This window comes from Rhinichthys klamathensis, unplaced genomic scaffold, assembly GCF_029890125.1.
Source record: "Rhinichthys klamathensis goyatoka isolate OS25496 unplaced genomic scaffold, OSU_Roscu_1.1 h1tg000487l_1, whole genome shotgun sequence".
Classification (NCBI taxonomy): domain Eukaryota; kingdom Metazoa; phylum Chordata; class Actinopteri; order Cypriniformes; family Leuciscidae; genus Rhinichthys; species Rhinichthys klamathensis.
In genome coordinates, this window is record NW_026606974.1 from 80075 (window position 1) to 1218750 (window position 1138676).

Below are 1138676 nucleotides of genomic sequence, written 5' to 3' on the forward strand. Positions count from 1 at the left end.
GCATGAACCATATGTAAGCATTTTGTTAAAGTCATATACAAATGGGTTTTTAGAATAACGCTTTTCAGGTTTTATAGGGTGTCTGTTCATAGGTTTTGAATAGGCTGACCCTCAAAGATATCCTTTTAAAAATTCTATGACTAAAACATGTAAAATTCCTGAGGGACTATTTTCCCCTTCAGTTTTTAAGACCATTAATACAAACAGCTTAATAACATGTCATTCTTTAAACAACATAATTTGCCAAACTAATAATCATTATAAATATGTCTACTGTCACCTAAATTGAGACAATGTTTGAATGCTGGTTGTCATAATTTATTATCTAATACATTTCATTTAGACATATTAAACATATTTATTCCATCCTGCATTATGTAAAGGTCAAATGCATTTAATGTGTGCTACCTGTGCCATTAGGATTTGGTTTATTGTTCATGATGAAAAATTAATGCAATTAGGAGTTACTGCTTTAATTGTCTTAATTTGGAAAAATAATTAATTCTAAAATATAGAAAATAAATTGTGCTGTTTATATTAGTCAATCTTATTTCAATGATTGACTAATATAAACAGCACTATTTTATATATATTTTATTTATTTGTATTTAAAAAAAAAAGATAAATTAAAGCAGTAACTCCTAATTGCATATATACACTCACCGGCCACTTTATTAGGTACACCTGTCCAACTGCTCGTTAACACTTAATTTCTAAGCAGCCAATCACATGGCGGCAACTCAGTGCATTTAGGCATGTAGACATGGTCAAGACAATCTCCTGCAGTTCAAACCGAGCATCAGTATGGGGAAGAAAGGTGATTTGAGTGACTTTGAACGTGGCATGATTGTTGGTGCCAGAAGGGCTGGTCTGAGTATTTCAGAAACTGCTAATCTACTGGGATTTTCACGCACAACCATCTCTAGGGTTTACAGAGAATGGTCCGAAAAAGAAAAAACATCCAGTGAGCGGCAGTTCTGTGGGCGGAAATGCCTTGTTGATGCCAGAGGTCAGAGGAGAATGGCCAGACTAGTTCGTGCTGATAGAAGGGCAACAGTGACTGAAATAACCACTCGTTACAACCGAGGTATGCAGCAAAGCATTTGTGAAGCCACAACACGCACAACCTTGAGGCGGATGGGCTACAACAGCAGAAGACTCCACCGGGTACCACTCATCTCCACTACAAATAGGAAAAAGAGGCTACAATTTGCAAGAGCTCACCAAAATTGAACAGTTGAAGACTGGAAAAATGTTGCCTGGTCTGATGAGTCTCGATTTCTGTTGAGACATTCAGATGTTAGAGTCAGAATTTGGCGTAAACAGAATGAGAACATGGAACCATCATGCCTTGTTACCACTGTGCAGGCTGGTGGTGGTGGTGTAATGGTGTGGGGGATGTTTTCCTGGCACACTTTAGGCCCCTTAGTGCCAATTGGGCATCGTTTAAATGCCACGGCCTACCTGAGCATTGTTTCTGACCATGTCCATCCCTTTATGGCCACCATGTACCCATCCTCTGATGGCTACTTCCACCATGTCACAAAGCTCTAATCATTTCAAATTGGTTTCTTGAACATGACAATGAGTTCACTGTACTAAAATGGCCTCCACAGTCACCAGATCTCAACCCAATAGAGCATCTTTGGGATGTGGTGGAACGGGAGATTCGCATCATGGATGTGCAGCCGACAAATCTGCGGCAACTGTGTGATGCCATCATGTCAATATGGACCAAACTCCCTGAGGAATGCTTCCAGCACCTTGTTGAATCTATGCCACGAAGAATTGAGGCAGTTCTGAAGGCAAAAGGGGGTCCAACCCGTTACTAGCATGGGGTACCTAATAAAGTGGCCGGTGAGTGTGTATATATATATATATATATATATATACACACACACACATCCACACACACACATACATTTTCTGTAATGTTTAAGCAGGTTTACACTTGTTTATAGACACTATAGTCTACACTGTTTTTTTTTCTTTCGTGGTCCATCACACTAATGCACTTTGACAGAGAGGTTCAAAAATATGGACCAGTTGATCTGCTCCCTCCACTGAGCTAACCTTTCTCTATCTGCAGGATGTAAGTTCATCTTGAGTCATCCCTATAGTTAAGACTTAAGATAAACCCACAACTTAAAGAGAAATAGAAACAGAGAGAACATAATAATGTGTGCACTCGTTATTCAACACCTACTGTATATGAGAGGAATTATGACTGAAAGCAGTGCACGCTGTTTCTAAACATGAGCAATTAGCTGGGTTATGGCAATTACATTGATTCAGTGATTCATATTAATGTGCTGAGATGTGAAATCAAGATTGCTGTTGGCATTATGTCTTGTCTGTAAAATTGTTTTCGACATTTGACAGCATATCATATTTTCTTTTCTATTTTAAAATACTTAAAACTATAAGACATTTATTTGGAGGTTGGTTATTCATTTGTTAAAGGAAGAATTCATGCTGTCTGTAATTATATAATTGTCTTTTTATAATCCACAATGAACATTTGATGATCAATGATCATCCCTGTTTGATGCAGCCAATATGAAGCTAGTATAGCAGGTAACAGTACACAGGTACACAGTGTAGGAATTTCTCCCATCTAGGTGAAATTGTATTTTGCTTTCAAACTCTCTAGCGCCTCGCTTTTTCAAATGCGTGTTGCTACTACGGTAGCCGTTATCAAGAAGCCATGACAACATGTCTTCCAATAGCACTTCATCGAGTTTAACTATACATCTTCTACTAGTATGCTGCCTATACTATATATAATGAATTACACAACCAAGCAATGAAAAAAAGCTTGTAATTTAGACCATAACATTGACTTACCTGTCGAGAAGAAAGCAGGCAACTTCAGCGTCCCTTTCAAAGTCTTTCTCCTTCATTAGCTCTTTCCACCTGGGAAAATATATCCCGATATTTACCCTCGTTTTTTTAATTCGCCGGTCACGTTTCCTTTTAAATGTATTTTTTTTTTTTTTGTTGCTTTTTTGGCGACGAGGATTCCTTGTCCGGTGGCTCGGCATAAGTATGATCCTGCAGTGCAGACTTTCAAATTGGCCGGGGAAGTGACAAGCGCCTCTCACTGATCTCCGTTTCACTCACGTGACGCTGGCTCTGAATGAAAACGCGTTGTGGAAACGCGTTTAGGTAGGCTAGTGCGTTTTGTCCCTCTCTGCTATTATAGTTTTTCAAGATGGCAGAATGACATGAAAGCCTCCATGGACTTACCCGTCCCATGTAATTAAAGCTGCAGTCCGTAGCTTTTTTTGGGTTAAAAATTACCCAAAATACATATTTGAGAAAATACATAACCAGCCAGTGTTCAAAACTATCTGCTTGCCTTAGCTCGATTCAAAGCGGTAAGCTTGTAATAATGTTTTTAATTCCAGTTGTACTGTTGGATTTCCGCTGGAGATTCGAGCATGTCTTTGTGTCATTACGTCACATCTGTACACATAAAGAAGGAGTCTTGGCTAGTGGGCTATATTGCGTGGTGTGAGGATGCTGGAGGTGGAGATAGCCTTTTCTCACAGCACTTGATATAATTAAACTTATCAATTTGATGGCGGATCCAGAAAGGTTCAAACGACAATCACCAGTGACAACTGGAGATTCACCCGCTGTAAAATGCTCAAGACTTCGTTTGGACTTTCCTTCAGGACGTCCGCCTGGTAGGCCTGAAGAATGGCCATAGTGTGCAGGGTCATGCCTGCCTGCCCAGCCGCCATGTAGGATTTCCCAATGAGAGAGGAAGTAGTCCTACATGCTTTAGAAGGGAGGAGGGGGCGCGACTTCCAGGATGGCGCAGACGACGGAGCAAGATGGTCGGCTAAAGTTTCCTCAATCTCCGGAATGGCGGAATAGCCCTGTTCCACAGAGCCTACCAGGTTTGCTAAAATCAGCAGCAGCCGCATTAGTGAGGCGCGAAGAGAAAGGCTGCTTCCAGGATCTGGAGATCTCATGATGCAGATCACTGAAAAATGGCAGCTTCCTCCGTTGAGGCCTAGAATTAGGGCCACTGAGAAGCCTTTCGTCAAGTTTCGACGACTGAGACTCACGTGGCTCGTCGGGCCAATCAATAGTGAGCTTCTCCGTAGCGCGCGAAAGCACGTCAACGAGCTCAGCGTAGGCCGCAGTAGGCCGCGCTTCCTGGCCGCTCGGCGGGATAACCTCGTCGGCGAGAGTAGGCCCGAAATCCTCGGAGTCGGAAGCCTCGGTAAAAAGTATATCCTCCAGCCCGAAAGAAACCGCGTCGCGTGCTCCCGGGCTGGGGCGCAAATAATCGTGTGAAAATTCGACTGGCATGCCTCGCGCGTGCAGAGGGGAGGGAGGGAGAGAAAGAGCGGGGCTCGTCTGCTCGAACTCCACATCCTCAAGCTCTACATCCGAACCCCATGTCGCAGATCCTCGAGAGGCCTCGGGAGCGCGACAGGGGGAGACGAATGATTCCCTCTCAAAGACCGTGAGCCGCGATTTGAGGGTTTTGAGCAACAAATTTTCACAGAATTTGCATTTAGACGATCCTATAACTGCCTCACGTGCATGTGAAAAACCCAAACACTTAACGCACTTACTGTGTGGGTCGTCGTTAGCAATGTAACGAGCACATGGCGGAGTACAGCGTCTGTAATCCATGGCAACTTCACCGTAAGGAGAAACAGAGTTCCGCTTGAACAGTCGCAGAAGCGCCGAGATTAATCCTTAGATGTAGCTCAGAAAAATCATGTGCGAAGGGCAACATGACCGCTTCGTTCTGAAGGTAGAGAAATCTGAGGAGCAGATGGCGCGCGCGCGAATATGAAATGATGCGACGTAAGAGCGTCGGGGCGGAGCCATATCGCGCGGACGCCATCAGCCAATGAATTGGCGTGATTCTATAAGGCTTCAGACAATCGGCACATTCAGAGAATATCCCACTGCGCTTTCCGCAGCGTTGAGTGAACCTATGAAAGAGAACAAGGATACATATGTAGTCACGCAATGCTTACGTTGTTAACATTAACAAATTGAGAACAAAGTATAATTTGCACGGTTTTGCGTGATGGGATAACTTATAAGCGATTGTTAGATTTAATCAGCGCGATTTACTGCAATGTCAGAACCAGAACAAAAGTGGATGTTTCTTACTTGTTCAGATGACATTTTCCGGTGAAAATTCTTCTGTTGGTCATACATCCAAAAAGAATAATCTGTGATTCTGAATGCCAGTATCCACATCGGCGCGGCGACTAACAGCCGCACGTTCTCCTCAAACATTGTATTCATCCACGCTGTGCCGTGTCGAGGGTGTTGAAGTACAACTCACGTAAAGTTGATAATTCCGCGAATGACTGCAATTGCAGATTTCGAACAGAGATGGCGACAAAGAGGAAAAACGCCGGACTGCAGCTTTAAAGATAATAAATTCTTCGCTTACAAGTCAGATCATTGGCAGAGGTAATTTTACACCAATGAGGAAATATTTATGAATAAAGACATTGATTTTAGCTAATAAAATACTTAAACACTACACAGTGTGTAGCTTTAAGGTGCAGTCAGTAAGTATTCACCCTAATAGTTATAGCATCAGTGGTCCATGACTTAATTCTCAGTAGAACATTTCAAAACAGAAAAGCTTATGTATCTGAAGGTCACACTGAATAATTTCACTTTGCTCCAATGTTGCTAATTGAAGCTTGAAATAAGCAACACGGAATGATAACTGCTTCTCCCTGAATGTCTGTGTGTTTATTTCCCTTCAGCTATGTATCTGACGCTGTTACTGGAGTCATCATCATCTCCATCCTTTTTTTCTTTCCATCCCAGCGTCCATCTGTTCGGTGGTGGTTTGATTCAAGAGGTCAGTGGGTGGTTTATTGATTTTCTGTTTTGTCAACAGAGATTGAGCTTGGACTATGAAATTATAAACTTTATATTGAGGAAACTCAGCAATCAATCAATATTATTAATATTTATATAATACATCATGCCCCTAAGACATAATAGGTTTATATTTGGCTTGAATTTAGTAAATTGAGACCCTGTTTTCTGTTGTGAATTTTTAGCAGGCACAAACATCGTCACTACATTCAGTTATCTCAGTAACTTTCCAGTTGCACAGTTTATTCTGCCAGTCAAAAAGGTTTCTAGAAAACGTGTGAGTGTGGTTAATGTTGAATAAGACGAGGAATGTTAATGATTTAGATTAGTGAGTCTAGAGAGATCCAACAGAGAGCTGTGTGCCGAGAGATTATATTAATCTCACACAAATCTCCCAAGTTATTACGTGTTTTTTACAATGTGTACATTTCTATAGTCTATATTTGGGAAATCAGTTTTCTTGTTTTCAATAATCCACTTTGCAAAACAAATCCCTCTCTAGTTGCATATTTTTAGTGGCTGGTTGCTTCTAAAATCTAGTTGGCTTATTAAAAGTTCTGTAAAATAATACATTTGAGTTAAAGGTGAACTAAGTAACTTTTTTACCTTAACCGAACAGCTTTGGAGTCATTGTAATGTTTATATTACTGATTTCGTGTTCAATGGTGGTCGTCTCGCACCCCCCTGGTGCCTGTGAGCCGCAAAACCACCCTTGCAACTTTGGGCCGGCGAGCCGCCGGCCTGAGTGTTAGGAAGTATCGTGTGATATCAGGTCTCGCGAGGTAACGAATTGCTTTACGGCAAAAAAACAGATCTGATAAAATGAGCATCAAACAGAAATAACCAGGCGCCGTATACATGTGGTGTTGGGCGCGCGCAGCTCTTAAAGGGGCCATACCTTATTTCCACTCGTTACAGCGTCCATCCTACTGAACAGGTACCGGTGTACAGGGGGAGGGGATCCGGCCCTGAGTGCGAGCCATCTCTGCGTGAGTGCTATTCACGACAGTACAAGTGCTCCACAGCGACTCTAGGGGTCGCTGTTTGACAAAAACGGAATTCTTACTGAGTGCTGCTTTAAGTGATAAATTGTGTGTGCTCAAATGAAAAACATATATGTATTTGTGCAACTTTAATCTGTTTCTGGAGGTGGAACAGCATTGTAAATTGTACATTTATACATTTGCCAGAGGCTGTTATCCAGAGCAAGTTACATTCAATGTTTACATTTTATCTTTGCACTAGTTTTCTTGTAAACTGAACTGAACCCAATGACCTTGTTATTGCTTGGCCAGTTGAGCAACAGAAAAAACCTGTAGCCTTATTATTGTCACCGGCTTTGCTGAGATGTGAGATGTCTTCTATGGCTTTCTGTTCATTCGCCGTCTGAAGTGTGAATTTGTAAAGTGTTTTGTAACGTCATATTTTTTGGCTGAGCACATTCAACATGTTCCCTGTTGTTTACCTATAATAGATTTTTGTGCTGAACTTTAGAGGTTGATTCAGCATAGTACTACTTTGTACTTCAAGTTAATTTTACACCAGATGTAAAACATGAATATTGTGATTTATTATTCTCTGTATAGTAAGAAGTAAATATGCTGTTTAAAACATACTTGTATAAAACCCTCTGTTGGTCATAGGCTGCATTTTATATTTAAGGCTGTGAAAAGTGGCAACCATCAGACATTCTGGAGTCCACATTACCATCTTGAGGATGAGCATAATGTCTTTATTTAATCTGCTGTCAGATGCTGCAATCAATTTTCTTTCCTTGTGCAGTTCAAAAGATGTAATCCAATTCAGAAATCAAACACACAGAGGTTGTGAATGTTGAGCAAGTTGTAGAATTTAACTGTCTTAAAATCAATGTAGTTTTAAACATATACAGTAAACATTTCATTTGATCGGTGGCAGAGATCGTCAGTCGGCTTGTGGTCATTAGAATTTCTATCTTTGTCTCCAGCCTCAAATACTCCATATGTGCCCCTGTTGTCATGGAGAAGAGCTCAAGAGTGTGTGCCATGGAATATTATTTTGCTGTTGGGTGGTGGATTTGCAATGGCCAAAGGCTGTGAGGTACCTCATTATCTGCTTTTCACTGATTTACAAGCTGGAACATGACATTACATGGCTAAAAGTTCAAATTGTAATTAACGCATAAAAGGTTCTTCTAATGCAGTTGTGTTGTTGATAATTCACTGAAAGGCAATGTTGAAATTAGAACAAATGTAAATATCTGAACAAAACAACCTTCTCTTGACCTAAACAATGAAGAACTTTTTTTGGCAATAGGAGTCGGGGTTAGCAGTATGGATAGGAAACCACTTGCAGCCTCTCGCCCAGGTCCCTCCCGCAGTCGCAGTAATGCTCATCACAGCCTTCATCGCCTGCTTCACTGAATTTGCCAGTAACACGGCCACCATCATCATCTTTCTCCCTGTCATCGCTGAACTGGTACAGACAAACTTAAAGCACAACTTTGTGTTACCAGTTTGTTGCTATGTGTGATTTACACTATGTATGTATACAGTATATAATATTTGATAAAAAAAACAGCAAAAACAGAAATATTATCCTAAATTATTAAATTTATTTTCTATTTTAATATATTTTACAATGTAAATTATTCATGTGATGGCAAAACTAAATTTTCAACATCATTATTTCAGTCTTCAGTGTGACATGATCCTTCAAATTCATTATAATATACTGATTTCAGTTTAAAACAGTTAAACTTTACTTTTGGTCAATTTAATGCATCCTTGTTAAATAAAATAATTAAGAAATGCAATAAAAGATGCATCTTACTAACCCAAACATATATGATGCCAAATTGTGATGAATTTGATACTGTACTGTAGTACTATATATACTGTAGTATTACATTGTGACATTACATCAACCAAATACTTTATTTTCAGGCCATCCGTGTGAAAGTCAACCCACTGTACTTCATGATTCCAGCAACGACTGGTTGTTCTTACGCTTTCATGCTTCCAGTGTCCACACCTCCTAACTCAATTGCATTTGCCTCCGGACATCTGATGGTCAAGGATATGGTAAGAAGACAACTACAAAAACACATTAAAATCATTATCATTATTCACAGATTTTGTTTTCAGTTGCAAAATAAGATGTGTGATGTTTACAGGTGAAGACAGGGTTTGTGATGAACATCCTAGGAATTCTGTGCGTGTCTCTTGCCATGAACACATGGGGTCTTCAAATGTTCAATCTACATGTGTACCCTGATTGGGCAAGACCTTTGAATGCTTCCTCTGCAACTGTGGCTACACATACTGTATCAGCTATGAATATGACAGGCTAGAGAACAACTACAGAGATGGACACCCTTACAAAAATAATTATACTTCAAGTTAATTTTAGCTATACTTTAAGTAATATCAATGTACTAGTAGTATACTTGTAAGTGTACTATTTCAATACTATGTGGGACTAAATTGGCCCACTTTTTAGTAGGCCTATATAAAAGTACACTTTAATGTTTACTTTAAGTGTATCAGTAGTAAACTTTGAGTACACAACTAGTTCACAAGAACGTTTTTTGTTTGTACTGCAACTATACAACAAGTGAACTTATAGATATACTGATAGTTAAATATTTGTAGCACATTTTTTAGTTTATGAAAGCACATTTTGAAGTATACTCTCAGTAAACAACTAGTTTAGTAGTTTTACACTGCAAGTATACCTGTAAGTTTTATTTAAGTGAACTTAACATCAAACTTATAGTTTACTATTTATATATTATTTTTGCACTTTAAATATAGTACTATGTTCCTATTTAGGTAATTTTTATACTTGAAATATACTTTTAACTGTACTTGAAGTAAATTCCTACGTACACTACCAGTGGACTGCACAAAAGTTCACATACTCAGAATTAGGAACACATCTGTTTTCTTTATAAATCAATATTTTCAAACAATGTATGTTTATAAGACAGTATATAAAACTATGTGGAAAAATAATATATATAGTATTTACTCCTCAATCAAAAGAGTAAACAACTACAAGGTATACTTAGAATACTTAATTAAACTTTTAAGTATATCTCGATCAAAAGATCGAGAACCGGTATAGGCCAAATATAATAATAGAAGTACATAAAAAGACAAAGTATACTATCTTATTTTTAGTTAAAAGAAGTATACTAATAGTACACTTGAATAAACTTTTCTTTTGTAAGGGCATCCATGCATACATACACATTCAGTCCAGATTCTGTGTAAAGATATAAGACTAAAAAGAAGTGGAAAAATTGCTTAACTGAGGGATTCCCACAGTGGATGGATCAACACTATCACAACCTCACTTCCTGCTCAGCACTGCTCTCTTGTGCCTTGATGCCACTTCACCAATTAGGGGCAGGACATCTAAAAATGTTTTAAAATATATCATATTTATATGTAGTTTTAAACTGATAGGAAGCATGTTTGAAATTCAACATGTTCTCAATGAAAATCTCAACATTTTTAATAAATAATTCTCTGCATATGTTTTAGATTGTAAGTGTGTTGTATTAATGTAAATTTGATTGTATTTATGTAAAGTATGCAAGTAATTAATTATGTATCATTTCCATGTTAGATGTTTATAATCTTGTGTTCATCATCCATAAATCCTAATTAAAGCTTGGATCCAACAAAATGATGTTGAGTTGTTGACAAAAACAAACATTTTTACAGACTTAACACTCAAATCCATAGAAAGAAAATATAAAAATTGCCAGAACATAAGAAAATATATTGGGATTGTGGGACCAACTGTAAGGGGTATACAGTCAAAGACCCAGAACCAGATATGAAGAATGAAGACCCGGAGTCAGAATTATAAAAAATTAAAGAAAAGTTTTACTGAAGATAGTTTGCATTTTCATCAGCAGAAGTCAGCTTCAAGACTCACACAGGAGTTCGTAGGCCGCCCCACTTACAGTTACAAAGATCACAGCAGTTATACCATTTCCAAGGTCTAAGCTACGTCATTGCTTACAGGTTGAATGATTCTCATTGGCTAAGAAACATGAAAGCCTAAACAATTTAACACATGTGAGGAGATAGGGGTGCCTATCGCCATTAGTAAAGATAGTTGTCGTCCACTCATTGGATTTAGGTCTGTGGTGGCCTCGCAGGTTAGAGAAGGGCGCCGGGGTGTCTGGTCCGAACGTCCAGAACCTACATAGAATGTCATACGCACACACACACAAATAACAGACACTAGCAAATAACAGCTCCCATCAAGGCTGAAGAGAGTCTGAGCTCCTTATTATCAGTTAAGTTAAGTATACCAAAACATAATGCTAAAACATTCACTCGTTTGGGAGAAAAACAGATAACTGACATTTACTCCCAAGGAAGGAAATATACTGGAAAGAATACATTTTAATACAACAATTCAAGTTTGATAGTAACGCTCAATATAGCTTGACCATATGTCCAGCGAAGAATCATATGTGCCCACGCTGCCTTTAGGACCCTCTAACCTTTCTACTGATCCCAGAGAAAGAGACAAACGGCCTTGTGGGTTCCGTGGCCTTCGTGTCCTGCGTGTACTAAGTGCAATCTCAAAGTAAGATTGGAATGCACCTAAAAGAAACTGGTTACTTGCATCCATGCATTTAAGAAAATATAATTTCACAAGCACAAGAATATAAAAATTATTATGTGATAATGAATATATTTGATTATTGATTTTTATAAAGGAAGTATATAACCATTCAAAATGATATATGATTATATATGTATTTAAAGAGGCAAGGGATTTTGACCAACCCTTCAGTCCCCCGTTTTAGACCAATGTGGGGTCCAATACCGCCACGTCTGGTCTAACCAGTGAGGTCACTACGGAAGGGAGGAGTGGTGACGCATGCTCCCCTGCCGGGTCACACTTGTCTCTTCACCTCGTCATGGACATGCTGGATACTAAAAATTCCAGTCCCCATTAAGAGGCTCTCCCACCTTCCACTCACAACAGGACATCAATGTCATTCTTCCTCAGTTTATCAGTCAGGTTAAAATTTTATAAAACACATAACTGATTACGAAACAAGTACATATTTTTTCTTTGGAAGCCAGGCTAAATAAGCAAGCACTATTGCTGTATTCCTAGCATGGGCTAGATCCACAGTCACTACTCAGATCCTAAATAAAGACATTGTCTATAATCATGAGTACCAGAATATATGCACTAGTTTTTTTTATTTATAAAATTATGATTTCCAAATCCTTTTATTATAAACAAATTGGATGGTTAATCCATTATTTTCACTACCCCTTTTATAGACCCTTTAGGTTTAAAACACAATGGTTGTCTAACTAAAAATAAACAACAAACAATAAAATATTAATAATTAAGACCCATAATAATCGATGTAAGCACTTTAAGTCTTTACTGAAATCATCCTTCAGTTTACAGTCACATAGCATGTACCATTTTAATTGTATAACATCTTATACCCTTTTTTGTTTGTTTCAAAAATAGAAATAAAATAAAACAAATTCACATCATCATTTCAGTCATTATTTTACCACTAAAATATAGGATTGTTCCCCATTCTGCTTAATAAAGCTTTTGTTCATTCCTTATCCTTATATAACTTGAATCCCTGTCAATCATACAATGTCTAACCCTAACCTTTTTCATACCATTTAAACTTAATTTGACTTCCATAAATCCTATCAGAAATTGTATTTTCATAACATACATTTTCTTCTACTATATTTCTTCCATCTTGCCCTACATGCCAGTTCCTTCTGCATCCGAGTCTCTCACCACTGTCAGCCTAGTGACACTTAAAGTTCCCTCGTTAGGGAAATCATGGTATTTTATTAATTCTTCAATACTCTTGTTTTCTTATCATTAACTTCAACTTTATTTTTCATTATAACTACTTCTCACAGTATTTGTCTCAGTTCCACTTATCTTTACAGTTTTACAGAAACCAAAATATTATGTTACTCAGATCCCAGCCCACAGCCATATAGCTGCTTTCTCTTTTTACCTTTATTAAATTGTAGTTTTCTTAGACATCTAATGTCATACATACATTTAAGGGATTGAGAAATAAAACCTTTTCTTTTTAGAAGTTATATTCACTCCTCCTTTGTTCGCCCTCCGGCCTTTCAATAAAAATGATAGAGCTCACTCTGGATAATTTGGATAGTGACTTAGCCAATGTGCCACTTTGTCTCTCTGCCGTCAAGTCTATATATATATATATTTTTTTTCCCTACGTTTAACCTTATGATCCCACCTAGTTGTCTATTTAAATTTAGACCCTCAGTTGAATTTAGACAAGAGTTTTACCCCAGAATGGACGGCAATCTTCTTTACAATTCCAATTTATATAAAATACTAATCCAGAGAGTAATTCAGTTCAATATCATAAATGACAAAAGCATTCATAATTACCAATAGCAGACAGAGCTGGAAAACCACTCCAATTAAAGTTCGTCCCATGTTCTGCATTGTCTTTTCATCAGATTGACTTAGAATTATCAACTTTTCTAAAGTTGGTCATTTCACTTAACCCATCTGTAATGATAAAACACTAATTCCAGAGGTTAATGACACAATATCCTCAAAATCAGGAAATAATAGTACCCCAAACTAATACATACAAGACAAAAGTGCTGTCACCATCACACGCACTCATACTAGACACGCATATGTTAACTGTTCATTTTCAATATTAATTTTTCTTTATGTTATTGCTAAAAAGATTTAAATTTTAAATAAGATTTTAAACTTCCCATTTTCCGGTAGCTTCTACCTAATTTTACATGGTCTCCCAACCAGTTTCAAAGCATGTCTTGTTCATTATTCATTAGAATTTAACGAGGTCAGCTGGGTTGTTTTGTTTCATTATCATTATTTTGCTTCAGCTTGCTCTAGCAGGCCAATAATGGAAAGACAGACACAGTTACCATCCCTTCCTCTGCTCAAGCAGTCTCTCTCACTATAAATAAATAATCTTTTTCAACAGCCTTCTAAGGCTGTAACTTAGACATAATGTAATATTAAATTAATTACAATAACCTTTGACCATTCACCTTGTTATCCAGACTTTTCTCAAATCTACAAAAGCTGTCTTCATCTTTAGCCACCACCATGTCTAACGACCTTCAGGAGTTAAAACTATGTCATAGACCTATTAGTTCAAAATCAACACTATGATTTTCCTTGCCCATAAGGCAAACCAGTACATAAAAAGTTTTGCTACTGTCTCCACAACAACTAATGGGAATCACTTCATGGCCTCAGCTGGCTCTTGAAAGCCCATTTCTGTTAGCCCTTTATCTATAATCTCCAGCAGGGTGTTTTCCCCTGGCATATTTGCAGACGCTTGTCACAATAAAAAAACAAGCCATACAATGAATGCGGTTTCTGGTGATTGGTATTAGAGGAACACTCACGTTTCGGGGTCAGACTGTCTGTAACTCCTCACAGCGCATCCGCCCTAACGATAAAGGATGCTGCTGGCCTCACAGTCATCCGCTCCACTCTCATACCTTTCTCACATAAACACCTCCATCTTGAGATGCCCAGTGACTTTACGTGATCCACTCTGGCTTGGGTTGCCCCCTGTCTGGCCAATAGAAGGTCTTACCCGTCATTGAGTAGCCACTCGTGCCCACTGGTGACCGCTCTTTCCCATCACAGGCTGTTTGCTTCAACAGAACTCAGCTGTTTTCTAGAGCTTAGGAAAGGCACGTTCAAGAGTCACCAGAGCCATTCGGATTGCCTTATAGTGTTCACATAGGGAGACAGGTCAGAACAACAGTATTTAATCACTTAAATCCATTAACTATCTTAAAAGCAGCAACCTAGCTACTTGGATTATACTCAGTGAATTTAGATCACAACCGTACATTCAGTGTACTTTTCCGTCGGCCCCTCCCCCGTTTCATGGTGGGGACTAAGATCAGACAAAGAAGTTACTGGTCCTAACCTAACCAAAGATGTCACTACAAATAGCTTATTATCACTTATGACACCGACTCAGGTAACAGCTTTTAGCTGACATTGACTGAGAGAGAGACATTGAATGAGAGAGGGACTGGTACACTGCACTCTGAACGTCTAACTTTATCTACCATCTTTGAACTCTATCCCAGCTTAAGGCATCTTTGCCAGATATTACATACGGTTTCAAATAAACATATTATTTATATTTGTCTTTTGCCCACACATCAGGAAATTTAGGCATTACAAATTTCCACTCAGATTGAGTCTGTTGCACTGGCAGTTTCAGCCACAGCACACATCAGATTCAGATAAGCAAACTGTTTTCTTACAGCCAATAACAAACTTATCTTTTGAAAACTAAACATCAGCTTCTAGTTCTTTCATGGTCAACTTTTCAAGCTGTTTGTTTAATCAGCATTTAGCAACTGTTAATTCAGTACGGCTTCTGCTTATTTGTTTTACATAAAAATAATTATTCTAGTTCTCAATAACGTTTCACATTTCTCAATCTCAATTTTAATTGTCAAGTTCTCAACCATAGTTTAATATTTGACTTCAGTTTTCTCTTGGAGTTTATCAATCTCCAATTAGGATTCACACTAAGTTTGACGAGGCAAGCACTCTCTGCTTGTGATACTTTTGCAGTTATTGTAAATCATCTGTGAGATTAGTCTCTCTATATCATCTAAAACCTTTTTAAAATGTTTAATTACAACACAATCATCCTTTAAGTTACTTTGATATATTTTGCAACTCACATTTGTTGGAGTCATTAATTTTACATCAACCTGTATTCATCAATTCACTAAAAATTAGTATTATAGATCTTTTCTTCAAAAGGATTCACTTTAAGACTTCAATCTTTTGACCTTGTTTTATCTCTTGTTCTTTCTCAGACGACAACTTTAATATCGTCATTTAAACACTGATCTACTTTCAAACTCACATTATTACCAGAAATGTGTTGTCATTTTATCACATTTTTAAACACCTTCTCGGTGGGAATTTAGAGTTACGTATTAAATGGTCCTGATGACCACCATTAAAACACTCTCTGTCATCTGGTGGGTTCATGTGTCAGCCTCAACGGCTCCAACTTAGCACGCCCTTGAAGCAGTGTGTGTCCCATTCAGGAATGTAAACAGAGCTACTGATTAAGCAGTTCTCTGTATTCTTTTACAGTCCACCAGTGGCGGATTTAATCATAATAGCCCAATCATAATCTTCATCATTATTATTGGCAGAACATTAATTTTCATAAGCTGCAAAATATTCTAAGTTGTTTTCACAAAGTGCCTGTTTAACTTTAGTCGCTTGTCCAGGGAAATTATCCCAGACCCAGAATTTCTTTCACTTGCTTCTTGTAATCACCGTAAGCAATACGAGGCTAAACATTTTAATTTTTCAGTTTCTTTGTTTGTTTGTAGCCAGTCAAGTTGTTTAAATTTCCAATCAGAATCAAAATCCTGACTACCATTTACTTTCTTCATTTCATTACTCAACTTCATTTCTGCAAATTTATTTAAAGTGAGGGCTTTAGAGCACAGCTGCTTACAGCGTTTGCTTCTCCTGTCTCACTATTTGTTTCAGGACTCTTCAGGTTACTGATTAAGTTATTACATTTTTCTGCCATATCTTAATCATGGTTCATACTCACCTGAAGTTATTGCAGAAATGGAGGCGGCGATCTTTGAACAACACAGCTTGGCTTCTGCGTGATGAAACTGCAAAGTATACTCCAAAATCACAGTTACATATACTGGTCCATGCCAATTTGGGTCACAACTTTTTAAATTTTTCTCTCGGAATTGTTCCTGATGCATCCCTGGCAAACAACCCTATTATTGTTAGTATCCCTAACTGCCTGATTCACTTCACTAAGTTCGGGGATCCCCTATCTGAGATGGAAGAGATTGAGCAGGTTTACGGTGCCACTGGACCTCTAGCCCAGGGACGTGCTCTGCTGGGGTGGTGCTACACCAGTAATGCCCAGCGGGGCCCCCACAGAGCACGCTTCGCTTGCGCTGTCTGCTGCCGTTACCCTTAACGACGCTCTCAGCGACTTCTTATACTGTCAGCAGTATAATTAACTTACTCCTTCACTCGCCTCATCGGAGTGAAGCTTCACTCGCCTCATCGGAGTGAAGCTCTCCCGCTCTCCTTCAAAATCTCTTCCAGTCAGACAGCCCTAACAATTAACAAAAGCTTACTACCTTGTTTGTTGATTTGCCAGGGGTGTCACCGAGAATAATTGCCAGCGCATCCTCCACCATAACTGTAAGGGGTATACAGTCAAAGACCCAGAACCAGATATGAAGAATGAAGACCCGGAGTCAGAATTATAAAAAATTAAAGAAAAGTTTTACTGAAGATAGTTTGCATTTTCATCAGCAGAAGTCAGCTTCAAGACTCACACAGGAGTTCGTAGGCCGCCCCACTTACAGTTACAAAGATCACAGCAGTTATACCATTTCCAAGGTCTAAGCTACGTCATTGCTTACAGGTTGAATGATTCTCATTGGCTAAGAAACATGAAAGCCTAAACAATTTAACACATGTGAGGAGATAGGGGTGCCTATCGCCATTAGTAAAGATAGTTGTCGTCCACTCATTGGATTTAGGTCTGTGGTGGCCTCGCAGGTTAGAGAAGGGCGCCGGGGTGTCTGGTCCGAACGTCCAGAACCTACATAGAATGTCATACGCACACACACACAAATAACAGACACTAGCAAATAACAGCTCCCATCAAGGCTGAAGAGAGTCTGAGCTCCTTATTATCAGTTAAGTTAAGTATACCAAAACATAATGCTAAAACATTCACTCGTTTGGGAGAAAAACAGATAACTGACATTTACTCCCAAGGAAGGAAATATACTGGAAAGAATACATTTTAATACAACAATTCAAGTTTGATAGTAACGCTCAATATAGCTTGACCATATGTCCAGCGAAGAATCATATGTGCCCACGCTGCCTTTAGGACCCTCTAACCTTTCTACTGATCCCAGAGAAAGAGACAAACGGCCTTGTGGGTTCCGTGGCCTTCGTGTCCTGCGTGTACTAAGTGCAATCTCAAAGTAAGATTGGAATGCACCTAAAAGAAACTGGTTACTTGCATCCATGCATTTAAGAAAATATAATTTCACAAGCACAAGAATATAAAAATTATTATGTGATAATGAATATATTTGATTATTGATTTTTATAAAGGAAGTATATAACCATTCAAAATGATATATGATTATATATGTATTTAAAGAGGCAAGGGATTTTGACCAACCCTTCACAACCAAAAAGCCTTTTTTAGAACACTGAATGAGAACACAGTTTTAATACACGTTACATGAAAACCATTTGAAACCAACAAGCACAGCACTTACAGACTTCCCTTTTAAAATGTTGTTTTTGTATATTTTCCTTTTTAAGGTTAATTAAAAGAGCAGTTTAGTTTTTTCTTCATGTCATGTGATGATAGCAGCTTTGCGGTGTGATCTGTGTTTGGGTATCATGTGAATCTGAGCAACTGTATGAGTCAGTGTACATGTGTGTCCAGCATCCAGCTCAGAGTCATGGGATTGGGTGTACAGTATATATATGGGTGTATGTGGTGCCAAGCTCAATTCAATATGAGCTGACCAGTTTTGCTTTGATGACCGATCTTTTAATGTTGAGAGAAATCCATGATCTTCTTCAAGCCTCCTTTTAATCGACAATAATGATGCCCTTAAGAAACTACCGTCTCTCTTTGTTTTCCCTCAGGTATGTCAATATTTTCTGTCACACTCTTACAGTGTGTATATTATTACACTACATTTAGTTACATACATGTTGGTGTTGATTTTGCTATAGCAATTCATTACAATACCGTGTAACGTGTAATGCTGTGAAAGGAGTTATCAAAGTTGCTTTTTGTTTGTCTTTATTTTTGAATTATTATTTAGAAGTACAGCTTTAATCAGAAATTTCCCCACAAAATTAGTATTCTTTCTGCATACCATTCCATAAAAATCGTTTACAGCACCTTCAGGCTATACTGACTCTTTCTCATACAGACAAATGTTTTCCCTTTGTCTAATTTCTCATCTCTTTTCCTATTTATGTGTTTGTGTGTGTTAGAGCCTCAGTGAGGAGCGTTATGGAGATGCTCTGGTTGTGCTACTCTTCTCCAACTCCTCAGAGTTCAGGTCATCTGCTCGCTCTACTGGTTCTCTGTCTCTTAATGGCTGCTGTGACTGCCTCACTACTTTTCCACTGGCTCACAGACCTTTTGAAATATGACATCCAGACGGCATTTGTTGCAGTTGCTATCTATGCCACAGCTGTGTTTATCCTGTCATCTCTCATCCATCCGTTCCGATGTGCCTTCACACTAATCTTCCCGACACTGTTTACCCGACAGGGCCGTAAACTGCTCTTGTCTGCATCTGTGATGATTGTAGTGCTCTACGTTCTACCCAACATGGCTGCCAACATTGCAACTCTAACACATGTTGTGAAATGTGCATCAGAAAAACTCTCTCAAAGTATTTTAAGCAGCTCAGAGCTCATCAACACCATCAAGGACGATTTAGTCAGAAGCGCAGAGCAAGAGAAAAGCAGTTTAACACTACGTGATTTTGATCACACCACAAATATTAATGTATCAGAAGTGAAGGGACGGTTGCATTTCTTGAGTCAGCGAGTGCAGGAGGATTTTTCTGAAGTTAAAAGTCAAGTACAGGATCTGAAGCTGCTATTCAGCAGAATCTTTGCAGCTGTTTTTGTTCTGTATTTGTTGACAGAGTCTGTCATGTACCTTCGCTCTTATTTGAAGTCTGTAAGATTTGACAACACGTATATCACAGGTGGGCTCAGGAGGAAAGCAGTCGAAAAAGGGATCATGGTTGAAGCAAAAGATGTGAAAAATGGAGTAAACTCCACCAGTTTCAGAATAACTAAAAGGGAACTTTTCAAATGTCTGGTTCCTGCCCTGGGGATCACTCTCTATCTGTTAATGACAATCCTTTTGATAGTGCTGGACCATTTCTTGTATTACTTGGTGAAATCAGGTGGTCCTTGGATTTCAAACATGCCATCCACCAACATCAGCATCAACGTCAACTTCAGGGTAATCCACTCCACCTGTTTCTTCTTAAAATACGGATATACTGATGAAATATAACTCAAAAAAAAAAAAAAATTGCATTCCTTTTCAATTTCTACTAATGTAAATCTACAAAAAGTAATTAAGTACTAATGTGTAAAGTCAAAATTGTGCATCATATACTTATTGCATTTTGATCTCCAGGCTCCTGCTCCAAATACATATTTTAAGATCTCTCACATATATAGAGCTTTAGAAGATTTGAGCTTTGTCTGTCATGTTTATTAATTATTATGAGATATTAACTCATTTTAAACATCTTACATGTAATTTATAAGCTTCATATGAATTCCATTTACAATAAACCATCTCAAAATTCGATAGTTTAGGCCCAACACAAGCCTAACTATTTTACGTTTTGTCGAATTTATGGCTAATGAAAAACCTCATTTACAGGCTATACGCCGTTGTATGATTCTTATGCCCCACTGATGGTTAGTATAAGGGGTGGACCTTCATATTTTTCATAGAAATCAGGTTTCAGTAAGAATCACATTGTATGAATTCCCAGAAAATTAATTTCATTTAGTTAAGGGAAGTAGTCCTACACGTTTCCCACAATGAAAATACTCAAATAAAGAAAGTAAATAGTTAGTTCACTATTGTGAAAAACAATAACCCTTCTCTCTTCTCTTCCCCTTTATTTCTAATCATCTCAGGTTGAAACAAAAGTGGACATTTGTCAGCTCTTTCACTCAAACTGTCTGGTAGAATATGTCAACTTCAACAGACCTTACGCAGCCCTCATTCACTCTGATCCAAACGTGTGTGAGGCCCAATCCAGTAAGCTGAACCCAAGTGTAGTGATGGCGCTGGTGTTCCTCTATCTGTTCAGCTACACCCTGCTGCCGCTGGAGGTTTACGCTCGGCGCCTTCGGAGGAAAGTAGCAGCTTCTTTTTTCCAGCAGCAGGAGGAGAGAAGGGTTGAATTCCTTATGAAGATTCTAAGTAAACAAAAAGAAAGACAAAATGTTTTCTTTATAGAAACCAAACATCAAGATGAATATGTCTCTGGGATGACAGATCAGTTACATAAATAATATAAAGCTACGCTTTATAACATACATTCAACATGAATATATGTTGTCTTGAGGAATATGAGCTTGTGTAGGTCTAGCCTACATTTCGTACATACTGTATATTATGTTAATTAATGTACATATTCACATTTGTAAATCAAATATTTTGTTGAAATATTTTTCCTAGACTCCGCAGTTCTCATGTACAAAACAGGCTATTTTATATTTTATGGAAAATTGCAGTATTTATTATAAATTATTTATCTGTGCACATCATTCTTTTTTTTTTCAATATATGTGTGCTCAGAATCTTTAATCAAAATAATTTCCCTCCCTCTTGCAACAACATATCTTCTCTTCTAGCATGAGGGTGGGATAACCTGTCACTCACATCAGAACACAGCACCACAACCATCCAATAGAGTGGTGCAGGTATATGACGTAAATTTGTAGACCAAAACACGGACACAAGTTAACATTGTAGCACTTCCGGTTCATCATCCCGAAGTCAATTGTTTTTTTAAATGTGGTTGAAATAAGGTCTGTGGTTAACACAAGCTCAAGATACTTTCAAGTTTTATCCTACAACATAAAATAAATCAGTATTACCCCACTCATGAATTTTTTTAAGCTGCTATGTGTCTTGAAAAAGGTGGTTGCTAACAAATGGCTCAGTCTGCTTTTACAGCCATTATGCTTATAATCGTGGTCTTATAAACTATTCTTACTCTAACTTTTTGGGAAAATGTTTTTTAGATAAAAACTGAAAGAGTTGCTGGAAGCTTAGTGGTGGTGACGTTGAAGTCATGGGACCGTGTTGTAATTCGTTTATAGCCTACCTTTAGCTTTTTTACTTTTGGTGACTGCATTTAGTCTTCAAAATTCATAAAAGTAGTGTTTATCTGTGAAAATGATCGAGATGAACAAAATGTGTAAGTATCATAAACGTTTGTTGATCACAGAGCTTGTTTTTTGAGATAATCCAAAATGGAAAATTTCGTATTGGGTTTTTTGTTGAGAGGACCAGTGTGACGTGTGAATATAGAAAGTGGATACACAACATTCGACTTGAGGGATTTAACATCACATCTCATACAAAAGGTCTGCAGTTGTCACTTCATTAGTGATTATCTGATCTAAAGGGGACTGTATCCATCTTGTTCCAGTGAAATGGCCAAGGCACACTCGATGTAACTCGAAATATATACATTTAAAGCCCTTCTCCTTCTTACTGTTGTGTGTGACAGCTGACTGCCTCAAAATACAATTAAAGTCATTCACAATAATGGGGTGGAAGCTCTTGTAAACAGCGAGTGTAATTTGTCATCCTCTCCAGCACTGTCTTCACATAGTTATCACCAATAGCAAAAACGGCTTCTGGCGCTGCACCGGATGTAACTGAGCTGGCTGAGAAGAAACGTGGAAGTAATTGTGCATAGAGTCTATGGCTACGTTCACACAGTCAGTTCAAATCCGATTATTTGTGTATCCAATTGGAATATGATCTAAAATTATTGACTGTCCAGTGTCCACTATAGCAAGTGTTCCGATCCGATTTGTGTATCCATGCCGCTCTTTCGTTTTCCAGAATATCCTCATTGTTTTCTATGGCAATGGCGTTGAGTTGGTAGGTATACGCAAAAAAACATCAACAGCAATCGCAACATGGAGGGGTTTGCAATAGAGATGTTGTCTGATTTACCACATGAGAATGTGTAGCCGGCATGGTGGACTACTGCGTCTTCTGAGGCAGCGGCAAAAGCATAGGATGCTGGTATGAGCGGCATTATTCTACACTGTCATCTCCGCCGGTTTCAAAACATGTCCCTGTTATATTGTCTTTTTCTGCTCACCCGGCACTTGCAACAACACAACCTCGCTTCTGAAGCGAGTTTCAGCATGCTATATCATCCTATAACAACATCTGACGTTTACGTTTTACGTGGTGGAGTGAGAAAGTCACTTACTTCCCGATAAGTGTCTCAATTAGCTCCCGAGATCGTGAATCAGTATATCGTTTACACGAATCCGGGCAGTGGTAAGGACCCTGGCTCACTACACATTGGGACAGTGATTACTCGTTTTCTGGTAACCTAAGTACAACGTCAAAGTATATGGTTGTAGAACGTCACCGCTGGTATTAATCAACAACAGGTATATTATTTTTTTAATGCTGTTTAAACACATTGTTCTGTTACATATCCTTACAACATTCAGCCAAATATTAATTATAAATGTACGAGATGTGTTCACTACCTAGCGATGTGTGTTTATGCTGACATATTGTCGGTTTAAAAAAAAACGGTTTGTCTTTTCAAATCCTCTATCTTATGTCATTATATTTATTGAGTTATGTTTCGCGCTTCAGAGCATCGGCGCTCCCTGGTTTTTGTGGTGGATTGTGGGATTTTTTAGGGAGTGAACGTTCCAGTGCTGGAAGGATTTTGCACTTGAGACAGACCTTAAAATGGCCGACTCCCTGCCCTGAATACTGAACTAGGGAGCTGATTGAGACGCACCCAAAATCAAGTCTCGCCCTACATTTTTCTTGTTTGAGAAGCCATTTCTCTCGGATATACGTCACAATAGGGGAAAAAGACCATCGCAACTTCTGTTTTATGCTGACTTTAAATTATTATTATTTTGTCTTTTGATGTTTTTAATTTATATTTAATTCTTGTTTACTTGCTGTAAGTGGCATGTAATTTGACCTATGACATTTTAAAAAGGTAAAAAGACCTCAGTGTTTAACAGAGTCAAAACAGCTTTCTGCTTTTACCTATGTTCACAATCCATTATGTTAGTGTAGCACAGAGCTCGGTCTGGAGGGACTGAATGATGGAAACATGACAATGGACAGGAAATCAAAAGGTCTTACAGCACAGAAAAAAAATGTTTAGGGGTCTGCAGGGTGTGCATCAGTATCAGTGGTTTATCATATGACTCCCTGGTAGCCTTAAATAACTTGTAGATAATAAAGGGTTAGGGTTAGAAAAACATTTTTCCTCTCACATCTTACTGACGTCAAACAGATCTGAATATGTGATCTCACAATGAGGTCCATTTTTAATAAAATCGCTGATTATTTCAGTCTGATTTTAGCAGTTTGTGCGGTGCAAATTATAAGACACGGTTAAAATAATAAGACAAATAGGGAGAAAATGGTCATGCATAAGCTAAATTAGGATTGTTTTTGGCACATAAATTCTTTATTAACATTAAAAGCGGATCTAAAGGTGGAAATTATTTTAAATATGACCACTTTAAACCACATATCAGGGTTTGCACTAATTTTATAATTCACAGTTTGCTGATTAAATTACGTTTCTACTAAGGGGCTGATGAATGCTTGATTCTGACTGGTAGTCAAACGTTCAAAGGTGTGCAATTTTTTAAGGGAATCACACGGCTAAAGTAGTTCCAGGCAAGTCTTGATCGCATTACATGTCCATATCACTTGGTCAAATGATTTCAGTTATTTCAAAGATCCTTATACCATACCAACAACCCACAATGACAAAGACCAAGCAAATATAGTAAACAATAGGATAAAAACGACAAATTATTACAAATGCACACACATACAGTACAGACACACACTTGCAGTTGTCAGCGCTGCTCTTACGAGTTTACCAGTAAAATAGTTCAGCAACTTAAAGCTGCATTCCGTAACTTTTTTGGGGTAAATATTTTCCAAAATAAATTTTTGAGCAAGTATAACCAGCCAGTGTTAAAAACTATCTGCTTGCCTTAGCTCGATTCAAAATGGTAAGCTTGTGTTGTGGACATTTTTGATTTTCATTGATTTCCAGTGGACATTGCAAAGGAATATCATGGTTTTATCATTTGCAGTCTGATGTGAGAAGGAGGAACTTCTCTGAAATGTATGTATGTTTATACACCTGAAGTGCAGGAGCGAGACACTCTAAACAGGTGGGCAAGGACCTCCGACCTCTGAGGTCAGGAGGTCATCTAGTTTGGGGGGGCTTAAAGGGCCAGCTAGCGATAAATCGAAGCTAGCAGTAACGGGTCTTTTGTCTGTGGAAAACTACTGGTTATCTCTGCAGGTAAAAGGACCTTGAAGAGCAGTATAAAGATTGCCCATTTCTGTGTCTCACTCACTCCACAAGTTAACGGCTGTGTTGGCGACTGCCTATTCTTGCAAGAATAAATACTTCTCTGTTATAAATTTGATTTCGAGTTGTCTCTTACGCAGTGATGATATTTAACAGAATTTTTGCCACAACACTTGTAATAATGTTTTTAATTCCAGTGGTACTGGTGGATTTCCGCGGGAAATTCGAGCATGTCTTTGTGTTACGTCACATCTGTACACATAAAGAAGGAGTCTCGGCTAGAAGACTATATTGCGTGTGAGGATGTTGGAGGTGGAGATTTATAGCCTTTTCTCACAGCACTTGATATAATTAAACTTATCAATTTGATGGCGGATCCAGAAAGGTTCAAATGACAATCACCAGTGACAACTAGAGATTCACCCGTTGTAAAATGAAAAGACTTCGGACTTCGAAGTGGCTTCAGAAAAAAAAAGACTGCAACCGACGCATGCGAAAACAAGGATACATATCGGAAGGGCATTAAATGTAGTCACGCAATGCTGATGTATATCATTAACAAATTGAGAACAAAGTATAATTTGCACGGTTTGACGTGATATGATAAGCAATCGTTAGATTTAATCAGCGCGATTTACTGCAATGCTTTTTATCCCTTAGTTGGTCAGAACAAAAGTGAATGTTACTTACATGTTCAGATGACATTTTCAGGTGAAAATTCTTACGTTGGTCATACATCCAAAAAGTATAATCTGTGATTCTGAATGGCAGTATCCACACCGGCGCGGCGACTAACAGCCGCACATTCTCCTCAAAACATTGGATTCATCCGCGCTGTGCCGTGCCGAGGCACAACCCACGTAAAGTTGATAATTCCGCGAATAACTGCAATTGCAGATTTCGAACAGAGATGGCGACAAAGAGGAAAAACTACGGACTGCAGCTTTAAAAGCTACACAACATTTCTCACCATAGAGGGGCACGAGCTGTAAAGGCTCCGCCCTCTTCTGGAAAGTGGGCTGGGGAGCAGCGCTTATTTGCATTTAAAAATGCACGAAAACAGCATGTTTTTCCTTACACTCAAAAATAGGCATTTACAACATCTCACGAATAAATGATCTGTGGAGTATTTTGAGCTGAAACTTCACAGACATTTATATTACATCTTGTAAAAAGGGCCTTAATCGGTTCCCTTTAAACAAACTCAGTAACAGAGAGCAAGTGTCAAGGTGTCAACATCACAAATCTAGTGATTTTTCTTTTCATTTTCTGTTGCATTGGTTTTTTTGGTTGGAGCCTGACAAAATGGCACAATAAATATCGCTCTTTGTCTAAATGTCTGATGGAAACTTCAAGGTGATCACAAATTCTACCCCTTAAAGATTTATGGCTATACTGGCTGCCACTTTAACTGGACTTTTATTAACTGTTTATTCAAGTCCATCAAAGAGTGCATGAGGGAAAGGAATACACTTACTTTGTTCCTTTATCCAACTCCATTGGGGGCTAACTTCAGTGGTCACTTTAAACTCAGCATTATTCCGCGCGGCACACTTTTAAAGCTCTGCAGTAGCACTATCACCTGTCTCATAGCAACTGCCTCTTTGTGTCCACATCACCATGACATTTTAAAGCTGATAAAACCAAATTCAAGGAAAGAAAGTGCAAGCATTAGTCAAAGAAACTACAGAAATAAAATCAATGGCAGATCTTAAAAAGGTAATTATTAGCCTATATTAAAATGTTCAGGAGAAAAGGCAGCGAGAGCCCTTTAATGAGGTCAGATATCGAAACGGATGATAATGGAAATGTGTAGCATCTCAGAGAAGACCAAAAACAATAAAATGAAAGGCAGAAAAGAAAAGAAAAGGCTTCCACAGAAGATGGTGATTATGAGGATGAGGTCCATTAGGAAGAGGAGATGAATGAAACTGATTCTGAAAACTACACTTTCAGGACAATAGAGAACATTAGGCTATACGGGGCTTGATTCTGATTGGTTTACGAATGTTTTAAGGTGTGCAATTATGTTCAGGTAAAAAAATTTGAAATGTTATAGTATTTTATACAGAATTCTAACTTATAATGTAAAACAACTATACTTGACTTCATTATACATCAATCATGTAGCGACTCGTCTTTTAAAAATAACTAACAAATTGCAGTTTTGTTTCTGAGAGCTATCCGCAACCCACTTCTATTTCCTCAAACAATACACCCCAACAAGCTGTTCTGTAAATAGCCTATACTTATTTGGGTATCATACATCATCAGAAATGCATTAAATACAAAACAAGAACGTTATTGGATTTCTTGTATGTGATGATGAATGGACACAGAGAGGGAAGAGCTTGTTATTATGCACATATTGTGTAATTTAACGAATCAGCCCTCAGACAGACACACAGAAGCTGTCTTGATTCAGATGGGGTTTATTAGTGTTAGTGAGTGACAGGCAGTGACGCAGACTGATGATGAAACCATCATAAATTCAGAAATGTATTCATTATTTAGAGATTTTTTCATTACATTTCAAGATGTTTATGTCTACCATATTTATTTATTTGGATGGCATTTTGGATCTTCAGTTATCTTAGGCTATATTTAACCCTAGGCAACGTGTCTCACGAGATACATCGTTTTTATTGTCTTTTTCTGGGGCATAAGAACAATTTTTTCATCAAATTCTTTTATCACTTATGACAGCCTGGTCTGTCTTGAGTATGCTTGTCACATGATTTGCTTCAAATTTTTTGTGATCAATTAGTCAGCCTGACCTAAATCCAACATGGCTGCCAGTGGTGCAGAACATTCAGATTTTGAGGTAAGTAAATATATATTAAACTTACTTTTCTTCTGAAAAAAGAAGAAGAATACTGCTAACATTAATTGTGAACATTGTCTTAAGGTGCTGAAGGAGAAAATTAAGTAATATGTTGTTCATGTTGTTATTTAGCACGTTTTGAAATGTATGTGTCTCCTGAGACACGTTGCCTGTTTAGGGTATAAAAAGGGATTAAACTAGCTCTATTTAAAATGCACTATTCAAACTTAAATGATTGTAATTCAAGAATCCTTTGGAATATAGACCTAATTTTGGTCTTGTTTATAAAGAAATCACTCAGCAGATTATTGCTGAAGTGAAAGCACTTTATAAAATGAAAGTATGAAAAAGTTAAGGAAGTTTAAATCTTACATTAAATCAAATATACTGTACTTAATATTTATTCTTTTTTTATAAAATATGTATTTTACAAAATATTTTTTACTATGAAATTACTATAAAATCAAAGCCATATATCTAACCAAGTTGTGTCCCAAATTTGAAGTTGATATCACAAAAATTGAAGTTCCCGTGAGATTTTAAAATAGCCACCGGGTAACTTACATTACATTGAATTTAATTGTATGCATTCTGCCATAACAAATTAATAAAATTCTGTCCAAATATCACTTCTGTCACAAAATATGGAACCTTGAGACTCAGACCTTTCTGACAATATGTGTTTTGTCAAGATTAGAAAAGGTTTTGATCATAAATTATGAAACATGACGATGCCCAAAAGGGGAGGAGTCCATTAAAATAATTTAGAGTACCGTTTCTATGGTAACACAACGTCCAATTTCAAAACGGGTTTCACAGGCTGAATCTTGAGTTCGTAAGCTTTCGAATGATATATAATTTGTCAACATTAGATCAGGTGAAGTATGGGATATATAATTGTTTTAAACTTACAGTGGCAGTAACAGTTAACAGATTAATGACTTGGTCCTTTTTTTATACCCTAATCAGACAACGTATCTCAGGAGACACAATTCATAAAATCCAAAATATATAAAAATTGTAAAAAAATATTTTGGATATGTTTTATTTAAGTCCAGATGATATAAAAAATGAAATGAAATTATTTTTTGCTTAGCATTTTCCACTCTTGCCTGTTTAAGGGTTAAATAAATAGCCTTCCCTGAGAAGCTCAATTTTGTGACAACAGTGACACCGCGTGGAATTCAAAAGAATTACGGCTATAAGGGAATCTTAGCTCAGTGATGTTGGGTTTGAAAGATAAACATCATTTGTTGTTGTAGGCTAGCCTACGTTGAAAAACTAGGCGTGATTTAACTCATGCACTTTTGTATTTCCGGATTCGATCAGCCAACGAATGTTATATCTTGCCCGTAGACTTATAGTAGCCTAGGCTATTTAGCGGACCATTTTGATTATAGGCTAATAAAAAGATATAGCCTATGTAGGCAATAGGCTACTCCTAGTTTTACCGATTCATTAGAGAATAAAATTCACGCGACATAATTTATGCAATCAATAAAGTAGGATAGGCCTACAATAAAAACGTGCCATAGTATAGCCTAGGTATAATAAAAATAAAATAAAATAAGAAAATATAAAGAGGAAAAGGATGCCACTTAGCCTATCAATCGATAACATTTAGCCATCACAAAATTCAACAATATTGTGTAAAGCTTGTAAATACATGAAAATACATGTAAATACATGAAAATTACATAACTGGTGATAATTATGTAATTCGTTCCATATCCCAGGGCTTATCTTTTATTGAACAAAAATATACAGAATGACAATATATTATGCCAGGGTGCAAGAAAATTATGTAGGCTATACCTTTTTAAAAGATTCACAGTTTTCTTATTAGAAAAATCAGAAATCAGATACATATAGCCCAGAGTTTTACATCGTCAAGAAAAAGGCTGAAGAAAGGCTTATTCTTACTAAATTTAATTTACATTTAGAAAATATTTAGCCAAGATCAAAATAAGGTTGAATAAATAAAAACCATCAGACTCGTCTCTATCAAGGTGTATATAACCAAGAATAACATTTTCATATTTCAACGAGATATCAGGAATTATAGGCTACCACAAAATAATGGAATTGTTTTTCCATAGATTCTTAGTAAACTCACAATCCCAAAACAGATGAGACAAATCTTCAATTAGGCTACCACAGAAGGAGCAATTTACATCAAAGTCGTCAGAAATAAACCTTTGTAAAACATTTTGTAGGATAGCACAGATGTATCATTTTTATAACACACTATTTTTGTTGTATTGTATTGTATATAATATCCCAGCAGGGCCACTGCACCTGTGTGCCGTCTTTAAATGACGCTCACGCAGGTATCTTGCGTCACGCGCAGAGGCGGAAACGCGGAAGCAACATTCCACGTCACTTGAGGTGGATTTAGCGCGAGCGAGCAAGGATTCTGACAGGAGAATTTAGCGCTTGCTTTGACGTGAAACTCGCCGGATGTGATGCCACGAGCATTTAGGCTTTACGCTCAAACTGACAGCGAACGGAATATCTGCGGGTTGTAAGCGGAGCATTCAAGGTAACTTAATGTTTGTGTGCGGAGCTGTACTGCGGTCAGAGCTCTTGCTGCAGGCGGCTGCTGAATGTCGCTGTTTTATTGGTTATTCACTGTTTCCTGACGCCGTGTCCATCACTGAGGATGATATTTATAATAATAATAGGTATGTAGTTCGCAATTGCTGAGTCTAAAGCATAGCGAGTTACCTAATAGAAAGCATTTTTGGACTCCGTAGAAGTGCTAAGATTCCCAAATATGATGAACGCGCCGAAAAATGCTGTTTAGAGAGTCAGCTCGCATCAGCTTGTAGGTTATGGGCCCTTTTTGCTTTGATTCACTGATCATCGCACTTTATGGATATTCTTGCTTTCTTTGCATTGTTTCTCAGATTTTATTTCAGTTAAACTACTTATTTTATTTTTGCTAGTGTATAACGCTTCTAAATGGCAAAAACGTTATGCACCTGGCTTCACACAACCTTGATTATTATAGGTTTTGTGTCATTATTATTATTTTTTAATGACATAATTCAGTTCACTGAATTGGCCTGTTGTTTATTAACTTACATTGGCATTGTCATGATTATTAAGTTATCTAAACATTATTAAGTGTGCTCTAGTCTTTGTCATTACCCATTAAAGCACATCAGGTCAATCAAGCTAAGTAATGCTGTCAAGGGTGTATCTCCAACCGTCACTACTGTATTATAGGGTGTGTGTGTAGGCCTACATGTTTTGTTAATTTATCAGAGGGAACACCTTCACTTTAACTTTACTGTGATTTTTCAGTATAAGACAATACTGGCAGTAGGTCAGCACAGTGTGCTTAATGTGCTGAAATTAATTGTGCTCAGCAAACAGTAATGCAGCCCTTCTGGATTTTTCCCTTGTGAATCTAAATCTTTGTGTCTAAGGTGGGATTTTTTTGCCTAACGTTACCAGATACAGTGAATGCAGACCCAGATAGCAAGGTCGGTGACATTGATTCAATGTTGAAATTCCATTAGAATCATAATTTTGGTTGAGGTTGAAAATTCAATGCTAAATAATAGCTGGGGAGTTTTACTAGCCGTTTATTTGTAAAATTAACCAATGAACTGATACAGTATTTTAATTCAGATTTATTTCCACATTTGAGGAACAAAAAGTGACACTGTGGCTGACCTTATACATGGATGCTGACCTATTTTTCATGATGGGTCTGTGTCCGCTGTTGTTTTTGGAACCCATTTTAGGTTAGCCTAGTTGTAGGCCTAATATTTTACCTTTCCCTTTTCCCCCAAAATACAAGAATAATACAAGAACAATGATTAACAAAACATTGTTTTCTCACTTTTCTTTATTTGTTTTAGACATATTAGACATTTTAAATAATATTTGAAATTATCTGGAATTGTGCAAATGTCAGAATCAAGTGAACCTGGGGTGCGTTTGCATTTATAATAGTAGTCATTTGATATACACTAGTTTTTAAAAAATGGCTGAGCTGATATCTTACAGTGCAGGGTGACCGATATACACTTATTTACTGTTAAGACAATTCTGCTCTGAGAAACCAGCGGTACTAAAGATCATGCCCTTTGCCAACTTTGCCTTAGCCTGTTCATCAATCTATAAACAAATTGGTTAGTTCATCAAGTACTAGTTTCTGTTGCTAAAAAACAAAATTCTTGCCAAATGAGACATGTTGCCTGCCTTAGTGGCTGCCTGCCTGGTAAAGAATCCAAAATGACCTAAATTATTTGGCTGGTGGTAACTTCCATTCCTGATTGTGTTTGTTTATTCAGGCCATCATGCTAATGCTGATTGTCTTTTTTTCTTGTCTGCAGAGTGTCTGATTTGGTGCTCGATCTACATGGGCGAATCAGGGTCACGGCGCTCCACCCTGGTCTCCAGGCTTCCCATCTTCAGACGTAGTGTGGGAAAGAGACAGGACTCGCTCCCGTCCTCGCCCTCCTCTGGTGGTGTCGGCAATGGCGTCCACACTTCCTCTCCCTCCAGCACGAACTCCAGCTCCAGCAGCACAGGCAAACGGCGCAGCCTATTCCGCACTCCGTCACTCAGCTTCCACAGCAAGAGACACAGCGACCCGACCCAGCTCAGCCTGGACAATAGCAGCCAGGGGTCTGAAGTCATCTTTCGAGAGAGTTGCATCTCAAAGACACGGCATTCGTTCGGATTCGGCGGACACAAGAAGAAGATCCCCCGATCTCAGACGGAAAACCTTGAGAAAACGTCGGCCAACCGCAGTGTGTTTATTAACTGCATCAGCTCACGGACGAACGAGGGAGATGATTCAGGGTTCCTCGATGAGGTGAGCAGCAAGAGGTCTTCTAAGCATAAGAAGATGCTGCCTAAGTCCTTTTCAGCTCACCAACGATTTTCCAAGAACTCTTCCAATGTTCTGGACCAGGGTAAAGGTCAGGATAGCACAGAAGATCCTCCTAAAACTGGAACCCCAGGTTCCTGGCCTGGAGAATTGGCTGAGAGTTCTCTACAGTCGCCCATGATCTCAGAAGACCGCACCACAGCAATCACGCCATCAGATTTTGTTCACGCCACCGAAGACTCTGTCTCGGAAGTGGACGCTTTGCCGGCTCCCAGTCCAGCTGCTCCACCCGAAAACTTTAGCCAAGCTGTTTCTACCTCGCAGGTGTCCATCACCCCAGCCCAGGCCACCACAGAAAAGCCCTTACTGCCAGATACCAGCCACACAGCCAACACGCAGTGCGAGAGCACAACTGCCCGTACGGAACCAGTAACGCTGCAAACAGTGAAAGAGCTGACCCCAAACACTAATCCTAATGCAAACGATAACCCTGACCAGTCAGAGGCCAGTGAGATTGAACAAGCTCCAGAATTGAGTGAGGAAAGTAGTTCCAATCCAGACACTCGTGAGAGGAGGTCCAGGAACGCTGTTCTCATCCAGCAGGCAGGAAGGTCATCGGGCCTGAGCAAACTGGAGACCAGGCCAAGCCACCTAAGAAAGCCACACACAGGTAATGTCAGTGAACTCAGTTGCTGTTTTGAGTTTTTATTGAGGCTATTTCCTGTTTTAAGAAAGACGTTTTGAGGGAAATTATTCACATGCTTGTTCCATGACAAAAACAAGTCTTAAATCTTTGATCTTCAAACCAGTTCCACTAATCTAGAAGATTTCACATCTAGCTATTATGTCCTCTGAGCTTCCTAGATGGAAGATTCCTTCCTAGATTCCTCTACTGGTTTTACAAAGATTATGAAGTGCTCATCTGATGTACAGTTTAATATCTCATGAGGCCATGGGTGTTGAAGAGCTGTCAGCTTAATTTGGAAAATAAAAAATGACTGAAAAGCAGAAGGGTAGGATACTACTGGTAGCCAAACAGTTTTTCCCTGTGGTTAAATTGGTTGTAAAAACAACAACCAAATTAATTGTCTTCATGATTGTTGGTAGCACATCGTAGGGCAAAGTGACATGATCGGCTATCTTCACATTTTCCTGCGTATACACGGCTACTTCCCAAATAAATAAAAAATGGGCCTGAAATATTGTTGTGACTTGAAATGTATTTATTATAAGAGAAGGGACCACAGAGAAAAATGAGATGAATGAATCTAGCACAGCTATATGTAGAAATTCAGTTGTTGTCAAATATACATTGTTTCAGTGTTTATACATTATATATATATATATATATATATATATATATATATATATAAATAGAGGCTATATAAAAAATGCCACGATTGGCCAATCAGCATGAAGTATTCCAAAGAGCTGTGTAATATGCTAATTGAGAAGTCTGTTACTGCTGAGAAATATTAAACATCAGAGATACAATTAATAACTCACTATTTATTATAATATCATACTTGTGATTTAGAAATGACATTTATGCCCTCATGTATTGAGCGATAAAGGCCCCCCCCCCCCAGTTTGGCTGCATTTTTCTTATGACCCATGTTTTCCCTTTTTCGTAAATTATACTTTTACGTTGCGAGTGATTTCACTCCAGAGTACTTGTGGCTTAGATGGTTTATGGGAAACTAACCAGCTCCACAGTATTGAATTTCCTCTAGTGTGACTTGATATTGGCTTTACTACGGATCCTCTTGCAGGAGAGAGTGAACTCTACACTCTGTGTTCATTTACAATTATTGGCTTGGGGTGATTCATTAATTTTCATGTCAATGATTAAGCTATTTTTAAGGATATTAAGATGTTTTATTCATACTCTCGTATCTTTATATAGGCGGAAAGATGTCTGGATGCAGTTAAATCTGTTTACCATGTTGACAGCAGGTTATTTTGGTTCTTGGTTTAATTTGCTAGAAATTTTAGTTTGTGTTTTGCATTTTGTTTCTTTGTGAATATATTATTTACAGTAATCAGAATTATTGGGTCTTTTCTGCAGCTTTTCTTGTGACTCTGTAGGTTTTGGGCTTTTTAACTGAACATCACTGTATTTTCTTTGCCTTGTGTATTTGTCAATAGGATCCAGGCTTTTAATTGTTTGATACTGTACTGGACTGTACTAAAACAAAACTATTGATGTTTTGCTGAACTGTTTCACCTATCCGTGTTGTTTTGCTTTTGATATCTCGTTTAAGAGAGAAATTAATTTTATGCAAATCTGGTGTAGTAGGTAGGTGAATTGTAGTTTGTGCCCCAGGCTTAACACATTTTTTTTTTTTATATACATCTTTGCTAGATGCATTACGTATTCTTCAGATTGTGACCTAGGCTACAACCTACAAATTGAGGTCTGTCTCTGTACACAACAAGATACTGAAGACATTTTAATCATTTGGAGGAAACTTGGCAACAGTAGTGTTCATTTTTTTTCCCCACTGGACTTGAATATTGTTTTCATAGAAGTGCAATTTAAAGCCATTCACAAGTATTTTCTGCTGTAACACTTATAATAACTTGCATATATATGTATATATATTACACACTCACCTAAAGGATTTTTAGGAACACCATACTAATACTGTGTTTGACCCCCTTTCGCCTTCAGAACTGCCTTAATTCTACGTGGCATTGACTCAACAAGGTGCTGAAAGCATTCTTTAGAAATGTTGGCCCATATTGATAGGATAGCATCTTGCAGTTGATGGAGATTTGTGGGATGCACATCCAGGGCACGAAGCTCCCGTTCCACCACATCCCAAAGATGCTCTATTGGGTTGAGATCTGGTGACTGTGGGGGCCATTTTAGTACAGTGAACTCATTGTCATGTTCAAGAAACCAATTTGAAATGATTCGAGCTTTGTGACATGGTGCATTATCCTGCTGGAAGTAGCCATCTGAGGATGGGTACATGGTGGCCATAAAGGGATGGACATGGTGAGAAACAATGCTCAGGTAGGCCGTGGCATTTAAACGATGCCCAATTGGCACTAAGGGGCCTAAAGTGTGCCAAGAAAACATCCCCCACACCATTACACCACCACCACCAGCCTGCACAGTGGTAACAAGGCATGATGGATCCATGTTCTCATTCTGTTTACGCCAAATTCTGACTCTACCATCTGAATGTCTCAACAGAAATCAAGACTCATCAGACCAGGCAACATTTTTCCAGTCTTCAACTGTCCAATTTTGGTGAGCTCTTCCGAATTGTAGCCTCTTTTTCCTATTTGTATTGGAGATGAGTGGTACCCGGTGGGGTCTTCTGCTGTTGTAGCCCATCCGCCTCAAGGTTGTGCGTGTTGTGGCTTCACAAATGCTTTGCTGCATACCTCGGTTGTAACGAGTGGTTATTTCAGTCAAAGTTGCTCTTCTATCAGCTTGAATCAGTCGGCCCATTCTCCTCTGACCTCTAGCATCAACAAGGCATTTTCGCCCACAGGACTGCCGCATACTGGATGTTTTTCCCTTTTCACACCATTCTTTGTAAACCCTAGAAATGGTTGTGTGTGAAAATCCCAGTAACTGAGTAGATTGTGAAATACTCAGACCGGCCCGTCTGGCACCAACAACCATGCCACGCTCAAAATTGCTTAAATCACCTTTCTTTCCCATTCTGACATTCAGTTTGGAGTTCAGGAGATTGTCTTGACCAGGACCACACCCCTAAATGCATTGAAGCAACTGCCATGTGATTGTTTGATTAGATAATTGCATTAATTAGAAATTGAACAGGTGTTCCTAATAATCCTTTAGGTGAGTGTGTGTGTGTATATATATATATATATATATATATATATATATATATATATATATATATATATATATATATATATATACATATATACTTATATACATATACATACATACATACATACATACATGGACTGTATTTTTTAAAAATTGGTTGCTAAGATTTTTTTTGTTTATGAAAGAAGTCTCTAATGCTGTTGCTATAAAGTTGCATTTATTTGATTTAAAATACAGTAAAAACTTTAATATTGTGAAATAATATTATTACAATTTAAAATTCATTTTTCTGTTTTAATATATTTTATATATAGTCTTCAGCAGCCATTACTCCAGTCTGTCTGTCACATGATCCATCAGAAATCATTTTAATATGCTGATTTTGGTGAAAAATTTGGTAACATTATAAATGCCTTTAGCGTCACGTTTTGATCAATTTAATGCATTATTGCGAATAATAGCTCAGCAAAAGTGTTACAAACTTTTGAATGGTAGGATATACTAATATTTATGTGTACATAAAATTATTAATTATATTATTTAAATAAAAATAGAAATATGTATTCCCTTACATATATATATATATATATATATATATATATATATATATATATATAATTTTTTTTTTTACTGATATTCGCTTAGTAGATACTAATGTTAAATATTTATTTATATTACCGTATAATATCTTTTAAAGGAGTCATAATGTGCAATTTTCACTTTTCCATGAGAATCAATGTATGTTATGATTGACTAACGATTATACATTGGCCGGGATGCCGATATTCAAAAGTGAAGCGTTTGTTTACCCCAGGGTTCTTAAACTAGCCAACGTGCACGCGCACTCAAATACGAGATTTCACTTTCTCCCCCGACTTGACATCAAGACGGGGCCGGATATACCATATATGGACACCGCAGAGGAGGCCCGCCCTGCCCCTCTCCCCATCATATTCAGTCAAGAAAGATGCAGAAACGTAGTGCACACGTGAGTTGCTCTGTGGTTGACTGTCATAATCCACATTCTAATCTTTTTTCTTTACCCAAAACTGACCAAACTACAAGGGACAAGTGGATGAAATTTATTTTTAATGACGCTGTTCCAACAACCATCTCAACTTGCTCAACGTTAGGTGTCTGCGCTAAACATTTCACAAAAGAATATTTTACAAATTTGGGGCAATATCAGGCGAAGTTGGTATCGAAGCTACGTTTGGGAAAAGGTGTCATTCCAACAATCAGGGACTTGCCTGAATTTGAAACGGTAAGACTGTGTTTTTATTACTATATTTTGTGTAACAAACAGCAGCTAACTACTAATGCGGTTAATGTATGTGATCAGGATAGATAAATTTAACAGTCAAGAATTAATAAACATAAAGAAAAACATAACGTTACATGTCTGCAGATGAAAATTATTAAATATCTAAAAAACCACAACGTCAAAAAAGGCAAAAACAAAACATAGCAAACGTTAATCTCTATAACCACTGTAAGCTGAAAACAAAGTAGACTACATCTCCGTTAATGTAATCTACATTAAATTAAAGCTAAACTTATGTGGGAGAAAATAGCAAAAAAACGTTTTAGCTCGTTACTGATGTTAATGTATGTCTCAGTCAAAAAAATTGTCTTTACCATTCAGAGACATGTTGATGTAGACGTCCTTCAATTGACTGTTGTTCCTCTTCCGTTTCCAGCTCTGGTTCAGAGTCTGGCTCAAACATATACGGTTGAATCCCGTGGGTCGCGGCCAGGTCGGGTTCATTAACAACTTGCGCCATGATCTCTTTTTGGAATGATATGCTGAAGTTACCTGCGGTGTCAAGCCCCCTCCTTCCTGCCACCAATCAACGCGCCCCTCATTTGCATTATTAAAATGACCGTCCACGACAGCCAAAACCTGGCATCAGATCTCGCGAGACAATAATTCATTTAGAAATAAGGGTCAAACGAGCTCTGTGTTTATTTTTTTCCAATTTTTCTTTTTTAGAAGGGCATGAAATGACTATAATAGAGCGTGGGTATCAAAGTTAATACTACATTATGACTCCTTTAAATATTTTATTTTTAACACTTTTATTTACACTTTACAATAAGGTCTCATTAGTTAATGTATTAACTAACATGAAGTAATAGCTAATGAGCAATAGTTTTGTTATCCTGAAGAAGGCTGTGTATTTGAAACGTGTATATCTACAGTTTTAACTGTTTTTAATGATTTAGCCCAGTTAATCAAAGGCTTTTTAGTTCACATAAGTGCCTTGAACTATTTCATCTTAATAATTTGATGTCCACCTCCAGTTTATCCAATGAGCACCAGTGGCTACATAAAGACACCTGTGTAGCACTCTCTGCTTCTGTTGTTTTGTAAGAGTTCAACACATATCTTTGAGGGCGTGCACAACGTCTCCATTAATTCACTGTTACGTAACATTTTCATTTAAGTATGTGATGTTGTTTAGTGCTGTGTTGTGCACATGTTTTTGTTTTGTTTTCTTCTTCCATCTGTCTCTTCGCCTGTTAGAGTGCACAGGTGCAGTGAGTTACGGTTGTCGGAGGTGGAGTGATGGTGGTGTTCCCACGGAGCGTATTTAAGCCGTCTGGAAGTTCACTCCACAAGTTCTCTTCTCCCAGCTCAAGTGATAAATTGACTGTTGCCAATTCAACTCATGCTCTGTGTGTTCCATATCAAGTAAACATTGACTATTTCGTTTTGTGTACAAGACAGCTTGTCTTCCTGCTTACTGAATGGAGACCCATCTAGGGAGGAGGCTGCCTGCCCCCCTACTAATACTAATTGTATCCCCTGACCTGAGGTTTATTTTAAGTTTTGGAGTGGGAGATGAGACTCCGGTCACCTGTCTAGTCTGCGGGGTTGTGGTGCTCACTAAACCCACGTCTTACTTTCCAAATTCCTTGTGCGGGTCTGACAGGAAGCTGTGGTGGAGCTGCTTTGTCAGACTATGCAACATTCACGCATGTAGTAGTTTAATGTTTTGTTATCGAATTGCGATTCATTAGATTCTTTGCATTTTAAAACGATTATTGACTGAAATATACGAACTTGTTTCAAGATCGATGCATATGCATCGTCAGGTTTCGTAATTGTTACGTTCTATATGCGTTTGTTGTTGTGCTTTTGTTTTTCCCTCCCTCTCTTGTACGCTCGCTTTCTATTTGCTCTCAGGTTCCTGTGATAGGCCGTGTCAGCTATCCATCATCATCAGGGCGGTTCTTCGGCGTCCAATCTGCTGTCGCCCCGCTGTTTTAAAAGGCTTCCCGCGCGTCTCATTCGCAGCAGTGTGTGTGTGTTTGTTCAGTGTCCTGAGTGGCGTACTTTGTACCAGTTAAATCCAATTGCAGTTGTGTATGTCAAACATTTAGTTCCTTAATGTTATTTTGGGTTTTACGCCAATGTTCTGAGTTTAACCCTCTGGGGACGGCAAACGCACCGGTGTGTTTTGGCAGATTTTTTTCACATAGCAGAAAAAGACTTAAACTACTCCATTTCTGGTCATACAGAGTTAAGACATATTCAAAAATAAACTGTTAAATGTCTACTTTTTTATGTGCCCACCTACAATCGAAATAAAATATTGTGCTTTTGTAAAATAAAGAAAATAAACAGGGTGTGCGTTCTGCTTCTCCGTGAACTTTTTTTCTGGAGCACATCTCTAAACTTAAACAGCGAATACTATTCACCCAGACATGAGCAATATATGTTTATGATCATTTAAGTTTGTACTTTTAAATGATCTAATTTAAAACTAAAATAAATATTCTCTGTTTATGTAATCTATATAAAAAGAGAGAGGTGTCAGCCGTTCTCATTATCGTTCTCGCATCTCATTATTCCGCTAATGTGACACGCCCACGGAGAGCGCGCGCTATTCAAACGTTAATGATCTGAAGCAACACATTGAGACGTGTAAACGCCTCAAATAATCCTGGGACATTTACCTACCTCAGAACAAGTGCTGGTTTATTTTCACTTCGAGGAGCGATATATAATAACGTTAGTGTCTGTAAACGCAAAAATAGCCTACTGTTTAAATTTGAATCGTGTGTGTGTGTGTGATTAGTTTTGGATAGATTATAAAGTTTTAACTCTAAAATAGACATCAAATAAGCTTTTGTTAGCAGTTTCTGCTCATATTTTAAATATATAGTATGTTTTGTCAATAAACTAATCAACTAAGAATAGTGTTTGTTCCAATGCAAGCTATATAAAAATAATGAATCGTTAACTTTGAAATATGTATGATAAAATGTATTGGCCTACTAAGACATTTATGGAAAAAGACAATTTTCTTTTCAAGATGTTTCCAACTCTAACTTTGAACCAATTCTGTAGAATGGCCCATATAATCTATTTGAACAGGATTTGTTTCCAGGTATGACTAAAAATGTGCTTTTGACTTTAATTTATATTTTGATTTTATATATATGTGTGTGTGTGTGTGTGTGTATATTGTCCTTGCATTCTTTCTTGTGACACACCTGAATGAACGGCTCATTAATATGCGGGTCTTTGTCTTCTCAATCACCTAATTATTCACAATGGGGTTGGGCCGTTCACGCCCATTCGCTTATTGCCTTGGTTAACAAAAAATGTTTTTCACAATTTAAAAGAATCTATTGTGTTATGTGAATGATTAGACAGGATGATTTTCAGATCATTTTGAAGCAAAAACTCTAGGCCACAACTTCCATTAGTCAAAAGTAGTGCTGCACGATTAATCATATCGCAATCGTAATCGCGATGTCAAGCCTATTCGATTATATGACGCAAAATGCTGCGATTTTATGTAAAGTAAACAAATTAGGGCTGTTAACCCAATTAACGCAGCATCTGTTATTTTTTGTCATCCTTTGGCTAGTGTTACATGATCCCGTTCTTATTCGTGCGAATGCTTTAAAGTCCAAACCATTCATGCGCGACAAGTCAAACAGAGAGCTCGCTGCCTGTGAATGTCCGACTGTGACTCACAGAAAGACGTGCGCCCATGCGCATGCACAGACCGGAATAGTTATCTTTCTCGCTTGAACGAACAATAACACACACAATTATGCCAAAATGTCGTTTGTCGAGTATCTTCATAACATAAGAGCAGTCTTATGATGGACGTAAAGAGTTGTGAGAGAATGAGGCGCGTGTGAGATCCGCGTCTCTACAATGGCTGCTCTTAAAGGACCAGCAGCCAAAGCTTTCTGTCAGTAAAGTTAATCAAAGAACAAAGGGAACAGAGAAAATTACTCACTGCTCTTGACTAAAGAACTTGTGTAGCTTTAATAAGGATTAGTCTATATATAATTTATAATTTAGCTATGCAGTGCAGACTGTTTGATAACTTTATTCAATTTCTGTATATGTCCTACCTGACAGGAAGGGCACAGGTAAATAAGACTTTTTATGGGTTTATGTGAGTATTATTAAGTTCACTTAAATTAAAAGCTGTTATATTTTTTGAAGCCTAATAAATGTTTTTAAAAAAATTATAGCTTTCAATTGTGGAATCACTGTAATGTTGGATGGCTATAATTAATGTTTTAAATGGGGGTGGATTAATTTCTACCCAGACTGGCTTATTGATCATTATAGATGTTATCAATCATTTAGTTGTTGTTGCTAGTTTGAGTTGAGAAATGCACATTTCAGAATTATCACACATCTGTGTGCATTTTGCTTTAGAATCAAGCAAGTTGACTCATGAAACCATTTGTTATTATATCGCAATCGCAATATTGACCTCAATAATCGCAATATGACATTTTCCCCAAATCGTGCAGCCCTAGTCAAAAGTCTTGTGGACACATTTAGTATGTGTTTTGTGGCTTTATTTCAGAAACTTTAATTTTTAGTTTTTTCAATAACCATGCATAAACAATATTCTCTCAAAAATACAAACATGTACATACATGTTGCTCACATATTATGGTAGCCCTGTTTGTACTAAATAGAGTGTAATTTCACCTGTGCCATTAATATGTTTATAAGCAACTGAAAAAAGGACAAATGTCAAAACATCTCAAGGACCCCAAAAACACCTTGGTCCCCAGAGGGTTAATGGGCTTCAGGTGATCTATATGAGAAAAGAGAACAGGTCAGTAGATCGCGCGATATACATTGTGCCCGTAGTAATGTCAGGTGTTAGACACACTAGGTAAGAAGTGTGCGCCACCCTTTGTATTTTTGTTTTCTTAGAGAAGGTAGTTTAGGGCGTCGAACACGCTGAAGATTTCGGTTTATTTTTCACATTTTATTTTATTAGGTTAGACGAGGTTGTGGGGGATTAGTTTAAGGGAATTATTTTGTTATATTTGGTTCTTTCATTTGGCGCCACTTAAGTTCTTTTTTTCCCTATAATTATCTGTATGTTCTTTTTTTTCTTCTGTGGGTTTTCATTTACATTGTACCTAGCTCATTCACTGTATCTAGTGGCTTCGGCTTTTTGGTAATAAATAATCACCTTTCAAACACTTTGTGTATTCTATTCATGGTTATTTCTGCTGTACCCAATCTACCAGCAGTAGTGATATCTGAATGTTGCGTTCCCTCTCCTAGACCTTTTAAAGATCGTAACAGTAATCGATGCATCGTCAAAACGAGTGAATCGTTACTCCCCTGGTGCCTACTAATGAGATTTGTAGTAAATGATGATGTATTGTCATTGTTATTGTACACATTCCAGAACTGCTTCATAACCCAGTACTGTTGGCCATTTAGCTCTTTGTTTTGATGTATAATGATTTCCGTCTCTAATCTGTGTGTCGTATCCTTCACAGTGTCCATGTGCAGCAGCGTGAGCCCATACCATGAGGTGATGCGCATGGAGAGACGTCTACGGTCGGCCTCTGAGGGCGCAGGAGAACCCAGACTTCACCTCAATCTCAGGGATCCTCACTGCATGGAGGGCCACACTTTATACAAGCAGAGAACCAGTTCCTCATCTTCTAAATTGGGTAGCCTGGTAAGTATGAATGCGATTTCACTGCTCAAACTCACATTTTCAAGAATTGGCTGCAGTTGAATTGGTTTATTTGATCTAAATGTGTGTCTTTAAAAAACAACTATGTAGACTCTCACTGCGTCTTCCGAGGGATTAAATTCCCACCCAGCGATATAATCGCAGTGCTTAATTAAACCAACAAATCCTCTCACACCATTTTAGCCAGCAGGTCAGCAAGGCCAGTATCCATTGGCCACTTTCCCTGAAATTTCATCTGACCATGTAGAGTGCCACCAAAATGTATTCAACCATCTGCATGTTCGTGTTATGTTCTATAGACTCAAGCAAAAATAAACCCTCCCAATCATTACTTATGATCCACTAGAAGTGTGTGGTAGTGTTTCTGTCTACAGAGACACTGCCCTGTGCCTGTATTTTGTTATATTCTTCTTGAATTGCTGTGCTCGGGTCAGGATGTTTCTGGGCTGCAGCCATTGGCCAATAACGACGCGCTGCGCAGCTGAGGGCGGGACTTTTTCGTCTGTGTCTGAAGCTCTGGAAACTCTTAAGTTCTCCTGTCTCTACATGAAAACAATTCGCTAATATTGCTATTAATAATAATAATAAACTTTATTTTATATAGTGCCTTTTAAAAGTAGCATCTCAAAACACTTTACATAAAAATAATGAAATTAATTTTGTTTAGTTTGGAATTTCAAAGCAGAACCATCCACACTTAAGGTTATGGACTCTGCTTTACACAACTGATGAGGTGAACCAATAAGCATCACTTCAGTCTAATCACTGTTTAGACAGAACATGTTCAGACATCCATTTCTTAATCTCAGTAAAACATTGAGAAAGAAAAGATTGCCTTATTGACTGCATTCTGTGACTCAACAGGCCAATCAGCATTGTAATTGCGTTTTTATGATGACACGTAATTATAGTTTATTAGCAAGCTACTCTGACAGCCAGTCATTTAACTATTAGCATACCTTTTCTTATATATATACACACACACACACACACACACACACACACACACACACAACACACAACACACACACACACACACAATTTATCCGTGATAAACACAATATTTGATTTTTTTTTTTGGGGGGCAAAATACCTCATCACTCATCTTCCTGCATTGAGGCAGTATTGTGTCAGAACTTGGACCTGAAGAAAAAGAACAATTGAATCAACTCTGAGAAGTAATTAAAAAGCCCAAAGCAGAAGATGGATATAAGAACATTTCCAAATCGTTGAATATGCCGTGAAGTACAGTTAAATCAATAATTACGAAATGGGAAAGTATGGCACTGCTGTTAATCTACCTAGAACAGACTGTCCTCAAAAAACTAAACGACCATGCGAGAAGTCTAATGTGATCCTTCATTGTAACCTAATAACTTAGTCTCATGGATTCTCATTCCTCATTCAAAAGTTCAAACCCTTTGAATAGAAATGTAATGGATGTAAAACATATAGTTCACATTGTCCAACAGTTTGAACCTTTTGTTCAAAGCTTATTAAAGTAAGCCACCATCTGTTTATTAAAAGCAGACACCAGAAAATTCCTATCCTTTAATCTTTTCACAAGACCTCACAATAAACCTGTGGATTACGCACAATAACATGGGCATTGCTCACAGCAGGCCATTTGAAGTCCAACAGAGATTGTGTTGAAGAAACTAAAAGCCTGTAGTGCTGAGGTTTTCACTGAGAACAAATACTCTGCTAACTGTTAGCATGCTGAAGTACAACACACTTTGAGCATGCTAAACCATTTTTTCAATAAATCTTGTCTTTTTTTAAATATTTAAAAACCAATTCTGAAAACATTCACTAGTTGACTTAACTAGTTGGTTATTAAATGTGTAATGGGATAGTCGACCATACTGGCCCATGCCTATTCACTTGAAAAAAGTAGCTTGCTAATTTAAAATAGGGACATCCCGAAAATGTTTTTCTATTTTAATATATTTTTTTGAAATGTAATTTATTCTTGTGATAATAAAACTGAATTTTCAGCATCCATTACTCCAGTCTTTAGTGTCACATAATCCTTCAGAAATCATTCTGATATGCTGATTTTGTTGAAAACAGTTGTGCTGCTTAATGAAATGAAAATCTTTTGTAACATTTAAATGTCTTTTCTGTCCCTATTGATTAGTTGAATCCTTGATTAATAAAAGTATACATTTCTTTCCAAAAAAAAAAAAAAAACGTACTGACCCCAAAGTTTTGAATGGTAGTGCAGTTAAGTTAGAAGTGACTATTTTTAGTTGGTGCCGGTCATTTGGTGTCATAGGGCTAGCAGATAAATCAAAACAATTAACCTTCAGAGAGATTTTATGTTGTATGGACAAAACCCTTACAGGAAAACATTGTTTCAATCAGTAACATGAAACAATTGCTCATACTTTTGGCTAGTTCCTACAAGTCATAAAGCTTTTGTTTTGTTTCTGAATACTGTAGTCTGCACCTGCACAGCTTGAGGCCAAACTAATTGCTCTTGTTTTCCAGCGTAGTGGAGGAAAACGCCACATCCTGTGTTATTGTTCTTTAATGCTTGCTAAGGTGCCACTGCTAATTTGTCATCAAATCATGTGCTGTGCAAAATTTGTGAGTGAAGTTTACCTTCACTGTGGCTGTGGACTGACCTGACCTTTTCATTTACATTCTCCTGTTTGCCAGTTGTTCTTGGACGAGGCTACGTCCTGAAGCAGCTGATCAAGGGTTTGCCAACAGACGTCGAAAATCTTAGGGAATATGCTGCATGTTTTGGTTGACTTTGAGGATCCTGATTCTTGTATTTTTTGATGCTGTGCCTGATAAAGATAAAGAGATATATAAGCCCACATTATAATTGAAGGATGAAGTGGATTAGTTGAAGGAAAATCCCCTCCTACGGTGCAATCGACGGCTCCAGTCAAAGTTCAGAGAAAGGGCAGCTTTTTGCGTTGTGCTCGCTGCAATATAAGAATGAACATTGTAATCCGTGATGTCCGATTGCCTAATGAATCAGTCTTGAATCCTAAACTCACAAGTTATTTAAATGAATCAGTGAGACTCACTAACTGGTCCATGAGTCATTTTCAAAATGAACTTAAGCATGAACTTAAGCACTTTTATTGTTCCCCATTAAAAACTGCATTTTTCTTCTGTTTGTAGATTTAGATTTAAGTTAACTCTGTGATCGCCAAAGAATGTAAATGCTCATTAACATACTTTTTTATGAGGCAGACACGCACAACTCTTTTTTGTGTAAACACAAAGACATGCAGGAAAAGGGAAGTGTTCCATTGTCATAGTGAGAATTTGTGGTCATGCTCACTGCTCTCAAGGGAAGCATGCCATTCACTACTGTTCTAATGTTCTTCAAACATTAACATTTGAGGAACTACAGTAGTTTCCAATTTCTGTAATCTTTGGCCAGCATGCTTGTAAATCACAAAAGCATTGTTCAGTAATTTTGCGTTGCCTTCTGCAGCTTAATTTGTATCAAGATGGTGCTTGTTTGATACAGTCTTATTATTTTATATCAACCTTCATGGGTATAGCAGGAGAACTTGGTCTTACTGATGAATGAAACAGTGTTGGAGTGTGTTTCCCCAAAGCATCGTTAGCCAACTATGGCCACAAGTTCCATTGTTACCAGCATAGTTCAAAGATTTGGTGTTTCCTAAAACCATAGTTCCAATGAACATTGGCAAACAGCATCACAGGTTAGAGGCATAGTTTCTTGTTAGTATGATGTGGACTTGTATAGATCCTGCTCTTGACCAAAATAATCAAGCAACATGCAGTACGTTCTGTATCTTTCATTCCAAATATATACAAATTCCATTCTACAACTTTTAGTTTCTCAAGAGCGCTGTTTTTGAAGAGTGCGCATGTGCTCTAGTAGTGTCGGACGTCCCGGAGTGACATTTCTCCAATGATGCATCGTACTATGCTGATTAAGCAGAGAGTTATGCCGTTGTATGGGATTTACTTACGAGAAAGCTGCCTTATTGAATCAGGTCTTATTTTGTTCAATACATTGTGGCCTAGACTTGAAATTAACCATTATTTGTTTAATTGAGGTCATCTCAAGGTTGTCTCATTGAAATTGCATGTACAAACCTGCTGTACAACTTTAACTTTTGATTTTTCCATTAGTTTCCACCTTAGCTTCAATAGTTTGAGCACATGAGTAAAAACGATTAGATTGGCATGTGTGTGTGGTCTGAAACAGAGCATATAATAGAGATGATTAACTATAATATAATACAGAATTGGAATAAACCCACCAACTAAATGGATACACATAGTAAATATAGCATAAACACTTCCATAAACGATAATCAGCATTCACATGTAAATATACAAACACAATCAAATGCCTACTTCTGAATCTACTTGAGTCTGTCTCACGTCATATCTCAATATCATTCTCACCATTTATCCCTATCATCTTATCACTATATCAAGATGCGCATGGTCTTATCACGTCTTACAATGAATTTTATGTGCGGGTGACCCGAGGTCTGCTCAGGTCATTTCCTAATCCATAGGATACATTTGACACCTCATAATTTCTGGTAGCAGCACAGATTGATTCTAAATGTGTTTGAGAGGGAGTATCCTTGCATAACCTGCCAATGTGTAACCTGTTGGACTGTCTCCTGAAATAGTGTTTCTGTTGTTGTTTAAGTGATTTCTGAAATACATTGGCATTGAACTGTTTTGACCTTTTTGTCAAGAGCCGCAGGATATTTCATTAATGAGTAAAGCATGTTTTCTCCTGACATTGACATGAAAAGATCAGAAAAATCAATCTGAACATCAGGAAATTGAGAGTGAGTCATACCAAATGTCAGCTCTCTGTCACCTTCTCAAGTTTCCCTTAGAAATGTAATATTAGAAGAAAAAAAAGACCATCTCATCATCCCCCCACCCCTCCCTGCAACGCAGACATTTTTATTGAGCACTGGCAGTTTTTGTCCTTTGTGTTCCTGTTGTCATATCCGTGTCTATGGGTAGTGATCTCGTTGGTTGAGACTACATGATTATGCACAAAAACAAACTGTTTGGCCATTTATGTTCGCAAGGACATTTTATGAACCATGACACTGTTCTTCTTTAATATTTCTAAATAAGGTGTCTGAACAGGTTGCCGATTAAGGCAGTTCACTTCATCAGTATTACACTCTTACTGAGATTGTTACAGTAGTGATGTATTATGTTCATTTTGTCATTTGGCATCGTAATATTTCAAAGAGGTAAAGGCCGCACCATTTCATATCCTGAGAGTCTTAATTAGGAACCCAGTGACCCTTTAATTTCTAGCAAAGTCAAAGTTAAGGCATTTCTGTTCTGATGCACTATCCAGTCCTTTGCTCTGTCCTGCTTAATTAGCCAAAGAGCTGTGCTTCTCCACTTTAATAGTACATAATAGCTGCTCTTTTGCCTTTTTGTCTTTTACGTTCACTTTTAAATAAGATTAGCCTCAAATACTCTATATTAGAGCCTTGCTGAGTCCGGCTTGTTTGCTAGAATAAAGGACCTTGTCTTTTCTTTTTAATATACATTCTTTTTTTTTTTTTTACCTTTTGGCTTTAAATCTTAAGATGTTTTTTTCATATTGGGCACAAGATGGCAGTGTGACACTTTGAAAAGCAGCACTCAAAGGCCTACTTTGGATTGAGCGTTATCCAGGTTTTCTGCTTCTTGTGTGCAATAATGGAGTTGCGCCGTTTAGTCAGATGTGAGAAAGGGTTTCTGTGGAGGCATCTTTGAATCAGATCAAATCCTCTTTTGTCATCAGTTTTTAACAAACAGTCCATGACACAGCTAGAAGTTTGGGCTGATTTTAAGAAAGGCATTAGTCACTGCTTACTGCAAACTAGATACATTAAATATGTCATAACTAATAAAATACCAATCTTGTACCAACAGTAAAAAAAAATTGGTCAATAGATTTTTTAACCAATGACTGCACGTAGTGTAGTGTGTTTATAGGTTTTCCACTAAATAAATAAATAAATAAATAAATTTATATATACACTCACCGGCCACTTTATTAGGTACACCTGTCCAACTGCTCGTTAACACTTAATTTCTAAGCAGCCAATCACATGGCGGCAACTCAGTGCATGTAGACATGGTCAAGACAATCTTCTGCAGTTCAAACCGAGCATCAGTATGGGGAAGAAAGGTGATTTGAGTGACTTTGAACGTGGTATGATTGTTGGTGCCAGAAGGGCTGGTCTGAGTATTTCAGAAACTGCTAATCTACTGGGATTTTCACGCACAACCATCTCTAGGGTTTACAGAGAATGGTCAGAAAAAGAAAAAACATCCAGTGAGCGGCAGTTCTGTGGGCGGAAATGCCTTGTTGATGCCAGAGGTCAGAGGAGAATGGCCAGACTGGTTCGAGCTGATAGAAGGGCAACAGTGACTGAAATAACCACTCGTTACAACCGAGGTATGCAGCAAAGCATTTGTGAAGCCACAACACGCACAACCTTGAGGCGGATGGGCTACAACAGCAGAAGACTCCACCGGGTACCACTCATCTCCACTACAAATAGGAAAAAGAGGCTACAATTTGCAAGAGCTCACCAAAATTGAACAGTTGAAGACTGGAAAAATGTTGCCTGGTCTGATGAGTCTCGATTTCTGTTGAGACATTCAGATGTTAGAGTCAGAATTTGGCGTAAACAGAATGAGAACATGGAACCATCATGTCTTGTTACCACTGTGCAGGCTGGTGGTGGTGGTGTAATGGTGTGGGGGATGTTTTCCTGGCACACTTTAGGCCCCTCAGTGCCAATTGGGCATCGTTTAAATGCCACGGCCTACCTGAGCATTGTTTCTGACCATGTCCATCCCTTTATGGCCACCATGTACCCATCCTCTGATGGCTACTTCCACCATGTCACAAAGCTCTAATCATTTCAAATTGGTTTCTTGAACATGACAATGAGTTCACTGTACTAAAATGGCCTCCACAGTCACCAGATCTCAACCCAATAGAGCATCTTTGGGATGTGGTGGAACGGGAGATTCGCATCATGGATGTGCAGCCGACAAATCTGCGGCAACTGTGTGATGCCATCATGTCAATATGGACCAAACTCCCTGAGGAATGCTTCCAGCACCTTGTTGAATCTATGCCACGAAGAATTGAGGCAGTTCTGAAGGCAAAAGGGGGTCCAACCCGTTACTAGCATGGGGTACCTAATAAAGTGGCCGGTGAGTGTATATATACACTACCGTTCAAAAGTTTGGGGTCAGTGAGAATTTTATTTTTATTTTTTGGAGGAAAGAAATCAATACTTTTATTTATCAAGGACAGTAAATACATTTATAATGTTACAAAAGATTCTATTTCAAACAAATGCTGTTCTTTTGAACTTCCTATTCATCAAAGAATCCTAAAAAAAAAAAAAAAAAAACTGTACAACTGACAGACCAACAACTGTTTCAACATTGATAATAATAATAAATGTTTCTTGAGCATCAAATCCTCATATTATACTGATTTGTGAAGGATCATTTGACACTGAAGACACTGACACTGGTGATGCTGAAAATTTAGCTTTGATCACAGGAATAAATTACACTTTACATTCACACAGAAAACAGCTGATTTACATATTTAATACTATAACTGATTTTTGTTGTATTTTTAATCAAATAAGCGCAGCCATGGTTAGCAGAAGAGAATTCTTTTAAAAGTATTTAAAGTCGTACCGACCCCAAACTTTTGAACGGTAGTGTATATATATATATATATATATATATATATATATACACTCACCGGCCACTTTATTAGGTACCCCATGCTAGTAACGGGTTGGACCCCCTTTTGCCTTCAGAACTGCCTCAATTCTTCGTGGCATAGATTCAACAAGGTGCTGGAAGCATTCCTCAGGGAGTTTGGTCCATATTGACATGATGGCATCACACAGTTGCCGCAGATTTGTCGGCTGCACATCCATGATGCGAATCTCCCGTTCCACCACATCCCAAAGATGCTCTATTGGGTTGAGATCTGGTGACTGTGGAGGCCATTTTAGTACAGTGAACTCATTGTCATGTTCAAGAAACCAATTTGAAATGATTAGAGCTTTGTGACATGGTGGAAGTAGCCATCAGAGGATGGGTACATGGTGGCCATAAAGGGATGGACATGGTCAGAAACAATGCTCAGGTAGGCCGTGGCATTTAAACGATGCCCAATTGGCACTAAGGGGCCTAAAGTGTGCCAGGAAAACATCCCCCACACCATTACACCACCACCACCAGCCTGCACAGTGGTAACAAGGCATGATGGTTCCATGTTCTCATTCTGTTTACGCCAAATTCTGACTCTAACATCTGAATGTCTCAACAGAAATCGAGACTCATCAGACCAGGCAACATTTTTCCAGTCTTCAACTGTTCAATTTTGGTGAGCTCTTGCAAATTGTGCCTCTTTTTCCTATTTGTAGTGGAGATGAGTGGTACCCGGTGGAGTCTTCTGCTGTTGTAGCCCATCCGCCTCAAGGTTGTGCGTGTTGTGGCTTCACAAATGCTTTGCTGCATACCTCGGTTGTAACGAGTGGTTATTTCAGTCACTGTTGCCCTTCTATCAGCTCGAACCAGTCTGGCCATTCTCCTCTGACCTCTGGCATCAACAAGGCATTTCCGCCCACAGAACTGCCACTCACTGGATGTTTTTTCTTTTTCGGACCATTCTCTGTAAACCCTAGAGATGGTTGTGCGTGAAAATCCCAGTAGATTAGCAGTTTCTGAAATACTCAGACCAGCTCTTCTGGCACCAACAATCATGCCACGTTCAAAGTCACTCAAATCACCTTTCTTCCCCATACTGATGCTCGGTTTGAACTGCAGGAGATTGTCTTGACCATGTCTACATGCCTAAATGCACTGAGTTGCCGCCATGTGATTGGCTGCTTAGAAATTAAGTGTTAACGAGCAGTTGGACAGGTGTACCTAATAAAGTGGCCGGTGAGTGTGTATATATATATATATATATATATATATATATATATATATATATATATATACACACACGCACACACACACGTGCTCAAATTTGTTGGTACCCTTACAGCTCATTGAAATAATGCTTAATTCCTCATGAAAAGTAATGAAAATAAAAGCAATTTTATCATGTATACTTGCATGCCTTTGGTATGTCATACAATAAAGCAAAGAAGCTGTGAATAGAGATGAATTATTGCTTATTCTACAAAGATATTCTAAAATGGCCTGGACACATTTGTTGGTACCCCTTAGAAAAGATAACAAATAATTGGATTATAGTGATATTTCAAACTAATTTGTTTCTTTAATTAGTATCACACATGTCTCCAATCTTGTAATCAGTCATTCTGCCTATTTAAATGGAGAAAAGTAATCACTGTGCTGTTTGGTATAATTGTGTGCACGTCACTGAACATGGACCAGAGAAAGCAAAGGAGAGAGTTGTCTGAGGAGATCAGAAAGAAAATAATAGACAAGCATGGTAAAGGTAAAGGCTACAAGACCATCTCCATCCAAGCAGCTTGATGTTCCTGTGACAACAGTTGCAAATATTATTAAGAAGTTTAAGGTCCATTTAACTTGCCAACCTCCCTGGGCCCGGGCCGCAAGAGGAAAATCGACCCAAGATTGAAAAGAAGGATAGTGCAAATGGTAGAAAAAGAACCAAGGATAACTGCCAAAGAGATCCAAGCTGAACTCGATCAGTTTCTGATCGCACCATCCGTCGCTTTTTGAGCGAAAGTGGGCTCCATGGAAGAAGACCCAGGAGGTCTCCAGTTTTGAAAGAAAAACATAAAAAAGCCAGACTGGCATTTGCTAAAATGCATGCATATTGACAAACCACAATCCTTCTGGAAGAATGTCCTTTGGAAAGATGGTTCAAAACTGGAGCTTTTTGGCAAGTCAAATCAGCTCTATGTTCACAGACAAAAAAATTGAAGCTTTCAAAGAAAAGAACACCATACCTACAGTGAAGCATGGAGGAGGCTGGTTATGCTTTGGGGCTGTGTCTGGCACAGGGTGCCTTGAATCTGTGCAGGGCACAATGAAATCTCAAGACTATCAAGGCATTCCGGAGCGAAACGTACTACCCAGTGTCAGAAAGCTCTGTCTCTGTCGCAGGTCATGGGTCCTCCAACAGGATAACGATCCAAAACACACAGCTAAAAGCACCCAAGAATGGATAACAAAACATTGGACTATTCTGAAGTGGCTTTCTATGAGTCCTGATCTTAATCCTATCGAACATCTATGGAAAGAGCTGAAACTCTCAGTCTGGAGAAGGCACCCATCAAACCTGAGACAGCTGGAGCAATTTGCTCAGGAAGAGTGGGCCAAACTACCTGTGGTGCAGAAGTCTCATTGAGAGCTACAGAAAACGTTTGAATGCAGTGATTGCCTCTAAAGGTTGTGCAACAAAATATTAGGTTAGCGGTCCCATCATTTTTGTCCATGACATTTTTATTTGTTTTATTATTTACAATATTATGTTGAATAAAAAATCAAAAGCAAAGTCTGATTTCTATTAAATATGGAATAAACAATGGTGGATGCCAATTACTTTTGTCAGTTTCAAATTATTTAAAAGAAAATTGTGCATTCTTCGTTTTCTGTGGAGGGGTACCAACAAATTTGAGCACGTCTGTATATACATGAATGCATACAGACATTATTATCAGCTCTTATTGCAAATTAAAAACATTTTTATAAACGGATTGAAATAAATTGATAAAATATTAAAATGATAAATTTTATTACATAAAATAAAATATTTATTTTAAAATTTTATACATGTATTTGAATCGGTTTATAATTTTTTTTTTTATATAAAATATTCTAAATATATATGTACTATAGTATGTATAATTAATTACATAATATGAATATATTTGTAACTGCATACAATGTAACAGCATAAAATGTAAAATGGGACACTGGACCATCCTCATTGAGCCCTCTTAAGCTAAATGTTTTATTTTGACCCTTGCATCATAGTTTTTTTTATTTTTCTCCTCTTCCAGGATGTTTTGAATAACCTTGGCTCGTCTGAGTTGGATGAGGATGACCTGATGCTGGATCTTGACCTCTCTGATGACCAGCGAGCTCACCATGGTATGTTTTTACCAGACTCCAGTTGCTCTCTCTCCTTTTACTTCAGACTCTGCAACATGTATTATGACATTAATTCTCATTCATATTCATGCTGTTATATCTCTGAATGTCTTGTTATAGAAATGACACGTTCTTATAATAGCAACATAGCTTGAAAAAATTATTTTTGCCGTAGATATAAAAAGATGAGACCTTATTTCCCCACCCCTCCCCGCGCCCCCAATTTTAGCCGAAGAAGACTTGGGCTAGTCTTTAGATTTTAATATCTTGTAAAATATTACACCATTAAGTTATGCATGCATGCATGCAGTTGTGGATTAGTCATGTAGTCATCTTAATTTTCCAAAATGTTCTGATAGTTTTCTGGAGGACTTACATCAGCACATACGACTCTACACGTTAACATGCACCACAGGCAAAGCCTATCTAGACAAATAAACTCTGCGGATGTCATTGCTGATATTTGCTAAGGCATTTGTTTTTGCAAGAGAAGTAAATATCGCAGCGCTTGTGCATAAAGTCATTTTGGCATGAATAGTGGTTCTCATCTGGTTTTGCTTCAGGACCCAGATTTACACATTCGACAAGTGGCAACCCAAAAAAGTACTACATTTTGTTTGTATAAACAAAATAAACCCTATATTTCAAGGAAATAAAGAAAGTTGAAGCTAGTTATTATACAGAGGCTTTTTTTCTCCTTGATTTGCTATTACAGCCTCACAGGAAGATTCCAGTCAATCCTTTGCATCATGCCTCAACCTGCTGCCCTCACCCCTGGAGGCCTCCACCGACCGGACCCCTGGAAGAGAGCCCAGGGAGCCCCCACTCAGGTACCGTTTCCTTACTGGAGCTTCACTGGGAACCTTTCAATTTCACAGACACACTGTGAACATGAATGCTTCGATAGGGGGAATAATGTAACATGCCCTTTTAATGACTCAGTAATGGGGTTTACCTTGTTGCAAACCACACAATGATCGTCCAATTGCTTCATGAACTGAATAGAATTGCAGAGCTCAACAATAAGGATTTTTCTGCTGGCCCAGTCAGATTTGTAGTTCAGATTATTACTTACCTGTCAAAGTCTTTTAATCTCTCCAAGGCTGCATTAATGTGAATTTTTTTTTTTTTGCAGCCATTACTCCAGTCTTCATTGTTCCTTTAAAAATCAGTCTAATATGCTGATTTGCATTAAAGTAATTTTTTTCTTATTATTATCAGTAATGAAAATTAGAAATCATGATAGAACAGGGTTTCTCAAATCTGGCCCTAAAGGGCTGCTGCCCTGCAGTGTTTAGCTCAAACATTTACATTTTACATTTATTCATTTAGCTGACGCTTTTATCCAAAGTGACTTACAATTGCTATATATGTCAGAGGTCGCACACCTCTGGAGCAACTAGGGGTTAAGTGTCTTGCTCAGGGACACATTGGTGTCTCACAGTGGATCAAACCCTGATCAAACCACCTACCCGTTACTCTGAAAGACAGTGGCTGTGTCCGAAACCGCATACTCTCTTGAGTAGGTAGTAGGTACTTATTTTGAACCACTAAAAAAGTATGTTCTAGTATTAATGTGTGTAGTATGAAGGAAATCTGGACTTACTACATTCACCATGTTGTCATTATCATGTGACCTACCAGCATCTGTTGCGTCGCTTCACTGCCATTCATGGGATAGTAAAGTGTCCATCGTATGCACACTTCAGAATCTCACCGGAAGTAGTAGGTCATCTGGGTAATTTTTGCCTATTCTTTTGAGTACTGTGAATTTGGACATACTACTTTTGTCACATACTGTTTTTCGTTTTTATATAGTAGGGAAGTATGTCTTTTCGGATGCAGCCATTGATTAGCTGGTTCACTTCTCTTTTATTAGGGTTAGGGTGATTAGGGTTAATACAGGGCCAGATTTGAGGAACCCTGGTTATAACGCACTGCGTAAAGGGGTAGAGAGAAAAGGCTTTAAAGGACCTAATAAAAAAACGGTTGGGGTAGTGAAATCCCCAAAAAATAATCACTCCGGTCAATAAAATAAACAGGTACACAGGAGCTAAGCAGAGAAAACTGTTACATTTATTAAGAAATTAGCAATGGAATAAGGAGCATGTCTTCAGGGTGACTGAAGGCCAAAATGACAAACTAAACGAATATAAAAAGAAAAAGGGATACATTTAATGACCTAGTCAAACAGCAAAATAAAGAACAGATGGCTTGGCTAACTCCCTATTAAAAACAAAGCACAAACAAGTTCACCCAAAGAAAGCTGCAGGACAGGAGAAAGATCCAGGAGCTCACAACCAGAAATGAGCTCTCCTTCGAGTGTCAGCTGCATTCTTATAAAGACCACGCCTCGACTGAACAGCCAATGATGGTTGTGCACCCCATCATCTGACAACCTATCAGAAGTCAAAGACGGAACAAGAAAGAAAAGGGAGAGAGAGAAAAAACACAGCTCAACAACACAAATACAAGTAACGCAGGTCGTAACACTGGTTTAGAGCATGGAGCAGCTTCTATTTCTTTTGATAAATTTAATCTGTCTTCCTGAAAAAAAAAGAAGCTTTTACACATATATTATGTATGTGTCAGTAAAGAAACTAAATTGTTTTTTTCCCCCCCTTATTTAATGTTATTTACATTTATAAGCTATTTAATATTAAACAAATATTTAGTATTTAACAATTTAATTAAATTGTACTAAGCTGCATTGCAGTAAGCTGAAAATGATATGCACCGGCGCAAAAGGGCAAGTGACAGATCCGAATATCTCTCAGCTTTAGCCTGAACTGTTGGGATGTTCTTATTGTTAATCCCTCAAATTAATAGAAGACTTGATGTGGTCATAAAATAACAGAAAACAATTAGTCAGCACTGCAGTGTAGAGACATTATTAAATTCATATTTTCTAAGTCAGCTCTTTTATAGAAAACATTCAGTACTTTTTATGTTTAGCCTGTACAGGGACAGTTAAACTAAAAATGAACATGTCATTCTTTACTCACCCTCATGTCGTTCCAAACCTCTGACTGTTGAATCTGTGAAACACAAAAGATGAAATGTTGAAACATGATAAAAATGTTTGTGTTTTTACTAAAACACTTTCAAAATATATTTTGTGTTTGACAGGAGAAAGTGTAAAAAAAGTTGCTGCCTTAAATTAAGTACAATCAACTTGGATAATCTTGTATACAATTAAAAGTTGAAAATTGCTTAACTTATCATGAGTTAAAGCAATGTGCTTAAAACATATGCTGCTGTGCTGTCATTACTTATTGATCATATATTTTTTTAGTGTACAGGTCGTCTGTGCTTCTATTTATTAGGTATGTTACAGATATATGCAAGGAAATGCAATAATGTTTATAAATAACTGGTATTTCACCGAAGAGATGTAACCGAAGAGAAAGCCAGAAATCTTGCCTGAACGTGTGAACAGAAGCTTGAACATTTACAGTATTAACCGAATCTTTGACATCTTTAGCCATAATGTAAATCGTAATGGATGATATATTGATGAAAAGAAGTTTCCGTTTACAGTTGTGATTTGCACCCTTTCTGTATGTGTGCTAAGTCTATTGTGCAATTCTGAGTATTTTGATTTTAGAGCATCACTACTGATTTGAGGGATTGTCCTACTATGTTAAAGAGAAGCACAGCTTTAGTCAGATTTGATGCATTTTGATTAAATTGATTCACCGAGTACCAAGTGAACTACAGCGATGGCTAACTAGCACGCCAAGTGTTGTGGCAAACACAAGAAATAAAATCATTTTCACGTTGATGTGAGATTTAACTAATTTATACAGTTAGGTTCTCGGCGGATGTTAGTCCTACTTCCTCCACTGTTTTGCATCTTGTTCCCTAAACTATCAAACTTTCTCTGATCCATTGACAAGGGCATTGACTGCACCGACAGTTTGTTTGATTTGATAACGTTCTCTCAAACTCTCAGTCTACTCTGACTGCTGTCATTATTCACAAGGATGAAACTGAGTCATTTCAGAACTGGATGAATCCCATGTGGACACAGAGCCAATTATATTAGCATGGAAATTAGCCTAGAAAATTGAATACATTTCCTGACCTTATAATTATTTGTACAGTTTTTAGAGCATGCCCCAAAATGGAGTTTTTGAAATGATTACAGAATATACCCGAACCACTACATGTCAACTACTTGTAATAAGTTCTGTATTTGTTTTCTAAATAAGTAGATTTCATTTTTAAATTCAACACCGCAGTGCCAAATATTACCCTATATTGCTGAAAGGTTATGAGAAGTACTTTTCCAGACCTACACTATCATATGACATTTTATAGTGTATTTGAGCTACCGTATGCCTCATAAAAGGCATGCTGCTTCTAGAAAACGTATTTTCGCCTTGTCAGCAGGTGGTGATTGAATGACCTTGTCTTGATATCTTTGACACAGTTTTGAATGAGATTTCTTACTGAGTAGCCCTGCAAGCTAGTTTTATTTTGGTTTATGTTACATCTAAGGAAGTTCTGTATTTTCCAAATTTATGGCTCATCATGTTAAAGATCTCACAATTTGTGCTATGATTGTCCGACCTTGTTTTTCTTTTTCATCGTCAACCAGGCTGTTTTTTTTTATGCTGTGCTAACTAATTTCATTAGTTCTTATTTGTGACTTGATATGGTATATTAACAGCATTTAAAATGATAGTTCAACCAAAAATAAAAAAATCTGCAGAGGTGAAAAGAGTAATAAAATATTCTACTCAAGTAAAAGTACTACTACTTCAATGAAATTTTACTAAAGTACAAGTAAAATTACCGGTCTAAAAATCTACTCAAGTAAAAGTAAAAAGTAGCTCATTTAAAATTTACTCAGAGTAAAAGTTACTGAGTTACTTTTTTAACAGCGGGGGTGGGGGACTCTCCTGTGTAGGGTTGTAATGGTATGAGATTTTCACAGTATGATAACGTCTCAGAAAATATCACGGTTTACAGTATTAATCAATTATTAAATAAACTGCATTATTAAATTATGGTTTATTATTATTATCATCATCAGTTAAAATGACAGTTAAATTAATGAAACTGGGTTTTTTGGTTGAACAAATGCTTTTTAATTATAACAAACTTGAAACCATTTGTTTGTTTTGTTTATTAAAATTTCAATAAAACATGTCTAATCAATTAAATTCGATAATTGATAATGAATTAGATTAACAACGCATTTTTAACATTAATTATTTATTAAAATGTTTAAGAATAATATTGTCCTATGAAATGTATTTTATTCAGAAAATGAATGTTTTTTATGATTTAATCCAAAAATTATCAAAAACGGTGGTAATCAAATGTAAATTTAAACTTGTGTCCTTTTATTTTTTGGGGAAGCGCTGCAAAAACAGATTTACTTGGGGTCACTATCGACTTTTAGGTCCTCGCAGGCACGGAATCTGGGTGTTATCCTGGATGACTCTTTACAATTTGATAAACAGATTTCTTTAGTAGTTGGGTCCAGTTTTCACCAGCTCCGTCTGCTTGCAAAAATTAAACATTTCCTTACTCATAAGACTTTGGAGATGGCAGTGCATGCATTTATGACGTCACGTCTTGACTATTGCAATTCGTTATACTGTGGCATTTCTAAGGCCCAAATTGCCCGTCTCCAGTTAGTTCAAAATGCTGCCTCAAGATTTCTGTTGAAAAAAGAAGAGAAGGGATCACGCCACTCCACTTTTAAAGGCCCTTCATTGGTTGCCAGTGCAATTTAGAATACATTTTAAAATTCTCCTATTTGTTTTTAAATCACTGCACTTTCAGTCACCTGGCTACCTATCTGACCTGCTGCATCAGTATATCCCCTCAAGAAGCTTAAGATCTGGAGAACAGAATCTTATTTTTATTCCACATTTGAGACTTAAACGCAGAGGTGACCGTGCCTTTTCGGTAATCGGTCCGCGCCTCTGGAACGACTTACCAGTGGAAATTCGATTGGCTCCGAGTTTGACCATTTTTAAGTCTCTTTTAAAAACTAATTTGTTCTCTTTGGCATATTAGGATTGTAGTATTGCCTAGTATGGAAACCTTGATGGACCAGAAACTGTATGCCTTATAGTGGATTGCGCTCATTTAATGTTCTTTTGTTCTGTTCTTTTGTTGTGAAGCACTTTGGTCAGTCTGCGACTGTTTTAAATGTGCTATATAAATAAAGTAAACTTGAAACTTTACTAAATTAAACCATGGACAAAAAATATATTTCTTTAAATAATGTTTAAATAAAATGTATTATTATTGTTGTTATTATTATTATTTTGAGAAGTAAGCTACGTTCTATTGTATGCCTACAATAGAAATATATTTCTGTCATAATTTCTCCTAGTAAAACCGAGCTTTTATTTTGACCGGTTGTAGTGAAGACCAAAAGTGTAAAAAAGTGTTTCAAAGTGTATTTGACTATGGTTTTTCTCAAATAAAATTATGAAAATGCTCATTAGGCGTTCTCTCAGAGAAGCTCTGGAAATGTTCATGTATTCATATCCTCAAATTGTTTGTGAGACGCTGAAAACACCATGTCACGCATACTTGAGTATGTAGGCCTAGTAGACAAAGCAGCGCAGCTCAGCAGAACAAATAGGTTTACATGCAGTGTTTTTGTGCTTAAATATTCACAGACCATGTCGCGATTGGATTTATTGCACAGTTCTACTTTCCATGTATTCATCCATCCATTATTTTGCGTGTTTTACGTGACATCTGCGTTAAGTGAATAATTCCATTTTCATGACTGGATTCCGGGATTCCATCTGCATCACGTAAGTCATTCGACCTTAAGTTATAATCGGGACATACCTTTATCTGCAGGAGGGATGGTGTCCGTCCTATGTATCCTCCTTTTGCAGCCATGCACTTTGCGTCCACATTTTTTGCAAATTGGATATCTATCCTCGAGGACAACCACGCTTTTTTCCTACAAAGTATTTTCATTCTGGCCATAATTCGCTTCATAAGAATTCGAGGGCGCTTTCAGCTTCAGCTTCAGCTGGGTCTGCGTCAGCTTTCTTGCGCGTTTGTTCTCCCGCCCTTCAACCAATGCAGTAGTTTCCGGAGTGTGATTTTTTTTTTTTTTTCTCCGTTGTATTATTATTTTTACTCAGTAACGGATATGATTTCAAATGTAGCGAAGTAAAATACTTCAAACAAAACGTACTTAAGTAAAAGTAAAAGTACAGATTTTAAAAACTACTTAAAAAAGTAGAAGTAGGCCTACACAAAAAAACTACTCAATTACGTAACGCGAGTAAATGTAATTCGTTACTTTCCACCTCTGAAAATCTGTATATATTCACTCACCCTCATGCCGTTTTAAATGCCGTTTTTCCCCCTTAAACAACAGTTCATAGTGTTCAAAAAAACACAATGATAAAAGTAGTCTATATGACTTGTACACGATATTTTGAGTTTTCTGTATGAAGCTGTATGATAACCTAAATTTGAGTTTTTCCTCTCACAGTTATTTACTGGAAAACTTCCCCACAACTTTGTATTGTGTTTGGAATGAGATGTGAGAGACAGTTTAAAAGTGAGACTTTTTGAAAGAAATTAATACTTTAAGCAAGGATGTATTCTATTGATCAAAAGTTTTTTAAATTTATGAATGTCTCTATTTAAAAAAAAATGCATTTTTTTAATGTTCTCTCATGAAAGAATCCTGGAAAAAATTCACCACACGGTTTCCACAAAAATATTATGAAGCACAACTGTTTTCAACATTCATAATAATGTTTCATGAGCACCAAATCAGCATATTAGAATGAATTCTTTAGGATCATGTGACACTGAAGACTGGAGTAATGATACTGAAAAATCAGCTTTGTTACAGGATTAAAACATTTTAAAATATATTACAAATAAAAAAAAAACTGTTATTTTAAAATAATAATATTTCGATTACTGAATGTTTGATCAAATAAATGCAGAGGCTTCTTTCAAAAACAAAACTTCTTTTCAAAAAAGTCCTAAACTTTTAAATGGTAGTGCATTTGGATTTCATATTTGGGTATGACACTCATCTGAACGTGTGAAGAATAACTTAAAATTCAATCTCTTCCTCCCACAAAGCTATGATATGGCTTCTGAAGAATATAGAGCACCAGTCATGGTTTTTTCTTTTATTTAGTGGAGCTCTGCCAGCCATAATCGCCATGAACTATTGTTGTATGGAAAAATAATGTATTCCATAAAAGCAGCATACTGCTTTGGAACAACATGAGTGTGAGTAAATAATCTCAAAACTTTCATTTTTGGGTGAACAATCCTTTTTCTCTCTATCTCTCTCTTGATTTTAGCATCTAATAATTCACCCAGCCTTGAAAATAATGAAACTCAAAAGAAGTAAAGTAGTTGGCTTTTTCTCATATTTGTCAAATTCATCATTCAGGGTTCTTGAAAGATGCATTGGATTGCAGTATAGTGTCATTATGGTGGGGAGGTGTCAGCTAGTATAGATGTCTTTAATGGACAGTGGCTGGGAGGCCTGTTTTCTGCTGTGAGTTAGCTCAGCTAGAGTTGAGGATGCACTGTTTGATGGGCTATAATCCTACACCCCTGACTAAGTGACAAGATATATTATCCCAAGGCGAAATCTGGGCTGTTGGTGTGGAAAACGCATCAACCGTCAGCTAGACTGATGCACGGCAGCTCGTGTTATGTTTTTCTCGCTCAGCGACTCGGCGCTAGCCAATTTTACAGCTCTGAAGAGAGGCAGAAGGAAGTGTTTTGCTCTGTGAAGAGAGGCAGAAAAATGAAGCTATAGGAAGAGCTGAAGGAAGAGCTCAGTTCATCTTAACAGTTCTGCCATAGATGGAGTAAAGGTTTATGAGTTTTCTCTTATATAGCTTTCACACAGAGAGAGTCACAGTTTAAAATAAAGGAAACCCAAATCAAACTAAAAAAAAAATTTCCTCCATTTTGTGTGGAACAAAATGACCAAGTCTTTATTGCAGTTTGATCTGATTTAGTCAAACTATCAGCAAGGTCATCTGAGGAAGAAAGAAATGTAATTGTTCATGAGACCCATTTAGTTTCCTTGTACACTTTCTCTAAATCATATTTTGCTCGTCTTTTCTTTAAAGGTGCGCTCAGTAATTTGAATAGCTAGTTGATTTGTTGGCCAAATAGAATGCTAATTCGTGCCCAACAGAATATAACAGAATAAGTTAGTAATAATAGGTTACAATAGCAGTTTTTGATTAATAAGTGCTCAGTGAATTAAACAATCATTGCAGTTGTTTGCAACTTTTTTTTAAAGCACACACTCCAAAAAAATTCCATTTGCGGTGTGACAATGTTCATGTTGGATCTAAATGTGAACATCTCTTCAAGTCATTTAAATCACAGATTTTATTTTACTCATGAATTTAAACCATATTTCTTAACTCAGAACTCATGAATTAGAGAACATGCAAATTCTTTACCAGGTTTAATACTAAACTGAACAGCTCAAAATAAACATACTACTGCTAACTGTACTACTGCTAATAATATAATTTATATAATTTGTCATCATAAATGCATTTATTTAAATGGTTAAATTTAAATAACTATTAAATTATAATTAATAATGATATTTACATCAAATGTATTTAGTACTAAGATCTTCTATTATTTAATATTACTATTTAACAACTACTACTGACATAATTACAACAACAATAATAATTATTATAATGTATTAAATGGCAAGATTATGATGAAAATAAATAATAATAATAATAATAATAATAACATTATTGTTCATTTTAATTTGCAATCTAGAATAATAATAAATATTTCATTTGTACATATATGTACATATTAATATATAGTAAGAGAGTAAAACCTCTTAAAAATTTAAAGCATAAATCAGTGGCGGGCCGTGCATTTCACACCTAGGCCTTCTGTCCTACCTGAATTAATAACTTTTAATAGTGTAGCAGTGCAAAGACTCTATAATTGTTGTTTTTATTTTGCACCGGCAGTTATTGGGTTAATGCGGTGAGTTTGGAAAAGGCCGGTAGGTAGAAATGAGCGCGTGAGTTCGGCTGGTGCGTTTGTGTACAGTTGTTCTTGCGTTCCGATTATAAGTTCAGAAACGGAGCCTCCCTTATCTTGTCGTTCAATGGTTACAATAGTATGGATGTTTGAAAAAAAAATTAAGTTTCGATCATAAATTTAAAAGAAAAATTAAGAAGAAAATCATATTCACCACGGGGAAAAAAGCATTATACTCACCAAAACTACTGATTATTTTTTACACAAAATCCATCCTTATTTCTTTCCTCAGGAAGACTTAAATTACTCTGTTGTACAGGCTATCTGTGCGTTTCAGTTCCAACAATAACGAGTCTAATGCTGAAAGTCGAGTGCCGTCATATTTCTAGCATAAGTTTTAATTCGCTTTAGAGAGTGTCTGCTCGACAGAAGCAGTGGACACAGTCACCGCATAACCTGACGATGTGTAACGTTACAGCTGTCCCATGCTCTCACACAGAGTTTTGAACGAAAGCAATGAGATCAGCGGGACTTTTGCCTTCAAAATCATTCGTGGCATAACTTACATTAGTCAGTTTTTACCCGGACAGATCGAGTTCTGTGACTCTGCGTTAAGCTCAGGCTGAATAAGGGATTTTTTCCGGTAGGTTTGAACCTGCTGGGGGTCGAGGAGGGAAAGAAACATTAATTTGTGGGTTGAAAAACTATTAAATCTACAGGAATATATTTTAGTTTGCAGTTCGCTACAGATGCGGATAGCCTACTGACAACCAGTAATAGTACGCGCTCTGAGCATCCAATCAAAGAACGTGAAAATGCCGACGTTATTGTATGCCTGCTAGATGGCCCCGTTGCAGTCAAATCGAAATCTGATTGGCTGATTAAATCTGAATGCTTATCTGATTGGTTAAAGCAACGGTTTCATTGCCATTCGTTGTAAGCTACAGGCGCCCGCACTGTCGATTCTGAAGGCCTGAAGGCAGATTTCTTTGACCCTGGCAACGCATGATGGCTGAAATATGATTGGATAAAAGCGCTAAAATAAACATACACTACTGGAAGCAGCGCAACCAAGAGAAAAGCTATAAAATTAAGAGAATTAACTATTGGGAATAATTTAATACTCATTCATGGAAAAAATATATTAAAGTGCAAGTCAGTGATTCTGATAGTGTTTAGGCCAGCAGAGAAGGCCTTGCTGGCCCTGACGGCCCACCACTGGCATAAATATAAAAAAGTACACTGAGATGAAGAGCCTGCAAAAACGACTACTTTATCATTAAAAAAAAAAAAAAAACACACAAAAAAAAACCTACGGAGTGCACCTTCAGCCCAGAGAGAGAACGCACAAACACGGAGACTCAAAACTCAGGACCAGCTGGGCTCTCTCTTCCTTGTGTCCTTCAGGAGCAGGTTTGTTTCAGCAGGGGGCAGAATCCTCAGCTCTCCGCAAGCTGTGGTCTTCCACAACAGAAGGCAGCATGTCTGGCCTTGTGCTACTTTCCCCAGTCTCCTTACCCAAGTCTGTCAAGGTGATTGGAATAAAGAGAGCGAGAGGGGATGTTCAAGAAAACTCAGGTGTGACAAAAGGTGCGAGAGACTTTTAGTTTGAGCATTACTAATTACTGTGAACCAGTCAGATGTGGGGATTTATTTTCCTGAAGCATGGAGTTGTGGGTGTGACTTATTCCCAACCTTTGATCACGCTCTCGGTTGTGGTGTCATGTCGATTTCTCCACAGTCAGCATGTGTGTGTGTGTGTGAGATCTGGCTCGGGGAAAGTCTTCAGGGGATCTGGCTGAGTCACAGCGGCAGAATCCATTGTCACATGTAGCAGGGAAGCTTGTGACATCACGGATTGGACAGTCTTTGTGAGGCCGACCGCCTCCTCGACTGATGTGCATCCACAAGCCATGCAATGTTTAAACACAAGTGGTTCTTAGACATAAATGGCGAATAAATTCTTTTGAGGTCTTTGACCTGTTGTCTATAATTGTCCTCTACACCAAGTTACTCTAATAGAAAATTAAAAGTCATTACCTAAAGGAGAAAGCTTTGAGCTATTAATTTGTACATTTTTAAATGAACCCCGTATGTGTAAGACAAATGACCCTTCAAACGCATACATATTTGATCAACCAGAAACATTGCTTTAATGTCGAAAAACCGCCCACAACCACTACCACATCCTCTCTGACATCATCGCTTAATTCCCTGCTAGAAATAAATAAACCACAATTAAGCCACAAGGGACGTCACGTAATGAGCAGAATCAACACATTTAAGCTTTTGAGATGTTTGGGGTTGAAAAGTTCAGAATCAACAAACAAACAGAGATGATGTCATCGCTGAGGTTGCTGATCCTGGCCTGAAGCTAGTCGTTGAAATAAAATTGAGTCAAAGTGCAAAAATGAGTTTGAGGGAGATGGTTGATGGCAGTGTGAAAACGGTTGACTTTTACCATTGCTGCCAGAAATCCTTGCATTCATAGGACTTGAGCAGTTTGTTGCAGTCTGTTGTGTTTGTCAAATCGTTTTGCTTAGATAAACAAAATGGCCAGTGGCATAAAGAAATGAGCATAGGAAGAGTGGTCTCTAAATATGCAGTGCTAGTAGTCGACCAATGTAGGTTGTCCTTAATGACCGATACCAAAATAATATTTAGAGAGCAGGATATAATGCTTGCTTTATTTGTTTATATGTTATGAATAATCTTTAAAAAGTTGTTTGCACATTGGGTCAGTGAGTGAGTACTTTAATTACTTATAAAGCTGAATAAAAGTATTAATTCTTTAAAGGATGCTTTAAGTTGATCAAAACAATATTGTAACTATACTGTTGCCATTATATAAAATTACTCGCACTGTGATATACGATTATGGTCACACCGCCAAAATCGGTATGTGTGTGATCCCCTAGTGTGAAAATTTGTCTTTGGCTGGCAGGGAGGATCATGCTAATTCATTTCATACCACTTTTCACTCTCTGTTTCTCTCTCATTCATGCTCTCAATCAAACATGAATGCATCTTGTAGACTCAATTTATACAGCAGTCACTCTCTATATCCTCCTTGTTTCCACAGCAGAAAAAAGGCAACAGTTTTTGGATCCGTCTGATAACTAACTGTTTAGCAAGGGCAGTGAGCATTTCTCTGATCTGAACACTGCTCCTAGAGCCAAGCATTCATATCACTTGTTAAATTTCCAACACGTGTATGCAACTCTGAACATGGGCGGGATTCTTCTCCTCTAGTGCGAAGTTAATATGTGATTAAAAGAACAAAGGGCCAGTCTTGCCTAATGCTAATGAGGATGCTAATGGGCTAATGAGAAAACGGTGCTAATAGATGTAATACAGAACATTGACTCACCTGAGGGAGTCTTTTACATCTGACAGATGCCAGTACAGAACTCCAGTGCTCTGCCTCTCAACAACTTTAAATAACATACAGCCTCTAAATGAGAGCTCATGCAGGGAGGATGTCATCCTGCTAAGCAGAGGTCATATGCATAAAAGAACAAACTAGGTGACAGTGTTTCAGTGGCATAATCAGATCATGGTCAGAAATGAGGTGATAATGGATATTATGTAGTGAGGCGATGCAGGTGACTTAATGATTAAAGTGGAATATGTAGGTGTTACTCTGAGTGTAAATGTTGAGCATAATGAAAACACCCTGAGGTCAGCAGCTTTTAGGTACATCTTGGGACAAAGTGTTTCCCAAGACTTGATTAATAACAGTATTGCCTCTTCTAAATGTAAATGGACTGTGTTATCTCATAAATTATCGTTTGGCTTTGTTCCACAACTTAGTGAGCTACCTACTTAGGCAGCAATTTTAAGACATTGTAGGCTCTATTATTATAAATTAACAAAGGTCATCCACTTGTAAATAGATGATTGGAAGAAATCATAACACTAAATATGGTAGATGTACTCCTGCCTTACGAGCTAATTATATTTTCATAGATGTGGCAACACTTAATAGGGGGGCTGTAGGATTGGAATTTCTGACTAAAGGTCAAAAGAATTTATTCCCGATTTTATTCCTAGTTTTAAATATGTATTGTAATATAATTTGAACTAATATAAACATACAGGCATGTTTAAATTGGGCTGAACATGTATGACTAGAAATAGCACACCTGGAAGTATTGTGAATTTGGCTGCCGAGAAGACTTACTTCTCCAAATTAATTGGGGATAATAAATTAATTTATTATTAATAATTTTTAATAATAATAATAAGGAACTACAGTTTAAAAGTTTATGGTCGGTCAGTTTAAAAAAAAAGTTTTTGAAAAATAGTCTCTTATGCTCACCAAGGCATTTATTTGATAAAAAATGCAGTTAAACAGTAATATTGTGAAATATGATTACATTTTAAAATAACTATCAATGTTGAAAACAGTTGTAAAGATATTTTTTTCAGGATTCTTTTATGAATAGAAAGTTCAAAGGAACGGCTTATATTTGAAATAGAAATAATTTTTAACATTATAAATATATTTACTCTTGATCAATTTAATGCATCCTTGATAAATAAAAGTAAAAATGTCTTTCTTTAAAAAAACATCTTACTGACCCTAAAATTTTGATTACAACACTTGTAATCAAATCTATACATGCGTAACAAACAGTTCAATGTTGTTAAAACTGGACTATTTTAGGCCATCCTTAAAAATATTCTTGTTTGCCGTAACCCGACCGACCCTGTCAAATTAGGACCGACCCAATTATTTATTTTTTTCCCCTTTTAGTCCGACCGACTTGCCGGTTGTAAACTTGCATTAACCGACCGATTTTTTTTTTACTCTTCAAACAACTAATACAAATGCAATAAAATAATATACATTTATTATAGTAAGTATTGTGAATATAAATTGCGTAGGCTACGTTCTTTCTTTTAAATAAAAACCCGTGGCGTCATCTATTATGATTATGTTTACACCATTGGTTTACGCATGTCACACTATGGCCTGTGCGTTCGCTTCGTTTCATTCACTGTCAATGGTTCGCGCTCGGTGATGACTGCGGCGCGGCTGCTTGTGAAATACGTCTGTATGAGCCTACATTTAGTCGCTCATTATTCGAAATTCTTAATGGTCAAATAGGGAATCGATGTTAACGGCCTTTTCTCGGAGCGCGTCCAGCTCGTCATGACATGCCCACCGCGAACGCGCGTCACACAGCAACTGCAGGCTCTGACAAACAAACACACATAAGTGTGGGAAGCCAAACACACCGAAAGGGGGACGAAACGGCGCGGTGTGTTACAGAGTTCGCGCTGCGCTGACTTGTAATCTGCGTGGCTCAATGGACAGAGACGCGCGAGCGCGACAGACTCGACAGCGCAGGAGAAGTGTTTGCTTGCGCCAGCCAATGGTCAGAGCGGCGGGAACTAATCTCACCAGCGCCACGCTGACCAATAAAACAGCACATCCCATACCGAAATGTACTAAATTGCACAAAAGAAAATCGACCATTCCATAATGTGTCAGGACTACTTAATCGGCCTATAGTTTCCTACAATGCGCCTAGCTATTTGACCACACTGATTTCCGTTAATAATAGCAGATGTTTATGGGTCAAATCTCTCACTCTCTCCCTGCAACTTTTTGTTACCCTCCTTTCCTGCCCCTAGACCAGAAAGGGGGCTTGTAACAGTATGGGTCAAATGTAAACGAATGGTGCCAAACGCGCTGTTTTATTGGTCGGCGCGGCGCTGGTGAGATTAGTCATTTTAATTTATTTGTTTCCCTCTGAAAATCCACTTTCATTGAAATCTAGTGGCTCCTTTTGTTTTTATTTTTTTTAATCTGCCTATTTTTTTCCAAATGAATGCAGCTGTAATTAATGCAATAAATATGTTTTTTTTTTACAAAGATTTCAAATTGTTTGTGGTCTATAACCTGTATCAGAATGAGGTTCGCAATGGTGCGCCCGAAGGCATGGGTTGAAGACACAGTCAGTGACGTCACGATATGCAAATTTGTTTAAATTCATACCGACCTAATCACCATGACCAAAATTATCCTTTTTTTTTTACATTGAATCTTGAAAAAAAAAAATATAGACCTACCTACCGACCCTTTTTTTTTTTTTTTTTGCTGTTACTGCAAACCAAAATATTTTTAAGGATGGCCTTACCTTACATTTGTGTATGCTATGTATTTTTGTTTACTTGACTATTGCGTTTTTACCTTGGCTACATGTTAACGGCAAACTATTGAAATCAATTCGAGTCTGAGCATATATATTTGAATGACGAACTGCCTACATATAACTGCTTCAAATCAATCACAAGGCTCAATTTCTGTTAGCATGTTCATCGGCTAAGTGTTGTCACAGTGTGACCTTCACCTCACATCTTTAGATTACTCTAGTTATTGTACCCAAACACAGTGGCTGTTAAACCGAATCATAGAGGCCCTGACATCAAAAATTTTGATTAGTGATTGAATCTATATAATTATCTGATACATAGCTTCTGTCAAGTAAATAACATCCCTTTTCAGACAGAACAAGAGGCAGCATTTAACACCAGGTCTGGGTTTTTAATGTGGCTGGAAATTGCTTGAAAGTGGCAAAATTGAGTCTCTTTTTTTCTGGAAAACATTTCAGAATGGTGTTGAATGCCTCAGGCGTCCAAGCTAAAGGAAATCCAGAGTTGTTAAGCCACAATTTACAATCACTCTTGCAGGGCTCACTCTGATTTCCTTTTTTAAAGAAATAAACACTGTGTTTTTTCATACTTCTGCTTTTGTTATTCGTGTGTGCAGTGATCGATTTTCCATACCGTGCTGTGATAAATTCGTCCGTTGACTCGTGTCACAGTAAAAGACAATATTAGAGGAATCTGTTAGGTGGCGTAGTCAGTTCTCACAGGCAAAAACAAAGAATGAAGCGTGCTTTTGCTGCTGGCTTTCTGTGCAGACACTGAGTTATACAGGCTCTAATATTTTAATGAGTATGTTGAATGAGCACGTCCTCTCCTATGCCATGTCTCAGTGTGAGGATCATGAATAAGTCAGGATTCTGTCTGCTTTCTGAGGCATTTAGCAACACAAGCCATTTATGAAATCTTTCGTAAATTCACTTAAGCAGAAACAATTGAATGTGTACTTCAGTGTACTTTACCAGTCGATGCTATGGATTGAGGAAAAAGAAAACATTACCATTTTTCTGGGAGGATGTTTTAGAAGGTGATATTAATTGACAAGTGTGAGATGGAAAGCTTGTAACCTGCCATGGAGTAGCAAAGGGAAATTTCACTTTCTTCTTGCAGATCCAAGGACACTCACCACAAAGGCCCTGAAATAAACGGCGTGGTAATGAAAAACGACAACAAAAGTGTCAGTTGTTTGTCTGGAAGACTCACTGTGTTTACGGACTCTGCGACTCTCCTGTTGGAGGGGTTCCAGGGAATCAATGCTTAATTCTAATAAAAAACTCTGAGGTTCCTTTTGATCTTCTGCCATTTCTGTACTCTTAAAAAGCATTAATACTTTTTTTCTGACGCACTTGAAATAAGTTCGATCCTAAGCCCAGAAATGTATAAAGACAAGTCTGGAGCTGAATCAAAGTGTCGTAAAGAGGTCTCCAAGAGTGTTTTGTGTAGAACTCTCAATAAGAGATTTCTATTGGTCCAAATACTATGTGCTTCCTTTGAATATATCTTTGATATATACGGTATTGATAAACTGCGGGCTTTTATTCTTTTAAAAATGAAGAGAGAATGAAAGAGATTTTGTCTTGAAAAAAGATGTTGCATTACCCATTAGTCTTTGATTTTGTGTACATCATCCTTGGAAAAGACGTAACCTCCCCCCCATTTAATTCTCTAATATTGATCCCATATGTGAACTTTGTTGTTCAGTCTAGTGTTGTCAAAAAACCCAGATATTTCGGTATGTATCGATACTGAAATATCTGAAACGGTTCCAATACTCCTTTTCTGCAGTACCGATACACCGATACCACCTGCGCGTTCTCGGTCTCATCTCTCTGACAGCGAATTGATACTCACCCGCCTCCTCTCTCACTCATCTCATTTGCTCCCGTTGAATAGTGCTTGTATTGCGCATAATTTTAGTCATTTATCACAGGTTTCGCGCTCGCACCTAAAGCGCGTACAACTGATCTCTTATAAAGCCGGCTCTCAAACAGCTCGCGAGTACCAAATTGACTTTTTTCATGGCTTATCGTGCTTAAACAGTCAAATGCATTCAGAATTATGTCAAAATGTCGGTCCTGCCTAAGTATTCAGATAAATACAGTCAGTTTTGGAACGTAAATAGTTTAGAGAAAATGCATGTTGTGTAACAGTATATTGGATCTGTGCATAAGCCTTTAAAGTGACAGCAGCCTAATATTCCTGATGCTGTCTGTCATGTTAATCAAAGAACAAAAGACAAAGAGAAAATCACTTGCTCCTCTTGACTGAATAACTTTTGTAATTTGAATTGTAAGCATTAATCTGTATTTAATTTTTATAATAAAAATGATCTTGTGTTATGTTACTGTACTTTTGATTTTCTGTAGTATTCTTTTACCCAAATATACTGTAAAACCCACCTGAAAAACTTAAAGCCATGTTTCTTTCATTTGTTTCTTTATTCTATTTGATTTATTTGTGCTATCGTTTGCAATTTGTTTTTGTTCTTTTATTGCTAATTTGTTGTCTTAAAAAAAGAGAAAAAAAGCTAGTTCAACTATTTAAATAAAGTTTTTCTGTGCTGTGAAAGCTATTACAACAAAATTACCCCCCCCCCCCCCCCCCCCAAAAAAAATGTAGATAATAACAAATAATCTGTATGCTGGTATATGACACAGTTTCCCCTGTGGTATCGAAATTTGTATCAAATATCAATATTTTTCAAGTTATCATATCGATTTTGGAAATTCCGGTATCGTGACAACACTAGTTCAGTCAAGATCTTAGTAGGTTGGAAAAAATAATGTTTTGAAACCGCTTGACGGTCTAATTGTCTGAGTTTATATATAGATTAGTATCCACTTGGACTGAATGAAAGGCCTGATGAAGAGGGTATGACTATCCGCTCCATTATCTCTCGAGGGTCTTTTCTCCACTCTGAACCTTTGCCTTTCTGTCTTTTCAAAAAGCACTCCTAATCAAGTTAAATTTGATCCCATTCTCTACATGAATGTAGCCTGGGTTTCCCCATACTGCCTTGCCGCAGCGCGATAATGATTGATCTGTTCATTTGCCCAGAAATCTGGATGCAATCAATAGACTAAAACAAAGTTATTTACATTTTGATTCTAGTTTGAATCACGTTTGGAATTGATATTTTTATTGCATTAAATGCTGATGTATTGCATTCTATGCACATTCATTTGCCAATATATGTTGGAAATAATACATTTTTTCTGTGGATTTTCTTGTATCATTACCCCAAAATTCAGACTGTTTCTTGCTCAAAGAAATTGTTTTCTCATGATCTTTCCAGGGAGCAGCGGCCGATGTCTCTCTGTCTGTCTCGTGATGATGAAACTTTGGCCGGGCTGGAGGCGTTGCCGTTCAGGCTGATGCAGCAGGACTGCACAGCGGTAAAGACTCTTCTGCTGCGGTTACGCAGGACCCTGCAGGAGGTAATGTTCACACTGACAGTTGATTCATGAAGCTGCTATGGCCTTCATCACGGGTACATTAGAACAGGTAGAATAGCACTCCGTGCCCTGCCAGTTTCATGCCTCATCATTCAGGGCCAACACCAGGAGGATATCACACTCAAAAGAGCCACATTCAGTCAGTAAGTAGACCTTAGAGTAGAGTAGACGCCATACTTGCTGTGACATGAATGAAAACAAGGCTGTGAGGGGTAGAAAAATGTGTTGATTTGTTCAGCCAGTGAAAACATTACAATAAGTACTTCTGTACAGGTCTAATATCATTTGTTTGCAGATTATTTTATTTTTTTGCTATGTACGTTTTGGATGGACTTTTTATATTTTTAAATTGAATGTTTTTGATAGAAATGTATTGGTTACAGGCCTATATTTTATTGATATTTATATTTTTGATCAGTATCGGTTTATTGTGCATTTAATTGTACGTGGAAATTCCCCCTTTTTATATTTAATTACTTAATTTTGTTTTTATTTTAATAAAATAAAATGCACTAATATGATGCTTTTAAATGTAATATTGATCTAAATTCACTTGTAATAAATTGTAATTTATTCTATTTTTTTAATGGTTTTAAAGGGACACTAACTTTTTTTTTGTTCAAATGAGTAAATTTAGATTAACTTGTTTTTGTCTTACCCTGATTTACTATGCTAAGCCTATTATAACTGTACGTTCACACCGCCGCCGACTTGAGCGGCAAAGAAGCTCTGGCCGCCCTGTCAAGGACGCTTGTCAAAAAGTACGGGGAAGCTTGTTGACGCTGTGGACGCTTTGAACGTTCTGATGTTTCAGGGAGAATAGAAATGTCACAACATGAAATGTAATAAACGGAAAAAAATAAGCAATACATTGAAGAAACCTTTTATAATGACAGCATTTTTATAACCGTTTTGGTCACATTTGGTTGGGAAAAAAAGAATAGTTAGCTATTATTATTATTATTTGCGGTCAAATCGGTGTCACCGTGAGCAAATGAATTGCATTCCCGCTTTGAAACGAGCATTCGTAAATATTTCAAATAAAAGTTGCGCTCATGCGGTCCCTATAAGCAAACAACGTCATGTCATAAATGATAGGAAACCCAGCAACAGTGATTATTAGCTTCTGTTCCATTTTCTCGGAACTAATGTTTTAGTAGGAACAAAAGTTTACATTGTATGTTTCTCCGGAATCAGCCAGCGCGAAAGACGTCTATATTCCGATTGGTTGCTGGCGTTTTGCCGCTGCTTGCCGCTGAACCGCGTCACAGCTCATTACCATAAACTTGAGCTTCTTTCAACTTTCTGATTGGCGCTCAAAACGCTACGCCGATGGATTTGACGCTCCTTGCAGCTGAGAAAAGCCAGCTTCCATTGAAAATGAATGACTTCCGGCCACTTTGGAAGCTCAAGTCGGCATCGGTGTGAACGTACAGTAAGGGTTTATATTTTAGACCTGACAGAATGGATTCGCAGGAAATTGCATACATGCGTCACTTGCCCATGCGGGTCTCATCATATCAGTAAATAGTAGGGGTGTAACGGTACACAAAAATCACGGTTCGGTACGTACCTCGGTTTTAAAGTCACGGTTCGGTACGTTTTCGATACAGCAAAAAGTAAGAAATGCCAGAGAAATTTCCTATTTGTTAAAAGAAAAAAATATTTTTTAAATAAGTGAGTTTTCCTACATCTTGAAACTTTCAGGTTTATAAATGGGGGTCATCTTTGAAGGATGAACAAATAATGTTTTGGTCATCACATTAAAAATAACATTTAAATATATGAAGAGTTTAGATGCAAAAGCCATTTGAAATTTTCTTAGAATGATCATTTTTATCAAGCTTGTATATTTAAGTTCAGTAATTTCACTTAAATGGCAATGAAGATTGCCTATTAATTGTCATTTGAGTGAAATTACTGAACTTAAATGTACAAGCTTCATAAAAATGATCATTCTAATTTCTAGAAGAAAATTTCAAATGGCACTTATAGAGGCTTTTGCGTCTGAACTCTTCATATAGGCTATTTATTTATATAATATTTGAGTTTTGAAGTGCTGGAAAAAGATGTGTGAAGTACTTGAAAGCATTTCACTATTCCAGCCAAACTGGTTACAGTTAGTGTTACTATATTAAATCCATGGTGAATGTTGCTGGTCTGTGGACGTAAAGTATTACTAGTTCATTCACGGCACAATATGTCTCCTGGTGTCCACGTCAGCGCTGTTTGATCTAATAGAGATCTACGGTTAATAACGGAGAAATTTGAATGCTTCTCACTAGATCTCGCAGCGATGTTATTACTTCAGTGGCGAACTCAAATGTTTTCTTTACTGGATCTCTTAGCGCTGTGTTGTAACGGTTGTAACAGTGTCGCTTGATCGAGATTGGCTCCCGCTGCACAGATGTTGCTGCTCTGCTCCGAACTGATAAACGATCCGTGAAGCACAATAGCGCAGTTTCGTTCCGGTTTCATTACGCTTGCCATTTGATGTTGCGCAACGTTGTGGTGATCGCGCCAGCACGAATTTTGTCGGCAGGAAAAACCTCCGACAAACCGGAAGACTCGAACCGAAACGGTTCAATACGAATACATGTACCGTTACACCCCTAGTAAATAGAGAAAAGTTGCTCTGGCTACTTTGAAGCATTTTTGGTGTGGGAGTAGCATTAGTTAGTTAGGGGTAAGTTGACATGATGCGTTTTTATTGGCTAGTCAGTAGACGTTGGTCGTAACACACTATGAGATTATGCTACATTTCTGACACTGTCAGAAAATGATCGCAGGCTGTCTTTGGTCGTATGTCTGTGACAAAGGCCGTCTTTGAACCTCTCTCCCTGTACGACGTAGGAGCACCGTTTAGGAGCCACGATCACAGTAATCTCCAAGATTGGTCATCTTTCGTCTGGGACAGCCCAAAATCATACAATGTGTACCTTGCATTATCAGGCAATGACTTAGCAGGCAGCATTTGCTCACATACCTGGCGGTACCTGGCGAAACTGATTTCGGACAGGCTTCTGACCGGACAGCATAACGGTTTAATGATCTACAACATAATAGAACAAGCTTTGGTATAACTAAGCAAATATTTAATTTCTACAATTACTTTGTAGCAATATATTGTAGTATAATTATAATTTCTCTCTAGAAATAACATAAAAAGTGGAAAACGGTCAAAAACATACATTTACACAGACACTGACCACCAACAGCAACTTTCAGTTGCGATCTTTATTTTTTAGATCAGCTGTTACTGAATGGAATGCACAGGATTGTGGGATATCAAAGGCAGCAAATGATACATCTATGCTGCCATAAAAACACTATAAATATAAACACTATAAGTATAAATACACTAAACATTACCATACTTCCGTTTAGAATGCAGGTGTAGTCTATATAATGAATCCAAGGAACGCCATTGAGAACCACTGATTTACTGTGAAGGGTCATATTTATTTGCACATTCATGCAGACAAAGCACAACCAAAAGAATGTTCTTTCACAAAATGCATGCAGTTTTGTTTTTTAATCCCTAGAGGGCCAAAAGTTAGACAAAATAGTACAGAACTTTAAAACGGTGTCCCTACTCTTTCAGAACAATGATGAAGTGTTTTAGTTCTGTTGTGGTAGTAATAGGCAAATTTATTGAATGCTCTTTTAGTAGCAACAATAATAAAAAAAAGCTCTTGGTGTCATCCCTTACTGTTATAGTATTGCTCACCCGACTTAATTTATTGACCATAACAACCGCATTTCCATTCCACCTTCATCCAACTCGTAGCTGCATGAACTCTGTTTTACATTTACTCAAAATAACAATTGCTTTGTGAAGGTCCAGAGAACAGTGCACAACAGAGGAACATGAATATTGAAGAGGAAGTTCTTTGGCCTCTTTACTGACTCTTCTCATTAACATGCAAATTAGCCATCTTCCTTCAGCTTTTGTAAACTACAGTGTAATAAGAATCACTTGTGCATTTGGTTTTATTTGCTTGACCACAGATTAAGCATAGCCTGTTCTTTCTTTCTTTGTGTGTCTTTTGGTCATTTGATACCTCGTTTCTGACTAATTCAGGGCAGTGCAGTAAGGAGTGAGTTCAAAATGTTCCGAGTTTTTGATTCAGTCAAATGTAAACTAGTAAATGTCAAATTACCATAGATTGTCTGCTCACACTTAGTTCCTATAATAAAAAAGCTTAGACTGGTTTCAGAACTTGAGTTATGACTGTCTAACCTCAGACATTTTTGAATGTTACCTAGGCTTGAATCAAATTGCTCTTATACCTTTGAACATTTATGTACTGTATTGCCTATTGGCATTCAGAACCTGGCTTTTTTTGTTGTGTTATTATTATTTTTATTTTTTTGATGCGTCCTGCCTGGTTCATTTACATAACTATTGCATTTCCCGCCAGCAAAAACAGTTTAGATGTAGCCATGTGCATACATAATTATTTTGATAATTACTTTATATTCAGAGCAGAGATTTATATAGAACAGCAGAGATAATACTGAACAGGTTAAATTCTTAAATTACGGTTTTGCATTTTTCAGAAAATAATTTTGGCTCTACTTGTGGTGTTCTGTCATTTAGTAGTTTTTGTTTGAATGCACTGGGAATCAGCTTTAGTGAAACGTTTGTCTTGCTTTTATACCTTCTCGATTACCTCAATGTGTTTGCAGTTTTCATTACAGTCTTCTTGTCCTCTCCTTGCACTTAACATGCAGGCGTAGAAAACGCATTAATCAAAAGCAGCACATGCCGGATCAGTCTTGAATCCTTCAGTAATTATGGAGTCTGAAATGCTGCTTAAAATTCATTCATGTTTGCTGTGAAACATATACCAAAATGACATTGTAATGGTTGTGCTATTGTACCTTGTTTGAAATTTATAGACCCGGTCAAACTACTTTTATTATAATCTCCTTGTTCTCTTTTTTTTTTTTTTTTTTTTTAGTGGAGTAGCTGCATGTCATGGCCCCTCTCCACTCCCACCCACAAATATTGCTACGGAGATGCACATTACAGAGAACTGCTACTTTTTTGTGTGTTTTTTTGTTTTGATTTGGCCAAAATGGGAAGGAATAATTTTTTTTTTACATCCCCTTTAGCAGTGCAGTGTTATTTTCTTTAAACTAACCCACACTGATAAAAATAATTTTGTGGTGAAGTAAATACTACAGAAAAAAAAGAAGTAATTTCTACATGAAAAAGTTAGTTCAGGCACAAATTAAAAAGCCTAAGTAAATTCTATATTAGTACTCAATTCAAGCGTGTAGAAATTAAAGGGTAAATATCATAGTTGTAAAATTACTCAACTTTTCTGATACTGTGTTCCCATCATGCACTGGGCCTTGAATAATTAATTAGGTTTTTCACTGTTTTCCAGCTGTATGCACACTGTTTTATCATTGCTTTTGTTGTTAGGATTTGTAACTTGTCATTTTGTGACAATTGGAGTTCATTTTCTACTCAAAATGACACATTCATACAGAAAAACAATCCATCAAATGTTACCGTCATTGTGTATTGTGTACCAAGTATTGAGTTCTCTGCGTTCAGACAATGTGTTACTGCTGATATGTAGATATGGTGTCTCACACAATATCTGTTGTATTATTTACTTGGATGTTTCTAAGTAAAGCATGCACTTTAAAAGTGTAGTTTAATTCAATGTTATATTGTTTGAGTGAAATGTATTGCAAAGGAAACTTCAACTAAATAGATATTACTCAACCTTTTACTGGCCAAGTTAAAATTACTAATTTTCTTTGTTTATTTTTACTTAACTTGGTTAAGTAGAGTTACCTTAATTCCATATGTGAAATTTACTTAAATATGCGTGCAAAAACTTAGAGAAGTTAAGTAAATTTTACTTTGTTTTTTTTCAGTGCATAGGGATACACAATTTGGGCCGCCGAAAATGAGTTTTGTCCGAAAGAGGAAAAATGGCCAAAAAATATATGCCGCCACTGTTTGCAATAGCCTTACTGTGCTGTAACATGGTGTGGTATGTCAACATGGTGTGGTAAATGACGCTACCCTCTTGTTCACTGATCCTCCACTCCCTGCTATCTGCTCAAATGCTCTGATGATGATAATAGCTTTGTTGGACTATACATTATTTGGATAATTGGTCAAAAAAATAAATCTGTTAAATCTGGTTATGTTGTGTAGAACTGAATAAAGAATAATATATTTATATTTAATATTCATTTTTTATATATATTGGTCGCACTCTAGAGCCCTGGCTTTGGATAACATACTGGATACTTGTAGTCTTGGTCAGAAATGTAAAAACAGACTTCATAATACTGGCAAGTGTAGTAACCTCAGAACCAACTAATTCAGAGTCAGATGAGCAGAATATAATTTACAGTCTGTTTTAATAGTTTTCTTTTCATGTGCTCATTAAATATTAAGATGTATGATCTTTGCCTTTCAGAGCACTGAGACCAGTCCTGCCAGCAGCCTTCACTCTCTACCCATAAGCCCCTGCAGTGAGAAATCACTCCCCTTTAAGGTAATTGTCTGCATTCAGTGTTGTTGGAATGTGTTTCTTTTCTATTCATAATGTGGATGAACACATTCTTTGCTGCTGAGCCGGTATCATTGGTGGTTCACACTTTGATTTAAAAGGCTCACTTTCATTTTTTTTCTTCCCTGAAGATTTCAAAGCCCTTAGATAAAACATAATGACGGTGCTAAACGACTGCATAGAGACAGAGGTCTCTCCGTGTTATGCTGTTAATTTCCTACTCCATTGTGCCTCTCTCCTACTCCAACACTCTTTTCATTCTGGCCTCTCTCTTTGACACAATTTGAGTTACATTTTTCTCCACCATCAATGAAATTTTCCCACTATCTTGATGAGATTATTTGATTACATGCGCTGATCTTGTGGAGATGGGCTAGGGCTGTTATTGGGAGGGGTTTTTGATTTTGTTTGAGGAGCTTTTGCTTGGTAGAAGAGGATTTTGTTTTTCATCAGGACTTTTTTTCCGAATGGCTCAAAAATACTGCGAAGTGGAAATGAGGTCTGTCTTTCTCTGTCCTCCTTACTGACCTACATGGAGTGCTAACAGAAGCGGCGGTTGCGGCAGCGAATCACGTGACATTCCGGCTCATCCGTAGCCTAGCGCCACGCAGCGGGAGAGGGAGATGCTTAGAATAGGACGCCATGCATTGTGTTCAACTGACAGGAGAGGGGTGGGACTTGTCCTGATTCATTCCGTAAAAAAAAAGGAAAAAAATATCCCGATTTTAAAAATAAAGCCCTAGCACCCACCTGAGACGGAACCGTGTCACTTTTCGTCCTACTTTGAACTGAAAACTTCTCTCACCAAACATTTGTTATCCCCACCTTCTTAATAATTAGAGCCTGCGGAAAGAGTTCTCCTGCGGCGAGAGCATGGCGTCGGTTAAGGGAATAATGGAGCCTCTTGCTCTGCATCTTGGTAAAATGAGCTCGGACTGGGGTACCAAACTCATTCGTCCAGGTGTCTCTGTCAGTAATACAGTCCCTGTATTAATAACTCCTTGGTAAGTGAGTGTAGGTGTGCCCGCCACTCTGAGGGTGTCCTGTTTGAAGTTTATAACATCACAAACCTCCTTAGACAGAAATAATTGAGGACATCTATCACATTTACTCCTTTTTATGCCTTCCTTCAAAGCACATGACATGAGTGAAATAATCTGTGCTTCTCTAAACTTGTACCATTCTTAGTAATGAAACTGCCAAGAAGGGCTGGGCAATATAGCCCCCAAAAAAATAAAAATAATCTTGGGTTTTTATTTTCCTCTCTCACTTCAGCCTTTTAATGACAATGAAACTTTGCAGTTACTAATATATATATTTTAAAATGTTTTTGAAAGAACTCTCATATGTTCTCCAAGGCTATTTTATTTTATTTTATTTAATATTGAGAAATATTACCATTTAAAATATTTGTTTTCTATTTGAATATATTTTAAAATGTAAAGTATTCCTGTGATGGTAAATTGAATTTTCAGCAGCTATTTCCCCAGTCTTCAGTGTCGCATGATCCTTCAGAATATTTCAATACACTGATTTGCAATAATGATTTGCATTATGTTGAAAACATTAGTGCTACTTAATATTTAGTAAGAAAGCATGCTCGAAATTTTTTCAGGATAATTTAATGAATAGAAATTTGGAAAGAAAGAGCATTTATTTGAATTGGGTATCTTTTGTAACATTGTCATTATTTACTTTAGTAAGTATTTACTTTCAACTTTGGGCAATTTAATGCATAATTGCTGAATAAAAGTAATTATTTCTTTCCAAAAAAAAAACACAAACGTTTGAACGGTAGTGTGTTATCTTGAATTAACTTTTTCAGTGAGTGATTTTTATTTATTCCTTCTCATTTAGTGGAACTGAATTTTTTACCACACTGCCATGATATCCAATAAGATTCAGAATCAGGTAAAATACTGTTTTTAAAACAAAAATTGTTGAAAATAATCAAGCCAATTTTCCTCACTTTTTCAATTAAATTGAGGAAGCTTATCATTTATTTAGAACCAGTATAAAATATATATGGCTTCAGCATCCCAGCAAGGATGAATTGTAACAAACACAATATTTACCTAATATTCATTTAATAAATATATATTTACTAAAGCATCTAATTTGAATTTAATGAATTGAACATGCAGTAATAGCTCTAACTGAAGTTTAAATTAGATGCTATTGAAACTTCTCTGTCTTAGGAAGGATAGCAAAACTAATCTACTATGTTTCATCCAGACTTACCACCAGGATACTTTTGATTGTATTGATTGCAGTGATGTTAAGTGTTGCCTTTTATGATCAGGGCTCTGTGATAGTTGGACTTTCTCATTTATTAGGTCCTTCGTCCCCTTCTTGCCTCAAGTATTTAATCTAGGACAGACAGATGGAGGAGCCACTCAAATGCAGTTTTACAGCACGGGGTAGAGACCCAGCTCTCAGTCCTGCCCTGTGTGTGTGTGTGTGTGTGTGTGTATGCAACTGTGACCAAACACCTCTCTAGAGGTCCTCCATGGCACTGCACAGATAAAGTGCCTCTTGTTAAACCTCTATAATTAAGATATAATTAAATATTCCCCACAGGCAGGGATTTGGGGGATGTTACATTCTGCCTGTTTGCTGCATACGTTGCTCAGTGCATGACCTTTTTTTTTAATGAATAATTCGTTTTTAAATACTTTATTATTTTATGTACACTAATTCAAAAGTTTGGGGTCAGTAAGAAATTAATACTTTTTTTTCAGCAAGAATGCAGTACATTTATCAAAACTCTTAAAGAAATGCTGTTTTTAAAAAAAACTTTCTAATCATCGTAGAATCCTGAAAAATGTTAGCATGGTTTCCTCAAATATTAAGCAGCACAGCTATTTTAACATTGGTAATAATGAGAAATGTTTTTTGAGCACCAAATCAGCATATTATAATGATTTCTCAAGGATCATGACACTGAAGTAATGATGCTGAAAATTCAGCTTTGGCATCACAGAAATAAATTACATTTTAAAATATGTTCAAATAGAAAACCGTTATTTTAAATTGTAATCATATTTAACAATATTACTGTTTTTACTGCATTTTTTGATCAAATAAATGTAGTCTTGGTTAAGCACAAGACACTTCTTTACAGAAAAAAAAAACTCAAACTTTTCCACGGAAGTGTATATTTGTAGACTGCCATTCAGAAGTTTGGAATCATATAGACATTTTTATGTTGTTGAAAGAAACTGATGCTTCTGTTTAGCCAATGTAGAATTTCATTCAATTTCAGAAATAGTCAAAAGTACATTTTGGTATTTAAGACACTGCTCAATGAAGTGTAGAAATTGCAATACAATGACTTTACTTGCCTAACTCTTTCTTGCAAGTGTACACCAACTCGAAAGTGTAAGTCAAATGTTAGTTTCAAAATGTCTAGACAAAAAAGAAGAATATCTCATTAATTTGAGGGATGAATGCTGTTTCATGCACAATGGTCTCGACAAAAGAAAGCAGGCCGTATCTAACCAGGACAGAGATAGAAGTGAACAGCCCTGCTCCACAACAACAAGAGGACAAGTACATCAGAGCCTCTAGTTTGGGAAACAACCCCCTCACTGGTGCTCAGCTGGATGCTTCATTGAACAGTGCTCACTAAACACCAGCTTCAATTGGAACAGTGAAGGCAAGACTTTTAGATGCTGCTGGCCTTTAAGCACAGTTTCAAAGAAAAATATACATCTGAAACTGGCAAATAAGAAGAAAAAGTAGAATGGGCAAAAGAAAGAAAAGATTCAATGGTAAACAGTTTGAAATGAATGTTAAGTTCTGTGGGAAGAAAGAAGAGTTTGAAACTTCACCTCAAAGTCTTATCAAACTGAGTGTTAGAAGGCAGAAGGTCTGCCATTTGCAACACAAGGAAGATTCTTTGATTCATGAAACATTCTTAAGAATAAATTTTGCCTTAACTGCTATTTTCTTATTTTTTAACTTAAATGTTTTTTGGGGAGAAAAAAAATATCTGTAACTTTATTCTTAAGAAAGCTCTCATCTTTTTCTTTTTCTTGTTCTAAAGACAAAACTTTGTTTGAAGAAATAGACATGCACTGCAGCACATTAAAAAAAAAAACCTGACTGAGTGTTGAACTCCAAGTCAGTCGTGATGAAAATAATGTGTGCTCTTATTATGTCATCACGATAATCTGCAGGCAGCCGGACAAGATTGTCTTTTAGGTGGTTTTCATTGAGTTGATTCATCTTTGGCAAGAACATCTAAAAGACAAATATTTGTGAACTTCTGAACAGTTTTTCAAGAATTGCACTTATGAACATTACTACAAGCTTATTAGAATTGATCTTAAGAAATGTCCTAATGAATCCTTGAGGTATAAAAGCATAAAATTAAAATAAAAAAGTTTCATAGTGATTCCAAACCTTTGAATGGTAGCCTACCTAGTAGGTCTGTTTTTCACTTACAGTAATGTTTTTTATTTCAAAAGTGACTCATGGTAATAATGGCCATTTTAGTATTGTAATCATATTAATGACAGTTAATGGCCATTACTACTGTACAAAGATAAATGAAATCCAGTATAATTTGAGTTCAAAGGAACACATTCTTGTTTAGTAGCGATGAAGATATACTTGAGCCTGACAGTCTTGTAGGTACAAAGCGAGCGATTCTAGTTAGTCGCTGTGTCATCATCATCTCCAGGCAGAAATTAGCTTCTTTTACAGAGGAGCATCAAAGATTGACAACAGCTCCCTTGAGATTTTTATGTCAACAAAAGGAGAGCATTCAAACCAAAGCCAAAGAGCTTTGAACAACGATGTCTCCAAGTACGTGACATTGAAGCTCATAATCCCCTTCCTTGATCTCTCATGAAGGGCTCCGACTCATGCATATCGTGTCCGACTTCCTCATGCCAGCGCAGTCTAATCTCCACCGAGTGCTTCTTTTAGAGGAGTGCTATCATTTTTGTGGGTGGCGGTTCTTTTCGGTCATTCAGTGGAGGCCATCCTCTGCTCCTGGGCCTCTCGGTCCTCCTCTGCTGCCCTTCAAGCCTCAGTCCCTCCCTCCCCTCCCCCAGCCTCACATAATGGATGCTGACAGCACAAGGTCGTGGGAAAGTGCCTGCTAGTTCAGGTGAAGTTTATGGAGGAGAGTGAAACCACGGCATAGAAAACACACCTCCACCTCTCAACCGCGGCAGTTTTACACCCACACACGAGGCTGCAGATTCAAACTGGGGGCGATGGCTTGAATAACACAGACTGACTTTTTTTTTTTTTTTTTTTTTTTACCGTGTTTGTGTGTGCTTTGTATGCAGGATCCTGTGAGAGAAGAGAACCAGTTCCTACAACAGCAGCTGAAGGAGAAAGACGAGCTCATTGTACGACTCCAGACTGAATTGGTGAGAGAACCTGACGAGTTCAATGTAACATTTCATAACTGCAAGTTTCATAACCAAGTGTCACGATTGCAAAAACAGGTTCTATTGCTCCATTGTCTTTAGAATACCATAATTTCTAGGGCTGTCAACTTTAGTCGTTTAGTCGACTAATCGGTCGATGCCGTCTTGGTCGACTGACATTCTTATTGGTCGACCAGTTGCATTTTTTTTTTTTTTTACCAATAGAAAGAAATTTTCAATGATTTACTCCTTGATATTTATTCCTTTATAAGCAGTTATATATTACTGTATTCTAAATATAATTAGCCTATGGTTTATCCCCAACTTCAAATGCTTTAATTTAGGCTATTTTGTAACAGCGCCACAGTTTAGCGCACACACGTAGAACACTCGGTTCGCACCTGTGGCTGGCTGCGCTGCTGCTTCGTGCTCAGTTAGGGATATAGGTAGTTTAGCTGTATTCATTCAGTTAGAATGCTACTTGTTTCGGTTTTTATGTTTTTATAAACTATAATGTTTTTATCTCGATGCGGCGTGGACGCACTTGGGAAAAAAAAGAGCGCGTCGCACCGCGACGGCGTTGCTTCCATCATGAGCGCGCACACCGCGCGCCTACATTTGACGTGAGCGCGCAAAAGACGTGAGCAGTCCCTTTAACGGGTTTATCATGCTGACTCAATAGATTGTGTTTTCTTGATATGTTTTTGTTTTTATTTGTACACTTGACGCATTTGAAAATAGCCTAAATAATGTAACAAAACGAAAATAAACCTATTTATTTTAAACCTATTTTAAACCTATGTCCTACAATACAGCCTATTATTATTAGGATTGTTTTTAGGCTCTTTGGGTTTTTTTGTGTGTTTGTTTTAAAACGCCTAGATCGGCTGGACAAAAGTTAACCCATAGCTTTGAAAGTAAAGAAGAATATACAGCCTGTATAAACGAGAGCTTTTGTTAGGATTTTGATCATTGTGGCAGATAGCAGTTATATTTTTTGTAGCGTGTGGTGTGGTCAGGTGCGCGATTGTGACTGTTACTTACTATAGACCTAGGACAGTGCTCCTCACTTTTTGCAGTTAAAAAAAATCACTTAATTTTCAAAGAATTGTATTATTATTATAGTTGTATGTATTTTTGATGTTTTTTCATTGTTGTTTTATAAATGCTCTATGAAATTGTTAAAAAATGTTCAATCAAAACATCGTCTTTTTTTTCTTTCTTTTTTTGTCGACTAATCGTTGCGCAGGACAAGACTTTGGTCGACTAAGGATTTCTTTGGTTGACTACAGCCCTAATAATTTCGTTCGCTTATTTGAGAGTTTGCATTAACATCCTGTTGGTTTCATGTCCTTACCCTCTCCCAAGGCTCGTGTTAGGAAGTTATGGAGATGCCGCTCGGCAGTTTCCTTTGAACTGGGACGATATTTGATAGACTCACTTAACGTGCAGTAAACAGCTCGTCGCATGCTTTACATGCACTGTGAGACGCATAATGTTCACGGTCCCAGCAGCTAGAGCAGAGACGAGTGAAGGAGAAATGTGACAGGTCCATCGCAGATTTATAGACTAGTGGTCCTGAAAAGAGGGGTGGGATGGCGTGATATGCACAGAGGAGGGGGCAGGACGAATTAAAACAATAGAGGGCAGTAAAGAGGCTGTAAAAGCAAAAGGACAAACAAAGCACATGATGTTTTAAACAATTCATGACTGATTTATTTTGTGTGTCATTTCTAGCAGTCTTTTCTAATTAGAAATATGAATGAAAACTGAGCATGTTAGCAATACTAAAATAACACTGATCTCAAAGGCCTCCCTAAACTGTCCACACTGCTATTTGTAGTCACCGCATCGCATTAAGTCGAGTTCAGGAAATCGCCAGCTCTCTTTGAAAACTAATGACTTCAGGACGCTTTGGAGCTGCTAATCTCAGTGTGAGATTGTGTGAAGTGAATACACCTTTATTCTTTCAGCTGCAGCTCTGCATTACTAGTTTAAACGTTCTCCATACTTGCTGATCGCTGTCTAGATGTTCAATGAAAAGATTGCAAGTTTGACTTTCACTCAGTCTGTAGAGGTTTGAATTGATGTTGTCCTTATCTGTCTTCTCTTCGAGAACTGAATTCAGAAAATGTGCTCCCAATAGTGTTAAGCACGTCTCTGAAGGTCACAGTCTTTTTCTCAGAGAAAACAGTCTGTTGGTAAATATCACTGTGCTCACTGAAGTTTCTCTGCTCCATAAGAGCCCAGTGACTCAAACTGCGGTGGTTGTTTAATCTCCTGTAAAGCATGTGTACTGAAAAGATGCAAACGCATGCATAATGTGGCATCCAGATGACGAAATCGGAATAAACTAAATTCTTGACCATTGACATCATCACTTTACAGATTCTGCGTCCCAGAGACCTCCACTCTATTTTTAGCGGGAATAGAACCTGCGGCCACAATGGCTTAATAAATCCTGGCAAAAGCTCGTAAAATAATACTCACTGGTGAAACTGGCAGCCTGCTGGCTTAGCTCGTCTTTGTCAATTTTTACTGTCTTTATTGAATGTCATTAATGAAGTATGGCTGCCCTAAATTTTGCTGCACCATATTTCTTATTTTATTAGTCTGCCATTCTGCCACGTTCTAGAGGGTGGGTGTTTGATATTCCCAGTCAAGACTGAATGTACAATCAGAGGGTCATTATCATGCAATAAGCCTGGGCTTATTAAAAATATTGCATAATAATGACCGACTGACTGTACAATATTCCACATGGCTACTGAAGAAATATATAAAGGGCAGTACAGTACTTTATATAGTTTTTATTCATTTAAAAATTGTAATAAATTTTCACTTTATATATATATATATATATATATATATATAAATCACTTTTTAGAATTATTGATTTATTTATTATAAATATATATTTTTTAATAATATTTCATAATATTTTTGGTTACAAATAGACCTTTTATTAATTTATGTTTATAAATAAAATAAATGAATACGTATTTACAAATAAACAAATAAGTATTCTATTGTTAAACTATCATTTTGAAATAAAAATTACATTTTAAATGTACTTATTTATCATTTTACTTTTTTTTTTTTTTGGTGAATAAATGTAATATTTGATTCCTTGATTTTATTTGTGAGTGGCACTCCTAGTCATCCATACAGTTAAGCATTCAATATATAACTTGACTGCAGGATGCTGAGATTGACCAATCAGGATCAAGTATTCCAGAGAACTGTTTTATGTCGTAACTGTAATGCTATGGCACTCTTTTCTGATACATACATCTTTTTAACAGGAATCTACCCGTGCTGCTCAGAAATCTCTTTGCCAAAAAGCTGACAAAAGCACTCAGACAGATTTCTTACTCTCAGAGGTGAGTACCCATTAAAGCACCGTATGAAAGCTCCTGACGACACTGCTAATGTTCTGAGGTCATTGAGCTGTGTCTGGTTTTTCTAATTGAATACAGGTCTCCACATCTGTCTTTTTATTTCACTGACTTTTAATAGTAAAGGGCACTGAAAGTTGATTTTGAACCCTTATAGTGAGAATGTGGTTTCAGATTTCAACAACACTTTTAGCTAACGATTTGCTTAATCATGTTGTCCGCTGCCCTTTCGATAGGTTGACTGCCCTCCTTTCCCCCACCCATCGAGTAATTGCCTTCCTCCTTTTTTTGTTTTTATTATTAATTTTAGATGAAATCTAGGTGTTTTCTTGTTCCCACAGGCACCTTTTAATGGCTCAGACACACAAAACAAACGATGATGCTATATTGCAGTGAGTCAGCAAACTGTGTTCAAGTGCTGCAAACTTTAAATGACTCATTAACAGAGATTAATGCACCAGAGATATTAAAGCATTGGAGACAAAACCCAGCCTTTAAACAGTCTTCTCCCTTTCGCTTGCAACATTTAATCAAACCAAGAGCAAAAGACGTTTGATCGATTATGAAAAGCTGTTGGCACATTCTTAAGAGATGCCCTTCTAGTTACAAATCTGTTTGTGTTTTTTCAGCATTTGTGATGAGCATGTTATGAATGATAGTTGAGAAGCATGACCGAGATTTTCTTTACAGATTTCTGTCATGTATTCTGTGCCCTCGCAGTGCCCGCATCAGTATGCCTTTAGTCCCTTTACACTGAAATAGATTTCAGTTGGTCTCCTGTGGAGACATGGTCCATTTTCCCCCTGGCATTTAACATCTCTCCAGACATTGTGCTTTGTATTACCGTTAATATGCATATGTGATGTGAATTCAGACGGCTTTTTCAAATTGCTTGACAATCCATTCCACAGCTATTGCGGCACTAATGCGTCACAGCTCCATCAGACCTTGGCGTTGATGAAAAGTGCTGTAAAAAGCTGAAATGTTAGAAAGAGTGCTCATTATGGAGCTGTTGCATTAGATAAGCGGCATTTTCGTGGTAGGCCTGCGTCTTTTTGCTGCCTAGCCAAAATCGGCGTGGAAATGGTCGCGTGGGAGGATGTGGGAGAATCATCTTCCTGTCTACCTCAGATGTGCCGGCAATGGATGAGCACAGAGAGGAACTGCACATGCATGAGCACGAGACCCTCAGGCTTTCTGAACGCAACGCACACCATCATTCTTTCCTCCCGCTCAACAAGAGATGAGTTCTGCATTTCCACCCTGCCCTATGTAGACTACACTATATGGGTTACTGCATTGAGGACACGCAAATATCCGAAAGTGTGTCTACAAGTGGGTCAGCTATTTCGAAGGCTGCTTCAACTGGAGGAGGTCATCTGTTTCCTTTTTTTACCCTCGTTCTTTCTCTCTCTTTTTTTTTCTGGAGCACCCTGCTTCTCTCTCCAGCTGAGCTAATTAGCTGAAAGTGAGAGGAAGAGTGCCCTCTGTTGAGTCACAGTGCACCAGGGGGGCCAGACTGGCCTCTTTCGGTAGCGCCGGACACCGTTCCTACGTGGTTCTCACGGCCACTAACTTCTCAAAGTCCTCTCCGCAGAGTTGGCCTGATGCGCAACAGGAAGGGGGAGGTTCGTACGGAGGGGCTCCTGTCAGGACAAAGAGAGGCCAGCCTGCTCATCTGTCCAAAGAGCATGAGAAATGATGTGTAGAATGGCAGAGTGATGTATAATGCTCATGTGAAGCACACATTCCATGATCATTGGCTAGACTGAGCACTGTTGCCTACACATTACTCAAATTCAATGGCATAAGCATTAACTAAACAACATAAAATGTTACATTAAACGCACTAAAGTAAATGGCTGATAAAAGTATAAAATACTTAGAATAAACATAATTTTACTGTAGAAATTTCAGTTACGTTCCATATTTTTTTTACTTTTTTAATTCTAAACTCAAGAATGCTTTTGTGTGACCAAACACCATTGATATCAAATTGTCAATTTGTGTAGTCCATACTACCTTTTATAGTCATGAAAGTTGTACAGACGGCTTTTTTTGTCTTATAAGCTTATTAGCTTATTGTCACTCTTAGCTGTGCCATATTTATATGAAAATCTATATTTTGAAAAAGTTAAATTGTCAATTCATTTAAAGGGGAAATCAAAATGTCCTTGATCTTTTGACGTAAGAGGTCATTGTAGTGTAAAAATATCCTGTAATTTTCAGAACTCAACTTTTTTGTTAGTCCAAAAAACGCTTTTATTGAATCCAAGCTCAGAAACCGACTCGTTTGGAATTGTCACATTTTGACGTAATAGTGCGGCGAAAGACCACCTTTGAAACATCAAATCAACGCCTACTTCTACATCATTATGTCTTTGGCCCCGCCCACTGGCAAGTATAATTTGATGAGAAGAGAAGAGAGATATGGGATCACTGGACTAAAAATAACATCACCTTCCCAAGGATCCTAATGCTAGCAAAGTGGTTATTTATTTTCAACTATGTGAATGTCTCAGTTGAGCATTATTTGTTTGCTCGGTACATTTCACAGTAGATCTTTGGTAAATCAGTCGCATTTCGGCGCAGGCTTTTGCAAATAGTCTTTTACTGTAAGATTCATGCACAGTCAGACGTTATTTGTCTCAAAATCGTTTATTGCTGTTTATGCGTTAGTAAATCAAGCCAGTGACTAAATTATCTTCATATTGTTTCTCTTAGTGGCATGAAAATAATTTGTGATTTAAATAATATACAGAAAGCAATCAAAGAACGCTCCCTTTATAATGACTGGAGCTGTCAATCAATCCAGTTTATCAATGACTGAGTTCTGGATTCTCTCCAAAACTCCTGTTACAATCAGTGACGCTGTCTACACTCTTATTTACATCATGTTTGAACTGTTAGTTATGATGAAAGCATTTGTGAGAGAGCAGAAATTAAGCTGCAATGACAAGATCACAGTATTCATGCGCTCAACAGACATGTCTGACATCGGCTACGATGCTTAGCTGCAACCTTTCATGCCAGGGGAGTAGATCTAAGTAAATATAATGCTATAATTAGCGGTTTTCACGATTAGTTCATCTTGACAGTTGTAATAGTAAAAAACGTACTAAAAAAGTACTTGAGTTCCACATGTAATACTTATTTCATATGCAAAATGTTAGTCAATGATAGCGGTGGGCGTTTACATTGAAGTCTCACAGCAGACACACCCCTTCAAACAGATCGTTCAAATCAGAGGGCTCAAATCAGGTTAAAAAATTGATTTCAAAATTATGACAGTTTGCTGTAAAAATCATAGTAACATTATAAGTGCACCTCAGGAAACACTATAAAAAAAAATGCAGTTCATGACCCATTTAAAAGTTCTTATGATGGTAATATTATTTTTACTTTTATTTTTTTCCCCCATTATGATTTCAAAAAGGATTCTCTGTAGGTTTTTAATGCAACACTTCAGAATGATTTTGTTTTTGTTGTTCATAAGCCTGTATCATTGTCACATCGAAACCTGATGAAAGGCCCATTCTTTCCCCGTCTGTACAAAGCCTCACTGCGTCGTTATGTCTGTTTACTTTGCTTTATTATGCCAGTCTAAGCCTGTTAATATTAAGCTCTGCCCTCCACACTGCCGTTCAGCCATTTAAATGAAAAAGCACTTAAGAGCTCATTTACTCTGGCATTCCTCCCTTCCGTAGCCGAGATATGAAGTTTTATGGATTAGCTTCTGTTTTGTGTTATTTCCCTTCCAGTCATAAATCTTTTTTATTGAAGTGACAGTTCTTATTAAATTGCTTGAATATTTAGCAAAATGGAAACCCTTGCAGCCAGAATAAGTCGTTTTTGATGCTTGCCCAAACAGTTGGATCTATAACAGCGAGGGAGATTGATCAGTGGTCAGCTCCGTATAGCTGGAGGACACCTGTTAATGGAACATACCGGACATCTCCCACTGCTCTATTTTTCAGCTCTCCAGCCAACCCTGCTGAGAGGCTTTTTGCATTTCAAGCCTGTTTCATGAGCACCGAAAACGTTTCAGGCATCTCTTTATTTTTCCAATTCATTTTGGTATGCTTATTTATTTATTTAGATTCATTTGCGCATGAGGGGGTCGCCCTGTCTCTCAGAGTCATGCTGCGGCCCATCTGATCACACTGTGTGGGGGACCTGTTATGCTAAACTCCCAACTTCATTGCTCAAGCCTGCTTGCTTTTCTCTCTGCATGGGTCAGAGTGTGAGCACTGAGCCTCACAGAATGACACGCCTGCTGAGCGGTAATCGTTACCTTTCTTTTGTACGTGATCAATGAAGTTTGAAGAGCTATTGGTTGCCATTTCTTGCTGGCTTTTTTGTTTCAATTTGATTTGATTGAGAGAAAAAAAGCAAGCCGATAAAACAATTAACACAATTAATCATGTTATTCATGTTTTTCTATAATTGGAACAGTACTGACTCTTGTCTGTTTAATGAATCGTTTGAAAAGACTCACAAACTCAATAGTCAGCGTTCAAATTAGTTTTCTCTGAATTATAATAAAAAATAATGAACAATTGAGCTGCATAGTTTGGGCCCTTTTTGTTAATTTTTTTTAAATAATGTCAAATTATATTGTAATTTATAATAATAAAAATAAGTTAATATTTTATAATATTTTACTGCATTAGCTGAGAAAGAATATCATATCACGTAAGAAAAATGGACTGTAACTGAAATATACCATAATTAATCAAATTACAATCTGAAATCAAATCAACAGCTTGTGAATTTGAATCAAATTGAATGTTTATTGATATCCAACCCTACTGACTATATCAAATGATTTGATTACAATTTTTAGTGATAGCCAGAATCTACATCCTTTTATACATTGAATGACGAAACACTTACTTTTCATTTCAGCTTTTCATGCAGTGCACACCTTGGTCCTCATGGCCATTTTTGGGTGTTTTGTGAAGGCCATTTGAATCCATGCTTAGTTGCATGAAATATCTTCCACTTCCACTCCGCAGCTCTCATAACTCTGTCTTAAGTAGTGCCACCGGCCAGGAACGTTACGGTGATGGCTGAGGCAAATGTGAACTGTGGGAACCCCGCAGTCTGGGCCTGCCCTCATCTCTCTGAGCGGAAATGGCCAGGGGTTATTAGACTTCTGAAAAGCGGATGTCATCCCTCATGATGGTTTTACCTTGACCTGTCAACTTTTACTGCCTTATCTGTTTCTGATTTTGTCAGTGGTGTAAAGCATCTTCAGTGTATTTAGTGACCTGGTGAGGAGTTAGATAAACAGATAAACCCTGTGCCAGTGCATTAATGAGGCACGGTAAGTAGGTGAGTTGAATTAATGATCCCAGATAGAAGTTGCCTGTTGTCCTTGCGTATGATTTCAAAGATATATGTTTTGCTTTCAGGGCAATGCTCGAGTCTTCACCGCCGCCGTTTCCTCTTGCAGGAGACCATGTGAGTTTTCTCACTGTGTGTTGTGGTTGTTCGTGGTGTTTCCACTGAAGCATGGCATGCTGTTCTGCCACCCAGGGTTTGGACAACTGGCCCTTCTCTCTGTAACCAGCCACTCTCTCCCTTTGTTTTATCCCCTTCTTGTCTGTTTATCTGAGTTCCTTTTCTTCCCCCCAAAAAAATCAACACAGGTTATCATTGTGCACGACTGGATTTTCTACTCTTGGAAATGCACCAACCTTCCCTTTTGGATGGCCACGCTCACAAATGCCACTTGAAGATTGCTTTGAAACACCATCTGTACGACTGACACTTGTTTTGCATATCTCTTTTGTGTTTTTTAGTTGGAGTTCTCTAACTGTCCATCACGCATTACTCATCTCCGTTCTCAGCCAGCGCCAGCACTTCAGATTCAACCTATTGTGTCTGTCTGTTCGATATCCATAACTTATTAAATCGCAAAGCTTTAAAGTAACAGTCGAGGAAGCACGCAGAGTGTACGTGGACTGTGTGTGCAGCATTGTAATCCACCTAGACGGTGGAAAGAACTGTACCCGGCGCTCCATGTGCCCAGGGCTACCGGAATAGGAAGATGAAAGCTCGGTGTTTACTCAGGTGGAGAAGCTTTCTGCAGAGAAGCAACGAGCCTCTGACGCTTTGATCCTCTTTGTCTGTTTATATTGATGTGTACAATTGTGTCAGTCGTACAGAGCGAACCAAAAAAAATGGCACAAAAAGAGAGTATCTGTTCTGAATTACCAGGCAATATTGACCTATTTGTTAACAGGAATAGAAACTCCTGGGATACGACTGACGATGTTCCAGCGAACGCGGGTTGCGTGAGATCCGCAGGCCATGGAATGAGTTGTTTCATGCTTTTGTTCTGGCGTTAGTGTTTAATTAGCAGAACACTGTCCCTTACCAGTTTGGTCTTTATGTTTTTGCCAGAACCCTTCCCTTGTTTGTTCGTTTCTTTTATTAACGATTTCAGCATGCTTTCGTTTGTGTTAGCCATTAGTCCGATCATCATTTGTAGTGTGTGGCGTCTAGACCGATGCGTTGTAGTTTCCTTTCAGTGATAAATACCCTTGGGAGTTTGCGTTCATGCGAAGGCAGGCGAGCATTTGAAGCGCGTTTCGACTCGTAATTAAGTGCCTCTCTGGTGTTACGTGCAGAATGCGATTGAGATAAGTGAGCTGGACAGAGGCCAGAATGTAGTCAGGTGGGCCGAGGTCCCATATCTTGTTCTCTGCTGGTTCTCGTGCGGACTAATGAGATCTCATCTTTCAGAAGGATGCACAGTCTCAGAGAAGCTTTGTTGCTAGTCACATCCTGTTTCCAGACTCAACTCACCTGTGGGGGAAAGTAGAGAGATGTGAATTCAGCAGGGAAGAGAAGACTAGGGATGCGAATTGTAAGGGATTTAATGGTTTTGTTTCACATTCAGATTCCATGACCATTTTTACAGTAACTACATTATATTTTATATTATATATTATAAAGGATGACGATCACAATACATGTATTGTGATAGTCTTTCATTGATGTAGATCAAAGGTCATATTTATATAATTGAACTAATGCTACCTGTAATGAACATTTTACAATGATTTGTAGCTTAAATATACAAAAATGTCCATGTATTGTTTGAGGGAAAAAAAACATTGTACACCCCTTTCATTTATCACTAAATGCTACTTAACTAATGTAGGGGTGTACTTATTTTTTCCACAGGTTGATTTTCTGTAGATATTATTTTTGAATGAAAGATCTTGGTCAAATTTATAAATTTCTATCATCAATATTAATGTACTAAACCAAAACAATTATACTTTTGGTGACATTTTTAAAAATACTATTCATTACAAAAAAAATGTTTTGTGCATATTTAATGCACTGCATGTATAACACACATTGCCATATGAACAAATGATTTAAAGAGATAGTTTATCCCCCAAATATTATATTTTGTCTTATTTTATTCACCCTCATGATATTTTAAACCTGAATGAGTTTATTTATTTTATGGAGGTTAAAATGAGATGTTAGGCAGAATGATTTGACACCTTTTTTTTATTTCATGGAAAAAAGATACAGAAAGTCATACAGGCTTAAAACATCATGATGGTTAGTAAATTAACCAAATTATCATTTTTGAGTAGACAACCTCTCATAAAACCAAGTAAAACATAAAGCAGTTACATTTTCTCTGTTTATTTAGGGTTGAATATGACCAACAAATAAATAACCACATCTTGAATCTCAACTCTTCAGAACCCATACAGTAGTCAGAGGGATCGTGAGAAAAAGAAAGAGATGGGTGGAAAGGATGGTGGGGGAGCAAGAGACGTGCGCTTGAAAGTCCGCCAAAAAGAGAATAGATTAGGTGTAACACAAAAGGGATATATAGATTTAGAGTTCTGCTGAGGTTAATAGAGAGAGAGTCATTAGAATGGCTCTCCATCTGGGCTTTCTGTTGAAGAAGCATCAGGTGGAGTGAGAGTGTGTGGGTGCTTCTGTAGCGTGAGAACATTCATCAGTGGGAAGTAGTTGGAGCTCACGAACGCCGTGGGTGTGTCCGAAATGTTAGAATGTAAGTTTCAAGAGGGCATCAAGGCAAGCCCGAATTGCGTAACGTTAGAGATGCACGATTAATTGTTAAAAGAATGCGATCTCGATACAAACACCCACACGATCTTATTCCTAATTGACCAAAATTCTCCTGTGTCTATTAAACCTTTGACAAAATCACATCGGAACATTCAGATCTGTGTTCAGAGAGCAGTTGTCATGTATGGGTATTAAACAGCTTCACAAACAGTCTTTTCAACCACATAGTAACATAATTTCTGTGAGGTACTGGGATAAAAGTTTATAGTTTGGATATAAACACTGATGTCTACTATAACGATCAAAATAGAGCAAATAACCTTTTGAAAGAAACTTGGCGCTTCAAAAACCAATTGTAGCAATTACAGTAGGTGGCGACAAGTGACTGTTGAAAAAAAAAGTATTTGTCATTGAATCATTCATTCAAGAGATTCGTTCAAAAATGCTGATTAATCCAGTCATGAAACAAGGGAAGTCTTTGAGTGAGTCATTGAATCATTAATTCAAACTGTTTTTCTTTTTCTTTTATAATTCATTCAAATTAATTAAACATTTTTAAATTGACTGCAGCAATTAACTTTTTGATAGAAAATGTAGTAAATTACATGTTATTTTGTGTAGTTGTCTATTCAGAGTCGTGGGAGAATTGCAATCTCTATTTGAAACAAAAAATCTTGTTTCTCAATATATCCAGAATCGTGCTGTCACTCTTATTTTCAAATATGTTCTCATTGGCTTTCTGTGGAAAGAAGGCCACCTTTTCCGTCCTTTCTGCAGACCTCTTAGTTTGTTGTTTTTTGCTCCGCTGGCCTGTATAAACATGTCCATGATAACTTTGTCAAGGTAAAAACTGTGATCCTAAGCCCTGACAGAAGGTCTGAGTCCCTGTGGACAGGGCCGACTGGAGACTGCCCGCAGGGTGTTCTCCACCATTAGCAGAAGGTGAGCGCAGGCCCAGCCTATTCGGCCCCCTTCAGGGTTGCTATAATAGAATGCACATGCAACACCTCACTATGGACAGATGGCCGGGAGAGGCAGGAACGTTGCGGCACAATAAAGAAGTTAATTAATAATTATATAAACAGTGACATTCAGCGGTAATGGGGATTAGAAAAGCACATTTATTTTTATCAAAGTTGCTCTCCAACCATGCCGTTGATTTTCATCTGTCAGAGGAAGAAAAGTCACATTCCTCAGCTCTGGCTCCCCAGGAAACAGATTTGATTTTGCACGAATCCCCTTCAGAATATTTATGAGTCTCTGGTTATATGTCCAACCCTTTGCAATATGAATATGACACGGCTGATTTGCAGTCTCTTCATTGTGTACTGATTTAAGGATATATTTAGGGCTACAGCTAACAACTATTTTGATCAATTTAAAAATAAAAATTTTGAAAACAGTTTGAAAGCTGCCGAACCTTTTAAGTAACCAAAGTTACCAACCCTCAACCACTGGGGGGTTTAATTGTATGACGTAATTTGATTTAATATTTCAGTTATGATTTCTTTCTTTCTTTCTCACTCACTCACTCACTCACTCACTCACTCACTCACTCACTCACTCACTCACTTACTTAAGAAATAGTAAATGATTTATGAACTACTATATGTTGTCCCAAACTTTCTTTCTGTGGAACACAAAGAGAAATAATGTAATTAACATTGATTTGTATATTCTGTTGTTTTAATGGTAAATGGCAAACCAACATAGAAGACCTATTTCTGCCACCTATTGGCCTGGAGTGTTCTGGATTCCGCATAGGATAACCATGGTTCTCACTATAAAAATCTACTATATATCGGGTTGTTTTTCACTAAAATTGCCATTTGAGGATTAATATTTTGAGTTGTGTAGAATTGAAACCACCTGGAGCACTTGGAAAATTATCAGTAAACCACATTAACTTTTTTGCTGGCACACTTGGGTCTTTTAAACATTAAAGTGAGTCACAATGTACTGCCAATGAATTCAACAAATATGATATTCATTAATTTATCTTCCTTTGTGTTCCAAAGAACAAAGAAAGTCATACAGGTTTGGAGCGACATAAGGGTGAGTGAATGATGACAGAATGTTTGAATCTTTGATTACTCACTTTCCATGTCCAATGCAAGAGATTTTAGCATTACATTCTTACAATATCATCAAAGTGTTTGTCTAATGGAATTGCTAGTTTAAAGTGGTGTCACAAATACTAAAATAATAAGTGAACTTGACTGGCAGTTATTTTCATTGTTTATTATTACCAATTTAATTGTTGCAGACTAGATCGACTGAACCAGTTATGCCCTCAATTAATTCTCCTGCATGCATGTTGAGTTCAGCATATGTTATTGGTTGAAGGACACTCAGTCCTGCAATGTAATGCTGCAATACGGGCCTTACCATTTCCTACAGACTCCAGAAATCAATGAATATATTAATTTACTGGAGTTGCAGGGTTCACACCATCTTCATCTGGATTTCATGCGATAGTACGGGAAATAATTTATGGACCAGCCTCACCTTTGCGTTCTTTTATTAAGGCTCGGGACAGATTACCATTTTTGCAGTTGTTTCAAGTTCCCTTGTTATTCTTGGCAGTGATATTTTCTCTCAAGATTCTCTCTTTCCATCCATGCCACAATGTGACACAGTCACCCACCCACGGCCTCCTCGAGCATCTCCTGCCTCACTTCCCAGCCTCTCCATCTCACTGTCAGACTCCTGTAACATGTTTTCAAATACGTTCCCAAACTCCTGCTTTGCTCATTACTGTTTTATTAACCTGTAAAACAATTTAGATAACAAGATGAACGAATGCAGGAATTATCAATTTTATTTCTCTCTCTTTTCTTTCTCATATATAATTTGCTCCCTGTAGCATCTAATTAGATCTACGGAAATTGGTAAATTGCGTTTGCCTTTATTTAATGCAGATTAGTGCTGTTGGAGTCCCCTTTTAAAATATTTGCCATTTCAAATTATCATAATTCAATTCCAAACCTCAATACCTTTTATTGTTGCAGATATCTTATCGTCAATTACTGCCTTGTTGTTGAAAATTGCTCAAGCCTTTTTTCGTTGAACTCTTGTACCTGACATTTTGTTCAGTGTATAAATGAAATGCACTGCGAAACACCGTGACTGAATTATATCCATTCCAGCCTTTTCGCTCTCATACTACACCCACCCCCCACGCTGCCCATCATCAAGGTCTAATTTTTATCCAAATTTTTACATCTTCTGTTTATACCTACATAAGCGCTAATGCATCGTATCTGCAAACCCCCACAAGCCATTGTTTTTTGTTAGCATGTGAAGCTTTTGATTTTTCTCTCCACTTCACTGAATTTCCTTTGTCATTTGTACACATCATGTTCATCTGTCTCCATGTTGTTTTGTTCTCCCCTCTCCCCTTTCTCTTCCCATGGGTGCAGTAAACAGAAGCAGCCCGCGCCGGCAGCACAATGCAGGTAGGGTGTATTTCTGTGTAGAGCTGCTCTGTCTCTAATCAAAGGCAAGCGGCTTCATCCACCAATCCTCACCTTGTCTAATTGAGGGAAACCACAGAGCTTTTAAATTGCATCAACAAATAATCACACGCAAATGTCTTAATTGCTGTGGAGCTGTATATGAAATTACGGTGATTGTTGCGTGCTAATCTTATCAGCTCTGTCCTAATCGTCTCTGTTGGGGACATGTTGATTGCTTGCTTTTCTTTTATCCACACTTGCAGAATCATCTGTCTTTTTTTACCCAAATCAGGTGGTGTTTTTGTGGGAACTGCTTTTGCTTTTGTTGAGTTTGTCACAAAAAAATGCAAATCACCAACCTGCGGTGTAAGCTTGACATTGAGCATTGCAGTAAAACATGACAGATAGAAAAACGGCGGATGCGAATATCTGCCGAAGGAGACGTCGGACAGTCATTTAAACCCCAGATTTGCGAGCGATATGGGTGAAATCGAGGAAGACTTGCATATACATATTTATAGAGCAAACCTCCAATGCTGTTACAGGAAAAAAAATGTCAATAAGCTGCAAATCACACCTATATTTATTTCTGTCTGCTATATCTGCATCGTGTAGTGGGTGCACAGTAGGTGCAGGAAAAAGTCAGACCTGTCAGCTTTGCTTTTGCATTTCTCTAATGTGTGGTTTTAGCTGTTAATGGTAGTTGGAGAAAATATGAACATTTTGTACCCGTAATACAATCGAGCTAATGGCGTAATGTGGTACCAGCAAAGTGCATAAATCCGCTGTCAGTGTTGTTTTGGTAAGGTATGAAGTGTCACTGGATGGAAAGATGTATTGTAAAGTTAGCTTGAAGGTATTTGGGCACTGTTCCATAAATTCAGGAAAAGATGCCAAGATTTTGCCTGTATTGATCCACTGCATGTCCCCTTCTCCACAGGTAAAATACCAAACCGGTGAAATTAGTGCTGCTTAAAATACTTTACGATCTTTAGACTTTTACGATACTTCCGCTGTCAAAGCTCAAGGGCACATGTAATGGAATTACGTGTAGGATTTCAAAAACTTGGCGTTTGGAATTACTGCACATAACCGGTATTTGGTAGAACGTTTTTTGTACTGTACTAAGAGAAGCAAAAAGAGGAGTTATGATCTTGCAGTTTTGCTGTACCATGTTTCTGAGGGTTGCCCTGGTGAAGATGACTGACAGATTTTGTCAACCCAAGTGAAAGCCTGACAAATATGGTTGTGGCATTGATGTAATAGCTGACTTAAAGGGAGAAATGTGACTTGCAGTCGTGCATAATGAATATTTAAAAGAGTTTGGACAAGTGAAGTATGAATGCCTGTTTGTTGAGTCTAATGGTTTCAGATATATATATTATATCAAATATCATGTGTCAGTCATCTCGGATAATAGCTTCTTTTTGTGTGTGCGATTGTGTGTATGAAATATTAGTGTCAGAAACATTGGCTTATTTTCTGTGGACACACACACACATTACCAGTCAAATGTTTGGACATTTGGGCACACTTGACTGAAAAAAAGAGAAACAAATTCATTGCTTATAATCTCCATGCATTTTTATTTACTTTATTTTAAAATAGGTGAAAAGACTAATGATAAAGAATAACTATGTGAGACCAAACAGTGTATTAAAAGAAAATCTGTTATTATAATAATAATTTATCTTTCCCACCAGCACCTCTGTTTATTGGGCAGCTGCTGTTGGAGGAATTAAAGTGAATATTATCATTAAATTTAAACTAAGCAAGTGACAGATGGGTTTCTATACTCTCCGTTCCAACATTATACATATTTTGTCTTACCAGGGATATTACTTTTAATAACCCTCAATTGAAGCGTCAAGGGCCTGCACTGATTTTATTTTCTTTAATAAAAAGTGGTTCTCTGTAGTTTCCCTGCGTAAATCATTCATAGGATGGCCATTGATGTAATTGATTTCATATTGGTTGTTTTAAATGAAGTCCATTACAGTCTCTTGAGACGTTTTGCCCTGGACATTTGCCATATATAGACCTTATCTTACAGTAGATTTTCTTTTGGTTGAAAGGTGAGCTTAAAGAAAAATATTCACCCCAAAAGGAAAATTATGCCATTATTTGCCTAGAAAAAATAACAGCATAGGGGTTTCGAGGTGAGTAAATACTGACAAAATTGTAATATTTGGCTGAACTATCTCTTTAACTTCACAAGACTAATGAAGTGGGATAATTCCTCACTGATGATCCCTGAAATTGCTTATGCAATCACATGCATGTGGAACGAATCCGGTACGTTGAGTTATTAGTCTTTGTGCAATCCTTGCACAAAACTTTTTAATGCTTCTTATTTATGACTTCAGCATTTTGTGCAGTGTTTTATCATTATTTCTAAATTGCCAAGACCACCTTGTTGGTCCCTCGAGTAGCTCATTTATTTAACAGTGAGGTTATACTTGAAACCACGCAGCCATGTTTCTAACTTTCTGGAGCATATTAACACTGCCTCAAGAAAAAAATTAGCCTTTCCACCAGCGCCATCTCTCTCTTTCCCTCGCTAGTCCATCAAAATCCCAAGTGCATTCTCACCCAGAGTTGTAGTGTGCATCTCCGAGTTTTAAACAAACGGCTGTGCTGGATACCTGTCTCCATATGGATCCTATTAAAATCTCACGCAGCCATCTGTAGCCTAACCATGCTGTGATGTCTCCAAACCGCTTCCCTCAGCTCTGCTCTAGTTTGGCAGCCGAGCTCGGCCGTGATCCTTTTGCTGTTTAGGTTGTATGCAGAGAGGTGCTGCTTGTTACACTTCTGTGTCCTGTATGAATTTTGATTAGCTTGTGAAGGAACTATACATTTACATGTCAGGTTTAAAGGATTATGGTGGGGGCTTGGTTCCTGCCTTCAACCATAATCTAGTCTTGCCATTTATAGAACACGACCTGCTGCTCGCTCCATACTGCTCTAAATGCTTGCCAGTATCTTCAGAGAGCAGTCATGTATGAAGAACTGCTGATATGGACACGCCGTTTTCTTTCGGTGCATCTGCGGGTTGTTTTTTTTCAAGTCCACCGTCCCATACGTGTCAAGGTGTTTTGAAGCTCGATTTGATTGCGGTTCAGGATAGTGTATTTGCGTAGTCTGAACTTTTTTTATGTGCCCACTGCCCAGATGTGCTTTCGAAAAATGTTACATCTCTAACTGTTTTCGCACTGTGTGCCTCATAGTTTTTAATGTTCACCAAGGCTGCATTTATTTGGTCAAAATACAGCAAAAACAGTATTGTGAAATATTACAATATTAAAGAACTGGGTTTTTTTTGTTTTTTATTTTAATGTATTTTCTAATATATTTTATTCCTATGATTGCAAAGTAAAATTTTCAGCAGCCATTATTAGTCTTCATTACTAGTCAGCCATTAGTCTTCAGTGTCACGAGATCCTTCAGAAATCATTCTAATATGCCCAGTTAATGCCCAGGAAACATTTCGTATCAATTTTGAAAACCGTTGTGCTGCTAAATATTCTTGTGGATACCATGATAAATTTTTTTAAGGATTCTTTGAATAGTTTTTTTTTTTTTTTTTTTGAAACAATGTAGCCTACTGTAGAAGTCTTTACTCTCACTTTCGATAATTTATTTTACATTTTAGATATTGGTTTTATATAACATTTATTTATTAACATATATTTTTAAATGTATAAACTCATTTATATATTTTTATTCGCCCCTGTGCTTAAATAAACTGTAAAATGTACACTCCCATTGTCCTCTGTTACAATAGTGTAGATTTGCCTAAGCCTTATTAACAAATCTCTGCTAGTTATGCTTTTACATGATGTTCTCAGAAGCCAGTTTGTTCCCTCAGAAACTTGTTGGCTAAAGTAGATTATTTTCTGCTCATTTGCATAATTGAAATGTTGGGATGAAATATGAAAACATCAGATTTTCTTTTGTTTCCTATTAAATATTCAGTAAATCATTGTTATTTATAACTCAGGAAATCAAGAACTCATTAGTTTAAATCAGAAATGTGGAACAAAGTTGTCTTACAGTACTTGTGTGCCGATTAACTGACGACAATGCGTTGATGATGGGGCTTTTTTGAGGATCGTAATTGAAAACCGTTGCAATCGGCACATTCATCAAAAGCAAGATTTTAGGTTTGTTCATCTCTGAGAATAGGATGGATTTAGAAATTAATTAGCACTCTATTATTTTCTGGACTTTAGACTGCAGTGAGACTAGAGCAAAGAAAAGCACTGTGGCTGAATGAGAGAGAGAGAGAGAGAGAGAGAGAGAGAGACGCTTGAAGCGAACTGTAATTGTGGCCGAATTGTGTGTCTCTGTGAGAACTCTGCTTTTACTGACCTGTCCAGGGCATTGCAGTATGCTTTATCTGTGGGCACTCTGAACACGTTGGGCTGGAGAAAAAGATTTGCAGCTGTGGATAACACCTGGAGCGTTTTCTGCTTTGTGCTTGGCCTAGTTACCTTTGAGTTGGCTTAGATTATTGTAGAAACTGTGCATAGAACTCAACTATAATAAATTTGACTTTTAAAGCAATTCAGATTGTTGTTCTGGACAAAAATGTGTCTTAGTTAATTAATTGTTGTTTTTTATTAAAAGCAGCTGTTCAGAATAATCAATGTTAGTAACTTAATTTTCTTAGTTATTTAATATCGTTTGAAATTACATCATTTTTCTTTACCGTAAACTTGAATATTGAATTAAAAAGCAATTTTGCCAAAAGTTATACTTTGTTTGGAAATTAAATTAGGTAAGAGTTGTTTCGTTACATTTGCTTGGGGACCAATCCTGTCTAAATCTGTTTGTAGATGAGTATAGACATTCACTGGCAGTATACAGTACATTTTAACTTCTGTTTCAAATACTAGTGAGTTTCCTCCATAGGAATCAAATGCAGTTCAAGGCAGGCAACTGCAATCATGCTCCCTACTAAGGTAAATTATTTTGGCCAAAATTAAAGGCAGCAATATTGTAAAATATTATTACAATTTGTTTTCAAAATATTTTGAATGTTTAAAAAAGTATTATGTGCATGGTTGCAAAGCTGAACGTGTCTTAACGTATCATATGTTAATCTCGCATTGCCTGTATTTAAATCAATAGGGAGTCAGTTACACCTTTTATATAGATCGCTTTATATCAGTTTAAGCTGCTCCCATAGAAGGCAGCTCCCTATGTACTCAGTGAGATAGCTCACTAGGTTTTGAAACTGAGCCATGGATGTATCCCATAAAGCACAAATACTCAAAAGCAATTAAAGTATTGTTGGCCTATATCGAAAGCAAATACATTTGCTCTTGGAGATATCCAGGTAATTATGTCAGATATGTGATAAGAACAGATTAAGGAGCATCACAGTAAATGCATAAGTAGTATGAAAGATGGAAAATCAGATTCTTGATCGTCATTTAATGGTGGGTATGTATATGGGGGATTATGTCAGGGGATGCAGAATGACAAATGGTTTATATCTGCACCATCCTACACCGTGTTTAATCACCGCATGCAAGAAGAAGATCTCAATGCTCATTGAAACAGAAAATGTTTGTGCATTTCCTCAGCATCATTATCCAACTGCTCTGCGCCTATTTTCATCTGGACTATATTAGATACACTCTTCCTCTAATTATGTTTCTAGTAAAAAAAACAACAACAGAGATTTGGATTTATTTCTTCATGGAGAGTTGCTTATTAAGTTCACATTATAGACACACAAAGAAGGTAAATGAACGTGTGAGGTTTTATTGCGTCAGTATTTTATTCATTGTCCTCGAGCACATCATTAGCCCAATATATCACTGCAGAACACTGTTTGTCGAAGTGGGCAGAGCTGCTGAGGAAGTTATTTACCCCAGGATTCCTCTGCTGCTTACTGTAGGAAATGACAGAACGTTTACTGTTTTGAACAAGCAAGGTCCTGTGAGGGTCTGGAGAACAAGCCTCACTGGAGGCCCTGTTTTTGCAATTGCAAGATATCAGGACTCCAGCTTGGTTCAAAAACTACATGATTACTTACAAATTTTCCCATACAATCAATTCAACATTACATTTTGGACTTTACTATGCTACACAACAAATATGTATAACAAATATGAAAAATAAATAGTCAATTGCATGATATCACAAATACAAAAAGTAATTATCACAATCAGTATAAGGTGTTCAGAAGGTGTTAATGCTGGTGGTGGAGTAAGGAACATTTCTCATTTCTTCTTTTCACATTCTGCCAACCTTCACCGGCACACGTTCAAGCACCATTCATCTATCTGTCTCAATTTTACATCTGTAGTGGCTTGTTTCAGCATTTATCTCAGCTCGAAGCCCACTGGCAGTCAGAGGCCCCATCGGCCCAGTCCATAATCTGTCCTTGAGAACCAGCCGAGGATCTCTGAGGGAATGAGGGAAATGAAGGCATTCATTAGAAATTTAAAAGAGCGTCCTCCTTTGATACGGCATGATTTGATCAACTTTGCATATTCCCGTCACGGGAAATGAAGCTGTCGGCACGCTTCCAGGAACGCCACTTTTGTGTTGAGAAGGACTTCTGTGTGCCTCATTCCTGTGGCTAGATGTGGCACCCTATCCGTGGTCATCCCACACTCAGCATTGCTAACTGATGCAGCATCTTGCGAACTGTTACCTGTGTGTGTGTGCTCTCTCATGTGTCCAGGCTCGGCCTGGCTCTGTGCCCAGAGATGAGACTGCATATCCATCACCACTCTATAGTGAGCGGCCATAGCCAGCTGAGAGAGCAGATCTGCACCTCTCCTCCCTTCCCCCTACCAGTGGACAGATTCAGGACACCTCAGGTTCATTATTCACACTAAAGTAGGGCAGGTGCACTGTGAGTTGCCTCTCCTGGATCTATTAGAGGCTCAGGGTGAGGCGTGACACACTCATACACCACAAGCACCACTTCTGTAAAGGCCAGGGTCTTTCCTGCTCTCTAGCTTAATGCGATGGGACCCCGGCAGATAAGCATTGGGGTTCTTCTGCCGTGTTCTGTGAATATATCAGCTCCTAGATACTGAGGGCCAAAGCCCTCTAAATCTCATTTAACAATTTACTGCAGCATTAATGAAAATAGCTAAAGCATAAATATTAATGAACAAGCCCTTTGCAATCTGCACATTCACAAATGCCTCGAGGTGCAACGTTGCAATGTTTTGCCGACAAATACAGAGAATTAATATGCAGAACAGGAAAATCTGATAAGAAAAAATTGTCTTTGTTTTTAATGTGGAGCGTCTTCAATGAGACAAGCCACCCACACACTTTCACATTAAAATACACCCGTATTATACACTGAGTAATCTGTTGTGAATCTTTGGATTGACAACGATTTAGATTCATTGGTCCTTTTAATTGGTCTATTTAATTTAAAAGCATTCTTTCGTGAATTCAGAATGATTTAAATTGTTTCTAAATGTTAACAGCAGTTTGATTTTCACATTTTTAAAATGCATTTATAAGCTTTCATGGATTTTAGGTTCATGTTGGCGTTATCACGGCCATTTGGTGGTCTGTAAGATTTTTATTTTTGAAAAGTCTTTTATGATCACCAAAATTGCATTTGCATCAGAATTTCAGCAAAAACAGTAATATTGTGAAATACTGTTACAATTTAATATAAATTTAATATTTTAATACTTTAACATGTAACACATTGACAAAGACCAATTTTCTGCAGCATTAGTCTTCAGTGTTACATGATCCTTCAGAAATCATTGTATTGCATTATATGCATTTCTTCTTCTTATTATTATTATTATTATTATTATCATTATTAACAGTGGTGTAACAAAACAACAGTTGTGCTGTGTAATGTTTTTTTGTAGAAAAAATGTAAATCCTTTCATCCTTTCTGAATTGAAGTAATTTCTTCCAAAAGAAAAATAATTCGTACTGACCCCAGACCATTGAACGGTATATGCTTGCGTTGCTTATGATATGATGTAATAATAAATTCATGCACATTGCAATGTTGCTTTTTGTTACTTTTAGTTTTTTAATTTTTAATTTTAAAAATGGTTTTACATTTGTACTTTTTATCTTAAGTTTTTTGAAAATATTTACTATATTTATAACTTAATTAAATTGTGAATTAAATTAACGTCAAACAGTTTTTCCCCCACTTTTTTTTTCTTCCCACCAAATAGTTGAATTTGAATTTAATGCAGTTTAAATTGATCAGAGGTGAGGTGAAGTGCATGCAGATGCATGAGGAACACCTGTCCTCATTTCTTTTTCTCTGTCCAGCTCATCTCAAGGGTTTCTCAGTAGGTACACTAGTGGTAATTAATAAGGGCCTTGTGTTGAACCGGACTGATGTGTGTGTGAGTAGCCGGCGGCAGGAGCTCTGACTGTAGAGCCCTCAAGATGAGTTTGATATGAGAATAGCGTCCACAGGGCCATCTTTCCCTTCACTCACAGAGTCACCTGACGGCGAGTGACATTTGACAGCTCTGCTCAGGAGAGCCGCGAAGGACGAAGTGTTCTCTGCTTTCCTATATAGAGTGCTTGGCACCATGCAAAAGATTGATGCTTTGGCTTATTATGGAATGTTTTTATTGGCGGAGAGAAAAGAAATATATAGCCAGAAGTCGTTATTAACTCTTCACATTAATTCTTCATATTTAGATCAACAGCACTATTGCTTTTGTGAAATTACTTAATGGAAACTTTATATCAGCTCTTTGGTATTTTTAGTCATTTTTAGTGACGATAACAAAAACCAATTTGGCTAAAGTTGTTCGAGCTCACGGAGTACTGTAATGATGACTAAACCTGCACAATGAAATCTGGAAACTTTTTGAAAATGCTTCTTGTAGCATGTCCCAACCCACCCACCGTTGCAGCTGAACAGGAAGGAAAGCTTTCTTCAAAATTGCCACAGGAAGAGTAAACAATACAAGAATTTAGGGTGGATTTTAAAGATGCATTTTTGTCCAGTCAGTGTAGGCTTTGTGATGGCCCTAAGGCCTTTAAAGAGAGAAAGAACGAATGAGTGTGTGTGTCTGACGCGGATGTAGGATGTACTGGTGTGAGAAATGAGGTGCTGTGAAGTAGGCAAGCCCTCCAGCAGTCCGTGTACTACTGATAAGAGATGAGGGCCTCAGGGAAATGTAGTGGGTCAGACAACAGTTTTCACAGGTGTTTTAGAGGGGAAAGCACAAGCCCACACTCCAGTAATCCTTGCCATGAAGTGGCTTTTATTCAATCCTGTATCCAAACACAGCACTCATCCCAAAAAAAACATTGGTAAATAGAGATGGTACTGAGGACATTTATCTTTCTTCATGAAATATTCAAACTTGAATTGCCTCATTAAAAAATAATTACAGTTGTCTGCTTTGGCAGACTTCCACTTTGAGGAAGATGATTTGAAGAGTAAAGGCTGATGATGATGTTGTGAAACTTTCGATTAAGCAGTATCACACCAGCAAGCTGTTGCATTCAATACCTCAATATACTTTGATATTCAAATCAATACTAAATATTCAAGATTCAGATTCAAAGAATTGGCTAACAATTTGCTTGTTTTCGATTCTGTGATTGGTGCAGATTTTTTTTGGAATCATGGGTAATGTTTTTCACCAATAATTCCACTGTTAAATATGATTATTTAAGAAACAAGTTGAAATAGTGTGGGCTGAGTTATCGTAAAAAAAAAAAAATTCCCCTATGGAGATTTAATGAATGTGATTTTTACTTCTGGAACCCGTAATTCAAAGAAATTTATTATAGGTATTTCATTTTGAGAAATACTGTATTCTTCCTCGCTGGTTTGCAAAAGTTATTTAATTAAATTTGATAAAATATGAAAAACAAGTTTCTATATGTGGCATTGTAAACTTTTTCAAACCTTTTAAACAAAGCTTTATCAAGACTTTATTTAAGGCATTCTCAATTCTGAATGGTGCACAACAATGCATTTGGTGTATGTGCAAATGTGATACTTTTATACAGTTCAATAAACAAGTTCATATTGAACAATTTGCATTTCAGAAAAAAAACGGGCCAATCAGTCGATGTACTCTCTTCTTTGCTTCCATACTGTGGTCTGGAATGCCGTGATTATGAATGGGGTGATTTTGAACTGTGAAATGTCCCAGTGCTGATTTGAGGAACTAACTGTTATGTAATCTGCAGTTTAACCAGGGAAATGTTGTTTCTGCATCTTTTAATTGAAATTTTTCATTTCCATTTCCAATCTTCTCACTTAGGCCCAGATGTTAACACGCACGCACGCACACACACACACACACACACACACATTAAGTCCTGTTAGTGTGATAGGACTTCCTCTTCCGTGTCATCACAGGTGACTTGTTTGGCTTGAGGATGTGTCCTCATATACTTTCACACCTGACATAAAGTCTGGGACTGGGCCACGCAGAACAGGTCATCACATCGATTTTAGTTTGAGTCCTCAGCCTGGCTCGACATTAGCAGCCATGATATGATGACAGTTCACCTTTCCACAGAGTGACACCGGACCAAATGGATGCCAGCGGACAAGATACAGAAAGCAATACAGCCTGAGGGCTCTCAAACCCTTGGCACCATGGATCATGTTCAGCCTCCACGCCACCGTTGCCCCAGATGGAGCGAAAATCATGCATCATGCCAGGTTGCTTATGGGCTGCTCGGCTCAGAAAGCATTACAAAAGACTGTTATTTTTGTCCATTGCATTCTGGGACAGCAAATCTCTGCGAAAGTTTTGATCTGGAGAGGCTGGTTGAATAGAACCAGCTGGAACGTGAGGTGCTGGTAGGTTTCCTCAATTGCTTTGTGTGTTTCGTCATGTTGATTCAAAGTCAGCTCATGACACTTAAGTTATGTGACACATGTTTTTGTGGGAAGCCACACACAAACTTACTTCATGGAGCTGACGGTCCTTAAACAGGCATCTGCGGCTTTACGATGACACCCAGGCGGTTGCAACAATCTCATCAGCTTCTGAAGACATCTGCCACCATATCTGATAGAAACTCAATTTATGATTTTTTTTTTTTGGTCTCTTTCCTCCCTTTATCTTTTCGCTCTCACTTGGATTTTTTTCCCCTCCGCTTCTTGATATATATTTCCCGTTATTGTTTATCCAGGTCCTGTGCTGTCAGAGAGAACAAGACAAGGACTGTAAAGAATCTTATCTTCCCTAAAGCTGACAGCTGTTGGAGGGGCTCAATAGGGGGGAAAGTCTTTGAAGTGTGCTCAGTTACTCCACACATCAAATCCAGCCTCCATCATGCCTCATCATCTAGGAACAAGGCTCACACGAAACTCGCTGAACGGAGCGCCCCACCCCGCACGCCTGCTTTTACATTGTCTTTCAACTCCTCTTCTGTCTCTCACATCTTCACTGTCTTGGTTTCTTTTTTCTTCTGTTCCACCATCCATTTTGTTTTTATATTTTTTGGGAGCCTCTTTTTTTTCTTCTTTTTTTTTACCCTCAAATATTGATCAATCTTTTTCAATCAATAACCATTTCAGCGCACATAAATCTGTGATCTCTTTTTGTAGCTGATATTTCTTTCTCTTAATCCCATTGCAGAGGAGCAGTGCTCAATGGATGGGTCAGGATGCTCTCTTAATCGCCCGCTGAACGAAGTTCAACTAGGTTATCTAGATTTTTTTTTTTTTTTCATTGGTTTTTGGCAAGAGGATAAGCAAGGAGTTGCAATTTCTCAGAAGAGATTTGTATCATGCTGAGAGTGTCTTATGCTTTAATGTGCTGTCAAAAGGCCTGTCAAAAACGCTTATGTAACAAATCTATCAACTTGAACAAGAACTTTCAGGGCAGCTATAATGTCAGATCATTTGCTGTTTACAATATTTGTGTCATAGGTAATTCTTTTTTTTTTTTTATGAATTCTGATAGTTTTGTTCAATACAAGGTTGCTTAGCCTGAGTTTTTGCCGAATATCTGTCAGTTCATGCCATTTTTAGATCCAAAATTCTGTTTTCAATGGAGATAATAATAATAAATAATAATATGTTTATTTTATATAGCGCCTTTCAGAGTACTCAAGGTCGCTTTAAAATAAAGTACAAATAAACCTGACAGAAACATGACATAGAACAAAAAATAAATTGAGATAGTGGTACATATACATAGAAATCAAGGGAAACAAGTAGCAAAAAGATACGTTTTTAGGTGAGTTTTGAAATCGTGTAATGATGAAAGGTCGCGGATGTGTTGGGGAATAGAATTCCAGAGAGTTGGGGCAGCAGTACAAAAAGCCCTTCCACCAAATGATGATAGTTTGTGCCGTGGGATCGTTAAAAGACCGGTATCGGAGGATCTAAGTGTGCGAACTGGGGAGTAGGTATGGATGAGATCAGAAATATAGGTGGGGGCAAGACCATGGAGTGCTTTGAATGTGATAAGGAGTATCTTGTAGTTAATACGAAAACGTACTGGTAGCCAATGAAGTCTGCGTAAAATCGGAGTAATGTGGGAAGATTTCTTTGTGTATGTAAGGACACTAGCTGCGGAGTTCTGAATGTATTGGATTTTATTTATAGATGAGTTGGGTAAGCCATAGAAAAGAGAATTGCAGTAATCAAGCCGTGATGTGATGAAAGCATGAACCAAGGTTTCAGCATCGCTGGTGTTCAGAAATGGACGCAAGCGTGCGATATTACAAAGGTGAAAGAAGGCAGACTTAGTGAGAGAGGAAATGTGTGGAAGGAAGGAAAGAGATGAGTGATGAGATGATACACAGTATATTGTGACCATATTCATTCATGGCTGATATTTTATTTTATTTTTAATTTATATTTAGCTAGTAATCCATATACTCTACCATTCAAACGTTTGGATCAGGAGAATTTTTGTTTTAAAGATTTTTTTTTTAATATTCACCACTGATGCATATAATTGATCAAAGATTGTAAAGACATTTACAATGTTACAAAATATTTTGATTTCAAGTTACTTTTACTTTTATTGAAATGATTGAAGAAGACGAGTCTCTTGAGCACCAAATCAGCATAATAAAGTCATTTCTGAAGAATCATGTGACACTGAAGACTCTAGAAATGGCTTAAAATATAAAAGTTATTTTAAATTGTAATACTTTTTCCACAATATTACTATTTTTTTTACTGTATTTTTGATTAAGTCATTCCTGGTGAGCATAAGAGACTTTCAAAAACATTGTTAAAATCTTACTGACTCCAAACTTTTGAACAGCAGCGTACATATGCAGATGGATTTTTTGGACTCTGTGTCCTGTACAACGTTGTGGTCTTCTTTTTAACGATTCTGATAGCAATAGACAATCTTATTTACGGATTAATTTACCCTGGAAACATACAGCCAATTTAGTAACACTAATACTACTACTATTTTATTTTATTTTATTTTACTACATTTATACTCTTTACTACAATAGAGCACACCAAATCACAACTAGATCATGTAGACAGCTCCATTGACTTTAATAATAGATTTGTTTTCAATAATGAAAATACATATTCTTGCACATCCGTTCAGAGCTCATGTGTCAAAGCATGGCGTGAGGTGCTGAGGAAGAGTCGCAGTCGTGGTAGCCCATGAGCTCATTAAAAGCATTCAGGGGCGGTTTGTAATCAGCCGCTGGCGAGGAGGACAGCCATTTGTCTTTAAGCACCCTCAGAATGTGGCACTTCATCCTATCTCACTTTCTCTCTCTGAAAGCCACTCTTTATCATCTTAACTTGGGCTCAGACGGATGGAGTTTCAGGATGTGCAAGCAGACAACATACGCCTGTGCCCCTCATTGGCTGAATATAGAGCCTGGAAGACTGTGACAAAAGAGAGCAGCATGCTGTGATCCAAAATGCGCTTAATTGTTTACCATCGCATTGTTGTCTGATTGAGAGCGATTACAAAGGTGCGTCTCGGTGTATTTAACGCAAGTTTTCTCCTGAAAGATGAATAGACGAGCATACTCCTCTAAATACGATCCCACCACACAAATTCAGAGTTGAAACTGCAGTTTTCCTTTTTTATCATGTTTATATGAGGAAAACCTCTGAGATTCATATTGTCTATTTATTTGACATGATTCCGAGAAATAAACAAAACAACAAAGAAATACATTCTTGTCTGTCGAGACTGACGAGAAGTGCCGTGAAATTGTTTTCTCTTCCCAAACATACCTTTTTTTTTGGAGAATATGAGAGTGAGCCGTGCTTGCTTGAGTGGATTTTTTTATGTAATACAGAACTATATATCTGTACTCTGCGCTCAGTTATCAGTCCAGTACTATACATAATACACAAGGATTACTGTCCGTTGCCTGCGGCTTAGACTGCGTGGCTCTTTGCAACAGTTGCTTGTTGCGGACGTGTGCGTGAGCGTGTATGTGTATGTAGGTGTGCTGAAGTGTGGAAAATGAGCAGGCTGAATCCTGCTACTTCCAGCCTACTGCATATAATCAGCCGGAGGGCTTTTAACAGAAGCGTGCCATTAGCACAGGACCAGCTTCTTCACAGGCTAATAAAGACCCAAATGGATTACGACCGTTAAATCAGTCTGATTTACTCCGGTTGCTGTTTTTCCTCCAGATGACTCTGTAGTTGTGTATGTGTGTGTGCGCATTTCTGGCCTTTTTCCAGTGCAGGTACCAAACTTCTCTCTCTCTGTCACCATCTGATGCATTTATGTCTGCTAGGGCCTGAATTTGTACTGTGAATGCTGCAGCGCGTACTTGAGAGGACACAGACATTGAAAATTCTTATCATGGTGTCTGTAAACTTGCCCAATGACAGATGAAGCGGTGTGTTTTTTTGTGGGTACAAATAAGTGGTTCAGAATATTTTAAGGGAAAATTGGCTGAAAGTATAAACAAAAACTGTACAAAATAGTCAATTATTTGTAAATAGTACAAGCTGTTCCATAACAGAAAATAAAAAACAAATATCGAAAGGAACAATATAAGAAAAGATGATGGCAATAACATTTTTATTTATTTATTTAATATAAAGTAAAAAATACAAATTATAACAGTAAGGCGAAGACCAAAAATAAAAAGGCACAATATTTATGTATTTATTTATTTGAAAAATGTTCAGTAATAATAATAGTAAACATTACAGATTAAATGGAATAAAACTGCTTTAGACAAATTATTCAGACAGACAATATGATTTATAACTGAAAGAATACTTACCAGTTAACATTAAGAAAAAGGTCCTATTATAATCCCATTATCTTAACATTACAAATGAAAGAATGCAAAGCTTGTTACTTTAAAAACCAGTTTAAATCAGACGTTGGATTTGGTTGTGCTGTTCGTGAACTGGAACTGCAGAATTGTTTGTGAGCTTGTTTTAAGGAAACAATGTTGCGTCCTGGCATTACTTGGAAGTGTAAATGTAGTATGAAGGTAAACAAAGACATTTTACACCGTAAATGATAAAATAAGATTAGGACACGTGGGACACATGTCCCCTTTCTCACCTGCTTTGGCATGGAAGTCTCTCAACGCCTTTCAACTGCCCCATAATGTATGAATTCAATTACAGACTCTATTTTAAATTCAATTTCACGTCACAGCTGAAGTTCCCACATTAGCCACATCACACTTAATTAGGTTTTCTCACTTTGTGAAATGCCGATTAGCATCAAGTATTACTTTCTGGCTGCCAGCTCAGTCTGAGTTACACGTTGAGTTACAGCGTGAATCAAACAATCACTCTTGAGTTTGCAGCTAATTTCTTTTTCATGCGCAATAATTCCCTTGTACTCATTCAGCATTGTGAGTAATAGAGGGCCAGTTATGTAAGGAAGAAGCAGTGTTGTGTGCGAAATGAACAGGTGGCTCAAACTCCTCAGCGCAGGCTTTTTCTCGAGCCACCTCCCCACAATGTTTGTCTTTGGCCTCCTCTTCCTAAAAAAGGCAGAGTTCCAGTTGGTCTGGAAACAATTAGAAAAGGTTCTAGACCGCCAAGGAAGCTTTGTCAAAATGTCAGCAAATTGAGTGGCTTAATTTTCTCTCACTTTCCCATCTTTTGTTTCAACAGGCAATTCATCCAAGTCGACCCACAGGCCAAAACATCAACATTCCCAGCAGCAGCAGCAACAGCAGCCTCACAAGAAGGGTGTCGCGATTGCTCGCTGCAGACCAGCTCAGTCGACCAATTGAAGAGAGGCCTTGCAGCAACGGGGGAGGAGGCGTGCGGGAGCTGGTACGAAGAGCTGAAGGTGGGCAGTCCTTGTCTGAGGTACCTGGACTACGGAAGACGGAGCACCTGGGACCGTCTCAGATCCCTCGGGCGGTGGCCGGCAGCAGCGTGAGCCTCCCCAGCAAGGCCAGTCCCTCACGCAGCCTGTCCTCGGACAGCGAGCGGGGGCTGCGGAGCGAGCGGGGGCCTATTCCCAGGCTTCAGTCCTCCTTTACCGGCCGTCTGGGTCAGCCGCCCCGTGGCCCTCTGTCTTTACACATGTACAGCCGAAAGAACGTCTTCTTACAGCACTCTATCCATACAGCTGATCTGCAGGCTCTTGCTCAGCAGGAAGGTTAAAAACACACACACGCACAGTGACACGAGCCTCAGATGGATATGAACTCTTGATGCAGTTCCTCAGTGACAACGAGTACCTTCAGACCCACATGCACTCAGTTACCTTCTAGGCTATTTTTCCTCTAAAACCTCAAACGAACTTGGACCGCACACCGAGACTCGTATTATCCTTTGTGGAGTTAAACTCGTCATCTTTATCAAGTGTCAAAACCAATCCATTGTCTGCACTACTTAAACCTTCTGAAGAAATGCTGCTCCGATAAGTACTTTAGATTGACGGTCCACTAATGTGAGTTTTACTCATAACACAATCACATTGTACAGTTCTGCTAATATGCTAGAGAGGATGTCAACGTTTTTGCATTCCCTTATATCTTTGAAAGAAATTCATGGTCCAACATTAACACTCGCCAAGCCACAGATTCAAGTACAAATTGGTTAATTTAACCAGTTGGCCGGAAACTCTATTGGTAACTATAACATTACATGTTTTAGTTGAATTGTAAGAATGGTAATCTGACCTTTCGCTGCTTTAAATGATCAATTTAAATGACAGACATACGAAATGTCTATTGAACGGTCTATTGGGTTGGAAAGATTTCTTTAAGTTTGAAAAGTCTTGAATGCTCACCAAGGCTGCATGTATTTGATTAAAAATGGGAAACAGTAATATTGTGAAATATTATTATAATTCAAAATAACTCTTTTCTTTTTTTAAATGTAATTTATTGATCGCAAAGCTGAATTATCAGCAGCCAGTGTTCAGGATCACATGATCCTTCAGAAATCATTATAAATTGCTGATTTGTTGCTCAAGTAACATTTCTTATTATTATCAATGTTGTGCTGCTAAGCTTAATATTGAAACATGATACATTTTTTCAGGATTCTTTGTTTAATAAAAATTTCAAAAGAACAGTTCGTTTAAATGGAAACCAAAATATTTAGTAACATTATACCTGTCTGTACCATCATTTTTGATCAATTTAATGCATCCTTGCTGAGTGAAAGTTTATATATATATGGTTTAATATGAGTAACATTGAGAAACATAAACCACTTGTACCCATTTATATAAATAACCTTAATGACCCCAAACTTTTTATCGGTACATGTGGTTTGTTTCTCAATGTTACTTATATTAAACCAACATAATCAAAATATGCCGAACAAAATCATGCTTTTGTGAAAGATAATACAGCTTCATGACGGTGCAAAATATTTTTTTCTCAATTCACCCACCAAAAAGTTAATTTTGGACCCTGAGATTCCTTATTAAACATTAAGTTTTCAAAACCATTTTTACTCTTAATCTTACGATAATAGACTGGATTTTTTGATTACGCCCAATTAGTAGTGATGTTTATAATAATAAGTCACACAAATAGCCCAGCACGTTGTTTTGCACCAGCAAACATGACACTGAACTTGAAGGCCCATGCGTATATTGCCCAAATCAATCCTCAGTCGAAGAGAGGGCATTGAAACACTTGCTGCCGGTTGAGAACTACCCGCGTCAGACCCCTTTTAGGGAGTTTAACACTCATTAGCCTCTTCTAATTGCAAGCTAATCTTTCTCTTTTTTTCTACTATCCTTTTGCTGCAAAAAAAGACCAGAAAAGTTTTCTGCACTGAATCTAAGATAAAATAGATTTGACAGCCTTAGTGGAAAAATTCAGCAAGAGCCCTGAGTCGTAAACACAGCTGGACTTTAAGAAAGAAATGCCCTTCATTTGTCAAAAAGAAATAGAGAACTCCTTCCAGAGAAATTAACTACATTATTACATTTGACATAGGTGAGACTTTGAATTTTCTTTTAAAAATAGATGGCAGATAAATTTAATTAAATGTCGATAACTTCAATAAAAAAATCAATAAAACTGCCATAGACAGCCTCATACGGAGCACAGTCTTAGGAGAGGTGGTTGAAATGAGGAATGGCCTCATTTTGGCAGCGTTGGGACAACGTTGAAGTAACATTGGGACAGTGTTGGCCCGGCTTTGCGGATCAGGAGCTCAAGCAAGGACGCATGGAGGAGAAGGAAACCCTGAAGAAACGCAGTCCCATCCATCCAGCAGGTCTGCTCCCTGAGGTCCACTGCTCCAATTTCAGCAATCTGTTGGGAACATCATCACTCTCTATCTCCTCCTTCCTCCCAGACCTACTTCCAGCTCTCTATGTGATCAGGCTCAGGGAGAGAAAGGCTTTAATGTGGTCTCACCATTACATGCTCCGATACTGAAAAATGCACTCTAAAAACTGAAACGTGTTTGTGTTCAGGGTCCAGAATTAACATTCAGTAAACAAGTGTTTAACTTGTTTAACAAGTATAACACACACACACACACACATATATATATATATATATATATATATATATATATATATACGTTATATACTTTAAAAATGCAAAAAAGGTAAATAAGATTGGTTTATTGCCAGTAAATCTGCTTAATTCATTCATCCTTGGGTTAATTTTGGACCCTGTATTTGAGTGACCTTAGGAGAGCAGATTGCTGTTAGACCGGCAATTTAAGACCATTCAGTCCTCGAGAACTGCGGTCAGCAATACCGTTTAAATTCTGTGTGGGTGCCCGTTTGTGACTGGTGAATGTTAAATGCGTGTTCCCAGAGGCAGGAATTGTCCTTGTTCCTTCCTGAGCCTCCCTTGTGTCTTTGACACATGACTTTAAACCACACGTTTGAGCCATTATGCTTGAAGGTCGGACGTTTAAACGGACTTGAATATGCGAGATCATGGGTAGAGTCGGTGCAAGAGAGGGAACTCATGGATCTCGAGTGACTCGATCATTAACATGACTATATGTGCCATCACATTTCTGAACTGAATCCTTTAACATGGAATAGATATTTATTTGGCCTTATTTATTATGTGATATTGTGAAACGACTATCACCTTAGGCTTTTATTTGTCTGTCTGGACTCTGTATCGATGCGTATAAAATTGTCTTTGTTACGGATTCTGATGATATGCCGAAATCATCTCTTACATATGTACAGGGTTCGCATAAAAATGGCACTTTTAAGAGATTTTAACCATAAGATTTGAAAAAACCTTTATCTGTCTTTTATTTCGCTGGTGGTTTTCATTATAAAGTTCTGATTTTCACTGAATGTAATATATTCACTCATTAAAGACAGATATTTAAAAGAAAAAAAGTTTTGATACATGTAAGGCCTGGTTTTTATTATTAGTAGGACGTTTTTCACTTTTATGCTTTTCGTCAACTGTTTTGCCAGCACTGCACCATCAGTACACATGCCCCTTGATGTTTGACATCATTTTTAATGGAAGAGGAGAGTACACTGTAAGCAATATTACTGTGTACAATCATCATCTCTGGAAACTAGGCAGGAAAATGCTATTGCTTTGATGGCCTGCAGCGGTCTAAAGCGAGCCCTTTCTCTGGCCTGCCCTTGCTTCTTGGTGAAAAGGTAAAATGGATGTCATCCTTCTCAAAACGTCCTCTGGAAATTGCTTACTGTGTTTGCTTTAGTGTATTGCATCAGATTATATGGCTCAAAAGGCTGTGTGAACTTCACATGGTCCCTGTCTAAATCACTCCCTTTGTCTGATTTCTGTTCAGGCTTCACAGTCCAATTCAACTGTCCAGGTTTCACAGCACATATCGTTGCTCCTCTTAGTCATCCATAACAAGTTTTCTCCAACTAAAAAGAGGGCAGAGGGAGACCGTCAACTTCTGGGCAAAAGTAATTGCACTGCTCCGCAGGGAGGAAAGCCGGTACTGTAGAACTCTGAATGACAAGTTTTTGTTGTCTTGATGTGGGAGTGGGCTGACTTTGATGCACAGATGTGTATTTTTCTGTCACTGCTCATCTGTGTCTTCATAAATTTGAGGCAGTTATGTATGACATCTGCATGTGAAATTCTCCGAAATTGTTTCCACTGTTGCCTGGGCTGATTTTCCATGCTTTCTTTAATTTCTTTTTTTAAAGGTGTAACTTAAAGGGATAGTTCGCCCAATAATAGAATAATAATAGTGTTTTCATACCTTTGTCCAGTTGATTCGGAACCTGGTTTGTTTTCATGTTGGCATATACAGTATACTATTATGTTTTAGCGCAAAATACCCCACAGATAATTTTTTACAGCATGTTTAAATTTTGGGGGGTGAGCAAAAACATTACGTCATTGTGTGTATCCCTTTAAATGCAAATGAGCTGCTGCCTTCAGCCCCCTTTTCAAGAAGAGGGCGGAGCTTCAAGAGCTTGCGCTCTAGTGTCAGGACAATCTCACGAAATGAAAATGTCAGAACAGAAACTGTCAGTAGCGGTGTTCGGTTTGACCCTGAGTAGGACAATAATGCCTGCAGAGCCAAAGAATATTAGGCCGTGAGACAGAGGGTTGATTGGTACCATTTTGAGGGATTAAACCGCATGGTGATTTTTGTGTAGGTATATGACCCTGTATTTGAAAAATGTGTGATAGCATTAGATTCAAGGTAGTTTTTGGTTACGGAGGACGATTTTCAAACATATGTCAAGAAAAAGGATAAATGAATTTATCTTTAAATAAATTTTAAATTTTATAATAAAAAAAATTAAATTATAAAAGGATACATTTTTCTCTCTTGTAGTCACTGAACACCTTACCTTGAGGTAGGATGATATAAGTGTTGATTTCTAATGAAAGCTACCATGGATCGGATGCTATCACACATTTTCCAACACTAGAGATGTGTACCTTCATGAAAATCAAAAATAAATGTAATCCCTCAAAATGGTACCGGTAGCCCAAATTTAGGGGTCCCGTCTCATGGCCTATATGCTGTATGGAGATGGAACTGGTATAGTTTGTTTAATTACAGTTATAACTTATTTGTCATCTTGCTTTTATCCACTATTACTACAAGCCTGCTGTAGCCGACCCCGTCGGAATGATGGCCAACAATTTACTGATGAAGTTTATTGTACTTCACACAAAAGATTAATCGTCCATTTTACTCCAGAAAATCACCGTAAGAGCTGAATAAACAGTAGGTATAATAAGTGCGCATTGAAGTCTTATTAATAAACTCTCTCTCTCCCTTTCATTATCATCAACATACACAGCGAATTACACATAAACACTCATTACAACTAAGAGTAAACCAGTATATACAGACCTTTTCAGGGGGTGCTTAACAAACTGGTAAACTTTATTACAGTTCATCAGAGTTGTTTTATGGATATAAAGTGAGCATTCTCCCTTTCATTACTGCCTGACCAAGTTCACTCCGGAGACTGTAAGCTGGATCACGAACAGTTCCATCCTCGAGTAACAACTTTGGAGCAAAACCTGCTTTGTACTGACCCTCGTTCATAAAGCAGTCTGATGTAAAATGAATCGCGCAAACATAAACGCATTTAGGTAGATTGGGGGGTGCATTCCCTTCAAAATTCAAAAGTAATCCACTGCATCTTCAATGGCTCAGATTTCGGGGACGACTGCTATGTTCACTCTTACATCCAACAACAAAACACCTCAATCGCTTAGGAGACATTCTTGTCTACAGCTGCTCCGGCGTTGAAACTATGGCGGACTGTGTACACTCACTCAGGGCGGGTCTATGCTAATACGGCAGTGTCCATCAACAGTCGTGGGAGGGGCCTGTGCAAAGTGACATCACTTCGCCCAGAATCTGCGAGCAGCTTGTTCTGAGACGGTGCTTATGATTTATGGGGATTTTAAAACAAGCACTGGGTAGATTTTTTATCATTATAGGGTGGTTGTGTACACACACTGCCAACATACATTTATGTTCAAACACCATGTAAAAGTGAATTTTGCATATTAGGTCCCCTTTAAAAGAAGAGGTTTCACATTTCTATTCACGTTCGTTGTGTGGAAAAGAGCGACCTACATTCCTCACAATTTCTCCTTTTGTATTCCACGGAAGAAAGAACGTCATAAGTGTTGGGTTGGGAATCACCAGATGCTACTTCTGATATCGCTGAACTTGTCCATGTCTAAAACGCTTGGGGCTTGTGGCCTGCCAATGAGAGTACCCACGCTGAGTTGATGCCCCCCAAACTCACGGAAGGTCGTAGTGGGCCAACAACTGTGACTGCTGCCCGCTGCACCCCACTGGCATGCCCATCTCCCTATGGTGCCCGGAGCGATGCCCTCTACTCTCGCCCTGCCCAGACACACTGGCATGCTGAGCCATTCTTGGAAGCAAGAAGAGACAGGCTTGCCAGCTTACTTTTCCCACAGGGTGTTGCTTTCTCTCCAACAACTGTGGAATGAAACAAAGCAGTGGGAGATGAGCGAGAGCAGCCCACACAGCTCCTGGGTGGTAAAGGCAGTGCCGTTTCTTTCTACGATATGTTGCCATAGTTGGCGAGCAGCTTCTCAATCATTATTAGCGTCATCTGCTATGACACATCATGTGGTTTGTTGATCAAATGTTCTTTTTCTTTCCTTTTCTCAGTCACCTCTGCTGGTCTACAATCCCTCATTCGCTCCATGTTCCAACAGCTCTGCACAAACTCATCTAAAACAAATGGAGGGTGCCGGTAATGATGGATAAATGGGGTTATTATTCCTTTCCTTCCCGGATGAGGCAAAGAGAGCGAATAAAGATTCTTGTTATCGTCAGCTTCTTCCTCTAACAGGAATTCAGTGATTTTCATGGGGGTACGGCATGTAATATCGACTTGCTTTGATAGCGTGCTTCTTAAATTGGAAATGACCCAGGGATATAAGGAATAATCAGACGTATAGCAACGGCACAGCCGCCACTGTTCCGTCATGGGAGGACAGCGGGGACTTTTGCTCATTTGCTCTCAGCGATTATCAGCAGGTTTCTCATAGAGAGCAAGAAAGTCAAATGACACTCATTCTCTCTCTATCTGTCTTTCACTCCTTCCCCGATGTGCAGCTGCCGTTTTTCTCCATTCTCCCCCATTCATTTACTTTGTGTTTATCAATTTTGTCAGACTGAGTGCTAAAGCATTCTTATATCAGATAACAGCATAGGAGAAGCATATTGAACTCTGAAAGTATGAGCGTACTTATGCACAGAGGTGCATGTTGGGATACATTCGTGAATTGTTTTCCCACCCGTGGCGCCACATTCATTTGCATCTTCCATCAGCAACATGCTTCAGCTGTGAATATGCCTTTCTTGGTTTTGCTCACATTGAGGACTCATAAAACCAGTGCCTGCAGCAACACCAACACATCGATTCGGCAACATTCTTAACACCTGCAAAGCTGCATTGCACATTACCCAAAACTGTAGTCTGCAGGGCACCGTGCTGTTGTTGGGAGAGATACGGGCCAATACATCAGTTTAGGCAATTTTACTAAATGACATCTGATTTTCTGATTTTCATCCAATAACATAATTTTTGTTGTTAAAGTGCAAAATTAAACCAAATATTCAAAATGTATATTAAATGTTTTTTTTCTATTTAATAAAAACGTGAAATCTGGGGGCTATACCATGAATCCATTTAGTTTGTGCCAATAGGCACCATGAAAGTGGTTTGGCTTTTAGCAGTTTATCGGCATAGTAACTTGCGCTCCATGGCTAACCTGCTGCAGGCACAGGTTATTGTTCCCGGTAAGATATCTCAAACCGAAATCGAACCAATCAGCTGTGTGCAAAGTGTTGCAATAGTCACTTGTGTTTCTACTCCAAATTAAAGGTCACTACGTATAGCAAATAATTTTTAAAGACAAAATCGTATCTTTTAGCAATGCTTATTTATAATAATGATTTTTTAAGATGTAGATACTATTTATGTATTTGTTATACCCTTAATCCATTACACAAACATGTACAACTTTAGTTTATTACTATTAAGCACTTGGTTTAAATGAATATAAATATATTAGGGTAATATAAATAAGCTTTAGAATCAATGGATAAAGCTATAAAAATGACTAGGCTACATGTGAGCTTAATTTTCAATTTTCTCTATACCTATATTAAATATAAACACAACTTTTACTTGCACTGCATAGCAAGTTTTTTTATTTATTTTAGTTGTCCTTTCATAGACAGCTCTTTTCTTCTTGTTGTGTAAATTAGTTAAAATTCTTAATATTTTTCAATCTCATAATATTCTGCAGAAGAGAGAAGTGAATCGCAGTTTTACTGTTCCATAGCATGTGATTGGCTGTTCGCTACTGATGTAACACCTAAACTCCTTAGCTCAGGATCAAAACCTGAGTTGACAGAGAAAGTTGATGATCAGTGTCATGGTACCATCAAAGCCTGATGAATTTTGTCAACTCGAAACTAATCCTGTAACCCTGAAATTGTTCAACTACCATCATGGTACGGGCCCTTGTACTGTGAAAATGTTATCTCTTGAGATAAAATGACAATGAGTGCACTATTATAATACAATATTGTAGAATTTGAATGCATTATTCATTGTTCAGGTTTTAGTGTGGTTACATAACACCCTACAGAACATGATTTTCTGGCTAGCATATAACTTGGTACACTTGTTCATTTTTGCAGATGTAGTCTACCGTTCAAAAGTTTGGAGTCAGTACTTTATTTTATTAATAAAAATGAAAACTTTTATTTAGCAAAATTGCATTCAGTCATCAAATGTCAGCTACAAAGTTACAAAATATTTCGATTTCAAATAAACGCTGTTCTTTTGAACTTTCTGTTCATCAAAGAAACCTGAAAAAAACTCCATCACAGTTTCCATGAAAATATTAAGCAGAACAACCGTTTTCAGAATTGAAAAAAATAAATGTTTCTTTAGCACCAAATCCGCATGTTAGAATGATTTCTGAAGGATCATATGACACTGAAGCAGCACAGTGCCTCAGGTGTCAAGCAGTTGCGTATTTCCAGAGAAACATTACGGCAGAGAGCACCTGTGCCTTTAGTGATAGTGATGACCCGTGGACTCTTGTGTTTACTCGTGATCTGCATCGCTGTGATATACAGAGCAAATGGCATCACGCTGGCGCCCACCTGCTGCAATTACGTCCCTACTGCTAATCATTTCCCTGAGAAGGTCCCTCAGCCTCTCCTCTTAAACTTGTTTCCTCTAGTAACAAACACATCTAACTCTTTCCAGCCTTGCGGAAGCAGAGAACTTCCGTGAGTTTGGTGAATCTGGCGTCCGCTTTCTTCTCTCCCACCCTCACGATACCAGAGGGCTTCTGGAAGCCTGAAGACTCCAAGCTCTTTCTTCCCGATTCAGGCCCCTTTCTCTCTTTCTTACTCTGCTGTCTCACTTCAATCCTCCATGGACATTTTGTCCATGCAAATGGCTCTTATCAACTCTCGAGTACTCAGCATTTCAATCCATCCACCCCCAGACAGTTCACTTCATTTCAACTCACTTTTTTTCTGTTTTCAGGGTCAGTCAGCCAGAAAACCAATTATTCAGCCTCCCTTTATCACCTGAATGAAAGGGAGAGGGGTTAAGGCCTGCAGTGATACTATAGTCTCACTCCAGCAACCCTAGAGCCTTTTTTTTTTTTTGGTAGCGCGCATCAGACCTCACCTCCTGCAATGGCCTCGCTGTATCAGTTACTGTCTTCATCTTGTTGAAGAGCCAAAATAAATTATCATGGTATTTGCGTCTTTATCCTCAAAAAATGCTGCCATTTCGGGATACGTGAATGAGTGACCCAATTTCTCCAAGCACTCTGTCACCCTGCTGATGGGGAGGGTGGAGCGTTTTGACTGTGAGAGACACAGTGGCAAGACACAATTCACGAACAAATTCGGAGAAAACAGCTCAGCGAAAATGCCTGCCTCAGATCCAAGATCACGAGGGGATTGATGGAGTTATACACTCGGAGGCGGAATAGTCAATTATTCTCATGGGTGAAATGGAAATTGGACATTGTGACTTTCCTTCCCGCATCTTCGACATTACAATAAATTGGCATCTTTTGCTTGTTGCTAGTTTGGTGGTGTACTTTTCTTTTTGGATTTGAGTCTCGCCAGCTTCATTATCCCAGGCTTCCACAACATGCGTGCGAGATTAGTTGGTTCTCCCGCTCTGAGTCGGAGCCTAACTCCAGGCAGCTTGCGCAAGGACCGGAGTCGATCAGCAAGGTGTTCCATTAATCATACGACACAAACTCCATTGAAGGGCAGTGCCAAGGAGGTGGATTGCGTCTGTTGGCCCCCTTTGGCCTGGCGGTTGGCGAACCCCATGGGGGAAACGAGTCTGTCACAAAGGGGCTGCGTTGTGTCCTAGCTCAGCACTTAAACACACTTCTTGGTGCCCTTGAAAAATGCAAGCCAACTTTTTGACTGGAGACATTTTGTTTAATATATGACGGGAAGGGTAAAAATAAGAGATTAGATTGATCATGTGCTTGAGGAAACTAAACCAATGCTGTTGTTTCCAGTGAAACAAAAGTCTTTTCTTTTGTGTCACAGGCCATAACTTATCATTGGCTTGCACAGATTCTTTTTTCTTTTTTTTTTGACCTGGGGATGTGCGTCTGTGCGTGTGGGTTGGGGGGACAATAGACGGACACCGAAGCTGCCGTGACATTGTGTGATTGGGGTCTTTCTCTCTCGTTCTCTGAGGACAGAGAGTGATTGATCTAAAGCGTGTCTGAGTCCTGGTGCGGCAACTGTAAATAACCCGAAACTCATCTTTATTCAGTCCTCTCCACCTACGTATTGACCCAAGCGCAGCACAAAACCGAGCACTGCAACGCCGTCCCTTTATGGACATGCTGAGTCCCTGTACGAGCAAACCTGTCAATATTTTAGTAATGTCATTATTATCTAAAATGTTACTTCTCCTCCCATGGGGCAAGTCAATTACCAGGAAATCATATATGTTTAGACGGCATGCTTTTATGTTTAGAGCAGTCATATTTTTTTTTCAAATCAGCAAATCTAAGCATCGCATCCTTTCCTTTCCCTCTGCAAATCTTCACTTCAAAGCCTTTTATTCAAGTGAAGTGTCAGGCTGCTCAAATAGAAGGGAGCCCTCTGCTGTTTGTCAAAAGGTACTGCTTTGTGTTTGAGTTTTCTCTGCACAAAAGACAACAATAGTTAGTCAGCTACACAGTTTAGTGTCAGGCATCACGTAAAAATGGATATATGATTCAGCAGATGCAGGTCTTGACCAAAGCATTGACTTTTAACAGGCTATACCATCTCTAAAATGACTTCCTGGAGTTCAGCACCATCATAAAAAGAACAGCTCCCTCAGTCTTGTGCAGCAGATCCGCAGCACTCTCTTTCAGCAGCCCTCCCCATGTCCAGCACACAGCTCCTTTACCACTGAGAGTGAATAGGCTCTTATTTATAGAGCACAGCTTACTTTATGATGTCTTTCGAAACACTAGTCATCGTAGTCCAGCAAAGACCAGGCTCTAGCTTGCAGGTTTTGTCAATGAAATCCCATTTTCTGGAGGGAGCGACTAGCTAAAAATTTATCCACCAACTTTAATGCCCAGGCAGCAAATTACACATAACAGCCACAAATCACAAAGCTATTTCGCTCCATTTATGAGCAGTTAATGCTATTTAGTAATGGGAACGAATTTCAGCCAAGTGTGCAGAATATAAAGTTGCAATTGTGTTTTATTTCTTGGCCTTTATTTGAGCCAGTGATCAGCTATTAGGCGGCCTGACGGCTCGCAGGGTTTCACACACAGGTGGAGCTATAAATAATGCACGGACTGTAACATATAGAAGTTGAAGTGCTCTCTTTTCATTCTGACACGGTGGCTTTTGAAACTGATTTTTATGCAGTCTATCAAACTTGAAGTTCTCGACTTAATGTTACAATAATCTGTTTCTAAATTAGTATTCATAGTGAATGCTAGCCAGCTCTGGGTTTCACTTCAAATATTAAAGTTTGTTGCACTTATTATGAATGGCAAAGTAAATCTACTGACTAGCCGTTACCATAAAGCTAGTGTTTAAAGGAACTGTCATGTTTAATTAGCTTTGCAATTTGCAGCGTTCCCACCTTATTCGCTCAGGCTGTTGTTTGAATCGGTTTCGGAAGTTCCCTGGAGCTTTGCGATATTTTCGAGTTAAAAGGTGTTTTATTATTAATGAAACTTTGGAAACTTTGGGTCTCTTCTCTTATGCACAAATCTAAAAATGAATCCTCTGATGCCGGGAGACCTATAAATATTTTGGTGAGGATATCAGGACAGCCACCGATGCCAAAACAAGCTACACAACATCTTCTGAAGTGCCCCACATCTGACTCTCAACCCGAACTTTGCTCAGTCAAACTTAGGCCGTGACATTGCACACAGATAACCTCGTGCTCGTTCTGTTTGCTTTCCGATGCATAATTCATTTCCAGAAAACACTGTGTTGGTGTGGCTGCAAGAGCTCTGTTTTAGAAATGAGCCCAGGTGGAAAGTCTAAAAGAATGGAAATGAGTTACTCTGGGTATTTATTTGTTTATTTTTGCATACAATAAGACATTTTGTTGTTGCTGAAGAAAGATTTGACAGAATGCTGCACCTGTTCAATGTAGGGTTGACAATGTAGCCTTCGCAGGACCTCTTTCATTCCCATGCAGTTTACGTGGCATCTATTAAGTGGCTTATCAATATTTATGTCTGGGGCTAAAAGAAGACAGGTTGGTGAGTCAAAGGTGAATCGACACCCATCAACAATCCTTCATGCCATTATGCTTCTCTAATGGAAAGCTGTGGTGCCTTAGTATGAATTAAGTAAATGGCATATCAAGTGGCTGACTGCTTGTATCTGTTGTGCAGTTTGAGACTGAAGTCTTGCTATGATTGACCTCTGTACTGTTCTACTGGGGTACATTGATATTCTGCTCCTCCCCTTTTGTCACACGCCTGATCCAATCTCCGTGTTTAATGAGCCATTGCTCTCACTCTGGATTTTGAAGTGTACAGACAACAGCTATGTGTTCATGTCTCCCATAATCCTCTGGGTTCCCTGGGTCACACCAAAATCAACAGTCTCATTGAATGGATAAACGGGTCATTGGAGTCAAACTACACAAAGTCGTCATTTTATGGGTTGAAAGTTGTGACAGTCTGACAAAATGTTGAATGTCACTTGATAAAACAATCTTTTAGGATGTTGACTTTGTATTAGATAGTGTTGTTTGCCTGTCTTTACATTTGTCTCTTAAGGACTGAAAGCTCAAGGAAGTCTCTTTGAGGTATAGAACAGTCGGCACGTCACCTGAAGGTCACGGATAAATAAATAAATAAGAGGATTTAATGTGGTGACTACTAGTACAAATTGAACTCTGAACTACTTTTATCTGAACTGTTTTATCTTGCAAAGTGGAGACAGCCCAGTGCTATTAAGCAGACACAAATTATCTCAACGGAGCAGGTTTGATGGATATGGAGGGTAGTCTTTATACCTCTGTGCTCAATGAGCAGTGCAAATCCAGTTTGTGGCTGTCATCAGTAGTGATTCTAGGTTTTCAGCCTTTGGGGGGCTCAACCCTGTATCCATGCATCCAATTCTTATTGCTTTAAGAGTGACAGATTGTAAATTTGAATCTTGATTGACTGAGATTTTCTTTTTTTGAATGTAACAAATGTTTTTTTTTGTGGCAGTAGGGTAGGGTTTTCATAGTGTAACTTTAGTGTACTTCAAACGCTGTTTTCAATACACGTGAAAATGATCACGTAGGGCAAGAGTAAAAATGCTTTACAATCTAGTTAGGAAAGCATTATTTGTTCATGTGGAGTTTCACCAATGTAATTTCGTTAGGGTGTGCGCCATGCTTTCACGCAGCAATGAAAACAGCGCAAGCATTGATGTCTGATTCTTGAAAGAATTAGTCAAAAACAAAAGATTCCCAAATCAGCCTCAGTAAATGAATCATTCAATGAACCACAAATCCTTTTTCAGTTACAGTATGTCTGATTCAAAATGAGCAGGAACTGTTATTGTGATATGTATTCTTCAAGGTTGTAACTTTGTTTAGGTGACATGTTGAAACCATAAAACAACCCCACAAATGTGTATTTTATTTTAATTAAGTGACATTTATACCACACATTAGTAGTATCACAATCAGTAGTATCACTATTAATTTGTACAAAAAGTTAAATTGTCATTTTTTGTATAGCCTACTAAATCTTCTCTCAGTTTCATTTTAGGAGCCAATAGCTGCATATTCGTTTTTTCTTTTTTTTGTCAGGAGTCCTGTTGCATAATCACAGATTTTTAAGGGGGCTTGCATTAGGACTGATGATAGAAATCGAATCAAAACTATTAAAAAACATTGCATGTTCTTACTACTATTTGTCATCTTTCAGACACAACTAACCGATCATTATCACTAACGGTAAAATTTTGTTTTTAGAAAATCTGTAGTTGCAGACTAGATGATTGGCAGTTGCTGGACAGGGGAGGAGCCACAGTCTCACAAATGAGTCCTCTCTCCATTATCTTAAACTACCTCCACCCACCCCACTGTGGATCTCTCTCTCTCTCTCTCTCTCTCTCTCTCTCTCCCCCCTCCTCCTCCTCCTCCTCCTCTCTCTTTCCTCTGTTAATTCAGTTCTGGACAGCGCCGGGTACTGATGCTGCTGCCCGTGTAGTCGCATGTATCCTGAGGGCCTCCTCCCACTCATCACAGCTCGAGAAACCGCATGTAGAGCCGTTCGGTCTCTGTCGCAGAAAAGTCTCCGCAGTACTGCATCGGAATAAGGGCTCAGTGCAAACAAATCTTCAAATGTATTCGTGCTTGTGATTGTGGCGCTTTTCTGCATCAGCGCAAAAGGAAGTTCTGTTCAGTCGTGCGGTGGGTGAGTGATACTGTGAGATGCGTCGTGTTTAGCGCACGGAACCCCGATTTATTCGCTTAGACGGGAGAATAGAAACCCCAACAGTTAAGGAAGCACATTTAAACTTCGCCTGATATTGATTCGGATTTGCTTGGAGATCTTGAGCATCAGGATGTTTTGATGGGTGCTCTCCAAACCGGGTTACTGAAGAATTCGCCTTCAACAGAAAAAAAGCATCGGCTGACAGTTTGAAAGGAGGACAAGCTGCCTTTCTGCACAGGATTTAAAACTACCGTCGCTTCGACATCTTTCTGAACCTATAGAGGATAGATTTTGACAGGAGAGATGAAAGTTTTTCCGGCAGTATTGTTTCTGATCACATTTTGGAGTCTGGAGTGGGAACCCGTGCTTCCCGATTCAATTATTCACATTGGTAAGTTCAGATCTCTGATACACCATCAATGACTTGTAATTCCTCAAGCCACGTTGAGAAAAGCTATGCATTGTCGTGCAATTCGTTGAGATACTGAGGCCAGAGTAACGTTGAAAAGGGTTGTGGGTGCAATATCAGGTTAGATAGATGAACATCTCCATCTGTCCTCATCAATGCGTCCATTATGTAGTCTATACGGTGGGTGAGAACAGGTGGTTTGACTGGAAATTATTCCTCGCGACGCCGCAATGTATGCACGCATCATTATGACATCGTTAAAAAAAACTTGTATTTGCAAAGATCGAGTGGTAATAGGATACTCTTTGGAATTGGGCGAACGCGCATGTGCGCGTGCATGTTTGGCGATGGGTACGAGGATTGGCACTGCGCGAGATCGGATAGGGTCCAAGAGAGGTCTTAAATCAGAGCTGTAAAAAAGGGTTCCTCCGAGGGGCCACTGTGTGGAGGTGGAAGCCAGGGTTCTGGGGATTTGGCAGTAGGGAATTTGACGTGGGAGCATGCGCGTGTTTAATTAAATTAAAGCTTGATGCACTAAACAAATAAATATTGTAGCGCGTGTGTTGGCGAGATGGCGTGGTGCATGCCTGAAAGTTGGATAAATAAATCACGCGTTATCCATGTAATGAATAATACCCATAATGATCAATTTACATATGATTCTACTGTAAATGGGCGAGTTGTATAAATTATATAATGCACTGCAAAATACACTAAACAATAGGCTATAATTTTGTAGTGATCAAGGCCATACGTAGTTTTTCTTTTTTGATGGTTGTTTGAATTGTATTTATAAAAGTTAGTTTCTTATTGTATTCTATTAATTGTACGTCTTTGTTTTAGTGTCATTTGCAATGTGCTTTGTATTTATTGGTCATAGTTGGATAGGCCAGTTGGTTTGTTTTATCTTTAAGATATCATGTGACCATGTTATCTAGTCATCATGTGACCTTCCATTGTACCACTTGTGGCCACACACATACAATTTAATGATATACAGTATACAGTTAAAACATGTAAACTAAATAGGCTACTAAAAGTCATCTCGTAATGCGTGTAACATACCTGTATTTTTCATTTATTTATCTAGTATTAGTATCCTACTATTTATCTGCCAAATACAGTTGCCAGTTTTACAGTAGCCTACTTTTTTTTCTTTTCTTTTTTTCTTTTTAACTGTTCGTATTTTACTCATTTGATGGATGCAAGTTGTAATAATTTAATGGGGGGGGGGGGGGGGGGGGAAACGAGTGGTGCATAAGCAATCTACCAAAGCAAACAGGTGGTCTACAAGACATTCAAGATATTTCATCTCAATCCAGAAATGCTTTTCGCCACGTACGGTTGTTTGCACAGCGGTGTACCTTAACATGAAACAATAAATACGATTAAAAGCATACATAAACAAATTAATATAGCCTACGTTTACGCCTCCTGTTTACCACCGTACAATGCTTTTGCGTGTTTCAGAGGGACTAAGTACCTATAGACAGTTTCGCTTGTCTTTAGTAAGTCCCTCCTAATCGGTCCTCTGCAATACCTCAAGTGAAAATGTGACGTCGTTTCTTTTCGGCGAGACGACTGATGAAGGCATTTTATCACACGCGCTTTCCTTGATTGCAGAGGAGCCTTTCTAATGATGTGCACACCAAGAGAAGTATCTCTCGCGCCGTGCGCTGCATCGCAATGCTGCCGCTCCTTTAGGAGCCCATTGAGAGAGTCACAGTGATTTATGTGTGTGGAGAGCCCAGAGTGTCCAGCAGTATGCGGGTGCATCTCCAAATGCGCCCTTTAGTGCCGACCAAGAAGTGCCAGGAGACGGCATAGTCCAGCTTCGAAATTGGTTCCAGCCTAGAGACTGGTGATTAGGTACCTAATTATCACAACACTAGTAGAAACGTTTGGTTTGGTTTGCTTTGGCCACTAGTCATTAAAGGGATAGTTCACCCCAAAATGAAAATTCAGTCATCATTTACTGAACCCGGAAGTTGTTCCAAACCTGTATGAATTTCTTTCTTCTGCTGAACACAAAATATGATATTTGAGGAATGTCAGGAACCAAACCGTTGTAGAGAACCATTGACTTCCATAGTATGGCAAAAAATACTATGGAAGTCAATGGTGCGGCTTGGTGCCCCGCAACTGTTTGGTTACAAACATTCTTAAAAATGTTTTCCTTTGTGTTCAGCAGAAGAAAGAAACTCATACAGGTTTTGAACAACTTGAGGGTGATCAAATTATGACAGAATTTAAATTTTTGGGTGAACTAACCCTTTATTATCAAATTATGATCAAGGTTACTCTATCGCCACCTAATGGCTGTGATGCTCGTCCTAAACTTGAAATTCTTCAAGAGTATTACACTTTTTCAGGTCCCTTAGAGACCCATTGTCACACATATTGTTAAATGTTGCACATAAATAAATTTATAAATTGTATACCAATTATTGTTTGAGCTCTAAAATTAAACATTTATTTTACTTCAAGTTATTTTGAGATCAAACGATAATTGGCAGACCCCCTGCCTCACCAACAGCAGACCCCCTGTTGTAGACCCCTGTGCTAGGTTGCTCTTTGCTCATCTAAGAATGCTTTTTGTGAGATATTTACATTCCTTATTTTGTGTTTCAGCCATATAGTGATCCCTTTAAAGAGACATGTGATGTATTATTAATTTTTTTTTCTTAGCTGCATATTTCAGATGTCTAATTGGTTAGACGCACAGTATGAATCTCGCAGTACCCATTTCATTCGGATGAAGTCTACTCACCCCTGTCTATGTTCACAATAGATGTTGAGCTTGGACTAGATTTTGTCTGTGACAGTTTTAATGGTATGGATCGCCCTCATTCTCAGGAAGATTTGACATATTGAGAGCACGTCTGGGGCTCTTAGGGGATATCACAATACTCTCCACTGACAGTGTGTGTGTGTTTTCAGTCTGGCTGAAGCTTCCTTGTAATGTAGGGTGCATGTTTGACTTTTATTACGCAACTGAAGAGAATAGATGGAGGTGGGGAACAATATCAAAGCTGGTGAGGGAATCAAATCATTATCCCCTTCCTCTGCACCGTCATGGGTAGTTACATGTTAAACTCTAATGCCGGAGGAAATTGTAGAATATAATCCTGAGCATTGCATTGTAGGTGGGACAGATGGGTTGTGCCATTTTGTTGATCTATTTCTGGACCGAACTGCTGTGGCCTCCATCCCAAGAACATGGTGATAATGAGATATGCTAGCCTGAAGTCTATCCTTCATAGTGTTTCTTAATCTCTCTCTCTCTCTCTCTCTCTCTCTCTCTCTCTCTCTCTCTCTCTCTCTCTCTCTCTCTCTCTCTCTCTCTCTCTCTCTCTCTCTCTCTCTCTCTCTCCCCTTCTTTGTAGTCCTGCAGTATAAAGTTGAGGTAATGAGGAGCGATGCTTGTAAGATGTGTTTGTTTTGATTGGATGGCTGTATTGTGCCTGCTCAGGTGTTGTAATAGATAATGAAAAGTTGAAACGCTAGATATAGAAGGCTTTTCCAAAGATGATTAGGTGATTAGTTTTAGGCTGGGGTTATTATTGTGGCATTAGCAGAAGCATTTCTTATATAGCGGAAATGTTCTCAATTAACTGGCGCATTGTGCAACATCCTGAGTTCTGAGTCGGAAGCATAATTTCTATAATTGGTGTCTCCTTAAAGGGGTCATTGGATGCAAAATTAACTTTTATATGGTGTTTGCATTTAAATGCGTCTTTGACTTTGCAGTGTGTGGACACAACCACCATACAATGAAAAAAGATCCATTCACAAATAATCCTCAAAAAGCCTAAACACAATAATCAAGCCGTTTGAATTTTCTGAGCAATTTATGATGTCATATTGCTCATGCTCCGCCCACGACCACTGACGGACTGTCCCGTATTAGCATATTTCCGCCCTCAGCTCAGCCATTTTTATACTGTCCACCAAGGCAGCACTTTATGTGTCTTGTGTTGACACCCCCCATGGAAAAGAGGGGTGGGGTGAGCAGTTGCTCATTATCATTTAAAGAGACATGCACCGAAACGGGTCGCTGTGAACAGAGCTGTTTTTGAGGTAAAAGGGTGTTGTTTTACATAACCATTGAGGAATTTTAACCAAAGCATGTTACAAACTTTACATGAAGACCCCAAAGAGAATCATACCAACTTGTGGAAAATGGGCATCCGATGATACCTTTAAGATGTCAGAATGGCTGATATTGCTCATACGTTTATGCATGGCCAGAAATGCCCCTTTTATTCCTAAAGAAGTTTCATTATTTTATGTAAGGGCATGGGTTATTAAAAATAGCTTGTGTAATTAAGCTCACATGAACACATTTGTTTCTTTCAGTTGATGAAAGGCCAGCAAAGGTGTGACAAAAAAATAAAGGTTGTCCTCTAGGGGTGCTGCTTGCAACATTTGCATTTCTTACTTTGGAATTTTTCCCAGAACCATTAGGGAACTCTTGATCTTTTATGCTTCTAAATCACTAATCTTTCAAGAAACCATGCAAAGATCATTTGGACTTTTAGTTTAATTCTGGGAAATGGTTCACTGGCACCTCTTCAGGTTCCTTCACATATTTTTGAACTGATAATTGTGCATTATCCCAGAAATTATCATGTGATGTAATGTCATGTGCATCATACACAATAATCACAACAATCAGTCAAAAGTAAAGAAAATAGCATTTACCATCAACAACCATGTTTTATCTGGAAGAACTAGTATGAAATATTTATAATAATCTTTACGATCACACACACACACACACACACACACACACACACACACACACACACACACACACACACACACACACACACACACACACACACACACACACACACACACACACACACACACACACACACACACACACACACACACACACACACACACACACGCAGACATATAATAGCAGCCGTTACTCCAGTCTTCAGTATCACGTGAATCTTCATAAAAACATTCTAATATGCTGATTTGATGGTCAATTTCTTATAATGAATAATGTTGAAAACAGTTGTGCTGCCTTATGTTTTTGTGGAAAGCTTGATACATGTTTTTGTTTAGGATTTTCTGATTAATAGAAAGAAAATATTTTGTAACATTTATAAAGGTTTTTACTGTCACTTCTGATCCTTGCTGAATAAACATTAATTTCTGTAAAAAAAAAATCTTACTGAACACAAACTTTTGACATTATAGTATATAATAAATTTGCTTCACTTACCACTTAGAACATCAAAATAAGAAAATTCATGCATTTCATGTTTGTTTAACCTAACCAGCTTATTTGATTTAGGACGTGGGATGTATTTGATCAGTTCTCATGTTTAGCAAAAGAAAACAAAAACAATTATTATTATTTTTTTTTAAGGTTTTTTTTTTAGATTAAGTCTCTCAGATCCCACACAGAAAATGAGGGCTAATGGGGAGTTATGTTACCAGAACACAAGAGAAAGTTTGCTTGAATGCATCCGTCTTTGTGTGCTCTCATTTGTTTCAATCTTACACATTACTTTTGAAGTTTCAGAAGGAGGATCTACCCACTGTCATGAAATTTTGAGAACGTAAGGGACCAGTTTTTCCTCTATTGTCTCATTGAATTCATGACACTAAGACATTGAGTGATTTCCAGAGTGTTTAGTACACAGGCTCCCAGTCGATTGCAATGCAGCGCTACGCTGAACACGTCAATCAAGACTTGCTGCGGGCGTTATGGTTTGTTACAGTGTTGCAATTACAATATATGCGCTTGAAAAGAGTGTTTCGCCTCAATAACCGCTACTCGATCGTCCATAATATCCCCATGCAAATGTGACGCTTGTATTGTAATAATGTTGTCAGAACTCAAAAACAACACAAAAGTATGGGTGGTTCCTGACTAACAAATGCTGTTACTCTAGGAAAGATGTTTGTAAGATTTATAAAACTCCTAGAACGTGTGCGGAGGAAAACAAGCTGTAAACAAGCATGCTGTAATACCATGTAGCCACCTTTCAAGAATCACTCTAAAGGGAGCGAGTCTCCTTTGAGAACTTGTGCCTCTGATCATTGCGTGCTCTTTCACAGGGAGCCTTGGGCCTCCTCCTTTGACTCTTCTCTCTCATTCTGTAGCTTTCTCTCTTTTCTCTCTCTGTCTGTATCTTTCTCTCTTTCTTCCCACCTGGTCTCCTTCAATAGCTTTCTGCTCTGATCTGCTTCGAAAACCCACAAGTTAAGTTTGAGGTGTTTCTTACAGTCCTTACGCAGTCACTCCCCTGTAGGTGGCAGTAGTGAGGCTGGATGTGTGAAATGCAGTGCTCTCATATGCTTGTTTACTGTCATCCTCGAATTGTGAATCACAGTCATTTGCATGTAGCCGGTTGGCAGTCCGTCTGTACTGCAGAGAACATATTTTTATTTTCGTACACTTTTGGTTTCATTGCTTTCTCATGACAAGCTTTGTCACTTTCTATCTTTCACCATCCTTCTCTCTCTCTCTCTCTCTCTCTCTCTCTCTCTCTCTCTCTCTCTCTCTCTCTCTCTCTCTCTCTCTCTCTCTCTCTCTCTCTCTCTCTCTCTCTCTCTCTCTCTCTCTCTCTCTCTCTCTCTCTCTCTCTCTCTCTCGCACACACACTTCCCTAATTAAACTGGTGCACTTTTCATTGTGCTTGTAAAAAAAAAAAAAAAAAAAGCTGTCTTCTCATTTGCATAGAATGGTTTTGCCTTTTTCCTGAGTCTGTGGTGGAAGTCTGTTTTTGCCACACTGTAAAACAAGTAATTGTCCTATGATTTTAAATAGCCACGTTGTGAAATATGAACTCCAAATTATTAGAAATAAAGAATTGCAAGAAAAAAAAAATGCAACTGTTATAAAGTATCAATTGTGAGATATAAAGACAAAACCATGAAAAAAGGGGGACAAATGGGCACAATTGTGAGATATAAAAATGTAATTGTCAGGAATAAAGAATTGTGAGAATAAAAACAAAAATTCTGTAGCATAAAGTCTCAATTGTGAGATATAGTTGCAATTATAAGAAATAGTCAGAATTAAGAAATTAAAATCTAATTAGGAAGAAGTCTCAAATGTGTGATATAAAGTAGTTTTATTTTAATTTTATTTCTTTAAGGTGTAAACAGGCTTCCTAGTGTTCTGATGGTATCACATGGTTGACATTGATGTTTGATTGTTAAATTACACAAGTTATGAATTGTGCAGCTATACTTATGCAAATACCTTATTCAATTACTCTGTTCTAAGCATAAGTCTTGTAAATCTTAAAAAGTTAATCTTTAAATCCTCTTTGGAAAAAGCCCGCTCTAAATGTGGATATTGTTGTTTGGTCTCACTAATTCCTCAGATTTTTCCTGACCCTGAAATGAGGCATCTGCCTTTGTTCTCTGTAAAAAGTCAATTCGCCTCTTATGCCACTGTAGATCCTCGCCTCATTATTTTTGAGACCTCCGCTTAGGTCAATAAAGGTAACAAAATGACAACACACACACACACACACGCATAATGCCATTTTAATGATTGGAAACAATAGCAGCTGCAAGGTAACTGTGTCTAGAGCAGGCCGAATAAAACGCAATTTAGTTATGAGGATGTGATTGTGTCTTTCCGGTATTAAATCAGGTGTGTTTGTCTGAAGCAAACAGGAAATGAAAATCAGGATGTAGCAACAACAAAAACAGAGAATGGAGTTGTTTAAAAGTGTAGTTGTTTTCTGCAGCGATGTCCTATGTGTTTCTATAGTAGAGAAGGCAGTGAAACCACTGTACATTCATGCTGAGAAAATGGAAGTCAGTGGGACGTTACTTCTAGACGCTGTTGCTGGATAATAGGGCTTCGTTCCAATAGGCAATACTGCATCAGCTTCAAGGCCCGGATCCCAGCCAGGGAAGTGCAGGGCTAAAACACTGATCTCAGGCTCTTGCTAGAGATTCTGCATTTTCTTTTTGCCATGTAATGTTGCTCTTGGGACAACCTCCATTTGGACTTAATGCACCATGAAAAGAGGATAAACCCTTCCCTTTAGGGTACGAGAGAGGAGGAAAAGTCTGTTGTGTTGTTTACTTTGATGCGACCGTGTGGTAACATGATTCAGACTCAGACTCGGTCCCTAGCTGCATCTGCTTTAATGTACTTATTGGCAAGTTTAAGCTTCCTGTAACTTGTGTCAAACAGGGTTCCTCAACATATTCAAGGAACAACCAGCGCTTAACACTGGATTCGATTTAGGACTGCCACTCAAACACTCCCAGCAACCAATCAGATTCCATCCTTCTTTTTGCTAGAATTGGACTGTATTTAATAAATGGATCGATGAATAATTTGATGATTTCTTGCAAAGATTGATTAGTATAGTTTTAAGAAAGATCCAAAATGGCCTTCTTTTTCCTTCTCAGCTTCTACACAGTAAAAGCATTTTTTCACACATGATTTTCAAATAACACCAAACTTATGGTTGCACATTTTATTTGATTAGAGTGTGAGGCAAGAATAAAGCTTTACTTCAGTGTTGAGTTAGATGACGCTAGAAAAAATGAAATGCATTTCATGTTAATCTCGCAAAAGCAATCACCAGCTCAACCCACTTACATTGTAGAATATTGTAATAATCCTATGTATGCGTGTTTACTACTCAGGACTCGTGAGGGTATACTAGATTCTGTACAAATATAATCTCTAGAACTTTCCAGTGGTTCTTAACCTTTTTATTTTTATTTCAAGGCCTGTCATTGTCCAATGTTTAAGTCATGCTGAGCCCCCCTTGGACGTTTGGCCCCCTGGTTGAGAACTACTATTCTGCACTGTAAAAATGATTTTTCAAAGTTGTAAATAAAGCGCAGATTTGTACATTTTTACAAGAAAATACTTTTTTAGTCTTTCTACTTATAAATGCCAAAATTCAATGTGGTACTTGTCGATTACTTGTAATTATTTGTGAAAAAAGTTAAATTATTTGTGTACAACCTTTTCTGCAACTGTTCATTAAGGTGAAAGGTGAAGTGTGTCGTTTCTGTCACTAGCATCAAGAAACAGAATTTGAAAAATAATGGCAGATTTCCTGCTCACTCCATTATCTGTCATTGGCCAGCCAAACAAATATTTTATGCACAATGAAGTTTACAAAACAAAGAAAAGTTCAGAACATAACAGAAATGCTCCCGAACACTAGGGGGCAGATGTTCCTGAATTGGGCAAAAGTATCACATCTGATACATCTGCTTACAGCATGATTATATGTTACTGTTCAAAAGTATAGGATCAGTAAGATTAAAAATAAAGTTATGTCCAGCACTAAGGCTACATTTAAACAGTAAAAACAGTTATATTTTGAAATAGTATTACAATTTAAAATAACTCTTTTCTTTTTTAATATAAAATCCAGTCTTCAATGTCACCTGATCCTTCAGAAATCATTCTAATATTCTAATTTGGTGCTCAAGAAACATTGTTTATTATTATCAATGATGGAAACCATGATGCATTTTTAGAACTCTTTGATGAATAGAAATTTGAACACTATTTATTTGAAATATAATTTTTGTAACACTATAAATGTATTTATCAAAATTATTGATTTTTATTGATTGTGTCCATGGCATGCTGAATAAAAGTATTGATTTCTTTCTTTACCTATAGATGTCCCTGCCTATTAAACTGATTTTGCATGCTTTACTTTTAAACAGGCCAAACCTGCTCTTCTGTAACTTCCAGTATAATTTCTGTCGGTTGCAATTATCTTTCTAAATCATTACCTTTACCAGCTTTCTCACACTGTGCCTCTCACCTCAGCACTCAAGCTATACCTACTCTTCTCTGCTGCTCTTGGTTTGATTACTTCCATAAGTCTTAGCCATTTCCAAATGACCGCTTCAGTATGGGATATCTCCTCTTTAACCCCTGCTCCTACCCCAGTTTCACAGCTTTAAACAGCCCCTCTGACCTACTCCATCATCCCTTCTCATCCGCCTGGAGCCTTGAGCATCACTCTCATTTGCACTGTTTAATGCTGTGTGACCACCCAGTCAGGCCATCAGTGCTTTGGGTGGCTAGTTTGGATCTCATGTTGATTTCCCATAACTCAGTGCATGTCACTGCATCTCTGTGCATCTTTAACTCCTACAACCTTTGATCTGTTTGAAAATGCAGTGTTTTTACACGTTTTTCTTCGACTGGCCGAGCGTTGCTGCGTTTATGCAATTAACAGATGCAAAGCGTTGCTCGTGAAGCACTCGGATGACGTGGCATCGACAACGCCATGTGGTCAATTAAGCGTAATGACCTAAATACACTTGCAATACTAATTTGTGTCCATATTGAATATTTCAGCTGCTCAAACGTTTCACAGCACCATACTCTTTCACCTAAGCTAAAAATGTCTCCTAGTAATTGTGCTGGTGAAAAGGACAAATATAACATCCCTACAGAGTTCAGGTCTATAAACCCTTTTCCCATCGTGTTGTAGTCTGATAATTGGCTTGCACCAAACCTGTGCTATTATAAGGGCAATTTGAGAGCTGGGTTCACCAATCTAACTGAAAAGGAAGTGTTAAGAGAGAGGAGCCGAAAATGGGCAAATGGGGATAGAATGACGCATTGCTTTCCTCTTGGAGCAAAATTAGCTGTGTTTTGTGGATTGTTTGATCTGCTTGCAATGGGCTGACAGTCTGTCACACAGCCAGTCCGCTGTGCAATTTGCCAACATGTTGAGCCACCATCTACTCATCTCTCATTTAGAGAGTTTCCCCATTCTGCTCACATTCATGTCATCTGACAGGGAAATTGCTCTTCTTGTTATCGGATATCGCTCTTCACGCGAAGCTCGGCATAGGCGCGTATGCTTAAAGAAAATAGTCCAGTGTATTTATCATAATGGCTTTAAGATTACACTGGGGTTATTATTACGCCTGTATGTTACAATTATAGAGGCCAGAGGCAAATAAAAAAATTAAAAATCATTGTACAGTATAAAGAATTTGGGGCATCAATAGAGATTGTAGCATTCTTTCATGATTCTCCATCACTGATATTAGATATGCATAGGCTACATATTATTATGTAAAAGCTGCTCCTGTTATATTTTCAAAGCTATTTTTTGATAGGACTCATGCTGTTTACACCTGGAGGTCAAGGTTTTGCTGGTTAGCATGGCCCCATAGCTCCCAATGCTATAACTATCTGGTTCGAAAAATCTTTGTTCACTCTCAGCAATTTGAAGGTAACAATGAATGTTCAGTGTTTTATTTTTTATAAAAATCACACACGCACGCACGCACACAACGGCTGAAGGGATTTGTTAGGCACAAGGCACAACTCGAAATGGAGCAACCCCTTCTTCAGCCATGATGACTTATTCACGATAAAGCAATAGCCTTGAGTACCATATTGGTTTTATAAAACGGTTACCACACAATACAAATATTAAAGCCAACAAATATGTATCAATGCAACTTTCATGTTCCTTCCGCTGGAAAATAGTCCCACCCTGACCATGAACAGCAACAGAAGTTACATTATTTCGCCATTAGATGACGACAAAGACTGTCTTTATGAGTGAGTCTGTCAGGAACTTGTGAACACGGAGAAGTAAGACGCAACTGACAAATGATTAAAGTTAGTGTGTCAGGGTACGGAAAACCCCGTAGGACCTAACTGTTAAAATGACAAGATAGCCTATCGCTGCGGACATTAAAACGGATTTTTTATTACGAATAGGACTGACCTGAAGGAAAATGCTATATCTACTGTATATGCAGTTCACAGGTAGTTCCAGGTCACTTTAATCACCGTTCTGTATTTATGCGCTGTTTTCATTGAAGCCTATGCACATGATACGTCACTCGCAGTCGCACACGAGAGACGGAGAGTGGAGGAGATCGCGCTGCGCCGCACACACAGAAACAGGAGCATAGAAACTTATCAACGCTGGCCTGCGACTTTTAGTTATAAAATAGCTTCACTACTGAATCGCTACATTAAATTTCTCAGCAACGAGGGGGTAACATCCTGTTTTGGAGTAGCCTATTTATACTCACAACGTCGTTGTAAATGGAGAGAGAGGCTGAACAGAGACACAGGTATGCATCTCTCTCTCTCTCTCTCTCTCTCTCTCTCTCTCTCTCTCTCTCTCTCTCTCTCTCTCTCTCTCTCTCTCTCTCTCTCTCTCTCTCTCTCGATAAATAACTCAAATAAATGCTATAATTCAATCATTCATTCAAATACATTTATTTAATCTTAACGCACTACTTTATCTCTGACTCTGTGTCTGATTCGGGCAGCATGCTAGATCTAACGAGCCGTAACTGACGAAAATAATCGTAAATCTTAACCGCCAAAAGAACAGCAAAGAACCGTACGACGCAAAGCGGATATTAGCTATTAAATGTTAGCTATTAAATATATTTACATTTTTTTTTTTAAATGAATTTTTTACATCATAGCTCATAATAGTCATTAATGAAGTGTTTGGGACTGTCTGGATTCTACTTCAGCCACTCGAGTAATTTGTCACATGGCATTTATGGCTCAGGTAATTGGCAATTCTGTTGTCCCATGATCAGAACGCATACTTCTGAGGGGTCCTCCTGCGACAGCCAAGCAAGTGCCATTGAGATGAAAGCATGTATGTGTCGCTGCAGCCCGGAGACCTGCAGGTGGGAGGAGCTTACGCCGCAAGTGGGAGGAGCTTATGCCGCAAGTAGGAGGGATTTCACGAATGTGCAAGTAGGAGGAGTTTACGCCGCAAGTGGGAGGAGCTTATGCGGAAATCCCCAAGCTGTCATTGCCGAGGACGGCGGTGAATGAGTATGGCAGGAAGTAGCGACAGTAATGAAAATAAACGATCAAATATTACGTTCCTCATCATGGTCTGATTTCTTACAGCTTTGTTATTATTGTGTGTGTCCAATACCACTCACTGTCAATGATGAAGTCACGTCTTTACACCTTTTTTACCATACTTAAAGTGATGGTGTTTTAAATTCATCAGGCTGTAGGCCTTATTTCAAGCATATTTCTGAATATTAGCTACATATTCTACAGTATCAAGTAAATTAACATTAAAATGTGATGCAATTGGACTCAGTGAAGTGAATGTGTAAATACATGAAAAACATTTCGCTAATGTAAAAAAAAAAAAAAAGGTTACCATCCATTTTTACTGCATTTTTATTTTTTTAAATACAGACTAATGTTCTTCTGAACGTTTTACACATATATTACATTTAAATCTCAGGGTGGATAAACTATTTTTTTCAATGAATAAAATCATGTACAAGTCACTCAGAATTGATTGCAAAAGTGTTTATTTTATTTTATTATTTTTAGTCTTTTTTTTATTTTTTATTTGTAAGTACACTATATCAGCTCATTAGAACTGATCTGCATGCAGTGAAAACGGCAAAATCCAGGGTGGAAGGTTTCTGAATAAATGCCCTTGAGCTCGCCTTGCTTTCCCTTCCCAGCATAACCTGGTGGATACACAAGAAGCACAATAAGAACTAGGGTTTATAGTTGACATTGAACATTTACAAACATTACGAATAATTTCTCAGCTCTGTAGCTCCATGCCATGCAAGTGAATGGTGTCCAGAACTTTTAAACTCCAAGGGATGACATAAGTAAATTAGATTTTTAGTTTTCCTTTAGACTAACAACTAGTTTATTCATCACCAATTTACACAAAACGTACCAGGTGTGCAGCATTTGTACTCAAACCCACACTCCAAACAAGTGGAGATTGAGTACATCCTCCAGAAGAGCTGTTTGTAGTGAGATGACTTATTTTTCCGGCATGCAACACCTGAGCTGAAAAAAATGAACATAACATTTAACATTATCAATGATGTTCTTGTTATGCGTTTTATTTTTTAATGTCAATATTTACATTCTAGCCATAAGAAGTGTGCCTGATTCTGAACCTTGAGCAAGCCAATGACAGGGGCATGTAGGCAGCATCTTCTTATTGAAGAACAACTTCAAGTAGTATGTTCTTCAGCAACGCTCCTGATAACTGAAAAGATAGCAACAGTTAGCACAGGCCATTAATTTTTTATTAAAAAAGCACATTATATAACATTATTCAACTACCTTGAAGATGCAGCATGATGGAGGGTCATCGTCTTTTAACAGCTCATCCTTAAAGAAAAATATAAGTGGATTAAAATCGTTCTATGATACACATTTTAAATCATCATTAAAATGATTATGGATACCTTGCTAAAAACAGAGGGCACAACTGGGGTTTGGTCTGCTAAAATGAAGTAATTTAAAATTAGCTGACCAATATTATAGTTACATAATTTGAAACCCAGCATAGTATATGTACTTTGTTTCATATCAAAGTTCTTACTTTCATATGCAAGTTCAGTTTTTTTCTTCCCATAGGTTTCAGGGAGTGCAGTGCATTTTTCTTCTTCTGAAAGAGGATTAGAATTTAAAAAAAGTGATAAAAATTATCCATTAATTTTTAATTTGACAAAATAATATCAGCAAAATATAAAAAGCTGACAATACCAGCTACAACAGCTCGTTTTCTCTTTCTCCCATGTCTTCCACAATTTGTTTGTCATGCAACAAAAACAAATAAAGTAAGCAATAGAACAAGTACAATATCAAAATTAATTGAATGCAAGGATGCATTACATTGATCACAAATGAAATTACAGTAAAGACTTTTGTAAATACAAAAAAAAAAAAAATCTAATTAATGGTCCAATATAAAATTTTTTTTTTTAAACGTATTCACCAATGAATACAACAACATTTCAAAATCTTGCCAACCCCTAATAGTATTAAGAACAGATATTAAAGGAGTTTGATAGAGCAAGTACAAGTAGTGTTTACACCTGCTGATTTTCATCATCACTGAAACACTTTGCTACTCCTTTTCACTCAAAGGGTCTGCAGAATATATTTTTACTGAAAGTAAAAGTAGTGTTATGAGCGAGTCACTAAATCATTCCGTTCCATGACTTCCCAAAACAGTTTACAGAGTGAACAAGATTTCTTCACTTCTTTAAGGGATTCTTAAAAACACCACGTGTTAAAAGTACAGCTAATTTTTTCACACTTACTCTAAAAAAAACTTTCAAGCAAGATGGCACACCACCATTTTCTTATGTTCTTCATGTTTAGCTGTGTACATAAAGTAATGAATTAGTATAATTTTCAATTATATTAAAATGCATGTAGCTACAAAAAAATAAATACTTACTTCAGTGAAGTCAAACTTCTGTCCCAGAACAACATACAGTGCATACTATAATATGCAAAGAAACACAAAAAAAAGTTAAATGGGTAACAGCAATTGATTAGGATTGGATACGATCTCCTATTCATAGTGAATATAACAATAATATTTTGGTCAACTTACACCCATGTACTACCACCCAAGATAAATGGGACTGAAGGTGGCCTGTTGCCTGGAAGTTCTCATCAAATTTGATATTGTCCTTAGGACAAAGCAGGCAGTGAAACTGTGTGCACTTGAGGCACTGGTACGCCTCAAGAGTGTCCTGCTCATCTTTCACTGATAAGTGAACCTAAAACACAATAACATGCGTTTCACATTTTTTTTTCACTGATTGATATGAGTAATACATTTTATAAAATAATTATGATATTAAAACAAATGTTTCAATTACATTACATTACATTGTGGATTACAGAGAAAAAAAGCATAACTACAATGATAACAAGTTTTAAAAGAATTGCATGCATTGTACAATTAAGTTAGGAGTTGTATTCTAATATCAAATCCATTTACAAAACGTTTAAGACATTTACAATTTGAAAATCAATGCAGTCCTAAAACGTACAAAAATTACACTGCCACAATACCTTATTATGGTCTTCAGAATCCATAATCTGGAGAGCAAATTGTAGAAATCATGCACGTTACAGATTTTGTAATTTGTGTGCTACTAAAAAAACTACAGAAATTTATTTGGATACACTTTACCCTTATTCTTTTTTAATACATCAAGACTAAACAGTGTACAAACGCCATAATGAAATGGTCTTTTTCAGAACTTATAATGCTTTTTTATAAAACTAAAAAACTGTACAACAAGCTTACTTCATCTCAACGGCACGCTGACATGTGATTGTGAACGCTGACATTTTCTTCTTTGTTTTCTAATGGATCGCAACAAAACTTACACATTACCGCCACCAACCGTGGAGCATAAACCAATAGCTACTACAACACACAGGTGATACTAAATAAACCAATCAAAATCCTCTGGAAGTTTGTACAGCCCACTTGCGGCTAAAGCTCCACCTACTTGCTGCTAACCCACCCATTTGCAGCTGGCTCCGACCTCCGTTTATACCCTACTCGATGAAAGGGAAAGCTTTTTCAAGGTTTTGTAGATCTCCTTGTTTTATATCTGGAATAATACACATTTTGACAACATAAATATTAAATATTGGCTTTTACAACTGCTGCACGCCGGTGGGCTACAGGAGGATGTGGGCGTAATGCAATTTCCATATGGAATCGCAGGGGGACAACAACAGATTGGAGACTGTTGCTGTTAGCAGTTCTTGCCCTTTCCAAAGCGGTGGCATTTTCGTCGGTCAGTTTGTCCCTTGTTTCCTCTGGTCAGTTCAAATTGTGCTACTTGTGTTTTTCTGTCCAGCTGGTAGGACACTGATGTGGTCTGAACTCCCGAGAGAGAGTCTGATCACAGGGCTTAAAATTGCTTTAGAGGAATCAAATAAGGTTGTTTCCTCATAGCAAAATACACCGTCTGCTTCACCTTTATTGGATAGCCAAGGTCTCTTCTCTTCCCACAATGACTCGTTGAGTCACTAGCTAATCGGAATTTAAATATAAGTTCATTTGTATTGATCGCTGAATGCAGAGTTTTTGTCCGACACTTAAACAGGGAAACCCACAGGCTGATGCAAAGGCTGGAAATACACTTTTTATTCTCCATGTGCATTGCAAAAATTCCCCACCACCACCATGCCATGCTCTCTAACCACCCATCTTTCCTCTGATGATTGGATCCTGGAAAAAGCTCAGTGAGAAACTACTTTACATAACTTTCTAAATCAGAACATGGGATTCCAGTGCTCTTCAATATTGCATTTCAACTCAGTGTGAGTGGATATGAAAAAATCACATAAAAAAATGCCTTTAATATGGGAATATTTCTTGAAGTGTGAGGGTGGAATTTGATCTGATCTATTGGCATTTAATATGTATTGGCGTTTCGATGCTCGTCTGAGCTAAATCTGACATATGCCAAGTTTAGGCTAGATATTTAAACCCAGTTTTATATACTGTGGTTTAATAGTTCAAACATTTGATAGTTCTTAACTATATTTATATCCGTCCTTTTAATCATACATGTAAAACATCATCTAGTTCAAGCTGTGTAGAGGGTAAAAGCACAGGATGTTAATACGATTAGAAGCTAGCTTTGCCAGGATTGTAGCAGTTGCATGGTTAATGCTTTGTAATCCCTTAGTAGTGGAAATGGAAACTTGGAATTTTTTAGTAGTTCTAAGATCAAAAGATAGAGTCGTTCCAGTTCTGCATCTAAATTCTGCTAAATGAATACTGTAGCTGAAATATATCAGGACACTTGCAGTAGAGCTGCTTATTAGTAAATCAAACTAAGCAGTGTTGGGGCGTAGCTAATAAAAAGTAGAATCACTACTACCTTAACTATATTTTCATTAGCCTGACAGTAGCTCAGCTTTTCCAATAACAAGATACTTTATCCAACAAGTAGCACTGTAGCGTGACAACATGGTATATTGCTGTCTCATTGAGTAAACTGAAACATACTCTATTAAAAAACTCTATCTCATACAATTCTGTAGCTCGAGTTTAAAGTCCAATTTGTAACCCAGGCTCATGGGAAAAGCATTTCTTAAAAATTACGTTGCTTCTTGCACATTTAGCATTGCTTCTTGCTTAGTGTGCGTTTGATTTTTCCCTGAATCTTTGATCTGTTTTTTTTTTTTTTTTACCTTGGTTGTACATATTGTGTCAGTTTCAAAATGAAATGTCAATGCTCTAGTGCATTTGAAAATAACGTGTCGCCTACATTAAAACGTACCCTTAACCTAGCCGATATTTAAAAAAGCAAATGTGAAATAGGCCTACAAAAAAAACATTTGCTGAAACAACTATGCCATTTTAGAGCAAGTTTACTATGTCATTAAAGCCATTTGGAGCTGGTTGTTTGATGTAAACATTGAAATGTATTAGTTTACAAATCATGTGCTACGATAAGTGTTTTGAGATCATAACTTAGATTGTGCAAGAACCCAGCAAAAATTTACTTTTTACCGTAGTTAATTTTTGTTAGTAGCTTAGCTGGGTAATTTCCCAAGTTGCTTAACTGTAGCTGAACTTCTTTAAATTGTGAGATACTTGTAGCTCGGCAAAATTCTGTTTTAAAGTAGCTTCACCTACATTGGCTAAGAAATAATAAGCTTTCCCAGCCTACTTCATAGTGCTCGTCTCCTAGTCTCGACACGGGACGAGAATTTCACAGCAATCAAAATTCAATTAAAAAGATTGTCACACAGTGATTTTGATGTTGTCAAATGTATTGATTTCCAAAGGAAATGTGTCACGAGAGACACCCGGTGGGTTGTCATCGCTGTCGCTGTGATGTGCTGCTGTGCATTACGATGTTGATGCTGAGCTTACGGTACACTGTTTGATTTTCATAGAAGTGTGTGTTGGCTGTATGAGTAATAAAATGAGAGCGAGAGCACAATATGTGGTGCATTTTATAACGGAGCAGCAGTAAAAATGATTGTGCGTGTGCTCTGTTTGCAAGCATGCCTGACTGCAGTGCTCATCTTTCTTATTCCAGCATTGAAATTGTGCTTGTTGACCAAGTAAATAAGGCCCAGTCAAGGACCATCTTTTTCTAGCTACCTTCAAAAATGATTGAGTGTCTGGTCGAATAGTCATTAACCTTTGTGGTTTCAACAAGTCTTCATTGTCTCAGGTGTTATGTTCTCATAAAGGGAACACAATGATTCTTTTGCAAATTACCTGAGCTTAACGGTGGTATATTACAGTAACAATAAATTACTTTGATTTGTGTTTTGTCCTTTTAAAATGAAGAGAAATTAAATAAATATTAAACCAAGAAAACATTCAGTTCTCTGTGCTGCAGGAGCATAAATCACTCTGGCAAAGCTGAATTTTCCACAGCCCTTATAATTTTCTATTTTAATATATTTTAAAATGTAATTTTTAACAGCCATTACTCCAGTATTCAGTGTCACGTAATCCTTCAGAAACCACTCTAATATTCAGATTTGGTGCTCAATAAACATTTATTATTATTATCACTGTTGAAAACAGTTGTGATTCTTAATATTTTTGTGGAAACCATGATAATGTTTTTTTGTCACCTTTACTGTCACTATTGATCAATTTAATGGTGTTGCACTTTATTTTACAGTATCTTATCTTACGAGTCATGTTCGAGTCAGTGTACTACTTGGGTTAAGGTTATGTTTAGGGATAGGTTAGTACCAATTATTACCCAATTATTGTAATTATTATAAGTACATAGTATGTACATGGGGAACAGTACTGTAAAATAAAGTATTACCATTTAATGTATTCTAGTAGTTACATAGTTACTAGTGACACGCTACTACATGTACGTACTATAGTAATAACAGTAAATTATGCATAATTACAAGTAACTAACCCTAAACCAAACCCTAACCCTAACCATAACGCTGTAATAAGTACAGGTAGTTACTTGAAGGTGCATTATGACATCTGGGAAAATGCTAACTTTAGCCTGATAGCACTAAAAACTAACGTCCCACTCTCCCTGCAAATCGCCGTCCAAAGCCACGCCTCCCGAAAGCATGAACGCGCACAGCCAAGAAGACCGGAGACAACGTTACTGCAATACATCATGTGTCATTCACTGGTGAGAGAACTTTATAGTACAGTTAGTAACAGTACTACAATACCAAACGTCAACAAATTCTTAAAAATGGAATTAGATGCACTGCAGCAAGTTTTCGGTTTGTTTAGCTAGCAAACCTTGTCAGTGTGTAATAATATGCCAGGGGTTCCACGATGAGAGTCTGCGTGTTGTTGCTGCTTGCCTGTCATTTTTGCTCAGTCTGCGCAGCGTACGTGAACTCGCTGATGACTTATTATGTCTGCGTGAACAGCCTGCGCAATGGTATGCAAACACACGTTGACCGACAGGGAACACATGCTATAGGACCGAATGCAACGATTAAACAAACATTCTATGGTCCTACGCCTTCCACAGACATATATTTATAAAAATACATTTAGACCGCTTAACAGAGTGATTGCTATCAGGATATGAGGAGACTTTCAACCAGCATAGTGGGTGTCACGATTCTCCAAATCTTTAATTCAATTTAATTTTCGATTCTAAGGTCACGGTTCGATTCGATTCTCGATGTTTACATTTATTTTTTTTAAAGCACAGGTTGCTATGCCATTTTTAGACTAGACTTTTATGCAATATAATATCTGACCTTTGTTCGCAATGTACCACACTACATTGTCAAATTTAAAACATTTATTAACAACATAAAGTGCTTATAATATAATAACTTGTATCTTTAGTCAATTGGAAACTTAAGCAAAATAACCTGCCATAGTTTCTCTTTTGTTACTGCAGTCTTCTTCACAGAAGATGACATTCAAGTTCACAAAACAAACAAACAGTTGTTGGTTTAACAGATAAATCTATGTTTTTGTGGTGCCTGTGGAGATGCCCTGCCATGTTAGTCGTGCTGCCAGTGGAAGAATATGGTACACGCACATAGCAGAGCTTGCAAACTGTGGCTTTTTTGAAGCGCGAACGTTGAACGCGAACGTTGTCAACATAACTCACTGGAAATCCAAAATACTTCCACACCGGCGACTTCAATGAAAGAGTAGGGGGTTCAAGTTCTGTCGATGGGTCTCCTGCATCTGCAGTTGCCATGCTATTTTTTGACTGGCTGTAGCTAAGTTAGAGGAGGTTGACTCGCAGCACTTCAACACGCGTTTTTTTCCGCTTGGCACGCCGACCAGATGTGACATGGGGGCGTGGCAGCATCGACGATTCCATTTTTTAATTCGAAGTTTGAGATTGTGACTTAATTTCGGTCGATTTCGATTTAAAATCAAAATCGTGACACCCTTACAGCATAGCAAAAAATCAATTCTGCAAAGAATCACTTACGGCACCTTTAATATTACTAGTACTATCAAATGCTTAAAAAAAATCCCACTGACCCCAAATTTTTGACTGGTAAGTAAGATGTATATTAATCTGGGACCCAAGTAATGGAAGAAATTTGATCACTCCTATTGTAATAAGTGGAATTGTCTGTTCTGGAAGATCACAGTGTGTGAATTAAGTATTTTTATTTCTTATTGTTTGTGCTGTTTTCTGTCTCTTAATCTACCTGTTCTACAAGTAGAAAATTGCAGTTCTCAAGGAACACAATCTCGGGCATCATTACTCCTCTTAAGCTTTCAGAACAACATGTTACGTAGTAGGGTGAGATGAATCGCTCAACTTAGAAAAAGCCTGTCCCTCCATCAATAACAGTGTATAAATCATAGATGTAAAAACTTGGTTAGCTAATTTCAATCTAATTTCAGGCCTCCTACCTGAGTATGAAGAAATGCTTGATTCTTCCTTCAAAGAACAAAGTTAATCAGGAGGACAAAGACTGGGATTGATAAATGGAGAGAGCAAGAACGTAAACACAAGTCGAGCCATTTGTTTTTCTCCCCAAATCAATTTCAGAAATGCCAACTGGGCAGCTTTAGCAGGCCTCGGCTCTGAGACGCATCTAAAAAAAAAGAAAGAAAACAATACGTTCTGATGGAGCACAGAGAAAAAGCAAACAGACTGATTTAATTATGACATCGCCTGTGGTATCTGAGGGATGATGAGCACTAATGGCTGAGCCCAGGCTCGCACGACGTGTAATCTGGGACTTGTTTGTTTATCTTTTTTCCCTACTGAGGTGACGATCTACAGTAAGCAGAGCACAGATTAATGAGATGTCATCTGATGAGATTGCCATGAGAAACCACCGGAGAGATCTGGATTTACAGTAGAGTGCATGTGTTGAGTCAGTGTTTGCTGTGAGTGCCTTGGTTGGCTGCTTTAGGGACCATGACAGGATGGTGGTCTGAGGTCTTGTTGATTGTTGAGTAGCAATGTTGACCGCTATTGTTGTGATTTGCGTGGAAGCAAAGGCGGTAGTCGGATCTAGATGCAGCAGTAGACTTTAATGAACACACAGACTTGGGTAACTCAGAACAGAAAAGACTTGTGGAACGTACATACGATAACTCAATCAATAACTGACCATGAACAAAAGAGCAGACAGGATTTAAATACACAGACGGGATGAGGGAACAAGACACAGCTGGGGCAAATCAGAACACAGGTGAATAAACTGAACACTAACAAGGAGCGGGAAAACTGGGAACAGGACTGAACCAAATACACAATGACGGGGAAAACTCAGGGAAACAGATACAGAACAGACATAACTATAACATTATCCCCCCCTTCCATAAGGCGTGTCCCCGCGCCGAATAAACATCAAATAGGGGCGGGAGGATGGGCGCCCTGGAGGCTGACGAGGGCGTGGCTTGCCCGGAACAGGAAGCCTCCAGGGCGGAGCAGGACGTGACGGCGGCCAGGGCGGAGCAGGATGAGGCGAAGGCCAGGGCGGAGCAGGACGAGGCGAAGGCCAGGGTGGAGCATGGCGTGGTGAAGGCCAGGGTGGAGCATGGCGTGGCGAAGGCCAGGGTGGAGCATGGCGTGGCAAAGGCCAGGGTGGAGCATGGCGTGGCAAAGGCCAGGGCGGAGCACGATGAGATGGTGGCCAGGTCGGAGCAGACTCAGACGAGGGTGAGGACCATGTCGACGTCGTCTCCATGGCCCTCACGGAGTACCTTCTGCCCCCCCCCAAAAAATACTTGGGGAAATCCTCGGGAGGAACCTCCAGGTGGTAAATGGGTTCCGGGCAGGCCTCCCGGAGCTTGAAGGGCGCAGGCAGGACGAGGCGCAGAGGCGGGGCCGGCAGGGCGAGGCGCAGAGGCGGGGCCGGCAGGGCGAGGCGCAGAGGCGGGACCGGCAGGGCGAGGCGCAGAGGCGGGACCGGCAGGGCGAGACGCAAAGGCGGGGCCGGCAGGGCGAGGAGACTGGGAACGCCCTCCGTAGCCTGGCGAAGTAAACGAGTCCTCCTCCTCCTTCTGCGACGACGCTTCACTGGGCTTGATTCACTACTGGACGTACTTGACTCAGTAGACCCACTTGACTCGGTAGACTCACTTGACTCAGTAGACTCGGTAGACTCATTTGACTCAGTAGACTCGGTAGACTCGGTAGACTCACTTGACTCAGTAGACTCACTTGACTCAGTAGACTCGGTAGACTCACTTGACTCAGTAGACTCGGTAGACTCATTTGACTCAGTAGACTCGGTAGACTCGGTAGACTCACTTGACTCAGTAGACTCACTTGACTCAGTAGACTCGGTAGACTCACTTGACTCAGTAGACTCGGTAGACTCGGTAGACTCACTCGACTCAGTAGACTCGGTAGACTCACTTGACTCAGTAGACTCGGTAGACTCACTCGACTCAGTAGACTCGGTAGACTCACTTGACTCAGTAGACTCACTTGACTCAGTAGACTCGGTAGACTCACTTGACTCAGTAGACTCGGTAGACTCACTTGACTCAGTAGACTCAGTAGACTCGGTAGACTCACTTGACTCAGTAGACTCGGTAGACTCACTTGACTCAGTAGACTCGGTGGCACTTGACTCACTTGACTCGGCGGCACTTGACTCACTTGACTCGGCGGCACTTGACTCACTTGACTCGGCGGCACTTGACTCACTTGACTCGGCGGCACTTGACTCACTTGACTCGGCGGCACTTGACTCACTTGACTCGGCGGCACTTGACTCGCTTGACTCGGCGGCACTTGACTCGCTTGACTCGGCGGCAATTGACTCACTTGACTCGGGAAGCGCGGTCTCACTTGACTCGGCGGCACTTGACTCACTTGACTCGGGTTCGTCGAGGCTGAAGTGATGTGCGAGTTCGGCTGAGCGGACGAGAAGCGCAGGTTCGCGGAGCGCGGTCTCGGCAGGGCTGGGGTGAAGCGCGGGTTCGACATGGCGGGACCCTGGAATGACGGTCTTCCTGGCAGCACGTGCAGACCTCATAGGAGGATCAGCCACGCTGGAGATCTGTCCCGTACGGCCATAGACCGTCTGGAGATCTGGTCTCGGCAGAGCTGAAGTGAAGCGCGGGCGCGACCGGGGCGACGTGAAGCGCAGGCTCTCGCAGCTTCTCCTCCACGCCCACGGTAAACGAAGAGCCGCTCCACAACAGGGCCAAGTCGATATACCACTCTAAAGACCCGTGCGGACCAGGTTCGGGCATCAGAGACCGGAGTGGTTCCGATAATCCTCCGCGGAAGAAGATCTTCAAGCCCTGGGTGCCCATTTGCGCGAGATGTGCCAGCTCGAGGAATTCTGCGACATAATCCTCGATGGCGCGATTCTCCTGGCGAAGACGGAAGATCTGGACATCAGGACTCCAGGTAGGCATGGCTGCTAGATCCTAGTGGGTCAGTTATTCTGTTGTGATTTGCGTGGAAGCAAAGGCGGTAGTCGGATCTAGATGCAGCAGTAGACTTTAATGAACACACTGACTTGGGTAACTCAGAACAGAAAAGACTTGTGGAACGTACATACGATAACTCAATCAATAACTGACCATGAACAAAAGAGCAGACAGGATTTAAATACACAGACGGGATGAGGGAACAAGACACAGCTGGGGCAAATCAGAACACAGGTGAATAAACTGAACACTAACAAGGAGCGGGAAAACTGGGAACAGGACTGAACCAAATACACAATAACGGGGAAAACTCAGGGAAACAGATACAGAACAGACATAACTATAACAGCTATAAAGAACCGAACATATTTATATGGCGAAAAGAACAACGATATATTTATTAACAGGCTGCAGTACATACAATACAGAAATTTTGTATTAAAAGTGTTTGTCATGCGTGAAACGATTGATTTCGTAAAATAAATACCTACACTATCTGTAATGATATTTTTTGCCATTTTTACAGTAATAATAGCATGGCTTAAATAGAATTGATATTTTGTGCTGTTTTTCATGATGTGTGGATTAACATTAAAACATATTTGCTCGCTAATTTTTCACACCAACTAGCACCAAATTCAATTTAATCATTTGTGCTACTGTCACAAGAATGTCACATTGAGCCGTAAATAATAAGTGTCTCTTTAGGGTAAGTTAATTATTCATAATCAAATCTGCTGAGAGAAGAGTCCCATTGAAGCTTATGTTTTTTACATCTTTGTTTTTTCTTGCAACTTGTCATTCCATAGCATATTGTCTTGGCATTGGCAATTAAATTAACAAAAATACTAAAATTTCATGACACCTAATGAAGTGGGCGTGATGTGACCTGTCAAAACCTTAATATATGATATGAAGTTCATGAAAGTTAGACATAAGTTTTGAGTTTGAGAAACCAGTCTCTTTGCTGTCAAGAGAAGGAAAAAAGCATAGAAAGCATAACATTCTCACTGACAGATCAGTGAAATCATAAGTAACCGGCTTGAAATGCTTGTCTTTTCCATCAAAGTTTATTTGTTTACAATTAAAGGCAATTTCTTTTCATCTGAATGATCTAGCAGGCATGGGACTGAATGCTTGAATGACTAATTTTGTTTGTAAGAAAGAGAGAGTGCTTTTGATTTCCATGAAGGGGAAGCGTTTGTTGTTGTTGTTGTTGTCCAAAAAAAAAAAAAAAAAAACAGGACAAAGTTTCTATACAATCTAAATGTAAAACCCACACAATCAAATCCATTTGAATGCATTTTATGTAATGTTCAGCAGCCATTACTCCAGTCTTTAGTGTCACATGACCCTTCAGAAATCATTGTAATATGCTGATTTGCTGCTCAAGAAGTTTTTTTTCTTATTATTATCAATATTGAAAATAGTTTCTGCTTAATATTTTTGTGGAAACTGTGATACATTTGTGACAGGATTATTTGATGAATAGAAGGTTCAAAAGAACAACTTTTATTTGAAATTGATTTTTTTGTAACGTAAATGACTTGATTGCACTTTTGACCAGTTTAATGCATCCTTACTGAATTAATTTCTTTCAAAGTCTCACTGACCCCAAACTTCTGAACGGTGTATAGCTGCTATTTAAAAAGGCCTATAGAAACATCATGCTGCATCATTAACTTTTATTTAATTTTTTTATTATAATTTTGTTTTGTTTTCTTAATTTTTTCCCCACAACTTAAAAGTATAACACATATAAAACATATAAAAATAAAACCACCTGGAACCTGCAGAAATAATGATTTATCCTTCACAGCCTGATGGTAAACGAAAATATCCAAGCCTTGGCAAGGACCGCTGCCGCATCATCAGAAGAGATTTCCACCATAAGATGTGTGTGTGTTGAGCTGATTCAGAGAGAAACAAAACTCTGGCGATTATCTCGCAGCTGTCTTCCAGAGGGCTCACCTCAGTCCCCTTACGCCTGCGTGGAGCTGAGGTTCAGCTCTCTCGGCCCCGTGTTCTTTGATTCACCCGAGACGCCGGCGAGACGTGACCTCTTGCGTGAACTCTGTCGCTCACTGCTGCCCTACAGCAAAGCTGCACGAGGACCGCAGATTTACACCAGCGCTGTGCCAGTCTAGCTCTGCTTCATTTGATTAAAGTCTTGGCATAGGAACAAAAGGGGAGCAGATTACTCTATTGATCCAGCGAAGCTCAGCTGCTTTGCGAGGAATAGCTTAGTTCAAATACAAAACTATATACTTTGTATGCATGTATAATGGATTTGTATTATGAGAAGAGTAACTGGAGGATGATATGTAGAGCTTAATATCACGTCTGCCTACATGTGTGCTCATTTTAACCCTCCCACAGTTTTCGCTGTCTATTTTTCCTTACCACCCTGAGTAGGTCCTGAAAGCTTGGTGGAATTGTATTGAATTCTATTCTGGTCAGAGCAACGCAAGGACATTGTATGTTGCAGCATGAGCGATGCTGATGTGGATTGAGTGTTGGCGTGTAGGTGGCGGTGCATCAACTGCACGCCCCAGCCACGGGGAATTATTTCTGTGTGCTTTCTTTCACTCTTCAGAGGGAGAACGGTGCTCACATCCTCTCCTTTTGTGATGCAAATGCAGTTTTGTCTGAAAATATGCTGCTTAAAGTGTCCTTGAGGATGGCTCCCCAGCTATGGAATGTCTTTTCTGACTGAATCGCTTCGGAGCACGACCTTGATATTAATGAAAATCACAACTCCTTAAATGCCATCATCTATTGAATGATTCAGGTGCACGCACAGATGCATTAGAATGCTTTTCATAACGCATTTTCTCTTTTTTTTTATATACCAGTTTTGATGCAGCCACCATCCTTTTTTGTTTTTGTGAGCGAAAAGTCATCACGGTGTTAATGTACAATTAGGGGTTTTATTGTCGGAGGCCCGGGACTGTAGTTAATGACATTTATGCTTGTAGATTTTTGCATTTAGATCTTTATTTACTGCAGTTGTAAAATGGCAGTTATCTGTGCCCCTGCTGTAAATCTAATAACATAAACGGTTGACTTTACAACGGTCGCTTATTGGTTTGCCACTGTGGAATGTTAATTTGTAGGGCGTAGTTCTTTAATTGCCCTCATGTTTCAGTGCACTTGTCCGACTGGCACGACTAGTCGTCATATTCGGTTTGATTTTAATCACGACTGTTGAATAATGAATTTCTCCTGGAGAGCCGCTGAAGGTCAAGCGATCATAAGTTTAGCATGTTTTAGGGTTAATTAGAATTTACCCGTTGAAAACTAGTAGAGGAAATGGAGAATGAGTCATGATGTGAAATGTTTTTCCAAAGGTCTTTGCATGTTTGTTTCCCTCACTTTCTGATATGAATATCTACTCATCGCATTTCGCATCGCAACACTGATTGAAAATCACTCGGAGGGTGAAATTAAAGTGCCATGTGTCGAATCTACCTGCTAGTAGAGGAGTCGAGGAACAGGAAGTCCCTTTGAAGAGTTTCTCCCGGGGCCTTGCGTTTCTCTGGAGTGGCTGTGTTTTAAATGACAGGTGTGAAATTGCTGTGCTGTGGCTGAGGACATCCCCCACACTTCTTTTAAGACACAGTAGTGCCATTCTACTGTCCTCTGACTTCATTTACATATCTTATAGAAAACATGTAAAGAAGATTCACTGCCTGCCACACCATCATAAAAAGCAATTTCAGCCGAGTAGCTGAACCGAAGTGGATATTCTTGACTTCCTCCCAAGAAGTCGGTGCATATAAGCACAGACAGAATGTTTATGTAGATATTTTATAGGTTGTGATATAAAGAAGCATGTGATTGTGCACAGTGTTTTATTTTTGGGTGTGCTACAGGGGCAGTGCATATTGATATACGTTATATAATCCAAGCATAAGCAAACTGTTTGATATTTCACTATATTGAACAATCACAGAAGAGAGCAGTAAATTCTTATTTAAAGCCATGAAAATGGTTGCCTTTTAATATTGTGAGTCTGGTCTTTCATATAAATTGCATCGTATTCTTGTGCAAAAACAATCATAGTCGTTGTCTTGTTTTCCTGGACAACATCTAAACATTGTTGCTAAGCCCTTCCGAATTTAGTGAGGATTATGCTGGAAACATGGAAAAATGAAACAAGATGCACTTCATGTTTCCTGCCTTTTCAAGCATATGTTTTACAGTTTTTCTTGTCATGTTAATTTATCTTTTTTCATGATGCTATGTGTATATGAACAATATTCAGTATTGAAGAACAATATATTACTAATTTGAATTGAATTGGCCACACTCCACAGAACATTTAATTGGGATGACAGTAAGAGAAATTTACAGAATTGAAATTCAAATAAATTCAACACAGATAATGGGAAATTAAGTGTTCTTTTGTCTATCTGTAGTTTTTTTCTGTACATGTCATCTATGCATAACCCTTAAAACCCTTACTTTTTTTTTTTTACTTTCAACAAATACTTTTTTCAATCCGACATTCATACATTGTTTTGACAAACTTGTGTTATAAATTACATAATTTTAGTGGATGTCAATTAATTAAAGATTTTCCTTACATTCAAATTCAAGTTGCAATTCTGCATCCCTCATTTCAATTTCAGGATTTCATTTGGAATGTGAAAGGAATTCACAATTCAATTCTGAATGGTGCAAAACCCTGATATGCTGTAAATGGATGCGTGTTCTCATCTTCTCTTGGATTCACATATCTCATAATACTACAAATGACTGTAACTACAGTCCCGGCACATATTTTCTCTTCCCTGAGGAATGATTTCCTGTTGTCCTCCCCCGTGCCCACCTCATATCTCATTGGTGTGGAAGCCAAGACTTTTATAAATGAAACATGAGAAAACATGTAATACCTCCACATCAGCGGTGGTGTTTTCATATATGCGCTTTGGTGGAGAGTTTTCCATTTTTCTTATTTCGCTCTTAGGCCAAACGGAGCCCTCCGACAGAGGTTGCAGCGTGGGATTCTGGAATGACAAACAGGAGGGGGTGGAAGACACCTGGGTTGAACTCTTGAGAGGACACATCGAAAACATGTTTCCGCCCTCAAGGGATGGTCCCTCGGATGGAAATTCGCATTCGAGTGCCTCGGTGGTGACCTCGCCAAATCTCATTGGTCTTTTCTTTTAACTTCAGAAAAAAGATATTCTTGTATCGCTTGAAACAGGGAAATGATTATTTATTTATCATGAACGTCTTGACTTCTGACGCCTATGTTGTATTAAGACCTTGGTCTTTGACTGATTCTTTTATAGCTGCTTCAAAAACCCAATCAGTCAGTTTTGGGAGATTTCCTCAGCGTTCATCTGATCTCATTCCTCCGAGTGTATAAGAGCTGTTGAAGGTTAATGAGGAGCACTGGGGCGAAGAGTTTTCCAGCGGCTGTAGCCAGCAGTTTCCCAGCAGCAGATGCTCTCTTCTCAGCCTTGGCGACATGGTGGGAGGCTCCAGGCGTGGAAATCTCACTGTCCTACATAATGCATGACGAGAGATTTTTCGAGTAAACGGGTAGTGAATTTTTTATCACAGACCAATCGGACCAGCCTCTGTCTTTCTGAAGGAAGAAACAATGGTCAAGTGGCTAAAGAGTTTTAAGGATTAGCTCTTCGTATCACGGGTCTTGAAGCTCCAGAGGTTTCTGCATGATTGAAAAGGGGTTTTGCACTAGCTGTCTAACGGCAAAACTGTTTTTTATTGACAAGCGTACAGATAGTGGGAAGATTAAGCACCGGTATCAGGGGAGATTGGATCTTTGCAAACCGCTGATATTTGTGTTTATACTCAAACTCTGTTTTTCATGAGTTGTCTCACAGAAAGTCTGCATGGTAAGAATACACACAAACACATAGACTAAATCCCACCTTATTTGTATTACCCAGTAATACCAATCGCTCGGTTCCCTTTTGATACTGGATTACTTGCAATATCTCCTCTTCTCTCTATGAATCAAAGAATACAGCAGATGACCTGAACTCTGACCTTTTCTTGGGAATGTGGTTTACATTAAAATGAGATGTGATCGCAGCATAATCAACATTATGTTTTAAACAACATTCTCTTCTCTTAAAAGACACAGATGTACCCTTTCGTTGTCCTGTTGAGTGGACCGTCTGTTTGATTGGTGGGCTAATTAATCAAGATTAATAACTTTAAATTGTGCTTTTCTGCAGATTAACAAAATAATAAAGGTGGATTATAACTGAACGGTTGATCTGTCCTCAATACAAGAACAATGTACATTTGGAGCAAGTTCTCACATCTTTTAAATATTGCAATTTTTTTAAGAACCATTTTTGCTGAAATTGTTTCCTTTCATAATTGTTTATCTCTTTCCCCGCCAGCGTATTAAAAAAATGTTTTTGTTGTATGAATATCTGAACATGCAATGTATCAATGGAGAGAACAGAGCCTTTGCTTTTAATCAAAAACACCTGTTTTATTATAGCGTCTTGCATTCTTTTTTTTTATCAACACTTAAATATGGTTAAGTTAATAAAAAAGGCTTTTTTTTGTCATAGACTACATCTGGAAGGGATTCAGAACGATGATCATGAAAACATAGATGGGGTAGATCGAGTCCATCAACACCCCTACTGCTTGCACAGTCCTATAGCTCGTCCTGGGTCGACATTTTATTCAGTAACATTAGGCAGTTTAGATTTATATGCTGTTTAATTTTACATATGTATATGATTACTAGGGGTATAACGGTTCACAAAATTCACGGTTCGGTTCGATACGATACACTTGTGTTACGGTTCGGTTAGGTACGTTTCCGATACAGCAAAAAGAAAGAAATGCCAGAGAAATTTCCTTGATTTAATTTTTTTAATTATATTTTTATTAAAACTAACATCATAAAGTATGATATTTTTTAACTTTGAGCAATGATGGAGCTATACTTGACTTTTCTTAGGAGCTTATAAAACATTTCCAGACAGTTTATGTGCAAGGGGCTTTCCTGAGTCGACCAATGGCCGAAGGCCGGTGAGCCCTCGCAGACCGCCCCCCAACCAGTGTTGGATGCGTCTGTCGAGATGACCTTTCGGCGGGAAAAGGTCCCCATCGTGACGCCTCGCCGAAACCATTCTGCTACTGTCCATGGCTGCAGTGCCGTGAGACATGTCTGCGTAACCCTGATCAGCTGGCGGCCCGTGTTCCACGCGCGGTGGGGTACACGGCTTTTTAACCAGAGCTGAAGCGGGCGCATGTGCAGAAGGCCCAGCTGAAGCACAGCGGAGGCTGAGGCCATGTAACCCAGCATCCTCTGAAAAGTTTTCAGAGGTGTGCGGGTGCCCATCTGAAAAGAGGCGGCTAGTCGCTGAACACTGCGCGCGCGCTGTGTAGACAGGCGAGCCGTCATTGTGACCGAGTTCAAATCTATTCCTAGGAAGGAAATTGATTGACTGGGTTGAAGGGAGCTCTTTGTCCAGTTGACAGAGAGGCCCAGCGTTTTCAGATGGTCGAGGAGAACTGCGCGGTGCGACAGAAGCTCCGTCCGTGATTGAGCCAAAATCAGCCAGTCGTCCAGATAATTCAATATGCGCAGCCCCTGGCTCCGCAGGGGGGCGAGCGCCGTATCCATACACTTCGTGAAGGTACGGGGCGCCAGGGATAAGCCGAACGGGAGAACGGCGTATTGATAAACATGACCCTCGAAGGCGAAACATAAGAATGGCCTGTGACGGGGATTTATCTGGATCTGAAAATAGGCGTCTTTCAAGTCTAGAGAGATGAACCAGTCCCCCTGGCGCACCTGCGCGAGGAGTTTCCTGATAGTGAGCATCTTGAACGGTCTCTTCATGAGCACTTTGTTCAAAAACCTGAGATCTAAAATCGGTCTGAGGCCGCCGTCTTTCTTGGGAACCAGAAAATAACGGCCGTAAAACCCCGACTCGGTCATAGATGGCGGGACTCTCTCTATAGCGCCCTTTTGCAACAGCGTCGCAATTTCTGAGCGTAGCGTGTTGGCGGCCAGCGGGCTGACAGTAGATTCGAGCCGAGCGCGCGAACGAGGCGGGCGGCGGCGAAACTGTAGCAGATAGCCGTTCTTTATAATGCTTAGCACCCACGGGGAAATGCCTGGAATGGCTTCCCACGCTTTGGAGCATGCGGCTAGTGGCCGAATGGCTATATCGCCCTGATTGCTGCACATAGCGGGCTGGACACAGTGTGTGGGCGCGCTTTGAATGTGTTTGGCAACGGGACTTACACTCAGAGAGGAGTCTATGGGCCGTGAAACAGAGCGAGCAGAGAGGGGACACGCGCATGAGCTCGTGGGCGTGTTTATGTTCTCTGATACTAGAGCGGGCTGTGCCCGCTTCATGTGGGGGGGCTCTGAGAGAGACACGGGATATGTTATGCTTGTGTGAATGGCTGAACACATGATTGTGGGCACATTTTCTACACAACTGGCATATTTTCTCTTTTTGAGATTTCTCTGGGTAGCCGTAAAAACGGCTTTTTGTCGCTCGCAAGCGGGCTGGGACACCGGCTTGTTTGTGGCGGTAAACACTACAGCAGTCGGCGAAACAACGGGGACTGGCAGAGGGTGAAGCTTTGACGGCGGTCCGGCCGCAGCGGGAGAGCGCCGTCGTTTTCTTAACTGTGCTAGGCAGACTTCTGATGATCAGGCTTCAGCGTGATCTTGGGTCGCGGACCCCGTGGGGGCGGCGGTCTGCGGCGGCTGTCAGAGCGAGAGCGAGGGCGGCCGCCCTGTCTGCGCTGGGCTGTTTGAGTCTGCGGAGGAGGGCGCTGTGGTGGGGCTCTGGCAGGAGGCTCGCGAGAGCGGCCTGCGGAAGAGCTAGCGCGGCGGGGCAGAAACAAATTCATGGCCTGAGTGGCTTTTTGGTCCTCGGAAAAGCGATCGACGATCCCCGTGACAGCAGATCCAAAAAGGCCCGTCGGGGAGAGGGGCGCGTTAAGAAACGCGGCGCGCTCAGAATCTCCCATGTCGGCGAGCGTGAGCCATAAGTGTCTCTCGGATACACAAAGGCTGGCCATGCATCTCCCCAGAGCTTGTGCGGCGGCTTTAGTGGCGCGAAGGGCGAGGTCCGTAGCACTTCTCAGATCCGTGACAGCGGAGGGGGGGGTTCTACCGCTCTCGGCCCACTCACGGAGAATATCGCTCTGTAGCACCTGGAGGACAGACATAGAATGTAGCGCCGCGGCGGCCTGACCGGCGGCGGCATAGGCGCGAGCATGAAAGCTCAAGGTCGCTCTGAAAGCTTTCGAAGGAAGCGTGGGGGAAGAGCGCCATCTAGCAGAGGGCGGGCAGAGGTGGGCGGCGACCAAGTCCTCAACGGGCGGCATGGCTGAATAACCTTTTTCGGCGGCTCCGTCCACCGAGCGCAGCGAGGCGGAGATATCGGAGCGGTTTCTGGCCGAGAGTGGGGCATTCCAGGACTTCGTCAGCTCTGTGTGAAGTTCAGGCAGGAATGGGGCGGCCCGGTTGCACGCGGGGGTCGAGCGCCGATGAAAAAAGCTGCCGTCCATCCGGTTCGGGGCCTGCTCGGGTGGAGGAGACCACTCGAGACCGAGGCGTTCGACGGCCTGTGAGAGGAGGCGCATTAGTTCCTCCTCTATTCCGGCGCGGATCCCCGCAGACTCTCTCGTGGATCCGAGAGATGACCATTCCTCACTGTCTGACGCGAGCAGCGAACAGGAATCCTTCTCCTCCGCGGCGTCATCGGAAGCGACAGAGCGGCCACTCGGCGGCAACTGTATGTCCGGCTGGGGCGGGGAGGGAGAGCGGGAAGCGGGAGGCGGCGGCGGCGGCCCGCATGGTTCCGCAGGGGGCTCCGGCGGCCTCTGGGCGCGGCGTTTCTTCTTCCGCGGTGAAGAGAGAGGCGGCGCGGGAGCGGATTTAGCCGCCAGAAGTCGTGCCCGCAGGGACGACAACGGCAGGCTCTCACAGAAGTCGCATCCTCCATCAGCGAGGGCGAGTTCCGCGTGCTCGAGTCCCAGGCAGAGAGCGCAAATGACATGGCGGTCTCCGTCCTCGAGAGGAGCGCGGCAAGAGCCGCAGGCGAAGCGAGGCATCTTTAAAAAGACGCTCGCGCTCTTTTAGATAATGAGAGAAGGATACAGTCGTCGGATGGCGCTAGCTTGCAGGGCGGCTGAAGGTGGCGAAGAGGGCCGGCTTCTTCAGGGTCCGGGAGCTCGCTAGAGTGATGCCTTCTCGACGGCGACGGCTTTTCTCAAGTCAGCAGAAGCGTGTAGCTCGCTGAAGATGAAATTAATCAACATATAAGCCTGGGAGAGACTGTTATATACACCATAGCCACGCCCATTCTGGCGGGCCATGACGCAATGAGCGCGCAGGCGCCTCTCATTGGCAGCGGGTTCAGCCCCGCTCTCCCATAGGCTTAAGCAGTTCTCTCTGAGCGAACCAATGAGCCGCTAGCTAGCCTGCTCAAGGTCTGCCGCAGAGGAACTGCGTTGTCAATGGATACAAATTATGAAATAATTTTTTGGCTTCAAATTCTCAGCAAAGATGAATCTTTCCCGCAGCGTAAGCTAGCTTACGCAATACGAGAGAACCTCTCGAAAGAGAACTGCATAGGCTATAGCGCGGGAATTGAAGATCGGATTTATATCCGTTTTGCAAAAACACATTTATGTGACCAGGTGTAAAAGGAATGTCATTTTGATAAATCAGATAGGTATCCGATCAGTGAAAACGCATGAAGTTGCCAGGTGGCCGGCAAGAGTGTGTGTGTGGGGACTGTGGTAGTAGAGCAAGGGAGAAGTGAGAGAGTGACGGCGATTAGCTTTGGAGCGAGTAGCGACTCATTCATATTGAGAAAAACAAAGTGTCTCCCCTGTTCTTTCTGACCACTGTGGGAAATCTGTTGCATGAAAAGTTAACCCTCTCCTTGATTTCATGTTGTTTATTATGGAGAAGGAGAATCAGGAAATGAGTCGGGGGAAATGCAACGGTGCATGTCGGACCGGACGCATCATAAACAAAATATTGCATAAATATCGCGAGATTTTCGATATTGATATCGAGCAACGTGATATCGCGATAACGATATTGATTCGATATATCGTGCACCCCTAGTTCAGATTAACATTTGAGGGCAGCAATTGTATTCATAACGTCAAAATAAAACCGACGTGATGTTACTTGAAAGCATTATAGCCTACTATTCCTGCCAAACTTCCATGGTTTCAGTTAGTAGTGTTACTACAGTAAATCCATGGTGAATGTTGCTGATCTGTGGACACATATACTCATTCATGGCACAATGTTTCTTCCTGGTTTCCACGTCAGCGCTGTTTGATCCGTTGATAACGGAGAAATGCGAATGTTTCTCACTAGATCTCGCAGCGATGTTATTATCGGTACTTCAGTAGCGAATTCAAATGCTTTCTTTACTGGATTTCGCTGTGTAGTAACAGTGCTGATGATTAAGATCGGCTCGCGCTGCATTGGTCCAAACTGATAAACGGTCCGTCAACCACACAATAACGAGTGGTTTCGTTCCGCTTACATTACATTTGCCATTTGATGTTGGGCAATGTTGTGGTCACGCCAGGGTCTTATGAGCGCGCTTGCCACGCGTGACGCGCCTACATTTGAAATAACGAAATTTTGGTCGGCAGGAAAAATGGTCCGAATAGTTCGGTTCAAAAATGCGTACCGAAAACCGAACCGAAAGCCTCGTACCGAACGGTTCAATACGAATACGTGTATCGTTACACCCCTAATGATTACATATTCTATCGCTTGTTTTTGCATCTTCTTCGCCTGTCTCTTAGCGTGGTACGAAGACTAACTAAGGGTATACCATTTAGGCGTGTTCCCTGAACTATACCTTAGGAGGTTGCTTAAGATATACCTTACGTGCGACATTACCAGGTGCTGTCCATGGCGGGGGTGCTGAATTGGTTGATATCGATGGTTTGAGAATCAATTATTCACTCATGCAGGGGCTTAAACTGCGTTATGTGAGAAAGCGGTGTTCTTTATAAAAGAAGCACTTCAGAAATAGTTGATATTGCTATAAAATATAATCCAAATTGCAAACTAAATCCAACCCTGGATATTTTATATAATTTCGAAATTAGTGTGCGAAACTGTAACCTTATGCTCAAACGTATCATGCGTCAACCCACTACACTAACTGGCAGTATGCTTTCACTGGCCTTTGAAAGGGCTCCACGGACGGCACCGTCTTTGATTTAGCACAACTATTCGCTGTAACGCTGCCATAGTTTGAGCAAACTCCCCACCGCAATCCTTCCCTTTAAATAGACTCCTAAGCCTTTACTGGCTAATGGTTTGCCAGCTGATGTACCTTTGGATAATATAATTAAAAAGCTTACAACAACCAGTGAAATGACAATTGTATTCTTTGCATGAAAACACTTAAATTAGTCTACCGTAATTGAACACTGGGTGTATTACAACTTCAGAATTATTTTCGTATAGACGGCCACTAGTGGAGTGAACTGTCAACAGTGATATTAAGGCAAAGCTAAGAGTGGTCCATACCAACCTTCTTAATGCGCCCCTTACCTTATAACAGTGAAAACTCAGAAATCTGTAAAAACTCGTCTTTGGTGGGGGAAGCGCTTTCTCAAAAAATACTAGATAACTTTTCAATGGCAGTAAAAGAGTTAATTAGATTTAGTGAAAAGCCATGTAGCTGTTTAATGACAGGCACTATTAAACGCATGTGAGGTGACAACTTAAAGGGTCCTAAATTTTGATTTTCTTACCCTCTGTATGACTTATTTCTGTGAAACACAAAAGAAGATATTTTGAGAAATGTTACCAAAATTCCTCAAAATATCTTCTTTTAAGTTCTACAGAAGAAAGCCATACAGATCTAGAATGACATGAGGGTGAGCAAATGATGATAGAATGTCAGTTTTTGGGTGAACTATCCCTTTAACCTATGTAGAACATGCTCCACTATTAAACTTTTTTTTCTGTAGGTGGTAACTTGCCTGTTGTGCTCATAATTGTCTTTCAAATATCTCTGTATTATTCTCTGCATGGAGTAAAAAGTGACTAACTAATTCCCAATAAATTTCTTTACGTGTCATATTTAAAATTCTGTTGATTAACTTAAACAGATCCTTTTTATTTTGTATACTTGTATTTGTAGCTGTCTATTCCCTCTTGATACCCCAATGCAACAATTCAATGTATTCATTACATCTTAGCAGTCCAATCAAACTGCTCAAATCAGGTCAAATTTAGATAGTTATTCACTCACAAGATGTAACAAGAAACAAAAATATTGCTTAACCAATTCCATTTTGAAATGTATGATATCACATTTGGCTCATTTTGTTTGACCATATCTAGAATAACCCCTTCTTGGGGGAGAGAAAACAACAAACATTTTGTGGGGAAAATGAGAGACGTTTATATCTACCTGACCTTCACACTCTCAGTGGGAGCCAAACTGCAAATGATAAGAGTCCTCATTGTAAGAACAAGGAGAGGAAATGGAAGGAGTGAGAGGGAAGAATGAAGAGAGCACACAGTGGGAAATCGGACGTGGACGGGGGGTATGAGAGGTGCTAGAGAAAGGTTGAGTGTTGGGTGGGGGAATTCACAGCAGGCGTTTTGTCACAATATTGGAAATGAATGCCTTTTAATGGCTTAAAGGATTAGTTCACTTTTAAAAGAACTTTTGCTGATAATTTACTCACCCCCATGTCATCCAAGATGTCCATGAAAAGAAATTAAGGTTTTTGATGAAAACATTCCAGGATTTTTCTCCATATAATGGACTTCAATGGGCCCCAAACGGTTCAAGGTCCAAATGACAGTTTCAGTGCAGCTTCAAAGGGCTTTAAACGATACCAGACGATGAATAAGGGTCTTATCTAGCGAAAGATCGGTCATTTCAAAAATAAATAAAAAAGTTTGTTTTATAAGCAAAATGCTCGCCTTGCTCTGTTCTGTGATGCGCGTTCGTGACGTCCCGTAATACGCAATTACGTTGAAAAGGTCTCACAGAACAGAGTCATCACTGAACAGAGCAAGGCTGGCATTTTTTTCTTTTCGACTGAAGAAAGAAAGACATGGACATCTTGGATGACATGGGGGCGAGTAAATTATCAGCAAAAGTTTTTTTTTTAAAGTGAACATCATTAAAGGGATAGTTTCCCTAAAAAATTGAAAATGATTTCATTTACTCCCCTCACGTTGTTCAAAACCTGGACCATTAACTTAAACTTAAATTAAAGGATTATACAGATTTGGGTGAACTATCTCTTAAGATCCATCCAAAGAGTCATGGACTAGGTTGTTAACAAAAAAGAAAAAGCACTTGTGGATGTTTGTTAATTTCCCTCTGACCCCCTTTAAAGACAGGACCACTTTATTGTACATTTTCTGTGACACTTTAATGTGTTCTGCCATACGTTTTCAAGGCTAGGTGATAAACTCTCTGTCTCAAGGACATCCAGACTCCAGACAATAAGTAATAACATCTAGGTGGAGTACTCTTTGTTGAGCGGTCTCGCCTTGCTTTAACATGTTATTATGCCAGCTATTTCACTCCCAAGAAGAAGTCATGGAGTTTGATCTATGGCAGTAACTCATACACAGCTGGTGTGGCTGATACGAGAAGCTCTTCACCATAAGTAATGACAACATAAAGGAAATTTACCACCCTGCCACTCAGTGCTGGAGTTGGGCTCTGATATACGGACAACACCCCGATGCTAGCCCGTCCAAATGCGAGAGCTCGTGAATCACAAACAAACACCGGGTGCGCAAGGGGTCGGAAAGGAAGAGCAGTATGATTTGGGGAAGAATCAGCGGGCTTGGGCTCAGAGGTCAAGGGGAAGCATTGTGTTGGGTTTAGATTTTGTGGACATGTCCATATGTTGTTTTGCATTGCTGCCACGATCACATCCAGTATGTGGCTGAAGGGCAAAGTATCCTTTTTTTTTTGGCTCTTGCTGACCTGTAAGGTTGCAAACCTTGAAATGTTTCTTTTCCAAGAAGCTATCTGTGTTAATCTTTCAGAGTCAATGGAGACATAAAGACAGCAGTTACCCGCTCTGGCCTTCACTATTCACCAGTCAAGTGATCTTCTCTAAGCTTCCCACTGTGATAACAGTGACAGCTGTACACATTGTGATGCTTTGGGTTGTAGAAAATGGAATGAGAAGACATCTTGATGACCCAAGACAAGTCATGTTGGGTGAATTTTCATTCACAGCAGATAATGATGGCCCTTTTTTTAACTTTTTTTTTTTCTTCAGTATAACTTCTCCATTCCCTCTCAATTTTAATTATGCAGTTTTCCACAAGAATCGTAAAGTTTTTTTTGTACTTTTGGTCAATCACATTAATCAGTGTACTGTTCATTTCCTTTTTTAATTTTGTTATTTTTTTAATATATTTTTTAATGAGGGTGTAGAGTTATTGATTTCAATTTTTTCGTCTTTTCAATTTATGCATTTATTATTTATTGTTCTTACTTTTTTTTGTTTGTTTACTTTAAGCCCCAACCCGCCCCCCCCCCCCCCCCCCCTCCCCTAAACTAAATTTTATTTTATTTAGTTTTTTAGTTTACATTTTTTATTTTTTTTCATGACTGATCAGCGCAGTCTCATCCCAAGACGTCATATAACTGACGTCTTGGGACGTCTTTTGACCATACGTCAATATCCGCCTTTTTAGGGTACCCTTAAACGTCGGTTAGATGACGTTATCGGATCCTAACTCTACCCCAGACCTAAACCTACCCCTAAACCTACCCCGTCACCTAACTGACGTTAAAGGTAAAGCGTCAGTTGTATGACGTCCCAGGATCGTCATAAACCGACGTTTAAGGGTACCCTAAAAAGGCGGATATTGACGTATGGTCAAAAGACGTCCCAAGACGTCAGTTATATGACTTCTTGGGATGAGACTGTGTTAGACTGATGGAGTTAATGCACACACTGGGATCATTGAAAATTTTTAACGTTAAATATCTCAGTTGCAAATTAATGTGTCCATTTACTTTTAATGTCCATTACATAATGTGTTTACAGTATATGTTTATTTTTTATTTATTAGATTGCATATTGCAATGTTCAATCAGTGCATTGGATGCATGTCTAGTATAGTGGTTGAACGACTTCAGATTTTTAAGTCGATATTTTTGTGATTAACAGCTATGGCATATGACACAGCGCTGGCCACAATGCTATTGCTCCTACATAACTTGTTTTATCAGTTCTTTTGTCTTTGTTATATTTCAAACAGATTTCTGCTCGTTCTAAATTTAGACACAGATAAAGTAGCGCAGTAAAGTTTACATTTATATGAGTGCATTAGTGAGAGAGCGATTGTGTGTGAATTAATTCTACCTGGCAGCGTCTGTCTACTAACAGTGAAGCTGTGGGTTTTAGTGACTAAATATATGCTAGAACTTTTCAGTTTCTAAGCTATTTTATTGATAAATCACAGAAGAGTGTTGACAATACATTTTGGAGCTACTGAATGTTTCTGTGTGCACGCAATCTGCTAATGATGTGCGAACTACTGTCTGTATGTGCGTACATTTCAATGTAGCAACTACAATGTAGTAATGTTTAAGGTATTTGACAAGGATTTGAACAGAGGATTTGGTCAAATTTTGATCATATATATAGAATTAAAAGTTATTGTCTTGTGTACATTATTCGGGACCAGTAATTCACTCTGCTCACTCTCTGTCACATATTATTGAGTTTTGCTTTGGCCATATCTCACTTTAACTTTACAGAAGTCTTCTGGCATTCTGAAGAATACTCTGATATTGTATAGTCCGACAGCTCACTCAGTTTATACAATCTGCCGAGTTCCCTCTGTTGGAATTGTTCTCCGCTACTCCATGTAGTGGTGTTTATTTAATACTGCTTTGCTGAAGGCTTCTCTTGATCGTCTGCAGGCAGAGGGACCTTCAATAGAATGTTTAATGGAAAACATAGCTCTACTCCCATTACCATTAAATAGTATGTGATCTGCTTGGACCATGATTAAGACCTCATCTCGTGGATAGAAGGAGACATACAACGGGTGGATTTAGCTCATACAAGCATACTGTGTGAGATGTTAATAATTGAGAAGGCATCTGTTCCAATTAATTTGCCCCTTCATATCAAATCCCCATTTAAATTTCCAAAACTGGGTCACAGTCTCTATAGCATGATGGAATGGAATGAATCGGCTTCTTTATATCTTTACATTTGAACACTGCAGAATCTTGCTCATTTCCCCAAAGACTTCAGGTCCCCTGGGCATTTGGCCATCTGGGAATTTAAAGTCGCTAGCGCACTGCACATAGGCTTGTGTGGAAATCAGAATGCAACTCTCCACGCTGGCTTCCTTTGAATGATGAAGCAGATATTTATAATGTCTTTGTGATACAGAAACCTCATTAACCTCATATTATGTTGATAGATGCATTAACAGATCCTTAGCGCTGTTTAGTATGCGGTAAAGTGGGCTTGATTGTAAAAATCCTCTGTGGGCGCGATGTAGTGCGCATTTCTCACACAGAATATTAAGTTGCGAGATTCTTCTCCATGTCTCTCCCTCTGAGTTGTCTCCTCCAGGCCAAAGCATGTGTGATTCCCTGTAGTAGTGATGGATGCATAAGCTGTAGCATGCCCGTTTTTTGAGTCTGACATTACACATGCTATGATCACATGTGCTGTTTGCCAGGCTTATGAACATGTTTGTTCTTTGTCTTTACAATGCAGTGCAAATACATTTAGTGCCATGGAGGGATACAGAGATAATTTCCAAGTATTAGTTGCTCTAATGAGGATCATATGAGGGACGTTCTCCCAGTGCTTTACTGTGCGACTTAGTTGTTGCTATCCATGTACACCATTTGATCTCGAGCTGGATATGATTAAAGTGAGTTGGGAGACCTCAAAGTGGAAGGCTGAGAGACCAAGGGCAATCTGACTCCATCTGTTTCTTAGAGAATCTTTAAGGAGCGCTGCACCAAATGTGTAAATCTCACCATGCTAACAGTGTCGGATAAAAGGCGTGAGCCGACAACCATTTGGAGGTGAGACACTCAGCAGTATTCTATCACGGCTGTCAATGGCAGATAGAGCCTTTTTTCGGAGGTTTGGCAATTCACTCCCACCTGAGCCGAGAGCAAAGCTACTCCAGTGGGTTCTGCTTTTCGAGGAGCACAAAACTCTCTGCCTTCCTTTTATCCTCCCTCGTTTTTTCAGAACGACATGACATTTCCCATATATCACGGATGTATTGCGCCACAGATATGTGCTTCGCTGCAAAACACGTCAACTTGTTATTGAAAGTCAGAAAAGGGTGTTTAAATGTGGGTGGAAGCTCTGCGATTTGATTATCGCATTTCTATTTGTTTATTCTATTATTGGGGACATTTAACATTTAATATTCAATAATATTATTGATCTGCCTTACTTAAGGTGGACGTTGACGCAATTTCTTTTAGAAACAAACTTTGTTATATTGTTATATTGTTTTTGTTATATTGTTTTCATGTTATCACTGTGAAGCGCTTTGATACAATCTGTATTGTAAAAAGCGCTATATAAATAAAGGTGACTTGACTTGACTTGACTATTCTTAGGTGCGCATCAAGAAATAACCCCATCTGCGAGCAGCCTGACTGACATTTGGCGGAGACGAAAATAGAGAGCGGTAGAGACCAAAACATGGTGCTACAACCCACAATGTGTTTATTATTGAACACTTCTGGTACACGGCTTTCAGGCATTTCCGTGGAAAGATGAACTCTGCCCTGATAGCTCACTTCAGCACAAACAGCCTTAGGTGCCTTGGGTAAAGTCAGAGCTTTAAGCTTTTTGTGTACGTTCAGGGTCCAACACTTGAAGCTCGAGCTGCAAAGTGTGTGTTTTGTGGTTTGTGTGCTGTAATTTTTCTCTTGTGGACACTTTTGTACATCTGATCTTGTTCACTCTAAAAAAAAGAGTGAGGAAACAAACTAACAAGTCAATAACACATTGTCAGGTTTGCTATACATTAGTGATGTATGTCTCGAGACCGGTCTCGAGACCACTTTTACGTGGTCTCGGTCTTGTCACGGCCTTGACGGTCTTTGGTCTTGGTCTTGTCTTGGTCTCGGACCTCTCGGTCTTGTCTAGGTCTCGTTGTCTCAGACCGACATAGTGGTCGGGGGATTTAGCAATATCAATATCCACGACGATATCCGCAACGGATTGAAGTGCGCGTCCGAGTGAAGACAGTGCGGTGCGCGAGCCGTATCCGAGCCACTGATCACAGCAGCAACGAGCACTTTGATCACTTGATTTAAAAAACACATATCATGTACAGTTTTTGATGTATTAACATTTAGTAAAACACATATCAGTGACATGATGGGTTTTAACTTCATTCAGGAGATTTTGGGTAACCGCACAACTGACAGATGACTTTGACCGCACCGCCAACGGTGTGTGTAACCGACAAAACAACCAACTTTCGGATCCTGGACTTAAGCTTATAATTTCGTTTTTAAAAATATAATTATGTATTTAAAAGTTGCAGAATGGATTCATTTGGTGACTTCGAAATCGGCAGAGATAGGCAGGCAATGCAAAACAAAATCTTACAAGTTATTGCTTAGCTTCAACAACACTAGTCTGTCCCCCCCCCCCCTCCGGTTTCGGTCTTTGTCTCGACTTGGTCTCGGTCTTGGTCTCGACCTGGTCTGTCTTGGTCTTGGTCTTGGTATTGTCTTGGTCTCGATACCCTCTGGTCTTGGTAGTGTCTTGGTCTCGGTTTAGGCGGTCTTCTTGACTACAAGTCTACTATACATGAATGTAAGTTGTCTATCACTAGCCCCTTTCACCCATACAATTTTTAATGGTAACCATTAAGAGATCATGTTTGAACAGGACCTTTTTTTTTAAATACCGGTAAACCAATGCCAATTATCCGGTATGAGAACTTGTAACACTACCAGTAAGTTACTTGTATGATGCTATGTTTGCTAAGAATTGGATTGTGTATGAGCATGTATAAGGTCAGAATGCGCTGATGTAAGAAGTCTGCTTTGGGCCAAACAAAAAGCTCTGTCTGAGTATATAAAAATAAACTAGACAGACGCCTGTCCGCTGTGCCACGCAAGTTTTTTTCCATTCATCCCATGTTTTTAAGAACAAAACCATGTTCTGTCACTTCTGTGTGATCATCCCCGGTCTCAAAAAAAATGTCAAATTGGATAGATTCTTCATCCAGATGGATGAAGAAAACTGCAGCTTTTAAAGGTAATTTCCAATTATTTCCACAGAGTACTTTGGTACTGATGTGTGAATGGTTTCTTATTGGTTAAAAGAGACAACACTCGCTTGTGTGGACAGCAAGTTGGTTTTGCTTTTATGTGCTTTTAACATAGTGTAACTTTTTCAGTGACAAGTTATACTTTTTAAAAGCAACCAAATGCCATATCTGTTTTTAATGTCACGTTGTATTGCGCATGCAGCTTCACCTCATGCTGTATGTAGCGTTGAAAAATCTGACTGATTCTTGTGAGTTGGTTCGTTCTAAAACGTACTCTCTCATATGTAATGTTGGAAAATTGGATTCATTTTAGTGAAACCGTTCCTCTCAAACGAACTTCTTTCAATGTTGGATAGTCAGTTTCATGCTAGGGAATTGTTCATGCTAGAGAATTTTAATGAATCAGTCTGTCCTAAACAATCCTCTTCATATGTAATGCTGGAATGTCTGGTGAATCGGTTTGTTCTCTATGGTTCCATTCTCTCACATATGTAGCGATTTAAAAAATTGGTTATTCTCTCGTGAATCAACCCTCTCATATGGTGTTGGGGAGTCCGATTCATTCTGTACGGTCCTCTTCTCTCTAATTTGTAATGTTAAAAAGTTTGATTCATTCTAGTGAATCAAGTCAATTCTAGTGAATTGGTTTTGTTCGTACAGTTCAAGTCATGTACTGTACACACACACACACACACACACACACACACACACACACATACAATTTTGTTAGTAGCTTGTAATGTAGCTAACTCAAGTTTTAATTCTATGGATCGATGTTGTTCTCAGAATTTATTTTATTTTGTCTTTCATTGTGCTGTTCCATAGATTAATTAATGAACTCATTTCACATTAGGTTGGTGTGCCAAAGAAAAACAGCAAACAAACAACAAAGAGATGACTTTTTCTTTTCAACACAACAGTGTTGGAAAACTGTGGGACCTCGCAGACTAGCCTGGAATCAGGTTACCTGACAGCTCGGGGAAATCTGTACAATAGTACAACACACTGTATGGATACATCAGTACTCAAGATGAGAGCATGCTTATCCCTCCTCTTACAAAAGCCTCTCCCCCCATTAACGTCTTTGTTATTGAAGCTCACAACAGTATTTTAATCATTCAAGGATTACATATTCTTCAAAGGGAAAACCAGCAAGCATACGTTTGCACAAATTTTGCTCGGAAGGCATCCAGTGCTGTGCATACACGAGATTTTCTCAGCATCATCTGTTGGCACATGCACCGCCCAATCAGAAAGTTAGCAGCAGGAAGGTGAATTTGAGACTGGATTAAACAATGAACAAATTTGACACTTGTTACGGCATTAAAGGAGTGATTTGCACTGATTGTACACTGATTATTTGTTAGATTATTAAGTGGAGCATTTTCTGTACTGAAAGAATGAACTATAAATACAGAAATCTTTATTAGTTGCGTTTTGAGTAAAGATGTAAATTAAAAAGTGTATATTTTAAAGGATTTGACCAATTCTGTCACTATATATGCTTATACAGTAGCATTTTCCAGATCAAAAAGTTGTCCCAGAAGTTTCCAAACTTCATGACAATTCTTTGAGCTCAGAATATCAGTCCAGGAAATTATTCTTTCAGCATGACTCAAAACTACAGTTGCATTGGCAGGAATCCATCTTTTTTTCTTTGAGCCGACAATGTCATTTCTCATCACACTGATGTTTTTGTTCCTTGTTTACACAGAAATAGCCCCGTACAGATGCACCGTGTGCTTATGTAAATGCTTGACTTTTGTTATGCTAAGCACTCCGTCCCTTTCATAATTTTTTCCAGCTCTTGGCTGGCTGCTAAAGCAACCTCACCTGAATGTTTACGTTCATTGTTAACAAGATAGTATATGTTCAGTGTTTAGCAAAAATTATTGCTGGCTGCAATGAGGCAAGCTTCAACAGGCACGAATAAAATTTCTCACGGATAAAAAAAAAGGATGTAAATGGACCTTTAAACAGATTAGGAAAAGGACATATAAAAACGATGCTGATCTATTCAAGACATTAGGCTGAACAAAAATACTGCGCCTTTTTTGGTCCTTTAAAGGGCAACTCCACCGCTGGGAAGATGAATGTGTATTTAATATTGGTCATTTATATAGTACAAATGTGAAATTATTTTTGAAATTGAAGCATTCTAGACTGAGAAAAGGCAAAAAATATATTTTTTACTCATGTGGCTGAAAGACAACAACTCCCAGAATGCACTTGCTCTGCTGCCCTTACGAGGCCACTCCCAAACCACGCCTACCGGTTACAGGCGGCAGAATCCGAAAAATGGATACAACTAGGCTTGCTTTGATACATCGTGAATTAGTTGATACATTTCCATTTGAAATGGTGCTAAATTGCGTTGTACCGGGATGTACTAGCCTAATGTAAATAACACAACTTACACTTTCACATTAAAAATATGTTGCAAGGCAGGACCATGTCAACAGAGTATCTTAGTAGCTCTGCATATTAACTGTTTTCCTCCAATTGAAATCACTATTTCTCTAAGCTAATACATTCTCTAGGCTAATCCTTACTCTAGTAACACTAAAGGTTTATAAAAAGAACCACAGCCAATGTGAGTTATAACTTTTAATTAAAAAAATAATTAATATTAACACTTTTACACTCAAAGCTCTGCGGATTCAGCGATCTCGTCCAGAAGAAAATGGCATCGCTGAGATTCGCGACAGCAATAGGACTCTATATCTGTTTCCATAGGCGCACACCGAGAGCACTGACACCGCCAGTTCGCCCCAGCTCGAGTCTGGCCGGGCTCAGGTCTCGCTCCGGCCGCCTCTTGTTCCTCCATCTCCCGCAACTGTTTATCGCTGTATTGCGGCTGGTACAGGTAGCCGCGAGCATCAGATTCTCGCAACAGATCTTCGAAATCCCCTTCTGCCATTTCAACTTCAAAACTATCTTCCGCCATCGTGATTAGCCTACTATACAAACTTTTTTACACAGAGCAAGAGGCAAGAGCCTCTTAGCTTAGCTTCCACAGAAAGATGGCTGACACTCTCTTTACATTCTGTGAGTGAGATCCCGCCCCATATGGGCGTGGTGAAAACATGCAGAACACTGGCTGTAGGCACTGGCACTGATCTGTGATCGGTCTGTTAGCGCATTAGGTCCAACCCCCTATGGGCGGGTTTGAAAGGGTGCTTGTAGTCTTTACAGAAATCCCCCCCTCTTACACTTCCTCCTACAATGACGTAAAATGACGATTTTTACGTCATTGTAGGAGAAAGTGAAAAAGGTAAATAGCGGGTTTCTCTCGTCTCAGGGGAAAATGAGAGAGTGTTGCACGACCATTCAATAGTATGACTGGGTTTCTAACAATGGAAAGCTTAATGCAAATGGGTGGAGTGTCCCTTTAAATGTTTGATTTTTTCCCCCTTGACTTTGCTTCTCATAATAAGGCCAGTAATTAATATCTCTCTGTATTTTGGTGGAGACATGGTTGTCTGAATATCCTTATCCAGTGGTTGTACCAAATTTATTGTATGCTTTTTAAATGCCAGTATTGAGACATTGTATTGTTCTTTGTTATCTTGATGGAAATAGATAACAGGTAGAACTTTGTAAATTTCCCAATGTCAATTCCTTGGCTATAATTTTATTTTGATTTGGGTTAAATTCTCTGACAAAATGCATGCAGAAAATCTCAGGATTTGACGCCCCCTGAGCCATAAACCCCCTGCAAACCCTGTTTACCTCATTCACGTCATGATTTAGCTGAGATATATAGGTCACAAAATAGCTAATTTAAGAAAAATCTGTGGACAAGCAAGTGATTAACATTCAAGACTACAATTTCACTTGCATTTTGAACCACTAATACATGATGATTGCTTGTGAAATATGCAATCTGAAATAGGGTGAAATGTTAATTTTTCTTTCTTGGCAAATTCCGTTCATCGTTCTTCCTTGGCAAATGGCATATAGAGTACCGGTCAAAAGTGTGGACACATTACGTTTTTTAATGTTTTTGAAAGTAGTCTCTTAATCTCACCAAGGCTGCATATATTTGATCAAAAATACAGTAAAAAAAAAGTTATACTGTGAAATATTATTATAATTTAAATGATCTGGTTTCTGTTGTAATATATTTTAAAATGTAATTTCTTCCTGTGATGGCAAAGCTGAATTTTTAGATGCCATTACTCCAATCTTGAGTGTCTCATGATCTTTCAGAAATCATTCTATTATATTTATATAATATTACTGATTACGTTATATTTTTGTGATATTTGTATTTATTTTGATCATAAAATAACAATATTGTGCTTAAAACAAGAAAAGACTTAAGATATAATAACTGAAAATATAATATAGGCTAATGTGTATTTTTTGTAGTGTGTGAGGATTCATCTCCAAAATGTTGTTTTACACCTCCCCCATGATTGTCCACTATAAATTGACCTCAATTCCAGCGGATTGCTCTGAATATTATATGCGGAGCTGCAAAGCTGTTAGACTGTGGGCGAGTGGAGAAGTCGGGCTTCGTATAGCCTGCTTTGCTGGGAGATCTTGCTTTTTTCATCTCCTCTGCTCCCCCACTCTCTTGTCCTCCAGGCCACCCACTTCTACTGCAGTGATGAATAAAACAACAGACGCTGGTTTGTTACATTTGTGCTGACTCTCTGTGTTTTAAATGAAGCACCAGACAAGCGCGGCTACACTTACAAGTAGTGGCTTGCTTCGTAAAACACATACTTGTGTGTAGGTCAACAGGGGAAGGTTAAACGGTTTTTGAATACTTTGGTCCATTGAAAAGATTCCATTCCTTAAATGAACCCTTAGTACTAAATAAAGAATGTAACATGTCCCTTGATCACTGAGGTACGTGGTCTGAGAGAGAGAGAGAGAGAGAGAGAGAGAGAGAGAGAGAGAGAGAGAGAGAGAGAGAGAGAGAGAGAGAGAGAGAGAGAGAGAGAGAGAGAGAGAGAGAGAGAGCTAAACAAAACTTCACCAATAAAAAAAAAGGTCACCAATAAAATTACATTTTTTTTTTTTTAAATACAAAACATTATGCAAGTTTCTCGGAAAAACACAACTGTTCACCCATAATATAATTTTCCATCAAAACTCCAAATTTCTTTTAAACCCTCTATATTATCCATAAAACTATACAATTATATTCTAAAAATATTCTAGCTCTGACAATGCATTTAAAAAACACAAGAGCATCAATATAATTGTTATTTTCATAACAATAAATTGCCATTTTTGCTTGACCCAATAGAAAATGCAAAATTTTACATTTCTTGTTTTTCCCAAATTTCACTCCAAAAATAAAACAAACAACTGAAAACAACTCTTCAAAGGAATCAAACAATTCTTTCAAAAAATCTAGTAAAGGAATTAATCGTTCACATCTAAGGAAACATTGAAAAATTGTTTCTCTACAATTACAAAAAGGACATTTATCAATAACTTCAGAATTCAAAATGGACACCAAAATGGTCTTACACCCATGCTCGGAAAAAAATCAGCACAATCTGGTGTTTCACAACCTTTCGTCCAATTTTTTAGCCGCAATTTTTCTTCTGTTAATGAATCTCGAAAACTTTGTAGGATCTGTCCAACTTTCCGAACCGAATGAAGACCAAGTCTGTCTTCTCGCCACAGCATCCACATTGTCCAATTCTGAGCCTGCTAATAATGCCAGATATTTTACTGTAACAACTTTAGCTTTGATGAAGGCATCATCCATGCCTGGGGCCTCATTTCTCTTAAAGTCCATTCTTGACCCATAAACAATTGGTTCTTCTAATAGCCAATATAAAGACGATTTTTGTGTGAAACGTTTTCTGCATTCTAGAATGTCCCAAGCTTTAAAACCACTTAAATAAAAAGGAAGAATTCCTCTCACATTTAAAGTAGTGCTGTCAAATGATTAAAATATTTAATCGCGATTAATCGCATTAATGTCATAGTTAACTCGCGATTAATCGCAATTAATCACACATTTTTATCTATTCTAAATGTCTCTTGATTTCTTTTTGTCCCATTCTTTTTTCTCATTGTAATGCTCTTATCAACATGAAAAAGTGGATCGGCTTGCTTTGTGCAAATGTTTTTATTGAAAACAACATTGACAATACTGTGTTCAATTTCACACTAAAACATTTTCACTTGGAGCAAATAATCTCTCACACAATGTAACACTGTCCATCAATAAAAGGGTGAAAGAAATACTGATGAGGTCCTGATATTGACGAGGGGGCGGAGAATTCAGCTGTGTGTGTGTGTGCTTCGCCATCAAGTGATATTTCAGACTGGACGTGCTGTGATGATGATAGCTCAGTTCACAACGACAAAACGCACAGATCACTTTGGTCTTGTCAATGGGACCATTTGGCAACTTTTTAAAAGTAAACTTTAAATTCAGAATCTTATTGGCATCCATTTCGGCGTCGCGCGCTCGTCACCCACTCAAAATGTAACGTTAACCTACTATTTGGCCGGCTCGCAACAAGTGTGTTTCCGGTCTAGCTAGATCCGGTGCTTTCAGACAGGACGCGGAATGCGTGGCGCTACGCCAGTTTTCAAAACTTTTTGGATGCCAAAACGTTTCTATTGGCCACGATAATCGTCACAGCGGCAAAAGTTGAACTATTTTGAATTTTGACCGCGGTGTGCGCGCCGCTGCGCTTGCGCTTTGGTCGACGAAGCAACAAAACGTCAAAACGCGCATGCCACGTCCTGTTGCAAAAGCATGTGAAAAAAACTACAAAGTTTGCTAGGCCAAAAAGACCGTTAATCTCACGATAAAAAAATAATCGCGTTAAAATGGGTTTGCGTTAACGCCGTTAATAATGCGTTTAACTGACAGCCCTAATTTAAAGCATTGCTGTCCAAAAGAAAAACAGTTTGTTTCAAATTTCCAACTTACTTTAGAATATGCCCAGTTGATACTCGCCGTGATGTTTCAAGGTTACCATATAAAAACTTTTGCACAAATTGTATTCTAAAAGCAGCTTTTCTACTGGCTAAATGTATCAAATCTTGACCTCCAAACTCGTTTGAAAGATATAAAACAGTGGTATCCAGTGCATTTTGTCCCAGAAGAAATCAACAACCATTCTTTGAACTTTCATTAATATACCAATTGGAGGTTCTAAAACTGCTAATTTATGCCATAATACAGAAGCTATCAAATTATTGACAATAAATATTCTACCTCTGTAAGACATACGTGGACGAAGCCATCTCCATTTTTTAATCTTCCTTCTACCATTTCTAAAATACCCTTCCAATTTATAAACACCTAAATACTTAACCTCCATTACTCCAACTTAGACCACCTGGTAATTGGTGCTTTTCTTCCCTCCAATCTCCTACTAATAAACCAGAACTCTTTATCCAATTGACTTTAGCAGATGATATATTACCAAAATCATGTACTATTGAGGTTATTTTATTTATATCATTTTGATTTTTAATAATAACCATAACATCATCTGCATAAGCTGATGTATACACAGGTGCAAACTCATCAGCAATTTTAAGCCCAATTAAATCATTGCGAAATCTGTTCAATAAAGGTACGATAGCTAATGTATACAACATGCCCGATAATGAGCAACCTTGTCTTATCCCCCTTTTCACCTTAAAAGAGGCACTTAAGCCACCATTGACCTTTAATACACTTTCAATTCCTCCATAAAGAATTTTAACCATATTCAGAAAACCTGAAGAAAAATTAAAACCCTCCATTGTGCTCCATAAATATTTGTGCTCCACATGATCAAAAGCCTTCTCTTGATCCATCGAAAACAATCCAAATTTAAAACCTTATAAAAGATATGTTATCAAAAATGTATCTACTGGGAATACAATAGGACTGATCATTGTGTATCACATACTCCATTGCCTTCTTTAACCTATTTGCCAAAGCTTTAGAGATAGCCTTGTAATCGGCACATAACAGAGCAACAGGTCTCCAGTTAGCTTTATCTCTCAAATTTTTTTGGTAGCAATGTCAAAACTGCTCTTCTGTAGCTCACTGGGAGCTGCTCTTTGACAAAGCTCTCATTAAAGACTGTTAACATATCTAAACCCATTATGCTCCAAAAAGTTTTATAAAACTCTATGGGGATTCCATCGATTCTTGGAGCTTTACCATTGGCCATACTCATCACTGTTGAGTACAGTTCAGGCAATAACAATGGTTACTCAAGTTTAGTATTTTATTTCAGCTGGTACTTTCAGAAGACCTTCAAAAAACTTCTGTGCAATATTAAAATCTTCTTGATATTCAGAGGCATATAGATTTGAATAAAAATCAACAGCTCTCTTACAAATTTCCGAGGGCTCTGTCAAATCATTCCCATTATCATCCCGTAAGGAATTAATTAATCTGCTTTGACCATTCTTTTGTTCAAGACCAAAAAAAACAAAAAAAAAAAACTGGTTGGTGCATCCATCTCGTTCAAATTCTGAAAGCGAGATCTCACTAATGCTCCTTTTTCTTTGATTCCCAGCAGGTCTGATAAAACATCTTTATTCTTTTTAATAGATTGAAAATGACTTTGATCTTGAGTGGAGTCACTTAAAAGTTCAATTATATCAGATTCAAGATCTTCAATTAATTTTAGAAAACTCCTAGAGGTATTAAGAGTATATTGTTTACAAAAGTGTTGAATCTGAACTTTTCCCACATCCCACCATTTGTTGAGTTGATTCAAACTGATGTAAATTTGTCTTCCATTGTTCCCAAAAGAACAAAAACCCTACCCTAAACGAGGATCATTTAACAATGAAACATTAAAATGCCAATAAGCACTCTTGGCTTTGACAGAATTAATAAAAACAACTCCACAAACCAAACCATGATCTGAAAAACTAACTGGAGTTATAGGACAGGATTTAAAGATCTGTAAATGATGTTTATAACAATATATTCTATCAATTCTAGCTATGGGAATAGAATTTTCTCGATAATGTGCCCCAGAATATTGTCTAAAAACTCCATGTTTATCAGGCCATACATCTGCTAAGTCAAAAGTTTCCATAATACTTGCAAGCTTGTTTCTTGAAACCATGTGTGGCTCAACATGATTGTGATCTAAGTTATTAATCGTACAATTAAAATCTCCAGCTAAAAAAAAGAAAATCAACAGACTCACATCTTGCCAGTGTATCAGACAATTTTTCCCCAAAAAACATCCTTTCTTTTGCATTAACAGGAGCATATACATGAATAAAAATCATTGTTTTTCTTTCATATTTTACAATGACTTTAATGAGCCTTCCTGCTATGACTTCTACTTCATATGACAGAGGTATAAAAGATCTTGAAAAAAGAATGGCAACTCCAGCACATAACTTTTATGACTCATTATAACAGTGCCATCCCATTCCCTCTGCCAATCAACTTCATTATCAATACATGAGTGAGTTTCTTGTACAAATGAAATGTCAACATTCTTTAATTTCATCAACTCATAAAAATAAACTATTTTCTTAACATCTTGTGCTCATTTCAATTTAGTGAGGAAATCTTAAACTCAGCCATAAAAAATAGAGTTATGACTATCAAGACAAACCTCACAACATAACATTTCCATAAATTATTGTGATCCTTCCAATTCATCCTGTGTTGATTGTATTCGTGCCTTTTGCACCAATTTCTTAAGACGATAAACTTCAGTTTCCGTGAGGCCATCTCCTCCTACATTTTTCATCACCTTTGCGGATTCAATGAAATTAGAATCATCAACAACCACATTTCTCTTTCCTTTTGTTACTTGTAGGAAGCTCTGAAATTGTTCTACATCACAATTCTCCTCCTTTGCACTTGTCATGATCTGAGTGGAGATTTCTCTTTCACTATCAGATTCTGATGTATACTCCATCTCACTGCAAGTATCAGTCTTATTCACTTCTTTTGCCTCTTTGTCTCCTATCTCGTATGTCTCTTAATATGACCATTTTTTGAGTTCTGTTCACCTGCAGTCTTCGATGCTTTACGCTTCACAACTGGTATTTTGAAATCTGGTTCAATAACTTCCATCAAATCTTGCCCAGAAACAAATTCTACAACATCTTTTACCATTTCCTCTCTTACTTCCTCTTTATTTTCTATTGCAGTAATATTTGTTTTTTCTGTTAATTCTGCTGTAGTAGGCCTACCCATTCCACAAACAATTTGCGTAGCATTTTCTATCACTTCTTTTTCCGTAGTTGCATTACTACATTGAATTTCTCTTGTATCTGAATCCTGCTGTCTTTTTTCAGGACAAGCTCTAACTAAATGTCCCTCTTTGCCACAACTAAAACACTTCATTGTTTCAGTCATGACAAAAATCGAACCCATCAAGTCGAACCCATCAATCGTGAATTTGAACGAGACATTCAACTCTTCACCCTTGTTTCAGCACCATAAACACTTGTTGTCTAAACGAAACTACGTGCTTCAAAAGAGGTGACTTACATCCTACCTGTATTTTTCTTGATGCCGAAACACATTGACCATATCGCGACAACTCACGTACCAAAACGTCATCCTTAACAAATGGTAGGACATTTGACAAAGTAATTTTCTTTGCTGGATTGACAAGTGGAAAAACGGGAGCGTGCGCGTTTTTCACTTCAATTCCTTGTTCAACAATCTTGTTCACCTTCTCTACTGAGTCTAAGAAACCATCGCACTATTCATTCTAGAACCTGATCTTATGCTTATATGCCCAATCACCTGTCCAACCGCAAGACTACATTCCTCTACTGAACACTCAATGCCGACCGGCACCTTAATCCCATGCCACTGGGTGAGCTGTTCAAACCCCATTCCCTCCTTCACGCTGGCCATAATGGTCAGCAACAAAACAAAAAAACAACCCTCCCTCCTAACTTCCAAAAAAACTAAATAAAACTAAAATCAAACTAACCGTGAAAGTTGGGAAAAACACAGCCGCTCTCACAGACACACTTCACTCGCTCCGCCACACTCGCGCATGCGCCAGAGAGAGAGAGAGAGAGAGAGAGAGAGAAGGCCCCATGGGCAGGTGGATGCTGTCGGTGGAGCTTTTAAGTTTGAACCCATTCCCTGCTTCATTTCTGCTCATGCCTGATATGCTCAGTGATGATGGATGATGGGCCTGGGTGCATTGTGTTAGATCTTGCATATCTTCAGCCAAGCTTGTCTGGAGCTGACCAACCTAGTTTTAAATTAATCCATCCCATCTCTCTCTCTTCCTCGTCGCCCTCGATTCTTTGACACCTGAATGAGTGGGGCAAGTCTGTCTCTTCTCATGCAGAATTTCTTACAGAATTATATCAGTGTGAAGCAGGCGATTACTTCCAGATAATTTACCTCTCAGCTGAGATGGATTTGCATTATAAATAAGGGAATATTGCCAGTCTATGATGCTGCCTTGTTCAAAAAAGCCTTAAGAACTGTTAAAGTTGCCTAACTGAGCGCAGCCACCTACTTAAAGTGTCACAGTCCTTGTTTATCATCATCTGCTTAAGTTTCAGTGAGTCTGGCTATCTGCTTAAAAATGTCACAACAAGCTAAATGTGCTTTTGTAGCGAAAGCTTGTGCTTAGCAGCTCTGTTTGAAAAATCCCTGAGAAGGTTGTCTAGGTTTACAGAGGATGTCAGTGTCTTCTAACCTGTAATTCTGGTTGATTTTCACACAGACCTGCAGTAGAAACATATATATTTGTTTTGTACACAATTGTATAATAGATTGGCCTTTTCAATGATGTGATTCTTGGCTCATGTTGGGATTCTCCTGAGGGCATCAGTACTTAGCGCCACAGTTAAAAAGCAGCATTTCTACCTCATTACCGAGACCACCTGTGTGTTTTTCACACACTGGCTGTGTCTGAACACTGACAAACGGCGCTGTCTTAAAGGTAGGAAAGAAAAGGCGCATTCAAATTCGTCATAGCCTGTCTACTAAAATGCCTTCATCTGGCTTATTTTTTAAAGGCATCGTAGGTGTATCCTTTCCTGCCTATGATATCCCACAAAATAACTGTTTTTTATTCTAATATGCAATCAAAATGCAATTTATTTCTGTGAAGACGCAGCTGAATTTCCAGTGTCATTACTCCAGTCTTCAGTGTCACATGATCCTTCAGAAATCATTCTAAAATACTGATTTGCTGCTCAAGAATTTTTTATTATTATCAATGTTGAAAACGGCTTAATATTTTTGCAGAAACCTTTTGCAGATACAATTTTTCAGAATTTGGTTGATTAATAGAAAGTTCAAAAGAACAGTATTTATTTCAAATATAAATCTTTTGCAGCGCTATAAATGTCTTACTGTCATTTATTTACTGACGCCAATTTTTTGAACGGTAGCGTTTTTCTGTATATATAATGTATATTATTATGTCTGTTGACTTGAACATGTCAATGGATTGTCCCATATGTCAACTTTAAGGGGAAAAACAAACAAACAAACGAAAACATCGGTACAGTGTTTCTTTTGATTTTTAGACTGTCATCCCCAATAGATTTATCTTTTTGAGTTTTGCATCTGCTCTTATAGGACTGAATAGAGTTGACAAAAAAGCCATGTGGGCAAGAGAGAGGGGTACAGGATCTGAAAGGACTATGAGCCGGGAGTCAAATTTGGGTCGCCTGAAGCGCAAAAATGTCAGCGTGCAGCCCATGAGGGCTTAGACCCCTGTAGTCATATTTAACGCAACCTTGAAAATGGCCAAGAAAGGCCTCCCAGAAATGGGCAGAAGGTGCAATATGACTCAATCTGGCTCATTCATCTACATTGTCGCATATGTCGAGTTCAAGTGTCCATAAAAAAGAATGGTATTGTAAAAAATTTCACATTTACCATTTTTATAGCCCGTTATACTGTGTATGAAGGCTCAATGTTATATTAAATGCACCCTTGAATATGACTGACAAACAGCACTTTTGAATTTTAAATTCCTTTATGGGAACAAAGCTATAGATATGGATGGGTTCATGAACCATGGCATCATTTAAGGTGGAAAGAAAAGTGTTAATATGTAACTGGATTCAGCCTCTTCACACTGCAGCTCTGATGAATGCTGAATATTGGGCTAGTGGGTAAACTTTAAAGGTGCCAATAGGTGATCTGGGAAATGCTAACTTTAGCCTGCTAGCATTGAAAGCATACGACCAAACCGCCTGCAAACCGCCGTCCAAAGCCACGCCTCCTCCAGAACGCGCACAGGCCAGAAGTGAGGCGACCAGAAAGAACGTTATTGGATTACACCATGTGTCATCCACTGGTGAGAAAACTTTACAGTACAGTGAGGGGAGAAACAGAAGCGCTTGCTTGCATATAAGTACAGTATGTGATTGTGAAATGACTCCAGTTCAGAAGTTGACATGAAGGAAAGAATGTACTGTATTTCAGTTTTATTCATATACGATTTCAGGACATAGCGGCAACACAGTCGAATTTCACTGAATTATCTGCATATAGGGCAAAGTCAACGGTACATAGAACTGTACTGTCAAACTTGAAATGTAGATATTGCCAACGAATGAAATAATTGAATGAACATTTTATGGTCCTACGCTTTGCACAAAAAAAACAACAACAACATTTAGATCGCTTCACAGTGATTGCTATCAGGATATGAGGAGACTTTCAATTAACATAAAAAATGTTTCTGTAGAGAATCACCTATTGCACATTTTATTAATGAGGAATCAGCATCCCAGCAAAGATTCAAGATCAATTTTCATTGTAAAATAGATATGTGAATTCACAATCTAGATCTAGATCCACAATATGCATCTGATGGAGTGGTTATGTAAATTACATTTAAATGTAGGCTACACTTTATTTTCAGCTTCTGACTGCATTTCAGTTGAGAAATAAGGATTATAGTCATTAAATATTTGGTTGGTTAAAGCTCTCTTGAATTTGTTCTAGATCATTAGGCATGCATTATGGTGCCTTAAAGCCTGTCTGACACCAGTTTCCTAAGGGAAGACATGTAAAAGCACTGGTGGTTATTGACTTACAGGCACTCTTAGGTTTCTGACCTCAGAGGAGTAAAGGCGCTTTCCTGATTCAGGTGAGGGAACTTTCCAGCCCCTTGGGACTTTATGTGAGCTCAGGTTCTCGCATCGGGAAACACAGATATAGAGGAGCCAGAGCAACAATCGTCAAACCGTACACAGAGGTGAAAATAACTCTTGGCTTGCCCCACTTTCCCCAGCTTCTTGTCTCATTTCTTCTGCGCCTTTCTGTCTGGTGGACAGCGTGACTCATTGTTGGACTGTCACTCTCTTAATGATGTCAAAGGGTCCTTCTCTAACAGGAGTCATGCCTTCACGTGCCCATCTGTCTGAAGACTCAGCAGCCCCATTTAAGCCAGGTTTGATTAAATGTCAGAAGCAAAGATGTGTGCAAAAGGAAAAGGTGAAGGACAGCAATGCAGGATGGAAATTGCTTTTGAGGGGCAGGGGAAGCTGGCAGCTCAATGCATTAATGATGAAGGGAAATTAATTTACATTGTAATAATGAAAGTGTGTCGGAGCCAGAGGGAGGGCAGCATGCAGTATCTTTTGCAGAAGAAATAGCATCTTTGGGAATATTTTTCAAATTACTCTCAAAAAGGATAATGCGCAGCAGGTGTCTCATTGCACACATAGGTCGTGTCAAGCCGTCAATAGGGAAAGCTTTCACTGGTGTGTTTTTTTTCGGCCAAAGCATTTAATATGGCCGCCACGCACTCGCCTAAATGAGAATGGGACCTGGTGTAACGGTTTTAACCTCATGTGGCTCAATCACAGCTCCTTGTCTTTTAACAGCTGGATTGTAAGCACAAATTAACAGTGACTAGTTTTGTTTATACTTATGTTATACTCCGTTAACCCACAGTGACTTCTTTTGTATGAAAACTGTTTTACTCCTTGATTTACACGTTGGTTTCATATGACACAAGATGATTTTCATGTTGATTGTAAGGCTCTATATGACGTTTGTAGACCTTCAGTTAAGGCGAGACACGGCAGGCAAAAACATCGTTTTTTTTTCACTGATCAATTTTGAGATTTCGGGATATTTGTCTTCAAAAACATGTCTTCTTTCAGACTTGTGGTGAAAAAAAGTCTGAAATACACATTTAGGTCTTTATTTTACTACACTTTGTCTGTTTGCGTCTGTAGATTTCTCATAAATTCATCAAAAGTTGGCGTTGTAAATCATCCGTTGCTCCGCTATCGCGATCTGCACCCTGTCATCACACACACCGTTAGAAAGCTCTCTCTCTCCTGTACAATGTTGTCGGATCCAAATATGGTCATTTCCTTTTTATCAGCAACCAATCGTGAAAGTAAAAGGGCGCAAATGCGCAATCTCATTGGCTGATGCTAAATCTTTAAAGCCCGTTTTCTCAAAATGACCTTTCTCTCATACTCAAAGTCCGAAATCTCCACTTCGGTAGCACCTATAGGCCTATACACCAAACTTTCCACTCTTGTACCTAGTTATATTATGAAGACATTTACAGAGGGATTTGTAAATATATTATTCCTAGCCCGATTTATATAACATTTTATTCCAAAAAACATGGCAAAAATCATTTTTTTTAAGGCTATTGACAGTATATTCTGATTTACAGGATAACAAAAGTAGATATCCATAAATCCCTCTGTAATTTTTTTCCCATCTAATATGTGAACACAATGAAAAAATAATTTTGAACCTGGCTTTATCCAATACTCAGATTTCATTTTTTGAAATATATGCAAATTTGTGCATATTTAATTAGACAATGCCTAATTTGCATATTTAAACATTAAATTACAGAAAACTTGTAATACATTTTTTTCTCATCTTAATGTAGGTAATCAACTGGGAAAGTTTCATGGTGATATCTGCTAGTTAAAAAAATTACCCTATTCACCTGTAGTGTCTCGCCTTAAAAGAGGCAATTGACATTTTGATATAGTTTCTTTAATACACGTGTGAAAGCTGGTCCAACTGAAAATACAGTTTTTAGTCCGATTAAGCTAAACAGTATAGATTTATACCATTGTTGTCAAGACTTAACCAACTTACTAAGCTGGTAGACCAGTTTACACCACCAAATGTTCTTAGGCTGGTTTAAGATGTTTATTTTCAGATGTATTTTTTTGTGATTGATCATTAAGAGTACTTAAATTCATTAAAACCAGATTAGACCAGTCTAAGGTCTACCAGTTTGGCTAATATGGTTAGCTTTGATGGTTTTAGGTGGGGTTTCAACACTTTTGAGACAATTTGTCAATTTGTTGCAATTTGTTCTAGGTTGACCCCCATTCTTGTTTTGAGGATTTTTAGATATTTTGGCTGGAAAATTAGACAATAAAAACTCAATAAGAATATGATTTTTTTTTTTTTGCAGTGCATGCATTAGAGTAAACAAAGTAATTGTCTCTTTTAATTGTATAGTGGGTCTACATCTGGCATTTTGACCATTACAATTAGTCAATATGGCTCATCTTCCACCCTGACTGTCTCAAAAGTGTTGAAACCTTTTTCTTCCTTACTCAGGACACATTGAGGATACAAAATCAGTTGAGTTTGCTTCTGTTCCAATTTGTTCAACCTTTTTCATAAAATGACTGGACTATATGCATGATTTGAGTTTAAGAAGCACAGTACAGTATATGATATCATTACCAGTCAGATTTTATTCCTGATTTAAAGTATATTATTAAAGCGTATATTATTATTATATTATTATAAGTATATTATGAAAGTCTTTCCTCCTTCAAGTTAAAAGGTGCTCATGTGCCGGGGGGTGTTGCAAATATGGCCGCAGAATGGACTGATTTTCCCCAAAGGAACTTTAACGCGCAGGCATGGCAGTAACCAATGAGCTTTTCACACTAAAGAACTGGAGAGACATTGTCAAGCTCCGATCTGATTTTCAGCAAAGGCGAAGACACAAATCACAAATGCAATTGTTATGGCCAATGTTTAATCAAATATTTTTCTGAGATCCTACACGTACATGACAAATAAATTAAGAATGTGGCCCCCATAAAAGTCTGTTCTTACAGAATGAAAATAATTTTCTCACTTGTACTTTATGCCTTAACATAGTCTATATGGTTAAGCCAGTTAAGCAGCGCGGTCGAGACATCCCATGCTGCACACCAGCACACCGACATCCCATGCTGGGCATCAGTGTCCAAACCACAGGGTATTCATGGAGGTCTTTCCAGCTGGGGTGTCATCATTGTTTTAATACGGTCATGATAGGCTTTGTTAAAAATAACTGCAAATAACCACAGCGGGTTAGCAGTCGTTCATGACAGTTTAATTAAATTTCTCCCACGGCCCAATAAATGCAGGCACAGGCTTGAGGGTAGACCACCATACATCCTCAAACAAAAGCCAGAATAGCACTGTTTGTTTGCATGCTGGCAGACGACAAGAGGTCCGCACGACTGCAAAGCAAAAAATTGAGAGTTATTAATGGCTGACAGTGCGTGGCGGGCCACTGCCAGTATGATAAACAGTGCTCGGTGTTGCTGTTTTTATATCACATATTATATCAAGCCATTACTGCACTCAGTGGTCTGCAAAGCTCATTAATCCACCTTGTCTTAGAGGTGTCACCGCAAACAGGCCGTCCTTTTTAGAGATGCGCCCCTGTGACCGTAAATCTGCACCTAAGATGCAGAAATCCTCATGCCATCTCTAACTAATACATCATCATCATCAGGCCGTGCCTACGACTGAGTTGCCTTCATCATCACCAATGGCCAGAAGGGGGATCGGGATTGCAACTACTTTATCCTTGTGTACTTTATCCTAACCATATACAGTATAAGAAGTGGACAGAGCCATCTCATTGGAACTCAGTTGAGACAGTTGAAGCCCATTTTTAGCGATTTTTGAGCACTTCCGTTCCTGACGCGCAGACTCAAACCGACTCAAACTAAGCTTGATGACGTGAGCAACCTGTCTAACAGACGTTAATCTTCTAGTAGATGTGCGTGCAAATTGCCAACGTTAATCTTGCAGAGACGGGGAACTTGAGCAAAGAGTTCTTTGGCGTGAGTGAGCAGGAGTAAGTATTCCGTTGCTTTTATGGACTCATTATCTATGGGCTTCTCCCTTGACGGGACGTCCCCCCGATTGCCTGCGAGCTTCTCCTCCTGTCTGTACGGTAATTTCTGTACAGCGCGACAGAGAGTCGAGTGGTTATGACGCAATCGTTAGCCTATTTTTACAAAATCTGTTTCTACGGGGCCATAATGTAACATCGAAGGTAATGGAGCCCTTTATACATTGTCGTGTTTCTTTAGAAATAAATAATGGACAAATGGAGTCTTTAAACGCCTCAGATGTAAAGTTATTCGCTGTCAAAGTGACGCCAAAATGAATGGGAGTCAATGGAAATGCTAACGCAAGTGAAGTTTTGCTACAAGATGGCGGCACCCGGCCGGCTTCAACTTCCGGTCGATGGATTACCCCCTTGATCCTAACTGACGTACTGAACAGTATTGATCTGATTGACCCAAGAGGTCAAGCTTTAGCTGGTTAGCATGGTCCATTTCAGCCCCTCTGATCTTTCTGTTGATGCCCAATCAAACGTATCTGTATTTTGTCAGAGTAGATGTTTTATTATTCTGAAATGGACGTATGTTTTCCCAGTTGGTTGCTTTTGACATCACAGCCCAGGATAGTTGCTAGTGAAGGGTTTGGGATTCAGTGCCCATGAGGAAAGTTCAAATTGCATTCTTCCAGGGGGTCCTAAGCAATTCGAGCAGTGCCTTTGAGGAGAATGCTAACGGATGGCTCTCTCCAGGTATTATAGACCTCCCACACACCAAAGAGAGTTTCCAAATAGCAATTTGCTTGCAAATGCAACATGTGCCTTAGCTCTATTACACTGCCACCCTACTTACTAGGGTTTGAAAGGGTGAACCACAGAGACGTTCACCCAGCTGCTGTCCTCTCAAACTGTCCAACAGTGACAGGCTTGTCAGTGTGCACCAATATAGAGCCTCTAGCTGCTCTGACTGAAGTGTAGGAGGGAAGAAGTCGTCTTTCGTTTTCTTCAGGTCATGGCAGTTCGCTGAGGGAGAACACATTGTAATACCCGCTTAAGGCCAATTATCCAAGCTCTTCCTCCAATGAATTTGACATTGTTTGAGAAGATCAGTGTGTTATTGTCATCAGTGTGACACAGAATTATTGTGGCATTGTTCCATGTTCATAATCTTTTTTTATAACCTCAATTGATTCTCACATTTTTTGTGTGTTTTGATTGTCCTGTGCCCTTAGTTGAAAATTATTAATTAATGTAACAAATTATTATGACTTGATCAGTGGCATGTCCAGAGTACTTTGACTAATGGATACAGACTCATTCAGAGATTCCAAAAATCATATGACTTAATAATGTGCATTTCTTACAGATAATTTAAACAGATAGTATCCACCTCATGTTTAACGTAAGAACGAACATGCACATTTTTACTTTAAATGTGAAAGGCTCCCAGTGTCAGCAGCTCCCAGTTATTTTAACTGTACAAAAACAGTCTGTTATGCTGCTTGATGTTACACAGTGATATTTGTTGCCAAATTATTTTAATTTATTATTGTAATCATAAACACATTGGTTTGTAGCGCAAATAATTTTACCATTTAGTTATTGTAAGAAATCTTGCACATTCATAAGAAATAGCTTACTTCCGCATTGAAAACAAGGTGAATAACTTATGTTGCAACGTTCCCCTGACAGATAGCAACATTGTTAATGTTAGAAATTACAATAAGCTGATTTTATTTTATTTATCATAAAATAAATAGCTATTTGTAGGCAAATCCATTTTTAGCATTGAGGTTAGCTGGTAGCCTGGCAAGCCAGACCTACATCAAGATGTTAGGTCTGGGAACTCACAATTGGCATACCTCAATCCGAGGGGCGGGATAAACGGTTGTCTTTCAATATCCCTCGGCACGCAATAGGATAGCACTACAACCAACCAGAGCAACGAACGGCTGTGGCTGAGTGAGTCCCATGCGTTTTTCCACCAGTGAACCAGCTAGTTGGTATATTAAACTTTTGCCATATCCGGTCGTCAAAACTCTGAACACATCTTCCTTTTTTAGGAATGACTTAAGTGACGTTCTCTTAACTCCAAATCATCCAGAGTCGCGGGCAAAGCCGATTCGAAAGAGCGCTGTTCGCCAGCAGCATCTTCTTTGTTTTCAAGCAGAGGGAAATCACTTATGGAAATCACGCGGAACCGTCATAACTCTGCCGTCATTATGTTAAGCCCGCCCACCAACTCTACACGATCTGATTGGCCGGACCAGTTTTTGGTTTTTCCAGCTCAAAAGTCTATGCAGAGTTGCTAGACCACACTTTGCTGCAAAATAATTTTTGCTGCCGCTAGGGTGCGTCTAGATTTCTAGGCTAGTTAGCTGGTATTAATTAGCTGCAATAATAATGTTATCAAACCAAAGCTGGTTCCCAGTAGCTGAGTTCCCTCAATGGCAATAACTTGCACCAGGGACAGCAAACTGCTATTTGTTGGGTAATCGAATTGTGTTCTTATATTTTTGTTTTGGATAGCCAAAGCTGAGTAAAGATCAATTGATTAGCTGCCATTTCTTTATGCTGCTTCCAATCCAAGAGGGTTTATCAGATTTGATCAAAGGTCTCATCTCTTGGGAGATAGCTAATCATAGTTAGACCACCCATCTGGACACATCTATGTTATTGTGACAAGTTGTTGTTAAAGTGACACAACTCTATGACTGAATCCAGTTGCCCTTGGTATGTCCAGTTGAGCCAGACTCAGTGCTATTTCTTTGCTCTTTGATTTATTGGATAAATTTGTCTTTTGCCTCGCAACTCAATTGCCCAAGAGCTGCAGCCTCTCTGCCTGTTTAGAGCCGCAATCCAGCAGCTTGTAAATCAGGATTCACAACTACCCTCTAATACTCGTCCACACTTACACTCTCTCGCTCATCCGAAGAAGAGAAGCCCCCATGGGATGGTGAGTGGGACTGATTAAGACAGGCAAGAATTTGATTCCTGTTGCTTTATTCCTCTTGAGAGTGGCTGCAGGATATTAATCTGGCCAGTGTTGCTTATGAGGACTTGCCACTAGGGCTGGGTACCGAGTTCGGTACTTTTTAGGTACCGACCGAATTCCCTCGATACTACCGAGTATCGAAACATGTCTTGTTTTTCGGTACCACATTTCGGTACCTAAGTGGTTAATCTCGTCAATGTCAGTGAAACAATAAGCATGCAGCATGATTGGCTGTGGCGGAAAAACACTAGTTTACGCGGCTGCCCAGAGACGCGGCTCGTCGCACGTGAGGCTGCAGTGTGTGTGTGTGTGTAAGCGTGCGTCCCAACCCAGATAGATAGAAAATATGTGGAAATGATCCAAAGTGTACCTATGTCATGTGCCAGACTCGATGCCAGATGCACGCGATGCAATATTTTCGACAAGATCATTGCTGCCAAGATCGACCGGCAACACGGTAAATCTAGGCACTGAAGCGCACAAAATACACTTGAGAGTAATGGTGTTCACATCGAACGCGAATAGAGCGTCAAATACGCGTCTATCGCGTCTAGTTCGACGCTTGAATCTTCAGCTCGAGTTCAAATTTTTCAACTTGCGCGGAAGACGTTCGCGGCAAATGATGCGTCATGATGCGTCTATTCGCGTCTTTGCATTGACTATGTATGTAATCTACTCGCACAAATAATTAAATTCGCGTTCGGTGTGAACACACCATTAGTAAACACTTGTTCATTAATAAATAATTAAAATATCTCCTTGCTATTGTTTCCACATCCATAATCATTAGGCTACTTTTGCCAGGGCTTTGCTGCAAGCTTCACGTGCAGGTATATATCCCGCCCCCCAGTAGCCTATATTTAATTTAATTCACATTTATTTGTATAGCATTTTTCACAATACATATCGTTTCAAAGCAGCTTTACAGAAAATGCATGTCTAAATTACAATTTAGATTGATCTGTTATCAGAGGTGACAGTGTAATGCATTTCAATTAATTTTCATTCAGTTTCATCGTTAATTAATGCATTAAGTTAAAGCAGAAACAATGAGCTCATTGAAGTAAAGAATACATGTTGTTAAATGATTAGGAAACATAGAAAACTTTAGCATTGGTGCTTTTTTACATACTCAAAATATGAGTGTAAAAAAGTCAACAAACTGAAAAAAAAAATTAGGTAATGTTATATTGTTAAACCTGGTTACATAAAATTGGTATCGAAAAAAGTATCGTTCAGGAACCGATATCGAAGTCAAGGTATCGGTATCGGTATCGGTACCGAACATTTTGTTACGATACCCAGCCCTACTTGCCACAGGCTCTTGAGTACTTTATTGTGTAATTATGTTTTGCTCTCAATCACACTACCTAAGTGCTTGAGGAAGTCTTTACCGCAGTTTGAACAAGAATCTACGTCCTTTTAACATTTAGATTTTTTTTCTGAGCCGTCTCTCTTTTTTGTTTTGTTTTTTAAACATAATGAAACACAGTAGCAAGGTGCTTGTTATTGACATGCAAGTTCTCAGCAAAAGTAATTTCTTAATGAGTATTTTTTTTCTTGTTTTCCATTTAAATATGTAAACACAGGGCCGGATTAACCATTAGGACAACTGGTCACTTGCCCAGGGGCACAGGACATCTAAGGGGCCCTGGGCACCGTCAAATATTATAGCGTCCCTACTAAATTCTACGCCCCTGGTTGGATCACGTTATAAACGCCGTCCTCGCTTTCCCAATTATATGCAGATTTTTGCAAGACCGTTCGATCAAAATAATATGTTAAATCACGTCAAAAACTGTGTCTGTCTTCCTGCGCAGCGAGCGAGTGCGAGCTGTCACGCCGACTCGCGTGACTTACGCTCTAAAATTTGAAATCGGTGGGAAGATGGAGAAGCAGTTAAGCGTGAGCGCTAAAAGAAAATTAAAAAGAGAAAATAAATAAGTCGACAATTTGAAACATATCCCAAAAATAGCCAATTTTTTTTACTTCAAATCAGTGCTCTCTGAGAAAAGGCGATAATAATGCTGAAATCCCTCCTTCACCTGTGGCCGTGACAAGCCAAAACGAAAACATTTAAAGCGAAAGTAAGCGGCCTTGGGCTCGGGTATCTCTCTCAATCAAAATGTTTCAACATTCGCCATGTATTTGGATGGTAAACTATTCTTTATAATAGGCTTTAGTTTGTACTTCTCACGTTCCAATATCGACTGAAAAAATCATCCTCTTCACATGCGCAAAAATGTGCTTGGAATACAGTGCTTACGCTGAATGATATAAATTGTAAGTGACTATTTAAACAGAGCAGTGCAATTTTTATATATTAGGTTGACTATTTTATGATTATATTTTGTTATGGCTAAAAGGAACAAGCTGCAATATCAAGATTGCAATGTTGGTGGCGGTGTGTGTGTCTGTGTGTGTGTGAGGCGCGGGCGCAATCGAACAGTGGAAAGACTAATTGTTATTCACATATAATCTGGAATGCAGTGTGTTGTTAGGCTCACCTTTCACCCAAAGATGATAATTAATTGATAATAATTAAAAAGTTTGTATGGGTTCAGTCTTGAAATGAGGCCAGTTGTAAGGCCCATTTGTTAAAATAAAATAAGAATATATAATATATGCACAGGGCACAGGAAATTGTTAATCCGGCCCTGTGTAAACATCCTTACAACAGGGGTAAAATTACTTGTGAACAAGTGCATATTGAAGGTTTGTTTTCAGAGAATATGTTTTAAATTGCTAAATGTTTTTCCCCTCTATAAAACTCACTACATCTTGTTACTTTAAATAAAAATAAATAAAAAGTATTTGTGTAATATATTTAGCATTTTTTCTTGTCAATTAAATGTATCTTTTAGGAATGTTTTAGTATTATAACTAGAAAACAAGACTAAAACAAATCGTTTTTTTTTTGTTTGTTTTTTCATTCCCGGTCCAACCTAATAGAATTTAGAATTCTAGATGGTTTTAGTTACGGTGGCAAAACAAATCAAGTCAGATGCGTATGGATTTGAGAATAATGCCCCTTTACAGCATTCCCTATTGCGATGGATGAGATATGCGGCTTTAAAGAAGCTTCCACCTTGAGTTTTGTTTCTATGGCAACTCTATTCTGTCCTCAGATAAAATACCCATTATGATGTTTTTTCAGAGGACAAAGTGAGTATCTTTTTTTTTTTTTTTGAGATTTGTCTTGTTAAAGGGTTGACAGTTTTCACAGGGCCCTGCAGGTAGTGTCTTGACTTGGTCTGTTCACAACTGACCACGGACTCTAATGTGATATGGGCACATTGACTTCCTCCTGTGTGCCACTCATTGAAAGAGCACCAATTTGTCCCCACTACTGTGAAAATACTCTGCTTCAGCCTACTTCCTACGTATCGCTGAGGGTTGACAATTTTTTGACGTAGCTCTCATGTATACAGTTCGACAAGATTCAATTTCCTAGTACATACAGTAGATATACAAGATTCAATTTTAGGCCCTGAAATACTGTTTTCCATTGCAGCTGGAACTGTAGAGACCAACAAGTGTAGATGATAGATGGAGATCGTTGCGTGTTTATTTATATACATTTTTGAAGACTTTGTCTTAAGCTCAAATAATTGGCAGTCTACAAATACCTTTTTACTTAAAAGCTGGCATATATTCTTTACCTCGTCTAGGATTCATTTATTAAATTAATAAAGTAAGGTGCTAAATTAAGCCAGACAGAGTAATAATAATAAAGCATTGATTTTTTTTTGGCACAGTGCTGCTGTCTGGAACTCATTTTACGTTGTATATAGTTATGATGTTTGTGCTGTGCTAGGCTGTTTTCTAACTTTTTTGTACAGTATGCACAAAGTAATTTATTATTTGTTTAAAGCTGCAGTCCGTAGCTTTTTTAAGGGTTAAAAATTATCCAAAATACATATTTGAGAAAATACATAACCAGCCAGTGTTCAAAACTATCTGCTTGCCTTAGCTCGATTCAAAGCGGTAAGCTTGTAATAATGTTTTTAATTCCAGTGGTACTGGTGGATTTCCGCGGGAGATTCGAGCATGTCTTTGCGTCATTACGTCACATCTGTACACATAAAGGAGGAGTCTCGGCTAGTAGGCTATACTGCGTGTGAGGATGTTGGAGGTGGAGATTTATAGCCTTTTCTCACAGCGCTTGATATAATTAAACTTATCAATTTGATGGCGGATCCAGAAAGGTTCAAACGACAATCAACAGTGACAACTGGAGACTCACCCGCTGTAAACTGCAAAAGACTTCGTTCGGACTTCGGAGTGGCTACAGAAAAAAAGAGACTGCAACCGGACCCATGCGAAAACAAGGATACACATCGGAAGGACATCGCATGTAGTCACGCAATGCTTGCTTACGTTGTTAACATTAACAATTTGAGAACAAAGTATAATTTGCACGGTTTTGCATGATATGATAACGTATAAGCGATTGTTAGATTTAATCAGCGCGATTTACTGCAATGTCAGAACCAGAACAAAAGTGGATGTTTCTTACTTGTTCAGATGACATTTTCCGGTGAAAATTCTTATGTTGGTCATACTTCCAAAAAGAATAATCTGTGATTCTGAATGCCAGTATCCACACCGGCGCGGTGACTGACAGCTGCACACTCTCCTCAAACATTGTATTCATCCGCGCTGTGCCGTGTCGAGGGTGTTGAAGTAACTCACGTAAAGTTGATAATTCCGCGAATGACTGCAATTGCAGATTTCGAACAGAGATGGCGACAAAGAGGAAAAACGCCAGACTGCAGCTTTAATTTAACATAAAAATAAAATAAAATAATCATATACCACATAGTTTGTGTTACATTATCACCCTTGCTGTGTTTGCTAATTAACTGGATACATTTACTGTTACAGATTACTTCAAATATTACTATAACACTCACATGAGAGTTTGTATTGATCAGGAATGAGATAAAAAATATTATGGAGCAATCTGGATTCTGTTAATTTCAAGTGTCTTTTTCTGTGTCCAGTATGACTTTCATACTGGACAGATTTGTCAATTATATGATAAATCTTAATATATGATCTTGTTTTAGGGGCCATTTTTGATGAGTCTGCCAAAAAGGACGATGAGGTGTTCCGCATGGCGGTGGCAGATCTCAACCTCAACAATGAGATCCTGGAGACAGAGAAGATCACTGTGTCTGTGGAGTTTGTAGATGCAAACAACCCTTTCCAGGCAGTGCAAGAAGGTACGTCATCTGATTATTTAAATCTGTTTTGAGAACATACTCGCACACCTTTCTGGACTCATCCCCTTTAACGTAAGCCTCTATGGAATTGCAATGAAAAGCAATTCCAAAAAATTCTGATAATCCAATATATGCATCCTTAATTCAATCTAAATGATAATTAGAATAGAACAAGACAAAGATAGTGGGTGGATAGATGGACAGATATATGGATAAATTGGTAGGTAGGTAGGTAGATAGATAGATAGATAGATAGATAGATAGATAGATAGATAGATAGGTAGATAGGTAGATAGATAGGTAGATAGGTAGATGAATAGATGGGTAGGTAGATGACAGATGAGTAGGTACATGGATGGATGGATGGATGGATAGTCAGACAGACACAGATCTCTGAGTGGGTGTTTAGAAATGTACTGTAGGTTAGATTGGTGTGTTGTTTGTAGATGGATAGATCAGTGGGTGGGTAGGCAGATAAGTCATATAGATCAGTGGGTGGGTATCTAGATATGTTAGATTGTTAGGTGGGTGTCAAATAGGTTAGATAAATTGGTAGATGAGTAGATAGATTAGATAAATCAGTGGGTGAGTATGTACTTTAGATATGTACTGTAGGTTAGATAGGTCGGTGGGTAGATAGTATTGTGGGTGGGTATCTAGGTTAGATAAATCGGTGGATGGGTAGAAAGGTTAGATAAATCAGTGGGTGAGTAGAAACTAGATATAAACATAGGTTAGATAAATCAGTGGGTGAGTAGAAACTAGATATAAACTGTAGGTTAGATAAATCGGTGGATGGGTATATACAGGTTAGATAGATTAGTGGGTGGGTAGGTAAGTATGTAGATCTTTAGGTAAGATAGAACGGTGGTCCGGTGGGTAGATAGATAGTTTAGATTGATCACTGGGTTGGTAAATAGATACTGTAGGTTAGATAAATCTGCAGATAGATGTATTACAGTGTATCATATACAGAAATACATCATTCACATGAACTGGAGGGTACTAAATGTTGTAAACAGAGCAAATTTAAAGCAGTTTGTTGAAACAAACAGTTGTAGGCAGAGGAGTCAAAACAAGTCAATGTTTCATGCACACAGCGGAAGAATCATAGTCTTATGGCAGTAGGCAGGAATGACCTTCAGTGGCACCCTCTCTTACACCGTGGATGGATCACTCTGTTGCTGAATGCACTCTTCATTTTGGCAAACATGCCTGGGAGAGGGTGGGAGACATTGTTCATGACGTTCATTAAGTCGGACACCATTCTGCTCTGAGCCACTACCTCCAGAGAGTCAAATAATGTTTGCATAAGACAGAAAACATGAATACCCTGCATTTGTTTACTTGCTGTAAAAGAAAATATACATATTATGATGTAAATAGCTTGGCTGAACCTATGAAACCTTTATTTGTAGTCATGAATTTAACTTAAAATTCCTTCACTTAAAGGGTAAGTATGGCTTAATTAGGTGCCTCTTTTTATCATTAGAATAAATTCTTGCCTCAGTCCTCCACTTTACATGCTCACTCGGCCTGATGTTATGCAATTGTCTGGATTCAACACTTTCATAGCATTCCGAGGTCAGCATTATCTCAGCCTCTAATATTTGATTTAAGATCAGTTGGATGATGTAATAATACCATGATGCTGTGGTTTCCTCAAATCAGTGCTGTTAGTTCTTGGAGCAGGGCCATTTTCTGTTATCCTGCGAGAAAAGAGGACAGGTACAAGGCCCTTGGACTGTTGCCATTCATGCATCAGCAAGTTCACTGTGTTCAATACAATTGCATAGTTCAGTTAACTAGCACTTAATCTAACTTTGGCACCTTCCGCTGTTTCTCACTCTCTCCTTATATAAAGTTTTATATGCTTGTTCTTATGTGTTCCAAGGTATTTTGATAACCTGCTTCACTATATTTGACAATGGCACAATATTGGATTGATCTGAATTGTTTCAAACAGAACAAGCAGTAAACTCAGACAATGTATGATACCTTACACATGTTATGTTGGTTTGTTTATTTGCATCTACTGTTTTTCGCACAAGATTCTCTAAATTATAGATAATAGTGCAAAAGGCTAAAAAATTAGTGCTCATACTAATTGGGTTAAACAATTATCCACCTTCTAAGTGCCAGGTTGTGTATGATTTTTTTTAGGATCATTAAAACGTGCTCGACTATACCGTGCATGCAAGTCCAGGCATGATGTTCTTCTCCATTATTTGTTCATCATTTTGATGAATTACTGCTGCCACGATCAAAAGAAAATGTGCACACATACCTCTTTTCAATAAAAGTCTGTTTACTGTCTGCTTAGCATGGGTGGTAATTGTGCAACAATAATTGCACTAGGCAAATAGCACTGACTGAGGCATGTTGGCACTGAGAAGGATTACAATGGCATTATAAATAGAGGCTAGTTAAGTTGGACTGCAGGTGGTAAGTGAATTAGATGTAGGTTTATGAGCTAAAATGCCACACTACTGTTAAGAGGACATTTAAATGTATTGTGAGTGATTGATGTTATCTACTACATTTTGTCAGCTTTATTCTGGATTAAAGTTTTTTTTTTATTAGGCAAAGCAACTCATATTTAATGATACGTGGCTTTAAATTAAATGCATACACAAATAATACATAATAAAAACAACAAAATTGCATGGCTGCTTGACTCATACTCATAACCTCCCTGTTAACTCTGTTAAGATATGTTAATGTAAACATGGCTGACATTTTTTCTGACTCTCATTCCTCTCAATTAATTGTCTGACACTGTTACACCAGTTGGCAAGCATCTCAGCTTTTTGTTCTCTTTCGCATTCGAGTGTGGATGAATTCAGCGGCGCCGCCATCCTTTTAGCCACGCAGAGTCTTCGAGGTGAAGGGTAGAGTGGGAGATGTTGTAGTTGACCCCTGTTATCTAATGGAGAGGGATGCATTAGCTAACAACACCCTCTGCTTTTGATGGTTCTTCTCGCTCCCATAAAGCGCTCCTCTGCTCTGTTTGTGTGCTTTCCCATCCTTTCTTTTGTTTGTTTGAAGATTCTCAGTGAGGGAGTCTAATTACAGGTGCACATGTGTTATGGTTCAGCATGAGCGCAGTCGATTCTGCTTCTTATGGATGTATGATTCTGGACCTTGTTATGTATACCTCATTTGTTTAAACATCTGTTTATCTCCTTAAACTCAGCTTCCTGCTATGTGATTAGATGAAACGCATCCAGAAAAGCTTGTCTCTCATGTACAATCTGTTCTAGCTTGGAACTTTTTAACAGGCCAACAGATACAAAACAACTTTTTTCGTAGAATAAGCCCAAGATTTGACAGATTTAATAGACTCTCTAATGCGTAGATCAAGCTCACATCGCATCTGTTTCCTATAGCTCTTTTTTATTGAATGTAAATATGCAGAATTCACACTAATGGAGATCAACATTTACACATGCTACAGCATGCATGTTACCATTGAGAAATTTTGGAGTTACTGGTGAGAGTAGGAACTGTTAGCAATATTGTGCAGAGTTTATGCAAATGAGCTGTGACAACCAATGAGAATGCAGGCAGCGGCCTACATTACTACACTCTTAGAAGAAAATATTCTATATAGAACTCTGAAGGGTTTTGTCATATGCTTCATATAGCATTTTAGGGTTCCCCATCATGGGATCAGTTTATGAAATTAGTTTTAATTTATTTTGTTTTAATTCATTTTTAACTTTAATAAATGTTATGAATTAAATAGCTCGTAAACATACTTTATCACTAGAAACATTTAAATAACCTAAACAATAAAGTGTTTTGCAATAATTTAAGACATTTCATACATAGAACCTTTGGGGCATATATATATATATATATTTTTTTTTTTTATTGAGTACACTATAAAAAAGTTGCTGCCTTAAATTTTTAAGTACAATCAACTTGGATGTTTAAGTCATTTAAACTTAAATTATATTAAACTGACTTTAAAACGTGTTGAATCTTGTATAACGTGTAAAAAAAGTTAAATTGCTTAACTTATTTTGATGAGTTAAAGTAATGGAAAAAACATTGATCATATACTTTTTTAAGGTGGATAGAATATTTTCTTCTAAGAGTGTAAAGCAACCAACAGTAGACACATTTTATGACCACAGAATGTCATGCCAATTAAGAAGTCATGATGACATTGTTATATATATATATATATATATATATATATATATATATATATATATATATATATATATATATATTTTTTAATTTCTTGTTTTGTATTTTGCATGTATTTTACATGGTTATAAAAAAGGAATAATTTCAATATTATACAATGCATATTTTTATAACTTTATAAATGGAATAGTTACATCTAAAAATGTTGTTGATATAGTTCAAGCATATATTTTTATGAATTATAATAGATATATTTGCTATCTAAAAATTAGCTTTTCGTTTGGTTTTCCCCACATCTTGTTCCATCCAAATACACATTTTGTTCATAGATACAGATACATGTACAGAAAATGTACATGTGGATCATTTCATACACACTCCTAGCTGTCGGAAAACAACGGAAGTGAGTGATTTAAACATCAAAATATATCTATATACTAGCCCATCCCATCCCATGTCGTGTCTTTACATTTGTCTAGGTTTTTAACCTGTGTAGCAGAGTGAGAAATTTCCGTCTTCTAATCATCAGTATCTTAACTGCTTGCAATGTCTGCATTTGTGTGTATGTGTGCACATAGAGTGCTTTGTTCGTCTAGCGGTTTCTTAACCAACAGCGGCTTGTCTGATCTGCCACATACGATTGACAGATTCTCTTTGAACTTGCATCAGTAATTACAGTATGATCTTACATAGATGTATCTTGTTTTGTCCTTTTTTTGAAGCATCATCCGGCTCACCGGGGAGGGTGTCTGTATGAAAGGTCATAAGCACTGAAGGATGTCTAGTGAATTGACAGGCCCTTCACATACATTTAGATTCAGAGAAATAAAGCCATGTGCTCAATGCAGTATAGATTTATTTTTATTTATTTATTTCACCATAAATACTGCTAATATGTATTGTGAACACCAGGGGCCTCATACGGAAGCGTATTGCATTCACTTGAAGAAAAAAATCTACTCTGTTTTTCTGAATTAATGAGTTAATTATCTCAGAATTACAAGATAATTTTTCATGGAAAAAAGTTTTTGCTCTGTTTTTCTGAATTAACGAGTTAATTATCTCAGAATTACAAGATAATTTTTCATGGAAATTTTTTTTTGCTCTGTTTTTCTGAATTAATGAGTTAATTATCTCAGAATTACAAGATAATTTTTCATGGAAAAAAAGTTTTTGCTCTGTTTTTCTGAATTAACGAGTTAATTATCTCAGAATTACAAGATAATTTTTCATGGAATTTTTTTTTGCTCTGTTTTTCTGAATTAACGAGTTCATTATCTCAGAATTACGAGATAATTTTTCATGGAAAAAAAACGTTTTTGCTCTGTTTTTCTGAATTTCTGAATTTTTGAGATAATCAGGTCATTAATTCAGAAAAACAGAGCAAAAACTTTTTTCCATGAAAAATTATCTTGTAATTCTGAGATAATTAACTCGTTGAATTAACTCTATTGAAACTGTAATTAGAAGCTAGTAATTAATAATTTCTTTTTTAGAGTAACTTCCCCAACACAGTGTTTCAGTAACATATTCTTAAACTTTTACCTTTGGTCCTCCCCAGTCTTAAATATTTAACTACATCCTTGACTCATATTTTTTTTTTCTATAATCAGTGAAATATGCAATAACAGACTTTTTATTGATTTTGTTTATTATCTAAATTTAGGGATGCATGTATCAGCCACCATATCGGAATATATTAAAAAAAATTATGTTATTGTTATCAGCCGAATAATACAATACAGCAGATATATTAAAGCTGATAAATAATGGATTTATCAGCGCACTGTTCTCCGTGATGTCTTTGAATTGCTTGAAATATGATTGGAATAACTTCAAAAAGGAAAATACAGTTAAGTGCAACAAACAAGTCTGTCATATAGGCTACATAAAGTTATAATAAGAACATTACAATTGTGTGCTTGAGTCATGGCTTTTAATGGTAAGACAGGTTTTTGTAATCAGGCTCTTAAAAATTATATAATTTATTTTATTCCGACCAATATATCGGTTATAGGCTTTCAAATATAAAGAATTATCGGTATCGAGCAAAAATTTCATATCGGTGCATCGCTATACATTTTTTTAAAGGAGCTGTATGCAAGATTGTGGCCAAAACTGGTACTGCAATCACTTTCAAATTACTGTAGAGCGGTGCATCCCCTCCCCCTCCCCCCTGACTCGAGGTTGCCAGATAGGCTGCAGGATCCAGCAGGAACGTAGGCTGCTACAAGGTAGGGGTGGGCGCTATACCGGTATGAACGTGAATACCGGTATTATGTTGTGCCATGATATGGATTTTGCGATACCGAGGATACCGTATTCATAAATTCAAATTTTGCAGTTATATTGTTTTGTTCAATTTGGTAACTTACTCTTTACAACTGTTAACACTAATGACGATACAGAATCGAATACGCTGTTTAAGGAAATGGCTGATTTGGCGCTTCATACGCGTGAAGTTGCGGAGGCGATTAACCGCTGTCCTGTGACGCGTTCAATGAAGGACGTAACGTAGAACACATCGCTAGTGCTAAGCGGCGGTTCTTAAAAGATGCATCTTTTGCGGTGGAATGGGAAATTACAAGGTAATGAGATATGAGACGCAAGTTTGACTTTTAACTTGAGCGCAGCATTTTTAGAATGCCGTTTCATTTGCGAGACGCGGGTGCAACACCAAAACAAGTTCGTCAAGCACAAAAAACGTTAAAGTTCCAGGCTACTGTGTGTTTGAGATGTCATGTTTTCATGAAGGTTGAAAGGCTGAAAGCTGCTATTATTATCTTTGTTTTTACAAAACATTTACTGCTAATAATATTATCCACGTGGAGACATTTCCCCGCAATGTAACGTTAGGTTATGAATAACAGGACACGACACACACATAAGCGCGCGCATACACACGACACACACATAAGCGCGCGCATACACACGACACACACATACCGGTAAGCGCGCGCATACACACACACTGGTCCACTATCTTTGGGAACTCTCCATAGACGTAATGGGTTTTATACTGTACGAACTGTAGGCCTTTATTCTGTCTCCTTACACTAATGAATTAGTTTGTATGAAAATTTTCATTGTTTTTTCTTGTATAATTTTAAGTTCTATTTATTTGGTGCTTTGTTCAATCTCAAACCATTATTTTATTTTTATTATTAAGATGTCTGCACAAGAGTTAACTGTAATCTGTGCAAACATTAAACTTAAATTAAACGTCTCGCTTTGGTCTACACTGGAAGTGTTCTGCTCGCTCTGCTAAAGCTAAACTATAATTACTAAAACTGAAACTAAATAAAATAAAAACTATAGAAATGTGTTTGCAAAATAAAAACTAAATAAAAAAACTAACAAAACCATCAATGAAACTAGCTAAAACTAAACTGAAATTTAAAACAAAATTGAAAACGATATTAAAATAAAAACTAATTTAAAAAAGCAAAACTATAACAACAGATATTCCCGGAGACAGAGCACACCCGAAGACGGCTCTCACTCAGAAATCAATAAAGTCTTCATTCGCTGCCGGTTCTCATTATGACAAGACGAGCAAAAAGTGGAAAGACATAACAAGTGCATTCAGGCCTACCTCACGTTGCACGTTTGCACTTTTTGAGAAAAAAAAAACATTTCAGGTCTATATGTCCAATGAAATGCCTCACCTTTTTCTAGTTATCTAGTGTTAAAATACATATTTTGCCTGTAATTTAACTAAGGTGTACTAAAATGTGATTCCAATTTTTTTTTCTCATATCGCGATATAATATCTATATCGTCCGGACAGTGAAAAATATCGTGATATGAATTTTTGCTCATATCGCCCACCCCTACTACAAGGAGCTTTCAATTAGAGCAGAGCTGGCAACCCGGATGCCGAAACACTACTGACTTCGTGATTGGTAGATAGGTGGAGGGTGGGGCTTCAGGCCAAAACACAAGATGACAACATCAACATCAGTTGAGGGCTGCAACTTCACTTTTTAAAGGACAATATCGTGGCCGTACTACTGTTGTCAGTGATATAAGTATTTGAAATTAACATGATTTCTTAATGTCTAGAGACACACCAGGGCCATTTTATCATTAATTGAAAAACATTTCTTACATACAGCTCCTTTAAATGTTTTTTCTTAGAAGCAACATTGCAGAAGATTTGTTTGCACAGATATGTATTTAATACAGTGTATTTTCTCTTACTGCACTGCCACTGCCTGATATTTTATAGTGTCCTCAGAAGTCTGTGGTGTATGTGCAGCCTATTGTCACGGTTTTCCCTGGTCCTGTCCCGCACTACATTTCCCAGCATTCCCCCTGGATCCCCACACCTGCACTCACTTCCCTCATCACCGCAGCTGTTCCCTATCACCTCATGATCTCGCTATGCTGAGCCTTTATAACCTCCTCACTCCCATTGTTTCACGGCCGGGTATTATACGTTACTTCATGTTTCTGTTTCCACATGCTACTTCTGTGTTCTGAAACACTGGCTCCAGAGGTTATCGGCGAGTGGCTCTGTGTTCCCTCACTCGGGGTGATTCCAGTGTCTACGTGAGAGATCGTCATTACAAACGGGGATATTCCCGTGTTGGCTATCCGAGTGTTAGTATGCCTCGGCGTGTTTCTACGTCTCAACGCTCGAGGTGATTCCTATATCTAACATGATTGTTTTTTCAAGAGTCTTCTATGAACGTTAATACTGGATCGACTGCTCATCTCCAGTGACTGACGTGAGTGTTAATTCAAGGACTGTCTGTATGAGAATTCACCGTGCATCTGTGAGTGATATCCCGAGGACTGTCAGTGAGAACATCCCATGCGCATCTGAGTGATATCATAGGGACTGTCTATGAGAGCATTTAGGAATTCGTGCTTGAGTTCAAGTTTAATGTGTCTACAAGTATCTTCTGAGTTTTCTATGTTTATTCTTCTGCCCTGGATTTGCTCTGTGTATAAATAAAGTCTGTTGATTAGTATTCTGGTCCCCGGGGTTATTGTGACACCTATCACTATGAATACTGGATTAGTGAAAACACTTTCCAGGAAACATTATAATGTGTCAGTTAGAAGTCCCCCATATAATGTTTTTCACAGAACGGTGTAGTGTACTGAAGCTTCCTAGCATCGTGACATTGATGTCAAAATGCAATCTGGTACTTTGTGACATACGTAACTGGTGTTTCTTTTATATATTTCTGCTTGATACAGTACTTATTATAGCACATATACTGTTTGACAAGTGTTTGACACTGATGAAGTGCGGTGCATTGTGGAAGGTTTTTATTATTCTTTATGTCCAATGTACTTTCAAAGAGAAAGATAAAGGGACTGATTATGAAGATTTCAAGCTTAATCTCAACATTGATGCTTTTCAGACATTTTGCATTTGAAAATACATTTGGAGAATGGGAAAAAATGGAAATTTAAATTGGAATTTACCAAGCTGAAAGGGTGATTTCTATTATTATAAAATGTTCAGAGTTGTTAAAGTTATTTCAGAGGATTCAGGCTGTTCTGCCTATCATCACTATTTTTGTTTGCATTGGCTCCTTAACTGAGTAGTACAGCCTATCCATTATTAATTTCATGGATTTGTCACTAAATCTCTGTTAAATTGAGGCTTTTCATTATTGATGACATATAGCAAGGTAAGCTTACTTTCAGGCTGACCCTCTGCTGCTAATTTGTTGATATTTAAGAACAGTTTGTTTAGCTTTTTTGATCACTTACCCCATAAATCAAGTAATTCTATAACACTTATGGGAGTTACAGCTGTTAAACTTTGCCTTAGGCTATTTCAAATGACTTTTGCAAAAAGAGAAAGAAAAAAGCATTTAGTTTTAAAAGACTACTAATATCTCAAACTACAAGAGAGGGATTCTGGCTTTGGCAGGTTTCTCAAAGAAAGCCTCAAGCGTCTTAAGTTACTACTGCATGCCAGACAACTGAAACTGAAAGAAATGTCACCTAATGCAATACAATAATTCTAGGTGAATTAAACACTTGCTAGATTATTATTGCACTCATGTCTGCAGAAACATTAGATATAGTTTTATTGCTTTTTACCTTTTATTTAATAATATCAAAATAAAATATGTATTATTTTATAATGATAAAGCATTTTTTTACATTAGGCAAGGCAAGTTTATGTATACAGTATATCATATTTTATACACGATGGTAATTCAAAGTGCTTTACATATAAAATGAATTAAAATAATCACAACATATGCGTAAGAAAAAAAAAAAATCGTATTTAACTAAAGGCTAAAATATTATTCCTGACTACCTGAATCACTAAATTCGGGGCTCCCCAGTCTGAATGGAAGAGTCAGAGAGCTTCGGTTCGTGTGACTCGCAACTCTCGTCTTACTAGTGACCTCCTACCCTTCAATAGGGAGGAGTTTGCCTCACCTTCTGCATCTGATGGCTTCCAATGCCTCCGACCCCTCAAAGTAGTGGAGTTATCACCAACCGTCTGCCTCTGATGGCTTTCGGTAATACACCAGTCTGCTTCCAAGGACCTGGTTTCCCAAACTCACTTCTGAGTGTGTGCGTAAACTCACCGTTTCACTTCCTCTCTATGAAATCATAGAATACATTTGAATCATTGGAATGCAGTGTTCTTAACCAGAGCTTTCTTGTCCACACTTTTTATCCTTGTTCCTCTTGTCCGATTCTTCTATATGCACATCCTCACATTGAATTTCATGGTTTTCACCCTCTAATTGCCCCCCGGCCAGTGTTTCTGAGGTAGAGCCACAATCCAATTATCCAGCCTCTAATCTATGGGGGGTGTTTCCAGCAGTGAGTCTGACATTTGTAATAAAGCGATGATATGATGGCATTCTACAGCTGACAGCTGGATAAAACCCTGCTGCTGTGTTTTGGTGGCATCTCAGAGGAACTTGGCCTTCCAAATGTGAAGTTTGGCACTTCTTCAATGGGGCAACTGGCACTTTCAAAGTTTCCCATGAATGATGGACGGACATTTCTTTGCGCTTTCGGAAAATAGGAAAACAGCAGCTGGCAGAATGTCTCTATTGGACATCGCAGAAGGGCTAGCCGGCTTCCTACTCCTGCTGAGAGCCGCCCGTCTGAGCCGTAAGTGTGAATTTGGCTCGTATGATGGAAATGATTATTGCACAGATTATTGTAAGAGGAGTCAAGCACTTGATGGTCTCAAACACCAGTGTTAAGCAAGTTAATTGGTTTTTGGATTTAAAATCAGGGAAATCAGGAAATTCAGATGAAGAAACTCTAAATATATTTGAGGATATTATACATTAAGACTAAGGCAGTAAATGTACATACTAGGGCTTAAAGGGACAGTTCACCCAAAAATGAAAATTTCCATACAATGACTGTCAATGACTGTCATTGAATGGACAATAACAGTTCTTCAGAATATTTTTTTGTTTTCCACAGAAGAAAAAAAGTAAAAGAGGAAAAAAAGGAGAGAAGAGCAATTGGTCGAATATAATAAAGTGAAATTTTCTTTCCAATGTTATGATTTCATAGACTCCACATGGAGTTCTCGGCAATAACTAATACAATAACTAATTCAATACAACAAACGACATGGCAAAAAGTGCATTCGATATATATCTGTGAGTTGATTTTGTAGCACAGTTCAAGCAGCAATGTTATTCAAGCTGTTGACATAATCCTGACTTGAATGTCTGCGTGTGTGTGTGCGTGTGCACTAACTCTCCCATGTTGTGATTGTCCAAAGCATAGACCCAGCTTTCAGTTGTCTGAAAAGAGAGGTCCAATCACCCTGGGGCTAAAGCGATTGCCTCTTGCTCTCACTAAGCAGCCTGCCTCCTTCCATCTCTTTTTCCCCCGCTCTGTCTTTCTCTCCCTACACCGCTACAGCAGAAATAATAACTCTCATTTATTTCACAGATTTCCTTCTCAACCTCAATCGCACTCTTTTCAAATCATTCCATTGGATCCTGTCACCGTAATGACACTTCTCATGCCTGATCCCCCTGAGCCGTTGTGTGAGAGAGAATTAGGTTCTCCTGACCAGACCTCCTCTACTCTGCTGGGAACCTGATTGTGCAAACTGCCGACTGGCCTTCCTTCCCCCTCCAGCACAGAAGCAGAATACAAATAAGCCTCCAGTTCCCTTCATAGTGATTTGAATCACTCTGAGAATTATAATGACCCAGGGCTTATGAAAGGTAGTATTGATTCATTAGTGCAAGTCATGCGTGTGTCCACCATCACTGCTCATGTCTTGGATTTCTGGCAAACATTCTTATTCCTTTTTTAATGGACTAGTTGAGTACCTTTTACAAAAAAAATTTGAAAGAAAATTTTGCTAAGAAATTTTGACCTATCATTAATGTGACAAAATAACACATTGATCGATTGATTGAATTATTTTGTAATTGGCTTGTGTAAACTATTTAACTGCTATTAAGTTGCATAATATATATATTATTATTACACTATTTTTAGATCTATAAACTTGGATTTTCAATTCAATTTAAGTTTATTTGTGTAAATCATTAGACAAAAACAATTTATCATGATTTCCTAATTTAGACAGTCATTACAAAGCAGAATGAAACAAATTAATGGGATCACATTCTGTAAATGTTTGGGAAACTATTGCATTAAACACTTATTACTAAAATTAATATCACAATTTGTTGACAAGTTAACTTTGACATCCATATATGTAACGTGATGCGGTGAAGGCAGATAGGAGGCTGGATCCAAACGCAGTTTACACGCTTTATTTAAACAAACTATAATTCAAACAGAGACTCAGAACGTGGAACAAGAATCTTTACACTGGGAAACCAACACTCACGTTAATCCTGAAACATATAACAACTCACAAAGACAGGGCAGAAACACAGGGCTTAAATAATCAGGGACAAACGAGCTAGACAGGATAACAAGGGGGCGTGGTTAACAAGAAACACCTGGGATAACTAATGGACAAGACAGGGAACCACTAAACATGACAAGACACAAACCCACATTGTGACAATATATATATATAAAACATTTGAATAAAGTTAATATAAGATAAAATTGTGATATTAATGTTTGCAATAAATGTTTAATACAATAATTTCCCAAACATTTACAGAATGTGATCACATTACTTTGTTTCATCATATATATATATATATATATATATATATATATATATATATATATATATATATATATATATATATATATATATATATATATATATATAAATGAGCAATATCACATGCAGTGTGATATGTAAGGGAAAATGTACATCCAGCCGGTTGTTATCTCAGAATAAACCCCAACAGGGTGATTTATTTAAAAGGGTTTTTTTCTGAGATAAAAACCGGCTGGATGTACATTATCTCGCTTATTACATGGCTACTTGCCAAATAAGTAAATAATTAGACATGAAATATTGATCTGAGTCGAAATATTTTATTATTTCATAGGCCTAATTAAATAACTGTACACAATATATTGATTTGACTGAGTTTTAATATTTTATTAGCTTACCAAATGCAAAATTTTTACATGAGGAAAAAACTTTCCTAGCAATCCTATAGCACTGACAGTGACAGATACCTGGATGAGCCTGTGTTATTAGTTTTTAGCAGTTGTTTTCGGGGAATAACATACCACTGGATGGCACGATTGACCAATCTGAATCAAGTATTCCATAGAGGCGTGTAATAATAGGAAATAAACACAAGCAAGTGTTCAGTCAAACGTACAAAAGCAGCAATCTAGTAGGCCATACAGGACTTAAGTTAAATATATAGTAGCCTAAATATAAAGTTATGAAACAGAATTTTCCCCTTAACCAAAATCGATTTGCTCTGGAACATGTAATAGATTAATAAGACCAAATATTGCCCGTTTGATGTACCCCAAATTAATTATATCTCATGTTTAACCACAATCTACATACAGTAAGAGCCAGCAGAAAATTCTCCAAGTACTAGCCGAGATGACGCTGTTCTCTGTGGGTACATGAGCACTGAAAGGCCGCTGAAGGCCTAGAGCTCAATCTCTGAAAACTTCTTAACAAAGTGTAAAATAGGCACTATGCTTATATATGAGTCACATATTTGAGGTCTAAATAAGTACATTCTCGCCTAAACAACTCTTAAAACTACATTCCGTGACACAACAACAGTAGTATTTATAAAAAATATGGTGGATTTGCAACCCCCTGATCCAAACTATCCAAACTAACTTGAGGTTCATTCCACCACTATTTAAAACTAAACATTCCACTGAATTGGCCAAATGTTCCCCCAAAGAAAAGTTCACATCAGATTGTACCGCATTGTTATAAGGTTAAGCATCACTCAATGAATCATCCATTGATTTGTCCACCTCTGGAGGTCAGACATTGTCTTCAGAAGTCATGGCTGACCTTAGCTCTTTTACTTTACTGTTTTTCTATTGATCTCCACTGTCAAGAGTTCCTCGGACAAGGAAAGAGGTTTTGCAAGGGTTCTGTAGGCCTCAATCCTCTCACAACCCTCTAGCAGCATGCACTGTACTCAAGAATTTACAGCTCCTTTATTCAAAGGCCCCAGATTTAAGTCTCATTTGAGCAGTTGGATGTCAGTGGATGATCCTGGGATGATCTGGGTTTTGTGCTGAAATGAGACACCGTGTTGTCACCAACAGCTATTCAGTGTAGATCCAGGAGAAAGACACACTCTTATCCCTACACTGTCCCTCATGTAAGCTTCACGTCTTCCCACCTCTTGGCAGCTGTAAAGCCCTGTTTGCCAACACACAAGTGTCGTTCATCACTCTGCCAGTGATTAAAATCCCCAGCTGTTGGCATCTGTGATAGGCTGTCAGTCAGCTGACTGAGTTAGTGATCTTCTCAGACACTGGTGGCATAAATCAGGACCTCAATAATTAATCAGAGAATGAATTCTGCATAGTTTCAGTCTTTATCTTTATAATTACTGCCCACCAAGGCCACAAGGTAAAGGGATGAGTCAGAAGTCTTCAGGCAGCAGGAAATAATTCCTTAAATAGGAAAATCAAAAAGGAAATCAAACGGTAATGATAATCATAGATAGGTGATACTTGACTGTCTATCTGTGACCATACGATGATGATTATGATGATGATGATAATAATAATAATATTTAGTGATGACTTTTTTTGGACCAAATAATCTTCTCGATTTTGTAAATATATTTTAATAATTTAAATAATTTTTAGTTTTGCTTGATTATATTTTGTTATCATTTTAGACATTTTAATAAGCATTATTACATGTGGTGCCACTGAATAGTATGATGAACGTCGCTTAGTATGATGTCAACGTATATTGTTCAACTGAAAAGTCTTTTTTTTCCCCTTTCAGAGAACATAAATTAACATACAGCTATTAAACCCCACCGATCTTTAAAAGGCCATTTAAGATGCTGAACCTCAGACCGTGAACTTATATATTCATCATTGCTTAATGGGAGTGAAGGCAACTTGTGTTATTGTAAGTCCTCTGATAAGCTCTTAGCTCACAGTGGAAGGTTAAGAGATGTGAAATTGGAGGGTAGACAGGGGGCTGAGGCTTTAAAAGACAAGGTTAAGCACATTATTGAAATGTCCTTTTATGAAAAATAGCTTATACTGTGTACAGCCTTATGTATTCATTTTCATTGTTAGACTTTGTGAATCCAGTATGTGATGATGCTAGAAAATGGAGGACAGTGCCACACAAGGGGTCATTCTTAACTGTCTATCTGTGACTATGCAATCGCTCTCCTTGTTTAAAGAAAAAAAGCAGCTTCTGGGATTATATCATTCTGAATCCTCCCCCTAACAGTCATTGTAAAGTTGTAAGGATCATTATATTTTGCATTATCCACCCCTCAGTGGCAGACCAAGGGCAGCAATGTTCTCCAGGGCAGCAGGGGCGGGACAAACCCTGCCCTCATCCATCACTCATCAGCAGCCAGCTCTCCATTCCACTTGAATCACAAGTAAATTCCCCCCGATATACATCCATTGACAAAACATATGACATTTTGACTGCTTTATAATTTCCCCCCCCCCATACTAAAGGCTAGAAACATACCGTCGGTCTAGACCAAATGCAACTCACAAGTCTTGTATGGGGCTCAAGCCCCTAAGGCTAAAATCCTAGAATTGCCCCTGGCCACATGTACCACACTAAAAAACTCTGTAAAATGTATTTTTTTCCACAGTTTAGGGCATACAGTCTGTGTCATAGCTGTATGCACAAAACTTAAACTGCATTTGTCACAGTAGATCAGGGGTTTTAAAAGTCCAAGACAGTGGGCCTCCCTTTTGTCACAACGTACACAATGGCGCCTCCCCACCCCTCAATTTTTACACATTTTCAACAGCGATCAGTGCACCTAGAGCGCCACACAAATACGGTTTGTTTGCGCATCAATAATAACGGACTCTCATCTCGTGTGCTTAAAACATGACTCCTGCATGTCACTGTAATCGTCGTCATCCATCAAAACTTTAATAGCTCGACTCTGGTTTGCTTTATCCAACCTAGAGATGTAGTTTGCGTATCATATGCTCATGCAGCGGTTGGGTGTTTTGAGCCGCCGTTTAGTCTGTTGAGATGAGAAACAGTTTGGGCTGCTTCGATAAAAATCACAGAATTGGAGAGCGATCGTGCTTTGAAGCCAAATACACTATTCTCTCCGCCATCTCTAATGAAATCGCCGGACTTTTCTCTGCATTAGGGCTGTTTTGGACTGACTATTTGAATGCATTCGCTCTCTGCATCCTTGGACAGGAGTTTACGGTTTAAAATGATCTGATCGAAAGCAGAGGAGCGGAAAGAGAATGACGTCGCTTGTCAAAAAAAACCTGCTTCTTGTTGAATTTGTTTCCCCTATAATGGATTGATTGAAATGATTTATCATTGATTAATTCTTGTCATTTTTTTTTTACCACTTTGTTCGACTCCCCTGACATGCTCTGGCGCCCCTCACTTTGAAAACCCCTGCAGTAGATGAACTCACCATATGAAGATCAGTACTAAACCTGTATATTCAAACATTTTGACATAGCGTTTTTATCTGCAGCGTGGCTTCAGGTGCCCTGTAATCTTATATTTGACTCAGAAATCTTCTCTTGCAGCCTGAAGTAATGTTATTCATTCCTTTGGCCTGCCACTTGATGACCCGGTTCCATGACTGCCTGTATGTATTTTTTTATTACACTTCCTTTTGGCATATCCTTCTTCTATGACACAAAGCCAGTGACCTCTGACCATTTCTCTCTTTCCTCGAACCTTCTGGCACCATCCATGTCAGGCACTGTTCGTTCCTAGAAAGTCAGTTCTCTTACTACTAAAAATGGACTCTATATATAGCACACATACAGTTGTGAATAGGGAATGAACACAGGTATTGCAACCATTAAAAGTACTCTTAACTGCTACCGTCTGCTCTTCCATCTTATCTCAATTGATTCCAGGCTGTGTAAAGTGTTTATAATCAGGCTCTACCTCAGTCCTGCCTCTTCCTGCTGAAACTAATGAGGTGACTTTTCAAAACGCAGCATATCAACCCAGCCTGAGTTTATTTAATTAAAAATGCTCCAGCACTGCTCACGCCACAGCAGCAGTGGAGGACTCTAAATGCCAGGGCCCATGTTACTGCTTCTCTGCTTCTCAGGAGAGTGTCTCTGGAGAGAGATGATTGCTTTGTTGAGTTTTAATGTCAGGATGTTTTTTTTATATATATTATCGGAGATGCAGTCCAGAGGCTTCCTTGGCTTTTGTTAGATGCGATAAACAGCTCCCTGGGCTTGAACCATAAAAAAACTCTTTCACATCACTTAATTGAATTAACTTCTCTCCATCTGACAGCCAGGAGTGGGATAGTGCCACTATGAAGTGCCTGTGACGGAGCTCAGCGTGAAAAAGAAAACAGAAGACATCTTACCCGGTATCTTGTCGAGATGGATGAAATGTTGTTGTTGATACTGAAATATTTATGTGGGCTATATTCCAGGTCCAATACAAAGTAAACTCAATCAGTAGTGTTTATGACATAATTTTTATGAAATAACAGAAATATTTCCTCCTTTTTCTAAAAAACAAACAAACAAAAAAACCACAAAAATCTGGGTTACAGTGATGCACTTACAAAGGAATTGATTTGGGCCAATGTGTAGGCATTAATATTCTCACTGTTTCAACAGACACAAGACGTAAACAATATGTTAACATAATTTTACAACAGAGGCTCATTGAAAAAAAAAAGTGCCTGTGATGACTTTTCCGATAAATTATATTGATCTTTATTTATTTGATAGGGACAATGCATGTTAATGAACATTAGTATAAAATACAAAATGTAAACAAGCCGGATTATACCAACATTGCTCATTTACATCTATATTACATTGATTTTGCTCATTTTGCGGCACTGTCAAAGTGAAATGTCTGTGAGTGGCGCTAAAAGCATGTTCAGTTTTATTTTAACCGATGAATGTGAATCTGGCAACATTTTATTACATTGTTTGTTGTCCATATTATGGCAGTTTGAAATTGAAATGCCCATTGAAATGTACTAAACCCTACCCTAAACCTAAACGATAGTGTTAACAAAAGCAAACGTGGCGTAAAACACATTTACTGAAACATCAACATATATATATATTGGTCTTCAATAATCGATAATCTCCTCCTTTATGTATAGTTTATGTGAAAAGGAATAAAAGTTATTGAAGTTTTACAGCCTCTTTGTTACTTTCAGCCGGAAATTGCAATGAACTGTATGTATATATATGTTTTTGGAGTTTTGGAAAAAAATATAGGTAGAGGCATGGTTTCCCAATGAGCCCATGGTTTTCAAATTTTTGGTCTAATTTTACAGCTTTGTTTTCATGATATAACAGCATAAGCTCTGTAATTCCACAAAAAAACAATGGTTTAAATAAATCTTACAGCTCGAATAATACTCAAGTTTAAAAAGAATAATTATTACAAGTGCTTTTGTAAAATTAAGTTTCATATTTCTGATTTAAACCCTCCAGAAAGTTGCCCCATTCACTTCCAATGTAAGTGTCTCTATGTAAAATCCATTTTTGCTTCATTTTAATTAAATGAATTTGTGCACTGATCAACATTATGCCACAAATGCTGTTGATTGAACTATATTGAATCAGGAATGTTTCATTTTGTTAGACTGATTTTTTTTTTGGAGAGTTATCTGTCAGTCTTCCGTTCGACTTGGCGGAGCAGCAGAAAGTAGAGTGTGACCCCAGCTGATACTTTGTTTTGTCTCCATCACTTAAAAATACTTTTCTGGGTATTCAATGCTCTCACGCTACTGCAGCAGGAGACCTGAGGATGATGTTGCCATGGCAATGTCATCATCATTGTGTTACTGTCGCTAGGCGCTGACTTTGGCGTGGTTTGTAGTGAGTACGTGGGCAGAGACTTCCTGTGAGCTAATCGATTTCTGCATGTGGAGATTGTGTGTGGGTGAATGTGCGTGTGTGTTTTCATGGAAGGCTATTAAGCATGAAAACCAGACTGTGTGTGTGTGTGCTTTTCCACACTACACAGAGGTCAGTAATGAGATTGCTATCTGTCAGCATTCATTCTTGTGCCGGTTTGAAGATATGAGGAGATTTAGAGAGGGTCAGGAATCACATTGCGCTGAGGTTTTGCTGACAGCAGCCACCAAACATTGCGCCTCTTCTGCTGGGGAGATATTCTTATTTTTCTGGCTCTTGTGTTTGTGACTGGTATAAATATTACATCCATCCGTAGTGAGGGTGAACACAGTCTCTGCAGACAAGTAATAAAAGCGAAATAAAATAAGAGAAAGGATTTTTGATGAAATGTAAGTGACGAGAGGTTATAAAAGAACTGTTTCTGATTGCATTACGTAGCAATGCCACGCTCTCCTCAATCTCCTCAAATCTCCCTCTATGTCTTTCTTCTCTCTCCCCGCTTCTTTCTCCACATGTTGCTGATGGAGTCCTGCTCACTTCGGCTCTGCTGCTCTACATTGTAATGAAAGGGTCTCTTTTTCTCTCTCAGGCTCGGCACAAATGCAGCCATTAAAGTGCATTAAAGAACAAAATAATTCTCTTTGTGAGAGAGGAAAAATGTCTGGCTATACTGTCAGAGTTTTGGCTAATATAAGTGTCCACCTGGTACTCCTCAAAATGGAGTCTGTGTATCTATGCCTTTTATCTACAAAAAAGGGCCTGTAAATAACAGACTACAAGCTCTATGACAAAAACAATACAGTTCTGCTTTCATATTTATAATTGGAAGAGAATACACATCAGATTCATCAAAGAACTCCTCACACGCACTGATGTGAATGGAACACCGTTCTAAAATACTCTGACCGAGTTTCCCGCAGTACTTGTTCTGCCGCTACACCAATACAAAACAGTGCAACCAGTGAAGTATGATTTCCAAATAAATTACACTTATGTGCCAGTTCTTTTAGTGTATCAAAACAATACAGTGCAAGTATGATTCCATAATGAATGACTTTTATGATCTGGTTATTTTTAGTGAATCAAACACATGCAGCTCGACCAACGCAGTCCGATTCACAAACAAATGTTTCTAATGAGTTGATTCTTTGTAGTGAATCAAATACAGGGCAGTGCAGACTGATTTGCTGAAGAATGATTCTTATGAACCAGTTATTTTTAGTGAATCAAAACACACCTGGCAAATAACTTTAAGTGAGTTTGAACCACATCCCCCCGACAGAGTCTGTCATTTTAACTGAACGATAAAGTATTGATTAAGTTATGACATTTTGATTAAAACTTTTGGTCATTTTTAAAAAAAAATACTTGGATGAATTGTTCAAAATAAGATCTATAACATTCAATTAGAAAATAAATGGGTTGGATTTTCATTTCATGCCGACTTATGAAACTATGCCACATCATGCCTTGGGTGTTCGACTTCATGTTGTAGAAATAAGCAAGGGTTAGCAAAAATGGGTTGCCAGAGTATTTCCCTCCTCAGGAAGATCTGATGGCTTTTTACAAGCAGCAGTAGCAGCAGTAGTAGGTCGATGTGAGCTGGGTGACATCCTGACTGGAAGGCAAACACCTGACCTTCAGCTCCTCTGGGAACACTTTAGCACAGAGCAATAAACAATCCTCTAGAGATGTGTGGCTCTCAACACTGCAATAATAAGAGTGACCTTTATTTTGTAATTAAAACCATGCTACTTCTGCTAAGCCAGTAAATTAAGCCAATAAGATATTGTTAATGAAATTAATGTGACTCAAGGAGTGTAACAGCAAGAATGCTAGCCTTAATTACTAGCGAGGCATGCATGTGTGCCCTTTATGTACTTTAAGCTGGACTTAATAGGAGATGAAGTGAAAAAGTGTGGATTAAACGTTCTATGTAGTTGTTTTCAATCTTTGTCTCCTTTAAAGCACTTTGCAGTGATGCTTTGTATGCTTCAGATGGCAGATTGATGTTGAAGGCACAGTTGGAGCACATCCCTCCATGCCGGTCTTGAGCCTATTGATTTCGCTGCCTCCAGAATGACTATTGACTCCATTTATTTAAGCGAGGTCCCTAACGACACTTGAGATCAACATGATTTCTGTCAAACTGACTTAACGGAGCATGCTCTACTGATCTTGGTATAGTCATCTGAGAATGTTGATTTCCACCCATGCCCGTACTAGACCCAGATGCTCCATCTTGTCTGAGCGCACAAAGACGATCCCGTCAGTTTTGCAGGTAGAAGTGGAGATTGGAGTCCCTGAGGGGGCCTTGCCCCTTATTCCTCACTGAGTACCAGACTCAGGATCTTGACCTGAATTAGCATAACCGTCACATTTCTCACCTTTTTCCCACCTGAGGCGAAAACACCACAATTGAGCTCATTATCAACCCCCCCCGAGTCATCAAGCATCCAACACATGCTGACAACATCAGTAGCTGCTAATGGCCATTTGGTCTTAGCCTCAATGCAGAAAACCGAAGCGGAGGTTATCCAAGGAAAGGTTATTTGTGCCGTGTATAGCTTTTTAGAGGTTGAAGACGTTCTATAAGAACTGGTTTGTGATATGCACTTTCTTATGGCACCTGCTCAACTTTACTAATTTACCCAAAAAGATTAGGCTTTTAAAGGCCTTATTTGGTGTTAGCTTTTACAGAAAGTGAGCTTTTATTGCCGCTGTGGGAATAGGACAAAAAAAACTAAAAAAAAACTGGTGTACCGGTTAGTGCACATACACTTTGAGTTGTAGAGCTTATCTGGGGGATTCTGGCCTGCAGGCCCTGATTTTATTCCTTTCTCACCAATCATTTCCTGTGTCCTTTGTACTTCTTCTGTGGAAATTTGAAAAGAAGAAAAACATCTTAAAAATACAAAATGTTTTGGTGTTGTTTTGCTACTTTTTTGTGTCTTACATTGTTAGTTTGCACCCACTCTTTTAAAATTTGTAATATAGTAGTGTTGTTTCTGCAATAGGACCAGTTCCAGAATGTATAGTACACACAGTTTATTTATAAAATGTATATATATATACTGTGTATATATATATATATATATATATATATATAAATACAAATTTTATAAATATACTACTGTGTGAATATATATATATATATATTCACACATACACACCGTAGTTTATTTTTTAGAATTAATTTATATATATATATATATATATATATATATAATTAATTCTAAAAAATAAACTACGGTGTGTATGTGTGAATATATATATATATATATATACACACAGTAGTTTATTTATAAATTACATTTATATTATAATGTTTTAGTATAAAACACTATAGCCTATATTATTTATATATTCATTTATATCCATCCCATTTATTTTAGATTTCTGTTTCATAGGTTTAACAAAAATGTATAATATAATATAATATAATATAATATAATATAATATAATATAATATAATATAATATAATATAATATAATATAATATAATATAATATAATATAATATAATATAATATAATATAGGATAATAAATAAAATAAAATAAAATAAAATATAATATTTTCAAATAACCTTTCTTTGTTCCCGGTTGGGGAAACACTGGTCTTATAGACAGTTGTCTACTAATTGTCTGTCATTGATTTAACACATTTAGTATCAATTTGAAATAGATTGCAATTGCCAGAGAGTCTGAAACAGATGCAATTATATCAGTATTAAAGAGATGTGCTAATTAATTATTGAAATTGTTCTCTAGAGTTTGACAACTAGGCAACACTGTTTGGCGTATTGTTGCCATGGCAACATAGACTAGTTGGCAAATGCACCTGGTCCTGGTACACCTACGGTTGAAATGGTGGATAAAAAGCTAGAGATGTCCCCAGATGGAGCTCTGGTAGGATGAATTCATGACAAAATGGGATTGTATGTCTCCTCAGCAGATGCACCTGCATTCCCCATAGTCACTGTCTCAGCCTCAGGGACAGTAGAGACACCACAGGATGGAGAGGTGAGCCAAACGATACAAAAAATATTCATCCCTGTCCTAGGAGATGGCCTTAGGAGGATATTGCTTTCATACACTCCCAGACTGCAGTAGGAAACAAGCCTCTGCTTTACCAGGGTCAAATCACCCAGCGGTGTGGAATTAGTTTGACATAAGCAGGCGTCTCCCATCAACCCTGCTACCTTTGGGCTCTAATTATTTACATTTGCACTAGAAGAGCTGCAGATCTTCATCAATTAGCCTTCACCCACCGCCGCCTCGTCTTTCACCCAGTCAGAAAGATGAGAGTGTTCCTGTCTCATTCTTAGCACCCCTGTAGTGAATTATGTCAAGTCCAGTGGTTATTAGATTCTCTGTGTGTCTGTGTGAAATGCTTGGATGCATGTTGATGAGGAAGGAAAAATCATCTTCTTTACACACTGTAGTCTCCTTGTGGACGAAATGTTCAGGAGATATTAATGCTCTACTGCTTACACAAATAGAAAATATCCAGATGATATTAAGTGTGCAAAGCATCATTCACTCTAAGGTCACAACCCATAGATTAATGCAGCACAACATCTTCCACATTATTACTTTTCGCTCAGGTTAATAAAAGCTAAAAATTGCTTGATCCACTGCTTGAATGTCTAAAGATTTGAACTATATTTGCCAAAGCACCTTGAATATTCTCATTACTTTTGTTGAGGAGTCTTTATACGTTATTCTTCTGTGTTTAGACAAAAGAGCCTAGACACTTTAGCACAGTTATAGTACATACAACTCAAAATTGTTGGGGTAAACAACTTTATTATTGTTAAAAACATTTATTAGACATTTAGCTTTGTTCTTTAGAACAGCATCCAGGTCCTAACACTGTATTTTGGTGTTTTACATGTGGCTCTGTGCCAAGTAATGAGAACAAAGCTCTTAATAAGTAAGTAGTCTTTCAGTAGATGCTTTTATCAACAACAAAAAAACAAAAACAAAAAAAACAACAACAACAAAAGAACATTGCACAACCTGTGGTTAAGTGCTTCGCTCAAGGACACAATGGTGATGCAAGATTTATGGTTAAATTTACCTGCCCTAAGCTTTAGCCAATGGATGGATGGATGCAGGAGACGCAACACAGGAGTTTAGCATATGTGAAATACATATTTCAGTGAGCCAAAGAGAAATTTGATTTGTTTTTTTACTTAAAATGCGTCCTTTATCCAACTGAGAAGTTCACATTTCTCACAAAAATTCACTCCTACAGTCAATATCAAATTAAAGTTTATGAGTGTGGGATGCCACACTTGTATTAGAACAGCCTCTCTCTCTCATTTCTTATCAAACAATTGACAAAAATATGCTGTAATGGCAACAATCCTGGAACATCTCCAATTCAAACTCAAACACGTATTGAAGAATATAATTATTTGCCAGTTTTGAAATGTAAAAGAGGGACATCACTCTTCCTCATGATATTGCATAATAACAAATTATTCAGATAAAAAAAAATGATAAAATACTTAAATTTCATTTTATATATACCTGCATATGGTTGGGTTAAAATTAATAATATTGGGCAACGTTTATAAAATACAAAAATCTTGAAATATTTTGAAAAATGTAAAATAAAAAGGGAATAATGTTGATTAGTTGACAATTGGACAGATGGTAATAACACAATTGTGACATCTTGCAGTGCGATACTGTGTGACATCTTGGGATTTTGAACATATTGTGCACTTAAAGTAGAATTATGTGCCTGAAGGACTTTTAGGATGCAGAAATGATGGGATTTCATATCTGAGTCACAGGAGGCAGATGAGCTTTTGACAACATGTTTTTTTTTTAGTTTTTTTTTTTTTAGAATTTTCAGAAATGTAGCTTGTTTGTTTTCCATTATGGCTTGTTCAATTGAATCACTCACTGCCTAGAGCAAAATTAGACAAGGAAGTGAACCAAGAACACAAAGTTGCTTTCACTAGACCTAAATGTCCTCTAAAAACTCTCCCAGCTAAAAATGTTATCCTTCACCTGCAGTAAAGACCAGAAAAACAATGAGAATGAGGTATACAAATAGCATAGCTTTCCTTCCTGTTTATAGCATGATGGTAATGTCATGTTGCATGCTATGATCTAAAACCAAAACAATCTGAGTAATATCCATCCTAAAACATATGTTGCCTTGTGGTTTAGTAGTAGGACCACAGTTGCAGTCCCTGAAAAATTAAAAATGTAAATAAACCCAAATAAATTCTCAGTCATGCTCAGTGTTTGGTCTCTCTGAGGAGTGAAGTGCTGCACAACCCATCTGGCCCTAGGCTTATTTGTGACATGCGTATCATTATGGTTGGTGGTCTCTCCCAGTACTACTTGAACGATCATTAGATATTAAATAGAGTTTTCGGATGGCTATCAACCAGTGGGGAGATAACAAAAGCATTTATCGTGGATGACACATTTACATTGATTGCCAATAAGGATAAAGTAGCCTCAGAAAAGACTTGCGCAGGTGTTTTTTCTTCCCAAAGGAGCAGCTTTATGAACTAAATAGTACATTATAAATTCAGTCAATGAGGAGGTCTGTAGTTATCTTCTTTTCTTTCTCTCCTCATCTGTCGTGGGTCATGCTGCTTTGTTGCTTAGCTCAATTATCTGCCTTTCTCTTGGTTGATAGATGTGCATGTGTGATGGCTGTGTGGTCTCCCACATGAGATCCTGCAAACTTATGACAGCTATTAAGTAATTCCCAAATCGATGGCTACAAGGCACTTCACCCGCTGGATTTGGTTTGTAAGGATTTTTGGATATGCTTCTGAATATTGATCCTCGTATTTCAAGGAACGCCTGACATCTGGAGTCCCTGTGGGTTGATTTGTCATTGCTCCCCCCACCCCCATTTGCATATTTCTCCTGTGTTTAATTCCCTTTTTAAACAGAGGCTTAATTAGTTGGAGTCACTGGAGCAGTCTTGGATTATGCCTTTCAGAGAAACAAAACATTTGATCTCATTTAGGGCTGTTAAAGAAACCAGTGAGGCTCACTGACCATTAGCTACGCACCGAACCAGAGCCTCCGGCACATTTGTCGAGAGCAAAGCCATGAGCTACACTCTAAGGGCCTTCAGAATATGCAGATCAGCCTCTAAAGGTGAGTTAAAGTGAAGGGTTTCCAGTACAGTGTATGGCACTTTCCATGAAGCGGGAGGGGAACAAATCATTGGAGGCACAAATACCCTGTTTTTGCTTCCGAGAACTAGCAGATATTGCAGATAATATAGAATCTCTTTCTGTCTGTCTGTCTGTATTTAATGATTGTTTATTGCTAGTAGTAAATAAAAAAAGTATAGAAAATGAATGAATAAATACCTTTTTTTTGTACACTATTTGCAGAAAAGTGCCAAGCACAGTGTCTTTAAATGTGTTGTAGCCTACACATATTGTATAGATAGTGCAGAGAAAATCCAACCCTGATAGCTATTGACAAGAGCAGGTGTCTCTTCACCTATAATGCTAATGCTGATCGATGAATATATTCAGTGGAGATTCTCGTTAACAGGCGTATTTACTACATTCTGTTAATTCATGCTGTTGTACGTTTGTAGAATGGCTTTACTAGCTCTGGGGCCTTAGTGCCTGATATAGCATGACGATAATGTCATAGGTGGCTTAATCTTGCGATCCTCTTGGGCATAAAGACGAGAGCATTGTGGCGCTCTTCAGCCCTCACTCCAGTCTATGATTGTGACACACAGGTTTCCAAGGGAACAGATCCTGTAGAGCAGCGTCCAGCAGAGACATGCAGGCTCATTCAGGCCCAGCAATACAAGCCTGTTTCATCCACTGTGCCCCAGCTTCCTCTCTCAGTCTCCAAATTCAGCTGGCCTTTGTCACGGTGGCTCAGCTCCATGCAGTCAGATAGGAGCTGAGCAAAAGGGAAACCAAGAACAAATGCCTCATGACTCACGCCATTCATCCTGTCTTCTATTCTCGCTGCCTCTCTCCTTTCACTCAAAAACAGAAAGAATGAGACAAAAATCACTTTGGGAAGCATGAAATGAGCTGAAGAAAAATGACTTCACTTGTTTTGACCTTTTCTATTAATTTACAAAGGTGTATTATTTTATTTTATATTTCCGCCAGTAAGTACATTTCCCAGGTGTGTTCAGTCATCCCACGGTCTTAAAAAAGAACAATATTTATGAAAATATTTGAATTGTTTGTTTTGGAGTTTTAAAATATTTTTGAACATTTAAAAGAATAAAATAAAAAAATAAATTAAAAGTACAAATATTAAATATGCTTCCGTTCAGGCTTATTTATTCTGTTTGAATAAATTAATAATTTAATTCAGCAAAGATGCATTCAATTGATCAAATGTGACAGCAACTTAACTAAGTCAGTCATTTGAACTTTCTATTTATCAAGAATACTAAAAACATGAATCGGCTTTCCACAAAAATATAATATAACAGCACAACTGTTTTCAGCATTAATAATGATAAGAGATGTTTCTTAATGACCAAATAAGCATAATTTTTGATGGATTATGTGACACTGAAGACTGGAGTAATGATGCTGAAAATTCAGCTTTTGACATCACAGGGAAAAAAAATACATTTTAAAATATATATTAAAATAGAAAACTGCTATTTTAATAACTTTTTAAGAGACTTTCAAAAATATGAAAAAAATTAGACATAGTTTGAGATGTCTCTGTTGTGTTTTCTTAAAGGGGTCATATAATGGTACATGCACTTTTACAAGTTGATTGTACTGAAATGTGTGTTGGCAGTGCCTGTACACAAACATCATATAATGATAAAAATCCATCCAGTGGTTTTGTTTTAATCTCCTTATATGTTTTCCCCTGCCTCAAATCGAGCCGTTCGTTTTTGTGACGTCAATAAAACGGACGCCCCTCCCACGATTGTTGATTGACGGGAGCGTTTCAACACAGACCCGCCCTCGCACATGAGGTAGCTGTCAATCATAGTCTGCGCGGCGCGGACCGGACCGGCGCGGTCATTGTTGATGTGCTGGAGCACTGTCTATGAGCAGAATGGCGTCTAAGCGATTGTGGTGTTCTGTTCTTGGGTGTAATAACGAACACAGTCATTTTAATGTTCCTGAATCCGAACCGCTGAAGACGCAGTGGCTGAGTTTTGTTTTCGAAGGGAATATTCCACACGAGCAACGTCAATGCTTTCATGTTTGCGCGAATCATTTCACACACCAGACTGCTTTATAAACGAGGGTCAGTATAAAGCTGGATTTGCTAAGAAGCTTTGCTAAAAAGGATCGGTACCAGATATTCGTGTTCCTGCTGAACCTCCAGAAGAACGGAAGTGAGTGAAACGTTTTATTAAACTTTATATTAATATATTAATCTTTGCAAATCGCTAGCTGCACGCTTCACAATGAATGCGGCTAAGGTTTACACTCAGTCAGGGTACATTACGGCATGTTTTCTATGTATGACGTTCTCAATATAATTCATAATTCCACGTTTATACTGAACAACGCGTTATGGTTATTGTGTTATTGTGTTACAAACGGTGTATGCACAGAACAGAGGGGCGGAGTGAGCGCAGCTCATGATTATTTAAAGGCATATGCACTGAAACGGCGTGCTGAAAACAGAGCTGTTTTTGACCAGGTAAAATAAGTGTTTTCTTACAATACTAATGAGAATTTTTAATTAAAGTATATTACAAACTTTTAATTTAGACCCCAAAGAATCATATTAGCTTGTACAAAAATGGCATTATATGACCCCTTTAACCTTTCTTCCAGTTCCAGTTATCCTAAAGTCGTAATGCAGTGGTAGGTTCATGATGGCTCCTGTGATGGGCAGTACTCACTATGAAAGAATGAGGTTAGTTAATTATCTGAAGGGAAGTATCCATAAATTACCCTAAAATGAATGATGGCTTTGGCTGTTTGTCCTAAATTGTTTTGGCAACATGCACGAACACCCACACGATTCCACACATTCATATACACGCAGACTCGCACGTCTCACCCCCCTCTTCCGGAGCTGTCCGACGAGCTGACACACCCAGAATCCATTCGTTTGTCAATGAAAGGCAACATTGTGTTTATGAAGTGTCAGAATGATGAACAGGCCCGCTCTGTCAGACCTGCATCTCAGTAAACGTCCAGCAGGCATGGAGGCATCAGTTCTTATGTAGGCTATTAAGTCAGGCAGCCATGCATCTCAATAGCAGAGCACAGCCATGGGTTGGAGAGAGACAGACAGCATATGAGCTCAGTATATTGGCCTGCTGTCTGCCAAGGCGACTGCAAATGATTGTTTGGCAGCTTTAAAGTCCACTCGCTCCGACTCAAATTCCTTTATTTGATTTCTCCTCCTGGCGTGGATGCTCTGCAGGGCTGGGTGGGGAGGATAGGGACTGTAATACTTAGCTCTTTTATTGGATTGGACTCTTTGCTAGATGTGTTCTCAAGTGCCCGGTCACTGAAGCCTGTGTAGTAGACTTCCGAATGCTCAGTGGTTTTTTTTATAGCAAATTTACTTTTGTAACCCACACAGATGATTTTAATGTTATGTAACTGGAGGAATTTTATCAAATTTCCCCCCCCCCACATTTTAATGTGCCAAAATTTATAGAGATAGAGAGAAAAAATAAAAGCCTTTTTTTATTTTAATGAATGGAAGGTTTATGGGCGTGGTATGAATTATACTGGTAGATGTGTAAGTACATTGCTGCCATTTATACTTAACCATTAACATTATGTTCAGTTCAAATTGACTTTATGGTTTTTATACTTTGGGTCCCAGAGAGTAATAATAATAATAATAGACAAAAAAAATAGCATTCAATTGTTCAATTTTTTTTTATATAACTTCCTCTAACTTAATCAAAGTCAGTAATATATATATATATATATATATATATACATTATTGAAGTTATATCCTTATTACTGTAACATTTCATTTTATACATTTATATTTATTTTTTGGAAAATATGACTGGTGCATTGAAGCAATCTCTGGAGTCTCTGAGACACCAAATATATAGTACATGCGGTGAAATTTTCTATGGAGGATGTGTCACACAATGCATTTTTGTTTATAATCAGTTCCCATAAGAAAATGTCATGAAGTATCAACCTGATACGTCAAGGTTAAGTATGTTTTCTTGCACTATTAATATAGTCATGTGGTCTCTGAGACTCCAACATAAACATGAAGATCTGCCGTCTATATGAACCAGTTTTCCAATGTATTCATATTGACTTTACTGTAAGTTTCAATTCATTAACTTTAGGGGTATAACTATCAATGCACAATCGTTTTGCAGCATTTATTATACAGGTTAACCCTCTGGGGACCAGAGTGTTTTTGGGGCCCTTGGGATGTTTTGACATGCACTGACATTTGTGCTTTTTTCAGTTATTTATAAACATGTTAATGGCAAAGGTGTAAATTCACTCTTTATAGCACAGACGGGACTACCATGATAAGTGAGCAACATGTATGTACATGTTTGTATTTTTAAGAGAATAATGTTTATGCGTGGTTATAAAAAAAAAAAAAAAAAGAAAGTTGCTGAAATAAGACCACAAAACACATATTGATTATTTCTTCACAATACTTTTGAAAATTGTATCACATAGTCTAGAATATTTGCTCCAAAACTATGTGAGAATCATCCTGACTACTCATTCAGATAAGTCAATAAAGTATTTTACATTTTTAATGACGTGTTTTGTTTGAGAAAGCTTTATGCAGGAGGCGTGATCTCTCAGTAATATGTGTGGCATTTCACACCTGAGAAAGACAAAGACCCTCCCCATAATGGCCCTATTAGGTGCTATCAGGCCATATTACAGGAGCCTTGCACAAAGAATGAGGAGATTTAAAAAAAGAATGGCTTTTAGATTGTTTGGATTTATATAAGGAAAATACAGGGTGCATACGTCTGGACACTTCTATCACACACCCTTCACCATATAGACATGGTTTTATTTCAGTTCAAAGTTCAAAGTTAGAGTTGGAAACATCTTGAAAAGAAAATTGTCTTTTTCCTTAAATGTCTTAGTTTGATCATACATATTTCAAAGTTGAGGATTCATTATTTTGATATAGCTTGAACAAACACTATAACATCTTAGTTGATTAGTTTATTGACAAAACATACTATATATTTAACATATGAGCAGAAACTCCTAACAAAAGCTTATTTGATGTCTATTTTAGAGTAAAAACTTTATCCAAAACTAGTCAACGAAATGTTGTCTTTTATTTAGTCTGTAACAGTGCGTATCTGTGCGTTCATTCATTCATTCATTCATTCATTCATTCATTCATTCATTCATTCATTCATTCATTCATTCATTCATTCATTCATTCACTCACTCACACACACACACACACACACACTCACACACACACACAAACATGATTCACATTTAAACAGTATGCTTTTTTTCCGTTTACAGACACTAACGTTATTCTATATCGCGATTAGAACAAAGCACTTGCATAAAACACTTACTTCTCAGCTGAATCTGTTGCTCCTCCTCGAAGTGAAAATAAACCAGCACTTGTTCTGTGGTAAATTGTCCCAGGATTGTTCCTCATATAGCCGCGCAAGACGACAGTAGATTAATCTGACTAAAAAATAATGTGTGTTTTCAGAGTTTATGGGCGTTAACGCGTCTCAATGTGTTGCTTCACATATTTGCGTTTGAATAGCGCGTGCTCTCCGTGGGCGTGTCACATTACCAGAGATAATCAGCTGAGAGAACGATAATGAGACGGGCTGACACGTCTCTCTTTTTATATAGATGACATAAACGGAGAATATTAATTTTAGTTTTGAATCGGATCATTTAAAAGTACAAACTCAAATGATTTAAAAGATATATTGCTTATGGCTGGGTGAATAGTATTAGCTGAGTTGTGTTGAAGATTAGAGACGTGCTCCAGAAAAAAAGTTCACGGTGACCGAGAGGCAGAACGCACACCCTGTTTATTTTCTTTATTTTACAAAAGCACAATATTTTATTTCGATTGTATGTGGGCACATAAAAAAGTAGACATTTAACAGATTATTTTCTCATATTTCTTAGCTCTATATGAACAGAAATGATGGTAGTACTTTAAGTCTATTTTTCTGCTATGTGAAAAAAAACGAGCAAAACGCGCCGGCGCGTTTCTGGTCCCCAGAGGGTTAATGACCATTTCTACATGTACTACTAACTACATTTTAAACATGATGTAACAATGAATAATAGAATATTGTAAATTAAAATCAACCTAGACTAGGGATGCAAATTATCGATTAATTCATTAATTGTTAGTTGATCGACCTTATCGATCGATTGACGATTAACTGATAAGAGAGAGTCTTATCAGTTTTTATGTGTCTTTAACATAAAAAGCTAAATATTGCTTATATACTGAATAAAAATGCATGTTATATTGCTCAATTGATGTTTTATTGTAACAGTTGGGATACGGTACAGATAATGGCATTTATGTAGTTTAACAAAATAAATTATGCACAGAAAATTACATAAAAAATAACTGTGCACTGGTTCACCTGTTGCATGTGAAACATTAAGCAACATAAAATACATTTAAAAAAAAATCTATATGGGTAGGCTTAACCTACACTATATAAAGCCTACATATAATAGTCTATCTGGTAAACTACTTAGATGAAAAACTTGAAACTTTGGCTAAGTTATTGTAAGAATACAGCTGGATTTTCGAGGTTAGCACGCTGTATATAGCTGGTAGTCCACTCCGTTTTGACAGCCTCATGTTTGGATTCTTTTTTGCCGCCTCGTTCACAATGTTCAATTAACCGACAATTAATTTAATTTAATCGAGTAAATTCTTGTCGACAATTAAGCGATAATCGATTAACCGTTTTCATCCCTAACCTGGACTAATACATTTAATGAAATAATAAATGTAATGCATCAAGTCATGATGGTGACACACTCAATACACACAATACTCTTTTCAGTGTGCTACAGATCTTTAGCTATAAATTGCAGACACACAGATGGAAAACATCTCCAGGGATCCAAAGTAATTGTCCATGGCCAGGTCATAGTACCTACTAGATGTATCATTGTGCCTTTGAGAGCTTACAGTTCAGGATACCCTTGTCTGCAAAGGTTTTCCTGTGTAAATCCATTGACATAGTATCAGACTTGCTGCGCTGGCTTTTCTCCCAGAATCTCAGCGTTTAAGAACATTTAGAACACCAGTGGGAAAGCGTAGGTGCATTAATAACATCAGATCCTTTCCTCCCTGTGATCCATTTTGTTTTTATGACATTTTTAACGAGTCTTTGAATATGTTTATAGATGTTTCTGCATAGCCACTCCTTTCATATAAAGAACAGATTATTTTATTTTAATATAATTTGTGACCAAATAATTTTTATATATATTATTGTTGTAAAGCAATGCAATTTCCAAGCACAGCATATGTGGACTGCAGCGTATAAATTTGGCTCATGTTTTATGTGCCTAAGGATCAAGTACACGTTCTTTTCTGAGGCGAATGGCCAAACAAATTCATACAGTGGGAGTCAGCCAAAGTCAAGGACAAGAATTGCTTCCTGAGCCAGACGTCTTAACGTTAAGCCTACCTGAATTTCTGCCATTCTCATAGTGGTGGTCAGTATGCTTGCTTTTCTTTATTTTTGTCAATCTTCTGTAATTTCTCCTCACTGGCCTTAAAGGACATGGTATCCAAGGTAACTAAGACTTATTATAGTCTATTATTATAATTGCATGGAAAAGGGCCTGTACAATTACTTTTTTATGTTTATTTTTTGTTCCACAGAAGAAAGAAAGTTATAAGGGTTTATATGACATGATGGTGAGTAAATAATGAAAGAATTTTCACTTTCAGGTGAAATATTTCATTTTCTATGGTATTGGTGCAGCTAAAGTACAGTTACAGGATTTACTTGAAGCAAATAATCAATAAAAGGAGTTATGTGATCATATAATTTATAATTTGGCTTTCTTTTGTGTGCTATTGATTTGTAGCGACCCTTTCCAGTATGTAATAGAGAAGTGTGGAGGCGTTTCTGACTGGCATGACATCTCTCCTGTCTCTTGACTCTTCGTCTCGCTCTCCCCCCTCAAACTCAAGCTTTCTCTTTGACTCAATTCCACCATCCTTCTTTCATATTAACTTTGCCCATATAACCAACTGAGAAATTAAAGGATTGAAGATCATTTGGCTTCAGGATCAGCAGGCGACCCAGCAGAGTTGAGCGAACAAAGTGCCATTTAGAGTTACAGGGGTTAGTACATTTTATAAAAGAAATAGCTGTGTAATTTTTATGAAGTTGTAAAATCCAATGAGGCAGTGACTCCTTAGTTGGATGGAATGCATGCTGTGAAATGAATTTAGTGGATGTAAGGCCAGAGCTAAATAAGAGCTAAAATGACTGTTTTCTGATCTTGACCTACTGCAGCAAAACACTTCTCAATAGGCTTAAGCAACACACACATACATTACATTTGTACCTTTAGTGATAATAGAAAACCCCCTAAGATTCAGATCAAATTATTTTTACAGAAAAAGTTGAGCTTTTGCATTTTATACTTCTGTTGCCACCATGTGTTGGGCATGTTACTTAAAAAAGTAATAAGTTACTAGTTACTTCTCACAAATAGTAACTGAGTTAGTAACTGAGTTACATCATTATAAAACTAATTACCAGGGAAAGTAACTATTGTGTTACTTAAAAAAAAAAAAAAGTTCAAATATGTCAAATAACTTGGATGCCCCCGATATTAAATATGTTAAATGAATGAAATGGACACTAAATAGAATAAATTATTAGTATAAAACATTGTACACTAATCTAGATTATTTTAATGTTGCTGTGGGACAATGTGAGAGACACCTATTAAATTCAATATATTATTTTACATATTATCATTACTATAGTAGAACAATAAAACAAAATAGATGGTTTAGAACCATAATATTTAATATTGCACAGACAACAACTGACCAACAAATAAGTCTAAATATAAATTATGCTTCTTAAGAAATGTACCAAAAATGAATAAATAATAATAAAAAAATATACATACACTCTTTGTTGTGCAAATTAAAATGATAAAACTGTCAAACAACTTCACAACTGGTAGACATACTGTAGCCTACTTGAAGTATTTTCTTCCTCACAAAAGTAAACAGTTTAACGAGAATTGTTCTCAATATAATAGGCTCCTGAACAATGTACCAAAAATAAATATTTTTAATATTTTGGGGTTTTATTTTTATAACCTACTGAGAATGTCATCGACATCGTCAAAGGTTATTTAAGCCAAATTCTTGTTTGCCGCACATGTTCACAACCGGTCAAACAATGTTTTCTGGGAATGTTCCCTGCCTAGGTTATTTACGGGTTTTATTTTATAACCTAAAGAGAACGGTCCCAGAACGTTCCCTGCAGGTTATTTTTAGATTTTATTTTTATAACCATGTAAATTAATTAAAATTTCGCCAAATGGCGAATCACCTGAAACGTGATTTTAACATGCATCAAACTTGAAATCCATAATTATTAACAAGGAACATTTTATTGATTTTGTACATTTATATTTCATAGTGTTGTAATGGGTCCTGCTCATCATTGTTTTTCTGTCATTGACTTTGAAATTACCTTCTGATGATTATAGAGTGTTGTGCAAAGTAGGAAAACAATTCCAGCTACACAGTATGGATTTAGAGATCCTGTTTGCAGTAATTACTGTCTTTTCAGCAGCATGAAAACAGAAAAGGTGCAGGACAAATATAATAGATGCGTGAACACAGAATTTAACTTTACAATGTCCAATTCAGTACACTGACGAAAACTATTATTTCCCCCCATGTTTTATTGTTTTCTTACATTTTATGTCTCAAGACAACAGTAGCAACCTTTTCTTTTCAGTTCAATAAAGATGACTTATGTTCAAATCTATTGGCAGATGATGCTCAGTAATGACTAACATTATTCTAAAAGCCACATTTTTTCAACAATTAAACATGTCATATCTCCATAGATGTACTATGCCAAACTGTCCATGACTCTTTTATTGTAGTAATTACGCTGTGTAAGAGGACAAGAAATACCTGAAGTATCTACTGGAATAGCAAAATGATTCACTTAAGCCGCTTGTGAGACTCACTAGATGGCTTTATTTTGTACCAAAGAATGACAGCAGAAGCTGCGAGTTAAGCTTGAGCACTTTTTAAATAAGATTTAATTGAGTGTAATGTTAATAATTGAGTAATGCCTTCCTAACGCACTTAGGAAGAATAAAGGGATCAAGGTTTGGCTAATTAGCATAGCCCAGTTATCTGGTAGATGTTGGAACTACACCATCTGGTTCTGAAAACCATCATTCTCCACTGACGACCATTCAAATGTAGCCATTTATTCTAGCTAAATATATACATATAATTTAACATCATATTTTATTCCCAAATGGATGTTACTAATATTCATTATATTTAAGATATATTTTTAAAAGTCCAAAAAATGTTCCTGTCTGCTGCCATCTCAGAATATTCACTAGAAAAGTGTTTGCGTGTTCTTGTGGTCCCATCAGCCAGTCAGCATTGACGTGACATTATTTTTGGACTTCAGAGTGATTAGTCACATGAAATTTACGGCTAGATGCCTTTGTGTTTGTACCATGTTTGGCTTTTCAGTTTTATTTTCAGTCCAAGAAACAGTATTTTGTCAGTATTTTCTGTACACTATGATTTGTGACTCATAACAAGATTCTCAGGAGAGCTGAAAGAACTGTGGACATTTCCACTTCTCTGCAAACAGACATCTGAAATTTGTATTCCAGAAGGCCAGTCCTGCAACCAGGGTTTCCTTTGAGCTCTGTGTAAGAAAAGTCATGTTCTGTGTTTCAAAGTCTCCGACAAACTGACATTGACATTGGGCTGAAATGATTCATGGGAGGAAGTCAGAGGAATGAAGTTTTTCTTCAGAGAAAGGCTTTTTCATGGAGGTAATTACAGATCTACAGCCTCCACCTCTTGTAGTCCTTGTCCAGTTCACTTCACTGTCTTTCTCAGGTACATACCATCCCAAATAGATCCAGTTAGTCGAGACAAACAGCTGATTTTTCTACTTTGCCTGAGCATGACATCGCATGATTTCTATAAATATTCTACCGAGTTCCACCGAAGCTACCTTATGCATTTTAAAGAGATGTACAGATGCATGCTGGGATATAAATTGATGGATTGGCCTGTCCTGTTATGTGGTGGCACGTTTTGCTGGATCATTCTCTGACATAGACTCATTGTTTGCATTAACTAGGCAAGTCAGCTATTATACACGGATGACTGATTAAAACATTACGCAGAAGACAAAACGTCCAAGCGCACATCAGAACAAAGTGGTCTGATGGAAGCTGATTGGTGAAGACGCATTCATTGTTTGTGTTAGGGGAGGTAGTGAACCAATCATCATGACTGAATATGGAGATTTTACATTAATGCATTTAGCATATTTTTCAACATGATCTCATATGTAAAGTCTGGTTCTACACATACATTTTTCATATGTTTGCATTGATAACATATTGACAGCATCTAAAACGTAAGCGTTTTATTGTATATTGTATATTGAATTCAAGGAATTAATAGGTTTATTTCATTGTATTTACTCAATTACATTAAATATGGTCAATATCCTCACATTTATTTACAGTAATGTATTTTTGACAGTATCAATGATTTAATTCTGTTCTCTGTGAATTCTGGTGGCGTTAGTTTATGTTGTTTATGTTAGTTTGCACCGCAATTCAGAGAATCGGATATGTCTGATCTACATCACATAAATTCACCCACTTCTCCCGAAATACATGAAAGTAAGTGACCGGTGAACTGGGAGACCTAAACAATGTGTATATGATATAAATAAAACACTTTGTCAAATTATATTACAAATGATTATTATTGCTGCTTCCATAGACATCCGTGTGTGTTTTACAAACTACAAATGTATTGTTTTTCTAGTACTTATGTGTATTTAAATGTCTGAAACCTAAAATAACCTTATGTGGTTGAAAACACTGAATAGTTGTGATATATGACAGCGCTGAGCGTGTCCGTCTCTGGCTCACATTTGGATTTAGCAGTTGATCACATGATGCACTGAACGTTCTAATCACACCGGTGTGATCGTACGCTCCAGGGACCAGCCAAGACTGATCACACCGGTGTGATCGTACGTGTCAAAGGGTTAAATGCAGTTTCTGTAGGTTTTAGGGAATATTTCGGTCTTGCGTTCAAGGAAAAGGTCGAAAAGACGTCTCAAAAAGAGGTCTGCTTTAGGTCTCTGTCTCTGTCTACTTACTTGCTCAGCCAGTGACATATGGCACAAACAACTAAAAAACAAAAAGCAATACCAAAAACTAAGCTTAAAATGAAACATGCTTAGATCACCAATGGACCATGAAACAAATTTTGTCTCTGAAATAAATCGTTCCTCTGAGCCGAATTTCAGACATAGAAATTACTTTTCATCCATCAAATAACCCCAAAAGACAAGAGAGCAGATTTTCTATCAGCAAGGCGGTTTTAATGCTCTAATAAATGTCTTGAGCGAGTGAGGCACAGAGACTTAGCAGATTATCACGAAAATAAAAATTGAGAGAAAATAAAAGCGCTTGCTAGTGACAGGCGCATGAACGTGTTACGATGCGGTAGAAACTGGGCTGGAGGACTAAAAGGGAAGCGAAAGGGTCACTGCCGCCAACAAGAACAACCATTCTGCTTTGTTTCCCCCCCTCTCCCCTATTCAATTTCCTGTCCAAGCAGCTTTGGGAAAGACAACAAACAAACGAGAATAGCCTTATAGTGGAGACAAGCTGGCTGGCCCTCTGCCATTTCAATGAGCAGAAATTCCTGCTGATTTTAATGTTATTCTATGATATTGATCTCCACATGTGGCAATCGTGGATGGCGCTTTTGTGATCCATGTAACCGAGCTGATAGGAATGATTTTGAAATGTATGTGGTAAACATACCCACCTCAGCTTCCCTGAGGAAATCCCTTCCTCGGCTGGTCTGGTGGAAGAGATATTGATTTGCTTCAAGTGTGCGATCCATTTAGAGTCCAACAGCTCATTAAGCCCTCAGAGCCACAACATCAACTAATCACTACTTTAACCCCCCTTACATTAGGGTCGGTCCGCCGGTTTGGCTCCACAGTGGAGCGTTTTTGTTGTGGGGTTATGGACCTATAGGGAGGAATCCCTCCTGAATTGAGCCTTTCCTCTGTGTTGCTTTCTGATGAATGGAGTGGGCCGAGTTCACTCACTTTCACTGAATAAAAGATACCGTGTAAGCTCTCATGGGATAACATGCCGCCTACCCTTCCCTGCGCTTCACTCTCCCTTTCCACTGCAAACGCAGACTCACATTTCAGGTGCCTACATTCTCTAAGTTTGAAGTTCTAAAGGGAAGTGAAAGGGGCTGCTGGTGTGCTCCCTCAGCTGGCTCAAGAGATTCTCCAGGTGAAGGTAATGAAAGAGAAACCAAATGAGCTGATATTATACAGAAGGGAATGTTGAAGGGATTGGGCTCTTTGGCATGATTGCTAAAAGAGTGCTGGTTGGAGCTCCTATATTGCAGTAAAGACGACCAAGCTGCAACTACTCATATTACTGAAATTTAATTTTTTTATATATAAATATAATTGAAATATTGAGTATAGACAGGAAAGTGTAGTAATAAGTAGTGATAAGCCCTACTAAATATTTGAGACCGTAGACTTGAAACGACTTGCATCAATGTTTTTTTTTTTTTGCTTAAAGACTTTAGTCCTTTAGACATATATGACGACGATGTTGATCATTATTTGAAGTTGTTAGTGGTTGTTAATGAAGTTGTTATTAATATATACAATTAATTAAAAATATATATTTTATTGTATTTTAATATCCTGTTTTAATATTACATTTTTTTATTGTCCTGATTAATTTTACATGCAGTTCCTGAATGTTAATTAGTTACATATTTAAATATAACATTTTATTATATTCGATTATTATTTATCATATTTTCTGTTTATATATGCAATAGAATTTTCATAAATTACCGTTGACATTATATGAGGCGAAAGAAGGTATTTTGACAGTTTTTGTCCTTCTGTCAAGTCAGTGGGGTTCAAAACAACACTGGACTTCTAGTTTATGGACAAAAACATCAAAATACTTTCTGTGTTCTGCAGAAGAAAGCCATACATGTTTGGAATGAATGACATGAGAGAAAGTAACGTTGCATTCACACGGGATGTCGGCGTTAACTCTTCTCATTTACTTTGAACTGATCGCCTATGCAAATACCCTATTGCAGACGCTAGCCAATTGTGTTCATGACATACCGGAAAAGTAATGTGATTGGCTGTTGTCACTATGACAGTCACTTCAACACCAAGCTTCAGACACACCTTCTGTCTAGCATTGACACTGACGCCTTGTTTGAATGCAGTGTAAATAATGCAGTGTACATTTTTATTTGTATCTCTTTAAGAGTGAGTTGTAACAGTTTTATGTTAGTTCTTATTGTTTTCCCTTTGCTGCTATTTTGGCCACTGTACTGTAAAAAATGATCGTGATTTTAACGGTAAAAGACTAAAAATGCTACAGTGCAAAACTGTTAATTGGTTAACAGAAAGTTTCGTTACTATATACGGTAAATAACTGTGATAGATCTAACGGTACATTTAATGTAATTTTACTGTAAAATACCATTAAATTTACAGTTTTTGAAAGTGAAAAGAACAACTCATTGTATAATTTACAGTGAAAAACCGTAAACATTCCCACAATTCCCTGCATGAGACTTCACATTTGATTTATGTTTGTTGAAATAACTATGTTTCTTCTTAGTTTTCTTAGTTCTTTTCTTATCAGTTATGTACATTAGGGTTTTATGTTACATTTAATGTTGTTAAATGAATGTTTATTGCATTTTTCAAATTTCATGTGTGTTACCATGATGGTGTTTAATGTTTGTGCGAATAACACTGTGCAGCTTCAATATAATAGTATTAACTTTCTTGTGGAAGATTGCTTGTGATGAGCTTTAATTTATCATGTGACTCTCATCACTGCTGTGATGGTTGTTGGTTGTCAGTGTATTATATGGTACAAAACAGATATTAATACTTCAATAGGTTGGTAAATTATCATTATATCAGATAATGAATTTCGGTTTAATACTGTAAATTTTACGTTAAGTCTGTAAAACCAAAAACGTTGATACCGTATTTTTGACGGTAAAGTTCTGGTAACCACAGCTGCCAGTTTATTTTCGTAAAAACAACGGGATTGTTTTTTACAGTGAGGTTTAATCTAACCATTACAAATGATGCAACCAAAATAAGTGCAAAAATAACCACTATTTTCTAAATCCTCTGTGTGAATTTTTGGTCCCAATCTCACTAAGGCTGGTACAAACACATCCAGATCTGCCCCTCTCAGCTGATAGATTTATCTCTTGCCGTATGATTTATGATTTCAGAGTTGTGTGAGCGAAGAAGGCCATAGCTGTTGTGATGGAAAAGGTCAATATGTCAGACTATCATGCAGAACATCTCCAAACTCCAGAAGTGAACAGCAGAACCGAAATGGACTTTGTCAGTCAAAAGAGTAAAAAAGAAACTTCAGCTGCCTATGCTCGTAAAAAAAAAAAATCCACTTCCCCATCAGAGTCTGACGTTTCTCTCCTCTCCCAAAGTCTATATCAGCATTTTTCCACCACTTACTGCTTTTTTCTAGTGTTGTTTGTACTTTTACGCGTTGTGGCGCTTGTTTATTCAAGCTTTTTAGAAAGAGGAGATCCCGAGAGACAGGGTGCCTTGCCTATAGCCATATTCTGGCACAGTCAACATCTCCTCATTGAACTTTGCACAGGAGTCAGCTCAGCGTTTGAACCAGCATTCACAAAGCTACCTCCAACCTGACAGGCTGTGGCTTTGCTCGGCTAATTCAGCTGACTGGTTAAGATTAAAGCTGGTAATAGTGCAGATCTGTGGAAGGGATCTTTTGTTATTTAGGTGATTTGTGGAGATGCTCTGTTAGGGTTGTTAAAGCAGCGGCGAGTTTCTGCGCGACAGTGCGGCTAATAAATTAATCCAAATAATTGCCGGGAAGGCAAATGGCACGTTGCAGGGGAGCCGTTGTTTTTACTGAGTGATTATTATTGCTGGAGCTGCCTGTGATTGTGCAGTGCTGACCTGAGTGTATCCCAGAGGTAATTTCTTCATTAGCAGGCACCCTCATGCGCTCCCCGGTTCTTTGGCTGAAGGCAGGGTGTCAGACTTTCTGTCTCCCAGTCACAGCACTTGCAGATAAATCAACATAAAGATTTTCAAAGTGTGATAAAGCCTTCCAGTGGGAATGCTCTGATGCATGCTCATTTTTATTCTGCTGCCTGCACTAAAACCATATTATGATGCTAAACAAGTCCCTAGTAGCAGGGTCTCTCTTTTTTTTGCCCTTTTTTGCTTTTTGCCTTTATTATAGTTAAAGTACTGTATGGTGTAGAAAGGAAAGTAGGATTGAGAGAGGAAGAATGGACTCAGGACATGATCCAGGGCAGACTTGAGTCCCCTGCCAGGAGCTCATACACAGGTCAGTCACATAAAAGTTTGTTCACGATAAAGAAAAGGGAAAAATATCGTTTAAAACGCATCAGTGAAGTTCTCTGTGTATTCATATGGGCTTATGGTTTTGAAACCATCTTCAAGAAAGGTTTATATGTAATGTCTGTTGAGTAATGTCCATTGTATGGACTGGAGCTCCTTAAAGGGACATGGTGATGGGAAGAAAGAAAAAAATTCAAAGCTTTTGCTTTCTCTAGCAAACGTTTTGCTTTCCCCCGAGAAACTTTGCGTTTGCGTTTCAGCAAAGTTTCTTGGGAGAACGAAATCTTTTGTAAGTGACCATAAGCGTTAAAATATATTTTTTCCTTCTATGTCCCATTTAAGGGCTTCGTACCATTGAGTAAAACAAATTGAGTAAATATCAATAACATCTATTACATGTGAGTGCATCTTGAGCATTATTTAAAAAAAAAGGAAAAAAAAAAGAAAAGAAATAATCGAGATTTTACATTCGGAACTAGAACGTATCAAAATTACCTTTGTCAATTAAAAACAGTTTTGTATTGTTACAGTTAAAGAGCATTGCACTGAAAAAAAAAGCCAAACTGAAATGGTAACATCTAGCTGATTCTCAAAAATATATATATAAAATATTATTTCACACCACTGAATCAACTTAAATACATTGAGTTATAACAACAATTTTATTTATTTATTATTAAATCAGAAATAGCTTCTTAAAGGTGACCTATAATTCAAAATTGAATTTACCTTGGTATAGTCAAATAACAAGAGTTCAGTGCATGGACATGACATAGAGTGAATCTCAAACTGGACTGTTTTCGCGTTCTCATTTAATTCACGTTTATGAAAAACACCCCTGAAAAACGGTCGGTTCTCCACACAATACCGACTGTGACGCAATAGTCGGGATCATTAATATGTACGCCTCCAAATATTTGCATAATGCCAGCCCTCAATGCCAGGCGGAACTGCGCAGCCGAAGCATGGCAGTTGCTCAGTGTGGATGTACACATGAACACAAAAGTATTTTTTAGTTCCTTCATCTGAGCCTCTGAAGAAACAATGGGTTAATTTTATTTTCTCTGGAAATTTCCAAAAATTTCACCGACTGTTTCCTCAACTTGGGCCAATACAGAGCTGGCCTCGGATCGAGCTACCAAGCAACACTTTCTGATGTGTAATTGTTCAAGTTCAGACAGGTAATCTTTCTCTCAAAATCGTTCAATACTGTTTATGCATCAGTAAGTCAAGCCAGTGACTAAAATATCAGCTTCACATTGTTTCTTTTAGTAGGATGAAAATAATCGTATTTAAATTGTGAACAAATTATATATAGAAAGCGATCAAAGAACAATCTTTCCACACAGCGCGAGTTTATCTGGACACTTGCCAAACTCGTTATGAAATCAATGACGCACGTTACTGCACAACGAAGCTCTTACTGTATTTACATCATCGTGTTTGCATTGGTGAAAGCAGAGAGAGTGCAGAAACTGCTTTGCAATGATAAGATCTTCAGTCTCGCGATCAACACACTGTCATCTGCTCAATGCTCATCACGGCAACATTTTATGTGATGGGAATAGATCTAAATACTTTAAAAACATCTCACGATTCGTTAATCTGATAGCTGTTATAGTAAAAACGTATAATAGCAGTAGTAAAAGTATTCGGGAGAGAGTTTCACATGTAATGCGTTGCTATTTCATATGCAAGCATGTCAGCCAATCACAGCAGTGGCCGCGGTTACACTGAATCCCACAGCAGACACGCCCCTTCAAACAGAGTGTTCAAATCAGAGGCTAAAAGCAGGCTAGGAAAAATGCCATTTATTTCTAAATTAGGATTATTTTTTATCTAAAAAACATACTAACATTATAAGGGTAACCCAGGAAACATTATAAAATAATAAAAAAAAAACATTCTAGGGCACCTTTAAAGGTGCCTTGTGTAAAAAAATCAATTAAAAATCCACATATTCCATACCAGATGGGGGCAGTATACCTCCAGAAAGTTGGGCTACTCTAGTCTGTTTTTTAGTTTCGGGTTGTTAATCTACTAAAACCGTCAAATCGTCCGCTTTGTCCCGCCAAAGCCTATTTTGATCGGTGAGTGATGTAGAATAGAATGACTGCTGCGCTTGACAGGGCGCATAACGAGCAGAGAGAGAGAGAGCGCCCCGGCCGCGCGCGCGCACTCTCACGTCTTCAAACAACACGAGCGCTGTCCTCCTACTCTCTCTCTCCCTCGCGCATATTAATCAAATCAATTGACACGATCGTAAGACCGCAGTTCATTTGGAGATTTTTAGAGATTAGAGACTCAATGAACAACATCTCAACACTAAATTATAAAGGCCGGTCTCATATAGACGCGATTGACATCAGGTTCAAGTACGCCCACAAGCCGTGCGAGTTATTCGTGTATTGGAGTTTGGCTGGTGGTTATGTATGTTGCCCGCATACCGCCTCCCATGGCCGAAACTGGTATTATGACACCGGCCGGGCCGGGGCTAGTAATTTAGCATGCTAATTCAGGTTTATATCTCGGCAGCACTATAACTTGTCATTTTTTTAATGACATCATTGCATTTATTTCTTCTCATTCTTTTGATACGTGTAGCTCATTTGTTGGATATTTTTACCTCAATTTTTACATATGGCACCTTTAAGGTACTAACTACTTTACAGGTTAATATTTTTACAGTAAAACACTGTGTTTAAACTTTTTGACCATAGCATCATGCAACCTGGTTACATTTATCAACAAACTGAGGGTTAGAATTCAAATGGAGAACATTCTGGAACATCTCAACCCCTGAGGAGCTAAAGCTGGACCAACCTGCTGTTCCTGGGTTCCTTGCTTGAGGAAATTCTAGTTTCTTGCTTTATTCATTCCTGAAAATCGGGCTATTTGGTTTATAGCACAAAGAAAAGTATCCATATGGTCCGATTAATGTTTTACACCCTTACCTTAAAGAATTTTGTATGAGTCACCAGTAAATTTGGCTTTTGTTCCTGTTAGAGAAGAGGTATTTCTTGTAAATTAAACAAGGTTTCTGAAATTAATAAATATAAGGGAAAAAATAACTGGGTCACTCAAATATATGCATTTGTTATAGCATATAAATAATCATCAATCTGAATATTAGCTGGAAAGCAATTTGTGTATTCCAGTGAGCTCTACTATACTCTGCCCTCAAGGCTCAAGTTCTCTGGAAATGAAAGTCAACTGGACAGTAGTGTCACTCCTCGTGAATCCTAATACCAATAGTTTATTCACATCCATGTGACAACGTGATATTAGTGTTGGTGACTCAGGCCAAAGCCGATGACTGCTTTAGTCAATGACTCAATTTAGCATCCATATTTGCCTGTTAAGATGTGTCGGATGCAGTGCGGGGGAGGGAGGAGCAGAGAGCAGAGGGTTATGACACCACCTTCTCTTAAGAGTAGGAATCTGTATTTCTCAGATGCATAGTGGCTCAGGAAAATGGAGGTGCTGTTTAATATTCATCCATATTTCTGCAGCTTGTAAATTGAACATGTTTTATTCAGAACTGGTTGTTTTGGTGCACATTGGGCCAATGCAAATGAAAGATTAGCTACATTAAATGGCAAGCATAAATCAAAGAGAGTGACAAGAGCGGCCTCGATCATTTTGCCGTGTCACAGTTTTGGAAATGTTTCCCATCAGTCAACATTAAAGGCCATAATAGCACACAAGTCACTCAAAAATATAAATGTTTGGGTATTTTTGTCATTCCCTTGCATTTTTATATTTTTTTCTGTGTGTGTGTGTGTTTTAATTGCAATTTTAATTACTTTCTTTTATATTTATGTGTATGTGCATGAAGTGATGTGATGTGGAGGCTATTTTTATACTGTAGCAAGCTACTCTTAATTTAACTAAAAAGTTACTTGTTTGAAAAAGTTGATTAAATTAAAAATATTTAAGGTGGCAATATATTTGAAAATATACAACTATCAGACTTTTCATTTATATTTTAATCAGAGAAAATAATACAGTATCGACTCAGTTTGGACAGTTACATTTATACAAAAATATGTGCAGAACCACAGTCTCCTAAATATTAAAATATTAAAAGAAATATAGTATGTAAAATTTTAAATAAAAAAAATGAAAAGGATGTCTGTGCTGAGACTCAAACTGATTAAAGCCCATTTTTCCAATGATGCAATAAGTTCGTAGACGTTTTTGATAATGCCTTTGATCGCTCAGTTGTAAAGCTATTTGCTCAATACAATATGAGAAAAAAAGTGATACACATTCTTGTTTAGAAGGTACGAAGCCCCTATGGGACATGGGGATGGGAAAACATTTTTTTAATGCTTTTTCATTCTCTCACAAAAGTATTGCGTTCTCACAAAACATTTGTGTAAATGCAGAAATATTGTATTCTTATGAGAAACTCTGCTTTCGCAAAAGTTTTGAGAGCAAACGCAAAGATTCTCAGGGGAAATTTTTCGTCCTATCTCTCTCTCTTCCTGTCTCTCTCCCTTTTTTAACCATCATGCATCTTTAGGAAAGGGGTGTCCAAGGTCTGTCCTGGAGGGCCACTGTCCTGCAGAGTTTAGCTAAACTCTTCAGGACAGTGGCCCTCCAGGAACAGGATTGGACACCCCTGCTTTAGGGGCTCTGTAAGAAAATACCTTGATCCAGGAAAAACAGTTGAGCTTTTGTGAAGTTTGCAACGCCACTTTTAGTTAGTCACACCACAACACTATGTGCAAACCATAGGTGTAGTTTGCGGGGCCCCAGAGGGGCCTGGCCCCCCTCTAGCGACTGAAAGATGCTACTATAAAGTTTTACAAATAAATAATTTTTTCAAATCAAAAGTGAATATGCATATAATGTAGGTCTTATAATAAATTTGTAATTTTTATTTTGTAAATAAATTAATACATCCCATAAAACTTACTAACAAAATGAATCAGCATTTTTACAGTTACATGGAAAGCAAACCTCAGATGTAAAGCTGCTCTCGTGGTGCAAACAGATGCATGAGGTTGATAAATCACTCAGGTTCAGCTGTGCAAAGAGGAGCTGTCAATTTATACACCAATGTTTAGACATAAAAACACTTTTTGATAAATGAAGATCAATTTGTACTTGTCTAGCAAGCCAATGTTTGCATGCAACCATTGATTTTTAGAGGTCATAAATAAACATTTAGCCAGTCAACCTCAAATTGGCCCTGTGTACAAAAGCATAAATAATCCATATGATTTAAAATATGCACATATGAAGAAATTTCATAAGGGCCAATGCCCGCACATGTGAATGATGGATGTTTTAATATATTTGATGGAAATTTAGAACAATTGTTTAAAATACGCTATTCCTGGTATTTTACTTTATATTTATATTAGTGCTGGGCAACGACTACATTTTTTTGTCGCGATTAATCGCATGATTTTCTTGCGATTAATCGCATTGTTATGTGCAAAATTGAATAATGAATTCTAAAGTAGTGTATTGCGCACTTTTGATTTAAATGTACTGCTATATACACAAAAGTGCAATAACATGTGGTTTGCAAAAACTTTAAACAAATAGCCTAAATGTGCTTTTTACCAGCAGTATTCCCTTTACACAGTAGCAATAAAATATTTCTTGTAAATCTCAATTTGAACATTAATGTAATCAAATCAAATATTAAACCAAAGCTATTTGCCCTGCAAATAGGGCATGTGGCATTACCTTTTATCTAGCTTGTTAAAACAAGTTACCATCAGAGTCCTGTTCTCTTGGTTTTTTTTCTGAACAGGTATCTTTTATCAGGGAGCAGCAGAAACAGTCTGTGTTCAGTAGCAAGTTTCCCTGTAGAGTGAGGTGAAGTGGTCGAGCACAAGGTGCCGCGAGTGCGTTGTGCGCACACGCACGCCCGCTGCCGAAGTTGAATTGTCTTGAACTTTTTATACACGACGCGCAGCACAAATCATTGGAAGAGAGACTGATCCTCACTGTTTGTGAGTTTCCAGAATCAGTTATCAGGACATCAGCAGGAGGGAATTCACATGGCAGAGCATCCCCGCTAAACTAAACACAGGCCTATCAGGTAAAGTTATGTATAATTTTAATTTTGCGTAGAATTGACGCGTTGTTAAATTTTTGGAGAGGTGCACGTCAGGGTACGCCGAAGGGTACGCGCGCTACACAGCCTACGACGTAGCTAGTTCGACGCAGAAGTATAAATTGGGCTTGACAGGGAAACTTGCTACTGAACACAGACTGTTTCTGCTGCTCCCTGATAAAAGATACCTGTTCAGAAAAAAAAACAAGAAAACAGGACTCTGATGGTAACTTGTTTTAACAAGCTAGATAAAAGGTAATGCCACATGCCCTATTTGCAGGGCAAATAGCTTTGGTTTAATATTTGATTTGATTACATTAATGTTCAAGTTGAGATTTACAAGAAATATTTTATTGCTACTGTGTAAAGGGAATACTGCTGGTAAAAAGCACATTTAGGCTATTTGTTTAAAGTTTTTGCAAACCACATATTATTGCACTTTTGTGTATATAGCATTACATTTAAATCAAAAGTGCGCAATACACTACTTTAGAATTCATTATTCAATTTTGTGCATAACAGTGCGACTAATCGTGATTAGTTGCCAAGCACTAATGTGTGTATATATATATATATATATATATATATATATATATACACACATTAGTGCTTGGCAACTAATATATATATATATATATATATATATATATATAGCATCAATTTGTCTTGGGAATGACAGATACAAGTGATACAATTGCTCTTCCAGAACAGTGGCCAGGTCACTACATGATGCTGATGGAGGACAACATTATCTGACTTGCTCCTCCAAAATACCCCAAAGTGGCTAAAAAATATTTAGATCTGGTGACTGTGCAGACCATGCGGGATGTTCAACTTAATTTTCATGTTCATCAAACCATTCACAAGTCTTGCTGTATGTATTGGTGCATTATCATGTTGATACACAGCACCGCCTTCAGGGTACAATGTTTGATGCATTAGGTGCACATGGTCCTCCAGAATGTTTCGGTAGTCCTTGGCAGTGACGTGGCCATCAAGCACAGTAGGGAATGTCTGATCCATCACTGATCCACCCCTGTGCTTCACTCTGGGCAGCAACAGTCCGGGTGTTAAGCCTCTTTGGGGCTTCTCCACACCTAAACTCCCACGGATGTGGGAAAGACAGTGAAGGTGGACTCATCAGAGAACAATACATGTTTCACATTGTCCACAGCCCAAGTTTTGCACTTTTGGCACCAATGAAACCGACATTTGGCATTGGCATGAGTGACCAAAGGTTTGGCTATAGCAGCCCGTCCATGAATATTGACTCTGGAGCTCCCGACGAACAGTTTTGGTGGAAACAGGAGAGATGGGGTGCGTATTCAATTCTTCAGTGAGTTGGGCAGCTGTGGTTTTATGCTTTTGGATACAGTCAGGTCAGTACCTGGACATCCCTTTCAGAGAGCTTCCTCTTGCATCGAACGTTACTCCTGTTGGATGTGGTTCGTCCTGCGTGGAGATATGCTAACATTACTCTGGATATCTTAGCTGTCAATACACCACATCTCGACACACTTGCTCTCCTGGTTACAGATGAGTCAGTGAGACGTGCACCAAACCTGTGTCCTCTTTTGAACTCTGAAATGTCTCCCATTATGTTAGCAATAGCACAGCTGTACATAAAATATTGCAATCCAGACAAGTTTGCTATTGCTCTGCTTATTCAACCTTCACACTTGCTCTTACTGATAGAATGTCAAATCAGTGAAGATTGACCACAAGGCCGTGCATATGTAGACGTGAAACCTCCACCACTATATTGGCCAGTGTTTTAGTTTCATTGACCAACCCCTACCTTATATTGATTTCAGATATTTGTAAATGAACATACCAGCCAGCTGTGTCAGCTATGTTTTATATGTGTGCTATAAAAACTGTATTGGATTAGTACAGTATAATTAGTTTAATTCCTAAAATCACTGTAAATTGTTGTTTTGATCATTTACGCGGGTCTAGGTCATAATATGCCAGACATTTTAAACAAGCATTTAAGCTTTCATTAAGCACATTTAAGTAAAAATAGCTTCCTTTTTTAGCCATGTTCAGCTTGTTTCTAGCGTCTCACTTAGAATAGTGCAGCAAGCTCTTTATGGTCACATATCCTATAGATTTATTGGCTTGGGACTGCATGGCAAGGCTTTATAACCCCTGTATATGACATTGTAAAGATGCCATTTCAGCTTTATTAGTTAATGCTATTTGTTAAAACCCAGAGCTTTGAAGCTAAAATTTCCCAGCAGAATGGTCAAACGGTTCCCTATTGTACTGTAGTTGAGCCAATTTAATACTTTCCCCTAGTTTTGTTCTTGCAGGGTTTCAAACTCAGGCCTTTAGGAATGACAAATGGTAAACTCAACGAGTGATTCACAGAGCCATCTGATCCTAATGAACGGTTTGACTCTGAAGTCAAAATCTACAGAACAAATGTCCCATTGCAGCTAACATAATATAATTACAACTGTCACAATAGGTAAATATATGGTGAGACTATTAGTATTTAATGCTTGTGTTGATGCCGCCAGCTTCCACGGGACACTAATTGCCATCTTGTTTCTCAGCAGGGCGACATTAGCACAGACTTTAGCTGTGGCAGTTCTAGCTAACTAACTTTAGCAATGCTTACTATCCTTTCATCCATGCATCACAACATATGTTTGGTCCAAATACAGAGTTTATTATGAATTTAATGCAGGGCTGGAAGTTATAAGGGCGTGGTGACTAATGTCAGTGTGACAGAGGCAACACTTAAAGTGCTGAAATGTGAGTGTAATCTTCCCACTTTTACATCACAAGATAATTAAAGACATCAATCACGCCAGACCCCTTCACATCCTTGAAAGTGCTCTAATTTGAGGGCTTGCTGGATGAGTTGTCATTCATCTGGAAGAGATAGATGGCATTGACAGATACAGTGGCTTTATTGACGTTACACATGATTATTTATAGGAAAATCTTTTAGCACATATGCAATTACACAGATTGGTTTGTAGTATCCTGTATTTTGAAACATTGTTGAGTAAGTGACACTTGTATTGTATGAATGTATTCTGCAGTTTTATTAGGATCTGTTCTGACAGGATGAGATAAATCACTAAATACTGACTTAATTCTTCTCCCTTTTAATAAAGACTGAGAAAAACATCAACCCTGAATAACTCGTATACATTCTTATCTTAAGGTGTAAATTGCAGGTTAACCACCACAACCAATTAATGTGTAAATTAAAGTGCTCAATGTGAATATATGTAAAAAGATTTTGTCTTAAAATGTGTTAAAATAACATTTATTGGGGTTTCTTTAAAGGTAGCATGTTTTTTACCGTAACTGGGTGATGATGTCATAAAAGGGAGCGCGGGCGGTAATGCACTCACTCTGTGTGTGCGGGTTGAGGGAGAATAAAACTATTCGCGGGACTCCCGCAAACTAGAAATATCTATGAATAAAACATAAAAACGAATACATTTTTATTCATCTGTTGCAGAAAAGTAATAAGAACAACTAAAACAAAATAGAAACGGTTTACAGGCAGAGTTTCTATTTCTAACATGTCTGCAGCGTTGAGCGATGTAGCCAATCACAGACATATGTGTTGATTTCTTGAACGCAATAATGGCCAATCAGAAGCATTTACGATGGACTCCCCTCACCGCTCAAAACAGACTTTTTGTTCAGTGCTGAATTCTGTATGCTGGCAAATCCTCTAATTATAACAAACATATATTATGAAAGCTTCATTTAACATGAATGTGAGATGTGTGAGATCGCGATGAACTGATGTCAGCTTTTTAGGAATTATTATGGGAGCGCACTTTGCGCGCAGTCATGCCAGACCATGCACGCAGTAGCCCGCTTGCTTTTATGTTATAACAGTGGTTTGTGTGTTAATGCTTTATAACAAATAATTGATCAGGAGCATGTATGCTGAAGTGTATGGTGGCGACACGTAGGCTAACTTGAAAGTTTTTGGAGGTACAGAAATAAAGTCTTTTTGCGGGTTGGAGCGGGACAAAACATACATGTTGCGGGCGGGAGAAAGTAATATAGAAAGTAGTTGAGAACGTCAGTTATAACGACCCACGTATTAAAAAATAGTCGGGTTTAAACCGGGCTCATAATTACAGTTAATGTGTCAGGCAGGGCCGGACCGGGCTCGGACACAGCGGGCTCGGGTTGGGTCTTGCTTGATTTTTTTGGGCCCGATCGAAGCTCTACCTCGGGTAAGTTATGCTAACACTTACAGGCACGAATCAGCCATTTGTCCTTGGGGAACTTGTGGAGCCTCTCCCCAGTTTTTTATGTATTCGTACATCCTGCACAAACACAATAGTTAACCATTTTTGCTAGCTAGGTCTCCAATATAACGTAACTCCAGGCCTGGAGCATAGACAGCTTGGAGTACCTTTTATGACGTCACGCCCAGCCTAGTGGAAGAGAGGGGGCGTGCTTAAAACCACTGTAAAACGCACCAACTTTTCATATTATATTCAGCATTTTGGTATAAAAAACATTAAAATAACAATGGTGGGCGGTTCTTATCTTTATGTTTAGTAAGCACATTGCATTATCTTCGTGAAAAATTTTACCTGCAATTTACACATTAACCACTTGTGTAATAGTCTATTCAGGTGACACACAGGCCTCTTTTTCACCTGTTTTTTTTTTTTTTTATTAATCAAATAACATTTAGACAACACTTGATATGGAAAAATTATAGATAGGTTTTATTTTATAATTTTAATATTTTTAATATTTTTATATTATTGTGCTAAAATAAGAAAAAAGAGATCCACACACGAATATAGGCCAAAAAGCCCACAGGATTTTATTGTCCAGAGGCCACAAAGAAAGTTCAACCCTTCATCAGTGTCAAGTGTTACCAAGCGTACACCTGCGGTCATTTATACACCTATTACCGTAATCCATGTAACATACCGGAATCTGATTTTATCCCATATACAAATATTTACATCAATAGTCTACATGATTATACATATCACAACAATCCTCTATTAAATTTTTTTGGTTAACATTTAAAAAAAAAAAATCTGCCCATCAATATGAACATAAATATACTCATTCCCATTATTGAATATCACAAAAGATTATTCTCATCATCCCTACACGTCACACGATTAGACATTGCAATGCTTATATATATTATTGCACTATAAATATAAAATAATAATATGTATAAAATAATATAATATACTATTATTTTGTATAATATAAAGAATATATATTGGCTTATAAAATGTATAATATAATTGTAATATTTTTTTAAAAAAAGTAAAAATGTAAAAATAAATGGTTTACTTTCATAAATTTAATATTTTCTATATTATAATATATATTATATTATATTATTATTTAATTTGATAAAAAAAATTATTTCAATTTTAAAAAGTGTATAAAGTCAGTGAAAACTGAATGGTGATCTTTTTTTTATTTTTTAAAAAACATGTAAGAGATTATTATTTAACATGTAAGAGGTTGCACTAGATTGCATGGGATTGACAATTTCTGCTCTATTTCATCTTCTAGTAAGCTATTGTAACACTTGGTATTTTGAATGTGACATTGATATCACAAGAACTTCTGTGGCTAGGTTTGTTTTACTCTCACTCAACGCTGTGTTGGAGATTTTTGCCTTTTTTCTTTTTATTCTACTCTGGCAATATGGAAAAGGCAACAGCTGCTGCAGCCATGCGATCTGGTCAACCTATTTAATGAAAAATATCTCATAAATTATTCCACCGGACTAAAAGTTCTCTTTTCTCTCCCCAAATTATTACTCGTAAATCTCTCTCTCTAAGTCTATTTCCAAGGGGGCACTTTAAAACTTTATTTTCTCCCCTTTTATTTGCTTCTAATCCTTATTAGCATCCTTTACTGTGGGAAAGTTTCCAAAGTAGCCAAAAGCAACAGACCAAATGCTTTATTTTTAAAAGTGTCTTGGATGATCTGTCAGCGTTTTTTTTTTTGTGGTAAATGACGAACATTTTTAGTTTATTGCCCTTGTGTAACAGGCTCTGACTGGATATATTGGGTCATTTCTGGTCAATGAATTGCAGTGAGGATGAGATGACACAGCGAGATTTAACTTTGGGTTGTTGACATCCGTCTGCATACTTGCCTCTTACATGTCACACAAAATTATATATATATGCTTTGAAATGACTTTCTTAAAAATGTCACCAGCCTTATATTAACCGCTGAGTCACACTCTTTTCTGTTGGGCCATAGAGGTAAAGATGGGACATTTTCCCTGTAGCACTAGCTTAGGGGTGGAACGGTACATGTATTCGTACCGAACCGAAACGGTACGGGCGTCACGGTTCGGTGCACGAATTTACACGGAGAATACACGGTATAAAAATAAATAAAACTCGCGTGCAAATTAATTAATGTAATGCGGAACTACTGTTAGATACGCGGGTTCTTTAGGGACACATAATCTGAACCATCGGCTTAGCTCTGAACGCGCGCTCACTTCAAACGTTGGCTTTATACGCGCGTCCTATTCGCTTTGGACTAGCGTCGAACTAGACGCGATAGACGCGAATTTAACGCTCTATACGCGTTTGGTGTGACCACATAATGAACAGGCTGCGATGTCAAGATTGCAATGCTGGTGTGTGTGTGTGAGAGAGAGAGGCGCGGCCGCGATCGAGGAAACATAAAAAAACATACTCCGTCATTTTGTTCATACTGATCATTAAACCTGCAAAGTGTTTACTTATATTTGTGTACACTCGGAATAAAACACAACATTGTGCTTTTGTCACACTGTAAACTCTTGTCAAACTGTAACCTACAACTGTCACTCAACCAAAATCTCTCTCTCTCTCTCTCTCTCTCTCTCTCTCTCTCTCTCTCTCTCTCTCTCTCTCTCTCTCTCTCTCTCTCTCTCTCTCTCTCTCTCTCTCTCACACACACACACACACTGTTTTAAAAGCAAAACATATTTATCCAACTCCATTTCAAAACAGTCTGTGGGTCCCATCTTTTGGACATTCATCGCATTGGTTTTCATTTCTCGTCCTCGGAGCGCTAATCTTACACATTCTACATTGATTAAAAAAGAAAATCGAATGCGTTATTAATGGTAGTATTATTTTATACAGAAATCAATTATTTATAATTCAGATGAGAATAATGTTACATTGTTAATTAATAATGTTAATTAAAATTAAGGAAAACTAATATATTGATCTGAAATATAGCAAATTAATTTTAAATTAATTCAGGTACAATTACCAAACATATCGCAAGGTCTTTTTGTCTTTTTATTAATTTAATTAATAAACTAATTATATAAAACTATTGTCAGTGCACTACAAATAAACATGCCTTCTATGCCTTTATTAATAAAACTTATTTAAAAAATACAATGCCTTCTGCATTTTTGTTTTGCTTTTCCCTCCATTGTACCGAAATCGTACCTGAACCGAACCGTGACTTCTGTGTACCGTTCCACCCCTACACTACATTATCCTAATGCGCAGTCATAGGTGGTCACCAAGCGGGGTTGAAATTCCCTGCACAGCCTTTTAATGTCTGACTCAGAAAGCATCATTTCTCTCCTGTCAGGTTATATTCAAAAGAGTGGCCTCAAATTCCATGGGAGACATTTTCTTATTCCTGTGTCCTAAAGGGATTCCTCATGCAAAGCATTAGATTTGTCTGAATGCTTAGCAATTTTTTTTGTCAATCTCTCAACTTTGTCATTGGAGATGATGAGCCCTGTAGGTACAGTATATGGCTGTAGTATGAAGATTTTGAAACTGTGAAATAGATTTGTTGTGTAAAAGATGTTAAAATCATGGTGCAGTATCATAAGTAGCCTGCGTGTTTCTACTCGTTTTTTTCTTCTTGTTAAAGCACTGAATTATTCAGTGCAAACGTGTTTATTATTTTATCTCTAAAGTTGTCTATATCATGCTTTTAAAGTGGGACTGGGTTATTCCTGTCAGGCAGTACATTTTGAGCTCTGCAGCTTTAAAAAAAAAAAAAAAAATGCTTGTGTGGTAATCCAAGGAAGGCTTTCTATACAAGGGTTTACCAGACTCAAAGCTCAGACGCTTTATTAATTATAAATTGATTATTTACACAATGGCAAGGAAATTAACAGGATGCCTAACAGGATAGAAATCTAACAGGATGTAAATAAAGATCTAAAGTTAACCACTGCACAGTGAGGGATTGAGAGTTATTTAACATGGAATATTACAATGATTGATATAAAAAAATTGCAAAAAAAAAAAAAGTGATATTGAGGATACAAGAAAATAAGTATAATATATACTGTATATGATACAAGCATGACAGGAATGATCCAAGTACTTTTCTAGACAACTGAGGCTTATTGGTCAAACGTGCCTGTGGTGACCTTCCTGTAAAATTATATTACATTGCTTATCTTGAACCAGATGAGGTACCAAGCAAGTTTACTAGAAAAGCTATACGGAGCTGGTTATGTGATGCAATCATCAAAATGTATTAGTTTACAAATCAGGCACTATGGTTAAAGTGTTTTGAGGTCTTAACACAGTATTGTCCACTCAAAAGTAAGTATTTATTAATCAACAATCTGCCCCGTAATCATAATTTGTGTGAAAGGGAATACAAATTGTCGGTTTTACTACCACTAGTGTTTATTTCAGATGAGAACTGCAGTGAATTGAATGAATAGGTATGCTTTTGGAGTTTTGGAAAAATGTAGATAGAGGCACTTTTTTTCTGTTGATCCTACTGTATGTTGTCTTCTTTTTATCAGCTGATGTACTGTAGTTCCTGTGCATTGAGTATTTAATGTGCTACATTAAAACATCCTTTATCGATTGAAACGTGTGTTGTGTGGATATTTTGCACAGGTGCTGTCAACAGTGCTTAAGTAAAGTAGTTTTAACTGACAAGTATTAAAATTGGCAAGTTTAGATGATCTACTGTTTGAAAATTCACTCTCATAGTGCTGGACTATGAGATAATATCACATCCATGTTGGGTTTATCTGACCACTGGCTTGCTACAAGGACAAAACATCAAAATAAGTTATTTTTACAGTCCCAGGGGCTGCAGATAGTTTATTATAAACAAGACATGATTGAGGCTCATGCTCTGGTGTTGACTGATTAAACTTTGTTGGCTGGGACATGTGAAAATCACATAGCGAGCATCTCTCTGAAAGCGACGAGTGGGAGGCAGACTGGAAAGTGTCATGGGAGATGTACCTCAAATGTAATCTGTATGTACACATTTTGCTGTTATTGCTATTTTTGAACTTACCACAGGAGAATATCACAGCTATCTGGCACCCACTTAAAGCGGTCTTTAATATCCGTGTTTAGTTGAGCAAATTACAGATTCTAAAGATCAGTCTGTTTTGATTTTGTCCTGGCATTTATGTGATCTGGCTGTCCTCCTGCTTTTCATCATATTTAGCATGTGTAGGTGTGTATAACATAATTCACAATAATTCGCTGCTGAAAGAGACTTTTTCTTATACTGACACACCTCTGCTGAAAAGACTAGCATTACAAGTCATCAGTACATGTAAACCAGAAAGACTTTCATGACCTTACAGCTTCACCAGGTCAGTCTTCCCTTTGCTATGTTCGCCTTCCTTTCTGTCTTTCCTGCTCTCTTGACCCCGAGTGAAATGCTTTCATTCTTACCAGTGAACTTTGGTCATCACTTCTGTAATCTTCTTTCTATTAGCATTACAAAGGTACAGTTTCCTCCTTCCTTTCTCCCGCTGTTACTGAGCAGGAACACTTCATAACCCAGAGGTCTGCATGAATACTGATCACGCCTTGACCCGACCCCTTACAGCCTCGCTCAACTGCAAAAGCTTCTAGTAAGTAAGAGAAACGGCTTGACATTAGCATTCTGTGCAGTTCAGGAAATGGAATTCTATGCAAATTACGCTGACAGTAAATTGTTGTCATAAATCCCCCCTCCATGCTATTTCACAGTACAGTAAGAGCTGTTAACTCGGCCAAGAAATTGACCTTGCAATAAATTTAATTAAGCAATGATTGACTTTTGACATATATAAATGCTTTGTATTTACAGGGCTCAGCCAACAAGTCTATAATGTTGTGGGCTTTGCCCTGTTAAAGGTCAAGGTGTGTGTGAATTGCATACAGCTGTGTGTGTGTGTGTGTTTGCGTGCAGAGTGCATTATAGTGCATTATTAGGATTATAACAAAAAATTAATTATTTCATTAAAGGTGGGGTATGTAATTTTCTTTTTTGACCATTTTTTCAAAATCACTTGAAATCCTATTCCTAACCCACTTACAGCCACTGAGTTAGAAGCACTGAAATGAAAATTAAGCAATTTAATAATCTGTGGAACGGGCAGGACAAGAAAAACTCCAGCCAATAATTTCCAAGACCACCTAGAATCATTGGACAGTCAGTGCGTCAATCAAACGGTTTGTGCGCGTGTCCAACCCCCCCCCCCCCCCCCCCCCCCCCCCTTTGTGCGCGTGTCCCCTTCGTGCGCATACTCAAAGCTCGTGACCCAGTCAAATTTTCATTGTGATAGAAAAACAAGCGTGTGTACTGTATGTGTGAGCATAGCGTGAAATATATGACTGGTGTGTGAGTTCAAGAGTTGAAATAGTATTGCAGGTAAAGTGGGTCATGTGTGACAAGCTCTGAGCATCTGAGCACTTTTGTGTATATGTGTGTGTGTTTGACAGGTAGCTATACGGTTGGTCAAGACTGAGGCCAGAGTAGAGCAGCTCAGCTCCAGAGAACTCCCGTCAAACAGCAGCTGGTTTAGTCACTGATGGGGTCGGTCATGCAGAAAAAACACAACGCCATATGATGCCCAAGCATTGCTCCGATAGAGATTGCTTTAAAAAAAGCAAAGTAAACCCTTGTTACCCTAAAACTCTCTGGGGAATATACCACATATCAGTATAATCTAGCTGTAAATAAAGCATAGTGTCAGCGAATAAAGTAATTATAAAGATGGCAACTTCCATAACACACAAAAAAAAGTCTATCACAATTGACACAATGTAATTTAATAAACAAGTCTTTCAAGACATGAGTTCATCCGTCAAATCTTTTTGACAGTGGCCTTAATGCTTTATTTATTCTTAACTGAGTGTTGTGTGCTGCATTTGGGTCGCACACAGGATAGATAGATAGATAGATAGATAGATAGATAGATAGATAGATAGATAGATAGATAGATAGATAGATAGATAGATAGATAGATAGATAGATAGATAGAGATTTAGCTCTACATAGCTCTATACATTAAGCCTTGAAAAAATATCCAGTACAGTGAGGTAAAACAAAAAAAAAGTCAAAATGAGAGCCATTGGATTTATAGTGGGAAATTTGTTCTAGTTTCTGAGATAAGAGAACTTAATTACCTGTCAGGAAAGAGCTGACTCATTTTCACATACTGTACTACTAGAGGGGAATGCTTAGATCAGGTCTGAGATAACTATTGTAAAACTAATATCTCCTCTGCTCGACTACATTATGTAGTCAGTATTTGGCCAAAACAGAAAAAACAAACAAGCAAAAGTGATGATCCACATAGCTTGTAAAAAATAAAGCATCAGTCTGTGCCTGGATTCAAACAGTGGGATAATAGCAAACAGTAAGTATAGGCATTTTTACATACTTTGGTGGATCTGCAATGAATTGTTTACACAAATCATATTGTGTATCGTGTATGTAATCATATTCTGTATTGTGTACATTATCCTCCCCAAACTCCTTCCATTGGCTAAGACAACTTATTTATAGTTACTTGCTGTACCCATAACAGATCATGATCTACAAATCTACAGATCATTTTGACTTGAATAGAACCATCTGTCCAATCATATGGTAAATGGTAAATGGACTGCATTTATATAGCGCTTTCACAGACCCAATGGCCACCAAAGCGCTTTACAATTTGCCTCACATTCACCCATTCATACACCGACGGGCGACGAATCATTCACCGTACCCTTTCATTTACCCTACCAGAAGGGGCATTTTCTGCGTGCATTTGCCTACTTAGAGGACAAGTTGTGTGGGCAGTGATTCACATTGTGTCCTGGAGTTTAGATTTACTCACGACAGCCAGGAGGCTGTCCCGAACTTTTCCAGCGTGTGGTCCGTCTTTGCTCTAGGTTCCTTGGTGGGAAAGAGTCTGAATTGGACATTCCCAACTGTGCTTTGTCCATTCATTCAGCAGGCATTTTTCTTCCATGTGGCAGGTAGTGAGAATAGACACAGCTGGAAACATGGTGTCACACCCCAGAGGCTTAATACATATAAAAGGGCCAAAACAACATGTTCATAGGTGGGTGAATTGAAGGTCAGGTTGTACAGAGGCACACAGAGCATCATTGTTATTTTATATTTATATAAAATAAATACAAATAATAATTCATTTATTTTCTACATATTTATTTACTTTATATTTGTATACAAATTAAATAAGTTTCAATTTAAATTTGAATATGAAAATTATTATTATATAATATATTTGGATTTTGTTACACACATTGTATCAATCAGAATCAGTTCCGAATCAGTTCCTTCCATTTTGGAGAAATATTTGAAGCTGAATTTTGAGTGTGTTTGTGTGTGTGTATATAATATGATTATTTATAAATCTATTTACATTGAAATTCATTAATTTCAGGTAAACCAATTAAATCAACTAGCTCTTGTTTGTTTCTGTTAGTTGTTTGTCAGTGTCAAGTATTACTTGCAGACTGTGAAATATTTTTAGAGCAAAGCAATAGTTTGCTGAAATATTAATCCCTGACCTGAGAAATCTGGATAATCCTTTCAAATGCTATAAAGCTGGCTCATAATTCAACAAAACAAAGCTTCAAATCTTTCTCCAAAAGGAAACATACAATTCTGTGTTCAAAGGAGGCTGTTGTGTGACTGAAGAACACAACGTTTATAATAAAAGCCAAAAAAGAGAAACAGGGCCAGACAAACATTGCACCTGGACACTGATTCACTTTATCCCAATAAAGAGTTACGGCACGAGACCCTCTTCTCTGCCCCTTTTCCTCTCTTCCACAAAGACACACACACACACACACACACAAACACACACACACAGAGCGACCTTTAAACAGCTTGTCAGGAGTGGCGTTAATATTGTCACGTCTGCGACAATAATTAATAAACAGATTAATTATCTGGATGGTATCTGTGTGTGTGGCCCTTCAGGTCTGTGTGAAAATGAGTGAGGCCTCTGTGAGATAAATCTGAAATGAGGGAGGGCACCCCTGTAAGGACAATAGCTGTGATTTACTCCTTGTCTTCATTAGTACAGCCGTGTGATGGGTCTCGCCCAGACTGCACTCTCCCCTGGCAGGCAGGCACAATTAATGCCCATTAAAAGGAGCCACCAGCCCTCGGGGGCCAGTGCCGCAGCTGCTGATTCTCTTTTCTGTATGCTTATGTTCTTCATAACAAAGTTCAAGGCATGTGTTTTATTTAACACCATTCCGGCATGATTCAAAAGCTTACTTTTAACCAAGGAGGTCTATGAAACCTGAAAGCTATCAGTTCTCACAAATTATCTGTTATCTATTTCCATTTCCATTTTGAGCCAATCACCTGAGCCACAGGAAAATTAGCAGTTCCACCAGTGACTATCCCTAGGCAGCAGATGGGTAAAAAAATTAAAAAATCAATTTCACACTTTTAAAAGCCCAGTATTAAAGTCAGTTGGGTGTTCTTCCACTTTTGCCAGTTTTATAGTTTAACTTTTTTTTTTTTGTTATATAAGTCTTTTTAGAATGGTTTTGAAAACTTGTTTGCATTCTTCCATCTTTTTTTTTTTGCAACCTTTCAAATGCATTTTATGTATATATTTTAAAATACCTCTGTCCCAAAAATCTAGGATTTTCTTAAAAGTGATTTATACGATTTCTATAGTGTACATTTTTACAATAATTGTATATTTATGTCCACCACACTGACAATTCACAATCGTCCACATCTCGATGCATCTAAGAATCGATTTTTTCCCCTAGCCCATACCATAACCCCACCGCCACCATGGGCCACTCGATCCACAACGTTGACATCAGCAACCCGCTCACCCACACGACGCCATACACGCTGTCTGCCATCTGCCCTGTACAGTGAAAACCGGGATTCATCCGTGAAGAGAACACCTCTCCAAAGTGCCAGACGCAATCGAATGTGAGCATTTACCCACTCAAGTCGGTTACGACAACGAACTGCAGTCAGGTCGAGACCCCAATGAGGATGACGAGCATGCAGATGAGCTTCCCTGAGACGGTTTCTGACCGTTTGTGCAGAAATTATTTGGTTATGCAAACCAATTGTTGCAGCAGCTGTCTGGGTGGCTGGTCTCAGACGATCTTGGAGGCTAAGATGCTGTATGTGGAGGTTGGTGTGGGCTGGTGTGGTTACACGTGGTCTGCGGTTGTGAGGCCGGTTGGATGTACTGCCAAATTCTCTGAAATGCCTTTGGAGACGGCTTATGGTAGAGAAATGAACATTCAATTCACGGGCAACAGCTCTGGTGGACAATCCTGCAGTCAGCATGCCAATTGCACGCTCACTCAAAACTTGCGACATCTGTGGCATTGTGCTGTCTGATAAAACTGCACATTTTAGAGTGGCCTTTTATTGTGGCCAGCCTAAGGCACACCTGTGCAATAATCATCCTGTCTAATTAGCATCTTGATATGCCACACCTGTGAGGTGGATGGATTATCTCGGCAAAGGAGAAGTGCTCACCAACACAGATTTAGACAGATTTGTGAACAATATTTGAGAGAAATAGGCCTTTTGTGTACATAGAAAAAGCTCATGAAAAACCGGGGCAATAACAAAAGTGTTGCATTTATAATTTTGTTCAGTGTATACACACACACACATATATATATATATATATATATATATATATATATATATATATATATATATATATATATATATATATATATATATATATATAATGTGTATATAGATGTAGAAAGAAGTCGTCCATTTTACTTTATTTTTTTAATTTCACCTACTATTATCATTAAAGGTTGTTATTAAAACCCAAAACATAATTTGAGAGGTGATGGAAATGATGGTGTGGTGTGAATTGTCATTATTTTCAGAAAACAAACGACAGATTCTCCATTGATTTATATTTGTGCTAAGCATTGCTAGTGAGAGTGTGAAAAGTGATTTAAGATTCCACCGGGCCAAAAAGTGCCTGTAGCTAAAGTAACAGCCAGTTACAAAACCTTCAAGGAGGGGCTAACTGGCCCATGCTAACCAACCAAAACTGACCCCTTGCTTCAAGTAAAACCTCTGGATATGAATAACGCCCTTGTATCTCTGCAGAAAGACTGTTCCAGTGTTCCTTGCGCTCCATGTGTCGTCAGCACACACAAGGCTGCCAAGTCTCAAAAATTTCGTTTGTGAAGCAGACGATACTCTGTGGAGTAATAATAGAGTATCACAATCGCAGATCTCTGCTGATCTCTTGAGCCTGCTGGGCTGAGATCTCACACCTCTCCAGCGCTGAATGGCATTCCTTTTGCTGCAGCGATGGCAATACCACGAATCAGTAGGACAAATCCAACTCACTTTATTCCTCAGATAAGTGTTCTGACATTGAGTACCACCTTAGGTTAGGGCCTGACCAACATTTCGGCACCCTTGCGTATATTTGGTCGCTTTTGCTTGATGATATTTAAACCGAACTGACAGTGCAAAGACTAACAATGTCAGCGCTTGCATTAAAACACGGCTCGTTCTTTCCATGTAGCAGTGTTGAATAACATTACTTCTACCGAGTGTTTCGCACGTACAGTTAACTGCAGACTAATGGGCTCCCTGCATTGCATACGTCGTAGATCTTATTTCATGTCGTTTACATTAATGTACACTCTGTGCGGCCAGAGATTTGTTAGGAAATCATGTCAGATTAGTGATACTTTCCATGTTTGGCACCCTGCTGTGGTTCACACCAACATAACACCTTTATATCCGCTTAATGGGTAATACATCATGTCATGTTGTTGAAAAACAGCATCAGCTGATGGCCATGACCACACTCGGCAACACAACATGGGGCTCTGAAATGGATATAATTATTGGCTAATCTTACTTTTTAACCCCTCTGCAAAGCTTCACGCGCATTAAGCCTGCTAATTGGTCTATCTATACTGATTTATTTATACACGTATAACCAGCACCGACTACAATGTCAGATGGTTGGAAATCCCTTGCGGAAAAATAAGCTTTGAGTGCACACTTCAAAATCTTAACAAGTGTATATATATATATATATATATATATATATATATATATATATATTTATATATATATATATACAGGGCCGCATTAAGAGCTCACTGGGCCCCGGGGCTATGAGTTACTGCAGGGCCCCCCACCACTACAAGTCACCAACTACATGAGCTAAATGTTCTATCATTATACGAGTCATTTTATCCATCTATGATACATCACAGTTAAGTTATATTACTTTTAAAACGATTTTTTATCATATCAAAATTTAATGGCACTAACATTTCATAATTCTTGTGACCAATTTCAATATCACAAAAAATAATAGTAACTTAAGAAAATAATCTCAAGCTTACCGATGACAAGAGTCACAAATAACAATAGAACAAAGGCACATAATAAATCGACCTTGAAAAACTTAAAGCACTGAATAATATTATATTGTATAAAGTAATCAAATATACAATACATAGTTTTCACTATAAATTCAACATTCATTCTTATTAATTTTACAAAAGTGATTCATTCAAGGGCAGTAAATTACTTTCTTTCTGATGTTTGATTAACATTATGGACACAAATGGCGACAGCAGCTTTATTAGCAGCTACTGTCACTTTAAGACCTCAGGGTCGGAACTCAAGTGCGCTGTGCAAAACCACCTCAAGTTCACCATCATTTAAAATAATTTGTATCCAAACCACAATGATTAAAAACGCGTTTAATTTATAAACTTACATCATGATGTCTCATAAAAATTTACATATTTCTACCGGATATATTATCGCCAGCCCTTTAGGCGAATATAGAGTTTGATCAAACACAAAAAGCAAGATCAAACATCCATCAAGTTAATAATCAAACTTACCGAAAATTTGTGGGGTCGACGATGACGCTGTGTTTTAAAAAATAGTCTAGACTAGAGTGAAGGGTGGAGGCGATTTATTGGTTGACGCGTAGCTATATTCTAATAAGGCGCAGGCACTCCAGGCAGCCATCTATAGGCCTATGTGCAGCAGCAGGTCGATCGTTAAAATCGTTAAATATAGAATAAATGTATTATGTTAAATTAAAACGTGAAGTTTCATTTCACCATGCCCTGTCCTGCTGCCCACGGGGGTTTGATTGACAGGCGACCTGGCCAATCATAACGCCGAATACGCAATTTTGTCCGACAACAAAGCTGTCGGTGGATGAACGTCGGTGGACTTGAACTTGAAAACGGTATTGCTTAAATTATTTAAATTACAATATTTGAAAGTTGAGACTTTGTTTCATATCAACAGTAAGCTGCTCTGAACTCTCTCTCGTAGTCAATTGTGTAACGTTAGTCTTTGCCCCGCGATGTATTTTTCAGTTCGTGAGTGAGAACATGATGTGCGTGACTCGTGAGAGCCGCCTGGCTTGTCAGTCACACAGTATAACTAAAAAAGGCGGGTCTTTGCGAACGGTCACTATAATATTAATGATAATGATTCCATGATAATGCATGGAATATTCGGCAAAGCACTACTGAATAACAGGGCTAATTTGTGGGGGGCGTTGCGTTTTAAGGCTTTGGCAATCAGATGGCTAGTAGTATCTGCTCCACAGCCAATCAAGGGCCCCCTCCTTGTTCGGGCCCCGGGGCTTTAGCCCCGCCTAGCCCTATTGTTAATGCGGCCGTGTATATATATATTATTTGTTTTGTCTTTACTTTTAGATAATATAATATTGAAAATAAAGGCCACTTAAAGATAGTATACATAAACTTAAGTACACACTTAAGTACATTTATTTAAAAAGTGCACTTTGCAATAATGTACAAATTAAACGTTTTACCTTAAAGTACATTTTAAATCATTGTAATCTTTAATCATGCTTTAATGAAGAACAATTTTGTTGTGTTGACTAACATACTAACGAGCGTGTCAAGTACTTGATTATAATTTTAACTGTAGTGTGTTATTCGATATTACATATGTACTAAATTGCTACTTACATTTAAATACATGAAATACAAGTTTCAATAGAAATGACTTGAATGTTTACCGTAAGTCCTTGTCAGTACATAGCAGTACTTTAACCATATTTCAAAGTAATAATGAAATCACACACACATATGTAGGCTACTTAAATCCTGCTTAAGTGGGTCAAAAATGCACCCTTAAGTTCAACTAATATAATTTCATATACATTTAAACTAATAATATTTTCATTTAACTGCAAAAAACATGCATTTCAGTGTTTAAAAGCATTACATTCAGTTTACAGTAGTATTTGTTTAAAGTGTATCATTTCTGTAGTAAGTACTCTTTTTAAAAGTATGCAAGAGTGTTCTTCCTTTTTCCCAAGGGATGTCCCTGCGCGCACACACACGCCAGCAGCTGGCTTTGTGGGACACGGATAAGAATGAATCAATCACGAGGAATCATAGCTCAAATTTCTCATCGCCTCTGACATGCATTCAAAGTCTAAACGCAAGCCCGCGGCACAGCGCTAAATATAAACATTATAGCCAGCTGTCAACACAGACAGGCCCGTTATAATACAGGTCTTGTAGGTTAGCGCCTTCCTTTTGCTGTGGGGAGAGAATGCTTCTGTTTTTGGAGGAATCCATCTATTTTTGAAGGAAGCTAGTGCTAATCCTTCATTTTTGATTTATGGGTTAGCATTCCCAGCAAGCACTCATGCAATGCTCAGTGGTCTGAACTAAGCATCTTGGCTCTTCAAGAAATGTTTGAATTGAGAATAAAAAGATTTGTTCAACCGCTCCAGGGGTCTCCAAAGGTGAAATACCCCTCACATCCAGATGTTACGGACAGCTTATCGCCTCAGGCCTCTCAGCCTAAAAGGTTAGCGCTTAGAGTGTAAGCGGTGTCAAAACTGCTTTGTCTAGCTAACGCTAGCCTGCGCTTTTCTAACTAAGAAAGGACTTTAGATACTCAACTTGATTCTTCAATGAAACAGTAAGTGTTTTGTGAATCAAAAGACATGTGGTGTCAAACGCAATGTTTGTAGAGAAAATTTCCATAATCCTCAGAGATATGTCAGGGCCTGCAGATCTTGGCAGCTATAGCAGTCATCTGTTCCGAAAGTCATGAAGGATGATGTGCTTGAGCTGTAAGAACTAGGTCATGTGTCCATTTGATTTCATTATGAAGGTTTGTGATTATAAATATCCATGTGCCAGAGGTGAGTGGCAACAGCTGTAAGCCTGTGCAGAGAGCTCAGTAAAGCAAGCAAAGGAATTCTTCCAGGAGCTGAAAGTATGCTAGAGGGTGAGATTTAACATAGTTAGTATGTGGAATACAGTGTGTACTAAATTAAAGATAGAAAATTGTGTGAGCTCCTTTTATTTGAATGTGATTAATTTTGAATCTCATTGTGTGGTCATAAGGGCATACGTGGTTTAAATGCTAAGCTTAACATTCAGCTGTCTAGTTTAGATATTCTAGTTTTTGATATGAATGTTTTTTTAATTTTTTTTTTACTTTATCAGTTTTTTTTTTGTTTTTACCTAAACAACTCCTTCCCAAGGCAGCTATATATTTTCACGTGCACAGACAGTCAGAAAAAACAATCTCTGAAAAATAAGAATATAATTGAAATGTTAGATTATCATGCCAATGCAACTTTTTTCAATATTATTTAGAAATATTATCTTTACTTTTTACTGAGCTACTGTAAATCAAGCTATACTGTTTTAGTAATGTAATGTTTGATAAACCCGAGAAACTTTTATCAATGTTAATTTACCGTGTCAATTCAGTTCAACTTTATTTGTATTGCACTTTTCACAATTAATATTTTTACAGTTTTACGGAGAAAATTCGGCTTATATTCACTAATATGTTTAGTGGACTTTGTTTTCAAGTGCCAAAGTCACACAGACAGTGCGTGGTTCCGCAACGGCCGAAGTATACTTTGGGCTTTAGGGAAAGTAAAGGACCAAATATTCTCAACTATAGCCAGCAAAGCGAGGTGTTTAGCACGTTGAAGTTCCTCATAATAGTATCACCCTTTTGCAGAGGTTCAAATGTCTGTGTTGCTTGTGGGCAGATAAGGAGCAGGTTGATTGAATGTGCAGGCCTCTATTGACCGCAAACAGAATACGTGCAAAGCTCAATGTAAAACATTTTTTTTTTTACTTGTTCTTTATTCAGTTTTCTTATCCCTTACAAAGAAAGAAAAGAAAAGAAAAAAATGTTTTTGTCTCTGTAGCCTTTAAACTCTTATGGCAAACAAGTTTAATGAAAACCGTTTGTCTTTCAGTTGTATATTCCACAACTCGTCAACAAAAAAAGGATTCCCTGTGACCGACATAATGAATAAATCATCATACGCACTGACCATATAAGATTAAGTGTCTGTAATGCACAAAATGTCTCGAACAAAAGAGCTGACTTTTTAAAAGCCTTGTCGTTCTCTTAACACACAAACACAATTCCTCTGAGTTGGCCAGCTCTCAAATATAGGCAGCTGAATCAACTGCAATTGTCCTGGGATTCTCTCGAAAATGCTTTGTGCACATGGATGCCTGTGATTTCTGGCTATGCTTCAAATAGCTGTCCTCCTAATGCCGTCTGCGGACATGGCTGTGCTCAAGCATCAGATGCTACATATACTGCATTTAAGGGGCCGGCGGCTGAGAGCAGCTCATTAAAAAACACCCACGGTCATCGTAAAAACACCTCAACTGCTCCCCAACCGCAATGCTTGGAGGTGGACGAAGGTTATCGGCCCATATCAAGCCAGAGGAGCCCATATGTTAAGGGCTTTTCGCCTGTCTGTGCCGAGGAAACCCTTTGTACCCATTATTTTTCAGTTGTGCAGTTCCTTATCTGAGTCTATAGGTGTCACTGTTTAATATATCAGGCTGATCTGGCAACGGCGAGGCAGCAGTGATGAATGTGGCAAACATTCATGGCTCTGCACAGTTCAAGCCATTATCATCTATGGCAGAGGCCTGACGGAGTCTAAATCCTAATTATCTGTCTGTGAAAGGGAGCTGTTCTAGCACTGCGATCACCCCTCCTCTCGCGCGTCAATCATTACCGCCTTTTTTAAGCCCAAATAAGGGTGCTACAGCATGTCAAGTAGCAGTGCTCTTTAAATGCCTCTGCTCTGTAGCCACAATGCCGTGTCATTTCATTATCTGCTTTAATAACACAAAGGTAGACGGGCTGCGTATAGCCGCCTTTTTCTTTGCTTTTTTTTTTTTGAAAGTGCAGTCTCATTTTCAAAGGATCTTTTGATCTCCTCCTTCCAAACTTGAAAAAGCCAATTCGTCCCACATTAATGAATAACTATCTGCTCTTATACAACACGTCTCAGGCAGATCAGGGAATATTTACAAACATTTAATGGAGGTGGGGGAAGAGAAGAGGGGTGTGTGCGGATAAGCAGTCAGTCAGTCAGATGGGACTCTGAACTGGGGCTATGTAAAACTATACATTTGTATAATCAACTAGTATGTCTGAAGGAAGATGTGTATAATTAGGGTGATTTAGGATCATGACCACCATTCTTGGGGGGCGTTCACATAGGATGTTATCTTGATTTCAAAATGGAACAAAATGTTGGGGTATCAAGAATTCAATCAGGGTATTGCACTGCATATTGGTATCATATTGGTTATCGGCTGATATTGGGGAGTAATGTCATGTTTTCATTTTCTTTAATAATGAATAATGAAACCATTATTTAAAGTATTAATAAATCATTCATTCGTTCGTTCGTTCGTTCGTTCGTTCGTTCGCTTTGATTAATATCCTAAGTTAACACTTTGGCAACCTTAAAAATAAATTTTTCTTTCTGCGGACATCCCCTTTTTATATATAGATTTCTGTTGTATGTAACGCTCACTAAAGTTTATCTTTACAAACACAAATAATTTACAGCTCTGTAAAATGTAATCTTTAGTAAATCTCAAAATAATTAAAGGTTTTGCTTACTGTACATTATGTCGTGATGCCAATTGGTTTCAGTTTTACAGAATGATTTCTGTCATGTGACACTGAAGACTGAAGTATCGACTGCTGAAAATTCAACCTTGCCATCACAGGAATAAATTTACATTTACTGTACTGTATTTTTGATTACGTAAATGTTGCTTGGTCAGAATTAGAGATTTCTTTTAAATTTTGTTTTTTTTTAACAGTAGTGTATGAATTTAATATGATCGCTTGAACAAGAAATTGATAAAAATAAGTAAATTAAACTGATCAACCTCATGGTTCAACTAGTCAGTTAGTGATCTACTAATCAACTCGTTTACCATCTCATCCATCCCTAACCCGGAACAAGCCAATAAGGTCTTTGTATATGTAGCCAATGTAGCCAATGAGGTCTTTTAAATAAAGACATTAGGGTGTGGAGAGAAGTATGCATCATTATTCTCCTGTGAGCATATTGCGGGCAACCTTGCAACCCTCTGAAACATTAAAGGGCAAAAAGAGTTGAGCTATCAGAGGATCCAGTGAAGGAGATCAGTAGGCCAGCACATCTGTGTGATGCTGCTGTTCACTAATGATGTTTTCTCAGTCCGGAGGCTGCTCTCATCTTGTCCGCTCTAATGGCCTACCCATGATTATCAGGGTACGGAAACAGCAATGAGTCATCTACTATTATGGCAGCATGCACTAAAAGTCAACTGGAACCAACAATCAGACCCTGTTTTATCAGTTACATGCTTTTGAACACATCACCATGCTTTTAACACGAACAAAGCTTTCTCGATATGACATCTCTGTTCCGTGAGGCGTGATTCAGGTGTGTTTAAAGGGAGGGAATGGAGGGTCGTAGGAAATAGAGAGAGGAAAGATAGCAGGGGTATTGATCCTTGTCCTCTTTCAGGAGACGCAGTGTGCATACTTAATCCGATCGCAAGCGCGCAGCCTCGCACATACAGGGTGGTGACTATTGCATAGTGATGAAACGCTCATGTTAACATGGCGGGAAGAATCTCCTGAGGAATATTAATTATTTTAACATAGATTTGGGTCCGACGACCCAAGGATTGGCAGATGTCCAGGGTTGGGTTTTTTTCATATACTCTCAATGTATGGGAAAATACATTCATATCATGTCAAAATGAAAAACACTGGACCTGAGACAGAAGTCTACAAACCTCAGGCTCAGATTCAATGTGCCAAGGCCTGGGGTTACTTGTCTGCTTTTGTTAAAGTCTCTATAGTCTGACTTTCTATTTATTTATTTATTTATTTCTGCTTTGCATTTGAGCACATTTCTGTGCTCGAGGACAAATGTAGCAGGGTTGGTTTCCTCATAGTCTGGCTACGACGCAAACCGTGAATAAATTAATGGCAGGATTTTGCAATGTCATGGTTAGATGTTTGCCTTGTTTTTGCAGTACTCATTTTTTTGTTTGTGTGTGATACACCCTTTTAGCTCATTATTCACAGAACACTTTCAGATTTCACTTCCATCGAACACCATAGTTACCTGCTTCAGCACCCAAATAGCATCCAATTAACTCCAACTTTTTGCGTCTTTTCCCATAGTGACATGAAAGGCCTTTTCAAACCTGTGAATCAAACAAGTACTCCGACAAAGTCCTCCTAATGAGGCTGTAACACATGGAGAAGATCTTAGTAAGTGGACAGAACTGCATATGTTACTGAAGCAAAACTCTAAAACACTCCACATGACATGCGGGGATCCCACATGACTACATCAATTGATTAAAAATGGCCATGTGTAGACTGATAATTTTTCACATCAACCATGAAACAGAGTCCCTCAAGGCCCCAGGGAACATACAGTGCTTAGCATAAGTGAACACACTCATGCTAAAGTTGACTAAAAAGAGGAATCAAAAATCATCTTTTGGAAATTGATCTTAATGCCTTAAATAAAAAAACCTTTAAGGGCACCAATTTTCTTTGTGAATGCATAATGTATCGCAAATAAATAAATGTTTTTCCTTAAAATACAGGGGGCATAAGTCAGGACACCCCTATGTTAAATTCCCATAGAGGCAGTCAGATTTAAAATTTTAAAGGCCAGTTATTTCATGGATCCAGGATACTATGCATCCTGATAAAGTTCCCCTGGCCTTTGGAATTAAAATAGCCCCACATCATCACATACCCTTCACCATACCTATAGCCTGACGTCGTCATACTCAGATTCTAGTCAGAATATGAGTCTGATACTGCTCCATTGGGCTATGATTATGGGGCGTGTTTCAACCGAACCAGGAAAGAAAATGCCTCTGCACTCAATTGGATAGACCTACAACTAATCAGAGCAACAGAGTAACTGACGTATGTTGAATCCCGTAGGAAGGACCATCTTTCTGATCGGCAAATGCCTTGATCGCGGTTCTCTGTTCCTCTTTTAAAAGGAATGGGCTGTCGATATCTTCTATAACAGACGCGATGGCGAAATCTACACATCTCAATTCTCCAGCGGCAGCCACCTTTGTTGTAAATGAATTCAACCCAAGCGCTCTTTGGTGACGTGGATGATTACGTTACTGTTGATCATCTGTCCATCATCGTATAAAGCCCTGCCTGACAATTTGATTGGTCCTAACTGCTCTGGTTCGAGTATAGTTGCTCCACAACAGATCAAGTCCAGACCGAACTTCCCGACCTCAAATGTTGTGGGTGGGGCTAAGTTCGGCTGGCATCCAGGCTACCATACGATTGGCATGGTTTTATTTCAGTTAGCCTAATAGCTGGTTTGATTTGCATTGAGAGATGATTTTATGGAAAGTACGTACCCCATGCCAGTCTCCAGTATGGTGAAGGGAATGTGATGATGAAAGAAACAAAGAAAATTGGTGTCCTTAAAGGTTGGATTTTTCCTCATTTTTTAAAATTAAGGCATTAAAATCAATTTCCAAAAGATTTTGTATTCCTATTTTTAGTCAACTTTAGCATGGGTGTGTTCAATTATGCTAAGCACTGTACATACAGATCCATCGATAAGAGTTTTAAATGAAGTTTTTAAAATAAGTCTCTTATGCTGCATTTATTTGACATTTATTAAGTACAGTAAAAATTCTTATTCTGTGAAATATTTTTACAATTTAAAAATAACTGATTTCTGTTTTCAGTCTTGTTTGATTAATAGACATTTTAAAAGAGCAGCATTTACTTAATGTGTCATTAAAAAGGGAAAATATATTCTTAAAATTTTTTTTAGACTCAGTTCAATTCAATTGTTACATTTAATTAAATCTGACCCCATAAGCTTTTGAACGGTAATGCATCTTTTGAGCTCTCACCGGCTTTAGTGGCAGACTTGTTATCTAGACAACATGGAAAGTTTACCCAAGAAATTAGATAACACTATTTTCTTATACCATTCTTATTAGTCTTAATGTATTATAATAGTAATGTGATAGGTTAACATTAATTGGCAAAAAAAATAATGCCAAATCAAAATTGTATCTTACCCCTGCTGTAGTGCTCACGTCAACAAGCTAACTCATGCTGTCTGCTGTTCAGTGAGATGGACAGACACCTGCTATCCGTGGTACAGGGTTAAAAAGCCACTGTGAATCCATATCTCTGTGTGATGTGAAATGCACAGAATAATGCAATCAAGTCAGTAAGGCAAGATGGGTGGAAGAGACTTGCTGAGGGTTTAAGACATCCTTATTGTAAGATTATTTCATTGATTGAAAGCATAACATAATTATAGTTCTTCAACAGTTATTTCTTTCTGCTTTGACCTTGAAGCTCATAGACAGCCCTTTTCTTCAAAGGAATTCAATTATTTTATTATTGCTTTGATTGTCATCTTTAAAGATTCCGATATTGTTAAAAAAAAGAAAGATTATTGTTATTGTACATTTGAAGCTGGTCAGATATTTTGCATGTTCTTATTCATCCATTTGTCTTTTTTATTTAACAACACACTGCCAGTTATCAGGCCCTAGTGGAATCTGTGTCCAGTCCACAGAACTCTGCATTAATATCTACAGAATTCTGTAGAATTATAATGTCCTGTATTCACACAGTTCTACAGTACATGTCCTCCGCTGTGCCTCTTCACTGTACTTTTTTATTTATGTATATGTGATGCTTTGATTATGCTTTCAGCAATCAGACAGCTTAGAACTCTCAGCACTGTTTGACGCATTTGACCATGTTTAAATCCATTCCACAGAATTTCACAGGCTTTTTGCAAAAACAAAACAAAACATAAATGTCTGTCTGAGATTGGTTATGACACAGATATTTTCATATGAAGGCCCAACCTTCATCTGCCATTTTATTATGAACCTTCGACATGTATTTCTCCCTCACTGTTAATTAACCTTTATTGACTTTCTAAATTCCTGCTTTATCTCCTGACATTTAAATGACACATATAAAGTCAATGCGAAGTGTTGGCTGAAGCTACGTGTGTACAGCTGGTAATGGCTTAATCCTTCTATCCTTATGTCAACACTTGAGGGGCTATTAGATACGGGGTCTTTAATGACTGATTTCAGCGATAAATCCCCCTAAGGTGTTGTTGTGTGAACAGAAGATGGCTTGCTGTGCCATTTGAGGATTTTATGCCTGCGGTCAATTAACAATTCAAGACACCCAAATTGAACCTTTCTGACTTAACCCTCTGGGGACGGATTGGGCGGTACCGCCCAAAATGGCATACTTTTACAAATGTGTAAATATCTTAAAAACTATTAATGATAGAGAGGTGCGGTCTTTTTTACCGTCTTCCTCAGATTCCGCTGAAAACAGTGATAACGTACCCGGCTTGTAAATATACACACTTCCTTGTTGCGCAATACCACTATGTAAAGGGCCAATGCAATCGATGTTGTTTGGCAGATTCCGCAATCAACAACCAATGGAAAAATTGCCGATGGCGAAATATTTTTCTTATCCAATCAGAGGAAGGTTACCATGACGTATCTAGCAAATCAGAGGACTCTGTAGCCTTGCAAGGGGTGGTACTATATAGTTAGGGATATGACGCAAACAGCGTTGAATAGAGAGAAGGAGAGAGAGCGAACGGAGGCTTACGGAGCGGATTATCAGAGAAATATGAGAGAGAGACAGAACAATTATAATATATATATTTATATACATACAATTATAACATTATTTATTGTTTTAGCACTTTTATGATGGGAAGCAGTAAAGATTTACGGTGGAACAAGCTCTGGAACAATTACTGGAGAGTGATGAGGAGAAAGCATTGCTTAGAAAATTCTAAGCATTCCTAAGAAAAACGTTAAATTTTTCATTGTTCTTTACACATTTTATTTAACAATTACACATGTCTGTCAAGCAAAGGCTTTGACAAATATATTTTTTGTTCAAAAACTGTTCACTATTGTTGTGTGATGTGTGATTTTCAGAAATAAATGACAAAAATCTAATTTCCGTTTTTGAAATTCTCTAGTTTATAGTACATTTTTCACTCATACTTCCTTTATAAACACATTACATGCATGTTTATGTTAGCTTAGGGTCTTCTGAATCCATACCAAACACATAGTGTTCCATCTCCATTACATATGGTTTATAAGCCCAAATGTAAAAATAAAGAAAACGGACCAAAAAGGGCTTAGTCCCCAGAGGGTTAAAGCCAGGGCCTAAAACTAATTTTTTTGCCACACCTGCCAATGGCCGGTGACTTAAGAAAATGTATAATTCAAAAATATCTTTTACCAGCCATGACACAAAAACTGGCAGTTATGACACCAAAATTTTAGATGGGTAGCTACACATAGGTATTCATATTCCTCTATTCTAATTTGATACCACATCAGCTAAAACTTCTAGCTTAACTAATATCAATTTAATAGCCTACATTTGTGAAGACAAGAAAACAGTCAGTAATAAAATAAGAACAAACAATCAAAAGCAAAGGCACAAATAAATACAACACAATACAACTCAATACAATTCAATAATAATACATTCATATGAAATAAACAGTGCTCTTCAGGCAGGTCTAATAGTTTTCAGGTACCGAAATGTAATAAAGTAGGCTATCAAATAAATAACACTGCATAGTTTTTGAGTGAATTTGTCCATTGAAGCGCAGGCATGAAAAAGAGCAGAGCGTCGTTCATGTTTGTTCACGTTCATGTTGTCACAACATTGCATTGTTATAATTCAAAAAATAATTAGCTCATAAGAATCTATTAGCTCGGTAGTCACAATTCAACAGTGGCTCTGTATGGTTTTGATTAGCTAAAAAGAGTAATTCACTTGAGAATAAGACTTCCATTAGTTCTGCTGTACAGTAGGTTTTAAACGCTAAGAAGAACCAGCTTTTTTTTGAAGAGTCTTTTCTTTTAACTGCTTCTGGAGCCTCAACCCTTATCAAAACTAATGAGTATCCCTCAGAGGCCACAACCCTTCTACACACTCACCATCACTTTAAGAGGATTCATCACTTACTGTACAGTAAATCAGTTATTAAAGACTATTTGTGTGTGTGTGTGTTTTGTTTTCTGAAAGGTTATATGGACAGCAGGATAGCGCCTGTTTTTTCTAAACTCATAAATTCTCTTTAGGAGGAGGAATTGCCTGTGTAGTCTCTGGAGTCTCCAGTGATCTTAACAGTAAGAGCAAAAATACGGAAGCGGCCTGCGATGGCATGAATCACTTCGCATGCCCTCTAAATGAAAAAGCAGAAAAGAAAGGGAGCAGGAGGGATATAATATTGCTTATGCAGATGAAGCAGGAGTGCGCAAGTGAGCACCGAGGCATTGTGGGGAATAATTTGCAGAGTATCTCTGGGATTGTTTATGTTTAACATAGGCGGTGAGAGGGGGTGGATGGCAAATGAGGACCCAATGTGGGAAGGTCTGGTATGCAGCCAGATATTAGCTTGAGCCCCACAGGGCCCCGCCACACTAGTAGCCTACTGTGGTACTCCTTTGGGTTCATAGGTTTAGGGCCTCTCGTCCGAGAGACTGTGAAAGCATGTCTTTACCAGGTCACCAGTTCCCTTCCAGCCACTGTGAATGCCTCATTGCTCTCCGAAATGTTAAACCAATAAGGCATAAAATGAGAGGGCTATTTCTGATGGTCACGATATGATATGGAAAAAAATGAGCATGGAAGAAGCACAGAATTCAAATACATTCTGGTTTCCATAGCAGAGTGAAAGCAGTGCTCTTGCTGCACTATGAGTCGACATGAAAAGATTAGCTTGTGTACAGGAATAGCTATGTGTGTAGATCTGCTAAAGGCATTTAATTGAATTAAAATAGTAAATAAGCACAGCAATTAAAACGGAGAGAATATTGCAAGATCAAGTTCAAGAGCAAATCGAAGAGATACAGTATGTTATCGGGTGGTTTAGAGGGTTTCGCATACTCAAGTGTGTGTTATTATTTGAATAAAGTCTGTTACAGGCGATTTGCTAAAAAAATTATGGCAACTAAATGCAGATTTGTGGGAGTTCTAGAAGTGACAGAATGCGAGAAAACAACAGCTGTGAAAAAAGAAAGAGATGAAATTATCCTGTAAGTATGAGGGAGGATTTGCATACATTTTAAAACCATCAGTTTTAGGGGAAAATGCTTTTATTCATTATTGTTATCTCGCAATGTAGCAAATATTTATAGTGGTTTTGCATTACTCATCCAGCACGCATTGGGTGCTAAAAGCACTGGTCTGAAATGTGATTGCTAATATTCAAAGGTAAGACAGGAGCTGAACCTCCTCACTCTTCATTTCAATAGCAAATTAGACTTTTTCATTTCCTCTGTCTGTTTTTTTGAGAGGTATTTTTGTTCCATGGCTCCACAGAGATCCATTAATGCACAATACAGGTTCTCCATCACATTCTCCACAATCCTGGCTGACAACTGAATGGCCCTGCGTTCCCTCATTGCTGGCTTCTTTTCTTTATTCTCCCCGTAATCCTCTACTCCTCGTTTCCTTCCAGCTGGATTTGTTTTATTCTTATTACCCCCCACTCTTGTTTTATCGCCCACCATCTCATTTGGCTGGTTACGTTTAACATTTAATCTGTATTTCTCAAAACATTTTTTCTCAGGTAAGGTCAGATTTTAGCTCTATTTTCAGTACTATCTGCTCACATGGTCCATGGTCCTTTTTTGGCTATTCTGAAAATGTTTATTGCTTTTATTTGGAGAACATTCGTTGTCAAGACGGGGGAAAAAGAAGATACAGACAGATTATTCAAATTAGGTGATAATTTTAGCAGTCAAAGTGAACCCTACAGTGTCAAGCAATTCTTCATAGTTCTTTAGCTCAGTATTTATATCATTTAAAGAATAAGTCAAAGTTTTGTTTGTGACTAGTGTTGCTAGGTCATATGAGGTTATATGTGCAAATGTTAAAGGGATAATTCACCCAAAAATGTATTTACTCAACCTAATGTTGTTCCAATCCAAAATAATATTTTTGTCCATGCAATGCAAGTCAGCGTAGTCTTTACTAGTATTTATTAATATTTTGAATTAGCTGTTATTTTTATATTTTAATTTGACATTTTAGTAACTTTTGTCATTTTATTAGATTTTAAATAAAATAAATGCATTTTTTTTATGTTTAGCATTTATTTCTTTATTTTTATTTCAAGTAATTGTATTATCTCAACTTATTTTATGCCAGATAGGCACCATTTCTAATTTTCATTCACTTTTTTTTTTTCATCTAATCTTTATATTTTATTTTAGCTTTATTTTGATTAAAGAAAATAATTTTTAATAGTTTTAGTTTTTGGTTTAGTGAACAGTTACAACCCTGTTCCACATTTATTGTACGGACCAAAAAAAGTCTGTTGTGTGGTTGAAATGTTTATGACCAAGAAAAACTGACACAAAATCATTCTAATATGGCTTCTTCAGACAAAATTAGGCGCATACAGGGAGTTGAATCCCAAGAATAGGCTGGTACCCCTAATGGATAGTAGTGTTTGTCTGAGCGCACTGGGCTTCAGGAATGATAGCTGCTTAGAAAACAATAATGCAACCACTTTGCCCTGAGCCTTTCTGTGAAGCTTCTAATGGTGATGGATTGCACTTACTGTCTATTGAACTTTTCATTGAGGAATCCATGGGTGCTTCATATTGTCTCAGGGTAACTAACTTCAAAGGGGCCACCTACATGTAGCGGTCGCCTACACACAGATGACTCAACTTACAACAGCGGCAGATTGCTGGTGTTCGGTCGCTACAGTGCTAATTCTGCCTTCCTTAACCAGGATAATTAAACAGCAGTTATTTTGAGATTAGATTTGCAGCAGATTAGGATTTTATCTAGAACCGTGCTTCATAATACTCTTGTCCTAATTTGAGATGTCTTGTAAAGTCATTAGCAACTAAATGCATTGAATTAACTCCGTCATATGCAAGATGTCACATTCATAAGGATTACTTTATGGTGAAAAATGACTTTTTTTATGCCAAGCCAACTGTCCCTAATGTCATCCATAGACGTAAAATGTGAATAAGTATTCTTTCTATTCTCCTTGGGTGTGAAAAATAGTTAAAGATCTTTCCAATATGCTTTTTCCTCTGATGGCATGAATTACAAATGGCTTTAATAACCTCTCTGAGGCCGTACTACTGTTTTTCATTGGCAGGCACTGCAGTGACTGGAGCATTTCATGTGTTGCCAGACATTTATGTGCAATTAATGTGCTTCTACTCCTGTGCAGAAGGGGGTCAGCATTACTCACACAGGCTAATAGCTACAGTACATGATAATACATGAATATGAACATTACAGAGAAAAATTACCCCATTAGGTGAAATATTCACAATACTGAAATGTTCCCAGACCACCATCAGCAGGGAAACAGATCATTAGATCATTAAATGTGTATAAACTAAAGGTATTTATTTTACCCTTACTGGAGTGATACAATGAAAGAGATGTATCAGTTAAGCCTTCGATACAGTTAATCATCAAATGTTGTTAAATAAACTTCTTTCTTTTCATTTGTCCTCCTCTGTAATAGATATGTTTATATCATATTTAAGTGACAGATCTCAGACTGTAAAAATCGGCTCAGTAACATCTCAGTCACGAGTGTGTTCTATGGGAGTTCCACAGGGCAGCATTTTAGGTCCTTTACTTTTATGTACATTAATGATCTTCCTTATGTGTTTAATTTTTCTAGTTCTTTGTTATATGCTGATGACACTGTAATTTTTTTGTCTGGCCCAAACATTGACACAATTAATTACAAACTTAACACAGATCTGCAGCATTTACATAATTGGCTGCAAGATAACCATTTAACACTTAATATTAAGGAAAACAGAATGTATGTTTTTTTTATTCATCTAGGAGACAGCTATCTATATCCAATCCCATCACCTTTTCTAATCAAAAGCTTTCAGTCGTATCCACGTATAAGTATCTGGGAGTCTCTCTTCACTCACATCTTACTTATCGTGACCATGTCCAAACCTTAACCAGAAAGTTAAACCAAAAGTTATTTGTTTATAGTGAAATTAGACCATATTTGTTGCTTTCTGTTTCTAAAACATATCTTCATGCCATCATTATGTCCACTCTGTTGTATTGTTTACCTGTTTGGTCACAACAAATGAGATCCTTTAACCTGTAACAAGACTCTATAATAGAGCCTATAAGATCCACAACAGGCTTCCAGGCGGGACTCATCCCTGTATTGCACTATCTTTGCGTAATGCCTTGACATTTCAGAACTATAAAATAAGCCATGGGATAAACTTGTATTATCAAATCTTAAATGGACGCACTTCAGCAGCATTGACTGCGTTGGTTCCAAAACTCAGCTCAAGGCTCGAGCGCACTACGAGATCTGTTACAAATGGACTTCTGCCTATACCGGCTTTTAGGAACTGCTATGGACAGAGATCTTTTTTTCATGTGCTCACTAAAGCCTGGAATTAGACTCCACAGCACATCAGAACTATAACATCAATAAGACTATTTAAAATAACATTTGCGCGCCATCTAATGGATAGGTATATCTGTGACCACTGAGATGGCTTCATGGCCTCCCTCTGATGCTTATTCTCTTGGTTTGTGTGTTTGTTGCTGTCTTGTCTAGGAGTTCTGTTGTGTATGAGGTATTTATGTTCTGCAGAACAGGAACCTGCTGAAAATCAGTTTTATACTGAGTCAGGCCCGATTGTCTTTAATCTTTTCCTGTTTAAAAATATGGAAATAAATTTTAAAAAAGCAGATGCTATGGTAATTTTAGTATACATTTATATTCATATGATTGTGTTTTATAGTTTTTGACTTTTTCTTTATATTGTATTTTTATATAGTAAAAGATAGTAGTAAGTATAGTAAGAGATAAAGTACTTTCAGCTGGACATTAACTAACTTAAGTGACTGAAGGGGTAAACAGGTTTTTTGGTCAATCGTGCCATTCAGTGGTTTCGTAATAGAGTGCAGCAGTCGGGTTCTGGAAGTTAAAATCCCATAAATTTTTTAGGGGAATTGATTTTGAACTATAGACTTTTAAAGTCAGACCTGCTGTGAGCTATGAGGTTGTTAATTGATAGTAAATGTTTTTTTTTTAAGCTCTCAGTCCATATTACTTTTAACTTTTTTTTTAAATAATCATGTTTAACTGTGGAATTCCTGCATGGAAAAAAAATAACTAAACTAGCAAAATGCGTCAAAAGAACACAGTGCCCATCCACTCCCATGAAACACTGCGAATGACATTGAGTCGGTTTCCCTACGCTCTAAAAATACTTAAATATTTGTATCTGATATACACTTTGCATCAGGGTTCTGATCACTCTGTCAGTGTTTGTTTTGTGATTATGACTGCCTGACTGTACTTACCTTAACCAGTGAATGCTGGGATTGACCAATCAGAATCAAGAATTCCAGAGCGCTGTATAACAAGATACTATGTTCTTCCCACACGTATGACTTAGTATCTCCCCCCACATCATAATGACATCCTCAGACCATACAAACCACTTTGCTCAACAGTGTTGTGATCTACATACCTTTTACTATCTGTTTCTATTCCACACTGTCTCATAGCAGTTCTTCTCAGCCGATTCCTGCTTGGTTCCCCATAGAGGCTCATATGTCAGGTTATGTGTGCTTTGCTGTAATGCAGTGAAACAGGAAAAACAAGGCCCAATCACACTCAATCTCCCCCAATTTGGTCTGCTGAGACCTGATTGGAAATTGGAGCTCTCTGTGATACTGTAATAGAAATGTCCTGTGGGTTGCAACAAAAAAAGCCTTATTTTTAGGTTTCAACACAACACCCCCTCCCCTTCCCCTTCCTCTTCCCCTATATTTAGCTGTTTATTGTTGGCTGGTACCAGGGGTTCAGTTAACATATAAATTAATAATAGTGTACATGGACAATTAATAGATAATTAAGTCACTCTCAGCATGATGATCTCACACAGAGATTGGCTCACCGGTATGGGCTGTTACAGAAAATAGGCACCTTGGTTGAGTAAGACGTTACTTAGCAGGGAAGGAAAATGTTTACGGTATGGCCTCTAGGTAGTGCCATAAATAAATGCTATCTCTGTTACGCGGCAGCAAGGATGAAACAGAGAGTGAATCCAATCGCAAGCACATTTAATTAAACAGAAACAAACAGGAAATCCAGGGAACTCAGAACAAGACAGTAGTAACATAAACAACAACCGACAGCCAACAACTGAAACACAGGGGTTTAAATACACAGACAAACAAGCTAAACAAGATAACAAGGGGGCGTGGTTAATAAGAGACACCTGGGGAGACTAATAGACATAGACGAGGAACACCTGTGGACACTGAGCAACAACATGACAAAAGACAAGACACATGGCAGGATAACATGACAAACAGGGAATCACATGACAGACAAGAACAAGGAACAAAACACAAAACCCACACCGTGACATAGCCCCTCCCCTATGGGCGGCTCCCGACGCCCATAAAAACAAAAAACAATAGTTCAGGAGGGTGGTGAAGCGGAGGCGGTCTGGGGGAGGGATGGAGGGCCAGACCCGCACAGGGGAACGGGACCAGGATATGGTGGACCTGGGCCATGGAGCGTGGGCAGACCAGGCTGTGCAGGCGACCAGGGTGGAGCAGGCAGTTCAGGTGGCCAGGGCGGTGAAGACCCTTCGGGCGGCCAGGGCGGTGAAGACCCTTCGGGCGGCCACGGCGGAGAGGACCCTTCGGGCGGCCACGGCGGTGAAGACCCTTCGGGCGGCCACGGCGGTGAAGACCCCTCGGGCGGCCACGGCGGTGAAGACCCCTCGGGCGGCCACGGCGGTGAAGACCCCTCGGGCGGCCACAGCGGTGAAGAGGGCCCTGAGCTAAGCAGAACCAGCGGCGAAGGAAACTCTGCGCTGGACAGGACTGGCGCAGGATCAGTGAGCTCTGGTGCAGGATCAACGGCCCCTGGCGCAGGATCAGCAGGCTCTGGCGCCGGATCAGCGGGCTCTGGCGCAGGATCAGCGGGCTCTGGCGCAGGATCAGCGGGCTCTGGCGCAGGACAAGCGGGCTCTGGCGCAGGATCAGCGGGCTCTGGCTCAAGGGTGTGCGTAGCCCACACACACCACATGGCTGTGGCCATAATGGCCAGTGTTGCGGTCACTGAGGGCTCAGGCGGCGCATGCGTGGCGTGATCAGTCTCTGGCTGGGCAGACGTGACGTGAACAGTCTCTGGCTGGGCAGACGTGACGTGAACAGTCTCTGGCTGGGCAGACGTGACGTGAACAGTCTCTGGCTGGGCAGACGTGACGTGAACAGTCTCTGGCTGGGCAGACGTGACGTGAACAGTCTCTGGCTGGGCAGACGTGACGTGAACAGTCTCTGGCTGGGCAGACGTGACGTGAACAGTCTCTGGCTGGGCAGACGTGACGTGAACAGTCTCTGGCTGGGCAGACGTGACGTGAACAGTCTCTGGCTGGGCAGACGTGACGTGAACAGTCTCTGGCTGGGCAGAAGTGACGTGAAGCTCTGGCTGGACGTGGCTGACGTGAAGCTCTGGCTGGACGTGGCTGACGTGAAGCTCTGGCTGGACGTGGCTGACGTGAAGCTCTGGCTGGACGTGGCTGACGTGAAGCTCTGGCTGGACGTGGCTGACGTGAAGCTCTGGCTGGACGGTCTCTGGCTGGACGGTCTCTGGCTGGACGGTCTCTGGCTGGACGGTCTCTGGCTGGACGGTCTCTGGCTGGACGGTCTCTGGCTGGACGGTCTTTGAGGAGGCCTTTCTCCTCCTCCTCCGGGCCACCGGACTCGGAACCACCGGAACTGGGACCAGTGTTGAAGGCCTGGCGTACCCCGGGCTGAAGCTCTCCAGACAACTGGAGAGTGCCTCTCTCCAATCCAGGCCAGAGAGATCGGGGAGCTCCCTAGGGTTGACCGCCTTAGCCCCCAGCCGGTAACACAATTTTATAGCCTCATTCCCTAGGGTGCATGAGGCAGCAAGTGCAGCAAACCCCCAGGTAAACTGAAACAAATCCGGGCTGTTCAGGGCTAAGGCCGCGGTTCTCCCAGCAAACTCCCGGTCCATGCTGGGAAGATCAGACGAGATCCGTGCTGCTGGATTCATTGGCGGTCGGTTGTTCTGTTACGCGGCAGCAAGGATGAAACAGAGAGTGAATCCAATCGCAAGCACATTTAATTAAACAGAAACAAACAGGAAATCCAGGGAACTCAGAACAAGACAGTAGTAACATAAACAACAACCGACAGCCAACAACTGAAACACAGGGGTTTAAATACACAGACAAACAAGCTAAACAAGATAACAAGGGGGCGTGGTTAATAAGAGACACCTGGGGAGACTAATAGACATAGACGAGGAACACCTGTGGACACTGAGCAACAACATGACAAAAGACAAGACACATGGCAGGATAACATGACAAACAGGGAATCACATGACAGACAAGAACAAGGAACAAAACACAAAACCCACACCGTGACAATCATTAATACGGAACTGCATGCTTTAGACCGTGACATTTACTTGTTGTCTGGAGCTCAGTGTAATAATTGTTCATTTAAATCTGGTTAAGACTAATCAATAATGGACCCTGCAACCACATAAACAGTCAATAGAAGGGTGAGCGATGTGTTCACACAGACCCTGTGTGTTATGTAGTGGCGCCCCTGCCTGTATGCAAAGTACACACAATGCGTACCCTGACTTTATCAGCATATTAATACGTATTATGTAACGACATTTCTAAATCATGAATATCCATAATCATGTGCTGTATGTCGATTATTTTTTGAAAACTGTGGGTGACTTTTCCCTTGCAATGGTTGTTTTTCCTGCGATTTATTTAACAGCGCAGAATGTCTACTAGTCATCTGTCCATAGTAGTAGTGTGCGCTGCGCTGGCTGTGGTAGATTTAGCATTTTTAGGTCAGGTGTTCAAACAGAATGAAGGCTTTTAAAAAACACGAGATGCAGTGCAGTGGACTTGAAATGCGTTTTTTAAAAGTTGAACTTCTCTGACACGTCGTTTTAAAATAACATGAGGCTGAAAACATGCCACAGATGACAGTCTAGTCCAGTTCATGTTGATATAGAAAAACAATTTAAAAGCAGCAATGTAACACTAAATCAAAACATTATATGTAGCTGCTGTTGTACAGCACCAGTTCCGGACCAGTATGGGTGCCTGTAAGTCTGCAAGATTCAATAAACTGTCATTTATTTAAAGAGCTGATGAGGTAATAATAAAACTCTTCAGTGAAATTGAGAACCTATGTCTAACTTCCATACTTTATACCTATTTGCCCATTTTGGCTCAAAATGGGACAAGGTTTTAATTAAAGTGGCCAAATGTACTGTAAACAAATAGCTGTTTTGTTGTTGTTTGTGCACCATGGATGAGAATCCTGCAGCTGCCTGTCTATATGTGCATATGTGAGGCAATGAGGTTTTCTGACCTTATTTTTTCATGAGACTCATCCGTCATGGTCTCGTCTCGTCAGCCATACTAACAGCCTCGAGAGTATTTACCCTTGTAACCTCAGGCAACATTGTGTTCCAGACCTAAACCTCAAACTCCTTCACTGTCTGCTTCATTATTCAGCATTTTCTTGTTATTCACCACAGAGAAGCCTAGCCGGTTAGTCACAAGATATAACTGTGACAGTAAAATCGATAGGGCCACAGCTGGTAGTAAATGCACATATACATGCCAACATACAGCACACACTCACACATGCCACCTGGAGGAACAGCACAACGCCCCTCGCGTATAGAGGAAACTGTCTCATATCACATTAAGTTCATGGTTTGTATAAGGACCTTTGGGCATGGTTTGGAACTGAAAGATTTGGCTCTGATACTTACTGTAGCTATTGACCATGCAATTTGCTTGCCACTACTTATCCATGAGCATCAGTCATGGGCTGCTAAATTTGTCAATTGCATAGATTTCAAAGAAGTTTAAACCATGATTGATTTTCTTCAAGTTTTGAGTCATCAGGTTCCTGTCTGTCTTCTTAAATGCTATAAAAAAATCTTAAATGTATTTCTCTATTTCTATTCTTTCTTTTTATATTATTATATAATAAAAATAAAATATTACTCCAACCTTATTGGCACAACAGCTCTTTATGTGCCACAAGCACCACCTATTTGCAGCACTTCATGTAACTCTAAAAGATACTTGCAGATAATCTCACCTGTTCTAAATCTGGTCCTTGTATCATTCAGACTCTCAGCGCAAAACTATCTCTTATATCAAGTGTGATGTGAATGTAAATCAGAAATCTGTTTGGGACAGAAAATCTCCCCATCATGTCTTCATTAAAGAAGCATATTTGTTCCGTGTCTGTTAATGCCTGTTTTTCATCTCTCAGTCTGCCTCCCACTCTACCTTTTTCTTTTTAAAAGCTGTATTTTTATAAAAAAAACATTATACTGGATCTTTAGGCACAAAGACTCCTCATGTATTTGTTTACTAGCTCATGTAATTACCCATTTCAGTATTCACTCTTACAAAAGAGACTAGATGTTTACTCTCTCAGGTGAGAAAGGAGAAGCGGTAGAAAACTAATCACATCGGCTCAGAGGCAGCGTGTTGCTTGTGACATTTCTCAAAGTTATTTTCTATATACAATGGTGGGGGATGATAGTTCGTCTTTGTTTGCAGACCTAGTAATAGATGTCGGGGGTATATTTTTGTGAGCCTGTGGTATATACTGTATATTGTACACTACTGTTGATAAATATGGGGTCCGTAAAAGAAACCAATACTTTATTCAGCAAGGGTGCATTCAACATTTACATTGTTACTAAATATTTCTGTTACAAAAATGTATCACTGTTTCCAGAAAATATTAAGCATCACAACTGTTTTCAACATATTTTAAATAAAAAATATATATTTTTGAGCAGCAAATCAAAGATTTCTAGAGGTTATGTTACACTAAAGACTGGAGTACTGAAAATAATGAAAAATGCCATTGTCATTACAGGAATGCATTACATTTTTTAAATATATTAAAATAGAAAACCGTTATTTTAAATTGTAAAATATTTCACAATATTTAAATTGTAAAATATTTCACAATATTTAAATTGTAATAATAATATTTCACAATATTACCGTATTGTTTTTACCGTATTGTTGATCAAATAAATGCAGCATTGGTGACCATAAGGGACTTATATAAAAAAACATTACAAATAAAATCTTTCCAAACTTTTGAATGGTTGCAAATGATTATATGTATAATTTACTTGAGAACCACATTCTACATGCTAAATTTATTTACATAATAACATTTTTTCACCGTCCTCTCAGTCTTCGAAGCACCTATCCTTGATTCACTATTCATGTTTAAGACTGACCGTCATGTCTCTCACTTTATATTTCTCAAGCCCCACTTATGCAATATTCATGTCAGTCTTACCCCATGAATAATGGATTATTTTGTAGATTTCATCCTGTTAAACAGCAGACCAGCGATTGCCTTGCACAACCTTCTTTATTGTCTTGCTCGCCAGAGATGGCCTGGGAGAAGGTTGGCCTGAGGATGCATAAATGAAGAATGGAGCACGGCCTCTTAAGACATTACTCTGCGGATATATGCTCTTAATGGAACAGCATCATTCAAGACGGCACGCTGAACATTCTGCAACATGCACCGGGGAGAGCAATGCATTGCCATGGGTGTAATGTACTGTGTAGCTAATAAACAGCAATGTCAGTCTCTAATTAAAAAGAAAGCTCGAAATGACTATTCTGCCTTGATTTCCTCCTTCGTCTCACTTAGTTCCCAAGCCAGAATGAAATCTTTGCCAGAGATCAAAGGACTTCTTCTTCTCTAATGCGACCTGATGTGCTCGAGGTTCGCTGCCTGCCAGGAAGTGAGGTCATCGGCCGGGAATCTGATGCGGTTGTTTGGAAATATGATTTTGAAGGCACATAGCTATGGATTACTGAAAGAAAATTACATTAAGTGTGATGTATTGCCCATAAGTCAGTGTGTGCTTTTTGTCCGTTAGCGCTGGGCGTCTTTATGAATATCTTAGCCGAATTTGACGTGGAAAACAAATAACGGCACAAACAGCCAGACAAGAAATAAAATCCAATAAATAAAACAGCCAAAGGAGTCTGCTGAAATCTTGCTGCAATGGGGACCTGTCTGCTGACAGAGCTCTCTCTTCTGTTTTAAAGCCATTGCTATGCAGCTTTTTTCTCAAGATATAAAGGCTAACACTCCCCATCCCGTCCCCTTCTGTTACAGTATAATGCCTTCAAGCCATTTCGGACGTATTTAACTCTCTACTTTATATGCTGTTGAAAACACCTCTGAAGTTTATCTCAGCCGACTGTAATTGCTGGTTATGGGTTGAGCATAGATCTTGAAGGATTAACTTTACTGCAAATAAGGTACTGATAAGCATGAGGTGATAGGTAATCCCCTCACCGAAAGCTGTGTAAACCATTTGTGCCAAGGGACATCACAATGCTCTAAAGCTTTGAGCTTTTTGAAAGGATATTTTCTTTATTCCCCTCTTTCTGCTATCGTTCCATCAGTTCCTCCCCACAGAAATCCGCTAGACTGAAGGATGCGTGCTCTCTGTGCAACTTTGTTTGGACTGGTGATGGGCAAGAGTTTACTGGCTCTCTCCAGAGTGTCTGTCAGAGTAATTTGTGAGCCAACAAAGTTCTCCCACTACCTCTGTATATCATTGCGACTCTCGCACTCACGCACTGTGGCCAAGCAGACTGACCTCACATCATGCTGTGAGCCAAAGATAGAATCACTCACTCCAGCTTGATCTGATCTATTTTGGCTCTGTGTCTCTTAGGGATATACTCGATTATGACTCGTTCTAAAGGCCCAATCGGCCTATGTAAATCCTAGTTTCAGCCTCAGACAGCACTCTCGCAGTCTGTTCACTGACTGCCTAATGCATATTTCACAAAAACTAGAAAGCACTCGCTTGAACTGCCAAGCTCTAATCTGATTGGCTGGCTTTTGGGTGTTTATTTTTTTTTCAATCCGTCTGGTTACAAAGTTTGTTTACAGAGTACTGGGTTGATACAATGAGCACTTTTTTAGAAGAAATAATCACTAGATTTGCCTGGGGACCCATCAAATGTTTTGAGAAAGTTTAGTTTGAAGCAAGTTCACTAGATATTCATGAGCAGAACAACATATTATTCTGTTTTATGCAAGGGGTAATCCATCGACCGGAAGTTGAAGCCGGCCGGGTGCCGCCATGTTGTAGCAGAACTTCACTTGCGTTAGCATTTCCATTGACTCCCATTCATTTTGGCGTCACTTTGACAGCGAATAACTTTACATCTGAGGCGTTTAAAGACTTTTAGGGCTCCATTACCTTCTATGTTACATTATGGCCCCGTAGAAACAGATTTAGTAAAAATAGGCTAACGATTGCGTCATAACCACTCGACTCTCTGTCGCGCTGTACAGAAATTACCGTACAGACAGGAGGAGAAGCTCGCAGGCAATCGGGGGGACGTCCCGTCAAGGGAGAAGCCCATAGATAATGAGTCCATAAAAGCAACGGAATACTTACTCCTGCTCACTCACGCCAAAGAACTCTTTGCTCAAGTTCCCCGTCTCTGCAAGATTAACGTTGGCAATTTGCACGCACAGCTACTAGAAGATTAACGTCTGTCAGACAGGTTGCTCACGTCATCAAGCTTAGTTTGAGTCGGTTTGAGTCTGCGCGTCAGGAACGGAAGTGCTCAAAAATCGCTAAAAATGGGCTTCAACTGTCTCAACTGAGTTCCAATGAGATGGCTCTGTCCACTTCTTATACTGTCTATGGTTTTATGTAACGATTTGTTTTGATCGACGCATAGATATGCCAGTAGGTGGCGACAAATATGCAATGTCATAATCTTTAATCAAAATAACTTGCCCTCCTCTTTCAACAACATCACTTCCTTTCTCTTCTCTGATGACGTGTTTACTTGCGCAAGTGCGGGACAACCTGTCATGAGATCACTGCAATAGCGAACCACAACAATCAAGCAATCCAATCTATTCCAGATGGACAAAATCAAGTCCCTCGCTACATTTTTTCTTGTTTTCAAAGCCATTTCACTCACATATACATCACAAAAGACTATTACAACTTCTGTTTCATGAAGACTTTAACTTGCAGTGTAGACCAGGCATGCGCGAATTCTTGAAATACATATCCAATTTATTTAAACCTCACATTCAGATGTTATGTGTCATTATTGCAAAATGAGCAAAAAGTGTCTCTATGTCCTGGCAGCAACCACATTACTAAAGCGCGAAGCAACGTACGTCCACATACAGCATTACTCATTCGTTTTAAAACTGTACGCTCAACATTTCTTCCCAGTCTTTCTTCTGTCATGGGGCCAATTGCCTTGTAGACACTTCATGCATAAGACAGCTTGCATATGTGTCACAACAAAAATGCTAGATGATGTAATCAGCTGGCATGAAGGCAGTCATCACAAAGCAGATATAGAAGAAATGCACTATATAGCAATGAAAGATAATTTCTTCCACTCACTTGTAAAGGTGTAGAAATATACAGTTTGTATTGGTCGGCCAAATTGAAGTAGCGTTGATGCCCCTGGCCGTGTCTCATCTCAATGTTTGTACACCGCTATACCTCAGCATGGTCTGTTTATGAGGAAAACATGATTTATTTATCACCAAACACACACTGATTGAGACTCGCCTGGTCAGAAGGTCTGAAACCACTACTGATGGTTTTATACTGTATGAATAACATTAATGATGAGCTGTCTCAATGGAAAGCTTCCTTGCCTGCAGATGTGGTGTTACCATGGGGATGAGACTCCAAAGCTTTGCTAAAGCAGATGTGTTTTTATAACCTTTTTAAATTGCAAGGGCACTTAGAGATTTGAGTTTGGGAAACATTCATCTGAACAAACATATCAGAGCCGGTAAACATCTTCATCTGGCACTGTTTACATAAGACCTTGTTTCCTACTCAAGACCTCAATTTTTTCACACTGCCATATTTTATGATTAGGGCCAGTCAAGAAAGAAATAGAGTGTATTTTGTTTAAGGCAAGGACTGCCTGTTGTTAGGATCTTGACATGTCTTTGTAGAGGCATGTCTACGAGTATTGATTTTGTGAATGGTCGATACATTTCGTCTGACGTAACACTGACACACAATCTGACAAATACATCTAGATGTGAGAAAATAGCACTTTTAGATGACATTTACCTAATGACTAAACCACAGACATTTTACATTTTTGTTTTTTATTTTTTTATTGGAATTGTTTTTTATAAACAGCAGTGATGGAGTTATTGATTTATTTAGCTTTTAAAGCTTTTCAAGGCAATGCAAAAGTTTGGACTTCTGTAATGCACTGCTGTGTTTAATTGTGTTGAGAATCTCTGTGACGTGACATTAACATTTGATTTTACACAATGTAGGTCCTATACATATTTTTGAAAACAAAAACAACAACAACAAACAGCTATTATCTCTGGGCAGTAGCGTAACACCATGGTGGAGTAACACAATACAGTAGTAACTTGTATGAAGTGTCAAATTACTTTATTTTAGTGTTACATTTTGCCTATCAGTTTGCAGTAAGATGAAGTGCTATTCTTGATATTCTTGAACTGGTGCTTAATCATATACATATAGAGTTCAGTTTACCTAATCTGATTGGTCAACCATTGTTCCAAGAGTGATTTTTCGGAACAATAGCAGTCATTCTTGTGTGATATTATTCGTCTTGGATAGATAACCACTGACACGTCTGCTTTTGAAAGGAGTTTTGTTTGTCAATACGGATGTTGTTCAGCCCTGTTACAGTTCTTAGAACCGTCCAGACTGAGGTTCTTCTGCGCCTTGAGAGGTTATATTTCTGTGGGCTGGAAAGGTGAAAGTAAACAATCGTGGGTCTGTTGAGGAAATTGCATTGATGATGGAAAGGAAATAAAGAGTAAATAAGACTTTTCTTATGCATTATGAGTGTTTATTTGTGTTTATTTTGTGTATGGTGGGAGGAAACTGTTTTGTAGTGTAAATATAGTATATTTGTTTACTCAGAAGCACACTGCTTTCTGCTTTCCTGGTGGTTTTTTTTTAACAAAGAAAAACATGAAAGATATTCTCTCTCATCATTTTTCCTGTAAATATTGTTCAGCTACAAAACAATGATAATCCTTAGAATAGTTTTATTATGTCTCCCAGAAATATGCTGTACTTTCTACTCACAGAGGCTCCAAGTTACTCTTTTTGTATGTCATATTTTTACAGTTTTTTCTTAGTTAGGCGACAAATATAGCACACCTGTTATTCTTTATGCTGATCTCAGTTTTTGATTTTGAAGTCTATAAACTGGTGAACCTATAGAATTTTTGGAAGTGCGTGTATGTGTGTATATCTATGCAAAAGTTTGTTTAAAACTTTGGGGTTGGTAAAGAAGCCTATTTAATGTTTTTAAAACAAGTATCTTCTGCTCACCAAGGCTGCATTTATGTGGTAAAACATTTTCTGTTTTCTATTTTAATATAATATATTCCTGTGAGCAAAGCTGAATTTTTCAGCAGCATCATTACTCCAGTCTTCAGTGTCACATGATCCTTCAGAAATCATTCTAATATGCGGATTTGATGCTCAAAAAATTCATTGTTATGTTGAAAACAGTTGTGTTAAATCTTTTTTGATGATTCTTTGATGAATAGAAATTTCAAAAGAACAACATTTATTTGAAATAGAATCTTTTGTAACATGATAAATGTCTTTACTGTAACTTTTGATCAATTTAATTCATCCTTGATGAATAAAAGTATTGATTTATTTTATTCATTTCCCCCCAAACAATTAATAAAAATTCTTACTGAACCCAAACTTTTGAACAGTAGTGTTTAATGTTACACAAGCTTTCCATTTCAGATAAATGCTGTTCTTTTGAACTTTCTATTCATCAAAGAATCATGAAATAAAAATGTAAATAACTGTTTTAAACATTGATAATAATGAGAAATGATACTGAAAATTCAGCTTTGATCACAGGAATAAATTACACTTTACTATATTCACATAGAAAACAACAGTTTTAAATTGTAATAATATTTCACCATATTACTGTTTTGTTTTTTTAATCAAATAAATGCAGCCTTGGTGTGCAGAAAAGACTTATTTTAAAAACTTTAAAAATCTTACCAATCCAAACCTTTTGACTGGTATACTGTACATACTGCTTATTTGGTCATATACTTCAACATTTTGAAAAATAAGTCAATACACGAGTGCCTGCCTTTTGAGAAGACAGCCCCTCATGAATATTAAAATATACATAAATAGAATTTGGACTGTGAAAATGATTTGGAGTGAGATGTCAAATGTGATTTTGCTGCATAGCAGAAGATGGAAAGCTGGGGGAATGTTGGTGGAATGTATGGTCAAAAACACTGACTGATCTGCTTTGTTTTATTTTCAGTGAAAAAAAGACTCCAAACAGCACTTTTCACTGTTTCCGCCTCCGGCTACATATTTTCATGATGAAATTAACTTCCAAGGTTCAATATCCAGTGCTGACCATAGAATATGTGTGTGGCCCATGAAGTTTTATATTTTTCCCTTAAGGCATCATTGTAACAGGTGCTAAACACAGTTAAAATAATTATGTAACTTTAACAGCACATTGTGTGTAATTTTCTCTTAAAGGTCATGCACCCTCACAGCCTACAGTGGTTTATAAACAGGGTGTGACTGATTAGAAGCTTCTCGAGTGAATTTAATGGTGCCTTTTGGAGTCTTAAGACATCAAATGTGTTTAATGGGTGTTTCGTATTGGGAATAAATCGATGTGACACTACAATAACATAGTTTCTCCCCAGCATGATGGAATTTGTTCTCTGCTCAAAATGATTCCAGTGGGGGGAAGCTATTGTGTAAAATCTGGGCCAGAGTTCTCCCTTACCAGTGAAAGGATTATCTATCCCTCATCACATCTCAGCTCTCCTAATACCCACAGATCTGCTTTGACACATGGATAATATCACCACTGAAACGAGACCAAATGAGAGTCTGTACCCCCACCCCACCCCTATGTCTGGACTCTAAGTCTTAGTCTGTTTTGGCCGTTCCTATCTGATGATTTGCCAGAAGCATCCACATCCACATTAAGCATGCGTTTAGCACAGGTCATTTCAAAGAGACCTGGCACTGCCACAACTCTTCACCACACCAAATCGGTTAGCTGAAGGCCCGGAGCAAAACCAAAGCTCAAAACAATTTCCTTTATCTCCAGGTTGGTTTTTATTCCCTTTTGGTTTTTATTGGAGTGAGGCCGCATATTTTTGATCAGATAATGTTGTTTTGAAAATGACAAACGCATCCAGCCTTGAAAATTGTTTTATGTGTCTTTTATTGTGGCTGAAAACAATAGTTCTCTTAGCTATTAAGGTTGTACAGGAGTCCCTGTGGGAAGACGGCATGATAACAGAGACTTTGTTTTGCCTATAGCTGCTACTTTAAGGACCGCATGGTAAAGAGGCACCTGCGGGAAAGTGCTTTACCGCTAACCCTGTCAACCACTCATCTTAAGATGTGCCATAAAAATAGTTTTTTAGATCTATTAGGAATAATTGAAAAACAAGTAAAAAAAAATGCAGTAGAAGTATTAATTTATTTATTATTCTTAATGGATGGCAGTTAAAATGAGCAGGTTTTTTTTTTTTTTTTTTACGTCCATTTAACTACAAATGGCCAGGTTTACTAACAGCTTGTGCCACAAACCCTCTTTTGGCATTAATAAACTACTGTCAGGATTTACTACCGACATGCTGTGAAAAATTAGCGCTGAAAAGACGTGGCTGACCTTATTGCATATGCATTTGTAGGAGTTTCCCTTTCAGATGCAAAATTTATGGGAGGAGAGTATTTAAATGAATCACGCAAGGTGATTTACTAAGGTTTGCGCTTGTCAATTTACTGGTATTTGCGCCATTATTTAACGGCCCAAAAAAAAGCATGTCTTAAAACGCTAGTTTGCACTGCTCTCGGTAGATTGCCTTGGTCATTATAGAAATGATCCGGCTGCGTCTGTGTTCTTTCATTTGTGTGTCGTCAGTGGATCACACAGAACTTTCCACTCCTGTCTGCGCTTTTTTGGGAATTGCGCTCTCACGGCAATTTGCTCTGTTTAGTTAATATGGCCATACAAGATTTGTTTATGTTAATTAGACTTTAATGTGCTTAATTTTGCTGTTAATTATGAATAAGCTTATAGTTTCACACTGGTGAACTTTACACAACATTTAAATGTCTTTTCATGCATCACATGGCATATTTATGAGTCACATAACATGTTCAATGTATAATGCAGATTTATACCATGGTCTGTCTGAATACTCGATTCTGATTGGTTGTGTAAGGGGTATACAGTTAAAGACCCAGAATCAGATATGAAGAATGAAGACCCGGAGTCAGAATTTAAAAAAAAATTAAAGAAAAGTTTAACTGAAGATAGTTTGCAGTTTCATCAGCAGAAGTCAGCTTCAAGACTCACACAGAGTTCGTAGGCCACCTCCCTTACAGTTACAAATATCACAGCAGTTATACCATTTCCAAGGTCTAAGCTACGTCATTGCTTACAGGTTGAATGATTCTGATTGGCTAAGAAATAGATAAACAGTAATTTTCCACACATATACAGATAGACGGAAGAATATCTCCATCGATTATGCAGCTGACACTCAGACCCTGAAGTTAGGCACGTCATGGTCGCAGATTTGGGTTGTGGGGCGCCAGCCTGTCTCGAAGAACAATTCATTCAATCTCCAATAATGCCAGTGGTTCCTTAACCTGTAACCAAGAAGACTAACACACACACCGACACACAGCTTTTCCAAGGTTGGATTTGGCCAGGCTCTAACTATAAACAAGAGAGTCCTCTCAAAACATCAAGATAATGCGTTCTTTCTCTCAACTTTAGTCTAACTGGAAAGTAAGGCTTTAACAAAGAAATGGTCCCTTAAACTATTGGCTTCAATGACCCCTATATGTTTTAACACGTTGAAGACCTTTCTCAAACACAAAACAAGTCCCTATTTCATTTCTGGAAGCTGGGCTAAATGAACAAGCACTGTTAGTGCATTCAGAATTGAAAAGAACATTTCAGTAATCACACTGGTAACTTCTATAACAAAGTAAAATCTCACAAGTCTAGAGAAGTCATTCAACTCATTTAATATTTAGAAGGAAAAATATTGCTTAATACCTTGCTTATAATTACTCATCATTACATATACATTGAAGCAGCAGTGGATTCCAATCCACCCCCTTCAGTTGGAATGTGTGTAATAAAACCGTTCAATGCACAGGTAGTTCACAGTCAGTTTAATCACCATTCAATATTAATGCGCTGTTTTCATTGACGCACGCGCGCATACGTCACTTAGAGACCGCGCTGCGCAGACACTGAAACATTCAGAAGCACAGACAGTTGAACTATTTGAATGCAATCTCGTCGGGTGGTTCTTTGTGTCCACGCGCATTAAAATCGCTTAATGCACAGCTAGCCGTGGATTATCTATTACATAAGCATTATTCTCCACGCCACTTTTCAGAGTTACCTTTATGATTAGTTGCGGCTATATTATAACTTAGCTATGTAAAAGATCAGCCCTGAATTTAATGCTTCTGTCAATATCATTAAAATGCATTTCATCATTCTAATTTGAATTCATTATTCTTGAACTGGGATTCTGTCGCTTCACCGCCATGCATGAGTTCCCTATTTACTCAGTGTCCATACTTTATAGCTTGCTGATGACTTTACGACAGGGCTGTGTGAGAAAAGACATTATGAAGAGACAGGTCATGAATGTCGACTAAAAAGGGATTTGCCAATGCGTATACCAGCCACTAAATGTAAAAACAGACTGAGAGAGAGAGTGGGTAATTTTCTTTGATGTGCTCTCTGTCAACTTACAGCCCTATATCTTTGGCTGAAATGCAGTAAAAGCCTTAGCGTGTTGCTGGTACCATGGTATTAATGCAGTTGCAACACAAGCAGATACAAGGGGAGTGAATAAAAGTGCCATTATAACCACCTACACAGGCATTTTTTAAAAAAAACAAATACATAACATATACACAACATGTGTGACTTTTTTATTTTAATAGATTTTCTCATTACAAGCTTTATTATGAGCAGATTTTTTTTTTTTTTTTTACAGTTTACATGGTGAATGTCACATAATATTTGCTTGTTTGATTAGTGACCTAGAAAGAGTGCTGAATAGGCTATTATATATTACTTATAACATTTTTAAAAATCCTTTTCAAAAGTTAAATTACATCCCAGATTTTGAGTGTGAATGTAGTCTTTAAGCCTCATTGTGTGTAATACTAAGCCATTCCTTCCATTGAAACAAAATTACTTCAAATTTAAAGAGAAGAAATTATGCTGTGGGCTGCATTTTGAACCAACACACATATGAATGTTCTCTCAGAAGTCCCATTAAGTGATTTTTTTTTGTACGTCCGCGCCTTATGCCGAAACCTCGAAGATCAATGGTGTTTATTAGTGCCACAAAAGGCATTTGCACTTCCTGTAATGAACCCTTGAGAGTGGCTGACAGTGAACAGAGTAATGGCCTAGACCCCAAACGGTTCCGTTCCAGCTTAAGGCTGTTTGGATTGGCCTAATGAGCATTACGAATGGGGAGACGATGCTTGCATGCAACTGGGATGGAGGGAAAGCTGTGGGGTCTAAAGGTGAGCCGACCTCATAAGCTACAACAGGAGACACATTCCAGAGCCTTGCTAATGGAGTGCTTCACTTTACTTTCAAACTCATTACCTTTCTCCAATAATCAAAAATGGGATAATTACTTAATTAAATGGATAAACAAAACAACAGCACAAATAGACCCTGACTCAAATATTACCAATAGCATCCCACCCTCACGCACCTTGTTCTAGTCAATGTCTCCCTTAGCAAAGCCGTGGAGAGATGTAATTTTGATTGAAGGAGGGCGTTGAATGCGTGTAGATGCAATTTGCTTTGCTTGTGCATGAAGAATTAGAACCCGGCTGTGTTGCCGAGCTTTGCTCTGATTTTCATTTAGCTCTAATTATGAAGTTTTATATACAAGAACATGGGTGCCTACTTGCGTTCAGTAGATAAGATATTCCTCGTGTGGCATTTTCTCAACTGATCATCATAAAAGCAGTCATTTACAACTTAAAAGTGAAGTGTGTTTTTTGTTTTCAATGCAAAATAACTTCTATTGAGAGAGAACTGAAAGTAAAACATTTTTAGGTTGACATCGCAGAGAAGTTTAAACATACAATACTGTTTAAAAGTTTTTGCTGGTAAGAGTTTGTAATGTTTTTGAAACTACTAAGTATTTTATGCTCACCAAGGCTGCGTTTAGGCCTATTTGATCAAAAATAGAGTACAAACAGTAATATTGTAAAATAGTATTGCAATTTCATATTAACCATGGCAACATCTGCCTTGCTCACTCAATCAGAATTTAGGCACAGATATTGTCAATATGTCTATCCAGTGTACTACCTCCTTATAGCATTCCCATTAATCTCAACTGCAGTTGCTTAGGGATGTGTCATGCTGACAATGCTGATTGGTAGCACAAGTCAACTTCTGACTCAACCAATAGCATTAGATTGGAGTGTGACTACCTGTTTGCCAAACATGGATGGGTGAATTTTTTGGGGGGGATTGTTTGGTAAGCATTATTATTCTTACAATTCCATTTGGTTGCAATTATGTACTTAACCTCTAACACTATGGATTTTTTTTTTTACTTGCTAGGATTTCCAAATAGGTTATTATGGTAAAAATGGGTATAATAAAGCACTACAATTGAGCACTCTACTTTGAAGAAACAGTTTTTTTTTTGTGGATGTGTATTGCCACTTTACAATGTTAAGTATTCGTTCATGTTGTAACATTAGCGATTTTCCCTGGGCAAGACCTTGACAGTGATGTAAATCTGACCTTATAGGCTTAATTAAACATTTACCACATTGCTGTACTTTTCTGGAACAAATGTTTGATAGAGAGACATAAAGAATTTGAGGATGTGCGTTAGGAGCTCAGCAACACTTTCCATTCAGCACCATAATATCAAAGCTGAAACATGTCATTTCTGTGTATCTGCCAGGATTATGCAAAAAGTAATGATTGTTTCCAAACAGGTTTCCAAGACACTCCCCATGTCTACCATTGTTCAGCCAAACAGATAGTCCCGCCAAACAGATAGTCCCGCCACAAACTCACAATGTTGTTTGAGCGGATCGACATTTGACATTTGAGGAATGTTTTGATTGCTTTAAGCATTGACAGGAGAAAGTATTTTATTATCAAAATGACATGTTTCACTTTTAAGTCTGATTAAGCGAGAGGAAAGAATCTGTGATTATATTCAACAAATGTCTTTGTTCTGAGTTTGCTCAATGATTTCATGGTGTGACTTTTAGACCAAGTAATTAAAGGAACAAAGAAAAACAAATAATATTTCCAGTCTGTCTACTGCGGGCCATGTAAACATTAAAATTAAACACTTCACAAAAAAAGACTAAAAGCCAGAGACCTGCGCTAAACTAACACAGATACTTCTTCTCCTCCTCCTTTTTTTTTTTAAACATAACAAATGATTTTAAGTCAATTTTAGCATTCATCAGGGTTCATTAATTCAACCCAGCACTTGTTTTTGATAACCTCTTTTGTGCGTTATTCAATTGTGTTAATTCATGGTTAGGGGCAAAATTTACACTGTCAATTAAATGTTTCGCTTTGCCAGGAACAAAATACACGTACCTCAGTTTTACTGGCGTTTGGCTGGCAGCCATCCCCTATTATCTGAGTGACAGTTTGAAGATTGATTATAACACAGCCTCTTTTTATTATTTGAGTGGCACATGCTAAGTTAACCCTTTAACTGTGTTAATCACTGTCATTCAAATACATTAACTTCACAATGATTGCCTTATTCTGAGCAAATGTGAAACAATATGTCAACGTCTGAATGAAGGCCTACTGTTTATCACACTAGAATCATATTATTCACAATCTTACTGTACAGCCACACAATCTGAAAACTCTTGACAGTTTTCCTCCATCTATATTACCATCTGTAGGTGTTTGCAAGATAGAAAAATGTATTCTCAAGTACTGTTTGATTCGACTTATGCATCTGTAATTTTTTTTCTTTTTCCTTCCTTCCTTTCCTTTTCTTTTTCTCATAGTCCCTTTATGCTGGGGCATCTGTGCTTACCCGTGTTTTAACTCTCCCAAACTTAGTTGGTTTGGGCTTGTGAACTGAGAAAAAAGTAAAAATGCTACACCAATAATTGGTTTCAGGAGATCTAGCTTACATTTTTGTTGAGAAACAGTTTAACAAATGATTGTATACACAACCTTTTAAGAGTTTGGGGTAAGTACGATTTTTGAATATGAAAATTAATAAAGAAATATTTAAAATTTTGAGTCTCATGAATAATCACCCATGCTGCACTTATTTAAAATAACTTATGATTAATATAATATATAATAATAGAATAATATATTAACATATAATTTAGACGTGGGGTGACAAGCTGAATTTTCAGGAGCCATTAATTAATATTAAAAATCTAATAAAATTAAAACGTAATGTAAAAAAAATCTGAGCAAACACTTGCTTGATAGTGGCTCAATGATATTTATTCATCTAACGTGACTAAATGGTCTAGGAAGATGTACTGTCTGTATACTGTCCAATATCTTTTTGGAGAGTACTTTTAATATTTATAACTAATTAATATTTATGAGCTCAACCTTTTCCCACCCTCTAAAACTGGAATAAGTTGTATATTGTGTAACATATACCCTTGTTGATTGCTTACAGCAAGCTTCAAACCCTCACCCCGAAGTAGGGTCGTCTCTCTTTTTTTCTTTCTCTCTCACTGGGTTTTGAACTAAACGTTTCATTGCGTCTGTCATTTAACATAGTAAGATCTGGGGTCAGTGCAATTACCCCCAAGGATATTGATTCCTCAAAGCTTATCTCACACTCTAAGATAGCTGGTTGATATTGCCATCTTTTTTTAATGGAGGTGAGAGACAGTGTGTCAAATGCGGTTTGACAAAGATATGATTCTATGAAACTGCTTACAGACAACATGTTGCAAAAAAAAAAAAAAAAAAAAATGCGGTGTTCTGTTTATGCACCAGAAAAGAAGATTAAGATTGCAATTGCTTGTTTCTTCGGGACTAATGAACTTCTGAATGTCCTATTCAGAGAGAAAGACGATTAGAATGGCTTGCTGAACCTGAAGGCTCATATCCCTTTTAAGGCATTCACAATCTGAGCATCTGCACTGATTGGTTAATGTTTTATTTATTTGCAAGAGATTCAACTTTCAATTACCCAGCATAATTAAATAAATGTCAATGATTCTAACATGAGTATATCCTTCCACGAAAAATGCCATGCTGCACTGCAGCAATTATGAGATTTGTTGTTTTTTTCTTCATCCAAGCAAGGGAAATGGCTGACTGTCCGCTTTTAAAACAAACACTTTTACAGAAGATCTTTAAATAATTATATTAACAGCATTGGTGCTGTTTTTGACTTTATAGAAAATGGTACTGTATTAACCCACATGGCTCACCATATAAAAAAAATCAGCTTTTTGTCTAGATCAGCCTTTCTCAAACTTTTTTCAGTCCGGGCACCTTTCAAAAGTGCATAAAATCTCAAGGCACCCCAGTGTAAAATATAAATTAAAAACACTGCATAGCCCAAATGTAAATGCAAATGTCCTGTTTATTTAGACAGAACAGTAATGAACAGAGCATAATGCGAACTGTAAATAACAATAACAATAATAATAACAACTTTACAGGGCTATCACTTTTGTGAAAAAATCCTGATCGATTTTTGAGACATAAACGTTCATTGAATCGATTGTAAAATCGATTTTCGATGTCTAAAGACGTTTCCATTTTCAGCGCCAAATATAGGCAAATCCACGGACAACTAACAGGCATTAGCACGAGCGTAAAGAGTGCGCTTGAGACAAGTCAGCAATATTTCTGATGATTTATTGGCATGAAGTTTCGTGCACAATGACAAACAGGAGTGCAAGATTCTCGAAAAACAATAAGCAGAGTGGACTGCCATAACATCAATGAAAAACATTACTGCAGGCTTCAACATGGCTGTGTTTACGATTAGAAATGTCAAACAAATTTCGCCTACGTAGGCGATTGTAGGCCGGATCTGTATCTGTATGCATGGGACTGTCTGAATACCGGCAGAATTCACATTTTTGTTGTAAAAAGAGACACGTTATGCAGAAGTAAAGTATAGTTTGTATGTGTGTTTGTCAGAGCCTGCAGTTGCTGTGTGACGCGCGTTTGCGCGGTCGGTGTTGTTGCTATAACGCGGTGCTATGGGTTGCGTCACTTGCGTCAAGTTGTGTGTGTGTCTTACTTCGGTCTTGTGAGACGGATTTTTATGGTTAATTTTATATATATATATTTATCTAAAATGAATTTACAATTTTATTAATACGTTCATATGTTTAAAAAGAAGAAGAATGTATTTATGTAAATTCAAATATATATATATATATATATTTTTAGCCTACGTAATTTTTTGATGGCACCCCTGACAAAGTCAGGGGGCACCCCAGTGTGCCGCGGCACCCACTTTGAGAAAGGCTGGTCTAGATTAAATGAAGCAGCTCTCCTCTATATCGAAGGGAACTAAAGTTTATGTGTCTCTTTTCCCTGCTGTATGAGAAATATGCACAGAAATGAATTTCATGCAGCATTCTTTTGGATATTGCAAATTATGGAAATAATCTAGGTTTTATTCGCTCCTCCAAATGGGAAAGTCATCAGACTGTGGCATTTTCTTCAAATCAGTATTTCAATAATAGGTGAATTCTGGAGCGCATCATATAGGATACAAACAAGGTGCTGTCTCCGGCCCAACTGTTGTTACTGATAGACTAAGCAGCCGGCTTTTAAAAATATTCATATATGAATAGGGTTGCAAAATTCTGGGAATTTTCAAAGATGGAAACTTTCTATGGGAATTTAAGGGAATTAACAGGAATTTATGGGAATAAACAGGAATAAAATGGGAATTTTCAAAGTTGAGGGTTGGCTCTTCATAGGGAACTTAAATATAGTTGAGGAAAGAATATTTTAGCATAATCTTGACTAAAACAAACAGATGCCATTCAAATACACATTAATATCCATGCCATTCCTCAATCACATGCACATAGAACACTGCTTACTGCATGGCTATTGAGACCACACCCCCTACTGGCACTGTGCATGCCTCCATCACATGTACAGAAGCCCAAAGCACAAGACTATTGAAGGCACACATTTGAGCCTGTGGACTAAACAAAGTGAAGTAAGTTTTGATGATATTTGCTGATAAGTTAGATGCTAAATAAGCTAGCATAACTTTATTTACCACATAAGGCAGATGCTAGCTACCTCATGTGACTGTTTTTCTCTGCCTCCTGCAATATGTTTTCAAGATCATTCCAGTTGTTTAGCTAGCCTTACTATTTATGTATCTGTTCATGTCAATGCATTAGTATTCTTACTAGGGTTGTGCCGATGGACGATCCCATCATACCATACCACGATGTTTAGCCGACATTGCATTGTCCCCCCCCCCCCCCCCATGACGCATCATGCTTGGCACGTGATTCACCACAGCCAAAATAGCGCTGTATGGCAGATTTAGTTCTTTTATTTCTAAATATTTACAAACTTGCTTACCATGTCATAAACTATCTTCTATTCTGATTCTCAAATATGTGTAAGTGAGTTTGTTTTGTAGTTTAAAAAACCTTTATAAGTGATCTTGATCTGTAACGTGAGATGGGCGCCGTGTTTGGGGTGCATTTTTGATTGAGTGGGGTTGGGGGATGAGTAATATTTAACCCAATATTCCTGTTTTTATTCTTCCATGAAACAAGTGATTGTTCAGTAAAATAATTAAAACTTGTTCTGTTCTAACTTCTACTTACAAATAAATCTGTTGAAATATCTGTTGAAAACATTTTGCATGGATGTTTTCTTATGACTTCTGTTTATATTTATGCTTGGATATGATACAATGATCGATTACATTACAATGAATTCCCAGTTAGTTCCCATTAATTCTCATTAATTCCCATAATTCCCATTATTCCCATGGAAAGTTTCTAATATGGAATATTTCCAAAATTCCCCAGCTTAACTTCCCATGGAATTTTACCGGAAACTTTCCGGAAATCTTTCGCCCCTTTGCAACCCTATATATGAATTCCCTACTGAACAACACCTGAAACCATACTAAAACTTTTCAACTGGTCTGACAGAGGAACCAGCTGACTGACCAGCTAAAATCAGTTTGGTAGGGAGACCATGTTGAAGCAGCTAAGACCAACTGGTTTAAACTGTTTTCGAATCTGATCAAAGACTGACTGCAATTATTTTGATTGGTCTGGCGCAGAGCCGATCCTGACCTCCCTGGGGCCCTAAGCAAAATTCTGTTAAGGGGCCCTCCTACCTGACCTGTGAGCCATGCAAACCATTTGCCATTGCCACACAGTCACACCTGACACCCCAGTGCTCCCACTACAATCCTCCCTCCTTTAACTTGTACTAATGAAAATGTAATTCCTGATATCAGAAATAGACATTGTTACTAGAAAAAGTGCATTCTTAATATCAAGAATTCACATTTTAAATAGTACAAATTGAATTATTGATATCAAAAATGCATCCTGTGAATGAATAAAAGCTAAAATGGCTTGCCATAGCATGTCACTGTGTTTTTTTTAAATGATAAAAGCAATACTTGATACTTGATGGTTATTATTTACTGAGGGGGATGTGCATCCATATTGACCAGTAGCCTATGTCCAGCCAATCAACATTTTAAATGCAATATAGCCTATAAATCAATAGTCAATGTCAATACATTGCTTTCCATCTTGCTTTATTGCAGAGTTGCATATAATGAGGAGTTCCATCACACCCATTGTACTCGTCACCACAGATGTTTTACTGGAAAGTGCGTGTTTCATTTTGTGCACGGTCATATGAACGCATGTTAATGCGCGACGCGGTTATCTTTTCCGAGCTGCAGTTTAAACAAACACCGTTGCCCTTTGTCGTTTATCAAATGTAATAAATAGCTATATTTCACTCTCACTTTTTTTTTGTCAAGCACAAAGTCACAGAACACAGCCCTGGAAGTGGCTGGCATTAGCAAGCAATACACATAAAGACCAAAAGATGCACTGCTGCTAGGTTAGACAGACAGATAGAGAGAGATGCACATCAACTTAACTTTACTGTTCTCTGCTGACAGCAAATTTGGAGAGGAGAGAACACAAGTCTACATGATTGCTGTTCCCGCAATCCACTCTCAGGGTGTTTTTTTTTTTTTCATCTCTTTTCGTGACCAGAAGGATAGTTCCGCTTAATTTTCTCATCGATGTTGTAAACTTTGATTGACGCGCCTTGACACGAGGGGGAGGCGGGGCCTTGAGTAATTTGTGGGGCCCTACGCAACTTGCGCAGTGTGCGTAATGGGCTGATCGGCTCTGGTCTGGCGAAACGCCTGCAAAGACACACCTCCCTTTTACTTAGTCAATCAACGTACGCTGTCTTTGAAGAAAACACACTTTTTCACTGAAGGACTTTCAAGAACATTCTTTGTAATTGTGCTGGGTTATGTAAAGAATATACAGTTTGTACAGTATGAAAAGCATTATGTCTATGGAAAGTCCTCATGAAACATGCAAATCCAACATGTGTGCGTATGTGTGTGTGTACGTACATACGTACGTGCGTGCATGCGTGTGTGTGTGTGTGGCCTGGTAAACCCTACATTTTGGGGACAAAATGTCCCCACAAAGATGACAATATCCGAAATCCTTTTGGGGACATTTTTGGTCCCCATGAGGAAAACAGCTTATAAATCATACTAAGTGATGTTTTTTGAAAATGTAAAAATGCTGAAAGTTTCATGGTTTTCAACATTGATAATAATAAGATGAAGAAATGTTTCTTGAGCACAAAATCAGCATTTTAGAATGATTTCTGAAGGTTCATGTGACACCGAAGACTGATGCTTAAAATACAGCTTTGCCATCACAGAAACACATTACATTTCAAAATATATTCAAATAAATACTTTTTTTTTCTTCTAAAACATCATCAAAAAAAACCAAACTTATGAATGGTAGTGTAATTATAATCAGAAAGGTAATAGGGTTGATAGTACTGACATATCAATACATAAGGTCCTTGAAGTTCACTTTTTTGAAGGGATGATAACATTATTATTATTTCATAGATTTTGTTTTCATGAACATGTGTATATTTTCGTGGCACCCATTTTGTAGAATCACTTGTGTGGTTGTTTCTGATGATTTATTGCGGATTTCTGAAGTGTAGCCTATTTCCTAACTGTTTCTTTCTCTGTTTTTTGTTTCTATCTCTTGCTTTCTCTGGTTGATGTTGCTGCGCTGCCAACTTCTGAAAACAGGTAAGAGAGCAATTTACTTGCTTGCTGCTCATCCCACACCTACAGTAGTTCAGATGAAATCGGGTCTGTGTTTCATATAAGACCAACATATATTGAATAATGTTTAAACAGTTTCTTTTCTATGCTGGAGGACAAAAATGAAGTGTGTTCTGGTGAGCTCCAGACTGCTGATTCATTCTGGACGCCCAAACTCGCCTTGTCAGTTCACCGAGACGTGCAGCAGTTGCAGGGGTGTGAAGTAACAAATTACAAATACTCACATTACTGTAATTAAGCTGTTTTAATCCGAAATTGTACTTTTTTAAGTAGTTAAAAATGTTGTACTTTTACTTGAGTACATTTTAAGTGGTGTAACTGTACTTTTACACCGCTATTTTCTCTCCATTTGTGGTCGTTACATGCTTGTTTTATTTTTAGTTTTATCCATCAACATGATTGGCTATCAACATGATGGATGCATCAACATGATTGGAGTGATCTGTTTCGTGACTTAATCATGGCTGCATCAATTCAATCACGATATCATTTAGTTCTTCCTCTAATTTTGGAAGTTGGCTGTCAAAATTAAAACTGTTCAAGTATATAGTACTATATATATATATATATATATATATTTTTTTTTGTTATATAATTCTTTCTGACAAACAGGAAAAGAGAATGCGAATTACAGTATGTGAGGGGGTATAATCCGCAGCTCAGTACTCACTACCCATGAGTACTTTTAAATAAGCTACTCTTTTACTCTTACTCAAGTAGTTTTACTCAAGTAGGAAGTACTCATTCCACCCCAGAGCATTAAGATTTGCATGTCAATGAAATCGCTGGGGAACTTTATGGGTTACTGTTATTTTGACCATTGGCACCACGGGAGCAGCCCTTTAAAAACACTCATACGGGTAACTTGCTGTTGCTACATATTATAGCTTCCACCAAATGTGAGTAGAAGTGGAAAAACTCCTGCCGGGTTCATCGGAGCGTTCTGCTCTGGTGTCTGGTGGAATGCAGGGATGTAGTCATGAAGTATAAACAGATGGATAAGTACAAGACGGAGCAGGTAGTGAGTCATCAGAGGGATGAGAAGAAGTGAGACTCATCAGCAGAGAGTTTGGAGTAAAAAGACTTGACAACTTTTCCAGCTTTATATCAATCAGTGCTGATGGTCTTATCACACACACATTTGCAGTTGGGACAGCTCAATATGCAATATAGCTTTTATTTGTATATTTATTTTTTCTGTGTATTGATTTCGTTATGTGCTTTTGTCTTTTTTATTAATTATAAACAAGGGTGCACATAACTTATTTAGTCTGGTTCTCAAGGGAGCTTGGTATTCACACTTTACACGGCACACTCATCCTACAAGCTGTCGTCATCACTTTCCTCCTGACTGCTCTCTTCACTATCTTCTTTTCTCTCGAACATGGTAGATGATGATGATATTTTATTTTATTTGAACATTAATGACACAGACAACATCAGGAATATTAGGCTGCTGTCAGCTTTATTTATTTGCCTTTGATGTTGATATGGCAAAAGTACTGTGGTAATGGTATTAGATGGTAAAGATATGGTACTCTATTATACACTTCTATGCACATTAACATTTACATGATCCTTCAAAGAATACCTTGGTATTACTATGGTTACATGTCAAAAACAATGCTACTCTCCTTTTTTTGTTAGTGTTATTAATAAAACTCCAGCACAGCATAAAAATGAGACCTTGCCTCATAACCAGAGTTAAGTTTTCATGACCAGGTTCATGAGGAATCTGTAGACATTTTGTGTGATTTTGTGAAATCAATGAAATTTTCCAGAAATGTTTTTTTTAACTTGGTACAATGTGTTTGACTAATTCTGTGTTGATCTAGTTGTTGTAATCTCAGCTTAACTAAACCAAAACCAACAAGGGTTGGTGTGTGCATGTAGTATTCTGTCAAGTATTCTGATTCTGAGGGAATCTGCGGAGCACGTTTCATGATATTACACCTGGACATGTAAAATTCTTGATAATAAAAGCTGTTTATTGTCAGACAAAAATACCTCTAATCTGTCCTTGTAAGGGTAGCCTAAGACAGCTTTAAGTGACTAACAATATAGTCATGTTTTTTTTCCGTGTGATCTGCATAATCACTGACTGGTGTGTGCCTCATGGCTCCAGCTCTTGCTAACGGCAACAATGCTAATTGTTTAGCAACTCCTCCCAGTTGGATCCATAAACCTAATGCTGAATTCTGAATGATGGCTAGCATAGCGCGTCTCTGGGCTGTTGCCTGAATTAACAATGTACACTTTGAATACAAACTGCCATTTGTTTCCCTTAACAAACCTTTTTGTCCCCCAGACTCCTCTGTGATGAAATGCTTATGAAGTTTTGAGAGCCAAGAATGATGTTGCTAATCAAGAGCATATTCTCAAGTTGAAATCCCACCCCACCAACAGAACTCACTGCCAAGGACATAGCGAGATGGAGAGAGAGACTTTGAAAGGCAGATAGGGTGCGGTATTAGAGTATATGCAGTTCACTTGAGAGAATGTAGGCTGTAGCCTTTTTCATTTCCTGCACCAAATGGGATTTCAGCGTGTTAATTTCTGTTATTCTCTGGTATCGGGACCCCACGGGACATGTGACCAAAAATGAAGTCCACCTCACTTAGAACTGCTAAATGCTGCATACCTATAGAGCATTGCAACGGTACAGGGGGATTGCTCTGTTGAGCCCCTGATAGCTGTCAAATTAGGATATTTTTAAAGTGTTTGTGTTCTCAGAGGAGACTGTGAACTAGAGTAACAGCATTGCTACATGAAGGGAAGAACGGTGTCTGCATTTTTTTTTAACTGAAGACATACAGATAGTATTTTTTAAAGTTTTAGATCTTATAGTTCAGCCAAAAAAAAAAAAACTAAAAAAAGAAGGAAATAAAATTCTGTCATTATTTATATACACATATATATATATACATAAAAAGCTATAAACTACCATAAACATTGTCCATATGACTCATACATTAAATTCAAAGTCTTTAGAGGAAAAAATATTAGCTTTGTCTAATGAACTGACTGAACGATTCACCAATGACTTTTGATGTCGCTGACATTCAAACTATGCCATGGGCACCATATTTGATTTGAGAGCTGCAGCAATGGTGAAAATTATATTAATTTGTAAATAATTTTGGACTGGTCATCGCATAAAGCTATATTATGGCTTCCAAATACTTGTTTTAAAAATGTTTTAAATATATTTTCAAAGTAAAAAGTATTTTTAATAAATATGATGAACTATTAATTTATAAATGTCATTGCTTCACATGACTTTTTACAACCTCAACTAACAAAACAACAACATCAGCAAATAATTATTTTTTTAATTCAGAAAATCGAAAACATGCTTATGATAGAAGAGGTGTATTCAAGACATTATACATTTGCATTTTATATATATATATAAAGCTTTTATATATATATATAAAGCACAAATATATATATATATTTGTGAATAAATTAATAGATGGTACAAAAATAGTGTCACGTCATTGGCCCAGCTTTGTACTGTTATAAAGGATTAATGTGAAGAATATTTTAAAGTGTGTGTGTGTGTTTCACAAAAATGTATTTTTTCTTTATTTTCACTTTAGTCGTGTTGTGCCCATGTTGTACCCGTGTTGGCGCCTTCGCTCACCCATGCATGGTTCATCTGTTTACGAAAACAACACACCACACTACCTCCCAACAGGCGCAGACTAGCTGTCCCCAGGTCTGCCGCTGCCTGTCAGGTGCATCCAGATGTGTTTCAGCTACTTTTGCCCATTCCCCAGCTGGGTGCCATGCAGACTGTAAGATGTGGTTTCCTGGCAACGCACATCCGAGAGCTTTCCTCAGTCCGTGGCAAGAGACAGTAAGCGCGAGGGGCCTTTACAGTTCTCTCATGTGATGTTAATGGAGCAAGCTATCTAAGCTGAGGAGAGGGCTCTCTGCCACACCACATTTAGCTTGGCTCACCCTCCTGTGGTTTGAGCTCATCCTCATCTGGCACTTTCCAGGCAGACACCCCTGGACCAGCCTCAGACTTAGTGAAAAGTAGTTCTACATGTGAAAGAGATGAAAGGCAGTGGAGCAAACATGAAATGTCTGGAACCGGAACATGAGCAGAGCTTTTTGTGTCCTGTATCACTGAGGCACATGGCTGAAAATTGCGTGGTGAACTGGCTAATGCGACCATTTTAAAGACAGACGAGATATGGGCGCCGTGCAGCACGCCGAACAGTGGCAGTCATGTGAACCAGCTTAGAAAGAAGAAGAAAAGGCCGTGAGAGGGAGGTTTGCTGTCTTGTTATGATAGTTAGATAAAGCTCCAGTTTATTTAGAGTCAACGTGATGTCTACATTGACCCTATTTACTTTCTTAATGTGCAGTCCTGGTTATTATGCATGATTCACCAGTGCACATTATTACAAGTATATATATATATAAAAGTTTGTCTTCATAATGTTTTTTTCCTTCTTAAACAACTTTCCTTTTCTGCTGATATCACAAACAATAGTTTTCAATCATGCTAAATAGACCAGCTTAAACCAGCCTAAGCTGGTTTGCTGGTCTTAGTTGGACAAGTTGGGCAAGAGCTGGATATTCCTGGACAGACTGGTCTGTTGTCTGGTTTAAAAGGTTTTGAGCTGGTCAGGCTGGGAGACATGCACACCAGATTAGGGTGATTTATTTGTTTATTTATTTCATATTTATTTATTTATATACATTATTTTTCGATCTTGACAACTCTTTGGCATGTAAATAGATATGACAATGTGAATGTATTTGGTCTTGGAGGACTTGCTACTGCCAATAGATACACAGACATGCTGCTGCTGCTGCTGCTGCATGAAAAGGCATACATACATTATTCCATAGCAAATTTAGGCATGTGGAGCTGGGGAAGGTGTAGGCTAAAGGCATGTAAAGGACCTATCACCCTCCATCATTTAGAATTTATGAACTAGATTTATTTATTTATGTATTTATTTATTTTAACCCATCCTCTTCAACCGCTGGCTTGACTCAATTCTACCCTACATTTTTATTTTATTTTATTTTTTATTATTTAATATCCCATTTTAATACAACTTATTATTGTATAAGTGAAATAGGTTGCAAACATTATTTTATGTCAACAATAATATAAATATAAACCCCCCACAGAAGTCATGATTATATATATACACTCACCGCCCACTTTATTAGGTACCCCATGCTAGTAACGGGTTGGACCCCCTTTTGCCTTCAGAACTGCCTCAATTCTTCGTGGCATAGATTCAACAAGGTGCTGGAAGCATTCCTCAGGGAGTTTGGTCCATATTGACATGATGGCATCACACAGTTGCCGCAGATTTGTCGGCTGCACATCCATGATGCGAATCTCCCGTTCCACCACATCCCAAAGATGCTCTATTGGGTTGAGATCTGGTGACTGTGGAGGCCATTTTAGTACAGTGAACTCATTGTCATGTTCAAGAAACCAATTTGAAATGATTAGAGCTTTGTGACATGGTGGAAGTAGCCATCAGAGGATGGGTACATGGTGGCCATAAAGGGATGGACATGGTCAGAAACAATGCTCAGGTAGGCCGTGGCATTTAAACGATGCCCAATTGGCACTAAGGGGCCTAAAGTGTGCCAGGAAAACATCCCCCACACCATTACACCACCACCACCAGCCTGCACAGTGGTAACAAGGCATGATGGTTCCATGTTCTCATTCTGTTTACGCCAAATTCTGACTCTAACATCTGAATGTCTCAACAGAAATCGAGACTCATCAGACCAGGCAACATTTTTCCAGTCTTCAACTGTTCAATTTTGGTGAGCTCTTGCAAATTGTAGCCTCTTTTTCCTATTTGTAGTGGAGATGAGTGGTACCCGGTGGAGTCTTCTGCTGTTGTAGCCCATCCGCCTCAAGGTTGTGCGTGTTGTGGCTTCACAAATGCTTTGCTGCATACCTCGGTTGTAACGAGTGGTTATTTCAGTCACTGTTGCCCTTCTATCAGCTCGAACCAGTCTGGCCATTCTCCTCTGACCTCTGGCATCAACAAGGCATTTCCGCCCACAGAACTGCCGCTCACTGGATGTTTTTTCTTTTTCGGACCATTCTCTGTAAACCCTAGAGATGGTTGTGCGTGAAAATCCCAGTAGATTAGCAGTTTCTGAAATACTCAGACCAGCCCTTCTGGCACCAACAATCATGCCACGTTCAAAGTCACTCAAATCAACTTTCTTCCCCATACTGATGCTCGGTTTGAACTGCAGGAGATTGTCTTGACCATGTCTACATGCCTAAATGCACTGAGTTGCCACCATGTGATTGGCTGCTTAGAAATTAAGTGTTAACGAGCAGTTGGACAGGTGTACCTAATAAAGTGGGCGGTGAGTGTATATATACCTTTATACGGTATATATATACCTTTATAGTACATGGTCTACATAGGACATGGTGGCATTTTTAGGAGACTCATCCTTTGGCTCTAGAAGGGATAAAGACTGATCTGTCTTCTTACTGATTTTGCGTGAGCGAAGCTGAAATTAGGGGGCACTATACGGCTCTCCTGGGCATGTTTGATGTGCACATTCAAATTCAGATCTCTTGTGTCCGCTGACATGAATAGAGAGTACTTCACTCCCTGTGGTTTAAAGATGAGCAAAGGAATTGTATTTGCCCTTCAAGCAGCAATGATGCAAGAAGAAGTCGAGAGGATGGATATTTTGCTCTATAACCTGCAATTTTGGTTTGCCTGCTTGGAATTTTTGTCTCTGGAGTTTCACAGAAAACCCTGCAAATTTCCCCAGAATTCCAATGTGCCCCATTTACGATTATATATTAAATATATTGTTTTTTATACAAAAATATATATAATTAATATTTTTAAATGTCTATATAAATATAAGCATTTAATGATATTTTAAAATGTTAATAAATCGATTTTAATATTGCTTGCAGCTAGCATTTAACACATTTTTCCATATTTAAATGTATTCCACTGACTTTCCTATAATCAGTGGAAAGATTATGTGTTGGATCTTTGATTCATCTGCATTTTCCTTCTAAATTTTGGCCCTTCTGATTAAGGTGGGACTAATTTCAAGGTCATAAGGTTCTGATCTGCAGGGCCAGTTGCATAAACAGGCATTATGTTAAGACTGTGTCTTAAGTATTAGTATGACCAACTAGCAGTTAGTCAAGGGGCAATCAGTCTTACTTTTTAGTATCAAATTAGACCAGTCTACGTTTTTTTAATTGACTTAAAACAGTTATGAACAGTCTTAAAGAAGAAAATGTGATGACTAACCTTTAACCCTCTGGGGTCTAAGGTGTTTTGGGGGTCCTTGAGATGTTTTGACATGGCCTGACATTTGTGCTTTTTTCAGTTGCTTATAAACATATTAACCCTCTGGGGTCGGCTATCGCGCCGACGCGACAAGCTCACTTTTTTCCTTATCAATGCAAAAGAGACTCAAATTACTCTGTTGATTTTGATCTTACATATAAGTGTTGTACATCATTAGATCCTGTTAAGTGTCTATTTTGTTATGGATACTCACAATAAAAACAAAGTGTTCTGCTTTTTGTCAAATAAAGAAAAATAAACATGATGCGAATTTTTCCTTCTCTCTGTCAGTGAAGTTCATTCTGAAACGCGTCCGAAAATGAACTGTAACTAAGTAAATACTTGTCACACAGACACGAGAGATTTTACAGACACTATTCTATATTAGATTTTCAACAAACAGCGATTAGAACAAATCTCAGTAGGCTATAGCAATGTAGTTTGGATGTGTTCATGTAAAAATAACGTTTACTAATGTAGGAGCGAGAGTGAATGAACGCACAGCTGTACATCTGTAGAAAACAACATCGCGCGCACGTCTGTGCCATTCATTCATTCATTCATTCACACACAGACACGCAATTCATATTTAAACAGTCTTTGTGCAGTTTACAGACACTATTCAATAACGCGATTAGAACAAAGCACTTAAGAATAAATAACTTACTACATCAGCTGAATCCGTTGCTCCTCAAAATGAAACTACCAGCACTTCTGAGGTAACTTTTCCAGGATTATTACGATAGTATTATTCCTCACAGCGCAGCAAGACGAGGTAAAGTACAAGATTCTTATTAAACTGGATGTTTTATCCAGCTGATGTGGGCGTTGGCATGGCTTGCCTCAACATTTGCATTTGAATAGCGCGTGCTCTCAGTGGGCGTGGTCACATTAACACGTCATACGCTATAATTAGCTGAAAGGAAAAAGACTGACATCTCTCTCTTTTCATACAGATTACATAAACTGAGAATATTTGTTTTTTATTAGTGCTGGGCAACGATTAAAAAATTTAATCGCAATTAATCGCATGATTTTCTTGCGATTAATCGCATTGCTACACGCAAAATTGAATAATGAATTCTAAAGTAGTGTATTGCGCACTTTTGATTTAAATGTACTGCTACAAAAGTGCAATAACATGTGGTTTGCAAAAACTTTAAACAAATAAGGTGCTTTTATACCAGCAGTATTCCCTTTACACAGTATCAATAAAATATGTCTTGTAAATCTCAACTTAAACATTAATGTAATCAAATCAAATATTTAAACAAAGCTATTTGCCACTGCCAGGGCATTACCTTTTATCTAGCTTGTTAAAACGAGTCCAGTTTTCTTGTTTTCTGAACAGGTATCTTGTATCAGGGAGCAGCAGAAACAGTCTATGTAGTCAAAGGGTCATGATCACTACTACAGATATAAGTCGACCAACGTTACTTCTCTGATAGCAGCTTAGGTTTGGTCATGGCATGCCATGGTTTCCCACGTAAGATTACATTAAACAGAGGTAAAGCCCAATTTATACTTCTGCGTCGAACTCACGCCGTAGCTGTGTAGCGCGCGTACCCTGACGTGCATCTCTCCAAATATGTAACGTCAATTCTACGCGTACCGCAAGCGCTGTGATTGCTAGAACCGCTCCCCGGGTTTCACACTCTCCCTCTGCATGTGTAATTGCGCGTCAACGCGGACAACGACGCAGATATAAATGAAAACCAACGCGTAGTCTGTAGCGTAGAGGCTCCGGCGTAAGTCCGACGCAGAAGTATAAATCAGCCTAGAGTGAGGTGAAGTGGTCGAGCACAGGTGCAGCGACAAGCGGGTGCGTTCCTGCGAAACTGTTGCGGTCATGCTCGCCTCACGCACGCGCCCGCGCGTTGCCGAAGTTGAATTGTCTAACTTTTTGTACACGACGCGCAGCACAAATCATTGGAAGAGAGACTGATCCTCGGCTCGCTGTTTGTGAGTTTCCAGAATCTAAATAGTTATCAGGACATTAACAGGAGGGAATTCACATGGCAGAGCATCCCCGCTAAACTAAACGCAGGCCTATCAGGTAAAGATATGTATAATTTTAATTTAAGTTAAAAAGGCTACAGCTGCGTAGCGCACAGAAGCCGTTGCCATGGTTACTATCCATAGAGCGCCTGTCATTCACTCGCGGAGCGCTGTCTCCCTCTCTGTTCACCTGAGTGAGTGAGCAACGGACTTTCAAAATAATAATAAAAAAATAAACTGCGTTAACGCGCGATAAAAAAATTGTCGGCATTAATTAATAAATGCGTTAACGCGATAATAACGCGTTAACTTGCCCAGCACTAATTTTTATATAAATTACTATTTAAAAAAATATTTCGTGCCTGTGTGACAAGTATTTACTTAGTTACAGTTCATTTTCGGACGCGTTTCAGAATGAACTTCACTGACAGAGAGAACGCAAAATTCGCATCATGTACAGTGATGACAAGCATTCCGTTCAAAGCTTCAGTGTCAACTTTGTGAGGTGAGAGTCAGAGGCTTGACAAGTCCCTGCCCCTTAGACTATACAGGGCCCAAAGTCTGTGTTTTTTTCTAGATTTAATTTTAATAAAATTTGAATAATCAAAAAGCATGTCTTATCAATTGAATTCATCAAACTTTTTTTTTTTGGGCAAACTGTTATAATTATTGTAGATTATGTTTTTGTGATTTAATACGAATTCATCATCAAAAACTGTAGTTATCAAACAAATTTATAAAGCTTTAAAAACTTAATTGCTGTTTTAAAATGTAATCAAACTTTGCAGGAATTTTGTCAAAATATATTGCTTTATTTTTGTAAAATAAATTGCTACACAACAGAGACGTTTACTGTATATCAAAACATGCACGAAAAGTCTCCTGAATGTGACTTCATATTTAAATATCAATCTTTTTGTGTTTTAATAATAACATACACTAGTTCACATTGTTCAACTTTTAATTTGATTAATTGTACTGCTCTACTTTTGATTTATTAATCCAGAATTAATCAAAATTCTGTGACATTCAGTGTTATACAGTTGTTTTAATTACTGTATTCTGCAGTTCAGTCTGCATTTTCTACATAACAGAAATAATAGGGCCCTAACTATACATAATGTGTATTTATAGTCAATTTGGCAATTTGGACAAGTGCAGTTTGTCTGAATATTGAAAAGAATACTAGCTACACTACAGTATGATAAATAGAAAGGTGTGCCATAAACGTGAGCTGTGGCAACAATAATGCAAATATAAGTCATATGTATTTTACTTTTGTGTAATTGTTTATCTGTTTGCATTTTCTATCAGAAGAAAAGTTGAATTAAACATCTGAGAATGTTTCTCGCAAATGTTAAAGGTGAAGCATGCAATTTCTACGCCAAAAATTGCTGTTTTCAAACAGATTGCTTACTTCCTCCAACTTCTAATGGTTAGACAAAATGCAGCCTTGCCTCAACCTCACAACATTGCCTGAGTCAGTGTTGCAATGTCGATATGGCCAGGAAGCTCAAACAAACAAATAAAAATGTTTCAGTTGAACCGCAGTTGATCCACTTCTGATGTCTAAAATGGCCCATGGACTCTGATGTTGGCAGAGTCCACTCATGCCCCTGGCCATAGACAGGGAATGAGAACTAGAGAAAATGACAGACAATGCCACACACCTGCCCAAGGACTTGGAGGGGCAGGGGCTGGCAAAGATCCCTCAGCATCTGTCAAGATCAATCAATGTGGGCGGTGGGCTGGAGTCTGCCATTTAGCAGTGATGTGCACAGAGAGGAGGGGGCCCATGGGGGCCAGCCCATTGTAGCCCTCGACTTGCTTGATAAATCACCATTGACAACAGGCAGGAAGTAGAGATGAAGCAGGAGGTGAGAAGGTAGGACATGGGGTGAGAGCACATTGAGACAACTCCTGTTTGGACCTTTGTTGCTGACTGGTGGTGTCAAGAAGGGTGAGATCTGTCGCTGTGCGCAGTTCCTGCATCACACCTTGGTCAAAACTACCCTTTTGCAGCTCTTTATATATATATTATTTCATATTATTATTTCAAAATAGTTTTTATTCATTTCTATATATATATATATACAGAGAGAGAGAGAGAGAAATTAATAAAAACTATTATATATATATAATAGTATACATAGTATATATAATATATATATATATATATATATATATATATATACACACACACACGCACACACACACACACACACACAAACGCATATATATATATATATATATATATATCAATGAATAAAAACAAATTTGGCTTGGGTGCAGTCTTGTTGATGGGGTTGTGGGGGTACATAAGATAAAAAAGGTTGGAAAACATTGCCCTAGATGATTAGAAAATAAATGTATGCTTAAATTTACCAATATTCATGACATGTTTATCTACATTCATGAGGCTTGATTGTAAATGAAAATGATTTTCATTCACAGACTGTTCAAGGTCTCCCTCATTTCCCAGTACGAGTTCAAAATGTGTGTGAGGGAGTGTGTATGGAGCAGTGTGCATCAGTTTTAGTAAGCGTTTGCTTCCTAAGTATTGGTGTCAATCCTATTTGAGGCCTAAAATGGACCATGGTTTTTTTTTTTTTTCACTTATTTATTTATTTTCTGAACTCCCCACTGCACATTTACTCGGCTCAATATCAACAGCCGTTTCTGCAGTTCCTCCAGCTTTTAAAAGAGCTTACATAAATAATTAATTGACCATGAAATAATTAATAAGACAATTTTCGTCTGCATTTGATAATAGAAGAGCTGGAAACTCAGAGGAGAAGAGCTGGTGGGGTAGACGATTCACTTAGGCCCTCACGCACACATGCTATCACAGCCCTATCACTTTCAGATCAACATGTGCCCCTCATTTTCATCCTCAAGGGCCCACGCAACTCACATCTGCACCTGCAACATATGGGAAGCATTTTCTTTCCACCAACAAGCACAGATTCACTTTCCACACACTCAACCTTGCAGCGTTCGGTCTGTAGTATTTCAAGACAGATTATAGATTGCAATTTTTATTCTCTGTGCATGCACACACAGCGAAGTGAAGGGTCTAGAGAAGTACAGCCATGACCCGTGGCTCTTTTCCCATTAGAGGAGCAGTGTTCAAAGTTAGTCAGTCAGTCTGGACTCAATGCACTGTCACAGGAGACATACAGCCCTCTACTGGTATGGTACCACTCACACACATCATATGCATACTAAACGCTCAAGCTGGCATCTCCCATCATGCTCTTTGGTAACCATGCAGGAACACACACACTTAGTCTCCTTAGGGTGATTGTGTTCTAGGTGGTCTGTGGTTTGACAGTGACTGATATAGGAGTGCCAGTCTCTGTCAATGTACATCTGTCCATTGTTTCTTGGGAATCAGTGGGATGACCTTGTTATGGAAAGTCTTTTTGTCTTCTCCCCAGCTTGTGAGCGTCTCCTTGCGCCTTCACAGATGTTATTTCATGACAACTCTAGCATCTGATGTGATGCTTGCGGTCATTTATCTGAAGTTTGATTTTTAAAGGGATAATTTTCATTCAAAAATGAAACCCTCATGTGTTAAGGTTGCGTGGTAACCAGGATGCACGAGGAGATGAGGAATAACTGGAAAGAGGAATTTAATCTTTAAAAACATAGGAGACACAAAAACCACGTTATACATAAACGAGAACCGACAAAGAATGAGGGAGAGCACAGGGTATAAATACAAGGGTGAACAAAGGAACATGATGAAGACACAGGTGAGAGAAATGATGATGACAAGACACAGGTGCTATAACTGAAGACTAACGAGGAGCGGGAAAACTGGGAAACAGGACTGAACCAAAAACACAAAGCAGGGGGAAACACAGGACATACATGTAACTCCAAACCTGTTTACTGTTATTTATTTAGTTAGTTCTGTAGAAGCAGTTCACACTGATAAGAGGCTGTCAAACTGATAATTTTTTTTCTGAAGTTCATGTCTCATGTCTTGTTATATTGACACAAGTGATGGCAAAATTGCATTGGTTGTTGCATGTGTTTTACCTGAGCACAACACATATTTGTGATCTCATGTAATAGGCTATATGCACGCATAACTTCCGCGTTTGACGCAAGGATGCTCTTGCGTTTCAGGTTGGGGAGATTTAAAGCGGAGGAAAACCGAGGAAAACGGGATTATGGCAGAGTCTTCACAATTTACTGTCCTCTCGTCTTTGAAACGAAACTTTAATACGTTTAGATGTAATTTTATATATAGTTATGTTTATTTAATATAATAAACAAAGAAGCATAAACAAAATGAGGGGTGTCTGTTTTGTCTGTTTTTGTGACTAACGTTTCTTTAATATAGCAACAGAGTATAAAAACCAATATAAATTCTCGGTATAGCATTGGACTCTACGATCGGCGGAAGTAATCCAGCATCCTTAGACCTTCACCGGAAATACCGCCGTGCATAGAGCCCATTGTAGTCTTTTCAAGTTGTCATAATGTTTCAAAGACTTCAGATGTCCTGTGGTTTTTCAGAGTAGGAAATAAAAACATATTTAATATAGGCCTACATGTAGTTATTTTTTTTTTTTATTTTTTTTACATTTTGGTGGGGGAAAAGATCACTGTTGACTTTTACTTCTCAGAAGACGAAGCACTGCTACTTCTGCAGAGTGATTTGCTCGCAGTACCTGAGAAGCCCCGTGGTGAGGGGCAGAGAGTTCGCTCAGAGTGCTGCGGTTATCACTCCGCCCAAGTAGCAGTGCTTCTCCTTCTGAGAATATAGTTCCCAGTATGTATACAGTTAAAAGATGGCTGTGTCTCATATGACCTTGTTATTTGTATACACTGTGACTATACAAATCACAACATATAAATAGGAAAATTTTGGCATTATTTTGTCACTTATTGGGAGCAGTATGCTAGCTGGAGCCATTTACTTCCAGTCTTTGTGCTAAGCCAGGCTGGCGGTGGGTGCGTCAGACAGAGTTACAGCACGTACGGAGATGAAAAGGGTATGTATGGACTTATCTAACTCTGGGGGATACGGTGAATAAGCTAAAGTCCCCAAAAGTCGGCGTGTTCCTTTAAGGAAGGTCTGCGGCTACAGTGTCTATCCTCTATTCTTTGGATATTGCCCCTGTATTGCACCCTATAGACATTTCTTACAGGATAGCATGTGAGAAGCATTTGTTAAATAGGACCTCGTCTTCCCAGAAGATGCTTGTGATGGGATGAAACCAGCTGGAAGCACTTATGGTTAGGCAAACTGGAGTGGATGTAGCCTGTCTGATGCAGTTGTTGAGTTCAGATCGTGACAGATGGTGGAAACCAGAGTTAAACTGGCCAACATCTTCGAAAGCATCTATTTTCAGTGTAATCCATGATTGGATCCATTATGGTCAGCAGGTGTGGTTTGGCTATTTTAGGCATTTGTTACCTGTGTCCACGGAGTACAAATAGATGCAAGTTGAGAAACAGCTCCATGTGGTACAAGTCTATATATAAGCAATGAAGCAACCCCATGGGGTTCTGCACAAGGGTTTATTGCCTGAGGCAAAGGCACACTGTTATTTCCAGGTGTATTAAATGGCGACTCGGCCCACCCAACTGTTTTATGCTTTGTGAAATATGATTTAATGGTTGAAAGTGTGATAAAATCTCCATATTGTACACGGTAATTAGGTTGATTTAAAATGTACTGTACTTAAGTACAGAAGCTACCCACCGAAGCAGACGGAAATAGCTAAGGGTAATCCATCATGGGTCATAGTCTTGGTGTTGAAGAAAGGAACAAATAGACATTCTTTTTTTTTTTTCTTATTTCCTCTGGAAAAACCACACCCTCATGGCTGTCTGAAGAGACAGAAAGTGATTGTTAGATGATGAACGTTCATCCAAATGAAACATCTCTTTAGTCCTTGGGCGCTGTGTGTGCGCGCTCAGGATGAGGACGGAATAAAAATGCAGAGACTACCGCTGTACCGCTCGCCTGACTGTGGCTTTTATCATATTTCATTATTCATATTATTTATATAATGCATTAGCGGGTCTCCCTCAGTATTATAGCCGCATTCACCAGCCGCCCCCTTCCCTGAATCTCTCCGGTGGCTCCGGGTGCAGGGGTGTAAAACCCTGCAGCGTTTTCAAGTGTGATTTTCAACAATGCCCCAGGTCAGGAAGATGGAGGGGGGAAAGTGAGATGAAATGTAAAGCACTGCTGTGTTCTGTTCCTCCTCTGCTCCGGTTTTGTTTGGTGTCTGGCTGTTTTCTTTCACTTTCTATTTGTGATATCATGGAAAGTATCATAGAAATGTTTACTTAATAAATGTAATAAAATACTTAATAATATATCAGTCAAAATATTTTTTAAACCTTTTTTTATTAAAAAATAGTTTTTAAATAAATGCATCATTTTAAGTAAATAAACTTCTGCCTGTATTCTTGTCAATAAGGGGCACAATAGCCCAGTTTTTAGGGGGTAAGCAAACACAAAAACACCACCCTTTGAGTTGCAAACCCTAAAAGAAATAGCTCTTTGGCTGAACATGATAGACAGTGGTTCCACGTGATTGAAACAAGTAAAACCAACCATGTACAACTAATTAAAATGAATGGTGTTCATTTTCTTGAATGAATGGTTTTAGTTTAACTTAAATAAATTAATCATAATTAAATAATTGAATTATTTAAATAATCCTACAATTAACGCTTCTTGTTTAGTCCTGTGATTTAGCCTACATAGCAGCAAACTAAATATAACGTTTCTTTACACGTGTGATGTTAGGTGTTGGTTGTCCAGAAGTGATACTGGTTTCATCCAGAGCACTAGTGTTAGCAGGTCATGGCTTGACATGGTACCTTAACGTGACATTTTTTGTTTTGCTAAATATTTCCCCACACAGATTTTTTTAAATTTACCGCACTGATTTACCGATTTTACCGATTCTTACAGATTTACCGCACTGTCAAAACGAAGGCTGCGTGCTTTGCTGGGGTTATTGCTGCTCTCCCTGCTCTTATCCATGCTAGGCTGCATGGATGCGTTGGGAGTTCTCGTCCAGAACGGAACCAAACCGCCAATCCAAACCGTATGCTAATTGTCAATCGTATTTGACGATAGTGGTCCTGACAGAACTGTTGTCTTCTCAATGTTTAAATGTTTAAACCATCAGCACGTTAGCTTGTAGCGCTAGCAACTTTACACTCTGCCGGTGTGTTAAAAAAAGAGGCAATTTCTCCCCATCTCTTCAGTTGTAGTACATTTTCGAAGGCACATTATACAGGCAGTCGTGTGGTTGCCATACATTCACAAGCCATTCCTTCATCTCCACTGTCCAATGAAATTGAACAGTAGCTTGTTTTGTGGTCGCTATTTCAAAACTTGTCTCATTCACCTCCGTCTCCTTGTAGACTTGTCTCTCATTGGTTATTGTGAAAGTATGTCATAATCATCCTGAATTAAAATCCTAAATATTAAAGGCACACTATGCAAGAATTGTACCTTAATATAACAGCTTTAAAGTCATTTCGGTGGTAAACAAACTCATTGTAGGGCGAATCATCCTGGTAGTAAAGCTTGGGGGGACACCGCTGTAAAAACCAGCAAAGTTTGAGAGGAGCGCCCCCGACAAATCTCGCGAGAATCACGACATGCTTTACGGCACCGACGTCACACACATCAACAACAACATATGAAGCACGAAGACACTTGGGCGCATTTCAGACATGATACTCGAGGATGGAAAAAGCAAAGAAAACGCGGTCGGAAGAGACAAGGAAAAGGAAAAGAGAATCTGACCGCGTGAGGAACCGGACAAGAGTCCCACTCGGTCAGGCTTTCACTAGTTGGCGCGAGCTAAAAAACAGCACTGGATGCAACAGTGATGCTGACCTGGCATTCTTGTTGATGGACTAGTAAATAAATCTCTAATTTCTAAACTTGTTTGCGTTCTATGTTGTATGTTGTTGCGCTTGCTTGTTGTATGTAATTTTTTTACGATGCTGTTCATTCATCCATTGTTGATAATTAGAACAGTCCAATAATTTCCATATGTCTAGATAGCTATTTACAACAGTGCAAGTATTCCACAGCGACTATAGGGGTCGCTGTTTGACAAAAAAACAATTTCTACATAGTGTGCCTTTAAACATGTTTGAAAATATCGGGGCCGCCCCGATGTATCTGCAAGCAGATCGGTAGGTTTAAGATTTTTTCTGTAAACGCCTCACATTACTAGATAATCTGAGCCGAACGTTGTATCTGATCAAGGTCCTGGACAAATTTTTTTTTTTTTTGGCAAGGGGCAACAGATGGAAATTAGCCTGCTGGGCTAACTCTGTCAAGAGGGGTAAATTGAGGATAAATCAGCCTAAAACCATTGTAGTCTGAACCCAGCTTTACTGAGTGTATCTTGTTCCAGTTCATCTGTATCTAAGGTAGTAGTGACTGAAGAGGAAAAGTGTTAACTTATGGTCTGGTGTTTTTTTGTGTGTGTGTTTGTTTGTTTATAGGAATGCACTGATATTGAAACTTTGGTTGTTTTCATAATTCTTTATAATTTGAAGCTAACTAATATATTGGTGTTAGATCTCAATGTAAACTTGACAGGCCGATACTGAAAACATTTAAATATGACTGTTGATTATCATGGATACCTATTTTTATTTTTTATTTAGTTAACAGTACAGTAGTTGAAAGATCGAGGGTCGAGCTTAAAATTCCATTAAAAATACATCCATTCCATCTTTCCAGATGGAAATCAGATTAGCTTGAAAATTCTGCCGGCTGGAATAAATGATTTTGTAGTTGAATAGCTTACAAAATGAGCCAGTCATTTACTTTGACCTCATCTCATTAACAACGTGTCACAATGTAAGACTTATTTTGTGATCTAGATGAGCCTTACAGGCTGAAGTTTCTTAACCGACTGTCACATTTAGACTCTTTCAAGTAAATGTATTTGTTAGTTTGTTTGCTTGTTTGATCACTAGCGACTCTGGCAGTTTGGAATTTAGCACCTATAAATAGTGAGAAAATGTGAAGGTTCCTTTTCTCGGAGCTCAGAAATGTTCACTTTCTTTTCTTTCTTTACTTTTTTCTAAATCCTGCTTTGCATGTTGGCCAGGGGCCGACTAATGGCGGTGTGATGAGGCAGAGAGTGAGGTGCTCGTTAAAGAGCCCGCAGGGGGGTCTGTGCGCGTCTGCATACGTGTGCGTGTGTGTGGGCTAAGACCCCCCGGGAGATGTATAATCATTCCAATTATTAATGACATGGACTGCTAGGCCAGAGGGCGGAAACTGGGGTGAGAGTGAGATGTAGCTTTATTCTGCTTGTGTGCCTTCTGTGAGACATGATTTACGTTGCACGACGCTGGCATCAGACAAACTAATCAAAAATGAAAGTATAAACAAAACTGAGGGAGGAAAAAAGAAGATATCTGTGGCAAGCAGGGCGGGGCCGAGAGCTGTGGGAACGGAGTGAGGCATGGGACATTTTTGTTGTGTTTTTATTATGTTTATATGCAGCACTCGTCCGCGAGAGGCCGCCTCTTTACTTTCGTTTTGTTGTTTGTTTATTTTAATATATTAAAATATATTGAACGTTCGCCAGTTCCCAAAGCAGACTGCCATCCGGTCCTCCACCAGCTGAGTGAACTCCTCCGTGATGCTTGACGGTGGTGCTGGATAACCCTCGGTGGGCGGCCCTCTGACTCTTCCATCGCCTGGTGGATGGCGACAGCTTCTCTGGGTTTGGGCTGCCGGCAGCAAGTCCCCCGTTCCCTGCTCCTCCCCATCATATAAACATCATAAAAGCACAACATAAACAGTCCAGACCTGGTCCTCTCTCATCCTTCACTGTCGTCATTCCTCCTATTATCCTTGCAGAGCTCCTCCATGAGAGACACGTGGCCAGTGTGGCACGTAGGTGATGCTCATTAGCAATCGCGCCAAAGGCCTCGCTCTGTTCCCACGGCTTTCGGCATCACCCTGCTTGCCACTAAATCTTAAAGGAGTTGTGCCTACAAAAATAATAATCTGTCATAATTTTGTCATCAAATATAGGCCTATGGCTTTACAGACTTTAATTGGTGTTACTTCATAAAAGTATTAGTTCAATTAAGTATCATCAAAGTGTTCTTTTTAAGTAAACATGGATTATTGTGCTGTGGAAAATATAAAGTGGGTGGTTAATCATGAAGTTTTACTTACCTTCATGTCATGTCAAACCCATATGACTATTAAAAAACAGCAAAGGCATCAAAAAAGTCTTTCAAATCGTCCTGACTGAATCATTCAGTGAGTTGAATTAAGGTTTTGGATCAGTCTGATTCTTATGCAAATCATTTGGCTCTGTGCAATCCAAACGATGATGTTTGGCAGAATGTCTTTTCCATGCTGCTCTTACCTCCGTCCAGTCTGATGCCCTGGTTCAATCTACACTGTATATAATTCGCTTTGTGTGTACACAGAGACACAAAGGAGGTGTAAACGTCTTTACACTGAATCACTCCGCTTACGGGAGACAGATGTGATAACATGTGAATGTTTATTGTGGGTTCACAGACAGCGGACAGAAAATAAGACATGCACTGATTGTCATGACAGAGCTGCTGTAGTTCGTCAGTGTAAATACACTGTAGTGGCATGTTTGCCAGGAAAACATCTTTCCTGTGATCCAAAAGAAAGGATTGAGCTCCATTTTGGAACTTTTGCTGCAGAATCGCTTCCCTCTCATTCTCGTCACGGTCAAATGTTTGGTGTTGGATTCCAAATTTAAATCTGGAGTAATGGCTGCTGAAAATTCAACTTTGCCATCATAGGAATAAATTGTATTTTAAATATCATTTTTTACAATCATTTTAAATTGTAATAATATTTAACAATATTACTGTTTTATTCCATAAGACTTTGTATGACATATGAAGATTTGGAATATAGTGCATGGTGTATTTATAATGCTTGTTTGGCAGAAGAAATAGAAGAAAGAGCAGCTCAGACAATGTACCAAACATTTCCTTTTGTGTTCCACAGAAGAAAGTAAGTCATATGTGTTTGGAACCACCTGAAGTTGGGTAAATGATGATAATAATCTTTTCTTCTTTTTTTTATTTACAATGGAAAACTGTTTTTAAAATGCCCTTTTCGTGGCCATTGCAAGAGAAACCACAGTCTCCATCTAAAACGTTATACTGCCCTGTGTTTGACAAATAATAGTGTTTTCTTTGTAGTCTCAAAATTCTAGCTTGTACTTAATCCTCTGTATAATATTTTGACAGTGTTCCATGCTGTTGCTGCTTTAGGTAGACATCAAAGACCGCTCAACTGAGTCGCTTGAAAGTGCCTGTGTTATTTACACACTAATTACTGTATGTTATGTTTATTTATGGAGAGACAGAGTACAGAGTCCACTAGATGTAGCTATCTAGTTTTCCTTTGTGAGACAGCATCCAAATCTGTCTTCCATACCATATTTCCATAAATAGTAGACGTTCACATCAGAAGGCGGTTGTCATTGAACATGTATTCCCTTTGTGTCTGTGATGTCCTAGTAAAGCTTAGATCCTTTTCCGGCAAGACGACAAATGGGGATTAGTCACAGTAAGAATAAATTGAACCCAGTGAAATGCCTGCCTCACAAAAGACATGTAATAATAAATGAATTCAACAATTTTCAGCACAAATTATTTCTCGTCTGTCTTGTTTTGGTACACTCAAGACCGTTCAGAGCATGAGGCGTCTTTCTGATGAGTCCCGTTCTTTTTTATCATTCTAATGATTGGACGGTCCACAGAGATTAGGGATAGTAAGGAGACGTCGACTCGCTGTGTCGAGAATGACACTCTGTTTTGAAGCTCTTGCGCTTCTCGCCAACTCATTAGTTTAATTAAGTAATTAACGAGTGAGGTGGTGTGCTAGCTGGCGAATTCTCAAAGGAATGATTGTTGTGTTATTCCAAGTTTCGGGCCTGGCATGGATGACGCTACGAAACCAGTAGTCAGATCTGGCAGATTAAAGGAGCCTTTGCTTTGGAACTGTAATGAGTCATACCTAAAACAGGACTTCCTCAACTCAACGTCTCCTGTGGATGAAAAGCCTTGTGAAAGCATCAAAGATGCTGTAAAGATTCTGGGCTGCTATTAGTTGAGTAATTATGAGTAAGAGGAGGAACTCTTTGGGTGGACTATCAACATGAAGTCGCATCTTGTCTACTATTATCGACTGTGCACTACTATTAAAGACTATTATTTTCTGATCTACTGCAGCTTTAAATGCATGCAGATGTTTTCATGGCACTCAAATATATGGCTTTACAGATTTTAATTGCTGTTACTTATATAGTGTTCTTTTTAAGTGAACATGCATTTCACAGTGGAACATATAAAGTGCATGGGTGGTTAAAGGGAGAGTTCAACCAAAAAAAGAATATTCTGTCCTTATTTACTTACCTTCATGTCATTTCAAACTCATATGACTTCATTTCTTCAGAAGTTTTCCATATATATGTAATAAATGGGGAATAAGCTTCATAAAAACAAAAAACTAATATAAAATAAAATGAAATTGCAAAAGCATCAGACAAGTGGTCCATATGACTCATCTTCCAAGTCTTCATGATGTTTCAGATCAGTCTGATTCATATGCGAATCATTCAGAGCAGATTTGTGAACTGAATCAACCAATTAATTGAAAATATCCCAATCAAAAGAACAATTCCTTTATGAATCAGACATGACTACTTCTCTCATGAATGAGCTGAGGACAAATTAATGAGTCTTTTATTACATCCAAGATATTGAAAGATTTGCATTATAGCACACAAGACATATGGACAATGATATTTTATGGAGCTTTTGTGTGCAGTTTGAAGCTTGAAAGATTCAGTCCTCCTTCGTTGTATAGTAATTGCTTGGAAAAGAGCAACCAGTTGTTCAGAATTTCCCTTCAGTTTTTCAGAAAGAAACCTGAAAATCTTTAAATTCCTTTAAAGATATATTTATTGCAACTAAACAGTTAAGGCTTTTCATAGCCGCATTTTCAGTATGACAAAACTTCCTGTGCAAGGAAAAGGAGACAGAAGAGGAGATAGAGAGAGACAAAAAGCAATAGGGAGAAAAGCAGACGGGTGATAAACGATGTAGGAGTGGGAGCAGTGTGCCTTAGCTTAGAATGGTAATGATGACAGCCATAAGAAGAAAAATAAAAGTGCAGTTTCATGTCACTGCACTGATTTATGAATCCTAGAGCACAGGAGGAAGTAGGAAAAAGTGCCTGCATGTTTCATATAGAGATACACACATACACACACATTGAAATTCATTGCTTGTGAGCAGTCAGGGCCTGGCGCTTCTTCAAATAAACATTTACAAGAATTTGAATATTTAACTCAACCTGCCATAAGTAAGTTATTATCGCAATACCAAATCTTTGTTTTATGAAACAAGTCCAAAGGAGAATCTGTCAGTGTTCTATGAACCATTAAAAAAGTCCATAATGACAGATCTTATAGTAACAATAATAGCTGCAGCATTTCACTCCTTTTACTGCCGGAGCTCATACTTCTACGAGTAGCCTATTGGACACACCCATTTAGAGTCTTTTTGAATCCGTTTTTCTTTTTATATATATACATATATTCCCTTCTTCTGTCTTTAATGCCCTACCACACACCAAAGGGTCAAGGTTTAGTGATGTTGTTACTTTAGTTCTCACATTTAAGGTTTTGGGTCAGATTTATCAACAGCTTGCTCCAGCACAAACCCTCTTTTGGTGTTAAAAAACTAGGCTACTGTCAGGGTTTACAAAATACACACAGTAGAGCCCGGCCGATATTGATTTTTGGGGGCCGATACCGATATTAGGGAGTAAAAAAAGCCCGATATCGATATATCGGCCGATATTATCTATGTGTATATTATAATACAGTAGCAATATTATTTATGTGTAAATTATAGTACAGTACCAGTCAAAAGTTTGGACACACTTTCCCATTCGTGTGTGTACAAACGTTTGACTGGTACTGTATATAGAATACACAGTATACATGAACAGAATATATTAGGGGTGTAACGGTACATGTATTCGTATTGAACCGTTTCGGTACGAGGCTTCCGGTTCGGTACGCATACAAACCGAACGATTCCTTGGACCATTTTTCCTGCCGACAAAATTCGCGCTGGCGCGATCACCACAACGTTGCGCAACATCAAATGGCAAGCGTAATTAAACCGGAACGAAACTGCGCTATTGTGCTTCACGGATCGTTTATCAGTTCGGAGCAGAGCAGCAACATCTGTGCAGCGGGAGCCGATCTCGATCAAGCGACACTGTTACAACCGTTACAACACAGCGCTGAGAGATCCAGTGAAGAAAACATTTGAGTTCGCCACTGAAGTAATAACATCGCTGCGAGATCTAGTGAGAAGCATTCAAATTTCTCCGTTATTAACCGTAGATCTCTATTAGATCAAACAGCGCTGACGTGGACACCAGGAGAAATATTGTGCCGTGAATGAACTAGTAATACTTTACGTCCACAGACCAGCAACATTCACCATGGATTTAATATAGTAACACTAACTGTAACCAGTTTGGCTGGAATAGTGAACTGCTTTCAAGTACTTCACACATCTTTTCCCAGCACTTCAAAACTCAAATATTATATAAATAAATAGCCTATATGAAGAGTTCAGATGCAAAAGCCTCTATAGAGGGGTTTCACGACGCGTCATCAATCCGGAAGTCGGCCATTTTGGAGGCACAGAACGTAAATAATGCCACTGAACTGAATGGACTCGCAAATTTGGCTGATTATTGCTGCAAAAAAATGGTCGAGTTTTGGTCTGTACCAATCAGTCACATCAGGAAAAAACATGTTGAGTGCTATAGACTGTCAAAAGTTAAAGAGAAGAGTGCAAAAACTGATGAAAGAAGGCGTTTGTGGTTGAGAGGTACAGCATCAGCTACATGTGTAAATGAAGCGTTGACTATGGCTAAAATGTTGACGTATTAACTATGGCTACATTCACACTGTCAGACCAAATCCGATGATCTTTGTATCAAATTGGAATCTGATCTAAAATGATGTCCACACTGTGTATCGCAACTCTTCAGATCCGACGTGTGTGTGTCCATGCATGTTATTTGGTAATATGGCAATGACTTTGCGTTGATGGAGGGGGTTGCATTTGCAATATAGGGCCCTATCTTGCACTCGGCGCAAATGACTTTGTACACTGACGCATGTATCATTCCTATTTTGCACCCGCGCAAAGCGGACTTTTCCCTCCACAGACGCACGTCGGTTAACTAAGAAATACACTTGCGCTCCCCGGGGCGGTTCAGCGCAAAGAGGAGGCGTGTTCCGGCGCAAACTTTCCCTCATGCTATTTTGCTGTTCTATAAAACAATTGCGCCACTGACCAGAAAAAAAGTAGTCTAAAGTCAGTGGCGCGTTGCGCGTTGTTCATCAAGCTATTTTAAGGGCGCATGCTTGGCCATAATCAATGTAGCGTGTGCACAACGCGCATACACTTTGATTCTCTCATCTAAGCAGCCGTTTTCATTTTTGCAAATCATACATTATTAGGCTACGATAGATAGATAGATAGATAGATAGATAGATAGATAGATAGATAGATAGATAGATAGATAGATAGATAGATAATTTATTGTAAAAGCATACATGAAGCTTAGACATTTACGCAAATTATCATACGCCTGTTTAACAGAAGTTAATTTGGGTGGGTTTCTCCATCCCCAATGTCACTTCTCTGTGTTTTACGGCCCTGACGAGAACGTTGCTCTCCTCGGCTGTGAACCGCTCCTGGCGCGCGCCTGGCAAATCCGCCGTTATAATAGGAATCCGCTTTAGAACAAGCGCGCCTGCTCTTAAAGGGAATGTGAGATGACGCTCTGATTGGTTTATTTCACGTTACGCCCAAACCACACCTATGAATAATGAAGCTACTTCGGACCAACCCCTTTTAGATTTGCGCCAGGCGCAAGAGGCATTTATCCCGCCGGGAAAATAGCAACAGCGCCGGGATCCGCCCACAAAGTTACTTGCGCTTTGACACTTGCTTTTCAGATCGTTAAAATAGGGCCCATAATGTTAGATGTTGTCTTATTTAAATGTTACAACATGGAAATGTGTAGCCGGCGCACTGGACTACTGGAGGCTGGTATGTAGCCTACTGCTTTTTCCCCACGCTCGTCTGCGCCGGTTTCAGAAATAATACTTTTCTGCTCGTCCGGCAATTTGCAACAACACAGTATTGTTTCGGCAGTGACTTTCAGCATGTTTCCTATAAATGACGTTTGCATTTTAAGACATACCACGCGAAATCCGATCGTTCAGACTGAGGCTGATGTCCTGATATGTGATTTGAATAGGATTTCAAACCACATATGGATGTAACTTGAAACGGATTTCATGTGCTTTTTTGGACTGACAATCTGAACGTATCCTATGTCGGGATAATAAATAGATGGAAGAATTGCAGTAATGTTACGTGCTAGAGAAGCTAACTCGTTCGGATCTTTACCACATATTAACTTTAGTTTGTCAAAATGTTGCGCTCTCTCCTGCTTCCCAAGTCCTTCTCTATATGATTTCGCACCTACCACGTGTTTTTTACGTGGTTTATTAGTGTAACAATGTGTTCAGTAGTACATAAACAGTGCAATCCATGCTGTTGTTTACATCCGAGTGCCTCCATAATGGCCGCGCATCCGGGTTACCGCCCAGAACGTGACGTTGGTGAAACCCCTCTATAAGTGCCATTTGAAATTTTCTTCTAGAAATTAGAATGATCATTTTTATGAAGCTTGTACATTTAAGTTCAGTAATTTCACTCAAATGACAATTAATAGGCAATCTTCATTGCCATTTAAGTGACATTACTGAACTTAAATATACAAGCTTGATAAAAATGATCATTCTAAGAAAATTTCAAATGGCTTTTGCATCTAAACTCTTCATATATTTTAAATGTTATTTTTAATGTGATGACCAAAACATTATTTGTTCATCCTTCAAAGATGACCCCCATTTATAAACCTGAAAGTTTCAAGATGTAGGAAATATTTTTTCTTTTAACAAATAGGAAATTTCTCTGGCATTTCTTACTTTTTGCTGTATCGAAAACGTACCGAACCGTGACTTTAAAACCGAGGTACGTACCGAACCGTGATCTTTGTGTACCGTTACACCCCTAGAATATATATAAACACATGTTTTGCAATGATCACTCAAATGTGGTGATCAAACACTTGTGTGACAAAGATATGTAATGGAGGCAGGGTGAATGATAGAATGAGAATGATACATTTGAGCTGTAACCAAACTAGTTTGCATTTCATATTCTATTCTATATTCTATTCTAATACTCTTGCATAATCTCCACTAATGACTTTGTCTTTTTATTTAGTCATGTTATATAAAAACTTACTTGTATCAATAAATATATCAAAAATGTCACTGGCAAAACCTTGTTATCTTCTATTATTAGTCTTAATTCCTCTAGTCTCTACCAGTGGAGGAAGAACTCAAGATTTTTTTTACTAAAGTAAAAGTAATAATATCATAATGAGAACATACATATGTTTACTTACATATGTAGGCTACAGTACTGTTATACTATTTTAAATTAGTCAGCAAAATGTACTAAACGTGAAACTACGCTATGCAAAATGGCCCTATATAAAGTGTTATAATTATATAAATTATTGGAATATGGCTTGATGTTGTAGGCTAACGTAGCATAATAGGCAGAATGAGCATTAACACTGTGTCTACACCGGACGGGGCCGTTGTTGCTCGCATCGCAACAGCTGTTTACCCTGGACGCGGCAAAGCGCCCGTTACAAAGCAGAATTACGGTAGAGATCCACTTTTGCGACACGACAGTCGCGTGTTGTCGCGACGCCTCCCCACATTTGTACTTTGATGGGCGTTCCTCAAATTTACCGCTATGGGCGTGGTTTTGAGCCAGCGGCCAGTCTAGAACAGAGGACCTGCAAGAGACTTCCCCCCGTCTCCATATGCTCTACTTCTATTGGATAGACGCGGCGCGTTCAATGGAATTAATTTGCATAAAGATGGGCATCGGCCAGCTTTTGACGCACATCATTTTTCCAAATGAAGCGGCGCCTTCCCGGGATGCTTTGCGGGCGCGTTAAAGTCGCGTGACGTCACCCATAGGAATAAAGCGGAGCGCGGCGCGACAGAAGTATCGCACGGACAAGTGGATCCGCACCCTGAGGCATCAGTTTACTGTCGGAGATTTGTCGCTCGCGCATCCAGTGTAGACCACATCACAGATTATAATGAGTTCAACTTTTTTTTTGACGCGGTGTCTTAACGGTAAGTTGCTAACTAGTTACCAGTGCGGTGGTGGCATGAGTCTGTTGAATGGTGATTTAATGCTACGTTGTCACCTGGTGAGACGCAATGCTATAAAGTGAATAAACAATGTCCCTGTCTTTTACTCTCACAACGAGTGTATCATACTCGTTTGCTACATTAGCTAGCTAAACATGTTTCATACCTTGTCAGTGGAGTGGAAGCTAATGTGTGCGCACCTTACACCGTGTCTGAAGAAGAGACCTCCTTTTTCTAAAGTGAAATGGTTGGCTGGTGTCACTACAGTGACATGGGTCGCCAGTAGCAACTGCCTCATATACGCCGATACCGATATATCTGCGACAGGCTCATATCGTCCGATAGACCGATAAATCGGTCGGGCAGTGATAAATTAACATTGCCGGTGGACACAGTTATTTTTGCTGCTAACCTTACTGCATAGGCATTTGAAGGAGTTTCCCTGTCAAACCACTACATTTATGGGCGGATAATATTTAAATAAATCATGCAACATGAGTTACAAAGGTGTGCATGAAGTCATTCTTATGGTATTTGCACCATTATTGACCTCCCCAAAAAAGCATGTCTTAACCGATTTAACCTGACATGACATTGTATTTTGCACATTATCAACAGATAACACTAAGCACAGCTTTTCTATCTTCCCGAGTAGAAGTCATAAAGCGGTACTGCTATTATCTGACCATTGCTGTTATCCGTATAGGTGTCAATTTTTCCTGTATAGTGTTTTTCCCACACTTTACCTCCCTCACATCTGCTGCATCTAAATCCCAGTTATTGACGAAAACCAATGAAAGTCACTCATCCACATGTCATTTGCTTTTGTCCAACAGTACACAAGGTACCACTGTCCTCTCCCACAGCCGGTGTTGTATTAGCACTATACGGAAAGAATAGTCCATTTCTGTACACATCCTTTGTTGTCTTTTAACAAAAATTCTTCTGCCCACACAGCTATTTTCTGCCCAGCTGGGGGAGAGTAGCTGTAATGCTGGGGTACAGCAGGCCACCAATGTCGAGATAGCATAGGGTAATTATATTGATGAAGATAATTATGACTTATTGTTACATGTAAAAATACCCTCGTGGATCCCATTTCTCTGGTGAATAATCTAATCAGGACCATTTGATCCTTCTTAGAAAGCAATTTATTATCTCATATAATGCATGTAGCAAATGTCTATATTTTACAAAATGTAATTCATTCATTTGATGAAAGGAACAGGATTAATGTGGACTCTATATAAATTACCAATAAGTAACTACGGAATTGTTTATCTATTTCCTGTTTACAGATTGATTTTACATCTTGTCACTAAAATAAATGACCCGATTATCAACCCACCACTGATATTATCTCATGGCAAATCATTAAAATCACAGGCACATTACAGTAATGGATATGTTTAGCCTTTTAATTATTGTTCGGCAAAGGTCAGAATAAATTAAACCCAATTAGAAAGTGATCTTGACAGTCTAATATGGATCAAATCGCTGTAATACAAAGATAATGATTAATCAATAACACTGATATGTATCTGACTCAGGGGTGCTGTTATTCTCAGATAGAGAGAGAAAAAAAGGAGTACCATGTGGTTATATTAGTTAGATTTCTATAGCATGTGTCAGATGTTTTGTCTGATCATGGGCATCCCACCTCCAATTTCCCATACACCTTCCAATGTGCTGGCCTTGTCTACACTGCTGGCTATGTATTGAATTAGTCACCTGCAGGTAGCAAGCCTCTTGGCCATGGAAGGATGTCTGAGCAAATTTGAACTAGCTGAAAACACCTGGTCCACCAGCATTGCCAGCTGTTGAAAAAATCCTCCATTTTCCTGCCACCACACGACTAACTGCATTATTCCGGCGTGCTTTGCCTTGTGAATGTGAACCGGCAACGAAGTTCATAGTTGTGCGTGGATACCTTCAGTTTTATGATGCTTATTTTCTGTTGATGTCTGTTAAATGTTTGAAAACGTGATTCTGAACAACAGGATTTTTCACACTGTAATGCGGAGCACCCTGCTGAACTTCCCGCCTTCACAATCTGTTTTCAGTTTGTTTTGCGCTATTTAATCTTTGAAAATCTCTCTAATCTTTACATTGCATGTTTGGAGAGTTGGTTTTGCATGATTAATCTGTGCTAAAACTGAGTTTTTGATGTTATTCAACTTTTCTTTTCTTTTCTTTTTTTCACTGGCTACTGTATGTAATGTGTAGTGTTTTATTGACTGTTGCTAATTTAACTATTTGTTAAATGGTTACTGTCCTTTCTAATGTGCAATTAGATGTCAAACAGAAGAGAAAAAAACACCAAACATGAAATGATATAATAGAGAGGATCCCTGCAGACCTTCATGCCTTTTTGTCATGGTCAATAAGTCTTAAAATGTCAGATAATTTGACCTTTTAATGACGTATTTGTCATTGATCCCTTTCCTGTTTCCTAAATCATTCCCCCAGTCATACTGCTTAGTGTCGACTAAATTGATATTTATTTTCATACCTTTTTATGTTGTTATTCTTGTTTTCTTTATCAAATTACCCTGAAGAATGTGTCAACAATACAATTAGCAGTGCTGCATTAGAATCGCTGTTCTAAACAAATGAAAAGCTCTTGAGTTTATTGAGAGAACGTGCTCTGCTTATAGCTCTACACACAGAAACTAAGATGGTGCGTTTCTGTCTGCCACATCACCTGATATAACTGAGTCCTGTTGGATGATCTGGTCTGACACATCCTCATAATAAGCAAAGAGTTTCCCCTCCGGGGCACCTGTTGGCAGGGTTCGAAATGAAGCGAATGTTATGATCGATGGCTGTTTATTTCCTTCCTCATTTCAGGAATCGAGCTGATGGTTTATTCCCGCTTTAATATGTGCAGCGTTACCTTTCAGACCTCTTCTCTTGATAAATATCTATCTTGACATTTCTTGAAATTTTTACAAATCTGCCTTCTTCCGAACACGCCAACCTCGGAGATTAGGCCAACAAACCGAGGTACTGCTCCCAAATGACACACGGAGCTCATTGAATTTGTAATTGAAGAGTAATTTGGCTCATGTTCAAATAAGATCAGACTGTAATTACAGATGTTGTTTGTTTAAGTGATTACAACGAGCAGTGTGGAGATGAAACCCATTAGGGTCATGGCTATCGGCTGGAGCGTGTATCGGCTTGCTTTACATTAGCCCTGTATTTCACATTATCCTGACCTTGCATATTGATTGCCTTAAACAGATGCAAATGCACTTCCTGTGACTTTGAGCAAGGAACTAATCTGGCAGGCTGTGGCACAGGCTCTAATTGGCCTGGGTACAGAATTTGGCGTTAACAAACTTCGGACGATTCCTCATTGTGATTATGTGATTCATTAATTATTAAATGAGCACCCAATTATTTTAATTTGGCTGGTCGCAGATGCCTCTAAATAGGCCTGCAGGCAGATAGATAGATAGATAGATAGATAGATAGATAGATAGATAGATAGATAGATAGATAGATAGATAGATAGATAGATAGATAGATAGATAGATAGATAGATAGATAGATAGATAGATAGATAGATAGATAGATAGATAGATCGATAGATCGATAGATAGAAGGAGAAATTAGCCAGATAGAGGGTCCAAAATGAAATTTTGAAAAGGGACAAAAACTAAAAATTGGTTTTAGCAAACAAGTAAACCAATGTCAGGGGCCAGAAACTTTATTAAGACCTGCAACATTAAATTATAAGAGCAATAGTAAAGATAGAATATGCCTTGCATTAGGCAACCCAAATTAAAATGCGAGGATTGACTGACGCAATTTTACAGAGAGACGCTAATTCATTTCAGGTAACAATGAAAACAACTAAATAATTCCATTGTCATGTACAAACTTCTGAATATTTATTTTAAATTGTAATAAAGCAAAAGTGAAAACTATTTTAAAAATTTTACATTTTAAATATGAGTAATACAGTTTTATGGTCTGTGAATTTTCTCAATTCACTCGCCTTGGCATGTGTCAAAAAGTGAATTTTGATATTTGTGCGCCAGCGAGTCAGATCAGTACTTGGTCTTCGTTCCGCGCAGAAACCCTCTGAGGAACTGGATCCAGGGCCAGGCTGCTCGAAATCTACAATTAACAACTTGCTTTCTGCTGTCAAGGTGTCTGAAAGCTCACCTCAATTTCAAGCCCTTCCTTAAACAAGGCTGTGTTCATTACCCTATCAACCACAGCAGACTTCTGTCGGCTTTATCTCTCTGATGCAGTTTCTCTGGATGCCCTCCAAGGGATCTTCCCCCACGCTGAGATACTGTTCCCTTTACTGTACCTCTAAAGTATGAGCTGCTTTCCACACCAAGCATGTTTTTTATGGTGACTATATTGAGGTTTTATATAATGACTCTCCAAGGTGTAAACAGAGGCAGGATCCTTCGGGGCTGTAGGTTTGCATGCACGACAGGGACATTCTGATAATCTCCGGACTCAGCGTCCATGCCGCCGCTATTCATTCGACCGTGAGAAGATCTTATCGATGAGCTTTTTTTAAATCTCGCAAACCCAGATAACCACAACACGATGAAGGAGAGACCCCCCGGCGTGAGAGGAACAGGCAAGCTGGATTCAGTCAAACATGGATGTCTTTTAGCCATCGATTTTCTGCTCCTCTGCTCCCTGGCTCTCTCTGCAGGGACAGAAACGGGGTCCCGTGACCAGGTCCTAACTGAGGCTTTCACTCTCGGCTCCTTTTCATGCCTTCCTTGCTTTGAAAGCCTCATGCGTCAGCAACTTGCCGGAGATTAAATACCACAGTGCAGACAAAAACAATATTGGGTAGTTTAAAAAATAGTGAATATGATAATTCATTCCAAACCCTGTCTCAAGTTGGACAAAATTTCTGACCAGCATGCACTGCTTCAAGTCTGACAGTGATCAGGCTGTGCAGCGCTGTATTAAGGCGAACATACCTATTGTATTGGCAAGGTGGTTGATTGACAGGTGAATGGGCGGTTCTTACAAAAACAATATGATCACACGGTTTCATGTTTTGGACTATTTACACGATGATTTAGCATTGACCACATATTTGGCTTACCCGAGAATGATGGTGTAAACTTTGCGATTGTGATACGATATGGGGATGTATTTATGCAAAAAAAAAATGTAATTAGACTTCCAAATTCGTGGACCGCCCGGCACAGAGACAGAATATGTAATCAAATAAATTCATGAAGTCACAGGACTAATTTATGGAAATTACTGTTCACAGACAAATGAGAGTGGTACCATGTAATTACCTACAGGGAGGTGATCAGTATTTGCCAACGGATGATCCAATAAAGGAGAAATCACTGTTCTCAGTACAATGGTCGCTAAAGGTGCGAGTCTCTGAATAACAATCTTTGTTTGCAAATGGAACAGTCTTTTCTTTCTGTATTGACAGTGTGTATGAGACAGGAAAAATGGGTATGTGTCTTGCCGACTCCCAATCCAGCCATAAAACTTATTGTTTTAGGTGATAATCACCACCGCACTTTAGCACCTGCAATTTCCATAAAGCACAATAAGCGGCCTGACGTGTCTGAGTACAAATAGGATCTACTTGATTTGGCTTGACTGATCGAGCGCAATATGGGAATAAATCTCGGAGACAATGTCTCAAACCCCACTGTGGGAGGCTTGTGAGAGTCTTGCTGTCAGAGTCTCTGAGTGATGCGGCCTGAAACAGAGAGATTTATATGGCTGGATTCCATTAAGAATGCTTTGAGAGCCCTGCAAACACTTTACAGTGACACTAGTCGGCATTCAACCACAGATGAATTATCAATTACATTCCTAGACATTTCACATGGGAATGCGCCTTGATATTCCAGAGAGAGCCGTTTAAAATGTACACATGTTGCTCAGAGAAGATCACTTAGTCTGAACTGGGTTTTTTTTTTTCAAGCGGCTGAAAGGTTTGTTGTTTATCGGGTAGCTGAAGCTTCTTATGGTCCATTTTTCTAAAAGGACAGTTCCCCTTGAGCAACCTGGAATTAAGTGCTCTACTGGAGGGCACAATGGTAAGAGCATACTGAGATTTGAAGATGCACCCTTTGTGCTAGGATCCTTGGTGAAGTGTGTATTTTTATTTCAAAGGAATTGTTGTCACAAAAATCATATTCTGTCTTTTTTTGTGTGTGTGTACACATTTTTAACACTTATTTTGACCAAAGGAATTGGAAACAATAAATGCTGAAATTACAATTAAAAAAGAAAAAAAAAGTGTTGGTAACACTTTCTATGAAGCCTCTATTTATAATGCATTATAAGGGTATTCTTAATCCATTATAATACACAGATGATGCCTTATAAACAACCTTATAATATACTGTATCATCTGATAAATAATCATAACAACAGTTACAATACATTATAATACATACCTTTTTGTGGTTATAACGTTTAAGAGTACAATGCATTATAAAACCAGATGAAGCATGCATTTATAATGCGTCATAAAGGTATTCTTAATGCATTATAATGCATGCATAGTGCCATAACCTTATACAAAACATACACAACACAACATTTAGAGCATTCATGGAAGACGTACAAAGTGGACACAGACATTATAGAAAGTGTTACCAAAGTGTTTTATTTTTTCTTGCTCAGTGTTGCTGTCTTGTTTGCGAGTGAAAATATCTAAACATTCTTGAATCAAGATACATTTACTTGACAAGCAAAAGGACATAAGATATACTGTGAGTATTATTTTATGATTTTTTAATTGTTTAAATTTACTTGATTTATTATTGATTGATTTTTTATTTTTTTCCGTTGGAAAACAAGATTTTATTTTCTTAAGTCATTTTGCTTCTTAATAAATGATTTAGGAATGTTGACATAATTTTTCTGGAAAACAAGACAAAAAGACTAAGTTAGAAAATCACTTTTTATTGCAGTGCAACTTTGACCTCTACTGCTCCACATCAACAGTTTTACACTAACATACTGTGACTGTCAAGACAAGACATAAAATGTGACTAAAGGACATTTGAATTCGCATGCTGTAGTTCATTACGCCCTATCAAACGTTTATAAACTCACTTTTTTACTCTCTGTCATTGATGTTGTATTAAAGTGTTTGATGCATTTAAGGAGCATTTTGTTTCTGGTTCGCAGAACTTGAGCCGCACACGGCAAGAAAGGGTCTATTAAGAATTTTATGAATACGATTGCTGCTATCTCCTCAATCAAAACTCTTGCATGCCAATATAGGAATAAAGTGACTGTCTACTATCAAGTTAAAGGAACAGTTCACCTTTTCTTTCACCTTTATTCACCTTCATGACGTTCCAAACCTTTGACTTTCCTCTGTGGAAAGCAGAATATATTTATTTGTCATTTATTTATTGTTTGTTTGTACATACAATGGTAGTCAATGTTGTTCAGTCACTGTTGTTTTGGAATTTTTACTGTATGTGAAAATAATGTAAAAGTAAATCATAACAGAATTTTTGGGTGAACTGTCTCTTTAAGGTTTAGATTGTGATGTTTCCATCAGCAAAGCTAATGTATCACTGGTACCATGAGTTCCCTTGAGGGATTGAAAAAAAGAAACTATATCATGTAATATGTCAATTTTTCATTTCTGTCACATCTAAACAAGTTTGCTGTGAGGGATATTATGGATATTAAAGGTGCTGTAAGCAATATTTTTCTAACTTCTGCCATATTAAGGCTTTTTTTTTTTTTTTTTTTTTGCTGTTTACACAAGAGACACATACTTTAATTTTACAGGGCTTTCGCTCCATTCCTGCACATAGATAGAATCGAGATAAATGATGGAGAATGTAATATCAGCTTTATTATTAGATATTGCTTTAAGGGGAGAAGAAACTAATTGGTATTACGTCAGTATTGTTGACTTATAACAAATTATTATAATTTTCTTGCCAGTGAAGTAGCTCTAATATCTATGAATATGTTTTTTTTTTTTTTTTTTTGGTCATGTATGATACTTTTCTACCACATGACTGACAGATAGCACAAACCTAAATATGTTTTAAACCTGGCATATGAAAAAAACAAACGGACACTAACAGATGATCTGATTTAAAACGGCTCAAATAGGCAATCATTTTCCCATAGTTTATGCAAATGTATATTGTTGTGTAGTTGGATCAGTGGAGGTCTGAACTCATTTCACCTCCATACTTTTCATTTCATCCTTCAATATATTTATATCTCTCCCCATCCTCATCTTTCTGTTCTTCTGGCTCGGGGTCCTGACTGGTACACTGCTATTTAATGGTTCAGAAAATCAGATTGCAAAGGGCCGGTAAACTTTCACCTCTGCGAGCATAAAAATGCCACCCATCTCAGCATTTCTACTGGACCTTCTTTCTCTTAACCTGTTTGTGTTAACCTGTTTGCGGTGTCCCGCCCACGGTACATTGCATATTAAAGAGGTTTAACTTCTTTCTTCTAAAATGTTTTTAAAACATGTTACATATCTTTAGAAAGCTGAGATACTTGTGATTCGAACGATGTAAACCATTTTAAGATGCAATCAACACAGCTAGTACAAACGGTGTCTTTGTCAGACCACCTACAACAAAATAAACAACCACAAAACGGAAGAAACTCACCTATGAAGCCTCCTGTTAGTCCACTGATCCATTACACTCCAACAGTCATTACTACAGTCTTCATTGTCACATGATCCTTCAGAAATCATTCTAATATGCTGATTTGATGCTCCAGAACATTTATTTCTATTATTTTCATTGTTGAAAGCAGCTATGCTGATTAATATTGTTAATCAGTTGTGATACTATTTTTCAGGATTCTATAATCGAAAGTTCAAAAAGAGCATTTTTTGTAATAACGTAAAAGTCTTTAATGTAAAATTAAAGATCCATTTAATGCATTCTTGCTGAATAAAAGCATAAACAATCTTACTGCAATCGTCGAACTGCACCGGCTTGTATTTGAGACAGGCGTCTATATGAGACAGGCCTTTATAATTTAGTGTTGAGATGTTGTTCATTGAGTGTAGGCCTAGAGTCTCTAATCTCTAAAAATGGCAAATGCTCCACATGAAACTGCAGTCTTCCGACCTTTTACTATCGTGTCAATTGAATTTGATTAATATGCGTGAGGGAGAGAGAGCAAGACAGCGCTCGTGTTGTTTGAAGACGTGAGAGTGCGCGTGCGCGGCCGGGGCGCTCTCTCTCTCTGCTGGTTATGCGCCCTGTGAAGCGCAGCAGTCATTATATTCTACATCACTCACCGATCAAAAAGGCTTTGGAGGGACAAAAATTTGCTTTGGCGGCCGCCAAAAAGCGGACGATCTGACGGGTTTTAGAAGGTTAAATACAACCCGAAACTAAAAAACAGACCCGGCCTCTATCTGAGACCGGCCTTTATTTACCCAAACCTGCAGCCACACCAGGCGTGTAAAAGAGACAGGCGTCTATTTGGGACTCGGCTATTATTTGAAGTTTTACGGTATATCAAAAAAGCCTTTTATTTCATGGTCAAAACAGAATTGAACTCCAAGGTGAAATGGTAGTTTCAGTAATATTAGGTTGAGCATGTTTTCCAAAAATTATCACCTGATCAGCCACTTTTTTGTTTAGCAAGCCCTCTAAATCTATATTGCATCAAAATATGTGTGTTTAAAGCACAAAAACACAATTAGTATTTTTGTTTGTTTGTTTGTTTGTTTGTTTGTTTGCACTTAACGTACAGAAAGTAGCAGATATGCTGTAGGGATGTTACAATAAGTGCAAAAAAAAAAAAAAAACCCAACAAGATATCATGACATAAAATGTGCTCTACCAAATGGTCGAGGCCCATTAAAGGGTTAATTATCCCATTAATCTTGTTTATGTGAAAATGATAATTGTTTAATTACTTTGTCTTTGGCTCGTGCTCTGATCACCTTTTGTCTGTAACATTTCAATACAAACAAAAGAGAAAGAGAACGAGAAACAAAGAGAGAGAGAGAGAGAGAGAGAGAGAGAGAGAGAGAGAGAGAGAGAGAGAGAGAGAGAGAGAGAGAGAGAGAGAGAGAGAGAGAGAGAGAGAGAGAGAGAGAGAGAGAGAGAGAGAGAGAGAGATTGTGTTTCTGTGTGTGGGGACAAAGTGTACTTCAGATTGCTTTGAGGACAGCCAAGAAAAACAACGATTTTTTTTTTAGAGAAGCCTGTTTTGAGAGGCTGACCAGAAATGATTGAGAAGTATAAAATTAAGCTCTTTGAAAAAGAAACACTGTAGTGCAGCCAGATTGCGGGGTGAGCGTGTCACATGCAAGTGCAGTGCATCTCGTAACGCACAGGCATTTGCAACTGTAATAATCAGCACTAAAGTGCTCCACTGTATTCGTCTGGCCCTTCCACCGCCTGCTGTTTGTAAATTCTGCCATGGCAAGCAGTGGTCACATTTGCATGAAATTGACTTGTTTAAATAACCATAAAACATTCATGCAAAAAAACAAAACAAAACAAAAAACACAGCAACGCTTCTGTTGTATCCGTACCATCACTCTCACATTCGTCTTGGAAGTCCATTAAAAATATCACATTATTCCTTCTGTGGGCGCGTTGAGCGTGACAGCGGTTGCAGATGATCTGAGGGATGAATATAAATCACTGAGGAATGGAGACGGACGGAGATGAAGAGTTTAGTGGATTCATTCCACCGTCCGCTCGCCACATCTCATTCCATAGCCGTTTCTGCCAACTTTCGACATCTTTCTAATGGCATTAGACCCATCTGTGTACCGCCCCCTGCCAGCCATTTTCAGCCATGGAGGACGTTTTTGTGCACTGTTGAAAGGAGGAACTGCCTTAAAACAGCTTTGAATTCAGTTTAAACTGGTTTGGATGGAGATTATATTGAGCAGAGAATCGACTCCTGTCTTGTTGGAACTGTTAAATACATTTAAAGTGAATAGGCCCAGCATGAGAGGACCCATTTCTTCACTTTTTGTGTGTGTACGTCAAGCCTGTGGTTATTGAAGGCCAGCCAGGTATCTGCAGCTGTGCCATAATCGATCGAGGATAGAAGCTCAGGCTACTTGAAGTAGAAAATGGTCCCTGTGGAGCATAAAAGTATAGACCTTTGACTAATGCATGCTGTAGACTACTCTGGTCGGGAACCACCCAGAAAGAGCCGTCTGAATGGCATGTAAAGTGATCAATCACAGTTTGCATTGTTCATGTGTTGTTCAGGGGCGGGGCTATCTGAGATAGATTAGACCACAATAGTAGACACAGTTTAGCATATATTAATATGTATTTTAATATACTTTTATCAGCAGTGCTTTAAAGCAGATGAATTTAGAAGCAATTTGAAGGTCCTCGTTTTAGTGATGAATAGTCTTGTACAGTGGGTCATGCCTATTTTGTCTATTTATTTGTTTAAAATCTCTCGATTGCCCTTTTGAAGGACAGCTACGCAGCTTATTTAAAGCAAAGTGAACATCTTGAAAATGTAGGAAATGTGAAAGATGGTATTTCAGAGGCATGTAGAGAATGTACAGAGCCTCATCATCTTTCCTGTTCTCAATAAAAGGACAAATTCCTGTAGGCTGCATCCAAAATGTCAGTGATGGTATTTTTTTTTTAAAAACACTAGTGAAGTATTGCACCCTGTTTTAGTCTGACAGGAGAATAGCAAAGGTCGCTCTAGCTGAAAAAAAAAAAAATCTCTATATATAAAGAAGCTAATGTCACAGTCTTCGTCTGCACTGTTCTGTCTTGTTTGCACTACATCTCCCAGAATCCCTCTTGTCTCCACACCTGATCTCACTCCCTCATTTCCTCGTCATCATCTGTCTCACCTGTTTGCACATCATTAGTGTTCATTGGTTTGTGTATTTAGTTCCCTCTGTTCAGTCATTCCTTGTCGGTCTTTGTTTATACGTCACCTTTGTGTGTATGCCTTAACCTGATCCTGGAAATAGGAATAAATCTATGTTTGAATTGGAACCTGTCGACCATTGTCTTCTTCAACCCGCACATACCCGTGACAGAAAGACCGACCACCCTAAGTTGGACGATAGGGTAAGAATTCTCGTCCAGGCTGAGAAGAACCGACCATAAAGAAAGGAAAAAAGGGAAGATGGAGAGCTGGAAGCAAGCCTTTGTGGGAACCCGCCAAGCTGTGTTCCGTGGGAACCGTGGAGGTCACAGGGGAGGGTATGGGCGATATAGTCCAGTTAAACCAGAACCAGTCATCTGCACAGTTAAGTTTAATTACGAGTTTGATGACTTCACCGATCTTCCTCCTCTCATCGGTCCAGAAGTGCCAGAGCCCTCTTCGCCGCTGGTCCTGTCCAGCTCAGAGCCCTCTTTGCCACTGGCCCTGTCCAGCTCAAAGTCCTCTTCGCCGCTGGTCCTGTCCAGCTCAGAGCCCTCTTCGCCACTGGTCCTGTTCAGCTCAGAGCCCTCTTCACCGCTGGTCCTGTCCAGCTCAAAGCCTTCTTCGTCGCTGGTCCTGCCCAGCTCAGAGCCCTCTTCGTCGCTGGTTCTGTCCAGCTCAAAGCCCTCTTTGCCGCTGGTCCTGTCCAGCCCAGAGCCGTCTTCGCCGCTGGTCCTGTCCAGCCCAGAGCCGTCTTCGCCACTGGTCCTGTCCAGCCCAGAGCCGTCTTCGCCGCTGGTCCTGTCCAGCTCAAAGCCCTTTTCGCCGCTGGTCCTGTCCAGCTCAAAGCCCTCTTCGCTGCTGGTCCTGTCCAGCCCAGAGCCGTCTTCGCCGCTGGTTCTGTCCAGTCCAGAGCAGCCTGCACCACTGGTTCTGTCCAGCCCAGCCAAGCCCTCACCGTTGGTTCCGCCCAACCCAGCCAAGCCTGCACCGCAGCTTCACGTCGCCTGCCCGCCTGCGCCCCACTGCAGCCCTGCCGAGCCTGAGCTTCCCTGCACGCCTGCCGAGCCTGAGCTTCCCTGCACGCCTGCCGAGCCTGAGCTTCCCTGCACGCCTGCCGAGCCTGAGCTTCCCTGCACGCCTGCCGAGCCTGAGCTTCCCTGCACGCCTGCCGAGCCTGAGCTTCCCTGCACGCCTGCCGAGCCTGAGCTTCCCTGCACGCCTGCCGAGCCTGAGCTTCCCTGCACGCCTGCCGAGCCTGAGCTTCCCTGCACGCCTGCCGAGCCTGAGCTTCCCTGCACGCCTGCCGAGCCGGAGCTTCCCTGCACGCCTGCCGAGCCGGAGCTTCCCTGCACGCCTGCCGAGCCGGAGCTTCCCTGCACGCCTGCCGAGCCGGAGCTTCCCTGCACGCCTGCCGAGCCGGAGCTTCCCTGCACGCCTGCCGAGCCTGAGCTTCCCTGCATGCCTGCCGAGCCGGAGCTTCGCGTCACGCCGGCCGAGCCAGAGCCTTCTCCGCTGGTCCCGTCCAGTCCTTCAGAGCCTTCTCCGCTGGTCCTGTCCAGCCCTTCTGAGCCTTCACCGCTGGTTCCATCCAGCATAGCCGAGCCTTCACCGCTAGCCCAGCCAGAGACTTTCCACGTCCCGTCTGCCCACCCTGAGACTGTCCACGTCCCAGAGCCTGTCCCAGAGCCTGTGATTCCCCCCAAGAAAGTTTTGGGGGGGGGATATAGGCCGCCCGAAGGGGATTCTCCGCCATGGCCGCCCGAAGGGGACTCTCCGCCATGGCCGCCCGAAGGGGACTCTCCGCCATGGCCGCCCGAAGGGGATTCTCCGCCATGGCCGCCCGAAGGGGATTCTCCGCCATGGCCGCCCGAGGGTCCGACAGCTCCGCCCTGGCCACGCCCACAGCCTGCTCCGCCCTGGCCGCCTGAACTTCCTGATCCACCCTGGCCGCCTGCACTTCCTGCTCCGCCCTGGAGGCGTTGGACTCCTACAGGCCACGCTCTCGTCAGCCTCCAGGGCGCCCACCCCCCTCACCCCTATTGATGTTATACGGCGCGAGGTCGCGCCTATTTGAGGGGGGCGTTATGTCACAGTCTTCGTCTGCACTGTTCTGTCTTGTTTGCACTACATCTCCCAGAATCCCTCTTGTCTCCACACCTGATCTCACTCCCTCATTTCCTCGTCATCATCTGTCTCACCTGTTTGCACATCATTAGTGTTCATTGGTTTGTGTATTTAGTTCCCTCTGTTCAGTCATTCCTTGTCGGTCTTTGTTTATACGTCACCTTTGTGTGTATGCCTTAACCTGATCCTGGAAATAGGAATAAATCTATGTTTGAATTGGAACCTGTCGACCATTGTCTTCTTCAACCCGCACATACCCGTGACAGCTAAAGTCAAGGTCTTCAGATCTGATCTGAGTGTGACATTGAAGTCAAACAAAGGTATTTTGAGAGAGAGGACAAAAAATGTGTCAGGCCCTGACTGCTGGAGAGGCTCTTTAGGATGGGTTTGAAGTTGAATTCTCCTCCCAGGACCAGAGCGGGATGAGGGGATAGTGCTAATCAAAAACCCAACACAAACCACTTTACAGGACATTTTGCTCAGATAAGAATTAATTTGGTCTCATTCATTAAAGCTCCAGTCCGTAACTTTTTTGGGTTAAAAAATATCCAAAATAAATTTTTGAGCATGTACATAACCAGCCAGTGTTCAAAACTATCTGCTTGCCTTAGCTCGATTCAAAACGGTAAGCTTGTAATAATGTTTTTAATTCCAGTGTTACTGGTGGATTTCCGCTGGAGATTAGAGCTTGTCTTTGCGTCATTACGTCACATCTAGGGCTGGGCAAAAAAATCGATTTTTCGATTAATCGTTTTTTTAAATGTGGTTGATTCAAAATCGATTCTCAACGGCCACGAATCGATTTTTTCCATATTCAGGGCTCGCGGTGCTGCGTCTTCTCTCTCTGCACAAGGCAAGCGTCAAGCGCTGCAGGCGTCGATACACACTCGTGTTTAGGAGTCGGGACATGATTCACTTGCACAATCGGGCCAGCATTGCATCGTAACTAACGTTTATCATTTTCACGTCTTTTTTCAAGCAATTTTAAACTATCCTGTGCTCGCGCACTCGTGCATGTTTTTCATTGCGTGCACATACAGCCTAAATCCGCCTCACAACAAACAGCTCGCCAGTAACAAAAGTTCTTTTTCGTGGATTATATCACTTTAACAGTTAAAAACACGCAAAATGATGTCAAAACTCTGGTCTTGGTGAGTAACCTCGTAAAGACAGTCGGTTATGTCTTAAATAAGCATAAAACGCGTGTGACAGACAGTATATTTGAAACAGTAATGGGTCCGTGCACTAGTTCTTAAAGTGAACGCAGCCATATGTGTCTTTCATTAATTTTGTTGTCAAAACAACATAATATAGCATTAATTGTAAGGAATCAGAATTAAAGGAGAACTCCGGCGCAAAATTAACCTTTGGTCTAATTACACATTGTTACCTAGTCAACCGTTATCTGAGATTTGTTTTCATGATTATCGAATGTAAATAGTTTTATCTCTAAAAACAGTTTAGTCTATAAAGCTAGTATAACGCTAGTATATTGGGCATAGTGTAATGACAAATAAAAATCGCTTGTTAATACCACTAACAAGGCTGAAAATAGACCCACACTAACACGGTAGCATAATGAGGGTCCCTACCTTCAAACCGAAGCATTGAGAACTTTGTAAGTGTACAGACAGTTTAATAAGAAGATATTTTAAACATACAGTCAACTTCGCGTATACAGGCACAAGCCATCTTTGAAATACAGCCTTTACCAGTCGATCTACGAACGCCGATCCAAGCCTGCTGTTCGCGCTCACCTTATCATTCTCACCAGCGCACTTGGATCGGCGTTCGTAGATCGACTGGTAAAGGCTGTGTTTCAAAGATGGCTTCTGCCTGTATACGCGAAGTTGACTGAATGTTTAAAATATCTTCTTATTAAACTGTCTGTACACTTACAAAGTTCTCAATGCTTCGGTTTGAAGGTAGGGACCCTCATTATGCTACCGTGTTAGTGTGGGTCTATTTTCAGCCTTGTTAGTGGTATTAACAAGCGATTTTTATTTGTCATTACACTATGCCCAATATACTAGCGTTATACTAGCTTTATAGACTAAACTGTTTTTAGAGATAAAACTATTTACATTCGATAATCATGAAAACAAATCTCAGATAACGGTTGACTAGGTAACAATGTGTAATTAGACCAAAGGTTCATTTTGCGCCGGAGTTCTCCTTTAATAGCCTATGTATTTAATTCAGTCAGGACTAAAAGACTATCCAGTGTTATTTTACATTGGATTACTTTATTCGGTTTCTGTAGTATTTCTGACCTACCCAAAAACTTTTCTTTTTATGTCTCTTTATTTGTCCTTTTAGGCCTATTCTATTGTATTTATTTGTGCTACTTTTTTCAATTTAATTCAAAGATTGAAATCAAGCTTCCATGTGTTGCATAAACTCTTAACAAAAAAATTACCCCATTGTAAAAACAAACATTTAGGTGAGATCAATGTAATAAAAAATTGTCTAAAAAATGATAACTGATATTTAGACTGAGATTTGTATTACATCTATATTCATTATAGTCGAATCAGGAATCGAAATCGAATCAAGAATCGAAATCGAAATCGAATCGAGAATCGAAATCGAATCGAACTGTGAGCTTGTGAATCGAAATCGAATCGAATTTGAACATCTGAATCGATACCCAGCCCTAGCACATCTGTACACATAAAGAAGGAGTCTCGGCTAGTATAAGCTATATTGCATGTGAGAATGTTGGAGGAGATTTATAGCCTTTTCTCACAGCACTTGATAAAATTAAACATCAATTTGATGGCGGATCCAGAAAGGTTCAAACGACAATCACCAGTGACAACTGGAGATTCACCCGTTGTAAAATGTAAAAGACTTCGGACTTCGGAGTGGCTTCAGAGACTGCAAACGGGCCCATGCGAAAACAAGGATAAATATCGGAAGGGCTTTTGAAAGGTGGCGTGAACTCCGTGTTTTGAAATGGTTCAAAACGGACGCAGAGACGGCTTTTTTTCTGCTGGACAGGTAAAACATAAGCGATCGTTGGATTAAATCAGTGCAATTTACTGCAATGCTTTTTTTCCCTTAGTTGGTCAGAACACAAGTGCATGTTACTTGTTCAGATGAAATTTTCCGGTGAAAATTCTTATGTTGGTCATATTTCGAAAAAGTAGAATCTGTGATTCTGAATGCCAGTATCCACACCGGCGCGGCGACTGACAGCCGCACATTTTCCTCAAAACATTGGATTCATCCGCGCTGTGCCGTGCCGAGGCACAACTCACGTAAAGTTGATAATTCCGCGAATGCCTGCAATTGCAGATTTCGAACAGAGATGGTGACAAAGAGGAAACCCTACAGACTGCAGCTTTAATAATGGCATACATGTTGTGGTTTTTTTTGTGCACAGAAAGGAATCTCATACAGTATTTTCCACCCTCATTGTTGATGAATCCATATTATTCTAAATAAGGGCGCACATGCCCACAGGTACTTAGTACAACAATACACGCCCAAACCATATGCCTGCAAGGACTTTCTGCTCAACCGCTCCTGTACAGCCTTTTGTCAAAAGTGTCCCCGAGTTCTCGACCGAGATATTTGAGTAAGGCCAAGTCAAGTGTGCCATTCTCAAAACCAGATAAAACTTGATCATCATTTATACAGGCCTACACCAGGGGTATTTTAACCTTTAGATGCCACTGTCCCTCAAATATGATGATTCCTCATGTAATTATGCCCTTCTTAAAATATAAAGGCAGCTATATATTCTATGTACCATTTATGCAGTTTCTTTGTTTCTAAAGATTTAGAAGAATGTTATATACAGTGTATCTTTATCTATCTATCTATCTATCTATCTATCTATCTATCTATCTATCTATCTATCTATCTATCTATCTATCTATCTATCTATATATATATATATATATATACACACACACACACACACCCTGATGAGCCAAAACATTATGACCAGTCACAGGTGAAGCGAATATCATTGATCATCTCCTAATCAGGCCACAAATATTAAGGTCTGGGTAGGTTAGATTGATAAGCTAACAATCAGTTCTTGTAAGCGGTAATTAAGATCTGAGCTACGTTGACAAGGGACACATTTTAATGGCAAGGTAACTGGGTCAGAGTATATCACTGAAACGGCAAGGCTTGTGGGCGGCTCTCGGTCAGTAGTGATGAGAATTTACCAACAGTGGTCCAAGAAGGACAAACCACACATCAGTTTTTGGGGCGCCAAAACAGGGTGTTGGGCGCCCAAGGCTTATCGATGCATGAGGGCAGCGAAGGCTGTCCCGTCTGGTCCGAGCCAACAGAAGGTCTACTGTGGCACAAGTCACACAAAATTGTAATGATGGTTATTGGAGGAATGTCACAACACACAGTGCATCTCACTCTACATAGCTGCAGGTCAATCAGAGTGCCTATGATGACCCCTGTCCACCGTCAAAAGTGCCTACATTGGCATGCGGGTGTAGGCACTGACTGTGAAGCAGTGGCAGAAGGTTGTCTAGTTTGTTGAGTCCTGTTTTCTTTTACATCACAAAGACAGCCTTTACCCGGGGAATTGATGGCACCGGGATGCAATGTGGGACGACGACAAGCCGGTGGAGGGAGTGTGATGCTCTGAGTAATGTTCTGCTGGGAAACCCTGTGTCCAGCCATTCATGTGGATGTAAATTTGACAAAACATTGTTGCAGACCAGGTACACCCTTTCTTGACAATGGTGTTCCCTGGTGGACGTGGCCTCTTTCAGCACGATAATGCACCCTGCCACACACATTGTTCAGGAATGGTTTAAGGAAAATGGTCAAGAGTTCAAGGTGTTGCTCTGGCCTCCAAATTCCCTGGATCTCAATCTAATTGAGCAACTGTGGGATGTCCTGGACCAACAAGTTTTGATCCAAGGTGGCTCCACCTCGCAACCTGCAGGACTTGAAGGATCTGCTAGCCTCATGAGGTATTAAGATAAGCTGTCAAACAATTTGAACACATTTAATCTATCCCAACAAATTTGTATTATCTTCATTCCATCTTAGTCCAGGATAAGTCATAGTGTCACATTTTACTAGGCTGCTTGCAACGCTGAAAATAAAATCTGTAACACAAGATAAAATGAAAATCTGTTTTGGTCTCATGAAAGCATGGTAGCAGCGGCAGTGCGTTGCTCTGACTATAGATAATCTTGCCTCGATAATTTTGAGGGTGGCAAAACTAGTAAAGCTGTCGATCTGCCATTTGAACATTAGAACTAAAATTAAAACATAATATTAATCCAATTGCTTACCATTCCACACAGATTTTATGCTTGAATTTGTGTTCACTCTTATGGGGAATGAGAACCGTTGTATGAACAGTATATGAAGAAGCAGAATGAAAGATGGATTTTAGTTTAATGCAGCATTCCCAGTTGTACACCTCTGTCAGTGTACAATGCCAGTGAAATAATGGAGGATGATAGAACAGCTGTCAAAGGCCTTAATTATAGCATTTTCTAAACAGCTAGAGGCAGCTATATGTATAAAGCTCTCATTTTCAATAATGAGGATAAACTAAGAACGAGTGTACATCATCAGATCTCATTAGCCTCCGACACACTCTGTCCATCACTATTTTCAGAATAAAACAAATCCCTTGCACCTGCCATGTAAATATCATATTTTTTGTTTTGAATACTTAGTTTCATAAAAGTTTCTTCAAGACTCAAGGACAAACCTAATTATAGGCGTAAAAAGTCACATTAGCAAAATTGCCTGAGTAATTATAATTTCTTTTTTTTGCTCTGTTTTACTAAGCCTGTCAAACATATCTTTGATACATGGAATCTGAGAATTGTTCATTAGATTTTGTGTCTTTTTTTGCTGTCATTACTGTACAGCACATTTTTCTTTAAGGTTATGTGATAGAAGTAAAGAAGTTAAAATAAATACTGTATGTTCATATTTTCTGGCTCTTTTTGTTTCTTTTTCTGTGCATGCCATTGTAAAAATCACCACAAGTCATCCCTTTATGTTTGATTGTATGTTGTCAAGAATAAACTTGTGTATTCCCATTGCCTATTCTAGGATCATAGCTACAGCCGAAAGGATAATCAATTGGTTACTATTTGTGCCAATTCAACAGACATTTTAATCTTTTAAATGAGCATAGGCTGACACGTTAATGTAACCCACTGTCAGTGAGTCGTTATCATGTCCAAGTTCATGTTTGTATTCAGTTCATGTTTCAAGTTAAGTTACAGTATAGTCAAGTCATGCCTTTGTTTTGTTTATTTTGTAATGTTTTCACGTTTACTCCAATAAACAGCACATTGGTTCTGTTTCAACTTGCTGTCAGTGGACTACTTGATACATTGACATGTATTTGCAACACATTCTCATCCTTGGTGACGCCATATGACATTTCGACGAAATCTTACGCACATGGCATCCTTTAGCGTCAATATAACACGCACTGTTATGGGTAGGTTTTGGTCTGGGGTAGGGTACGGTTATGACGCCTTCGGATCTGCGTCTCATATTCACGCTAAAGGATGCCATATGCGTTGGATTTAGACGAGCGTCACCTGTATGACGCCTTGGGTTCTGCGTCTCATATTGACGCTAAAGGATGCCATGTGCGTAAGATTTCGACGAAATGTCCAAAGCGTCACATGTATGACGCCTTGGGATGAGAACGGGCTGATATTTGCAAAGTAACTTACAGTATAGAATGTCTGTTCGGGGACCATCAAAATAAAGTATTAGTAGATATTAGGCAGACAGACTAATGAGTAATAGTTAACATGAATTTGCAAAGTTACTTAAAGTTAGTAGAAGTGGACCATCGAAATAAAGTGTAACAATTTTTTTTCCCTAATGTGGCAGAGATGTGCAGCCTCTTGTTTCAAGAAAATGTGTTAGTAAGCCATAATTATGAGATAAAATGTCATAATTATGAAAAAAGTTGAAATTATAATAAAAAGTCAAAATTATGAGATAAAATTATAAGATATTATCATAATTATCAGATAAAAAGTCAAAATTATGACAAAGACTTAAAAAAATGAATTTGACATTTCTTTTTGTCATAAATTTGATCTCATTGTATCTCATAATTTTGACTTATGTCTTCTAATTATATTTTTAAGTAATCATTTTTGACTTTGCCGGCTGCCAACGGTTCAAGCGAAATCGGTTGCACAAGCATACTTTTAATGCTAAGTTAATTGCATTTTAATAATAGATAAATTAATAAGGAATAATACTTATCTTATAATAGATAAGTCTCACAACAACAACAACATGGTATTTGTGTAACACTAATGCAGTAAAGTGTATTGTATTTAATGAGATAGGCCCATAATATGAAACAGACTGGACGAGTGCTGGACTAGTGCTGTTTTTCTCATTTACTTGGGATACAAAATTAGACTCTCATTATGCTAAGTAGCTATTTGTTATATTTTCAGTTTTTTGCTTTATGTATCTAGAGAGACCTGTTGAAGGCCATTATTGAGAAGACTGAGATGATCTCACCATGATGTACTGCTTTAACACTGCAGCACTGTTACCTGACCAGGGAAGAAAAAATAATTGAGAGAAAACAAGAGAAAAAAGAATCACACATCATATGAAACTAGTGGGGGGAAAAAGACAGGGCCAAGAAGGGTCACTTGTAAAATGGATGGCGTAAAAAAAACTTGCATAGTTATTTTCTTTCTCCTGTTTTATTCCTTTTGCATGACATTTTCGTTGTTAGAAAGTGTTGCAAAGTCATGATGTCCTGTGATAAACAGAGCAGAAGCATATGAAATTGTGCAGTAGGAGACCTCTTCCTTCCTGTACAGTCGGCGTTCGGTTTGGAGTTTTCCACACCGCATCCCCTCAGCCAAAATGAAGGATAGGTGCGCAGTCAGATGTCGGCGGATGGGGGGGAGGGGGAGGATTTATCAGCTTGATTGTGGAGAGTGATGGAGAGGTTGCGCTGTGGCAATCTTTAACTGCACAATTACTCAAGCGGATTTGCCATCACTAGCCTTATCTTCAAACAAGCAGCTTTGATCGATCATCTTGCAGATAGAAATAAGAAAAAATAAATATTTCCCCCCGGCGGGCGGAGAAAGCACCATTTGTAAATCGCTCTGCCACAGGTTAGCCGAGGTGACGGCGCACAGCTGCGGCGCGAGATATCGACGCTCGCGTATGTATGTAAAAACCTGCTTACATAACCTTCTCCTTTGCCCTTCTTCACCAACTTCTGGCTTGAAAAGCAAGTGTCAAATGTATTTTGCAGGAAATTGACATGGATCACACAAATTGGACATGATATGGAAAAAAGAGCTGCTAACCCAGCAGAGGAGGATTTTGGCAGTAGAGCTGGTTTATCAGGTTGAGAAAGCTGTGTGATTTCATTTGACAAATTAGGTCTTTTCCACAACAAGAAACATTCCCAAGCCCTTGCTTCCCTCACGTACCCTTTATCGATCTGAAGCCTTTTAGGACTGTAATTAGTCCTGGATTAAAACCCGGCCCGGCGCAACTTGGGCGCTGTGTGTGTTAGTGGTCCTCCTGTAACACATCATACGACTTTCCCTAGAAATGTAGTCATCATTACTCATTTGCTTTCATTAGTGCTTTAGAATGTGAGTACACACACACTGTAAAGGCTAATAGAAAGCTAGCACACTTTCTAAAGCTCCCACCTAATCTGATACATTCGCCCACACCAGCCTGGCTCTCTTCTGTTCTTCAACCGCTGGGAGAGGACTTTGATTTTCATCCAGTTGAATAAAATGATCAAGGTCAATGTTTCATTGTAATAGCAGATTTCAGCACACCTCGCTAAACAGCCTGGAGGGCATCTGTTGATGGCAGCATGTGTTCGGCTGGGAGAAGTAATTTTGTTAGGCCGATTTATGTTCTGCTTTGCTGTTAGAAGTGGCCAGTGGGGTTAGATCTTAGGATCTGTCTGATCTTGAGATTAATGATTAGATGGGGAAATCCTGCTCATTCATCAGTTGATCATTATGTTTTCTTCTAATCTGATTGGTCAAGCAATGTTCCAAGAGCAGCGATATACAATCCAACATCAGTGGGACTTTTCACTGTTTGTATCATTGTTTGTTTTAGTGATTTATATTATTATTATATTTTATTAGTGATTTTTCCCTAATAAAATTACTTTTTTTAGTGAGTGAATCATAGAGTCATTAAGTCACTCAGAATAGACAAAACACACTGATTAACACGGAAATGACTCTAATGTCCAACTTTATGAGTGAGTCTTGGGATAATTCATTCAACTGGTTTGTTGAAAACACTGATTAAATTCATGAATTAAACAACTGATTTAATGAATTCAGAACTAGCACACTACTATTATTATTTTTACCATATCTTAATATGGCAGAAATTACGTATTATGTTAGGATGCGGTTCAAAATTCAGCGATTTGTCTTTATGAGTGAGCCATTAATTCAACCTGTTAAATAAAAAAAAACGACATTCATGAACTAAACAAATTGCTGTCTTTGAAACGTTCAACTGGTTTATTCAAAACACTGATTTAATTCATGAACTAAACAAGTGACTGTCTTTCTGAACGAATCTTTGGATGACTCACATGATTCAATATTTGTACATGTTTGTGACCTTAGATGAACCCTCACCTGACCATTTATGTTGCGTTAGAACAAGTTATAATAGGCCAATGGCCTGTCTTAGTAATGCAGGTCCAATCATCTGTCTGTCCACAAGTTCTAGTCGCTTCAAAGGCAACAAAAAACGCTCACATTCAAAGCAAGAGAACAGATAAATAGAAGGCAGTGTCACCATAAAAAAAAAATCTCTTTCTCTGTCTCTCTTTTTCTCCACAGGTCTCTCAACAACTCTCTTTCTGCTTCACTCATTACATCCCATTTACTCCTGTCTTTCTCTCCTCTCTGCCTCTGATGTCTATTATTTCTCATTTTCCTTGTCTTAATATTTGCCCCCACAGAGAACAGATGGTTTTTTGTTCCAGATGAAAAGACAGGAGAGACTCGTTCTTTGTATTTCAATTGGCTTGGTGCAAAGACCCATCAGAGAGAATGTAGGAAATGAACAACAGTGCAAGAATAAGCGAGAGAACAGGAGAATTAGAGTGAAGGATTTGAGTTTTACCTGTACCTTTCTGAGGTTTATATGGTTATGCCTGAGGTAGTGGCCATATTCATCAAATAATCCTGAAAAAAAGTATTATGTTTTCCACAAAAAAAAAATATTAAGCAGCACAGCTTCATGGTAATAATAATAAATGTTTTTTGAGCACCAAATCAGCAGGATCAAATGACATTGAAGACTAATGGCTGGAGTATTTTAAATACTTTTTGTGCGGCTTTTTGTCACAATTAGAGAGAAACAACATGGACATGAGATATTTTATTTGACATTTTTCATTATTTAAAGGAAGTTGTAAGCTTCGTTGCATAATTGAAGTTTACCCTCTTGAACTGATTGCTGTTGAGCCGAAAATAAGTATCAAAGCTGTCTGCTAAAATGTACTGTTTATTAAAGCATATCTTCACCCTTTGACGCGTACGATCACACCGGTGTGATCAGTCTTGGCTGGTCCCTGGAGCGTACGATCACACCGGTGTGATCAGTCTTGGCTGGTCCCTGGAGCGTACGATCACACCGGTGTGATCAGTCTTGGCTGGTCCCTGGAGCGTACGATCACACCGGTGTGATCAGTCTTGGCTGGTCCCTGGAGCGTAAGATCACACCGGTGTGATCAGTCTTGGCTGGTCCCTGGAGCGTACGATCACACCGGTGTGATTAGAACGGTCAGTGCATCAACTGCTAAATTCAAACTTGCTTTCGCGCGTTGGCTGGCGCTGAGCCAGAGACGGACGCACTCAGTGCTGTCATATATCACAACTATTGAGTATTTTAAACCACATAATGTTTATTTTAGGTTTCAGACATTTAAATACACATAAGTACTAGCAAAACAGTGATTTTGAATTAGTAAAATAGACACTGATGTCTATGGAAACGGCAACAATAATCATTTCCATTATAATAAGACGAAACGTTTTATTCATATCAGATACACATTGTGTAAGTAGCTTTACATTTGACCCTATTCTTCTCCCAGTTCACCGGCCACTTACTTTCATGTATTTCGTGAGAAACAACAGATCCGATTCTCTGAACTGTGAAACAAACTAACATGGCGCCGCCCATCGCGCATACAGCTCAACTAACGCGACCGTTATAAAGACGTTTAAACAACAAAACACATCCACTTGCACATATTTGACAATCGGAATATCAGTGTTTCATGCTGTAGCTAATACATTTGTGAATATTTTGAATAGAAAAGGAAAAAAGACATAAAAGCAGATCATCACTCATTCAGCTCTGTGTTGTGATTGCGCTGTGTCACGTGACAAGAAATGACGCGTCACCATGGAAACATTAAAGTGACAGGTTCTAAATAACGGTCGCCTTGAAAAACTCACGCTGGGGGGTCAGTTATAATATATTAAACTTACGTGTGAAAGGGTTAAATGAATAACAGAAAATGAAAATCCACAAGCTGACCCAAAGATCATTTAGTCCAATTCGCACCCTTTCCCTAAACAATAATGTTAAGAATTATTTTGCAAAATGCATTTTCTTCTCTTAACTTTTTATCAGCCTATTTAATGAACCACTAAGGACACCTCGAAATTATCCCTGTCTGCACAGCGAGGACAATGTTCGTCTATGATAAATATCACTACGGATGCTTAATTTAATGAGCACAAGTAAAGGGAGGGACCGTCAGAGTCAGAAATGTTTAGACGTGAGTGTCATCAGCACAACAGCATCAAGCAAGCAAGCAAGCCATTCGTTTTTAATGCCTGTGAGAAACTGAGAAGTCAAAGTGATAAGGAGTTGTCTTTTTTCCCAACCTCTAGCCTTGGAATTGAATTAACATTTCCATGGCAACTACGGCAGTCTCTCTCTCTCTCTCTCTCTCTCTCTCTCTCTCTCTCTCTCTCTCTCTCTCTCTCTCTCTCTCTCTCTCTCTCTCTCTCTCCCTGCCCCCCTCCCTCCCTCATGCTCGCATCATTTCTCTCTCCAGTGTAAATTCCTTGGATTTTCCCCTCTTCTTTTACCGACTATTTGTTTAGACGCTCTTTTTGTTCTACAAAGTCGCTTCTGATGCTTTAGCATTCGAACAGGCAGGCGGGACGAGCGCTGGCCGACATTGAAAAGGGAATGAGGGTGAACAGCGATTGTGAGCACAGAATCAGGTTGCCATTTGTCATAACGGAGTCCTGAGGGTGACATTCTTTATGATGTGGAAAAAGACACATTCCCTGTGACCACAATGTCTCCAGCACTGCCCTGAGGTTCTGTCATATAGTCCTGGACATTTCATTACTGATAAAAGCAAAAGGCTAAAACAACATCTGCCTCTCTATACCGCAAAATGTGTTTGCATCATTCATCATTATATATTATACCGTGTATTGTCATAAATTTGCATGCTGTTGTCCGAGTATAAGCCGTAGCTGCTGCAATAGGCAATTGTATGATCTATTTTCTTGGCTAGGATCCTTTTAGTGTTGCTGTTGAGTTAAATTATTTCTAGAAGGAAAAAAGGTCTCACTCTCTCCCTTCCCATCTCGCTCCTTCAAACAAGCATGTAAATCGGCTCTAGCTGCGAGTTTCATCAGAATATCGTGAGGGAGCGATCTGCTCATCATTTTTGCAATAATGTAAGCGTCTCTGAGAGCTGCCCAAAGCGCCCCAGCTGATGCAGAGGAGCCGGGGCAGATATGGACGATTATACTGGCTGAAATTCTGCCTGGCGGTGCCAGAAAAGAGCAACACTGACAGTTTTTTCATTCTTGATTACAACCCATCACCGAAGCTACTGTAGTCTCATTCTGTATCAGTTTAACATAATGCACGAGGCTGTGCACATAAATCCACATTAATGTGTCTGGGCTTTGTTTTGCTGTCTGCTTTGATTGCGTTGTTGTTCTGCTGTTTGTCATGGTAGAGATTCCATTTTGGTAACAGTGGGACACCAATTTTCTCATCAATAATTCAGTCTTTTCCCATTAAAATCACGTTGTCTCTTGTTTTTCTCAGGGAAACGTATACAATTTGACACTTGAAAGCTGGTTTGGGTTGGGAGAAAGCATGCAATGTTCCCAAATGCTTAAATTGTACTACGATAATGATCCTTCGCCTTCCAAGAAATACCCTCTGCTTCATCTTGCAGTTAATACAGATGTGTAATTTTTGCCTTTAGTGTTTTTCTTTCTTTTCTCGATTGGCTGCACGCTGGCTTGGCTGACATGGAAATCTTTAGGGAGCTCAGGGAAGGAATGCAACCAGGGCCGAATAATGAAGAGAAAACATTAGAAACTGCAGAGACTTATTATTATTATTATTATTGTATATATATATATAGTGTGTGTATGTGTGTGTGTGTGTGTGTGTGTTGAGCTATACTCTTCTGCTATGAACGTAAATCAGAGCACTGTAGTCTCTTTTTCATCCTAATTGCTACTTAATTAAATACTAGCACTCGTGTGCCCGGGAGCCCTTAGCGGAAGCCTAGCTCGTACAAACGGCTCTCCAAGCATGAGCACTGGGAAGCTGCCAGTCTCCAAATTGGATCAGAGGCTCTTTTTAAATTGGAATCGGTGTTGAGGTATCAGAGAGATTGGATTGCTGACAGCGGACAGAATTAAGGCATTAAACATAGCATCTGTCCAGGTTCAGGACGGGACATGGCGGACAATGAGAGGGCTGTCCCCGAAGTAGGAAGAGTGAGAAAGGGCTAAGTGGGATGTTTCTTCAGAGTCTGAGCTCTCTTTGTTGTGTTCATGCGAGTCCTCCAGCAAGTTTTGTGCATATTTTGGGTGACTGGCTCAGACCACCAAATCATTTCTCAATATATCTGCAGGTTTGAAGAATTAAGAGACCAATTCACTTTGTTCATGCCACATGAGCAGAATGAATTTCTGTGCAAATCAAAATACCATTCTTACATAAATTGACTCATTCAATTCAAAGTGACAATTTACAAAAGAATGCGTTCACAAATGATTTACATACAAATTTGTTCTGCTTGTGTTTTATGAATGAGGCACAAGTCAAGACTTTAATCCCTTACATTATGTAATATCTAGTCACCATTACTATCATTATAAGACCTGAGGTTTTCAAATTTAAAAGAAAATGATATATATAAAATTACAATCTATATGATACTATATATATACAGTGATGGAAATGGCTGAGATTCACTGGGGGACCCTAGTTGGGGAAATGTTATATATTTTTTGAACATAGACAGAAAATCTCACTATACAGTATTTATGTATGAAATTTGCATAGCGTTTTGAGGGAATTATGTGAATAAAAGATTGAAATCCTATACTGGAACTCCGTCCCCCCTTGAAATTCACTCTCGTGGATTTAGTCCCCTGATACATCCCCCATGATACAAATATATATATATGTATATATATATATAATTATTGTTTTGTGTCATATCTGATTACATCATACTTCCCTTGTTTCATTATTCTTTCTTCTCTGCATTCAAATAAATTATATAAAAATAAATAGCCTTAGATAATAATGCAATCAACAGCACATAACAGCAGTGTAGGAATCCGCTGGAATCTATCATTATGACTCACAGAGTCTAAAACCAGCCAGATACATCCCACACTCACAAAAACTGATTATTTCTGTCTTACATAATCATTAAGAACATCTTTCATGTGCACTCGATAGGTTAAGATATGTTGTTAGGTAAAGACCTGTCCCTGATCAGCCCCTGTGGGAGATTAGAGGAGCTTTAGAGGACGATATAGTGGTTGTGAGGAGTAATATGGGATAGAGATTAAACAATGTGGACCTTGATCTTCTATTATACCAAGTATGACTTTTATAGTGCCTGGAAGGCCATCCATGGCCTTTTCTAAAGGTAATAGAAGCATTAGGCTTCTAGCATCCAATCTTACCAAATATATTTCAGTCATATCCTATATAGAAGGGCTAAAATGTACAGTACAGAAATTTTTTATTAAATTAAAGGAAAGTTCACCCATAAATGAAAATTATGTCATCATTTATACACCCTCATGTTGTTGCAAACCTGTAGGACTTTCTTTTTCTGTGGAACACAAAAAAAGGTTATTAAATTGTTATTTTGTTTTCCGCAAAAGAAAGAAAGTTTGGTTTGACTGCTATTTCAATGAATCTGACCAGGAACATCTAATAAAGCCAATTTGGATGTCATGTTAACTCTAAGTATGGTTAAGGGACCATTTTGTTCGAAGGGAATTTTGCCCTTCTTTAGAGAGGCTTATTTTTTGTCAAGAGACAGACTTCACACTGCCTTGTTAGTCTCTTTGTTGCTCCGACAATATTGAGTGTTTGAACAGAGTTGTACATGAAGGCGGCTTGTGCAAACATCCAGCTGAGTTATTCAGAGACAAAATTTTATGTTTGTTAATGGTGGTAATACATGTTATTTAGTGGTTAGAATCCAACTTTCCAAATAGAGGAGGCCTGTATTTTTTTTTATTCTGACAGCATCACTCACACTTTGCATCTCTTGTTCACTTTTCACATGGATTTAGCGGTTTGAGACAGTGCTGGATGTGTGCCTTATGATTAAAATGTACGGTGTTGCTTGAGGTTTCAGAGTCTTTTTCTGAAACTCAGATTAGTTGTCATTGGATAACCCTTCCCATCCTCAACTGGGAGTTAGCCCTGTCTGCGCCGTCTTTAGACACTTCGTGATCACAAGCCGCGATCGAATAGCTCAAAGGGGAAGCAGAAAAGATCGTTAAACTTACAGGACTGTAAGAGAAATGTGTAGAAAAAGAGAGGAAAGACAATTAAGCGCAGATGATTCTGGGCCCGATTCTCATTCATAATGAAAGGAATTGTCTGGGATGCATTGTTGTTTTCTGTAGTTAATTACCTATGGCTTAAACAATTAATGAGCAGCAATCAATGTCAATCGGAAACAAGGCTCAGTGTACCTGAATCAGTGCCTGCGGTATGGGAAAAAGAAGACAAAGCAATCTAACGCATCGATCCGACTACAGGAGATGTGCCAAACCCACCGTTAAAAACCTTAAAGTGGTGGAACGGAAGGAAAAATACAGTTCCAGTGTAGACAGTGTTTTCCACACACAGGTATTTCTCTGAATAAAACACTGAATTGAGATGTTGAGGCTGAACTATTGATGCATCTTTGACATTCTGTGGTGAAATGAGGGTAAAAAATCTGTATCGTGAACTACAGTGCAAATCAATGCTGGAATAGGTGCAGTTTGTTAGAATGCCATTTAGAATGTCATAAGGGTTGAATGTGGCTTTGAATAAATAAATACATAAATATGGATGCCTGTTTTCAGTTCAGAGTAAACAAAAAGTGACTATACTGTATTTCACAAATCACAATGTGACTTTATATCTCAGAATTATGACTTCATCTCTCAAAGAGTCTTTATATCTCACATAGCTCACAATTATGATTTAAAGGTACAATATGTAACTTTTTGTTCAAAATCAACGAGGCCTACGATCAATCAGTTTAAAAAAAAACACTAAACCTGTCTTAACTGAAAGAAAACAAGTTGACAAAAAGATTGAATCCAATATTTGGTGATAGAATAGCGTAAGTGATTAATAAGCTATTTTCTGTAGGCCGGTCATTTTTGACCGGGAACACCACAAGTGTTATAGGGTTTTCAACACAGCACAAGGAGGAGCCGCCCTTTAAAAGCTGATCATTTCAGACAGAGGGTCAGAATGAAGGTTGAAAACAGTTTTTTTCCCCATATATTTGTTTGTTTGTAAAATCTTTTGCAAAAACGTTAACTCCATAAGTGAACCTCAAGGAATGTATTAAAATGATTTTTAAAAATCCGTCATGACCCTTTTAAAAACTGTGCCTTTATATTTCACTTTGAGACTTTCTATGACTTTATATCTCATAGCTGATGTCACTTGATGAAAGCATGATGAACACTGGCTGTCAATTGTTTTGTCCTTTTGCCATTATCTGTTCAAATCCCAATTTTCACATTGTGCTTTTGTTTACTCTCAACCCCAGTGGCTAGTGATGTCATTGCCTTCCCAAGGGCAATTTTTCTGTGCATGCATGAGCATGTGTTGAAGCGTGTGTGTGTTTGTGCGTGTACGTGTTTGTGTGCATGTGTGAGGAAGAGATGTTTGTATTACTGTTCAACACATGGCCTTGAGGACATCTTTTACTGTGTGTATGATTCCCAGTAGCGGTAGTGTGCGACTTTTTATAAGCCATTGTTCACTCATGAATGCCTATGTGTGATTGCTGTAGTTGGGAGAGCATTAGCCATATTTTTTACTTCCAACGTTGAAACATTCCACATTGGAGCTTATTCTGGCCAAGAACTACCCAGTTGAACAGGAGGAGATCATGTGACTGACATGTTTGGTGACTGAACAAGCACAAATATTTTTGATACTGCTAAAGGGGTGGATGAATTTGTCAATTGGTAGACATTTTTACATTTCTTTTCTATTGAAGATTTGCCAGTGTTTCCTTTTAGTGGTGGTCTGAAAACATACTGTTTAATCAGATGTATCAGCTTCTATTGAGTTGTCTCCTAGGCTCTCCTGACTTTTAGGTTTCACACATGGGTTATAAAAAGCTCTCTTCTGGGGAGGATGAAAGGCTTAAGGACCCCAAAAAAACATAATCATGCTCAACTAAAGCTTTAAAAAATAATAAAATAAATAAATACAAATAATGCAGAGTAATAGATTTGTTTGTTTAAAATAAATGAATAAATACATTTATGGTTTAAAAATTTGGGGTTGGTAAGATTTCTGTATGTTTTTGAAAGAAGTCTTTTTTTTTAATACAGTAAAAACAGTATATGAAATATTATTTATATTATAAGAAATGATTAACTATAATTATACAAATTATTAATATATTTTAAAATGTAATTTATTCCTGAAATGGCTAAACTGAATTTTCAGCATTCAGTGTCACATGATCCTTCATAAAGCATTCTAATATGCTGATATTTTTTATTATTGAAAATATGTTGAAAACAGTTGTTCTGGTTAATGTTTTTTGTCAAAATCATAAAAAAAAATTCAGGATTTCGTGATGAATAGAAAGTTCAAAAAAGGCATATGTTTTCAAATAGACATCTTTTGTGTCATTATAAATGTCACTTTTATGTATTACATCCTTGCTGAATAAAAGTATTAATTTATTTTAAAAAAAGCATCTTACTGACCCAAACCTTTAGGCAGTTAGTGTACATGTATTACTGTATCTTCAAATAAACTTTTAATTTAGACTTTTTTTCTGTATTTTTAATGGCTTTTACATAAAAAGTGCATTAAAAAAGTTAGTTATGTCAACAGAAATTATAAATGTAGTTTTAACACAAATTAAGTAAAATATAGTAGGTGGATTGAACACAATGAAATTAAGTTGTGACAACATGTTAAATTGTGTTACTTTAGCTCATTTTAATTACTTAAACCGAATAAGAGGCAAAAATAATTTTTTGAATGTATATTTGTTTTATAATGTCAATTTTGATTTTCACTTTGAGGCAACATAATGTTTATAATAACCTCAAATCACAATTTTGTACTGTAGCTGACATGAGTCTCGACTGCCCTCTATAAGTCTGGTGCAGTTGTAGTGTGCATGTCGAATGTGTCCACCCTGAGCTTTATTGGAAATTGTATATTGGGTCAATGTAACTCAACTAAGTTCAAACAGCATTCCCTTGTTTTATGCTACATAAACCTGATTGAATTAGGTTACAACAACAAAATAAAAATGAATAGGTGCATAATGTATAATGGACGATATGTATAGCTCCTTAAAGCAACAACTGCACATGTTCACTTTTTACAGTGTAACAAAATTATATAAAAATATGCTTCTGGAAGTGAAGCAATCAGATTGAAACCACCAATTTTAGGGTGGTCTGTGGGCTGAGGTTCAGACTAGAATAAAAAAGAGTGTAAAAAACAGTAATGATAAATGTTTATGAGAGAGGAGAATCATGGGAAGTTAGGAGGTTATGAGGGGAAAAACAGACAGCTGGAGGAACCGTAGAGAAGAGTTGATGACAGCAGAAAGCCCACGAGTTCTGAGAATGTGGTGAGATGTTTGAGTTCTCATTCAGCCCACTATGACCTGTTGACCTCTTTGAAAATATCTCAGGCTGTCTCTCTTTTCTCTGATGCAAACACTCAGGATTCTTTTTTTTTTTGGTCCTTCACACACACTCAACCAGAAACAGAGTCACATCTGCACACATGCTCCCTGTGCCTCAAGAACACTCCGATGTGTTGGAGGAGTGAGCTGAATGCTCAGCGGCATTGAGGTGCACAATAAGCTGCAGCTCATTCTCCTCTAAAGAACATTGCATTCTGAGAAACAGAGAGAGAGCGGCATGAGCCAAAGCAGAAAATGAGAGTGCCACTGTCCTCAAATCAACCCGGCCTCACAGTTACCCTGTTCCAGTGATCATAGTAACTCCAGTGAAGGTAATGGAAACATGGTTTGGTAGTGCATGATCACAGCACTGCTGTGTTTATTAGAGAGTAAACAGGACAACGGTTGCTTTCTCCAAAAGATGACATAGAGTTTTGATAGTTGCTTTCAACTTGAAACGATGAGAGGGACACATCATTGCCAACCGCTTCCTTTCTTTCATTCCTCAGCACCCGACCATCTGTCACAGACACACCGCGGTGCAATCGCTTTTTTTTTTTTTCAACTCTCTATCAGCATTTCTTTCTTCACCTTTCTCCTTTCCTTCTGCTCTTTCCTCTCTTTTTTTTCTGTCACATCCTCCTTTCAAGCATTCTCCTTTCTGTATTTGTCCTTCAAACACATGCACACACACACATTCACATCTTTCCAACTGAGTCTGGCTGCAGAGCTGCACTCTCAGCTCACATACACCTTTGCGATGTCAAATAAGCTCTCGGCCAGGAAACGGGAAAATACGAAGTGATTATTTGCACTGGGTGTAAATAGCACTGGCCACACAGCATGGCTATTTGCACCCCATAGCCTGGTGGAACCAGACAAAACTATGAAAATATGCTATTTAGATTTCAGAGAAGTGGCATGGACAGCATGTATTCGTGTTTTTGCTCGGAAGAGCTGCGGTTCGAATGCGGCTTGTGACATTTTCCGAACAAAGAATCTTCACCTCATCGTTTCCTATCTCCGCTCTCAATATCTCGGTTAAAAAAAGCAAAAAGCAAAACAATAAATAAATAGAAAAATACAAACACTATATATATTTTACTTTCATACTGTTATAATAGTAATTATTAATATATTACTGTATTTGGTACAATATAATATAACACGAGCACTAATGATGTTGTATATCAGTGATATTCATATTAACAGTTTGAAGATATTGCTTTTATACAGTTCTGTAAACAAGAAATTAATATTGAGAAACCTACATTTTAGACGCTATATTTCCAGTTACGTTGTCTATTTTAGCTCTGCCAACAAAAATAATTGTAAACAATGCAGAATCAATCGTCGCATTTTCCGAGCCACACATTATTGGAGTTTAATTTATGAAGGAATCAGTGAATTAATTGTTTGAATGAATGATTCAGTGACATAAAGACTGTCCTGTGTTTAATTCCTGAATGAATCACTTGATTTTCTAATGAATCGCTTATTAATGACTCAAAAACTGTCACTTGTTGCCAAAGATTGTTTAAGAATACCCACCATCAATGCACAGACATATATTGTTTTATATAGTATATATATATATATTTTTTTTTTATATTATATATGTGTATTAAATATTTTGTGTAGTATTATATTATTCTTACAGTGTGTTGTAATATAATATATCATGTTTGGTTACATTGTGAAACAAAATATAAGTAGGCCTATTTATTTAGTGTAAAGACCATATTCCACAATTTATGTTCTTTTTGTAGGCTATATACAGTGCCGAGTGATAGCTTTAGAGCTGCTTGCAGCGAGTAACTCTCACCTTGTGGGGTTGAGACCCATGTGTGAGGGTAATGGACTAATAGACTTAGATCAGATGGTGCTTTGATGAGTGCTGTGGTGGACAGAGTGATGATGTCACCTCCTGTTTTATGCCGGTGATGGACATGCTGTAGAGGTTTCCGACGAATCAGCACTAAGCTGCAGGATGGCATGCTGCCAGAGAGAAGGCACAACTCCACATCCATATTTATGACAAAGATGTCCCACACACACACACACACACCTGCAATTTTGATTAAACACACACACACACACACATGCTCTGCCCTTTTTATGTTTAAAATCAGTGAGCAAATATGTCCCTTGGAACCGTTGCTTTGTTTGAAGAGAGGTTTCTTTTTTTCCTGTATGCATTTAGCCCTCAGCCAAATTTGTTCAAAGCATCTCTTTTCTCTCTTCTCCAGCAAAGGTGCACTTCTTGTAACCTCATTCTGGTAAAGTCAAAGTCTTTTGGCCCCATAAATTATCCTCCCACTCTGACTTTCCCATAACAGTGGATTGAATAACTATAAGCAAAGTATGATGAAAAACTGCATGACCTCAGTCAAAAAAACAAACAAATATAAAAGTAAGAGGATTTTGCTCTCATTCAGGAGGGGTAAGTATGTCAACAACATCAGGCTGAATGAGACATCGATTGCTTTCTATCATGTACAACATATTTCATTTGTTGTTGTTTTGATCATTCGATTTTTCTCTATTTTGCTTAAAGTGATAGTAGAAGTAAAAAATATGCAAAAGGATCATAAAAGTATTAAAACAATTTTTTTTATTAATCATAAATATGGTCCAAAATCAGGTCAGTTTCATTTGTGACTGGTTATGTGAAATGATCAGATGCAAAAGAAGATTAATTTATGAATGTGAAATTTCTGCTTTTTCCAGGAACTGCAAATAAGACTTTTATTATACTCAAAAGAGCAGTTTTTGAATCAAAAAGTACTTTATATGCAAAAGAAACATCGGGGGAAAAAATGCAATTAAATCTCATCACTGTACACTGAAAGTCACATTACTTTTCTTTTTCAATCATGAACGTTTTTTAGTTTTGCTTAAAGGGATATTAGGAGCTTTAAAGCTTAAAAAATATACAAAAGCAGGGGGGAACTTAACTAATAAGCAAGGTAAGCGGCCGCTTGGAGCCCCAGGGAATCAGGGGTCCCATCAAATACCCAAAAGCGTATTTAAATTGTATATAACATTAATTTTATATCATATTTTGTTTGTCCAGGATATCACCCTTAAAGTTTTAACATTATTATTACATCTGCACGATGCAATCGTTTAGGCGAGCTCATTAGCACCAGAGCTTTGCTTACAAAAATATTAAGATATGTTTCTATCGCTCTGACTAATTTTAAATGGTCACATTTGTCACAATCCTCAGTCACCAGTCTATCACCTCTGTGCACTTCATCTCCCACAATCCTCCTTGGTGATCACCTGCACTTACAACTCAATCACCACACCTGTCTACGATTATCCTCATCAGCACCTCTCATCTCACCCTTCATAAGCAGTCACCTTCCACACTACAGTTGTCTTGTCTTATTGTTGTTTACCCGCATCAACCTACCTGGCCCCTTATCTGTGCCACATACCTGCCAAAGCTTTATCGTCCACTGTCTTCAGTGATTCATCCCCTGGTGATCATCTCTAACCTGCAAACAGAACAGTTACCATCCAGGGGTGCGTTTCCCGTACAACGACGTAACTCGATGCTTCACTACCATACGATGCATCGTTGAAGAAATCAACTAGCTAGTCCCGACTGTTTCCCGAAACCATATTGTCGCAAAGTGGTCGTTCAACCACGTATGTTTATAACGTCACGCACGTGGTGGAGTAATAACTTATTTTAATGAAACTGTTTGAGATCGAATTAATGCTAGATGTTTTTTATATAAATTACAGACATGGCATCTGAAAACTATTTCTCAATTTTCTTCCAGATTCAATCATAAGCTTCTCCTTACATATTAGAGCATGTTCGCACATGCGCAGTCTTCAAAAACGGTGCTTTAAATATTTTGACAAACTCATGTAAATGACATCTGTATGTATTCTAAATAAAAGACACAGGTTGTACTGAATGTCAGCTTGCTTATTTTGCTCAAGATACGGATTTATTAAGTCCACATGTCATGCAATCTAGAAACTATGCTTCTAAGCACAGCTCGAGAGCTGTCGTTCCAACCACACAACTTTGCGATGCTGTTTGCGAACGTTCGTTAGAACGATGGTTTCGGGAAACACCGACTCGTTGAACTATGCTGATAACGACGGAACTTGCGACCATAGTTGGCTAACGTTGCTTTTGGGAAACTCACCCCAGCTAAGTCTTCACTAACTGCTCTGATACTAACCTCATATCCTTGTTTGCTACTTGATTCAGTTAAGAACTACTTGCTCTGAAAATAAATATACTTGTGTGCTTGGAATCTACCTGTGTTGTCTCCTCTGTGTGTAACCGGCTCATTCAAGAACATGCATTTATTGCATGTGGGGATGCAAGAACATACTGTAATTCATCTAAAATGCATGTGACTGTGACCAATCAGTTTTACTTTAAAGTTTGCACTCTTAAAGGGTTAGTTCACCCAAAAATAAAAATTACCCCATGATTTACTCACCATCAAGCCATCCTAGGAGGATATGACATTCTTCTTTCAGACGAAGTTGCTGTGTTCGGGCTCCATGCCTGAAACAAGTCCTCCCCTGTACAAAAGCATCATAAAAGTATTTGAAAAAATCCATGTATTAAATTTTTTTTAAAGAGCATATTGCAGGTAAAAAATGAATGTATAACCTTGTGAAAATACCATATGAAAAGTTAAAAACGACATAAGGGCACTAATTTAGTAGATAAAGTGAGCGTTTCTTGGACTGCTTGTAAACACGGCTTTTTTTCCAACATCGCGTCGTTTTACGTCACGACAGGGAGCCTCAGCTCAGTGCAGAGTAGGCTGGTTGAGTCAGTGTGTTTTCGGTAGTTTTTGTATTTTAATTTATCATCATCATGGTAAATTATTGTGTTTGTGGAGGTTGCAAAAACTCCTGCCTGTCAGGACATCCCACAGGTTTCCTAACCAGAAAAAGGACGGCGCTATCTATCGTGCCTGGTGCGGTTTGTGCAGGTGAAGAGACGGGATTTCTCTTCCGCATCGGCTTCGAGAAATGCGGTCGTGTGTAGCGTTCACTTCAGATCGGAGGATTATCATCCCGGCGATATGATGGAGTTTAACGATGCCGAAGCAAGAATATTGATCGTCTTATAAATAGTGTGATAAAGGTAGTCATGCCCTAAATACAGGCAACTTGTAATTAAAAAACAAAATTACTCAGATTGTTTAAATATTCAAATCTTTAATTTTCTGTTTATGTTATAACCCAGGTGAAAAATATGTATTAAAATGTACTTGAGTATGTTTTTAGTACAATACAAATATACTCAAGTATAGTTTTTATACATTTAATAGTAGGCCTATATACCCTAAACATACTCCTGTCTGCTGGCCTGATATACGATGGTAATAATCTGTACAATATTGTGAGCACAGTGTATATCGTTAGCGAGCGTGTATATATCACAAGCTAACACTGGTCTCTCTCACCAAGACACCTGCCCTGTTCTCCACATGGTTCTCCTCACACCACAACTCAATTTATCTATGTCCGTTCTGTCTAACATTAATCCTGGCCTGTCCTGCTCTGTTGGCAGCATAGCAGGCTCATAACTGTATGGCTGTGGTCCGTCATATGAGTAAGTATTTCCTCAGCGTCCGAAATGTCATTGCGATCCATTGTTTTCCTGTTGTTTGAATCGACCGCTCTCCCGCCCGTTACGTCACACCCTCCACGCCCATTTTCAGATGCGGAAGTAAAATTTTCTCACAAAAACGACTCCAGAAGCTTCTTTAGTGTATTTATAAGTATATTTTTCTATACATTGACTCGTTGGGTCCTCTAACCTTACCTGCAATATGCCCTTTAAGAATTAAACCGCTTATAAACATAATTGATTACTAGAAAAAATTTAAATGACATGTTTAACATTAAAGTATTATGCAATCATTTAAGACATTTCTCCTTATGTAGAACCTTTTTGCTGTTCTTTAAAGTTGAGTCAAGAACTTTTTTTTTCTAATAGCGTGTTATGTGAAAAGATCGGAAGCAAAAGAATAATTGACATTTCTGCTTTTTTCAGGAACTCGTAAATAAGACTGTTATCATACTGAAAAGATACTTATTTTAACAGCTGTTTAAAATATTAAAATATTGGTCAGGTTCTTTCTTGGTACAGCATCACATCAGAAAAAAATGGCAGTTCAATTTCATCACTCTGCACATTGAAAGTCACTTTTCATTTTCATTTTAATAATCTGCAGTGTCCTCAATTAACATGAGGTCAAAACATGCATGCATTATAATTATAAATAAATAGATACATGTTTTTATAGTTTTGGATATAAAACAGGCTGTGTGGGATGTTTCAAGCTATTAAATGATTAAGAAACATTGTTGCAATATGCTGCGTCTACAAAATAATTAAATCCTTGAACTATATTATGCCTAATAATGCTGAAAATCACTTTTTTTTTAATTGTCACATTAAAGAAAATGTACAAAGTTCCAGCAGTTATTTTTCATAAAGTTAATTATTTGATTTTTTTTTTATAAATATTTTAATTAGTTACAAATTAAACCCAAATTAAATGACAGCAAATTACATTTATATATCAGTAATAGTTGTTTTAAAAAAGTACTTTGGACTCATCTGGAAGATAGCTGTACTTTATCGAGTTTTTACTACCCCTTTTATCTTTCATCTCTGTATTCTGATTTGTCATCTCATTTCTTATGGATAATCATATATTTTAACTTCATTTTCTTGGCTCTACGAAATTATGATTTTTGCATAGCTGAAACCCACAAAAGCTCAGTGTTCTTTTAAAGTCCCCATGTGGTAAAAATCCAAGACAGTCTCAAAAACGGTTCGAAATCGATTGTGTTTCTGAAATCACAAAGCACTTTGTAACCAATCCTGTCACGAAGGGTCGGGCTTTATATAGTATATCATTAACTATGCTGTGAAGCAGCGGAGTATCAAGAGAAGCCGTGTTATCCTAGCATATTTTTCTGTTGATATGAAAAATCGGGTATATACATTTAGCAATAGTGGGTGAATTATGTATGTGATGTATTTTACGATGTTATGATGAACTATGCCTTTTTCCACTGACGTTCTAAGTTGTTCAAAGCATTTCTAAGGATGCTGATTTTTAGAAGGCAGCAGTCATACCCCGAGATGGCAAATGAACATGGTTTGTGTAACATTAGCAACACATTATTAGCTGTTAGATAACGTAGTCAAGCCAAAGGCTAATCATATTAATTACTGTTATGTATCCGACGTTGTATAGAGTGATACATGAAACGCATTGCCATTCTGATATATTCACTTGTATACGAGCCTGTATGAGTGAGTGAAGATGGGGAACGCTTGCATATTCATGAATCCGCGTATACTAAAGAGTGAAGGGTGAAATTACATTCAAGCTATTTTAACGCATGAATAATTTTTTTTCACAGGAAAAAAAACGTTTACATGTGCCATGTTGGTGATCAAATATGAGTTTTAAAGTCCCCTGTAGTCAATACATAGTTCCCACAGGCCAATTAATGTCACGTGACCTCCCCGGAGACGCCATCTTTGAGGGCATAAGCTGCTCTGTTTACAAAGTTTTACAAGCAAATTTCGAATATTTCTTTCGGTTTATAATGTTACGAAAATCATGAAGAGACAAAGTGGCAGAGATTATAAAGAGACTCTATTAACACAAGACAGAGAGAGGTACAATGCGAAAATTTCAGTCATAAATGGTGTGGAGGAAGCACTGAGCACTGATTATGCAGCTTTGCCTCATACAGTATTATCATGTGTAACGTTAACATTATCTGGTATTTTATACACATGTGGGCAATTCCGAGCCTGGAAATCACTTGAGGCGTACAATCAGTTTGTCGAGGGTTGGGTTGGTGACGTTTGCTCAAGTGCAATCAATGGAAAAGTAGTCATCATAGCGAATGTATGTAGCGTGATGCTAGACTATCTGTCTATTAAAAAGCCATAGCCTTCATAACAGCCCTTATAACAGTCATCGGTGCTTTCTGTAATATGCATGTACTTATGTGTACACTGAAGAATAGGGTTGGAACGGTACATGTATTCGTATTGAACCGAAACTGTACGGGCGTCACGGTTCAGTGCATGAATATACACGGTATAAAAATAAATAAAACTCGCGTGCAAATTAATTAATGTAAGTTAATGCGGAACTACTTTATACGCGGGTTCTTTAGGGACATAATCTGAGATTGCAATGCTGGACAGCTGGAGTGTGTGTGTGTGTGAGTCGCGGGCGCGATCGAACAGTGGAAACTGTTGTTTTTAATACCTCGTCCTTATGTTAATACAGGACATCATTCAAAGTGTTAACTTGTTTATTATCCTCGCAGCCATAACCTCCGTCGTTGTTCTGACAAAAGCTTAGTCTTCTCACATTAATGAAGTCTAAAGACGGGTATACTGTAAAATCCAAATTTAACTGAACCTCCGGCACGATTTGAACATCCATTGACCCAGCAGGAGATGACCATTTTCACTTTTTATCACGAAATTAACTCGTTTCAGCTTCTTCTTCTAATATTCTGCCCGAAACATGCCCACAGAAATGGCGCCGGGTCGGCAAATGCCCATATGTTGTGACGTCATGTGGGAACTATGTATAATTTTATCCCTTAAAACTAATCTTTGATCACCAAAATGACATATTTAAACTTTTTTTCCTTGAAAAAAACCCTGCCATGCCTTAACATAGCTTGAATGTTACACCCTTGCCTCATTTAGTATACACGGTGCTATGAATATGCAAATTAGCCCCGCTTCCCCTCGCTCACACCAGGGCTGCGTTCCAGTCCACTTTTAGACACGCACTTGCGAACTTCCCTAAGCACTTCCCCTCAGGGGAATCCCTGCCACCATTTTGAAGTGCGTTCCACTTCGTGAAGTGGACGAGGGAAGATTATATGGACAGACCCTCGTTCCCTCGATTTTGACCGAGGGAGCGAGTCTACTTCATATGTACACTTCAGGCAGCTTCATATACCACAATGCAACACGATTGTGACGTCACCGCATATCTCGTCTAATCACCACCACCACAAACAACTCTATGATATTAATTATGATTTTTTTTATTTAAAGGTGCCCATGAATGTTTTTTTTATTTTATTTTATAATGTTTCCTGGGTTACCCTTATAATGTTAGTATGTTTTTTAGATAAAAAATAATCATAATTTAGAAATAAATGGCATTTTTCCTAGCCTGCTTTTAGCCTCTGATTTGAACGCTCTGTTTGAAGGGGCGTGTCTGCTGTGGGATTCAGTGTAACCGCGGCCACTGCTGTGATTGGCTGACATGCTTGCATATGAAATAGCTACGCATTACATGTGAAACTCTCTCCCGAATACTTTTACTACTGCTATTATACGTTTTTACTATAACAGCTATCGAGATTAACGAATCGTGAGATGTTTTTAAAGTATTTAGATCTATTCCCATCCCATAAAATGTTGCCGTGATGAACATTGAGCAGATGACAGGTGTTGATCGCGAGAATGAAGATCTTATCATTGCAAAGCAGTTTCTGCACTCTCTCTGCTTTCACCAATGCAAACACGATGATGTAAATACAGTAAGAGCTTCGTTGTGCAGTAACGGGCGTCATTGATTTCATAACGAGTTTGGCAAGTGTCCAGATAAACTCGCGCTGTGTGGAAAGATTGTTCTTTGATCGCTTTCTGTATATAATTTGTTCACAATTTAAATACGATTATTTTCATCCTACTAAAAGAAACGATGTGAAGCTGATATTTTAGTCACTGGCTTGACTTACTGATGCATAAACAGTATTGAACGATTTTGAGAGAAATATTACCTGTCTGAACTTGAACAATTACACATTAGAAAGTGTTGCTTGGTAGCTCGATCCGAGGCCAGCTCTGTATTGGCCCAAGTTGAGGAAACAGTCGGTGAAATGTTTGGAAATTTCCAGAGAAAATAAAATTAACCCATTGTTTCTTCAGAGGCTCAGATGAAGGAACTAAAAAATACTTTTGTGTTCATGTGTACATCCACACTGAGCAACTGCCATGCTTCGACTGAGCAGTTCCGCCTGGCATTGAGGGCTGGCATTATGCAAATATTTGGAGGCGTACATATTAATGATCCCGACTATTGCGTCACAGTCGGTATTGTGTGGAGAACCGACCGTTTTTCAGGGGTGTTTTTCATAAACGTGAATTAAATGAGAACGCGAAAACAGTCCAGTTTGAGATTCACTCTATGTCATGTCCATGCACTGAACTCTTGTTATTTGACTATACCAAGGTAAATTCAATTTTGAATTATAGGTCACCTTTAAAACAACCCAAACACATCTATATACATTTGGATCCTGCATTTAACAAATTCTTGAAGGGAAAAAATAAATAAAATGATAAATCCACTCCATAGCTGATTCCAAGTGATCAAGGGCTTAGGACGTTCCAGTTCAGCCCATTGCAGTTTCCGCCAGTAGTGGACACTCATGCGACGTAAGCAATGACGTACATCCGAGTGAACGAGACGGAGGGAAGTTAGCGAGTGAAAGGCATGACAATTTTGGACTGGAACGCAGCCTGAATCAGAGATCCACTCATTGACGATCACACGTTGACGTGATTGGTTACAAGGTTAAATTATTGACTACAGGGGGACTTTAAATATTGTATTTTGAAGTAAACTCACAACATCTGATAAATGTGAGATTAGTGGGACCTTTTTAATATTAGCACCAGTATAGGATTTACAAAAAAAAAAAGCATTTCAACATTTATTAAAAAGTATACTGTGTACCAATATTTCATGAAATCATTAATATACAGGTCCTTCTCAAAAAAAAATTAGCATATTGTGATAAAGTTCATTATTTTCCATAATGTAATGATAAAAATTAAACTTTCATATATTTTAGATTCATTGCACACCAACTGAAATATTTCAGGTCTTTTATTGTTTTAATAGTGTTGATTTTGGCATACAGCTCATGAAAACCCAAAATTCCTGTCTCAAAAAATTAGCATATTTCATCCGACCAATAAAAGAAGTGTTTTTAATACAAAAAAAAAGTCAACCTTCAAATAATTATGTTCAGTTATGAACTCAATAGTCAATACTTGGTCGGGAATCCTTTTGCAGAAATGACTGCTTCAATGCGGCGTGGCATGGAGGCAATCAGCCTGTGGCACTGCTGAGGTGTTATGGAGGCCCAGGATGCTTCGATTGCGGCCTTAAGCTCATCCAGAGTGTTGGGTCCAGTGTTGTTTTTGGCAGCCCTTTTAGTTTTAGTCTTGGTCTTAGTCTTTTGGACGAAAATGCTTTTTAGTTTTAGTCACATTTTAGTCACTTATAAACTTAATAGTTTTAGTCAAGTTTTAGTCGACGAAAACAAAAAAAAGGTTTTAGTCAAGTTTTAGTCTAGTTTTAGTCAAGTTTTAGTCAATTTTAGTAAAAAAAAAAAAAAGTCTTTACAAAATAGAGAAAATAAAAGTGCAGCTGTGTCAATTTGTATCAAGTTCAAAAATGGAAAAGAAATAAAAGTGCCACTTTGCAATCTGTTAAAAAAAGAGAAAAGAATAGAAATCCATTTGGCAAGACAGGTCTATTTATCCCTGCATTAGTGGCTGCAATGAGCCTGTTTTGCATTGCACAATTTCTCAAAAGTCATGCTCAATGTTCAGCTGAGATCTGTACTTTGTTTTCAGTGAAGCTGAAAAGCCCATCTCACAGAGATATGATGTGGCAAAGGGAAGAAGAATGCACACAGCTCTCTGCCTTTAGCCTAAAAACGTGATTTATTTTTTAAATAGATAAAATAGACATAACATACTGTGTTTGATATGGGATTAAAATGATGGGTAGTGTATGGGCAGTGTATAAGATATAAACTAATGATTAATTATTGTAATATTCCTTTGTTCCGATCAGAGCATGTGAGCAGAGAGCGCATTTCTGAATATTCCGCCCCGCTCGCTCATTCAGCGCAGGCTCGCGCGCTCGACACAGAATGGGCTGCTGGTTCGAGAATATGTGGAATAAGAGCTGCCTCCGACTAAAGTTTTTATTCTAGTCGACTAGTAGTTGTTCATTTAAGCCATTAGTGGACAAATCGCCCCTTTATATTAATTTAATTACTTAAATAGGCTATACAGGATAATGAGCGTTATAGCCGCACTCGAGTCTCGAGCGCACGACCGCACGCATAAAGCTTGCCACAAAGAACCGGCAAAAGTAATGATTATGAATGTGTAAAAAAATAGCAAGGAGACATTTAATTGTTTATTAATAAACTGGAGTTTTCGGTGTCGCAGTAAAGATGAAGTTGACGATGCGGACGCCATGAGCGAATAAAGATACAAAGGCATAAAACGGAAAATTTCCTCCCGTTTAGAGGAGACCTGTCACGCCAGTGGGGCGCGCCCCACACTTTGAGAACCGCTGGATTATACTGAAACTGAAAGTATGTCCATAAATCATCTCGTCGTTTCCGACCACCAAGCCCGTCTATTGGCTTCGATCGCTGCCGTGGTCCTTCGAAGATGTGTGGCGAGTGACTAGCCGCAGCCGCAGGTGTGTTGTTGTGTGGAATCTGGTGCGCGCGGCGGCATGGGTAGCCTACCCAAAACAAGGAAGCGGCAGCATTGCTGATACTTTTTTTTAGCTCAAAACAGACAGATTTCACGCAAAATAGGCAGAAATGACATGCTTGTGATTGTGAACGTCAGACTTATAATCATTTTCGTTCCGTCTAGTCTTGTCAACGAAAACTCGAAAACGTCTCGTCATGTTTTAGTTACCTTAGAGACATTTTCAGCTAGTCATCGTCGCGTTATCGTCATAAAAAAAAGTGCGTCAACGAAATCATTTCGTTATCGTCATCGTTGACGAATACAACACTGGTTGGGTCTTGCTTCTCTCAACTTTCTTTTAACAATATCCCACAGATTCTCTATGGGGTTCAGGTCAGGAGAGTTGGCAGGCCAATTGAGCACAGTAATACCATGGTCAGTAAACCATTTACCAGTGGTTTTGGCACTGTGAGCAGGTGCCAGGTCGTGCTGAAAAATGAAATCTTCATCTCCATATAGCTTTTCAGCAGATGGAAGCATGAAGTGCTCCAAAATCTCCTGATAGCTAGCTGTATTGACCCTGCCCTTGATAAAACACAGTGCACCAACACCAGCAGCTGACATGGCACCCCAGACCATCACTGACTGTGGGTACTTGACACTGGACTTCAGGCATTTTGGCATTTCCTTCTCCCCAGTCTTCCTCCAGACTCTGGCGCCTTGATTTCCGAATGACATGCAAAACTGAGCAACAGTCCAGTGCTGCTTCTCTGTAGCCCAGGTCAGTCGCTTCTGCCGCTGTTTCTGGTTCAAAAGTGGCTTGACCTGGGGAATGCGGCACCTGTAGCCCATTTCCTGCACACGCCTGTGCACGGTGGCTCTGGATGTTTCTACTCCAGACTCAGTCCACTGCTTCCGCAGGTCCCCCAAGGTCTGGAATCGGTCCTTCTCCACAATCTTCCTCAGGGTCCGGTCACCTCTTCTCGTTGTGCAGAGTTTTTTTGCCACACTTTTTCCTTCCCACAGACTTCCCACTGAGGTGCCTTGATACAGCACTCTGGGAACAGCCTATTTGTTCAGAAATTTCTTTCTGTCTTACCCTCTTGCTTGAGGGTGTCAATGATGGCCTTCTGGACAGCAGTCAGGTCGGCAGTCTTACCCATGATTGCGGTTTCGAGTAATGAAACAGGCTGGGAGTTTTTAAAAGCCTCAGGAATCTTTTGCAGGTGTTTAGAGTTAATTAGTTGATTCAGATGATTAGGTTAATAGCTCGTTTAGAGACCCTTTTCATGATATGGTAATTTTTTGAGACAGGAATTTTGGGTTTTCATGAGCTGTATGTCAAAATCATCAGTATTAAAACAATAAAAGACCTGAAATATTTCAGTTGGTGTGCAATGAATCTAAAATATATGAAATTTTAATTTGTATCATTACATTATGGAAAATAATGAACTTTATCACAATATGCTAATTTTTTGAGAAGGACCTGTATGGAGGACTAAGCTCTGAAATTACCCTAACCACCCATTAGAACAATTTTTTTTTTTGGCTAGGTATTAAGACCTAACTAGAAAAGATCATTTTGTTAATGCACACAATTCTCTGCTGCCCAAACTAATGATAAAAACCTGAGAAAATTTATGGCCTTTTTTTCTTTGAACATACAGTAAAATTGCATCATGTCGACTGCCTATTTGATAAATCTCAAAGGAGGAGGGATTTGCATATTTTTCTCACATAAAGATGTTAGGGACCAGATCCGTGACATCTGGTGCTTTGCTTTAATTTAGAAATCCCACATTTCTTCCCTTTCTTTGTTTTATATCTCTCCTTCAATCACCGCAGAGGGGCTTTGTTCAGAGACCAGCCCTTAGAGGAGATAAGAGGCAGGTAAATGTAGAGAGATGCAGGGGAAAGAGAAAGAGAGCGAGAGCTAAAGAAGATGAATGGAATTAGATGAAAGAGGAGGAGGAGAGGGAGAATGGATGCTGAGGAGATTTCTAATGAGTCACAGGTTGATTCCATCCGTGTTAGCATGTGGAGAATCACTTGTGATGAATGACTCCTTCAGTACTTCAATTAGGGGGGAAACTTTGCAGATATGGTCAGTGATACTGGAGAACACACAGGTACATGCTCACCCTTCTGAGTCATTGAATCAGTCATTTAACCAAATCCTTTAAAAACACTGATTCAATGTGACTTTCAGTGTGTTTTATACAAAAATAAAACGCTCAGGAAAACCCTGAAAAACGCTCATGATAGAAAGCAGTCGACTTTTCATTCAGTCTGATGTTGTTGACACGTACCCCTCCTAATAGAGATGATAGCAAAATTCTTTCTTTTTTTGACTGAGGTTTTGCAATCGTTAGCTTGTGAAACTGGGAGACCAGCCTACACTAGCTCAGGCTGTTATTTTCAGTAGGGCAAACACACAAGAACACCCTAATAGGTAGCAAAATAGGAACCCACTCGGTTTAGCCGCAGGGATTTGGGAGTTCAGAGTAGTTTTCCCCAGCTCTTTTCTCACTCCATCCCTCCTTGACTTTTCTTTGGCTGTGGTTGTTCTTCTTATATCTTTTAAAAGAGCAGCACCAGGTGTGCCCGCAGCACCATATTGATTCAATCCTCTCGTATGCAGCCAGCTGGCATGCTAACCTGCGCATGCGTCTTCATTTCACAAACAGACATAATGAAACAGATTCCGTCAAGGCCGTCCCAAGACCTTCTTCAAACACTTACATCTTGACATTTGGAGACTCTCCCACTTGGGACTGTTTGACTCGTTTTCCCTTACAGCGTAGCACATTTCTAAACACCTCCTGTGGAGCGCACTGGCAAACATCTGCCACGCAAGAAGCGTGCTGAGTTAGTAGCAGAGATGGTTATTGGTATTCGTTTAGTTTTTTCTTTGAGTGTAACAATAGGGGATTATCACGCTTCCGGGTTTCATGGGCGGGATTTGTGAACTTTGTGCATGTCCACTTCCGATGCAGTTCAACAATGGCTGAAACGAAGTCTAGATGTCACTGCTCTGTTCCACTTTGTAAATCTAACCAACAATGCTAACCCTACTTAAGTTCTCATGGATTCCCGACTGAATTGAGTATAAGGAAGAAGTGGATTAAAGCGGTTCGCCGGGATTAAGGTCCAAACTTTAAAATAAAACAAGGTAGCACGTTTGTTTGTAGTCGGCACTTTAGTGAATCAGACTAATTTACCAGGGATGCCGTATAAATAAACTTAGTGTAGTCCGTCATCAGTTCGCCAGAGTGATCGGTGATTCAACGGAAGTGGCAGTGCACAAAGATCACTGAATGCGGAAGTACTACGTATCAGCGTGATAATCCCCTATATGGTTGCAATACAACCTGTTAAAAAGATGACCTTAATTTACTAACGCTACTATATCTACTGATAACTGATATCTACTATGTAATAGATTTGTAAGTTTATAAGATTTTAAAATTAATATATAGTATTAATACTACTAATATAATATAATATAATATAATATAATATAATATAATATAATATAATATAATATAATATAATATAATATAATATAATATAATATAATAATATAATTCAGTGACTGTTTCTGCAGGTTACAAAGTTCCACCAGAAGGTGGCGGCAAGTGTCTGTCTTTGTGAGTGATACATCGAATCATTTGCTCAACCGAATTGTTCGCGAACCGGTCATTGAATCATTCATTAAACTGATTCTTTCAAAACATTGATTCATTCAGGAATGAGAAACACTGCTCTGAGACGCTCGACGATAGATTTGTTTGGGAACTATTTTCGACGGAGGAGCAAAAACAAAGTAGGCTATCTATGTGTCAAATATGTAAGTTGCCCAATATGAAGATTTTTTTTATTTATTTATTGAAATTATGTTTAAAGGCATAAATGCAGTCGTGCTGTTTTTCAAATCGGCTTTGATCACCTGAGGTCTAAACAGCACTCTTGTTTGTGTGATATTTGCTTAAATATATTAATAATTTTAGAGATATGCGCTCCTCTCTACCAAATTAATGAACTACTGACATTGAAGAACTTTCCTGAAGTAAAATGTCAGGTGACGGAGACGGGCTAGCTAACGTTAGGCCTATTGCCAGGTGACAGCTGTTTTAATCGGTGTCATCAGAGTAAGTTAGCAGGTCTACCGCGAAAGCACAGGGAGCCGTCATAACTGTATGAAACGTTAACCTATTTCAACATAGGCTACCCTCAAATTTTCATTTTTGTCTTGTACTGCAATCCAGTAGAGGAAAGATGATCATTTCACTTGCGCGCTCCGTGCAACGTTCACACGAGTGCCAGAAACGACATATTTTGGGGGGGTGCTAGAGGGATACCCAATGCATCCCAAAAGTGTTTTCCAGAACTTCGACACTGGATGAGAAGCGCCACGTCTTTAAATAAGAAAACATTTCAGAATCCTGCATTATTATGCAATTCTGCATTATAATTGAATTCATTGTTTCAAATAAAGACTTCTTCCTAGTCTGTAAGATTGTACATTTTAATATTAGAAATAGTGCTAATAGGAGGTATCAGATCCCAGATATAATTATATATTCTTTTAAGCTTAATTTATGAATCTGGATAATCTGTTTTTTCTTCTTCTTTTTTCTTTTTAATTATCATGGTTCTCCCACGATTCTAAAAACAAAACATTAGACAACTAAACAAAATGGTCTATTTAATGTTATGAATGAGTGCATTTATACATGTCTAAAATGCTATAAATGGCCCTATTAAAATATTTATTTAAATTAATTCATTAGGCCTAATTGTTTGAAATTAATGAATGAAGTCTTAAAAGAGTTTTTGAACGAATCTCTTGAATCAATGATTCAGTGATTCATCAAATACATCTTACAGGTGAGAGCCAATGAGTGTTTAATATCACTGCCGTAAAACGTGTTGTAAAGCATAAAGCGTTGCACATTTTTTAATTTGTAAAGAGCGCAGGATTTGACGTTTGTGGTCGCTGCTGAGAATGGAGATGAAGATCGAAGAATAAAGTCTTGAATTTGGGGACATTATAAAACGCTCAACTATGTAGTAAGTACTATGATAGTGATATTAAACACCATAGTAATAAAGCATACTAAGTATGTACAGAAAAGCAGATGAGCCCAGGATATGAATGCAACGCGTTGATGAAATCCAAGAGCTTTCTGACCCCCCATAGACTGCAACGTAATTGCCACTTTCCAGGCCCAGAAAGGTAGTAAAGACATTGTTAAAATAGACCATTTGACCACAGTGTGTTATAAAGCCGCGATAATACTTTTTGTGTCCGCAGAAAACCAAAAATAATGACTTTTATGACTAAAACAATTTGTTCTCTTCCATGTCAGTGTCTGATGCTGTTCACATTCTCTGATGCTGCTGGCGCAGGAGCCGGCCAATACTGAGCCGGTGATCTGACGTAGAACCCAGAAGTGCTGCACTGTGTTTACTACGTGAACAGCGTCAGAGACTGACACGGAAGAGATGAAATTGTTGCTTCATAAAGTTAAGGTTGAACCACTGTGGTCACATGGACTATTTTAACGATGTCTTTACTACCTTTCTGGGCCTTGAAAGTGTCAATTACGTTGCTGTCTGTGGGGTCAGAAAGCTCTCGGATTTAATCAAAAATATCTTAATTCGTGTTCTGAAGATGAACGAAGGTATTACGGGTTTGGAACGACATGAGAGTGAGTAATTAATGACATAATTTTCATTTTTGGGTGAACTAACCTTTTAATGTGGCTTAGTGATATCAAAATACCGAAACTCAGTAAACACCATACTAATAAAGCATACTATGTACAGAATATTCACTTGGATTTGTGGCACAATACAGAAGAAAAGATCGGATGCTACTTCTGTATCATCACAACTTTAACGTAACAATTTTATTTGGAATAACATGCGCCAGTTAGTCGCTCACAGTAAGACCAACAAAATGCCTATTTTGATTCCATGTTCACTCTCAGAGAACATGCTGCAAGATTTTAAAATTTAAATAGAATTAAATAGAATATAACACGGAATATAACACTAGGATGGAGATATCGCCAACAAATGCTCAATTCCTTTCAGAATGTTTTCACGCTCTCTGGGTAATTAGAGAACAATGTCCGGCTCTTCTATCTGTAATTAAACAACTGATAAGTATCTAATTCCCAAAGAAGCAATTGAAAGCATTACAATATGAGCTGAAGACAATCTGAAGATATCTAATATCTGTTTGCTCTAATCTGCCCAATTCTTTCCGATGATAAGAATGAAACACCTTTCAGTGGCAAGGCTAAGCTAGAGGCGGGGTGATGGTGGTGAAGGATGTGTTGCGAATCTTCCTCATAAAAATGACAGCTACAAAAGCCTCCACTATAAAAAGAAAAGCCAGTGCTCTCCTGGGACAAATTTATCTGGAGTGCTCAACAGTGTTAGATTTTCAGTTGAGAGAGGGGACTCTGTGTGTTTGTGTGTGTGTTTCTAAGTGGTGATGGGAAAAGTTAAGGACTCCTGCAATGGACCGGTGTGAGAGGCCACAAGCTAAGCGCTTAACCAGATAACTCAATAATAAGTGTTTATTTTTTCCCACCTTTGTCTTTAGCTTCATCTCTCCTGCTTTTGCATGCATTTATAAATCCAAAAAGGTCCATTTATTCAAACTAGAAGTGAACAAATACACCCACCGGTGTGGGCAACTGGGAGAAAACAGGAGTGTGAACATGACAGCAGCAGCTGAGATTTACATTAGGTTTCGCTCATGTGGATCTGTCAGGAGTCAGTGGGTCCTGTCTAAAGAAACACTCACGGCGCTGTCGCTCAGCTGGGGTTTGTGTGTCGCAGTCTGGAATTGCTGAGACTTGCACATCCCTATGGTGTTGTTGAGAACTCAGGACTACATGTCAGATCCAGAAAGAAAGATTTGGATGCAGTGCTGTTGTCGGATTTCTCAAATGAATCATGAGTTCTTTTAATGAATATCCTGGATTGATTTGATTATCAGTTGGAATTAAATTTGTAAGCTATTGATTTGAGTGAAAATCGTAAAAACAATGAATGAGTTCTCACAAGTGTTGGATGTGCATGGATTTAACTAGTATAGGGCAAAATGAAATTTGATAAAAGTTTAATATCAGCAAATAATAACAAATAAAATGATTCTCGGACATACACTACAGTTCAAAAGTTTGGGGTCGGAAAGCTTTTTTAATGCCTTTGAAAGAAGTATCTAATGCCCCCCAAGGCTGCATTCATTTAATCAAAAATACAGTAAAAACAGTAATATTGTAAAATATTATTAGAATTAAACATTTTCATTTTAATATATTTAAAAATTAAGTTTATTCCTCTGATGGCAAAGCTGAATTTTCAGCATAATTACTCCAGTCTTCAGTGTCACAATCATGATCCTTCAGAAATAATTCTAATATGCTGATTTGCTGCTAAAGAAACATTTCTTATTATTATCAATGCTGAAAACAGTCATGCTGCTTAATATTTTTTTGTGGAACTGGGAACCGTGATACTTTTTTAGAATTCTTTGCTGAATAGAAAGTTCAAAAGAACAGCATTTATTTAAAATAGAAATTTAAATGTCTTTACTGTCACTTTTGATCAATTTAATGCAAATTTTTTCAAAGTATTAATTTCTTTTTTTTTTAAATCTTCCTGAACCCAAACTCTTGAACAGGAGTGTGTGTGTTTATTATTGAATGACAAAGTTTAGTTTTCTATACACATCAAAGTGTATTAAATAGCTAAATTAAAATGTTAAGTATATGCATTTAAAATATTACAAATATTTATTTTGATGTTTGTTAGAGAATTGAAGATTCATTGATTAGAGAGATAAACACAATATTTAGTGTGCTTGTTAAAGGCAAATTTTCATGTTTGTGCATCAGGGTACTGTACTGTAGGTGCAGAAATGCACTGCTTTGTGTTTTAAAATAAATGTTGCTAATGCACAGCGTGTCACTTATTTATTATAAACACAATCACAATTATGTTAGGAGGAAACCTAATGAACAAGAATTATTTATGCTAAATTACACTAATTAACAGTGCATGCCCTAATTGAGTCAACTTCAAAAACACAGTGGCAAACAACACTCTTTAAGTACATTCTTTTTACCCTTTAAAAAAAAAATACAATCATTTTTTTAACCAATTCATTAGATAAGCAATTCTCTGAAATGAATCGGTTGGCTGAACATGTGACAACTCCCCCCCCCCCCCCCTGTGCACATAAAAGTATCGTCACGTGTGTCTGTGTGTGTTTGTGTGTTATGGCCTCAGATTTGGTGCAAGCAGAAAACTATTTCGGATCATAGCCTACAATTTCATGATCAATTTTGCAGACACGATGATGGTGCAGCGTCCACTTCCTTTTTGTGTGCATTTATAAGCTGTGTAATGTCAGCGCTGCCTCCATTAGCAATGGAAAAGCGAGCTCCACAAATGTCACATCTTAATTTACTTGGCTCTGTCAGTGGCTCCCTTTTTAATAATTAATCATTTAAACTATTTTTAAAGATCCTCTTAAAATGCATAAACATGCTTTTTTTTGACATCTTGTGTCGGAATTGATCACCTCTGTGCTCTGTCACTGACACTAACATTGTATCCCGCCTTGACTGTCGATAGAGAATTGTGACTGGATGGATGGTATATTTGTTCTTCAAAATATACTGTGACGTGATTGGCTACTTTTGATATAGGCTATTCTCGCATGACAGAAGTCTCGCTCTATCGCTCGGCAATAAATACATTTGATGAAAGATAAAATATGGAACAAAACATGGTTTTTTCATAATTAAAAATAAGAAAAGCTGAAATACGTCATTATTTTATTTATTTGTAACATTATTCTTTGAAAGTGTCATGACATTATGCAGTCCCTGGTGTGAACTGCAAATATGAGTGTTTGTGTTTTTAACTTCAGGCGATGGTTTAATATTCAATACTTAACGGGCCATGTTAAGACTTGGGATCATGTAATCAAACAAATGGCTAAATTATAAGACTTCATTTGTAATGATTGATCAATGCTGCCTTTCGCTAACATAGTTAGCAATATCTAAGAGGAATGTGGATCCCTGACAGATTATAGCACTAATTCACAGAAGTGCTTTAATAAGTAAGGATTAGCCAGCCTTTCCATTTTCAATCAGTCCAATCCATAACGGGGGGCAGCACAAAACGCTCTACCTCATTAAACAAGATCTTATTAACTGGAGCTAGGCTTTTTCAGCTTAAAACTTGTGCATTTAATCAATTAAGTTGCATGCGTTAAGTTAATCATCATAATTCTACACATTTTGTGGGATCAAATGTCAATGTTTCATTATAATGTATTTTTATTATGATTGGCAGTTCCTTTTTTCTTGCAGAGTTTAAATGAACTGTTTCAAAAGAAGCATGTTTTAAATAATTTTTTTTAAACTGCCTTAAGCTGTAATTGCTGAAGACCAGAGTGCTGAGGGTGGGAGGGTGAACCCATTATTATTTTAGTATTTTAGCTGTTCAAGGAAAATCTTTTATTTTTATTTAAAAAAATATATATTATTTTTTACATTTTTTATTATTTTGTATTTTTTTTGCTTCTTTTTAAATATTCGGAGGCTTTGATACCATTTAAATCCTGGATAATCCACTGATCACTTTCATTCTTTTGACAATTAGCAAAACACCTTTTACTGTCACTCAAACGGTGAAGTTTGTGTTGAGGCTTTAAAGGGATAGTCCATCCAACAATGAAAATTCTTTAAGTAAAAGTAGTTTTTTTTTTTTCATATCAAAAGCTTTCAAAAATAAAATGCTTTTAAATATTCAACATTTACACAAAGATTGCTTTGATACCAAATTTGCCCATCATCAAAGCTTGAAAAAACCTTCAAGTCAAAATGCTGAACGAATCCCATATTTTGATCAGAAAACAAAATCCCTTGGGGTCTGTTTACAATGTTCACTCAACACAGTATGGAGTGAAATAAAAATGGCTTAGTTTGCATTTCCAACCCAGGGTCATTATAAAAACGTGCCAGTGGCAACATTTCAGCAAAATGATATTTCGTTGCTACCTAAACGATAGTGTTAACAAAAGCTTGAGATGAAAATGCATTTACTGATGCAACCATGCCAGTTTAGTCTGCTTCAGTCTTTGAAATCTTTTATATGTTGTGATTCGTGTTTTTAAGGACCTGAGCGTTCTGCATTCGAAATGCAATGCTGTACCAAGTAAGCTACCCAAGCAAATTTATTACCAGTCAGAAAAGCCATAGATATGAAGCTGTTTATGTGATTTATGTGATTTAATCGTAATTTATGTGAAAAGGAGTTAAAGTTGTTGGTGTTTTACGGCTTCTAGTAATCATTTCAGCTAGAAACTGTAATGAATTGTAGATACATTTTTGCAAAAAATATAAGTAGAGGCTTGTTTTTCCAATGAGCCTGGGTTGTCCATTTCATCTCACAGTGTGCTTTATCAGCTCTATTGTTTGCATCTTCCCTTCTTTCCGTTCTGGCCCTGGTTGACACTTCCAATGTTTTTGTTTTTGCCAGAGTTGGCAAATTGCACTGCTCCATGGCTCACTTCAACATACTGCATTTTACCTTCCCCAACTTCAGTTACGCTAAATAAAATGAGTCAAGTGAGATGAATGTTCATGTCTGACATCAGCTTTACTGCACATCCGGGAGCCACAAACTGATCAAGGGCAAACAGGTTTGAGTTTATTCGTAGGAGGTACTTTCAGTTCTTTGGAAATAGACTTATGCTTCATTATAAAATGTTCTGCAGTAAGATGTAAGATGTAATTAGATATAAGCCTATCTTTGCAGCAAGTAAATCAAAACACACGAGCACTAAGCCTTCACTTATGCTGCGAAAAAAAAATGAAGGAACCAATCAGAGTTCTTAAAGCAGCATCAGTGCTGATGAGCATCTGGTTATGCAAACCCTGTGAGTAAGTGCTTATGAATGGAATGTTTATCAAATTAAAATTTCAAAACTATATTTTTATACTGAAGAACCCTGGTTTCCTCGTATGTTTTTCCATAAACACCCCATAGCCTGTGATAGAGTCCTAAATGTGTTTCTTTTTCTGACTATATTCAGATGGGAGTCTCTAAAAGTGCTGAATTGTTAATGGAGCTCTAAGTGGAGAGGAAATAATCATATTTGCACAGTTATAATTAAAGCTATTGGTAAAGACATATTGATCACCACCACCTTTGGCTGCCAGCCTGTGATTACGCTCAGGGATTGAGCCATAAAATATATATTTCTTCAAGATGGCAAGCTACATGGTTACTTAACTGAACAAAAGGGAACTTGATTGTTGTAGAAATTCCGTCTATTTGCAGAACTAGAGAAATATGTTCTCACCTTATTTATGGATAGGTTGCAATAGTCGAGTAAAATACAACCTATATTTATGTTTGTTTTATTCTAGTTTTTTATAGTTTTAGAACTGGTAGCTTAATTGCAGTGCTAACATTGTGTCATGTTTTAGCTGGTAGACAATTTGAACAATTAAAACCTCTCAGAGAAGTTACATTTTTCATTTAATATCCTATTATCTGTTGTAGAAACCTGCTTGAAACCAGCCTAAGCTGCTTTCTGCTCTTAGATGGTTTAATATGGTCTCTCAGACCGGTCAAGCTGCTCTAAATGAGATAGCTCACCCAAAAAATAAAAATTCTATAATTTTACTAAATCTCTATTTCACTCTGGGTTTTTTTTTTATGCAAAAGAAGATATTGTGATTTTGTGAAGAATGTTAGTAAACAGTATTTTTTGTCCATACAATGGAAGTCAATGGTAACCAAAACGGAGAAGTATCTCAAAATGATGACAGAATTTTGTTTTGGGGTGAACTGTGAACCTTGCTGGTGTTTAGATGATTTAGCTGGGCGGGGAGCTGGTCTCCCAGCATGACTAACTGAAAACCTAACAGACCAACCTGACCTGCCTGGGAAAAACAGCTAAGGGACATTTATAGCAAGGACCATTACAATATTGATAGCTATAAATATGAACTTTTAATAATCGTTCTAATTACATAAGAATAGGAAAGTCCACACCACAACTATAATGACAATGACACAAATAGGGTTGGGTAAGTTCACATTTTTACCGGTACCTGAAATTCGGTGCCGGTACCCATGTTCCCTTTTTTTTTTTATAAAAAAAATTCATTTCTATGAAATGTTTTGTTTTCCACAAATTCTGTGTTGTGAATTTTCTAGTAATCAAATGAAGACATAAAACATTAATTTAATAGATTTGTTTTTATGAAAATATATTTTTTTGCCAAACAACAAGAGCTCGAGCATTTAAAGTGGCAGACGAGAGACAACACAACTTTAGCACTTTAACAAAAAATAATTAACAGAAGGTTATCAATCATTAGTGTGGATCCTAATGTAGTTATAGTTAACTTTATGGTTTTTTTATGTTTGTGTACAGGCCTTAAAACCAGCAAACCTCGAAAATATAAAGTTTCTCACATACCTAATCTTTTTTAAATAATTTGTCAGAGACTGTTACACCAAATATTTGTACCGTCAAATGATTTTGTTATTTAGAGTTTCACCTATTATGTTTTCACTGAAGATATGGGACATTAAATCAAATGAATGGAAGATTAAGTCCGTCATTCTAAAACTTCTGTCTTCTCTCTCTTTCTGTCGCCCACAGCTTGTGAGTTGATGAACAGAGGTATCCTAGCACTGGTCAGCTCTATCGGCTGTATGTCCGCGGGGTCGCTGCAGTCTTTAGCTGACGCCATGCACATCCCTCACCTCTTCATCCAGAGGGCGCCCGCGGGGACTCCTCGCTCTAGCTGTCCGCCCACCAGTCGCGCCCATCCAGACGACTACACTCTCTTCGTGCGACCTCCCGTCTACCTAAATGACGTCATCTTCCAAGTGGTGATGGAGTACACCTGGCAAAAGTTCATTATCTTCTATGACACCGACTATGGTGAGTAGTTTTACTTTACTGATAGCATTAGTAAACGGCCATAAGGAGCTCCTTCAGAGTGTGTCCAATCAGTGACCCCACATTAACACCCCTTTATTACCACCACAGAGAGAACATTTTACAGCATTATTACCTCCATTGCTCATGTGTTTAAGGCATTTTGCCTGTGTGTGTGTTTAAGAGAAAAGAGCATGGAATGAGGGAAAAGCATTCACAGATTAACCACAGAGCCGAATGGGCTGTTTCCCACAGGCCTATCAGTCCAAGGGGCCTCATTTATTTTTTATTTTTTTGGAACATACATCTTCCCTTGAGGCTTTACCCATTGCATTTCATTGCGTTTCTCTCAGTCTTGCAATGTATTACCGACTGAGCAAACTGGTTAAAGTTAAGCATGTTTCGTAATAGGTTTTGACAGGAGCGTAGTAGATGAGAATTTGCCTGCAGTTAGTCAGGCAGTTACCCAGCCACCAGTTTAGAGCCATTTTCATTGATCAAGGCACTGAATATTTTCCACAATCATGAAGCTAATTACTCACGTCAGCCAGGGAAAGATTGATGGGAGGTAAAACAAAGCATTCTTTAAGATGGATGTTTTAGTCATAACGTCAGTATTCTACCAATAAGAAAGAATAATGATATATTAAGAATTGTATTTGTTGCATTTAAATTATCATACAATAAGAAAATACTTTTGGTTCTGACCATTTGGGGTATATGTTGGTGTCAGAAAAGTGATAGAAAAGAGAAAAATACTAAATGTGTGAAAAGAGAGTATAATGGACAATAAAAGAAAAATGAAAGATAGATAATAATACACATTGACTGATTTAGGACGCTCTACAACTCTTGAATCATACACAAATGCTTTCAATGGGTGACTCACTGATTGATTCTAATAAAGACTGATGTTAGCATGTTGCTAAGACTGTCAAAATATAAAAATGTCACTACATGATTATCATGGTCAAAATAATTCATAATATTATTGTAATAGATTCCTATGGAAATTTTGAAAATAAAATTAATTCAAATAGAATTCAAATTAATCTATAGCTTTGTTTATTTTTAATGAGTCACACTCAAAATAAGTGTAGGTAGGCAGAGAGAGAGTTTATAACCATAGCTGTACAAAAAGAACTTCCTGCAGTCTGGGGTGTCTTACAGAATACAAAAAAAATCCCCACACTGGCTCACTTTTTTTCGGGTGCGGATAGTGTCTTACTTTCGTCTGTTGTTCTTCATCACAAAAGTTTATTATTTGCATGTGTTGCCAATTTAGACTTAGTAAATGATTTTACTCGCACAATGACATACACTTTTATGCACGCACACACCCGAAGTGTAGGCATAGAAAGCAGGTGGCCACACAGTAGGGAGCACTGAAGTTTTGTTTTCTTTCATGTCTTATTGCAGTTAATTTGTCAAATACATACACGGTTTACTTAAACACAGACATGTGTGTTTTAAGGGAACGTTAACAGCTGGGACAAAGTTAGATGTGTGAGTATATTGGAACCGTGCAGGTTTTAAAGTGACAGCAGCCTAATATACCTGCTATTTTTTTTAACTGGGATTTTCATAATGTATTCTGGGATTGACTTCTGTGTGAATGATACACGCACTAGTAAAACAAAGTATCTTAGCAGGCAGCGTAATTAAAATATCTGTGTTCTGGAACATATGATGCCTTAAAATCCTGTAGGCTTAGGCAGCTTGTTTGGAACCGAGCATTTGTGTTTGTGAGTGGGTTAAAGAGAGAGAGGGAGCGAGATATAAGTATATAATGCAGAAATATAATGTAGTTGTGTGTGAAAAGAACTTCATGGTTGATGGTCCCTCTGGAGGGCATGCTCTGCTGCAGCAGGTTAAGGTGCGAATGATTAAGTACCTGTCCCCGAAGACAAACGGATATGATTTCAGCCATGTCCAGAGGGCCCATATGCCTTTGGCAGCTATATAGTTATGAAGCCTTAGAGATCCTCTCCCCTCCTCCTTGCCTTAAGTGTGCGGAGAGCTTGACCAGTGACTCTGAAGATAGACTCCTCAGACATTTGATTAGCTGGGCTCTGAACAAGAGATCTTTCAGAGAGAACAAAGTGTTCCTAAATTGCTTTGGCTTTTTAAGATGACTTGGACAATAGAGAGTTCATTGATAAATTGATTTTGCCTCCTTGGTGTCCCCTGTTTTTTAGGACTAGTGGTGCTGGCAGAAGCCTAAAAAAAAAAAAAATCCGTTTGTGGTCTGAGGTTTTCCTCTATGTTAAGTATCCTCTGCCATAACTGAAGTTGTTCAGTGGTTTAGGCAACTTCATAAAAGTGATTTTGAAATAAATTCAAGTGTTTTTTGAGCTAAGTGGATTTTGACTACAGCTTCACAAATACTGATTTTGTTGACAAATAATTTGAAAGGACTTTTTGTTGCTTATAAGTTTCATAGAAACATAGAAATGTTTCTATTTCAAATACATGATGTTCTTTTTAACTCTCTGATGTTCTTTTTAACTCTGAAAAAAGACACTATTGTGGTTTCCACACCAAATTAAACAGAACAGTACTTTTCAGTGATAATAATAAGAAAGGAATCTTGAATATCAAATTAGCATATTAACATTCATTTTGAAGGATTATGTGATATTGAAGACTGGAGTATTGGCTGCTAAAAATTCAGCTTTGCCATCACAGGAATAAATAATAAAGTATAAATAATAGAAAACAGTAATTAATGTTACTGTTTTTACTGTGGTTTTGATCACATAAATGAACATAATTTTCTTTCAAAAGCAAGCAAACAAACAAACAAAAAATACTCACCCCAAACTTAAAATGTATAGATGTATAGTAAAACTATAATGTATAACTGATAAATGTATAACGAAAATATATATAAATTGAAATGGAATCAAATTGAGATAGCATTTTTCTGCTATCCAAAATTCTGTGTAATTACACATCACATTCTAGTAGCTATTTCAAAATGCATACTTCTATCTAGTGGTGCACGATATATCGGCCGCCGATATAATATCGGCCGATATGGTAAATTTTTTACACATCGGTATCGTTCCGATGTCAAAATAGGGCCGATGTGAACAGGCCGATAATCATTCCTGTGTATTTGACGTGTGTGTAGATGTGAGTGTGGGGGCGGGGATGTTTGTTTTTGCACAAGCGCATACATTACGAGCGCAAGTCCTGTCAGTTTAAACATAAGCGCAAGAAGACTGCAACTTGCGCGCTGTTTTCTGTCAGCCGCGTATTTTTGTCCCGCCAAAGCCTTATTTGACCGGTGAGTGATGTAGATGACTGACTGCTGCGCTTGTTTAACTGAGAGAACGAGCAGAGAGAGTGAAAGCCCCGGTCGGGCGCGCACACACAAGGCCGGAAGACCGAAGTTTTTTTTTTTCTGAACTACCACAGGTTGTGAATTGTGCTAAAATAACGTTGCCTTATCTTCTCTGAAAAGCTTTCCACACATTCAGATGACATAAACCACACTTTCAATAAACAAAAAAAAATCTATCTAGTGATGAAATGTTTTCTGTGTTGAGACAAATCTTGTGCGATGTCCTAAACTGCCTGGATAATCACACAACAATGTGTGCCATGGTCCGTTAATGACACGTCCGATTCGCGAACTAATGACTCCTTTGAACCGATTCACTTTAATGAATGGTTAAAACAACTGATCTGTCCAACACTGAACTCAAGAGACATAAATCGGAAACACTTTACAATAAGGTTCCATTTATTAAAGTCTAGTTAACTACATTAGTTAATATTCTATTAATATTAGTTTCTATGCAAATTTACTCCATGACAAAACCACCCCAGTCATTCTAGAATGATTCATTCTTTCCAAATAGAGCTAGTCAAGTCATCTGGTGAAATTGTTTTTATATCGCAATATATATCGCAGAAATATAAAATATCGCAATGTAATTTTTTACCAATATCATGCTGGCCTAATCCTCGCTATGTGTTTTCTATACAGAGATATCGACATCGGTAAATATCGGTATAGGCCATAACAGCAATATTAATATCGGTTATCGGTATCGACCACAAATTTTCACATCGGTGCATCACTTCTTCTATCTCAATTGAACTGCCCTTCATCTGCAGAGTAATGTAGGTCCCCTAGTTGTCTTCAGTTGTGCACCTGCAGATAAGCCAAGTAAATGTATGGAGAGAAAAGAGTAGCCATTGTTAATTGCTAAGATACAAAGTAGTGATTATGTGATTAAATGATTCATATATAATATGACGTGTACAGTTTCTTAGACATGCACAAATTTGTAAAAGTTAAAGGGGGGGTGAAACACTCAGTTTCAGTTAATCTTGAGTAGCTATCGAGTAATATTGCATCCATCATATCTCCAAAAAGTCTTTAGTTTTATTATATTTATAAAAGAAAGATAGGCTGTACCGAGTCTTTCCGGAAAAAGCCGAGCGGGTGGAGGCGTGCCGTGTGGGCGGATATAAATAATCTAGTGCTGGGCAACGATTAAAAAATTTAATCGCGATTAATCGCATGATTTTCTTGCGATTAATCGCGATTAATCGCGTTGTTACGCGCAATATTGAATAATGAATTCTAAAGTAGTGTATTGCGCACTTTTGATTTAAATGTACTGCTACAAAAGTGCAATAACATGTGGTTTGCAAAAACTTTAAACAAATAAGGTGCTTTTATACCAGCAGTATTCCCTTTACATAGTATCAATAAAATATTTCTTGTAAATCTCAACTTAAACATTAACGTAATCAAATCAAATATTTAAACAAAGCTATTTGCCACTGCCAGGGCATTACCTTTTATCTAGCTTGTTAAAAAGAGTCCAGTTTTCTTTTCTTTTTTTTTTTCTGAACAGGTATCTTGTATCAGGGAGCAGCAGAAACGGTCTAGTCAAAGGGTCATAATCACTACTACAGATATAAGTCGACCAACGTTACTTCTCTGATAGCAGCTTAGGTTTGGTCATGGCATGCCATGGTTTCCCACGTAAGATTACATTAAACAGAGGTAAAGCCCAATTTATACTTCTGCGTCGAACTCACGCCCTAGCTGTGTAGCGCGCGTACCCTGACGTGCATCTCTCCAAAAATGTAACGTCAATTCTACGCGTACCGCAAGCGCTGTGATTGCTAGAACCGCTCCCCGGGTTTCACACTCTCCCTCTGCATGTGTAATTGCGCGTCAACGCGGACAACGACGCAGATATATAAATGAAAACCAACGCGTAGTCTATAGCGTCGAGGCTCCGGCTTAGGTCCGACGCAGAAGTATAAATCAGCCTAGAGTGAGGTGAAGTGGTCGAGCAGGTGCAGCGACAAGCGGGTGCGTTTCTGTGAAACTGTTGCGGTCATGCTCGCCTCACGCACGCGCCCGCGCGTTGCCGAAGTTGAATTGTCTAACTTTTTGTACACGACGCGCAGCACAAATCATTGGAAGAGAGACTGATCCTTGGCTCGCTGTTTGTGAGTTTCCAGAATCTAAATAGTTATCAGGACATCAACAGGAGGGAATTCACATGGCAGAGCATCCCCGCTAAACTATACGCAGGCCTATCAGGTAAAGTTATGTATAATTTTAATTTAAGTTAAAAAGGCTACAGCTGCGTAGCGCACAGAAGCCGTTGCATGGTTACTATCCATAGAGCGCCTGTCATTCACTCGCGGAGCGCTGTCTCCCTTTCTGTTCACCTGAGAGAACCTGCCAAAGCCTCTCCACTGCTTGTTTGGGTGGGTTATTTGCTGGCTGACCAACATCCCACCCCTCCTGTGATCATGGTTTGACTGTAGGCCTATGTGTATTCAGAGCCAGTGAGCAACGGACTTTCAAAATAATAATAATAAAAAAAACTGCGTTAACGCGCGATAAAAAAATTGTCGGCATTAATTAATAAATGCGTTAACGCGATAATAACGCGTTAACTTGCCCAGCACTAAAATAATCACGAGCGTGCGAAGTGGTTTATGAAGACATCATTTGGTTTTACAATAAACAAACAGACACCTACAGTAGCCACCTAAACAAATGTATTTAAACAAACACACAACATACATCGCATGCTCCATAGATACATTAACTATTCGTGATCATGTTGTTTAGCCTACTTGCTGTGCTTAAGTTACACGCCGATAGACACACAGATATTTGAAGCAGTTCTACTCACCGCCTGCGGTTCCAATGCAAGACCGTAAACCTTTAGTGTTGGGACTGCTCCATCCTTGAGAACTAAACGATTAGCAAATCCGGCTTCGAACTGGGCCTTGTTTATAAAAAAATCATCCTCGAAATGCATGGAACAAACAAGAACACTTGCACAACTGTGTTGATGTTCTGGAAAAACAAACTCCATCCACTGGTCCCTTAACGCTTGATTCTTTGGGAATCTGTGCAGTGTTGTCTTGCCTTGGCAACCGAAAACACACTTCTTTGGTGACATATTCGAGCGCAGCCGATGCACAGCGCTTTGATGGGCATAGGTTACGGCTATCGCTCTACAGCTGCGCGCGCCCTTCCGAGAGAAGTGCCCTTAGGACCGTATAAGGAAATTCCGGCGCATCTGACGTCATACGCGCCCATAATCGAAAAAAACTTTCCCAAACTTGTGACAACCAGGAAGGAGTATTTTGAGAACAGAAATACTCAATCAAACGTACAACTTAATTTTTGAAACTTTGTCCATGTTTAGCATGGGAATCCAACTCTTTAACAGTGTAAAAAACTCACTATGCATGAAATAGCATTTCACCCCCCCTTTAAGTTTTAATTCCTCTTCTGAATGTAGATTGTACAGGTAATAGAGACATGTGTTCAACATAATGTGTTGTCTCACTGCTTAAGGTGAAGTCAGTGACCTCTAATGCGATTACCACCTTCCATAAATTCAGTTTGAATAGCCATGGCGTAGCACTTATAATATTAGAATAACCTGTCCAGCACTTTGCCAAACCAGGATAAGGTTAATTTAATGTGCAGCAAGTCCAAATGAGATGATTTCATGGTTAACAGACAAGTGGATAAAAAAGATAAAGGAAATTGAGTCCCTCTTTTGAGGAGATAATTAATAACGATCTAGGCCAATGACCCTATTATCCTCTCGTGATAACCAGTCGCCCTCTGTATTGTAGGGTGGGTCAGGAGTGAGGATATATTTAATTGGACATTTTCTCTTTTCCTTATTGTACATTGTTACAGGTCGTCACATGTTCCTGAATATAGTTTTCAAATACGTCCATCTTGGACCAGCTTAGAAATTCTTGTTGATCTAAGCTGGTCTTTTCATCAGGGACATCATCTATCTCTCTGTCTCTGTCTGTCTGTTTCTCTCTTAGCAAGATGCACTGTGACATGAAGATTTGTTTTTAGCCCCCATTGTCTCTCGCTAGTGTCGTAAAGTCTAGTGGAAACATTAAACACAGTAGAGAGGATGCAGCTAGTGGGAGATTCACAGCGTGAGAGCTCACTCAATCAGCGCTCAGCTGCGGGCCTCAGATCCGGTCCTTTGGATTCTGCTCACAGTTCCTACCAGGCCACATATGACTGCGTCTCTCAGAGAATTTATCTAGCTCTGGAATTTGATTTAAAGAACTCCCATCAGCCAAAAATAGTGTCAGTTCCCTCTAATCAGTAATCAGTAGACTGAACCGGAAACTGGCATGTATTGACTCATGTCAAGCTTTTGAGTGACTTAAGTCTCAGGCAGGGGTGGACGTGCTCTAATCAAGCCAAGCACCATTGATTTCTCTTTTAGATAGAAAGAGGTAGAAGTAAACTGAAGACTTTAGAGTAGTAGTTTGGGATTAAAAAAAAAGAGAAACTAAAACTTTGCATTAAAGATGTATACAGTATAATGCTTTGATCCAATAATGCCAGGGAGACACTTAATGACTAGCTGAAACATTCTAAGACTGAACTGAACCCACTTACAGACTGTTTCCAATGACTGGAGCAGATTTCAAACACCGACTGAACGCAACTGTCTCTGACTCTGCGTTTGTGCATGATCATTTGTAAGTATCAAATTTCATTCATAATCGGCCTTACAGTTGTTAAGTGTGTCCCCGGCTTAAAGGGACACTTCACCCATTTGCATTATTCTTTCCATTGTTAGAAACCCAGTCATACTATTGAATGGTCGTGCAACACTCTCTCATTTTCCCCTGAGACGAGAGAAATCCGCTATTTACCTTTTTCACTTCCTCCTACAATGACGCAAAAATCGTCATTTTACGTCTTTGTAGGAGGAAGTGTAAGAGGGGGGGATTTCTGGAAAGACTACAAGCACTAGATCCCACCCTTTCAAACCCGCCCATAGGGGGTTGGACCTAATGCGCTAACAGAGCTATCACAGATCAGTGGGTGGGACTTCACTTGTAGATACTGAAATTAATATCAGCCATCTTGTTTATAAGCTAAGCTAAAAAGCACTGTGGAGATAGGAAGTTATGACAATGACGGAAGAAACTAAACATGATATGGAAGTAGAGAATTTTGAAATTCTGCTGCTCGAATCCGCTGTTCGTGGCTATCTTTACGAGCCGCAATATAGTGAAGAGCAGCTGAGGCTGATGGAGGAACAGGAGGCGGCTGCCTGTCGCGGACGAGGAGCCCGGGCTGGCTCGAGCTGGGCGGACTGCTGGTGCCTGTGCTCTCGCTGTGCGCTACTGACACAGATAGAGTCCGCCTGCTGCAGAGAATTTCAACGATAGCAATTTCTCCTGGACGAAATCTCTGAATCAGACGAGCACACGGACGTTTGTGTTGTGATGTGAACCATCCTAGTGTCGCACCGCATATGTTCTGACTGAACCAGGTATCATGCAATAATTCACCATATAGAAAGAAATACAAACGAGGAGTAATTTGCTAATGAGTTTGCCAATGTAACGGGGTTCGTTGTTGTGGGAAGAAGGAGGCGGGAACCGGCGAACATTTAAACATTTTAATAGTAAAATAAACGCATACAAAACAAAAGTATAAGCCAGCTGGCCACACACAACAGAAACAAAACATAAAATCAAGCCTGTTCCTTTTGTGCTTCCGCTCCTCCGTGAGAGATATGAGGCCGCTGCGTCTCACAGGTGTCATTCATTATCACTCGCGCCGTCCTCTCACGTCCCTCGTCCTGCTCGTCACAGCCAACTAACTAGACATTTTGTGTGAAATGAATTTCAAACTCTTTTGGCAGCTAGCCTTGGAGACGGAAGAGTGATTTATCTGTTTGCGCTGTTCTGGATTAGTGGGAGTGGCTTGCGGAGCTGTGCAATGTGGTGCATTGTGGGAGTTGTTGTCTTACATACAAATGCGCCCTAAAGTTATTTTCTGTGTTTTCTCGGTCAAGAGGGCACCAAATTCAAAATTTCTTTTACATTTCGACTACATATATGACCCACTTTCAATAAAGATTAATGTTGAAATGGGTGGAATGACCCTAAGTCCCCGTGGGTGTTTTTATTTTTATTTAATAATGGGCATCCATCCATCCATCTCAAAAGGAAACCACACAACAAAGTATTAATTAAATTAGCATTGATGTGCCATATTTACTGTATAATAAGAATTTAAAACTAAAAGTTTTTTTTTTTTTTTTTACTTTCTGATGCCAAGGACCACCAAATCACCTTGCAACCCCATTCCTAAAATATCAAAGCAGCTGTATATTTGTCTATGTATTAGAACCATTTATGCTGTGTGCGATAAACAAGGGTTATATTATAAAGACAACATGCAATGTGCAAAATTATTTGATTGGCTTTTGTATTTATATCATATCAAAGCCAAAATAGAAAAAAAGATCTGGAAAATATTATTTGTACTGTTAAGAAAAATCATTTTCAGTTAAATGTAAAGCAATATGTAACATGCTAATACACTCACCTAAAGGATTATTAGGAACACCATACTAATACTGTGTTTGACCCCCTTTCGCCTTCAGAACTGCCTTAATTCTACGTGGCATTGATTCAACAAGGTGCTGAAAGCATTCTTTAGAAATGTTGGCCCATATTGATAGGATAGCATCTTGCAGTTGATGGAGATTTGTTGGATGCACATCCAGGGCACGAAGCTCCCGTTCCACCACATCCCAAAGATGCTCTATTGGGTTGAGATCTGGTGACTGTGGGGGCCATTTTAGTACAGTGAACTCATTGTCATGTTCAAGAAACCAATTTGAAATGATTCGAGCTTTGTGACATGGTGCATTATCCTGCTGGAAGTAGCCATCAGAGGATGGACATGGTCAGAAACAATGCTCAGGTAGGCCGTGGCATTTAAACGATGCCCAATTGGCACTAAGGGGCCTAAAGAAAACATCCCCCACACCATTACACCACCACCACCAGCCTGCACAGTGGTAACAAGGCATGATGGATCCATGTTCTCATTCTGTTTACGCCAAATTCTGACTCTACCATCTGAATGTCTCAACAGAAATCGAGACTCATCAGACCAGGCAATATTTTTCCAGTCTTCAACTGTCCAATTTTGTTGAGCTCTTGCGAATTGTAGCCTATTTTTCCTATTTGTAGTGGAGATGAGTGGTACCCGGTGGGGTCTTCTGCTGTTGTAGCCCATCCGCCTCAAGGTTGTGTGTGTTGTGGCTTCACAAATGCTTTGCTGCATACCTCGGTTGTAACGAGTGGTTATTTCAGTCAAAGTTGCTCTTCTATCAGCTTGAATCAGTCGGCCCATTCTCCTCTGACCTCTAGCATCAACAAGGCATTTTCGCCCACAGGACTGCCGCATACTGGATGTTTTTCCCTTTCCACACCATTCTTTGTAAACCCTAGAAATGGTTGTGCGTGAAAATCCCAGTAACTGAGCAGATTGTGAAATACTCAGACCGGCCTGTCTGGCACCAACAACCATGCCACGCTCAAAATAGCTAAATGCATTGAAGCAACTGCCATGTGATTGTTTGATTAGATAATTGCATTGATGAGAAATTGAACAGGTGTTCCTAATAATCCTTTAGGTGAGTGTATATATTTTTTGTAACATTTTATTTTGCAAAGAAGAACAGACTAATAATTAAGAAATATTCCTATTACAAAATTACAGTACACTATCAAATTGCTGTAAAATTTACAGCAACTTACAGCACACCTGTAAGAGCAGCTGTGAATTTACAGTTCTTTAATGTAATCTTTACAGTATGTTACTGTTATTAAATTTGGGCATGTTAGCAATGTGCCAATTCATGTTAGATACTGACTGTCTGTCTGTCTGTCTGTCTGTCTGTCTGTCTGTCTGTCTGTCTGTCTGTCTGTCTGTCTATCTAGCTTTTGAAACTGCTTAAACTTAAAACCTTCTTACTTAAATCTACTTCAAACTTTACGGTCGGGCTTTCTGAGGCTTTCTCAAGCCAAACTTTTCTATCTAGTTTAATGTCATGATTTCTGACTAACCAGTCTTAAGAAAGCAGAATTAAACACAGAACAACTTTCCAATTTGAAATCATCGGGTCAAGGTTTGACTAGTTAGCATGGGTTCAGTTCCCAGGGAACCTCAAATGCATTGCAAGTTGGATAAAAGCACCTGCCAAATGGATAAAAGTTTAGTTATGTAATGTGCAAACCAGGTGATGCAGAGCTATTAATGTGTGTTTGTGTGAAGTTTAGCTCAGTAACGTATGCTGGTGATGCTCAGAATTACAGCTGGGATTCTCTGACAGGAGAAGTGAGGGCAAAGTACGTAATGATTATGGAGACTCTAATGCTGATTATAATTACATGTGTATTTTTTTGACAGATAAAAAGGGCCTCCGTTGCTTTTTACGGCTGTGCTCTGTGTCTGTTTGTATTAATCTCCTTCGATATAACTTCTCCTGTTAAGACATAACTGATAAAGCCAAGCAGGCTACTCATCTTTGGATGAGGACTCTGTAATGTCCCGACTTCACACTTCATAGCAGTGTGCATTAACAGACCATTGCCTTCCACAACCCCATCCTGGAATAACGTAGCTGTGTTACATCTTTGTAAAACAGCTTCTACCCAGATGCCACTCCAGCACAGGGACCGTATCGCACCCCCCTATGTGTCCTCCACTATAAACACAAGCTGCTGTCTGCTGGAGCCCTGCCCTCCGCACTAGCTGGGGAACCCAATAAGACATTTCCAGCAGAACTGCAGTCGTAGATTTGCTTTAAATTGGATCCAGTGCACAGATGGAGGCACCAGTGCTTTTGACCCTCCTCCGGAATGCTGTGGATGTTGTCCTCATTTTCCCTTTTTAGCTGCATCGAGTGACAGTGTTTCAGTGGAGGTGCAGGCGGCGATGACCCTGCTAATTAAGCCAAGACCCAAACGACTCTGATTCTGGTTTTTGGGTGTTTCGAAAGTTAAAAACAATGGATTTCTTTTAAATGGTACTTCAAAAGAGAACTTTACAGGGGGATAGTTAACTTCAAGTAGTGACACTACTACTGTAACTTGACTACATTTTTCAGCAGCATGACAGCAGTTCAGTTATTTTTAGGGCTGTCAGTTAAACGCATTATTAATGGCGTTAACGCAAACCCATTTTAACGGTGTCAATTTTTTTAACGCACGATTATCGCGTCTTTTTGGCCTAGCAAACTTTGTAGTTTTTTTTCACATGCTTTTGCAACAGGACGCGGCATGTGGGGCGCTGCGCTATGAAACCCATTAATTTCAATGGCTTGCGCCTCGCGAGGACGTTTTGTTGCTTGGTCGACCAAAGCGCAAGCGGATCTAGCTAGACCGGAAACAAAACTACAGGCACGCCACCGCACACACTTGTTTGGGCTTGCCAGCCGGCCAAATAGTTGGTTAACGTTACGTTTTTGAGTGGATGACGAGCACGAGATGCCGAAATGGATGCTAATAAGATTCTGAATGGAAAGTTTACTTTTAAAAAGTTGCCAAATGGTTCCATTGACAAGACCAAAGTGATCTGTGTGTTTTGTCCTTGTGAACTGAGCTATCATCATCGCAGCACGTCCAGTCTGAAATACCACTTGATGATGGCCAAGCACACACACACACACACAGCTGATGCGAATTCTCCGCCCCCTCGTCAATATCAGGACCTCGTCAGTATTTCTTTCACCCTTTTATTGATGGACAGTGTTACATTGTGTGAGAGATTATTTGCTCCAAGTGAGAATGTTAGTGTGAAATTGAACACAGTATATGCCAAAGTTGTTTTCAATAAAAAACATTTGCACAAAGCAAGCCGATCCACTTTTCCATGTTGATAAGAGCATTAAAATGAGAAAAAATAATAGGACAAAAAGAAATCAAGAGAAATTTAGAATAGAAAAAAATGTGCGATTAATTGTGATTAATCATGAGTTAACTATGACATTAATGCGATTAAATATTTTAATTGTTTGACAGCACTAGTTATTTTCTTAATAGTGTAGCTTCTCTAGTAACAAAGTACTTAATTCAACGAGTAGCACTGTACCTCACTGTTTTTAATGTGCAAGCTGAAGAAATAATAAAACAGTCTATACAATGGTTATGTAAATTAGGTGTAATATTTAGTATAAACTTAACTCTTCAAGTATTATTCTGTCACCCTGATTCAAATTATAATTTATATAGGACAGGTTTTTAATTTTTTACATAACACATTTTTGCCCCCCTAATAACTTAAGTGTTAAACAACTGTTCCCAGCTTGTAATGTAGCTAGCTAACTACTTTTATCAAAGCATTAGCTTGACTGTAGTTTAATTTCTTCAAATTATGACTGGTTTGTAGTTTCCCCAACACTGTATGGCTAGGTAAATAAATCTATATTGCAATTGAGAAAATAATTGCATAGTTCTGACAATTAAATCAACAAATATATTATTTTTCTTTTTACAGACATACTTAGTTAAATAGGAGTCAATTATACCCTTCTTGAAAATGCAGTTTAAGTTAAGCTGATAGCTGTTATTTTAGTTGTTTTCTAGCTAGTTAGCTGGTCCATTATTGACTGGTTATTAGCTGCTCCTGGTTATTGTCCTGAGACCATGATCCAAAAATGTGATTGACCCCCTTTTTGACCAGCAGGTAACTGTTTTTGTTGTTGTAAGATTGTCTATTGTGGCTAATGACTAGCAATGTTATTAGCTTAAAAAAATGGATGACTAGAAAATGTATCTTGTTTCAGTTGAATGAATGAATGAAGGAAGCATTTATATATTGTTTTACTATGTAGGCTACTACTACTGTACACACAAGGTGCTTTACAATCAAATCAGGGGATCTCTCCTTAACCACCACCAGTGTGCAGCATCCACTTGGATGATGCGACGGCAGCCACTTTACAATGGCGCCAGTGCACTCATCACACACCAGCTATAGGTGGAGAGGAGAGAGAGTGATCGAGCCAATTCAATGGATGGGGATTATTAGGAGGCCATGATTGATAAAGGCCAGTGGATGGAATTGGTCAGGACACCAGGGTTACACCCCTACTATTTTACGAGAAGTACCATGGGATTTTTAGGGTGTGTTGAGTTCACACTTGTAGTGAAAAAAAAAACCAATTAGCGTTCACATTGGCATTTTTAACACTGAACCTAAAGATACCGAACCTAAAGGCATAGGGACATAACCACAACCTGATTGGTCGGCTTTTATGACGTTTAGTTCGCAACAGAAATTACCGAACATCCAAAATAATGCTGTGTGCTGGGATAAATGTCCTCGTTGTATGTGCGTAGCCTACTTGAGAACTCGCGAAGAGATTATAAAATGTGTAAAGAAGTCATAAGCAACAGCAAGGAATGAATCCCTCCGTCACACACACACAAATGAAGATCTGATGCAAGGAGACGCGGTTTTGATGCCTGTACCGAACTGTGATGGGCAACATTGCGACTAAACTGGTATGCTTGAGCATTCTGTCATTTTTAGGGCCGCATCTTGTGACATCATGTCCCGTTTTTGCTTTGTTTACATGTCTTTGGTCCATGTTGCGTTCATATTTAATTCAAACCGCACCAGAGTTTGTTTGGAAGCGGACCAAGACCCATCTTTTCAGCGGTCTCAGACGGCTTGTTTGGTGCACACCAGGGTTCGGATGGCAGCTTTCACACTTATTCAAATGAACCGCACTAACAGAGCAATCACACCAGGGTTTGTTTTAATCGAACCAAAGGGTGTGAACACACCCTTAATGACCACAAAGAGTCAGGACCTTGGCTTAATGTCTCATCCGAAGGATGGTGCTTGTTACAGTACAGTGTCCCCTTCACTATACCGGGGTGTTAAGACCATAGACTGTAAAAAAAGATGGACGACGCCCCTTCGCTCTTTTCCATTGGAGAGAACTGAAGCCGCCAGTGTCCCGATATGGCGCGCTGACATCTTGGGACTTGAGTCGAGATCGAGACGTTTTGGCTTCACTTTAGAGGGCTTGTGCGGCACGCTTGGTTAAGACCCACACAGCACCCCCTGCTGGCCTCGCTAACTTCTCTTGCAACAGCAACTTTGTTTTCACAAGAGGTCTCCCATCCAGGTACTGACCAGGCTCAACCCTTCTTAGCTTCAGTGGGCAATCAATCTTGGGCTACAGGGTGATATGACTGGTGGCATGCAGATGCAGTTAAGCAAATAAAACTTAAGCATGATATTAAGTCTTCCTTTAGCACCTTGTTACTGAAGGGCTACCTACAGTAAAGACTCTTTCATGTGATGCTTTTCCTGAAATTTTCTTTTTTGCTTACATCTCTGTCACACAGAGAGTATCACCTTCAAATCCCCCCACCTTAATTTCTCTCGGTTCCTTCGCCCCAGTCTCATCTTTCAGAGACACTTTGATCCTACGTTCTCAACGCCTCCCCACTCCGCTGGAAATGGTTTGATGTAGAGAATGGCCGGCTGTGCAGAGGGATGAGTGTGTAGCAACTCGTCCTCTGTGAAATACATATTTTATTTAGCACAGCCCTGAGACAGCACTTCTGCCTCGCCACACCGCAGTGATAAATGTTCTACACAGGTTTCTGCTGCCACCCACTCCTGAGCTCTGTTAGCACACATGCTAATGCATTCCTGTGCTACACGGTCATCACGGTGATGTAGAAGGTGAAAATAAAATAGTTGATATTTACCAGGCGTTTGGGAGTTTATTTTCAGTCTGATAGCGGTACTATCACTGATATCAATTCTGATATTTTTTAATAAATGGAAAGAATTTGTGATTTCTGGGAATAAAATGGGTAGTCATTTCACATTATATTTGAAAGTCATCAATTTTAACATTTAATAGGCTTTCAAATTATTAAACATCTGTTTTCATAACAACAATAATTATGGAACATGATCCGTCTTTTAACAACTTTTATTTTAAATGAATGTATAACAAGTGCCAAATAGGGCTGCAACGATTAGTCGACGTTGTCGACAACGTCGACAATAAAAATTTGTCGACAAATATCTTTGTTGTCGAGTAGTCGTTTGATCTCACGTGACCTAATGTAAGGGCCTGCAATCCCGCGATTTGACCGCTACGGCGCTGTAGCGCTAGAGTGTAGTGCAGCCCTTACAAATGCTATTGCGGTAGAAGAGAAAACAGCGCGAATTATGACAGTGCAAACGAATCCGAACTAGCAAGGTTTAGGTTTGGGAAAGTTTCACAAAACTTCAAATCAAGAATGCTGTCGTGTGCAATTTTCACGGGAGCACAACATGCATGTTGGAGTGCAAGAGGAAACATCCCGGCAAAAGAGGAGCCGGTGAGAAGTGAGTGTTCTCCAGCTGGAGCTTAAAGGTGCTCTAAGCGATGTCATGTGTTTTTTAGGCCAAAACATTTTTTGTCACATACAGCAAACATCTCCTCACTATCCGCTGGCTGCCTGTCCCCTGAACACACTGTAAAGAAACGCGATCTCTGTAGACAGCCCATGCTTCACAAACAGCACCAAAAACAAACTGCAGCGACCCGCTCCCCAAAACATAACAAACTGTTCCAGCCAATGACCGACAAGAAGGGTTTGGGGGTGTGGTTTGGGGGGTTAGTGTGCGGATGAGGAGGAGGGAGGGTCTAGCTAGCCTCCGTTTTGTTTGACAATAGTTCGAACGTCAACAAGAAGTGACGTCACCCAGGATCGCTTAGAGAACCTTTAAGTTAGCCTACTAACCAGCGGCAAATCTCTCTTTATTAGAGAATGCAATACTACTAATAATAATAGTAATACTATTATCAATAGTAATATAATTACAGTAATGTGATGACTTATTTTGTATAGAATAAAGCTTGATCGAGCTTAGGAGTCAGGGCTGTTTTTATTATTGTAACACTATTAGTATATTAGGTATTATTATAGTCTTATCACTTGCCTGTATTTTGTTCAATAATCATGAAGACTTACAAAACGAGATGTTATATCCTTCCTATGACATAGGAAGAATATCATGGCAGTTACTTTATCATACTATAAATTAAAAGGTGAATGAGAACGTCTCTGTCAGCTCAATTGTCATGTAAAAAAAGATTGTAATTTTATAATTATAATAATTGTTTGCAGATTAATATTTTACCATTCTTTGTGTCCTGAAGTAAATGTCCCTTTTTCTGTTTCAGTTCTAAGAAAAGCAGTGGGCCTATTAAACAATGCTTAGAGAGCATTTGTGTGTGATTTGAGTTGGACCGAAATCTGAAAACTTAAAGAGAATGACCTGTTTAGTTGGCTCAAAGTTCATTAAAACAACTATTTCAAAAGCTGAACTGATTTTCTTTTTTTATATTATAGTTAGAATATGTATAACTCAATGTTTTAACTAATTGGAAAAGCTGAATAATCGTTCCAAACTTACTGATTAGTCTGCGAAATAATCGACGATTAGTAGATTAATCGTTCTAATAATCGTTAGATTAATCGATTATCAAAATAATCGTTTGTTGCAGCCCTAGTGCCAAACATATAATTTAAATAAATGTCATTTAGCTAGATCATTGTTTAGTGTGTCATGATGACCTCTGATAAGCACCGCTCTCTGTTTGAATGAGTGCTGCGATTGAGCGCTCTGTAGTTTATTGTGTCCTTTCAGCATTTCTGCGCACATTCAGTTGAGCTAAAGGAGAAATAGTTAATATCCTACATTACTATTTCCTAACAAAATTTGTTCGCTTCAGAGGTTGTGTTATGCATACATTTTTGTGCTAAATAATCACTTTTTACTGATTTATACTTTTTTTATGTTACATTTTAATATACATCTGTTACAGAAATGGGGACATGTTTTATTGGTCTCACATTTGCGTTCAGTAATTCAATAAGTAATTCCTTTATTTAAAAATGTTTTATAAATATACAAACATACTTTAAAAAAAATACACTACTTCTCAAAAGTTGGGGGTCTGTAAGAGATTTAAATGTCTTTGAGAGATGTATCTTACGCTCACTAAAGCTGCATTTATTTGATAAAAAAATCAAGGTTGCAAAAATACACTAATATAGTTATATTGGGAAATATTATTTTTTAAATATCTGCTTAATATTTTAATATATTTTAAAATGTAATTTATTTATGTGATGGAAAAGCTGAATTTTCAGTAAACTTTAGTCTTTAGTGTGTCACATGATCCTTAAGAAGTCATTTTAATATTCTGATCTGGTACTTTTCTCACTATTGTAAATTTTTAGAAGTGTTTTCCTGCTTAATATTTTTGTACGAACTGTGATAGTTTTTATTTCAGGATTATTTGTGGTATAGAAAGTTATCTCCACTTACTGCTTGCTTTATTTCGTAACCTGCAGATTTAATAATATTTGAGTATTGTATTTCTACAATTTTATCACTATCTAAAACATGTTCTATTATAAATTCAAAACAATTACAAAACAAATTCTTCCCGCACCTTTAAGGAAACATATTTGTTTGAAATGCAGACTGGCTCTGAAAAAGACTGTGCCTTATAGAAAATGAATGTAGTTTGAATGATATTGTCTGTTGTTGTTCAGATATCCGGGGCATAGAGAACTTCCTGGACCAGACGTCTCAGCAGGGGATGGATGTGTCTCTACAGAAGGTGGAATCTAATATTAACATGATGATCACTGGAATGTTCCGCACCATGAGGATGGAAGAGCTGCATCGCTACAGGGACACACTGAGGCGTGCTGTGCTGTTCATGAGCCCAGCCACTGCCAAGGCCTTCATTACTGAGGTACATTCACACACACGCAAGCGAGTATGAATACATATTGCACACCAGCACTGAAAATGTTAACACTTGCATTTCATACAAATGGTTCCCTTTAGACTAAGGCCTCGTTTACACTGTCAGTGAAATGTGACCCAATTCCGATTTTTTACTCGTATGCGACACAGATCGGATGTGTTCTATGACAGTGTAAACAGGAAAAAAACGCATGCATTCGGATATTTCGAGATCGGTTTCAGGCCTCGTTCATATGTGGAAATAATTCAGATGTAAATCGGATATGTGCCAATGCGACTGTCATGTAAACAGGCAGATCGGATTTTCCGAGGCATTAGGCTGCGTCTCCGCGGTTTAATGACGAGAGAAACCCAGACGCGCATCTGCGGATGGACGGATGGCCCGATGAAACATTGTGTCGTCGTAGGAGAGGAATGTGTACACACGTTGACACAACATATCAAAGGTTGGCTTGCTCATCCTAAAATTTCGGACCCACTGCTCCTCGTTAAAGCCCGCCACGATCTCATGAAAGTGCGTTTATTGCACGATTTTTTTTCCACGTGGCATTTACGGCAAAAATATAGCTTTATGGCGTTTAATAGGCCTACGCACGTTTACAGTGCGTATCATATGCAAGCAAAAACTATTTTTGGCGTAGGCTATAAATGGCATGAAAAATAAAATTTGTGCTATAGATAGGCTACTCACTTTTATGAGATCATGTTGAATGTTCCCACCTGTCCTGAGATCTCGCTGCGCTTCGTCCATCTGAACAAGAAGACCCCTTTAAACATGCGCGATGTTTCAGTCAAGTGTAAACACATGACTCGGATATGGGTCACAATTTAAAGAACGTGTAAACGGACGGTAAAAAAAATCGGATATAGGCAACAAATCAGAATTGGGCATCAAGACCTGCAGTGTAAACGAGGCCTAATAGATATCTTTGTACTGCACAGATACAAGTCTTGGCCCTCAAATCCAGCCAGCGGGCATTTAATGCAAGGCCTTTAATCTTTCAGTCCATCCGGCATTTAACTAGTTTACATTATGTTGATCTGTGAGGCTCACAGCTCCAAGCAGGATATGAAGTTATAGTAAATTTAATATTTTCAGTGCTTTTGTGGCAGATTAAATACAGTATGTGTTGATAAATTCACTGTGGCACTTTTTTTATTTTTTTTATTTTTTTACTATAATGCAAAGCTTTAGTGTTTTCCATTTGGGCCTAAGTAATTCCTATTGGTCATAGTAATTCATTCTGATTGAAAAATGTCACTTGTTTAAATTGGCAATATTTGTAAGGAAGCCATTAAATGGCTTTGCGCTCTCTCTGATAACTCTCTCTGGGAATTAAACCATGAAGTATTGCTTAATCTCACATGCTATTCTCATTCGCCTTTAATTAAAAAATATCCTGTGAAAGCAATCAAAATCCAATTTTGGTTGAACGTGGAATAGGACAGGAACCATCAGTAGTGGTTGAGACTGCAGGCAGTTGTAATGACTCTTGGGTGTGGGGATGATAAGTTGATCAGGGGAGCTCAGAGTCTTAAAGATACGCACTTCCGCCAGGGAATCATCGCAGGAAATTTAAAACAGTTTATTGTTTTTGTTATTAGATTTGACTGGGAAAACATTATTCTCACAGAGTGCGCTTGGCTACCTTTTTGGTAGCTTCCAGGAATACATTGGAAATCACCTTATTGCATGTGCTGCTCATGCATGTATTTTGAAAGGAGGTCGGTCACTCGAACATTACACTTCTGTTCCTATAAACCTAAATTGATGTTTGGAGAGTAAGCTGCAACCTCTTTTAGTGACCTCTCAGCTTGCTTAAATTAATGGTGCATTTTAAATTAAGTCCTTCATTACTTGCTGCAGATTTGTTAAATTTAGTCCTATTGTACATTAAAAAACAAACTACTAATAATAGCCAATCATCTAAAAAAAACTTAAATATTTTTTATAGAATATATAAATAATATTTATATTATAATTTTTTTTCATATTATTTAATTTTATTATTTTTAGCTTTTCAGAGTGGTTTTTACCATACTTATATTCAACTACCATTCAAAAGTTTTGGAACAGTAAGTCTCTCTTACCAAGGCTATATTTATTTGATAAAAAATACAGTAAAAACTGTAACATTGTGAAATCATATTTTAATTTATAGTAACTGTTTTCTATTTTAATATAGTTTAAACTAATTTATTCCTGTAATTGATTGTTGAGTCGATAACTCCAGTCGTCAGCGTCACATGATCATGAAATTAAACATTACTTTCTTAATATTATCAAGTGTAAAAATGGTTGTGCTGCTTAATATTTTTTTGTAGAAACTGATATATTTTAACAATGTAAAACACTGAATGGTGGTGTGTTTGTATATGTATACATAAATAAATAAAGATAGTATAACTGTATTAATTATAATATATTTAAAAAAAAAAATTTTTTTTTGTTTTATTACGTTACTGTTAAATGTAGTTTACCATTGTCAATATACATTTTTTTTGTGTGTGTGTGTATATATATATATATATATATGGGCTTTGATTGCATTCAGCGAGTGTGTTCTGGTCTTCAAGCACCACAGCAGGGAAGACTATTAAACATCTGTTGTGAGCGTTTATTACCAGGTCTTGAAACTGAGGCTGCAGTGTTCTGGTTTGTTCAGAAACTGTCACATAAAGGAAGTGTATCTGGCTTATCTAAGCCTTTTGTCTGCTCTATAAAGGTGATTTAAATGCCAGTTCATTGTACAAGAGACATTCTGTGTATAGTTAGAGACAAATTGCTCCAATTAGAAGTCATGTTTCAGCATGCAGCTGCTTCTCAGGTGTTTTATGGTCAATTGTGAACATATTTTACTAGAGCTGGTATTTAATAATGACAAAATAAAGAATTGGATTAGTTGCGGAACACCGAGACAGTGCTCCGCCACACAGTTCATTTGAAACAACCTTCAGAAGTTTCTCAAAAAACAATTCAGCTTTGTCTTTATTGTGTAAGTCTTCAGTGTGCAATACTGTAGTTTGAGGAGTCACATTTATTGAAATAATTGATGCTTTCCTATTCTTATTGTAGAAAACTTTTACAAGCAGAGAAAAACTTTAATGTGTGTAAATCTTTGCACTGGATTCATGCACAGCCCATAGAGCCCCATTAAATAGCTTATATCGCAGATACATGTGCCAAGATTGATGTTTATTGGACAAGAGATTCTAAACATGTAATTTTGGGTCCTGCCCAAACACGCTATGAAAGCATTATAACAACAACGTTGTTGCATATATTCAACAATTTGGCAATGTCACTCTTAACTTCCTAGCAAACATATTAAATAATTTCTGGATTCCTGTCCAACACTGACAAAAGGAGGCTCAAATGTATCCAATAGCGTGTGTACTACCTGTCAGAGGAAGTCTGGGAGCGAAGTGAAGAAGTCAGATTGCAAATGGTCTTACTTGGGTGAAGGGTCCCAGGCCAGGCATTTAACAGGAAGTGATCAGCCTCACAGTGGACAGACAGAAGACATGATGGAGGTTGTCAGTGAGGCGAGAGGTGAGGACAAGACTCGACCAGCCGCCTGTCTTTGTGATGCGTGTATGGTGAACAGTCAGAGACAGATGTCCATCACACTTGTGCTGACAAGCTGTCAGAGTATGGAGGGAAACCGTCCACTCCAGTAGACAATTAAGGTATATTGTTTTGATGAAACATGATGGGTTTGCGTAGCCTTGTCTATATATAATATTATTTTAACCCATATAAATAATTGTATTATTTTATATATTTCACGGTAAAACCCTCTTTAAGTCAAGTTTGATAATGCGGTTTGGCATCTTACTGTCAGTCCCATAGCAAAGAGATGCTACTTCATTTGCAAACATTGTCATAAGCCTCCAGAAAATGGTATTGCATACAGACACTCGTCTGATGCATCCAAGATTACAGCAAAACTAGCTTTGCCAGATCATTTTCAGTTTGCTCTTCAAAATTAATATTACAGTCCTGTTGTGCTGTGTAGCTCTGACAAAAATCAGCACATTAGTTCCAGAATCCTTCCTCTCGCTACCACAGCAAAATATTTATTCATTTATTTACATTCGAAGCCGTCAGTATCAGGCAGCTGCTGTTTCCCATCAGCCCATGGACTATGCATGATTCACAGGCCTCAGTAACTCGTTAATGTCTGTGGTCACTTTGGCTCAAGGTCACAGTGGTGACGGATGGCCCTGTCCTCACACACACACACACACACACACACACATGCACAGGGACACGCAAACACACACACACACACACACACACACACACACACACACACACACACACACACACACACACACACACACACACACACACACACACACACACACACACACACACACACACACACACACACACACACACACAAGCAGGCGTGTTTAGACAAGTCTCTCTAACCACCACCCAAGGTCACGCTCACAGAATCAGACAAACACAGCAGGTGATCTCAGTTGGCGCTCGCTGTGACCTTAAGAGCTTTGATTGGATAAGAGGTAAACACAGACAAATCGGAAATTGTAGCATCTGTGTGAGCCGCACCAGAAAAATGTCACAAAATAAAGAAAGACATTACAGAAGCATGGCAAGATAACGCATGACTAAAAGGGTGAGGTTAATATCTTTGAAGGTTAAACAGACAAGAGGCAGTGATTGCTTCCTCTTCAACAGAGTCGCTTATGATAAAGGTATGTCATTAAAATGCCTCCTGAAAGAGTCACCAAGCTTCTTTTTTCATTTACATGAGTTTAAATTTGAGATGTTCATTCAAGGTGACAATTTGGATGTAGACACTCCGCTGAGCTCTTATGCTGATCGACGTATGAGAAACTTTTCTGCTGCTCAGACAAATCCTTTCCACAGCAGCAGGAAACGGAGAGGCTTTTTCAAAAACATTATTTAAAATGGAGTACAGGAGATGACTGCTCAGGTTCATTGTATGTTTTATAGCCGACCTGACATCATTGGTGCCTGTGCCGTGGTGACAGACAAGGGGAGTCTTACCTGGTACAAAGAGCCTTTGTGATGAATTGTAATGAGAAGCGCTGCCCTTTTGCCATATAAATTAACAAAGATTTAATGTGTGAGTCCGCATGGTTTTCTAAATCCATTCATTCATATGTGACAATATAAAGTTGTAATGGAAATTATTCAACCCCCATTTCAAATCAGGTTTATTGGCAAAATTTACAGACTTTCAGCTGTTTGCAATGAACAAATTAAACAAAAGTAATTGAAATAGCTCAACACAACAAATGTTTCAAGTGGTTTCCCCAAATTCAACTGAAAATGCGACATTTAATGACTTCTGCACTCTCAAAATTATTCAACCCCTTCATGGTGTAATGACTTAGACAAATCAAACAATTATTTGTTATATTTAACAAATAATCTTTAAAACTCACTCTGGGGTCTATGGATCCATCCCCCCAAAAGACCAACTAGGGCAAGAAGGGCGTCAGTTACCATGACTACCAACTGATAAAATGTGGTCACATGGAAAAGCAGAGGCCATAGGAAAGACCCGCAGCCCTTAAAACAGATTTTCCTGCATTAATTTATAGACGAACTGATCTATAAATGAACATGCACCCCAGGAGATTTTGTGAATGATTATTACGGTCTTGTGTAGTGCATTTTGATACTATTATTTTTTTTGATACTATGTATTTTATGATAGAACCAACGGTCAATGTAACCTCACCTATACCATGTTTGGTCTCTATAAATTTGTACTTTGAAGATCAACTGATCGTATATATGATGTCGATAGCTGCGCAACATATTAGTATTACGAGAATCTTTAATAGTTTCTTCATCAGCAACCAATCCAGCTGCACATGCAAATTTTCCTGCTTGGAAATTCCACATTTCTCATTGGTCAAGCCCAACCCAACCCCTGCTTCTTCGGGTTTATGCGCATGGGGGACCCCACCGGGGCCCATGGGCGCCGGCAGGCCATGACCACACCCTGCTATGTCTTCACTCTCCCAACAGAGTCAGACTGTAATTTCTTCATTCCTACTCGGGAGAAAATTACAACTTTAGCATCACTGAATGGGCAATCATCAACTCTTGGCCTTCTCTGTATCTTCGGGTTGCTGTCCTGTGCAAGAAGCCATCGACTCAAGGAACCAATGAGATCATCTTCAAAGACGTCACACACTGCTTCTACTGCAAGGGAGATGCAAGTGACGCACATTTTAAGCAGAGGTTTAATAAGAAGCGGTAGATGCCTCTTAATGAGGTGCTTTGAAAGAAGAAAGCTGATGGTCTTTTCATAGTTAAATTAATATTTTACATATTTTAATTTCCTGCTTCCGGTTTCATTCTGTCACTTACAATTTTACCCATGTATGTGTGATTGTGTGTATGTGTGTTTACATTAGTGGTGTTTGTGATTTAGTTAATAAAACTTGTGCACAATACGTATAGCATTTTTGGTACTTAGTAGAAAACCCATTTGCTGTTATGACCTGCTGCAAACGAGATGTATAACCAGACACCAGCTTCTGGCAGCATTTTTGAGGAATCTTAGGCTATTCTTCATGAGCAATGGCCTCCAGTTTAGTAATATTCTTGGGTTTGCCAAGAACTGCCGCCTTCAAATCCCACCAGAGATTTTTTTATGGGGTTCAATGCAGGTGACTTTGATGGCCACTGTAGAGTCTTCCAGGACTTCTTCTGCAACCAAGTCTTGGTGGAATTTGAGGTATACTTGGGATCATTGTCCTGCTGAAAGGTCCAATGATGCCCAAACTTCAGCTTCCTCACTGACGGTATGACGTTTTCTCCTAGAATTTCCTGATACTTCAATTAATGCATCTTGCCTTCGACACGCTGCAGGTTTTCAGTGCCAGAGGATCCAAAGCAGACCCAGTTTCTCACCGAGCCACCACCATGCTTAACTGTAGGAAGAGTGTTCTTTTAAGCATACGTTTCATTCTTCTTCCTCCAGACATACAACTGATCCATAAGGCCGAAAAGTTCCAGTTTTGTTTCATCGCTCCACAGAACAGAATCCTAAAAGTTCTGTGGCTTATTTATATGATTTTGAGCACTTTTCTTGTGCTTTTGGGTCAGTAGTGGTGTAAGTCTTGGAGTTCTGGCATGCATTTAGTATGCGCCTTACTGTGCAAGCTGAAACCTGTTGCCCGTTGCCACCAAGTCTTGCTGCAGGTCTTTTGCAGTCACTTGAGGGTTTTTCTGAACCTGCCTTCTCATAAATCTGGTTGCAGCCGTTGATATCTTCCTTTTCTGCCCCGCCCAGAGTGTAACCACTGTAACCAACAATGTCTCTAGGAACATTTAGTGCCTTCACTATCTTTTTGTATCCTGTTCCTTGTTTGTAAAGTGTGATGATATCTTCTCTTAACTTTTTGGGCCATTCTTTTGACTTGGCCATATTTCTATCATGCACTCAACAAACCTAGCCTAGATATTTCATGTGTTCTAGCTCAAGCACACCTGATGCAACTAATGAAGGCCTTGATTAGTTGCATCAGATATGTTTGAGGCATTACCTGTATTGCAGCTCTGTGCTGTTGTGAGGGATTCTATTCGGGGGGTTGAATAATTTTGAGACTGTGGAAGTCATTAATAGTTGCAATTTCAGTTGAAATTTATTGTGTTAACCAGACCTTATTTCAGTAATTTAACCAGAAACCCATTAAAAAACACATTGACTTCAGATGAAACCGGAAGTGGAACAATGCTAACACATTTCTTGGTTTTAGGACTCCTACACCTCCATTCCTCTTCTTGTCATTTGCAATTCAAATTCCACATATTCATTCAATTTTAATATGAACTTTTCTTCTCTCATTTTAAGGCTTTATATTCATATATCAACAATTGGCTTGTTTCTGTTTTGTATTTCCTAAGGAATTGTTGGAAAAACATCCAAAACAAAGTTGATTTTATTGTCTAGATACTCAAAAAGAGCAATGTTTGTTTGTATAGTGTTCAAAAATCGCGGCCCTACAATTTCCGCACAAACAGTAGTATCTGCTTGTTAAGCTAAGAGAGGAGAAAGATGACACACTTTAGCCTAATTAAAACAAAATTTAGAACTCCAGTAAATCTCCTAAGCCTTGAAAGAGCAATCAACGAAAACTAAAATTTTCATCATCATCATGAGATAAATGTCTATCATTGTCCATGTTTATTTAACTCAATACTTTGTTGTTGTTGCAGAAAAATTACTCCCTTTGCACAATGCTGAAACATCAGCAAACCATCCAGTGCTGTGTGAGCAAAGGCTTGTATTTATAGCGCAAGGGCCAGCGCCCTCATCTTCGCGTGATCACCGGGCCACGGCGGTGGCTGATCGGGACGTTACAAGCGGAGATGATTCTTGGAGACGGGGTGGAGGCACTGATTGACGTGTCAGCATTTTTACTGGGGTGGATGGCCACAGCTGTCAGCTGGCGAGCATTTCAGCCCCTATGATGGATTATTTACAGCTCTTGCGCTGCTGTCACTCGCCACATCCTCCGAGCCGCTCCCGAACATTACATGGCCAATTACGCCACACTGGCCATTTTCTCATCTCAATCAAATTATCTCTACATTGTGTTTAATTTCAGTCGCAAAGACCTCAGCCGTTTTTACACAGGTCTGTAGAAACAATATATCACCCTGGGAGTCCTGTAGAATGGGCAAACAGGCTGCCATAAAGCAGTCTTTGGAAAATAGATAACACAGCTAGTGCTGGCTTTTTCGATTAAAGTGGAATGAAGGATGAAGAATGAAATTACTTGCACTAGTATTTCTCTTTAATTCATGCACTTTACTTAAATGGGAAGCTCGCTACTAAGACGTCTGCGGTGGCGAGAGGAGAAGTGCATTGTAAATTCATAAATTTTCCTTTGACTTAGATGGAACCACTGCAGACCTTTTTTCGACAGAATGACGGAAGATATATTTACTTTTATTTGCGTACATATTTATTTCCGCATGGGCAACAGCATCCAGAATGTCATTGATTGTTATTGATTCACAAGGATGTTATGGATTAATTGAATTGTAATGATTATTACCGCCATCAGCAACTTTTCAGTTCACAGACTGAAAGCTTGCACTCCTTCAAACCGAAAAATGTCCTGCCTCGTTTTGGAATTTGCATTTGGATTTACTTGTAGTTTTGTGCCTGTTGCCTTGGGACCGTCTTATTTCAATGCCATGTATTTTCATTTATTTCTTTGCTATTAATGCTGCAAGTCTCCCATAGAGGAATTTGATGAATAGTGACACAAACATGGCATGTGCTGATAAGCTTACAGTGGCTGGATTACTCCCATAATCCTCTTCCAGCTCTTGGTCCCATTACCCACTGCACAAAGACTCGTGCAGGGGTCACACACCAGGTCACGATTGCATTGTCACCACCCATCATACTTTGCTTCTGCCACCATCGGTCAGGTGCAAACAGCACTTTGTTGGAGTGTTAGATGATATCTGGGGACCTCCATCTTGTGGCAGATTGCTGGATGTTAGATTGATGTGGTTTTGTCGGCAGGAGAGAGACGATACACTGGCATCAAGTTCTCTGGTGTGAGCCCGCGGGGACCTGGCTGAACTATTGCACTTATAAAGCGAGCTCTTGATTATTCAAAGTGTTGTTTTTTGAGCGGTGCAAGTGTGCTTGGATGTTACACAGGGAATAATGAAACAGAACCAGCATCTGAGGATTTTATGGAGTTGAACATGTGTTGGCATCTTGGGATGTGGTATAGCTGAGAGTCAACCACTTTTGAGCCCCTAATGAGAAACTGAGCCTTGAGTGGATGGGGTTGTGAACATTTCCACACATCGCAGAGTTGCAGATTGTTGTTTTTTACGCATAAATGCCCATTCTTTGCGAACTAACACTCTGACATTCAGGCTCATAAAACATGAAGTACTGTATTATTTGCACAATACTGACAAGGATGCTGATCGAGGGGAGTTGAGACAGTGTTTAGATATTTCACTAAACTTTCCCCTGTGTGTTCTCTTCCCGCCTAGAGTGAAAGCATCTCTATTAGGGTCCTGCTGCACAGATCTTGTGTAGAGAAACAGAAAAGGTTACTTGTCATCAACATTTTTTTTTTTTTTGCGATAGCATCTTAGTGTCATATTAAAATAAAAAATGTGTACAAGTTCAAATAAATGTATACATTTATAATGAAAGTCATAATGAGAATAAGTCATAAAGTTTCAAGAATAAAGTCGTAACGTTAAAGTTGTAATATGTTGAGAATAAAGCCAAAGTTATGAGAATAATCATTATGAGCCATATTATATGTATAAAGTTGCGAGTAAAGTAACATAATATGGGACATTATTCTAAATCGCTTCACATTAAAAATATTTTTTTACAAGACTTTCCTATTTGTAGGTTTCTTTTATATATTATGTTTTTTTTATACATTTTACTTTTTGTTACTTTTAGTCTCATAATATTGCAACTTTAATCCCATATTGCTGTGTTGTAATTAGGTTTGGGCCGATAGACGATGACAGACATCACGATGTTGAGCCGGCAGTAGACAGGACATGCACCGTTATGAATGTCTGTGCGGCTTTTGAATTATCGCCAATTCGGGGACACACAACAACTAGAAAAACTCAACTAATTCTTTGCAGGTTACCTATTTGCATTGGGTTTAAATCCAATATATTTCCAAAAAGGTGATTTTACATTTCGCTTTGAACCAAATCTTCCGCCATCGTAACGTGATAAATGAAATCTGACTCCTGCTGCTGATCTATGCTGCGACTCTCTCGGCTTACGCTGCATTGAGTAGACACGTTCAGTTTTTAATTGTAGTGTCTGTTCTCTAACTGAACTAAATTATTTTTATTACGCTACTATAAAAAAAGAGAGATTGTAAAAGTGAGTGGGTCCAATATCATTGGTCTTAAAAAGTGGGTGGGTCTTGCAACATTAATATTGTATATAATATTATTCTCAAAAAATTATGATTTTGGGTAACCCTTTACAATGTTCCATTTGTTACCATTAGTTCACTACAGTTTTTCTATCCAAAGAGCACCTCAAACTTATTCACTTGAGTCCAGGAAGCACTTCTCTACAGACATTTGTTTATAGTTAACTACAGTAGTTTCAATGAACTAACAATTAACAATACTTCTACAGCATTTATTATTCTTAAAAGTTAATCTCAACATTTAAGTAATACATTTTTAAGATCAAAATTTGGATCTGTTAACATTTGTTAATGCACTGTGAACTAACATGAACATGGGCATTTTTATTAACATTACCAAACGTAATAAATGCTGTAAGAATACAGTATATTGCTCATTGTAACAGTTCATGTTAGTTCATGCATTAACTAATGTTAAGAAAGGAGACCTTAGTGTTAAGCGTTACCTGATTGTATTACAGTGTGTGTGTGTGTGTGTGTGTGTGTGTGTGTGGGTGAGATTTTATATATATTTTTTAATTATGACATTACACTAAAAAGCTACTAGTTTGAGGACATACCCAGATTTAAAAATAATATAATAAAAAAGAAACCAGCTCTGACCTTTTTGTAAATTCCATGTGGGTGTGCAGTGTAAAAAAAAAAAAAAAAAATCTAATTTATCTTCTACCTTTTCACTTGTTCCACACTTTGCTCAGTGTGGATCAAACATGGTAATGGAGAGAAATTACTTCCATGTTGCCCGCTACAGCTTCTTGCCTCTGCTGTCAACACATGAGCCTGCGAGGCAATTATTTGACTACATTATAATTATTTTATGTTAGGAGCTGCAAAGATGACTGGTTGGGCAAAGAAACATGGGAAATCCTGTCACTTCAACTAAGCAATACTCAGCAAAGACAGGCTTGCTGTTTCAGCTGATCTGTCAAGAGTGCAGAAGCTTGATTATACAGTATAATCTATTAAAACACAGGTGATCAATAGCTCTGATAGTTGCTCTTTGTCATGACACCCTGAACTTGTCGTGTTTTCTCTAGCTCGCCCTTGAGGCCAGAGCACCAGTTTATAGCCACAGTAAATCAGCAGCATATTTACGGTGAGATCAGGACCAAATTATACAAGCAGTTCAGGGTAATTAAGCTAAAGGGGGATGTGAGAAGGATAAAGCTATTTTCCTCAGAAACAAGAAACAATTGTCCTCTGACCTGTTTCCTTATTTCATTTAAGACCGAAGCGCCGGCGCTATCAGATCACTTGGACGTGGCTGTGTTTACAAGAGGTAAAAACGATATAAATACTGTTCGTTTTCTCACACATACTGCTCGTTTCGTGTCTTAGGCCATCAATGTGTACTTACATTTACGAGTCATTAAATCATGTGTAATTTGGACTTCTCTGTGCATGCTCTTTGAGGAAGTTACCATAGGCCTGCATTATATGACTGACAGACAAGAACGGTTTGACCTAAAAATATCAAAATTGAAACTACTGCGGAAACAAAGACACCTACATCTTGGATGCCCTTGAGGTAAGCTAAAACATACCAAAAATTTATTTCAAAGTGAACTATCCCTTTAAAGTCATATTATAGTCAACACCAAATCAAAATGGACCCCATTTACTTTTTAATGCACATTGATGCCTTAATGTGAACTATTCATTGGTGCATGTTATTCTGAAGACAAAAAATATATATTTTTTATAATATTCCATCAAAATGTAACTTGCTCTTGTTCTTCTGTATAATGTTAACCAATAGCCAAACAGCTGTTTAGACATTGTTTTTAGCAAACTTACAGTTGATCTGGCTCCATTCCAGCCAATTTTTTTCTCTTGTTGAATAACCTATTTTACTTGGCAATAAATTACATTACAGGAGTAAAAGGTGGTTTGAAATCAAATTAAAATCCGACTTTTGTTAATGCCTCTTGGTCTGCGTGATCAAAATCAGAATATTTATTTTTTGTAAATTTTTTTGCCATTTGTTTTGCATGGACACTGCCCTTATAAAAAAAAAAGACAAAAAAAAGGGATTAAAAAAAAAAAATCAATGGCAAAACGTCCATTGCTAAACTCTCACACATGGTGAACTTACATGTTTGTGCTATAACTACGACAACCATTGTGGACATGTAGTTTGAGGAGAAAAAACTAATCTGGCCACATGTTGCAGAAAAATAACTTCCATTGCCATTGCCATAAAAAAATTACAATACAAAATTGTAATTAAAAATAAAATAAAATTTTATTCTAGAGATTTCCAGGACGCATGCGCGAGAACTGACATTCTTCTTCTACTACTATGTACAGCACGCGTCTTCCTCTGCTTGTAAGACGCGCTGTGTAGTGTGTAGTAGAAGAAGAATGTCAGTTCTCGCGCATGCGTCCTGGAAATCTCTAGAATAAAATTTTATTTTATTTTTAATTACAATTTTGTATTTGTATTTGTATGTATTTTGTATTTGTATGTAGGCCCACAAGGAAGCAATGGAATAGTCGAATAAAGTCGTTATTTTTGTTGTTTTTTCGCACAAAAAGTATTCTCGTCGCTTGATAAACTTATAGTGGAGCCACTGTAGGCTCATAAAATATTTAAACATTTTCTTTAATGACTTTCTGGGCCGTCAAGTATCATTCCCTTTGGCAGCCTATGTAGCAGTGATCCAGCTCTCAGATTTAATAAAAAATATCTTCATTTGTGTTCCGAAGATGAACAAAGGTCTTACGGGGTTGGTACAGCATGGGGGTGAGTAATTAATGACTTAATTTTCATTTTTGGGTGAACTAACCCTTTAACCTTTAATAATAATAGCTGACACAGGGCTCTCTGTATGTTTACAGCTGTAACGAAGCAGGCAGGAATGAAGCGGAGAGATGAATCCAATTGCAAGCACATTTAATAATAAAACAAACAAAAGAAACTCAGACTAGGACCACAGAAAAAAGCAACCATTACAACTTTAAGAACTCACCAGGACTGAACTAAAACACAGGGCTTAAATACAGAGGACCGGGTGAGTGAAACAAGACACAGCTGGGCAATTAACTAAGAACACAGGTGGAAAACATGAACACAAACGAGGAGTGGGAAAACTAGAAAGGACTAAACCAAATACACAATAATAGGGGGAACACAAGACAGACAGGAACAAGACACGAACCCACATCGTGACATAGCCCCCCCCCTATGGGCGGCTCCCGACGCCCATCAAAACAAAAAAAAATAGTTCAGGAGGGTGGTGACGCGGAGGTGGTCCCGGGGGAGGGATGGAGGGCCAGGCCCGCACAGGGGAACGGGACCAGGACATAGTCATGGTGGACCTGGGCCATGGAGCGTGGGCAGACCAGGCTGTGCAGGCGACCAGGGTGGAGCAGGCAGTTCAGGCGGCCACGGTGGAGAAGACCCTCCGGGCGGCCAGGGCGGTGAAGACCCTTCGGGCGGCCAGGGCGGTGAAGACCCTTCGGGCGGCCAGGGCGGTGAAGACCCCTCGGGTGGCCACGGCGGTGAAGACCCCTCGGGCGGCCACGGCGGTGAAGACCCCTCGGGCGGCCACGGCGGTGAAGACCCCTCGGGCGGCCACGGCGGTGAAGACCCCTCGGGCGGCCAGGGCGGTGAAGACCCTTCGGGCGGCCAGGGCGGTGAAGACCCTTCGGGCGGCCGCGGCGGTGAAGACCCCTCGGGCGGCCGCGGCGGTGAAGACCCCTCGGGCGGCCGCGGCGGTGAAGACCCCTCGGGCGGCCGCGGCGGTGAAGACCCCTCGGGCGGCCGCGGCGGTGAAGCCCCCTCGGGCGGCCGCGGCGGTGAAGCCCCCTCGGGCGGCCGCGGCGGTGAAGCCCCCTCGGGCGGCCGCGGCGGTGAAGACCCCTCGGGCGGCCACGGCGGTGAAGACCCCTCGGGCGGCCACGGCGGAGTAGACCCTTCGGGCGGCCATGGCGGTGCGGCCTTCACGGTCCCATCCAGGGTCCTACTGCACCCCCCCCAAAATTTTCTTAGGGGCAGCCATGGGGTCATCAACAGGAACTGACACCGGCGCAGGATCAGCGGGCGCAGGATCAGCGGGCTCTGGCGCAGGATCAGCGGGCGCAGGATCAGCGGGCTCTGGCGCAGGATCAGCGGGCTCTGGCGCAGGATCAGCGGGCTCTGGCGCAGGATCAGCGGGCTCTGGCGCAGGATCAGCGGGCTCTGGCGCAGGATCAGCGGGCTCTGGGGCAGGATCAGCGGGCTCTGGCGCAGGATCAGCGGGCTCTGGCGCAAGTGTGTGCGCAGCCCACACACACCACATGGCTGTGGCCATAATGGCCAGTGTTGCGGTCACTGTGGGCTCAGGCAGCGCACGCGTGGCGTGAACAGTCTCTGGCTGGGCAGACGTGATCTGGGCAGTCTCTGGCTGGACGTGGCTGACGTGAAGCTCTGGCTGGACGTGGCTGACGTGAAGCTCTGGCTGGACGTGGCTGACGTGAAGCTCTGGCTGGACGTGGCTGACGTGAAGCTCTGGCTGGACGTGGCTGACGTGAAGCTCTGGCTGGACGTGGCTGACGTGAAGCTCTGGGCTGGACGGAACCAGCGGTGAATGGGGCCCTGGGCTAGACATCACCAACCCAGGGTCGAAGAGTGGCCAGCGTGGAGAGTGGTGTCGGGGCTCCTCTCGACCACCTCCTCTACTGAGGCCTCCACGTGTACCACGAAACTTGACCAAACGGGTCCCCTCAAAAGAGTGGCCTCTCCTCCGCTCGGTGGCTGGAGAAGAGACACTGGCGAACATGCTGCTGGATTCAGTGTTGGTGAGTTCTTCTGTAACGAAGCAGGCAGGAATGAAGCGGAGAGATGAATCCAATTGCAAGCACATTTAATAATAAAACAAACAAAAGAAACTCAGACTAGGACCACAGAAAAAAGCAACCATTACAACTTTAAGAACTCACCAGGACTGAACTAAAACACAGGGCTTAAATACAGAGGACCGGGTGAGTGAAACAAGACACAGCTGGGCAATTAACTAAGAACACAGGTGGAAAACATGAACACAAACGAGGAGCGGGAAAACTAGAAAGGACTAAACCAAATACACAATAATAGGGGGAACACAAGACAGACAGGAACAAGACACGAACCCACATCGTGACAACAGCATTAGGTGATTTATTTTTGGGGAACAATTAACATAACACATTAACGTATCTACTGTACCTAATATTTATCCAGAGGAATTGATATTGAATCAATATCAGAATCAAAATCACAAGAATTGAAATTTGTGTTAAGCAATAGTAGCATACCAGTCTTTTTGTACCATGTAAACATTGTGTTTATAGTTAATAAACTTGATACAATTATGTTTAGTTACCAAATAATTTGACAATCACAAACTTATTGTGATGCAAGTTTTTTTTTTTTTTACACATCCCCCCAATCCACCCATTTTATGTTATGTTACATTTACACTATTTACAATGACAGGGCCTGCCCTCTTGTCTTTTTGGCTTGTTGTTTCTGATTACACTTTAATCCAGATAATATCACAGAAGGGAATATCAAAACAAAATAAAGTTAAAACTTGTTTTGAACAATTTCTTTGTCATCTGCAGATTGATTTTAAGTAGGGAGAGAAACAAAATCGATTTAAATCGTAAATCGGATTTTTTGTGAAAAAATCAGGGGATTTTTTTTTAGGCCATATCGCCCAGCCCTAGTACACGTGCGAGAGATCACTTCCGGCGCTTGCCGGAAAAGACCTCTTTTACTGTCTATGGAAAAGACCGAAGCGCCGGCGCTCTGTGCATGCGCTATCAGATCACTTGGACGTGGCTGTGTTTACAAGAGGTAAAAACGATATAAATACTGTTCGTTTTCTCACACATACTGCTTGTTTCGTGTCTTAGGCCATCAATGTGTACTTACATTTACGAGTCATTAAATCATGTTTAATTTGGACTTCTCTGTGCATGCTCTTTGAGGAAGTTACCATAGACCTGCATTATATGACTGACAGACAAGAACGGTTTGACCTAAAAATATCAAAATTGAAACTCAGTGTTTCCCCTACCATTGTTTTGGGGGGGCGGCCCGAACTCCTTGTTTTGAAGGGGTTCAAAACGGAAGAAGAGACGCTTTTTTCTGCTGGACAAGTAAGACATTTCAATAGTTCAATCGTGTAGCAGTACCACAATTGTTTGCTTAATTCACACAGTTATGGAGTTTCCTTTGTTGTGCCTTTCTCGTTTAGCTATTATGGAGAATATGAATTCTGAACTGCAGGTAACCATAAAACACATTAAATGTAGTCACGCAAAGCTGATGTTGTTAACATTAACAATTTGAGAACAAAGTATAATTTGCACGGTTCGACATAAGCGATCATTAGATTTAATCAGCGCGATTTACTGCAGTGCAATCAATGCATTTTTCCCGTAGTTGATCTGAACAAAAGTGAATGTTACTTACTTGTTCAGATGACATTTTCCGGTGAAAATTCTTTTGTTGGTCATCCCGTACTTCCAAAAAGTAGAATGTGTGATTCTGAATGCCAGTATCCACACCGGCGCTGTGACCGACAGCCGCGACGCGCACTCTCCTCACAACATTGTGTTCATCCGCGCTGTTTGATGCCGATGTACAACTCACGTAAAATTAATAATTCCGCGAATGACTGCAATTGCAGACTTCAAACAGAGATGGCGACAAAGAGGAAAAGCTACGGACTGCAGCTTTAATTTTTTCCCATGATTATGTAATTATGATTTCACAGCATACCCACATCCAATTTAGACTGTCCCTTTGTTATCAGAGACACAAGTGGCATAATAATGAAGCGTGAACAAGTTATAGTGTTTCTGTATGTGTCTTGAGTGTTGCTGTGTGCATTCATCATCCAAACCTCCGTTACAGGAGACACTGTGCTGCACCCTCAGAGATGATGGCATGATAAGTGTTTTGTGTGCTGTGGAAAGTCACACTACAGATGTGAGATGGGCCACCCTCCTGACAGACTCCACACAGTGGATGAATTATACATGACTAAAGCCCCAGCTCACAGCGAGGCTGGCTGACATTAAGGCAAAATGGCAATTGTGACACATAACAGTTTTGATGTATTTAAAGCGCTCATGCTCGAGCAAGTGTGAGCTAAGTACATAACATGCTGGAATTCACTCTGAAGAATAATGTGCCATGTTGAGGAATTAATCAGTAAACTACCAGAGCCTTTTCTCCTATTTGTTTCTGCCACATATGGCATTCGTGGTTAGCGGTACAGACTGGTTTTCTATGAGATCTTGTGTTGTCAACTTTGCCAAGAACAAAAAAATGGCTGCTCTTTTTCTTCTTCTTCTTTGTTTACTGTGCATAGTAATCTCATAATCAATAGAAATATGAGAAATAATAATTGCACAGGAAGGAAAGTTTTGTTTAGAAGTTATAAGGTCACTACAATGAGGAAGAACTTGTATCTTTTAAAAATATTTTCTAAAGTTTAAAAGGGTCACTTGCATGTAAAAAAAAAAATTGTATTTGTCTTGTTGCTCACTAAAAAACAACAACAATGAAATATTCTTAAAACTACTTCAATTAGTTTGAGAAGCAAAATTGTGTATGATAGTACAACTTGCAGCTTCAGAAAATACTGTATACACTACCCTTAAAAAGCCTAAAGGTTGGTAAGATTTTTTAATGTTTTTGAAAGAAGTCTCTTATATAGCGTTGCAAAAATAGACTAAAACAGTAATATTGTGAAATATTATTATAATTTAAAATAACTGTTTTCTATTATAATATACTTTAAAATGTAATTTATTCCAGTCATGGTAAAGCTGAAGTGTAACCTTGAATTAAATGTATTTTTCTTAAGACATTAGCAAACTGTAAACTGGTTTAAGCATAATCTGTTCCATACACGAAAATATTTTTTTTATCTAGATTTCATCTTTATCCTAACATTTTCATTTGGAACAATTCTGTCTGTTTACTTGATCCATTCCACCTGAAAACACATTCACAAGATTAAATATGGAATTTGAAATATGAAAAGTATGTCTCAACGTAGAAACTAAAACTTCTTGGCAAAGTTTCAAGTTAAGTTAAAATTTGGATCAGCTGGGTCACTTATGAGGTAAAAAGAGGTGATGCGGAGGCATATTTGGGCGGTTTGTAGATGTCAAAGTTCACCTCTAATTCTGGTCATCTCTTTCTGGTTTTCTTTAATGAATATGCACCATCTCACCTTCCACTTCCAGGGCTCAGGCAGGTGGAAAATATGAGATAATAACAATAATCTTCATTCCGTGAAAGCACCTGGTTGAAGGACATTGCTTTCACCGTATAATTTAAACAACTGATTGTATTTGAAAGTGGATAGAGCTTGAATGTTTCTCCTTGAAGAAATTTATTTTTTTTTTATTTTTTTTTATGGGTGAATTGTTAAAGGCAGGCCGCAACCATTCGGGCTCATTAGAAAGCAAGGGAAATAAATACGAAGGAAATTAAAGAGATGTGTGATGGTGGTTAACAGTAGCTGCTCATTCTTCAGTGGGTTTTCACATTAGTGCAGGCGGAGACCTTACTGAGGTGACAGCTCTCTGAATGGGGAACTCAGGTACAACATCCTGGATGCGAATTTGTATGGCCTCCCCGTAAATCTCAGGGTTGATTTACAGGTGACAGCACTGCCAAAGAGTGGGAGTTACCGAGTGATCACGGGATTTGATCTCGCAGGCGTAAGACTTTACTTTAACCAACTGTCATTCAGGGGTGTCGTTGCAGCTCCACAGCAAGTCAGACCAGATTCCCAGATATTCATATTCAGACTGTCATTTTGCAAGTTGCAAGTTTTGATCTTTGAAATGCAATGACTTATTATTCTCCTCTGTGGTTGTTAAATGGATAGTTTACTTAAAAATGTATGTTTTGTCCTTGTTTTATCATATAATAAAAGCGAATGCGGTTTCTGTGAAAGTATCTGTCAAACTTTCAAGAAAAGGGGAAAAAACGTCTCATAGAAGTGCTACATTCCAAGTCTTCTGAAGCCATACATATTAAGGTCCATTATCTCTTGGCAATAGTGTATCGATGTATATCAATTAGGGCTGGGCAATTTTTTTATTTTTCAATTAATCGTTTAAAAAAAAAAATGTGGTCGATTCGATATCTCAAAAACCACGAATCAATCTTTTTTCCCTATGTATTTTTTGCAAACATTGAACATAAAATCTGATTGACGTTAATTTTATTACTAGTCTTCTCCGCTAGATGTCATCCTCTTATTTACCTAGCGCGTGTTGTTACAGCGGGACCCTGTCATTCATTCTGTGCTGAACATGGCGGATGCAGGTGCGGCTTTCAGCTTGAAAGATGCTTCGGACAGTTGAAGGAACTTTAACTGTCCCTGTCGGACCAGTGCTGCATGGTCACGGAAGTTAATCATTTGCACGCATTTTCAAGCCTTACCAATTTAAAGCTGGAGTCCGCAGTTTTTCCTCTTTGTCGCCATCTCTGTTCGAAATCTGCAATTGCAGTCATTTGCGGAATTATCAACTTTACGTGAGTTGTACTTCGACACGGCACAGCCCAGATGAATCCAATGTTTGAGGAGAGTGTGCGGCTGTCAGCCACCGCGCTGATGTGGATACTGGCATTCAGAATCACAGATTATTCTTTTTGGAAGTATGACCAACATAATAATTTTCACCGGAAAATGTCATCTGAACAAGTAAGTAACATCCACTTTTGTTCTGGTTCTGACATTGCAGTAAATCGCGCTGATTAAATCTAAAAATCGCTTATCTTATCACGCAAAACCGTGCAAATTATACGTTGTTCTCAAATTGTTAATGTTAACAACGTCAGCATTGCGTGACTACATGTAATGTCCTTCCGATATGTATCCTTGTTTTCGCATGAGTCCGGTTGCAGTCTCTTTTTTTCTGTAAGTTAGCCACTCCGAAGTCCGAACGAAGTCTTTTGCATTTTACAACGGGTGAATCTCCAGTTGTCACTGATGATTGTCGTTTGAACCTTTCTGGATCCGCCATCAAATTGATAAGTTTAATTATATCAAGTGCTGTGAGAAAAGGCTATAAATCTCCACCTCCAGCATCCTCACACGCAATATAGCCTACAAGCAGTGTTAGGAATAACGCCGTTTAAAAGAACGGCGGTAGGTAACGACGTTATTTTTTCAGTAACGGGGAAATCTAACTAATTACTTTTTCCGTCGTTACAACGCCGTTAACGTTACTGGACGTTAAATGCGGTGCGTTACTATGCGTTGATTCATGGGCGTCAGTTTGGTTTGAAAGTGCTGGGTACAACGGCGCAATATACGTAAATATACGGTTAGTAAAAAATATACTAATGTCATAGAACGGATACCTAATACAAATAAATAAAACATATCCAGTTAACTAGCAGAGCATTCATTTAGTTTGCTATTAAATAAGAGATCTAGCGCTTAAATCTGTTGTTTTTGAGATCCAGCTGAGCGCTCGTGGTGCTGCGATCAGTGTCATGGATACAGTTGTTCTCTTGTGGCTCGCGGCGCGCGCAGTCTTCACTCGGACGCGCGCTTCAATCTATCGCCGTTGCGGATACTCTATATTCATTCCGGTGAAATCACAAAATAAAATGCACACAAACACAAATGAACAAAACACTTGGAAGTACAGGTTGTTAACTTGACCAGTTGTCTCAGGTTGAGAGAGTTTGATTTAATTCGCTAGAGTTAAATGCACTTTATATGGTATAACTGTTTACTTTTCTTACAAAGATAATAGTTGAGGTGGAGGATAAACCTCTTGCTGTCTGTCGACGTGCAATAAATATCGAAAGTTACTACAAACACCTGTCTGTTCTACTCATTTCAACTGACTTGTGAAAACTGCACAAAAAAAATCCAAATTCTTTGACATATAGCAACTTTTTTTTAAACAGTAACGCAAATAGTTACTTTCCCTGGTAACGAGTAACTTTTATTATAGAGTAATTCAGTTACTAACTCAGTTACTTTTTGGAACAAGTAGTGAGTAACTATAACTAATTACTTTTTTAAAGTAACGTTCCCAACACTGCCTACTAGCCAAGACTCCTTCTTTATGTGTACAGATGTGACGTAATGACACAAAGACATGCTCGAATCTCCCGCAGAAATCCACCAGTAACACTGGAATTAAAAACATTATTACAAGCTTACCGTTTTGAATCGAGGCAAGCAGATAGTTTTGAACACTGGCTGGTTATGTATTTTCTCAAATATATATTTTGGATAATTTTTAACCCCAAAAAAGCTACGGACTGCAGCTTTAAGCATTGAAGAGAACTCGTGCACAATGTGTGAGGAGTTTTGTGTGCGCACAGAGCTGCGAGTCTCAGACAGCGTGCAAATAATAAAACAAATTCTCTTTCACGCCTCCTTGCGCCTAAACGATAAAATTCACACAAGTTATCTAAAAGAATATGTACTATACTTTGTACATTTGTGTTGATGTTGTATTGCAAAACAATTTTGCTGCTATTGAGATGGGATACGGGTAAGGTTGGGGAAAGGTTTCGTGGTATGGGTAGGTTAAGGGGTAAGGGATTGGTCAACAGAGTAATTATAGATGTAATTACAGAGATTAATTACATGCAGGTATTTTAAAAAAATGTAGTCCTAAAATTAAGTAAATCGTAAAATCATGTGTACACAAATAAGTGCATTGTATCAAATGATTAATTTAAATGTCACTACATAGTGGGACCATTTTATCTAACATAACATATGGGCGTATAATACGCTGGGGATGCAGGGAAACGTGTCACCCTCACTTTTAATAAAGCGTAAACTTTTCCCCGCACTTTTTTCGATCAAGTGTGTTCCCATTTCCATGGGCCAATGTTAATAAATCAAGACTTAAATTTAAATTAACAGAGAAAATGAATTAAGTTGTAGGGGGTGTAACGTTTCACAAAACTGACTGTTCAGTTTGTACATCGGTTTTGAAGTCACGGTACGCTTTGGTACAGCAGGGGGGAGAAAACTAAACATAAAATTGCTTTTGTTTTTTTAAACAGTGGTTTACTGTCGTTACGTTAATTAAATTATAGTGCATATATTTAGCGATAGAGTTCATTTCTGTAGCGAACTAAGAAGCTGTGGACACTGAATGATTTGCCTGAGGTAAATGTTATGTTACATTGTTTACAAGCTGTTTTATTGATGTCTTTCTGCCGCTGGAACACTGATTGATCTTTCAACATACCTTCAGATGTTCATTCATGTTTATTCTGTAACTAGTATTAAAGAGGAAGAGAGGATCACGTTCACCCAAACAATAATAATTTCAGACCAAATTTCCCATTCACAGTACATTCTTTAACATTTTTCCTTTTGTGTTTGATGGAAGAAATAAAGGGGTGAAAATGGTGAACTATCCCTTTAAGGAACATCAGAGATGTAGGTCTATTTGCTAATTTCATGAGCCTGATTTTGCCCAGGAGATGACTCTGTTTAACTTGGACAGATCTTTTGCTTAAGGATTTTCCTAGATTTCAGTGTGAGCATCTCAATCTCCTCTGTGCAAACTTTCAGCTCGGTGCCAGAATCAATACCTTCCTCCTTGGCAATGGACGACACAACTCGCAACATCAACTTTAATTGCATATTCAACAAAGAAAAAAATCAGCATGGATGCAGCTTGGATGGATGCAAATATTTAGCATTTCACTGTCTAATATAGAGATATATTTGATCGGGTTAAGCACACTCTGTAACAACCTTGAACTTTTTCTTGGCATTAGGACAAGCCTTAGAGGTGCATCTTAGTCTAGTAGAAGTTATGCCAAATGCTTTAATTAAGCTGAACCATCTGCCTCGGAGTCAAACTTTTGACTGTATATACACAGTCACGTACACTTTTTGTGAGTTACTATAATGACCTCAGACATCAACATGATTGGGCCATATCATTAATACTAACAGCGGCCACTTTGTCTACTACTGTTTGAGTGTCAAGAGGTGGTGATGTACTTTTTTTCTCGATGAGGGCTTCTTGTTAACATATTAGGCTGATCTAAGGAGTTTCATAGGTAATTTAAACATCAGTTACTAAGCTAATAATGCGAAATCTGCTTCTTTTTTCTGAAGCATTACAAAGTCCTATTGCATAAAACAAATATATTTTTTCTATTTTTTCCTGTTTAATATGTGGTTTTGAATTAAAATGTGTATAATATATATATATATATATTTTTTTTTTTTAATTAAACACTTAGTGCAGTTAAGTAGGGTGAAGTGTGGTGGCGAGGAATGGCATGATTTTTTTTATTAGTGTTACCACCCACCTTTGTTGCACTCATTAACATGGTTTAGTGATAAGCAGTTTATTTCTGAATTAATTTGTCGCAGATAAATATGGGAATTTTATATCAGTTTGAGTCACATAGTTAAAAAAACCTACAAGTTAAAAGCCAGATGTGTTACAACCCTCCCCAGTCTCTCCTATCTAACGATTAATGATGAAGACCCCCAGCATAAAGCCCACAGAGCTCTGTTTACCAAGTACAGCCTTCTTTTACCAATTGATGAACATTTTTTATGCCTCTCGTCTCTTTAGTAATTATAAAGTTTATTAGGTGTTTGTGGAAGATTAAAACACTATTAGCGCTGTTCCAGCCGTCAGAATCTCCTGCTGTTCCTTTTGTTTATGACCAAAATGTTTTATGACATCCACATTTAGTCACCTAAACGATTATGGTTAATGAAATGCGGTGCTGGTTCAGTGGGCAGGAGAAACATTGGTGAAGGGTACTTCGTTCTTGTGTCATGTTGGTGTGGAGAGAGAGAAGCAAAGATGAGACACAATGGGAAGAACAGCGTGTAGAAACATATGTGGACAGACAGAGAATATAAAACTGATATTATTACAGGCTGTAATACTATGCCTCTGTTATGGATGTCAATTTTATTCTGTTTATTAGTTTCAAAAACCTTTGCCTTATCCACTATTAAACCTTTGAAGAGAAGTCATTAAAAGTTCAACGGAAACCCTGTAGCTGTCAATACTTTTATAATAAATGAAATGCATGATTGGAGCGAGGAGACAGTTCACTCCCTTCCAAATAATTCAGTTTCTAAGTGGCTAAATGTTTCTTTTTCTCTAGGTGGTGGAAACCAATCTCGTGGCTTTTGACTGTCACTGGATCATCATAAATGAGGTGGGTTCCTTCTAACAATTTTGTGAGAAATCCAGTTTATTCTTCTTGTAAGCACATTTGAATATATTTGCATCTTTACATACCGATTTGTCTAAGTGAGAGGCGGACAATGGCTCATTCAGAGCCTGAAGAAGGTGGCCAGATAAGGACAAATTACAGCACAATGATTTAAATTAGATTTGGCAAGAAGCTAGTAGCGCTCCAAAATAATTCAGCTCTTTCCTTAACGAATAAAGCATTTTTCCAAAATGATCCTGCGACAAGGAGAAGACAATGAAGATATAGACCTTGAACCCATCTGCCTGAATTATAGCTATTTCAATAACTTAAAAGTCAATATCTATGGTAACCTCTATTTATCTCTCTGGTTTTATATAAAAAGGCCATACAAATCATTTTCTATTGGTAGTTTTAAATAATGGACTTCAGTGCATTATGAAACTGTACTGTAACAAATTCACTCCCCAGGCCAAAAACACCTTGTTCTGAATTACAACAGTTTGAAGCCGGCTATGTTTAGAAACTAGGCTTAACCAGTAATGCTGTTGTATTTTTTATTGATTCTGTTATTGCTGAGACCAGAAGAACTAAGTAAGTGTAAAATAAGGGAAAGTCCACCTAACATTTGCTGTTCCTAGATGTGTGTAGCACCAGCCACTGTGCATTTTTTTACAAAGTTAGGAAAATGTGGCTAAATTTAAACAAAAATATTTTTAAGGTCCTCAATGCAAAGCTACGGAGCCCGGGATCGTTTTGCAATCCGTCCCCTCAGTTTATAAACTGTACTCACGAATTCTTAAACTGTTCCCTCGGTTTAACAATTCGTGCCCACGGATTAATAAACCGTACCCACGAGTTCCCAATCCGTGCTCTCAGATTTGTAAACCGTGCCCTCAGTTTTTGCAATCTGTACCCACAAATTCATAAACCGTGCCCACGCTTTCGCAATCCGTACTCACGGGTTTGTAATCCGTACTCACGGGTTTGTGGCTCGTCCCCCAGAGTGTGCCGCGTGATTCAACCAGGCCTCCTGTTTAGATGCAGGATGCATTGTTTTTAAAAGGACTTCACATACAAAAAAAAAATATATATATATATATATATATATATATAACACAAACACAAAGTTATAGGCCTATAAAAATAAAACATTCATAAATTGTTTTATGATTAACATATTCCTGTCTTAAGTGAACTCATTTAAAGTTATAAACGCAAATAATAGGCCTAATAATAATAATTAGGCTATTATTATTACATTTAGGCTACATATTTAGATATAAGATGCTTTTATCAAAAAAAGAAACAAAGCAATTCATCAAATGTCAGTCATACAGGTTAGACAATAATACAGGGCTTAGATTATCATAAATAAACACAAGATTTTGACGCATATCCAAGTGTTTGTGCACAAAAAATAAATACAATTGACTTTTTGCCTTTATTAAACATTTAAAATTTTCGCAAATTAATATGGAAAAAAAATAGATTTTACTTTCTAAAAACTATATTTTGCCCGCAGTGCTAAATGAGAAGAACATGTCTCTGGAACCATAAAGAGAGATGATTTATAGGTGATTTATAGGCTAATCATAATAAATGTTTCTGAAAAATAACGATGGATTTTTATTGTTTAAATGAACAGTTTTCTAGTGACGGGCTAAACATATCTCCATCTCCGCTGTAAAGGATGCACCTTTAGAGAAATGCAGCTTTCGGATTGTAGGCTATAATCAGACGGTATTTGCTTTCGATTCGAATTTCAAGAATTTCAAGCTTTATATAGGCTTTTGTTTCAGTTCATTTATGAGACGCGCTCCGGAGATCATGAAAGCACGCCTGATTGTTTTATTTTATTTTACAAATACACAACGTTTTCTTATTATTGTGAGTTTACACAAATAAAAGTAGTTGCAAATAATGTATTATGTATGTATAATGTATTTTTTATGTATGACCAGAAATGCTAGATTATTTTAAGTTGTTCCACTGTTGATAGGAACATGCAAGCGTTTGCGGCCGCGGCTCAGTGCGCGCTCCACACAAACACTTGGATATGCGTTAAAAACCTGTGTTTGTTTGTTATAATCTTAGCCCATTATTATTGTCTAAGACTGACATTTGACGAATTGCTTTGTTCTTTTTTTTTTCTTTTTTTTTTGTGGATAAAAGCGTCTTCTAAATAGGCCTATGTAGCCTAAATGGATTTTGATAGCCAATTATTATTTGCGTTTATTACTATGAATGAGTTCACCGAAGACAGTAATATGTTTATCCTAACATAAAATAATTTATAACTTATAACCAAATCTTTTACAGTTTTTGAACTGTGTGTTATTATTTTATTTTAATTTTTTTCGCTTATTATACTGAGCTTTTTCCTCAAAAAAAATGGACTTTAAAGATAAAAGTAGCCTATAGGCTAAACTCATTTATAAATGTAGTTTTCTTTAGAAAATGCAAGAAATTATCCATTAAAAAAAAAGGGTTTTAAAAACAATGCAATGCATCCCGCATCTAAACAGGAGGCCTGGTTGAATCACGCGGCACACTCTGGGGGACGAGCCACAAACCCGTGAGTACGGATTACAAACCCGTGAGTACGGATTGCGAAAGCGTGGGCACGGTTTATGAATTTGTGGGTACAGATTGCAAAAACTGAGGGCACGGTTTACAAATCTGAGAGCACGGATTAGGAACTCGTGGGTACGGTTTATTAATCCGTGGGCACGAATTGTTAAACCGAGGGAACAGTTTAAGAATTCGTGAGTACAGTTTATAAACTGAGGGGACGGATTGAAAACCGTCGCCTCGGATTGTTTTTTTTTCCCCACAGGTGACTTCCCGGGCTCCGTACAAAGCATCTCTTTCGGGATGCAAACAAGGCATTGACAGCTGCTACTTGAGTCTTAAAGGCACATCAGCAAAAAAAAAAAAAAGGGAAACCAAGACTCATTTAATTTCAAGAGACTGCCATGACGCATTAAATTGTTTCTGGCACAAAATATTTTGACTAACATTATAGGAGCCCCTTTAGTGAGTCCACACATCCCGTTACAAAAATAAATAACACCGAAAAAGTCTGTTTTTGAAGCTCCAAAGAGCGCATCTATCCATCATAAAAGTAATCCATACGGCTCCAGTGGGTTAATAACGTCCTTCTGAAGCAAAGCGTTTTTGTAAGAAAAACGTCCATATTTAGAACTTTATAAACTATAATCACTGGCTTCTGGTAACGGACGTACACCAGTCTAGTTCTAGCGAAAGAGTGACCTCTGACCTGACGTATGATGTAGGAGAAGAGTAAGCTTAGGCGAGAGTAGACGCCTCTTGCGGTTCTAACAAATAGGGCTGGGCAACAAACTCAAGCTCCTCTTACATTCCTCTTTAAAACATTTTTTATATAACTCTGATTGGCTGAAAGAAGAAAGTCACATACACCTAGGATGGCATTTTTGGGTAAACTAACCCTTTAAGAAATTAAGTACAAGATCAAATGATCTTTCAGCTGCTCAAAATATTATAAGTCAGTTTCTTCTGATCATATAAACTGATTATATAAATTTGATAGAATATTTCACTTTTCAAAGTAACCTTTTGGATAATTTTTTTAAGCCGTCAGACTACTAGGACATTTTAGGCAGGTTGAGAGTTTAGAGCATCTGACGAAAGTTTTATGTCCTCGTAAATAAAACACAAAGGCACATGACGTTACCTTGACATGTCCCTGTATGGACATGCATTGCTCACGGTTGGCCTTACTTGACAGCACTCATAGGGGACAAAACAAGCAGCTGCCAAAACCTGAACCCTAAAATTGGGCCATTACCCTGTAGGCTCGTATTTGTGTCATTCTAATTTAGCGCTCCTAATTAAGCATCAAGGGCCTTTGCGTTTGTCATCCGGGGGTAGAATAAGCCACTCAGTGTCAGTATTTTCTGGTCTGTAAAAGCGTGATGTCCTTGTGCTCTTAAAAGTTGGGCAGCACACTATAAAGGCCTCACATGCCCTCTCGTGATGCCTCCTACATTATTCGCCTTCATTCTTACCCCATTATTAACAGCAGCCCAAACATCGTTTGACAGTGTTCAACTGTGCTTCAGGCGAGATTTTGATTCATCCAATCAGAAACCTTCAAATTACCTTTCAGATAGCAGGTTGCGTTGTAGACAACTTTAATTTTAATCTTATTGAAGGCTGAACGGCTTCGACATTCCAAGTAAGTTTCTCGCCGGTGTGCCACAAGTTCAGATTTAATGACGTACTTCATGAGAGCCAGTCACCAGCAATCACAGCTTTGCAGGTGAGAATGAAACTCAAAAGTGAAGGCTGTCAGAGGGAACAGCTTGGCCGCTCTGAAGTCTACCTTCACTGGGGGACGTTCCCTGTCCATTCTCATCACATCATTCCCAGCTCGCTCACTTTACTCTGCCCGTCTGTGGAAAAGATGTCTTCAGGCTAAAATTAGCAATCATTCCTCCCAAGGCTGCACAAGGACACTCGAGTGCACGCGGTCATGTCTTTCTGCCTTTTGGCAGCACCCTGAATACCCATTCATGAGAATAATTGTAACACTAATGATAATTTTTATGTAGTTATATTTCTCGTATTTAAATTGGACCCAATTTTTAGCTAACTGGGGACTGGAGAATTTGACCTTGACTTGATGAGAGAGGATAACTTTACCATGTGTGAAGAAAGTTTAGTTTGTGTGTCAGAACCAGTGTCAGGTATTAACGTGTTTAATGAAGGAGCAACATTTGTTTAACTGGAACAAATTTTCCCCTTGGTGAGGGCTTTTTTAACCATATAAAAATATAGTGTTGTCCATTTAACTTAATTTCAATCATTTCATAAAATGAATTCTGAATCTGAATAAACACTCTCTAGAAAAAGTACTGTAAATTATTACTATTGATTACTTTATAATCTAATTTATGTTAAACCCACTGCTAGATCACCACATTCACATTTTTAATATTGGAGTCTTCTTGTTTTTGTGGAATTTTGGCCCTGATAGTGGGATTATTCTGGGAACCTGGTTGGTACAGTTTTTTTAAAATATATTTTAAGATATAATATTTAAGAAAGTTAATCCATTATATACTTTGTTGTTAAGCTGTTTATTATTATTATTTTCTTATCAATAAACATATCAATTGTTAATGTAATCTAATTAAGCTAAACTTTTGTCGAATAGTCCATGCTAAGTAAATATTTTCACATGACATGCAGTTGAAAGTGTCCCCTGTATAGAAATTCTGTAATTTGTCAACACAAGCATCAAAAAAGTCCTGTTTGATTTTAGGCCTGGTTTCACAGACAGGGCTTACAGTAGAAAAAAAAAAAAACATTACTGGTGTGCATCTTGAGACAAAACAATGGCACTGACATATTTTAAGATACAGTATGCCAGTGCAAGTTGCTTTTAGTTAAAACAGCTCAAACACATGCATTTTATGGAATGATAATCTCACAAATGCAGTGTTATTATCTGTTGACTTGATGTTCCAAGCAGAAAAACTAATAAATAGATTAAAACAAAACAAAAAACAAAACAAAAAAAACAAAAAAAAAACATGCATTTTAGTCTGAGACTAGGTTTAAGCCTTGTCTGTGAAACTGGGGGTTAAAGTAAATATGAAATAATTAAATATGGATATCTACAGTCACCTGTAGAGTAAGAAAAGAAAGTTTAAGAGAACTGGTAGTAATGTTTTGGTTGCTACATTTTGTTTCATATTTAAAGGTATTGTAGGTAGGAATTTTTTTTAAAACTTTTTGCCAAATTTGTTTAAACTTTCTATATATATCAATGCATAATTAAAATGTAAGTACTCTGGAAAAGAGAGTATAAAAATCGAGTGTCTGTAGTCCTCTCAGGGCTGTAATAAACACAGCTACTTATCTCCATTCACTTCCACCCCCTCCATTCTGGGCTCCTTCCAAAACCACGCCCCCAAAACACATGGACGCGCGATGCCGACAGCTCACAGCTGGAGGACGCGCTTACCAGCGCCCAGCTGAGAGGAGCAGTGCATGTAGTGACATCATGTCAGACTCACATGTAATAAAATACCTAACTTTATCATTATGAATATAAACAACTAACATGGCTGTTAGTACTCACTATCAAGCTAGCATATTGATACTGGTAAAGTTTAAAATATATTGAGTTTGATTCGTTAACGAGCTAGTAACATAAAGCAAAGCTAAAAACAGGTTGCATTGATACACGTTTTCCCATTACAATCAGTGACACTGTGATGAAGGTGAATTTCGTGTAAGATTCATAACATATACGCCGTGTTTTGCATGTAATTGTGTCTCTTACTAGTCTCTTACCCTCCTCGAGTCAAACGAGTGCGCGCATGTGGGCAGCGCATGTAGCAGCGGGGGTGTTGCCATGGTTGCGAGAGAGTGACAGACGCCTAAGCCAATCCATTGTTTCGTCCCGGAAAGAAATAATGAGCTGTGTTTAGTGCAGATTAAACGGTCTAGAGTCACTCGATTTTTATACTCTTTTTATCAGAGTACTTACATTTTAATTATGCATTGATATATATAGAAAGTTTAAACAAATTTGGGAAAAAGTTTTTTAGACCAAAAACGACCTACCCTACCTTTAATCTGTACCCCTTTTTCTTTCTCTCAACCAAAAGTTTGTTATTTACTGAAGTGAGAATCATGATTGTAATATTTCCTCTGGTCCTACTTCTGCTCTTTCTTTTCCATTCAAGTGTGAAACAGAAGCTCTTCTCAGCAAGATGCTGTTTGCCTTTGTAGCCTATTTACACTGCATATGGAAAATCTCTTTTCTTTTGACATTATTTTTTTCTTTCTCTGCTCTTTTCCTCTCACGGGATGCAGGAGATTTCAGACATAGATGTGCAGGAGCTGGTGATGAAGTCTATAGGTCGCCTGACCCTGGTGAGACAGACCTTTCCTTTCCCGCAGAACAACAGTCAGCGCTGCGTCAGGAGCAACCACCGCATCAACGCGTCCCTCTGCGACCCCAAAGACCCAAAGGCACAGATGTTAGAGGTGCGATTCATTCCCCCATACTCACATTTATTCATGTCCATTCAAGTTAATCATAAATCATTTGCCTTAAATGCTTTCATTTCCCTTTTGATTGTGTCCATTAACTGTCATCATTAGCCTTTGAGCTAACTTCCTTAGAAAACTGGAAAATGTCAGTGTGAAAATTAGCAATCTTGTTTTGTTGAGTTTTTTAGTTCTTTTCATTGTGCCTGTGGGTCCCATTCCTGTTTTCTACTATTTATCCAACTGAATGCATTTTCTCACATGTACATTTTCAGAAATTATTTAACAGATGTGATGTGTATTGAGCCGCATTAAATACTGGAAAACATTGCACATTATATCAATACACGCTTTCAAAGCCCCTACTCAATATTAATTCATAGTTGGGTGGGTGTATGTTGGTATCAACAAAGCAAATATATATTTTCAGGAAGACCAGGCGATATTTCAGATATTCACGATATATCACAGTGATTCTAATAATTTTTGCTTTATCATTATTGTTCCTTGTCCTGTGACTTGTGAATGTGAGAGTGTTTAACAGAGATGTTTTAATAGTGTCTATAATTTAAAATTCAGTTGTAAAAATGGCATTAGAGGTTATCATATTGCTTTTGGTGTACAGGACATACATTGAAAATGATTAAATAGTCTGTATAATGTTTTACACTATTTTTACTTTCATAAAGAGATCTAAGAGATGAGATATAATATAATTCAGCACTTATTTTCAGAATGTTAGATATGTGGGGACAAGGACTCTGTGTAGTGTTGAATGCCTACTGTATAAGCTGGACGTGTTTGACATTAAGAATTCAGTTCTGCTCAGTGGTCAGGAGTCCAACCCAGAAGAGCCCAATTTTGCCCTGCTCTGAAGCGTATCACATCCCTCTTTCTTGACATATATCCAACCCTCCCTTTGGAATACCCCTTTGCACCTCCCGTTCCCTTTAAACCACCAATCACCTTCCCTGGAGAGACCCACTAACTCTTGTACATCAAAAAGACTTAATGGATTTCCCTGGTCACCTGATCTTCTCCCCCCTGAATTTAACCCAGTCTTTGTCTGTTTGCCCCTTTGGCACTGGCAGCTTTGTTGCTTCAGTGGTCTCAACTCCTTCTGCAAATGCTATATCATGAAATGGCCTTCTCGGAAAACAGCCCACCCAAAAACGACAGCATCTTATGCCATTTCACTTTGTCTCTAAGACATGAAACATACAGGTAAATCAATAAGTAAGCCCTTTGTGTTTCTTCTCTTGCAGATGAAAACATACAGCAAACAGGGAAAAGCCACAACGCTTGACAAATAAAATCCTTGGTAGTCTTGTGGATTCCCTGTCAAGTCTGCTTCTTTGGGTCATTGGTCTTTTTGTTCGCCCATTCTCCTGGTAGACGGAGAGTTGTTTTGTGGGAGTCGGGAAGTGTAAATACAAGCACCACTAGTGTTGTGTTGGGATGTCGAACCCTATTCCTTTGAAAAATAGAGTATGATCTCGTCTTAACTCCACTATGTGCGCCAGAAACATTAGATGAGAGCATCATCCCCGTCCACACAGTCTGCTTTAAAGCCGATGTACACATATACTGCGTAATTGGCAGTTAGTTTTGTGGATCTCAAAGCTATTACAGCCTTATAGTGGAACGTACCTACAAATGCCTGCTGATGGAGCCAACAGAGCGTGACTCTTAACATAATCAGTATAGCCTTTTCTTTGTGTTTCTCTGATTACTGGTGAACTTATTTTTTCAAAGCGAGTATGCGAATAGCTTACCTGACGAATTGCGTTTTTTACAATTATTATGGCAACGCAAAGCTGATGGCGAGAGGTTTTTCTCAGCTATTTTTCAACATGGTTTGGATTTACTCAGACACTCGATACAGTGTCAAGTATGCAGTGCAGCGCGGGTTAATAAACAACGCTGGAAACCTAATGACCGCTTCACTCTATTTATTACCTTCTCATTAAAATGGAGACAACACATGGGCCGTGCAATCGATCAGAGCGGAATTAAAAAGCCCTTAAAAAGCTTGTGTATGAGTGAAGTTGCTGATTGTCTTGTATAATACGGAATTGTATTTCAAAGTAATAGAATTGTTTTCTGTTTTAAATCTAAAATCAAATTCAAATAATATTAAATGCATTTTAGCATGTAATTCCATACTGTATATGTATGAAAAAATACAACAACAAAAAAATATTGTGAAATAAAATTTTTAAAATGTTTGTAAATAAAATGTGATTTATTTCCTAAATGGCAGAGCTCAATTTTCCGCAGATGTTGCTCAAGTCTTCAGTGTCACGTGATCCTTCAGAAATCATTCTATGAAATTATTACAATTATTTTATTAGATTGGTGATCAAGAAACATTTATTATTATTATTATCAAGGTTGAAAACAGGTGTGCTCCTTAATATTGTTATGGAAACTGTTAGAATGTTTTTTTTTTCTTGATTCTGATCACATACTTTTAAATGGTATTGTATATTTGGTTTAAAATGACAGTTGCAATCAATGGTTTACTTAAATTTCAAATGGAGATGCAGAGTATACTTAATTTTCCTGAGTAAACTGAGTGTGTCTCATTTTCCATAAATAGAAACATAGCAGTATGCAGTTATGCTACAAGACTCAATTCCACAGATCCCATATTGATATTTTGATACAAATCCATTTTTGGTCGAGCTTGTTTACATATACTTAGGACAAAACTCTCTGTTTACATTAAAACCTTGCCAAGATGATCGAATTGCCAAGATGATTTTCTTTAATTGACCTGGTTCTATTGTACCATTCCATTTGTTGTCCCTTGTTATTCATGATCACCGTAGCCTATATGTATGGATAGAAATAATGCCACAGATAGCAGGTGTTAAGTGTGTCTTTTCTATTCCTTATTAAACTCCACTGTCTACTAGGGCTTGTTCAATGTGAGCAGCCTGTTGTCATTTCCACTGTAGAGACCTTTCATCCCAGCTCTACCCACTCAGACATAAATCTTTTTCTTGTAAGAGAATATTAATCTGGTGTCTCTGGCTCTCTGTGCTCACATGGTTTCTTTCTCTTTTTTTTCTTCTTTGTTTCCCTGCTGTTTTTTGTCATCTTGTCAGATCACCAACCGCTACATCTACGACACAGTGCTTCTGCTGGCGAACACCTTCCACAGGAAGCTGGAGGACAGGAAATGGCACAGCATGGCGAGTCTTTCGTGCATCCGCAAGGGCTCCAAACCCTGGCAGGGTGGCAAGTCTATGCTGGATACCGTGAAGAAGGTACAGTACTGTACAGGGCTTGGCGATAAAGATGACGCGTTGGCCTTGCAAACTTAAACTTTTGGTTCTCTGTGATGTACTAAATATATTGCTGTTGTAAATCCTGTTTTAAATATATCTGAATAACAAGGTAAAGTTATCCAGATAGCCAACATAGATTGGATTTTGTTGTAATTGCGAAAAAGAATATTCATGGTCTTGGAAGCATTGAACTTTTTATATAATAATTTATAGCTATCATAGCTATAAATTTATAGCTATTTGTAGCGGTGCAATTTTATTTTTATTAATAATTTTACTGTTATTAGTAGTATTACTGTACATAAATTGCAATGCATTAAGTGCATTATATTTATAGCTTTTGCAATTAAAAACTTTTTGTAAAAAAAACAAACACATTTCTTCAAATTTCCTTACATTTCCTTTAAAATGCAAAATTATTTAATCATTTACTCACCCTCATGTCATTACAAACCCGTTTAACCTTCTTTTTTTTGGTGGAACACCTTAAACATCCTTGCGCTTTTTAATTAATCATTCAGGCCATTTTGGTGAAGTGGATCAATCAATTGTCTTTTTATTTAACTAGTGCAATGCCCTTGCAAAATCTGTTTTTTTGTGTTTTTAGTAATTGTTGGTTTGGTATGTTTGAGTTGCTGAATAGCCTAGGCTACTATTACACAGGAGCCTAAACTCTGAGAAAACGATAACGTTAAGCGCACCAGAATAAAATAAAATATTCAGAAGTAAACAGTGTAGCTGACTTACAGATTCAGTTAACATCCACAAATGAATAAGCGCGAGGATTCAGGGGAGGTTCAGACCTGGAGCAGCTAAACAGTGAACTCCAATAAAACGCTACGCTTGATCAAACAGTTTGTGAATAGGCTACTACAAATGATGGCCGTGAATAAAATATAATATTCAGATATTTTTAAACCACAACCCTCTAATGTCAGAATGTTTATTTTGGGGAGTGACCAGACCACTCAATGTGCAGTGTGGAGGGGGAGTGGCCAATCAGTGTGCAGTGTGATAGGGGGAGTGTTGTTTTTGGCAGCCCTTTTAGTTTTAGTCTTAGTCTTAGTCTTTTGGACGAAAATGCTTTTTAGTTTTAGTCACATTTTAGTCACTTAAAAACATAATAGTTTTAGTCAAGTTTTAGTCGGCGAAAACAAAAAAAGGTTTTAGTCAAGTTTTAGTCAATTTTAGTAAAAAAAAAAAATAGTCTTTAAAAAATAGAGAAAATAAAATGCGGCTGTGTCAAAATTGGTATCAAGTTCAAAAATAGAAAAGAAATAAAAGTGCCACTTTGCAATCTGTTAAAAAAGAAAAGAATATAAATCCATTTGGCAAGACAGGTCTATTTATCCCTGCATCAGTCGCTGCAATGAGCCTGTTTTGAATTGCGCAATTTCTCAAAAGTCATGCTCAATGTTCAGCTGAGATCTGTACTTTGTTTTCAGTGAAACTGAAACAGCTGAAAAGCCCATCTCACAGAGATATGATGTGGCAAAGGGAAGAAGAATGCACACAGGTCTCTACCTTTAGCCTATATATATTTTTTTTTAAATAGATAAAATAGACATAACATACTGTGTTTGATATGGGATTAAAATGATGGGTAGTGTATGGGCAGTGTATAAGATATAAACTAATGATTAATTACTTTAATATTCCTTTGTTCCGATCAGAGGATGTGAGCAGAGAGCGCATTTCTGAATATTCCGCCCCGCTCGCTCATTCAGCTCAGGCTCGCGCGCTCAACCCAGAATGGCCTGCTGGTTCGAGAATATGTGGAATAAGGGTAAAAATAATAACACTGTGGAATAAAGTTTTTATTCTAGTCGACTAGTTGTTCATTTAAGCCATTAGTGGACAAATCACCCCTTTATATTAATTTAATTACTTAAATAGGCTATACGGGATATTGAGCGTTATAGCCGCACTCAAGCGCACGACCGCACGCATAAAGCTTGCCACAAAGAATCGGCAAAAGTAATGATTATGAATGTGTAAAAAAAATAGCAAGGAGACATTTAATTGTTTATTAATAAACTGGAGTTTTCGGTGTCGCTGCAAAGATGAAGTTGACGATGCGGACGCCATGAGCGAATAAAGATAAAACGGAAAATTTCCTCCCGTTTTGGAGGAGACCTGTCACGCCAGTGGGGCGCGCCCCACACTTTGAGAACCGCTGGATTATACTGAAACTGAAACTGAAAGTAGCCTATGTCCATAAATCATCTCGTCGTTTCCGACCAACAAGCCCGTTTGGCATCGCGCCATGGTCCTTCGAAGATGTGTGGTGAGTGACTAGCTAGCCGCAGCCGCAGGTGTGTTGTTGTGTGGAATCTGGTGCGCGCGCGGCATGGGTACCCAAAACAATGATAGGAACCGGCAGCATTGCTGATACTTTTTTAGCTCAAAACAGATTTCACGCAAACAGGCAGAAATGACATGCATTGCGAACGTCAGACTTATAGTCATTTTAGTTCCGTCTCGTCTTGTCAACGAAAACTCGAAAACGTCTCGTCATGTTTTAGTCACCTTAGAGCCATTTTTAGCTAGTCATCGTCGCGTAATTGTCATAAAAAAAAAGTGCGTCAACGAAATCATTTCGTTACCGTCATCGTTGACGAAAACAACATTGGATAGGGGGAGTGGCCACTCAGTGTGCAGTGTGAGAGGGGAAGTGGCCACTCAGTGTGCAGTGTGGAGGGGGAGTGGCCACTCAGTGTGCAGTGTGAGAGGGGGAGTGGCCACTCAGTGTGCAGTGTGAGAGTGGGAGTTGCCACTCAGTGTGCAGTGTGGAGGGGGAGTGGCCACTCAGTGTGCAGTGTGGAGGGGGAGTGGCCACTCAGTGTGCAGTGTGAGAGGGGGAGTGGCCACTCAGTGTGCAGTGTGAGAGTGGGAGTTGCCACTCAGTGTGCAGTGTGGAGGGGGAGTGGCCACTCAGTATGCAGTTTGAGAGTGGGAGTTGCCACTCAGTGTGCAGTGTGAGAGTGGGAGTGGCCACTCAGTGTGCAGTGTGGAGGGGGAGTGGCCACTCAGTGTGCAGTGTGGAGGGGGAGTGGCCACTCAGTATGCAGTGTGAGAGGGGGAGTGGCCACTCAGTGTGCAGTGTGAGAGTGGGAGTGGCCACTCAGTGTGCAGTGTGGAGGGGGAGTGGCCACTCAGTGTGCAGTGTGGAGGGGGAGTGGCCACTCAGTATGCAGTGTGAGAGTGGGAGTTGCCACTCAGTGTGCCGTGTGAGAGTGGGAGTGGCCACTCAGTGTGCAGTGTGGAGGGGGAGTGGCCACTCAGTGTGCAGTGTGGAGGGGGAGTGGCCACTCAGTATGCAGTGTGAGAGTGGGAGTTGCCACTCAGTGTGCAGTGTGAGAGTGGGAGTGGCCACTCAGTGTGCAGTGTGGAGGGGGAGTGGCCACTCAGTATGCAGTGTGAGAGTGGGAGTTGCCACTCAGTGTGCAGTGTGAGAGTGGGAGCGGCCACTCAGTGTGCAGTGTGGAGGGGGAGTGGCCACTCAGTGTGCAGTGTGGAGGGGGAGTGGCCACTCAGTGTGCAGTGTGAGAGTGGGAGTTGCCACTCAGTGTGCAGTGTGAGAGTGGGAGCGGCCACTCAGTGTGCAGTGTGGAGGGGGAGTGGCCACTCAGTGTGCAGTGTGGAGGGGGAGTGGCCACTCAGTATGCAGTGTGAGAGTGGGAGTTGCCACTCAGTGTGCAGTGTGAGAGTGGGAGTGGCCACTCAGTGTGGAGTGGGAGTGGCCACTCAGTGTGCAGTGTGGAGGGGGAGTGGCCACTCAGTGTGAGAGTGTGAGTTGCCACTCAGTGTGCAGTGTGAGCCAGAGTGGCCAGCGACTAGAGCGGCAAAAGCTAATGTGTCCTTCTTTTATCAATAAATTTAACAATATCTTTTGCATTTCTAATTCAAACAACGTCAAACTCGGCACTGCACTTACTCGTGCCCGTAGCAAGACAATGGTCAAGTTTGAAATCCATCGGACTAACGGTTCAAGAGATATGCAAATAACATATATGCCCGTTTAAAATGTTGTGTGTGTTTTTAGTAATTGTTGGTTTGGTGTGTTTGAGTACCGTACTTATTGTTACAATTACACAGCAAAAGTTCAGTGACATTTTTATTTGTGCATGATTGAAAGCAAATACTAATACTGACATAATGACATACAATAAATATGGAAAATTTAACTACATATATAACTAACTACTGACAATTAACTACTTCTGAATAACTACAATATTCAGAAGTAAACAGTGGAGCTGACTTAATGTTTAGCTGATGTTTAATGTTTAGCTGACAGAGTGTTTATTTTTAAACCACAATTTTTAAACCACAACCCTCTCTAATATCAGAATGTTTGTTTTTAAACCACAACTTCAATGTCTGCTTCTTTTACCAATATATTTAACGATATCTTTTGCATTTCTATTCCAAACAACGTCAAACTCAGCACTGCACTTACTCGTGCCGGTAGCAAGACACCTGTCAAATTTGAAATCCATTTTTATTAAATAACTTCTATTTTGCTGCATTTGCTCTGTTTGTCACACATAATAATCATATTAGCCTGACAGGATATATTTTTTGTCATTTGATAGCTTTACAGTCCCACTCCCAATCAGTTTCATTGTATTGAAAAGAGTGTCGCAGAATATTCTTTAAAATGCGCCGCCTTGTGTTCCACAGAAGAAATGGATAGAAATGTCATATGGGTTTGGAATGATGTGTCAATAATGACAGAATTTTTGTGTGAACTATTTTTTTTAACATTTAATGGTATAGCATTCATGCACATAAATGCATTGTTAAAAGTCAAAAGACCTGTGAAAATGTTGGCAGTACAAAGTAAAACCTGACTAGGCCATCAAAAAGGTCCTAACTGAGAGCCCTGATGTGATTAAAGCGATGTGATCGGAGTTTGACCTTGGATTCATTTGCATTGGAAACCAAATTACTTTTTGGATTTGAGGACCGTAATGAGCCTCTATCTTTGTTCCGGTTGGGGAGAGGGGGGATAGTGTGATACAGTGAAACTCTCCTCTCTGTCTTCTGCAGGGCTACAGAAATGGTACACTGCTTTGGGTGAGATGACAGTCTATGTTACAGGGCTAGTGACTGAGTGCAGGTTTAACACCGTGCTTGCTGGGGAACGGCTTTACCCCCTGAGGGATGTACTGTTCCTCCTGTATCCACATGTATCTGAACCTCCCTGCCATACCGCAGTAGAGATATCACCTCTCAGCCGGCTCTCACCTCCACACCACTGCTTGTGTGACAGTCGTATTAAAGTAGATAGAGCGATTTATTCAGACTGGGTGACCGCTAGAACACACTGGCTCGTGCCGTCTTCAAATCTGCCTAGATTTTAATGACCCCATTTCCAAGGGATGTCTGAGAGAACGGTAATATATATATATATATATATATATATATATATATATATATATATACAGTACGTAGGCACGTATATGTATGAAATGGTACACTTATTTTACTGTACATCAGCTGCATAATGGCCTTGTATTCAATTCCCGGGAGACTGTTTGGACTGGAACATTTTTTTACAGCTTAATTAGGGGAAGTTTGTGTGTATCGGCTTTACAAAGCAGCAGTTGGTGAACTCATTTGGAAAGCGCTCATCATCTTTTGTAATTGGCTGTCTAATTTTTTCTGTCAGCACTGGTATTGGTAGAGTGAATTTACAACAATTATCTGTCTGCTCATGTGGGTTTTCGCTGGGCAGGACATGTTGTGGGTGCAGTTTAGGAAGGGCTGCCTGAGGACTTTTGCTGGGATAATGCTGCAGAGTTTAAAGTTAGTGGTGCTAATGAAGAGAGGATGGAAAATGGGGGAGGACAGGAGCGAGGCCCTTTTGCCATTTTTATTCATAGAGATAGTTGAAACAGGAGAGGAAATGGCAGGGACAAGAGCAAATATCACGTATCAAGTTGGACTCAAACACGCATCCTGCCACATGAGGCCCACAGTGTGATACTAACCACTGTCATGCTCTGAGACATTAAGAGATTATTAGCCATTTATGACAGAATTTGCTCATGATGTTTTTATATGATGATGATGATGGAGACTTAAAGATGAAGTGTGCAAATATACATTTTTGTTTGTTTGTTTGTTATATACACTACTTTTCAAATGTTTGGGGTCGGTACGATTTTTTAATGCTCACATAGATTTCATTTATTTGAATATTTATTTAGAAAAATCACAAAAAAAAACCTGAAATATTATTCATATGTAGTTTTTAACCATATTGTAACTGTTTCCGATTCGAAAATATTTTAAAATGGATTTTTTTGTAGCCATTACTCAAGTCTTCAGTTTCATATGATCCTCAGAAATCATTCTAATATACTGATTTGGTGGTTAAGAAAAAAAAAAATATATATTATTATCAATGTTGAAAACTGCTTAATATTTTTGGGAACTATGAATGAACTAACAATGAGCGACTGTATTTTTATTAACTAACGTTAACAAAGATTAACAAATTATTGCCACTATTAATCAATTTAATGCTTCCTACCTAAATAGTAGTGTTAATTTCTTTCAAGAAAACACTTACTGACCGCAATCTTTTGAACGGTAGTGAAAATTATTATTATTTTTGGAAGTTCATTTTAAATAAAACAAAGCATAAACACTTTCTCCATGTATTAAAGACCTCGATGTTGAATCACTTTGTTGATTTGAGTGGTCTGACTGGGTCGGACACGACAATATTGACTCAACCAATGGTGCGCCTTTGGAGCGGCACTTCCTGGCTGATGGGAGGACTGTGTTACTGCCTTAATTATTTCTGTAGTTCTTTGTGGTACCAGTAGTGGTGTGGAAGTTACACACAGTGCTTGCGATAGCATTTAACAAGACATATTTTTATCCACATTTCATTAGATGACAAAGCCATGTCAAATTGAAGCATTTAAGTAAAATCTCACTTTGTTGTTTTTTTACAGGGAGGTGTAAGTGGTCTGACCAGCTCGCTGGAGTTTAATGACAATGGCTCCAACCCCAACATCCACTTTGAGATCCTGGGCACCAACTACGGAGAGGACCGTGGCCGTGGAGTCAGCCGGGTAAGAGACATCACAGTCAGACCCACAATATCGCTTCTAGAAACACAATTGTCTTAACTCAAAGAGCTTTGGGATTTTAATTGATAATCACAGAAGCCTAATGAATTCCATCAGCCTCCCTCAGAGAGGCGCAGTGCATCAGCACACTTTGTTTATCAGTTTTACTGTTGTTTGCTCGTCTGTTCATCACGGCTTTGGTGGAGTGAGGAGGTAGTTAAGCAGCAGTAACATAAGAGTCGTCCCCCAGTGATCCGCAAGATAATTAATCTGTTCTTTCCATTCGTTTGTCGTTAATTACTTTAGTCATATTTATGTGTATTTGCTCATTCAAATATTGGTCCTAATCTGTCTCTGTCTTCCCCACGGAATGTGGATCAATTGCTCATGACAGAACGGCAGCTTTGGAGCTGAATAATGTGCAGATCAGGCCACGCTCCTGGATGGGGATACCCCAATCTCCTCCTGTCTGGAGAAATAAGTTGGACTTGTTTATTTAGCTGGAATAAATGAAATATTTGATTTGTGTCAGTTGCTGATCAGTAAGTCATTTATACATTCCTTGTGGTTACACAAAACCACTCTGTGGCAAATAAGCACTTTTGAGTATTTAGTAGGAGTGTAACGGTCCATATATTCGTCCTGAACCGTACGGTACAGATGTCACGGACCACGGTTCAGTGCATGCAGTTGCACCACGAATCCTAGAAGGGGGCGTGCGTGGCTGTGCAACGCTGTTTTCTACCAGTAAAGTACACAAGAAGAGACGATTGCTCTATGTTTACATCTCTCAACCAGTGTTTCAACTGCGGAAAGATATCAATAAAACAGCTTGAGAATAATATCTCACACAGCATTACATTTACCTCAGGCATTTAGTGTCGACAGCAGGTTAGTTCGCTAGAAAAATTATCTCTAGAGAGAAGCTTTTTGTATATGCACTATATTAGCCTATTCATTATATTTACTTAACCTGTTAGTAATGTCTTGATTATTTAATGCATGTTTAAATAAATTTGTCATGAAAACAAGTTATGACAGCCACTGTTTAAATGATTTTATTTCAAAAATGAATTGAAGTAGAAAATTAACTTTATAATTAGATTTAGAAGTTAATGCAAAACCTGCCTTATGTGCAATTCATAGTACATGTTTTTGTTTTTGTTGATTATTATATCTAAAAATAAATTAAAAAACTAAATTTAATAATTTGGGCTCTGTTGTTAATTGTAACCTTTAATATTGTAGTAATGTGTAATTAATGGCTCCCCATATAGTTTACAGTATAGGTAAGATAGTTTTTTTTTTTATTCTTAAGAAATTGTAATTATAATAGAATTTTTTTAAACACATATACACATTTGTTAAAAAAACACAGTTTAAAAATTAATCCCCCGCTGTACCGAACCCGTACCGAACCATGACTTCAGTTCTGAGGTACATACCGAACCGTCATGTTTGTTTACCGTTACACCCCTAGTATTTATGGTGCAAACATCTGAGATTTTTCGCTTTCTTTTCTGCAATTTTATCATTTGTTATGCAGTAGTGAAAAACTAATTAAATTGAACACCACTTTTTGTTGCACTATAGTTTTAGAGTGCAGTTATAGTATAATTTGCAAGTGCATCAGAACATTAACATGTATGAATATGGCCACTGGAATTGGTGTAAACAGGGCCCCCAAAATTAGCATAATATACAAAATAAAAAAAATCTTTGGTTAGTGATTAATTATTATTATTTATTTATTTGCATGTTTGTCTGTCACTTCATTATGAACTGCAACATTACACTTTTTTGAAAATTAATTTAATGATCTTAAAGGGATAGTTCTTCACCCAAGTGCTCCACACGGCTCCGGGAGTTTAAAAAAGGCCTTCTGAAGCGATGCGTTTGTGTAAGAAAAATATCCATATTTAAAACTTTATAAACTAAAATAACTAGCTTCGGACAGACGGCCGTTCGCATCGTTTTACGGCGAAAGAGTAACCTTTGACCTGATGCATGACGCGTTGACGAACGTGGAAGCGCAGAGGATAGAGCAAAACAAAACACCGGTCACGAATTACAAGTCTGAAACGAGAATTTTAAAAGAGAAATGTTGGAGGATTTAAATAAAAGAGAAGATGAGCTCGAGTTTGTTCCCCAACCATATTTGTTTGGGGCGTCAAAGCTTACCCTACTCCTACATTGCATCAGGGGTTACTCTTTTGGCGTGAGTCAACTTGCGTAGGCCGTCTGCCGGAAGCGAGCTATTTTAGTTTTTAAAGTTTTAAAGTTTTTCTTACAAAAACCCATCACTTTGCTTCAGAAGGCCTTTATTAAACCCTGGAGCCGTATTGATTACTTTTATGATGGATGGATGCACTTTTTTGGTCATCCTCATCCTCCATTCACTCCCATTATAAAGCTTGAAAGAGCCTGGATATTTTTTAATATAACTCCAATTGTGTTTGTCTGATAGAAGATAGTCATATACACCTAGGATGGCTTGAGGGTGAGTAAATCATGGAATAATTTCCATTTTTGGGTAAACTGTCCCTTTAACCCATGCCATTGTAGGTGATGTGCACAATTCAAACCATCTACTAAAGACAACTTCCAACTCGAGCATCTTCTAATGAAGTGGAGAATTTCTCATCATAAGTTTGTATATTTGTGATCTAGAGTAAATGGCAAGGAGAAAATAGCTGAGAGATTCAAATGGTATAGGAACCAATAAAAAGCACCAAAATACAGTCTTTTTGACTAGTAATAAATATTTACTTTGAAATATTTTCTCAGTTTAAACTACAATAAGTAAATGTTGTTGGCTTGTGTATTCATCTCTGTCCTGCTGATGCTTTTGAAATCCCAAGTCCAAAGTGTTTAATGTGCACTGAAGAATTTTATAAATCATCAGACAGCAAAACTTGTTGACATTGTGTAGATCGTGTGTCTGAAGTGACTTGGATCTGATAGAGTGAGATGTTAATCAGAAGGTCGGTGATTGTCCTTGAGGACTCCAGTGTGCCAAAGTCAACAGTCAACCATCAGACAACAAGCTAGAGTCCTTAAACAATGCCACTTCCTCTTAACCACTGGAACCTCACTGCAACCTTACTGCCATCATGCACAAATTAAATTGTCAGATTTCATTAAAGATAATAGTCTCTGACACAAACAAGATTGGTGCTGCACTTCCAAAAGATGAAATGAATCTTCTAAGTACAAAGTAATTAAATTAAGCTAGTTTCTTTTATCAGAGTGGATAATTGTTTGAGAAGCAATGCTTTTTATACTAGGTTCTGCACACTACTGCTGGGAAAGCACATAAAGCAACAAAATAAAACTAAAATATTAAAAGTAACTGTCTTATTATTTCATCCGCAACCGCATCACAAAACTCATCATCCGTCCGCCATCCATCCGCACCAACGTTTTTGACCAATTTTCAAAACCGCACCCGCCCGCCATCCGCTGATTGGCCGATACAAGGCGCTGCTGATGACAGCCGCGAGACTAGAAAGCTCTCAGAATATCAGCAGTGAACTCTGTCTCCGATCGGCGCGCATGGGACAAAAATAAATAAATAAATAGCCTAAATTAAACGCACTTCGGCAAACCTGACCTTATCTGATGGGCTACTGTACAATATTTCCATTGTAGCCTAATAGAAAACGCATTTTGGCACATAATTTCAACATGCTGCTATTGTATGGGGCGCCAACAATGTTACGTGACAGTTCTCCACAGACGCGAACACTCAGAAAGCGGCACTAAAAGACTTAAAAAACTTTCACAGAGGCCTCAAAAAAGCACAATGCCTTTCTTTAAAGCGAATTTCGTTTTGTATTAATTGTATCTTCATTTTAATCCATGTTTCATTAACCAATTTCCTGGATTTAATAATAGGCTAAAAAGTAAATAGTCTATCTTGATTGTGTAGCTATTTTTCATTATAAAATATTAGGCTGTGTATACCGACATGGATCAATTATTAATATTAGATTTCATCTGTCTTTTGTAGACATAGCTGATGGCGCACCAACGAAAAAGCCTAGTGACTTTGGCGTTTCTTTAATATCGAGGCTCTATAGTTTATTATTATGATTGTTAGGCCTGTTGATGGTATAAAATGAATTGCACTAAAGACACGCTCTCTGCTCTCTTCCCGTGCATTCAAAATTAACGGGAGTCTTCAGAACAGGCTCTCCAGCGTCAACAGCACCGAACTTGGCTCCAATGTTAATCAACGTCTGGGCCACTTGGTGGAATCCTTTACCAGAAACAATATCGAAAGGGCGCATATCAAGAGAGCGCACAACTTAGCCTATTCCAGGCAACACTTTTCTGACCTTCCATTTCTTTTGTTTTTAATTCTCCTTTTTTTGAGTTTGTCACGTAGCTACCTCCTTCACGGCGTTGCCATCTCTGATAACAACAAGCAGTCTCTGCATAGACTCGACAAGCTGATGAAAATTTGACTATTTCAAAGTGTGCTCGATTTTTGTTTTTTGTTTTTTTGGATGTAGGTATATAGTCAGATAACAATATTTAGCAATGTATATTTTTTCATTTGATTGGTTCAACCGCCCGCCACCCGCCCGAATTTAATTTAAAAAAAATGTTTCGTCCCGTCATCCGCCCGATCCGCGGTTTATCCGCGGAGTCCCCGGCCATAACCGCCAACCGCGCATCTCTCTGTCTGTCTATCTATCTATCTATCTATCTATCTATCTATCTATCTATCTATCTATCTATCTTTTCTGTTTTCTCAATTTGGCTTAAGTAAATGTATCTTGTTTAGCGATGTTTAAATATTTTACTGATCTGTGCCATTTTAGTCCCTATTTTTTATAAAGACTCTCATGCATTACTTTTGCAGTGAACAATCTGTATTTACACTGGCTTGATAATATTCAAACACATAGTATAAATACACAGAAGGACAGTTCTTCACAAGTACTGTACATATGTTTAAGCCACTTGTGTTTTAAACATCTCTTCAATTAACTGCTGTGTTTACAGACATGCCAGTATGTATTTCCACACTTGTTGACATTGACCTGAAAAAAAAAAACCTGTTTAATGTGACCACCTGCTAACACATTAGCAGTAGTTATCTCAGCTACCTCCTGTGAGGGGGATGTTCTTCCAGCCTGTTGAAAATCACAGCTAACACACTTGAGCGACTTTCTAAAAGAACTTTGTAGTTTTTCTCTCCACAGTTTTAGTGTCACAAGGGATTGGACAACCTTTGCTCTCTTTTCATATGGTCAATTGTCCTGAACATTATCAGTCCCCTTTGAACAGGCATTTAATGGCTTTTGTTTCTAACGTAGACTTGTTGCCGGGGTAATCGGTGTGAAGTTGACTCCAGGGTAAAGAGTGATGTCAATATCTCATCAACCGGTGTTATATCCTTCCAGTGAGACAATATTCTATTCAGAGATTCACAGGGTGGATAGTGAAAATGATTTTGATTTGATACAAATTATATTATATGCATAATATTTTGAGTGACAAGTTAAATTGAAAAAGGAAAAATTTAATGTTTCTGTGTTTTAAATTATTCAAACTCATAAGATGTTTTATTGTTTCAAGCTATAAATTAGATTTTGAATCCTATATTTTCAATATGGTTAAAAAAAAATGTGGACCCTACTCTGTAGACACCAATATGTAGATGTGCTGTGTACATATCTCCATTATGATGGTTCAAAGCAATCTGTCATAATTAGTTTTACCACCATGCAAGAATTAGTTTTCCACATCATTAAATACATTGGCTACATTCAGCTTACCTCTCTATATATCAAAACATCTAAAAGCTTCACTGCGGCGTAATTGCTCGATTAGCCAATTTGGCTAATCATCCATGCTGGGATACAAAATATTCTTTTGTTTTTGCCTTCATTGAAAACGTATTAGCGCACAGGTCGGGCAGTCAGTAGGGAATATGCGATGGAGTTTGCGCTAATGTGAAGGTCCACTGAGCCGGAAGAGGTGGAAAAATTTGCAGAGAAAAAGAAGAGGTTAGATAGACGTCACTGGGATTAGAGAATAAGGAAAGTCTATTACTAGCCAGCTTAACATCCCATCAGCAGCTCATTAACTATGTATGACCATCAGCAAGCGCCAATGTAGTTAAAGCTTACATATGTGATTTCTAACATATGCTACATTATTAGCATAGAAACATACATTACTGAATGTTTGGGGTCGGTAAGATTTTATTTTTCTCTTATGCTCACCAAGGCTGCATTTATTTTATCAAAAATATAGTAAAAACAGTATTGTTGTGTTTAATATTATTACAATTTAAAATAACTGTTTTCTAGTATTAAATATTATTATTTTTCAAATAAAAAGCCTGCTCAAGTAACATTTCTTATTATTACCAATGTTGAAACCAGTTATGCTGCTTAATAACTAGCAGTATAAAGTACAAAGAACAGCATTTATTTGAAAAAAAAAACTAAAAAAGTACTGACCCTAAACTTTTAAACGGTAGTGTTTGCATTAGTATGCAAATGTTATACCTCTTTAAATGTACACTACATCATCTGCAGTTCTCTATCACCATCTGTGGTTGAAGTTACTTGCAGTGGAAAATATTTCAGTTCTTTGTCCGTTTTTTCCAAGCAGATTAATCTGATGGATTGAGGTTACCTTCAAATGTGTGCGCCATTAGTTCAGATGTTATTTAGAAGACAAACCTGCCTTGAAGGACCCCCAGCACTGCACATTTTGAATGTCTCCCTTATCCGCAGAGTCTTGCAGAGGTGTGTTAGATAAGAGAAACATACAAAATGTGCAGACAATGCTGGAGGTCCTTTGGGACAGGTTAGAAAGCCCCTGATCTAAACCATGTGAGCTTTTTCATTTAATATGATTATTTTCCTTCATTCCCTGAAAGAAAACGGACCTTAGATGAAGACAGCAACAGCATAATTGCATATAAATTGTGGATTGACACATTTCACAGTCACAAAACCTAGTTTGCATAGCTAAAAGCGCATGTGTTCACATACTTAGAGTTTGTTTCAGGTCTTAAATGCTTTGTAGCTCACTGTTGAGAACGATCTGTTATGTGACTAGATAAAGTCAGCCCTCAGGGTACGGCCAGAGTTGTACAGCATGACTTTTAGTGTGTTATATTAATATTCGGAAATGGCACCCTTTCGACTGGGTGATGTGCATTAATGTGTTCGCCGACTCGCAAGGCAAGGTTGTAGAAGCGCCTGTGTTAAATATGTGAAAACTGTACAGTGGGGAAAGAAATCCCCTCGGGTCTGACTCCCCATTTCCCCCAATTTTCCATTCCATTAGGTAGATTCAGATGTTCTTTGAGGGGAGCTGTCTCGGCCTGTATGATTGGAGATGGAGAGAGTGTGAACGAGCAAGGCTATCATTGATTTGTGCTGCTTTAGAGACATTCTTCTTTTTTTTCTTTTTCTTTTTTTTTGGCACATTTTGTCTAGACATATCCCTGTAGATTGCCAATGTGTTAAATGCCTTGAGTTTCTCTTTTCAACCGCAGCCCCTCTTCAATTTTCCAAGAGTAGAAAAGATATTTTCCTCCGCATGTGTGACACGGATTGTATTATCATATTGTTAAAGGATGAAGTGATTGAATAGATATGGGAAAAGAGCTAGGCATAGCAGCGCTTTTGTTCGCTGCAGTCCCATATTTATTTCCACACTAGTCCTCACTTCCACTTTTTAGGCTTTTACTGAGATCTATTACTTTTTGTCCAAAGACGAAAATGCACTTATTCTATTAAGCTAAAGTTTCTCTTGTCCAGATGTAGAATTTGGCTAGAAGAGTTTTTGAACTTTCAGATCAAAATCCTATTGTATTAATGAATGTGGGTTATTATGATGGGAATACAATGTCAGGTTAAACCTATTTTGAGGTCTTTTACTTGAGCTGCCAGCATAATCTTTTTTCTTTCTTTGCATATCTAATGGGGTCATGGTTTACTTACATGAGAAAAAATCTCTTTTACCCATTTTTGCATGTTATTTAATAGATATTTTCTTGTATCCAAAGGTGTTTGTCACAGTTACAGTTGTTGTGAGAATTCTTGTTGACGAAAAAAGTTTTAAATTTAAATTGGAATGGAGGATTTTTGTGTGAGTGCGAAATTTTTAGCTAATGTGTTCGCAACTCAAGGCTTGGTGGTTCTTTTTTTTGTTGCAAATACCACTACAATACATTGCAAGGTTTATGGATGTTTCCACCAAAATGCCATACAGAAAAAAAAGACAATAACAGTTTTTGTTTGTGATATTTTACATCATTTTCAAATACAAATGTACAAAATATAACTTAGATGTTTATACGGAAATCCAAATAAGCGATTTTTCTATTACACATTTCTCCAGACTGTGATTGCGCTTTGTAGGTCTTCTCCTTAACACGTTTCTCTGTAATGTGATATCGTTCTCTTTGCATATTCTTGTGCAATGTTTAAAAGAGAAATCTAAAATCATTCCTTTTTTTTTCATTATTTATTTATGGCTGTGTATTTAGTGTTTGTATTGTGGCTGCACGCTGTGAATAGTTGTAGAGATAAACATCTCTTGCTCTCCCACAGAATGAATGTCCCTCAGTATAGAGAAGTGTAGTCCTCAAAGCAGAGCTGCATGTCACCGCCTCGACTTCACTGGAACAAATATCTGTTGTGGCACTGGGAAACATCTTAGACCTGTAGTGAACGAAACATCCATTTTGAAAAGGATTTTGAAAAGTACAGAGGACCCCTGTGATCGTTATTTATTTATGATGCTGTTTCGCTGAGAACTTTGCCAAGAACTAGAGACTTTGATAGAAAATATAGGGATAAACAGCATTTTTTTTTTCTACAGAAGGATGATAGACACACACACATGTGTACATATATGAGCAATATCACACAAGTAGGAGTGCGATATGACTCTTTATCAGCATGGCTGTGATTACGCCACAGGCAACTGTTGTCAACTTTGATAATAACAAGAAATACTTCTTAAGCACCAGCATGTTGATTTCATGTTAAAAGATGTTGCACCTCTAACATAATGCAGTAACAAATGCATTCGCAGTGAGTGTGTATTGAAGGCTGTGGTTGCAGGTTCTAGGTCAGACCCCCAGTGTGTCCTCCTGCAGTCTTCCAATAGAATTACAGCATGTAAACCAGAGGATTACCGCAGACAGTGCCGTTTAGACTCTCCATGCCTCTGTGGATCAGCGCACTCCCATGTTCCTGCTCCAGCCGGATTAACACAACCAGTCCATAGTGTCCTCACCTCTCCATACCTCAGCGCCTGGACTTGCCAGTTGTTTCTCTCATTCTCTCTCCTTTTCCCCTTCTTTCTTCTGTGTCTGAGGCTTTGATCACTGCAGGTTCCTCTGCTGCCTGCAGGTAATTACCAGGTGCTGATGAAGCCGTCAGAAAAAAAGCTAGTGTGTGCCACAGGTGCTGTCTACTTTTCTAAAGGTCAAGCAAAGGTGCGAAAGCGACAAGTGTTTTCATCAAAAAAGCTGAGAATACTGTTGATTCAATGCCGACTCTGAAACTGACGTGAAAGGTGCCATATGTCAGAAAGATTCATAAAAGAGAAGCATGGCTGTTCGCTTACCCATTCTTCAATGCAATGCCCAAGGCTGTTGTCTGTGCTAAAAAAAAGGCAGGAATCATGTGTCCTTCGAGTGACTTGAATGCACCTCTTCTGTGATGAGTGTTTTTTTAATTTCAGAATTTAAAATTCATTGATATTTTTGGGAAGCAGTTTTGTTAAAATTATTATGTAAAAAAAAGCTTTTGTCTGTCAATCCACTGTCATAAAGTGGACAGATTGTGTCAAGGTTGGTAAGTTTTTTAAATATCAGTTAATTTGAAATATTTTTTATTTATTTATGTGGTGCAACTCCCAAAAAATGTTACAGTATATACAGTATACAGTAATACAGTATATTTTAAAACCTATTATACCGTCTATAATCTATTATAATCAAATATATTCAAAATGTAAATATATGATTACCTTGACCATACCACATGAAGAGTAGTAAATATATATAAATATAAAAATGATCAGGCATAACATTATGACCCCTGACAGGTGAAGTGAATAAACTGAATACATGTCTCTAAACCTGCACCTGTTAGTGGGTGGGATATATTAGGCAGAAAGTGAACATTTTGTCCTCAAAGTTGGTGTTAGAAGCAGGAAAAATGGGCAAGCGTATGAATTTGAGCGAGTTTGACAAGGGCTAAATTGTGATTGCTAGACGACTGGGTCAGAGCATCTCCAAAACTGCAACTCTTGTGGGGTGTTCCCGGTTTCCAGTGGTCAGTATCTATCGATAGTGGTCCAATGAAGGAACACTGGTGAACCGGTGACAGGGTCATGGGTGGCCAAGGCTCATGGATGCACGTGGGGAGCGAAGGCTGGCCCGTGTGGTCCGATCCAACAGACTAGCTACTGTAGCTTAAATTAGTTAATGCTGGTTCTGATAGAAAGGTGTCAGAATACACAGTGCATGGCAGTTTGTTGCATATGGGGCAGCATAGTCGCAGACCAGTCAGGGTGCCCATGCTGACCCCTGTCCACCATCGAAAGCACCAACAGTGGGCACATGAGCATCAGAACTGGACCACGGAGCAATGGAAGAAGTTGGTCTGAAGAATCACGTTTTCTTTTACATCACGGGGATGGGCGGGTGCATGTGCGTCACTTACCTGGGGAACACATGGCACCAGGATGCACTATGGGAAGAAGGCAAGCCGGCAGAGGCAGTGTGATGCTTTGGGCAATGTTCTGCTGGGAAACCTTGGGTCCTGCCATCCATGTGGATGTTACTTTGACACGTACTAGGGCTGTCGCGATAACCGCAATATTGCGGTACCGCGCTACTGACAGGCCAACCTCAGAGGAATGCAAGTAACCGCAGCAACCGCCAAACCGCGTTTTCTTTTTTCATAAGGCCACCCTTCGTAGTTCGTACCATGTGTATTGAATGTTAAATAAGTTAATAATGATAACAAGACTGTTTATCATGGTGATTTGTACAGAGGCTTCGTGGATTTGGACTTAAGCCTAAACAGACAGTGAATGAGATCGCCTGAGCGCGTGCGATTACCTGCGTCTGTCTTTGAAGTCAAATCGAAAAGGTTGCCGTTTCCAAGGAAAGCAAAATATTTGTCGCATCATCCTTTTAACGTGTAAGGGTATTTACCATGAATGGCGTCAGCACTGTCAGCATTACACAGCGCGAGGAAGCCGTGGGGGGAAAGCAACGAGTCACGCATTGGTCTCTAAAGTGAAGCATTGCTTCAGCTTTGCCCAAAAGTGAAGCATTGCTGCCCAGCTGAGCCTTGAAAAGTGGAGCTCAAAGTTAAAAAATAATAATTAACGCCTTGTTTCATTACATCTATCATTTAAGGAATCAGCTTTTTTGAACGTTTTCGTTGAATGAACGGTTTAATGACTCACTCAGTCTATGACTCAAAGACAGTCCGTTGGCATTGTAACTGCGCGCTGATTGACAGTCTTTCAATGCGCAGAGACGCTGTTTAGTTTGCATTGTGTTTGTGTATGCTGACCACATCATAACACGTATTTATAGCAACAAATAAATATAAATAAATAAATGGCGGTAATACCGCATATCGCGCTATTGAGCCACTCAAAATTACCGCAAGGGAAATTCCTTCACCGCGACAGCCCTAACACGTACCACCTACCTAAGCATTGTTGCAGACCATGTACACCCTTTCATGAAAACAGTATTCCCTGGTGGCTGTGGCCTCTTTCAGCAGGATAATGTGTCCTGCCACAAAGCAAAAATGGTTTAGGAATGTTTTGAGGAGCACAACAACGAGTTTGAAGTGTTGACTTGGCCTCTAAATTCCCCAGATCTCAATCCAATCGAGTGTCTGTGGGATGTGCTGAACTAACAAGTCCGATCCATGGAGGCCCAACCTTGCAACTTACAGGACTTAAAGGATCTGCTTCTAACCTATTGGTGCCAAATACCCCAGAACACCTTCAGGGGTCTAGTGGAGTCCATGCCTCGACGGGTCAGGGCTGTTTTGGCAGCAAAAGGGGCAAAAATACCAACACAATATTAGGAAGGTGGTCATAATGTTATGCCTGATCGGTGTATATTCCATAGGTCTCTAGGTCTTTCCCCAACCCTCCCCATCACATGACTTGGGACTCACACACAGACACAGACACACACACACACACACACACCAACCACTTTATTTGGTACACCTGCTCGTTAACACAAATATCTAATCAGAAAATCACGACAGCAACTCAATGCATTTAGGCATGTACAGTAGACATGGGGCGTTTCTCAATACCAAGTACGCAAACTTCGGACTTGCCAAGTTTGACTCAGTAGAACGAACTCTCGAGGATGGTAGGATGCAACTCCGGTAATTCTGCAAATGGAACCGCGGCGTTCTTGATAGTGTCACTCAGCTTGCTCTGGCTACTTCGGTTATCTCTTTATGTATATTTTAGGCAACAATAAAACGAAATATGTTATAAAACGTCAATCTGCCTCTTTTCATTTTCATTAAAAAAAACTTAAACATTTTAATAACCACACAAATGTGGTTCAGGCAACGGGTACATTGATTATCTTCACTACATGTATATTTTTAACAAAAACGAAATATAAAACACAACCCTGCCTCTTTTTGTTTTCAATTAAAAAAAATGAAACATAATATTGATCATTAAAACTGACATTTAACAAAAAGAGACAGTTGTGTCATTTTATTTTATTATACATGTAAATACAGTGAAGAGAATCAGAGTAGATTTGCACATATTGCCTGAACTACATGTTATAAATATTATACCTAAAAGGTATAAGAAGCTATACAATAAGAAATTAAGCAAACGATTCAGTCAAACATAAGTCAGCTCTCTTGTAGGCTACAACGTTAAATTCAAATAGTCTAATTATATAAAGTTATGAAACTTCACTTTGCCCTCAGCCAAAGCGATTTGCCAGGGAACAAAGTGCAGTATAGATTAATTAGACCATAGATTGCCCGTTAGATATACACAAGATGAATTATTTCTCATGTTTAACCACTAGACTAGAGACATCAGTGCCAGTGGCAAACGTCAGAAGGACTAGCCGAGGAAAGGCTGTTCCAGACGGGGTTAATGAGCGCTGAGCGTCCGGTGATCGCCTGGATCTCACAATTCCGAAAACGTCAGATCAAATTTTTAAATAGGCACTATCTTTATAAATTAACCACAGATTTGAGCTTTAAACAACTACATTCTGAAAAACTCTTAAAACTACATTTCGTGACACAATAACAGTAGTATTTTTAAATTACGCGGGTTTCCTTCTCTGCCATTGATGCTTGCTGGTTGGTGCGAGATGCATTCTGGGATACCTAGCTGTCTCAAGTCCACACAAGTCACCTCTCAATGCATCTTCGATAAAAAGGGATGATCAAGAACACATCCGGGGATTTGAACTGTACTTGACTAGATGTGAACTTTGAATTGGAAATCCACATGAACACAATTACAGAAAGACCTTGTATTGAGAAACGGCCAATGTCAAGACGATCCGCTGAAGTTCAGAATTCTGTCATCAGAATGGGAAAGAAAGGTTATATAAGTGACTTTAAATGTGACATGGTTGTTGGTGCCAGACGGTTTGAAGCAGATTAGCCACTACTGTTAGCTAACATCAGGAAACAGGCTATAATTTGCAGTGGTAAAAACTTTACTTGGTCTGATGAGTCTTTATTTCTTCTGCGACATTCAGGTGGTTGGGTCAGAATTTGGCGTAGACAACATGAAAGCATGGATTCATCCTGCCCTGTATCAACGGTTCAGGATGGTGCTGGTGTTGTAATGGTGTGGGGGATATTATCTTGGCACACTTTGTGCCCCTTAGTACCAATTGATCATCGTTTAAATGCCACAGCCTACCTGAGTGTTGTTGCTGACGATGTCCTTCCCTTTATGACCACAGTGTACCATGTTCTGATGACTGCTTCCAGCAGGATAACGCGCCATGTCACAAAGCTCAACTCACCTCAAACGGGTTTCTTGAACATGACAATGAGGTCACTAAACTCAAATGGCCTCTACAATCACCAGATCTCAATCTAATAAAGCATCTTTTGAATGTGATGTGACATTCACATCATGGATGTACAGCTGACAAATCTGCAGCAACTACGCAATGCTATCATGTCCATATGGACCAAAATCTTTTATGAATGTTTCCAGCATCTTGTTGAATCTATTCCACAATGAATTAAGGCAGTTCTGATAGCAAAATGAGGTCAAACCGGCTACTAGCAAAGTCTACCCACTTTATTAGGTACACTTTGCTAGCAGCCAGTTTGACCTCATTTTGCCTTTAGAACTGCCTTTATTCTTTGTCGCATAGATTCAGTAAGATGCTGGAAACATTCATCAGAGATTTTGTATATGTTTTAAAAGAAATCAAAGTTTTTGAAAACCATATGAAACTTTGAATATAAAGATTACATTACTAGCTTACCACATGTATTTTAAACTAGATTTTTAAAAGATCTTTCCAAACCAGTATGACTTCCTTTCCTCTGTTGAATTCCTGAAGAGTATCTTGGCCACCTTTTTTCAATATAATGATGTAAAGTCAATTAAGTCTTGGCTTGTAAAGCTTAAAAAAGGATGGAAACTCCCCATAAAAGTAGTTATTACGGTCAACGGGTTAATACGGGTTTGGAGTCATACGGGTTTGGAACATCGTGAGGATGTGTAAATAATGACATTCTCAATACTCATCTTACTTGTCATCTGTTATTCATGAGAAGAGAGAAGAAAAAAAAAGAAAAAAACATTTACAATCATACAGTATGTTCCACTATAAATGACCCCTTCACGTCCATCCCTGTAGTAAGGGTAATTAAAGTGTATCTTGGCATCAAGATCAGTGTTCTTTCCAGGTGCTCCATCCAGGGAGAGATGGAGCATGACGCCACAGTTAAGACGGCAAGAGTGCACGACATCATTCCCCTGAGAAAAAGCACTTAGCAAACCACAGCCTGAAATATTCAACATGGCCACATCATTATCTGCTGTTGGAAGTAGGGACTACATAATACAGGCTTTATGATGTGGGCTAATCCCATCTACAGAACATTTCCTCATGACTGAATCAGTGTGTCCCTGAAGCCCACCACCTCCGGCCTCATGCGGCAGATAAAGAGAGGGTGCAAGGATCCGGGGTCAGGATCCCACAAGTCTTTCGGACTTTCCCGTTCTGCTGCCTCATAATACTGTTTTGGAGCAAGACTTAAGGCGTGCATCAACTTCAAAACTGCTTTAAATATAAAGGAGAACTGCTTTAAATATAAAGGAGAGAGGCATTCTCAGTCGTTCCTGTCTCCTCCTCCTCTGCTTGTTGGTCTCTCACTCGCTCACTCCTTCGCTCTCCCTGGGAGGCATGTTTTTGTAGAAGGTTGAGTCAGTCCACACTCTGTCAATGTCTTAATAGGATGAGGAGGAAGTTTTTCACAGTTGCCCTAGATATTGCTGAAGGGGATGATAGTGTGTACCCAGCTCTAATTTTAACGCGCTAGTAAGGAAGGAAGTACACTCAATTAAGTGTCATTTCAGATCTTTACTGATTTAAACATCAAATGGATGCGAGCACTTTTTTTTTTTCAGCACACATGCAAATGTGCGTGAACAGGCAGAATTAGATCAGGACAATATCTAAATTTCAACAAGGCACTTTTTTTTTCTTCTTCATTTTGCTCTGTTCATTTTGCATCATTCTCTTTATAATCTTCAAAAATATTGTAAAAAATTGTAAAAATATTGTAAAAACATATATTCTGTTTTGAGGAAGATTTTTCTAATTTGGTAAATAGTATTACTTTTTAGATATTTTTCTGCATCAAACATTGCCATTCATTACTTGCTTCAGGCAAAAACATTTAAATAAACCAAAATGTTAAATAATACATTCATTTGATTTAATAATAAAACAAATTTAATTTATTATTATATAGTATAAATAAACTTAACCTTTAAAATAATACAACTTTGAATATAACTCATAATACTATAAACTGTGAAGTGGTATGGATTATGATGATAGTATAGATTAACACAATACATGTTATATCCATTTTTTTGTGTGTTTACTTTAAGTTACAGTTTGCAGAATCATGTGTCTTGTAAACATTATACAACATGATTTAGATCTGCCATTACAAACAGTAAGGCAGTGAATACAGAGCTGTCTTTGTTTTATATAAATAAGAATAATAAACGTTTCCCCCCAGGTAATTACATTTCTAAAAAAGAATTATGAATAGTAATGCTTGATGTAAGCTCAAACATGGTCTTTCTGGGAACTTCAAAAACTAATTAGTGAACACAGTGAATACTTTTAAGTGATGAATCTTTGACTTTGGTGCGGTTGTACTCACAAATGTTCAATCTCAATTTATAATTGTTTTTAATCTTTTCTTTTTTTATAAACTAATTGACTTTGTTCACAAAGCTTTATTAAAATAGCACACACGTTCACCTCTCTGAAGCCCTGTGCTGTCTATGAAGATTAAATATTAAATAGATTGGCTTTAGTCCAGCATTACAGTCAAATTCATTATTGTTTATCGAATCATTAGTTCAAATGAATATTTCAGTTTAACTGATAATTGCGTTTACAAAACTCTTTTAATCATAAACATATTTCCATTAACTTTTTTTACTTTGTAATTATTTTACGAATGTGTTTGCATGCATCAATAATTGTCAATTGTGAGTTTACTTACAGCACTTTTACTCTTCATGGATTAATTATAATTTATCTCAGGTAAAGCAGAATAACCCCTGACATAACCATATCCTACTTCAATTAACAAAAGAAAGTCTGTTCAATCCATTTAAGTGTGATTTTATTCCATTCACACAGGATCTGCCAGCGTAGAGTACAGACTGAACTTTGATGTACAGCCTGGAGCTCCTCACTTCTTTCAGCAGTCCCCAGCGTGCTGTGTCACAACCTTGCAGTCTCCCAGCCTTAATTCTGCTTTAGTTTAGCACACACAAAGAGAAAATGTTACTTTATTGAACATTTGTACATGTCTTGTACTTCATTTCCATGGGGGCGGTTGTGGTACACCTCAGTGTGGTTTCTTTCGAACAAAACAGAATGGACTGGAAACCCTGAAGGGAGTTTGCCTTAGCAGAAACTTTTTCTCTCATTAGACAGCTTCATTATCCGACATTTATGTGTGTTTGTGAGTAAAATCAATTGAATACTATTGATAGGAACCAACAGACCTGCTAAAGTTGAGCAGTACTTTAGACCCTGCTTGGTCAGTAGTGTATATATATATATATATATATATATATATGTATATATATAATTGTAATATATAAATTAAATATAAATAAAAAATTGTTTGTATATATATACACACAAAAACTTTTATGTTAGATGCAATTAATCACGATTAATCGATTTGATAACACTAATTATATATAATTATGAATATAAATGGCTAATTTATTAATTTCACAATTATTTATTTATCAATTATTGGTATTCACAACCACACATGGCAAATGTATTTTCTTTTTTTTGTAATTTTGTTCTTAATACATTACTTTGGTGTTGTAAAATATTCAATTTATATTATAATAATATGAATATTATTATAATTGTACAGTATATAAACATTTTAAAGAAATATGTTATTATAATATAGTGTCTTCTCTATACGTGTATGTATGTGTGTATATATATACACTCACCGGCCACTTTATTAGGTACACCTGTCCAACTGCTCGTTAACACTTAATTTCTAAGTAGCCAATCACATGGTGGCAACTCAGTGCATTTAGGCATGTAGACATGGTCAAGACAATCTCCTGCAGTTCAAACCGAGCATCAGTATGGGGAAGAAAGGTGATTTGAGTGACTTTGAACGTGGCATGATTGTTGGTGCCAGAAGGGCTGGTCTGAGTATTTCAGAAACTGCTAATCTACTGGGATTTTCACGCACAACCATCTCTAGGGTTTACAGAGAATGGTCCGAAAAAGAAAAAACATCCAGTGAGCGGCAGTTCTGTGGGCGGAAATGCCTTGTTGATGCCAGAGGTCAGAGGAGAATGGCCAGACTGGTTCGAGCTGATAGAAGGGCAACAGTGACTGAAATAACCACTCGTTACAACCGAGGTATGCAGTAAAGCATTTGTGAAGCCACAACACGCACAACCTTGAGGCGGATGGGCTACAACAGCAGAAGACTCCACCGGGTACCACTCATCTCCACTACAAATAGGAAAAAGAGGCTACAATTTGCAAGAGCTCACCAAAATTGAACAGTTGAAGACTGGAAAAATGTTGCCTGGTCTGATGAGTCTCGATTTCTGTTGAGACATTCAGATGTTAGAGTCAGAATTTGACGTAAACAGAATGAGAACATGGAACCATCATGCCTTGTTACCACTGTGCAGGCTGGTGGTGGTGGTGTAATGGTGTGGGGGATGTTTTCCTGGCACACTTTAGGCCCCTTAGTGCCAATTGGGCATCGTTTAAATGCCACGGCCTACCTGAGCATTGTTTCTGACCATGTCCATCCCTTTATGGCCACCATGTACCCATCCTCTGATGGCTACTTCCACCATGTCACAAAGCTCTAATCATTTCAAATTGGTTTCTTGAACATGACAATGAGTTCACTGTACTAAAATGGCCTCCACAGTCACCAGATCTCAACCCAATAGAGCATCTTTGGGATGTGGTGGAACGGGAGATTCGCATCATGGATGTGCAGCCGACAAATCTGCGGCAACTGTGTGATGCCATCATGTCAATATGGACCAAACTCCCTGAGGAATGCTTCCAGCACCTTGTTGAATCTATGCCACGAAGAATTGAGGCAGTTCTGAAGGCAAAAGGGGGTCCAACCCGTTACTAGCATGGGGTACCTAATAAAGTGGCCGGTGAGTGTATATATACAGTAGTCAACATTTGAAGTGGATCAAAAAAGTTCATCAATGTTGTCCTAAGAACGGGTATTGTTCAAAATTCATGTATAACTTTGATGAAAAGTTTTGATCCACTTTAAATGTTGACTACTGTGTGTATATATATATATATATATATATATATATAATTGGCAAAAAAAAAGAAAAAAAGAAACATACTCCCACTTTCAACTGCTTTTTCCCCCCGAAAATATCTTATTATTAGAAACAAACAAACAAAAGGAATCCTTGGTAAGCTTCTGATGGTACATTTCTATATCAGTGTTTGTAGAGGATGCCGTGTACTATAAATATTTTCTATAATATTACCTCGCTTGACTCTTAGAGGACTTTGAGAATAATTGTAAGTTTGCTGCAAAATTAAAGTCCACTCATCTATTTTTGATGGCAAAGCCACACGTCAGCCAGTGTATTGAGGTGTTTTTGAAATATGCATGCAGAGATTCTCTGGATGACTTTGACTTAAGACGACTGTTGTGATGATGCTGTTTATGTGGTTAATAAGCCTGTGGGGGCAGTCATGCTTTGGCTATTTGCATGACAGGTGCTGCTTTGCATCGTTAGCATTTCGTTTAGGTCGATTGAACCACAAACTTGTGAAGTACTGTTTACAAATTGCCTGAGGCAGGGCTCCATCGATATGACCCTGCTTGCAATATGTTAGTATAGTGATGCATCCCATAAAGTCCCAGTGGAGCGTCCTGGCAAGGAAGGGCATAACTGCTAAAATTAATTGCTAGACACAGGTGGTAATCCTGTGAACATGGATTCAGTGAGGTGAACTCAATAGAATTGCAGGTCAGCATTGACAATATGGTTATTGCTTGGATGGTGTGTCTTTAGGTGAAAACAGAGAAAACAGGCCGAATAAATATATATATATATCTTACTAGCCCTATAAGACCAGTTGTTCAGATTTTGTACTTGCTTTGCACTGTCTGAATTTTTATTGGCGCCACGACAAAATATATACATTAATATTTAGTAACTAATTTTATACGTATCAGAAATACAGATTTTATATTTACAAAACAGACAAAGTTTGGGCTTAGTAAGATCTTTTAATGATTTGGAAATGTCTGTTATGCTTACCCAGGCTGTATTCATTTGATAAAGTAAAAACAGAAAAAAATTGTGAAATGTACTGTTTTCTATTTAAATACATTTTAAAATTGTATTTATTTCTGTGATGAATATGATATTTCAAAGCTGAATTTTCAGCAGACATTACTTTAGTGTCAGATGATCCTTCAGAAATCATTCTAATATGCTGAGAAACATTTCTTACAATTGTCAATGTTGAAAGCAGTTGTGCTGCTTGTTATTTTTGCGCTGCGTTAATATTTTTGCTTCATTTTTTTTGGGGGGGGGGGGGGGGGGATTCCTTAATGAATAGAAAGGTCAGAAGAAAAGCATTTATTTAAAATAGAAATATTTTGTAACATTATAAATGTTTTTACTGTCTCATTTTATCAATTTAATGCTTCTGAATAAATTATTCATTAATTATACATTATTAAAAAAAAACTGACCCAAATTGTTTACAGTAGCTATAGGTTTTTAATATTCTATAATTTCTATAATTTGCAAAAATATATATTTTTATATTGTATATTGATTTCATTATTTTCATCATTCACTCATCTTCATGTTTTCCCAAACCCATGTGACTTCCTTCTTTAGTGTTCCGAAGAAGAATGAAAGTCATACAGGTTTTGAACGATATGACTCATGAGGGTGAGTAAATGATGACAGAATATTCTAACTTTCCCTTTAAGAGCTTTTTCAAAAAACAAATATGTCACTGCTAAAATATGTACTAAAATCTTTGCTTTAAGACACTACTTTAAGACAGGAGCGGGTGATAAATGGCAAGTTTATGAAGACACCTTGCTTGTGGTGATCTTTGCGTTGACTTTCCTCTGCCTTGCACTACAGCAAAGTGTCACATCATCACCCTCAGAGGTTATCGAAACCCTGGCATTACCAGCCATGAGGTCGCTCACATCCACACTTCACCTTTGAAACTATCTGCTAACTCCAGCTCTGTGGCAGTGGCAGCAATCGCATGTGATGAAGATGAACAGATCCATGTGTAAAGTGCAGAAACGGACAGAGCAGACAGCGTTACGCCCGCACACAAAATGTGAATGAGCAGAATAGAGCGAGGCATTATGGGATGCTAATGGTGTCATTCTCTTGCCAGAGAGCTTGTTTCTATTCTGCAGTGAGAAATGAGCTCTTATCTGTCCCTCTGAAGATAAGAGGCAGAACTCTCTCTCTCTCGCCTCTTTTCTGCTTGAAATTTACAGTACAGATTTTTTTTTTTTTTTCGGGATGAGGGAGCTCATCCTAACTGTTAGACGATGACAAACATTCTGCCGCTGGTTTGAGATTCAGCATGCAAAACTAATTTTAAATGACAGAGGCACACCATGTCACACCATGGCCTCAGAAGTACCCCTGCTGAAACTATAAACTAAACCACCAAAGAATGACAATTCTGCTTCAGCAATTGTGACGATGATACTTTTTAGAGCACTCTTATTTGAACATCGCCATGTTGGCCTGTTGTGATTCTCACTGCTCCCAGAAGTCAACATGATGAGCGATGAGTCCAGAGAACAGCATTTATTTAAAATATAAATCTTTTGTAACATTATAAATGTCTTTACTCTCACCTTTGATCAATGTAACGCACTTTTAATTAATTTCTTACAAAAACAAAACAAAACACTGACCCCAAATTGTTGAATGGTAGTGTATTTTGGGGTATCTTGCTTTTATTTGGCAGTGTAATGTGTCTATTTCATGCTTTTAAAATGATAGTACACCAAAAAAAAAGAGGAAAATTCTTTCATCATTTACTTACCTTCATGTTGTTCCAATTCCTTCTTTTGTATTCCATGAACAACGCAAGGGTTTGTAAATGATGAAACATAAATTTGTTTTGGGGTAAAATATATAAAAGACACTACTTTAAGACAGGAGCGGTTGGTAAATAGTTGTCTAGTCATCTAACTCCTAGAATGCTCTGATTTGAACATCGCCAGGTCGGCCTGTTGTGTTTCTCACCGTTCCCAGAACTCAACATGATGAGCGACGAGCCCAAAGGTTGATGGATGTGTCGATTCATGCTGACGCAGTCAGCGGCAGCGATTCAGCTATAGGGCTACATGTATTCCCCCGATGGATAATATTTTAATATGAGGCTAGAAATTTCTCAGGCATTTAGCATGCCTCGCTTGTGGTAAATATAGCTGTTATGAGTTTATGTAGACATGCTCAAGAAGACCTTTATCAGATATTGCAGATTTGGCTTCAATGGACAGTCTCTGGGTTTTATATTAAATTGATGCGCAATCAAACCATAATTACCGATTTTAGACTCGCATTTGCTTTGGATTTACTTTTCAGGGACGCTCTTCAAAAGTCTATCCCTTGAGATCAATACGGAGACACTTAAAAGCATAGCAGTGTCCTTAACCACGAAAACATTCGTTTTAATTAGCTTTGTGAATCAATCAATCATAGATCATAAAAATATTCCACCTGCTCCCACAAGAGAGGAAATGGACTGATAATAAATGTTTAATGGCTGAAATTGAAGGTTGATTGTCTATTGAATTGTGCTATTTTATAAATGCATCGGAGTAAAAGAGACAGGAACAACATTCTTTCTCTTTTTTTATTTGCACCAGAAAACGATCTATATGGAACAGCCATTCTATAAGATCTGTTATAGCTACATAGACATCCAGTTCAAGAGAATCCATTTATTTAAGCTTCAGCTTGAAATTATAAACATGAGTCAGGCTAGTCCTTTCTCACCTTCAATTACATGCACAGATCAGTTTGTATTATCAGTATCAGTTTGTATATTGAGACATGACTATAATATGCAGTATACAATGTATCAATTGTCTAGTCATCTATGTTCTTCCTAATCACATGAGAAGCACATGCTCTTCTTAATTTCCATGTTAATATTCTGGACTGCCCCACCCCTTGACTAGCTGGCTGAATTGATGATAAGCCACTAAGGGCAGACTACCTATGAGAAGAATGAATAAACAGTCTCAAAGGTTAGCATACAAACCGTTCTCTACACAAAACTTTTTTGCAGGATCTTTGATGCAGCTTGAATATTTCAGGTGATTTTATTACATAATGATAGTTTGTAGGCTGGTACTTCAGACAGATTTGTTAAGAATTAACTTAAAATGGCTGCCTTGGGTAAAAAAAAAAAAAAGAAGCCCCCAGCGCCTCTGAAGTGGATAGTTATGTAAAGGCTCTGTCATATTAGCCTCCATGGGATGGTGTGTACCCTGTCTAATCCCAGTCTAAATATTATGCTAATGACTAACCAGAGCCCATGATAATACGACTCATAGTGTGCAGTGTTATGTCGAATTGATGTGTTTCAAACCTCTCGTGTATGAAGGTGAGCTGCATTACCTCTCAGATACATTGAGGTTTTTTTTTCTTTGTTTGTTTGTTTTTTAACAAGGCCGTTTTGGCGCCATGTTTCTGAATGCATAAAGGGTGACATTTGTATTGCACGGACAAAGCATGACATTTGTACTGGTACAAAGCTGGACATAGAAGTATGTGTCAGCTTTTTATTCCAAATATATTTTTGGTGCAGTTTGTATTCTGTCATAAGAGTACTTTCTTGGGAAACTTCAAAAGCATACAAAGTCTTATACATTCCTGCCTTCCAAACCCCTTCATATCATGTTTTGATTGAGCAGGAAAATCTTTTTCCAACATTCTCTTGCAGGGGACACAGAAATTTTAATCTCCGTGGACAGGATTTTTTTCACAGCTAGCTCGACGTACTTCAGGAAGTATTGCTTTTGTCTCTACGCTATTGTTTTATTGGGCAAATAAATCGATAGTTGTTTTCTGTTATTATCCGACTCGAGAGGAAAAATGAGCACAGTAGGGCAACGAATTGTTTGTTTATGCGGCACACATTAGCTAAGTGTAATTAGAGTTTGGTGAACAGATTTGTGCTTGGGTATTAGAGCAAAGCCCTAAATTACTCGTCTAAATCATGATTGTTTGCTCCTTGCTGTGTTTCTATGTAAAAGCTTGTTTTTGTGTCGCTTGTTCGTGTGTGTGTGTGTGTGTTCCTGTTGCATTGTATTAGTAATCGATTTTTACATCGTTTTTCTTAAGCGGGACTAACTTATGTTTACTTAACATCAAAATGTGAGGTATTCAGCAAATTTGGTGAGTTATAGTCTGATTGTAATTTACTGTGGTTTAAAAATAGCCAGAACCAGACGTGTGTGTGTGTGTGTGTGTGTGTGTGTGTGTGTGTGTGTGTGTGTGTGTGTGTGTGTGCACGTGCGTGTAGCACAAGTATAAAATTGTAGCATATAGTATAAAACATCTGTTAGTAGTGCAGTTCTTCACTTAAAACAGGCATATGACTGACAAATGACATTAATGTTCCATACAGGGCAAACAAAATACAAACCTACAATCCAGAAATGTTTTCAGACAAACATTTTATTTTCCAAAAAAGGTCGACTGCAGGAACATAGCACCTCTTGCTAAGCTTTAAGTCAATTTTGTTTAAATAGCTCAATATCACTAATCTCAATCCAAACAACATCCATCTGTTTTGTTTGAGCACTTGAAATACTGCTTTATTTTCTTATAAATCATTTGAAAGATCTAAAGTTTTATTATAAATTATTAAATTATAATGAAAAAAATCTGTGACGGTAATTTCTTACCCTTTGTCAGGAAATCCTATGCATTTTATGCTGATAGAGAGAGAGAGAAATAAAAAAACGTATACACTGGAGACAAACCTATGGATTTGCATATGTTTACTTCACATTTCTTTGGAGAGATGTACTATTTTTCCTATTTTTTACACAAAATAGGGTGTTGTGGGCATTAGTGAGTACACACATGTAATGGTCTGTGTCATTCATACTCATAGCAAGAGGGCTTTTGCAAGTGAGACTCATTGAATGTATAACGTCATAAAATGTATAACGTTCCAGGAAATCCTTTATAAGGACAAAGACAATAAACATACGATTGTGACACAATATGGTTTATCCGTGTTCTAGACATCTCGGGTATTTTTATAAGAATAAAGTATATTTACAATGAAATGCTAATCAACCTATAATAAATAATATAATTTCTGGCTCATTCAATGATATGAAGCCATGTCAGATCACAAAAGGAACACCCGACTGACGTTATGAAGTGAGATTGGAGTAAAAACATCATTAAATGTTCTCTTTTGTTGGACAACAGGTTTGTAAATGTAACCAGTCCTACTCGACCCACACCGCAGTCTCTAGTGTCAGTCACTAGTGCACCTCTTGAGGCTGGGGGAATAAGGTTTACAAGCACAGCTCTTACTAGCTTGCCTATGTTACGCTCATCTCCCTAAACCTTACTCCCTCTGGGTCATGGCTTGACCCATTCCGAGAGGGATTCAAACCGTCGGCGTCTCCGGCATGGGAGAGCAGAAGAGTGAGGTTTACATAAACGCTTCTCATTACAAGTTTGGAAAGATGTTTGGCACGTGTTGCTTTTTTAAATGCATGTTTTATAAGTGACTCAAGCAGAGATGGAGCAGCATTTATACTGCGAACCTATCGATCCGCTCTGATCTCAGTTCTGCCAATATACTTATTTCATTAAAACTTTGCGGTTTTGTTTTAATTAGCCAAAACACCATCTATGCACCCTTTTAACTTAGTAACTCTTATTTTGCTGTCTCTTTCTCAAACCACTCAACATTTTTTCTAACTTTAAGTAAACTGCATGCCAAATTTTTATGTAATTTAATCTGTAAATGTTGTCTTTAGTCACTGAGAAATAAAATAATGAATTCACACATTCACAAATAATGAAAAAACTAAGTTAACTGGGAAGAAAAAATTCTCCAATTATTATAACACCTCCAATGAACAGTTACCTAGATACGGCAATAATTTTGACAGTATGCCGCGATCTGTTAATCTTGCAGGCCCCTCATCCACAATGTCTACACTGCACAATGAATCTATTATTTATATCGTGTCAACACGTTTTTTTTTGTTATGAGAGTTTCCTCAGTGTGTAGAACTCAGCATTGAACAAAAACTCCTGCGTTTTGAGCGATAAGTGGATTCTGACTAACGTAAACACCTCTGATTAACCATTGGTTTCAAGAGATCAACAGCTTTGTCTGTGATTGGCTACATTGCTCAACGCTGCAAATACGCCCTGGAGCGTTTGCCAGATCTCTTTCGCCAATAAGGCGTATTCTATTATTACAGTTTCTCTAGCACCCCTGTAGAACCATGATCTTTTCACTGTTTTTTTTTTTTTTTCAGATTAACAAAGTAGCTGCTGTGTGTGAATCGACACTATCACTGTTAACTGGGAAATTATCTTTGATTTGAACTGGCCCTCTCCTAACAAGCTCATAGCACCCTTTGTTCAACAGGTGTCTTGGCCAGAAAGCAAGGGTTGTCATTCATTATCACTATCACATCTGTGTTGTGTTGTTCGTGGGCTACACTCTAAGGCATATAATCATTTTCTCTGTGAGAGAAGCAAAACTCATCCCTGTGTCTGGCCCGAGAGGGGCTTCTGCAGCTCAGGGTGTGTTGGTCCTAAATTTAAGGTAGTTTGGGGGGTTGGGGGGCCTACTCCACCAAGAAAATGTTGGTTTCTCTGATCTACATATGTGCATTTCAAGACATTTGAAGGCCAAAAATGGATAAGAAATGGCTTTAAAACCATCTCAGTGGGCAGTAGATTATTTGTCAATTCCTGCTCTCTCCTCATCTCCATAACTTTTTCTTTTTCACTCAGTCTCCTAATCTTGCCCTGTATTTTCCCCCTCAAACTTTGGCTGGTAGCCTTTTCATTTCCGTCTGTGTCAGTGAAGAAAATAAACAGTGAAGAAAGTTACAAACAAGTAAACATCAGTTGCCTGATTATTTTGTCGGTCATTTAAATTTCTATCCTAAAACAGCTGTCAAACTAGTCTGGGTTTCCCCATGCTGCCTTCCCGCAGTGCGATTTTATTCACGCTGAAAGGCAGTATGGATACCATGGACCAAATTTTCGCCTCATTTAAGGAACCAATCACAGAATGGGGAGGAAGCAGCAAGACGATGACGTGTCTATGCGACACACCGATTGCAGTTTGTTTATACCTATGGATCAAACATGGCAGCAGGTGCGAAGTTACCTTTCGATGCAGCCTTACGGCCGTTTCACACATGGGTTTCACACCGCAAGCGTGAGCGGCATTTGAGCAGCGCGTCAGCGTAACTACATCGTCACTGCAGCTGCGCGAGAGTGTTCACACTGGAAGCGTTTGTACAGTGTCACAGCAGCGGCTCCAAAGCTACATATCGTTAGCCTCATAGCATAATTGCAAAAAGTCATTTTGTGTTTTTTTTTGTTTTCCAAAGACATTGAAATATGACTTCGGCATTATATATAAGCGAGCAATTCTTTACAAAGACAACTATACATTTGTTTTTAGAAGTTGGTCATTTTATAACATTGATAGTCTTAAAAGTTTGTAATAGGGATGTGTACAACATTCGCATATAAGTTAAATGTTATACAACAAAACAACCCAGAAAATGGCTCCAATCTATTAGTTTCAGTCATACTTTCGATGTTTACAAGACTGCAACTCCTCGGATAAAAAACAAAACACAAATAAACCACACACTCGGGTTTGATTTGGGTGCTAGCCTGTAGCTGTCTGTGTGTTAACGTTACATGAACTAAAAGAACGTTTATATATAATATTTTCTGGCTAGTTTACTTTAGTGTTTTATATATATATATATAATTCACAACTTTCACCCAAACTGAATAATTAAAAACAAGTTTTTACCGGGTAGCCTAAATCTTCTATAAATATTTTAGAGTCTTTATTTTCTTTTATTTGCCTACTCAAGTTCTTGTTAAAACTCACTAGACATGCTAAATCTGTGCATTTTGGGCACTTTTTGTGTGAAATCATATTTATTTTTGTCCATCAAAAGTGTGCTTTCACTTTAATTTAGCGTGAGCAATGCAGCAAAAACAGATTCGACGTCGAAACCCCCGCTTCACTGCTGCTCACGCGCCGCTCCTGCTCGATGCTCACGCGCTGCTCCCGGTGTGAATGCACTCATTGATTAACATGCACGCCGGAAAAAATACGCGCCGCTCACGCATGCGGTGTGAAACGGGCGCCACGCCATCGTGTAGGCTACACATAAATCTCTGACCCATCGGCCATCGTCGTCTCCCTCATCTAATTTCTGTCGCTCTGCATACGTCATCTGGTATAATTGAAACGATTGGCTATGAGCTACGTACAGGCGCATTTGATAGACATTCGTAGCACCCAATAAACGGCTTTGGGCATTCGTAAACCACGCCTCAAATATGAGAAAATGAACATGTGGTTCCCAGACCCAAGTCTCAACGAGAATTGGGTCTGGCGTTAGCCAGGCTACTGTCAAATATGAAATGCTTAGTTTAGCTACTTATATCTTATCTTGCACTTTATGACCATTTACTAAAGCATTGAGTATTCGTGCTCAGCAGCTTCTGTGAGCATAAAGCCCGCCTACTTTGATTGTTCATCTCAAATATTTTGACATTAACGAGCAGAGACATACCATACCAATAAGGCAGCTCAGATGAGAAGATCTTGGTGCTGTGCAATATCCTTGCAGCTCTAAAGTAGTGTTAATACTAGACTATTAGGCTAGCCTGACTTCGTCATACTCATATTCTAGTCAGAATGTGAGACTGATACTGCTCCATAGGGCTTTGATTATGAGGCGTGTCTTAACCGAACCAGGAAAAAAAAAAAAAATCAATCAGAGCAATGCAGTAAGTGTTTTTTTATGAGCTACGCAAATTGTCAACAGAACTCAACTACACGCACACTGGAAGAAGTAGTAAAATAATGAGTGTTGCTTCTTTTACTTGGTCCTCCATGAGTGCGACCAAAGGAGAAACCACAACGACCACAGGGTTTTCATTGCGTCCCATCTTCTTAGCGACCATCGGAGCCAGCTGATAAATTAAACTTTTGCTGAATCCCGTAGGAAGGACGGCAAACACATCTTTCCGATCGACAAATGCCTTGATTGCAGTTCTCTGTTCGTCTTTTAAAATGAATGCGCTGTCGATTTCTTTTACAACAGACGCGATAGCGGAATCTATACATCTCAGTTCTCCAGCTGCAGTCATCTCTGAGGGAAACCAGTTCAACCCAAGCACTCTTTGATAACGTGATGATTACGTAACTTCAGATCATCTGTCCATCATCGTATAAAGCCCGCTCTGGCAATTTGATTGGCCCGACTAATTCTGAACCTTTTATAATTACTCCTCAATGGATCGAGTCCAGACCGAACTTCCCGACCAAAACATTTTGTGGGCGGGGTTCGGGCTGGCATCCAGGCTAATATTACCGTAGGCAATTATTTCACAACATTATTATATAGACCTCGGAAAAATACAGAGGTCCAGACCTCGGTGACCTCATAGCTGGCTACAGCCATGTCTGCACACTTAACCAGCTTCAGGCAGCACCAACCAGACACATCAGAGATCTTTGTCACATGAAAGGAAAAATACGTTTTTGTTCCATCTGTTAAAATCAAATGGCTAGTTTTCATAATGATTTATTTTTTAAGCAAGACGGTGAAACCCCTTTTTTGAGACACCAAAGACCAATTTAGTATAACACAGAGGAGTATCTAATTGCTCATAAGTTGCTCTCTAACAACTTAAGAATTATTTTGAAATCTCGGTTATGTTTTGTATAATTATAAACTTCTTTGATCTTTGTTATTTAGTCTCAGAACTTTCTTTCTCAAATTATTTAGGATAAATTAAAATTGAAACAAATTTGAAATGCAAAACTATTTTGGAATAGTATTTTACCATTTAAATGTTTTGGGTTGGTAAGATTTATGTTATGATTTTGAAAGAAGTCTCTCATGTTCACCAAGGCTGCATTTTTAAAAATTAAAAATACAATAAAAACAGTAATGTGAAATATTATGATTTAAAATAACTGTTTTAAATTTTAACGTATTTAAAAATGTAATTACTCCAGACTTCAGTGTCACGTGATCCTTCAGAAATAATTCTAATTTGCTGATTTGGTGCTCAAGTAACTTACTATCAATGTTCAAACTGGTTGTACTCCTTAATATTTTTGTGGAAACTATGGTACATTTTTTTCTGGATTTTTTTAATGAATAGAAAGGTGAAAAGAGCACCATTTATTTGAAAGCAATTTGTTTAATAATATTGTCTTTATTGTCACGTTTGATCAATTAAATTTGTCCTTGCTAAATAAGTGTTAATTTCTTTCCAAAACAAATAAAATATTACTGACCCCAGTAACCTCATGTTTTAGTTAGGCCATGTCCAAACGGACACGGGTATTTTTATAACCGGAGTTTTTCCTACAGCGTTTTAAAAAAAAATCATGCTCGGTCTCCGTCTACATAAAAACGTAAAAACACGCAATCAAGCGCGGTCAAGAGCATGCCACGCCAGCAGGCGGCGATATAAACCTTAACCCTAAAGCCACGTTGGCCAATCAGAAGCGCAAATCTGACGTCAAACACAGCTGATAACGGCGCACACTCTGACGTCGCAAGGCAAAAACCCCGGTTTCACTGTCTACACGACAACACTGTAACCGTCGTTTCTGAAAATCCTCACCCTGGCAGGGGTTTTCAAAAATGTTCGGTTTCAGTGCGTTTTCGTGTGGACGAACGGCCGAACCGCGTAAAAAAAGTCACGGTTATAAAAATACCTGTGTCCGTGTGGACAGGGCCTTAAAGGGCACATAACACACACAGTTTCTGCCAATCTCATGTTAATCTTGAGTACCTATAGAGTAGTATTTCATCTTCATATCTCCGAAAAATCTTTAGTTTTTAGTTAGTTAGAAAAACTAACTGCATCCACTGTTCCCCTAACGCTGGGTTCTTTGGGAAGCTGAACAAGGTTATCTTTCCCTCACAACCAAAAACACACTTCTTTGGTGACATTGTTGATTTCGTGGTCTAAAAACAAAATGACAGTGCTGCCGACGGCTTCCGTAACCCGAACGAAGCACGTTGATGGGCGTGCTGTTGCAAAAAAAAAAAAAAACTTTCCGAAAACTTCTACAAATCCTGAAGGAGTGTATTTGGCACATAAATACATCATACGTCCAACAATTTTTTAAAACTTTTGCCAGGTTTAGCATGAGAATCCAACTCGTTAACAGTGTAAGTCAGAATGCATGAAATAGCATTAAACATCCCCTTTAATATTGAAATCTCTGACTTTTCATTGGAAACTTTATATTTACAGAACTTAGAACAGTTTGAGACATTGTTGAGATCTCATGCGAAATTCTAGAGGGGAAAGTGGGCCATTTTTCAGGAGAATCATCTGGGGTGCAAGTCCATTGTCCAAGCAATGTCCATTTAATCTCTATTTAAAATTATTGATTTGTAAGAGAAGCAACTGATATATTATCAAGGTCTCATTTATGATGTTTGTTTCTTATGAATAGATGATAGCGAAAAAGGAAAAGAAAGAAGACAGAAACTCCCTTGTGCTTGTGTTCTGAAATGAACTCATTTACGTTACTGTAAAAATCTATGGGCTGTTGGTGTAATCAATACATCTTTCTGTGCATGCCTTGAACTTACTGTGAACTTTCTGCATTTTTTAGCTTGCCACTTGGGACCCCATCCACGGATTGAACGGGACACTGACAGATCGAAAGCTTGAAAACAACATGCGTGGGGTCGTCCTGCGGGTGGTCACTGTACTGGTAGGTACTCTTACACCATTACCAGTCAAGTCAAGGGCTTTAAATGTCATCTTACAGCTACAACAGTCTTCATAACTACAAAGTTTTAAAAGATGTCAGTGTTCTAATATTCACTGTTGCTCAGTGATGGTCTCTCCCTTTACCTCTAATGTAAATGACATCAAACTGACTTAATTAGGACTCCCCTCTGTTTGACTGGACCTCATAAGGTTGAAGTAACCCCAGAGTAATCCATATTCATTCCAGTACGCTCCAGAGGTCTGTTCACATCAAGTCACCGGTCTCTAAGTACATTAAGAGTGACTTTTGGGGTGCGATGAACGTAGACCAAGGGAGCAGGGTTATATTGAGATTTGAGTTTTGCTATCTTCCCTCCAGCGCCGATTTGAGTGAGTCCCTGGAGTTCTTTAACAATTCAGAGGTTTAAATTCTTCATATCCCTGCTTTGAAGTCAGTCGGAGAAGAAAGCGGTGATACTGCTACTCTGTGTCTTCTCTCTCTCTCTCTCTCTCTCTCTCTCTCTCTCTCTCTCTCTCTCTCTCTCTCTCTACCCCTCTTTTTGTCTTTATTCTATGATTTCTCGCCCTGACAGAATGCTCTGTGAATAACTTGCATCCACAATCGCTAACAGCGAGCAGTCGGTTGAGGTTGTCATGTTAATGAACTCCCCCTAGTGGCATATGAGTCAGGGGACTAGAACTGAATCCACATGTGCGCATGTTGCCAAACTGTGGACACTGGCGGACAGTATGTTGGTCTCTCAGTTTCATTTGAGAGCTGAAATATTGTGTGGTCCAGAAGGAATCTGCAGACTTCTGCAAATATGGTCTTATTGGTCAGTGACCGTATTATCAATTTACATCAAATATTAATAAACAAACACACAAACGCTTAGTGGAGCCATAGAATTTTATAAATGATGAGCCATGTAATTATAAAGTCTAACCAGAATAGTTTATTGTTGTTTTTGAATTTGTTTTTGCCATAACAAGTTAACACGCTACTGTAATATCCGCAGTTGCCTATACAAAGTAGCTAATATAATACTAAAGTGTATTCATTATATGCTATTATTTCAGGTTTAACAACCTTGCCTGGTCTTAAAGGGGACATATCATGAAAATCTGAATTATTCCGTGTTTGAGTGCTATAATCGGGTAAATGTATCCACTAACCATTTAGAAATGTCCAGGTGTCATCTAAAAATTGCAACCTCTCCGAGTCTCGAGTCTCTCCGTAAGGCTACCTCCGATACTGGTTATTTCTGAGATTTTGAATAAGTGAGATTTGCGATTTCGTGTGTTTAGTTATTGCCGGAGTATCCGAAGCTCGTGTAAAGAATTCCGTCTTTTGAAAAGAGGCGGGTAGCAGCAGTGCAAATGCATCATTTGCATTTAAAGGGACACACACAAAAACAGTGCGTTTTTGCTCACACCCAAAAAGTGGCATATTTGATAAACTATAATAAATGATCTGGGGGGTATTCTGAGCTGAAATTTCACAGACACATTCTGGGGATACCATATATTTATATTACATCTTGTGAAAATAATGTGTCTTTTTTATCTTTGAAATATTTTATATAAATATCTTTATTCACAGTCACAAGAGTATGCGGAGGTTCTCCTTATTATATTTCCTGTGCATGTTGCACCACATAAGTTTGATTAAAGGGTTAGTTCACCCCAAAATTAAAAAAATTCTGTCAGTAACTACTCACCCTCATGTTGTTCCAACCCCGTAAGACTTTCGTTCATCTTCGGAACACAAATTCAAATATTTTTGATTAAATCTGAGAGCTGGATCACTCCTCCATAGGCTTCTTAAAGGGGTCATATAATACCATTTTTGTACAAGCTAATATGATTCTTTAGGGTCTAAATTAAAAGTTTGTAATATACTTTAATTAAAAATTCTCATTAGTATTGTAAGAAAACACTTATTTTACCTGGTCAAAAACAGCTCTGTTTTCAGCACGCCGTTTCAGTGCATATGACTTTAAATGATAATGAGCTTTGCTCACCGCGCCCCTCTGTTCTGTGCGTACACCGTTTGTAACACAATAACACAATAACCATAACGCGTTGTTCATTATAAACGTGGGATTATGAATTATATTGAGAACGTCGTACATAGAAAACATGCCGTAATGTACCCTGAGTGTAAACCTTAGCCGCATTCATCGCCAAGCGTGCAAGCGATTTGCAAAGATTAATATAAATATTAATATAAAGGTTAATAAAACGTACACTCACTTCAGTTCTTCTGGAGGTTCAGCAGGAACACGAATAGCTGGTACCGATCCTTTTTTCAGGAGCAGCTTCTTAGCAAAACCAGCTTTATACTGACCCTCCTCGTTTATAAAGCAGTCTGGTGTGTGAAGTGATTCGCGCAAACATGAAAGCATTGACGTTGCTCGTGGGGAATATTCCCTTCAAAAACAAACTCAGCCACTGCGTCTTCAGCGGTTTGGATTTAGGAACATTAAAATGACTGTGTTCGTTATTACACCCAAGAACAGAACACCACAATCGCTTAGACGCCATTCTGCTCATAGACCGTGCTCCAGTATCAACGCGGACTATGATTGACAGCTGGCTCACGAGCGAGGGCGGGTCTGTGTTGAAATGCTGCTGTCAATCAACAATCGTGGGAGGGGCGTCCGTTTTATTGACGTCACAAAAACGAACGGCTCAATTTGATTCAGGGGAAAACATATAAGGAGATTAAAACAAAAACACTGGATGGATTTTTATCATTATTTATTCAACTATATTCTAGTCTGTATCCTATCATGTCAATATTTGGCTGTGTCTATTAAGAATTAAACAAAGTTTGTCTTTGCCTTGCTCAAAGACTTCTGGATAATAACATAACATAACATAACAACTTTAATTTGCAGTTCACAGGTGTTCCAGCCGAACATTGATTTACCTCTTTTCCATAGAGACTAACTGAAGCTGCAATGTCTTTGCATGCAAAATTGTAATTTCTAGTTCAAACATTGTATTAAAATCAGGATGAATTATTCCTCAAAAAATTTAGGAAAAGCGAAGTAAGAGTGCCACGGTAGTTCCATGGACCCTTGTGGTGTAGCATATGGTTAGGGAAGCAGGGAGCTTGTAACCATGGGATATGTTGTCATTTGTAAAGTAAACCTTCAGGTGGATGGGGAAGGCTCATGCTCCCTGTTGGTGACTGATGGAGCGCTCCCTTCGGTCTTACTACTAACTGGTAGCGGCTCACCAGCTCCTTGCAACTTAAACTCCCTACTGCTCCCAGCTGCCCCAGTGGCAGGCGTGTCAGGATACGTGACATGCCAGCTCCGACAGCCCTTCACCAGTCTGAGAAACGCTGGTACTGTTCCAAACATAAAAACTGACTGAGTACACACACACAGCTGCCGTGAAACCTTGCAGTCTCAATGCACCATGACACATGTTTTTGATTTACTCACCGGTAGATCATAGCTGCATGCATGAGAGAATCTTCAGAACGTCTGTAGAAGATGGGCGAAGACTGAAGTCATATAGTATATTCATAAATGAATAATCAAGTAATGTATATATATATATATATATATATATATTCAGTACTGTGCAAAAGTCCCTTTTTTTAACACAAGTGCCTAAAACTTTTCACAGTACCGTAGCTTTGCAAGAAGGTTTCTTCAAGCGTCTTGGAAAAGTTGACGCAGTTCTTCTGGATTTAATCTGTCTCAGTTTTTTTTTATGTAATCACAGACAGACTATGTGATGGTGAGATCAGATATCCATGTGGAGCATATACCAGCTGTTGTCAGACTCCTTGTACATACAAAAATCTCACTGGATTATTACAATTAGTGGAAAAATGTATATTTGGAAATGTAAACTGATATTACCCACTGACACTGAAAATATTAACGTGCCTAAGACTTATATATATATATATATATATATATTAATGCTGTCAAACGATTAAAATATTTAATCGCGATTAATCGCATTAATGGCATAGTTAACTCGCAATTAATCACACATTTTTATCTATTCTAAATGTCTCTTGATTTCTTTTTGTATTTTCTTTTTTCTCATTTTAATGCTCTTATCAACATGGAAAAGTGGATCGGCTTGCTTTGTGCAAATGTTGTTTGTTGAAACAACTTTGACAATACTGTTCAATTTCACACTAACATTCTCACTTGGAGCAAATAATCTCTCACACAATGTAACGTCCATCAATAAAAATGTGAAAGAAATACTGACAGGTCCTGATATTGACGAGGGGGCGGAGAATTCGCATCAGCTGTGTGTGTGCTTGGCCATCAAGTGGTATTTCAGACTGGACGTGCTGCGATGATGATAGCTCAGTTCACAACGACAAAACACACAGATCACTTTGGTCTTGTCAATGGAACCATTTGGCACCTTTTTAAAAGTAATCTTTCCATTCAGAATCTTATTGGCATCCATTTCGGCGTCTCGCGCTCGTCATTCACTCAAAACATAACATTAACCTACTATTTGGCCGGCTGGCAAGCCTAGACAAGTGTGTGTGGCGTCGTGCCTGTTGTTTTGTTTCCGGTCTAGCTAGATCCGCTTGCGCTTTGGTCGACGAAGCAACAAAACGTCCTCGCACGGCGCAAGCCATTGAAATGAATGGGTTTCATAGCGCAGCATGCCGCGTCCTGTTGCAAAAGCATGTGAAAAAAACTACAAAGTTTGCTAGGCCAAAAAGGCCGTTAATCGTGCGATGTAAAAATTGACACCGTTAAAATGGGTTTGCGTTAACGCCGTTAATAACGCGTTTAACTGACAGCCCTAATTCATTTATATAAGAAGTCTCTTATGCTCACCAAGGCTGCATTTATTTTAAGAAACATACAGTAAAAACCATAATATTGTGAAATAGTTGTATAGGTTTTTAATGTAGAGTTGAATAAAATAATAGATTGTCCCATCATCGACCCAAATGCATGCCCGCAGCAATAACACTTGAACAAAACAGGATGATGCTAATGTTAGCAACATTTTTGTATCACCTTTACTCCATGTCTTCTATCGATTTCCAAAGTAGAGATTGTCCACAAGATCAGTGTGAATTTAAACCACTGCGTGTGTACTTGGGTGGAAGGAATGGCTGTATAATGAGGGAGGGAATCAATGCAACATGGGTTGAACACGAGTGTGGGGAACCGTACCCCTACTAGGCCAGCTCAATAAGAGCAAGGCTTCATCTCAATGTAGATAAAAAACGATATTGGAGGAATCCTGTTATAAGGGGTCATTGTCGCTGTACTTTTGCCCCTAGTCTAAGTGCTACAGATATTCTTCAGATCGTGCTGATGGCCGAGTGGTCCGAGATAATCTAGCAGGGTCTTGCACAAGCCCCTCAGAGGGAGGTCTGATAGATGGCACTTCGTGGGCTATAGTGCGAGTTGGCATGCATATCCTCACTTCCTCTAATAGCTTATTGAGCGAGGGGGGTCTGGTGAGGATTAGAAAGCGCTGGTTTAATGTGAAGGCTGCATGCAGTCAATAACACTCCTTCCATGATAAATCTGCCTGACATATTCCCAGAAACACTTCAGACATCAATAGGGATTTGTTTAAGAGAATATGAAAAATAAACAGCAGGCTATTATTTTCACTGGGCCGCTGGCGCCACACTACCGTGGTATTGGATTGCAATGGAATGTGAACAGAGCTGCTGAAGACTCCGGAGGAAGATGTTTGCTGCACCTAGACACCACCACAACGCAGCGTGGAATGTCAGCAGAGACCGTGTCTACTAGACGATCCCCTGTCAAGGCCTTGTCGACATGACAGTCACCAGCACAGGTCCTCAGCAGAGACCACAAGAACCAGACAGGTCCTCCGCACAGACCCTAAGGCAAGCTTCGGCTCCATACCAGCGTGATGAATCATAATGGCACTGTGTTCGTTAGTTGGCCAGAGTAGAACTGGCCCCCCGACTGAGCCTGGTTTCTCCCAAGGTTTTTTTTCTCCATTCTGTCAGCTGATTGAGTTTGGGTTCCTTGCCACTGTTGCCTCTGGCTTGCTTAGTTGGGGACACTTAATATTCAACAATATTATTGTTCTGACTGCACTGACACTGTTGTATGAGAACTGAACTGAGCTGGACGATGACATCATTTTTTGCAGAACTGCTTTATAGTTGAAATTAACTATTTTAATAATTGATCTTTACAACAGATCTGAACACTGAACAGACTTCAGATGAACAATAGATAAACAGTAATTTTTCCTGTTTATCACTGTAAAGCTGCTTTGAAACAATCTGTATTGTATAATGCGCTTTATAAATAAAGGTGACTTGACTTTGCTGCTCTCAAATGGTTGGTCAATGGTCTTCAGCTAGCAGCTGTGTGTTGAATGCAGCCAAGCCTGTGAAAGCTCCTTGCTAAGTTGAGCTCCTCCAACTTTCGACTTTGCAAGATTGTGTTCAGCAAGAGTTTAGAAATCTGTTGCAGTGCAGATAAACAAGGGAATCTAATTTGTTTCTTCATAAATGCACGTTTTATCAATACTCTGTTGCTGACTTTCATATAAAATAACCGACTTAGTGGTGTTGTCAAGTGATTGGATATTATGCTATTGTGATTTCTAATTAACTTGAAAAGGGTCCTATTAAGCTTTTTCAATTATTCAACTTTAGTTAGTGTGTAATAGGCATGCCGCGATAGACGGTGTTGACGGTGTTACCGGTTTTAAGCCCCATCACCGGTGACATCACTTTCCCACCGTGACACCGCGATGTCTTGACTTTTTTAAAGTATTCGTTTTTGCTAAAATATTTATTTGAATTAATAAAAAAATAATAATTATCAATTATTTAGTTCAGAAGAGAGCATACATTATAATTAAAAACTGAACTGCGCAGTGCGTGCCAAGAGCCAGTCATGTCACAGATCAGCAAGCATCAGGATTCCATTTAGCACGTGTGGAGATGAGAACGAGTCAAATTAAAGAAAAGCAAGATAATGGCGGAATGTGTAATTTATTTAGGCCTGTTTCATTTTCTTATTCGTTAATAAACGTTTTATGGTTCTTATTTGTTTGGGCCCACAGTTTGACGATTTTCAGCCTATGCATGGGGTTATTTTTATTCGTTCGTTATGCTAATAAAAGTTCTGTCTATAAATAAAAGTTTTATTATCAGCGAGCCGAGTTGTTGTTTTTTTGTCCATTCAAGCAATTGACGCTGAATTGCCAATTGACGCTTATTTCGAAAGTGAAAGTATAACGCGCACGCATTTAAAAGCTATTTAACCCCGTTTTACTATCAGCGAGCCGAGTTGTTGTTTTTTTGTCCATTCAAGCAATTGACGCTTATTTCGAAAGTGAAAGTATAACGCGCACGCATTTAAAAGCTATTTAACCCCCCCCGCCCCCCACGGTGACACCGGGATTACCGGTGTTGTGACACGTCACCCTAGTGTGTAATGTTGCTGTTTGAGCATAAAAAAAGTTCCCTTTTGAGGGAACTCTCGATGCGTCACTTGACGCCTTGGGAACGCCCCCAGCGTGCATGCGTCTGAGCATCAATGTCAACTAGTCCAATGGAAAGAATGAGCGTCACGGGCGGGTGACGTCATGACCAGGAAGGGATAAAGGCTCACCCGGTGAAACGCGGCATTAGCTTCTGCGTCTCAGCAAGCGATCTGTGTCATTTTGTCTCTGTCTATTTACTGTTGTCTGTTGCGGAAAAGGATGGAAACTAAACAAGTGTACAAACAGTGTGCTTCTCCCTGCCCGCGTTATTTAACGGGTGGGGACACACACGAGCTTTGTGTCGTTTGTTTGGGAGTGGAGCATGCGGTCTCAGCCTTCGAGGGGGCTGAGTGCCAGCATTGTGAGATGTTACCGCTTCGCATGCTCCGCTCTCGCCTGTCACTCTTTGATAAAGAGAGTGGGCAGGCTCGCGATCCGCAGGGATCAGGACCCGCGTCTGCTGAGGCAGCGCGGAGATTGCATTCCTGGGGATCGCAAAAGGAACTTTCGGAGGGGTTGGAGACGGGTCCGAGGGCTCTTTCTCCTTCCTTACCCGAGAGATCCAACGCTCTCCCCCCGGTGTCGGAAGCACGCTCTGCGGTTTCTTCCGCCCGGGGAGAGAGCCCTCCATTACTTTATTGCTCTTCCTCCGAGGAGGTTGATGCGATGAGTTTGGAGAGTGAAAGCACACACATGGGGGAAAGAGATTCACAATTTATTTCCCCAGCATATGATGAGCTGGTGGATGTTATGTCGCGGGCTGTAGAGAAATTAAATATTGAATGGCCATCTGAGAAGAAGGGCGCTCGTCCTAAAAGCAAATTAGATGAGCGCTTTTTATCTTCCACCACATTATCTCCACCACGAGGGCTTCCATTTTTTCCCGATTTGCACAATGAAATATCTAAATCGTGGAATAAACCTTACTCATCACGTCTTTTCAGCCCTCAAGTTAATACTTATTTGAGAATAAGAGGGCTGAAAGAGTATGGTTATGAGGCGATGCCCCAGGCGGAAGAGAATTTAGCCAGTTATCTTTCCCCTGGTCCCGCATCGTCTCTGAAATCCTCGGCTTTGCCCACTAGACCGCTCAAAGCCACTTCGGTGTTAGTGGGCAAAGCTTATACGGCAGCAGGTCAAGCTGGAGCATGTCTGCATACTATGGCAGTGCTCCAGGCTTATCAAGCTGACCTGCTGGGGGATCTGGATAGTAGTGAGGGAGTCAGTCATGACGATATTCGTGAACTTCGTCGGGCTACCGATCTTTCTCTCAGGGCTACTAAGGAGACCGCCAGAGCAATTGGGCGGTCTATGGCAGCCTTGGTAGCTACTGAGAGACATTTATGGTTAAATCTGTCTGAAATTAAAGAAAAAGATCGAGCTTTTTTATTAGATGCTCCGCTTGAACCTTCTGGTCTCTTCGGCGACGCAGTCCACGCGGTCGTCGAGAGATTTCAGGAGTCAAAGAAACAAGCTGACGTTTTTAAAAAGTTTATCCCTCGCCGGGTCCAGCCCCCTGGGGCTGCTGGGCGTGAGCAGCCCCAGCCGTCGAGCTCATCATATCGTGTGCATCAGAAAGAGAGTGTTGCGTCTCGTGCACCTCCACGTAGAGACTGGAGACGGACGCAACCCTCTCAACCGAAGTCTTCTAAGTCGAAGCCGGATCTGAGGACCGTTCTTCAGGCGAAGAAGGCTTCGGTTCAAAAAAAAAGGTCCTGATGTTCATGCATCAGGCCTGTGAGGACAGCCCCGACCGAAGTGGAGCGGTGTACACCTCATTATACGGTGCCCGTTCCATTTCGGGGTCCTCACGAGACCGTTCTGCCAACCCTGCCACCCTCGGTGCTTCAGGGCGCAGCGGTCTCCAGCGAGTCGCTGATGCTATGCTGCGGCACAGCATCGGTTTCGCGCCCTCTGAGGGGGGCCTTAGAGCGGCCAGTTCAGGTAGTTCCTGCCATTATGTTTCAGGCTCCGGAATTAGCCGTCTCGATAACACCAGAGACCAGCCTCGAGAGGCTGGTTCCCTTAGTAAATTTTCTGGCAGCGTGGAAGCTTCTGCCGAATATTTCTCGTTGGGTCCTGCAGATTGTAGAGAAAGGATACAGAATCCAGTTTGGTTCTCGTCCTCCTCGTTACAACGGGGTGCTGCCCACAGTGGTGCATCCCGAGCAGGCTCTGGTAATGGAGCAAGAGGTAAAGGCCCTGTTAGCAAAGGAAGCTATAGAACAGGTGTACTCACCCGACAGAGAGTCGGGTTTTTACAGCCGTTATTTCATTGTTCCAAAAAAGGATGGAGGGTTGCGTCCCATTTTAGATCTTCGTCTGTTAAATCGTTCAGTACAGAAACTCAAGTTCAAGATGCTGACACTCAAGCAGATCGTGACTCAAATCAGATCCGAGGACTGGTTTGTCACGATAGATCTGAAGGACGCTTACTTCCATGTCTCCATCCTCCCTCAGCACAGGAAGTTCCTAAGGTTTTCTTTCGGGGGCAAAGAATACCAATATCGGGTTCTTCCTTTCGGTCTAGCTTTATCACCCCGCACGTTCACGAAATGCGTGGATGCAGCTCTAGCCCCTCTCAGGCTTCAGGGCATACGTATTCTGAACTACATCAACGACTGGCTGATTCTAGCGGAATCAGAGCAGTTGGCGGTTCGGCACCGAGGTGTCGTTCTCGCTCATATGCAGATGTTGGGGTTGAGGCTCAATGCCAAGAAAAGTGTGCTTTCTCCAGTACAGAGAACCACCTACTTTCCTTGGTGTGGTATGGGATTCAGTGACGATGCGGGCCACTCTATCGCCCGTTCGTGTAGCTGCTATCCTGACAGCCACCAAAGAGCTAAAGCTAGGCCAGTCACGCACTGTAAAACAGTTCGAGAGACTGTTGGGTCTTTTGGCGGCAGCGTCCAACGTGATTCCTTTTGGCCTGCTGTACATGAGACCTTTGCAGTGGTGGCTCAGGACCAGAGGGTTCTCCCCGAGGGGAAACCCACTTCGTATGATCAAGATCACGCGGCGATGCCTTCGTGCCTTGGTTATATGGAGAAAACACTGGTTCTTAACCCAGGGTCCGGTGTTGGGAGCTCTCTGCCATCGAGTTACGATCTCGACAGATGCTTCCCTCACCGGCTGGGGAGCGGTAATGGAAGGCCGCTCGGTTCAGGGTCGGTGGAGGAGTCATCATCTTTCTTGGCACATAAATTGCCTGGAGATGATGGCCGTCTTCAATGCGTTGAAGCAATTCCTCCCAGACCTGAGGGGCCATCATGTGCTCGTCCGTACAGACAACACATCGGTGGTCTCTTATCTGAACCGTCAGGGGGGTCTGCGGTCGCGTCCGCTTTGCAAGCTGGCGCACCAGATCCTCCTGTGGTCTCTGGGGAAGGTACTCTCCCTGAGGGCAGTGTATATTCCTGGGGACCAGAATATTGGGGCAGACATCCTGTCGAGGCAGGAGCTGAGGCCAGGGGACTGGAGACTCCACCCCGAGGCGGTGGAGAAAATTTGGGAGTTTTACGGCCAAGCAGAGGTGGATCTGTTTGCGTCTCAGCATACAACGCACTGTCCACTTTGGTTCTCCCTTACTCACCCAGCCCCCCTGGGGCTGGATGCTATGGTGCAGACGTGGCCGAGGCTACGTCTGTACGCATTTCCCCCTGTTGCTCTGCTCCCAGGAGTTCTGGAACGAGTCCGCCAGTACGGAATAAGCCTACTGCTAGTAGCACCACGCTGGCCGAGTCGGATCTGGTTTGCGGACCTGATCCATCTCTTAGACGGTCCTCCCTTGGAGATCCCGATCAGGAGAGACCTTCTGTCTCAGGCCGGGGGCACAATATTTCACCCTCGACCAGAAATTTGGAACCTGTGGGTTTGGCCTCTGAGGGGGCCCAACTCATAGAGAGTGGTCTCTCAGCTGAGGCTGCTGAGACCATTCTAAGCTCCAGAGCTCCAGCTACTAGGAAACTATATGCGCTTAAATGGAGAGTTTTTTCTGTATGGTGTCACCGACATCAGTGGGATCCAGTTAACTGTTCTGTGAACACAGTACTCGAGTTCCTGCAGGAGCGCTTTACGTCAGGTCTATGTCCTTCCACGCTCAAGGTCTACGTGGCGGCCATTGCGGCTTACCACGCCCTGGTGGGGGGTACATCGTTGGGTCGAGACCCCCTGATTACACGTTTCCTTCGTGGCACTTTGAGGCTAAGGCCTGCAACTCGCACTAGGGTGCCAGCTTGGGATCTTGCTTTAGTACTAGAAGGCCTGTCTAGGGCTCCATTCGAGCCCTTAGATTCGGTTTCAGAGAAGTTTCTTACCTTTAAGACTATCTTTCTGCTAGCTATTTCGTCCCTTAAGAGAGTTGGAGACCTTCAGGCCCTTTCGGTTTCCCCCACTTGCCTTGAGTTTGCACCGGGGATGGTCAAGGCATTCTTATATCCAAAACAGGGATACGTCCCTAAGGTGCCGACCTTGACTCCGAGGCCTATTGTGCTGCAGGCTTTCTGTCCTCCTCCTTTTACATCTGCGGACCAGGAAAGGCTGAACCTCTTGTGTCCAGTGCGAGCACTGGATACTTATGTTCATCGGACATCGTCAATGAGGAAGTCCGACCAGTTATTTATTTGCTTTGGATCACCTAAGAAGGGTCTTCCTGCTTCTAAACAGACGGTTAGTAAGTGGATAGTTGAGGCTATTTCACTTGCATACGAGTACTCTGACCTGCCGTGTCCTTTGGCGGTCAGAGCTCATTCTACGAGGGGTATGGCGGCCTCTAAAGCCTTACTATTTGGAGTTTCTCTTCAAGACGTTTGTGATGCGGCAGGCTGGTCCTCACCGCTCACATTCAAATTCAATTCAAATTTTATTTGTAGAGCGCCTTACAACAACCAAAAGGTGCACAAGGCGCTTTCCAGTAAAAACATCAATAAACAACAATATATAAAAACATAAGTGTACATAAAATAGCTAATTGAAACGGGACGGAAGCTACGGGTTAAAAGCTCGTCTGAATAGATGAGTTTTCAACTGCGATTTAAAAGTACTCAACATAGTAATACTTCGCATATGAGGTGGAAGTGCGTTACACAGCTTTGGGCCTTGGACGGCAAATGACCTACCACCAAACTTTTTATATTTGAATTTAGGAGTCACCAAAGAGGTGTGTTCAGAGGAGCGCAGGGTTCTGACAGGTTGATAGACCGTTAACAGTTCTGCGAGGTAGGCCGGGGCCATACCATTGATGGCCTTGAACACAAACAACAGGACCTTATACTCCACCCTAAACCGCACCGGAAGCCAGTGGAGCGAGCGGAGGACAGGGGTGATATGCGAACGTTTGGAGGTATTGCAAAGGAGACGTACTGCTGAATTTTGAACCAGTTGAAGCCTATTGATGAGTGATTGATTAAGTCCAATGTAAAGGGCATTGCAGTAATCTATCCTCGAGCTGATAAAGGCATGAATGGCCTTTTCAAGATCAGCTCTGGACAAAATTGATTTGACCTTACTCAGGAGCCTTAACTGATAAAAACTCGCCTTCACGACTGCACTGATCTGTACATCGTACTGCATACTCTTCTCTAAAATAACACCCAAGTTACGCACATTGGGTGCAAAATGAGGTGTTAGAGGGCCGAAACTGAAAGACCCATTGGGTGAGTCCGGGTTGAACAGGATGTACTCAGTCTTTCCTTCATTCAAATGAAGGAAATTCTGGGAAAGCCACTGTTTGATGTCCTGAAGACAGTTATGGAGAGGATCCAGCGCAAAACGATTTCTCAGAATCACAGGAAGGTAGATCTGGAGGTCGTCAGCATAAAAATGGAAATTAACATTGTGATTGGAGATGAGTTGACCAAGTGGCAGCATATATAAAGAAAACAGAATCGGTCCGAGAATGGATCCTTGGGGCACACCAGAGGTCAGAGGAGCAGGTGAAGATGAAAAGTCATTAAGCATTACTGAAAAAGTTCTATTAGTGAGATATGAAATAAACCAATTAAGCACTGCGCCCTGCAGGCCGACAACATGTTGAAGACGGGAGATGAGAATGGCATGATCCACAGTGTCAAATGCAGCGGTCAGATCCAGTAACACCAAAACCACAGAGCTTTTACAGTCCAGGGCTCCAAGAATGTCATTATGGACCCTCAGTAGTGCCGATTCGGTGCTATGTCTAGTTCTGAAACCAGACTGAAATTTGTCACCAATGTCGTGCCGTTGGAGATGAGACTGAAGCTGGGAGAAAACCAGCTTCTCCATCAACTTGGACAGAAATGACAGGTGGGATATAGGGCGGAAGTTGGATAGTATAGTTGGATCAAGGTTGGGTTTCTTGAGCGTTGGTCTAACAATGGCGTGTTTGAGAGCAGCGGGCACAGTACCCAAACTAAGACAGGTGTTTATGAAGGGGACAAGGAAGGGACCTATGATGTCACTAGCCTCCTTCAAAACCTTAGCAGGAACAGCATCTAGAGTGCAGGTGGTAGACTTCAACTCATGGACAGCTTTTTTAAGGTCCTCAAGAGAAACAGTCTCAAAGTTCTCCAGCACACATTGTGCCGCTCGGGTGGACAAGGCAGCAGCAGGGGCTTGTGTGATGGTTTGCCTGATAGACAAAACCTTGTCCAAAAAGTATTCTTTGAATGCATTGCATGTATTTTCAGATACATCATTCAAAGCTGCAGACTCCGGATTAATAACAGAATTAATGGTGCTGAACAGGATTCCAGGACGGTGGCTGTTGCTATTGATGAGATTAGAAAGGTACTGTCCTTTAGCTTCCTTCACTGCTTTCTGATAGGTGGCAAGACTGTCTCTAAACATCTCCAGTGAAACCTGCAGCCTATCCTTCTTCCATTTTCGTTCAGCCTGTCTACATTGACGCCTGACAACCCAAGTTGTATCATTGAGCCAGGGGTCCATAGTACCTTTAGTCGTCTTTACCTTGTAGGGCACAACAGAATCCATAATCTGGGAACAGATGGTGTGGAAGGAGGAGAGGAAAAGGTCAGGACATAGAGGCGATGCCAGTCCAGCAGTAGAGGCAAAATCGGAAACAGAGAAAGCAGCAACAAAGTCATCAACTGTAGAAGAAGTAATGATGCGACGACGATGGGGAGGCGTGGACGTGGGAGTAGGAGGAACAGCACAGATGTCAAACCGTATAAGAGAGTGGTCCGAGATGGGAAAATCCAGGACCTCACAGGTAGACACAGTCACCCCGCGAGTAATGATAAGGTCAAGAGTATGACCTAACCTATGAGTGGGGCAGGATATGGACTGAGTCAGATCCAATGAGTCTAAAAGTGCATTGAAATCGTTAGCAGGTTTATCAGAGGGGCAGCAAACATGAGTGTTAAAGTCACCACAGATTAAAATATTGTCAAACTTTGCCAAAAACTCCGTCAGAAAGTCTGAGAACTCATTTAAAAAATCCCTATTTAATTTAGGCGGCCGTTCGTTAGGTTTTACAGCTTAGACCTGGATGCTGCCCCAGGTTCTCAGGTGCTTAGTGCTTAGTTTCAACAGACTGACACTCAGGTACTTGGAATTCTGGCGTTTTGGGTATTCTCGTTCCCAAGGCGTCAAGTGATGCATCGAGAGTTCCCTCGAAAGGGAACGTCTCAGGTTACGACTGTAACCGTAGTTCCCTGAGAAAGGGAACGAGACGATGCGTCACCCTGCCATACTTCCTGCTTCCCTGTGATCGGCTTGCTTCGACTTTTTGAAGCTAATGCCGCGTTTCACCGGGTGAGCCTTTATCCCTTCCTGGTCATGACGTCACCCGCCCGTGACGCTCATTCTTTCCATTGGACTAGTTGACATTGATGCTCAGACGCATGCACGCTGGGGGCGTTCCCAAGGCGTCAAGTGACGCATCGTCTCGTTCCCTTTCTCAGGGAACTACGGTTACAGTCGTAACCTGAGACGATTTGCAAGGTTACAAAGATCAAAGTCCACTCCAAAGGGAGATATTTTATTTAACAGAAATTTTCTGGAAACTTTTCTGGAAACGAACAGCTCGTTTGGACTACAATGCACTTTTTCCGGATCTTATAAAGTCATAATTTTCTTCATTTAAATAATGATGCAAAAAAGTTGGCGAGGCCTGGTTGAGCTACGCTAGAGAGGATGAATAGCGTTGTCACTGTTTTTTCCACCCCGGAAAAAGTTTGTCCTAAGGCTGACGAACTTAGAAAAAGACGTAGCCATTTCTACGCCCTGAAAGACGTAGCCATTCCCATTTTGTTGGGACAATCTGTTGTTTATGGATCACAACTTGTATGTCTTATTATTTGTAGTTGTGTTTTCTATTAACAGTTCCAAGTATAAGTTTTCTTACGAGAGGTTCTCTCGTACTGCGTAATATCTTACGCTAGGGGAAAACCTCTTTTCCACGAGATATTGAAGCCAAAAATTATCCTTAAAGCTCCAGTCCGTAACTTTTTTAAGTTAAAAATAATCCAAAATAATTATATTAAAAAAAACTTATTCTGCCAGTGGTCAAAACTATCTGCTTGCCATAGCTAGATTCAAAACGGTTAGCTTGTAATAATGATTTTAATTCCAGTGGTACTGGTGGGTTTCCGCGGGAAATTCGAGCATGTCTTTGCGTCATGACGTCACACCCGTACACATAAAGAAGGAGTTTCAGCTAGCCGGCTATACTGCGCGTGACGACATGTTTAGATGTATAGGCTTTTCTCGCAGCACTTTACATAATTAAACTTATGGCATCCAGAAAGATCCAAACAACAATCATCAGTGTCAACTGGAGATTCAGCAGTTATAAAACCCAAAAGACTTCGTTCTTCGGATTTAAGGTGGCTAGAGAAAGAGAAAGAAACCGTCTCATGCGAACACAAGGATTTAAACATCGGCGGGGCTTTTGAAAAGTGCGTGAACTCCGTGTTTTGAAGGGGTTCAAAACGGAAGAAGAGACGGCTTTTTTCTGCTGAACAAGTAAGACATTTCAATAGTTCAATCGTGTAACAGTATGTTTTCTTAATTCACACAGTTATGGAGTTTCCTTTGTTGTGCCTTTCTCGTTTTGCTATTATGGAGAATATGAATTCTGAACTACGCAGGTAGCTGCTAACCATAAAACACATTAAATTTAACATTAGTTACGCAATGCTGATGTTTTTAACATGAACAATTTGAGAACAAAGTAGGCTATAATTTGCACGGTTGCTGTAAATCGCGTTGATTAAATCTAACGAAGCTTATCATGTCGAATGCTTTTTCCCCCTTAGTTGGTCAGAACAAAAATGGATTTTACTTACTTGTTCAGAAGACATTTTCTTATGAAAATTCTTATGTTGGTCAAACTTTCAAAAAGTGAATCTGTGATTCTGTATGACAGTATCCACACAGCGCGGTGACTGACAGCAGCACTCGCCTCAAAGCACTGTGTTCATCCGCGCTGTTTCATGCCGATTTACAACCCACGTAAAGATGATAATTCCGCGAATCACTGCAGTTACAGATTTCGAACAGAGAGATGGTGACAAAGAGGAAAAGATACGGACTGCAGCTTTAATTTTGAATTAATGTGAAACGCGTTGTGGCAGCATGCAGACATAGGCAAGGCGGCTCGCGTGCCTATTGGCTGTCCTGCGGCAACTGCAGCAGCCTATCGAGAGAGGCCCTACGTCACCTTCCGCCAAAGCGGGCGTGGCCTGGGCCTATAAATATAGCTCAATGGGCTGATATAATCTGATTTTTCATCTCTTCAGCGAAGCTCACGCATCGCTGGATCCGGAGTGAAGAAGCCGAGCTTCACCAGCTTCATTCGAGTCGCTCACCTTCCGCCATTAATGACGACGAGATAGCTGCATCTGTAGAGGAGGCCAGCTGATCTATCCTGGCGTCGGACAGTGAGGACTGGGCGAGCTCTGTGGACCTCCCCCCCTCTGCCCGCGAGTCGTCAGGGAAACGGGCCAGCATCGAATCCGAGCTGATGCGTCTACTCTCGCAGGCCGTGGCGAGCTGCAGAGGCGAGCTTTCCTGCAAAGGCGCCCGCGCAGCCCGCGCACACCGACTGGATGGATATTTCCTGCAAAGAGACCACGTGCCTCTGTCTCAGCAGCATTCTCCGTGTTGGACGGTGCTAAAGACAGAGGATAACACTCTCTTCCTCCAGTAGAAGAAGCTGTAGCGGCCCATCTTTGCCCGCCCTCTGCTGGACGGCGAGCTAAGACAACGGTACATTCTAAAGCTTGCCGCACTACTTCCGCTATGCTCTTCGCCCCGCGAAATCCGCTGCACAGGCCATTGGGCGGGAACATGGCTTCTCTCACCGTTGCTGAGAGACACCTATGGCTGACGTTATCTGAGATGCCGGAAGCGGAGCGCTCCGCATTCCTCGACGCGCCCATCTCCCCAGCTGGCCTCTTGGATCATCCGTCAAAGATTTTCGCGGATGGATTCGCTGAGGTTCAGAAGACGTCACAGGCTATGAAGCACTTCTTACCAAAGCGCTCTAGCTTCGCAGCAGATCGCCCAAAACAGCCGTCTGCTCAAAGCTCCCAGCCACAGCCTCCGCCCGCCGCCGCTTCACAGCGCCGTCAAGCCCGGGACCAGAGACCACACTCTCGCTCTGCCGGCCGCCGCCCCCCTCCGCGTGGGTCCCGGCAAAAGATTGAGATAGAAGCCTGAGGCCTCAAAGTCTTCCTAGCCATCCTAGGAAAACAACGGTGTTTAAGTCTCGCCGCGACCAGACTTCCACCGAAACTTTTCGCTCATTCAGTTCCAGAAAAACGCGACTGTTCCAGTGTATTTTGCAGTAAACAAGCTGGTACCACGGCCCGCTTGCCTGCACACAAATGCCGTTTCCACGACGACCCAGATAAATCACATAAACAGTGTAATTTCTGGTATTCCGGCCACAGCCGATGGTGTTATGAGTGTAATAAAAATGCCCACAGCCCAGTGTTCATTTCTACACACAAACACAGCCCGCCACAGTACAGGGCTTGCACAAATAAAATCGACTCATGTCAATTGTGCAATAGTGAATGTGCCCACAACCCAGTGCCCACAAACACTACACACTGCATGTCCCACGGTTTCTGTAGAAACGAAACCAACACACATACAGTCAGCTGAGGCCGCGCCCACTCACACTCACAAACATGTTAAGCCCCACGGGGCTCGCCCCACTTACTCTCTCTCAGCAAACTGCTATAAGGGAATCGAGCGCGGCCAAGCTGCCCGCTGCGATTGGCGCGCCCCCCGCCTCAAGCGCTGCAAGCACAGTGTTTATGTTACAGCACACCAAAGCTCTCCTGTCGCCACTATGTTGCGGCCAGAGCCTAGATCTCATTCTACCCCTAGCTATTCATGCAAATGCGTGGGCAAAGCTTCCCGGGGTATCAGAATGGGTGCTGAACATTATAAAAAGAGGCTATTCGCTGCAGTTCGCTCGACGTCCCCGCCGCTACACGGCACGGGTCAAAACTACGGTAAAAACCGAAGTAGCCCATCTACTTCGAGCCGAAATAGCGAAACTATTGAGCAAAGGGGCAATAGAGCCTTTATCTCAAGCTCAGAGCGAAGGGGGCCTATACAGCAGATATTTTCTGGTAACGAAAAAAGACGGGTCTCAGACCCATTCTAGATCTAAGACAGCTGAACAAAGTGCTTGTGAAACGCCAGTTCAGAATGCTCACAACCAGGAAAATCTTGCCAAGGGGACTGGTTTATGTCAATAGATCTGAAGGACGCGTATTTCCAAATACAAATAGCGTCACGTCACAGGCATTCTTGAGATTCGCCTTCGAAGGACCAGGCATTGTCGAAGGTGTTGTCGAGACCAGGCGTTGTCGACTGCCATCATTTCTAGACAGTTTATGTGTAGGAGCTTCTCCCGTTCTGACCACTGGCCAAAGAACGGTCTGCCTTCGAGCAGCGCTCCCCATCCCGAGGTGGAGGCATCCGTGGACACCACTCTCACACTCGAGGAAGTCCCCAGGTTTACACCTGACTGGTACCAGTCGATTGCTCTCCAAGGTTTCAGAGCTGTGACGCATTTCTGATCGACCTTGAGGCGAAACAGACCGGAGGCCCATGCCCGAGGTGGTACTCGCGCTTTTAGCCATAACTGCAGCGGGCGCATGCAAAGCAGACCCAACTGGAGTACTGATGATGCTGAGGCCACGAGACCCAGTATTTTCTGAAACCTTTTGAGCGACTGAAACTCTCACACTCTAGGAGACATTCGGCAGAGCGCAGGTAGACCTGTTTGCGTCCCAAGAAAACGCTCACTGTCCGAAGTTTTTCTCCAAGAGCAGGGATGCGCTGGCCCACGTCTGGCCCCGCTGCCCACTCTATGCTTTTCCCCCCGTCTCGCTCCTGCCTCAGGTATTGGAACGAATCAGGGAAAATGGATGCTCAGTGCTACTTGTTGCTCCGCTCTGGAAAAACCAGGCTTGGTTCCCAGTTCTGATGCAGCTGACAAGCTCTGCCCCATGGCCAATACCGACGAGGAAAGACCTCCTCTCTCAGGCCAAGGGCTCGATTTGGCATTCTCGCCCGGAGCTGTGGTTCCTGCTTGCATGGGCCATCAACGGGTACCCGCAAAACCTCCTGGAGGGAGTGTTAAACACGATCACACAGGCTAGAGCGCCGTCTACTAGACGTCTCTATTCCACAAAATGGTCTGTGCTTTCTGGCTGGTGCAGCTACTGGATAAGGGCAGAACCCCATCCATGCTCAAAGTTTATGTGGCGGCCATAGCAGCGTTTACAAAACCTGCGACTGGCCAGTCACTGGGGAAGAAAGATCTGGTCATCCGCTTCCTTAAAGGAGCTAAGAGGCTGGATACATGCCTAAATCCCTTAACACACCGTTCAGGGCTCAGGTTATTTCCCTGTCTGCCCTGCCGGTTTACAACGAGGAAAAGGATGCGAGCTTCCTTTGCCCAGTCAGGGCATTAAGAGCTTTTCAGACAGACAGACTGAGCAGCTCTTCGTTTCATTCAGCGGACGTGCTAAGGGACTAGCCGCATCGAAACAGAGCCTATCCAGATGGTTAGTTGATACCATAGTGCTGGCATACACGTCTAAAGGCTTGAAGTATCCTTTAGGTGTTAGAGCGCACTCCACAAGAGGCATGGCCTCGTCGTGGGCTTGGTCTAGCGGGATTACCTTGCAGGATATCTGTATGGCGGCAGGCTGGGCCTCCCCGTCTACATTTATAAGGTTGTATAACCTATAGGTTCCCGCCTTACAGGCTAAACTACTTATGGTCTAAAATCAGTATTGTCTGCCCCGTTGCTTCGGCTCAGAATACTACAACCGCTTTAGCACCGCTCGCTGATCGATAAAATTACTCCATGGGCAAAAGTAAGACCCATACTGTTACACAGTTCAGGCCGAACATTTTCACCCTGACTGTGTGGAACACTGTTAATGTGATTAGCTCCCTTAGGATGGTAACTTATTGGGAATGACGCTTCTAGCCTCTCTTCTCAGACTCTTTGTGAGTCCCTGGTGATTATGCACTATATGAGCCCCAGGCACCTGCCCTTGGGACTTTGGTGTTGGATCCCAGCACGCACAGCATTTTACACTGTGTTCCCCTAGCGTAAGATATTACGCAGTACGAGAGAACCTCTTGTAAGAGAACGTACTCGGTTACTAACGTAACCTCGGTTCTCTCTAGAAGAGGGAACGAGTACTGCGTATCTTTGCCGTGACTGCAACACACTCAGGTTCGCTTCGGCGATGAAAAAACAGATTATATCAGCCCATCGAGCTATATTTATAGGCCCAGGCCTTGGTGACGTAGTGGGCGTGAAGCGCCCCCATTGGATCTGACGTCACCAAGGGCCTCTCTTGATAGGCTGTTGCAGTTGCCGCAGGACAGCCAATAGGCACGCGAGCCGCCTTGCCTATGTTTGCATACTGCCGCAACGCGTTTTACATTAATTCAAAATTAAGGATAATTTTTGGCTTCAATATCTCGTGGAAAAGAGGTTATCCCCTAGCGTAAGATATTATGCAGTACTCGTTCCCTCTTCTAGAGAGAACCGAGGTTACGTTAGTAACTGAGTACTTTTTATGTAGTTGCTATGATAGCTATAATGTAAACAAAGGGCAAAGCTTTGCCTCCGCTAGCTTTCTTACTAACATTACAGTATTGATGAAGTGTTTACTTTAGCTTTGTAAGCTCTTGCTTTTGTAAGACTGTTCACTTAGGAAATGTATCCATGATTTCGTGATCGATAACATCGTATCTATATGAAAATTCCCCCCAAAAACATACCACTCTGAAACGTCCTGTGAAATCAGTGATTGCAAAGTCCGTGCTTGAAATCCGTTCAGCTTGATCCTCTTGTTCGTTAACATTGTCAGAGTCTGAATCGGACTCAAAATGGTTTGAAATTGATGCCATAGTTAATATTTACATCTGAGTAGAGCTTGCGGTCATGAAGGGGTGTGACATATTCTGAACACGCGCTAAGCGTTGCTAATCACAACACACTGGGCCAGCTAACCAATCACAGCACATTTCATATTTCAGAAGGAGGGGCTTCATTGTAAACAACGTGTTCAACCAGACTGGGAAGAGAGGAGCAGTAATAATGTAAAATATGTGAAAAATAGTGCGTTTTTTTTAACAAACAGGCATAAAAACATATTCTAGTATTACCCCAAAACAAAATCAAGACTTCGTAAAAGGGCATAATAGGACCCCTTTAACAAAAAATAAACTATGGATTCAACAACATTTAGACTTGATGATGTTAAAGGGAAAGGAAAGGCATGTTCACAGTGATATTTTAATATGCGGTTGAAGAGGGAGAAGACTTCCCCCCTTTGTAATTTTTAGTTTTTAATTTTTTATGTTACTCTTAAGAACCTAGTGTTGTGGCCCTCAAGTTGGTCTTGAAGAGTCCTTCTTTTAGGAGCCTCCTGTTTTCAGAAAATCCCTCAACATATACTCGTTCTACTCTATCATAAAAACTGGTAATTCTACCCCACCACAAAAAGATTTGTTACACCTCCTTCTCTTCTGTACGAGTAAATTCAACTGACAGGGTTACATATATCTCTGCCATGCTTCTAATTGTGGGAACTACTGTAGCTTGTCCTTGAGAATTTTTTCACAATTCAATGTAACAGCTGTCAGCATTACTGACGACATTTCCACTGCTCACATAGCCACTGCTCTCTAAACTTCCTCCTTATAAAAATAAGCATTTTTCTCTGTGTGACCTTCAGAATCTCTCCAGAGCCAGTTTGGCAGTGTATGACAATGTTTGTAGACCTTTTATGAAACACCAGTAGGCCCCAAGCTCAGACTAAATCCAAATCGCATCATATCCACCTCCACAATAGTCTGCCAAACTGGTTTTGGAGATCCTTGGAGACTCCGCTCGTCTTTATCAGTGGAGAACCACTAATCAATTCAAATGGCGGTCTCGCTGCTTCAGAAGAATGGTTTCTTCAGCCATAGGCAGAGCTAATGCTTGTATGATGAGTGTGAATCCGGGTATATATTTTTGATTTAAAATCCTTCTCGTAAAGACTTAATTTCTTTGATGTGAGTACAGTAAAACCTTAAATCCCTAATTGAGCATTAGGGATCTTATGAGTCAGTCAGAAGAACCTACTATGAATAATGTATGACTGACAAGCACTATCAAGTTAAGTAATGTTTGATAAATCTGAATCTTTATTAAGCACTGAGAGAGAATGGTTTGTTCAGACCCCTTTTCTATTGAATATGACTTTTTATTATTATTGTTGTTTCAGAGCATATTGCCTACATTTCCATTGCAAGAAATTCAGAACTGATTTGAAATGTTTGAAGGGAACTATGCAAATCGCTGGAGAAACTTTCATTACTCATAGTATGATTACATTGTGACGAAATGCTAATAAATTACCAGGTCTCTATTGAGGAAGTACTGTTAAAGCCGATCTTGTCCTGGTGTGACAGCGAGACATGATCAGCTTAAAGTAGACTAAATTCAGAATTTACCTATAATTTGCTTTGAAAATAGCAACATTTGCACTTTGAAATGAATCAGAGAATTATAAATAGAAAAATATAAATGAGCATATTTTTATTTTGACATAAGGTTTTCTATTTTATTTCATGCTTAAAGGGATACTTCACCTCTGGGAAGATGAATGTGTATTTAATATTGGTTATTTATATAGTAGAAATGTGAAATTATTTTTGGAATTGAAGCATTCTAGACTGAGAAAAGGCAGAAAATGTATTTTTTACTCATGTGGCTGAAAGACAACAACGCCCTTACGAGGCCACTCCCAAACCACGCCTACCGGTTACAGGCGGCAGAATCCGAAAAATGGATACAACTAGGCTTGCTTTGATACATCGGGAGTTATTTGATAAATTTCCATCGAAATGGTGCTAAATTGTATTGTACCGGGATGTACTAGCCTAATGTATATAACACAACTTAGACTTTCACATTAAAAATATGTTGCAAGGCAGGACCATGTCAACAGAGTAGCTTAGTAGCCCTGCATATGAACTGTTTTCCTCCAATTGAAATCACTATTTCTCTAAGCTAATACATTCTCTAGGCTAATCCATACTCTAGTAACACTAAAGGTTTATAAAAAGAACCACAACCAATGTGAGTTATAACTTTTAATTAAAAAAATAATTAATATTAACACTTTTACACTCAAAGATCTGCAGATTCAGCGATCTCGTCCAGAAGAAAATGGCATCGCTGAGATTCGCGACAGCAATAGGACTCTATATCTGTTTCCATAGGCGCACACCGAGAGCACTGACACCGCCAGTCCTCCCCAGCTCGAGTCTGGCCGGGCTCAGGTCTCGCTCCGGCCGCCTCTTGTTCCTCCATCTCCCGCAACTGTTTATCGCTGTATTGCGGCTGGTACAGGTAGCCGCGAGCATCAGATTCTCGCAACAGATCTTCGAAATCCCCTTCTGCCATTTCAACTTCAAAACTACCTTCCGCCATCGTGATTAGCCTACTATACAAACTTTCTACACAGACCAAGAGGCAAGAGTCTCTTAGCTTAGCTTCTACAGAAAGATGGCTAACACTATCTTTACATTCTGTGAGTGAGATCCCGCCCCATATGGGTGTGGTGAAAACATGCGGAACACTGGCTGTAGTCTTTAGCCTCTGGCACAAAAATCCTCCCATGATGCAAAATTACGATTTTTGCGTCATCGGAGGATTTTTTCCAGACTAAAAATGATTTTTTCTCTCATATCAGGGGGATATGAGTGGGTGAAGCACGGTAATTCGAAAATACTACTGGTTTTCTACTAATACAAAGCTTAATGTTAAATCCTGAAGTATCCCTTTAATGTTGCTATTTTATTTTAAATATTTTTTATTTAATTTTAGTCTATAGTATAATTTGTTTTTTAGGCCAAACTAAAATAAAGACCTGCTGTGTGATATTCACTATATCATTTCACAGGGTTCCTTTCAGTTCTTCTCTGGCTGAAGTTTAAAGGGGTCATATAATTCCATTTTTATACAAGTTAATATGATTCTTTAGGGTCTAAATAAAAAGTTTGTAATATACTTTAATTAAATATTCTCATAAGTATTGTAAGAAAACACTCATTTTACCTGGTCAAAAACAGCTCTGTTTTCTGCATGCCATTTAAGTGCATGTGTCTTTAAATGATAATGAGCTTTTCTCACTCCCTCTGTTCTGTGGGGCGTTTTGACACAACACACGTGGAGTGTTGCCTTGACAACAGTTGAGGGTATATTTTGGAGAAAGAATGGCAGCGGGAGTCTCTGAGGACACATCTGTGCAACCGTATCAATTTGAACCGGAGCAAGATGACGGCCCCGAAGAAGTTCAACAATTAAGGCTCGAACAGGACGTTTCTGAATGGTTGGTTAACGTAATGTCACTTTGATCTATCTTTGTACGTACTGGCAAGGTAGAGTAGTGGGATACGAACGCTGTGTGTTTACTGATGTATACGTTAGTTCATTGACAGATTGATGTTACAGCTAATGGTCATGAAACACTTTTTTTTGCAATTTGCAAAGATTAATATAAAGGTTAATAAAATGTACACTCACTTCTTCTGGAGGTGCAGAAGGAACACGACTAGTTGGTACCGATTCTTTTTTCAGGAGCAGCTTCTTAGCAAAACCAGCTTTATACTGACCCTCCTCGTTTATAAAGCAGTCTGGTGAGAAATGATTTGCGCATACATGAAAGCATTGACATTGATCATGGGGAATATTCCCTTCGAAAACAAAACTCAGCCACTGCGTCTTCAGCGCTTCAGATTTAGGAACATCAAAATGACTGCTGTGTTCGTTATTACACCCAAGAACAGAAAACCACAATCGCTTAGAGGCCATTCTGCTCCAGCGTATCAACAATGACGGACTATGATGACAGCTCGCTCAGGGCGGGTCTGTGTTGAAACGCTGCTGTCAATCAACAATCGTGGGAGGGATGTCCGACCGTGTGACGTCAGACGGCTCAATTTGAGACAGGGGAAAACATATAAGGAGATTAAAAAAAAAACACTGGATGGATTTTTATCATTATATGATGGTTGTGTACAGGCACTGCCAACACACATTTCAGTACAATCAACTTGAAAAAGTGCATGTACCATTATATGACCCCTTTAAACCTGTAGCCTTTGTAAGGCCAGCCCAGATCCTCAAACAAATAAGCACCTCTTAGCATCTCCTGTATTTTCTGTAGATTCACTCAACTATCCTAAAAACAAAGCTATACATATTTACTTTCCTCACATTACTCTTGATTGGATATGACATGGCACTAATTCCTGCCTGACTTTTTTTTATGCCACAGCTCATAAGGGGAGGTTAAAGCCAAGTGACATTGCCTCTTGCTGAAAATAAAATCAAATTATGAGCATTAGCTAAGCCGCTGTAGGAGCTTATGCATCTGCTTCAGGTAAACATGTGTCAGCTCCAAGAATGGATCTGCCACCCTCAGAATCATGAACGTCAAGCTGTGTTCTCAGTAGACTATTTATGATACCCTGTTGACTCTAAAACCGGTGCCCTCACTTACCTCAATGTCTGTAGGCATTACCATTGGACTATTTGTGTGTGTGTGTGTGTGTGTGTGCGTTTTAATCCATCCTCTGCAACTCTTTTTGTTGCTATTAGCTAGATGATTTAGTCCCTTTATAAGCTGAAATAATAATTATTGTGCTATTGCTCATTCCAGGAAGAACCATTTGTGATGGTCTCAGAAAATGTGCTTGGGAAACCTAAGAAGTACCAGGGGTTCTCAATCGACGTGCTGGACGCTCTGGCCAACTACCTTGGTTTCAAATATGAGATCTACGTGGCCCCTGATCACAAATATGGCAGCCAGCAGGCTGATGGGTCCTGGAATGGTCTTATTGGAGAACTGGTTTCTAAGGTAAGATGTTTATCTAGATTGTGCAAAATCTGTCTGTCTGTCTACTACTTGTCTATGACTGACTTTTTTTAAATTTAAAGCTGCAGTCCATAGCTTTTATTGGGTTAAAAATTATCCAAAATAAATTTTTGAAAAAATACATAACCAGTGTTCAAAACTATCTGCTTGCCTTAGCTCGATTCAAAACGGTAAGCTTGTAATAATGTTTTTAATTCCAGTGTTACTGGTGGATTTCCGCGGGAGATTCGAGCATGTCTTTGTGTCATTACGTCACATCTGTACACATAAAGAAGGAGTCTCTGCTAGTAGGCTATACTGCGTGTGAGGATGTTGGAGGTGGAGATTCATAGCCTTTTATCACAGCACTTGATATAATTAAACGTATCAATTTGATGGCGGATCCAGAAAGGTTCAAACAACAATCACCAGTGACAACTGGAGATTCACCCATTGTAAAATGCAAAAGACTTCGTTCGGACTTCGGAGTGAAAAAAAGAGACTGCAACCGGACCCATGCGAAAACAAGGATAAATATCGGAAGGACAAAATGTAGTCACGCAATGCTGACGTTGTTAACATTAACAATTTGAGAACAAAGTATAATTTGCACGGTTTTGCGTGATATGATAAGCGATTGTTAGATTTAATCAGCACGTTTTACTGCAATGTCAGAACCAGAACAAAAGTGGATGTTACTTACTTGTTCAGATGACATTTTCCGGTGAAAATTATTATGTTGGTCATACTTCCAAAAAGAATAATCTGTGATTCAGAATGCCAGTATCCACACCGGTGCGGTGACTGACAGCTGCACACTCTCCTCAAACATTGGATTCATCCGCGCTGTGCCATGTCGAAGTACAACTCACGTAAAGTAGATAATTCCGCGAATGACTGCAATTGCAGATTTCGAACAGAGGTGGCGACAAAGAGGAAAAACTGCGGACTGCAGCTTTAATTATAAATGCTGCCAAACTCTGCTCTTAAATGGGTATATATTGGAAAGTGCATGACCAAAACTATGTCGACACCCCTTATAATAACAAATTTGACTATTTTAGCTACATCCACAATCAACCAGTGCAAAAAATGCAGCATATACCATTAAAATCTCATTAGACAAACATTATTTTTTAGTAGATTGAAAACGATCTCCATATACAGTATATACGAAAGACAGTATTTCAAGTGTTAATACATTTAAAGCTCAAAGGACCATTTCAAACCCTTTTAATGATGCAGAATTATTTTAGCGCGGTCAGCACTGCCTTTGATTTGACTAACATAATACAGTCTGGCTGAATGCCTCAGATTTATGTGCTTTCCTTTGGCTTTCTCAAACTATCTTGGGCTTTTCATTTTCCCTGGTATTCCCAAACAGTCTGCACTGCTTTGATAAAGAAGAGCACAGATTTCTTACATGTGAATGAGGGAAAACCTCATACTGAAATGTTGTCCGCTGGCAGATAAACAAAAGGCAAATCTCACAGCAGTAAGAGGTCAGATACACATTTCCAGGGCCATTACTCCAAACATCCCGCTGCTTTCCATTCCACAGCTTTTTCAGGTCCGCGACACACCTCCATCCCTACTGCTTCCTGTGCTGAGAATATTCCTCACCACTGTTCTGTCAGGGAAACGGAAACATGAACCTCAGTGTACTGCCGCTAATCTTCATTTCCAGATAGATAGACCAAAACACAAGGAAAATATTAAGGAGCTCTAATCCCATTGTAACGGTCTCTGTTGACACATTGTTTTCCAGCAACTTCACATCTGTGTGTTTTCATGATAGAGTTTTTTTATTTTTCGTTTGCTTTTTGTGTTCTAATCATGTAAAAAAGGCTGTTATGACATGATACTACAGGACAGGGCATTACAGAGGAAACAACCATCACTTTACAAAATTGTTTAAAAGTTTGGGGTCAGTAAGATTTTTTTTCTTCTTTTTTTGTTGAAGAAAAAATTACTTTCTAATAATTAATAATATTCTGGAAGAATACGTTAAACTGGTGACTGAAGTGACAGTGAAAACTTTGCATCGTTACAAAAACATTCTATTTCAAATAAATTCTATGGGCACGAGTTCTCCAGTACTAGAGTATTAGGGGTAAAGTTAGTGTAAGAGGATAGAATATAGTTTGTACAGTATAAAAATCATTACGCCTATGTAGACTTCCCGTAAACAACAAATGCCAACATACAGTATATATATATATATATATATATAAATAAATTTAAAAAAGAGCTTTACCATCACATCAATAAATTTAATTGTAAAATAGAAAATAATTATTTTTAAATTGTAGTAATATTTCACAATATTACTGTTTTACTTACTTTGGTATTTAAAACAAAATGATCAATCATATATGCATATATGACCATTTCTGCTTTTCTAAGCTTTTTTTTACTTGGCAGTCCATGAAATTAGTAGATTTAGTCAGCTGTGAGTTAATTGTGTGTGGTGGCGTAAAATCAGGATGTAGTGATTACGTTTTGTACATGTCTTCTTTCTTCTTACACAAGTATAGATGCGTCATTTGTTAATTCACTGATCTAACAAATCATCAATGCGTGTTAGAAGCTGCTCTCTAGAGTCCTGTCAGCTATGCTCGTGTAAAGAAGTGCCCATTTGTTGAAAACATTGAACATCTTTTTTATTTTTTGTTTGTTTGTTTTGTTTTTTTGCTTTTAGATGTTTTATAAAGCCAGCACTTGATAATACGCTTTTTTGGTACTATTTTCACAAAATAAGTGGTGCATTTTCAAAGCTTAGTGTTCTCTCAAGTATTCTCCCGACAGCTCATCTAAAAGTCATTTTTTTCAATTCAATTTCCAAGTCAATTTGCAATTGACTTGGTACAATAGACAAATAGACAAGTACTACAAATCACACAACCAAAGTGTTTCATAAATACAAAGCTTTCATGTCAAGTAATTGTAATTATAATACAGTTAACAATAGATAAATATTAAAGGCATTATGGATTTTATGTCTCTTTGATCCTTAAATGATGACTACATTACAATACCGTAACTTTTTTTTTCATTCGACACCTCTAAGGGCAGTTTAAAACATGTATCTTGTATTGTTTGCTGTTGAATTACTGTAGCTGATTGATGCAATTACTGAACTGAAAGAAAAAGAACTAAACTAGACGTGTGTGCAATAAATACTCTTTTTGAAGTGGGAAAGGAGTTTTAAGGTAAAAGTTTAATCGTACATCAAAATCTCATCTTCAAAGATTACAGACATTTTTATTCTTTAAATGACCCCTTCAATTTTTGCATAATTCATCAAAAAGTTAGTTTTATATCAGGTGTACCACTAGCAAACTAATGCTGCATCTATTCTGTTCTCATTTTAGGTATTCTCTATTGTGAAAGTGTCATTTGTCAGGCTCTTGTTATAAAGTAGGCAGTCTGATAGTACCAAGTGTCTAGGTCGAGACAATCAGAGGAGCACTTGTTATGTGGATTAACATTTGTGAAGTGATCCGGGCGCCGGATGCTTCTCTAACCCTGCTCAAATACAGAGGTCCTGTGGGGTCCCTGATCTCTGAAGGTGGCCAGGCGGGTTAATTGGATTCAGGCAGGTGACTCTGGCTCTCGCCCTATGATAATGACATGCCTTTGTTCTGCCGATGGTAATGTCTCTTGACAGGAACTCTCGGAGGCTGCAGAGGTCTCATCTAATCTCACCGCTGGATGTGCGCACCTAGTCACAATAATTTCCAGAACTGCCAAAAAAGAAAAAGAACACAAATTAGGTGTTGTTTAGCATTTAAAAGCCTTAGAAACAATTTTAGTTTTTGGCAGCAGACAGTGTTACCTCGGGATTCACTAGAGGAAGTTTATTTATTTATATTGTGGTTGGGGACAATGAGGAGTGCTGTATATTTGCACATTTAGTGATTCAACATAATGAATGCATAATTGTCTGTCACTAAGCTGACACTTTTATTTTTTATTTTTTTGAATATGGGATGGTAAATGGACATTTTTTATTATGTGTATGGGTCCGGTGCCTTCTGGTCATTTTATTTTCTACTGAAAAAGAAGTAAAGAGAAACGGAAAAACATTTAAGAAATGTAAAAACAAGACAAATGAGATTACGTTTTAATATTTGTTTTGCATGTGTGGGCTGCCCTGAAACGCCGCCTTTGTTTGATTAGTCAACCCTCCCCGTCTTCTGCACTGCAACACGGTACACAGCAACTGCAAGCTCACATTTTCAATGAGAGACACAGCAGGCGGACCAAGCTTTGATAATAATATCTAAAAATATTATATTTAAAATCAAATAGAAGGTACACAGACATTTGTGTCCAAGTATATTGAAGCTGGATGTTTTTCATATTGTTTTTCACCATACAAACACAATATTTTTAATCATTCTGTTTTATACATATATGTTTATGCATTTGGAAGATGCTTTTATCCAAAGTCAACTTGCCAATGACACAGACACTTGAGTGAACATCAGTGTTAAGGAAGTTTTAACTGATTTAGTGAATCAAATGAATCAAACTAACATGCTACTAACAATTTATGCTACTGAAGTTTAAATCAAAGGCTATATTAAAGTGTTAATATCACAATGAATACATTTTTCCTTGATTATGTGATAAAAGCGTTGTACTATGAAAGTACTGTACATAGTACAATATGATTCTTTGGCATCTCAAAATGTTCTTCCTAGGGAGATTTATTGAAACTAAGCTGCAAAAACATATTTCAGACTTCCACACTTTTCTGACTTCAGACATTTATAATTTAATATTTAACGGGGCTGTCCTATTTCACATTTTTTTAATGTTATCCATTTTCATTAAATAATGGTTTATAAATATTTTGAAAAACATGTTTTAATTGGTGCTGTCAAAATGAATGTGTATGATTTGGATTTGTGAAAACCCTGTTAAATGTCAAAACCTGCAATAAAAATAACAAAACGCGTTAATGCACAGTTTTTCAGTTTAACACGTTAAAAATATTTAGAGCAATTAACGCAGCATAAATTTTTTTCCTTTTTTTTCAAATTACAGAAAAGTCTGCGATTTAATTAGTTGTTTTTTTTATTGATTGACAGCACTAATTTTAACATTAAAATCTAAAAATGTTTGGTATCACTTTACAATAAGCTCTTATTAGCTAATGCATTAACTAACAATGAGCAATACATTTGTAACAGTTTATTCCTGTTTGTTAATATTAGTTAAAAATAAAACTTCATCCTCTTTTCATTTGAATGAAATTAACATTAACTGAGATATAAATGCTTTAGAGAAGTATTGTTCACTGTTAGTTCATGCTAACTAATGTTAACAAATGGAACCTTACTGTAAAGCATTATCAAATTTTTGAATATTTAAAACTTTAAAAAATATTTTATATTTTTTAACTGATAATTATGATTGTTAATGTGTTTTCTGTGAAATTCTGCTCTAATTTAAACTTATTTTTTTTTTAGAGTTTGCATTGCTCTATGTCCAATATTTGTCTTGTCTTATGCTAAAAGATACACATATGAACCTGTTCTTTGCACGATCTGGTTTTAAATATGTCAGTTTTCTGTGTGTCTTTTTGTTGGGCAGAGAGCAGATGTAGGTCTGTCAGCCCTGACCATCACCCCTGAGCGGGAGAGCGTGGTAGACTTCACCACACGCTACATGGACTACTCCGTCGGTGTGTTGCTGAGGAAGGCGGAGAGGACAGTTGATATGTTTGCATGCCTGGCCCCCTTCGACCTGTCTCTGTGGGCATGTATAGCCGGCACGGTGCTGCTGGTGGGCACTCTGGTGTATCTCCTCAACTGGTTGAACCCTCCCAGACTGCCGATGGGCTCGGTCTCCTCCACGACCCTCTACAACTCCATGTGGTTTGTCTACGGATCCTTCGTTCAGCAGGGTGAGTATGTGCGTGAGCGTGTGATATGCTTTGTGTTGGAAGAAGAAAGGAGATTCAAGAGCGAGAAAAAGTAGAGATATCGAGAACAGCAGGGCAGAAAGATAATTTTAAGTGCTCACTTTCTGTTTAAAGTGTGTCTTTGTGTAGTGCTAGATGTGTGTGAGCTAGATGTGTTTTGTGCACCAAAGATTATACGTGACAAAGGGAGAAAATTACAAAGATAGAGAGAGTCAAGGGAAAGTGAAAAATTATATGCAAATCATATCTGCACTTTCTGGTTTTCTTGAAAATTTTAAAGGGTCAAGGCTGTTTTTTGGACAAAAGATGAAAAAAAAATCTAAATCTGTGAGCAGGAAAAGGGAGGGGTAGTCTTTAGTGAGTAAAAAAAGAGGAATACTGCATCAGTCACTATGAGGGTTTTGTATCCTCAACATGTTGAACAAACATCAATTGATATAATTAATTACCAGCAATATTTTGACATGTTTTGCTACAGACTGCTTGTGAAGGCCAATTCCAGTTTTACGGCTGTGACATTTGCAGTGAAATGTAGCTTCTGAGAGAAAGTTCTAATTATAGCAAACCATTTGTATGCACTTTTCTAAACCCCAGCTGATTCCATTGTAGATTTTCTTTCCCATTTTAAGGGTATTGCAGTATGAACTAAACTTTACTGTTTGTAGTACCTCTGTGACTTGAAATGCACTAGAAGCGACAGTATCTACAGAATGAAAGTTTGGTTCTCCATAGGACAGAATATTTGTTTGTGATTATGGTCTTTTTAGGGAAATTTGGAAAGTGGTGTTTAAAAAACAGATGATGAAAAAATGAAAATTGCCATAACCCTCATGTTGTTTCAAACCTGTATGACTTGCTTTCTTCTGTGGAACACACACACACACACACACACACACTGCAGTGGAAGTCAATAGAAGCCAAAAATGTTTGGTTATCAACATTCTTTAAAATATCTTCTTCTTTTGACGCAAGTTGCCAAAGGTCAGAGCCAGTGTGCAGATTTTGGCCTGCTAGAGTTGACAGATTTCAGAGAAAATCGTGTCGTTTATCATAGGCACAGAGTCAGATTTTATTTTAGCTTTAGACTACGATTCCATCCAGTCGGAGCATATCAAACATGCATGCTATTTTGAGGTGAATTTAGACCATAATTGTTTCATTTGTCATGCGTCTCCTAGCAACAAGGCTCATGTTTTGAGTTTGTTGTGTTCAGAGCAACTTTAAAGTCTAGTATTAAGAGACCTTCAGTTTTTAGTGTATGATGCCCAGTTTTGCATAAATGTATAAGCATCTCAAAGTGTTTACTTTTCAAAGATATTGCAGTTTCACCAGATGACCTCAATAGCTCTATTTGGAAAGAATGAATCATTATAGAATAATTGGGATGATTTTGTAGGGGAGTGAATCTGCATAGAAAATAATAAAGAAATTAAAAGAAATAAACAGTGCTTTAGCTTATGTTTTTCAGGTAAGTCTAACAGTATTCAGTTACAGAAATGTAATAATCAAATGTAAAATAATACTGCATAGTCTTTACTGTATAAGCTACAAAAGTGATTTTCTCTTTGTATTTTGATTAACATTAATGACACAGACAGCAGCAGGAAAATTAGTCTGCTGTCGCTTTAAGAGCTAATGTACGGATCCAATATAATGATACACATCCATTTTCTCTCTCAATTGTTTACATTCACGTAAGCCATATGTGACTGTGTTTACAAGGAAACTCGCCGAGATGGGCATTTTGACATAATTTTGAGTGTATGTGTCCGTTCAAGCACAAATAGAGGCGGAAATGAACGGAATTTGTAGTTCACGTGCGTCTACGGGGCTCTGTGTGCACGCACAGAAAACAGCGTGCGGGTTCCAAATTTGGTTTTCTTGAGCTTAAATGGTTTAAAATGTTTAATGTTTAAACTGACAGGATCTACAACAAGTGCAAATGATAAACTTTCACTCAATGATGGTTAAACTTTGCAATTAATCCAAGAATCATGTGCGTTTTGAACCTTGGTGCCGGAATGTACTATCAACTACGATCCCTATACTGGACATCGCACATCCTGCGATGTAACTATCGTGGTATCTATGCTAAAATGATATATACTGCAGCCCTGCATGATATGTAAACATAGTAAAAACAAATTACAAACAGTGTATGGGAGGTAATGTGCCTATAAATTCAATTACATTTCCTATTGATATTTTTAAATTCAAGACTATGTCCTGTGTAAACAGGCACATAGTGTATAACCATGACTGTAGCAAATTTAGTTGTTATTGGAAGAAGGAAGCGGGAACCGGCGAATATTTAACAACTTTAAGGGTTAGTTCGCCCATTTAAGACATGAAGTTGTATGCAATCCTTACCAGCACTATAGTGCATACACACTGACCCACTCTGTTGTCACCTCCCTGGTCAGAGTTCTGGCCACTGGAAGTTTTTCAATAAAGTACTCCCGGTTATTTTCCGGTGCCACAAAACTGTGCGTTTTTACGTGAAAAAAATTATTTGCATTTCAAAGCTTGATTAATTTACCACACAAAAAACACGCCGGTCAAAATTCATACCCCAGTTTTAATCGGCACTATTTTCTATCCATTTCTATCAATCCGCACTGCTGTCAACATCAACAGTGCGCACGTTCCGATCAGCTGTTGATAGTGCGACTCGCTGACAACATGTCTGACTGCGAAACTTATGATGATGAAACCAATTTTAGCACAATGCCTGACGGATCAGATGATGAAAGTAATTTTAGCACAACGACAATGTTATTGATTGCAACACAAAACCTCAATTGTGTGTGTGTTCAATCAAATAGTTTTCTCAGCAAATTGTACCAATATCCCTATAGCTGTTTTTATATTAGACATCTTTTCACGTGTTTTATAATGGAGTCTAAACATCAGCTTGTTTACCGTACAGTTTAGACATGGGATCATAAAGTTAGTAAATAGAGCTTACCTGTGGTACTGGTACAGCAAAACTCTTTAATTTTCCTTTTCCTCCTTGATTGGGGATGTAATCGTCTTCGCTGAAGTGAGCACTACACACACGAAAATCCTTTATTTTAGATATTTTAGCTCCCGCAGAGTAGCCGATGGCAACCAGCCAAATCAACAACACGCGCTTGCACCCCCTGCTGGTGAGATCGACTAACAGCAGATGGAGATTATGCTCGGTAAGCTGTCTCATAGTTATATTCGAAACAGGAAAACGATGGAATCTGAACTTTGATCCCGGCACATCCTTGTGGTCACAGCCTGGGAATTTACAAGTTCGCACCATTGTTAATTTAATACTTTTTACGTCGTTGTCAATCGATTGTGTAAACACTATGGAACAGCTGATCGGAACGTGCACACTGTTGACGTTGACAGCAGCGCGGATTGATAGAAATGGATAGAAAATAGTGCCGATTAAAACTGAGTAGGGGTGTAACGATACACGTATTCGTATTGAACCGTTCGGTACGCATTTTTGAACCGAACGGTTCGTTGGACCATTTTTCCTGCCGACCAAAATTTCGTTATTTCAAATGAAGGCGCGTCACGCGTGGCAAGCGCGCTCATAATGTGCGTGACCACAACATTGCCCAACATCAAATGGCAAATGTAATGTAAGCGGAACGAAACCACTCGTTATTGTGTGGTTGAAGGACCGTTTATCAGTTTGGACAAATACAGCGCGAGCCGATCTTAATCATCAGCACTGTTACTACACAGCCAAATCCAGTAAAGAAAGCATTTGAATTCGCCACTGAAGTAATAACATCGCTGCAAGATCTAGTGAGAAACATTCGCATTTCTCCGTTATTAACGGATCAAACAGCGCTGACGTGGAAACCAGGAAGAAACATTGTGCCATGAATGAACTATCCAGTGTCCACAGATCAGCAACATTCACCATGGGTTTACTGTAGTAACACTACTAACTGTAACCATGGAAGTTTGGCAGGAATAGTAGGCTATAATGCTTTCAAGTAACATCACGTCGGTTTTATTTTGACATTATGAATACAATTGCTGCCCTCAAATGTTAATCTGAACTAAAATAAACCTTTGTTTATAACTACTACAATATTACATTTAATTTTGTCCAAGGAGCTGTTTTGTTTTATAAGCTCCTAAGAAAAGTCAAGTATAGCTCCATCATTGCTCAAAGTTAAAAAATATCATACTTTATGATGTTAGTTTTAATAAAAATATAATTAAAAAGATTAAATCAAGGAAATTTCTCTGGCATTTCTTTCTTTTTGCTGTATCGGAAACGTACCGAATCGTACCGAACCGAACCGTGACACAAGTGTATCGTATCGAACCGAACCGTGAATTTTGTGAACCGTTACACCCCTAAAACTGAGGTATGAATTTTGACCGGCGTGTTTTTTGTGTGGTAAATTAATCAAGCTTTGAAACGCAAATAATTTTTTCACGTAAAAACGCACAGTTTTGTGGCACCGGAAAATAACCGGGAGTACTTTATTGAAAAACTTCCAGCGGCCAGAACTCTGACCAGGGAGGTGACTGCAGAGTGGGTCAGTGTGTATGCACTATAGTGCTGGTAAGGATTGCATACAACTTCATGTCTTAAATGGGCGAACTAACCCTTTAATAAATAAACAAATACAAAATGAAAGTAAAGACGGCAGCCCCTCACGGACGACTGCCGCCACATTTTAAAACAAAACATAACATAAATTATAGTCCAGGCCTTTATGCTTCCACTCCTCCGTGAGAGATACGAGACCGGTGCGTCGCGCAGGTGTTACTCATTATCAATCACGCCACCGCCTCGCGCTGTTCTCTCACGGCCCACGGCCACAATGACTCTGGGAGATACTTATTGATAAGATAAAGTAAAATTCTTTTGGAACCATCAAACATGTCTGGTAAATGTTGTAGGGATGCACGATAATATCGGGACAACATCGGTATCGGCCGATAAAAGCTTAAAATGACCATCATCGGCATCGGCCGGTATGAATATTACTGCCGATGAGCCTTGCCGATAGGTTGGCGTGTTTGCTATGCGCACGTGACGACCGTGAACGAAGCATGAGCGCCAGCAACTTAAACTTCCAACTAGGGGTGTGCGTCTCACGGTTTTTGATCGTGGACGATTAAAATGTCTCCACGACCTGCTTTTGAAGGAAAATCATTGTATCGTGCATTCTATCAGTTCAATTCTGGCGCCTTCATCTCAACATACTGTACAACGCGACGTACATTCACATCACATCACATGTAAACGCAGAGGTAGTTACACTCACGGGACACTGCAATTCACAAAAGTTCATTATTTGCATGTGCGTCAAAGTCTTGCTAGTTAAACATGTCATTCACGTGCTGATGCGCTGTTCTAACATGCGCTTTTCTGTGCGCGTACACCCGACGCTCACAGGAACTAAAAGCCTGTCACAGCGCCTGCATACTGGACTAAGTTATCTTTCGAGTCTTATTGCGCTAATACTGTCAAATACACACAAGGTTTACATAAACAAAGTTGGTTATGTCTAAAGTGAAAGCAAACAGAGAAAATCTGCTTGTCAAATGTGTATATTAGACGCGTCGCGTGCAGTTCTTAAAGAGACAGTAATAATAGACCCCTTTTCAGTTGGTAAACATGGTGACGTTTTTTGTGGGCGGAGCTTAGGTGGAGGCAGAACGATCCCTCTGGCCGCTTCACTAACGTTAATTTGCAAGTTTTGTTAGCTTGTTTTTTTAACAATGACTGGAGAAAATCCGATTTTATCTTAATGTGCAAGGTCACTCAGTGTCCAGGACCGCGATTGTTATTTGCAAAAGTTAATTTTAACGGACGGAACCAGATTTGCCGACCCGTACACGCTCACTCAATGCATGGGCGATCTGACAGGATTAACGTTAACGCTACCTCTGGTTGAGTGGCCTGACTTCTACACCTATCCGATAGAGAAACCGAGCGTGAAGAGAAACTGAGGGCATATAAATCTATAACTATGTGCTGAATTGTCATGTACAAGACTTGTGTGTACGATCCGCAGTTCTGCCTAGCCAGCGCCAAGAAGACGACAATGTAAAGAGTGACATTACGGTGCAATTTTAATTGTGAATATTTTCTAGAAATAAAAATTCCAGATACAGCATATTCATTTTTCATTGATTCTTGTACCCAACAACACAACAAGATGACATTTAATAATAATAATAATAATTTAAGCTCCTTATTATGTAGCCGAATCTGTGCTGGTTTGTATTGGCCGCCTCCAGTTGTCCGTTTGTTTTGCCTCCAGCTAGCGCTGTGACGTAATTGTGACGTCGGCACAAAAGGGGTCTATATGCTGCCGCTTGTCCTTAAAGAGATACTGCACCCAGAAATAAAAATTCTGTCATCATTTGCTCACTCTAATGTTGTTCCAAACCTGTATTCATTTCTTTCTTGTGCTTAAATATACTATGGAAGTCACTGGAGTACAGCAACTGTTTGGTTAGCCACATTCTTCCAAATAACTTTTATTTTCAACACAAGAAAGACATTTATTTGGGTTTAAAACAACCTGAGAGAGTAAATGATGACAATTAAAATTTTGGGGAGAACTATCCCTTTAATGTTAATAAAACAACCAAACACAAAGAGTAAATCACTCACTGGTCTTGACTGAGAACTTTAATAGAAGCTTTAATAAGCTTTTTTTGCACTTAAAAAAAATACAAATATATCGGTATCGGCATCGGGCAAATTTAGTTTGAAAATATCGGCATATCGAATATCGGCCAAAATCCAATATCGTGCATCCCTAAAATATTGTTTTATCGGTGCACAACTCGTGTGGTGGATAAGTAGATGATAAAATTGTTAGATTATAGTAGAAAGAATTAATACGATAAAATTGAGACCTAAATGAGGTTGCGTTCCTTGAGTAAACACTTCATTATCCCATGGTAAGGTTGACATTTGCTTGGAATTGCACTTAACCAAAAATCAGTAAATTTACATGAGCGGGTAATAATGATGATGATTATAATAAGACAGCCTAATTGCTCCCTTGTATCTGGGTCCATTTCTTTTCTAATTGCAATCTATGCTTCTTTTTGAAACACGCTCATTATGGTGAGAAATCAGTTTATTAATGCGCTTTCATCAGACCAGTGAACCGAGTTCAGTGTCTTTTTAGGATGAAATTGTTTAAATGGAGCTGATTACATACTGTGGAATATGATACAGCACCAGAAGCAAACAAAGATGGAAATGCATACACACAATTGCGCTGTGTGCTTACATGCATTCCCCGACCACTTAAAACATCACTATCGTCCTTTTGTCTTGCAGTCCTGTTTGATGTTTTGTGGAGAGCTGGTTGTACAAATACACCCGATCTCTAAAACAAGAGAGAAGTGAGTGGGGAGAGAAGGGACGTAGCTGGAATGGCATAGCTAGAATCGGCCTCTTTGATGAGTCACTCTCATCTGCCTCACAAAGACCTCTGCCTCTCTCCTCTGATGCTTCTTGACTTTTTGTTTTATATATCCCCCTTATACAAATGTGATTTTCACATTCCTTTCTTTGCTCCTGTATTTTTTACAGAGATAAATTAAATGTCATGTGAACTACATGTGCTGTTTCATGTCAGCATCTTTACATATTGTTGGTTTTTTAAGTATAGCCACAACATGTACAATGTATTTACAATGACAATGATGTGTTTGCCATGACAGTAAAACCTATAAAAAATCATCATACATTTTTTTTTTGAAACAACTTAACACCTCAAATAGTTTTTAATGAATTAAAACAAAATTATTCATTCTTTCATTTAAATAATTATTGAATAATAATAATGAATACCGTAACCTTTGCTTTGCTTTTATAAAGAAAACTCTGAATGAATCAAAATAAAAAAAAATTTTGTTTTTTTTTGTAATCAACACTTTGTTTTTTTTTAAAGGACCTGAAACAAAACCAGTTAAAATAATATTTCATAGTTGTTTTTTTTGTTTGTTTTTTTGTCTTTAACTGTTGCAATGATTTGTAAAGCTTATGACACAGATAACACATGCTGAGTAAACTAATTCAAAACCATTCAAAACCAATCGAGGGCTTAAAGGAGCTTCTTTTACATCTTTTAAATCCCAGAAGATTTTGTGAAAATGTTTCTTTATCTGTGTGCATTTGTAAGTAAAACGTGTAGATTCGTAATTAATGCCAAGCTCCCTGATGTCTTAAGCTTACCAAGAAACCGCTTTTAATTAACTGAGAAAAAGCATTTGTGCTATAAGATCTTTGAAGCCACCAATTGAACGCTCAATAACCTTTCTTGTACTGTAGCACTGTAATGAACTGTGATTCACATTTTTCCCCTTTATAATGCCCAGTACTCCTGATAAGCGCTTTCATAAACAACACTTTTTGTACTGTTTCACTGTAGACACTGCAACACCATACAGATGTGCAAAATGCAACAGTGCATCAGGACTGTAGGTTTTGTTGTAGCATGTTATTTTTCTTTATTAAATTCATATACAGAATATTTTTTGTAGTATCAACATGGGCAACTACAGGAGGGCTTTTCAGGGCTTAAGCCCCAAATATTTTTAGTAAAGCCCAGAATGTTTTTAGTATTATTATTCCCTTATGTTTCCCACAAAGTTTTCAAATTAATTTAGTCTCAAATAAAATCATTCAAAGCTGCAATCTGCTCTGGGAATCAGGGGTATTTGTAATTGTAGTTTATTCTGCAGAAAAGTGAAAGCTCATTTAAATTATTGATCAAGCCTTCTGTTGTGCAGACAACCCCAAAGAAATGTATCGTTCTTGCAAAACCTGCAAACTTTAGAAGGTCCAGCAGCTATTTTTCTGAGGAGAGTCCATTTTAACAGCCTGCTAAAATCTTAACAGTCATAACACTGACTAGGTAAGCTGAAAGGGACAAACTTTTTATCTTTTTTTTAACTGCTGTGTGTGAAGTAAAAACAACATTTGGTAATTTTATTAGTGCTGTCAATCGATTAAAATCAATTAATCACACTTTTGTTGCTGTTGTATATAAATGGTGTATGCTTAATTTCACGATAAGTGTGTGATTAATCACGATCCAGCAATCCTTTGTTGTTTGTGTATCAGTATGACTCTCATGCACTTTACTGTATGTCACTAAAATCACACTCTTCAGAAACAATCACAGAATATTACAGAGCTCGTGTTTTAAAGAAAAGCACACATATGGAATGAACAATTCACCCAAAACGCAATGTTAGGGTGCTTTCTCACCTGAGCATTTGTTTCGTAACCTGGTGTGTTAAGCCAAGTTTTTTCCCTTGGTTCGATTAGTTTAGGCATATGTGAACACGGCAATCGCACTCGGATCCACACCAAAACAACCGCTCGAGACTACATGAACGAGGTTGAGTTGAATACAGACAGTCACAGAGTGCCACAAACAAACAGCAGCCACCTTTTACAGTTCCTCCTGAACCAAAAGAACGAGCTTATGTTGCGTTCACACCATGTCGTAAAGGTAATTAAGAGATGGCAACCCATGATGCTCTACCCGGAGCTGTTTTCATCTACACTATCAATGCCAAAATGAATCTGCTGCAGTCATGTGGTATAAGTAAGTTGTTTATTGAAATTTATTGAAAAGATTTCAGGTACAGGATATGCAATCCTCTATTCCAGACTCTAAAAAACACAAACAAATACACTCACCTAAACGATTATTTGGAACACCATACTAATACTGTGTTTGACCCCCTTTCGCCTTCAGAACTGCCTTAATTCTACGTGGCATTGATTCAACAAGGTGCTGAAAGCATTCTTTAGAAATGTTGGCCCATATTGATAGGATAGCATCTTGCAGTTGATGGAGATTTGTGGGATGCACATCCAGGGCACGAAGCTCCCGTTCCACCACATCTCAAAGATGCTCTATTGGGTTGAGATCTGGTGACTGTGGGGGCCATTTTAGTACAGTGAACTCATTGTCATGTTCAAGAAACCAATTTGAAATGATTCGAGCTTTGTGACATGGTGCATTATCCTGCTGGAAGTAGCCATCAGAGGATGGGTACATGGTGGCCATAAAGGGATGGACATGGTCAGAAACAATGCTCAGGTAGGCCGTGGCATTTAAACGATGCCCAATTGGCACTAAGGGGCCTAAAGTGTGCCAAGAAAACATCCCCCACACCATTAGTAAGTAAAATTTTATTCATAAAGCACATTTAAACATAGCAGAGCTATCCAAAGTGCTGAACATAGTAATGAATAAAAAATAAATAAATAACAACACAGAAACATAAAACAAACAAAACAAACAATTAAAACAGGATATTCCGTATCAAAACGCCAGGGAAAAGAGATATGTTTTCAATTTTAATTTAAAAATGTAAATGGAAGGTGCAAGGTGGATGTCCAGAGGCAATTGATTCCATAGGCGGGGGGCGGTAACTGAAAAAGCTCTATCTCCCTAAGTTTTTAAACGAGAGCGGGGGATGGATAATAGAGCCTTGTCTGCAGATCTTAATCTGGAAGGAGGCAAAGGAGTAAGAAGATCTGTTAGGTAAACTGGAGCTTGATCGTTAAGAGCTTTAAAAACAAACAACAAGATTTTAAACTGAATTCTAAAATGAATCGGGAGCCAATGAAGGGACGCCAAAATAGGGGTGACATGATAGGGGTTTCTTTGTCCCGGTTAGCAGCCTTGCAGCTGCATTTTGTACCAACTGGAGGCGACCAAGTGATGACTGAGGGAGACCCAGATACAAGGAATTACAATAGTCTAAGCTTGAGGTAATAAAAGCATGAATAACCTTCTCCAAGTCTTGTGCTGACAGAAACGATTTAATGTTTGAAATAATCCGCAATTGATAAAAACTATTCCTAACAACAGAATTAATTTGTTTAGTTAAGGCCAATTCTGAGTCCATGATAACGCCAAGGTTCCTAACCTGGGAGGAAACAGAGGGAAAATGATTGCTTAGCTCCCCTATAGTACTACTCCTCAATTTCGGGGAACCAAAAACAATTATTTCCGTTTTGTCCTCATTAATTTGGAGAAAGTTGAGCGTTAACCATTTCTTAATGTCCCCGAGGCAATCCAACAAAGGTTGAATTGAATCACCAGCTTTCAGCGGCAGGTACAGCTGTGAATCATCTGCATAAAAATTAAACGAAACATTGTGCTTCCTAATAATATCCCCCAATGGACGCATATACAAGTTAAAAAGAAGAGCCACCATCATTACACCACCACCTCCAGCCTGCACAGTGGTAACAAGGCATAATGGATCCATGTTCTCATTCTGTTTACGCCAAATTCTGACTCTACCATCTGAATGTCTCAACAGAAATCGAGACTCCTCAGACCAGGCAACATTTTTCCAGTCTTCAACTGTCCAACTTTGGTGAGCTCTTGCTAATTGTAGCCTCTTTTTCCTATTTGTAGTGGAGAGGAGTGGTACCCGGTGGGGTCTTCTGCTGTTGTAGCCCATCTGCCTCAAGGTTGTGCATGTCGTGGCTTCACAAATGCTTTGCTGCATACCTCGGTTGTAACGAGTGGTTATTTCAGTCAAAGTTGCTCTTCTATCAGCTTGAATCAGTCGGCCCATTCTCCTCTGACCTCTAGCATCAACAAGGCATTTTCGCCCACAGGACTGCCGCATACTGGATGTTTTTCCCTTTTCACACCATTCTTTGTAAACCCTAGAAATGGTTGTGCGTGAAAATCCCAGTAACTGAGCAGATTGTGAAATTCTCAGACCGGCCCGTCTGGCACCAACAACCATGCCACGCTCAAAATTGCTTAAATCACCTTTCTTTCCCATTCTGACATTCAGTTTGGAGTTCAGGAGATTGTCTTGACCAGGACCAAACCCCTAAATGCATTGACGCAACTGCCATGTGATTGGTTGATTAGATAATTGCATTAATGAGAAATTGAACAGGTGTTCCTAATAATCCTTTAGGTGATTTTAACATTTTATAAATAACACATTAATTTCATAAATTGAAGTTTTCCTAACAATCCTAAATAAATGACATAAAATTACTTACATTAGTTACTGGCAAGCTTTATAATTATACATAACACCTTTTGACAGGCAAAATGCATCCAACCTGTTCTTAAAGGAATTAATAGAATTGTTTACGTTCATTATTATTGTAATGTTATGTGCTTTGAGGCATAAGGTAATTTAACTTCGTCTCTCGTCTTGTGACGCTTTACAGACTCGTTGCGCTCATGTGTTTTGGAGGAGATGTGGCTTTGGAGAGCGCTCTGAAGGGAGGGCGGGATCTTATGCTTTCAAGGGTAGTTAGCTATTGCTAGCCACTCCAAATTTGTCTACCCTACCTTTAATGTGTGCAACATTCTCTCCTGGTGCCCCCAGGTTGTGTTCACACATCTGTTTAACTCGACCCCCACTCCTCAAACCAACCTTTACATGCATACACACATTAAATAGTGTGGCGTCACAATGAATATGAGGGCCACAGGCCCCTATCAGTGCTTTCATCTCAGCTCTTCTCTTTTATTCCTTTCATCTTCATTCTGACTGAGCTCCCCCTCGCTCCACCATCAAGTCTGAAATATGAAAAGTGCATTCTCGAATGTTGTAGATTTCACTCTCTTTTTTCATCCTAGTCATATGTCAGTCTGAAGAGAGGCATTATAATGGCTTTGAAGAACCCTGTTTTTGTCTGACACTTAGAGAGGAGAACAGAACAAGCTATTTATTTCTCTTTTCATTCTTTTTTTTCCCCCATACCACATGTCCTTTACCTTATCGCTGGCTCACAGAGTCCTAGCGCTGGGTTCCTCAGCATGGCGCAGGATTTGCTCTGACTACCATTAGCTTTAATCTGTACAACCATGGGCAAACCAGCACACAAACACCCTTGGTGGCTTGCGGGTCTTCGCCTTCCCAGCGTTTGAGCTCACAGACAGCCGCTTACAGACATGGACAGCAAAAGTCAAGCCCCAGATGACCCTTCAGCCAAAAATGAGATAAACCGAGATGATGTTCTTTGGAGGAACTGCGTCAAATCCTGTCGCAAATATCACCCTCGAGGGGTTTCATGCTTTGAAAGGTTTCAGAGGGAATTTTTTTTTTTTTTTAAAGACCAGGATTCTTCAACTTGTAAGGCCACAGACCCCCTGTTGGGTATTGTTTAAAACTAGTTGTTGCCTTTTAAGCGTGGCCTATGGTAGCATGCGTTTAGTAGCATACAAGGTAACACTTTAGAATACTGTTCTATCATTAATGAATAACTACACAGGAACAAATGAGTAACGCAATATTAACACTCTTGTAACTACTATTAACTAATAAGAAACTCTGATTAATGTATTAGTAGTAATAGTGCTTAGTCGAATGTAGTTAATTCTATTATCAAATCAATGGCTACTATTTTTTTCATACCTCCCAGAGGACTACTACAAACTACTATATACAGGTTTATAATTAATATGAATAATGTATAATTAATTCTAAATTGAAGATCATGGTTGCCCACTAGGTATTGTAATGTGGTAACACTGTACTTTCCTATTTGTTATTGTAAGTTAATGCATAACTGACACATAACTAACCCAGAGCAATACATTTGTTACAGTATTTATTTTTATCTTATCATTCCGGTCCATTAAATAATGTTAAGATACAACCATTGATTTTAGTAATGTTAAGTTCAACATTTCCTAATATGTTAACTAAGATTAATGAATGCTTTAGAAGTATTTTTCATTATTAGTCCATGTTAACTAATGTAGTTAACTAATGTTAACAAATGGAACCTTGTTATAAAGTGTTACAATTTAACTATTTATTTATAAAACAAATTCTGTTAAATGCATATTTTAATTCATTTCAGATCAAACAATAATTGGCAAAAACACACTGCAGACCACCTGTTTGAGACCTCGTCATTAACCAATACATCGCCTCCGCTGGCCTTCCTCTTTCCTGTACATGGAACTGATTTCATCATCCTCCAACCCTACTGTGCATAGAGAGGAGATGTAATGCGTGCAAGATTGGAACATAACTCAGCACTATATGATTCATCATGAATATGTAAGGGAGATTAGTGTATAATTTCAGACCTTGCTGTGAATCGCCACTGGGATCCGAGATGTAAGCTACCTCACAGCAGTGCTTCCACAGTACACAGCTCGACATGCATAAATATGCTTTCACACAAACATAATTTGCACGCAAACATGCTGTCTGACATTGGACACTCATGAGACACGTACTAAAAGCTGTTTTACCCAGTATATTAAGGTCCCAGCTTTTTTTTTTTTTTTTTTTTGCAGTAATCTTTTAATTCAGACTTTTTTTTCTTGCTAGCATTCTTAGAGCTGAGGAAGTGGTGGATATCACTTGCGCTTTGTTTATGGTCTTGTTACAACTCTCGTGTTCACATACCATAAGCAATGATACACATGCTGGTGCTGTTTTTTCGGATATAAACACAATATCGCTAGTTACACTACCGTTTAAAAGTTTGGGGTCGAAATTCTTTACAAATATTTTTGAAAGAAGTTTCTTATGATCACCAAGGCTGCATTTATGTGATCAAATACAGTAAAAACGGTAATATTGTCAATTATTATTACAATGTAAAAAATGATTCAGCAGCCATTACTCCAGTCTTCAGTGTCACATGATCCTTCAGAAATCATTCTAATATGCTGATTTTTTTACTCAAGAAACATATATTATTATTATCACCGTTGAAATCAGCTGCTCTGTTTGGTATTTTTTTTTATATAAATATTGTGATAATTTTTGTCAGGGTTCTCTGAAAGTTCAAAAGAACAGCATTTATTTGAAATAGAAATCTTCTCCGAGCAGCATGAAATAGTGGTGTTCCTGAATGAATTAGTGTATTTGAAATGATTCAATGACTTACTCAAAGACAGTCACTTTGCACCACCTACTGGTATAACGATGTAACCTGCAGAAAGAGTCACTGAAGTGATGACTCTCATCATCCGTGTGGAACGAGCAAACACAGACAGGCAGATATACTAAATACAACAAAAACACTATCATTTAAATTAGTCAAAAACATGAGGTAGAGGGACTTGAATTGTTAAATCATTTTTTATTTGTTCATTTATGAACCATCCAAACAAATTGATTCACTGGAATGAATCAGACTTTCCAACGCTGTATATGAGAGAGTAAGGAACGTTTAGTTGTGTGTGTTTGAATATTATCAGTTCAGATTAAAACGGAATTTGGTCATGCTACACCGCACTGCTTGTTACTAGAAAAGCTACATTACTTTGAAAACAGCTGAACTACTTTCAATCTATTGAAAAATGAAGGAAAGCGTGGCTACTTTTTTTTGTCATTTCTCCTCAGCATTGGTAAACTCGTTGCATACAGTAACACCACACACACAAACCCATGGTTCTCTTCGCTCCCAGTAGAGTCTCTTGTCAAGGCTGTTTCTTGTATAATTGGGGCAGATCTATTTCAAGTGGATACTGTTACACAGTTATGAAGAGAGTACAGTGGTGAGAACAAAGATGAAAAGTGGAGTGCAGTTGAGTGAAGCTATTTGAGGGAGGCAAGACTTGTCCTCACTCATTCTCCCCTCTCGCAGGGAGCCCCACGCAGCCCATGCGAAAGATTACTCATTTCCAGCCTCACCTCACTTTTCTCCTTTCATTAGTCTGGCCCATTTAGACAGCCAGAGAGGTGCCGAGCCCCTCGGCTGCGTGGAGTCGTAATTATTACTGACATGCTCAGCCTGCCCCGCCTCCCCGCTGACCTAAACTAGAGGAGTGTGGTGTGGAGGGTCGACTCTACCCGTCACACTGTATGACCGGAAGCCGATCTCAGCACTGACATCTTATTTGTTTCACCTAATCAGACTGTGGGTGGCACTTCACAAAAGGTGGCAAACAGGGAGCAAAGGGGCATGATTAGTTATTTTGCCTTCCCCTCCCTACAAAAGAGACTGTTGTCAGGTAGAAGGGTCACTTCCATTTCGTCAGTGTTTTAGGTTCAAAACACACTGTTTTGTTGTTTTCTGGCCTGCTCAGCTAACAATATTTTGGTTCCCAGAATGTTCTGGGAATGTTCGTGTTTGGTTCTCAGAACGTTCTTTTCACATGTAAAAATCTTATCTAAACAAACATGAATATAATGTTGTAGGTTCAAATCTTCTTGTTTTCTGGTTTTTACATTGGGCACGTTTGCTGTGGTCCGTGTCTGAATGTCCCCCCCCCCCCCCCCCCCCTGCGCAGCGTTGATCTCGATTCACTCTCAACTTGATTCTATCAAACCCTGGTGTCAATCAGTCAGACAAATCATCAACACTATAATACATGTGTTTTATTGAACCAAATACATTGTAATCAGCTAAAACGCATGCGCAGGTTACTTTACTTCCTGAACAAGTGCGCACCCGAGTCGGTGTTGTTTTCACATTCATGCAAATCGCTCCACAGTTCAAGTGTAACCAAACTCAGACCACCTCCTTCAGGTATTCTCGGGTTCGGTACCTTGGTGCGCACCCGGGTCCGCATGACAGCTTTCACATTACCACATTTTCATGCGAACCGTGCCCCGTTCTGAACTAAACTGCCAGTGTGAAAACGACCTCAGTGTTCGGTTCTAAGAGCGTTCCCAGAATAGACTTCCTAATGTTCTCTGTTGGCTAGCCAGGGAATGTTTTTGCACTTAAAGGTGCAGCATGTAATATTGACAGCTAGTGGTTGAAATCAAATTGAAAATATTGGAGAGGGTTGTTTCTCCCACCCCCTCTTCCTCAGACTCGATGCTCACGCTGGTTGCCATGAGCCTTACATTGTAAGTTGTTGAGTTGATTTATCAGAGTTTTAATAAGCCTCTGGACATGAAGCTTTTTAGATAAATGCTGAGGTTTTTTTGGTTGGGTAGAATCTGCGATCTCTGATCTAGTTTGTTCGCTGACTTCCTTGGCTACAATACACAAGGTTTTCCACCAAATGGCAACCCAGGGTATCGAAATACTATTGGGTAATTCGGCAGTGGGCAGAATCACACAGACCAAAACAAAAAAAGACATTCTGACACGAAACGCACGTTTCAAAGTAGAATAACTGGCTGTAGCATTGTTTATCGGTGAAACAAGTGTGTGAACTCAGCATTTTTCCTAAATCTCTGCAAACATATTTATGGTATTTTTGTGCTTTAGTACAGCCAAAAAACTACATACAGCACCTTTAACAAATGTTATCCAAGCAAACTTGGTGTTTTGACAATTGTCAGCTAACAATATTTGGTTCCCAGACCATTCCAGGAATGTTAGATTTTGGTCCTCAGAACATTCCCAGAATGGACATCCAAAGTTTTGGAGAACATTCCGTTAACATTCTTCAGTCCCCTAAGAGTAAATAAGTACATTTGTTTTATTGTTGTTGTTGTTGTTACTTTGCACATAAAAAAATCATCAACAAAATGTTCTGCTTTTTTTAAACAAGTGTACCGTTGTAAAACCAGCCTGTTCATGTGTTCAGCATTTTATCCGGCCTGCCTCCGAGCTCTTAAAATGAATACTAAGAGGTCCAAGCAATCTTAATTAAATTTGCCATACTATGTACAATTATGCTGTTCTCCTTAATGTAACATTTGAAACCCAGGCTCTATTTAGGATAACCTCTCTTTTTAATATAATTGATTTTTCTTAAATTATGCTGAGATCTACTTATAGCTGTGTGACATTGATTTATTTTTTGCTGCAGTTTGAAATATCAATTACACTTGTGTCATGTCTGCTCTATACCCTTGCATTTAGTAGTAACAACCAATGCTCCATATAAAGCTACATAGACTTAGGACATAGACGCAATAATTCAGTCAGGAGTCACTTTACATTATATTATGCCAGTGGGTGACACCCACCTAGTCAATTTACTAGACTTACCTGACACCCATCGGAAATCGAACTGCATGTCTTTGAGGAACACGCAATACGTGCCTTCTCCTCATGCTAGTGTGAGGCAGTATGTGCGAAGTACAGCATAGTTAGTCAGTGCTGTAAGTTCTGTAACAGCAAAGGACTTTTGAGGTTAGATGTTGTCTGAATGAGTGATAATCTGTGTGATCATTAAGATACATGCATGAGAGAATACTCAGCGGCAAAAACAGGTCTTCATCTTGAGATGAAGACAAGAAATACTCTCACTGATGCACACAGGTGCTCAGCTTTGCTGTGAATCATACTCTTGAGTATCTGATGATTTTTTTCCACATCATTTTTGAATTCAAAGTGTGTAAAATTATACATTTAGGCTGTTCGTATGCAGTACTAATCAGTGGTGGAGGAAGTACTGAATCTCAGTACTTAAGTAAAAGTACAAATAACCAGAGACATATTTATTTTAGTAAAAGTAGAAGTACCACAATGACAACCCTACTTAAGTAAAAAGTAAAAAGTACCTGATTTTAAATGTACTTTAAGTATTAAAAGTAAAAGTACTTGCATAACAATTTATTCTCTTAATGTTTATATTCTAATGATTAATAAAACAGTTAATTCTAACTCATTCAACCTAATACTCCTATAATGATGTTCAATATGATGGAAAAGCAGTTATATTTTAAGTTTTTGTCACCATTTCTGAACAAGCTTGCAATTAGGCAATATACACATCAAGCTTACTATATACCCTTACTATATACGGTATATATATATATATATATATATATATATATAAACACATATTATGTTAAAACGCCGTATATGACGGCGTTTGCTGTAAACGCGATTCATTTATGGCGTAATTCTGAACCTCTTGGCTTGCCATACTAATCCTAACCAAACGTATAATACACACGCACCCCACATCACTACTAAACCTACCAATGCGTTTCCTATGCATGTAAAAACTAATTTTCGCGTATAAATTGCACGATAAACACACTGCGTGCTATAGAGACGCATTTAGTGTGACCGGGTTGATATATCTATGGCAACCAAACTTCACTGGTGAGACAAACGTGCGATGAACGGACGGTCAGGATGACGTTTTGGCAGGGGAAAAACTGATCAGAAAATTTAACGAAAATGTTACAGAACTTTGTAGAAATGTAGTGGAGTAGAAAGTATAATAATTGCTGCAAAATGTAACGAAGTAAAAGTAAAAAGTATGCACTATTTATTCTACTTAAGTAAAGTACAGATACGTGAAAAATTTACTTAAGTAAAGTAACGAAGTATTTGTACTTCGTTACATTCCACCACTGGTACTAATCAAAAGGTTGGGAACACCCAAAAGCTAAACAAAACAAAAATGTTGAATTTAATATATTATATTAGATAATACACATTACCTTTCAGAAGTTTGAGGTTGGTAAGATTTTTGTTTTTTATCTCTTATGCTCACCAAGGCTTCATTTATTTGATAAAAATACAGTAAATATTACAGTAGTCATATATAGTAATATTGTGACATTTTATTACAGTTTACAATAACTGTCTTCTTAAATGTAAGTTTTTTATGTGATGGCAAAGCAGAATTTTCAGAAGCCATTACTCTCCAGTCTTCAGTGTCACATGATCCTTCAGAAATCCTTCTAATGCTGATTTGGTGCTGAAGAAACATTATTTATCATTTTTAATGTTGAAAACAGTTGTGCTGCTTAATATTTTTGTGGAAACCATGATAGGCCTACTTTTCTTTGATGAATAGAGAGTTCAATATAACAACATTAATTTCAGTTTGTTGTAACATTATAAATGTCTTCGCTGTTACTTGTGATCAATTTAATGCAGTCTTGCTAAATAAAAGTATTAATTTGTTTCCAAATAAAATGTTACTGACCCCAAACATGCATAGAGTTCATCTGGTCATCTGTTTATAGTATCAATACGTATACCAAATATTTAATCTGTCTGACCCGTTGAAAGTTCGGACCTCAGATGTGTAAGTGTACTGTGTGTAAGTGTTACTGTCACAAGCCATGAATTATTCACTGTACTTTATTTTAGTTGAAAGTGTACGCCATTGGCAAAACTGGCTCTTGATGCATTTTGTCACATCAGCACTGTGTGACTAAGTGAATTAGATCCAAACACCATCCAGGAAGATTGAAAATGGTCAGTGACAGCTGGCCTTTCTAGATAGATAATTTATCTGTCAATCATCTCTGCAATTATACCAGCATTCAGTCCGATGTGGGAGTGTAGAGTCAGACGAACTCATCGCTGCCTCTGCGCCTCCTTCTGAAAAGATCGTAAGCCCACCTCCACATAAGGGAGGACAGGAGCCTTTGTTTCATTCACGCTACACTTCACACAGCTTTTCCCAGGCCTGGCACTTGCATGAAGAGCTGGGCGTGCTTGCTGTAACCTTGGCCTTTTGAGTTCATAATTCATTCTGCCCAACCAGAACATGAATGACACAACTGACTCATCATGATGAAATAATCAGACACTCTAAATGAAAAATCTTTTGGAATTAATGCATGAGGCCTTGCATCCCCTGCCCACCAGTTTCTGATTAAATAAATTGAGATAAATTGACAGTGACAATGAGGGGATTCAATATTAAATGCACACTGACTTGACAGCTTTGGACTTAAAGACGCTGATTTGCACTGCCTTCTTGCTGAAAAAAAACCCTAAATAAGAATTTTGCTGGAATATCTAAATATGACAACTTCACCTATTCTCTTCAACAGATATTTTTAGGCCTCTTAAGTCTCAAATAATAGCCTACAATGCATCCAGTACAAATATTTTATCTTTTATCGGTCAGTCAGTGAAGGCTAACTTTTTGCAGGTATTTATTCCAGTGTTTTATGTACCATTGTAATGCCTAAAGCGATAGTTCACCCATTTCAAACATGTATGACTGATTTTTTATTTATTTTTTTAAACAGTGAAAGTTAGCGGAGTCCAATGATGCACCATTGACTTTCATTATATGGACAAAAACCTTTTCAAATAAGTGCTATCTTAATAATTAAAAGGCAGATTTGTGGTTGGTTTAAACAACTAGATTCTTACCTGAAAAACTATTAAAACTACATTCCGTGACACACAACAACAGTAGCCGCGTTTCCATTACCCTTCATTGCGCAAATAGAAATTGCGAATTGAAAATACGCTCAATGGAAACACGTCAATTTCACAAAAACTCCCATATATCGCAAAAAAAAAAAAAAAAAAAAAAAAAAAAAACGTTTTTACGCTCGCATGAGGTGGTTTTCAGGCAATTCGAAAAAGGAATATTTTGCAAAACTGCAATGGAAATGATTTTTGCGCATTTAGAGGTCACCTGACGTAGATGGTGCGGTATGTTTGGACAGAAGACGAGTTATTTATTAAACTCATAAAAGACAAAAGAATTGTGGGAATACTGGATTCTAAACCACAAAGAAATGCTACGATTTATCAAGACCTTGTAGCAAATAGGAGGGAGAAACACCTCATATGCGCTGCTCCCTGTATGAGGGGCTTTCCTTGCCATTAATGCTTGGATAACACGCCTACGTCTCCTTCGACTTTCTAAACGCTTGTTTTCCATGGTTTGGACAAACATATAGTCCTGCCCTGCTTACTTATAGTTGCCTCTGCACATTAAACTAGAACAAGAGAAAGTATTTTATCATACAAAAGCTTTAAAAATGTGTTGGTCAGCTTGTTATATATAATAAAAATTATTTATGGTGCATGAAAACTGTGAAATCCAGCTTGACAGCAGTGCATAATACTATCAGCTTCTATTGGCATCGGATTTCTTTTTCTAGCAGACTGCACGTCTACTGGCTCCTGTTTTCCCACATGTTGCTGCCAGAGCTGATCGGAATGCTCATTGAATCACCACGGAGCCACGGTGTTTATACTTTTTAGGGAAATCAACCTACTAATGGCTTACTTAATGTCTCAGCATATTGGACTCCGGTAGGAAGACGTATTTTAACACTGAAAAAAAAAATATATAGAACAGTTTTAAAGCAACTTTGCAGAGTTTTTCCTAGTTTATATTTATGTCCTACTCTTGCACCGGGTTTTTTATGTGACATTGACAGGTGGTCGTTTTTTATGCCCCTTCGAGCTGGGGAAAGGATCCGCATCATTTGCCAAAGATACATTCAAGCATAGAATTGTGCAATGACAGCAAAGGCTGGAGAGAGGAGCATAGGCAGGCCCAAAATCCAAAAATGTGTTTATTTAGAGCATAAATAAATCGCAGGATAGGGGAGAATCAACACTGGGCTGTTATATGGGTCCCTGTGGACTGTTATAGAGAAAATGCCCTTAAAAAAAAACAGAAATGATAAAAAAAAAAAAAAACAGCCTGGCTGATGGGTTTTGTGGCATTTTCAGCATACATTAACACCTTTCCCAACTGTATTAAGCACAATAACCAGTGATTCTCCTCAAGTGGGAAAAATACATTTTTTCTTGTCGGTACAAACTCTCAAATTATATCATGTTTATTAATTCTGAAAATGAGAAACAAACTAGTGGAAGAAGAGAATCTGCTGAATCAGTTTTTTGTTTTTGTTTTTTGTCATCAAAACGTAAAAGAAAATTAGTGGGGGTGTTTTTTCTTCTAAATTTCAGGTATGTTTATATACAGCTTCTGAGTAAACTGAATTCCTCTACTTCTTTTCCAAAGAATCATAATGGCTGTTGATGAAAAGCAAGAGTGAGAACATTTTCTCCATAATACAATCCAAAGTCAATGCTCCCAACCGTGCTTTTTTTAAGACAAAGGTCCAGATGACACGTCTCACATCCTCACGTCAGAAATGTACATTGTATCACACTAGATTATCTTGTTGGCATGCATAATGTATTTCATCTCTTTGCTGAGTACCCTCAACAAGGATTGAAAGAGATCTCTCTCTGTGAAAGCTCACTTGTTTTCCATGCATTTCAATATCCACTTCTGTCAAGTGCATATCCCTTTAAATCAAAGCATCCCTTTATTTTCACAATCACATAATTCAAAGCAAAGATAGAATTTATGAAATTATGATTCCATGAAAATATGAATACGCAGTACTATATTTTATTTAATGTAAAAAATGTGACCCTTTTTTTCAGCACATGATCATCAACACACAATCATCTTCATTAAAAGTAGTAAGACTTAAAGGTAGGGTAGGTAATTTTCAGAGAGGCTAGCAATAGCGAGCTAGCTTTAAAAGCATTAGATCCCACCCTTCCTTTAGAGAGTCTCAAAGCACATAACATTACAATAATAATTAACTTAAATAGTAGTAGTACTTGATAGTGTTGCCACTCATTGTTTTGGTTCAGGAGAAACTATGGCTGCGGTTCTCGGTGACTGACTTCTGTCCAACTCATAACATGAAATGTGCTGATGATGTGTGATTCGGTGCGAATGCAATGATAGTGACCTGGTGTAAACAGGCCCTAAGACCCCGTCCGATCTGTATAGGGGTCCTATGCCAATTTTTTATGATTTCTTTTAATTTTTTTGCATAAGAATAGTGTGAACAGATCACACTCTCAGCTTATGCCATTTATTATGAAAACACATGCACCTTACTTAACTGCCCAAGTTAGTGAATAATGTGGACATGTTCTACATATTCAGAGGTGCATTAATAATAATGATGTTTCTTGGCATAAATGTCTTTGGTACAGAATTAGAAACCACTGTTTAACATGCTTAAATATGAAATTCATGTCCTCTGAGGTGCTAGTCTACAATTGACCGTTCGCAGGCCCCTCCCCCAAAACGGCTATTGTCCAATCACACATCATAGCAACCGTTACTATGTGAGCAGGTCCATCAAACATTGACTCCAAGCAAGATGGTGAAGCGGTGCGCCCACGGCGTTTGTAAATCGGACACTAGATACCCCGAGAGATTGTCTGGAGGAGTTGTGTTCTTTCCGTTTCAAAAGCCGAAAACACAACGTGCGCTGTCCCTACAATGGATAAAACAGTGTGGACGGCCCCACTCCCAGTTAAATGTGTCGAACATGGTTAACTCGCGTGCAGCGTGCGTGAGACTGAGACAATGAGATTAGTCACAGACACATGGAGAAAGCAGATCAAGAGGATCCACAAAGGAAGTACGTTTTCTGAAGTGTTGTTGTTAACATGATATTTTCGGGGGGAAATGAGCAGCAGTCACTAGCAGTGCAGGCAGCACCTGTAGACTAACGTTACTGTCATGGACTGTGTTCCATTCAGCTTAAACACTCCCAAGAAACTCCAGGACACAGCTGATTCATTTCCAAGAGGTTTACTGGGAATTTTGTGAAACTGCAATACAGTACAATGAGATGTCAATATTATTAATCAAACCCAGATATACAGTATCAGTGTAAATAACACAGCTTTGCTAACAAAGCAGTGTAGCCTATATGATAAACACAATCGAGCTAGTAAAAAACAACCAGCAGCAATAAACAAAGCTAACTTAGCCTTCTCAATAATCTTACAAAATTAAAATAAGCAGTAACCTAATGTTAAACAATGATAATACTCACAGACGTTGCCTTAGCAAAAAGGGAGAAGGAAAAGCGATCAATTCAGAAAACTGACGACTGATAGAGCTCACACATTCCTGTAGCTGATTACCCATAGACAGTAAAAGAAATGGACAGAGCGACCCCGTTGATTTCAACGGAGAAGACTTGAACCCCGATTATTGCACTTCCTGTCTGATGTCTGAGCGACTGCGCAGGCTCAAACTGAGCGTGACACAGTCTGGCAGTTGAAAATCTTATAGTAGCTGTGCCAAGACAAATCTGAATCACCTAATTCCTCAAAAACGTTGTTGAAATATTTTGTCCCATTGCTTTTATAGACTCTCTATTTATGGGCTTCTACCTTGACTTTGTGCCTCCATGTCCTCCTGATTGCCTCATAGACAGTTAAAGATTGCCTGCGAGCTTCTCCTCCTGTCTATACGGTAATGTCTCTATTGTGCGACAGAAAGTCCCGTGGTTATGACGCAATCTTTAGCCTATTTTAAAAAAAACGGCTTCTACGGGGCTATAACGTAAGATACAAAGTAATGGAACATTTTATACATTGTCGTGTTTCTTTAGAAATTAATAATGGACAAATGAAGTCTTTGGACGCCTCAGATGTAAAGTTATTCGCTGTCAAAGTGACGCCAAAATGAATGGGAGTCAATGGGATGCTAACAGCAGGTGATGGTCTGCTACAATGGCGGCTCCCGCGAGGCTTCAACTTCCGGCTGATGGATTACCCCCTTGTGATTACCGCATGGCAATTTTTCTTCCTGTTTCCCTACATGCACGGGTACCGCGTTACTATGGTTACGAATATAAACAAACCACACTGAACTACTGAAACAAAGTAGAAACGCATTTCAAGCGGCATGACAGTTACAGTTTAGACTAACGTTAGAGGAGTGCACATTCGCAACGGGGAACGCATGAAGCTTACTTGACAACATCAGTTCATATCAATATCGTAACGAATAGAAAGAATGTATGGTTATCTGCATCTTTCCGTCTATCATGTATAGTTACTTTTTAAACACGAAAATCGCATTCAGCATGACACGCAAGCGGTTGCCGTGGTAATGACCAACCTGCTTGTTAAAGCGAATGAATAATCCTGTATCTGAGGCAAAATTACTAAATATGCTGCGCAGGTTATACATTTCTAACTCCAAACAATTAGCCACTGAAACAGCTTATAGAATCTTCTTCAAGGCTGTGCTGGTTGCATTTGAGGTAGCTGCTAACGTTACAGGTCATGGGGTTTATCAGATTTCGCTTGAGACCGGTTTGAGAGCTTGAGAGCATTATTAGCCTCGATAGTAGTCGTGTCTCCATCATTGCGTATTTTTATATTTTGAATATATCCCTCCACTGCATACTGTAACCCCTTTTGCCTCGATCTGGAGGATATCGCAGAGGTATTGCTCCAAAAAAGGTCACTGACGCACATCTTCCCGTCATGGCAATCTGTGGCGCTGGTCGTGTTTGACCATTTGTTTGACGGGCGTAGCAACAATAACTAGGGGGCGTGGCTTTTGCGAACGGTCAATTGTAACTGAGCTAGATGACGATATCACTCATGACAGCTTGCGTGGGTTAGCAGGTCTGCTGTGTGTTTAGTAAACAGTCATGTCTAGATGTAAATGCTGTAATCTAACCAGTCATAAAGAGATTCTTATTTGAACAAGGTCAGATTTGGACTTGTCGTCATATTAACATACAGCCTAGAACGTATTTAATTATAGTCTAAGCTCATTACAACTGAAAAAAAGCTATTTAACAGCACATGTAGGCACACACTGATCACTCAGTAATTATGCTAACAAAATCATGTATAAAGGTTATGTTTGGACACTTGCTGTGCATTTTATCTATCAAGGGGGCAACAGAAGGCAAACCCACGTTGCCTTCTACTGTGTGAAGTGCGTCATGATACACTCCTACAATATCTAATGGAATTTAATCACATTATGAGCACTCGTATGGGATTACATATGGATTACTTGAATATGTGCAGTGGATTTAAGTTGTCAATTTATAGACTGGTGTCTCTGTGGGACGTTGTCATGCTGGAGGCAGTGTCATGCTGGAGAATCTGTTTTAAAGCTTCATATTCCATTATACTACATATATTTAAGAGAAATTGTGGTTTTATTATTTTGTGTGTGTCTGTGTGTAAGAAGAACACTATATCTGTCTAGCCCATCTCAATATCTTGTAATATCCTGGATAAAACATAAGTTATTGGGGAGTGTAAATTTAAACTTAATGTACTCCAACATTAGCCTGACTTTGTCATACTCATATTCTAGTCAGAATGTGAGTCTGATACTGCTCCATAGGGCTTTGATTATGAGGTGTGTCTTAACCGAACCAGGAAAAAAAACTCTGCACTCAATTGGATAGACCTACAACCAATCAGAGCAACGCAGTAAGTGTTTTTTTTTATGAGCCACGCAAATTGTCAACAGAACTCAACTACACGCACTCTGGAAGTAGTAGTAAAATAATGAGTGTTGCTTCTTTTACTTTGTCCTCCATGAGTGCGACCAAAAGAGATACCACAACGACCACAGGGTTTTCATTGCGTCCCATCTTCTTAGCGACCATCGGAGCCAGCTGATAAATTAAACTTTTGCTGAATCCCGTAGGAAGGACGGCAAACACATCTTTCCGATCGACAAATGCCTTGATTGCAGTTCTCTGTTCGTCTATTAAAATGAATGTGCTGTCGATTTCTTTTACAACAGACGCGATAGCGGAATCTATACATCTCAATTCTCCAGCTGCAGTCATCTCTGAGGGAAACCAGTTCAACCCAAGCGCTCTTTGATAACGTGATGATTACGTAACTGCAGATCATCTGTCCATCATCGTATAAAGCCCGCCCTGGCAATTTGATTGGCCCGACTAATTCTGAACTGATCATAATTACTCCTCAATGGATCGAGTCCAGACCGAACTTCCCGACCAAAAAATGTTGTGGGCGGGGTTCGGGCTGGCATCCAGGCTACTCCAACATAATATTCATCTAGTTTTTAGCATTCTCGGCTGGTGAAACAGTGATTTATCTTAAAGGGGAGGGGGGGCTGATAACACTTTATTTTGATGGTCCCTTTTGAACAATCTGTTGACTATAAGTAACTTTAGAACTACATGTCAACTGAATCTCATTAGAGTATTAGTAGACTCTTTGCTTAACATCTGCTAACTCTTTATTGTGATGCTCCCCCAACAGTCATTTGAATGACTATAGTAACTTTGTAAGTACATGCAGAGCCGATCCTGACCTCCCTGGGGCCCTAAGCAAAATTATGTTAAGGGGCCCTCCTACCTGACCCATGAGCCATGTAAACCATTTGCCATTGCCACACAGTCACACCTGACACCCCAGTGCTCCCACTACAATCCTCCCTCGTTTAGTTAGTACTAATGAAAATGTAATTCCTGATATCAGAAATAGACATATTTTATATTAATATCAATAATTCACATTTTAAATAGTACAAATTTTATTTTTGATATCAAAAATGCATCCTGTGAATTAATAAAATCAAAAATGGCTTGCCATTGCATGTCACTGTGTTTTAAATGATAAAAGCAATAATTGATACTTGATGGTTATTATTTACTGAGGGATGTGCATCCATATTGACCAGTATGTCCAGCCAATCAACATTTTAGTCAATGCCAATAGATTGCTTTCCATCTTGCTTTATTGCAGAGTTGTAAATAAACTGAAGTAAACACGTGAAAACTGCGTAGGCCTATCATATGCATATAAATGGCACGAGAAATTCGTGGTATAGATACGCACTTTCCAACACAGTCTCATGAAAGTGCGTATCTATACCACGAATGTCATTTCTCGTGCCATTTATACGCCAAAAATGGTTTTTGCGTGCATATGCTACGCACTGAAAACCCCTTGGGTAGGTTTAGGGGGGAGGGGGGTGGGGAGTGCGTGCGTATTACACGCCATAAAGTGCGTATCATATGCACGCGAAAACTGCGTATCATATAGACGCAAAAAACTTTTTTGCCGTATAAATGGCACGAGAAATGACATTCGTGGTATAGATACGCACTTTCATGAGATCGGGCTCGCACTTTCATGAGATCGGCTGGTTAGACAGACAGATAGAGAGAGATGCACATCAACTCAACTTTACTGTTCTTTGCTGACATCAAACTTGGAGAGGAGAGAACACAAGTCTGCCTGATCGCTGTTACCGCAATTCACTCACATGGTGTTTTTCTCTCAGTCTCTCTTTTCATGACCAGAAGGATAGTTCCGCTTAATTATCTCATCGATGTTGTAAACTTTGATTGGCGCGCTTTGACACGAGGGGGAGGCGGGGCCTTGAGTAATTTGCTGGGCCCTACGCAGCTTGCGTAGTGTGCATAGGGAGGATCGGCTCTGAGAACATGTGAACTTGTTCTAACTCTAACCCTACAAGTCTACTAATAATCTACTAACACTCTAATGAGAGTTAGTAGACATGTAGGTGCAACGTTACTTATAGTCAACAGAACGTGACCATCAATATTAAAGTGAAACCAAAAGACTAAACTATTGTGCTTTCGGTTAGCACAGTTCGGTTCAAACCAGTGGAGAGTAATAAAACTGGCAACATCTTTGGGCCAAATTTGTTTGCTAAACTTGTCACATGCTGCATTTTGCATTCCATATGGTACCATCATAATTACAATACCTCTTAGCAACATATGCAAATTCACTGGGTCTGTGGGTGTTCATAAATATTTCATGATCACGTGTATGTACATCTGTGTGTGTACATATATGACCTCAGGGCAGCTTTTAACTTGAAGTTGAAGGTCGTACCCTTTCAAAAACATGCAAAAAGCTTGCTCACTTGATTTTATCAGAATTTTACATGATCCAGTGAGGACCTCTGTATCTGATTTTTAAAGTAGATATGATCGTTAAGAAATGTTTTTGGTTTATTTTGGTTTATTTTTTTCATATGAAAAGTCATGATGTGTCCTAATGCCCAAGTATGATGGGCATATATGACGATTGATTTTATTGGGTCACTTCTTGAGAAGGTTTGATGGTTAGGGGAACACAGAAAGCAGTTTGTGTGCAGCAGTTTGGCTCTTCTGACACATTTATTAGACAACAGCAGCATTTCTAAAGCACTTTCTCTCATTCTGACATGCATCGTGAACACCTCTGTCCGTTCAGGGTTCCCTGCGCTTCACTTAGCACAAAGCCATTTATTCAAATAAAAGAAAAAAAAATCAAGCATCAGATGTTATTTCACTGCAAGCTACATTAATCCACACGCACTGTATATTGAATGGTAAAAATGGTTTGCGTTCATGTTGTGTTTTGTTTGTCTTTATTCATATGGAAATTTAATATAGAGTAATCCTTTCTTAACCTGTTTTTTTTTTTTTACTTGGTTTCCAGTGAAAACATTTTTTCTAATCTTTAAAAAGTTTAACTTTTTTATTAATATTTTAATTAATATTTTAACCCTACATTAAGGCTACATTGTTCAGTCAAAAAAAACTTGCCAGTGGGGTAAATAAAAAAACTTGCTGGAAATCAAGACAAAAATACTTGAGAGCATGCCTAAAGTGTAACTTCGCTGATTTTCAACCCGCTTTGAATTGTTACAATGTTGGTAGTATATGTAAATGAACAATGTTTACTCGTTCTCAGAGAAATTCAGATTTATTTATTTGCAGAATGACGCGTTTTGACAGCTCCAGGGCTTTCGTGAAAACTACTGATTATACTTTTGCATTTTTGTATCCCCACCCACGGACAGTCAGATCGAACGAGGGTTATTAACAGAAGATTGTATCGTACTTCGTAAAAATGGAACACCATTTAAAAAAATAAATCTCTCAGATTTCATTTAAAATATCTTCGTTTGAGTTTCGAAGATGAACAAAAGTCTTACGTGTTTGGAACGACATGAGTATTAGTAATTGATGACCATTTTTTTTTTCATTTTTGGGTGAACTAACCCATTAATTGAATTAGGGGTTGGCGATATCTCGATATTTAAAATATATATATATATTTTTTAAACACGATATGGATTTTGACATATCGTATATATCGATATATTGTCGTTGAATTATTATTTTTGTATACAGGGATTTTTTTAAAAATGTTGCAGAAGCACTTTGGACTACATGAACTGCCTACCTCTTTGCACTCCAATAAAAAAAGTGGTATTTGGCATATTTGTTTTTGCAGTAATTTTTGTTGGGTTATTTTTCCTGTAAAGATATCGAGATATATATCGTATATCGAGATATAGTAAAATATATCGAGATATATTTTTTGCTCCATATCGCCCAGCCCTAAATTGAATCAATAAAATACCGTTTGACTAGCGTCTTGATCACCACCGTGATCAAGAGGCCGTTGAAATGGTACATGTTGGCAAGTTCTCTCTAAATAAATTGTCACATTGGGGGCGTGCTGTCCGCCTAAGCTTTCCCACTTTGCTCTTTTATCTTCTGCCCCAGTGCGTATATGTTTCTTTCACCATATGTCTGAACCCAGCATGCTAGCGTTGCTATCTCGCAAACTGTGACTAAAGAGATGTGCTCTGATGTGTACCTCGTGGTTTATTTACTTTTATTTTGATGATTTACAGCGGTGAAAGTTCCAGAGTGGCTGCGTGCTGCGATAGTGGTTCGGCAATTGGGGTCGCACTTCAGAGCGTTAAACTGTATGAAAATGGATGGCAATATTTGCTAGCGAGCCTCATAATAGTTGATGGCTTAAATAAATAGCAGTCATATACTGTACAGGGAACACACACACACATATATATATATATATACACGCACACCCAAACCTGGCAGGCCTGGTGTGGTGAAAGGGAAATAAAGGTGACATGTTGCAAGGAACCGCGCTCCAGCGAAACGACTAACATGTTTTTCCTTAAGTTATTTATCGCCAGAGTGCTTTTGGAAAGAATGGAAATAAATAAATAAAACTAACAGCTCTCATCAGAAGCTACAATCTCCAGCTCTCAAGGTGCTGCAGAGATTTAAGGCTTTACAAGGTAGCAATGTATAAACCTTTGAATTTTCAGCACCAGTGGTTTCAAAGGGCTTATTTGAAGTTGCTTTAACTGCTGAGAAACGACGAACTGGAGAGGTACATTTTCAGTTGGCTCTGAAAAAGCCAGAGTTATCAAAACAGAAAAAAAAAATTAGCAACCTTATTTCAGGCTTTTTTTTTTAAAGAACGTTTCAGACCAAAGAAAAGTTGTCTTTGAACTTTTTTTGTTGTTGTTGTGTATGAACCATGAAACGACTAGAGATTTACATCTTGTCAACAACAACAACACTAATCTGGGACTGTTTCCTCAAATCTGCTAATTTTTTTCTCTTCTCACTTAAAGGAATAGTTCACTTTTCTGTCATCATTTACTCGCCCTCAAGTTGTTTTAAACCTGTATGAATGTCTTTGTTCTGCTGAACACAAAGGAAGATATTTTGAAGAATGTCTGTAACCAGTGTCTGATGGACCTCATTGACAGGAAATACCCCATAGTAGGAAAAAACATACAATGGAAGTCAATGGCGCCCATCAACTGTTTGGTTAGCGACATTCTTCAAAATATCTTCTTTTGTGTTCAGCAGAAGAAAGACATTGATACAGTTTTGAAACAACTTGAGGGTGAGTAAATGATGACAGAATTGTAATTTTTCAGTGAACTATTCCTTGTACAGTATGTGTCTACTTTCTGTGGCAAAAGCGAGATAAAACAGAATAAAACAGTATAAACGTATGTAAAGTATATATAATGTATAAAACAGAATAAAACAGTATAAATGTTTGTATATATAATGTATATACAGTATTCGTGTGTATGTATATATATATAGTATATATACATACAGTATTCTATGAGTTAGCTATTTATACTGTATGTTGCTTTTCCCCAAAAAAAGGGTAACACTTTACAATAGTTTCATTTGTTTGCATACGGTAAGTTAACTATAGTTTACATGAACCTTATTTTGATGACTGAAAATGATTTTTAATAGTTTCAGTTTAACTATAACAACACTGTTCTTTAATAAGTCCGGAAGCATTTTTACATGGAATAATAAACATGGAATCACCATGCAGTGATTTAAATCCATTTATATTGCTATCGTTATCATAACGTATTGATACTATCATTTAGTGTTAAGGAGTAATAGTCAGCAGGCAATTGTTTCGTATCCCATCAGTCAAGATGTTTGGAAAGAAACCTTCTGACATTCTTTGCCTTCTTCAGCCTCTCTAGTAGAAAGTGTTGTCGAGATGTGTATATACTCATCCTCAGATATATCTACAAAGCTCCTAACAGCCATGAAGGCCACTTCACTGTTTCATGGCAGCTTGTGCCACTTCGGAACCCACTTAATTCGGAGAGTCCTGGTTGCTCAGATCCAGGAACTGGGAATCGGAGTCTAAACACACAAAAGTTATTCGACCCTTTGAACATCTACCTTGAACATATGACATTTTCTTGCAAATAGCTATTGAATAACATATTATACACAGTTATTTTTTTAATATAACAACGTAAGAACAGTGAAAGTATTACTTTCTTTCATGCACAAACACAAACGAGAAACACATTCCCGCTTTAAAAGCTTTTGTCTCCCTCATACACGCATTCTCTCTGTTTCTGTCTCTCAGTATGTGCTAGCTCACAGCGAGGGGTTGCGAGGAGTGTGTAGCCCCTGGCCTGCTGCTGAATCAAAAGCAAGCAGTGAGGAACCTGCTGGAAATGGGGCTTGCTGATTTGATGTGCGTGGCAGGGCGGCTTTGAACCCCAGTTGCTGGGTGTGCAGATAAAAGCTACATTACCGTCCTGCTCATTTTCTAAAGATCAACATCCTGCAGCCACAGAGAATGGCATTGCAATCAGCACGCGCTAAAGCACTCACATTCCACGATTCTATACTCACTGCCAGTCATATCTGATAACAGTAGTCTGTTCTCCTATCAAAGTTCTGCTTACTGCCGGTCACATTTCATCACAGATCATTACCAGTGCAGGACTGAGCTTGGGTGAGGGGCAACGTTTTTCTTCAACATGGCCAATGTCAAGGATTCCCAAACTTTTGTCAGCCAAACCCCTTTGACCTGAAATATTTACTTGATATTTTATTTTTTATCAATAATTTAACAAAGCATTCACGTTCACGGTTCTGATGTCGGTTAATGTTCACACGACATGCAGATAAAATATTTAATCTTTTTGAGTGTTATTTTTTTTCTTCATTTTTTATTATTTTAAGTTTAGTTGATTTAATTCACTAGCATTTCATCAACTCATAAACCCCCTGCAGTTCCCTCATCATCTACTTATACAGTACAGCTTATTATACAAACTTATTATGCAAAAGTTTTAATGGATTTTTATATCATGTTCGTGCTTGTTTTGTGGCAATCTTTTACAAGCAAGCACAACCAAGGTATCTGGTGTTTGAAGCATTATTATTTATTTTGTAAAAGTCAGTTGCATATGAATCAATTATTTCGTCTGGATTAGGGCTTCACAATTGATCAAATTAATAATTAAGATTATCACAGTGGCAAAGACTTCTGTATTTAATTTACTGTAGGTCTGCTTTCCCTGCGTCAAAATTGTCTTTGTGAACATGAATGCAATGGCTAATCAAAGCTGTTTACATTTGATTTGATTCGATTTATTTTAATTTATACTGTAGATTATAATCAGTGACTACAACTAGTCCAAATCAGCATCTGATTCACAAATTATTTAAGTTTTACTTCTATTTGCAGTCACACATAAAAATGGGTGTTGAATAAACATCACATGACATTCAAAAATAAGCTTTAGAATGTAGATAAAATGCAATTTGCAGTTATTTTGTTGTAGTAATGTGATGCTGCATGCTTATAATTTAGATGGTGCAACAGCCAATACACACTTCAACTTAACCTGAGAAATTGAGAACCTAGTGATCAACAAGTTGACATGGTGGAACTAAGAGGTTTATTCTGCAGCAAAGCCAGCTTTGTTAATATAATGAGAGTACAGAAGTCATGGCTCAAACAGTTGTTCTGTGTGAACTTGCAGCGACAGCCTCAGTGATTATGCCATTTAATCATTCTAGTCACATTGCTTGCTTTTGGGGTGTGATTTATTATTATTATTAGTTTTGTATTTATTCAGGGGCAATGTGAAATTGACTGTTTAGGCATTTTTTTGATTTGCAAACATAGTCAAGGGTCACAGTTTCTGGAAAGAGAACACAGCATGCGTTTTTCCTCTGTTTTTGTCATAATTATGCACCCCTCAGAGTCCCAAAAAAAAAAATCTAGTATTTGTATTTGAAATAGTCATACATTCAATCTCTCCTATGCTGCATTGTGCACAGAAACACATTTTTTTTTCGTAGTTGTATCTCCACGCACCAGCACATAATCTTTCAGGAGGATGGTTGTAGTTGACTTTCTCAGCTCGTTTCAGCTCAGAGAATAATTTTAGCATAGAACGTTCTGATTAATCCATAACAGCACTGTATTTTGACACTTTTGCATTTCCCTTTCTGCAGCTTAGCATTGCTCACATATCCATGCAAGTGTGAGATTGGACTCTTTATAACCTTAGATCCTTATTTTTATATTTATCATTACAGTAGTGTTTCCCTAAGCGGTAACTTCAAACTTCAAATTTAGCTGGCCTCCTGTAGCTGTGTTCAGTCTAGTCTCAGGCTCATTATTTTTCATATTCATTTGCTTTAGCAGGCTCCAGACCAGAGTTGCTGCATCAGTCTTGGGCACTCTGGGTTTTTTCTCTAAACTGTGGTGTAAAAAAAAATTGCTTTTCTTCATTTATCCTGCTTCTTGTTGTTACAGATTTGCTTCAGGATATCAGCAGTACTGTAGGCTACAGCAGAGAATAGGAGGATACCTTTCCCATACCTTCTATCTTCACTACAATTTATATTTAATTACACTACCATCCAGTTTTTTGTGTACAAAACTATCTTTTTGAAGCACTGTTGAATATGGAAATTAGCTTTTTAGTCGATTGCCTTGATTTTGAACAAATGTTATCACCGAGAACTCTTACAGATGTTGGTTTTGTTGGTGTGATTATTTTTCATTTCACAGATGTGCTTGGGTATGAAGATAATTAGTCAAAATTTCAGCCTTGTTTCATTTAGAAACTGAACAGAAAACTGCAAGTTTTATCATTCTGAAAATATAATCTGTTCTGCCTGAAGGATACGTTTATGTGAACTTGTCATCTTTAATAATTTTTTTATTTTTGCTATTTATTTTTGGTGCCTGAGTTGCTTGAAAAGGCTGATCAATAAAATATATTGTATTATTATTCATAGGTCTTCATACTGCAGTTAACACATACATTTTTGTATATTTGGACAATGTTTAAGTATTTAAATATGCACAGATTTGGGAATGTTAAAGTTTTAACAAAATAAAATTATAATATATTTGTATAGTTACATTTTACTGTTATATATGTTTATTATATATGATTATTTATATTAAGATTAGTCCGTTTAGATTAGTAAATGGGATGGCATTGAACAGTCGTATTTATAAAAAATAAAAATAAAATAAAAACCTGTTCATTCATTTAGTGAATAAGGTGCAAATAAACAATAGTTGGCGTAATTCACTCTTATTGAATTACTGCCCGTTATTCAGTCAGCTGAAGGAGCTGGTCGAGTATTCTCTGACATTTGCTTAAACTGAAGTTCAAAATCTCTGAGGTTTACATAGCAGATGAAGGAAGTAGTGCCATTTAAATAGGACACTCCCTAACCTTAAAGTCTGCTAACCTAAGAAAGATGATTATAAGAAATGTGTAATCCAACTTTTCTATCATGGACTTGTTTGCTGAAATTAAAATTGCACAAAGTTTGTGTGGAGCAGAGAGTACACAGCCTGCGGGACATATGTATGTGAGTCATCTAAAAACTTTCTTTAATAAGACAGCTCATCTCAGTGGACCCCCTACAGAAACAGAGTTGTCAGATACCTTATTGAGTGCTGAAATGCTTGGCACTTACAACACAAGGCTGGAATGATACGGGAAGCCACGAGGATAGATGGGACTAATTTTTAACGGATTTCACTGTAGCTGCGAGCCTTGGATTGTGCAGATCCATCATTATTGTGGTGTGTGGTACTTTTAGAGGAGCCGCTGTCATCTGTGGCTGTTGAATTAGCAGGGATCTGAAATGCAGAATAAACAGACGTGTTTTTGCTCTGACTGTGGTGACTGGGGAAATGTAGATTTGACATTACAATTGATGGCCTTTTTTGTCTGTCTCATAGTGCGTTTTATTATTTATTTTTTTATCAGTTAAGTCTCAGTTGTTTGAATCCTGCACACCCACACCGGATGAATCCATTTGTTTCCAGTCTGTCAGAGTACTGCACTACTGAAGATGAAGCTCTTTTGTTCAAAGCATATACAGGAAGATAAGAAACACATTTCACATTACAAATGAGTGTGGGTGAACATGACATTGGGGCAGGTCATAACATTCTCACACAAATAAATGCAATGACATCTAAATGTATCTAAACATACATCATATGTACACATCTACATACAAACTTAAATAACAATGTAGTAGTCTACTTCTATTAATATTTAATAAATTCAATATCCAGACATATATAATTAGAGAATATGTCTTGAATTAAGTTTTCCATTTTAAACATAACATGTTGTTCTATTTATTCTTTAATGCTGTTAGATTGAACCAGAGGTCTCAGCATTTTTGGCAGCAGCATTAAAGTCAGTAAATAAAATAAATAATCATTGTTTAATAAACAGAGACACAGATCTATTTTAAGCCTAATACCAACCAAATCAAGTCTTCCAGGGCTCGAATTTCGGCGCGGGTATTGCGCATAATTCTAATCATTCCCGCAGGTCTCCCATTTATAATGCGGGAAGTTCCCGCAATCGTAATCCACATTATAAAATCAAATCATTATTTTAACAACTCTCTGCCAGACGCAATTTCACAAACAGCGTGAGTGTTCAGCGGTGCCGCGTCTTCTATCTCTTCTCTCAAAATGTGTTGTGCAAGGCAAGCATCAAGCGCTGCGGCGATAATACACACTCGCGTTTAGGAGTCGGGACATGACGGAATATTCACTTGCACAATCGGGCCAGCAGTGCATCGTGACTGAAGTTTACCATTTGCACGTCTTTTTAACTCTTACCAGTTTAAACATTCAAGCGATTTTAAACTAATCAGTGCTCGCACGCTCTCTGAGATGATTTTCTATTCGCACATTCATAGAAAATCCGCCTCAAAAACAGCTGGCCAGTAACAAAAGTTATTTTTCGCGGATTATATTGCTTTAACACACAAAATTGTCAATTTCGGTCTTCGTGAGTATACTTTAAACATAGTCGGTTTTGTCTTTAATAAGCATAAAACGCATGCCAGTGTAGGCCTAATGAACACAGGATCCATGCACTAGCTCTTAAAGTGATGGCAGCCATATGTGTCTGTCATTAATTTTGTTGTCAAAACAACAAAATATAGCTTTAAGTTAAAGGGATCAGGATTAATAGCCTATGTATTTAATTTATTCAGAACTAAAATACTACCCAGTGTTATTTTCCATTTGATTACTTTATTCAGTTTCTGTATATGAATACTAGTGTAAGACCTATTCAAAAACTTTTCTCTTTATTTGTCTTTTGTTTGTATTTTTATTCTATTGTATTTATTTGTGCTACTTTTTTCAATTTAATTAAACAATTTAAATCAAGCTTCCTTGTGATGTGTAAATTCTTAACAATATTACCCAATTGTAAAAATGTAATGAGCGCAAACATTTAGGCAAGATAAATGTAATAATTTTGTTTGGAAAAAATGAGAATCATCCCATTTTCCAAAACGAAATTCAGGCCCTGGTCTTCATATGGAGGAAGCCGTGCTATTGTGGCTGCGTCTACCATATGCCCCAGGACCCTCTGAAAGTTTCAGTGGGACCCTTTCTCATTTCTGTATAGCATCGACCAGACACGTTCTCCCTGAGAGACGTGTTGGACCGAGTCAATCTCCATACCGGAAAAAGAGATCCTCAAGCCGTAGGTGAGTTTACTCTTTTCCCAGTTGACCCGAAGACCCAACTGGCTATGGAGCACTCGAATTTCGAACCTTCGAACGCAAAAAGCACAGGTATGGCCTGCGTTGCGTAAGGATAGAGATCTGAAGTACGCATCCTTCAGGTCGAACGCTGCAGACCAATCGAAAATGCGTCTCTGTGTTAGGAACTTGAACGGAAGCTTAAAAAAGGGCCAGATTCAAGACTCGCAGGTCCCAGATTGGCCATAACACACTACCTTTCTTGGATACAATGAAGTATGGGCACATGGGGCACCTCAGATGTACCCAGGGTGGGGCAGCAAGGTAGAGGAAAGGGACCCGGCTCTTCGGCCCAAAGCGGGGTCTGAGTGTGCGGTGCAACACTTACCTGTCTCCACGGGTCGGCAGGGGCTGCGTGAGAAGGAGTGACCGGGTCCTCGAACGCATCCAGGTGCCGGCTGGCGATAGAAGAATGGGCTGAGGGGTGCAAGGCTTTTACAGGGTCGCACACCGCCAGTGTGGCCCTCTTGGGACCCAGGAACACAGGAAACTGCTCTTTCTTTGAAAATGCGGGTGCCGCTGGCTCCGCTTTTTTGGGTACTCAAAATGACATGCTCCCTAAGCGTGATCCCAATCAGTCGACTACGTCGAACGTGAGCGACTGAAAGGGAACAAAGGTTGTGTCACTTATAAAGAGCGAAATATGATATTTTCTAAAAAGATAAATTAATTTTAAAAGCGTACACGTCTAGTTTCCAAGACAGCACAGTCATCAGCCTTTTCTGTTTGCTTTTTTTGCTGTTCCCTCTACAGGTGGTGAGGTGCCCTACACGACTTTGGCTACAAGGATGATGATGGGGGTTTGGTGGCTTTTTGCTCTGATAGTCATCTCCTCCTACACAGCAAATCTGGCTGCCTTCCTCACCATCTCCCGCATCGAGAACTCCATTCAGTGAGTACACACATTTATACATGTCACTCTTGCAGCTAGCATCAAACACTGTAATCATCCTCACAATAACATAACAACAAACAAGTTGTGGTTTTCAAACTTCTTCTCAGTTGAATATGCTGTGTAGTTTAAGCATAACAAAGGCATGAATTTCTGGGAGCATTGATTAGTTTTGGATAGGAATGGTATTAATTGAGCAGCATTCTTCAAATGAAAACGTCTGAATACATCACATTCTTAAGCTACAAAAAAAAAAAACTCAAAAAGAACAAATCTGTTTGTGTCTAATATAGTTACAAAAACACACAATTCCAAGCTGTGTGTAAATGAATACTCACAAGACCTCAACATGGTTTCATGGTGTTCAGACTTCTGCTGTGTGTGTGTGTGCCTACTTAAGCATATTTTGGGGACAAATTTGTACCCAGAAGTGAGCTAAACCTGACAAAACATCTCAAAACCTCCTTTTGTGGCCGTTCTCGTTTGCAAAAAGGTAAAGTAAATACTTTTTCTTTCTTTCCTTTTTAAATGCAGAAAGTTTTCTCTTTAAGGTTAAGGGTTGGGTTTTTCAGTTAAGTTTTAGTATTTATAGCTTTATATAAAAACTAAAGTGGGTGGGTGGGTGTGCGTGTGCATATATGGTTTATGAGGACACAAATGTGTGGTATCACTCCATGTGTCCAAACGGCTTAAAAAACATACTAAACAGTGCATTTTTTTTTTATTCAAAAATTGCAGAAAGTTTTCTATGATGGGTAGGTTTAGGGGTAGGGTTAGTGTAAGGGGGATAGAATATACAGATAATTCATTCTGATCAATGCCTTTACACCACCTCAAACTAAAAGCGTACTACCATTTAAATAAAAAAGAGGAAGTCATGTTTCAGTCTGTTTCAAATAGTCAAAACTTCTACTCTTTCATAACATTTTTAATGCTTGACAAGACTAATCACAAATTACATATTCGGCCGTCACATAAAAAAAACTTGTTTTTTTGGACTGTTTATAGAATTGTCATATTCTTGACTCTTGAATGCTAATAATAGAAGGCCATAATTTTCATAACAGGAAGAGCAGCAGCCACATTTTGGTAAATGTTTGAAATGTTCCACCTTGTCATAAATTAAATTTAATTATAAAAACACTTCAAAAATCACTCTTTTTCTGTCCGTCTCTTTGCTTTCAACCAGGCAGGTTAAATAAATTACCAGTGCAGAAATGTCTGACGTCATTCTCACTGGAATGATAAATCTAATTTGTGGCACAGGAAATTAAAACATGACCGTAGGAGATCTTCCACATACGCACACACACACACACACACACACACACACACACACACACACACACACACACACACAGGGACTCTCCATAGGCACAATGGTTTTTATACTGTACAAACCTGTTTTCTGAAAATTATTGTATTTTATTTATTATTATTATTATTATTATTATAAAAGGTATATATGAAATGCAATAAATATACATATTAAATCTAATACATATACTGTAGTGTATATATATATATATATTGTAGCTATGCGGGCGCTCAGTTTTTTCTGTCATTTGGCTAAAATCTCATGTTATTAAAGTAAAGAAGAATTTCGGCGCATCGGCTATTTAAAACAATATTGGCTATGACTGGACGACAAAAAGACAATATATATATATATTTACAGGGCTTTACATTAACTTTTGTCTCACTAGCCACTGTTTTTCCAAAGTTACTAGCCACTAATATTTTAATATTATCTAAATATATATAGTATATTAGGCTCCTGTCACTTTAAGACCTGACACACAGATCCATTATATTGTTACACATGTGTTTTCTTTCTCAACTGTTTACGTTCACTTAAAACATAACTGACTGTCTTTACGGGAATGCTGGCCAAAACCGTCATTTTGACAATATTTTGTGTGTATTTGACTGTTTAAGTAGCCTGGCAAGCCAGACCTACATCAAGATGTTAGGTCTGGGAACTCACAATTGGCATACCTCAATCCGAGGGGCGGGATAAACGGTTGTCTTTCAAATTCCCTCTGCACGCAATAGGATAGCACTACAACCAACCAGAGCAACGAACGGCTGTGGCTGAGTGAGTCCCATGCGTTTTCCCACCAGCGGAGCTAGTTGATATATTAAACTTTTGCCGTATCCGGTCGTCAAAACTCCGAACACATCTTCCTTTTTTAAGAATGACTTAAGTGACATTCTCTTAACTCCAAATCATCCAGAGTCGCGGCCAAAGCCGATTCGAAAGACCGCTGTTCGCCAGCTGCATCTTCTTTGTTTTCAAGTAGCAGGGAAATCACCTATGGAAATCACGCGGAACTGTCACAACTCTGTCGTCATTATGTTAAGCCCGCCCGCCGACTCTATACACGATGTGATTGGCCTGGCCAGTTTTTGGTTTTTCCAGCTCAAAAGTCTATGGAGAGTTGCTAGACCACACTTTGCTGCAAAATAATTTTTGCTGCCGCTAGGGTGCGTCTAGATTTCTAGGCTACTGTTTAAGTGCAATAAGCAGCGAAAAAGAACTCAATTTAGTACTGAGAGGCGGCTTTCATGTAACAGCAACAATATTCATCCGGAGCAAATGAATGAATGAGTGAGGGGAGGCGGTTTGTGTCTCAACTCCCTGTCAGAGAGATGAGAGAGCGAGAAAGCGCAGCTGGTATCGGATATCTATTCTGCGGGAAATGAGTATTGGAAGCGTTTCAGGTATTTCAGTATCGATATGTATTGAAAAATCTATATTTTTAATAACACTACGTAGCTCTTAGTTTATTATTTCAGATGCCCTTTTGAAAAATGTATGTATTATATATAAAATTTAACCCGCCAAAGTTGCTAGTGGGACTCATTGTGTTAATACGCCACTGCAGAAATCCACACGTACTTGGGTGTTAATGTTAAGCCCTGTGTGTATATATATATATATATATATACACTCACCGGCCACTTTATTAGGTACCCCATGCTAGTAACGGGTTGGACCCCCTTTTGCCTTCAGAACTGCCTCAATTCTTCGTGGCATAGATTCAACAAGGTGCTGGAAGCATTCCTCAGGGAGTTTGGTCCATATTGACATGATGGCATCACACAGTTGCCGCAGATTTGTCGGCTGCACATCCATGATGCGAATCTCCCGTTCCACCACATCCCAAAGATGCTCTATTGGATTGAGATCTGGTGACTGTGGAGGCCATTTTAGTACAGTGAACTCATTGTCATGTTCAAGAAAACCAATTTGAAATGATTCGAGCTTTGTGCCATGGTGCATTATCCTGCTGGAAGTAGCCATCAGAGGATGGGTACATGGTGGCCATAAAGGGATGGACATGGTCAGAAACAATGCTCAGGTAGGCCGTGGCATTTAAACGATGCCCAATTGGCACTAAGGGGCCTAAAGTGTGCCAAGAAAACATCCCCCACACCATTACACCACCACCACCAGCCTGCTCAGTGGTAACAAGGCATGATGGATCCATGTTCTCATTCTGTTTACGCCAAATTCTGACTCTACCATCTGAATGTCTCAACAGAAATCGAGACTCATCAGACCAGGCAACATTTTTCCAGTCTTCAACTGTCCAATTTTGGTGAGCTCTTGCAAATTGTAGCCTCTTTTTCCTATTTGTAGTGGAGATGAGTGGTACCCGGTGGGGTCTTCTGCTGTTGTAGCCCATCTGCCTCAAAGTTCGACGTACTGTGCGTTCAGAGATGCTCTTCTGCCCACCTTGGTTGTAACGGGTGGTTATTTGAGTCACTGTTGCCCTTCTATCAGCTCGAACCAGTCTGGCCATTCTCCTCTGACCTCTGGCATCAACAAGGCATTTCCGCCCACAGAACTGCCGCTCACTGGATGTTTTTTCTTTTTCGGACCATTCTCTGTAAACCCTAGAGATGGTTGTGCGTGAAAATCCCAGTAGATAAGCAGTTTCTGAAATACTCAGACCAGCCCTTCTGGCACCAACAATCATGCCACGTTCAAAGTCACTCAAATCACCTTTCTTCCCCATACTGATGCTCGGTTTGAACTGCAGGAGATTGTCTTGACCATGTCTACATGCCTAAATGCACTGAGTTGCCGCCATGTGATTGGCTGCTTAGAAATTAAGTGTTAACGAGCAGTTGGACAGGTGTACCTAATAAAGTGGCCGGTGAGTGTGTATATATATATATATATATATATATTAGGGCTGGGGGAATTGACGTGTTAATAACGCGCAGCATTTTTTTTTGCCTCTTTTTAATGACTTCCTGTTGCGGCTGCTATAGTGAGTGTGCCGAACCAAGTCACCTTGTCATGATGGAGAAGGACAAGGATAGGGTTTTAGGAGGAATGTTTGCATTTAAAAAGTTGCCTGATGGCGCGTTTGACAAAACAAAGATGGTGTGGACAATTGGCAAAGCTGAATTCCAATACCATAGAAGCAATTTGTCTTTAATATACCATTTAAAAGCAAAGTACCCAGGTGCTAGCAACGTGCACCTTTTTTAAATTCAACTGCCACTTTAACATTTTTTTATATATATATTGTTGGTGCATATAAAGAAATTATTTATTTTGGCCAATTGACTTAATTTCTAAACTAATCTAGACTTTTTGATGACCTTGATGGTTTTAATATCCAACTTACACTTTGTTTATAATGTTGCTGCATGCATTTTATTTGATAAGAACAACTACTGTGGGTCTGAGGTGAGTCTGTTTACAGTTCACAAGATGTCATTAAAATATTATTTAAAAATAATATTTTTAAATAATAAAATGCGATTAATTGCAATTAATCACAGCAAATTGTGCGATTAATTAGTTTTTGTTTTTTTTATCGATTCCCAGCCCGAATATATATACCTTGCACTGCAAACAAGCAGAGGCGGTCCAAACTGTGTCCGTTACTTTCAAACTTTGAGCAGGGTGGAGTTATGGGGTTTTACAGACAGTTTGAGGATCCAGTGCAGTTACAAGGTTTAGTCACAAGTTCTTTTTTAATCAGTTTTCATTGGTTAAATGTTTGCAAAACCCACAGACAGGTGTAAAGGGTGACCAATAGTAATGATTTGGAGCTACTAGGTTTCCGCTCTATACAGAGACGATATACACATTTAAATTTTTAACATATTTAAACTTTGCAAAATTGTTAATACCAGTTTAGTGCACTTTATCAAAAGTTGTCACAAATGATACTCACAAATCCATTCCAAGTCACTGCCTCGACTCCGCCCACTATCAGAATGTCACTAATCAAGTGCACCAATCGGAGTAATCAGATCCACCGGTGCCCAGCAGTCATATAAGCTGCGTCTCATTTCAGAGGCTGCGTCCTCTGAAGGTCGCATTTGAAGGGTTCATATGTCATCAAGGATGTCTTATTTAAGAAAAGTAACCGTAATAAAATTGAGTTATTCCTCGTGCGGTGTAAAATACTGCAATTTATTTCTTACTTTGCAATCTAACGGTTACTTTTCTTAAATGAGACCCCCTCGTATACAGCCTTCAAATGCGACCTCAGGAGGACGCAGCCTTCGAAATGAGATGCAGCTATAATCAAATAATCAAATTCTGCAATGACTAGCAGTGATAGAGTCAATTGTGCTTGTAACAATCCTCGTAATATAACCATGTAGGCGATTTGGGGAGGTGGTGTTAGTAGGGAACATAAGAGCATTTAGTATTTATTTTTTCAAGATCTCGGTTTGTTTATTTTTCTTTGCATTAGATTATCATTAATGAGCCTGTGCTTAGATCGCTTGATTCTAGCTCTATGCACCTAATTAGGATTTCCATAAATTTAAATGTATTATCTTTTAATGTGTAGACGATGGCATGGTCATTACAGAAATAATTACAGCCTAAACTCCACACCCAGGGGTCTGTTGTATTTAAAATACACCATTCAGTCAGGAAGAGCTGAAAGATTTATGAGACCAACTGGGTGGTGGGGTGAGTTCGTTTTGTCTTGAGAGGAGTTTCATTACCTAATAGATTTAAAGTCGGTGCAGTTTGTTTAGTATCATATTCTTTTGTTGCTGTGAGAATTTTAAGCCCGATGGATACGGGACAAAAAGAGTTAGTTCATCAGTCTCTTTTTAATCGACTTTACTGATCCTAACCCAGTGTTAATTAAATCAGAGCAACATCAACTTATCGACAACTCTCACTTACCCCACATAGCTCTTAACCAGTTAACACAAAATCTATACATTCGCTCATTTCATTCATCAGGCTGGTCCTCAAGGAATTCAGATGAACACTTTGTACTTATTTGATATTGAATGCATTTATGTGAAACTTTTGCATCAAGGCTGAATTCTGCCTGCAGAGTCAAATTTAACTCTGTATTTTTTAGTTTTATTTTCCAATATGTACATGCTGGCACCATGATGGCTCGGATTCAGCTGTAGATGTTTAGAGAAAGAGAAATTGATCATCTTGTGAGTGAGGAAAACACTTCAGTTGTGTCTTGTTTGTGCTGATTGCTATTGTTTTGAATGATTTGCAAGACTGTGCCACTGATTTGCTGGATGTAATACAGCTTAGCAAAAAAATAAACACATCACTGATGTTCACTTTTATCCTGAAACAGCATGAAAATGGCATTCAATTAGCTTTTTTAACAGAGAAAAGTAATAAAGACTGTACTGCAGCCTTAATGTTTAAATCTGCATACAATGTGCCCTTGTAAGGAAGTGCATTTGAATATTCATGCATAGTGTTACATCAGTTTAGAAATATAAAAATGGTTTAGGAAACAGACTGTTCAATGCGGCTCCATTCGTGTCGGTTTTCAACATGGCTGTGAGATGCCATCCATCTGTGAAGGTGAAGGAGGGCCAGGCTACAGGCTTCTCGAGATTTGTTTTTTTCTGCACTCACAGTTTCCCATGCCAGTTTGCCTGCGGTCTGGCTAGTCACAGTCACTCCGTGCTACAGATGACAGTTTTCCTGGCCAAAGCAAAAAGATCAGCTAAGCGGCCGCAGCATTTGAATGCCGCCAGATGGTCACCTATAAAGGGTGTGAAAAAGCGCATACACAGATAGATTGCTATTCTTAAGGCTAATTGAATTTTGCAGTAACAAGAACACAATGCTGCATTGCAAATGTTCCACTAGTATTAAAAATTACAGAGATAGATTAAACTCTGTAAGTCATCTGTTTGCTAGTGTCCTCCTAAACATAGATGGATGCTTTTAAAATTTGCAGTTGTTCTCGTTCAAGAAAACAAACTTAAAATATTGACGACTCATCCTGCACTACACACATTTTCTCCAATCAGATGCTTTCTCTAATGAGAATGTCCTCAGTAATACCACCTGCACCTGACTAGCAAGAGTTTCTCTCATCTGCGATCTTTTTTTATATATATGGATGTATAATACACTATGTTAACTGTAATATCATTACAATATAAAATAACTGTTTTCTATTTTAATATATTTTCAAATGTAATTTATTCCTGAATTTTCAGCATCATTACTCGTCTTCAGTGTCACATGATCCTTCAGAAGTCATTATAATATGAAGGTAAACTCAATAAATGTGCTCAATAAACATGTCTTATTATTTTCAGTTGAAAACATTTTTTTTTATGATTAAGTTCAAAAGAAACCCATTAATTTGAAATAGAAATGTTTGTTACATTGTCTTTACTGTCACTTTTGATCAATTTAATGCGTCCTTGCTTAATAAAAGTTTGAATTCCTTAATAAAATATATTTTTAAGACCCCAAACCTTTGAACAATAGTGTATTTATAATATTATAAATGTATGTAATTTATAATAAATAACTGTAAACATTGCATTAAAACAGAAGACAAATACAACAATAATAAAAATTAAGTTATTATTAATAATTCATTATTTTGAATTAATATCAAAGACAAGTTATTTTATATGTGCTGCCCAAACAAAAGAAAGACGTCAACACAGTGGTGAAAACTTTTAATGCTGTTTTATTCCGTGCACTGTGACCTACAGAGTAAACCACAAAGATGAAGGACTTGCATTAGCACTGAAAGCATAATGTCACAGACCGGACCTGCATTGCTCAGTAGCCCTGCGGTGGTGTTTTATAGTACTGCAGGGTACTCGCGGGTCATTTTTATGGCTATTCTCCATGCAAATGACACCCAACACATAACCATCATTCTCAGGGAGGGGCGGGGATTAAGTGGCGGGATTAATTGGGAGCAATAAAAGATTAACGTTTGTGGGTAAGTTCATTAAACCTTCAAAGGGTGCCAGCAGAGTTAAGTACTAGAAGAAGACGACAGCTGTCTGATGTAATAATATTTGATAAATTAGAGGTCAGTCTGATTATCTGCGCGAATCTCAACGGCACCAACCCATGCTCTCCGCTGTCAGTGACGTACTGCTCGAATGTATAGAAATATTATTATATAGTGGATGTTGAATATTGATACAATGCGAAAGCACTCATTTGTATCCTTATCAGTTTTCAAAATGAAGTGAGACTTTTGAACTGCAGTATGATGATGATGATGGCGTGAAGGGAAACCAAGAAGGCTTCATCTGTATTGTGTTTTCCAATTATTCGCTTAATATAAATATTACTGCTGGGAATTAGTGTCCCTTGGTTGGCTAACTTTTAATTAGATGTAAGATATTAACACAAGTTGCTGAATAAACAGTATTTGACATAACATAAGTGGGTGAGCAACAGTCTGTGCAGCAGAGCCGCTGGATAGATTTACACTCACTTACATTGGCACAATTAAGCTCATACGTGTGGTTATTCATGCATTCACATTGTAGATTTTTCAAATAATGTTTTAATCGTAAAATTATCGTGCCCCCAGGCATCAACCCAATAATGTTGTTTTCTAAATATCTTTGATTTGAAAATGTTTTATTGTTCCCCTACAGGTCATTGCAGGACTTGGCTAAGCAGACAGACTTGCCGTACGGCACGGTTCTAGACTCCTCCGTCTACGACCAGGTCCGCAGTAAAGGCATGAACCCTTTCGAGAGGGACCCGATGTACTCACAGATGTGGAGGATGATCAACCGCACAGGAGGAGCTGAAAACAACGTGGAGGAATCAAAAGAAGGCATCCGGAAGGTAGGACGCTCCCGGCGCTGTGACTACCGCCACCGTTTATCTAATTACAGTGCTTAACTAAGCAACGGTTTGTGAAGATAGTGCTAATGTTCTCTGAATAGAGATATCAAAGTAAAAATGCGCTAATGCGACTCAATGGTGCTTGAGTTATGAGTGATTTAACTCTGAGAATTCCCCCACTGAATTCCCATACTAATTAGGTGCGGGTTAATGCCTTATTTGTTAACCCACGATTTTTTATTCCTCTCTTCCAAGCGTGTTTTCATTTGGAATTTTAAACGAGCTCGAGCACTGCAATTAAAAAGGCTGGTAGGCAAGTGAAGTATGAAGGCAGAGAGTCTGTGCTGCCTTCAGATCTTGAGAGAATCCTAAAGACTAAATGGCTTAGAGTGTTTTGTTAATGTGATATCATCTCACAGGTGTTCGGTTAAATATTGTATGACAAGGTGACACCTCTGTCTTGCCAGAGGCGTCCCCCTCCTTCAACCTCTCCATCCTTCGCCTCTCATCTGTTCCTGCCTGCCTCCTTTGGTAGCTTGTAGGCTTCAGAGCGTCCCCTAGTGACCTACTTCTGGAGTTTCTCTCATTATTTATGACCACGGCATGATTTACATTTCAGCCATTTAACAGATGCTTTTACCCAAAGCCATTTACAAAAAGTGTTTCAGCTTACATATGATGCTGTTTAAATGATTGTCATCAGATTGTTGCCGTACAAATCCTGTAACTAATAAACAAGCCAACATGATATAATTTTTTTCCAAGTATACTTATATTTTTGCTAGCAACAATGCGCAGAATTTGTTTTTAACCGAGAAATCTGGACATAATGTGCAGACAAAAAATGTTTGCAATAAATTTTAAATGCTAATGTTGAATTGGCATTCATTTGTGATCACATTGGATAATTCTTCAATTGTCATCAATGCAATAATATTAAGGCATCAACAGCATTTAAAATATTGTGTAAATGTACAACTATGCGTGTTGTTAAAGGGATAGTTCACCCAAAAATTTGCTCAGCCTCAAGCCATTGTAGGTGTATATGACTTTATGAGCTTTATAATGGGAGTGAATAGTAACTGAGATTTTGAAGCCCAAAAAAGCTCATCCCATCCATCATAAAAGTAATCCATACGGCTCCAAGGGTTTAATAAAGAGGCGTCAAATCTCACCTAAGCTACGTCATACGTCAGGTCAGAGGTCACTCTTTAACTTGGCGTACGACCGTAACCGGAAACTAGCAATTATAGTTTATAAAGTTTTAAATATAGATATTTTTCTCACAAAAATGCATCACTTTGCTTCAGAAGGCCTTTATTAACCCCCTGGTGCCATATGGATGTATTTTTGGGGGGCATCAAAATCCAAGTTATCATTCACTCCCATTATAAAGCTTGGAAGAGCCTGGATATTTTTTAATGTAACTCCTCCGATTGTGTTCGGCTGAAAGAAGAAAGTCATAAACACCTAGGATGGCTTGAGGGGGAGTAAATTATGGGATAATTTTCATTTCTGGGTAAACTAACCCTTTAAATGCAAAATTCCCCCCAAAAAAACCCTCCATTCCCAACAGACAATGGTGACTTTTTTGGCACATACTATTTTGATGTCCAAAAACAGTAATCTTAATATAAATCATGAACTGGCTTTTGACAAATAGAGGCACATATTGTTCTCTACGACAATACAGTTTAAGAATACTCAACAAAGGACAAAAGATTTATTTTCCATTTCTAAAGGAAAAGTGGTGGATTCTTAGTAACAGAAGCCTCTCTGCCTCTCTGACATTTCCTCTTCTCATTTATTACATAAATAGGCTTGCAGACTGTTTGCAAGCACAAGCAAATGTTCTTCATAGAATTGTAAGCCAAAAATTAAAGTTCTGTCATCATTTAGTTATTGACTTTCTTCCGTGAAAAACAATAAAGTATAAATTTAGCAAAATGCCAGAGCTTCTGCATACAGTGAATGGGGAACAGGGACTGTCAACCTAACAAAAAGCCATAAAAGTAGCCCATATAATTTATTTCAAGTCTTCTAAAACCATACAATAGCTTTCTGTGAGAAACAATAAATAACACCTTTTGTGTTTTACAGATAGAAAAAAAAGCTCAACTAAATGTTTGGAACAATGTGATAGAGTAAATGATTATGTATTTTCATTTTTGGTTGAACTATCCTTTTAAAGAATCAAAGAACAGCCGCAGAATGCGTTGTGTAACAGCAGGACTTGTCGCAGCTTGTGAGATTGATCATAAAGGAGTGTCTGTACACTGGACAAACATCTGCTCTGATTTCCCCAGCAAATATTTACGATGTTTATTCTCAATTGTATTCATCTCTTCTCTGAGCTTGTCATGTGCTAATGGTGAGAGCCCCTGTTTGTCTCATTTTTCAATAATAGGAGCAGACTGAGAATTTCATTTCTGTGCTAAGGAAGATGCTTTCATAATTCATGAGCGGAGCATACAAGATTTCTATTTTTATGGCACATTTTCACCCACATTGCAAAACATTAATACTTGCACTCAAGATGAATGTGTTTCATGAATTTTCATAGGTCTTATAAAGTGTAAAAAATTAGCTGTCCCTGGAACTGAAGATGGAAAAATGAAGGTAACTGTTTGCAGTTAACAGTTTTTCTTCTTTGAATTGGATATGTTTACTTAATTATTTTAAGTAAATGACTTGACTAAACTATGGAAAACCATTCCCGTCACATAATGTGAAAAAAAATTATGACATGCTTAAGTCATAATTATGACATAAAAAGTCGAAATTACTGTATGATATACTAAATCGAAATTGACATACTAAATCGAAATTATGACATTAAAAAGTCGAAATTATGATTTCAAAAGTCGAAATTATGACAGCATAAATTGTGAACACATTAATGAGTATTTTAAACTTGTTTTTAGCAACTAATGATGAAATTCTTGCTTTTTAAGCGGAAAGGCATGGAGTAGCTCTGAGCAAACCCACAAAGGATTTTAAGCAAGAACAAGCTTTGGTGCAGAAAGAACAAAACGGATGTGGCTGCAGTTGCAGCTTTCATTGAACAACCTAACACGGACCAATGTCATGTTTGTATGGATGCACCAAAAATGTTGGTTGAATGGTATTGTAACTGATGCAGAACAGTTGCAACAGGAGGTTGTGATCGGGCAGCAGTTTTCATTAAACAGTAAATATAGCCTACTCCTATAAAAATGATCTTGTATGTATCAATTAATGGCGCACGTGAAAAAAATTTAATAAGAGTACCTCTTTTGTTTTTAATCAGAATCAGAAAGAATCAAAAGGAGCTTTATTGCCATGTATGTTTGCACACACAAGGAATTTGTTTTGGTGACAGTGACAGAAGAAGCTTCCAGTAGACAACAACAGTACACAGATTGTAAAATAAAAAATGAAGATAAATGAACAAGATACACATATGTATATATAATATAGCCTATAAATGAAAAAAAAAATAGACACATATTTATGTACAGGTGTGCTATATACAACAGAATAGAATATTAACAGGGAATGGACCAGGAGGTAAGTTATTGTCAAATAAATATAAGTGGTATTACACATATTTATCATTGTCCAGTGGAGGCATTTAACTGTTCATCCCTTATCTATTTAAAAGCACAGAGAAAGATGACATTAGATAATGTTTTCAGATGAGATTTAATGATTTGCAATTCATCCTGTGGCGTGTCGCGTCAGATCAATGAGCAGCAAGTCAGAATTTCGACTTAGTCATGTTTCGGATTAGTAATCTCATAATTTCGATTTGCTATGTCAAAATTTTGACTTTATAAGTCAATTTCGATTTAGTAGGTCATCAGTTTGACTTTTATCGCATAATTATGACATAAGTAAGAAAAAAAATTCTAATGTGGCGTGAATGGGCTTCCATATCCTGTCGTGTCGGGTCGCGTGAGATCAATGAGCAGCAAGTCATAATTTCGACTTGGTATGTCAAAATTTTGATTTTTATATCATAATAATGGTTTTTAAAGTCATCATTTCATAATAATATTTCATAATTATGACTTTTGATTTTTTTTTCTTATGTGGCGGGAATGGTCTTCCATACTAAACATATGTACTTGCCATGACTTCAAATCTTTCATCATGGAAACAATTCCCTTTTTATATTAAGTACGGTAACTGTAAGGAGATTTTTTTTTTTTTTTTTTTTACTTTTATCAAGTTATTATAATAACTTAAAAATGACTTTTTATCATTGTTTTAATTTGTTCAATATTAGCTAATTTGACTGAACAACACAACTACTATAATCAAGTATGGTTGTGTACTGTGCATTGCATCCTTAAATGATTAAGCAATGTCATATTACAACAATTGTTTTCCTGTTCACAACTAGAACATCAAAATGTGGATGTATGAAGGAGGCTTTGGCCTGGAAACTGTAACACTTGGAGAAGGACACGAGAAGGTCTGCATAGGACAACATTTTTCAGGTCATAAGATGAGATATCCCCATTATGTCTAGCTCAGTACCCACCGGAGGAGAATTTTGTACATAGACCATTAGTTGACATCAAAACATGATAGAAAGAGGGGAGCGGGAGGGGGTGTGGGGAAGGAGAGAGAGGTGCCTTTGACTGCAAACAAGACAGTCGATATAAGCCAGCACTAAAAGGATTTCAATCATATTTCACCATGCACAGACTTCATTATCTAAGGCTTATATGGCCAGCATGTCCATTGCCTGAGAGAGAGAGAGAGAGAGAGAGAAAGAAGAAAGCAACTGAGGGCCAGACACAGCTGAGAGAGTGAAGAAGACTCAGGCACAGAGGGAGGTGGGAGGAAAGACAGATTAAAGGAGGAGTTTGCCCAGAAATGAGAGTTCTGTCATTATTTATTCACCTTTGTGTCATTACAAGTCTGTATGACTTTTCTATGCACTTACAATGAATTGCTACTAAAGATTTCAAGCTCCAAAAAGGTCACAAAATAGCCATAAAAGTGCCTTAAAAGTCACATATGGCTCATTAATAATATTTGCTAAATATACACTCACCGGCCACTTTATTAGGGACACCTGTCCAACTGCTCGTTAACACTTCATTTCTAAGCAGCCAATCACATGGCGGCAACTCAGTGCATTTAGGCATGTAGACATGGTCAAGACAATCTCCTGCAGTTCAAACCGAGCATCAGTATGGGGAAGAAAGTTGATTTGAGTGACTTTGAACGTGGCATGATTGTTGGTGCCAGAAGGGCTGGTCTGAGTATTTCAGAAACTGCTAATCTACTGGGATTTTCACGCACAACCATCTCTAGGGTTTACAGAGAATGGTCCGAAAAAGAAAAAACATCCAGTGAGCGGCAGTTCTGTGGGCGGAAATGCCTTGTTGATGCCAGAGGTCAGAGGAGAATGGCCAGACTGGTTCGAGCTGATAGAAGGGCAACAGTGACTGAAATAACCACTCGTTACAACCGAGGTATGCAGCAAAGCATTTGTGAAGCCACAACACGCACAACCTTGAGGCGGATGGGCTACAACAGCAGAAGACTCCACCGGGTACCACTCATCTCCACTACAAATAGGAAAAAGAGGCTACAATTTGCAAGAGCTCACCAAAATTGAACAGTTGAAGACTGGAAAAATGTTGCCTGGTCTGATGAGTCTCGATTTCTGTTGAGACATTCAGATGTTAGAGTCAGAATTTGGCGTAAACAGAATGAGAACATGGAACCATCATGCCTTGTTACCACTGTGCAGGCTGGTGGTGGTGGTGTAATGGTGTGGGGGATGTTTTCCTGGCACACTTTAGGCCCCTTAGTGCCAATTGGGCATCGTTTAAATGCCACGGCCTACCTGAGCATTGTTTCTGACCATGTCCATCCCTTTATGGCCACCATGTACCCATCCTCTGATGGCTACTTCCACCATGTCACAAAGCTCTAATCATTTCAAATTGGTTTCTTGAACATGACAATGAGTTCACTGTACTAAAATGGCCTCCACAGTCACCAGATCTCAACCCAATAGAACATCTTTGGGATGTGGTGGAACGGGAGATTCGCATCATGGATGTGCAGCCGACAAATCTGCGGCAACTGTGTGATGCCATCATGTCAATATGGACCAAACTCCCTGAGGAATGCTTCCAGCACCTTGTTGAATCTATGCCACGAAGAATTGAGGCAGTTCTGAAGGCAAAAGGGGGTCCAACCCGTTACTAGCATGGGGTACCTAATAAAGTGGCCGGTGAGTGTACTATTCAAAGGTTTGGGGTTGGTAAGTTTTTATATTAAAAAAAAGCAGTAATATTGTGAAATATTATTACAATTTAAAATGACAGTTTTCTATTTAAATACATTTTAAAATGTAGTTTTATTCTTCAGCATTTATTTGAAATAAAAAATTTTTTAACATAATATCTTTACTGTTACATTTGATCCATTTAGTGCATCCTTGCTGAATAAAAGTTTTTTTTTTTTTTCATATGGCTTATATATTCTGAAGTCACGTTCAGGTTTAGTGATTCATGAACGAATCATTCAGATCGTATAGCTTCAGATGATTTTAAATATTTAGTCACGAGGACCACTTTTCTGGTGCTTTTAAGTTGATGTTGTGTATTTTTTTGAAGTTTGAAAGCTTTGATTCCTTTTTCATTGTGAAGTAATTGAATGGAAAACAGCAACCAAGACTTGTTTTTCCACAGAAGAAAGAAAGCCATGTGGATTTGAAACGATCAGTGGGTGAGTCAGTGACGACAAAATATTCAAGTGAATTCTCATTATAGAGGGCATCTAATGATCTTTCCTCTGTTCGTTCTTCATTCCCCAGATTCACACAAACACGCTATACAAAGAGCTGCTCTCTTCTCATTACACAAACACTTATTTATCATTTCATTCTCAGCTTGCTCATTAGCGTGTTGTCACACCGAACAGCACAAAACAGTGCAGTGCATGTGGGAAGTCGGACGGTGATTGTTTAGAAAGCGTAATGATGAGATTTGAGTCATCACCAGCTGAGGCAACGTGAACGCATGAGGAGGCCTGCTCTATGGGAAAAATTAAAACTCTTTAACACCTGCTTGGTGCGTTTGAGAAATTTCCACGAAGATCAAAGAGAGCCGCTGTGTTTGCGTGGAACTGTGTTTAGAGTCACGACGCTCATCGTGTGCACCTGCTCACCACTTATCACAAGAAATTGCTATTGTTGATTTGCAGATATTTAGACGTTTGTTAATAGCAGTGTGAATAGGTTTGTGTTAATCTCATCTTCATAAGAAGCTGAGGGTGTTTTATTAGCGGCATTTAACTCTTATTTGAAACCAAGAGACAGTACTGTGGATGAGCAGTGAGAGAATGTTTAGCGGTTATTTGTTAAAAAGGGCTTTCAAAATGACAGTGATTAAATCAATGCAAATTAATTAACAGTGATTAAAAAGGCCACCGGATCTCTGTACTTTTGATATTTAGTAGTTATTCCGGCTCAACCACTGAATCCAACTTTCAGGTGTTTCATTTGGACTAAAACAATTTGTCTTTTTAAAATGACGACACATAAATGCTTTTTTGTCTGACTAAATTCACAGCATTCTTGCTGCAAATCACTGACAGTGTGGACGCCCTTAAGAGTCTAATTGCAAGGACAATCTGTGTAGTTTTATAGCCTGTGAACAGGTCGATCCCAAGAACACTTGCTGTGTTTATCGTTAATTTGATGTTTTGTGGGGCAAAACGGTTATATTCAGGTCCACACAGAACTCCATAAGATTTCCACAGAATCGGAATGCCTAGCTTTCACAGACTTTCCCATCCTCTCACATCCTCATGCGTTTGATTATTCAATATTTTGACTAGTTTACTTATGCTTTCATTTACTAATGTCAGTTTAGTACTCCCAGCTCAGTTTAACACATTTTACCATGTTCAATTCCATAGATGTTTTTCCAAAATCAGTGCAGAAAATGCAAAAAAGTCTGTAGACATCTGCAGATTAGGCCTGGATACAAATTTATATTGGAAAAGCAGTAAATGGTAGTAACAAATATAAATTTGTCTTCACCAAAATTTGAATTACAGTAGTCACGATTCAATTATTTGCACACTGCCGTTCACACAAGTTTGTGGTCGATAAGATTTTTTATGTTTATGGCTGCATTTATTTGATAAAAAATACAGTAGCCTAGCCTATATACATTAATATTGTGAAATATTATAACAATTGAAATAACTGTTTATTTTCATATAAATCAAAATGTAATTTATTCCTGTGATGTAAAGCTGAATTTTCAGCATCATTAGTCCAGTCTTCAGTGTCACATGATCCTCCAGAAATCATTCTAATATGCTGATTTGGTTTTTAAGGGAAAAAAATATAATTATTATCAGTGTCGAAGTGCTGCTTGGAAACGTATGTGGAAACGTAGTATATAAAATATATTTACATAATATATAAAATCATTTGTAGCATTTTAAGGGCCAGATTTACTAAACAGGGCAAATTAGCGTGAGAGCGCAATTCCAAAAATGCGCCGATGGGAGTGGAAAGTTCTGTGTGATCCACTGACGACACACAAATGAAAGAACACAGACGCAGCCGGATCATTTCTATAATGACCAAGGCAATCTACCGAGAGCAGTGCAAACTAGCGTTTAAAGGGACTATAAGTAACTTTTTAGGTAATTTATAATCTAAAATCAATATTTTTATTCATAAATATGTCCCCAATGGTGTACAAATACCTCTGCCAATTATCTGATTTATCCTCGTTTAAAACGAAGAATTTAATATCTTTTTATACATGCAGGGCCGGCGCTAGCTATAGGCAGAGCAGGCGATTGCCTAGGGCCTCGGGCTTTGAGGAGGGGCCTCCATAACCGTAACATCCCCTATATAGTCCACCAGACGGGCAGAAATACTAGCCTCATTGTTCATTGGATATTGTTGAATTGTCACTCATCTGCAGTTAAACCAATTAATGTTTCCGTTTCAAAGCGGGCCGGCTTCTAAAGTTTGTGCGGACGCATCCATCAGGTGCGAAGCAATAGGCACGCAAAGCACAGCTCGTAATGGAGGTGTGTGAGTTGTCGTCATCTATTTTGGAGTGATTGCAATGTATTCTAAATATAAACTTGTACTGTAGTCAGCGTAATTTCTGTAAAAATCATTCACCGCTTTATTACGAGTTTAAAAGAGCGCGAGCGTCATTAACGTGCCCAGACGCGACGCTTTGAATTTGCGCGTACAATGAATAACATCGCGTCGGGAGCTGACTAGTAAAAAAGCTACAAAACAAGTATAAGACAAGACGTTTGTATTCAAAGTTAAAAAGCCTACACATTTTTAAATGTTTCAAATAAAGGATCTCATGGGTCTATCTTCTAAATTCTGCTGATGATTAGATTGACATCATCGCCTACTTACGCCAATAATCAGTTTAGATTTTTTTTTCTAATCAGTAGCGATCGTGTCTTTCTCTTCCACTTGATTTGTGTATAGCATATTTAAGCTAACAATGCAATGCAAAATATCATATTACTCATATTAATAATTATGACAATATCTGCAGTAAATATTGATTAAATGGGAGGGAAAAATCCTGCCCATACCGCAGCTATGAAAAAAATTATAAAAGCACTTATGTTCATCTCCTGAAGTGGTATTCTGGAACTGTGAATAAATTGAATAAAACAGCAAAATAACAACAATAACATCTTCACAAAAAAGAGATGACCTTAGATAATCTTTTTTAAAATACTTTTTTAAAACAGCTTTTTAATAATCCAAAAATCCTGAAAAAAAGTATCACAGGTTATAAAATAGGCTAAATATTAAGCACCATTTCTAACATTTGATAATAAATCAGAATATTATAAAGTTTTCTGATGTATCACGTGACACTAATTCAGCTTTGCATCACAGAAATATATTTTAAAGTATAGTAAAATAGGAAAACCATTATTTTACATTTTAATAATATTTCACTATATATTATTTTTCTGTATTTTTGATCAAATAAATCCAAGCTTGATGAGCATAAGAGACTTCTTTCAAAAACATTAAAAATAGTAATGTGTCCAAACTTATGTAGGCTACTGTGTAAGTAAAAATATACAAAGGTTAGGAATCATATTTGTTTCAAGCATAGGCGTCATTTACGGGGGGGACGGGTGGGACATGTCCCCACCACTTTTTGCCAGGGTCGATATTGTCCCCACCACTTTTGAAACATCTCGCGTCACGGATGTACCAATACAAATAAAAAATCTCTAGTTAACTAGCAGCATTCGTTTAATTCATTTGTTAAATAAGAGGCGATCTAGCGCTGAAATGTGTTGTCTTCACTCGGACGCGCGCTTCAATCCGTTGCAGAGATTCTATTCGTTCCAGAGAAATCACAATTCAAAATGCACACAAACGTGTCCCTGCTTCTGAGGGTTCTAATCCGCACTCGTATAGTTTTTTTTCCCCCTCATCAAAACCGATAATGTTTATCAGTGATAAAGTATATCAAGATTCTTGATATACAATTATCGGTTTTGATGTGGGGAAAAAAACTATACGAGTGCGGATTAGAACCCTCAACCTCCGACACGCTTGGCAAAAATTCTGCCACTGGACCATTACAGTACATACGCATCGCAGGCGGATCTATATATATATATTCACGTAAAAATTCACGATACTAACAACATTATATTAGATCTTAATATAATATTAAATTTAAACCCAAAGTACCATCACATTTTTGGTCGGACATCATCACATCTTTGTATACATTTTTATTTATTTAAATCAGTAAGCTACAGGACATCGGCGTCTTTCAAACCATGACCTGCGCGAAAGAGAAAAAAGAATGAACGCGTCATTGTACCCAGCACTTTTGAAAATGCCCTTCCGAATGCGTCTCTGTCCCCCCCACATTTCAAACCAAACTGACGCCCATGGTTTCAAGAGTTTTTTATTGGGGGTGGGGGGCCTCCAACATGAAAATTGCCTAGGGCCTCCAAATATCTAGAACCGGCCCTGTATACATGGGACGGGTAAGTCCATGTAGTTCCGCCATCTTGAAAAACTATAATAGCAGAGAGGGACAAAAAGTACGCCAACGCGTTTCCGCAACGCGTTTTCGTTCAGAGCCAGCGTGACGTAACTGAAAGCAGCAGAAACGGAGGAGCAACAGTGAGAGGCGCTTGTCTGCCCCGGCAAGTTTAAAAGGCTGCATTGCAAATCCTCGTCGCCAGAAAAGTCCAAAATAGATCGTAAAAGGAACCGGAGATTACAAAAAACACAAGTTAATGTCGTGATAGCTTTTTCCAGGAGAAATATTTCAAAAGAGACGCTGAAGTCCTGCTTTCTTCTCGACTGGGAAAGTCACTACAGTCTTAATTACAAGCTTTTTTTCATTGTTTGGTTGTGTACTTTATTTTATAGACAGATGAACATGTATAGTTAAAAGTTGATGATGATATCTAACAATGCACGTAGGCTACTTCAGAAAATATAACAAATAATGAAGGCATAACTACTAATTACAATAGTTCATGTTTTTGACACTCATAACATTCGTTTGTTCGTTGTGTCAATTTGAAGTTTGTTTGAAATAACAAACCTGTTCACCCGAAGGAAAACTCGACAAAGTGCTATTAGAAGACATCCTGTCATAGCTTTTTGGTACATAAAGGCTACCGTAGATGCAACACGCATTTGAAAACGTAGGCGCTGGAGTGCACAATTCGTTTGAATGCAAAATACAATTTCACCGCTAGATGGGAGTAATTCTTACTTAATGTCCCTTTAAGACATGCTCTTTTTTTGGCGCTTAAATAATGGCACAAATACCAGTAAATTGACAAGCGCAAACCTTAGTAAATCACCTTGCATGATTCATTTAAATACTCTCCTCCCATAAATTTTGCGTGTGAAAGGGAAACTCCTACAAATGCATATGCAATAAGGTCAGCCGCAAAAATAACTGCCCATGCCTTTTCATGGCAAATTTTTCACTGCATGTCATTAGTAAATCCTGACAGTAGTTTTTTTATCGCCAAACGATTGTGTGCCCTGGCGTAAGCTGTTAGTAAATCTGGCTCTAAATGTCTTTACTGTCACTTTTTTTTTCAATTTAATGTGTCCTTGAAAATAAATCTTACTGTCCTCGAACAACAAGTATAGCCAAACATATTTCCTGTAACTCTTGTTTGACTAAATAAAACACTGAATAAATATTCTTTATATTTTTCCTTATTCTACATCAACTCTCTGAACCCTACTCCACTCACAACACTCAAAGAGAGTGAGAGAGCAGAAACAAACTGAGAAAAATAAAAGCGCTTTGGACACCAAATGGAGAAGAGAGAGAGAGAGAGAGAGAGAGAGAGAGAGAGAGAGAGAGAGAGAGAGAGAGAGAGAGAGAGAGAGAGAGAGAGAGAGAGAGAGAGAGAGAGAGAGAGAGAGAGAGAGAGAGAGAGAGAAAGAGATAGTGTAGGAAATGTGGAAGGGGAAGATAATTGAGACTGGACATCACAGGTAAGATACAAATAAATGAGGAAGAGAGGTAGAATGGAAAATGCTATTTAACTGGAATTAGCCGAGACTTATCTTCTTCCTCCTGATAGATTTAGTGGAGCATTGTTGCTATAGGCATCTGATGGAATGAGCTGGTGTTAAAGCTTCAAGAGAAATGGCAGGCCGGAGAAAGACCCTAAGAGAGAGGATAAGTGTTCAGAAAAGATAAGAGGATTGCAAGAAGTGGTGCTAATTGTGAAGCTGTATTTAAGGGGTCTGATATGTATATGACTTTAAATGCACCCTTACTCATATACTGCAATTTGTTGAGCAAAACTGAAATTAAAATGAGATCTAATTGAGGAGGGTTGATCTAAAAGGAAATTAGGCCCCATTGTCTGTCTGAACTTCGGGAAAGGCTGAGCTCAGAGTGCTGAATCTACTTGGCAGAACATCTGACTGCATGGAGAATAGGGGTGGGTGATATACTGGAAGACACAATTAACCGGTAGAGATTTTGGACTATCGTCTCTATCGCAGTTACGCTCATGTGACGTTGCTGTGCTGGCGATCACGAAAGCTTATAGTTTGTTTGCGTTTTTAAGCATTGCGGTTTAAAAACAAGTGATTTTAAACTGTTGAATCATAATTAGCAGCGAAATATATCTCATTTCAATATATGCACGCGCTCTCTGAGAGACTGTTTCTCAGCGTTGTCAGCTTTTTGACAACTAGTTGGGCTTGAACAGTTAAATACACATACCTATGTGTCAAAGTGACCATGTATTTTCAAGTAAACACAGTCATTTATGTCTTAACTGAATTTTGAGGTGAGAAGAGAGAAAACCCACAAGTATATTGGATCCGTGCAGTCGGTCTTAAAGTGACAGCATCCAAATTCACCTGCTGTCATTATTAATTTTAATCAAACAACAAAAAAGAGAAAATCTATCAGTGCTCTTGACTGAATCACTTTTGTAACTTTAATAAGAATAATTTTATAAAACAAGGAGTGCAAAAAAAATGCTGCGCGGGCCGCGGGGTGTAAAATCTGTATCCCTTTGGTGCTCTTTGGGTGTAGGGATAATTCGACTCATACAAACGTATCAAGCCAAGGCATTCGAGATTTTAAGTAAATATATATGAAAAGGCTTTATTTAGTCATGGCTTAGCCAATTAAAATCAGTTTACAGAAAACCGCACACCGGCTTGTCGCGGCTAATGAGCTTTCATCAGGACCCAGTTATCTGTAAACTGATTTTAATTGCCTAAGCCATGACTAAATAAAGGCTTTTAAATGTTTACCTAAATTGTGTGCCTTGGCTTGATACCTTTGTAAGAATAAATGTATATTTAATTTACACAGTAAAGACTATGCATTGTTTTATTTATACATTTGATTACTTTATTGATTTTATGTAGCACTTTATGTAGCATTTATAGTGCTCAAAGTTTTTCAGGTATAGGTCTTTGTTCTATTGTAGTTTATTTTCTTTACTCTTTCTTTATCAGTTTACTTGTCTTTGTCAATTTACTAGTTTTTTAGGCTAGTATTGTTTTTTAAATGATATTGAAAATGGTGATACGAATTAGTTTCAATGTTCCAAAAATGTTGATATCATAAAAACTTTATTTAAAGCAAAAATAACTACACTCACCTAAAGGATTATTAGGAACACCATACTAATACTGTGTTTGACCCCCTTTCGCCTTCAGAACTGCCTTAATTCTACGTGGCATTGATTCAACAAGGTGCTGAAAGCCTTCTTTAGAAATGTTGGCCCATATTGATAGGATAGCATCTTGCAGTTGATGGAGATTTGTGGGATGCACATCCAGGGCACGAAGCTCCCGTTCCACCACATCCCAAAGATGCTCTATTGGGTTGAGATCTGGTGACTGTGGGGGCCATTTTAGTACAGTGAACTCATTGTCATGTTCAAAAAAACCAATTTGAAATGATTCGAACTTTGTGACATGGTGCATTATCCTGCTGGAAGTAGCCATCAGAGGATAGGTACATGGTGGCCATAAAGGGATGGACATGGTCAGAAACAATGCTCAGGTAGGCCGTGGCATTTAAACGATGCCCAATTGGCACTAAGGGGCCTAAAGTGTGCCAAGAAAACATCCCCCACACCATTACACCACCACCACCAGCCTGCACAGTGGTAAGGCATGATGGATCCATGTTCTCATTCTGTTTACGCCAAATTCTGACTCTACCATCTGAATGTCTCAACAGTAATCGAGACTCATCAGACCAGGCAACATATTTCCAGTCTTCAACTGTCCAATTTTGGTGAGCTCTTGCAAATTGTAGCCTCTTTTTCCTATTTGTAGTGGAGATGAGTGGTACCCGGTGGGGTCTTCTGCTGTTGTAGCCCATCCGCCTCAAGGTTGTGCGTGTTGTGGCTTCACAAATGCTTTGCTGCATACCTCGGTTGTAACGAGTGGTTATTTCAGTCAAAGTTGCTCTTCTATCAGCTTGAATCAGTCGGCCCATTCTCCTCTGACCTCTAGCATCAACAAGGCATTTTCGCCCACAGGACTGCCGCATACTGGATGTTTTTCCCTTTTCACACCATTCTTTGTAAACCCTAGAAATGGTTGTGCGTGAAAATCCCAGTAACTGAGTAGATTGTGAAATACTCAGACCGGCCCGTCTGGCACCAACAACCATGCCACGCTCACAATTGCTTAAATCACCTTTCTTTCCCATTCTGACATTCAGTTTGGAGTTCAGGAGATTGTCTTGACCAGGACCACACCCCTAAATGCATTGAAGCAACGGCCATGTGATTGGTTGATTAGATAATTGCATTAATGAGAAATTGAACAGGTGTTCCTAATAATCCTTTAGGTGAGTGTATATCGTTATTGTGAAAAAGAATTACTCATATCGTGGTTTAAGATTTTGGTCATATCGCCTACCCCTAAAGAATATATTTTTACTAGGGCTGGGCAAGTTGACGCGTTATTATCGCGTTAACGCATTTATTAATTAATGCCGACAATTTTTTTATCGCACGTTAACGCAGTTTTTTTATTTTTTTTATTTTGAAAGTCCGTTGCACACTGGCTCTGAATAGGACATAGGCCTACAGTCAAACCATGGATCACAGGAGGGGTGGGATGTTGGTCAGCCAGCAAATAACCCACCCAAACCAGCAGTGGAGAGAGGCCTTGGCAGGTTCTCTCAGGTGAACAGAAAGGGAAACAGCGCTCCGCGAGTGAATGACAGGCGCTCCATGGATAGTAACCATGGCAACGGCTTCTGTGCGCTACGCAGCTGTAGTCTTTTTAACTTAAATTAAAATTATACATAACTTTACCTGATGTGCCTGCGTGTAGTTTAGCGGGGATGCTCTGCAATGTGAATTCCCTTCTGTTGATGTCCTGATAACTATTTAAATATTGGAAACTCACAAACAGCGAGCCGAGGATCAGTCTCTCTTCCAATGATTTGTACTGCTCGTCGTGTACAAAAAGTTATAGACAATCAAAGTCCTTTTAGACAATTCAACTTCGGCAACGGGCGGGCGCGGGCGATCACAGCGCTTGCGGTACGCGTAGAATTGACGCGTTGTTACATTTTTGGAGAGGTGCACGTCAGGGTACGACGTAAGTTCGACGCAGAAGTATAAATTGGGCTTTACCTCTGTTTAATGCAATCTTAGTGTACTTGGGAAACCATGGCATGACCAAACCTAAGCTACTATCAGAGAAGTAACGTTGGTCGACTTATATCTCATGACCTCTGACTACATAGACTGTTTCTGCTGCTAAAAGACACCTGTTGATACCTGTTAAGAAAAAAACCAAGAAAACTGGACTCGTTTTAACAAGCTAGATAAAAGGTAATACCCTGGCAGTGGCAAATAGCTTTGTTTTAATATTTGATTTGATTACATTAATGTTTAAGTTGAGATTTACAATAAATATTTTATTGCTGTGTAAAGGGAATACTGCTGGTATAAAGCACCTTATTTGTTTAAAGTTTTTGCAAACCACATGTTATTACACTTTTGTGTATATAGCAGTACATTTAAATCAAAAGAGAGTAATACACTACTTTAGAATTCATTATTAAAGTTTGCGCGTAACAATGCGATTAATCGCGATTAATCGCAAAAAATCATGCGATTAATCGCGATTAAAAAATTTAATCGTTGCCCAGCACTACAACTCTTTTTACTCCTCACTTCCTACAGTATATCAGTCTCTCCTCACTCCCATTCTGCAAGGAAAACTTGTTTAATAGAATCTAGCGGTAACAAAACAGGAACCTCGGGGGCATTCAATGATGTCATGCAGTCAAGTGCTTTTCCAAGCTTTTGCATGTTCTTACATGTTCCATGCTGCAAGTTATTCAATAAAGTGCTTTGAATTACACACGCCTTGTAACTGCATTATTATTTTACTCTAGCTCGATGGTTACTGAGACACGGCTGAGCTTTCCATATTCGCCGCACATCCATACATGCGCGCATCTTCTATATCATTACAGTGTGATTGGCAAGATTCGAGACACCGTATCAAATCAATGGAAGTGATTATCAGCTGGTTCCCATCAGATTGTTTGGAACCTTGATAGAAACTGAAGGTTTTTTTCATCCATATTTGACCACAAAGCATATAAGATCCCAGGTTGGGAACCAGTGTACTTACACTAAAGCTACTTTTTGTCAGGAAGTGAGAAAGAAAGACATTGCCCAACAACTTTTATTGCATCCAAAATCATGTGTATGCACATCAAAATTACGAACCTGTAAGTAGCAACTCCCCAGAAGGACTTGAAAGGCAGCGTTATATCTGAGGTCTCTTATTCCTAGTTTGACAATTAAAAAAAAGGATTATGACAGGGTTTAATTGTTGCGAAGGCTGAAATTCCCTTTTTAAAGTAGAAACGGCTGGCTTAAAAGTAAATTCTGGAGCTCACATTGGCGTTTCTCTGAGCAATGTTTCTCCTTCGTGCAGATAAACATTCTCAATCAGATTCTTAACTAGTCACCCCGGTGAATAGTAATGACGAATGTGCTATATTACTAGGGAAATGGAAAGCCCACACAGCAGCACTTCCACGTGGGAAAAAAATAGGGGGGGGGGGGGGACGTAACTAATGCAGAGGGCATAAATTTGCAGGGAGAAACATCAGTGTGAGAAAAAGCAAAAGACAAACAGCCTTTAAAGGATGAGTTTAATCTCCAGCTCAACAACCCTCCGGTCTGCCAGCAAGATGACCCAAATTGGATCATTAAATTTCACTTCTGTATTCCTGTGGCGACGTGAGAAGGAGAATGGCCCCTCCACCCACCATTCTTTTCAGTTTGTTTTTAGAAGACAAAGTTCAATTATTGAATTGTAAATGAATTAAAAGGACGGGGCAGCAGTATCTAAGTGTCAGCAGCCGCATACATTTTGTGGCGACTGTGTAGAGCAAGAGGTGAGTGTGTGTGTATTTTCTTGAGGTAAACTTCAGCGATGCCCCGCTCATTCTCATTCTGTTTGTCCCTGCATCCCTCCACCACATCTTTATCTTTGTCTGCGGGAGACAAGATGGCCCACCGCCAGGCCTTAATGGACTTTTGGAAAGCAAAGAAAATAATACATCACAGGTCGAGAAAGGAGAGGTAGAAAAGGGGTAGTGGTCCTAAATATTTATTTCTTGCCAGCAAATATTTGAGAAAATGACCATGGCCATTCATAGAAATACTACCTGGGCTTCACCCAGACTCCCATGCACCTGAATACACACAAACAATTTGTTATTACCTAGAAAACATGAGCATTCATGTGTGTATTAGCGGTTATGGAAAAATAATAACAGTAACGTCATGCATTGAATCGCAAATGACACCGCAAAATCTTTTCCCACTGTCTCAAATCAGACTGATCTCATGAAATGGCGTATGTATGACACGCCAATTCGTATTTCCATTTTTGGCGTGCTATCAACACGCATAATCGCTTTTCAGCGTGTTTATCAACGCCGTTGACTTAACGTTATATTACTGTATATATAAATATATGACCTACCCCAACCCCGTCCCTAAACCTACCCGTCACTGGGGTTAATACCATTTATGAGTCTTCCCCTACCATCCTAGGAAAAAAAATATCGCTCCCCAGATGTAGATCTACATTTTGCTTCGTTTCGCTCGGACATTTAACAGCGTGTACATACACGCGGAATCACTCGGACATTTAATGGCGTAGACATACACGCAAAAGATGACGGTTCGTTTCGGCGTGCACATACACGCGGATAGCTCAAAATGCGTATAGATAACACGCCACTTGACTTGAAAGTGGCGTGTATGTTTACGCAAAGTCATGATGTCATGTTGCTCAAATTGTGAATGCTGGTGTTACGCAAAATATTACCTTTTCTTGTCATTAAAAGTGCCGGTCGGATTTCATTTTTCCAAATCCGACATCTATGACTTAATTGGCTTACCTTCACAACACACTTTTGCACTTCATGATTGTTTAATTCATTTTGTATGATATTAGTTGCCTCAAACAGGAGTTTCTTTGCAAATCTCAGGAGTTCTGACAGCATGTTGCTAGCAAACAGCACAAGAGTCACCATGTCTACGCTGGATGCAACAAAGTGACCGTTGCAAATCCATTTGTTCTTTGTGTCAGAAGTAGCGCGAGCACTTAAGGTATGTCAGAAAATAGAACAGGCCAGGGCATCAGTTTACTGACGGTAATTTGTTGTTCCCCATCCAGTGTAGACGGCATCACTGATTCTAACAGATTCTATCTGCTTTTGGTTGCATCGCGCCAATCGAGTCTAGTGTAATAATCATGAAAATACTGTACGGTTATTTTTTTTAATGAAACATACGTTCAATTATATTAGTAGTTTTGCGTTTTCAGAGCTTGTTGTAATACATTATATGAAGAATATGCAATGGTTTAAAGTATTGGCTTAATAAGGTTGTATAATGAATAATTAAGTGCGGAAAAATTATTTTGTATTATTATATATATTTTTTGTATTAAGGCCCTTCTACCACAAGAACTATAACTATAAATATAATAACGTATAGAGATAACCATATTAGCATCCAAACCAATAGACGACTATTATTAGTACACACTACAGTTATGTCATCTGTCACTTTAAATGCTTGAGCTTATTAAATCCAGGTAGATTCTGATTGGCTGCCAATGTTTTTATTGTCCTGATAATTATTCCTACAGTATCTTCCTCTGAGTTGTTTAGTTATAGCTGTGGTGTTCTACAATTAGACAGATTGCTAAAACTTTATAGTGATTGTTATAGTCAATGTCCTTGGTGTAAACAGCCCATTTACACACATAATTGCAAGGAGGCAGATGAGAAATTAAGATCATAAATAAGCTTATATTTAATTAAAAACTAAAATGTATTGGCAAATATAGTTAATTGTCATTGAAAAATATAATTTTACACAATTTTTGTATTATATGTATTTGTATGCTTATTTGAATACAACACTGAACAGGTGAGGTCACACTTAACATTGTTCATTGAATTTTTGCATGCAAAATCCGCATTCATTGCAAATTATTTTGTGAATTCTAATAGGAATTCACGCATTCAGGAATTTCACATGAGCACAAAATATTTTCCTGCTGAATTCGCAATGGGTTCAAGTCTTTAACGGATTCACCACGATGACCAACAAAAAGCTGCTTGGATTGCTTCATGCATCAGTACAATATTGACTATATACAGCGAAACATTTTTGCCTGCAAGATTTTGCTAATTGACCTTTAGCTTAGCGACATGCTAACAGCCGTCACATCTGGAGTGTGCCTGTTACAGCATGCTTTAAGACTCTGCCCGGAGGAAGCTCGCAAGGTTTTGGAACAGAGCCAGAGTGTGCGACCTTAAATTATTCTAAAGTCGGAAGAAAGTGTGCTGTCAGTTGTGAGAGGGCAGGCTTGCTGGAACTCTATATCTTTGTCATCTCAGCATGAGTAAAAACCATAAAATGTCACATCACAGCCACTCTTGATGCAGAGGACAGGGCCTTCATAAAGTGTGTATGTCGCAACTGTGAGGAGGACCAGAGATGGAGCGCTGTGGATGACAGCCACATGAGCGATGGGGAGCACTCTGATTATACAGCAGGGTGTGTGAGCATGCATGCGTTCAAAGACGTGCATGTGTGCACTCATATCAGTGAGTGCTAAGAATGTCAGGATGTCTGTGTCCTAGGGACTTTTGACAGCTTTTTCTTGCCATCTCTGCAGGGATTTAGTGAAGCCTGTATTTTCCTGCTCTGTGGACAAGATGCATCCACTGATCCATGCTGTCATCACAAATAGACTGAGAGAATCAGCAGAAGAGCCATTACTTTCTGGACTATTTCAGCATCACGTACGAAAAAAATGGTGTGGTCCAAGACTTGGCAGGTAGACTGTGATTCAGTGGGTGACCTGACTTTGAATCTTGCTTGATCCTTCTCCCACTTGTCTTTTGGTTGTTTTTTGCAAGGAGTTAAAGAGATAGGTCATCCAAAAATGAAAATTCTGTTATTATTTACTCACCCTCATATCATTCCGAACCCATATAAAGTAATTGTATCTCTTCACATTTTAAACCCCTCAATTCATATAGATTCATTTTCTGAGGCCTTTATAACCTATTTGTATCTTCTAAATTTTGGTTACCTATTCTTTCAATGGAGGAACAGAAACCTCTTTGAAATGGTTTGAAATGACATAAGGGTGTAAAAGTTCTGTCCTTAAAGTGTTGTTGCAGAGAGGTTAGATGACTTTCTTTGCAATCAATCTCTATATTCTCTGAGGCTAAACTTGCAGTCTCATGGCTGTCTTAGCTGCTTTATCTTTCGCCCTTTGTGTGGGAAGCTCAAAGGGATATGCACAGACCCTCTTCTCTTTTCTTTTGAAGGCTATGTCTAACAGTGGTGTGTTTGAGTAAATGATCAAAAGAACAATTCAGCTTATACACAGCCTCAAATTCAACGTTAAATTAACCATTGTATTTTAGTTTTGTATGTGCAAACATTCATAGCACTTGGAGAGGTGGAAGCTTGCTCTAGCAGTCCTTGAATCTGGTCAAGCAGTGTTCAAACAATGCTGAAAATTCAAAAGCAATGGGACTTTCACAAACTATCACTCTGTGTATTAGTGGTGAGGATATTTTTAGCGATTCTTTTCACAGGTTATATTGTTACCAGAGTAGGTGGCAAGTCAACACTTGAAAGTCTTTATGAGGGAGTTATTGACTCATTCATTCATTCATTCAAATACATAAAAAAGATTCATTCATGGATTAAACAAGTGTTGTTCTTTATGAGTGACTCATCCACTCAAACGATTTGTTCAAAAACACTGATTAATTCAGCCAAACGTGCTCCTCGGAGACGGGCTTTGGTTGATTTAACTGTCTTTGTTTGGAATTATTTTTATATTTGTATCTAAAATGTAAGTTACTCGATATTAACTTACCATTTTGGCTCATTTTTCCTAGCTTTGTGTCAATGACTTTCTTCTCAAACCTATGTTGACAGATGTTTGAGTAAAGAGAACTGAAACAATGGATGGGAGATGAAAGTGTGTATTGTCAGATTTGAATGACTTATATTGTCATCATGAACAGTGAAAAGCAGTCATGTCCCTTTTACTTATTCTTTCTGTCAGCCATTGAGCAACGTTTGAGTAATTTTAGAGTAAATTGAAGAATTTTCCCTTATTTAAGACTTAAAACGTCTCAGATGTCTTTAGTTCAGTTATAATGTGCTCTCGGTTCCCTTTATTTTCAATTTTTGTAGACATAAACATATATCCACATATAATTGTCCATTACAGTTTATCTGTTCACTACTTTTGTGAAAAGAGAATGTACTGTATTTCTTGCTGTCACCATGTATCAAACAAGCGAGAATGTAGACATTTTATCCACAACTAGTCAACACAAATTGCAGACTAGTGTCAAAACTGATCTATTTGTCAAAACAGTCAAGAAAGACAATCGGAAAGAAAGCAGTGTTAAGGATAAAGAGTTAGGAGACATTGATGAGAATTGGCACACTATAGTATACTAGTCGGATTCAGCGTGGGTGACTCCTGTCAAGGAACGCTCCTACCAGCCTTTGTTAAATATAGGCATTCATGCATCTTTTGTATTATTATTATTATTCCAAAGTAGATAGAAATTTTCTATATGAGTCGATGCTTTTCTTTTAAGAAATGAAAACAGGAAATGAGAATTACACTTCTTTTTGTGGTTCACCATTCCCACTAAATGTCAGAGGCATAATTCATCCGTTTCAGCGATCAATAGCCTACATGTCATATTCTCCCTCTAATGTTCCCTCCCCGCTGAACGCACTGCTGTTTGCTATTTTCATGTTGGAGCCTTATGGAAAATTGACTAGTATATGACTGCAAAATGTTACAACTGTGACTTTGGCATAATGATTTTCTTTTTTCCATGTTAGAAACCGAATTAGGAGAAACTATTATATTTATTGAATGGTACTTCTTTTTGGTATTATCCATTACGTCGTAGTTTTTTAAAGAGATGGTTCACCCAAAATGAAAACTGACATCATTTACTTACCCTCATGTTGTTTCTTTCTTCTGGAGAACACGTTAGAAGATAGTAAGATGTTTTTCATCCATACAGTGAAAGTCAATGGGGTCCAATATTGTTTTGTCAATGTATGGACAAAAAAGCTCTTCAAAATATCTTCTTTTATGTTCCATAGAAGAAAAAAAATTAATGCAGGTTTGGGAGTGGGACAACATGAGGGTTGAGTAAATGATGCTGGAAGTTTCATTTTTGGGTGAACTATCCCTGTTAAGAAATAATAAGTGGTATGTAAGACAGGTGATCGTATAAGCTTGTTTTGCTTTGCAAATTAATATCTCTTTATGCTACAGAGACTGCACTGTAAACTGTCTTTTAAAGCCATAGTTTCTGAATATATTGATAATTTTCCTCCATTATTCTTCACGTTGAACAGTCTGTAAGGAGTTATATTTGGAATATTGCAAAACAACAGATTGAAAAAGAGGAGTGAAAAAAATAAAGATTCATGCCATATCCCATTAGCAACAGTATTTCAGTTCTAGCTCAGTGAGCTGTCCTGTACTGTTTCTCAAACATCTGTGCCTAATTATTCCTCACTCCCTTATAGATCCTGTCTTTGGGAAAGAGGTACGTCCTTTTGCATATGGTCTGTGATGGACTATTAATTGCTTTTCCTTCATTTTCTGTTGGAGAGAGAGTACTAATGACAGCTCAAAGCCAATTAGAGAGGAGAAGAAACATGGGAGAGGAAGTTGTCACATATTGGTGTCTCTCCATGTTGTCTCCATCGAGTGCAGATTCGAGCACAGGCCACCTGGGTGTGTGATTTCAGTGTACCCTGCGTGAGAGCTTGTAAAGACCGTTGCTCAGCTGTCCCTCTTTAAAAACAGCTAATTAATGATATCCTCAATGCTTTTTCTATATACAATTTATTTCAGTGGCTCTCTGCTAAAAAACTAAATTGCCAGATGACTGTGTAATGTATGGAGATTTTGAAAAACATTTATATTGTCTTAAAGGGATAGTTTCCATTCGATATTTTGCAACAACAAAATACGCATGCATGTAAATAATTTATTTAGTCCTTCCTCCATCTGTACATACATACATACAATGAAAGTCGTTCCTAAGAAAGGTATAATGTTTAATAATGTGATAGTTCCCAATAGATATTTTGCGAAAATAAACATATATATATATATATATATATAAAGAGTTATATATATATACAAAGAGTTTGACATTAACTTTTTTGCTCCCCAGCCACTGTGGCTAGTGGTTTTGCAAAGTTACTAGCCAGACACATTTTCACTGGTCACAATTTTGACCCATACCATGGGGAAAAATATAAAACTTAAAAAACAATAATTCGGCAGCAGGTGTATTTGGCTCCTCTCACTTTAAGAACTGACGCACAGATCCATTATACTGTTACTCTTGCGTGTTCTTTTTCAACTATTTACGTTCATTCAAAACATAACTGACTGTGTTTACCTGAATACTCAGACCGGAATTTTGACATTATTTTATGTGTATTTGACTTTAAAGGGATAGTTCACCCAAAAATGAAAATTCTGTCAGTAATTACTCACCCTTGTGTTGTTCCAACCCCGTAAGAGTTTCATTCATCTTCGGAACACAAATTAAGATGTGTTTGATTAAATCTGAGAGCTGGCTCACAGGCTTCTAAGGGATTGAAACTTGCCGGCCCAGAAAAGTTATTAAAAACATCGTTAAAATAGTCCAAGTGACTACAGTGGCTCAATCTTAAATTTATCAAGCGACGAGAATACTTTTTGTGTGCAAAAAAAGAAAACGACTTTATTGAACTTTTCATTTCCTTCTCTGTGGGCCTCGAGTGAGTTCACGTAGTGTAACTGCCCAGCGCTTCTGTGTTGTACGTCACACGTAGGCTCACTATTGGCCGACGCTGGTCATGTGTGTGATGCGTATGACGTGAACTATCCCTTTAAGCGCAATAAGCAGAGAAAACGCACTCAAGGCGGCTTTATGTGTGCGCACTTTCCCAAGCCGAAATTCAAGCCCTGTAATACCAACAATATACATCCAGAGCAAATGAAAGTAGCGAGTGAGTGGAGGCGGGTTTGTGTGTCAAAGCGCAGCTGGTACCGTGTATCAATTCTGCGGAAAATTTGTATTGGAAGTGTTTACGATATTTCAGTATCGATATGTATCGAAAAATTTATATTTTTGACAACACTACATTGCACTTAGTTTATTATTTCAGATGCCCTTTTAAAAGACTACAATTGAAAAATGTATATATTATATATATAAAATTCAGCCCACCAAAGTGGCTAGTAGGGCTGACTGTGTTACTCGCATTTGGCAGGTTGGCGGGTGTTAATGTCAAGCCCTGATATATATATATATATATATATATATATATATATATATTCTTTAAATAATGACTATGAACTATCCTTTTAAGCAACATTGGTTAAAGAAGACCCTAAAATTACTGCTAACCACTTTTCATTTCTGAATGAGGCAAAGTATAATTTAAAGAATAATTTTCTCTTTTTTCTCTTGACTTTTGCTTGTGATAGGGAGTTCAGCTTAGATAAAGTTTGAATTAAAAAAAAAACTATTTTAAAATGTATTTATTTATTTATGTTCAGTCGAGACAAGTACCAATTATACAAACATTCAGTATTTGTGTTTTATTTTAGATTTGCTTGGGAATGGAGCACATTTCGGGTAAAAATGGTAATCATGGGTTAAATTATAATCTAAAAGAATATGGATCTTTGAAACATAAATGGATCTAATGAAAAAGTGCTTTGGATAGAAATGAAAGAGAGCCCACTTTGACGCTAGGGACCAATTCTCGAAACAGAATGAAGCCGACCTTAATGGAGGTCAGGCTGTTCCATGTACAAAATCTTGCGGCTGGCATAGTGGCCTCTGGGACATTGAACCCAAGCCGTTTGAAGAAGTCTCAGCAGGAAAGCCGAGGACAAAGCTGATTGGCTCTAAGTAATGTCGTCCTGGGAGATGATCACTCAGCAGGAATATCCTCCTTCATCAAAATGAAGCAGGTCTCTCTCCACACTTCCTCGGGTTCTCTGCAGCATGGTTTCTGAAAAATCTTTTGCTTTTGACCTTTTGGAGTTAGAACCCGATAAAGAGAGATTTTTCCTTAAGGTTGACTTAAGGTTCCGAATAGAAATGTGACTTCATCTAGAGCAAAAATAAATCCAAGATATTATGCCCTGCAACTCAAAACCATTCGGATGAATGCTACAAATTAAAACTGTTAGCACTACACCCTTCAACGACTGTCTTTGGCCATTTTTCCATCCAAGTTGTGAATTTAATTATGAATATCGCATAAACTATTTGTGAAACGCAGCATTTCCATCCCATATGTTCAAGAAAACACGATCATCACTTTCAGGGAAATTTGCGCAAAATGAAAAAGGATCCATTGTGGCTCTTTTAGTTATGTAATAAGTTACTTGAGATTTATCTGCCAAACTTTGTGTCTGCCAGCTATCGCCAGAAGATGTCTTATGTTTGAGTAACAAGTCAGCTGATCATATGTATTCAGTCACATTGCTTTTTTTAGATGTGCATGTAAATCAATTGGCTCGTATTTTATGCACATCGTCTAACTGAATAAAAGCTGTTTTTTATGCACATTTGGGAAATTTATTCACATCTTGCGGCCTCTATCCAGCATTTTTTTTTATATCATATCTCAAAATTCACACTAAAATATATGGCTGAAAACACAGCATATGAAGACCAGCAGGCAAACCAATTTGGAAAATATCTGAAATTACGCCTACTATGCTTACACCTTAAACAAATGTGGGCGAAAGAAGTCAAACTATGCTGCTTTTTTGGAAAAATATGCCTTGGATAATGTTGGAGCATTATGTATATATCCTTTGAAGCACTTTCATTTACTGCTGTTCTGGGGAAGATTTATATCATTTATATTAGATTATATAAAATTTCTCTGGGCTGTTCTTTCCAAATTAAATATGTGTCCGCAATATAGGTGTGGCAGTATAAGTGTGTACATAATTCACTTGGGTAACTTTGAATGAACTGGGTTTAAAAAAGAAAGAAAGTAAAAACAACCTCTGCACCTTGTGAAAATTATGCAGCTGTGTCCTTTTGGAAGTTATTGATTTCATAAAAGCTTTGATTCGTTTCATATTATAGGGCTTACTTCTCAGCAAATATCAGTTGAATCCTGCTGTTTTTATAGAATGTTGTCATTTTCCCAAGCCATTGAAACCATGGGAGTGTTCCGAGCAGTACATTTCTAAAAACAGTCGCATCCAATGTGTGCCTTTATTTTAACTCAGTGCCCTGTTGTTAGGAGGAAACGTTGAATATGTATGGGTGAATATAAATCTAATGAGGGCATGTGCTTGATGCCTCCTTTAAAAACAATGTACTGATTAGGATGCACTGAGCATTGTTTGCTTTAGGGGAAATGGCTTCAAATAATTACCTTGGCACAATTAAAATCACAGCCACTATGTTTGCTATGGCTGGAGGGCTGTAGGACATACTTCACTTTTCTGTCAGTAATGTACTCTGGGTCAAGAAGTTTCTCTTTTTCTCACCTTTTTCTCACCTTTTTTGCCACTTTCAGCCAGTGGTATATTTCTTCGCTGTTTGCAGGCCCTGTCTTTGTCACATGCCCATTATAATGCAGCTGTGGCAATTTTATTACCTGCAATTGTACCACGGGCAATTTTTTCTCTGCTGCCTGAGTTCAATTGAATTAAAATCAATAGAAAAGGCCTCTGGTATTACAAAACAATCTCTATTCAGCTTCTCAATTTAATGTACTTATGTTGTGGTGCGGTGTGTGTGTGTGTGTGTGCGTGCGTGTGTGTGCGTGTGTGTGTGTGTGTGTTAACCAATTAGTCTAGAACATTTTGATCTTTGAAAACCGCCAAACTGACCCCAAACCTGACCAAATTTTGTCCACCCACCCAAATCTTTTTTTACCCGCACAATCAAATTCAAAACTGCCCAATCTGGCAGCACTGCATAGATCCCCCTTAGTTTTTTCTTGGACTCCACGCCAGGGTGGCCACTCCCATAGTGATGTTGTGTTACCTGTGGTTATTATACAGCTCTTGAGAAATAATTCTGATTGGTCAATCGCGCAATCCAGCTACTGTATATGTTATCCCCCGATAACAACCGGTAAAAACTGAGAACACAGGCTCATCCGGGTAACCGTTTCTGAAGTCGGCGCTTTACACTCCTGGAAGTTTTGTGTTTGGTGAGCTAATAAAATATTAAAACTCACTCAATATTTTGTGTACAGTTATTTTAATTATGTCATCCGTAATCACAGACCCGCTCTCTTGTTTCATACAAACGCAGCTGCTGCCATTTTGCGACTATTCTTTTGTACACTATAATGGATTATAAAATAACAAACAGATAAGATTTTCAAACAGTTTCATCTCAAATCAATATCTCTTATCCCCATAATAATTTATGTGGTGAAATACCATGTAATAAGTGGTATAATACCTACAGTTAACATCTACCTTACTAGCTATTAATAAGCAGGGATTAGAAGTTTATTGAGATTATTGCAAAACTGCAATAGGCCCATTTCTAAAGCTCTATGCGATATATTTTGAAACAAGCACCCGAGCATATCGAACACTTTTGAAGGGATGCTGAATGAGGGAGAGAGTAATCGGTCAGTTAGGGGGAGAGTTATCTTATCTGTAAGCAGTGAAGTTGCATCTGCATTCGTTGCAGTGAAATGACTGCTGCTCTTATCTAAATAAGCTCTTGATGTGAGAAAATTCTCAGTGTTTTCTGAAGCCAGGAGCCACTTGCAGACCATTTTAGTGCTTAGCAGACTGACCTGTAGTTACACGCCATGTCTGGTAAGCCGTTTGGAGTAAATAAGATGTTTACTCGTTTAATAGTGATTTTCTCTGAAGGCAGTCTCTCTGATCTAGCTCTGTCCTGTTGCAGACTGTTTTGAAATGCCTGAAAAATTCATGAGAAGGCTATTAAAATGTTTCTGCCTAAAAAGTCAGCCTTGTCTACCATCAAAAAACCCACGCAAATGTGTGTACATATTTTACATCAACAGTTAACGGTATCTTAGCATGAGGTCGCTTCAAAATATATCTTTGGATGTAGACCTGCAGATAGGCTGGAACTGAAAAGGAAAGCTCTCTAGTTTTCATTAAAAGCACATTGATTTTTTTTGACGCAAGACTTTCGTAACCATGAAATGTTCTCTCAGAGGATAGAGGCCATCTTTCTCTTGACTTGTTCAAGGATAGCATCTTCAGTATCGGAAATGAATACCCCTTTTGTCTGTAGCTGTTGAATAAAAATAGGCCTTTTTTAGAATTGAATTCATTCGTAGAGCTGAAGATTAAAGTCTAGAGCTTTTGAAAGTTTATTTTCACTCAAAGAGCAAAGATTGTGAGTATTTAGAACTCTATATTATAGCAAGGCTTTTTTCTGCTGAAATTGTTTTGGTAGAAGTAAAATTTAGAAGCAGCAACCCTGCAAACAAAGTTTGAAGATGTAAAACCTCCTTGTCGCTTCTCAGCCGTACTTAATAAACAATTAATGGTAAAAGAGTAGCGTGGTCCTGCTGGGATTTAATTAAGGCTTGATTGTTTTTCAGCAATGGTGCTTTATGTGGACCAGCCACTTTTGATAAATGTTCAGCACCTGGTTGCGTTATTTATGGATAGTTGGTTCCCACCTGATTTGGTTTTGAATTCGTCCTCATGTGCCTCTCTGGTTTTCTTTGAACGTGATTTCCATTGCGTCTCTATTAACTCTCCTGTTCTTTTGTGTACACATGTATGTCTTTTTTCTCACCCTCTTAGGTGAAGTACGGGCGTTTTGCATTTGTGTGGGATGCAGCTGTCCTGGAGTATGTGGCCATTAATGATGAGGACTGCTCGCTCTACACCGTGAGCAACAATGTGGCTGACAGGGGCTACGGCATCGCGATGCAACATGGCAGTCCCTACAGGGACATCTTCTCTCAGAGGTACTGTATGATTAGATTCTTATTATCCATATGTAGCCATTCGTCTCTGGGTCCCTGCTGTTCTTTTTTTAAAGGAAAATTCTATTTAAATTTGCCATTTAAAGTCTGAGTTTGTGATTTAAAATCAATTTCTCAAAGAGAGGAGAGCGGGAATGGTTGTTAAACAGCCTGAGTTGTAACACAGTCAGTTTAAAACATAGAAAGTAGGTTCATGGATAAAATCACTATTATACACGAGTGCCACCCTCAGTAACAGTGCAAGTTGTAAGTCTGAGTAAAAATTACAGTACATACAAATTGCTCTGCTCTGCAGCAGCAGCAAAGCCCATCTAGTCTGCCAAGATCAAATACATTAGCGTTGCCATAATCAATAACATGCTAAAACTATTCTGAATTTGTTATGATTGAAATATTATTATTGTAAAACTTTTTGTCCATGTGCTTTGCAGTGTGTTCCCTAAAAATCCACTGGAGGTGGGCGGTCCTTATTAACGTAAACGGGCTATTCATTGACATGCGTATTTAATTTTTCTTTGTTGTGGTCTTGGACAGCCATCAACTTTAATTTTAATACAGCCATTTAAAAAGTTTTCCCTGTGGTTCCTGAAACAATGGCGAAGAATTTGCACAGCATTGCATGAGAGCGTTTGTAAAAGACTTTCAGATTTAGCCAGTCATAGAGCTCAATTCTTTAAGTGAAAAGACAAACTCTTTTGCCTCACCTAAGAGGAAGTACTTCTACGCAGTAGATACAGCACCAATGGAGATCAAACGTATCAACATACGATTCTTAATGGCAGGAACGTGTTTTTCTGCTCCCCTGCTTTAATACGGGGAGCTGAATAGAGAATAGAAATGTTAAATCGCTCACTCTGAGTGAAATTGCTATATTGAAATACCACTATAGTGACAGACTGAGAAAAATATGATAGCATGGAGTGATGGCCCCATTGTTGATGTAAAAGTCGATACATACTCTACGTTTACTCATCACCAGGAGTCTTAAAAGAAGAAAAGAAGAGAAAGAGTGGAAAAGTTGACTTAACTCTAAAATGAAAATGCATAGTGAAAGTGCACCAATAATCCCTTACATTGTCCTATAGACACAGTGCTTAAGTTCTCTGTAAAATCATGTGTATTTTAAAGAGCTCTTACCTTTCCAAGCCACAGATAACCATCTTCCATCTGTTGTCTCCATGCATTTGGACTAAATGCATTCGTTTTTGTATGGAGAGTGCACAGGAAGCACAGATTCACCTGAAATGTAATAAATACTGTGACAATGTGTTAAATTATCTTTATACAAATAATCTGTTTTGCATGTACATGTCAATTTATTCTTCTACCAACCCTAACCTACAGGTCACAGTCTACTAACACTCTAATGAGAGTTAGTTGACATGTTGCAAAGTTACTTCTAATTAGTATAATGTCTAAAGTTGACTGATGAAAAGTTGATGTAACCCATTTAAATATTTTAGTAAGTAAAAATTACACAATTAATGCAATCTGCTTTAATCCACATGGAGACATTTCTGTAGACATTGCCATTGCCCCATAGAGCCTCATTGAATCTGCTGCAGTTTGAGTCTATAGCAGATACCTGAACCATAGATTTAATTCATAGAACAAAATTAATTGACCAAGTTAGTTAACTGACAAGAGGTAAACACAGCTTTTTGGGTTCAGCCAGATGCTGTTTCAATGGAAGTCTATGAGAGCAGAAGGAGTGTTAGTTGTATTGGATTAACTACAATTTGTATTAGGGCTGCATGAAATATCAAAATAAAATCAATACCGCAATATAGCTTAGTGCTCATGATACGGTGTTCAGCATCTCATAGCAGCTCAGTTCATCTATGCTCTGAGACACTTTAAAGTCCCTGTAAAGTCAAAATTAAGTATGTGTTCTGAGTTTGTCACACCACAGAAAAATGTGTTATTAGCTACCCAGCCAAATTTGAATGATAAAAAAAAGCCGGCAAGTACATAAAATAAGCTATCAAAATCTTGAAAAAATGAGCTTTATTCTCTGCTCTCAAACGCTAGGGGCGTGTCCGCTGGCTGCGCTGAAACCACGCCCACTCGCGGGAAAGTTGCCGACGCTGATATTAGCTGATATTGCTTTCGGGACGGGAGGATAAAGGCCGAGGCGGGAGATAGTCGGTTCGGCCCATAGACAGTATAAGAAGTGGACAGAGCCATCTCATTGGAACTCAGTTGAGACAGTTGAAGCCCATTTTTAGCGATTTTTGAGCACTTCCGTTCCTGACGCGCAGACTCAAACCGACTCAAACTAAGCTTGATGACGTGAGCAACCTGTCTGACAGACGTTATTCTTCTAGTAGCTGTGCGTGAAAATTGCCAACGTTAATCTTGCAGAGACGGGGAACTTGAGCAAAGAGTTCTTTGGCGTGAGTGAGCAGGAGTAAGTATTCCGTTGCTTTTATGGACTCATTATCTATGGGCTTCTCCCTTGACGGGACGTCCCCCCGATTGCCTGCGAGCTTCTCCTCCTGTCTGTACGGTAATTTCTGTACAGCGCGACAGAGAGTCGAGTGGTTATGACGCAATCGTTAGCCTATTTTTACAAAATCTGTTTCTACGGGGCCATAATGTAACATCGAAGGTAATGGAGCCCTTTATACATTGTCGTGTTTCTTTAGAAATAAATAATGGACAAATGGAGTCTTTAAACGCCTCAGATGTAAAGTTATTCGCTGTCAAAGTGACGCCAAAATGAATGGGAGTCAATGGAAATGCTAACGCAAGTGAAGTTCTGCTACAACATGGCGGCACCCGGCCGGCTTCAACTTCCGGTCGATGGATTACCCCCTTGGTTCGGCCCCATTTACCAGTAACAGCGGATTATCAGTGAATCCCAGTTGTCTGTCTCCGACGAAAGTTTATCCTGTGTAAAATGATCACTACAGGCGGGTGTTGGTGGTGATCCTCAGCTCTCCATCAAGGTTAGCTCTTCACAAAATGAATCCACCTTTTCTTGATGTGATCGTTTTTAGGAAATTTAAATAAAGACACCGATCTGTTTTGTACATTATCACATCCAGGTAGTAGCCTACGCATTTCCGTGTCGAAGGCATAGCTAGCTAGAAAACTGTAGGCTGTAGTAACTAATAGTTCGCGATTGAGCGCCAAACAACTGATGCGAATGTGCTCTATTGTTAGGGGAGGGGCCAGCCTCAGTGGCCTTAGTGCGTCATCAAGTAGGGGCGTGTCCAGGAGCTCAGGGGCTCCAGTGCGTCATCGAGCCCCGTTTTAGCCCCGCCCAAAAAATCCGGAAAATAGCAATGGTGAAAAACTGTTTAACGCTCTAACTCCACAATTCAGTACTTCACAGTTCACAGTCTTTGTATTATGTTTTAGCAATACATTTCTAACATTTATAATGTGTTTAGAATTTTTTTTTAGAATTTCCTTTAACAGGGACTTTAAAAACTGTGTATGAGTGCTTTGCTTCACTTTAAAACTTGCAGAACATATATTTATTTGCTGGAAAAAAAATTTATAATAAAAAAACACCACAATAAATTCTTGTTGGTTAGGTTCATGGAAAAAGTATATAAATACCCACATTTTTAAAGTTTAACCAAATACTTTTGCTGTAAATAGATGGTTCACACTTAAAATAATAATAATAATAACATCAGAGAAATTTTTTTTTTCCATTTTTTAAAATTATTTTTAGATGCACTCCCCTACAAAATAACCTAAATCATTCTAGAATGACTAATTATTTTTTAAATAGAGCAGTTCAAGTAATCTGTGATATTTTCCACAATTTATTGCGTAATGTTCACTAATGTAATTTTTCCAATATTTTGCTCTTCAAACAGTGTATTTTGGGGCAAGCTTTGAAAGGTAATATACATGACTGACAGCATTTGAAATGCCGAACGCAGAGTGCTTCGAGGCAGAGATGTTATTAACACATTTAGGTTTTCATGCATATTTAATTTGTAAATATTGTAGAAACATTTCTGACCTTAATGAATTATTTTTAAGTATTTTGAAAAGCAGCGTTTTGGACGAATGTTTGATAAATTACATTTGGGTTTTCTTGAAAAGCACCAGTCGCTGCTATTTGTGTGTGTAAGTATTCTTAGATGTGTAAATGTGTAGATTGATATAGTCTGCTACCAATCCAAAAATATCAGGGGGGTTATTGCTTATTGAGTACATGTGGTTTATAATCTAGCATATAGGCAATTTCAAAAATCATTATTTCTTAGGTTGAGATCTAAATTACACATTATTGATTGGTGTGCTAGTTCACACTGGAGGCATGTGAGAGAAAGAGAGGCAAAGAGTGTGAAATAAAGAGCAACAGAGAGAGGTATTTTAGATGTTTTGATTGAAGCTTAGCATTGTGAGTCCGAAAAGTGCCCCTCTTTCAGGTTGCATGTGATTGTATCTTTAGATGGTTAAGGTGATGGCATGTTATAGAAATGTGTATACCTGTTGGTGTCTTTACCACATGTGTGTCTTTGCGCACCATTCAATAGTAGCATTAAGTTGGCTTGACGTTTGATATTTGCAAAATGCTATTGATTTTGTGCATGATCGCATTCGGTTGTGAAATAAATGGGCATTATTACACATGACTTGACAGTTTGTTTAATAAATATCAAAAATCTAAAAGGTGTGCATCATACCTAGCACCTCCATGAACACTTTACAGTTGGTTTTTGACTGTAAGTCATTCTCTTCAAATGCTATTGAGCTTTTATACGTGTATACCAAATATGTCATATGTAAGTATAGAGACTGTCCCTACATTTGTTAATATCGAACATCCAACGTCAAGCCAACTTTATGCCAGTCCATCACGGGTGTTCTGATATTAATTTAGTTAGTTAGTTAGTCATTTGATCATCCTAATTATAATGTAAGAATCAACTATTGCTCATACATGGGTTCAGAGATTTGAACAATTTTAATCGATAAAATGGATGGAAAAAAATCCCATAGACTTGAATGAATGACTATCACAGAGACTACCAGAGAGAGAGAGAGAGAGAGAGAGGCTGTTTTGATTTGGACCAGTTAGCAACGTGTGGCCTGTTGCAGAAACTGCTTACAAGTTAGTTATCTTTTCTTTCTTTTTTAAGACTGGTTAAATTGGTAGATTGGTCTAATTTGAATCCAAAAAGTAAGACTGATTAGCCCTACAACTGCTACGGTAGTTGGTCACACTAGTTCTTAAGTCTTAACTTAGCGGCTATGTTTATGCACCTGGCCTCAGAATATCTTAGCAACCACATAAAAATGGCATGGCATCGGTGCCCTGCACCCTAGCATCATGGCAGTGCATTTTGTGCAGGCAACCACCACTCGCATTTCCTTCATAAACTGTAAAAATCTAGTTGTATCTTGTTGTTTTCATCAGCAGGGTTATTATATGAGTAAAAACCAAGAGTCAAGAGCAATTACCCTATTAAAATGGCACACTCTAGAGCGATCGCCGCTTATACCTGACATTTTGCAGTCCACAGTGCCAGTCAATTTCCAGGACAGATGCGAGCTTGCTTATACTCCTCAGGGCAAGATACCCATGTCAGCCTGGTTATGGCCACATGTCGCCTGTTTACACAAAGTCAGTCCCTTAGCAAATGGTGCTGGGAACACATGACATTTTGGACTCATTGTCCAGCTGATAGAAATTGTTAGAACAGAGCTGCATTACACTTCTGCCATTGAAAGCGCTGAGCTTGGTAAATACATACAGTGCTAACACTGCAGATTTCTACCTCATTGTCACATGTATTTTGGTTTCATTATTCTTGTTCAACTTCATGCTGCTCTGCGCAGACCAATTGGTGTCTGACTTGAAGCAATGCATGCCTGTTAGAAATTTTGTCCGGCTTGAGACAGCACCGACGCTGCGTCACTGTGACATATGGCATCAAAATACCGCAAGAGCGATTCGAGAGCTTACGGCTGACTAAGACGGTGCAGCTTCTCAAGAGCGGCTGTACGAGCTCTGATGACGACACAGCTGTTCCACGATCGGAAGCAGAAAGTGTCCGACTTCACGTCTCCGTTTTCAGCTTCTCCCCAACGGCAGCTCCGTTACATCGATTACATCCAGCCGCAGACTAAGTCGAACAGACTTATTGTGTTTCGGTTTGGTTTAGTTCTAGTTCCTGTTTCCTTTGTTCTCGTTTTCCTGCCACTGGTTGGTTTCCATGGTTTTTAATTAGTTCACACCTGTTCCCTGTTCTGTTGATTAGCTTCCCTTGTGAATATAAGCCCTTAATTTTCCTCAGTTCCTTGTCTAGTGTTAATGTTGTGTTTGAGTATGTAGTGCTTGGGTTCCCTCTATGTTCATTAAAAGTCAGTTTAAAAGTCTTCCTGTTTGATCATTTGGATTGCTACAACTTAACATTTCTTTTGAATATACAGGATATGGGGTCTGCAGGTCTACATAGAGAGATTGAAATCTATATAGTGGCTATTATCCTAATATAAGTGTCTTTCACAATCTTTTGAGATGTCTAACATCCTTCAGAAATCTGGTTCATATTGATAAGCTGAGAGGAAATACCATCTGTATTTCCCAGGCAAAAGAACTGCTTGCCTTTGTCTTTTTGTTCCTTTTCTCATCGTGTTTTCCCTGCTCTTATCAAGTAGTTTGTCTCCCCGCAGACAGAGACATCTAATAACGTGATCATTTCTGCCGCAGCTGGTTGCCATAGCAACAGCTCCAGCAGTCCACACTCGATTCAGCGCATAGGGCCCGAGAGGCAAGCGAGGAGACTACATGACAGACAGACCTGAGGAGAGATCCGCAAATCCCCACCCACATTATCCCCAAAGAACAGAAAAATGAATTTGAAGTGCTGCCGCAACCAGGTGCACTAAAAGACAAAGATTCGCACTCAGTGTCATACTGGGGTCTTAAATGAAAGCTTGTTGCAGTTGCCAGATCACCCAGTTGTCATGGAGAATCAGGTTGATCTGGACTTGTGCTGTTAACAGGGCCAAGTGTTTGTGTTTAGCCCCTGATATTGAACATGGACCAAAGCCAGCTGAACTCCCTTGACTGCACTGGTCAGTGATAGTGCAATTCAAAGACAAAAACACAAGAGCGGAGCAGGCGAATTTGTTGCTTGCGTTTTGCCCTGGCCTGTCTTCTGAGCACAACTTGTTCAGCACGCGCACCGCTCTTCGTCCTCACTCACCTTTCCCTCCATTTATCACTCCATTTTGGGAGGAGAGGGAATAAAGAACAAATAAAAATGTTTGCTGTTATGAAGCTGCTGTTTCTCTGTAAGTGCCCTGAAGGGAAAGCAGCAGGTTTGAGTCGTTTTTTTAGTAAAAAGGCACATTTTTTTAAAGACCTCATCAAATTTAAATAAGAATTTCGTGTCTGTTAACTTCTAGATAGCATATAGAGGTCATCTATATGCTAGTGCAGCCTGCAGGGATATTATTTCAAATATTTATTAGTAATTCAAAATTATTTGTAAAAAGCTACTTTTTTGGCTATTTAAATAAAAGTGGCATGCCTAAATTTCCTGATTCAATAGGAAACACGTCAATGGCTAAGTTTACATGCAACCAAATAATCCTTTAGCAATCAGATTGACGACTCAGTCAGGGGTTCATGTAAGGGGCTTCATGTAAACACCTTAATCGATCCGATTGAGGTCGATGCGAATAAAATTTCAATCTGATCGAAAGGGAGGTTTATTCCTTTTCTAATCCAATCGGGAGAGTATGTAAACATTTAATCGGATCGAAAGCCGAAACTTGAAAGGACTGGGCATGTGCAATGATGTAGAAATGGCGTAAAGATGCATGACGCGTGGAATGAGCTGCAGTAGTTTTTAAATATAATGTCATAAATGGCTGTTGTGTTCTAAAATTCCCCTACCACTCATTGGCTGTGAAGTGGAACAGAACTACGACCCATCAGTCCTCACTTCATACTCTCATCCACAGACACTTTGTTTTGGGTGCAGGAATGGGGCGTTTTTACAAATATAAGCAGCATGGCACAACCGTTCAACCAGATGACTTTATTTAGCGTTCATGCAAACACTACAGTCAATCAGTATTAATTCATTCTGATTGAAACAAAAAAGTGTGCATGTAAACATAGCCAATGTGAGAAAGAAACCCATGCTCATTAAGTGATTTGTTTTTATGCGTTTTTCTTTTTTTTTTTAAAGGGACAATTAAAGTGCTTGAGGGGAAAAATCCAAGTCAAAAACTTTTTTAGAGAAGTTTATAAAAAAAAAAAAAATCTTTCAGCATATGGCCATCAGTGGGCTTATCTTCTCAACAAACAAGGTAAAATCTGGTCCCCTCTGAGATATCTGTCATGTCTCTCCTGAGACTTCTGAAGACAAACATGTGGCGTTTCCTCAAGGGCAAAACTGGACAGTTGATTCTCACAGGAAAAGTACCTGGTGTTAATTCCTGTGGATCTCACCACTCCTCATTTGTTAAAAACGCCAGGGTGTTAATTCATTAAACACAGAGACTGTTAATTTGCCCAGTACCAGCTGCTGGAAAACCACAAGGTCAGAAACGCTCTTTCCAACACAAGTCCTTGAATGTTGACACTTGTATTAGACTTGGGTTGAAAAGTGGCATAGAATAGAATATAATTTTCCTTTAAGAATGGTTACACAAACCATACTTCCCTCCTCCTTGCCATCCTATCAGTGTGGTCAGATGTAACCTATTATCTAAGCCCTGAAGCAGCGCATGGCATGTTGACCCACCAAGTGTTGACACATCCATCATGGCAACACTCATAAATGTCACAGACTAATTTTTCAAGGGTAGGCCGTTCCATATGCCTGTGATAGGAGTTGTTCTGTGGTGACCTCCAGAGGGAATGAGGTCTTAAAGGAATAGCTGTGCTACTGAAGACCAAGACATCTCATCTCAGAACTCATTCATCACAGTAGTTTAATACCATGGAAAATGAAAGCAGAAATTGGAAAATGCACCAATGTTAAAATAGCTAAATGTGCATATTTGTCACCACGGTGGGGGGTCATTTATCTAACCTCACTCGAAAACAGTTTGGAATTATTGTTAACTAAAGCTCTTAAAATCATTTTGGTTAATTGAAAAAAATGATGAAATAAAATAAAATGTAGACAAAAACATATAACTGATAAGTTTAAGTACTAAAATTACAACAACAAAAAAAGGAAATCTAAAATAAAGTTTAAAAATAAAAACTAATTAAAAAATGTAATAAATACTGTTAATAGTATTTAAATAATACTAAAATAACACACATCACCTGCATCCTTCCTATTACATTAAAGCAGTCATGCTGTACTTTTTTTAAATCTTTTAATGTTCCTTTAGGTTCACTCATAATGATAGTTTTTTTCTCAAAATATATTTGCAAAGCATGATTATTTTGTGAATATTGGCAACACAAAGATATTGCATGGCTTCTCAGGAACTGGAATATACTGCATTAGTCAAGGTGAATTTTTTATAGTACTATAAAAAGGGACTTGAGGGAGATGTTCATTTTTGATTTTGACAACTAATTCTTTCACTTTCAACTATTCCATCAGTGGGACATTGATTACATCTTTGCTTACTCAGTCACAGTACTTGGCATTGTAATGGCACTGGATCACAGCTCCCCAGGTATGTTTTGTGCTGTTCTCTTGAATTGTCCTCATTGTTGTTCCATGTCTCTGCTATCGCACTCCGAATCCTCTAATGCAACATATGTGGGCGGTGTTGCATTGCTAAATGTTCTTGGCACATTTAAAGTGTGATCTATAAAGCAAATCTTTCAACATTGGCCCACCTTGTTGTGAGTCCTGTGAGCTGTGTCCACAGCAGAATGTAGATGGGTCATTCTCCATCTGTTGAGTGCAATAGGACTTTTTTTTACTCCTGTATTATATTGTTATGAGACAGGGATATGGATATAAAGAATGAAGGGTAGCTTTTTGAATAAATGTTGAACAGGATTTTAGACAGCATTGTGTGTTACTGTGAATTCTGAACATTTCCATTGTGTGTGTGGCTGTTTGGATAAGTGTTTGCTGCAGCTGCAGTTTAGATGTGAATATGGGCTCTTGGAAGCGCGCTAGTCTCCTCCTCTGGGGCTAAATGTGCGCTGACTCCTGACTGCAGACAATCAGGCTAGAGAGAGAACGCCACGCAATACAGATCAGCCAATCAATGAGGCAAATTCTCCTAAACCTTTGTGTCCTGTATTCATTATCATTCATTTGCAGCCGCTGGACTGGCATTAGTACAAACTGCCATCACTACATCAGAACACACTCATTCTTTATGGTGAGGAAGATGCCATTATTTCTGAGGAGACACTGCCCCCTGGTGTTGGGGAAAAAAAAGTAAATCACTGCAGCAACAGATGCCATTGAACAGACTGGGACCATTCCGAGTTATTTATAGTGTGTTACACAGATCTCAGTGGCTCAATTAATGTGTAAGAATAAAGCAATCTGCCATTCAATTTCAATATATAACACAGTCCATTTCTGTAATGCGACACACAATAAAATTGTGCATAATCATGCATACATTTAGGCCAGTAGTAAATGTCCAGGCATGGAGTGCAGAACTTCAGTTATCAAAAGAAGCTTCATATTTGTCTTACTTTAGCCGACTTTAGTTAGAGGAACTTTTCTGTCTATGGTTGATTATAGTGGATTTTATGGGTCTCTTACTTTTGCCTCTTTTTAAAAAGTGCAGAAATGGCCTGAATTTTCTTATTTTGAGCTTCTCCCTCCACACTTCATACTATATAAGTTAAAACCAGTAAAATTCAGCTTTGCACATATTCAAGAAAATTATATTTTCAATCAATTTTTATATTATTATGCATTGTCAAAGTTTTTTTTATTATAAATTACTATCTTCAATACTGCTGTCAAGCATTTGGAATTACAATTTATATATATATATATATATATATATAGTTCTCAACCTTCTTGACCTGTAGGTCCCCGTTGTCCAAGACAGTATTCAATATTCAATCCATTATTGGATATTTATAGGATATAGGATATTTTCTGTATTTATGTTGTAATTCTGACAAAGTTGCTTGTTTTTATTAACAGAAACTGGGAGTATTGATATATTAAATTAATTAACCATGATTCCTTTTGTGACTGAGATTTCAAGAACCTCAATTTATAAATTATTACAAGGTAGTGATTTATAATAATTCAGAAACAAAACTGTTTTCATAAGTTCAAAGTTAATTAACTGCTTTGTAACTAACAAGTCAAATTGTTTTCCAAAATGCCCAAAAAAATACCATCACAAACAATATCAGAAATTCACACCATCACACTTCTAGACAAAATCGTCTTGAAATAGGTTTTGGCCTAATATGTGATGGTATGGATTCTTCATGACCTTTATTCCAGGATTAATGCTGTAACATAGACATCATTTAAAGTAATCTGAAAAGTGCCTCCGAATAAAGAATCTTCCAAATGTGTGTGTCTGTTTTCTTGCTGTGTCCAGGATCTTAGAGCTTCAGCAGAATGGGGACATGGACATCTTGAAGCTGAAGTGGTGGCCACGGGATAGTCCGTGTGACCTGTACTCTCCTGTGGGCACTCGGAAGAGTGCCAGCGCCTTGGACATCCACAGTTTTGCTGGGGTCTTCTTTGTTCTAGCAGCTGGTGTAGTGCTCTCCTGTCTTATTGCCACGGTGGAAACCTGGTGGACGCGAAGGAAAGGCTCCAGAGTCCCATCGAAGGAGGTAAGAGTCTTAAACCCTTATGAATAGGGATGAGGATGATAATTAGCTTATCATAAACAGAAGAGTGTGGAACATGTTTAAATACAATAACTATGGAGATTGTCCAACTGCCCAAGACCAGATGGGATCCAATATAGTTACAGAACTTCAAGTTCAATAACATCGCTCCTAAATTTCCCCTCAAAAGTGGATGGTTAATCTCAAAATTAAATGAAGTCATCATTTACTCACCCTGGTGTTGTTCTAATGCAGTATGCCATTCTTTGGGGGTTTTTTTAACCACAAAAGGAGAAATTTAAAAAAGTCAAGCGTGCACTTGTCTGTATAATGGTAGTGAATAGCGATCAGTATCAAGCTTTAAAAAAAGATGCAAAAGTATCACAGAATGGTCTTATGCAACAGGTGGGGTATATTTCAAGTGTTCTGGGGGTAAACGATACCGTTTGGTGACAAACAAACCAAAATGACATATATTATTTAACAGAACTCCTTACCTTGACCGTGGGTCTACCATGCTTGACTGTGCATTCATGTGACTCTATTAGCACCACGGTTCTCTCCGACTCGCCCAAAAAAAACGTGTCATGAAATACAATGTCTAGAATTTCCAAAAAGTATCTGTGTACCGGTACTTTCTTCACTGAGTTAAACATCTCCGTTTGTCTGATTACAGTCAGAATGACATTCGACAGATGTGAATGCGATAACTTTTTGTTGCGGCAAACACAGCAGATAAATTCACATGAGAGAAGAAAGTATATTGTATTTAATTTCATGTTTGTATTAATCTTGATTTCTCACAACTTGAGTGCTATTTCTGGGCGAGTCGGAGTGAACTGCAGTGCTAATAGAGTCACATTGAACTCACAGTAGAGCACTGAAGGCCAATGGCCAAGGAAAGGATTTCCATTAAATAATACATAAAATTTCGGTTTGTTTTTCATCGATCCCTATTGTATGCCCCCAGAACACTTGTAATATATGACACGTGTCACATGGGATACTTTTGCATTTTTTGCAAGCTTGATGATGGTCGCTATTCACTGCCATTATATGGATGAGCACGAGCAGGACATTTTTTTAATACTCCTTTTGTGGTCCGAACAACACCAGTAGAGTAAATAATGACTTACTTTTCATTTAGGGTGAACTTTCAATGCAGGACAGCAAAAATTTAAAGAATGTAAAAATGGCCGGTAAGAAAGTCATATGACGTTACGAGATTATGTCCTGTTAACTGCTGTTTTTACCAGATATTTGGTGGAATTTAAAAAAAATATATTATATTAAATGGTACTGAAGCATAAAATTTAAATTAAATTATATAAATTCAATTAATATAAAATAATAATATGAGTATTCATTAAAAATTTGATTAAATAACCTTGTAGCTATACTGAGTTTTTGATAATACAATGGCTTTTATACTTCACAAATGAAATGATTTTCTCTTGTATTTGCAACGTGATGGTCGCAAATCAAAAGATGATAATAATAATAATTATTAAGATTTTATTAAGATATTTTCGCTTTTGAAGTTGTTGTATATAAGCCATAATACACCCCTGTGACCTCAAATCATTCTGTAATAATGAAACAAGTTGCAATATTGCCCGGCAACCGTAACCGATTTGTACCTAACAAACACCCCTTAATAACACAATTCTTCTGGACCTCTGGACACGTCGCACTGTATTTTGCTTGTTCGACGCTTTCTACTGTAAATAACATAAATCCTGTGGACTTATCTGCCATGGAACAAACAGTTAAGCAGAATCAATACCGGTCGTATGCCATCAAAGCCTTGGAAGGGTATTAGTAACATTAACAAAAAAGACAAGAGATTAAAATGAGAAATAGTCAGCATTACAGTAGACAAAGCACTTTTTCTTCAAATAATTAGTTTCTGATAGCGCACTTAAACCTCTCCAAAAAGAACACAATGTTGTTCAATTGCCTGCCAAGCACATTAACTGTAATAGAGCTGTTGAGAAAAAAATAACAAATTAACAGGTGCTAAAAAATATATGTGCTGATAAAAGCTGCATATATCTAGATAATTACTTTAAGACAAGGCTCTAATTTTTCTTTGATATCCCATAGCTAATTTCATGAAGATCAGTTTAGATGAATGTGTTTGCACATATTGTTTTTCTTTGTTTTCTTGTTCTTACAACTGTTTGCCTATTGTTGGAATCCAGTTAACATTAATTACCAAATAAACCCATTGCTTGCATTTCACATGACAACACTTCAATGTAACACAGACGTAGCAGTGACAGCACATTCATATGGCTGTGAATGAACCTTTGTGATGTTGCTCTTGACGCATTTCTTTGATTTGATGAGTTTGTGGCTCCTTGTTATCTTCTGCAGCTGTCATATTGTGGGTGTTCTTTTTCCTGATATGACATCCCCATCTCCCGCATTACTCCAATTGTCACCCACCCCCCGACATACACACCTGACCTCTCCTCACACCCCTCGGGTCTGAGTCATCAGACTCTCCACAGGCCAAAAAAACAGCATTTCATCTCTAGCGTTCCACCTGAAAAACAAAGTAGTGCTTTTGATCAGCGGTCAGGGGCTTTTTCTTGTCTTCCGTCCTCCCGCCATGAAGCAGCTTTTATCTGTCAGGGGCAGCAGCAGCAGCAGGGCACTCATGACCCCACGGAGAAGAGCGGCTCTCCTGAATCCCTGCCCCTCTGAAGGCCATCGTCCACTCCACTGCTCGCCATAATGTTCAGACATTTATATGGACAAATTATGTTCCTTGCAGAAATGGCAGATGAGCTTCAACCTGTTAGTTTTTTATTGCAGCATGCCACAATTAGCATATTTAAGTCATATAAAGCTGAATGGCTCATTTGTACTTGTTTATAAGCAAGGTCCAAAGTAACTGAATTAAAATGGCCCGGGAACTTTATTGGGAACTGTGACATTACATGATTTGAATTGGATTTTAATAACGATAGTCTGACCTCAATATGTGAGGGATTTAAAGCACAGACAAACTATCTACTAACTAAAGAAATCAACTGTCTTGGCATTTTTTCGCACATGAATAATGTATTTGTCAGGGCTTTATTTAAGATGTCTTAAGTGTTTTTCCTCTTATTAAATAATACATAAAGTCTGAGGTCGTAAGATTTTTAAAACGTTTTTGAAAGAAGTCTCTTATGCTCACTAATGCTGCATGTTTGATCACAAAATACAGTAAAAACAGTAATATTGTGAAATATATAAACACAATATAGAATAACTGTTTTCTATTTTAATATATTTTAAAATGTAATTTATTCCTTTAATGGCAGAGCTGAATTTTCAGCATCATTACTCCAGTCTGCAGTGTCACATGATCCTTCAGAAATCATTCTAATATGCTACTTTGGTGCTCTCTCTCTCTCTATATATATATATATATTTTTTTTTTCAATGTTAAATGTAAAAACATTATACATGTTTTTCAGGATTCTTTGAAAGGAACAGAAGTTTGAAATAGAAATATTTTGTTACGTAATAAATGTTGACTCACTTTTGAACAGTTTCATGCGTCTTAATAACAGCTGAATAAAAGTATTAATTTCTTTCAAAAAAATCTTACTGACCTCAAACTTTTGAACGGTACTATATATTATATATATATATAATATTCGTTTTGTATGATGTTGCACTGTACATTGCACTTTGTCACAAATACGCATTGTCATATTACAAATATATAATTAATAAAACTGTAATACAAATATAAAAAGCAATACAATCTCATTTTAGCTGATAAATTCACCTACCATTGGCCTCAAAGTTAACATTGGACCTTCTACTATATATAAGCATACTAAGTCATTAGTTCTAGCTAATGTAGTGGTGTAGTTGAAGATGTAACACTGAGCACAGAGATGAGGGTGGAGCGGTTGGCAGTCACTCTTGAACCCCGCTCCTTTCTGCCCCAGTGGTTGGATCATGCTGATTTGGGCTCATTCCTCAAGGCACTCTTCCAGACGGTTCCATCAGAGTAGAAGCTTGGCAGAGCTTTGCACAAATATTCACACGCACACATTTTAACACACACACGGTTCAGTGAGCGAGACGTGTTAATGCCAAAAGCGACCAAGACAAGACAAACGCTAAAAATTAGCACATGTCACACTCATCTCACAGATGTTTTTGGTTTTACAATTTAAAGCTCTTTGGTTTATAGCAGAGTTAATTTAAGACTTCTTTACTGCAAAATTATCGTATTTTTGACTTGTTTTCCAGTCAAATTATTTACGCTTTCAGAGAATAATTTAACGAGTTAAGTTTATTTTTTATCACCCCCTTTAGCAAATTGTTGTTTTATGCATAACTTAATTTAGAGAGATTTATAACAAACAAAAAACTATTTGTGGTAATAAAAATAAACTAACATTTTAAATACTAAATTAAATTAATAAAATAATTATAATCTATTTATTTATTTTAAATAAATAAATAAAAATAATTAAAATGATCTTGTTTTAAGGATATTTGGATCATTTTTGAACGAGGCAAAAATACTGAATAAGATAATGATTTTTGCAGTATTTGTTGTCATTTTGTCTTTCCTAAATGCCATTTTGGCTCATCCTAAAAACCATTCTTCCATCTTTCAGCATGATGCAACTTTCTTTTTGGTGTGTCCCAGTGCTGTCTTGGTACATCCTTAAATCTTCCTAACTGCTTCCTCTTTTCTTTGCGATATTTCTTGGCACCTGGCTAACAGAGTTCATTGCACATCAGAACAATAGAATGACTTTGTGCTTGTGTCTGTGTCTGACACACACACATACACACATGCATGCATACACACACCAACACACACATTGCATATGCCATGGTGTTAGTTTGTCCCTGTTTCCTCTCTCTGTTTCTCTGTGATCTCGCCGTCACGGTTCCTTCTGTGGTGTCGCAATTGGTCAGAAATGATTCGATATGACAAGTCGTCAAAACGAGTTCCACCTCGTAGTGATGAATAACCGTTTTCCACCCAAGTCAAAATGTTTTTATAGCGCACCACCTGCCAATCCAGAGAGGACGAGCAGGCGGTCCAGAGAACTGGAGGTTTTGCTTTATGAATAAGCCATTTCACATGCCAAGCTTTGTGTTTTAATCATTCCTGAAAAACCAAATGATGAAAAGTTCTTCACCTCAGATGTCTGCTGTGTCATTGATATTGTGGCTGTCTGGAGTCCTGCGGTGCCTCTACATTTCTAGGCCGCGGTATGAGGTCTGCATTCAAATAACCAACTGTTTTTCAGTCTTAGAAGAAAGAAAAAAGAAAAAATATATATATTTGTATTCCTATTATGTTCAGAGGGGCTATAGTAGTTGTAGGTATTTGAAAGTCATACCTCATGTGGCCGCATAATTAATAGAGGCCGCCGAACGCCAAACAGCGATCTGTGTCAGTCATTACTCTGAAAATGTTTGGTTATTTTTCAGAAAAGACCAAAACAATCATGTTATTCTGCTGTCAAAGCCTGAAACAACTTTTATTTTGTTGATTTTGTTTTATAGATAAGTACTCTGTGTTGAGGGGTGGGAGAGAAATGCAAAATGCCATTTTTACCATCTCACACTTCCAGGTATCTGGCTCCTTGGACATAAAAAAAAAAAGAAAGAAAAAAAAAACATCTGTGTGCTGACTGTTTGTTTGTTGTCTTTTTCTATTCATTCCCCCACCTCTCTGAAAACAACCTCTTTCCCATCCTCTCATCTGCCTGCTTCATCTGTTGGGTCATGTCCTTTCACGCACGCACACAGACACAAGCAGACGGACCGTCTGTGAGGCAAGACGAGCCGTGTCATGAGCCGCAGACTGACATCATGCTCACGCTCAGGCCTTCCTCCAATCATTTGTCACCTGCATGCTGCGCCACACCCCTCGACTCCAAGCTGAGGCACACGTTCGCCATCCCGTCGCGAACTGTCTTCTGCCAGCACTGAGCTACACTCTTTCCACACTTCTCCAAGCCTCGAGCCCACGTAGGTTATGAAATGCGCAAAGATAAATTTTGTACGGACTTAAGCAATCGCACATTTGCTGCTGGAAGAGAATCCACTTGGGTGCTACAAGGAAGGCCATTACCATTTATTTCCCGAAATGCAATAAAACGGGCTGTTTTCAATACCAATCTTTTTCAAGCCCACAGAGATCAATCCATTAGTGCCGAGCTACATAGTGACTAGACAAAATTGGCTAAAAGAATACAAAAACAGTCACAGTGCAAACGTGACAGGAAGTTATTTGAGCTGCATAGCTTACAAGGGGAGCAGCCCAGCAGGCTGGCGTTCGCTAAACACACATGGAGACTAAGTGACTAATTCAGTATTTATTCTCAATACAATTATTGCAAGACATAAAATGATGTTTAAAGCAGTGGTTCTCAATCAGGGGGCCGGAAGCAAAAAAACTGTCTTAATAAATGTATGTAAGAAATATATATAATATTAGCCATTGCATCAGGTAAGATGTTAGTTTTTTTTTTAAGCAGTGGTTCTCAATCAGGTGGCCTGGGGCCCACTAGGCTGGGCCAAACTTTCTTTTTTCTGTAAAAGTTTGATTTCGGTTAGATTAGAGCAAAATGTGTCTTTTTAAATTGTACTGTAACCACTTTAGTCTGACTGAATCATACTCATCTGGCTTTTGTGAAGTCGGACCAACAGACCTAGATAATGTGATTGTAGCTCGGCTACATGTTATAGATACCTATTGGCCTTTGCGTTGTGCACATGCTCCGGAAGACAAAGATGATGTGCATATGTATATATTTCTTCAGATTGAGATTCAATTACACATTCTGTCATGCATACTTGGACAGATGCAGACTGTAGCTCCATTATAACTGTTAAGAACCACTGGTTTAAAGATTTCAGTGTTACATCAATATCTGCACTCTCAGGAAATTTTTTTTTGCAAAACTTCTACCTAAAGGGGTTCAAAAGTTTGGGCCGTACCCTCAAAGTACCTTATTTACCCATAAAAGTTCAAAGTAGTAGTGGTAATGTAATCCAATTTCAAAACGGTTTTCCCTGGATGAATTTTGAGTATTTAAGCTTTCGAATGACACCTAATTTATGATGAATACTAAAATACGTGTTAGGGAAAATAGGCGATAAAAAAAGTGGACCAAGTGTCCCACTACCGGGACACTGACAGTTTACAGGCTATAGATAGGCCTACATATTACTACTCTAAGGTACTAAACTGCTCTTTTTAGGGCTTGATAAGACACCAAGTTGTCCCTTTAAGGGTGTTGCAGTGACAAGCTGTTGTATCCCTAAAGATACCATTTTTGCACAAAAAAAAATTCTGACAGTGAATACATCTCAAGATAAAATGCATAGGTTTAGACTCATAATTCAATCTCACCTTGCCCCAAAAAGAAAGGTGTAAGGGTATTTATTATCTTCAAAACACACCAAAGTATTTTGAGAAGCACAAGGTCCCTGTTTAGGTCAACAAAACACCACATGTAACAGCCTTCCCACATTCCTCTTCCCTTCTCACTTTCACCCCTATTATACCGCCTTCCTCCACCGTGGTGGTAGGACAGGTACCCACGAACTGCCCCCCTGACCTCCCGCCCCCCTCGGCCCGACCAGGTTCCCCCACCACCCCTCTTTACTCAGGGCCACGCTGCCTGCCGCTGGTGGCTGGAATCAACTAAGTGCTTTATGCTGGTCCAAACCAGAGGCCATTTTATCTCTGAGCTCCCTGCAGCCACAATGTCAGCCCACGTCACCTTGTGAGTTCTCTAAAGCAATCTACATATTTTATAGTAGTTATGTTAGTTAAACTTATTATATACTAGATAAGCTACAGTTTTGTCACAATCGTGGTTTCAGATGGCTTGAAAGTGGAAAGGTTTTGTAGACTGTATCTACATATCCAAAGATCCATCTGTCACACGACGTTAATGTTGATGATAGTCCAAGGACAGTTCTAGTCAAAGGGATACTCCACCCAAAAATTACAATTCTGTCATCATTTACTCACCCTCAAGTAGTTGCAAACCTGTATGAGTTTCTTTCTTCTGCTGAACACAAAGGAAGATATTTTGAAGAACGATTGGAACCAAACAGTTGTTTGGCACCATTGACTTCCATAGTAGAAAAAAAATACTATGGAAGTCAATGGTGCCAAAGTTCCGATCGTTCTTCAAAATATCTTCTGACAGAATTTTAATTTTTGGGTGGAGTATCCCTTTAAGACATCAGTATGCTCAGTATGTTTCCCTTTTTATGTTTCCCCCCCCCTTCTCTGTCTTGCTTTCCATGCAAACTCTAAAACCTCATTGGGCCTCTAATTCTACATCAATATCCGCCCTCAACCTTCTTCCAAATTTTCTTTTTCCCCAACTGCATCCGAAACTCTTTCTTCACATCTCGTTTGCTCACCAACTCCCTTCCTCCTTCACCGCCCCTATCCGTTTCCCTGTTAACCACCTTGCGCTGTCCCGCTTCACTAAACCATCCCACTCTCTATCTGCTCTTATGAATACACACCCCTTCACGTCACTTTACACCTCTTTTCTCTTCTGATCCTATAACAACCTTCGCTCCTCCTCCTGTTCTTCTCTCCTTCCTTATTTCCCCCACTCCGCTCCCGTTCTCCCCTCCTCTAGGACGATAAGGAGATCGACCTGGAGCACCTTCATCACCGGGTTAACAGCTTGTGCACGGACGATGAGAGCCCCCACAAACAGTTCTCCACCTCCTCCATCGACCTGACGCCCCTGGACATGGACTCCCTCCCGGCCGCCCGGCAGGCCCTGGAGCAGATCAGCGACTTCCGCAACACGCACATCACCACCACCACCTTCATCCCCGAGCAGATCCAGACTCTCAGCCGCAGCCTGTCGGCCAAAGCCGCAGCCGGCTTCGCCTTTGGGGCCGTACAGGACCACCGGACTGGGGGGCCCTTCCGGCAGCGAGCCCCCAACGGCGGCTTCTTTCGCAGCCCCGTCAAGACAATGTCCAGCATCCCGTATCAGCCCACCCCGGCCCCCAACTTTAGCTACGGCAACGACCCGGACAGGGGCACCTCCATATAGACTGCAGGAGTTCCTGTGCCTGCGAGTTCGAAACAAAAAAAGAGATCTATGTAAATACAAATGTTCCTTTTTGGTTGTCGTTTTCTCTTGACTTTTGCTCTTAGCGATGGAGCTTGCTTGTCCCGACCGAACTCGTCAACAGGACGAGGATGGAATAAAATGATCATTATTGTCATTGTGTTTTGTCGGGAGATTTTCTCTGTGAACTAAATGAATTTGCCTTTTGTTTGCCACATTCAATTTTGTGGGGAGAGAAAAAAAAAGACTATCAAATATTGCAATGATGGTATGTTTACCTTTTTGTTTTGGGTTGTTTTTTGTTTCGGTTTTTTTTTTTTTTTGAAAAAGACTCTGCCTAGTGTTTCCCAGATCTGCAATAACTCAGTTTAGAAGAATCTTGTCAACTCGTCGACTGAATTGTGCTTCATCTCAGCGCTCTGTTAATGTTCAGTGCTCCCTCTAGCTGAAGCGTTCGACAAGGCGCTGCTAAACTGAGAGAAAATAACCTGCTTTTCTCGGAAGCCTCACAGTGAGTGACTGTGTTTCTAAGGACCTCTCATCCTCTCTGCCTTCTCCCTGAAGTCGAGATCTACTTTGAGTCTTTAAACGGACACTCTGTGGAAAAGACTCGATTGAACTTGAATTAAAAAATAATAAACATTATATCATTGGGAGGGATGAAACAAATGCTACTAAATGTCTCTTACTGACTTTAAGTATAACAAATCTTTAATGCGTGGAATGTGTCTGGTCAGAGAGTTTTAACAACAAAATAAATGTTCAGAGCTGTCTGTAGTTTTAGTTTTCTCTTTTTTTATGATTAGTTTTGAGATTGCTTCAGTGCCATCATCTTTCATTGCATTGATTTGCACCATTAAACCATTAAGAGTTTGTATTCACTTCTGTAGCCGTACTCCAGGATTCGACAAAAACATTCTGTAGAATAGCTTCATTGTATTATATGCCACAATCTCGCGGCTGTGCGTCATCGATTTTGGAAATTAAAGAGCGAGAGAGTTTTTAAAAGGAATTCTTAACACGAGCCTTTTTTACTTTTCAAGTGTCAGTCCTCAACCTATTACTACGCCATTTGAAGGGGTTATTTGAAATATCTTTCTATTTCATTTCGTAAATGTTAAGGGGTAATATTTATCTAACTTTTTTTTTAAAGTGCTAATTGTTTAAACAAGGCCATTGAGGTGTGGTAAGTTTTAAAGAAAAAATACACCTTTTGAGGACAAAAAAACAAACCAATCCTTTTCACTAACATAAACTGTATTAATATTTACTAATGTTAGTTGTTTAGAATGAGCTTTCAGTTTGTTATCCTCTGACTAATTCGCAAATGTTGTGTATAGGAAACGGCAACAGTGTTTTGGCGCAAGCATTCTAGATGTACTTTTCTTAAGATATGATTAATGAAAGACTATAGGAGCAATTTTATTTAGTATCAGTTTAAAGATTTTTATTTAGAGTAAATGAAGAGACATTAAAGTGTATATTTTACATGCAGATACTTTTTTGGTTGGATTTAAAGAAGATATAGAGTATAATATCTGAGTCTGTAAAGCTCAGTTAGCCACTATCACATTACAAGGAGTTCTCCACGGTTTCTCTAGCGGGAAGACATTCTCATTCGACTTCATTCCATGTTGATTTCCGAATCTTTCAAAAGGAGGCAAGGTTTTTTCCCCCCGTAAAAGAAGCATGCGAAACCTGCCATGCCTGTAACATTTTTAATTTCATACATAGAATTGTACAGGATTACATCATTTTCAACTGATTATAATGTACAGTATTTAATATAGGCCTATTTTGTTGTATGTGTTGCATATTATTCAAATGGAACAAACTGAGGCCTCTGTTACAAGTGGCAAAGCTTTCTGTGTATAATTTGTCTAATAAACATGTTTTCTACAGTGGTTTTTGTTGTGTTGTCTGTATCGTCAGAAATGTCTCGAAATGCTGTATGTGAAGAGTAACGCTGTTCTACTTTATCCCTTCCACCTCAGGATGAGCTGATGCTTTGAACACAATGAAGGATGTGGTCAAAGGTTAGCCACATTTGGCTTTTGACTTTGTGAACCAGATTCATGCACTACAGGTCAAAGTGAAAGGCACCACAGCGTTTCAAGTCATGCTCTAGTGCTTGGAGAGTTTGTCGCCACAAGTCTGACCCTGAACCTGTCATCATGTTCCAGATATAGTAGGCCAAGTTCTTGTATGCGATTCTGTTTGTGTTATTATTTATTTGTATGTATTGTTTAATGTTACACTTTTTACCAAACACCCTGATGCACCAACATGGTCTTTTTTCATCTTGTGATGATAAAAAGTGTTACACATACAGTGCATAGCATAGCACCTGTGAAGGCTGGCATGCAGTTGAGATCTGTAGCTCATGTACAAGGAGTGATGTGCAATTCCAGACATTTTATGCTGCATGTACGCTGTAAAAAAAAAAGAAAGAAAAGAAAAGTTGCTGCCTTCAATTTTTAAGTACAATCAACTTGGATGTTTAAGTCATTTCAACTTAAATTATATTTAACTGACTTGAGTTTAATCTTGTGTAATTAATAAATAAATAAAAATGCCTTAACTTATTTTAAAGCAATGTAAAAACATGTTGTCAATTTATTGATCATTTGATTGTTTACAGAGTAGGCCAATGGGAAAAAGAGGATAGCTTGTGGTAAATCAAATTAGAGAATTACATTGGACAGGCTTTCACTCAAATTCAAGGTGTCGAATGTTTTATTGTATGACGAACTGTAGTAAAACAGTTTGTATTTTGATAATTGAGGTGAAATTCATCTTTAAATTCATTCTCAAAAAAATGACCACTAGGGTAAATGCATTGCATGTCCACTAGATGTCGCCTTTGATGCCTTTTCAGTAGATTTTTAAAAAGATGCATATAAGTGTGCACCTGTTCTGATAGGCTATTTAGAAAATCAGAAGTCTTATTTGTTTCATGTATTATGGAAAACACTTAAAAATGAAACGCTTGTGGATTCAGTTTCACACTTTGAAATGTGGTATCAGGGGGTTAATTACTGAATGAAAGTCCCTTAAAGTCTGAATTTAATCCAAATTATTACATTTTATCTATGTAAATGTATTTGTTAGATATATAAGAAATAATTATTTTATTTGTTACATGTTTCAAACAATTACTTTAGTAGCTTGCTGTGGCTGAAATTAATTTTATAATAATAATTATTATTATTCGAGTTGAAACCCTATGATGTCTTTTATCGACTTTTATCAAGCACGCGATATCTCTGGGTTTCCCGGGAGACAGGAATGAAGAAAGCAGCACGCAGACTCGATCGCGGTGGAAGCCCCCATCGAGACACATTTTGTGCCCTTTTTCCAAAGAGTTCTTCAGGCGTGTCGAATGGAACATTGAGTCGCTATTGTCCTTGGGACACTTTAATAATCGACGGCAGCAATCCCAACCTGTTGTTTGCTTTAGGACCTATTCCAAGGCACACAAGCCGCCTGGATGAGGCTCCAGTTGGGGTGAGCTCAGGCGCCAGTCCGCAAGCCTCTGCACTCTATGAATTCATGAATAAATGTAAAAAGATGAATGTGGACTTTTTAATGCCAGAAAACCGGAATTAAGGTCATGTGCATCACTGCGTTACATATGTTTCGGTGACTAACCAGGGAACGCAGCTGTAGCATGTCACAAAGTTTGTTTAACAATGCACGGTTTTCTCTCTGCACATTTATCCACGTTATATGGTTTCACTCCTGATAATGCCTTTTCTTAGTTTCACGATATTTAGGCATTATTCCATTATTTTATTATTGGCTTTTAGAGGCCTAGCTACTTTATTTTTTAAAGTAGCCTACAATATTTAAAATGTCATCTATAATTAAACAAAAATTACCTAATTAGTTGCCTATATTATTATTATTGTTATTAATATTGCTGCCCCTTCTGCGCTTGCTCTCTTTCTAAAACTCGTGACAGCAAGGGACTGTCGCGCCTCCAGATCAAGTTTCTGATATTTGGGAAGCTCTTTTGCTAAAAGGGCGTTCCTTAAATCGGATCAAAAGGTTTTGAACTTGTTCAAAAAAGAAACGAAACTCAAGCTGGTATGACACTCATTGCTTGAATGTCTTATGTGCACCAATAGAACGAATTATTGCACTTTATTTAATGTTTATGTTGCATAACTGCTTTTTGCATAACTAAGAGAAGTAGCACACAGGTAGCCTAGTATATTTATTATTTATTAATTTATATAATTATTAGGCTATAAGCACGATTATCTATTATTCGGTAAACTAAATAAATAAGCCTAATTTAATTAGAAAAACTTTTGTAAATAACCTTCTAATAGGCCTATAGCTTATTACATTTCATTGACTAAAAGATGCAAAATACAAAATGATGCATGTTTCTTTCATTCCATGGGACAATTTGCATGAAGACAGAGCAAATGTCTGTCAAAGCTATAGCCTTGCGGTCATCGGGTTTATTTTCTTATTGAGGTTTGGGCCTAATTTAAGAAAACGTGACTAAATTCAGTTGAATTTAATAAATCAAGCTAGTTTCAAAGCACGGTGTCGTCAAATATTTTTGATAACCCCTTTCTCTGCATTTCATACTGTGGAGAAAACATTTTTCTTGTTTTTTGTTTGTATTAAACTAAGGCCTATGCTACTAGGCCTATATCTAATTTCCTAAACGTAACGTGTAAGGAGACTCGCCACAAAACTTCATTCAGTCCCTAAGATTCTGAGTAGGCCTACGTCCTGTGGGACGACCCATTGTGATAATAATTCTGTAGTTAAACAGGCTTGAAGCGCTACATTATCAAAAAAAGAAAGAAAGAAAGAAAGTTTGGGCATAATAACCTCTCTCGGGTTTGCTGCGACTTCTCATTGGTCGCCTACACGCGCCTGCCCCGCGTGCTCTTATTGGTCAAAGCGCCACGCGACCAGCTTGGGAAGGGGGGCTCCCCGGCGCGTGCCGCTTTTAAAAACGACGAGTCGCTCTGAGTCATCAGTAAAGAAATCCTGTTCACCACAGGTGTAAGAAGAGAAATCCTCCACGGCAAAAACCCCGTTCCCATATCCATAGCCACCCACTTTCCTCCAAAAAAGCACAAAACAACAAAATGGATGGAATGAGCACGGATACAAGGGAGGTGGTTGAACTCGACGTCCAGCATCCAAGCTTGGGGCGGGGGGAGCAGCGCGAGTACCCACCAGCTTTGGCACTCATGGCCAGCAGTGACCCACGCGCCTGGCTGGCTCCCGTGCAGGCTGGCACCTGCGCGGCACACGCCGAATACCTGCTGCATTCGCCCGGCTCGAGCTCGGAAGGCGTGTCCTCTTCTTCCAACTTCAGGAAGAGCGGCAAGAGTCCTGTCAAAGTACGCGAGCTCTGCCGGCTTAAAGGAGCTGTGGGTGCAGATGAGGGCAGACAGCGGGCCCCGTCCAGCAAAGCGACCAACGGCGTGCAGAAACAGAGGCGAGTGGCTGCCAATGCCCGGGAGAGGCGAAGGATGCACGGATTGAACCACGCATTTGACGCGCTGCGCAGTGTCATCCCAGCCTTCGATGACGACAAGAAGCTCTCCAAATACGAAACCCTACAGATGGCCCAGATCTACATCAACGCCCTGTCCGACTTGCTTCAGGGCCCCGGTGCTAAAGCCGACCCGCCAAACTGCGACTTGCTGCCTGCCAAGGGGTTCGAGGAGGACCGCTCTCCCAGAGGGTCGCCGAGTGCCTGTCGGAGAGGCACAGGCGCGGGTTACCCGTACCAGTACGATGATGGAACATTCGCCTCTTTCATGGAGCAAGAGCTTCAATCGCCCTCTGGAACGAGCAAGTCCGGTTCGGAGGCCAGCAAGGACTCGCCTCGGTCGAACCGGAGCGACGGAGAGTTCTCCCCTCACTCGCACTTCAGTGACTCTGACGAAGCGCACTTGGAGTTGCAGAGCGAAGACGAGCTCTCGGAACTGAAACTGCCCAAGCACCGCGCTTTTTAGAAAACACACTAGCTACTGGACTGTCCATCAATCGTGTCAATCGTATATTTGGGCTTTGTAATGGGTTGCTTTATTTATCCATTTGTTGTACGATCTTTTGACAATGATGTTGTTGTGTCTGACGCCAATAGATTTAGTTGCCTTCTCGTGACATTGACCGGACCCCTACGCCATGTGAACTGCCGCGTGCAGCAGTGCCATGGGCTCGAATGTCATGCATAAAACTGTCTTCCGTGAAAGTTTTTGAAACTGTTTATTATTCAGAAATGATTGTCATGGGCCTATTTCGTGGATAGCCTACGATTGATTTTGAACCCTGTAAGAATTTGCAACTTCTAAAGTTTACGTGCACTTTAAAAACTGGCCATAGGCTTGAGAAACATTCTTTTGTCGTGGAACAATAAATTTTGTTTATGTAGAAGTAATGCCAATTTGATGAATATATTTAATATAGCCATTAGATTTTGTACATCCGTTCTTTTTAATATTTGATTTCAATGCAAAGTTGTGTTCTGCTTCTGTAGCTGAAGTAAAGCTATTTATTTTCGTTTGCCTTGCATTGGAATTTTGCTACTCGTATGTTTTGTTTTATTGTAGAAATAAAAAGGCAAATTTAACATGATTATGTCTCTTTGAGTTATCTCTATTATCTCTATTTCTGTTATACTACTTATATCCTATCAGTTTTTCATTATGTCTCATAACATGTCTATCTTATTGTTTAAATCATTTCAAGGCTACATTGCTACAAAATGTCTTAATGCATGTTATATTTTACAAATGTTATAATTTATAATTGGAACACTTTAGTTGGAAGTGGTGTGACATTAAATCATTACAACTATCAAAACATATGGTGATAAAAATAAACCTTTATTTTAAGTGTAGCCTATATATTTTGGCGAGTTCAGTGAAACAAGAAGCATGTAGGCTCTTTATCAAGTTGGGTTTTTTATTTTTTTATTTGACATATGTTTATCAGATCAGTGTATTGGGTGAGTTCTTTAAAGCACAACAACTTGATTTTAGAACTAGAGAATAAGTTATTTATGCAATTTAAAAAGGTTATTTATGGCATCAGGCTGTGAACCCATTTTGGTTATTATTGGAACCTTTCATTTTACACGAAATCATTACCATTAGATACTGTAAAACTGTAATACCATTAGACCTGTAGCATACACTTCAACACACTTAATGCAGTGACACCTATAATTAAAGAAAAAACGAATTCAACCGATAATGCCATTAACTCATAATGTCAGTTCATCTTTTCATTCTTTAGCTTGTTCATTCTAATGCTGGTTTCAAAAATATTTTAAAAAATGTTTGTCTTGTGGAATTGTAGCTAATCAAGATATTTGTCAAATAAAATGTAAACGTCCTCTTTAAGTTAATATCCTAATATCGTTTGCGTTTCAGTCGGTTGGCCAACCCGAACTCATGAGAAAAAGTTTTACGATTGCGATTTTGTATAAATTCGTATGATTTAATTCGTACGATTCGTAAAAAAATGTAGGCTATAAAGCATTAACAACGTGCTTTAATGAGAAAACGTAACTATTGGAGCTGCTGCATGCGCTGTTTTTGTGCTGTCGCTCTAAAACTACCAAATATTTGAATTTATATTGTAACATCTTAGTTTCAACGTTAATCTTTTCATTTGCTCAGAGTTTGAAAACACTTCTCTAAAGACGTTTAGCACAAACGTTATACGGTTTTCTTAACGCGTGCACATGTGCCGAAGCTGCCAAATGCCCCCGTGCCAACTGTCAGCTTCTCTACCCTCGAGCCATGACAAACATCATCAACTATTTAATTTTGCGTATGAAAGGATTTTAATAGTCTTCTTATCTATGCGTAACCTCACGTTTATTGAAGAAATTGTTTTAACTGTAGCCTAATTGAAGCGTTTATTATTTTTTACAAAATTGCTGGCCGACCCGTGGCAAGTGGTGTTGGGTGTCCTCCTGGAAGCACGCGCTGTCAGCTGGTGAGCGCACTGAGTGGAGTCCCACAGGACCTGACTCGAGAGACACACTCGCTCAGTGAGTCTGCCACACACGCGCTCACACGCCCGCCAGCACGCACCAAAGTACATGCTGACGTAGTAGGCTACACTATACACGCTAACTCGTATAATTATCTTACACTAAAAGGGGACTTATATATAGCCTTCTTTTGTTGTTGTTGTTGTTGTTGTTCCTATAAAAAAAGTTGTTGCCTTCATTTTTATTGGCTACAATCAACTTGGATGTTTAAGTAATTTCAAACTTTGCCTACATTAAACTGACTTAACAAATTAGTTGAATCTTGTATAATTTATAAAAAAGTTGAAAATTACTTAACTTATTTTGATGAGTTAAAGCAATGCAAAAAAAACATGTTGTCATAACTTATTGATCATACGTTTTTACAGTGAGACCTCTAATGTTTAATAAAAGAAATGTGTATTTATGAACAACATTTATCATTTTAAAACCTCATTTACCCCAAGTGAATTAGGCTATTTTTACAAAAGCTTATTTTGATCCGCTCATTTAAATAGAGTAGCTAGGGCATGTTGATTCTTTCAACATTATTACACTTGAGTCACGCACATTGTAAATTGTATAAGCTACTGACATAGTTCCTTTAGGAACGGATACGTAATTTTCAAAAACTTTTTTTGTCGGTTCCCTTGAAAGACTTCACTGGAATTGCTCACGAATTATTAATGAAAGTGGGCGCTGCGTACCTGCTTTTTTGTGTCTCCACCCCTGCGTTTAACCAATCACTTGAGCCATGTGTCTGCGATCCCTATCCAGATTAACATCGAGAATAATAGGGAATATCATGCACACGCTCAGAACGCTAAATTATTCACAACCTTATCCATAATACCTTTATCTTCTAGTGAACCGCGCAACCATCTGTGCCGTCCTGTTACATGCGTCCCTCAAACGAAAAAGGCGCTCAAATTTCGCGACCACGCGCCTGTAAATTGGGAGTAGACTAGCTGATGTTTAACAAACTAGCTGAAAAGTGTATCACCTGCATTTAGCTGGCGAATGTGATATTATTATTATTATTCTTAAGCGTAAAACTTTCCGTTTCCATTTAGCCTACGTGTTTCTATTCCCCGCTTTACATAACGGCGTACGGTACGACGGAGACTGTCTGATTATTTCTTAAAGTAGCCTATCACTTAGATCTGTTATTGACAAGATAAGTGCATAGTTACAACTTACAGGACCTGTCAGGTTCAGTCGTGCTGAACTAAGCTTTCACCATATATTTAGTCTGCTCAACACAAAAAAAGCTTGGAAAATGATTACCTTGGAACATGTCGATACGCTTAAAAGTTATAGGTCTGCTTTTAAAGGTCTCTGCAGTTATATTGTTAGTTTTATTAAGTTGTGCTCCTTTAAGAAACTTATATGCACATAGAACTGACAGGTTTACTGTGTGCTTGCATGCAACATTCAATAAGTGACTGCTGCCGCCGACAATAGAGCAAACGAGCCACTGGAAAATGAGGAAGAGAGCACTTTTAATATCTTCTTTATAACTCCACTATACGTTATATTGTTAGTTATTAAATTTGAGACAAAAACTTGTTCCTTTATACCAGGTCTCCCACGAAGGCAATTTTATAGCCTTATAACACCTTTTTTTAATCTGACAAACTATAGTCCAGTGTTCTCATTATTTAAGGTTTTTTTTTTTTTTTGCCTTTGGTGGAAAATGATGTAGATTTGTGTGTGACTTGCCTTTTGCAGAAAACCTTTGTCCTTATATCTCATTAAAATGTATAAAAACAACTCTGTTTGTATATGGCTATAGCCGGACCATTTCTTTTTTCTTTTCTTTTTTTTGAACTGATTCGAATTAGCCTACATCAGCAATCAGCCCTATTGTGGTTTGAAAGAGAAAGGTGATTATTATGCAATCATTTTATGGTGCATTTGGTCTAAATCTTTTGCTTGTTTTAATTCAGAAATAATAGATAAAAAGGGAAAATACTGTTATGCTACAGATACGAAATGGTTGTTGTTGTTGTTGTTAACTTATTTTTTATTTCAAATGATCCAACACCTCTTTACATTTGTCGAGTCTTGAGTGGATACTTGCTGTATAACTGTCAGTTGACCCTCGCGTGCCCATACCACAGCATCGGTGACACCAACGTCTTTTTTCGTTTTACTCGTGGAGTATTCCTGACAACAGCTGGGAGCCTGCCAGAGTTGAGGTTTCACATCTCATTAAATATTGAGGTAGAGCGTTGAAGGAAAAACATAAACAAATACCCCTTCATTTCTTACGCAATGCGCAGGCGCATAGAATCTGAGAGGCTCGCGCGCAATGGTTCTGTCGTGTTGCTTTTCAACTTCATTTAAACATTCATAGAAACCAAAACCAACATATAGGCTATATTCTATGGAAATTCTAAGACAGTTATGGCAACACAATGTTTCTTATTCGATACGGTTAATATGTTATGTAGACAGAAAAGGCTGGATATTTCTCAACTTCACACTGATGGTCTCTAACCCGCTGCATACACGTTGACTGTTTTTGTTTGACAATTACAGAAAATGTAGGAAGAACATAGTGAAGTGACTTTTTCAGCTTTATGCACTCTAAAACTTTGAATTCTATTGCACTTTATTTCCCCCTAGTGTGTTTGTATGTGAGTGCTGGGGAATAGTTTGCTTTTGCTCTTCTATAGTTCTTCAACCATTCTTCAAAATGATGGACAGATTATGAAAAAACCCCACCATGAAGAGCAACCTCCTCTTCATTCAGGGCTAGATGTACATATTTCAGAACATCATGCACACTGAACAGGTAAAGTGTTAAAAAGTGAGTACAACAATGTAAACTGCAAGCCGAGCACATGCTCATTCCTATGCTTAGTTGAAAAGTGTGGTTCCTAAAGTTCATTGGAGATAAGGGGAGTGGGAGGAGCCAAGGAAAGGGCCCGGACTCTCTGGGGACATTGGAACAAAAGCTAAAACTGGGCCGTACTCTCCATCTGCTTCGAGACTGTAGCAACAACCATAGAGCAAGACAGAAAAAGAGAGAAGAGGGCATGTGGGGGTGAGGTGAAAAAGGCATTCAAAAGAGAGGAAAAAAGACAACTTTAATGGAAGTGCAGCAAGTGAATGATAAATGGAGAAAAGATTCACTGCAACATGTTAGTGCACAGAGAGAATCATTCTCGACTATGTAAGCACTGATCTGGCAGACTTGTGCCAGGTAACTGTTAGCATTTGGATGTCAGCTTATGGAGACAACTCTATAAAATATTAACATCAAGTAATGTATTAGAGGCCTTTGTTGATAGATATGCATACACCTGTGCATGTACCACAACTACATGGTTAAAAAAAGCTTTGTGGTCTTTTTTAAAAAGATTGTTATCTAAGCAAGGGGGGGAAATAATAGAAAACGTCACATGAGCCGAAGAGGTATGAATAATGCATAGGCTTCCTGTGAACACTAGTCTGCAGTCTCTGATGATGCATATCAATGTAACCTAGATAGCCAGGATTATTCTTGTGGAATCATAGATAATGTTATTCATGAATGCTCTTAACCAAAAAAAAAGAAAGAAAAAAAAGATGTTCACTCAGTTTGGAAAAAGTTTTTGGGAACATTGGTATAAGTATATGCCACAGATATTAATGCACTTAACAGAATATTCCAGGTTCAACTCAATCAACAACATTTGTTGCATAATGTTGAAAATCCAAAAAAGATTTAAAGTAAGTTGAAGCACTTGCAATGGAAGTGAATGCCGACTTTTTAAAAATGTGAAGCTTATAATTTTATAAAATCGCCCAGATTAATTCTTCTGTTAAATTATTTAAAATATATAGTATGATTGTTCTTTTCATCTTTATGGTCATTTTAAGGCAACAAAGTTGTGAAATTGGATATAATTTTACATAGCAGATTATGCTAAAACTTATTGTTTATGTTTTGTGTCTTTGAAACAGTGTGTATAAAACAGTGCCTATGGACTGGCCCCATTCACTTCTTTTGTAAGTGCCTCACTGCAACCCATTTTTTTGTTTGAAATTCATTTTTATGGTAATCAACAGTGTCACAAGTGCTGTTGATTGGTATTGAACCTGGAATATTCCTTTTTGAAACATATGTAATGCTATATCATTTTAATTGCAAAAAAATCTGCAGAAAAAAACAGACTGATCTCATGAAATGGCGTATGTATGACACGCCAATTCGTATTTCCATTTTTGGCGTGCTATCAACACGCATAATCGCTTTTCAGCGTGTTTATCAACGCCTTTGACTTAACGTTATATTACTGTATTATGTATATATAGATATATGACCTACCCCAACCCCGTCCCCAAACCTACCCGTCACTGGGGTTAATACCATTTATGAGTCTTCTCCTACCATCCTAGGAAAAGAAATATCGCTCCACAGATGCCGATATAGATTTTGCTTCGTTTCGCTCGGACATTTAACGGCGTACGCATACACGCGGAATCACTCGGACATTTAATGGCGTAGACATACACGCAAAAGATTTCGGCGTGGACAGACACGCGGATAGCTCAAAATGCGTATAGATAACACGCCACTTGACTTGAAAGTGGCGTGTATGTTTACGCAAAGTCATGATGTCATGTTGCAAAAAAATGGATGGATTAGCCATTTGTTAGCTAACCTTGTCTAACCCATCTCAGTGTCTTTCAGCATGCCGTAAAAAGAAACTGAAAGAGCAGTGGTGATTCTTCACATCTTTGTTTCTCCTGTGGCTGCCCTTTTGTGTCTGCAAAATGTTCAAAGTGGACGTACCTACACCAACATGAGGCTTCTTGGGTAACCGTCTCATTCAAAGGTACACAATGGTGAGGCCAATTATATTGACGTTCAATGCCCTTTGAGCATCAGTTACATTCATTGTGAGGATATGGATGTGTGTGCATATGTATAGGAAACACCTAAACTGTAGGGGCATTTATCCTTTTTGTCGACTTCCTCGTGGGTTGAGTTACGTCCAGCGTGCTGTTCCCCTTCCGATGAACGAGAGGCTGTGGTAGTGAATGGTTGAGGTCAAAAAATTGGCTCTTGCAGCGCTGGAGGCCCTTTCCAGCCACACCTCAGAACACGAGGGCCAATTCTTTCTTTAAAACTATGGTGAATGCTTTGACTTATAGATTACAGGGGGAGACACTGAGAATGATTGGATTTGTGGTGTAAACCCCATCTAAGAGCCTCCTGTGTGGGTTTTTCTCTGGATGCAGAATTGATATGCAGTCATGAACTTCATGATCATAGGAAGTCTATAAAATTGTTATTATTCACCCATAAGCCAAATACACTGTACACTGTAAAAAATGACTTTTTGAAGTTGTAAACAAAGATTATTGGAGTATGGTTAGCAAGAAAATGTCATTTATTCTGCTGCAAAATTTCATGTTTAATACAATGTGTTACTTGCAATTTCTTTGTAATTATTTGCAATTTCGGATTGAATACTGTATAATTTTTCAGTGCACTATACTTATTTGCTGATGTCTTCAGTTTGATCGTTCTCTGTTATCAACCAAAGCTCTGAAGGTTCAAATTATTGTGATTTCGTTCAGAAAATTATATTTGATTTATTCAGGATCAAAAATTCTTCCTAAAGGAAAGCATGTAAACTGAAATCATGCACCAGGACCTCTCTTGCCCCTCTCATCTCTCTCAATGCCTTGAACTCATTTAACTCTGCCAGGCTTGGAGAGCACTGGCTGTCCCACCCACTCACCTGTGAAGGCCACGCATCTATTAAGGGACTCTTGCCCCCATTGTACAGTGGCTGCACATATAGTGTTTCAGCTGTGAGCCATGCTCTAGGGAGGGATACTGTATATTGTCAGGAGTTTTCTTGTGTTTTATTCCGCTCTCCTTTCATGGCCACTGAAAGCCTCCCCTAGTCCAGTTCCCCAGAGACCCTCACTCTCAGGTATCCTGTGGGTGGAGCAGAGGGGAGTGGGGCAAGCTAGGGGAGACAAGGATATCGCTTTCAGCTGTACGCAGAGACAACCGTGCCCCCCGCCCACCTTTTCTCCCTCCCACTCCCAATTAGGGATACATGTCCGACCCCTTTTCTTTTTTCCTCCCCATTTCCATTCATCTATTCAGCACCAGGAGAGGAGCCTCTGACAATGGAGAGTTGTGGAAAGCAACTTTGCTAATCGAACAGTGTCATGCAGGGCAGAGAGATGGAAAAGATAGATAGATAGATAGATAGATAGATAGATAGATAGATAGATAGATAGATAGATAGATAGATAGATAGATAGATAGATAGATAGATAGATAGATAGATAGATAGATAGATAGATAGATAGATAGATAGATAGATAGATAGATAGATACTGTAGATGGACAGACAGACTGATAGACGGATAGATAGATAGACAGACAGATAGACAGACAGACAGACAGAGAGAGAGAGACTGTATGGATAGACAGATAGATGGATAGTTGCTGAGTATTGCCTAATGAGTTTGTTGGGGGGGGTTCATGGAGAATAAGAGATGTCTGAATCACTGATGAGTCACCAGACACAAGGTTTCGTGCTGTCATTATAAGGAAAAGAGAGTGATACCTGAGCTGAATGACCTCCGCTGAATTCAAGCTTAACATGCAGGCCTTGTTTGAAATTTATAGTTTATTCCAATTTCACAAGTCAACCTGCTAAAGTAAAAGCACTGGGATTTACAGTCGCGTTGAGTTCCCTATTTTCTCAGTGGCATAACAACACTCAGTGTCATCAGAGTGTCGATATTTTGTAGGTATCCCGGCTGCAATATGAGTGTGAGACATGGGAGTGGAGTGGAGGGAGTCGTGCCTGCAGGGTATACTTAGAAAATGTGACCTCTTTTTAAGTAGTTTGTGCCCAACACTTACAGAGTGACTTCCATGTTGCATTAATACAGCCCAGATTCACTCAAGATACAAAAGAGCTAATTAGTTAACCAGCCAGCAGGCGTCCTAGCAGCTCAAGCCTCTCAGCACCAACACCCCATTCCCCTCTTCCAAAACATTACACTGCAAACCCAAGAGCTATTTTTAGCTATCTACTTTCCTGTAGCTCAAACAGTAGAGCGTTGGTGCTTGCAACACCAAGGTCGGGTTTGATTCCCAGGGAATGCAAGAACTGATAAGAATGTAAATGTGTACCTTGAAATGCAATGCAAGTCGCTTTGGATAAAAGCGTCTGCCAAATGTGTAAATGTAGCCACTATATACAGCAAAGTTTGCTACTTACTTACCCTCATTCCAAACCATAATATTTCTTTTGTGAAAAAACAAAATTAGATTTTTTTTTAATAATATTTTTTTTATAAAGGGACCACATCTGTAAAGTAAAAAAATGAAAACCTCCCAGAAGCACCAGTACCTTGAGAGCAACCCATAGCACAGATTTAAAAACAGCTGTCTGTGAACCCCCAGGGGACCTCAAGGGGGTGCTATAGCGTCTGGGGGAAAATTGAGAGAATATTTGGTAACACGGTAACACTTTACAATAAGGTTCATTAGTTAACATTAATTAAGTACATTAGTTAGCATGAACTAATAATGAACTGCACTTATGCAGCATTTTTAAACTTTGTTAATGTTAATTTCAACATTTACTAATACTTTATTAAAATCTTGTTAACATTAGTTGATGGACTGTGAACTAACATGAACCAAGAATAACAAATATTGCTCATGGTTAGTCCATGTTAGTTAATACATTAACTAATGTTAACTAATGAACCTTATTGTAAAGTGTTACACTTTGCAATAAGGTTCATTAGTTAACATTAGTTAATGTAACTAACATGAACAATACATTATTTATTAATCTTTGTTAATATTAGTAAATAAAAATACAGCTGTTCATATTAGTTCACAGTGCATTAACTAATGTTAACAAATACAACCTTTGATTTTAATAACATATTAGTAAATGTTGAAATTAATATTAACTAAGATTAATAAATGCTGAAGAAGTATTGTTCATTAGAGTTTATATTAACTAGTTGTTAACTACTGTTAACTAATGAACCTTATTGTAAAGTGTTACCATATAATTGATGTTTGTTTATATTCATTATTATTTATATGAATGTGTGTGTGTGTGTGTGTGTGTGTGTGTGCGCGCGCGGACATATTAGTTAAAATATATTCTGTTTATCAACATATTATTTCTTTAACATGCACGGTAATACATTTCTATGTCACAGTCCTGGAGAAGTGATTGGCAGTGGATACAGTATCATGTGTATCTGTGTTGATTGTTGTGGAGCAGTTTGTTCAGGTGAGCATGGGAAAGCTCTCTGTGTCTCCCATACTCGAGCTCATCTTCCCTCCCTGCAGATTATCCCTGCATCCCTTGTTTTCACATCATCAGACTCAATCCACATCCTCTTGCTCTTCTCCTGAGGGATGCTTCCCCCCTCTTCAGATCAGTGCTGCTTCACTGCATCTGTCAATCAGTGTCTCTCTCTCTCTCTCTCTCTCTCTCTCTCTCTCTCTCTCTCTCTCTCTCTCTCTCTCTCTCTCTCTCTCTCTCTCTCTCTCTCTCTCTCTCTCTCTCTCTCTCTCTCTCTCTCTCTCTCTCTCTCTCTCTCTCTCTCTCTCTCTCTCTCTCTCTCTCTCTCTCTCTCTCTCTCTCTCTCTCTCTTCACCTTCCCACCCTAGTTCATTTTTCTGCACAAGATATGTGACACCCTGAAGTTAAATTTGTTACAAAATTCCTATTTTTTTATCACCGTGCAATTAAAGCCAATGCAAACAGCCCCTATAACATTAAACAACTGACATGCAGGACAAATCTTTTTCAATGTATTGGATTGGAAAACAGCACATCAATGACAGAATATCAATTAATGACTGCAGTTTTTGACACTTATGTTACAAATCTCTTGTGAGATTAGTTTCAGCTTAGCCACATGATAAAAAAAAATGCATATGACATTTATAGGCAGTAACTATCTACATTGTTTGCTCTATAGATGTTGGATAAACTGACCATTGTAGTTTCCTTCATGAGGTGATGAACAGCGTGTCAAAACTCTACCAGCGGCATTGCTCTTCTGTCTTTTCTTTTTTTGATGTACAGACAACCAGTCTAGCTCCCCCCCATCCAAAAGTGTGTACTTTGGGGAAGAGCATGAGATGTGAAGGCTCTGCCCTGCCAGGGAGACAGGGGCGAAACCAAAATGGCACGGCTAACAAAAGGGCCTGTATCCAGGCCGAGGCTAGCCATTGTCCTGTGCAGAGCCTGTCGTCGAACGTGAGACGAGCGGGTCCCCCCTCCACTGCAGGAACCTAATAGGAAATCAAAGTTCTCACGGAGAATGGGCCAGGCTCAGAGTTACCCTCCCTTGGGTCTTGCTGAAAGAAGAGTGCAGAAAGAGTTCTGGCAGGACCAGAGAAGGTTAATGCAGTGGATAGTCTTTCTGCTGCTTGCGTCTATGGCCCACACTAAACTCTCTGTCTGTCTGTCTGTCTGTCTGTCTGGAAAGATACCTTCACTGTTCAGCGTATAAGCTCTAATTGGAAACTTTATGGCTCCCAAAACTCAATGATGCACCCATCAGTTTTAGGGCCCAGTCACTCAAAAAAAAGTTATGTTTTTCATAAGGAGTACATTGAGATTCAAAAATTATGTATGCAGAGACAACCGTGCCCCCCGCCCACCTTTTCTCCCTCCCACTCCCAATTAGGGATACATGTCCGACCCCTTTTCTTTTTTTCCTCCCCATTTATTTAAAAATAGGAAATTAAAATAATTTAAAATAAGAAATAAACAAAGTTTAAGGATAGTGAAAAATGTAAAACAAGTACACTGGCAAAATCATTTATAAATGTTTAAGAAAAAAAACTTTTTTAAATAGATGTTTAAGATTTTTAAGATAAATATTTAAGTTTTTTTTGTGACATTGATCATGTGACTTCACAAACAGTCAGATGTTTTGTTGAGGCACAAAATGTTATTTGAATCAAAATCATGATGGAGAACATGATCATCAGATTTTACACAAACCTCTGGAGTTCTGCATGTATTTGGATAAACCAAATACCAAGACATGTTTGAAAATGTAAATTGTCCTGAAAAGTCTCTTAGAGAAAGTAGATCCATTCCAACTAGTAAGACTATTGAATGTCCATTTAAAGGGATAGTTCACCCAAAAATGACCCTCGTGTTCACCCTCGTGTTATTCCAAACTTGTATGAGTTACTTTCTTCTGCAGAACTAAAAAAACGAGATGAACATTTGAAGAATGTTGGTAACTAAACAGTTTTGATAACCATTTGCTTCTATTGTATGGACAAAAAACACTGAGACAATATCTTCTTTTATGTTCCACAGAAGAAAGAAAGTCATACAGGTTTGAATGAAAATAGGGTGAGTAAATGGCTTCATTTTTGGGTGAACTATCCCTTTAAATTGGTTTATGTCCACTTGCGTCTGAGTCTTCAGATATGTCAGAGGTCAAGAAGAAGGCTTGAATGGGACATGTGAAACAGCAAGCACCTCTTCTCATAGATAGAGCTGTTAAGCAACTGTGTTAAGCTGCTTAAACACCCCAGAAGCCCTGGAGGCAGGAACAGGGGAAGGAAGATCACCTGAGGGAAGCTTTTTACCGTGACACAGCACAGCACAGCCTTTGGCCCCCCGGGTCTGTTTCTGGGTTACTCGCCAGAGAACAAGAGCTTTTTGCGGTTCAGATTCTTGGAAGGTGTTGGATGTCTGCAGTGTCACAACTAACAAAACCATTTGAAAACAAAGTGGCCCACTGAATGCAGCGCTGCAATGTGATCCCTGTCCCTTTGTGCCGCAGTAGAAAATGTCCCCTCAGAAGCAAGGGGGAGACACACCATTTAATTCCTCTGATTTTCCCCCTTTTAAGTGTATTCTTCAAAGGTGAACATGTTAACTATAAAAGAGCTATGTTACCTCTCGGGCAGAGGCAAACCCTCCCTCGGTTGTTAGATGTAAAGATGATAGACAGGCTGCACTAGTCTAATGTCACACTATAAACCAGACAGCAAGTGCCTTAATGAACTACACAAATGTAACAAATAAAGATATGCTTTAATTATCTATTTCTATATCTATATCTATTTAATTATGTTTTGCATTTATTTATTTATGCATTTATTATGCGTTAAAGGGAGACTGAAAAATTCTGTCATCATTTACTCACCCTGAAGTTGTTCCGATACTGTATGAATTTCTTTCTTCTGATGAACACAAAATAAGATATTTTGAAGAATATGGGTACCAAACATTTGATGAGCCCCATTGACTTCCATATAGATTTCTATGGTGATGAAATGAAAACAAAACACAAAATCAGTGCATACATCAGAATTTTTTAAGAATTGTTTTGGGAAATGTCCAAACTTAAGCCTGAAAATTATGATTGCTAAGACTGTAGGCTAAGCATAGATCAGGATCTGGGCATTGGAGACCCAACCGCTCTGCAGGGATTTACTAATATACTACAAACTAAACAGAAAGTCAGAACACTGCTTTGATGATGTGTACCTTTTAATATAGAAAAATATCTTAAAATATGGAAGGATGGATGGATGGATGGATGGATGGATGGATGGATGGATGGATGGATGGATGGATGGATGGATGGATGGATGGATGGATGGATGGATGGATGGATGGATAGATAGATAGATAGATAGATAGATAGATAGATAGATAGATAGATAGATAGATAGATAGATAGATAGATAGATAGATAGATAGATAGATGATTATATTAGTCATATGCCTGTGTAATTCTTCAAAATATCAAAACTCCTTATGTCTATCATGTATTGACAAAGTATTTCCGTATTTACAATGAAAAAGAGAAAATAGAGCTCCATTAAATATGGTTATTTATCACACCAACAAAAAAGACCCAGAGTACATGCTTTAAACTGAACTGATGCGGATTAATTTGAATTAGTAGTTGCGATTCATGACAGAGGGTCAGAATCCAGAAGGTCACTCTTGTCCACAGTGAAACTGAACTAAGGCCTTCCAACTGTCTATCTGTTGTGTTTGGCAGCGGTGCGACGGCTTATTCTCCTTTCCCTGTTGCTGTCATACTCTTGTCAATCAGCTAGTTAATTACAGCCTGTGCCCACTGTGTGAAAATCTATGTCAAGAACTTTGACCTCATGGGTTGTAGCCCCCTCCATTCCTGTCTACAGCGTCATGGCCGGAGAGGTCCAGCCACAGTGCATGTACCCACTGACCACCTGACACAACTGTCCAGCAACCCATGGAGGCCTTAATGGGCAGACGTCCACCTACGTGTGTATGATAATATGTTACGCAAGCGCAGAGGCAATGCATGTCAGCAAGGTCAAGAGATAAATGTATGATTGTGCATGTGTGTGTGTGAAAACCCTTTCGGTGTTGACAGTGACGGATGGAGATGAAGAGGAGCAGGACTCCTGGGACTTAAAGCTAATCCAGCATCTTAACAATGGGCTATCCTGGCAGGAGGGCTTTGACTCGCTGTGACTAAGGCAGGAGGCGGAAAATAACACACTGACATGTTTCATTAAGCTTGTTAATGCCGCCGTCTCTCCTCCCAGATCCCACAGGCTATACGCCAGACATCCATGTTCGGGAATGCAGCTGAAGGAAGATCTGATCAATCATTGTTTACCTAAGATTGAATAAGTAGACTGACTGGCATGGGAATAATGACTAAGCTGGCAGTAATGTATATGAGCAATAGTTGAACTTATGAACACCTTTTATAAGTGGGGGACATGAGCACATTAAGCTTTTTAGAAATGATTTAATCGGTAAAACTGGAAAAGTCAGCCACTTTTCAATGTTTTGTAGTATGTAACATTCTTATGTCTTAATACTATATGAGTTATCACACATAGCAATAGCATTTAGTTGAAATTCCAGAGCTTAGTCACATATAATGTCAGAAGCCATGTATGAATTATTTTATAGTTGAAGTAAATGTTTCATTTCCCTTGTAGTTTCATTATATAATCAAATTTGTTTGATGAAACAAGGGAAACTGAAAGTGTTTTGTAAAACCAGCAAGACTATGGAGCTTCACTCCCAATAAAATAACAAAACAAAAAAATAATCAAACATGCTCAGATAATCAAGTAAAAGCCACAGTCTTGTGAATCTATTGGTACCTTTTCTTTTCTCTTGTGTAAAAAATCTTTATATCCATTAAAGAATAAACAACTGCTGAAACACAGTTACACCCTAAAAATAACAGACAAATTCTACTTCTGCTTTTTTTTTTTTAAATTATTGTACACCACAAGCACTCATAAAACAACATTGCACACAGTCAATATCACATATTGAAGCATTCGCACATCCATAAACACTTATTACCAGCTTGTCTTTTCTTCACCACAGCCCAGATTAACCAGGACGTATCTGCCTTAAAAGAATTTCAAAGAAAAACATACTCTCCACAATTCCTTTGAGGAAAATAATGTCATTTGCCGTGATCAATACCAACCTGGATCTGTGTGGAAGGCGAGAAAAAAACAGCCCGCTAAATAAATAAAGTGTAACACGAGAATGAAAATTAAAATGCCATCGCTTTGTGGCAAGATGAAAGGGAGAGTTTAAAAGAAAGGCTCTGGAAGCAGATTGGGTTAGGGTGCCCGAAATCACATCACTAAAGACTTGCCCTCTCTCCACAAATTCGATCGCGAGCAATAACCGACGATTAAGAGCACACTCCATGGGTATAAAGAGAAAATTCAAAAGTCCACTGTGACTATGGGGACTTGGCAGGATTGGATTAAGGGCCAGAGAAGGAAAGTGACCACAGGGGAGGCATACTGATCAGAGAGGAGGTGAGAGGGAGAGGCAGAAAGAACCCTTCCAGTAAGCAAAGCAAGCAATAGAACAATCATTACTGCATTTTTTTTATAGTTTTTTTTTTACCTTATTTACTCCTAAAAGGTTCATATTATACCTTAGAGTAGAGTTCACTCAAAAGTGACAATTCTGTCATCACCCCGATGTCATTTCAAACTTGTATGAGATGCGGAGAATACGATATTTTGAGTAATGAATCTTTTTTTCCCCCTGAAATCAATGGTCAGTCACCAAAACTGTTTGGTTACCAACATTCTTCAAAATATCCTTTTTTGTGTTCTGCAAAAGAAAGAAAGCCAGAGGTTTGTAATGACATTGTCATTTTCAGGTATCTTTAAGGATACATATAACTAAGGCAGGGGCTCCCAACCAATGTACCCAATATATAAACCTCAATGATGCATGTGTAAACATAATGTTAACCTCTTATTTTATCTTCAATGCTTAATAATATGCTTATGTCCTGAGGTAATTAAAATCCTTTTGACAGATTTCTCTGACTTTATCACGAAGACATGTGACTATTCAATATTGTAATGCTTTTAATATAATTGCTTTTGTTTGGGGTCAATTTGAGTAATAATAGCAGTTTTCAAAAAAATTATGAATTGAAATAAACAACTTGCAGAACTATGTGTATGTGTTTCAACAGTTTTTGTCCACACAATCAAAGCCAGTGGAGTCTACAACATGCTGGATTCTATTGCCTTTCATTGTGACAACCATTTCAAAACATCTTCTTTTGTGTTCTGCAGGATAAAGAAAGTCGGAACGACATGAGAGTAAAAGATTTTTTTAATGAACTACCTCTTTAAGAATTCTCAAAGGCATTACAATGTCCCTGGCATCAAGATACCCCAAGTAGAACTTAAGTTTTAATTCAAATCAGCTAAAATGGAGGAAGATAAAGGCACAATGTCTAGCGACCAAAATAACCTATGAACTCAGCGACCCAAAGTAGCCTACTCAAAATGCAAGTGAAAAGCAAAAGGAGAAATACGAGGTGTGGTACCTTCATCTCACGGTGAACTTTTATGGCCAAAGCCCCCTTCTCTGATTACTTTCTGACAAATTGTCTTATCAGTCCTGAGGCCGATTGGGCGAATGAAAACATGACCCTGACCTGAATCTCACCGACATTCATGCAGACATCTCGGGTACAACCGATGGGGCTGATAAGCCGGATCAGTGCAGCCACTGGAGTGGCTAACAAGCGGCCATTAGACTTTCTTTTCATGCATGCTGCTGGAAGAGGCCGGCGACCGGAGGGGAGGCAGGGGGAGGATGATGGTGCTGGAGAGGGGGAACGGAGCAAAGTAACCTTTTAGATCAGCATCATTGTGCGCTGTTAAGAGGCACAGCCTTTGTGCCCGAGAGGCAGGGGGAGCGGGGGGTGAGGTGGAGGGGGGCAGGCTGGAGATAAGTGGCTCCTCCTTTCTGATTCACGCTCTGCTACTCCCACAGTAGTGGATGGGGACACAGGGAGAGAGGCTGCCGGTGACACAGTGGAGGCTTTGTGGGAGCAGCCCAGGCGGCCCCCTGGTTTAGAAACAGAGTGAGAAAGAGAAAGGTATGGAAAGAGTGAGAGAGAAAAGCAGAGACACTTAGAAAGGTCAAGAGGAAGATGAGGAGGAAGAAGGGAATCCGAGGTGGACGTGCTCATGGAGAATCGTAGCACACCTTGAGATTGACCAGAGCCCTGACAGGGAGGAGGGTTAATGGGATGAAGGTAAAGGAGGTGGGGTTTAAGCTTAGGTTACACTAGTGCACGCCTGTCATGCCCGTCAATTTCTTTTTCCGCTCAGTGTCATTGAGAGATAAAAGAAAGAATAGGTCTGGACTACTTCCTCTCCCAGGTTTGTGGGCAGGACTGAATATCACACCTCAAAACCAGGGAAACATCACAGAGCTACAACACAATACACACGTTCAGGACACACTGAGGACCATTCAGAACATACATACTTGTAGGCAGATTTATACACTATACAGATAACTGTTTTTAAAGTGAAATTGTTTACTTTCTTAAACAAATAGTAAATTGCAGCTAGTATGCTATGTGGTGGTCATTCTTAGCAGTGGTATGAACTAAATATTGTTTTTTTTTAAAGTGTTGGATAACTGAAGAACATCAACATTGCAGCTCATGATACAGCTGCATCAAATAAATTATATCAACAACTATTCAGTGAGTACGCACAGTGATGTTTATGAATGATGTTCGTGTGTCAATCCTCATAAGCTCGTTCATATTTCTGTAGTTGATTTTAAATGTGAAATGATTAGCCATATATGACTTTTTGCATTGATATTCAAGGAAAATCCAGAATGTTTTTAAACATGGTAAATTTTAAAGCTGAGAGCTCATAGCATTAGCAAAACATAGCCAAGAAACATACACACTGGCTACAAAATGGGGGCCATAAAATAACCATTTTGGGTTCCCCAAAGAACTTTTCAGTGAACAACTCTTAAAAGAATCACTTTTGTCTTCATGTGAAGAACATTTTAATAATCTAAAGAACCTTTCTCCGCTATAAAGAACCTTTTGTGCAATGGAAAGATTCCATGGATGTTAAAGGTTCCTTGTGGAACCAATTGCCAATAAAGAACCTTTATTTTTAAGAACTGTATAGTGAGGGATGTGTATATCTTTGTGAACGATGGATATTCTAATCCATGTAGGTCTGACCATAAGCTGAGAATAATAATAATAATTATTATCTTAAAAGCAATCGTCTCTGGCATTATTCTGATTCAAAATAAGTCTCGCTCACCATTTTTTTCTTGGTAATTCTCACAGTTTATAAGTTGCGGTGGGACACAGAGACACAGACAGGGGGTGCACGTTCCTAAAATGAATTGTATTAAATGCGTTATCATAATAATTACCAAAAATTGGAATGATCTTGCTCCAGGGCTTGGATACTGATCAAATGGGCTTGGTGGCCATTAAACTCGAAGCAACATCAGAAACGTAGTAGCTGTTGTATGAAGTCCACAAGCAAAGTGGATGAACAAAGGCAGAGCTCATGGCAAAAGGACTGAGAATCATGGCGACCGGTCCAGAGCCTGATGATGGCCTCTTGAGACCTCGCAGAGGCCACGCTGGGAAGGGTCATGTCAGACATCGACTCCCATGGTGGGGCCCTTCTTCCTTACTCCTCCTCCACTGTGACTGTCACCACCTCCCCACTGGGCCCGTCCCAGCTCAGACTGACCCCACCAGTCCAAACCAGCAGGGGTGTGTTCCATGCGTCACAGTCCCAGTCGAGCCATCACAGCGTCCCTCCAGTGAAATAATGAGAGCGAGGGCCTTGATGCTTTGTATGCCATCATTTGTTCAAGAGCTTTTGGATGTTTTAATGATGTACAGTTAATATAAGAGAATATGGAGACAAAATATTTTGGTGGTGGTGTTTAATTCACCATGCTTGTTCTTCATTATCACACCCTTTAATAATCTTAATACAGCCTTTAATAATATTAGTTAATTTCAGTATTTACTAATACACTTTAAAAATCAAAAGTTGTTTTTGTTCAAATTAATTAATCCACTGTGAACTAAGTAACAACCAATAAAAAACTATATTTTATTGAAAAATATGAATAAATGCTTTAAAAATGGGACCTAATTGTAAAGTTTTACCAGTAATTTATTTTATCAATTTGAAGTTTACACAGTTTATGTGTAATAAATTCTGTTGAATCAAATAAAATATGTTTTTCTATTTTCCTCATTTAACACATGACTTTAAAGGGTTAGTTCACCCAAACAGTACTTACCCTCAAGCCATCCTAGGAGTATATGACATTCTTCTTTCAGACTTATACAATCGGAGAAAAATTGTCCTGGCTCTTCCGAGCTTTATAATGGCAATGAATGGCCGTTTATGTTTGGAAGTCCATCAAAGTGCATCCATTCATGATAAAAGTCCACACGGCTCTGGAGGGTTAATAAAGGCCTCCTGAAGCGAAGCGATGGGTTTGTGTAAGAAAAATATCCATATTTAAAACTTTATCAACTAAAATAACTAGCTTCCGGGAGACGGCCTACACAAGTCGATTTACGCCAAAAGAGTAACACTTGACGATGTATGGCATAGGATGTAGGAGTAGCGTAAGCTTTGACGCCTCTCGTGGTTAAAAAAACAGGGCTGGGCAACACACTCAAGCTTTGCTCTATCCTCTGCGCTTCTGTGTTCGTCAATGAGTCATGCGTCAGGTCAAGGGTTATTCTTTCCGATGCGTACGGCCGTCTGCCGGAAGGATTATTTTAGTCGATAAAGGTTTAAAAAAATTTACCCAAGCGCATTGCTTAGCTTCAGAAGTCCTTTATTAACCCCCCAGAGCACTTTTTATCATGGATGGATGCACTTTGTTGGACTTTACAGCATAAACGGCCATTCACTGCCATTATAAAGGTTGGATTTTTTAAATATAACTCTGATTGTATTCGTCTGAAAGAAGAATGTAATATAAACCTAGGATGACTTGAGAATAAGTAAATCATGGGGTCATTTTCATTTTTGGGTGAACTATCCCTTTAAATGATCTTTTGGGTGTAATTTCTCAGCCAAATTTTATGTGCAATTAATTGGCTACTAATTAGATGATTTAATTGGTACATCATACTTAATTAAAAAATCAGTCTCTTGACAGCCCTAATATACAGTATAAATATATATTGGTCAGGAAATTATCCAAATTTAAGCAAATGCAAGCCATTGCTGTCTCAGAAAAACATCAAAGACAGAATTAAGTTTTTAGCAGTATATGGGAAGTTGTGTGTGGCATGATGAATCACAATGAAACGTTGCATGGTGCATTGTGATGTCTGCAAATCTGTTGAGAAATATAATAATAAACTGCATCTCTCCCACAGTAAAGTATGGAGGAGATGTAATTGAGTGGGGAGCCTTATAGCTGCTGGGATTGGTGAGCCACTTTTCAGTGAAAAGTCATTTAATTTTTGGAGTACAGGAGAATATTGCACAATTGAAAAGTTATCTAAAGATAAATGATCAGATGTTATTTTTCAACAAGACAATGCTCCTGCCCAAACTGCAAAGATAAACAAGAAGTGCCTTGAGAACAAGTCCATCAGGCTCATGTTTTGGTCGGAGTCCATATTTGAACCCTTTTGAATATTTGGTCTCACATTTAACTCAAACTAACTGGGAGATATTTTTTCAACTACTCATGAACTATTTGAAGCCATCAACATTGAGTGGAACAACATTGACTCTCCTTCCTGTAAAGAGCTGTCTTCTAGTTTACCTATAGCTTAAACATTTAAAGAAAACAAAGGGCTAAGTTACTTTATCTACAATATTTGTGCAATTCTTGCTAATTTCCTGACCACTGATTTGTGATTAAAATGGCTGAGACCATTAAAAGATCACTAAATATTTTGCCATTTTTCGTTTGCTCCTTTTTTTCTTCTTTTTTTATTTCTTTATCTCCACTAATTGTATGCATGATATACAAATTCCAATAAAATTTAACTGGTCAAAGCAAATCACTAGTCATAAATTACTGGCATTCTAGCTGCCTGTCACTAATATCGACTAAAATGCAAAATGATGCATGAATGATGTTTATGGTCTGCATGCTCAGTCAAACAATACTTCTGTAGCTGACTTGAACTTCTTAATCTGGAAATAATTATTAGCATATATGATGCTCTTATGTGCATCAAAATTTTGATTCAAATCAATTGTGTGTCTCTCACCTCTCATTCCTTGGGAATTCCCACAGTATATAAGAAGTGGCGGGACACAAAGAGAAGACACAGCAAGGAGGTGCACATTCTCTTCCCACACTGCCTTTACCCTGGAGATGGTCAGATCCCCCTCACTAACCCCAACTCCCCCTCCTTCCCAACTTCCCTCCACTTCCATCTTCCTCATTGTAGGCTGATTTAATTAAAAAATACCCAGCAGCACCACCCTGGACCTCGCCCGCCAGGGTGGGACCTCTAGCTGTGGTGCAGGGAGACTGTCATTTACTGCTTGCACACACACACACACACACACACACACACACACACACACATATACACATCCAAGCCTAAGTAGGCCTATTCACATAGATCCATTCCTGACAAACATGATGCATTGACCTGACATGGACAATGTTATTGCCCACAAACTCTTCTCCGGAAACAATCATTTTCTTTGTTTATCAATTAAACATAATATCATAGTGAGCCTTTTTTCTTCTGATTATGGTGGCTACTGTATCTATACTTTATATTTAAGGTAATTGCCGTCATGTCAACCGTACGTGATAGTTATCCCAACATAAATCAACATAATTAATCTGCACGTTTCTTCCATCGTTTACAAGCCTTGTTTGACAGCTCCTGGATAATGTCTAATGAATGTAGAATGAGACAATGGCAATTAATTTTGTGATGATCTTGCCTTTTGGAATGGGCGGGTATTTTGTTTTAGGGGGTGGGAAGGAGCCAAATCGCAGACATGTTGCCACGGTGATAAGGTACTCCCTGCCGCCGTCGGGTCTCGGACAAGACCCTAGGGAGCCATGGCGACTGGATAGTGACAGACAAAGTGACAAGTCCGCAAGGATGGTAGGTCATCCTTGAGCACAATTCCTCAAACTTCCATAGGGATGTCATACACTTTTGTAAGCCACTGACACAGTAAACTGATGAGAATGAGCATGGATTGAGTCTGGCCATCACTAACTTCCATTCTGCAGAGCTTTGATGTATGCAAGTTTGCAGAAACATTACTGGCACACTCATTGTCACCATCATATAATGTTTCAACACATTTTCATTGTAATACATTGTCTAATGTTTCAACTATCTTTACTTTGCTAATGTTGTGATGGGGTTCATGAGACTGCCGTAAAACTAACTGGGGTCCCTGATTCAGTTCCCTGCTGTTTAGGGTCAGGAGTCTGATCAAACTCAATGTCAGTGTGCCCATTGTGTGCATGGCACTAGTGTAAGTTATAGGAATCTCCATAGTGACAAGGAAAGGGAGACAGAGAGGCGGCATGGAATACTCAGCACAATTCAGGACTGCATACTGCGTACATGTACTTTTGACATTGATTCTACAGTAGTATGTGGATGGTTGCCAACTTTTCTTATTATTATCATCACTGTTTATACATAAGAATTCCATCTGTACATTCACCATTAATCATATTGAACAGCTAGCATGTTGCTAAAAATCCAGTGTGTGTGAAGAATGATCAGATAGTTTGTTGCTTGCACCGCTGTATAAAACTGAAACATTTGTCCAGATGATTTCAGTAATCCAAAATATTCCAATGTTAAATTAACCAATTACATGTGGAAATAGAATGAAATGTGATCTTGACATGATATGTAATATGATATTATTAAAATCTCACAAAATGCGTTGCAATTGTCCCAGTGGACAGGGGTTTTGAGGACCTGTTGCCAGTCAGGCATTCTTGTGCTTTTTCTGTCAGAAACAGACACACTGTCGCCCCCTAACGGACACGTAGGACATATAGCTTTGCAATCCAAATATGTCTTTTTTATACTGTCTATCTATGGTGTCACCTAGTGGATGAGTGGAGTGATATGTAAATGTGTGATGTTCCGTGTCAAAATGTTTGAATTGTCCATCCGTCCATCTATCTATCTATCTATCTATCTATCTATCTATCTATCTATCTATCTATCTATCTATCTATCTATCTATCTATCTATCTACATGACACTGTTCGATTTGCAAAGTTTTTTATATAGTATTTTATATCTATATTTTATATAGTTATACATTACTATAATTTATACATTTTCTATTTTATTTTCCACAATTGTATCTCTGTAAAAATATCGAATCGTTGTTTATATAATCCTGACAGAAAATTTAAAGGTAAAAAGCCGCTGTATTTCTATTGGCTCAAAGCCGGAAGTGACGCATGTCAACCGGTGGCGGGAAGGTGTTATTTGCTGTATTCAACAGCCCCTTCATGCTCCAATGCTAAAGAATTAAGTCTTGGGTATTCCACGTAATTAAGATTTGAACCACTTACTGTTGTTTCTATATCATATCGATGAGACTATCCTGTATCAACGAACAGAATCAAGTGCCCGAGCGTCACGGTATAAGGGTGCGCTTTGCGCGAGACAGACGATTCTCATAACGGAAAATATTGATATTACAATGAGCTTTTTTAACCTGGACCGGTTCCGTTTCCAAAGGGACAATGCAGGTGTCAGTCACGGTAAACCATTGGATGAATCCAGCTCGGATAAGGAGAACCAGCGCGGTAACGTTAAGAACAAAATGCTATTTCCCGCCGGGGCTTTGTTCGGCGAAACAATAATGGCTATTGGCTAACGTTATGCTCCAAGACAGTTCTTGCCTAGACAGCAGCATGTCGGTCATCATAAAGAAACTCTGTTTTGTGTGTGATTGTGTTGATAAGAGATGATTTCCGAGTTTAATTGTACTGTAATGTAAAGCCATTCACGTGGGTTCTCCATTTTTATCAGTGGTCAGTATAACGTATAAGGTTTTTATCTTCAACACCCTTGTTTTGAAGTTGACGCTAACCTGTCATCAATCAAACCCTATCTTACGGCATATTTACGAGTATCTTTGTAATATGACAGGATGGTGAATTCAACTAAAATATTGTCTTGATTCAATGAATAAAATTCTATTTTCCAGCCCACCAAAGAAAGACCGATGGTCGATGTTCATCAGGCAAGACATCAAGACACACATTGGGGGATGTATTTGCTGATGACACAATTGTCAAGATGAGCAAGTAAGCAAGACTTGAGTTATTCATAAGTGAGCCTGTAACACGTATTCTCTAAGCTGCTTAAAGGGTTAGTTCACCCCAAAATGAAAATTCTGTCAGTAATAACTCACCCTCATGTTGTTCCAACCCCCTAAGACCTTCGTTCATCTTCGGAACACAAATTAAGATATTTTATTAAATCTGAGAGCTGGCTCACTCCTCCATAGGCTTCTAAGGGATTGAAACTTGCCAGCCCTGAAAAGTTATTAAAGAAATCGTTAAAATAGTCCAAGTGACTACAGTGGCTCAATCTTAAGATTATCAAGCGACGAGAATACTTTTTGAGCGAAAAATAAATAAAAATAACGACTTTATTCAAGTAGGCCTATTCATTTCCTGCTCTGTTGGCCTTGAGATATTCACATAGTATAATTGCGTAGAGCTTCTGTGTTCTACGTCACACGTAGCCTCACTATTGGCCGACGCTGGTCGTGTGCAGGCACGTGCACAGGTAGGGCTCAACCTGTGCAGAGCACATGCCCTTTTTGCCGAAGTGCCCTTTTTTCGGTGGTGGTGTTTTTTTTTATTTTTTTTTTTATAAATCAATGCTATTGGTCACCCTTTAAGTCTATCTGTCTGTTTTAAAAATATTTAGTCAATGAAAGATCTTAAAAAGAGCTTGTGTAAATCTTGTTCGATCCTCAAACTGTCAGTAAAGCTGATAACTCCGCCCCCTCTATCGTGACTGAATGAACTGAAGCTCCGCAGCGGCCGCACAGCAGACAGCAGCTGAACGAAGTTTTGCAAGGGTAAACACAGATCTTGTTGTTTGAATAAGTACTAAACACGTTGTCTATAAAAGCTCATATTTTATTTATTTGATGTCTGACTAAGATATGTGGGACCTGAGAGAGAGGGCTATGCTAGCATTTGGCATAGTCATAGCCAATACATAGCCAACACTTAAACAGCCTGTGCATACAGTAGCATTTCATTTTTTATAAAATGCGATTTTGACCAAATGTATTTTACAACAGGAAAAACTGAGCGCCTATATAGCTATAACAATCTAGTTGGTAAGCTGTTGATGAAAATGGAATGATGCCGCCGGCGCCGTTTCCATAGGAAAATCATAAGCACAGGTGCGCCCCCGCGCTGTTCGTACTGGAACTACAAAGTGATCCTCGTCGCCTAGGTAACATATATTTCTAAGAAATGTGTTCTTTGATTTATGATTGCTGCTGATACACTTAATTTATTAACATTTAATCATGTTATGGTAATAATATTAAATTAAGGTTAATTCAAGGCTGTTAATATGCACGTATTCGCAATGTAATTTTATATAGTAGGCTATTCTATACTCTCCGGTCGTCCTCACATGTATAAATGTAGTAAAACATGGTTTTACTACAGTAATATTGTAGTAGTAACTTAAAAAAAAAAACATTACAGAAGATCACTGTTAAATCTTTATATTTTATCATGCAGAATGTAATTCATGATTTAATTCATTCCAAGGCTTAATTTGTTTGATCCAAAATACAGCAAAAACAGTAATATTGTGAAATATTTTTACAATTTAAAATAACTGTTTTTATTTGAATATATTTTAAAATGTAGCCTAATTTATTTATTTAGTCAAAGCTGAATTTTCAGCATCTTTACTCCAGGTCAGTACTCTTCAGTGTCACATGATCCTTCAGAAATGCTTTTCACTGCAACTGTACTTTTCACACTATTTTATAATTTTTTTCATTGCTGGCTTACAATAAGAGACCTTCAAGAGACCAACATTGGTCCTCCGCAGTATCAAGTTTTTGCCATCAAATTCTTCTTTGCAATCAGATTCTTTTCAAAAATTAGGTTAATTAAAGAGACTGTTCACGCCACGTCTGTTCCTGAGCCGGTTAAGAACCAACTCCAAAGCCTTTGCTCAGAGGAGAGACTCTCAGACCTTCATGGCCACAGTGAAGTCATAAACATCTTCAAGCATGGCTCACAGAAGGTTCCTGTTGTAATTAGGTTTAAAGAAGCCCTAAAACCTTGTATATCTATATTATTATTATTATGGTTGTTATTAATAGTGAATAAATCTAAAGCTTTTGAGACTATTCTTTTTTTTTTTTGATTTGTCATGAAGATGTGACCATTTCCTCCTTTTATGTAGGCTTACTAAATAATCTTGATATAAAAAAAAGGGAGGGGGGTGCCTTTTTTCAGTTTCAGCACATGCCCCTCAAAAGGTCTGTGCACGGCCCTGGTCGTGTGTGATGCGTGTGACGTTCAACCAGAAGCTCTACGCAATTATACTACGTGAATATCTCAAGGCCAACTGAGCAGGAAATGAATACTTGAATAAAGTCGTTATTTTTGTTTGGGTTTTTTTGCGCTCAAAAAGTATTCTCGTCGCTTGATAAACTTAAGATTGAGCCGCTGTAGTCACTTGGACTATTTTAACAATGTCTTTCATAACTTTTCGGGGCTGGCAAGTTTCAATCCCTTAGAAGCCTATGAAGGAGTGAGCCAGCTCTCAGATTTAATCAAATATCTTAATTTGTGTTTCGAAGATGAACGAAAGTCTTACGGGGTTGGAACAACATGAGGGTGAGTAATTACTGACAGAGGCGAACCAACATTGAGTGGGGGCCCCAGGCAAAATTAATCAATGAGGCCCTTCTAAAATATTTTTTTGTAAATATATCTTTGTTACCTAGAGATATAATTATACAACATACAAAAGTAGTCAAAACACATCTAATAGAACATAAATTGTTCATTGTTTACAACATTAAAGTACTTATGTTTTATCAAGATACAATATAATTCTCAAGATACAGTACATAAATCTTCATATTAATAATGTATTGTCACCTTAACGCTGCTTACGAGCCTTAGCTACGGCAAATGCTGTCACTATGTCCTCCATATCCAAAGACCTTTGTATGTTCCGTTCAATGGAAATTAGTGCCAGTGCTGAGAGCCTCTTTTGGTTCATTGTTGACCTGAAGTATGATTTAATCAGCTTTAAAGCTGAAAAACTTCTCTCACCAGAGGCAACGGTGACAGGAAGAGTTAGAAGCAGACGAAGAGCAATGCTCAAGTTTCCATACAAATCAAGTATACTATACTATACTTTCGCTCGATGTCGCCGGCGCCGGCGGAAGTACCGCCCCACGGACCATTTTAAACAATAATATGACACAAAGACATAAATATGTCATTCAACATACAATACAATTTGAACTATCCTCCTTCGCACGGTCCCTTTTGTAAACAGTGGGGCGGCGCCGGCGACATCGAACGTGACCTTTCAACTTGATGACGTAGTTCCCGGCGCGTTGCAGATCAGCTCAATCCGAGCAGTTGTAGTTAAAAAGTATATTATTTTTTTTAGAAAAGAAAAAGAATCTTTTCACTAGATAAGACCCTCTTCCTCAGATGCGATCGTACACAGCCCGTTGAAGCACTTCAAAGACCTTTAAACTGCATTGATTTGGACTTAAAAACGTTGGTTGGTTGTCATTGAAGTCCATTTTTCAAAGAAAAATCCAGAAATGTTTTCCTCAAAAAAAAAAAAAAAAAAATTTCTCTTCCACTGAGAAAAAGACATGGATATCTTGGATGGCATTGGGGTAAATTAGTAGGAAAGTTTCGTTTTGAGGTGAACTAACGTTAATCCTTTAACGGTAACTTATTCTATTTCAGCCTGCATTAATACCGTCAAACACTTTACATGCTGTTGCTAAGTGCAACCCGCTAGCTAAGCTAAACACAGTTTTTCAGTCACATATTAACGTTACTAGTAATTAATCTTAAGTGAAACTAAACTGAAATTAACAACGTGGATTGTGTGATTTGTTTTGTACATTTCTTAAAATAGCTAGCAGCTACCATTACTTAACAGTCACCTCTGATAACAGATCACTCGAGATACGTATTTTCTGTAAATGTGCTTAAAAACGATATGTACTACTGTGAAAAATAAATGTGAGTTGAACGACGAAACGATTTGTTTGTCATTAATTATCCTTAACGTAAATGTTAAGTCATTGTCTGTCATAATCATCATCATCTCATTCTCCATCACTTAGCTGCTACCGCAGTCATGTTTTCTCTTCCCCATCATCTTGGTTTTTTTTCCCGCTTCTGGCTGCCAGATGGATATGTCCTCTTCATTTTTAATACACGAATTCATGCATTTTCGGGTACAGACAGTAAAAGAAAGACAGAAACGCGAGTAAGCGCTGCGACAGTTTGAAAAAGGCGCCAGAAGCAGCAAAAGCATACGCAGCCTTGCGAGAGAGGGGGGCCCACTAAGGGGGATGCGGAGGTGTTGCTGCGTCACTGCGTGTTATATTAATATGAACATTTCTGATTGTTTAAATGATCGGCCCTCGGGGGCCCCCTCAAAATGCGGGGCCCCAGGCAATTGCCTGCCTTGCCTGCCCCATTGCAGCGCCTCTGATTACTGACAGAATTTTAATTTTGGGGTGAACTATCCCTTTAACGTTTTCTTGAAATCTGAAGCTTATTGGTCATGCCACAAGGGTTGTTAATAATGAATTTTCTATTGAAGCCCATATAGTCTATAATAAGTGCAATTGACATACAATTACTTCACAGAGATTCAACAGAGTCCAAGCACCAGATGAACAAGGACATGGAGGACAGAATAATCAAACTATTGGAGATCTTCCCTCAGAAGAGTAAGAAAGATCTACTTGAGGTAAAGAGTCCCTCTTTGGTGTAACATTAATACTTAAAGCAGGTGAATTTTATACGGTTTGCATTGTGAATTTTATACTGTTATGCAACTTTGTTGTGACAGGTGGTTGAGAGCACCAGCACACTGGAGGGAGCTATAGCACATTGTTTAATGGTTTATGGGGATGAAGGTAAAGGTGTTTTTATTTTATGTAGATATGTAGTTATTCTGGAAAATTGACAAAAATAACTTTATATAATAAATAAACTTAAATACTTTAGAAATGAAAATAACTTCACCTTGTTTTCTACTTTTATAATTATTTATATGGTATATAAATGAGAGTTCTATGTCTTTATTAAAATCAAGGTTAATGATTTGTCTCTCATCCACCCAAGACCCATCCGCAATTTTTGGAATGTTATTTTTTTTTTTTACTTGACCAGCCCGACCCGTGATTATCCGCAGCGTCTGCAGATATAACTTGTGTGTGTGTGTGTAGTATATTTAGGTTTTTTACATATTTAATACCATCATTTCACATGGTATTATCACCCTAGTTTTAGTTTGTGCTGATTAAAGGTGAATTATAATTGAGGTGCTGTATTTATGAACTAAGTTTCAAACAAAGCCGTTTTATTAATGCAGATTCAGGCAGACAGAAAGGCAAAGCGGGACATAGCGATGATGATCAGCCAAAGAAGAGGAGAAAAATTGTGGTAAGATCTTTTGAATCAGATGTTTTCAACTTGACATCTTTCTCATTTGGTTAAAGGCAGGGTAGGTAGGTTTGAGAAACTAGCAGAAAACTGCTGGATTTTGAAAGTATCCAACAGAGAAACTCCCACCCCCTCCTTTCTGGGCTTCGTCCAAAGCCACGCCCCCAGAACACATGACCGCTCAGCTGGGGGACGCGTTTACCAGTGCCGAGCGGAGAGGAGAGGAGCGCAGTGCATGGAGTGACATCACCTTTTTTTGCCTTGTTTGCGTGAGCTGACTGTATATGCAGGGTACAGGTGGTACTGGGAATTTTGACTGCTCTTGCTCTGCCATAATTGTGAGACTTCCTAGCTTCCGGCCGGTACGTGCCTCTCCTCTTTCGAAATGAGCGAGTCAAAGGGGTTCACACATGTGGGCAGCTCCTGTAGCAACAGGGGTGGTAGCCATGGTAGCGAGGGAGAGTGACAGTCGCCCAGCCAATCATCGCATTCGTCCTGTTCGGAAAGAGTAGCTGTGTTTATTGCAGCCCTGAGAGGACTACAGACACTTTTTTTTTTTATAATCTCCTTTTCAGAGTACTTGCATTTTAGATATGTATTGGTATATAAAGACCGCTTAAACAAATTTGGGAAAAAGTGTTTTAGAAACAAACCGCCTACCCTGCATTTAATATGGAAAACTTCCTTTAAAATGGCTGTTGACTCTGATTTAGGGTTCAGATTCGGAATCTGAGGAGGATGAAGATTCTGAGGATGAGGAGAGTCAAGAGCCAAGCAGAGAGAAGCAGGAGGATTTATTGAAGAAGATGAAGAAGAAACTACCTGATATCAAAAAAGAGGTAGGCTAAAGGTTTGAAGCCATACTGAAGTCATGACGCAAGAGCACTGGGATGTTCTGGAAAATTTGTGTCTTCAATTTCTCCAACAGGTCCTGAGGGATGTCCTGAGAGAGCATGACTGGGACTATGACAATGCATTGGGATCACTGCTTGTGTTTTCATCAACAGGTGATTTGTTATTGCTACATTTTTGGCTACATTTGAAGATTTAATTTTAGTCCAAATTGAAATTTCAATGTGAGAATGAATTGACTTAAATCCATCCATGATTTATCACTTTAAGATTCAAGTTCACCAGAAGATCAGAGAAAGCAAGAGTCAAAATCTTCTTACTCCAGGGAAAAAAATGACAAGACTCTACAAAAGGCCGACAGCTCGTCTAGTCTGTCAAGATGGCTGACAGTAGCACCGTCTCCCATGTCAAAAGTCTCGAGTGTGTCTACTCCAAAAACACACAAATCTGCAGTCAGCAAAAGCACGACCAAGAACGCATCCTTTAAACGGAAGAGAGGCGATGAATTGCCTCTTGATGACAGCAGTGCATCTGAGGATGAAGATGAGATTGACAGTGATGTTGAGAGTATCTCTGATGATCTGGACTCGGAGGATGAGGAGGAGAGTGTCTCTGACAGTCTTCAGGACAAAATCATTAAGTTTCTCCAAGAGGCTTCCCTAGATGAGCTTGCTCTGATATCTGGCTGCTCGATCAAAAAAGCCCAGAAGATCATTTCGCTGAGGCCTTTCAACAATTGGAAAGATGTGGTAAGAATTTAATGTGCTCTCTGTACTGGCATGTTAACTGTCACTCTCAATTATGTTATTGTGGTAGAATGAAATCCCCAAAGGGCATTAGATCTTTTGGCTGCTTTGGCAGTTATTCATATTCAAAGATTCATTAAACTTGGGTAAAATCCTATTTTTGGCTAAGCTGTTTTTATTTTATTCTGAGTGGCATTCTGCTGACAGATTAAAAAAATAGCAGTTTTATCTAATTATTAAAGCAAAATATGTCGCACTACTTTAAAATGATTTGGTAACAAAACGGCAAATCACCAATCCATTCCATGCACTAAATACCCGGCACCGTTAGCTATCCGTAGTCCAGAAAGGTGATTCGTGCTGGTGGAATGACATTGGGTGACATGGCAATTCCCGATTGGAAAGGAAACCTACTTGTCATCAAGCCCCATTTGGTATAGATTGTCACTATTCAGTTAAATTCCTCCCTCAGATATCAGACCTACTATTAATCGGTATATTTTAGATAAGTGGCAAGAGGAGTGGAACGTGCAAGAATAATAAGCTCTATGAAATTCATCTGGAAATTTCAAACAGACTTTTAATCACTCTTAAAACTAGATCTGATCAAGTGGTATTCGCCAGATGTCATACAAGTTGACTCATGCTTTTTTGCTTAAAGGTGAAGAGTCTGAAGACCCAACTTTATGCATGTATTGTAAGATTCCCCTCTGTTAAACATATTTTATTGGATTGTCCTCCTGGGTATAATACAAGTAGAATGCTCCTTTATGAAGTTATTTCACTTAAGGACTTATTTAGTAAGATTAAGCCTGAAAAGGTTTTGGATTTTTTTTTTATCATATATTAATTTTTACAATTTTTTATAATATGACTTGTTTGTTTGCTTGGTTTTATTGTATTTATATGATATTTGTGTTTTTGTAATTATAATTTTGCCATGAAAATAGCCTTAGATAGATGGATAGATTGTTTTATTTAATGCCATGTCAGCATCTATCTATCACCATTCAGTTACATTAACTACTTGACCCAATGGTGGAAAATCTCTAATTGTATTTCTCTTCCTTTTAGAAAGAGCAGTTCTATAAGGATAATGGGCTGTCTATAGACCTGGTACATGGCTGCAAGGTGGTGCTTAAGGAGAGGCAAGTGGTTCGAGACCTTATGGGAAGATGTGAGAAGATTGCACAGAAAATGACTAAAGATGTCACCCAGGTCATAGAAGCGGGTATGGGCTCCATCAAGCATCCCAAAGTCCTGAACAGCAAGTGAGCTCATTATCTGTTCTCACCATCACACCTAAGATATCAGGTTATTTAATTTTCTTAATGGAAAATTATTTTTTGTTAGATTAACACTACAGCCATATCAGGTGATTGGCTTGAAGTGGCTGATTCTTCTGCACCAGCACAAGCTGAGCGGCATCCTAGCAGATGAAATGGTGAGTCGCTGTCCTCTTCAGTTCATATGGTGGTGTGAAATGATCCAAGGAGGTTACTGACTCCTTTTAGGCAAAGGACTATATTGGTTTTAAGTAATTTGATTTTTGCACAGGGGCTGGGTAAAACCATTCAGGCCATCTCTTTCCTGGCTCATTTGTATGAAAAAGGAATCAAGGGCCCTCATCTTATTACCGTACCCTCGTCCACACTGGGTAAGTGACGCTTATTTCATGGAAATGTAGCAACTGAACTCTGCTCTGAAGTGCTGCATGAGATGATGATTTTCACCATTTTTCTTTGCAGATAACTGGGTTCGTGAGCTGGGTCTTTGGTGTCCTAGTCTCAAAGTTCTTATTTACTATGGTGAGTTAGTTTCCAGGCAAGCACATTTAAAAATATATATATTTTAACAAGTGTCATTTAAAGTTTTTCAATTATAAAAATATTTTCAAGGAATAAATTGGATTTTAAATCCTAGATTTTCAATGTTTTCTCAGACCCCACCATAAATTAATACAGAATTATTTTTCCCCTCTTTTTTTTTTTTTGTGCTTAAACTTGTAGGGTCTGTGGAAGACCGCAGATATTTGCGACAAGACATCCTCAGTGGTTTGGTTGAATTCAACATCATAGTATCCACGTAAGTATAAGATGACTCTGCGAATTGTGAGACCGTCCTTATGTATTGGTGCACTGAGTTAAAAAAGCACACCAGACTTTGTATTCATGAAAATCAGTTGTATTCAGTGGTGCTAACACTTGTCTGTCCCTTTTTCTTGTTTCATCTGTATTAGCTACAATCTCACAATAGGGAATGACCATGACCGCAGTCTGTTCCGCAAGCTGAGGCTGAAGTATGCAGTGTTTGATGAAGGCCACATGCTAAAGAATATGAACTCGCTGCGCTACCGCCATCTCATGGCCATCAATGTCAGTACAAGCAGTCTTCTCTGCTGTAAACATTATTGTAAATACATTTTAGACACAAGCTCTTCCCTGCTATTCTCCCTCTTTTGGGGTAGTTTAGGAATTGCTTTATGAAGATGAGGGTAGAAGAGTTGTTTGTGTATATCTCTTAGTTGTACATGGTCATTTGTGTCTGTCTTCTACAGGCTGAGCACAGATTGCTGCTGACTGGAACACCTTTACAAAACAACCTGCTGGAGCTCATGTCCCTGCTGAACTTCATCATGCCCTCTATGTTCTCTAGCAGCACCTCACAGATCTCCAAAATGTTCTCTACGGTATAGACAGTACACAGATTACGTCTAAGTAATACTATTTGTGCCATCTCTTTCAAAAATGAATCTAAATGCTGCCCAGTTTTAGGGAAAAAGTAATTATGTACCTGGAAGGAACGCACTCTCACGCAGAAGATCTGCTTTTTCAGAGGTCGTCAGAAGAGGAAAGCAGTTTTCACAAGGAGAGAATCGCGCAGGCCAAACTTATCATGAAGCCATTCATCCTGAGACGAGTCAAGCGTGAGGTAGACCCTTTTTTTCCCCCAGTGTGATTATAATCAGATCTTTGATATCTATTATTAAGTTACTATATCTTGGCACAGAGACGCATGCATTGCAGGACTGATTCATTACTGAGAAAATTTCACAAAATTGGTCATCCATCAAAATAAAATGTATCTACATGGTCCTCTTTGGTGAAAATATTGATAGAATTTTATATGACCAGTATATTTATTTTTTGCCCTCCCTGATTGTGTGACTTTGCAAATGTCATTTTAGGTGTTGAAAGAACTTCCACCAAAAGTGGAGAAAATTGAAATGTGTCCCATGAGTGACGCCCAGCAGAAGCTGTATGACAAACTTTTCGAAAGACTCAAGAAGACTCCAAATGGAGACAGTATGTGCTACTCAGTTTTTATGCCAACATGATGTCTAGAAGTACTGCACAATGAGTTTTATTTTGGCTATATTGTTTTCGGATTTATTTATCTGACAAATACACTGGTTGTCACGATGTACTGGTTCCCTCTCTGCTGGAGGATCTGTAAAACAAAATGGGAATGTTGAAAACTGTTTTCCTATCTCTGAGCACCTGTCTCACACTTCCTCTCATCTCTTTGTGCTCAGAGCGGGAGCTTTGCAATGTGATGATGCAGCTGAGAAAGATGGCTAATCATCCGTTGCTGCACCGCCAGTACTATACCAGTGACAAATTGGCTGCCATGAGTAAAGCCATGCTTAAGGTGAGGACTGGGAGATTAATGTCTAAGGGAGGCTGAATAATAAAGATTGAACTGTATGTCTAAAAACATATTTCACCATGGATTCAGCCCTGGGAGCTTATTGGTTCTTTAATGTAGCACGTAGCTGTATTGTAGTGTTTTTTTAACCTGGAGGGTGCCTGAGCAAACATCCAAGGGGGCCTCAAGGGGACTTACAATTATTTAAAATGAGATGAAACAAGCATTACAATAGGTTAAAACTACATACAAATGTTTTTTTATCACTCCCTCAATTCAGTCTTTTTTTTAAGAAGAATGGCATTTAAACATTTTTTTTTTTTAAATGAATATACATATATTTCTAGATATGCTAAGGAAGTGAATAAAACATTTGTACAAATCCTTATCCATTAAATCACAAACATTTGATAAGGTCATGGGGTCTTTGAATTTTGTACCTTGGAGTCAAAGAGGTTGAGCTGACATGGTTCTGCTTATGTTAGGAGCCGTCACATTTTGATGCCGATCCTGCGCTGATCCAGGAGGACATGGAAGTGATGTCTGATTTTGAGCTGCATAATTTATGTAAGCAGTACTGCTCCATTAGCAATTTTCAGCTGAATAAAGAGCTCATCTTAGATTCTGGGAAGTTTGCGCTGTTAACCAAGACGCTCGCCGAGCTCAAAGAAAAGGTTTGTCTTGAGGCTGTTTAAAAAGTCTCACTTTGAGGTGTCACTCAAAGGTGTAGTTTGTGGTTTATTGCTGCTAATGCTAACTTTCTTTTACCCCAAGGGTGACAGGGTTGTGCTTTTCAGTCAATTCACCATGATACTGGACATTGTGGAGATGCTGCTTAAGAACCTTGATCATCAGTTTGTTCGACTAGATGGTTCTACTCCCATGGCGGAGAGGTGAGTTTAGTACCTTATTCACTTTGTTTGCACTGCACTCAATTTAGATTTGATCTCCAGGACTGACCATCCTCGCTGTTACTTGGAAAGTAATAAAATGTGATCGTTCATACAGTAAATTAATTAAATATATTTTGTATCTACATTTACTGTGGCAGCCATAACTTGGTCATGACAAAGTGGAAAATTTAAAATATTTACTCACTCACCAGTCGCTGATATGGCAATAAACTCTAATAATAATAGTAGTACTACTACTACTCCTCCTCCTCTCACCAGTCAGTTCATAGTGAAAGCAACATGTGATCGATTCGTATTTTGATAACTCAATTTAGACAGTTGTTCATGCTACTGTGCTTTGTGTGTGATGTAGGGCTGTCAATCTTCCTCTATAATACTATTCGAATTCCATTCCTTGTTTTATTTAATATTCGAATAATATTCGAATATTAAATGCTCAAATTCACCCTATTATTAATATTTACGACATTACTCAGGCTTATGGATCGCCAATGCCACTATAGCATGTGGTTGTTGTTACACGTTCTGTCCACTAGAGGGACATCTAACATTACAATAAACATTTTATTCACGCTGAATATGGTTGAAGCGCTTCCGATGGTTTTCAGCTAATATCTCCGCTAAAACACCACCAAACATTCTGAAACTTATATCGTTCTTTTCAGTTCGACTAGACGGTTCCAGCGAGTTTGGTGCTCGCCGAATCCGTTGAGTATTCGCCAAGATATTTGCGCTTCACGGGCGCTTTTTTACGTTGTTAAACATTTACCATTTTTTACAGTATTGTTATGATGATCAACGTGTATAACGTGCACAATTGTTACGATTCAAAAACTTTATTGTTCATCAGACGAAACAAAAGCATTTCATTTTCACATGCGTGTAAGCCAAGGTGGTGAGAAAGACAAGATTGCATATAAAAAAAATAAAAATAAAAATATTCGAATAGTAACTTCAGCATTCGAATAGTATAGATTTTTTTAATATTCGAATTATATTCGAATTTTGGAATTCGTTCCAACAGCCCTAGTGTGATGTCCCAATTTGAGTTGAATGTGCCATAATATCGTGTTTTTCTCTATGGCTGGGCGATAAACTGATATCAAGATTGCGATAAAATTTAAGTCGATAACGATAAGCTCCGGACATTTTTACTCTATGGATTAATCTAACAGCCTGTGTTTTTTTTGTCTGAGACAAACTCACACACGTGAAGCTCCTGGTGTTTTCAGCTTCTGCCGTCTCAATATATAAGGGCCTACACGCATGAACTTATCTCCTGAGCTGCTTTGAGAGTCACTTCTCACGCTTTTTACCATTTCAATTTGAGAAAAACTACTGTCAAATACACAATGAAACTGAAACTAAAACTGAAAGATCTTCGCAACTGTTGTGGCAAAAACATCACTGCGTAAGAGACAACTCGGAATCAAATTATTAAAAGAGAAGTATTTATTCTTGCAAGAATAGGCCCAGTCGCCCACACAGCAGTTACCCTGTGGAGTGAGTGAGACACTGACAGGAAGAAATGGGCAATCTTTATACTGCTCTTCAAGGTCCTTTTCCCTGCAGAGCTTCCCAGTAGTTTTCCACAGACAAAAGGCCCTTTACTGCTAGCTTTGATTTATAACTAACATTCTGACCTCAGAGGTCCTTGCCCATCTGGTTCTAGAGTGTCTCGCTCCTGCACTTCAGGTGTATAAACATACATACATTTCAGAGAAGTTCCTCCTCCTCACATCAGACTGCAAATGATAAAACCATATGTCATATCTTTGCAATGTCCACTGAAAATCAAACATTTTCTACAACACAACAAACAATCAAAATAAAAGTTTGGTTTAACTTGATGACAGAAATATATCACTACTGTATACTAAAATGTACTTCTCAAAGTAATAATATTATTATTATTTCTAAGGAATATCATACTACCAAGATCTTTTTTCATCCATGTTTTAAATCTGTACAGTTCTGTTGTGCAGCATCTTATTTGACAAAAAATAAAAATGCAATGTTTTGTTAACAACTTAAGCTTAAAATGTAATCAAATGAAAATATAACAATTAATTTAAGTTGTATTAAATCATAAAACACACAATCCCCCTAAAAAATGAGATGGATTTCATAGATGTAGCTACTCTTTTAATATTTAAACTCATTCTCAAGGTCTAACAAATATGTGGAAAGCATTTCCTTCCCCGTTAATTGTAAATTAATATTGTGATAAATATCGATAACGTATGATACAGAAAATATATTTTGACAATATTTTTGGCCATATCGCCCAGCCCTATTTTGCTGCCTATCTGAACTAATGTTAAATCTAATTCAACCCTCTTTGTTTTTCTAGGATTGGTCTCATTGACAAATACAATACAAGTCCTGAGATATTTGTGTTCCTTCTGTCGACCCGGGCTGGTGGCCAGGGAATAAACCTGGCCTCGGCTAACACAGTCATACTGCATGATATTGATTGCAATCCATTTAATGATAAACAAGCAGAGGACCGCTGTCACCGAATGGGGCAAACCAGGTTAGTGTCAACACAATGAAATGGAGATCACCATGAACAAAGAAGGAAATTTAGTTCCTGACCATGTTTTTTCATTTTTTTTCATTGCAGAACAGTGCAGGTGATCAAGCTCATCAGCAGGGACTCAATTGAGGCCAGCATGCTCCGCGTTGGACAGGAGAAGCTAAAATTGGAACAGGACATGACCACTGATGAAGGTGAGTGTCTGCACACAAACTCTATTAGACCCACAGGTCACAAATTTGAACATTTAAAATGTTTACTCACTCACCATCAGTGGCGGCTGCTGGTCTTTCAAAGAGGGGAAGCTCATTTTCGGCCTACATCTTAAAAATTGTCCATTTATTTACGTTAATTCTGACCTACGTTCCTTTTCAAGAAAATGCTCTGTGACCCTGTCGTACCAACTAGGCGTTTTTTCCAGTGACTTGACCATTATTATATTTGAAGATTCCTGGTTACATCTGAAATTGGTTTTTTTTTTTTAATGCGTTTTAATGAATTATACTTTTAAAAGGCATAACAAAAAATAGCTATATTATAATTGGTTACAATTATTTATGAGAATTTTACAGTGCAATACAAGGCATAATTAATACATTAAAATATTTCTATAATGCATTATATATAAAGACTTTAAGAAAAGTGTTACCAGAAACTTAAATCTAGTTATAAATGATTCACGTATTTGTGCATCACAACATTATAATGTGCTATATGAATAATGGATATTTGACCATTTGATATTTACTTTAAAATGTTCTTTGAGTATTTTTTTTAACTATAAAGGCTGCTGCAGAATTTTATCTATAAACAGTGGCGGTTCTAGAGGGGGGGCCAGGGGGGCCAGTGCCCCTGTGACAAAAAGCTTGGCCCCCCTTGTGGCCCCCCTAAATGTGGAGTTTGAAATAATTTTTACAAAACTGTTTTTTGCTATCGTTGTATGCGTATTATTTTTTATTTTTCTATCTTTGTGGATTTGCATTTTCACGTGACAATTCGCATCACATTCGCGGGAATCGCGGCAGAATAACGCCTCTCTCCTGCACGCGAGAGAGGAGAGAAGAAGAAAGTTGGTAAATGTCAGTTCAGTTGTAAGTTCATTCTTTATGTGCGTATGGGGTGTGCGATGTGTATTGTCTATTATGATATTGTAATCATTGTTTTAACTATGTACGAGGCACTGTGAGCTGACATAGCATGTGTCTATCGTCCTTTCACTGCTGTGTGCAGTTCATAGGTAGGCTATGTCATAGTGCGAATTACAGGGGGTACTGGGGGGTACTATACCCCCCAAAGGGACAGAAATATCAGTTTTGGGGGGGTCAGATAATTTTTCTGATATTGTGAAAAAATATAATTACAGTTACAATACAAGTCAACTCCTATTTTCACTGTAGGAACATTTTAATGTAAAGCGATTTCAGCGAACACCCCTATTGTGGACCGTACCATTTTTAACCACCGTGGAGATAGAGAAGGGCAGCTAGCCGAGTGAGTTGTTGTTGTTGTGCTCCTGCTAATGTACGGACAAAGTTGCGCTGTTGCGGCTCGCGCAGTTATTTATAACATTAATTTATAGTTAAGAAACAATATATAGGCTACACACGACCAGAGTGCTGTTTTCCTGAATGCCATCACGATTGAAACCGATATATTGATTTCATAACAGTTCGATAAACAAGTAAAATAGTTTAAATTAAGTTACTTACATTTTTAGACGCAATGACTGTTTTTGTTCTGTTTCAGCAGCGAAAATAGTTCCAAACAACAGAACCACAGCGCATCTCAGAGCAACAGTCATCCATGATTCATTACTGAATAATTCAGCGTTTTGAACTAATCGCTCAGTCAAAGATTCAATTACCCATTATTAAACCGCCTCATTCTGAATAAATCAGCCGTTTAAATGAATGACTCAATGAATCGCTCACTAAGACGGCCGCCTGCCGCCTCCTACTGGCGGTTTAGTTTCAAAGTATCATTCTTTTCAACATGCCTTATATTATTCAAAAAATATTTAAAACAATCTCATAATGTCATTTAATACAGTTATAATTTTTCAATGTAAATTATTTCATTTGATTGGCCGCTAGGCTGTCTTGTTATTTTAATTGAATGTAGCCTATTAATAAAATGTAAGAATTTGAAATGAAATTTAGAGCATACATTAAATAAAATTAAGGAAAACTGCCCTTTTATAAAGGTACATAAAATTATTCAGATAAGAGTGTTTTCAAAAATGAGGGAAGGAGCAGTACCCCCCAATTATGGTGGGGTAATTCGCACTCTGGGCTATGTCCCCAAATTAGTTTTTGTCTTATATTTATATCATATTATGTTCTTATATCAGAATATCACATCAGCAAGAGTGCTGTTTTCCCGTGCACAATTGCAACTGTGATATTTATGTTATACAACAGTTAAATTAACAATAAGTTAACATTGGGAGTTACTTTTTAGACACAATATTGTCAATATTGTTTGTTTTCCCTTTATTTCGCCGACTAGAATTTCATAATGAAACCGTAGTGAGTCTCAATGCAACACAGCGATGATTTCTTGACTGAAATCCGCGTTTTGAACGAATCACTTGCTTCTTTCCCGAATGAATCAGCCGTTTGAACAAATCGGTTGAATGAATGAATCCCTCTTAAGCCCCGTTCACACCGCCAGCGACACGCAGCGACAAAGCGACATGATCCCATTCATTTCAATGGAGCGCTGGCGACATCCGGCGACACGAGCGACAGCGACCGTTGGCGACAGAATGTGGGCGTGTCAAGCGACAAGAGACAAGCGACAAAAGTTGAGAAATTTCAACTTTATGCAAATGTGAAGCGATTTTCGCGAGCGACAACCAATAGGAAAGTAGAAAGTAGAGCTCACGTCACCGTCTCGAGTGCAGGCAAGACAGAGGAGTTCGAGGGAGATTTCACTGTTTATATGATTTGACTGTAACCACATACATGGATATAATAAAATGAGGCATGGAAAAGAAACTGTCGACAGTCTCAGTGAGTTTAATTTATACATTTAAAGTTCGAGTTTTGTAATTTTGTGATGCAAGTTTAGCACTGCTGCAGTTCATTTTACAGTTTCCCCTGCATTATGTTAACTATTAGGGACAAGAAAATTGATTATTTGTCAAATTCGAATGACGTTTTAGTCATTTATGACGGAATGAGTGAGTTTAATTTGTTGATTCATCGATCGTTAATCTTGTAAATGATTTAATCCACTGAACACTGCTGTGGTAATATAAAAACACTCTCCCAACAGCATACTGTTTCTTTTGAGCCTAATTCCTAGTCAAATTAAAATGATATTGTTGTATATATATCACTTCTGGTGGTATTTTGTATAGATATGGCCAGGCGTGCAGTCAACCAATAACATTAGAGCGACAGCACTACGAACGCCCACAAGCGACTTCACAGTGCAGAGACTAGCGACATGTAGCGACAAAATCGCTGGCGGTGTGAACGGGGCTTTACAGGGACTTCCCGCCACCTACTGGCTGTTTTAGTTTCATATTTAAAGTATCCTTTAATTAAAACGTTAAAATTAGAAATAATTTCATTTTTAAATATTGATTTGAAAAAAAATCTCATAGCTTTATTTATGCAATTGTAAATGGAGTGTAAATATATTAATGCCACTTCTGTGTCACCTCTGCACTGCAAAGATGGATTTTGATTGAATTAATTAATTTGACTGGTAACAGTGGTACTGTATAATTATTGTATAATTAAGTATGATTGTATAAATAAGTATAATTACTGTATAATTTGAATATTAGTATTTGACATAAAAGGTGATGCATAACTCTAAATAAGTTTAGAAAAAATGTCCATATATAGGTGAAAATGCCCCTGGAAATCAATTTAAGGTGGCAAATATTGCCCCTTAATTAAAAAATGTATTTCTGTCACTGCTGTGAACTGACCACTGCATAGAATATGAAAAATATGAATATCTTCGTGAGTCAGCTGTCAACAACAGGCCTAAACCAGCCATGGCACCAGCACAAAAACACAATCAGTAAAATATTATCTAATTATTAACAAAATGTTGAAAATATTGAAATATATTTTTGTCAATATTGCACACCCCTAATGTACGGTATTAATTTTGATTTCTTTAGGTCTTAAAAAGCCTTAAATTGGACTTTAAAAAGTGTGCAGGAACCCTGTAAACGGTTAGACATATCAAGTCAGTTATTTTCAGTAAATGAATTAATAAGCTTCTTGGTCCCCATTGCTTTTGCTCCATAGTTCTCAAAATGAAGAGAAAGAAGGACATCATGTCTATTACAGTTACTGTGACTAATACTGAATATGTAATGCAAATGTAAAAATATAATGGAAATGTAAATACATTGTTGAATGATTATAAACACGGTATTTTGCCTGTTAATGCCTGCAGCAGTGCAGAAAATGATATGACAACAATAAGGTCTAAATGTAACTGGCCCCTCTAACAGTACAACTGGCCCCAGCTTGGCCCCCCCCAGTTGAAATGGGCTAGAACCGCCACTGTCTATAAAGACCCATTTATAATGTCTGAGAAAAATATTAAGTTTCATATTATAATATAAAAACAAGTTTTGTAAATTAAATTATTATTGCAGACCTGCCAACCCGTACGCATTTTGTGTAGCGGATATGCATTTTGACCTCAAAGTACGCTGGTACAATTTGTCACTCTAAACTACGCAAAAACCTGGTGACGCTTCTGTGCACGCGCAGTCCTCAAATCAAGCAACAGCAAAATAAGCAGAGTTCGACCAATCATAGCGCTGGGTTCATTCCCCAAATAGCAATCGGGGATGATTGACAGATGCTTAAGGCCTATCATTAAAAAGAGACTGAAAATCGACAGCAATAAAGAATCCCACTCGATCCCGCTTCCACTCCCGCGGCGCGCCGTCTGACTGAGTTCATAAGCGAGGACAGTACAAAAATCGCTGTCAATCAAAAGGAGATGCAGTCTTTCGACAGACCCTCCAATCATCACGCAGAAGCCCGGAGTCCAGGCCAGCCCACTCCTCCATTCACCCCCAGAGACGCTGAGCATCCGTGGGTGGGACATAATCGCAGCATTTATCCAATAATCGTCTAGTTTCAATGAAGTCAATGGACGCTAGGCTTCAACAGGGAAATGCACTGTGCTGCTGCGGGAATGTATGAGAAGGAAATCGAGTCAGCCGACCTGCTATATGTAGCTGATTCTGAACGAACTCGTCTTCGAGATGAACGCGTTCTAACGCATTTTTAGTCAATAAAATGTTAACACAATAGTACGTATTTGACCATTCATTTTTTGACATTATAGGGGAAGCCGAGCTTCCCTTGCAGTCTTAAAGAAATCCTTACTGATCACCATTTAGTTCATTAACCACTATAGATTAAAGGCTCTTTAATAAACTTTTGTCGCTTTGTTCAGGTGAGGACGGTGCTATGACTGAACAAATGGCAGAGCTGCTCAAAGTTTCACTTGGCCTTTGAAACCTAAAGAACATGGAGCAATAGCTGCTTGTGGATTTCCCTTCACTCATCAAGTGCTAACAGCAACCTGAAACCATAAACCTGGCCTTTTGATTACCAGCTTACTTCATGGGGGATTTGGTGAAGATTGGCACTTTTTCCAATGTTCAAATATTTGAGGTCAGTTATTAAATGCACACAAATCTTGGACCAATGTTCTGGCCATAGAGGAGACTGTATTACTCTGGGTACTGTATTACTATTATACTTGGTAATCTTCCACACTATGTCTTATGTGCCATCAGAATGACTGTACTTAACCCACCAGGGAATTTAGCCCCCACAGGACTGGCGAGTTGGTTCCAGATTACAGACCTTCTGTAAGGCACTGCTGTAAATAACATATTTCTGTTAAACTGGTTACACTTGTACCTTATCAAATTTGTTTTTCTGCGTGTGTGTCCTTATATTATGTTTTTCTAAATAAAAATATTAAAATTTACTTAGTCTAAATTGTTTTAGATAAAAATGAGTTTTAAAATATTGTGTATCCATAAAAACAAATTGAAAAAGTAGTCAAAGCCATTGAACATTTGAACAGAAATTGAGATCACTTCAATAAAAAAAAAAAAAAATGTTCCTGAACAGAGTTTAAAAAGGCACTGGTACAAGGTAGAAATATTTATTAATATTGATGCAGTAATTTTTTTTTAATTCGGTTTAAATTAAAATACTTTCAAGACACTACACCCCTGTCAAATAGTAGGATGATAAAGAAAATATGAAATTTGTTCTCAGTCACTGTCTAAATTGATTACAATTTTGCTTACATCGCTTCACTTATAAGGCTACACCAATCAATTATCAATTGCTTTTTACTTAAGTGTTTGGTGTTTTAATTCCCCATACTGTTCACTCTACACCACCTAATTTTGGCCACATTCTAAAGCTCTTTATACTCTCTGCTTACCCTGCGGCCAGAAGATCGCCTTTTTTCCATTAAAAAAAGCGGTTCCTGCAACCACAAGAGCAACTAGAACCATTAAACCAACAGCTACACCAGCCTTTTCTCCCTACTCTGATGCTAATTCCATTTAGTTAATCTCACCAGGCTTTGCCAGTCGCCACATTTTAGTTTGTCCAACTCTCACCCAAGAACGATCACCTTCTGTCATTACAGCTACAGTATTTGTGGCAATCATACTGACCATTGGTGGTCTTGTGAATGGTGGGCTCGTTCTACGAGCGTAATAAGGTGGGATAGTAAACTGGAGGGCAAGAATGATCACCAGTGGCTGGGTTTTTCTGTGCCGTCTCATCACTTCTCATCTGATGTCAATGGAGTGCATTTTTGGTAAATGCCACCAAAGCTGAGATTAGTGACGGGACCCTCGCAAGAAGCATCATCTACATTTGTCTACAAGTTGAAATTTGGAGAATCTGGACTTGCACAACCTGGAATGGTCTTTACTTTATAGTATTTCTCTGTAGCCTGATGAACCGAAGCCATTTTGCTTAATATTGGTATTGGGTGGTCTGGGAATGTTGATGGATTAAGAAAATAGTGCAGCGGCAGCCCAGTGAAAAATAAATACTGAATTGTATTTAAAATACATTTATTTAATGATAAGTATACTAAAAATACACTATTAACATAGTTATTTAATTAATGAAGCTCACAAACTTAGTGCACTACAATTGGGGAAGGATGAAATACATATTCAATATACACTGGCTAGGTTCTTAATTCCATCTACAACAATTATCATAATGATGTTCTCTGAGCACAAAAAACAAAACAAAAAAAACTTTAAATATGACCTACAAACGTGCACACTCACGTGTATATATAATAATATACCAACTGGCCGAAAGATTTGAAAGAGGATGCCCACTTCATAACCCCAATGACATGTCCATGCTCACTCAGCCCAGCAACTAGTCTCGGTAAGGGATGAATGCGGAATCATCTCATGATACTGGAGATGTCTGAAGGCCATATTAATGTTTGTCTGTGGGGATTGTTTGTATGTTGTCATATCAGTGGGCTGATTAATTTGTATTTTTTTTAGATGGAATCTTTTTTGGGGGAATTAATCCTAAATCTAAATCTTTCTAATAATACAATAATAGCTTCTTTACTCTAAATAACCAATGGTGGTGCCATGCACCAAATCTTTTATTATTACTAGTATTTTTGTCCACATGCTGTAGTCTCATTTATTATAGGGTTATGTTTTAGACATTCTACTGTGCACTGAAGTTTGCAGCATGAAGATTGAGATTTTAAAGAGTTTTATTTCAAGACGCACAAAAATAGGGCTTTGCCTTTTCAATTCAAACTGACAAAAAATTACTATATGAGTTTGGAACAAAAGGGTGAGTAGGCTAAATAATGATTATAGAATTTTTTTAAGTGATAAAATTTGTTTTTGGGTAACTATTCCATCAATTTTCAAGATTTGAGACCTGAATCTTTCTAATAACACAAGAAAGGAAATGAAAACTGGCTGACTCGTTCCACATGCGCACATTTTTTTTTTTAAACAACCATGGAGAGGGCTATCATGCACCTAATTTTTCTATTCTTTGAAAGCATTTATTTTAAGGAATCATGCCATACTTTTTTATAATCCCACTAAGATCCACTTATGTTTGTCAAGATTTTTATTGAATAATGGCATCAATGTTTTCTGCAGAGCTGCTTTACAGCTAAATTGAACTCATTGCATAATTGATTAACTTTACACAATTACTGAACTGATTTCAGCTAAATAATGACACTACTGTCTTAGGCTATGTTTACACGGAAACGATCTAAAGAGAAAACGCGAAAGTGGCGTTGCATTATCACTTTTTATTCTGTGTTTAGATGAGCATCATGGCTGGGAAATCCGCGTTCATATGGTGACGCAAAAGTGTGTGAAATTCGATGTAGTATGCACTCCAGGCGGCTAGGTGGCAATGTGAAGCACTGCCACACAACAACGCCAATATCTTAGAATATTTTGTACAACTGCTGAAAAGACTCTTGTATGTTTTTCAGAGCTGCTAGGGCAACTTGAAGGTCCGACGTATGGCATGACATGGCATGACATGTTGGTGGTTATTTTCCTGTACTGGTGCATGCATGTGACGTAAACGCGTACGCGACGAGCCACCGTGAGCAGATTTGCATTTTTACCGTTTAGACGGGAACGCGACGGTGGAGCGTTTTTAAGATTTCCACTCTGGAGGGTGGTTTCACTTTTTTGCGTTTTTAAGTCCCCAAAACGCTGTTGCCGTGTAAACGAAAGGCACATCCGCTAAAATATTTGTACGTTTTCACCCGGAATCGTTCTCGTGTAAACGGGGCCTTAGAGTGGAATCTTACAGAATTGAATTGTTTGCATCATTGATCATTGTCTTCCAGTTTATCACTCTAAAGCTGCTTTGAAACTATCTGTGTTGTATAACGTGCTACATAAATATGATTGTTTTAACTGTTAAAAACAAAATTAGCTTTTATTTTATTTCTGTACCTTTTTTTATTAACAAGACATAGCTGCTTCTACAAAGTAAGAGACCAATGACATACACTCACCTAAAGGATTATTAGGAACACCTGTTCAATTTCTCATTAATGCAATTATCTAATCAACCAATCACATGGCAGTTGCTTCAATGCATTTAGGGGTGTGGTCCTGGTCAAGACAATCTCTGAACTCCAAACTGAATGTCAGAATGGGAGCAATTTTGAGCGTGGCATGGTTGTTGGTGCCAGACGGGCCGGTCTGAGTATTTCACGATCTGCTCAGTTACTGGGATTTTCACGCACAACCATTTCTAGGGTTTACAAAGAATGGTGTGAAAAGGGAAAAACATCCAGTATGCGGCAGTCCTGTGGGCGAAAATGCCTTGTTGATGCTAGAGGTCAGAGGAGAATGGGACGACTGATTCAAGCTGATAGAAGAGCAACTTTGACTGAAATAACCACTCGTTACAACCGAGGTATGCAGCAAAGCATTTGTGAAGCCACAACACCCACAACCTTGAGGCGGATGGGCTACAACAGCAGAAGACCCCACCGGGTACCACTCATCTCCACTACAAATAGGAAAAAGAGGCTACAATTTGCAAGAGCTCACCAAAATTGGACAGTTGAAGACTGGAAAAATGTTGCATGGTCTAATGAGTCTCGATTTCTGTTGAGACATTGAGATGATAGAGTCAGAATTTGACGTGAATAGAATGAGAACATGGATCCATCATGCCTTGTTACTACTGTGCAGGCTGGTGGTGGTGGTGTAATGGTATGGGGGATGTTTTCTTGGCACACTTTAGGCCCCTTAGTGCCAATTGGGCATTGTTTAAATGCCACGGCCTACCTGAGCATTGTTTCTGACCATGTCCATCCCTTTATGGCCACCATGTACCCATCCTCTGATGGCTACTTCCAGCAGGATAATGCACCATGTCACAAAGCTTGAATCATTTCAAATTGGTTTCTTGAACATGACAATGAGTTCACTGTACTAAAATGGCCCCCACAGTCACCAGATCTCAACCCAATAGAGCATCTTTGGGATGTGGTGGAACGGGATCTTTGTGCCCTGGATGTGCATCCCACAAATCTCCATCAACTGCAAGATGCTATCCTATCAATATGGGCCAACATTTCTAAAGAATGCTTTCAGCACCTTGTTGAATCAATGCCATGTATAGGCAGTTCTGAAGGCGAAAGGGGGTCAAACACAGTATTAGTATGGTGTTCCTAATAATCCTTTAGGTGTGTGTGTGTGTGTGTGTGTGTGTGTGTGTGTGTGTGTGTGTGTGTGTGTGTGTGTGTGTGTGTGTGTGTGTGTGTGTGTGTGTGTGTGTGTGTGTGTGTGTGTGTGTGTGTGTGTGTGTGTGTGTGTGTGTGTGTGTGTGTGTGTGTGTGTGTGTGTGTGTGTGTGTGTGTGTGTGTTAAAGGGGAGGAAAAAACAACAAAATATAGTACACTGTAAAATCATATACAAAAATTGCTTATAAAGCAAATATGGCTGTGATGACTTCTTTTCAGTCTTGCAGTCTCTCATGTTTATTTTATTTTACTTAATTTGTTTACAGGGGCAGTGCACATTAATGAACATAGATGTAAATGTGCCAGAACATGCCAAAAAGACTATTTTTCAACTGTAGACTCTTGACAGAATGTTAAAAAGGCACCATAAAAATAAAGCATCTTATATTAATACACATGCACAAAAGAGAAAGAAGAAAAGAAAAAAGCACATTTTCAAATAAAAAAAAAACAAGTACATGATTCCATGTGGAAATCATGCTAAAATACACTAACAGAAAATTTTGTCTAAACATATATTGTGCTACACAAGGAGGAGAATTTGTTAGTGATTGTTTATACAGAGACTCCAATGGTTTTAGAGTAGTTCAGACAGGACCACTTTGGCAATTTACTTGAGTTTATTAAACACAATTTATCTTTCGCGGTATGGTTCCTTATGGGGGTTCTTGCTCCATGATTAATGGCATACAGAGCTTAAGCATTAACCCCCCCCCCCCATAGAAACATCAGCTAGAGTGATATACAGATGATTAAGACACTTTAGTAATATATTTAAAGCAAAACAGTATTAACATGTAGACGTGGCGGGACGTCTACACTGTAGCTTGGCTATGAGGATGAGTGTCTCTCAGCAGTGATGTCCGTGATAGCTGGACTTGAATGCCTTGGTAATCTGAAACAAAAGAAGACGACAGCCAGAAGGTGCACAGTAATATGCTTGATACTTATAGTGGTGAGGGCGGGAGGGTTGTGAGCAGTTTAAGCATGCTTACCGAGCAGTAATGCCACGTGTGTGTATATATCCTCCCAGTCTAATAGGAGAATGGTTGTGGTTGGAGTGATTTGACAGCTGACCATGTAGTAAGTGATATGAGATAATCATTGAATGTAGCCTACATACAACATAGTGGCCTCTGTTGACATAATCTCGTATAGATCTAAAATTTGACCTGGTTACAGACCTTATTAACTTAAGCCTTAAAAGAAAGTCTGAAATCAATCACAACTCCAAGGCCTACTTATATTCAGATACAACTTGTAGCATTTCACCTGATACAACAACATCTGGCACTACACTTGAGCTAATTGTTTTGGTTAAAAAACAAACAAACATGCACACTGTTTTAGAGATATTTAATTGTAAACCGTTCTAACCACACTGTAAAAAATAATCCTGTAAAAAAAATGGTAAACTACTGGCAGCTGTAACAATACGGTATGATGCTGTTTTTGAAATGAACAGCTAAATACTGTTTTGTCAGCTACAGCCGTTAAATTACAGTTTTATACTGCAGCTGTCAAAACGGTATTTAGCTGCTGAAATGAGCTTCTAAACGAAGAAACCTTTCCCGCTTGAAAATTACACCTTTCTCATTGGTCAAGCCAAACTTAAGAGGTGTGACTTCCACAGAAGTTAAAATGGTATCTCAGTGACCTTCTCTTCTTCTTCTGGTTGCTGTTCATTTGGAAACGAGCTTATGCCCTGGTGCGCAGCCGGATGGTCCTCAAAGTTACAACCAGCCCTGTTGTAATTTCCCTGACTGCAACCAAGTCAGACTAACATCACTGAAGTTCATCATCCTCCACTCAACCAGGGGTGCGTTTCCCAAAACCATAGTTGCTAACTAAGGTAGCAACTTTGTTGGTTGCAATGCAATTTCCCATTGCCAACCAACTAAGTTGCTAACAGGTTAGCAACTATGGTTTTGGGAAATGGACCCCTGGATGATTGTAACTTTACCACCATCGAACTACTGAACCATCATGACTTTCTTCTGAGTAAATTTAACTAACTAAACAGAGGTGTAATAAGCGTGTATAACCCCTTGTTACCTGATGGTGCTGATGTTCAAGTGGTTAACTGACGCATTTTCATAGCTTCATTCCACTGTTTCTTTTTCGGTTTCATTCATTCACTTTCACTTTCCATTTACCCATGTATGCGTGATTGTGTTCATGTGTATGTTTAGACTAGCTATGTGTTTGTGATTAAGTTAAAACTTTTGTGCACATTCACGTGAGTGTTGATTCTGTGGTCACTTCTTGCTAAACAAAGACCCTTTAAGGGAAAATGTATGTATGGATGCCCTGTAAGAAAGTTATTTTTTTGTGGCCACGAAAAATATCCTTTTTTTTTAAAAAGTTAATAGACGATTAATAGCCTACCGAGTGTTAAATGGACAAACATGTTAATTGATTGTAATAATAATTCAGCTACATCAGGTTAATTCTATTAACTGATCCAAATATCCATAATTAAATAAGTTATAATTGCAAATTTGTCAGGATGAGGCATACTCCTTTTCCATTTTTTTTTTAATTTTCAATTTTACCATATGCAACACAGCACATACATAACAGACGTCTTGGCTATCGTTTACTATACTCATACTCAAAGTTTGTTTAAAACAGTTCGGGTCGGATCGGATATTAGATCTAAGAACTCAGGTTAGCCTTCCCCCATAAACACCTGTTGAAAAGAGTAAGTGAGTTCATCCATCTCAAAATATTTTCGATAGTACATGTTTACACTAAATAAATGGGCTGTAATATGGCTTGAGAGCAGATGAAAGTATTTCATAAGAAAAACTTTTCTTATAATGGAGTCATAGAAAATGCACAAAAACCAGTTCAAACAGGAAGTCATGCAGGATATATATTTATTGATTTATTTGTTCATTCATGAAATGTAAATCAATATTGCTTAGGATAATGATAATAAAGGGGAAAAAACGCACATTCCTGATACCCATCACCACATGCCAATCAATGCGATTTGATTACAGTACACAATTTCCTCATTCATAAGTAGCTTTGAATAAAAGTGTGTTAAAAAATTTCATTTATATATAATGTAAAATAATTACATTAGTATTCTCACTTTTTGATCTTTCTGACTCTTTATGCAACTCTCAATTTGGGCCACACTCCAAAGCACATCTCAAAGTAAGAACACCTAATTTTAATACAGAGTTCCTGACACCATAGCAATCAAAGCTATCAGACCATAGGTTACACCAGCCTGTTCTCCTCCAGACCTTTACCAAACATTTGGTTAATTTCAACAGGATTTGCCAGTTGCCAAGTCTTTGTTTCTCAGACTCTCACCCAGGAAAGATTACCTTCTGGCATTATAGCTACAGAGTTTGTCGCAGTCATGCCAACAAGTGGTGGGCTTGTGAATGGTGGGAGGCGAACAGGTTTTATCTGACCACCACTGAACACACCGGACTGGACACAGTACAATATCTGACAGCCATCACTAATGGCAGCAAGATTTTGGCTAAACTGAGGTGGACAACGAGATTGACCCATTGCAAAAGGATTGCCAGACTGGCAGCTGAAGAAACCAGCAAAAGGCACAGAGGATTTTGTTGCTGTCACATAATCATTGCTCAGACAAACCTTCATGTCACTACACAAAAATTTCTGTACAAAGAAATTTGGAGGACAGCTGTAAGATTTGGTAAATGGGTTTTGCAAAGATGGTCCATATAGACCTCCAAAGAGGTATCCAGAATTCAAAGGTGTTTTCTGAGTTGCGGGACACCAGTAGGTGTCTACTTTTGCACGACGGACATAAAAAACATCACTACATATTTGGTCACAACAAGTAGACAACCATAAGAAACCACATGAACGACAGGACGCTTGGCACTCGTTACGAGTATACCCTCGTTCTACTGTCTCAGAGCGTAACAGGGTGGTGTTGTACTGTGGAGGGCAAGAATAATCACCAGTGGCTGGGTTTTTCTGTGCTGTCTCATCACAGATGGTACTTCCATCTGATGTCAATGAAGTGCATCGTTGGTAAATGCCACCAAAGGTAAGATTAGTGACGGGACCCTCACAAGATGCATCATCTACATTTGCCTGAAAGTTGAAGTTTTTGGAATCTGGATTTATACACCCTGGTATGGTGTTTACTTTATAGTATTGCTCTGCGGCCTGAGAAACTAACAATGCTAATTGATTTAGAGTTGCTGCTGGAAGGTCTGGGAATGTTGATGGATTAAGAAAATAGTGCAGCGGCAGCCCAGAGCGGTCAATAGCCACCAGATTATTGAGCGTACTGTCTTGCCACTTCTGTAGAGTGATGCCTGGGTAGAATAAAGCTCCACCATGGCTCTGAATTAACGAATATGTGATGTTACCCTGATAACCACTGGTTTTAGAGGTTCCCTGGGATGCACTGGCACCAATATCAAATTTAACTTTTTCAAAGAAGGAACTGCCTGCTGATGCAGAAATAGAAGACAATTCTAACTGATTTTTCTGGATATAAGATGTTTTTAAATATTCCTCTTGCACTAAAGTAGCACCAGCATCCACACTTATGATGACATGAGTACCATAATCAAGTATTAGTTTCTCTGACAGGTAAGTTGCTTGACGTGTTTGATTGTTATTAATAGCATCTGCGATTTCCTCTGCCTGTTGAGCAAAGCGGGAGTCCAGAGCAAAGTCCGGATAGGCCTTTACTGTGTACAGATGGTTACGGACCTGAAAAAAAAAATAAACAAAAGAGAAAAGACAGACCGACTAAATAAAAATGTTTATTTTAAAATCTTTTACACCTTTACAAATTAAATATATTTTCTGGCATAAAAAAATAATAAATGCTCACATTAAATGATCAATCATAATGAAAAATGAAAATTGTTCTTCTATTTTCAGCAGTCAATAAGTGGAAAATTGTAAAAAAAAAAAAAGGTAATATTGAATATTAGCATATATATATATATATATATATATATATATATATATATAAGCTTGTGTTTCTGTAATTCAAGCCATATAAAATTATTTGTTAACTTTGTTAAACTGTTGTTCTGACTTACTTGAACCCGTGCTGTTACAGAACTCTCTCTCACTTGGTGAGTTTTAATACGTTGGTTTTCTTTAGAGAATTTTCCATTGAGCAAATGAAGATAGGAAGCTTCTGCATTGATGGAGTTTGAAGTGGAGCTAGTCTGGTCCATCCATGACATCATGATCTCCGAGTTTGTTTCCACTCCACTCACTTTCTGTGGAATGACAAAGACTTCATCTGGAATGAGATAGACACCATCTTCTGTGGTCTGACACTGGGAATAGCTCAGATTCATCACCCGGCCCATGTCTATGTTGCGCAGGTTATCCCAGCCTCCACCTGGAAGAACCTCCAGCGCTACTGAAGATGGGTTTTTCAGGCATGCATTGAGTCCATTACTGGGATGAATGAGTGGATAAAGGTAGCAGATATTGATGCAACAGCAGAGTATCAGCAGACAGAAGGCTCTCGACTCCATGATTGTCTGGTTTGTGGTGTAAAAATCATTTGAATTGCATCTTTTATAGTAAGGATGCAGGATACCAGGGCGTGTGATCTTCATTGAACCAGTTTAGGCAGTCTTGTTTATGATAAAATGAATGAATGACTTTTCTTTTGTCTAACATACAAACAATCCATCAACAGAATCTCTATTTTAGATAGATAGAAAATGAAACTATTTGCTGCTCAAAAATATTTTGCTTGAAAACACTGGTGATCATTATACCTCCACCCACAGTAGAACTTGTAAATAATATTCCCATATTTATCTTATTTAAATGAAAGTATTACTTACATTTCAAAGTCAAAACTCTGTATTTGACTAAATTACCCTATAAAGTAATAAATAATAGTCAGAGAAACTACACTTATAAAAAGGTTCTTTATTGGCATTTATGGTTCCATGATGAACCTTTAGTATCCAATGAGGCTTTCCATTTCTCAAAAGGTTCTTTATAGTTGAAAAAAAAAAGATTAAGGGCATTGCTGTGAAAACACCCTTTTTGAACCAATATTTTCTGCTTCAGATTAAAGTACAGAAGGGTGGGCACCAGAGCTCACCAAGTGAGGGGGCACGAGTAAAATTAGTCCAATGGTTTGACGAGACGTCAGAGGCGGGTGACGTCACGTCACCAACCAGGAAACTATAAAGCCTGCCCAAACAGTGTAACGCTAGCTTCTGTGTCTTCAGCAAGCGCTCTATGTGAATCGTGTGTCTTATTAGGTGTTGTCTGTCTTCCATATATATATATATATATATATTGTTAAATTGTTATATTTATTGTTCAGAGGAAAACCCCTTGAGATGTGACATCTCGTTTTCGAGGGGACCTCAAGAAAAACATACTTCACATACATACATACATACTAACAAAACAAAGACAAAAGCTCTCCATCACACCAAAACCACCCATATCTTCCCCAATCCAACCATTAGATATTAGGCAATAAACAGTTAAGGTCATTCATATAGACAATTGAGAATAAAAATAAATAAAATAAAATAAAAATAAGAGAGAATAAAAAACAAAAAAAACATTAAAAAAACACACATATATATATATATATATATATATATAGAGTATATATATAGAGTATATATATATATCAAGCATGAAGAAAACAGTTGCAGCTTGTATGCAAATAATTAAGAAGAGACATCTTAAACTGGTGAATATATATATATATAATGTATATATATTAGTGCTGGGCAACGATTACAATTTTAATCGCGATTAATCGCATGAATTTATTGCGATTAATCGCATTGTTACGCGCAAGAGTGAATAATGAATTCTAAGGTAGTGTATTGCGCACTTTTGATTTAAATGTACTGCTATATACACAAAAGTGCAATAACATGTGGTTTGCAAAAACTTTAAACAAATAAGGTGCTTTATACCAGCAGTATTCCCTTTACACAGCAATAAAATATTTATTGTAAATCTCAACTTAAACATTAATGTAATCAAATCAAATATTAAAACAAAGCTATGCCACTGCCAGGGCATTACCTTTTATCTAGCTTATTAAAACGAGTCCAGTTTTCTTGTTTTTTTTTTCTCAACAGGTATCTTTTATCAGGGAGCAGCAGAAACAGTCTATGTAGTCAGACTTAGAGGTCATGACCACTTCTACAGATATAAGTCGACCAACGTTACTTCTCTGATAGTAGCTTAGGTTTGGTCATGACATGGTTTCCCACATACACTAGATTACATTAAACAGATGTAAAGCCCAATTTATACTTCTGCGTCGAACTCACGCTACGTACCTGCTGTGTGTAGCGCGCGTACCCTGATGTGCACCTCTCCAAAAATGTAACAATGCGTCAATTCTATGCGTACCGCAAGCGCTGTGATTGCTAGAACCGCTCCCTGCGTTTCACATGCATGTTCCCTCTGCATGTGTAATTGCGCGTCAAGGGGGACAATGACGCAGAAGTATAAATAAAAACCAACGCGTAGTCTATAGCGTAGAGGCTCCGGCGTAGGTCCGACGCAGAATTATAAATCAGCCTATAGTGAGGTGAAGTGGTCGAGCACAGGTGCAACGACAAGCGGATGCGTTCCTGTGAAACTGTTGCGGTCATGCTCGCCTCGCGCAGCACAAATCATTGGAAGAGAGACTGATCCTCGGCTCGCTGTTTGTGAGTTTCCACTATCTAAATAGTTATCAGGACGTCATCAACAGAAGGGAATTCACATGGCAGAGCATCTCCGCTAAACTAAACGCAGGCCTATCAGGTAAAGTTATGTATATGTATTTTAATTTAAGTTAAAAAGGCTACAGCTGCGTAGCGCACAGAAGCCGTTGCAATGTTTACTATCCAAAGAGCGCCTGTCATTCACTCGCGGAGCACTGTCACCCTTTCTGTTCACCTGAGAGAACCTGCCAAAGCCTCTCCACTGCTTGTTTGGGTGGGTTATTTGCTGGCTGACCAACATACCATCCCTCCTGTGATCCATGGTTTGACTGTAGCCCTATGTGTATTCAGAGCCAGTGAGCAAAGGACTTTCGAAATAATAAAAAAAAAAAACTGCGTTAACGTGCGATAAAAAAATTGTCGGCATTAATTAATAAATGCGTTAACGCGATAATAACGCGTTAACTTGCCCAGCCCTAATATATATATATGTATATATTACACTCACCTAAAGGATTATTAGGAACACCATACTAATAATGTGTTTGACCCCCTTTCGCCTTCAGAACTGCCTTAATTCTACGTGGCATTGATTCAACAAGGTGCTGAAAGCATTCTTTAGAAATGTTGGCCCATATTGATAGGATAGCATCTTGCAGTTGATGGAGATTTGTGGGATGCACATCCAGGGCACGAAGCTCCCGTTCCACCACATCCCAAAGATGCTCTATTGGGTTGAGATCTGGTGACTGTGGGGGCCATTTTAGTACAGTGAACTCATTGTCATGTTCAAGAAACCAATTTGAAATGATTCGAGCTTTGTGACATGGTGCATTATCCTGCTGGAAGTAGCCATCAGAGGATGGGTACATGGTGGCCATAAAGGGATGGACATGGACAGAAACATGCTCAGGTAGGCCGTGGCATTTAAACGATGCCCAATTGGCACTAAGGGGCCTAAAGTGTGCCAAGAAAACATCCCCCATACCATTACACCACCACCACCATCCTGCACAGTGGTAACAAGGCATGATGGATCCATGTTCTCATTCTGTTTACGCCAAATTCTGACTCTGCTATCTGAATGTCTCAACAGAAATCGAGACTCATCAGACCATGCAACATTTTTCCAGTCTTCAACTGTCCAATTTTGGTGAGCTCTTGCAAATTGTAGCCTCTTTTTCCTATTTGTAGTGGAGATGAGTGGTACCCGGTGGGGTCTTCTGCTGTTGTAGCCCATCCGCCTCAAGGTTGTGCGTGTTGTGGCTTCACAAATGCTTTGCTGCATACCTCGGTTGTAACGAGTGGTTATTTCAGTTAAAGTTGCTCTTTTATCAGCTTGAATCAGTCGGCCCATTCTCCTCTGACCTCTAGCATCAACAAGGCATTTTTGCCCACAGGACTGCCGCATACTGGATGTTTTTCCCTTTTCACACCATTCTTTGTAAACCCTAGAAATGGTTGTGCGTGAAAATCCCAGTAACTGAGCAGATTGTGAAATACTCAGACCGGCCCATCTGGCACCAACAACCATGCCACGCTCAAAATTGCTTAAATCACCTTTCTTTCCCATTCTGGCATTCAGTTTGGAGTTCAGGAGATTGTCTTGACCAGGACCACACCCCTAAATGCATTGAAGCAACTGCCATTTAATTGGTTGATTAGACAATTGCATTAATGAGAAATTGAACCTAATATTGATTATTACCAATGATTATTGTTCCTAATAATCCTTTAGGTGAGTGTATATATATATGTATATCATGGCGAGCAAACAACAGTTTAAATTGTGTGTGCACCCCTGCCCACGTTACATTACGGGTGCGGACACACAATTTGATGTGTTGTTTGTTTGGGAGTGGAACATGCACAGGCAGTGCTCGAGGGTGCTGGCTGTGCAGACTGTGAACCGCTTCCTTTAAGGATGCTCCGCTCCCGTTTGGCTGTCTTCGAGGAGTCTGCTCAGGCTCGCGTTCCTCACAGTTCGGGTCCCTCTGTTGCCGAGGCACAGCAGCGATCTAGATCGCGGGGAACGCAAATGCATCTGTCAGATGGGTTTGAGATGGGCCCAGCCTTGTCTCAAGCCTTACCTGACAAGTGCCTTTTTCTGGTGTCAGGAAGCACGTATTGTGGCTGCAGCATGCCTTCACACTATGGGTGTGCTGCTAGCCTACCAGGCAGAGATGTTAGGAGACCTAAATGAGGATGGGGGAATTGGCCATGACGCAGTGGGTTGAAAACCCTGTTTGAGGGTTGAAAAACACCAGAGACCAGCCTAGAGACACGTTCCCTTAGTAGAATTTCTGGCAGCGTGGAAGCTACTACCAGATATATATCAATAGGTCCTGCGTAAAATCGAGAAGGGTTATACTATCCAGTTCTGGTCTCACCTGCCCAGGTTTATGGGTGTCCTGCCCACAGTGGTGGGTCCCGAGCAGGCTCTATAACAGGAGGTAAAAACTCTGTTGGCGTAAGAGGCCATAGAATGTGTACCTCTTCCCGACAGAGACACCGGTTTCTATAGCCTATATTTTATCGTTCCAAAGAAGGATGGGGGGTTGCGTCCCATTTTGGATCTGCGCCTTCTGAATCAGTCTGTCATGGAGCTCAAATTAAAAATGCTAACATTGAGACAGATCATACCACAGATCAGATCCGGGGACTGGTTTGTTACAATACATCTCAAGGACGCATACTTCCACATATCCATCCTTCCACAACACAGGAAGTTCCTTAGGTTCGCTTTTGAGGGCAAAGCTTACCAGTATCGGGTTCTTCCATTCTGTCTAGCTTTATCACCCCGCACTTTCACCAAATGCTTAGATGCAGCACTAATACCACTGCGTATACAAGGCATACGCAATTTGAACTACATCGACGATTGGTTGATTCTAGCTCAGTCGCATCAGTTAACGGTTTGGCAGATGTCGAGATATCATTCTCGCACACATGAAAAGGTTGGGGTTGAGGTTGAATGTCAAAAAGAGTGTACTTTCTCCAGTTCAGAGAACCACTTTTCTAGGCGTGGTATGGGATTCGACCTCAATGCAAATGCACGCATCGAGTCGATCCTGTCAGCAGTAAACCGATTAAAGCTAGGCCAGTCACTCACTGTCCAACAGATTTAAAGGCTGTTGGGTCTGATGGCAGCAGTGTCCAATGTGATACCTTTTGGCCTTTTGCACACGAGACCCCTGCAGTGGTGGCTCAGGACCAGGGGGTTTTCCCAGAGGGGCAATCCTTTTCGCACGATCAAGGTCACGCGATGATGCCTACGTGCCTTGGTTATGTGGAAGAAACCCTGATTCCTATTCTGGTTCCAAGGTCCCGTGCTGGGAGCTCTTTGTCGTTGAAAAATGCTAATGACGGATGCTTCCCTCACGGGATGGGGAGCGATCCTAGAGGGTCGCTCGACTCAAGGTCTGGGAAGGGGACACCATCTTTCCCGGCACATCAACTGTTTGGAAATGATGGCTGTATTTCTTGCTCTCAAGAATTTCCTCCCAGACTCTTGGGGCAACCATGTGCTCGCCCGCTCAGACAACACATCAGTGGTCACCTACATAAATCACCAGGGGGGTTTGCACCTGCGTCCACTTTGCAAACTGGCTCACCGAATCCTCCTGTGGTCTCAGGGGAAGTTGCTGTCAACTCAGAGCAGCTTATATCCCTGGGAACCAGAAGATAGGAGCAGACGTCCTGTCGAGACAAGGGCCGAGGCCCGGGGAATGGAGGCTCCACCCCGAGGTGGAGCAGAGATGGAGATTGTTCGGCCAGGCTCATGTGGATCTGTTTGAGCCACGAGAGACGTCTCACTGTCCACTCTGGTTCTCCCTCACACATCCAGCTCCTTTGGGGCTGGATGATATGGTTCAGACATGGCCGAGGCTACATCTGTACGCTTTTCCCCCGATCGCTCTGCCTTTTAGGGATTTTGGAGAGAGTTCGCCGGGACAAGATTTGGCTCACTTTGATCGCCCTCGATGGCCGGGCAGATTGTGTTTCTCGGATCTAGTGTCTCTCCTCGATGGCTCTCCATGGGAGATTCCGGTCAGGGGGGACCTTCTGTCCTAGGCAGGGGGCTCAATGAGGACCAACCTCATTGATGCTGGTCTCTCAACTGAGTTTTTGGAGACCATAATTCACTCCAGAGATCCTTCCACGAAGAACCTGTATGCCTTGAAGTGGAGAGTGTTCACTTTTTTGGTGCAGTGGTCGTCAGCTGGACCCAGTTAACTGTCCTGTTGGTACAGTGCTGGAGTTCTTTCAAGAGCGACTTGCTGCAGGGTTATCCCTGTCCACTTTAAAGGTCTACGTGGCGGCCATAGCTGCCTACCACATTCCTTTGGGTGGTATGTCTTTAGGTAGAGACCCCTTGGTAACACGTTTCCTCCTTGGCACTTTGAGGCTGAGGCCTGCAGTACGCACTAGGGTACCGGCATGGGATTTGGCCGTGGTGCTCCAAGGCCTATCCATGGCTCCCTTTGTGCTTGAGGAGGTTCCAGTCAAGTTTCTGACCCTCAAGATGTTATTCCTCTTAGCTATCACTTATCTTAAAAGGATAGGAGATTTCTAAGCTTTCACTAGTTCACACTTACCTATAATTAAAATGAGTAAAGGATGTGCATATTTGGCATGCTGTCCGATGGGAGGGCTCCGAGCTTGTAATTGGCCTGAACCCAGAGTATATAAAATATATCCAAATAATTATGTTATCCACCATCATCATCCTCATTTCATTTTAAATATTTAAAGCAAATAAAATAAAAAATTGCTGTAACTATTACTGTCAGGGTTTATCTGTGTTTGTTTTGGTTTTCAGATTTTGCACGTTTTAGTTTAGTTTTCTTTGGGGTTTCATCTGTTTCTATGGTTCTCTTACGAGAGGTTCTCTCGTATTGCGTAAGTTTAGCTTACGCTACGGGGAAAGATTCATCTTCTCGAGATATTGAAGCCAAAAAATTATCCTTAATTTTGTATTCATTGTCAACGCAGTGCAGCAGCTAGCAGACCTAGAGCAGGCAGTCTTGCGTGCTCATTGGCTGCCCTGCGGGCATCTGCTGCAGCCTACCAGTGAGCCCCGCGTGACGTCACGCCCAATGAAGGGCGCCCGCGCCTTCATAGCGTCATAGCCTGCCAGAATGGGTGTGGCTTAGCGTATAAAAGAAGGGGCTGTAGGCTGAATTCCCTGATTTTTCGTCTCTTCAGCGAGCTCTTCGCATCGCTGGATCTGAGAGAACCGCCGCCGTCGAACAGCGAACAGCCAGCTTAGGACAGCGCTGAGGAAGCCGGCCGTCTTCGCCACCTTCAGCCATCCATGCGAGCTACGCTATCCGGCGACGTATCCTTTTTACCTTGCAAAACCTATTCCTAAAAGAGCGCGAGTGTCTTTTTAAAGATGCCTCGCACTTCCTGCGGCTTGTGTAGGGCCCCGCTCAGCGTCGTAGACCGCCATGTGATCTGCGCTCTCTGCCTGGGCCTGGAACATGCAGAGCTCGCCCTCGCGTCCGGGGGCTGCGAGCTCTGTGAAGCGCTTCCGCTGTCGACCCTGCGGGCTCGACTCGAAGCCTTCAACCCCAAAGCAGTCACTACGCCCTCTGTGGGACCGCGCAGGAAGAAGTGCCGTTCCCTGAGACAGCCGGAACCCGTGGCCACAGCAACGCGCTCGCCGGAGAACCTCCCTCGAGCCTCGTTTTCGCCTTCCTCTCCTCACCGACGCGCAGCTGCCGCTCACGAGCCTCACTGCCGTCGCATCTGAGAATGAAGCCGAGGGACACGCCACGAGAGAAAGCAGACATTTTTATACAGTTCTGCTCGTCCAACGAGCACGCGGCTAGCTCTCTTTACATTACAAGAGAGCTACCCCGCCCTCGCGTCCCCGTTCGCGTGTCATGCAGAGCCCTCTCGAGCTCTCTGCATGACCCGGACGGGCTTGCGCGCCGCCGTCGAAAAGTCTCGCTCTGTCAGTCCCCTTACATAAGGCTACTGCAGCGGTGTATTTGGCAGCCAACGCGATACCCCCGTGTCTCCCGCAGAGCCCACTCTCTTAAAGCTGGCAAATGCCGCTCGAGTGCTAGATGTAGGAAACTTTGTGCTCACGCCTATTTTTCTGCCAGCTCTGTCACACGGCCAGAACAGCCACATACATGTCAGGTTAAGAATGTAAGTTACGTGCCCGCTCACGAGCGCTCACGCTTACTAACAGACACATCGCATCAAAAAAAAAACAAAAAAAACGCGCGTGTCCCGCTGCGGCCGGACCGCCGTCAAAGTTTATTTCCCTGTCAGTCCCCTTTAAACAGGCTACTGCAGTGGTTCATTTAGCAGCCAACGAGCCGGTTTGTTCACCCTCTCGCCTGCACACAAACGCCGTTTTCACGGCGACCCAGAGAAATCTCAAAAAGTGTATAATGTCTGGTCCGGCTCACGCCGTTGGTGTTTTAAGTGTAGTGAAAGTGCCCACGCCCCAGTGTTCACCCCTACACACAAGCACATCAAATCTCGTGTCACTCACAGAGCACACTCTCATAAAGCGCAGAAAAGCCGCTCGAGTGTTGAATATAAGAAATGTGTCCACAGGTCTGTGCCCACTATCTGCCCGCTCTGTTACACGCTCAATAAAACAGGTTATGAATGTAAGTCTCGTGCCCGCCGGAGAGCGTTCACGCTTACTAACACACATCTCCCCCCGGGCGCCGCCCGCACGTTTAAATGTTATCACAAAACGCAGGGCATTGATAAGACGCTCCCCATCCGTTATGATCGGGGCGTCAAATACACTTGTAAGTCTCGTGCCCGCGCACACACGCTCACGCTTACAGAAAGCTTTTCCGCCCAAAGCGCTGCTCGCGCGTCAAAAGTGAGAATAAAATGCTTCCCATCCCTATGATTGGGACATCTCACATAAATCAGATGGTCTCGGCTTTCAGCAAGCAGCCATTGCCCAGAACCGAGAGCGCGCGCACCGCGCTTTCGGTTCCGGCTCAGCTTCACAAGCCCGCAAATGGCGGCGATCTGAACCCGGAGGCCATTCGCCCTCTAGCGGCTCACATAGCTGCGTCGGAAACTATCCCAGGGATTTCAGAATGGGTTCTGAGCACAATAAAGCAGGGCTATACACTTCAATTCATTCGCCGTCCCCCGCGCTTTCGAGCCCGGACCGCGACGATGGTGAATGCGGAAGTAGCACACCTACTTCACGCAGAAATAGCAAAACTGCTGTGCAAAGGGGCTATAGAAAAAGTACCGCCTTCTCTGAGCGAGTCAGGCTTTTACAGCCAATATTTTCTCGTACCCAAGAGGGACGGAGCTTTCAGACCTATCCTAGATCTGAGACATTGAACAAGGCGCTTGCAAAAAGACCGTTCAAAATGCTTACGACCAGAAAAATCCTCGCGCACGTTCTCCCGAGGCCGAGGGACTGGTTTATTTCTCTAGATCAGAAGGATGCCTATTTTCAGATTCAGATATTACCACGTCACAGGCAATTTTTGAGATTCGCCTTCGACGGTCAGGTATATCAATACACCATCCTGCCGTTCGGCCTGTCTCTAGCACCCCGTACATTTACGAAGTGCATGCACGGCGCTCGCCCCCTTGAGAACTCAGGGGCTGCGAATAATGAACTATCTGGACGATTGGCTGATATTGGCACAGTCAGAGACTGAACTGTTATCTCACAGAACAGTGCTTCTCAGTCACCTGGAAAACTTGGGTCTCACGGTCAACTGGACCAAGAGCTCATTAATGCCCAGTCAGTCAATTCCCTTTTTAGGAATAGAACTGAATTCTGTGGCCATGACGGCTCGTTTGTCGACACAGCGCGCGCGCCGTGTTCGCTGCCTAGCCGCGTCTTTCCAGAAGGGCAGCTTTCTCCCTTTGAAAACGTTTCCAAGGATGCTGGGCTGTATGGCTTCAGCGGCAGCGGTGCTCCAGCTGGGCCTACTGCGCATGTGCCCGCTCCAACGCTGGTTGAGTGCTCACGCGTCTCGCCGAGCCTGGGTTTCTAGCGGCCAGAAAATCAGAGTGACTCAGACCTGCATAGCGGCTCTGCAGCCCTGGTTAGTAGCCGACTGATACCAGCAGGGAGTGATGATGGGAACCATCTCTTATCGGAAAGTCATTTCGACAGACGCGTCCAACTCGGGTTGGGGCGCGCTGTTCAAAGGCAGACCGGCCTTTGGCCAGTGGTCAGACCAAGAGAAGTGTTTTCGCATAAACTGTCTGGAAATGATAGCGGTCGAGAACACGCTGAAGCGCTTCCTCCCGTTCATACAGGACCAACATGTTCTCGTCCGCTCGGACAACATGTCTGTGGTTTCCTATGTAAACCGTCAGGGCGGTGTCAGATCCAGAAACCTCTGCAATCTGACGGAACGCATCCTTATTTGGTCCCAGATGCACCTGCGCTCGCTGAGGGCGGCGCATGTGCCTGGCCATTTGAACGACGGCCCAGACCAACTGTCCAGGGACAACGTTCCCCCAGGGGAATGGTCCCTGCACCCCCAAACAGTCCAGAAACTGTGGCGCCTATTCGGCAGAGCGGAAGTCGACCTATTTGCGTCAAAAGACAACGCTCATTGCCCGATGTTCTTTTCGAAGAACGAGGACGCGCTGGCCCAGGTCTGGCCCAGCCTCCCACTGTATGCTTTCCCTCCGGTCTCCCTGTTACCACAGGTGATCAAGAGAATCAGGGAAACGCGCCACTCGGTGCTCCTCATAGCTCCGCACTGGGAGAATCAGAATTGGTTCCCGGAACTAGCACGGCTGTCACATGCAGCTCCGTGGCCTATTCCGGTGAGGGCAGATCTCCTCTCTCAGGCTCGCGGCTCGATCTGGCATCCCCATCCAGAGCGCTGGTCTCTGCACGCATGGTTGATCAACGGGTACTCGTTGCCCTGCCAGAAAGAGTGATGAACACGATCACGCAGTCTAGAGCTCCTTCCACGAGAAGGCTCTATGCGTCTAAATGGTCGGTGTTCTCCAAGTGGTGCACCGACAGAGATCTGGACCCGCGGACATGCGAGGTTGCGCATCTGCTCACTTTCCTACAAGAGCTGATGGATAAAGGGAGGTCCCCATCCACGCTCAAAGTTTATGTGGCGGCCGTGGCGGCGTTCGCAGAATCGACGCACGGCCAGTCACTGGGAAGACATGAGCTGGTCATCCGCTTCCTTAGGGGAGCTAGAAGGATGAATCCGCCGCGCCCCCCGTCGGTTCCTATGTGGGATCTTTCCTTGGTCCTCGAGGCCCTGAAAGCCTTTCCATTTGAGCCACTAGACTCCGTGGAGTTAAAATACCTATCACTAAAAACCGTTTTTCTGACCGCGCTGTCATCAGTCAAACGTGTGGGGGACCTGCACGCGCTGTCAATCAGCGCGACGTGTCTTGAGTTCGGGCCGAATGACTCTAAAGTCATCCTCAAACCTAGACATGGCTATGTTCCAAAAGTGATGGGCACTCCTTTTCAGAGCGCAAGTCATTTCACTGTTGGCTCTGCCAGCGTCAGACAGTGAGACAGACGTGAATCTCCTTTGCCCGGTCAGGGCGCTGAGGTTTTACACTACGCGCTCCGCCTCTTTCAGGCGCACGAAGCAGCTGTTTGTTTCGTTTGGTGGGCGCGCCAAAGGTCTCGCTGCCTCGAAACAGACTCTGTCCAGATGGATAGTGGACGCTATAGCGGCCGTTTACGCGTCAAAAGGTCTGCAATACCCTCTGGGCATCAGGGCTCATTCCACTAGAGGCATGGCCTCATCGTGGGCGTGGTCCAGTGGAATTTCTATCCACGACATATGTGTAGCGGCAGGCTGGAGCTCCCCGTCTACCTTTGTCAGGTTCTATAACCTAGAAGTTCCCGCCCTGCAGGCTAAACTTCTGTCAGTCTAAGCGAGTTGTGTGTTCTGCCCAGATATATCATGCTCATACCACTCTCACGTGACTTAGCTCTCCTGGTTGAGCTGCACTAGTAGGGATGTGCTATATGCTTATACAGACAAGTGCTCTGCTCTGTATTCCCTATGTGTGCTTATGTACGAGTGATGGCCCACGTGGCTGGCCACCTTATTTTTCCACTTATTGGGTTCCCCGAGAAACCTTGGCGACTCATGGGTGGTTGCTTGGCGCGCACGGCGTTGACAAAAAGTTCCCGTAGTGTAAACTAAACTTACGCAATAAAAGAGAACCTCTCGTAAGAGAACGTACTCGGTTACTAACGTAACCTCGGCTCTCTCTAGAGAGGGAACGAGTATTGCGTAACCGGCCGTGCTCGCGCCACGAGCGACTTCGCTTCAGTCGACGAAAACCAGGGAATTCAGCCTACAGCCCCTTCATTTATACGCTAAGCCACACCCATTCTGGCGGGCTATGACGCTATGGTGCCCTTCATTGGGCGTGACGTCAGGCGGGGCTCACTGGTAGGCTGCAGCAGATGCCCGCAGGGCAGCCAATGAGCACGCAAGACTGCCTGCTCTAGGTCTGCTAGCTGCTGCACTGCGTTGACAATGAATACAAAATTAAGGATAATTTTTTGGCTTCAATATCTCGAGAAGATGAATCTTTCCCCGTAGCGTAAGCTAAACTTACGCAATACTCGTTCCCTCTCTAGAGAGAACCGAGGTTACGTTAGTAACCGAGTACGTTTTTCATTGTTTGATTGATTGGCACTCCTGGTATTCATTACATTGATTGGCTTGGTCTGTATTTAAGTTATGCGTTTTCCTCAGTTCATTGTCTGTCTCTACTTTAGAAATGGCTGGGCTGTTTTGTTTGTGTTTTGCCATTTAGTTTCTTGAGTATCTTGTTATTTTTATTTTTTGTTTTATTAAAGAACTGTTGCACCTAGATCCAGACATTTCTTGTCATTACCTGCAACCCTGACACTAACAACTCTAGTAGAACTCTTTGTGAAGTCTTTGTGGCTCATTGAAGTGAAAGTGTTACAACCCAAAATGTTGACACCACCACCCATATTGATCCTTATTCTGAACCTCTTTGTACCTTTTACTCAGAAAACCTCCTCCTTTTCAATAAAAAATAATTCCCACCACCACAAGAGCACTAAAAGCTATCAAACAAAGGCCTACATCAGCCTTTTACAATAGCATAAAGAAAGCTCTACATTGTAGCTGCTAGGTTTGTTGTGTTTTTTCATTTGTGATTCTTGTAAATTGAAACATAATTCCAAGTAACCTAATGTGATAAGGAAGTGTAATTAAAAACACAATAAAAAACACAGCATTTTCAATATTTTTGTATGCTGTACATTATTTATTTACATAGCAGCAATAATAATAATAATAATAATACCAGAATGGTTAAAGCAACAGTTTAGCCAAACAAACCAACAAATTAGTTATTTTTCAATGTATTGGGAAACAATAGGTTGGTGCTATATCAACCCATCATTGGGTTATTATCTGATGGGTCATTTTAAAACCAACTTTTTAAGTGAGTATTAGACAAAAATATCAACCTAATTTTTTTAGACAAGGCATCATACCATTAGACTAGACTAAAATTAGAATTTTGAAAGGAAAGCCATGCGATTGTCATTGGGTTTTATATAAATACTTCCAAAGCTTCCAAAAAGGAATTCTATTGTTTTTCAGATGTTTTGTGAAGGTGTGAAACATTACAGACATTGTGTCTCCAAATAAAAGAATACACATATAACACATGACAGCACACATAATGACTGGTGTCTAGGCCAACACCTTAGAAAGCAATGTCCTTAGTCACACACTGATAAAAGAAGAACCGATAAAAGTTTTTTTTGTTTTGTTTTTCACTGTTAACGTACGAGATGATTAAGAGTGCAACTATACATCAAGATTAAAAAAACATAACATGTATCTTTATCATGAATCTTTACTACTAATTAGGTCTAACAACTCACCCTCCTTCCATTGACTTGCTCCATCACTGTTCTCCATTTTGTAGGCCTAGCCCTCTGGGCTTCTTCGTTTAGGGGTTACACTTAACTTCCTCCCGGTCAAAAAAGACCGAAGCCTGAATCGCTACTTTTTCGAAAAGAATCGCTACTTTTTCAAAAAAGAATAGATACTTTTTCAAAAAGAATCGATACTTTTTCAAAAATAGAATCGATACTTTTTCAAAAGTGAATGGCTACTTTTTCAAAAAAAGAATCGCTACTTTTTCAAAAGTGAATCGCTACTTTTTCAAAAATAAATCGCTACTTTTTCGAAAAGAATTGCTACTTTTTCAAAAGTGAATCGGTACTTTTCAAAAGTGAATCGATACTTTTTCAAAAATGAATCGCTACTTTTTCGAAAATTGCTACTTTTTCAAAAGTGAATCGCTACTTTTTCGAAAATTGCTACTTTTTCAAAAATGAATCGCTACTTTTTAAAAAAGAATCACTATTTTTTCCGAAAAGAATCGCTACTTTTTTCAAAAAGAATGTAACAAAATAATAATGTAACAAATGTATAATAATAATAATATTGTAGCAAATGTATAACACTGTAATAAATGTATAATTAAATTGTAGTAAACGTATAATAACACTAATGTATAATTACATTGTATAAAACGTATAATTACATTGTAATAAACGTATAATAACACTAATGTATAATTACATTGTATAAAACGTATAATTACATTGTAATAAATGTATAATAACCCTGTAATAAATGTATAATTACATTGCATACCGCGCGCCTACATTTGAAATAACGAACTTGAGCGGGCAAAAGACGTGATATGTGAGCAGGTCCTAAGACTGTAACAAATGTATGAATACATTATTTTACACTACTTTTTTCAAAAAGAATCGCTACTTTTTAGATGTATAATTACATTGTAATAAACGTATAATTACATTGTAATAAATGTATAATTACATTGTATTAAATGTATAATTACATTGTAATAAATGTATAATTACATTGTAACAAACGTATGAATAAATTATTTTACACTACTTTTTTCAAAAAGGATCGCTACATTTTCAAAAAAATTCGCTACTTTTTTAAAAAGAATCGCTACTTTTTCAAAAATGAATCGCTACTTTTTCATAGTTCTATACATAGTTTTACATAGTTCTATACACAGTTTTTAAACTATGTATAGTTACATTGTAATAAACGTATAATTACGTTGTAATAAACATAATTATAATAAATGTAATGTATAAGACTATATCAAATGTATAATTACAATTTTTTACACTACTTTTTTCAAAAAGAATCGCTACTTTTTCCCCAAATATCGCTACTTTTTCAAAAAAGAATCGCTATTTTTTTCAAAAGTGAATTGATTCTTTTTCAAAAATGAATCGCTACTTTTTCAAAAGTGAATCGCTGCTTTTTTTAAACTAGCGAATCGCTACTTTTTCAAAAAAGAATCAATACTTTTTAAAAAAGAATTGCTACTTTTTCAGAAAAGAATCGCTACTTTTTTCAAAATAATGTAACAAAATAATAATGTAACAAATGTATAATAATAATAATGTAACAAACGTATAATAACACTGTAATAAATGTATAATTACATTGTAATAAATGTATTATTTCATTGTAATAAATGTATAATGACATTGTAGTAAATGTATATTTACATTGTAATAAACGTATAATTACATTATAATAAACTTATAATTACATTGTAATAAACGTATAATTACATTGTAATAAATGTATAATAAGACTGTAACAAATGTATAATTACATTATTTTACACTACTTTTTTCAAAAAGAATTGCTACTTCAAAAATGAATCGCTACTTTTTCATGGTTCTATACATAGTTTTTCATAGTTCTATACATAGTTTATACATAGTTTTTAAACTATGTATAGTTACATTGTAATAAACGTATAATTACATTGTAATAAACATAGAATTACATTGTATTAAATGTATAATTACATTGTAATAAATGTATAATAAGACTATAACAAATGTATAATTAAATTTTTTACACTACTTTTTTCAAAAAGAATCGCTACTTTTTTCAAAAAGAATCTTACTCGTCCCGTAGCAAGACACCTGTCAAGTTTGAAATCCATCAGACTAACGGTTCGAGAGATATTCGATTAACAGACAGACAGACAGACAGACACACAGACACACAGACAGACAGACGTTCCTGTAATTTATAGACTAGTGCAATGCCTGTGCAAAATCTGTTTTTGTGTGTTTTTAGTAATTGTTGCTCTGGTATGTTTGAGTTGCTGAATAGCCTGCTACTATTACACAGGAGCCTAAACGATAACGATAAAAGAAAACGATAACGTTAAGCGCACCAGAATGAAATAAAATCTTCAGAATTAAACAGTATAGCTGACTTACAGATTCAGTTAACATCCACAAATGAATAAGCGCGACGATTCAGGGGAGATTCAGACCTGGAGCAGCTAAACAGTGAACTCCGAGAAAATGCTACGCTTGAGCAAACAGTGCAGTGTGATAGGGATAGTGGCCACTCAGTGTGCAGTGTGAGAGGGGGAGTGGCCACTCAGTGTGCAGTGTGAGCCAGAGTGGCCAGCAGCTAGAGCGACAAAAGCCAATGTGTGCTTCTTTTACTGATATATTTAATGCATACCTGTCAACACTCCCGTTTTTCCCGGGTTTCTCCCGTTTTTTAGCCCTATCTCCCGGACCCCTCCCGGTTTGTTATTTCTCCCGGGAAACTCCCGTAATTTGCATGGCCCAAACTCTTTTATGAATAATTGGACCAGGGGCGGATCTACAGGGGGGCAAGGGGGGGCAGGTGCCTAAACACATTTAGGACTTTATTTTACTACACTTTGTCTATTTGCGTCAGTAGATTTCTCCTAAATTCAACAAAAGTTGTCGTTCTAAATCAACATGCTGCTCCGCGATCGCTGCATTTCATCACATACATGTCATCACATACATCTCCGTTGGAAAGCTCTCTCTCCTGTACATTGTTGTCGTATCCAAATATGGTAATTTCCTTTTAATCAGCAACCAATCGTGAAAGTACAAAGGGCATTTAACTCTAAAACCGAAATCTCATTGGCTGATGTCAATTTCTGACAACGTGATTCGTTCAGATGCATCACGTGACGTGCTCTGACATTTAGATATGCGTTTTTGACTGTTTTTCTGTTCAGTTGAAGGCCATAAATGCTGTGATTTAGGTGGTTTGTATCTTTGTTGCTAATGATTTGATATTGCTAATGAAGATATTGTGTCTGTAAATAGTTGTTTCCACTAAAAAAAGTATGAATTTTTACATTACAAATCTTTAAATGCTGTTTTCTCAAAATTAGTTTTTTTGTCATTCTCCAGTACAAACATCTCAGCCTGTGTAGCACCTATGTACACCAAACTTTCCAGTTATACACTTAGCAGTATTCTGAAGATATTTTCAGAGGGATTTGTTAATAAATCATTCCTAAAAACCTTTGTAGTGTGTAAGGGCATGATTAAACAATAACATTAATCATTTAATAATGATTAAAAGTGTTTTTGTGTTTGTTTTGTTAAAGCAATTCACATATAGGGATTCCCATGTACCGTCTACCCCTGCCACCCTGCCAAGACCTCTTGCCACCCCTTTGCCCCCCCATGTAAAATTTTCTAGATCCGCCACTGAATTGGACCAATATGTTTGTCTAATGTTGACCAGTTGCCAGATCTTGTATTAATGTAGCCTGACTTCGTCATACTCATATTCTAGTCAGAATGTGAGTCTGATACTGCTCCATAGGGCTTTGATTATGAGGCGTGTCTTAACCGAACCAGGGTAAAAAAAACCTCTGCACTCAATTGGATAGACCTAAAACCAATCAGAGCAATGCAGTAAGTGTTTTTTTATGGGCTACGCAAATTGTCAACAGAACTCAACTGCACGCTGGAAGAAGTAGTAAAATAATGTGTGTTGCTTCTTTTACTTGGTCCTCCATGAGTGCGACCAAAGGAGAAACCACAACGACCACAGGGTTTTCATTGTGTCCCATCTTCTTAGTGACCATCGGAGCCAGCTGATAAAATAAACTTTTGCAGAATCCTGTAGGAAGGACGGCAAACACATCTTTCGATCGACAAATGCCTTGATTGCAGTTCTCCGTTCGTCTTTTAAAATGAATGCGCTGTCGATTTCTTTTACAACAGACACGATGGCTGAAATCTATACATCTCAGTTCTCCAGCTGCAGTCACCTTTGAGGGAAACCAGTTCAACTCAAGCGCTCTTTGATAACGTGATGATTACGTAACTGCAGATCATCTGTCCATCATCGTATAAAGCCCGCCCTGGCAATTTGATTGGCCCGACTAAATTTGAACCGATCATAATTACTCCTCAATGGATCGAGTCCAGACCGAACTTCCCGACCAAAAAATGTTGTGGGTGGGGTTCGGGCTGGCATCCAGGCTAGTATTAATTCATTATATTCACACAATTAGGGGTGTACACGGTAATCGTATTGAACCGTTTCGGTACGAGGCTTCCGGTTCGGTACGCATACAAACTGAACGATTCCTTGGACCATTTTTCCTGCCAACAAAATCCGCGCTGGCGCGACGGCGTGACCACCACAAGGTTGCGCAACTTCAAATGGCAAACGTAATGAAAGCGGAACGAAACTGCGCTACTCATATTGTGCTTCACGGACCGTTTATCAGTTCGGACCAGCAACATCTGTGCAGCGCGAGCCGATCTTGAGCAAGTGACACTGTCACTACACAGCGCTAAGAGATCCAGTGAAGAAAACATTTGAATTCTCCTCTGAAGTAATAACATCAAGAGGGCTCTAGTGAGAAGCATTCAAATTTCTCCATTATTAACCGTAGATCTCTATTAGATCAAACAGCGCTGACGTGGAAACCAGGAGAAACATTGTGCCGTGAATGAACTAGTTATAGACTTTAAGTCCACAGATCAGCAACATTCACCATGGATTTAATATAGTAACACTAACTGTAACCATGGAAGTTTGGCTGGAATAGTGAAATGCTTTCAAGTACTTCACACATCTTTTCCCAGCACTTCAAAACTCAAATATTATCTAAATATTATATATATAAATATAGGCCTATATTTAAATGTTATTTTTAATGTGATGACCAAAACATTATTTGTTCATCCTTCAAAGATTACCCCCATTTATAAACCTGAACGTTTCAAGATGTAGGAAAATATTTTTTCTTTTAATAAATACGAAATTTCTCTGTCATTTCTTTCTTTTTGCTGTATCGAAAATGTACTGAACCGTTACACCCCTACACACAATCCACACATCATATACAATTTCAACCCGTTTGTCATCTCACTATACCCCAGTTGCCCAGTTGCGCATTAGATTAGATTATTAGACATACATTAGTGTCAACTTTGTTGTCATTGTGCAAATTACAATTATACAGACAATGAAAGGCAGTTAGCGTATTTTATGTTTAGTTGGTGAATAGCATAGGCTACTATTACACAGTAGCTATGTTAAGCGCACCAGAATAAAATATAATATTCAGAAGTAAAGAGTGTAGCTGACTTACAGATTCAGTTAACATCCACAAATGACTAAGCGCACGATTCAGGGAGAAGGCTACAGTGAACTCAGAGAAAACGCTACGTTTGTGAATAGGCTACTACAAATAATGGACGTGAATAAAATATAATATTCCGATATTTGTAAACCACAACCCTCTAATGTCAGAATGATAATATTTAAACCACAACCTGTGTGCTTCTTTTGTGCTTCTTTTACCGAGATATGCGAATAACAGACACACAGACAGACGTTTCTGTAATTTACAGATAGATGTATGTGGTCTGTGTATATATTATATTTATATATACTGTACGTGTGTGTGTGTAATGTATATTTTTAATCGCGATTAATCGATTTTACAGTATGTATGTGCAAAATCAGTTTTTGTGTGTGTTTTTAGTTGGTTTGGTGTGTTTGAGTGCTCATTGTTACAATTACACAGCAAAAGTTTAGTGACATTTTTATTTGTGCATGGTTGAAAGCAAATACGTCATTATGTAATTACTGACATAATGACGTACAATAAATATGGAAAATTTAACTATATATTAAAGGGATAGTTCACTTTGAAATACATTTTTGGTATGTTTTAGCTTACCTCAAGGGCATCCAAGATGTAGGTGTCTTTGTTTCCGCAGTAGTTTCAATTTTGATATTTTTAGGTCAAACCGTTCTTGTCTGTCAGTCATATAATGCAGGTCTATGGTCACAACCTTCCCGGGAAGGCATCCAGGAGGCATCCGGAACAGATGCCCGAGCCACCTCAGCTGACCCCTCTCAATGTGGAGGAGAAGCGTCTCTACACTGAGCTCCTCACGAGTGACCGAGCTTCTCATCCTATTTCTAAGGGATCGCCCAGCCCCTCTGCGGAGAAAGCTCATTTCGGCCGCCTGTATCCGGGATCTTGTCCTTTCGGTCATGACCCAAAGCTCATGACCATAGGTGAGAGTAGGAACCTAGATTGACTGGTAAATCGAGAGCTTCGCCTTACGGCTCAGCTCCTACTTCACCACGACAGACCAGTACATCGACCGCATTACTGCAGAAGCTGCACCGATCCATCTGTCAATCTCCCGTTCCATCCTTCCCTCACTCGTGAACAAAACCCCAAGATATTTAAACTCCTCCACTTGAGGCAGGAACTCTCCACCAACCTGAAGCCACCCTTTTCCGACTGAGGACCATGGCCTCGGATTTGGAGGTGCTGATTCTCATCCCAGCAGCTTCACACTCGGCTGCAAACTGTCCCAGTGCATGCTGAAGGTCCTGGTCTGAAGGGGGCCAACACGACAACATCATCCACAAAGAGCAGAGACGAAATCGTGTGGTCCCCAAACCTGACACCCTCCGGCCCCTGACTGCGCCTAGAAATTCTGTCCATAAAAATTATGAACAGAACCGGCGACAAAGGGCAGCCCTGCCGGAGTCCAACATGCACCCGGAAGAAGTCTGACTTACTGCCGGCAATGCGAACCAAGCTCCTGCTTCGTTCAAACAGGGACCGGACAGCCCTTAGCAAAGGACCCCGGACCCCATACTCCCGGAGCACTCTCCACAGGCCGCCACGAGGAACACAGTCGAATGCCTTCTCCAAATCCACAAAGCACATGTGGATTGGTTGGGCAAACTCCCATGAACCCTCCAGCACCCTGTAGAGGGTATAGAGCTGGTCCAGTGTTCCACGGCCTGGACGAAAACCGCACTGTTCCTCCTGAATCCGAGGTTCCACTATCGGCCGTATTCTCCTCTCCAGTACCCTGGCATAGACTTTCCCAGGGAGGCTGAGAAGTGTGATCCCCCTGTAGTTGGAACACACCCTCCGGTCCCCCTTCTTAAAAAGAGGGACCACCACCCCGGTCTGCCATCCCAGAGGCACTGTCCCCGAACGCCACGTGATGCTGCAGAGGCGTGTAAGCTAAGACAGCCCCACAACATCCAGAGACTTGAGGTACTCAGGGCGGATCTCATCCACCCCCGGTGCCTTGCCACCGAGGAGTTTCTTGACTACCTCGGTGACTTCAGCTAGGGTGATGTACGAGTCCACCTCTGAGCCCTCAGCCTCTGCTTCCTCATTGGAAGACGTGACGGCGGGATTGAGGAGATCCTCGAAGTATTCCTTCCACCGTCCGACGACATCCCCAGTTGAGGTCAACAGCTGCCCACCTCCACTGTAAACAGCATTGGTAGGGCACTGCTTCCCTCTCCTGAGGCACCGGACAGTTTGCCAGAATCTCTTCAAGGCCAGCCGATAGTCCTTCTCCATGGCCTCACCGAACTCCTCCCAGGCCCCAGTTTTTGCCTCCACAACCACCCAGGCTGCAGTCCGCTTGGCCTGCCGGTACCCGTCATCTGCCTCAGGAGTCCCACAAGCCAACCAGGCCCAATAGGACTCCTTCTTCAGCTTGACTTCCGGTGTCCACCACCAGGTTCGGGGATTGCCGCCTCGACAGGCACCGGAGACCTTACGACCACAGCTCAGAGCGGCCGCTTCGACAATGGAGGTGGAGAACATAGTCCACTCAGACTCAATATCTCCAGCCTCCCTCGGAATCCGGTCGAAGCTCCGCCAGAGGTGGGAGTTGAAGATCTCTCTGACAGGAGACTCGGCCAAATGTTCCCTGCAGACCCTTACAGTACGCTTGGGTCTGCCGAGTCTGTCCAGCTTCCTCCCCCGCCATCGGATCCAACACACCACCAGGTGGTGATCAGTTGACAGCTCTGCCCCTCTCTTCACCCGAGTGTCCAAGACATATGGCCGCAGGTCAGATGAAACGACCACAAAGTCGATCATCGACCTACGGCCTAGGGTGTCCTGGTGCCACGTGCAATGATGGACACCCTTATGCTTGAACATGGTGTTCGTTATGGACAAACTGTAACTAGCACAGAAGTCCAGTAACTGAACACCGCTCGGGTTCAGGTCAGGGGGGCCGTTCCTCCCAATCACGCCCCTCCAGGTGTCACTGTTGTTGCCCACGTGGGCGTTGAAGTCCCCCAGTACAACGACGGTGCTCGCATATGAGCCCCAACCCCCGGCCTGGCTCCAGGGTGGGGCCCCGGCTGCGCCATACCGGGCGACGTCACTGTCCTATAGTATATATAGTATTCTATACAGTGATAAAGGATATGTCGATTAGCATTGCATTATAAATATGCATTATCCTTATGAAAATAACCAAGATTTATTGAAGAACACTGATAAACCATATATTGTCACTTATTGCACTATGGTGTGTTAATTATGCTTAACCAGTCAACACATCTCTATCTGCAATTTATTCAGCTAAAGCAATAGCTGGATGTCTTCGTCTATATTACAGATTTCCTGGAACGTCAAAAGTTTAATATTTTATGGGTCTCACTTATGGACTTTCTGCACGAGGGCCCTCTCATGTAGAGTATGAATTAAACAAATTACAGGTTTATTTGTTTTGTATAGTGCTTTTCACAATACATATAGTTTTAAAACATGTGAGAGTTTAGCGTTTCATAATGCTCACATCGCCCTATTTTGGGTAAAAATACAACAAAACATTCCTCTCTAAAGATATTTGAAGTAAACATACGATAATCAATACGTTTTTATCCAAATTAGCACACTTTTGGACCTTCAAGGGATGTAAATATAACAAAACACAGAAAGGGGTCAGAAGTTAACAGGTTCATGTAACATTTCCCGTTTCAGGACTAGCAAAATAATTGCAACTGACTGTTGTGTTCTGCCATTGCCTCTTTCACTGACCGATCAAGCTGTAATAATACAAATACAAGTTAAATCAATGTAGGACAGTAACAATAACAAAACAACATATTTATTCCATGCATTACATTTGCAAACGCCAAAGGTGACCGCATGTCATGTCATAGTCTAATCTTATAGGAGTGCTCTATGACCTATGTTGTGTAAGTTAGTTACTGTAAAAAAGTCATTACTAGCTACTAATTAAGTGTAATTACATTACTGTGTTAAATGTTCACTCTAAAAAATATTGAATTACTTATTACTTTCTCTAGCCCATATCAACCAGTTGCCCCAGTATAGACAAAAAACTACACTTTTAATCATTTCAAATAAATGTAATGAGTTACAGTTTAAAATATATGTTTATATATATATATATATATATATATAATTAATTAATTTTAACGAATTATAATTAATTATAAATATTTTTATGTTTTAGAATTGACTGTAGCAGAATTAATAGTAAAATTATTTAATCAGTTCATACAATAAACAGAAAGCATAATCAATTATTAATTCTAGGAAATATATTATCTTCCTGGCCAAGAAAGAATAACCTTTTCCAGCTAAAGTAAATCAAGTACTAGCAGGGTAATAGCATAAGTAGCTAGATCAAGATGTTTAAGTGACTTCGATATTTTTGTGAGTGGCAAACACAGAGACAATAAAGTGTGATAATAAACGAAACTATGGTAGGCTACACACACAACTAAACTAAGAAAAGATTGTATACAGAATCAAGAAAGTAAAGAAAAGTGAAGAAAGAGAGAGAGAAGAAAAGAGAATGGCAAGATTACAATCAGTTAACCACAACCTACGAGAAACATCAGAGAATCAGGGTCACCTTAAAGGGGCCCAATAACTTAGAAACACATCTAAAGGCTGCAAACGGGTACTTGCATTGGTTTTGGTTGCTGAACAAGTTGCAGGAGATTCTTGAGATTCTTGATGATTTTGCCAGGAGTGTGCTGAAGCGTTCGTTTTGGGTTCTTGGGGTGGTCCACGTTGAATCCAAAGAAGTTAACTTGAAGATGAAGTTGCCGGAAGAAGACAGGAGGATGTTGTCTCAAAGAGGTTGAGCAAAGGAACTGACCTAATCAGATTCTCTTAAAGGTCCTATCAGTTCACACACATTTGGTGGGGTGACCAATCTAAGATGACCTGGAGAAAGTCTTTGTTCCATCTTATCTCCATTTGCATGTTCATGGTGGCATGGAGAATTTGTGCAGTCTTTACACAAAAGTATGGTAAAAAATATCCTGATGCAATTTATCATAACATATTGTACACCATTGATTATAAAATCAAAAGAGGATTATTTGGATACCAAGAAAGAGGGGATTTGAAGACACTGAAGCAGTGATACATCATCTTTGGATATCAACATTGGAAGTTACTCTAACATTACTAAAGAATCATAACTAGTCATAACTAATAAAACATAGAGACATGCATAAAACACAGAAGTACTATAAACATTTGAGAAAGTTTGTGGGTATGAAGGTAGTGTCCTTGGAAGTTTATCTCTATAGTCTTTGACTGGCTAGTGTCTCCTGTGCTGTCTTTTGAGGCTTGTAGACACAGTCTCTTGCTGAGATCGTTCAGTGGAGCCGAGGTGATAACAGCCTTTGAAGAGAACTGGTTTTAGAGCCGGCGATGACAACAGGGGAGAGGGGGAAGGTTTTCTGATGTCTAGGGCATTTTGATTAAGGCCATTCGCTACATAAACAATATACAATTGCAAGAATTATTCTTCAACTGACCAAAGTGTTTTTGTTCACCTTATAATGTTATCAATACTTACTCACGTTATAGCATTTGAGGTCAAACTTAAATCAGTGTCACCTGGTAATGTTGATAATCCCATTCATCATGTCACTTTTTTACTTAATATAATAACAAATAATTAATTACATTTATATAGCGCTTTTCTCTGCACTCAAAGAGCTTTACATAGAAGGGGGGATCTCCTCAACCACCACCAATGTGCAGTATCCACCTGGATGATGCGACGGCAGCCATATTGTTCCAGCTTACTGGTGGAGAGGAGACAGAGTGATGAAGCCAATGAGTATATGGGGATCATTAGGAGGCCATAATGGACAGACGCCAATGGGCCAATTGGGATTTTTAATGACCACAGAGAGTCGGGACCTCGGTTTAACGTCTCATCCTAAAGACGAATGACTTGAAGACTTGTCCTTTTGTCAAGTCACATGTATTTATATAACGCTTTTTACAATACAGATTTACAGAGATAACAGGAAAATAATGCAACAAAGTTTGTTTCCAGAAGAAAATAGCGTCACAGTCCAGCTTAACTAAGTTCAGTGATGTTTCATTTTTGTTGTAAAAAAGTTATTAATTTAGTTCATTTATATATATAGCCCCTGTGGAGAAAACCTGGGTGATATTAAACCCTTCAACATCTATTTTAATTTTTCAGTTGAAGGTCTGTCCTTTTGTGTATTGTTTGCTCACCTGTTAATAATTCCATTCATGTAGAACTATGGTAGAATGCTAAAAATATGTAAGTTCCTGCCTTTGTTACAAAAAGATAAGTTTCTATGTATATGTCCAACCTCTTTTATTTTGGGATACCTGTCTGGGGAATATTGTGTGGTCTCTACGTTGTACACTGTAATTAGGCTTGCTTTTGGAAAATGCAGCCCTGGTCAGAAAAAACAACAACACAAGAGAGAGAACAGAACACTATTTTCCATTTGCATTTATGTATTTGACACTGATCTTAAAATACAACTTTCAGTGCGCACAAGTTATATTCTAAGACGCTGTGTGTTATTTAACAAGTATGTGTGTTCCCTGGGAAATGAACCAATGATCTTGGAGGGGTAAACACAGCTCAGAATTTCATGTCTTATTTATTGTAAAGTCATTGTATACGGTCTTCATTGAACCAATAGGCAGTCATGTTTAATTGAATGATCTGTTATAGAAAATGAAAAGACCTCATATTTCACTTTGTGTTAAATTACAAAAAACATGCATAGGAATCAGACCACCGAAAGCAAAATTATTTTCTGTCTTCTGAGTTGCAGTAACATCTTCTAAAAGTCTTAGAAAAAAGAAACATCAAAAAGTGTCATTACATTTGAACACTATAAATGTTGGAAATATATAACAAAAATAATAATGAAAATGTGATTATTTTTTATTTGTCCTTAATTTTTCTATACATGTGATCTGTGTAACGTCTCATCTTTAACTAAAAATGAATATGCAGAAATATTCTTTATAATTATAGTTTGTTTTATACAAATAAAAGATCTTATGTTTTTGGTGAATATCTGCTACACCTGGGTCCAGTCAGGTGAGCATCACAAGAAGCATAGTAGGTGAAATAAAGGATGCCACGCTTTAATTTACAGCTGTGTGAGTGAGTCCCACGTTCAGGTCTGACCACACATCTCCCCGCCATGTCATTATAAAAGACATCACTGTCCCACACCTCAAATATGAGTTCATGACCAAACTCAATTGATCCAAAATCATAGCTGATGTTCCATTCAGGATCATTGTTGTCCATAACCACTTCAGTCTCCTCATACATATGGTTGTACCAAACTTTCACGTAACCGTCAGTGCGTGTGAAGAGATCTGCTTTCAGGCCTGCGGCTCTCTGCACCAACACTGCCAACCTGCCACGGCTGGCTCGCATAGGGCAGCAGTTGTTGTCCAGATTTGGTGTCTGAGAACATCCTTGATTCACCTTGTGATCTACAGAAAGCAAGTTCTCTTCAATATACTCTGTTACTGCACTTTTCAGATTAGTACTAACCTCTGGATCAGCCACCAGATGATGGAGAGGGAAAATTGCATATGATATAACATCAGGGTTGTCATGTAAGCTCTTCATCCAGTTTAAGTACGCTTCAGTTGGGCTTTGGTTTAAATCAAGGTCTGGAAAGTATTTCTCACCTCCCAGCACCTCTATCTTGTGTGTCATGAAGCCCTGGTAGAATCCCATGCTCATGTTATCTTTAAGGATTTGAGAGCATTTGTTGGAGAGGGAGGCATTAGCTGGCAGGAAGCCCAAATTCATCTTTAACTCAATATTCAGACAGTTCTTGATATCCGTCTCAGAGAAGCCCTTCAGGGTTGCAAGACAAGTTCGAAAAGCCGTGACCCGTCTCACTCGGCCTCCCAGATGGACTTGACGTATGTAATGAGTGCCGTACGTATCTATAGTCCTTCGGTACAGGGTTTTTGTTTTGTCATCATACTGTGCCGGAAGTCGCTGGAGATGGTTTGCAAATTCGATGCTGATCTCTGGGTGATCTGTAACTCTGTAACTGTAAATGAACAAAAAAATAAGTCATCTGTCAGCAGATTCTGAGTGTGTTTTCTAAATAAAGCTGTAATTTGCCTGATGTGTTTTTTGACAGTTATTTGGTCAAGGGACATGATAAGAAAGTACTTAGTAAAGCATGTGGTTGTTTTTTTTTGTTTAGATAAAACTGAGATTTGACTGACTTTTTGGTTTTCAAGTGTTTTATGACTAAATTGTTTGGTCAGATGAGGGTTGCATGCAAATCAAAACATGTTTGAGATAATGCTTCTTCTTCCTCGTCATACATAATCCTAAATTTCCCAAGGAAAAGAAAACTGACATTCAAATAATTTACTTGCACTGCAGCTTGCTTTTAAAGGTTGCTAAAGTAGGATCTTTTGGGCCTAGAAATATGTCTCTGAACAGCCAACAAGAATAAAACTTAAAATACAAAAAATAAAAATTATATAAAAAATATTAACCTAATAATGTCAAATTACAAAACTCACTTTCAGACACCAGCAAGCGTTTGAAATAACTTCCTTGCAACCCGATGGGGATTCTGATCACCGTATGAAAGTGAGTTTTGAACTGAAAATTCTTTAAAATGTCTTAAATGTTGATGTTAGCTGGTAGCCTGATATAATAACATGGGAAATGAGCAGCGGTTTTGACCATCTCATGTCTGACTCAGGTAAACCCTGCCTTTGTTCATGACCACTCCTCAAGTCTAGACCAAGTTATTCGGCGTGCCAAAAACCTTGGCCGTTGGCCCAGAGGAAGCCCAGATGAGGCCAGATCAAGCCCTAGAAGTGACAGTGGAAATGCGACTAGCGGGGGCGCTGTTGGAGACCGAGCATGTAGGACGTGTCTCCCTTTTGTTCCGCTAGTTTGTTTTTATTTTAACTTTTTAACACAGTTTCTTTTTATTAATTTGGCCGGTGTACATTTGTGACAAGTACTAGTTCAGTTTTGGTGTGTTTTGGGGGAATTTCAATCGACAATGTCAGCTGCACGTGGAAACTCGGCTCGCACTGGCCGTGCTAAGGATTCTCCCTCGACTGAGCCCGCATCTCCGCCGAAGGTGGTCACGGACCCCGAGTGTGCGCCCAATTTGGATCACCTACAGGCTATGTTAGACCAGTTGAAAGGGGACATTTGCGGAAAAATAGACTCGCTGGCTTGCGAGCTTTGAGCGGACATTTCTTCGGTAAGAGAGGAGCTTAGACACGCAATTGAACCGATGCAACAAAAACTTAGCTCTCATGATCAAACTATCACAGAGTTGCAGCGCGCGTGCACTGACCATAGTGACCTGCTAACTTCACTGGATTCAACAGTTTCCACGCTGAAAGCCGAGGTTAAACTGCTGGCCGACAAATGTGGGTAGAGCGAGGGGGAACAATACGGCCGAAGGTGGGCGCCCAACCGAATTTATTGCACAGCTGCTGATGGACTCCCTCGGTCTGGGTTGCCCCTACTCGATCGTGCGCATCGCACTGTCTGATCCAAGCCCAGTGACGGTAAACCACCCCAACCCTTTGTGATTCGTGTGCACTTTTTTCACGTGAGGAATGACATTTTACGCCGGGCTAGCGAGGCTTCTCTTCTCCATCAAGGCAAGAAACTGTTTCTCTTTCCTGACAACACTTCGTCAGTTGCGAAGAAATGCGCTGCATTCACGGACGTCAAACGTCTGTTACATTCATGTTCTGGAGTGAAGTTTGGATTGAGGTTTCCCGCGACTTTAAAAATCACTCTTCCCGGTGGAGTTACACACACCTTTGAGGACCCAGCCACTGCAATGGACTTTGTCAAGGTGAACTTAAAGTCTGGTGTCTCTTCTGTTGAAGTTTGAAAGCGGCTGGCAGTTTGTTTGGTAAACTGGGGGTTAATTTAACCCAATTTCTGATGTTAAGCTCTCCTGCTTTAAGTTCGTGTCACTTGGACTTGAGTCACTTTTCATATTTTGCTACTGTGTTTGTTTATATATTTATTTTATGCTTTATTACAAACTCGCACGAGCACTACTGGTTTGTGCTGTTAAAGGGGTCATATAATGGTAGCCTACATGCACTTTTACAAGTTGATTGTACTGAAATGTGTGTTGGCAGTGCCTGTACACAACCATCATAAAATGATAAAAATCCATCCAGTGTTTTTGTTTTAATCTCTTTATATGTTTTCCCCTGTCTCAAATCGAGCCGTTCGACCGTGTGACGTCACACGCTCGGAAGCCCCTCCCACGATTGTTGATTGACAGCAGCGTTTCAACACAGACCCGCCCTCGCTCGTGAGCGAGCTGTCAATCATAGTCTAAGCGATTGTGGTGTTCTGTTCTTGGGTGTAATAACGAACACAGCAGTCATTTTAATGTTCCTAAATCCGAACCGCTGAAGACGCAGTGGCTGAGTTTGTTTTCGAAGGGAATATTCCCCACGAGCAACGTCAATGCTCTCATGTTTGCGCGAATCATTTCTCACACCAGACTGCTTTATAATTGAGGGTCAGTATAAAGCTGGTTTTGCTAAGAAGCTGCTCATGAAAAAAGGATCGGTACCAGCTATTCATGTTCCTGCTGAACCTTTAGAACAACTGAGGTGAGTGTAACGTTTTATTAAACTTTATATTAATATTTATATTAATCTTTGCAAATCGCTAGCTGCACGCTTCACAATGAATGCGTCTAAGGTTTACACTTAGGGTACATTACGGCATGTTTTCTATGTATGATGTTCTCAATATAATTCATAATCCCACGTTTATACTGAACAACGCGTTATGGTTATTGTGTTATTGTGTTACAAATGGTGTACGCACAGAACAGGGAGGCGGGGTGAGCAAAGCTCATTATCATTTAAAGTCATATGCACTGAAACGGCGTGCTGAAAACAGAGCTGTTTTTGACCAAGTAAAATAAGTGTTTTCTTACAATACTAATGAGAATTTGTAATTATTCTTGAAATACACCTCTGGTGCAACTCAGACACATCATCAGTGATGTATCCTGGGTTCATTGGGTGTTTCGGGTCTCACAACATCATACACCCTCGCCCAGGCGACCCAGCCAGGGTTGATCAGGCCCTGGCTTGTGTCTGAGTAGCTTGTAAGATCCACGGATCGCCCCGCTTGATCCATAGCCATCTTGACGCCTTTTCGGCGGCGTCCGTGATGTTCTTGATGGCTTTTCTGATGTGCAGTCCCTCCACTCCAAGCATCTTGAGGGCCCTAATCAGTGACTGGCCGACGAATCCTCTGCACCCGACCTCGATGGGATTACATCGGGTCCTCCACCCCCTGCTTCGGCATTCGCCTGCCAGCTCCTCATACTTGGCCCTCTTCCTCTCAAAAGCCTCCTCCATCCGGTCCTCCCAGGGAACAGTCAACTCCAGCAGGACCACTTGCCTTGTTATTTCTGACACCAGGACAATGTCTGGCCTGAGTGTGGTCACTGCGATGTTTTCTGGGAATTTGAGCTGTTTCCCAAGGTCGACCTTCAGCTGCCAGTCCTGTGCTGTTGCCAGCAGCCCCCCTGATTGCTTCAGGCACTGGTGTGGCTTCTCCCCAGCTTTAACAAAGCCGATGTTCTGCCTTGCTGGCTGCTGGTATCTACTGCACGCGATCCCAGTGCTGATAACCTCTGCAATGACCCTCAGTACTTGGTCGTGGCGCCAACGGTAGCGCCCCTCTCCCAGTGCTTTTGAGCAGCAGCTCAAGATGTGCTCTAAAGAGCCTCCTCTCTGGCAGAGTGGGCACAGTGGTGTCTCTGCCAGGCCCCAGCGGAAGAGATTGGATGGACTGGGGAGGACATCATAGACAGACTGAACCAGGAATTTAATCCGGTGTGGCTCAGACTTCCACAATTCTGTCCACGATATTATCCGGTCTGCCGCCTGCTCCCATCGAGTCCATGCTCCCTGTTGCCTCATCCCTACTGACCTGCTGCAGCGGACTTCTTCCACCCCAGCTCGGACCTCCTCTTGAATCAGCTGCCTCCTTTCCTTCCCCTGGGCCTTGTTAAAGCGAGGTCTTGGATTGCTCCCGAGTCCTGCCCGTCCAGATGCCACTGCCCCCATCAGCTCACTATGTCGCAGCCGTGACTCAGCCTGGTCTACTGCCTCTTGGGCCTTCCACTTCCTGCCGGTTCTGACTTCTATGCCTGCCGCAGAGACCTTGATGTCACTGGAGTCTCTATACAGTAGCACCTCTCTTGATCGGGATACCATAAACTCTTCCTTCAGAATGCTGAAGGGCAATTTTAGCTTGTTCTTCCTCCAGTACAAGGCGATGTCACTGAGGCTTCGTGGTAGGCCTAGCCACTTCCGCAGGGAACTGCTGACTTTCCTCTCAAAGCATTCAACGGTGGTAATTGGCACATCGTAGACCAGCAGTGGCCAGAGCAGTCGGGGCAGGATGCCGTGCTGGTAGATCCAGGCTTTAAATTTACCTGGCAGGCCTGACTTGTCCACAGCCGTCAGCCAGATTACCAACTGGTTGGTGGTTGTCTGGAGAGCTGCGGTGTCCTTCAGGGTGCAGTCGTAGGTCTTACCCAGACTCTTGACTGGATTTTCTCCGACAGATGGTATCTGGATGTCTCCTAGTGAGAAGCAGAACTGGTCTGTAACCTTCCCTTTCTTTACCACCAGGGACCTGGACTTAGCTGGCTTGAAATCCATCCGAGCCCAGTTGATAAGGTGCTCGAGCCCTTGGAGGATCCATCTGCACCCCGGAACCGATGTTGTGGTCACCGTCAGATCATCCATAAATGCTCTTATGGGGGGCTGCCGTATGCCTGACTTGGTGAGTGGGCCTCTGCACTCTACCTCTGCAGACTTCACCAGCATATTCATCGCCAAGGCAAACAATATCACGGAAATAGTACATCCCGTGATAATGCCCTTCTCAAGCCGATGAAATGCAGATGTTTCCGTTCCAGAGGTGACTCTCAGACTGAAGGAATTATAATAATCCAGCATGAGGTGCTTTGTCTTGTCTGGAACGTGGTGTCGGTCAAGTGCGGCTTCTACCAGCCTATGAGGGATTGACCCGTAGGCGTTGGCGAGGTCGAGCCAGAGGACTGCCAGATCCCCTTTGCCTTCACGTGCCTCACGTAAGAGCTGAGTGACAACTCCTGTATGCTCGATACATCCTGGCATCTTTGGGACTCCCCCCTTCTGCACCGAGGTATCGATGTACTTGTTCCTCAGAAGGAACTCCGTCAGGCGTCGGGCAAGAATACTAAAGAAAATTTTGCCCTCAACACTGAGGAGCGAGATGACTCTGAACTGTTCGATGGTACTTGAGTTCTCCTCCTTCGGGATCCAGACACCCTCTGCGTGTCGCCACTGTTGCGCCACCTTCCCCCTCCTCCAGATGACCTTGATTAGTTTCCATAACCTCTTCAAGAGTCTGGGGCACCTCTTATAGACGACGTACGGCACTCCACTCGGGCCTGGTGTGGAGCTAGTTCTAGCAGCCTTGACGACTTCTTCTACTTCTTTCAAAGTTGGCTCCCTGATGTTAAATTCCGAGGTGGGTTCCGGCGGAGTTATCAACGTTTTACATGGCCCGAGGTCTTTGTCTCTTGCACTGTCACTGTAGGTGGTGCTGAGGTACTTGTTAACCTCTTCTTCAGTGCACGCAAGATGGCCACTTTTTTTCTGCCCGAGGATCTTCTTCGTAAATCCAAAAGGGTTAGAAATGAAGGCGACACGTTTCCTGGCTCTCTCCTTGCCCCTCCTCCTATGCCACTCAGCTCGCCGGAGGGTGGTTAGTCTTTTCCTCAGGGTGTGGCGGAGTTCTGCCAGACCAGCCTTTTCCTCCTCCCTTGCCTGCTTAAACTGCCGCCCGAGCAGTCTGAGCTCACTCCTTAGCTGGCTGATCTTCACTTCCCGTCGGTTTGGCTCTGCCACACCTCTGGTCAGCTGTTGTTCCTTAATACCAAACCTTTCGGCTCCGATGCTGATGATCATTGCTGACAGAGCCCGCAGCTTCTGGTCTACACCCCCCCTTGCAGTAGCTTCAAGGATTTTGTCCAGGTCCTCATCGAACTGGAGCCACTCTCTCTCCTTGTTGGCAGCAGGCCACTTGACCCGGCGGTGTTCGGAATGTCTGACATGGGGTGGGGCTTGTGGTGCGTGGAGGTTCTGGGCACTGTGGGGTGACTCCGGGCCGGGCTCCTCCTGCGTCTCACCAGGTATTGGACCTGTGCGTTGCACCACCTGCTTCCCGATCAAGCATTTCATTTTAGCCTGGTGGATCTTCAAGCCATGCCGGTTCTTGCAGGCTTTGCCACATACGCAAACTGCACTCATAGTCGTTTCTCCATAAGCATTGGTCGTTACCTGTGTGTCCGTCCTGTTGGGGTGCTCATTCTCCCCCCCTCTCGGGCACCCCTGGGGGTATGGTTCATTAGGGGTTTTCGTAGCTTGTTTATGGGTGCATCCTCACGGAAGCTGCAGTTTGGGTTGCTGGCCCTTGCTGCCCCGGTTACTGTCTTCCCAGTTGCCAGCTGTCTCTCCAGCAGTCCCCATACTCTTCATGGTTGTCATCCGGACTGTTCCCGGAAGTCACTGACTTAGTCAGATGGGATAATTCTTGAAATACACCTCTGGTGCAACTCAGACACATCATCAGTGATGTATCCTGGGTTCATTGGGTGTTTCGGGTCTCACAACATCATACACCCTCGCCCAGGCGACCCAGCCAGGGTTGATCAGGCCCTGGCTTGTGTCTGAGTAGCTTGTAAGATCCACGGATCGCCCCGCTTGATCCATAGCCATCTTGACGCCTTTTCGGCGGCGTCCGTGATGTTCTTGATGACTTTTCTGATGTGCAGTCCCTCCACTCCAAGCATCTTGAGGGCCCTAATCAGTGACTGGCCGACGAATCCTCTGCACCCGACCTCGATGGGATTACATCGGGTCCTCCACCCCCTGCTTCGGCATTCGCCTGCCAGCTCCTCATACTTGGCCCTCTTCCTCTCAAAAGCCTCCTCCATCCGGTCCTCCCAGGGAACAGTCAACTCCAGCAGGACCACTTGCCTTGTTATTTCTGACACCAGGACAATGTCTGGCCTGAGTGTGGTCACTGCGATGTTTTCTGGGAATTTGAGCTGTTTCCCAAGGTCGACCTTCAGCTGCCAGTCCTGTGCTGTTGCCAGCAGCCCCCCTGATTGCTTCAGGCGCTGGTGTGGCTTCTCCCCAGCTTTAACAAAGCCGATGTTCTGCCTTGCTGGCTGCTGGTATCTACTGCACGCGATCCCAGTGCTGATAACCTCTGCAATGACCCTCATTAAAGTATATTACAAACTTTTAATTTAGACCTTAAAGAATCATACTAGCTTGTACAAAAATGACATTATATGACCCCTTTAACGGAGCGTGTTAGGATGTTTTTGGTAGTTTGTGGGATTTGCACCAATCTTATTTAGGGAAGACGCTTCAGCTCGTGGGGTGGTGGGTGGGTGTGTGAGTTCTCCTTTTTTCTCTCATTGCGTGTTTTGTGTTTTCTTTAATCAGGTCGATCATGTTTTAATTTATTTCTGTGACTGTTATACATTCCATGCTGCAGTGTTCACTAATACTTGACTGGCATATGCAGCAGTCTAGGATGCCTCAACAATCAGGGACAGGACTTAAATTTGTTAGCTGGAATTGTAATGGTCTAAATCAGCCTATTAAACGTAGCAAAGTTCTTCACCATCTTCAACAATTAGGAGCCCATATTGTTTTCCTTCAAGAAACTCATTTAAAATCTTCCAGCCATATCAGATTAAAGGGGAGGTGGGTCAGTCAAGTTTTTCATTCTAGTTTTAATTGTAAATCTAGGGGTGTTGCAATTTTGATTCACAAATCGGTTCCTTTTGTGTGCTCTAATGTAATAGCTGACCCCAATGGAAGGTTTGTGTTTGTAACGGGTCAGCTATATAGTAATTATGTGATTCTGGCTAATGTGTATGGTCCAAACTGGGATGATGACAATTTTTTCCATCAATTGTTCCCCAAATTACCTGACATGTCCACACATCTACTTATTATGGGGGGTTACTTCAACTGTTGGCTTAATCCGGTATTAGATCGCTCTTCTACTAGACCAGGAGTGCCCTCAAAGTCTTCTAAGACCATTTTATCCTTTATGGATGAGTTCTCGGTCTCTGATCCATGGCGCTTTCTTAATCCGTCTGGTAAAATTTATTATTTTTTCTGTCATGTACATCACTCCTTTTCTTGTATTGATTATTTTCTACTGGACAACCGCTTTCTCCATTCTATTCAGTCTTGCTCTTATGATACTATTCTAATATCAGATCATGTGACCACACTGGAGTTATTCATACAGGAGCGCGAACGTACGTGCCCCCCTTGGCGTCTCAATACACGCCTGCTATCTAATGAGGATTTTGTTCAATTTGTTTCTAATCAAATTGACTTTTTTCTTACTACCAACAGTACTCCAGGGATCTCAGCCTCCCTTCTTTGGGAGACTTTGAAAGCATACATTAGAGGTGAAATTATTTTATACAGCAGCTATGAGAACAAACAAAGTAAAAAAAATTAAAGGAATTGAGGTTACGAATCTCCCAGCTTGATAATATCTATGCTTCCTCCCCATCCCCTAACATATATAAGGATCGTCTCTCTCTTCAGGCTGAGTTTGATGTTCTTTCTACTAAAGAGGTTGAGGAGCTCTAATTTGAGGCTAAATATTGTTATTATGAATCTGAGGATAAGGCGACCAAACTTTTAGCCCATCAGCTTCGACAGGCTTCCTCCTCTCAGCAGATTTCACAAATTAATACTCCTTCTGGCGTCACTACCGATCCTAAAAAAATTAATGATCAGTTTAAACGGTTTTACTCTTCTTTATATACTTCTGAGGTTGGGTCTGATCTGTCTGCCCTGGATAGTTTTTTTGACTCACTGGAGTTGGTTAAGGTAGATGCTGATATTGCTGAGCAGTTAGAGGGCCCAATCATCATAGATGACCTTAAACGGGCAACATTTTCTATGCAGTCTGGAAAATGTCCAGGCCCGGATGGTTTTCCGACGGAGTTTTACAAGACCTTTTTTGACAAATTAGCACCAGTTTTGATAGAAATGTTCAATGAATCTCTTACTCTTTCTAAATTACCTCAGACTCTAAATCAGGCCTCCATATCATTACTCTTAAAAAAGAATAAGGACCCTCTGTCCTGCTCAAGTTATCGTCCAATTAGTCTTTTATCTGTAGATGTAAAACTTCCATCCAAATTATTAGCTATGCAACTGGAATCAGTTTTGCCTTTAATAATAAAGTTTTGTCCAGAACAGACATGGGTTCTTTAATCTCAGACGACTTCTCAATGTTGTTTATAATCCTTCTACATCAATGGGGCCGGAAGCCGTAATCTCATTAGACGCGGAGAAGGCTTTTGACAGAGTGGAGTGGAACTACCTTTTCTACGCTTTGGAGAAATTTGTTTTTGGCCAGGAGTTAATTTCTTGGATTAAGTTGCTCTATTCATCCCCTGTGGCTTCAGTCAGAACTAATGACACACATTCAGAGTATTTCCCTTTGCACCTCTCCACTCGTCAAGGTTGTCCTCTGAGTCCTCTTGTATTTGCTGTTGCTATTGAACCTCTGGCTATAGTGCTTCGTTCAGAGCCACGCATCACTGGAATTACAAGATATGGTCTTGAACAGGAGGTCTCCCTCTATGCCGATGACTTATTACTATATGTGTCCAATCTCTCTATCCCAGTTCCAGCTGCTCTTGACATCCTTAGTTCATTTGGTCAGATTTCAGGCTATAAACTAAATTTGGACAAGAGTGAGCTGTTTCCTTTAAATCAAGGTGCCCAGAATGCTGCTCAGGGTTTCCCATTCAAAATTCTTCCATTTGGCTTTAAATACCTTGGTATCCGGATTTGTTACCGATTTGAAGATCTGTTTGATTATAATTTTGCCCCTTTGTTAGATCAGATACGGATGGACTTTCAACGGTGGTCACTGTTGCCTCTTTCCCTTGTGGCCAGGGTCAATTCGGTTAAGATGAATATCCTTCCCAAATTGTCTAATCTCTTCCAGTGCATACCTATCTTTCTCCCTCAGTCTTTTTTTCACAAATTAGACAAATCAGACAAATCAATCACTGAGTTTATCTGGAACAGGAAGGTCCCTCGTTTGCGAAAGGAGCTGTTGCAGAGACCTAAGACCATTGGGGGCTTTGCCCTTCCTAACTTGAGGTTTTATTACTGGGCTTCCATCCTTAAAGTAATTCAGCTTTGGATTTCTCTGGAGGGGGCACCAGTTTCTCCTACATGGTTGACTATGGAGATGTTTTCTGTTAAACCTGCTTCGTTGACTGCTCTCATCCACACTCCCCTTAGCTTTTCTCCCTCCCTTTTTTGCAATAATATCTTAGTTAAATCCACTTTTAAAATTTGGAAGCAATTTCGACGCTATTTTGGTCTACAGACCTTCTCTTTCCTAGCACCTTTATCAGCTAACCCTGTTTGTCACCCTTCCTTAATCGATGGGGCTTTTTCTTTGTGGTCTGACTATGGCATCAAGGCATTTAGGGACTTGTATATTGCTGGTACATTTGCATCCTTCCAGCAACTCTCAGAGAAATTCCATTTGCCTAGGCAGCATTTTTTTTAGATATCTTCAAGTTCGAAGTTTCATTCACAATCTTAGCCCCAACTTCCCAAATCTCCCAGAGGCCTCTCTAATTGGCTAATTTTTAACCCCATTGCCTACCATTAAGGGTGCTATTTCATGTTTATACAATCTTATCTATTCTTTGCAGCTTACTCCGCAGCATAAAATTAAAACCCAATGGGAGGAGGATCTAGGGGAGGGGATCTCGGAGGAGCTGTGGGATGCCATTTTGCGTCGGGTTCACTCCTCATCAATTTGTGCTAGACATGGTCTGACCCAGTGCAAAATTCTACATCGTACCCATCTCACTCGAGTTAGGCTTTCCAAAATCTATAATGATGTCGATCCCATGTGCATTAGATGTCGTCAGGCTCCAGCTACCCATGCCCATATGTTCTGGTCTTGCCCTTCACTACATAATTGTTGGACACAGATATTTAACTCTATTTCTGTTTGTACAGGGGTTCAATTTGATCCAGCAGCATGTACCGCTTTGTTTGGGGTTTTACCTCCTACTTGCAGCTTCCTAAATATAAAGCTGACTTTGTAGCCTTTATCTCCTTATTGGCTAGACGTTTGATTTTATTGAGGTGGAAGTCTCCCTCGCCGCCTTCTCACTCGTCTTGGATCAAGGACATCCTTCAGTTCGTGAAGTTGGAGAAATTTAGGTGCTCGATACATGGTTCTCATTCAAAGTTTAATGAAACTTGGGGTCATTTTTTGCACATGTTGAGGGATTGATTTTTACGGCTATTCCAGAGTAGCCACCCTGATTGTCTTCTAATTGTGAGTTTTTTTCTTGTGTGAATTTGTAGCATGCTGGGATGTTTTTATTTATCTCTCTGTAAGCGAACATATTGGGCTTTTATTTAGCAGTGGGTGACCTTTTTTTTTTTTTTTTTTTTTTTTTTTTTTTTTTTTTTGTTAGTTGTTCTTGACACTGTTTTGATTCCCGAATTGTTACCTCTTGATTTTGTTATGTCACTGAAAAAATCAACAAATAAATGTTTAAAAAAAAAAGGAAATGAGACTAGCCTTTGGCTCAACAGTGGAAACACATTACGAAAGGTTCCAATTGTTACCATTCTGTGACAAGTTAAACTAAAAAGTCAGGAGAAATACAATGCTATAAATACAGAAATACAATGCTAAATGAATCAAACTCTTATGAACTTACCTGTAATATGTGCAACTGATCTCATGGAGGGCAAATGTTGCCTTATCCATTGCATTCTGAGAATGGGCAAATTTAGCTATGTCTGAGCGGCTCCCTCCCAAAATCACCTTTCCGATGTCATCAAGGCTAAGGTCCATTTCCCAGTTGTTGTTGATGAGTGATGTTGAACTCTTCATAAGGGAGTCAACAGAATGATGAAGAGCGGTAGAAAGCTGTTTGCTGCAGCGGCTGAAGGGACGCCAGTCTAGCATGGCTGAGGGAAGTTTCTGCATCTGCCCACCCTGAAAGCGGTTCTTGCAGACCGTACAAGTGCCGTTGTCCATGTGTGACTTGACATTGATCAAAAATGCCCCTTTACGGCGCATCCTGACAACATCAAAGCCTTCGCCCGCCAGGTTGTAACCAGGCACAAATGGGGCTTTCTCACATTCTACCTGAGAGCCTGTATGGCAAGCTGAACTTGTGTCCCAGTGTGTCAAGATCAGAGAAATGCAGAGAAAGATGTGGAAACCACAGTGATTTGTCTCCATGATGATGTCTACAGGGAAATACAGAGGGTTCACATGTAATATTTCATTTCTTCCAGAATGGAAATAAACATTATTGAAGCAATATGCATGCAAAATGAAAAGAAAAATACTGAAAGAATATTATTCTGAAATTATATTTAAAGTATGGATTGCATTTTGTTTTGTATTATTTATGCTGAAATGGCATTGAAATCTACTATAAAATAAAAAAAACCTCACCAAGTTCAATTTTATCCACCGAGTAGCTTTCATGTAACAGTCTGTTCCAGCTGTGTTACACCACCATATTGACCTACTTCAGAAAAAGCCGTTTTCTGTGTTCTTCCGAAAATACAGTTTCCTCATAAAACGTTATTGCCGTAGAGTCACTTTCTGGAATGCTAATGTTGAAAAGGAGCATTGTGTGGAAGCTTGAGCCCGTGGCATTTGTGGAAGGGAGTGTCTTCCTTTTAGACCCTTTCTTCTGCTGGACAGATTTCATCCGCTGACTGATTTTGTTTAGATTTTTTTTTATAGTGAATACCAACTGTGCAATGGGGGAGGGTTGTCGTGAGACTTCGCATAAGGGATAACATGTAGTATTATTATTTTTTTAGGATTATGTGGAAACACACTGTGTCATGTTTTGATTTGTCTATGTTGTATAGAAAATTTACAGAGAACAAAAATGCCAAATTTAACATTACAACAGACTAAAAAAAAGAAGTCTGTATTTAGAAGCCTTTAACTCAAAAATGAGTCAAATGTCAAACATAGAGGTGTTGTTAGATTGTATAATTAATGGTTAATTCTAATAATTTAGAATTAATTAACATTATTAGTTAATTCTAATAATGTTTAATATCCTCACATTTTTTGATTGACCATTTTGATTTTATCTCTCTATTTGTGTGTGTTTGTATAATTCATGGTTAATTCTAATGTTTAATTATCCTCAAATGTGATTGGCCATTTTGATTGTATCTCTCTATTTGTGTGTGTGTGTATGTTCCGGACAGACTTGTGCATCAGTGGTGGGGATTCTTCCAAGTGATGCTCACTGCAGAGCCAAATGAAGTCCCGCTCCCCCTCTCTGGACATTATGGGTGGAGCTTGACCGAATTAGGTTTAGGTTGATAGGGTGTGGCTGGACATCAACCTCCACCCATTGGCATTGAGCTGTCTCTCAGTTTGCAAGTATGTGACATGTGAAAGCCAAGTATGGTAAGCCATAGGAGTAAGCCATATGGTAAGCCACATTAGGAGTAGTGAACACACACACACACACACACACACACACATACTGCAAACCCTGGACACACCCGGAGCAGCGTGTGGCGCCCGATGCACAGATGTATCCTATGCGGAAGTCTTTCTTGTATTGTAGAGAAACCTGATGCACGTGTAAATTCTCCTCCCCCTCACATCTGTCACTATAAATTCTTTACCTTTTCAGTTTAAATAAACCATATATCACAGATATTTCAACAGGACATCTTGCTTTATCATTATTTATGAAATTCTTAAATAACCAAACTTTAACAACACAAGGGCAGATCCTTTGAACACAGCTGATGATGCTTTAAAATGATGCTCAAGTAGTCAAGAATAATACAAATAAGCTTTCCTTCGAATCCTCCATCCTCATTTTCTTTTCATGCAGCCTTCCCTTGCATTCTACAGGGGGTGGAGCTGAAATGCAAGGACAGGAAGCAAGGATGCACAAAATAAGAAATGAGAAGCACCCACTGAGTAGACTTGTTTCCTCGGTCAAAATCGAGGGGTCAAAGATATGTCCAAATAAACTTCCCTCGCCCACTTGACGAAGTTGAAAGCACTTCAAAAAGGCAGCAGTGATTCCCCTGAGGGGAAGTGCTGAGGGAAGTCTGTGAGTGTATGTCTAAAAGAGTTAAACGCAGCCAAAGTAGCTTTCATTGTCTTTTAGATATGTCTAACTTTTGCGTGACGACGTGTTTTTGATTATAGAAGTGTTTTTCTGGGACTACAGCGAACAGTGTCTGGTTAAAAAAAAAACAGAAATATGCTGATAATTAGCTTTGCTTGCTGTGTACAAAGTTGATGGTTTCAATTTATAAGACATAATAAATTATATAAAAGAAAAGAAGCCACAGAGTTGGGGAATAGTGACAGTTGGCCTTAATACTGCCACACACACACACACAAACACATTTATACCTACTAATTTTGATTGTTCACTATGTTAGCAAACTTATGCTTTCTCATTTACGTGAGGAAGAGATTATACAGTCAATACAGTAACTTTTTAAAGGGAAGCAATTATCTCAAGCTATGTGGACAGGTAGTTGATAAATAGGGCAGATGCCAGATAAACTTAATTCCTGTTTTGTTTTTATTTCTTTTTTTTTTCTTTTTTTGGCTTGGGAGACAGGACATCAGGACATCTTATGAGAGGAGGCTTGGGAGACAGGACATCTTTGAAAAATGACAAACTGACTATTGTCCAGGGCAACACTGCTTAACTGATTGCTCATCTGGGCAAACAGTCTTACATAGTGGTGCTACTGTATATATGTGGAATCAATCACTATGCTTTGTTACTTGTCATGCAAAGCAAGTTAGAACAGATAATTGGCACTATCTTGAGTCTCTAGGTGAAAAAAGACATTTCTCAGAAGAATAAGGATGAGAGAGAAATTAAGAGGAAGACAAGTAACTAGGATTTGTTGGGAGATTAATAATAATAATACACAAATTAATTGTCTAATGTTACAGTGTTTGTCTTTGTAGTGGTAGGACATATCAGACTCACAATTATTTGTTATATTTAACAAACAATCTACAATACCCCTCACCTAACAAAACAAACCATGAGGTACAGTTCTAAGGCTTTGCCTCCAAAGAGCAACTAAACACCCCAAATGCAGCTAACACCAGGCCTCTGGTTAACATGCTACCAAATATAAGACTGGTTTACAACTCAAATGAATGTACAGTTTCACTCTGAATTCACTTTGAAACAGACAAATGCCTTTTTTATACAGTCTATCCTAATCCTACCTTCTACCCGCTTAAGATATGTACAATCATCCACTTTTTCTATGTAATTTTACGTTGTTTTGCGTATGTTTTAATTCAAACTCTTTTGAAGGAATGATTGGGTGAACTGCAATTATAATTTTCTTTGTTAATTTACATTAAATTTAGCTAACTTCTTGTTTTATAACCACAGAACAAGTTAACATTACCTGTCACATTATACATATTCAATGTACACTTCTTAAAAAGAAGAAATGCATGAAGTAAATAATAAAAATTTAAAAAATAAAATAATAAATAAGTAAATAAAAATAAATTAATTTGTTACAGACCGTTTTTACAAAGTCTTTAAGGTATACATTTCCATTTTACATGATATTTATTTATGTATGGCTCCCATAGCTCTTTCCTCTTGCACTTAGCAATATAAGTTAGCCTTTCCAGTCTGATACAGTTTGATATCTCCTTTATCCACATTTTCATGGATGGAGCATCCATACTCTTCCAGCACAATGCAATAGCTCTTCTGGTTTGAAGGAGACCAATTTTTACAAGTTTAATCTGTCTTAATGTTTGTATAAAGTCCATTGGATATATTCCAAGAATACAAAGTTTTACGTTCAAAGGAATTTTAATGTTAAACATGTCTGACAACATTTTATAACCTCCTTCCAGAAGTTTTGTATTTTTGGACATTCGTTACAGGCTATTACTATTTCTGTCAGGACCACTATCGTCAAATACGATTGACAATTAGCATACAGTTTGGATTGGCGGTATGGTTCCGTTCTGGGCGAGAACTCCCAACGCATCCATACAGCCTATAGCATGGATAAGAGCAGGGAGAGCAGCAATAACCCCCCTTAGGGTAAACAGAACAGAACCAACATGAATGTATGCAGATATTAATAATTCAAGATTTTAAAGTACAACATAATTCGAGAATTTATTCTGATTCAAGGGGAATGCCAAATCCTGACTGGGCGAGAGGAGGAGCTGCTGCTAATTAGCTCCTGAGAAACGCGACAGCTGCTGATAATACTGAAGGAGCTTATGTATACAGTGATAGGCGTCGTATTCTTTGGTAGACATGGATATGGCAAGCCGTTTTATCTTTTATTCATTTCCAGAATATGAATTCTTGATATCAACAATTCAATTTTCACTAGTTAAAATTATAATTATTGATATCAGGAATAATATTTCTACTAGTAACAATGGCAATTTTTGATATCAGGAATTACATTTTCACTAGTAACAATGCTAATTCTTGACATCAACATTTACATTTTCACTAGTTAAAATGATAATTCTTGATGTCAACAATTGAATTGCAACTAGTAAAAACTATAATTCTTGATATCTGTAATTGTATTTTCACTAGTGAAATGTCACCATAGGCTGCCATCCAAAATCAATTCTTGATATCAAGAATTTATTTCTTACTAGTTGAAATTCCAATTTCACATATCAGAAATACAATTCTTACTAGTAAAAACCTTTATTTTTGATATCAAGAATTAAATTGTCACTAGTTGAAATGTCTATTCTTGATATCAACAATTGAATTGCTACTAGTAACAATGTTCATTTTTGATATCAATAATTCAATTTTCACTACTGACTGTTAATTTCTGATATCATGAATGTGATTGTTACTAGTAAGAAAGCCATTTTAGATATCTGAAATAATATTGATATCAGAAATACATTTTCAGATATCAAAAATGAAACATTTTACTAGTAGCAATTTAGTTGTTGATATCAAGAATAGACATTTAGACTAGTGATAATTTAATTATTGATATCAGGAATTCGCATTTTTACTAGTAACAATGTAATTATTGATATCAAAAATTATATTTCTACTAGTAAGAAATCAATTCTTGATATCAACAATTGATTTTGAATGGCAGTCTATGGTGACATTTCACTAGTGAAAATACAATTGTTGATATCAAGAATTACATTTTTGATATCAATAATTCAATTGTTGATATCAAGAATTGAATTGTTGATATCAAGAATTCAATTGTTGATATCAAAAAATGTAATTGTTGATATCAAAAATGTAATTGTTGATATCAACAATTCATATCCTGGAAATGAATAAAAGTTAAAACGGCTTGCCATACTCACTCACCTCCCGAGGGTGTGGCATCTTCATGTTTAAAAATATTCTCTATTGATCATAGTGTGCTTTAATGTTTAAGGAAGTTTGTTTTGAAATGTTTTTATCTTGTTCAAAATCGCACAAAGCCACACTTGTGATGTTCCCGGTAAAAAAAAAAAAAAAAAAGCTTATATATAAAAGCTTCAATTTTTTAAAGATATTCTTTCAATTTCTTTCAACATTTATTTTTTAAACTGACTGATTGTAGGTCTCATTCATCTGAGCTTATATTGGTCAAAAATGAATATCCATGGAAAATGAATGAGGAAGATTTAAAAATAAGAGAAACATTTAGTGGTCAGGAGCATGTTCATGTTCACATATTTACATGTGTGCTTGCATAAAGGTCTTGGACCTGTGCACACTCACGCCACCAAGCACACAAACACACACGTTCATGTACACAAATAAACTTTTTTGAGGATTACAGGCTTTCTTTTTCACAGAGATGAAATTATACTCACATCAATGAGGTCAATCATTTTTGACCGCAGGAACACAAAAGGTTTTCAACACAGCACAAGGGTTCAATGCTGATCACAAGATCAGGCCCTTTGTTTCTTCTTCCCCTTGGACCTTTTTCACAGACTGTGATGACAGATGTGAAATGCAGACATGCAAAGTTTTCTATATGTTAATTTAAAAAAAATGTATGTAAATTTATAACACTTAAAATGTACTAAACTAGTTAACGCTGCTGTGAGGGTGTGGGAGTGATGGTAAAGTTGACATATTTTTCTCTTCTGACTGTTTTTATCAATCCCCCCCCCCCCCCCCCCCCCCCCACACACACACACAAAAAAAATGTGTATAGTCTCTGAAGTGAAGATGATGCTGAGCTTAAGTTTGTGCCAAGCTGCGGCCTTGTCTTTCCATTCATCAAAGATCCTCTGACTCAAACGGGTTATCTCTCAAGACAACTTCAGCAAAGATCAACTGAAGTCTCAACAAATTGGATAAAGACACCTTTATTTAAATGGGCGAGACATACAAGTGGCATATCAAACCCCGGAAATGAACATTTCTTAGAATTAATAAAACAATTTATTTGGTTGTGGTATTAATTCTCCTATATCAAGTTAATTCTTACAGCTGATCTAAATAATTATAATGAATTATAATTAGTTGTAATTAATTATTAATATTTTCTTTTGGGCTAATTGGCTAGCTTCAATGACTATATGAAAAATAAAAAAGTCTATTACAATCTCACTAACAACAAGTATAATATAACTTAACATCAGGATTTTCATCAAGATGTCCTTACAGTTTTTTTACAGGGTACAAGTCTGCCTGGTGTGAGATTCCTGATCATGTTGCATGTTTGAGTTAAATACATTTGCTCAGTTTTTTTTTAATGAAATATTTATTAGTCACACAAGCACAAAAACCTAGATATACGCATATATAAAATAATAATAATAAAGCATTAGAAAATAATTTTATAAAACCCATAATTCTGTGAATGTATTTTTCCTCATCTTCTCTAAAACTAATTCATTTCAGAGCATTCTTATTTCACAACAATCTGTCTATAAGATACACTTTACAATTTTCAATATTTCATTACGTTGAATTGTTTTTTATGATATTCCGTTAATAGAAACATTTTCTTTCAGATGTATTCCAATGCTTGGATTGTTAGTTGAATGTAACATGTTGAATGTGAATGCAAGTTATTTTTAGAGAATAGTTACTGACTGAGATCCTAGTAATATAACTGCTGTACCTGTTACTGTTGCTGCTAACTACTACTACTAATATTCATTATAACATTATAAAGCTTTACTGCAAATCTCTGAATAGTCATCTTAAAGAGATTGTTATGAAAGAAGGGATTGAGTGGGGTTATCATTTGCAATCTCAATCTGTTGTTCTCTCTGAATCTCTACACTACTCTCGCTTTGACCCTCACTATGAATCTCTTCATAGCCTTTGCTCAACCTGATGGCAGAAAACCTCTTTCTCTTTTTCATTATAATCACCATTCCTGTGACCATAAGAGCAACCAGAACCATTACACCAATGGCTACTCCAGCCTTTTCTCCTCCGGACATCTTAGAAGAAGACTCTGCATTAAACATTGTTGCCATTTGGTTTATCTCACCAGGCTTTGCCAGTCGCCACATCTTAGTTTGTCCAACTCTCACCCAAGAACGATCACCTTCTGTCATTACAGCTACAGTATTTGTGGCAATCATACTGACCATTGGTGGTCTTGTGAATGGTGGGAGACGGACTGGCATTAACTGACCACCAGTGAACACACCGGACTGGACACAGTACAGTACCTGACAGCCATCACTAATGGCAGCAAGATGTTGACTGAACTGAGGTGGACAGCGAGATTGACCCTTTGAGAGAGGGTTGCCAGATTGGCAGCTGAAGAAACCAGCAAAAGGTACAGAGAATCTTGTTGCGGCCTCATAATCATTGCTCATACAAACCATCATGCCATTAGACAAAAAGTGTTGAGTAAAGTAGTTTGGTGGACAGCCATTAGATTTGGTCAATGGGTTTTGCGTAGCTGGTCCAAATAGACCTCCAAAGAGGTATCCAGAATACTTAGGGATTTTCTGAGTAGAGGAACACCAATAGGTTTCAACTTTTGCACGACGGACACGGTAAGCATCACCACATGTTTGGTCACAACAAGTAGACAACCATAAGAAACCACATGAATCACAGTGGCTGTGGCATTCATAATGATTATAACCTCTTTCTACTGTCTCAGAGTGTAACATGGTGGTGTTGTACTGCGCAGGGCAAGAATAATCACCAGTGGCTGGGTTTTTCTGTGCTGTCTCATCACAGATGGTACTTCCATCTGATGTCAATGGAGTGCATTTTTGGTAAATGCCACCAAAGCTAAGATTGGTGACTGGGCCCTCACAAGATGCATCATCTACATTTGCCTGAAAGTTGAAATTTGGGGAATCTGGACTTACACAACCTGGAATGGTGTTTACTTTATAGTATTTCTTTGCAGCCTGACGAACTGATGAAGCCATTTTGCTTACTGTTGGTGTTGGGAGGTCTGGGAATGTTGATGGATTAAGAAAATAGTGCAGCGGCAGCCCAGAGCGGTCAATAGCCACCAGATTATTGAGCGTACTCTCTTGCCACTTCTGTAGAGTGATGCCTGGGTAGAATAAAGCTCCACCATGGCTCTGAATTAACGAATATGTGGTGTTACCCTGATAACCACTGGTTTTAGAGGTTCCCTGGGATGCATTGGCACCAATATCAAATTTAACTTTGTCAAAGAAGTTTAAACCTGCTGATGCAGAAATAGAAGACTTGTCTGACTGACTGTTAGAGACATAAGACATTTTTAAATAGTCCTCTTGCACTAAAGTAGCACCAGCATCAACACTTGTGATGACATGAGTACCATAATCAAGTATGAGTTTCTCTGACAGGTAAGTTGCTTGACGTGTTTGATTGTTCTCGATAGCGTCTGCAATTTCCTCAGCCTGTCTCGCAAATCGGGAGTCCAGAGTGAAGTCGGGATACGCTTTTACTGTGTACAGATGGTTACGGACCTGAGAAACAAATATTTGATATGAGAAAATGAAGGATTGATTTTCATCATTTGTTTTAAACAATACTTGTAGATTTTATTAGATGTAGTACATTTCATTTATTTTGGTGTTAGAATTGAAATTTAGATTTTATGTTACCATATAGGTTATTCAAAATTACTTTTTCCCTGGTGTACGTAGAATTACTTCAAAATCTTCTGTATTTGTCCAGCTCATCAATACGTTTTTTACTTTTACTTTTGTACTTACTTGAACCCGTGCTGTTACAGAACTCTCTCTCACTTGGTGGCTTTTCATGCGCTGGTTTTCTGTGGAGAATTTTGCATTGAGCACCGAAAAGAAGGAAATATCAGCATTAATGGAGCTTGAAGTGGAGCTTTTTTGTTCCAGCCACGACATGATGATCTCCGAGTTTGTTTCCACTCCACTCACTTTCTGTGGAATGACAAAGACTTCATCTGGAATGAGATAGACACCATCTTCTGTGGTCTGACACTGGGAATAGCTCAGATTCATCACCCGGCCCATGTCTATGTTGCGCAGGTTATCCCAGCCTCCACCTGGAAGAACCTCCAGCGCTGTCAAACTTGAGTTTTTGCGGCACAAACGAAGTCCATTACTGGGACGAATGAGCGGATGAAGGTTGCAGATGTTGATAAAACAGCAGAGAATCAGCAGACACAATGCTCTTGATTCCATGATCACCAGATGCATGTTTCACACGACTACTTCAATAAAAATGTATGTGGCAGATTATAGAATTTGGTAAGTTCCTTAATAAAGTCACTTCTCAGTTTCACATCTGTCAGAAAATAAAGTCATGAGACCATGAACTTCCTCTTCATGGATCGGCTACCTTGGAGACACAAACAGACAAAAGAGCCTTCAACCTATGTTTAAACGTTCAGTTGAAGGAAGGTTTTATGGGCTGAATTTATGGGCCTATTCCTTGGTAAATGTATTCAGTTCCTCACATTTTTCTGGGTCTTCATAATGTCCAATATTTTTTGACAATGTTGGAGGGTGTGTGGTTTTTTTTAACTATTCATATATTTTTTTTTTTTAACAAGAGGAAGTGAGATTCTTTGCTGCTTCTTGTTTTAGAAGAGTACGGCATTATCAGGTATTTTCAAATCCTCTTCAATATGAGAAACATTCTAAAACTGCTGTGGATGTAGATCTTGAAAGCCCCGAACAGGTTTCTTGTCATACTTTCTGTACCATATCGCGGCACAATTTTATATTTTATTATGTCAAAATATTCAAATCATATTTATTTGTATAGTGCTTTTCACAATATACATATTGTTTCAAAGCAGCTTTAAAATGCATGCATTACAATTTAGACGGCATCTGTTATCAGAGGTGACTGTGTCCAAGTTATGTATTTCAGAAATGTACATATACAAATCACACAGTTAGATGAACAAAAGTCTGTGTTGAACAAAAATAAATTTGCGACTTGTGAATGTTCAAAGCCTGACTACACTTTAAAAGAACCACTTAAAATAACTGGGTTAAACTTATAAAGAACCAAGAGATAAAACAACTTTAAATATTTAGCATCACTAGTTTCAAACCACAAACATTCCAGTGACATGTTCAGTTCAAGTTCTAATAGTTGGCAAATATATGCAGGGCAGGTATGTGGGGTGAAATCTTGAAAATGGGCCCTATTTAAAAATCTATAGAAACACTACAAACATAATGTCGAGTGCCATTCAAGAGTAAACTCTGAAAAGATAACCATGCTGTACATATGTGCTGTACATATGTAGTTGACAATTATTTTATTATAATTTATTTTTACCCATAGGAAAAAAAATTCCAGAGGCTTCCAAACGTTAATTCTCTTTTGAATTCAATGGCCTGGCATGCATTTTGATTAATGTATAAATGTAACTAAAATATAACTATTTATTGTTTTACTGCTTGCTGCTATTTTTGTTATTTCGTTGTATTTTTTCATTACAACAATAACATTTTACTTTCAGTTATTGGTGATGGTGATTATTTAGAGCTAATCTTTTTCTTTCCCCCCCCCCCCCCCCCCCTTTTTTCTTTTTTTGCTCAAGCTAGCATGCGTTTTATGATTAGGCCCAATGTTGTCTTAATTGAAATGTACAACAAATAATTGCTTCTTTAATTAATTACTTTTTCTTAAAGAAATGGAAGAAACACACTATTGAATGCAATTTGCAATTTGAATGCAAGTTTTTCTTGGCAGATGCTGTCTCACCCAACAGCCTCATCACCTGTGAAGAATAAGTTACACCACAATACACACACACACACACACACACACACACACAGATGGACAGTGTAGATACTTGAAACTTGGAAGGATTTGTTTTCAAGATGAAGAAAACGTATCTCAATGTAACAGTCCGGCTACTGTTTCTGTCTCAGCATTGATGTGTGGAGCAGTTCAGTCAGCTTTTTTTTCATTAATATAAAAACCTTAATATATAGGATATTATAAGTTGAAGAAGCCTAACATGGTACTATTTACAGTTAAAAAAAAAACACATTTTCTTTAGCATGCAGAGCATGTCTGGCAGTGAACATGGATATAAATACAAATGGTAAACATTTTCTTGTTTTCCTCCACTTTTCATCAACTTTTCAACTTTTATTTCAAAATTTTAACAGAATTTTTAAAAGTACAAATATTCCTTGTAGTCTCAGTATGAGCTCATAAAAACTGCATTATGAGACATTTAAAAAAAATGGTTAAGTAATAAAAACATACTTATATAGTTCTTCCTGGTCTTCTTGGCTTGAGGTGCAGTCACTACACTTTTCACTTTTGTTCACACTTATATATACATACAAGCACGTGCAAAAGGAAATTCCATATTCCGCTCTTGGACAAAGTTCATGTTTGATGACCTGCAAGTCTGTATAGCAAAAAGATAACCAATAAAGGATCAAATGTCATCTCTTGACTCAAAAAGAATCCAAACTTCAAGGCTGCATGGTTTGTAATTGTGGGAAAGTGAAATACTGTATGTAATGTATTATAGCTATCTACTATTTATAACAAACATAATCTCTAGAACATAATATCATATCTTTATAATTTGGCATGCTCAAATGCTTTTGTGTACTTATAGTTACACTTCCTCAAAAGATTGATTGACCTCCTTGTAAATGAATGTAAACACGGGAGAGGACAGTGCAAGCCACTGCGTACCAAAGTTAAAGTTTGTTGGAAGCAAACTTTATTAGGATGGTTATGAAAACATTATGCTTTGTTATACTCTAGTTTCCAATTCCTTTGCCAACGTTTGATTTTATTATGTAACAAAAGTTTACAATACCCTACCTATTGCAACAGTATGAGTGTGCTTCTAAGATAAGTTTGTTTGGCCCACTTGCACTTTTGATAAATTAAAATACAAGACATGGAAAAACTGCGAGTGACACTCTGCCGGTTCAAAATTATGCAAGAAGTTTGCATGAGAATGGGCGCAGCTGCAAAAACTTGACATAAACAAAAAATTCATAGACACAATGCAAACATGATGAGCGGTTTCAGAAAAGATATGTTATATGTGTATATGCACATTGTGCTATGTATTTGTAACAATCACCAGTGAGAGTGCCCGGGATAACCTTCAGATATGTTATGTATCTATAGCCTATATATACTTAAATTGTAATATATATATATATATATATATATATATAAGCCTACCATATAACCATAGGAAATTCCCAAGGCTCAAAAATAGTAGGCCTAACTCCCTTCCGGGTTGCACCACAGCATGAATACATTTTGCAGACTAATGTTTAACTAATTTTACTGCTGTTTTACTGCTTGTTGCTATTTTTATACTGTTATCGTGTTTTTATTTTCACATCCAGTAATCGGTATTATAAGCAGAGATGGGAGACACGATAGTCAATGTAGTCTAATCACTTTACAGGCAAAGAACAAAGTAGGCTACTCAAAAGTATGACTCGGGTAATTTTAACTTACATTTACATTTAGTCATTTAGCAGATGCTTTTATCCAAAGCGACTTACAAATTAGTGAAGAGGCAAAAACGACGCAAGAAGTGCTCAAAATACAAAGTGCAGGCAGACAAGGGAGGATTAAGGGAAAAGGAAAGACTTTTTTTTTTTTTTTTTGAGGTTAAGTGCTCACGGAAGAGATGAGTTTTCAGTTGTCTTTTGAATGTTGTCTGGGATTCTGCATTCCGGATGAGGGTGGGCAGATCATTCCATCAGCATGGAACCGTGAATGAGAATGTTCTGGAGAGGGATTTTTTGACTTTCTGTGATGGTACCACGAGCTGTGGCTCATTGACTGATCGTAGGCTTCTAGGGACGTAGACTCGTAGCGAGTGAAAGTATGAGGGAGCTGAGCCTGTGATAGATCTGCAAGCGTCAATACCTTGACCTTGATGCAAGAAGCGAGTGGTAGCCAGTGCAGAGAGATGAACAGAGGAGTGACGTGGGCTCATTCGGGCTCGTTGAAGACGAGACCAGCTGCAGCGTTCTGAATCATTTGTAGAGGTTTCACATGATGGATTGGGAATTTACATTTATCCATTTGGCAGACACTTTTATCCAATTCTTATTTCAATTGATAATTAATAATTCTTATTTTAAATATATAAAATAAAATGTTATATTTATGGTACATTTATGGTATTATGTTTTCCTGTTTGGTTTATATAATGAGGTGACAATGTTAACAAAAGGGATTATTAGTGTTATTATTATTATTCATGTTATGATTGTAATCATTTAATGTTACAAGCAATGTGTTTAGCCTACTTCATATGAGAAAATCGTTTTTTCTGCAGTTAGACATGACATTGACTTACTTTCATAAGTTGTGATCAAAAGAGTGTTTTTGGCCTATAAGCATGAACAATATTAATATGAAAAATTAATCCACATTTACAGGAACGTTTATTTTTACTCAAACAAACATTTTTGTTACAATGTTTCCAGATTTTAGAAAATCTAATTTATAATTTTATGTGTTATGTATTTATAATTTTACCCCACTGTCTATGTCATTTATTAATTTCCAATTTAAGTTAAAAATAATATTGGTGATGTTTTGTATAAATTAATTGCTGTCTTGGATGAGCATCTCTTGTTTTGATGAATATGTGACGTGTGTAATTATGCACGAGCTTTATACACGTTATTCCACTAGATGGTGTTCTCTGAAAAGCAGCGAATCTAAACTGAATGACGACTGCTTTTCAGAGAACACCATCTAGTGGAATAACGTGTTAAGCTCGTGTCGTGCGTGATAATTACACGTCACTTTTCGATAGAAAACTATCCCAGTCACGTAATTTTTAACATTTATCATCCGTTGGTATTATTGCCCTTTTACATTTCTTGCTTAGGCCTATGTTAAAAATAATAAATAGAATATATTTGGGCCTACCTATTAGCTGTACAAAAAAGTAATTAGCCTAAAAGCCCAATATGGGATTTAGGTTAAAATGAACTTTGGTCTGTTGTAAAATGTTAAAACGCAATACATGTAATTAGTGTAAAATAATAGTAATTATTGTTATTATTATTATCATCATCATCATCATCATCAAAACGCCAATTTCAATGCAGAAGAGACTAAAAGTGTTTCATTAATTAAGAATTGTTTTATTTTTTTTACAAAGGGTGCAACATCCCTTAAAAAGTAAGAACAATAGCCATTATCATGGTATCAATTATTTCTAGGCAGTTTTTGCTTTGCTTGATTTGGAAGCTCTTCGTTTGGCTCTCTTGGGTCTTGTGGTCTTCTTGACCGCAGCTGTCTCGCTGGCCTTTTCAGGACTTCCGACATTTCTCCTTCTCTTCTTAGGGGATTTCTTTGTCCCGGCAGGTTTCTTGACCATCTTTCTCTTTGCCCTCTTCGCCTTTGCCTTCTTTGGCTTTGTAACAGCTTTCGAGCCGATCCTAAATGATCCAGATGCTCCAGTGCCTTTGGTCTGAATCAGGCGACCGCTGGCCACCAGTCGCTTAACTGCCAGCTTAATGCGCGAGTTGTTTCTTACCACATCATAACCACTGGCAGCCACCCAGCAAACACGTGACGTAACGGCGACCAAAAGTGACGTCAGTATTGGTCGTGGGTTCGTCGCGTCACCAAAAGACTATGCCACGACGTTGTGGCAACTTCATCAGAAGGTAGTCTCGTGACCACAGCGCTTGGTCGCTTCCTTACCTTCCCACAACGTTGTCTAAAGACCAGCTGATGACCAATCATTTTCTAACCTCCTCACCACGTCTTAGCCACGTCATTTCTTGACTTAGAAGCAGATGTACATTTTAATAGAAGAATTTTTTTTCAGATATTTTGTATGTACAGGTGCTGGTCATATAATTAGAATATCATCAAAAAGTTTATTTATATCAGTAATTCCATTCAAAAAGTAAAACTATAATTTAATTTATATATATATATATATATATATATATAATTTAAAAATGTTACCCTATTCACCTGTGACAGGGTAACATTACCCTGTAACATTACCCTGACACTTGTTACAGTGTCTTAAGTGAGACACTGTAACAAGTGTCTCACTTAAGACTCATTCAAGTCATACAGATTTCAACAATTTCCCTTCGGTACACTAGGGGGCAGTATATGCAACTCAAACGATTGCAGCGAAGAGCTTCCGCTGCTGGTGTATAGAAGTCCCACCTCACGAACCGGAACATGCGTGGATTGTGTTTGAATTTTCACTTTTCGTATCCTTTGACCGTCTTCTAGTTGTTTATTTTACACACTTTCTTATCTTTTTAGTTACCTAACGTTACAGCAGTAGTTTAACTTATCAATCGAAGAAAGAAGAAATACACCATTCCTTCAAGACGAAACAGGTTAGGGTTGCCACCTATGTCTGATAAAAAACCGGGACATATTACCCGCCCAACTGGGGGGGGGGGGGGGGGGGGGGGGGGGGAGAGAGGGGTGTTTGAAGACCAAAAATGAACGGTTGAACACCAAAATTTAAATTTTAACTGTAGGCCCGCCTATACACCAAATGCTGCGCAAAAATATATCCTATATTCGCGTATTTTCAGATTTTTGTTCATGATTTTTTTTTTGCCCCTTTAATAAGCATTTAAAATATTCACAAATTATATGGATAAAATGGTTTTCTAAGGCCAAACACTATATTTCTAAGGCTATAGATGATTTATAGGCTATTATAAATGTTTCTGAAAAAGTAACGAGGCATTTTAATTGTTTATTAATAAACTAGTATTTTCTAAATCGGCTGCAACATATCTCCATCTCCGCTGTAAAGCAGATGCGCCTTTAGAGAAGAAATTCATATGGATTACATAATCAGACTGTATTTTCTTTTGATTCGAATTTGTTCGTTTAAAAGTGGACATTTCAAGCTTTAGCCTATGGGCTTGTTTATTTTGAGACGCGATCCAGTTCACGGAGACCATAAAAGAGCGCGACTGATTGTTTTATTTTATTTTACAAAAGCACAACGTTTTCTTGTTATTGTGAGTTTACACAAATAAAAGTAGTTGCGAATGATGTATTGTTGCGAATGATGTTTATTTTCTATGACCAGAAATGATAGAGTAGTAGGCCTATTTTAAGTTGTTTCCACTGTTGATAGAAAAACGGAAGTGCTCGCGCCCGCGCCTCGTGCAGCAAGCGCGCTCCACACTCAGATTACATGCGCTTCTTATGCGCTTCTTGAGGCAGACTCGACTCACACTAGCACACACACGCAAGGTCTCTCGCTCTCTGCCGTTGCGCGCGCTACACAGTTTGAACATACATATTCACGTAGCCTTTCGAAAACCGGGACATTCAGTGTCCCGGGAGAGTGCGTAAATTTCCCGGGACAGGTTATTAAAAAGAAGGACAATCCCGGTAAAACCGGGACAGGTGGCAACCCTAAAACAGGTAAGTGTAAAAACAACCCGCCGTAAGGGTCCCACACGTTCTCTAAAGTTTCCTAATTTTACATTTTAACCAAGATCTCTATTTCAAATGTAGTTTAAAATGGCTTTTTAACTAGTTAGGTTTAATTGTTGAGTAGACAGTGTTGCGTCACATTTGCTCAAATAGAACATGTCTGAGTGGGCCTAACGTTACTGTAGGCCTACTGTTGTTGTTTTATATGTACAGATACTGGTCATATAATTAGAATATCATCAAAAAGTTGATTTATATCAGTGGAATTTACTGCTGTAGTCTCTTACTGTGGTAATTTCATTATCCTGGTAAATAGAATAACTTATTTCAGCTTTATTTAATTGTTGTTTTGTATTATTACATATTGTTTTTCTCCCTTCCCAGTTCCTAGAAACCCTGTTTTTGTCTGGAAATGTTGTATTCACACAATAGTGGTGTGGGAAACTATTAAACTCGCATCTAATTTCTTCCATTGCAGCTCTCGGTGATTGTCTTCACTGAAATCGGAAATCACAGAAATCTGCAGTGTTTTTCAGGTAAGCATGTTTTTAAAAAAGTGATAGTATTAAATCCAGTATACAAATATTGTTATTGGGGGACTGTAAACTATTCTGTTTTTAGAACTTGACAATCCACTAACTTAAACCTTTTCAGAAACATCAAGTGGCTACCATGTCCTTACTAGGGGTGTAGTTTGATACGATACACTTGTGTCACGGTTCGGTACGTTTTCGATACAGCAAAAATAAAGAAATGCCAGAGAAATGTCCTTGATATAATTTTTTTAATTATATTTTTATTAAAACTAACATCATAAAGTATGATATTTTTTTTACTTTGAGCAATGATGGAGCTATACTTGACTTTTCTTAGGAGCATATAAAACAAAAACAGCTCCTTGGACAAAATGAAATGTAATATTGTAGTAGTTATAAACAAAGGTTTATTTTAGTTCAGATTAACATTTGAGGGCAGCAATTGTATTCATAATGTCAAAATAAAACCGACGTAATGTTACTTGAAAGCATTATAGCCTACTATTCCTGCCACACTTCCATGGTTACAGTTAGTAGTGTTACTACAGTAAATCCATGGTGAATGTTGCTGATCTGTGGACACTGATTAGTTCATTCATGGCACAATGTTTCTCCTGGTTTCCACGTCAGCGCGGTTTGAATTGTAAAATTTGATTGTATTTTAGGATGAAGCGAAGTCGGAGAATCTATTTACAGTCCTGGAGAGCTACCAGACGCACTCTCCAAAAACTCCATGCAAGCCAGGCAGAAAATGCACGTGCGAGCCAGACAGGGAATGCCTGTGCAAGCCAGGCAGAGAATCTCACTCACCAAAACACTGAGAGCCTCAATAGAGACGCATTCATGGCATGTGGAAGAGATGGAATGGTAATAGAGGACGTGTCCGATTTGAAGAGAGATAAAAGCATGAATGAAGACAATTTGTTTGAAGACAGTGTGCATGAGTCATGTGACAGGCACAAAAGTGGTATGGAGTCACCCTGCAGTGACTCAGTGAGCAGTGACTCAGACCTCGACAACCACTCTGATGGCACATTGTTTGAAGCCCTTGCAGCTTGGACCAGTGAGTTCCGGGTGAAGCACAATGCTGTGGATAGCTTACTGAAATTGCTGCAAAGCCATGGTCATCCACAACTGCCATCCACTGCCCGTACACTCCTGAAAACACCTAGAGAAGTGAAAACTGTGGAGAAGTCTGGCATGGAGTGTCTACACTACCAATTGAAGGAGAAACTAGTTGAGACCCTAGATCGTTACCCAGTTCAGCTTGTGAGTGATCTTGAGACTCTGGAGCTGTCACATTTCTTTGTAGCTGACTTTAACCAGGCACTTCGGTGGTTGAGAAAGGCCGAAACATTGTCAAACGTGGAAAGTGCAGATGATGGGGCTGTGCTCTCAAAAAGGACATCAAAAAGGCCAGCAAAATTTGCTTACAGCAGCGATGAGGGTATTTACATTTACATGTAGTTATTTATTACATGCTGTATCTCTGACTGGTTTGTTGACTGGAGTTTATTATATGCTTTTTAGATGAAGACTCTGCAGAACAGGTCCTCCAAACTAATAAGAAATCCAGAGGTATGATATTAAATAACTGTTCAATATTTCTCAAGAGTACCATGCTTCACAAGACTGCCCTCTATAAGAAAATCGCTAGCATGACATTTTTGGAATTCATTAGACAGGGTCCCGTAAATGAATGATTAACCAAAGTATCTTGGTAATATGTATCATCTAGGTTTGTCCCATGGACCACCAGAGGTGCCACTTTCATGGAAATCTTCTGCAGGACCAACACACCCTCCACCTCCCATCTGCATCTTTCCGCAGACAAACACTATGAACAGTAAGTTAACAATTGTTGCATAAGCTTTGTCAAGTTGTGCGGATCTATATTAAAATATACCTTATGTTGATATTTTTTATTTATTTACACAGACCTTGATCCAGTTAGTCCTATTCAGCCTGAGATGTCTGATGGTATGATTATATTTTTATTGTTGGCTTAATGACTTTGAAAATCTTGTTTATTTGTAAAGTGTTACAGTTATCAACATATCAACATATTGACACAAAAAATGTAGCCTGGTGATTTGAACTTTGGTAGTTCTCGTTTTATAACATGCTGAACCTAAGTGTTGAGTTTAATCGCTTGCATTTTGTATTGCATATGTGCACACAGAAACTGCCAGCTGCTCCTCAAGTGTGTCAGACTCTATCTCCGCCTTAACCCAAACGGTTACAGTAATACAAGGTATGTTAATTTTTATTGTGGGTAAATTTCAGTCATGTAATAACTGCAATGTGTTATCTTTGCACTTTGTACGTTTCTGACCTTCATTTTAATGTCTTTGAAACATTTTGTGTTTCTGAAACAGAGACACTTAAGGCAATGTTGACCCGCCAGGATGTGATGGCAAAAAACATCCAGGAGATCCTCCTCCGGTTAAACCAGACTGGAGGGGCCAGCCAGGGTCCGGAGACCCCAATAGAAATCGATGTGGCCCAGTCTTTGGAAGAACTTGCTGTCTTGGAGGCAAAACTGAAAGAGCTTCCGGACTACAAGAAGAGATTGGTGGGTAATGGTTTAAACATAAAGCTATGTTTTATGTAGAGCTAAATATTTACTGCATTACGGATTTTTAATTTTCTGTATTTCCTCTGTGTAGACACACCATCTCAGTCTGATTGGTGGAGCCAACCCGGGAGAAGTTACAAGGCGTATCATGAGGGCTGTAGCTTCTAGCAGTGTCTGGAAGAACTACAGCCTTCATGGGAAGAAGGGAAAAAAAACGTTGCTGCATACAGCAGTGTACCAGGTTATCAAACGTGAGTTTAATATAAGTGTTACTTTTGGTAATAATTGTGTGGATGTTCCACAGCACAAAAAAATGCATTTATGCTTGTCTAAACAATTTCTGCTTTACAATTGGTTCATGTTTCAAAATATAGCTTGCTGTTTTCAAATCTAAAAGACAATATCAAAATGCCCTTCTGCTTCATTTAATATATATTAAATGTGTCCACCACTTGTTTTGTAAAACATTGTAATTACACAAGAAATTTACAAAACATTTACAAATTTTTTTATTCTACACAACAGGGGCTATCATGCTGAGTCGGTCCGGACTACAGGACAAAGCTGTGGAGGAACTCGTCACAAATGTTTTAAAACATGCCCCAGCCCACAGTAAACTACAGGTACAAATATACACTTCTTGTGAGCATTTCACTTAAAAGACTGTGGCAATCGACTATTACTTGTAGGGATGGGCCGATACCACTTTATGGAATGAGTAGCAGTACTTAGTATTTCATTTTTTGCACTTGCCGATACTTACAGTGTACCGATACAAAATCTTGACATTAAATCTTGAAGGTCTGTTCACTTAATTTATTTAAATTGTTTGTCTAGGTGCAGCCAGTCCCAGAAGTGGCAGTCCCACATTAGGACAATAACCAGCAATTCAGATGAAGACCTTTTTAAAGTGTTTTAAATAGTGACATTTATTTTTTTCCTTTTTTGCTTTAATGTATAGTTGTTTTTTCCCCATTTGTTATTTTAGTGTCTGTTAAATTCTGTTAAATAAAATCTGCAAAAACACTTTTCAGTTCTTTCAATTATTCTACAATGTTTTTTAACATGTTTAACATTAACATTAGTGAATGTTTAAACATGTTTTTACCAATTGTTTGAGTAAAATGTCGATTTGAACAGTAATGCTAGTTGAAACAACCAACAAACAAAAAGTTCTGAACAAGAACCACAATTATAGATGTTGCTGTGGCAGGTAAATGCTAGTATAAATGGATGTCAATAAATCCACTGCAGAATGAATATATATATATATATATATATATGAAAAAGTCATCAAATGACCAATTGGCGACCAATAACGCTGCCGCAACGTACTGGCTACGTCGCAGCAACGTCATCCAAAAGACGAATCGGCGACCAAAATTAAATAACGTTTAACATAACGTACTGAAGACGTACTGAAGACGTTGTCACGTTGTCGGTTGGCGACGTCGTAGCGACCTCTTTTGGTGTTTCACTTTGGCGGTTGTGGCGACGTCATATGCTAACGTAAGCGTGACTAAAAATGACCAGCATGTGACGTCGTCACAACGTAATATTGTTTGCTGGGCAGCGCTTTCTTCAGAGCGACCAGAGAGACACCACCACCACGCTCCTCTGAAGATGACAAGACCTTGAGGATAAAATCAGACACACTGAGTCCTGACTTCTTGGCCTTGGACCTTCTTTTTGGCGTTTTAGTAGCAGATGAGGCTGCTGTGGCAGCTGACATGACTGACAGTTTATTTGAGCTGGAACATCAGCTGGAAGAAGATGTCTGATGAGAGTGAGTTGAAGGGCGGGTGCGTGCAAGTAAAATAGTCAACATGAGAACCGTGTAGACTCTATAGTTATGATTTCAGCGCCTTTTTATGAGCCGCAATAATTTGTGTTTTCCGACTAATAGAAAGAGTATGATTTTTACTTTTAAAAATAATATAACGACCTGGATTGTCTATCAGAAAATCAAGACGTTCCACAAGGACATTTAACTTGTACATAGCATCCAAACAATAAAGTAATAATTCGTTTTTTATTCGCAAATGTGAAGAATCGATGTGCTGTACCGTTTTACGACTGAGCAATTTCTGGACTTTGTTTAATTACATTGTTTAAAAACATTGTTTACTTATTATGTGCCATTGTTCAGTGAGAGTGGGCCATATGTAATGTGTTCATGAATTAATAAAGCGAATATTTTGCTGAGTTTTTGAACAAATAATATATTTTTTAGTCCACTAAAACACATTTTCTTTTTCTGTCAGTTTTAGTCAGTTATACATTATGGCCCTACAAAAACAATGACACATTGAATACATTTAATTAATAATGCAAAAATACTGATCGAATCTTTTTATTATTTTTATTTTATTTTATTTAGTAGCCAAAACCTACAAATCTGTCAGGTGGGATATGGTTTGAGATCTAATTGTGTCATTCACTTGTCCATTGTGCTTATTTGGCTGATAGCTTTACAGTGCTAAAATAAACTTTAGTTTAATTCATAAAAGCATTTACATTCTTAGTTTGATCTTCTGGAGTTACACCAGAAGGGTGTCTCCTAGACGCTGAAACCTTATCTTTAATGCCATGTCAGTTGTTAGATAAATGACCTAATAGGACCTTTTTTGTTGTTTTGCTTGTTTCAAAGGTTTAATTCTCTGGCAGTGTTTAAAGGTTTACATATATATAGATTATTTTGCTTTTAAATCAAACATGCTGACTTTGTGAGCATGTTGTATTCTTCAAAAACAATAGTTATATGATTTAGTTTACATCTTGATTTTATGTGTTTTTAGCATTTTAATTTAGAATTGAGCTAGATAAATTTTAATATCAATAATAATGATTTATTAATTTAAATACCTTTAATTCATCCTGCAGCCCCCTTAGAAGTTTTCTGTTTGAAACCCAGTGCTCTAAATTGTAGGTAATGTAACCAGGCCTAGAAAGTAGCCTAATAACATATTTTTCTTAAATAGCTTCATGTAGTGCTTAGCATTAGTGAACACACCCATGCTAAAGTTGACTAAAAAGAGGAATACAAAATCATCTTTTGGAAATGTATCTTAATGCCTTAATTAAAAAAGGAGGAAAAATCCAACCTTTAAGGACAACAATTTTCTTTGTGATCCACTGCAGGGCCAAAATAGATCGGTTAGGTGAGACTGGGGAGTCGAGGAAGGCAGCCTTTTCTGCGTCTTTTGGGATCTGGGCACGCGGGATGTGAAGCGTTTCAGGCAGTTCACTAGTACCCGTCAGCTCAACCCTCTGGCTCCCTGTATCTTCCTCAGTGGTTCCTGGGAGGAAGAGAACGGAAGAGCGCGAGGGGCCGCTCTCTGACAAGAATGCGATCCACGGGCGGAGAGAGGCGAGACTCATGGGTCATTAGACTTCCACAGAAAATATATATACAGTACATGTTTTTATTTTTAGACCACTTCTATTATGGCAGTCTATCAGGATGTGAAGAGAGTTTCAACCAGTATAGGGTTTATAAAAAAAAAATTGCCTACCCTAACTTTAAGGTATTGAAATATATAGAAATTTCAAATACCTAGGCCACCTGGCACCAAATTTATATAAACTATGTCATCCAATCTGAACTTTCAAAGCTGATGGGTAATAAACAAGCTTGATAAACAAGTTAAAGCTAAGCCACATTGTGCCACTGACAAATCAGCTATGTTGCTGACCAACTCAACATGATTTCCAACAAGACCTAATTTAATTTAAAAATGTTGTTATTTTTCCTACAAGTAAATGATATATGGATGTAGTTTGTGTAGTATTTCAACTAAAGCAAATATATTTCCATCGAACTTCATTGTTCAATGTGTTTAGCTGATGATGTGCATCTGTCCCAATTCAACTAAAAAATCATGTGAAATGCAATGCCATCAGTCTGTCATTATCATAAAGACGTTATACTACTTTAAACAATTTGTCTTGAAATATTTACATTTAAACGGGTGTTGAATCATTAAAAAAAAAACAAAAAAAAACTTAAAGGCTGTAGGCCTACGTAAACAGATTTTATCAGTCAACCATCACTAATACTGTGCCACATTGCCATTCTCTGCATCTTCTCTGGTCACGTGACCTGCCTCACGCATTTCCGTCATGAACTGTGAACCAGAAAGTTTTCCGGTATTCTTTTTTCTTTTTTCCTTTTTTTTTTTTCCTTTTTTTGATATACGGTGTTTAGGACCTGGGGGTTTCCATTGTTGACGCATGAGAGAGAGCATGTGACTGACTGAACTATAAAGAACACGAGGAAAGATTACGTCACAAACTCAAAAAAGAAAAAGAAGAACGCCACAAACTATCCGCAACATTCCCAGCTTCGACTCATCACTCAGCAGCAGACATGGATTGCGGAATGATAACATCCAAAAGCGTTCTTTTGCTTCTCAGTTTAATATTTTGGGTGAGTTTGTGATGTTCTTTTTAATATAAGTTTACAGGTTTACAAACCTAAGCTGACCATGTGGGTTTTGCAGTTGTTTGATAACTATTTGTAGGAAGAAGGGTCCAATTATAAGCATCACAATAGTTTGTATTCATTCCAGAGGTTGTTTCTCCTCCTCCAGACCTAAACGTTTAGTCAAAGTTATTTGCTTTTGACAGCGAGCTGTTGTCTAGAATGTAATTTAATTTGGGTTGAGTCATTTGTTTGCTCTTTGTTTATAGACTTAAAACAACCATATGAAAGGTCTTCAGTGCCTTTTGCTATGCTGCCTTTAAACGTAAGCACTTGTTTATTTCAGAGTTCATGTAACTGTCAGAGCTTCTAACTTGATTTCAATGAAAATAATGATTTTCATACCCATATTGTCTGTGCCATCATGTCGGCCTAGTCATCTGCCTGGGCTTAATGTCATGTGCCCTTTTCTGGCTTCAGTGGGCACGAAGGGGAGTTCTGTAGGAAACCAACACTTCTTACTCTTCTGCACAGATAATTGAATACTTTCATGCTCAGAGAGATGTTGCTAAAATTAGCAGAAACCAAGACAAACGTTTTAGGGCTGAGACCCTCCGGGGCCCTGTGGTTCCCATCCTTTCCAGCCCTGTCTGCATGTGCAATTTATTTATTTATTTATTTTTTCCCCAAAAACAACAGTGCAAGAAGTAAAACCTGAAACCTTAAAAACTGAGAACTGAAAGTTCTCATTGTAGCATCTTTGTCTTCTGAAAAGCTGATGTATTGCTGTTGTCATGTGTACTTTTCTACCTCAAGGGTTTTCTGTTTTGCTTTTGCCGCTTCTGCTGAAGCTGAGGCACAAGACCAGCATTCCAGGAAAGATTAGGGGGCAGGAAAAGGTTACTCATGGTCTCGTGACTGACTGCTGAAGAAACCGATCATGTGCTAGCGAGTCATACATAACCCAAAGTTTACTTGTTATGAAATGACACCTTATGACATCATGTGAGAGAGATGATGTATGTGTTCTTATGGAACTGAACTGTGTAAATTCAGGACCGTTACTGGGTAAATGACAAGTGTCCAAGATAAAAGGGGGGGAAATGTGCCTTTTATCTTTTACCATTTTCAACATATGTTTAAATTTAATGGTAATTTAGTATTGAGAGATCAACCGGGATTTCAGTTAAATTTGTGTGTGTGTGTTAGCATTTTTATTTAGATTTTTATTTGATTATATTAATATATCAATAATCATTTAAATGCTTGGTCATGAAATAGTCATGGAAGTTTGCTGCGACCCCCTGGTTGAGAACCACTGCTCTAAAATGTCATGAGTGCCTTACACTTTGAATGCATGTGAGTGTACATGTCTGTATATCAGTATTGTTTTTAATCAAGTTATATATTTTTTAGTAAATATCATGAAATAATGTTGGGGTGAGTCCCACCACAGACATTACTGTGAAGTTTGATGTCATCGACTCACCTCTTGTGTCGTTCTTTTTCAGGGTGCTGGAGTGGCCCTTGCATATGTTGGTTCTTATGTGATAAAGAGCTACAACAGCTTTGAAGACTTTGTGTCTGATAAGTACAGCATCATCCCAGCAGCCATTATAATCGGTGTGGCTGTGGTCATGTTTGTCATCGGAACCGTTGGCTGCTGTGCAACTCTGAGGGAGTCCAAAGTCGGTTTAGGCTTTGTGAGTATGAGCCATACATCTGTGTAGGCCTACCTTTGTTCAGTTTATTTGATCGAAAATAGAGAGTAGGGTCCATGTGGTGGTTTCTATTCCTTTTTAAAGCCTTTTGGGTAGTACTGGTTTCATCATGGTGTCCATTTTGGGGGATTTAATATTTTATGCTTTTCTCTGAATTTTTCCATTTAGTTTCTTATCATCATCATGATAATCTTTGCAGCCGAGGTGACCGCTTTTGTGTTTGGCTTCATCTACAGGGGCAGAGTAAGTTATTCTCATATAACTTCTGAATAACATTTTTTTTTTTTTTTTAATGGGATATGTAGAAATCTACATAATTGGAAATTGTTTCCCGTGATGTTTACAGATTAAGGGTGACCTAGAAAAGTCAATGAAAGACGTCTTCCAAAAGTATGACGGTCTGAACACTGAAACGCATGCAGTGGATTACTTGCAATCTCAAGTAAGACTAAAAGGTTCCTTCATATCATTGCAATCATTTTTGGTTGCACAGGAAATGATAGACGCACTGGGCAGGAAATGGATGCATGAAGAAGTCTCCTGATCTTTTTTTTTGTACTCCATTTTTACATTTCCAGTTGGAGTGCTGTGGGGTGAATAACTTCACAGACTGGACTGCAACACCATGGTTTGGCCAACATAACAACTCTGTGCCACATTCCTGCTGTAAAGCAAACAATACACAATGTGCAGGTCAACTCACCCAACTTGATCTTCTGAATACACAGGTTTGAGCGGGATGTCATTTCATTTGACATGGTCAATTATTGTTTTCAGTGAACAGTGTTATTTTAGAATTTATATGCTATTTTAGTATTTATTGATATACGTGTATATATATATATATATATATATATATATACTGTATACACACACACACACGCATATATATTAAGTTTGAGTTGTTTTTATTTCTATTTAGACTTAAATTTATTTCAGTTTTAGCAAGTTTATTACTTCAACCTCAAACTTATTTCAATTTATAATTTGACACATTTAAATTGTTTCATCTGATATTTGTTTATTTTAGTCCATTCCATCTTAAGTAACAATAACAACTTTTAATAGTTTTAGTTAACAATAACTATATTGGTATTCAGATCAGCATATTTCCAAGCAGTTCTTGAAATATGTTATTGTTTTTAAACCATTTTTTTTCGGGGAGAAAACACTCTGTTGTTCCTACAGGGATGTGAAGCTAAACTGGAGCAGGTGCTTCAGGATGTGCTTAGTTATGCAATGTTGGTCATCCTGGGATTTGCCATCATAAAGGTACATCAGTTCAGTTTAGCCTCATCATTATACTTGTTTATCTGACAATGAATTTAACAACTTGTTTTGTGTTTCTCTCTCTTTTTCAGTTTTTTGGGATGCTCAGCATTTGTGTCATCACCTGCCGAAGCAAAAAGAATGACTATCAGCCTCTGTATGCGTGATAGTAAAATCTGAATCCCTCTCTTGGGACAGTCTCTATTTTCTCAATACTGTGCAGCTACACACAGCCTCACTGGCACCATAAAGAACAGATGTTTGAAGATGTGACAGTATTCTAAACTTTCTGTATAAAAAAAAAAGTTAATTTTAATATCTTTTGGTTTGAACAAGATATGCTGACAGGAACCACAGAGGTGTGTGTGGCCCAAAAAAAAAAAAAAAACACTGAACATTATCAAATTATCACAGAGGGTTTGAAAAAACGTGACATTTTGAAGTAGTTTTGATGGTTTGTTTTCCTGCCAAATAGGTTTATAAAATATTATTTAATATAAAAATATATATTTTAGTAAATGTTACTATAGCAGCACTTCACCAAGTGTGTATAATTAGATCAAACTTTTGAGTTGATAGATGCACTTCATTTTTAAGGATTTTATGCGTTTCTGTGTGATTTAGTTTCTACATTGTCATACTCAGTGTTTTTTTTTTGTGTGCTGCTCTCCAAATTAAGTCTTTATAGTCGTGTATGTATATTATATCTATTAAAATTATTTAGCTCAAAAAAAGAATATTAAATTATGGAAATAAATTGGTCTGGTGAGTGTATTTTTGACATTAAGATTACAAAAGTGCATGTTAATAATTGTCCTCGAATGACTTATCAACACCATTTCTGAGGAAATACACATGTGAATTTAGATAAATTGTAGGCGTTGACTAGTTATCTGTCCTGTGCTGGCACAGTTGTGAAGATACTGCTCATGAAAATAAGCCGTAAACTGTCATTATCAGGAATGCTCCGTTGGCCCACTTTTTGATGCTAATAACACACAATGTACAGGCACTAGAATGTAAATTTGAATGTAAACAATTCAATGTTTTTAATACTATAAAATGTTCTGGGTGAATACATTGCACTATGTAGTCATATTCAGCTTTGTCGGTTTTTAACTAGAGAAACCCCCTAAAGAACGAGACAAGGCCCATTAAGTTTAGTGCTTTAAAAGTAATAATAATAAAATACAAGAAGAAAAAAAAACAATTTGGTTCAGTCGTGCCATTATGAGTGTCAGATTCTATGGTCGTTTGTAAGTTTATCCATTAGAGGTCGCTGCAAGCTAAACATTTTACTGATGAAATAATTAGACAAAGTATGGCGATTGAGAGTTTTTCCTCTTCATTACAGCATCTGAATAATTCAGCTATACATTACCAATGATAATAAGCATATGCAAAAATTGACGCGTCTAGAAAGCAACTAAACAAAACACACTGCTTTGGTTATCATCTTACGCTGCTACATTTGTGTCTATACACTCCCCGAGCTGACTCTGCATGGTGTTTGGACAGAGGAAATGTAGACGAGCTCTTCATTTATCTTATTTCCTCCTTTCACCACTGACTCCTCAGTGCGGTAAACTGACCTCAGTCATGATGAAGCGTTTGGAGGGCAGCCAAACACTTTCTCTCCTGCCGAGGAATCCAAAGAGATACTGCATCTCAGCACTGCCGGAACCGAGGTGCTCATTTTATTTCCAGGAACTGCTGTACTTGATCTTTGGGCATTTATAAACTTTGAGTTGAAACCACAAACAGAATGAGGGCGAGAGTGTGTGCAAGTACAAAACAGAGAAGCAAAGCTCTGGGAGACCTAATATTGACATCTCCGTTCACTTTATCTAGTAAAAAAAATTAAAGAAAAGACGAGCATTGATCAGAGTGAATGGAAACATTGCTCAGTCAGTCAGACTCAGACAAAAAAGTATTTGGATCGTTCTCTGGAAATGGTGGCGTCAGTGTCGTGTTATTTTATAACAAGGGTGTGTGTGTGTGAATAGACTGATTTTTTTTTTAAACAATAATACAGCATGCAAATATTTGTATTATATATATAGGCTATATATAGCTTGTGTGTGTGTGTGTGTGTGTGTAAATGCAGTGTACAGGTCATTACCACAAAAAAAACAATCTATTTTTATAGTTAACTTTGTAAAACAATGAGTGTGTCTGTATAGTGAAGCACTTTTCATGTCAAAAACAGATGCCCTGAGTATTGACCAGTCAAGAGCATAATTTAAGCACGGGATGTGTTTGTCCTGCACAAGCGCGCAGGTGTCAGGATCACCGTCTGATGGACGGGGAGGGCGTGACGTCATCAATGGGGCACCGACGAGTTTTGCCAAAGAAAAGCTTGCAGATCCACACACAGTGGAAGAGGGACACCGGGAGGCGAACAAATGCAGTGTATCTCAAATGAACGCTCTCTCGGCGGTTTCTTCCGTTGACACTATCACGGGTAAGATCTTGTGTTATTCTCTGATAACACACACGGAAAATTCCTCACAGCAGCAGCAGCAGCAAACTGACAGACTAAAACCTCAATCTACCGGACTGCACCAGTGCCGATTCAATAACAAACTCTGAACTACGAAAACATCACTTTCCCGGTGGAAAAGTATGCTCAATTGTATTTTTTTTCCAACACAAATAGAGCAAACCCGTGGAGCAGCTGACAAAGGCAGGCGACGGTAAGAGATCCAGGAGCATCGCTGCCTTTGTAGTTTTCTCCGCGGATGGGCCGGAAGATAAGAAGATAGTGTTGTCAAAATCTGATTCTATACTCTATTTCTTAGGTTTATAGGCTCTTTTGTCACTTCTGCGTAGACGTGCGTGTGAAACTGCCCTTATTCTGTATATTACGCACGGGTTTGTGTATGTATCCGTTCAATTTCAGAACCAAACACAGGCGTTACTGTTGTCACACAAAGGCGAACGAATGCAGCGCTGCCTATTGTGTGTTCAGCTGGAGCCACAGCTTCATTTGTGCTGCATTCACGGGGTTAAGTTCTCCGTTTTTATTATATTACGTTACCACACGTTGTGCGTAAATATGAACAATGAAAATAATTCAGCGTAATAAACGTATACATTCTGGTTTAACGTTCAACAACAAATTGCATCCGCTTCCACGGTCAGCGCCATAGTCATATACATTATTTATAAAGTTTGGCTCACCCTCCAGTCTGGTCCCATTGGTTTATACTAGATTCCTCTGTGCACTCAGTAATTGTTTATTTTAATTTTTTATTATTATTCAAAAGTTTTAGCCTACACAAAAAGGAACAGCACTTTTGAGAAATCTCAATAAAAATGATCATATTACTCTAAACGTATCAATTTTCTAGAAAAATCTGTTTTACTATTCTATTCTATTCTATTCTACATGAACGGGTCAGGCAAATCATGGGTGCAACCATGTTGACATCACATGACCTGTGGTGTCACGCTATTGATGAGTTACTACTTTTAATTATAATGTTAACTTTTTTTATCTATTACTCAAGGCACTTTACATAGCATAAACAATAAAAGTACCAATGTCCATTAAATGGATGTGTGTAGTGTGAAATGCTGTTTGAGAAAAAACAAACAAAACAACAGATAAACAGCTTCATTGTGGAGTAGCTTCAGTTGGTTACAAAAAAACAACTTGATGAATTCAGGCCTATATGTGCCAGTATAGAGTCCAAAACCACTGGTAGCATAGAATGCAGAAAGGAAATTCCTATTCTTTTTCTCTATAGAGGAATTGATTTTTGTTGATAACTTATAATATAAACTTATAATATAGACCTACTGTGAGCTAAAAGGTTTTTAATCAATGTGTTTTTCTTTTTTTGAAACTGTCAGCATTATTTCAACTTATTTTTTTAAATCGTGTTCAACAGCAGAATTACTGGTGTAACACTACCCATGATCTCCACCAATCAGAAAACAAAACAAGCAACAACAACAAAAAAATCACCAAAATATATATTTTGTGCCCACCTATTCTCCCATGCCCCATGTTTCTCCATCAGTTTTATTTCGATTGTCATTCACAAAGCTTCATTGGATTTTAGTTCTTTCCCTCATTTAAGCCGTTAAGTACACACTCTGTACCTTTTGTCTTTTTGTCCGATTTACAAATACTTTTTGCTACATATCAAAGTGTGTAATGTTTTGATTCACCTTGTTGCTGGTTGGTTTGGTTCATGACTTGTTACATTTTAACAAGGTTTTTTGAATAAGTGAATGTGAAAAGTACTTTCAGAACCAAAGCAGCTGAAAAGTGAACGGACACTGCTGCACTCCATTGAGGTGAATAAGAGCCAGCTAAATGTAAACAAGAACTTACTGAGTTCACCTTTACGAATTCGGAAAACAAGAAATAGTATTGTAGTAATAGCAGACTATTAAAGGGATAGTTCTCAGAAAAATGAAAATTCTGTCATCATTTACTCAACCTCAAGTTGTTCCAAACCTGTCTTAAACACAAAAGAAGATATTTTGAAGAATGTCGGTAACCAAACAGTTAATGTAGCCCACTGACTTCCATAGTTTGGAGAAAAAAAAAATACTATAGAAGTCAATGGCGCTCATCAACTGTTTGGTTACTGACATTCTTCAAAATATATTCTTTTGTGTTCAGCAGAAGAACGAAATTCATACATATTTGGAACAACTTGAGGGTGAGTAAATGATGACAGAATTATCATTTTTGGGTGAACTATCCCTTTAAGTCTGGAATAACATTGGATGCTTTCTTGCTCATTATTTATATAATAATTTAGGAAACCACTAAGCTGAAATATTATAAACTAAAATTTGGTCATACTTCTAAAACATACTTGTCCATATGTTTATTGTAATTGTGATCAGTATCTACTGTAATTATATGTCTGCTCTCTCTCTCTTTCTTTCTTTTTCTCCACTGAAGGGAATGCATGAGGAGCATGGAGGGTACAGGACGGCCTGGAGCCCGAGACGGCAAGTGAAAGCTCTTAGATTATGGATGAAACTCACCCACGATGCTGCTGCTAATGTTAAAGTCAAACATCACAGAGAACCTCAAACTCCAGCGCAGGGGTGTAATTCAGTTTGAATCTAACATGGAGTGTTTTTGGGGTAGAGATGAATCCTGGGAGACTGCATTTCAGAGTGTTTGCTGTGTGCAGCAGGCACTGGCTGACTGTGGGATGTTGCTATGGAAACACTTGCCCTGTACTAGGGTGTTGAGTTGTATTCCACCCAGCACTGTGCCCCCATTGCTTTGCTAGTATGCAACTGTGATTTAAGATCTCTCTCTTCAAGAAAAAGTGTTAATGTTTTCATGCAGCTGTAATTTGAGTTATAGATTGTAATAGAAATATTGCATTATTCGGTTATTTATCATTCTCCTTACTCTCTCCAGCCTCTCACAGGCAATGCCCAATTGCTCCTCTCTAAGCAATGGCCTGGCAAAATACATCCCCATTCCGATATGGCTTTGACCTGGGGGGACATTACCAGGATCTGCGTCCTCTGGGCGTGGGAGCATCGGGGCTCGTCCTCTCTGCGGTGGACAGGCGCAGCGGCCTGCGTGTGGCAGTGAAGAAGCTGGTAATGCGAGATGCCGTCAGCGTAAAACACGCTCTGAGGGAGGTGAAGATCACCCGCCGCCTTCAGCATGAGAACGTGGTCAGGGTGTATGACGTGTTGGGGCCGTCTGGTCACCCTTTACCCCGTGACCTGACCCATGTGCCGGCAATATACATTGTGCAAGAGTGTATGGAAACTGACCTGGCACGGTTACTTGAGCAAGGGCCGTTGCCAGCTGAACACGCCACCCTGCTCTTTTATCAGTTGCTTCGTGGGCTCAAGTTCATCCACTCTGCCAACGTGCTGCACCGTGACCTCAAGCCAGCGAACATCTTTATCAACACGGAGCAAATGCTGCTGAAGATCGGAGACTTCGGCCTGGCTCGCATTGTCGACCCACATTACTCGCACAAGGTAAGAGTCGCAGCAGCAGGGCACATAATGCTTCACTCACTAGAAAGACTAACTGGTATACTAGATAGGTCTTTGTTAGTAGAAATAGTACAATGGTTTCCAATAGAGATATCTGACTGAAATATTTCTTTATCAATTATCAAAAATGTATTTGTCATCAGTGTTGTAGTAGTTGGTCTATTGATAAATGGCACCATTTGGTGAGTCTCTAGAATATTCATTAGTTAAGTATCATGGATAATAACATTTTAACATTCATTTATTCAAGGAAGCATAACAGTTAGACATTTGCCAAAAACTTTGTTTAGATCGAAAATGAATAAATACTAATATATCATATATATTATGTTCTTATTATTGTCTTATTGTAGTTGAATTATCATCAAGTTATACACTCACCTAAAGGATTATTAGGAACACCATAATAATACTGTGTTTGACCCCCTTTCGCCTTCAGAACTGCCTTAATTCTACCTGGCATTGATTCAACAAGGTACTGAAAGCATTCTTTAGAAATGTTGGCCCATATTGATAGGATAGCATCTTGCAGTTGATGGAGATTTGTGGGATGCACATCCAGGGCACAAAGCTCCCGTTCCACCACATCCCAAAGATGCTCTATTAGGTTGAGATCTGGTGACTGTGGGGGCCATTTTAGTACAGTGAACTCATTGTCATGTTCAAGAAACCAATTTGAAATGATTCGAGGTTTGTGACATGGTGCATTATCCTGCTGGAAGTAGCCATCAGAGGATGGGTACATGGTGGCCATAAAGGGATGGACATGGTCAGAAACAATTGCACTTAAACGATGCCCAATTGGCACTAAGGGGCCTAAAGTGTCCAAAGAAAACATCCCCCACACCATTACACCACCACTACCAGCCTGCACAGTGGTCACAAGGCATGATGGATCCATGTTCTCATTCTGTTTACGCCAAATTCTGACTCTACCATCTGAGTGTCTCAACAGAAATCGAGACTCATCAGACCAGGCAACATTTTTCCAGTCTTCAACTGTCCAATTTTGGTGAGCTCTTGCAAATTGTAGCCTCTTTTTCCTATTTGTAGTGGAGATGAGTGGTACCCGGTGGGGTCTTCTGCTGTTGTAGCCCATCCGCCTCAAGGTTGTGGGTGTTGTGGCTTCACAAATGCTTTGCTCCATACCTCGGTTGTAACGAGTGGTTATTTCAGTCAAAGTTGCTCTTCTATCAGCTTGAATCAGTCGGCCCATTCTCCTCTGACCTCTAGCATCAACAAGGCATTTTCGCCCACAGGACTGCCGCATACTGGATGTTTTTCCCTTTTCACACCATTCTTTGTAAACCCTAGAAATGGTTGTGCGTGAAAATCCCAGTAACTGAGTAGATTGTGAAATACTCAGACCAGCCCGTCTGGCACCAACAACCATGCCACGCTCAAAATTACTTAAATCCCCTTTCTTTCCCATTCTGACATTCAGTTTGGAGTTCAGGAGATTGTCTTGACCAGGACCACACCCCTAAATGCATTGAAGCAATTAATGAGAAATTGAACAGGTGTTCCTAATAATCCTTTAGGTGAGTGTACATTATTCAATTAAAAAGAAATATAACAATAATAATCACATATTCATAATTAGCTCAGCAATAAGACATTGACCAAAGAATGGATTATTTGTGACCATTTTTACCTTTGCAAAAATGTAAATAATAGTAATAATAATCATTTTAAAAATAATCAATACATATGTTTTTATTGTATTTATGATCATTTATACATGATATATGATCTAAAAGCAAAAATATAACAAAAATTAAAAATCTGTTCTGCATATTGATTATTTGACATTGAAAATATGGAAATAATTTGTATTGGTCATAAAAAGACAATATTGATTCTATCAAAGCTCATCAAGATGTTAATCTAGTTTGAGGTCTTGGATTACACATGTTGAGTTTTAGTAAATGTGTATTTATATGTGTGTGTATGGCAATAATATGTTTTTTGTTCATGTACCAGGTTATTGTTTAGAGTACCAGCCAGGTAACCTAATATATATCAAAGCACTATTACAATCTGATGCGGCTACTGTGGGATGGTACCGAAGCACACAGTACTTTTTGTAAGGGTGTGGTTCACTTCATACTGAATAACTGGATATATTAGTTCATTTTTGGGAACTTTTAGATGTTAGTAGTATGTACTGTCATACTGTTAGCCTGTACTGCCTTACAAGCTTTCATTGCGGTTCACCCTGCAGTTACAGTCTGGCCTTGATTAGCAGAATCACATTTCCTATCAATTATCATGTGCTACGGGCTATTAATATGATGACATATTAATCCATTTACAGCTTTATCATCAACATAACCTCCTTAGGAACAGAAGTACTTTAGATTATCTGCTTTTAATCTTTTTGATGGGTTCTCATTGTCATAAGTCTAGGCAGCTACAAATTAAATTTAAGCAGTATCTGTTACATCTGAAGTTAAAAGCAAAAAGTTACATCTGTAAGTAATTTTAGATTCCTAAAAGTTAGTTTAGACCAGTTTTGTACATAAAATACCTATTGATGGATATAGTTTGTTAAGCCTGTATAGTTGTTTGGAGAGTTTATTGAAGCATTTTTGGGCACAGTGTTTTGTTTTATGCAGATATTATTATTATTTGATCCTGGTGACCCTACATTAACCCTATTAATATAACAACTACAGTCTGTCTAAAGTTACTTCATATTTCGGTGCATTTTACATAGGTAGATGTTTTCGGATTTTGACATTATGCCCTATTGCATTGCACAATAATTATGAACAATTACCTTGATGTTATAGGAGCTGAAAGATTAATGTGGCACTTTACTGTCTCATTGTGCTTCTGTATTATTTAGCAGAGCTCACTGTGTAACACTAGCAGACCAGGAGGACAACATGAATGGAGAGCTTTGTGTGACTGAGACAGGACACGGTGGGGTGAATGATCAGGGAAGGGGGATAGTCACAGTTTGGGATGGAAAGAACAGCTAGAATAAAAACAGCCTTACCCAGGAAATTATAGATGGACTATTCTTGCAAGAGACCTGTTTAAAATGCCATGCACTGATAGTAAAAACTCTATAAGAGCAGCATCCCTCTGCCCTCATATCGCTCAAAATATTCATTTATTATTATAAAATGTCAAAGCTGCTTTGTCTTCACTGGCTTCAAAAGTTGTACACTTTAGCCACATTTAATGCACAAACATTTAGACAAGACAATTAAAGAAAACTTGTTGCTATGTTTAACTATAAAACAATACATTTATTGTGCAAAATCAATTTAAAAGTATTCAGCCGATATTGTCTCATTAGAAATCATTAGTGGAATATGTTCTTATAGGATACCAGTGTATACACCTGCAGTGCCAGATCTTACTTCAAAAACATAAGTCAAAAATAAGAAATCCAAAATAAGCATCTAATTAGCCAATCACATGGCAGCTCAATGCATTTTAGGCATGCAAGACCATCTGCTGAAGTTCAAACTGAGCATCAGAATGGGGAAGAAAGATTATTTAAGTGACTTGAACATGGCATGGTTGTTGGTGCTGGACAGGCTGGTCTGAGTATCTCAGAAACTGCTGATCTACTGGGATTTTTACGCACAACCATTTTTAGGGTTTAAAGAGAATGATCAGAGAAAGAGAAAATATCTAGAAAGCAGCAGTTCTGTGGTTGAAAATGTCTTGTTGATATCAGAGGAAATGACCAGACTGGTTTGAGCTGAAAGAAAGGCAGGCAACAGTACCTTAAAAAACCACTTGTTACAACCGCGGTATGCAGAAAATCATCTCTGAGCACACAACACATCAAACCTTGAAGCAGATGGGCTACAGCAGCAGAAGACACACCGGGTGCCACTCCTGTTAGCTAACATCAGGAAACTGAGGCTATAATTTGCACTGGTTATACAAGGACAATAGAAGACTGGAAAAACTTTGCTTGGTCTGATGATTTTCGATTTCTTCTGCGACATTCAGGTGGTTGGGTCAGAATTTGGCGTAGACAACATGAAAGCATGGATACATCCTGCCTTGTATCAACGGTTCAGGCTGGTGGTGGTGGTGTAATGGTGTGGGGGATGTTTTCTTGGCACACTTTGTGCCCCTTAGTACCAACTGATCATCGTTTAAATGCCACAGCCTACCTGAGCATTGTTGCTGACCACGTCCTTCCCTTTATGACCACAGTGTAACATCTTCTGATGACTGCTTCCAGCAGGATAACGCGCCATGTCACAAAGTCCAACTCACCTCAATTTGGTTTCTTGAACATGACAATGAGTTCACTAAACTCAAATGGCCTCTACCATCACCAGATCTCAATCTAATAAAGCATCTTTGGGATGTGATGTGACATTCACATCATGGATGTACAGCTGACAAATCTGCAGCAACTTTGTGATGCTATCATTTCCATTTGGACCAAAATCATTATAATATACTGATTTGGTGGTCAAGAAACATTCTTGTTATTATCAATTTTGTAAACAGTTGTACTACTTAATATATTTCTAAAACTTCAAAGTTGCTGATTTATTTTTCTTTGGTCATGTCTTTGGACTGCCTCCTGTGCCCCCTGTAAAATAAAGGTGCAGGTTGTATTAGTCCAAAGAATCATTAGTGCATCATTGTACCTCTGAGTATAGTGAGCTTGAGTGAATTAAGGGCAGTAGTTCCCTTCACCCATTCCCTGAGAGAGTGCATGCAACTCTGCCACTCAGTGCTGAGAGCGTCTGTTCCCCTCTCAGCATGGAGGGAACATTCAGTTCCCAAATCTAGAGGATCACATATAAGTGGACTATGGATTCACAGCAGCATCTGGATCCACATATGCTAGCAGTGCAGGCAGGGGACTGATAGGGCTCCAGATGGTTATACTCACTCAATACAACATGAAGAATAAAGATGATGTGGACACTGAACTTCATCTATAATTTAAATAAGGAACCAATGGGCCCGATTTTTGTGTTCTGTAGCTCATTTGTGATGGCTTGACCAGCGTAAGCAGCAATTTATAATAATTAAATAAGTAAAATAAGTCCATAGATAATGAGATGTATAAAAAGCTATATTAAATTCCTTAATCTTATTTCATGAATTTGAGACAGATTTGATTGTTTTGGAAACTTGATAAATAAATAAATCAATCCACAAGTGTCTTTAGATAAATTTAAAGCTTTCATGGAGATATTAGGATTATTAGGATATATATAGGATTTTTGTGATATTTTTTTATATAAATATAATAAATAAATAAAATATTGAATCCAATAATAATCGAATAAAATTTATCCTAAAAATATTGATCCTATTTGTGGATTTTTGTCCAGTGAAAAAGTTGGCAGCAGAAAACATCTTAAATGTCGAGTCTGTCTCTGTGTGTAAGTTGAACTGACAATTCTTGACAGCTCGAAATCAGCATTACCGACATTTGTTGGTCAAAATGCCTGATTCCTGACATTTTGTCCTCACTTGCTTGTGATCATCAACAGTTTCAATGGTCTCAGTGAATCAGCTCCAGTGAGAAGACAAAGGCCCTCTGTTTAAACAGGATATGTAAAAATCATTCTCGTTTGTGTCACCATCACCCTTCAGATGCACCCTACTGAGGCTGCCTGCTAAAATCCCACAAATAATTCATCACCTGAGTCCTGGGGGAGAGTGGGAGGTGAGAAAGAAAAGGAAAGGATGAAGGAAGGCAGGAAGGAAGGATGAGCTGATGGAGATTTATTGGGAGTCATGGGGTTACTGTATATCAGCTGATTCTCATCAGACTTCATACAGATGCTGAGTCACATGGCATTTTTTACTTTTATTTTATACTACACAATCACTACAGTTTGGTATAAGATTAATACTTTTATTTAGTAAAGAAGCATTAAAGACATTTATAATGTTACAAAATATTTCTATTTCAAATAAATGCTGCTCTTTTGGGCTTTCTATTTATAAAATAATCCTGAAAAAAGTGTATCACGGTTTTCACAAAAATATAAAGCTGCCAACTGTTCTCAATATTGACGATAATAAGAAATGTTTCTGAGCACCAAATCAGCATATTAGTATGATTTCTGAAAGATTGTGTAAACATTTTGTGTAAAAATTGAAATAATATTTTACAATATTAATGTTGTTACTGTATTTTTGACATTTAAATAGGTTTATTTAAATAGGTGTACAAATTCAGACAGACTTCTTTTTCAGCTTTTCAACCTTCAAAACGACAATACAAAAAAGACAATTATCATGTGAAGTACACCTTTTAATTGTTGTGCATACGGTGTGTGTGTATGTAAATTTTTTCTTTGCCACGCAGGGATACCTGTCAGAGGGAATGGTCACTAAATGGTACCGTTCACCTAGACTGCTGCTGTCCCCAAATAACTACACTAAAGCAATCGACATGTGGGCCGCAGGCTGCATTCTGGCTGAGATGCTCACAGGACGCATGCTGTTCGCAGGTAAGACTAGAAGAGCCCTCAGTAATGAGCAAGGGGCCGCCATTAGTGTTTCTGTTGCTCTATTGGTTTTTTTTATAGATCTTGCAGTTCACTGGAGACACAAGAACATCAATCTTCATTATCCGGACTCGGTCTTAGAGCGTCCTCTTGTGGCTGTACGTGGCAAAGTAAAAATAAATGTTTAGACCACCTGACATATCAATCGATTTCTATTTCTATCATTTTCATTTCACTGTACTACATTGGCAAGATTGTAATAAATACAATATTGCAAACGTATCAATACATGCAACAAAAGCAGTGACAAGAATAGGGATTTTTTTTTATTAATGATAAAAATATGGTAAAATAAAACAATACAAATAGCAGTGACAAATAGTTATGGACTATACAAAAAAAAAAGAGTATTTAGTGTTAAACTATATTTTTATATTGGCATGATTGTTATACATTTAAGCAAATTTAACAAAACAAATAGGAATACAAAGCATCAGTTCAAAACAAAAACGGTGACCTGACAAGAAATATATTAATGATGAAAAATAAGGTACTAATAAAAAATGATTAAAATATGGTTACAGTTATACAATTGAGACTGATTAAAACATAAAGATAATTTCTTTTCTGTAAGAATTTACTCTACACAAGCTTGGTGTAACATATAGCCTAGTTCTTGTTATAAACTGTAAGATTTTTATTTATCAGTATGGGAATAGATTAGCAGTCCTAATGAGAGGATTTTTTTAAGTGCACCCTGATGTAAATAGTCCTGGTGCAGTAAGACAAAGTTACTACGCCTCTCTGTTTGTTTCTCTTCTCTAAGGTTCTCATGAGCTGGAGCAGATGCAGCTGATTTTGGACACTGTGCCTGTTATTAGAGAGGAAGACAGACAGGAACTGCTAAAGGTCATGCCCTCTTTTGTAGGTCAAGGGTGGGAGGTCAAAAGGTCACTTAGAGAACTACTGCCAGAAGTGGAGGACAAAGGTAAGCGGAGCATATATACAGTATATATATATTATATTAAATATGTGATGCTGTGATGCATCAACAGTTTCAGTCACTGAATCTACATTTCAGGCATTGATTTCTTGGAGTGTATCCTCACCTTTAATCCCATGGACCGGCTGACAGCAGAAGCAGCTTTGTCTCATTCATACCTGCAGAGATACTCGTGTCCTCAGGATGAGCCTGTCTCCCTGCAGCCGTTCCGCATAGAGGACGAGTTAGAGGACAGTGTGGTCACTGAGCACGGCCATGCGCTCAGCTCCCACTGGGACAGGTACACCTCTCACTGTAGGCACTCTGACTTATCAACACCCAGAGCTGTGTCATTTGTTACAGTTTTCCTGGCACTCACAGTTCCACTGCTGCTGACACAGACCAACGCCCATAAACTATTGCTCTTTTATAAAGAATGTTGTTAAATCTATATTATCTAGAAAAAAAATCATTGTTTAGTTAATTTAAAGTTTCAAATAAAGTAGAATCCACACTCCAAGGTTTTATTCATGTTGTATTTCTTGCATGGACCTTAAACTAAAATCAAAAAATAATAAATATAATTAATAATAATAATATTAAATAGAGTAAATAATACATTTAGGAGTCATTTTAGGTGTAGTATGCTGACTGAAAACAAGACTATGTGACCATGGAAAGAAATTAATCAAGACTTTACTGATTTTATAATAATGAGAACGAAAACACATATGTTGTGTGACAGTATATTGGATCTGTGCATATGCTCTTAAAGTGACATCAGCCTAATAAACCTGCTGATGTCTTTCATGTTAATCAAATAACAAAAAACAAATCAGGTGCTGCTCTTGACTGAAGAACTTTTGTAACTTTAATTACAAGAATTAATCTGTATTTAATTTTTATAATAAAGACTATCCAGTGTTATTTTACATTTGATTACTTTATTTAATTTCTGTATATTTCTTACCCACTTGAAACACTTGTTCATTTAGCAGTGTTCATTTCATTTGTTTCTCTATTCTAATGTATTTATTTGTGCTATCGTTTGCAATTTGTTTATTTGTTCTTATAATATCACTGACTGTTTACTTGTCTTTTTTTGTAAATTTAGATCAGAGTTCCAAATAAAGCCATCCTGTGCTGTATGTAATCTATATGGGACAAATTACCCAAATTATCAAAAAAACTATGAGATAATAATAAAAATGTCTAGTTTCCACCATGGTATCGATTATCATATAACATCGTATCAAAGTTAGAAATTCCAGTTTCGTTACAACACTAGTTGCTTCTAGGCAACACATATATTTCGCATAACAAATACAAATATTAAAAAATTAGATGAAATATTTTATACAAATGTTTTGAAGGTCTCTTTCTGAAAACAGTCTTTCTTTTCCTACAAACTATGTACAGTACAAAGCCAGAAAAATATTTTAATATGACTTCCAGGACATAGTATGACCGAGATAAAGCTTTTATTGGTTTGTTGCAACTTTATTATTAGGCAGTTTACCATCTTATATGCAACATGTCTTTGCAAAGCAAATAAATGGGTTTGTTACCCTACGGGTGCATCAGGCAATAACGGTTTGCCAGAAAGAAACATTATTTTAACAATAGTAAGTAGCAAACAAAAGCAGTTTGAACCCAGTTGGACCCAATAAAGTGCAGTGCAGTACTTGTGGTACTAGAGCATAATGAAACTGAGAAAAAAAACTAACTCCAGTTTTGAAAGAGCCAATTAAAGTCTTAAGTCGTACTTTGATACTCTTTAATGATAGAAGTTTGATTGTTAAAAGTTTGTGGGGACATGCGCTGGAAGAGTGAAAACAAGGGTCATGTAAAAGCCAATTTACACAGATGGGCACTGAAATGCCCAGAGGACCTTCCAGTGATGTAGAATGCTGTTAAAATATAGAAACTCATTAAACCCCTGCATAATTAAATCTCATAGCGGACTCTGTGACAGCTTAATAAGAATGTCATTGTTGGCACCATATCCATATGGGCACATCTGAAACAAAGTCTTCCTTTACTGATCAGAACCAACAGTGAGAGGTGAAAAAGCTTGTTAGCTTAGACCAAAGAACAGGAATGAACTTTTGAAACGTCATATCAAATATTAGCATTTCTTATAGTTATGAATGTTGAAAACGGTTGTGCTGCTTACTTTCAATATTTATTTTTAAAAAAGCCATTTAGGTTTTTGCTGTCACTTTTGATCAATTGAATGCATCCTTACTGAATAAAAGTATTTATTTCTTCTCTTACAGACCCTACATTTTTTAACATTACTGTATACTACTGTGTAATGTTGATCCAAGTAAAAAACAAATAAACTATAAAACAATTTGCTGGTTGCTCGATGTCTTACCCTATACACTTTCAAGTTCATTAAAGGATTAGTTCACTTTAAAAAAAACTTTTGCTGATAATTTACTCACCCCCATGTCATCCAAGATGTCCATGTCTTTCTTTCTTCAGTCGAAAAGAAATTAATGTTTTTGATGAAATGATTCCAGGATTTTTCTCCATATAATGCACTTTGCTGGGCACCAAACGGTTCAAGGTCTAAATGACCGTTTCAGTGCAGCTTCAAAGGGCTTTAAACGATACCAGACGATGAATAAGGGTCTTATCTAGAGAAACGATCTGTCATTTCAAAAATAAATAAAAAAGTTAAATTTTTATAGGCACAAATGCTCGCCTTGCGAACTCTCCTGTTCGAATTCGTTCATTTTGATGAACGAGTCAATGACTCGAAAAAAGATTCGTTCATTTTGATGAACGAGTTCGAACAGGAGAGTTCGCAAGGCGAGCATTTGTGCCTATAAAAATTTAACTTTTTTATTTATTTTTGAAATGACAGATCGTTTCTCTAGATAAGACCCTTATTCATCGTCTGGTATCGTTTAAAGCCCTTTGAAGCTGCACTGAAACGGTCATTTAGACCTTGAACCGTTTGGCTACCATTGAAGTCCATTATATGGAGAAAAATCCTGGAATGTTTTCATCAAAAACATTAATTTCTTTTCGACTGAAGAAAGAAAGACATGGACATCTTGGATGACATGGGGGTGAGTAAATTATCAGCAAAAGTTTTTTTTAAAGTGAACTAATCCTTTAATGTAATTTTAAGAAATTGTAGGAAAAGAGATGCAGGTGTTTTTAACCTAAATTGCTAATATGCACTTCTTTATACTTTGACACTGTGTACGAAATGTTCATATGTATGCTAAAACTGTGTATACACTTTTTCCAGGTATGATGGGAGTCTGTCGTCAGACGTTTATTGGCGGCCGCAGGAGCAGTGTGGGTGCATGCAGAGCGTCTCAGAGCTGGGAGAGGCAGAAGACGACGAAGTTCAAAGAGATCCACGAGCGAGCTCGGCGGCCCACATCGAGGAGGCTCAGGTTGACCCTCGCAAATACTCCCACAGCAGCTCCGCAGAGCGCTTCCTGGAGCAGTCCCACTCATCTCTGGAGCGGGTCTGCGGACAATTCACAGAGCTGGACTGCGGCCACTCCTGCGATTACAAGGTGGGCTCTCCGTCCTACCTGGATAAGATCGCGTGGCGAGAAGGGAAGCCGCAGCACTACTCTGAACCCAAGCTAATACTGGACCTGTCTCACTGGAGGCATAACAGCATGTCTGCTCCAAGAGGGGGCAGCGTGGAGAAGCTTCTTGCCGAGCCTGGAGATCTGTTTCAGGAGATCTCGCGCTGGGTGGAGAGCACACAGTCTGGACTACACTCGCCCGGTTCACCTCAAGAACCTCTCACCTCCCCGTGTTCCCCCCCTCAACCGCTGTCTCCTACGATGCTGTCTCATTCTCACACGCAAATCCCAGCACCTTTGCAACTGTCCAGCCCTCACCAGCTCCTTGAGGACAGGAGTCCTACCCCATTCTTCTCCGCTCCTCCATCTCTGCTGCCCTCATCTCCTTCCTCTCCTCATCATGGTTCATCTGATTATCCGTCTTCCTCCATTTGTGAAATCGATGAAGAGCCCTCGCAGATGGATCCTTCCGGAGAGGAACATTTTGACCTAGATGTGTTTATCTCTCAGGCTCTGAGGCTTTGTAGTCAGAGCGAGGCACTGTCGGAAAACTCGGATGCTCCCAAACCAGGCAATGTTAGCCACGTTCATAATATCTCCGATCACAGAACACAAACTCCAACCCCTGAGATTGTCAAGGCTCACGGGTGTCATAAAGAGCACTGGTAGAAGAGATCTGTTACTTCTTATTTAATCATTTTAAAGATGTTTGATTAGTGCAGCTTATTTAAGATGACATGAATGAATGTGAACACTGAGGACCTTTTGAGGACCAGAAGATTTTTGAGAATGTTGTTTTATTACCTGAAGCTGAAATTCTGTATTCCACCAAAAATCCAAAGTATTTACCTTTAGGAAGAGGATCACCTGGCAAAAACATCTGAGATTTCAGATATTAGTTGAATGGAGCCCTGAGGGCACATGGTGATGTGAACATTATTTGTTCCCCCAAGAAACTGTTCAATCTCTCTCTCTCTCTCAAGAAATGTTGTTTTTGCGAGAGACATCCGTGTACTCTCGTATTTGATTTCACACACTTCAATTAAACTAAACTATTACATCTTGTTGAACATTTGAAAACTAATTTTGTTTGACAAGTTTTGCAAGTTTCTTGGGAAATGAAAGGAAAATGCTAAAAGTATTTTTCCCCCTTTCAACTAATTTCCCCCCATAACTTTTATCTCTTTAGGCCTCTGTATATTTGTTACTAAAATGTTTTATTGAATGTTACTAAAAACATTGTGCAAGAGTGAATGATTTGTCTGTTAATTCTGTTTAGCACAAACTTAGGTCAGCATAATTTTAATAAGAACTTAAATTATTAAGTGTGTAATCGAAGTAATTTTTTAACTAATTTACCTAAAAAATGGCACTTTTGATATAAAAAGTTTCACTCACAATGAAATAAAGACGTAATTTCAATGGCCTTGAAAAATGTTTAATTCTACAGAAGGCATCCCCTGTTATTGCCCAACATGTCTAGACAAAGACTATATATGCCAAGACGGTTTACATATATTACACTGAATGGGAGAAACTGCTACACATAATATGGTGGAACAAGTAGTTCTAAATAAAAGAGCCAATAACCAATTGGTAAAGTCACTGCATCACTGCGACAGCACATGCACATTGGCTGGACCAACTTTAAATTTTCCAATTTTCATTTAAAAAAAAAAGTAATACTATCTGAGGATAAGAAACAAATTTTGGGGACAGTTAATTTCAGATTGAGTTGCTGATTTGAAATATGTTTGAATGTGAATTTGGCAAGAGATTTCAGTATTTCCCCATTCAAGTAGATTGGCTGCCAAGTGAACAGACTTTCCCTGAAAGAGTCTTCGGATAGATCAGTCCGACCCTCTTTATTACTAACCCCCATCATTGGACACTTTTGTTTGAAGAATTAATCATGGCTGTCGAATATGTCTGTACATAGGATATTTCTACATTATCATTGGTAAAAGAAAAACATTGTATCCACGCTTTCAGACAATGACAATGTCAAGATTTATCAGGCTCAAATTATGAAATTTGGTTTCAATGGTTTGGAGGGACATGAAGAATCATTTTCACACATGAATAGGCACCTCTGAGTATTGTCAGACTTTACGGAGTGCTTTTTACACCCCTTGATGGAAATAAATGTTGTGATTTCCATGCATACATTTTTGACAATGCAAGAGTCAAGCAATCTGTAAAGTCTACTCCTGCACATCTCAAAGACTTTCAATGAATTTAGTGTTTGGAGGTGCCTATTCAAGTGTAAAAAAAATGATTCTTCATGCTATCTCCCAACCATTCTTTCAGTTTGAGCCTGATGGATCTTGACATTGTCATCCTGGAATATGGCCATGATGTGTCTTCCTACATGGTTGTTTAAGAAATGAAAGGTTTGGGTTAGAAGAACTATTTCCAGACATATAACATGCTAGAAACATAATAATCACTGCAATAATGATCCGATCATAGACACTTAAGCATTTGCCAATTTTAATCCAAACAGCAACTTTTTCTTTTTTTTTTGTCCGGGCAGTGTATGTCCATCCATATTAAGCTGGGTTGAGAATAAAGCATTCTAAGACAGCAAACAAAAATCACACACTTCAACTTCAAAACATCAACCAACAAATTAAAACAGGACATCGGAAGATTGTTATTCTTTGTAATTTTAATTCCCATAATTGAATTAGTTAAAATGCAGACAACTTGCACAAAAAAAGTTCCAAAAAGAAAGAATACAGCAATACAGTACATATGCAGATAAGGGTTCTTTTTTAAATCTAAAAGCCCTGTCTTCAGATGGTTCCAGACAGTTAACAGCATAGCATTCACTTCATCATGGAAATAGAGACGGCACAGCAGGCAATCAGCAGGCCAGCAGAGGATTGGGCTACATTCTATTTTCAATTGCAGATAAGAACATGGAAACTTAAACTCTATTAGTACACTACGGGAGAACGTCACTATAGGCTGCCAAGGACAGTTATGAAACCTTTTGTTATCACACCGGTTGAGGATATGATATGATGATTTTGTTTGTGCAACTCCTACCTAGTGATTTCTTTGGATATGTCCAATTATAAAATGTCCATCAAAAAAAGCACAAAATGGCACTGAAGTGTTTGATTAGCATAGTAGTGGCTAAAATGCCATTCTTTGAATATGTAACTCAGAACCAACTCTGTGGCCAAACTACTGCAGCCCAATGTTCAATTACACAAATACCTGAACGCAGACAATTTCTCACATTTCCCGTGTTGCACAAGGGATGCTATAGTACGGAGCCCCTAAAGGGACATGGTGACAGAAAAAAATATGAGATGGGAGGAAAAATTATGTCAATGCTTTTGCGTTCTCTTGTGAAATGTTTGACCTCCCCGAGAAACTTTGCATTCGCTCTCAAAACTGTTGAGTTCTTTGCAAGCGAGCGCAAAGTTTCTTGGGGAAACGCAAAAGCATTGAAATATATGTTTTCCATCACCATATCGCTTCAGGGGTTTCGTACTATAGTGGGAATTAGTGTAAATGGCTTTTAAATAAACTACTTTCTTGATAGAGCAACAGTTGGAAGAGAATTTAATTGAGAAATTGAGTTAAAGTCAATTTTTATAGCAAATTACCTAGATGAAATAACATTTGGTTTAATGTTTGAAAGCAACTAAATCACCCCCTTTAGGCAACACAAGAGTGCATGTGTGCTGGTCAAACCCAGAGCGTCTGCATTCGTGTACTAGTGTAAAGTGTTTCTGGCTTTTTATTTTTACTGCGCATGTGAATGATTTCGCTGGTGTGCCGCTATAAAACTAACCAAGTCGTAGCAGAAAGGTTGATTATATCGCCAGTTTGACGCAAAATGTCAGATGCAGGTTAGTAAAACTTTTCGCTGTGCCCCTGCCTGACTCTCAACGTTGGTAACGCCACTGCTGGTGAAGGTCCGATTGACCACAGTCTGGCAGCTCAATATTGCATTTCAGGGAAACAAAATTACAAAGGTATTCAACCTTACTTCTCAAAAAATAATCATGAAAAACTGTTGAATTTTAACAACTCACAACCTCTCTCTCACGCAAGGGAGAGAGATGTCCCTGGGCAAGAAAAAACAATGGATATATGGAACCAATCCACATTACTAACCCCTGTCTTACTCTTTTGCACTAAAATCATCTTTAAGAAAATGTCCAGTGGTATTCAGCACTGCATTTTCTTATAATAGTTACTGGTACTTCCACATAACCGCTGCTCAGGAGCCCAGTCTACTCTCCATGTAAGAAGTCGCCACCTAGGTAAAACTTATATATGTAGAAAAATATAGTTTAATGAAATTTATATATCTATTCATTTCTTTTTTCTTTTTTTTTATCTTATCTTATCCACCATGTAAAGTTGTGAACTACAAGTAGCAGTGTGAGTAACACAGGATCATGATGGATCACACTGCTAAAACACAAAATGACATGAAACACCTTTGCACTATGCCTGGTTATTTCATATTTAATTTGTGATTAATAGTTAGTTGATTGGCATATTTAGGCAACTGCAATGAGTTATTCTACAATATGATTACAATGTAAACACCACAGTACTGAAGTTACTGTATCCAACAAACGGTAAAGCACAACATTACAAGGCAAATGGCCATTTAAGCATAGATTTGTTCTTGATGAAAAATAAAAACAAAATTAATACACACACACACACACACACACACACACACACACACAAAGAAACAGCAACACTTTGCATTGGTTATAAGCCACACGTTTGTACAGTTTCCAAATCAGGTGACTATCCCGAGGCAGATTAAAATGGTGTCTGACAAACATCTAAGCTCAGTTCAGCTGATATAGCATGGTCATTTTTTGGACGGAAATCATGAGACTTTTTGGTTTCTTGTGGTGTCAGGGCCACAAATAGGTTGTTACATCTTGACCTGATGTTAAACAAGTTCCTCTTCTGATAAAGCTCAATGTGATATCAGTACTGAAGGCTTTATCAGTGAGGCTGAATCAAGTAGCTGGATGCTGATATGAGATTCACCAATAGCCAGACCCAGCATCTAATACTGCCTCTCCAAAAACCATCTATGTGAACTGGTTAAATCTACGTTTGTGTGTTTGTGCTGGTTTTATGGGTTCACCCAAGGGCCCGTTAGGGGATTTTGGCTGTTTCGGCACATACAGGCTTTTATATTGGCATCATCCATTGGGCTCGAAGAACATTTTCTACTAGGGCTAGACAGAACTACTAGCATCCTTTATATACTTTCCGCAATACAGAGATAAACTGATCTCTTTTGTTTGGAAATCATTTAGATTGTTGTAATTACAAACACTGTCAAAGAGTTTGCCAATTAAACTTGACCATCAGAATCTTTGGCTATTTTCCAAAAAGGGAATCAAATCAAATGAGTTCAAATCACCTATTGATATGTATGGATGGATTAAAAAAAGTTTACATTTAATAACTCAGATATGCTCCTTTATCCCCTCGTTAAGTTTTAATATCTTTAAAACGATGGTGAATTCCTAATATTTCACTGACATGGGAATCTTCTAGGTTAGTAAAGTGGTAAATCATTTATTTGGAAGCTATTCTTGATATACCCTGACAGGATTATGAATGTAGCGTCTTGTCATAGGAAAGTAAATCTTTAATATTTGATCATTTTCATATGCTTGGAAGAGCATACGTTTCATGCAACTACCAAACCTGGTCTAAAGTCTCCTTATATGTAACAATATAAGACCTCGAAATAAGACATAACTAAAAATCTAAAATCCAAAGCTGAATATATACACAGTAGAAATTATAGTAGTATACATAGTTCAAAACATGATTTTGTCTTCACACCTTTGTTAAAAAAAAAAAAAAAAAGGTCTGAATGGTAACATATCGAAAAATAAATACACCAATAAAAGAACAGGGAATTCTTGCACATTATCCACTAGAAAAATGATTAATCTTATAATATGTCATGTATTATGAGATAGCACAGTTTTGTCACTTGTCTTTTATGTGGCATAGAGGGTTGACTGAGGTATGATTTTAGCAGGTTTTGAACAGCAGGATGCTTCTCAGTGTCATTTACGCAGAAGTTTGATGTTTCAGCGAATGGCAATAAAGGTGCGGTTATAACACACCACACATGGCATATTTCAAAACATTACATTTAGAGGCCCAGGAATAGTTAACTATATTTTGTGCCAATATACTGTGAATTGTGCCATAAAAGTCCCGTTTCTTTGTGTACTGATATTTTATGTGAGATTGGCAATTGCAACGGCTACGAATGCACTGAGTTTGTGCACATCTGTCCAGTTCTGTCTACTCCTTTTGAACATGTAGGACCACAGATGTACAACAACTATTTTTTGGAACTTTGAAAATGTACCATTTCATATCACTGAGTCAAAGACCTTGCGGTTTATGGTAACATTTCAACGAAACAATAGAAAAATGAAACGGAAATAAATACTCTTGACAAGATTAAGGATATTTAAGTCAAAGGATTCTGGACGCTTTTCCAGGCAGCATTTGAAGACTCTCCCTACCCTCTGGTTGTCCCCTTATATCATGATATTTCATTTTTTTTCTGTTTCTGTCTCTGTTTGATTTTTTCATCATTACCCTCCTATACCTCCTTCTCTCTTCTCCATTTCCCGTCTCAGACGTAAGGCAGGATGCCGTAGACGAACAGGGCCATGACAGCAGCGCTGAAGAGGCCTGCTAGAGGGACAGTGACAAACCAGGCCAGGAAGATGTTCCGGAAGAGACGCCAGTCTACAGCCTTCTTAGAGCGGATCCAGCCCACGGCCACCACTGAGCCCACCTGCACCCACAGCAGAGGCAAAATCAGCAGTAGCACGATACACAAACATGAAATGAAAGCAATAAAACATGGATTTCATCTTTCAGATGGGGAACTAGGGATACAATATCTACGGAATGTATTTTGTTATTCCTGAAGGCTTTTTAAAGACCCCATGAAATCACAATCGTAGTTTTATGTCCTGTTGAATCAGGATGTTAGATGGATGCACATTAAAGTGTTCACCCCATTATTATTAGCGCTGGGAAATTGAGACATCTTGTTGTTAACAGACTGAAACATATCAAGATATAATTTATATCAATATAACAATATTCACTATACAGAAATGATGTTTAAAGGCATAGTTCGCCCAAAACAGAAAATTCTGTCATCATTTACTCACTCTCATGTCATTCCAAATAGGTAAGACTTTCGTTCATTTTTGAAACACAAATGCAGATATTTTTGTCAAACGCTCAGCATGTTTGTCACTTCAACCATGCACGTATAAAAATACATCATAAAAGTAATCCATATGAATCAAGCAATTTAATCCAAGCCTTCTGAAGGTACATGATTGTTTTATATGATGAACAGATTTAAATTAGGTTACATTTTGTTTTATTCATATATAAATTTGGTTAGTTCAATTATATTTTAATTGGGTTTTACGTGCGTACACCTACCAACACCAGTTGCCACGATGTTTGGAATGACTTATCGTGAGAGGAAAACAATGTCATTTTAGTCGCATAACATCGGTTAATGGAAACGCCGTCATTTAGCAATAGTTTTTTAATCGACATTTAGCAATTATCGCAAAAGTTCTGCACAAATCTGTAATGGAAACCAGGCTTGTCTTTAGCAAACTGAATGTTCAGAAAGCCAGCGAAAATTATTACCATATGGACCACATTTTATATCGCCACCACGAATGTATAGGGAATATTTGATATATCGCACAATTATATTATAGAGAGCATTTTACCAAACAAAAAGTTTTGGCAAAAGCTCTGACTAGCCAATACATGGCTTCAAAGCTAACAGACATGAGCTAAAAGCAAGAAAACTCCAATTTTGATTTCATAGGGTCATGTCTCCTGAATGCATTGACATAGCACAATTAATAATCAAATCCATGTATTTTGTTAAGTACTGGGGGGCAGTGGTTAGTTAGAGGACACAAAGAACCACATGGTTTGAAATGAAGCTTTCTTTTCCTTTATAAAACTCTGGGTCAATCCTCAGTAAATTACAATTAATGTAATTTAATTTAGTGCTTTTAACAAAGCCATTATTCTGCGCTGCATTAGCCATGTTCTCCTTTTGCTTGAAAGGTAAAGTCATGTCATGTCCTGCCTACCACAGGGCAGCGGGAGGAGTAACATTTCCATACATGCTGTGTGACTCAGGGGTGCTGGTGACAGGTGTTGTGCTAGATACAAGAGCGATCTGGCTGTTCTTATACGGTCATTGTAACCGAAGCCTCCGTCACAGGGGGGACTAAATCTGGAGCAAAAGTCAACCCAAAGTCAACAACAGAGAATAAAAGACTTCAGGCCTTTAATTCTCCCATGACTTTCTTCAACATTTAAACCCCTTGAACTACGCAAACTTCATGTAAGATGTAACCTGTGGGCCATGCAACTAATCCACGAATTCAAGACAAGTATCATGATCTTTCTGTGAATTTGGTGGTATCATTTGTTTAGCAATTTTTTGAGGCTTTAATTTATATACACCTGATGAAGATGAGACTCCTCCACAGCTGACAAGTGTTTGTTCTGGTTTCAAAATGATGCAGTATAGGTGGCTTTACTGCACACAACTCAACGTGAACGGCCTGGCCTGCCAATTCATATTTTGGATGCTATGACACAAACACATTCCCAACAGTAATGCTGATAATTCGAATACCCAAACTAGGGCTGTCAATCGATTAAAAAAAAGAAAAGAAAAATTATAATAAACTTTATTAGAAATAAAACATTAAAGAAATAACATTTAAAAAATGTGCTTAACCCCATAATGGGTAACAGGGTTGATAAAACTAAACTGAGCTGCTAGTCAATAGCAGTGTTATTGTTAACTTAAAACTAAAACTCATTTTCTGTAAATAAAATATAAATATTAGATGAAAAGCTTAAACTTAAACATTTCTAAAGAAAAAAAAAAGGAAAAAACGAATAAAAATGACAAAAGCACACAAATTACTAAAACAATCTAAAATGAAAATGAAAATTGAAAAAATTTCAAATTAAAAATAAATTAAAAATATTATTAATACAAACAATAAGATAAATACTACAATAGTTTATAAATAATAGTAAAATAACACTGGTCAGTAGGGGCTAGATAGTTTGAGGCCAAATGTTGTTTATATAATTTCCATACATTCTGCATTTAAATTGTCGCATATAGTCGCAAACTGTTGGATATAGAGTTGGGTATCGGGTTGAATTTAAGCGATTCTGATCCTGCTTATCGATTCCCAGTTTCGATTCCAGTAAGGTAAAAAACATTAAGTCGAACTTTTTGTTGCAGCAGATTTCCATGAACAAAAATAATCAGCCTAAAGAACCCTCACATTTTTCTATGGTTTTAACAAAAATAAAAGCCATGAAAGTTGTTTGAAAATGATGGCGACTTTTCAAAAACACTGGCAGGGGAAAAGAGTTAACGTTAAATTGACAGCGTTAATCCAAACTGTTAACATGTTAAATTGACAGCCCTAATCCAAATTAGCCTCAATCCAGTTTTTAAAGCACTGGAAAGATTTTACAAGATGTTTATAAATCTGAATAGAGTTCATGGAGTAGAATGAAGCCAAACATGCTTAAAGCCCTTGAATTACAAAGCATCCCAGAGCCCCAACAAAAAGCACACGCAAGAGAATAGAGAATACATAGAGGTCAGCTCATGTCCACTCCAGGGATTTGTAGCAACAATAAGTAAATAGGCTCATTTTTGTTTTGATTTTTGACTATAGGCGAAGTTGCTGGACTGTCAAGTTTTGGCTGACTGTGAACAGTTCAGGCTGTTGACCTATGGTAATGAGGAAACATTAACTACTTTTAAATGGCATCACTGCAAGTGACATGGTGTTGTTAACACGTTTAGTGTCTCAACTACAATGTATGCACTACACAGTAACTTTAAAAAACAAAGACTTTGATTACTACCTTTTCTTTAAAACAACTTAGTAGATGAAAAAAGAATGAATCAAAAAAGTGAATCAAAGCTGCAATCATGGAGTGACATGTTTTGCAGAGGTGAGCACTGATTGGCTGTTCGGTGATTATGCTAGTGAAGCTATGGGGTGGAGTTTAGCACTACCAAAGCTTCACTACTATACCAATACCTTGCAGTGGGTGGAGCTTATAGGAACGCCCACATTTGAGGCAACAAGCACGGTTAGAGCGCTCATTACTTCAATGCAAAATCCACTGTGACAAAGACAAACAACAGATAAAATGTAAGAGACAGGCATAGCATGGAGCAAGACACCAGTGGCCCCGAGCATACGTGGACAAATACACAGCGACATGCCATGAGACAGATGAGGAGGGGACAAAGAGATGATGTGGTGAAGCATCACTTAAACACAAATCTGTGAAGAGAAGACAGAGTTATTTCATTCTGTATGCACCAAGGCCACATGTGAGAGGAGAGGGAGTACTCGTCTTCATTTCTAAAGGGTTTGAGAGAGCCGTCTCTTAGCCTTGATGAGAGGGTTCATTGTCCCAGGATTGACATCAGTGTGCACTAAAGTTGATTTATAACCATCAGAAACAGTGACTAAGCCAATGAAATCAGTAACTGGATGACTCACATCAGAGAACCTAGGATGCCTGCAAGAGTACCGGTAATCATGATTAAAAAGAAATGCAACAAACGTCAGTGTGCTTGACCTTCAGAAAATGTTGCTCATCCACTTCAGGTGGTAAAACAACATATTATATGAGATGCTTTATTTTATATTTGTATATACGTTTCGGAGAATTTTTTTCAACCTGTTACTAAAACGTAGTTAATTTTGTTATGTCTAACCATGCATATTTATGTGATTTATAAAAGAAAAAATTTATTTCATAATTTAAACTAATAATTTAAATAAGAATAAGACAATGTTTGTTGGTAGTTATTGACCAAGTTATTTCAGTATTATTTATACACTATTATAGTATTTATTTTTATATTTTCAGCTGTCATTTTAATTTTAGTTTAAGTTTTAGCCATGTTATTACATGCTTTTGTTTTTGAATTTTTATTTCTGTTTTAGTTTGTCAATTTAGCATTTCAACTTGAGTTAGTTCCAGAGACAAAATTTCTAATATTAAAGTTTAAAGTCTATTTTTAATAACAACACTGATTATTGATCAGCTTATATTATAAACTATATTTTTACATAAATAAAAGAAATGTATTGAAACAAATTCTCCTTACAGTACCTTAACTTTAATAACAGGGTACAATGGAGGAATGCAAATCAACAATAAAAGTCTAATTTATTATGTCTTAGTGTAGTATATATTTATTATTTATTATGAATTAATTATGCTTGTGGTAATTAAAGCTAAATAAGAATTTTCTAAAATGAATTTAATTTGTAAAATTGTATCATTGTGTGATTTTAAATGTTAATATACACAGGATTAATTTTGAAACTCCTACAACTCATACCATGTTCATTTTATCATATGTTATCTAATTTTTCTAAGTACATGTGACATGTGCGTTTATTGCAGCTGGACAGCACCCTATTTTATAGGGTGTCAAGTGTTGCTGTTCATCATTATTTGTGATTCACAACAGCATCATATGCTGAAAGCTGTTTTCGGCAGCTCTTGTTCCCTGTACAAACAGACAGCTCCCTCCTCTCTCCGGTGGCGTGCACACAATAACCCGAGGGGGCCAGCTGGGGTCTGACCCGATCTTTACCTTGCAGTGTGTCGTACTGATTGGAAGTCCGATATTGGACGCCAAAACAACAGTGAGCGCAGAGGCCAGCTCAATAGTGAATCCACTGCGGGGGGAGGGCAACAGAACACAACTTTATACAGTTACACCTGCAGTTAAACCAGTTATGACAATGCATGCCACTGAGAAAGGCTGGTACACACGTACAGCACGCAGGTCTAGAGGAGCAGAAACATTTTAACAGACGTGCAAGAAGACCACGAGGAGATGAAGGTGGTGTAGTAACAAGAAAACAGGGTTGACAGGTTTTCTGACAGTATTTGCCTATGAAATGTGTGGGTGAGAGAGAGTAAACGTGTGTGTATGCATGCAGGTGGAAACAGCAGCAGCCTTGTGGTGATTATGGTTGTGCTGAAATTGTGCTAATAAACTCTCCTGTGGCCTCTTAAAACACACACAGACAGCAGGAACACGTGGGTAAAGATAAGCACTGTGCACAAACAAGCAGACAAACCATCCACAAAATCATGCAAACCCATCTAAACAGCAAGTTTTGAAATAATGCATATTGCATGAAGTTCACTATCTCCTTACATTATCCCCAGGGTAAAGTGCCCCTATTATGCTCTTTCGGATATTACCTGCCATGCAGTGTGCGCTACAGCTGTTCGTGAATGTAAAAGGTCTGAGAAGTTTCAAAGAGCAAATAAATGGAGTCATTGTCTCCCAAAAGAAAGAACCTATTCTGCCTGAAACGTGTCATCAGTAATTACGGTCTTAAATCCTGCACAAATCTATTTAGGTTTGTAACAAATTTGCATAATGCCAGCCTATGGTCTTCATTGTCTACCCAGGAACCACAATCTACTTTGATCTGCACTCAAACACAACTGTAATAGATTTAACAGAGACTTTTTATGTAGTTTCACTGTAAAATACTGTTAGTGTACAGATTTTGGAAGGAAAAAAAAAAACGGTGAAAAATCGTAAATTGACATTTCCAGAATTCCCTATGTGACACTTGACACTTTAAGTCCCGTAAAACCTAAAAGGTTGCTACCATATTTTTTAAGGTAATACACTTGCAACCACAGCTGCCGTTTTTACTGTAAATTTAGGGGAGGGGTTCAGTGTGCAGTTGTAGCTTCGTGTTATCAATAGGTAGAGAAGATGCTGTTTGCAAAAGCAAATCCACTTTGCATACACTTCCAAAGCATAAGAACTCGCACTCAAATTGATATATGGCTGTGTATACAAATGCTGAAATTTAGATATGGTAATGGGCATTTCGTTTCTGACACGTGCTGTAAGCGGTAGACCAATGGCAGATGGCAGACTGGGCCATCTGACCAATCAGAGCAGAGTGGGTTCACGAAAAGAAGAGGCTTTATTGAACCGTTTCAGACACTGAGAAAAGAGGTGATGCTGCAATGTATATTATGAGAAAATAAAAGTGTTTTTTTGACCTTGGATGCATGTAAACCCATTGAAGGAGACCTCCAAAACAAAATTATGAACCTTTTAAATAGCATAATAGGGACACTAAAAAAAAAAAAAAACATTCTTCCTGTCAACAAACATTAAAGCCAAGGAGCAACCTGACAGATGCTGAGGTCATGCTGATTGTTATTTTTGTGAGCTATGCGAGGGAACATGGCTGGGAACATGGCCACCTGATCCACACTCACTTAGTATAGACTGGATTGTCATATAGAGTGACACCTTCAGTGTGAAACAACTACAGTCACCAACACACGTTTCCAGAAACTGCTAATTTGCGAGTATATCAATATAATTTACAAATAATAAGATTTTAATTCTAAAAATGACACAATCCCAATTAAGTTTAATGAATTTTCTTTTTTGTTAAAGTTTGTTGTAACTATAATTTTTGAATGAACGATGCTATATGCTATAATGCTACATAATTAGCAGCCATACTACATTATTCTACATTATTCATGCTACATTATATTCAAGTTCAATGTAAATCAATGGGATTTTTTTTTCACTAAAATTTCTGCCACTTAAAATATTAGAGAGAAAAAGGTAGAAAATGTAATAACAGATAATTTGATATAGAAAAAAAACAAAACAATGTGCCATGAAATGATTCAGTTTTAATTGCATCCAAGGCAGTGTTATTTTTAGTATCATTGACATACTATTATGGTTTTTATTTTATATTTTCTTTTTGAATTTTTAATTCAAGTTTTAGTTTATTTGTTTTTTTAATATGTCCATTTAGTTTATATTAATTTGTACACATTTTTATTTTCAGTATTTTTTGGTACATCAAGTTAAGCAAGATGAAAATGAGAAATATTTCCTTGGCAACTAGCTGAAATAAAATAGGTTTCAGTTTATAAAGTTTATTTTATTTGAAACCTATTTTATTTCAAGTAACAAGTTTTTTTTTTTTTTATGGTTTCAGTTTTAGTTAACTACAATAATTACTACAGTAACTACACCGGCCTGATCTAAGAAAATAATGTAAGTGATGATGGTTATACAGTATTGACAATAAAAAAATGTCATGTTCACGGTAGCGAGATTCTCGTGGAGAACCAATAATGCATAATTAAAATAATTTCTAAATGTAATACTTTAAACATATCATACACTATTTTGGAGCTTAGATGTTATTAGTAAGTAGTAGTCAACAGAAAAATATTATTAAATTGAAATAATTTGCCTAGTTTCAAAGCCATTTAAAATCATCTCTGGTTTCGGTTTTCGGCAGAATGTGTCCAGGAAATTTATGTTTTGACCAAGTTACATTTCAGTGTATAGTAATCACAATTTCTTAATAAGCATCCTTATAAAAAATTTCTCAAAACAATGATGAGATTTTTTTATAGGGTAAAATCTCTTGTTCTTATTATGAACTGGAGGTAATTTGTTTTTGACAGTTTGTCTTGTTACTATGAGAACGCAAGGTCGCTGAGGCCGTGTGCACAAGTGTCTTGCTAAATTTAGCAAACCCAGGCCGTTCTGAGTGAAGGGTGTAAAACAGTGACCGCTCTCTTTAAACTGCCTTTATTCTAAAGTGTGTTTAAAATGTAAAATTACGGTCATTCTGCGGTGATATTTAACCGGATTTGTGGTGGCAGCACAAAGAGGGATTGAGGGCAAGTACCCAAACGAGAGAGGAGAAAAGCCGATATACAGAACTAATCTAGCAAGATTTCAATATCAGATAAACTGTTGTGACCCTGCTGCCAAAGCACATGCTCCGTTTCTGTAGTCTACAATTACACCCTTCAGCACTGCTTTAGGACCAAGAGGAAGGTTTCAATTCTGTCAGATTTTTACACCAAAACTGGTCCTCCCCATCCGCTATTTTCCACTTGCTACAGGTAAAGATGGACAGCTTTTGTATTGCCAGAAATAAATAAATTATGGAAAATTGGGTTTTTGGCATGGGTTTACCATAGGAGGACACTTACATTAAGCCTGCTGTATACTGTGCAATTTTCTGTCCTTTCTAATTGCTGCTTGTTAGAATACTTAATATAAAACCCAGTGAGATCCTGGGTGAAATTACAAAATGGCTTAAAGGGATAGTTCACCCAAAAGTGAAAAATACCCAATGATTTACTCACCCTCAAGCCATCCTAGGTGTATATGACTTTCTTCTTTCAGACGAACCAAATCTGAGTTAGATTAAAAAAATATCCTGGCTCTTCCCAGCTTTATAATGGCAGTGAATGGAGGATGAGATTTTGAATCCCAAAAAAGTAGGGCTGTCAACTTTAGTCGTTTAGTCGACTAATCGTTCGATGCCGTCTTGGTCGACTGACATTCTTATTGGTCGACCAGTTGCATTTTTTTATTTTTTTTACCAATAGAAAGAAATTTTCAATGGTTTACTCCTTGATTTTTATTCCTTTTATAAGCAGTTATATATTACTGTATTCTAAATATAATTAGCCTATGGTTTATCTCCAACTTTAAATGCTTTAATTTAGGCTATTTTGTAACAGCGCCACAGTTTAGCGCACACACGTAGAACACTCGGTTCGCACCTGTGGCTGGCTGTGCTGCTGCTTCGTGCTCAGTAAGGGATATAGGTAGTTTAGCTGTATTCATTCAGTTAGAATGCTACTTGTTTCGGTTTTTATGTTTTTATACACTTTATGTTTTTATCTCGATGCGGGGTGGACGCACTTGGAAAAAAAAGAGCGCGTCGCACCGCGACCGCGTTGCTTCCATCATGAGCGCGCACACCGCGCGCCTTCATTTGAAATCGAACTTGAGCGCGCAAAAGACGTGAGCAGTCCCTTTAACGGCTTTATCATGCTGACTCAATAGATTGTGTTTTCTTGATATGTTTTTGTTTTTATTTGTACACTTGACGTATTTGAAAATAGCCTAAATAATGTAACAAAACGAAAATAAACCTATATGCGGTCCTACAATACAGCCTATTATTATTAGGATTGTTTTTTAGGCTCTCTGGGTTTTCTGTGTGTTTGTTTTAAAACTCCTAGATCGGCTGGACAAAAGTTAACCCATAGCTTTGAAAGTAAAGAAAAATATACAGCCTGTATAAACGAGAGCTTTTGTTAGGATGTTTCATTATGTGGCAGATAGCAGTTATATTGTGGCTGTTACTATAGACCTAGGACAGTGCTCCTCACTTTTTGCAGTTAAAAAAAATCACTTAATTTTCAAAGAATTGTATTATTATAGTTTTATGTATTTTTGATGTTTTTTTCGTTGTTGTTTTATAAATGCTCTATGACAATTGTTAAAAAATGTTCAATCAAAACATCGCGTCTTTTTTTTTTTTTTTTTTTGTCGACTAATCGTTGCGCAGGACAAGACTTTGGTCGACTAAGGATTTCTTTGGTTGACTACAGCCCTAAAAAGCACATCCATCCATCATTAAAGTAATCCATACGGCTCCAGGGGTCTAAAAGTCTAAAACGAGAATTTTTAAAGAGAAATGTTGGAGGATTTCGATATAAGAGAAGAGGAGTTTAAGTTTGTTGCCCGGGTCAGGGGTTACTCTTTTGGCGCAAATCGACTTGCGTAGGCCGTCTGTCGGAAGCTAGTTATTTTAGTTTATAAAGTTTTAAATATGGATTTTTTTCTTACACAAACGCATCGCTTCAGAAGGTTTTTATCAACCCCCCGGAGCCGTATGGATTACTTTAAATATGGTAGGATGTGCTTTTTTGGGATTCAAAATCTCATCCTCCATTCACTGTCATCAGGGCCGGCAGATAAAGAACCAATGTAGGAGAATAGTTATGCGCAAACAGCGGGAAACTCTGTGTAATTGTGAAGTGTGTGCATGTCAAAAAATCTATTGACATATAAACATGCACATCAACCCGAGCATTTTATTTAGTGTTCATGCAAACACTACGTTTGGACTCATCAATCGGAATAAATTCAGTCCGATTGAAACAAAAGGTGTGCATGTAAACATGTCACAAGATTGTTTGAATTTGGCAGAGATTTCGATTGAGCACCAATATTGTCGCAAATTGGATTATTCCAAGACAATAGAAGAGTTTGCAGCAGCCAAAGCAAGAAAGGTCCTCTTTTAAATGGTAAGTCAACTGTATTAATTCATCTTAAGTCAACAGTATGTGATATATATGAGATATGTGATAAATTGCATTTTTTCTCTTAAAAATTTGAACGTAGGGGGCGGCATATTCCTATTTTGCCCAGAGCTCTGGATTGTCTTCCCCCGGCCCTGACTAAATCATGGGGTAATTACAATTTTTGGGTGACCTGTCCCTTTAGGAAGACTTCTTACACCGCTGGATTAACCATCACATCTGCATGCAACAGAAGCACACACACACACCAATCATCATGCACAAACGTCATGCTCTCTGCCAAAAAGCAGATCTCACCTGGAGGGGGTGATGGGAGTGAGGTCTTTGCCCATTGTCTGAATGACACGTCGACCCCAAACCCACAATCCAGCACAGATTCCCAAGCCGCCATAGAACAGCAGCCAGATCGGTGTGGCCGCTTCCTGCATCACCCCACCCTGGTCGTAAATCAGCCACAGGGCCACCAAAGGACCAATTGCATTACTGCAGAAAAGACAAAACAAACATGTTCACATGTGAAAATTACTACAATGAGGATACAAACTGTATGGAGATCAAGTCATGTGGTCTTTAAATCAACATATTGCTTTAACTCTGCTTAATCATGATTACTTTTTTTAGTTAAGTTTTAATTAAGTGCCTACAGTTCAAGTTTGGGTAGGTAAGATTTTTGTAACATTATTGTGATTGCTGTCACTTGATTAATTTAATGTGTCTTTCATCTTCTTCTACAGCATCATAATATTTTGTGCTAGCAGAAGGGGTCATATTTTATAATTTTTTAGAATTTGCCCCCCAAAACTAGTAATAATTCAAAATTATATGAATGCACAAAGAAATATAATTGACAACTACTATTATTAGTACTACATTTCCAGTTTTTATATGTATATATACATACACACAGTACAGGTCAAAAGTTTAGAAACATTCATTTTTTTAATGTTTTTGAAAAAAGTCTTATGCTCATCAAGAAAATAAATAAAAAAATACTACAGAAAAAAGTAATATTGTGTAATATACAATGTGAAATAATGGTTTTCTATTTTAATACACTGTAAAATCTGTGATGCAAAGCTGAATTTTAATCAGCCATTATTCCAGTCTTCAGTATCACATTATCCTTCAGAAATAATTTTAATATGCTGATTTATTAATTTGGAAACAGTTTGTGCTTTTTTTTAATAATCTGTGATACTTTTCCCATGATTCTTTGATGAATAAAAGTTTAAAAAAGAACGGCATTTATTTAAAATAAAAGTCTTTTGTAACAATATACACTACCGTTCAAAAGTTTGGAGTCAGTCATTTCTTTCTTTTTTTTATGTAATACTTTTATTCAGCAAGGATGTGTTAAATTGATAAAAAAGCAAGATTTATATTGTTAGAAAGGATTTTGAATAAATTATGTTCTTTGACTTTTTATTCATCAATGAATCCTTAAAGTATCACTTATAAAAAAAATATTAAGAAGCACAACTGTTTCCAAAATTGATGATATCGGAGTATCAAATCAGCATATTAGAATGATTTCTGAATGATCATGTGACACTAAAGACTGGAGTAATGGCTGATGAAAACTTAGCTTTGCATCACAGAATTAAATTCTATTTTAAAGTATATTAAAATAGAAAACCATTATTTTAAATTATAATAATATTTCACAATATTACATTTTTTTTCTGTATTTTTGATTAAAAAAATGCAGGCTTGATGAGCATAAGAGACTTCTTTCAAAAACATTAAAAATAGTAATGTTTCCAAACTTTTGACCGGTACTCTCTCTATATAAGATGTTAACTGTTTAAGTTATTAAGCAGCTGAAGTTAGCCTGAACACATTGCCACATCTCACGTCTTAACAGTCTGGGTATGTGCCAAATCATCTGTAGATCCGTGAACCAGATCTGTGGCACTCAACTGAGGGCTTGTTCTCAGGACACACTAATGCTGTGGAATGTGGAAAAAACTATGCAAATACAGTAGGTCTTATTCTGAACTCGCTAATCACAAAGCATACCAAAACGCAAAAATACTGAAGTTTCTCAAAAGCATACTGAAACATAAGAAACGCCTGTCGTAGGAAAAAGAACCTTGGTTTTGAAACCAAAAACTACATCAAGTGGCATACCTGACATCATTCCCCCCGTGCGCAAACGATCCGAAACAGGCGGTGAGGATTTGCAGGAAGTGGAAGAGCAGGTAGACTTGAGCATTGTCCTTCTCTTCCTTTTCCTCATCAATGCCGTCCTCCACACCTTCAGCAGGGGCAAGGGGCTCCCTTTTATCGGCTGCCAACTTCACATCCACATCACCTTCCTCTGCTTCAATCTCGGCCTCCGCGACCGCGTTACAGTAGCTGGAGTAGCTGTCATACCGCAATCGCTTCTTGGAATAGAAGACGCTGTCGCCCACTAACTTCTCGCTGTCCTCTGGAGGAGGGGCGCTGGCCTCCGACCGTATCAGGGGTTGCATCGGCATGCCGCAGATGGCTGCTGTGTAGCACGTGTAGCTGTTGTTGCGGCGAAGGTGACGGTAGTTGTTGTCAGTACGCGAGGCGCTGCGCTCGTCCTCCAGGCGGCCCAGGTGGATCTTGTGTAGGAGGTCCTTGTAAAGACCAGAGTCCTTGTGAACAGTGTGATAGACCTGGCCGTCGCTGCGCATGTGTCCGTCAAAGCTGAATCCCCCATTGGAAATGGGTGACTTGAGGCAGCCGTTGGTCATGGAGTTGGTACGACCTGACATGAAAAAACGAAATAAACAAACATATCAGGTCAGTGCAGGACATTTTTTTCAGATGGAACCCATTAAAAACAAAATAACCACACCCTTTCACGTACCATACACTCTGCCGTTGGGGAGAACAGTGCCTCCATTAGCCAGACTGTTCAGCTCCCCTGTGGACTCCTCTGTCAAGGGCAGCACAGCGTCGTTGCTGTTTTTCGCACCTGGGAGCTCTTTAAACACGGGGGCTTCCTCTTCCTCCTCCGGAATTTTATCCAAACTCTCATCAGAGATGCGGGAAAGAGCATGCTCTTTCTTCAGGCGACCTGTTTAGGGGAAAAAAAGTAGGAAATCATTTAAAAGAAAGGTATCAAAATTAGGTAGGGATGCACAATATATTGGTAATGGTTAACACCCAATATTAGAGTTTTTTAATGATTGTATATTGGATATTTGTTTTGCATGCTCATTTCCCTAATTGTTCAATTTACATTACCTTTGTAATCATCTAACACTCACTGAAAGTTACCGTATTTTTTTACTTTTAACGGGTTTTTTTTTTATCTACTGAAATATGCTGTAACTAATATTTCAAAGCAACTTATATAATATGCACATCAAGCACGCAAAACATTTAGATTTGTGCTGAATGAGAAAGGTATGCAAGCCCAAGTTTATTTGTATAGCGCACATCCCAAACGCTGGTAGTTGCAGTTTTGCTTTAAATAAATTTGTCTAGGCTTGTCATTTATAATAAATGTTTACATTTAGAATGAATGTCTCTTTAATTTATTTGTTTAATACTTAATATTTTTCATTCCTTTCCTGTTCTGAATACTGTTAAATGTAGGCCTAAATGTAAATTTGTTGTGGAGTAAGGGGAACTAAAATGCATGTCTATAATGTTTGTAAAAAAAAATATATGTACCACCAGTATTTTACATTATTTCTGAATGTTATAATAAAATGTGGATTATATCTTATCTGTGGTGTTTTTCCTCTTAATGCAATTTTAACCGACTAATTTTCCAGAAAATACGGTAATCTTTAAAAACAATAATACCGGTAATCTTTTCAAATACATTTTTTTTTTTATACTGAACATTGTAATGTACCATTTAAAAGATTTATTTTTGTTTTATTGTTTTATTTTAAATGTGCTCTCTAGCATTCAAAGGTTTGGGGTCGGCAAGATTAATATAACAAAAATATGATTACAACTTACTATTTTTTAAAAATATGTAAAATGTATATTCCTGAGATATCAAGATCCTTCAGAAATCGTTGCTGATTAGGTGCTCAAGAATCATTTGTTAGAATTATCATTTTGTTCAAAACAGATTGTGCTGCATAATCTTTTTTTGTGGAAATCATGATATAGTTTTTCAGGATTCGTTAAAAAGTGACAGTAAAGACACTAAGGCCCTATCTTGCACCCGGCGCAAATGACTTTGTACACTGACGCATGTATCATTCCTATTTTGCACCCGCGCAAAGCGGGCTTTTCCCTCCACAGACGCACGTCGGTAAACTAGGAAATGATGAACTTGCGCACCCTGGGCGGGTCGGCGCAAAAAGGAGGCGTGTTTCCTGCGCAAACATTCCCTAGTGCTATTTTGCAGTTCCAGAAAACAATTGCGCCACTGACCAGAAAAAAAAACTAGTCTAAAGTCAGTGGCGCGTTGCGCATACATTCAGATGCTATTTTAAGCGCGCATGCTTGGCCATAATACAGAGTGTGTGAACAACGCGCATACACTGCAGATGCATTTTACTTTTTGCAAATAATACAGATAAGGAAAAATATTAAAACACGAGGGAAATCATTGTTGTGTCCATGATGATGGGAAAAGCTTACACATTTACCCAAATTATTATATGCATGTTTAACCGAAGCTAATTTGGGTGGGTTTGTCCCATCCCCAATGTCACTTCTCTTTCTTTTACGGCCCTGACGAGAACATCGATCTCCTCGGCTGTGAACCGATTCTGAAGCGCGCCTGGTAAATGCGCCGTAATAATAGGATTGCGAAATGGAACAAGCGCACCTCGTTCATCATGCTCTTAAAGGGAATGTGAATGACGCTCTTATTGGTTTGTTTCCCGTTACGCCCAAACCACACCTATGAATAATGAAGCTACTTCAGACCAACCCCTTTTAGATTTGCGTCGAGCGCAAGAGTCATTTATCCCGCCGGTTAAATAGCAACAGCGCCGAGATCCGCCCACAAATTTACTTGCGCTTTGCGCTTGACACTTGCGTTTTAGATCGTTAAAATAGGGCCCATAATGTTACAAAAGATTTATATTTCAAATAAATGGTGTTAAAAAAAAAACTAACTGACCCCAAACCTTTTAATGGTAGTCTATTTAGACAAAATCGTATAGAATATTCGCTGCATCGGCCAGAATTTTAACATCAGTGCATCCCTTATCAACAGAAATGTTCTTTGCCGAACAGACGGGGAGGGGGGAGTAGGCAAGCTTTGTGAAACTGGTGAAAAGCTGAAAATTAAAAGCAGCATTAACAAGATTACAGTGAGAAAAACGAGCAAGCAAACATAATCACTGATAAACATGGATAATCCGTGCGTGAAAAACTGTGATATCGGTATGATTACAAACTGGCTCTTTAAAATCGAGCAGTGATAATGAACAACAAGCACCAAGCACTTTATATTAGTGCCCCGCATATTTAATGCTAATTTGCTCTTTACTCATAGAATTGATTCTTCTCAAAAGCTTAATAAATCAGATTTTTGCATGTGGTCTCACATGGGAAACCACACTATGAAATAGACCCTTGATCTGAAAACAAATTCAATAAAGCATGCATCAATTCAACAAAGCGCTGATCCTTGAGTGAAAGCAGTGCTTTAACATTACATTTCATTAGTGATTCATTTCATTAAGGCACTTCTCTCAATCAAAACACGTGGGCAGCCAATCTTGCATTGAGAAAGGTACAGCGACTGCACAAGGTCCGTGTGACTCATCTGAAAAAATGGTGTTGTTTTCAAATAAACAGCTTCAGTTTATTTGCTTTTCATCAGTCGACGCAACATGGGCCCACAAGCCAGAGCCAGCAAAAGAGAGTCTTTACATTACAGAGCGCCCCAGCAGAGCAGCAGATGTTAGGCAATTCCTTCCCCTCCTGATCTGGTGAAGATACCTCATGCTGAGTCACATCTTTGACTTTTTCCAAAGCTAGATTAGAAATAACATCTAACTTAATGGCCAGATGTCAAGTGCACAAACATGTGGAACACACAATTTCTGCAAATGTAGTTAGTAATTGTCCTCAGATAATTGATTCCTAATCGGAAAAAGAAATAGAACATTTAGGACAAACGGAACAGAGGGAGGGAAAGGGAAAAGGACAGTACGTACTTGCTATTTTTCTTCTCATCCAGGGGCAAACAAAAAACCAGACCACACCGGCACATACCACAGCGCCAGCCAAGGTAATGAGGCCAATAGCCCAGACGGGGAGCATCTCCAAGCCCAGTACTGCACAAAAAAGGAGGAGAGTCACACGGTCACACACATCATTAAACTTTGCTGTGAGATTTATTAACAATCGAGTGAATATATTCTGAAAGAAAATGCATTTTACGTGGAAAGACAATGTGGCCTATTTAATGACAACAAGCAAACTCAAGGTAGATCAAGGACGTCTCTCGGGCGAATGTGACATCATTTCCAGTGATGGGAATAACGGCGTTATAAATAACGCCGTTACTAACGGCATTACTTTTTCCAGTAACGAGTAATCTAATTGATTACTCTTCTCATCTTAATAACGCCGTTCCCGTTACTGCCAAAAAATGCGGCGCGTTACTATAACTGATGAAGCTGGGTTTTTTTTTTTCATCAGACCAACTAGATCTCTGAGCGAGAGGCAAATACTTTTTTTACTGTTCTTCCTTGGTTAGTGGGCAGAGCACGAGACAAGCGCATAAATGCTGACGACTGAGGTAGAGTAAAATGTCATTGTAAGCCAATCAGAGGTAGAGTCGGGCGGGTGTTCGAAAGCACGCATAGTAGTGATGGGCATTCGGCACTTTTGACTCAGCTCACTGAAAAGAGCCGGCTCTTTTGGCTCACAAACGGCTCTTTAAATGACTTTGACTATAATATATATATTTTTTTTACATAATTATTTAATTTCTATAGGCTAAATTTGTAAAAAATAGAGTCGGCTCTTCAGATATGCGAGCCAGCTCCCGACGTTCACCTAAAAGAGCCGGCTCTTAGAGTCGCCTCATTCGCGAATCGCGAACGACCCATCAAAAGCTCATTCGCGAACGAGTCGATCCATCATCACTAACGGCTAACGCTCATGAATTGCGAACGACCCATCATAACGCATAGTCGGACAGGACAGGACACACAATGAACAACACAAGCAAGCCAGTCAGTCAACGAGAGACAGGTATGGCGACGAGCTTAACAAGCTTAATTTAATTTTGCCCAGTTGTGGCCTGTTGAGGGGCAATATATCAAAAGTTCCAAAACATCTATTGTGTTATTTGCATTGATCCACTATATAAACATAATATCTACATGGCATTTGATTGGAGGCTAGTCTCACTTTGTCCCACAGCAACATTTTTTTTTTTTTGATGTGTGTACAATGTTTCATGTTTCTGTTAATAATGTATTGTATTAAGTGTCCATTTCATTATAATATTCAGATTTATCATAAATAATTGAACATGCACATGTATTGTAAGTTCCGTTAAAGAGGGGTAGAGGCGGGGTCACATTTGAGCATTTAAAATTTAATTTTACTTGAAAGTAACGCAATAGTTACTTTAAGTAACTAGTTACTTTTAGTAACTAGTTACTTTTAAAATTTGTAACTGAGTAAATAATTTAGTTACTTTTTGGAAGTAGTAACTAGTAACTGTAACTAATTACTTTTTAAAAGTAACTTGCCCAACACTGATCATTTCAATACTGACTTACAGGGAGCGCCAGTGTACATGATGGAGAAGGTGTTGATCCCGATGGTCGAAGCGTAGAAGAGGGGCAAAGCGCGGAGACCATTGGGAACAGGGTCATCCTGTAATGGACAGATCGCAGAAAGGGTTTCAAATCTGTTTAAACCTACACAGATGATATGAATAAATACAAAACATTTCCAAAGTTACATTTAACACTCATTTCTTTTGTTTGTACATTAAAGTCACTGTCATTCTTAAATGTAGTTGCAATATTTTGTAGCTTAAAAGAACCACTCCATTGTTGGTCACAATTTAAAAGTAGCACATTTCAATCAGTGTTATAGTATTATTTATTTAGTACTACAGTATTAATTCATATTCTGTTGTGATTTTGTCATTATTATTTTTGGTTCTATTTAGCTTTAAATTATTTATTTCTAGTTTTAGTAATTTTAGTACTTCAGCTTAAACATATTTTAGTTAGTTGCCATGCCAACATCTCTAATTTTCATTTGTAGTTTTTTTATCTAATATTTTTATTTTATTTTATTTCAGCTTTATTCCAATTCCTTATTCCAATTAGTTTTAGTCAACAATAACGATACTGATTTAAATACTCTCTGAAAGGGATAGTTAACCCAGAAAATGAATATTTGATTATTATTTATTTAACAGGCAAAATGTTCAAGCCGCTCTTTTCCATACAATGAAGGTTGGGTTAAGCATCAAAACTACCAAAAAAAGAAGAAGAAAAAAAGAACCTGTCTATTTCTGAGCTTTGCAGAGAAGAACATTTTGAGTTATAGCTGCACGAATCTGGATAAATTGAGAACCCCCTTTTTAAAAAAATAGAGATCACGATTCTCCCACGACTCTAAATAGACAACTAAACAAAATAACGTAATTAAACCAGACATAAAAAAAAAAAACATTTTGTATGAATGATTCAATGACTTATAAAGTTTCACTTGTTTACTGTATGAATCAGCGTTTTTGAACAAATCTATTGAATGGATAATAAAATGGCAAATACATTTTTAAAAAGTCATTTGTTTCCACCTAGTGGTGTAACATTGTAAATTATACAATCCTTATTTGATGCGTCAAGCTACTTTCAAGAGGTGATTTTAATCGCTACCGTACAGCGTTTATATCAAAAATATTAACTTTTATCCCAGTACTTCTGCGATCATTTGAATTATTGTAACACAGATATAATGATACTGTTGTTGAAAAGACTGTTTGTGAAGCTGTTTCATTCCTATACGACTTCTGCTATCACTGGCCAAGCGGCAGCACCAACACAGATCTGAATGTTCACTGTGATCGCACTTGTCCAAGGTTTAACAGACATAATGATTAATCATGTGGCTCTATTTTCAGTGTATATTAAAATATATATATTTTTAAAACTTAAAAACTAAGAAACTTTAAAAAAATATATACATCTCTATAGTTCCTCACACAAAGCAAATCACATGGCTTCAGAAAACGTTGAATATAGCACGCAAGTAGCATGGACCATTTTTCGTTTTTTTGTTATTATGAATTTTGTTGTCTTTTCGGAGCTTGGGATTACCATCTATTACATTTTACTCGCATTATTGCATTATTCATATATTATATATATATGAATTTTCATTTTTAGGTGAACTGTTCCTTTAAACCACTGTGCTTATGTGGCCACTGGTAAGAATGCATTTCCCAGTTCCTAACTCTTTAAGGATTAAATATTTAAGTGTTTACAGAAGCAGAGCCTACACCAGGCTCACATTTAAAAGATGAACTGCTGTCGACTGTAAAGCAGTTCCTGTGCCATCACAGATGAGCTATTGTCAAAGCCATCTAAACAGCCACAGGCACCGCTACTTGGAAATAGCTGAATGCATGTTAAACAGTAAATAGAAATGAGAACATGTGATGTCTTATAAAGGACTGGTGATGGAACGGTATACAACACGGAAGGACTGGGAGAAGGCCTCTACAGCACGTGTGAATCAAAAGCCAAAAAGCGCCGGTCTCAGTACTTTGATCCTTTTCCCCCCCTTCGTTTTGACACAGAAATTTGTCAAAACGAGATCACTGAATTAAGGTGATATAAGACAGGTGTAATAATAGTCGACCCATAACTCACCTTGCTAAGAATTAAATATCTGATGATGAAGAAGAGCAGGCCAGACATCAGGCCAGACAGCAGAGGGGAGATGAACCAGGAGGCAACTGCATCAAATACAGCAATTACTAAATCAATAGCTTTCCAATATAATTATGCATTACGCAGCTAGAGGCACAAAGGCCAACAGCTGACATTACATTAATTACAGATCTCGGTTACAAGAATATTGACAGCAAAATAATTATAATTTTAATCCAGAGAAACAATATATATAAAAATACGGTTCAAACATTTGAGGTTGGTAAGGTTTTTCATGTTTATTATAAAAGAAGTCTCTTACACTCATAAAGGCTGCATTTATTTGATCAATATTGCGAAATGTTATTACCATTTTAAATAGCTGTATTCTATTTGAATATATTGTAAAATGTAATTTATTCCTGTGATGGGGTAAAGCTGAATTTTCAGCATTGCTACTTTAGTCTTCAGTGTCACATGATCCTTCGGAAATCATTCTACTATGCTGATTTGCTGCTCAAGAAACATTTCTAATTATTATCAATGTTGAAAACAGTTGTGCTGCATAATAGTTTTTGTGGAAACCATGATACATTTTTTCAGGATTTGTTGATGAATAGAAATGATATCATTTTTTGATATCCTTGCTAAACAAAGAACTGCTTTAAAAAAAATCTTACTAACCCTACATGTTTGAACAGTGTAGCAAAGCGTAGCATTAAGTAAAAAACAGTGCACTAAAAGAGGAATTAGACAGCAGAAACAAATAGTAAAAGACTGACCTTAAGCACTCAGTTGCATCAAAGCAATGAACAAAAATGTTTTCTGGCGATCAAATAACTACCATAGTATGATAAATAATGAATTTCATAATGGATTTTTTACCAATTTTGACTAACTGCATCCACTGTACTCCTTTAGTGCCAATAGCAACCATGGAGAAGCCAATAGTTGATCCCACAATGCAATGAGTTCCAGAAATGGGCAACTTCAGAAAAGAGGCAATGAGCTGCCAAGCCGCAGACCCTGAAAGAGACGGGAATATGAGTGGGAGGTGGAGCAGAAAAAAGTCTTTCAGCCATATGTTCTCTTCCCTTCTGTCTTCAATACAGTCTCTGGACGGGATACTATTAAAATTGTTACAACATAGCTATTCACTACCAACTGACATTAAAGAACTCCCAACGACATGTTTGATTTCATTACACAACTTCTTTTATACCATCTATGCAATGTTCTAACTTTGAGTTTTACATGTCTAGATAAAAATGTGTCCCATAAAGCTAATTTAACTCAGGCATCAGCTAAGTCACTCAATAGCAACTCACTATAATGTAATCATAACTCCCAGAACCTGGCAGCCTACAAAAAATAAACAAATGCCTCGCTAAGCTTCTCCATCATTAATCTTCAAAATGACACACTGAGGTTTCAACTTTAAACGAGCCATTACTTACCGACCATGGCGCTGACCTCTCCAGCCATCAGTACCGGCACAGTGTCATTGTATAAAGTAACATCTATAATTCCCTTCCGAATGGTTTCCCCGACTTTGGCACCAAGGAGCATGGAGCCCAGGGTCTCAAATATGGAAGCCAGGATACAGGCCTGACGTAGCGTCACCACTCCTGACCCGACAGCTGTGCCAAACGAGTTTGCCACGTCATTGGCCCCCACTGAAAATGCCAGGATGAAGGCTATAATGAAGCCAAGCACGACCATCCACAGGTACGAATCTGTTTCCATCTTGGATTTTGTTCAGGCAAAGCTTACAAATGAATGCCAAACAACCAACTACAAAGAACTGGAGTAAGGTGCTGTACTACGAAGGAAATTCTCCTTTGCTCGTTTCTTTTTTCTCCCAACTTTCCCCAGGTTAGAAGAGTTCTTGGGGGAGAGGTACACTGCTAACTAAGCCGTTTAACCTCAGTCTGTAGAGTGCTGAGCAGTGTAGGCAGGAGAGAGCATTCCATTGTTTGGCCCTCTAAGTGTCCTGTCCACAAAGACGCCTTCAGCTGTCAAAACAAGAGAGACAAGGACATCATTACACAGTATTCACACTTTCCTTATAGACTGCATAATGTAGCCAAAAAGACCATGGGAAATGGAAAAGTTGGACAGACAGGTGTTGGGGACGTCGAGGAATGTGAAAAATTAATTAATAACAGTAATAAACATGAAATAAAAATGATAAAATGACAAAATGAATTAAAAACTAGCCAGAATGAGTAACAGTAGGGGTGTTATATCACATTCACAATATAGTCAGTTTTGCTTTAAATATGTTTTTTTATAAAATAATACAAATTTTGATACCATAGACATTTCATAATTCTTGTCACCATTGTCAATATCACAAAAAACTAATACTAGCCAAACTAAATAAAAAAAACTCAAGCTTACTGAAGACATGTAAACAGTCAGTGATAAAATAAGAACAAATAAACTAATTACAAGCAATAGGATAAAAAAAAACTACAATAGAACAAATAAACTAATTACAAGCAATAGGATAAAAAAAACTACAATAGAACAGATATAACTAAAAAAGACCTTTTTGAAAAACTTCAAGCACTACATAAATTGTATTAAGCAATCAAATGTATAAAAGAAAACTCTGTGTGGTCTTTACTGTGTAAATTAAACATACATTTGTTCTTATTAAAATTACAAAAAATTATTAAGTCAAGAGCAGTGAGGGATTTTCTCTCTTTTGTAGTTTTATTAACATGAAAGACAGACAGTAGAAATATATTAGGCTGCTGTCACTTTAAGAGCTGTGAACTTCCAATATACTGTTATACATGCGTTTCCCATCTCAACTGTGTACGTTCACTTAAGGCATAAATGACTGTATTTACTAGTATACTCACAAAGACAGGTATTTTGACATACAAGTGCGTTTATTTAACCATTCAAGGCCAATAAAGCGGAAAAATAACAGACAGCGCTGAGAAACAGCGCACATATAGCAAAATGAGTTACATTTAGCTGCCTATTGCGCCTCAATGGTTTAAAATCACTTGTTTTTAAACCACAACGCTTAAATGTTGACACATTTCTAGCGGTTAATCGTGTCTACCAATATAGCCCACCCCTAAGTAACAGGGTTGAAAATTAGGGTTATCAGGAAGGGTTAGCTATAGGAACTACTGTTGGTTTGTAGCTATTTTCCATAAATATAAGAAAAATATTTATTTAATAATTTTCACAAAAAGTTTGATATCTTTATACACATACAGTACAAACTAGAGTCAAAAACTCGACATCAAACTTCAACAAACGGTCAAAAAGAAGGTGCTTTCCTTCAGAAAATGGTTACTATAAACCTCAAGAATTCAACCTTTAGGACATACATAAATACATTTTGGAACAGTGATCCAGTGATTTCTTTCTAGTAATAAACATTATTAAATTCATCATTAAAAATAAATAAATAAATAAACACACCAGAATGTGTAACAAGGTTGAATATTTGCCATTCAGAAAGGGCTATCTAGTAAGGAACTTGTGTTAGTTTCATAGATTTAAGAAAAATATTTGTTTGGTAATTTTCCCCCCTCACAATAACTTGAGTAACAGGGCTGAAGGTTGAGCGTAAATACAGAACAATTTGTGTAATAATTGAGAAAATTAAACAAGATGTTAATTGTCTTCCTGCCATGCTGTAAAAAAAAATAGAGAATTGTTACATTGTTTGGAATAAGGGTGAAAATCATGTGGTAACAGGATTAATAATCAGAAATTCGTTTGACTACAATGAATTGAGTATTTCAACAGTTTATGACGATATTATGATGTTATTGTATGATTTTAATCGTTGGAAAGAGTCAGAAAAGTCGAGAACTTTGAAGAGAGACAGACCAAAATAACCATACATACATCTGGTATGTTAAAATTAAATTAACATGAAAATGTGCTATGTGTAATTAAAGTACAATATGATTTATTTACCAAAAAACTTGGGATTTCAAGGTTTAAAATAAGATAACATATAGCATTACATAAAACAGTAAGAAAACCACTTGAGCACTTACATTAACTGTCCACCTTACACTACGACACCAAGGGCGAAGCGTTCAGGTGTGACCAAGACACACAGTCGTACACTGTCGTCCATAACAGAATGTAGCAGCACAGTAAGCACTGCAAAACAATCACTCGTGCTTCACACCTCCTCTCTGCTTCTTGGCTTCGTTTCAGGTTTGAGTCTCCCACCGAGGCGAAGCAGTACAGCGAGTCGTGCTCCAGCTGCACTGTGCAACACTGCGGAGTCGCAGCCCCTAATACCCGCTTACAGCCTCCTCGCTTCCTGCTTTCCCCGCTCTAAGAATCTTAGTGGGTCAAATTCATTGGAAAACGGCAGGGCTGTAAAAGGGCCACTATGTGCTTGGTGAAATCTGATCAGTCCTGTTTATCGGAACGACTGATCCCACACCACAGGGGGACAGTACAGTATTTAGAGCATCAGTCAACAGCTGATGACAGACTGGACTTTAAAGCATTACAAAGACACAGTATACGATCATGTAGTGACGTCAAAACAAACACCTGTAAAATTACAGAGCGTTCTCACCACAGGCCAGACCTGCAATGCAGAGGCTGAAAAATCACTGCTCAGAACTGATATCCCGAAGTCAACTCGATGGGGGACAACGGTACATTCTTCTACTTCACTAAGCCTTTTGTTTAAAGGGAATTAAATGTAAACAGTGGGAAAGCCAGACTAATACATGCTCAAGGTATTTACTGATTGTGTGCCAGAGTCCCGTGAACGGCAACACCTCACGTATCAAACATCACATGGTTGTTGACTTTGTCACAAAAGATGGTCTGTATAGTATAGCTGCATTTTTTTTTTTCAAATAGAGATCACGATTCTCCCACGACTTTGAACAGACAACTAAACAAAATAACACTTAATTTACTAGAGGCTCTGACAAAATATGAATTTGCTGCTGTATATGCCATCAACACCAAGGGGGACAGGGAGTTTGAGAAACCTGTCTGAAACTGTCCCAATTTTTGCAATTCAATTTAGATCGGACCACTAACTTTACCGATAAAAAGAACCCGATACAGTGTCTTCCTCGGTTGAAATCACATTCTATTAAAATTTCTAATCAGCATATTAGAACGATTTCTGAAGGATAAATATATTCAAATAGAAAACAATTATTTTAAATTGTAATATTTCATAATATTACTGTTTTTAATCAAATAAATGCAGCCTTGATGAGCACATGAGACTGTTTAAAAAAATGTTTTTTTTTCTAAATCATATACTAACCCCAAACATTTGAATGGTAAATATATTAGAGATGCACCGATACTAAATTTCTCCGCCATTACGATAGCGATTATTCAGAATAATATCTGCCGATGCCGATACCGATAGTTAGATTTTTCTTAAGAAGAAAAAAAAAAAAACGCTCACAAATAATGCTGCAAACTATACAGGGAACCCTCTCATTTGGTACACTATAAGATTAGAGATAAAAGTTCACAACAGAGCCATTGTATTCAACTGCTATTTATTTCCAGATATAATATTTACACTCAAATTAAAGCGGAAATGTTTGTAAACAGCTCAGTTGACCATAAGGTATTTTTCATAAACACTTCTTACATATATAATTAACAGTAAATAAGCTCTTCTTTAGTGTTTTTATAGCTAACTAACAAACTGTGGCCACTGGTTAACTTCCCTGAGGTAAATGCAAACATTAAGTAATATTGTTCAGAAGCTGTTCTATTGACTTCTTTACGTGGTTGTAACACAGATTGAGTGATTCTACGAGTCATGATACGGATTTCTATTTGTTCTGTTAAAGAGCTATTGTCTCGTTAACTTGCCCTAAATTAAACACAAGAGAGATTTTCCTCACACACACAGTATGAGTTGCAGTCTGACATGTTTTTCCACACCCTTTTGATTGGCACTGATCATCAGCTGTTTTTAAACAATCGGCCGATGGCAAAAATAATAGCTTTAACTGGCCGATACCGATTATTGGCCGATACATCGGTGGATTCACATTATGAAATAAACGTTTTTCTCCAAAACACGTTGGCCACAATTATTGGCACCCTTTTATTAAATACTTTTTGCAATCTCCTTTTGCCAAGATAACAGCTCTGAGTTTTCTCCTATAATGCCTGATGAGTTTGGAGAACACCTGACAGGAGATCAGAGACCATTCCTCTTCCAGATCCTTTCATCAGGTCAGGGAACTGGGATGGTCATGGCAGAAGCTTCATTTTGTGCTCCGTAACTAATTTTTGTGTTGATTTTGATGTTTGTTTTGGATCACTGTCCTGATAGAAGATCCAACCACGGCCCATTATAAGTCCAGGTGGACACATGGAAGTCCAGGACCTCCAGCAGAAAAATATGCCCACAACATTAAAGATCCAATGGTTTATTAAATTGTACACATGGGGTACTTTTAATCCTTGTGTGCACCAAACCCATCTAGTGTGTTTGCTGCCAAAAAGCTCTTTTTTTTTAGTTTCATCTGACCACAGAACCCTGTCCCGTTTGAAGATCCAGTCATGTCTGACAACTGAATTTGCTGGAGTTTGTTCTTGGATGAGCGAGGAAGATTTTTCTTGAAACCCTCCCAAACAACATGTGGAGATGTAGGGGTTGTTTGATTTTTTTTTTATAGGCTTTCTGACTCCAAGAATCAACTAATCTCTGCAATTCTCCATCTATGATCCTTGAAGAGTCTTTGGACACTCAAACTTTCATCCTCACCGTCCATTAAGGTAATATAGACACACGTCCTCTTCCTGGCAGATTCGTAACATCTTTAGTTGATTGGAACTTCTTAATTATTGCCCTGATGGTCAAAATGGGGATTTTCAACTCTTTAGCTATTTTCTTACAGCCACTTTCTATTTTGTGATGCTCAACAATCTTTTGCTGCACATCAGAACTATATTCTTTGGTTTTACTCATTGTGATGGATGATTGAGGGAATTTGGCCTTTGTGTTTCCTCATATTTAAACTCCTGTGAAACAAGAAGTCATGGCTGGACAATTTCATGTTCCTAGTCCTCCTGGTGTGCTAAAAAAGGTAGATATTAATGGGAATATCCTTCAGAGATATTTTACTCGTAAAAAATTCTAGGGGTGCCAATAATTGTGGCCAACGTGTTTTGGAGAAAAACATTTATTTCATAATGTGATTCCCCCCCCACTTTCAATTCTTTTACTTCAATTTAAGGTTAGATTTTTGGCAATTTTTTTAATTAAAGATCAAAAGGATAAACGATGCAGATTTATTTTTTACAGCCAGTTTTGATAATATTTACCACATTAATTCTGAGCACGACTGTATATACTGTATATACATAAATTACACATATAGCTACTTATTTATTGGATATCTGTTTAATTAAGTACAAAAACTGCTAATTGTTAGTGAACTTCTAAAGGAGTTAGAATAACAAGCAGCAGATGTTGGGTTTTTCAGAAAAATAAAGCACTCTGGAGATATAAATGTCTCATGCATACCAATAGCAGGTCTGGATTTAAAATAGGTGCATTTTAGAACTAATAATGGTTAACACATTTTTGGAAAATGGATGCAATGCCAAAACACTGATACTGTCATGTGACATCAGGACAGGTGATAAGCTGAGACAATTTGGATGAAATTAGATTCTTCTGCTGCTCTCAGATATTTGAGGTCTATTGCTTTTTAGCCCTTCAGCTCTTTAGCAATCTGTGTAACAGGTTTAGCACTCAATTTGCTGACAGCACCTGTCAAAGCCTATTTTTCATACTATTGCTGATCTTTTATGATAAGACAACCACCTTATTCAGAGATTAAATTGATATCAATAAAAATCTACATTATTATTTGCTCACAAGGTTGACCTTGTTTAAAATGTGAGAAATGTAATCAGTCTGGGGAAATACTTACATCATTTCAAGACATAGGCCTATCCTTAAAAGGATAGTTCACCCAAAAATGAAAATTGTCATTATTTACTCACCCTCATAATCGTTCCTAAACTGTATGACCTACCTTCTGCTAGTTTTGGTTACCACTGACTTTCATTAAATATCATCTTTTATGTTTCACAGAAGAAAGTCAGTCATTCAAGTTTGGATTGACAAGAGGGTGAGAAAATCACGACAGAATCTTCATTTTTGAGCGAACTATCCCTTCAAAGGCCCATACATGGAAACTATAGGTGCACAAACCCTTGTAAACCCCCTAGGCTCAATGATTTATGATACATTTCACAGCTTTACACATATATTTAATGGAACCGAGGATTGAACCACCAACCTTCCGGTTTGTAGACAACCTACATGAACCACTGAGCCACTGCCGCCCAACATTGGGACATTCAACACTATTAAACCACGAAACAAGCACTGGGAGAAAAATATCACCTAACTAATCTGAATATTAAAAGCATTCAGCTTATACTTTGATGGTTAAACACAGGAAGAGAGATGTGTGTTTTTTTTATACATAATAAAAGCAATACAATGCACGCTGACAAGTTAGTAGTTTCTACAATGCATTCCTCTTGATGCTGTCATGTCCTGTCCAATATATGAGGTACATACAGAACCTGTTGCATTAGACACGACACAAGAAAGGAAGGAGAGAGTGCAGTAAAAATGTGTCTGTAATGACTGCAGCACTCTAAACTCTAATCAAGAGTATACTCACCTTTGGGCTACGCAGTGCTCAGAGTCTCCCCCCTTTTTTGGAAAGTGGGGTCGAAAAACGAAAGATGGACAGATTAAACGTGAGGGATCTTGAATGAAAGGATGGCAAAATGCTAAACTGATGTGCTGACTTATGCCAATAAAACAGGAACAATGAGACTGGTCAATGGATTCAGACAAAGAAAAGATGTGCGAACGTTGTCTAAAATGTAGTATGAGGAAATGCCAGATGGAGAGTCAGACGTGTTGCAGGACAACAGCAGTGCGATTCTCATTGAAAAACCTGTCACTGCAGTCTAGACTGCTTCTTAAAGAGAGGCAGCAGCATCACAGGCCAGCCAGCCAATCACGTGCACGCTGAGTGGGAGCGGTGGATCTGATTGGATAACGCAGCATGGGAAGAAGGAGTGACGAGGAAGATCAAGCCAATGAGAGTGAGGAGAGAGGAAGAGGGGTGGGTGATTCCCCTCTAACAATCAGGAAAAGGCATGCAGTTGCACCAAGGACATTCAATGGTGTACACACTGAGTGCTGGCACCATAATATCTGCATTATGTCTCTCTAAAAGCATTTAGTATCAAATACATACAAATTACCAAATGCAAAAGGAAATTTAATAAAGCACCACAGAGTTGTCACTCCTCAAAGTAGAGCAGGCAAATAAGTAATTCATAAAATATTTCAATATTAAGGGATAAGCAAACTCCCATGGCAAAACAAATAAAAGGAAGTCAATGGTGTGCAGTTATTTGTGTGGGGGAAAACATGGGTAATGTCAGGAAAACAATTCACTTATTTAAAAAAATATATAACAGAAAATCAAACAAACAAAACCAAAGTACATAATGTTGTCAAATAAGTATTAATATTATTATATTATTAGTTGGACAGAACAAAAAAAACAATCTAAGCTAAAAGAATAAAAGAGGTGTGTTATACTTGGGGTTAGGGTCCTTGCACACATTCATTTGTATTTCAGGTCCCTAGAAAGGCTACTGTCTTTCAAGAAAGGAAGGACTGCATGATAAATGTTTCTGACAGTAATATTAGACACAAATCTCCTCCACAGTGAATCGCATCTGCTTCCATAATCTCATTATGCAGGGATCCCACACCTTTCGACCAATGATTTTAAATTATTTTTGCATGATATTTGCAGTCGTTAGTTCACCCAAAAATGAAAATTCTGTCAGTAATTCCTCACCCTCATGTTGTTGTTCCAACCCCGTAACACTTTCGTTCATCTTCGGAACACAAATTAAGATATTTTTGATGAAATCTGAGAGCTGGCTCACTCCTTCATAGGCTGCTAGGTAATTGATATCTGCCAGCACAGAAAAATTAGTAAAGACATGGTTAAAATAGTCCAAGTGACTACAGTGGCTCAACCTTAAGTTTATCAAGCAATGAGAATACTTTTTTTGCGCAAAAACAAACAAAAATAACGACTTTATTCAACCATCTCTTCTCTTCCATGTCATTCTCCTAAGCTGTTGACGTAGTGTAACTGCGCAGCGCTTCTGGGTTGTACGTCAGAACGTAGGCTCACTATTGGCCGACGCTGGTCATATGTGTGATGCGTGTGACTACATATGATCATAAACACAATGATCATATGTAGTGGGCCGGTCTGGGCCAAAATGCCAGGGCCGATTTTTTGTCCCAGTCCAGCCCTGGTTCACATAGTGTACAGCGCAGCGCTTCTGGGTTGTACGTTAGGCTCACTATTGGCCAGCATCACACATGACCAGCGTCGGCCAATAGTGAGCCTACGTTCTGACGTACAACCCAGAAGCGCTGCGCTGTTACACTACGTCAACAGCTTAGGAGAATGACATGGAAGAGAAGAGATGGTTGAATTTGCGCACAAAAAGTATTCTCGTCGCTTGATAAACTTAAGCTTGAGCCACTGTAGTCACTTGGACTATTTTAACAATGTCTTTACTAACTTTTCTGGGCTGGCAGATAAAATTACCTAGCAGCCTATGGATTGAGCCAGCTCTCAGATTTCATCAAAAATATCTTAATTTGTATTCCGAAAATGAACGAAAGTCTTACGGGGTTGGAAACAACATGAGGGTGAGTAATTACTGACAGAATTTTCATTTTTGGGTGAACTAACCCTTTAAGTCAAAAACTAAGGATAGTTCAGATTTCTACATGCCTCTGAATATTTTCAATGACCCATATACAAATGTAATATTTATTCTGCAAATATTTCGGACTGCAATACTTCTTTTTAAATATTTATTATTATTCAATCATTTCTCACACATATATGAAATGTCAAAGTTATAAATGTATCTGACAAATATCAAAATATAAAACTTAAATATTTGTGTTTTCTTAAAGAATGTGTGCAATGATAGCAGATAGATGATAGATGATGGATAGATGGATATAAGATAGTCTGTCTTTGTTTCTTGCAGTGTTTGGAACAATCAGTGCTTTCAGGATGATGATATCATTATCATGTCATGTGACCCCTCCCATTCACAGTCCAGCTCTCTTGCTCTGAACAGTAAACACTCAGACAAAAACAAAGGCAGAACACGCCGGGCGACTAACCCTCTCCAGCACATCACAGACTGTCCCGCGCCCGCTGACACTTGGGGGATGTCTGTATCCCCGAGCTGATCAACTCACCCTCAGGTCATCCATCTCTCAGTCCTTAAAATAGCCAAACCTCCAAACAATCATTCATCCACTGCTGAGACAGTAGCTATAGGTGATATAGCTGCAGTTATTGGAACACTCTCTCCAACAAGCACCATCAGAAGGGGATGACAGCCTGTCAGACATTGTCATAAGCAATTCTGGGACTCGCTCTCACATCTACACAGCCCTGACTCACCGGCAGCACATCACGCAGTGTTTCAGAACACAACACTTTTATCAACTTGTCCTGTGGCAAAGAGACACTCTAAACAAGTCTGTGCGGTTTCGGGCATCATGGGAGATAATATATGGGTGGTTTGCGAATAGAAATCTGTAAACAAACAAATGACATTCACAGGATGCAATCTAACAACTCCCTTCGCTTCCCTTGTTGACGAAAGAGACTGAAAACCACAGAATAACAGCCAGTGTGTTCACAACTGTCCATTGTGTCAGATGAAATAATATTACAAATGAGTGGCTTTTTTAATTTTTCATTAGGGATGCATTAAATTCCAGCATACAAATTCTGGCTAATACTGATACAGAATATTCAAAAAAAAAAAAAAAAAAAAACTTAAATCAAACTTTAAAAAAACAAACTAAAATCAACCACACTACATTATAATGCATGGTATATAAAATGAATATTAATAATTTAGAGATTTTGTATTGGTAAATATTACACTTAAAAGTGTTAAATGTAAGCATTAGGAGATAATGTCAAAGCTAATGTAAAAGAAAAAAAAACTAACATGTATGATTAAACATCCATTCATCAATACTGACAAATAAAAAAATTATATAATATAAGCCAAGCCACATAAAAACTGATATGGCACCAAATACCATCAGGCAATTGTTCATAGCGGTGAGATGATACATTTGTTTTGTTTTTTTATGCATCAATTATAAAATATGTTTGAAATTAAATAAGAATAAAAATATTTCTTTGCATTTAATAAGAAATATTCCTGAAATGTTTTAATAATTATAAAATATGAATTTGGATAATATGACTAAATATTAAATTATTAAGAGGAGGTGGTCAGTTTTTATGTAAAATGAATGATGAACTGACTTACAGTAGAAAAAAAGTCACTTCTGAATCAAGTCAAGTCGAGTCAAGTCAAGTCAAGTCAAATATATTTATATAGCGCTTTTCACAATACAGATTGTATCAAAGCTGCTTCACAGTGTTTGTTTATTACTGGAAAAAGACATCCAAGTTTCAAACTGAAAAGCAATGTCTTGTCAATCAAACCCTGATGTTTTCATTGCATTTCAGTCTGTATGAAGCTCGTGACAGGAATCCTGCATCAAAGAAGCAGTCAAAATCAACAATGAAGATCCAATATTATGACCCCCGCACAGACATTGATGGTTTCAGGTGTCTGCCAATAGATGCTTTTACACTGATAGCAGGGTGCTCACTTCCTAAACTGACCCTAGGGTGCTGGAAATAGTCGTGACACATGAGGCCGTTCAAAGAAAAGAGCAACCAGCTGTCCGTTGCATGAACATATTCTATCATTAACTGTAATACATACAAAACACCCTCACAGGAACAAAATGCACACAGACACCCTCTTGAGCGCACACCACTCCTCCTCTAGTTCCAAGCAGTAATTTGATATTTTTAGATGGCACTCTGCTGTCTATGTGGTGTTGGCGTCGTGAGTAATAAGTGCTTTGGTGGATGGTTTATGGAAAATATTAGTTTAGAGGCTTCCATTCATGTTTCCCCGCTTGAAAGAGTTGGAAAGCTTAGGTGTTACGCTGTTAAATGTCACGCAACCACGCAGCTCGCAGTGTGATACATGTTCAAATTAAGACTTGTGGATGGCTGAGAAATGCAGATGAAAAGGCATCTAATATAAATTAGATGCTCGTGCTACTAATATAAATACTAATTTGTCATTAAAGACCCCATGACATGGCTTTGACAAGTTCAGTTTTCTTTCCTGTGCTGGCGAATACGAGGTGAGGCATATCAAAGGGTCTGTCCTTTTCTTTTCTTTTTTACACAACCATAAACTATAAAACATGCTGCTGCAAGTCATGTCAAAAATGCGTTATCCATACATGCAGTTTTATTTTTTAGCTCCCTATTAAAAAACACCATAATTGCTGCAAAAAAGAAGTTCATTCAAACATTTTTTGTGGGGCTTAAAGTCAAGTAGGTCGGTGTCTGACAAATGTTCAGAAACTGTAATAAAGAAACAAAAGTCTCATTAATAGGCTAAAGTCCATTTTAAAAAAGTCCCATAGTAATTATATATTATTAATTTTTTGGTGCAGTTTTATCAAATATTAATATCTGGAAAAGTTTGAAAACATGATATTTTTCTCTCAGATGACCGACTGTAGACCCACACGACTGTGTGCCAGGGTCAGTAAGTTTTAATAATATAATATAATATAATATAATATAATATAATAAAGTATGCAAAATTGGTACTTTTTTAAGTTTACTTACAATAAACTTAAAATGCGTAAATAATAAAAGTTAATTTTCATATTTAAGGCCGTATTAAAGCTATAGGGATCTCCCAGTCACGTGACCCCTAGCCGCGTGTCAGCCATTTTGACGGAATACATCCGTCGGCTACTCATAGATCCATTGCCGTGGGTAATATAATTATTAGTATAATTAGCCTAAATATTGCAATACTTTGCGCTACAGTATTGATATAATTGCATGCGCAAAATCATGGTGCAAATTATCTCGAATCGATTTTTCCCCCCACCACGTCATGTCATCGCACTTATTATTAGCATCACAAAAATAAATATACAAGAGGAAGATAAAGGAATTAGGTATCATAGATCCATATGAAGCACCACAAGTTCTTTTTACAGGCATTAAATGTGTAGAAAAACGTCCTGACATTGAGTTCGGTGGCATTACTACCTTATTCACTTCCATCACGCTACACCGGAGCTTCATTACAAGAAAATGATTTTTCAATCATCACCGCAAAGGTTGGTCAACGTATTTTTATCACCAAATCATACCTGTAATAATTTTTAAACTGAGTTTACAGGGAAAAACACAAAACAACAGGTGTATCTTTAATGAATTTGTTTAATCTAGTTTGATCCAAGAAAAACGAAATAATAGCCTATGTTTATATACTTTTTTATACTTATCACTGACTGTCACTGTATGATAAACTGTCATTGAGACTTGTCGTCTCAATCTGTATTTCTAACGATTTATAAGAAGTGTCAAATAAAATACAAGATCAGCTTTTGGTATTTGAAAACGAAAGACTGTAATGTGATAATACGCCTAACGAATTAACTGATCTAGGAATGCATGTGCGTTTTGCCTGTTTATTGCCGCCAACCACTTTTCTCCGTTTTGTTTCTTTTGGGATACGGTATAAAGATATTCCTTTTGTATGATCACGTATCTTATCGCAACCAAATGCACAGCATCGCTCGGGCATGATAGGAATATTTCGCGACGAGCTGTATTATCACCGGCGGTTTAGCATTTTCTATTCCGTCAAGATGGCTGCTCCAAATGGCGTGACGTCACGCTGCTCAGTAATGGCGCCCGCTTCCTTCCGGTAGTTTCGCCGGATTCGTCTATAGTGTACTCCTAAAAGTTAACAGGCACACAGACTAAAATCCAGAAAAAAAATATTTTATTTCATGGTGTCTTTAACTCCATAAAATTACATGTATCTGTTTGTTTGTTTGTTTTTCCTTCAGCTCCGTCTGATGTGAGCTTTATTTCAAAAGGTCATTGCAGAGACATATTTGCCAAACTTACGTTCTAACGGCTCGGTGACAGAATGCCGACAGCAACATCTAGTGCACTAGAGGCAGCCCGTGTCTACTGCCGACCTGCCTTTCTACATTACCCTAACATGCCAACTGCCAACAGACATTAGCATTTCAGTCACACTGACTTTGGTAACAGAAGATCTACATTTTATCATCAGTCAGACTATTATTATTATTTTTTTTACAATTCTGCCATCTCAAGATTGAGTGACTGAAAGATTCAGAGATGACAAACACATGACAGACTCACGCACCATTTACTGACAGGTCCAAAATTTTCACCCTTTACCCTAGTGTGCGAGCGGCGCAACAGTGTCATTTGGGACTGATGCCAGTTGCCGAGGAGTGACAGCTAGACAACAACAAGCGGCCATGTATTTCCATGGGACAAAAAGAGAAAACAAACCCTAGTCAGTTCTTTACACACTAAACTTGTACATACTGGCAAAGCATAAACTCGTTTGATGTCAAAAAGGGCATGTACAGGATGTTTCTGTTCTTGGGGTTAGGCACTGTGGATTCCTCCACTGAATTTATTGGAGGGCGTAAACTAAAAAACTAAACAAGAGGCAACCGTGGGCATTTTAGGCATTTCATTTTGTGCTCTTGTAACAACAACCTAACTCGTAACACCACTTAACCTGGTCATAAATTGATCCATGGGACTTCATTTAAAAACCCATTCACCTTCACGATAGCTAAATGGAGTCAGTGGCTACTTCGAGAAGCCAAGTGTTTGCCATAATGTCTTATTTAGAAACATTTCAGAATGTCGCTATTTCACAAACAATGACAAACTAATGTGGTCACCTCCTCTTCTCCTGCTTATGTCGTGGTTTTTTGTTTAAAATCCCCTCTAAGGTGGGAATTTAGCCACAATGTTCTGCTACAAACAGTACCATAACCTGTTCCGACATCTTCACAACACCATCATGTCCCTTTACAAAGAATTAGCCATTGTGTTTAAAGAGCACCTCCCAGCAGTTCCTTAGACATATCAATGACTTATTGTTCCTTTAGTGCTGCAATGGGCATGGTAAATGGGCAATTTGCCTTCCTTTGAGAATGCCAAGCGAAGAGCCAAATGTTGTCGGGGTTACACACAAGGCTGAGCTGTGAGTACTGACATTCAAAGCTCAGAGGGAGCGTATTGTGGGAGTAGCAACAGGGAACATGGAAGATGGGTAATTCACTCCCTGTATTGTGGAAAACTCTGCCTCGTTCTTCATTCCGATATAAATCACTATCATACTAAATCAAGATACATTTATTCTTTTTTTAAGATCTTAATTTTAGTTGCCAGTGAAATCTCTTAAGGTGCCAAGTTAAGTCTCTGTATAAACAATCACTCAAAATTCTTGAAAAGAAATCAGTAAAATTTCATCATTGCTCAATACTTTATATATATATATACATACACCTGCACATTGTTCCACATGGGGTGGAGAAAGAGGGGACTGTATTATTCCTCTCAGAAAATGTAAATTTAGTCAGTCTGTATTTTCAGTTAAAGCCGCAAGGGAATGGAACTCATTCCCTAAGAAGACGGATATGGTTCTTTTAAGTTTGATCTTAAAAAAAAAATGGTCACTTGCTACTCAGAACTGTCAACATAGCATCTAATATCCTGATTTTAGTTTTTACTTTCTTTGTAATAATTGCTCTTGGTTATTTGCTTTCTCCTGTCACCATTCCCGAGCAGTATTAATGCACTGAAATGCCACTTCAGTGTTAATTTGGCATTAGACATAAAAAGAGCAGTGTGGTAAAAAAGTAATCATACATCCGTAAGATTTAGCTTGATTTAACTGTTTAGTCGCTTCGCATTGATTAGGGTTATCTAAAGTTTTTTGTGAATAAACTCATACATCGCTGAGACAAAAAAAAAAAGGGCAAATTGGCTTGAACCTGCATGACCATTTCTTTTTTTAGTAAGTTCAACAACTCAGCAAACACTTATCAGATGTAGGCCCGGATACATAAACACTAAGAGGCTGTTGCTGTCTGATTCTATCACAATGCACACATGGCACATGCTGCTGCACATGATGCTCTAGGATGAAATACTGGTTTTAAAGTCTCTTCATGTGTGTAAAAAAAAAAACATTCCCATGCAAGTTTATTATGACAGGAACTAATGATTGATTTTCAGGCATTAAGTGAATATTTGACATTCTGCCCATTCAAATTTGTGGAGAATGTGTGATCTCAGCAGAAGGTGAAGTCTGTTTTGTAGGTCCATAAAAGGACAGAAATCTGATATACCACTAAATGATATTAAGCATTGTGAGGAAGCATACAAGGCGTCCAGTATATTTGAATAGCCTACTATTTGAATAAATATTTTCATAGTCTTCTTGTGCGGATTCATCTTTCATAGTATATTCCAATCAAGAGCAGACTGAACACTGACTGTAAATTGTACACTCTTACCAACATATACGATAGGAGATGAGGAAGGGAGTCTAGACACATTGATTTCACATGTATGCATGATATTATTAGTCCTAGGATTCAACTGAATCAACCCGCCATTTTTATCCGAAGGATAAGTAACTCAATAGGGCAGTTTAGATTCTGGACTCAGTACAGCAGCCATGTTATATTTAAGAGCAGAGTAAACCCAGTAAATACCATTTATTTTCACTTTAGAAGAATTGATTTTTAATTTAACAATAAGTTAAAAAACCATAGACAGACCTACTGTGAGCTGTGAGGCTGGTTAATCGATGGTAGATGCTTTTTTGAAACCATCAAACCCACATTATTTCAACAAATTTTTTAAATGATCATATGCTGCGTTCACATCATGTTGTAATTACCATTAATAAAGCTCTGTATGCTATCAAATCACTCTACTTTGATGTCATTCACCGATCAGTTTGCACAGCGCCACTTCAAGTCGAACACACCTAAGGGTGTGTTCACATTTGTAGTTCGGTATGCTTGGTTTGTTTGGTCCGGACCAAAAAAAACCCCAAAACATTTAGTCCTGGTCCGCTTAGCGTTCAGATTGGAATTTTTATCACCGAACCTAAAGGCATAGGGATATGTTCACAACCTGATTGGTCGGCTTTCGTATAGCCTATTTTGAGACGGTGTGGTGAAGTGCTGAGTCCCAGTTCAGGACCCCAGTAGTATGCCTGATCTAAAGCTGTTCTCGCGATTCTTAATGTAATCAATCAAACTTAAATTCATGTAATAATCTTTTATTTTTATCCTGATTATTTATATAAAGTGAAAGAAATTGCATTATTAGGTATGTTTTGCGACATTGTTAATTGTTATTAAAGCTGCAGTCCGTAGCTTTTTTTGGGGGGTTAAAAATTATCCATTAACATTTAACATTTATTCATTTAGCTGACGCTTTTATCCAAAGCGATTTACAATTGCTATATTTCAGAGGTTGCACGCCTCTGGAGCAACTAGGGGTTAAGTGTCTTGCTCAGGGACACATTGGTGTCTCACAGTGGATTCGAACCCGGGTCTCTCACACCAAAGGCATGTGTCTTATCCACTGCGCCATCACCACCCACATTTATCCAATAAATATGGGTGGTGGGAGAAAATACATAACAGCCAGTGTTCAAAACTATCTGCTTACCTTAGCTCGATTCAAAGCGGTAAGCTTGTAATAATGTTTTTAATTTTAGTGGTACTGGTGGATTTCCGTGGGAGATTCGAGCATGTCTTTGCATCATTACATCACATCTGTACACATAAAGTAGGAGTCTCGGCTAGTCGGCTATATTGCGTGTGAGGATGTTGGAGGTGGAGATTTATAGCCTTTTCTCACAGCACTTGATATAATTAAACTTATCAATTTGATGGCGGATCCAGAAAGGTTCAAACGACAATCACCAATGACAACTGATTCACCCGCTGTAAAATGCAAAAGACTTCGTTCGGACTTCGGAGTGGCTAACTTAAAAAGAGACTGCAACCGGACCCATGCGAAAACAAGGATAATATCGGAAGGACATTACATGTAGTCACACAATGCTGACTTTGTTAACATTAACAATTTGAGAACAAAGTATCATTTGCACAGTTTTGCGTGATATGATAAGCGATTGTTAGATTTACTCGATTTACTGCACGATTTACTGCAATGTCAGAACCAGAACAAAAGTGGATGTTTCTTACTTGTTCAGATTACATTTTCCGGTGAAAATTCTTATGTTGGTCATACTTCCAAAAAGAATAATCAGTGATTCTGAATGCCAGTATCCACACCGGCGCGGTGACTGACAGCTGCACACTCTCCTCAAACACTGTGTTCATCCGCGCTGTGCCGTGTCGAGGGTGTTGAAGTACAACTCACGTAAAGTTGATAATTCCGCGAATAACTGCAATTGCAGATTTCGAACAGAGATGGCGACAAAGAGGAAAAACTGCGGACAGCAGCTTTAAGCAATAAGTCATAATTAACTTTTCTTTAAATTACAAGTATGTCATGTCATAATTAATTCTTAAACAGAATTATGCTTGTATCATATTTGTTATCGAAGATTTTATCGAAAAATATCAAAGTTGGTGAAAAAGCTGTATGCGATGTATGCTGTGTGCTGGGATAAATGCGCTCGTATGTGCATAACCTACTTGAGAACTCGCAAAGAGCTTATAAAATGTGTAAAGGAGTCAAAATAGCAGCAGGAATCCCTCCATCACACACACAAATGAAGATCTGCTGCAAGGAGACGCGGTTCTGATGCCTGTATCGAACTGTGATGGATGGGCAACATCACGACTATGACTTTTTAGGGTCTCATCTTCCTGTCTTTGGTTCGTTTACATGTCTTTGGTCCGTGTGCATTTCATTCGACCGCACCAGAGTTTGTTTGGTTTTTTTGTTTGGTGAGCACCAGGGTTTGGATGGCAGCTTTCACACTTATTCAAATGAACTGCACTTACAAACCAATCACACCAGGGTTTGTCTTAAACGAACCAAACATACCAAGTGTGACTGTGTGAACAGATCCTTAAAGTCCCCGTGAACTGGATGTTGCAACCAACTGGATGTTGTTTAACATCCAGTCTCAATCTCAATCTCCTCTCAGTCTCAATCCCTCGCTTATTGCAGACTGATGGTTGGAAGGGAGTGGAGGTGGTCATGTGGTACAAGTCGTAGCTCTCAGAAAATTATTAGTTTACACATTGTAATTACAAGTTCTACAAGCACGTGACAGCTTTATAAAGTTCAGAATCGACCACATGGCGTGAACACACCTATATTAAACAGAGGTATTCCTGGTGAAAAAATACATTAGCCATGATTCTGCAAAGATATCTCCACCAATCAGAGAATCGAAACAAATCACAAATTGTGCCAAAAGAATGATGTATAAATGTCAATGCTTCTTGTGATTGTAGTTCTTTCCCTCATTAAAGTCGTATACCTAATATTATGCATAACAACATACGACATAGTAGTCTTGTTGTGACTATTCTAGCAAGCAACAACAACAAAAAATCCACTTAAAGAATCTTCGCAATAAAAAATGTTTTCATGTAAATTGCTGTTCTTAATTATTGATTATGTGGTAACCGTTTTATAAAACGCACAGGGGTCTCTCGTACCTTTTTCACCTGAATTAATTACTTAGGCTACTAATTAAGTAATTAATTAAGTAGGCCTAATTAATTACTGAAAGCAATATCACAGACCCGGTCTGTCATAGCGAATACAGCTGTGATTACATGTGGCAAGAGGCAATTCCTTTTCGGGTGACACTGTAAATAATAAACTACATTTGTGCGCTATATTTTGTTATGGATCGTGAAAAAAAAGAGTTTATAGTAACGTTAAATAAGTGCTTCGACATTACAAAATGTTACAACAGACAATCACGTGTATAACGTCTCTAAAATCACTGCAGCCTATCCGTTGCTGTCTGTCTCGACACTCGACAGGCTCTTACCTGACTAGTGCGACCTCTTACAAATACATAAATTCACATTGGAACAAATCAACAAAAGCCCTGTCATTCATAAAACGAGCACCAATGTTAATACAAAGCGGTTAATAGCATTAAATACCAGTGGACAAATCTGACCCTGAGGAAAATCACGCAATCCCTTCTTAATATACAAGCACCATAGAGACACTATCAGCGCGTCTCAACGCCAAATGTATCTGCACACGCGAGTAACAAAGTAATAAAGGGCATTTTTCTATTCCTGAGCGCGTGGTGCTGAAAATATTCCCTCAGTGTCGCGTGAATCTAATCCATTGACGAATTATCAACGGTCTGACAGCGCTCAGTAACACCGCTCTTTTTACTCACCAAGAAGAAAATGTAGACCTCTGACGAGGCTTTACGTGCTTCAGGCGACCAGTCTAAGAGAGCCCTTACTTTGTAAAGAGAAATTCAGCGCGGAGATTCCTAAAGGCTTCCTTCAGTTCTGGCGACCATGTTTGTCCTGACTGGCTGACTGACTGACTGTTGCTGGTGTGTGGCTGTGCATCCGGGCGCTTGGGGGATCAGGGGGCAGGAGCTTTCCGTGTACGGAGAAAAAACGGGAATGAACGTGTGGAGACGAACCAACGCAAAGTCCTGTCCCCTTCAGCTGAAGTATCAACCAAATGTCAGTGGATTCAAGCAAACTGGCGTTTTATTAGGTTTATTATGGGATGATATTACCGAAATGTATCCTTGTGGGTGCACGAGCCACGAGGTCAATGCTTTTTCTGGGGAAACCTCTAAGGAGGTTTATTGTAATGTCTGGATCACGTAACGAGAGATCGATAACCATAATAAATCTCGATTGGGATAAGAATACACTAGGTATAAATTCTCAATTCGAAATATTGATGTTTTATGTTTCCGGGCAGGTAGTTGTCAGGGTACGTAGGCTACTGTTACGTAACAACATTCGCGCGTTCTCAACACATGCGCTCCACACGAGACTGGGAAGTCCGACTCCTTTCTGCGAATCGGTTCTGTTTATGATTCGTTTTAAAAAAAAAAACTGTTAAAACGATTCAGCGGTTATTTTACACTCGGGTCACGTGGTCCCTGGCATTACACGCTAACGTTCAACAAATGCGTTTTATTAATGAGGGAGTTCGTTGTAATTTCATATGATTCATCTCATATAAGTTTAGAATATTTGCATTACATTAAACAATTATATATATATATATATATATATATATATATATATATATATATATATATATACCGGTATATATATCAATATGTGCATTTTAATATTTTAAATAGGGATAATTCAGGATAATTGGTCCCAAATAATTTACTTAATTATTTTCTTGAACGAATTGTTCAGACCAATTGTGTGATTCAAACGATTCATTGAACAAACTCAACTCTGACTCGGATTCATCAATCGGACATACACGACGAGACAAGTTCAGAAGAGTAACACCACAAGTTCACTGAGTTCATCCTAGACATTGATATACAGCATCAACATTAAGGTAACATAGGAATATAACATTATAACACGTTTACCTCTGTTAATTGCTACCATACGTGCACCAGTCAGAATTGTGCCAGGTTGCTTCAATATGTTAATAATAGAGGACGTTTTTTCTTCAGTTCTTACAGTTTGATAACATGAACTCTATTACTATATTCTGCATACTGTATATTGGCCGTTTGCATAATTAAAGTTAAATTATTCGAGAAGTTGATTGTTGCAATTTTTCGTTCACATGCATACGGTATTCAAGTAGGCTAGCCTACATTTAAGAAGATCAAAAATGTCACACTCATTGCTGCTATAACTAAGAGATAATTAAGATGCAGTTCGATAATATGAAATGGCCTATAGACTTGGCCGTTTGCAAAATTAAAGTTAAATCATTAACTTGATTGTGATTTTTCATCCACATATATATTTAAAGGGATAGTTCACCCAAAAATGAAAATTGTGTCATCATTTACTCACCCTCAAATTGTTCCAAACATGTATGAGTTTCTTTCTTCTGTTGAACACTAAAGAAAATATTTTGAAGAATGTTGGTAACCAGACAGTTGACGGTAGCCTAGTAGGAAAAAAATACTGTGGAAGTCATTGGGCCCAATCTTATTTTGTGTTCCAGCAGATAAAAAAAAAAATCATACAGGTTTGGAACAACTTGAGGGTGAGTAAATGATGACAATTTTCAAAAATGCCAAACTTGGTGAACAGCGCCCTCTGCTGTTTCATCCCGAGATGCAAATGTTGATTTAGTAAAACGAGAAGTGCTCGTTAAATTAAAAAAATAAAAAACATTTCAGTGAATAATGCTCATTTCTACATCAAACTAATAACATCCCTCTTAAATCATATAACAAACCGGTTGCTAGGGATTAAACAATGAGGCAGAAAACATTTGACATCCATGATTCAGTTCAAGCTATTCCAGAGTGGGCAGTGGCTGGCAGAGCCAAACAAAGCCCTTCTATGAGACTTATTAATCTGAGGGAGGGAGTTTTAGTTTTGAGTCTATTTGCATAATTTAAAATATGATATTTTTTATGATAAAATTGATATACAATCAATAGAAAATGGAGTAGGGTAACATCATGTTTTATACATTACACAGTTGGGTTGTAGGGCGTGATTTTTACTACACTAGATGGCGGTGGAGCTTTCTAAATAAAGTGCCTCAGAAAGTTCAACACTGCAGTGCTAGACAAATGCGCTAGACAGGGCTGAGATGATGAGAGCTAAATAAGGGCAACTAGTGTGATGATGAATTAAAGAGTGATTGTTGACTTATCTTCACAAGATCAATAATTGTGAAAACAAAATGTCAACAAATGAGGCGAGCAGTGCACATTTACTGTAAATCAAGTTACAAAAGTTGATATTTAGTCATACCTTTCAGTCTTCCCATGAAAAAGGTAAATAAATAAAGGATAAAAAAAGATGGGTCTGGAGGTTCTTACTAATAAATGAAATAAATTTTGACCACCCTCCAGTTTATGATCACACAGATATAAATTGATAAACAGTGAAATCTTTTTGTTGTTGAGTAAACATGTTCATGCCTTATTATTGTAACATGAGCAAATGTTTTTTTTTATATCACTAATCCATCTCTACATTAAGTATAACACTGAACTGAATGTGACAATATAAATAAAAAGCGTTTATAAAAATATAAAAAGAAAACAAAAAGATTCAGGTAAATTTCCACACAAGAATTTAAGGTAAAAAAAAAAGAGGGAGGTAATAGTGCCAGGTTAGTAAACTCGTTAATAGGTTGTCAAAGAGTTAAACAGCTTGGGACCATCATGATTAAAGTCCACTTTTTATTTTATTTTTTTAAAAAACAAGCAATCTGCAGTTAGAAGATATAGACTAGATGGATTATATGTAGCAATTATATTGCTATGGTATGCAGGGGCAACACCCTATTCTGTTCTGTAAGACAGCAGTGAAGGGATTTAAGTGCCAAAATGTGATTCTTTAGTACAGAATGAACCTATATTCTGTGAAACAAGGTAAGTCACTTAAATTCACTTCACTCTGGGATTTGGAAGACAATAGGTGAGCTTACTTGTACTAAATGGCACAACACACACACACAAATCAGGAATGTGAATTATGTCCTGGTCAGAATGGGCAGAGAAGATTCTGATTGGCCGAGGGGGCTGTCAGCATTGAGGTTTAAAGCTCGTGGTCAGATTAGATGAGAGAATGAGAACTGTGCAAGAAGGACCAAAATAGCAGGAAGGACTCATTTTAAGCCTTGCGAAAATCCATCATGACTCTCACTGAGATTCTCTTCATCTTGACTGGGACTTGCACCGTCCTGGTTTTTGGAGGGAAACTAGTATGCCTTCTTATGATGCTTGCTCCGAAGCTCTTCTGTCCTCTTTCTGAATCTTTTTTCACCTCTATGGGGAAATGGGCAGGTGAGATACACCAACAGTTTGACTTTATTTCCTGTATTTTTGTCTTAAGCATGCATTTTTATTTATATAACAGGCAGTTTAGTTTAAATATTATACTTCAAAGATTTTTGCAGGGGAAAAAATAGAGAAAGATGTCATTTAGCAACAAAAAAAAATACTTTTACTAAAATTACATTACTACATTAGCCTAAATCATGCTTAATAGATAATTAGTTTAAAAGTAAGTTATTAGTTGACAGTTAGAAGTGTCATGATTTAAGCATTTAAGAAAATGCAATGTTTTTGTATGTTGAAAACATGCTGCTGTGCCTTGAGGGACAACCGCTGGTTGAGAACAGTCAGAGTGAAGCCAGCACTATCTTGCTTTTGTTCCACTGTTTGACTCCGGAACAATTTTCTCGTCTCACTTTAAATTGTCACTCACAAAATGTCTTGCTTCCCTAAACAGGACTTTTATTGTTGGCAAAAGGGGATCCTCTTTATGGCTTTCTTGAAATTATACTGTTTATACCAGCTCAGCAACACAAAACAACAATTCCAGCCACTTTTTCCCAAGCTTCCTTTCCATTCCATTCCGGCACTGAGAGTGGCAGAGAACAAAAGGCAATTAGAACAGTATGTTCTAGGACGCTATTTCTCTATTCATTTCTTGATTTTGAATGGTTGTTCCTGTTCATTTTAAAACAAATTAACCTTACTTTTTCTCTCTTTCCGCAACTAATTCTTTCACTTTGAGGCTTTGAAAAGTTCTTCCTGGTGTGTGTGTGTGTGCATTACAATATCCCTTCCCAGGGGGTGTTTTCTAGCATGTTAAGACATAGTACATCTGCTGTTCTTTTCACTTTGAATAAATATTCATGCAGAGAGTTTTGCAATTTATCCTGCACATTCTAGATGTCACACAGTTGGTTTGGCCTGTATAAATGTATGATATGTGTGTGTGTGTGTTGTGTGGTCACCGTGATTTTGCCAAGTAAGACATGTTCCTGGATCAACATATTTTGTTGATCCTGGATCAACATTCCTGTCCCGAAATGTAGTCCTTACCCAATCCCTACCCATAACTTTTCCCTAAAATCAGAGGGTAATGATAGGTGAATAACACTGATATTTAAGTACTTCACCCTGGTTCTAAGCCTAAACTTGACATAAACTGTGAACTTGTCCCTCAAATCTGATTGGTTGATTGGAAAGTTGATCCAGGATCAACAAAGATGTTGATCCAGGAACATGTGGTACTTGGTGAAATCACGTTCACCGTGTGGGTCTATATATATACACACATACAACTTGTTTGAGTTTAGAGCTCCTGTGGGTTATCAAATGGGCACCCCCCTTCCTTGATGTTTCGTCGATTTAAGACCATGACATCTCAGGGAGGCTTGACGGTAGAACCAGAGTCCTAGTTCCACCCCTGCTCTCCACCTCCAAACTCAAGATGTTCCGGACTCATTGCTGGTTGAGTACTTGCTGGTACTTCCGGACTGCCCTGCGAAACCCCTGCAGCCAACCTCCACCAACAGGTTCCAAGCCTTCCATCCTTTCCGTTGGCACCCGAGAATCAAAGCCTGATATTTCTAAAGCTTACGCTTGTGTGCCTCTTCCATCCTCTCTTCCCAGGGTACAATGTTAGGTTTTGAGGCTTGTATTGAATATTTCCTCTGGGAATTTGATTTGCTTCTTAAGGACTGCCCGTATCTTCCAGTCGTTTGCCGTGGCCCGGACTCCTTTAATCCTCCTCTCTGTTGCCGTGCTCTCCCCAGACCTAAGGAACTGAATGAAACAAGGCCCCTTAAAAAGTTGTTTTGGCTTCTTTCTTGCCTGCTCCACCCAGACAACCAGCTGAGTTAATATTTGGTCATGTCTCCACCAAAATTTCCCATTCAGCAAACTTGACCTGCACGAGGAGAGGACGTGCTCAAGATTAGCTGGCCTTCCGCAAAGCGTGCAGGCTCTCTGTCAAACGCCATGAAGGTTTGAAGGAGTAAGTAGGACATTATATATGGAACACAACAGAAACTCTCTTCCATGCTCCAGATGTTGTTACAAAGTGACCCCCGAAGATCTCCTTTGGGTAGCGTGAGGGTCCGTTTGTGAGAAAAATAAATGATGGCTCTACCCACAACAGCACTGTCGTACAAGGTGTAATTAAATTTATTGACAGCACCAAAGGTATACAAAAAAAATGAAACTCCACGAATACTGGGGTGAAGATATATTCCGTGTAACTTCAAAACCCAAAAATACAACAAAGAAACAACAAACTGAAAAACAAAGATGAAAAAAAAATATATATAAAATATTCACAAAGGGTTTCTTCAATATACTCGCTTTAATGAATCGCTCACGGCACCACAGTTGCACGCTCACCTCTGACTTGGTTGACAAGTCCCAATTTGAGTCTGGCCTCCTCCTTTATAGGCCATACTCCGCCCCCTCTACGGACATACCATTGCTTTGGTAATTAAAACAATCTTTCATTAAACTAACTATATGCAAGAGATATAGAGTGTTATAAAGTATATAGCTTTAAACCATTCATCATATAAACCTAATAAACATAACAAACAAAATAATAACACAATAACATATATATCTGACACTATCTCTCTTATTTGTCAGCCCCCTTACAAACCACAAACATGGTTTCACCGGACTCCGAGTGTAGTGCGCCGGCGCGACGCCAACAGTGACGTCATAAGCGTGCGCCACTCACCCCATCGGTTTCGCCAGCGCGGCCAGCCAATACGGCTACAACAAACACTCGCAACAAACAAATCACAGAATACACGACACATAACCAATACAAAAATGTGTGTTGGGTGCTATGCATGACCGGATTAATACTACTGCAGGGGATTGTATTGCGTGAAACTGTCCATGGGCTATCGGGCTTGCGTGTGCACCCGCACCACCGACAGCAGAAAACAGAAAGGAAGGGAAAAAAATCTGTGTGGGGAGTATGTGTGTGCGTTATACCCAGTGGGATATCTACTTCATCACAGATGTCCTGCCAGGTCAGAACCCTCTCCTGTACACTACACACTCCCAACTTGTCCAGCTGCCCTGCTTTTCATGGCTGCAGACTTAACATGTCGACTTTCCCCCTTTGCCTTATGGACCTCCCTCTGCACCATGCCACGCCAGTCCCTCGGATTCGCCCACTTCCAGCTTGCCCTGGTTGAGCAACCTAGCCATTGCCTTCCCTGGGCCACTGACCTGACGGTGTCAGCCTGTTTCAGGCGCTCCTCCGCCTTCCTACCCCTTGCGACCCGTTCTAACCTCAATGCCTGCCTGACGTACTCTTACATCTTTACTGTTTCGCAGCATCATAGCCTGCCATGTTTTTGTTACCTTATACTCCTCCACCACTGATGTTACTGGCAGCTGCAGCTTGCTGCCTGTGCTATACATACAGGCATGAGCAGAAGCTTTATGGAACCATGCTGAACCATCTCCTCAAATAGTTAAAATAGTCCAACCTCTCCACAGTAGAGACAGGTACCTCATAAAGGCCAGATCAATCTGGGTAGGACCCTATGCTGGTAACCCCAGGCCTTATACTTGCCAGGCAAGCTGCTCTTCTCCAGGGATGTCATCCAGGTTTCAACTTCCTTAAACATTTCCATCACACTCTGCTCGTCATTGAGGTCTGCCCTGTACCACTTTCCCAAGCTCTCCACTGACTTTCCTTGGACTGTTGGCATGGTGTCCTCTTTGATCTTAAAGGTACAATAAAAATCACTTGCACAGTGTGACATATTTCCTGCAGTTGTGTACTTACAATATCCCAAATGTCCCCAAAGATTTTTTATTTCAGAGAAATTCCAATTTTAAATAAGTGGCCGTCCCGGAAAAAAATGTCGCCTGTCAATGACGCAATATTCGTGCTATCCTCGGTTTCCGTTCATACTGCCATAGCCATGACGTAACCTTGATCTAGCTTACTGCTAGTTTCGTATAGTAAACGAACTAACACGTAGTAACGTTATAACATTATAACTTTCAACACACATTTAAATGCCGTTTAGTGTGATAGTGTAACGTTACACCAAGTGAAGCAGCACTGCGTTACCTCACACAAGTTTAAGTCGTCTAATAAACTGACCAGTGTGAGTAATCTAGCACTTGCGGGTAGTTCGGTAGAATTAAATGTCCTTATTCCTTTATATCCGCGGGACTCGCGTGTGATATCTGTCTCTTTAGCAATCGCGACCTGCTTCATACCACTGTAATGTTAAAAAACATGAATGTTTGCACTCATCCATAAACATTATTAGATCCATCAGTTTGACAGCAAGTCCCATCATTCAGCTCATCACTGCGTCATTAACCTACGCCTTTGTTATTGTTGGAAACTGTGCCCTCTTGTGGCGGAAAAATCGTACATATTGTGCCTTTAAAGGGATACTCCACTTTTTTGGGAAATAGGCTAATTTTACAACTCCCCCAGAGATAAACTGTTGAGTTTTACCGTTTTTGAATCCATTCAGCCGATCTCCGGTTCTGGCGGTACCACTTTTAGCATAGCTTAGCTAGCATACATCATTGAAGTGGACAAGACCATTAGCATTTCTAAAAAAAAATGACTAGAATGAGTGCAGCAGGCGTAATGAAATGACGTAGCGCCTGAAAATAGTTCCGTTGTGTTGACGGAAGGTAGCCTATTTTCAGGCGCTGCGTCATATCATTACGCCTGCTGCTCTCATGGTACGGCAGTGAAGTTTCTTGATTATTACGCAGGAATGAGAGTATAGTTCCTAGCCATATCAGCCTAGAAAATCGCAACTTTACATTTTTCGTCGGTCTTAGTGCACGATGTAACTACAGAAGAGTCAAGTTTTAAATAGGAAAAATATCGAAACTCTTTGGTCATTTTTTTTTAGAAATGCTAATGGTCTTGTCCACTTCAATGATGTATGCTAAGCTATGCTAAAAGTGGTACCGGCAGAACCGGAGATCGGCTGAATGGATTCAAAAACGGTAAAACTCAACAGTTTAACTCTGGGGGAGTTGTAAAATGAGCCCATTTCCAAAAAAAGTGGAGTATCCCTTTAAAGTGAAGCCGATTCTGGACGTGTTCCCTCCTCAACACAGAACTTCTGGAATTTGCGGGTTTGAACTCCATCCTTGCCCAATCGGCGAGCTCAACAAGTCCTCCAGTGTCCATTTTCCTTTGGGTACTGATCTTACCGTGATGGTCAAGTCATCCATGAATTCTCTGATAGGCACCTGTTGGGTGCCATCTGCCAGTACTGCACCCCTATGTAACTTCTCGGCTGACTTGACAAGGAGATTCATTGCCGCTGAGAACAGAATGACTAGCCTCGCCTGGTGAAACGCATGTTAACCTTTTCTGAAGTAGCTCAGCATTTATTCAATTATTATAATTATAATAAATTATAAAACTGAGGCAAGCCAAATTAAGATTGAATGGTTCACATTTACAAAGACTTTTCATTCAAAATATTTATCTTGAGATCACTGAGATTTTGAAGCAGAGTACTACTTGTACCTCTTGTACACACAAACAGTGGTGCAAATAAAGAACGAAAGCATGGGAAACCACTTAAGTAAAAAAGCGATTTTCCCACATAGAAGACAACACACAGACATTAGTTCAAATCGCTCTAGTCTGCAATAAAAGCTTGAAGGCAGTAATTACATCTTACATCATTTCCTCTATATTATACACTTGCCCTCCAGCACCCTTTTTCCTCCCACTCCCTTGTACCACCTACAATGTGAACTTCTATGATGGTCTAATAGTCAGTGGTGGAGAGAAGATGCAGCTCCAGACTTTCAGAGAGACATTTCACACATATGCACCACCCATTCTTCCTCTTTGTTTATTAAATTGGTGGGTACACACAATCTGTCCAAGAACATGCTGTTAAAACACTGACTGCCTATCGTCTGAAGTGTGTTAGATTCTCAGAGGGAGTGATAGGAGATAGATTATCACATTCTGCATACACTTGATACAAGAGCTTATTTTCTGTAATAAAAGACGTAAATGATGTGGTCATAGCTATTTACATTGTAAAATATATAAAGTATTGTTAAATAGTTTTTTTCTCAAATTGAATAGGTTGTTGATCACATTTGTTCACAACATAAACTGACACATCAGTGAATTAGAGAAATAATTATTCTTACCATTTACGATTTCAAGAATAATACTGAATATTTCCTCTGTTTCAGTGGTCACTGGAGGGTCAGATGGAATAGGCAGAGCATATGCAGAAGAGGTAACCGCCTATGTGAAAACTGTTTCTTGATCTTGTCGTGATCTTGTTAGATTAGTTCAATAATTAAGTATAAGGATAAAAAGGTAACAGTAAAATGTGTTAATGCTTATCATAGACTGCTTATCTTTATAATGACCAGATTATACACTGACTACACTAATTATTACTTTTATTCTGCAAAGATGCATTAAATTGATCAAAATAAATGCATTAAAGACATTTATAATGTAACAAAATATTTCTATTTCAAATAAATGCTGTCTTTTTTAACTTTCTATTCATCAAAGAATAATGAAAACAATGTATCATGGTTTCCACTACAATATTGTCACAATGCAGGCAAGGGAAGAAGAACATAGAAACTCATATGCAGCAGATTTAGTGTATTTACAAAAAAAGGCAATCCAGAAGACAAAAAGCAGTCTAACAGCTTCACACATGTAAAGACAATTCAGGACAAAGAGAAGAACCAAACTGAGGGCTTAAATACATGGCTAAATGAGGAACCAAACCAGATTCAGGTGAACATAATCAATTAACCAATGAGTAACCACAGAAACCAACTAGCAACTGGAACAAAGGGAACAGGAACTAAACACAGGAACCAAAGGAAAAACAACAAGTGTCCACAACATAACCGTTACAAATATTAAGCAGAAATACAAAGTTTCTCAACATTGATAAGTTTTAATTCACCAAATCAGCATATTAGAATGATTTCTGAAGGATCATGAGACACTGAAGACTGAAGTAATGTGTATACCTGTGAAGTAGGCCTGTAACCAGGGGTTAAAGTGGGCCGGAACTGCGTTTCGGCACCTCAGATAAATAAATAAATAGATTCATTAATCTCAACAAATCTCGCTAGTCCCGATATGGGCCGACCGACCGACCAACCTCCCTTCCTCCCCGCTGAACGCGAGCGATTACAAATGCGTGAAATGCACTCACGGTGGTTGAGCGCGGTAAAGTTAGTTTTAGGTTCGATATTTCACCTGACATTTGATTTCCCTAGCCACTGTTCTATAGGGTCTTACAAAGATATCAATAGCAGGATTAGTTTTAACATTATGTAACCATTGTATATCGACATGAAATATTCGTTCAAAATCAGCTACGTGCATTAATGCTGCATATTTATACCTGAGAATTCTTTGACGCGTTTGCACAGCGCATGATGAGGGAACGTCTGCCAATTCCACCAACTGCGTTAAACATAGCCTATAATTTGTATTATTTAAAATTACTTTTCAAATTCCAAAGCTTGTAGAAGGTTCCTATTGGCAATACTGACCTGGTAGCCTTGAGTAAATTAACTTGTTTAAGAAAACGATTCATAAAACATAAATATCAGTTAAGCCTATGTTTACTTTCTTCACTGACACAGACGAAAATGAAAAGACTATCAGTCAAAGTTCAGCTTTAGGAAGGGAAGAAATAGGCCAGGATAAGGAGACTGAGAGAAAAAGTCAGATGTAGATGAGGAGAGAGAAGGTATTGACAAAATAATCTAATGCCCACTCAATGACATGGTTTTAAAGCTATTTATTATCCATTTTTCGGGCCTTCAAAAGTCTTAAATTGCACATTTGTAGGTCAGAGAAATCAATTTTCTCAGGGGAGCATGTCCCCGAACCCCCCTAAATACCTCACATTTTAATGTGCATGTATGTGGGTGGGGCTGTGGATGATAATTATACCAAAAAGTATTGCTATACCACGATACTCAATATGTCGTCCCACGGTGAGCCATTTTTCCCTGTTGCACCTACACAAAAGTTTAGGGTTCCCCCACCTGCCAAATCCCACTTTAACCACTGCCTGTAACCAATCTGGAATAGGAAGTAATCTTTAGTTTAGGCTGCTCCAAATTCTTTGTTAAGATTACCAGCTCATCCCCTATCCACCTTATTCCTTCGCCCCATGACGCTTCGCGCGAATTATGGGTGTAACTTCCGTTAAGCTGCAAACAATCAGTGAAAGGCTCACTCTATGAACGCAATACGTTAAAAAAGTGTCACAATGAGATGACATTAATCGACTCACCCTTCAACCATCGAACATTAAAATGAAATTTAAAAGTTTAAAAGAATCAACAAGGTACTTTCAACAGACCAAAAATAGCCCCAAAAGCGCGAGTCTTTGGTTAAATATCACTGTAGTAGGCAAATATATATCTGTATTGTATAACAAGCCTTAATCAAAAATGTTCATTAACTTCAGCATTACGTGACACTATATAAAAGTGATTTCCGTCATTTTGACAGATTATAAATTGCATTTACCTGTGAAAACAAACCTGGAAAGAGATGAGGATTTGAGGAGAGTAACGAGAGATTCTTCGTGCATTCCAGTGAATTATTAATGGATTATCATAAATTAAATTCGGGAGAACAGACCACAAATGTGCCGTATGTTGTCCTTTTTCATACTTTTACAGCGGATTGCAAAGGAAAAAATAAAAATCATCATGAGGAAAAGAAAGCAGCGACTGAAAAGAGCTCTTGCCATAGATATTCTTGTTATAACATGTCACGTTAAAATACCAAGTATAACGTTAATCTCATGATGTCTGAAAATAAATCATGAAGGAAAATTGACAGCTCATCCAGTCAAACTGACGGACCAGCTTTATTTGTAGGGCAACCTTATGATTTGAAATGATTCGTTTTAGCCTTTTTGAATGGAAGTTCCCCAAACCGGAAGTGCCACCCATAATTCAAAACGCAGTAAGGTGGATAGATATAGGCTGTTTCCATAAGACTTTACAATCTTTGTATTTCCTGTCTTTCTGTGCAGCTTTCAAAACTAGGTATGAATGTGATCGTCATCAGCAGAAATCAAGAGAAGCTTGACAGAGCAGCCAGGAAGATCGGTGAAGTGTTTATTGTTGAAATTTCAGTTTCCTAGCTTTGTCTGTAGTCTTAGAGCTAATTTATAACCAGCTTTCTTGTTCTGACAGAGCTCACTACAGGAGGGAAAGTCAAAGTAATAGCTGCTGACTTCACCAAAGACGATATATATGGACACATTAAAGAAAACATTGAGGGTTTGGATATTGGTATTTTAGGTCAGTAGGTATCAGATATCAATGTGTTAAATTATGAGCTGCAGTTATATTAAAAACAGTAGTTTTACTGTTACTTTTCTTTAAACACAGTGAACAACGTTGGGATTCTACCGAGCCAAATACCCTGCAAGCTACTTGAAACATCTGATTTGGAAGAAGTGAGGTCACCTATGGTTCATACAATCATTGTTCATGCATTTATCTTTATAAATACTAAGGGTTTTCAAACTGTTCCTGCATGGATCCTCCTCAGCACTATGCATTTTTGATATCTCTCTTATTTAAAGTGGGCATGAAACTACAGTATATGCTACTAGTATCGGCTCCCATTAAAGGTGGGGTAAGCGATATTTGAAAAACGCTGTTTGGAAGTTAGTCGGACCGACAAACAAAGAAACAACAACAAACATGTGTAGCCAATCAGCATTAGGCCCCCTAATGCTCGTATGGCAGTGGAGAAGAGAGGACGAGCAAGAGGGAGATTTGAAGAAAGACTACAGAAATAATGAGACAATACAAAAGAGAAAAGCTCAGAAGAAATCACTGGAAATGAAGGGTTATGACTGGGCAAGAGTGTTAGAACCCTTTCTAGCGCTGGAGAGAGCTAAGCAGGAAGGTCTGAAGACAGACACGGAGGTTGCTTTGATTCCACTTCACACGTGAGTAACACTGGGTTTGAGTGTCATTGTTTGGAGCTGCTGTGCTGTTAGCAACTAACAACAAACTCGTTTTATAATTACTATTGTGTACTGTACGTTCTTTTTTGGTGGTTCCTTGTCATTCGTTCATTATCTGCGCTTTATTTTTCATGAAGCATTATTTTGTTGCACTTCTGCTATGATAAACAGACATCCACTCTTGAATTGTGTGCATTACGGAGGCCAGCTAGAGAGTCGCACTGACGACTGCTAGAGAATGTGGTGTTTAGTGTGTTACGATTTCCTGATTGGTCTAGGGGAGGAAAACAGCAGCAAAAATGTATGTTGGTGAAATGAATGTGCAACAGCATGAAGCCACCCAGTATCCAGAATTGTTTCACAACACCCCAAATAACCACATAATATTTCATGAAAGTAGTTATTTACAAATTAAGCAAAACTTATCAGATTCAGAAGGGGGTATTGCCAAAACAACTAACATAATCAATCTAACTCCTTATTAACCAAACTAATTAAACTAAAAGAAAAACAAGAGTACAGCAAAATAAGCCAACTCCCTTGCTAACATGAACAGGAGAAAAAGTCAAGTTCAAAATAAATGGCACCCACCTCCCTACTAACCCCACAAATAAAGAAATAAATGATTAACTAGCAAACTTCAAGTAAACCAAGATAAAAACAGATAAACCATACAATGAATAATAATTGAAGTCAACACTCACTTCTGCCTTTTAAGTCTCAATCAGAGTGTGATCAAAAGAGACTAAAGAGAAAAATCTATTTCAATAAATAGAACACAAATGAGGTAAAGATGCTTCAACTACTTGCTTCAACTACTTGCTTCAACTACTTGCTTCAACTACTTGCTTCAACTACTTGCTTCAACTACTTGCTTCAACTACTGTTGCACACAGTAAAGCCACCACCAACACAGCTCTGATGATGGTTGCAGTTTAAATACACTCCTTCCCCTCCCAGCATCCAATCACAGCAGGGCATTGATTATTGGCATCAGGTGGAAAACATTTCTCCTACGAAGAGAGACAGGGAGAGAGAGAGAGAGAGAGAGAGAAACAGAGCACAGCTTGGGCACACAAACAAAACCTTACGGCTCTGGATGTAACAAGTGTCATTGTACACTCACCTCGCATGCCGGCGATCAGAGATCGAGACCGACTCGGAGCAGGGCGGTTAGGATTGAAGAGAGGGGTGTGTTTGTTTGGGTTGACTTCAAATACTAACAATATCCAACAGCATTTTTGAAATATCGCTTACCCCACCTTTAACAATGTTGTAGTAATTATTTTAGATATTGGAAATAGAAAAATGCCCACTGTAAAACTACATGGAAGCATGTTTTTTTTAAATAAAATATCACAAATATCAGAAATGAAATTCTATCAAGCAATAGTTGTATGGTAGGCCTATTACAAAGTATTTATCAGAAACTGTTGTTTATATGTTTCATGTGGTGGCCTCTAGAGAATACATGATGTTATCAACTGCAATGTAAAAGCCATGGTTAAGGTGAGTAAATGCTAACAGAACTGTACACTATGAATATTGTTGGCTCTGTGAAGAAATGCTTATGTTGCTTTATTTTAAAAGCGTCTGCTAAATCCATACATGTAAATGTAACTGGGTCTTAACCACTCACTCATATACTGTACAAATAGATAAGGAAGTCAACTGGTGGGTCGCAGTGGTCACATCCAAAATTGAGTCACAGCTCTGACAGGGTTGCAGAAAACAAGGAAAAAATGCAATTAATTAAATGCAACTAATGATATAATTGTGCATAGTTAGCAAAAATACAAGGTTTTTTTTTTACTTTAAAAAAAGGTAAAATCCTAAATAAAAGCCAGTTGAGAACTATTGGTTCAGTGCTAAAGAGATTGATTTAATAGAATGCACTAACACGTTTTTTCTCCATATTTAGATGTGCAGAATTGTCCTTCCAGGAATGCAGCAAAGGTTTGGCCTTCTCTGTTGACTAGTTTTCTCGTAATTTTCCACACATATTTTGGTGATCCCCTTTAGACACTCTGTTGACTGTAAGTAATGTTGTACCTACATGTAAACTAACTGAGTATTAGTAGTCTGTTAGATGTAGGGTTAGGGTTTTAAGAATAAGGGGTTAGGGTTAGTAGGATAAGTTGACATGTAGTTGCAAAGTTACTTATAGTCAGTAGAATGTCTGTTGGGGTCCATCAAAATAAAGTGTTAGCAGATATTAAGCAGAGAGTCTACTAATATTCTAATGAGAGTTAGTGGACATGTAAGTGCAATGTTACTTATAGTAAAAAAAATGTCTAAAAGGGACCTTTAAAATAAAAATAAGAATGCCATAATTTTAACATATGACAAGCACACTGACAATAAGTATTTCCTTAGAGGAAGAGGAGTCATTCTGAATGTGTCTTCTGGAATAGCCAAAATACCCTGCCCTATTTACACCTTGTACTCAGCATCAAAGGTAAAAAAAAAAAAAGAGCAAACCATCTACACAAAGTTGAAAAGCACTGTTTTAGCAATGTCAACATATCAAATCCAAAATATATTTTCAATCATATATCTTTTCAGGTTTTTGTGGAAAGATTTTCACAGGGTCTTCAAGCTGAATATAAATCCAAGGGAATTATTATTCAGGTAGAATAAAAAACTTTCTACACTAACCACACAACAGTTAAATAATGTGTTTTTTGTGTGTGTGTATCAAATTTACATATCTGCTAACCAGAAGTGAGATATCAATGTCTCCCTTCCCTAAAGTCTTTTTTTTTTTCCAGACAGTGGCTCCATTTGGGGTTTCAACATCAATGACGGGACATCAGAAGCCGGATATGGTTACATTCACAGCTGAGGAGTTTGTGAGGAGCTCATTGAAGTATCTGAAGGCTGGTGACCAAACATATGGCAGCGTCACTCATACCATATTGGTAATGACCTCTGTTTATTAATATAGTTAAAGTGCACTCTTAAAAATAAAGGCTCTTTATTAGCATCAGTGGTTCCATGACAAACCTTTAACATTTATGGAACCTTTCCATTGCACAAAAGGTTATTTATTTATAGTGGGAAAATGTTGTTTAGATTATTCAAATGTTCTTCACGTTAAGAAAACAATGGTTCATTTAAGAACTAGTCACTGAAAGGTTCTCTTGAGAACCCAAAATGGTTCTTCTATGTATGGCACCTCTGTGAAAACCCCTTTTTTTTAAAGAGTGTGTGTGATTTCTGTGCATGTATTGTTTCAACGTGTAATTCTCCTATAGGGCGGGATTGTGCAGTCCATTCCCACCTGGGTCCTGCAGAGTGAAGCGTTTCAGCATCACTTTAAGGAATATGTGAAGGAAAGGGTCGAAAGCTAAGAGTTGTCATTCTCAAAGTTTATATAGAGTAAATAGTATTGAACATTTAAACACCACAACTGTTGTGTTTGTTTGCACTAATTATGACAATACAGTATGCAAAAATAAAAGACTGTAAAAGAAAGTGTGAGAACGAAACAACTGACAGGCCTCTGTCCACGGTCCTTCAAAATATGCTATATCAGTGTTGATAATGGGATGTAATAATTATTAATCATAATCATATCAGTAGACAGGAGATAGTTGAGCAGAACTGACCTTGATAACAACATTAACAGAAGGTCAGTTTCACAAAGGCCAAATGACAGTCGAAGAGATGTGACCTTGTTATTTTTTTGTCTATATTTTAAGATTAGAAAATGTTTGGTCTTATTTAAAGAGCAAAATCATGTTTTCATTTGAAATATCCTGTTATTTGGCGCCACATAGTGGTTAAATACACTTTCACATGATCTTTAAAGCTTCAAGATGACGCATTTTTTCTCATTATCCCATTATTTTGACTTTTATGTGACTAATCACTCTGTAGCTGCAATGACGCACTTTTTTTATGGATATACATATTAACATATCTTAGAACAATTTTAAGAACAGTTGGTCAGAGTCAGTCTGCAGATTTGAGTTGACAAATTTCACCGAATTTTCCATTTAACACAGATATTACACACTTCACACAACGCCACACACTACACACTTATGGATCTTGCTGTAAAGTAACTGCAGTAATTACTTTATATCTCATTTAACTTTAAAAAAAAAAAGAGCCGCTAGTTTTGTTTCTGACTCTGACATGCGGCCAGCAGAGGGCATATTTTTGATTCTGCAACCTGAAGCGCGTCACATGCTCGCATGTAGTGTGTGGATTCAGATTTCAAAGATCTCTTGAAGATGCTGAGCAGGTAAAGGACACAACAAGTCCAGTCTGATGGGGGATTTCCATTTGAGATGTAGCTGTTAATAAAGCTGTTCACCCTTAAGCGTGCTGTCCTGACTGAAATACAGCTGACAGGATAACAAGTTTCCACTCATATCAAAGGGGTTTGTGTTTTTACGACAGGGAACTTCCACTGATAATTTATAATGATACTGCTTGTAGCAGAAAAGACATTTATGTGGAATAAGGCAATAATTAAAATAAAAAAAAACACTGGGAAATGTATTGTTCATCATGTCTAAGCTATGCCTCCTTTGACTGCAGCAGTGATTTCTGAAAATTTAATGTTTTTTTTAAAACAAGCTTCCAAGTTGCAGATAAGCAAAATAAAAGTTGCGAACTTAATACCCCAAATCTGGGGAAACCACCAACTATATGTCAAAACAAATTCATGTGGTTTAAATCGTGTACAAACTACCCTGTATCTTGAAATAGCCTCACTTTCTCCATTCCATCATTTTGCAGAATTATTTTTTCAGCAAAAAATGTGTTTTGTTTCTATTTCATTAAATTAATTGGTTTCGATTAATTAATTAACTGCTATATAGCTAATTAATCTAAATGAGCCAACTTTTCACTAGCAAAAATTTTACTCAACAGTTCACTATAGTTGCTGACTCCTTTTTTTTTTGTTGCTAAGGCTAATTTTATAGCTCACATTTTATGTATCCTAAATTTAAAAAAAAATCTATAAAAGTATTTGAAAAGTAAGTAATTTTTAAAAAGAGTAGCCTAATTATTACAGAAATAATATAAGTGCGAACTGAATGTAATATGTTCAGACACCTAATTGCATGTCATTTACAATTAAATGAAAAAAATTATAATTTATATGAAATGCAATTATTTGAAATTACTTACTTGATTAGGATTTAAGTACATCTTTACATATAACATAATTACTTATTGACATTACTGCCATATGTACTGAATAGCAATTATGATTGGCTAATTAAAATATTATTTAATGTCATTTCCATTAAAACTTGTATGTCATGTATTTAAATATATTTGTAATTAGCCTACACATTAGTAATGATGAAGTTGCAATATATATAACCTATATTAACTTTTAATGTAATATCAAATAACACACTACACGTACTACTTTGCATGTGCTTTAGATGGTCAACACATAAAAATAAGTGTACTTTAAAGCATGAGAGAAGATACAAAGGGGTCATTTACACAAAACCGTTTTCGATACCGAAACGGTACCATTATCGTCTCCGTGTAAAAAAAAGCTAATTTGTGAAAACGGTGATGTAGGTTAATGCACATGCGTTCGTGTTCAGTCTATGGGCGCATAGTGTTTCTTAGACATCGACAACTACTGGCCTGGATGCATAATACAGCCTCTTTTTGTCATTTTCGCGGATCCATGTGAACGGGATCATTTGACAATGTTATCGTCTGTACACGAAAAACACAGAGGAGAAACGTTTCCATTTTTAGTACATCGTTGTTGTGTAACCGTAAAAGCCTATAACTTTTAATTTGACATTATTACAAAGGGCACTTTTTAAAAGTGTAAGTGTTTTAAGAATCATAGACATGAATGTGTAGGCCTAACTCTCTTTAATTACACTTAAGTAGCCTTTTATTGAATTAATATTATAAGTATTTAATATTATAAAAAAAATTGCTTTTAAAATACGTTTACTTTAAAGCTGCAGTCCGTATCTTTTCCTCTTTGTCGCCATCTCTGTTTGAAATCTGTAACTGCATGATTCGCGGAATTATCATCTTTACGTGGGTTGTAAATCGGCATGAAACAGCGCGGATGAACACAGTGTTTTGAGGCGAGTGGTGCTGTCAGTCACCGCGCTGTGTGGATACTGTCATACAGAATCACAGATTCACTTTTTGAAAGTTTGACCAACATAAGAATTTTCATAAGAAAATGTCTTCTGAACAAGTAAGTAAAATCCATTTTTGTTCTGACCAACTAAGGGGGAAAAAGCATTCGACATGATAAGCTTCATTAGATTTAATCAACGCGATTTACAGCAACCGTGCAAATTATAGCCTACTTTGTTCTCAAATTGTTCATGTTAACAACATCAGCATTGCGTGACTAATGTTAAATTTAATGTGTTTTATGGTTACCTGTGTAGTTCAGAATTCATATTCTCCATAATAGCAAAACGAGAAAGGCACAACAAAGGAAACTCCATAACTGTGTGAATTAAGAAAACGTACTGTTACACGATTGAACTATTGAAATGTCTTACTTGTTCAGCAGAAAAAGGCCGTCTCTTCTTCCGTTTTGAACCCCTTCAAAACACGGAGTTCACGCACTTTTCAAAAGCCCCACCGATGTTTAAATCCTTGTGTTCGCATGAGACGGTTTCTTTCTCTTTCTCTAGCCACCTTAAATCCGAAGTACAAAGTCTTTTGGGTTTTATAACTGCTGAATCTCCAGTTGACACTGATGATTGTTGTTTGGATCTTTCTGGATGCCATAAGTTTAATCATGTAAAGTGCTGCGAGAAAAGCCCATCTCTACATCTCGTCACGCGCAGTATAGCCGGCTAGCCGAAACTCCTTTATGTGTACGGGTGTGACGTAATGACGCAAAGACATGCTCGAATTTCCCGCGGAAACCATTATTTATTATCATTATTAAAAGCTAACCGTTTTGAAACTAGCTATGGCAAGCAGATAGTTTTGACCACTGGCAGAATAAGTTTTTTTTAATATAATTATTTTGGATTATTTTTAACTTAAAGTTACGGACTGGAGCTTTAAGGATACATTGAAGTACACTGAAAAGTACGCTATACAATTAAGCATAAACCACAGCTCACCACAAACATATATTGGGTACATTTGGCACAGTTTTTAGAAAATAGATGAATATAAATAAGACACAGTGGCCTGGTTTCATTTAGTTTTTATAAACATACCTTCGAAAAAACATTACTAGCGTCTTGAGACAAAACAATGGCACTGACATAATTTAAGTTATACGGGCAGTTGAATGTTTGAATCTGATTGGTTTACGAACATTATAAGGTGTGTATTTTCAGGGAAACACACGGCTAAAGTAGTTCCAGGCGGGTCTCGACCCCATTACAGTTCCATATCACTTCGCCAAATGATTTCATTTATTTCAAAGGTCACAGCCTACAACAACAAAAGAACCAAAACCCACAACGACAATGACCAAGCAAGTAAATATAGTAAACAATAGGATAAAAACAGCAAATTATTTCCATGTTTTTGCCACAAAATTACGTTTTATTATGTACGGACACACACTCTCACAGAAACATCTTGTCAGCGCTGCCCTGACAATTTCATCAGTAAAACAGTTTAACAACTTAAAAGCAACAAGACATTTCAGCCCGTTCTCATCCCAAGGCGTCATATACTGACGCTTTTGACATTTCGTCTACATCCAACGCACATGGCACCCTTTAGCGTCAATATCAGACGCAGATATATATGGGGCAGAAGGCGCCTCCTAGCGGTCTAACCCTAACCCTACCCCAGACCTAAACCTACCCATATCTATCTGCGTCTCATATTGACACTAAAGGGTGCCATGTGCGTTGGATGTAGACGAAATGTCAAAATATGTCAAATATGACGCCCTAGGATGAGAATGCGTTGGACATTTCTCATAGCGATGTAATAACGGCTCTGTTTTTGGAGCAGATAAACTTCTAACTACCAACTAACAGTTTCGCTATTAGTAGAGAAACTGATGCTGCTGAACACTGTTGAGAGAGACATAGACTGAGATAATTCATACACGCTTGATAACTCTCTCGATCTCTCTCTCTCTCTAATAACTGCATTAGCCTCCGTTACTAGCTCTAAAATGACGTTTTGGAAATAGCACCGGAGGCTTGGGATTAGATGCGTAAGAAATTAGTCATACACACACGACTGTTTTAAGGATAAAAACCTGACAAATGTCTTGAAATACATCATCTGAACAATGTTTTGAGGTGTGATAATCGGAATAAGCGGAACAATTGACTTCGGGTCGTTGAATTATAGAAAAATAATGCGCACCCGAGGCGTAGGGTGTGCATTATTTTTCAATAATTCAATGGCCCATCGTCAATTATTCCATACTGTATTCCAGTTCAGTTAAAACAGCTCAATAATGCATTTTAGTCTGGGACTAGGCTTGAGACTTGTCTGTGAAACCGGGGGATTGTGTTATAAAATATGACATGTTTTGTTTACTAAATTTAACAGCTGCATGTAGTCATGAGCCAAAGAAAGAATTGTTTTCATGTTGGAAATTTTCTGCTGAAATAAACAAGCACAATGCTTATATCAGCAATAAGAACATGAAAGTGAGAGGACTGTTTTGTCATCACTCAACATCTGACTGCAGTCTCAATAAGCTTTGCTTGTGTGGTCCAGCTTCAAGGGCTTCGAGTCCCAACACACATAAACAGCAGGCAGATGTAGGACGACTGACTGTTTACCAAGCTCTCAATTCTCTAAACAACAGATCAAATGACACTGAACTCTGGCAATCAAACAGAGAATCTGCCTCATTCCCCAACGGCTAAATATTTTTTAAAAAGTCCCATTTGTCAGTGCCTGGGACAGACATAACATGCACATTTTGTAACCTAGTTCCTCTTTAATGTCTATTTGTGTCATTTTACCCGTCTTTGCAGTCAAATGCTTGCTTTTTTTGGTGTTTATCATGACAAGATCTAAAAACATCATTAATAACACAATCTGGGAAGTGGGATCAGCCATGTTTGTTTGCTTCAGCATGTACTGAAACACTTCAAATTAGGTCAAGTAAGGAAGGAGCATGTGGGAACTCTTTCAGGGGTCAGACCTTCATTCTGAGTGGGAGTTTATTGTTATACTACATTCTCCAATGGTTTTGTGAGGTGTGATATTCAATAAGTTACTCATGTTACACTTAGTGGGAGAAAACCAATGCAGCTGATGCCTCTGGGCTCACCTTAATGATGGTGGACTCGTCGTCATGGCAAGCACGGCTGTAATTTCCTAATAAAATTAAGTAGGGGGATTTTTGTGGACCGGCGGAAACGAACATGAAATCAGTTCTGAAGAATAAGTGCTCACTTGGAGGACAGACGGTGGTGGTTCAATCAACACTTTTCCTCATCAGTAGGATGACATGAAAATAAAAGCTGCCCCTTTCCTCCATCTGAACAGAGGTTGGGCTATTTTGCACATTTTCAGAAATCAAATCAAAATGTCTGTTAAAATGACATTATAAAATAAGCAAAGTAAATCAGAGTCAGCAGACCGATCTCATCCGTGACTTCAGTCTGGTTATAGTATCAGGAAAAACAAACAGCTTGTTCTACCTGCCCCGGACTGAACTGCAGTGCTGAGGTGCTACTAAAACAAGCAAATCTGCCGTGATTTCTGAATATCTCTTTGTGCAACATGGAGAAATAACAGGACGTCCAATTCCTGAGTTTGCATAAAGCAGAAACTGATGACACGGTGTCATTTTCAATAGACTATATTCAAAACCACATAAAACAGGCGTTCCTTTTTTCTCCTACCTTTTTTGGCAGTAGAAGCCCATATGAACTAAATTAATAATTTGATATACATCTTATTTATATGTTCTAGCATTTCCAACATGTCTAAAAAATATAATAAACGTAATGATTACAAGATTTGTGTAAAATGTTATGGTATTTTGTCAATTGATTGGATCCTTTTTATTTCATGTTTTATATTGAATATAATCATGACTAAAGCACCCAGTCTGCAGTGTCACATGAATCCTTCAGAAATCATTCTAATATACTGATTTGGTGCTCAGGAAACATTTATTAGGTGTTCAAGCACGAAGTGCTGAAAACCTATTGTAATTGCTATTTGAAAAAAAAAAAAAACCTAAAACGCATCGTGCAGCCCAAACCGTAAGGCCTAGAGACTTGAAACCTGACCAGGTGCTAGGGCCTCAGTTTGGGGAGAACCTATCATATTATGACCCCGATTGGCCCATAGGTGGCGCTACAGCAACCAAAAGTACTAAATTGCTCATAACTCCTCGACCGTTTGACTTGGAATCAAGCTTTTTGCACCACTGTGTTCCTTGGCTCAAGACGGACAAGATGTATATCTCGGATTCTCGATTTGAGCAAAAAAAAAATTGTTATGGCCAATTTTGTCCAAAACCTACTTTTGCGAACTAGTCCCTGGTTTTTTCCCTGATCGGAACCAGACCGGTCTAGGACAATTCTATGGACTCTCTAGATCAATAATTATCAAAAAAAGTTTAACTTTGCCCTTTGGTTCACTGTAACAGGGTCATTTAGAAAAGGGGGCGTGTCAAAATACACTCAAAAGCCTATAAATCATAAATAAAAACTCAGAACTTCACAAAAATTGATGAGCACGTGTCATAACATGGTGAAGAAGCATGCAGAGTTTCATGGAGATCGGACCATAGGTGGCGCTATAACTGTCAAAAAGGTCCCCTATTATTAGGTGTTCAAGCACGAAGTGCTGAAAACCTATTGTAATTGCTATTTGAAAAAAAAAAAAAAAAACTAAAACGCATCGTGCAGCCCAAACCGTAAGGCCTAGAGACTTGAAACCTGACCAGGTGCTAGGGCCTCAGTTTGGGGAGAACCTATCATATTATGACCCCGATTGGCCCATAGGTGGCGCTACAGCAACCAAAAGTACTAAATTGCTCATAACTCCTCGACCGTTTGACTTGGAATCAAGCTTTTTGCACCACTGTGTTCCTTGGCTCAAGACGGACAAGATGTATATCTCGGATTCTCGATTTGAGCAAAAAAAAAATTGTTATGGCCAATTTTGTCCAAAACCTACTTTTGCGAACTAGTCCCTGGTTTTTTCCCTGATCGGAACCAGACCAGTCTAGGACAATTCTATGGACTCTCTAGATCAATAATTATCAAAAAAAAGTTTAACTTTGCCCTTTGGTTCACTGTAACAGGGTCATTTAGAAAAGGGGGCGTGTCAAAATACACTCAAAAGCCTATAAATCATAAATAAAAACTCAGAACTTCACAAAAATTGATGAGCACGTGTCATAACATGGTGAAGAAGCATGCAGAGTTTCATGGAGATCGGACCATAGGTGGCGCTATAACTGTTAAAAAGCTTTAAAACCATACATTTCCTATGGTAAATTGTCTGTATTGGCTGTAAATGGTGTTTTCCATCTATTATGTCAGTGGTTAAATGTATGCTAAATAAAACTTAATGTCTTAAATGCTTATGTGCTTAACGGCCTTAAAGGCCTTAACTGCTTGAACACCGCTAAATGCTGCTTGTTATTATTATTATTATTATTATCCATGTTGAAAATGATTGTTCTGAACCATTTTTTCATTCTTTCATAAATAGAAAGTTTGAATGAGCATTTATTTGGAATATACATCTTTTGTAACAATGTAAATGTCTTTACTGTCACTTTGACTAATTTAATGCATTCTTGCTAAATAAAAAGTATTAATCTTATTAACCCTAAACTATTGAGCGCTAGTGTATTTCTTAAATATATTTAGTTATACATTTAGACACACTCTAAGAAAAGTTATAAACATAGGGCACAACGTACTGTTAATATGAAGGAATTTTCTGTACTAAATTCTTTTTTAAATAACGATTCACAATTTTATCACGATTCTTTTTCATTTTGGTTTTACTACACTGAACAAAATTATAAACGCAACACCCCCATTTTTCATGAGCTGAACTCAAAGATCTAAGACTTTTTTTATGTGTACACAAAAGGCCTATTTCTTTCAAATATTGTTCATAAATCTGTTAGTGAGCACTTCTCCTTTGCCGAGATAATCCATCCTCACAGGTGTGGCATATCAAGATGCTGATTAGACAGCATGATTATTGCACAGGTGTGCCTTAGGCTGGCCACAAAAATAAGGCCACTCTAAAATGTGCAGTTTTACTGTATTGGGGGGTCCGGGGGGGTCCGAAAACCAGTCAGCATCAGGTGTGACCACCATTTGCCTCAAGAGTTGATCAGGTTGTTGATTGTGGCCTGTGGAATATTGGTCCACTCCTCTTCAATGGCTGTGCAAAGTTGCTGGATATTGGCAGGACCTGGAACACGCTGTCATATCCGCCTATCCAGAGCATCCCAAACATGCTCAATGGGTGACATGTCCGGTGAGTATGCTGGCCATGCAAGAACTGGGATGTTTTCAGCTTCCAGGAATTGTGTACAGATCCTTGCAACATGGGGCCGTGCATTATCATGCTGCAACATGAGGTGATGGTCGTGGATGAATGGCACAACAAGTCTTAGATCTTTTAGTTCAGCTCATGAAAAATGGGGGCAAAAACAAAAGTGTTGCGTTTATAATTTTGTTCAGTGTTTTTTACAAGTGACTGAGCATTACAGCCAAACTAATGTCCTTATTTAAAAAAACAAGCCTTACAAGGTAACAAAATATAAAAATAAAAAAGAATGGCAGACATTTAGCCCAAAGAGGTGAAGATAAAAATATTTGTCATTATTTTCTTTGTTATTAAAAGATAACAAAGATACACATTACATATACACAACATATAATATACCAATATATTTTTTTAGCTACAGTAGGTGTATTTAACAGAAGCATCCAAGAAAGAAATTAAATAAACAAATATAAAAATAAAACACTGCATAGACTAAATTATACATTGATACTTATTAAAGCTACTAATAAAGTTCTCAGAGCAGTGAGGGATTTTCTCTTTGTTTTTTGTTGTTTTAGGAACAATATTAGAGTGAGTAAATAAGGACAGAATTAAAAATTTTGGGTGAACTATTAGCCTGGGAAAACCTAGACAACTTCCGGCAAATTTAGGTTTGCTCTGAAAGTTAGTCTGGCAAAGAGCTCATTCAAGCCCATTTCCAATCCATCGAAATCGAGGCACCAATCAGAAACGTTGGGGCGGGCTTTGCATGATGACGACAGCGCTGGGATTTTGAAGCAGATTTTGTAGCCTACATTACAAAGATGGATGCCGCCGTCGAACATCACTCGTTCGAATCAGCTATCGCGTCTGTTTTAAGCGATTTGAACGTTTCCTTTTAGTTAAAAACCGAGCAAAGAACAACACTCGGAGATGATTCTCCACCGCTCTGCATACGTCATCTCCTTCATCGCTCTGATTGGTTTTAGGTCTATCCGCGACGTCCGTTGGTGATGCCCCTCCGGAAATGATTTGTCTATGACGCTTTGCCAGACCATAACTCAGTTACAACTAAGAAAGGTCTGGTTTTAACCAGGCTAGTGAACTATCCCTTTAAGAACAAACGGCAGCATGTTTACTACTACACGGGTCGGACACGAACACGGACACAGGCATGAACACGGACACAGGCACCAACGCAACAAAAAACGTGAATTTGACTTGGTAACATGACACTCACCAACAGACAAACAAACAAAACTAGACAAGATACAATGTAAACATGAGGGCTATTTATACACCAAGACTAATGACTAACAAGAAACACCCGTGAACAATTAATACAGTCAAACAATAAGAATATGACACATAAGACTAGGGAAGCACAAGACATAATTACATGATGGCAAGGGAAACACAAGACAAACAGGAAACATGACTATGAGAATTTCAAAATAATAGACATGAAACATCAACATGAAAAAAAACCTATTTTCAATTTTAATATATTCATATAATGTAAAAATCTAATTTATTCCTGTGGCGGCTTATGGACACCGTCACGGATACCGACATGGAAACCAGCACTGGCACGGACAACGACACCGACACAGACACGGACACACCGATACGACGCGCCAAAAAACGTATATTTGACTTGGTTACATGAGACTCTCACAAACACCACCACGGATACCGGCATGGACACTAGCACAGACAATCACGGACACCGGCGCAGACACACTGACACCGGCATGGACACGAACACAACAGCATGGACACACCAGCACGGACACCGGCACTGACACCGGCATGGACACGAACACAACAGCATGGACACACCAGCACGGACACCGGCACTGACACCGGCATGGACACGAACACAACAGCATGGACACACCAGCACGGACACCGGCACTGACACGAACACAACAGCATGGACACACCAGCACGGACACCGGCACTGACACGAACACAACAGCATGGACACACCAGCACGGACACCGGTGTGGATACCGGCATGAACACCGGCACAGGCACGGACACCAGCATGGATCCCGGCATGGACACCGACATAGAGACGGACACCAGCACTAGCACGGACACACCAGCATGGACACAACACTGGCACGGATGCCGGGATGGACACCGGCACGGACACACTGGCAAGGACACACCCGCACGGACATGAACACCGGCATGGACACACTGGCAAGGACACACCCGCACGGACACGAACACCGGCATGGACACACCGCCACGGACAAGGACACCGGCATGGACACACCGGCACGGACACACCAACACGACGCGCCAAAATTTTTTAATTTGACTTGGTAACATGAGACTCTCACGAACACCGGCATGGACACCGGTACCGGCACAGACACACTGACACTGGCACGGACACCAGCACGGAGATGGACACCGGCACGGCGCGGCACCGGCATGGACACACCGACACCGGTACGGACACTGTGAATGTACGCTGCATTGTACAGTATGTTAGGACGGAGGTGCCAGAACTGCAACTGATAGAATACACTGTAAAGCACGATACTACTATATTTTTTCAAAAGCAGATCATGGAGACATTTTAATCGTCCAAGTCGTGATATCATACACCCCTACTTACAAGTACAAACAACTAAGTTTCCTCCAGTACCTCAGTGGTTCTCAAACCTGTCCTGGAGGACCACCAACACTGCACGTTTTCTTTGTCTCCCTAATCAAACACACCTGATTCAACTCATCAGCTCATTAACCCATGTGATAATGAGCTGATGAGTTGAATCAGGTGTGTTTGATTAGGGAGACAAAGAAAACGTGCAGTGTTGGTGGTCCTCCAGGACAGGTTTGAGAACCACTGCGTATAGATGATCTTTAGGAATAGAAAAACTGAAGACCAGTTTGGAAACAATTTCTTAAGGTATTTTGTAAACAACCATTCGAACAATCATGGCAAATGTTTCGTGAGGACAATATGCCATCTTTGTTCTACCTCCCAGAAGTTTGGAGGGCGTCTCGAGTGTCCTGTTGTAGCCCCAACTTGTCTTCGTTTGTATTAAAAGCTATCAACACTTTCTAATTTCAGCATTTAAGAGAAGACCAAGAGTGAAAATCCTACCCATTCCCTCTTGTTTACCTAAGTGCAACAGCTTAGCGATGTGAGACAACAGCTGCAGGTCACATGTGTCATTTCTCTCAGTGTGCCACCACTAATGCAGTGTGCTGAGGATATGTTACAGGTGCTGAGCTCTGCGACACATGGCAGATGAGATGAAACAAGTAGCAGCGGCCTTAAGCTTCCATGAAAGAGAGACTGCGGCGAGAGAGATTCATGCCACTTCGTCAAAGCAATTACACCACTTCAAACTATTTACACCACTTTTTGGTCTGAGGTCCAAGACCACCAACTATTTAAGTCATTTAACTGCCTAAAAACCAAATGAGAGGCACAGTTGTGTGGGAGGAAAAAAAGAAAAAGATTTTTTGCTGAACATGTTGCATTGTTTCCAATTCTGATATAAATACTGTAAAATATTTCAGGGAAAAAAAATTACCAATTAACATTCAACATTTAACTACCCCACATGCTCTTGACAACAATTTTCTTACCATGTATGAATAAAATTCACATTATTTTTTGTTATGTGGCAGAAGGATGAACCCAATAGCTGACCACAAATAATACAAACAGGGGTTTATTGATGACAAAAACAGAAAACAAAAACCCACGAGGGGGCAAAACAGGACAGATGGGGCAGTACAACTAGACTAAGACAGGAAATAAACTAGGACTTGATACTGACAAGATGAAGAAAACAAACAGCTACATAAACTCACAATTCTTAATACAATATTCAGACAAAGTACTCACAGGACTCTCACAAAGAATAACACGCACAGGTTGACAATGTACCGACACAGGACAGCAAACACAAGGGGATAAAATAGGGAGACACTAATGACAAAGACAGGTGAAGCAGACTAGACAAGGACAGGTGAAACTGACTAGACAATAATGACGAGACGAGGATAACAAGGGGGCGGGGTAACGTAACGAGACAACACAAGCACATGGCTGAAAACACAAGACCATGTCCTTGCACACAAAACATGATTCTGTCATGATCCTGCCTCAAGACTAGAGAAAATCAAGGACACCAGGGCAGAATCATGACAATTTTTATATTTGAATCTTAATAAGTAGCTACATATTAAAATAAAACATTCTATTCCTTTTCCAATTTCCAAAATCTGTAATGAAGCCACCAGTGAACCATCTTTTGTCAATGTTATTTTATTGTATTATTCATTTTTTCCTTTAAGAGTCTTCAAATATCTACATTTTACTTTTATTGGAAAAAAATTAAAATATGTGCCTTCATCAAAACATGAACTTTAATACAATTAAAAAACAAGATCAAATAATAATTCTATAAATTGCCAGGCAATTATACTGAATCCTGAAAAACCAAACAAAATTGTTTTTTTTTTAAAATAAATTCAAGATTTAAAACAAATAAAAACAAATGATCATAAATAAAAAACCTGTCCTTGCAATAAAACATAACATTGTAAATAATCGTAAAAAAGAGCAACCTTAAAACTAGTGTTTCCAGAGAAATTTCTCATTTTTTTTCCAAAGTTGCGAGCTTTCGGTTTTCTCATTACTCCTGGACTTTGCAGAGACACTAACGCTGTTACAGATCTTCTCCACCTCAGTCAGATCTGTGAGTTTGTTAATGCTCTCCACATTCCCCTCATTCAAAATGTCCCAGAAGTCCTTTCCTCTACTTTTTGCTCTTTCTGTGCATGTGGATGTTTTCACATCCCTCGGTTGGTCTACGGTTTTCTTCTTTGACTTGAACAAGTCATTCAGGATGGATGTGTCACCTATAAGGTCTGTGATTTTGGAGGAGCTGCTGGTCTGGGTTGAGCTTGATGCAGCACAATCATCTGTGGAGACTAAAGGTGACCGTGAAGTGTATTTCTTGTTCTTGAAAGGTTGTGAGGAACTAATAATGTTGGTTTTAGTTTCTTCTACTGGTGCACTGGATCTTTGAGAAAGATGCCCAGAACTTGATGATGGGTCTTTGTCTGTGGAGGACATCTTCATTTTGTTGTTTGTGAGGTCTGTACTGCAGTGAACGTGAACCTCAGAGGTTTCTGGTTCACCCATTCTCTTTTTCTTTGACGGTTCTCTTTGATCCTCAACTTCAAGGGTTGGTACCTCAACTTGAGGTTTAAGAGGGGAGTTTCGGTGGGCTCTTTTTGAGGTAGTTCTTTGTCTGGCTGTAGAAGGTGGCGGTGAGGTGGGTGGCTTTGGCTCGACGTCGGGTTTAGGAAAGGTCTTTTCGGTGATGTTCTTGAGTTCAGGGCTCTCCTGGCTGTAGTAGCTTCGCAATCGGCTTAGTCTCTGCTCTGAATCGTTCTTCAGAATGTCTTCTGCAAAGTCTCGCACAGTGTCGAATCCAAAGAACTGAGACATTTCTTCCAACTGCTGTCTGCGAGACAAAATATTATCTTAATGACACAAATCAACTTATCTTAGGCCCTGTTTACATCTGGCATTAAGATGGGATTTGGTCGATCGGATCACAAGTGGACAAGAGAGACATACCCGTTTACAACTGGTGTTTTAATCCATCTCTATTTTCCACTTTCAACCACTTCTGTCCTGGGCCCGTATGTATAAAGCCACTCAGAGTAAAATTTTAGTCTCAAGTCGGTCAAAATTCTAAGAATTACATAATTTTACTCTTATTCCTAAACTTAAGAATAAGTGTGATTCATAAAAGTTCCAAAGTGCTAAGACTTGGTCTCAGCTCCTAAATTATTTAAGAGAGCTGGAGAGGTCTCCTAACCTAGTTAGGAGTAACAAGATGGCAGCAGAGAGGTTAGGCCATGCACTTTTCAACGAAAATATGATGTATTGTAGTTAAATGAGTTGATCAAACAATAAAAAAAAAAAGTTTAATCATCAAGGTATTCTTTTTGTAACTTACCTTTAAAAAGTTTCATAGCAATGAAATTAAAGTAATAATTATATTTTTGGCGACTGGAGAAATGCAGCAGTGCACCTGTGATGATATATTTATTTTAATGGCTGGTGAGCCAAAGACAATTTTTGTAAAGATATTACAATTAAAAAGCTCACAGGAGAAAAAAAAATCATATATTGTCTGCAACATAATCATTTATTAATATTTGATTTTCCTCTCTTGTTTTTTCACCTGTTCATAATTTATTTGTATGACAGCTTAGCTAAAAATTACGTCAATTTGGAATGTTTCATTGTGTTATCACAAATAAACAATTGACTCCAGGCACAACTACACAATACGCCTACAAAATATTGAACACATTTTTAATACTATTTGAATAAAGGGTGAATCTGACAATTTTCCTTCAATACTAAGTTGTGATAATTTTGCACAATGCAAAGCCATTTAAAAAAATACATTTCAATATTAAAGTTTCAGTGTCTTAATTAAATTATTTTATTATAATTACATTAAATAATTGGTGTCATGCTGCTGTGACCTCACCCTTGCAGGCTCACTATTGGCTGATTCAGAGGTTGAGGGCGGCCATTTTGGGTTCACATCATTGTAGTCCTTAGTTTGCAGCACTTAAGTCCCACTTCAGTCAGCACTTAAGAATCAGTCTTATACTTTACTGAAAGTTGCTTTTAGCTGCTTTATAAAAGTCTCCTACTCTTAGAAAAGTCCTACTCTTTACTAAGTATTTTTTTACACTTAAGTCAAAGCTTAAGACTATTCTTAAGATCATTTCTTAGAAGTTTTATACATACGGGCCCTGATTTTTTTGAGGGGAGGGTCTAGGGCAGATAAATCTATGGGCTTTTTTCAAATCTTTCGATCTAATGGATGAAATAAGCTCACGCAATTTACATATGAACACGGCCAGAGATGATGGGAAAACGTACGGAGAGCAGTAGCTTTTGTTTGTGCTCAACCAGAAGATCACGCCGAACGCGGTGAGTGCATGTTAGAAATCAGGAATAGTGAGAGAACATTGTACTTGGTACGTTTTTCGTCTTGGGTCTCCAGTCGACAAAGTTTAAATCCCTTCTGGCTAGCGCACTTCCCATAATATGCATGTATTAGGCCGTAGATATAGGTTACCGATGTGCAGAAAGGCCAGGTATAGTAAGAGTTGTGTTCCTGTATCTATACGAGCTCTAAATACATAGGAAATCGGCCATTGATACGTCACATATGCTCTCTTTTTATGTTGTTTTGTGATGTCAGCGATTATATTTGATTGTATTATGATATGGCGATAATTTAACATGTTATGTGTGTTTGTGTTATGTACGCATCTACGGTGGAAACAAATTTCCTCACGAGGACAAGTAAAAATCTATCTATCTAGGTCAGTAGGAGAGCAGGTGGTCTTTTGGGGCTGTTCGAATGTATTCGACCACAAAGCAAAGCAAAAGTCAAATGCGTTTTCCACTACCTTTGGAAGTGGTCAAAAGTGGACAAGCTCAAAATGATAAATAAGAAAAGAAAAAATCTAGTTTAAAACACATGTGCCAAGTTCTTAAAGATGTACTCTTTGTATTCACGTTGGTTTCATATGGTTTAAAAAAAAAACGCTTTATTAACATCAAGTATTTGAGGAGTGATATTTTATAACCGTGTTATAAAAAGGTCAAATTATCTTTCATATTTTAAGACACACAGTCATGAGGGTCTGCAGGGTCTTCATATGGGGTCCACATATATCATTACCTGTTTTGTTTTGGGATTTTTTTTCTGAATGTTTCTGCAAGTTGGTTAGACCACACAACGTAGGACTTGAAATATTAATAAGCAGTTAACTTAAAAAATTTAGTGTATTATAAAATTCTAAGAGATCGTTTTATACTCCATGCATTGCAAAATACAGGCAGGGAGCAAGTTTATGACAGCCTGTATATTATATCATAAGACCACAGCCCATAAGTTACAGCATAATAAGAACCAGAAGATTTTCTTAATGCTAAAACACGTGACATGAAACACACTCTTAAAGGGATAGTTCACCCCAAAATGAAAATTCTGTCACAATTTACTCGCCCTCATGTTGTTGCAAACCTGTATGACTTTCGTTCATCTGTGTAACATAAAAGATATTTTGAGATTTTTGCGGGGAAATGGAACATTCTTCCAAATATCTTCATTTGTGTTCTGCAGAAGAATGTCATAAAGATTTGGAATGACAAGCAGAGGAGTACATAAATTATGACAGTATTTTTATTATTTTTGGGTGAACTATGCCTTTAAGATGAATTGAACAATGAACCCCATTTTAAAACATAAAACAACAACCCAGAAAATTCAGTGTAAGGGTCTTTAAGGAAAACCACTTAGTAATTTGAAACTGAAAGAGCTCACAAGCTGCTTGTGGCGTAACTTCTAATGGTTGCCACCCTTTGTGGTTTCAAAGCAAAAACTATCTATGAAGCAAGACCCTTAAGTATGTGTCTGAGTGGAGTTGAATCCCATTACAGCAATTCATCAAGAAAAAGACATTTTATATACTAGTGTGTGTGTGTGTTTTCACCATTACATGAGCAAACAGTACATTTGTGCGATTGTACTGAGGAGAAAAGCAGAATAAAGAGGGGGTTTTGCTTATTACTTTGGCCAGACTTGGGAAATGGGTGGGTGAGAGGGCTCCGGGGTGGTCTTCCCTTGCTCCTGCAGCCCCAGGGGCCAGGCGGGGGCAGCACACCATAGCTGTGGGGAGAACTGGCACATGGCCCTGCGCTACCAGGAATTTCCTCTCACTGACTTGCTGTTCTAGTGTTGAGTTTTTAGCCCAATTGACACAATTATTTGCTTTGTGTGGAGATGACGGCTAGTCGGATCTTGTGCGGGGAGAAAAGCGAGGGATTTGAAGCAGAAAATAGTTTTACCTGCACATGCTACTGGGTGTTTCGCCCACTATGACAGTGACATTGTTCTGGCGGTAAGAGGTTTTGATGGTGTGGGTGACCGGATGCTCCATGTGGGGTCTGCCATATGCTAGCGGTGTCTGACCTCCATCGCTGTGATCTGCGAGTAAGGGATCAGATGACTGGGTGGAAGTCTGTTACACAATAAATACAAAGTATGTTAGAATTGGACTTATTTAACAAATCTTTACCCAAAAATCGTGAGTCTAGTACAGAATCTTTTCCCAAATTATTCTTCTTCTTGGTTGATCACCCAAAAATCCTATCTGGAATTTCAAACTTCTTATTAATTATTGTTAAAAAAAATTAAAACCACATAACCGATACGGATAAGTATTATGCTGTGTGCAACGGTGGAAAAATGGTACGTAGTAGATATGTATCTGCAGTGGATTTATACCACAAAATGTATAATTTAAACACCTGAGGACAAACTAGCTGAACTGGCTTTATTTCACAACATCTTAAAGCAAATAACCAACTAATGCTCTGTCTCATGCAGTAGTTCCTGAACTGCAGAACTGAATCTCCTGTGCCACAGCTAAAGAAATTATATTTCACATAAATTGTGATTTTCCACTCTGAATTTAATGTAATGAGATAAAAAGCACCATGAAATAATGCGAAAACAATACATCTTTCAGTTAAACTATCTTGATTCCACTCAAAAAAGAGCCTGTTCTTTTAATAAATCACTCAGAAAAAAAAGTTACTGGTCTCAACCAGTCTGACAAATCTTTCACCAAATGAACGCATCGAATTGGAGCAGTTACTGAATCAACATTTGATTCACTCACTAAACAGAAGTTTTTATATTCAGTCATTTCTGACAGCAAAAGGTTTGTGTAAATAAGTTATTTAAATGACAGCACGTACTTGTGCAACAGTTTTTTTTGTTAATAAATTCTATTTAGAAATTTGATTCACTCACTAAACAGAAGTTTTTATATTCAGTCATTTCTGACAGCAAAAGGTTTGTGTAAATAAGTTATTTAAATGACAGCACGTACTTGTGCAACAGTTTTTTTTGTTAATAAATTCTATTTAGAAATTTAGAAAAATAATATTAATTTATATATATAAAAAAACATCTCTAAAACATTCAAATGTTACCAAGATAGATGCTTTTGATAGTTAGTTGAACTATAATACCACACACAAAAAAGTGTGGCAACTCTTAGTGAGTTCGGTATATAAAACTTGTAGAAACCTCTGATGAATCCAGAATCTGGTTTGCAGGAAGCTGTGAGTGCTTGTTGAGTTCAAACACATCTCGTACGGCAGCACGGCTCAGGCGGTCTTCTGCTCTGCTGGAGCCCACTACCTTCTGATTTGAGTGGGTGTAGCTCACGTGCTGAAGTCCACCTGTCAGAGAAGTCAAAACACTCAAGTAGATTGGAACAAAGAGAATTGGAGCACATTCAAGATGACTTCAATCTTCTCAAAATGTCAAAACTTTTTATTGACTCAGTTCTCTCTATTCATTTCATATACAGAGTCAATAAAAAGTTGACATTTTGAGAAGATTGGTTTCTGAAACACCTAATGGAGAAACCAATCTTCTCAAAATGTCTAACATTTTAATTGACTTTTTATTAACTGTTATTCAGTTATTGTAAATTAATGTTACGTGCACTTTTTATTTATTTTTATTATTTTTATTTGTGTTTGTCCTGGTAAACCCTACGTTTATGGGGACAAAATGTCCCCACAAAGATGGCAATTTTCAAAATCCTTGTCTTTTAGGGACATTATTTTGTCTACATGAGGAAAACAGCTTATGATTAAGGCCTAGAATATACAGTTTGTACAGTATAATAATCATTATGTCTATGGAAAGACCTCATAAAACATGGAAACCCATCATGTGTGTGTGTTGTTTTTCTTAAATGTTTTTTTTTTGTTTTTTTGGTTAAATCTATTTTTGGATTATTTAATTATATATTATGTTTGTGATAATTGGTCAAAAATCAATAAGTTTACACTTTATTTTAAGGTGACAGTTACATTGTCCTTACTCAAAAAAGTACATGTACTTACTATAGAGTTAGGTTATAGGTTAGGGTTTGGTTTAGTTACTTGTAATTATGCATAATTTACGGTTATTACTATAGTAAGTACATGTAGTAACGTGTAACTACTTCATCTTAAAATAAAGTGTTACCATCAATAAAGATACTGAATATACAAGATTATTTTAAATCCAGGTAAATATTCCAAGTTATACCTAACAATGAGTCCAGAGTTCCGGTGTTTCCTTCATCTCTGGATTGGGTTTTGTTAGAGCCTAATGTGTTTCGGCTCTTTATGCCAAAAGACATTTGTGTAGTGTTGTCCTTCCCAGAAGACCATCTGTGAGTTGACTTATTCTCCTGAGGAGAAGGACCCTTCATACATCTCACGCCTTTCTGAGGCACTTCATCTTCTGATGAAGAAAAACTTTCAATATCAACTTCAGATCTTTTATCTGCAAACTTCACCCTTTTGTGAACATGATTCTTGCCACCAGTTGTGCTGTCATTGTTGTGTTTGTGTGATCTTGGTGGAAGGAGCTCAAGGTCTGCTGACACTTCTGATATTCTCTGTGGTTTACCCTCCATCCCTTCCTCGGATTCAATGGACAGATCCAGTGTCTTAGATGCTTGTCCCTTAATCGTGGTGGGTTTTGCATAGTTATCCTCATCCTGACTCTGACTAAAGTCCCCTTCACTGTCAGTCTCCTGCAATCCTCTCTGAGTCATTTGTTTCTGGAGAACACTATACAGGCCCATATTGCCAATACAGGAAGTACCAGCTCCTGTCTGCTCTCCTGTGTGTGTTTCTGAGGGCCTGGAGCAGCAGGGATCTTCATCCTCACTTGCACTGCTGAAGTCCAACACCCCAGCGGTTTTAAGCCCAGAGCCTGCTGATCCACCTGTTCGCTCAGTAGCAGCATCTGCTGACCGGGGATCCTGAGGTAAATCAAGATGGTTCATTAGTTTTATGCAGAAGATGTTTTGTTTAGTTTTTTAACTATCAACATCGCTTTGATTATTTGCATAAAAATATGAAAATTAAGGACACAAACGATTTAGTGAGTTCTTCAAACAGGTGTTATAGTTGTATTTTTGCTTTGAAGGTTTTGATTATTTTTATCTGGAAATTTTGTTCTATTTTATGTTGTGTTTTTTTCACTGTAGGGTAAATAAAAAAAATTGGGCAATTTGCGGGCACCAGTTTCTCTTTTCCATCTTTATTTTTGTATTATTATATCTCAAATTATTTGTATCAAAATTCTGCAACATATGTATATATAAAATATACATATACAGTATATATTTTTCCCACTCTCTCTCTCTCTCTCTCTCTCTCTATATATATATATATATATATATATATATATATAATATTCACAATATGCCAATATACCACAATTGCTTCCTGCATCTGGTATAACATAAAAAAAAGTTGAAAATTGCTTAACTTATTTTGATGAGTTAAGCAATATGTAAAAGCATATGTTGTCATAGCTCATTGATCATATAATTTTTTACAGTGTAGTGATCTAAACTGAATGTGATAAAATAATGGCTGTCAAATAATGACAAGAAAATAAACAAACAAAACAACTGCAATGCTTAGAAAAAACTGAACTCTGCTCTCAACCAAGGAAGCGTCATCCTTTACATAAATTTATATTTCACACCAATCTATATTGAAATGTCTATTACAGTTTCTTAATGGATAACATCTAAAACACATTACATACAACTTTACCACACTTTAATGATAGCGACATCCAGTTTTTAGCAAAAAATTGATTTTAACAAGCCGAGACGTTGCAGTCAGTGCCCATCCTCTTCAGAAAATCAATGTGTGAGGTTCTTTCCAGAAGAACAATTAGATAAGGCCTCTGCTGAGTAAATAAATGTGGTAAAGATAGTATGTTTCTGTGTGGTCTTCACCACTGGGCTTCAGAGGGGGTTGATTACGACCATGTGTTCGCCCGTCATGCCGTGGGAACAGACAAATGATGGGAAAGAAGAGGGGAGGGATGGGTGGGAAAGAGAAACGTTTCAGTCACGGGTCTGTGACAGGGTGGGTACTCACTGGCTCCTCCATCCTCTCGTCCAGAGCTTGAGTTCTGGCCGTCATGATTCCCACCTCCACTTGGCCCTCCCTCTGTAAGCCAAACACGCGATTCCCATCATGTCAATGAGAAGGAATTCATTTCATATAAACAGTTCATTAAAGGCATGTCATTAGGGATATGTATGATCAGCTGGGCCCTTACAGACAGTAAAACTCTGTAGATAGTTTCCACATGCTCGTCAGAACCTCTGAATTACAAGTTCATGATGTGCCCTAAAAATCTAAATTAATTTCACAAGACTAGGGCTGGAAAACTGAACAATATAACATTTATCAAATATATATATAGAACTAAGACACTGGGCTTGGATGCGGATTTTGGACGTTTTTTACCTCCAGGATGCGATGGGTAAGACATGTGCCATCAGTCTGCAGGCGGAAAAGGTTTCGGGTACCAAACAGCTCCCCTGCCTTGCTGTCAGTACCCTGAACCGCCTCAAAGTAGCGTCTAGCATTCTCCTGGCCAATCACTGACAACTGAAGTTGCTGTCAAGCAATAAAGGAGAGAAAAACAAACAGGTCTCAATAAATTTTACATACTTTTAGTGTATTCATATGTAATAGGTAGGTGTAATGATGAGGGAGCTAAAACTAAAAATGCTCACAACCGCAAATTACTGTTAAACTGTATAGGAATGATATCTTCATACACCTTTCCTGAAATGTACATTTTTTATCAACATACCTGTTTGTAAATCTGGCGCAAGTATATGATCTCCTCTACCGTTCCTAAAGAGATGAGTCTAAAAACGGTCACATCCCTGCACTGGCCAATACGATACGCCCTGTAAATTGAAATAGGATTCATACAAGTCTTATTGGGACCTTGATAAATTCCATACAACCTGCAAATGTAAACTACTGTTCAAAAGTTTAGGGTCAGTAAGATTTTTTTTCATGTTTTTGAAAGTAGTCTCTGTAAAACGGTAACATAGTGAATTTATTACAATTTATTTAAAAAAAAAAAAAAACTATTTTAACGCATTTTATTTCTATTGTAAGATTTTGTATTTCAGTCATTAGATTCATTTACATTGTGACTCTGCCTTAGATTTAATCAACTATGCCTTAGATGTAATCAACGCTATCTGTGTCTGTAAAGGTGTGAACCAAATGGCCCATACAGATGTTTGGCCTATAGAAACCGAATGGCCCATACAGGTGTATGGCCCACAGAAACTGATTGGTGTGAATGACAAAGAAACAGCATTGCTAGTAGAGTAGATTGCAGGGTAGATCTATCTCCTGTGGGAGGCCCTAACAGTTTTCTATTGTTTGTAGCCCATTCGTCTTCATGTATAAAGTTCTGTCTCACAGACAGAACTTTGGGTTAAGATTGTTGAAAGCCAACATGCTAATATCGCTGCTGAAAGACTGCTACACTACAAACCTTCAATAAATTCTTCTCCCCACAAGAACTCTGGTTAAGCTTACTTATTTTATGTATTGGAGAAATCTAATACATTGGCGAGCCACCAAAACCACTGCTCGGCCAAATACATCAAAATCTAACACTATTTAATAGTGTGATGATTAAACTGAAAATTCAGCAGCCATTACTCTATTCTTCAGTGTCACATGATCCTTTAGAAATCATTCTAACATGCTGATTTGCAGACTAAAAGTATATTTTTTTAAATTCAAACCTTTGAACATTAGCATTGAAGAATTTTAAGAATGTTTGTCAATATTTAATACTCAAATGCAAATACCTAATCATATGAATATTTCCTTTTTATTTGCTCACCTGTCAATAGCCTGAAGATCATTGGCAGGATTCCATGTTGGATCAAACAAAATGACAACATTCGCTCCGATGAAGTTTAGGCCAAGCCCACCCGCCCTACAAAAGAAGCATGAAGATCAAAATCATTGTAAATCAGACTGTCATGTTGTCATAAATTTTGGGAGATCTTGTAAATAACAGGCATTACGAAACATAATAGCTTTTGGGGCCACACTCACAAAGTAGACACCAGACACAGGTTGACATCTCGAGAGCTGTTGAACTCTCTCACTATCTTAACTCGGTCCTTAGACTTGGTGTTTCCATCCAGTCTGTGGTACTCCAGACCCTCGGCCATACAATAGCTTTCCAGAACATCTAACAGCTGTGAAAGTATAAAGAAAGGATTGTTTAACCTGATTCATATTTAATAAAATTAGGAATGTCAATCAATTAAAATTAATTGCAATTCTATATTTCAATAAAGATTCACAATTATATAAACTGATGAGCCCAAACATTATGACCAGTCAGAGGTGAAGCGAATATCGTTGATCATCTCTTAACAAGGCCACATATTAAAAGGTACAATAGGTACGATTTTTGTAATAATATATCCAAAAATCACTTGCACAGTGTGATATATTTCCTGCAATTGTGTACTTACAATATCCCAAAAGTTCCCAAAGAATTTTTAATTTCAGAGAAATTCCTAGTTTAAATAATGGCTTGACCCTGGTCGTCACCTGTCAATGACTTAATATCCGCGTTATCCCTGGTTTCCGCTTGTACTGCCATAGTAACTATGTTAATAGTAACATAGTAAATATAAATCATTTTGCCAAGTAAAACATGTTCCTGGATCAAAATGATTTGTTGATCCTGGAACAATATTCCTGTCCGAAAATGTAGACCTAACCCTATCCCTACCCCTAAACCTAACCCTACCCCTACCCATAAGTTATCCCTAAAATCAGAGGGAAATGATGGGTGAACACTGATGTAGAAGCACTTAACCCTGGTTGTAAGCCTAATCTTGACAAACTGTAAACTTGTCTCTCAAATATGATTGGTTGATTGAAATGTTGTTTCAGGAACATGTTGCACTTGGTGAAATCACATTCACCATATATATAAACATTTTTAATATACATAGGAAATTTTTTTTAAATAGCATAGCAAACTTTTTATAACCAGCTCACCTTGGTGGAAAGAGAGAAGAGTAGAACTTTGTCTTTCTTCGCGATAAAGTGATTTAGTAGCTTTTGCAGAACCTGAAACAGGAAGAAAAACAGGACACGCTTTTCAAAATGATGATGGGAGCAAAGACAATCTTGCTTATCATAACACGCGAAAACACGCATGCTTTTCATTTAAATTGTAATGAGAAATAACACGTCAGTCAGTGGCCACTGGGTAGAGATTAACAGAGCAGGCTGTGTCTTTTCTTTCTATTGCTGATGTTTCAGAAACCAACGGCCATTCTTGTGAGGATGCCAGTAACTCAGCATCTGCCAATAACAGCACCCTCAAGATGCTCCGGCTAAAGGGAGGGGGAAACCTTTGAAAGGAAGGCCTGAAGAAATGTTAAATACTGTCCTTGTTATTTCTCAAGGAAGTGTATCCACAGCCTCTGAGGGAAGACAGCTCAGGGCCAGTGCTAGCCACAAGAGGGTTTATTAATCTCCATATTGCCAGGGAAAAATCCGGAACGGACTGGAAATGAAGATATCTTGGCGAAGCAAACTTTCTATGCTGTCCGTTTGATGATGTGGGCACCCCTGATTCTAATAACTGTAATATGCAACTCAACATACTTTTACACTCAGGGCTCAACAATGAGGATGGGATATATTTATCTCGTACATTATTTATGTCTTGCCAAATTAAAACAATGTATTCAATATTGTTGTTGGAAATTCTGCTGATGTGTCACCAAGATAATGTGTTGAAAACTGCAAAACAATTAGTAATATTTTCCATCATATGCAGGCCAGCAAAAGTGTGTTTATGAAGTTATAGAGTTAAATTATAATTATGTAATTTTCAGCATTTTGTAGAGAAAAATAATAATTATAATAAACAGAAAGAAAGATTTACGCTTAATGAAAACTAGCAAATATAAAATTGCATTGTTAAAAATAAAAATTGATCATTCTCTTTTGTGGTGTGATGAGTCAATGAAAATGTTGGCTGGGCAAGTAAAGAACTGAAATGAAAAAAAGCCCTAACAGTACTCCAATTTAATATACAATTATTGTGTGAAATAACTCAAAATCTGGTTCTTGATCATTAGGGAAAATGCCTCACCTTCATTTTTCCACTGTACATGGGATCAGACATTGCTTCAAATGCTGCTTGTTTGCACCTTTCTGTGAAATCTGGAAATTTTTTAAAAACTTGCTCGCAAATGGCGGTCACATACTTTTCCTGTGATTGGAAAAATTGCAAAAATATTTACAGAAAGATAAAGGATGATGATAAACACAATCTGTTCTTGATGGACCGAGTCCATTTGAGCCATTCTTAAATACATTCAATCAAACCTCAAATCTGTTTGAACAGACCAGTTGTACTGATATACACTGATAATAATAAGACATGTTTCAAGAGCAGCAGATCAGCATATTAAAATGATTTCTGAAGGATCACGTGACACTGAAGACTGAAGTAATGGCTGCTGAAAATTCAGCATTGCCATCACAGGAATACATTATATTTTAAAATATATTCAAATGGAAAATAGTTATTTAGAATTGTAATCATATTTCACACTATTATTATTTTACTGTATTTCAAAAACATTCCAAATCTTATAGACCCCAAACTTTTGAACGGTACTGTACATGACAACAAACCTTCACTATTCCCACTACACCCAATTACTAACCTGTTTTTTGCTGGTTCCTTCTTTGGACTGCAGTAGTGCAACATGATTTGCAACCTTTCTCAGTATAGCCAGATAACTGAAGTACAGGTTTCTGACCGGCACACCGTCTGCGTTCAGTTTGTAGCAGCACTTCTTCCGTAGACGGCCACTGCCACAGTGACACTTTCCTGAGCTCAGCAACAGCAGGTTCACATCGTCTGTATCCAGCACTGCTCGGTACACCGTCCGCTGGAAGTCTGTGAGTGAGCAATAGACAACCTGGAGAGGGACAAGACCAGAAGAAGTGCAGATCAGAGCATGTACTATGAGATACCATATTAAATCAGTTGGTTTCTTCGACTTGAACTAACTCACTCGATCATCTTTCTTAGGTAGCTGGTCACTGATAATGGCCTTTGTTCTCCTAAGGAACCAGTGTGAGAGTTTTTTGGCAAGTTCCTGAACTGCTTTACGGCCTTCTGCTAGAGCTCTTTTTGTCACAGTGTGCCTCTGCCCCTGCTCAATGGGGTCCGAAAACCTGTTTTTGAAACCTGCCAGAGAACTCAGGCATCCAGGAATGGCCCTATGACACGAAAGTGTTTTAAACAAACAAATGGAGAAATTATCATTATCATGAGGTAGTATAATGGCACAAAAATATACAAACCCCAGTAAACGGTCTACAAAAGCATCCCAGTCAAAATGGAGCTCAAGTACCTCCATCAGGGTTAAAATGAGTGGTGCTTTCTGAGTGTCTCACCAGTCCATAACACACCACAGCTCCTCAAGGTTGTTCTGAAGAACTGTTCCTGTCAGTCCAACCCTCACTTTACATCTCATCTCCTTCATGGCCTGAGTGATCTGGGACCTGTGGTTCTTTATTTTGTGAGCTTCATCAACGATAACGGCAGCCCAATCAATGCTGTACAAAATCAAACATTACATTGTGCAATGTGAAAAAGATGAGTCATCATTAATTGAAAGAAAAGCAGAAAAATAAATATGTTGAAAACTACTATGTTGGCTACAAAATGACCCATTAACTTTGTACAATGAATGTTTAAATATGATAAGAAATAATCATTTTGACAGGTAAACATTTTGAAATATACACAATATAACTGAATACCATGCAAAAGTTTTGGGACAGTAAGATTCTTTTTTATTATTAATCTTTTATTTGGCAAGGACATATTAAAGTGATCCAAAGTGAAGGTAAAATGGTAATGTTACTGTAAATGCGGTTCTTTAGAAGTTTCTATTCATCAAAGAATCCTGAAATTTAAGCGGCACAAGTTTCTTCAACGTTGATACATTATTAATAAGAAATGTTTTCTGAGCACCAAATAAGCATATTAGAATGATTTACCAGGAATAAATTACATTTTTAAATATATTCAAATAGAAAACAATTATTTAAAATTGTAATAGTGTTTTACAATATTACTGTTTTTACTGTACTTTTGTATAAATACACCCTTGATGAGCATAAGAAAACATTTTAAAAGAAATCGGTAACACTTTATTTTATGTCAGTTACATATGTTGCATCTAGTCACTATAGTAATAACTATAAATTATGCATAATTACATGCAACTAACCCTAAACCAAACTAAACCCAAATCCTAACCCTATAGTAAGTACATGTAGTTACTTAATATTAATCAGTACTTAAATGTATATTTACAGTTTAACAATCGACACCTTAAAATATAGTGTAACCGTAAAAAAGATCTTACCGACCCCAAACTTTTGAACAGTTAAGTATATATATATACATAAAACAAAACATAAAACAAACTGGACTCAGTGTGAACAATATACCTGTTAAACTGGTCCAAACAGAGTCTGAGGGTCTCATAAGTAGTAAGAGCAATCTCACATCTTCCTCTCTGCACACGCACCAGTTCTTCATCCTTCCTCACACCATGCACGACCACAACTCTAAAATGACCCCAAGTGTCTAACTCATCTTTCCAGTTGTAGAGGACAGAGAGCGGAGCCACAATGAGGAAAACCTAAACAGAATCAAACAAACAAAAATAGCCTACTACTAAAAGCAGGGTTCTGTCACTTCTGTCTAGTCTATTTGTTGGTTTTGTGACAGAGCCCTGACACTCCTGTTTTGTCTTGTCTGTGTGCCCTGTTTCATGTGCTTTCATGTTGTCATGTTTTGTGTGAACACGTGGCTTATGAGTGTTCTCATTGGCTGCATTCATGTCTCTTGTTTTGTGTTAGCACATGGCTTGTGTTTTGTTTTACTGGCCGTGTGCTTGTGTTTTAGTCATGTTTGGTGTGAGCACATGGCTTGTCATGTATGTTTCCTTGTGTGTCATGTGCCATGCCATTTTGTTACCTGATTATTGGTTAATTTGCCCCACCTGCCTTCCCCCATTACCCTCTTTTGTTTGCTTCCCTATTTATTCTCCTTGTGTTTGCAGTCCTGCACTGGTTCGTCGTCTAAGCTACCCTCATGTTTCCTGTTCCTGCCAAGTCCAGTTCTTGTAAAGTCTTGCTGCCTGTCTTGTCCCCCCCCCCACGGGGTAGTTTTTGTTTTAGTTTATGCATAATAAAAGCCCATCATTTGAGTCCTCGCTACTTTCATCAACCCAAACCCTGACACTTACCTTCTGAACTTGTTCTGATGGCTTCTGTGACAGCAAAAACTGTGGCCTGTTGTTCTCAACGTCTTTCCATGTACCAGTTTTCTGCAAAACTGCAGCTAGGAAGCCGATGACCTAAAAAAAACAAAGGAAAGAGGAACAATGAGCAGTATGTATGTAGTATACATAGTATATATGTAGATATGCGTGCATTTACCTGAACAGTCTTTCCAAGACCCATGTCATCACCCAAGATGCATCCTCTGGATTTGGCATAGTTATGATAGATGAATTGAATGCCCTCTCGCTGATAGTCTCGTAAATATCGATTGATGGTGTATGGAACTTTTACGTCACTTCCTGGCAGCAGAAATGGCTCAGAAGTACCTGGAGGTGTCTGGTTACTGTGGAAAAGAGGCCTCTCATCCTCAAACTGAGGACTAGATGTTCTGGCATTCCAGCCCTTTGTAGATGAGCCTTCCTCCTCCATCTCCATCAAGACAGCGTTCGCATCAATACAGGTGCTAACTAGATAATGGCTTGTTTAGTTGTGACAGGCTTCTCCTTTGGAGCAGCACAAATGATGAAATCATTATGGTGATCAGAGTAGGAGTTGTACGTTTGACCTGCAAAACAGAGGCTGATTGAATAAATAAATTCCATATAAGTCATATTATTTGGATATTGAGAACTTTGCTGAAAGGTTAAAGCTAATGCTAAAAGTATAGATCAGCAAACAATTTTATTCCCCATACAACGACAGTGAATGGGGACTGAGACTGTCACCCCAACACCTTCTTTTGTGAAGAAAGATAAGAGGGAAGAAAGCCATACAGTTTAGGAAGAACATGACATGAGATTCGTGAAGTCTGACACGAATTTTGATTAAATATTTATTTGTTTTAATTTAAAAGTATATTTTGCGAGTTGCGATCACTTTAAGTGCTATTCCTTAAGTCCATTCCGTACACAGTGGAAGTCCGTTTAGTCTTACCGTCATGAATTCATTTTAGTCTCTGAGATGATCATGTATTTCTGGTGCCTGTAATGTCTTGACTGTAAGATAAACAGGTTGTTATTCCTCTGCATGGCCAATGAATTTTGATTTCGTTCTCATCAACTTAGCACCATGCTGCATCCAGCGTCACAACACGACGCAGAGATTCGCGTTTATTTACCTATCTGTGTGTTGAGAGCTGCACTTTCCGGACAAGCGCTTAGAGAGAAACTACATTAAAATAAAATAAAATAAAATAAAATAAAATAAAATAAAATAAAATAAAATAAAATAAAATAAAATTAAATTAAATTAAATTAAATTAAATTAAATTAAATTAAATTAAATTAAATTAAATTAAATTAAATGCCAATACTTGTAATAATTTAAAGACTAAATTAGTAAACTCAGATCAAATAGCCTATAGTATATTTTAGCTCTTAATATTTATACTGTTAATTTTTCTATCTTCACTTGAAGGGGTAATGTTAGCTAACACCAATGCTAACATGTTGTTTTTGTTTAAATAAATCAAATGAAAATAAATATTTATTTATTTAATACTACTATTTATAATAAATACTATGATAAATAATACTATAATAATAATAATTATTATTAATTAATTATAATAATCAGATATGCCTGAGCTATGCAAACTGAGGTTTTATTGTTCTACCTGGTACATAAAACAAAACAAAACAAAACAAAAAATATATAAAAAAAAATATAACAAAGCCAATACTTGTAATAATTTAAAGATTAAATGAATAAACTCAGATCAAATAGCCTATATTTTTGCTCTTAATATTTATACTGTCCATTTTTCTATCTTCAATTGAAGGGGTAGCTTACACCAATGCTAACATGTTGTTTTTGTTTAAATAAATTAAATGAAAATATTTATTTATTTATTTATCTATCTAACTGTGTTTCACAGACTTACCTACATTGGTGCTCAGCCTGGAAAAGTTCCACTCATTTGTTTGACATCCTCCTATGTATTTCTTCTCAGTAGATTATGAGCCTCTTTCCAGGGGAGCCACCAAATCTGCTAATTATGGTCAACGAACGCAGTTAATGGCTTTGCTCAAGGGTGGTCCATATCTCTTTAACACATTCATTCGGACTGACCTCACCATTACCACCCATCTTGGGTGGCTTTTTTTTTTCATGGGGGCAAACAGACCCATGCGCTTCTGTAGAAGAAGAAGTATAGTGTTGTGTTCGACCCAATGCTATGCCTTCTGCTATGTAAACCATCTGTCATGACTGTTTGGGCTTCTTTATAAGAACATCTCCAGCAGCTGCCCTATATTCCCAGCGTTGAGAGAGGATGAACAGAAAGGTCCATTTTTTGTCTTGCAGTGTACCATATCCGAGCGGACAACACAGGCTTCCTCCTCATCTTTAGCTTGGAAAACAATAGCGACAAGCTGTTTCCTTAGGTTTTCATTCAGATATAGGCCCTCTTGATTGTTTCTACCACAAATATCCTCAATCATCCAGGTAAAATGTTTCCTGAGGTATAATGTTCAGATGGAGACACATCAGGCTTTTCCTGAGCAGTAAATGCCCTTAGACTTTCCTACAATAGGCCATAGTGTTGTCGTTTTCAGCTCCAGGCACTTATGTTGTCCCATACGGTAGTGTAAAGGGCATTTTTCATTAGCAGTGTGAGATGGCAGGCAGCAGAGACCACTGAAGTTCCCCCTCACTGCAGATGCTGAATGGGAGATTTGTCCTCTTCTCCCTGCGCTTAGGAAATTCTCCATCTGTGTTTCACAGACTTTCTCCCATGAGTCACTCAAATTTAGAAAGCCAAAACCAATTACTGCTATGCCAAAAATGACAGTTTCAACTTCATAAAATTGATTATGGAAATTTAAAAAAAGGATTTTGTTGATGTTATTGTTTTTATTCATGTATTTGCTTGAAGTTACTAGAATATGTGGAGACCAGATGTTTTTGACACAGACCTATATATGATTATCCTATTGAGAGGGACCCCCTTCCTAAAATAGACAGATATACATAGTTATACATCTCTTTTTTATATAAAACATAAAAACTATGGCTGTCAGTAAAATACATTTTGGTGATGACTTCTTACCAGCATTTAGAATGCTTTAATGTAAGATGTTAAAAGACGTTCTTTATTTATAAATAAATGAAGTAAGTAATAATCAAGGTTACAGGGAAATGAATGAAAGACTGAATGAATAGGGTTCTGGGGTAAATAAAAAAGATAAAAAATAAGGTTCTTTAAGAAATACAAACAAACAAACAAAGAAATTAATTAAAATAAAATAAAAGCGGGTTCTGGGGAAAATGAATGAATGAATGAATGAACGAATGAATGAATGAATGAATGAATGAATGAATGAATGAATGAATGAATGAATGAATGAATGAATGAATGAATGAATGAATGAATGAATGAATGAATGAATGAATGAATAGGGTGCTGGGGTAAAAAATTAAAAATAAAAGAGGGCTCTTGGATAAATTAACCCTTTGATGCGCAAGGATACCCCTTCTAATGCACAACATGGGTCTAAAAAGACCCGTATTCATTTCCTATGTTATTTCATGCATGGCTTGGCATTTTTTTGTTTCACCTTTTGAAATCCCTTTATTTGAGCATTTAATATTTCATGATCTATAAATTTCATGATTTATGAATATTCAAAATATCTTGTTTTCAATTATCACAAATTCATATTTTAATATTTCCTAGGTTTTGTGTTAATACATCAAGTTTACACACATGGGTCTAAAATGACCCATCTATGCAAGCGCGATAAAACAAAAGAATAAAGAAAACTTTTTGTTAAAATAGCCAATGTCACAGTTGTTTAGATCAACACATTTACTGTAACACTTGAAATATGTTTATTGGCCACTGTGTCACACATAACACACATATAACCCGATAACACTGAAATTGAACTGTAGTGTAGTGCAACTGTAGGGGGATCTCCCCGCCACCAATGTGCAGCATCCACCCGGATGATGCGACAGCAGCCATAGTGCACCAGAACGCCACCACACGATGGCTTATGTGACCGATAGCATTGATTTATGACCACTAATAAAAATTAATATGAAGGTACAAGGTTTCTGCCCAACAGCGAGAATATACTTGTATATATATAACTTTCTATTGCAACTGTTATTTTGTTGACCAAGCTATTAGATCAAATAGAATATGTCGACCGCAAGCTAATAGTATTGGACATGTTTCTCTTTTGCACTAGTAATGGATTTCAAGGTCAAGGTAACCTTAGCCTAAACGTTCAAATATTAGGCTATATCTAGATGTCTTTCACAAAATATCAAATAATTTCTGTGACAAAATAATGTATTAAATAAAACTTACATGCATGAAATATACAAAAGCAGCTGTGTTGAATTGTGAAATGTGTGGCAGGTGAATAGTTTTCTGCAGTAAATATATTTATAAATATCAAAGGTTCCAATATGGGTCATTTTTGACCCATGTGTAAAATTGATGTAGAAATACAAAAACCGTGTTTGTTTATAAAGTAAGAAAGGAAAAATAAATATAATGATTTGTGGAAATCAAAAACAAGATATTTGATGAATACCTGGATTAATAAATGATAAAATACATTTCTTTCAAATATTCAGCAAAGAAACACGAATACGGGTCTTTTTAGACCCATGTTGCGCATTAGAAGGGTAGTGACACAAAAACGATTTTTATTCGAAAAGTAAGAAAGGAAAAATTTAAATAAGGATTTGTAATGATCTAAAACAAGTTAATTGAGGAATACCTGGAATACTGAATTATGAAATTAATTTCTAGCAAAGATATAGAAAATTAAAACTATTTAGACCCATGTTGTGCATCAAAGGAAACAAATAAATAAAAATGAATGAATGAATGAATTCATTAATTAATTAATTATAGGGTTCTGGGGTAAAAAATAACAATAAAAAAAATAAAAATGAATAAATTGGAGTAAATAAATAAATAAAAGAGGGCTCTGGGGGAAAATAGGGTTCATGGGGAAATTACTAAATAAATGAATAGCCTAACCCTCTTGAGCTCAAAAACCCCTTGTCTTTTCTAACCACCAGCTCCAAAGATTAGACACCCTGAACAATAGTACATCTAACAGAACATAGTCAGAATAGACAGGGGATAGATGCTCAATAGGTTGTAATGTCTTTAGTCACATCATGTCTAAGTTTCTAAACACATGCATGATGCTGTCCAGACTTTTTTGACACAAGGACTTTTTTTGGATAGACATATTTGTTAACAACAGTACAACCTGTTAAATAGACTATACGCTTAACCTCGTTTTCGTTCACGAAAAATAAATTATGCGGTCTGGAAATCGATCAAAAATAACTGCTACTATTAGTTAACATTATATGAACATGAGTGATTATAAGACCATATGGGTTTGCATTCCTTTTCCTTTAGTCTTTTTCCAATATATTCCTCATTAATGCATATGTTCATATCAGCAGTAAAGCTTTACAAAATCTCCTTTCTGTCGAGCTGGAAATTTCAGCTGTGTGTGAGGTCTGTCTCAAGCAGATTCCAGAAGTTTTGCGTCATTTCCCCACGTCTCTGTTTGTGTGGTCAACATCACAGACACACCACTGAATCTTTCAAACAGTCTGAATGAGGTGTCTGATAGAACCCTAATACTTTTCCCGGCCCTTCATCCACAAGGCATCAGTCTTCTTTTCCATACAGATTTGTCAGGATCTGTGACAGTCTAGGACTGCTTATATTAAAACTGTAGGGATGCACACAATTAAAACTTTCATGTAAACTGCTATAGTGTCTCAGTGAGACATAAGCGGCTGATTTGTGGTTGAATTCACCAGCGCCTCATGCTTGCAAAATAATTCTAGATTTCTGGAACGAGTACATAGAACTTTTGTGATTTCTTTGGACCCGGCTTTGGCAACGTGTGCCGCATTCTGTCAGCTATTTACTCTCACTGTTAATTTAAAATGTCACATGGCCCAGAATATTAATGCCTTTGGGGTGGAAAGGGCTTCTCTTTTCTTTCTTTTTCCTACCTGTTTTTTTCTCATTTGTATATAAATGTAACTGTCCACACGTCAACAGTAGTTACATAGAAATATTTTTTTTTATATATTTGCTTTATCAAAGATGTTGCCCAAGACAGCGACAAAGTTGCTGCCATGCGTTTCAGTGTAGATGTACACTTGAACATTCTCCAGGCTTCTTGAACTAAATCCAGCTCCTTTATCCCTCTTCCTTTGTGTTTCTCACAGGCAATTATACAACCACAAGCACACACTTGAAAAGCACACACTGATCGTCTTGAAGTGGGGTCTATAATGGAAAGAAACAGAATCTAGTTGCAGGAAGAGCGCAAATAACAGAACTACTTTACAAAGTATACTATTTATTTATTTATCTATCTACCGTCGTTCCCATCATCCGCTGGCATCCTCTTGAGGCTTTGTGGCACAAATGATTTAACTCAGTGAGCTACATCGCCAAATTCAGGCTGACCTGAATTGGATGGGCTGGTCTCTTTTGTCCTGCATTGAGATGGAAAGACTGGATGAAAAAAAACACATATTTACAACCGAAGCGGCGCTCATTATGCCGGGACCCCATAGAGGGCCCTTTTGTTTGTTGACTTGAGCTACAATAAACACATCAAGCATCCAATATAACTCTCCCTGTTCCATCATCAAAAGCCTCGATGGGCCTCTTATGGTCTGAGACTGATTTGATAAGCAAACAAAACGCAAGACCAGTGAAAAAACCTGCTGGTGTCGGCATTTTTGGAGTGCTCTGATACAGTTGGTAGGAATCGCCTATTCATTCTTGCAGCTAGACGTTCTCCCGCCACCATTGGACACTGGCACGTCGGTGGCATGGGTTTTGTGTGCCAGCACGGACCAACAGTGATGCATTACTGAACAGAAAAACAAAAAAAGCAAAATGTACCAGCTCAGCAGAACCCAATGTCTACATCTTGGCACGTACAGTATGGCCACTATACACAAATCGGTGTTCTTCAGTGCAGGAGAATTATTCTGTTTAGTATTTTAAACCGGGGGATTATACTTGCCCAAATACAAAATTTAAAAAACAATGGTGTATCATAAATGTCCTATTTATGTATAGGCCTAATATGATGTTAATTCTATACTTTTTTTTTATCATTCCTTCAATTATTTTTGCTACTTTTTAATATTTTTTGTGTATAGATTTTATTATTTTTCAAGCTTAAAGTCATACAATGAAAACATTTAAATCCCCCAAAAATATACATTGTGCACCATTAAAAAAAAAGGCATACACCTTTTTGATATTTATTGTATGAAAATTATTTATATATTATATTATTTTTACACATCAGTTGTGCCCTCATTTTCATAACAAACAACAATATTGCTACAAATTTCATTAAAGGTTTGTTTTGCAATGAAACAACAGTGTCAATGAAGAACATGTTTGAGATTAAATATGAGCCATACGATGTGTGAAGAAAACACTGTAAAGTCAAAGTACATATTTTGCAATCAAGTTTACAACTTTAAACTTGTTTACAACAAGTTTAGCCAAATCATGGAAAAGGAATGAAAAATTATTTTTAATTGTGCTTATTTATGAAACGCAGTGATGCAAGCCTTTATAGCTGGTCATCAAGGTAAAATTTTGTCCAATTATGCAAAAAGATGAATGAAGAGAATGAAAAAAAAGATATTTCATTATGTTTATTTACAAAATACTACATATGAAATTAGCCTTGATGTTAGTTTCTGACGTCAACCCTATTTTCATTTTCAACTACAATATAACGTCTGTCCAACGTTGGAGATTAATGACAATCTGGCGTTGGATTCTGACATCAACAGGATTTTAATTTTCAACGTTGCATGGGTTTGGTCTTCTAAATGCGAATTTTGTCATTGTTTTGGAGCACACTAGCTTATAGATAACAGTAAGGCTAACATATTCATACTAAAAGGCCCAAAACTTTAAATAGGGCACAATTTGAGGGAACAACCATTTGGGTGTCTGAAACCATTGTGGACGTTATTGAGTGCACTTATTCAATCTCACATTCAATCCCACTACTGAAACTGTGTTCTAGAAATAAATTTGATATTGATATGAGGGTAGGTAAGCAGGCATAGATTCAGAGGGATAAAGTACTGTAAGTATTACATACAATAATGCAACAATAATAAAACAATGCATTGACATTTACTTTTTACTTCTGATACTTAAGTACTTTCAAAAACAAGTACTTTCTGTACTTTTACTTAAAGGTGCAGTGTGTAGATTTTAGCGGCATCTAGTGGTTCGGTTGCGAGTTGCACTAATGGCTCAGCCCACTGCTCACCCCTCCCTTTCGAAGAAGCTACGGTTGCTAAAACGGGACAAACATATCGTCGTCTGAGACAGCAGAGAATGACCAGAGTAAGCCAAGTTTCTGTACCACAGTCCATTATAAACCACATCATGGATAAGGTTTACAAAGCGTCAGGTGAGGATCAAGGGTCTTAAAGGGTTAGTTCACCCAAAAATGAAAATGATTTAATTAATGACTCACCCTCATGTCGTTCCAAGCCCGTAAGACCTCCGTTCATCTTCGGAACACAGTTTAAGATATTTTAGATTTAGTCCGAGAGATTTCTGTCCCTCCATTGAAAATGTATACACGGTATACTGTCCTTGTCCAGAAAGGAAATAAAGACATCATCAAAGTAGTCCATGTGACATCAGTGGGTTAGTTAGAATGTTTTGAAGCATCGAAAATACATTTTGGTCCAAAAATAACAAAAACTACGACTTTATTCAGCATTGTTTTCTCTTCCGGTTCTGTTGTCCAGCCGCGTTCAGTGATGCTGCTGACGTGTTATCTGGTGCGCCCGAGCTTCGTTTACAGTCTGAGGGAGACGCACGCTGTAAACAAAACAATCTTCGCAAACATGTCTAAGGATTTCGACACAGAGGAAGACTTGCATTTTTTTGCCCAGCCATATTTATTTGAACCCGAATACACGGACCCACCAGATACACGTCATCACCGTCACTGAAGCGGATTGACAACAGAACCGGAAGAGAATACAATGCTGAACTAACCCACTGATGTCACATGGACTACTTTGATGATGTCTTTATTTCCTTTCTGGACAAGGACGGACAGTATATCGTACTTACATTTTCAATGGAGGGACAGAAAGCTCTTGGACTAAATCTAAAATATCTTAAACTGTGTTCCGAAGATGAACGGAGGTCTTACGGGCTTGGAACGACATGAGGGTGAGTCATTAATGACATCATTTTCATTTTTGGGTGAACTAACCCTTTAATATATAATATAGTAATAGTAATCAGCTGACTGTCTCACGAACGTAACCAGCACATTTCTCCCCACATAGCAAACCCATAATACAGCGAGGGAGAAGAACCACATGAAACTATCCAACTGCATATTTTTTCTAACAGGGTAGTTAAAGTTTAGCTGGCTAATATGAGCTGTTATGCTGTAGGGCTGTGGCTGAGCTGGTTAAAGCGTAAAGCTTTGTTTATACTCGACGCGTCCGCATGAGTGCAAAGGTGCGCGCGGCAAAAATGACGAGATTGTAACAGCGCACGCGCCTCCGCATCCCCTAGACACCATTTACTACACACAAATTAATAAATAATAATGAATAAAAAAATTGTTTTTTTTCTCTGGTTTTGAAAACTCTTCGCGATCGACTTAAAATGCTTCCAAGATCGACTTGTGACCGCGATCGACGGGTTGGTGACTTACTGTTTTACGGTCAATAGTACCAATCAGCTGATTGTCAAAGCCATAAAAAAAAGAACTAAGTTACATGAAACAATCCAACTACATATTTTACACCAATGACCAAGTCACTACTCACGGTGTCTATGGCTAGCTTCTAGCTTTCAGCGGCTTCTCTTTCAAGGTATGAACGAAACACGCTCAGCGCTGTTTGTTCGTTGTCGGCTATGGTAGAAACATGACGTCACAATATGTCGACCTTCATAGAAGGGGGTGGCCGCGGTTATGTAGATATAAATGTCTCATTCTAAGGTAATAAAAACATAACGGTTCATTGAGTAAGGTCTTTATACACCACTGAACACAGTTATGGATCTTATATTGCATTTCTGTCAAAAGATCCTCAGAAATATTACACATTGCACCTTAAGTAAAAATCGGTCTTTACAACTTTTACTTGTAGGAGTATATTTGACCAGTAGTATCTGTACTTTTACTCAAGTAAGGAAGTTGTGTACTTTGTCCACCGTTGATTGAGACTGAAGCGTTGCTGGCATCAGACCACACTACACATAACCGTCCTCAGTGACCTCTTAGAGCCAATTCTCATTCTCACACCATTGCCACAAAAGGGAATTGTTTGTAACTCACGGTATGATACTCTCTCTCATCTCTCTTTCTTTTCTTCTTCTTCCTTTGTGTGTGGCCGTGGCCCATTTTCAAATAAATCATTTTCTTACGCAGCCTGAACAAACAATATTGTGAAAAAATTTGAAATGATAAGCACCATGTGCAAACAATGTAAATGGGTACAATGACAATGTCTTTTTTTATAATTTAAATAAATGTATGAGGCAAGTGCATACACTGAAAAACATTTTTAGTCAGTCCAACTTCATGCGGTAACATCTACATTGACTGGGTTTGTTGAAGTGAAAGATATAATTTAAGATTACTGAAGTTCAACCAACCTGAAAAACTAGGTTTTACTGAAGTGTAACTGTCAGTAGATAAAACCTGATTTCTCCAGCAAGGCAAAATTACTTAACAAGTTTGATATAATCTATATAAAATATTTAAAAAAAATTATGTGATGAAACCTTGATATTACTGTAATACACTCAAAATATATTCATTAACCTTATTTAATTGCAGACATTTTTAATCAACTTCTAAATCAACTTAATTTAGTTTATTCAAAATGAATCAGTGTAGTTGGGTCAACAGTGTTGTTCATTATTATGCACAATGTATACAATGAACAACTAATGAAGTTAAGTATCAGTACTGAACATAACAGTCTAGTGCCCACAGCCTAAGCACAAGCACTACTCTTCAGAACAACGGCAAAATTCAGTAACAGAAGCAACTCTAAATGTCCAACATAACTGAACATGTCTGGTTCGCTACCTTTGTGGGGACTGTATATTCTATCCCCATACACTAACCCTATAAACCTACCCATCACAGAAAACTGTCTGAATTTTTGTGTTTTAATAAAACATTGTTTAGTCTGTTTTTAAGCCATTTTAATTACAAGGACTCAGGAAATGTCCTCATAAACCATGTTTATGTTGTAATACCAGTGTAATAACAATGTCATTATATATATATATATATATATATATATATATATATATATATATATATATATATATATATATATATATATATATATATATATATATATATATATATATATATATATATATATATATATATATGTCAATTGCAACAAAAGACTATAAACCTTCTAAATGATCCAAAACATTTGATTGATAGTTGCAGTAAAGTTAAGGTTGAGGGATGAGAATTTGTCCTTATTTTCTTATCTTGTTTGGCCACTAGGGGGAATGCAAACAACAAGCAATCAACTGTGTTCTCTTTGTGTTATTCACACTGGCTGTAGCCTACTACAGTTCACCACATCCAAAAGAGTCGCCTTCATGTGACCCAACTGAAACAGTGAAACTTTAATACAGTCACACAGTGACTGACATTATGGTTACACACATAAACGCCACTGAAGGCAGCGCAGCGTCAGTGACCTGCGGCTACATAAATACACTCATGTGGGTGGTCATAAAGCAACAAATATTATACAATGACACTGACTTTCAGAAGTTCATTTCAAGTTTCGGGTCATGTTTAAGCACTGATACCAGATAGCAAGCTGAGCGCAGAGGCGTTCTGCCTATGAGCGGTAAACTAAATACTGCTTGGTGTGTGGTCTTTACCTCCCAGGCTTGTTCCGGGGAGCTTGCGCTCCTCCTTGGTTCCAAGACGGGGGAAAAAGTCCAGTACAATAAAAGGAATGTTCGTCTTTACCAGCAGTGAAACCACGTGTCTCTATTGTGTCGATGCAAACACAGACATGTCTATAGCTTTGAACATAAGACATGATTTGGGGGAAATATTTGCGGTTTTATTTTTGACAACAGTCAGAGGCTTTTTAACTCATTATACTCATCACATATGCACACTTGAAATGATAAAATACACACTTTAAGCAGTATTAAAAATGTACATACAATGCAATGTTATATTTGCAATGCCAAAATGCACATTCTGTCATCATTATGTCACTCCAACCCTGTTTGCATTTCTTTCTTCTGTGAAACAAAAGACATTGTGAAAAATTAAAAAGGCAATGAGGTCCAATGTTGTCCATTCTTTAAAAAAAAAAAAACATTTTTTCAGAAGAAAGAATTCTAAATTATGATTTTTAGGTGAAATAGCCTATACCTTTAATGAGCACATGTATGTCCACAATTGTATGTATTTCAACTGTAAAGAACTTAGTAAACTGTTAAATTGTGCTATATAAAACTTCTGACTCTTGAGACTAGGCCCATAAAAGGTTGCATTTCAACTGGATATACAGTATACACATGCAAACACACGCTTGGATCATGTCTGTGTTAATCAAGAGTGTCTGACCGTAATTCTGAGTTGTGTTTGTATAAACTGCCTGTCAGGAACAATCCTAGCAACTTCAGGAAAGACCTGCTTGCTACAGACGTGAACTAAACACATAAGAAGAGACACACTAAACGAGGGTGACTCTAGGTTGCGTAAAAACTGAGTGCACTCAGACAAATAACAGGGTATCGCTGTGATAAAAAATGAAATCTGTCATCCAGAGTTTTAACCTGTCAGGGAGGGACATAATTCTTAAATGATATGAAACCAATTACAAAGTATAATGCAATATATAAACTTGAACTAGTTATCAAAAACCTCAGAAGTCTTGAAAAGTTCTTTTTGTGGGGCCTGATCAGGATTTTCATTGTGCTTACAAATTGAAAGAAGACAGGCATCTGCTTAACAAATACAAATGTATGAAGTGTTTATTTTCCAAAGATTTTCCCCTCGGTCGCTGCCACGTGCAAACACCCCTGCAGCACACGTGGCCATACGTCTTCTTGAATGCTGTGTTTGACAGTTTGGAATAATCACTTTCATAATACAAACAAGTTCTGGCACCGGCCCTCACTGTGTAAGCTTTCTGACCAAAAGACAAAAGGTATACGTCAGTGAAGCTTTCCAGGTGTTCCACTGAATCTGTGTCAGTCCTGCACATTGGAGATAAACCCGGTCTGAGACACATGAAAAGAAGTTCATTCATTCTGAGCTGTCTTATTGCTCATTATCATCAGTATGCTTGTATATGATTAACACCTGGTGTTGATTTGAAAGATTTTAAAGATAGTTTGAGAAGAAACGAAAATTTCCATTTCTGTCCATTTTTCAAGATTCATTAATGAGTATTTAAAGGATATGTTCATCTGCTGCACTTCATTTACCTGCTACGTCAAAAAGACCAATCAGACTTTCTCACATCTCACTCCCACAAAGATAAGAAATGACAGCAAAGGTAACTAAAGTTTGTCAGTCTGACATGGGACAGTTCATTAAAATAAATGAATGCTGTTATCATTTACTCACTCTCATCCAAAGGCAAGACTCTCTATTTCCATGGAACACAAAAAGAAGATCTTTTAAAGAATGTGCTTTAGGCTACATAAAATTAAAATAAATGGAGATTGAGACAATCAAGTTTATCATAGCTGCCAACTCTCTCACATTCGTCTCATGCTCTTATGCAATGTAATTTATATACGGCCAATAACAAGTCAACGCAAAATAATCACTACAAACCTGCTTGTGGTATTTTTCCCCATCAGCATAATGATCTCAGATATTCTCAAGTGAACTGGTTTAAAGCAGAAAGATTCTACACCAAAATAAGTTTTCCCTGCTGCTCTTCACAAGGTGAATGTTAAAGTCGGCATGAAACAGACGTTGCAATAGTCTTTTTCCCCCTATTGTAACTACTTACAGGAAGTGACGATTATCATGAATAATGACTGAATTTTGATTTGTTCCTTAAACCTAGTATATGGGGTCAAAAACTTGCAATGGATGACTTTTATGATAGCCTGCTCTTATTAGGGCCCGAGCACCGATGGTTTGAGGACCCTTTTGGAATTCCTCTGTTTATTATGATGTTTTTATGTTCTTTTTGAAGCTTGAAATCTTCCTCTATCCAAAAAGAAAACCATACAGATTTTGAAACAAGAGTCTAATGTTTTACTGTAAATCACTTTTTATTTCTCTAACTGATGGTGCATAAATGTGCATGAAAACAATATCTAAAAGATCCCCCAGGGCACAAAATGATTCACCTGCCTTGTGTATCCGGTCCTACTCGACCCGCTGAAAGCGGGATCCGAACTGGGGTCTCTTGCGTGGGAGGCAGTCGAGCTAACAAGGACGCTAAAGACCACAGCCGTTACCGTCAATCACTTACTGGCCTATACGACAGTTACACTCACACCCCTCACTCCCATCTGGGTCACGGCACCAAATGCTTACTGGCCTACACTTGTTATGACATGTTATTTGACATTCTGCAAACTACTTTATGCTGACTTTTGAGTACAGTTTATTGTAATAAAAAATTAAGAGAGATTAAAAAAATCTAAGAAAGAAAGAGGAAATCGGTAGATATTTAGTCACACCAAACATTCTTTCTACATTTACCCCATGTCTTTCTTTTGGTCTTTCTGAAAATGAATATGCTTTGGCTAAAAGGACACAAAGCCTGTTCTTATACTGTGTGATATATGATAGTATGGTCTTATTGTCAGAAATCTCCATCAAAATATCACCCTGCAGGTTTACGGTCCCTGCAGACCTGCAACTGGACCTCAACATCTGCACCACACCTCTTCTCTTCTCTCACCCAATCACTCGATCAGTAAATGATGTGTTTTCCCCAAATTATTTCATAAGTGCTAACAGGCTCCCAGTCACCAGCGATTGTGCACTGAAGAAAGAAGGCAGTAAATCTACAAAGCAGGCATTGATTGGCCCTCAAAAAAAGATTTTGAGTATAAACACCACACATTTGAAAAGCCAGTGGGAGAGGTTTGCATTGTATACTTGACGTTTTACAATTCACATAGCAAAGACATCTAAATAACTAACGGAGTGCGGTATTTTGCTCATGCTTTGTCCCAGAGTGTATAATCCAAGCATGGCCTGTGGTAAATGACTACAGATGTCTCTCTGTCATGTGTCAAAAGCAATAGTAAACATGATGAATAATATGTCAGAGCCTGAAAACATCAGATTTGATTTAACATAAGAACGTAGATGTATTCTCATAAATGCCAATGATGCGCACAGCTCTCTTTCAAGTTGCAATTTTTGGTGCTTTTGGTGCGTGCATATTAAGTACATAACCATAAATGAGGTCACATCAGTATATGTAATATTAGCAGCGTCCGGACAGCAAGATTTAGTTTAGAATAATACAATTAGTTAGGAAAAAATCTCTGTCAAAAGACTGCTATACAAACCTGTCTGCACAGATTCGACATTCACCATTTCTCAATAAATAAAGGTTTCTTATGAAGACAGTATGTGGCTGAGAAGCTCAATCAGCTGCAGAGCTTTGTATATGTAATACTTTTTTGCCTAAATAACCATGATGCAGCCAATAAATTCATATATATTACAGCCAGCTGTGTTTACTTTATAATTGCCAATCTGAAAATGCTTCAAGGAACAGAGGGTCCTTTAGGGCTTGGAGCCACAGAGTTGCGCGCAAGCTGTAGGTACTTGTGGAGAGCCACGTCATCATATAATTCACTCCAAAATAACTCCAAAATGTTTTTGGAGAGTATTTTGCTTTCGCCGGAAAACACCCGCAGTATTTTACTCAGAACTTATTGGTCAATAAGCTCAATACAGTATTTTTTAGATCTTTTGCCAGACTTTACTGTCCAAAAATAAAGGTTTTATTGGCATCTATGGTTACACGAAGAACCTTTAACATCCATGGAATCTTTTCATTGCACAAGAGGTTCTTTACACTAATAAAAAGGTTCTTTGGGGAACCAAAAATGGTTCTTCTATGACATTGCTTTGAAAACCTCCTTTTGGAACATTTATTTTTAAGAGTGAATATTATGCAAATGAATTTGAATACTAAAGCAAATCAGGTTTTAATAAGTTTTGTCTTTATGGACAGTATTTCCGATGAGAGTAGGTGGGACAATGGGACAAACATCACACAGCTGTGAAGCAAGACAACCATTTCCAAGGACCTCTCATGAGGTATAGAAATGATATTGTGTAATTAGTTAATAAATGTGTGGCCTTTTGTGTGCCGGGACACTGGGGAGCCACTCACATCTTGCTAATGAGAATGGAACGATTACTTTTTTTCCCTTTTTTTTTTTTTTGTGGAGACTTGGATAAAACCAATCTCACATTCACATGAGTGTTATATTTCTGTAAACTGCTGAGGACAGACAGAGGTGGAACAGAAAGGGTGTAAGGTAGATTTCTATGGTGATGAAATGAAAACAAAACACAAAATCAGCGCATACTTCAGAATTTTTTAAGGATTGTTTTGGGAAAGGTCCAAACTTAAGCCTGAAAATTATGATTGCTAAGACTGTAGGCTAAGCATAGATCAGGATCTGGGCATTGGAGACCCAAACGCTCTGCAGGGATTTACTAATATACTACAAACTAAACAGAAAGTCAGAACACTGCCCTGATGGTGTGTGTAACTTTTAATATAGAAAAATATCTTAAAATATGGATGGATGGATGGATAGTGTTACACACAAAAATATATATATTTTAATCTGCATCTTCCCCAAAAGATGTCTGATGAAATAGCTCTAAAATGTCCTGTAACATTTGTTATTATTACATTTGAATCTCAAAAAATGCAGTATAAAACACTTCCCTCACTGAAAACATCCAGCCTCCGTGCAAAGGTAAATAGCTAGTTTTTATGAAGTGCTCTCCTTTCTCTTGTGTCATACTGATTATACAAGAGCCACACAATCGCAGAGGAAATTGGAGAGTGTAAACACTGGCAGAGAAGTGCTCAGAGCTGTCAAACACATCTGTGTGATTGAGCACAACCTTGTGTTATAGAGTAAACATGGGAAAAGTCATGGGTACATCACTGCAGTGGGAACCATGGCAAACTACAAAACTGTTGGGAGAGATTGAGTGAAACATAGTGCTCAAGACAGATCATATAGCTCAGAGAATCCAGCAGAGGAAGTTAATGACTAATGGTCCAGTTTTTTTCCTTTCTGGAGGAAAATAATATGGCTGTAATAATTTCCTGATGGTGGGGTGGGATAGGAAATGGATTCTTTATAACGATGTATCTCATTTTCGTACTAATGTCAAGGCTTTCCTCCCATAGTCTCCTAATCTGATGACATCACCACTCCAATCATCGTTCAGTGTTTATATAGCGCTATATAGCTGCATATATTTGTATTAATTTGTGTTGAATAATGTGGTTTATGTGAAATAAAAAGTGAGATATTAAGGCCAAGTATGGTAACCCATACTCAGAATTTGTCCTCTGCATTTACCCCATCCAAGTGCACACATTAGGAGTAATGATAGTACACACAGACACACACACACTCAAGTCATTTCCTTCCAGTATTGAGAATCAAACCTGCAACCTTTGGGATACCATGCAGTCTGACTCTCTAACCATTAAGCCATGACTGCCTATGTTTAAGGAGGAAAACTAATCATGATGTATTGCAGAACAATCACTGCGGCTTGGTACAAGACAGATTTTTCATTCTCATAGTCATAAACTATTTTTGGATGTGTGATATGCATATAAAACCTATGTAATGTTTGCACAATTCTTGATGTAAAAAAGGGCAACAAGACAACGAATTCCCATGTTTTGGCACAGACTTTTACAACTACTTATAGAAAATGAATTAACAAGAAAACCAAAGAAAAAAGCAAAAGCAAAACAAGAGTAAAGAAATAAACAATAAGAAAGACAAACAAACAATAAGAAAGAAAGAAAGAAAGAAAGAAAGAAAGAAAGAAAGAAAGAAAGAAAGAAAGAAAGAAAGAAAGAAAGAAAACAATATGAAATAAAGAAAGATTTTGAATTTAAAATGCTCTTTATTACAAATTTACAAAAACACTGTTTACAAAATATAAATCATCTCATAGAAAAGTAAAAATGAATTACAGGAAATGTGTGAAAAGCAATTCATCTTTAAACACTGAACACAATGCTCCTTTGCTACACCATTTTAATTCAAAAGAAATAAGATCATCCATAGAAAGAAAGAAAGAAAGAAAGAAAGAAAGAAAGAAAGAAAGAAAGAAAGAAAGAAAGAAAGAAAGAAAGAAAGAAAGAAAGAAAGAAAGAAGGAAAGAAAGAAAGAAAGAAAGAAAGAAAGAAAGAAAGAAAAAGAAAGAAAGAAAGAAAGAAAGAAAGAAAGAAAGAAAGAAAGAAAGAAAGAAAGAAAGAAAGAAAGAAAGAAAGAAAGAAAGAAAGAAAGAAATCTTCCGTGCTCTCCTGCTTCCAGCAGTTTTCTCCATGTGTTTGTCTGGACGCCGAGTCTCGAGTTGAGTTGAGTTGGACCCAGCGCTTCGAGTCCAGCAGAAAGAGTGCTTTGCTTCTATAGACTCCCCTGAAGTTTGAGATGCACACACGAGGGCTCGCGGCTTGGGTGGTCCCTCTACTTTGGTGAGCTGTTGCTAAGCAGCTAATAATAGTCGTGTTTGCTGAGTAATTTTTGCCCTTCTGGAACCAATCAGAGCCCAGGAACCCCGGCCATCTGACAGCCCCGGAGGCGGGATTTCGAGTGGTCTTCGCCACGCCCTCCTCCCCTTCTCCGAATGGAGAGTGATCTTTTTTTCACATCTATTGAATCTCTCAGAGATCGCCTTGTCGCGCGGCCTGAGGAGGGACCCCATAGATCACAGAATGCTTCAGCCACCGAGAGATCGACGTTTCCACAGCATCTTCCACTTCGCCTTCTGATATCGCGGACTTTCCAGCGGACGGCGTGAAAGTGGGGAATTGTTGGAGACCTCCAGATTCGCGAAATGTTGGAATGGAAGGCGCAGACTCTGACTCGCCGTCTCAAACAGGAGTATGAAGTGCTTCGCGGATCTGGGCTCAACGAGAGACAAACTTGGTTTTCTTTGGATATCACTAAACGCTCGCGGGGAAATACACTAGCGCGGATAACGAGACGTTCGGCGCAGACTTTGCAACATGGCCTCGGCTGTTAATGTCTCCTCCGAGCAGGAAAACAGAGACCCCGATCGGCCGAGGTTAACACGGAGAAATAGGGGCAACTATCGGACCGCCGCGGCGGATTTGGAGTATTTGCAGCGACCGAGCTATTGCGATGCTGCCTTTGCATTGGAACAGATATCAGAGGTGCTTTAATGTTTGGCCTGTTTGCATTTTGACTTTGTTGGGAATCTCTGACAAAGTGCTCAACTTTAGTGAAGTCGCTAGGTAACGGGATAGCCACGGCGCCGGTGGGGGGGTCTATGCGCGAGGCAACCTGTAGCCGCTTCATTTGTTCATCGTTATGTCCATCTGTCCCGATGCATTAATCGTAAACATAACTAACTGTCAGACGTGAAGCTGAGCTCTGAAAGTAAAGCGAAGGGTCTTAGTGATGTTGGCCCTATCCCACTGATTGAAGCCCCCTCAGATAGGATCTACACAGGGAGTCGTTTTCGTCCCGCACTGCTCAGGGCAGGCACGATCCATGTGGCTGCCCTCTTCCGTTCACAAATATTGTCGTAACTCCCTCTGTGATGGCTGCAGCACTTCCCAAATCACATCACATCGCGTCCCTTCAGCTATGCGACCCACGTGCATCTCCGATATTACATGACTTTGGACATTGCAACCTGTTTCCCTGGTACAATGTCCAAAGAATGCAATCTGTCACATTGCAGCCATACGCAGTTTAACGTCTAGTTTATGCGTGGGACAATAACTCATTTGAATTATGCTCTTTGAATGCCGAGAGAATAGTACAAGTAGTATGGCAAGCTGTTTTAACATTTATTCATTAGAACCAAGTAGTATTTTTTGTGACTAGTTATTATTATTATTATATAATTATAATTTTTATTTAGTTATATAGTTTCATTAGTAATAACTATGTCTTAGACTTGGATAATACTTCTTATTCCTAGTCACAAACCCAATAATGACAAATAACTTTTCTGTTTTTACTGGTAGCTAATTGAATATTTGCCATTTAATTCTTTGAGGATCTGTGGTTCAAATATGAACTATTATTTTAATGTGGTATGTGTACATTGTAAAACAATATATGAAATTATATGACAACATGTTTTTACACTGCGTTAACTTGTCAAAATAAGTTGAGCATTTAAACTTTTTTTATAAGTTATAAAATAACAGTAAAAAGTCAGTTTAATGTAGTTTAAGTTGAAATTACTTAAACATCCAAGTTGATTGTACTTAAATATTTAAGGCAGCAATTTTTTTTTTTTACAGTATACCAGTTTTTAGCACATATTTATACGACACCTGAATCTATGTAATTCTTTTAACATTCTAAGACTAGTTACAGCTTTTTTTATGTAACGAGTCTAATGACTGACCATTCAGAATGGCTGCTCTGTATTTTAATTATATTTTTTTACTAGTAAGATTATGAATGATTTATAGCAACTTGAATACACATGTTTTAGTGTGTGTTTTAGGAAAACTGGAATAGATGGTAGTATCTAAAGAAAATGTATTATATTCTAATGAATAATTACAAGTAAGAATGGAATATAATATACTATTCTGAAGTTGATATCTGAACATGATATAATTCAAATTTTCCGCCACAACAGAATAGTTATTGCGATAGTGACTAGTTGTAAATGAGTAAGTTGAACTACTGGTATCTAATAAATAGATAAGTCTAGTGACACTAAAAAAGATACTAGTCACTACTGGATTATTTACTGGCAATAGTAAAAAGGATGCAGCTAGTAACTAGGCCTAGTAGTAAAAAATAAGTGCTTGCTATAATGAAAAAATAGTTTTAAGGGATAGCCTACATGTTAAAATGGCTTGCCATAGGAACAGTGCTTGAAAGTGTGGATGGAGGGGGTACTTTTAAGACCTTATGATACATAACCTTAATTGTTTACATTTCAAGCAATTACTTGAAAAGAAAGGTTATTCCTGATACTACACTTAACGAAGCCCCCCTAAGTGCCAATTTATTTTATTTACTGCATTTAATCGAAAAACAATGAATAAGTATCGACGGAATTTAGTTTATCTGTTTAACAAGGTGATGCGAGTTTAATATTTGCTCTCTCTTGTCTTGTAGGGGAAGGCGACTGGGAGGAAAGCGCCGCTGTGGTTGAGAGCAAAGTTTCAAAGACTTTTGTTTAAACTTGGCTGTTACATACAAAAGAACTGCGGAAAGTTTTTAGTTGTGGGCCTTTTAATATTCGGAGCTTTTGCTGTTGGCTTAAGGGCAGCTAATCTGGAGACGGATGTGGAGAAACTCTGGGTAGAAGGTAAGAAGCTGTTTTCCTTTTACTTAAGTCTTTAATACGTTTTCCCCTCAAGTGTAATCTAAAGGCAGACCTGAAGCAGTGGGGTGGGGGGTCTGTCATGTAAGCTGAAGGAATTGTTTATTGTATTGAAGTCTGGCAGAAATCCAGATTAAACGTGATAAGAATGTTTTTCGCTTCGAATTTGCCTCGCGCGCACGAATGCAGTTTGCTTATGGAATATTATAGAGCGCGCGCGCCCGCGCCCGCCGATTGTTTCCAAGTTCGATACATCAGTGGATATTTGATTTGGAAAGCAATGTGAGTGTTTTTTTAACACGAATAGCCGCCATTTTGTGAGTGTGTGCGAGTAGTGCGTGTGTGTGTGTCTGCCTCCAGCAGTTGAATCTGATCCGTGCTGCTCACAGAGCCTGTGTGTGGTCCTGTTTTGGACAGCGTTCAACTTTCCAAAAAGATTTGTCTCAGAGTTTCAGCAGGAACCGAGCGAACTACAGGCAGAAACGTGCACTCAGACCCGACACATACTACAGCTCATATGCGGTTTGAAGAGAGTTTGAAAGAGAGTTGTTTTATTTTATGAATAAGTCAATTGTGAGATGTTGGGGCCGTAGTGTGGGTGGTGATTTTTTGAAGGGGGGGAGGGGCAAATAGGCCTTTCTGCTTTGATCTACATTCCTGCAGTTTAAAGAACCTTTGAAATGACCACAGATGATATAAGAGCTTACATTATAATTGATTTCACAGGCATTTTTATATGAAGTTATTTTAATTGGATAAATTGGCCTTCAGTGTGTTTTTGGACTGTAATTACACACCATGTTCTGTCCATGCAGGACTGATATTAAAGTCAGTGGTGTGTGGTAGATTTATGAAATGAGACTGTTGCCTCTGTGTTTAGTATTTTTTTATTCCTGTTGCATTTCCACTTGATGTCCCTTTTAACCGAACACTGTGTAAACATGAAACACTGTTTACATTGCACTATAAACAAACTGCTAGTATAATAATGTGTATTTATATGAACAATCTTTGCATTTTTAAGCATTTTTTGTTTTTATTTAGTTGTAGATAATTGTTTTAATTCATTTCAAGTTGAAATTTGTGATGTCTGAGTGGGTGAGCTGTTTATCCTGTAATTAGTTACACCATTTTGACCAGTTGACCTGTTCCTATCATGATAGGTGGCCATTGTCACGATAATTGACCAAACATAGTAAGATAGGCTATGTCCTGTGACTTTTTGCCAGTATTTTACAGTTAGCCCTCGTAAAACAATATTACTTAATAGAAAACGGGTGATTTTTACACTAATTGATCTCATATTTAGTATAATATGACTGTTATATTGTTTTTATACTGTAAATTACTTTTTTATCAATTTTTTTTTGAGGAGGCACTGCCTCACTTGGAGTTGCAAAACTGGTAAGTCTGTTTGCCACTTCATGGCTTTAAATTATAACTAAATATAGCAAATAAAATTATCCACGACTAATATAGTGGCCAAAAGTGATGTATGTTCTAGGGAAATTTACATATTCAGACTTGTATTCAAATATTATTAAAATCAATTTTATATAATATAATTTATATAAAATAAAGATACCAAAATTGTATGGATATAGTTTTTGTCCACAATGTCTACAAAGAATTTATTATTTAACACATGCAAAAACAAAAGAGAACCAACGAATTACAAAATATTAATGACTCCCTATGTTGTTAATGTATGATTTTTCCTGCGAACCTTTTGTTTTTCTATGCATTTTTTTGCATTGGAAAATAAAACTTTAGCTTGCCTTTTTTTGCCAAATAATTTTGTTGTAACATTTGTAAATACCCTGACTAAGTTGAGTGTTTTGTTCTTCCCTCATATTTAAAATATTTTTAAAAATATATTTTTTAAATATATTTTGATGGTTTAGTTTGAACTTTTCATTAAACACACACACACACACACTATTATATATACTACTCCGTATTTATATACTATGTCAATTTTTTTGAGAAACTAGAGAAGGTAATAATTTAATTGGCTTTATTTAATAAATTTGGCCTATTTTCTTTTGCTTTACTAATTTGTCCTTTAGCAGACAGACACTTTTTTTTTCTTTCATCCAGTGCACCTTACACTATAGTTCCACTTCCCTTGGAGCAGCTTAAGTGATTGCTTAAGGCTTCCATAATGGAGCGGGTGCAGTAGCAACCTAGATCCTAAAACCTCAGTCTACCCCTCAGTTAGAGAAAAATGTTTGCGGTAATGCTAAATATTTTAAGTACTTAAGCTGAGTGTCAATCATTTTTAGTAATTATTCTCAACATTAAAGTCATTTTTCTTAAATCGAATGTGAACCTCATCACAAACACCTTACCCAGAGCTTTATCCTCTCTCTCTTCAGGGCTTTATTTTTGTTGCTCACTTCCACATTTCCTTTCCAAAAAGTGCAGGAGGTTTGCAGATGAAGTATGACAGTCGGTTGCTGGACACACACTCACTCACACCTCAGTTGTTCCCATGTCGAAGCACATGACAGCTTCCAGATGCAGTAACATCGAGACCTGTTTGTTTAGATTAAACTCCACAGCTGAGGGATAGATTAGTTCTGGTTGGCCAGGTTCTGCGCTGGGAGATGTCGGCCCAGCGTCCATTAAGATGCATGTTTATGTTTCGTTTGGAACAGTCTTTTGCTAGCGACCTCCAAATGACCCTTCGTTGAAGCTGTGTCTCTCTTACTCTCCCTGAAGTTCAGCTTGAATGGGATTCAGTGTGATCTCATGTTGGCTTTCATCACTTGCCATTGAGGGCTGTTACGCTCCAACCATTATAATTTGTTTGGTTGCTCTACAGATTTTCAGCGTTACATGATTGATGTAGATAATGTTGCCATAGCTTTTCGATTCACCAGCAGATCTCACTGATCTGATATGAATGTAGCTTTGATGTTTTGGACTCTAATTTTTGAAGTTGTGGAGACTTGTGGACCTCTAGAAGACTTCTTCAGGTCCGATTTTGTGCAGAAAGAGAAAAAAAATATTTTGGTCTGTGTGTATATAAACTCAAAATAATGGATTTTTTAAGCAAATTTGCTGTTATTGTATAGCTTAAAAAACCCCCAAATGTTTTAAAATTAATAAAACAATTAAAAAAAGACTTGCAGATCAAATGAGTTGCCATCTTTTTTGCTTTTCAAGATCATAGGCTCCAAGTTTTTTTTTTTTTTTAAGAAAATACCAGCACCGCCTGAATTTAATTAAAACAGTTTCACGTAAACATTCGCCTTCCTGTACGCCTTCCCCTCCTGGCCGCTTTTGAGGAGGACCGCTCTCGCAGTGAAATCATTGAAATATCAGGGTTCGGGTTGTCCCATTCTCTCGTGCAGGGGGTAGGAGGAGTAGCATGAGGCTCAGGGCCACAAGGCTGTGTCCCTCAGGACCTGAGGTCATCGAGTGGAGACTCCGCTATTTAAAAGCTCATCTGATCCTGGCTACATGACCCGGGTGCAGAGTGAGGGGTTCCAGCTAACGCCAACCATGATGAGAGAAGGTTTACTATAGTAGCCCTCCTGTGAAAGAAGAGCTTGATCGATTTAAAGGCATTTAATGATTAATTTAACCAGCAAGATGTTTTTATACACCCAGCAGGGGGCAGTGTAAATTTATTAGATCAGTGATCAATGTGCAGTAAATCTGGGTATAATGGAAGACACGTAAGTAACTTGGGTTTATTTCATTCTCGCTTGATGTAGTTGTTGGTCTCTTGTCCTTTTTGTGGAAATTTGAGTTTTATGTTAACCTTTTTAAGTTTTTCAGTGTTTTATGAGTAGAGCCATTTTATTATGCTCTTTTCAGACGTTTACTCCTGCCGGGGTTTTTTTTGGACATAAAGTGTAGGCTGACAATGCCTTTACATTCAACAGGTGTGGACATATTGACAAATCTCTTTTGGTTTTCCAGTGAAAACATGAGGACGATTAAGAGTTAGCAGTGTGTAGGAGTATATAACCTGCAGTTCATGTTAGGAAGAAGTTCACTTCTACTATGAAGGAAGCTGAAGAATGTGACCTTCCCGCATTGTGGTGAAGAGATCAGGATCTAGTCGAACTCTCCCTGTTTAGATGTGCTCAGGAGGGCTTGGACACACGTGGCTGAACTGTAAGGGATGTATGCGGAGCACTAAGGGTGGGCGATATGGCCAAAATCTTTTATCACAATATGAGTCATTTTATTTCACGATAACGATACGATATATATCACAATATAGTCATTTTGCTTTAAATAAGGTTTGATCATTGAAATTTCATAATTCTTATCATCATTTTCAATATATCACAAAAAAAGTTAAAAAAAAAAGCTTACTGAAGACAAGTTAACCATGATAAAGAAAGAACAAAGAAACTAATTACAAGCATATAGGAAAACAAACGCAATAGAACAAAGACACAAATGAAATAGACCTACCTGGAAAACTTCAAGGACTAGATTAGAAATAAGAAATACTACATAAAATGTATAATCACATTAAAAAACAATACGTAGTCTTTATTGTTTAAATTAAATATGCATTTCTTATTACAGTTACAAAAGTGATTGAGTCGAGGTGCAGTGAGAGATTTTCTCTCTTTTGTTGTTTGATTAGCATTAATGACATCAGGTAAATTTGGATGCTGTCACTTTAAGACCGACTGCACAGATCCATTATACCCATCCGTTATCTTTATCAACCGTAGACTTCTCAACTAATTACGTTCACTTAATTACATAAATTACATAAATACAAAAAAGACATAAATTACTGTTTACTGGCAAAAACATGGTCACTTTGACATACAACCGTTCAAGCCCGATTAGGCGGCAAAAAGCATTTAGTTCAGTTCTCACTTTATTAATGTGCGCTTGTCTCTCAGACAGCGCTGAGAAACAGTCTCTCAGAGAGCGCGTGCATAGAGATAGAGACGATAGTCCAAAATCTCTTACCGGTTGACAAATTTCTACCGGTTAATCATGTCTACCATGCAGTATATAGCCCACCACTACTCTGAACCCACCTCGAGTGAAACCAACGCATGCAAAATCTGAGGTACATTTTTTTTTTAAATACCGCTCCAGATATACACTTTTTGAAATAATATATTTATTTTTAAATGTATCATTAACATAACAGTAATTTAAACGTAGCCTTTGTGAAAATATAAAGCAAAACATTAGGGATGCACGATGATATCGGGACAACATCGGTATCGGCCGATAAAAGCTTAAAATGACCATCATCGGCATCGGCCGATATGAATATTTCTGCCGATGAGCCTTGCCGATAGGGTGGCGTGTTTCCTATGCGCACGTGACGCGAACGAAGCATGAGCGCCAGCAACTTAAACTTCCAACTAGGGGTGTGCGTCTCACGGTTTTTGATCGTGGACGATTAAAATGTCTCCACGATCTGCTTTTGAAGAAAAATCATAGTATCGTGCATTCTATCAGTTCAATTCTGGCGCCTTCATCTCAACATACTGTACAACGCGACGTACATTCACATCACATGTAAACGCAAAGGTAGAGTTACACTCACGGTCACGGGACACCGCAATTCACAAAAGTTCATTATTTGCATGTGCGTCAAAGTCTTGCTAGTTAAACATGTCATTCACGTGCTGATGCGCTGTTCTAACATCCGCTTTTCTGAGCGCGTTACACCCGACGCTCACAGGAACTAAAAGCCGGTCACAGAGTCTGCATACTGGACTAATCTTTCGAGTCTTATTGCGCTGATACTGTCAAATACACACAAGGTTTACATAAACAAAGTTGGTTATGTCTAAAGTGAAAGCAAACAGAGAAAATCTGCTTGTCAAATGCGTGTATATTAGACGCGTCGCGTGCAGTTCTTAAAGAGACAGTATAATATGCTGCCGCTTGTCCTTAAAGAGATTCTGCACCCAGAAATAAAAATTCTGTCATCATTTGCTCACTCTAATGTTGTTCCAAACCTGTATTCATTTCTTTCTTGTGCTTAAATATACTATGGAAGTCACTGAAGTACAGCAACTGTTTGGTTAGCCACATTCTTCCAAATAACTTTTATAATTTCAACAGAAGAAAGAAACTTGAGAGAGTAAATGATGACAATTTAAATGTTGGGGAGAACTATCTCGTTAATGTTAATAAAACAACAAAACACAAAGAGGAAATCACTCACTGCTCTTGACTGAGAACTTTAATAGAAGCTTTAATAAGCTTTTTTTGCACTTAAAAAAAATACACAAATATATCGGTATCGGCATCGGGCAAAATTAGTCTGAAAATATCGGCATATCGAATATCGGCCAAAATCCTATATCGTGCATCCCTACAAAACATGAAATATGCAAAAAAAAAAAATGTAAACAACTAGGCTAGTATTTCCAAGTCGACTATCAGCAGTATCGTTTAATCAATTAGTCGTATAGTCTTGCGTATCCCTAGTGGATACTGTGAGATTCTGGTTCATAGAAATGGCTTCTTTCTCAAATGTAACAGGAGATTTTTGCCTGTTTTCTCCACCAGGTGAAAGTTGTATGTCTGATTCCTTAGAAAAGAAAAGCTGCATTGTATTTTAAACAATTCACACAGTTTGAGGAGCCTATTCATGTCAGTAGCACATACAGTGGAGGACAACTTGCATGACAAAGCAGTTTACAATGTAGCAAATTCCTCTGATTATCGTATTTTGGCGCTTGACTGTCCCTAGATTTGCCCCTTTCTCAATTGTAACTATGGGAATTTTGCCTGTTTTCTCCACCAAGTGAAAGCTGATAATTAAAAGTGCACCTCTTCTAAACTTTCCACTCAATTTGAGGTGACATTCATGTCTGTAGCACAAATAGCGTGAAGTTTAAAACTTTGTTTAATACTTTGCAGTTCCTTAACATACGTTTGATTTTCGTATTTTACACTGTCTATAAATCATGATTTCTTCAGCGGCGCCTCAGCAGTTTTAAAACTGACGCAAGTGTGTGGAAGACAGATACGAATGGAGCAACTCTGATCCACAACCAGCATCCTGACAGCTCTCCAATTCCTGTGTTTATATTCTGCATACCTCCACTCCGTGTTATTCAAAAAACAGAGACACCAAAATGATGGAAAAGACTCATGCTTTCTCTCTTTCTCTCTCTCTCTCTCTCTCTCTCTCTCTCTCTCTCTCTCTCTCTCTCTCTCTCTCTCTCTCTCTCTCTCTCTCTCTCTCTCTCTCTCTCTCTCTCTCTCTCTCTCTCTCTCTCTCTCTCTCTTGCTCTCTCCTACTCCCCTTCCCCTCTCTTTTCTTCCGAAAGCTTTCACTGCACTTCAGTCCCCCCCAAGGTCTCCGCTCCTCACACTGACACCCCCCTCCTCCCCCTTCACTTGGGAGTCCATCCCTGGGATGCCAGATGTATTACAGAGTGAAGCGCAGCAATGTAAACACTGAGTCCTGCCATGGATGCCGGGTGGTCTGGCCCTCCCCCTCTTCACCCTCCCTCTCTCTGTGGCTGAGGGGCGGAGGAGTTCAGCGAAAGAGGGGGAGGGGAGTGTAGTAGCTGAAGTGTTATTTGTGTTTTGGTTAGAACGGCCTTTTTTCTCCAATCTGCTGCTTCGGTTAAAGCTTGTATGGGCCAAGGTACTATGACATCAGCCTACATCTAGACCAGTTTCCTTCTTGTTTTTTGGGAACAGTTTAGTAAACTTGTTGTGAAAATTTAAACTTTCCTTAAAACATGCCTTTAAAGCCTAGTTAACCTGCAAGAAGTGTTCGATATTTTGCTTTATCGGCAACGAAGGAAAGGAAATTGATCTTTGTAGAGGGTTTTTAGGCTGATGAAATTGTTTTGAATGTGAATGTAAAACCACAGTAGAAGTGCATCTGTTGCAGCTTTTTGCATATTATTGATTTGAGTTGACTTATTATTAGGGTTGGGAATCAGAAGACATTTTCCGGTTCCGATTCCGGTTCCGCCGGTTTCGGTTCCGGTTCCTATTCAATAAAAATTATTTAAAACAACTAAAAACTAGTAGTAAGGGAAAAATGCACAATCCTTTTTTGTGTTTATTTCTTATACTTGTTAAATGAGTTTAACAGACTTGTAATGTCAAAAAATTCAACATATTATTTAGCAATTAATGCAAAAATAATACATTTTTCTAATGGAAAATAAACATTTCTGCATTCTCTAGGAGAATTTGGGACCTCTCCTAGCTTATTGTATCTCCAGCAGTGGAGAATACCCTCTCAGAAAGGGTAGAATATGCTTGATCCAGACAGGCGAAACAGAATATTTTTTAAATTTGTTTGAATGATTGATTCATAAAGACTTCACTTATTTCATTACTGGAGGAATCGGCGCTCTAGCGTTTAATAAACAGAACTGCATGTGTCTTGCGGAAGAACATTGTAGCCGGAGCTACTTCTCTCTGTATGTGTCTATGACGAGTCTCGCAGGTACTGGGACCTGACCGGTGTAAAGTAGTCCGAATATAAACACTTATTACAGGCTTACCGTAGTAATTCAGGATAAGACGAAAACACGGTTTGAAAAAAGGCATTCATGATGTACTCGCTCATTATATAAATGTTGTAAATTCTGAACACAAAAAAGTTACGTACTGCAGCTTTAACAGTCATCTTTATGAATGTTTTGAAGCATCAGATGTAATCGATATGCTCGTTATTTGAAGTGACTTTCAAAAGGTGATTTACTCTATTTTGGTTGCTACCGTAGACATCAGTGTTTATACTCGAACTATAAACTTTTATCTTAGTACTTTGTGATCATTTGAATATTTGTAACACAGAAATATATTGATATTGTGTGGTTGAAAAGACTGTGAAAGTAAAGCTGTTTCATATATATTGACAACCAGGGATGGAAATTAACTTTTTTGTCCACCGGCCACTGTGGCTGGTAGATTTCAAAATCTACCAGCCACTCAATGTTTTTACCAGCCACTTTCTTGTTTTTAACCGACAATGTGTAACTGCATGTGAAAATTAATACTACAAGAATACTTAAGCAGTTCATTTAATCTCAAGTCTCAATGAAATACTGACATTTTCTTTCTCTCACCCTCGGCCTCATCCACCTAATCTGTCATTTATTTTTGTTTTGATGATAAATTGAGCCAGCCTCCAAAAGTAATTAACCTGTCCTGTGATTTTTTTTCTCTCACACAACATTCTCCAGACACGGATTTATGAGCTATAGTATGTTGGTTGCCTTTACATTAGAATAATATTTAATATAATCTAGATATGAAATGGAATAAATAGCATTCAATACAAAATGAATATGTCTCATATATTGAAATCAAGTTTTATGTGATAAAATATTTGCTTTGTTGTGCATTAGAACCACATCAGGCATTTAGTACAAAATAATTTATTGAAGCATCCAGATACTTCACCACGTGACAGCAGCTAGGCTCCTGATTGGTTAACGCGGCGCGAATTGACGCTAAAGTTCAGATTTTTCAACTCGGGCGGCAGACGCGAATTCGCGTCAAACGCGTGAATGCACAAAAGCACTCAATAAAATCATGCGCGCGGAACGCGTCAGACGCTCAAACTTGCCGCGCGAATGAGGCGTATTCGCATCTACCACGGCGCGCTCTACACCTCATTCGCGCCGCAGGAATTTTTTACACGCGTAACGCGTCTTTGCATTGAAATCACTCGCGCCAGACGCTCTATTCTCGTCTGGTGTGAATGCACCATGAGGTTTTCTCTGCAGACCTCTACGCCTGCGATGTAACGCCACATTTTGTTTGAAGGTGTGCCTCCTCTAAAAGTGTCCGCCGTCCGGGTGAAACAGTATGCTATTTTTATTTACCCGCCACGGTGGCCGGTAGGTGAAGCGAGTTTACCCGCCACAACACAAAATCACCCGCATTTGGCTGGTGGCGGGTGCTAATTTCCATCCCTGTTGACAACTGCACTTTCTGGGTCAGCGACAGCGCAAACAGATTTGAATGTTCCGGTGTGAAGTTTGTCATTTAGGAATAAGATCGCATGGGTTTTTGAATCGAGATCTTTTAAAGATTAATCGTGCAGCTCTACTGTCTTTATACTCTCTCTCTGCGTTGATATCTGACGCAAAACGTATACGAGTAGCGCAAGGGCTTATCAGTGCATTCATTACTATTTTAATATTCATGAGAATATTCATATTCTATTAAAGGATAAGCTTCCAGCACTTCACCCACACATCGCACCAGAACTGTTTTCGGAAACGAAACTCAGGAATTTCGCACGGTTCCGGTATTTTTCAAAAACACTAACTGTTCTGTATAAGAACCAATTCTCAGTTCCCAACCCTACTTATTATATTATTATATACTAACTTAGATTATTGGTTGTCATATCAAATTTTTTGACTGCAGACACCTGTAATCAGCCAATCAGACACCAGTATTCCAGAGAGTCATGTAATAATAAGCGATTATTTATTTTAAAACCCTGACTAACTGGAAATGTCCCAGTGATATCTTATTTTGCTGGAGCTCACCGAATGAGTGGGTAGGTGTGCACACTGATCCCCACCTCAAGTGTGCACAAACTCACACACACACACACACACACTTTTCCTAATGCTTTTTGTTGCAGTGCGATCCAGTTCATTTGAATAGTTTTTTCTTAAGGCAAGGGAACTTGAATGAAGCCAGCAACGTGGAAAAATCTACCCATTCAGGCCCCTCTGAATGTACATCTCTGGATTGCAGTAAGCTGTATTTGTAGGCAGCGGACTGCTAAATACATCCATTTTTCGCGGAGCAGATCTGGACAGGTGATTAGCATAATTAGAGGAGAGCTGGCCATACATATGGTAATGCAGTGTGGAGTAAATGGCAGCTGCGGTGTAAAATTTGTGTCAGGGGTCGAACAGGCTGCTTGGGGGCATTGTGCTACAGCTGCGGGTCAGGGACTCTCTCTCTCCCTCACTTTTTCTTTTTCTCTCACTTTCACTTTCCCTCTTTCCCACCCTTCGTATCTCCTTTGCGAAAGGTGGATAAGTGCATGGTGAAGGTCAATGTATGGAGCCACTGCAGGACTTTGCTCTATTTGTGGATATGCTACCTAATTTTATCGCTATTAAAACTGACGTCTAGAAATGGCAGTATTATTTTTCTTCAACCCAAACAAAATGTAGGCTAATAAATGCTTTGAAGGCAGCTTTCTGGTTTAGATGTGAGCTTAGCAGTCAGCGGCATGTCCAAACTGGTGCGTCGTTGATGAGGCCGTTTGTGGTGCGCTACAGTTTGTGCCTGGATTTGTGCACATTGTGCGAGGGAGAGAGTTCATGCCGCTATGACCCTGTGCAGAAACTTCCGTGCGACCACAGGGGGTCTCTCTGAGTTGGAGTCTAATCCAGCTAATCCCGCCCGCAACACAGTCATAAAAAGTTCCTCCCTGTGCCGGCATTGCCACACACAGGACACCCCCCCCCTCCCCCCCCATCTAAAAAAGCTGCCATAAGCCACTCCATCCCATCATGCAGCGACCCCAGCAACCGTTCTTCCCGGCCCTCCAGCCGAGTGATTGGCGTAGTCGGCGGGATAAAGTGGTGGGCGGTAGGGGAGCTTGCAGTAGTGTGGAGTTATGTCATGATCTTCAAGGGGTTGGTTGGGTGCAGTGGTTTTGGCTGTGGTGGAGGGGGGGTGTCGGAGGGATGTTTCTTTTGTACCAAACCCCTCACACCCCTCTGAAACAGGCCACTCAAAAGCCACTCTGCAGCTGAATGGCGAGAATAGTAATGCGCTTGAAAACTGGGAGAGTCCTTGCAATTGCAGCTCCCCCTATTTGTGAAAGGGAGGTTCAAGGGTTAATGTTATGCAACAAACTGAATGGGCCCAGTGGAGGCACCAACACACACTGACATGCACACCATATTCACTGGCTGCCCTGCTGCACCCCTTGCATACCTGTGGGTTAGACAATATGGATGGTTTTGGTTTTAAATACAAAGTCCTCTGCTGTCTAAAGTACCTACATATTAGTTAGTGAAAGTGATTATCTGATTTGTTTATAGGTGTCTCAGCTGCTGCGCATTTTAGCGTTTTTAATACCTGGTTAAATCTAGGGCTGAAACGATTCATCGAGTTACTCGATTACAAAAATTCCTCGAGGCAAAAACTCTGCCTCGAAGCCTCGTTAAATTCCTATGACGTGCAGGGATCTATACTATAGGGCATGATACATTTTTAATTTAGTTGACGCGATGGCGGAGATTAAAGATGTCCATAAACGGCAGAGAATGTCTAAAGTTTGGGATCATTACATACTTAAAAAGGAAGAGAACAAGGTGCAATGTGTCTACTGCAAAGTAGACCTGGCATACCACAACAGTATGACTTCAATGATTCAGCATCTGAACCGAAAACATCCACTCCATGCTGTTTCACCAAGCGTTGCTGAAACAAGGTAAACTAATGGTGTTCACACCGAACGCGGATAGAGCGTCAAATACGCGTTTATCGCGTCTAGTTAGACGCTTGAACATTCGCTCGAGTTCAAAATTTTCAACCTGCGCGGAAGACGTTCGCGGCAAACGCGTAGCCCAATTCGCGTCAAGCCTTGTTTATACTCGACGCGTCCGCACGAGCGCGAGTCTCCGCGGATTGCGCGCGCACCTCTCCAAACTGACGAGGCGTTTATACTTGACGCGCTCGCCGTTGTGCTATTCTGTGAAACGACAGGGGGCGACTCGGAGTAATTCTCTTCTAAACCACCAGGAATCAGCAGTGAAGAAGTAGTTTGCCGTTTATTAATTGCTGATTCATATAAAAAGAGTAATAAATGCAGTAGGTTTATTGTACTTTCACTAGGGATGCACGATATAGGATTTTGGCCGATATTCGATATGCCGATATTTTCAAACTAATTTTGCCCGATGCCGATACCGATATATTTGTATTTTTTTTTAAGTGCAAAAAAAGCTTATTAAAGCTTCTATTAATGTTCTCAGTCAAGAGCAGTGAGTGATTTCCTCTGTGTTTTGTTGTTTTATTAACATTAACGGGATAGTTCTCCCAAAAATTTAAATTGTCATCATTTACTCTCTCAAGTTTCTTTCTTCTGTTGAAATTATAAAAGTTATTTGGAAGAATGTGGCTAACCAAACAGTTGCTGTACTTCAGTGACTTCCATAGTATAGGCTATTTAAGCACAAGAAAGAAATGAATCCAGGTTTGAAACAACATTAGATAGACAGAATTTTTATTTCTGGGTGCAGTATCTCTTTAAAGACAAGCGGCAGAATATTATTACTGTCTCTTTAAGAACTGCACGCGAGTAACGCGACGCGTCTAATATACACGCATTTGACAAGCAGATTTTCTCTGTTTGCTTTCACTTTAGACGTAACCAACTTTGTTTATGTAAACCTTGTGTGTATTTGACAGTATCAGCGCAATAAGACTTGAAAGATTAGTCCAGTATGCAGACTCTGTGACAGGCTTTAGTTCCTGTGAGCGTCGGGTGTAACGCGCTCAGAAAAGCGGATGTTAGAACAGCGCATCAGCACGTGAATGACATGTTTACCTAGCAAGACTTTGACGCACATGCAAACAATGAACTTTTGTGAATTGCAGTGTCCCGTGAGTGTAACTCTACCTCTGCGTTTACATGTGATGTGAATGTACGTCGCGTTGTACAGTATGTTGAGATGAAGGCGCCAGAATTGAACTGATAGAATGCACGATACTATGATTTTTCTTCAAAAGCAGATCGTGGAGACATTTTAATCGTCCACGATCAAAAACCGCGTGAGACGCACACCCCTAGTTGGAAGTTTAAGTTGCTGGCGCTCATGCTTCGTTCGCGTCACGTGCGCATAGGAAACACGCCACCCTATCGGCAAGACTCATCGGCAGAAATATTCATATCGGCCGATGCCGATGATGGTCATTTTAAGCTTTTATCGGCCGATACCGATGTTGTCCCGATATCATCGTGCATCCCTAACTTTCACTGCATGTAAACTAAACAACTGAAGCCTTATTGAAGACTGTTTAAACCTTAATTTCATCAGCAGGGCTTACTTCTATTGTAGGCTTATTTTGTAAATGTAAGCAGTTACTTTAGACAAGTGCAAACTGGGTGCTTAATGCAAATGTTTTCCTATTCACAAAATGAGAGGCTTTTATGGTCGCCCATCAATGCAAATGTCTCTGTATATAGAAGGATCATAAACATGTTGATACAGACGTACCAGTTCGGCCAGATTCGGCTCGAAGTCGTTCATCTTCGGATGCGGCGCCGCGCGCGATGTTACAAAAAGTGCCGTGCACACCGCCAGGCGAAATGGGGTCTTGCGCACCCAACCCGCACGACCGCCCACACCGCAATGACGTCATTTTTGCAGCGCGCACCTTCGCGCTCTTGCGGATGCGTCGAGTATAAACAAGGCTTCAGTCGCAACGCCCGGCGTGAATGATGCGTCTATTCGCGTCTTTGCATTGACTTTGTATGTAATCTACTCGCGCAAATAATTAAATTTGCGTTCGGTGTGAACACACCATAAGCCTATGATACATTGATGTTCGCTGATTTTAATCCCATACTGTATTTGTAGCGATGTCGTGATGCGGTTTGACTAGATATGATGTTTAGCTTTGATGTTTTTAAGTAGTAAACGTATTCACGTTCAATTGCAAGAGAGTATAGCCTAAAAAAAGAACCCCTTCACACACACACACACACGCACGCACGCATGCACCCTCGTCTCTCTCACGCGCCAGTCAGATCAATTGCGGCAATGCATCACATATGCTTAAACTTTTATGTAGCCACGCAACAATAATTTCAGCATGCATTCACTGTATACACCGCGACGTGATGGAGGAACACATATTGTTTTGCAGTCTTTGCGAGACCTTGTTTGTATGTCACGTCTTCCAAATAGTTACAGACAACAACAAAAAATGAAATTCCCCAGCCTGCTTCTCCAAATCCACTCGTACTTTTGGGGAAGACATTTTAATCGGCTACCAAAGTAATTGAGCATAGAACATTGTTGGCACTTATACTAAATGGGTAAAAATTGCAATAAATAGGCTTAGTTTTGGAGCCAAATGTTGGAGTTGGAATAAATACCAGTTGTTGTTGTTTTTTTTTTTTGATAAATAAAAGCCAAATGCTTGATCATTTTACAGCCACATCATTTTCGTTATGCATTATTTGTTTTGGTTGTTTAAAAACACAAAAAATGTTTTATCCGATTACTCGATTAATCGATTGATTAAGTGCTAGATTAATCGATTACAAAAAGAATCGATAGCTGCAGCCCTAGTTAAATCATAGCGTTCATGCCATGTTGTAATTACTGTGATTGCGAGATGGCAACATGTTACGTTCCCGGAGCTGTTCATGTCCTCAGACTCGGATTTATGCATTTCTGTGGCAACACTTTCAACGGCGAAATGAATCTGCAGCAGTCAGGTGGTACAAGTCATAACTCTCTAAGTTGTTTACGTTCATTATTATTGTTATGAGCTTTGAGACACGTGATGCTTTGCATACTCTCCGGACTCCGGTTCATGTGTTTTGGAGGAGGAGTGGCTTTGGAGATGCTCTGAAGGGAGGATGGGATCTATCTAATGCTTTCAAAGCTAGCTTGCTGTTGCTAGCCTTTATAAAACCACACCTAGCTTTAATGTTATTTCTTTTTTACTTGCATGTAATACAAATAATAAGCTGCTTTATAACAGCTTTTCTTGGGGAACATTTCATCAGATAAACTCAGCTGATTCTGATTTTCATAGAGATCATTTCTAGAAATAATTTATATATTATTATTTAAAATTCATAATTATGATGAGGATAATAATAATAATAATTAAGAATAATAATTATCATTATAATTAAATTTGTTTTATTATTAATTAATTATCAATTCCTATTATTATTATTATTATTATTATTATTATTATGTGGACAACACTGTTGTTTTTAAAGATAGTTTTGAGAAGATGAATAGTTCTGGCCCAGGTTCCAGTCCATTTAATTTATTCATTCTAGATTTTTTTGCGATTTTTGAGAAAACTAACTTTTATTACAACAAATATTTGTTTTGAATGTGTATACTTTACATTGTCATATATACTGTCATATTGAGTTAGATATGACTTGTGATTCAAGATCCACTCTGATTCAGAAAGTGAGTTGTTAGATAGATAACTCATGAGTTCAAGTTTGATTCATCAGATTTTTTTTTACTGGTTTGTTAAAAAGAGTAATAACTGAATATGCACTGGTTCTCCATTGCCAACCTTAATTTTTTTTTATTGATTAATTTATTGCATATTCGATAATGCGGTCAAGACTTCGTCAGGACCGCATTCTTGCAATGCATGAAGTAGAGCATACACTATTTTAAGATGAAGAGGCTCTCTTTGGTTTTCAACTGCTTTAACTAGTGTGCTCACTCACATAATTAGATGCTGCTTTTTATATAATACATTTCCTCTTACAAATTATTATACCACTTGGTTCATTGGTCCATTGGGGCAGAATGCTTTCTCACCTCAACTGAACTGCCCCAGAGTTTTTTTTCCATCAGGCCGAGACCACCTCATTCAGGTGTGGATCCAAGCGCGATTGTTCATATATGCCTGAACAAAATGAAGGGAAAAAAACGCACCAGGTTCCGAAACAAATGCTTCAAACAAGCCAGGTGTGAAAACGGCCTTAATCTCCCAGGAATATATCTACACCTGTCCATGTCGATACAGTTTATGGGCTTTTAGTTTTTATAGTTTTGATGCACAGGATTAGACAATTATGCTGTTTTTTTAAAAGACCTTAAAACACACCTGCAGTCATGTTTGAATGAAATCACCTCTTGTTCTCTGTCATTCTTTCTCGTTCACATTTTCTTTTGGTGTTAATTTCACACCTGAGGCAAGGCCATTTGTGACCCCAGAACCTGTGCGTCTCTGGAGGGGTGTTGAATTCTCCAGAGATCAGGTCATAATATGACGTTTCCAGCAATATTGAAGTCTTTCTCTGTGAAGTGAGCGACATGCATTGTTATAGTTCCTTCCTGTTGCCTCTGTAGGACATACATCAGAGGAGCCATTCATGACATGTAGGTGACCCAATGCATGGTAATCCAGAGTGGAGACTTTTCTGATTGAAAGCTGACATCTGAGGCTGTTTCATCTCCAAAACATGTTGGTGATCCCAGGGCCTCAAATCAGGAACATGCTAAGCTTGTTAGGGATGTAATCAACCTGGTCCCAATAATCATGTTGAAGTAAAGCTCAGGCTCGCTTGAAGCTGTAATTAATGAGGGATATTATAAACATGCCCCAAAACAAGATCAGATGTTACATTTGGGCCCAGGAAAAAAGAAATCCATTGTTTTCTCAGAATGCTTCTAGACATTTGCCTCCTTCTCTCAGCCTTTTTCAATGGCAGGGTGGTCTGCCCTTAGAAAAAAAGCATGGTTATTTTCAACTTGAATACAATTACAATGGTTTGAAAATATTCAATCTCGTGAATTGAAAACCATTGTTAAATTGGATTATAGCTTATAAATTGTTACAGATTGCTTTACACAGCCCTTCCTCCAGAGCTGGAGTAGGTTAATGAGAAAAATTAATTTTTTGTTTTAGTTATCAGGCATGTTGTGTTTTTGAAGTTTTAGTGGTTTTGAGGGGGGAAACAGTAAAAAAAACAAAAAACAAAAAACAAAGCTGAATTGGTTGCAAATTGTTTTATCTTTTGTTGTTTTATGCTTGCTTATGCTGCGTGAAATTGAGACCATACTCACATGTTCAGAGTGTGGAGAAAATTGTGAAGAGCCTAAGTCTTGTTGCCACACACAACTAGGTGGGAGAGGACTTTGTTTAAAACCTGCTAGTGTAACTTAAGAAAAACATTGGTAATTGCTAACATATGATTCTGACTTAATTTTTCTTTGTTCATGTCCAGGGTTTTTCCTGGGTCAAAAATGACTTTGGTGGTGGCGGATTAACACGGTCATCCACACACACACACACACACATACAGTACAAAGTCACACACACAGTACAAAGTACCCTATACCCATGTGAACTGCGTGCCCAGTACTGACAATAAATCTAAAATAAATTAAATAAATGCAAAGAAACAGTTTGTAATATTAACTTATCCTATTTATTCATTAAAAACGGAAAAAAAAACACTGTCAAGACATCAAATAGTTTTAAGCACTTTGATTTATAATCTATTTAAAATCTGTAAATTTAGGCTATATGTAAAAAGTCACTGAGTGACTGATTTGAAAAGATAATAATATAATCAAATGAATAACAACAAACAATAATAAGTAATAAAATGAACAACAAAATTACACATTACATAGAAGTGGCAGATCTATTATTTTGCCTTTACACTCCAAGACTTCATGCACAGATCATTGGACATACAATATCAGATTGTTTTGTTCCGGCCATTTCTATGGTTATCACTGTCAATCGGATTCAATCACACATTTAAATCCAGAAACTTTGCAATGTGTAGTTAGTACTTAGTAGCATGAAAAAAATATATATTATAGCCTATACAGAAAGCGAGCAAAGATTGTTGCCATGATTATAATGAAGCTGTCAATTATAACAGCAGGTACACAAAGCTGCACTTTTACAAAAACTCCTGTTATAATCGATGAAGCTGCCTACTCTGTGCAATTAATTATTGATATTTTGTTTTTACTTTTTGGGTTATAATGAAAGGAATTACGAGCGTGCAGAACTCACGCTGAACAAAAACTCTGCTGTTTTGAGTGGTGTTGAGCATATTCTGACCAACTTAAATGCATCTGATTGTTATTGCATTCACTCACTCAACAGATTTGTCTGTGATTTGCTACAAAACTCAACGCTAAAAAAACACTTTGTAAATAGAAACCATTGACTCTCTTCACAGAGTGCTTACACAAACACTGAGCGTTTTAAAGCAGGCGGCTATCAGCGGGTACCCGTACGTACCGCAGAACGGAAAGTATTGCCACATTGAATAATTTTCTTGTTAAGACACCCATTTATACTGTGATATTATAAAGAAAACATGTTATGGGATTTTATATTGTCATTGAACTAAAACAAATTAAGTTGCCCGCTTAACTGAGAATAACATTTACTTTGTTTTTTCTCATAAAATTATTTGCAGATTTGTTTTTTCCTTCTGTTAAAAAAACAGTGCTGACAATAGAATTAAATGATCACAAATTTGCATCTTTAATGGTCCGTTGAACTACTCTCATGGTGTGTCAACAGTTTGAGGGGAATCTTGCTGAGCTAGTTAGTTAAATTTAGTTAAAGTGTCAACATCTTTTTTTGTTAGCTACCATATCCGTTATAATCGCACGTACATTTGAAGGGAACAATATTGCTTCTTTTTTGATGCCGCCAATGTAATGCAACAACTCATGCCAAGTGACTTTGCCCGTCTAATACACAAGCAAAGCTAGTCTTCAGAATCTCTCCTCTGGCAGAATAGGTCAGTTAAATATGGTTGAATTTACCTTCAATACTTCAAAGTAAAATAGTTGACCATAAATTAACCCTCCTCCCTGCATCTACATCTCAGAAGAGCTTCAGAATCACGCAACCTGCCATCCGAAACACATCACACCAGTATATGATTTGCTTGATTACGTTACAAGGAATTGACAGATTGCCTGACTGTACCAGACTGTATTATTACCTGGTTCAGAGTAACTGTGAAGTCCTTGTGAACCGTGTTGCCTGCTTCTCTAGGGTGCTTGATCCTGGAAATGGAGAAGTCTTCTATTTTCGGAGGTCAGGTAGAGAGCGCGTGAAGAATCGACAGCTTTGAGAGACGGACTTGGACGGTGTTCAGCAAGACTCTTTGAAAGGCTGCTTTTGTAGCTGTGAGGGTTTTCTGTTCCTTTTGGAGCTTAGGTGTGCCACACAACGACTCCACTGCCCCAATGCAATAAAGAAGCCAAGGCGCTTACACACACGTGTGCGCATGCAAACGCACTTGCGCACACACTCATAATTCATAAGCCTGGATTTGAAGGCTGTGAAGAAGACTGCAGGTGTTAAAGGGTGTACTGAAAGGCATTTCGAAGTCAAGTTAACAGGACAGATGGGAGCCTGTACATGTGTTAGCTTTTCCTTTCATCGAGGCTGGAAGATATGATTGATTACAGTGAGACTGTGCTTGACCCTGTGTGACGGAAGTGAAAGTTATGATTGTTTGTCACTGAGTGACTTTTTATCATGCTTCTCTGTTTCTTGTAGGTTCCTCAACTGCTTGTTGATGGTAATAAGTTTATAAACAAGTAAATAAATGAATAAATTTAAGTCGTCAGCTTGGTGAATTGAGTGTGATGAGCTAAAAAGATTGCACTGCGAAATAATGCAGAGAAAACACGTCTTTTTATTTAGTTGTCTTCACTGACTCAGTGTTTTTAATGAATTTAATCGCATTGATTAATGTTTTGCTTAATTAACTAAATATGTCTGAATTAGCATCTGACTCACCCACTCAACTCCACATCATTACATTGTCATCTTTTACCTAAAATACATTTAAATTTGAATAAAAATCTTATATTTAACTCTATTTTATTGTGAATATTGAAATGAATTATAAATAAGTAAAACTTATTTATAATTGTAATTGTTGTTTCGTAATTAAAACAAATAATTAAAAAAAATACCAATTTACAAAAAAAATTATGTAGTTAGGACCAATTGTGGGGGTTTGATCATTTGGTGGTGGACAAAAATAACAACATCAGTAAAAACGCAGCATACTTATACTTTTTTATTATTTTCTGACATTGATCTGTTGAATTCAAAGCAACATTTCATGCTCCTAGACTTATAAATAAAAGTACTAAATTGTTGTAGAGCCTCATTTGAGTCTTCTTTTCCATCACTTTTCTTTTCCATTTCCTAGTGGGTGGCAGGGTGAATCAGGAACTCAAGTACACGCGGCAGAAGATCGGAGAGGAGGCCATGTTTAGTCCTCAGCTCATGATACAGACGCCACGACAGGAAGGTACTAACATTCTGACCGTAGAGGCGCTGAAGCAGCACCTCGACTCCGCCATAAAGGCCAGCAGAGTGCACGTTTACATGTACAACAGGTAATGGCACAACAGCCTCTGTAGAGTTATTTTTTTTATTGGGTAGTTGACGCACAATATGTCAATGGACTTTTTTTTTTTTTTATGTGTATAACATAAACGATCACTATTTCGTTCAAATTTTCTTTTTTTTTCAATCATAGTAGTGCACAAAATGACAGTATATCTAATTTCCACCGTTGCGTTTTCAGGCAATGGAAATTGGAACATTTATGCTACAAATCAGGAGAACTTTATACAGAAAACAATCTTGTGGACCAGGTAAGGAAGAATGCTCATCTTTTTAAAATGACATTTTAGTAGAAATATTTGAACTTCAGAGGAGGACCCAAAGGCTTGTGAAAGTAATAATAGCACATCTACCTTTTCAGATTATAGAGAAACTGCACCCATGTCTGATCATCACTCCTCTAGACTGCTTCTGGGAAGGTGCTAAGCTACATTCAGGAACAGTCTACCTCCCGTAAGTTACACACACCTTTCTGTATTTCATTGGAGCTTTTAATTGACTGTCTGACTCTTGAAATCAAGTTGATTTGCCCAAAAGGCCATTTTCATACAGTGAACACTTCGCTGACATGTCCTTCCTATGAATAGAGCCATGTTGAAAACTAATAAACAAGCAAACTAAATTTAAAGGAAAAAGTTTTCCAATCCAATCAAGAGTGGTGGTTAAAAGTGGATTTTACCATGTTTATTTGATAAATTACCTCTCTAGGGGTAATTTATTTATAAATCAAACCTAAACAGGACGTTTAATGAGAGTAGAGTCATTTGCACTCTTTGTAAGGTGAAATTGAATAATCATTGAAGCTCAACAAGTCTGATATCATCTTCGAGTTAAATGCTATAATTTATAGAAATGTTAATGCAAACACCAGCGGAAAACTAATGTACAGAGCATGGAAGCTTCAAAAACTATTTGCATTATGCTTGTGAGATTAAGTCCATGAAGTACAGTACAGATTTTTTTTATTACTGAATCAAGTTCTGTGATTTTGATCCAGTTTGAGAATTAGATAATCTATATTTTTGCATGAATCAGACGAGTACATAGGGATGTTGCATAAAGAATATATTTTTAAAAACATTACAGTAATCACTATATTTTAATGGAATGACAGCCCTAAGTGGTGCTTTACAGTCTCCAGTGGGGTTTTCTGAAGGCCTTCATTGTAATGTTGAACCGCTCGAGGCCTCACACTTCTGCTGCTAATGCCTCCTTGCAACAGTTACACTCAGTGGACAACCACCAAGTCTGCAAAAGTTTTTCTGCCCTCCTCCCCCCTCCCTCTTTCCCTCCATCATGGATGTAAATAAGGATTTTACTGTGTTCTGGTTGGGGGACTTGGAATAATGACTCAAGCCTGGTTAGGCACATACAATGTGGTCTGAACCACCGCAGGCCTGCCAGAAGAGAAAGACAGAGGGGCGAGCAGAAGAAAACACATACAGAAAAAAGGAAAGAATAAAAGCAAGAGGGAGAAATGAGAGAAAGATGGTGCAGGGACAGAAAGGCGGAGCTGGTTTGACAGAGGGAGGCTTAGAGAATCAGTCAACGGAGCGGTGGAAATGGATGGGTGATGGAAAGTGGGAGGGTGAACTCGGTCCGAGGAAGGCCGTCTGAGGATAGAGTCAAACATACGGGCGGGACGGGAGACCGGGTGAAGACACAGCAAGAGAAAGAGGGTCTTGAAAAAAAACAACTGAGACGAGATGGCAAGCAAAGTATGGGAGGTTTGCGAAACTGCTGCGTTGGGCTGTTAGTTGTGGGGAGATGCCAGGCCCTGAGCGGGATCACCCGGCACGGCAGTATAATTAGAGGGGATAAAGATCAGATGAGCGGATTGATTCCATTTTCTCAAAGCTGTTATTATGGAGGCAGGCTGAAATCCAATCCCAACTACATTTGTGCTGCCACCGCTGTGACGTGCAGCATCCATCAATTCCTAAGCCTTCGGAATTCCATCCAGTCACCCTTCCTCCGCTCCCCGTAGTTATGCCGTACCACTTTAAGCACGTCCAACATCCCATAAGCAGGGATCCATGGTTAAACATGCACTGTTTATTTTTTAACAAATTATTTAACAAGAACTCGTTCGTTAAACTGATCAAAAGTGAGAGTTAAGATGTTTATAATGTTACAAAAGATATCTATTTCAGATAAATGCTGTTCTTTTGAACTTTGTTCATCAAAGAATCCTGAAAAAAATATATATCATAGTTTCTACAAAATTATTAAGCAGCACAACTGTTTTCAACAGTGATAATAATAATAATAAATGTTTCTTGAGCACTGTGAGGGACCAAGCAGTTAAGCAAGAGGAATCACAAGGGAAGTTCAAAAGTAAGGGTTTTTATTTCCCAAAAATCATTACAACAAAATAAAATACATTTTTGGGCCTATAAAAGAGGTCAAATAAACAGACGGTAACTAAAACTCTGAACATAAGAGACTCAAGAAAATACAACTGACCTCCAACAAAAGAAACAAAGGGGACTTATATATTGGCTGATCAAACCAATTTTGACACACAAGGGAAAACTAACAACAACATTACAAACAAATAGTTATATAAACAGAATGAAAATTCAAAAGTAACTAATGGTGCGCGCTCCCAAAAAGATACTTCTGTATGGTCAACTAAATAAAGTATAATGTATGTGAAATTAACTAAGTGTCCTGTGAGTTATTTGTAACTAAATAAATATTTGCAACAAATGTATAATGGGTATGAGAAAAAGTATATAAACTAATCCTAAAGAAAAACAGCATAAACTCCCGAAAAATATAAGTGCATGAGGTTACCACTCTTGAACTGGTTGTGAGGCCATGGCTGTGGCCATTACAAGCACCAAATCAGCGTATTAGAATGATTTCTGGAGGATCAAGTGACACTAAATGCTGGAGTAAAAATGCTGAAAATTTGGCTTTGCCATTACAGGAATAAATGACATTTTAAAATATATTAAAATAGAAGAGTGTTATTTTAAATTTTAAAAATATTTCACACTATTACAGTTTTTTAAAGTTTACTGTTTCCCCCCCCCCCATCAAATACATGCAACCTTGGTAAACGCAAATCTTACTGCAATGAGTGCCGCATTATATTATATATATATATATATATATTTCAAAAATCTTTTGAAACGTACAAGATCAATGCTATTTTTCAAACAATGGGCTAATCTTAAGAAATTTGGGAGTGGAAAAGGCATGTCAAGGGTACTCTGTGTTTATGTTAGCAACTTTCTATGGCAGTTAATGTGCCTATAGCCCTGCCTTCTATTCAATTCCGTTGTACTTCATCTAACACACTTTAAGGCTGTAATGTGTGAGTGCCATAATGTGAATGCCACCTTAGGTCCACATCAATAAAATGGTTTCTTTTTTTTCACACAGTGGCAAATCCCCAGTGCAGTGGACCAACTTTGATCCGATAGGATTCATTGCTGAGCTGAAGATGCTAAACAATCCGGTGGACATCTGGGAGGAGATGCTGGTCAAAGCAGGGGTGGGCCATGGCTACATGGATCGCCCCTGCCTGAATCCCGCGGACCCTGACTGCCCATTGTCAGCTCCCAACAAGAACATGACACGGGTTGGTTCAGCATACAAAGGATGGCATAGAGCAATAGCTAAAAATCATTGTTGGATATCTGTTTTCCCAGTCATAGGCTACAGCTAAAGATACATTAAAGCAAAGTTGTTTTGCATCTTGAGTGTGTCTGATTTATGATCTGTCATCATCTTAAGCCTTTTGACGTGGCTCATGTTCTGACTGGTGGCTGCTATGGGCTTTCCAAAAAGTACATGCACTGGCAGGAGGAGCTTATCGTAGGTGGGACCAAGAAGAACGACAGCGGCAAACTTCTAAGGTAAGAGACCAATTTGGGATTTAAACACTGATGGCATTCAGAGAAATAAATGTATCTTAATGTATTTTAATTGTAAAGGGGATAAACAATCGTGAAAACCATAGAGGGTGTGCAAAAGGTAATAAAGGAAGCGTGTAAAGTGTGTCTTTAAATATGTTAGCAGTGCAATTTGAGGCCATTTTGGGCCTTACATAGCAGTGGAAAAAATATCAATTTGTCTTTCCCTCTCTCTTACACACTCACATGTACAGTATGAGGTTTGTTTTTTGTTTCTTGGCAGACTGTAATCATTAGTAAACTGCATATTAGTATTCATTCCCACAGACTGAGGAAGCCCACACCTTTTACTCTAAGAGTGAAATGGTTTTTTTTTTTCTTCCCCCAGACCTCTTTAGGCCTTGAGTGGGGACAGAATTCACCATCCATATTATGAAAGAACATTGTTGCAAATCCCAAAAATGTTAATTCGCTGCAGTGGTGGTAGCGGAAAAATATTCTCAAGTGGCTCTGGAACCGTCCACTACAATTTCTAGGAATCTTTTCACTCCCTCGTGGCTTTCTGAAAAGAGAAAGTCAAGGGTTTTTTCATTCAAGAAGTGTTCATTGAACAATACCAGGTTGACAGTCCACTTGAGGGAGTCTGTACTCTACAGTTGGAGAAGTCTGAGCTCGTCTGTGGAGCAAAGTGACAGACCGCTGTATTTCAGCATGTTAGTGCTTCTTTTCATGGTTTTTTATCCCCAAGAAATGACAGACAATGTCAAGACTTTCACTGTCAAGCTATTTTTAAGCAGCAACCATTATCACTTCATCCCCCCCAAGAAATTGAGCTTTAACAGCATGCTAAACAATAACCAATAAAAAGCCACACCTATCGAGCGATTTGTTTGGAAATTGGGCCACACGTTGCACTGAGAACAACGCACTACAAAGTTGTGTGATGACCGTTTAATTTCACCACAACATTTTGTATATAAAACACTTGGTCAGTTTATACTATACATTCAGCTCAACATTTTGTTCTCTTTTCACTCTTCCTCAAAGTGCACAGGCTCTTCAGACCATGTTCCAACTCATGACCCCAAAGCAGATGTACGAGCACTTGAAGGACTACGATGAAGTCTCACACATCAACTGGAATGAGGACAAAGCAGCTGCTGTTCTAGAGGCCTGGCAAAGGAGATACTCTGAGGTACATGCACGTCTCTCACCATGAATCATCTCGCGGAAAGGATGTAAAGATGCTCTGTTGATGTCCAGACTTCAGTCTACTTTAGTGGAGACATTTAATTCAATTCAATTCAAATTTATTTGTCTAGCGCTTTTCACAATACATATTGTTTCAAAGCAGCTTTACAGAAAGTGCATTTCAGAAATGTACATAGAAAAATACAGTTAGTTAATCATGTATTAATTTAGGGCATAACATATCGCCGGCGTCGAGTCGTCTCTTCACAGGCGTTTAGTCATCTCATCGCAGGTGTTGGGGCATCTAAAGTCTCTGTGAGAGCGAAACACAACACATTTACAGTGACTTTTTCTGCTGTAGTGTTTTTAGTAATTCATCCTTTCATCGGGCTTTACTTTGCCTAAAACTGGATCTTGTTATGAACCGTTTAGGGGGCCCGTGGCGATTTATTCCTTCAGTCCAACTTTGTGTTTCCTGGAAAATACACTCACATACATGTACTCATGCAGTGTGAAGGCATTCATCTTTAGTCATAAGTAATGCATACATTCCAAAGGTGCTGTGTCTCTTGAGGTTAGGACCCAGCTGTTTAAGTGCAGTCCTTCAAAGGCATAGACTTCCCTTTTTTTTTCCTTTTTCATACTTTAAACGCTCAGGTTAAGTGTGAACTTGGAAAAACGGGGCACATCTGTAAGGTCAGGAAAGGTCACGATGGGACACTGTAGAAATGTGCAAACTAAACCCTTCACATGTATTTGATGCCTAATGTTGTGACATTGAAAACATCTTCTATAGGTATTTCGGTCCTGTCTGTTTTAGAAATCAACACTTTACATTAAGGTTAAATTTGTTAATATTAGTTGATGCATTAGGTGTCATGAACTAACAATGAACAACCTTTTTTCAGCATTTATTAATAATGCACATAAATGTATTATGAACAAATGAACAATGGTATATTTATAAAAGCACATTTTACTGAAAATATTAATATGGTTCAATTTGTTAACAATAATGCGTTAGATGTCGAACTAGCAATGGACAACATTTTTACAGCATTTATTAAAACTGCATAGTGTCAATGTTTACATTTACATATAACATTTCAAAATGTATAAATGAATGTACTATTAACAAACATGAATTAACAAATTAACAATAGTATATACAGTATAACAAACTGTATGTGGGCTCTCGACGCACTGATCGCACATTGAATTTATGCACAGATACATTTCAGTACATTCACGTTGTTTCCACAAAATAATTTTTTGGGCATCTCCATGTGGTCCTGTGAAAAATCGCAGCTTGACATGTCTAAAATGAAAACAATCTCTAAAAAGCTCTTTGCTGTTGCACTGTACACATACTGTACACTGTATTCGGAAAAGTTGTGTTCTGTAATCCTTATATCATTTGGTTATTAGGTGTCCTTTTGAAGTCTTTTTTTTGGAAAGACCCAAATACAGTTTTGTAAGAAGCATTCTTTAATCTGATAGTTTACTTATATAGCTGGATATAGCAAATGATGACAAAATAAACACGTTAAACAAGATAAACGATGTATGCTTAATTCCACGGTAAGTATGCGATTAATCGTGATTAATCGCACCCTTTTGTGTGATTAATTGCATACTTGTCTAAAAAAATGAATATATTATAAACTAGGGCTGTCAATATTATTTTTTTACAATGCTTAATTTTTTTACGATAACTAGTCGTTAACAACTTGTAATTGTTAACTTGTTACTTGTCCAACATGTTATATATAAAATTAACATTATGCAACATTAAATGCTGTCAAATTATTGTTCATTGTTAAGTCATCTAATGCATTAACTAATGTTTACAAATCATTTTAGCATGCTTTTATATGGTGCTTGCTTAATATGGAATGACTGCATTACAACACAGCTAGTTTTTGCTAGTGTTGGGTGTCCATTGCAGAATCCCCCTCTTGGTATGGTGGCCCCAGCACTTGTGTGTGTGTGTGTGTTTTAGCATGTGTGTGGTATCTGTGTGTGTGTGTGTGTGTTTGACAGGACCGTCTGGAACGCATTAACCCGCTCAGCACACAATCTCTTTCACAGCTGCCGTCCCATTGGTGGTTTGTGTGTGACATCATCTGGTCTCTGTTTTGTCAGCCCTGACCTTCGCTTGGCATAGGGTTTCCTTTTAGTGCGTGTTTGTGCAAGGCTGAACATGTGTGTGTTTGTGGATGTGAGTGCGTGTGGTTTTAGGGGGTGGGGCTGTGATTTTCATTTCTTGGATAATTGTGCTGTTGAAACATTTGTGGGACTGTGATTTCCACTTTATTTAATTAGCTTCATTCGCCAGAGGGAAAATACAAAACAAGGAAAAAATGAGCTGTGAGAAAATTATAGAAAGGGTGTAAATTAATTGAAGAGAAACAACATGAAATAATTTAATTTCTTTCGTCCTTCCTTCCGTCCTGTGTGTCCTCAGGCCGTCCAGCAGAGTGTGTCTGTAAATTCGTCTCAGAAAGTTCTCACGTTCACCACCACCACCCTCGAAGACATCCTTAAGTCCTTCTCTGATGTCAGCGTGATCCGTATCGCCAGTGGCTACCTCCTAATGGTAAACTCACTCACACATCTCCAGTTCTGTCTGAAGAGCTTTAGTTTTATCTAGACTTCCTCTCCTTTTATGTTCAGGTGAAAGCACAACCTCATTCACTACATTCTGCGTTACACATTTTAACCTAAGTACTCACCCGAGTCTTTGAATAATCGTGGAATATGCCTCATTTCGATGTTAACATTGTTTTTAGGTAATTTCACACCAAAACTGGAGTAACTAAATAACAAGAAAATACAAAACCTCTTGCTCTGTTCTTTGAGCATCCCACCAAAAGCGTGGTATTTATAGGTCTCTGTCCCTTGTGAAATAAAATGACAAAATAGCATACTTTTAAAAAGAGTGAATTTACAAAAATTAATGTACTGATAAACTAAATTATACTTTACTGTAATTTCTATTGACTTGTATGTAATTTATTAAAAATATATTTGTAATAACACATTTTTAATGAAGTTGAAATTCAGTAAATAAAAAAGATATTAACTTTAAATGTAATTAAATAACACACTGTAGTAACAAAGTTACAAAATTACAATCAAGCACTTTACATGTGCTTTAGTATGATAGTCAACGTGTACATAAGTGTACTTCAAAGCACGACCAAAGATATTAAAACATAATGATTTAAAACAGGGGTGGGGAACGTTGATCCTGGAGGGCCATTGTTCTGCAGAGTTTAGCTCCAACCCTGAAAAAAAAACACTCACCTGCCTGTAACTTTAGCAATCCTGAAGACCTTGATTAGCTTCAGGTGTGTTTAATTAGGGTTGGAGCTAAACTCTGCAGGACAATGGCCCTCCAGGATCAACGTTCCCCACCCCTGATTTAAAATGTAATGTGTTAAGAAACATAGTCATGAAAGTGTACTTTTTAAGATTTGGCCACTTCTTTTTCACAAGGTGGATACAATTAAAATAGTCCAGCTTATAAAAATGCATCTTGAGACCCCTGTAGTCTTTTCCATTATTTTGCAACTCCATCTTGTTGTTTTAATGTAAATGCCCCCAAAGAAATGTGTCCAGTCGTGGTCAGATGAGCCCGAAACAAGCAGAAATTGTTCAGGAATTCTTTAAATAAACCAATTAGTCAACTGGTTGATGCCATTGCCAAACAGTAACTGTCACAGTAACTGTTTGTTAAAATACTTTTACAGTAACTGTTCATATATAATTTTCTGTCCATCTCTCTCCTCTAAAGGTAAAAAAATTTTTGAAAACATTGACCTAGCCTAAGATTTAATTGATCGACTGATCATTTAATAAATATTGAGACACATTTTTTTCATTTTAAAATCTTGTCATGAAAGTTTTTTCATGTTGAAAATTCAGACTTGGTGTGTATAGGCCTAGTGTTATGTTACATGCAGCTTGCCAGTGCATGCCTGACCCTGCTGTGCCGTGACCGCACTCATGAGAACGGCACTGCGGTAACGTGATAATGTCAGATTAACGCTATAGCTGTGTTATCTGTGTGCAGCTTGCCTATGCCTGTCTGACCATGCTGCGGTGGGACTGCGCCAAGTCTCAGGGGGCAGTCGGGCTGGCCGGAGTGTTGCTGGTCACTCTTTCTGTCGCCGCTGGACTGGGACTCTGCTCGCTTTTGGGCATCTCCTTTAACGCCGCTACCACACAGGTACAACTCATGAACATGAGTAATCTAAGGGGCTGTTGATGTTCACACAAAACACATTCATTCCACTGTGCTACTTTTCCATTATTTTTCAATGCAAACACTATCTGTACATGTAGCATGCTATTCTGTTTTCATGTGTGTAAAGGTGTTGCCGTTCCTGGCCCTTGGTGTAGGGGTGGACGATGTCTTTCTTCTGGCTCATGCTTTCAGCGAGACTGGCCAGAACAAAAGGATTCCATTTGAGGTGTGTTATCTCATTCCACACGTCCTGAAAAACAGGGAACACTACTAAACAACTACCGTTTTCTCCTGTGACAGACCCTCAGAAACACACAGTGACTACACATCCAAAGATAGTGTCAAGACAAGACAGTCAGTTCAGAAATGAGGGAGCTAGTATGTTATCAGGAGGAAGGGGGTATATCAGTGCGTACCCTCATGTTATCACTTACATAAAGGAATGTGTGTGTACCTGCCCCGACCTGTGATGTAACTTCAAAAACACTAGCACACTTTGATCTGTCGAGGACCACTGAACAATGTCACAAGACTGATAAAAAAAAATTCTACCATTGTTTTTTTTTTTTTTTTGTATGGTATGGTGCCATGTTCATTCCGTTGTATTCTATAACATACTTTGAAGTAACAAATAAATACCATGGAATAAATATTATGTAATATTTTCGTATTGTATAAATATTTGTATAATATCTATTAAATCTGATATAATGGAATCAATAAATTAAAAAAATTATATAATATCATATTACATTATATTATAAAATGGTATATTATGTCATATGTAAAAAAAAAAAAAAATTGAACCATGTTTATATACAGTACTGTGCAAAAGTCTTAGGCACGTTAGTATTTTCTCCCAAAAAAATGGTTTTAAGTCAGTTATTTATATCTTTTGCAGTTGTGTGTCAGTAGGAGATATCAGTTTACATTTCCAAGCACCTTTGCCATTAATTGTTATAATCCAGTGAGATTTTTGTATGCACAAGGAGTCTAACAGCCGTTATGCTCCACACAGAGATCCGATCTCACCATCATCGAGTCTGTCTGTGATCACATAAAGAAATAGAAAAAACTGAGACAGACTAAATCAAGAAGAACTGCGGCAACGTCTCCAAGATGCTTGAAGAAACCAATATATATATATACAGTGAGGAAAATAAGTATTTGAACACCCTGCTATTTTGCAAGTTCTCCCACTTAGAAATCATGGAGGGGTCTGAAATTGTCGTCGTAGGTGCATGTCCACTGTGAGAGACATAATCTATAAAAAAAAAAATCCAGAAATCACGATATAGGATTTTTTTAACTATTTATTTGTATGATACAGCTGCAAATAAGTATTTGAACACCTGTCTATCAGCTAGAATTCTGACCCTCAAAGACCTGTTAGGCCCTGTTTACACGAAAACGATTCCGGGTGAAAACGTAATAATATTTTATCGGATGTGCCTTTCGTTTACACGGCGACGGCGTTTTTGGGGCTTAAAAACGCAAAAAAGTGAAACCACCCTCCAAAGTGGAAATCTTAAAAACGCTCCACCGTCGCGTTTCCGTCTAAACGGGTAAAAACGCAAATCTGCTCATGGCGGCTCTCGTCGCGTACGCATTTACGTCACAGGCATGCGCCAGTACAGGAAAATAACAACCAACATGTCGGATTATTTCCATACGTCGGACCTTCAAGTTGCCCTAGCAGCTCTGATAAACGTCCAAGAGTCTTTTCAATTTCGCGCTACTAGGGAGAGAAGTAGAAGGAAGGTTGTACGCAGGCGCACGGACTTGTTGTTGTTGTGTGGCAGTGCTTCACATTGCCACCTAGCCGCCTGGAGTGCATACTACAACGCATTTCTAACACTTTTGCGTCTCCATATGCACGCAGATTTCCCCCCCATAACGCTCGTCTAAACGCAGAATAAAAAGTGAAAACGAAACGCCACTTTTGCGTTTTCTCTTCAGATCGTTTCCGTGTAAACATGGCCTAAGTCTGCCTTTAAAATGTCCACCTCCACGCCATTTATTATCCTAAATTAGATGCACCTGTTTGAGGTCGTTAGCTGCATAAAGACACCTGTCCACCCCATACAATCAGTAAGAATCCAACTACTAACATGGCCAAGACCAAAGAGCTGTCCAAAGACACTAGAGACAAAATTGTACACCTCCACAAGGCTGGAAAGGGCTACGGGGAAATTGCCAAGCAGCTTGGTGAAAAAAGGTCCACTGTTGGAGCAATCATTAGAAAATGGAAGACGCTAAACATGACTGTCAATCTCCCTCGGACTGGGGCTCCATGCAAGATCTCACCTCGTGGGGTCTCAATGATCCTAAGAAAGGTGAGAAATCAGCCCAGAACTACACGGGAGGAGCTGGTCAATGACCTGAAAAGAGCTGGGACCACCGTTTCCAAGGTGGTTTTAAATCATGCATGGCACGGAAGGTTCCCCTGCTTAAACCAGCACATGTCAAGTCCCGTCTTAAGTTTGCCAATGACCATTTGGATCAGGGTTCCCGCGGAGTCTTAAAAAGTCTAAAAAAGACTTAAATTCAGAAAGTGAAATTTAAGGCCTCAAAAAGTCTAAAAAACACAAGTTTAGGTCTTAAATTTAATTTACCTAAGTCTTAAAATTCTTACCTCCTTTCATTTTGTTAATTGTGGTCAAGCGTTGTCCGCCGAAAATAAAACGTTGGTTGTTTTGTTTGTTTTCTAGTAGGCTACGTGATGATGATAATCCCATTGCGTGATCACTGCAGGTATAACTCCTGTAATAGGTGGCGTTATGTAACCCGCGCCGCCAATAAAGTGAAGGAAGTTGATTCACTAGCTACCTGCCCGCCGAATTCGTGCAACGTTAAGTCAGGGCTGTCGTCGAGCGCGTAGTTTTCAAAGATCATTGGGAAGTGTGTGTTTAACAAGATTTGGTATAGCGGACTTCATCAAGAGAGATCTAATTAACACCATTAGCGGACCGTATGTCTTGATGTTCGTTGTTTACTCATTAAACTGCAAGAAAGAGATGATAATTTGGTGGATGATTTAAAAATATTCGTTAATCAATAATCATCTGTAAATTGTGCAGTCATTTGAATGTAATCATAACGGTCGCCTGAGGGCGCTCAACGACCACGTCATCCGTAAGCGTGAGTTTCTAACAAAAAAACAACAGTTTACTAAAAAGAATAAATACATTAAATAATTTACCATTGTTAATTTGTGTTTATTTTTGTTTGTTGTTTTTGTATTTAACCCTTTCACACGTAAGTTTAAAATATTCTAACTGATCCCCAGCGTGAGTTTTTCTAGGCGACCGTTATTTAGAACCTGTCACTTTAATGTTTCCATGGTGACGCGTCATTGCTTGTCACGTGACACAGCGCAACCACAACACAGTGCTGAATGAATGATGATCTGCTTTGATGTCATTTTCCCTTTTCTATTCAAAATATTCACAAATGTATTAGCTATAACATGAAACACTGATATTCCGATTGTCAAATATGTGCAAGTGGATGTGTTTTGTTGTTTAAACACCTTCATAACGATCGCGTTAGTTGAGCTGTTTGTGCGATGGGCGGCGCCATGTTAGTTTACAACACGTCAATTCCTCAACTTCTCACGAAATACATGAAAGTGGCCGGAGAACTGGGAGAAGAATAGTGTAAAATGTAAAGCTACTTACACAATGTGTATCTGATATGAATAAAACGTGTCGTCTTATTATAATGGAAAGGATTATTATTGCCGCTTCCATAGACATCAGTCAGTGTGTGTATTTTACAAACTTAAAATATGTTTAAGAATTTCTGGGATCATTCTAATGTTTCAATTTATGTGTCGTGTTGGTCTTAAACTTCACACATAATGGTCTTAAAAGGTCTTAAAAAGGTCTTAAATGTAACAAACTGAAACCTGCAAGAACCCTGTGGATGATCCAGAGGAGTCATGGGAGAAAGTCATGTGGTCAGATGAGACCAAAATAGAACTTTTTGGTCATAATTCCACTCGCCGTGTTTGGAGGAAGAAGAATGATGAGTACCATCCCTACTGTGAAGCATGGGGGGTGGTAGCATCATGCTTTGGGGGTGTTTTTCTGCACATGGGACAAGGCGACTGCACTGTATTAAGGAGAGTATGACCGGGGCCATGTATTGCGAGATTTTGGGGAACAACCTCCTTCCCTCAGTTAGAGCATTGAAGATGGGTCGAGGCTGGGTCTTCCAACATGACAATGACCCGAAGCACACAGCCAGGATAACCAAGGAGTGGCTCTGTAAGAAGCATATCAAGGTTCTGGCGTGGCCTAGCCAGTCTCCAGACCTAAACCCAATAGAGAATCTTTAGAGGGAGCTCAAACTCCGTGTTTCTCAGCGACAGCCCAGAAACCTGACTGATCTAGAGAAGATCTGTGTGGAGGAGTGGGCCAAAATGTGGTGGTGGTGTAATGGTGTGGGGGATGTTTTCTTGGCACACTTTAGGCCCCTTAGTGCCAATTGGGCATCGTTTAAATGCCACGGCCTACCTGAGCATTGTTTCTGACCATGTCCATCCCTTTATGGCCACCATGCACCCATCCTCTGATGGCTACTTCCAGCAGGATAATGCACCATGTCACAAAGCTCGAATCATTTCAAATTGGTTTCTTGAACATGACAATGAGTTCACTGTACTAAAATGGCCCCCACAGTCACCAGATCTCAACCCAATAGAGCATCTTTGAGATGTGGTGGAACGGGAGCTTCCTGCCCTGGATGTGCATCCCACAAATCTCCATCAACTGCAAGATGCTATCCTATCAATATGGGCCAACATTTCGAAAGAATGCTTTCAGCACCTTGTTGAATCAATGCCACGTAGAATTAAGGCAGTTCTGAAGGCGAAAGGGGGTCAAACACAGTATTAGTATGGTGTTCCTAATAATCCTTTAGGTGAGTGTATAGTGACAATACAACACCAGTAAATTTTTGAGGGTTAGCAAAAACGCACCGTTTTGTGTCTGTTCCTTTAAATGCAAATGAGCTGCTGCTCCCAGCACAGAGGGCGGAGCTTCAACAGCTTGCACTCACACAGACATGCACTGAACTTTTCAAAAACTTTTAGCCTTTTATGTTCAAACCAGATTCAGACAATGATGGAGAGACTCAAGGAGAGGTGACAACATGTAAAATGCAACAGGACGTTTCTGAATGGTTAGTTGATGAATTTATGTAGCTTATGTGTAGTTATCTTCTAGTCATTTATTAGCATATTCTGTCTTGATAATCTATAAATGCAGTGTCCCGGGGGCGGAGTTTATGTAAATTCTAGGGTAGGTGATGTCACTAACCCGGGAGGAATGTCGTGTAGTCCCTACCAACCTTTGTTGTAGTTCTTAAAAAGCGATTTATTTAAAATCAAATATCTATGCTTTGAACTTTGAGCATTGTAACTTTGCAGATGTTGTTTATGCTCAAACAGCAACATTACACACTAACTAAAGTTTAAAAAAAGTGAAATCATAATCAACCACCCCTTTAAAAGAACCAGATCATAAGAGTCATTGGTTCTGCAGTACAGTCTTTTTATACTTCATACTTTTACAAATACTTTTGGTCTTTTTAGTTTATCAAAATACCATGGTATTATCATCTGATATCATCACTTTTCCATGGTATTGCCACATTACTTTTTTTGTAAATCTTTAATCAGTTTCTGTATAGTCATTACTAGCACAGAAGTTAAGGATTTGAGTTGTTTGTTTTGCCTGCAAAACTTAATTGGACGATGGCAATCTTATGTGTATGTGATCTGTTTTTTTTTTAGTAAATTTGTGTATGTGCTTTCGTCTATCTATCTGTCAGGGGTATCTTTGTTTAGCTTTTGTGTGCGTGTACGGCATGGTGGTGTATGAGAGGTGATTTAGATTACTCTAATGCAGACGGCTGAGTTCAGGCATGTATTTGCTTGTGTTTATGTGAGATTGCACAGCGTGCAGCGACACTTTTGTGTGGAAAGTAAACAGTTCCCCTGTGGGAGGAGAGAGAGTGCAGAGCCGTCCTGTCTTAAAGCTCTCTGTGTGTGGTCCTGCACGTCCTCAGACACCACAAAAAAAACTTTCCCTCTTTCTTTCCTTCTCCTCATCTCTACCTCTGTGTGTACGGAGATGGGGTTTTGAACTGTTTCTTTTGCGCCTCGTACCCTGAATAGCTTTGAAACGAGGAGAGAGAGCTTATCCTAACAGGACAACGAGCCAATCGTGTTTCTGCACCATGGGCTTCTTTGTTTAAAATGATATTGATGGAAAATATTTCTGTGTGAGTGAGGGATAAGGAGAAGGGAGGGAAATGAATCTGTTTGTGCTTTTTTCCTCTCTCCAAAAAAATCCACATAATAGCGGGGCAAGAAAGGAAAGCTTTTCATCAGAAGTTGAGTTCAAGTTGTCATGGCAGTTTGTTTGATTATCAGCTCTCTTCGATTTAAACTTCAGCACGCTTAAATGCAAGTTACTCCTTAAGTCATAATGTGTCTGTCAGTGATTAAAGGTGATTTTTTTTAATCACTGCTAACGTCTGAATTGTTATTCACGAAAGTAATCGAGGCCCGAGAGTGACAATAAATGTTTTATTTTTAATTGGAGCTTTGTCTTACACTTAGAATATCAAGAACGGCACCTACTCTCGTTTTTGATAATTGTATTTTGATCATTTATGATACATTTCTAGTTAAACTCATTTATTTCTATTCTACTGAAATTCAAACTCAATCAAGCTGAGAGTATAATTGTTCAAAACACCACATTCAGATGAAAAATAAATTCATATTCGAAAAAGTTCACGGTATATTACAGGTTTGAATAAGTTTACACTAAACAAAAAAACTTTTTATATCATATGACAAGATATTACTAAATGCTTTGTCATTAGTTTTGCCTTAAAATAAGCAGTACAGAATAGACTCAGAACATCTAGAGCTGCACACACCCCCATATTTGGGGTATATAACTAATTAAATAAACTGAATAATAAATAAAATAGATTAAAAAAATGATAAATTAATCAATATTTATTGTCATTTCCAGTTACGCTGAATTGTATCTATTGTACTAAATCCAAACTCGATCGATATTAAGAATAAAATCATTCAAAGCACAACAATTCGATGAAAGAATAATAAGTGACTAAGTTTGCAGTATATCACAGTTTTTAATAAATCTACTCTAAACATAAAAAATGTCAACGTTATCACGAGTCAGATGTCAGTCATCTTCCTAGATCAGCCATCTAAACTAAACCGCATCAGACTAGCTGCAAAAACAGTACTAGCCATGGGATTGATGTCAAACTGTGCACACATTAATATAATACTCCCCATGTTTACATGTTATTACATACAGTATTCAGCAACTTGGTAATGACATCGTTACTCATTTCACATGCCAGTCATAACAGAGGTCATTTATGTATAGTAGTCTGAGGTACAGTAGCAAAAACAGCCAGTTTAATTCTCAGAGTCAGAGAGAAGTTGGAAAATGGACATGAAAAGCTAATACACAACACTTTTTGGTGCAAGAAACCTTGACTAACATTAGTGGACTCCAGGGGAAGAATAAAATTCTTGCTGTGGATTTGTTGACAGTGTGATGTTACTTTCTGTCTTTTTTCCTCAGGACCGCACTGGTGAATGTCTGAAGAGGACTGGGGCTAGTGTGGCCTTGACCTCCATCAGTAATGTCACAGCATTTTTCATGGCCGCCCTTATTCCAATCCCAGCACTCCGAGCCTTCTCCTTACAGGTTTGTGTGTGTTTTTTTCCCCATCTTCTTAAACAGGAATGCAGTTCAAATAGCTTGTCTGTATCAATTGTGTGTTTGTTTATATTACCAATGTATGTTTGCCGAAATTTCCCATGTCCATACATGCTCTTTCTTTGTGTATGTGCGTGTGTTCCAAACCTTCATTGACTCCAGATTTCTCCACACGACTTTTATTGATTTCATTCATCAAACCAAGCGTGTGACAGGTTGAGGGAGCTGGCGTGGCCCATAACCCCCCCTATGGCGTGTGATTAGTGGTATGGCCCCCTAAGTGTGCAGATTGTGGGCATGTAACTCAATCTGGGAGTGGGGGTGGGTCTCACGGATTGTTGTTCCACACATCTGCGGTTTATTTATGACCGCAAGGTTGTGGAAGTGACATTGCAAAGAGGCTGAGCAGGAGATCTGCCCACAACCTGTTCCTGACTTAAATCAGGATAAAGAGACTGTCGAATGAAAATTCTGTCATCATTTACTCACCCTCATGTCGTTCCAAACCTATAACTCTTTTTATTTTGTGGGGAAAGAAAATGAGATATTCTGAAGGCTGTGGACTGGAGAATTCAATCTTCAAAAAAGAACTCAAAAGCAACTCTAAGGCCTGTTCACAACAACACAAATGTTCGGCATGACAGTTCAGGACAATGCATAGAAAACATCAGGATGAAGGAAAATGCAATTTCACTGACTTTTTATTTGACAGTCGGTGGCACTTATAGAAAAGCAGAAATACTTCATTGATTCCATACTAATATTCGTGTCAGTCTGAACAGTAGGAATGTGCCCCGAAGCCAAAATACCGTGTTCGGAAAGGAAATGACACTTTCTACCGAGCCGTCAGTCATCTCTCCTTACTATCTTCACGTGAAGATGTATTGTAATGTATAACCGACTACCGCAGCAAGCCTAACCATGTACCTTTAGGGGCTCAGTAGAATGCATTTTTCATTTTCCGTGCCTTTCCGAATTTGGAATTAGGCTTCAGGCACATCCCTACTAAACGGATACATTAACAGCCATTTATCGTGCAAAATTTTCCCACTTAATATTCATCTTGGTGTGAACAGGCCTTTAAAGTGTATTAAAAGTGGTCCCTATGACGAATCATACACAATAAGACCAAAATCCTCTCTAGCTCTCTTTAGCATGTTTGAGTGACAAGTATTGATGTCCAATTCCTGAATGAATAATTTTGAGTCAGATCTTTTCAATGAATCAAATGAACTATTTGAATGATTTGTTCATGATTCACTACTCGTGAATGGAGATTTTTTCAGTCAATAATGACTTTCTCACACAAAGCTATCGTATGGCTTCAGAAGACGTTTGAATATATAACATGAGTCTTATGGACCACTTTTATGGTGCTTTCACATCCTTTTTGATGATTAAAAGGTCCAGTCCCCATTCATTGTGATTGAATGGTTGATTTTCTACTGAAAAAAAGTAAAACCAAAAAGTTTATTTTGAGGTGAAGTATCCTTTTAAATGACCTAGATGAAATCTGAAACTACCTACGTTTGAACCTACTTAATCAGTCTTACTAAATTAAATTGAAAGATTTTCCCCATTGGACGTCTGAAGCCTCATCGCCCTCACATGAAACTCACACTGATTCAGCGCTTGAGCTGCTTAACCTTTGAACTTTAGGTGAAGTAACCTCGCCATCATCCACATAACCTGCACAGCTGCACAGAGACAGACGCAGAGATTTACACACTGATGCCCTGTTCTGTTTAACAAACACACTCACACAAATCTCAGCCTAAACCCTACAGACAGCCTCCCCCATTTTGGGATCCTTTGATCCTAAATCATAAATATACCATTTCTTTATATATCTGCAAGTGTAGACAATGTGAAGTCTCACATTGTGTTTGTGTCTGTTCGATGATTGCATATTTTCAGAATATGATGTGCGGGATGAGACTGCCGACCACACGTGGCTCATGCCTAAACTCACACACACGTACTCATACGGTGCTGTAGATCTAGTATTAGGATGTGTGGATTGATGTCTCACACACATCTGTCAGACACACACGCTGTTTGTTTCACTGTAGCGCACTCCAACTGGCACCTGTTCAACGGTGCCTGAAAACACTCATCTTCAAAACCGCTGTGAACACACACACACACACACACAGACACACACACGTGCATACACTCACTCACTCACTCACTCACTCACTCACTCACTCACTCACTCACTCACTCACTCACTCACTCACTCACTCACTCACTCACTCACTCACGGCTAAGAGATACTGCTTTTGCAAACATGTTATTTCCTGCCGTAACAGTCTCTTTTCAGCTGTAGTGTGTTTACTTGATAGTTTGTTTCCAAATGTGTTTACTTTAAATTTTGTCTAATGTTTTGTTTCAACTTATCCACTTTGGGGAAAATGCCTCAAAATTACAAAAAAATTGTTTGTTTTTTTGTTTTATGCCACATTCTGCCATATGCATCTCAAGCCTATAGATAATCTTGTCCTTATGAACATTTTATACACTTACATACCAATTTGTGGGTTTTCTATTCTGGGAAAATGCTAAAATATTGATGACTCTTCCTGCACTACACAGATTTTTGTCCAATCAAATGCTCAAGAATGAGAATGTCCCTTACTGAAATGTCCCGTACTGTCTTTAAAGTCAACAAACTCAAAATGTACCTAATAGATTAATATATACTACCATTCAAAAGTTTGGGGTCAGTAAGATTTTTTTTTTTTAACGAGAAATTAATACTTTTATTCTGCAAGGATTCATTAAATTGATATAAATTGACCGTAAAGAAATGCATAATCTTACAACAGATTTCTAAATGCTTTGCCTTTGAACTTTCTGTTCATAAAAAATAAATAAACAGAATCACAGTTTCAATAAAAATATTAAGCAACACAACTTCATTGATAATAGTACATGTTTTGAGCATCAAATCAGCATATTGATTTCTGAAGGATCATGTGACTCTAAAGACTGGAGTAATGATTGCTGAAAATTCAGCTTTAATAAGTTACTTCTTGAAATATATTAAAATAGAAAACAGTTGTTGTAAATTGTAATAATATTTCACAATTTTACTGTTTTTTTTTACTGTATTTTTGATCAAATAAATGCAGCCTTTCTGAGTACCTAACCCTAACCCAAGTTTTAACAAATCACTGGTGCACATTATTCCAGAGGAAAAAAGGGTTGTCTTTATTTATTCCCCATTAAAATATAAATTGCCACATTTACTTTAATAACATGTATTTTTGTGTAATAACATTACAGAAGTGATGGGTTGCTGCAATTACCATTTCATGTTGAATTTAAACATAATTTCTCTGTTTTAATTCTTCTGTCTTTGTTTAGCACTGTTCCTTTGGCACCTCCCTCACTTTCTGTCTTTTTATCTATTTCTTTGGCAGCTTAAAAGCAGCCGCACATGTCGAGCCTAACAGATCTCACTCTAGAATCACTCACGCACAGTCTCTCATTTGTTCTCTCTCTGTTCCTTTTTAGGGCTGAAAGATTTTATATTTTGTTTTGTAATGCAGTGACAAGTGTGTCCAAATACTTTTTGGAGTCACTGTATTTTGTATCCATGAGTCTCTCTATCTCCTTGTGTCTTGGCTCTGTCTGGCTGAGCTGCTCTCTGGGTGGTCTGGCAGTCTGACATGGCTCCAACCTCCACCCATAAAAAATACACCTTAACTAGGGCAGGCATGCTTCGATCTGCCCTCTCTCTCTCTCGGTTTCTGACTCTCATTGTCATGTCGCTTTTCTTCATCCACTCTTTTCTCACACTAGTTCTTCTGTAAGCTTCAACCGAATTAATCAGGATTAAATGTTTCAAATCACTCGCTCGTTTCACCACACTGGTAAGGAGCTCTTGGCCTGGTGGAGTCTTTTTAGTAGCCGTGTGATATATCGGCTCTGAAAGAAAGTGGCTGTTTCCCAAGGTCAGAAGAGCCACATCTAGCTGAACAAAGTCTTTTTCCTGGGTTTGGATACAAACCACTTCAGTTGTTAATTCATAGTCATAGTCACTTCATATGGGAGAGTGTGTTGAATGAATTATGAGTTCGATAGCAATGTGATTTACGTTTAGAAATTTAAGTGGGTTTAACTCGAGGATGAGCCCAAATTCAGTTTTGGAATGGCAAGGTTTTTTTTTTTCATCTGTTCTGAAGAGGATAATTGTCTTAAAATTGAATTTGTTGGGATCATTGTGGTTTTGGCATAGACCCTCTGCAGATGTGCGGGTGTTGCTGTATGTGAATATTTTGTGCGAGTGTGAATATGTGCTTAATAGCAACTTCTCTTTTCTCTCAGGCGGCAGTGGTCGTGGTCTTTAATTTCGCTATGGTGCTGCTGATCTTTCCTGCCATCCTCAGCATGGACCTGTACCGCCGAGAGGACCGCCGCTTTGACATTTTCTGCTGCTTTGTCAGGTAGTGAACACATTTATCTGGCTAAAGGAAGACTCATCATAAACTGCTGTTGTTTTCAGAGATAATTATATTTAATACACACTTAGCTTAACTCTACCCTGAACAGAAAAAAAAAAATTTTGGTCTATATAATTCTTATAACCTTAAAGGGTTAGTTCACCCAAAAATGAATATTGTCATCATTTACTCTCATGTTGTTCCAAACCCGTAAGACTTTGGTGCATCTTCGAAACACAATCCCTTTGTTGACAGTCTACTCAACTATCACTCTGATGCTTCAAAAAGTTCATAAAGATATCGTAAATCTAATGCATATGAATTGAGTGGTTTAGTCCAAAATTTCTGAAGACACACAATCACTTTTTATGATGAACAGATTTCATTTAGGTTTTTATTCTCATATAAACATTCATCAACACACACATCAGATATGGTGAATAAATTCAGATAAAATATTCAATGACTTATGACACTGAGTGCAGTATAAAACCGCACAATTAAGCGTCAACCTGTCCTAACATCTATACTTTGTGTGCATATGTGCGTGTTTTGATGTTTATCTCTGTCTGTGGCCCCGGGCCTTTAAATAAGACATGCTGTTGCCTCTTCTGCTTTCTGCAACATTCTTGGTGTCTGATGAGAGAGAGAAAGCGAGTCAGCTATAGGCACATACTTTACCTTCGTAGTCATGCCCCCAAACTCCTGCAGGAAATTAAACCTGATGCCTAAACTTTCACCATGGTTGAAACGCTTGCTTTCCAGTCACCAGCACTCACTCGCCTCTCGCCTTTAACTGCTCTCGACTGGAAAGCTGATTGCGGTCGTGTTTACATGCATTTGCATGAGCGCTCAAGAGTAATGAGTTGCCACATCTGAAGGACTTTCACAAGCTCACTCGCTAACTCTCCATTCATATAGAGAATCATGAAGAAGATACAAGCTCTTTTACAAAACCTTGTTAACTTTCTTCGTTTGCCTTCTAAGCCAGCATACTAACTGTCATGAATCTTTATAAGTAACTGATTTGGAGCATGCTAGATAGGCAGCGACTCGCCACAAATGGCTCTCCACACAGGACACTCAACTTTCAATTGAATTCAGCAGTTTGATGTTAGCTAACAGCATTATATTCTAATAATAATAGAAAGAGAGCGTACGCAAATGTTGGGTAAAATAATCACATTTTTTATGTATTCATTGATGCTTATCTGTATTGAATGACTGTGTAAGACTGGAAAAACTGGAAGAACTGGTTGAGGAACGACCACTCCTCGAGTGGACAAAGGACCTTGCTGAAAATTAACATTTGAACTCCCCCCGTGCACTGTTGAGACGAAGGTCTCACCTCCCTCATCCTAATCTACATTTCCACCATCCTGGTAGTATTAGAATGAGTGTGTCCCAAATGTTGAAATGAGTATCCCAAAGGTACCCGAATTGAGTAGCGTAAATTAAACAAACTGAAATATGCAGTATGTTTAAGAGGATGTTAACTGTGATAAAATGAAAGGCCAGTTTATGGTGACAGGATGCACAAAACTATGCAATAGTCCGGCCCATTAAAGACGCAATTATGATGTAATAGTAGTATGTCCCACAACTTACCTAATCTTCTGCTACACACTCAAAATGATCTACCTTTTCTTCACAAAAAGAGTAATTTTTTTAGTGCATAGTAAAAGTAGGCAAATTGGGATAGCACAACTGAGCTCCTAGCAGGCATTATGGGATTGGATTCTTCATTAAGGATAAGAATGATGCTGACTTACAATTTGGACCAATCGAGGTATCTTTGAAGGAAGAATGATTAAGATCCCTACCTTTTTGAACTTCCTTTGTGGTGAATCTTAGTCTATACATGCCAACTTTATCCAGCTCTTCTGTATCATTTCCTGTGTTGTTTTGATATAAATTGATATTGCAGGAAATTCCACACAGAATCGACCGTTACATGGTGCCTTTGTGTTACTGAAATGCTCTGTCATTCTCTCTCTCTCTCTCTCTCTCTCTCTCCTTTAGCCCTTGTGCTAACCGGGTGATCCATTTGGAGCCGCAGGCAGCGTACGCCGACTCCTCCGCTGACTCGAGCCGCTACAGCACTCCGCCCTCCTACAGCAGCCACAGCTTCGCCCAGCACACCCAAATCACCATGCAGTCCACCGTACAGCTGCGCACAGAGTACGACCCCAGAACACAGGCCTACTACACCACGGCAGAGCCACATTCTCACATCTCCGTCCAACCCTTTGCCCCCAATGCCAATCCCAACTCCAACCGCAACAACAATAACAACAACAACAACCACAACAACAGCAGCGCAGGGCCAGCAGCGGCCTCTGATACAGCATCCTGCCAAAGCCCTGATGGTGCTAGCTCCACACGAGACTTGCTATCTCAGTTTGGGGAGTCGAGTTTACGCTGTCTGGAACCTCCGTGTTCTCGATGGACGTTTGCATCATTCGCTGAGAATCATTACGCACCGTTTTTGCTGCAGCCTACAACAAAGGTGAGGGTCAAATGCTTTTTTTCCCCACTGTACACATCATCTGATTAGAAGTGGGATTAGAAATGCCAGCAATGAGCTAATCTCCTGGAGTTAAGTTTTTGTGAGTGTTATTTTGTGAGTCAGGGCCTTCTGAAAACCACAAACACCTCAAACAGGGCAGAAATTCGTCATAAGACACTAAAACAGCAGTAGCTTCAGATATAGCCAAACTCTGACTCATATCTCTCTTTTTGTGTGTTTCCTATCAGGTGGTGGTAATTTTGCTCTTCTTGGCATTGCTCGGGGTCAGTCTTTACGGCACCACCTGCGTCCGGGACGGTTTAGAGCTGACTGACATTGTGCCTAGGGAGACGGGCGAATACGACTTCATCCGTGCCCAATTCCGCTACTTTTCCTTCTACAACATGTATGTGGTGACCCAGAGAGCGGACTACGCACAGATCCAGCCTCAGCTCTATGAGCTGCACCAACGATTCGGCACTGTGAAGTACGTCCTGCGGGAGGAGAACAGCCAGCTCCCACGCATGTGGCTGCATTACTTCAGAGACTGGCTGCAAGGTAATACACTCAGATGTGTAATCGATCAGTCTTGTGTTAGAGATCATTGGTAAAGGCCAAACCTTTAACTAAACTGCAAAAAGTCTGGTCATATTGCACATTGCAGCTCATTCTGACTGGAAGAGATCATCTGACTGATAAGCAAAATGACCAACATAAGCATTTTCTTGTTTTTTGGGTTGTTTTTTTTTCTTTTCTTCTTTCCTTGTTTTCAGCATACTCCTCAATACATTTTGTAAGATGTACACTGCCATTCAAAAGTTTGGGCTCATTAATAAAAATGTTTTGAAAAAGAATTTAATACTCCTATTCAGCAAGTACATTGACATTAAAATGATCAAAAGAGACCGTAAAGACATTTATAATAGATTTCTATTTAAATAAATGCTTTTGAACTTTCTATTCATCAAAGAATCCTGAAATATTGAACGGTTTGAACTGTTTTCAACATTGATGATAAAATAGAAATGAGCATCTAAACAACATTAAAATGATTTCTGGCCAAAAAAACTAAAAATGTAGATTTGCCATCACAGGAATAAAATAAATAAAAATGGAAAACACTTCTTTTAATAATATTTCATAATAGTGCAGCCTTGGTGAGCAAATGAGACTTCTTTCAGATACATACAAAATCTTACCGACCCCAAACTTTTGAATGGTGGAGTATTTTTAAAAAGGGGGGAAATCTCCAACATTTCATTTGCCTACAAACAATTTTATTTTCTCTAAAAAACATTTGAGTTTCAAAAACTGCTTCATTTTTATAGACTGTCTTGGTTTACAGACAGCACCTCGCTTCGTTGGAGACGAGTTTTACCTCAATTTTACCATCATCAGATCATCTGTTTCTCACAAACATCAATCACGCTGTTAAACCTCCAAATCTGTAACACATTTAATTTCTTAAGACGGATTATGATCCGAGAATGAGATTTAAAGTGAGAGATTAAAAACAGAGCAAAACTGTATAAAAAAAAAAGAGAAAAAGACAGAAAAAAAAATGCAGAAAGAACAAAAAAAAGAAAGAACAAAAAAATGCAGTGAAGGTGAGAGTGAAAAAAGAACAAGAAGAAGATTGGGAGATAAAGGGCATGTCCCTGCAATAACTTCCTCCTTGTGGCTTTCTCCACAGTGACTTCTTTCCACGAAATCCATGTGTCGAGTGCTCGGAATGCCGTATCTAATCCCGGGCGGGTCAAATTCAAAAGAAAACCTTGTTTTGCCCACTTTCTCTCTCATAGCTCCTTTTTTAAAAGGCGTACCTGTTTCCATACAACTTCTGTGCAGACAGAGTTTGGGTGGCATGTACAGACTTGCTTTGTCGCTGTCAGCTCGGCCAACCAGAACCTCAAACATCATTGGCGTTTTACATTTACTTTCTTTTGTTTAATCCTTTCAGCGGTCTCATTAGAACACAATTTTGTTCGGTGCAGGGCCAGCGTCTCTGTGTGGTGTGCGTTTACTTTGGTGTATGTATGTGCGTATAGGCTTCAGTAAAGACCGCTCCAGAGAGGGTGGAGAGAGCTGTCTTTAATATTGTGGTTTGAAATGGCTCGACAAATTGGTCACAGACAGTGAGGCGAGGGGGAGAGAAAACAATGTGCCCTAGAAACGGACCACTGGCGTTGAGGGGAGAGAGAGAACAAGGGGTTGAGGGATGACTGAGAGGAGAGGTTAACATGATTTATGTATAAGCTATTTAACAGGATCCACAAAATAATGTGTGTGTGTCCTGGCAGGTGTGCAGGAGGCATTCGATAAGGACTGGCAGGCCGGTAGGATCACTCAGGGGAACTACAGGAACGGCTCTGACGATGGTGTCCTGGCCTACAAACTCCTGGTGCAGACCGGCCGCAGGGATAAGCCAGTAAACATCAACCTGGTAAGAAATTAACTAGACTTGAGTCAACCTCACTTGAGTAAGATCAGATGCATCTCAATTCAACTCCAGTTTTCATAGATTGAATCCCATGATTCTCAGAGAGATGATGGAGCCGAGGTGGTTTATTCACAAATAAACTTTCACCTATATCCAAAGTTTTCACTCTTTTTAAAGAGCACATCACTGTTTATTTACTAAGAAACATACTATGCAGGTCGCCCAATTAACTTCGCAACCTAAACTAATTAACTTATTTTGTTTATTGGCTTTTTAAATAAGCGGGCTTGGTGACATTTTTATTTTATATATTTATTTTATTTTTATTTACTGAATGTTTTAAAAATGATATTACTTGCACCATGCTGAACTCTTTGAGAAAAAAAATATTGTTCTTATTTTTAGGAGTAGCCTAATATTACATATAATGTTTATTACTTTATTATTATGTCATATATGAAATTATCTATCTATCTATCTATCTATCTATCTATCTATCTATCTATCTATCTATCTATCTATCTATCTATCTATCTATCTATCTATCTATCTATCTATCTATCTATCTATCTATCTATCTATCTGTCTGTCTGTCTGTCTGTCTGTCTGTCTGTCTGTCTGTCTTATTAGTATTCATAATAATAATAATTAATAATAATATTGACTTGTGTAATATAAGATTTATAATATGTATTAGTAATGTTATATTTATATAGATTCTGAAATTATTGTTGATAATAATAATAATATTTTGTATTATAATTATTATTTACTATTAAACAATTGTCATGCCCATCTCTATTTCCCCCCCCCCCCCCCCCCGAAGTATATTGATACAGTACAGTGGCCTGGCCTTTTCTGTTACTTCCTGGTTGACATGATCAACATGTTTATGTGATTCTCTGGTTGTGTGTGTAATTCTCGAGATGACGGATTGGTGCTTGGCCAGATATGTCTTTAGCATCAGTGTCAGGGTTTATAACCACGCATAGGAACCACACCTGGCTTCTGAATGTTCGTCTGTATCTGTCCTCATTCTCTTTCTCTCTTTCTATCTCTGATTGCTTTACCAAGCACAGGAATTTAAAGCTCTCGATGGGGCCGCAACTTGCCTCTGAAAAAGCAATTAAGTCTTCATTTAAACCATTTGTTCCAGTTTCTTGCTGCAGGCCTAAAGCTCAGCCTATGCAACCTTTTCAGGACTCTTCAGAGGGGCCTTGTCAAGAAAGAAACCGCTGCACGCACACACACAAAAAAACATAACAGGTTAACACATTAACAGTTTCCAGTTGCTACCCAGCATGAAATGTCAGGCAAGAGGAGAGCAAAAATATGAAAAATACAAGGCATACCATATACCAGAGGGACTAGAGGGTGGGAGGTGTGGAGCAGATGGCGGCGAGAAAGACGGCGTGTGTGTTTGAGAGTGTGTCGTCTTGTCAGGTAATTGGCAATGCACACATAAGACCAGAAATGATTTGCATTTTTGTTGTTTTCAAGTGGTCATTATTGTGCTGAACCATTGCCAGCTGAATGGGAAAGAAAAGCCAGCCGATCTGTGTTGGTGTGCGGCCCTGTGATGTCATTTCCTCTGCCTGTGAGGGAAGAGGGGCGGCAGTGGGCCAGGAGGCCGCCAGCTTTGCACTGTGTGCTTCCCATGACAGCTTGAAGACATACAGTTGTTGCGCATCCTGCTGCTTAATGCAATCCAGATCTTTGGAATCCAGGTCCGCTTTTTTCTCTCCCGCCTCTCGCTTATTCCCTTCTCTTGGAAGTGCTGCCATGTCCCCTTTCAGTGTATACAGAGGCGGGAATCACATGCTGCCTGTCTCTTGGTCACCTTAAAACTTGCACTACTTTTTCCTTGGACTTCCATTTTTTTTCTTCATCTGATTTTTTTTATTATATTATATTATATTTATATTATTTATTTTAAAATACATTAAACAGAAAATCAATACAAAATGATACACTTTCTATTTTATATATTTGTTTTATTAAATTTAAATTTGATGAATAAGACATTTTCTTACTCATCTACTATTTTTATTTTAGGTTTTTATTTTTATTTAAACATTTTTCCCCTCATCTTTGTGATTACTATGATAAATTACAACCCTCTACAGACACACTGAGTCACCATTGAGGTTCGATGATGCTCACTGAGTCACCATGAGGCTCTAGTCACCATTGTCTAGTAAAAATCTTTTATAAAACTCGCCAGATTTTTACATGGAATGCAAGAACAATGCAAAAAAATCGACATAAATATAACATCAATAACCAAACTCAAAACTAAAGAAAAAGCACACATAAACAAAACTTAAAGCTGCAGTCCGTAGCTTTTCCTCTTTGTCGCCATCTCTCTGTTCGAAATCTGTAACTGCAGTGATTCGCGGAATTATCATCTTTACGTGGGTTGTAAATCGGCATGAAACAGCGCGGATGAACACAGTGTTTTGAGGCGAGTGGTGCTGTCAGTCACCGCGCTGTGTGGATACTGTCATACAGAATCACAGATTCACTTTTTGAAAGTTTGACCAACATAAGAATTTGCATAAGAAAATGTCTTCTGAACAAGTAAGTAACATCCATTTTTGTTCTGACCAACTAAGGGGGAAAAAGCATTCGACATGATAAGCTTCGTTAGATTTAATCAACGCGATTTACAGCAACCGTGCAAATTATAGCCTACTTTGTTCTCAAATTGTTCATGTTAACAACATCAGCATTGCGTGACTAATGTTAAATTTAATGTGTTTTATGGTTACCTGTGTAGTTCAGAATTCATATTCTCCATAATAGCAAAACGAGAAAGGCACAACAAAGGAAACTCCATAACTGTGTGAATTAAGAAAACGTACTGTTACACGATTGAACTATTGAAATGTCTTACTTGTTCAGCAGAAAAAGGCCGTCTCTTCTTCTGTTTTGAACCCCTTCAAAACACGGAGTTCACGCACTTTTCAAAAGCCCCGCCGATGTTTAAATCCTTGTTCGCATGAGACGGTTTCTTTCTCTTTCTCTAGCCACCTTAAATCCGAAGTACGAAGTCTTTTGGGTTTTATAACTGCTGAATCTCCAGTTGACACTGATGATTGTTGTTTGGATCTTTCTGGATGCCATAAGTTTAATTATGTAAAGTGCTGCGAGAAAAGCCTATACATCTAAACATGTCGTCACGCGCAGTATAGCCGGCTAGCCGAAACTCCTTCTTTATGTGTACGGGTGTGACGTAATGACGCAAAGACATGCTCGAATTTCCCGCGGAAACCCACCAGTACCACTGGAATTAAAATCATTATTACAAGCTAACCGTTTTGAATCTAGCTATGGCAAGCAGATAGTTTTGACCACTGGCAGAATAAGTTTTTTTTTAATATAATTATTTTGGATTATTTTTAACTTAAAAAAGTTACGGACTGGAGCTTTAACGTAAAATAGTCCAGCCCTGGTCCTCTCTCATCCTCTACTGTCGTCGCTCTTCCTTTTATGCTCCCGTAACTCCTCCATGAGACACGAGGCCGGTGCGGCACACAGGTTTGACGGCGTAAATGACTGGTCATATTAGAGCATGCGGCACTCGCATCGAACAAAGTTTATAAAGAGTGTCTGTTTTATCCATGTGTTTTTGATCATCGCTGTTGTAACGTATTGGGAAGCCAGAATGCGTATCCATCGACAGAAACGTACATTAGTCAAACTCTTGTCAGTCTGTTTTACGCTTTGTTATAATGATTTACAACAAACCTTATTATAAATGCGTCGTCAGTTTTAAGATGAACCGCGGTGAAAGTGCGTGCCAAACCGTGGGTGGAGAATGGTATGGTTATTTATTTTATTTATTTTTAAACAAGAAAAAAAAATTCTCATTTATTTATTTAATTTGTATTTAATCTCAAGATTTTTTGTTCCTTTCAGGCAGTTTTACTTGTTTTTAGTTTTTACTTGTGTTGAGTAGGATTTTAGGTCATTGTCCTATCAAATACCCTATTTTTGCCTTCACGGCAGGAGCCGTCTGTGGCGCCGGGCTTTGTGGGTATCCATAGGGGTCAGGAGAAGCAAGTGTTTGCAACATTTGTACAGATGCTGTGTTATTTTTATAGCTCTCCTCCATTTGCTGGGTGGCATTTCCTCCAGTGTTAACAGCAAGGTTAACTGCACACAGACGCGCTCAGGGACTCCGGCCAATTTTTTTATTGTTACACTAACTCAAGCAATTTTTCTCTCACTCACTCTCATTTCTACCACACACCCTGATCCCCCCACCCCCCACCACACACACACACACACACACACACACACACACACACTGACCCCCAACTCCTGGCTGGGAAACTGTAGATTTATTTTCTTGAGAAGCATGGATGGCATTGAGTGTGATGCCGTAATGACTTTGCCTTCACAGGAGGTAGCTAGGTGAGAAGCAGAGATTGCTGCAGTGCTGGTGGGCATTCACAATGCTCGATTATGTAGTACATACATTGGTGTTTCTGCTTTTTCTAGAAATAGTTAAAGTTAGCAGACAAACCGTGTTGAACAGTTACTAATTTCACTTTTTCTTTCTTTTTCTTTTTTTAATCACCAGCTAACCAGACAGCGGTTGGTGGGTGCCGATGGAATCATCAACCCAAACGCCTTCTATATTTATTTATCTGCCTGGGCGAGCAATGACCCGGTTGCCTACTCCGCATCCCAGGCCAACATCCGTCCACACCCTCCTGAGTGGCTCCATGACAGGACAGACTCCATTCCTGTCAGCAGACTCAACAGTGAGTACTTTCTGATTCATTTATCACCAGTCCAAGGGGCCAGAAACACTACAATGAGTCGATGTAACCAACTTTCATTTTCAGCATTTTAATATGCTGAATTGTGTTGATCTTATCCTGTTATCCTCAGTGCCTATGCTTTGTGAGCACAATAATTTCATCCCAAGCAGCAGAAGATGGCATTAATGCATTATGTGGTTGGGTTATGCTTAGTTTACATTAGTGGTTTGGAAGTTTAGACATCTTAAACCTGTGAATAAACCTGCTGTCATTTTGGGAGTTTTCCTTTATTCAGGTCTTATTTGGTAGGATATAATTTTTTTGTGCTAAATGATAAACGTCAACATGCGTTTACAACACATTTTACATCCGTAATTTTACCTATTTGATAGTAAAAACAGGATAATTAAAAAATAAATTATAGGACTAGACATATTTGTCTTATGGAGGATTTTTTATTTTTCAGCTTACCAAATAATAGGGCTTGGTGACATAATTTTAATTTTAATTTTATTCTTTAAACCTGAAGTGATGAGTTTTTATTTTTATAAAAAAAAAAAATTAAATCAGAAACAATTCATCAGTAATCCATAAATTTGAAACATGCATTGTTCATATTAAGACTAGGAGTATGATTAAATGTATTCTGTTACATATGAAGTTTTGACGTTTGGTTAATAATGGTCAACTGAGCTTTTCCACAACTAAATGACTTGTGTATCGTTTATGAAGTTCAGACAGCGAAAGTGGGTTTATTCCAATTGTAGTTGTATTTTTAAAGTTAACAGCAGCACTGGGCTGCGTGAGCTTGTGTACATTGTGTGTGTGCAGTACACAGTGGGCGCTCGGGGAAAATGTGACTGGATAACAAGCTGAAGCGGCCTCTCCGAGTCTGAGCCCCCACAGCAGGCTGGCAGACGTCCAACTCCCGTCCTGATGGAAATTTATAGTGGAGATTATAACGGGGCAAAAGCATGTTTAGCAAGTGGTCCTGCCTGACCCCTTCAGGCACTGGAACACACACACTCAGATATTCCCTCCCTTCCACCCACACGCCCTTCACAGATGCTCTCACACACACCTCTGGAGCGCTAGTCATTCTGGGTCACATTCTTCTGATTTTATTTGTGGTTTTAAGACTGCCGCTTATCCAAGTCCAGTAGCCAGAGTGATGACTCATTCCAGTCCTGCTGCTGAAAGCCCTGCAGTGCACACAAGCTTTGATGACAGGTGATAACTGTCAGCATGAATTTGGCAATACTAAAACGTTTGATGGTCGTCCGCGTGTGTGTGTGTGTGTGTTCGTTCCAGAGAGGAGCGGTGGGATATTTCAGTGCAGATTTTTGACAACATAATTACAGCAGATCATCGTCAGGATTGACACTCGGCTGCATGTCGAGATTTGATAGCTGGTAATTTAGCGCTCTTTTCCTCCTGGGGCGGTAAAGAAATCGACATGTTTAATAGGTGCAATCTGTCACTTTGAGAACACTAGACGTCCTTTATGCCAACCAAGACTCTCAAAGAGTGACAGGTCATGTGGCTTGTTGTAAAAGTAAAATTTACTAATAATTATCTAATTTGTATGGACATCTTTGTCTTGATGTCTGCAGTTCCGGCTGCTGAGCCCATCGAATATGCACAGTTTCCCTTCTACCTCAACGGGCTTCGTGAGACGCCACAGTTCGTGGAGGCCATCGAGAGTGTACGTGCCATCTGTAGCAACTACAGCCGCCAGGGCCTGCCCAGCTACCCCAATGGCTACCCCTTCCTCTTCTGGGAGCAGTACGTAGGCCTGCGTCACTGGCTCCTGCTGTCCATCAGCGTCGTGCTGGCCTGCACCTTTCTAGTGTGCGCCGTCTTCCTGCTCAACCCCTGGACTGCGGGAATCATAGTGAGTTTCTCCTTATAATGTGTCAGGGTTTTGTGTACACGCACATTAATCACAGACTTGGCTCTATCTGTGTATGTACATTCAAGGCTTGTACAAACCAAGTCAGAATTTTTGGCATGAAACGGAACATTTCTATTAACTCCTTCATGATCTGAAATATCCACTGCAATTATCTGTTGTTGTTTTTTCAGTTGGAGGCTAGGTCGTTTTTTTTTAATTGGTCACATGCCCGAAAAAATGAATTCATGTATCCAAACTTTTTTTTAGAGACGTCAGACTAGGTGTAAGTAGTTTTGGCACAAATCTATAAAAAATATTTTCAAATATGGTTTACTTTCGTAGCATTTAGTTAAGCTGGACTTGGTGTAAGCAGGTCTTAAGTGGTAATATATAGATATAAATAATATTTATATCTATATATTACCACTTAAGACCTGCTTACACCAAGTCAAGTTTCTGCTGGACTTGGTTGAACAAAAATAAACTATTTTGTTGCTCAAGCTTATCTATTCAGTCATTATTCAATGGTATACTAAAAATCCATGTGAAAAAAATTACTTCTCGCTGTTCTCAGGTCAAATATTTATGCAATTAATTTCGATTCATTAATTACAAAGCCTCTAATTAATTAGATTTATATCTTTTGAACTGAGTTTTATTTCATTGTGTTACTCTCTCAAAAGTCAACCTTTTGAAATATTATAGTCCTGTTTTGGAGTAAAAAGAAACATTTTCAAATATTTGTTTCGGTTATTCAACAGTACATGCATCATAGGGTTCAATTAATGCTAGTTTTTCAAATTCTTCATATTCTCACTCCTTTACTAAACTTCATCATCCGTTAATATCTATTTACTCAGTTTTTTTCCTCACAAAATAAAAGGTAATTGTGACCTTATTTTTTTGCAATTGCACATTTTATATTTCACAATTGCAACTTTATAGTTAATGTTTTATTTATTGAAATTGTGACTATTCCTCACAACCACATTTATATCTCATAACTGCACCTATATATTTCAAAACTGCATCTATTTTCATAATACCACCTTTAAAACACTAATTGCACATATTTCTACTAGTCTTAAATTTTATTTTATATTATATAATATTTTTCAATTGCCGTTTTAGTTCATATGTCATAAAACAAGTTTCTTACAATTACATTTAATAAAAATTTTTACTCTGGGGTGGAAACAAGCTTTCACAACGTCGTCCTCATTATTCTGTGAAGGACTGTGATTTACAAGAGGTTTGGAAGTAATTAAATGTGCACAATTTAGAGCAAGACAGGGGAGGCCAGGCAGGAATTGCTGAAGAGAAGCCGTGTTTTTACAGCCCTGCGCTTTGTGTTTATCTTATACTGTCAGAGCCAGTTTGTTTAGTCTACATGAGGCTTTTTGAGACATTTCTCTAAAATAAATGGGGAAATGAGAGGTTACCACAGCAACTATATCACTCCACATATATATATATAAAAGACCTGCTGTTCCTGCTGAAATGTGCGCGTATGTAACATTTATATCATTCGTGAGGCCTAACTTTCTTTCCCACACTCTGTCAGCCACTTTTTGATGGTTTCTGTTTTATTAGGGGCAGTGTTTAAGCCATCTAACTGATCCAACTCTGTCTGACAGGATAGCGGCTTCATCCTTTTGCTTTACTGGACACTTGAAAGGGAAAGTTATAGCCCTGCTTCAGCTTTTACCATTGCGCTTTTGTCCCAGACCACCAGCGGCCCCCTTAAACTCCATACGTCCCCACTTCCGCAATGCTCGACCCCCCTCCCTTTCATTTGCCAAGCCCTCCCAGCCCCCTCCGTTGGCCCTCTTTCTGTCCTCTTCAAAGGCAGCTAGGCCCCCAAGTAACCCAAGACTCATCAGCTGATTATAGCATTTACTTTACCAGTTCATAGCCTGAGTTCAGCTCCATATGAAAGCGTCGCTGAAGAGCAGATATTTTCCCACATTCCACAGCACTTTATCTAAGCTGACCCATCTAACCCGAGCTGTACTTTACTTTAATCTATGTAAAGTATGGCTCCTTGTGTTTTCGGAAAGAGCTAGGATGATGGATTTATGTTTGCCGGTCCTCTTCAACAGGTGTTGGTGTTGTCTTTGATGACGGTGGAGCTGTTTGGCATGATGGGATTGATCGGCATCAAGCTCAGCGCTGTGCCCGTTGTCATCCTCATCGCTTCTGTTGGCATCGGTGTGGAGTTTACCGTCCACGTGGCACTAGTGAGTTCATGTGCTAGTCATAATTGCGACTATTTCTCGTAATTGCATCTTTTTATCTCACAATTGCGACTATATATAGCTAGTTCACTCATTATTATTAATATTATTATTGGTCTGGGTGATTTATATCGATCATGTTTGTGATGTTTTCTTCTCAGGCATTCCTCACAGCCATCGGGGACAGGAACAAACGAGCCGTTTTAGCACTTGAGCACATGTTTGCCCCAGTGCTGGATGGAGCGTTTTCCACCCTGTTAGGAGTCTTGATGCTGGCAGGGTCAGAGTTCGACTTCATAGTCAGGTAAAGACTCCAGACATGTATTTTTCAATCCCTTTCTGCCACATAGATTGTAGTACATTTAATGTACTTTAAGATGGGATAGCTGTGTTAATCAGAATAAAGGGTTAGTTCACCCAAAAATGAAAAAAAAATGCCATAATTTACTCACCCTTATGTCGTTTTTAAAACCTGTAAGACTTTCATTCATCTTCGAAACACAAATGAAGATATTTTAAATTAAATCTGAGAGAATCCTGTCCCTCCATTGAGTCCAGGCAACTACCACTTTGTCCCTTCAAAAAGTTCATAAAGAGATCGTAAAAGTAATCCATATGAATTGAGCAGTTTAGCCCAAATTTTCAAAAGAGATTTGATCGCTTTTTATGATGGACAGATTTGATTTAGGCTTTTATTCACATATAAACATTGATCAGTGAATATAAACAGAAGCTCTACCGAACCTGCTTGACGCACAATGACAAACCTCATTGGTTATGATTTAATATTCATGAGGAGAATGATTGTGGTCCAATGAATATCCTGTGAGTGCATAGCTATCTGGCTCAACATATTAAAGTATAAACATAGAAACTATCCCTCATCATAGCTGGTTTGACAGAAACTGATTAACATAGAAAAGATCACTTTTATCGCTTGTCGCTTTTGTCACATAACGCCTGGTTAGGACACAGTGCAAATGTTTTCCAACCAACCTCCCTTCATGTTCAACATGAGCACGTATCTTTCCTGTCTGTCTTCACAGAGCTTGAGGCTCTCCTGTGTTTTCTGTAATTTTTTTTTTTTTTTTTACGGCCCTGCAAAGACATTTACAAGCTGAGCACATAGAGGGCCCGGGGGTTATTTTGCAGCATGTCGAGGAGTGGAAATGAGGAGTGACACACACTGCTACTTAGAGGATCTAAATCAGTAACTTTGCAATTGCTTTATGTTTTATGTCCTTCCCGTCCTCAGATGAGTCCGAACAGATACGCAAATTTATTGTTTCTTGGAGCGGTATCGAGACTATCATTGTGCTGAAATTCAAATCACACTTATATCAAACTGAGTCATGAGTGTTTGAGTGGTAAGTTTCTCGGCTGTTTCTATGGGAGAGAAAGAACAAATGTCTGCAGTAGCTCATTCTTATTAGAGGACTGGAAAACCACCACAGCCCTCCACCCTCAAATCACTCTGGATCTAAAGTAGCATGCCAGAAAAATAATACACACACAAGTTCAGAGCAATCACACACTCTCTCCGCAGACCACATTGGGCCCCAGTCCCTCTCATGGGCTCCCATTGAAACGCAACTACTGTTTTTTCATCAAACAAAACCCCCTGGCCTCCGAAGATATGGAAAAAAAACAAAAAACGCAGGCTGTATTTTTATAGCCTTGCAGGAATAAATGTTTCCCTGACTTTGCTCCGTCAGGTCCGCTAATGTTTTGAATCTAAACAGATCGGACGAGTTGCTCGGCGAGGTTTCACTTGGGAGAAGTGGCTTTCGAGAACAGCTCTTGGTTCATGGACACTTCACGCGACGTCTCAAGAGTTCAAAGTTGAAGAACATAAAACTCTTTTGTTGCTTCAGCCAGTCTGAAGGAATCACTCTCATCCGTGGAAAAGCACACCGGCTTAAATCACTCGTCAACACGAACATTTAGTTTGGAGTCTGTGACTTTCCGAGCGGTTCGACCAAGATGTCTGTTGAGTTGTAGCTATTGATCTGTTTGATCTCTCTGCTTGTGAGTTCTGCCTTTCGTGTGGTAGAGCAAGAGCCAAACGCAAACCCAAAAGTGCAATTCAAGGAGCCTTACTTGATGAAATGCAGACATAGTCTAAAGACCCAAACTTTTTTGTTTTGTTTTGTTTCAAACATAAGCCTAAATAATACCAGGCTGGCTTCTCTCTCCACTCTCTCCCCAAACAAGTGGCGTCTGCTTGGTTAAACACTGTGGTAGCTGTTCCCTTGAACCAGACATACGAATCCTCCCAAATGACATAAAGTGAGTGTGCCTAGAGAGACACCCAGGTCTGTGGTTCTCTAGTGAGAAGCCCACCTCGTGCGGCCATAACAGGACATTGTTTGAGTCTGAGGAGCGGCTTGTAAACCTGGGGAGGCCGAGCAAGAGCAGCATCAGTTATAAATGTGTCTGTGGGTTTAGTCTGAGGTGCAGCTGTGCTGCATACCAGCTGGCAGGCCTTCGCTAATGTATCCACTGTCTCTCCCACACACGCAGTCACATATTTATTCCAGTATAAAGTATGGTTTAAATGCATATTTCGCCCATGCAGTACCTTTGATTTGACTGCAAAAATTTGTTTTCCAGTAAAAATATCCGTATATAAATGTATGCAAAAAATACATTTATAATGTGAAATTAAGTTATATAATATTTATTTGATTTACTTTGTTTATTTATCTCTTTATATTTTATCTTTTACATTTTTTTAATGATCAATCTAACATTGTGTGTGTGAAGAAGATAAGAAGTACATTAAGGCCTGGTTCCACAGACAGGGTTTAGATTAAGCCAGGATTAGGCCTTAGTTGAATTAGGACATTTTAAGTAGCTTTTGTAAATGTTCCTTAAAAAACATTACTGGTGTGCATCTTGAGACATAACAATGGTACTGATATATTTTAAGATATGGCTTTTAGTTAGAACATGCTTTGTCTGTAAAACCAGGGGTGAATTGTACTAAAATACATATTTCATATTTTGTCTTTCATCTATATATATAAGTGTGTGAATATATATGTGTGTATATATTCAGTGTATATTTTATGAAAAGAGGCATTGTTCTCTCAGAGCTCAGCTCAAATAAATTAGTCTTGTTTTAAAACGGTTTAGATAATTTACTGGAAAATAAGAAAACGCATTGATTGATGCCAATTTTTTTTTTTTTTTTTTTTGCAGTGCATACATTTAGTAAATGGTAATTTTAAAGAAAACATCAAGAAAAAAGTGTGTCCTCATCCCAGTATTTCTCTAAAGTACAAGATGGCAACTGCAATTTGAGCTGCAGCAATTTACACTGATGCATTGCTGGAGTAGCGAAGGAGGGAAAGCTGGCTATAATGAAGAAGAGAGAAAGAGCGAGGGAGCGAAGGAGGACAGGAGGGAGGGATTTGTCGAGGAGATTGGGGGGTCTTACCTGATACTCTAGAGATTTAATTAGAGCAGGGGATTGTAAAAGGCAGGGAAATTTCACAGAGGCTTAGCATAGAAAGACTGATAGAGAAAGAAAGAGAGGGAAAGTGAATGTGCTCGAGGCCAGGCAAAAGGGGCCTGTAGTCTTTCCTCTCGTCTCTTCCTCCTAGACTAAATTGTTTAAATTCTATACCGTTCACTTCATTTGTTTGCTTCTGCGTTCTTTTTTTAAAGAGCGAGAGAGGCCCCTGTCCCTTTGTGCTTTGCCTCTCTTCTCTCGCAAGCCTGTACTCCACATTCCTTCCCGTTTTGCTTTTCCCTGTGTTTGCTTGTACTCCACTCACCCCTAGAAAAAAGAGAAAAGAAAAACCTCTCTCTTTTTCCTTCCCTATTTTCCATCCTTTTGAATTAACCAACTAATTATGTCCTCTGCTTCTCTGTGCTGCTTTCTAAAAGACCTCTTTGGAGACTTTCTCTGGCACAAGGTAATTTTGTTTAAAACCAAACCCGACTAAAGTCTTTTTGTGCGCGAATGTTTGTTAGAATGTGCCTGAGTGACTTTTGCTCTGTGCTTGAGTCATAGTAGTAAAGTTCCTTTTTTATTCTGATTACAGTGTTTTTTGCTGTGTATTTACAGGTATTTCTTCGCTGTTTTGGCCATCCTAACAGTATTAGGGGTCCTGAATGGACTGGTGCTGCTCCCAGTCTTATTGTCCTACTTTGGCCCTTATCCTGAGGTAAGAGGATTGCTCCTGTTAAGTTATCCTGCATAACGCCTTCACATACCATACGTAGTGCTATACGGACCCACTTCAGGTCATGATACATGTCTTTTTACTGTGTATTATACCTAAGAATAACTTATTTCAAGATGAGCATATACGGGACTGAAGCAACTTAGGTTTACTTACATGCATTTTGTTTATTTTTATTTTTATAGAAAAATCATGTTAAAATGTATCAGAGATGTATTGTTTTGACAGCTTTGATCATAAAACTAAGTTAAAATTTTAAATATCATCTTAAGACATATCATTGGCAGAAATAGAATGACGACTGATATTTACATGCATTTTATTTTTTGGCCATATAAATATCAGCAACTGCTCCAAATTCCATATTTTAGCTCAGTTTGAGCCTCTGAATAAAATTGGGGTGTTTTTTACTCCTTGAGGATGAGCTCCATATTTTTCTATATCATACAATATAAGCCATAAAAGCTTGATGTATCAAATATAAACAAAAAACAAATATTCAAAAGTGTTTTTTTTATTTACATTTTTTAAAATATTTTTACTGTTCCATTTAAAAAAAGTAGATTTTTGACTTATTTCAAATGTCAGGCTTTACAGTGTTCAATTTTAAAAACACTCATGTTTTAAAAACAGTGTTTAATGTAATCTTTCTTATACTGTACATTATAATGCTTTGATGCCTAAATTCACTTGCAGCATTAAAAATGCTTGATTATAGTTTAATTTAAATATATTTAGACAAAATAGCATATCATTTTAATATCTGCCATTTATCTGTTATCAGCATTTTTAAGAGTGGCTAAACTGAGCCACTGTGAATATTCAAAACTATGCGATGATGTTAAATATTTTAAATATCACAGGAACATCCACACATTTTAGATAGAGCAACTTCTCAGATTTTTATTTTCATGGCCAATACACTTTCAGGTATCTCCAGCGGACGGACGAAGCCGGCTGCCCACCCCGTCTCCAGAGCCTCCCCCACAGGTGGTCCGCTTCACCATGCGGCCCAGTCACACGACCCCTGGAGCAGGTTCAGACTCCTCAGACTCAGAATACGGTTCCAACACTACTGTGTCTGGCATTAGCCAAGAGCTTCAGCAATATGACCTCCAGCCCAACAGGGGGCGATCAGCCAGACTGGAAGAGGTGCAGATCGCCACAGGGGGACGACAAGGCAGTCGTCAAGTTGAATTGCCAATGTGTCCTTCTTACTCAGTGAGTAGAGTGTTTATATCACTATGTATTTGACATAAAAACAATGAAGTAACGTTGTTCCAATGTTTTCCACAGGATGACTCTAGACAGCAGCAACCACAGCGGCATTACAGGTCTACCCATCTGCCCAGTTCTCAGGATGCTGGACCTCAGTCGTCAAAGCGATACTGTAGCAGGGACCCTAAGAGGGATTTTGGGAGCGGACACCCGCCTCCCCCTCACAGGCCGCGCATGGATGCTTTTGAAACCGCGCCTGAGCCAGGAGGCCGTTCAGGCCCCAACCACCGGGAACGTTCAGGGGCCCATCGCCCCCGTTCCCACAATCCTTACTCTCACCCTTCCCAGCCGTCCACAGGCCCTGCCTATGGTCAGCCCATCACAACGGTGACGGCCTCGGCCTCGGTGACGGTCGCCGTTCATTCGGGGATGCCCGGCCAGAGCTCTACCTACCCGTCCCACCCCTCCAATGACAGCTATCACACTTCAGAAGATGTCTACACTGACCCTCTCTTCTCCGACCCTCACGTGCCCTTTGACGAGAGCAACAACAGCTCAAAAGCGGAGGGCATGGAGCTGCATGATCTAGAATATGACACTCCCAATGTCTGCCACACAAGACCCTCCAGCTGAGGTTAGTTGGGGAGCTTCTTATACGGCGGAATTCAAGTAAAGCGGTCCACATCAAATCAGCAGGGCTGTCAATTTATTCAAATGTTTAATAATATTAAATAATATTAATATTAATAATGTATGAATTAAGGTTTAAGTTTATATTAATTAAAGCTAAATGTAATTAAAATCCATATATAATACTATATTATAACCGTGATACATTTTTTCAGGATTATTTGATGAATAGAAAGCTCAAAAGAACAGTATTACTGAATAACAGTATTCATTTCTTTCCCTTTTGTTCAATTAACTGACACCAAACTTTTGAACGGTAGTGTAAATACTGTTCTTTTGAGATTTCTATTGATCAAAGAATTCTCAAAAAATGAATCACGGCTTCCACAAAAATATTAAGTCAAGTCAGTTCTATTTGTATAGTGCTTTTCAAAATAATAATAAAAAAAAAAAATGAAGCTTTACAGAAAACTATGATGTTAATGTGGTGACACTTTACAATAATTTCCATTAATGCATTATTAACTAACAATGAAAAATACGTTTATTACAGTAATTATTCATCTTTGTTAATGTTAGTTAATAAAAGTACAATTGTTCATGTTGTTAGTTCATTTTAGCTCAGGACCGTTAAATGATATAAACAGATACATCTTTTCATTGTAATAATGTATTAGTAAATGCTGAAATTAACATTTAACTAAGATTAATACATTCTTTAGAAGTATTTTTCATCGTTAGTTCATGTTTACTAATATCGTTAACAAATGGAACCTAATTGTAAAGTGTTACAGTTAGTGTTTATATTTGAATATCTTCTTGGCTTATAGTCGCATTTAGCAGATTAGAGCTGATATTAAGCATCACAGTGGTTTTCAACATTGATTATAAGAAAAGTTTCTCAAGCAGCAAATCATCATCTTAGAATGATTTCTGAAGGATCATGTGACACTGAAGACTGGAGTAATGATGCTGAAAATTCAGCTTTGATCACAGGAATAAATTACATTTTAAAATATATTCAAATAGAAAAGTTATTTTAAATTGTAATCATATTTCACAATATTACTGTTTTACTGTATTTTTGATCAAATAAATGTAGCCTTGAGCATAAGAGACTCCTTTAAAAAAGCATTAAACATTTCTTTCTTTTTTTAATTGTTAATGAAATTACATATATCAAAATGCGTTTTTTAATTGCATTAGTTATTTAGCACATACTTGTTTATAATAGAATTAGAAAAATAAATTGACAGTCCTAATACAAACGATTACTAATAATAACACCTTTCTATCTGATTCAATTATATGGACTTAACCAGGTATCTTATCTGTTATTAAACCTGTTTTTTCCCCTACTTTGTCTTCACAGTGGTTGAATGTTGAAGCTCAAACAGCCAAAGATGGGACATCTGTCTGCCAGCGTGGCATAAATACATGGTGCTGCATGGCGGGGACACTTTGACCAGCGGCGCCATTTCGGTGCTTGACTCTGTTACTGTATAACCCTGGTGTATTATTGTTAGATATTTCTAAGTATTTATGTGTACACAAATGTAAATAATGAATGAGAGTAGCTATAATTTGACCGGGATCGTCAGACTTGTGTGTTCCAAGTGCCCACCCATCATTTGGGTATCTGTGCCATAAGGAAACTTCATTCTTGACAAACATTTCAGCATACAGTCGTTGCTGCTTATGATATTGTTGTAATGTTTGTATAATGCTATGCAATTATTTTCTCTAATTTTATAGAACTGTGCGTGTGAGAGTATGAAAATGTACAGTTTTTGTTGTTGTTGTATGTGTGCATGTATGAATATTTTGGTCCACGTCAGGCCCCCTAGACCCCTCAGATGCATATTAACTAACAAGAACAAACACTAAGTGGCCTAACATTATATGTTGAATGATTTTGTGGCAGTTCCATTGCACTTACGGTACACTTCTGTTCAGAACACCAGTACAAAACTGCACAGATACTTTCACTTTCAGAGGACACATTCAGGGAAATGATATTTGTTCAGACATATGCTAGAACACGTAGAACTTCACATTAATATCCAGTTGTTTGCCGACAAGCATCAGATGTTTAAGCGTGCGTGCGGATGTTTGCGTTTTGTGTATATTGAAGCGTTAGAGTTTATGCTTTTTTATTTTAATTTGCTTATCACAAACCTGTGGTAGTTCAAAAAAAAACAAATACTGTTTAACATTGAAACACGCTATGCGTGAGAATTTAGCTGAGCAGAAATGAAGAAGGAAACGAGTGATTGTTGGGTGACTGTGCCTCTGTTTTTCTGTCCTCTGTACTGGAACTCTCTCTGGCCTCTTGTATTCTCTTCATATTCCAGTTATTTACTGTAAAACGGTCATATGCGGCCACCCTAAATTTGCTCATGACTCCAACTTTGCATTACTAAGGTAATGTAATGTGACGGTTATTTCGGGTTTTCATTGTAGCGTTTTTTTTGTTCGTTTTTTACGGTACGGCATTATTTCTGTTCAATCATGGTTTAAGCTAAAACATTACTGTTAAAACAATATCCGCTCTGATTCTGGTGACGTAACTTTTTTTGGTCTTTTTCGTTTTTGTTTTAATAAGCTATGCTAACGAGCAATCTCAAGGTGTGCGTCGCATAACGGCCGATCATGACGATGGTTTTTGTCAATTCGTTGACCTCCTCAATGACAAACCACAACTACTGGCCCTAATTTAGCACGAGCAGTTCTCTGCGCTGACCTCACCTCATAAAAATCCACAACATAACGCTGTGACACTAATTGGACATTCCCCCCTCAACTGCCAAATGGTGCAAGCGAGTGCTTTAAGGGTCAAGGGTCATGGAGCCCCCACTCCTCCATGGCTCTGAAGCTGGCATGTGTGTCTTTAACAGTGTGTTTGTGTTTGCTGCGACCCCCTCGTCCAGATTGACTTCCTGTCAAACATGTGTTTGTTCTTGACAAAGACTTTGAGAGCTGTTCTGTGTTGTTTGTTTGTTGTGTTTGTGTTCTCCTAAATGTCACATTGGCAGAAATGGGAGAAAATCATGGCTGGCAACTATTGTAATGTTTATATATATAAATATATATATTCTATTTTTTTTTTTTTTTTTTTACAGTTGTTTTGCAATATTTATATTTTTGTATAATAAGATGTTTTGTTCAATTATGGTCATAATGCCAGTTCTTAACAATGCAGGGATTTTTACGTCTGTCGGAAAACACTATTATTACAGTTTCTTTGTTACAATAATGGATTTTGATCTGTATAAAGTGCTTACTAATGTTAAATAGGAAAAAAGAGTATATAACATTTACCTTACAGATTCATCATAGCTCTTAGAGGATTTTAAAAGGAAAAAATAATGTTTTTTTTTTACAGACTGCCATTTTTTCCCATTGTTTTGGCGTGGATGTATGTCGTTTTCAGTTACAAAGATAAATGTATGCCATATAATTTATTTATATGAAAATTTATTTTTGTAGTGTACATAGTAGTTGTCAAGTTATTTGACAGAAGTATATTTTTAAAGAGTTTATATGTAATGCTACCATTTTTGTGAGAACATAACTGAGAAGACATTAAGATGCACACTTTCATTGCTAACTTGTTCTCTGACAACTAAAGTTCCCCTGTTACAGTGTTATATAGACGAGAGTGAGTCCAATCTGAAGACTGTTTTTGGGTTTTGTGAAAAGCTAGCCATGAAAGTAGAACAAATGTACTAGCTCTCTAAATAATAATGTTCAAACACTGATAGAATTCTAACAAATAAAAATATTATAACTTATTTGTCTCTTTGCTATACATTTAATAAATGATTCTTTAAAATGTAGCTACACCCGTGACTATTTCTTTAGCGTAACCTTGTGACCTTCACGAGTCAAATGTTGCATGGAGCATTAGCATTTTCATCACCTAACACCCAGTCATTATACATTTCCTCACATACGGGCCTTAAACTAACAAACCTGATTGATTTAACCAAGCCACCCGAGCCGTTGTTGGTAATGCTGTGCGAGTCTTAGAAAAGAAAGAACAATTCAATGACCTAGCCTCTGTACGTATCAAACGTACAATCAAAAGGCCTAATCAATTTGCCTGAACTTTACATTAAAGTCAAGAAAGTCCGACAACATTATCTCGCGCACAGGATTTCGACTTGCTGACATCTGGCTACAGATTCAGTCTCCCCCCGTTCAGGCAGTCATACTCAACTCTGCGCTCGACTCTCTTGTATGATTCTGATTGACAGTTTTATAGACTGCAAGGAAATTGGTTGTAGTTACAATACAGCTGGTGTGCTCTAAGTAATGAAAAGGGGCATATGGCCTTAAAAACAGAGTGATGGAAACTGATTCAGGCTGCCCCCTTCTAACTGCTGCATGGGTGGCAGCCATTTATTATTCATACGTTATAGTTGCCAAGCTTGTTTCAATCTACTGTAACCTTTGATACACTGCAGCGACTTGCTCTCTTGAATACACTGTGGTCGGTGTAATTGCTTTTAGAGCCAACAGGAGCACAACCTATGTCTCCTACGAGCCAATCGGGACTGACATTCTAATCATGTGATGTGATCTAGACTCAGAAATCGAACTTTGGCTGGACTTGGTTCATTAACATTTTTTGCGTAATGTGCTTTTCAGTTCAAATAAATCTGTTAATTATTCAACTTTTTTGACACTAAACTGCAAAAAAATGGCTCATTGTGAAATCTATGACCTTGTGACATCATCTGATTTTTGCAAAGTGGTTGTTATTGAAGGATGGGTCATCCAGGGGCAGATTTATGCATGGGGGCGGGGGGTTAGGATGAGGGATTATTACAATGAGGAGAAATAATATATTTTTTAAATTTCACTCTAATGGTAGATCACTGTAAGAAAATCTAAATTTAAATTTAAAATATCGGGCAGAAATCTTGTATCTCTATATTTCGTCATATTTTCGTTTTTCCATAATCATTACTATAGGTCACCGTTTACGTCTGTCTGTGTGTTTTGCAAATATTTAACCAATTAAAAACATATTAACACAAGCTCGAAACTGAAGCTTGTAACTCCATTGGATCCTCAAACTGTCAGTCAAACCTCATAACTCAACCTGCCATAAAACATATAGGCAAATATAGATGTCTTGGCCTGGCATTTGTTGTCGAGACATATAGCCAATTCTGTCTTCATCGTATATAACCTGAGATTTTGGCTAAATGACAGAAAAAACTGAGTGCCCACATAGGGCTCTTCTCTTCTCTTCTCTTCTCTTCTCTTCTCTTCTCTTCTCTTCTCTTCTCTTCTCTTCTCTTCTCTTCTCTTCTCTTCTCTTCTCTTCTCTTCTCTTCTCTTCTCTTCTCTTCTCTTCTCTTCTCTTCTCTTCTCTTCTCTTCTCTTCTCTTCTCTTCTCTTCTCTTCTCTTCTCTTCTCTTATGACGTGTTTACTGGCGCAAGGGCGGGAAAATCTGTCACTCGCATCAGATCACAGCAATATATATATTTAATATATATATATATTTAAATATTTGAAATTCTACGTTTTTAGAAATTGTTGAAATTGATAGTATTACAGTTTTTCTCAATTGCTAAAAACACTTAATCCCATTTTCTGAACCAAATTCTCTATAGCCTAAACCAATTTGTCAAATAAATCACTCTTTCTGTAAAACATTAAACAAATTTAGGTAGTTAAAACACTGTTTGCAAATCTCATGCACTCTTTTTGCAAAACTCTAAACATATTCTCACTCACTAAAACACATTTCGCACTGTGATGCACTTATGTTTCAAAACGCTCAACACAGGCAGGCAAAAGTTAAACACAACTACAACACAGTTGTCATCGTTTACACACACCGACTCAAAATTGTTCACACTTATTTCTAATGATGTGACCAAACCAACTGTACATAATACAGTACAAGTCGGTTCAGAGTGCCAAAATTGACTTTAAAATGTTGCACTGAATGTTGATACCAACAATGGATGGAAACAAGAGGGAGAGGAGGAAGAGTATGTGTATACATTAAGAGTCGGTGAACGTCTCGGTTACATATGGTAACCCTCGTTCCCTGAGGGAGGGAACGGAGACGTAGGTCAGACTGACCAATAGGAATCTCGCTAGAGAGGCCAATCTACTTCGAGTGAAACTAAAACAAGCCAATGCACATTGGCATGCAATCATTTGCATCAGCTGCGCGTCCTCGTCAGCGCGGGTATTTAACAGCAGCTGTTATGATTGCACGCTAGTTTTTTGCTGAGGAGCCAAACCTGAAAAAGCTGGCCGCCCCAGCGGGCGGCAGCAGATGTGGCGACGGGACCTACGTCTCCGTTCCCTCCCTCAGGGAACGAGGGTTACCATATGTAACCGAGACGTTCCCTATCGGTCAGTCACTACAACGTAGGTCAGACTGACCAATAGGAATCCCTACCAAAGCGCCACAGCTGCTGCACCCCATCCAGCGCCCCATGCAAGCCTCTACACCTTCTTGCCTAGAAGGACGATAGGAGGAGGCTACACACAGAGTGTATCTGTCACTGTTGTTCCGTAATAACCCATACAGTGAGATTATTGGATAACACTGGGAAAGCGTGCCCTTCAGTTAGGAAGGAGGACGCTGCGGAAGCCACTTACTTCAAGGAGTTATGTGGGGAATACATATGGACTAGCCCGAAGGCTGTACTACATATGAGATAGTGGGTGACTTAGCCCAAGGGAAAGACACGGGCTTCCGTTAGGAGCAGCCGTGGAAATTATACACATATGGGATCCCCGTAGGGTCACACATATGGAACCCAGCCCAGATCCGGTTCTCAAGGATTCAGCGGATAAAGGCCTGGCACCTGGACGCTCCGCCATGTCCGGGCCGAGGGGTTTTTGGAGGACTCAACAGGTTTTTCACTCTGGAGCAATAAGGGTGCACAGTAGGGTGCAGCAAGCCGACAGAGCCGGGCCTCTCGGTGCTTCTACCCGTTTAGGGTGAGAACACGGGAGGAGACCGGCTCTACACGTAGGCTATAATATCTAGCGAACGTGTTAGGTGTCGCCCAGCCCGCAGCTCTACAGATATCTGTTAGCGAGGAGCCACGTGCCAGCGCCCAGGAGGATGCAACGCCTCTCGTGGAGTGTGCATGCAACCTGAGCGGGCAGGGCACGCCTTGAGCTTGGTAAGCCAAGGCGATGGCATCCACTATCCAGTGGGCCATCCTCTGCTTGGAGACAGCCTTTCCCCTCTGCTGGCCTCCATAACAGACAAAGAGCTGGTCTGAGGTCCTGATGCTTTGAGTTCTGTCCACGTACATACGCAGAGCGCGAACGGGACAGAGCAAAGCCAGGGCTGGGTCTGCCTCCTCCAAAGGCAGCGCTTGCAGGTTCACTACCTGGTTTTTGAAGGGAGTGGTAGGAACCTTGGGCACATAGCCAGGCCGGGGTCTTAATACCACATGGTTGTCACCCGGCCCGAACTCTAGGCACGATTCGTCGACCGAAAATGCGTGCAGGTCTCCTACCCTCTTGACAGAGGCCAGTGCAACCAGTAGCAAAGTCTTCATGGAAAGAAGCTTTAAGTCTACTGACTGCAGAGGCTCAAAGGGAACATCCTGAAGTGCTCGAAGCACCAGGGGAAGATCCCAAGAGAGTATGGAGGGGGGTCGAGGAGGATTTAATCGTCTCGCCCCCCTAAGAAACCTGACGACCAGGTCGTGCTTCCCCACTGTTTTGCCATCTACGTGGTCGTGATAAGCTGAAATAGCTGCAGCATGTACTTTGAGGGTGGAGGGAGACAGCCTTCGCTCCAACCCTTGCTGCAAGAAGGAAAGCACAGACCCTATCGAACATCTCCGGGGGTCTTCTCGGCGAGAAGAACACCACTCGACGAACAGGTTCCACTTCAGGGCGTAAACACGTCTCGTGGACGGCGCCCGTGCTGAAGTGATGGTGTTAAGTACCTCAGGGGGTAAGTCACCTAGAACCTCCGCGTCCCGTCCAGGGACCAGACATGGAGTTTCCAGAGGTCTGGACGCGGGTGCCATAGGGTGCCCCGTCTCTGAGTCAGAAGATCCTTCCTCAGAGGAATGGGCCAGGGAGGGACTGTCCCAAGGAGCATGAGTTCTGGGAACCAAGTCCAGGTGGGCCAATAGGGAGCCACCAGAAGGACCTGCTCCTCGTCCTCCCTGACTTTGCACAGTGTCTGTGCAAGTAGGCTCACTGGGGGAAACGCATATTTGCGGAGGCCCCGGGGCCAGCTGTGTGCCAGTGCGTCCGTGCCGAGTGTTCCCTCGGTCAGGGAGTAAAACAGCTGGCAGTGGGAGGTCTCTGAAGAGGCAAACAGGTCTACCTGAGCCTCTCCGAACTCTCTCCAGATCAGCTGAACCACCTGGGGGTGGAGTCGCCATTCTCCCGGAAGCACAGCTCGTGATAGCTCGTCGGCCACACGGTTGAGCACGCCAGGGACATACATGGCTCGAAGCGACCTCAGACGCTTCTGACTCCAGAGGAGGAGATGGCGGGCGAGTTGCGACATGCGACGGGAGCGTAGACCACCTTGTCGGTTGATGTACGCCACGGTCGCAGTGTTGTCCGTACGGACCAGCACGTCCCTGCCCCGTAGCGGCCTTTTCAGGCGGCTCAGAGCGAGATGTACTGCTAGCAACTCGAGGCAATTGATGTGCCAATGCAGTTGGGGAGCCGTCCACACCCCTGACACTGCATGCCCGTTGTACGTGGCACCCCAGCCGGTGGCAGAGGCATCTGTGAAAACCACAGCATGCCTGGAGACCTGTTCCAAGGGGACTCCTGCCCGAAGGAACGAGAGGTCTGACCACGGGCTGAAGGTCTGGCGGCAGGCCGGTGTGATTGCCACCCGGTGAGTGCCATGATGCCACGCCCATCTCGGGACTCGGCCGTGAAGCCAGTGCTGAAGCGGTCTCATATGAAGCAAGCCGAGCGGAGTTACCGCTGCTGCCGCTGCCATATGCCCCAGGAGCCTCTGAAAAAATTTCAGTGGGACCGCTGTCCTGCCTTTGAACGTGTTCAAGCAGTTCAGCACCGACTGAGCGCGCTGCTCTGTGAGGCGCGCTGTCTGTGCGACCGAATCCAACTCCATACCGAGAAAAGAGATCCTCTGCACAGGGGCGAGTTTGCTCTTTTCCCAGTTGACCTGAAGGCCCAACTGGCTGAGGTGCGTGAGCACGAGGTCCCTGTGTTCGCATAACTGATCTCGAGAGTGTGCTAGTATAAGCCAGTCGTCGAGATAGTTGAGGAGGCGAACGCCCTGTTCTCTCATGGGAACAAGGGCCCCCTCCGTGACTTTCGTGAAGACACGGGGAGACAGGGACAGCCCGAAGGGCAGGACCTTGTACTGATATGCTCGACCCTCGAACGCAAAGCGCAGAAACGGCCTGTGTCGAGGAAGAATCGAGACATGAAAGTACGCGTCCTTCAGGTCGATCGCTGCAAACCAATCTTGGGGACGGATGCATCCGAAAATGCGTCTCTGCGTGAGCATTTTGAACGGTAGCTTGTGGAGGCTCCGATTCAAAACTCGCAGATCCAAGATCGGTCGTAACCCACCACCTTTCTTGGGTACAATGAAGTAGGGACTGTAGTGCCCTGACCTCATATCGGCTGGAGGGACCGGCTCTATCGCGTCCTTCGCCAGTAGGACTGCGATCTCCGCACGCAAGACATGGGCATCGGCTGCTCTCACTGTAGTGGAGTGGATGGCCCGAAACTTGGGGGGACGCCGGGCGAACTGAATCGCATAGCCGAGCCTGATGGTCCGAATGAGCCAGCGAGACGGACTGGGGAGCGCTAACCAGGCTCTCAGAGACCGTGCAAGCGGGACCAAAGGGACTGTAGGCGTACCCGGAGTGGGGCAGCGAGGTGGAACACAGGGACGTGGCTCGGGAGGCTCTCTCTGGGAGGCGGCCCGTAGCAGGGTCTGTGTGTGCTGTGCAGCACTTACCTGGTTCCACGGGGCAGGAGGTGCAGGAGGCGGCTCGGTGGCGTTCTCGAACTGCACACTGCTGCTCACTGGCGACAGAGGAGGCGGATGAGAGTGGTGAGGATTCTGTCCTCCCACTGCTCTCCGGGTCCTCTTCGGACCCAGAGATGGTAGAAACTGCTCTTTTATTGAAAATTTGGGTACCGCTGGTTTTGAGGCCAGCGGCGGAACACAAACAAAACGAAACACAGGATTTTCCACCCGGCCCTCTTCCGGGGGAGGGAGCGATGCAGTCATCGTCTCCTGGAGAGCAGTCCCTTCCATCTCCGGGTCGCCCGTCCTAGGGCCGCTTACCCCTGGCTTTGCCGCCCCTCTTGGCGGGGGCCTGGACGGGCGGGGCGCCCTGCCTGCGACTGGCTCCACGGCGCCGCTTAGGTGGAGGCTGCTGCTGTGGCACGGGAGCAGGGGCAGACGCAGGCGGACGCCCTCGGCGACGAGCAGACTGAGGTGCCGCGGGCGGCGGGGTGGAGGCAGCAGCTGGCCGCCGCGGCAGGATGTGTTTGATGGCCTCCGTCTGCTTTTGTACAGCCGAGAACTGCTGGGCGAAGTTCTCGACCGCGTCGCCGAAGAGGCCGGTCTGGGACACAGGGGAGTTGAGAAACCGGAGTTTGTCAGACTCCCTCATGTCAGCCAGACACAGCCAGAGATGGCGTTCCTGGACCACCATGGTGGACATCGCACGACCCACCGACCGCGCGGTCACCTTCGTCGCACGAAGCGCGAGGTCCGTCGCGATGCGAAGTTCCTGAAGAACTTGGGGATCATGACCACCCTCGTGCAGGTCCTTCAGTGCCTTGGCCTGATGGACCTGCAGCAACGCCATGGCGTGCATGGCAGAGGCAGCTTCCCCACAGGCCTTGTAAGCCTTGCCGGTTAAATCCGACGAGTACTTACAGGCCCGGGAAGGGAGACACGGTTCTCCACGCCAAGTGGAGTTAGGGCACAGTTGCATAGCAACGGCCCGTTCCACTGGCGGGATGCGCGTGTATCCCTTAGCTGCCCCGCCATCAAGGGTGGTGAGGGAGGAGGAGCCACCGGAACGGTTTCTGGCAGTAAAAGGTGCCGTCCACGTTCCCGTAAGCTCCTCATGCACTTCCGGGAAGAAAGGCACTGGGGTGGGTTGCTGAGAACCAGCGCGCGCCACCCCGAGATACCAATCATCCAACCTCGAGGGTTCGGGACACGGTGGAGGATTCCACACGAGCCCGACCCCGTTGGCGGCCCGGGAGAGCATGGCCATCATCTCCGGGTCCGTCTCAGGCACCGCTGGCACCCCCGAAGGAGGCAGCGGTGCCGAGTCGTCGTCCGCAGAGAAGTCTGACCCACCCTCCGATGCAGCGATCGACATCTGGTCACTGGGAGCCCCAAAGGAGACAACCGGTACACACCTCGAGGATGGTCCAGCTTTCTCCAATGGAAGCTCAACTGGCTGCGGAGCATGAGAGGGGTGAGGGCTCCTAGGGGGTTGGTTCCCCGAAGGAGACGCGCTCACCGTGATCCTCAGGTCACCCGCGCCCCCGCCCGAAGCAACCCTCTGAGGAGGATTGGAACGAGGCAGAGGCACGGGGACTCCGCCCCTTTGCAGGAACAGGAGTCTCGACCGTAGCTCCGCGATGGTCATCTTCCCACAATGGGTACATGACTCATCCACAAACGCTGCCTCAGCGTGTTCAATGCCCAGACACACGAGGCAGCGTTTGTGACCATCCTGTGAGCCCAGGTAACGACCGCATCCAGAAACACACAAATAGAAAGTCATCTTTTTCTTTTTAAAAGACGCTCTCTATTTGTGTAAGCTCTTTTAGGGACTGCTCTCACTGGTGCTGAAACACGCAGGGGAACAGTCACTGCGAACACAGACAGGAATGTGCACCTGTCTGTGCGCGATCTCTCTCTCTCTCTCTCGCTGTCTTACCAGCTGTGAAAACAGCTTTTGAGCGCTCGTACGGCGCACCTTACCAGCTGTTACAACAGCTTTTTGGTTTGCTCAATACCACAGACAGGAGAGAGAAAAAGACGACTGTTCGCGCTGCCGTGCTGTAACGCCCGCACCGGGAAGGAGAGGTCCAAAGAAGAGGCTCGCTTAGTAACACTCTGTAGGTTTAACATGAAGCGTTTGGCTCCGAAGCAAAAAGCTAGCGTGCAATCATAACAGCTGCTGTTAAATACCCGCGCTGACGAGGACGCGCAGCTGATGCAAATGATTGCATGCCAATGTGCATTGGCTTGTTTTAGTTTCACTCGAAGTAGATTGGCCTCTCTAGCGAGATTCCTATTGGTCAGTCTGACCTACGTTGTAGTGACTGACCGATAGGGAACAAAGAGGGTGAGGATGAGAAAAAGCAAGGCCTTTTTTTCCGAAATCCTGGCTTTAGGGTTTTTCCCTTTGCCTGCAGAGACAACATTGTGATGTGGACAAAGTCCTCCGGCCGGACCCAACATGAAGATATGATGCTGAAGCAGAATAAATCTCTCTCACTGACCTTGATTTTGCAGTTGCACAACTCTTCTGAGTGTACTGTAACGTGCTTTTCATATAGAGTTTTTTACAGTAACAGTTGGGTCACTGTATTTTCACAGTATGCAAGTGCTGAATATATAGACATTCAATACAATATTCAGTACAATACTACTTACAATGCATATATAATTTATTCACCTTCCTACTGTAAGTTGTCTTTTGGTTGGTTGTCATATTGGTTCTCCACCCTGGCAGTGTCCGTGTTTGTGTGTGAGAAGCATTTAGCAGGTCTATCAGTATCAGAGCTTTTTTTCCTGTAACTGCATGCTTTGGATTATGTGTTCTCCATTTTTTGATGTATGATCTGTAGTGTTTATAATGTTGACTTGTATGATCTGAAACCATTGTTTGATTTTGAGCACAGATAACATGGTTTTGAGGCCATTGTTTGATTTTGCCAGAAGAGTCAGAGGTTCTCTGAATGTGGTTTGAAAATGTGGTTTTGTGTTCAAGGTTTTGAGAAAGTGAGTGATGGTTTCAAGAAATGTGTTTTAGCAATTCAGAAAAGCTGTAATACACCATTTGCAGTCAGCCATGATTAATTCTATTCTACAAGCGTTTAAAAATTACACGCACTAAAACAGCCTTTATTTAGCCACTGATGTGACTGGAATCATCTCATGTGAGTGTACATCATTTTAAAATATTTTATCTTTGAAAAGTACTCTTCTTTTCTAAGTAAAAATGTTACAATCAGCAAGCTGACATATTGGTTCTCCACCCCGGCAGAGTGTCCGTGTTTGTGTGTGAGAAGCATTTAGCAGGTCTATCAGTATCAGAGCTGCAGTCCCTCTCTCTAGCCTCTCAGAGCTGGAAAGCTGGGAGTCATTAATGGAGGAATTCAGAGGCCCTGAAATCACACATCTCATCACCCCTCCCACCCCAAAAAAACAAGACTAAAAAAAAAATCAGACAGTAGAAGAAGAAAATGAAAAAGGTGTTTATTTTCCAGTGTTGGAAGCTGTTGAACAAGTGATCAGCAATGGCAGGCTGACATTTCAATGGTAACACCCAGAGGAGCGTTACGTTTCAGTGACTGCTGCCATCAGCACGGAGCAAAATCAAGTCTAACACGGCTTGGAGGCTTAAGTGCAGTTATCCAGTGCCAGAGAGTGATGGAATAACATATATCCTCAAAAAAACAGCTAGACTCAAAGAAAAACTGGCAGGGGTGAAAGACAAAACAGCCATTGTATGTCTAATGATGTATGCTGGTGGCGATTAAAGCAAATGAATTCATTTGTTTCAGCAACCATATGTGGTAACTATTCCCAACACACATGGACCATGTGGTAGTGAAATCAGTGATAACAAAGACATTTACTGAAGCATTTCAGCATCTCATAAATAGTGTTTGGAAATGGGTTAAAGTCAGCATGAAACTGAAGTTGCAATAGTCTTTTCGTCCCTATTGTGATATTAGCAGCTTCCTGAACAAGAAAACATGTAGTGCGGTACTTCATTTTCTCCATTGGGAATTATTTGGATTGTTGGATGGTTGTGGTTTGCTATTGCAGTGATCTGTGAGTGACAGGTTGTCCCACCCTCACACCAGTAAACACGTCATCAGAGAAGAGAAGAGATGTTGCTGCAAGAGGGAGGGGAAGTTTAGTGAATCAAAACATACAACGTGACTAGTGCTAGCCAATCCTAAAGATGACCAATATATTTTGGTTCTTTTTTAATCAAAAACACACAATGCAAAACTTTAGGTGTGTCAAAATTTGCATAGCCTACTCATGCACTATTCTATGCCGTTTTGTAGTATAAAGTGTGAGTAGTGTGTTAATACTGAAATTCTAGCCTTTCAAGTCACCATGACATTTGGAATATTGCAGTTTTTATTATAAATGAATTATTAGTGCAGATCATAGTTTTTAAAAAGTAATGTGCCCTCGTAATCTATAATCAAAATAACTTCCCCTCCCTCTTGCAATGACATCCCTCTTCTCTGATGACGTGTTAACTGGTGAGGGCAGGAAAACCTGTCTCTCACATAAGATCACAGTAATAGCAAACCACAATGATCCAATCAATTCCCGATGGGCAAAATCAAGTCTTGTCCTACATTTTGTTTTGTTTGAGAAGCCGTTTCACAGGTGAGAAAAGACTATCACAGCAGTTTCATGTCGACATGAAAGTACTGGGGCACAGTCTCCCCATCAAAAAGTGTCCCCATATATTTTAATATTGTTTTGGATTTATTGATATAAATTGTCTAGAGTGTGCTGCTCTTTCACAAGCTGCACGCACAGTAGAGAGCCACTTAATCGCTGACACACAAATAATAGAAGTCATTTGCGAGCTTAGTTTCATAGATACAATCGACTGTAGGTAAATATAGCCTAAAAGCTATTTTTGTTTTCTGTCTTTAAAAAAGTATCCCATTACGGTGTGAGAAACCGCTGCAAACGATTAAGTGCATAACTATCCAAATGAATCAAACCACAAACTCAAACCTTTTTGCAAACCCATTTCACAGATTAGATCAATAGTGATTCATTCACAATAGTGATTCTAAGCAGCTAATAGAAAACAGACATGACATGAGGATTTATCAGTAAAATCATCAACCCCGGCGTGAACACTGAACAGTGCGATTTCTGCGCAAAAGATATTAGCCGGTTCATAGTGAATCAAAACGATGAGTTATGCATAACTACTGTTCCCATAAGGAGGGAAACGAGGTACAACACATGACTATGGGATATCGCGCTCTAGCGCCATCTGCTGAAGACACCTTAGTTCACACCTGAAAGGCCAATGACGCATGACGACGTGGGCGGGGCCACCTGCCCACAGCATATAAATGCAGTTGAATGCGTCATTCCCTTTGTTCAGTCCAGCTCTTCAACGGGCCTCCAAATGCGCGGGGCCCAGAGGTGTTGTACTTCGTTTCCCTCCTTATGGGAACAGTAGTTATATGCATAACTCAACGTTCCCATTCAGTCAGTACAACACATGACTATGGGACCTATATTCACGCCCCGCCAAGTCGCTGAACTAAACGTAAGGGACCAGCACCGCCACATGACCCTTTTTCAAGAGAGTGACGGCCTCTGGTCTAAAGCCCTTGCAGTAAGCACGGACCGAGCCACTGTCAAAGCAGTGACATCTAGTCGGTAAAACCGAACAAATGTGTGCGGTGATGCCCAACTGGCTGCCGCACAAATGTCGTCTACCGACACCCCTCTGAACAATGCCCATAACGTTGCCATACCTCTTGTAGAATGCGCCCGTACCCCTGCCGGCAGAGCTAACCGTTTACTTTTGTATGCAATTGAAATCGCCTCCACGATCCAATGTGAAAGACGCTGTTTAGATAGCGGTTTCCCACGAACCGGGTTGGCAAAACACACAAAAATTTGGTCGGATGAACACACAGCCTACGTCTGCTCGATATACCTGCTTAAAATTCGCACAGAGCATAACGCATGGAGTCTCCTGTCTTCCTCCGAGTCAATCGAGAGGTTTGATAGAGCGGGCAGCTCAAACGAGAGCGCACTATATGCCCCTGACATGACTTTTGGTGTATACGCCGCGTTCGGACGCAACACCACTCTTGACCCATCCAGTGCAAGCTGGATGCATGAGGGATGCACTGACATCGCATGGAGATCACCAACGCGCTTTGCTGACGCCAGCGCCAGCAACAGGGCTGTTTTGTAAGACGGTATCCTTAGATTCAATGATTCTAAGGGCTCAAATGGAGGTTCACACATAGCCTCCAAAACCACAGTCAGGTCCCATGATGGTACCATCAACTTTTTAACGGGCTTCAGCCGCCCCGCCCCTTTATCGCCGCTCGGTGCGGCCCCATTAACACCCTCATGACAGGTCGAAATGGCCGCTAAGTAAACTTTTAGTGTGGAATGTGAGCAACCTTCCTCGAACAAATTTCTGCAAAGGAACAAATCCCTGAAAAGTTAATATTCCCGCAATCGGGCATTGACATGGCGATAATGACTTTTGTCCTCACCAGTGTTCAAATATGCGCCATTTTGATGCGTAAAGCCCCCTCGTTGAGGTGCCCTAGCCCTCTGTATCCTGGCCATGACATTAATTGGGAGCTCTGCTGCCATTAGATTCTCCCTCTTAGCGGGTAGGCCCATAGATGCCACAGTTCCGGCCGAGGGTGTAGAATCTGTCCTCCTGCCTGGGACAGCAGTTCCCTGCATTGGGGAAGACAACACGGTGTCCCTGACAGAAACGTCATGATACACGCGGACCATGTTTTAGTTGGCCAGCGCAGGGGCCACTAAAATTAGTGACAGACCCTCTTGACACATTCTGTCCAAAGTGGGTTGTATCAGGTCTACTGGCGGAAACGCATAAAGTAGAGTTTTGGGCCATACATGAGACAGCGCATCCACCCCCAGCAGAGCTCTGCTGTCTGTTATAGAAAAAAGCAGTGCGTGTTTTCCTTGGACGCAAAAAGATCGATCTCGGCCCTGCCGAACTGATACCAAATCTGCACCACTATTCTCGGGTGCAAACGCCATTCCCTGACCTGTGGTCCTCCCCTGGATAGCAGGTCTGCTCCGCCATTCCGGCGGCCCGGGACATGCACTGCCCTGAGCGACGCTAAGTGTTCTCTGGCCCATATTAAGAGTGTCTGTGTCAGTTACAGCAATGGAAGAGAGCGGGTGCCCCCTTGTCTGTTTGTGTACAACATTACTGTCGTGTTGTCCGTTCTGACTAACACATGTTCGCATGCAGATGCTGCTCAAAGTGTTTCAGTGCCAGAAGAACTGCCTGCAACTCCAACAAGTGATTTATATGACGCTCCTTCAGTGCTGACGACCATTCTCCTTTTACAGAGCTCCCCTGGCATAGAGCTCCCCATCCATGTAGTGACGCATCTGTCATCACTACTATACGTGACGTAACTCTGCCTAGAGGAATTCCCTCTGTCAACAGACCTGGGGATCCCCAGGGAACACTGGCGCTACGCTGGCGTTATCGTCACTTGTCTGGGATTCAGACCAGTTCTCAGCGCCCATCTCTGGAACGCATGCATATAGAGGAGACCCAGCCGAACAACTGCTATTATTGAGACCATCAACCCCAGCAGCCTCAACACTTTATGAAAACGCACTCGCCTTCCCAGTCGAAAAAGACTCAGGCAGCTGCGAAAATTCTCGGCTCTTTGAAGTGACAGTATAGCTGTGTTCTTTACCAAATCTATCTCTAAACCGAGATATGAAATCCGCTGACATGGAACCAGGGAGCTCTTTTTGAGATTTATTAAAAATCCCAGAGCTCGTAGATGAACCCTTAGATAAAACCCTTCCTCCATTTTTCCCTGTGGAACCACCTGAATTGCATATCCCTGCATTTACCCCCTCTGACAACACACGGTTCGTCTGTGAGTTTAGTGGTTCCAAAACATTTTGATTCCTTTGACAAATCAACACATGAGAAATTGTATGCTGAACATAAAGTTTCTGTATTGAAAATGAACTTAAAGTTGAACCCGCTCTTTTGCAGGGTTTCTTTTTCACTGAGAGAAGAAGGCGGCTTCCTCTGGGCCGACGATCCTCCCTCGTTCGCGAACTAGAAATTTGGATCCCGACCCCACCTGCTGTTTAGGCTGTGCGTGCGCTCGCCCAGTCTCCCAAGCGCTGGGTCTCAGCGCTGTTGCTGCAGCCGGCCTCTTAGCTGGTGGCGGTCGATAAGATGACCTAAACCCTGGCTGTGCAGCCGACTGTGCGCCGAGGAACGCATTCCAATCTCGTACAGGCAAGTTTGCCAGAGTCAACCATAGATGCCGCTGAGCCACCACTGCACTGGCCATCGCATGACCTAACGATACCAACGCGCAACGTGTTGTACGCAGTATGTAATCAGCCGTGGATCGTACCTCCACCATGAGCTTGTCACACGGTCTCCGTCTTCCCTTCCCTCGCTTAGTTCACACAAGCAAATGGCCTGATATGTTTGTAGCAAGGACATAGTGCTCAAAGCTCTAGCCGTGCAGGCCTGATCACCATAAATCCTGCTAAGTTGTCTGTACGAGAACCTACACGGTCCCGACGGGAGAGTAGGGATGCCCGCGATACCGCTATTTTGCATTGGAGCCAGGTATGTCGCAAGCGAATGCTCCATTGGATGAGCTGATATTAACCCTGCTTCTTCTGCTCCTTCGAGGTCGGTGAACTTACTCAGTCCCGGCCCCGGAGAAAGAGAAGACATGGGTTTCGAGCATGAAGCTGTAAGCTCTGCCATACAGTCTGGGTAAAGCGGCAGACGCGTCCTTACCACCGTTTGTACCTGAGACAAATAGAACCCGCTGAAGAGCAAGCTTATTTGAATCGGGGGAGGGGCAGGACACTCCACCGACAGCTTTGCTGCCGCCCTCCGATACAGTTCATTGAAGGGCTCCTCCATAAACTCATTTCCACCTGTCACCTCGGAGGATGAGGGGGAAGCCGTGACCTCCTCCGGCTGAAAATTGTCGTCGAAGAATTTCTCGCCCGCTTCAAGCAAGACAGAGTCCTCCTCCGAACACTCCAATCCCTGATTAAACCCCTGAGCTATCAGAGGAACATTATTAAAATCATCCACAACCTCCCCGGCTTCCATACGGTCGCCCCAAGTCCCTGTGGCTTCCTCAAAAACGGCTAGTGCCGTATCTGGAACATCACCTGAGGAAAGAAGCGGACCGTGCCTGTCCACTATACCATCGAGCACCCGCTCAACAAACGCCACACGCCGCTCGAGTGTCGAGCAACGAAGCTGGCGGCAGTCTACATGCTCCGGTTGGAGAGAGCCAGCTTGGCATAGACAATCCCCAAACACACCGGACAGTGCTCGTGTGTATCTTTTTCGGACAATAAGTACCCACATGTCATTGGACAGGGGCGAGAATTCTTGTTTTTAGACATTGATTAGCTTTTGTTAGCAATGCTAAATTTATGCTTTAAAACACTTTTCTCTGTGTCTTTCGACAGGAATCACCACCGTGGGTTTTCCTATGAAAACTGTGGTGTGATGGCGTTCTAGCAGCACAGTGAAGAGCTGAAGAATAAAGGGAATGAGGTGGCCCCGCCCACGTCGTCATGCGTCATTGGCCTTTCAGGCGTTATTAAGGTGTCTTCAGCAGATGACACTAGAGCGTGATATCCCATAGTCATGTGTTGTACTGAGTTGACCGACTGAGTGGGAACATACCTGACTAGAATTCCACATGACTCTTATGAGTCGCTAATTTTAGTGAATCTCAAACAATTATGAATCAGTTGGAGGAGTTTCTCAGTCGAGTGTAATATGATTAGGATGCTCTTTGAATTCTGTTTTAGAAGGGAGCTGCCTATATGGAGTATCCAGCGAAACTCTTTAGTTTTAGGAACAAAGCTTATGCTTTCATTTAAATATGCTGCATAAACACCCCTCATCACTTTTTGTATAAGGCTAACTATTTTGGCACATATAGGTAAACAAAGGGGCTCTGCAATTGGGGGGATGGCATGTGAATAATAACTTTGTTTACTTTGATTTCATTTCGCATCATTTATTTCGGTATTTACATTTCTACCCCAGTGATTGTGAAGCACAAGCCAAGGCCAAGATCTCTCGTAATGCTTATACAGAACTCACTCTGCTTGAACGATTCTCTTTCTCTTTCCCTGCTTTCCAATCCCAACCACATGTTTACACTGCTGTGATGTAGATGTGTTTATTATAAAGATGACAAACTTACGGTACATTGCCACGCAACATTTTTTTTCCCTTTCTCTCCCAGGTTTCTACAACCCCTGCGGAGCCCTGATGTCTCCTCCCTAAGAAAGCTTCCCTCTTTTGTTTAACTAGTCTGTCTTTGCCAGCAAATATGCAGTAATCTATGGAAACATATACGTCATCTAAAGGGCGAGGGAGAGAGACGTGAGTGTGAAGGTTTAGGGAAAAAAGTTAAATGCTTTCATGTGTATTTGAAAGTGTTGTGTGAACACAATATTCTGCTAATCCAAATCAAATTAGGGCATTTGATTTCACAAGGCTAGGATGGATGGAGGGAAAAACTTGCTTTTTCAGCTTGAGATGCAGAGGGCCCCAAGACTGAATGGGCAGGAGGAAGAGTAATGAGGAGAGGCTTATGTTTGTAAATAATTTGGAATCCGCTAATGTCCTGTCCATTCACAAATGGCAGTCAGATTGTTTTCTAGCATCCTGCCGTATTGATTCTGGCACAGGGACAGAGACCTAATGAGGAACAGGTGCTGAGGAGCTCACACTGAGTCAAGGAGGATTGACTCGCCACCTCCATTTACTCTCACTTTGTGCCTACAGTGGCCCCCAAAAGTATTTGGACACTTAAAACTTCCTGAATGTCATTGCATTAGCAGTGTTGTTATTGTTAATTAAAACTAAAACTATTAAAAATTGTTTTCTGTGATTGATATGAAGCTGAAATAAAATAAAATACAAATTAGAAACAAAATAAGTTTAAGCTGAATTATAAAAATAAAACTGAAATAAAAATCAATGAAAGCTAGAAGTATTGAAAAAACGAATAAAAATGACAAATGCATGACAAAAAAAACTTAAACTAAACTTAGGTTTAAACTAAAAATACAAAAATAAAAGCTTAAGTTTAAAAGAAAATCGATCATAATTTATTCACCCTCATGTCATTCCAAACATGTTAGACTTTATTCAGTGGAATGCTTGAGCTAATTTTTTCTCAATGAGCTCCAATAAATAAATAAAAACAAAACAAATATTGAGATAATTGTCACAGTAGTCTTATAGGTAAATGATGACAGAATTTTCATTTTTGGGTGAAGTATCCCTTTAAGACAAAAGGTATTCAGACACTTTCTGGATGTAAGTCAGATATTTGTGAAACATGTTCATAGTTAATGTGATGAACTACACCTGTGGTAACTCTGCTAGGACATCTGTGTGAACCTGAGGGGAACTGACTTCATCCACTAAAAAGAACATTGGGACCAGTTGGTTAAAAGTAATTGCACATTTAATGCATTTCTAATTGTGGCTCCAGTGTCCAAATACACTTTGGGGCCACTGTGTATCAGAAGTGCTTTATTTGTTCAATAGTTTGAATCCGCTCACTATGCTAAAGAGCAAATACTAGATCTTGGTTTCATTGTATAATGTGAGTAAAATGTAAAGATCATCAAAATGCAAACATATAAAACATACAGCCCCTGAAATGTAAGCATGCTCCTGTCTTATAATGCTTGTGTGCTGTCCCTCTGTGGTTATGTGGAACGCTTTGGCTCGGTATGACTGCGAGGAAACAGCAGCAACGGCCATCACCATTACATGCCAAAAGCGAACAGAGTAATTATTGAGAAATCAGCTCGAAACTTTGGACCTGAGAGACCACACCACACTGAGGCCACAGTTTTCCTTATGTACATGCTGACATTTACTCACAGTGCATTGGTGCCAAATATCCAGCATTAGCTCTGAATGATTCAACTGAGTGGACTGCCATCTATGTTCTCCATCAGCGATGTAGAGCTCAGTGTGGGTGTTAAACACTTTCACATAATTCTTTTAGAATCCAGGAATTAATTGAAAACACATACAAGTCAAAGTCTTGATCATTTATTAAAGGGTTGTGCACAGGCATTTCAGTCATGACATCATCTCTCTTTTATTAACAAAAGTTTGGTCTTGGCGGACTAGATCTGCTACGCTGCTGCTGCTGGAGATAATGTTGCTGCTGCTGCTTCTGCTAAATGCTCGGAACATAAATGAAAGGAAACCTGTTGCTGCTGGGAAAGCAGATCTAGGCTGGGGAGGTGGAGGGTTAAAAAAGAGAACTCTCATAGCGCGCAGTGATAGTGCGTTCGTTTGATGCGTCGAGGTTATATAGGGGCAGGATAATGAATACTTGAATCGATTGGCTGGAAACATTACATTTGATAAACCAATCCGAATGGCTGAACTATTCATATCTGCAAATATCCGCGTGTGCCTCATCAATCCAACACCTTAAATGTGCAGTAAAAGTGATGGTGAATTATTAAATTTATGACAGCAACTCAAAAGGAACAGCAAACTTAAAGATAAAACTTAGAAAGGGTAACAAATAAAAATTTACTTGTAAATGTAAAATTATTTCACCAAACAAAAATTATATTGAATAATTTTCAGTGTTAACAAGTAACATGAGTTACGTAATCAGATTACTTTTTAGTAACGCATTACTTATAAATTTACAACAAAATATCAGTTACTTTTTCAAATAAGTAAAGTTACTTTGTTTTCCTATGTATTGACTGACACCTGTCCCCATTTTGAGAGAAATCCAGAGTAAGTGCAGAGGCGTTGTGTGCGCTGTGTAAACATGATGGTTATTGTAGTTCTAGACTAAATGTGAGCATGCATTTACTCATCTCACTTTCACAAAAACAGATTCAGTATTTCTCAAGATGAATAAAAACTGTGAAATGCAAACTCAGAATATTGTGCAAACCTGCAATAATTAAATTACATAAATGTACTTTATTTATTTAATCTCACTTTATTATGCAATGTCTTTGCTGCTGACCTTCGATGATCCAGTTCAACCATACTAATAAGCAAAAATGACTTTAGATAAACATCACATTTGTGTTTTTATTTTTTTATTTAATTTAATTTCAAGTCTTTTGTTTATTTTGTTTATCTGTTCATGTTGGGATTCTCAATAAACTGCACTTGGGTTCTGCAAACTAGCCTACAGTGGACATTTGTTACAGTATACACAAAAAACATGGAGACATTTCTCAGAATATCTTCTTTTATGTTCTACAGAAGAAAGAAAGTCATTTAGTCATTCAAACAACATGAGAGTGATTAAATGATACAAGAACTTTCATATTTTGCGGGAATTCTTTAACGGTTTACTTGCAAGTTTCGAGACCAGCTCCTTGCTATAGAGGGAGGGAGGGGATCGCAAAACTATCACCGGAAACACAAAATTTTGTGGCCATTAAACCATTGTCAAATGATTTAAATCACCGGGAAATTCACCGGGGGAATATATAAAGAATATTCGATAGATCTCTCAGCCCCAGTTATAACTGACATCAGTGAAGTACAAGCTTATTCATCTCAGAATTTTTCTAAGCAGCCTTATTCAAAGAAGAGAACATCTCTCTGCCAAGACAGGCTATATACTCCAGCACTGTTTGTCACTGAACTGTTAAGCTATTTGTTTGAAGTGTTTGGAAACTTGTATTTGCTAATTTAGTGTGACTGCATGCAAGACAGCTCTAGAGAGAGAGAGAGCAGCCATGAATCAGGATCTGCACTGCAAGCCGTTTCTCTCTGATTGCTCTGTTAGTCCATCTGTGTTTTGGCAAAGACTCTAACTCCATGCTTGTTTGTGTTAGGCCAATACGTTTACTTTAATCAAAGAGCATACACTCCAACTTCGCTGATTAAATCCTCCCCTCACCCCCCATAATCCACCCGGCCTCATCCAACGCACACACACACACACACACACACACACATACACACACACACACACACACACACACACACACACAAGTATATAGGACATAATAAGACTGATCAGAGCAAGATGCTGCAACTCTGACTTTATTATGAACCGTGACTGTTAACCCTTAAATGCATGAACGTTTCGCCAATCATTATTACATATTCGGGTCTTTAGCGACCCGGATCTATATCTAACACAGATGGGTCATATCTGTGGCGATAATATAAAACTCTCTTTATATTAGAGTTACAATTACAGAAGAATAAAAAAAAACAGTTTGAAGCTTGGAAGGGTTCAGTTTGAGCTCATTTCCCAGTATTCAGCATCTGGCTCATATTCGCGATCTCAAAACTATCATTTTCAACATCTTCAAAATCAATATTTTGATCACTGACAGCATCTTCACCAGATCTAAATGACAGTGTCACTAATATTTGATTGTGTACAGTACTTGCTCTGGAGTAAATCGCGGAGCCATTTTAAGTTTTGCTGATGATACTTCCTATTCTTTTGTTTTCTGCCTGCGGTAACTACGAGTGTAACGTCACTTCATCGTTGTATCAGACATTGTCACCTTGTGGAATAAAGGTGACTTGCATTTATTCAGTCATCAAAGTTTCAATTATTGTAGTGCAGTAAAAATATACTTACACTGTTACATAACTCGGGTTGTTAGCGACCCTATACAATTATTACAAAAAATGAATGGGAAAACAGGCATTATTTTATAATTTTGTCAGTTTTTTCTTCTTTTATTGTTTATAATGAATTGATTAGGAATACTAAGAAAGTTTATGTCTAACTGAATGAGGAGGGTATGATGTGCCCATTCTCATCCCTAGGCGTCATGAAACTGACGCCTTGGGAATCATTTTGACCATGCTTCAAAATTCGACGCTTTAGGCACCCTTTAGCGTCAGTTACATGACACGATCCTAGGGCGTCATCTTACTGACGCTTTACCTTTAACGTCAGTTAGATGACGCTATCTAATCCTAACCCTACCCCAGACCTAAACCTACCCGCGTCATCTAACTGACGCTTAGGTAAAGCGTCAGTAAGATGACGCCCTAGGATCGCGTCATGTAACTGACGCTAAAGGGTGCCTAAAGCGTCGAATATTGAAGCATGGTCAAAATTGTCATTTTAGTGACGCCTTGGGGTGAGAATGCGTTGTGTCCCATGCACGTCAACAATATTTTGTTGATCTTAGAACAACATTCCTGTCCGAAAATATAATCCGAACCCTATCCCTAACCCTACCCATAAGTCTCTAAAATCAGAGGGTGAATGATAGGTGAATAACACTGATGTACAAGCACCTAACCCTGGTTGTAAGCCTAAACCTGACATAAACTGTAAACTTGTCCCTCAAATCCGATTGGTTTATTGGAATAAAACAAAGATATTGATCCAGGAACATGTTGTACTTGGTGAAATCAGGTTCTGCCATTAAGCTCACTTCAAACCATGCACCCTGTTGAAGAAAGGTGTGCTTTTCATTTTCTATTGGTTTTTAACATGGAAGACAATAAGACATGTGACATAATCCATAGGCCAAATATTAGAGTTTTTTTTTTAAATATATAATTTAAATTACATATAAAAATAAATTACATATACATTATTTGTATATTATTTGTATTTATACATTTATTTGATTTAAAAACATTTATTTTACATTATGTCATTTATTTAATGTAATTTAGCAATTCTCAAAATGAATATTATTGTATCATTTTTATCATACTGTAGCCTACATTATTATTCACTCATAGTATTTAAAAATAAAAATGTTCACATAACCAAGTTTTTTTTTAAAAGATTTAGAAAAAATGGGACATTTTGAGCGTTCAGATAACATTCAAAAATTAAGTTTTCATAACTTAATGGGAGGTTGAACGTAAGCGAAACGTTCTTAGAACATGTTTTTGTTAACTGTCCATAAACAGGAGAGACCTGAGACATATCTAGGGACCACAATATGATATTAGAGAACTAACCACACAGAACATCCTAAAAACTGCATACTGTAGCAACACCTTTGCAACCACTCGCTAAAAAAAGGTCAGGCTATGAATCTCTGTTAAAAAAGAAACGTATTTGGTTTGTAAACAAGAATATAAGCATTCTCTGTTTCAGATTGGTCACAGAGCATTCCCTTCTCCCCCAATGAATCCCTTACTTCCTCACCAGGCAATAAAGGACTATGCTGAAAAATGTTTGGAATTGCAGTAAAGCGGCTCAGAAGGTGACCATCTCTAGTCATGAAACCTTAGGCTTTCTCACTAACTTACAATAGGATGCCAACCACATAGAGAGCATGGAGACTTAGCTGCCTCTTTAAAGTTTGAAGATCTACATAAATGAATTTATGAGGACATAAAAGGTGGATTTTTCATACTTTTTTTAATAACAGTTCTGAGTTAGCTAAAAGGCCCAAAAAACGACAATATGTCACTGTTTGGCCTGTCAAAAACAGATCACCAAAATTCTGAAAGACTGAATTGTGCAACATCAGTGCATGTGGAATGAGACAAAGAGTGAGAGAGTGGTGGCATAAACTGGTGGATGTTTGACTTTACAGGCATTTTTGTTTATTTTTAAACAATAAACAATTTTATATTAATATATGCATGGTACCCATGCATAGAATGAAGAGAGTTTGAGAAAGGCAGAGGACGAACCTCATATGATGGACGAACCTCATATGATGCACATTAACCCAACTCTAAAGACTAATAAAGACCTTGAAGCTATAAATTAAAATCAGATGATCATTATTCATCTTGGTGTGCTAACCATTAGTCCTCATCTACGATCTCCCTCTGATCATTGAGAATGACAATCTTGTCAGGAAGGACAAAGAGCCATGTAAGCGCAATTAACTCCATAGCCAACAACAAAGACAACAACCACATCTTTTTAATTTTCAGCTCGGATGATGGCATTACATGTGCATGCGAACACACAGACCATCTCATTTACACATGGCTTAGAGATCACAGCTCTCATGAACCCAACAAACAGGCCAAATGAGATCTAGGGTGAAATTTATTTGGAAGTGAGCAGCATCACTGTGCCCTGTGTACTCCAAAGTGCAATGCACTTGAAGTGAGCATGCTGTGTACAGTGTATTGTCTCATGTGGATGTTTGTCCATGTCAACGCAAACTAATTTTAAATTTGAATGTTACTGAGATAACAGCAGGAAAATTGTAATTGTTAAAAAAGCTTTGCATAAAATTCAACCTCAAATAAACAAACATAAGATATAATTTCCACAGATGGAATAAGAGAAATGAAAAAGTGCATCAACTCAGTCCACCTACAGAAAGTCCACAAATAAAAACAAAACCTCAGGCAAACAGTCCAAACATAAAACAAGGTCCAAAACATAGGCAAATCCAGGGAGACAATCAGAAGATCAAAACCAAGACACAGGGAACCAGGACAACACTCAGAAATGCAGTGTGACACTAAACAAGACTTCACAATGAGTAAATGAACACACAGGGTTTAAATAGGCAAAGTCAACAGGGGTAATGACACACAGGTGGACGTGATCATGGATTATGGGAGATGTAGTCCATGACTAGTTGTAGTTGTAGTTGTAATAAATGACATATTATTGTGACAATAATATGTCATTTAAAAGACTTTAATTCACATATGTTCAGGATTGCAATTGTCTACCTAATCAGGCACTGAATAGAATGAATGCTTCAAAAAATCAATCTTCAATTTTCAATGGGATTTTTAAATCCCAAACTTCAATCTTTCAGCACCATTTATTCATCATGGGATACTGAGCATGGATTTTAATACAAAGCCTGTGATACACTATTGAGTAATGAGGAGTGTGCAGTCGATTGCTCCCCCAGAAACAGACAACAGATTCCTCCACATAAGATTTATGAATTCTGAGCAAGACAGGACATCTGTTTTTTCATCTCCCTGCTTAAAGATGTTCCAGTCTCTTGATACCAATTTTTACTGTCTAATTGCTTTTGCTCTCTTCAAGCTGAACTTGAATAGTACTTTGTGTTTAAAGCCATTAAACATTTGTTTCACTTCCAATGCTAATTTGTCATCAGATGAACATAGTAGCCTACGCATTGTGGGCTCTTACGATAGAATATTGGGTTAGTGAGTCATATGTTGATTCAGTAGCCGCTCTGACGGATTAGGTGATTTCATTCAGTGGAGGATTCGTCAGACTAATTCAAACCAGCAACTCCTACATTTGTGACAGTTCGTTTTAAAGAACCGAATCATAATATGTTTGTGAACCGGACTAAACAGGTTACGCTGTTTGGTTGTTTTCTCGTGCAGCCCGTGAGGTGTGCTGTTGCAATGCAGGAAACATTGCTGTGATCAATGGCACACTATTGGGGCTTTGTTGTGTCATAAATATGTAGAGTTAAGTACAAGTTAAGCCAACCACAAACTTGTTGATTAATTATTCAAGCATAGTTTTATGTTCGGCATGAACGCACCACCATTTTCTCACTTTATGAGACCAATTATTCTACTACGATTTGAAAACCAACCATTTACATGTGTAAAGGCCCATTTACACTAATAACAATAGAGATAACTACTATATAGCATCCACACCAATGGACAACAATGTTCTGGTTATTAAAAGCGCATGCTGCAGTTTTGTTGTCTGCCGCATTAAATGCTAATGCTCTTTAAAGTCGGGTAGATTTTAGATTGATTTGATTTAACATCCATTTAGGATTGATCTATTTTTAGAGTTTATTGCGAAAAAACACGCTGTTTTACAAGAGAGGTCACGGACAATTGCACGTATGTTTCTGTTTACGGCCCTATAATCGGCTCTTTTAGGTTTGAAGTGTGTATTTAGTGCAAAAATATTGATTGTTTTCAAACAGGTTTCATTAACCATCTCCATGATTTCCATTGGTCAGCCCACAGATAGTTCCACCCCAAACTGATTTCATTGGTCGAGGCAAATTTTAATCAAATTACTTTTCTACATGTTAACCGGACAGGTCACTGGAATACGAGAATTCTAACATTGAAGAAGTTACGGCTCATTTACACTAAGGACACTTATACCGAACAATGGGGGACAAAGTACCGTTACTCCCAGGGGTTGAAATCGCCATCCTTTGAGTAGAATCTATTATTTTATATTTTCATAAGAGTCTCATTTGTTCTCATTGCACATTTCACACCATGCAGCTCAATCTAGATGCAATCAAATGTTGCTAATGCTATATGCTGCACTTGATCGAAATTAGGGCAATGAGATGGTTAGTGGCCAGAGAAAGTCCATCCAAGGCATGGTAACCTAAGGAGAGCCAGGTTGGTCTGGCCACACCTTGTCTGTGTGCTTCTGTTCTCTGTGAGTTAGGATCCAGCCTGAAGCCAGCTGGCTTGGATTCTGGTTCATGTGGGCGGCAGTAATGCAGGCAGCCAGCACATTTTCATTCAATATAAATAAAGAGATTGGAGGGAACTCTGCCGTTTTGTACAGGCGGTCATATATTCAACATTTAACCACATCGCATGTAAAACTACAAACCCAGATTTGGGACCTCTCCTGGAAACAGAACATTCAGCGGAAAAAAAGTGGAAAGAACGATCATTCCAGCCCCGTCGGGCAAGAAGTGGTTAAGAGACCCGCTGCCAGGTACAGAAATGAAACTGGTCTGGATCTGAACTGAACTAATTTGTCAGCACTACCATCTGTGCAGCTCTCGGTCTCTGGCTCGCAGACAGGCTTCAGCGGTTGACATCCTACTCCAGTCAAAATGCTTGGAAGATATGAGTGTTTGTCATGATTTGGCCAAGGGGAAGCTCTGCTCCTACCACCCACTTAGTGATCTCAGCGCTGGACATAGCAGCCTTCTGCCAATACCCCTTCCATCATTTCGGCCCCCTCCGCCCTTGCTTTTTTCTCACATTGGCTCCTTTTCCCCCCACATTCAACAACTCTCTTATTCCCCCACCTTATGATCAACCATTTTGAGCTCAGGGAAAAACACACATGGTTTCTAGCACAGGCATTAAACCACATTTTTCTGTGTGTTCTTTATTCCTATTTGGATGACCAAAGAAGTTCCGCTCAGACCAGATGTATTTTTATGTAATGACCAAAGGAATCTGGCCCGAACTGACCTAAATGTACTTTTGGGAGAATAAACATTCTGTGACTGTGTGTGTGTCCAGTCAGAAATGCATGTACATTTATGGGATTCAATTTTTAAATCGATTTCTTTGCAATTAGAGTATCACTATCAGCTAATTGATGGCCAGTTTAAATGATGCATTAAGATTTAAAAAATAAAAACATAATTAATCCAAGAAAAATGGGCAATGTAATTGTGTTATTGTTGAACATTTTATATGCATTCACAGATGAATGATTAAAATGAATTATTGCAATAAATATTTGTTTGACTTGGTAGAGTGCATAGAGGTTTTTCTGTGCAGCCTTTCCATTTGGTGAGTGAGCCAGAGGCACCACCCAACTCTAAGAAAAACACACACATGCACGAGCACACACACACACGCAAATTTTGTGAAAACCACAGGGGTGGTGAGCTCTAATCTGGAGCCACTAGCCCACTTTAAACATATTCCCCAAGTTATAGACTCTGCCTCACACCAACCTTTCGCAAGAACACACAGTCTTTCTCTCTATCCCTCTTTCCCCACATTACAACATACATGTAACACACCAACACACACACCATTACCTCTGTTTAAACAACTGTTGTAATTCGTCTGCTCTGCATCTGCTGAGGTGGCCTTGAGGAATCACTGTTCCCTAAAACCAGCTACATAGCCTCGGACCTCCGTGCATTTGTTTTTGCTTCCAGGGGGACAGCCGCATGCACAGACCCCTGACTTCTTGACTTCTTGCTGCTGGTATGCGGTCGACTCCAGATCCTCCAGATCCTGCTCTCAGCTGACCTTAAACAGTCTTCCCATTGTATGGGGCTCAGAGTATGTACCTCATTGTGATTGGCCATGTCACCTACTAAATGAAATGTGTGCATAACATCATCTAACTTTTGCAATGGAGCCATTTTTTTAGGGGAATAAAATGTGGAAGACATTTGTGTAACAAACATCAAAAAAAAAAAAAAAAACTATACATATACTATACACACACACACACACACACATATATATATATATATATATATATATATATATATATATATATATATATATATATATATATATATATATATGCAGCAATTCAGATAAATCCAAAGATATGGCTCTATAAGGGGTGAATCTCACAAAACATGTAAAAAAAAAAAAAAAAAAAAAAAAAATATATATATGGGGGAAAGAGCTTTCTCTTTTGCTACCCGTTATGCAATGTTCTTCCTTTCACTGATAGAAATGCTCCCACGTTAAGCTGTTTTAAGAAAATGTTAAAAACCCTTAAAACACCTGTTGAAAACATATTTTTAAGATAGCTTACAATGATTAATTTGACCTATGCATTTTAATTGGGTGTTGAGTTATTTAATGTTTTGCACTGTACCCAGTTCAGTTTCATTTGTCTTTGTTTATCACCTGCCATGCTCTTTGATTTGCCCTCATGTGTCATGTTGATTATCTCGTTTAGTCCGTGGTGTGTCCCTGTATATTTATAGCTCTGTGTTTGGTTCAGTGTTTGTCCGATCTCGTCTCACAAGGTGTTGTTCCCATTTGTTTGTTTTCATTAAAAACGGCCTGCAAATAGATCCAGCAATAACACTTTAGAACTACCGTACCGTGTGACAATTAAGCACATTCATCCCAAAATACTATTATCATAATGTAAACAAAGGTTTAAAAAGTTTTTTTTTTTTTTTGTTATAATCTAATTCTTTTTACTATTATTTACTACTATTGTTGCTATTTTGATACTAAATCCCATTTCTTATTTATCAGATCCTCCTATTTCCTTGTTTTTAAAGAACTCCTGACATGAGAGATGTTAAAGCAGAGTGTAATTCCAGTCAAATTACTGAGAACAGCTCCCCGATAAGCCATCATGCCTTCAAAGACATGCAGGACAACAGATGTTTCCATTAAAGGCTCACAATAGATACATAAATAACCTGCCACCACTCCGCTTGTGGTCATTTCTTTTCCTGCATTGCACCTTAATGCTGAATAGGTTCTAACCGCACATATTGGTGTGTCCAACCTGCAGCATCATGCCTCTGTCTGAACATCTCTTTTATTATGAGGCCATTTGACTGAGCTGTAAAGTCCTGACAACCTGTTTTTTAAATAAATTACGATGCAAAACTGGAATGCGTTCTTGTTTATAAAACTTTCCAAACAGCAAAGTAATAATACATAAGAGTTTAGGCCAATAGGATTAATCTTATAGGCTAAACCACTTACTTACAATTTGGACAGAGCCCTGAGGTTCTGTAGATGTTGAAACAATTTTTAAACAGTGCCACCTAATGGTCAAATGCAAAACAGTCCTGAACTAATCCTGCAGGAGAATGTGAAGGATCAAGCATACACAAACTATTTCAAAACGCGCGATTAATGACGTAATCAAATACTATAAAGCTTTAGAAAGCACATTAATGGGTTTATTCACGCGCTTTTATGTCATAGGTCAACGATTTCTTTTTCTTTATGTTAAATGGAGGTATTTGTGTTAAAACGTTTTGAATGTAACCATGACTTTAACATTTATTTTTTTTGCTGCATATTGCTATTTTACAAATAATTGTCTCAGATCCTTAGTCTTAAACAATTAAAATAATCATAAAATTGCTATTTAAAATAATGATAATATGCAAAGAGTGAGATAAAAATAAACCACTTTAATAGTTGTGTCATAGGCTATTTATTATATTAGTGAATAGCTGAAAAGCAGCAGCTGAAAAGCAGCAGCTGGAAAGCAGTCTCTCATTTTATTTCAAAATGTATAAAATGTAGTTTTCACCATACATATTATCAGACCGTCATGTGGTGGAACATTTGGCACATTTGTTGCTTCAGATAATGAGAGTGTGAAAGTGTGCTTTTTGTGTGATTTTACAAAACAGTATTTTCCTGAATAATGTACGCGCGCTTCAGTTCATGCTGGAATTTGCCCCTCCCCCTTTAGAGGCGCGCAGCCAATAGCAGATGACAACATCCGGTTTAGATGTCCGAGAGGGAAGTTCAGAAAGATTTTTACAGCATCTGTTGCGCTACAATTCCATATTGCGTTTAATAATCTTGTATACAGTTAGCTTATATTATTGTAAAAGTAAGACAATACATGTAGGTCAGCCTGAGCAAAATAAGGAAGCCGTGAGAGTGCAGAACTGTCAAACACGACGGCAGAATACCGTCGTCACACTTACCCTGCTGATTCTAAAGGTAACATCTGGGTTTACTTTGTTTATTCACATTACAATGAAGCCTTTCGTCTGACTGTGTGTGATTTTATCTACGATTGTCAGAAGCAGGATGCGCATTTGCGAATCATACGATGACCTTGCTGCTTGCCCATGAATATTAATTAAGTTACGTGACCTTATAAATATTCACGACTTTACTCTTTATTGTAATGTTTGTTTGGAGGCGTGTATTTAGACAAATATGATATAAATTATGTACAATATAAAACCAAGGTAAATAAAAAATGGTACCCTTCTCTTAACCTAGTAAAATATAGTATGCTCAGTTAAACATACTTCCTAAATGTATTAGCTCTTCAAAATCAAGAGTAGTTTCAGTTTGGATTTTGGAAAATTTGAGGAAGCTCATGACATGTCAGACATAATCATTTAAACCCCAGTTATAGTGTAGCCTATGTATTATGTTTAATTATTACATGTATGTTCAGTTATGGTGTATTGTGGGTGTTGTGTAGCCTACTGGTTTATGTATCCTTGAATTCTTGACATTAAAAGCTGCATTCAGTATTTTCTGCTTCCCACCAGTCACAATTGTGACCGCATCTTTTTTCTTATTACTGGAAGCTCTAAAAATGTTGTTATTCACTTTGGGCAAAAAATTCAACTTTTAAATGAAAAAAATAATAATAGATTGTCTTGATTAAAATCTATTAATGTCATGTGACTAGTGTGAAAGGTCACATGACCAGATCAGTTTACTTCATGCTTGCACATTTAGAAGAAGATGTCTTCCTCAGACTACAACAAAAAGTAGTATGTAAAACATCTTAATTAACATATAGAACTATCATATTTTGTACAAATATTCTTTAAAGGGTCTACTACTGATATATTTTGAGAATTATACTCCTGCATAATATATTTTGCTCGTAAGACGTGTAAATTTGTTAATGGTCACAAATGGGACCAGTAGTATAACAAAGTGCTTCAATTGAAAACACAGGGGTCTAGCCAAACAAGCAGAAGTTCCTCCTGGGTGAAACTTTGTACATGACAACCTTTTCAAGCTTCCTTCACGAATTGACAAAACGAGGTATTGGATTTCTTGGAATGTGTTGTGTAATAGGTCTAATTGGTATGAATTCTGACTATGGTGTTTCCCACCGGTCACTTTTGTGACAGAGTATAAAACCTAATATTTCACTAACTTTAACCAACATAAAACCAAAGAGGACATAACGTTTGTGTGTTAGGGAGGTCTAGGGAGTAAAATGCATGTACTCAAATTGCAAGAAAAAATTTGGGATTAAACGGGTTAAGACAATTCACTACAGGTAAAAACAGTTTTTTAATTCAGGGGTCAATTTTGAGATATTGTGTCCTGTTTGGCTTTTCATACCGTGTTGTTTCAGACTAGTGAACAGAAAACGTCCAAAATACACTTTTAAAGTGTAATTTCACCTATTTTCAACCCACTTTGTATGTTGAAAGTACAGTAGAAAGTACACTACAGATTATACTGCCGCATTTTTGTATCCCCACCCACAGACAATTGGATCGGCCGAGGGTTATTAAGAGAACAGTTATTGTAAGGGTAGGTTTATCACTGAAAATTGTACCATACTATGTCTAGTCTTTAATAAGCTTTATAGTAAAAATGGAACACCATGGCAACTTATCTGTATGTGACGGCATTTTGCTTGGGGCGGAACTGACAGAACGGCAATTTCTTTCAGTTTTTTTTTACAAAACACTGTTTTCGTGCCTTTCACGCTCATCCTGCTAACATTATGACATTGGTGGTGGTTGAGGAGATTCCCCCTTCCATGTAAAGCGCTTTGAGTACCCAGAAAAGCGCTATATAAATGTAACAAATTATTAAAGTAACACCAGGTTACTTTTGCTCTCGGGCTGGGGTCCCCCTACAGTTGGGAAACAGTATTGTCCTCTAGACCTCTACTACTGTCGTAAACTCTGTCATCCTACATGCACGTGCAATTGTTGACAACCACGATAGCCCTGAACACTGTAGGAGGAGGTCACATGCAGGTGTTCTGCTTGCGTCGCGTGTGAAATGTCTTCATCCCAGGTACAGTGGCATATATTTCAGCACGTCATATGAATATAATTTCATGGGTTTTATTTTTTTCTAACGACAAATGATCGCGATGATCACGTTTACAAGCCAGCGTCATTATAGTAGCCTAGTCTATTGGTTACCGTTTTACTGGATCTATATATCTACCACTCAATGCAATGTTTGAGTGGTAGATAATAACCATATATCGTCAATATTATAATATCAAGCTACCCTTAAATGAATCTGCAAATTTTACAAATCGATTTGCATTATAGCTTGAGGCAAGACAAATAAACAAATATCACAGACATGTTAGGTATCCTAAAATATGATTTTGTACATCTTATATATTTACTTGCAAGAATGTAGCCCCTACCAAACTTGTGCACGCCGTTTAGACATAGGCTTTCATTTTTTGCCAAGTCCGCATCGGTCGGGCACCCCTCCTCCTCCTTCAGCTCACACCAGCGAGAAAATGCTGGCCCAATGTTGATCCTCGTTCTGCCTTTAACGCGATCACTTTCTCTTTTTCTCTTTTTGCTTTGCTCCGATAAAACCTTTGCTTTCTTGTTTTTCTGTGCTGCTTCGGCCATGACTATAACATTTGGCTCGCACGTCCGATTTTAAGGAAGTGGGGGTGGTGGTGGAAGTGACGTATATGCCGTAAAGCAGTCGAATTTTGTAGTTCTCTTTGTTCGCCGGTTACTACCCGAAACCCGAAGTTTAAAAGTACGATTAAAAACGCTACAGACCCCGTCAGGCTATGGCAGACGTGTCATTCAACCTATTGTAAGTCGATGTACCATCACAAGAGACTTGGAAATATATTATGAAGGTTGAAAAGTTACCTGGTGTTACTTTAACTACAAACACAGAGGTTTTGTCGCTGTTTTCTCTCTATTTACAATTCTTTGCAAGCTTTAGCCACTACCTACAACATACTGGAGTCTGGAACTCACTCCCACTAAATGTTTACTCTTTGAATTCTAACAACACAGGATCAATTCCATTATGACTAAAAGTTTGCTAAGAGCTATTTCCTACTAAAGCAAGTTGGTATTTGACTCTGGTAAGCGCATCCTTAGCAGACTGGTATGGTCTTGAATGGCAACATGCCCAGTGCATTATGGGTGTTTTAAGTTATTCTACTTGGCAAAAGGGAAGACAACAGCCTTTTTTCTCCGTTTTCTCTAGTCATGTAGCACCGATTTAAAAAAAATAATTCACCTTTCTTCTGCATATGTTGCCAAGTTTTATTGAAAGCCCATTTTTGCAGTTATGAAGTACCCCTTGTACCCCCTTGTACCCATTTGTTTATTGAAAGGGATAGTTTACCCAACAATAAAAATCCTGTCATCATTTACTCACCTAAAGTTTTTCCAAACCTGCTTGACTTTCTTTCTTCTGCTGAACACAAAAGAAGATATTTTTAAGAATGTCCGTAACCAAACAGTTGATGGACCCCATTGATTTGTATTGACTATTTTTTTCCCCATATTATGGAAGTCAACGGTGCCCATAATATGCTCTTGACTGTTGCTTATGTCAAGAGCCAAAATACATTTGTAGTCACTTCTTTACTACAGCTTTTTTTTTTCTATTTGGCATACAGTCAGGATATTAGTATGTGTTATTGGTACACGTCAATGTTGACACTCTCCAGCGCATAACATATAGGCCAAACCATTTACACTTGCACAGATTCAGCTAACACTCTACTAGTATTCTGTGTTGGAATTACACCCATCTTGGCCGTGGCAGTTTATTGGCCAGGCGGCTATGTCCCCCGAAGGACTGGTGAAAGCTGTGCGGGGATGACAAGTCAACAAGGAGCGTTTGTTCATAGTTTGGTTTGATGTAAAAAAGGAAAGAAAGGCTAATTATATATTTACATTGTCTCACCCAAGGGATTTTTCCAGCAGGGGTGATGGCAAGACATTAAACAACTCCGCCGTTACGAGCAGATCATAAAAACACTCCCTTGTTGTGTTTTTCACAGACCTGTCATTAAGACTAAGAACAACAATTACCCACAAACTCCTGCTCCTGCACACACAAGCTGTTTGAGCGCTTTTTCAACCCCGTTATGCCGTGGTCACGGTGTGAGAACCTTGCCTCCCAGCAGGACACAGATGAGGATGATATGTCTCCATTCATGACTTCAGCCTTGTTCCGTTTTGTTTATTTGTCAAAAATACTTCAGTGCTGAGTTAAGAGCGTTCTAGAAGTTTAAAATAAAGTCCATGAAGACTTTATTGCGCTACCCATTGCCTCTTTTATCCCCCCCTAACCCCCCCCCCCCCCCCCCCTTTTCAAACTGGCCGGCTCATGAAATACAGGCTGATGACAAATTAAGAGCTCTCAATTGGGTAACACATTTTCAACTCTCCATTTCCTGATTACAACCCCTGTCATCTCAGACTTTGTACAAAAGGCATCATTATTATGGACTTAACTCTCCTACTTTTTCTGGAATGAGAAACACACTTTTGAAGTTACATGGTCCAAATATGTAGATCTGCTGGCCTTTCAAGGAATTGCATTTATTTGTGTGTGTGTCTCTGCAGACTTCAGAGGATGGGTGCTGTTTCGGAGACAGATGTGCAGTTCTGGATGGCTAAAGCAGTGAGCTGGGGCGAGGCTACATCATGTTCTGCCCTTCTGGACACAAGCAGACACCTTGGTTATCTGAGGAGTTTTCTCCAGCAGGTTCTGCTGGGGTTGCAGCAAATGGTATGAACAATTTCAGAACACACAACTTGAGCTTCACAAGCAGGACTTTTGTCTGGAATTTTGTGAAACAATTTACATAGTCCTCAGCTGTCCTGTTAAACGTTAGGATCCAGTAAAGAAATGTTGATCTAATGTTGTTCTGCACAATAATATTCTTTATTCTTCACCAGGAGATTTGTAGCATTAGAGTTTACACTATCTACAGACTGGTCATCTAGTTGTCCAATAACCGACTCATTGATTTGTGAGGTCAACTACTTTATGATTTTTAAATATTTTCTTTAAATACAGGGCTCAACAGTAAGATTTGTTTTCATGTCAACATTTTCACTGTCTCCAAAATATTATACATTTTACAATTTTATCCATTTAAATGAATAATTTTATATTTGCATTTATAAAATTCTCATGTCGACATTTCCACTGTCCCCAAAACATTATAAATGCTAAAACATTTTTCTTTTAAATGTATAATTTTATATTTGCATTTATAAAAATTAAGCGTAAATTTATATTTTAGTATTTATTTATTTTTTACACCTTTTTTTTCTCTAAAGTGTTCTTAAATTTGCAAGAATAGCTAGAAATTATACACGGAATGAAATAAATTCATAAACACTTGAAAAGTATGGCATGCATAGCAAAATATTACTGATTGGTTTGTATTATTATTATTTTTTACTTATTTTAACTAGCAAGCGAGTTTAAATCATCAGAAGTCACAACCAATTGGCACTGAAAACCAAATACTTAAGTTTGCATTGAAAATAAAGGCATGAAAATACATTGATCAACTAGCATGAAACTCTCACAATGGCCCTGGATGAGTGGGCTTTACTTATTACCGAGTACTGTAATATTTTTTTTAACTGTGGTGCTTTAAAAAAAGATAAATTAACAGATCCAACTTCTTTGAGAGATTTTGAGCATGCTGACAGCATGTTATGCTTTAATGTGCTAAAAGTCTCACTGTAACTAAGAACTTAGAAATGGAGTCGATTTTGAAAATGATTAGTTTTGCACATTTCTCCTGCCGAGTTCATAGAATCTCCTTCAATATTAAGGTCATAGTGCTTTAACTAACTCTTTTAGCACCCCTAACAGAAGCCGCTCTGTGCGAATGAAGGCTGGACATTGGCACAGCGGCAGTGATAATTTAGTGGGCTAATAGCCACCCAAGGACTGCCAGCGTTAACCTAATGTATCCCTGCATCAAGTGTTGCAATTTTGGACGAGGTATCATGGGTTAGGGCGACTGTGAAGGACCAGTGTTAAGAAAAATTCTGCCTCCCTCTGACTCTCCTCACCTTGAAAGAAGCTATTTATTCAACCTGCAGCGGCCTTTCGCACCAGCAGATCTCCAGTTGGTTCTGCACATCGTGCCGTTTAGTGCCTGGCATGTCAGAAAAGAAAACAAAATCTTGCAGGCTTACAATGGCTGCCCTGCCAAAATACAATCACACCATCCGTTTCCATCCCGCTCAACATGCGTCAGCTCCTCTGACAGCATTCAGCAATGTGAAGGGATCGGGATTTCTTAATTGGCACTAAACCTTTATTCCCGGCAGAGCCTCGTAAAACGGCCCGAATGAAGCGGATCTGAACAGCAGTGCTTGGATGAGTTAAGGACGTGGCTCGCCCCTGAGGATGAAAAATGTCTCGTTTATATCAATTTCCTCATTTGCATTCCATCAGAACCGGTTTTCCCACTCCCTGCTTGGGACTGCTGGAAAGGGGAGGATTCACGGTCCCGTAAACGGTTTTCTTCCTAAGCCTGGCACAGTTGGGTGCCCGCTGGCGATGTGCCCGTGCTCAAGGGGAGACTGAGAGATGCATGTTTGTGTGAACACATTCCATAATTGCTGACTTGTGAATGTGTACATAAGACTTTTTGCCCTTTAAATCCCACGAGAAAGCATCTCTGGGATAGCAAATGCAATTACAAATTTGCTCATACCCCTTTGATGCAGCTGGATTATCACTTTGTCACGGTCAAATGAATGGTCTTTTCAAGCTGTTTTTCAAGAGTTTACATTAGGGCAGCATGATTAGTCAGATTTACATTAGACAATTTATATTGTGATGTGGCATAGTGAGATTATTAAAAAGCAGCATATTTTGTTTTATAAATTCTAAAATTGTATTAATTTAAATTTAATCAAAATGTTTAAACTGGTGTTTGGGGACCCAAGGTGGCTCCAAAATGTTTCCAGGGAATCCGCAGAAAATTGCTAAATTAATTTTTTATGGTTGTTAAAGCTGTAAAACAACATTAGGTTTGAAAAGCATTAAATAATTTAATTGAAAATTCAGGTTTATACATATAACATTTAAAGTGGGGATAATATTATAGATTGTCAAAATATTTTCTAGATAATATTTTAATATTTAGTTTTGGCTTCAGTACAATAACAATATAAAAACCAATTATTTTGCTAACAACACATTGTCTTTATAATATCATGCTTTCTCTCACATACAAAATGTTTTTTTTACTCATGAAAATGTAGAGCTGCCTTTACATTTTAGGATCATCCCATTAGGGGGACCTTGACATAAAAAAAGAATCCATCCATTAGATGTTATAAATGCAAAATGGCAGTTCTAGAGCTACAATAATTAGTTTAGTATGTGCTCTGTATTTGTATTAATTATTTTTCTGGCTGCCACAAGGTCTTTTTCCTTTTGTCAGGCTTGACGTGTTAAAGTTCCACAGGAATGGTGTCATTCTCTTCATGCGTGCACTGAAATCGTTTAGCATCCAACAATGTATGTGCCTATGGAATGTAAAAAGGCTCAGATCCTTTGTATGGCTTCCAGTGTACAGTAAATTGGCAAGGCACATCTTGAACTGATGCAAAAAGCTGTGATCCTCAACATGCCTTTGCATTAGCACGCTGGTTTTCATTAATTACGTAACTGACTTTAAAGAAATGATCAGTGACTCTTTCTATCTGTCTGTGTGGGAATTGCTTTATAAAAGACCATCAAATGTTTTTTTTTTTGGCTCAAATAGGTCTTCGGGAAATGATGATTAATTTTTTTCATATTAGCTAATTGTTCATACTTTTGATGTCGGCTAACTCTGCAAGTGGCAGAACTTCATTGTGCACTTAAACTGTCAATATTACTTAAAAAAAAATGTTTTGACCACAGCTCATGAGTTGAGACAGTATCTGGTGTTGACAGTTCATTTTGATGACGAAAATTCTAAGCAATATAGTTCTGACATGAGCTCATTTGTTTTCTTCTGAGTTCCTCTCTGCAACCATCAGTTCTTCCTTGATGTACCAAAAAACAAAAAGGGCCTTTAAAATGGCCCTTATTGTTGCATTACAGAGACCTTTGTAAAATACACAAAAAAAAAAACAACAAAGTGAGTGGCTATTGTGGCAAGAGAGGCATCTATTTTAGAGTATATATGAAATGTGTGCTGAATCTTCATGTAGCCAGTGCTGATGTGGTTATCAGAGAAGCTGGCATTGCAGTGGAAATAAAAAGGGTCCTAGGACATATCCTTGTGGAATTCAAGATGTTTGTCTTACTTGCTTATCTCTCCATCAGGTGTGTTTTATATCCGACCAGCCACCTGACTTGTATGATGTATGATCTGTATTCATGGTGTTGGAGCACCACGGAAACACCAGACTGTTTCTGATTTATTCACAGTTGCCAACTTTCACACTATACAAGTTATGACTCAAATTTCAATAATATAAAGGGTGTGTCATTAACATAATCTATGAGATGAGTACTGTATATTTGGAAAGGTGAGGTGTTAAAATACAAATAAAGTTAAAACAAGTTTTCAACTGAGCATACATGCTTTTGCACATAAAGCTTTAGTGCTAATGCAAGTGATGAAAGTTTGAATCTTCCTTGTAACGTTTTTCGATATTGTTCAACCCCATTATTTCTCAGTTTCTTTATACTATACAATGGAAAAGGGCAAAAAACTATTATTCAATTGCATTATTCACATCTGTATTATTAATACTTGGTATGCAATGTGAAAGGCTGTATTGCAGTTTATTTTTCATGATTCTGATGCAGATTTTTGCTATTGATGTCTGAGGTGTGTGTGTTTACTGTATAACAGAGCTCCACTAGTGAGGCCATGAAGACGTTTCCTTTTGTGGGCCAGTTCCTGGGAAGACTTTGTTGGAACCCATGTGTTATTGCGGATGGTAAATTTACGACTCTTCTACACTTGGGGGTGTGTTTCCCATTTGAGACCAAGAAATGTGTCTGCGTGGTTGGGTATTTACACTAATTTTCCAATGAACCCTGTAGTGGCCTGTTGGGCATTTGTTCTGTTATTTGGCTTATATTTCACTACCTCTCTCGCTCTCTTGTCTGATCACTATTTCCCTTCCCTGAAATTCCTTATCAGATTATGTGTTCTTCACATGCAGCCTTAAAAATGACTTGGAAAAGTTTAAAGATATATCACTGTACTTTTTACCCTGTTATATAGTTTAAAAAAATTATATTATGAATTTGATTTAAAGTTGTATATATATTTATTATAAGTTTATATTATCAGCATAACAATTTGAGTGAAAAGCCGGATTGAAAAAGTTCTAGGTTTAAATTAGATATTTCATCTTAGTTTAGTCTACATTGTGCCTGATTTCCCATTAGATGAATAATGTGTCCATTTTTACATCTTATAAATGGCATTTTGTCCTGTGGTCTTGTTTATGTATGCTCAGAGAGAAGCCAGAGACTCCTGCTGCGGTGTTTGAGCTGTCTGTACAGCGCTGAGCCACTGAACGCCGTTGAACGAAAAGCCAACACTTGGATCAAGGTAAAGCCAACAACATTTCACCCCTTAAGGGTAATGAATAGATAAATCACCAAAGAAGTTTAACAAATTGATATCCTTACAAACACAATTGAAAATGTGGAATATCTTGGTTGTTTAATTTAAAGTGTGAAGATGAAAGAAAAAATCAAAGGGGTCATGAATTAAGAAATCACATTTTCCTTGATCTCTTGACATAAGAGGTCATTATGCTTTAAAAAAAAAAAAGATCCTGTAAAATTCAGAACTGAAAACTTCCTCATTAGGCCAAAAACAAAGCGTTGATTAACTTTCCTTTTTAACAAAGTTCCATATTGCATCAGTAAGTCACTGTTCATTTGTTCGCTTCATTTTACTGTGGATTTATTTTAAAAACTGGATACAGTTCAAAGCAGGCTTTTCAGAGAAACAAAACAAAAGATGATGCAGTGCCGACTCCGACAGTTATGTCACAACTCACAAGAAAAAACAATGTTTTTAACTTGTGTCACTATTGCTTTGTCTGTTGCAGATCGTTTAATATGTACTTGCTTTACTATCACTTTTCTGAAAATGACGAACGACAAATATAATAACGACAGTGTGACAAACGATGGTACATTCATAATTTGTCTACACGAAACATACATGATGTGCCGATTAATTAATCTAATTTCACACCAAATTTTGCTGAGAAATTACACCTAAAAGATCATTTCATTATTGATAAAGTCATTGATGTGTTAAATGATAACTGTGGCAGCTCCAGGTACTTAAACTTTATTTGCCTCTACCAACTTATAAAGCATATGTAATACGCATAAATGTTTCACAGGTGACAAATGTTTCAAGTATGTAACGAAATAAACACATTTCTGTTGTGTCTTTGTTTCAACATGTGATAAAATACAAGACTACCTCACAAATGCATAAGGAATAGATAAAAATAAAAAAGGTTAACTGCAAAGATTTGACAGACTGGAGTATCCTTGGTATTTGAGTTGTAGGTTTGTTGTCTTCTGATTCGGGATCAGACTCTGGCTCAAACATGTATGGCTGAACATGGAGTTAGAATGTTCCTAAAATTCAAGATATTGGGACAAAAATACCCCTGTATGATTTTTTTGTCTCATATTTATATCATATGATATAGTTAAGCAATATCATATGAGCAACAAATGCAATATCACACTAGTGTGTTTTTTCTCCCGAATAGCAAGAGTGCAAATGTGATATTGATTTTATCCAGTTTTTTATCCAGTGAACAGTTTAATAATTAAGAAGTTAATATTGTCTTGTTTTAGACTCAATATTGTATGTTTTTGCTCAATTTTGCCAATGAAAATATTACATACAAAACCCACTGCAGAACTGTTGTGCGTCTCTTTTCTTAACAAATCCTCGTTTTGAACGAATCGGGTGAACCAATTATTCATTTTTCTTAAAATTCCATTTACTTAATTCCTGAATTTGAGCCATTTAACCAAATCGAATGAATGAATGAGTCAATGACTCTCTCATAAAGACATTTTCAGCCACCTACTGGCAGTTTTAGTTTCTTATTTATAGTACCGGTACCATTTCATTAAAAATAATATTTTATGTTTCCATATTAATAAAAAAACCCATTAAAGTGATAGTTCACCCCAAAATTAAAATTATTTCATCATTCACTCACCCTAATGTAATTTTAAACCTGTATTACATTTTTTTATTTATTGTTTTTTTTTAAAAAGAAGATATTTTTATGAATGTTGACTTCCATTGTAAAAAACACTGAGACATTTCTCAAATGATCTTCTTTTGTGTTTCACAGAAGAAAGAAAGTCATACAGGTTTGAAACTATATTAGTGAGTAAATGATGACATAATTTTCATTTTTAGGTGGACTATCCCTTTAATAGTCATTTAAAACCCATTAATCTCATGCCATTATTTAATTGTAAATGTATTCATGCCACATCTGAGCTGCAATAAACGGTCTGTAAATATACTTAAAAACCAATGCAGGTGCAGCTTCTGAAAAAAAATTGCCATTGTAGCCTAAAGGTTTATGTGTAGTAAATTCTGTTGAATCAAATTAAATATTTCTTTCTAAAACTGCTTTTTTATGCTTTTCTCATTTAACACAATAATGACTTTATCAATAATTAAATAATCTTTCTGGGGTAATTTCTCAGCCAAATTTGGTGTGCAATTAGATTAATTTATTGGCACATCATGTAATTAATTAGATAAAAATTTTGAATCACTTTACAGCCCTAATTATTTAATTAAAATTGTCATTACAAATTGCAAAAATCTGACTGATTAGAGTTTAAAAGCACATGCTTTTAAGGTTTAAGCCCTTTTTTGTTTGTAATATACCTAATAAATGTCATACTCTTCCAGACCCCAACCGTTTTCAATCTGCCAAAAGTGTTTTAGAAATTCTCAATGTACACTTTTATATTTAAATAGATGTAATCAGGGTTGGGAGAGCGGGGCGATGAAAAAGAACTAAAATAATTGTACACTTTTAACTTTTTACAGAGTTCACACAGATGGTTTACCATAAGCAATACAGAACCCCTCACGTTTCGTGTGTGCATTCGTTTGATTATTTTTTTCATCTAATAAAACATAGCGCTAATTAAAGCAGGGCTTTTAAAGTAAACTTTTAATTTGCCAGATGTTTTTTGACCTATACGAAGGGAAGTGGAGTCAGAGGGAGGTGTGGGTTCTCTGTCAGGGGTTGAGACACGGTATTTAATCTTACATTATTTATTTGCTTAGCTAACAATCCCTAGTGCAGCAGCAGTGTGTGTACTTATGGTTTGTTGGAAAAAGATACAGGACAAAAAACAGAGAGATTAGGACTATTTGTGTGAGGAAGTTGCAAATCATAGGCGATTGAGCATTTACTTGATTGATGAAACATGGGAAGAGGAATACAATCTGTATTGTTTCCAGTGACTGGCTTACAAAAGGTCCAGAAGGTCGCTGTTTTTGACTCTTTTCTTTTGGTATACAGGTCAGTTTATTGTCAAAATTACACCATGATACCATTACCATGGTAATCTCATGCTTTTCCAGGCATTTGAAGTACCATTTTCAGTGGTCAAGATAATTTGATTAAAGATTATGAGGGCACATTAATAAAAAATAAATAAAAATAATGATGTGCATGGATAAATCATTTATAGCACATACTGAAATATTCCATAAAAAAAAAAGAACTGTCAATTTTGATTTCATGGTGACTTTAAGGGACATAGTTGTAACTTTTCTTCAGGTTTGAGTCAGGAAGTGTGCCACTTTGTGTTCTCTGTTTAATAGCAGATCACATTCTCATTTGTTCTGTTTTTCTGATATAGAATTACTGTTCAATGTTGTTGGTCTCTTTCTTGTTGTGTTTTAGCAAATTGATTTGGTTTGAGTTGATTTCCTGGGGGTCTATCTTCTCCTCCCAGTCTGACGTCTCTTCCAAGCCGTTGATCTCTTATTTTTCCATTCTCGTGTTTGTTGCGGTCCTAATGGACTGTGTGTTTTTCCGTTTATCCCCACTCCTTGTTTGTTCCGAGCGCTGTTTACTGTCACTGTCAACATTTGTAGACTCACCCATTAGAGAAAGCCTTCATGTCGATCAGCATGGGTTACAATGTGAGGTCCATCTGGGATGATTCCAGCTGACCCCCCAGAGCCTCAACGGCGGTGATGGCCTGTGTTCCTTTAGTCACTCATCATGAATAAACAAACGGTCCTGTCATTCACAAAGCCATCTTGGTCATGTTCTTCATGTGGGTGGTTTATAGCCCAGAAGAAGAATGACGATGCTTCCACTAGAGCCACGGACTGACATTTGTGCCTGTTATTAAAGGGCCTATTGCCCATTCTACTGTGAGCCTTTGCTCTGGAGCGCCAGCCTGACTCGCTCTCTCCACATCACAAAGACCAGACCATGCCTGATGGCCCCTCCGCTCCTTTAGGGCTCCTGGGGGTCTGGAACAGTCTTTTTAGGGAGACTTGTGTGGTCTCTTTAAGTACAATCACCTCTGCAGGCACATTTGAGAACTATTTTAGGCTGAGCAGAATGACCCCATCTTTAGTATTTCTGTCACTTTGTCTTTTGATGTGCCTTTATTTTTATATTGCTTGAAACCCCTAACCATAAGGATTAAACTTTGTCAGGAAACGTACCCCTGCCCCAACATGAAGAATTTGTTAAGCCCTCATATTAATGCATTCAAAATCTGCTTATAACTTATAAAACTGAAAGCTGAGTCATAACTGAATGCATAATTTGTTTGTACGTTACTGTTATTACCAAGTTATTACTACATGTACCCCTTTTAATCAATAAAAAAATTGAGAAATTCTTTGAAATGTAAAATTTTACGTGAACTACAGAAAAAATGTTATGCAAGAAAAATATCTATTTCATCAATATTCCTGAGAAATGTAATGAGGATATATAAGATATGTAGATATATAAGAACATATAATAAGACCATATATTCTGAGAATTACAAGTTTTGAAATCAATGGATATAATTACATTTCTTTGAACTTATAACTCATGACTGCTCAAACCAAATTTCCAAAGGTCCAAATTTGAATAAAACTCACATATTTATTTTCTAACATAACGACTTCAACATTACTGTGAAATGTTTTCAAACAAAGTATATACATTTAACTTGCAACAACTTGCGTCAAAACAGATTTTTAGCATTAATAGTTTAATAATGTATTTTGATAGCTTGTTTCTTTGAAGATCTTTAGGCTAGAGTCATGTGATGCCTTGATCAGAAAACATCCGAGAAGTGAATATGTGCTCCTCTCAAACATTCTGTTTTCTTTCTTTTCATTTTAGGAATATTGTACAAGTTGTTTTGATTTAGCCAGGGCATCCATGTGGTTTAGTACTGTCTAAATTACCACTTTGAAGACCAAAAAAAAAACCCCCACACAAAACAAAGAAAAAACATCATGGCAGATGCCATCTTTCTCTACCTCAAGGTAGAGAAAAAAACTAGAGAATATAAAAGGTCTGCGTTTCATTGGCCTGTGCTGTAGCCGCAGCCCAGCTTAGAGTTAAGTGTGATCTGCAGTGTGTTTTTGCTCTTCAGATGGTAGTAATTGAGCCTCTTTGGGTCTGTGGAGGACATCTTAGCATACTGTAAACCTAAAGAAACCACATGGCCCCACCACAAGCAGACATGTTTTCTGTCAAGGCTTAAACCCTGTGCTTTCATAAACAGACAGACCTTGCCACCAGTTCCATTGTCTTTTTCCCTTTTTTTATTTGTATGCAACATGGAGATGTATTTATGATGAGCAAATAGTTGTCCAATTATATACCAAGCAAAATAATTCACAGTTATTGATGTTTCATGGTGTGTGATACAATTTTCCCAATAAAAGCTGTCATCTGCATTTTTACATTCTGTGTCTGTTCTGGACAGAATATGTTGTGTCATCTGATCTCGGAGGAGGAGGGCAGTGTATCTCATGCTACAGTAAAACATGCTGGATCAAGCCCGAAGCGATACCACTCAGAGGCTCTTCAGAAGGTTTGGGAATCACTGTTCACAGCCTTGGCATATTAGTTAACAATGACATGGGTGGTGTGATGGGTAATAAGGCTAAGGCTAAACGATTTCTCTTTTTCAGTCTATTGATGATTTTCGATTGAATCTATTTTCTCTCCCCCAATCATAATAACTGTTGTTTCTAGTTAACAGCCACTATTGCCAAGTAGTTTGAAAATGTTAAATCTAGACGTAAAATACTGTGGAAAAACTTAAATTCTTTAAATAATGCATAGCATTATTAACTAAATGAACACCAGGAATATTAATATTGAATCATTTATGTTGAAATAATGATTTGGACCAATAAAATAGTACACAGTAATAAATAGCAATATTTACCTATATATATATATACATTATACATTCATACTAAATGTTTTTTTTAATTAAAATTGGAGTTATAATGAAAACAAATTATAGAAACATATTCAAGCTTAAATGTTTTGCTGATGAAGTCCAATTCTATTGAGATCAAGTTTGTCTAAACACTTTCTTACACGCATATTGCATGACAGGAAGGGCTTGTAAAACTAGGACTAATAAAAGAATTTTAAAATCATTCACAATGTTCACATTATCATTTTACATCACTGGCAAAATCATTGTGAAAACATTGTGAATATTAGATATCTTGCCCTGCCGTGGATGTATTCTCCACTCATTTACACGAGAAATTAGTTGTTTATGTTCAAGGTTATTATAAACTGAAACCAAGTTAAAGTTTGAGTTGATTTTTAAATTGTATTTTTATTACATTTGTGAAATTATAGGCAAACTGTTGTGTCCTGTTGTCACTTTCAGGTGGTGTCATTGATGACAGACGAGGTCATTAAAAGCTGTGACGGCTTGCCAAAAACATCAGCAAGGTAATGAACGCTTAATCTCACACTGGATTCGCCTTTAGAGCACCTCTAACAACAGTTATTATTACATGCCTTTTATGTATACATACATACTGTATATATATATATATATATATATATATATATAATCCACACTAATTAATCACTCTTTGTAGATGTTCAAACGAGAACATACACACCATGTCGACAGCATGCGCTGCCTTGGTCACATGTCCTCAGATGGCTCCTCTCATTGGAGCTCTGTTGAAGCATTCCTTGTTGTGTGGCTCTTCCTGTCTGAATCAAGAGTTTATTAAGGAAGTCAGTGAGGCCTTGATCAGGTAAGTATCATTACACTGAAACACTGTAATGCAGAATTTAATGACAGCACACAGATGATGTTCACTCTTGACCCGTGTATATTTTTCCTGTCTTTCTTTCTTACACAGTAAGAGGCTTGTGTTGGAGGATGAGGCTGTAATGACCCTGTGGTGTCTTAGCCACACCTGTCTGGAGGGGGCAGCAGTGAGCTTACTGGAATCTGTGCTGTCTGACCATGAATCAATGACACAGAGTCTGGACAAACATGTTAACGACTCATTACTGGTACGCTTGATTTCTTCTATATTTCCATTAAATGCATTTTTTTTGTTTAGATGGGTCTCAAGTTTGAGACCACATTAAACATCTGTCATTTAAACTGCTACTTTTAAAATGTTTCACTTTTTGATTACACCAAATGTTGTATAGTTGCATAGTTAGTTGCATTACTCTTAAAAACGGCCTAACAGATATATCAGCACCTTACAACAACAGACCATCACCGTGTTTATTAACAACAAGTTCACACTGTTATGTTTGGTGGCAACTAGTACCGCATGTCATAATATTTGCTTCAGTTGCTAATTAATTTGGTGCTGCTGTGTTGACAGTAAAACTATGGTAGCAAAGAAGGAATTTGATGGTCTGTTGTTCGTATGGTACACAATGTATGAAGATTAACAGCGGTACGCTGGCCTCAGACTCAAACAGTGTGACGTGAACCAGGCCCGTAGTCCATACACATCTTTATGAGGCTGTTTCATTCCTACATAAAGAAACTTAAAATGACTGAAATCAAGACCTTATTTACATGTCTGTCTAAGGACGTCAAACAGTCATCATGTACACACATAGCTGATGTTTGAGGTTCGTTGAGGTCTGTTTAGCATCTCATTCTGAGCTGTACAGACAGGTAAAATGAGGCCCAAATGCAGCTGCATTCAACTCGTATTTGTTTGTGCTTCAGAGCATATTAAACTGTGCGGTGTGTTTACGTTGCAGGAACAAGTTGTTTAAACCGCAATCAAAAAGGGGAAACCAGAAATTAGTTTCACATTTCTGTTTTCATCCACCTTCCTCAAAGCTGAGCTCCAATAACAATAAACAGCATCTTCCAGCATCCCACTGCCAGAAAGAGGATGTTTTTGCTATTCTGTAATTGACCCTCCCTGAAGTGTTAGGAGAAGGTATGGATGAGTGTTTGGAAAACCCATATGTTTTCACTAGGGAGAGAAAGCTTCGGCCTTCATAAAAAGTAAAAGCAGACAGCCCTTTCCTACGCCTCTGCTTACATCACCTGATCTCTTATGTGAGATTTTAGAGACTTAAAGCAATAGTTCTCAATTTTTGGTCTTGAAAATTACTGATAATTTATTCATCCTCATGTTGTTCCAAACCCATATTATTTCTACTGTAAAACACAAAAGGTGAATTTATGAAGAATGTACTGGTCGCTCTTCTCCATATAATGAAAGTTAATGGCAAAAAACACTATATGTGGTCAGAAAAATGACCATGAAAGTGTAGTAAAAGTGGCCCAAACTACTCGCGCTCTATATTTTAAGTCTTCTGAACTGTCTTCTCCTCCACTGTAGCTCTTGACATCTCCAGTCCCAATTAAATATAGAAAGTCATACAGGTTTGGAACAACATGATAAACGAGGGTGAGTCAATTATTGCATAATTTTAACTTTGGGGTAAACTCTCCCTTTAAGGAGAAATGCTTTTTTTGAGGCTGCCAAAGGGTTAGGTGATAATGCAAAGCCTGCAGGTTTGATCCGAGACCGGAAGGCACCTGTGAATTTGTACCGTTGAAAAGTTTGGGTTTATTATGATTTTTAAATGTTTTTGAAAGAAGTCTTTTATGCTCAGCAGGGCTACATTTATTTAATCAAAATACAGTAAAAGCAGTGGAAAGTGATGCATATTTTTTTATAGGATTCTTGGATGAATCGAAAGTTCAAAAGAACAGTATTTATTTGAAATAGAAACATTTTGTAAAAGTATTCATTTTCTCACCCCTAACTTTTTAACAGTAGTGTATGACGATTGTCTGATGACTAGTGTCTGAATCGTTTATTTATGAAGATCAGGTGAGGAATTAAATGGTGTTGTATATCAACATTTCGGCTCCAGGTGCATCTGAATTATTGTGCGAAAAATTGCTTGTGATTGCAGTCATACAGTTTCGTTCATTGGTTTTATGACTTTGGCTGTGAGTTGGTGAACTCTATTCTTGATGTGATCTTTCTCTTTCTTGTTTCTATTGCTCTGTCTTCTGTTTCTGAGACGGGATCATACCATCTAATATTTGTTGCCGAAATGCGTCTCTTTTTATTGGAGCAGCAAATTGGCGGCTTTTGGCAAGCGTTGAATAGCTGGGGTTACGGGAATATCTGAGATGCTTTGGGGTTTGGGGGGTGGAATGTGAGGATCGTGTGTGTGTGTGTGTGTGCGTGCAGAGGGGAGTTGAGGGTGCCTGTAGGCTGGGTGTGGCAGAAGTTTTAATGGTCCCAAATGAAGGAGAGAATAATGAGGCTTCTCCCTGTGGCCTACACACACACACACACACAAACACATGCGCAAACAGAGACAAATGTTCTGAGGATCAAAGACCGCAGGGGCACATGTGGGCTCTCTGGAGCACTGATGTTTTGGGTCTGGGTGAAATGTTTTTATGGCATTCTTTGCCCATATGAACTATGGGTATATTAATGAAACCTGTTCTATTAAAATATGAGCATGCACGTTTACGTGCTGCACCAGACACGCATGTACAGCTGCTTGGATGTCATTTTTTTTACTCTCTTTCACATAAATTTAAAACAGATGATATTCGCTGTATAATAAAGCAATGTGCATTTTGTTGGTAAGAAACTTGGCTGTTAAACTTGCAGCAGTGAATTATGGGAGAGGATCTGTGGGAGATGCCAACGGGTCCTCATTATTATTGCAGCATTGCCTCCTGGTGGTTGAGAGAGTAGATGACAACCAGACATTGTTCCTAATGCACTGTAATGTTTTTCTTTCCCCCACCAGCCTCAAGCTTCAGCCCATTACTGTCACATCTTTCTCGCAGTCACCGAGATTTACAGGTGAATATTGGCTTGTATTTTGTTTTTAGACCATGCAAAATCTGTCTGCAAAACACTCTTTTAAAAAAATTGGCCCAATTGGTCTGTGCCCCAGACATCTTTAAATCCATTCTGCTAAAATTAAAAAAATAATTTAATAAAAGACACCATCTGACCCATTTATACTGTATATAATATAATATATATAATATACAGTACACTGAACAAAATTATAAATGCAACACTTTTATTTTTGCCCCATTTTTTATGAGCTGAAGCTGAAGATCTAAGACTTTTTCTATGTACACAAAAGGCCTATTTCTCTCAAATCTGTCTAAATCTGTGTTAGTGTGCACTTTTCCTTTGCCGAGATAATCCATCCACCTCACAGGTGTGGCATATCAAGATGCTGATTAGACAGCATGATTATTGCACAGGTGTGCCTTAGGCTGGCCACAATAAAAGGCCACTCTAAAATGTGCAGTTTTATCACACAGCACAATGCCACAGATGTCGGAAGTTTTGAGGGAGTGTGCAATTGGCATGCTGACTGCAGGAATGTCCACCTGAGCTGTTGCCCGTGAATTGAATGTTCATTTCTCTACCATAAGCCGTCTCCAAAGGCGTTTCAGAGAATTTGGCAGTACATCCAACCGGTCTCACAACCGCAGATCACGTGTAACCACACCAGCCCACACCAACCTCCACATACAGCATCTTAGCCTCCAAGATCGTCTGAGACCAGCCACCCGGACAGCTGCTGCAACAATCGGTTTGCATAACCAAAGACTTTCTGCACAAACTGTCAGAAACCATCTCAGGGAAGCTCATCTGCATGCTCGTCGTCCTCATTGGGGTCTCGACCTGACTGCAGTTCGTCGTCGTAACCGACTTGAGTGGGTAAATGCTCACATTCGATTTCGTCTGGCACTTTGGAGAGGTGTTCTCTTCAAGTTTGAATCCCAGTTTTCACTGTACAGGGCAGATGGCAGACAGCGTGCATGGCATCGTGTGGGTTAGCGGTTTGCTGATGTCAACGTTGTGGATTTAGTGGCCCATGGTGGCGGTGGGGTTATGGTATGGGCAGGCGTATGTTATGGACAACGAACACGGTGCATTTTATTGATGGTATTTTGAATGCACAGAGATACTGTGACGAGATTCTGAGGCCCATTGTTGTGCCATTCATCCACCACCATCACCTCATGTTGCAGCATGATAATGCACGGCCCCATGTTGCAAGGATCTGTACACAATTCCTGGAAGCTGAAAACATCCCAGTTCTTGCATGGCCAGCATACTCACCGAACATGTCACCCATTGAGCATGTTTGGGATGCTCTGGATAGGCGTATATGACAGCGTGTTCCAGGTCCTGCCAATATCCAGCAACTTCGCACAGCCATTGAAGAGGAGTGGACCAACATTCCACAGGCCGCAATCAACAACCTGATCAACTCTGAGAAGGAGATGTGTTGCACTGCGTGAGGCAAATGGTGGTCACACCTGATACTGACTGGTTTTCGGCCCCCATCCCCCCCAGGATTATCTCGGCAAAGGAGAAGTGCTCACTAACACAGATTTAGACAGATTTGTGAACAATATTTGTTTTTAATAACCCTAAAAATGTGATTAAACCATCAAAATATATTATATTTATATTTTATATTTTTTAAATATTTTAAATATGAGGAAAGAACAAAACCCTAAACTTGGATATGATATTTATCTTACAAAATTATTTGGCAAAAAAGGCAAACTGCTACAGGTTTTATTTTACTATGCAAAAAACAAAAAACAAAAAAAACAAAAGCTCACAGGAAAAAGCATTCATTGACTACAACATATTCAGTTATTAATATTTTGTTGCTTCTATCAATTATTATATTAGTGCTGGCCAATAATATTATTTTTATTATTGACATTTTTCTGATTTAAGCTGCTATTGGAAGCTTTCAAAGAATACTAAACTGTTACCCATATCTTATGTTTTGATGCTTTTTCAATCAAAGCATATATTAGAGCTTTAGTGTGAATGTTGTTTTGTTTTTAAACAAAAAATGTACTCAACAGTATGGATTTATAGTGTGTGTGTGTGTGTGTGTGTGTGCGCAGGAATGTGCTGAAAGAGATTGATGAGAACCTGGCCCTGAGAGCCCTCGTACAGGTTTTCACTGCCTGCTTCCTCCAGAGGGTGACTGGACAGAAACCTCAGGTACAAGCTGACTTCATGAATGTGAATGTGTCATTTCTCTGGCACTAGCAGCACCAAACCGAATCACACAAAAAAAAGATTGTTTCCAAAAATACAAAATCCCACAGAGGCCATAAACAAAAGAAAACAACGCAGAGAAATAACAATGCATGGCCTCTGTGGAGTTTCATGTGATTGGCAGGTCTGTTTGGTGCCACTAGTGGCTCTCAAACGACACAAGAGATATTTCAAAGTTCGACTTGGTGTGATATCTGTGTGCATATATGATTTATAGGATCGTCTACCACTCAGAGCCTTCTTCCCAAACGCGACGCCCAGTTTACTCTCTCCTTTACTGACAGCACCGTCAGGTACAGCATCACATACTACACATACAAAATTCATTTTCAAAATCTCTGTAACTGTAAGCTTAATTGTTATACAGTCATGGTCAGAATTAATGGCACCCCTGGTAAATATGATCAAAACTGGCTGTAAAAAATAAATCTGCATTGTTTATCCTTTTGATCTTTCATTAAAAAAATTGGCAAAATTCTAACCTTTCATTGAAGTAAAATAATTGAAAGTGGGAGGGAAATCACATTATGAAATAAATGTTTTTCTCCAAAACACGTTGGCCACAATTATTGGCACCCTTTTATTAAATATTTTTTGCAATCTCCTTTTGCCAAGATAACAGCTCTGAGTTTTCTCCTATAATGCCTGATGAGTTTGGAGAACACCTGACAGGAGATCAGAGACCATTCCTCTCCACATCTCTCCAGATCCTTCAGATTCCCAGATCCATGTTGGTGGTGCTTCTTCTCTTCAGTTCACTCCACTCATCAGGTCAGGGAACTGGGATGGTCATGGCAGAAGCTTCATTTTGTGCTCCGTAACTAATTTTTGTGTTGATTTTGATGTTTGTTTTGGATCACTGTCCTGATGGAAGATTCAACCACGGCCCATTATAAGATTTCTAGCAGAAGGCGTCAGGTTTTGATTTTTTTATCTGTTGATATTTGATAGAATCCACGATGCCATGTATCTGAACAAGAAGTCCAGGACCTCCAGCAGAAAAATATGCCCACAACATTAAACATCCAACGGTTTATTAAATTGTACACATGGGGTACTTTTTATCCTTGTGTGAACCAAACCCATCTAGCGTGTTTGCTGCCAAAAAGCCCTTTTTTTTTTAGTTTCATCTGACCACAGAACCCTGTCCCGTTTGAAGATCCAGTCATGTCTGACAACTGAATTTGCTGGAGTTTGTTCTTGGATGAGCGAGGAGGATTTTTCTTGAAACCCTCCCAAACAACATGTGGAGATGTAGGTTTTTTTTTTTTTGGCTTTCTGACCCCCAAGACTCAAGTAATCTCTGCAATTCTCCATCTGTGATCCTTGAAGAGTCTTTGGACACTTAAACTTTCATCCTCACCGTCCATTAAGGCAATATAGACACACGTCCTCTTCCTGGCAGATTCGTAACATCTTTAGTTGATTGGAACTTCTTAATTATTGCCCTGATGGTCAAATGGGGATTTTCAACTCTTTAGCTATTTTCTTACAGCCACTTTCTATTTTGTGATGCTCAACAATCTTTTGATGCACATCAGAACTATATTCTTTGGTTTTACTCATTGTGATGGATGATTAAGGGAATTTGGCCTTTGTGTTTCCTCATATTTAAACTCCTGTGAAACAAGAAGTCATGGCTGGACAATTTCATGTTCCTAGTCCTCCTGGTGTGCTAAAAAAGGTAGATATTAATGGGAATATCCTTCAGAGATATTTTACTCGTAAAATATTCTAGGGGTGCCAATAATTGTGGCCAACGTGTTTTGGAGAAAAACATTTATTTCATAATGTGATTTCCCCCCCACTTTCAATTCTTTTACTTCAATGAAAGGTTAGAATTTTGCCAATGTTTTGAATGAAAGATCAAAAGGATAAACAATGCATATTCATTTTTTACAGCCAGTTTTGATCATATTTACCAGGGGTGCCATTAATTCTGACCATGACTGCATATAAATTGTTTACATTTTTTAAATATGAATAAAATAAAGATGTTTTTATACAGAACCAACAAAATGTGCAGCAAAAATGCTTTGAATGTGTTTTATTCACATTTTCTGAAAATAATATCCATAAATCATCAGTGTAAAATTTTCCAGAACATTTGGCACACTTTACCCCACAGCTATCATTTTGGGAAAAAGACTTATTATTATAAAGATTTTTTATATTTGATGTATTGACCTTTTCAATATATCACATGTATTACAAGGAAAACAAAATAACATAAAAAAGCATAAATACTAGAGGATTGTACAATAACACTTCCTTGTAAAAAGTTTTAATTTAAAAATAAATGGCTGATCCTTAACCTGAAAATCGCCTGATTTTATGAATTGGACACACTACCGTTCAAAAGATTAAAAATAAATAAATAAATAAATAATAATATTTTAATTTAGCAAGGATGCAAAAAAAATCTATCAAAAGTGACAGTAAAGTCATCATCATGTTACAAAACATTTACATTTATTTAAATAAATGCTGTTCTTTGGAGCTTTCAATTCATTTCAATTCAAGAATCCTGAATCACAGTTTCCACAAAAATATTATGCAGCACAACTGTTTACAACACTGAATAATAATAATAATAATAAATGTTTCTTGAGCACCAAATCAGCATATTAAATTAATTTGACTAATTAATTAAAGACTGGAGTAATGACTGCTGAAAATTCAGCTTTACCATTACAGGAATACATTATATTTTATATGTACATTTTATATATTCAAATAGTAATTTTAAATTGTAATATTATTTTACAAAATTACTCTCTTTACTGAATTTTTTATAAAATCAGCTTGGCGCGCACAAGAGACTACTTTCAAAAATATTTAAAAAATCTTACTGATCCAAACTTTTTAACGATAGAGCATATTTGTAGACCTTGACTAGTTTGCGTTGACACAATATTAATTTACTTCCCATATGAATTACTTCAATTTGCTTTAAATGGGTTCTTACCATGAAAACAAATAACTTTTCTCACGTGCATGTCCGTCATAAGCATATATATGGTCATATGGCAGAAATTATGAATGTTTCCTAGAATAGGAGTATAGTCTAATTATATCAGATCGCTAGCAAATTACGAGACACACCAAATCTCTTTCTTTTACTCATTTACCACCCAAAACGATAACCTCATCAACCGACTGAACATGACTAAAATATCAGTTTTGTCTCAGTGAGTGGCTTGAGCTTTATTTGAATCCTTCAACCTAAACCTCCACCATCTGAAGTATCCAAAGCCGGGCCTTATCTCCCTCCCTCCATCAGAGCAGTCCCAAACAAACAGGCTCCTTCCTCCTCTACCCACCCTGCCCACTTCAGGCCGGTCCTCTGATATCTATCTCTGGCTCGGCTCCCAAAGGACCCTGGGCTCTGCAGCGCCTCCTGAACTCCCGAGGATATCCTCACAATGCCAGCTATTCTATATCCAGCACAACAGAAGAATAGCTGCAGGCCTCAGGTGTCTGCTCCGCCAGGGGCTCTTTTTTAGGATTATTTGTTTGCGCTGGTTCAATTGTCAGTGTACATGGAATGATTGACATGAAGGGGGCCTTCGTCTCTGAAAGGAGATTTGTGAATGCTGGAGCTTAGATATTTACCTCATCTAGCTAAGGATAGGTCATTATTCTTGAATGTGGCAGGGCTTTAAAGGGACAGTTCATCCAAAAATGAACATTTTGCCATTATTTACTCACCCTCTTGTTGTTCCAAACCTGACCTTTTCTTCTGCAGAACACAAAAGGATATATTTTGATGAATGTCTGCTTTTTTGTCCATATAATGATGGTAAATATACAGTGCTGAATATGTTTTAAGGGGCTAAACACCCCAGGTAAACAGTTTAACTGAAGTATCACCATATTTCCCCAGTTGATTGATTACATTAAGAATTGCATACATTCTTGTATCCACCATTTTTTGTCAACATTGTCACAATTTGCTATGTTTTTAGGAATAAAATGTATAAAAGTCAAGCAAATGGTAAATGAACAAACCCCTCTGTAAATCCTTCAGAATATAGATGGGAATAAAGCGGAGACGTTTAATGAAGTGGAGATTTCTGGCTCAGAAATGCATTTTGATAAATCAGACTTTAAAGATATGTATTGTATTTAAAATCTACAGATGCAAATAGATAAAGTGCAATAAACTAAACACTAAAAAGTTTTTTTCTTCCACTAGTCTGTGAAAATAGCACAAAATATCAAAACTGACCAGTGCATGAAAAAACAATGTCTCAATTGTTTTAATAAGTGTCTTAATAATAATAATATAGCAGATGGCTATAGTTCCTAAGATTGGTCAAGAAAATTTTTGAAGCCTAGCAAAGGGTCAGTTGAAACTATTTGAACTGGAGGTTTATTATCAGTGGGTAAGATAGGTATCCAGCTCAAAATCAATTTCCAAAGTGTCTGATTTCTGCGTTTCTCATTTCACCCTCTTTCAGAGGTTCCCAGACAAGCCTGGCTGGATCATCTGAGCTGGATCAGAAGTTTACTTCAGAGCGTGACAGAGAATGAGGCGGCGGGGGAAGATGTCAGGTGAGATGAGCTTCAAGACACTCTGCACTTCATCGCTTTCTTATCATCTGCCGTGCTGTTACTTGAGAGATTTCCCACGCAGTAATCCGGTATGTTTCTGGCCAGCTCAGGCTTGACACAGGAGGGTGTTTGGACACAGATGACCAGATATTCAGTGATAGGTTTTCACTTGATGTACATAGCTGCTCTTCACAAATGCTTGTCCTGGAAAAATACCCAAAAGGTCCATCCACACCAAGTGGAATGTCCTGAATGACTTAAAAATGGGTTGCAATACATTAACCCTTTGTGCTACAGACATAACCACCCCTTCAAAGTCCATTTATAATATATGCACATAAGTATAAAATATGTTTTTCATTTTGCCAGACACACGGTCGATTCGTTTCATCCTTGATGCGAGTAGACCTATTGACGCCAATTCTTTTCACATTTGGTGTAAATAACCTATTCAGTATACACACACACACTACCGTTCAAACGTTTTGGATCAATAAATTTGAATATTTTTATTTAGCAAGGATGCATTAAATCAATCAAAAGTCTCAATAAATCAGAAAGATTTCTATGTAAAAAAAAAATGCTGTTCTTTTGAACTTTTTATTCGTCAAAGAATTCTTTGTATTGTTTCAAAAAAAATATCAAGTAGCACAACTTTTCAACGCTGATGATAATAAGAAATGTTTCTTGAGCAGTAAATCAGCATATTAGAATGATTTCTGGAGGATCACATGATACTGAAGACTGGATTAATGATGCTGAAAATTCAGCTTTTGTTTATCACAGGAAAAAATTTCATTTTAAATATATTCAAATCGACTTCTGTGAATATTTGTAAATGAAAATGCAAACAAATTGTTGAATCAAAGTTTGAAATTCACTGAAATGGACGGCTTAAAGTAATTTTTAATATATATATATATATATATATATATAATCACTTTAAGCTGTCCATTTCAATGTTCAATAATAATTAACCTTCTTGTTGCTCTATCTCTCTTCATAACACATATGTAACAGTAAATAACTGTTATGTTCTTCCATTGTGTGTTTGGGTGGATGGTGATTTTCCAGGGCGTATGAGTCTGTCTTTGAAGCTTGGTTCCTGCTGGTGCAGTGTGGGTACTGGGTGGATACAGCTGTTGAGCTGCTTGTTCTGGCAGAGCCTGAGAACGCCGAACCGCTGCTGTGGCTCCTGACGTTCTTCCACCACCCCACCAACAGAGGGCACCAGAGGTCCCAACAAACCGTAAGAGATCTAATTATGGCGCTGAAGTCAGTCAACCTTACGTCACAAGTTAAAAACAGCAAAGGGAAGCAGACTGGAAAATTACTGATGGTTTCCTCCTCTTTGTTTTTAATCTCAGGCAGTGGCCAGAGAAGCCTGGACTCATCTAAGGATCCTGTTTCTCACTCGTCCTCCCCCTCCTAGTCACCTCAGTGCTGTGAAAGAGCTCCTGTCCTCCTCTCTTTCAACAAACCTCGTCTTGCATCTGTTTTCAAACTTTGCCATCTTTTCCCATGGACCTGTTAGCATTATCACTGAAATAACTGACAAGGTGAGGTCTTCACTGATTCAGTTTCAGCACATTGTGAAATTACATTTATGTCCACAAATGCCAAGGGTTTACTCATGCGAACCCGGTGGCCTATTCAAGACTAGACGAGGGCTCTGCGCAGCCCAATTAAGTTGTCATCAGTGCCTTTATTGATCCTACGCTAGTTCGTGTGGTATGCAGAGAACAACAGAATAAAATAGGCTGTTGGGTTTACAACACATTTAAAATCAGAAGCGTTTCACAAATGTGAACACACACACACACACACACACACACACACACACACACACACACACACACACACACACACACACACACACACACACACACACACACACACAATTTAAAAACAGGTTTACCCCCAACTGCTTGAGTGCTGAGAGTGGCTCTTTTATGACAAGGTTAGGCCTCAATTTTGTTTACATACAGGCATAATTCACCCAAAATCATAATACAAAAATGTGATATTTTGAATATTCATGCAGGGTGAATATTCGATCATACAACGACAGTTCATACTCACCATGGGCTGTCAAATTCTGAATCTGACAAACAGAAGCCAAAAAGAATCATAAAAGTAGTTAATCTGATTTGTGCTTTATATTCCAAGTCTTCTTAAATCATAATGTATTTTTTAAATCATAATTTACTTTTTATCTTATAATTTCAATCTAATAACATTGTCATACTTTCAACTTTTTATGTCAGTTATGACTACCGGTAATTACACATTTTTGTCATAAGTTTGAATGTCATAATTTTGACTTGCGCCAAAATGATGACTTTTTATCTTGCAGTTTTGTAGTTTTAGGCCATATTCATTTTTAATCTCATAATTTTTACTTATTATGTCATAATTATGATTTACTAATGCATGTTTATTTCTTATGTGGTGGAACCTTTTCTGCTTCTGTCATACAGGTACTCGTTTCTCCGCTGGTAAAACACGATAATAAGTGTGTTCCATTGTCTAATTTTCACTCCTTGCATCACCAAACTACACTACGCTACTAGCATATCTAGAGGCAGCAGCCAATGAGAGTGAGGATTCTGACGTTTAGTAAAACTCAGCTAGTCCTGTCATTTTAACATGGCGAAATACAATGAGGGTGTGAGCTGCACCATACATATTGAAATGCTTTTTATAGAAAGTTTTTTATATATATATATATAAAAGAATTATCGTTAGTCTCAATCCCATGTGAGTCTCAATCCCATCAAATCAGCACAAAGCTAGAGAATGCACCTCTATTTTTTTTTTTCTGTGTTCCATTGAAAAATGAACAGCATATGGGCTTTGCAACATGAAAATCGATAATGATTAATACACGCACTTAATTTCTGTGGTCCAGTGGAAATTGTGAGGGCTAATTACCCAAATGTGTGTGTTTTGTGATGCTGGCAGGTGCTGACTGAGGCCGCTGTGAAGCGCAGGGCACTGTGGATCCTCTCTTCAATACGCTGCAGACTAAACAGTGCTGCCTCGTGGGACGACGGAGTTCATTCCAGGCTGAGGACGCTTCAGGACACCCTCCTCCAAACCTGAGAGGCTCACATAAAAACTCCTAGCTTCGAGCGCTTTCTCAAACTATTTATTAGGACAAGGAATCCTGGCGTGGCTCAGTTACGCATCAAAATGCTGGGTGGGACGATATGGCATTTATAGAAGAGAAGCCCAGCTGCCGTTTTTAACTTTAAAAGCAGTGGGTGTTCTCCCCCTAAACCCAAGAGGGGCCTCCGCACTTGATGTATTGAGCCAAATAAAAGGAACACATGTATTTCTATCTGTGTGTTTGGATGACATCAAACGTGAATCTGAGAAAGTAAATTTCCACCGATGTGACTCTGCTGTCAGATCTGCGGTTGTATTTCGTGAGTGTTTGGACTCGGCGTCTTTGTTGTTTGACTGCGGAGCTCCGTCTAGCTAACACGCCGTTTGTCTTTGCTCACTGTCCTCCCACACACTCTTTTGACAGGAGAGTATGCCGGAGTCCTTCTCACCACATGATCGCTCACATCTGCACGTGTGTGTGTGAATCCCAGGGAAGGGCCTCCTGAATAGTTTAGTCTCTGTACTTTACTCTCTAGACTCCATCATCACTAGTGCTTCTCCGTCTCCCTGTAGGACCATTTCCTCTGAGCGTTTTCCCTGTTCAACCCTCTCAAGCACGTGTTTATCACTCAAAACTCAAGAATATCACTAATGTCTTTCATTTGAAATGCTGTTAAATTAAATTAGATAAATTGTCACATTTAATACTAGTATAACTGCAACCAGTTGAATATTCCTTGAACAAATAAAAGGTTATTTTACGAGACCACAATTCTAACAAAATATTTTGTGTAAAGTCGGCCACAGAAACGTCCCTAAATGTGTGGGGTGTTGTAAAAACACTAACAGTGAGGATAAGGTGACATGTTTAGCATGCAAACATGCATCATCTGCGCATATTTCTACCACAAACATTTTCTTCCTATCTGATCGGGAGTCTGGGACTGGACAAAACAAGCTGTTCCTTGGTTCAGGTAGCCCAGCCTTCCAATACTTCAGAATGACACACATTTGAGTACAGTATTTGTTTTTAATTCTTTCTGACAATACAAAAGTATGACATTTTGGCTTTATTTCATATCTTCTAGCTTGAACATTGAATTGTTGCAATGATGGAAAACAATCGCCCTAATAATGACAGTGACTGTTTTTTTGTGCATATTCCATTTGTCATTTGTTGCGACAGTGGATCCTGCTTGATTTCCCTGAGTTGAACATGTGACTGCAGACCAAACAAATCTGAAACCTGCAAAAGAGAAGAGCCAGAATCACTACAACATGAAATATTATGATTTATTCTCAGGACATCAGAAGTAACGAAACAAGGCAAGATACATTTATTTATATACCACATTTCATACAAAATGGTCATTCAAAGTGCTTTACATAAAAGGATTTTAAAGAATAAGGTAACACTTTAGTTTAGGGTCCAGTTCTCACTATTAACTAGTTGCTTATTGGCATATACACTCACCGGCCACTTTATTAGGTACACCTGTCCAACTGCTCGTTAACACTTAATTTCTAAGCAGCCAATCACATGGCGTCAACTCAGTGCATTTAGGCATGTAGACATGGTCAAGACAATCTCCTGCAGTTCAAACCGAGCATCAGTATGGGGAAGAAAGTTGATTTGAGTGACTTTGAACGTGGCATGATTGTTGGTGCCAGAAGGGCTGGTCTGAGTATTTCAGAAACTGCTAATCTACTGGGATTTTCACGCACAACCATCTCTAGGGTTTACAGAGAATGGTCCGAAAAAGAAAAAACATCCAGTGAGCGGCAGTCCTGTGGGCGGAAATGCCTTGTTGATGCCAGAGGTCAGAGGAGAATGGCCAGACTGGTTCGAGCTGATAGAAGGGCAACAGTGACTGAAATAACCACTCGTTACAACCGAGGTATGCAGCAAAGCATTTGTGAAGCCACAACACGCACAACCTTGAGGCGGATGGGCTACAACAGCAGAAGACTCCACCGGGTACCACTCATCTCCACTACAAATAGGAAAAAGAGGCTACAATTTGCAAGAGCTCACCAAAATTGAACAGTTGAAGACTGGAAAAATGTTGCCTGGTCTGATGAGTCTCGATTTCTGTTGAGACATTCAGATGGTAGAGTCAGAATTTGGCGTAAACAGAATGAGAACATGGAACCATCATGCCTTGTTACCACTGTGCAGGCTGGTGGTGGTGGTGTAATGGTATGGGGGATGTTTTCCTGGCACACTTTAGGCCCCTTAGTGCCAATTGGGCATCGTTTAAATGCCACGGCCTACCTGAGCATTGTTTCTGAACATGTCCATCCCTTTATGGCCACCATGTACCCATCCTCTGATGGCTACTTCCACCATGTCACAAAGCTCTAATCATTTCAAATTGGTTTCTTGAACATGACAATGAGTTCACTGTACTAAAATGGCCTCCACAGTCACCAGATCTCAACCCAATAGAGCATCTTTGGGATGTGGTGGAACGGGAGATTCGCATCATGGATGTGCAGCCGACAAATCTGCGGCAACTGTGTGATGCCATCATGTCAATATGGACCAAACTCCCTGAGGAATGCTTCCAGCACCTTGTTGAATCTATGCCACGAAGAATTGAGGCAGTTCTGAAGGCAAAAGGGGGTCCAACCCGTTACTAGCATGGGGTACCTAATAAAGTGGCCGGTGAGTGTATATTACTGTTTATTTGAACTTATAAACAAAAATGAATGCCTGCATGAGCATATTCTACATCCCTTGATCCTACCCAATACCTGAACTTAACTACCTTACCAACTATTAATAAGCAGTAATTAGGAGTTTATTGAGGCAAAAGTCGTAGTTAATAGTTAGTTAATATTGAGAATTGGACCCTAATCTAAAGTGTGAACAAACTTTCAAACTAAACCAAACTATCTTTTTTTTTTTTTTTTACCATTTATAATTAACGTTCTACCTTTTCAGTAGTTTATTTTAAATGGGTTTTAAAAATATTCCATGTATTTCGCAATAAAATAATGACTAAAATGCTATTTAAAATAGTTTTGGGGGAATAGTCATTTTTAAGTCATTTTACTATGTAGTATCTTGTCAGTAGTTTCAATTTTAGTTCACAATAACAACACAGGTTGGCACAGTTAAAAAGCAGTGCGATACATGTGTGTGGATGAAGCCGCAGAGAGTTGTCCAGAGGTGGGGTGGTCTGTGGACCAGACTCCTGTTCCTGCTGAACTGAGCCAGTGTTTCTATAGTACTGTAATCAGCTCAGTAGGCACGGGAGGCTAAGTCCATCTATCTCTCGCACACGCTCACATATGACTCACACTGATGGAAGGATCAGATATGGGATAATACGCTTCAGCTGAAGGTGCTTAGCACTTCATTTCCCACAAAATATCTCCTAATGACATTTTAAATACGGCCCGTGCAACTAATTCCATTTTTACTAGCCTTGGATGGTAATGCATCTTTAAACACTTTCTAAATATAGTCATTTATGGCCAGCTTCTCCTCAGCTTCATATTTAACTTGTACATCTGTCATGACTTAGAAGACGGCATGCTTGGCCGCTGGTCGTCCGCTAGCTCAATCTGCTGAGGTCCTTTTAAGCACAACTTCCTGTCTCGATTGCTGTCTTTCATATTTCACCCATCAAAGCTAAAAGTGGAGCTGTTTTTACAGTCCAGAGATGCAGATGTTTTGGTCTGTGTGGCTGGGTCTTGCTCCATTCCTCCTGTCCACATTTCCCAGAATTCCTCTTGATTACATGTGGATTTTGTGGCCCAGCAGTAGGAGAGAGCAAAATCATTTTGTTTTTCACATAGAAGTGCGTAGTGAGCTTGAGCCTATGGAGAAGAGGAGGAGGAGGAAGACAATAACTCCTGGGCTCCACATCTCACTGTGGGCTCCATTAGCTCAGTCTGTTTCTCTTCAGCCCTCATTACGGCCATCTCCACCATCTCAGACTCAATCTTCATCTGTCATGCCAACCCGAATGCTCTCGGCAAGAGTTTGTCATGCTCGTTGTGGAAGGGATCTCACAATCAGCTCATTACGAAGGCAACCGCGTCGTACTGCACTGGTACGATAAAGTTTCATTTTACTCCAGAAACCCACAAAGAGCATTTGCACAATGATATACGAATTCTCAGTCTAATGGAAGAGATCTGAAAGAAATGTATGCTGGAAAATGTCAGGTTATGAAAACCAGGTGTCAAAGTTTGGCTAGTTAAAGGGTTAGTTCACCCAAAAATGCAAATTCTGTCAGTAATTACTCACCCTCATGTTGTTCCAACCCCGTAAGACTTTCGTTCATCTTCGGAACACAAATTAAGATATTTTTGATTAAATCTGAGAGCTGGATCACTCCTCCATAGGCTTCTTAAAGGGATAGTTCACTTTGAAATTAATTTTTGATATGTTTTAGCTTACCTCCAGTGCATCCAAGATGTAGGTGTCTTTGTTTCCACAGTATCTTCAATTTTGATAATTTTAGGTAAAACCGTTGTTGTCTGTCAGTCATACAATGGAGGTGAAGGGGGTCCTCCTCAAAGAGCAGTCAAAATTAAACATTATTTAATGACTCGTAAATGTAAGTACACATTGATGCCCTAAGACACGAAACGAGTGGTTTTTGTGAGAAAACGAACAGTATTTATATTGTTTTTACCTCTTGTAACCACAGCCATGTCCAAGTTATCTGAGGGCGCGGACGCTTCCGTGTGTGACGTGTACGCAGACTGGTGCATAGATAAACTAGATGTCGCCTTGGCGACGGCAGTTCATTGGAACGAAACCTTAGCCAAGGCGACATCTAGGGTATATATATCTATGCACCAGTCTGCGTACACGTCACACACGGAAGCGTCCGCGCCCTCAGATAACTTGGGCATGGCTGTGGTTACAAGAGGTAAAAACAATATAAATACTGTTAGTTTTTTCACAAAAACCACTCGTTTCGTGTCTTAGGGCATCAATGTGTACTTACATTTACGAGTCATTAAATAATGTTTAATTTTGACTGCTCTTTGAGGAGGACCCCCTTCACCTCCATTGTATGACTGACAGACAACAACGGTTTTACCTAAAATTATCAAAATTGAAGATACTGTGGAAACAAAGACACCTACATCTTGGATGCACTGGAGGTAAGCTAAAACATATCAAAAATTAATTTCAAAGTGAACTATCCCTTTAAGGGATCGAAGCTGGCCGGCCCAAAAGTTATGAAAGACATCGTTAAAATAGTCCGAGTGACTACAGTGGCTCAACCTTAAGTTTATCAAGCGACGAGAATACTTTTTGTGCGCAAACAAACAAACAAAAATAACGACTTTATTCAACTAATCATTTCCTTCTCTGTACGACCGTGATATTTCACGTAGTGATATTGCGCAAAGCTTCTAGGTTGCACGTCACACGCAGGCTCACTATTGACCGACGCTGGTCATGTGTGTGATGCGTGACGTACAACCTAGAAGCTTTGCGTAGTTTCACTACGTGAAATATCACGGCCCACAGAGAAGGAAATGATTAGTTGAATAAAGTCGTTATTTTTGTTTGATTTTTGCGCACAAAAAGTATTCTCGTAACTTGATAAACTTAAGATTGAGCCACTGTAGTCACTCGGACTATTTTAACGATGTCTTTCATAACTTTTGGGCCGGCCAGTTTCGATCCCTTAATAAGCCTATGGAGGAGTGATCCAGCTCTCAGATTTAATCAAAAATATTTTAATTTGTGTTCCGAAGATGAACGAAAGTCTTACGGGGTTGGAACAACATGAGGGTGAGTAAATACTGACAGAATTTTCATTTTTGGGTGAACTAACCCTTTAAGCCCAAAGTATACACCGTTTTTTTTTACACGTACGCTAGCTTATACGTATAGTCGAATGCGTAGCCTTTTAAAGTGTACTCCATTTGATAGCGTGCGCGAACATAGCCAGTCAACATGTGTGCTCTAGAAAGTTTCATCTTTGTTTGTCGTTGCAGTCTCTGATATTTTGCTGTTTCATCTTTCTAGTTTCATTTTCTACTGTGAAACAATGGCCTGGGCCACCTTGTGGAACAACGGATTACAAAGTACATGCGGTTACAATCCTGCGTCACTCGTACTATTCTGGTGACGAAATTCACTGTACACAGACTCAATACTTTGGGATTTAGCATGGCCTGCTAGGCTAAAACAGTATCTTTCTCCATTATCAGCCATACAAAGTTCATTCTGAAAACAGGAAGAGATTTTTTTTTTAAACTAATTCATTATATTATAGCCTGATTTGTTATGGAGTGCTCTTAAAGGTTCTCTAAGCGATCCTGGGTGACGTCACTTCTTGTTGACGTTCGAACTATTGTCAAACAAAACGGGGGCTAGCTAGACCCTCCCTCCTCCTCATCTGCACACTAACCCCCAAACCCTTCTTGTCGGTCATTGGCTGGAACAGTTTGTTATGTTTCGTGGAGCAGGTCGCCGCAGTTTGTTTTTGTTGCTGTTTGTGGAGCCTGGGCTGTTTACAGAGATCGCGTTTCTTTACAGTGTGTTCAGGGGACAGGCAGCCAGCGGATAGTGAGGAGATGTTTGCTGTATTTGATCAAAAAAAGTTTTGGCCTAAAAAATGCGTGACATTGCTTAGAGCACCTTTAAAAGTAGCTGGTGAAAGGCTTTGTACTGTTAGCATTCTGGAGGCACCATCAGCGTTGTCATCATGAATAGGGATGAACAGGAAGGTTGACTAGTCGCTCAACCACCAACTGATCACTAATGGCAAGTTTGACTTGTCATTAGTGTCGATTTGGTTTATTATTTTTAAGTGCTTTAAGAGGATAAGTTAAGAGATGCAACTTTGAGGAAAGAGCCTTAACGTACTGTAATAGCATGCGATACTGTAAGTCTGATAGTAGCATTACTGACCTCAAACTTTTCAACAGTAGGAGATTATTTGTTGACTTTCTGTCTAAAGGAATATCCCTGGCCATGATGTCATTTTCTTGAACGATTAGCCACTCGACAACTGATTTCCGAAATGCTAACAGAAGCCTTTCTCTAGGTGTTATAGACCTCATTGGTAAAGACTGCTGAGAAGAAAGTCTTCTAATACAAACTACACTACAGACACCCTCCACCGACTTTCTCTCTTACAAGTTGTCTTCGTGAATGTATAATAATTACACTTTTAGCACTTCACATCTGCAACGGGTTCCCTGAGGTCTGTCATCCTCTCATCAGGTGCAGAACTTAGCCACTGTGAACAAAGAGTTCAATCACTGTTCACCAATCAGCTAAGCTCTGCACCTGCTCTGAGAGTCTCTCCTCGACACGCGTTCACCCACGCCGTCGTTCCTCCTCTGCATTTCCTTGTCATCCTGTCGGAGGCCCACAGAGAAAAGCCACGTCGTCTTTTATTTTTATTTTCTGGAGCAGTGAAGACGGTGCCTCTGGTTGCCATAGCAGCCGTCCGAGCGGCGGTTGTGTGGTAATCCCTGGCAATGTGATTTTTATCTTAAGTCACAAATCAGCACGCCAGGAACCCACACAGCCAGCAGCATGAAAGGCAAAACCTGCAGATCCTCTTGCTCTCCTGCGATTGAGCACGCTTGGCTGGGCCGCCGATATGTCCCTCATTATCCCCATCAAGACGCATTTCACAGGCCTCCAACGTTCAGATTTCAGCCCCGACACATTTCTCAAGAGTTCTCTTACATGTGTCGTGTGGGATATTTTTAGATATTATTAGTCTTGAACATCTAGGAATTTTTTCCTAACATCTAGGAACTTTTTATCTCTCTGGATGTTTTTTTACATTAGGTTTACATTAGGAAAAAAACCAATGATGTGTACGAGTGTATATGATGAAGAGAAAAAAAATCAATTAAAATCCACTTTAAAGCTAAATATGCAAATGTTCTTTTTTAATGTTGAATCATATGGTTTTTGAATTTTTTTTATACCATTTTCAAGAAGTTTCAATTGAATGAAATTTAATAAAATAAAATGTCATGTGGTATAACCTTCAAGTAAAAATATATTACCTTATATCCTAAATACACTCACCGGCCACTTTATTAGGTACACCTGTCCAACTGCTCGTTAACACTTAATTTCTAAGCAGCCAATCACATGGTGGCAACTCAGTGCATTTAGGCATGTAGACATGGTCAAGACAATCTCCTGCAGTTCAAACTGAGCATCAGTATGGGGAAGAAAGGTGATTTGAGTGACTTTGAACGTGGCATAATTGTTGGTGCCAGAAGGGCTGGTCTGAGTATTTCAGAAACTGCTAATCTACTGGGATTTTCACGCACAACCATCTCTAGGGTTTACAGAGAATGGTCCGAAAAAGTAAAAACATCCAGTGAGCGGCAGTTCTGTGGGCGGAAATGCCTTGTTGATGCCAGAGGTCAGAGGAGAATGGCCAGACTGGTTCGAGCTGATAGAAGGGCAACAGTGACTGAAATAACCACTCGTTACAACCGAGGTATGCAGCAAAGCATTTGTGAAGCCACAACACGCACAACCTTGAGGCGGATGGGCTACAACAGCAGAAGACTCCACCGGGTACCACTCATCTCCACTACAAATAGGAAAAAGAGGCTACAATTTGCAAGAGCTCACCAAAATTGAACAGTTGAAGACTGGAAAAATGTTGCCTGGTCTGATGAGTCTCGATTTCTGTTGAGACATTCAGATGTTAGAGTCAGAATTTGGCGTAAACAGAATGAGAACATGGAACCATCATGCCTTGTTACCACTGTGCAGGCTGGTGGTGGTGGTGTAATGGTGTGGGGGATGTTTTCCTGGCACACTTTAGGCCCCTTAGTGCCAATTGGGCATCGTTTAAATGCCACGGCCTACCTGAGCATTGTTTCTGACCATGTCCATCCCTTTATGGCCACCATGTACCCATCCTCTGATGGCTACTTCCACCATGTCACAAAGCTCTAATCATTTCAAATTGGTTTCTTGAACATGACAATGAGTTCACTGTACTAAAATGGCCTCCACAGTCACCAGATCTCAACCCAATAGAGCATCTTTGGGATGTGGTGGAACGGGAGATTCGCATCATGGATGTGCAGCCGACAAATCTGCGGCAACTGTGTGATGCCATCATGTCAATATGGACCAAACTCCCTGAGGAATGCTTCCAGCACCTTGTTGAATCTATGCCACGAAGAATTGAGGCAGTTCTAAAGGCAAAAGGGGGTCCAACCCGTTACTAGCATGGGGTACCTAATAAAGTGGCCGGTGAGTGTATATCATATATTATAAATACATGTGAGTGTACATCTTAATATCTAGCAGTATTTTCAAAAAAGTTTTGCTTTTTTTTTGTTGTATATTTTAGGTTTCATTTAAATTTGAGTAATTTTGTTATGTGCTTTTGTCATTTTTATTAGTTTTTTATATTTCTATTTAGCCTATTTAGTAACTGCCCTGTAATAAAAAGTTCAGATTATCCGATATCCTCTATGACAATTTACACTTGAATGCATGTCGGTTGACTTTCAAATATTAATGAGCAAAGAAGTTTTATTAAAATATAAATACTTTTTTTTTTCCAAATAAATAATAAAAGATTGTCAAACTACTTAAAATTTTCCTGACATGATAACGAGGAAAACACTTTTTAAAATGTAATTCTTATCACATTTTTTCATTTAAATCCCATAAATAAAATATTCTCATCATAGAAAAGGTGTATTTGACTAATTGTATTTTTAATTTTAATTGTATGGCATATTAACGCACCAGTGGGGCTCGACAGCCTTAGTCAAACGGGTTGGCGCGTATGGTCGGGTTGCGGAGAGATTGAGAGATTGTGAGACTGTGGTTAGGTCTCAGCAGCAGGAGGGATGTAGAGGTCAGTAAGCTGGGCTGAGTTGAGTGGGGGACGGAGGGGGGTGACTCTGGGACGCCAGAGTCACTGTCGAGCCCTCTTGAGGTGTCGTGGGCTAGTCGACGAAACACTGAGGACGGAAGGTGCCCACTTGAAGACCCTAGAGATGTCCCCTACTCTGCTCAATCCAGACGGTTGTCGTGCTGGTCCTGTAGTTGCAGCCGTCGCGTGTGCTGACGCGCCAAGTACACTGCTGCCGTTAACGCCGGACAGAAGGGGAGTCACACCACCATATAGAAAGAAGCGTAAATGGATGGAGAAGCATAGTTTACTGTAAAGCTACGTCTTAGTGTTGCTTATCTTGGCGAAAGCCGAGTACAAATCAGCATGAAGTTTTAACATCTACTCTCGTGTAATGGAAATCTTAAAGTATTTGTTAATAAATTATTAGACAAGTGACACATCATTGACCCAAAAACTTACCTAAGCACAACACCCATTATTCAGGTCTGATAGCTTTTTGTCTGGTGTACCTCAAAACAACAAGTGTGACCTGCTATTAGAGTTTAGCACATTTCAGGGCACGTCCGAGCAAGGCAGGAGCCCGGTGTGTGTACCGGAGATTTATTGACAGCGGCTAGACACTGACCTCTGAAGGCAAACAGGCTCTCTGAGAATGAAAATGCTGCATTAGCGACGCACAAATTGCAGAATGATAGTTTTGACCGGCATGATTCATCCAAATCAAGTGACATAAACCACAACGGCTTGGAAAAGCCGCCCGTCTCCTCCGAGTCCTCAAACAAATAAAACTGTCTTGTCGGCAGATTAAAAGCACCACAGCTTCACCAAAAACTCTGGAGCGAGACGACTAATGGATTTATCTCAGGGCCCGTAAGTTGTCTCTTTCCCATTGGCTGAGCAGCGGCCTGTGCTGCTCGGTTAAACAGAATAATACCTCAGCGTGATGTTGAGATAGGAGGCTTCAAAGCCAGACAATTACTCTTTCTTCCGTTCATGGTTACCACCATATATCAGTCCCTCACAGCTTTTAAGGAAGCAACAAATTATGTGGACCCAGGGAATCCCTCCCTTGTAGAGGCAGGGATTTCATGCAGTAAGGGCACAGGGATCCACCTCTCTCCTAAAGCCCTGGAAAAAAAAGCTGCTGCCCCGTTTCTTTTCTGGTGCTTGGGAATTGTTTGAGGAGCACATTCCGAATTCATCATAATACAAACAGATCTCGACAGGCTTCCTGGAAAAGTGCAGATGAGGCAGGAGGGAGCTTCTGGAAGAATGTGAATGTGGCGTTGGCCAGGACACTGGGAGTGGATCTTTAATAATGTGGGGAGTAAAAACAAAAGGGCTTTTTTAGGACTTCTGCGTCTGAGTGAGTTTTTTTTCCAAAGCAGCTCTTACATAATTTACGATTTTTTCGTTAAACGTGTCCAAGTAATGGGACTCGGAGCCATTCAAATCTCTTGACGGTTCATGAGCTGATTGTGGAACCTTTTGTCGAATTTTTTCCAGAATGAGCGGATTCAAACTGAAAATCGTTTTTGACTTCAAACTACAGTAAAGGACAGAGGGGACGTGACACTGTTACCTGATCTGTCTGAATTCAGAGGATCATTTCCTCCACAACGCTGCGTGCTGATTGGTCCATGTCATCTTTAATGAAGGATAGACAACGGCGTGCTAATGCTTGCTGCCGGGCATCTTCCTGGACCATCAACTCGCCGTACAAATACACACCCATGGCCTAGTACACACAGACACACACTAGAATCAAGAAGCGTTCTTTATGAGGGGAAGAGATCTAAGCTCTGTTCCTAAACCTAGTGAGCTCGCTTACTGCCTACTACCTACACAGGCAGCTCCCTTCCAAGGCAGCATCTTGACTGAAATATCATAATATACATTTGTAAGTACACTACATACAGTATAAGTATATTTTATAAGCAATTTTCCATTTTATAGCTCAGTGCATTGTATTCTGGGATTGAAAAAATATGATCATGCCTTAAAAGGCTGGCCATAAAGACAGCTCATTAAGTTTGGGAACAAAGCGCTAGAGAACCACTCATGTACCTGGTCATGGATCAGAAAGAGCTCAACGTCTCGGTATGCCGCTGTGTGTTTATGCTTGACCGCAAGTTCACACCAGCGATGTTTCACCTAATAAGAACGAGACAGATAGAAAGTGATTAAACAAGATGAAAGCAGTCCAACAGCTCTGTAATAACACTGAGCTCACAGGACGTCACCATCTGGAAGAATCACACGCATATGGGGAAATCTGGGAAAGCGCATGACTCTGTGGTTTTGTTATCAGTGTGTTTTATGTTGAAGCAAGCGTGTGTCAGTGGAGGTGTGTGCTCTGTTTATGCTTGATGTTCTCTCTCTCTCTCTCTCTCACGTATAAATGGAGGCTGTGTTAGCGCAGCAGAGCGGAGAGATCACAGACTGGCTCTGTCTCTCCCTCATTCTCATTCCCGTTCTGGTTCTTTGCTGTCATTCAACTCTTTCCTCATAGTGACCTAACAACAGCAGCGCTGAGCACGGCCCAAAGCCTGACCTCATACACGCCAGGGGGATCTCATTACACATTTCTATCACTGGCACACTCATCATTTTTAGGAGTGACCGTATTCAAAGGAATATTCCATTTTCAGTATGACATTGGCATAATGTGCACTCTAAAATATAAAGGTTCCAAAAAGTGTTTTTCACAGTGATGCCTTGGAAGATTCATTTTTGGTTCCCCCAAAGAACCTTTCAGTGATCAGTTCAGAACCATGTTTTTCTTAGTGTGAAGAATATTTTAATAGTCTAAAGAACCTTTTCCACTATAAAGAACCGTTTGTGCGATGGAAAGGTTCCATGGATGTTAAAGGTTCTTCGTGGACACATCAAATCCAATAAAGAACCCTTATTTTTAAGAGTACTGCAAAAATAATAAGTTACTTGTTTTCTTAGGTTACAGTAGCCTGGTTTCCATTACAGATTTGCGCAAAATGTTTGCGATATCTTCTAAATGTCAATAAAAACCATTAACCAATGTTATGCGACTAAAACTTTTTTTTTTTCCTCTCACGATAAGTCATTCCAAACATGGCAACGGATAAACTGTCTTGATAAATTGTGGCATTTCTCTTTTGTTTAGAATCCAGTATTCCTGTAATTCTTGAATAAAGTTTAATAAAGAACTGTCTAGTCTTCGTGTCCAAACATACCGAGCCGTCTTTAAAGAATTTTTTACTTTTACGTTATATCAGGTGACCTGTAAATGCGTAAAAACTGACATGTGCTAGTTTTTGCGAAATTGACGCGTTTCCAATGGCTGTTTTTTTTTTCAATTTGCGCAATTTGAAGGGTAATGGAAAGGCAGTTAGCCTTTAGGCACTTACAACCTTTAGGCACTTACAACGTGAATGATGCCATTTTTTTAACTTTATAAAATAGAAATCTGAACCGTATAATTTTATAAAAGCACTCAAATGAATTCCTCTATTAAAATGCATCAAGTTGTTTAAATCATGATTTTTTTTCTTTTCGTTTGAGGGTTCATTTGTCATTCCGACAGGTTTAAAAAAAAAAAAAAAAAAAAAAAAGGTAAAGTGATTTCTTTCACACTAACATCATGTTTATGCATTTGGCAGAAGCTTTTAATTAAAGTTAACACAGTTGCGTTTTGTGTCTAAAGCTACTATTGAGTACTTTAAGGTTTATGCATTGGCCCCATTCACTTCCATTGTAACTCCTGACAGTAAGCCAGATTTGAGCAGAGACGAGTTGACATTTTTTTTTGTGATAACTAACATTATGCCTCAAATGCTTTAAATTTTGGTTAAGTGAATCCACTGATTCAGAGGTTGGACATGTTAGTTTTGCATCATAATAAGCATGTTAGTGATCTTAAGCAAAGTCTTTCGCTCCCCCACATGCAGCAGGGGTTTAATCGAAGCTGAATAGGCGGGAGCTCGCGGGGCCTGAAGGTGGCAGGCAGTTTAATGATTAATGAAGTTAGATTGTGTGAGTGTGTGTACAAGTGTGTGAGAATGTTTGCTTTAAGACGAGGTGTGAAGTGACTCAGGACAACAACAGGAAGCAGCGGCACTGCAAGGAGCCTTCCGGTCCCAAACACCGTCTATTTAAGCAACATGTTCAAATGTCAGGGTGCAATTACGAGGAATGAGGTCGCAGTCTCCTCTGTCTTCACCTGCCCGCAAACCTTATCATTTCAGCTGATCGCTGTTGTGTTTCTTGTTTTGTTCTTTCTCTTTCATGTGTCAAATGCTGTTCATGCAAAAGTTTGCACAGACATGATTTCAGTCTCCACTGTTCAGTCAGTTTAACAAAATTAAAGGTGCTTTAGTGAGAAGATAAAACCTGACATATTACATTATTTAAAAGCGAATACAATCAAAAGATACAGTACATTGCAGGGACTGTCACACCTCTTCTAACTTTTACCTCAGTGGAAAAATGTACCATCAGACGTCTACAGTATGTGAAATCTGTGGCAGGATATTCATAGATCAGAAATCTTTGTGGCAACTTATTCCCGTTGGTAAGCAAGCAAATTCAATCAATGAGGAACAAAATGTTTGTGACTGGTAATATTAGTTTTCACCAATTGACTGGCCTGAGTTATGATGATGCGAGTGCTCTGATTTATGATGATGCGAGTGGCTTGTGCTCTTTGAATCAAATATGGAAAAGTGACCAAGCTTCCATTATAGGAAGAAAATTAAATAAAAATGAATCAAATATTTGGAAAGTTGGAATGTGTTGAAAATCACAATCATATCTTTAGCATTTTATGCTGTTTATTATTTTACTAATAGCTATCATGGACTTTTTAAAAATAAAATGTAACTTTCAATGAAATAAACTGCATAAAATAGATGTAAAATATGCTTTTGGTTTTGATGTGAAAGTGTAGTGTAGGACGCACGACAAATTTCAGAAGAGAAATAAAACCAATATATATAACATTTGTTTTCCCCGGCACAAAAATGTTGCTATTTAGCAATTTTGTAGTGAAAATGTTGGCAGGCAAGTACAAAATTATAATTACTGGCTGGCTGGGCATTGCTAACTTGTGAAAGACTTGCGAAACACACACACACACACACACACACACTCACATACTTGTCTATGTGGTTTACGGGGACTCTCCATAAAGGTTTTTGTACTGTACAAACTGTATATTCTGTCCCCCTACCCATAAACCTACCCATCACAGAAAACTTTCTGCTTGTTTTGAATTTCGAAAAAAAACACACACACCTTTTATTATGTTTTTTAAGCCATTTGGTTTTCCATGGACACAGGAAGTGTCTCATAAACCATGTTTATTTTGTAATACCTATGTCATTATAGACATTTGTATCCTCATAATAAACCACATATACGAGAACACACACACACACACACACACACACAAAAAGAAAACCAAAATGCTTTCCCGTGAGGGTCACAGAACCACTCGCAGCCCACAGAAGCCACAGTGACGACAGCCACATACTGGAGAAAACACACATCAGTAATTAGCAGAAAGGCAAATACCTCAGATACACACACAGCATAGCACATCTGTCTAGACACAAACAGCAAGCAAACCTGTGTGTATGGGATAAAGGTTCCTCTCGCCTGGGGTGTGGTAACAGTTAATGATAACAATGATCTAAACTCCCACAACAGGAAGACATTTTGTTCAGTCAGACAGCCTGACCTACATTAACCTAACCTAAGGACACTTGAAGAATCCAATAAACTTAATGCGCACGCAGCATTAGGTATCTCACTCATTAAACCTGACGGGAGGAGGAAGGATTTAAGAGGTATTGGTGAATGTGAGAGAAAAATTGCTTAAATGATGATCTGGTGGCTTAAAGGGATAGTTCATCCAATTACTTACATTTCAGTCTATTTCTTGCATAAAGCTTTAAGTCTAGCATATGAACAGTGTGGACTACTGGATGGATGTTTTTATTTAATAAATTTAAATGTATTTAAAAACATCCTAAAAAATATATAATTTAACTTAAATACACATTGAATTTAACTTAAATAATACACATTTAATTTAATTATATAGATTTATATATACACTAATTTTTTTATATTAAATAATATAAATGTAATTAAATTTGATACATTTATACATATACTAACGTTCAAATATTTGGGGTCGGTAAGATTTTTTTTTTAAAATGAGTTAATACCTTTATTCTGCAAGGATGTATCTAATTATTCAGAAGTGACAGTAAAGACACTTTACAAAAGATTTCTATTTCAAATAAATGCTGTTCTTTTGAACTTTCTATTTATTAAAGAATCACCCTGTTTCCATAAACATTAAGCAGCACAACTGTTTTCAACATTGGTAATAAATCAATTATCAAATCAGCATATTAGAATGATTTCTGGAGGATCATGTGACACTGAAAACTGGAGTAATGATGCTGAAAATTCAGCTTTGCATCACAGGAAAAAGTGACATATTTTTAGATATTTAAATAGAAAACAGTTATTTTAAATTGTAATAATATTTCACAATATTAATGCTTTTGCTGTATTTTTGATCAAATAAATGCAGCCTTGGTGAGAATAAGAGGCTTTTTTCAAAAACATTGAAAGATCTCACCAATTGAACAGTTGTGTATATATTTAATTATATTTGTCATCTTAGAGCCAGTGGCCTCATGGGATGGCACAGTGTCGACTAGCTGCACACTTCAGAACTTCAACAGATGTGCTACATCATCCAGGTACTGTTCAATTGTTCTGCTGCTTTTTGCATTCTGTGTAGCAGGGAAGTATGTATAAATGAATGCAGAAATTATACGTAAAAGAGCAACGCGGACGCTCTGTAAGATATCACTTTTTTGTGTAGAACAATCATAGGAATTTCAGGGTGAGTAGATGATGTCATCCATCCATTTGTGGGTGCACTGTTCCTTTAAAGTGAGGTCAGTATGTCTGATGACTATTGGCAGACCTCTGTGTCCACAGCAGACTAAAGTAACATGCCATGAGCATCAGTGATTACACTGCATCTGTGGGAGCGTTTCTGTGTGCATGTACACGTTTGCTTGCAGTAATAAATTGTGGAATGTCCCGTGTAATTACTGCGTCTCTGGAGAGAGAGAGAGAGAGAGAGAGAGAGAGAGAGAGAGAGACTGCAGCTGTCCTGCCTCAGGGGTCTCCCCAGGAATGCAGCTCAACTCTGATCCCCTCTGCAGCTGCCGGACCAGGTCTAAACGGGGCACAGAGGAGGGCACAGCGACACACATGCATGTAAACCCGTAACCATGCGTACTCAAGCTTATTTCCAAACGGTCACATGCCAATATACCAATACGTGCCTTTTAAAACCAGTAGGTTAAGCCCTGTTGGACACATGGTGACATTATGCACACACCGAGATTGATATAAAGATACGCCAGCCTTACAAGAACTTCCTGAAACAGCAGATGGCGGGACTCCATCATAACCAGACAAAAGCCTCAGGTCATTTATCACCAGTGATGCAATATTTCATAATACGTCAAGAGCGCAACCTTTAAATGATGTGGGTCACGTCACCCTAGGAAGAGATCATCCCAGAAGTCCCTGTCTGATCTGTGAGTTTAATTACTGTGCATTTTAAGTTATTTGGTTAATGAGTATTGTGCTTTCTTGTAGTTATAAGTTTTAGTGAAACGTGTTAGTCATTCGGTCTCATTCATTAATTATTGAGTACAGAAAAAGTTCCCACGCAAAATTTCCCAGGTGCATACACACATTATTCTCATTCTGATGTTGAGGAAAAAGGATTATTCTAAAAAGAAAGCACGCCCCCACAGTGAACATAATACATGCTCAAATCACCATTTAATGGCCTTTCTGCACCTGTACAGGTGGAAACGCATCCTTGCGCTCTCGAAAGAGGAGCTCTCATACACGAAAAGCAAGATATTTGAGTAAAACCAAGTGTGCCGGTTTCAGAATCACTTGTAATTACTTGTCCAAAAAAATTCAACAGGCTTATTGGAAAAACGTACCTCTATACAGTACATTTTTGCAAAACGCAATGTAGGTAGAGGATAATAATAAATGTTTCTTGAGCACCAAATCAGCATATTAGAATGATTTCTGGAGGATCGTGTGACACTGAAGACTGGAGTAATGATGCTGACAATTCAACTTTGTCATCACAGAAAACAGTCATTTTAAATTGTGATACTATTTCACAATATTACTGTTTTTACTATATTTTGATCAAATAAATGCAGTCTTGAGCATGTGAGACTTCTTTCAAAAATATTTAAAAAATATTACCGACCCCAAACTTTTGAGTGGTAGTGTATATATTTAATTGTAGATACTTTTCCTCAATATTATACCATAGAATAAATAATAATTATTGTATGTTATTTATTTTACGTTGTTACTAGTTATCAGATTTTTTGGTCACACTTTGATTTAGGGTCCAATTCACACTATTAACTAACTATTAACTACAACCTTTGCCTCAATAAACTCCTAATTTATTGCTTATTAGTAAGGTAGATGTTAAGTTTATTGGGTAGGATTTTAGGTTGGACCCTAAACTAAAGTGTTAGCGATTTTTTTGTAATACAAATATGAATAAATATATATATTTTTTGGCTAACAACATTCCAGGTTTCTAAAGCCGACTATTTTAAACCTTTAATTTAAGTGCATCAGCCTACTGATGAATCCTAATTTCTGTGTAAAAATGTTTACACCGAGGTTTTAAATACTTGACTATGTGTGGTAAATGAAAAAGATTCTTGTTTTATGCTGTCACCGTTTCATGTTGTTTGGATTCCAATAAAATGCTTTTCAAGTGGAACGGGTGTCATCTGATCTCTCATCAAGCAGCCCATGTTACGATTCATGTGATTTTTTTCCAGGAACACACATACTATTACAGAGCACTTCTGATATGCCTTTTATCAATCGCTCTCCTCCTGGCCGGTTGTCCGTGTGAACTTTGTGACCGGGTTTTGAGAGTAGCTGTGATACAATGCGTTCTGTGTGCCTGACCAACAGATGGTATTCGCACTCACGCGCAATATACACACGCACACGAGTCCTCACATGAAACAGCATACCACAACGCTTAGCCCTCATGCTTTTGCCTGTGCTCGCACGAAATACACGGCACACATCCCGCGTCAAGGACTGAGAGGTGCTATTCTCTCCTAATCTAAGCGGAATCCATCCCAAATACTGTTCAAACACCTCAGAAACTCCTACGCAGGGTTCTGAAGTACGATATTGTGTAATGGAATGGAGGCTGTACTGAAGGCGGATTAACTTAAACCGCATCCTAAATTTGACCCTCTAGTATTCTTCTAAATGAATCATAGTTTCTTTATTCCCTTATAATTCAAGTATAAACAAAATATCTTCGAACACACACACACACACGAAAGCGCATGTTGGGTTTTCATATTTTAAGGGGACTTTCCATAGACAATCACTTTCGTTTGGGTCCAATTCTCACTATGAACTAGTTGCTTATTAGCATGCCTATTACTAGGATATTGGCTGTTTATTAGTTCTTATAAAGCACATGACCATATTCTATATCCCTTAATCCTCCCCAATATCTAAACTTAACTATTCCCTTATTAACTATTAATACGCAGTAATTAGGATTTTATTGAGGCAAAAGTCGTAGTTAATAGTGAGAATTGGACCCTAATCTAAAGTGTGACCAATGACTTTTAAACTATATATTCTAGCCCCTAACCCTACCCATCACAGAAAACTTTCTGCATTTTTTACATTTTCAAAAACTTTGTTTTGTATAATTTATAAGCAGTTTTCCTTAAGAAGCCCTTAAAAAGTCCAAAGGTCAAAAATGACTGGAATTGCTATCTTTGTGGGGACATTGGGTCCCCATAACATAAGGAATACCAGGTACACACACGCAGGCACACACACACACATTGAATTATTACATTTTTTCAAGAAAATTCAAAGCAAACAAAACAACAAGTGGTGCTTGTCTGTTCAAAACGACCACATAAGACGCTGTAGTAGCCAGGGCATCACTACGCAGTTGGTAAGCTGTTCTGAGTTGTTTTAGCTTGTTACTATGCGGTTGTTAGGTACTGACTGATTGCGAGGGCATTGCTAGGTGGTTCCTTACTAAATATGTGCAAAACTGCCAGAATGATATAATGTTGAAGGTGTTTGCCAGGCTACACTGGCTGTTTGTTAGATGGTTGCTTACAGGTCCAGTCAAAAGATCCCAAGCCCTAGTTCTTAATGATATTCTGGTCTAGGTATGGCTCAGAACCCTCCATCATCATAAGTCTACAGGATGATTCCACCCATTTTACTGTGCACCAGGTGAAAATGAAAAGTCTGATCGCTTTACAAAAGTAAATAGCACACCTCTCTTCAACAAGCCACACAATCTGAGGCATAATTCAAACGTCTGTAAACGAGTCATGACGAGTTTAATAATCAGGGTTAGGGGTTGGTTTAAATCCCTAACCCTTAGTTTAAACAATATTAATGGCCATGCTTGCCTTTGCAAGTACCACTAATTATGAAATATCCAGTGATTCATTTCTTATGTGAGAACAACGCCCAGTCGTGACCCACATAGACTGAGTGGCGCCGACCACACCTCTCATTTTTATTGTGACCTTAAAGCGATTTACAGGCAGAGCTAATAATTGTGCACAGCTAATAAAGATTTACGTCTATTTTAAAACATGAAAATGATCTGTCAGGAGGAATTCATGAAAGGAAAAAAGGAGGCTAAATGGTGACGGTGCTTCAGAATGGTCAAAAAATGTCTATAGCGGGCAGGAGAATTAAATCTGCCCGAAAGAAAAGATGACCGTCGGAGCCTGGGAGAAGCAGCAGAGAAAAGAAGCCAGAGAGCGGGTGGGACGGAGGGAGGGGCACGTGGTAGTAATAACCTGATTTATTTTTAGAGGGCCTTTTGTTTTTCCTGGAAGGTCTTGATGAAAACCTCCCATTGGGCCTCGGTTTGAAACTAACTGTGGTAGTCTGGGACTTACTGTGGTCACCATTTCGTATTATCTTACATCATTCGTGCTGCCAAATAGTGCTTCGTTTCAAAAGAACGTTGTGGTAGGTCACTGCCGGTCTGCCAAATTTTGCTCCCAAACAGAAGCTGGCCTCCTCTGAATTGACTAAGTATCACAACGTGGCCTAATTGGCTGCCGGGACAGTAATTGAATCAGGAGGCAAATACCACAGAGGTTAGCGTTTGGCTAGCGTGCGCTTCTCAAAGAGAACAGAGCACGGCCCGAAACCCCTGTAAGTCTTAAGAAGAAAACTCTCCATAATCTGGGAGAAATCAGATAGCTTCACTTGCGTTTGTCTGATACGGCCAAGCGAGAGGACGTTTCAGGGAATTCAAGTAGACATGATATTTTCGAAACCTCTCTATCTTAAACAGAATGATGAGATTACTTACAAATAAATGCAAGCAACTTATTCACTGAGGTAGAAGAGTAAATGTCAGCAGTATTAGTGTTACGGCATACAAACTCAAGAAGGAGAACAACAGAAAATGATAAGACTGATGGATTGGTGTGGTTTTTCAGCTGTGAACATAAGAGGTGTTGGTGGAGAAGTGACAAATGAGTTTAGCCTGCCTCTAGTCAATATTTGAAAAGGTGTGGAGAGGAAACGGCAAAAGAAAGAAGGTATTAAAAACACTTTTACCGTTCAATAAAAATAATGATTGTTTTTTTCAAATAGTTCTCCTGAACCTTCAAACTCTTGGTAACTTACAGTTACAGTTATCCCTGCGTATTAAACTGGCAGAGAAGAAACTATTTTAACATTGAAAAGAAAACTATGAACTACTAAGACACTGATATGATATATTATGAAAGCACTGAAGCCATAAAACATATGTTTTTAATCTTTTTAGTTTCCTGATTGTCTAAACCTAGAATTCAATGTAATTATTGAAACTGTCGACTGTTTTGTGGTATCCTCAAGATAAATATACTGATGGATAAGCAGAACTAATGCTGGGAGCAGGTCTGGAGGCAAAGTAACCAGTCAAATGCAAGAGTGTATGGTGTAAATATGTGTGTGTTGATTACCTCAGCATCCTGGGCCTGTAGGTTATAAGTAGTCTGAAGGAGTCTTAGCGTAGACAGACTCAGCTTTGGTTCCTCTAGAAGAAACTCCAAAAGAAGCACAAGCTGCTCTGGACTCAACTGAAACAGAAAAACAAAAGGGTTGTGAATAATTTCATATAGCTAACGTACAGTGGCGTCATGCACTTAGTATTTTTGAGGGGGCACCACTTTGGGAGAAGGGGGGGGGGTCATAATATAATAAAACTTTACTTTAGCTTTCATGTCATCATATCCGATTATACTTCTGAATTATCGGAGCGAGAACATGCATTATTAACGCATTTACTGTCTCTATTCCAGAATATCAGGCCTGCAACTGCATATATAAATCCAGAATCAATTTAGTCTTCCATGTATTTTGTTGCTTATAGAAACAAACAAATTTAAAGCATATAAGAACTGACACCGCAAGGCGAACTGCAGCTTATCTCAGCATTGTGCAGTGCTTTTTGTGAATCAAAGTCCTGCAAACCGAATTATATTTTACAAACTATAAATGTTTTTGCTAGTTTTTATCTGTATTTAAAATGTCATAAACATAAAATAAACATTATATGGTTAAAAACACTGAACAGTTGTGATATATGTCTCTTGGTTTAAATGGGCATGACGTCTCCGCTAACATATACAGTGAGGTCCTCCATATATGTATATTGTTCAAAAGTTTGAGATCTGTAGGTTTTTTTTTAAAAAGGAATTACATCTTTTATAGAACAAAGATGTATGAGAGAACAGACACTTATAATGTGCTGTTCTTTAGGTTTTTTATTGTAAAAAAATACATTGATAATTGATAATAATAAATGTTATAAAATAATAAATAATAATAAATGTTTCTTGAGCACCAAATTAGCATATCAGAATGATTTCTGCAAGATCATATGACACTGACATTATTTTATATTTATTTAAATATTTACAATATTTTATTATTGCTAAATATAGTAAAATAAGAAATTAAATGCCAACCAAAAAACATCAAAATGTATTTGATTGGTTATTAGTGAAATAGTGAAGAATCATACAGTAACTTTCTTTTTCATTCTCTTTTTTTTTTTGTTTCAAATGCTTTAAATCATAATACTTTCTGTTTATATAGTTTAGGATTCAATTTTATTTAGAACCCTAGATTTTCAATGTGATTTTTTTTTTTCATTCATAATTTAAATAAGACTTGATCGGGCACAATGTGAAACGTAGATAAAGACTCAGATGAAACACACCACAAAATGATTTACAGGTTTCAAATAGCATCCACAAACCATGCCGGCATTTTCAGAAGGTTGAATAAGACATCAATGCTGTCTTTGAAGCGCATCAGAGAGCCGAGCGGGAAAAGAGAAGCACGTTTCGAGCACGAGCTCGGAGTGGGAAGAGCATTCCCAGTGCCGCTGCTAGCCATTTTGGTGCCCTAAGCATAATTCCTTTATGATGCCCCCCCGCCCCCCCCCCCTAAAAAAAAAAAAAACATTTTAATTTAGGATTTTCATTTAGGGGGGCTAAGCCCCCAATGAGGGTATGATTTATAAAAAAAATGCAAAAATTAAAAAGTAACACTTTAGTTTAGGGTCTAATGCTTACTATTAACTAGTTTCATTACCATGCAATGGCATGGTTTTATAATCACTGGGGTTCCGAATTTGAGGCAGGTTAGTTAGGGGTGTTCGGGGGAAATTTTGGATTTTTCTGAACTACAGATGTGCATTTTAAGATGTTGTGAAGGCAAAAAAAAAAAAAAATATATATCGATAACAACAGCTTTAAAACCATGTCAGTGGGCAGCTGATTATTTTTCTCTCCTCATCAGCATCACACTCTTTTCTCTTTGTTTTTATCTTGCCCTGTCTCTTCCCCTCCTAAAGTTGGCTTTTTTTAATTTTCTAAAGGTTACAATTTGTATTTTATTCTCAATATGTACACATTCATTATTAATCCTGTGGCTAACATGATGAAAACGGCTTTGTTCATGTTTCTTGTCCCCTCACAATGACAATAGCCTAAACTATTACACTAGGCTACATGTTACATAGGCCTATTTTCAGTTCAAAATAGCGAAATTAGACAAAACTATATTAGTTTGCCTAATTATTTTTTGTCATTCGTTTAACATTTATGACCTAAAAAAAACTGTCAAATAAAGTTAAGTTTAGCTACTTACATCTTATCTCGCACTTGACCGTACACTGAAGCGTCGAGTTGCACTGTTAAAATTCGCGCTCAGCGTCTGTGAACATAAAGCCCGCCTACTTTGATTTGATTGGTCATCTCAAATATTCTGACATTGACGAGCAGTGACAGACCAATGAGGCTCAGATGAACAAACACATGACACACACACACACACACACACACCCTGTCCTGTGTTTCTGACGTGCTCTCTGTCTCTGCTCGGCGCCACTGCGGTCAAGTGGGCCGCGCGTTGAAAATACACGGTCAAGCCAGCCGCACATTTTTTTTAGTATGCGCGTCTAATCGTGTACTTACGGTATGGGTGCTGAAAGAGGTCAAACTTGATTTTTAGACTCTATTTTCTGCTATTTTCCATCTTATTAGGACACAAATAATATATATTTTTTAACTATTTTAATGTTTGTATGCCTAAATATGATTAACATTAATTATTACATAATTTATTCATGTTCATATTCATTTTAATTATCCTTAATATTTTTACATTTTTATTTTTAATGTTTATATATATATATATATATATATATATATAAATTGTATACATTAATTATTATAATATATTTATTAATGCTAATGAAATGTAATAATAATGTTATTTATCATACATTTATTTTAAATTTGTATTGTTGATTTAATTATTAGGCCTATATATCAGGTATTAATGTCTATTTACTTATTTTTAATTTGAATGTTTATATAGTATACATTAATTATTGTAATATATTTATTAATGCTAATGAAATCTGTAATATTGATGTTAATTATCATACATTTATTTTACATTTGTATTGTTGATTTTAATGTTTGTGTATAAATAAAGAATACATTTAATTATTTTACATCATGTATAAATGTTTATTTATTTATTTACTTACATTTTTCATTTTAATGTAAATGACAAATATGATACAACAGGCTTTTGGTGGCTTTAATCTGTCAATTATCCATGAATTGCATATATGAACAATTCAAACATAATCTATGAAATATGCTTGCATACCTGATGAATGAAACACAAATGATATTTAAAACACATGCACACACACACACACACACACATATACACACAATTTATATATACAAGTAGGCTATGTTATATTACTGTATAGTTTTTGAAGAAAAGGCAAACTCACCCCACACATCAAAGTGCATTCTATCACTTACACCATGTCCCATTTTCAAACACTCATAAAAAGTGTTCCTTCATAGGTTTGCTCATTTTTTCATTGGATTCCTGTTCAGAATAACCCTGGCTATTACTGTAATTATTTTCTAGTCATTTTACTGTATAGTTTTGGAGAAAAGTAAAGGCAAACTAACCCCAATCATCAAAGTGCATTCTATCACTTACACCATGTCCCATTTTCAAACACTCATAAAAAGTGTTCCTTCATAGGTTTGCCCATTCTTACATTTGATTAATGTTCAGAGTGACTCTGACTATTACTGTAATTATTGTCAAGTCATTTTACTGTATAGTTCATAAAAAGTGTTCCTTTATAGGTTTGCTCATTCTTTCAATATATTCCTGTTCAGAGTGACTCTTAATATTACTGTAATTATTTTCAAGTCATTTTACTGTATAGTTTTGGAGAAAAGTAAAGGCAAACTCAGTCACTAGTGCATTCTATCACTTTACACCATGTCTCATGTTCAAACACTCATAAAAAGTGTTCCTTCATAGGTTTGCTCATTCTTTCAATATATTCCTGTTCAGAGTGACTCTGACTATTACTGTAATTATTGTCAAGTCATTTTACTGTATAGTTTTGGAGAAAAGTAAAGGCAAACTCACCCCAATCATCAAAGTGCATTCTATCACTTACACCATGTCCCATTTTCAAACACTCATAAAAAGTGTTCCTTCATAGGTTTGCTCATTCTTTCAATATATTCCTGTTCAGAGTGACTCTTAATATTACTGTAATTATTTTCAAGTCATTTCACTGTATAGTTTTGGAGAAAAGTAAAGGCAAACTCACCCCAATCATCAAAGTGCATTATAGCACTTACACCATGTCCCATGTTCAAACACTCATAAATACTGTTCCTTCATAGGTTTGTTCATTCTTTCAATATATTCCTGTTCAGAGTGACTCTTAATATTACTGTAATTATTTTCAAGTCATTTTACTGTATAACTTTGGAGAAAAGTAAAGGCAAACTCAGTCACTAGTGCATTCTACCACTTACCATGTCTCATGTTCAAACACTCATAAAAAGTGTTCCTTCATAGATTTGCTCATTCTTTCAATATATTCCTGTTCAAAGTGACTCTGACTATTACTGTAATTATTGTCAAGTCATTTTACTGTATAGTTTTGGAGAAAAGTAAAGGCAAACTCACCCCAATCATCAAACTGCATTCTATCACTTACACCATGTCCCATTTTCAAACACTCATAAAAAGTGTTCCTTCATAGGTTTGCTCATACTTTCAATATATTCCTGTTCAGAGTGACTCTTAATATTACTGTAATTATTTTCAAGTCATTTTACTGTATAACTTTGGAGAAAAGTAAAGGCAAACTCAGTCACTAGTGCATTCTATCACTTAACACCATGTCTCATGTTCAAACACTCATAAAAAGTGTTCCTTCATAGGTTTGCTCATTCTTTCAATATATTCCTGTTCAGAGTGACTCTGACTATTACTGTAATTATTGTCAAGTAATTTTACTGTATAGTTTTGGAGAAAAGTAAAGGCAAACTCACCTCAATCATCAAAGTACATTCTAGCACTTACACCATGTCCCATGTTCAAACACTCATAAAAACTGTTCCTTTATAGGTTTGTTCATTCTTTCAATATATTCCTGTTCAGAGTGACTCTTAATATTACTGTAATTATTTTCAAGTCATTTTACTGTATAGTTTTGGAGAAAAGTAAAGGCAAACTCAGCCCAACCATCAACGTGCATTCTATCACTTACACCATGTCCCATTTTCAAACACTCATAAAAAGTGGAAGCCGCCGTCGTCGAAAAGGCAACTCTAGCGAGCATCTGGGAGACTGAGGAAGCCGGCCATCTTCGTCACCTTCAGCCGTCCTGCGAGCTAGCGCCATCCGACGGATTTGTATCCTTTTTACAAAAAAGCTTCCTATACTTATTTGTATCTAAAAGAGTCTAGCGTCTTTTTAAAGATGTCTCGTAAATCCTCCTGCGGTTCTTGCCGCGCTCCCCTCGAGACTGGAGACCGCCACGTCATCTGCGCTCTCTGCCTCGGATTGGAGCACGCCGAGCTCGCCCTCGCCGATGGCGGCTGCGATCTCTGCGAGGACATGCCGTTGTCGACCCTGCGGGCTCGACTTTAGGCCACTAAAGTTGCTTCCGCGCCGCCTCTGACTTCGCCGCGGAAGAAGAAACGCCGCTCTCAGAGGCCGCCGGAACCCCAGCTAGAAGCGTTCATCCCGCCGGAGCCTGTCGCCTCCCGCTCTCCTTCTCCGCCGCTTCCGGACATGCAGTTGCCGCCGAGTGGCCGCTCTGTCGCCTCCGATGACGCCGCGGACATCAAGGAAACCTGTTCGCTTCTCGCTTCAGACAGTGAGGAATGGTCCGGTTCTCACGCCTCCTCGGCCCGAGAATCCTCTGGGACCCGCGCTGGAATCGAGGAGGAATTAGTGCGCCTCCAGAAAGCCTCCCAGGCCATGAATCTTTTTCTGCCTCGTCGCGCTAGCTCCTCTGCAGGCCGCTCACGTGACCAGCCTCCTGCACGAGCCCCACCCCAGCGCCCAGCTCAGCACAGTCAGACTTCTCAGCGACGCCAGGGCGGCCGCCCTCGTTCTCGCTCTGACAGCCGCCACAGACCGCCGCCTCCTCGGGGGCCTCGGCCTAGGATCACGCTGAAACCTGATCACTCGAAGTCTGCCTAGCACAGCTGAGGAAAAGACGGCGCTCTCCCGCCGCGGCCGGACCGCCGTCAAAGTTTCGCCCTCTGTTAGTCCCCGCTCACGCGGCTACTACAGCAGTGTACCCCGCCATTACCAAGCCGGTCCCCTTTCCCGCTTGCATGAGCACAAACGCCGTTTTCACGGCGACCCAGAGAAGTCTCAAAAAGAGCATAAAAGCCTCCTGTGTAGAAAATGTGCCCACAACACTGTGTTCACGCATACACAAAAGCATTTCAGTTCCCGTGTTTCTCACAGAGCCCACTCTCATAAAGCGGTTCCAACCCGCTCGAGTTTCAGAGTGCATAAGCGCGCCCACGAGCCCGTGCGCGCGTCCCACCTCTGCTCACTCTGTTACACGGCCCTTAAACTCCTCTCTGAGTGTAAGTCCCGCTGTCATAAACACTATGAGCGCGCCCGCGCAGCCCTTTATATGCAGCAACGGGGACCATGTAGCCATTCACCCCTTAGCGTTACGCTTCAAAGCGTGGGAAGCTATTCCGGGAATTTCCCAGTGGGTGCTAAACACAATAAGGCTAGGCTATCGCTTACAGTTTCACCGCCGCCCTCCACGTTTCCGAGCGCGGCTAGAAACTATTGTGAACCCAGAAGCAGTGACACTGCTCCGTTCAGAGATAGCAAAACTATTGTGCAAAAGGGCTATAGAGAGAGTTCCTCTATCTATGAGCGAGTCGGGGTTTTACGGCCGTTATTTTCTGGTTCCAAAGAAAGACGGCGGCTTCAGACCAATCTTAGACCTTAGATTTCTGAACAAAGTTCTCATGAAGAGACCGTTCAAAATGCTCACTATCAGAAAACTCCTCGCGCATGTGCGCCAGGGGGACTGGTTCATTTCACTAGATCTGAAAGATGCTTACTTTCAGATTCAGATAAATCCCCTTCACAGGCCATTCTTACGTTTCGCCTTCGAAGGCCAGGTTTATCAATACACCGTCCTTCCGTTCGGCCTATCCCTAGCACCCCGCACGTTCACGAAGTGCATGGATGCGGCGCTCGCCCCCCTGCGGAGTCAGGGGCTGCGAATACTGAACTATTTGGACGACTGGCTGATTTTGGCACAATCACAGAGAGAGCTACTGTCTCATCGTACAGTTCTCCTCGACCATCTGAAAGCTTTGGGCCTCTCTGTCAACTGGACAAAGAGCGCACTACAACCCAGTTAGACTATCTCCTTCTTGGGTATAGAGCTAGACTCGGTCACGATGACGGCTCGTCTGTCAACACAGCGCGCGCGCCGTGTTCAGCGTCTCGCCGCATCTTTTCAGATGAACAGACTCACACCTCTGAAAACTTTTCAGAAGGCGTTGGGTTACATGGCCTCAGCCTCCGCGGTGCTCCAGCTGGGGTTACTGCGCATGCGCCCGCTTCAGCTCTGGTTGAAGAGCCGTGTGTCTCACCGTGCGTGGACCACGGGCCGCCAGCTGATGAAGGTAACGCAGACCTGTATCACAGCTCTGCACCCATGGACTGTGGCAGAATGGTTTCAGCGGGGTGTTTCCATGGGGACCTTTTCTCGCCGAAAAGTCATCTCGACAGACGCATCCAACACGGGTTGGGGTGCGGTCTGCGAGGGCTCACCGGCCTTCGGCCCCTGGTCAGCTCAGGAGAGCCTCCTCCACATAAACTGTTTGGAGATGCTGGCGGTCGAGAACGCGCTCACACGCTTTCTTCCGCGAATTCACGGTCACCACGTGCTGATCCGTTCGGGCAATATAACCGTGGTCTCCTATCTAAACCGTCAGGGTGGAGTCAGATCCAGGAATCTCTTCCGGCTGACAGAACGCATCTTAGTTTGGTCTCAGTGTCACCTGCTCTCGCTCAGAGCGACGCACGTGCCGGGTTATCTGAACGACGGTCCAGACAGTCTGTCCAGGAACCCCATTCCCCCCGGGGAATGGTCCCTGCACACTCTTACAGTCCAAAAGCTGTGGCGAATATTCGGCAGAGCAGAGGTGGACCTCTTCGCCTCAGAAGAGAACACCCACTGCCCAATATTTTTCTCAAAGAGCGAGGACGCGCTAGCCCAGCCGCCCGCTTTATGCATTCCCTCCGGTTTCTCTGCTACCACAGGTGCTTCAGAGAATCAGGGAAACACGCCACTCGGTGCTCCTCATAGCCCAGCGTTGGGAGGGTCAGACTTGGTTTCCGGAGCTCACTCAGCTGTCACAGACAGCCCCGTGGCCCATTCCAATCAGAGCAGATCTCCTCTCCCAAGCTCGCGGCACGATCTGGCATCCCCACCCAGAGCGCTGGGCGCTACATGCGTGGGTGATCAACAACTACATGTTGCTTTGCCAGAGGGAGTGTTAAACACGATCATGCAGGCTAGAGCAGCTTCTACTAGAAGGCTCTATGCGTCTAAATGGTCTGTGTTCTCTAAATGGTGCACCGACAGAAACTTGGACCCACGGTTATGCGAGGTTCCTTCCTTGCTAGTTTTTCTCCAAGAGATGTTGGACAAGGGCAGGTCCCCGTCCACTCTCAAGGTGTATGTGGCAGCCGTCGCAGCGTTCGTTGAACCCCGGTGCGGCCAGTCACTGGGCAAAGATGGCTTGGTCATCCGCTTCCTCAGAGGAGCTAGAAGGATGAACCCCCCACGCCCCCCTTCGGTGCCGATTTGGGACCTTTCCATAGTTCTCCAAGCTATGGAAGCCCCTCCATTCGAACCGCTAAACACCGTGGACCTCAAATACCTTTCGCTCAAAACTGTCTTTCGGCTCGCGCTCACGTCAGTAAAACGTGTGGGAGACCTTCACGCGCTGTCCATTAGCGCTTCCTGTCTCGAGTTTGGGCCCAATGACTCCTTAGTCGTTCTGAAACCTAGACATGGTTATGTCCCAAAAAGCGATTGGTACCCCGTTCAGGGCACAAGTTATTTCCCTATCGGCTCTGCCTGCATCCGATAACGAATCTGACTCTAATCTCCTGTGTCCGGTCAGGGCCCTGAGATTATACATTACTCGCACTGCTCCGGTCAGATGATCCGAGCAGCTTTTTGTTTCGTTCGGTGGGCGCACCAAGGGGTGGGCTGCCTCGAAACAGACTCTATCCAGATGGATAGTTGATGCCATTGCAGCCGCATACGCATTAAAAGACCTGCCATGCCCTCTGGGCATCAGGGCTCATTCCACTAGAGGCATGGCCTCATCGTGGGCATGGTCCAGCGGAATTTCCATTCATGACATTTGTGTGGCAGCGGGATGGGCTTCCCCCTCCACCTTTGTCAGATTTTACAATCTGGAAGTTCCCGCCTTGCAGGCTAAACTACTAGCAGTCTAGTATGTTACAGCTCTTCTGGTTGAGCTGCACTATGGGGAGTCATTCACACAGACCGGTTTTCGCTCTGTCCCTCTCTATCATGTGCTTATGTACTACACAATCTCCGGCCCGCTCTGCTGGCCTTTGTCACAGGTACATATAATTATTCCCACTCATAAGGGTTCCCCGGGGTCTCCCCTGGGACTCTTAGTGGATGCTTAGCACGCACGGCGTTGACCAGGTGTTCCCGTAGCGTAAGCTAGCTTACGCAATACGAGAGAACCTCTCGTAAGAGAACGAATCGGTTACCTAACGCAACCTCGGTTCTCTCTAGATGAGGGAACGAGTATTGCGTTCCTGGCCGTGCTTGTGCTCCTAGCGTTCTCGCTTCATTCTATGAAAACCAGAGTTTACAGCCTGGGACGCTATTTATACTCTCTGACCACGCCCGTTTCGGCGGGTTCTGACGCAATGAGAGCGGGTCAGATTCTCATTGGTCGAGAGTTCATTCGCGTCTCCTCATAGGCTTAAGCAGTTCTCTGTGAGCGAACCAATGAGCTGCTAGCTAGCCCGCTCTTGGTCTGCTGCAGCTGAACTGCGTTGACAATGGATACAAAATTATAGGATCATTTTTTGGCTTCAAATTCTCAGAAAAGATGAATCTTTCCCGTAGCGTAAGCTAGCTTACGCAATACGAGATAACCTCTCGTAAGAGAACTAAAGGTTTAAAAAAAAATTACTTCTCAAATGGATGATGAACATAATCATTTCTTATAGTTAAAAACAAGGTTTTCACTAAATTAAAATGACAATAATACGTCAAATGCAAGACATTGTGTATATGATGTATTTCCATGTAATTTTGTCCACTACTGTACATTAAATACTGTAAGTTAAAATTACACATGGTAATTATGAAATAAAAATAAGCATGGTATGTTTGCACAACAATGCCTTCAAAAATGAAAATAATTTAGTGTTTAACAATGATACAATGAAATGAAAATTGATACAGTAATAGTCAGGGTCACTCTGAACAGGAATCCATTGAAAGAATGAGCAAACCTCTAAAGGAAAATCACTTTGATGTCGGGGGTGAATTGGTCTTTTCTTTTCTCCAAAACTATACAGTAGAATGACTTAAAAATAATTACAGTAATACTGTAATCAAATGAGAGAATGAGCAAACCTATGGAGGAACACTTTTTATGAGTGTTTGAACATGTGACAGTTAAGTGATAGAATGCACTCTAGTGACTGAGTTTGCCTTTACTTTTCTCCAAAACTATACAGTAAAATTACCTGAAAATAATTACAGTAATAGTCAGAGTCACTCTAAACAGGAATCCAATGAAAGAATGGGCAAACCTATGAAGGAACACTTTTTATGAGTGTTTGAAAATGGGACATGGTGTAAGTGATAGAATGCACTTTGATGGTTGGGGTGAGTTTGCCTTTACTTTTCTCCAAAACTATACAGTAAAATGACTTGAAAATAATTACAGTAATATTAAGAGTCACTCTGAACAGGAATATATTGAAAGAATGAACAAACCTATAAAGGAACAGTTTTTATGAGTGTTTGAACATGGGACATGGTGTAAGTGCTAGAATGTACTTTGATGATCGAGGTGAGTTTGCCTTTACTTTTCTCCAAAACTATACAGTAAAATGACTTGACAATAATTACAGTAATAGTCAGAGTCACTCTCAACAGGAATATATTGAAAGAATGAGCAAACCTATGAAGGAACACTTTATGAGTGTTTAAACATGAGACATGGTGTTAAGTGATAGAATGCACTAGTGACTGAGTTTGCCTTTACTTTTCTCCAAAACTATACAGTAAAATTACTTGACAATAATTACAGTAATAGTCAGAGTCACTCTGAACAGGAATCCCGTAAACAAATGAGCAAACCTATGAAGGAACACTGTTTATGAGTGTTTAAACATGGGACATGGTGTAAGTGCTAGAATGCAGTTTGATGATTGGGGTGAGTTTGCCTTTACTTTTCTCCAAAACTATACAGTAAAATGACTTGACAATAATTACAGTAATAGTCAGAGTCACTCTGAACATTAATCAGATGTAAGAATGGGCAAACCTATGAAGGAACACTTTTTATGAGTGTTTGAAAACCTATGGTGTAAGTGATAGAATGCACTTTGATGATTGGGGTGAGTTTGCCTTTACTTTTCTCCAAAACTATACAGTAAAATGACTTGATAATAATTACAGTAATAGTCAGGGTCACTCTGAACAGGAATATATTGAAAGAATGAGCAAACCTATAAAGGAACACTTTTTATGAGTGTTTGAAAATGGGACATGGTGTAAGTGATAGAATGCACTTTGATGATTGGGGTGAGTTTGCCTTTACTTTTCTCCAAAACTATACAGTGAAATGACTTGAACATAATTACAGTAATATTAAGAGTCACTCTGAACAGGAATATATTGAAAGAATGAGCAAACCTATGAAGGAACAGTTTTTATGAGTGTTTGAACATGGGACATGGTGTAAGTGCTAGAATGCAGTTTGATGTTTGGGGTGAGTTTGCCTTTACTTTTCTCCAAAACTATACAGTAAAATGACTATAAAATAATTACAGTAATAGCCAGGGTCACTCTGAACAGGAATCCAATGCAAAAATGAGCAAACCTATGAAGGAACAGTTTTTATGAGTGTTTGAACATGGGACATGGTGTAAGTGCTAGAATGCAGTTTGATGATTGGGGTGAGCTTGCCTTTACTCTTCTCCAAAACTATACAGTAAAATGACTTGAAAATAATTACAGTAATAGTCAGGGTCACTCTGAACAGGAATATATTGAAAGAATGAGCAAACCTATAAAGGAACACTTTTTATGAGTGTTTGAAAATGGGACATGGTGTAAGTGATAGAATGCACTTTTGATGATTGGGGTGAGTTTGCCTTTACTTTTCTCGAAAACTATACAGTAAAATGACTTGAAAATAATTACAGTAATATTAAGAGTCACTCTGAACAGGAATATATTGAAAGAATGAGCAAACCTATAAAGGAACACTTTTTATGAGTGTTTGAAAATGGGACATGGTGCAAGTGATAGAATGCACTTTTGATGATTGGGGTGAGTTTGCCTTTACTTTTCTCGAAAACTATACAGTAAAATGACTTGAAAATAATTACAGTAATATTAAGAGTCACTCTGAACAGGAATATATTGAAAGAATGAGCAAACCTATAAAGGAACACTTTTTATGAGAGTTTGAACATGGGACATGGTGTAAGTGATAGAATGCACTTTTGATGATTGGGGTGAGTTTGCCTTTTCTTTTCTCCAAAACTATACAGTGAAATGACTTGAAAATAATTACAGTAATATTAAGAGTCACTCTGAACAGGAATATATTGAAAGAATGAGCAAACCTATACAGGAACACTTTTTATGAGTGTTTGAAAATGGGACATGGTGCAAGTGATAGAATGCACTTTTGATGATTGGGGTGAGTTTGCCTTTACTTTTCTCGAAAACTATACAGTAAAATGACTTGACAATAATTACAGTAATAGTCAGAGTCACTCTGAACATTAATCAAATGTAAGAATGGGCAAACCTATGAAGGAACACTTTTTATGAGTGTTTGAAAATGGGACATGGTGTAAGTGATAGAATGCAGTTTGATGTGTGGGGTGAGTTTGCCTTTTCTCCAAAAACTATACAGTAATATAACATACTTGTATATATAAATTGTGTGTATATGTGTGTGTGTGTGTGTGTGTGTGTGTGTGTGTGTGTGTGTGTGTGTGTGTGTGTGTGTGTGTGTGTGTGTGTGTGTGTGTGTGTGTGTGTGTGTGTGTGTGTGTGTGTGTGTGTGTGTGTGTGTGTGTGTGTGTGTGTGCATGTGTTTTAAATATCATTTGTGTTTCATTCATCAGGTATGCAAGCATATTTCATAGATTAGGTTTTTATTGTTCATATATGCAATTCATGGATAATTGACAGATTAAAGCCACCAAAAGCCTGTTGTATCATATTTGTCATTTACATTAAAATGAAAAATGTAAGTAAATAAATAAATAAACATTTATACATGATGTAAAATAATTAAATGTATACTTTATTTATACACAAACATTAAAATCAACAATACAAATGTAAAATAAATGTATGATAATTAACATCAATATTACAGATTTCATTAGCATTAATAAATATATTACAATAATTAATGTATACTATATATATAAACATTCAAATTAAAAATAAGTAAATAGACATTAATACCTGATATATAGGCCTAATAATTAAATCAACAATACAAATTTAAAATAAATGTATGATAAATAACATTATTATTACATTTCATTAGCATTAATAAATATATTATAATAATTAATGTATACAATATATATATATATATATATATATATATATATATATATATATATATATATAAACATTAAAAATAAAAATGTAAAAATATTAAGGATAATTAAAATGAATATGAACATGAATAAATTATGTAATAATTAATGTTAATCATATTTAGGCATACAAACATTAAAATAGTTAAAAAATATATATTATTTGTGTCCTAATAAGATGGAAAATAGCAGAAAATAGAGTCTAAAAATCAAGTTTGACCTCTTTCAGCACCCATACCGTAAGTACACGATTAGACGCGCATACTAAAAAAAAATGTGCGGCTGGCTTGACCGTGTATTTTCAACGCGCGGCCCACTTGACCGCAGTTCGGCGCCGCTGCGGAATGAAGAGGAAGAACGCGCTGAATCTGATTATAACAAGAAGTTTGATGATTGGTTTTTCATTAGGCTATTTTTGGTGCCCCCTCAGCACTTGGTGCCCTACGCACAGCGCGTGATGCGCGTGGTGGGAGCGGCGGCGCTGAGCATTCCGGCGAGGTATAACGAAAGCGAGAAGAAAAGAATGAAACCTTCCTCCTTTAAAAGAGCTCCTCTCATAATCTTCAGAATAAGAAGAAAATCGCATTTCTCTCACTTCTCGAAAAAGCAAAGTCTGCATTGACTAGAGTATAGACAGCTAATGGAAGGAAGGAATGCTTTGGGATTTGAGCGCTGGAAAGATGCTTTAAAGTCTCATCTTGCAGTATGGAAATCAGGCCTAAACCAATTATCGCATGAAATAGCTATATTTACATGGGATTATGTTTCTTTTTTAATTCTTAGCCTGCTTACTCTTGTTTTAACCCATCTTTCAGTTGCTAAAACTTCACATTCCAGACGTAAGGAATCGTACAAAGAAGCAAGTCACAACAGTCTCAGACAGGTAAAAATGAAAAGCTGTACATTGCCATGATATTATCAAAAAACTCTGCTGCCCTTTGAAAGGCATGACAGAAATTATGATTTGTCCTCATAACACATGCCGACAAGCATTTATAAAGGCACAACATGAGTCAGAGCGAAATAATCAAGAATATCGCTGACCTGACAGCATGCTTATATTATTTGGTGTGTGTGTGTGTGTGTGTCTAAGAAGGAAGACCGACAAAGGAAATTCTGTCCTGCTGCTTTTATCTCAGGTTAAAAATTCTGTCAAAATGTATGCTAAAAATGCAGCTGTGGTTGACAGAAATTCTCTGTAAAATCCAGTGATAATGTTTCAGCTATTACAGGATGCCACTTTTGTGCCTGTATATTTGACAGTTTATAATGATATAATTCATTAACTGATATAATGTTAATATACCAATCTATTTTGAGCAATTAAAATATGTTTAAAATATATTGATACTGTAACTGCCATACTAACACAGACAGAAGAGCACACAATGAATTAAAGTCAATTAAAATTTGGGTAACACTTTACAATAAGGTCTCATTTCTTAACATTAGTGAAATATATTAAATAACATGAACTAACAATGAACAAAACATTTGTTACAGTATTTATTAATCTTTGTTAAAATTAGTTAATAATACAGTTGTTCATTGTTTGTTCATGTTAGTTCACAGTGCATTAACTAATGTTAACAAATACAACTTTTGATTTTAATAATGTATTAGTAAATGTTGAAATTAATATTCATTTATATTAATAAATGCTGTAGAAGTCTTGTTCATTCTTCATTTATGTTAACTACTGAAACCTTATTGTAAAGTGTTACCAACATTTGTCTTACCATTAGGGTTGGGTACCGAAACTCGGTGCCAATAGGGAACCGGTTCCGACGTAAACGGTAGTAACCAGACCGAATAAGAAAGAAAATTTCGGTGCCTGATTTCGGTGCCTAACTTCATTAGGCACACACGCGCACACACACACACACAAGGTCTCTCGCTCTCTCTCTCTCCGCCGTGCGTGTGCTACACAGTTTGGAGCACAGTTTCTTCTGTCTCGCATGCGCGCTCTTTCTCGCAAGGTTTGGCTGCATTTCACGTGTAAAATTACGTGTCAGAACGCCCTCTGGGTGGGCCGATAGTCTGAATCCCATATAGAATCAAGCCAATTCATTGGCTGATGGCGCCGCATCGACGCACTTACGTCGTCATACTATGCTGTCGCGCGCGCGCCATCTGCTCCTCAGATTTCTCTGCCGAAAAAGGAAGCTGGTCGGCAGCGCGAGGAGCTTGGCTGCGTCCCGTTCCCTATTGAGAGATATGTTACACCAACCAGAGATGTTCTCTTTCATAGGTTCACTCAACGCTGCGTAGCTAAGAAGCAGTGGATTTGTATTTGTAGGCTGCTGTATCACGTGCCGTTTGAACTGACGCGCTACAGCGATCTGTCACATTTCAAAGAGCCAAAACGTTATTTATTGTGTGAATCTCGTAAAAATATTGACAGAATCTGACAGCTGTGGATTTGTTCCATATCAAAAGTAACCTTCTCTGTCTTGTCTGTCAGTGTCCTCTTTGTCCGCGATTTTTCTGTGTGAAAAGGGTCATTTGCGTGAGTCTCACGGTCAATGCGTGAGAGTTGGCAGCTCTGCCTGCTAGTAATCTCTATTAATCTCCAGTATTATTACATTGTTTGATACAATATTGTTTCATTTGATATTATGTAAATATGAATTTTTATTTTATATTGGTTTTATTATTACCATATGTTACTTGTATTTATATTGTTTAAAGATTTAAGTTAATATTGTGTCCAGTTTGGCCCTGTAAATTAAAGGGTATTATTTTTTGATAAAGTGTGTGCGGTTTCATGTTCTTAAGTACCGATTTAAGAACCGTTTAAGCACCGGAACCGTTTAAAAAATACCGAGTAGGTACTGGAATCGGATAAAACCCAAACGATACCCAACCCTACTTACCATAAACACTGTTTAGTTCATGTTTACTGCATTATTTTTGTGTCGTGTGTTAAATACTTTAAATACTGTGTTAAATGCTAAAACATTTAGATGTTTTAAGAAGAACCTGAATATTTAAAGGGGGGGTGAAACACTCAGTTTCAGTCAATCTCATGTTAATCTTGAGTACCTATCGAGTAGTAATGCATCCTTCATATCTCCAAAAAGTCTTTAGTTTTATTATATTTATAAAAGAAAGATAGGCTGTACCGAGTCTTTCCGGAAAAACCGAGCAGGGTGGAGGCGTGCCGTGTGGGCGGAGCTAAATAATCACGAGCGCGCAAAGCTTTTGCGTTGAGAGCGTCTGGAAGCTGTGACATCCCAAAACAAACCATGGCTAACAATCAGATTCAGCCATACATTTTTGATGCCGAATCAGATCCCTAGGGTGAAATTGAAGACGAGCAGCAGCAGCAACGACTACAGCAGGACGTCTCCATGTGGTGTGTACTGGAACTGTATAACTTATATTTGCTTAGCGGTTTTTGTAAATGACTAATTTTCACTTTATGTCGTCGTATTTTTTTTTTTCTTTAAAAGGTGTATGTAACGGGGTTCGTTGTTATGGGAAGAAGTAGGCGGGAACCGGCGAACATTCAATGATTTTAATAAATAAACAAATACAAAAATGAAAGTAAAACCAGCAGCCCCTCACGGACGACTGCTGGCCACAGAAACAAAACACAACATAAAATAAGGCCTGTTCCTCTCTCGATCATCCACTCCGTCGCTTCTCCTTTATGCTTCCGCTCCTCCGTGAGAGATGCGAGACCGGTGTGCTTCCCAGGTGCTGCTCATTAGCAATCGCACCACCGGCCTCGCGACGTTCTCTCACGTCCCTCGGCCGTCCTGCTCACCACATACCCCCATCACCCCTCACAGGCCGGGGGGTACACCCGGGCTGTGCCTACTCCCTCCCCCCGGCGGCGATCCCTGGGGGATATGGACCGACGAGCCGAGGGAAACGGAGACGGAAGCACGAGGAGCGACGGACACGAGAGAGGGGAGAGAGGAAAGAAAAAAAAATTGGTCCGGCTCCCACAACGCGCTGCCATCTTGTCCCTCACCAGCTGGGCGATCTCCTCCGCGGTGCCCGGCGGCGACGCTGGATGGCCCTCGTTGGACGCCTCGACGCTGCCCCGCCCCCGGTGGACGGCGACGGCTCCTCGGGTGCCTTGGGCAGACGGCAGGAGTCCCCCGCTCCCTGCTCCTCCCCTTCACTGGCGGATGGCAGCAGGCTCCGGCCCACGGCAAGCGGCGGTGACTCCTCCTCTCCCTCCCGGAAGGCAGCCGCCCCTCCATTCCCAGGCGGTCGGCGGCGAGCTCGGGCGTCCCACCGGCAACTCACCCCAGCGCCCCGCCTCGAGCGTCCATGGCCGCGAGTCCCCCGCTCCCTGCTCCTCCCCTCGGCAGCAATCTCCGGCCCACGGCGAGCGGCGGCGACTCGCGCACCATGCTTGATGGCACCGCGGATTCACCACAACGGCGAGGACCCTCGGACAGCGCGTTCCTCCCTCTTCCCGGGTTTCGGCACCAGTGTAGCAATGTTCAGGGAAGAAGGAGGCGGGAACCGGCGGACAATCAAATTAAAACTTTATTTAAATGAAATAAACACAATACCTGCCAGCAGTCCCTCACGGAACTGCTGGCTACCCAAAATAAAATAAAATAAAACACAAACAAAAGCAGGCCTGTTCCTCTCTCGATCTTCACCGTCGTCGCTCCTCCTTTATGCCTCCGCTCCTCCGTGAGAGATGCGAGACCGGTGCGTCTCACAGGTGTCGCTCATTACCACTCACGCCACCGGCCTCGCGCCGCTCTCACGTCACTCGGCCTCGTCCTGCTCGCCACATACCCCCATCGCCCCTCGCAGGCCGGGGGGTACCCACGAGACTGCGCTCTACTCCCCCCCCTCCGGGGGAACCGATCACGGTGGCCGCGGCACCTGGGGGTATGGATAGACGAGGCGAGAGAACAGGAGACGGAAGCATGAGGAGCGACAGATACGAGAGAGGGGAGAGAGGAGAAAAAAAAAATCATGGTCCGGTTCCCAGACACACTGCCGCTCAGTCCTCAGCCAGCTGAGAGACTCACTCGCGGTGCCATGCGATGGTACTCGACATCCGTTGGGGAAAGGTTCGACACTCCTCCGCCTCCTGGCGGACGGCGATGGCTCCTCCGGTCGAGGGCAGCCGGCAGCGAGTCCTCCGTTCCCTGCTCCGCCCCCATCAAGGCCGACGGCAACAGGCTCCGGCCCACGGCGAACGGGAGCGACTCCTCCGCTCCCTCTCGGACAGCAGGCACCCCTCCTCGACCCAGGAGCACGGCAGCGAGGTCCCTGTCCCACCTGCTGTTACATCGCTCCAGCACCATCGCCTCGGGCAACAATCGGTGGCCATGGCTCCCTCGTGCTACCCGACCTCCTCAGCACCGCGATCCCCCTCAGCAGCGAGGGCTCTCCGACAGCGTGTCCCTCCTTCCTCCCGGGTTTCGGCACCAATGTAACGGGGTTCGTTGTTATGGGAAGAAGGAGGCGGGAACCGGCGAACATTCAATGATTTTAATAAATAAACAAATACAAAAATGAAAGTAAAACCAGCAGCCCCTCACGGACGACTGCTGGCCACAGAAACAAAACACAACATAAAATAAGGCCTGTTCCTCTCTCGATCATCCACTCCGTCGCTCCTCCTTTATGCTTCCGCTCCTCCGTGAGAGATGCGAGACCGGTGTGCTTCCCAGGTGCTGCTCATTAGCAATCGCACCACCGGCCTCGCGACGTTCTCTCACGTCCCTCGGCCGTCCTGCTCACCACAGTGTACATGTGGGAAGAGTAGTTTGATGCCGACTGAGGCGGGAGTTTTTTAAAAGTAGAAATGATTTGAACTTGAGCGCAGTGTTTTTAGAACACCATGTCATGCGCGAGTTATAACTTACAACATTTGTGTGTGTTTACGGTTTATGAGGACATGATTTTGGTTTTACAATAAACAAACAGACACCTACAGTGGCCAGCTAAACAAATATATTTAAAGACATTCTTGAACAAATCCTATGCAGCGCTGCCAATGATTTCCTGTTGAAGCACGTTGATGTGCGCGGTCTCGCTCTCCTCTGGTCGACGTGTGCGCGGGCGCGCTTTTCATATAAGGAGTTGCACTCTTGTCTACGTCATTAGATCCACGATCGAAAAAAAAAAAGCAGCCGAAACTTGTACCAACCCGGAAGTAATATTTTCGGCACAGAAATTCTCTGTTATTCGTACAAAATATTTTTTTTCAAACTTTGGCTATGTTTAGCATGAGAATCCATCTCTTTAACACTGTAAACAAATCTGAATACATGAAACATCATTGTACCCCTCCCCCCCAGGGTTTATATAATGTATAACCAGGTTTATATAATGTTAAATATAATTGTTGAATATAAAATAATCTAATATAATTTACTAGATAAAGTAACTTAGTTGACCAATTAACAGGTTTTTACTGTAGCATTTCTGCAGAGAGAGGGAGAGAGAGAGAGAGAGAGAGAGCAGACTGAGGCTGGAGATGGAGAGAGAAACAGGAAAAGGGAAATGGTGGAGTGAGCGAGGGACACGTAGACAGAAAGCGAGAGACAGAGCTGGCAGAAAGACTGATGTGGTAGGAGATGGGTGGTGGCAGGCCTGCTATTATTACTCCATTATCACATCAGGATCTATAGAGCAGTGATGCACAGTCTCCTCCCTCCTGTGCCACTTCCCTTTCTCTGTCCGGCCAAAGCCACACGCACACACGGCACACACACACACACCGCTGCTCAGCCTGGGACATCTCTCATCCGCAGCTCCTGTTGTATTAAACTAGTTACACCTTAATATGGTGAATGAAGTAAGCAACAATCATTAGCATTAGCATTTACAAATCACTTCTCACGGACGCAACTTTATCAACGTCTCCATCAGTTGAAATATCCTTCCCTAAAATGGTTAGGAAATGTAATGCTGCACCCGCCTAACCAAAATAAGAGCTATATTTGTCTACATTACTGAAAGAGGGAACTATTTCACTCTTGACTGCTCTGCGACCATTCGAGACCTTAAAAAAACCATAACCCAGGACAAAATAACTGCATCAAAAGCAAAATTATAGTAATTTGACCGTGAGAAACCCAATAAAGTCATCGTGCTTTGAAGAATAAGTGGCAAGGGTCAACTGTTTTTCTCACTCAAATCTGCTGTGAAGAATTAATGTGGTGGAAAGCAAAGACTTCTCACTTTGGGCTGATAAGCGGGTGCATCGCCGCTCTGTCATTAAGAGGCATTCACAGGCCCACCCAAGATCATCGCCTTTGAAAGACGAGAGGAATTTAAAGTCATAAAAGATAGAGGGGAGACGAAAGCCCTCCTCCACACTCAATTTGCCTCAGGGAATGGCAATTGTTTCGAGATGGCAATAAAAACTTTTCCACACAGGGGAACAAACAGCCCTGCTGTGCCCAAGTCCACTCATCTTGTCAAAAACAGGGCAGAAAAGAAAACAAGGTGATCAGCTATCCGGGGGAAACACCCTCCTACAATACATCACTCTGCAAAAAGCAAAACGGGGTTTTCCGTCACTTGGTTTGATCCACGGAGAAAGTTGACGACTGGATTTTGGTGTCAAGAAGGTTTTCGATACAAATGCAAATATACAAAAGATACAATTTTTTTGTCCTATTGATTAATTAATAAAAAAAATACAACATTAAAAATGTCATTCATTGATAAAATGACTTAAACACAGCTTTTCTAGTATGCATGTTTTTTTTAATTGTTTTTATGCACATTTTGAAGGGAATAAAGTCATAAATATTGATCAAATATTGAAAAGATTTTGGGAAAGAAACCCCAATGAAATTTAGTATTTCTTAGAAATAATATTTTAACAAATCTGCTTCACTGCTTAATGATATTTTTGTCCACCAAATTCATGTGGTGTGACTACAATGCTGAGAAGAAAAAACATAAAACAGGAAATGATACCATTGATACCATGATATCATTTACCCTCATGACTATGTGTCTAGGTCAATGAGTATTAAAATATCATACATATTTCATATATCAAATATAGTCATATAGGTTAGATCAGGCTGTAAAATGCCATTTAATGATATTTATGAATTTAAAACGGTATAAAAGTTTTCAAAACCATTGATGTGTGTTAACCGAAATTTAAAATAAAAACATTCTTATTTATCATTAACCCTTGTAATACTCCACATAAGAGTGCCTGAGCTCCAGACAACAGGAAGCAAAGGTGAACATCTCCACTCCTAGAACAACCACACACCGATGGAACAGGACAAAGTGATTATTCAGTGAGATCACAGGCTAGAAACACTTGTGTGACAATGTCAGCAAGGCTTTCAGCACTTGTTCAAGGCCTAATTGTTTTACAACCCTGAATTAATCATTTTGTCATTTGGGCCAAATCAAACAGAAAACCCTGAAATTCATCGTTCGCCATTAACGCACTTGCCTATGTGAGCCGTACGGACGTCCCGTCCACCATAAGACTCCCTCCACGAGCACAGCTCCACACATGCAATCACTCTGGCCCGAGTGTGTGTTTGGTTTTCCGCTGCCTTTTTTATTTCTCTCCACATGAAAGACTCTTTTCATGCAGTGTCCATTAAAGCCATGGAAAAGTTAGCAGCGCGCAAATAAACAGAGCGAGGAGCTTAATGAAAAATTATGTACTTTCAAATCAGGAGAGCTTTCCTTTGCCTTATTTCATCTCAATCGCCTTTGTTTTAGTTAATCGGTACAGTGTCCCACCACTTCTAATAGAGTAATCTTAATAAAATACTTGATTGGCTCCAAAAACACTTTCAATGGAAGTCAAAAAGACGCAATTCAGACTCTCTTAAAGTTTGTAGAGAGGACAGACAGAATGTATCACTTCCCCGACGTCTCCTATAAGGGGGGGGGGGGGGGGGGGGGGGGGGGACTGTGAGCGAGAGGCAAGAGGACGATGTGGTGGGTAAAGAAGAACAGTGACTCATAGGTGCTGAGATTATGTTTCTGTTTGTGGAAAGTGAACGAACACACACACAGACACACCCTGCCACCGTTATTTCTACACAAGCTACAGGAAAACCAATGCTTGCATCTACAGGGATAGTTTTAAGGGAAAGTTCAGCCAAAAATGAACGTTCTGTCATTATTTACTCACCCCAGTTTTGCTCTAAACCTGTATGACTTTCTTTTGTGGAACACAAAAGGTGGATTTTTGTAGAAAATCTCTTTCAATTAATTGAAAGTGAATGGAAACTGGGACTGTCAAGCTCTAAAATGACAAAAAGCACCATAAAGTATCATAAAAGAAGTTCATACAACTCATGAACCATATTTCAAGTCTTCTGAAACCATACGAATACTTCTATTATGTCTATTGTCTGTGCCTTTGGGTCCTTTTTGAGGCTTGAAAGCTTCAGTCCCATTCATTATAATTGTATGGAAAAGAGCAAGCAGCAAGTGTGCAATATTCAAAATTTCTCCTTTTTTGTTTCACAGAATCGTAAAAGTTTATAACGACATGAGGGTGAGTAATTAATGACAAAAATTTGTATTTACGGGTGAACTATTGCTTTAAGTGCCTCTGCAAACGCCATGAAAAGAAGAAACAAAAGGAAAAGTACTTTATATGTATGGAGGTATTCTGTTTAAACAGGGACTGCAATATGGTAGTGTGTGTTATCCTGTGCAGAGGGAAATTCCCTTCAATTACACTAACAATGTTCTTACACAAAGTTTTGTTCATTCAAACTGAGTGACAGTTTGGAGTAAAATCACATAGGAAACCAGTGACATGTTCCACAAACACAGGAAAAAGGCCAAATGTTCTTTCACCTTTTGTTCACTGAATGTGCGTCTGTGTTTCAAACGTGTCTGGAATATGAATCTAAAATGAAATGAATAAAAATAAGTCGCATTGTTCTCTTAAAAAAATTAACCCATTAAATAATCAAACATAAATGGGGAGCTGTAAAACAACATGGACATTGACTTTTTTATCATCAAAGTTTTAGGTAAAACCCTAGGGAAAAATGATCATTTTAGATGCTGTAAAGATTGACGATCGATTTTTAAAAGTATAAATATTCCATGCATTTTATCAGTTCATAAAAAACATATTGCGCATAATACAGAAAAATGCTCTAACATAGTTTTAGAGTGACGTATAGCAGTTCATACTGTCGAAGCTTGACGTTTTGTTTTACCACCCAAAAACATTAGCAATTGGACAAAATGCTAGTGAAATAATTAGGTTCATAGAAATGTAGACAATGATTTATTGACTCTTCTGTACTTGACATTTCACTTGTTGCATAGCAACTCTTTTAACAGCATAGAATGAGATTATTTACTTGTCTTTCCATCGCGTACACTAGGGTCCAAATGATTTCCTATGCTACCAAAACACATTTGATGTGTTTAATGTGTTTGATTCAGGATGCTTTGATGAATAGAACGTTCAAAAGATCAACATTTATTTAATAATAATGTAAGTCTTTACTCTCACTTTTGATCAATTTAACACACCCTTGATTATTTAGATCATATGAATAATAGTATTAATTCCCCAAAAAGAAACCAAAAATCTTACTGACCGCAAATTTTTTAATGTAACTGTCTCTAATCATTATAACAATTTTTTTTTTTTTTTACAAAAACATGGGATTCGGGGTTCTATATCTTTTTGTCTTCTTTTTTTTTGTGGTAAAATTCAACCTAATTCTCACTATTAACTAGTTGCTTATTAGCATGCATATTAGCATATTGGCTGTTTTTTAGTACTTATAAAGCACATATTAATGCCTTATTCTGCATGACCATATTCCACATCCCCTAATCCTACCCAATAACTTAACAAATACCTTACTAACTATTAATACGCAGTTATTAGGAGTTTATTGAGGCAAAAGTCGTACTGTACTTAATTGTTTGTTAGTAGTGAGAATCAGACCCTAATCTATTTTTGTAAGTATTGGTATAAGACTGTATGTTATTTGTGATAAGTGCTCACTCTTCTCCCCTCTGTATCCTGCCATTGTTAATGCATTTCCAAGGTAACAGTAGAAATATTAAATTTGGAACCTGAAACTGTAAACGTTCAATTCGTATTCAACTGTGATGTCTTCTACTGTACAGACTTCACTCCAACAAAATGTCACAGGCTTTGACAGAACATCTAGAAAAGAGATTTAAATTTATTTATAATTATTACTATCTCAAAGATTACTGCAAATATGCAGCATATGAGTACCGAGAGGCTTCTTCACCAAGCTTAAAAAGTGCAAAACGAGGTTAAGAATGCTGAAGGACGTAAGTGAATTGATGAAGGACGAAGCAAACGATCAGCATAAAAGTTAAATGGATGTAAAAAAACCTGGAGACAGCCTAGTGAACTGATGTGAATTTCTCAAAGCGCTCGCAAAAGACTCACTTTCATCTGCCGCCACAATAAAGCAAAACCTTGGAAACGGAGATGTTCTGCCTCTTTGAAACCTCATGCGTTGGGTCCCCTCGAACCTTTGCCCTGTGGAGGGTCTTGTGTGTAAGAATGCACAACAATCACTCCCTGTTATTCTTGCACATGAGTCTGTGCCTAAGTGGCATTATTAAAATGCCAAGTGTGATTTCTGTGGCAGTTTTACTGCTTCTGGGCTTTTTATGCTCTCTGACCACAGCCTCATAAAAACACACTCCGGCATTGACAGACGGCATAACACCCGGCCTGGGGTACTTGGGTTACACTTGCTTTTTTCCCCGTGTCTTTCTCTCCCTTATTGTCTTTATCAGGACTTCTTTGTCCCATCGGTAAACTTTGCCTCGGGGTTCACTTACAAAAGAGTTAAAGCCCCCTGCCTTTGAATGTGGCAGATCTCAGAGTATCTTTGCTGCTGCAGGACGATAAATGACGACACATGACATATGGCGGTGAACACACATTAGCTCTGTAGTTCAGGTAATATAAGCCTCTGAGTTTTAGCAGCATTAGGGTGCACTCGTCACCACAGGGAAGGCAAGACTTTTGTGAATTATAGATCATATGAGGGCAGGTCTGCCCTTTCTAAAAGCAGCACTGACTGTGATTGTGTCAACACACACACACAAAAAAAATTATATATATATATATATAGTATGTATATAGTCTTAATCAGGATTTTGTCTTTTCCAGTATAAATATTTAAAACCTCCTTACAACCAGATTGATTTACTTGGAAAGCAAATTTATAGGATATATTAATGGCCAGATTTACTAAACAGGGAAAATTAGCGTAAGAGCACAATTCCAAAAAAGCGCCAATGGGAGCAGCGCAAATTTGCATCAGGTTTAAGACACTTTTTGGGGGTGTTAATGGCGCAAATACCAGTAAATTGACGAGAGCAAACCTTAATAAATCAATTTGCGTGATTCATTTAAATACTCTCCTTCTATAAATTCTGCATCTGAATGGGAAACTCCTGCAAATTCATATGCAACAAAGTCAGCCGCAAAATAACTAAACCTTTTTTAGCGCTAATTTTTCACTGCGTGTCTTTAGTAAATCCTGACAGTATCTTTTAACGCCAAAAGAGGGTTTGTGCTGGCGCAAGCTGTTAGTAATTCTGGTCCTAAGACCAGACTTATTTACATAATACATCTTGAATGAAGTCTATTTTATTAATCTAACCTAAATTTGTGAGGTTTAGGCTAAAAATATGTGTATATTGTATGCTTTTACATCAGATACTAAATATATTCCAGATGTGTTTTTTTTCGTAGATAGATATGACATATCTATATAAATGCTTAGAAAGTGTTAATATATATATATATATATTAACAAAGTAGTTGCAAAACAATATAATATAGATACAAAATATATAGAAAAAATTGTGTATTGAACACATTTTATATATATATATATATATATATATTTAAATGCATTCAATACTTTTTTCTATAGTATATATTTTGTATTCATATTATATTATTTTGTTATTTAATGCAACTACTTTGTTTACAGTATTCATTCATACTTTTCTACGAGTATCCAAATATATTTTGGGCACACAATCTTTTTTTATAATATAGTAGTACTCTACACTAGTAGTACTGTTTTGGTACAGGAGAAAAAGACAAAAATACTGATTAAGAAATTGATTTTGCAACAGTGATCTGCCTTTTTTATTGAAAAGATTTAGTGGAAAAAAAGACAAGGAATACGTGCAGGAATGGGACCGAGATACTGCAGACTTTTTGAGCAACATAGCTCCAAAGTGTGTAGAGTGTGTTTGGTAATCACTACGTCACAGTTCTAACAGCATTAAAGGACGTTGGGTTAAAAAAATAAAATCAATAAACGCCCTTTTTAGAAATCCACCTGCCCTTGTTCAACAGGCAGCTGAAGGAGATACACTGACTCTGTGACTCAGATTCTGAGAGCTGGTTCCTCATAAGACAGGAGATTATACCTGTGCATTATCAAAAGCAGACTGCACCAGACAGCAAGTCGACGAGACGTCACTTAGTGAAATAGATACAGTGTGTCCGTTTCGATCTCGACATGAGGGTTAATAGAGAGGAATCTGTCACGGAGATGGAAAAAGTATGCATAAAGATAATGTGAAAGGCCGTGAAATTTCCAAACCCTCTCTGTAATCTGTCAAACTAAGTGTCCTCCAAAGCAACTAAATTGATTTATAGCAATCCAAGCTTTAACACTCCAAGTGCAACAGTGTTGTTCGAGCTTTTGTCATGTTATTGGGTAGATATAGTAAAAAAAGCCTCTTTGTAATATGTCAAACTAAGTTTCCTACAATGCAACATCATCTAAAAATAAAGTGCGTAATTTCTACACCAATAATAGCACCAAGCGGAATTGCTTTCACATATCACAATTCACATATGTATTGACCCTTCACATCTTTCACCAGCTTATAAAATCCCTCCTTTTGTGCCCCTTTACAGTAACACCCCCCCATCCCTATGGATCTATAGAGCTCAATGTATGTTGGCGCAGTGTAACCACGAGTCCTCCCTCCCTCTCGTGTCCAGCAGCTGAGAAAACAAACATGCCATATATGTACTGCCTCTAGATACCATGCACTTGAAAGGTCTATTATGTTTGACTACAGCTGTCCTAACAAGAAAGGTTACGTTGACCTTGCCCTTCGAATACAGAGAATATCCAGAAGCTCTTGATGGGTATTGTGATACAGTTGTTTCTGGGATCTGTTAGTGATTCTGTCACCCAAAACAAAGCGTCACTAGTTGTGCATCCTCATCTATCGTCTTGTCTAGTTTGCAATAAGCCCTAAACTTTAACTTAGTTATCAACCACATATTAGCGCACACTAAACCCAAAGGTTTAATCAATGAAATCAATTAGCCTATGGTAAGGTTCAATTAGTTTAAATTAGTTAACATTTGGGATATCATGAACTAACAATTTCTTAAACTTTGCTAATGTTATTTTTACATATACTAATATATTGTTAATATTATAATAAATTATAATATTTTAATCAACTAAAACAATTAATAAACAATTAAAAAATAGCTGAAATAAAATAAAATCGAAATATTGGATGAAACTTAAACTTCAGAAAAATTTGAATCAGACATTTTGCCTCGGCAGCTAATTGAAATAAGTTGAAGTTCTAAAATTACTAAATCTAAAACTGATAAACTAATAAAACTTATAAAAAGACAAAAGCGCATAAGAAAATGACTAAAACCTAAACTAAAATTAAAATGAAAACTAAAAATATAAAAATAAAAGTTAATTCAAAGTCTTAATAAACAATACAACAGTATATAAATAATACTAAAATAACATTTATTACAAATGAACATGAATTCACAACAAACAACCGAATTTTTATAAGTCAACATTAATATAAAATAACCTATAGATTAATAAATACCTTTAAAAAACTGTTGATAGCTAATAACTAATGTGAATTAATTTAACTTCATTGCAATTAACCCTGAAATGTAAAATTGTGTAGTTGTTACCTTAAAGGTGATGTGTGTAATCTCATCCAGCCTGACACATCGACATTAGCTCAACCAATGATGTGACTTTGGGGCGGGGCTATTTGTTTGTCTGACCAATGGGAGACGGGGGGGGGGGGGGGGGGGGGTGTTTAAACCTGGGGCACGTTCAAGTTCAAAACGGTGCGCAACGTTTTGCTACGGTTTCCGGGTTGAACGTCATGTTTCCTGGAAACGGTGTGCAACGGGGTTTGAGATGCGTTTTCTCTTGTTTGGTGGGTGTGTCAGAACTGCAGTCCAATCAGCAGCAACATGTATATAACGCACGCTGTATTAAAGTGAACTCGCACAATGGGTTCAAGGAAAGTAAGCTAATTTACAAAAGTGTTCGATGCAGCTCGGTATACGCAACAACTGAGGATTTAAGAAGACATGTTTGTCGTAAGTTTTATTGTAAAAATATAAGATATCAACATAATGATGTAGTTGTTTATATTTTTAGCTTCATTGCGAGTGTATGACATTTGGTATAGAAATAAACAATGGTAATTAAATGCTTTTCCTAAAAATGCAGGGTATTAAAACAGTATGAGCTACAAACAAAGTCAGTATGTGAGGCTAAATAGATGTGTTTTAGTCTGAATTAGGTAAGATGTGTGCTTCCATTTCAGTTTCCACAAATCCCTTCACTCGATCAGGATGTTCTCTTGTGTTCTGGGCGGCAAGTGCAGTAACTGTAACATCGGGCGTATTTTGTAGTATTAAACACATATTTATACCGACTTCATCAGGCTCCGAAAATTCTTCACAAAGAACACAAAGAATGGCCTTCTCAGCTGCCATAGTTGCAACTCTTGCGTCATCAGAACAGTGTGTTCAACCCATCACCGTTTCGGTTTAAAAAAACGTTCTGCAACGTTTTGTCGGCGCTGAACGCAGCCCTGGATACATGTTGAAACATGGCACTATTTCTAGCCAATAATTATTTTGTTGGTGTAACCTACTATAATAAAGTTGATTTACTCATCATAATTGAGACTTGAATAAGATATTATTACATATATTATACTAAATATTTAGAAATGACCACATCAGGCTATCTGACATAAGATGTTTTACAGTGTGGGAGGGTGAAAGACAGAGAAAAACGAGGAAAACAGGGAAACGTCCCCAACCCACTCCGTAGCACAGCCACATAAAGGACAGCTTTGACGACGAGAACAAAAGGTCTACTTGTGTGCATAATATCTGCAAATTAGGTGACAAAAACAAACAGCTGTGGGTGAAACGCTGAGAAGAAAAGGGGGGTCAGTGCGAGGAAGGGGGCACGTGTTCAAAGCATAGAGAAACAGACCTGTATCATCGCAGGTGCTTGGTGAACACACACAGACACCACAGCGTCTGCTATATGGTGACTGATTGGTAAACAACGAGAGACGCAACAGGGAAGATCAAAGCTAAATATCTATTGTTAATAAAAGCACCTGTTGAAAGACACTTTGATGATACCTGTTTGAGAGGGCATCAAAGCATGAAGAGACCTTTGTGTTTGTCTACAAACAGCTCCTGACACCACAATCCAAACCAGAAGATGGCTTTGAAAAGTAACGCCTCAACTGGCATGCATGTTGTGGTCTAGACCGAAGGAATTTCAGGATTTGTCGTCCAGATGTCATCGCAGGGTTACCTCTGAGTGACCCCTAAATATGACTGCTCGTGCCATTTGAGGATCCTGGTTTTTTTTTTTTACCAGCTACCATCTCATAGGTCACCTGTTCCACAGACTCACTCCACATAAGCTCCTTGTTCATATTGAGTTACAATTTAATCAAAATGAGAAATCTGATTAGACTCCTCAGACTCCTGAAATTTGCCATCATATAAGCTCGCCAAGGGCTTAAAAGCCATTTAGGGTGCTTATATCTACATGTTTTGTGACGTATGTTTCTGTATGTACATAATTACGCATAAAAGGGAACATATGTTTCGTCATCTGTCTTTTAGCAGGAAATGTATAGGCTAAAAAAAAACAAGAGGAAGATGGAGAATATGAGTTCTACAGACAGACAACATCAATATAACTAAATATAAACCTACAGCTGGCATGCCATATTTGGTCATTTACCATTTTTATCCGATGATACAGTCAGTATACATACTGCACATACACAGGCAGGCGTTTCCCCATGTCAACTGAATTTCCTCCATATGAGTCCGAGCGGATTTGTGAGACAGGGGAGAGGAAAACAAATCTCACAAATAAATGAAAATGTTAGTGAGATAGCATCGGTTTCTGCTAAAAGCCTGCTCGGGTTCATCTCCCCGTGTGCTGGCACAGTAGCTGCCACCTGGCGAGACCCTGGCAGGAAGTGTTATGAAAATGAAATGTTTGCGTGTCTGCAGGGCTGGACAGAGGTCTGGTGAGGACTGGCTGCCGATCCTGAAGCCAGCTTACAGCCCCATGCTAACCTAACAAGTAGACCTCGGCGCTCACGGGGGTCCGCAGAGAGACTAAGCCCAGATATCTTTCTCAATATCCGACGTTCCTTTCACGCATCACTGGAGCTTTGGGCACAAACAAAATATGAAAAAGGAGGAGGTGAGCAATGTCAGGGAGTAACTTATTTAAAGCAGCAATGCTACTAACTACATGACTTTTTCCAACAAGTAGCTGTGTTACTGTGTAGCGTAACAAAATGCTACAAAATCCCAATTCGCATACTTATGCACTACTCTATTATGCACTACTCTATGCCATAGTATAAATACTGCAATTAGTGCATTTACATTGAAAATTCCATCAGGAAGTGCTCTTCAAATACCCAGATGATGCACTAATTGAACTGAAAAAACAAGGTGAGGAATGTTGGACATTTCAAGCACTTAATGGTCAAAGCTTTAATTACATAGCGGAGGGGGAGGGGCTATGAGACTCCAATGCTGGATGACACGCTAGTCATCTAAAATTCACACTCTAAATGGTAAAGTACATAGTGCATAGTTTAAGTGCATTGTGTATAGTACGTACTACTGTTTTTTTAGTTTTTTTTATGTATCTCTATGTAAAATGCTCTCTCTATATTAATATCACCCATATGGTAATGCATGGCATTATTGACATAACAGTACAACTTTCTGTAAAGCTGCTTTGAAATTATGCGTATTGTGAAAAGCACTATAGAAATAAATTTGACTTAACTTAAAAATATAGTGTTGAGCCTATAATAAATGTAGCTCTACTAAACCATTCTCTCGCAGCTTGCTCCTGTACATCACATTGGAAAGTTCTGTTTAGTTTGGGTTCAAGAAGAGCAACCAAGTTAGATCAAGTCCCTGCACAGCAATGGATTAATTTTGGAATTTTGGAGTGTTTTTAGTGAGAGAGTGATTGCGCGTGAATCAATTCTACCTGGCAGAGTCTCTCTACTAATAGTGAAGCAGTGGGTTTTAGTTACTAAGAAATATATGCTAGAACTGTTCAGTTTCTAAGCTATTTTATTGATAAATCACAGAACAGTGTTGACAATACATTGTGGAGCTAGCTACTGAATGTTTCTGTTAGCGCGATCTGCGCGTGATGATATGCGAGCTACTGTCTGTACAGTATATGTGCTTTACAATCAGCAACAGCACAACGTTTACAACGGCAATTAACATCCCTGTACAATAAGCTGTTTAAAACATGCATTCACCAGATCAATCTGGAGCATCCAGATGGTATAATCAAACATATCTTGAGTGTTCTCGGAGTATGCATTTATTTGTCATTTTAACTGTTGGAAATGGAGCGTAAAAGTGGACCTCAAAGATTTCTTATCCTGTTGCGCCCTCTTTAGGCCATGATCAGCGACTAGTCGACGTCAAGCTTAAAGGGTCATGGCAGAGCATTAAAGTCGACTATTCTGTGCAATCCCTAGTTCAAATCTTTACTTGACATGAAAGTGTGTCATATAGCTTCAACGTAAACAGGCCATTTTTGTCAGTAAGTTATAGTATAACTACTTTTTACAAGAGTGCGGCAGCCTTCGAAGAAGCTTTCCGCACTGTGAAAAGTAAAACGATTCTTTAAAATAATTTACAAAAGGTTTCATACGCATGAAAACTGACTACAGATGGACCGTTTCATGCGGCATCAGAGGACTGTGGCAATGGCCCTTTAAGAAGATTAAAGACTCCTGACAAGCAGCACGGGATGAGTCATCCTTACACATGGAGACTAATACGTGGCAGAGTGTCACACCAGGCGGCTGCAAACAGACCTGCTCTAAACATCTCCACTTGCTTTAACGCTTCGATTCAGCTTTAGATTACGCTCAGTATTGCATGCACAAATCAATCTGAGAAAAACAACCGCACAGATAGGCCACAATTGATCTTTAGACATTATTTCCCAGTTGTAAATTTACCAAATAAACAAAATTAAAAGGTCAAGGTCACGTGACTCATCAACAGTGACTCATATTTGCTTTTGGTCCGGAATAGTCAGAGATTTGACACTTACTAAAGGTCACTCTTGGAGCTTTCTATGTTTCTCACACTTGAAAACTTCTTCAAACCAACCAAATCTCCTATTACACTGACATGTCTGTCTTTGCATCACTTCTTATGAAACGAGAGGTCAAAAACACTACTCCTACTGTACATGCTGTACCTTCTTTTACCTTTCAATTTAGAACGACAATGCAAAGGCATGTAAATGAACAGTAGCTTGTAGAGGGAATGCTGACTAGCACAAGAAGCACCAAAAAATGCCACCCACCCACATACAACAAATTAATTTGGACGCAAATATATCCATGCAAATCTGTGCGAACATATGGCCATCTTTTAATTTGAGTGTCATATTGCAGAGCAGACCCCCACAGAGGATGAAGCAAACACAACAGAAGGCTGTAGTGCGATGTTAAGTGTGTTTTAATGTGCTATTGTCATCCTCCCTTTGTGCCCTAGCAGCGCTGATTACAGCAAGCCTTCCAACACGGAGTCCACTGATTGTGCCAGTCAGGCGGGCATCTATTTCTGCCCGCTATTCCTGTCTGTACCATTACCACTGACTCTCTGGGCCCCTCTCAATTCAAGACCCAAATATAGTGCCATCAAATGGATCTGATAAGGGCTCATTTTCCTGGCCCACTGCCAGCAAACAAGAAAATCACTGAAACCATTTCACAATGGCATCAGTCCAAATGGCATTTAGATTTGTTGGGGGGGTATTCTGTTTATTTTTAATGTTCGGTACAAACTTTTGGTGGTGTGGGAATTCTGAGGAAAACAGATGTTTTTCTTTGCTGAACAGAGATTATGTAGCTACTTCAGATTTAAGACTATGAGGGGAAGTTAGCTTAATAGGTATGAGAGGATTAATAACAGTGTTTTGTGCCTACTCTAAAGGATGAAACATATTAGCAATATTTAATACAATATTTAGCCATTTTTATATACAATACCATTCAAAAGTTTGGTTTTTTTTTCTTAAAAGTAATAGTTTTATTCAGAAAGGATGCATTAAACTGATCAAAAGTGACAGTAAAGACTTTTACAGTGATATCAAATTTCATATAATAATATCTCATCCTCCTTTTTAATCTTCTATTCATCAAACAATGCCGGGAAAATGTACCATAGATTCCTGTTTTCAACATTGACAATAAGTAAATGTTTCTTGAGCAGCAAATCAGCTATTATGATTTTTGAAGGATCATGTGACACCAAAGACTGGAGTAATGATGCTGAAAATTCAGCTTTCCCACGCAGGAATAAATAAAACTTTAAAATATATTACAATAGAAAAAAGTTATTGTAAATTGTAATTATATTTCACAATAGTACTGTTTTCACTGAATTTTAAATGAATAAATGCAGCCTTGGTGAGAAAAAAAAATATTAATATAAAATTTGTAGTCAGCTAAAAATAAGAAAAAAAATTTGCAGAGTTTATATATATAAACACACACAATACATGCAGAATTGTGGCCTAAAAAATGACTTCATTGCAGGAAGACATATATTTCCAGCAGCAACATTCTGTAATTAAATATGACAATATTGCTCCTTAGCAATTTGCCAACTAGTTATTAGATCTAGTTTTCACTTGAATTTTACACTAGCAGTGTATCTACAGTATGTCATTAGGTTAAGGCCGCAGAGTCATTAATGAAGCAGATTTCTTTACCAAATTGAGTTTAGTAGTTCAGAAGTAGATAAGTCCATTTGATTGTCTCTAAACTAACCTCTTGTCATAACCTTTCTGAAAAAAAGAAAGAAAATGCAACCAGAAGAGTTACAGCATTCATAGCCTAAAGTCTTATTATGATTTTCTCCTTTGACAGAAGCACTTCGGCTAAAACAGCCCAAATTGATCTGTGCGCCTAACGACAAACAAAGCCCTTTAAAAGTGCAGTTATTGGATTCATATGCGTCTCCCTCGATAATCTGCACGCCTGTGAGCCCAACAGCATTAAGCCCCTGCATTAAAGAGTCTGCCGTGTATGCTGCGGGCTTTACAAGTCTGCTCTGTAGACCTTCAGAGAGTGGAAGTGTGGGAGGGGAGGGGGAACTCAATGAGGCTAATAGAACCATAGTGGTCCGTGAGACCCGCCGTCTCCCTCGCTCATTACCGAAACGCTGCTTTGCCTCTACCAGACAGATGTTGGAGAGCGGCACTTACGACCAGTGAGAAACGAGATGAAGTGATGCCTGAGTCACTTACCTACGTTTTTTATTTGTGACCGTTGATTTCATTTCCCACCATGGAACATGATGCAAAACATGCATGGAGTCGTTTAACACGGGGCTCGTTTGAGCACTATATGCTACCTCTCATTTAAGAAACCGAATTTATCCGCAAATTGGTATTTGTCATAAATCCAATTGGAGCTTGAATGTCACGGTTGTGGAAATAGTGAGGGGCGACCATATGTAATCAGTTAAAGCGATGTGTGTCTGTGTATTTCCTAACTGATGCCTTTTCCATGTGCGCTGGAAAGACAAACACAGATGGTATTTAATGACACTGGAGATGTTGCTAGCTATTTTTTCGGTGAGGAAACCACTCACGTTAAAAGCTTTGAGCCCTATTCCTCAGAGAAAACTTCAGCTTAGGCTTTCGATGGAAAAGTCAGACTGTTTGCTGATTAAAAACTTAATGATCTGAATCAAATGATACACTGATATTTGTCTCTCTTGCATTGAAGAAACTGTCGAAACAAACTTATTGTATGGTTGTAGCTGTAGCCAAACTCTCCACCTGACTCAAAAATCACAGAACAGGCCATATAACTATCATCATCATCAGCAAGGGCCGTCAATGGGGCAAAATAGTATAGTATAGTATAGGCATTAAATATGCTGAAAATGTTGTTCCACAAAATAAAATATTTGAAAGAAATTTTTTTTGTCAGTGGGACCTGTAAAGATAGCCATACAGGTTTTTGGGTGAACTATCCCTTTAAGCGTATACTGAACACCACATTAAGACCCAGACGTCTCCAGACACATGTTAAAGTGCTTCTATGCTGGATGGAGGGAAAAACGGAGAGACCGCAGAGTTCTGCTTTCATGCACCAGGAGTGGCAGAGCCTTTTATATACATACTGTTCATATAATGCTCTGGCTTTTAAAGACCCTGGGTCTACATTACAACCCTCTCCGCTGTTCTCTAGCGAGCGAGCGCGCCCAATTACCGTATCAAATAAAAGCCATTGACTATATGAGGTTTGCTGATTATGATGGGTTTGCATAGGAAGTTGGACGCAAGAGCTCTTTTGAGAACATGGCTTATTGAATCCTCATATAGTACAAAGCAGGCTGTGGAAATTCTCAGCCATGAAATTCACAATAAAAACGATAATACACACGCATACCAAGCATACAGCCTCAATAACAGGAAAAATGAACGAGCACTGCCAGTACGGGCCTTTACGCCAATGGTTGTCACCAGGTAGATGTTGTAACTATACCATCTGCATGCAAAAAGCTCTTACTACATTGACGGACATTGTATTTTTTGCAAGCAATATATATAAATAATATTTCAATATTATTAGACATTTAATCAATGTTAAGTTTTCTTTAAACAAATTCAATTTAACACAAAAACCATGTATCAAACCAGGCCATGCACACTTCAAACACACCAGCACATGTGCAATGTTTAGGTTCTCACAACGCAAGTCAGTCATTCAGTTGGCAATACTGGTTACAGCTTTGAGCTGATCTGCATCTGACTTTGAAGTTTAAATACATTCAAACTTAAAATAACTTTTCTGGTCAAATGATTGCACGTTGTATAAACCCCTCTGATGTGAGGAATGTGAAGTATAGTGTGTGTGCGCGAGTGTAATTAAAAGCACATGACTTCATGGTTTATTCTCTCTAGCATTTGTTCCTCTCCACAGCCTCTGCCCTTCACTTGCTCCTCCGCAATTGGACATGGACCCTGGATCATTCCCACACATGCAGACAAGAGACACATGTGACATCTCTCTCTTTTCACCTACAGTACGTCCACACACACTCCAACATAAGAGAAAAATCTCAGTATTTTTGTCAGGTTTTCCAGTAAAAATACACAAACATCCATATATAAGAATTTTAATTTACTAGCGAAGCAAACGTGTTTTTAATTTTTTTTCTTACTTCACTGGAAAACAAATTTGTTCTTGTATAAATCTAACAGAATGTACTGTTATTTACTGTTTACACTTAAATTAATTAATCAATCAATCAAATATTAATTTAATTCAAGATATATAAGCTCTAATTTAATTTCTCAAAAAAAAATCAATATTTTTCTGAAAAAGACATACTGATTAAGAAAATGTTTTTAGAGAATATTTATGGATTCAATTTATTTTTACACATTGGGTAATTGTTTTCCCCCTTGTATTTAGCATAGATTAACAAAACAACAACTAAAAAACCTATTTACCAATGCAACCAGATTTCTTTATTCAAGACATCTTAAATAAATGTATCTTGTTTTAAGAATATTTCAATATTTTTTGGAAAAACTGGAACAAATTATTTTTGTTTGTTCTTTACAAACCCCATTCAAATATGTCATTTCAATTTCTCCTCAACAATATGATTGTTTTCTTAATCTTGAAGCTTTATGGTGTATATGCGTTTGTCTATAAGTGTACGTGAGGCACTATCCTGTCAATATCCGTAGTAGCCCTTTTATATTCCTGCATTTTCCCTGACGTGCCGTTAGCTCATGTGAGGAATGAGTCAGAAGTAATGGAGGAGACCTCCCCACCTCTTCCCTTCATTTCTGGCAAAGGAGGGGCGGAGAGTGAAAAGGTCAGGCTCGTTTTGCTTTTGTTTATGAATATTTTTCTGTTAGTTGTTTTTCATGGATCTCACATAACCGCACATTTTAGGATTGAATTGTCTGATGCCAAAATATTCACTAAATGCAGACATTCCCCTCTCTATCACACACACACACACACAACTCCAGATATTAGACCTGTAGTCTGTCATTTTGTGCTCTCAGGTCTTTGGAGAGGATTTGGATTGAGGGGCCTACTTCCTTTACTTCTTCCTCCAAATCCAAAAATCAGCTTTGGGTTCAGGATGCGGCGCACGGAAAAAAAAAAACCTTCAGGAAAAGAGTGAGTTTGAGATTCTGAGGAACAGAAGGAAACAGGTCACGGCAATCAAGAGCTCTGTTGGACATCTCAGTGCACGGTAGTAAAAAGGAAAATGGGTTTATGCTGTCAGAGGCCTGCGCAGATAAACTTGAGTGGCGTACATTACCGCAGAAATATCGAACAGGCCACAGGAACATCCATTTGGCTATGCAGAGTAACGGTAATGTCAGCACACAACAGGAACTTGGATTAGGCTCAAAAACACAGTCCCGCAAGTAACCGCTTTCATCTACATTCCAGCGAACGTTCAAAGGAGCACACGACTGTATAAAACAAATGCCGAAAAAGGAATTGAAGAAATGACCGTGAAGAATAAAGATTAGGAGTTTGGTGTATCTGCATGTCACTATGGTTTCAGGCGCTGCGGTCTAAGGGAAGGATTATGTTACTCATGAATGTGACCTTAATTTCAAACAACCCAGCATTCCTTTCCTTGACACTGTATATGCAAAGAGAGATTTCACAATAGCTAAACCTTGGAGCATTGAGGAACATCATATTGTGCGATAGCTGTAACATTACCTGTTCCCTAAACCAACAATACGGCCTAAACCGCCACAGCTTAAGTCATCCGATGGGGTATTGAGGTGCAGTGGTTAAATGAGGGTGATGCAAGCTGGAGTCTGGCTCGAATTTCATTTACCTATCGCTTCCTCATATCTTTCTATCCTTTCTTTACTATCCCTATTAATAGAAGTGTCAATAGGGCCAAAAAAATACAATAAAACTGGACTGGTTTGGACCATGAATGGAGCACCTGTGCAACTTTTGAGAGACTTAATCACATGGTACCTGAGAAGAACTGTTTCTGTAATAGGAACACCACTTTCAACACCACTGTCATAGGTTCAATTCCAAGGAAGAACACATACACTGAACATGTATAAGGGTTTCCACAAAAATATTTAGCAGCACAACTGTTTTCAACTTTGATAATATTAAGAAATGTTTCTTGAGCACCAAATCAGCATATTATAATGATTTCTGGAGGGTCATGTGACACTGAAGACTGGAGTAATGATGCTGGAAATTCAACTTTGACATCATAGGAATAAACTACATTTTAACATATACTTAAATAGATAAAACAAACATTTAAAATTATAATTCACAATATAACTGTTTTTACTTTATTTTTGGTCAAATTAATGCAGATTTGTGAGCATAAGACACACACACACACAAAAAAAAACATTTTAAAATCTTAATGACCCCAAACTTTTGAATGCAAAATTTTCTTTGGACAAATATTAAAATATACCACATATACCACTTTTAAAAGCTTAAAAAAGAAAAGAACGAATAATATAAAATAATATTATATGACAAATATTTTCATTTAAACCCCCCCAAAATGTGTCGAATTTTATAGTTTGTGTTCTTTGAATTCAGCCAAGAGGTCAATATGACATTTAGATCCTCTAATGGGCACACATTTTCTCATCACACAAATTCACAAATCAGAGTTCAGAACTTTCATAAGCAGTGAAAGCAATATTTCTTCCGATTGGGGTAAGCTTGCGTTTTCAGTCATCCCCATTGCATTTGTGTTAACGGAAGTCAAAAGAGCAAGTCTAGTCTGACCACAGCTTATGTAACTTGGCATGAAAGTTTCTGCCACTGAAATCAATAAAATAAGTATACTGTGAGTCTTTTTGGACTCAAGTGTCTACTAAAGTAGTGACTTTCAAACAAGGTGGCTCAATGTCAATATTTCACCTTATATAAATGGTTAGCAGCAATGTGGGAGGCTAGATAATATATGAGAACGTATAGAGGCCGGTCCCTCTGTCTCTGTGATTAGCCGGTGCAGACAGGCTCTCTCATTAGCTTGGCGTTGGATGAAAATGGAGCAAAATGAAGCTCATTATCACAAAGCGTAACTAATATAGCACAGCAACTCCCCAAACACACACACACATACACACGCTCAAATGGGAGGCAATAAAAAACCCCATTCTTTTCTGGCCCAAAACTTTCATTTCACATTAAAGTGACCCTGATCTCAGTCTGGGGTTAGCGGGTGGTGTCTGGACTTGAACAGTGCCAATTACCTATGATGTAATTACCTATGAGAGCGGAGCGTTTGCTGCTCTGCCTGTAGGGCCAACATGCTCTCCTCTCGCCCCTCCGTCGCTTTAAGGGCCCGGCCTGAGCTTGATTTATGGGTGAGCCGAGGATGGGGCGCCTGCTTTTGAAGTCCATGAATGTGCAATATAAAATACACCTGGAAAGAGCCAGGGGCTCCCAGCGCCTTACACGAGCAGGGGGTGGGGTGAGAGGAAGGGGGCATGAGGAGAGGAGGGGTCACCAGTGTTTCCTTTCAGGTTGGCTTTTATGGCACCACTTCAAACAATCGCTCGTGCTCTCTCTTTCTCTCTCTGTCCCCACCCTGGTCATTGTACAGAGCCAACTGGACTGTAATTGGTCTTTCTTCTCTTTCATAGGCCTGTCTCTCTCTCTCTATACACCCCTATCATTGTTCTCTGAAGTAACATGTAACAAATGTGTCAATTCACCAGGTGCCAGAAAGACTGAGCTCCTCTACTTGTTCAGAGAAGTGCGGCGTGGGGAGGGTTCACAGCTAACATCTGTAAAACATCTTCAAAAATATCACATATAAAAAAACGATCAAACTTTGAGCTGGATGATGATGATGAGAAAATTTGTTTTATGTGATAAATCAGTGAGGACATACTTTACTTGCTGTACTATAGTTTGACCATGTAAACAACACGCCGCATACATTGTATGTAGTGGTGTCCAAAAAACCCTGAAAATCTGGATTTTACCTAGAAAAAGTTTTAAAATTAGGATTTTAAAGAAAAAAAAATGATAACATATAATATAATAGCATTAATTTTATGTAATAACTTGTCTTTTTTATATTAAAAATCCTAACAACAATTCTATTATAATTAAATTCTAAAAACGTATAATCATTTCATTTAAATCTAATAAGGTTTAGGATTTTGAATAACTTAAAACAATATAAAATGAAGAATACTGTATAACATTATATTATTTATTTTATGTCATAACTTTTCTTTGTTTTAATTATTCAAAATGCTAATTCTAAAATGAAATTCAACTATATTATATTAAGGTTTCTATTATTTAAAATGATTTATTAATTTTGTTAATTAAAAATAAAAATAATAATAAGAGCAACATACTTTTAACAGTGGCCTCAGACATTTGGATCCCACTATATATCAAAATACCACTGAATTACCATCTGACATCATCACTATTGCATGGCTATACTTTTACTAAGGGTAAACAGCTTCATCGAGACGAATGGTAGCAGCTGTAAAACGTGACGCATAAGAATGTCCTTTCACAAAGTAATGTCTATAGTGCTTCAGAATATTCTCTTAGCTCCAGCCACTGAAACACACACACATACACACCTACCACTGAAGTGACAAAAACAGGATCTTGGCGCAGACATTACATCAGTGCTGAAACTTGAAGATGACATAACCTAATCCCACTAGATAGCACACACAATACACATACCCAGCACACACACATGCAAGAGTTTATGATGCTAATTCTGCCGTCTGATTTGTGAACATACTTTAATAGAGGCCCGACCGCACTGTTTGGTGTGCAGCCAGTCGCCGTGCAGATTCCACATGTGCGCGAGTTTCAGCGAGACAAACTGTTTGACAATTTGGGTAAAGACTTGAGGAGGAATCTGTATACACGTACGCATAACTTCGAAGTTTCGATAAACACAGAGAGAAAAAGAGTACACAAAAACATCACGCTCATGCACACGCAGAAACTCACACGCTCAATGAGCAACAGGTATCTTCCTTGGCGGGAGATCAGCCATTTTGAAGCTTAACCCCAAAGGAGTGACTCATTGCCATCACATGATACGGCACATAAAAAAACACCGGCCACAAGCCATTTCAGGTCGTGCCTTGATTTCCCCCCACCTATCTTCTGTTGTCGGGCGGCCAAGGGGCGGACACATAAGATGGGTGTATGTGTGAACCTTTCTCCAGCATTCAATGCCCTCCAGTACGTCATCTGCGTACTAAAATCTGATAGCCCTACTCCACAACAAAACTATGTGCAAACTTGAGCAAATCTTAAACGGGCAATCTGAGAAGAGCAGAAGTTGGAGGACATCATTAGACATGATTAACCAAAACTATGGACGCTTCCTAATCCTGAATGACTGAACTGAGTGGGAAATTATTAGGGAAAGATGCAGTGAAGACAAACGGGTGGGATGAGATCTATATAAAGCCTGCTTGGCAGGGTCTTACCTCTTTGAAGTTAACCTTGGGCCCTGATCTTTTCCGCTTGCTGCCCTTTCCACCAGAGCCACTGAAGTGAATCCATTTTGCAACCTGCGGAAGAGGCAGAGGAGGGCGGGAGAGAGAGAGAGATAGAGATAGAGTGAGAAGGTGAGAGAGACAAAGACATCGTAAAATACCTGCCGCGCCACATTTTCGCCTACTTCTCGGTAATGAAATAGTTAAATATGATGCACTCCGCACATACTAGCTCAATTCAACAGTTTCAGCGCTGAAGGACGTCATTCAAACATTAGAAAAATAGATACAATGGCTGAAAGACACTAAATAAAGAGCATCAGGGTAAGATCCTTTACTTTTCAACACAAAATACACTGTGACACTAACACTGTGATTTCCTCTCTTAGCCACTGAGTGATGCTGCAGGTACGAGAAACAGCAAATACGATCCACAATTACACAATAAAGACGATTCGAACCACAAGCATTCTCAAATACTTTCTCAAAACAGAAGATCCACAGTTATAAAAGTTACAAAAAGCTCTTGAATTAAGTAAATGAAGTGCTAATAAAGTGCTGATACAACAGATATAAACAGGTGTTCAATGGGAGCTTTGAGAGTTAAAAAAAGTGCTTTACCTCTTCTTTGACTTCTTGCACCACTGGAGTCCGCGACCATTCTGAGCAGGAGTCCCTCAGCCACTGAACAAGAGGAAGAGAGCAGCAGAATGTTGAGTAGAGAGAGAGAGAGAGAGAGAGAGAGAGAGAGAGAGAGAGAGAGAGAGAGAGAGAGAGAGAGAGAGAGAGAGAGAGAGAGTCACTTGTTCCTTGATGGGAACTAACCACTCGACACGGCGAGCTCTGTGTCCAGGAGCACGAGTATCAAACTGAGGACAAAATCCCCTTATTAAGTTGAAATGGATGAGTTCTCCTCCAAAGATCCGTGCTTGTGTCTCCTGCGAGATCTTCCGCACGCTCGCTCTGCACTTAACCTTATTAAAGCTCGCACCGACGGCGCACTGAATACCTTCCCTCACTGAGAGAGGGAGGAAAGAGAAAGGAGGGGAGCGAGTGAGAAAAGGAGGAGGCAGAGAGATGAGGTGTGCGTGGGGGGGAGCAGACGGCAGTAAAAGGTCTGTGAGTGGAGCTTCATTGTAATCAACAGTGTTCACTCCCTGTGCAGTCAGAGGAGGGGCCGTATGTCTCTCTCTCTCTCTCTCTCTCTCTGTCACACACGCAAGCACGCACACACACACTTCTCTCGGGGCCACTGCTCTCAGGAGGACTGTCTCTTTAAAACTGATGAGTCGTGTGTGCGTTGAGGTGTGTAAACACAAAGGCAGGTATAGAAGGATCTCACAGACAGGCTGACATGGCCTCTCACAGGTAATAAGAAACATGTGGGAGATAAGAGGAGAAAAATAGATCCATATGAATTACAAAAAAGTCAAGTGATGGTATAAGTTATTAGTACATTCATATACCATGGTATATCAAAAGGTAGTTAAAAAAATATCACAGTACTTTTTTGTTACCACAGGCATTTTTACATCTTCGGAAGAAAAGGTGCAGTGTTGTGGGTGGTCGCCAAGGCGTTGCTATGTGACTGAGTGGTTGCTAGGGGGTTATTTACTCGCTCAGATTAAAAAAGAGCCCATATCCTTCAAGTTTTGTTCAGACAGTCAGCAAAAAACGTCTCGGTTACATATGGTAACCCTCGTTCCCTGAGGGAGGGAACGGAGACGTAGGTCAGACTGACCAATAGGAATCTCGCTAGAGAGGCCAATCTACTTCGAGTGAAACTAAAACAAGCCAATGCACATTGGCATGCAATCATTTGCATCAGCTGCGCGTCCTCGTCAGCGCGGGTATTTAACAGCAGCTGTTATGATTGCACACTAGTTTTTTGCTGAGGAGCCAAACCTGAAAAAGCTGGCCGCCCCAGCGGGCGGCAGCAGATGTGGCGACGGGACCTACGTCTCCGTTCCCTCCCTCAGGGAACGAGGGTTACCATATGTAACCGAGACGTTCCCTATCGGTCAGTCACTACAACGTAGGTCAGACTGACCAATAGGAATCCCTACCAAAGCGCCACAGCTGCTGCACCCCATCCAGCGCCCCATGCAAGCCTCTACACCTTCTTGCCTAGAAGGACGATAGGAGGAGGCTACACACAGAGTGTATCTGTCACTGTTGTTCCGTAATAACCCATACAGTGAGATTATTGGATAACACTGGGAAAGCGTGCCCTTCAGTTAGGAAGGAGGACGCTGCGGAAGCCACTTACTTCAAGGAGTTATGTGGGGAATACATATGGACTAGCCCGAAGGCTGTACTACATATGAGATAGTGGGTGACTTAGCCCAAGGGAAAGACACGGGCTTCCGTTAGGAGCAGCCGTGGAAAATATACACATATGGGATCCCCGTAGGGTCACACATATGGAACCCAGCCCAGATCCGGTTCTCAAGGATTCAGCGGATAAAGGCCTGGCACCTGGACGCTCCGCCATGTCCGGGCCGAGGGGTTTTTGGAGGACTCAACAGGTTTTTCACTCTGGAGCAATAAGGGTGCACAGTAGGGTGCAGCAAGCCGACAGAGCCGGGCCTCTCGGTGCTTCTACCCGTTTAGGGTGAGAACACGGGAGGAGACCGGCTCTACACGTAGGCTATAATATCTAGCGAACGTGTTAGGTGTCGCCCAGCCCGCAGCTCTACAGATATCTGTTAGCGAGGAGCCACGTGCCAGCGCCCAGGAGGATGCAACGCCTCTCGTGGAGTGTGCATGCAACCTGAGCGGGCAGGGCACGCCTTGAGCTTGGTAAGCCAAGGCGATGGCATCCACTATCCAGTGGGCCATCCTCTGCTTGGAGACAGCCTTTCCCCTCTGCTGGCCTCCATAACAGACAAAGAGCTGGTCTGAGGTCCTGATGCTTTGAGTTCTGTCCACGTACATACGCAGAGCGCGAACGGGACAGAGCAAAGCCAGGGCTGGGTCTGCCTCCTCCAAAGGCAGCGCTTGCAGGTTCACTACCTGGTTTTTGAAGGGAGTGGTAGGAACCTTGGGCACATAGCCAGGCCGGGGTCTTAATACCACATGGTTGTCACCCGGCCCGAACTCTAGGCACGATTCGTCGACCGAAAATGCGTGCAGGTCTCCTACCCTCTTGACAGAGGCCAGTGCAACCAGTAGCAAAGTCTTCATGGAAAGAAGCTTTAAGTCTACTGACTGCAGAGGCTCAAAGGGAACATCCTGAAGTGCTCGAAGCACCAGGGGAAGATCCCAAGAGAGTATGGAGGGGGGTCGAGGAGGATTTAATCGTCTCGCCCCCCTAAGAAACCTGACGACCAGGTCGTGCTTCCCCACTGTTTTGCCATCTACGTGGTCGTGATAAGCTGAAATAGCTGCAGCATGTACTTTGAGGGTGGAGGGAGACAGCCTTCGCTCCAACCCTTGCTGCAAGAAGGAAAGCACAGACCCTATCGAACATCTTCGGGGGTCTTCTCGGCGAGAAGAACACCACTCGACGAACAGGTTCCACTTCAGGGCGTAAACACGTCTCGTGGACGGCGCCTGTGCTGAAGTGATGGTGTTAAGTACCTCAGGGGGTAAGTCACCTAGAACCTCCGCGTCCCGTCCAGGGACCAGACATGGAGTTTCCAGAGGTCTGGACGCGGGTGCCATAGGGTGCCCCGTCTCTGAGTCAGAAGATCCTTCCTCAGAGGAATGGGCCAGGGAGGGACTGTCCCAAGGAGCATGAGTTCTGGGAACCAAGTCCGGGTGGGCCAATAGGGAGCCACCAGAAGGACCTGCTCCTCGTCCTCCCTGACTTTGCACAGTGTCTGTGCAAGTAGGCTCACTGGGGGAAACGCATATTTGCGGAGGCCCCGGGGCCAGCTGTGTGCCAGTGCGTCCGTGCCGAGTGTTCCCTCGGTCAGGGAGTAAAACAGCTGGCAGTGGGAGGTCTCTGAAGAGGCAAACAGGTCTACCTGAGCCTCTCCGAACTCTCTCCAGATCAGCTGAACCACCTGGGGGTGGATTCGCCATTCTCCCGGAAGCACAGCTCGTGATAGCTCGTCGGCCACACGGTTGAGCACGCCAGGGACATACATGGCTCGAAGCGACCTCAGACGCTTCTGACTCCAGAGGAGGAGATGGCGGGCGAGTTGCGACATGCGACGGGAGCGTAGACCACCTTGTCGGTTGATGTACGCCACGGTCGCAGTGTTGTCCGTACGGACCAGCACGTCCCTGCCCCGTAGCGGCCTTTTCAGGCGGCTCAGAGCGAGATGTACTGCTAGCAACTCGAGGCAATTGATGTGCCAATGCAGTTGGGGAGCCGTCCACACCCCTGACACTGCATGCCCGTTGTACGTGGCACCCCAGCCGGTGGCAGAGGCATCTGTGAAAACCACAGCATGCCTGGAGACCTGTTCCAAGGGGACTCCTGCCCGAAGGAACGAGAGGTCTGACCACGGGCTGAAGGTCTGGCGGCAGGCCGGTGTGATTGCCACCCGGTGAGTGCCATGATGCCACGCCCATCTCGGGACTCGGCCGTGAAGCCAGTGCTGAAGCGGTCTCATATGAAGCAAGCCGAGCGGAGTTACCGCTGCTGCCGCTGCCATATGCCCCAGGAGCCTCTGAAAAAAATTCAGTGGGACCGCTGTCCTGCCTTTGAACGTATTCAAGCAGTTCAGCACCGACTGAGCGCGCTGCTCTGTGAGGCGCGCTGTCTGTGCGACCGAATCCAACTCCATACCGAGAAAAGAGATCCTCTGCACAGGGGCGAGTTTGCTCTTTTCCCAGTTGACCTGAAGGCCCAACTGGCTGAGGTGCGTGAGCACGAGGTCCCTGTGTTCGCATAACTGATCTCGAGAGTGTGCTAGTATAAGCCAGTCGTCGAGATAGTTGAGGAGGCGAACGCCCTGTTCTCTCATGGGAACAAGGGCCCCCTCCGTGACTTTCGTGAAGACACGGGGAGACAGGGACAGCCCGAAGGGCAGGACCTTGTACTGATATGCTCGACCCTCGAACGCAAAGCGCAGAAACGGCCTGTGTCGAGGAAGAATCGAGACATGAAAGTACGCGTCCTTCAGGTCGATCGCTGCAAACCAATCTTGGGGACGGATGCATCCGAAAATGCGTCTCTGCGTGAGCATTTTGAACGGTAGCTTGTGGAGGCTCCGATTCAAAACTCGCAGATCCAAGATCGGTCGTAACCCACCACCTTTCTTGGGTACAATGAAGTAGGGACTGTAGTGCCCTGACCCCATATCGGCTGGAGGGACCGGCTCTATCGCGTCCTTCGCCAGTAGGACTGCGATCTCCGCACGCAAGACATGGGCATCGGCTGCTCTCACTGTAGTGGAGTGGATGGCCCGAAACTTGGGGGGACGCCGGGCGAACTGAATCGCAAAGCCGAGCCTGATGGTCCGAATGAGCCAGCGAGACGGACTGGGGAGCGCTAACCAGGCTCTCAGAGACCGTGCAAGCGGGACCAAAGGGACTGTAGGCGTACCCGGAGTGGGGCAGCGAGGTGGAACACAGGGACGTGGCTCGGGAGGCTCTCTCTGGGAGGCGGCCCGTAGCAGGGTCTGTGTGTGCTGTGCAGCACTTACCTGGTTCCACGGGGCAGGAGGTGCAGGAGGCGGCTCGGTGGCGTTCTCGAACTGCACACTGCTGCTCACTGGCGACAGAGGAGGCGGATGAGAGTGGTGAGGATTCTGTCCCCCCACTGCTCTCCGGGTCCTCTTCGGACCCAGAGATGGCAGAAACTGCTCTTTTATTGAAAATTTGGGTACCGCTGGTTTTAAGGCCAGCGGCGGAACAAAACGAAACACAGGATTTTCCACCCGGCCCTCTTCCGGGGGAAGGAGCGATGCGGTCATCGTCTCCTGGAGAGCAGTCCCTTCCATCTCCGGGTCGCCCGTCCTGGGGCCGCTTACCTCTGGCTTTGCCACCCTTCTTGGCGGGGGCCTGGACGGGCGGGGCGGCCTGCCTGCGACTGGCTCCACGGCGCCGTTTAGGTGGAGGCTGCTGCTGCAGCGCGGGAGCAGGGGCAGACGCAGGAGGACGCCCCCGGCGACGAGCAGACTGAGGAGCCGCAGGCGGTGGGTTGGAGGCAGCAGCTGACCGCCGCGGCAGGATATGCTTGATGGCCTCAGTCTGCTTTTGTACAGCCGAGAACTGCTGGGCGAAGTTCTCGACCGCGTCGCCGAAGAGGCCGGTCTGGGACACGGGGGAGTTGAGGAACCGGAGCTTCTCAGCCTCACTCATGTCTGCCAGACACAGCCAGAGATGGCGCTCCTGGACCACCAAGGTGGACATCGCATGACCCACTGACCGCGCGGTGACCTTCGTCGCACGAAGCGCGAGGTCCGTTGCGGCACGAAGTTCCTGGAGAACTTGTGGATCATGACCACCCTCGTGCAGGTCCTTCAGTGCCTTGGCCTGATGGACCTGCAGCAACGCCATGGCGTGCATGGCAGAGGCAGCTTCCCCACAGGCCTTGTAAGCCTCGTCGAATAGGTCCGACGAGTACCTACAGGCCCGGGAAGGAAGACACGGTTCTCCGCGCCGAGTGGAGTTAGGGCACAGCTGCATTGCAGCGGCCCGCAAACACGGGCGGGATGCGCGTGTATCCCTTAGCTGCCCCGCCATCAAGGGTGGTGAGGGAGGAGGAGCCACCGGAACGGTTTCTGGCAGTAAAAGGTGCCGTCCACGTTCCCGTAAGCTCCTCATGCACTTCCGGGAAGAAAGGCACTGGGGTGGGTCGCGCGCCACCCCGAGATACCAATCATCCAACCTCGAGGGTTCGGGACACGGTGGAGGATTCCACACGAGCCCGACCCCGTTGGCGGCCCGGGAGAGCATGGCCATCATCTCCGGGTCCGTCTCAGGCACCGCTGGCACCCCCGAAGGAGGCAGCGGTGCCAAATCGTCGTCCGCAGAGAAGTCTGACCCACCCTCCGATGCAGCGATCGACATCTGGTCACTGGGAGCCCCAAAGGAGACAACCGGTACACACCTCGAGGATGGTCCAGCTTTCTCCAATGGAAGCTCAACTGGCTGCGGAGCATGAGAGGGGTGAGGGCTCCTAGGGGGTTGGTTCCCCGAAGGAGACGCGCTCACCGTGATCCTCAGGTCACCCGTGCCCCCGCCCGAAGCAACCCTCCGAGGAGGATTGGAACGAGGCAGAGGCACGGGGACTCCGCCCCTTTGCAGGAACAGGAGTCTCGACCGTAGCTCCGCGATGGTCATCTTCCCACAATGGGTACATGACTCATCCACAAACGCTGCCTCAGCGTGTTCAATGCCCAGACACACGAGGCAGCGCTTGTGACCATCCTGTGAGCCCAGGTAACGACCGCATCCAGAAACACACAGATAGAAAGTCATCTTTTTTTTTTTTTTTTTTAAAGACGCTGTCTATCTGTGTAAGCTCTTTTAGGGACTACTCTCACTGGTGCTGAAGCACGCAGGGGAACAGTCACTGCGAACACAGACGGGAATGTGCACCCGTCTGTGCGCTGTCTCTCTCTCTCGCTGGCAGGTCTTACCGGCTGTGAGAACAGCCTTTGAGCGCTGAACTGCGCACCTTACCAGCTGTTAAAACAGCTTTTTTGAATTTGCTCAAAAAAACAAAACAAAAAAGACAGACAGAAGAGAGAGGACACAAGACTGCTCGCGCTGCCGTGCTGTAACGCCCGCACCGAACAAGGAGAGATCCAACGAAGGCTTGCCAAGTTTCACACTCTGTAGGATTACCATGAAGCGTTTGGCTCCGAAGCAAAAAGCTAGTGTGCAATCATAACAGCTGCTGTTAAATACCCGCGCTGACGAGGACGCGCAGCTGATGCAAATGATTGCATGCCAATGTGCATTGGCTTGTTTTAGTTTCACTCGAAGTAGATTGGCCTCTCTAGCGAGATTCCTATTGGTCAGTCTGACCTACGTTGTAGTGACTGACCGATAGGGAATCTGATTTATCTGATTACAATCTGACTTATAGCAAGGCTTAAAACCAGGGTTATTTTAGTTTTAGCTTCATTTATTTTTCAGTTTGTCCAATCAGATTATTTTTGCCATTTGTTTTCACTCTGTGAAGGTTAGTTTTATTTTTTAAGTGTATATTATTATATTTTTTTCTGCATAGTAATAAGTATGTTAAAAAATATCATTTTAGTTTATCAAGTTATATTACTTTATTTCAATTAACAATAAAATCTTTCCACACTATTCAAAATAACACTATTGTAAATAATCAATGACTTATTCGATCTTTGAACTAAACAAATTTATTCAGTCACAAAGTTTGAATGTCCCTGTTTCCGTTAATTTATTTTCAAGATCTGAAGTATATTATCCATTTCATTATGGCTATTAAAGTCATGCACAAAGAACTCAAATTAAACCATTTTAATATTATACAAAACACAATCAGTCGAAACCTGTGTTGAACATTGCATCCCGCCGTCACAGCTGGTTAGGACAAAAACTCTGATTAACATATAAAATGTTGTGTCGCATCTGGTTAGGACACAGACAACTATGAACAGTCAACCTACAAAGAATTTAAATTTAAAAAGTCTGGTCCCTAAATATGGCTTGGGTTCCTATTTAAATGCAAGTCTATACATTTTTCTGCCCATTTTTCCAAAAATTTAAAGTCTTAGAAAAAGTAGCACATCTCTCCTCAAGTGTCTTTATGTGCGTGCATGACTTTACTAGCCACTTAAAGAGTTAAAGAGACGTATTTTTGCTACCCCAGGGAAGAGAGAAAGTCTGCGATATGTGTGCATGTCTATGTGTGTGTGTGTGTTTTTGTGACTTGTGTGCACTTTCGGGAAAGGAGAGTGGGCAGAGCAGAATTTGACTCTCGGGCTGCAAACTGCCATTGTTAACTTGGATACCACACATAGCAGTTTTACGGCCCAGATTGCCTGGTTCATTCCCGGCACAGCCAGGCCTTTGTGCGCCTGCAAGACACTGCAATCAGCCCCCTCTCACAGCCAAACTCGTAAAGCACACACAAACACACACTCGCAAACTCCCATCTCACGCATGCTGACAGTACATACGGTAAATGTAGTATTTCTGTATTAGCACGTCTGTATGAACTCCAAAAACCGGCCTACTAAATTGGTGTTGAACAGTTAACAGTGGATGCTGCCCTTGTGTTGGCGGCACAAAAGCGACAGCTGCTTTTTACGATGACAGACGTGCTAACTGCTCTCACAGCTCTCTGTCTGAACTTGAGATGGATTTTTAAAACTGTATTATCTGTCAAATTATCTGATCCTTCTTACTTTCTTAATACATATTCCTGGTTTTAACGTGCTTTATATAATTCATTGGTGAACAAACCTATCTTTCGCATTACGCATTAGGCTGAAGGTCGTCTCTCCCCTGTGCACAATTAAACAGCTTATTGTTTTCGTTTGTATTTATGCACACTTTACACAACTAAAAGCAGATTACGCATGTCACTAATTACAAGATTACAAGATCTTCTTCCTCACCGACTGTAATTATGATCCTAAATTGCTCATTTTGAGTAAAATTTCGTACACAAGTGTTGATTCTTGACAGCATGTCTACAAATAACACGAAGGAATGGCTTGCAGACATTTTTACACTGCTTTGCACAGAATAATATGGATAGCACTTGAGGAGACATGGGATTTCATTAGCTGTAGTTCACTCGCTAGTGAGTTTGTTATTACTCATAGACATGGTTTTACCTCAAACAGATCTTTGTCTTTTTTATTCAAAAGAGGAAGCTACCCACCACAAGATTTTGTGCTCTAGTAGTATAGGCAACATGCTCACTCAAACAGTAAGAAGTGGACAAAAAATACACACTCAAACTCGTCCCTCAAAAACACACACACACACAATTCCTCTTTCAAGCCTAAAATAACTAGAAATGAACTTGCATCTGCTCACTAAAGTGGCAGTGGGCTTGACATTGGAGTGAATACCACCTACTGTATGCTGCGTCCCAAATCCTAGTGAGCTGCTTAGAGGCATGTACAATAAGGCAATAGAACCAACGCACAGATGGCTACAAAAGGTAGGAAACTTATACAGTCTCTTAAAGTGACAGCGAAATAATTTACTCACCCTCATGTCATTCCAAACATGTATGACTTTATTCTTCTGTAGAACACAGATGAAGAAAATGTTCTTTTTAAATGAAAGTCAATGGGGTCCAATGCTGTTTTGAAGTCATACAGGTTTGGAACAACATGAGTGCAAGATACCTTGTTTTTAAGAAATCCTAAATCAGAATTGCGTGTATCCTTCATGGAGAAAGCAAAACCAAAATCTATTGCGACAAGCTCAGTGAAAAAACATAAAATCCAAGATGGTGGAGAAAGCAGGTGATTTATAAATTCTTAAAACATTTCATTCAACACTCAAAAATATTCATAAAATAGATCAGCATTTTTGAAAAGTGATTATTCTTCCCAATAATTGTATGTGCTATGTATTTTTAGAGCATTGCGCTCTTAGCTTAGCAACATGCTAGCATCATATTCTACTGAAATCCATTTCAAGTCAAGTGTCTTGTGCAGAGAGCTACTGTAATTGTGAGTTTCAATATTGGTTTGCCTATGAGGTTCCATGACATTTAGGATGCTGCCTTAGAAGACAGTCCTATGTAGGCAAAAGGATGCATGCATAGGTTTTTGAACAGAGCTCTAGTTCTCTAAAACCAGCTTAAATATGCCACTGTGAATTCTAATGTCCTGAACCACAGCTATTTTCCATAGTCGCACCCAAGCTAATGATCTGAAAGCTGCTTTGCTTTTCTCTACAAAAGGTAAATGTCAGGATTGGGATTTGGTAGGCTGCTCGGAGCGTATCCTTTCAGCAGCAACCCACAGCGAGTGGAGTCAAGGGAGGTCATGAGATTCAGATTGTCCCAGCCTTAAACCCACCTCAAAATGCAGATATAGCAACTTATTATGCTCGCTCAAATGTTTGCCATCTTAAAAATAGCACAATGAAAAAGAGAGCTCCGTTCCCATCTCATTCCTCCCTTTTGTATGTGTGTGTGTATGTGGCTGTGATTGTTTGTTGTGGGGATCGACTATTTCCTGCCATTATTTATTTAGAGGAACGTTCAAGAACATGTTTTTAAAGTCAAAGTAACGGCTTCAAACGGGGGGGGGTTGGGGGTTAGGGGGGGGGGGAACAAGGATTTTATCCAAAATTGAAACTGTTCATGTGCTGATTTTGGAAGCCATGTGTCATTAGATCCAAAGGCGGCGTCAATGAAAATGGCACCGCATGTCAGTCTGGTTGGCCAATGAGGGCATATCGAGCAAAAAACTGAGACAAACTGCGCAGGAAGGGAGAGAGATTAACGTTTGAATGCATTTCTTTGAGACATAGACTCAGGATGGATGAACGGAAAGGCTTTTGTGGTCTTTTCTGGTTATTATAAAACACAAAAAAACATAAAAAAAGATTTTCCAATCTTCATTCAACAAGAGTACATTCCACACATCCAGCCTACATAGTACTAGCTGAAAACATGATATCTTCAGTGTGGAAGTGAATCACCTTAAAAACTGTAAAAGAATGACTAAATTTTATAATAAACAGTGGCCGAAAGAAAAAGACAGATTTATGGCTTCATATTAGTCATCAATTGTTTAAGAGCTTGTGGCAGCCCAGTTTAGAAACGCTTGAGAGGTTAAATGGATCTTAAAGCAAGAGGGAAGCTGCTTCATTCATGCCATGTGTCAGTCCTGGAGAGATATATGCACGCGCTCTATGTTCTATTGCTCAAGAGGAAATGGATTAAAAACGGTTTTACATTCTGGGTGACAGGCATGAGAGGTAGCACCAATACATCTTTTACATGTTGTGTAACAAGCCTGCTTTTATTCCTTTTGCATAATCATAGAGTTTATAATCTGGCTTGAATTACCAAACATCTCAAAATAGATCTTGGCTTTTTTCTTCTTACCTCTGGCATTTCAGGTGTATCTAACCAGTCTGAAAAGATGGTTTCAAGTCTGATGCCCCGACTGAAAGAGAAAAGTGATACATTCAGTAATTGTTGGAGGAGATCAAGTACTTTGCTTTCATGTGCTATAAAATCATGTAAATTCTTTAAATTAAAAGCATTCTTAACAAGAAGTCTACATGCAATGTGTGTGACTACCTAGGTTTTGAATAGTTCAGAATTTAAGATTTGTCTCTCTTTCAATTCATGAGTTTGGCATTTGAATTGAATTGGCCACATGCGACAGGAGGTTGAATTGGAATGACAGGAAGAGGAATGACTGAATCGCAGTTCAACACAGTTTGCAACAAAACCCAAATGATTTAACTTTTCTGGGGTCCTTCATTTCAGAGTCACACTCAGGACCTTCGGGTCCAAATGGTCCGGAAGGGTGGGATTAATATATATTTTAAAAAATCATCTTTTTTTTTTTTTTTTTATAATATTTTTTCTTCGCTTTTTTGGTGTTTTGAGATAATTTTATGATTTATAATTAATATTTATGCAATAATTATGACCCATTTTTTTCCCCATTGAAAATAATAGATTTTTTTTTTTTTTTTTTAAAGCTGTATTTCATTTTAGAGTCAAGCCTAGGCCTCATGAAAGCAATTTTTGAAATGAGATGGATGCCATCTGGTGGACAAACTGAGCATTTAAAAAATTCAAAAGACATATGTAATCTGAATTTATTAGTGTTTACGTGTATAAAAGTGTGTTTGTGTGTGTGTGTGGCTGTGTCTGTTTTGCACTCTTTTATTTATTTATTTTATTTAAGTTTATTTGAATAGGGACAAGTATGTTACATAAGCTCATGTTCCATACTACAACATTTTAGCCAAGGCTAATTCTCAATGTTAGTCCCTAGTGGGCCTTTACATAAAATTACACAATACATAGTTAAAATAAACATAATAATACAATATAACACAATATAAACGCAGCGGACAGTCAGTGGTCACATTTCTGACCTCTGATTAAAGAGTCTTTAAGGTTGTTTTTGAAAAGGACCCAGTTTGTCTCTCCTTTCAGGTCAGTGGGTAAACAATTCCAGGCTTTAGTGCCTTGTACAGAAAAAGCTGATTGTCCAAATGAAGTATTACATTTCGGGATCTGACAATTCCCGTTCTCTTATAGATTCACCCCTTCACTGTTGTGTGCTTTTTTTCTGGATCGTGGCTGATTTGTAGATTGTACGCACAAAAAAACTCTGTATTTTCACATTTTTGCCAATTTCCCATTCATTTCCTATGCGGGTCCATTTGGACCTGAAGGTCCTGAGTGTGACTATTTTTTTTACAACCACTTAGACTATTCAAATCCTGTCCCCAATTTTTGGGTGTTCATATACCAAGTACCAACAAAGTCACCAAATTTCGGACCATTCCGAGGAAGCTATGATTTAAAAAATATATATATTTAAATGCTTCGGGTCCATTTGGACCGAAGGACCCCAGAGGGTTTAATGACTAATTCACTATTGATTATTCTGTTATTTTTTCCCTGAATAAAAAGGAACAATTAGACGTATTTCCCTAAACAATGTTCAATTCTAACAATTAAATACATTTTCATTTTTTTCCATACAATGCCACAAAAATGTCCAGATGACTTTTTTTTCTCCAAAACACCAAATGTACACTCACCGGCCACTTTATTAGGTACACCTGTCCAACTGCTCGTTAACACTTAATTTCTAAGCAGCCAATCCCATGGTGGCAACTCAGTGCATTTAGGCATGTAGACATGGTCAAGACAATCTCCTGCAGTTCAAACCGAGCATCAGTATGGGGAAGAAAGGTGATTTGAGTGACTTTGAACGTGGCATGATTCTTGGTGCCAGAAGGGCTGGTCTGAGTATTTCAGAAACTGCTAATCTACTGGGATTTTCACGCACAACCATCTCTAGGGTTTACAGAGAATGGTCCGAAAAAGAAAAAAACATCCAGTGAGCGGCAGTTCTGTGGGCGGAAATGCCTTGTTGATGCCAGAGGTCAGAGGAGAATGGCCAGACTGGTTCGAGCTGATAGAAGGGCAACAGTGACTGAAATAACCACTCGTTACAACCGAGGTATGCAGCAAAGCATTTGTGAAGCCACAACACGCACAACCTTGAGGCGGATGGGCTACAACAGCAGAAGACTCCACCGGGTACCACTCATCTCCACTACAAATAGGAAAAAGAGGCTACAATTTGCAAGAGCTCACCAAAATTGAACAGTTGAAGACTGGAAAAATGTTGCCTGGTCTGATGAGTCTCGATTTCTGTTGAGACATTCAGATGTTAGTCAGAATTTGGCGTAAACAGAATGAGAACATGGAACCATCATGCCTTGTTACCACTGTGCAGGCTGGTGGTGGTGGTGTAATGGTGTGGGGGATGTTTTCCTGGCACACTTTAGGCCCCTTAGTGCCAATTGGGCATCGTTTAAATGCCACGGCCTACCTGAGCATTGTTTCTGACCATGTCCATCCCTTTATGGCCACCATGTACCCATCCTCTGATGGCTACTTCCACCATGTCACAAAGCTCTAATCATTTCAAATTGGTTTCTTGAACATGACAATGAGTTCACTGTACTAAAATGGCCTCCACAGTCACCAGATCTCAACCCAATAGAGCATCTTTGGGATGTGGTGGAACGGGAGATTCGCATCATGGATGTGCAGCCGACAAATCTGCGGCAACTGTGTGATGCCATCATGTCAATATGGACCAAACTCCCTGAGGAATGCTTCCAGCACCTTGTTGAATCTATGCCACGAAGAATTGAGGCAGTTCTGAAGGCAAAAGGGGGTCCAACCCGTTACTAGCATGGGGTACCTAATAAAGTGGCCGGTGAGTGTATATCACTTAGTATATAGAATATTGAATAAATGTATAGCATTCTGGGAAATAAAGTGTTCCTCCAAATTTATTTAAATTTCTATTCCATTTTAATTTTACTTCAAATTCCAATTCCAATTCCAATCCTGTTTCCTATCTCAATTAAAAATCAACTGGAACTGAATTGTGATTTTCAATTCAACTCTGCATAGATTTGATTTTCTTCTTTCCACTCAAAGTATTTTTTTCTCTGGCAGTAATTGAAGCCATTCACCACTTACTCCAAATCAATCTTGTTAATGTGCAAGAGCGCAGACACACACATGCACACGCACAAACACAAAGCACATATAATCAACTAAATGGACTGTCTCAGACAGGAACAGTGTGTCTCCAACACTTGAGGCCCTTTGACACAACAGTTGAGCACATTAAAGTGATGACAAATGAAAAGGATGGAAATTTCCATCCCAGCATTGAAGAGGGAAAAGCCCTCAGTGTCAGAGCGAATCACTAAGCTCACCGGACTGTGATTACTAAATAACAGCGCTGTCGTGCCACAGCATGTTGTTGCAGAATAAAAGCAAGGCTCATTCTACAAGCAAATGTTCAAATGCATGCTGAGATTCATTTGATGAAGCATGAATGAGAATTAAAAGAACCTGTGAAGTACACTTAATAGTGCATGTAAACACTGTTCTGGTATGATTAGTCATGCTGTTATACACAGTACCTTGCAAAAGTATTCAAACCCATTAATTTTTTCCGCATTTTGTAATGTTGCTGTCTTATTAAACTACTTTAAATTACTTTTTTTCCCCACATCAATCTACATTCCATACACCATAATGACAAAAAAAAAAAAAAAACAGATCTGTGACAACTTTGCAAATTTATTAAAGCTGCAGTCCGCAGTTTTTCCTCTTTGTCGCCATCTCTGTTTGCAATCTGCAATTGCAGTTATTCGCGGAATTATCCACTTCAACGCGAGTTGTACTTCAACACCCTCGACACGGCACAGCGCGGATGAACACAATGTTTGAGGAGAGTGTGCAGCTGTCAGTCACCGCGCCGGTGTGGATACTGGCATTCAGAATCACAGATTATTCTTTTTGGAAGTATGACCAACATAATAAATTTCACCGGAAAATGTCATCTGAACAAGTAACATCCACTTTTGTTCTGGTTTTGACATTGCAGTAAATCGCGCTGATTAAATCTAACAATTACTTATCATATCACGCAAAACCGTGCAACTTATACTTTGTTCTCAAATTGTTAATGTTAACAACGTAAGCATTGCGTGACTACATGTAATGTCCTTCCGATATTGTCCTTGTTTTCGCATGGGTCCGGTTACCGTCTCTTTTTTTTCTGTAGCCACTCCGAAGTCCGAACGAAGTCTTTTGCATTTTACAGCGGGTGAGTCTCCAGTTGTCACTGGTGATTGTCGTTTAAACTTTCTGGATCTGCCATCAAATTGATAAGTTTAATTATATCAAGTGCTGTGAGAAAAGGCTAAAAATCTCCACCTTCAACATCCTCACACGCAATATAGCCTACTAGCCAAGACTCCTACTTTATGTGTACAGATGTGATGTAATGATGCAAAGACATGCTCGAATCTCCCGCGGAAATCCACCAGTACCACTGGAATTAAAAACATTATTACAAGCTTACCGTTTTGAATCGAGCTAAGGCAAGCAGATAGTTTTGAACACTGGCTGGTTATGTATTTTCTCAAATATGTATTTTGGATAATTTTTAACCCAAAAAAAGCTACGGACTGCAGCTTTAAAAAGGAAAAACTGTAATAAGTACATTTGTGTATCATGTGACAAGCTTTGCACATTTGCATTTGCTGATTTTCAGCCATTCTTCTCCTCAGATCCTCAAGATCTGTCAGGTTGGATTGGGACCGTTGGTGGACAGACAATTTCAGGTTTCTCCAGAGATGTTTGATTGGCTTTAAGCCCAGGCTCTGGCTGGGCCACTCAATGACATTCATAGAGTTGTCCATAAGCCACTCTTGCATTGTCTTAGCTGTGTGCTTAGGGTTATTGTCCTGGAAGGTGAACCTTCTGCTCAGTCTGAGGTTCTGAATGCTCTGGACTAGGCTTTCATTAAGGCTAACTCTATATTTTGCGGCGTTGAGCTTGTCTTCTACTCTGATGAGTCCCGCAATCCCTGCCGCTGAAAAACAGCCCCACAGCATGATGCTGGTACCACCACACTTTACTGTTGGGATGGTATTGTGTAGGTGATGAGCAGTGCCTGGTTTCCTCCACACATGACACTTGGAACTGGGGTTCATCAGACCAGAGAATCTTGTTTCTCACAGTCTGAAAGAGTCCTTTAGGGGTTTTTTTTGGTGCAATTTCCAAGTGGGTTTTCATGTGTCTACACTGAGAAGAGGCTCGAGTCTGGCCACTCTGCCATAAAGCCCAGATCGGTGGAGTGATTTTTGTCCTTCTGTAAATTTCTCCCATCTCCATATATGATCATGGAGCTCCACCAGAGTGACTTTCAGCATCTTGGTCACCACTCTAACCAAGACCCCTCTCCATCGATTGCTCAGTTTGGCCAGGAGCCCAGCTCTAGGAAGAGTCCTGGTTGTTCAGTAATTTAACATAAGGCAGCAACATAACAAAATGTGAAATTAACGAAGGGGTTTGAATACTTTCGCAAACCACTGTATGCCTAATTAATAACTTCTAACTTAGTTAAAATGGAAAGCATGCTGCATACTATTGATTACCCAATGCCCTTAAAAATTCATAATAACCATAGTTTCTGGCAAAATACCATGGATGCATATTACTACGGTAAAATCATAATAAATAATTATGTGATCATCTTAAAGCTTTCAAAATAATTGTATCCCTTTGTTTTATGTATTATTTTGATGACGGCTAACTGTAACTGTAGTAACTGCTGGTATTTTGGAGAATATTATGGTAACAGTGGTCATTTTTATTAAGGATCTTCTCATAAACTCTTATGAAAAATGTTCATAGTATAATAAGCATAGATAATTTGTAATATGCAAAGATGAGGTGTTCAGATCAATATCAATATAACTATAACTACCACTGCCTCATTTGAAATAAAAACTAAACATATTGATTAAAAATAATACAGTTACTATACTAAATAGTATATTATAGTAGTGTAATTATAGTAAAATCGTGGTAAATTTCTGAAGGAAACTTAAAAAGCATTCTGAACTAGCACTATAAACACACTGCCAATGCAAAAGTCGCATCCATGAAGGTTTTTGTGGGTGGCTGCCAGCATGTTGCTATGTTTATGTTTGGTTGCTAGGGTGTTTTTGGTGGTTGTTTACTGGCGTGAGTGAAATGAGCCCACTCACCTCAAGCCCATACCATATTCTGGTAGGTACAGTACATATGGCTCAGGTGACTCTCTAAATGTACTGTATGTCTAAAAGGGATTCATTGTCCATTTTTTAGTCAAACAAGGAATGTTAATTTGCTGAGAAAATGAATAGAAACTAAAAAAAAGGGGGACAAGTAAAGCACAGATATCTGAAGTGAGTCAGGCAAACATTAACAGAAGCTGCCGTGCACTTCCTTAACTGGGGGGTGGTGTAGGAGGAACGGTTTGCCATGGAAGCATTGATTTGTCTTTGATCTGACACAAGGAGGCCCATCTGTGATTGTTTCACCACATCAGTCTGCCGTTCCAGCGTTGTGCCGCCATGAATGTTTACACTTCTGAGCAGCAGACACAAATATTGAACGCCCTTACCTTCCAGTTTAATGTAATTTAATCAATCATCAGCCAGTGGCTAGGCCTTAATGAGCAAATGGAGACTACATGAAACCGAAAGAGAGACAGATGAAACAGAAGAGGAGAAATGAAGAGAGATGAAGAAATGAAGATCGCAGATAGTAAAGAAAAGGGAGAGCGCTGATTGTTTTACAATTTGCCATGACACCAACATAGTCGAAACCAATACTAGTTAAATTTCATAATGCTACTTAAAGTGCTTTATTTAAAACCGTTAAATAGTAAATGAATTACTTGTTGAAGAAAAATGGTTTTATTTATTAATTATTTAACAACTTAAAAATAAAAACGGTATTACTGTACACATACAGTAGCCTATTAAAATAAACACTGCTTCAAACAAGTAAAGAATAAATTAGGAGCAGTGATTTATTTATTTATTGTTGTTTGACTAATATTAACACAGCTCAATTTACACAGCAAGGCCTAATGTACAGATCTGATATTCTGACATGTATCCAAAGACATAACTTACTATATAACCCATTTACTCCTAAAACGCCTGCTAAAAACGCCTATAAAAACCTATGTTATTCTAGGATAAATATCCTTATCTCCTGAGGGTTTTCTGAAAAAAATACTTCGAATTGTCAACGTCTACCAAAACCTTAATATCTCAGCCTCTGTAGTACTTAGAAACATGAAATAAAATACATTTTAAAGGTAAGAATCACAGGTTTTATTAAGACATGCTCCCTTAGCACTAACATAACAACACATTTTTCTAGAAATTCTCAAAATCATATGGGGAAGAAAAAAAATATAAATCAATTATATAAAATAAAACAAATAACATTTTAAACATGCCAACACACTGAACAAGGATTCTTGTTATGAGAGAGAGGTGGGGAAAGTCCTGAGGTGGAACTGGGAACAGTCTCTGAGCTCCATGGCTCACATCTCTGGCTCATGCATCGATGTTATCTTGGAGATATCTGAAAATGCATATGATAAAAATAATTTCTAACATAACATTTATTGCCATCATTGTATTTATTTATTCATATGTATTATATTATTTATGTATATTTATAGTATTTATATTTATTCATTATGCCATAATTATATGACTATTTATTATGCTATTTATTCATTATGCCAGTATTGTATTTATATTAACATTATTGTATTTAGTATTATCATTATCAACCATCATCACATAATTATATTACAATTTATTATGCTAGTTATTCATTATAAAAACAAAACACAAATAACTACCTCCAGATCATGTCGAAGCGGTCCCTTGCCATGGCCTCCAGAAATCCCTGCGTGCTGGCAGCTTCAAAATACCGAAGGCAAGACACAGCCCGACAAATGTCTTCATCTCCGTTTTGGAGACAGGGTTCCACTTCGAGTTGGTGACCGCGCGTCTGTTCGGCGCGCGCGGTGTGTGTGGGGCTGTTTACACCTGGCCACTTCACGCGTTTTCTGTGATCGGATAGCTATCCGATCGTGAAAAGACCAGGTGTAAATGCCCTCCGAGACGGATTTGAATCCGATCGCTCAAACCACTTCAGGAGGAGGTCTGGGCCCCATTCCAGACGAAACTGGACAAGTGTAAATGCATCTGGTTGTTGAAACCACATAAGTAAATATTACTCCTCCCAAAAATGCTAAAAGATAAACGTGTGAGAGCGTGTTATAGGCTATATGTCATGTCATAGTCAGATATGACGACGCTACTGCGACACGACGCATCACCTCAGATGAGCAGCTGAGCATCTATTCATCAAGCCAACGCGCCGCAAACTATCGCAAATCAAAGTGAAAGTAAGTCCCAGACGCTTAATTTGTCGGGCTGTGTCTTGCCTTCGGTATTCTTGCCTTTGCACACGCCTCTGTCGTTGCCATTTTCTCGCTCGCGTCTCCAAAAAAAATCCCAAACAAATGCACGTGTGTAGCTGATTGATTGACGTGATTTTTAGCGAACTACAGTACATTTGGGTGGTCACGTGGTCTTTAAAAAATCAACAAGACCCACCTCATGTGTATTTGAACCAATGACAGTGCGTTCTATGCTGCAAGCGTCATGAAAAGGATGACGAATACAAAATGCTGCGCCACGCAGCAGCCGGCAGGAGGTTCAGAGTTGCGCAACGCAGTAACCGGCGGTAGATATAATGTTTCGGCACGCAGCATCCGGCACAAATGGGTATATAAATAACTCACTAAAGATGTGCATTTTGTGTTTTCTGCTAGCATAGCAGTGAATATGCACAGTTGAAGCATGGAGCAGCTATAGGACTCAACACTTCTATCATTCACCATGAAAAAGACCCTATCAGAACTAGACTTCCCACTGGCCACAAAGCATAACAATATTATGAAGGGAAAAGGAGCCTCCTCATTTTTCTTCTATATAATACGTTTTTGGGCAGTTTTAATGACAACATTATGTCAACATGAAAATGATGAAACAGTGAAAAAGGAAAATAAATATTGATGATACAACGGGTGAGTTTGGGCAAGAGAACCAGTGGAAAAATCATTTGAGGTAGAGCTGGAAAGAAAGACCCCTGCAGGGTCTGGTTTAAATACCTACAGTGAAAGTTCCCCACACTAATAATAATGGCAGAGCAGTTGAGGAGTTCATTGAGTATGTGTTTTTGAAAGCCAATGTTGACCCCATTTCTTCATACCTGCTCATTGCTGGAAATGTGTCCAGGAGCATCTGCAGGAAATCCTACAAGAGACAGAGACAGACTACAGTATAAATGAAAAGCAGTGTGTGAATATCAAAGCTTCAAGCAGAGCATACAGTGTTTGAAAATACTGAAACGTCTTAATGTATTTCTCCACTAGTCTACTACCAAGGTCCAAAATGAACTTTTTGTCACACCTGCCAATAGAGCGCAACAGTCGACCTCTGGAAGCAAAAAAAAAAATCCCATTAATTTTTTCCATAGGGGAATTGATTTTTAACGATAACTTACAAACCTTTAAAGACAGACCTATTTTACTGTGATCAAGTCTCCCTACACTCTCAAACGACTTAAAGGGTTAGTGAAAAATGAAAATTATGTCATTAATGACTCACCCTCATGTCGTTCCAAGCCCATAAGACCTCCGTTCATCTTCATCTTACGTCATCAGCGTCACTGAACGCGGCTCGACAACAGAACCGGAAGAGAATACAATGCTGAATAAAGTCGTAGTTTTTGATATTTTTGGACCAAAATGTTTTTTCGATGCTTCAAAACATTCTAACTAACCCACTGATGTCACATGGACTACTTTGATGATGTCTTTATTTCCTTTCTGGACAAGGACAGTATACCGTGTATACATTTTCAATGGAGGGACAGAAAACTCTCGGACTAAATCTAAAATATCTTAAACTGTGTTCCGAAGATAAACGGAGGTCTTACGGGCTTGGGACGACATGAGGGTGAGTCATTAATGAGATAATTTTCATTTTTAGGTGAACTAAACCTTTAATATATTTTATGTTCATTGCCAAATATGCATATTATATACAAATATTTGTTTCTATATACATATTCAACATCTTTAAATCAAGTTTTATATTCATTCATCATTTTATTTCGATTGTCATTCACAGTGCTTCAAAGTGGACGTCCACTGTTGCACTCTGGCAAGCAAATTGAGAAAATAGTAAGCTCTTTGTATCTCTCTATGAAACAGCACCTGACACAAAATTATGTAGACGATTTGTGATCATATTTTCATTATGGTGGAATACTATAATATGAGGAATACTTCATAAGTGTTGCCACATGATTTTCTGGAGGGGAAAAAACATTTATACATCATAGACAAGCTTCAGTTCCACTTTATTTTGATGGTCCCCTTAGACATTCTGTTGACTATAAGTAACATTGCACCTACAAGTCAACTAACTCTCATTAGAGTATTAGTTGAGTATTAGTAGACTGTTAGATGTAGGGTTAGGGTTAGTATAATAAGGGGTTAGGGTTAGTAGAATAAGTTGACGTAGTTGCAAAGTTACTTACAGTATAGTCAGTAGAATGTCTGTTGGGGACCATCACAATAAAGTGTTAGCAGATATTAAGTAATTATAGATATAGAGATTAAGTCTAAAAGGGACCATCAAAATAAAGTGTTACCCAAGCTTTCGATGATAAATTGTCCACTACAAGCTTATAGAAGAATGCAATCTGTGCCAGTACATTGCAGAGGTTTGCATCCAGGTATTTTTATCCCAATTTTTAAATATGACTGGATGAATAAAAATACACTCACATGAGGTGGATCTATTTTGACAATGTAAAAACTTTATTTTTCATTTCACTGACAAATTCGCTTAGAGATGAAATTATTATTATTTTGCAGTTCCTAATAAAGTAACTAGCCAAATAGCAATCAACTCTTTTCTATATTTACCAGAAGCAATTTTAAATCTCATTTGGTGCATTGTGAGTGTTAATTTTGAACCCTGGATGCAGCTATGCGTCAAATCAAGTCAACAATTACACCTTTAGGGGAACTAGTGCATACTTTCTCTGATACAAGCTGATGGAATGATTGTGAGGTCAAAAGCTACATTTGCTTTCAGGCTAAAAATGAATACACAGCTCCTGTGCAGGACACACTCACCTGAGACAGAATGAGCTGCCCGTGAAATTTTCCCACAAACACTTTGAAGAAGTGCAGGAACTTCTCTTCGCCAATCTGATCAGCCAGAAACTTCAAGAGGAAGTATCCCTGAGAAAGAAAGAGAGAGAGAGAGCAACTCTACACAACCCAGAGGATGTCCCAGAGAAGTCTGCAATTTGAGCTATCAGATGTACCTTCAGATAGTGCACCTGCATGAAGGGTTTTTCTGGGTTGAGGGCATGTTTCACTAGTGACGCACCAGACTCGCTCACTTCCCCTGTGTTCTCTTTATTGGGCCTGTGAACAAATACATATGCAAACACACAAACACCACATGAATCAGACTGTGGTCTGCAGAGGCGGCATTTGCATTTCGGGGGCCCATTTCAAAGAAGCAGTTGGAGGCTCCAAACCCCCCGCCGGAAATGCCGCCGATACCAATACAAATTCTGGCATCGGTATCGGCGAGTACTTCTACCCATGTACCGATCCGATACCCTTTTCTTAAACAATAACTAGTTATGCACGCTAGCTTTGCTTAACGCTGCAAATCGGAGATCAATTCTTCTTCGCTGCTCTAAACAGTGGTTGCTTGTGGCAACACAGGAAGTTGTGCTGTTGCCACAAGCAACCACACTGTTTAGAGCGGCGAAGAAGAAAGCGCACGCTAGCAGTATGTCCGCTGTTTGGCAGTATTTAAGACTGGACCAACCAGCCAGTAAAACGGCGACATGTCTCATATGCCATACTGCTATTTCGAGGGGTGGCACAAGATTAGCAGCTTCAACACTTAATAAAGCATTTGAAGACGCGTCACCCCGCAGAACACAATGGCAAGGGCAGATAAGGATGAGCCGCGCGGCCCGCGCCAGAATCAACAATCTCTGGAAGCTTCATTCAAACGAAGAGAAAAGTTTTCAAAAGGCAGCCAACGAGCGATAAATATAACCGACAAAATTATTGAGTTTTAAATTTAATTAAAAATGTTTCTGGACTTTAAGTTATAAAGAGGTTATTTTCTTATATTATTCATATATCATTTTTTAGATTCCTAGATTTATTTGTTGCACTTTTTTATACAGTGATATTGTAAATCTAAAATACCTTTTTCAGTTTAAAGTATTAGATGTGTGGCTGGATTTTAAGTTCTTTTTCACTTAAAGGAGCATTGCGGAAGTTCTGAAATTTCTTACCGTTGCTGAAACCAGTGGCCGTTAGAGAAACTGCAGGCAGTCTCATGCTCGTTCTCGGTGCGCACGCTCGCACGCTCGTTGGCCACACTAGATAGGGCTTTTTTTTTTTTTTACTTACGAGGAGTTTCCGTGGGTATCTGGATTGTGCTGGAGGCTGGTCGCTTCTTTCCGTCCGCAGAGTCCATTTGAAACACTACTGCTAGCGATTGCCGCTGCTTACTAATGGCTGCCGTACGGATGCAAGCCCAAGTAGACGAGAGCGCGCATGACGACATATTTTGTGAATTTTCACGCCAATTCGGACCCGACTCCTCCACACACAATAGGCTCTATGCACGAACGCTGCTGACGTATTTCCGGTAGAATCTCAGCCAGTGTCTTTACCTCCGCATAGCGCGTTCTATAGCGAAGTGTGCTAGAGGCCAAACTTTAATAAAATTAATTTTCTCAGAAATGAGACAACGATTTTAGAAACTGATTCGCTAGTCGGATTTCGCATGTTATGAGAGATTACTCACCCTCAAAGTTGTCGATGTAGCTCGAAATATATAATTTAATGCCCTTCTCTTTCTTACTCTTATGTGTGACAGCTAACTGCCTCACAATATTGTTAACATCATTCACGTTAACCGCTGGAAGTTCTTGTAAACAGCGAGTGTAATTTGCCATTATCTCCACCTAATGCAAAAACGGCTTTTGACGCAGCACCTGATGTAACTGGGCGGGCTGAGACAAAACACGGAAGCGATCGTGCATAGAGCCTATTGAGCCTACAGGCTGATAGAGGCAACCGTGGTGGACAGTCAAGGTGTCATTCTTTCTATTACATTATGGTTGGCTCATAAATGTACAAATGAAGACTATCTTAAAGATGTTTTTTAAGTAAAAACCTACACATAGTCCCTTTAAAAAATATATATATAATATATTGCTGTGAAATGTATGTCAGATAATAAAAATGCTCTAGGTCACTGTATGTATTTGTTCATGTTTTATTAAGGGATAAGTCTGAAGCACACCATAAAATAATTATATCAATTCATACAGGGCTAGTATGAATTGCAGCTGTATAGATACACACCCAGATTTCGGATCAGTACTCGGTATCAGCCGATACCCTGAATCCAGGTATCGGAATCGGTATCGGGAAGGGAAGGGAAAAAGGGTATTGGAACATCTCTATATTTAACAATGTTAACTCATATTTCACTCTTAATAGTCTATAAACTAGTGTAAACTAGATAAACTCTATCTACCGCTATCCACGCATTAAGTGAAAGTGACATGTGAAGGCCAAGTATGGAAACTTATATTCGGAATTTGTCCAAGTTAGTGAACACACATTAGGAGTAGTGAGTAGTGAACACACTGCAAACAGCAAAAATGTTTTGGGGGTTTTTGTGGCTCCTGGGGATCGATTGGGGGTTAACTGTTTTGCTCAAGGTCACCTCAGTCATTTCCTGGCCGCATTGAGAATCGAACCCGCAACCTTCGGGTTACCAGTCTGACTCTCTAACCATTACGTTAGAGATAATGATAGGCTCGAGAACAAAGAAATAAAAATGAGAGAACAGGGATTAGATAAGTGATTTAATAGGAATAAGCAGGGGCGTGGTAGCGGGGGGAAAAGGGGTACCGAGTACCCAGGGCCCGAGGCAGGGGGGGGGGCCCTTAGAAGTCGCCGAGCTCAAGTCAAAAGTCCGCTCATACCCATACCCCCCCCCACCCCCCCCCCCCACCCCCCCCGTTGGAGAAGTCGCCGCGCTCAAGTCAAAAGTCCGTCTCCGTCTCTACAACAACCCCCCCCCCCCCCCCCCCCCCCACGTTGGAGAGTCCGTCTCCGTCTCTACAACAAACCCCCATTGGAGAAGTCGCCGAGCTCAAGTCAAAAGTTCGTCGCGGGGGGCCCAGCAAGATGGTTTGTACCCAGGGCCCAAAATTTGGTACTACACCCCTGGGAATAAGTAATACAATATGAACATAGGAATAGGCTACATCAAGAGAAAATATTTTACACTTGCATCCGATTTTGATGTTAAGAACTTTCTGGTGATGGAGTGCTGCAAAAGCTCTGACAAGTTTATCCAGCGATCTCATAAAGTCGTGTTCAATTGACATCTGGGCAAGTGCGGATATGATAGTCTTTCTTGTGGCATGGTAGCCTGACGTCGTCATACTCAGATTCTAGTCAGAATGTGAGTCTGATACTACTCCATTGGGCTGTGATTATGGGACGTGTTTCAACCGAACCAGGAAAAAAAGTGCCTCTGCACTCAATTGGATAGACCGAATCCCGTAGGAAGGACGGCAAAAACATATTTCCGATCATCAAATGCCTTGATCGCGGTTCTCTGTTCCTCTTTTAAAATGAATGCGCGGTATAGATCTTCTATAACAGATGGCTGAATCTACACATCTCAATTCTCCAGCGGCAGCCATTCTTTGCTTCACAACGGATCCAGTCCAGACCGAACTTCCCATCCTCAAATCGTTGTCTTAACGAGTGAGCATTCAATCGTTCAGTCAAACAATCTGTTCAAAACGGCTGATTCATTCAGGGACAAAGCAAGTGACTGCGTCCAAAAGCTTGTTGCCTCGCTGCCCTATCAGGCAATGATTTTGCAGGCAGTGTTTGCGCATGGAGGTATATCATGAAAATTATTTCGGACAGACTTCTGAGGCAGCATAACGGTTTAATGATCTACAACAAAATAGAGCAAGCTTTAGTAGCAAATATTTAATTGCTACAATAGCAATTTCTCGCTAGAAATAACATCGAAAGTGGAAAAAGCTGGTAATAAACGTACATTTACACAACTTTCAGATGCCATATAATATATATTTTTAGCTCTTCATTGTTGTATAAAATCAATAAGCTTCAAATTTGCAATAGTGCCGATGTTCCGGAAAACAGCACTCTATATCCTGAATTATAAATGTATAAATATAGGCTATTATAAATATTAAAAACAAGAACTCATACAGCAACATTTTTTGCCCTATATATCTTGACATCTTTGCACCAGGTCCCGATAATTTCCAACCACGGTGTGTGCGAATCGTGATGGGGGTGGGGCTCTTTTTAAAGCACAAGCCTTGTGTTGTGAGGCCCGTTTCAAGTGAACGGGTGAAACATAGCAAAGGCCGCTACTGGTGATCTCTTTAATGGAAAGTGCTGCATCTACAGCACTCTGGATAGGAATATACTTACATCAGCATACATTAAGACCTCTTAACAGTTTACTAAGTGTATAAACAATTGCATTTATGAAACCATTACGTCCCGGATAGCTTTTCTCTCTATAGCACAATAGATGACAGTAATGCTGCGTTTTATGGTTGTTACATAAGTGCACATTAAGATTACTGAATGAATCAAGTCACAAGACAGGTGCTTTTTTTTTTTTACAATAAAGATGCATTGAATTGAATATATATTAAGCAATATCATTTGAGCAAGAAGCAATGACTTCCTCGTAAAAACGTAGCTACATCCGATATGCCTACTTCCCTAAAAAACAGTATGCGAAAACAGAAGTATGACCAAATTCAAATAACATTATAGGTGAAAAGCACCCGGATGACCACAGGATAAGGGATGTAAATAGCAGTGAAGTTATGCAGCTCAATTGTAGGTCACATGTCATTGACAACATGATGAATGTTGTATGTCTAGGTTACACTCATTCATACTATATAGAACACACTTTTTAGCAGCAGCAAAGTAAGTATTAATTTAAAGAGAGTATGCGATCAGCATGAATGAATCAATGTTTTGAACAATTCGGTTGAATGAATGATTCAATGACTTGCTCGTAAGGACAGTTACACTAAATCCCAACCACTAATGCACAGACAGTCTGTCTGGAGCATGCAAACACAGACAATCCAATCAAATCTGAGAACCAATTAATCCTAACAGGAACTACCTAATTTAGATATTAGATATTTAAAGATCTTCAGGACACTCACTGACATTTAAAAGCATCAGACAGGCTGCATTCTCACAACTCAGACCGAGTGTTTCCTTCCATATGGCCAATAGTACTGTAGATTGCAAGCGACAAACAAAGCTTTGAGTGTTGGCCATCTCTGCATTTAATGACGACCTCGGTTAAAAACTATTGATCTTTTTCAGGAGATTAACTGGCCTTGCCAATAAAAGGCTCTTGTAAAGATTTGGTCGATACTCAGGCGCCGCTAACACAGACAACAGCATTTATTCGTACTTTTTTCTTGCAGACAAATGGGCGTGTAGCTATATGCGTGCAGCCATCATAACCTGCTTTTGTTTGTTTCTTTGTGTCACAGATTTGATCCTGATAAACTGCAGTATGATTGATCACGCTCTAATGCCTTATCTCTGTGAGCGTGAGCACACAGTGCAGGTCTACGCTGTAAAATTCCACAGAGAAAGTAAAGCAAGATCTGCTAAGAGGGACAGATGCTTTCCCATATATGGAGATCTAGCCTATGGAGATGGAAAAAACTGTTTTTCACTAATACTTTTAACCAGGAGAGCTTATTCAGAAAAACTGTAAAAGAACTAGATCTTTACATTTCCTGAAGAAAATAACAGTGGGGATTGCCTGTGCAAAACTAGCCACTATGATGAGTGTTCTGGTTGCATCTTCCATGTCTTTATGATATTCTGGTCCCTCAGGTCCCTCCTGCAATGAACAGGATTTCACCTGTGCTATTATCCACCACTCAAAATGATGAATGTAACACATATAATAATTTAATTAATAATAATATAATTTATCCATTTGTATTGTCTGCAAGTCAAAATAACTCATTAAATACATTATCAATTAATAAGAATGAAAATTACAATTATTATTAACAAGCTACTCATTTACATAAAACAACAACGATCTGTGAGTTCATGTCAACCTGCCGCTTTAGACCTGTAACTGGATCCTGAAGAGGATCTGAAGGAGTCAAAATGGCTTCAGCTACCTTCTAGCTGTATTTGGGACACTCATTTGTGCTTGTACATTATTGATGCTTACATTTGGTTCCCCTCCAAAAATAAAGAGCAATGTCTCCCTCCTTTCTCTCTCTCTCTCTCTCTCTCTCTCTCTCTCTCTCTCTCTCTCTCTCTCTCTCTCTCTCTCTCTCTCTCTCTCTCACTGTATGGGAGGGAGTGATAAGGGTGAGCTCCTTTAAAAGGCATGTATTATTCCTCCTAGTCACACAGGCTTTTACATGTGTTTGTGGAAGTGCCCACAGCTGTCCAATGAAAAGGGTGACAGGTATTTATCAAACACAATGGGCAGCCTTCCTTTCCAGACGGATGCATAGATGGACCAGCAAATAAACAGATATTCTCGAGTGTCAAAATGAGAATGACTGGTGTCTCCCCTATGTCCACTCTTTTTTGCAGTTGAGGAAATGTTTTGTGCCAGTACACCTACAATCATGGTGAAATAAGATTTAGTTGTAAAATATGGTAAAAAAAATGGTTGAACGCAAGCACAGTTTGTAGTCTAAGAAACCGCAGAGGAAACCGCAATTAGTTTCTGGTAATCTATGTAAGGAGAGCAACAATTTAAGAGGCCATAATATTCCTTTTACAAAGTCTTGATTTAGTTTTTTGGGGTTATTGAAATAGATTTTCATGCTTGAACACATTATTTTGCACATATTTTACATTGTTGCAGCACCTCTCTACCCAGTCTGTCAGTAACACTCTGTATAGTTCCAGTCTCAATGAAGCCCCTCCTTCCGAAAAGCACAATGTGCTCTGATTGGTCGGCTGGACCAGTGTGTTGATTGGTCAACCATTTTGAGCATGTTTCAAATTGCAACTCCTTCACCATAACCGCAAGTTTCCAACACAATACTAATGCAACTCAACTTTGCCTCATCCCTTTTCTTCTTTTTTTTTTTTTGCGTATTGCCTTGGGTATGAATTATTTAAATGAGGGATATTGTGAAATATACGTTCCCTGAAGAAAACTCAAGACTACAATAGAGGCGTTTCAGGGAGTTCAGAAACAGCGCTTACTGATATAGAGAATAACTCTTTGGAGTAAACTTTGTCCTTTGTATCTTTGCAGAGCTTTTTCATGCTCAACATTACATACTAAAGAAAGTTTTAAATTTAAAAAGTATAATGGGTTCTTATTAACAAGGCCTGTTCACACCTAAACAAATAATGAAGAATCCAGAACTGGCTCTATTGTACTCTTATATTTGGCATTGTTTGATAAACACTATAGTGAATATATGTAAATAACGTTGTTTAGCTGAAAGTTCTGTATGTATTTAAACTTTCCCATAAGCGCCACCTACTGTCAGAGAGTGAATTTGCATTTTCATTCAGCCCATCTGGCGTTTTTTCCACATTGGTCTGAACAGACAAATCGCATGCCACACATTTTCTTTATTGTGAACAGACGTTTATAGCAGAAACGTACTTCAAACAAGTACTGAAACGCAGCTGAAACATGCCAGTGATTGGACAGACATTTTGAACAGACAAGTGATAATGAGAAAAAGAACATTTTAATGCTTTTAATGCTTTTTTTAACAGACATTAAAATATTTTTGTTGGTGTGAACAGACGCCTACTTCACACAAGTACTGAAACGCAACAAGAAGCGATTGGACAGCGCACATACTTGCTTACGGTTATGAATTGCGTTCTGCCACATTTTGCAATGCAACTACGTGTAAAGCTGACCTTGTGTGGCATGAAGGCTAATAATTGAATGCAAGTACACCCACTGTCCAAGCATTCGCGGTTGCATACACATACTTGCTGAAAGTTTATGGCCTTACATTTACATTTATGTACTTGGCAGAAACTTTTATCCAAAGTGATTTACACTGTAATCAAGGTATACATTTGATCAGTTCTTGTATTTCCTGAGAATTGAAACCGTGACCTTGCAAGTGCTATGCTCTACTGTTTGATCCTTGAAAATGCCCTAGATTTGAATGACATGTTTTCATTGTCATAGTATTACTTACCGAATAGTTTACATGACATTTCTATGTTTTATTCACAAGACGGGCATTCTTCCAGACTGTCTGAACATTTTATCCCTGAGATTATAGAGGGTGTGGGCCCCTCAAAGCGAAGGAAGGGCCAAACACATGCTGTCAGGTGGATCCTCAAAACCTGCTGGTATTGTGACAGCTGAATTCCTGACAAGCTCTATCGCTCTCTCTCACACACACACTTGCAGTTTCTCATTCTTGAAAGTTAAGCCAAGGTAATCTACTCCTTCCACAAACCTACATAAAACCTTGTGATACTGTGCTCTTCAGAACATTACATTACATCTCATATCAAATAATACTCATGCAATGGCATGCTCGAAATTATTCTCTACAGTTGAAATGTCATATCTTTTTTAAGCTCTCGTTAACATTTTGAGCTTACCTGGAAATTTGATTGAGTAAATCTTTCCAAACTTGGAATGAGAAGCATTTACAAACATGTCATTCAACAATTTATTTAAAAATAAAATAAAAATTAATGATGTTTTACTCCAAATTCACTTCATAACGTCAGTCGAGTGTTTGAAATAACTTCCTTTTGTGATCTGACGTGGCTTCATATCACAGAATGAGACAGAAATTATATTATTTTATAATATTGTATACAGTGATAAATTCTGTCGATTAGCATCTCATTATTAACATACTTTATTGCATTGCATACTTTATTTTTTTGAAAATACTAGAGATATCTAGAACACAGATAAACCATATATTGTCTCAATCATATGTTCATTGTCTTCATGTTTCATCAGTCAAAATATCTCTCAAATTATGACAAATTATGTCAGTAAATGCAAAATGTGGGAATAAGATTCCAGATATTACATAAGACTTAAAGGGTTAATTCACCCAAAAGTGAAAATTATCCCATAATTTACTTACCCTCAAGTCATCCTAGGTGTATATGCCTTTCCTTTTTCAGCCAAACACAGCCAAAATACAGTTATTTTATTTTAAAAAAAAATCGATTTTGAAGATTTGGAAGGCCAAAAAAACACACCCATCCATCATTAAAGTAATCCAAGGGGTTAATAAACGCCTTCTGAAGCGAAGCATTTTTGTAAGAAAAAAAATATCCATTCCGTACATGAGTTGATTTCCAGCCGAAGAGAGAACCCTAACCCGACGCATGACGTATTGAAAAACCCGGAAGTCTAAAATGAGGATTTTTAAAGAGAAATGTCAGAGGAGCTTGAGTTTGTTGCCTAGCCCTATTTGATTACAAATACTATTTTAATTACAAAAACTACTTTAAGCCTACTTTGTAACTGAGAAACATGTTAGTTCCAAATCGTATCTTGAAAATTAACTTGTTCTATCATGGCCTTTTGTATGTGCAGATGATGGATAAGCCCTTGCATGAGGAGTATTAAGAGTATATGCATGGCCAATCATACCTGAGGACCTGCAGCTCTACTTCAGAGTTCTGTAACTCATCGCTCAGTCTCCTCCAGCGTAGCAGAGCTTTTAACTGGCTCTGCTCCTCAGCCTCTCTATAACCCAACTGGGAAAGACAAAAAAAGTGAACAAAACAAAGCAAACAACTGCAAATTAAGTGAGTCTAAACACAAACGTTTCATTTTAAAGGTGAAGTGTGTCATTTCTGCACCGCTAGCGTCATCAAATAAAACTAACTATTGTTTTCAGGGAATAGATGTCCTCAAATACTCTCCCATCAGCAATTGGTCCGACAAACAGATAGGCCCGCCTCTAACTCTAGGCATTGGTTAAGCCAGCAAGTCTGTTGTCGGGCTGTTCAGGATGCTCCAAAAAAAATGAACAATGTTTTGATAGCACCAAAAAGTCCCAGAGTTTATACTCTTCAGGGAAATCAATCTATGAATGACCTACTGATGATGGCAGTCTCTGCCTTTTGAACCTGGATAAGAGAAAGTCATTTAAAACATCAATAAAATTACACACTTCAGCTTTAAATGCAGCTTGTTGAAACATAAGACATATTGGAAACATTCCATTTGCACAACAATAGTTTTCAATTCAGAACTGGTAAACACAGATTATAAATACATTCTGAATGAAGTGAAGTACTGTGTTGATGCGGCGCACAATCACACTTCACAAGCTTGAGTTTGTGTCGCATTGTTATCTATCTCAGTCATTACAGGAAGTGAAGTCTTCCAGTTAATGCAGAAAATTCCATTTAATTTTAAACTCATTTTACACTCTGACCAGTCAGCAAGTGCTCTAATAGGTGTGTAATGAATTTTGGTAAGCATGCTGCATTTAAGATTCTTTCTCTTTTTTGGAGCTCTACTGTTTGAGAGGTGAAAGGGGGGGGGGCAGCACATTGGCAGCACATAAGCGTTCAAAGATTCAACTTTATCGTGATACCTTCTGAACATGGTTCCAGAGCGCATCCTCTAAATAAGTGGCAAAACCCTCGCTGATCCATTCTTCCGTCCAATCCCGTGCTCCAATGGCCAGCCCGAACCAGGAATGGGCGATTTCATGGCACAATCTTGCCCCACAGAGGTTCCTCTCACCCGTTAGCACGCTTTGAGACAGGAACATGATGTGTGGACTGAAAAACAAGAGAAATCAAGAGAAAGATTTATTTTACCATTTAAAAGGGAAAGAAACTTAAAAAAACAGACTAGGATAAGACGCCATGGTTGTACTGTAATTGGTCTACAAACAAATCATTGGTTATAATGTTACTGCGGGTGCTGAGAGCTCAGAGCTCTGACTTCAGCTCTGATCTAGTTATAACATGTTATAAAACTCAGCCACCCTGAAAGGACATCAAAGTGTGGGATTTTCTCTGCCGTAGACATACTGTCGTTAAGGAGGTGGAGCTCTCAGCCAAAATGAGGCCTGTTTGCTGCCAGTGGATTTCAGAGTAGCCACCCGTGCCGCACCCTTCACCAAACAATCTGGGTGCATTTGCTAATAGCAGCAAATTACAAGACGTATAACCGTCATCAGATGTTACTGGGAAAAGGTCCACTGTGAAATGTGCTGAACGACAACAGCGTAAACTGGAAAAAATGTCAACTGTAAAATAAGGCTCTTTCAATTGTGTAAGAAAAAACACAACCTCAGGATTCAGACTGCACATTAAACCAAATGAAATATAGTATTGTTTGCCTCCTCACCCGAAATTACCTTGAGTGACCTTTTCAACAAGATAGCCATGTGTTTCGTACAGCAAATGGGCTGTTATCAAGACCATGTTCCAAACAAAGTTCCTACGAGTCAGGAAAAACAAACCCGTTTCTTTTGTGTCCTAAGGCTTTGGTTTGGCCACATAATGGTTTTCAAATGTGACACATACTGTCGTAGATAGCCGCAAGCGCTTTTCTTCCCCTCACAAAATGAACCTGATAAAATAATCTGAGAGTTTTATGTATGCCTTTTTACCTTTTCAGCCAGACGTTCACCTTGCCTGGGACTGGAAAGAGTTGCTTTCTTTACACAATGACCACAGCGACAAGCAGGAAATCAATAAAAAAGGTTGGCCTTGACTCTTGAATTGAAGGTGGCAGGTGTGCCTTTCATTCACACTGTTATGGTTCCCAGAAGTCATCGATATGTTATTTTAGCGGGATTCAGTGTGACCAAAGAGTTCTCTAAAGTAGAGCTGAGGGACTTTGAAAAAAGCCCAGTTTCTGGATATAGATGACAGAAAATGTCCAACACTGTTAAAGAGAAGTGGTGAACAACAGAAGCTTGTTCTTTAAAAGGTGGACACTGTTCAAATGCCAGGAAAAGGGGATTTCTTTAGTAGCCACAGAACCTTCTTTTCAGATGTGAAGCACCAGTGTCTGTTCACTGACCGTCTGATGCATAATTCTCACAAAACGGGAAAGTAGTTTCCCAATATAGAAATCTCTAACCTGATTGATATAAGGTTGACACACCAACTTATTAAATAACCACTGGATTTACAGACAGACATACAGACAGATAGTCAGATAGACAGATTTGATTTCTTTCTCGCGGGGGATGGGGGGGGGCGCTTGTCTGAAGTATAAAATCATTGGTTACCCGTAAGCCAATCACATGACGCAATCACCTCTCTCTCCAACTTTAACATCACCTCCATTTAAAATGTTTAACAAACACTCTTCTTGTTCGGGCTTCAGTTTGCAAATGCCGGGAATATTCTCTACAACAGAGCGAATTGCATCCCGTATCTCCATATCCGCGGTCGTTTTCGATTTCCCTAACCTAAAATACAATCTTAAACTCAGGGCTTAGCGTCTACGTCACGGCTCTCAGCCCGCCCTCTGTTCGTTGATTGGCCAGCTGTTTTCAGGCCGGAGGAAAACTGAGACATAGGTCGCTATCTCAGACTGAGTACAGAAGCGAACTGAAATTGAGCGGAAGTACGAAGTCTGATGTAGTCAGGCTAAGATAGACAGACCATCCAAATAAAAGTTCATCCAAAACTGAACTACACAGGTTCTCTTTTACTGATACCACACAAAAGCAAGTACACATGTAAGTCAATAAATCAAAAATTCCTGGAGGATATCTGTACTAAAATATTTAAGAATCACGTCTTTTCATCAGAGAACAGAATCCCCACCTGCCCTGTAATTACCAGAGGAAACACTGAAAGTGGAATGTAATGGTTCAGATTTCAAACATGGCAAAATCATCATCATACTCTCAACATGGAATGTCAGAGTTATGGAGGAGGAAAACTAGGTGGGAATAAATCATTGCCCATCTACAATAAGCCTAATTCTGTTTATTGGTACCCTGCCTAATTACATTTTCTTTTTCCAGTAAAAATATTTAAACATACAAGATAACAAGATAAAGCTACTTGAGAAGCAAAATTCACAGATAAATTCAGTTTTTCATCATTTACTCACCCTCATGTCATTCCAAACCTGCATGACTGAACACACAAAACAATATTGGACCCCCATTGGCTTTCAAAAGGACCAAAAAAAACAATAATAATTTGTCTAAAAAATTATGCCAGTCTGGTTTTTGTAAAATCATACTAAATGACCTAGATACCAAAGTGACGCTCATCCTTATCTAGTACAGTACACTACTAAAGTTGAATAAAACAAAGATAATTGGCATAAGTTTAACAAGAAAATATTATGTCAGTCTTTATCCTTCACAATTTCACATTCAATTTATTTTTGTAGTTATTTAGAAAATTTACTAGTGATTTCTGAGTGAAAATTGTATGTATGAATACATGTTAATTGAACTACAATTGACCTTGGAATTGTTATATCATGTATACTTGAGACAGCAAAACCGACTGTTGCTCAATTATTGATTATTGCTCAACAACTGCACATTGTAACTCTAAAAAGCTGAAAAGGTAAGAACACCACTTTTAAACTACATCATACAGTGATAGAAAAGCACTAAAGGGCACCAGCCTCCAACAAATGGGTAGTTATGCCCCTGAATTCAGATCATTAACCACTAGGCAATGAGCAACTCCCAATGAGAAGTGTATGAGCTAGTGCCATTTCAGACATTCAAAGCCATATTTATCTTCACCCCCCGTCTCCTCAAAGTGGCTCCATAATGTGCTGCCTGCACTTATTCTTTCTCTTTGTCTCTTATTTAATTTCCCACTCTCCTCAGTCTGATTGCATGAGCTTATTATAGATGGAAAACCCTGGAAGAACCTCGCAGAACAAACCTGATCAACCACAGTCCCTTTTCTTCCTGGCTTTCAGGCTTTAATGGGTGGTATTCCTGTCTAGACTGTAGATTAAGTTGTGGAGCTGCAAAATGAGGTGTGATTCTCTCTGTAGACCCTGTGGGGATCCTTTTGCATGCCAGACCTTTTTAGGACAGATCACATGTGTCAAACATGTAAACCCTGGGAATAAATACCCACACACAGAGGCCGCTACAGTGCAGAGACTTTCAGGATTTGTGGCGTACGCTCCATGAAGCAAGCAGATCACAACAACAATGCAATCCATATGTAGACGTTCTACCTACCATATGAGTGGGAAATCTGGAAAATAGACCCACGCTCGCATCGCTGCCGATGTTTATCGCAGAGTGCCTCATGGCACCATTTTAACTTGATTGCTCCATATTAACGTTACAGAGGATTGCTGAAGAGCGTTCGTAAACCGAGCCGGAGGCGCTCATCAGCGCCAGAAAAGCCATCCGGACTGAGAAGCAGCAGCAGATGTTTATGCGAAGCTTACAGTGTGCAAGGCCCCATTTTGTGAGCTTCCTTCCAATGTTCAAAGCTATCTTATGAGTGAAGTCATTGGTTGAGAATGCAGAATTCTGGCACGCGTGGAATGCAGGGCACTGAAAAAAGACTAAATGAAATCAAACTTGACCCCGTTTACTTTCTTAATACAATATATTTGTCTTTGTAATCTTTCATAAAAATATAACTATAACAACAACACTGAAACAACTTTCCTTTTCAACTGATGCCATCAATCCCTCTTATTTTTCAGTCTCCTCTGATCCACCCACTCTGTATTTTGTTCTCATTTAAAAACTTGCTTCACCCAAAAATGTCAGAATAATGCATATACACAGCCACACACGCATAGGCATGCACGCACACACGCACACACACACAGCAATCAATCAATTCCTGATGGATAAAATTATGGCAAAAGTCTCAACCAACAATTTTTTCTCACTGAATATTCTTTCACTCAGAAATGCATCAGATTACACAACTCTGCAAACCAGGGTTATTATAGTTGACTAAAACCAAAAACATTTTGTTACTTGAAATAAAATAAACGTTGAATAAAATAAATAAATAAAATAAGAAAAATACAACAAATTCTAAATATTAATTAAAAACTATACTGATAAAATAACATCAGTATTTATCAGTAATTATTTAGACTCCTCCACAAAAAACATGATGTGAAAAAGCTAAACAAATCTTCAATGAATGGTGTATTCACACAAAGAGCAAAGCAATTGTTTTTCGGGTTGAACATTCCCACCAAAGCAAAGCAAACTCGCACCTTTCAACTGCTCTGCCATTCGGTTATCAGAAGCACAGTATACATGTTCAACACAAAATAAAAAAAAATTAAGTAAAGTTGTTTTTGACTTAATCACCAAAGGTCAACAGCAAAAACACTTGTACATAAAGTAAGATTAAATACATATAGTGTATTTGTATTATTTAATGTAATATTTCATTGTACACATTTGAGAACACACTAAAATATATTTATTTCAGTGACAACAGTCTACATAAAATTAAGTTTATTGGGACTTTAGCTGGTTAACCACAGTGTCAATTTCGTGTTCTTGTTTATAAGTGCTTTTGCAAATCTCTCTCCAGCTTTTATCCCGACTCCACTGGTAGGATGATTAGCTTGAATCTAGCAATAACACCCTCTCCTAGTGTGCAACAGACTTCTAAAGATTCTTTGTGCTTGGATTTGTTATATTTGTGTCTGGTCGGAGGTCTGGGGGAAGAAAAGCAGCTTTCTTGGCTCGGAGAATCAGATTAAACGCAATGGCAGGCGCTATTACGGTGTCATCAAGTGATTCAGTATACACATAGCAGGGACATCTGCCCAGTCTTTGAATGGCCTCATCCATTCTGGATTTTCGTGTGGTAGATGCTCCTCCAGGGATGCTGGGTAATGGCTCCCCACCTCACACTTTGCTCTAGTTTACCAGCCTCTAATGCCACTCCTACTGCCTTAAATCAGCCCCAGGGCCAAATAAACTCTCTCCGTGCCATACAGATTTGATTCATTTAGACGCACGTTCTGTCCCACACAGCAATATCCATTTGTTTTCTTATATAGCTCTCTATTTACAGTGGAGAATATGAGTCTGGTCTGAAACTGGAGCGAGAGGCTCCATCCACACCAAAGAAGACAGTTTTTTGGAATCAACCTGTCAATGAAGACGGGCGGGAAAAAAAGGGGTATGACTCAGGCTGGCTTTCCAAAAAGGGGTTAAGTATGAGACGGAAAAAGCAAGGAAGCAAGGGCCGCTGATAACAACGCAGGAATGTAGTACTAATAACAACCTGCTTTCTAAATCGGATGCTGCTTATTTACATTTAAAGAAAGAAGAGGGGATTTACGGCACACATGGATCCAGGCAGGGAGATCAGGAAAGTGAAAAAGTACCTAATGATTTCAAAACAGCCTAATAAAGTCAAAAATCTAGAAATCTGTCTGCCTTTTAAACATGCTTCCCTGTCCACCAGGTGCAGGCATGCTCTGAATTCTTTTGCTTGTGGTGGCTTTTTTGCACACACAGCCAAAGGAGGGACAGAAAACCCTCTCTGTGGACTCTCGGCAGAGAAAAACATCTCATCCCTGACAATTTGATTAACAGCCATCTTTCGTGCCAAAGTCCCCCTGGTCTGAAAGATGCTCTCTGTCACACACTTCTTAGGTTACTCAGCAATCAGAGAGGAGTGAAACAAGAAAGTAAAGCGAGAGAGAGGGAGCGAAAAGAAAGAGCGAGAGAAAAGGCTATTTAAGTGGTGTTATCTCAGCCTTCCGAGCTCCTTGGCTATTCCAGCACATTCCAAAAGCTTCACATCCGTCGTCCACATTACGCTCCGCACCCATGGGACTCCACTTTCCTTTCCCCATATGGTCATTTTAAGGTTAAAAGAAGGGCATGTCAGCAAAGAAATGAGTTTGGTACTAGATAGATATTACAATGAGTTAAGTGCTACCTGTAGCCACTAAAAAACCTAAAACACCTAAAACACCCTCAAAACTGAGCCAGACTCTCCAATTACAAACCAAAGTAATGCTGAAAAGTGGCACTACTTCATTGTTTGGGACATTCATGTATGGCCCAATCAGAATATCTAATCAGACCTTGCCTCTCAGTAGAAAAAACATATAATATTTGACCAATTTCGACAACCAAAGGCAGAGGCAGCCTGATTATAATAAGAGCATTTCATGCAGCCACAAACTTGCCGATATTAAAATGTGAGCCTACATTTAAATAATGTTTTTACTTTTTCATTACCCTTGGTCCACATAATGCCTGTGTTATTCAGAACTTCAAAATCCAATCATTTATTTCATGCAGTTGTAATCTAACATACTCTGGTGAGTCAGAACGTATGAAGGATGATTAATTCGCCCTTAAACATTTTCGAATCCCAAATTTGCCGCATGTGGGTGGTGCATGTTTCTAAAACTGGTAAAAATTTTATATTGTTAATCTTTGGAGAGTTTACATAATCATAACTCCGCTGAATACCAAAATCACTTCAAAGTCCTAAATCACATTGTCCTACCCTGCGTACTATATGTAGCGAAAAGCGTGTGCGAGCGCAGCTCGTGAACAGCAAACACAGCACCTCTGGGAAACAAACTTCTTTATTCCTTCTATGCAATTGCTGACTACCTGTTCAGGTGGTGAAATATGAAGAGTAGGTTGCCCCCAGGCTGAAGGTCTCTACCTCTCTGGGCAGAACATACCACCTGCTATTTCCTCCAACAAATAGTCAACATGAAAAGCATTTTTGCCCCCAAAACTGCTCAAATCCAGATGGAGCACATAATTCACTTATATACAGTAGATTAGTAGAATGACAGATGTGTGATAATTTTGACTTTTCTAGGAATACTTCAGGTTCAATACAAGCTCAAAGAACAGCATTTGTGGCATAATGTTTTTTACCATTACAAATTTTTTAATGTGTCCATCATTCTCTTTAAAAAAAAGAAAGAAGATGAAAATAGAGGTTAATATGAGGCACTTAAAATGTAAGAGCATGTAGCAAGAAAGAAGAAATGTATACTGTAGCTAATAATAGTTAAAGCACTTCTATTCTTCTGTTAAAGCTTGTAAATTATTTGAGCCGTAAAGCCGTTGAAATCATAATTTCTAGGTTTGTAGGATTTACATCATGGCAACAAAATTATAAAATTGGATATAACACATAAATTCATGTAAACACACATATTATTATTGTCTTGTGGCTATCCTAAGACAGTGAGTATTTTAATGTTTATGGATTGGCCCCATTCACTTCCATTGTGAGTGCCTCCAAAAAGTTGAAATGCAGGTTGAATTTAATTTGTGGTATTCAACTTTGTAACAGCCATCTGCCCTGTAAATTGAGCTTAAGTTGTATTGAACCCGGAATATTCCTTTAAGCTGTGAAGAGCTACTGAGATTTTTAAGGCATGATTCTGCATATAACCTCCCCCACCCCCACGCACACCCACATCCACACCCACACCCACACACACACACACTCTCTCTCCTCGGGTGCCAGTCCAAACCGCCTCAGAGTTCAGACAGATCTAACAGGCTATATAAGGTCAAATGCTAGTCTCAGCAGCAGAGTAATTGCCAAGTAATTGACCGAGATGAGCTATTTATACAGTGTAAAAGTACACAAAATGCACTTCAAGTGGGTTGGCAATTACTCATGAGAACGTCTGGATGCATAATATTTAGCAGGAACATTCCAGAATTCCTTTAACCTGTCTCTCTACAAATTATTTATGTAGACATATCTGAATATCTTCCAAAAGCACTACTGATGGTGGTGGTGTGCTTGTCTTAACATACAGCAACAATCCAATGATGACTTAATTGCCAGCTGCAACAATACAGCTTTGGATTCTACATAAAAGACATTAGTAAATAAAGCTATTACCCACCTACTGTCACTAAACACCTTACATCATTGACATAGCGTGGGAAAACACAACGAAATAAGATTTCTCTAAGCTGCAGAAGACCTCAGTCTCGCAGAAAAGCAGCCGATGCCCATATTTGCACATCTGGCATATGAAGTATTCCAACTATGCCCTGCTGTGGCGTAAAAGAGGTGTTAAGGGACAGAAAGTGAGCGCCTTCAAAGTTGAGGAAAGTGCTGTGCCCTTCCTCTGAAGATCTGAAGATACGAGCATCTTGTGTTTACGTCATCACCTCGTAGCCGCAACAGCACAGAAACTTCCCTACGTGATCGGTCAACCATACACAGGATGGAAGTGTGATGATGTTCCTCGCAGTAATATTTCCTCAAGCTTCAAAAAGCCTGTCATCAGATTCTAGGGCTTCACGAATCAGACTCAGAGGAATCGAGCCAAGAATAACGTCCCGGTGGGATTGCTGTTTTTTTCTGCACTGGGACAGCAGTCATTCGGGTATTTGGGAGGAAGCACAGCGCACACTATCAGGCCTGGCCTTTCTTGACTTCTTAATCTTTACTTCCTTCCCTCCAGAGAACCACCAGCAGCACCACTTGTATGTCCAAAGCCCCAGCTGCAAATGAACAAGCATGATATAAAAGCAGATATTGGCTTGCCCCCAAGGATTTGGGCCCACATACTTCCCAATTTTCAGATTAAACAGCTCCTGTCTCTGAAGTGGTTCCAGGAGCGAATGGCTTTTGTTGCTGGAAATAATCAACACATCCTCTCCCACATCCTGGGGGATCGGCATCTCAAAGTGCCCCTCTCCTGGCCCCAAATGTACTTTGTTGATCCCTCTCTTTCGCTCTGATTTGTGCTTCAAGAATGGCCTGGAGGACTGTACCATTCCCTAGAGAAGGGGCGGCCGACTGTCTCCTGCTGTGATCCGTACAGGGCAAAGGACAGGGAGTATGAGTATCCGTTCCTCTCGCACACAGACATATTTCTGTCATCCACTGGCAGTTTTTGCAAGGAGGCTAATAAAACCAGGCTGTAATAAACGGTGAGTTAACTAAATTCTCTCCAGACCAAAAAAAACCTGCAGTCCTGAGTCCTGTGCTTCACATTAGCTCAAGCAGAAAAGGAGTAACTAATTCAGGAAAAGAAAAACACAGGAGTGACCGCTGTTAAGATGCATGCCCAGTGCTAATTAGAATGTGACATTTTCTCTCTGTGAATGGCTGGAACCAGCCTGGGGCACTGGGTAATGACCTCATATCCTGTGGAATACTTATTCCTGGACAAGGAGATGGTGGGAAATACGGGAAGATCTGTGGTCACCTTTCTTACTAGTGTTTGCTTATATCCAAACTCCAAAGCGATTTCTTCACTGGAAATTGTGCAATGCCTGAAATTCCACATCAAATTCTAGTTAAGGAATGGTTTTAAGAAAACATAGAGCTTGGTATACTGTAAACACAAACAAAAACAGAGTGCACGCATACGATCCATTGACCATTTCCTGAACAGTGACCTTCCTGAGCAGTGTAAGGAAAATGAGTTTCACTGCAGCCATTTAAACAGATCCAACAGGTTCTCACCACCTAAAGCCACCCAGACTACTAAACAAACAGCATGGTTAGCCAAAAAGAGCATTTAAATCGGTCAATTCATAAAAACTGTGGCATGCTGGAGGGCAATGCCCAAAAGGAATCAGTGGGAACAGCTGCCAAGCAATGGCTTGATATCTATGTTTCACTTCTAAAAACCTCTGCTTTGCAGACTAAATAAGACAAGTCAGTGTTTTAGTTTACCACTGTTGATGAGATACTACTGATACATATACGTATGCAGTGTTAACTAACATGAGACTGAGAGGGAGTGTGAAAAACGGGCGAAAACCTTTTTTCTGTAAGTTGTTTCAAATCGGTATTACTTTCTTTTTTCCATGAAACACATAAGGAGAAATTTTTGAAAAATGTCCTGGTCACTGTTTTCCATGCAATAATGATGAAAAGAATACAATGCACCAAAAAGCTTCAGAAGACCTGGAATAAAATGCACACATTTTATGGACCACATTTATGATATTATAGGGTGACCATATTTTGATTACCAAAAACCAGGACACTCGGCCCGGCAAACAGATACTCAAATGATACTCGAAGTTTACTCAAAGATGCCTTATTAATTTCAATACATTTAAAGTAGGCTATGCCTCCTCTGTATGGATAGAAAATTGTTATATTACAAGACACAAATTCAGATAGGCTTCTCAGAGGTTACTCAACATGTTTTATTATGACAGGTTTCAAAAATAATGAATGAAATAATGATAGAATAATGTCTCTTCTGTATTAGAAAAATAAATATAGAAATAATAAATAACTAAAAGAAATACCTCCAAATTGAACTAAAATAGCTCTCACAAACTTACAAAAACGAACTAACAAAATATATTTATATCTTTAGTTTTCTTCCTCTTTATCCTGTTTTTCTTCCTCGTTCTCCTTGTTTGCCCTTCTATATTTTGCTGTAGAGCTGATCTTTCCCAGCAGTTTTTTGAAAACCAGGACATTTTCATCACTTTATAAAAAACAGCCAGGACGGCCAGGACAGGACGTGAAAACAGGACATGTCCTGGGAAAACAGGACTGTTGGTCACCCTATGATATTATATGATTTATATAGCATTTTGTCTTTTTTTTTAAGTTTTAAACATTTTTGAATATTTATTCATTGCAATCGCACAAGGGAACAAAATAATAAAAACCTTTCTCCTTTTGCATTCCAAGGATGAAAGTAAGTGATATGGGATTTGTAAATCATGACATTTCTTTAAGTAGCCAAACGGGATAAAACGGATCACTTCAGTTCTACCTCTACACATTATTTATGATTGCTGCACACTACAGATCAAACAAAATATTATTATTCCAGAATCATATTTGAGATAAATGCACCATTTACCTGGCCATGCCCAGACTGGAGAACCCTGAGGGAACAATGAGCACATCTAGACGTGAGAATGGATGGACACCAAGAAGAGAGTGAGCTGCGGTCATACAGAGAGGCAGTAGGGGTAGAATCATGTCCTTTGCCTTTTGCAGGTGGCAGGGTGGGGCAAATACCCGGTGAGGAATAACAGTCTGTGTCCTAGCAGCGCTAAGCATGAAGCGACAGGGATAATCCATGTGGGAGCAAACATATTGCTGATCAGCGCTGTCCAAAGAAAGACTGCAAAACAGAGAAATGTGCCAATATTAACGCAGAATACACTATAAGCGACCTTGAGCTACGGAAAGGCGCTTTATAAATAAAACTTCTTCTTCTATAAAGAGTATTAGTTGTAGGCTTTGATTCAGCATAGTAAACAAGAATCAACACAGAGTCACTGTATGCAAGGAACCCAAGTCCAATCACAATTCAGTATGCAGATAGATGACAAGGAAGACCATACATTACTCCATTAGCAATGTAATATGCAAATATTGTGACATTTAATCAATGTCATCACTACATCACTACATAAAAAGAAACAATTCTGCATTTGTTTTATCATTGTTTTTACTTTGGAAAGTATTTAGAAACCGAAATAAACAGAAAACTGGGATGTATGATAGAGATGTGTGTATATTATTGGGATGTAATAAACATAATAACTTTTTTCCATATTTATTTTATAAGGAATATACCATAGAAGCATTCATACTCTTTGCCAAACCAAATTTATCACATTAAAATAAATTACTTAAAATTATACATACACCTTTGGAACAAACTAAAAACAAACATAAAAAGAAGTGGAATGTTGTTTTAAAAGTAGGGCTGCGCGAAAAACTAGATATTATCGAGATCGCGCTACAATTTACGTCGATAACGACGATAAGCTATGGACATTTTTACTCGACATGGATTAATCTATAAGTTTATCAAAAAGCAGGAAAAAAAGCGACATCAGCAAGTCAGTGCATGTTGTCTGTGTGAATGAACGGCGCGGTTTGTCTGATACACAAACTCACACACATGATGTGAATGTGACGCTCACGGTGTTTTCAGCCAGCGTCTATTCCGTCTGCCTGGAACGGCAGTCAAACCCGTGACTTCCCATCCGTGAACTCGTACTAGATCGATGTACTCCCAGTTACGAGTTGGAAAAACACGGGTTACGGGTTGCCTGGAACGCGGCATCACTTCACAAGCTTTTCACCGTTTAATTTGAGAAAAACTACCGTCAGTTACACTGAAACTAATGCCGCGTTCCAGGCAACCCGTAACCCGTGTTTTTCCAACCTTATACCCGTGAAAGTGCACTGGAACGGCAGTCAAACCCGTGACTTCCCACCCGTGAACTCGTACTAGATCGATGTACTCCCGAACGCAGCACCAGTTACGAGTTCTGACGTCACATAGCCCGCAAAACCATACAAAACAACAATGGCAGCCCCTACGGATGCAGTGTTTCTGCAGGCGGTACACAGTGAGAATACACTTTAGGACAATATAACGTTGCAGTCAAATTAATAATAATATAATAATAATGATAATAATACACACAAGATTATGTATTACAATGTTATGTGTCTGAAACAATAAGTATGTATATACACACACGATTATGTATTACAATGTTATGTGTCTGAAAAAATAAGTATGTATATTGCGCTCAGGTAGTTTGGCGTGACTGGCCTGGAATGCTACAAAGTCGTGAGTCGTGGTTTGAAGTCGTGATTTACGTGCTCAAAATGGAACGCAGCATAAAACTGAAAAATCCTCACGACAAACCGTCAAAATAAAAGTTCGAATTAACTTCAAGAAATTATGATTGAAATATATCACTACTGTAAGCTATACTAAAATGTACTTCTCAAAGTAATACTAATATTAATATTTCTAAGGAATATCATACAACCAATATATTTTTTCATCCATGTTTTAAATTCTTATTTGACAAAAAAAATAAAAAATGCAATGTTTTGTTGTAAATTAATTGTTGTATTTTCATTTGATTACATTTTAAAAAGTCGATTAAATTGTTAAAGTTTATATAAATTTGTATTAAATAATAAAACTGAATTTCTCATGCAGTATCGTTCTGTTTATTCTAAGCATGTGCTTGTCTGAAGCTAGCTTGTTACAGCAGGATGGAATCTGATTGGCTGTCAATGTTTTTATCGTTCACTGGCTGGATAAAATCATTCTGAAAGTGATTCCAACAATATCCATCCAGACTCTGCAATTATTTAATATTGAGAACGATTTTTAGAACTATATCTTTATCGTCCTTGGTGTGAACGGGCCTTTATGGGTTTTAGATTTTTGGGTTAAAACACACTTTAATGTTGTTAATAATGTGGTAATAGCCTCTTGTTCTTGTGGCATTGAATAAAAATGTATCAATGTCATTGGGAGATTTTCAAATTTTAAAAACTGTCAAATTTGTCAAAATAATACCTAAGATCTCTAAAAATCTACAAAAAAGTCTGAACAGTCAATATTTTTTTCTTGACTTACACTTCTTAGTCACATCACATGAACAACATACCTGGGTACTTTGACACAAGTTTCGTCTGTCTTTTCCACCTCAAAGTTGGGAATGTTTACTCCAGCCTCTAGCCACTTCCCTACTGCTATGGTAAAGGTAGAGGCTGGCATTGGCATCGTAACATAATAATCCCACTGCAGAAAACCTGAACGGAGTAGAGAAAAGACTTCAGAATTTTCCATAATAAAATTATTGCACTAAATTGCACCTCCGTGATTATGAACTGCTGAATTAGGGTTCCAACTGTAGCCTACCTGTCTCCGCAGGCTTAGGAAAGGCTTGATTTTCCCCACTCATAAGAACATTGTAATCGCACGGAGCTCTCACACATGCTTGCCACGTTGACATGGCAACAGGTGGCTCCTGGCACGGGAAGAGGGCTCTGTTGTTGATGGGCGAGCCCATGTTATATACACAGCATCTAAACGATAAGAATGGGTAAAAATAGTCTGTTACTCTATGCCAGTGTTTCTTGCCATGCTTTTCAGAGATGGTGCTAAATCTAAAGCCTTGCAGCATTGAGATGTGAGAATGTGAGAATATACAAAAGGTTGTTACAAAAAATAATACCAAGAAATTTTTTTTTGCAGGTTGCACGGCTTACAGCTTGATGATTCACGAACAAGTAACTATTTTAAACGGTTCTTTTTAGTGAATCAAAAACATACAGCGCAATCTATGGTGCAACCCGTGTAGATCGATTCACGAACAAATGATTTTAATGAATTATTCAAAAGATTCACGAACTTTGAAGTTTTTTGTTTGAATCAATCCTTCACTGAATTAACTCACTTGAAATGTCACAACAGTTACTGAATAAACATTGCTATCATTACTTTTATTAGTGGAATTTTATGTGTAATTTAAAAAATAGAAATATTTCTGTAATGTACCAGGAGGGTTCCCCTTTACACTCTTTAAAAGAGGGGTTTTGTGCCATAAAAGAGTCATTTTGGTTCCCCAAGGAACCTTTCAGTGAACAGTTATTAACCCTTGTCCAATGTCCATCCTTTTTTTTGTGTGTGTGTCTTTTTCAGTTTATATATATATATATATATATATATATATAATTTTGCCTGTTAATGCCAACTGCATACATTTTGGCACAAAGCATTTTTATTGGAATTTTACTATTTCACCACAATTTCCTTTAATAAATCTATTTAAAATAATTGTACACTACACAAAATAGTTACACTCAGGACCTTGAAGAACAAAAAAGTCCCAATTGAAATCCATTAAAACTGCAATTTTGAATTCCAGTTCATTTTTAATAGCCATTTAACTATAAAAACGACTTTCATTCTGTTTGCAGGGCTTCAAAAATAAAATGGTTACTAGCTTTGTTCCTGTTTTCTAATGGATATTATAGAGCCAATTTGATCAATTATGCAGCTATAATTGTGTGGGTGTGCTGGTATGAATGTCAGAGTGTGGTTTGTATGTGTGTAAGAAAAAGATAGTGTGTGCATACATGTAATATTTGAGAGAGAAAACCTCTACTGTAGTGCAAATCACAAATCCAACCACTGTGTGTGCCAGTGAAGCTTTGCTGGCATCTAACGGGGAAAATTTGGTACTGCGCCCAAACAAAATCTTATTTAAAGAATTTTTTTTTAGATATCCTGAAATTTGGAACACAACTTGTTTAGATTGATGGCTTTGATTTTCTAGCAGTTTTAGAGTTCAACATGTTTCATAAAACATATATTTTATATAAAATAATGTTCATAAATCATTTTCATTAACTTAAACCTCTGAACTTTTTTTGGTTCCACTTTTTAAACTTTTTCTCCTTTAAAATGAGACCAAACTTAAGTCTGTGCTCCCAAGCTTCAATTTTTTTACGACAGTTTTTTGACACAGACATTTTTTCCCAGAGTAACTTTTTTAAATTAAGGGTTAAGTGAACTATTTTTTTTTTCTTAGCACGAAGAAGAACCCTTTTTTCACTATAAATAATCTTTTGCGGAATGGAAAGATTTTATGGATGTTAAAAGATCTTCATGGAACCATAGATGCCAATTAAAAACCTTTATTTTTAAGAGAGCATTAGCTGATGCTGCAAAAAGGACATAGGCTGTGTGATGAATACCCAGGCCTAGTTGTTGGTGCATGTAAATATAAACATGGTTGCTACCTGCTATCCTGGTCTTTTGTCCACCTCACAGAACCACCTGTGGGCTTTGTTTCATACCAGATTCTGACAGCAGACGGGAAGTCATGAGGGGAGCAAACCCCTTCCTTCCTAACCTGAAGACTCCACTGGTCCATGTGGAACCGTAGAGGTTGTGCATTTAGGACGGTAGGGGAACGGCTGCACTGAAGGTATAGCTCATGCTGCGATCTCCAGCAGACTGAAGGCATAGAGACCAGTCTCTGTACCAGACTGGATGACGGATGATCCGCCTTTGCATACCGATGGTCTACGTCAAGTTTCTTTAAATTAGACACTGTAGTTACATCCACCTCTTCCACTTTTGACACCATCAGGTCACAACAATCCAGCACCAAGGTGAATTCTTCCCTCTCATCACCCCAAAAGACATCACTGACATCATTTCCTCCACTTAAACGTGATGGTTCCTCAGGGGGTATCAACTCATTTGGCTCAGGTGTGATGGGAGAACTTACGTCATGTTTAGATGACACCTGAGATATGTTTTGCGCCTCTGTCTTTGATACAGATCCCGGTTCACCTTGTTTGCAGGAACCAATAGCGGGCTCCAGAAACAGAACAATGCTGCCACCAATGACCTTCCTTTGAAAGTGAACAGTGAGGTCAAGCACATAGTGTCGGACGAGCATATGGTTGGTGTTAGCCCGCAGGGGAAGGTCATCTTTATTAGGATCCAGATCAACATCAGGGTTACTTTCCATAACTGATGGGGATGTTCTTTAAGCAGGAACAGATCTTGAAACCAGACTGAAATATCATTAGGAATAATGTTAACAGAATGGCATTTGTAAAAAATTATTCGGGCTCTCACAAAAATTCCACTCGTTATTCAGTCTGCATCTGGTCCTGTGGCATTTAATATATAGCCTGTAATTATAAATGTTGAAGAAAATATTACTTGAATGAATCTATTTAAGGTAAATATACAATCTCACCATTAAACAACAATACTGATAATTAAGATAGACCTGTTGAATAGCATAAACAACCCCAGGCCATCATACATTCTATTATTCAGTCATATCCTAAATAATTACATGGGTAGTTGACATGAATTTTCAAGCAGTGTGACATGCTATACTTTTAAAACTATTTTGAACAATATATTATTTATATATATAATTATTATTATGCATGCAGTTTTTATAACCTCATATAACCTGGAATGTTAAATTGTATTGAACATTAAAAAACAAACATTTAATTGACGTTCAAAAGGTCTTGCCACAGGATTATTTAAAGGGATAGATCATGATCACCCATAAAAATTCTGTCAAAACTCACTCTCATGTCATTCCAAATCTGTTTGATTTTCTTTGAGGAACATAAATTAAGATATTTTGAGAAATGTTGTTAAACAAATAATTTTGGTAAACATTTACTTCGATTGTATGGACAACAAAATTATAATGACATAATTTACTGTGATTAAAAATAAAACAAATGGAAGTTACAGCAAAAAAAAAAAAAAAAGTTCCACTACACACATAACTTAAACTAAAACCTTGATGGATGAAAAAGTTCATGTCTATGCTATTTGTGAATGATCAAAATAAAGATTTTTACTAAGAACAAGAGCAATGTTTCAGTATTTCATTGCCTTGTAACTGAGCTGAAATTTAAAGAGTAGCCTTCCCCTTTAGACTTTTGAAGTGTACACTTGTGTTCTCTTTCGGTGCAAAGGGGAAATTTAATACTGTAAGTGGTGCTTAAAGTGACAATTTACAACCAGAGGCCCATAATTAGGTATTAAATCCCTCACTTATAGACACTTCCATCAAACACTGTAAATAACCCTTAAGTTAAATACTACTCTCTAGGTGATGACTAGGCAATCCATTCATATTCATTCTTTCAAAGCAGTTGTTCTCAATTCTGGAGTAGCCTAGCCCAACACTGCACATTTTGGATATCTTCTTTAGAGCTTTTCAGTTTGTAGCCCTAAAACCTGGAAGGTTTTTCAGTCACAGTGGGTTTTTATAATAGCCGTCATTGGGCGATTTTGATTTACGAGTAATAGCCTATAGGGACAGATTTACTAACAGCTTGCACCAGCACAAACCCTGTTTTGGCATTAAAAAACTACTGTCAAGATTTACTTAAGACAGTTATTTTTTGGGCTGACCTTATTGCATATGCATTTGTAGGAGTTTTCAGACGCAGAATTTTATGGAAAAGTATTTAAAGGTACAATATGTAAGAATTTTGTAATAAAATATCCAAAAATCACTTGCACAGTGTGATATATTTCCAGCAGTTGTGTACTTACAATATCCCAAAAGTCTCCAAAGATTTTTTATTTCAGAGAAATTCCAATTTTAAATAAGTGGCCGTCCCAGAAAAAAATGTCGCGCGCTATCCGCGCTATCCTCGGATTCCGTTCATACTGCCATAGCCATGACGTAACCATGGCGACAGACGTGGACAACTGCGTAGTGCGTAACATTTAGCGGCACGCAGTTCTTGTTTCTTTCAAACATAGACCATGGCAAGCAGACTTTGGGACAAACAAGGAGAACTAAAATGAGGATCAATATCAGCGTGGTGTTTTTGAGATGCCGAGAGCTCCACGTCCGCGACTAACTTGGACTTGACAGAGCTTCACGAGTCACGACTTGACAGCTTTATTAGACAGGTGAGCAAATGTACATAAAACAAATCAAAGTTATATAACGTTAGCTCAACATGATTAAATGTTAGAATTAACTAACACGTAGTATAACATTATAACTTTCGACACACATTTAAATGCCGTTTTGTGTGATAGTGTAACGTTAGACCAAGTGAAGCAGCACTGCGTTACCTCACAAGTTTAATTCGTCTAATAAACTGACCAGTGTGAGTAATCCAGCACTTGCGGGTAGTTCGGTAGAATTAAATGTCCTTATTCCTTTATATCCGCGGGACTCGCGTGTGATATCTGTCTCTTTAGCAATCGCGACCTGCTTTCATACCACTGTAATGTTTAAAAAACATGAATGTTTGCACTCATCCATAAACATTATTAGATCCATCAGCTTGACAGCAAGTCCCATCATTCAGCTCATCACTGCGTCATAAACTTACGCCTTTGTTATTGTTGGAAACTGCGCCCTCTTGTGGCGCAAAAAAACCTACATATTGTGCCTTTAAACTAATCATGCAAGGTGATTTACTAAGGTTTGTGCTAGTCAATTTACTGGTATTTGCTCCATTATTTAACACCCCAAAACAGCATGTCTTAAACCAGACGCTAATTCGCTCTGCTCTCTGTAGATTGCGTTGGTCATTATGGAAATGATCCGGATGCGTCTGTGTTCTTTCATTTGCACGTGGTCGCTTTTATGAGATTGTGCTCTCACGCTAATTTGCCCTGTTTAGTAAATCTGGCCCATAGTCTGTAGTTATTAGTTACTTTTACGTTTTCTTCTACTACACCATATATTAAAAAGGATGTGTTGTCCTTGAAAAACACAACCCACAGTTTTAATCCAAATATAGCAATATCTAAGCAACTTTTTAGGTCAGTGACTTCAAAATTCCTGTTTAAAGTTGCGATGAAACGACAGTAGTTACAGACCATTCATTCCAAATTGTGACGTACATCTGAGTAAAGCGGATTATTGAAGTAGAAAAAAATATGTTTGTGAAATAAGTATGTCTGAATTCATAATGATCATAAAAAAGTAGGTGAAAAGTAATTACTATGTCCTACCGAGATTCTGAATTGTGCATCTGATTGACATTTTACTTTCCGATGAGGCCATATAGTCCAGGTGATATGTGCAAAATTTGAGGTGGTATGTTCACTTTTTCATAAAAGCATGAAACTTGGTACTCTTGTACAGTTTGGGGACATTTGTACCTGAACATTTTCAGAAATGGAGCCATCGCAAAAACGCCTAGTGGTGGCTATTTTGCTTTCCGCCATAACCAAATTATGTATTGTGTATCATATCTCCTGAACCAAACATGATAATACAGAAAAGATGATGTCTACCCCTATGTTTTGATGGTCAAGGATTACAATGATACCATATACAACGACATAAACTGTTAAGGTGAATAGTTAATGGTAAATTCAGGGATGAGAGAAGGAAATCACAGTATCTGATGACCAAGGCTAGACTCTATAATACCATGTCTGTTGCACGTATGTTGTGTAGAGTTTAAAAAGCTTAATCTTTTTGTTCATTAACCTTGACAATGCAGTGAATGTAAAGAGTAAAGAGATGAGAACGGTATCATTTTCAAAACTCGTTTTCAAGAGCTTGCACTTTGAAACCTATTTCGGGGTTCGCGTTCTCGGGCCACCAGGCCGCCGTTGTCGTGTGGATGAACGGCTGGAGTCCATTGAGTGTTTTCTGTTTTCAGTTGAGAACGGTGTTGTGTAAGCAGCCCCTAATGATCTTTACAATGGTAATGAATCAATAAAAAAACGTACTTAAGCTGGACTATGATTTACTCCTAGAGCTGCTGTACAGCCAATGAATTTCCTATTATCACTGTAAAGCTGCTTTGAATCAATGTATATTGTAAAAAGCGTTATATAAATTAAGGTGACTTGACTTGACTGCAGTGCATCCTTAGTTGGGGGGATTTACTCCATTCCTCCTTCCTTTCTTTGTGAACTCAAGACGAGCTTGATCAGTGTTGAGTTCGCTGCTGGTGCGATCGTAGAGGAGAATTGTGAAGAGCTCCACAACAGAAATGTCCTCCTCTGGAATGCTTTTTGGAGCCTTTGACAGAGCCATGAAGGCCTCTATTGCCATGTCATCTGCATTCCAGGTATCCCATGCTGTCTTCTTGCCCCTGGTTGCAAATGCAGACTGTCACAGTCAGTGAAGGCATGGAACTCAGGAAGGGCCTTGGATTTGTCAGGACCCAGAGACTTGGCAATCTCATGGGCAGGTATGTATCTGAAGTTCTTGCCAGTCCCAAATGCCACCCACAACTCCTCAATGTCCAGCCCTGACACATGTGCAATGGCTAGAACCACAACATCTGTGTCCACAGTGCGCAGGGTGAATTTTTTGAAATCCTTTTCTTGCAGCATCCGCCGCATGGAGTAGCATCTTTGTATCTGCCTCTTCGTGTGCAAGGGGCAATCTGATCTGATTCTTGTGGTGGGTGAGATGATTGGGTCAGCATGTGAAAACAACTTGTTTGGTAGTCAACATTTTCACAAAGTTCCTGGCCAGAAAGTAAAAGATCCACTCTCAGGAAGCCTTTCTAGTTGGTTTGCTAACTTGTTTTTTCCCATCCACTCTTGTTCTTGTCCTCTTTCCCCGCTTCTGGGATTTTAAGCTCTGATCTTCATAGTAGTCCCATACTACATCCACTCTGTTGACCCTTTCAAGTTTCTCTTTGATATAAGGTACAAAGATCTTGCTGGAAACCTTGCTACGCCTGGTTTCAGGATGTTGATGACTGCTGACCCATCTAATATTTAGACCTCACTGTCTGAGGCACTATTTCATGAGGCACTTTCTTCGGCACTGCTTACACTGTTTTCTAGGCAGATCAGCTTTATTTCCCAAGCGTAGTCCACCATGAAGTGAGAGTGATGGAGGAGAGTAGGCCTGATTTTTGTTTTTGAAGAAGTTTTCTAGGTTCCCATCAAGGGTCTGACAGGGAATGTAGAGTCTGGAAAACAGTACACAGTCATTTTTCAGCGAGTTTTGTCTTGGACTGTCCTCTTATTGGAGCTGTTTTAAAAAGAGGGAGCTTGTTCCTCTTTAAAGGGGCAGTGATGCATTCTGTGCCCAGCATCCTCGCTGCAACAAAGAGTTTGTACTGCTCTTGTACTGCTCTCTGCAACCCGAACAGCATCCACAACAGCTTGGTCTGCTAATTCTCTTGAGTTCAGCTTCAGAAGGTTGTTGCTGTCCTCTGCGAAGGGGTTTCCCATTTCCTCAATCACGTCAACCAACTCACATGTCTTTTGAATATCAGCTGGACACTTTTGGCCTGTTCATAATGTCTGTTTTTAGAGAAGCCCTTATTTCTGAAATCCATGGCATTCTCAAACTCATCACTTATGCTGGGTATACACTACAAGATATTCAGGATGATTTTGGACCAATTTCTCCCCTTCCGACAATGCCAAGTAAAGTCTCCGTTATCTTGATGGTTCTACAGATTATCTTATCTGATTTTCCTGTGGTGTGTAGTGTGTTAAGAGTGACTGAATCTGCTAGGAAGAACGTTGGAACCGCCCCGATCTCGAATCGAATCAGAAATCCTGTTGTGTGGGGGGAACCCAGAGAACAAACGCGCGCACGCTCTGGAGATTATCACGTGAAACGAAACAATACCCAATCAGAAAGCGAGCAGACGGAAGATTCATTTCCAGCTCATGCTGTAACATGTAAAGTTCATGTTCACACCCTCTCTACGATTTCATCTGAACACTTTTCTTCGCAAATTTTCTGTAAGGGTAGGGAAACACCCAACCGACGCCAAAGAACGAGCGCTGATGTAACCCGACTGTGTTGACTAGAGCCAACGGTGCGGAACACACCGAAAAAACTAAGTCGGCCGACGCTCAAAAACTGCCTGCCGGCTTGGTGTGTCCTTGGCTTAAAAAGCAATCCATACACTATGAGCACCATTTGTTCTTGCCGGTTGTCTGCCATGTTTGTTTATTTTAAAGTCACGTTTGATGTGAGAGAATTTGCGAGATTTCTTGTGTTCACAGGCGGGACTCTGTTGTCTGTGAATGGAATCTGTTAGTGTGTGGTTTGCTTTCCTGGTCACATTGCAGCACTCCACACACTAGAGGAACAAAAAGGATAAATCTATGATTTTTTTATCGTCATGTTTGTGGTCTCTCACATTTTGAAAATATTATAAGATTTTAAAAATCTTTTAGTGTGGCCCCTGCTTCCGATGACATTCTCAGATTTCATAGTAATCCTTCTCACAACGTCACCGAATTCACCCATAACTACTCACCTGAACAGTTTATGAAGTTGTATATGGTATCATTGTAATCCTTGACCATCAAAACATAGTGGAAGACATAAAATTGTCCATGTTATCATGTTTGGTTCAGGAGATATAATACAAAATACATAATTCAGTTATGGCAAAAAGCAAAATGGCCGCCACGAATGTTCAATGCCGTCACGAATGAACGCACGAGGCGTTTTTGCGATGTTTTCATTTCTGAAAATGTTCAGGGCCGCAAACTGTACATGTGTACCAAGTTTCATGCTTTTATGAAAAGTGAACATAATTTTTACATATCACCTGGACTAATGGGAAAGGAGTTGTAAATGGCAGTGAAGCAATGCAACTGATGCCTTAAGTCATGGCACAATTTTCAGATTTCATTCACACTGCATACATTCATACAGTAGAACATACTTTTGTAATGGTTGTGAAATTTGTTGTATAGGCTATATCTATCTATAAATTACAGGAACGTCTGTCTGTCTGTTAATCGCATATCTCTCGAACCGTTAGTCCGATGGATTTCAAACTTGACAGGTGTCTTGCTACGGGCACGAGTAAGCGCAGTGCCGAGTTTGACGTTGTTTGGATTAGCAGACTGATCTCATGAAATGGCGTATGTATGACACGCCAATTCGTATTTTCATTTTTGGCGTGCTATCAACACGCATAATCGCTTTTCAGCGTGTTTATCAACGCCTTTGACTTAACGTTATATTACTGTATTATGTATATATAAATATATGACCTACCCCAACCCCGTCCCTAAACCTACCCGTCACTGGGGTTAATACCATTTATGAGTCTTCTCCTACCATCCTAGGAAAATAAATATCGCTCCACAGATGTAGATATAGATTTTGCTTCGTTTCGCTCGGACATTTAACGGCGTACACATACACGCGGAATCACTCGGACGTTTAATGGCGTAGACATACACGCAAAAGATTTCGGCGTGGACATACACGCGGATAGCTCAAAATGCGTATAGATAACACGCCACTTGAATTGAAAGTGGCGTGTATGTTTACGCAAAGTCATGATGTCATGTTGGATTAGAAATGCAAAAGATATTGTTAAATATATCGGTAAAAGAAGCACACATTGGCTTTTGCCGCTCTAGCCGCTGGCCAATCTGGCTCACACTCCACACTGAGTGACCACTCCCCCACTCCTTTCACACTGCACACTGAGTGGCCACTCCCCCTCTATTTTAACACTGCACACTGAGTGGCCTCTCCCCCTCTCACACTGCACACTGAGTGGTCACTCCCCCTCTCACACTGCATATTGAGTGGCCACTCCCCCTCTCACACTGCATACTGAGTGGCCACTCCCCCTCTCACACTGCACACTGAGTGGCCACTCCCCCTCTATTTTAACACTGCACACTGAGTGGCCACTCCCCCTCTCACACTGCATACTGAGTGCCCACTCCCCCTCCACACTGAGTGGCCACTCCCCCTCTCACACTGCATACTGAGTGGCCACTCCCCCTCTCACACTGCATACTGAGTGGCCACTCCCCCTCTCACACTGCTTACTGAGTGGCCACTCCCCCTCTCACACTGCACACTGAGTGGCCACTCCCCCTCTCACACTGCACACTGAGTGGCCACTCCCCCTCTCACACTGCACACTGAGTGGCCACTCCCCCTCTCACACTGCACACTGAGTGGCCACTCCCCCTCTCACACTGCACACTGAGTGGTCACTCCTCCTCTCACACTGCACACTGAGTGGTCACTCCCCCTCTCACACTGCACACTGAGTGGTCACTCCCCCTCTCACACTGCACACTGAGTGGTCACTCCTCCTCTCACACTGCACACTGAGTGGCCACTCCCCCTCTCACACTGCACACTGAGTGGTCACTCCTCCTCTCACACTGCACACTGAGTGTTCACTCCCCCTCTCACACTGCACACTGAGTGGTCACTCCCCCTCTCACACTGCACACTGAGTGGCCACTCCCCCTCTCACACTGCATACTGAGTGGCCACTCCCCCTCTCACACTGCACACTGAGTGGCCACTCCCCCTCTCACACTGCACACTGAGTGGCCACTCCCCCTCTCACACTGCATACTGAGTGGCCACTCCCCCTCTCACACTGCACACTGAGTGGCCACTCCCCCCCTCACACTGCACACTGAGTGGCCACTCCCCCTCCACACTGCATACTGAGTGGCCACTCCCCCTCTCACACTGCATACTGAGTGGCCACTCCCCCTCTCACACTGCACACTGAGTGGCCACTCCCCCTCTCACACTGCATCCTGAGTGCCCACTCCCCCTCCACACTGCACACTGAGTGGCCACTCCCCCTCTCACACTGCATACTGAGTGGCCACTCCCCCTCTCACACTGCACACTGAGTGGCCACTCCCCCTCCACACTGCACACTGAGTGGCCACTCCCCCTCTCACACTGCATACTGAGTGGCCACTCCCCCTCTCACACTGCACACTGAGTGGCCACTCCCCCTCTATTTTAACACTGCACACTGAGTGGCCACTCCCCCTCTCACACTGCACACTGAGTGGCCACTCCCCCTCTCACACTGCACACTGAGTGGCCACTCCCCCTCTATTTTAACACTGCACACTGAGTGGCCACTCCCCCTCTCACACTGCACACTGAGTGGCCACTCCCCCTCTATTTTAACACTGCACACTGAGTGGCCACTCCCCCTCTCACACTGCACACTGAGTGGCCACTCCCCCTCTCACACTGCACACTGAGTGGCCACTCCCCCTCTCACACTGCACACTGAATGGCCACTCCCCCTCTCACACTGCACACTGAGTGGCCACTCCCCCTCCACACTGCATACTGAGTGGCCACTCCCCCTCTCCCACTGCATACTGAGTGGCCACTCCCCCTCTCACACTGCACACTGAGTGGCCACTCCCCCTCTCACACTGCATACTGAGTGGCCACTCCCCCTCTCACACTGCACACTGAGTGGCCACTCCCCCTCCACACTGCAAACTGAGTGGCCACTCCCCCTCTCACACTGCACACTGAGTGGCCACTCCCCAAAATAAACATTCTGACATTAGAGGGTTGTGGTTTAAAAATATCTGAATATTATATTTTATTCACGGCCATCATTTGTAGTAGCCTATTCACAAACGGTTTGCTCAAGCGTAGCGTTTTCTCGGAGTTCACTGTGTAGCTGCTCCAGCCAAGGTCTGAACCTCCCCTGAATCGTCGCGCTTATTCATCTGTGGATGTTAACTGAATCTGTAAGTCAGCTACACTGTTTAATTCTGAATATTATATTGTATTCTGGTGCGCTTAACGTTATCGTTTTCTCAGAGTTTAGACTCCTGTCCTGTGTAATAGCCTAGGCTATTCAGCAACTCAAACATATCAAACCAACAATTACTAAAAATACACAAAAACAGATTTTGCACGGGCATTGCACTAGTATAGCTGATGTGATGACCGGATCGAAAGTTGCAGTCGATTGTAAGAAAGTGGTAGAGGGACCGTTCACACAGAACACAATTTTGCATTTCCACTGCACTACTTTTCCATTGTTTTTCAATGTAAACATGGCTCTACCTGTTGTGCAAGCACCTTTTCGCACATGGCATTCTCAAATCACGGCGCTCAAGTTAAGTTAAGTTCTTCAACTTTTCAAAAACGCGTCATTATACCTTCGGCATTTTTCCATTCAACTTAGCTGCGTCTTGCATTTTAACTGCAAAAACATGTTCTGTGTAAACCGGCCCTAAATAATTGGAGAATGTACAGTGTCATTTCACCAGAAGATTGAGTTAAGACTTTTTTTTGTTTAAAATTGACAGTCATTTTTTTTAAAAATCAAACGAATGGATGAATCGTTTACAACAACATGCATTTAGAAAATAGATATTGTGAATTTCTGCATGACTTCAATAAGAAAAAAAAAATGTAGGGTGGAACTTGATTTTGTCTATCGGGACGGTTGTGGTTTGCCATTGCTGTGATCTGATGTGAGTGACAGGTTGTCCTGCCCTCGCCAGTAAACACGTCATCAGAGAAGGGAAGTTATTTTGATTAAAGATTATGAGAGAAAACAACTTTTAAAAAATAATGATGTACACGGATCATTTATAATAAATACTGCAATATTATATTAAAAACAAACAAACAAGATTTATCCATTTTGATTTCATGGTGACTTTTACGTTATTGTGTATAACTGGAATTTTTTTTACAGTCTCTTTAAGTACTGTAAACACAGCCCTTATTATAAACCGAATAGGAAAGTGTGGAGAGAACTCAGAGAATTGGCCTACAAATTTACGTCACTATTAAACGACTCTATTTAACGCACCAAGACGTATTTAGTAACAGAAGTTTCAAAACCCGTATGTGTGGATCATAGAAGGGTGTGAATGAATTATTGAAAGTGAAACATCCAAACTGTGCAGAGCTAGAGGACTTCATGGCCAGAACTGAGAACCACTGTTTTACACTGACTTCCATACAGGTTTAAAGCGCGTGAGACTCGACGGGGAACCCTGCAGTCAGAGTGTGCAAAGCTTCTCAACAAATCAGCTTTAATACACTTTAATAAAGCGCTACTCAACTAGCTAGCACTACTGAAGTGAGATTCCTTGTTTTCTTTTCCGATTCTTCAGATTTAACAGGAAAAATATGCAACTGACAATACACTGCAATAGCTGTTTTGTACGGCAGCAACAAAAGCTAATAATCATTGTATAGATACCGAGAGTTGTTTCACGAACCTGTTCCTCCCTGTGACAGTTCTACAACGCTTGAAAAGACGCTGAACCGCCGTCTCATGTAATGTACGTCATCATGCAACGCCAGCAAGCTGTGCTGGATCTCATAAGGATTTACCTGTGACCTGTTTGCAGTGCATACTGTTTAGGAAATTGACGAACCACGCCAATGAATTAGTTTATACATTTGCAAGAAAAGACCCCAGATACTGCTATAAAAACAGTCAAATTAAAATTTCACAACATAATCTTACTGCACAAAAGGTTATAAGCATGAGGCTTTTTTTTTATTAAGTTTCATTGGCAAAAATATTTATATACACAGTATTTATTCATTTGTGCTTTTAGACAGAAATAAGTTGAAATTGTAATGACCTATGCACTTAAAACCAACATACAGTTCTCATAGTTTTCAGAGTAATGTGTAACAGATAGAATGAAGCACTGAAAACAGAAAAAAACCCAACAACAGAGCTTATGTGCAGTGCACTTGACAAATTGAGAAGGGGGAAAACGATTTGAGAAGAATGACTCATTAATTGTTTACTGGTATATTTGATCAATGAACCAAAAAAATAGATGTGACACCATTTACAGTTATTTATTTAACATTTGGAAAAAGGAAAAGGTAAACATTTGATGTGCTCATTCTCTGCACTTTTTAACAGAAGGTTTTCTTCTGTCTCTGTAAACCTGCGTTACTTT

General features: G+C 38.9%; 18 protein-coding genes and 1 long non-coding RNA gene across 31 annotated transcripts in view; 11 read left to right on the plus strand and 8 right to left on the minus strand.

Annotated features, from left to right (window-relative positions):
- Positions 1–9428, plus strand: part of slc13a3 (solute carrier family 13 member 3) — a 21712-nt gene extending 12284 nt beyond the window's left edge. Inside the window, exons 9-13 of the mRNA XM_056237499.1 lie at positions 5763–5860; positions 7847–7959; positions 8176–8337; positions 8805–8942; positions 9035–9428. Of these exons, the coding sequence (XP_056093474.1) occupies positions 5763–5860; positions 7847–7959; positions 8176–8337; positions 8805–8942; positions 9035–9211 (688 nt within the window). The 3' untranslated portion in view covers positions 9212–9428. The remainder of the gene's footprint in view (positions 1–5762; positions 5861–7846; positions 7960–8175; positions 8338–8804; positions 8943–9034) is intronic.
- Positions 9429–18988: 9560 nt separating this feature from the next.
- On the plus strand, positions 18989–21054 carry ocstamp (osteoclast stimulatory transmembrane protein). The gene is made up of 2 exons (XM_056237469.1): positions 18989–19978; positions 20674–21054. Exons 1-2 carry the CDS (start codon positions 19007–19009, stop codon positions 21052–21054), a joined length of 1353 nt encoding a protein of 450 aa, XP_056093444.1. The 5' UTR covers positions 18989–19006.
- Positions 21055–30282: 9228 nt separating this feature from the next.
- On the plus strand, positions 30283–118618 carry ccser1 (coiled-coil serine-rich protein 1). Of its 2 annotated transcripts, XM_056237447.1 has the most exons (11): positions 30283–30475; positions 32283–33452; positions 43389–43573; positions 54622–54712; positions 55428–55542; positions 74193–74334; positions 80808–80885; positions 86204–86287; positions 89593–89670; positions 101181–101216; positions 117268–117407. In XM_056237447.1, the coding sequence occupies exons 2-10, from the start codon at positions 32309–32311 to the stop codon at positions 101181–101183; spliced, it is 1920 nt and encodes a 639-aa protein (XP_056093422.1). In that variant the 5' UTR covers positions 30283–30475; positions 32283–32308; the 3' UTR covers positions 101184–101216; positions 117268–117407. The 2 variants fall into 2 exon arrangements, with proteins under 2 accessions (XP_056093422.1, XP_056093421.1); XM_056237446.1 differs by lacking the exon at positions 101181–101216 and having other exon boundaries at positions 117268–118618.
- Positions 118619–132216: 13598 nt separating this feature from the next.
- On the plus strand, positions 132217–625605 carry grid2 (glutamate receptor, ionotropic, delta 2). Of its 4 annotated transcripts, none has more exons than XM_056237495.1 (17): positions 132217–132933; positions 204000–204155; positions 399013–399297; positions 418237–418442; positions 443556–443609; positions 450480–450653; positions 453770–453931; positions 460927–461046; positions 492809–492910; positions 519615–519812; positions 525414–525726; positions 565129–565267; positions 574166–574361; positions 604297–604463; positions 615975–616215; positions 622000–622221; positions 624864–624955. In XM_056237495.1, the coding sequence occupies exons 1-16, from the start codon at positions 132846–132848 to the stop codon at positions 622180–622182; spliced, it is 2784 nt and encodes a 927-aa protein (XP_056093470.1). In that variant the 5' UTR covers positions 132217–132845; the 3' UTR covers positions 622183–622221; positions 624864–624955. The 4 variants fall into 4 exon arrangements, 2 of the variants coding, with proteins under 2 accessions (XP_056093470.1, XP_056093469.1); XR_008804120.1 differs by lacking the exon at positions 622000–622221 and adding an exon at positions 621754–621821 and having other exon boundaries at positions 132218–132933; positions 624864–624952; XR_008804121.1 differs by lacking the exon at positions 624864–624955 and adding an exon at positions 621754–621821 and having other exon boundaries at positions 132218–132933; positions 622000–622015.
- On the minus strand, positions 147057–148400 carry LOC130072407 (uncharacterized). Its single transcript, XR_008804122.1, has 3 exons — positions 148332–148400; positions 147172–147209; positions 147057–147094 (listed from the first exon to the last, which is right to left on the minus strand). It is a non-coding gene; the product is annotated as an uncharacterized LOC130072407 (long non-coding RNA).
- A 4659-nt stretch (positions 625606–630264) lies between the features above and the next one.
- atoh1a (atonal bHLH transcription factor 1a) lies at positions 630265–631857 on the plus strand. Its single transcript, XM_056237496.1, has one exon. It carries the CDS (start codon positions 630428–630430, stop codon positions 631304–631306), a length of 879 nt encoding a protein of 292 aa, XP_056093471.1. The 5' UTR covers positions 630265–630427; the 3' UTR covers positions 631307–631857.
- A 23471-nt stretch (positions 631858–655328) lies between these two features.
- On the plus strand, positions 655329–675969 carry smarcad1a (SWI/SNF-related, matrix-associated actin-dependent regulator of chromatin, subfamily a, containing DEAD/H box 1 a). Its single transcript, XM_056237498.1, has 23 exons — positions 655329–655484; positions 655889–655988; positions 660591–660693; positions 660796–660862; positions 661321–661391; positions 662105–662230; positions 662320–662398; positions 662514–662992; positions 664064–664260; positions 664343–664433; positions 664547–664646; positions 664738–664797; positions 664999–665074; positions 665229–665364; positions 665547–665678; positions 665825–665920; positions 666177–666294; positions 666525–666640; positions 667123–667311; positions 667412–667530; positions 669905–670087; positions 670178–670284; positions 675536–675969. The coding sequence occupies exons 1-23, from the start codon at positions 655379–655381 to the stop codon at positions 675595–675597; spliced, it is 2913 nt and encodes a 970-aa protein (XP_056093473.1). The 5' UTR covers positions 655329–655378; the 3' UTR covers positions 675598–675969.
- A 7616-nt stretch (positions 675970–683585) lies between these two features.
- On the minus strand, positions 683586–685914 carry LOC130072412 (macrophage-expressed gene 1 protein-like). Its single transcript, XM_056237504.1, is given in 3 exon segments — positions 683586–683663; positions 683666–685126; positions 685465–685914. Coding segments are annotated over 3 exon segments (1989 nt in total).
- Positions 685915–712201: 26287 nt separating this feature from the next.
- On the minus strand, positions 712202–726449 carry LOC130072420 (perforin-1-like). The gene is made up of 3 exons (XM_056237510.1): positions 726170–726449; positions 725421–725958; positions 712202–713621 (listed from the first exon to the last, which is right to left on the minus strand). Exons 2-3 carry the CDS (start codon positions 725948–725950, stop codon positions 712598–712600), a joined length of 1554 nt encoding a protein of 517 aa, XP_056093485.1. The 5' UTR covers positions 725951–725958; positions 726170–726449; the 3' UTR covers positions 712202–712597.
- Positions 726450–732786: 6337 nt separating this feature from the next.
- mpeg1.1 (macrophage expressed 1, tandem duplicate 1) lies at positions 732787–735386 on the minus strand. The gene is made up of 2 exons (XM_056237480.1): positions 734915–735386; positions 732787–734665 (listed from the first exon to the last, which is right to left on the minus strand). Exons 1-2 carry the CDS (start codon positions 735377–735379, stop codon positions 732944–732946), a joined length of 2187 nt encoding a protein of 728 aa, XP_056093455.1. The 5' UTR covers positions 735380–735386; the 3' UTR covers positions 732787–732943.
- Positions 735387–740281: 4895 nt separating this feature from the next.
- On the minus strand, positions 740282–747478 carry LOC130072427 (histone H1-like). Its single transcript, XM_056237518.1, has 3 exons — positions 747281–747478; positions 746459–746467; positions 740282–740710 (listed from the first exon to the last, which is right to left on the minus strand). Exons 1-3 carry the CDS (start codon positions 747439–747441, stop codon positions 740377–740379), a joined length of 504 nt encoding a protein of 167 aa, XP_056093493.1. The 5' UTR covers positions 747442–747478; the 3' UTR covers positions 740282–740376.
- A 2504-nt stretch (positions 747479–749982) lies between these two features.
- tspan36 (tetraspanin 36) lies at positions 749983–753392 on the plus strand. The gene is made up of 7 exons (XM_056237500.1): positions 749983–750138; positions 751644–751835; positions 752022–752096; positions 752200–752295; positions 752432–752581; positions 753042–753125; positions 753215–753392. The coding sequence occupies exons 1-7, from the start codon at positions 750079–750081 to the stop codon at positions 753287–753289; spliced, it is 732 nt and encodes a 243-aa protein (XP_056093475.1). The 5' UTR covers positions 749983–750078; the 3' UTR covers positions 753290–753392.
- A 1929-nt stretch (positions 753393–755321) lies between these two features.
- Positions 755322–771711, plus strand: mapk4 (mitogen-activated protein kinase 4). Of its 2 annotated transcripts, none has more exons than XM_056237471.1 (7): positions 755322–755745; positions 758050–758099; positions 758524–759104; positions 765439–765583; positions 766407–766568; positions 766662–766863; positions 769831–771711. In XM_056237471.1, exons 3-7 carry the CDS (start codon positions 758562–758564, stop codon positions 770792–770794), a joined length of 2016 nt encoding a protein of 671 aa, XP_056093446.1. In that variant the 5' UTR covers positions 755322–755745; positions 758050–758099; positions 758524–758561; the 3' UTR covers positions 770795–771711. The 2 variants fall into 2 exon arrangements, with proteins under 2 accessions (XP_056093446.1, XP_056093445.1); XM_056237470.1 differs by having other exon boundaries at positions 755322–755586.
- Positions 771712–776436: 4725 nt separating this feature from the next.
- On the minus strand, positions 776437–818915 carry slc20a2 (solute carrier family 20 member 2). Of its 6 annotated transcripts, none has more exons than XM_056237553.1 (11): positions 818755–818915; positions 798702–799259; positions 798130–798270; positions 797245–797330; positions 795133–795229; positions 793552–793671; positions 790278–790487; positions 789569–790175; positions 787736–787921; positions 781881–781965; positions 776437–776957 (listed from the first exon to the last, which is right to left on the minus strand). In XM_056237553.1, the coding sequence occupies exons 2-11, from the start codon at positions 798988–798990 to the stop codon at positions 776793–776795; spliced, it is 1986 nt and encodes a 661-aa protein (XP_056093528.1). In that variant the 5' UTR covers positions 798991–799259; positions 818755–818915; the 3' UTR covers positions 776437–776792. The 6 variants fall into 6 exon arrangements, with proteins under 6 accessions (XP_056093528.1, XP_056093527.1, XP_056093526.1 ...); XM_056237552.1 differs by lacking the exon at positions 781881–781965 and adding an exon at positions 780301–780385 and having other exon boundaries at positions 818686–818894; XM_056237551.1 differs by having other exon boundaries at positions 818686–818891.
- A 3120-nt stretch (positions 818916–822035) lies between these two features.
- hsd17b3 (hydroxysteroid (17-beta) dehydrogenase 3) lies at positions 822036–835762 on the plus strand. The gene is made up of 11 exons (XM_056237503.1): positions 822036–822270; positions 828475–828521; positions 831321–831396; positions 831484–831591; positions 831682–831749; positions 833733–833777; positions 834190–834224; positions 834645–834726; positions 834834–834899; positions 835040–835189; positions 835526–835762. The coding sequence occupies exons 1-11, from the start codon at positions 822120–822122 to the stop codon at positions 835619–835621; spliced, it is 924 nt and encodes a 307-aa protein (XP_056093478.1). The 5' UTR covers positions 822036–822119; the 3' UTR covers positions 835622–835762.
- Positions 835763–849269: 13507 nt separating this feature from the next.
- On the minus strand, positions 849270–865644 carry ercc6l2 (excision repair cross-complementation group 6-like 2). Its single transcript, XM_056237448.1, has 17 exons — positions 865228–865644; positions 865035–865145; positions 864232–864425; positions 863167–863328; positions 862782–862989; positions 862428–862685; positions 861848–861967; positions 860740–860811; positions 859777–859922; positions 859559–859654; positions 858497–858596; positions 858145–858297; positions 857770–857841; positions 855908–856631; positions 854891–855045; positions 853642–853814; positions 849270–850216 (listed from the first exon to the last, which is right to left on the minus strand). Exons 1-17 carry the CDS (start codon positions 865504–865506, stop codon positions 849319–849321), a joined length of 3921 nt encoding a protein of 1306 aa, XP_056093423.1. The 5' UTR covers positions 865507–865644; the 3' UTR covers positions 849270–849318.
- An 18348-nt stretch (positions 865645–883992) lies between these two features.
- On the plus strand, positions 883993–953012 carry ptch1 (patched 1). Of its 2 annotated transcripts, XM_056237564.1 has the most exons (24): positions 883994–884541; positions 886481–886673; positions 907588–907777; positions 907969–908038; positions 908149–908240; positions 911181–911379; positions 911535–911656; positions 912701–912848; positions 915312–915443; positions 916923–917078; positions 917224–917322; positions 924740–924865; positions 929210–929328; positions 931348–931834; positions 932083–932392; positions 934135–934277; positions 938863–939046; positions 940660–940940; positions 943043–943180; positions 943339–943481; positions 947253–947352; positions 948301–948591; positions 948667–949222; positions 950591–953012. In XM_056237564.1, exons 1-23 carry the CDS (start codon positions 884374–884376, stop codon positions 949219–949221), a joined length of 4446 nt encoding a protein of 1481 aa, XP_056093539.1. In that variant the 5' UTR covers positions 883994–884373; the 3' UTR covers position 949222; positions 950591–953012. The 2 variants fall into 2 exon arrangements, 1 of the variants encoding a protein (XP_056093539.1); XR_008804125.1 differs by lacking the exons at positions 948667–949222; positions 950591–953012 and adding an exon at positions 947072–947100 and having other exon boundaries at positions 883993–884541; positions 948301–948434.
- A 34142-nt stretch (positions 953013–987154) lies between these two features.
- Positions 987155–1012201, plus strand: fancc (FA complementation group C). Its single transcript, XM_056237557.1, has 14 exons — positions 987155–987372; positions 991472–991559; positions 992088–992182; positions 997606–997713; positions 998536–998600; positions 998753–998917; positions 999026–999182; positions 1001937–1001992; positions 1004086–1004185; positions 1004460–1004535; positions 1008706–1008799; positions 1009874–1010048; positions 1010167–1010358; positions 1011764–1012201. Exons 1-14 carry the CDS (start codon positions 987217–987219, stop codon positions 1011902–1011904), a joined length of 1668 nt encoding a protein of 555 aa, XP_056093532.1. The 5' UTR covers positions 987155–987216; the 3' UTR covers positions 1011905–1012201.
- A 725-nt stretch (positions 1012202–1012926) lies between these two features.
- aopep (aminopeptidase O (putative)) lies at positions 1012927–1127072 on the minus strand. Of its 2 annotated transcripts, none has more exons than XM_056237558.1 (16): positions 1126256–1127072; positions 1124370–1124536; positions 1124116–1124260; positions 1121541–1121792; positions 1110337–1110526; positions 1109382–1109488; positions 1099969–1100071; positions 1099775–1099882; positions 1097836–1097879; positions 1088515–1088575; positions 1077171–1077233; positions 1076541–1076624; positions 1033857–1033973; positions 1023823–1023909; positions 1023338–1023493; positions 1012927–1013156 (listed from the first exon to the last, which is right to left on the minus strand). In XM_056237558.1, the coding sequence occupies exons 1-15, from the start codon at positions 1126993–1126995 to the stop codon at positions 1023353–1023355; spliced, it is 2409 nt and encodes an 802-aa protein (XP_056093533.1). In that variant the 5' UTR covers positions 1126996–1127072; the 3' UTR covers positions 1012927–1013156; positions 1023338–1023352. The 2 variants fall into 2 exon arrangements, with proteins under 2 accessions (XP_056093533.1, XP_056093534.1); XM_056237559.1 differs by having other exon boundaries at positions 1121541–1121735; positions 1126256–1127071.
- Positions 1127073–1138676: the final 11604 nt, after the last annotated feature.

Bases quoted from the DNA above. Each gene is read 5' to 3' on its own strand.
- ocstamp (XM_056237469.1), top strand. From the start codon at position 19,007: ATGGAGATGCTCTGGTTGTGCTACTCTTCTCCAACTCCTCAGAGTTCA. The intron at 19,979-20,673 runs GTAATCCACTCC...TAATCATCTCAG, and splicing joins GCATCAACGTCAACTTCAGG to GTTGAAACAAAAGTGGACAT.
- ccser1 (XM_056237446.1), top strand. From the start codon at position 32,309: ATGGGCGAATCAGGGTCACGGCGCTCCACCCTGGTCTCCAGGCTTCCC. The intron at 54,713-55,427 runs GTATGTTTTTAC...TTGCTATTACAG, and splicing joins TGACCAGCGAGCTCACCATG to CCTCACAGGAAGATTCCAGT. The intron at 55,543-74,192 runs GTACCGTTTCCT...TGATCTTTCCAG, and splicing joins CCCAGGGAGCCCCCACTCAG to GGAGCAGCGGCCGATGTCTC.
- grid2 (XM_056237494.1), top strand. From the start codon at position 132,846: ATGAAAGTTTTTCCGGCAGTATTGTTTCTGATCACATTTTGGAGTCTG. The intron at 418,443-443,555 runs GTACATTCACAC...CTTTTTCTCTAG, and splicing joins CCAAGGCCTTCATTACTGAG to GTGGTGGAAACCAATCTCGT. The intron at 525,727-565,128 runs GTGAGTATGTGC...TTCCCTCTACAG, and splicing joins CGGATCCTTCGTTCAGCAGG to GTGGTGAGGTGCCCTACACG.
- atoh1a (XM_056237496.1), top strand. From the start codon at position 630,428: ATGGATGGAATGAGCACGGATACAAGGGAGGTGGTTGAACTCGACGTC.
- smarcad1a (XM_056237498.1), top strand. From the start codon at position 655,379: ATGAGCTTTTTTAACCTGGACCGGTTCCGTTTCCAAAGGGACAATGCA. The intron at 664,261-664,342 runs GTGAGCTCATTA...ATTTTTTGTTAG, and splicing joins CCCAAAGTCCTGAACAGCAA to ATTAACACTACAGCCATATC. The intron at 666,295-666,524 runs GTATGTGCTACT...CTTTGTGCTCAG, and splicing joins GAAGACTCCAAATGGAGACA to AGCGGGAGCTTTGCAATGTG.
- LOC130072420 (XM_056237510.1), bottom strand. From the start codon at position 725,950: ATGGAGACAAATCACTGTGGTTTCCACATCTTTCTCTGCATTTCTCTG. The intron at 713,622-725,420 runs GTAAGTTCATAA...GTTCATTTACAG, and splicing joins ATCAGTTGCACATATTACAG to TTACAGAGTTACAGATCACC.
- mpeg1.1 (XM_056237480.1), bottom strand. From the start codon at position 735,379: ATGCATCTGGTGATCATGGAATCAAGAGCATTGTGTCTGCTGATTCTC. The intron at 734,666-734,914 runs GTAAGTACAAAA...TTTGTTTCTCAG, and splicing joins CTGTAACAGCACGGGTTCAA to GTCCGTAACCATCTGTACAC.
- LOC130072427 (XM_056237518.1), bottom strand. From the start codon at position 747,441: ATGTCAGCTGCCACAGCAGCCTCATCTGCTACTAAAACGCCAAAAAGA.
- tspan36 (XM_056237500.1), top strand. From the start codon at position 750,079: ATGGATTGCGGAATGATAACATCCAAAAGCGTTCTTTTGCTTCTCAGT. The intron at 752,097-752,199 runs GTAAGTTATTCT...TGATGTTTACAG, and splicing joins GCTTCATCTACAGGGGCAGA to ATTAAGGGTGACCTAGAAAA. The intron at 752,582-753,041 runs GTTTGAGCGGGA...TTGTTCCTACAG, and splicing joins TTGATCTTCTGAATACACAG to GGATGTGAAGCTAAACTGGA.
- mapk4 (XM_056237471.1), top strand. From the start codon at position 758,562: ATGGCCTGGCAAAATACATCCCCATTCCGATATGGCTTTGACCTGGGG. The intron at 765,584-766,406 runs GTAAGACTAGAA...CTCTTCTCTAAG, and splicing joins AGGACGCATGCTGTTCGCAG to GTTCTCATGAGCTGGAGCAG. The intron at 766,569-766,661 runs GTAAGCGGAGCA...TCTACATTTCAG, and splicing joins GCCAGAAGTGGAGGACAAAG to GCATTGATTTCTTGGAGTGT.
- slc20a2 (XM_056237553.1), bottom strand. From the start codon at position 798,990: ATGGAAACAGATTCGTACCTGTGGATGGTCGTGCTTGGCTTCATTATA. The intron at 798,271-798,701 runs GTAAGTAATGGC...CGTCTCTTTCAG, and splicing joins AGAGGTCAGCGCCATGGTCG to GGTCTGCGGCTTGGCAGCTC. The intron at 781,966-787,735 runs GTGAGATCTGCT...CTCCCCCCGCAG, and splicing joins ACTCCCATCACCCCCTCCAG to TGGATTCACTATTGAGCTGG.
- hsd17b3 (XM_056237503.1), top strand. From the start codon at position 822,120: ATGACTCTCACTGAGATTCTCTTCATCTTGACTGGGACTTGCACCGTC. The intron at 831,397-831,483 runs GTGAAGTGTTTA...TTGTTCTGACAG, and splicing joins CAGAGCAGCCAGGAAGATCG to AGCTCACTACAGGAGGGAAA. The intron at 833,778-834,189 runs GTGAGTAAATGC...CTCCATATTTAG, and splicing joins ATGTAAAAGCCATGGTTAAG to ATGTGCAGAATTGTCCTTCC.
- ercc6l2 (XM_056237448.1), bottom strand. From the start codon at position 865,506: ATGGAGATGGAGGAGGAAGGCTCATCTACAAAGGGCTGGAATGCCAGA. The intron at 861,968-862,427 runs GTTAGTAATTGG...TTCCAATCACAG, and splicing joins AAGGAACCAGCAAAAAACAG to GAAAAGTATGTGACCGCCAT. The intron at 860,812-861,847 runs GTGAGGCATTTT...TTCCTGTTTCAG, and splicing joins TGTACAGTGGAAAAATGAAG to GTTCTGCAAAAGCTACTAAA.
- ptch1 (XM_056237564.1), top strand. From the start codon at position 884,374: ATGGCCTCGGCTGTTAATGTCTCCTCCGAGCAGGAAAACAGAGACCCC. The intron at 907,778-907,968 runs GTAATGGCACAA...TTGCGTTTTCAG, and splicing joins CACGTTTACATGTACAACAG to GCAATGGAAATTGGAACATT. The intron at 943,181-943,338 runs GTGAGTTCATGT...TTTTCTTCTCAG, and splicing joins TTACCGTCCACGTGGCACTA to GCATTCCTCACAGCCATCGG.
- fancc (XM_056237557.1), top strand. From the start codon at position 987,217: ATGGGTGCTGTTTCGGAGACAGATGTGCAGTTCTGGATGGCTAAAGCA. The intron at 991,560-992,087 runs GTAAATTTACGA...ATGTATGCTCAG, and splicing joins CCCATGTGTTATTGCGGATG to AGAGAAGCCAGAGACTCCTG. The intron at 999,183-1,001,936 runs GTACGCTTGATT...TTCCCCCACCAG, and splicing joins ATGTTAACGACTCATTACTG to CCTCAAGCTTCAGCCCATTA.
- aopep (XM_056237558.1), bottom strand. From the start codon at position 1,126,995: ATGGAAAGTAACCCTGATGTTGATCTGGATCCTAATAAAGATGACCTT. The intron at 1,110,527-1,121,540 runs GTAAATGGTGCA...CTTGTTTTTCAG, and splicing joins TCCAGTCTGGGCATGGCCAG to TCCACACATCATGTTCCTGT. The intron at 1,033,974-1,076,540 runs GTAAGACCCTGC...TTTCTGTTTCAG, and splicing joins CCAAGGTTAACTTCAAAGAG to TTGAGTCCAGAGCAGCTTGT.